At 46.9% G+C, this 1,153,433-nt stretch overlaps 2 protein-coding genes across 2 annotated transcripts; one reads left to right on the top strand and one right to left on the bottom strand.

Moving 5' to 3' along the window:
• Positions 1-197,243: 197,243 nt before the first annotated feature.
• GAS8 (growth arrest specific 8) lies at positions 197,244-405,005 on the top strand. Its single transcript, XM_069635552.1, has 11 exons — positions 197,244-197,367; positions 233,684-233,779; positions 278,028-278,225; positions 279,331-279,537; positions 280,857-280,911; positions 321,031-321,236; positions 343,781-343,948; positions 360,983-361,069; positions 365,559-365,768; positions 378,197-378,262; positions 404,650-405,005. The coding sequence occupies exons 1-11, from the start codon at positions 197,365-197,367 to the stop codon at positions 404,797-404,799; spliced, it is 1,446 nt and encodes a 481-aa protein (XP_069491653.1). The 5' UTR covers positions 197,244-197,364; the 3' UTR covers positions 404,800-405,005.
• Positions 405,006-406,450: 1,445 nt separating this feature from the next.
• On the bottom strand, positions 406,451-878,488 carry LOC138524997 (cadherin-1-like). The gene is made up of 12 exons (XM_069635551.1): positions 878,333-878,488; positions 851,949-852,063; positions 832,443-832,657; positions 696,107-696,229; positions 694,725-694,871; positions 676,507-676,662; positions 663,573-663,717; positions 661,297-661,472; positions 661,023-661,151; positions 490,550-490,692; positions 464,228-464,363; positions 406,451-406,711 (listed from the first exon to the last, which is right to left on the bottom strand). The coding sequence occupies exons 1-12, from the start codon at positions 878,372-878,374 to the stop codon at positions 406,622-406,624; spliced, it is 1,617 nt and encodes a 538-aa protein (XP_069491652.1). The 5' UTR covers positions 878,375-878,488; the 3' UTR covers positions 406,451-406,621.
• Between the last annotated feature and the right edge of the window lie 274,945 nt (positions 878,489-1,153,433).

The raw sequence follows: 1,153,433 nt of genomic DNA, 5'->3' as shown, positions 1-1,153,433 counted from the left end.
AAGGACTCCATGGTGATCTTTGGCAGTAAGGTGGAGGATTTACCTCCAGCTTTTTGCTAGAAGTAAATCCTCTTAACACAAAGCATGTCGTACGGCGGTGCTTGAACATGGCAGTAACGGAATTACCACTGCATTTCTGTTGTTTTACCCACACCTCCATTTGCCAAGCTGATGAGAACTGCCCAGCAGGGCCAGTGTATGGCAGCATCTGCCAGGTGCCGGCATAGGCAGGCGGGGCCATTATCCCCCAGGCCACAGCAGGCCTGGTGCTTCACGAGCTGGCTGCCTGAATATGTAACAAATCAAAGAACAGAAACCTCTGCCTGGAAATAAGGGACATGCTACCTGGCTGGCCCGCGTTCTGCGTAGGTGATTTATGATGCAGTCAGCCTGGTTGCACCAATCTTGCAATTGTGCTCAGGGGGCTCCTGCACGTGTGCCTCCAAAGCGCAGAAAGAAAGAGCCCAAATCAAGCACAGGACCGAGTCTGCAGGCTGGCCATGGAAGAAGCCTTTACCCTCCAGCCTCGGGACGCTTTAGACCTGTTACTGCGTGATGGATGTACTGATGTCTCCTTTTCTTTTAAATCCGTCCTTCGGCGGTTGGCATTTCAGTTAGGAGGAAGAGCTCATTGGGAGCTGGTTGGGGGGGGGGGGGGCGAACAGAAGCGGCTGAATACATTGATGGAGCTGAGGACTAAAGAGTATTATTCGGTCAAGAATCCCAGAACGAAAATTATTTCAGTTTAACGAAAATGTTAAACACTAAGAACAATCTCTACACAACATGATGAGCTAAAATAATGGAGTTTGGTGAACGGGAGAGATTAATCACTCCGCCAAGTTTGCCACTGAGGCAGGCAAGCGGAAAATGCAGTTTACATGCAGAAATATAAATGGAGAAAGAATACAAACATATTGTTAATGCTCTATATTTAGTACGTGCGTTTATTGCCGGTCAACCTTAATGTAAATGAATGGTGTACTCTGTGTAAATGTATGTTACTTGTACTGCAGTGAACGAGAGTGGCATAATATGGTAGGTGTGTTATACTTTAAGAGCCCGATTCATGGAATAATCTGCGCGTAAAAAGGGGTACTTGCGCGCGAAACTGCATGCAAGCGCACGTTTACCGATTCATGGAACACATTGCGCGTGGCTTACCTGAGACGTGTGCGGAATCGGCGCGGGCTCAACACGTCACAGCGACACCGGGAACGCCTTGTACGAGACACCCAGCGAAGGCGCATACTGCCAGCGCAGTCACCTAAAAAGGGGGCGGTACACGTGGAATGGGCAACAACAAGCGTAAATTTGGGCATTACGTGGGAAGTACCACAGTAAAATACTTGCAACGCCCACACGCGCGCTTACAACACGTATACATGGAATCTAACAGGGCTCACCAGCGTGCAGGAAAAGACACGCTAGTCAGGAAACACATCCGCCAAGCGAAAGCTGGTGTGTCACCGTGCACCAAAAACATTGCATAAAAGTGTGCACGAAAAATAAACACGCATATACAGCTACGATGAATGTACCATTTCTCGCAGCAGTGACCATGGGACACCGCAGGAGGAGGAGGAGACGGATAGCCAGGGCCCGCATTTTTTTACCCAGGACCAGCCTTTTTGGGATGCCTGATGACCAGGTCTATGACAGGTATAGGTTTCCACCTCATATCATCTTCGACCTGGTCACTGAGTGGGAGGATGACCTTACATCACCCACCCTGTGCTCCCAAGCACTGAGGCCCTTGGAAAAGTTACTCAATGTACTGCATTTTCTGGCCAATGGTTAATTTCAGCAGACCCATGCCATAGTTGGGGGCATTTCACAGACCATGCATTCACGCTGCCTACACCAGGTGTTGGCAATCATGACTGCTTGCCCTCTGTCCGCAGGCACATATACATGCCCAGAACACCAGCAGAAAGGCAGGCCGTGGTCCAGGACTTTTATGGAGTGGCGCACTTCTCCAAAGTGCTTGGTACCATTGATTGCACCCATGTTTGTTTTTTTATTTATTTTATTTGTAGCGCGCGCCAGACCCGGAGGTATCAGGGCACAGAGACAAAGGATATTTACATCTTACAAATTTACATCTTACATGTTAAGGTAAGTAGCAAACAAGGTTCCATAGTATAGTACAGTGAGATTTGCATATTTACGAGTTTACATATTGCGTCCACCTAGGGCCACAGAGTACATCTATCGCAATCGCAAGCAATGGCATTCCATCAACGTGCAGGTTGTATGTGATGCCAAGGGAATCATTACCTCTGAATATGCCAACTATCCAGTGTCCACCCATTATAGTTTCATATTCAGAATGTCACCCCTACACCGGGACCTGGAAGCTGGGAGGAATGGCAACACATGGCTCATTGGTGAGTAGAAATGGCCATGCACATGCATGCATGTTAGACACAGACCAGGGGACAGTGCCTACCCTCTGAACACCAACATGATGACGCCAATAGAGAACCCCACACCACCCCAGGTAAGATACAACACAGCCCATATTGCAACTAGGGCCATAGTAGATCGCACAATTGGAGTGCTAAAGTCACGCTTCCGCTCCCTTGACCACTCTGGTGGACAGCTACTATATGCACCACCAGTAGGGTGCAGGATCATTGTGGCAGCATGTGTCCTGCACAACGTTGCAACACGGCGTGGCATACCGGTGGACAGGGTGGTGCCCCAACATCCCCAACCACATGCACGCCCGCTGCAGATGGGAGGGGAAAGGGCACGTGGTGAGGCAGCCCGTACTCAGCTTGTGGCGCAATTCTTCACCTAAAAACGAACCCCTGCGGAGTGCACACAGGCCTGGCACATTCCAGGTGACAATCGATGATGGCAAAGGGACAATCAACTGTCCCAACCTTACGACCCTGAGAATGTGTCCTTGGGAGTGCTACATTGTGTGCATCCCTAACTACTTAAACAAACCCAATCTTGTGTGAACAAAAGACACACATTGAAGATGCAGTATGCCACTAACCCCATGCAAAAGTACACATCTAAATGCTGGTATGTCACCTAAACCCTCCCAAACTTCATGGCACCCGATTGCCACACCATGCCATGGCATGCAATGTCAAAAGTTACAAATAAATGCCCAACACATAACACTACAGTCACAAAGTGCACTCCGATAAATGGAACCAGGTCAGAAATAACTCACTCTCACACATCAAAATAAAAGTGTACACAGGAACATCTATTGTCCAGCATAACATATCATAAACACAGGACCCAACAGTGACAATGCCAAACAGTGACCAATCACAATAGCACAAGTGCCTCAAAGTAGACTAAACTACCACATGGACCCCTTCTATCTTGAGTGTGGCTCTGCTAACTAAAGGGGGCAGGGAAACGCATACAGCAGGAAGGCCAACAATAATGGAGGCAGGCAAGGTAATACATGAAGATGTAACATTAAAAAAGGACATTTATCAATGTCCAAACAAAAAGGTATGCTAACCATGCACTGGACAAACAATCATGAATCCCACTAGGAGTGTATACACAGGTTGGACTTCAGACTGGCCACAGAAATAGTGGAAGCCCAATGCCTCTGTGTAGGTTACTTCTTTAACACGCTGCCCTCCTTGCAAGCCCATGGAAAGGGGAAGCAGGAGCGGCATATGTTTGTGGACCCTAAGGCACAAACAAGGAGTGTACCAACACGAGACAAGCCTGTATGGGCCCAGTCAGAACACACCGTCGATGTCTTCGGATGCCACACAAAGCAACACACTGTCACATGAATGCACAATAGACAAAAAAAGAAAATACAAAAATGGCAATGGTGGACCAGGGCCGGGGGGGGCACCCAGGAGGGAGGAGGTGCAGGGTGTACCTCAACACCCACATTCGTGGATGTTGAGAAGAAAAAAAAACCTCCTGCACGGCTAGCATAGAGTGGGAAAGGTGTCGATGCTGTCATCACCCTCTAGTGAAGCATTAAAAATTGTGCGTGGTAAGGGAGGCTGACCATGTATAGCCCTGGTCTGGTCCTCAATGGCAACGACCACTCGGGACTGATAGGTTTGATTTTTCAGGATGATGGTCCGGAGGTCCACATGCAACACCTCACGGGATGCACAAGTTCCGCTTGCAAGACCTCACAGGATGCACGGATCTCTGCTTGGAAGACCTCACGGGTTGCACATAGTTCGACAGAGATGTTGTGCGTCAACTGCTTCATCTGCTGTTTTGTCCGTCTACTGCGGGATAACTCGAGTGCACCTAGAGTAGATCTGAGGGAGGTATTCTCTTCCCTAAAGGTAGCCCTGTGGGCCTCTGCAGCTATGGCTGCTTGCAGAGCCCCCAGTTTAGCCCGTCGGTTCCTGTTGCTGGCCAACATGCCCAGCCTGTGTGAGTGGCATGTGGACTGCAATGCCTGCTGCTGGAGCTCCATCTGTCTTTCGGGGGGGAGAATAGAATTGGCTGCCCTATCCATGCCCTGTGCCAACATCTCACATGATGCCCCTTGTTGTTGTGCAATACATTTCCTCCTCCACCATCTCCTCCTCCTCCACGTCCTCCTCCACTGCATCCAGTGCCTCATCACCTGCACAAATTCAGAAAAAGACATGAATACCCATGTAAATAGCATAGGCCACACACATAGGTATCACAATGTTGTCAGCCAACACATAAAACTGCCATGTCACACATGGCACAAACTCAGGCACACACGCAGTGTCAATGAAAGGGAAGGGTAGCATGAAAGCAGAAATGGATGTGTGTGAAAGGGCAAAAGAACACATGTAGTGCATGGTGCAAAGCACCTGCTTCAGACACAAGCATGTGACTGGCATAGTCCTTCCACAAACATGACTGATGCTAAAACACAGATGGCACGTAGAATAGCCATGCCAGAACTGTGAAGCAGCCTGAGATGGAAGTTGAAGACTACTGTCCATGAGCCACGTACAATGCATGTCAGATGACATTACATGGAAATCACAGTTTGAAAACACACATGTGTCACAGGGTGCAACGACCCTAGGGTGGTGTAATACAGTGAAGGCAGGCATACTGATTCCATAATGCTAGGTCACATTGATATCACGCAAGTGAATAGGCATGTTGAAGGGGAGAACAGGGTTTTGAAGAAGTGTGAGGGTGCAGTGCAGTACAGTACATGAGAACAGCCTCAAATATGAATAAAAACACATAACCCGTAATGTCAATGTTGCGGCCTGATGACAGTGTAAGGGTAAGTGCACTCATCATGTGTAAAGTGTTGGTAGAGGGTTGTAGGGATACAGTAAACCCCCCCCTCCCACAAGTGTGGGGGATGGCTGGGGGCAGTGCATGGGTTAAAATGGTGGTTCAGAGGACCGTGTTGTAGCTCACAGTGTGGGAAGGTGACTAGTGCATTCTCTCAGTCATCCGGGACTACAGCAGGGGAGAGGAGGACAGAAAGCACAACACATGAGAAAGCATCAAAAGTGCCTCCAAACCCGGAGAAGCTACACCTCCAGTTACATAGAGGCAGGGAGGCTGCACCAGAGGATGCCACAGCTCAACACAGACGATAACCACAAACTAATTGCCATGAGGCGCAGTAGGAAAGGGATGATCAAAGACCATGAGAAGGAAGTAAATACTGGAGAGGGAGTTGAAGGAATTGCTGGCCCAGGACCCATAGGGCCTTGCTGAGAATGCACAGGGTTCAGGAATGAACACTTGTAGCCACTGTGAGCACATACCATCATCACAGTCCTGGGGAGATACCTGGCACCAAGCTTAAAGGACTTTTCACACAGTCCAGGTTTGGCTGAGTTGCAGAGGGAAGAGTGTAGAATCACAGAAATCCAGTTGCAATAGTCCACCATAGGAATTACCAGTCCTCTGGAGACAGTGAACTGCTGGGGGAAGGAGAGGAAAGTAAGAATGCCTCTGAGGAGGTGCAGCTGGCATGGTGACCTCTTAGAGACCTCTTAGAGACGTCAGACATGTCATGATAGAAGGCGAGTGTTGAGTAGAAGATCATCACAGGCTATCTGCCACCACAGGTTGGAGGAGGAATAGGGCCAAGAGAGGCTGGACAGAGAGTGTCATGGAAGGAGGGAGCAGGTGTGGTGATGAGGATTGTCTCTGTGTGCAGCACATTGTTTGTATGCAGTCTGTATGACAACAAGCACGTATCAGTCCAACATTACATGGTTCACACATGGTAGTCATGTCCACGTAGTCTGAACTGACAGACAATCATAACACATCACCCAAGCAACATACACATGGCCCGGACACACACACATCACCACTCACCGGACATTGCCTCATACATTGGCAGGTCTTCCACGCCTTGGATCTGCTCCGCTGCAATGAAATCACTAGCAATCTCTTCATTATCAGTGAGTTCATCGTCCTCTGGTGGTGACCCACTGCCAGTCACCAGAGTAGAGGCCTACTTGGCAGCCAGCTTCTCTTTTGCTCGGCATTGGAGGTCATTCCAACGCTTTGAGACATCACCAGCTGTGCGCCTCTCATAGCCCAAGGCGCTAATACGGTCCACGTGGCCCGGGACCAATACAGTCCTGGCTGGTTGACACTGAGCCAGGGTGGCGGTTGTTACAGCTGCCCCTGCAGCTTCCTGACCCTGGCTGCTGTGGACAGCAGATGACACTGCTTCTCCCGATCCCCGGGTGCCGGTGCCGGGACCTTGCACCACCTCGGCCACCTTGGCCACCTCTGCCAGGTCACCCACCTTGGCCAGCTCTGCCAGGTCGCCCACCTTTGCCTCCCTTTCTACTTGTGCCCTCCCAGTCATAGCACTGATGGAGTAGCGCAATGGGAGGTGCAGCTAACAATTGTCCTGGGCTCCAGCAAGGCTCTATGTAACCCCTGGTGAAAAAAATAGCAGGTTGCGTAATGCTCAGGCACCCCAAAAAACAAAAATGTATGTGTACGCCCCCCCTCGGTAGCCCACGTGTGGAAAAAATGTCCCGCAGTACACTGTGGCACCCAGCAACACAAAAAATGCATAAACGAGGAACACATAGGGTATATGACCTCGAAAATGGGGTACATGACACACAGGGGCAACCACACTGTGAAAAATGTGTGCGCGACTCGCAGTCTGCCTTGTAGTAAGAAAAAGAATTACACACCCGTGTGCGCGTACGCATCTCCCCCGCCAAAAGAAGAAGTACGCACTCAAACGGTAGTGAACAATTTGCATGGGACCCCAAAATACTCCGAAGTCCACACGTCCGTCCACCACAAAATGCACGTACATTGTAATGTTGTCCTACGCACACCTTCATCCTGATCCTGAACGCCAACGCCCAATGTCCATCGCGTGTCACGTAACATACGCGCTTAGGCCCTTTCCTCCAATTACACACTAATGCGCTGTTTCCGCATGTTCGCAGTCACTCTGCTTCCGGCTGCCCACGCGAGTAACACGGAAGACCCACGCTCCTGCCTACCAGCCAACTTATCTGCCTCCAACTGCCCCTAGCTGCCTCCTACGAGCCATCTGCTGCTGCCAGCCCACTCTGTGTGCCTGCTGCCCACATGCCTTACATTTTTGTGCCTGCTCATCAGCCATTGCCAGTTATCCTGTCATTGTGACCCCCTCTGCTGATCCTGAAGACTCCTGACTGCCATACCACCGCTCCACAGCCCAGCCCCAGGACCACCTTGTCCACCCACACCTGCTTCTGGGTTTGCCATGTCTGACCCAACACCATCTGAGGCAAGTGGCGACCCCCCGGCAGTGAGGCAGAGGGCTGTCAGCTTCTCACACAGGGAAGTTGGCATCCTGGTGGAGCAAGTCCTGGGGCATCATGATGCCCTCTTCCCTGGACCATCGCAAATCGGCAATGAAGGACTGAAGAAGATCTAAGCGGACATCGTGGGTGCCATTAATGCAGAGGGGGTAGCACCCCACAACTACTGGCATGTCCATAAGCGCTGGGAAGACTACAAGTCCAAGGCCCGGCGTCAAGCCTGGTGATGACCAAAGGGGGCGCCGGGCCGGTTGACCACCGACGAGTTGCAGGTCCTGGAGCGCATCAACCCAGCGCTGCACGCCCAAGCCTTGGAATTGGTGCTCCGTCTGGAGTCAACTGCTAAGTGACCTTGTGTTCTTGTCCACCATGGTGCATGTGCATGTTGATGTGTGGTTGGAGTGTGCACCTTGGCCTTATGTCTGTCATGCCCCCTGTACAGATGTCTGTGTGCATGTCACAGTCACAGCTGCATGAGAGTCCATTGAAGTGTGGGCAACATCAATGCTGTCTGTGTTGCAATGCGTGATGTGGACCAGCATGTAACAACATACACATGTTTGCATCCCTGAGTGTGGACTAGGGCATGTCAGAGGTGTGACACATGGGTGCTTTGGGCAACATCATGGACATGCATGGTGTACATGTGCATGTGTCTGAGTAGTGAGTGTGTGAATGGACAACACTCTGTGATGTATGTTACTAGGGCGTTGGATTGTATGATTGCCTCATGCTGCCAATTTGACCTCGAATGCACTCTGACGTGATAGCTCCATGGCCTGCCTCATGACTTTCAGGTGCTGTGTGTGAATGAGATGTGTATTTCCCATGCTGCGTGTGTGCGGAATGCACCATATTGATTAGCTGGCAGTGCCTTGTCCAAGGATGTGAATGTCTGTTGTGAATGACAGACATGATTTTTCATGTGTGTGAATGGTACTTCCCTGTGTGCTGTGAACAGTGATGATGGTTGTGACCTTTGACAGTGCCACTGATGTACATTTACATTGTGACAAACACACATGTCAATTAGCCTGATGTATGTGTTCCATGTTTCCCTATCCACAGCGACGATGGAAGAAGAGGGTGGAGAAGGCACTGTGGAGCACAGCAGCAGGGATGCCTCCACCAAGGCTCAGTCATCCTCCCAGGGACTGCCATCTTCCGGGAGCGACGAGACTGGTGCCGCGTCAGAGTCAACGGCTGCAGCTGCCGAGGGTAGGTCCAAGAGGGTGAATGTGGTGGAGGACTCCTCAGCAGTGGGAGGGACAGGTCAGCCCGCACAGGGGCAAGACACTGCAAAAGAAAGTGGGCAGGCACCGAGGTTGGCAGGGGAGGGTGAGGAGGAGGAGGCCACATCAGCCCAGCCCATGGGGCCCAGCGGGGGTGATGATGTAGGTGTGACTGTTGCAGTCCAGGGTCAGGGGCCGGAGGCAGTACACGTCACGGTGGAGGGGCCTGTGCCTAATCCTGTCCTTGGTACTGCGACAGCAGTATGCACCAGCGGCATGCCCCAGGCCAGACCCATCCACAGGTGGCAGTCGTTTCCACCCAGATGAAAGATCAATGCCTGTGGATGTCGCCATTCGGTACAGGGTGTAACCTGCGCTAGCCGGTATCATGGGGTGGTGTATTGCTCACCAAAAGTGCACGGAGTTTATCACCAGTACATTTACAGAGCAGAGCAAATAATTTGAACACAGGTAGACGGAGCAATAACTCACAACCACATACGCAGTTAGCAAAATAATGAGCACTTATACAGCTATTTATTCATAGCTAAGTAGCAACAAGTGATAAAACAGAAATAAATCACAGAAAGGATAGAGAATTCAAGAGAAAATACATCACCATGGGCGTAACTGAATCCCTCATCTCGCCAGAAGCGGCTGGAAGACCCCGGTAACAGCCAGGCAGAGAGCACAACAGCCCACAGGAAGGTCGGAACAAGGCGTCCCCCCTCCGACTGAGGTCTTTGTGTTTTTTCCACCTGACCTTTCCAGAGCACCACATATAGGCCCTCCTCAAAAAGGGGTGGCAATTTCTCGAACCTTCTGGCATTGACGTTTGCGCATTGCTGAGTGACCGGTGGTTGCCGGCCGGGTCAACCGACAGTAACCCCCAAGGAGCAATGCTTCCCTCTTCTAAAGCACCACGGAAAACAATTCCATAACTCATCCTGAGCAAGACATAACAAAACCCTTTTTTTATATCTGGTGCCAGCCGGCACCTGTGGATCCCAGCAGCTTTCCCAGCACAGTGTCCTTGAATAAGGCCTGCATACCAGGCTCAGCAACGAATAACATTGAAAGCATGTTTTTTAGCAAAGCCAGTGCAGTTTTCACTGAGGCATGGAATAAATATCTATTATAGCTCTGAGTGCCCCCAGAATGCACTGCGCATCAGCGCCATGTTTTAGCTCAAGCATAAAAGGCGGGTAGACTCCATTCGTGATGATGTGCAGGCTTCCAATCAGGCATTTGCACATCATCACAAGGAGGTCTGCCGTCTCCTGAACTGGCTGGCACATTTCCTGGTATCGCAATGGGTGCGTGGGACTTATGTGACCCCCTCCTTATCTGCCTCCTCTGTGCGCCAGGTCGTCCTCCCTGCCGTCTTCTGGCCCAGTAACCACCAGGGCCACCTGTGCACCTGTCCTAACCCCGACGGCTAGTCTGGTGGAGACCACATCCCTGCCAGGATCGGGAGTCAACGGAAGATCAGCACAGGTGGTCACCACAGAGATTCATCCGGCGACAGGACAAGTGGCAATGGTGGATGAGCAGGCAGCAAGCAGCAGAGCACATGCATGACAGCCCCGGGGGTTGTCATCATCCCGGAGGCTGTCCCGAAAGGCGCAGGAACCAGGCTTTTCGGCGGCGGCTGGCTCGGTGTAGGAGGCGACAGGACTCGTGTCTCCAATGGAGGTGAGGCAGGAATCGGCCATCGGGCAGGAGGCACACATGGACCTTTCTACAAGGATAAAGAAAAAGTTTCACCACACAATGACTGCGCCACACGGAATCAAAGTGATTTGTCACTAAGACGTGTATTTATATGATGATCATATTAGAAACGTGCAGTTCACATGTTTAGCAAAGCCCTCTGGTTAACACGTGTTTCGCCTACACATGAGCCTTTCTCAAAACCAAACAAATGGGCAAATTGTTCATATTCATGTTCTATTCACATGCTAAATATACATTCAAATGCACATGTTAGTTTCAGTCAAAGTAGAATTTAAAAGGGGGATTTTGGGGAGAGGGTTGAGATAAAATAATGTAAGTATTTGAGATTAATGGTACAAGAATCAACATAATAAGCCAAAAAACCAAAACAATGTAAAGCATTAAAAAGAGAGACAAAAGAAACAAGAAGAAAAAGAAAAAGAGAAGAAAAAATACATATAATGTTAGATGAGCCAATTCTGTATCAACCTATTGACCATTACATGTCCATCAACCGTTTGTGATGTTATGACTTGCCTGAGGGGTATGGTCATGGGTGATGGGGGGTCCTATGTGGTGTGAGCTGCCTGCGGGGTATGGTCACGGTGATGGGGGGTCGCATGTGGTGTGGGCTGCCTGCGGGGTATGGTTATGGGTGATGGGGGGGGTCCCATAACGCAGTTCGATCCATCTCAGGCAATTCCAGACGCGAACACATAACAAATGACAGTAAACATCTCCATTGGTTAGCAATAAAAGAGCGTATTACCTTCAAATCTTTGACATTGGTCCATCGTTGCTTACACAGAGCAGCCCCGGCCTATCTCAAGAAGGAATTCAAGTGGTATGAGCCAAGCCAAAGCCTAAGATCTGAAAAGCAGGGACTGCTTGAGTCAGGCCACTTCAAAATAAAAGCTATGGGCCTAGTTAGAGCATTCGCCACCAAAGCCATCTCCTACTGGAATGAGCTACCCCGCCATCTTAGACTTGAAAGCAATTTCCAAATATTCAGAAAACAACTCAAAACCATGCTCTTTAGATAACCTCAGAACCATGCCACACTAGTGCATACTCTGAAGCCTTTGCCGTCCCTCCTCTTTGTTGCCGTCCTGTGAATCTTCAGTCCACGTGTCTATGTCGCGCCCTGATGCTTGCAAGCTTTCAGCGCGTTATAAATATATAAATAAAAATAAAAAAATAAAATATGTTGTGGGCTGCCAGCGGGGTATGGTCACCAGCGTATGGTCATGGGTGATGGGGTCCCATGTGGTGTCGGCTGCCTGTGGGGTATGGTCACGGGTGATGGGGGGGTCCCATGTGGTGTGGGCTGCCTGCGGGGTATGGTGATGGGTGATCCCATATGGTGTGGGCTGCCTGTGGGGTATGGTCACGGGTGATGGGGGTCCCATGTGGGTTGGGTTGCCTGCGGGGTATGCTCACGGGAGATGGGGGTCCCATGTGGTGTGGACTGCCTGCGGGTATGGTCACAGGCGATGGGGGTCCCGTGTGGTGTGGGCTGCCTGCGGGGTATGGTCACGGGTGATGGGGGGACCCATGTGGTGTGGGCTGCCTGCAGGCTATGGTCACGGGTGATGAGGGGGGTCCCATGTGGTGTTGGCTGCTTGTGGGGTATGGTCACAGATGATGGGTGATCCCATGTGGAGTGGGCTGCCTGCGGGGTATGGTCACGGGTGATGGGGGATCCCATGTGGTGTGGGCTGCCTCCGGGGTATGGTCACGGGTAATGGGGGCATCCCATGTGGTGTGGGCTGCCTGCGGTGTATGGGCACAGGCGATGGGGGGTCTCATGTGGTGTGGGCTGCTGCGGGGTATGGTCACAGTGATGGGGGGGTCTCATGTGGTGTGAGCTGCCTGCGGGGTATGGTCATGGCGATGGGGGTCCCATGTGGTGTGGGCTGCCTGCGGGGTATGGTCACGGGTGATGGGGGGTCCCATGTGGTCTGGGCTGCCTGCGGGGTTTGGTCACGGGCGATGGGGGGTCCCATGTCATCTGGGCTGCCTGCTGGGTATAGTCACTGGTGATCCCATGTGGTCTGGGTTGCCTGCGCCGTATGGTCATGGGTGATGGGGGGTCCCATGTGGTGTGGGCTGCCTGCGGGGTATGGTCACAGGTGATGGGGGATCCCATGTTGTGTGGGCTGCCTGTGGGGTATGGTCACGGGTGATGGGGGATCCCATGTGGTGTCGGCTGCCTGCGGGGTATGGTCACAGGTGAGGGGGGGTCCAATGTGGTGTGGGCTTCCTGCAGGTATGGTCAAGGGTGATGGGGGGTCCCATGTGATGTGGGCTGCCTGCGGGGTATGGTCACAGGTGATGGGGCGGTCCCATGTGGTGTGGGTTGCCTGCGGGGTATGCTCCACTGCTGGGGTCTGGCTGTCCCGTGAGGAGGCGTCTGCTTCCAGGGGAGTTGTGCGTGTATCACGGGGTACGAGTGGGCCTTTCCACGTGATTTGGCTGTTGCGAGCATGGTAGGCGATTTTGGTGGGGTGCGGACGGGGTATGCGTGGGCCATTCCAGGCGATTTGGCTGTTGCGAGCTGGGTATGCGATTTGGCTGGGGTGTGCATGGAGTACGCGCAGGCCTTTCCACGCTATTTGGCTGTTGCGAGCGGGGTATGCGATTTTGCGGGGGTGCGGACGGGGTGCATGCTGGACTTTCCACGCGATTTGGCTGTTGCGAGCGGGGTACGCGATTTCGCTCAGTTGCGGACAGGGTACGCGCAGGCCTTTCCACGCGATTTGGGTGTTGCGAGTGGGGTACGCGATGATTTTTCACGTAATTACATTGGGGGCTGTGTGCTGTCCCACCGATGGTGCAGGGCCTTGCGCCGTAGTAGCCATTTCAATGGCTTTTTCCTGCGCACGAGGGCGTGTTGGGGGCGTTACTGGCGCTGCTTTATGTGCATTGCGCCACGGCTACTGATGCCTCGGAAAATCCATGAATACGCGAGCTGCGCAATTGCTGGTTTGCGCTCCTTTTTTTCGGCGAGCGGCGCTTGCGCTACTTCTGCGCTCGATTCTATGGATTGGGCCTAATTGTTTTATCACATGGTCTTGGTGGTCATGATCTATACACATTTTGAATCATCTAGGATGATAATGTCATGTAGTGGTCATTCAATATAAGTGTGTATCTGTTTGAAACTTGAGATACGTTGCTCGAAATACATTTCTGAACTTGCGGCACCTTAATAAATCGAAATAAAACAAAACATATTTTTTGATTCATTGTGTGAACCGGCGCATATTGCGCACGTTCTGATGGTGATGAATATGTAATATGTCAGGCGCGCGCCTCTAGGGAATCGCTAGTTTGAAATGTTGACACGTTCCTGCCTGTGTATGTTGCTGTTGCTGAAATCTGCATGAAGAACCGCGAATGCCAAGAGCCTCTTGTGACCTCTATGGAGAAAGAGAAGGCAGAGCAGCCCACCCTCCCTGCCCTTTCTGCTGGGCTACTGCACATCCCCAGAGGTGTCTCGACCATTTCTTGAGAGAATGCAGCATCCTTATTTGTTCTCATCATTAAATACATGTTTATAGGAAGGAAGCAACAGAATCTCAGATGTATGGCAGCCATTTCTTTCCTAACACTTCTTTAGAAGGTTCGAGGCTCTTCTGTTGTCTTCATTGCTGACATGAGAAAAACCATGAAAGATCTGGAAGCTGTTGAAAATATTTTTCATCAAACAGCACGAGCTCAGAAAAAATATATCGCATGTAGCAACTCAGTGTGTACTTGCTGTGGGGCAGCCAGTGTGTGCAGGCTTCGGTGGGCACTAAACAAACATTGTTTGTATCAAAGTACAGATTTCGTTCTGTCACTAGTGTGATCCCAGATTTACACAAGCAGCAACACGATATGTCTGGTTTCAAAGGAATGTTTCCTCAGGTGGTGGCAATGTTCCCTGTTTGGGCATGGCGTTGAGTGTGTGGGGAGTGGCTTAGAGGCTGGGCCTCGATGTGGGGTCCATAGCCCCCTGCAAAACCATGGGCCTGAAAAGGAGGACTGCCACATGAAAACTATTACCCCTGCAGGGCCGCAGACTCAGCCCATGTGTAAGCTAAGTACAACTCCATGGCAACAGTTATGTGGACCCACCCGATGAGGGAATGGGAAGTACTAGCCCTTTAAATCAGGCCGGGTCTGAAAGAAAAGCAACAGCAATAGCCCAGTTATGCCAACCCACGAAAAGGGAAGAATGACATTGCAGCAGCAGCAGCTCATCAGCCCCAGCCTGACTAAGATGCAAGTACTGCGTTCACATCCTACCTTGCATGCACGCTAGTGGACATTCCAAGGCGGTGGACCGACTTCATGCGGGCTTGGTCCACACGCAGAAAGCCGGAGCTCATTGATTTCACCTGATGTTCACCCCATAGCCAAACCCCAGCTTAGAGTCTTCATGATATGCACGTGCCGGCCCTAGGCCATAGTCTCTCCCAGGGCGAGTGGTCCGTGGATGTTTTGAATAGCACAGTGAGCAGGTGCAGAGAGACTATAGTGGAGGAAGAGTTGAACGTGCAAGAAGAGGTGGTGGTGGAGGACGAGGTAGAGGTGTACGAGGAGCGGTGCTTAACGTACAGGAGGAAAAGGTGCTGGAAAGTGAGCAGAAGATGAAGGGGCGGAAGAGGTAAGGAGAGAGTTGAGGGTGCAAGTGGTGAAGGAGGGGAGAAGGCAGAGGCTGAAGGGGAACATCAAGCAGTAGAGGAGATGACAGAGGATAGAGGAGAACTGAGGTTGGAGAAGGGGTATTAGGAAGAGAGGAAATGACAGAGTCTGCCAGAAATTAGTAACATCATAGAAGAAGGAATTTCTGGGAGAAGGAGAACTTGAAAGGTGGAGAAGTTGAGAGTGGGGATGTCCCCGAAACCTAGTAACAGCCACAGACAGTAAGACAACAACCAAAACACAGTCTAGAAGGAGCGGAAGGAGGAATTATCTAGATGACAGACATTTCCAAGGTTAGTGCCTATACTAGAGATGGGTCAACAGGAACAGGTGAGTATCAGTTCGACAAGGAGGAGAGTAAGCAGTGGATGAGGGACAGGATCAGGTCTTGAAGCCACTGTAACACATATCCAGGCAGCTAGAACCCCTCCTGTCCTACCTTACTTCTGTGAGACACTGTGGATGCTGTTCCAACAGAGCTGTGTCCTACACTGTGAGCACCTGTTCTGCTTCAAGTACAATAACCATCCTGTGACCTCAAGCACAAACTCACTGGAATGCTGGCTCACTGGGCACAGCCATGATTGCGGGTCTGCGCATGCACGAAGATCTGTGTCCGACCTTCTGCACATGCACTGTCTGGCTGGCCTTGTGGCAACACAGGCTTGCGGTGCAAGCCTCGTTTGGCACCCGAGCCCTTAGCTGGGCCCCGCTTACAATGGAACTCTGCCTCTCAACATGGTCAGGTCCTTAATCATGTTCTAGCTCAGAACATCCTCCTGTTCATTGATCCTTTGATCCTTCTTCTTGTGCCTTGATTCCTTGTTCCCTGCTTTGGTTTCCTTCTTAGTCCTGCCTCGGTGTTTCCAGTCTTCGTTCCCTGGTTGGGTCTTGGGCTTCTGTCCCCTTCCCTGGTTTCCCCTTGGTTCTTTACTGCCAGTCCTGGTTTCCCTCCTTTTGGCTCTCTGTTTCCTACTCTGGTTTCCTGGTACCTTGCCTTCTTGTTCTGCTAGCAGTCTGTGAGCTCTGGTTCTCCCTGCTTTTCTGCATACCAGGGGGTCCCTTCCTCTGGTCATTGTCCTGCCTAGTCTCTCCGTTTAGTACCCTGCCTCCTGAGACTCTGTTCATTGTACCACTGTGGATCCTCGTCATCCTATTGGATGTACCTAAGACTCTGTTCAATGCACCACTGTGGATCCTCGTCATTCTGTTGAACCTACACTATTGGACTTTCGTGAGGTCTTCCCTGCCAGTGCTTGCACTGTCCTGACGCCACGCAAATCCTGCTAATCAGCCCCCTTTTCATAAATGCTCCATGCCAAAATGATAGTGTATACATGTGCCTTGCTGTAACTAGTCTATTGATATCTACAGTGCCAGCTCTGCAGTGGCACAGAGCAGATTCAAAGGTCAACTATGCATCCCTTAGGCAGAGGTGGCTTTTTAAATCTTCTGCACCTCAGATCAAAATGATAACATTTGTATGCCTTGTCCTGTTTGGTGGCACACAAATCTTTGCATATAAGCCATGCCTGGTTGTAGCACTGCCATTCTACAACAGTCTGCATTTTCTGTGTTTTCTTTACATTGGTGGGTTTTGCTGCTAGTTTTTGGTAGTGTTTTAAGTTAGTTGACTGTGTTTGAATGTGTGATTAAAAGTCTATATTTTCATTTAGAACCTTAGGACTGTCTTTTATTTTAGAACCATTATACCTACTTGTTTGGGTTGCTACTGTCATCAGTTCATACCCCTCCTGAAGATATAGCCTGCCTTCAGCCAGTGCTACCACATAAGGTGGTGAAAGGGGTATCTTTCGGGCTCTGTCGGTTTAACCTTTATGATTGGGATCACTGATGGCTTAGTAGTAGTGTGGGGGCTGAGTAGGCTGTTTAGGCACTTCTCATCCCTATATTCATGCAGACCAATTGTCATTTCATCACAATATTGGAACACTTACTCGGTCTGGGGAAAGGTAAGAGGAAAGCAAAAATTAAACAGCGGAATTTAATGCCACTGTGAGGACGTGGGGCCAGCGCTGCAACATGACACTGCAGCGGCAGGATAAGTGTGGGAATGTCAAAGGCCAATATTATGCATGCAAAGTTCATCTCACTCAGGCATGCATAGTACATCTTGGAGCCATGTAATGGCGGCTCATGGAAAATTCCTCAGAAATGTTTAACTTGTTCATTACTTGATTTGGTGGATTTTTTCCCCAGCAATTGATTCCCAGATTAATCCCATGCTGAATGCTTGGCAGTGACGATAGGGGGGGTCTAGGCGTTATCTGATGAAATAATAATAACATATATCCTGTGCTTGATTCTGTAAAATACACTTTTATTTATAGATATTTTTGGTTGTTTCGGTTTCTTATGGGACTTTTCAGGGGTTTTGTTAAACTAACAGCTAAAATAGTGATTCTGAGTCCCATGGAGGGATTGTCTGGGACCAACAAGTGTTAGGCCCTTTCTGGTGGGTGTGGAGGGACTGGAGAATGAATGGTCCTGTGACTATGTGGCATTCTCATTTCCGTTGTAGTTGGCCCCCCTGTGGAGAGGTTTCAGGATTGGTTTAACAGGGACTGGAGAGGGTGGGAAATCCTGGAGTCAGGGAAGAGGTATGGATTGGATGTTCACTGTATTGCAAAAAAAGAGGGGTACCTGTATTTAACGTCCCTAGTTCTACAGGTCATTCAATCAGAAAGCAACAGAGGGAATGAACTAGTGGACAAAGCAAGGATGACTGGATATACACCCAATTTTTAAGCTTGGTTTAAATTCCCAAGACTTTTTATTTTATTCAAAAAAGTATAAATCTAAAACAAGTATTAAACATTCAGTAAAACATTGTGGCTCAATCATTTTACTCTTTCACATTCATACTGTTATCATCAACTTCTCATACACTATTCATTCTTTGAAAACTGGTCTATACATAAAAGAACAGTCATATATCTGTTGCATCTTTGTACAATTACAATTCATAAAGAGAAATCCCCATCACTTGGGGGTACCAAAAAAGTCTCTGTTATGTTGTTCCCACAGATTCTTATGTCGACATGTGTTTCAGTTGCTCTCAGCGAGCATCATTAATAGTGCTCGCTTTGTATGGCAACCTTCTTCAGGACAAACAACCAATTTTCTGAGACATGTATTAGCTTGAGCCACACCATCTTCTATCCAATGGACACAGGAGGTGCAAAATGAGGTGTTTCCAATTCAACACATCTCAATTGAAATCTTGAGGATAAATGTCCTCTGATTCAGAGCAGGAATAGCCACGTATCCCAATGTCAATCTGATTTTTTTCAATACGGAAGATACAGTCAGGTTGGAGTTCTGTATCAAAGGACAACTTCCTTCCTTGATCACCTTTCCGTGGTATAAGCTGAGACAGACGCCGTGGTGTATCGAGTGAAGGAGACCACAGACGGAAGATGAGAGATTGATGCACAAGCTAGATTTAACCTCAGCTTATACGAAAAATTGGGTGTATATCCCGTCATCCTTGCTTTGTCCACTAGTTCATTCCCTCTGTTGTTTTCTGTTCACTGCATTGGACACGGTTTGGAAAATCGAATACCTCTCAATGGGAAGAGAATGTTTAAATAAAATTAGATATTTATACTAGTTGAAAAAAGTGTGCACATTGCTCAAATGAGCTACCTAAGAATACAGAGGAGGAATTTGGTTTGGAGCTAGTTTTTCATGCTGATTGTCGGAAGCAGCTGCAGTAGTTCTCAGCACAGGTTCTAGGCAATGCGGCTTGACGATCGGCTTGAAACCACGAGGTCCTTTCCTCTAACAGCATAGAAAGCAGAGACTTTCCAAGGTTGAGCGGTGTGCCGGAGAGGGGAGAGTGGTCGGCACAGTGGATCTGTGCCTGCAGGCAGTGGCACACTGGAGTCAAATTGTCAAACTGACTGCGTTAGAGGGTGGCGGTTTTGACCTGGCCTAATATACACTGCACATGTTTTTGCTCCTACTCCCACATCACTATTGTGTGGTAAGATTTCTTTGCTCTTTCTAGAGTAATATAACAGGGGACAGTGCTGGGCTGAGACGGGTAGGTTTTGCCCCAGATTCTTAAGGGCTTAGTCTCCAACCGCCCCTGACTTTGCTTTTGCATTAGTTTGTGCAGATCTGCGACGTGTTGCATAAGTGTATCAGCAGTTTTGTTGCCCTATGGCTTGGCGGACAAGGTATAGGACTTGCTGCTTTGGACAAGCCTTGGAGGAGTACCATCTTTGGGAAAGCTTGCTGCCCAATGCCGCTACTGCCTCTCAGATCTGATGTTTGGTGGTAGCCGAGGAGTACAGTACAGCTATGAAATTAGCCATGATGGCCTGTCTTGGCAAGCTAGTTAGGAAGATTGTTGTTAAGTAGTCATCTGCTTGGTGGCTTGTTGCCGTGGTTCCTCCTTTATAAAGCATTGTTTATACCTAAAGCCTGCTGCGTGCTGTGCTTTGTATAACTATAAATATATACCATGCCTTCTAAAGGAAAAGCCAAGACTAATGGCTATAATATGCGCAAGAAAGAGAAGTATTGAATAGTGGGAAAAAACTCCCAAATATTACAGCGGAAAATGGAGGAGTGGAGCAGGATAGGCAAGATATTAACTCCCCTAGAACGAAGGAGGGAGCAAACTCGAAGGGGAAGATCATTGTCTTTTTTCATGCTGAGCCGACGGTGTGGGATAGTGAATCAAGGTCCGAGGGTGCTCCTGTGGCAGGCGCTTCTGTTTCTGTGGTGCAAGATGATTGATTGATTGATTATTTATTATGCGCTTATACACAAGTGTTTCAAAGTGCAACCATGCATGGAAGGGGAAGACATAAGGAAGACAGACAAACGATCTTACTTTGTGTGGTACATTCAGATTGTGCAGGTGCAACAGAACAGGAAGTGTGTGCGGGTAATAGGGACCAAGTGCGCCCAGTCCCATCATAACTGGGTTAAGTGCAGAGAGATACCACTCTCATGTGCCGTAACGGAAGTGCAGTAGTGCTGTGGCAAGTGCAAGGCCCGGAGGCAAGTGCAGGAGACTGGTGAGGAAAGCTTTGGACCTGTGAGGCTCTGAAGGTGCACCAGGCAAGCAGTCATCAAAACTGAGCAGAAGTAGAGGAGCGAGAGCGGGAGAGCAGGAAGAGGTGGTTAGCAGGGGAGAGGGAGAGAGAAGGAGGAGGCGAATAGCAAAGTCTTGAGGAGTTTCCAAAACTTAAGGAGATCCAGCTCAAGATGGAGAGAGGCAGGGAGGCTGTTCCAGAGGGAGGCACCTGCAGTGGATAAAGATCTCCCCCCAAGTCTCTGCTTGGAGAAGCAGCTCCCCCTCAGAGAGTTGGAGGAAAATGTGTGGAGCGCTCAGGAAGGAGAATATTTAGGAAGAGAGTGTTGCAGATAAAGTCGGGCCAGGCTCCAGAAAGCCTTGTGGATAATGCAAAGGGTCTTGAACTTAATCCTTGCAGCCACAGGGAGCCAGTGAAGGGATTTCAGCGCCGGAGAGATGCGGTCGCTGGGCTTGAGGCCAAGGAGAAGTCTTGCAGTTCTGGACTGGATGAGTTGAAGAGGACAGAGAGTAAAAGAAGGAAGGTTGAGAAAGAGGGTATTGCAGCAGTACAGCCAAGAGAGGACCAGGGTCCTGGAGACGGTGAGCCTCCGAGGGAAGTGAGAAAAGGTAGAATGCCTCTGAGAATGTGCAGTTGGTAGTGGGACTTTTTAGAGATGTCCGCGACGTGAGACAAGAAGGAGAGAGAGGAGTCAAAGATGACCCTCAGATGTTGTGCCTCATTGGTAGGTGGAGGTGCAGGGTTATAGGTTATAGTATCGAATAAAAAGGGTTGAATGACAAAAGGGTCGAGTCAATTCGACCGAAAAAAAGGATCAACATTTTATTTTTGTTCTTTTTTTTGGGGGGGGTTCCACCCCAAACTCCCTGTTTTTGGTGTAAAAACAACTTTTTTAAGCTAAACTAGAGCAAACAAAAAAAAGATACACATTTACATTTTTTTTCGATAGTTTGGTTTTCGGTCGAATGCACTCTCACCTTTGGCATTCGATCCTTTTGTTTTCGAAACTTTAACTGGACACCGAGGTGCAAGACCAAAGGAGGCTGGGCAGAGAGAAAGAGGGCAGGCAGCAGTAGCGGTCCCGATGAGGACAATCTCTGTTTTACTGGCATTGAGGCCGAGGTCGTTTGCAGCCCACTACGACTCAATTGCGGACAGACAGTCAGGTATGAGTGAAGAAGAGGAAGAGGCAGAGGGTAGCCTGAAGGAGAGCTGCGTGTCATCTGCATAACACTGAAAGTTGGAGGTGAAAGTGGCCATCCTACGGGCTGGGGGCGGGGGCATGTAGCCATTGAAAAACCAGGGGGATAAGTTAGATCCCTGGGGGACACCGCACGTAGAGAGAGTGATAGGGTATTAAAAAGGACCCCAATTCCACCTGGGATGGGCAGCCGGAGAGAAAGGAGGTTAGCCACGTTAGGGCCTGATCAGTGATGCCCAGGGTATCACAGAGACATGCGATCAGGTTGTTGTGGATTACTGTATCAAAGGCAGAGGAGAGGTCGAGTAGAATGAGGACAGAGGGAGAGTTAGAATCAAGATTTGAGAGTAGATCTTCATGGGTGTTCAGAAGAGCAGTGTGTGTGCCTCTGGATGCTCTAAAGCCAGTCTGGTGGTCATGGAAGCAACCAACAGATTCGGTGTGGAGGATAAGCTGAGAAATAGCCAACTTCTCCAGGAGTTGGCCCAGGAAAGGAGTGATCAAGATCAGTGATAGTTTGCAGGAATGGATGGGTCAGCAGAACGTTTTTTGAGGAGGGGGTCACAAGGGAGTGCTTATGAGCAGTGGGGAAAACTCCAGTGGGGAAGGAGAGGCTGCAGTGGTTGACTAAGGCTGGGGCGAGAGAGTCAATGTTGTCCTTGATGGTTTTGGAGGGACAGGAGTCCACCTGTTTGGAGGAGACTGTCAAAGACCGGACTTGTCTAGTGACCTCCTCGGGTGTGACAGGGGAGAGAGACGAGACAAGAAGGGGATGGGTGGGGGTTGCCAAGGGAGGTACAAGAGATGTTGGTGCATGAGGTGGTGAGGAAGAGAGGGAGGATAGGATAGCCTGTGTTTTTGAGGTGAAATGTGCAGCCAGGGCCGAGCAAAGTGCCTGGGTGGGTGCAATGGTGGAGGAGGCTGTGGCAGCATTAGCTAGTTCCTTCCAGACTTTGAAAAGTTTGCCTGTGTTATTGGATGCTGCATAGATGCAGGCTTGAATAAAGACGCTTTTCTTGGAGCAGATGCAGAGTCTATACTGCCTTTAATCCCATTTCCGTTCGGCTGCCCTGCACTTGCGCTTAAGGGAAGCCAGTTCGGAGTCATACCAAGAGATGCACTTTTTGGTAGGCATCAGTCGTACCCTCATGACAGGGGCAAGAATATCAAAAGTGTTGGAAACTGTGACGTTAAAGTTAGAGAAGGCTGTGTCAGCGTGGGAGTCAGCTGCAGGACTAGAAGAAGCAGAGTAGGTGGAGGCAAAGGTAACCACTGACACTCTTTGGTTCATGGTTCATGGTTTGGATGACTTTGTAAATGGGAGGCAGTGCCGGGCTTACCAATGCAAGAGAAGAAGAGAGCTTCAATGAGAAGAGAGTGATCAGTCCAGGATAGAGAATTAGTGAGGGGATAGATAGACGGATTTCGGTTGAGATGAGAGAATCCAAGGTGTGGCCAGCGGTCTGCGTTGGGCCAGAGGGTAAGATGGAAAGAGAGAGAGAGAGTCGCAAAGATTGCGTAAAGGTCCTGAGGAGCCAGGTGAGTTGAGATGGATGTTGATATCACCCAGTAGGAGGAGCTGAGAATCGGAGGAAAGGAGAGAGGAGGCCAGGTCAGCCCATTCCGATAGGAAGAGGGAGGGCTGACCAAGTGGCCGATAGAAGGTGGCCAGCAAGAGTGAAGAGCTAAGAGAGAGGAGGTACCTACAGACCAGGCACTCAAAGGATGAGTAGGCCTGAGTGGGAATGACAGACACAGGAATCCACCCAGGGAAGATCATTGCTACTCCCCCACCTGATCTGTTAGGTCTAGGCAGAGAGAGTATCTTGTAGCCTTCCGGGAGTAGTGTGTCAAAACTCGTGACAGAGCTATCCTTGAACCAAGTTTCAGTGAGGGCATGAACATCAAGATCCAGGAGTTCAAGGAGGTTGCAGATATCAGGGGAGTGTTTGACAACTGAGCAAATGTTAAGTGTGGCAATGTGGAGCAGATTGCCATCTTTGAAGGAATTATGGGGGGTGCAGGGGACAGTGGTCCCTCCATAAGCGGCAAGAGAGCCTGAGAGACAGAGGTAGAAGGAGGCAGAGGAGCCAAGGCTGGCAAGGGAGCAGGGATAACAGTGGATGAGCAGTGAACCAGTGCAGGGGGGCCGCAGGGGGCTTGGAGCCCCAGATACATCATTAGTGGGTGGCAGATTCACCAAAGAGGAGGAGGCTGACGAGGTTGTCAATGGGGGGGAGGAGGTTGTCGGCAAGGTAGACATGAAAGTTGTAATTTCATGGACATTGACAACAATTCCTTACTGGATATGTGCTATTTGCTACAGCAAAGTATTGCTGCTGTTGCTGATGTGCCGAAAACCTAGTCATGACTGGCGCAGCATACTTGAGTGATCATAATTGTAGATTATCTGCCTCTCCTAATCTCTTTGTGCAATCTGATATGATATGATGATATGATATGATATGATATGATATGATGTGGCATTTATAACGTGCCTGTACACAAGTGTTTCAAGGAGTGACAAGATAAGGAGGGGGAAACAAAGGGAGGACAAAACAACGATTTTACTAGGCCATGTGCCATTCAGATCGCGCAAGTGCGGGGAAGAGGGACGGCGAAAAGTGTCAGGGGAGGGAAAGGGAGAAGTACAGTAAAACTCAAAAGTGCAGTCAGCGGGTGGCTCGTAAGCGGAAGGGAGAAGGGACTGTAGGGTTGCAGATACAGACCCTAAGTGCTGGGGAGCCGGAGGCAGTGCGAGTGCAACTGGTCATGCAGGAGCCTGGCCCCGAGTTCAGAGGGTGATCAGATGACCGGTGCACAGAGCAGTCCGGTGCATCAACTGGGGAGAGGAAGAGAGAAAGCGGAAGTGAAAAGGAAGGTCTTGACTTGCTTCTGTAACCGCAGGCGGATCTGCTCAAGTTTGAGAGAGGCAGGGAGGCTGTTTCAGAGGGAGGCCCCAGCCAAGGAGAGAGATCTGCCCCTACTCTCTGCTTGGAGAAGACTCTGCCCCTCAGAGAGTTGGAGGTGGATGAGCGGAGAGCTCGAGAAGAAAGATGTTTTGGAAGAGAAAGTTGGAGGTAGCGCTATCCCAGGCCCGAGTAAGCCTTGTGGATGATGCTGAGGGTCTTGAACTTGATTCTTGCAGCCACGGGGAGCCAGTGAAGAGATTTCAGAGCTGGAGAGAACCGATTGCTGGGCTTGAGATCATATGACTGATATGTCTGATAACACGCGTGTTGACAATGAGGCCTACGTCGAGATCCAATCCTTTATGGTGACCTTTCAATTTTCCATGAAAATGTTACTTAAGCTTTGCTGAAAAATTCATGAAAATGTTAAAGGTCTTGCTGTCCCTGTATACTCTCTGATCTCTTTTGTGGATAAAAACTGTCATCTGATCCTCTGATTTGAGGATACTGGAACCTGTCATTTCTAGCGATAAAACAACAAACTCAGCTCAGCTTGATAAGAATGACTCTGTAGTGTCTGACTCATCGGAAATGTATCTGGAGCGTAAACTGAGGTGGTCAATTAACCAAAAGAATATAAAGAACGCTAGAGTTAAACAAAATCTAAAACATACTAGTAGTGACAATACACTAAGGCAAGAAATATCATCTACTACTGAAACACCATCAAAAAAACAAAGAAAGGGGATAACCGTAGGAAACAAAGACTGTCAAAGAAAGCTGGGACACTGACAAGTTAGTTGAGTATTGAAAATGTGTCTGAGGCTAGTAAAGCTTGAGAAAATGTTCTGGAGAATACTGTGGTTGAGATTGAATTCAGTAGAGCTAATTATGTAGACTACTGTTCTACTCACGATCGTACAAATGGAGACACGGTTACGGTTCGGGTGCCTAGCATTCTTTGTGTGCCGAATTTCATCAAAGTGAATGATAATGACTCTAGTGTTAAGTGTGATAGTAAAATGTTTATGATAAAATGGCTGAATCAAAAAAAAAGACAAGAGAGTAAATCGTTCTGATTTGTTACATTTATTGCAACACATTCCCCTCTTGCTTTTACTGGAAACCAATGATTTTGACTTTGTTCAACTATTACAATTTTCCAATCTGAATGTAACCTGTATACACTGCAGTAATTCTGAAACGGTTCAATAATTCATGCTCATCAGGAAACGTTTTTTGAAATTGGGGTACGAATTAGATGCTAACCTTATTTGAATATTGGATTCAAATAATGTTAACAATTGCCTCAATTTACTAGGAAATTTGCAAATAACCATACATTTCGATGGTAAAATGGTAAGTTGAGGAGTCTCTCTGGAAGACGTTCAATGTGTGATGAAATGGCTTCTGGATTTGCTACCTGCTAAAGCTACCTTACGACCATGAAGCAATTGCGTTATGACTTGGAAGAGTCGTGTATTTAGCCATCTTTTGAGCTTTGCAGGCTCTCTTGATATTTTGCTTGATCACCATATATTTTTATTGCAGGAAAGCTGGTTATTATCTAAATTGTATATTAATGGCTATCAAATTTTTCTAACACGTGCAAAAAAGGGTGAATTTGGCAGGCTATATGAGGGCTTGTTGGTTGGAGTAAAACATTCTCTGATTACTGACGGAGTTGAAACATCTCATCACAATGATATTATTCTGGCTATCGAAATTAGGAATTGGGACTCTGCTAGCAGTCACAGAATGTTGGGGATTAATATCTACGATCCCCCTGCGGGTTCCCTTACGGAAACACTATTTGACACTATTTCTGAACTATTGACTAGCTGGATTAAGGGTGATAATGGTGATCTAGTCTTGCTAGAGGGTGACCTAAATGCTCGTTGTTTATGTTGCAATGATTCTATTGAACCTGGAAATGTCAAGTGGAAAAGTACTATGATACAGAATGTTGCTAATAGGCAGAGAAAACTTTGGGCAAACTTCTTTAAAGGGTGGGACCTGGTAATGTTGAATGGGCAAACCACGGGAGATAGTCCTGGGAATTATACATGGGCCTCCGGTGGCAAAAAGGGTACTCTGGACTACTTTTTTAGTAAGGATTTGATCCATTATGTAGATGGCCTGGTCGCTCATAGTTATTCTTTTAGCGACCACGCTGCACTCTCTATTAACCTCTCCTCTGGTCTATATGAGAAAACCATTGAAAATATTGGAGATGTAGAAGTTAACCATCCCAGGAGTCTTATTAGTTGGACAAGTAAGAACATCAAGCGAGCTAGTAGGCTCACCAGTGAGTTCGGGGAAGGATAGTATCAGCATTTAGAGCAATTAAATGCTGATGCGATTGAAGCTTAGCTGTCTGATTTTGCTGGGAGCATCGCTCTTCACAAAGGATATCATATCATTAATGAAGCCATCACGCTAAGATCTGCACTTTTAAAACTTGTAAGTATTTCTAAGAAAATCAAAAAAAGATACCGTAATTGGGTCAAATGTTGGTGAATCTCCAGAAGAAATGCTCAATGGCAAAAGATGATAGCCATATTGAATGGATGTGATATGAGAGGAATATGGCAATTATTAGGGACGACAAAGGGAAAGAAAAGTAAGCTGGTGACCAATCCTAGAAATGAGGCTCATTGGCATAGATATATTCAGCAGAACTTCCAGCATGGTGAACGTCAGGCTCAAATTAAGTATAACGTCACTGTGAGTACACTCAATTTTTTGTTTAGCAGAGACGATATACTAGCCAAAATTAAAACATTTTAATCTTCCAAAGCACCAGGGCCTAACGGTTTTGCTAATGTAGTTTTACAAAGCGATCCCAAGTCCTGGGCCAGAATTTTGGAACTATTGTTCAGGAAATTTGTACCTAATGGTAATATCCCCAAAACATGGAGGAGGGCCATTCTAGTACACATATTTAAAAAGAGATTGCGTTGTGAGCCTTCGAATTACAGATTGTTATCAATGTTGGACATCACAGGCAAGATCTTTGCCATGTTTATTTTGGATGAATTATATAAATGGTCAGAATCAACCCAGCTTCCGGACAAATATGAAACCATCTTCAGAGTGGGTTCATCAACCACTCACAATTTAAGATTTGTGGACAAGTTGATGGAAAGGGCTAAGCCTAAGGACTCTCCAGTGCTGTATGCCCTTTTTGTCGATTTTCGAGCTGCCTTTGACTCTGTAGACAGAGACAAACTTTGGCATAAATTAGTAGCATATGGTTGATCGGGGGACATTTTGCATTTCTTGAAACTATTACATGATGAAACCAGTGTCCAGATCATGCTGGATAGCAGGGGTGCCATTACAGCCCCTGTTTCTAACAGTAAAGGGGTGAATAGGGGGTGTGTTTTGGCCCCCATACATTTTAATTTGTATCTAGCTGATCTACAAATTCATCTTGGACAGATTTCAAACTGTCCCCCTATGGTTGTCTCGTCCCATGTTGTCTGTCTTTTATACGCTGACGACTTGGTAATATTTGATCACGCTTTCTCTGGACTTGCTAGAACTACCAGAGAATTGTGGAGACATGCTGAGAAAAATCATCTCGTCATTAACAGGGACAAGATGAAAATAATGCTTTTCTCCAGTCAAATGGTTAAAAGACCTAAGCTCATTTTTTTTTAGGGTCTTATCGAATATATTGACTTTTACAAATATTTGGGTGTTGATATTAATATCAGCCAAGGTTATTACAATTGTATTGCTTATAAAAAAAGGAAGGCTGCTCAACTTATTCTGTGCTCAACTTATTCTGTTAATAGCTAAATTTTTACAAAAAGAAAGCTGGTTTTAGCTTAGATGGTGTTCTCTGTATATTAAAGCCATGGGCACACCTAGGTGCACTTTGCGCTCTTCACTCGGTTTGCCCTGAGGCTGCTTAGAAGTGTTGATTATGTGAAATCGATCACCAACTTCTTTAACCCGAAAAAATGACATCCTCCTTGGGCAGACGATTATCATGAGCTTAAAAAATGATTTGTTAAGAAAATAGAGAAATGGGATTGGCAACGGAACTTTGATCACCTGACAAAATTGAAAAATTATACTTTTGTTGCCAATGTGACATACAGTTACAAAACTGCACAAACATATCGACTGCTATATCCATCTCCGTCCATCCATAGGTTCTTACTGCTAATGCGTACGAACCACCTTCCGGTGTTGTCTGTAGATGGTCCTGCAAAGAAATTGCCCATAGATAAAAGATATTGCAGAATATGTAAGGTTGACCCAGTTCTTGAAACTGCAAATGAAGTGTAAGAACCTAGAACCCACTTACATGAGTTTTCTTGGGTAAATGTGTGCATTAACTTGATTCTATCAAAGAAGATCATTTTGGGATGACTGTCTCAACTCTAAAAATAAGGCTCTGCATATAGCACTTTATAGGGTTTGGCAGGTTGTAATTCAAGAATTGATATAAGGAAATAGTATGTTTGTATTTATTTATGTATCTTGATCAACTTTTAACTATTTGTAAATGTGTATATCATTGTCGTCATCTATTCATACTGTTAATGTTTTAATATGTGAAAATATGTGAAAAGTTCATTTTGTAACTAAACCACATTAAATAAATAAATAAATTGAGGAGGAATGGTACCTCTTTTGGTCTAAATTGAACTGAGTCAGGGTCCTCAGGGGGGTCATGAACGTAGTCGGAAATATCTGGATTGCACATGGTGCCATGATCTCCCCAGCAGAATGAATCAGAACATATGTTAAACTATCTTAGGAAGGGCTGGGGGGTAAAGGGTTGGGGAAGAGGGCAGTTTGATGAAACAGTAAGGTAGGGGATGTTACACCACGATTTTACATTGATCAGCATGGTTTATAAGCCCTGTGAAATTCCATATGGGGTTACATGGTCATGGCTATTTTTGGAAATGTGTTACACTTGCTGTTAATGTTAACCATAGACTATTGTATTGAAAAAAAATGTACAAATACGTAAAATGCGATGTGAAAAGAAATGCGATGTGAAAAAAATGTACAGCTAAAATAAATCTTAATATATTGTACAGCATGTGTGTGTGTATGTGTGCGTGCAATGGGGTGCATAACTTTAGGGAGCACATCCTCTGCGCCTGTATTTTCAGCTGATGATGACAAAGAAAAACTCCCTTTTTACCACATCCACGTTGCAATGCGGCCTGCAATGAATGAGAGTTACGCAAATAATAAGAAAATGTAAAGGCCCTTATTACGACTACAGCAGTGAGTTTGGTGGTAATTACTGGAATTACTGTTACCGCTAGTGTTGTCCCATCAAAATTACCGTCAAATCAGGAGTTCATGGGTGCACGCACCAACCATCAGCAGTAAGTTGAAAAATGAAGTACAGCGATAAATCCACCAATTTTCTGTGGAATTACTGTTACCACTGTAAATTGGCAGAATTACCGAACAGTAATTCCGTCGAATTGAAGGCCGTCATGGGAAATTCAGAAGCAGCCATCTTTAAAAACTCAATCAACTAAAAATTACCATTTTGGAAGTGCCACACAACTCTGGAAGTCATAAAAAATATGTCAGGAGGAAAAGGCAAGGTGCCTGAAATGTGTCTTTGCAAGCCCAAATTCAGTGAGCAAGAGCTCACCGTGCTTGTTGAGCAGGTAGTGACCAATTCCGAGGAGCTCATTAGGTCACAAAACAGGAAGACCTCCCATCAGTGCAAAAACGCCATCTGACGCAAGATCCCGGAAAAGGTGGCAGCTGTAGGGAATGTCCTACGAGGACACAGGAAGAGATTGAACAACCTCAAAGGCAGGATCCTTACCCTCATTTACAACCACCGTCGGGAGACAGCAGCTACTAGGGGAGGTACAGTGCAGCATCGCACACGTATGCACAGTTTTACCCACTTTCTTTAGAGCGTACATCAGGACTCCCCTCGTACAGTCGAGGCAGCGGATACGTGCATTCAGGAGGCAGATGGTATGCTTGATGCACACACGGGTCCTGCTGTGAGTGTGGTTGTAGGCAGTCTCCTGCAGTGTTTGTGGATCATGCACAGGGGTCATTAGCCAGGGCAGCTGTGGGTATCTGGAGTCACCTGCATGGAGAAGGCACAGGCATTAGACACGTTGTAAGGTGTGGAAGTGGGTAAATACAATGTCAGATCAAGGGACTACTTGTGCATTTCACAGCATGTGCCTATTCTATGTCTGTGCATGCAGTGTCACTCGTGTCATGCACTGTTTGAGCTTCACATTCACCCTGTTCCCTTGCAGCCTATGCTACGTATGTTGTCTGTCGGTGACATATGCAGCGAACACGGTGTATGTCATGTGGCAGTGTATTTCCACTGTGCATGTGGCATGCAAGGTTTCCCATGGGCTCTCCCGGGGTATCTGGTGCCAAAGGGTGGGCATTGTGGGCTGGCCGCACATGGGTGCATGGCTGTGGTACTGGCAGGGTTGTTGTGTGAGGCAATGTGGCCATTTGTCAGCATTGATTTGGTATGTGCATGTTGCATTGTGGTACCTGTAGTCATGTTTGTGTATATGGTTGCTACTGTATGTGTACAACTGCTTATTCATACAGGTCAATCTGACATTTGCATGCTCCCTGGCCTGTAGTGTGACAATGGTGCGGGAGGTGGTGAAGTACAGATTTTGCATGTCATGCCATCCTTTGTGTAGTCATTCACACCTCCCCCCCTATTTGGGCATGTGCTTCGCGGTTTATGTGTGCTGGCTTTTCTACTCACCCACTATCCAGGTCCGTTGTCCTCTGTGCCTCTTCAAGCATCCTGGCAGTGTGCTTTTCCATAGGACCAATGCATTGTGGGTGGAACCAGGGTAGTGGGCACAGTAGTGGGTGATATACAGGATGGGGTTGCAGGTCAATTGCACTTTCAGGGAGTAGTAGTGCTGCGGGTTCAGTACATTGCTTTGGGGGGCCACCAGCGTAACATGGGTACAGTCCAGAGCAGCAATCACATTTGGCATTTGGGTAATGGAGAGCACTGTGCCTTCATGGCATTGACCTTGGCTAGAGTTGTAGGCAGTGAGATGTGACATTGCACTTGCCGGAAGAAGGCTTCAAGCACCTGGCCCAACACTGCACAGAGTGTGAGCTGTGCCATGCCATGCATCATGGCCCAGAGTGCTGGAAGGTGCCAGCTCCAAGAAATTGTAGGACAGACACTAGCTTCAGCAGTAGGTGCAGAGCTGTCTGGATATTGATCCTGCTCCCTGTGTTGTCCTGTATTGTGGTGAACAGCTCTGTTATGGTCTCCCTGTTGAGGCGGTACAGGATGACCAACTGGCTGTCGGTGAGGGTCCAGGGTAAGGGCCTAACCCTGGGGATCAGTGCACACCGTGCTTGGGCTCTCCTCCTCCTCCTCCCCAAATCCCTGTGCTCCCTGTTCCCTGGCCTGGTTGTCCTGCATCTCTACTTCCAGGCTCAGCATGAGCAGCTGCCTGTCCCAGCTCACAGTGGCTAGTGGCAGAATGGTGTTGGAAACAGTGTTTGGATTAGGGGTGTGCCTCATGTTACCCTGGATTGGGATCACCTCTGGCTTCATTTCTGGGACCTGTGGTCATTTACCTCCAGCTGTAAGCTGGAAGTAACTGCGTGGTGTTTTCGGCAGCATCAGCGACGGTTTTTTGCACTAATTGCCCCAGACATGGACTTGTGATGCGGCTGTATTTGCACCTTGTGTGGCTGGCTGTTATAGCGCCGGCTGTAATGGCTCATGATCCGGAGGAGGTTATTGGTGATGCTAATTCTGTTACCGCTGCTTTTAAGGGTTACCACCAGAGTTGTGATAAGGCCTTAGTCTGTTGCAACAACACGCTGCTACTTTGCTTTGTAGCGAGTAAGAGGGATCAGGGTTGTTGGACCAAAACCCTGCACCCTGCACCCGAAGTAGCCTTATACTAATTCCCCCTCCCCTGCTTAACATCTCGCCGGCCACCGGTGCCTCTTCCACAGCCACACGCCGCCCCAACAGATGACACAACACGGACTTGAAACTGGTAGCTTTTCTGCTTCACAGGTAAGTTTCACATACGTGTGAGCGCTTTTATTAAGATGAGGCTACCTCGCAAGCCATGTTACTTATAGATCTCAGCAACACAGCGTTTAGCGGTTACTGTATATGTATTTTTGCAGTTTCTCTGTTCTACACTCATGCCGCACAAAGTACCTTAGTAACACAGTGTCTAGCGGTTACGGTGCACTTTACGGTCCTAAACATATGCAGCTAGAGTACTTAAAAGAATACCTCGCACTGCATGCCATTAATAGACCTTGGCAACACGGCTTTCAGCGGGTGCTGCACTTCATGTAGTTTCGTTACTTTGAACTCATTCAAGCGAAACGTACCTGAATTGTTAAGATTACTAATACAGCACCGACGAGCATATAAAGGACGCAGCCTCACACAAATACACGACCAGCGTCATTTTGATATCGGGTCGACCATAGAAACTGCTTGTAGCAGGTGATATGCTGTACCCGGCTCTTTCAGGTCTGATACCTTGAGGTATAAGCATTTATGGGATAGCAAATTCGACCGCCCAGTTTTTCAATGTCCACAACGGAGGACAACTAACTGTCAAATCTGTTCCAATATTGAAAAGCGGCCGGAGGAACTTTAAGTGCACATTTTGAACACAGGGGAAATAGTGATTAACTACACCCTGTGTTCCATCTCTACTGTCGAACCATACACGTGGATGGCATCACGAGGGGCATCGTACCAATGAATTGCCAATAAGGATGCTGCAACGCCCATGCTAGATCATAGCACTCAAAACTGCAACACTACAAGTAAGTGTCAACAGTGGAATTTTTCCCTTTCTACTAGGTTGCCAGAGGGTGGAATACCACATGATATGGGAGGCAGTGTTCTAGGTCACTAGAGAAAAATGGATGACTGACCTATTCCACGTGCCTGATTAAGTTTCAGAGTAGTGGAGTACAGGCGCCTGATTACATTTGCCGGACGCATATGCAGGAAATTTACAATAAAGTTTGTGCCGGGAGGACACTGAGAGACATCGGTAACCGCGGCTGTGACACAAGTAAGTGCCACAGTCGGTCTTTTCTGAATAGCCCATACATTTATAATCTGAGTAATTTCACAGAACCATGAGGAGCGAGCTTCACACTCGCTCTGTGTTTCTGCCTGTTTTAGGCCCCTTTGAAAATTGGTCTACATCATTGGAGCACTTAGGATTAGTTTCCACAGTTTTCACTATCCCCACAAGTACATAGTGCTGTAGTGCCAACCAGTATAATCACGAGAGGTTTATACGCACAATTTATATGTGCCACTATTAGAATCATATGAGGTTGGTTGGTAACTAGGCTTTATCGTTTGTTTGTTTTTTTAGAAAGTTTGTTTGAAGACATCTTCCACTGGACCATTCAATAAGGGTAAGGTGACAGTTACACCATGCCCACATACTGAAGAAAGTCGGATCCACGCAAGGCTACACTAGAAGCTGTTTATGCTGACCGAAACACGCACAGACAATGTTGTATAAGCCTTTGCAATTCGACAGAAATACACACTTGTAATATAAGTGGGTGTGAATAATTGATGACCACTGGGTTTGCTTTTTTGAGAGGGTATGAATACCCCATATAATTTTGAGTCAACATTGGATGTGTGAGAGTGAGTGAGTGTATGTAAGGTGGAATGATTTAGATGATGTTAAAGGTTTGAACCATTATTGGTGCTTATAAGCAAACAGTTTATGTATTTATTTGTCTTTTGTAATAAATCCATTTATTGTATGATAATATAATTTTAGTTGAATCCTTCCAACCTTATAGCCGAGGTCCAGTTGTGATTTTCACTCTTCCACAGCCCTGCAGCATCAGTTCCATCCCTCTAACGTGGGAGGAGCTGACGCCTCAGAGTCCCATTTTCTTTGTTTTTTTTCCTTCTTTTTTTAGTTCCACCCCCATGTCAAGGAAGCAGGAGACACCCCTGCAAACCCCAAAGCCTAATATACCAAACATGAGGTCAGGGGGATGGCACTACTACTCATGTTTGGTTTATTAGGCTTCAAACAAATGGTACCACACAAATTCGATCAAAACGTCCATATGGATAGTTTGATTCAAACAAATTGAGTGGCACCAGTAAGAGATCAAGTATTAAAGGGGTACTCATGTGACCAGATATTATAAGGGATAGAGTACCCCTACTCTACAATGTCAGAAAAATGCAAGTCACAGAGGTGTTCCATGACCTTAAAAGGAACTCAGCCTTTTGCCTAATTTCTGGATTTGGTCATGGAACTCCTTAGTGACTTGAATCATCCTCATAACTTAGTACGGTTTCCTGTATTCCATTCTCTACAGTCTGGTTGTGACATCGCTATTCACCTGTAATAAGAAATTGACCTCACTACCAGAATGATATATCTTATTACAGTTCGGTTGTGACGTTACAATGAGGCTACTTGATGCAGCACAGAGCAGAATTCAAGCTGCCAATAAGCATTTAATTAAGCGTGTATCCAGCTTTTCAGATTCCTTTCTTCTGACCAGCTGCAGCACTTCACAGTCATTAGTTGATAACGAGATATTTATGGTAGCATGTTTATTTAGTGCATTGCAGTTTTTTTGTACAGGAGAGTTGTCACCTATCTGCAAGTTAGCACTTATTTTAAACCATAAAACGGCTTTTAAAAGCACTTTATTAAATCTGCTTACAATATTTGTGTGCAACATTGTGTTTCTTAAACAAGTATTACGTTTGTTTGTTTGATTGATTGATTTGGCGTGCCTATATAGTGCTCCGTTACCCAAGGGTCTTCAGGTGCTATCCTGGCAACTACCCAAGTGAATAAGTACGTGGGACATAGTTGGGGGCAAATGAGGCAATTCCACAATGCCAGTTTTTGGTGGAACCCACAAAAGTAGAAGAAGCTTCAATCTTGCATACACCTCGAAACTGGAAACTGTTCAAGGATGCAAACATGTGTCGCGTGGAGTAGAGAGAAAGGATGAAATTGGACTCTGGGGTGGAAGGAGAAGCACTGAATACACAAGAGGATGACGTGAGACAGGAGTCGACTTTTAATGTATATTCTCTGGATTTGGAGGTGGATGAGATCGCAGGGCATACCACTGATATCCATTTGAGCAGGCTCATTCCCATGTCGCCTCAATGATTGATGGATATAGACTACGAATAAGAGGCAGGAAATGGGCATGACTATGGTGGTATTCATGCATGGTTTACTATGTAAGATGTTGTATAGGTGGACATCTGCAACTCATGCCAGGTTTGACAGGAAAGGGTGTGTGTAACTTGGGCTTCCAGGTTGAGAGTGTTGTACTCTGGCCGCTTGTGGCATTGGCCCTCAGGGCTCTTACTCTAATCCAGGGCGGTAATTGCATCTCATCTACCATGAACTGATGGTAGATGGTTTTATGAAGAGATGTAGGTATTGTTCACTAGCAATATTGGATCCCGAACTGGAGGGTTACGAAGGGATGCAATGGTATTTACTCATTTGTTGTTTAATGGTTTGTGTTTGTTACAACAGGATGAATATCGTACTTTACGCATGATCTGCTCAGTGAAGTTGTGTGTGTGTGTGCGTGAGAGAGAGAGAGAGAGAGAGAGAGAGAGAGAGAGAGAGAGAGAGAGGAGAGAGAAACAATTGAGGTCCTAAAAGGGAGGCAGTGCCTCTGGATTCCCTGTTGGGGCTATGATTGGAACATGATGAATGATTGGGGTGCATAGAGTATGAATCTGTATCCAGAGGAATGATTAATATGAAGTGTGTTAGATATGATGTGAAGGTTCTGGGTAGTCCTATAAAGAGAAGTTGCCTTCTTAAACATTGTTATGATCTACGTGTTGAGCTGGTGTTCCTTCAAGAAACCCATCTGGACCTTCAGGAATCTTGTGAACTGTGTTGGTGATGGGTGGGACAGACCATGCACCATATACTGAGAGTAAAAGGGGTGTATCTATTCTCATAGCAAGAACATTATGATATACACACCTACAGTCTATTAGGGATCGAGAAGGTAGTTATCTGGCTCCTACTGTCCTTAGGAATGGTATGATGCTTTGTTTGTTAAGAGTATATGGACCGTTGGAGGATAAACCCAGATTTCATGTTTGCATGTTTTAGAATTATACCCCACTTATCATGAGAATTTCCTTGAGATGAGATTTCAACATAGTGCTTTTTCCGTGCACAGATAGGAAGAGACTTATGTGGATGCACCGGAAGAGACACAAGCTGTGAGGACTCCGGGCGGACATATAGGAATGCATGGACCTCTCGATAGCTGGGGAGTTCTACATTCCAGAGAATAAAACTTCACACTGTAGTCTCATTCACATGTCCTAGACTGGAAATGTGGTTTAGCCAGTGGCCTGGAAAGAGTGCATTAATGTGAGATCTTTGCATACGGTGTCCGAGCATGCCCCAATTATTCTGCAACTGGAATACAGAGATTCTCCCAGCTCTTCTCCCAGATGGAGATTGAATTTGGCGGTCCTGGCTCATTATGATAATATAGTCTAGGATCTACAAATGGATGTTAACACGTTTTGGGTATTATTGTAGGTGAAGCGGTGCATGTCATGGTCTGTTGGTGTGGGTTAAGGATTTTTCTGACAGAACAATGTATGTTACTTTAGCCTAATAAATTAAACACTCTGTGACCTAAAAAAGGAGCCAATCTTAAAGTTGATTGTGAATTGGAACAAGAACCCAAAACAGTGGGGGAACCGAAATCTCTAATCAAATTGATCAGGACACGAGATTAGTTGAAAGAAGTAACCTCATTATGGACTGCAAAATATTTTACTAAAACCAAGCAGACCTTCAATGAAGAAGGGGATGACCCCTTGGGGCTACTGGCAAATGCATTAAAAGATAATGGCTATGACAGGACGGGGAATACTTCACCTGCAGGATATACACAAAAAACGTTGGAACTGTTCTGAAGTAATGTATTTATTTATTTGTATATAGTAATAAAACATTTACAAATTTCAATTCACGAATTTCATTAAAATTCATACATAAGAGCAACAATGATGATAAAATACAAATAGAACAGTACAACACTAAATATACATTTAAATTTGATTGGAGATGCAAATACAGTTACAAATTACAAATATGAATATGTATAATGCACAGACCCAATCACCATAGCGTTGTACATTGTAGCTCATTTGGTCATTAAAACATTAAAACACATATCACCAACCAATATATCTTCTGCACTGTCATTCATTAAAATTCTGCCAAACCCACTCATACGTAATTCATGTAATTCATAGAATAGTCTTAATATAATCAATAAAAATAAAACTGTAATGCTAGCAGTACCAGCCTACATGCTAAAATACTCAGTATCAGGACCCAGGCCTATTTGCGTACGCCCTTTCCAGGAACTAATTCCCACGCTATGCCATCCATACTCTCCCAGAGATTTACACTCGGCAATAGTTTCTGGATAATTTTCCATAGACGGAACAGTGCAATGTGTGTCCTTCTATTTTCTGTATTTAAACAGTATGTCCAAAATAATCTGCACGTATAAACTCGTTGCTGTATACAAAACACCCAAGGATCTCTGTGATTGCAGGTATTCATCCCTGCCATTCCGTAAACAGATGTCTGGCAGATTCTAATATACTATCACTTTTGCAAATCCGGCATGCGCGCTCATTAAGAGGGATATTATATCGAGGGCCATCATTCAACAGTATAGGTAGGTGGTTGGTCCTAAACTTAAACAAAAACATTCTCAAAGCCGGACTCGGACCAATGGCAGGTGTCTTGAATATTACTGTGCAGGGAGACCAACTTTGATGTCCTCTGCAGACAAGGCATTTGACGGTGTGCTATGGGGTTGGCTATTTGACGCATTGCGGGAACTTGGCATGAACGTTTATTTTGTGGACATGATTTGCCTGTTATATGCCAAACCACGTGCAGCACTTTTCATTAATGGGCTTCGAGCCCCTGCATTTGACTTGACTTACATGTTGGGGGTGCCTACTTGTCATTCTGGTTGTATGCCTTAGCCATGAAGCCCTTGGTGTGCATGGATAGAGTGTTCCAGTCTTTACACGGCATATCACTGGGAGGGAATTGAACATCCCATATCATTATATGGGAATGATATATTATTTTTGATGGCTGAACCAATTACTACCAACCCCATGCTTGTACACATTTAGTATACCTATGGAGAGCAGGATTGGTACAGAGTGAATTCTAAAAACTATAAGATGACAAAAGTCAGAGCAGATATTTTGCAGGACCCAGGGGGCGGGGGGCTTTTTTTAATATACAACAAAGGGCTATTCAATATTTGCATATCCAGGTCACCAAAATGCCCTCTAGGCTACATCATATGCATTTCACTCCCTTTGGCAAAGATCAACGAAGATCTGTTGTGTTGGAATGTGCTACCAGTAATGGTTACAGAAATAATGAATGCACTGAAATTTAATATGAGAACAAAATTGATATACCTCACCCACATCCTTCCATTGGAACCTCCTGGAGCGTGTATAGGGATTTTGAGTCATTGATTGCAATATGTGTGTGGAGGTCAAAATACCTAGGATGACCTCAATAATCTTGAAAGCACTGAAGCTTAACTGGGGACCGGCAATGTCAGATCGGTGAAGCTATATGACATGATATGATAGGTTATTTATAACACAGATACCCAGAGGTTTCTAAGCACGGACCCGGGGATCGAACCTGTGTTGCTCGGTGTTGTCTTGCTTCCAAGGCGAGCACGTTGCCGTTGAGCTATCCTCCCGAGACTATTTTAGATTGGCACACACGGGGTAGGTTAAATGATGGTTCATGGATTCGGACTTACTTGCATGGAAGGGCATCGAAACTTCAGCAATGCCCCGTTATTCACCAAACAATGAACATACCTCCTATGAAGATACCACAAAAGACTGTGAAACATCGGAAAGTTGTAAAGTGCAGAGAGGCAGACCTAGGGGATTTGTCCAAATAGCCGTTGATAAAGGGAATACTATTGATGATGTATGGAAGGGAAGATGAAGGACATGAGTTCCCTGAGGGGTTGCGAAACCCTAACCATGGGGGATTTGCTAGAGGTGCAAGGGCCATTTTCGATAAAGATAGCTATAGGCCATAATACATGAACTCCGAAGGACTGGCTGTCGTATCTGTCTATGCATGAAAAACGTAAGCGATTAGTGCAAAAAGAGACTGTTTTGAGGGTTGATACATGCTGGAAGGCAAAGATGTTTGAGGACAACTGAGGACAAGAATCTTAAACACAGATCAATAGCTCATATACACTGGTCATCCCCAGTAAAAGGCACAGGAATAGCTAACTCACTGCTCAATGGTCAGAATATCTTGGGAGTTAATATAGAATATATGGACATTTTGTCATTTTGGGATCAAACAGGAGATCCTAATTTAATATGGCGAATATAGAGATTCAGTATAATATTATGCAGAGTGCATAACTATTTCCCGCCTGCATTATTGCAATGGACATTTTAAATTACCCTAACTGCTAGAGGGACTATGAGACCCGAAGGACTTTGGGACACTATTATTGGCTTTGCCACAAGCAGCAGATATTTTGGGAGTATGTAATAAATGAATTAGTGGAAGCAATATAGAATGGATATTTCTCTCTCTTGGATGCTGTTTGATGAAGGTATAGCCCAATTTTCTGTTGATACATATAGGATTATTTGTTGACGTGAATGTGATTGCCATGTTATGGAAGAACAAGGGGGTCAAAGATGCATCTAAATGGAATGGGTTGCTATCTTCCCAATGCTGAATGGAACGGGTGAGGTTTAGGAAGAAATAAAGTTCAGACATGGCAGATAAACTCAGGGAATTATACAGTCTGTGTAATAACAGACCGGTGAACAGTGTTGGAGACAGGAAGTTAGAGAGCTAGTCAGATTTGTGCATCTGCTCTTTTTTAATATAGTTATATATATCAGCGGAGAATTGCCTAGCATTTCGGGGATGGAATTCCCGACAGGACAAAGACTGATATGCAGGGGAATTTCTCCTCTGTGAAAGGGACAGTGAGCTAAAGACTTGATTGAGACTCTCCTGGGTGCCATCCACTCAAGAACAGGTCAATGGGCTGTGTTCGTGCCAGTAGAGGGACTCTGAGAACCCCCTTGTTTTGCATATCAAGTAACTTTGGGTCTCACCCTAAGTTACCGGGGGAAACCAGACATGGACCCCTTGCTCACTGTTCTTAGAGAGGCACAGTGCCACCTCACTGATGAGGCTCGACTAGGCCAAAACACATGTCTGGGGTTGCTGTGCTCTTGTTCAGAGGAGAATTGCCAAGCATTTCGGTGCTAGACTGCCCCATGGTAGGCAAAGACTGATATGCAGGGAAATATCTTCTCTGTGAAAGGGACAGTGAGCTAAAGACTTGGTTGAGACTCTCCCGGGGGCCATCCACCCAAGGACATGTCAATGGGCCGTGTCTGTGCCGGTAGAGGGACTCCCAGAAGCCCCCCTTGTTTTGCATATATATAAAAACATGCTTATTGAATGGTTGTGCATCTCCCAAATCTACCTCCATTACCATACTATGAAAGACCACAGAAACTGACTGTGATACTATCATAATGTAATTTTAATGGCAATGCATGTGTCAAGATCAGGGACTGCCTCCCCCTCCTCCTCACCTGAACCTTCCGAGGTAGAACCCTTAGGGACGGTCTCGGTCTGCTTACGGTCCTTCCACTTAGTTGGAGCCTTTTCCTTGGGTGTCCGAATCTTCCTTTCGTGTAGGTAGGGTCTGGCCCTTCCGGAGGCCACCTTGGCAGAGAAGGAACCCTGTCCGCAGGGAACACCAGGGGGCCAGCCCTAAATTCAGGGAAAAAGCACAAAGGCGGAAAAAAACATGTTTCCAGATGGGTTCAAATAGGTGTAAGTCTCTTCTTTGGAAACCCAGAAGACAGTCTGTTTTCAGTACAACAAGAGAAAGTCTGTCCTCGGCTCTATAGTTCCATAAGAGGCAGGACAGGAGTCCGGAGAGTTGTTGGTATGGAAAAACCCAAAGTAATCAAGGCAAAAAGAAAAAGAAAGAAACAGGGAAGGGCGAAATACGAAAGGCAAAGAAAGGATAATAGAAGGAAACAACAGTCAGCGCCAAGAAAGATGGAAAGAGCTGGAAACGCCTAAGAGAGAAAGAGAAGGGAAAGGATGTACAGCACGTAAGACATAACTAATAAAGCGAAGTAGGCAAGGCAAGATGCTTACAGTGAGGGAGACTGCTCTGTCAGTGAAAATGAGCAGCAGGCGCAGGGTTGCCGTAATACGCGAGGCGCCGTATTATATAAAAAATAACATTCAAGAAAGACAAAGGTAAAGAAGGCAGGAATTAGAGAAGAAACTCAAAGGAGGACACAAGAAGGGCTACAGGCTGAAAGGGAGGACGAGTAGAATGTTGACACGGAAACGAGGAAGAAGGATAGTCAGGAAGTAAGATGTAATAAAAGGCAGGTCAGCCAAAAGGCGAAAAAAGGATAAACAGGGTCGTTTACACGAAACTAACAAGAAGGCAGAATGCGGAAGATACCCGGGAAAAACAACCCGCGTAGGATCACCAGGAGGGCAGAAAAATAGCAGAAGAAGGGAAAGGGCAATTTGGATGTACGGACAAAGTTTCCACACGAACTGTAGCGTTGGTAAACAGATACAACGCGTCGGTTTGTGGGAGGAGCCAGAATATAAAGAATCGTCCGCCATATTGGGTGAGGACTGGAACCCGCGTACGGCAATCAATGCCTCCAGCGTTTCCAGACTTTCGAATCCGAGTTCCTGACAGTATACCCTCTTCTTCTCGGGGGACCCCCAGGTTTACCCGGATGAAGTCGGTGAAATCGTAACACTAGCCTTGGGACATGGATATGGCTCACAGGTTCCCAAGTCCGTTCTTCCACCGGATACCCCTTCCAGTGAACCAGATAGTACAACCGATCCCTGTGGTATCTAGAATCCACTAGATGAGACACCTCATATTCTTCGGGTGTCGGGGACACTTGAGCACGCCCTCTGAACACTGGCCTCTTGAAAGGGTACTCCTTATGCTCTTTCAGAAGGGAGACGTGGAAGACTGGGTGCATCTTTTTGAGATATTCTGGTAATTTGAGCTTGAATGCAACAGGGTTAATCTGTTGTAGTACTGGAAATGGCCCAAGAAAACGAGAAGAGAATTTGCCCTTATGAACCCATCTCGGCAGGAACCTGGTAGATAACCAGACCATTTGCCCTGTCTTCCATGCTGGATTGCCACTACGTCCCTTGTCTGCCCATTTCTTTTGTGTGAGTTGACTTGCTTGGTGAGCTTCTTTAGCAAGCCTGTGTACCTCATGTAGGTCCTGTAAAACTCTGTCTAGATCTGGGATCTTGGTAGAGGGAGAACTGAGCCAGGGTAAGTGTTGGGGGTGGAACCCATAAGTACAATAGAAAGGACTCATCTGGATAGAAGTATGGAGGGCGTTATTATAGGCAAACTCAGCCTGAGGAAGAAATCGATACCATTCTTCTTGTTGTGGACTGCAGAAACACCAGAGATATTGTTCTAGGCTGGCGTTTAATCTTTCCGTCTGTCCATTGCTCTGCGGATGATATCCTGAAGAGAGAGCCTTGCGAATTCCCAGAACTTGGCAGAGAGAAGTCCAAAATTTGGATGTGAATTCGGGTCCCCGGTTAGACACGATGGTCCTGGGTAACCCATGTAAATGCAAAATGTCTTGGAGAAAAGTTGCTGCCATCTCAGAGGCAGACGGGATCTGCTTGAAGGCTGAAAAATGGGCCAATTTGCTGAATGAGTCTATAGTCACCATGATTACTGTCATGCCATAGGATGAAGGGAGGTCTACTATAAAATAGGTAGAAATATGCTCCCAAGGACAGGCTGGTAAGGCATGTTGCTGCAGTAATCCTAGAGGTCTTCCCGTTCGGTGTTTGTTAGAGGCACAAACAGAACAAGTAGAAACATACTGGCATACATCTCTTCTTAGAGTTGGCCACCAGAAGCCCCTCCGTAGGAGATCATATGACTTCCTAATTCCAGAATGCCCGGTTAAGGGCGTATCATGACACCAGGAAAGTATCTGTTTCTGGAGCTTCTTGGTGGGGATATAGAGTGCACCTTCATGGTAATACAATCCGTCCTTTTCCTGGTTGACTGTTGACGGTAACTCGGTGCACGTCTGATACTGTGGAATCAGATCTTGTAGAAAGGAAACAGTGGATGCCAACACCGTAAGGTTTGGGAAAATCAATTTGTGTCCCTTGTAGGAACCAGATTCTTCTCCAAGACTTCTTGACACAGCGTCTGCCTTCTGGTTTTCTGTACCGGTTATGTACGTAATCACAAAATCATACTGTAAAAAGAAATACGCCCATCTGGCATGTCTTGCATTGGAACATTCCAACTGTTGCAAAACCCGAAGGTTACGATGATCTGTTCGAATCGTAAATTGATGAGTAGCTCCCTGTAGAAGATGCCTCCACTCTTGGCAGGCCAATTTGATAGCCAATAGCTCCTTCTTGATTACTGAATAATTGCGTTCACTACCGGTAAGTGTCTTGGAGTAATAAGCAACAGGATGTTCATAACCATCTTTCTGCCTTTGGAGTAGGACTGCCCCCACCGCTCCTATAGATGCATCTGTCTCCAGAATGTATGGTCTGGTCTGATCCGGTTGGACCAGGATGGGCGCTGTGGAAAAACATTCCTTTAGGTACCGGAATGCCTTTTGGGGCTCATCATCAAGTATGAATTTAACACCCTTCTTCAATAAAGAGGTCAGAGGAGCACCTTGTTGGAAAAGTTGGGGATGAACCTCCGATGAAAATTTGCCATCCCTAGGAAGCTCTGAAGCTTCCTGATGTTGACGGGATTCTTCCACTCTCTGATCGCCTTTACCTTGTTAGCATCCATTTCGATACCTTCCTTGGATAAAATGAATCCCAAATAGGAAATTCGGAAAGGCATTTTTCCGGTTTAACCAACAGCTGGTTGGAGTGAAGACGCCTTAGAACTAGTCTGACCAGTGACCTGTGCTCTGACAGTGTTTTGGAGAAGATAAGAATATCATCCAGATACACTACTACAGACAAACATAGCATATCCAAAAAAATCTTGTCCATGTATCTTTGAAAGATTGCGGGAGCATTTACTAGGCCAAACGGCATAACTCGATATTCGAAGAGCCCAAAAGGGGTACGGAATGCTGTCTTCCATTCGTCCCCCTGCCTTATTCTCAAAAGGTGATAAGCCCCTCTCAAGTCAAGCTTTGTAAAGTATTCTGCTCCTTGTACTGCCTCCAAGATATCCCGAATCAAGGGCATGGGGTATCTATCCCATATGGTAACCTTGTTCAGACCTCTGTAATCAATACAAGGGCGTAGTTCTGCTGAGTCTTTCTTTGGAATGAAGAACAAGGAAGCCCCACAAGCAGATTAGGATTCTTGGATGAGTCCGTTCTGTAGGTTTGCGTCGAGGTAATCCCTCAGAGCCTTCTTTTCCGGTAACAACAATGGATACATCCTCCCAAAGGGAACTATTGCATCTGGTATTAGGTCTATGCTACAGTCCTCAGCTCTATGCGGCGGGAGTTGTCTGGGAATGGTATCCAGGAATACCTCTGAGAATTCTTGATAATGGAGAGGTACCGAAGCCACAGTAATCGGTTCTGGGGTTCTGCTTATGGAAGACTCCAAGGACTTGGAGACTGAAGGTATATCAATACAGTGTGATCTACAGAATGTGGAATCGAAGTTCACCTTGTTCGTCGCTGCCCAGTCAATGTGAGGGTTGTGCCTGCTTAACCAGGGAATACCGATGACCAGAGGAAAATGGGCTGCACGGATCTGATCAAACACTAGAAACTCCTCGTGATGGCCTAACCTCATTCTCAATGGGATAGTCTCCTTGGTTATAGGTCCAGAAGATAAGGGCCTCCCGTCTACCCCTTCCACTGGGATAGGTGTGGCCTTGGTTCTTGTGGAGATAAAATGTTCCGTTGCCCAATTGGAGTTGATGAAGTTTCCTGCCGCTCCGCAGTCAAGCATGGCTAATACCTCCGTGGGACCGGCCTCTGTTAGCCACAAATGAACTCGAAACACCATCAAACTGTTATCCTCAGGAGTGCTTACTGCTCTTGTGTGGTTGCAAGGGTGTTTGGCACTTCCCCCGAAACCTCCCTTGCTGTAGATCGGGGGTTGAAGTTTCCCTGCCTTCGAGGAGGTACTTCGGGACAATCTCTCAATAAGTGCTTTGAGGAGCCGCAATACATACACAATCCGGCCTCTCTTCTTCTCCTTCTTTCTTCCTGAGTTAGAGGACCTCGGGCAGCCCCAATCTGCATAGGTTCATCTGTGAGATGGGAAGTTCTGAGTGGAGGAGTAGGAGAGGGTAGATTGGTTGGTTGAGAAGTGCCTCTGGTTCTTCTTCTTTCTGATCGTCTTTCTAGCAAACAAACCTCAATCTGAAGGGACAATGTGACCAATTCCTGGAAAGACGCAGGTCGGGCTACTCGAGCTAGCTCATCCTTAATTTCTTCGTGAAGGCTGCGTCTATAGATGGTCTGCTGGGCGGAATCCAGCCAATCTGCCATGGCTGCCAGTCTCTGGAAACGGGTTAGATAGGTTTGGACGTCAGCGTTTCCTTGCTTGACATCTAAGATTGCTTCTAGAGAAGAGTAGAATACTTCAGGTCTGTCGAATCGTTCTTTAAACACTTCCGTAAAACGATCATAGTCATCCAAAATTGGATCGTTTCTGGTTACAAATGGTGTAGCCCACGAGAGAGCGTTTCTCATTAAATTGGCTATGAAAAACCCAACCTTGGATCTAGCAGTCTCGTAGGCATGGGGTCGAAAGGCAAAATACACCTTACATGCATCGAGAAATTCCTTCATTCCTCCTGGGTGACCATCATATTTGCCAAAAGAGAGAGGCATTGTAGGCAGGTCTCTGCGGTCGTCACGATGCAACACAACCTGTTGTCGGAGGGCGATATTCTCCGTTCTCAGGGCCTGTACCTCCATTGTAAGGTTCTGCATAGCTGCCACCAGTTCTTGATACTACTCTAATGACGCCATGGTGGGTTCTGGGCGTTGTATACTGTCAAGATTAGGGACTGCCTCCCCCTCCTCCTCCCCTGAACCTTCCGAGGTCGAACCCTTGGGGACGGTCTCGGTCTGCTTACGGTCCTTCCGCTTAGTTGGAGCCTTTTCCTTGGGTGTCTGAATCTTCCTTTCGTGTAGGTAGGGTCTGGCCCTTCCGGAGGCCACCTTGGCAGAGAAGGAACCCTGTCCGCAGGGAACCCCAGGGGGCCAGCCCTAAATTCAGGGAAAAAGCACAAAAGCGGAATAAACCCTGTTTCCAGATGGGTTCAAATAGGTGTAAGTCTCTTCTTTGGAAACCCAGAAGACAGTCTATTTTCGGTACAACAAGAGAAAGTCTGTTCTCGGCTCTATAGTTCCATAAGAGCCAGGACAGGAGTGCTGAGAGTTGTCGGTATGGAAAAACCCAAAGTAATCAAGGCAAAAAGAAAAAGAAAGAAACAGGGAAGGGTGAAATACGAAAGGCAAAGAAAGGATAATAGAAGGAAACAACAGTGAGCGCCAAGAAGGATGGAAAGAGCTGGAAGCGCCTAAGAGAGAAAGAGAAGGGAAAGGATGTACAGCACATAAGATATAACTAATAAAGCGAAGTAGGCAAGGCAAGATGCTTACAGTGTGGGAGACTGCTCTGTCAGCGAAAATGAGCAGCAGGCGCCGGGTTGCCGTAATACGCGAGGCGCCGTAGTATATAAAAAATAACGTTCAAGAAAAACAAAGGTAAAGAAGGCAGGAATTAGGGAAGAAACCTCAAAGGAGGACACAAGAAGGGCTACAGGCTGAAAGGGAGGACGAGTAGAAGGTTGACATGGAAACGAGGAAGAAGGATAGTCAGGAAGTAAGATGTAACAAAAGGCAGGGCCGCCTAAAGGCGAAAAAAGGATAAACAAGGTTGTTTACACGAAACTAACAAGAAGGCAGAATGCGGAAGATACCCGGGAAAAACAGCCCGCGGAAGATCACCAAGAGGGCAGAAAAATAGCAGAAGAAGGGAAAAGGCAAGCTGGATGTACGGACAAAGTTTCCACACGAACTGTAGCATTGGAAACAGATACAACGCATCGGTTTGTGGGAGGAGCCAGAATATAAAGAATCGTCTGCCATATTGGGTGAGGACTGGAACACGCGTACGGCAATCAATGCCTCCAGCGTTTCCAGACTTTCCAATCCGAGTTCCTGACAGCATGACTCTGATAGACATCTGTATTTTAATGCTCCAAGTGTTTGTCCTGCTGCAAATTCGTTTCAAGTTTAGCTTTCATGCTAGCTAAAAAAAATGTACCCGTACCCCGCACAGGTTCTGTAGACAGACATGATAACACAGTCATCAATTGTTGAAAATCAATGATCCCGTAGGTCCTTGTTTTCTGAATCACTTATCGCTTGATGTACTTTGCAGTCTGAAGTAACTGCACTGAGAATGGGCATGTGAGGCTGGCTGACATACCCCAGACCAGACATGGAGGGGAGGGGAGAGTTGGCGTGCCTCAGCATAGTGGGACTTTCTGTGCGCTCGCCCCACCTATCACCTCACCCTGGCATGGTGCAGTGTGTTGCATTGCAATGCATTGCGGTGCACATATCTCAGAAACTGTGCATTCTAGGTCATTGAAACGTGGTTTTGAAGCCTTGGAGTTTTTCTCCTCACATCAAGGTGCTTAAAATAAGCTCTGTCCAGTCCTTCTATGACCACATTGATGTTTCACCGATTTCAGGCAACCGTCTCATGTGTGAAGGTGCTAAAACCCAGGCATAGGGGTTAGGGTGTCCAAAGACATTTTGCCAGTAATGTCCGGAGGGTACTAACAAGTAACTATGCAACATTTGGTGCAGATTGGTGGAACAGTGTGGAATTGTATGAGGAGCAAACTAACATATTTTCAGCTTTGTATTGTAGAGGAGGTCCCAAATACAGGCTGCACTCCAACCGTCCATTTCGAAGTACCAGGAACGTTCACGCCAAAGTATGTGACGTATGATGAGCAAATAAACCAGGAGAGAGTTGCAGTAGGGCTCTGTCCAGTACCTATCAGAAGAACAGCACCTATTGAAGTACCAATACCAAAGAAACCATGGACAGTAAGGTATCCATTGAGGAAACCATATCAACAAATGAAACGAAATGAAGATCGTCTAAGTACAGTCCCTGATGAAACCAAACAGGTCTTAATGGAAGACGAATGGTGACGTCGCGAAAACCCGGACTGACTCACATATATAAGAAATGACGACCAGACAATGACATAAAGAGACGAAACGCCATGGGCCAAGGATATTGTGAACCTAAAGTGAAAGGACGATGTCAAATGTAAGAAGCTTAAGCCATGAGCATAATGAAGATATTCGACCAGTTTACGCATGTACATATGCTTGGACCCGCAACAAAGCTAAGAAAATCGTGGGGCCTGCTATGCTTAGTAGAAAGATAGTGCGGCAAGCACCACTACACATATCTACCTCAAACGAAGCACATTATATAAGTGTATTTCCACTTTGCACAAGAAGCAGAATCAACCCAAGGTTACTTAAGGCCACACGATAAGGCCTTCATATTTAGCAAAATGAAAATAAGCGGCAGAAGCGAAACTCAGCAGAGGCAAACCGAAAATCAAGGTCGTATCAGTAGAATAGATGAACAGTAGCTACAATGAATTGAAGCTAAGAACAGAATACCCTGCTTCTGAAAGGTCAAGATAAGAAGACGAAGGCAGGTGGTGGGTGAAACGAAAATCAAATACACAAATTATGTGGAGAAGAGGCAAATTCACGGTGTCTGAATCACGTGACCATCCGAGCAAGAAGAAGTGAGAGTTTCACACCTACGCATGGCAGCAGGCCAAGCGAAGATATCAGAACTTTTCCAGACAGGAGATGCAGTCTCGAGGCCAACCACATTGAAATAACTGACACATGACCACTAAAGTGATGATTGATTGTAACGATAATTGGAGGAAGGCCGGGGGAACTAAGGGGCACCCCGCACCTGGCCGACCATTCTGTGTGCTGCTAAGCAAAGTGGAAAAGTATGCATATGGTTGGTGCCAACCCAATCACAATGGACCAAGTAATCTAGGGTTCTATAGTTAGTAGAACCAATAGGACGTTGTACTTTTAGTGACGAATGCAGTTGCCATTTTGAAGGAAGGGCTTGGATGCCCCACCTGACAGTGTTTAACCAATCCCCTCACTCGGCTACCATATACAGATATAGTACCTATATTAAAGTTACCTTTCCTGAACCAATAGAATTGCATTCCAACTTTTAAGCGTTACACGTCAATGATGATGAGTTTTCAGTATAAATGTTATGATTTTTATGAAGTTCGTTGGAGTTGAAGCGAGAAGGAAGATCACGCCACTGCTGATATTCATAACTCCCCGTTTTTTGTACTTCTCATTACTTGACACCCGAGAAGAGAGAGGATTCGCCTAATTCCTACGCTTTAATATAGCAGCTAGAAGAAACTTGCATCCAGAGTCCTTAATGAAGAGGAACAAATAGGTCACCATAGCGTTTAAAGACGCTCTGTGAAAGGGATGAGTTTAAACTCCATGTCGGGGTAAGATTAGAGGCAGAGGTCTATGTAACCAGCTGGAGTTCGTCTAGTCTGTTAACGTCTGTCTTATGTGTTATTTGCTGTGACATCATAGGTTGAAATTTTTCCTTTGAGGAACTAATTTAAAATGTACGCGATTAAGCAACTGAGATATTGTAGTGTACGAGGTTAATGTTTATTGATTAAAAGGAGATATAATATTTTGTGGAAAAAACGGGATTGGAGCTTGCGACGATTGGTGCTCGCTCATATTGTTGGAATTGTTTAAGTAACGAGAGACATTAACAAGTGTTATTTAAAGAGGAAGTGAACAGATTTAAATATGGAAGACATGACTCCATTAGTACACATGTGCAAACAGTTACTAAAACATGCACCTAAGCTGAAAAATTACAGTGCAGAATGGGTTAAAGGAACCGCAAACAAGATGTTTATACCTTAGCCCCTTGGTGGATCGTTATCTAAAACAGTCTTGCAACACATGACGACATATTTGCACGCCACATTAAAGGGTAAAAAGTTAGTCAAACGCCTAGCTAGTCTAGAGTTGTGGAAAATGTACCAACAATGTACCAACAAGATAAAGAGGAGGAGCCGCCATTAGATTGGATACTTAATGTATGCACAGAGGAGGGTGAGACGCCCTCAGTGCCACCCGCCCCGTCTGAAACAAAAATTGAAGACAGTAAGGACGAAGGGTTATACCCACTAAGAGAACTTAAAGTAGCCACAGGGTATAGCAACCCGGCATATGAGTCACCTACGCAAAACAGTGACGAAAATCTAGACAAAGATAGAGATAGAGATTAAAGCAGCCACGGGGTATAGCACCCCGGCTTATGAGTCACCTATGCAAAGCGGTGACGAAAATCTAGACAAAGATAGAGATATCGCCTCCAAAGTCCCGATGGACAAGGAGAGACACAAGAACGAGAGAAAGGACCAGACACAAGCAAGTACATCTCTCGATACAGAGAGAAAAGGCAAAAGATGGAAAGGGAATGAGGATAGAACTGGATGGATAGGAGGTCAAATTTTATTGAAGCTCGATGTTAAATGCATTGATGACGTGAAACAAAAAAGAAAGCTAGATGATGTACAGAGAAAGGAGAAGGAAAAAGAAAAAGGATTGAGAGATGAAAGAATAAGGAAAAAAGATAGCCAGAGATGAGAACAGTTATATTGTGAATAGCAAGAAAGGCAACACAATCGTAAACAGAGAGTAGCCAATGATCAAGACAGACAGGGGCAGCGAAGGATAGAGGAAGAACAAAGGATACGTGTCATGCCCCGTGCCGTCTTGCCTGTGACCCATAGGAAGACTTGGAAGTTGCCCTGGCGCCTTGCGCAACGCCATTACAGAATGAACTACGTCTTCCAGCATTCCGGGAAAAAGAGAGGTCACGTGATGTGCCGGCAAGGTCTGCGTCTCTCTGCATCATTATATGCAGCTCTGGGACACGGCTCGAGTTCTCCTTTACAAGTGCTTTTCAGGTTGTAAAGTCGCATTCTGGTTACTCTGTTTTCCTGTTATCCGAATCCTGCTTACCATTTTTGACTATGTTTTTTGTGGATTACCCTTCACTGTTTCTTGACGCTCGGTTCCCTCCCCTTCTACTTCTTAACTGGTTACCGGAACTCAGCGCTTCCAACGGACTTGTTTTCGCCTACTCCTAGATTGGATTGTCATTGCTTCCTCGAACTTGTTATCAGCCGAACACTGCTGGGCTCTGCTGTACGTTGCAACTCGCCCCACACTCTCTGGAAGTACAGCCTGCGGTGTTCGGAGACTGTGGTTTTGCTAACCGCATGCAAACTTTGTGTCCTAAGGTTTCTTTTCCTTTTACTGCTGGTATCTGCTTTGGGAAACGCTGCATCGCTTTCAATTTCTTCATCCCCACTAAACAACTTTTCTTCCGAGTAACATTGGGACGCTCTGCTGACACGTTACTTGGTCACTTCCTGGATTTCACATTATTGTCCTTTTGAAACAATCTTTGGACACTCTGCTGAGGATTTCTGACCTTTATATAAGGACACTCCTTTGGGATTTCTTTTTGGGACGCTTTCCTGTTTACCCTGGATTTGAACACTGGCTAGTTAGACGTGCTCTTGTGCCGCCCGGGTTAGCTAGTTTGAGACTTTTGGCTTTTCTGGGAACTGTGGAATACTCACCCTTTTGCTGCATCCTTCGCTTCTGGAATTCAGTAGGTTTCCCGTCCTTTTCTCCATCACTACAGGTAAGAGTGGGGTTGCTGAAGGTGGTGCGGCTAGGAGACACTGGTTGAAACCTTTATTTACGGTATTTGTACTATTGTGTTTTTTCCTTAGCTCTGTTGCTGCTCCTGACTTTTCACCCAAAGGCTCGGCCTGTCAGGTGTTTCTAGTCCTGCAAGCTGTGATCTTGGGGGGAACGTTTATTTTGTCATCGGTCTACTGGCGATACTCCTATCTATGGATAAAGAAGTAGTTCAGTAGTGATTCATCTACTAGATCACGACAATATGAGAGAAAAGAATAAAGAGACAAAGGGATGAGGAAATCTGAAGGGCAAACAAACATAGAGACACAAAGAAAGAGGAGGAAGATAGGGTCAGAGAAGAAGCGGGGAAGCGCAGAGAATTCGATGACGATGTAGAACGTAAGTGAAGACAGAGAGCACGCAATCTCGAATATCTGGAAAGAGCGGTTAAAAAACCTGAGCCAGTAGAAGACTGGGAAGATATAGAAGAATTCTTTCCTGAGTACGATTCAGTACCAGGCATGTCTAGGGCTAATATCAAGGATGACTTCCACACCAGAAGCATCGGAGAGATAATCAATAGAATATATGATGATATGGGGCTAGAACAAGTACCCGAAGTGGAGGGGGAAGACGAGCGCCTGGAGAGCACTCAGCTTTACGATACTGAGGATGTCTCCCGAAGTAGTGTGAATAGAGAACTGTCCCTAGATAGGTTGGAAATAAGTAGGAACAAAGAGGACGCAAGAAGTTGCACGAGTTGGGGCAGAGAATTGGGGTCATTCCGTGCTTGGAGGCAAGTAACTGTCCTTACCGGCATGGAGCAAATAGCGTGTCCGTGTAGTCACAAGCCCGCTAATAGAGGGCTATTATGACTTCGCGGGCACAAGCTTTGCACAATGCCGGTAAGGGCATCACCATGCCATAAAAGGCCCGAAAAAGGGCCTTAGCTGCATCATGTATCGCGTAGATTGCACTACCGGCATGAACCAATGCAGCATTAGCGGCCACTGCTAAGCGGTGACCTCTAATAACGGTCACCGTAGATAAGCGGAACCGGAAGTAGCGTCATCACACAGGAACGGGAAGGAAAACGGCGGCCATCTTTAAAAACACAATTCATTGCCATCCTCAGCAGCCAAGACCTGTATGATACTGCTGTTGGTGAAATATCATACTCTACCATACCACAATGCCTAAGGCTGTTAAGAAGGGCGCCTCCCACCAGTGTAAGGAGCGCTTCAATGAAGATGAGCTGGCCATGCTTACTGAGACCCTGCAAGAACATGCTGACATCGTGTTTGCCCGGAGCATGAAGAGGGAGGCCATTATACGCAAGAAGGAGATCTGGGCACTTGTGGCGCAGAAAGTAAGCGCGGTGGGTAACACCCGCGGCACTAGAAAAGGACTGCAGGAGGCAGTGGGACGACTTGCGGCTGCGAGTCCGCAACATACTCTCTGCCAACAGGAGCCAGGCAATGGCAACTGGCGGAGGAGCAAGCTCCCCCATTAAGCTGCCCCGATGGGAGGACATCTGTGCTAGCCTGTTAGGCAAGGAGGGTATAGAAGGTGTCAGAGACATGGAGTATGGTGCCACAACATCGGCGGATGGAGGTGAGTGTACTAAGAAAACACTGTAATGCAGAGTCTGATGAAAGTCCACCAATATGTCTGTCCAAAGAGGCAAGCCATGACCCAACACACACATTCCCAGCAAAGTTGTCGGACGCGGGACAGACACCTGCAGTTGCCTGCAGCAAGGCAATGCCATACCTGACACATACCACACAAAGATCTAAATGGCATAAGTCACACTCCATGCAGGCCCCAACATATATGCATGTCACATACCATTCGTCTGCCCCAACATGAGTGACCCCGACGTATGCCTGCATCACCCACCCATGTAGCAAGCAATGTGATCATCCAAACTCAAATGCCCATTACCCTCGATTGTGTAGATGATCAATTGTACAAATGTATGCATGATGCCTATCAAACCATCACTCATGCCGTCCCACTCTTCGACCCCACAGGCTCAGACCTTGACAGCGATGCGCAGGACTCACCCCCAAAGCAAACCACACCCCGGAAGAGGGCCCGCGATGAGGCCAACAGGCCTTCCACCTCAAAGGGCCAACCCAAGGCCCGCCGTACACAACCATGGAAACCACCTCAAGTTGCCAGGGCACGGGCGCAGCCAAGGGCCGTTGCGATGAAAGCGCCAACACCTGTCGCACTGCCATAAGACACAGCTGAGGCTCCACACTCGGCAGAGTCCAGTTCGGTTGGGGAGGTGGCAGCCACAGCACCCCTGGCTGAGGAGGAGTGTGTGGGGAGGGTGTGTGGGGAGTTGTGGAGGGGGGTGAGGGTGGTGGAGGGATGGTGCACTATTGTTTTCATTGTAAATTTCAATACACCCGTTGTGTCAAAAGCAAGACCTGAGTGGACATTCATCATTGCGCATGTGTCATTTAATCATATACAGTGCATAGTGTACATGTACCCCCACACCCAGTGCCCTCTGTCCAACTATCATGTCACGCTCTGCAGCCATGTGTGTCAGTAATATTGTGCAATCACTGACTGATCCACAGCACGTCCCTCCTGTGCATCGGCACCGCAATGATGTGCAGCCACTTCTTCTTCATCCCCTTCATCATCACCAGGTGGTTGCAGTTCAATGTCAGGGGGCAGGGGCACGTTGCATCAGATACACATGTCATGCAGCATGACACATGCCATGATGATCTTGGCCACCTTCCCATGCCTGTAGAGGAGTGCCCCACCCGACGGGCTAAGGCAGCGAAACCATGCCCTCAACAGGCCAAAGGTCTGCTCAATGACCACACGGGTACAGGTGTGGGATCGATAGTAGTCCTCCTCGTGCCTGTTCTGTGGGTTATCGGGCAGGGGTAAGGAGCCACGTCATCAAGGGATAGCCACTCTCACCTGCATGGGTGGCAAAAAAAAGGTATATGTCAGTCGATTCATGATGGACAGCTGTACTAGTCACACATGCCGGCAGTTTATCGTTGGTCACATGAACATGTCCCTGGTTGTATGCATGCCATATTTAGGCCCTCAATGTGTCCTGTGCCATGGAATAATGGCGTGGGTTGCATCTTCAAGATGATACACGGTGTGCTCTGCCGTCTTGTAGCTCATGCATTGTGTACAGCTGTGTCCGTGTCCATTTAGTGATGTGTTGTGTTCTGTAGGATTTTCTGATTGGGAGCGTTGCAAGTAGGCTCTGCAATATTAGGCATTCAGTGCTGATTTTTCCCATGGTGGAATGCAGCATTCCTGTGGTTGATCCGGGATATCGGGCACAACAATGTGTGATAATCTTGCTGGCGTCCCATACCATCTGCACTTTGATGGAGTGGTATTGCTTGCGGTTGCGGTACACCACCTCTATGGCATGCGGGACCACCACCTCCACGTGGCTGCAGTCAAGGGCACCTATACAATTTTGCATGCCTGTCAGTGCATGGAAGCCTCCATGGGGAGTTTGCAAAAATCTCCTGGGGAGTTAGTGGTAGGGATATGTAGTCCGTTGTGTGCTTGAGGAGGGCATCCAGCACTTAGTTCAGAATGCGAGGAAATAAGGGTGGTGATATGCCATGCATGTGCCCCACTGTGTGCTGGTAGGTGCCTGTGGAAAGGAAGTGGAGCACAGACACTACCTTCAGTAGAGGGGGGATGGCGGTGCATATTTCAATGAGGGTGACAATGTCGTCGTGTATCATGTCCACGATGGTGGTGATGGTGTCCCGGTCCAAATGGTACAGGGTGTGGTTCTGCTCCAGGGTTGGGTTGAAAGGACTGGCTATGAGGCGAGGGATTGGGGGCTGCCTGCATGGTTACACTGGCTGCACTGGTGGGGCATGCTGGGCCTTTCTCACCCTCCTTCTCCTGCTGTGTCTCCTCTGTGGTGCCTACTATTGCTGTTGTTGTTGTTGCTGGTGTTGCAATGCTAGCATGTCCTCCAGCTCAAGTATTGATACTACCATTAGAATTATCTTGGTGTGGAAAGGGGTGTGTTGTGTGGGTGTGCTCCTTTTGTACAGGCCCAGACTCCATTGCCTCCACCTGTGCTGATATTGTGCACCTGTGGCAGTTGGGAACACTGCACATAGCAGTTTATGGTTGGTTTGCGATGCCGGTATTTACGGCATGCCGGTATCCACTATTTGCGTCTTCATGATGCCGGTATTTGCTTGTCCGCCTGACTTGTGATTTACTCCCTTTAGCGGCATGCCGCCATTGCCGGTATGATGGGCCGCGTGCCCGTGCCCATGCAGCTATTAGAGGCACCGTTTTTACGATGCCGCTTATAGCGGGTCGGCAGGTCGGAATAGCCCAGAGCAGTAAGCGATGCCGGTAATCCTTTACCGGCCTCGTTTTTCCCTTACCTCCAACCTCGGAATGACCCCCATTCTGACACCGAAAGAGAGGAGCATGAGGAAAAGGAAGAAGAAAGGAGACACAAAAAGCGATTCCCTGGAGGGAAAGGGATAAGGTGGTTAGGTTCTAGTGGGTCTGCACCGAGGGCATCAGGATCAGCCACACAGTCAGACCGACACAAAGAAGTATCTCACGGTCAGAGGGGGGTGTCTCCACTGCCCTATGTGAGCCGGCTAAGGACATTGCCAGGTAGGTGGCGATGCAGGAACATTACCCCTGCAGAAGACAGGAGGACAATGAAAGAAGACAGGGAGGGCTATGCGTCCCAATTTCCATTTCTCAAGAAAGGAGGAGCAAAACTACAGTATATTCCATGGCCAAACATGGATCGGGAAAACCTGAAAAATAGGTTTCCAGTGCTGACATCGGAAGCCGGAAAATGGATACATGAGCTAGGAAAAAAAATGCCAGGAGAGAACACGTTAGCTATAGGGGATATCAAAGGTCTCTTAATCGCCATACTTGGTGATAGAGCAGATGATGTGTGTACACGTGCAGGTTACCCTGGTGTGACCACAGTTAATACCGCACATGACGGAGCTCCATTTAACAATTGCAGAGCCGCAGCATGGAAAGCATTACGATTGCTATATCCAGATACTTCCGACATGGGAGCGATCATGACTCGGAAAATGAAGGAGTCAAAAGACCAGTTGATTTACATATTTCATATCAGAATTTCCAAGACGCGTGGGTAGTCGAGACTCGGGAATCTTGGGGGAGATCTATACCCATGTTCTACCATATATTGTGGCAAGGGCTGCCAGAGCCGGTACAGAAACAGCTCAAGAAATTGGTAAACCGTGGTCGGAAATACAGCTGACCATCGCACATTATTGCAGGCTACTGCAAGAAAAGAATCGCAAAAAAAAAGCTGCACGAAAGGGTGAAGAGGCAAAATTAGTGCAGAAGAAATTGTCAAAATATGCCCTTGAAGGAGCAATGATAACTAGCACAGACGATCGAACATGCAACAAGCAAATAATCCACAGTAGAATAATCAGGGCAATACTGGGTTTTACCCTAGGGAAAGCAGATTTAGAAGGAGAAGATGGCAGAGTAATCAGGGAGGTTTTCAGAGTAATCAAGAAGGTTTTCAAAATATGCAAAATGGCAACCAAGATATGTCAAATTGGCAAATGATCAGACCACCGCCAGTATGTTGGTTGTGTGGGATGACAGGGCATTTAGCACGCACATGCAGAAATTAAGGCATGATGCAAAACGGCCAAGGAACAGGAGCAGGTATGGTGAATCCACCTGTGTTTTTACAGCAGGGGGAAATGGAGTTTCACAGAATTACACGGTGCAACAGCAAACGCCAGGAGCACTACAGAACTTACAACCTCAGAACTCGATGAGTTTTCCACAAGGCCAGTCTCGACAGTCGCTGATGCAACTGACACAGACAGTAGGTGCAGGACAGGCTACGAACCCTGGAATGAGGAGTAACAATGGTGATGGGGGAAGTCCATTCACACAAGGTGGGACAAAAGTATATATGGACGAGGACAGCTCACTGGGAACCCTGATGTGTTCTATCCTATCAGTGACACCAGACCCTCACCAGGAACCAAGGGTGGATGTCGTTGTGGGGGATAAAGAATATTCCTTCCTAGCTGACATGGATGCAACCCGTTCGTGTATACTTGAAGGCAAATTTTCCTTGTCTGGCGAAGCTATAAATACTCAAAGTTTCACAGGAGCTACAAGTCGTGCTCCTTTTACAAACGCACTTCCAGTCTCTATAGGAGAATGTGATATGAATGCACCTTTGTTATATTCGCGCCAAACCCCAGTAAACATTTTGGGCCGAGATCTAATGACAAAGTTAAACATGACAATCTCGTTCACGGAGTAGGGCATAGTATGTTCAACTCCAGGAATGCACTATTTGAACGTATGTGAAGTGATTAGAGCATATGCAGGACACACAGCTATGAGGGCTGTACCATTAGAGCCTGAAATATTCGCGTATGGATTACGTGTGCTAATGGCAGGGCTGCCAGGTCTTGCTGAGAAAACCATGAGGACCCCAGATGAATTTCTATTCAGACCAAGAATAACTATGCACGAGGAAAAGGGTCAAGTATTTCCCTTAGTGATACAAACAGCTGCGATACGAAGGAAAATGGCTTTGATTGATGGATGTGACGATGAAGGCCGACAATGGTGCACAGTAATTGCCATTGAAGAAGGGTACAGATTGACTGACGTCACTGATGACGATCGGTTTGATGATATTGTTGAAGCCGAGTTCCCTTTAGTCCCTAACCCGGCTACAATCCTATGTAATATACCTGTTGAGGCAAAATATTTCATGGTGATTTACTTGAAAAATGCATTTTTCTCAATCCCATTGCACAAAAGACTCACAAGATTTGACGTCATTTAGGTTCAGACACATGTGTCTGAAAAGCACGAGGCTACCCCAGGGGTACTGTGATTCTCCTTCTATTTTTAACAGAGTCCTGCAGATGGACCTAAGCAATATTGCATTAGAAAGTGTTGTCTTGCAATATGTGGATGACATCTTAATTTGCAGCATGACAGAGGAGCAATCCAGACACGATTCTGTTCAGCTATTGACTATATTGGCTGAGAAAGGATATAAGGTTGACAAAGAGAAGTTACAATATTGTCAACAAGAAGTGCTATACATAGGTCAGCTGATCTCACATGAGGGGAAAAGAGTTACCCCACAAAGAGCTGAAGCCATACTGAACATAGCCAAGCCACACACGTTAAAGCAGATGCAGAGTTTCTTAGGCCTTTGCAATTATGTCAGAGCATGGGTTTTCGGCTACAGCTCGTACACCAAGCCTTTGTTTCAGGCCCTAAAGAAGGCACAAATGATGAAAGAAAAGATTGAATGGTCTGAGACCATAGAGGAAGGATTTGCTGAACGCAAAAGAGCCATTTGCATGGCACCAGTTTTAGGGATTCCCAATCATGCATAGGAATTTTACCTGTTCTCACACAGAAATGGCAGCGTTATGACGGCAGTGCTCACACAGAGAACCACATTGGGGTACAAGCCCCTGGCATATTATAGTGGAAATTTGGACCCAGTGATGAGGGGCCATTTCCAGTGCGAACAAAGTTTAGCTGCTGCAGCATTCGCCATCGAGATGGCTACTACCATTGTAATTCGATGCTTAATGACGTTGTGCTTTCGAGCAGTCGCTATTTGCTATTCTAGAGAAACCGAAGGGCACACTAACATCTCAGAGAGCTTCTGCTTATGAAGTGATCATATCTAATCCATTGATTAAAATAGTCCAATGCAAATTAGTGAACCCAGCTATGCTCATAGCCGATCCAGTCACTGAAGGAGAGCCAATACATGACTGTGCGAATTATGAAGAATTCTATGATGAAATACCCAGAGTGAAAGAAAATGCATTGGCAGAACGAGAAATTGTCTTCATTGACGGTTCTTCGAGAATCGATCAAAACTACGAGCAAAGATATACAGGCGTTGCTGTGATGAAGCACACAGCAATTGGAGAATTTCGAGTGCTTCTTAGTGCCCCAATACCATCTCATTATTCTGCACAGGCTGTAGAATTATTAGCGTTGATACTCGCGATTGAGAATCACGCAGACCAGGAAGTAACAGTGTACAGTGACTCTGCCTATGTGATGTCCACAGTGCATGCAGGCTTAGCGTGCTGGAAAAGGAGGGGCTACCTCCGAGCGGACGGTACGCCAGTGCAGCACGCAGCCCTATTGGACAGGTTGATTAAGGCACTACAGCTCCCAGTGGGCATAGCGGTCGTGAAATGTGCCACCCACATGAAGGGGACAGATTTTATCTCACAAGGAAATCAAGCAGCAGACACGGAAGCCAAGCGTATGGCATCCAAGAGCAAGACGATTATGGATGTGAAAGTCACTAGCATAAATGAGAAAATGATTGTCGCACGGAGTGAACCTGAGAGTTACAACAATAAGAGACAAACACAGTTAATGGAACTCCAAGGGGAGGCACCACAGGAGAAGAAAAACCTCTGGAAGCGGCGAGGGTGTTCTTTAAACCCCTCCAAAAGCTTGTGGTGACAAGACAGCACTGGTAAACCAGTAATGCCTATAGCCCTGTTAAAAATAGCGCTGGAACAGTTACACTATCCAGCACACATGACAAAAGAGAATCTAGCGGAGCATGTTGCATTTTTTATGGTGAACTGTATAATTTATCAACAGTTCACAGCTGGGCATGCGCTAAAAGTAATTAGAGGAGTCATGCCAAGGCCCAATGGACCTTTTCAGCACTTGCATGTCGATTACGTCGATATGATTCAAGTATGTAATGGGTACAGGTATCTAATTGTTGTGGTGTGTCCATTCTCTAGATGGATAGAAGCAGGTCCATGTACACACCCAGACTCTACCACCTGTGCTGCCAAATTTCTAGTGAAATAGGTATTCCCCAGGTGGGGGGGGTTATGCAAAGTCATGAGATCAGATAACAGGAATCACTTTGTAAATGATGTTTTCGAGCAGATTAGCTTGTTGCTTGGTATAAAGCACAAGTTCTCATCTGCGTATCATCTGCAAGGTAACGGATTATGTGAGAAGCTCACCGGCTTATTAAAGGAGAGGATAGCCAAGTTGAAGCTTACTCTAAGAAAGGGATGGTTACACTGCCTTCCTCTGGCACTGTATGCACTCAGGAACCAACCTGGTTCTGACCATCATCTTACGCCGCACAAAATAGCCACAGGAAAAGGAACGCACACCCCACTGACACCCCGAGACAGAGATAGATGTGATGCCCAGCCAACAGGAGAAATCTTAGGGTCTGAAATGCGACATTACTTGAATTGCATGACATCTTGCCTTACTGTAATTTCAGGACAGCTGCAGCAACGACGAAAAGGTTGCAGGGCAGCACGGAACACAGAAGGAGATCTTACTACAGACACAGCTCAAGAACTACATCTTCCATCCATCTTCCCTGGAGATTTCATCCTGGTAAAGAATCATACGAGGAAAAGGTGGGACAAGCCAAGGTTTAACGGTCCCTTTACAGTGGAAGACTGCACTCCCTCTGCAGTGAAGCTACAAGGAAGAAGAGCTTGGATCTTTTTGGGTGACATCAAGCAATACATCGGAGAAAGCTCCCTGCCTGCACCCCAACGCAAAGAGACTACAGACGACGGGGAAGAACCACAGCACGTGCAGACGAGAGCCATGAATAGGAAGAAGGACGCATGACCAGCAGCAAAGTAAAGACAAAGAACTTTTGTGCAATAGTTGTGGTTTCACTTTGGACATTCCTCTGAGCAAAAAAGGGGGATAAGGACATAAAAACGGACACTCTGTGCATCCTAGTTTCAGGGTGAAGAAGAAAATTGCATTCATAAACCACAACATAGTCTGTTGACTTTAAACTTTGGACTGAGGCACATTGAAGCCTTGATTAGGGAAGAATATGCCACATTTTGATCGAGGACACATAAATTGGAAGAAAATACAATATCCAGATTCTTTCCACACAGAGACCTTGTTCGGAATCACTTATGGTGTCCCACAGTAGCAACATCACCAAAGATGTGGTGACATATTTAGATCTCGTGCTAAGATCGTACCCGTCACTGGTGGGGAGGCTCACCAGCATCACTGACTTTCTTCAAGATCCCAAAAACGAAAAGACTATAATGAGGCTGCTTACTGTAATTGCTGAACAGTTCCTCCTACTTCCGGAATACAGCGAGGTAAAAGCAAATGTCCCAGGCAGAGGAAGAAGCAAATAGGCTTATCAACATACTTTTCTTTCACCTAATTGAAGACTGTCCAGATCTTGTTGGAAGGACGAAAGACGTATTGACATTTCTTCGAGATCCAGTAAATACAGAACGTCTGAGCATAATCCTAAACGGTATTGTAATCCAATGTTGCTCTTCACGCACACCAAAATTGCAGAAACTGTTCACAGTGAGTGAGAGCCAACAGTCCCAAACTTCAGAAAGACAGGACAAATGTCCCTGTCGCCAGATGACAGCAGGTTGGCGAGTAATGTCTTCTTCTGCCTAATCGAGGATTTTCCAGAGCTTGTGGGGAGACCTGTAGATGTTGACGTTCTCACATTCATCAGAGACCCAGCTAATTCTACACAGATGAGCATGCTCTTGCGTGGTATTGTGATGCAAGAGAAACTTTCTAACCATCAACAGAGCTATTTGAGAAGATTTTAAACTTTCCCTGAGGGACAGATCGAGAGAGCAGTGCCAGAGATTTCATTTCTTATTTTTATATTGACAAGGACACAACATGTCCTCGGGAATGAAGCAGATCAGAGACTTAGATTGGGAACTAATACATTTTGAACATGCACAGTAAAGAGACTTGGTGTTCAGACAAAGGGGGGCAATTGTGTAGTACCTACAGCCCACAAACAGAACCAACAGAATCCAGAGATAATATTGTTTAAAAGTAATATTAAAAGTTAGCATATTTCAACGGATGATTGAGATGGGGATCCAGAGCAGCAATCTCGTCCTCCCGCAGCAGGAAAGACGTCCATACTTTTCTGGAAGTAAATGCTGCCGATTGACCTACAGGGGCATAATGTATTTATGTATTATATTCAGTTATATGGCAAAGAAGGGTAGGATTGCGCTTGACACCATTACAATGCAACAACCAGCAATCAAGGTACAGTATTTTAATGAGGTAGATTGAGAAATAGCCGACACGTGTTTCGACACTTGGGTCGTTTTCAAGGCTAGATCACAAACATCAATAGCATCACATAGTCAACATATTCAGTAAATGACAATTAAGAAAAGGGTGTAAGTAAAAAACATACCAAGAATCAGGTAAGGACGGTAGTACAGCAGTGGCAGGTCAATGTAGACAAACAAGAAAGAACAAAAGACCACAAAAGGAATAAACAGAAATCGAGAAAAAGTATATGTAAATTCATCAACTTGAAATTCGTTTAAAGCCTTATTGTCTTCTCTAAGTTAATTGTGACCAGCACCCTGTGGCACAGCCCCCATGCAAATCCAAGTACCAGCCAAAAAATCCGGTGATGACCAAAGTTTCGATTAGCGTCATCAAAAATAGTGATGTTCAGAAAACAGAACGAAAAAAATCACAGTAACCAGTAATTGGTGACAGGAAAGAAACAGCAAATAAGGTGAAGCTATATAAATCCACAGTGGGAAGGTAATGAGTCAGTTAGAAAATTACAAGGAATAAAGGGTCGCTTACCCTTCAAAATTGTAAATAACAGCTCAATAGCGGTATCCTATTCAAGAGAAAACTCAGATTGAACTCAACTGTAAACTACAGTATATTATGGACCAGAAAATTGAAGGTAAGGCCACTCACCTATTAAGCATTAGTTAATCAGTTCTCATCAGTCAGGGTATATTGTGAATGAGTGAAACAATGTCAAAGGCCACAAATGGCCGGTGTGGATATATTGCCTAAAAGGGAAACCGTAACAATTCAGGCACTAGGACATGAACATATACGGAAAAGAACCAGGGTCAAAAGAAATGATTACTTACTCGACTAATCGAGAGAGATACGAGTATATCTGGACAATTCCATTCAACGCTTACCAGAAATGCACCGTATTAATGGATGCCGTCAAGCGCGTCACGGGAGTGACGCCGACGGGTACGTTCGCACATTACGTCGCTGCAGTGGCGTATGATGTCAACAGAGTGACGATCAAAAAGGAGATTGGTGAATACAGTCGCAAGCAATGATGTACAATGTAAACACGGCACCGAACAATAATCACTGTTACGGCAAGTGCCGTGAACAAACCGGCATAATATTAAGATGCAAATTTGGTCAGAACACTTGACCAGGAAAAAATGGTGAATAAATAGTCGTTGAAAGCACAGAACCTTATCAGTAGTACAGGGGAGCCGACTCCTAAAGCCTACATTAAAGAAAAATGGTGTAAGAGCTAACAAATACCAAAAAATTACTGTATGGTAAGATCTTTGTCCTAAAAATAAAATGATAAAGATGGGTGTTCCCAGTAACGTTTGATGGAAAATATGGAGAAATAGGTGCTGGCAATTGAACGTGCATCAGTGGTGCGCCACAATGATGACTGGCCACAAAACCATAAATAGCAAAATTCATAATATGAAAACATCAAAATACAAACTAGACATAGAACGTCAAACGGTTTAGCAATAATACATAGAGATTAAATGGGCTAAAATTCACAAAAAGACATGCATTTGGTGATCAGAGTTTAGTCCACATGTAGTACATCGCAGCAGACATATTAGTTTTGCTTCCATCTGCCGCAGTTTAAACTGGAGATTCCCGCCCCTTTTCCCCTTATGTGCTTTCAACAATCCAATGTAACGTAAATCAGAGGTTGAATCCATTTGATGTTCCAATTGCCAATGAATTGCCAGAGGCGATTTTGGTTCACACATCCGGAGACTGGCCAAGTGTTCTCTAATGAGGATTCAAAGTTGGCGGATAGTGCTACCCACGTAGAGTTTGCCACACACACATATGATGGCATAAACCACATGGGTAGTCCTGCAATTGATGAAGTCCTTAATCGTCACTGTGGAACCAAATTTGTCAGTGAAAGTTTGACATTTGTAGAAAGCCCATGGGCACTGATTACAGTTCCCACATTTATAAAAGCCTGTAGGTTGTTGTAACCAAGAGGAATTAGACATTTTGTTATGACAAAATGAGGGACTAATCTGTGACTTAATAGTGGGTGATCTCAAAAAAGTGAATTTCGGTTTGGATGACAGATATGGCTCGAGATCCTTGTCGAGTCTCAGGATGTGCCAATGCTTAGCAACCATTTTATACAGCATTGAAGAATCAGCCGTGAAAGGGGTAACCAAAGAAATATGCAGTGAAGAGTCTTTCGGTCTTGGCGCCTTACTCAAGAGGTCTGGCTGAGTGACATTGGTAAACTTGGCATAAGCTTCATTGATAATAGAGGTTTTATATCCCCTATTCAGAAAGCATTGATTAATAGTGTTACATTCTTTGTCAAAATCAATGAGGCGAGTACAATTTCGTCTAGCCCTATGAAATTCTCCGGTAGGAATATTGTTGATGGTGATTCTCCTATGATTACTTTGTGCTGCTAGTATAGAATTCACCTCAGTGGGTTTCCTATAAGTACGGGTGTAGAGTTGTTGATCCTCTACAAAGATGTGTAGGTCCAAAAAGTCAATTTGTTTGTAATCACATTTACTAGTGAAATTAATACCAAATGTAGGTTAGAAAGTCATTGAAAGTCTCTTCAGTACCTCTCCAAATAAGAAAAATATCGTCAATGAAGCGTCGCCAAGTGACGATATTGGAGACATACTGATTTTGGTTCAAAATGTGTGTTTCTTCAAAGTATGCCATGAAGAGATTGGCCAAAGAGGGTGAAAATTCGGCCCCCATGGCCACCCCCTTCAATTGTAAATAAAATTGTTCATTGAAAAGAAAAACATTATTAGCTAAGACAAATTGCAGAAATTGTTTGAGCATAGAAACATGTTCAAGGAATGTTGCCGAGCTGTTTCTAAAAACATGATCTAATGTGAGCAATGCCAAGTCATGATTGATATTGGTATACAAAGCAACAACATCGATAGTAGCTAACATAAAGTCGGAATGCCACGTAATGGAAAAGAGGTCCTGAAGGATATGGGTACTGTCTCTAATGTAGGAATTCATTTGGATTACAAATGGTTTAAGCGCTTCGTCCAGATATTTGGACAAGCCCTCGGTAGCCCAGTTGATTCTGCTCATAATGGGCCTAACTTCAGGTAGAACATCATAAGGTTTGTGTATCTTAGGCAAGAAATACATTGTAGGTAAGGTGGGGTCAGTAATTAGTAGGAAATCATTTTCATCATCAGTCAGATAACCTCTAGAATACCAGAAATCAATCAATTCAATTAGGTCCAATACTACACGTTTGGTGGGATTATATTTGAGAATCTGATAGCAGCCGGGGGTATCAAGATGTTTAAGACCCATGGTGATATAATCAGAAGAGTTTAAAATGACAATATTACCCCCCTTATCTGCCTCCTTAATTACAATATTAGTATCATTGGCAAGTTCTCGTAGAGCGGTTTTTTGATTATTGGTAAGATTGGATTTCCATTGGGGTTTGGAGCGCTTGTCCAAATACTGGTGGATATCACGAGTCAATGCTTGGTTAAAGGTCTCAATGACATTGTCACCAGTAAATTGTGGCGTAAATTTGGATTTTGGTTTAAGTTCCCTGAGGTCCATATGGAGCGGATTAATTTTCAAATCCTGAATAACATTTGCAGTGTCACAACCGGCCTCTTGATTCAAGGAAACCAGGGTTTCAATAGCTCTTAAATCTCCAATGCTGAAAGAACTCGGGGGATCGGGTTTGGGTTTAGGATTGTACGTAGTCACCTGTGTGGCAAAAAACTTTTTGAGCTTACGTTTTCTCAGAAATTTATAGAGATCAACCTGGAAATTGACAAAGTTAGTACACCTACTAGGTGAGAATGATAAACCTTAATTAAGGGCAGAAATTTCATGGGGAGAAAGAGTACGTTTGGACAGATTAGTTACCAAATCAACCTCAGTTATTGTCCCAAACGTTTTTTGGAGCGAGTCAAGATGCCCGGACGGGCCTGATCTTCATCTGAACTGCCGCTTCCGCTGCCACTTGCCCCCCTCCTGCCCCTGGTATGTTTACCGGGGTTGGAGTAAATACTGTGGGAGTTTTGTTGAAGCGAACTTATTTGGTACTTGCAGATCTTACGTTTCCTTTCTTGTAGCGCCGAATTTCTCCTAAAAAATGTTTTCCTTTTAGATTGGGTTCATTGGTTGGGATGTCATTAGTCTGTAGTTCACTTAATTCGGTTTCAGAATCAGGATCAGAACTGGCGGGAGTGGTGTTAGCTGAGGTAGTAGCAGAGGATGGTTTCAAACCGATGTTAATATTATCATATTTGGTTTGAAATGTATAGACTCTATCCTGACGGTAGTCCTTATCATCTCGGAAAAACTTTCTACATTTGTGCATCTTAATTTCATCTTGGTATTGTACTAAAATTTCATGCATCTTATCATAGTTCTTTTGTTTGATTTCTTCAGCGTTGGGCATTTTGGTAATTTCCTCTTTGAGTTCTCGAATTTGAGCAAGTACTCTTTTGTGCTCTCTAGTAGCAGGTATAATGAGTAATTCTAACATGTTCTTAGAGCTTTGATTGAGATTATCTACCCACTGTTCCTCTAGGTCTGCGTCTTCCTCATTATCAAAATTGGGAAAGGTTAAATTACATAAGCCCTTGGGAATGAGGTTATTTTCAAGATAATTAGTAAGGGATGCTTGCTCCCAATATTTATTGATTTCTTTTTTAGATAATCTTTCAAGTCTAATAAATTTCTGTTTCAGGGTCTCTGGGACCGAAAAGTTACTTTTGAAAGCATTCGCCGTACTGCCCCTCGGAGCAAATAAGGCCGCTCTATCTTGGTCTCTGTTAGTCATATAATCTTCCATAATTAAAGGGAGTGATGGTCAGCTGGCACAAGTAAAGTGACAAAGAAACAGGAACAGAGAGTGTGGAGTCACGATCAGAGTACCTGTGCGCTAATTATCACTAATAAGTTTATAAGACATATCATCAAATGAAAAAGAAGTGTTAGCAGCAATCCAATTCCCACCAACCAATCCACACAGGCTGGTACTATGTTAACAGTTATATGGCAAAGAAGGGTAGGATTGCGCTTGACACCATTACAATGCAACAACCAGCAATCAAGGTACAGTATTTTAATGAGGTAAATTGAGAAATAGCCGACACGTGTTTCGACACTCGGGTCGTTTTCAAGGCTAGATCACAAACATCAAAAGCATCAAATAGTCAACATATTCAATAAATGACAATTATGAAAAGGGTGTAAGTAAAAAACATACCAAGAATCAGGTAAGGACGGTAGTACAGCAGTGACAGGTCAATGTAGACAAACAAGAAAGAACAAAAGACCACAAAAGAAATAAACAGAAATCGAGAAAAAGTATATGTAAATTCATCAACTTGAAATTCGTTTAAAGCCTTATTGTCTTCTCTAGGTTAATTGTGACCAGCACCCCGTGGCACAGCCCCCATGCAAATCCAAGTACCAGCCAAAAAATCCGGTGGTGACCAAAGTTTCGATTAGCGTCATCAAAAATAGTGATGTTCAGAAAACAGAACGCAAATAATCACAGTAACCAGTAATTGGTGACAGGAAAGAAACAGCAAATAAGGTGAAGCTATATAAATCCACAGTGGGAAGGTACTGAGTCAGTTAGAAAATTACAAGGAATAAAGGGTCGCTTACCTTTCAAAATTGCAAATAACAGCTCAATAGCGGTATCCTATTCAAGAGAAAACTCAGATTGAACTCAACTGTAAACTACAGTATATTATGGACCAGAAAATTGAAGGTAATGCCACTCACCTATTAAGTATTAGTTAATCAGTTCTCATCAGTCAGGGTATATTGTGAATGAGTGAAACAATGTCAAAGGCCACAAATGGCCGGCGTGGATATATTACCTAAAAGGGAAACCATAACAATTCAGGCACTAGGACATGAACATATACGGAAAAGAATCAGGGTCAAAAGAAATGATTACTTACTCGACTAATCGAGAGAGATACGAGTATATCTGGACAATTCCATTCAACGCTTACCAGAAATGCACCGTATTAATGGATGTCGTCAAGCGCGTCACGGGAGTGACGCCGACGGGTACGTTCGCACGTTACGTCGCTGCGGTGACGTACGATGTCAACAGAGTGATGATCAAAAAGGAGATTGGTGAAAACAGTCGCAAGCAATGACGTACAATGTAAACACGGCACCGAACAATAATCACCGTTACGGCAAGTGCCGTGAACAAACCAGCATAATATTAAGATGCAAATTAGGTCAGAATACTTGACCAAGAAAAAATGGTGAATAAATAGTCGTTGAAAGCACAGACCGTTATCAGTAGTACAGGGGAGCCGACCCCTAAAGCCTACATTAAAGAAAAATGGTGTAAGAGCTAACAAATACCAAAAAATGACTGTATGGTAAGATCTTTGTCCTAAAAATAAAATGATAAAGATGGGTGTTCCCAGTAACGTTTGATAGAAAATATGGAGAAATAGGTGCTGGCAATTGAACGTGCATCAGTGGTGCGCCACAGTGATGACTGGCCACAAAACCATAAATAGCAAAATTCATAATATGAAAACATCAAAATACAAACTAGACATAGAACGTCAAACGGTTTAGCAATAATACATAGAGATTAAATGGGCTAAAATTCACAAAAAGACGTGCATTTCGTGATCAGAGTTTAGTCCACGTGTAGTACATCGCAGCAGACATATTAGTTTTGCTTCCATCTGCCGCAGTTTAAGCTGGAGATTCCCGCCCCTTTTCCCCTTATGTGCTTTCAACAATCCAATGTAACGTAAATCAGAGGTTGAATCCATTTGATGTTCCAATTGCCAATGAATTGCCAGAGGCGATTTTGGTTCACACATCCGGAGACTGGCCAAGTGTTCTCTAATGCGGATTCTAAGTTGGCGGATAGTGCTACCCACGTAGAGTTTGCCACACACACATATGATGGCATAAAGCACATGGGTAGTCCTGCAATTGATGAAGTCCTTAATCGTCACTGTGGAACCAAATTTGTCAGTGAAAGTTTGACATTTGGAGAAAGCCCATGGGCACTGATTACAGTTCCCACATTTATAAAAGCCTGTAGGTTGTTGTAACCAAGAGGAATTAGACATTTTGTTATCAAAAAATGAGGGACTAATCTGTGACTTAATAGTGGGTGATCTCAAAAAAGTGAATTTCGGTTTGGATGACAGATATGGCTCGAGATCCTTGTCGAGTCTCAGGATGTGCCAATGCTTAGCAACCATTTTATACAGCATTGAAGAATCAGCCGTGAATGGGGTAACCAAAGAAATATGTGGCGAAGAGTCTTTCGGTCTTGGCGCCTTACTCAAGAGGTCTGGCTGAGTGACATTGGTAAACTTGGCATAAGCTTCATTGATAATAGAGGTTTTATATCCCCTATTCAGAAAGCATTGATTAATAGTGGTACATTCTTTGTCAAAATCAATGAGGCGAGTACAATTTCGTCTAGCCCTATGAAATTCTCCGGTAGGAATATTGTTGATGGTGATTCTCCTATGATTACTTTGTGCTGCTAGTATAGAATTCACCTCAGTGGGTTTCCTATAAGTACGGGTGTAGAGTTGTTGATCCTCTACAAAGATGTGTAGGTCCAAAAAGTCAATTTGTTTGTAATCACATTTACTAGTGAAATTAATACCAAATGTATTGGTGTTAGCAAAGGTTAGAAACTTGCCAATGATACTAATATTGTAATTAAGGAGGCAGATAAGGGGGGTAATATTGTCATTTTAAACTCTTCTGATTATATCACCAGGGGGGTAATATTGTCATTTTAAACTCTTCTGATTATATCACCATGGGTCTTAAACATCTTGATACCCCCGGCTGCTATCAGATTCTCAAATCTAATCCCACCAAACGTGTAGTATTGGACCTAATTGAATTGATTGATTTCTGGTATTCTAGAGGTTATCTGACTGATGATGAAAAGGATTTCCTACTAATTACTGACCCCACCTTACCTACAATGTATTTTTTGCCTAAGATACACAAACCTTATGATGTTCTACCTGAAGCTAGGCCCATTATGAGCGGAATCAACTGGGCTAACGAGGGCTTGTCCAAATATCTGGACGAAGCGCTTAAACCATTTGTAATCCAAATGAATTCCTACATTAGAGACAGTACCCATATCCTTCAGGACCTCTTTTCCATTACGTGGCATTCAGACTTTATGTTAGCTACTATCGATGTTGTTGCTTTGTATACCAATATCAATCATGACTTGGCATTGCTCACATTAGATCATGTTTTTAGAAACAGCTCGGCAACATTCCTTGAACATGTTTCTATGCTCAAACAATTTCTGCCATTTGTTTTAGCTAATAATGTTTTTCTTTTCAATTAACAATTTTATTTACAATTGAAGGGGGTGGCCATGGGGGCCAAATTTGCACCCTCTTTGGCCAATCTCTTCATGGCATACTTTGAAGAAACACACATTTTAAACCAAAATCAGCATGTCTCCAATATCGTCACTTGGCGACTCTTCATTGACAATATTTTTCTTATTTGGAGAGGTACTGAAGAGACTTTCAATGACTTTCTAACCTTTGCTAACACCAATACATTTGGTATTAATTTCACTAGTAAATGTGATTACAAACAAATTGACTTTTTGGACCTACACATCTTTGTAGAGGATCAACAACTCTACACCCGTACTTATAGGAAACCCACTGAGGTGATTTCCATACTAGCAGCACAAAGTAATCATAGGAGAATCACCATCAACAATATTCCTACCGGAGAATTTCATAGGGCTAGACGAAATTGTACTCGCCTCATTGATTTTGACAAAGAATGTAACACTATTAATCAATGCTTTCTGAATAGGGGATATAAAACCTCTATTATCAATGAATCTTATGCCAAGTTTACCAATGTCACTCAGCCAGACCTCTTGAGTAAGGCGCCAAGACCGAAAGACTCTTCACCACATATTTCTTTGGTTACCCCATTCACGGCTGATTCTTCAATGCTGTATAAAATGGTTGCTAAGCATTGGCACATCCTGAGACTCGACAAGGATCTCGAGCCATATCTGTCATCCAAACCGAAATTCACTTTTTTGAGATCACCCACTATTAAGTCACAGATTAGTCCCTCATTTTTTGATAACAAAATGTCTAATTCCTCTTGGTTACAACAACCTACAGGCTTTTATAAATGTGGGAACTGTAATCAGTGCCCATGGGCTTTCTCCAAATGTCAAACTTTCACTGACAAATTTGGTTCCACAGTGACGATTAAGGACTTCATCAATTGCAGGACTACCCATGTGGTTTATGCCATCATATGTGTGTGTGGCAAACTCTACGTGGGTAGCACTATCCGCCAACTTAGAATCCGCATTAGAGAAAACTTGGCCAGTCTCCGGATGTGTGAACCAAAATCGCCTCTGGCAATTCATTGGCAATTGGAACATCAAATGGATTCAACCTCTGATTTACGTTACATTGGATTGTTGAAAGCACATAAGGGGAAAAGGGGCAGGAATCTCCAGCTTAAACTGCAGCAGATGGAAGCAAAACTAATATGTCTGCTGCGATGTACTACACGTGGACTAAACTCTGATCACGAAATGCACGTCTTTTTGTGAATTTTAGCCCATTTAATCTCTATGTATTATTGCTAAACCGTTTGACGTTCTATGTCTAGTTTGTATTTTGATGTTTTCATATTATGAATTTTGCTATTTATGGTTTTGTGGCCAGTCATCACTGTGGCGCACCACTGATGCGCGTTCAATTGCCAGCACCTATCTCTCCATATTTTCTATCAAACGTTACTGGGAACACCCATCTTTATCATTTTATTTTTAGGACAAAGATCTTACCATACAGTAATATTTTGGTATTTGTTAGCTCTTACACCATTTTTCTTTAATGTAGGCTTTAGGGGTCGGCTCCCCTGTACTACAGATAACGTTCTGTGCTTTCAACGACTATTTATTCACCATTTTTTCTTGGTCAAGTATTCTGTCCTAATTTGCATCTTAATATTATGCTGGTTTGTTCACGGCACTTGCCGTAACGGTGATTATTGTTTGGTGCCGTGTTTACATTGTACGTCATTGCTTGCGACTGTATTCACCAATCTCCTTTTTGATCGTCACTCTGTTGACATCATACGTCACCGCAGCGACGTAACGTGCAAACGTACCTGTCGGCGTCACTCCCGTGACGCGCTTGACGGCATCCATTAATACAGTGCATTTCTAGTAAGCGTTGAATGGAATTGTCCAGATATACTCGTATCACTCTCGATTAGTCGAGTAAGTAATCATTTCTTTTGATCCTGGTACTTTTCCGTATATGTTCATGTCCTAGTCCCTGAATTGTTATGGTTTCCCTTTTAGGTAATATATCCACGCCGGCCATTTGTGGCCTTTGACATTGTTTCACTCATTCACAATATACCCTGACTGATGAGAACTGATTAACTAATACTTAATAGGTGAGTGGCATTACCTTCAATTTTCTGGTCCATAATATACTGTAGTTTACAGTTGAGTTCAATCTGAGTTTTCTCTTGAATAGGATACCGCTATTGAGCTGTTATTTGCAATTTTGAAAGGTAAGCGACCCTTTATTCCTTGTAATTTTCTAACTGACTCAGTACCTTCCCACTGTGGATTTATATAGCTTCACCTTATTTGCTGTTTCTTTCCTGTCACCAATTACTGGTTACTGTGATTATTTGCGTTCTGTTTTCTGAACATCACTATTTTTGATGACGCTAATCAAAACTTTGGTCACCACCGGATTTTTTGGCTGGTACTTGGATTTGCATGGGGGCTGTGCCACGGGGTGCTGGTCACAATTAACCTAGAGAAGACAATAAGGCTTTAAACGAATTTCAAGTTGATGAATTTACATATACTTTTTCTCGATTTCTGTTTATTTCTTTTGTGGTCTTTTGTTCTTTCTTGTTTGTCTACATTGACCTGTCACTGCTGTACTACCGTCCTTACCTGATTCTTGGTATGTTTTTTACTTACACCCTTTTCATAATTGTCATTTATTGAATATGTTGACTATGTGATGCTTTTGATGTTTGTGATCTAGCCTTGAAAACGACCCGAGTGTCGAAACACGTGTCGGCTATTTCTCAATTTACCTCATTAAAATACTGTACCTTGATTGCTGGTTGTTGCATTGTAATGGTGTCAAGCGCAATCCTACCCTTCTTTGCCATATAACTGTTAACATAGTACCAGCCTGTGTGGATTGGTTGGTGGGAATTGGATTGCTGCTAACACTTCTTTTTCATTTGATGATACGTCTTATAAACTTATTAGTGATAATTAGCGCACAGGTACTCTGATCGTGACTCCACACTCTCTGTTCCTATGTATTATATTCATCATTGTTTTACTGTCACTGACGATCAGAACTGCATTTTTTATTGGTGCGCAAAGCGTTCCAATTCCAGTGCACCCACCTAATATTGCATACATGAAACCTACGAAGGCATCCAGACCTTACATAGTCATTCCAGTCCCTAGAAGATCTGTTAATGGAGTGAGTGAACTTGAGATGGATGTGATTAGCAATGACACACACACTTGTGGTGACAAATGAATCGAAACGCCGAAGACAGGGTCGGCAGAGTGTGAATGAAAAAAGTTTACTGACAACCACACGCATGCAAACATTGAATGCACACACATCAGGCCTAGTGTCAACAACTGCAGAACCACAATCCAAAGCATGGGAGAAGAAAAGACTGCCTACTATGAGAAGTTCCACTACAAGTGAAGTGAAAAGACAAATGGAAAAGGCTGAACTCCTGAAGAGACAAGAGGAGTCAGATAATAAACCCACAGAGACAAAATTAACAAGCACACATGATCCAATGAAGGGGACGAGTACAAGCCCTACAATACAGCCATATACTGGACCAATGCCAGAGTGGATGATATGGGCATTTTTTACCAGAAGGAAAAAGATGCAAGAGGACAAGGAAAGAACTGCCAGTCTTTTATCTACTCAAATGGCAGAGATGAGAAGACCTGCACCATCGACCAGGATACCCGAGAATCCTCCAGAAAGAAGAAGCCATGCAGATGCATTCAGGGATGTGGTTTTAGCGAACTACATGAGAACTTTAAGGAGCAAGAGAATCATACAGGGAAACGACAGTGAACTAAACGATTACTTGGACAGCACAGCACATTTGGGAAACAGTACAGCATGGGGAAGTCCAAGATCTTCGTAGCTGTAGAGATTGATGTCCAGACATCACACTGTCTTTCACAGGTAGCAATGTGCAAGACCAGAGGCCAGTTCATGGGTAGTGATGCCTCACTGAAGTGGGAAACAGAAGCAACCGATCCAAATGAAGACGATTATGTCCAGGATATAAAGACAAGAAACAATGGAAAGACAAAACACATTGTGATTAGATATGAGAAGCCTGAAGTTAAAGGAGCAGAAATCAGAAGAGAAGCAAATCAGAAGCTAAATGTCCAAGGTAAAACTCCAGAAGAGGCTTGAAGTTTGTGGAACAGTGCTTTCACCAGACGGATGGGAGAAAGGAGTGGTAATTTGTAGAGCATGGATGGTCACTGGTAGTTACCAAGGCACCATTGACATAGTAAAAAACAGATGCAAGCCATTATGGCCAAAGCTTGTCAAGCTGCTAACATGGGTCAAAGACAGAGGAGGACCCTTGCAGTTAGTGCCACTAGAAAACCCAACATTCTGCTTAAGGAATAATGGCACAAGAAAGATGGGAGAGAATCAGAACTGTGGACGAGTTTTTGATGCCCCAGGAATGGTGCACGGAACTGCAGTAATTATGTATCATTATTGGGCATGTGGATCCAAAGCATACATTAGAATTCCGAGAAACTGGGGAGGTGTATGCACAATATTGAATGTCCACGTTCCAGCGTTAGTGATCCCGAAAAGTGACCTGAACATTGACAGATGCTCACCTGAGGAAGAAGAGATCTGTGGAACTGCTGAATCGAATGAAGAGAGAGAATTATTTTTCTGCCAAATAAGAAGAAGCTTTTCATGCAATCCCATACGAACACAGGCTGTTCCAAAGATTTGAGAATCCTGTTGCACATTTATAACATCTCACGATGAAGAAAATGAAACTCTAACAGAGGCCATAGGTATGCTGACAAAGCTACAGAATCAGATGATTGATGAAACTGACGAAGTTGACGATGACAGTTGGTTTGGATCACTATTCTCATGGGTTCCACAATGGATGGCAGATGCATTCAAGTTCTTAGGAGCCCTGCTAGTGATGATATTGCTGGGATTCTGTGTTATCAAGATAATAATCTCTCAATGCCAGAAAACTGTGAAAAAAGCCGTAGGGATGAAGATCATGATTGATGTTGAGCCAGGATGGAAGCCCAAAGACCTGACTGACGAAGAAATAAGAGACTTTGTGAAGGCCAGCATTCACGCACCAGAAGGAACAAAGTTTCTATATCCCAGGAAGCATAGAAATTATGTGGGAAGATGGGTTTACTGCAGCCCAAATGGACAGTCTCAACTGATGACATGGTACAAGGACGAACATGTGAGAACAGCAGGAAGTTTAAAAGGAGTAATAAAGATATGGACCCCAAAGAGACATTTCTTCAGACCATCATGTATAGACCCAGAAGATGAAGAAAGAATGGATCTAGGAGGTGATGAACCAAAGAAGATGGATTCAAAGAAAGAGGTGAAAGTGGTCGATGAATCACCCAGAGGGGGAAGTGTAGAGGAGGTCCCAAATACAGCCCGCACTCCAACCGTCCATTTCAAAGTACCAGGAACGTTCACGCCGAAGTATGTGACGTATGATGAGCAAATAAACCAGCAGAGAGCTGCAGTAGGGCTCTGTCCAGGACCTATCAGAAGAACAGAACCTATTAAAGTATCAATACAAAAGAAACCATGGACAGTAAGGTATCCATTGAGGAAACCATATAAACAAATGAAACGAAATGAAGATCGTCTAAGTACAGTCCCTGAAGAAACCAAACAGGTCTTAATGGAAGACGAATGGTGACGTCACGAGAACCCGGACTGACTCACATATATAAGAAATGATGACCAGAGAATGACGTAAAGAGACGAAACGCCATGGGCCAAGGATATTGTGAACCTAAAGTGAAAGGACGATGTCAAATGTAAGAAGCTTAAGCCATGAGCATAATGAAGATGTTCGACCAGTTTACGCATTTACATATGCTTGGAACCGCAAGAAAGCTAAGAAAATCATACAGCTTGCTATGCTTAGTAGAAAGATAGTGCGGCAAGCGTACTACACATATCTGCCTCAAACAAAGCACATTATATAAGTGTATTTCCACTTTGCACAAGAAGCAGAATCAACCCAAGGTTACTAAAGGCCACACGAGAAGGGCTTCAAATTTAGCAAAATCAAGAATAAGCGGCAGAAGCGAAACTCAGCAGAGGCAACCCGTGCCAGGAAAACCAAGGTCGTATCAGTAGAATAGACGAACAGTAGCTACAGTTAATTGAAGCTAAGAACAGAATATCCTGCCTCTGAAAGGTCAAGATAAGAAGACGAAGGCAGGTGGTGGGTGAAATGAAAATCAAATACACTAATTATGTGGAGAAGAGGCAAATTCACGGTGTCTGAATCACGTGACCAGCCGAGCAAGAAAAAGCGAGAGTTTCACACATAAGCATGGCAGCAGGCCAGGTGAAGATATCAGAACTTTTCCAGACAGGAGATGCAGTCTCGAGGCCAACCACAGTGAAATAATTGACACATGGCCACTAAAGTGATGATTGGTTGTACCAATAATTGGAGGAAGGCCGGGGAAACTAAGGGGCACCCCACACCTGGTCGACCATTTTGCGTGCTGCTAATCAAAGTGGAAAAGTGTGCAAGGGATTGGTGCCAACCCAATCACAATGGACCAAGTAATCTAGTGTTGTATGGTTAGTAGAACCAATAGGACATTGTACTTTTAGTGACGTCTGCAGGAGCCATTTTGAAGGAAGGGCTTAGATGCCCCACCTGACAGTGTTTACCCAATCCCCTCACTCTGTTACATATACAGATAGAGTACCTATATTAAAGTTACCTTTCCTGAACCAATAGAATTGCATGCCAACTTTTAAGCGTTACACGTCAATGATGACGGGTTTTCAGTATAAATATTATGATTTTTATGAAGTTCGTTGGAGTTGAAGCAAGAAGGAAGATTGCGCCACTGCTGATATTCATAACTCCCCGTTTTTGTACTTGTCATTAAACGGACTCCCTTTGCCAAACTATCGAGTTGTCATTATTGATTTGGTGTTGGAGTATTAATCTGCACCCCCATCCATCTCACGGGTGCTGCTATCTTATCTTAAAGTGCCTCTGGGCAAACCCCGACTCTATGGGCCGGTCGGGGGTCTCAGCGCACAATATATAGAGATTTAAATATTTCTATACAGATAATAATAATTATTATTATTATTATTATTTTATTATTATTATTATGACTGTATTTATTGAGCACAGACCTAGCTTCGAGAAACAATGGAGTGCTTTACAAAGGTATATAACAATTCAGATACATAACGGAGCGCTTTACAAAGGTATACAACAGTACAGATGCATAACGGAGCCCTTGAATGAATCAATGGGGTGCATAGAATATGAATCATTATTGTGAAGTGTGTTAGATGTGATTTGAGGGTTTTGGGCAGCCATATAAAGATAAGTTGCCTTCTTAAACAATTTAATGATCAATGTGTTGAGCTGGCGTTCCTTCAAGAAATCCATCTGGGCCTTCAGGAATCTTGTGAACTGTATTGGGGATGGGTGGGACAAGTAGACCACACACTATATATTAAGAGTAAAAGGGGTGTATCTATTCTCAAAGCTAAACCATTATGATATACACACCTACAGAATATATTAGGGATCCAGAAGGTAGATATCTGTCACCTTCTGGCATTATGAATTATATGAAGCTTTGTTTGTTAAAGGTATATGGACTGTTGGAAGATAAACCCAGATTTTATGTTTATATGTTTGAGAAATATGCCCCACTTATCATGAGAATTTCCTTGCAAGAAGATTTCAACAAAATGCTTTTTCAGTGCACACATAGGAAGCCATTTATTTGGATGCAGCAGAAAGAGACACAAGCTGTGAGGACTCTGGGCAGACTTATAGAAATGCATGGACCTCTCGATAGCTGGGGAGTTCTACATTGCAGAGAATAAAACTTCACACTAGTCTCATTCACATGACACATGTTCTAGACTGGAAATGTGATTTTGCCAGTGTATGCTCAGGAAAGAGTGCATTAATGTGAGATTTTGCAGAATAAATGCCCCAATTCTTCTTCAACTGGAATACAAAGATTCTACCAGATGTTCTCCCAGATCGAGATTGAATTTGGTGGTCCTGGCTTATGATGATATACGCCAACCTGGGATGACTACTTCCAAGATTTGTTATTCTTACCCTGGGAAGACTACTAAGAAGTTGGCAATTATAAAGATTTGGTACAGCTGTTGCCTAATCATATTTTAAGAACTAAGAAAGCAGCTCGTGGACTGATTATTAAGGATTGGATAATTAGCCCATGGACTTTGCTTAGCTTCTGTTTGGTGTTGGAAATGATCATTCTGAAAAAGATATCAAATGTAATGTTGTAAAATATTTTTCGAGACAAGGGCTGGAGAAAAGCGAAATTCCCTTCATTTTTTTAGTGGTTAGGGGCATGGGCGTATGTCCTGCCCAACTTTTATGACACACCATTTTGTCCCACTCATTTGGCAGGGGCCTCTTTCATTTAGATGCCTCATCCCCCCGCCCCCAAAATTTTCAGCAAAGCTACCCCACTGGAGGAGCGTGGTCACGCTTCCTCATCAGGCTCAGTGGTGCTGGAACTAAGGGACCCACTGACCTCCTGGACTGAGATTAGCAGGAGAGAGTGAGTATTAGACCTGTCTTTAGGTGTTTTCTTCTTATAATATTCATTCAGAGTTAAACGACAGCCAGATGTCAGGCATGGTTAAGAAAAGTACAGGTGTCACAGCCAGTATTGCCAGGTTGGAACTGCAAAATAAGCTGAATGTCGCTCCAGTACAAGCTCAGAACAAGCTGACTCTCCTTCAAGCACACACCTAAGATGCTGCTAAGTCACAAAAGTCAGAAATGTCACAATACATTAGAAACATAGAGTGGGGACACAGTATGTTAAAACAAAAAAATACTTTATTGAATCTTGATTTTGGCACCGTTTTGTTTACTCTGTTATTGCAATCTGCCACCACTTGGGCATTTTATTGTCAATTAGTGTCCAAGTTCAGTTCTTGTAATCCGCTCCTCCTTGGCTATTTCATCGCTTTTCCTTTGGCAGTCGTTTCTTTTGTCCCTCTGGTCTGCCATGTCATCCTCCCTCATCTGGTCCGCTGGTCAGCTGTCCCTGTAATTACTGTTGGATATTATTATAAAGAGTCCTCACATGGTATGGGTATCCAACACCACTTTATTGCATTTTAGCTCAAGAGCAAACTTCGCAGCAGCCCCAAGCATTCTACAATATCTTTTAACTACCTATCACTTCTAAAAACAGACATTCGTTTCTCTCTATGAAACTCTAAACTCTAGAACAAAACTCAAGCAGAATTCTATGGCTATTTACATAATATACAATGTACAGAAAGGTAAGCATGTATGTTTCTTAAGTGAGCATCTTGGTTATTGATCTATCACTTCACATATAACAGATATGTCAGGGAAAGTAAAACAAACCATCACCTGGTTCCTCCTTCACATTAGTTTCCTCTCCAGCTGTGTACATTTGCTGATTAAATCGCTAAAGCATTTCTGTGATTGACTCAAAGTCCAAGCAGCAAATTCCTATTCTTCGTAACCCAAAACGAATGTACAGAATCTACCGCTGCCTCATTCGGTTCTGTGTTCTTGACTTGACAATGTTCATCTGTGAGAACACTCTCTCAACGTCCGCATTACTTAGTGGCATTTCTAATAACGATAGCTCAAACAAGGCCAGTTCTTTGAAGCACTGCTCTCCACTGACATCTGTGAAATTGAAAATGTGCACCCAGAACTCTGTTGCCTGCCTATCTTCTTTTATTTTCCAGTCCTGGAAAGAAACCGCTTGATACTGGTTGCCTGCAATCCCACATCTCCTCTGAACAGCTCCAGCATGGATATGTCAGACAGGGCGGGTTTTGCCTGAGACAGTATGACAGACGGTGAGAACGCGGTCATAGACTTGCACACAGCAACATATTCAGGGAGTCTTTGCCGCACCTGTTTTTCAGCTGCAAAAAGAAAGTCTCTGCATCTTCCTTTCAGACTCACCTCCTGCTCCCTGGTTATGGCAATTTCTGCAAGTGCAATGTTGAACAGTGTCCCAAATGAAATTGCAGCTGTCCGCAATTGATTACTCTTGTCTCCCAAATCAATACCAATCATGCCTGCATCAGATTGAGGGATGCATTTGGGGATAAGAATTCTCGCAATGATTGCCCTGTAGAAGCATTGCAGAGGGTCCAACATTTTAAAAGCGTCGCCACATTCCAGCTGGAGAAGTTTGTTTAAACGTACACATGCTTGCAGTTTTAGTGTGAGAAAGGACACATCATTTTTTACCCCGGGTCACAGTATATTTGCTACAGAACTTCTGCTTCATAGTAACGTTCTTTGTCCTTGCTCAACTAAAAATGAAGTTTTAGTGCATCCCACTGCTGTAAAACACATACACAGCAGTCACGGGTGGAAAGCCAGCGGGTGCCCGACAGCTGCACATGTTTCAACGGGTCCTCCCCATTGTTAATGAGAACATGCATCTTTGAATACTCCCTTTTCCGCTGTGCACTGCACGAAAACCAGTTTTAGTTACTCCCCACAAGAAACTCCAAGTTGCGTGGTAGCATTTCAACTGCTTTGCTTGCACACAGCTGTCTGGAATGACACACACACACACACACTTTATGACACACACGCTTTATGAGGTGCTCATTCTGTTGTCGAAGTCTTGTGTAGACTGAGTTGTGCCTCCCAACCAGGACACTGCAACCATCCGTTCCAATCCCCAGGCAGTTGTTGAACTTCAGGCCACTGTTTCCAAGAAACTGCAGAAGTGAGTTGGCAATGGCTTCTGCTGTTTGCCCTCCCAGGTTGTCCAGCAATCCCACATCTCCTCTGAACAGCTTCAGCATGCATCTATCAGAGAGGGTGGGTTGTGCCAGCCACAGAAAGGTTGAAATTACCTTGTTAAAAGACTGACTGAAATACTGTACAACAACACAGAGCTGCTTCAACGTGGTTATGTAAGTGCTCTCATCAATGACCAGAGAGTAGGAAGAGTTACCAATGTCCTTTATGAGTTCCTCAAACATGCATGGTGAAATGACTTAATTTATGAAGGCTGTACACTTTGTGTGATGCAGCTTGATGTCTTTTTAGCATGAGCGTGCAACCAGCTCCCCCAATTAACCTACTGAGCTGATTGCGATGTGGCATGCAACAAAACAGGTCATTTGAAGCTCGGCCTTCAGCACGGATGTGTCACTTATTTTGGGGGCAGCAGAAATGCCTATATTCGTGAGTCGGGCTGAAGAAAAAGGCCTGCAATTATTCCTGTGCTTTTCGGTATTTTTATGATGTATCAGGTGTGCATGGTGTGCACAGATTTCTGATTTCGCAGAATCGGCATGCTGCTTTTGTTTGGTCGCCCTGGACAGGCCCTGGACAGTCCTTTAACTCTGCACTCTTCTCCCAGTCCTTGCAGTGCCGCCGTCCGTATTTGCCCCACCGACTCTGGGCATGTGTTTAAAAGGAGTACAGCCAAGAAAATATGCAGGCAAAATGTACTCAAACGTTTCCTTCACACCACTCAACTTCTAACAAACCAAGGCACAGGTATATGTTGTACACAAGAAAATATGCACATCACCACTACCGTTCACTCAATCCATTCAAAACAAAGCAGAAAAAAGTTCAAATAAAATCTAGGACGCTTGTTCTTACCTTGCAGAGAGTAGGCTGTGATGTGGGAGTCAAAGTCTGGGTTTGAAAGGAGGAACGCTGGTATGCCTCGAAGAAGGCAGCCAGAATAATTAGTATCATGTTAAAAAATGCAGCGATATGGTGGAGAGAAAATATAACATGCATGTCATCAATACCATCCAAAACAAAATGAAAACATGAGGACACAACAAAAATGGTAAGTTTGCATGAGCATGTAAATGTGAACTTGTGGCATCTTATTTTTCCTCTGCTGGTTCCTCCCTCTGGAAGGGCCTCCCTCCCCCCTCACACTTGAGCCGGATCTTCTTAAGTTCTGGAAACTTCTCAACACTTTCTTTTTCTCCTTCTCCTTACATTCCCCCTCCCTTGCTAACTCTCCATATGCCGCTGCACCTGGGGCCTGGTCCCTGGTCCCTTCAGAGTCATATGGGGGCCAGTCCACCCCCTACCAGTTTCCCTCAGCATCCTTTGCCAGCACTTGCCCTCAGGCTCCTTTCCCCGGACTAGCCCAACTTGGTCCTCCCTGTCCACTGCACTCATCCTCCCCCTGACCCTTCCCCTGGCACTTGCTGCCTTGGCCCACCCAGCACTTGCCTGCCCACCATAGGGGCTCCCCAATCTGCACTTCCTCCTCTACCCCCTCCCCTCCCCCCACCATCTATCTATCTATATGTTTATAAAGTGCCAAAGCCCTCAGGCATCCAGGCGCTGAGACAGGTAGACATTAAGCAAAAGACAATTACAAAACAAATAAACTGAAATCAATCCTAAGCGAACAACCTGGTTTTAAGGAGTTTCCTAAAAATTGAGTGATTCCCCTCATTCCTTAATGATTCAGGGAGCTCATTCCAGGCCTGCACTACACGAACAGGGAAGGAGCGACCATTTCCCCAGACTCTCTTGAATTGATTGTCCTTAAGGGTACAGGCCTCTGTTGAGTGCAGGTTCCTACTGGGTCTGTAGATCTCCAATTTCTCCTTTAGGTATTGTGGTGCGGACCCAAAAAGACATTTGTGCCCCAATGTCAACATCTTAAAGAGAATTATGGCTGCCAACAGGAGCCAATGAAGCTCTCTGCGGGCCGCAGTTACTGAGTCTTTACGCGCAATGTTATAGATTATTCCTACTGCTTCATTTTGGAGTTTCTAGCTCCCCTAGCAGGGAGTTGCAATAGTCGAGTCGTCGTAAAATGATGTCTCACGCCAGCTTTGCACGATTTTCCCTCGTGATCATAGGACCGAGCAATCTCAGGACTCTAAGATAATAGTTAGAGTTCCTGACTATGTAGTCCACGTGGGCATTCGTACTGAGCGTAGTCTCCATAAAGGTACCAAGGGTTTTAACCTTCCCAGCTAACGGAACAAGTCCTCCATCAATATGGAAACTAGAAAATTCCTGTCCTAGACTCTCCCGAGAATGCTTGGACCCATATACAATGGGCTCAGTTTTGCTAGCATTCAGGCATAACCAATTACTGGACATCCAGTTTGTAATGGCCATGTAGATTTTGTTTAGCCTCTCCTGATCGTCGGCATAGTTTCCACTGAGTTCCAAGGTAAGCGGAAAATCATCTGTATAATTATTGAAGAAAACCCCCATCTCTCTAATTCCATGCACAATGGCTCGATATAAATGTTAAAGAGAGAGTAGGATAAACAGGCCCCCTGCGGGACACCACAGATGATGGGTTCAGCGTCAGACGAGGCATCTCCCCAATGGACCCTAGACCTTCGCCCTTCAAGAAATGACTTCATCCATGTCACTGCTTCCTTGGAGAAGCCCCCAATATCAACTAATGTGTCCAGCAGTTTTTTTATGGTCCAGTAGATCGAAGGCTGCTGATAAATCAAGCAAATCCAGCAGCCCCGATTCTACTCCTTTCCAGGACTGTTAACATCTGGGTTTGAAGATCGACAAGGGCGCTTTTTGTACCATGGGCACGCTGAAAACCAGACAGTTTTTTATTCAGAACATCTACCAATTCCATGTAAGATTGATTTTGCATGGTAGCCCCCTTATCAACACTCTTAAGGAAAAAGGCCTCAAGTTAGAGGCATCCTTAGGATCTAACCCCTGATTCTTTAGAAGGGGAGTGACCACAACATCTTTAATAGTTCAGGGTATATAGCAATGAGTGAACGTGCATTAATAAACCTGCGTAAGAATGGAGCAAAGATATCACAATGTTCAAGGATGACCTTGATGGTAATAGGTCACCCGGACAACTAGTAGGATGCATGGTCCTCAAAATGTCTTCAACCTCTAGGTCCGTAACAACTGAAAGGTGGAACTGGGGAGAAAGATCAGCAGTTTCCTGCTCCTTCAATCCTAGATGGTATGGGTCGACTACTGTTTTTTGTTGCCTACTTCCAGTAGTATCAGAAGCCCTTGGGGTATTCAATGTATCCAACTCGTTACATATTTTTGCTTGGGCGAGTACAATTTTGTCTGCAAACAGCTTTTGAACCCTTGTACAATCATCTTTATTGGGATTAAAGTTTTGATTCAGGACCTTTGGCTTTTCCCAAGTTCTAAACAGTTTAAATAGTTCTTTAGTTTCATTGCTGCCTTGTTTATCTGCTCATTGTAATGATTTTGTTTAACTTCTAAGATCTTGCTTTTATATTAGTTCTCCCTATGTTTCCATTCCTCTTTATTCTTTGCGACTTTGTTTTTACGCCAAATACGTTCGGCCTGCCTTTTCTTTAGTTTGACCTGAGCAAGTTCTGGGGTAAACCGCTTCTGATTGGTTGGAAGATTCCCTAGTACTCCAGGGATTATTTATCCACACACCCACCATCTCTTCTCTATCCTTATATCACTATTGATGCTCCCAGCCCTCCCCAATCATTATTCTCATTTGCCTGTTTCACGATCCTACCTCCAGGCACTATACCCTCGAAGAACAGCGGTCATGGAAAGACTGGCCATGCAGTCCAAAGTTACTTTATTTAAATTCTTGGGTAGGTGTAAAGCACACTAGAGAGCACTAAGAGTTGCCATACTCTTAACAGAGAAATAGCAACATTTCTCAGCATGGCTGTTTTAATTAATTCTTTTTAAAACAGCGCCTACATTTTTCATCAGTTCTGTTACATTTTTAATGCCACATTACTAGCATTTCTCAGAACGGTTGCAATTATTATTATTAGGGTAGTTATTGAGCACAGACCTAGCTTCGGGAAGCAACAGAGCACTTTACAACTCTTAGGGCAAAGTACACTGCTATAGGGTACCTGTGATAGCACAGTGCAAGTATTTTTCAGCTTGAACGACGGGCCACAAATAACCATTGTGGAGGCTTCCGATAATGTTTCCAGGGTGTTTACTTTGTACAAACAGGTCGGCTGGTGGAATCTCTGGGAAATTCTAGGGCCATCCGTGTTTGGGGCTAAGGGTGCTAGGGCTGTCCCTGTCCCCTTGAACTTCCCCAGCCTTTGACACTGCCTTAGCATAGCCATCCGTTACGGGTGTCTGTTGCCTGACTTGGGATATAGATGGTTTCCCTAACTCGATGGCTACCAGACTCCCTAGGGGGCTTCGAGCTATCCCTCCCCTAGCCTTGCTTAGTGTTCTATGGGAGTTAGGGATGGTGCCTCCTTCTGCACGGTTCCAACTACTCAGCATACATGCACAGCCTCGCCTGGGCCTCCGCTCTACACTGGTGTCCCAAGATGTGTTCCTCACCATCCCTCTACTATCCCTCCGATGTTACACTCCTCCTCTCACTGCTACATCCAACTACTGCCTTACTACTCCCTCTGGTGTTACCTCTCCTCCCTCCTTTCCTACTACACGTCCTCGTCCATACTACCTCTCCACTACTGCTAATACCTCTCTCCTGTTTCTACTCTACTACCATTTCTTCTCGTATTGCTACCTCTCCTCTCCGCTGCTACCTCTCAGCTCCTGCTACGACTTCTGCATCTCTTCTCCTACGACTACCTCTCCCACACACCACGACCACATCTCACACCTGCTAACACTCCACGGTTCCCAATACCTCCACTTACAACTACTCCCACCTCCTCTGTACTCCTACTTCACTCACTCCTCAAAGCCACACACAACCACTACACAGATTCCTTCAGGGGTGTTTCGGGGTCAGGCTCCCTCGCTCCCGTTAGGCCGTACAAGCGGCCCTGTCACAGTGACATGCGTTTTAGCGGTGAGTGGCAACACTTCTCAGAAATGCTGCTACAATTTCAATAGAGCAACGCTAGCATATATTGGCAGTTTCCGTGGCAAGTCGGAGGACAAAGTGGGTGTTTTGCTGGAACTCCCTTTCAGTTCTCCTGAGCAGGCACAATGCACACTGGTGGGTATGTAGTATAGTTTAGCACTCAATGCAGTCTCTTTTTCCCTTCAGAGCTTTGTAAGAGCACCTTTCCGAAGAGCTGAAGCGTATTTAAGGCGAAATTGCAAGCACTTCCAAGCAGGCTTATTTATTTTAACATGACAATGATGTCACTTCCATGCAGGGCTGCTATAGCTCTATGGGGGGGGGGGGGGGCAATAAGAGCACGTATCAGCAGGGTTGCTATACTCTTTTGGTTGAACTGCACGGCAATTTTAGTAGGGTTACTATTTTGTTGAAAGAACAGATTAAAAACATCTCAGAAGAGCTGCTAGACTTTTAATGGGAAATAGCAGTGCTTTTCAGTAGGACTACTAATAATATGGATTGAACAGCAAAATGGCTTCGAGGTAGGGCTGCTGTACTCTCAATAGAACTTAGCAGCACTTTCGTCACTAGGCAAAATAATAAATGGGCATGGAGTGCAATCTACTCCCTTCCACTCATGAGCAGGTGTGCACAACACACCTTCATGCCATCTGTCTTCAATGACTGACACTTAGAGGTCACAGCACAGGCCATGAATGCCTTTCAGAAAGTTCAGGTGTTGTCACAGTGCAAGGTTGTTTTTACATCAGGATACCGGCAAACTACCCCTACCTTTACTGGCGTGTCATATCCCGGTATTACCAGGATGTTCCAAGGTGCTGGCAACCCATAGGACTCCTTGGAGGTAATTGCAAAAATGTTTTGCCGGTGTGGGCCTGATTTACCAGCAGAGCAAGTTTGGAGGTAGATCCATGGCCCCCACTGGAAAACTTGTGTTTCCCCAGTATGGTAAAAATACTGGTGCCAGAATTACTGGCATTTTTACCGTACCAGAGAAACTGTAATGGAGCCGAAGAGCCACGCAGTCAGTGTGGTGGGTGGCGACCCATGTCAGTCTGCAGAACACTGTCACTTCGATGAAGGCGGGGAGCCTGACGAGTTTGTGAGTGCTGAGGAAGGAAGCAAAGCCAAGCCAGAAGAAATGTACTGACAAATGGCCTTTCCAATAAGTCCCAGAGAGGAAAAAAGGGACGCGAGAAAGCCTTCCAAGCCGCCCAGCATCAGGTTGAGAGCTTGGTTTCTCACTGGCCAGGAAGACATCCTCCACTAACAAGCACCACTGCTGGACAGAAGGTGCGTGGCATCATAGCAGGAGCGGGTTAAGGGCGCTGAGACCACATCCGAGCCCATGATGGTCTGAGAATCCACACACCCCACGGAAGGGGGAAGGAACTGACAACCAAAGCAGGGCTGAGCAGGCCCATAGCCTACACTGGGTTGAGAATCCGAATACCCCATAAGGTGGGTGAGAGAAGCGACAACCAAAGTATTCAACCTACTTTGTGGCTGAAAGTTGGCAGAGCCAACTTTGCCAAAGTATTCACATGTATATGGGCTTTACGATTTATGTGAGGATACAAAGTAGTTCAGCTTGCTGTTTGATTCCTACAAACCATACATCCAAGCAGGTTTTTGCCCTTTTCCTGACAAACTTAGGCAAACCCGGATTGGATGAATGCTCCTGTCACTACATAACACTACTTACAGTCCCTTCTCCCAGTTCCACATTTAGGAAGAGGAAAAAAAGTGATGACTGTTGTTACTCTGTGCCCCTCTGGCTCTCTTAAAATCCCTGCCAAAACCTTCCCGTTATGCCCTCTTCAGCACCTCCTGCCACCTATGCTGTTTGAATGGAACCTAGGCACCTTTAAGAAAAGGTCAAATTAATATTTGTGCCATGACTAAAATAACTCCAAACGCTTAATGATAGTTCAAGGGTTTTTAAATTTTAAAAAGGTCAATGTCAGTGCTTTTATTCTGGCCAAGGTGCTGGCAGGGAAATTTCGTGGGTTTTCCCTTTGATCTTGCATGGGCAGCCAGCCTCCCTAGCACAGGCGCCCCTAAAGCCCAGCTTTCACAGCTAGCGATTAGTAACGCCTGCTACCTCTCTCTCTCTCTCTTTTCCCTGATCACACTACTCCTTCTCTACTCAGGGATATAGTGCCATGTTCACCCACTCAGGGATAAGGTGCCTTTTTTATAGATATGGTGCCTTCCTCAACCTTCCCTACTAATATCACACTCTCCCGAAACCCACATCTTTTCAATCTTCATACTCTCCTCATTCACCAACTACTGTCTCTTTTAACTGCACCCACCCCTCCTTCATTCTTCTCTCTTCACTACTTCCATCCCTCAAAACCGTTCTACCACATACTCACTCTCTCACTTTAATTTTCTCTTTAATGGCACTTTAGAATTCTCCCCAGGTTGCTCTTTCTTTCTCTATTTCCCATTCACCTGTTACATCCCCCTTTACACTACACAGCATAAAACTAGTACCACTCTCTTTAACAATGTTTACCTCACCTCTCAGCCTCCTCCATGCTCTGCTCCATTGTGCTTCCTTTGCCTGGTCTCTTGATCTGCCTCCTCTCCACCTTACCTAACCTGAACAACCCACACTCAGCACTTCATTCCTTCCACTTATATAGTGCTCTTTACCTGGTTCTAGCTCCCCTCCCCTCCATTGGCTGTAGTGCAGACCTGACTCTTTGTGCCTGTATTTTACCCAGGGGCTGGGTTATACAGGGGCATGGCTTTAAAAACTCCTCTTAGTTCTCCCCCTGCCCCGTTTCAGTCTCTGTTTGTAGAGTAGTAGCCAGGTTGTCAGGCTGCTTGTTTTCTGTGTGGTTGCCTTCCTCTGCGGATGAGTTTTGCTGCCAATTAAGTTTGGGGGGATTTGTGTGTTTCTCCTGCTCCTTTGCAGTATCTCCTTACTCCGACTTAGTTTTCTGTTGCCCCGCCATTCCCCTTGGGCCCATCTTTCACCCCGATTCTGGGGCAGGATGTCCCATTGTGGATGAGGAGGAGTCCTAACCCTCATCCCCCATCATCTTGGAGGACCTACATAACCTCCTGATGTTTGCATGATTTGAAGTTACTTGTAGGGGTTGCATTTTAACACTCCTAGAGTAGACCCGATGGCTCTATTTCCAGCTGAACAGACAAAACTCAAGGTGGTTGAAATAGATAATGTCAGTATCAGATCACATTTGTCTAAATGGTTAGAGCACCTCCCATCATTACTAAATTGAAGGACACAATAATCAAAATGATTCTGTTCCTCATTTTCATCACCATCCTCACTCTGTTTGATTTTTTGCACCCTCGCTTTCCCTGGGATGCATGTCATTAATTTAATCAATTTTGCTATAATTTCCAAGCCTTTCTTACAACAGATCTCACAAAATGTGTTATACTGCTTTGCATGGTTCACCTGGGCTTTAAAAATAAGAACAGCATTATCTACATATAATAACATTACAATCTTATCCCCATTAAGATTGGGTGCATCTGTTTTTTGGCAGTATACTTGGGGGTCAAGATTGCACTCCTAGCAAGAGCCTTTATCAACAGGGAAGGAATTTGCCATCTCACAACCAGGTCCTCAATGGACCAAAGCAGTGTTTTCACTATGCAGGTCCATCATTGCTCTAAGAAATTATTGTGGCACCTTATAGGCCATGAGGCATTGCCAAAGCTCATTTCTTGGGACATTGTCAAAGTCAATTCTGAGATATATAAATAATATATATACAGGCTTTCTGTCTGTTAAGAAAAATCAGATTTTTGCGACATTAAAAGAATGTAAGCCCTTGATAGACTGTGCACCTTTAAAAAGCAAGGGATTAAGAATTATTGACTCCTCTAATCAGTCTTCTAATTGGTTTAATTATACTTTCCCATATATTTTACGTATATATTGATTAACGATATGAGTCGATAATTCCACAGGTTATCTGCCTTTTAGTACAGTGGGATGATTTTGGATTTATGCCACAATTAAGGGACTTCCATACAGAATTAAACAAGTATTTTGAATAGGGGTCAAAATGTGTACTTTAGTTCTGAACAGTTCAATGTGCCAGATCCAGGAGCTTTACCCAATTTCTGTAGGCCTATTGGTAAACTAACTACTTCCAGGAGAAAGGGCATCCAGATCTACAGCCAACAATTCCTGTGGATCATTGGATCCGCCAAACAGAGGTCTATCCTTTTTGTATAATGCACTTCAATGGATAAACTGAAGAGGAGTAGAGCCTCCCCCTCTTTAGTTATAGACAGGTGAAAATGTTAAATCCCGGATGAGCACCACCTTCTTGTCTAACAGTGTAAAAATCAGAAGCATTGGCCATTGAGGCAGCTAGGCTGCCCTTATTATAGGCAGGTACATTGGAAAATAGGTGGCACTGCACACATTTATTTAGGAAAACACAAAACATAAAGAAATGCTTACATCACGCACAACATATTTAATACAGAATATAGATTTCTGATACTGCCGGCCTTAAATCTCCTGAAAATTTAGAAGTGTTGAGCAAACAGAAAATATAGTTCTGCGTGCAAACTTAGGAAGGTAGTGCATTGGGCAGAAGCCAATATGCAGTGATTCAGCAGTTTAAATAGCAGAATATATTATTTTTTAACAGTGTTGCTTACAAATGAAACTGGCATCAAATCAGAGAAAGGTTTAAGCCTGCGTGGTAACCAATAGAAAGCCAGACAGCTTATCTATGTCTTGGACACAGTGTGCTAAGAAGTCTGAAGCAATGTGCCACTTCCAAAACCTGTTTTTCTAGTTATAAGGTTGCAACACATGGCTTGTGATTTAGAAAAAGGGGAAAACAACTAGTCATGATGATTGGCATAAATTAGGTCATTGTGACAGAAAATGATCATGTGTTTCAGGAAGAGTTTATGTTCAATGGAAACCAAGTGATGTATTTGACCTTTAAGTAAATTGGGCCATCAAAACAGAAGGTTCATATTAACATAAAACTATTGTGTAATTTTTGCCACCTTATAAAACCATGGTGGGTGCAGAAATGCATTGATATATTTTTTCGAGCCTGTGAAACGGGATTAAACAAGACGTTCCCAGCAGGCTGCCTGTGTGTCTCTTTCTTGCATGGTGTATAACTATTTCCAGTGAAGGCTGATTGTAAGGATTTATGGCTAGGAACTGGCCTCTTTAACACAACCATTCATCTTCAGGGATGCAAATTTCAAAGAGTGTACCTCCTTCACTGGCTGAAGTTAACACCATACTCCAAAAGTCCCTAGTGTGTTTGGTAGCTACTGCTGTCTTTAACAGATCCCATTTATATACTGCAAATGCATGCTGCTTTGACTCACTTAAATTGGTACACCTGGCATGCACTTTGTACCTCTGAATGATCATTACGGTCCACAAGGAACCACTAATCTTTCTTGAAAAACATCTTTTTAACTATGGAACAGGGTATTGGCATTAAAGTCTTTATTACCCAGGGCTGTTTATTGTAAGAGCACCAATATTAACTGGGTAATAATCCAGTGCCAAGGGCTTCCACTAGTATAGGGAACTCCTAAATAGTTCTGGGAGGATCCTATCCTTACACAGCTCTGCCCATTCAACCTGCCTTTGATTGTTGGAGCTAGCAGTGGGAATATTACACTCTCCCTAGTATACTAATTGTCCCAAGATTAACGGTCCATCTGTTTTGTTGTGATCACTTTCCAATCTAGGAAAGATACAAAAGTTTACTACACTTGCCATTCGTTTACACTTCCCTTTTACCATACTGTTACATGCTTGTATACTTGTTTTTACGTGCAGCTCAAAACCTGCACTCACCACTAGCTATTGGAGAGTGATAAAAGATTCTTGGCAAGTGAGTGGAAGGAGGGGCCATTTTGAACCAACCCTCCCCCATTCCCACACTTCCTCGGTAGGCCCAGTTGCAGCTGCTTTGGGTTCAGGGCCCCGCCCCCGGAGCACTCATGCAGGAGACTCCATTTTGTAAGCTAACGACTCCATTTTGTAATGGTAAGATAGTTGTGAAATTTCAACGCAGGCCTGCAGCTCTCCCAGCTAGGCACACACAGCAAGCAAGCTACTCCCCCCACCACCTCCCTCTCTGCAGTTGTTCGGTTCCCATGAAAGACTAGCTGCGAGAATGCAACAAACTTTACACTGTATCTTCTGTCTTCCGTCTCACTTCATTGACCCAGATACAGCCCTGAGCAGGGGCCATTGCAAAAGCCATCCGTCTCTACAAACCTGCCCCCACACCCAACAGACCCTGGCCATAAAGAACACTGTCCCCATATTCCTTAAAACATGGTCGACAGTTAGAAGTGACCCTCGAGTCTATTTGATTGTTCACGTCTTAATGAGGACAGTGCCAACGTGCCTTTTTGCATGCAAGATAATGTAAAACTAATAATGGGGCAATAAGTATACTAGCAAACAATATAACATATATGTGTAATTAGAAGTTCTCACGTTAAAGCTTAATTATGAAAGTGTGATGTATATTGATGTATATTAACATATGGTATAACGTTGCTCATAGAAATAGATTGCAACAACAAGCTGCATAACCAGTATAATACTGTACACGCCAGCACTAAGATACCTCATTTCAAAAGTTCAAATGTAAATATATGTACGATTTCGTGTAAACGTAATACAGCAACTAATCACTCTCACCAAGTTACAACATCTGTTAAGGCTGCATGCGCAGACCCCGAGCCATGAACTGCTTTTAATGAAAGATGAACACTGATTCAAGTACACTTTAATTTCTTGATTAGTTTTTGTTACAATGAGAATGTTTAGCCAGATAGAAAATATAGTATATTCTAAATCAGTATAACCTGAATGTAATATAGTAAGCCACATGTAAAGTCCTGTATGTAATATCTATTTCTGAAGGCCCTGTTTCTTTGTGCAACGAGGATCTATACCGCAAAGAGGTTTCGATTCTCCTCTACCCTTCATGGTGTCAAGATAGATTAGCAGAGATTTAATGACGTGTGGACAACCGACCACTAAACCCCCCACAATGAAATGTATGCCCATGATGCTATGCCCCTCTTGTGACCTATTTGTTCCAATCATAGATTTAGAGCCCTCTTTGTTGTTTATCAGATGGACATCCCAGATCACACAATGACCCCAAGAGCTTTACCCCTTAGTCAGTATATTCTGAATTGCCTGAACAGGTCAAGCGCTGTATTTAAGGGATGACTCTTAACCTGTGCCCAATAATAAATTAACCTGTATTTGAACCACGTTTTCATGAGTGTTTAAGCCACAAGTCTTTGAGCTCACCGGAAAAGCAGATTATGGTAGTGAATTAATGGGAATGTGTGGCAACAAGGGCAAATGTCAAATGATTATTTAACAAAAGAAACATCACAAGATGCCGATCCTACATACCAGCTCGATGAGCCCAGCTGACCAATTGACCCAAGACACGTCATCGCCACACCACGTGTCCTCAAGCCAGCGAAGCACCTCCGACCCCATGGCACCCATAGGTGTCCGCTTTTAGTGACCAATCCCAACTGTTCATTTGCCCCTTAGGTCTTCCCTCAGCTTGATGACAAATTTTCTGTATACAAGTAAATTGTAACATGTTTTCTGCAGAGCGCTCTCGACGTGAGCAGAGTAGATTCTGCTTACCCTATTTTAGATATTTTAGATCTTGGTCTCATTCCCTCCTAGGGTGTGTCTTGATTGACTCCATTGGGAGAATTAACTGTATTTTTGGGGGCCTCTCACTTACATTGGTGACCCCGACGCGATAGCTTTCTTTTCCGTCCTTCTGACATGAGACGTACCCCTGTCATGACCCAGAGCACGCTCCCTCAAGAGATACCCGCCAACGGCAGCCGGTACATCTAGACGTGCGCACGCAGGAGGGCGAAAGGGTACGGATCCCCCTTTACAAAACCCACTCACTGTACTACTCGCCAGAGCCGGGCGTGGTCTTTGAGCGAGGAGCGGCAGACTGACCGATGGGGTCCAGAGGGTCTCGGATCAAGACGGACACGTGACTATCAAGTGCGGGTGATATTGAAAGGCGGGTGGGAGTCAGATTAGAAGGTCTTGGGGCAAACTGCATAATTTGGGTGAAAAATGTGTGGAAATCTGTAGCACAGGGGGGAAAGGTCCTGGGGGCCTGGGTCTTTTCTCTATATTCCATTGTATTCTCATTCTATCGCATATGGCCATTAGGAACGTGACAGAGCACAAGGTGAAAAGAGTTTAAAAGGGATCCTATCTTCGGTGGGGGGTGGAAGGCGGTGCTGCATAGTGCTATCTCAACTAGTACAGGATATATGAGTGTGGGAAAACTGAGGCAAAAGAGGATAACGTAGGGGTCTCAAAGTAAGACCCGGAGTAGTAATTGTTCTAGGGAAGTGCAACTAAGCAGGGATAGAAGGGGCATTAGGGAAGGTGACGTACAATTTATGTTGTCTATGTTTTCCGTTGTATGTGAAAATTGTGTTGGTCTCTTTGTGGAAACATTGTCTTTTGTAAATGAACATTAATGAGTCGATCTGACATTGAATGGAAAGAGTTGTGTTCACATTGATGCGGTTTAGAAGTAATGAAAATAAGTGAACAGTTAATTTCTTTATGAATGGTTGCATAGCATATTGAGTTGGCCATACGAGAAGTATACGAGTCTAGATAAGGATTGTCAGTTGAGTAACGCTTGTAGCCAAGTACAATGGGTGCAGAGATGCCCCTTGCCCATATTTGTAAGACCCTGCCAGGTTGTGCAGAAAGGATTAGTAAATACTATGACCAGTTGGTCACGGAATTGAAGGGAGAGGGATTGCCCCAAGTTTGGCCGCAAGGAGGGTCTTTCGATAAAGCAGTACTAGATATGGTTGCCACCTGTCTATTTATTAAATATAAAGGAAAACAGTTGCAAAACAGGAGAGAAATATTGGACATGTGGCGGCTGTTTCAGGAATTGCCCCGAGAGAAAAGTGGGGAATGTAATACATCTCCCCTCACAGCAACTGGCAGTGAAGGGCCAACTACACAAAATGAGAAAAGGATAGAGGTCACACGTGTATATCCCTTATTGTCAAAACCTGTGCCTGCAGAAGGATATAGTGACCCTGGATATGTAGCACAACCCACAGCGCACCCCATACTTAAGTCATCTGCCACAGCACCACCCCCTTATGAGAGTCAGGGAGTAACAGGACAGGTGAGTACCCCTACAATCGACATAGAGAAGCTGACACAAGATTTAGACTTGTGACTAACAATGGCTCAAACTGAGCTGTCCCGCCTAAGGGCCATGGGAGAACAAGGGGGGGGTCACTCACACCCGTGTAGATCACAATGAGGTGCCGTAACCGAGTGTAGGGGCAGGGGAAGATGGATGGAAGAAGGGAGAGATACTATTTTGAATAAATGACACCCCCACGCGAATCATAGAATCATATCTGACAGTGAATGCGAGTTAGAAGAGGGAGAGGTGACATCGGACAGGGAGGAAGAATATTGGTGTCACTTAGAGGAGCAAGAAGAAGAAGAAAGGAGGCTAGGAACTGCTACAGGTGGGGCTTTATTTGGGCAGAGGTTGTCCCCTGCATCCTCCCAGAGGAGGATTCAGGGGATCGAGGGGGGAGGGTGCAGGGTATAGAGGGCCCCGAGGAGGAATGCAAGGACAGTGTTGGAATTGTGGGAGGTGGGGACATTTCATGAGAGAATGTCGAAGCAGGCCCAATAACTCATACCCAAATGAACAACAGAACGGACACCCCCACCCAGGGAGCCCCTATGGATTACCGATGGGTGGGAATAAACGAGATAGCCAGCCCGACCCGAGGTACATGAACGAGCGTCCAATGCCCCCGCAAAATACACCTCCGCACCCCTAGTGTCATGACGGTACTGCCCCATGCGCAATAACACTTATGCCACCACTGCAAATGGAGCACCTACACTGTGTAGAGGGACAGCGATGGTAACAGGAAATGTTTTTGATGTTGATGAACTCCCATGGCATTCAGTATAGGACAGCCCACAGGGAACACTTGAGTGTCCAGTACTGTCGACGACCATTGACGCAGCAGAAGAACCACTGGTGGGGGCGGCAATAGGAAACAAACAATTAATTTTCATGGTAGATTCAGGAGCGGAAAAATCATGCCTCAAGAAAAGCAGGTTCCCGCTTTCTAATTGGACTTTGGAAACGAAAGGATTCTCTCGGGCGGTGGTCGAGGTTCCATACACTGAAGAGCTAGACATAACGGTGGGGGGAAAAATTGTACAGGCACCCCTGCTGTATTACGAAGAGTCGCCCATTAATTTGCTGGGAAGGGATCTTCTCAGCAAACTCAACATGACCATATCCTTCACTGACAGAGGAATAGTGTGTTCTACACAAGGCACATGTGCAATTCGCGCCATGTTAGCCATAGACACGCAAGCAAACTTCCCGCAAACACGTGGCATACCTGTAAATCCAGATATGTTCATACAAGGATTGAGGATACTAGCGAGAGTAGTGCCAGAATTGAAAAGTGAAAAATGGAGGGTGCCTTCAGAATTCATTTTCCGCCCAATCGCAGACCCAGAAATAGTGCCAGGGTCTATAGTATCCCTGGATATACATGCAGTAAAAGTGTCACCCCAAAGAATAGCAGTAATAGCAATGGACATGCAGGGATGCCAGTGGAGAACAGTGCTGTGCATCAACGTCAGTAAGGCCCTGGGAGACCTGACATATGACGAACTTTTTAGTGACACAGAAGACGATGGGGAAATAGTGATGGAAATTGCAATCCCCTATGATGTCATGATCCAAAGAAGAGAGGTACCACTACCCCACGTGGCAGTGATCAAAGCACCACCAGCATACTTTGAGGAAGACATGTCCCAAGTACCACAGCAGCTGTGGACCACAAGCCCACATGATGTAGGATTACTGCATAAAGTTACACCAGTAAAGATAAATCTCAAACCCGGGGCCATTTTACACCGGGTAAAACAATACCCCCTATCTAGGAATAGGAGGAATGAATACAAGACACAATTTGTGCATTAATGGTACAGGGAATAATAGTGCCATCTAACTCGTCCTGCAACACTTGCTTTTACCTGATCAAGAAAGCAAAGGGAGGGGCGTGGAGGATGATCGAGGACCTATGCCCCCTCAATGACGTAGTACAGAAGGTGTTCCCTCTTGTCCCAAACTCTGCCTCAATCCTATGCAGCATCCCAACAGAGGCCACAGAGTTTACAGTAGTGGACCTAAGGAATGCCTGTCACGATGCCCGCTCCCGGGGAGCCGGCTCAGGCCCTGCGTCCCCGAAAGCGGACATCAAGTCCCCGGGGAAGGTCCCAGCAACCCCTTACAGGGGCCCTTTGGACACCGTCCTGGTGCCTATGGCGCCAGGCTCATAGAAAACGTCAGTCCTGGCGCCATAGGCGCCAGGCTCATTATGAAAGTGTTTGGGTGCACTTACCTGATGCAGACCATGCTGCAGAACCCCGGCCTCCTTGAGGCCTGAAAGGAACTACTTTACCTGTGGGACTCATTTACCACCCGGGCGTGGTCGGGGAAGGATACATACCTGATTGGAGGAAGGACACATTCTAGGAACTTCTTCCAAGGCTATTTAAACCACACCCGATCAGCCACACGTGCTTCGCGTTGTTCTGCATCTAGCAGCTGGACGCTCACCGTGTCTGCTCCTGCATCTTGACTTCTGCCACACCTGCCAGCATCCTGAATCACCTGCAAAGGAAGGGAACAAGAGAACAGAAGAAGGAAAAGGCCTCACCTGCTAAATCTGCATCCCAGAGACATTTCGCCGACAATCCTGAAAAGGAAGACATTTATTTTTAAAAGCACATCGCATTGATCGCTGCAGCGCCGCATTCTACTCACCTTTACAGGGCGCCTCCATGTTCAGCAGCGACCATCCGGATTTGCAGTCGCACCCCCGCGCCTAGGGAGAAAAAGACAAGAACAAAGGTGAGAGAAAGAAGGGAAAAGGGAAGCTAAAACTCCATGTCAAGACTTACTTGTTGGGTCATTCCCTTTTCATTTCGGGTCTGCGCCGCATACAGGCATTTTCGGACCCCGGCCCCTAAGGGGAAAAAGACATCAGCGTTAATGAGTGAATGAAAAGACATTACCAAAACACTCGTTAAAGACTTACCTGATTTCCACAAGGATTTCACCGCTCACCTCGGGTCGGTGCCTGTTCCCCGGCATTCCGTACCCCGGCCCCTATGGGGAAAAAGATACTAGCATTAGAACATTAATGCATGGACACAAGGGGAACCACTTATAGAAAAAACTTACCTGGAAGCCAAGCAAGTTTGGTTCTCACCCATCCGAAAATCCAGTGACGTAACTGGATACCATTGCGCCCCTGCATCAGAAGCAGGATGGAGAGCTCGTCCTTCCAGACCCTAAGGTGAGATGCTACGGGGGTGCACAGAAGGGTTTTGAGGAGGGTGCGAGGGGTAAGTGGGAGGCCGATTGCATTACCCCGCAGACAGTTAACCCCCTATTCTCACCTACAGAAGGATACTTCTGTGAGTCAGACAAGCCAGATCTGGGGGCCGGTCCAGTCCGTCTTCCGAACCCTGCGCATCACCTTAGACGAGGTCACAGCAGCGCGAACCAGGCCAGCGCCCCCGTGGGAGTCAGGTGAGCGTTACAATGCCTTCTTCTCAATTCCACTCGATCAAGGTTCATGGTACCTGACAGCATTTACACTAGGGGGGAAGAGATATGAGCACTGCAGACTGCCCCAAGGGTACTGCGAAAGTCCCAGTATTTTCAACAGAATATTGCATGAAGACCTTGGAAACATACACACAACAAGCCCAATAATTCAATACATAGACAATTTGTTAGTCTGCAGTAAAGATGAAAAAGAGTGCAGAGAGGATTCTATTGCCCTGTTAACACACCTCACACAGAAAGTGTACAAAGTAGACATGCAAAAACTACAATACTGCTTGACAGAAGTGCTATACTTAGGTCAGCTGATATCTAAATATGGTAAGAGAATAATACCTGACAGAGCAGCAGCAATAAAAGCAGTAAAAGAGCCTAACACAGTAAAAGAGATGTAGAAGTTTCTCGGCATGTGCAACTATTGCTGAGCGTGGATATTGGATTATGCAGCATACATAAAACCCCTGTTACAGGCACTCAAGGAAGCACAGTGGGAAAACACCAACCTACAATGGACAAGGAAATGCCCACAGCTTTTGACACACTCAAAGAATTGATATCCACTGACCCAGTTCTCGCGACTCCTAATTATGAGCGGGAATTCTTTTTATTCTCACAATGTAATGGCACACTCATTACAGCTGTATTAACACAAAACACATCCCTGGGTCACAAGCCCCTGGCATTCTACAGTGGAACACTAGATGCAGTAATGCAAGGACACTTTGCTTGCAAACAGGCTCTCGCAGCCGCCGCGTTCACAATCAATAAGAGTTCTACAATCGTGATGGGATGCTCTGTCACGTTATATGTAGAACACTCTCTTTTTGCCATCCTTGAAAGATCGAAAAGCACACTGACTACTCAAAGAGCCACAGCATATGAGTTTATCATATCTAGTGCGAACATTCATATTGTGCGGTGCAAAAAAGTGTAAACCCAGCCACATTTATCACAGAAGGATGCACAGTAGAAGACATGCAGCAAAACGACTGCGCTAAACACACAGGAGATGATGATGACACGCCCAAAGCACATGAAAATGCACTGTCAGAAGGAGAAATTTACTTCGTGGATGGGTCTGCCTCCATAGATTGTGAAACGGGAGAAAAACACGTAGGAGCAGCAGTAGTTCGGGTGGAGGGTGGGAATTTGAAGTGATTGTGCAGAAAAGATTACCACCGCACTTCTCAGCTCAAGCAGCAGAACTGGTAGCGCTCATAGAAGCATTGCACACAGCAAAGGGGTGCATAGTCACCATCTGTACAGACTCTGCGTTTATGGCAACAACAGTACATGGAGGGTTAGCAAGATGGGGGAGGAGAGGATGCCGAAGGGTAGACGGGTCCCCAGTTCAGCACGCAACACTACTAGGGGAATTAAGTGATGCATTAAAAGAACCTACACTTGTAGCAGTCGTGAAATGTCAGGCCCACACACAAGGTGATGACGTCATCTCGTTGGGAAACGCGGCAGCGGTCGTTGCCGACAAGGAAGCATCCTATTTACCAAAACCCCCAACAGCTGAGTACATACTACAGAAGATAGTAGAGGAAACACAGCCGGAGTGATTCAACTCATTACCAGTCTCCCAAATCATTCAGCTTCAGCAAGATGCACCCAGCGAGAAAGAGACATGGGTAAAATGAGGGTGTAGCCAGTCATCCACTGATCTATTATGGAGACAGAATAACACTGGCAAGGTTGTGAGGCCAGCAACATTGCTAGAGGTAGCATTCAAACAATTTCACTTCCCAGCTCACAATGCAAAGCACCACATTATTGCAGACATACAGGAAAATTGGTTCGCCCCAGGAGTACAGGACCACGTGACAAAGTTAATAATAAAATGCATTACATGCCAAACATACAACTCTGGCATGACATTACAAACCCTCAGAGGAACATTGCCAAAACCTGAAAGGCCGTGCAGAGAACTGCATATAGATTATGCAGACACAGGAGAACGGTGTAATGGGGCTCGATATTTGATTGTTGTGGTATGCCCCTTTTCCTGGTGGGTGGAAGCAGGTTCTGCACTCATCCAGATGCGCGTTGTGCTGCCACGTTATTAGTGAGAGTGGTGTTTCCCCACTGGGGCATTTCTGATGTCATAAGTTCCGACAACGGGACACACTTTGTGAACGACATGTTCAAGCACATCACTGTGATGCTAGAGATAACCCATAAGCTCTGTACGATTTATCATTCGCAATCGAGCGAGATTGTTGAAGAAATTAACGGATTACTCAAGAGTATATTGTCAAAACTGTGTCATACACTGAAGAAGAACTGGGTGTATTGTGTACCACTGGCACTTTTTGAAATGAGGATCCAACCTATCAAGGACCACCACCTGTCACACCATGAAATTGTGACAGGTAGGAGGATGCACACAGCCCACTTACCCCTGCGCAAACAATCAGACGCACACCAAAGTGCCACAGTTCTAGGAGAAGAATTCCATGAGTATCTTAGGAACTTGACAAGAGCAGCATGAGCCATAGCCAAACAAATAGCACCACCATTTACACAGGAAAACGCCACTGATACAACCACTCCAGCCACATATAGCCCAGACTGCCAGTTGATGACAGGTGACATGGTATATGTGAGGAGCTTTGTGCATAGGTGGAACGGGCCAAAGTTCCATGGCCCATACAAGGTGATATATTGCATGCCCACAGCAGTAAAGGTACAGGGCCTGAGGTATTGGGTACACCTAACAGAGGTTCGCAAGGCACATGGGAGTATGGACTGTGCAGACAACGAAGGTAACAGAAATGAGCAAAGTGCACAAACATAAAAGGTGGGAAAAGGAAGAATAGCCATGCGCAGAATATAAGCAAACAAAGAGTAAATGGAGATATCTAAATAAATATGGTATCAAGAAGTACTGGTAACATGTAAAAGAGGATAAAATAAGAAATCTCTCTCTCTCTCTCTCTCTCTCTCTCTCTACATTTTTTCCTTTGTTTATATGTATGTAAATATGCACATGTGATTCAGGTTTTTTGTTGATTTTAACTGACGGTGCATTGTCTCCCTCAGTTCTTCTTTCCCAGACTCGAGGTGTGAGGAGGGAGAAGGGAGGGACACAGGAACACATATTTGTATTAAGCAAAATAAAATAGTAAATGCAAATTTAATATTTAAGGTGATTAACGAGTAAACAGCGTGTAAATAACGAAAGCTTAAATATGCATGATTAACAAATGCTTATATTTCATTTATCAGGAGCTACAATGGGCATGGACGAGGCCCCGGCAGCAACAAATAATAGTGTAGATAGGAGTAGACAAAGGAGACATGTTTATCCTAGTTATTTATATGAATGTGTGCTGTTTGTGTGTGCAGTAGTATTCTTTTCAACATTATTTGGCCTGTTCCTGTATTGGGCAATTACATATACCTCAATCGATGTGAGCCAGCGGGGTGTGGGCATAAAAACAATCAAACAAGGGATCCATCTAATTTGGGATGGTGTTAAGTTAATATGGGCACACGGAAGTCATGGGGATGGATATAATAGCACCACAAATATCACAAATATCACAACGATGCAAGCCACCCCACAGTCCCCATATGTAAATGAATCTGATTTTAGTGTTTACACAATGAATGACAGAACTCTTTCAGAACTCATGTGGGTGCAGAATCACCCATACCCAACGACCATGCCAGTTTCAGAAAATGCAACATCAGGAAACATAACCATCAGAGAGGAGAGTAGTGATGACAAACGTATGGCCATCAGCTACTATAATTTATATACAAGATGGTAAGGAAAAGAGGGTGGCAGGCAGGCCCAAGGAAATGAGGGAGGTGGGCTTAGGAGGAAGAAGAGGGAAACACAACAGGAAAAATGGGAAGAGCATTATAAATTTGGCTTAGACACAGTTGATGATCCCCAGCACTCACACCAGACAAACAAATGGTATGCGGACATGAGCAACGTGGCAGAACAAATAACTAACGAGAGTTGTTACGTGTGCTCACTTATACCTCATGCCTCGGGCACTCCCAAGGTATTGCTGCCACAAGAAATTCCATTTGCAGAAGCTCAGTGTCTCCTACATCTCGCGCCATGCTGAATCAAAAATACTTTTCAAGCCCACACGGTTTCATTTCAACTATTGCAGAACGAGCGGACATGTTACTCCCAGCCGCAAGGACTAATTTGTGTGAAAGAGCCTTTTCTGGTGATAAAAGGGACATTGCATGGGGACAATAAATGTCAAAACGAAGAAATACTATGCAAAGCAGAAGCACTGCGAGGGCTGTCTGAAGAAAAGATTTCATGGGTGCAGAGAACAAGCGCTCCCATATGGACTGAACCAGGGGAGTTGCTAGGTCTGGAAAAGACCCGGGGCTAAGCTGATGTCGGAACTGTTGGGACTGGGGGCTAGCTAGTCTTTTGGCTGTAGCTCCTGAGATTCTGTCCGGGGCTACAACCAAAAGATCAGGGGCTATACCCCCCTTAGCCCCCCCTAGCAACACCCCTGGACTGAACACATAACGAAGCTCACTTGGGTTACCGCCATCGAGAAACCCTTCAAATTACAGAAAGACATTTCTTATGAACGTTGCTTCCGTGGGGAAAGGAAAAAGAACATGGGGGAAAACAAAAACTGCAACAAAACTCTAATAATACCTGACATGAAGACGGGAACGGTCATGGGTTTGTGGCAACATGGCGTACCTGCATCTCCCGCAATCATGGAGAGGAACATGCTCCCTGGCAATGCTGCATTCTGCACTAATGGTGATCCCAGAAAGCCGCATCCATGAAGGAAGCACACAAGTGGCGGCCCCAAACGAACTGTCTCTAACGCCGCCTGAAGCAGCTCCCATGTATGCCATGGACGAGGAAGGTGTACAAAATCTGATGTAGAGGAAGTAACGATCATCAAACTATATTTCAGCCAAATCATCAGACCTCCTGGCCCAAATACCTGATCGATTCTGGTTGTTCAGCTCTGTCGAGACATTTTTCACGTCCATCGTTCCTAGCATCCAGGTGAGAGCGAATGCCAAGTGGCTCTAGATAACAAGGTGGGAGCTAATCCAACTGGCCAACGACACTGAAGAAGGGTTTAATGTCCTCAAGTGGAACTTAGGGCCCTGCGATTGATGACCATGCAGAACAGGTATGTGCTAGACCCGTTAACAGCAATCGATGGATGTGTTTTCCGAAAAATCGGGAGTGCATGTTGCACATTTCTACCTTCTGCAGACACGGAGAACGGTTCCCTCTCACAAGTGATAGCAGTAGTGCACGACCTCAGAGAGCGTATGAAGGACAAATGAGGGGCACAGCCCAGCACCTGGTTCGATAATCTTTTTTCATGGGTACCATCCTGGCTTGGAATCACAGTGAAACTCCTCATACCACTCATCATCTTTTTACTCCTCATTTTTTGCATGTGCCAATTAGGACTCTGATGCTGCGCAAATGCAGTACCTAATATGGCGCGCTGATGATGTTAACAATGGGCCGTGCAAATGGAGTGGCGCAAATCAAACATGAGGCGGAGGTGCAAACGGGAGACAGTTCAGAGCCCAAATATAGAATGACTGCCATATACAACATAGGGCACAGAGTGGATAATTTATATCACGCAACCATAAAGGAACCTAGAGAGTTACAATGGTAAAAGGAAGTATGGGTGGACCTGGAGGGTGAGGGAGGTTGAAGTTATATGACCTGCACCCCAGATGAGTAAGCTAGAAGGGGGGAAAGCCTCCGAGCGGTATGTAGGGCATGGATGCCAATAAAGGGGACACCTGCATGGGATGAAGCAGTGGCAGAGGAAGAAGAACGTAAGAGATTGGGGCAATTACAATATTCGTTACTTAAGTAACAAAAGGGGGAATGAGTGGAAGGAGGGGGCATTTTGAACCCCACTCCCCCATTCCTACACTTCCTGGGTAGGCCCAGTTGCGGCTGCTTTGGGTTCAGGGCCCAGGGCAATCATGTGGGAATACCCCTAGGAACTGTGATCCCCCCTTGTGACAGTGTAAGACCAGAGTTGAATGAGACTCCATTTTGTAAGCTACCAACTCCATTTTGTAATGGTAAGATGGTTGTGAAATTTCAACGCAGGCCTGCATCTCTCCCAGCCATGCGTGCACAGCAAGCTAGCTACTCCCCCCCACCTCCTCCCTTTTGCCGTCCCTGCAGTTGTTCGTTTCACATGAGAGACTGGCTGCGAGAATGCAACAAACTTTACACTGTATCTTCTGTCTTCCATCTCACTTCATTGACCCAGATATAGCCCTGAGCAGGGGCCAGTGCAAAAGACATCCTTCTCTATAAACCTGCCACCACACCTAAGAGACCCTGGACATAAAGACTATCGTCCCCATATTCCTTAAAACAGGGTCACAGCTAGAAGTGACCCTCGAGATTGTTTGATTGTTCATGTCTTAATGAGGACAGAGCCAAAGTGCCTTTTTGCATGCAAGATAATGTAAAACTAATAATGGGGCGGTATGTAGGGCATGGATGCCAATAAAGGGGACACCTGCATGGGATGAAGCAGTGGCAGAGGAAGAAGAACGTAAGAGATTAGGGCAATTACAATATTTGTTACTTAAGTAACAAAAGGGGGAATGAGTGGAAGGAGGGGGCATTTTGAACCCCACTCCCCCATTCCTACACTTCCTGGGTAGGCCCAGTTGCGGCTGCTTTGGGTTCAGGGCCCAGGGCAATCATGTGGGAATACCCCTAGGAACTGTGATCCCCCCTTGTGACAGTGTAAGACCAGAGTTGAATGAGACTCCATTTTGTAAGCTACCAACTCCATTTTGTAATGGTAAAATGGTTGTGAAATTTCAATGCAGGCCTGCATCTCTCCCAGCCATGCGTGCACAGCAAGCTAGCTACTCCCCCCCACCTCCTCCCTTTTGCCGTCTCTGCAGTTGTTCGTTTCACATGAGAGACTGGCTGCGAGAATGCAACAAACTTTACACTGTATCTTCTGTCTTCCATCTCACTTCATTGACCCAGATATAGCCCTGAGCAGGGGCCAGTGCAAAAGACATCCGTCTCTATAAACCTGCCACCACACCTAAGAGACCCTGGCCCTAAAGACTATCGTCCCCATATTCCTTAAAACAGGGTCACAGCTAGAAGTGACCCTCGAGATTGTTTGATTGTTCATGTCTTAATGAGGACAGAGCCAAAGTGCCTTTTTGCATGCAAGATAATGTAAAACTAATAATGGGGCAATAAGTATACTAGCAAACAATATAACATATATGTGTAATTAGAAGTTCTCACGTTAAAGCTTAATTATGAAAGTGTGATGTAGATTAACATTTGGTATAACGTTGCTCATAGAAATAGATTGCAACAACAGATGTATAACCAGTATAATACTGTACACGCCAGCACTAAGCTACCTCATTTCAAAAGTTCAAATGTAAAAATATGCACGATATTGTGTAAACGTAATACAGCAACTAATCACTCTCACCTAGTTACAACATCTGTTAAGGCTGCATGCGCAGACCCCGAGCCATGAACTGCTTTTAATGAAAGATGAACACTGATTCAAGTATACGTTTAATTTCTTGATTAGTTTTTGTTACAATGAGAATGTTTAGCCAGATCGAAAATATAGTATATTCTAAATCAGTATAACCTGAATGTAATATAGTAAGCCACATGTAAAGGCCTGTATGTAAGATCTATTTCTAAAGGCCCTGTTTCTTTGTGGAACAAGGAACTATACCGCAAAGAGGTTTCGATTTTCCTCTACCCTTCATGGTGTCAAGATAGATTAGCAGAGATTTAATGACGTGTGGACAACCGACCACTAAACCCCCCACAATGAAATGTATGCCCATGATGGTATGTACCTCTTGTGACCTATTTGTTCCAGTCATAGATTTAGAGCCCTCTTTGTTGTTTATCAGATGGACATCCCAGATCACACAATGACCCCAAGAGTTTTAACCCTTAGTCAGTATGTTCTAAATTGCCTGAAGAGGTCAAGCGCTGTATTTAAGGGATGCATCTTAACCTATGCCCAATAATAAATTAACCTATATTTGAACCACGTTTTCATGAGTGTTTAAGCCACAAGTCTTTGAGCTCACCGGACAAGCAGATTATGGTAGTGAATTAATGGAAATGTGTGGCAACAAGGGCAAATGTCAAATGGTTATTTAATAAAAGAAACATCACAAATTGCTGATCCTACATACCAGCTCGATGAGCCCAGCTGACCGATTGACCCAAGACACGTCATTGTCACACCACGTGTCCTCAAGCCAACCAAGCGCCTCTGACCCTATGGCACCTATAGGTGTCCGCTCTTAGTGACCAATGCCAACTGTTCATGTGCCCCTTAGGCCTTCCCTCAGCTTGATGACACATTTTCTGTATAAAAGTAAATTGTAACATGTTTTCTGCAGAGCGATCTCGGCTTGAACTGAGTAGATTCTGCTTGCCCTATTTTAGATAAAGCCTTTGATATGACCAGCACTTGGTCTTGGTCTCCTTCACTCTTGGGGTGTAGCTTGATTGACTCCATTGGGAGAATTAACTGTATTTTTGGGGGCCTCTCACTTACACAAGTAAGGAATGGTGTGCTGTGTGCATGTTTAGAATTGATATGGCAAGTTACTCTTCATGGTTAGCTAGCAGCTTGCAAATGGAAAATGTTACTGCTGCACTTCACCATTTTTTCAAAAGCATAACTATGTTGTCACTGTTTTTTTGCATTGGTTGGTGAAATACCCTAGAACAAATCTTCCTTTGCGGTCATGCTTTCTAAAGTTGATAATCATGCAAATTGCACACAGAATTCACTAACAGTGACCGTTATTGTACTATTGTTAGATTTGTGTTCAGTAATAAGGTTACCCTACATTCACTCAACTGCATGCATAGTTGTCATCCCTAACTTCTAAGACGGCCAACAAAGTCAATGCACTGGTGGCTCAAGCTGCTTATCCTTCTCTTTGCGACTTTGGTAGTTGCTCTGATCGAGTAGTTCTCAAGGCCAAAAATGCAGAAGGAATGAAACATCACTTTCTGGAAAGGTACGATTTAAAAAAAAAAAAAAAAAGTAGAATGTTTGCATGCATGTTATTTAATATGTATGTGCAATATAGTTTGAATGAGTATGCGTATGTGAGTAAGGATTTGCATATGTTTGAGCATAGGCTTCAGTATATACATGTATGTGTGTGGATGACTGTGTGTGTGTGTGTGTGTGTGTGTGTGTGTGTGTGTATTTTCCGTGGAGGACTGGCTTATGTCATGGGCCATGGCCTCATGAGCATGTACTTTACAGTGGAATTCTGACCGATTTTGTTGGCACCATCATGGAAGGGTTTACAGTGGCAAACTGGCATATATTTGGGCACAGCCAACATGAACAATTATTTTACATGGTCATGTGTTGTGGTCCATCAAGTGACAGGCAATTCTTGTATGTGTGGGAATCCCATACAAACCAACCTGTCAGTGGCCCCACTTAGAACGTATATCTTCCCATTGGGGGGCACTGGTTGGAAAAGTGACCAGGAAATCACCCCTCCATGGGGAGGAAACACATTCCCTGGAAAAAGAAGTGAAGGTTATAACTCAAAGAGTTGCTCCCTCCAACAAGTCCGATTCCCAAATACCTGGTAGCAAATGTGTAGAAGGGCTACAGGTCCACATACAATGGTCAGTAGCAATATGCCTCGGGTGACACGAGGATACATGAAGGAGAGCAAGAGAACAAATATTAAATGAAGGGACCGACTCCCAATCCGAACTAGGATGAAACTAAATGGAGAAGGATAAAAGCCAGGAATCCAATTTCTTAATTCGGAATGTAAATCGGGAGGCGGTGCAGGGAAACAGTCACACAGTCTCCAAAGTCAACAAAGAAGGCAAGGGAGAATCCAGTAACACATTAGAGGGAAGAAAGCAGAGTCAACATCCACAGAAACAGTTGTACGGACACTATAATCAATGGGAGTATTCCAAGTTCTCATGGATAGGCACTAGGGACAACAAATTGGGAAATCAAACAGGAGGTACCTAATCCATACTGGGACATAGGTGCAAAACATTGGTCAATGAAACAGACTAATGTCACAACAGGAAGTCATCAAACGTAAGGGGCAGGTGAAAAGCATCCAAAACACTCAGAGGAGTTACTGTAGTTGTTGAGTGGCGAGTGCAACCTCTCTGTGGTTTAGATCTTCCCATCTCACATAATAACTGGCATAGATTTGGGTACATCCAGAATGAATAAGGGTTTTACAGGGCAAAGTTGGCATATATTATACACACAGGAACAATGATCATGTGCTTTACAGTGGGAGTGTTAGAAAATATTGTGGAAATATTGAACAATGTTCCTCTGCACTCCTGTTGACCTGGCATCCATCTATTCTATTTTCTGTGTCTTACCTTACAGAATCGATTGTACATTGAATGCCACGTGTAACCCTTTTACTCAAATTTCATGCTCTAAAATGCATCAAATCAACCACATTTAAGTTGGTTTGACTCGCAAAGTAACTTGCACTAATTGGGCAAAGTAATAGCACACCTTCAATGAGCAAAAGTACCTGCTGCCACTGACCTTCAACTACACTCACTTATTCATCCGTCCTCACACTCAATTATCAATTCCAACATACTTAGTCATTAAGCCATACACCAATGCCAGACTTCTGCACTTATCCACTGTAACCTGGCCTTTTCAAGCAGGGATGGAACCCCTACCAGGGAGAAATCCAGAGCCAGTCCTACCTTGAGGTGGATGGTGGCAGTTAAGAGTTCCCCGATTCCTGCCCACCGCCCTTGTGCCGGTCTGTTTTTAAACAGTCGACCTTTGTCTCATGTCAAGCCTCCTCTACAAGATGCTTGCCAGTCTTTGTGTATCTAAAATCAGTGCACAAAACCAACGGCAAGCATGAAAATGAAAGCATGTGTCGAGGAACCCATACCAGCAGCAGAGAACCCACAACCCAACCACCAACCAGCCGTTCCCTAGTCCCATGCGATAACACGCAGGCAGAAAGAGCACACAACAGAGAGAACGGAGCAAAGTCACACATCTGTGCATGGTGAGAAGAACAGCAGCGCAGTGCTGCCGAGATACCACCTGGGACTTGAAGGAAGCAAAAACTCTCACCAACATGGAACCTACCATATGGGCACCCAGAGTGGGACCACCTAAGAAAAACAGAAACACTGGACTTCCTGAGCCGCCATTGCCATACTGCGGTGGACCAGCGTCACCGAAGTGTGTGAGGTTCAGTCTGCTATTTCTAACTTTGCCTGACATCTCACCACTTTGGCTTGGGAAGGAAAGGCCATAAATTGCCAGGGATAGGGAGATAAAAGAAGGCCACAGGAAGCAGGAAGTGTGGGTTATTCAGGTGGGGTCAATAGAGGAGCGGGTGGATGAACAAGAGACCAGCAGGGGTGAGGAAGGAATAGCGGAGTGTGGAGGCAATTCCGAAGAAGGTGAGGTATTGGCTATTGAGTAAAAGTGGTACTGCAGTCTGAGTGTGTATGTTAGTGTAGCGAGTGTGGTTAGCAAAGTTAGTGTAAGGAGTGATTTTGAAGTGCATTGTACTGGGTCAAATGAGGGTGTCTAACTAGCAGTTGGAGGGAATACTAGTAGCAAGTGGGAAGAGAGAGTAGTAGCAAATGGGAGGAGAGAGTAGTAGCATGGAGGAGGGATGAGTAGCGCCGAGGAGGGGTTAGTGTGGAGGTGGGAGTAATGGAGTACAGGAGGGAGGAGCAACATCAAGAGGTGGAGGCAAGGCCTAGAAGGAGTGAGAGACATCAGAAGGATATCATTTTGGAGCGAGGAGTGAGGTGAAGTGGGTAGAGTAGAGAAAGAGGAGTAGAAAAAAGAGTAGGCGAGGGAGAGTTGAGTGTGACCGTGCTAGTTATGTTATGTTATGTTACTTGGCATATATATAGCGCCTTATATATCATTGGTATGACCTCAAAGCGCTGGTAGGTTGAACGCCCTCGGGAACCATAGTTCAAGTCAGTAGAGAGAGATAGTATCATATGGTGCGTGGGTGCACCGGATTGTGTGCAGCAGGTGTAGTTGTAGGATGAAAGCTGCTATCTAGCGATAGGTGTGGTGCTGAAGACATCAGCTGGATGTGTGCAGTCAGGTGGGTGGACACCCAGACTGGGTTCTGGCTGTGTTAGGCCTGAGGAACGCCTATGTGAACAGCTATGCTGGAATGTGCGCAGCTAGCTTTGCTTTATTAGGGTGAAGAGGTGTTCATGGGGTCGAATTTGCAAGTGAAGAGCCAGGCTGAATTATCAGGGGTATAGCTGTGTTCCAGTTGATTGATGGTGTATAGTAGAGAGTAAGTGTAGTGGTGTGATATGGTGGTTATCTGTAGCAGTGCCTGAGACAAGACACATGGACAGGACGAGTGGGACATACATAGCGACATACAGATAAATAGTGACAGGTGTTGATACAGGTATATATGGGGATACATGTATGTAGCGTATATCCACTCCATCCGTTCCATCCGCTGCATCCACTCCATCCGTTCCATCCACTCCAACCATTCCACCCGTTTCATCCACTCCATCCATTTCATCCACTCCGTCCACTCCATCCGTTCCATCCACTCCATCCGTTCTATCCACTCCATCCGCTGCATCCGTTCCATCCGTTCCATCCAGTCCATCCTCTCCATCCAATCCATCCGTTCCATCCACTCCATCCGTTCCATCGAATGCATCCACTCCATCCACTCCATCCGTTCCATCCGTTCCATCCATTCCATCCATTCCATCCGTTCCATCCGTTCCATCCGTTCCATCCACTCCATCCTTTTCGTCCACTCCATCCACTCTGTCCAATCCGTCCACTCCATCCGTTCCATCCGTTCCATCTGTTCCATCCACTCCATCCACTCCATCCGCTCCATCACTCCATCCATTTCATCTACTCCATCCGTTCCATCCACTCCATCTGTTCCATCCACTCCATCCGTTCCGTCCACTCTGTCCACTCCATCCACTCTATCCACTCCGTCCACTCCATCCGTTCCATCCGTTCCATCCACTCCATCCGTTCCATCCGCTCCATCCACTCCATCTGCTCCATCCGTTCCATCCGTTCCATCCAGTCCATCCGTTCCATCCACTCCATCTGGTATATCCACTCTATCCACTCCATCCTCTCCATCCACTACCGCCACACCATCCACTCCATCCACTCCATCCGTTCCATCCATTCCATCCACTCTATCTGTTCCATCCACTCTATCCGTTCCATCCATTCTATCCGTTCCATCAACTCTATCCGCTCGATCCATTCTGTCCATTCGATCCATTCTATCCATTTCACCCAAATCGCAGTAGAACACTAACAACTGGATAGAGGAGGGAAAGTTAGGAAGTCTCAGAGGGAGTTTAGAGAGAGAGACAGTGTCCTGCCTTTAGGGCTCGCGAGTATCCGAAGACAGAATTAGACAACAAGGGTCAACCTTATGAATCTACTAACCTGGGGTCAGGGATGCTTGAGTTAGGGAGGAGGTGCAAAACAAGATAGGAGAGAACGGGACAACCCAGGGTCCACAAAGACTTCAATACAAATCCTTGATTCACCTCTGAGATTTAGGGGGAGTCTTCTGACATCCGTGACGACATCCATACCCATACATCCTCACATGATCATATGCCCTTCTAACTGTTATTCATCATCTACATGTGTAATCTCTTCGGCATGTTACTCATTCAGAACCATTCCTACGCCTCTCCAACACCCACTCTCCACTCAGTCCACTCTCCCCTTAAAATGGCCCAATCTAAGTGTGTCTGTGTGCACAAACTCAGAAAATATTGTCACCAGACTAGGCTTGGGAGGTGCAGAGAAACAGTCACAGAGTTTCCAAAGTCAACAAAGAAGGCAAGGGTGAATCCAGTGGCAGCTCAAAGGCAAGGGAGTGTGGTCGAAATCCACGGAAACAGTCAAATGAGCACAACAGGCAATGGGAGTAATGCAGCGCTGCAGGGACAGGTACATGGGTTAGCAAGCCAGGAAATCCAGCACGAGGCATCTAATCCATACTGGGGCATAGGTGCCAAACAGTGGTAAGGAGACAAACCAATGTCACAGCAGGAAGTAAGGGGCAGGTGAAAAGCATCTGGAGCCCATTTTGCATGGGGGTGTAACGTTAATGAAAGACGTAAAAGCCTTTCTGGATTTTACGACTTCCATTAACGTTACCTCCCATTTTCATTCATTTGTATGGCGTAGAGAGGAGGGGTGGAAAACAATTTGCATTTCTGACGTCTGTCTTCCTCTGTGCTATACAAATGCTCCGCCATTGGCGCCAACATGGATTTTCATGCTGTTTCAAATGCTGGAGAACCCTATAGGGTTCATTACACAGAATAAAGCAGGTGGACCCCATAGGCATCCATTGCAAACACTGCCTTAACTGCTCGCATGCCGGCAGGATTCAATTGTAATTGTGAACACTGTTCACCATGCGCACATGGTGAGCAGTGTTTACAATGTATCCCTGTGGGGTCTGCCTGCTTTATGAAATTAAATGCTGCCTGACATGCGAGCATGGCAGGCTGAGTTTATTCACTTTGCAGAGCGGAGTGCAAAAGTGCAGGGCAAAAGGCGGCGTACACACATGTACACCGCCTTTTTCCATACACTTTTACATTGCAGCATGCAAATGACATACATTTGGCAGCGGAGAGCTGCCTATGTGCATGTCAACACCAACTGTGCAACTAACCAACTGTAACAATCAATCTGTAAAATGTGTAACCATGCAAATATGCATAAGCAAATGTATTTAAAATGACCTTTGGGGCCGCTTACTGTAACCCTCAAGCAAGCCTTCTTAAAAATTCTCCTATAGCGCCTCGATGCCTGTGGGCTGTAGTGCGCTCTACAAATGCTAAAAATAAATAAATAAATGCCAAATTACTAATTTGGTCAAAATGAGCTCCAGGGTATTCCCTGCAGTTGTTATATCTTCCTTTCTCGCATTGTTCCGGTATTGCGAGCGCTGCACCACAGCGCGTGGCTTGTCGGCATGCTCAGGTCACCGCTAGCAGCCAACATGGAAGACACCAGTTGCCCCGTCACTGAATCCTGACATCCCTCTGGCCTATGTTGTGAACCAGTGCCTAGCGAGCATGCGCTGTACAGTGAAAAGCTGGCATATACTGTGAGAACATCAGAAAGGTGTTCTACAGTTGAAAGCTAGCATATATTTTAGCACAGGCGAACATGAACAAGTATTTTGCAGGGCATTGTTGGCATGTATTAGAGGCATTTTGAACATGTGCTTTACAGTGGAAGTCATGGAATATATTGCGGCCACAAGCGAAGTGAAAATATTGTACAAGGCTCCTGTATACTTTTTTGACCTGGCTTTTTCCCTAGTTTTACTCAAAATCATGCGGTAAAATGTGCCATTTCAATCCATGTTTTTAAAACCGTTCTCATGGGAAAAGCCCCCAACACTCCACTCGAACCTGCTTAAGTTGGTTGGACTGACTATTTTGTGTTTTGATTTGACACATTCTTCTAAATGTTTCATCTCTCCAGCACTGTACCTTATTCATACATTCACCCACCCCTCCCTCACCCTCTCTCCACTTGTTCTACTTTCCCATAGCCCCATCTGAGTGTGAATTAAATCAGAAAATGTTTTCACCATACAAAAGCCGAAACTATTGGCGTTATGAATGCTTGTTTACCAAGCGTGAAGGCAGAAGTACAAATGACGTTTAAACAAATGTATCATGCAATGTATCGTTGTTTGCTTACGTATTTTCGTAGTGTGCGTTATTGTATGGGCCGTTAGCGACCTCCTGTGGTAATAGGTGGAATAGCTTGCCTGTATCACAAAAAACAAGTTGTTTTGCAAAGGCTACTTTGCTTAATGTTAATTGTTAAAGGTGTTATACCGTGCACAGTCACCAACGTATTTTGGTCTCCAGGTGCTCAGCTGGAACTGTAAACAAGAAGGTGGGCGGGTTAGGTTATTCGGGTGAAGAGGGAGTAGAAAAGTGAGACAAGTGATGTGCTGTTGGCGGCTTCAGTTCGGTTTTCACCGTGCGCTGAGCTTTGGTGTGAGTATCGGACTGATGCGAGGCCTCATGTGCTGTTGGTGCGCTTTATGTGTTGTTTGTTAGTTGTTGTGGTGTGGTGAAGTGCGTGCGGATTGCTGGCCGAGAGATGGTCGTGTGGATTTTCAGGTGAGTTTGGTTTGCAGAGATTTGAGCTTGGGTTAGTAGGTTATATATCCTAGGCCACTGCAGGTCTTTTTCTATTTAACTGGCATTTCTGTAGGAAATCTTAATGCCACTTTCCTTTCTTGTCTATCTAATCGTTGTGAGTGATGGTGTGGCGCGTATGTTGTATTTGAACTTGGTGTAATGGGGTGGGGTGTGTCTAGTCCCCCCTATGGTATTGGTGCTGTAGATTAGCAGTCCCCTACTCCCATCGCTATCTATTTCTTTCGGGGGTCTGTTGGAGCTTGTGTGTAATTCGGGCCAGGGTGCTGTTGATATTCGTCCTTGTCTTCCGTCCTGGTCTAGCTATGTATTTAGTTATGAATGCTTGTTTAATGAAAAACGTTCTTCATGCTAGCTTTGAGATGTGTTTTTTAATTTAATTTCATGACTGTATCAGATCGCTGTTTGTAAGCATAGTAATGTATTCTTAAATTGGCTTTGTCTAGTTGCGCCAATAGACATTTTATAAGTCTACCCGAAGAATGTGTTCAAAAGATAATCGGAACATTCATAGTGTGAGCGCAAGGAAGAAGCCAGTGAGATGGACATACTAGATTGACTGCTGATGCCAACCTACAATGACTATATATTAGCACGAGCCGAATTGGCACCATCCATCCAATCAGGAAGATGAAGGCCCTTCACTGGCTCCTGCGTCACTACCCTGCACTACCATGTGTTTCTGCGCTCTGCACCTGGACTTCGAATTCCCCCATCACTGGCCCCTGGCCCCCACATCTCTCGACCCTCTGGGACAAAACATCCCTGACCACCGGGCTGCATGCTGCACTTACTCCCACTCTGGTGTCTCCTCACTCCACCTTCCGGCCGCCACATCTTGACTTTAGAAAAAGATACAGGCAGAACCGATAAACAAAAAAAGTCATACACTATTAGTACGCCCACAAGTGGCCCGGTATGTATTACGCTATATTAATGCAGTGTTAACTAGCGCCTTCTGGGGTGGGCTGTGGTGGTAATAGCCCTAAACACTACTTGATGGAAAATCTTTGGCTCGTGGGGCCATTAACACCGCCCAAGAAGGATAGTTAACGCTACATTAAATTATGCCTCATAATATGTGTGCAGTATAAAAGACAATAAACATAACATAATATGCAACAGCTTCCTTGCAAACGTTCCAGCAAGAGCGAGGATACATTGGTGAGTTTCTTTAGTTACACATAAACAGGCCATTCCAGGTCCGTGCTGCTCCCACAGCCGGCCCCACAGCTCTTGTGTGCACTCTTCCATGTGCGATGTTGCCGTCCACATCAGCTTCTGTCTGCCCAACTTTCATTTGATACTTTCCCCTTCAAAGCCTTATTAAAGGAGTACTATCATTCAGATTTTATTTTTCTATAAACCATTAGGGAAATTGTAGAGAACAGCAATGACTACAGTAAGGGTGTACCTAATTACGCTCGCACCAGAATAAATACACCCCTCTAGGGAAATAAGGCAAAAAGCTGATCTTGTAAGGATAACAAGATTAATCTTACAAAATGAGGATGGTAGCAAAGGACTCTGCTGCCTTAAAGGTCTTCTCCTGTCCCTCTTCCATTCCCTCCTGCCAAAGAGGTGCCAAGCAGGGGTTTTTATAGGCCGGGCTTGCTGTAGTGGCGTCACTGGATATGGACCATGGTTTCATCCCAATCCGTCCTTTTTCCATAGTAGGGATGCTCCAAAGCCTTCTTTCTTAATTGTCAGTGGTCTTGTCAGAGCATGCTGTTCTACATTTTGCTTAGCTTATTTAAAAAACACTCTGCAGCTCTCAGGACTTTTACAAACCTTGAGGCCTAGCCTAAGGGAAAAACTAAACATTTTTATGAACAATTTTAATTCATTCTGTCCATATTTCACTCCTCTTGCTAATGTTATCTGGGCCCTGTAGACTCATTCACACATTATTTTTAAATCTGTCCCATTCTGCATTTCGTCATACAGAACATGTAATTTCTATTTTTAGCCTGCATGGATCCTTGATGGACAGTAGACAGCTGGTGAGTCAGTTCACGTGCTTCCAGTGCTAGCCATAGTGACGAACACTGCGTAAGCGTCTGCGGTCCATTTTTAGACTCTCACAGGCCACATTCCTTCTGGGAAGGAGCTTGATTCCTCTGTAGTACTAAGATTTTACAATGCCTAGGTTCTGACATTACAAATCTATCCAGCTAATAGTTAATTGCACCTTATATTTAAACGATAACTGCCTTCTTCAGTGCCCGCCCATGTCTGTGTATGTGATTATGATATGATATATTATTTATAACGCGCTTAATACCCAGAGGTTTCTAAGTGCGGACCTGGGGATCGAACCTGTGTTGCTTTGTGTCGTCTTGCTTCCAAGACGAGCATGTTGGCCCAGGGCTAGCCTCCCGAGACTTGGTTTGATTGAGAGAGCCTTCCCAGTGCCCCCCCCTTAGTCCATTATAGCGCCTAAAAGAGGTCTTGCCTAACTCTAAAGCACTTGGGGGTTCGGGAGGACCCTGGTTTCTTCCCAACACTACATGTAAACCAGCCCCCAAAATAAGCACTAAGATTTACTTCTGTTGTCAAATGACTGTTTGCCACTCTGCAGTGATTGTTACACTATAAAAAGTATAAATTGACAACAGAAGCATGGCATTGTTCAAATGAGTCTACATTCCAGTCTGTACCCTCATTATAAATTTCCCAATATCCCGACGGTAATTCCAGTGGGATTTCAGAAACAAACTGATCATTACTGGCGCCTGATAACCAGGGAATTCTGGGATATTGTAGGTGCCGGCAACGGTGGTCATTCCATGGAGGGAATTGCCGGTATTTGTTTATTAACGGTGGGGACCTGAGTTACCTCCAGCTCCTGGCTGGAGATAAGTCAGTGAACCCTCACCGGAAAACTTGTAGATTTGTGGTGTGGGAAAAGTGGCGGTCACAGAATAACTGCCACTTTTACCAGCAGTTTTCCCACACTGCAAAACGTATGAGGAGCATAACAAAATACGGACATTCTTAACCATATCTCCCTCTCTCTCTCTCTCTCTCTCTCTCTCTCTCTCTCTCTCTCTCTCTCTCTTTCTCTCTTTCTCTCTCTCTCTCTCTCTCTCTTATGTGCAGGTATGAGAGAAGACAGCTAAGTTTATGTGCATGTACACTCAGGTGTGTGCCTGCAGAGGTGTGTGATGTATGCAGAGATGTGACCATGTATGCTCAGAGATATTGGAGTGCATTGAGAGGTGTGAGTATGCATGCCTACACAGATGCGAGTGAATGCACAGTTGTTTGAATGCATGCAAAGATTTGGTCACATGCATGTGTGCATGCACACAGAGTTTTCAGCACACACCTGCATGTGAGCACATGCATTTTGTGTGAAACCAAAGAGGTGAATGTATTACTGTGCCGCAGCTGCGGGAGTTCATTAGCAATTTTTTGAGCCTACGAGGCACTGTATGTGCATACATGCAAGTGTACGAGTGTGCAAGCAGGTATACATGCATGTATGCAGTTGTGTCTGTGTTCACCCACATAGAGAGGTGTGTGCGTACACATATATGCACTGAGGTTTATGTGTGGGTGCTTCGTTCGGCCAGGTGCTATGTTAGGGAGTGAGAGGAGAACGGGTACCTTTGCCAGCCTCATTCCGAGTTGGCCAGTACATAGTAAAAGTGCTGATAATATCATTGACCAGCACTTTTACCAGACCAGCCAATTACAGCTTTTCTGGTAGGGATTAAGGATTTACCTCCAGCTAACTGCTGGAGGTAAATCTGACCCATACCGTCAAAAAACGGTCTTTTATAATTAAATATTTTAATTTTATTGTTTAATTTGTAACACGCTTAATACCAGTGAGTGGTTTCTAATCGTGGAATCAGGATTGGAACCTGGGTTGTGCCGTGTTACCCCTGAGCTATCCTTCCTCCGGCATGGCCGGTAATAGCGGCAAAATCCCCCCATGGAGTCCTATAGGACTCTGGTCTGGTGTTATGTAGTCCTATGGGACTCCATGGAATGGGGATGTACTGCCCTTACCGGCACTTGTAATCTGACGGTAATTCAGGCAGACTAAGTGCAGGTAAAAGTAATTCCATTTACCAGTATTCCGGTAGATTTACAGCTGGAATACCAGCCAGCTTGTAATGAGGCCCAGGTGGCCCCGGAGGCGGGACACAGTGTATTCCCCAGGGCCTCTCCCACTATGCAAGCCTCTACATCAGGATTAAGATGACCTGACCCCAGGATGGGAAGAAATACAGCAGGTTTTGCCAGACTGTGAGTGCACTCGACTGCCATTCATGTTTGTGGCCTCAAGGAAGAAGTGGAAATAGGAGAAGTTGACAGATGCAAGCTAGGGGCTAGTGGGATGACTGTAAACCACTTCTTGCAACTTACACAAAGGCTACGCCACAGTGCCTCCAACTGCGAACACATCACCTGGAGCGGGAGGACAGCGATTCCAGGCACCCAGCGCAGGGGACCATCATGGAGTCAAGCATCTGCCACAATAGGACTACCTTTTCCAAAATGGCGGCCCATTCATTTATGATTTTGTTCCTTGGAACTGCAGCTGCTTAATGAGATTTAAAAAATTAAATAGTGGCCTCATGGTTGGGGCGGGGCCGAACAGAGTAAACTAATATGCAAACCAGACAGAATCAGCCCACACCGGTGCACCTGCTCATCCGATTATTACATGTGACAGGCAGCATGAGTATGGAGCATAAAAAGGCTGAAACAAGGATGTGATTCTTAGCACAATAATGTTTATACAACAGAAACGGTACGATGGCTACGTAATAACAGATTGTGATTAACAGAAAGGGTCTCTTTCAAAGTTACTCGATTGGCCTCGTCCTGGCCACACTGATGTGTACAGTAGAACGCCCTGGTTTTGTTTTAGGGTTCCTTTGAGTCTGGGGTACGGGCCCTCTCAGGCCAACGTGTCCCAGATTTGGAAAAGTATGAGGTTTTCCTCCAAAACTACGAGCCAATGTGGATCATTCTTACTGCTGGTTTACACTTCCAGGGTTTCAGGGATGGTATTAGGGAGCCCAATGTCACCTGGCAATTTCCCTGTTCATGTTCTTAATCCCTGGGAAACTCTACTTTTGTCCACCCCCATTACAGCTGTCCTGTTCCTCGGTGAACATGTACCACCATGTACATCCTCCACCCCCGCCCCCACCCGCTGAAGTCTGCTCTGGACTGTCCTGGTCATGAGGAACCTCCCTATTCTCTCTGACCGATATGGGTGCCTGTTCTTCTCCTGCCTCCACAGGACCTACAACTGTATCTCCCCTTCTAGCCTTTCTCCACCCCCCTTCACCCTTTAATGATGGTTCTGTCCTACTCCAATCTCAATGATAACTCCTTTCCCAATAGCTCTCCCTCTTTCCAACCTCCTAAATAATTCTCTCTCCAGATGGTACCAAATCTCCCTCTACCTCCTCAATGGATGCTTTTTCAGATGGTATTCTAACTCCTTCCAACCTCCAAATCTCCCCTCAAGATGGAACCCAGTCTCTCTCCAGCCAATTCAATACTCTACCAGCCTCCAAGTCTCTTCCTGGCTCTTTAACACGATGTTGCTCCAATTGCACACCGCATTTCCACCTTCTCCCCTAATGTCTGGTGTTATGCAGATGACACACAACTCTTCTTCAAACTTTCCTCTGATCGTCTCCTTACTTCATCCATCATTCCTGACTGCCTATCTGGCATTCAGTCCTGGTGTTCCTCTAACAATCTCTGCCTCAGTGCCAGCAAGACGGAGATCCTTCCCATTGGGACTCGTGCTCTCTCTTTCTTCCCCTCACTCTGGTCTCCTTCTATGGGCTTTCTACCTTCTCCTTCATCTGAAACCAGAGACCTTGGAGTCATCGTCGACTCCTCTCTTTCCTTCCTCCTTCACATATAGGACCCTAACGGAAAGAAAATTAAGAGAAGTCTAACTCTGTCAGTCCAAAACAAAATACTATCTGTGTCAAAACCTATGCTTCTGTTCACTTCTACAGAATAATGGGGTGAATGGGATTTGATCAACTCAATAGTGTTCAAAATAAAGTTAATGTGAAAATGGAGCCTTTAGCCAGCTCTCTTCCCCAAGTTTAAGGCACTCGGGATTATAATGTTCCACGAGTCTCTCAGGTTTCACTTGGCAAACAAAAGTTCAATTGGCACAATGTTCACTTAGCAAAATGTTCACTGTACATTTCCCTGGTAAGTTCTTTAGGCTTTTTCCGGGTCTCCTTTCCGTGAACCCAGAAGCCCTCTAGTTCACAATATCATGCAGTTCCTTTTTTTCAATTGCGCTCCAATGATCGTTAGGCAGTTGACAGACTGCACGGTCCATCCATTACAAGACGCGCAACCAGGTGCCTTATCCTTAACAGAGTTCTCTTTTCCTTACACTATGGTCTCTATGGCCAACCTGGATAAATCTCCCACCTGGTGGTCACCCCTATGCTTTTCCATCACTCTTTGCTTATTCCGGGGTCTCTGAGACCGGCCTCGATCAATCTCCCAACTGGTGGCCACCCCAGTGCTTATTATGGGGTCTCTGCGGCCAGCCTGGATTAATCTCCCGGCTAGTGGCCACCCCAATGCTTTTCCAACACACTTTGTTGTCAATACTTTTCTATCGGTTTTGGGGATTTTTCTCCCACTCTCTTTTGCTCATTTTCCGTGTCCGCGCACAGCACCCCTCTTTGCAGACACTTCCTTTCTTTACATAGAGTAATTTGAGAATGTGTAATCTTACAGGTGACCACTCTGCCACTATGTATCCTTGTAATTCCATTTACCAATTTCACTCGACGCGTCTCCAGTCTTACGCATTCAGGCTGCAACGTTGTATCTTGTTTGCTTCAGTACACACTGGGCTCTCACTGCACTTCAATCACTGGTGGTGTTTTGTTCGTTCTTGGGTTAATGTCTTTGTTATCTGAGGTCAGGGTCTCTCCACCTGCCCCTAAGAAACTCCTGGGTTGCTGTCCTGGCCCATGGGAATGAGCATTTAATTTTACCAATGTAATAAGGGATCAGCATGCCTCTCGGTTCCCTTCTTTGGACTTGTCTTCTTTGCTGGAAAGAGGGGTCTGTGTTCACACTTCTCCCGGATGCTTTCTCACACAGACACTCGGTGTCTCTGCATCCTTTTTTCTTCCAACTGGTCCTGGGCATCTACTGCTCCTCAGCGCTCCTCCCAACTCGCACTCTTTGCTGATTGCTAGGGTTCCTTTTATACGCTCCTGAAGGCTTGATAGGCTGCAGGTGGGCATGGTTGATTTCAGTTGCCTGACCCTGCCTGGCCTTGTTAGTAGGACATGGCCTATGAAGATGTTGATGTGCCTCTATCTTCATCTTTTTCGTCCCAGTACAATAGTGGTTTTTCTCATAGGAAATCTGTACTCCTCTTGATTTCCTCTTCTTTGTCACAGTACTTGAGTGATACTCGAAAAAGAAGATTGTGTGTCTTAATACATTCCATGAAGGCTGGGAGGGGGGGGGGTAAGTCACGTCAAGGAAGGGGGGCTCCCATGTCTCTGGTCTAGGGGTGTTCTTAGGATAAGAAATTGGTATTGGTTCTTTCACCCTGGTACCCTCAGTAAATGAGGTTACAGGGAAGGAAAAGATTGGTTCTCACAGTAGTTTATGATATTAGAGGGACGGGAGGATAATTCCGGGTTATAGTTCGAAAAAGGATTTTTACATTCTCTTGCTTTCCTCTGAGTGCGAGTGTTCAATGGAAGATCATGGGATAGGGTAGGACATGTGTGATGACATCCTATTACAGAAGAGGGGAGGTAAGGTAGATCGGATTAGGAAAAGGTGGATGTCAGATCTCATCTTCAGGCATCCCACTTCCATTCTTCAAAGACCCTCCATCCCAGTAGTACCCCTTCGCAACCTCACTCAGAATCTGGCAGTTTTACCCTTCTCTTGGTTACCTGGTGGGGAGGAGGGTCCTTAAGCGGGTCAAATGTGAGAACGCCCTCAGATTTCTCACACACCCAAGAAACATTGTCATATATTTTTAAAGGCTATATATACATATTAACTTTTGTAACTTGTTTTAAACAAGAAACAGCTAAGTGCTGCTGGCCAGAAACAGTTCAGTTCCCCAGTTTTATTGGGGGCTGAATGACAAACTAAGCTGAATTGTTTTGGGTTCCTAGGCCAACATCATTCTCTGTCATTTTAAACATGGCATTCCAACCTAACTATCGCTTACCTGAGAGAAAGCAAGAGAAGAAGAGAAAGTATTTTTGTTGTGTTTTGTTCCACCTCCCACTCCTTCAATCATAGGCAAATCTTCACCTGTATCCCAGAACAATACTCAGCATATACACATCGGAACAGCCTGGTGACATCTATCAGAAAAAGAGTGTCAGAGAAGATGTAACGCACACCTTCTGTACTGTCACACACAGGAGTCTGACTATCACACACTGGTTCCACTTCCTATGTTCCACTACCCTCCTCCAACTCCTCACCTGTACCTCTGGAATCTGATCGGTAGATGTCTTGTCTGGTTCTGTACCTGTACCTTTCTCCATCCTTCTGCTGAGGTGGTCTGCCCTGGTGGGAAGCCACAGTGGCCACTAAAGACTGTGGCCCCTGCGGCCCCATCACGAGACCGACCGCAATGGGGAAAAAGCCAAAGGCAGAAAAAACCCCACGAAGAGTAGATGTTACAGTTGGGGCCAGTTGTTCCGGAAGAGGCTGGATCAGAAGACCAATGGTGAAGACGGTTCTGGTGGATGCTGGGAGTTGAAGTTTCCGAGCAGTCTTGTAGCAGTAAAAGCGAGGAAGCCAGGTAAGGATAGACACACACAGACTCCGATTGGCAGGAATTGCGGAAAGAACAGGATGAGTTCCACGATGGGAAGTAAGCAGCAGAATAAGCACAAGAAGGAAATGACGGTAGCGGGAGATCCGTTCGGCAGAGCGGCGGGAACAGGGAAGGGCAAGAAAGGAAGGTAAGCAGAGACACTAGAAGCGTAAGCAAACCGAAAGCAACAGCACGAAAGCCGTGAAGTTGGTTGCAACGCAGGGAATGCTGGGAGGGAGCAGAATAAGAACCTCCCAGCCACCACAGTGCAGAAAGAAAAGACTAGACCGCTACCAGCACATTAAGAGAAACGTGATGGAACCATTAATGGCGGCACCATCGTAACCTATTCCAGAGCCTCCAGGGAACCTGGCGCATGACAGAAGACAAGCCAAAGGGCTCTGCATGCACTGGTGGTCCAAATATCATCTCGATCATGAATGCCCAATCTTACTTTCCAGAAGGCCAGAATATACCTCTTTCAAGTCCTAATTGGGGCAGAAGACTAGGAGCCATTGTAGGCTGGGATGATACCTCAAGGGCAACGTGCTTGTTTTGGAAACAAGACTACAATGAGCAGCACGGTTCGATTCATGGTGCAGTGCTGAGGTGCTGGAGTTCGGCATGAAGCGCGATGTAAGAAAAGAACTAAATTATTTTATTATGTCACACAAAACCCCCCTTACTGGCCTCAGAAGTCTACATTTCTTCCCTGTTGGTACTTTGAGTGGTCTTTATTATGAGACATCTAGGTACCTTTCCAACTACATCCATGGCTTGTTTATGGATCATGACTTGGCTACCTCCCATCGTATTCTCAGAATCTCCAAAGAGGTCTCTGAGGCCCTAACAAGGAGTTGATGGACGTCCCTTGGTAGCGGGTTCTGGCACTGAGCACTCTACTTGCATACTGATGTAGATTAACAAACACCAGGAAAGGTTTTTTTTTTTTTTACTTCATTAAGGCTTCATATTTTGGCGCGAACTTGGGTATGCCTTGGCTTAAGATCCAGAACATGCTCATTAATTGGTCTGCCAAAGCCCTGTTCCTAGGAGTCATGTATTGCATTGATCACTGTGCAAGAGAAGAGGAACTTCACTGTCTTAAGGTTCTCTGACTGTCTTCTCCTACCCTGCCAGGAGCTGCGCTGCTATCTGAATTGTGTGCCTGTCATGTGTCATTGATATGAGAGAGACTTCTTCCTTCTCATCGACCAGAAGATCATTCTATTGAATTGCTTTCTGGGGCCATCGTTTAATTTGACTGGATGAATTTTTTATCTCTATCTGAGAAAGAAGTTCCTATGAGAATACCTGGGGGCCCATATGGAGCATGATCTTATCACAAGTAGGGACTTACCATTCTTTGTGCCCAAAAAGGACACAGTATAATTAAGTCCATACCTGGATTTCTACAAGTGAAAAATAAAGGATCAGGATAAGTACCCCTTGCAGTGATACCTGAAGTTCTCAAGGCAGTACTTCTGCCTGCGTGGTTCTTATCATCTCATATGTATTCAAGCTAGAAATTAATGGAAGACCACCACCTTTTGGACATCATATGGGCTTTATGCAGACCGGAGCATGCCTTTCCGACTGACCGACGCTCAGGCATTTTTTAGTGGTTCTTGAATCACTTTTTGAAACATCTTTTATTTCATTCAGTGATTGTCTATCATGACAACATACCAATATTCTCTAAGACCCAACAGCAACACGAGCAACATGTTTACAAGGTACTATATCAACTCAGAGTGAACAAGCTTTATGTCAAACCCAAAACATGAATCATTGCTTCATCTTCTATACCCTATTCAGGATTCATTTTGTCACATGATGGGATAACCAGAGATAACAGGAAAGTGTTGGCGATGGTGAATTTGCCCTCCCTGCAAAAGTGAATGATGTTCAATGCTTCCTGGGCTTGGCAAACTTCCATATAAAGTTTATTTCAATGGATTGCATTCTCCTACAGATTTCTCATCTTGATAGTTACCGAGCGTCAGCTGCTCAGAAAACCTTTGAAAAGGGGGTGTAGTGCCACTCGAGGTCATCATCAACAACTCTGTCATATACGGCTGCACTCCTTGACAACGGTCGTGGCATTGATCGCCATATAAAGAAATGCACTACACCCCCTTACCTCAGTTCCTTTTTTCTGCACCCTCAACACACTACTCGGAATACGCTCATTATTCGATTCAAACAAATTTGAAATACTTCAGTATGTCAGGGCCTAACTGTCCTGGTTTAGCGCTGGAAGGAACTCTAAAATGTCCCTTATTGACCCACACATTATCTGTGTATAGTATCTTGGTATCGGCCATGATAGAGAGCAACATGGTTAATGTCTTGCAATGAACCAAAAGGTGGTGAAGGAACGCTTGGCAAAACTGGCGCTCGTCAGCTGCCGTTGAAATCCTTGGTGAAGTTGCTTCCAAAGTCCTCAGAGCACGATACCGAAGACCCTGCTCCTGAGAAACATTGAGAGAGACATCCCCAAAAGAATTCAAGTAACGTTTGCACTCGCGCTGCGTATCTTACCACTCCTCATCGTCATTGTCGCACAAAAAGAAATGCTGATGCAGACACAATTCTGATTTGTCGGACAACAGGGGTAAGTTGTACCAGGCCAAGGATGCGTCTAGGGAGGAGTGGCAGTACTTCAAGAACCAAATGTTGAAAGTCCTTGAAAAGGTCTCAGCTGGTACAGTTTTGGCCTCAACAGCACAGATGGATTCGGCTCTGACTGTGCCAGGTCTGTCTGGCATGAAGGCATCCAAGGGAGTTCGAACACCATCAAGCAAGACCCCAAAGAAGAAACATACTCCTGTGCCGATACCGTCAGCAGCCCCTTCAGGCCAAAAATCCCTTTGACCAGAGGAGGCCCATCAAGATCAAAGCTTCATACTGGACACTAGATCTGTGTTCTTCGACTCGATGCTGTCGATTTTAGACAAGGAGGGCGAGCCAATATGCTTCCATTTTGACCCAATTGGGGGTGCAGCCTTGAATTCTTTTCAAGATTTTATGGCTGACCAGGCTGAGTTACTGTAACTGGCGGAGGGCTTCCACAATGCCAGTGGTATAGATAGATCTCCTGATGTTGAATATCAGCAGTTCTATCCATATGCAGCCCTGAACGACCAATGCTGCAAGGCGTCGAGATGGTTGTCACAGCTTTGATGCTCAGCACACTGACGAAACTGGTGTTGCAGTATGACCTTACCGATATCCTTGAGCGTGGCCCACAGACTGAGCAGGCTTTGCCGTTCAATGCTGCCATAGCCAAAATGGTCGTAGCCTTGTGGCAATGCCTGTGCTCGACACCAGCAGTGGACACAGAGCTCACGAAAAAATCTAAACCCACCAGAAGTGACCTTCCATTGTTGACGGACCACCCGAATACCCAAAGGGTTGGTGGTGCAGGCCACAATGGTTACATCCAGGCCATCGACGTCGAACCTCCACACCGCTAGGGAGTCGAAGGAAGTTGACGCTTTGGCGAAGAAAGTTTTTGCCTCGGGGAGCTTGGCTCCTAAAGCCATGAATGCCTCTTGTGCTTTTGCGGCAAAGGGTATGGGTCTCGCCATGGGCACCTTGATGGTCCTGAGCAGGTCTGCTTATCTGAGAGGCTCAGGGATATCACCGGACGTTCAGTCGAAGCTGATGGACCTTGCCTTTGACAGAGAATATCTTTTTGGCACCAAAGCCAATGAGTCTCTCGAAATGTTCAAGGGCTCTAAAATGACAGCTAGGTCACTAGGATTAGCAGTAATGCAGCAGCAGCCTCCATGGCAGAATGTTACCTTTGAGTCCAAAGGACAGGGTTACAAGAGACACTCCACCTTTCCCAGAAGGGCGCAAGCGCCGCAGGCCAAACAGGGACAACGTAAGTTCCCACGGAAAGGAAGAGGTAGAGGAGGGTCGAAACAGTCACTACTACTGAAGCATTGGCATCAACAGTGCCTCAGAAGCCTCTTTGAGGTCTCCCCCTATACCTCCCCAGCTGGAGGGAGAGTCTCCAGGTTCTTGAGCAAATGGCAGAAAATACTTCCAACGCCTGGGTCCTTCAGTTAATTGGTGGGGTTATTGCCTCCCGTTTTTGAAGAGACCTCTGGACAGACCTCTACCTACCTCCTGTCAGCCGTAAGAGAAGCTCCAGGAATAGCTGCAGGCCCTTATTCAAAGGGAGCAGTAGAGGAAATGCCAGACGTAGAAATTAGCTCAGGTTGGTACTCCCGATACTTCTTGGTCCCCAAGAAAGGGAGAGGACTCCATCCCATTCTGAACCTCAGGGATTTGAGCAAATTCCTGAGGAAGGACAAATTCAGAATGGTGACGCTGAGGGAAATTCTCCAGGCTCTGCAGTTACAAGACTGGCTGGTGTCGCTGGGCCATCAGGATGCCTATTTTCACGTGCCTATCCACAAGAAGCACAGGCGGCTCCTAAAGCTCGTCATCCGGATGCATATTGCCAATTCTAAGTACTCCCTTTTGGCTTAACCTCTGACCCCAGGGTCTTTACCATGCTGGTCGCAGTAGTAGCAGCCCATCTCAGGAGAGCCAGCATCTTTTAATCTTTGAAATGCAACCAAAAGTTGCACTGCCTGGCAAACAATTGCTTCTGCCCCACACATTTCTGGTTGAGTGGGTCTTCGACCTCCTGTATGTGTTCCCACTGCTACGGGTCATTCCTTGGGTTCTCTGGAGGTTGCAGAGAGCCAGGGCTCATCTGATCCCGATCACACCAGACTGGGCGAGGAGGACGTGGTACCCAGATCTCCTGGAACTGGCCCACCTCTCTAGCTTCCTCGGAGGCTGGACCTCTTGTCAATGTCACAAGGCAATGCGCTTCACCCAAACCCGGACGCTCTCAACCTGCATTCTTGGCTCTTGAGAGGCTGAGGTACGGGGACTGGGACTTCAACAAGGAGGTGCTGGAGGTGTTGTTGGCTGCACGTAGACCATCCACTAGGTCTCTTTATGCGTGCAGATGGAGGACGTTTATAACTTGCTGCAAGGCGAAAGGAGTGGATCCCATTTTGTGTCTCCCCTTGTCAGTGATGGAGTTTTTGTTGGCCTTAGCCAAATCAGGCCTACAAGTGGGCATGGTAAAAGAGTATCTGGTGGCTCTTTCCTTCTTTTAAAGGACGTCAGAGCAAGGATCCTTCTTAAACAGCCCAGTGTTGGCCCAGTTTTTGAAGGGCCTGGTTAACTCCTTCCCTCCTTCACCTTTTGTGGTCCCTGATTGGGATTTGAACTTCGTTCTCTCTTCCCTGATGGTGGCTCCATTTGAGCGTTTGCATTCAGCTCCCATCAGACTTGTCACGTTGAAGACAGCTGTTTAGGTGGCAAGCATGTACGCGAGAAGGGTCAGTGAATTGCAAGCGCTCTCTTGCTAAGCCCCTTTCCTGGCGTTTGTTAGAGAGAAAGTATCTCTGAAAATGCACCCAAAGTTTTTATCTAAAGTGGTGTCAGAATTCCATCTGTGCAAGAGCATCGATCTTCCAGCGTTTTACCCTCCACACCATCCTTCAAAGGACCTGGCTAGCTCAGGAAAGATGACCAGTTGTTCATTGCGTTTTCACAATCCAGGTTAGGCCGAGCAGTTACTAATCAAACTTTCTTGCGCAGGATAGTGTTATGCATTTTGGAGTGTTACCAGAACACAGGTAAGGAAGTGCCAGCGGGGCTTAGGGACCATTCTACCAAAGTGGTCGTGCTCTCTTTTGCTCTTCAGAGGGGAATGCCGGCTAGAGACATTTGTCGCGCTGCAGCGTGTTCTTCTCCGGAAACGTTTGTCAAGCATTACAGCTTGGAGTTGGCCTGTTGCAAGGCGGTTCTCCATAGTTTCTTGGTGTGACTTCCAACCCTCCTCCAGCATGAAAACTGCTTTTGTAGTCTATCAAGATGAGGAATCCGTGGGAGAATGCAATCTATTGATGGAGTAATTACTTAGTAGTAGTGTTCTTTCTATGGGTTCTTCTCACAAACATTCCTCATCGCCCTCTCAGCCGACGCCGCTTGGAAGTACATGATCTCAATCGCATTTCTGTGTGACGATAACATGAGAAACAGAGTACTACTTTGGGGCAGCAGCAATTGATTGCCAGGCTGTCTGATGTCTTTTGGGTTCGTTTCAAAGATTGAAATATGGAAGGAAAGGGTAAAGCAGGCAATTGTTTGCTGGTGGTGTTGTTTGTCTTGTTTGCCTTTCTCCATTACTGCATGTTTCCTCTCGCAGGCTGAGCCCGGGGGGAAAAGGTGGGGAAATGAGGCAAGGGGGAGTAGTGCCTTTCTTTATACGCCAATCAATGTCAATCCTGTTGTCAAGAAGTGGAGAGGCCGTATACGAGGGAGACTTTGACGACAATATCGAGTGGCACTACAGCCCCTGTCGAAACAATTTCAGAGCAGATGCCGCCCGATAACTATCTATCAAGATGAGGAATCTGTGGGAGAAGAATCCATAGAAAGAACATTACTGGTAAGTAATTTCTCTGTCACACTACTCCCACATTGTACTCCCCATTACTCGCCTTTTAAGAAAGGGGCCAATTTTTGATATACTGCACAGGAGGCATTTTGCATGTTCAAATATACCTTTTCTCCTGCACTAGTGTAACAACACCCAGACAGTAGGCGTAATGCCTCCGACTGGACTGTGGATGCTGTATTGAAACAACATCTGAATGATCATAAAGAACACTCAGTGGCTTTCCTCGCCTATATCTTGACAAACAGTGACAGGGATGACTCCATGCTTGGAAAGGAACTACTGGCCATCAAACTTGCTTGCACTGAATGGAAACATTTGCTTTTGGGGGAAGGATATATGGTTGAGAACTGAACTGATCACCAAAACCTTTAAATGTTACAACAGTTTGAGTGTGGAAACAGTGATGGGCCTGTTTTTTTTCCCGCTCATTAGGATTTTTTTCTATCTTATATTCCTGGAACCTATAATATAGTAGTTGACACTATCCCCAGTGACCAATAGACCTGCTACTGGTCCCAGATTCCCTGAGAAACGCGGGTAAGACATTTGTACTCACTGCTTCGTTCTTTCTTCAACTTGTTCGATATGCCACAAAAGTCTCTCCATTTTGCCATGATACCGACCAGGTGACGGAACAACTACATCTACATGATGGCTGCCTATTTTGGAATAAGAAGCTTGTGATCCCCACAAAAGATTCACAACAACAGGTAATGCCACTCTGCAGGCCATCACATTCTTGGTGTTCATGCCCTGTAAGAATGTCTTTGTATTTTTCCCTTGTTCCCTCCCTTGCTGTGAAGCCCTTTGAAACACATTGGGCCTCATTACAATAGTGGTGCACACAGTATGAACGGTGCCGGTAAGGCACCGGCACCGTTCATACCGGGCCGCCGCATTACAAGTTCTGCTCGCGGGTTCCTGATAGCCTGCCAGGTCTTACCTGGCGGGCTATTCGGCACCCGCGAGCAGAATTTGCGATTGCACCGGCACCGTTATGAACGGTGCCGGTGCAACCCTGCTCCCCTCCTCCATTGTGCCCTACGGCGCAGAATGGGGATCGGGAGCCCGGCATTACCGCCTCCTGTGAATGGGCAATTACCGGTCCACCCATCTCGTAATGGGCCAGTTATTGCCCAATCACGGGAGGCGGTGCCAGCAGCGAGCATGGCGGTAGCCGTGCCTGCCATACAGGCACGGCTACCGCCATGCTCGTAATGAGGCTCATTGTGTATAGGCGTTATATAAATAAACTATCATATCATTTCATGGAGTTGCAGCCACTCACAATAAAAAAAAAATTAAATGTTTGGTGGCCAACAGTGCATCATGATATGTACATTTGTGTATGCGCCTGCACCACCTTAGCTCAGGCCAAATACTCCACCTCGCTTCCCACGAGAAATATTCACCAGCCCCAGAGGCTGACTGCACTATGGCAAATAAATGAATAGATTGTGTAGTCCATTTACCACTATCAGATGGGTTCACTGTCATAAAGGTAACTATTGATCCTTTGACCAGAATGCTAATTGTGTCTTCATTCTAAAAGGTCCCTCGTGCCCCAGAGATACCACATATTTTATTCGAGATAGAAAGGGCCATGCCATCAGTATAACACCCACAGTCTAATGGACAGAATGAGAGGCTCAACCAGAACATGGAGCAATATTTGCAATTGTTTTTCTTCCACAGCACAGGGTAACTGAGTTGAGATTCTTCTTACAGAAGAATTGCATACAGTGATGCCTACATTCTTCAATCAAGATGAGTCTATTGCATCAAACCTATGGATTACATCCTGGAGATTTGCCCGTGACCTGCTTTTTGTCAGGAGGTGAACGTTCTGTGATCGCTGCTTACCCTCACAGACCTGGTGAAGAAGATTTGAATGTCATCTGGTCGGCTCTGAAGGATAAGTGCAGCTGGAACACCAGGCAGGCATGTTATGTCTCACTGATTGGCACTTGAGACAAGGTCTAGGCGAATGGCATGGCAGCAGTGCGACTAAGAACTATGATCCCTGAGATGCTTTGCACTAGTGCAAGCACAGTCTGGCTATATACCTCTCATGCAGCACTCCTCCACATAGTGTTTTCCGCATTTGGGGTGCTTCTTGGTTGTTCTCCCTGCCCTTGCCTCCTTCACCCCCTCCTCCGCTTCCTGGCTTATGGACTGATTTTCTTGGTTTTCCAAATTCTGCTCTGCTTCCTCAAAACTCTTGGACAACTTCCTCAGATTGATCTGGCATTTGCACCTAGTGTAAGCTACAGTCAGTGAATCCTCTGGAACATCGTACACTCACTGGAGAAACAAGCACCCACCGCTCCCCCCACCCCCTAACATGGGTCTTGGAACCAATGGTAGGCAACACCAAGCCATGCCGGCCGAGGGGGGTGGGCAGCTATAAATGTGGATAGGAACCGGGGATAGGAAAATCGGGAAGAGGGTCAGAGTCTTTTCTGTGTAAAGGTTCGGGTAAGGGAAATTCGGAAGTTATGCTCCTCAGTTGGCATTCCAGGAAAGTTGTCTGTGCTTCCAGGACTCTTTAACCTGCCATGTAACCACAAGTCTGTTTTCAGTCTACACTTAGGCATTCTGTTGGTTTAATCACACTGATCCTTGCACACATCGTACAAGCTCATACACACACACACACACACACACACACACATCATCCTCTAAGTTGCCCAGCATTTCACTCATGGAGTGATTTGGAACCCCAGTTCACTCATGGGGGCTCTGGATGTGCATTCCCTCCATGCACTCAGTTGAGCTTCTCGTGCTTGGAGATTTTGGTGATACATTTCTTCATGTACCACATGGAAAACTGAGTGGTACACTCCCTCGTTTACTGCATGTGAAACACACCATCCTACTAAAAGGAACTAGGGTACTAGGCTGCATGTGGCCAGGCATCTACTTAGTATGTTTTAGATATCTGGTGTTCACTCCACTGGCATCGCTGATACTGAGTATCATTAATGTTTCCCTACAGCGGTTGGGCACTTGGTTTCATGGCAATTGCCATCACATGGACCACGCCCGACACAGTTATATCATAACAATTGGGCCTTTCTCACCACACAAACCGTGACAAGCACAAGTAATACGTTCCAGGCACTGGTAGAGTGTGTGCCACACAACTTGCATGGCTATATATCTTTGCTGACATGGTGCCCCTGGAGTCACCCTGTCAGTGCTGAAGTTGTTGCCTTGTCCTTGGTTATTCAGTGCTGACCAGTGCTCCTTCTTTGGGTTCTTGGTTCTGAGCATTGGGGACGAAAACCGTTCCTGCTTCACTCACTAAAGAACAAGATTGAGCACAAGTTAGATGGTGGGGCTTGGTTAAATAGACAAGCCCTGCCCCAAATGGCTGCCGCTTGGTCCGGAGACCCAAGGCCTGCTGTGTTTAATAACATTCTGGCCACCTGGCAGCTGCATGCACTGGCAGCTCTCAACAACTTGGAACGACGCAACAGAAAGGGAGATGACAAGGCTTCAATGGTGGCAGTGAAACAGATTTTGAGATTGTGGGAGACTAGGAAAAAAACAAATTGGGTTAGTGGTATGCAATTGTTATCAGATTTTGAGAAATGTATCTACCATGGGAGAAATCAGGAAAATGTATATTTATATCTTTGGACGACATTTAATGATCTATATGGTCCATAGAAATAAATTGTATGAAAGATGATCCGAGAAGAAATATGTGAATGCATGTCAATAGTTAACTCTTTTGGATATCTAGAATTATTTTAGGATTTGTTAAACTACTTAAATGACCAACTTACTGTGTATGTTAATTTTGATATTAGGTTATTGGATAAAAGGGTACCTGGTATTGAATTCTGTTGAAAATCTGTAAAAAATGATAAACTTTACAACAACAAAAAAAAAAATTGTGGGTGGGGCCTCCAACCCTTTAGGGGAGGTCTAAAGACACTGGGCCTCATTATAACTCTGGCGGTAGCTGTGCTGGTAAAAACGTCAGGCTGCCGCTGGAGTTAGGCTTTTTTTCCGGCGCCTGGAAATGGGGAATCACCGGGGCATTACAGCTCCGGCCGTCCTTGTAGCCAGGCACCAGAAAAAGTAACTCCCCATTCCCATTGAGTCCCATAGGACTCATTGGGAATGGGGAGGACGGATGCACCGGCACCGTGTGCAACAGTGCGGGTGCAGCCATCAAATTCTGCGAGCGGGTGCCTTTCCGCCCGCCAGGTCAGACCTGGCGGGCGGAAAGGCACCCACACGATAGCGCGGAGGGTGCTGGTCCGGTAACAATGGTACTGGTAGCTTACCGGCACCGTTGTTACCGGACCGGCATACTCATAATGAGGCGCATTAATTTTAAACGCTTACATTTGATAACATTCCCAAAACAAATGTAATCAATAATGTGAGAGAATGGGCATATACTGGCGGTTTCTAAATATCGTTACTTACGGTGTATTTACTTCTGGTTGTTAAAACAACCTGTATCCTTAATAGTCTCAATGCTCTAGAAAGCTGTCAAGTGTGGGAGTTTACTTACCAATATGCGCCAGCAATGCCACCTTTTAGGTTAGGCGTATCCAAAGAAAATTGTAAGTCCTGTCCAAATTATACATACAGGCATTGATACTGTAAAACATGTTTATTTTACCTATGCAAAAAAAGACCATCCTTAGGCTATATGACAGCGTTGGCCCACTTTGCAGGTAGGTGTGCTCAAAGAAAATTCGGAGTCCTGTCCAAACAACATATGCCAGCACTGCCACTGTACAACATTTTCATGCAGCTTGTCCCCAAGACCATTATGGGTTTTGCCTCAACAATATATGCCATTGGGGTGCTGTCGAGCAGCTGACACATTTGTAGTCATAGTCCTGCTCTGCTCCACTGGGACTGCCCGCATCCTGTACTGTATGCCCTGCTGCAGAGCTAAGTTTGGCAGGAATTTATGTGCATCTGAGAGTGGATTGCTGTCGCTACGTGGGGCACCAACCTTGCTGTGGAACGGTGCGAGGAATCCCTGAAACGAACGAGTGCAGTGAACTGCTCTGCACCCGACTGCCATTTTGAACTGTAGGAGAGGTGACCCGGCAGACCCACGGGCCTGGAGGCCAGCTGAAGGCCAGAAGGTGGTCCCGCAGGACTGAGGTGGCACGGAGCATGGTGCGCGGCAGAGACAGGGGTAGGCAGAGGCAGGAGTGCCAGGTTTGCCACTCTGGGCAGACAGAGAGGTTGAGATGCCCCAGCTGTGCGGAGGGGTGAAGGGGCACAACACCCCAGAGTGGTGGGGGAACACTGATCGGGGGGCAGTACCTGAACTGTGGTGGTGGTGGGGCGGAGTGACTGGTGGAATCCTGTAGGGAGCGCACAGGAAGGCTTTTTTTTGCTGGCAGACGGGAGAGCCACAGGTGCGGTGCCTCCCCCCTATGTTGACCAGACTGCTTCCTTCTGGTTTGGGGGAAGTACAGGGTGGGGGTATCTTTGTGGATATTACATACTGTTGGTTGGGGTGCTTGGGGGGGGAGGGTGTTGGTTTCCTGGGTAGGGTTCAGTTGGATTCATGTCCGGAGCACAGGAAGGGAATGGGATCTGAGAGGCTGGAGTAGCGTCAGTCCAGACCACGATAAGGGGGGGGGGGTTGCCTTCATTGCAGGGCCGCTCTGATCTCCACTCTATGGTCGGGATGGGTAAACCTAGGACAATGTTACTTTTGACATGGAATGTGGATGGGTTGGGGTCCAGCATTAAAAGAAGACTGGTGCTACAATTCTTAAAACGACACTCCCCTGATATGGTCCTCGTGACCGAAATCCACCTGGCTGGGACGGAGTGCGACTTCTTTAAACGCACAAATTATTCTATGGTGCTGCATGCTAGCTTCTCCGAAGAGGCGAGGGGCGCTCTGATACTGGTAAACAAGAGAATCCCCTTTCGGCTCCAGGAGGTGCGGCAGGATCCCTGGGGGAGATTTGTGTGGATGGTGGGGGAACTGTGAGGAGAAGTCTCGGGAGTGATGTGTGTATATGCCCTCACCAGTGGCATTGGACCTGCTGAATGAAATTCAAATTGTTTTGGGTGGACAGATGGGTCTGGGGGGGGGGATTTTAATGATGTTATGGATCCCAGGCGAGATTGCAGACATACCAGGGCTAATGCAGGTGCCACAACCACAAAACTGAGCTCATTTGCCCACGCAATGGGGTTGGTAGATGCCTGAAGAGAGGTTCACCCACTTGACAATGGCTTCTCCTTTTTGTTGGGGGTGCATGGTTCATTTTCCAGGCTGGATTACTTCTTTGTCTAGTCTGGGGATGTCCACAGGATTAGGGATGCGACTCTCCTGGCCAGGGGCATCTCGGATGACTCACCTCTGGTCATGGTGCTGGACACAAGTTTCTGGAGGGGGTCGTTCCAAGACATCCGAATATTTTAATATAAATACAGAATTCAACAGCAATTTAGAGGTGCTATGGGAGGGTTATAAGGTGGTTTTGCGTGGAGAGGTGATCTCTTTAGTTGCAGCCCGAAGGAAGGTCCATAGGTTAGCAGTACAGGAGAAGGAAGATCAGAAGAGGGTGGCTGAGGAGGCATAGCTGGAGCAGGTTACCCCAGAGAGGCAGGCTGCACTTCACACAGCACAGGAACAGCTTCGTAATATTGCGCTGGATAAGGCCAGACAGGTGCAGCAGCTCAGAAAAGTCAGATATATGAATCAGGGGACCGGGCCGGCAAAATGTTAGCATGCCTGGAAAGGAGGCAGGAAGGATACAGGTATGTGAGATAGGTGGTAGAATCAGAAGGGGAGTTGAGAACAGGGGGATGAGGAGGAGTTTGTCAACTTTTATGAAGAACTATATCTATCCAGACAGACTGGAGAGCAGGTGGGGGCTTCCCCTTCCTGGCAGCGGTCGATCTCCTGCAATTGAGCCGGTCCAGAGAGAGGCAGACATAACTGTGGAGGAGGAGGTGGTGGCAGCGGTGTTGCACTTGCCGTCAGGGAAGGCCCCTGGGCCCAATGGGTTCCCAGTGGAGGTGTGGAGGAAGCTGGCGGAGACGATGCTGCTGCATTTGCATAACTTATTTGGTCACTCAAAATCTACTGGTATACTCCCCCCCCCTTAGAAGGGCTCGTATTGTTGTTATCCCCAAGGCAAATAGGCCCCTGGACTCCTGTGCCCCAGATAGGCCGATCTCTCTCATTAATGGGGAAGTGAAAATCCTAGCGAGGGTGCTGGCAGATCGCCTCACTAAAGTTATCGTGGACTTGGTCCATCTGGACCAATGCGGGTTTTAGCCGGATAGGTCCACAAGGATGAACATTCGTAGGCTGTTTCTGGCTATAGCTCAAGCACATACCGTGAGGGAACCGGTGGCACTTCTTTCGGTGGACCTGGAGAAGGCCTTTGATTCGGTGGAGTGGGGGTTGCTGTGGGAGGTTCCTGCTCGCATGAGGTTTGGGGAAACTTTTATGCGATGGTTCCAACTGTTCTATACATCTCCAACTGAGGAGGTAAGGGTCAATGAGGTACCTTCCTGGGTTTTTCCCCTGAAGATGGGAACGAGGCAGGGCTGCCCGCTCTGCCCCTTCTATTCACACTCACAATAGAGCCTCTGGCCATTTGCTTGAGAGCGGACCAGACCTGGTCAGGTTTTTGTTGAAAGCATCGGGGTAAGGTAAGGTCTCGCTATATATGCAGATGTTCTCCTGGTGTACCTCGGTAAGCCACAGGAGGCATGTGCCATGGTTACACAGATACTGCAGGAATTTCAAGGGGCAAGCGGGTTGAAAGTGAACTGGGATAAATCCATACTGTTTCCACTTCAGGGGGCAGTAGCTCAAGACCCCCAAAACTGTCCATATCAGGTCTCTGCGGAGGGCTTTAAATACTTAGAGGTATGGGTGGGTTCAGACCTAATGGATTATGTACATTGCAATCTGCACCCTATCACTGAGAGGTTTCTGCGGGATGTTGTGCACTGGAAGTCCCTTCCTTTAACGTTGCTTGGGAAGGCGACTCTGTTCAAGATGCTAGCTTTGCATAGATATACGTATATCCTGCAGAAAGCCCCACTGCAGATCCCTGAGGCAGAATTTGATAAAGTGGACGCAGCTCTCTGGAATATTTTATGGGCGGGAGGACAGCCTCGTATCGCCCTTGTCACGCTGCAATACTCGGTCTGGGAAGGTGGCATTGTGCACCTGAATTTACACAGTTACTACTGCTCCTACCATGATGCAGCATACTAGACAAATATGGAAGCACTTCCATTATTATGTGGGATGGGGCAATAAGGGAGAATAAGGTCACTTTGATGCAGCCGCTATGGAACAATGCCCAGGTTCCTGAGGTGGGCAACATAGGTAGGCTCAGAGTGTGGGAGAGGTGTGGGGTGCAACGTGTGGGGGATGTGATGAGAGAAGGGGTAATGCTTTCTTTTGCAGAATTATGTGATGAACTTGGGCTGCCGAGAACCGAAGCGCCCTACTATCTGCAGCTATCGCACGCTTTGTCGGCTCAGTTACAGTCATTGAGGGAGGTCCCAGCTTGCTCCCCAATAGAAACGAACCTTCTCCCAGAACACATAAATAGCAAGGTGATTCCCCCATCTACCAAGTCCTTGATGCCTTTGCCACAAAGGATTTGGGCAGTCTTAAAGCACGATGGGAGAGAGACTTAAGACAGTTGCAACCTGATGACTGGGTGGAGGCTCTGATCTTCCCTAGGGAGATTGGTATCTCGACACATATATGATTGATGCAACTCAAAATCTTGCACAGGGTCTACTATTCGCATACTGTTTTACACAAATGGGGGCGGGCAGATCATGCTACGTGTCTCAGGTGTGGGGGGGCGGAAGGGACCTTCTTTCACATTCTCTGGGAGTGTCCAATGGTGCGCTGCCTCTGGCAGAATTACCTGGAGAGGATACGGTCGGTCACCGGAATGGAAATTCCAGGGGACCTGCGACTGCTGCTCTTAGGGATGTGGTGGGAATCGGGCCTGACTAGGTTTGAGAAGCAGTTTGTGTCTACGGAAGTCCGACTGCTGAAGAATAATGTAGCTGTGCAGTGGAGTCTGCAGTCTGCCCAAGATTGGCGAAGTGGGTTGGTGAAATGGACAGCTGTATGGCATTGGAGAAAATAATATACAATGCAAGGGGTTGCCCTAGGAAATGGGAGAAGATTTGGTGGAAATGGGCAAGAAGTGGATAGGGCGGGGAGGGGTATAAACTCTTTACGGACTGATGCTCCTTTTTGGTGGTCATAGAAACTTTTCTTTTGATGATGATCCCGATAGTAGATCATCTCTGCGAATTTGGTAATGTTATTCGACTGCGCTTCTGTACATTTGTGTTGCTTTTTTGTTGATGCTCTTATCGTATAAAACAATAAAAACGTGTTTTTTAAAAACAATATATGCCATTGTAAAACATTCTATTTGTACCCAAATACTGTCATGAGTCTGCCTCAACAATATATGTCATTGTCAATCATTTGGATGCTGCTTGTGCCCAGAGATCATCATAATGTTCACCTGCCCAATGTATGTCACTGTTGAACGTTTTTATATTGCTGATCTTAGTCAGAGAGCAGGAAGAGTGATAAAGAGATGGATAGTGAGTGGCGGCAAGTGTTGGAGTGATTGCACATGCTACATTTGGTGCAGCGGGAGAACCGCCAATGCTTCTTTAACACAGAGATCTCGCTTAACATTTGTAAAGCTCAATCCCTTTTCCTTTTGCCTGCATTCCTTTAGACATATTTTCTTCATATTGTTGAGGTTCCTTATGAAGATATGTAAACATTAAAAGAGGTGATAGCTGTCAAGTGGCCCCATATCATGCGTGTCCCTTTCAAACAGTCCTAGCTTTACACATTGCATGCTGGGGCTTGTCTTATTAAAGGAGGTTTACTTAAACACAGGAAACTCTAGGAGATTTCTTAGTTTTTTTTTTACAAACCATGGTTATCAGTGATTCCTCTGTGGTTAGCCACGTATGGCCATAGCACGTGTGTGATATGTATCATCCTTTTGTGAAACATCACAATGAAAAAGAAAACAAATAGATTGGTAACTTCAGTATTAGGGTTGCTTTTTACTCATCAAATAATTTGGGCAACTAAAATGTATTGTAAAGACAAACTCTTCATTTTAATTCAGGGGCATGTTTTTCAAGGGTGGAGCACATTATCATTTACATGATGAGTGTTCTTCTACCGCTGCCCATGTTTACTATTAGAAAACAAGCCTACAGACTTCCCCCTCTAAGGTCATTTGTCTTTCTCAGTCGTAACCTGGCGAATGTGCTGCTATTCTGCAGTGGGGGAGGTCGTTGAGGCAGATTCTGGTGCCAGGTGGAACGAGGTTAATAGAGGGCACTTCTATCACAAATGATACCAGATCAGTGACAGCTGTAGATGTTTTCATTGATGTTGCGTTTATTTTTCCCCTGTATTTGTATGAGCGACCGATCGTAGGGAGGGAGCCTGAAACAGTGTGAACCGGGACAGCCGACCCAGCCCTTTAAGACGAGGTAGCAATACTTTGAGATGAATGGGGATGCAGAAGATGCTCAAACATCAATAATCAAAATGACTCAGGAAGCTGGCAAAGTTGACTGTTTTAATGTCAACGGATGTCTCACAGCATGATCTCAATGAAATTCATAAAAAACATCATCTTTATAGCAAAAACTTGTCATTGCTGACGTAAACCTACGCATTTGCTAATGTCATCCTACGTGTCAAACTACAAAAACCTAGTGGCAAATGTGATAGGCTTAGAGGGAACATCTAGGTATACATTCCATACTAGTCTAAGAAAGTGATAGCTTCTTTAACGTCAGGTGGGGCAACTAAGCCCTCCACTCAACACTATGAACGTCACTAAATACACGACGTCCCATTGGTTACATAAACTATAGAGCCCTTAATTATGCGGCCCCCTATAATAAGTCGGCACTCTTACATCTGTCAGTACTTTTCAACCCACGTTAGCAGCACGCAAGTTAGACTTCCAGGTGCTGGTGAGCTGGTCATAAGCATAGCTTCCCACCAATTAGCATATCATCAGTCATCACCTCAGTGCTCTGCACGTCAATTAAGGCTTTGAACTTGGCCTTGGAAGTGTTCTTTGCTTCGGAGAATTTAGGGGAGTAGAGGTACGCTGTGCCTTTCTGCATAGGTGTGGTTCGTCATGCTTGTCCAACATCATCCATCCATGTGACTGAAGACCACAATTTTGAGCTCAGGTGTATTTAAAATACAATTATTTAATGAACCTCTGACGTCTTCCTTGTTTTCGCCTATGCCTTCTGAACAGGAGGTTTGTTCTTTCACAAGATTGTAACTAATATCTGCTCATCCCAGTCCGATACAACTTTGGCTTTGTGGGGCTGGTTTAGCCTCGCTCTTCTGAGATTCACTTCTGCAATTCAATTGCTTTTTAACTGCGACACACTGGAAAAGGCCTTCTTTCTCAGGTGTAGCTCTGCTATAATATGTAGTGGAATCATCCATTTTTTATTTACTCCTATATATGTATAGGTTGCTGCTTGCCGCAATCTACTCACTACATAGCTAGCCACAAGAGTACTTTGTCTGCTTGCATTTCTTTGCATCTGTACATGTGTAAAATAACTTGATACCTTCATCATTTCTGTAGCAAAAGTCTCTTCACCTCGAGCCCGAGATATCGGTTATCTTGGATACTTTCTTGATGCCTTATAGAATGTCTACATCCTCTTGTCTCTACATCTCTTCTAGATGTGTCAGTATTACTTTGTATGATGTCACCAATCTGCCCTTTCATTCATTTGTCCTGTTTCTTCTGGGATTTCATTCAAATGGCCATAATACTGTCTTGTAAACAAGTATGGTTTTCTTAATGTGAACCTTGCCTCCAGGATTCTCCTTGGTATTGGTATTTTCACTGGTACTCACACTCTGGCTCCAAGACATACAGGCAATATGGGTGAGATGCTGGAGGCGGGAGTACTTGGCTCCTTCTCTACACTCCTCCATCTGGCGATTCATGTCATGTGACATGCACTCCCCATCTGCAATTGGGCCTGCCAACTTTCACCCTGGCCACATGTTTGCATGCATGGCTGCATGACGTTGCATTGGGTGTGGTGAACGGTATGTGGGTGGCTGTGTACATTGTCCATATTTTAGATGTGTGATGCTGAGGACTTCCTTTCATGGCGCAATATCTTAAAGCACTTCCTACAGCAAGGGTCTTATAAGGGGCAAACCATAGCAAACACAAATGCTCACATGTGGCTCCCTAATGTGCAACACGTGCAGTGACCTACACCATATGGTAATGTACGCATATCACCTCACTTCGGGTGTTCTACCAAGTCTAATATGTGCTCCACAACCATTCTGTAAAGGTCACCACCATCGGAGAGATGCAGAGTTAATCCTGCATGGCTGCATTATGTTGTGGTGGCTATCGTCAAGGCCTAGGCTCTTGGATGCATGGCCTACGGCCTATGGCCTTTCGCCATGCACCCAACAGTGTAGGCCTTGCCCACACCCATCACCACATAACAGAGCCATGCAGCCGAACATATGGCCAGGTACCACAATCCACAAAGGTAACATAGGCAGCAACACTTCAACCCAACCCCCGCACCATAATACTGTGATGCATGCACACAGTTAGCAGAATCCACAAACATACCACAGTGACCGGCACCTGCCAACCCAACCACAAAATCTTCACAACAGTGGCACTGCTCCCAGCACTCTATTAAGTGCACAAAACCAATACTTCATGATGCAGTACAGTACAGTACTCAGCACTCCGCGCAATGGACTGTACCCAAGCCGATAAAATATGCAGTTCAACCCTATCCACTTCTATGCACTCAGTACTTCAACACTGCACCCAGTGGACACACTGCAGGACTGTTCACTCCATCACGTTCAGCCATGGACTACACACTGTAGGATGTGCTAACAATCCCCACACCCATGGAACCAACAGTGTATGCATTGTTGACAAACCACACACACAAGGCAACAATGTGGAACCTACTTGCAACCACGGCACATAGTTGTCAGTGCAAGGCCTCCACCCATGCATCAAAGGGGCTACGGCCTTACCACACTCAACACACAATAGTACACTGTATATTAAAATGTTCATGTCACGTGCCATGCACTCTTGTTCTGCCATCGGTCACGGAAAGAGGTTGCCGCAACAGCTATCGTGTCGTAACGCAGGCTGCCTGCATTCACCACACAAGGCGTGGAGGTAACTGCGAATTGGCGCAATACGCACGGATACTGCAGGCACACCACCGTCTTCTTCCACCTAATGAGATATATCAGAAGAACCACTTGTCACTCCCCCACCTTTTCCATCCCTTCTTCCCACCACCACATGGTGTAAAGTATGTTTTCCAGGCCCTTCTGGCACTGCACTGTCCTTCGATATACCATGGCAGATTTTTCCAAAAATGTTCACGCACAGCACGCTTCCCTCCAGCCAAACACCAGCCGCGTCCAATGTTCGCCGACATCACGGCATACTGCAAGCAAATGAGACTTTGGTCCGCGGAGCGAACAGGGAAATGGGTCTGCGGAGCGGAGCCAGATATCACTCATTTGTTGCGATGTACATTTCAGTTCTTTGCAACAAAAGTACTGGTCGGAGTTCCACCAAACACACAAAAGCACACTTTCGGAACTAAGCCCCCGCTCCTTCCACAAATTTGGTTAAAATCTGTCCGGCCGTTTGGCCTCTAGGCGTGCGCAAAGTTTTTGCCCATTCAGTCTATGGAAAAAAACAAAAATTGGGACCCCACTAGAACTTTGCTCCCACGAAACCTCACCCAACCTTCCAAACAAATTCAGCTGGCCCCATATACTTTTTTGGCATGGTTTTATCTAAATTCATCCACGTGAAGCGAAGTTATAAGCTGCCCAAAAAGTGGCCTTCCTATGGGTTTAGCAACTTAACCATAACTACACGGCCGATACTGCGATATACCGTGGCCGTGTAATATGTATATTATCGTTTATCTCCCTGTATGCAAATTAAGTCTGTGTTGGATGCCTCCTATTGCCCCATTCATGTGTACCATGATCTGAGAGCAAACCCTAAGGCATGTACTTTAAGAACATATGAGAAGGTTAACGTTTTCGTGTACAGCACCTTTTCAATGTTTATATTGTGATTGTTATTGAAGAAAACCACCTGGCCTAGATTTTTCAATGACACAATATAAGTAAGCCAGACATTTGATGTCATCAGTGATGTCATCAATGACATTTGTCATGTCATCTTTGATATCCTGGGTGTTAGTCTTAGCAGTGCACGGTGGTGGCGCGAGTTATGGTTGCTTAGCTGACATAAAAGAAAGGGGCTAAAGATGTGATGGCGTCAGTGATGGCATCAATGACATGTGTGATGGCATCTTTTATTTTCGGGGTGGTAGTGGTAGCAGTGGAGAGTGCTGATGGGAAAAATGGGTGATTAGCCTACCATAGCTCCCGAATTTCAGGGGTTTTTAGATTTTACTTGTAATCATAACGTCCTTTTTACAAAGATTTTGTACAAAATGGCATAGGTTTTTAATAGGGCAACTTAACCATAACGTCCCTTTAACAAAGTTTTTTTTGTAGTGAATTTTGGACGTTTTTAGTAGGGCAACATAACCATAATGTCCCTTTGAGAAACGTTTTTTGAATGATTTGCATAGGTTGGCAGTACTGTAAGTGATTCATATCATAAATTGACCAACATTTTTATTGATTATTTAGAAGGATTCCAATAGTAACACATAAGCATAGTGTAAAGCAACATTTGACTTCACTGCCCATCTTTCTACGAATTGCACAGTAGCACATGCTGTAGCACAGATGGCCACATGGTGCAGAACTCATACACACTTCACAATAATATGGAAGTCGTTGATAGTGCAGAAGGACATTGTATATTGTTGTACGAACTTGTAACTGAAACAATTCCCGTTCACAACTCAACAGGGCAAGTTTGCACCACAATAGATGCAAGAGTGCATACCGAGGTCTTTGAATCAGCAAACCCCATTGCACCCTAAAAAAATGGGGGCTGAATGCCATTACCAATACAGATTTTACGGCACTAACCCATTGCACCAAAGAAAAGGATTTTTTATCTCCAACCGGAACACCTCCGGCATTCCCGTTTGAAGAAAAGAAATCCTTTTCCAAGATGGCCACCTTGGAAAGGGAAGGCGGCCGTTGCATAGAAAGTCTTTTTTCGCTTTCCATTACAGCTGCCAGAAAGTAAAAAAGGAAAACGTGTGACCGTAGAGGGCGAAGAAGATTTGTATTTGTTCTAAAATGTGTGGTTATCAGCAACACCTTTAACAGAAAGCCAGTGCCTGGTGGACATGGCGACTGCAATGCAATGTTTTGTCCCAACCAGTAAATGGCAGTATTTACCTCCCCGACATTGTGGTCAGTAAGCATACCTACAGCGTACCCTTCAGAGACGAAAGGCGTACCGTTGATTTCTTATGTACATGACGACACTAGTGAAGTATGAAAACACTATCACATGTAAAACACAAAGGTGTTTGTTTGTGCGCAATGACCTTTCCATAAATGTATGGAAAATACAGAGAATATGTTTGGCAAAAATGTGCATACAGAAGGCAAAGAAGTAGTCTTCTAATGTGTGGACAAAATCACAACAAACCCTGTGAAGTGAAGTGCACTAATGGCAGAAATATTGCAAGCAACACCATTACCACTGACCTGTGCACACATTTTTGTGTAAGTGTCACAAGCTGAAATGGGTGAAGAAATGGGTAGTGAGAAGGTATAACGAAGCATTGCTTTTGAAACGTTTCTGTACAGCAAATACTTTCACTGCACCTGATCTAATTTTTCCACTTTTAGAAAGATACCAAATATGACAAGATAGCGTCTTCATGCAGAACTGCTCTTGGTAATTGGGGCATCTGGGTAACAGAAAGTACCCTAACGGCACGAAAGCATAAAAGATGGCCCTGAGCCTTACGTTGCCAAAGCAAGTGGTATGCAATAGTGGTCTGGATAACGTACCTTGGCAGCGTAAACAAATGGTTCCATAAAGACTTACGTACCGTGATACGGCACCTATTAAAGAATATACTACAACCTGCAACGTAGCATGGCACATTGTGAAGGGAAACATGAAATGGGTAAAAAACACACTAACATGTAAAAAGTAGTAAGGTACTTTAATTTCACAATGCACAGCCCTAAATCATTGCCCTTTTCTCAGTTGCAAAGAAATTGGAAGTTTGTGTCTCAGCTGCACAATGAAAATGTTAATTTTGACGGTCACGTTGATGTTTTCCCACACAGTTACCATGCGTTGGCGCCACAGTTTTGATCACACACACAGTATGCAGTGGCGACACAGTAGTCGGTTTCCTCTCACATTCATTGACAAGACGGCATCAATCTCTGTGATGTAGTCCATCAGAAAGTATGGTATGTTACTTATAATGTTAGTGGCAATGGTGACGTTGTTTTTTAACCACACTGAAATGATGCGTTGTTGACACAGTAGGCGTATTCCTGTCACAGTGATTTACAAGGCGACGTGAATGGCTGCGAACTATGACACCAGAAAGGATGGTATGTTGCTTCTTACTGCTACAACTGCGTACGGACATAGAGGTCCGATGCGGTCATCCCATTTAATGATGACGCACATACAACCGGTTACGAATAGCTGCACTTGACGATTAAAAAAACCATCACTCGGACGCTGCAATCCATGACATTTGCAATACGGAAGGAAGTAGCTGAGGTGAAAATGACAAAAAAGATCTATCAATGCGAAGCCTTTGCGGAAATGTAAGGTGTAACACATAACATTTCTATAAACAATTAATGTTATATGGGGAAATATAGTAACTCCCTACAAACGGCGACAATGTACAATCTGCATAATAGGTAAAAAAATATCAATGCCACATAAATTCCGTAGGTAATAGTGGAAATTGTAGTGACATCCTACAGACGGCGGTAATGTGCAATCTGAAATTTCAACGGCACACAAACTTCCAAATGCATTACTAGTAATAATTTTCTTTTTCAGACTAAGTAAATAATAGCAGTTTGGTGTACAGGCCTGAATAATAAGCTTACGTGATATGCACCGCCTCCATTTCGGCCTCCGCAGTCACACAGTAGTTGTTTGCAAGAAGACGTCCTCGGCAACTGATATTTCATGTGCTTCACAAACCTTTTTGAAGCATAACTTATCAAAGGGAATGTTTCACAAACTGTGACTCCCTACATTCTTTCTGTCTCCGTTCCCTGTACATCAAAGTCGAAAAACAATTGACCCTTATGAGGTTTGGTACATCTGCGACCATACTGAGCGCCTACTGAAAAAATGAAATAAAATGAACTGACCTTCACTCCGAGCACAAATACATTCTCATTTTCCAACAACATATCAGCAGTCAATCATGAGAACCGTTACTCCTGGCCACATGCAGACGCGCTCTGTTTACGAAACCGTGCAGGTGGTTGCCTCAGATTCCTAAATATAGGACGCCAGTCTAACCACAGTACTTTTGGTGGTGGCTTCTTACATAGACGCAGTAAGGACTTGTCGTACATTGCCTACCAAGTTTCACTGCACGGTACGATAGTGGTAACAAGAATACAAGAATAAAGCACTGTTTCACTTTCTACTGCCACATATAAGTAATGCTTACCTTTCGAAACAGTGTTCCATAAGGGTTTGTTTGCGGGGATTTCGGCGTACAACACAAAAACTAAATGACCATGGCGGCCGTATCAAAAGAATGCTAGGCACTTGACGCTGCGGCAGAACCAATCGGTGAAAGCGCAACATCTTGACGTACAGCATGCCATAGATTAGCCAATAGAAATCTTCTCCACTGAGCAAACAGGGAAGTGGGACCGCGGAGCGGACATAGATATCACTAATTCTTAGAGTGCTACTTTTTAATCATTTTAAAGGAAACTACAGGACGATTTCTCACAAAATTTACAAAAGCACGCTTTGGGGAACAAGCCCCTGCCCCTGCCGCAAAAACTGGTGACAATCCGTCCAGTGGTTTGGCCTGTAGCCATGCGCAAAGTTTTTGCGCCATTCAGTCTATGGGGAAAAAAGATGTTTTGGGACCCCCCCCCTATAACTTTGCCCCCCCTGGACGAATCCTTACCAAACTTTGGGAAAAAATTCAGAGTGGCCCATATACTTTTTATTTGCTAACTTTGGTAAGGATTCGTCCAGGGGGAGCTGAGTTATAAGCCGCCCAAAAATATATATAGATAGATATATAGATATAGGTATATATATATTACATGGCCACAGTATTAACGAAGTGGGGGAATGTTGGGACGGGGGGACAACTATCCCAGGCCCCCTAGTGGTTTTGGATCAGGCAGGGGCCTGGAAGTGTGCTGTAGAGACTTGGCGAGGATCCAGGGGGGAGAGGGTGTCGATAGGGGACACAATGTTGGGAGGTCAGTGCATGCTTTAGGTTTAGAGTACCCTGGGAATCAAACGCCATCTTAGGTGATATCAGCCATATTGAAATTGGGGCCTATCTCTGCGCTGCAACCAACATCACAGGCCCAAATTGCGCACATAGAGATAAGCGTATGCATGGGGGAATAGGTTGTATCATAGGCACTGATTAGAAAGGCCTGAGCCACAAAGATTCACAAATCTTTCATTGTCTTATGTTGCCAGCATTCGTATCCTAAGAGTAATGCGCCTTGCAAGGCCACAAGGGGGCTGAGAGCTCCCTGTGAAAAGCGATCCCACAAGAAGGAGGGCACGAGCGTCCGACCTCCACCAGTCCCAGCTCTAAGAAATAGTGCCCAGATGCCCCCGTCCCAAGACCCCAGCATTCCAAGGTACCAGCCAGTACCAGACCACCGACCATAAAGCTGTTACACTCCAATCGATCTGAAAAGATCAGAAAGCAAGGACAGGCTGCCTCCACCATTAGGTCATGTGATTTGTGCTGTGAGGTGCCAAGAGGGGCAAAACAACAAATCTAAAATGAGGGTGGGAAGCTTTGGAAGGGTGCCGATGTGTCTGGAATCGAGCTGGGGTTTGTGAGTTACAGTGACCTCGAACCATCCTCTTAGCCCATTAGTTTATTGATTGAGAATGCATTGTTTTTCATCATATAACGAGCAATAAATTGTAGCTTCGGCCTGATGATGAGCAAGGAGAAGCCCACGTGGATGAAGATGGACAGAGGGGCTGGGACCAATGACCTGGCATCCCCTATGGGGCAGGTAGCCTGTTGTCATGGTCATAGGACCAAGAACACAAACATTAAAGGGCCACATACACAGGGGGCCCGGACTGACACAGTCCTTGCGCCTTTGGCGCCAGTCTCATGAATAAAAGTAAGCAAGAACATTTTATTTGTGACAAGAATGCTTTTATTTGGGACATAACACCTAATTTTGGGTGCAAGGTGCATTTAACATGGGAACTTCCATCACTAAAGCAGCCCCATGTGTACTCTTGGGTGTGGCTGCTGCTGCTACTGGGTTGCCTTACACATGCTGACTCTCTAGGAGTGGCAGGGTGGGGCAGGCAAGCCAGGCCTAGTGGGCGTGCCCATGATCGCAGCTATATAAGCTGCTCCGATCCACGAGGCAGAGGGTTTGCGTTATTCTGAACTTCCATGCAGCGTAACGCTCACCGCCGCCTGGGATTAAACTTACCTTTGGAAATCCTGCTTCCTGCTTTCATACTTACCACCTGGGGAACCTGCTCTCACCTGTGCGCATCTTCGTTGATCCTGACATTCTTCTTCAAACCTTCCGGAACACTGACATCTTCTTCTTGGCACCGCAGTTCATCTTCAAGCCTTCCGGAATGCTAATATCTTCATCCTGGCACCGCAGCTCATCTCCAAATCTTCTGGGACGCTGAAATCTTCATCTTGGCAACGCAGCATGACGTGCTTCGTCAGCGACAGCAGCACCTGCAGCACCTGCAAGTAAAACGAAAGGCAAGGTTAGACACTTAAAAGACATTCAGTTTAAGGTTGCGTTATCACGGAACCTCCCGCTTTGCCTTAAACGATTACTCACCTGTTGTCAGACATTGCAGTATCATCCATCTTCCTCCTGGCCGCGTTCCGCGCACCCATAGCTGCTTTTTGGGCCACATTTCCATCTATTGGGAAGAAAACAGAAGAGAAAACGTTATTCAGGAATTAACAGCAATATTGAGAGCAATAATACCAAGACAGAAAACGAGAAGAGGCAAAGAGAAAACAGAAAGGGAAAGAGACAAGAGGAGAAGCATAGTCGCAGCTGGACTGGACTATTACTTAACAGGGATCAGTGAAGGAACTAGATCCCATCGACAAGCGCCCCTGCCAAAAGTAGCAGGACGGAGAGCTCACCATCAATAATTATTTTATTTATTTTACATTTATAAAGCGCTCACACAGCCCACAGGCATCGAGGCGCTGTTACAGGAATTGTTTGTTTTTCTTAGTTGCGTAATTGTGTGTTTTTTTTTTTAACAAGAGCAGTGTCACCAATTGCCGCCGCTCAAAGCTTATCCACAGAGGGAAAGACTTGATCTAACTCCTGGGAGGGCTGCAACCGTGCCCCAACGTCTCCGCAGACACCAGGTGAGCATAACACCTATGTATAGGGTCGTACTAACCAGCCATTCGGATTTGTAACTTATGTAGCTTACATCACTTATGATGCGGTATGCCTTTTTAATGCTGTGTGCCTTTTTCACAGGGAAAAATTGTTTTCTCGAGCCACCTTTCAGTTCTTTGTGTCTGATTTCATCAGGACTGTTAAGAAAGCTACACATGACTACCTACATGTTACTACAGGATATTGTTTCCAGGTATACTCTGACTTCAGATCAAGATCTTCTATTCAGAGAACACAGACTGCTTATACCTACGACTGCCTTACAGCAGCAGACCATGTCTATGTGTCATGACACTAAGACAGCGGGACATCAGGGAGTCCGCAATACTACAGGCCTTATACTGAGACACTTCTGGTGGCCTTCTGTGAGAGAAGACACAAAGGTGTAGGTATCAGCCTGTTCTATGTGCTTGTAGTCCAGGGTACCCCATCATCGTCCTTGCGGTCTGTTAATGCAACCCGCCTTACCTTGACAACCTTGGGAAAACATTGCCACAGATTTTGTAGTAGAATCACCTCCTTCTTCCAAGAACACGGCTATCATGGTTACTATGGACTTGTTAACCAAGATGGTTCATTTCGTTCCCTTGCTCCAGGTAGCCACTGCAGCTCAGATGGCTAGATGTTTCTTACATACCATATTCCATTTACATGGCCTTCCGGCAAGGATTGTATCCGACAGGGGTTCCCAATTCACCTTCACATTTTGGGCCCACTTGTTTAAATTATTGGGTGTTCAAAGGGTCTTGTCCTCAGGATACCATCCCCAAACCAACGGCCAAATGGCGGGGGTCAACCAATCCTTTGAACAGTATATGCGATGTTTCATTTCCGCAACTCAAGATGACTGGATCGACTTGCTACTATTTGCGGAATTCGCATACAACAATTCCCTACATACTTCTGCTGGCCTCAGTCCTTTTTATTGTACAAATGCCTTTCATCCCATCTCCTTCCCTACAGTTCGCCCTGGGATTCAGAAGTCGCCTTCTCTTGATTCCCTCATTTGCAGTATACAAGCCGGCCATGCTTTGTAGGAGGCTTGTGCCAGGATAAAGACTTTAGCAGATAAGAAGAATAGTCCTGAGCCAACCTTCTCTTCAGGAGACAAGGTATGGCTGTCTTCTAAATACTTGCCAAGATGGCTAACATCTACCAAATTGTCCCCCTGATTTTTTGGACCTTTCATGGTGATAGATCGAATTGGGAAAGTTACTTATGGCCTCCAGCTACTAAGCTCCTGGACAAGGATCCACCCAGTGTTCCATGTCTCTCAGTTGAAGGCTCACGTGGTGGATCATTGTCTGAGGCCAGGTCATCATTCTCCTCACCCAGTTGATACTGTACAAGGACCTGAGTTTGAAATGGCTGCAATTTGTGATTCTCATTTTTATCAATAGAATACTGCAGTACCTTGTGGACTGGAATGGTTACAGTCCTCCAGACCATTCTTGGGAGCCTGCTGCCGCAGTACATGCACCAAGACTGCTGCGCAGCTTTCATTGATTGTATCCTTGGATGCCCGGAACGCAAGCCCTTGGGAGGGGGTATACTGTCAGGTGACGACCATTGTCTACTGAATCCTTCTGGCAGCGATGGAAGGGACGTTGTATCAATACTGTACTTTCACATCCAAGATGGTGCTCTGCAGCCCCATGGATCTTTTCCAACAACAGCGGTTTAATCTGCAGTGGAAGCAGGAAAGGCAGTGATAGCATAACAGGAGCAGCATGACGGTAACCGGATGCGTTGCTTCATCATAGTAAGCATTGGCGCTATTACTAATGTATTTCTCGTTCTCTTATTCCCTGTCGATTCTTGTCCATGAGGTCCAGTTAAAGCTAACTTGCTACATTTTGTTCCTGTTTTGGACCACTTCGTCCCTGAGGCGTTCTTCTCTCCCCTGCCGCCTTTGGCTTTAGTTCCCATTTTGAGTCCCTCTCGGCTTCGAGCTTAGCAGTTCGCAGTAGCCGTTTCAATGCATCTTACAAGACACGTTCCTGTATTTCTACTTCCTCTCCTTCCCCTTTTTCTATTTTCCTGGATTCGCTCTCTCTTACCTGTGTCTTCCGATCCTGATTCCTGCCTTTTGGAGTATCATCCCATCTCGGACTCCCGCTCTTCTGCTCCGCTTCACCATCGGCTTCCCAGAGTACTTGCAATCTTTACCAGCAACAACTGTGTGTCAGCAAGGTTTTTTTTGTCCCTACACAGGTTTTTCCCTGCTGTCATCCCGGACGTCTCTCAAGTTCACTGTAAAACTCAAGGGTCTCGAGCAATGTTAGGGCTGTTCAGCACTACCTGCAAGCTGCGTCTAGAAGAACAGATCCGTGCATGCTTACATCTGACATGTCTCACACTTCTGAGTCTTGGCTTGCTTTTATATTGGTTCTGGCCAATAGGATTTGGGGAAAGACTAGACCGCTGATAGTGGTTCTCATTAAGAGTGATCATCATTGCTCCTCGCCTCTTTCTCGTCTCAGTTGTTAGAAAGACACTAGACTGCTGACAGTGGTTCCCATTAGAAGTGATCATCGAGGCCACCAGGGGGCGCACAGGCGGTGGCTGCCTGAAGACGCTGCTCCCGCCGAAACTGGGCCGTGTTGAGGTATTGAGCCCCCCCCACAACCCCCCCACGAAATAGCTGCGGTTCTCAGTGGTGGTGAATCCCGGGGGACCCCCCTGGGCGAAAGAGCGATGCCGAAAGACCCTCGGATGCCCAAGAAAGAGGCCCTGCGGCCCAACGAGAGAATCCGCGGGAGGCCCCGCCCGCATCCAGAGCTGCGCGGGGAGTCGTGGTACGCAGTAGCTGTTGAGGCCTGCAAGCGCGCCTGACCCCTCCACCCTACCCCGGTCACAGAGCACGCCGGCGCTTCGGCGGGGACTCCACCGTCGGGGCCCCGCGGCACAGCCTCGGTCCTGCAGGAGATCAGAGACATGCGGGCGGACATTGCCCAGAAAATGGAGAACATGGGCCGCAGGGTGGACAAGGTCGAGGACAGACTGTTGCAGCTGGAGACCAACCAGTCCTCAGCAGTGACCCAAGAGATGGACATGTCCATGAGAATAGCTGCGCTAGAAAAAAGAGACGAGGAGAGGGCCAGGCAAATGGACGACTTCGAAAATAGGGAACGGAGGAACAACCTTAGAATTTTTGGGGTCCCGGAGTCGGAGGGAGAAACGGAAAGAGAACTGAACCGGGTGGTGAGGGACATCATCACCCTCCTTTTCTCGGACGAGATGACGACCGAACCAACGTTCGACCGGGTCCACAGAGCGGGGGGCAGAGCTGGGGGCCCCCGGTCAATCCTGGTCCGCTTTCATTACTACACCGAGAAAGCTAAGGTTCTGGAGGAGGCCAGAAAGACACGGGAGATAACCTATAACAATGCACAAGTGTCCATTTTCCAGGACCTCTCTTCATACATGCTGGCCAAACGCAGGATGTGCCGCCCTCTGACACAAATGCTAAAAGAGAAGGGGGTGCGCTATAGATGGGGGTATCCCTTCTCCCTCTCGTTCGAGTACAAGGGTCAGCGGTCAACCCTGATTACAGAGGAGGACATAAGGGGAGCCATCCAAGGGTATGTGTCGGACCCGGCCCCTCGGAGAGAACCCACGGGATTCGCAGCGGAAGGAGCCAGGCAACGCAGGTCACAAGGAGAGAGGATAAAGAGGACGGGTCCACGGAAATGTAAGAAACTGAACCCGCCATCCCTGACGACGGACAGGGAAGACGCCGACCCCGGTCATGGAGGAGCGGGCCGGTCGAGCCCGGGGTAGCCTGGAAGTGCAAAAGGTACGGGGAAACCGGGCAAAGAACTCAATTTACGATCACAATGTCCGGCCTGAACAAGGGGGTAGCCCACGGCCCGGGAGACAGCGGATCCGTCTAAGCCAGCATTTAAGGGAACGCATAGCACGGCTCTGTTAGGCAGAAACCTGTGCAGTTCCCTTGGGGAACACTGCAAAAGATTTAAGACTACAGGTAGAGCAGTAAACCCCTTTGGTAGCAGTCTGTACCACCCAGATTTACCTGGTAGCTGTGGCTGAGCAGTCAGACTTCTCTCAAGAAGAGTTAGGCAGTATGTAAAGTATACACAATATGTACCAAAACACAATAGCACAAGCAAACACTGACCAGAGCTTGGTTTCAAAAGTATATAGTTATTTATTTAAAATACACATAAGTTAAAAACACTCTAGCAAAAATATAGTAAAAACACTTCAACACAGTTATAATGAAAGTAAATTCAATCCTTTCTCCTATCTAGACAACTCTAGGTTAACACCACTTAATTAAAACAGAGGTGAGTGCTTAACGTTAGATGACACTCTAGTAGTTTCCAAGAAAGGGAGAGAAAAAGCAGAAATAGGTTAGACACACCACTCTAAGGTCCAGAACACTTGCAATAGGCTTTAAAGAAGACTAAAGTCACAGGTGAGCAAAAGTCACTAGGCAGGGCCCACTCTTAGAGTAGCCGGAGCGAAAATGTGCCCAAGATCACACTGTTAGTTAGAGATTCAAAGTCCTGCAAAGAGTCAAAAAGAGTTTAGAGTGGTTCAGAAAGTTTAGCCAAAGTGTCCCAGGCACTCCCAGGTTCGAAAGCCGGGGGCTAAATCTACCCCGTACAGTCGGTAGCAAGGGAAGCCAGGCGGAACACAGTACCTTAAGCGGAAAGGATCCTCCAGCGGGGGCAGTTGTTCCAGGCAGTGACAGCAAGGCTCGACGTCGGTCAGGGGAGAAGAATATCTCGCTGAAGAGCAGAAGAGAAAGGTCGTAGCACTGCCCGGGAAGAAACCAGCCGCGGAGTCCTCCGGTTAAAGGGTTGGTACCGACTTTCGCGGTATGGGGGTAAAGTGTGGTATTCCGGATGCCGGGGTGCTTGGCACAGGCAAGGCGGCCACGAGATACCTCAAAGGAACGGAAAGAAGGCGAAAACTGGTTGTCCCCACCAGTCAAGGGAAGGAGCCACTCCGTTAAGAGTTCTCCTCGGTCGTCGGGAAAAAGTGGTGAGACGGTTCAGCAGGGCTCCACCGGGTGGTGTCGTCGAAGCAGGTCGGCTCAGCTCTTCCCTCGTCGGATTCTTGGTCCTGTGGCGACTTCTGAAGTCCCAGTCCCCAAAGCCCTGCTTTTATGCAGCAAACCCCCATTCACCCAGCCTAGCTGTCACTCAAACATGCTAAGTGGTGAGCCGGGCGGCTCACCACTTGGGCCAATCAGGACGGAGTGCGACTTGAGTTACCAAGGTAACTCAGTCCAGGGTGCCTAAATCCCCCTCCACCCCTCCTAAGTACCCCAGACAGAGTGGCACCACTTTGGAGGGCTTCTGTGGAGAAGCCCGCCAAAAGTGGAACAAAGGGCTCCACTTTGGGTCAGAGTTACAGAGGCGAACACCAACGCCATTTTAGAATCAAGTTTTGGCAAAAAGTCCCAACCGGAGTTATAAAAATAAATATATAAACCGGCGGTATGTTTAAGGCTACCGTAAATAAATAATTAAATGTGTTAGCCTAAAACAATGGGAAATCCCATAGGAAAATATTCGCGGTCGAATATAAAAAGTAGTTTCCACTGCCACCAGCCAAAACTCGATCAGGGGGGACGGAGACGTGCCCCCTCGACTAACAGACCCTGGGGCAATCGAATTGCCCCAGCCAGTACGTCCACAATATGATGGTTTGTACTGGTTCTGTTCAGGATTCAAGACTAGCAAAGTCTTTGGTGACTTTACATGCCCTGGGAGACAGTAGTCAGTCCCAGGGTATGGAGTCTATGTTGGGGAGTCCCTAGGACACCCCTGGGTCACGGCACAGAGGGTGCTGTGTGACCCACATCACAAAAATACATGAGGCCCTATGGAGTAAAAGACCCCATAGTCCATTCAACACAAGGTTTAACCAAGAAAACACACTTCAACATGTCCAAGAGTGAGGGTAAAAGAGTCTCACTCTTGGCAGGAGAAAAAATTAAACCCCAGAAATCCAGCAAAGCTGCTGGGGGACTCACTAGGTAGGGAAATTCAGCCTAAACAGAGAATTCTCCCTAACACTCGCCCCCCCCAGACTAAGGGACAGGAGGATTTAATCCACTCCTGGATGAACCTCATACCTCTAGTCGATGATATACATCCTAGAGAGTCCATCAGCATTTTGATGGTGACACCTTGACCTATGTTCAATGGAGAACTCAAAGGTTTTCTTTTGCAAGCTAACGGACCTACAAACCCTTTGAGGAACATCAGTCTTTTTGTTATAGGGGACCTGGTTGACCAGTCCCTCAGAAGTTGGTACAACTCCTGAACCTATGTTAGGCTTTTTGAAGGGGTCCTTATAAAGGATTCCCTTAGATCTAGAGGGGCCTCCAAGGTTCCTCACCACCTCTCTTGTGGGAGCAGGTTGGGTCTTAGGCCTCTTGGTTGGAGGGGTTGGGGTTAGGCAATGTACCTGCTTCCCCTTCCTCTTAGATCTACCCTTACCTATTTTAGGAGTTTCCCCCCTAATATTAGGATTTGAGTTGGGGTCTTCAGTAGAAGGTCCAACAGTCTGAAGGTTTTTGGCCTTAGACTTTTCTTTTCTGGTTTTCCACCAGCACTGAGAATTACCAGTTCTCTCAGGTCCAGATAGGGGCCTAGTTGGTCTATCCACCTCTTCCTCAGAAGCAGGGGGAGTCAGAGACTCTGAAACTAGGGGAACAATGATGGAGCTTGGTTGGGGCGCCCATGTTCCTGGCATACTATCCTGAAATGTGCCTGGGTTAGAGGTCAACTTACTAACACCAGGGCTTGTAGTGGGGTTCTCAGTAGAGGGTCCCACAGGCTTAGAAGGGTCCTTCAAGGTAGCCTGTCTAGCCAATTTGGTTAAGTTCTGCTTCTCCATACTGGGAGGCCTGGGGGTATGTGACACTACTCCTAGAGTTCTTAGGTCATTCCCCAACAGGACCTTCCCAGGTACCTCAGTCTGAACACTGACAGGGATCCTTACTGTCATGTTGTTACATTGAATGAGGGCTGGTAGAATAGGAACCATTTGGACAGGGCCTCCAGACATCTTAGTGGGACCTTTGGGTGCTTTGGCCACATCCTCAGGTTGAAAGAAGCTTTCATCCACTACTGTTCTGCTGGCCCCAGTGTCTCTCCTGGCAGGAGTATCCTGGCCATTGACAAGAACACTGTCCACATAATACACCTTAGAGTTAACAGGTAGGGAGTTATACACAACCCTATTCTGGGGACTAACCAGACCCATAGGCTCTAAGTTTACAGTTGCTTGAAGACCCAAGGGTTCTTCAGCAAAGAGTTCAAAGTGGGCACTAGCCATCTGTACTTCATCCTCAGGAGTGAAGGCTAAGGAGACTGTGCTGATCCCTGCAGGTTTACCCTTGCACTTGGGATCTCCTTTGATATGGTCAGTACCCTGACAGACATAGCATTGTCCAAATGCTCTCTGGAAGGGTGGCTTGTTCTGACCTCCTTCTGGCTTGTGGCCAGAAGGTACAGTAGCCTGACTAGGTTTCCCATGTGGCTTACCCTGGTTATTTTGTGGGTTGGGGCCCTCTTTGGGATAGGAATTATTAGAATTCTCTTTGGAGTCTTTTTTAGGCTGTTTCTCCCCATCCTTCTTCTGAGTTACCCCAGAATCCTTGTGAGTGGCCCTGTTGGCAACCCACAAGTCAGCAGCCTTAGCTAGTTTCCGGGAATCTAATTCCCTGGAATCAGCCAAGTGTTGTCTGAGCTCAGGAGAGCAGGCATCATAAATAGTCTCCAACATAAACAAATTCTTCATACCTTCATAAGTGTTCACCTTGTAACCCTTAATCCATCCCTCTAAGTTTTTCAAACATTCACTCACCCAGGTAGCCCAAGGGGTATCATCATGCTTTTTGAGGCTCCTAAACCTCTTAAGATACTGGGAAGGGGTCTTCCCAAACCTAGCTATTAAAGCTAGTTTCACACATTCATAGTCCTTCCTATCCTCCTCCCCCATCTCCATTACCACATCAGTTGCAACAGGGGGAAGCCTAGAGAACAACCAGGTGAGTAAGTCATTTCCTGTGATGTTCTGGAGCCCATGATTATATTCAAACAGAGACAACCAATCCAACACATCCAACTTAGGCTCATACATACCAACCAATTCTTTAGGCATCCGGGGTCTTTTAGGACTGGAACTTCTAGAGGAGCCAGAGAGAGAAACATTCTCAACAGATAATTTCTTCATTTCTAAGTCATACTTGAGTTCCATTTCCCTTAGCCTTAGTTCTTTGTCAGTTTGAGCATTAAGTTTCTTATACTCCAATTCTAGCTTCATTTTCTCCAGTTCAAAGTACTGAGGACTAAATGTGGGACCTGGTAAAGGTCCAGTAGGCACAGCAGGTAGAGCAGGCAGAGGCCTAGGGGGGGCAGTTACAACAGCCTCACCCTCCTCTTCTGACTCTTCCTCAGAAACATCAACATTTTGCTCCATGTTAACTTCAACACTGTCATCTACAGTTGCTGGAGTGGTAGGTTCCTCTGAACCATCACCCAGACTTTGGTTAGCTAACAATCTTTCAATCAGCTCCATTTTCTTGCCCTTAGTCAGGAGATCCTTATGTTTACAGAGCACTCTTAAACAATCAGCAGTTTTGGCTGCAAGGGACTCTTGACTATAGCTTTCTATAACTGACATGTTAGAGGTTTTACTTTTTCAGTGCTAAGCTTTGTGGTTAGTTGCACTAAGGTATCTAAAGCACAATAAAATGTATACTCAATACAAATCCCACCGCTGTACACCAGTGTTAGGCAGAAACCTGTGCAGTTCCCTTGGGGAACACTGCAAAAGATTTAAGACTACAGGTAGAGCAGTAAACCCCTTTGGTAGCAGTCTGTACCACCCAGATTTACCTGGTAGCTGTGGCTGAGCAGTCAGACTTCTCTCAAGAAGAGTTAGGCAGTATGTAAAGTATACACAATATGTACCAAAACACAATAGCACAAGCAAACACTGACCAGAGCTTGGTTTCAAAAGTATATAGTTATTTATTTAAAATACACATAAGTTAAAAACACTCTAGCAAAAATATAGTAAAAACACTTCAACACAGTTATAATGAAAGTAAATTCAATCCTTTCTCCTATCTAGACAACTCTAGGTTAACACCACTTAATTAAAACAGAGGTGAGTGCTTAACGTTAGATGACACTCTAGTAGTTTCCAAGAAAGGGAGAGAAAAAGCAGAAATAGGTTAGACACACCACTCTAAGGTCCAGAACACTTGCAATAGGCTTTAAAGAAGACTAAAGTCACAGGTGAGCAAAAGTCACTAGGCAGGGCCCACTCTTAGAGTAGCCGGAGCGAAAATGTGCCCAAGATCACACTGTTAGTTAGAGATTCAAAGTCCTGCAAAGAGTCAAAAAGAGTTTAGAGTGGTTCAGAAAGTTTAGCCAAAGTGTCCCAGGCACTCCCAGGTTCGAAAGCCGGGGGCTAAATCTACCCCGTACAGTCGGTAGCAAGGGAAGCCAGGCGGAACACAGTACCTTAAGCGGAAAGGATCCTCCAGCGGGGGCAGTTGTTCCAGGCAGTGACAGCAAGGCTCGACGTCGGTCAGGGGAGAAGAATATCTCGCTGAAGAGCAGAAGAGAAAGGTCGTAGCACTGCCCGGGAAGAAACCAGCCGCGGAGTCCTCCGGTTAAAGGGTTGGTACCGACTTTCGCGGTATGGGGGTAAAGTGTGGTATTCCGGATGCCGGGGTGCTTGGCACAGGCAAGGCGGCCACGAGATACCTCAAAGGAACGGAAAGAAGGCGAAAACTGGTTGTCCCCACCAGTCAAGGGAAGGAGCCACTCCGTTAAGAGTTCTCCTCGGTCGTCGGGAAAAAGTGGTGAGACGGTTCAGCAGGGCTCCACCGGGTGGTGTCGTCGAAGCAGGTCGGCTCAGCTCTTCCCTCGTCGGATTCTTGGTCCTGTGGCGACTTCTGAAGTCCCAGTCCCCAAAGCCCTGCTTTTATGCAGCAAACCCCCATTCACCCAGCCTAGCTGTCACTCAAACATGCTAAGTGGTGAGCCGGGCGGCTCACCACTTGGGCCAATCAGGACGGAGTGCGACTTGAGTTACCAAGGTAACTCAGTCCAGGGTGCCTAAATCCCCCTCCACCCCTCCTAAGTACCCCAGACAGAGTGGCACCACTTTGGAGGGCTTCTGTGGAGAAGCCCGCCAAAAGTGGAACAAAGGGCTCCACTTTGGGTCAGAGTTACAGAGGCGAACACCAACGCCATTTTAGAATCAAGTTTTGGCAAAAAGTCCCAACCGGAGTTATAAAAATAAATATATAAACCGGCGGTATGTTTAAGGCTACCGTAAATAAATAATTAAATGTGTTAGCCTAAAACAATGGGAAATCCCATAGGAAAATATTCGCGGTCGAATATAAAAAGTAGTTTCCACTGCCACCAGCCAAAACTCGATCAGGGGGGACGGAGACGTGCCCCCTCGACTAACAGACCCTGGGGCAATCGAATTGCCCCAGCCAGTACGTCCACAATATGATGGTTTGTACTGGTTCTGTTCAGGATTCAAGACTAGCAAAGTCTTTGGTGACTTTACATGCCCTGGGAGACAGTAGTCAGTCCCAGGGTATGGAGTCTATGTTGGGGAGTCCCTAGGACACCCCTGGGTCACGGCACAGAGGGTGCTGTGTGACCCACATCACAAAAATACATGAGGCCCTATGGAGTAAAAGACCCCATAGTCCATTCAACACAAGGTTTAACCAAGAAAACACACTTCAACATGTCCAAGAGTGAGGGTAAAAGAGTCTCACTCTTGGCAGGAGAAAAAATTAAACCCCAGAAATCCAGCAAAGCTGCTGGGGGACTCACTAGGTAGGGAAATTCAGCCTAAACAGAGAATTCTCCCTAACAGGCTCCAAGGCACCGAACTTCGAGTACTGATGACGACTCCTGCGATTGGTTTTACGATGGGACACTGATCTGGGGGAGGGGTGGAGTTGGGGAAGGGGGTGAAGGGGGAGGGGGGGGGAGACTACGGGGGTTTGATGTTGATGTTAATGTGATATTCATACTGCTCCCGGTGTTGTCATTGTTTCTTTTTCTGAAAAATTACCAATAAAACCAAAGTTTTAAAAAAAATTTTTTAAAAAGAAGTGATCATCATTCCTTCATTCCTCTCCCTCATCACAGTACTGAGAAAGTGTCACACGGCAAAGACACTTGGGCGTGTGGTCTCGGTGGCGACTGAGCAGCCATTGAGGTTCCCAGCACGTCTCCTCCACGTTCCATTTTTGACAGACTAGCTTCTGCAGCCTCAGCCGCGAGAAGTCTTTTCCGTCTGTTTCACCTGGAAGCCTGCGCGTTGCAACCCATTCGCGTCAGGCTCCGGGTGAGACACTTACGAGTTTTCCTCGCTCCGTGTGTACTTCGTTTCGCTTGATTTCTTTTCTTTGTCCCTGGTTCCTTGCCCCTCTCTACGTCCCCCCAGCTCCCCTTCTTCGCCGTGTCTCTCTCTCTCTCTCTTTCTTCTTGCCTGCCGCTTCTCCAACTCCAGGGGTTTTTTGTGCCGTCAGGCTTTTTCCCCCAAATCGTTTGTTCCGGAAGAGGGCCCCCCCCAGACCTCTCTGCTCAAGGTCAGGGTGGCTTCCTTCCGGGGTAGACCTTATCCGCTAACAAAAAAAAGGCTTTGTGGAAGAAGAAACTTGTGCAAACTGAGGATTCTGATACTTCAGGTGAGGAGGAGGCTGAGGGGTTGGACCGGGAAGAGGGTTTAACATCTGTAAGAACTGCTACAACTCTGGATCTGGAAGACAAGGTACCTCAGAACAAACAGCGAAATCTACAATGGACGGAAGGCTTGTTGTGGGTTAACCAGAGGCTGTTCGTTCCCACTCGAGCCCTACAGTTGAAGATATTAGGGTGGTGTCATGACCGTGCCACTGCAGGCCACCGAGGACAAAGGGGTACTTTGGAGTTGGTCTCTCGTTCCTTCTTCTGGCCTACCCTGTCAGGAGATGTGAAGAAGTATTGTAAAGACTGTCCAGTATGTGTACAAAGCAAGGCTCTCACCAGTAAACCCTTGGGCCTATTAGAACAAACAGAAATACCCACTCGACCTTGGTCCCAGATTTCAATGGACTTTATTGTAGATTTACCCGTATCCCAAGGTCGTACTTGTCTCATGGTTACAGTAGATTTGTTTACCAAACTAGCCCATTTTTCCCCGCTGCCAGGTATCCCTTCTGCTTCCGGAATGGCTGAGGTATTCCTCAAAGATATTTTCCGTTTACACGGCCTACTTTATAAGATCATTACTGACAGAGGTAGCCAGTTCACATCCCGATTTCGGACGGCCTTGTGTCAGCGCTTAGGAATTGATAGAGCGTTGTCTTCAGGTTTCCATCCTCAGACCAATGACCAGACAGAATGGCTCAACGCCCCTTTAGAGCAATACCTTAGATGCTACATAAATCGACATCAAGACAACTGGGTCTCCCTTTTATCCACCGCAGAATTTGCTTCTAATAACTTGGTACACTCTGCTACCAACCTTAGCCCTTTTTTTTGTACTTATGGTGTACATCCACGGGGAATTCTTCCGGTATTTCGATCCCCTACGAATTTACCCACCATTGAGTCCACTCTGACTGAAATAGCTATTGCCCATAAGACCACCCAGCTTAGTCTGTTTGCAGCCAAGGAAAGGTATAAGGTCCAGGCTGATCTCCATCGTCTGCCCTGTCCCCAGTGGAAGGAAGGTGACCGAGTCTGGTTATCCACAAAGTACTTACCTCATTGGCTGCACCCTACTAAACTTTCCCCCCGTTATGTGGGGCCCTTTAAGATCACACAAAGGATCAACCCAGAAACATTTAGACTCAGGCTTCTGAAGAATATGAGTCGAATACACCCAGTATTCCATTCTTCCCTCCTACGCTCGGTAGACCCAAGTACCGCGAGAAACTAGAAACTCTGCCTACCTCCTTGTCCTATCTCCACTCCTGAAGAGTATGAAGTATCCCACATTCGGGATTCTAGATTTAGACGAGTGCGACTGGAATATTTAGTGGCTTCGAATGGTTATCCCCGTTCAGAAGATTCCTGGGAACCAGAGTCTTTTGTCAACTCCCCTCTCCTTACCCGGAGGTTCAACCGCACCCACCCGGGTAAACCGGGGGGTGCGAGGAATAGAAGGGGGCATACTGTCACACGCCAAAGACACTGGGGCATGTAGTCTCGGTGGCGACTGGGCAGCCATTGAGGTTTCCAGCACGTCTCCTCCACGTTCTATTTTTGACGGACTAGCTTCTGCAGCCTCAGCCGCGAGAAGCCTTTTCCGTCTGTTTCACCTGGAAGCCTGCGCGTTGCAACCCATTCGCGTCAGGCTCCGTGTGAGACGCTTACGAGTTTTCCTCGCTCCATGTGTACTTCGTTTCACTTGATTTATTTTCTTTGTCCCTGGTTCCTTGCCCCTCTCCACGGCCCCCCAGCTCCCCTTCTTGGTCGTGTCTCTCTCTCTCTCTCACTCTCTCTCTCTTTCTTCTTGCCTGCCGCTTCTCCAGCTCCAGTCATTTCCTCCTCTTTTCTTTCCTTCCGTGTATTTAGAAATTTCTGCTCTGCCCTCCCTGCTGTTTATTATTTTTTCCGGACCTTATTTCTGCAGACTCCAGTTCTTCTCATCCATGTTTTGGGTGCTACAGGCTCTGACTCCTGGCTACTCTCCAACTCAGAAGACAACGTCTTCCAGTACCTGCTCAACACCTGCCCTGAGGGTTTTTTTGTGCTGTCAGGCTTATTCCCCCAAATTGTTTGTTCCGGAAGAGGGCCCCCCCCAGACCTCTCTGCTCAAGGTCAGGGTGGCTTCCTTCCGGGGTAGACCTTATCCGCTAACAAAAAAAAAGGCTTTGTGGAAGAAGAAACTTGTGCAAACTGAGGATTCCAATACTTCAGGTGAGGAGGAGGCTGAGGGGTTGGACCGGGAAAAACTTCTACAAGCAGTGACAGAAAGTGACTGTTAGATCTCATTACGGCTGCTGGTCAGGACTCTGGTATTTTCGAGGGCTACGTAAGATACTGCTATCAGTTGCTCGAGTGGTCTACTGTTCTCTGAGTGTAAAGTGGTATTCTCATTGGCCCCATGTCCCTATTTTTTGGGGGGAGAAAGGCTTCAAAGATGTTAGGTCACCGGGAGGTTTGGTCTTTTCCCTTAAGGTCTCACCTTTGGTTTGTTCATAACCCACCTACCCTCCCAAAGGATACAGAAAATGTGCTGGGGTTACTTTCTCATCGGATGGACTCTCAAGGTAAACTCCATTACCTTCCATAAGGGCCTCATTGGAGGAATATTCCCATAAGGTTTCGTACACTAAACTTCCCATTAACCTGCCCCTTTTGATCTTAATTGGGGTTGAGGAAAAATGTAAAAGAGCACATTTCAATATGTCTCCACTGGAAATGAGGGGTAGTATCTTTAACTCTCTTTCTCTGTGAGACATAATATAAATGGCAAAGCTGGTGGGAAATCTTATCTGCAAATCTAAAGAGATTATTGCCTTGTTCCTCCCCTGCACCAGATAATCTTCGGATAACAAAAAAAGGTAGCACATTTTCCCCTGTACCGTCTTCCTTATGGGGAGAATATCGAATAGCCTGTGTGGACAAAGAATGAAAGGCAATCCCTACACTTTAACCTAGGTGGTTGTGCAGTCCATGGCCTCTTATCTGACTTTGGCCTTGTGGCAATGGCCCAATGGCTGTGGGCGCATTCGATACGCTGGTGCATTATGGTATTCCAACATGGCTGTCGGGAAGCGCTGGTCCTGTACAGCGAGCCTGCCCGCTCCTGCTGATGGGTGGACTCCGCCCACCAGTGATCATGTGACAAATTATATTCTGCCTGTTCCTGTTTCCCGGCGCGTCACTACTCTTGTACTAGATGCTCCGTAAATTTCGCTTCCTAGGCTAATTAGCCTACCTGTCACTTGTGTTCCTTCTACGCTTACCTTTCTCTCCTATTACAGATCAGTCAACTCTGTGGTTACGTCCGCTCCTGGTTCTCAGACTTACCCACTGTCCCATCACGTCTGCCCGTACTGCGTCTCCAACTCGGAAGTCCAATTCAGCTTTCCATCATTCTTGACTCGCAGGGAATTAATAACATGGTAGGAATAAGTCTCAGAGTCCAAATCTATCTCAGCCTAGACCATACAACCCCTCTTTCTCTACAGGAATTTTGCGAAAGGAGCTTTTGCCCTTTCCGCCGACAACCACGCCATCAGTGCGGAAACGCCAATCTTCCCCGACACGTGTAGCCCAGTAAGTCTACCAGGGCGGGGGAGGAGGTATTTAATCAAATTAAAAAAACGTACTCTTTCGTACTTTTCATCTGCCTCTATACAACATACCATTCTTTGGGAAAGATGTCCAGGTCCACATACACCTCAGCTACAGACTGAAATAGGACTTGCATATATACAGTCTCAGGTGCAAACCATTTCCTCGATTCTCATTCTGTCCCATTCTTTCTCCACATCCCTACTTACCCTCTCCCTTATTTCTGACAGAAGGTAGCAGCATCTCTGCCTTTGGAAGGGTCCAGACCAGTAATCTCCAGTCCATGGGTCCGAAGATCGAAGAGCTACCACAACCTTCGCTCTCGAATCTGGCACAAGCTTTCTCCCCCAGAGGTTTTCCCTGGGGATTTTGCTCCTCTCCGATTCCTGTCTGAATCAGGTGGATGGTTGTAAAGTTCACGGTGGGGTTTTCCTGTCAACAAGGAATTGCCATCTGCTCATGTTAGTGGCAAACTGCATATTCCAACCTAACTTGTCACAGTGACCTTCATTGAGGTGGCTCTTATTCTTCCTTGTCCCAGTAGGTTTTAGGGGAGTGGGTACAATTTATGAGTCTATTAGGGGAGGGATTGTTCTTAGGGTTATAGGACGGTGGTTTTAAGGTCCTTTGACTGGTGGGAATACCACGTTCCATCTAGCGAGTCCACTTTACTCCCATTGGGATTGCCTCCCACCAGATGGTCCTCCCTCGAACAGCCACCCCAGGGTCAGGATCAGGTAGCAGATGCCTTTCCTTGGCCATATGGGGAGAGACTCTCCTAGGGCAAATGGTGGTGACATCGTTAGATTCATTGCATATCCTTCCCCAATAGTTTCGGTGGCCCCATTGATACACCCTGGACTGAACTTTTCCTTGGGGGTACCCATTTTTACCACTATTGGGGCCACCTGGGAGACCCACTGGCTGAACTGGGGTACATTACTCCCTATAACTAATTGGGTCGGGAGGTTGGGGATCACAACCCCTACAAGGTGTAATATTCTTCCCAAGATAGTAACAAGATAGTAACAGGAATTTATGCTAGGATGGTTCAGCCCTGGTTTCCTTACCATGCCCACCTTGACTGGTAACCCTTAACAACGGCGTGGTGGGAGATTAATTCTATTCAAGGTGCAATACCTTGCCGGAGGACCATACTTCCCACAAGAGAAACATAATTTCTGATCTAACGCAGGAGATGGGGGTAGAATAGATGGTATATCTTCGCTTTCACCCTCTTTTACCCTGGTGTCAAAATTGAGTCCACTACCTTTAGGAAGATCTGTAAACCACAGATTGGTCTCGGTGGGGTGGATGATACTTGTTCCTCCTAGTCTAAAGGGCAAAACCCTGGAGGGAGTACACATTCTTCCCATGAGGGATCCAGCCCATCTCCTATAGGAGATGATGGTATCTCCTCATCTTCTCCTCCTACTTCAAAGGTCTTCTGTTTGTCATGGGGAGTGGATGACTTTGATATGGAGTCTCCCTCAGGGGAAAATCTATCTTTGGATTCTTTCCCAGATGTAGTGGGAGTACTGCCCAAAGTGGAGGCTGGGAAACTTCGTAGTTTCTGAGGGACAAGAAATCTCCCAGAAGGGTGGACAATTGGGAAGACTGGTATTGTCTCTAATAGGAGCCACACTTTTTTTTTACTTTCATTCTATTAGTTTCCATAACCGTAACGAATCTAAGTGATTTGGCTGCGGCAGAAACTACCGCGGCCGAAACGTTCACATGAGAAAGGTGCGAACTAACAAATGTTTGCACCTTTCTCATGCGAACACACATACATACTCACACCCACACACACAACACACCCATAACACCCACCCACCCACACCCTCAGCACACCCGCACCCACACCCCCAACATAAACAAACCCCACTTACCTTCATCTTCATGCTGGGTTCCTGCAGCGCCAGTTCCCTTTCACTTCCGTGATCGAGAACCGGCGCCACAGGGCCCTTTTCTTTTCTTTTGTTTTTAACAGAAGGCTGCAGGGGTTTACCCTGCAGCCCCTGCTCACTATACCATAAAGTATAGTGAGCAGGGCGATGCGGGGGACACCCCCACAGCCCCCGTTTCTTTTTTTTATTATTGTTTTTTAAACGGAAGGCTGCGGGGGTGTCCCGTTAAACTCCGCTCACTATACCATGAAGTGTAGTGAGCGGGGCGATGCGGAGGACACCCCCGCAGCCCCTGCTTTTTTTTTTTTACAATGCTACTACCAAAGGTTCTAACTTTTGGTGTTCGAACCTTTGGTGGTAGCATTTTTAGAACTTTTGGTCATTGCGACCATTTTATTTCAGGAAAATCGGCCTATACCACCGTAACACGTTTGAATATGAACAGAAAACATGACAGCAGTACAATTACAAGTTCATACAATGCACAGGGCTTTGTGTGTCACAAAAGGAATATGTCCGCTGTAGCTATGCGTCGGGTGAGAGTTCTGGACTGCTGGCTCCAGTGCACTGCGCAGATAATAGATGAGCCACACATGGCCCTCAGATGTTCCTTGGTCTTGTTGAAGGATGCATAGTGTTCCCTCCTCCCCGTGTTCCCTCTTCCCCTCTCGGCTGGGGGTCACCCGCCTCTCCCACTCCCTCCCGGTGACAGATGGACACCTACAGACTGTCCCGCCTCCTGACCTTTGAGACATAACCGCTGTCAGACACCGATCAATTAAAACAACAAAAACGGACACAAACCCCCACCCATTCCTTCCCCCTCCCCCACTAGTAACCACAACCTGCCGGTTAAACCCCCTCCTCACACCGCAGGTAACAAACCCATGCCTAGGCATGTGAGTCGCTCGTGGCTTAGCCATCCTCACCTGCCACACAGGATAACTCAAACCACCTCCCTGAACAACCCGTCATGCAGTATGAACCAACAGATACATTAGCCCCAGGGCCTCAAGGTAATGTCATCCACGGTCTTTGTTCTGTGACTTGGCCGAGGTGTTTCTGGATTTCAATGACCCTTCGCCATGGCCCACTGTATCAAGGAAATCACTTGCCTCCTCTGGCATCTGGAAAAAACAGGCTTTACCCCCAATGCTCCAAGCTCAGCCGCCCTGGGAATAACATAGAGTACTTGAAACCTTCTCCCTGGGCCTTTTCTTCACCTCGATAACATTCCCCCTGGAAGCTTGCACTCTATTGGAGAAATCAGGGAAGAGACAGATTTGGTCCCCTTTGTACGCGAGGGTGCCCAGCTTCCTAGATCATCTCAAATCAAAGTCTCAATCCTGGTAGTTTAGGAGCCGGGCAATAATGGGTCTGGGTGTGGAGCCAGGCACCGGAGGCCTCCCACCTGGTACGAGATGCACCCACTCCAAAACAAATGCCACCGGAATACACTCTTGGCCCTGCACCTCTTGTAAGATCAGCTCAACCAGGCAGTCCATGGGCCCTCTATCCGTCCCTTCTGGAACTCCCACCACGCAAAGTTTATTGCAACAATATCTTGATTCTAAAACATCGTGTTTGTCAGTTAGGTCCTTGACTGCCTTTTTCAACTGGCCCACTTTGCCCGCCGTCTTCGCAGACTCATCTTCCACCATCGAAATCTGCTCCTCCTCCTCATCGAACCTGTCTCTGTGTTTATTCAACCTGACCTGCATGTGGTCTACTTTGTAGGTGAGTTTGTCCAATTTGTTATCCATGGAATGGATGTCTGCCTGTAATTGTGTCAGGATGCCTTTATGTACTGCAGGGCATCAGCAGAGGCCCCCAGCTAGTTGCCCACCGAAGCCTCCATGTCTGAGGTCCACCACGTGGAGTGCTTGGGCTGGGAGGGGCTCAGGGATTTCCAGCTGTTGTCAACTTTTGGCCTCAGTGCCTAGTACGTTGACCAGGCAGTGCCCGCACACCAGACCTCTCTATGCTGGCCCGGGGAGCGCGGGACCCCAGGATAACTGGACTCTCCCTTTAGTGGGGCTATATACCCACTTTAGCACGTGAGGGTCAACCCTGCAGGATGGCGCCAGCCACTAGCCTCACTCTGGAGATTGCAGACTCTCCTGGCCACAATGGTGCTGATTCCTCTCGCGAGCGCGGCTTCAGCTCAGGTATGGAGGCAGCAGTGGATGGAAGGCGTGTAGTGCCCCCTTCGTGCCCAGTTGGTAATGGGCATATCACAAAAGGTACAAACTCAAAGAGGAACCCGCCGCCTCCCTGCCGTCCAGAGCGTCAGCCTAGATCACGGCAAAGTGCAGCCTGTGAGGGCCCCCCGTGCATCTGTTTATAAGATTGTGCAGGGTGAACCAGACAAGCGCATGGACCTACTTCCAGTGTCCTGAAATGTTGCCGCCTGCAACACTGATGTGGCATGTTGCAGTTCAGCCCCCATGCACCTGATTACCATCCAGATGTTGGGCTGCTCTCGGCAGCCCGCTAGGGGGGCTTTCACACCCAGGGATGCACACACCAACAATCAATCTCACAGAGCGTTTCGCCAGCACACACCTCCACCAGCCGGCTGCAGGCACTCCAAGCAGCCTGCGCCTCACCAAAGCAGCATTGCGATCGTAAGGCCACTCCAGGCCAACGATGAATCAGGGGCCACTGCTCTGATGCCGGTCCGATGTGGGCCGCCCGGCTCCACACAGCCCCTGTCCGCTTCCAGTAAGCCAGAGCCCCAGCCAGTGCTTGATTCCTACGGCTCTGAGCCTCCCCCTCGAGGGACTCCAACCATGCCACCGGCAGCAGAGCGGGTCATCGCCTTCCCCCCAACAGGCAGTGGGGGAGTGGGAGGAGGGGGAGCTCCTCGCCCCCAGCCCAGCCGGGGACCATCTCTCCTCAACAGATCTCCTGCAGCTTTAGGTGACAGTGGCACAGCCCACCACCAAACGTGCCCACGCACCAGGCCTCTCCACACCTATGCTGACCTCCAGCTGTGCACCTGTGATTGCAGGTCACAGGAGCCCCTCCGAGCCGTACACTGGTCTTTACTGTAAATATTGTACAATGTCAGCCGTCACTATTGTGGCGATGATGCAGGATTTTCAGCAGGTGAGCCGGCAGCTCATAGAGGAGCAGCCATCTTGGTGCAGCCCTCGAGCGTCCCTCCTAATAGGAGCTCCACTTAGGACTCTGGCATTTTCGAGGGCTATGTAAGATACTGCTATCAGTTGCTCGAGTGGTCTACTGTCCTCTGAGTGTAAAGTGGTATTCTCATTGGCCCCAGGTCCCTATTTTCTGGGGGGAGAAAGGCTTCAAAGATGTTAGGTCACCGGGAGGTTTGGTCTTTTCCCTTAAGGTCTCACCTTTGGTTTGTTCATAACCCACCTACCCTCCCAAAGGATAGAGAAAATGTGCTTGGGTTACTTTCTCATCGGATGGACTCTCATGGTAAACTCCATTACCTTCCATAAGGGCCTCATGGGAGGAAGATTCCCATAAGGTTTCGTACACTAAACTTCCCATTAACCTGCCCCTTTTGATCTTAATTGGGGTTGAGGAAAAATGTAAAAGAGCACATTTCAATATGTCTCCACTGGAAATGAGGGGTAGTATCTTTAACTCTCTTTCTCTGTGAGACATAATATAAATGGCAAAGCTGGTGGGAAATCTTATCTGCAAATCTAAAGAGATTATAGCCTTGTTCCTCCCCTGCAGCACATAATCTTCGGATAACAAAAAAAGGTAGCACGTTTTCCCCTGTAGGGTCTTCCTTATGGGGAGAATATCGAATAGCCTGTGCGGACAAAGAATGAAAGGCAATCCCTACACTTTAACCTAGGTGGTTGTGCAGTCCATGGCCTCTTATCTGACTTTGGCCTTGTGGCAATGGCCCAATGAAGGTGGGCTGATCAATCTCTGTCTTTTGTGTAAATGACCCACTGGTGGAAAAGATGATGTAAGTCACTTATTTTCTGGGGCCCTTTTTCAGCGGGGTTAGAGATCAAGGGATTGTGTTTAATATTTCTATGGGAAACCCAGTTTGTATCAACTGAGCTTGATCCCACTCCTGACACCATATGTGAGGAGCCAGGAATGAGATACATACTCAAGGGGTTTATGTTTTGGGTAAAGACTTTTATTAAAGAAAGGGGGGTTTGGGGAAATGCTTCTCGGTCCATGCTCTAGAGGTGTTTCCCTATCAAAAAGCAAAACTAAGGGTCTGTCAAAGTCAGAATGTCCAAAACAAACCTGTCCCATGTCCAATGTTCTTTTCTGGCCCACACACTTTGACAAAATAAACTCTAAGGGGCAAAGGGGGATGTTCCTTGTCTTCTTCAAGTGTTCAAAATGGCCAAAGCTCAACATAATAGTCCAAAATCCAACAAAAGATTTTTCCTCATGGACCAAAGTTCACAGTTCTAAGGAGCACCTCCCTCCTGAGGTTCTTTGTATTTAACCTCCAATGTAAAAAGACTCACCAAGTTTCCAAGAGGAATTCCTATCTCCCCTTAAAGTGTTCAAGTAGCTTCAGGATCTTGCTCCCTTCCCCAAGGTTTCTCATTACTTCTAGGTTCAAAGGCACCTTTCCCCCAGGGACCTTTCCTTCCCTTTATACACGTTTGTTCACAGTTCACAATATTATTGATTTCCTTTAACTTCTTCTGTTAATATGTCACAACCATAGCTCAAGGTTTCCAAAACATGATTTTCCCTTGAGCCACATCATCATAGTTCATAAATGTCTTTTCCTTTTCACAGTTTATACAACAGACACATTTGTCTTCACCTAGTATCCTGCCAGGACTGTTATAGCTAACACATTCAATGCTTTGTAGTTTCAGGGGAAAATGACTCCCTTCCCCGATGTTTGACAGGCTGGGTTCACTAACCTGCCTAACACTGTCACTTGGCTTAACAAAAGTTCACAAGGTCAAACAGGAAATTTTCTTCCCCTGGCCTCGCACAGACTTTGTCTTCCCCTTTGTGTATTGTGTGTTTCTCTCCAGTTATGAGTTTCCACTCGTGTATATTTCATTCCTTTTGTTCTTTTTTTAAGTAACAGCATCAGTGCGCCAGCCACCCAGTAACCCGTGTCGCCTCTTCTCCGTCTGCTTCGTAGACTTGGCCCGGTGACCGCCCAGCTAAGCGTAGTCTTGCCAATGTGCCTCTCTCCTCGATGCACGATTTCCACATCATTTCCCTTGCTTGTAGTAAACTGCCAGCACCTCCTCCTTGCCTTGTTGAGGTCAGGTCGGCCTCACTACTGTCTGCCGGACTGCATCTTCCCCCAGCATGGTGTTCAGCTGTGTTACCGACTAGCAGGAAGACCTGCGTCTGCAGCTCTCTCTGTTCCTGCTGCTTCTCCTTCTCTCTGTAGACTTCAATGGGCCTCGCCCCTGCAGAGTAAGGATACAAGCTCTACTGCCAGCCTGGTGAACTCAGCAGACTTGGAGCTTGCAGCTTTCCTCCTCAGCTGGGTGGCTATCCCCTTTTCTCCATAGACTCTAACAGGCCTCACCCTAGCTGGGTAAGGGAATGAGCTCCCCTGCCAGGCTGGAGAACTCAGTAGACCGTGAGCCCCCGCTTTGCTCCTCAGCTGGCTGGCATCGCTCCCTCTGCTGGACCAGTCTCTCCTGGGGTATGTGCAGGTTCAGCAGACTGTGAGCCCCAGCTCTCCTAGTCAGCTGGGCAGCTCCTTCTTCTGCTGAGCCAGTCTTTCCTCCTTGCCTCTGTCACGGATTCCACTGCCTCCAAGTAAGCATCCCGATCTTGCCTCTTCTGACTTCCATGGACTGGCTTCACTCCTTCTACATGGTTTGCCCAGGGAGGACTTCTCTCTCATTTCCTGAGTCTTTCCTTGCTTTTATATTGGCTCTGGCCAATAAGATTTGGGGAAAAACTAGTCGGCTGAAAGTGGTTCTCATTGGGAGTGATCATCATTGCTCCAAACCTCTTTCTCGTCTCAGTTATTGGAAAGAGACTATACTGCTGACAGTGGCTCCCATTAGAAGCGATCATCATTCCTCCATTGCTTTCCCTTGTCACAGTACTTTCATTGAGGTGACTCTTAATCATCCTCATCCTAGTCATTTTTAGGGGAATGGTAAGAGGGGTACAATTTATGAGTCTATTAGGGGAGGGATTGTTCTTAGGGTTATGGGACAGTGGTTTAAGGTCCTTTGACTGGTAGGAATATAATGTTCCATCTAGTGAGTCCACTTTACTCCCATTAGTATTGTCTCCCCCTACATGGTCCTTCCTCGAGCAGCCACCCCCACGGTCAGGATCAGGTAGCGGCTGCCCTTTCTTGGCCATATGAGGAGAGTCTCCCAGGGCAAATAGTGGTGACATTGCTATATTCGTCACATCACATACAGCCATTAGTGTTTGATCATGGTCCTCCTGGGACGTCCCGTAGACCATCATTTTGTATACTTAAATGCTGACTTGATGGGCATCAATAGCTGCCTTATAGCCTCCTTGAAAATGTCTGCGGCAGAGGAAATGCCAAAGTTGAGCCCTTTGTATCAGAACAGACACTCGTGGGTTGCAAGAATTGTCATTGGTCTTGACTCAGGGTGTTGGTCCAGTTGATGGTACCCCTGGTTTAAGTCTAGTTTGGAAAATATGGTGGCTCTGTTCAATAAAACAATTGTGTCCTCTAGTTTTGGACCTGGGTGTCTTTAGCTTTGTATTGCTGTGTTTGCCACTTGCATGTCGATGCAAAGTCTGATCTTGCCCTCTTCTTTCGGTACCACCACCAACAACAAGAACCATGGTGTTGGTCCTAACACTTTCTCAATTATTTAATTGCCCAATAACTGTTGCAGTTCTTGGGACACTGCTTGCTGGAGGTGAAACCCCACCCTCCTGGGGTGTTGTGGTACTGGGTGTACCCTCTCTTCAATGTGTAGTCATACCACTATTCCTTGTAGTTTCCCTAAACCCCAGAAGAGTTCAGGAAATGTGTGTCATATGATGTCTTTTGATATTGTTGTTCCTGTCATTTAGGATATGGTTTCAATGTTGGCGATGCTGTCACTTCAGCTAACCACATTATTGTCCTTGTATTGGACATCAAACATCCCCAGTTCCCTTGCCATTCAATAGCTTAGTAGACATTTCCCACGGACGGGGCTTCTGAGGACATGTATAGTAGTGGTTGTCTTCCTCTTGTGGGCAGTGTGCTCTGAAACTGTCCACTGGATGGTAGCGGTGTGTTGGCGCATAATTGAAGTATGTGCACCGTTGACTGGGATAGGTTTTTACTGTCCTACATCTGTAGAAACTCCTGTTCCCCCATGATATTGACAGTGGCACTGGTGTCAATCAGGAAACAATGTGTTGCTTCCCCTATCTGGACCATAACTTTTGGGGCTTCTACCGGCTCCTGATCCTCATGCATAAAGTTGACAAACTCATTGGTGTACTCTGGGTATAAGTCCTGCACATTCACCTCATATTCTTGATACAGGTCTGGCAGGTATTCATATTGATCGCGGTAGTATGGGTATTGGGCCATTTGCTTGTCATACTGCACCTCCCATAGTCCGGCCTGTGGTCCATTGTTCTCACAATTCTTCATGGCATCTGAGGGTATGCCTGAGGAGGCCTCTATGTTGTCTGCAGTGATTGTCTGGTTGGGGGTCTGTAGGTTGCAGGCACAGTGTTTCTCATTGCTGGGAATGGTCTCCCATCACACAGTGTGAAAATGACCACCTCTTCCGCACTTGGAGCACCTCTGGCTGATTGCTGGGCATGTCCCTGAGTGTGGAAACGCTAACTCACACCTGAAGAACATTCCCTGAGGCCTGGGGCCCGGTCTCAATTGTTGGTATCCCTCTCTTGTTGGCTCTCTTGTCATGGTAGGGGAGCTTGAAGGTCCTCTGACCATGTTCATGGCCGATGTGATGGCTGCTACAGTCTCGTCCTTTTCCCATTTATTTTTCAGTGTTTCCATCGATGTTGCCTGTATCTCTACCCTTTCGTGAACCCTTGCTAGTTCAATCACTTTGTCTATTTGCAGTGGTCTCTTCAGTAGCTGCTTCCAGGAAACTGATGATGTGCAGACCTCGATCACTCATAACTGGATGTTCTCGTCGTCAAAGAACTGCACAAATTGGCAGTGCACCAATTTTTGTCTGAGTCTGGTAATAAACTCATCAACGGTCTTGTGGTCCAATTGTGGGCACTGATTAAAGACATATCTTTGGTAGTCTCCATCAGGCTTTATCACCCATTTCTTGTTTAACGCTGCCACAAGATCTTCATCTGATGCTTTCTCTGCATCTGGGATTGTGTTGATGATCCCTTTATTTTCCTTAGCCGACCAGGTTGTTAAAGATGTTATTGATGACGGGCAATTTGTCTTCTCCTACAGACCTTATGAAGTCATTAAACTCTTCTACCCATTTGACCCACCTGGGCCCTTTATCATGTTGGGGCTGTAATGTGAACAGGGCTGGTTTTCTGACGAACGAGGCTCTTTTGTTTGTATTGTGCAGTGCATGCTAGTCTGCCATCTGATCCTCCATGATGCCACAATGGTCACCCTAGGTGCTCCCGCAGCCGCGTTGCATCGGGGTGTGGTTGCGGCTGTACTATGAGCCTCCAGATCAATGCCAGTCACTACTAACTGCGTCCTTCACCACTTCTTTTGCGCTTCGAGAGCAGGCCTGGGAAGGTTGTAGGCGCCACGTGGCTGGTGTGACCAGTGCAGGTCCTAAGAAATTTGCTGTACCTGCAGAGGTCAGCCGCAAATGTCCCTGGCCACCCAGACCTTTGGTGGTCTTTATGTGAAGTGATCCCTGATGTGGCTTCTGGAGAGAAATATATATATATGTATATACCACTGTATTAATTCTTCCCTCTCCCCTCCTGACTTCGCTGACATTTTCTCTTCTAAAATACTCTCTCTACGCCAAGACATTCTTCACTCCCCTTCCTATTCCCCTCTTCCCCCTTCTCTTACCACCCCTTCCTCTTGATTTCTTGATGATCTAACTTCTCTCCTGTTACTTCTTACGATGTTTCCCTGCTCCTGTCCAAAACTCACCTCACTGCTGCCCCCTCTGATCCCCTCCTTACCCCTTAATTCCTAAGATCTACCCTCTGATCATTCCTTACCACAATTCTTTCTTTAACACCTGTCTCTCCTCCTCCACCTTCCATTCCACCTTCAAACACGCTACTATTATCCCTATCTTGAAGAAACCCTCTGCTAACCCCCTCCTTGCCTCCAACTTTCATCCTATCTCTCTTCTACCTTTCCTTTCTAAACTTCTTGAACGTTTAGTCTACTCTCAACGCTCAGCCTTTGTAACCAATCTCTTTCTTCTCCCTGTCTCAATCTGGATTCTGTCCTAAACATTCCACTGAAACTGCCATCACCTACATTCTCAACTCCCTCCTCATTGCTCGCTACTCTAAGCATTCCTCTGTCCTCGTCCACCTTGACCTCTCCGCTGCCTTTGATACTGTTGATCACCCCTTACTTCTCAATACTCTTTCTTCCTTTGGCTTCAAAGGCTCTTTTCTCAACTGGCTCTCCTCCTACCTTTCCAACCTTTATTTTGCTGTCTCCTGGGGCGGTCGTACCTCCCCTACTCTCCCCTTGGATTTCGGTGTTCCTCAAGGAACTTGGTCCTTTTCTTTTTTCTCTTAACACTTCCCTTCTTGCCCCTATCCTCTCTTCCTTCAGTATCTCTCACCATTTCTATGCTGATGACACCAGGCTTTTCCTCTCCTTCTCTTCTTTCACACCTGACCTCCATCGTAATCTTTCTGCCTGTTTTACTGCTGTCAAAAACTGGATGTCATCCCACTTTCTTTCCCTCAACACTGACAAGACTAAAGTATTATCCGTTCCCTCCAACACGCTTCCCCCTCCTAATCTCCCTAACTCTGCCTCTGCTTGCAATTTAGGCCTCCACTTCGACTTCTCCCTCTCTTTTACCCAGCACATTGCTCTTACCGCTCGCGCTTGTCGATTCCACCTCTTCAATGTTCGCAAAATCCGTTCCTCCCTCACCTTCCACGCTACCAAACTCATAATCTCTTCCCTCATCTTCTCCCGCCATTTCTACTGCTCTTCTCTCCTCTTTGGTCTCCCTGCCTCTCATCTTGCCCCCCTCAAATCCCTTTACCTCTCTGCCATCCGTTCACTTTGCCTTCTCTCCCCTCATGATTCCATTTCCTCTTCGCTTTCTTATCTTGGCCGGCTTGCCTTCCATTCCCAACTTAAATATAACTTTTCTGTCTTGTTTTTAAATCTCTTCATGACTTTGCTCCCCCATACCTTTCCTCTCTCCTTTCATTCTATGCTCCCTCTCGCTCCCTCCGTTCTGCTGATCTCTTCTTACTCTCTGTACCTCTGCCTCCATGTGCCTCTTCTCATTCCCGTTCGTTTCAGCCCCTAGCCCGCCTTCAATGGAACTCTCTACCTCTCGTTATTTGCTCCACTTCCTCTTACTCCTCCTTCCGAGCCTCTTTGAAATCTCATCTTCTTCATCCCTCGTCCTGACACTCCTCATTACTTCCCTTTCCCTCTCACTTACACCTCCCTATCCTCTCCACTTCCACTTAAGCTTCATTCCCTCCCCCTTGACATTTCTTCACCCTCATCCCCGTCCTGACTCTACCATTACTTCCCCCTTACTCTTCCTCTGCTCTATTTCTCGTTTTTATCTTAGGTAAATTGTTTTATATACTGTTTTTGAAGGTTTGTCTCATGTTTTGCAAGTATGCTTCTATTTTATTATATTCTAATGTATTCCTGTTGTTGTAATGAAAAGCGCTTTGGTGTAAAGCAAGCGCTATATAAATGTAATAAATACAAATACATATATATATATATATATATATATATATATATATATATAGAGAGAGAGAGAGAGAGAGAGAGAGAGAGAGAGAGAGAGAGAGAGAGAGAGGGAAATAGCCAGTGGAGTGCTTATTGTGGCGGCTGGCTATGATGTGGCTCCTGGAGGGCTTTATATGGCCTGTGGAGGGCTTCATTTGGTGGATGGTGCCTGCCCGATCGAGAGTCTGTGGCCAACTACGCCTGTGCTATGGACTCTAGATGTCCTTGTCTGGCGGATGGTCTCAGGCGCCAGGCCTTTGAAATGTTGCCGATTGCAGCTGGAAGTGAGGCACAGCTTGTCGGACAAGAGAGCAATTGTGTGGTGGGGGCGGTGGCTTGCAGACTGCAGAGGACACCGGACATTGGGTGGAGCGTAGCTTGCAGGAGGGTGGGTTCTCTGGATGCTGCGGATCACAGCAGCAGGACGTCATGAAGGGTGGCGGGCACGTTGATTCTCTATAGTCTTTGGACGCCGCAGATTGCAGCAGCAGGACGCCATGGAGTGTGGTGGGCACGTTGGTTCTCTGGACACTGAGGATCACAGCAGCAGGACGCCACGGATGGTGGTGGGCGCATTGCTGACTACAACGACAGGACACTATGGAGTGTAGCAAAGCAGAATGCTGAGGATGATGGTGGTAATGCAGTACGGCACGGGCTATCTTCCTTCGCCACCAATTGTTGGCTTTACTCACACACGCATTCCATGTAAAGTATGACATGGGGACCGGCCTTGTCTCCTCTAACCTTAATTGTAAACTGCCATTCTCACTCCTCGTCCCCCCCTCTTCCAGCTAAGTGGGTGGTCCCTAAAGGGGCCTGAGTCTTGTTGTTTTTTCTAATACATTTGAAATTTAGGAAAACTACAAGCCCCAGAATGTCAAGCAAAAACAGAACAGGACGGCCTTATCATGCATGGTGTGAAATACCTGAGGGTATCGCACATATCGAACCTCGAGAAACCCTTATTCAGGTGGCCAACGAAGGGCTGATCTGCTCAGATCCCAACTCTAAGGGTGAAAGAACGAGAAAGGCTCAACGGGATGGGAAATCCCAGGGTTGTACTCAAGGGAATGACCCAAGGGAGACGCTGTATTGTACTGGAGAAGGAGAGGAGGGCGAGATACCTGAAACTTTCATTGGCTGTATTACATTTGCCTCCCTTCCTCCCATTAGATCTCTCCTACCCAAACCCAATAATCCCTCTGACGGAACCAATCCCCTAGGAACTCAAACCCTGCCACATTCAGAAACTGTCCCTCCCAAGACACCCTGTCATCCTGTTCACTATCCGAATACTTCCAATCATTCTTCTTCCCATCCCTCTGATTATTTCCCACACTCCCAACCTGCTCAGGTAAAATACTACAGTTCCCACAATCCCCTTGTTTATTCCACGATCCCAGCTAATCCTGTTTACCCCGCAAACCCTACCTATCCTGTCCCTCTGATTGTCACTTTCCGAACTCTCAGTTGAAAGTAACCAACAATTATAATTCCGGAATCACCTACCACCTTTTCCGACACAAACACTTTCTCCCGATGCAGAAGAAAACAGACTTGTGATAAAACAGTTTACCTGACATGTCCCGACACAAGGGTCAGGCAAAGTCAGGCAATTGACTTAAATCACACACACCTGACGGTTCTTCCTTTTCCCCACTTGGATAAAAGGTGGAGCAAGAGAACACAGTACGAGCGAGGCATACAGCACGACGAGACGGCTTTCCAGACCTGGCAGTTCAAGACGAGGAGAAAGGCAGTGAACATAAAAAGGCTTATAAGGAGAGACACGAGCTTGCCCTTCTTTTTGACGCAGTCCCGTGAAACCTCCACAGAAGGAATCATAAGACCGAGGACAATAGACCAAGTGTGTTGCAGCAGATGCCGGCGGTACCCACAGCGGGTCTACACTGATAAACAGCAGCGAGGGAAGCTCCTGCGACCATGGCACTGGCCTTGACTCCAGTGAAGAGAAAAGCCAAGCGGTTTATCACAGCCGGTGAACGAAGGGAAACCGATAAGAACTGAGCTGTGGTGAATGAGAGTCGTAAATTGGCAAGTTTGAACCAAGTTCAAAGAACTGTAAAAAGTATAAAGGAAAGCTGCCAAAACCGATCAAAACTGTCATACAGGAGGTCAAGTAAAATCTCTGCACAGTCCAAAGACTTTGATCTACAAACAGTTAAGAAAAGTAAAGGAAGTGAATCCCGCATCGTGAAAGCAAGGGAAGTGAATCCCGCATTGTGAAAGTAAAAGGGAAGTGAATCCCGCCAGTATTTGAAAGTATTGAAACAGCAAGAGTGAACCTGGTGGAGGGATGCAAGAGAAGAGGGGCAAAGTCTAAGGTCCCTTAGGAACAGTGTGTTGACAGAAGTGAATCCGGCCGAGGGATGTCCATGATGAATTTTTCAGAAAGACATTGAAATAAGTGAGAGACAAAGAAGCCATAGTGAACACGGAAGAGGGAGGCTGAAAGACTTGAGAGGGGTCAGCGTCTAGAAGAGGGGGACACAAGCCATAGTTTACCCGGGATTCGAGAGGGGTCAGCACCCAGAAGAGGGGGACCCAAGCCATAGTGAACCCAGAAGAGGGAGGCTGACAGATTTGAGAGGGGTCAGTGCCCAGAAGAGTGGGATCCAAGCCATAGTGAACCTGGAAGAGGGATGCTGATTCGAGAGGGGTCAATGCCCAGAAGAGGGGGACCCAAGCCATAGTGAACCCGGTGGAGGGAGGCTGAAAGATTCAAGAGGGGTCAGCGCCCAGAAGAGGGGGGCCCAGGGGTGAAGAAGCATCATCCCAAATATTAAAAAGGAAACAGAGTCATTTGTAAAGATAACTTTATTTCTGACAAGAACATTGAGAAGGGTCAATGCCCAGAAGAGGGGGACCCAGGGGTGAACTATTATTACTCTAAAGAACTTTCATTTGGTTAAAGGAACTTTTGTTTTTACTATTTGAACACGTCAGGCCCTCAAAGGCAAGAGACTTTCAAAGGAAACGAGACTTGGCCATTGACGGCCCTGACAGCTGCATCGGAACAATCGGCTTGTGCTGAGACAGCTCAAGCTTGTGCTGTGCTACCTGAAATGGAACTGTGGGCTTGTGCTTAGAAAGCTCGAGCGTGTGCTGTGCTCCAAGATCCAACCTTCCCCAGTGCTCAAAACGTTCGGTAGGGAGACCCAAGGCCACCGCATCCTGACATATTATTTGAAAACATTTGTTTCTTTTCTTGAAAACTGTCCCACACTCTTTTGGTATTAGTTTTAAGGTTTGGCAATAGGTTTCTCAGGACTGCCTTATTTTCATTTGATGGTCGACGCGTGTTCCCATCTTAGATTTAGGTTTAGATTAGGCGTTTTTCCAACCTGCATACAGTTAAATAAACAGCCTTGAACTGTGATCACTTGTGTCTGTCTTACTTGTTGCCACCATGAGTTCCTTGCAATGGCCACTGGAAACTTGAGAACTCTGTGTCAGCTGGGTTAATGTCCACAAAATTGTAGTGAGAAAGAGAGAGAGATAGAGAGAAAGAGGGATTACATAAATAGACATGTGTTGGTGTGTTCACCTTGGTAGATTTTTTTTTTTCATGAAGTTCCTGTGTGCATGCCAGAGCTCTCAAGTTTCTGATGGCCATGCGTGAGTAGGCCACCAGGTCCTGTTTTTGTTTGGAATTCTGGAACGTCGTTTTCCTAAATTGGAAATGGGAACTAAAACAACTACAAGTCCCAAAATCTAAAGGGGGTAAAACATGTCTGGCAAGCCTTCTCCCGCATGGCCACGGGAATCTTGAGTGCTCTGGTGTAAGGATGGGCGGACTGAGAGTCCACCAGCAGTCCGGGCAGCATGGGAGTCCAGCTCAGATGAAAAACGTTTAAAGTATTCCCCTGCATACACCACTGTGATGCCTCTCTTTGCTCAGAAGCATTGCCACAAAAACATTTCTAAACCCATTGCTAACATGGCTTTGTTATCAGGTAATGAGTTGAACTCTCAAACACTTTGCACTGAATCCGCTAACAAATGTAGTGAGCACAGGCCATGGTAAAAAATACACATAACTTAATAGTTTGTTTTAAATAGTGCTTCTTAGCATGCTTCACAGCACTGGTGTTAATACACATTAAAAGAGACATGTTTTAATACACATGTTTAAGCCAAGAGTTCTTGGCTTGAACATGTTTAACTAACCTGTGAGTACAGACCAAAGCAGCAAGCACTTAACACAATGAGCTATCTGTCCTTCTGGTGAACATGAGCTGTCTAGATGTGGCTGACTAGAGACCAGCCCTCTGTTTACACTGACTGTAGTATTGTAGGCTCTGGGGAGGCCGGGCCTTGCTCAACCCTCACATTAATGACACAAAGAGCCGGGTGGCTGAAAGTAACTAGCGCCCGGGAAGCAGCTCGCCCTTTTTATCAAGCATTACACGTGATCACAGCTGTCACTGTGGGAGACGTGCTGTGATCACTCAAACCACGACACGTGACAACACAGAGGTGTGCTTTAGTCACAACATCCCATGGCAAGGGTGGGAACACAAAATGTCAACATAAACTTGAATAACCTCGATATGACTCAGCTCCAGAGCTCCTCTGCGCAGCTAGCCCTGGCCGCTCGCACTTCTGCGCTGGTGTGCATGGGCCTCCTTGGCTCTCTTCTTCTGTCTTTTCCACTCTGCCGCCCATAGGTTGCTTGCTGGTGGTCTTGGCACCTGCTCTGACAAGAAGAACACATCTTTGATATCATAGTCATGCTTGACTGAGGCCACCACTTTGTCCTCGTTTCTGCGCTCTCATGTGCCCTCCTCTGGCCAGTTGGCGTTGTCCGTGATGAGTGCCATGTTGGTGGCTATTTCGGCCCACCTGTTTCTCCATGGCTCAGATACGCTGGCCCCAGTAATTGACGCCCAGGAGGTTTTGCAGAAGTTGGCATAATGTCCTGCCTTTTGGCACCTACCGCACTGCCTACCCACCACCGAGCACGGCCCTACATGTGTAAAAATTGGTGACAAGGCAGGCGCTCTGTTGCCAGTCAAGTTTTCCTGCATTAGCTTCTCCTCCAAACGCAAGTTTTCATGACTCCATCAATCTTCAGGGAGGCTGTGTTTCTTTGCTTTTTCAGGCGGGTCTTCATTTCCTTTTCAGGTGTGGCAAGTTAATTGACTCTAAGGATTCTGGTACTTGTATTTTTCGCACTTCATTTTTCTTGCAGGTGGCTGGAAACAGCTCCCTCCATAGCACAAATCTTCCCCTTGATGGGGGCAGGGGAAAGCCATGGTTGTGGCTCTCCATTGTAAGGCATGATGGCCCTGCTGGTGCTGCCTTTTGAGCCCGGGACTCCTGGAACTATGTTTAAAAACTTGGTGACAAGGCAGGCGCTCTGTTGCCAGTCAAGTTTTCCTGCATTAGCTTCTCCTCCAAACGCACATTTTCATGACTCCATCAATCTTCAGGGAGGCTGTGTTTCTTTGCTTTTTCAGGCGGGTCTTCATTTCCTTTTCAGGTGTGGCAAGTTAATTGACTCTAAGGATTCTGGTACTTGTATTTTTCGCACTTCATTTTTCTTGCAGGTGGCTGGAAACAGCTCCCTCCAAAGCACAAATCTTCCCCTTGATGTGGGGAGGGGGAAAGCCATGGTTGTGGCTCTCCATTGTAAGGCATGATGGTCCTTTACATCTTTAAAATTGTTACAGAAATCCCGGGAAAGGCAGTGCAGCAGGGCCATCATGCCTTACATTGGAGAGCCACAACCATAGCTTTCCCCCTCCCCCCATCAAGAGGAAGATTTGTGCTATGGAGGGAGTTGTTTCCAGTCCCCTGCCAGCAAAATCAAGTGCGAAAAATACAAGTACCAGAATCCTCAGAGCTAATTAACTTGTCACACCTGAAACAGAAATGTAGACCCGCCTGAAAAATCAAAGTAACTCAACCTCCCTGAAGATTGATGAAGTCATGAAAACGTGCGTTAGGAGGAGAAGCTAAAGACTGGTAACAGAGCGCCTGCCTTTACATCTTTAAAATTGTTACAGAAATCCCGGGAAAGGCAGTGCAGCAGGGCCATCATGCCTTACATTGGAGAGCCACAACCATGGCTTTCCCCCTCCCCCATCAAAGGGAAGATTTGTGCTATGGAGGGAGTTGTTTCCAGTCACCTGCCAGCAAAATCAAGTGCGAAAAATACAAGTACCAGAATCCTCAGAGCTAATTAACTTGTCACACCTGAAACAGAAATGCAGATCCGCCTGAAAAATCAAAGTAACTCAGCCTCCCTGAAAATTGATGAAGTCATGAAAATGTGCGTTAGGAGGAGAAGCTAAAGACTGGTAACAGAGCGCCTGCCTTTACATCTTTAAAACAGACCTACATGTGGCAACCCTCCTCCACAGAATTCACACAGTCTCTGGGGTGCCTCATCCTTGCTCTTCTTTTGCGTGGCTCTGCCTCCGGCCCCTGACACCAGCTCGGGGTCCTGGCTGTGTTTACCTCCTCCCCTTGCATCCTTTTCATAGCCACCTCCATCTGGGTCGACCGCACCTCAGCCAGTTTTTGGGATCTTGCTAGCTCGAGAATTCGTGCCAGAGAAATTCCTGGTTCCTTCAGGATCTGGGTGCGCAACTTGTTGGACCAGCATTTTTGGATTATCTGGCCCTGCAACTCTCCTTCTTCATCAATAAATGCGCACGTCGCTGCCAATTGGTGCAGTCGGGTGTAGAATGTATCACTGGACTCTGCAGGCCCCTGAGCAGCCTGCCAGAGCTGGAACCATTCGTAGTCAATATTGACCATTGCGGCAAAGTAATTGGACAATGCCCTCTCCGCAGCTCAGTACGACCCATCACCTGGCGTCAGCACCCTATACAGCCTATGGACTTTGCTCCCTGCGTAGAACAGCAGGAGTGTCTTCCTTTTGGCATCATCAGTTATTTCACCCACTTCAAAACACTTGTCTAGCCTCTGCAGCCAATGTGCCAAACTTGGGCCTATGTTCGCAGGATTTGCTTTCCCGTCGAATTCTGGCAACGGGTGGCTGTGGAAGGGTGTGCCTGCGGCAGTACAGTATCCCTTGGGCATGGCATCTGGAAGTTGAGGAGTCCTGGTGTTGTGAGCCCAGCCCCTTGGGTATCAGCTCCTCTGCCACTGCTGGACAACATGGAGCCCTGCAACATGATGGGCCCTTGCCGACCTTCTTGCTACACCAGCGTGCTCCCCTGAGAATCCTTTTACCCCTGCCGCACAATAACTGTCCTGTGGGCTGCAGCAGAAGAGGTCACTGTATTTGGGTGCTGCCTCCACCCCACTGCACCGGGTACAATCCCCTTCCACAAACCTGCTTCCTCCCCGCTGGTGGACAGGCAATGGGGCTGGGCCCCCTTGAAGATGACTGTGGTAGTCCTCGTTATGGCCTATGATGGCCAGCCCTTGGCTGTGTACAAGACCTGTGGTCTGATGTGCTGTCTGGCCTTGGGTTTCATCACTCTCTCTCCAGCCCCACGCTATGCTGCTGCAGCCTCAAACAGCGCCCTGCACTCATGGAATGCCTTACGTGGAATTCTTGGGATCAGCCCCATTTCTTGGCCCTGGGCGGAGCAGGCGACAGCCCGGGACACAGAGCTAAATAGCTCAGCAGGTGGGTTCAGTAAAGGGCCCACTCAGAAAGCTGCTTCTGAGCTTGCCGGACAACAGATTGAGCAGCCTGCTGTGCCAGTGAGTGCTCTTCTGCAATGTGCAGCTGGCTGCTCCTTGCCGACTTGTGGTTGACTGCGATACGGTTCGGAATATGCAGACAAATGAAGGCATATTCCAAACGCAGCATGTGAGATGCTCTGAAGTCACACACCCTGTGCCCCTCATTCTTTGTTCTGACAGCCTTTCAAGGGGGGCAATTTATAAGTTTGGCTCCCTTTACAACCCATTGTTTTTGCACAGTATGTGCTTAACATTTCAGTGTTAAGAACTGAACATGGGACATTTTTATTCACCAGGCCAGCACAAGTATCAGTTGACCAAACCTATGCAATCTTCAAAGAGATTTAACGTTCCACCCAGAAAAGTTTTTAACTATTTTCTTTATTGTCATGTTGCTTTATTTGACACCCCAACACTTTTTTTTGTATATTACTTTTTAATTGGATATGGTGCATCCCTGTAAAGGTTAACTCTAATTGTCTGGCTTATGTATTCTAGTAGATGCTTTGGGACATTGACTAAATGCATCTGCTCAGCATCAAAGGTCTTTTAATTGTCTAAACAAGCCAGCCACTGCCTAACGCGCATGCCAGAAGGCAACTCAATGTCACTTGGCACCTTAATTAGGAAAGCAGGGTTCATTGTATGTCACCATGTAGACAGTAGTCCATGGCAAATGAATGCAGTGATATATGCGCTGGGATGATTTGTGCACTGCACAAATCACCACCCTGTTGGTTAATGGCGTCTATGTGGTGCTCCCTTGGGTAACTGCACATATACCTTGTGTTTGCCTGATGTGCCCAATGTCCATACAAGAGCACACTGGAATGTTTTGTGTATGTGACTCTGATGAGCATGCCATACTGTGCCGACACTTAAACACATAAAGTAATCAAAGTTGCCTCAAATTGTAAATCCACTAGGCCAAACGCCCTTTCTACACGGCCACACCATGATTTCCACTAGCTGCAGGCCAGCACTAAGAGATGCTAATGCTAGCTCTGTTAGATAAAGCATGGGTCTGCTCTTTTTTGCCGAAATATCCCCTGACACCTGTGTAATAGTGAGGAGGTAGTGGCTGAGGAACTGTGGAACCTTTACCATGCATTAGGAGCAGGTTTCGTTAAATCGCTTCATCAGCTTATTACTGGTCAGGCTAAAGTTTGAAAGGGGTACAATCATTTTGGTGTAGTCTTTCAGTCCATTGTTTATTGAGTCTATCTTGTGCGGTAAACTGCCGTCTGTGGACATAATTCCCTAAAGATGTTTCTGTATTGCGGTGGGTATGCCTACACTGAAACCCCGCCCTTCCTCCTCTAAAATTCTTCAGAAGCAAGAGCCCTTGTACCACATTTGAGTGGCTGATGTTGCAGCCATTTTATACTTGCATCCAAAAACGTAAGCTGCCAAAATGAGCATGTATGGTTCATGGTTACAAACTTAATGTTAGGGTGAGTATTGTGAACCGTGATGTGAGCACCAAGCCAAGCTTCGGTTATGCTTTTAGAGATTCACACATACAATCATTTTATCATAGACTTGTTTATCAAATGTAGAAATCTCTGTTCACTGTTATAGTCCTGAAATGCTCTATGATTTAATGCAAAGCATACAGGAATCCTCATTGGTGCTATGTGTCCCCTTTCCCACTTTCAGAGAGGTATTTTGAAAGAGTACATTATGTACCAGACTGACCATCATGGAATGATAACCTTCTATCAGAAGATAATCATATGGTTAGTCTAGTATTGCAACCTTGCGAAATACAAGTGAGGTGGTACAAACAGAACACCTGCAACACAGGGCCAGGTCAGTGGGCCCTGGTAGTACGGACAGTCTGAAACTGCTTTCAGGCAAGGCCTTCCCTAAGAGCATGTGACAGAAAAAACTTGTGCCTGGGCAGAAACACATGTGTTTTCACATTAGAATTATTCTGTAAAGTACTTGAAGAACAATGTAATGAAACCAGCTTCCTTTGTATACAAATTACTTATTAATATGGAAGGGGTGGGGGTTGTCACAAAACAGAGGTGTAGTTTGGGAGTGACGTAGTTTGGGAGTGACGTGTGCCAGTGGGGGTGAGGGGGATTCTGATGTTTCAGCCTGGGCACCAAGTTGGCTAGAAACTGCCCTGCTTGGGATGCTGGCAGTGCTTGGAATGCTGCCAGTCCTTATTCTTTTTTTTTCCCTCCTCCGCCGAGGGGAGGCGCTGCGCGTGTCCGTGCTGGGCTCTCGCCGGACCGAACGGTGTGGATGGAAGCGCTGGGCTGGGAGAGCACAATGTTTTCAAGGGGTCACCCCCTCCACAAGAAGACGCCACGGGGAGCCATGCAGTGTGGGCGACGCACACGCGGGTACTTTTAGACCCTCGTAGCCAGTTGTAGGCACCTTGCTCAATGCACCCTCACATTAATGACACAAAGAGAGGGTGAGAGTAACTAGCGAGCGGGAAGCCACTCCACTCGCCCTTTTTATTAAGCAGTACACGTGATCACGTTCACAGCAGTACCTGTGGGAGGAGTGTTGTGATCACTCAAACCACAACACATGACAGCACAGAGGCGTACTTTAGTCCCAACGTGTAGGAAGAAGGTGCTGCAATAAATTGCCCTTTACTTATGCTGTGTGTATCATCTGCTGTTTCGTCTCTGTTGAGGCAGCACTTCGCTTGAGAGAGAAGAGGGAGAGTCGTGTTATAATGTAGAATGTACGATGGAACATTCTGTGTGAAGGGTTCCATCTGGAATACTTTCCTTGTGATTCGAAAAGGAACAGGGGAGAAGACGGGTGCGGCGATGTATGCTGCAGGGGGGAACTCTCCTTGAAAATAAACCTGTATTGAAACTTACATATCTGCTGTGTTCGTGAATATACGAAACATAACAAGTGGCGACTAGGAGGCCGTCTGTTTAACATTGAGGAGAGGTGCTGGGAGAGTTCCCCACATGACGCTGATGATATCGGTCAAAGACTGTTGACGAGAAAAACACAGTTGGCCAGAACTCACAGCTGAAGAGGTATGGACAAGAAAAAAAGGCATATTTAAGGTGACTGTAACGTAAATATCACCGCTTAACTGCATTTCTGGGAACTGCATCAATTGAAAGCTGCACGAGCCGTGGCCGCTTGAGGACTTCATTACGGATGACGCTCAGCACGCAACGTCGGCCTGACAGGCTGACTAAAGGAATTTGAGAAAAGCACCTGAATACGTGCCCTGCATGCCGCCATACTGTTGCATAGTTGCCATAGCAACGTATTACGGAGACACGAACAGCGCGGGACGGATAAAGGCAGTGAATTAAACAGGCGGTGATACAATAAATGGATAAATGAGCGGAGGAAAGTGATATCCGTGGATGAACGAATGGAGTGGAAAATAGACAAGTAAGTCTATGAAAAGAAGGTCCCGCATTAATTATGTGGGTGTTTATCGAGTAGTAAAAAATTGAAAAGTTACTATACGATGTTGCACGGAAGTTCCTTCCATCCAATGATGTATGATTAGACAACAGTAATTGGAAAGCTATTTGGGCTGATTTCAGGTGTCAAAAGACTTTAATGTTGGTTTTGCTTGGAAGGCTCAATCTCATCGCATTTTATCATGCAGAACATAGTAGCACCTATGAAATTTTTAGCTCAGCTAGGGAGTCCCATCTGCTCATGGGAACAATGGTTGGACAATTGTATCTGAGAGCCATTGGTGGTGCGAAGTACAATGACGATCTTAAGGAAGCCACCCTTCTCAATTGCGTGGGAGCAGAGGCATTAAGAATATTCCGGACTTTACCAGAAGTCGATGGTACTGGAAGGGGGTCTGGTGATTCCACAAGCAGTTCCAGAAAGTATGAAGCAGCGTTGCTGAAATTAGGCAATCACTTTGGGAATAAGACGAACATAGTCCTGGAAAGATATAGATTCTTTACTAGGAAGCAATTCAAGAATGAATCTGTTGATGCATATCTAGCGGCACTAAGGGGTCTCATAGCTACATGCGAATTCACAGGAGTGGAAGATGAGTACTTGAGAGACCAACTTGTACTGCATATTGCTGATTCCAGGATTCAACAGAGACTGTGGCAGGCGAAGAATCCAACATTAGAACAAACCATAGAAATTTCCAGATCTATTGAGTTAGGTGAAAAATGCATGAGAGAAGTTCAAAGTAAGCAAGAGCACTCCGACATAAAGTCTTTTCAGGCTGTACATGATGGAGAAGTGGATAAAGATGAAGAAGCATTGGTTGCTATAGTGAAGAGGATTGTGAGAACAGACTTAGGAATGAACTCAAGGCAAAATAGAGAAATGTTTCTCAGATCTCAGAACAAGTGCTATAAGTGTGGATGGCACAAACATGCCAATCCCGATAAAGACTGTCCAGCAACGATGAATGAATGTTTAAGATATGGTCAAGTAGGGCATTTCGGTAAGGTATGTCGCAGTGTCAGAGGAAGAGGCAGAATGGGTGCACGTAGAAATATGAACAGAGGTTATTTCCAAACCGATCGGGGTGACACTTCAGGAGTGAGGGCTGTTGAAGAAGCTTCTGGTTCCAATGATGTTGTTGCATTAACAGCTGAATATGAAGAGGAAGTACACATTTTGGCTTTTAATTCTAATGAGGGAACAATGGGTACATGGGTTGTTATGACCATTGATGGGGTTGTTTTACGAGTCATGGTTGACACAGGATTCCCTTATACCATTGTGGATAAAGGAACGTTTCTGGGAGCTTTGCAGAGAAAAACAGAAGATCTACATGTAACTAAAGTCAGAGCAACTGGCTATGGCAAGTCTCCCATTGACATCATAGGATATGTTTGGGTGAATCTAGTCTTTGAAGGGAGACAAACATATTGTAAACTGTATGTGGCCCAAGAAGGATTTTCAATAGTAGGCTAGTGGGAGCAAGCTGCCTTAAAAATTAGGATTCACCCAGGTGAGAACACACCAATTTTGTGTGTTACAGATAATTGTTGTGATTCAGCTGCGACATTGGCTCAAGATTTTCTGAAAGTTTTCAATAACAGTATAGGTATGCTCAAGGGATTCAAGCATCGCATAATACTGAAAAGAGGGGCGAAACTAGTAGTACACAGGCTTAGAAATATACCAGTGGGCACGAGGGAACCACTTAAATTGGAATTAGAGAAATTGTGCTCCCAGGACATTATAGAGCCCATAGAGAATTCTGAGTGGCTTTCTCCTATTGTAATTGTAAAGAAACCGGGTGGATCAATTGGCATGTGTGTGGACCTCAGAGATCTTAATAACAACATATGGATAGATTGTCACCCAATATTGGAGAGATGCTCACCACCATGGAGCCTGCCAAATTTTTCACCACATTAGACTTATCCTCTGCATATCATCAGGTTGTCCTTGAAGAGGAATCTAGGAACCTTATATCATTTATAAAGCCTTTGGGGGCATTTAGATTTAAGAGGATGCCATTTGGTTTGGCATCGGCGGCTGCCGTTTTTCAGAGACTTATGCAACATCTGTTTGAGGGTTTAAGTGGAGTGTACTATTTCCAGGATGATATCTTGATATCGGCAATGTCAGAAGAGGATCACGACACAAAATTACTAGGAGTTTTGCAAGTTATACAACAGAAGGGTCTCACTTTGAAAATTGAGAAATGCAAGATAAAGGAAAGGAAAGTGACATACCTTGGACATTGTATTAACGCTGAAGGAATTAAACCTAAAGAGACTTTGGTGAACACAATACTCAAGTTACCCAATCCCACCAACAAAGATCAACTCAGAAGCTTATTGGGTCTTACTAAATATTACTCGAAGTTTATAGACCACTATGCAGATAAAACAACTCAAATGAGAAGTTTAATGAGCAAAGACACTCAGTTTGAGTGGTCCAAAGGATGCAAGGATGAGTTTAGATCAATAAAAATGTTGATAAACAAAGCACCTGCTTTAAAGATGTTTGATCGGAGTGCCAAGACTATTGTGTCTGTTGATTCAAGCAATGCAGGATTGGGAGGTTTGTTGGAGCAGGTACAGAATGGAGAAAGTGTACCGATTGCTTTTGCTTCTAGGACATTTGAGGTGCAGAGAAAAACTATTCCACCATAGAGAAGGAAGCTCTTGCTGTCATGTGGATATTAGAGCATTTTAAGGGGCTTGTTTGGGGAACCCCTATTGAACTCAAAAGTGATCATAAACCTCTCATCCATATCCTAACTCCAAAGAATCCACATTTAACTTCTCCACGCATCAGAAGGTGGATATTAATTATTATGCAGTATAATGTAACCATCAGTTATACCTCAGGGAGGACGAATAAAGTTGCAGATTGTTTCTCCCGTCTGCCATGTTCCCTCGAAGGAGAAGAAATTGATGAGAATGATGAAGAAATGGACTGTGTGATAGCACAGATACATACCAGTTTTTGCAGGGAGGAATGGATGGAAGCAATCAAACTGGATGTGGAACAAGAACAATTAAGGAAAGCAGTGGAGAGTGGTTGGAGAGATGTGGCTGAAAATGTTGAATTGTGGAGAAAAATGAAAGATGAATTGTCGTGTGGTAATGTTTGTGTATACCGAGGAGATCGCATTATTCCACCTACAAGTTTAAGAGGAAGAATTATGGAAATTGCGCATGAAGGGCATATAGGGAGAAATCTAATGAAAAGAAGAGTAAGGGAGACGTTTTGGTGGCCCAACATGTGGGGTGATATTGAAGCAATAGTGAAGGAGTGTTCTGCGTGTGCAGTGAGTGACAAGGCACTAGGGCCACTCCACTACAACCAATAACAATACCGGATTCAGTATGGACAAAACTAGGCATTGACATTGCTGGTCCGTATGAAATATTAGAGCCACACAAGATTTATTTAATTGTATTGGTTTATTACACATCGAAGTGGGTGGAATGCGGGATCATAGAGGAGTCAGTTTCGGCAATAAAAGTGAGGACATTTTTGGAGGAAATTTTTAATAGAGAAGGAGAACCTCAAGAATTGATATCAGACAATGGTGCACAATTTATGTCACAGGAGGTACAAATGTTTCTCAAGGAGCGAGCTATTAAACATAAAACGACTGCCCTGTATAACCCCAGGAGCAATGGGTTAGTTGAAAGAATGAATCGCTTTATAAAAGATGTCATTCAGTTGGCTGTAGCTAACAGTTTACCGTGGAGGGACACACTTAAAGAGGCATTGAACACATACAAGGTCACTCCACATCCAACAACGGAAGTAGAACCTTTTACTCTTATGAGAGGAAGGGTTGCCACCAACAGACTTAGACCTGCTTGGCTGACGTTAAAGAAGTACAAAAACATAGATATGGAAGAGATTGTAAGAAGGGTGAAAAAGAAACAAGAATAGTATAAAAGAGATTATGACATTCAGAAGCATGTTAAAGAGAGCAAGATCATGGAAGGAGATTGGATCAGAGTGAAGGAACCCAGAAGAGTTTTGAAGGGAGAGTCCAAATATCGCTCTCCTCAAAGAGTGGTGAAATGTTCAAGGAAATGCGTAACTTTAGAGGATGGGAGTAGATGGTCATGCAACGATGTCATTTTAGCAAGAGAGAAGGACAGTCAGTGTGCCAGCTCTTCAAGTGATATTAACCAGGATTGTAGATGCTGACCCATCAAAAAGCCCGGGGAGTTATGCTGAAGTGTTGAAGAGTGATGCAACTAGTTCAAGATCCAGAAGGGTTGTGCCAAATATAAAAAAAGATTTCGTATATTATTGAAACCACTATTTCTTCAAATGTATTGGGAGAGTTGTCCCATATGTATCCTTTTACCATATTAATGTTATTAATTCTGTGTTTTTTTATTTTATTATTTTTTCATAGTTTTCATTATTTTGTAAATATTGTGGGGAAGGAGATGTTATAACGTAGAATGTACGATGGAACATTCTGTGTGAAGGGTTCCATCTGGAATACTTTCCTTGTTATTCGAAAAGGAACAGGGGAGAAGACGGGTGGCGATGTACGCTGCAGGGGGGAACTCTCCTTGAAAATAAACCTCATAGCTCTCAACTCACCCGCTTTTGGCGGGTGTCACCAGCCTTGCAAAGGGCTGACTCACCCGCCAAGCCTCCTGCACTCCCATTCATTCCAATGGGCATCTCACCCGCCAAAGATAAAATCGGGTGATTTCACCCGCCTTCGCGAGACAAATGGTTGAGAGCTATGAAACCTGTATTGAAACTTACACATCTGCTGTGTTCCTGAATATAAGAAACATAACAAGTCGTGATCATCTGCAGAAGACAGCTGGAAAGTAACACTCAAGGGGTCCTCTGATGCTGCTGGCCCAACAGGAGAGTTCACGACTTGTTCAATTGCCAGTCCGCCTCGGTGTGTACGTGGTTGTGTCAGTGTTAATAAAGCTGCCGTTCTGTGTCTATCGTGTATTAGGAGTGGGATGCCCGGGTATTGTGTGACATACAAAAGGGGACACAAATTGTGTCCCCCGTTATATGTCATGCTGTGGAACTAGAACTTGAAGTTCCGGAACCACAGACGCGGGTTGCTATGGACGCCATTTGATACTCCCGCAGAGTTATCGCGAGAATTATCGACGCGAGTTCCACTAGGTGCCCCGCCCCTTTTTCTCCGCAAGCCGGTTGCTGGGAGACCTGCTTGTTAGACAGTGATACTGTCCACGGAGTAGCCCGCTGCCAACATGGTGAGTTCCTACGTTACCCACCCTTTTAGGACTGGATCCTACTCACTCTGACCCCACTTTCCTTTTGACTTCGGCTCTCAGTAGTCAATTATCCTCTTCCTCACGCTGATTGCCGTATTCCATCACTGCTGGCATCACAACAAGAACACTCTTCCTCGCTTTTCCTTGCTGTAACTGCACCCTAAACGCTCACCAGGGAACCTCTCTAGAAAATGCACACATAGTCCCAGATTGTCCGGGGCATATCTATTTAGTGACGTACCAAACAATGCACCCTAAACTCAGCCTTACCAATGCAGCCCCGAATTAAGATTAAATGATGCACCCAAACCTGCCATTAACCACTGCATCCCAACCCGGGATATACCAATGTATTCCTTAACTGAGACTGACCAATGTATCCGATATTAGCTACTGCATCCAAAGCTCAGAATGACCAATGTATTTCTAAATTGCAACTGACCAATGTATACCTTACCGCTAGAATGGCAGTGTATGATCCTTACCTGAGAGTGATGCCTCTTAAGGCATCAGCACCCTGATGCCTCAGGGTTTGGCGCGCAATACAAATGTTCAATAAATTAACTAAAAACCAATGTATCCTAACAGGAGGACACAAAATGTTTCCTAATGTGAGTGCCAAATGTGCAAATTAACTTGAGACTAACTCGCGCACGATCAGACAGGGACTGAGGCATCGATCCTAGCCTTGGTCCGATCAGACAGGGACTGAGGCATCGAGCCTAGCCTTGGTCCGATCAGACAGGGACTGAGGCATCGAGCCTAGCCTTGGTCCGATCAGACAGGGACTGAGGCATCGAGCCTAGCCTTGGTCCGATCAGACAGGGACTGAGGCATCGAGCCTAGCCTTGGTCCGATCAGACAGGGACTGAGGCATCGATCCTAGCCTTGGTCTGATCAGACAGGGACTGAGGCATCGAGCCTAGCCTTGGTCCGATCAGACAGGGGCTGAGGCATCGAGCCTAGCCTTGGTCCTTGGAGTATCCAACAAATCCCTAATCGGCTAATGGCCAGTGCACCCCTAAGGTTGGACTGTGCAGTGAATTGTATGCTAAGACTCACGAGTGCTTCTTTGGCATGGGTAAGGGTAACGCTTTCTAACCTAAGACTGTCGAATCGATGTTAACGTGAAGCCGACCATTGCACCCATTGCCTGTGACTGTCCATTGTAATCCTAGCCACTGTCTTACAAATGTACACTAACATGGGATTGACCGCTGCACTCATGATTTAAGATTGACTAGTTCACCATAACCCCACATTGGCGAATGAACTCTAGCCTTAGACTAACACATTCACCAAAACCTGCTTTAGACCACTGAAGCACATCAACCTGAGCAGCGCAGCCTGACCATTTCACCCTCATTTATACACTTTATCCTCAGACTGACAAATACACCCTAACATGAGACTGGCCATTCTATCCTGATCCGAGAGTAGGTGAAATAGTAATCCGGGACTCACTCAGGCATTCCTAACCAGATGATCACCTATCTGTCATGACCTGAGTTTGAGCATTACCCGATGACCTGAAAAGTGACCAATGTATGTTGGCTTCAGTCTGACCATTGCTTTCCCTTTGGGATCTAATATTTTTATTGGCGTTTACGTAAAAGTAGAGCACTTTCAAGACATATATAAAATGTCACTAAATCTAATGTTTGCCAATTATCTATGTGTAATTTGATTGTTCCCAAATCTCCCGAATCTGTGGTGGTGTTTGGTACAGTGCTGTGTCTAACGACGTGTAGTTTTGCTTATTGTGTGTGATGGCTCAACCCTGCAAAATGTGTGCAACTTAGTATGACGAACTTGAGTTTCAACAGCGGTAGGCCATTGTAATAACAAGGGGGTCTGTTTAAATTTGGGTGAGATTTGATGGTGTGAGATTTCAGTACCATAAGGGGGGAGCAACATTTTACTGGAGTTTTAAAAAGTAACAAAAATAAGTTGTTTCAAAGCCTGTAAATAGCACGAGTTGAAGCACGGGCCGGGAGGATAGCTCAGGGGCAACACATTTGTCTTGGAAGCAAGACAACGCAGAGCAACAAAGGTTTGAATCCTGGTCCCATGCTTAGTAACTAGTCTCCCGTATTAAGCACGTAATAAAATATTAATTAATTAAATAGGGCAAATACTCCTGTTCATTTACAAAGTGCTTTCCCTGAAAAAAACATTTGAAGCAATGTGGGGATGTGTGCTAAATGTGTAATTACACATAACCTAGCTCCTGTCGTTCTATGGGACACACCTTAAAGCTGAAGGGGCAAAATGAAAGCCGCAAGGTGGGCGTCCTAGGTAGGGGTTACCTAGAAAGGCCCCTTTTAAGAAAATGAACTTCAAAGGCCAATTTGAACCTGGGGCAATTAATGTTCAGTCTCTGAGCTTGTTCCGCCCTGCTATCACGGTTGGCTGCAAAGGTTCTATTACCCTATTGGATTATTTTCACTGTGCGTGGGATTAAAATGTTCTCATCTGTGGGTCTAAGATTTATGCTGGGAAGATAGTTGAGGGGGTTAAGCATTCATCTCAGACTTGTGGCTTGCACTTTGGAAGCTCGACTCCTGGTAGGTCAGACTCATATCTTTTATCCTTCTGAGGTCGATAAATTGAGCACTATGTCATTTGAGGGCAGTAACACGTAGGATCACGGGGCTTGAAAAGAGGGGCCATTCGGCATGAAGTACTTTATTACACGTCATATTATTTTTATTATTTATACAGCAATGGGTTTATTGATTGAGAGAGTTGGTTAATATTGTCCAAACAGTGTTCCAGGAGCTTCAAACTGTTTCACATCAAAACAACCAGTGTGTTAGCATCCTATTGGTGGAGTAGCGTTAGCCATACTCTAGTTCCATAGGGATCCTAAAAAAAATGGTGTTGCATCAAGATGTTGGTATGGAATTTCCTTTGCAAGCAGCTTCTTGGCGCTGGCAGCTGAATTGAACCTATGCATGAAATTGGGGGCTAGGGGAGAGGATCAGAGTTTGAAGTGATTGTCTTCTAGGGTTCGATTTTTGAGTGGTAGTGAGTTCCTTAAGTCTTTTTTTTCCTCTTTGATGTAGGGGTAACTCCAATGCTTACCTAGTAATTGTGAGCCAATCTACACCTCAATACCTAGGCCATTTCACCGCCCCCGCGCCACCTGACTTCCTAGACGCCTTCTGCCCCTCTCCTCCCCGCCACTCTGTACAGTTGTACCCCTCCTCTATGTCCCTCTGTATCCTACCCTCTTCTGTGTATCTGTTCTATTATGTCTGAAAAGTGTTCCGTTATGCATCTGTTCTGTTGTATACCTCTGTAAAGCTGTATCCTACCCCCTTCTGTATATCTGTTCTGTTGTTATGTCTGAAAAGTGTTCCGTTATGCATCTGTTCTGTTGTATACCTCTGTAAAGCGCTCTGTTGTGTATCTGTGTTGTTGTATACGTCTGTAAAGCGCTCAATAAATAGCATCATAATAATAATCATTTTTTTGGTTCTAAATCTTCCGTCTGCGTTTTGGATGACACCTTCTCCTGGCTGTAAACTGCCCCCCACACTGGCTCTACAAGCGCTGCACCTTACTGGTCTTGACAGCTTTTCCCCACTATGGAATAGAGCTCCTGAATCATCTCATACTGTGGCTTTGTCCTCTCCCCCTGCCCCCCCTCTGTATCATACTATCCCTTGCCTCCAGCCCTGCAGATGAGCCTTGTTTACTGCCTAAAATATGCAACTATTGCCCCCCAAAAATAATAGGGTGTAAAAATACCCCCAACAAAATAGGAAACTGATACAGAGGAGCCTCTTCCTCCCTCCTCACACAGCTCCATGGATATGTTTGGACCAGTAGTACCACAGGAAGAAACTATCCTTAATGCCTGATCCGAAGAGGTAAACATGTATCTTTGAATGTGCATGAATAGACGCAAAGAAATATTTATAACAAAAACATTGCATTTACTCCCCTAACCCCACCCACACGAGCCACCCCTATATACTCTGCCTTCTAACTTCTGTATTTGCCTCATCTGTGTTGGCTCTGCACACTCTTGTACAGCCCTCGCTTAATGCGCATGCATTTGCCGCTCAGAAGGCAACGCCTTTGCCTATGTCTGCATTCATGATGACGTGTGCACGCTTTTGCAAGAGCTCTTTTCACCCGAATATAATTTCTGTGACTAAATACTCGTACCATTGTTTTAATGCTACACTAATGATACAGGTCCACTAGTTGATGCCACAGTTTGTTTTGAAGGGGATGTAACCATAATGTGGCATCATACCAATTTGAATAGAAGGTCAGGTTGGTTGTTGGCTGGAGTGAAATATACTTTTTAAGGATGGTGGCAATCCGTGGTAGACTGTACCCCTCTGCTCTACGACCACTACTGTCTGTTCCCATTGGCATCAACTAACTTGCTACTGCCACACTGTAATGCATCTATCACTGCTCTATAACTAGCAATTGTGATTTTTCCATGCAGTTCTCCGTACCCATACAGCCTCTCTGCTACTGCACAACTGCTTCTTAAGCTTGAACCATATATCTACGAGCCTAATACCTGAATTAGCATGAATGGTGAACCACGCGTTGCGACTTCACCCATCTTAATTGGTGCACTGTATCAGCCCAGGAACTAGCCTAACAACTGTGATCTGCCTGCTTGTTATGTCTGTCCAATTGAGTATTACATTCCCCTAGAGGTCTAGCCTAACTGTGAACTGACTGCTTGTTATGCCTGTCCAATTGAGTACTGCATCTCCCTAGAGGTCTAGCCTAACTGTGATCTGACTGCTTGTTATGCCTGTCCAATTGAGTATTACATTCCCCTAGAGGTCTAGCTTAACGGTGATCTGCCTGCCTGCTTGTTATGTCTGTCCAATTGAGTATTACATTCCCCTAGAGGTCTAGCCTAACTGTGATCTGACTGCTTGTTATGCCTGTCCAATTGAGTATTACATTCCCCTAGAGGTCTAGCTTAACGGTGATCTGCCTGCTTGTTATGTCTGTCCAATTGAGTATTACATTCCCCTAGAGGTCTAGCCTAACTGTGATCTGACTGCTTGTTATGCCTGTCCAATTGAGTATTACATTCCCCTAGAGGTCTAGCCTAACTGTGAACTGACTGCTTGCCATGCCTGTCGAATTGAGTACTGCATCTCCCTAGAGGTCTAGCCTAACCGTGAACTGACTGCTTGTTATGCCCTGCCCATTTATGGATTGTAATACCTAACAAATGTATCTGATCTGTGGACTACTTGTGTAGAATTGGCCAGTTTTTCTGTGCCCTGCATTATTAGCCACTCTCTGTAAGCGTTTACATATAGCCATGATTAGAAACAAGATTCAGTTAAACCTGCCACTCCTATTCATCCTCTGCCTCTACACTATCATGGTCTTTAGGTTTGTACCTTGCTCAACTCTGTTGAGAAACAATAGATTAAGGTCAAGACTTTCCCGTCTATATGAGCCTACATCTAGTAGTAGTTCTATACAAAAAACGACCCTAAACTCAATGCGATCTCCATAGTGCAGGATTTTAGGTCCAGACCTGAGCAGTTAAACAGGCATAGAACACCCAACCTGACCCATGCTCTACCCTCCCATACGCACACTAGAACTAATCATTTTAAAAATAAGTAGTCTCCCCTACTTAAACTGAGTATCGCACCTACCCTATCAGGAGCTCTCATTAACACCAGATTCCTTGTGGCACATGCCACTGAAATTGCAGATGCCATTACTATTGAGAATCTGGACTTCTTAGCAATAACGGAATCCTGGCTTCATGATACAGCAGGCCCGCCCTTATGCTAGCTATCCCTGATAGCTACCAGATACTTAGAATAGACAGACTGAACGCCAGAGGAGGCGGCCTAGCTATCATTTCCAAAACCAGCCTGGCCACGAGACTTGCCACCCCACCTACATGCCATTCATGTGAGGTGCTCACAGCCAAACTACCTTTATCTAGCAACCAAACCATAACCATACATTTGGTATACAGACCCCCAGGACCGCTGCGAACCTTCGAAGATGACTTATCTAGCCTTCTAGCCAACAACCTGAAAGAATCCTCACAGATTTTACTGATGGGTGATTTCAACTTGGGCTTCAACGAGCCTGAAAACAAACACGCCCAATCAATCGCAGCCACACTAATGGACCATGGCCTCACTCAAAAAGTTCTTGCCCCGACCCACAACAAAGGAAGAATCCTTGACTGGGTGGCCGAATTAAACTGTAACATTTCCATTACCAATATCGCCCCGCAGTCCTGGACCAACCACCATCTCATAAGCTTCTCATCCTCTATGGAACCTCACAGCTCTAAAGCCACTGCCATGGCACCTCGACTCCAAACCAGAAGCAAGAAGGACATTACAGTAGAAAAACATCTACCTCACCTCCACCTCCTCCCATCCATCAATGCCCTCGCCAGCAATGCCGACCCCAACTTCCTAGTGGAGAGCTTCAACAACGCTATGACAAAGTCCCTAGATACTATTGCACCCATTAGATTACGAGAAAGTAGGCAAAAAGAACACCTGAATACCTGGTTCAACCCCCCACCTCAAAGAACTTAGACTCCAAAAACGAAAACTCCAAGCCACCTGGCACCACTCACCTGCATATGAGAATAAAGTCAAATTAAATAACTTTGCTTATGCGTATAATAAGGAAATTATCCTCCCTAAAAAGACCACGTTTAATGACAGAATCTCAAAGGCCAACTCTAACACTAAGGAATTGTTCACCATTCTACGTGAAATGGAATCCCCTAGCTCACCCACCCCCACACATATGATGCCCCTAAAGACAAGCAATGGTGCACTGACATCCAAAAAGCCTCATCAAATAAAATCGATTCCCTCCAAATTAAAATAGCAAACAAAAAAAAACTGATGTTGAACCAGACTGCCTTGCAGCCTCCCTCCACAACAACTGCAGATAGTTCCCTCCCGCCATTCAGCTTCACCGAAATTTCTATCCTAGACACTGAAAAAATAATACTCTCCTTGAAGCCTTCAAACTGCCAAGGCGACAATTGTCCAGCACAAATTATAAAGGATGCTGCTAGAGATCTAGCCCCTTTTATTACCAAGCTTATTAACTCCTCATTCAGGACCAACACAGTGCCTGTCAACCTTAAAGAATCATGGGTTCTCCCACTTCTGAGAAAACAAACTCTAGACCCTGCCCTCCCAACCAATCATAGACCCATTACTACTGTCGCTTTCCTCCTCAAAATAATTGATCGAGTAGCCTACCTTCAACTCCAGGATTACTTAAAGGTTAATCACCTACTAGGATCACGCCAGTCTGGCTTTCATCCACAACATGGTACGGAAACGGCACTAATAGACCTTAAGACACAAATCGATGACCTAAAGGATAACGGGAAAATAGCTGATACTCCTCCTTGATCTATCGGCGGCTTTCAACTTGGTGGACCATACAGTCTTATGCAAACACCTTGAGTCAGCTGCCCATTTTTCAAGTGATGCTGTAGCATGGGTTTAGTCCTTTCTCCCGAACCGCACGATGAGCGTCTTCTCTCGATCAGCGTCTGCAGACCCTATCCAAATTTCCTGTAGTGTGCCACAGGGCTCCTGCGTTTCACCCACTATGTATAACATCTTTACTAAGCCCCTCTTTGACAAATTGGACAGACTGGGTGTCACCTACACTAATTATGCAGATGACACCCAGATCCTTATTCCCCTTTTGGGCAATTTTGTTGAGGACACAGCCTTAGTAAATAAGATATACCTCCTCATTCAGGCATGGATAGCATCTCACGGCCTCTGCCTGAATGACGATAAAACTGAGATCCTGATCCTGGGCTCAGATTCCAACCTAAAAAAGCTTAGCTCCAGCTACACTTCCTTCAATACTGATGGTAACATAATTAAGGTGATGCCCGTAGTAAAAATACTGTGTCCACCTGGACTCCACCTTAACACTAAAAAAACAGCTCAACTCCCTAGCATCCTCAACGGCTTACACTTGTAAACTTATTAGAGCCCGTAGTCCCTTCCTCTCTGAAATTAGCTCCATCACACTAGCCAATGCCCTAATCATGTCCAGACTGGACTATTGCAACTCCCAATACTTAGGCGCCAGCAAATATATTGTAGACAAAATTCAACAACTTCCAAATAATGCACTAAGAGCAGCCTTAAACATTCCTAACAGAGAACACATCTCCAACTTCAGACGAGATGCCTGTTGGCTAAAAATAAATGACAGGATCCTCCTTAACAGTATCACTCACCTGAATAACATAGCACCCCCATACCTCACTGAAAAGATAAAAGAAGAATCGCTACACAACCCACCATATCAGCTAATGCCCACCTCCTTGAAATTCCGAGATTTAAATGAACTAAAGCAGGTGGATCTAGCTTCCCGTTCAAAGCGGCTATAACCTGGAATGCACTTCCCCTAGACCTAAGATCAGAACTACCCTATCTCAAATTTAGATGTAATATGCTAAATTGGCTTCGTACTAATGACCATTAACACTAGGTCACTCCGGATTGACCTCGGGCTCCCGGTAAATGACTTTCCTCAACTCTATTATCCTCGCCCTACTCCGGCAATATTGTACCTATTCTATATTCTGTATATTATAACCTAGCCACTTTTTTTATCTGTACTATGTATCCACAACTCACAACCTACTGTTCCCCGCTCACCTTTGTAACCTGCATGCAGTGACAAAGGTCTTGTTTATATTGTATTGATTGTACCTGATGCAACTAAGCTTAAAGTATTCTTCTTTCTGTTGCGCCCAGCTACCCATGGAGCTCGGAGCGCATTATCAAATAAATAAACAAACAAACAAACTGAAAAATTCAGATCCTGGCCCATAAACTAAGACTGAATTATTTGAAGGTTTTACATTTTTGTCCTCTGCACATTGTAAGTACCTGAATTCATCCTTCTTCATTGGAGTGTTGTAACGCATTACATTACGTCCCCTCAAGTTACGTGAGGAGGCAGGTTAGGAAGAGCTCAAGGCACATTCACATCTAAACCCAAAGGAGGCATGGGAGGTGAAAAGAAGGGGACAGAGAAAACAGGGCATGGGGCAAGTGATATTCCCAGCTAAATTGCAAGAGCCATGTTCCAAATGCCGACCAAGAGAAGGGGTGGGTGAGAGTTTTGGGCGCATTCACAGCTAAGCATGACGGCTACCTTCTAATTCATGTTCTGAATTCAGGGCCTCTCTTAAGCTAAGCCAGTGTCTCTTAAGACACTTAAAGCACTGATAATGGGCACAGAGAAAGCGTGTAACCCTGAGCCCCACTTCTGGTGGGCCCTGTGTTTCGTGCTGGCTTTTTACTTCCAAACAGTCTTAAGTGGACATCTTGAAATGATCAGGGAAACTGCAAGACTACCTCCTTTGTACCACCACGCCACTATAACATGTTGTGAGGGCAACCCAAAGGATCTGAAAACTAGTGCCCTTCACAGACTGATTGGCATGCAGAGAATGAGTACATTAGAAAAATGTAGAATGTATTGGGAAATATAGCAGAGTACTGACATCCCCACTGCTAGGTGTCATGGAGTTTTTCTGAAATACTATTGACACATATTAATATGAACTCGACATTGAGCCAACAGAAACTTCTCTTACTGCTCTATTGGTGCCATACTAAAAGGAAGGAATATGCTTGCTGACAAAGGAGAGAGAACATTTCAACTGTGGGGACAGTAGCACAGTTTTGGGGGATTCCCTAGTGGATCTGCTGCTGTCCAAAGTCACACTGCAATTATGGTGACTGTGGACTGTTTTACCAAACTGGCTCATTTTTCGCCATTAAATCCACTGCCAGCAGCTAATTTGATGGCTCAAGTATTCTTGAGGGACTTATTCCATCTTCATGGTCTTCCAACTTCCATCATATTGGATCGGGGGATCCAATATACCAATCAATTTTGGTCTGCTTGATGCAAATTGTTGGGTATCACTCGCAAGCTCTTTTCTCTGTACCACCTGGAGTCCGATGTTTGCACTGAGCGACTGAGCAACTAGGCTGTCAAGCAACACTTGCGTGTTTCTCCTCTGCCAACCAGAATAATTGGTTTCAACTGCTTCCGATAGCCGAATTTGCCTACAACAACAGCACACACCGCTCTAGACAAGGAAACCCTTTTTTCTATACATATGGCTACCATCCTCGTGCCTTTACTTAGCATATCCCCTTGGATGCAGCGGTTCCATCTGCACAGGCTCACCTCAGAAATCTTCGCCAGGACCATGCCCCGGCTAAGGAGACGTTAAAAGTCACCAGCTACTTGATGAAGAAGAGTGCTAATACCTGTCATACTCTGGAACCCACATACTTGGTTTGTGATAGAGTTTAGTTGTCAGATAAGCACTTACCTTCTCACCTTACTCCACCAAGTTCTTTGGCCCATATTTGTATCATATGGAAAGTCAATCCACTGTCCTATCGCCTTGCCCTGCCTTCCTCCTGGCACAGGATCCATCCCAGGTTCCAACTTTCTCTTCTTTTCCCAATGTGCCCAGTTGTTTTTCAACCCAGCAACACCTTCCTCCGCTAGACACTTCCGTTGACTCTGAATATGAAGTAGAGGAGATTTGTGGTTCCTGCTACCACTACTGGCTTTTGGAGTATCTAATTGACTGGAAAGGTTATATACCCTGCCATAGGTCCGTGGAGCCTGCCATTAACGCCTCATCCCTGAGACTTCTCCGTCTGTTCCATTCCAGATATCCCGGTAAACCCTGTCCGTCTCCTCTTCAGAGGGGGCATACTGTCACGAGTGCCCGTAGGATCCCGTGGTACTACTGCACTCGTTATCACCTAACAGCATTCAGAAGGAGACACAGTACATTCCACGATGGCCACTGTCATACGAGACGATCGGCCATTTCCAAAATGGCGCATACTGACGTACGTCGGAATGTCAGCACAGCACTAATCGGATCCAAACCTGGAAGTTAGCACCGGACTATCGGAAGAGAACATCACGTCCCAATGCTACCTGGGCTATCGAGCATACACTACAGTTTGCTTCTCCTTTCTCAGCTCCTAGCCTTCTCCTCGTTCCTTCCTTGTTGTTTTGTCTTCTGTGGAATTCTCCAGCCCTGTCCTCATCGTCCTTGGGCTGCACGTGTCCTGGCTCTCCCCTCCTGCCTTCTGCACCTGAGTTGCTGCCTGCCCGTTGGAACTCCAGCTTGCTCCATTGGGATTTATTCCAGTCTTTGATCTCCTTTTCCATCTGAAGCTACTCCAGTTTGGGTTTTTTCTGCTTGAGCTTTTCCCCCACACTGCGTTTTCTCTTGGGTTCCACATGTCTCGAGGTGTTCCATTTCACCCTAAGCCATAGTGAGCCTGAGAGTGATCGACTTTACCTTCTGAGACTTGCCAGGTTTCTTTATAGTCAAGTAAGGCCGTCTTGCGATACCAATTCACCCTCTAATCTCATATTATTTATTTCATCCCAAGCCTGAGAATGACCAATGTATTGAAGGCACGCCCCTGTACGCTCACTCCAGAAAAAACATAACCCGCTAGGGAAAAGGGCCCAAGTCACTGCTTGCAAGGATAACAAGTATTTATTTCTACAGCATACAAATGCATCAGCAAAGAACTCTGCTGCCGCCAAACGTTCTGCCCAATTGGGGATGTGCAGCAAGTTAAAAGGACACCTGGTGTCACTGTTGTCATCATCACATACAGTGAAAACCTGCCAGGCTTGTTGGAGCGACCCTATACATGGGCGGCCCACTCCATAGAGGATACTAGGCCATTGGTCCCAGCTGTCTGTCTGTCTCCGTCCACGTCCGTGCTGCTGGGCTCATCTGCGATTAAACAAGCAATTACTTATTCTGAAAACAATGCTGCTCTATCACTGTAATAGTGCACCTGGCAGACACAGAGCCAAGGTCATACCGAATTGCATACTTCACTCACTCCCAGATGCGCCAACAGCCTCCCAAGGTTCTCCACCCTCGTTTTGGGCTATCATTTCATCCCTCCCTGGTACCTTGCAGCACAAATCACTTGACCCAAATGTGAAGGCAAGGTAGCCTCTCTTTCTGATCTTTCTGATCGATCGGGGGTCTTACAGTTTTATGGTCGGGGGTCTGGGCCTGGGTGGTGCCGTGGTATGTGGGAGTCTTGTGATCAAAGCATTGAAAGGCTGTAACTCTACATGCGGGTTGTTGGTGCTGAGAGGTCATGCTATCTGTATTGTAGGATAACTGGCAGCTTGTGCTCTGCCCCCTTCCCGTGGCCAAGCAGAGCACATTCTTTCTGGGGCGCGAAGGCCTACAGCCTCTAAACCAATAGCAGGCTTGTAACTTGCTGAATCTCACTCATGGTGGGGGTTATGCCAGTGTGGGCCATGCAAATCTACTACCAACACATTTGGTGCTTGTCACTGCGCTTGGGCCTACGTGCAAAAAATGGCGGCCAATAACCAAGATGCCATTTACACTCGCCTCCACTATATTGCTCCTCATGCATGCACTATGTGATCATGTGCTCTCTTGTGAATACATCTGTCCCTGCTCCCTCGATGTGTTGTTTACAGTTTGTTTCTCATTCGTGATCATGCGCTCTCTTGTGAATACATCTGTCCCTGCTCCCTCGATGTGTTGTTTACAGTTTGTTTCTCATTCAAAATCGCTTAGGCGGGTGGGAAAACCCTCACCCCTTCCCAACAGTATTTCCTAAACTTATTCTGACCTAGGCAATTCCTAACAGGAGTTTGGCCAACGCATGGCAAACTAAAAGCAAGCTTTACGTTCATCATTCACACTTGCACACTGTAACATGGTGTTACAAATGACACAGACAAATTCACTTTTGCGTCAACTATTTTATTTGCATTGTCAGGATGGTTCTGTTTTCCTTGACCAATTAGACTAATCGGGACACAGGGGAAAAATGTAAATGTGCCGCACCCAATCGTTTATACCACCAAAAATTCTCCCAACTAAGATAAAATTGGTTCTGTCATTTTTTCGATGTTTTTTAACAAATATATTTCAACGAAAAAACTCATCAATTTTTTTTTTAAGCACTAAGCATCCCGTCCCCTGTTGTTTTTTCTCTATTACCGACCCCCCCACCCGATACGCACTTTTCCACCCCCACCCCTATATTTTTTGATAATTCTTTTCATTGATAAATCTCCTGTAAAAAAAACATCGAAAAAAAGACTGTCTTTGAAAGGGCGTTGTACCCAGAGGTCGAAGCGCTCGGGAGTGGTGTTCCTATACTTTTTATTTTTAAGTTTCACTGTTCCTTTACTTTTATTTTAAAAGAAACCGTTCTGGAATGGTTTAGTTTTAAAATAAAAGTGTAGGAAGAGGTTGAAGCTCGCACTTCAGTGCACTGCACTGCACATTCCCTTAAATAGCCGGTGTGTTTGTTTGGGTTTTTTTTATTGTGCGTGGGAGGGGGCGCAGCAATGGGATTTGTGGAGAACGGGGGCAGGCCACCAGGGAACATAGTTCCATTACTTCTTTTCTTACACTTCGACCACTGGTTGTACCTTAAAATCAGTCACTAACCACATCACATAAAGAAGCTAGAAAAATGTACGTACCTATAGGTGTTTTACTAGTTTGGCCGTATATGCTATATCACAAACGTATTTTTCGCTCGTCTTTTCAACAGCAAAATGTGTTTTCTCATATTTTTATCCTCTAAATTAATATCGGTCCATTTAAACAATTACACACTGCTCAATTACAAGGAATCTTATAGTAATTTAATATTACCTAAATGGATTTGCCAGCTGAAGTAATATTATTCGATTCCATTAGAGATCACATCCAAACGCTTGCCTTACAGTCCATTAAAACTATAATATTGGTGGTTTGCTTCCAGAAAAGGTCGAGGCAATGGTGCATTCAACACTGTTTTTAATGCAGCTCGTATGCGTGTCTAATGCATGTTTTTAGCATTCTTTCGTTTTCCCAATAAAAGGTTTGTTGCAAGAGCACCAGATGGCATAAATTACCATTACAGAATTGGTAAACAAATTCTGTTTCCATGGCAAAGTCGTGAATTTGATATAGGCATGACCTATGTCAATCTCGCGTGGGATCAATTCGTACATTTAAAGTGGATGTATATGGTGTTTGTAATTTATCTGCTCAGGTTATAAAAAAAGTTATGTCATTTGTTGTTTTTGGTATAACGTTTTGTACAAAAATGTGCTTGGCAATCCTGCTTCAAGATTGGCATTAAGTATGTGGTGTGTGTTTTTTGTGTTTTTCACTTGTTCTTGAATCATAAGGCACCAGGAGTTCCATAGAAACATTACACTCTCTCCTGTTTTCTCTGGGGTCTCCCTGGGAATTGTCTAGTTCTCTTTCTGGGATTGTCTCTCGTTCTCTCCTCCATAGTTCTCTCCGCTCTGGTTGTCCCTTCTCTGGGATCTCCCTATGCTTTCCCCTCCAGGTTCTCTGCTAGCTCGTCCTCCTATGGGCCCTCTGTTGCTCTCTCTCTTCCATGTCTCTCGCCTGTGCTTACTCCCCAGAGACCTTGCTAGTTCTCCCATTTCCACATTTTTTCTTTTGTTCACCCGCTCTGGATTCTCTCTGGGATTGTTTCTTGCTCTCTTCTCATGGGTCTCTCGGCTTTTATTCTTTCATTCCTGTTTCCCATGGGCGCTTCTGGTCCCAAGGCTTTCTGCTCAGGTAAGTTGTTGTCCTTGTTTCTGTATCTGTCCATATTCCTTGTTCTTGGTCTTCCATCTATTAGCTCTATGCCTACTTCTCAGTTGAACTTCCCTCTTTAGCAGCCTTTCTCTAGAACCCCTCATGCCCTTCTGGGTCCTCTTCCTGTCTCAGTGAGTGCTAATATAAATCGCTGGTTCTTCTTGGCTGGAGTTCTTTCCCCCCTTATGCTGCCAGCTCCTGCCCACCCAGCCTTCACAGGGAACAGCTTCTCCTTGCATGAAAACCTTCTGGTGGCTTCTTTGCTGCTTTTGCCCACTGCCTCTGCAAACCTTCCTTCCATCACTTCACTGGATGGAACAAACCCGTACCCATCCAGCTTCTTGATTTGAGGCTCCAGCCTCTTTGAATGGTGGCCTGCGGTGGTGAACTCCTGGATTGGGTCAGAATTCACACCTCAGATTGGCCATACCGACGTCAGTCAGCCAGTACCATGCACACTCTCGTCCACCTTTTCCAGAGGATTACTACCACTGCTTAGTGTAAAAAAAGTGACTAGATTCTCCACTCACAAATCTAATTGCTCAGCAACTTGACATATCTATTTCCCCATATAATAAGTAATGGCTGGTCAGTTTGGTTTATTACATTGTAATGTCATTTTTCTATTCAGTCGCCATATTAGCTGTGAAACGAAGTCTTGGTGTACACAGAATTATTAGGTCTACTTGACAAAATGTTAACATCTTATGCCAATGCTGAGAGCTCTCAAATAGAATAGACTCATGCCACTGCTTCCAATTCAGTGTTTTTTCCTTTACATTGTGGGAGTTTTGCCTTTTGTTATAGACGAAGGTCCACAGTGTCTAGATTTGTTCATTTTTCATTGTTTTGAAGTGGTTTTATTACAGTAAACATTACACAACATGCAATAGAAAGAACTTTAAAAAAATAAAATACAAACAAGAAAAAGAAGCACAAGAAAATAACATATCACAACATAGCATACACCATAACCGCCCACAATGTTCCCTACTACTTACTAACCGTTGGGTAATATATATACAATGAAATTAATAGCAGCAATCGTTAAAATAAATAAAACTAAAATGAACACTAGACATCCGATGCTTCCGCTCTATTTGGCGGGGCTGTGCATCACGCCTGTGCCACTCCTCTTGACCCTCTGCACTGTATGCTGATGCCACCCTTTAAGATAGGGCTATGCATCACGCCTGTGCCACTCCTCTTGACCCTCTGCACTGTATGCTGATGCCACCCTTTAAGATAGGGCTATGCATCACGCCTGTGCCACTCCTCTTGACCCTCTGCACTGTATGCTGATGCCACCCTTTAAGATAGGGCTATGCATCACGTCTGTGCCACTCATATTGACCCTCTGCATTGTATGCTGTTGCTGCCCTTTAAGATAGGACTGTCTGTGCCACTCATGTGGACCCCCTGCACTGTTTGCTGATGGGGCTATGCATCTCGTCTGTGCCACTTATTTCTGACCATCTGCACTGTATGCTGATGCCGCCCTAAAATGGGGCTATGCATCACTTCTGTGCCACATATTTCTGACCATCTGCACTGTATGCTGATGCAGCCCTTTAAGATAGGACTGTACATCATGTCTGTGCCACTCATTTTGACCCTCTGTATTGTATGCTGATGCCCCCCTTTAAGATAGGACTGTACATCATGTCTGTGCCACTCATGTGGACCCCTTGCACTGTTTGCTGAAGCCGCCCTAATATGGGGCTATGCATCACGTCTGTGCCACTTATTTCTGACCATCTGCACTGTATGCGGCTGCCGCCCTTTGAGATGGTGCTGTGCATCATGTCTGTGCCACTCACTTTGCCCTTCTGCATTGTTTGGTGATGCCGCCCTTGAAGATGGGGCAGTGCATCATGTCTGTGCCACTTATTTTGACCCTTCTCATTGAAAGCTGATGCACCCTCTTAATAGGGGGTCAGGCATACCGTATGTCTCTGCTAGCACTTCTGTAACTATGATTTCTCACGAAGCACTTCTGTAACTAAGTAAGCCTTCTTAACAGCGCCACGATGCCCGAGGGCAGCTGTGCGCTTTACAAATGCAAAAAAAACAATTAAAACGTATAATGAATTTAAAACGTCATGCACGATACGCATACAATTTGCATTTCATCACAATCAGTAAATACGTGTTCCAGTGTTTCAAGCTTACCCTTTACTTTACGAAATTTACATAGTCGTTCCTCTCTAGGTATTTTTGATTTATTGGTAAGAAATAAATTAAAACGCAACCCTGTGAGCAGATTATTCCAGGGCCTATTAGGAAATATAACGAAGTATCTTGGAACTACAGTATATCTTTTATCTTCTTTGTTTAGTTGCCCAAATGACTTGTATTATGAGATTGAGTCTCTTGTACCACACCCGTCTGTTTCCCAGAGCGCCCTTTTCACAGTCAAAGGGTCTGAAAGCAAAAAAATGTGCCATTCAATTTTGACATCTTGTCACACTTACTCACCCAAACAATCAAATTCATTGGATTTGTTACTGTCCAGGATGGAATTAATCTCTTTAAACATCAAATTAATTGGTGGATCTAAAATCTTAAAGTACAATGATAGAATTCTCCAGTTAACTAGTGCTTGGAATGAAAATAACCCAACTCGTTATAGCAGATGCCTCCTCCTCGTCCCAGGATTTGATCTACCCATGGCACGCCCCCTCAAGAGAGCTGCCCGCCTACGGCAACTGGTACACTTACATGTGCGCACACAGTAGGGCGAGAGGGTATGTGTCCCCCTTTGCCAAACCCAGCGTACCACTCGCCATAGCCGAGGGCGGCCATTGAGTGTGGGGCAGCGCCTGGACGGACCAGGAAGGTATTTACAACTCCCCAGTGAGAGTCAATGATGGACACACCCCAGATGAGAATGAGACCAAGACCAAGTGAGGGTGAAGTCAAAAAGTAAAAGTTTATCCAAACCAATGCAGGGCAATCAGAGAACTCTGCAAACTCAGAGCGATCTGCCAAACATCAGCAAACATTCACATTTTGTTACAAAACCACGTCACCTATGACGTGGGAGCTAAGGGATACATGAATCGATGAGATTGGGCAGTGGGGAAAGGCACATATGGATAAAAACTATAGAGATCCAAACAAGTTACAAACAATATCTTAAATGTGAAAACGAGGTAAGAGCTCTCAATAAACTACCCAACTATCTAATTCAATTTCCGCACAGAATGATTTGTGATTTATTTTTACGATTTCGATTGAATATATTACCAACTCGAGACTATCTAGTGATGATAGATAAAAACAACCATCGTATCCCCGAATTGTAGATTTTGCAAAGAAGTGAAAACAATAGAAACTTTATTTCATCTGATCATGGAGTGTCCAGCATTGAAAGAAAAAAGAGAACTGTTCAGAGATTTTTTTAAGATCTCGAAAAAAGCGATGATGACCGAAGAAAGATGGGCAAACTTACTACAAGCAAAGGACCAATGGCTCATCATTACAGTTATTAAATTCTCGATGGAGATTACAAAAGAGATTTAATGGACTGAAATAAATGAAATGTATAAACAAAATGAAAGTGAGAGGGAATCATAAATGAAAAGTTTGTAAAAGCAAACAAAACATTTTAATAAAAAAACCAAAAACATATGGATGTATAGGGGCGAAGCTTCAGGATTGGCGAGGCTCCTTGGAGTGTCATGGTGATGCTTGCAGGTCAGCTGGACTCATCAGGGTGGAGCTCTGGTCAGATGATGGTTGATCGATACGTCTTGGCTACACTAACATTTGCCCTTGTGGCCGCACATACTCGGCTCAAGGCGGACACGTGAGTACCAAGTGCGAGCGACATTAAAAGGAGGTGGATATAGAATATAGCATATGAGGTCAGATCGAGTTGAGGGTAAAACAGAAAGGGAGCTCTTGTGGGTGCAATAGATATTATCTCATTCTTTTTTCTTCCTCTGCATATGGCCTTTAGGATAAGTTAAGGAGATTACGAGGTGAAAAGGGAATAGGGGAACCTAGCTCCGTGAGGGGGTGGAAGGCGGCGCTGCATAGTGCTATCTTGACTAGTACTGGGAATAAGTGGAAAATAGAAGAAATAAGTGGGAGTCTCACATAAGGGGAAGACTCGGAATATAACGCTATACTCTTTTTTTTCTTTTCTGATCAACGGGTAAATATCCAGACAACTAAGGGCTAAAGGGTGTAAGGTATTGGGACAAGGGAGATATTTGTAGTAGAAAACTGAGAGGAGGTAGGGAGGGTATATGTTACATGTTGTATGTGAACTGCCTATTGGTAAATGTTATGTATTGAACTCGTTATGTCTTTTTGTGATCACTGTATTTTGGTAATGACTAAAATTGTTGCATTGTTGTCCTATGAATAGTGGTCATTGTAAGTGTGACCCTGTGAAGAGTGAGTGTACAGTGTTATGCAAAAGTGGTATACAAATGACAAATAATACTGGTATAGCTAGAATTATGATTGTATAACACATACCAGCAAAGGGAACACAGGGGGCAAGGGGTTAGAATGGGCGCGGAAACACCATTGGCCCACATCTGTCGGAGTTTACCAGGTTACGCAGCGATAATTACAAAATACCACGATTAATGGATTACGGAATTAAAGGGGGAAGGGCTACCGCAGGTGTGGCCCCAGGGAGGATCATTTGACAGAAATGTATTGGACATGGTAGCCACATGCCTATTTGTAAAATATAAAGGAAAGCAATTGCAGAATAGAAGGGAGGCAGCCATCCCGCATCCATGGCCACAGGAGCATGGGTGGCTACTGGACGAATCATAGTCTGCACGTTGGTGAAAATGAAGGGTAGGGGGACCTTGAAGACCCTTCCTTCCATACATTCCTCCCTTTTGTTACTTAAGTAACAAAAACTGTAGTTCACCCAACCTCTTTCGTTCTTCCTTCTCATCCACAGCTTCGTCCCGCGCAGGTGTTCCCTTTCGTGGCATCCAGGCCCTGCACACTCCCCCGAGGCTCTGTCCAGCTCTAGCATATTCATCAGGAGTGCAGGTCATATATATGCACCCCCCATCTCCTTCTAAGTCCACCCATACTTCCTTATACCACTCTAGTGTGCGCGGTTCTTTTATTGTAGTGTGTTATAATCTGTCTACTATGTACCCATCGTAGTACAATGGTACCATTCTATATTTAGGCCCCAGGTCCTCTCCTGTTTGTACCTGCGCCTCGCGTTTCATCTGCATCACTCCCTTAGCATTGGCCATTGTCACCATCATCATGTCACTGTTGGGTACCGCATCTGCGCAACACCGAAGACCCAGCTGGCACACATAAAAAATCAGGAGTAAAAAAACGATGGTGGGTACCAGTAGTTTGACGGTCATCCCGAGCCAGTAGGGTATCCACGAAAAAATGTGTCGAACCATGAGCTGGGCTGCACCCCTCCTTCTTCCTTCATCCATTCGGCAAGGTTGTGCACGGCTGCAATAACATGAGACAGAGTTCCATTGTCCGCGTCTGCAGAAGGTACAAAAGTGCAACATGCACTCCTGATTTTTCATCAAACGCCTCCATCCATGGCCGTCAACAGGTCTAGGACGTAACTGTTCTGCATCGTCATTAGTTGTAGGGCCCTTAGCTCCACCTTTATTCCTTTATTATGTTGAATCCTTCTTCTGTGTCGTTGGCCAGTTGGATCAGCTCCTGTTCTGTGGATGCCTTGGACATGTAATTGGACGAGCTTCTTTTTTCTGGATACTGAGCTTTGCATGTTGTTCGCGGATAGGGCATACACTGGGGCCTCATCAGTTGGTTGTGGAGCCTCTGGTTCTTGTACAGCTGACAGCCCCTTCCTATTTTGAATATGACATTCAGGGACCACCATCAGGGCGGAATGCAGCGTTGTTTTCTGGATCCACTGCAACTTTTCAACTGCCAACCCTCGTAGTGCCTCTGCCTTGCATGTGATTTGCTTGTCTTGCCATTTATTGTCTGAATACAATGTTCCTTTAATCACTAGAAGTGGTTCCTTCAGGCACACCACTCCTTTGGGTCTTGAGTGGCATGTTTTTTCATTCTGTAGCTTTTCAAAAGAGACGGTGTGTTTCTTGGAAGGTGTTCTTTATTCTGCATAATGCGAGATGAAGGAGACATTGGGCATCTGCAATAGGTGATTCTTGTGGCAGGAGTACCTTGGGGGTACCCGAGGCATGGGGAATTAGAGAGCACACGTAACAGCTCTCATTAGTTGTTTGCTTTGCAGTGGAGCTCATGTCTGCGTACCATTTATTGGACTGGTGCGGGTGTTGTGGATCTTCTATTGTGTCTAGCCCTAACCCGGAATATTCATCATACTTTCTCCTCCCCACCCCCTTCTCCGTCTTTTATTACCTTTACGATGTTCTCTTTCTTTCCCTGCTTCATGCTTCATTAAGGGTGTCCCCCCCCATTTCCCACTCATTGTACAGTGCAATAAACCTTTCAGCCTTCCTTGCATTTTCTTGTTCCACACTTATGGGGGATGGTTTCCCTATAGTTGTTTCAGATAGTTGTATCGCAGTTGGAGTGGTGTCATCATATAACCAGGGTAATTCAGAAAAACTCTGATAATTTAATTAATAAATATTATATTCAGAGTCATTGTATGGGGCGGTGGGGCGTGCAGTTACATGTATATCACTTGTACTGTTTGTATGCCTTTTGCCACTGTTGTGTGTCCCGTGTCCCCAGATTAGTTTAAACCCATCCCATATGAGGTGGGTACCCTGTGTTGTCATGCTTGTCCCATTGCCTCCCCCCTCATTTAGATCACATAAACAAACCACATTCATAACTATATCTACGCAAGTCAAAATTTCTATTACCATTCCTATCTATTCTAATGCTGTGCACATCGGGGGGCCCTTCTGTTGCCATGGTTTCTCCTACATGATGAAACATAAAAGTGTATTAAGCCACTCCTACACATAACAGTGTTTCTTATTTACATTCTTCTTCTTCTCCTTGTGCATTTATCATTACCATTTTTTGCGTTAGCATGTTTATGATATTTTTCAATTTATTTTTGAGAGAGAGAGAGAAATCCTTTGTTCATCACATTAACTTTATCATGACATTATTTTACTTTTTCTTTTAATGTTTCTTCTTCCGGTCACGCTTGTACTTCTTAACTTCCACCTTTTCCCTTCTAAGTTTGTGTTACCTCTTCTGCCATTCCCATTTCTGTTTCCTGGTTTACGCTATCATAAGCTTTTCGTACGTCCGTCAAGTGCATCCAGTATCTCAGCCCTTTTACTTTCACAGCGGTTGGTGTGCAATACACCACTTCATATAGGACATGAAATCTTGGAGAGTTCCATCGATGTACCAAACTTCTCACATATACCATCTCCCCTGGCATGAGTTGACCTGTCAGATTGTCTGCTGCTGGTATTATTGTGTCACTTGTTGCTTCTTGTGTGAAAGGGGGTGCCTGGCAATCATACGGGCTGCTTTAGTGAGCTTTGTGAGGTATTCATTGAATTCTTCCCCTAGTACTGTTGCACTTCTGTGAGCATGTGAGTGTCTGCAGAGTGGGGAGTTCGCTGTATGCATGCGTCTTCCTGTCACAATCTCATAGGAGGATAAATGGTGGTCCTTGCTGGGTTGATTTCTCATTTCAAACAAGGCCAGGGGTAAACAGTATACCCAATTTTCCTTTAGCGAGTAACACAATTTTGAGAGTCTCCCCTTCCGGAGGCCGTTTATTTTCTCAACCACGCCGTTCGATTGTGGATGATAAATCATACACAATTTATGTGTTATTCCCAGCATTGCTGTTACTTCTTTGAACAGATCATTGACAAAATGTGTCCTGTTATCTGAGCGTATTACATTGCAAATTCCCCAGCAGGGAAACACTTCCCGCACTAGGAACTTTGCTGCGCACTTTGCGTCTGGTTGGGCGCAGGGGCCGGCCTCCACCCATCTTGAGAATGGGCAAACCACCACTATCATGTAGCGTGATCCATTGCATCTTTCGCCCATGTCGGCGTAATCTATGTGCAACTCTCTGAATGGGCCAGTTGGTTTTGGCAGTGTTCCTTGCAGTGTTCTTAGTGTCATCCCTGAATTATATATCTGACATGTTGTACATTCCATGGCCATTTTTGATATTTGCTCCTGCAACCCTGGTGAAAACCAATTATCCTGTATCTCTGCTGCAATGTGCTGTTTGGCATTATGAGCCGGGAAGTGAAGCTGTTGGAACGCTATTTCTAGTAGCTTATGGGGCATTACTACTTTACCTGTATTATTCTGACGCCAAAGGATGTCGGTAGATGACTGGTTACACCCTCTTCTCTCCCACAACTCCTTCTCCTCAACAGTCGCTTCTTGTTGCAATTCTAATATCTGGGAAATGGGCATGGAATTATATCCATCAGGGCGATCCTCTTCCACATGTTTCTGCAATATGTACTCACCTGCTGTTTCCTTAGCTAAATATGATGCTTCTTTCGCGGCAGCGTTGACTGCTGCGTTTCCTAAAGAGATGACGTCATTGTTGTTTGTATGTGCCTGACATTTCACTATGGCCACAACTGTAGGTTCCTTTTAGTGCCTCGATCAACTCTTTTAGTAACTCGGCGTGCTGCACTGGGCATCCGTCTGCTCTATGAAATCCTCTCCCCCATCTAGCCAATCCCCCATGTACTGTTGTGGTCAAGTATGCAGAGTCTGTGTATATTGTTACTGTGCATCCCTTTGCTGCATGCAGTGCTTCAATGAGTGCTACTAATTCTGCTGCCTGTGCGGAGTAATGGGCAGGTAACCTTTGTTGAATGAGTACTTAATATTCACCTTCCTCTAGTCGCACAACAGCCACTCCCACATGTTTCTCTCCTGTCTCTGAATTAATTGATGCTGATCCATCTATAAAGTATACTTCTCCTTCTGATAAGGCATCTTCGCTCGCTGTGGGTGTGTCTCCATCCTGTCCTCTGTATGTAGCACAATCGTGTGTTTGCATGTCTTCCACTGTGCATGCTTCTGTGAGAAATGTTGCAGGGTTCACTGTTTTACATCTCACTATGTGTATGTTAGCACTGAATAAGACGATCTCGTATGCTGTTGCTCTCTGTGTTGTTAGTGTGCTCTTTGATCTCTCTAATATTGCGAATAGTGAATGTTCCACAAATAATGTTACAGAACATCCCATCACAATCGCTGCACTTTTCTCTATTGCGAACGCTGCAGCTGCGAGAGATTGCTCTCAAGCGAAGTGCCCTTGCATTAATGCGTCTAGTGTACCACTGTAGTACACCAGAGGCTTATGACCCAAGGATGTTTTTTGTGTTAGTACTGCTGTCATGAGTGTCCCATTGCAGTACGAAAATAAATAAAATGTGCGTTCCTAATCTGGGTTTGCGAGTACTGGTGCTGTTGAGATCAGCTCCATCAGGGTACTGAATTCATCATGCATTTCTGCTGTCCGTTGTATTTCTGTGTTTTCTCTTTGTGCCTCTTTGAGTCCCTGCAGTAATGGTTTTGTGTACCCTGCATATTCTGATATCCAGGCACGGCAGTAGTTGCACATGCCGAGAAATCTTTGTATTTCTTTCACTGTTTTAGGCTCATTTACAGCGCGTGCTGCAGCTGCTCTGTCTGGTATGATTAGTTTACCATCTCTTGATATCAATTGACCCAGATACAACACTTCTTCCAGGCAGTATTGTAATTTCCCCTTGTCCACCTTGTAACCTTTGTGGGCCAACAATGTCAAAAGTGTAATAGAATCTTTCCTGCCCTCCTCTTCATCCTTTCCACAGATCAGAAGATCATCAACATATTGAATGATCGTGCTCTTTGTGTCAATATTTCCTAGATCTTCATGTAAGATCCTGTTGAATATGCTTGGGCTCTCACAGTATCCCTGAGGTAATCTGCAATGCTCATATCTTTTCCCTCCCAAGGTGAATGCTGTCAAATATTGTGACTCGGGGTCCAGCGGGACTGAGAAGAATGCGTTCTTCAAGTCTACCACTGTAAAACATGATGCATCTTTTGGTATGCTACATAAAATTGATGCAGGATTTGGGACCAAAGGAAATTCTCTTTGTATGATGTCATTGAGAGGGCATAGGTCCTGGATCATCCTCCACGCCCCACCCTTTGCTTTTTTGATAGGGTAAATGCAAGTATTACATTGTGAATTTGAAGGTACTATTATTCCCTGTGCTAACAAGGCATGTATTGTCTCTTTTATCCCTTCTTCTTCTTTTCTGGACAATGGGTATCGCTTTACCCTGGGCAGCAATGCACCAGGTTTGAGCTTTATTTTTACTCATGTCACCTTGTGTAATAATCCTACATCATGTGGGCCTGTGGTCCACAATTCCGGTGGCACCAGCTGCATGTCCCCATCGAAAAAGGGAGGTGGTGCCCCTACCACTGCCATCAACTGTACTGGCACCTGTCTTGCCTGTATCATGATATCACAGGGGATCTCCATCACTATTTCCCCGTCGCTGTCTGAGTCAGTAAAGAGGTCTTCACCGGACAGGTCTCGCAGAGCTATATTAGCATTGATGCACAATACTGTTCGCCATTGACACCCATGTATGTCCATTCCTAGGACCGCTATTCGTTGTGTGGACACCTGTACTCCATGCAAATCTAGGGACATTTCTGTTCCTGGCATTATTTCCGGGCGTGCTATAGGGCGGAAAACAAATTCTGCGGACACTCTCCACTCTTGGAGCTTTAATTCTGGTACCACTCGTGCCATCGTTTTCAGCCCCTGGATGAACGTGTCTGGATCAACTGGTATTCTACGCACCTCAGGTGCTGTGGCTCGTGCGTGCACTACCAACATCCCTCGCATTGGACAGTTCCCGGGGTTGAGCAAACTATCCCTCTTTCAGTGAATGATATTGTCATATTGAGTTTACTGAGGAGGTCCTTCCCCAATAAGTTAATCAGTGATTCTTCATAATACAGTAAAGGTGCTTGTACAGTCTTCCCGCCCACTGTTCCATACAAATCCTCTGTGTAAGGAACCTCGACCACCGCCCCAGAGAACCCCTGAGTTTCCAATTTATGATTAGATAACGGAAACTTACCTTCTTGTAGGCATGATTTTTCGGCTCCCGAGTCTACCATAAAAATGAATTGTTTGTTTCCCATTTCCGCCCCCACCAGTGGTTCCTTAGCTGCATCGAGGGTCGTTGATAGTACTGGACACACAAGTGCTCTCTTTGGGCTGTCCTATGCTGAGTATCTTGTGTTTCTCCCATTGTCGAAAACATTCCCTGACACTCTGCCACTCCACCAAATGGTGTAAGGGCACCATTTGCCATTGTAACAAATGGGTTTCCCTGTGCATGTGTCATGTGCTCACGGGATTGTGGGTGCTGTTGAACATTATGCGGTGGTGCCCTGCGCTCATCTGTGTACCTCTGATCCTGGTGTTCTTCTCTCCCTCCACCGCCCATTGGCAGCCCGTGTAGGCTTCCTGGGTGGGGGTGGCAGTACTGTTGTTCATTTTGATAATTATTCATGGGTCTGCTTCTACACTCCCGTGAAAAATGTCCCCACCTTCTGCAATTCCAACAATTCCCTTGTCCTCCCCGTGGACCTGGACCTCCATACCCTCCATACCTTTGACCACCCCCCTTTGTCCCCTGTACCCACCTTGTCCTCCGTGGGCACTTCTTGCTTGCCACTGTGGCCCTCTGTATTGTTCCTCACCATTCCACTGTTCCTGTCAGTTTGATGCCCAATTAGCTGCCGTTCTAGCTTGTATTACTGTTGACCCTTCCTCCTCCTCTCATTCTCTTTCTGTGGGGAGTGCAGCTACGGCTGCTGTGACCTTCACTAGTTTTGTCTAAATTAAGTTTGCCTCGTCTGCCAGCCTTCTCTGTGCGATCTCCTTCTCCCTTTCTTTGATCCTTTTGCAATGGTGTACTATAATGCTCTGTATCTCGTGCCAGCCTTTGGCTTCAATCCCAGCTATTTTATCGAGCGCTTTCTGAACTTCCTTCGGGAGCCCTCTCTTTATTATAAAGTAGAATAGGGAGGTTGATTGATCCCAGGCTGCACCCGTCTCCGCTCTCCACATCTCCTGCACCCGTAAAATGAATGCCATCGCATCTTCCTCATCACTCATTGTGCATTGCATTACTGACTGTAAATCAGGCGTGTCTGGAAATGTATCTCTTAATGCATCCCATGTTCTTGCTCTTACTGTATTAAAGGAGGCACCATCATGGTGGTCACAATCCAATGTTATCCCCGGGAAGCCTGCTTTCGCCCAAACCCGGTCAGCTTGATCACCTACCGCAGACACCAGCAAGCTTTTAACATCACCTACTGCCAAAGGGACCCCTGCAGTGTTCTTCTCGAATGCATATATCCATTTACTTGCACCTCCTGAAAGTGGGCGTAATAGCTTTAATAAATGTGCTTTATCCATCTGCGCCCAGGGTATGTTATTTGGCCTCCCTCCTCCCCTGTGTATCAGTGGCAGTTGCAACGTACCTTTGGTCCCTTTCCCCGTACTCGCCTTTGTCCCTCTTTTTTCCAGTACCGCCTTTCTCCCCACTCTGTTTCTTAACCTTGCATTCCATTCTTCTTCCATTGCCCGCCCCAGAGGTGTTTCATCTATCCTCACCGGAGCCCCTCTTGCTGCAATCCCTATTCTCCTTCCTTCTAACTCCTGTTCCTCTATGTCGCACCACAGTTCTTCCGCTCCTCCCGATGCCATGCCCTCTCCCATCGTTTCCCCCTCAGGCGTATGTTGCTCTAACTCTATTATTCTTGTTGGCTCATCGTTTATTCGAAATAGTATTTCCCCCTTCTTCCACCCTTCTTCTATGGACCTGTCGGGTGTCTGTGACCTCTGTGTCTGATCGATCCTGGAAGTACTTCTCCACTTTGTTCGCACATATCTCTTAGTCTGGACAATTCACTTCGGGCCATTGATAACCTTGAGTCTAAATCATCTGTAAACTTTTCAATATCTATTGCCGGGGTACTCACCTGTCCACCCACTCTCGGGCACTCATATGGCAGGGGTGCTGTGGGTTGTGGTGTGTGGTGGGGGAGGTGGGTTTTGACACATACACCGGGTCACTGTATCCCTCAGCTCGTACTGGTTTTTGTAAGAGGGGGTATATTCGTACAACCTCTACTGGCCCTTCCTTTTCTCCACCTTCTTTCCCATTATTCTCTATTGCCAGGGGAGATGGAACCTGTTCTTTTATTTGCTCTTTTCTTTTTATCGGCGGTACCTCTTCAAATAACCACCATAGATCTAATATCTCCCTTCTATTCTGCAATTGTTTTCCTTTATATTTTACAAATAGGCATGTGGCTACCATGTCAAATACATTTTTGTCAAATGATCCTCACTGGGGCCACACCTGCGGTAGCCCTTCCCCCTTTAATTCCGTAATCCATTGATCGTGGTACTTTGTAATTCTCTCTGCGTAACCTGGTAGACTCTGACATTTGTGGGCCAATGGTGTTTTTACCACTTTTGCATAACGCTGTACGCTCACTCTTCACAAGGTCACACTTACAATGACCACTATTCATAGGACAACAATGCAACAATTTTAGTCCTTACCAAAATACAGTGCTCACAAAAGACATAACGAGTTCAATACATAACATTGACCAATAGACAGTTCACATACAACATGTAACATATACCCTCCCTACCTCCTCTCAGTTTTCTACTACGAAATATCTCCCTGTCCCAATACCTTACACCCTTTACCCCTTAGTTGTCTGGATATTTTCCCGTTGATCAGAAAAGAAAAAAAGAGTAAAACGTTTCTAAGTTATATTCCGAGTCTTCCCCTTATGTGAGACTCCAACTTATTTCTTCTATTTTCCACTTATTACCAGTACTAGTCAAGATAGCACTATGCGGTGCCGCCTTCCACCCCCTCGCGGAGCTAGGTTCCCGTATTCCCTTTTCACCTTGTAATCTCCTTAACTTATCCTAATGGCCACATGCAGAGGAAGAAAAAAGAATGAGATAATATCTATTACACCCACAAGAGCCCCCTTTCTGTTTTCCCCTCAACCGGATCTGACCCCATATGCTATATATCCACCTCCTTTTAATGTTGCTTGCACTTGGTACTCGCGTGTCTGCCTTGATCCGAGACCCTCCGGACCCGGTCCGTCCAGACGCTTCCCCACACTCAATGGCCACCCCCGGCTCCGGCGAGTGGTACGGTGGGTTTTGCAAAGGGGGACCCGTACCCTCTCGCCCTACTGCCTGCGCACATCTAAGTGTACCAGTTGCCGTAGGCGGGCAGCTCTCTTGAGGGGGCGCACCGTGGTTCTCCACTGTGGCCGGGGACGTCTCGTTCCAAAAGGAACAAAGGGACAAATCAACTCCCAGGGGTCACCACTTAAAAGTGAGCGTCCCCCCAAAAAGGCATTTACAACTCCCCACTGAGAGTCAATGATGGACACACCCCAAATGGGAATGAGACCAAGACCAAGTGCGGGTGAAGTCAAAAAGTTAAAGTTTATCCAAACCAAAATAGGGCAAGCAGAGAACTCTGCAAACTCTGAGAGCGCTCTGCCAAACATCAGCAAACATTCACATTTTGTTACAAAACCATGTCACCTATGACGTGGGAGATGGGATACATGAATCGATGAGATTGGGCATTGTGGAAGGGCACATATGGATGTATAGGGGCGAAGCTTCAGGATTGGCGAGGCTCCTTGAAGTGTCATGGTAATGCTTGCAGATCAGCTGGACACATCAGGGTGGAGCTCTGGTCAGATGATGGTTGATTGATACGTCTTGGCTTCACTAAAATTTGCCCTTGTGGCCACACATACTGTTTCAGTGTTAATTGTAATTCATGATACCCTGTAAATCCTATAAATCGTTATTCTAACATCGCAGGAAAAATAACACATTACTCTAGGTGTGAGTATGTCATCATTCTAAAAAGTACTATACATGGAGTGAGCAATGGGTAAGCGGCTTTCATGGGTTTAGGTGGCCTATCAGGGGGCACAGGCAGGGAAACATCTATCATTCTTCTTTGTTAGATCTAGCGGGGGACACCTTTTGTAGTATGTTAGTACAAGAGAAAATATATGGCTTCTATGGTCAGTCGGGGTTAGGGTGAACTGGGATACTATCGGGTCAGAGGGCACTTAGACGGTACATCAAGCGGTGGTGGGATGAGAGGCTTGTTGCCCATATTTCTTTCAATCCGAGTCTGGGGGCTTAGGAGGGTGCTCGCTAGGTGCAGACTGAAGGGAAGGGCGAGGGGTTACAATTGTGGAATCTCATAATTTGTAGGGCCAGGGCTTTATATCTCAGCCCAGCCAGAGGGGGAGGGAATGTGGGGGCTGAGCATGCAGTGTTAAATGAGAGGGGAGAAAAGGCTCTGTAGCCTGTAGGGCAGTTTATTGTTTGTTACAGGGGGGCACACATGGAGCATACAAACGAGGTAGAACTAGGTTAGTGTGTGTATTGGTACATTAAAAAAGGTGTGCAAAGTTCTGCTTACAATATGGGGTGCATGATTCAATGCTCAGGGGTTATACATATGCTACACAGGACACTCTATTATACAGTCAACACACATCACAATAAACCATATATATTGCGATACTAATTGAATATATTTGAAATCGTACATTTTTAGGAAATCATTGAGTATGTATTGATATCATACATTGCTTCGTGTATTCTGTAACAACCAATAATCCGGTGATGAAAGACTTAACCATACAATTCATGGCTTTGCGTGCAATCAGGGATGGGTGAGGGTCACCTTATTTCAATGTATACAATCAATCTCGTGACATACAACAACAGAAGTGAATTTATAGTCCCTTCAGAGGGATTAGCTGTGTGGGTGAAACAGGGTGGCACACGGGTTATGTATGCATATCTGGCACTTTGAACGGGGAACGGGGTTGGGGGGGTTATCCATGGCATATGTCATAAATGTGGGGTCTGCGAGGGGATAGGACAAGTTGTATGGAGATAGCTTGTTTTTCTCAAACCACAGCCTCGACCCGGTCATCTGCAGGTCAATGATGGACTGCGGAAGGTGAAATATACAGTGTTTGTCATGTAACTTGTTCGCGCCTAGTCTCCCGTGAGAACAGGCCTGCAGCAGGGACGCCGAGGGGAGGAGGGTGAGGGAAGTGCCTGGTTTGCTGTGCGCGATCAGGAGGGGGTAGCTGCATCCCTGCAGACTGCTTTTGTTTGTGAGGCCTAAGTAGACATGTTCAAAATGGAGTCTGAGAGTGCCACAAAATTGAGTCTTGTAACATGCTGCTGGCTGAGTGTTGCAGCCACATGTGTGGACCCGTAGCCATCCCGCATCCCTGGCCACAGGTGCATGGGTGGCTGCTGGACGAGTCATAGTCTTCAAGTTGGTGAAAATGAAGGGGAGGGGGTCCTTGAAGACCCTTCCTTCCATACATAGTTCACAATCTTCTTTGTCTCAGTAGGTATCAAACCTACAGATTTACAAAGATACATGGGAGTAGTAGGCAGGTTATTGGGGTCCCTAGAGTATCGAGGTGTGTAGGGTGCGGAGTGAGGGGTATTATACTGCATACTCCTGAGATGTTCTCCTCTCTCCCCGCAGGGGGAGTCTCTCCTCAGGAGATCTTTCCGCTATGCACCACCCCCAGGGGGAATATCGGTTAACGGCCTCAGCACCCTGGCCTCATGGGAAGGTGCTCCCCCCTCGGGAAGAAGTGACAACATCTTGGGATTCATCACAATATGTAGATAAATAAGGTTCACTCACCAAGGAGACTAGAGATTCATAGTTGTTTCGAAATAGTCTTGTTCATGCCGCTCTGGGTAGACCTATCTGCTGTCTCCAACTGCACTTATCACAATGCCCATAATGCAAAAGAGAAATCAGCACTGGGTACGCTACATTTGACTGAGATGTTTCTGTTGGAGAGGCCTGTAAATACCCAAACATAATTGGGAATACTCTGTTTGGATCATATTCACTGCTTGGACCAGGAATGAAAGCAATGCAGTTGAAGTGAAATCAAATATGTACTTAACTTTTACAGCTGCTGCTCTAGGTGGGGTCTTGCTAATATCGTAAGTGAGAACCTGAGCGAGTGGGCACCACTTGGTTAATAAATAGATTATAAATCGATTATTTCAATTATGTATTGTAACTCAGATTTGTGGTCCTATTGCCAGAAAATCCCACTTGCATTGTGTGTTATAGAGGTTATAAGTGATGAACTGATCCTAGGTTGGGTAACCAAGGAAATTGGAAGGACCCTGTGTGTAAAAAAAAATAAAAAATAAAAAATTAGCCAAACTATAGATTCATATTTTTCATTCAACATAAAGATCTTTTTTTTTGTTTTTTTAATTTTATATGGTTTATTACAAACCTTTAAAAGGAAAGAAAAAATTACAGATTATAGATCATCCATAAAATTGTATGAACATTAATTCAATAGAATCAACACACACTTCTAAAAAGACTGAACTGTCATCCTATAAATGAGGTAGAGGATAACAACCAAACGGGACTTAAGCATAAACACTAAGAATAAGGATAATGCAGGAACATATACTGGTCCTTCTTTGAACAGCTTGCATCATTATAATGTATATCAACTAAAAACCAGCAGGATGAAAACAGCTTATTACAATTCCTCATTTAAAGCACAAAATCGTTGCAGTATTTCCTCAAGAAAAAAAGTGAATGCATTCTTCAATGCCCTGTCGGTCTTGTCGACCAATAATTGCCACCAGTCTACCGCAGTTAATGTTGAACAGTTTCCAATGAATCTTCCCAGATGTTTTGTTCTTTCCCGCCTGAGAGATCTTTTCTAAAAAGTCTATATTCAAATCCATTCTTGTTTGAACAAAATGTTCAGTTAATCGATGCGAAGACCATAAAAAATATTTTATTCCAAAAACACAGGCAGTCATTAATGTCCAAAGCATTTTGTTCTGCTGACCACCTTCATGGACCAAATTCAGCCTGTTTTAACACGTTTTGTACATATTTCAAATATCTTCTTAAATTTTCTGCAAGCCTACGGCTTTCTTCTCAAGGATCTATTTTCAAATCCTCTCTCTTGTTAAACAATTACCTGCCGGTGTTGTCCACTCTGTTCAGGAGTCCCTTAATTCATGGAAACAGCCTGGCAATTTCAGACCACTGTAGTCTTGCGAATATAGACCATACAACAACTCATCCAGCCCTCTAAATCGGAACCTCCCAAGCTTTCCTCTGCCATATGAGTCGATCACCCAGTTCTAGAGTATTCATTGCATTTTGGGACTTTTAGTTCAGAATTTAAAATGGGAAATGCAAAATGTGTGTTAAAATGCACAAAGAATAAAATCCGAGCTACATGGCATATTCCTGCATGGAAAAATCTAACAGCACTGTACATGAAAGCAGGTTTTAAGGCTTCTAAAGTCGCAAGTAGAGGTACTTCAGCGTTCTGCCTATAACTTCTTACCAGCCAGTTGTCCAAATAAAACAAAGCATATTTTAGGTCTAGCGCTACCAAATCTACCAGAAAACACTTTTGGAAAAAAGGGTCTTTGATCTAAAGAAATATGTGTGGGCTCAGACCTGTAACAGATCCGACCCTTAAAGCACTTGATGTGCCTATACTGAATACATAAAATATTACTTAGCAGTGCACATATATTTTAGATTGGTACCACCACAGAGCAAAGTGGTTAGGAGTATGCCAGCACCAAATGAATTAGCAAATCTATAGTTATAAAAGTAAAAATGTGTGGATTTGTGGCTTGGCGAAGCATTGTTCCTTATACAAATCTGCATCGTTTCACCATGTTTTGCATAGTACCTATTGGGACCCTCTGGGCATTACTGGCTACATGGCATTTGGACACCCCATCCCTTTCCCCGGATTTCAGCACCTTCACACATGAGATGGTTGCCTGCAATTGGCGAAACATCACTGTTTTCGTAGAAGGACCTGAACACGAGGAACATAACTCGGGGACCTCAAAAACCATGTTTCAAAGCCCTAGCATGCACGTTTTCTGAGATATTTCCACTGCAATGAACTGCACCCCAGCAGGGTAAGGCGACAGATGGGGAGAGAGCACAGACGGTCCCAGTATGCAGCATCACGCCAACTCTCGCCACCCCCCAAAGTCTGCTCCTGGATATGTCAGCAAGCCACACACGCCCATTCGCATTGCAGTTTACTTCAGGGTGCAAAGGACATCAAGCGATAAGCAAATTGGAACAGCGATCTACAGGATCATTGAATTTCGACAATTGATGAGCATTGCCATGTCTGTCCACAGAACCCGTTCAGAGAGTGGATACTTTTGGCTAGTTATCAATAAAAACATATTTCCATTTATGCATGCACAAAATAAAATGCTCCTTGTCACTTAAGAAACAAATATTATTAGGTGCTGTCAGTGTTCTTTAAAAGGACAATGTGAATGGCACTAGGCTCTGAAAGTGGCTCTACCCACTGTGGTGATCCAGTGGTTCTCACCATCATTGATAAGGGGAAACGGAGTAAGAGGCAACTGGGATGGTCTGCCCGATGTTGGCCTCGTAAGGTGGAGGAAGTGGCATTCCCTGGCTCAACGTCCCTGTAGAAATGTGATACACCCCTGACCACCAAGAAGAGCCGTGTATCCATAATAACCAAAGAAAGGGGACTACATGGCCCAGTAGCCCTGCTGCAGAAAAGCCAAAGATTGCAGAGAGAAGCATCAAAATTCCAGAAACATGCTCAAGGAAGCATGCCCACTAATTTCCTTCAGTAGACCAAATGAGCTTTTTCACTTGTATCATGAACATGCAAACACTCTGCTGGCATAAAATGGAAAACAGACAGTGGTCTTGGAAAGCTATGGAATGCTGGCAAAACTGCATAGATTCCACAATGCATCCGAGGACTGCAAACACATTAAAGCCTCGTCCATGACCAGCAAAGGAACATTGACACACAGACAGAGTCTGTCCTTTCAAGAATAAACAATGGGGGAGAAACAATAATACATTTATAAAGCTAATAAGGGGACTCTTATTAACCAATCCGAGTAGGAGACCTTGAGAGGTCCTAGACTGAACCAATCAGAAGGGGTGTCAAAGATAGCCTTCAGCCTCGTGAGTGTAAAAGAGGTTGTAAGCAGTCATTTCTTATTTTGGCCTTGGCGAAGGTAGATGTCTCTACTGCCGCTCTCTTGAAAGGGGAGAACGCTAACTAATACAAGGGAGACTCAGAGTGCTGTTCACCAGGAGGATTAGGAAGAGTGTGGGGCTCCGCTCCTGGAGGAAGGGGAGACTGACTGTGAGGAGGTGGATAGTCTATTGAAGATAATAAAAGAAAGACTCTTGCATTTAAGAGCAGAGGAACAGAGCACTAGTGGAAGTGTATTTTGGGAGTCTTGAGTATAGTATGAACACTGAACCATGGTGATGATCTTAAGAAAGAAGCCACTGGAAGAATTGAGAGAGAAGACTTGGTAGGAGGAAAACCAGGAAACTGATAAGGAGCTTAACACCCAGAAGTTCCATCAGCATTGTGAGGGAGGTAGGTGTTGGGTGCCTTACATCGTTTCTGCTGGATTATATTTTCCTTGTAGCATAGGACTGGACCATACCAGAGTAGATTGCAGATTTTCATTGGCCAGCACATTTTGAGACTTTGCCTTGATTAGAATATGGCTAGCCTAGGTGCTAATACAACTAAGAGTACATTTTCACATTCTGAGCACAGCTTTTATGAGCCATCAGTTTATTGGTGTTCTCCAAGGTTCTCACCACCTAATAATAGAGTAACACAGAACATGACTATAATCTACGTCTGTGATTCCTCTAGTGTGAGTCACTAATCAATTAGGTATCTGTTTCATAATGCTGGATTCAAAATATATTGCAGATGCATACCTTATAACTCTAAAAGAACCACTCATCCCAATCGAAGTGTGACGTGGGTCACTTCATGTGTAAATTGTAATCTTGATGCAAGAATACCTGCCTAAAATTCTGTAACAAATGTAGTGAAGAGAAGAATCGGGTATAATCAATGTTGATAAGGTTTGGTGTACATATTAATACAAGTGTAACTGTGTATGGACACTCGCCTATCAAGTAAGTGCAAGTTGGAAACAGGATAGTTTCAGTATTTAGAGTCTGTTTATTTAGTGTCACTTGGGAGCACGATGGTGCTTAGAGACTACAAAGAGGTAGAGAGCGTACAAATATTATTACTTAATCTCATATATGAGGATCCACAGGGTTTTAACCACAATGATAAGGTGTGAGAACGTCATGGAGAACTTAAGCATCATACAACAGTTTCCACTTGCAAAAATCAAGAGATCTATTTTACTTTTTTAAATGAAATGTTCCTCTAAATCCCATGCGCCTCACTTGGCCCAATGCGAGAGCCAGCACTTCTAACTCTCCATAGAGTCTATGGCATGCTTCAGTCTTGATGGATTCAATTTGCTCCTGAGGAGCGTTCAATAACTGCATTTGGTTGCTTTGCCACAACACCACAGAAATCCCCTAAATCCAGCATAGCACACCCTTCCATATACATATTTGTTGTAATTCTTTTTCCTTTTTTCAGCCACCCAAAAAGAGCGGGAAGAAGAAAAAGTCTGGAAAAGGAAAGAAGACCAATGTGGTAGATGGCCTTGCCACAGAGGAGATGAGCAAAGAGCAGGTGAGCTGTGCTATGTGCGCACTACAGGGCCCAGGGAAGTGGCCAGCACAAAGCATTGTTAGCAGTTATTGGGGACTACTGCAATTTAGTAAAAACATTCTTGATTATAGTTATTTATGAAACGTACACACCTCTCGGCAACAAATGCCACAACCTCTGCCACCACCCGGGGGACAGTGGGATGAATGTGGTCACCAAATGTGTCTTGAGCTAAAAGACATTGCCATGTTTTATGTTAACAGTGATTCATGTTAGATACAGATATATTTATCATTATTTTGTGAAGACAACCTTGCCTCGCGAGACCAACATATACCTTTGTGAACCACTGTTTAAGTATAAACCAATAATTTGTGTGACTTGGAGACCTTGCTAATATATCTTTTTAAATTTCTTTGTATTGAAAAATGTTAATACCATGACATAGCTATGCCCATAATGTGAAGGGCCAACTGACATATAGGTAACCATTCTTGAGACAGCAACATAAATACCAGAGGACCTCCTGAATGCACTCCCTATGATATTATGAGGAGGGGCAAATTCTGACCTTCAAAGGACAATACCCAAACAACGCTGCCTGGCTTGTGCTTTTGCACTGTAGGCCTCCAGCGAGACCCGCATGCCCCATTCCCATGTTCGTTGGTGAATCTAGTGAGGGCCCCGCTATATCTAGCCAAGGTGAGGTTGGCCGCCTTTTTTTTTTTTAAATATGCTTTTATTGAAGTTTTTCAAAACAAGTCAAACAGTTACAGGTACATTGATAGGAACTCTATGCATTGATTAACATTCATTGTTTATCACGCCCCAAACCATCCCTGCATTTCAAATTCACAACAACACCCCCCTCTCCCCCCCGCACTCCGGAACTATGTTCCCTCCAGCTCTTGGATGTTATACATAGTTCTTGTGTTTGTGATTTATGTGTGCTGATCTTCGTTTACGTATCAATGGTGAGTATGGCTGCTTCGCGGGAGTCCAGTTTAAGCATACCACGACAGTCTCTTCTGGTGGGCCTGCTTTCTTCTATACCTTTGCTAGGCAGGGTAGAATCCTCCCTTCCTCTCCTTTACCATATTTCAATTCCCCAACAAGTATCTAGTCACAAAATCTCCCCATAACAGTTTGTATTGTATGGACTTCCCATGAAGGGCTGCAGTAATTCTTTCCATAATGCAAATATTGATGGCGACATTTACCCATTCATTCTTCCTCAGTGCGCGTTTTGTTTTCCACCTCATCACCAGCGCGGCCCGAGCAGCCAATAAAAGTGGGGCGACCAGGCCTGTCATCCTCTTGCGTTCCCCATCGCATTCTTCTAACCAAACAGAATTAGGAGGGGATATGCATTTCGTAGGATCCCGTCCAGGTCCCTGATCCATCCCAGAACCTCATCCCAGAAGACCCTGATGTGCGGACATCCCCCCCCCCCATATGTGCCAGTAGTTTGCATTTTCCCCACATGCATGCCGGCACAGTAGCCCCGTTGATTGGAACATTCGGGATAGTCTGTGCGGATCATATTGCCATCTATGTAACAGTTTAATGGCATGCAGCTTATACTGACTGGCTATAGAGACCTGTGAGGCCGATTTACACATTTTACCCCATATACCAGGCTCAATTTCAACACCAAGATCTCTCTCCCACCTCTGCTTCAGGTTCGATGCCAATCCCTTCCCTGCTTCTATCACTTCTCTATGCATAGCTGACATCAGACCTCTAGACTCGGTTCTAGTGTTTAACAGTTTTTCAAATGGGGTGAGGTCCCTCTGGATCTTCTCCTTCCATTTGTCCCTCATGAAAATCCCTTTGAGTTGTAGGAATGGAAAGACCAGGAGGGGGTGCAAGTCAAGTGCCTCCTCCAGTTCTGAGATTGTGATAAAGGTGCCCTCCCTCCTGAGCTGGCCCACTCTCTCCAACCCTGCCTCGAACCAGGTCTGAAATCTTCCATGGTCAGGGATATCTTCTCTGATCCCGGACACCCAGATGTGACTCGGGGGGGCGGGGGGGGATGGCCATGTAGTGATCCCTCGCATTTTAGTCCCATTCCTCCATATGTCCCATATGGTGCCCAGTATCGGGTGACCCCTTAGTGTGTTGATCAATCTATTCCTTGGGACCCATAGCCATTCAGCAGGTGCCAGGTGGTAATTGTCCATTTTGATCCATTGCAGTCCTTTTTGATTTCTTAAATGGGGGACCAGAACTCTTAACTGGGCCGCCTCATAGTATTTTGTGAGATCTGGGAGGCCCACCCAGCCCCTGTCTTTGGGTAGTGTCAAGATCTTGTAGGCTATTCTAGGCTTCTTCCCCTGCCACAAGAACTTTAGAATCGCACTCTTCACCTCATTAAAAAAGGATCTCAGCATTCTAATCGGAGCATCTGGAAGGGATAGAGGAACCTGGGCAGACATACCATCTTCACCGCATTCAGTCTTCCTAGCCATGATATCGTTAGTTTCTCCCATTTTACCAGGTCCGCATGAAATCTCGAGAGGAGGGAAGGGACATTGGCTTCATACAGCATATTCAAGTCCCTCGTCACGTTTATCCCTAGATATTTTAGTGTCTCGCCTCCGATCGTTAGGCCTAGTGGCGAGAATTTATCGGTGTCACCTTGCGTAGGTTCATGGAGCGGAAATAGGATGGACTTGGCTCTATTTATTTTGAAACCAGAGAGAACCCCATATTCTTCGATCAGGTGTACAGCTCTGGGTACAGAGGAAAGGGGATTCTGAATATGAAGAAGTAAGTCATCAGCATATAAGACCACCTTGTTCTATTTCACTCCAATCCTGTGTCCTTTAACCTGCCGATCATCCCTGAGTCTCTGGGCTAAGTGCTCCAGGGAGAGAGCGAACAATATCACCAAAAGAGGGCACCCCTGTCACGTACCCCTGCCCATCCCAAACCAGCGAGAATACTCACCATTTACAAATATTGACACTTTGGGGAACGTATACAGTGCCTGGATCCCTTTTGCTAAATCACGACCCAATTCCCACCTTGCCCAAAACCGCCATCGGGAACCCCCACTCGACTCTGTCGAAGGCCTTTACTGCATCGACTGAGAGGAGGGCCGGGTCATTTAAGATCTTCAGTGATTCGTGAATCAGGTGTAGGGTCTTACGCATAGTGTCTGCCTTTTCTCCCCATTATAAATCCAACATGGTCAGAGTGTATCAGCCGGGTCATGAGTGTTTCCAACCTCGCAGCGAGAACCCTGGAGTAGATCTTTGCATCAGTGTTTAATAACGATATGGGACGGTATGACCCGCACCTTTTTGGGATCTCAACCTTCTTTGGGGATCACAGTGATTAGCGCCTGCGAGAAGGAGTCTGGGGCTATACCCGTCGAGGATCTTGTTAAAGAGGTCCACCATGAAGGGAAGGAGCGGGGAGAGGAAGGATTTATAAAACCTGTGTTGTAGCCATCTTCCCCTGGGGCTTTCCCCAGCGAGAGCCTCGTCACTGCCTTCTTAATTTCTTCAGAAGTAATAGGGGCCTCAAGCCCAAGCGTTTCCTCATGTGTGAGCCTTGGCATTACCGTCCTTTCTATGTAACTGTCTACTCCTACGTGTTTGGGGTCCACCTCTGATGTGTATAGGATTTCGTAAAAAGTCGCAAAAGCTTCCGTAATGGTTCTCTCTCTTGAACCCTGGACATTATCACTCCCTTCTATGGATACAACTCTCCTCTCAGCACGTTGATCCTGCAGCCTGGTGGCGAGCAGCACATCCGCCTTGTCACCTTTTTCATAAAACTTCTGCTTGAGAAGTTGCAGTTTCCGAACTACCTGCCCTTCTTCCAAGTGACGAAGTTCCTCCCTCTTCTGTTTCACCTTTAAGACTTTGGTTTCCTTATCTTCTCTAGCCTCCCTTGCCTCGTCATCTAGCTGGGCTATCTCCTTTCTCAGTTTGCCTTCGATCAGGGCCCTTTCCCTCTTTTTGTTGGCTCCTTATCTTATCAGGAGTCCTCGCCATGTTGCTTTCCTCACCTCCCACACCGTCATCTTGGAGACCTCTGCCGTGTTATTGATCTTAAAGTATTAATTCATTTCCTTCTCCATTTCGGTCTTAAAAATGGGGTCCCTCCAGAGCGTCTCATTACACCTCTACCTGGAGCCCCTGCGCAGGAGGCTTTCCCAGTTTAAGTCCAATACAACCATGTCATGGTCAGACCACGTTACGGGGACTATCTCCCTCAGTTCTTCAGAGAGAAATATGTAGTCAATCCTGGTAAATGTACCATGTGGGCAGAATAGAAAGTGTAACCTGTCTCCTCTGGGTGGAATCCTCTCCAAGCATTCCGTAATTTGTATAGGTCTAGCATCTCGATAATTCTAGTCTGGGGTCCGTCCATAGATTAAAGTCTCCACCTAAAATTACATGCCCCGTGGCTTCCAGCATTATTTTGGGAGGTGTTCTGGTGAGAAATCGCTGACTGCCCCGAATTAAGGGAGTACACCGTTGCTAATGTAATATTTACTTTCTGTACCGTCCCTAACACCATTAAGGCTCTAACTTCCACATCTGGCCATATCTTGGTAACCTCGAATTTTAGACCCTTAAGAAGGAGGATCCCCACTCCCGCCTTCTTCAAGGGGCCAGAACCCCAGTGTTCAGTCCCCATTCTCGGGTTCAATATCTTCCGTTCCTCACCACAAGCATACTTTGTTTCCTGTAGCAACATCACATCAAGACGTGCCCTTCTGAATTCTCTTCCCACCAGTGACCTCTTGGTCGGGGAGTTCAGCCCCTTGACGTTTATCGTGCGCACCCTGAGGAGACCGCCCCTCCAAGTTTCTAGTTCAACCGCCATTCATCATGGTGCACTTTCGAAGACCCCCAAATAGGGAGCGGCTGCCCACCACATGTTGGAACATCCACATTATCACAGATTCATAGCTTAGAGAGGGTCCCGTTCCTACCCTTCTCCCATCCCCCCATTCCTACCACCCTCTAACCCCCCTCCCCATCCTCCCACCCCCCAGATGACGTCCAATCCGACCCAGCTAAAATCGCCAAGTCAAGTTGGACCACCAGTGGAGACCGTTACCTCACGGTCCTGCATAAAGGACAACCAAAATAACATTGAGCCCCCCCGTTTCAACCCACCCTTCCTACTAATGTAGAAACATAAACTTTTTAGTCAAACCGATGTTCCACATATTACCTAGACCTCCTTTGTCAACACGTCCCTCGGGTCTGAAATGTCGAGACTCGCATAACAATTCATGTGTCAAATATTCAGCTCCCCATGATGGCGAGTCTCTCCCGATGAGGAAGCTAGACGTAGCCTCAAGGTGATGTGTTGGGCATCTTCTGTGGTATTCAGTCAGCTGCATCTGGGGAGGCATTCCCCCCTATGGTATTTCCTGCAGCCCGGTATGCGCTTCCTCCTTGGGCCTTTGATGCGCCACTGTCTTTCGTCTGTTCCCCCAGTAGATCTGCGATACAGCTCTTGATCTCTTTTTCTGAGCTCAGCCTCTCTTTCTTGCCTTCCCGTTCAAATGTTTGGGAAAATGGGTAACCGCATCTATATCGAACTCCCTTTTCTTTCAACCATTTAGTAAGGGGGATGCACATCTGCCTGAGAGCCAGGGTCAGAGAGGACAGGTCCTGGAAGATCGTTACTCTCGCCGGCTCAAGGGCAATCAGGCCACTTCCAGGATTCTGGCCTTGTCTTGATAATTGTGGAAATGAACTAGGACTGACCTCGGTCCGCCTGCCACCCCCTGCCCTGTGTATCCTTTCAGTCTTTGGCTCATCAATGGCATCGTCCACGAATAGGAGTTTCATTATGTCGTGGAGCCTCTTCTTCAAGTCCGGGTCAGATTCCTCCTCCTTTTCCGGGATTCCAAAAAAGCGTAGGTTGTTCCGCCTCTCTCGATTTTCTAAATCATCAATTTTGAGACTGAATTCCTCTTCTCGTTGTTCAATTTCAGCAATCCTTTGGTCCATCTGAGACTCTAGAGTGTTCAGGGAAGTCTGGTTATTTTCTACTCCATCGAGCCTCTCCTCCATCTTGTCCATTCTTCGAGTGATTTTGTCGATTTTGCTTCCAATGTTTGCCCGATGTTTTTTATTTCGTCCAACAAGGCGGCGACGTGCCCATTGGTGGCTGCAGCCTGTGCCCCTAGGGATGCCATGTCTGGCTCTTGGCCTGTTTCGATTCCTGGGCAAGGAGGAGAGTATTTATACAGTGCCAATTTCTGTTGTACGTTCATGAATTCTGTGATAGAGAGGTTGTGTAGTTGCAGATGCGTTGTCAATAGTAGGATTCACCCTCCTTTCCTCCAATGGGCCAATTCTAGGGCAGCATAGTATCGATGCTTCACTACCTGAGGAAGGGCACACGCCCCAAAGAGGTATGGGGACCCACCCCTCACAGGTGCAGGTGGACCTGGTCTTCACCTGGGTCCCGGGCTGTTTGTGGAGGGTTATGTCTGTGGGGGCTGTTGCACAATATGGAAGAATCGGGGCAGGAATTAGTGGAGGGAACTTGCATCCATAGGCCGGAAATTCCTGTGCTCTGTGTATCGACAGCAGGTGTTTAATGCTGTTGAAGGCCTGGCGGTTAGAACCTGGAGAGGGGTTTATCTTACGTCGAAGCTCGGATCCTCGGCCACTACAGCCCCTATTCTCTGGGCCGAATCGGGGTTCAGGTGGAGCCCCCTGATATGGTTTTAGTGAATATATGGTTCTATTGCAAGTCTTATCCCTCTCGAGGAGTGCTCCAATGTGGGTAGGCATTTTACAATCACCCTCTTCCTCCTCAGCCTCTTTCGGCATTGCTTTGGATGAACTCGGACGATTGGATCCAGAAGGAGGCCACACGCCCCAGAACCTGGGGGCCCAACCCGTCTTTTCCTGAGGTCACTTGTCTGCTCTGTTCAGGTACACTGGCGCCTAAGCAGAGGGTAATGGGGGTCCTTTGATTCCGATGGGAGACGTCAGACGCCCCTGTGAGCGGAACCTATGAATTGTGCGTCGCCCAAGGGTGCTGATTTATTTCTAGGAAGCTGCCCTCCGGGAGTTTCCTGCAGTTATTTTTATAATAGTCACTTCTGTTTGAGTTGTCAGTGACCGCGTTCATTTAAGGAGAGGTTATGTCCGCGGCAGGGTTCTCCAATGTATTTTGATTCCTGCCTCTTCGGGTATATTGCCTAGTATTTTACAAGAGCCTGCACCTGCATGTTCATGATGGGTAGCTTTTGGAGGACTAACCTGAACTGTCACAGCTGGTACCTTGGAGAACCTCGGACTTGTGTGAATTCTTTTAGAACATTTTCAGGGACCTCAGTGGAAGGTGTCCTCCAATATAGCCTTCACGTGTCTCATTCGGGGGTGGCCACAAGCAACTGATAGCAGGTCAGAGCAACTTGGAAAGTGCATGACTATCAGTCGTCCTCGCCACCTACGTGGCGTTGGGAGAAGTGCTGCACAGCTATGATGGCCTGGGAAGGGACATGTAAATTGTGTAGGGCCGTGGATCCCAGTGTGAATACTGCATTCAACGAGGTCTGCAACTGTGACAAACTTCGGCCTTCACTGTAATAGATAGCACGTTCCAATCTCTGTGTGGACGTATAATGCAGGCAAGTGCCCTGATGACTCTTAGATGCACCGTCAGGGGTAGCAGATTCTTTTTGCTATGTTGTGTGGTTGCAGGGTGCCCTCTGCCCCTGTTCATGAGTGCCCGTGATAACTGGTCTTGATGGCTTCAGTGAAGGAGCCGTAACCGCGTGTGAGCTGGAACTGCAGATGGTAGCACAGCTCCAGTCTCTTATGCGGGATATGGGGTGGGGGGGCCGCAGTGTCTGGAGCAGCACGGATCACCTCGCAGAGGAGGGCACCGAGAGGAGGTCAAGAACCAACCCCAATGAACACTGATGGGGAGTGAACACAGGCTGGGTGCGCGACCACAGCCCTTTTGCGGGGCACTTGTCTTTTCCGGGACCTCACCTCTTAGTCTACAGTAGGGCCACTCTGGGTGCTCCAGTCGGCCCTTGAGTCGTTGCACCGAGGATCTGCTCCGGTGCGGACAGTATAAGGATGATCTTGTGGGTCCGCAGAGCTTGCCTGCCGCAGACCGTGGGATAACTTCTACAGCAGCACCCGCAGCACACGGGCAGGATTTACTTTCGGTTTCGGCCTCCGGAGCCGTCGCAGGAGGCGAGTGGCTCGTTTAACTTATTCCCTTGCCCGATTGCTTCTGTTCCTTCGCTCAGATTGGGGGGGATGAGTTCATCAGCTTCTGGGTACTATTTATTCCATGGTGGGGGTCTCCCATTGGGGGCTCAAACCACTATTAAGATTGTTGGATGAGGAGCTCACACGGAGGAGGGCTTCATCTGTGCGCCCCCTGGTGGCCGGTTCCTATGTTGGCCTTCTTAACCTGCATTTTCCAACTGCATGTTGCCATAACTCTCAGACCTAGATAATCATAGAACTGAACCTGCTCAATAGCAAACCCCTCTACAAAGAGAGATAAGGGTTTGTGCTTCTTCTTGGAATTGGCATTGAAGATCATAAGCTTGGTTTTTGTGATATTCAAGGCAAGCCCATTCTTCTTTGCGAAAGACACAAAAATTTCCAGTTGTTTATACACACCAGCCGGCATGAGAGAGAGGAACACAGCATCATGAATTCCAAGCGCAAGGCCCAAAGATCGAGAAGCACCTATCCTCATGATGTACGAAGTTGGAGGAGGCTACTACCAGTAGATTTTGAGTGGTAGATCAGAGAGATACAGCGGGACAGTAAGAGCAGATGTTAGAAACAAGATTGGTAGAAGCCAGATCATGGAGGCACCTTAAAACAAGACAGAGGACATTGAAAAAGATCCTTTGTTGTACTGGTAACCAATGAAGGATTCTGCGAAAGGAAGACACCAGAGCAGTTTGACAGATTAGGGACCACTTTCTTACTGTGGCCTTTCCTTGGCTTTGCAGCGTGGGAAATGATCTTGTGTTGTGGTAGGACCCCCTTTTACACCAGAGCACTAGAAGGTAGAATTGCACCAGTTTTTGAATGAAGCACTCCCGTATGTATGAAGACTTCATTCCACCAAGCTGCCTAACTCAAACATGGCCACCTTGCTGTACATTTCAGAATCCCTTTTATATGACCGTAATCTTTTCTACATTATATCAGCTCTCTTTTATCTGTGTTGTAAAGACTGGTAGGGGGTGGTCTGTACTTCTGCTCTCTATATGGTAGAGGGGAGGCACAGAGGACCCCAGCCTAGATTCTCTATTCGGTAGCTATGGTCGAGCAATCAAGGCCTAGCTTCTCAGGAGGTGATGCAGGCTGGTTCTTAAGTACAGTGTAGTCCCCAAACCCCCACAAAGGAATGTCCACACACTGTATTGGTTAGAACACAGTCTTTATATAATCAATATTCAAGGTTATGTACACTTATCATAATAACTCACAATGGCAAATATATACAATTCTAAAGTGGTACCACCCTTTGTATTAGATCTCATTAAAGTGCATCAACAATACTGTAACAATGTCACACAGATCAATAGAGTGAAACCAGCAATAGAGAGAGGAGAGAAAATAAGATGGTTGAGCAATAGGCAGAATACTGGCCCCTACCACTAGACACAGTTCTGTGTGGAGATCCCCCCACCTGGGCAACCTGTAAAATAAAGATATAGCACAAGCCCAGTCCATATATTGTTCTGCAAGTCTTATTCCCTCCTATAATGTTTTTACCCCCCCAATGTACCTGGTGGAGTCGAGTTCTTCGAAGAGGCGTCGACAGATCCTTCTTGAGCGACCCCCTTTCAAGCGGGAGTCACGGATCGTCGAGAGGCGTCGAGAAGCGTCGAGGAACTCGGCGTTCGGCGGCGGGGAATCGATGGCCCTTCTTGAATGCCTTCCCTTTCAAGCGGGAGACACGGGGCGTCGAACGTCCGTCGAGGAACTCGGCGTCGGGGAATCGACGGCCCTTCTTGAATGCCTTCCCTTTCAAGCGGGAGACACGGGGCGTCGAACGTCCGACAACAAACTGGGTAGAACGGCGTCGATGAGGCGGCAGCTTCGATCCAAGCGGTGCTCGTCGACGACGGAGTGTTGGCGTCCTGCAAGGCAAAGGCATGCGGGGCACCTCGATGACAATTGTTCTGAACTGCAAAGATTGTGAAGACGGGGGCCCAGCAAGGGCGTCGAGTCGTTTGAGTCTTTGTGGTCTTCGGGTGGCGGGAAACCCACCGGCAGGTTGGTCTCCGGCAGGATAAAGCGGCCGACGGTGCGGAAGAGGGAGTCCTTTGATTCAAATGCTCTTAGGCAAGGAGCGGACGGCTCCGGTCGTCGGCGGCACGGCGTCAAGTGGTTCCCACGGCTGGGCAACACAACTTCGACGGGCCTCCAGCAGTTACACAGACCTGCGAACCCTGGTCAACGGCAATGGACTTCGACGGCGGCGATGTCCGGGTGCTTCACTTCGATCTCCTCGGCGGTCCCGTCTCGGGTCGACAGCCTTTCGAGGGTCTGACTTCCAGGGCGCTTCGGCAAAGATGTAGCGGTGCTCGATGATCCCGCAGAGCACGGGAAGAGGGCGCCTTACCAGGTCCTCTCTCGGGTCAGTCCTCGACGAATTCGGCAGCTTTCAGATCGGTCGAAGCAAGTGCAACAGCAAGTCTTCTTCTTCCAGCTGGGCGTCGAGGATCAGCAGTTCCAGTTTCTCTTAGAGTGGAGACTCAGCTTCTGAACGCTTCTGAACGCTTACCAGTGGTGAGAGGTCCCCAGATATACTATTCTGTCTCTCATCCACACTGCTGGCACACACTCAGCAGCCAATCATACAGAAGGGCATTCATGCAGTCAGCCAGCCAATCAGGCACACAGTGCATTCAGGCCACGCTCCTCCCTTTCAGACACTCACAACAAGGAATGTGGATTGGGACAAGTACCCAGCCATTCAACACTACACACTGCATTCAGGCCAGTTTCGGGCAGGGCTGTCTCAGTCTTTGTCTCTCATGCCAGAAACCAGACAACCACAACAAGGAGTGTATATTGGTCACACACTCCATTCACCCAGGTCCCACCCACAGGAGGTACCCACAACATACAGTCACTGGGAAGGCTCCAGTCAGTCTAGCTGGGCCTTCACAACAACACCATATATGGAACTTCCACCCAAAAGCCAGTCAGGGGGAAGGGATAGAGTCAGGGCTTCCCAGGACTTTGGGAAAACAAGGTAACAGGCAATAGAAAGCAAGAGGCCACAGGGGCCATCTTGTTTCCTATCAGGAATCAACTGATCCCAATGGCAGGGCCTGGGTATCCCAAAATGGAGGACACCCAGAGCACCTGTCAAATTCAGCATGGAGCTGCCACCAGCCCATACCCTGCTCTGTGGGCCACCCACAGGTGCCCAAAAACATACACTAGGGGCACAGGGTTGTACCCCTACCCATGGGTGCCATAAGGGTATCCCATGGGTCTGTTCACCAAACCAAAAGAGAGAGCTGCACTGCCAGGAGTCCCACATGGACTCCTGGGCAGAAAACACGACAGAACACACGATACAAACCAGTAAAGGACAAGGATTCAGAGGCCCTGTCCCTCTGATGCATTTCCAGCATCACATGTGTGAGGGCAAAGTGAAAGAAGCGCATTCTTCATTGTCCAAATACAGCACTTTGTATACAGCCTCAGGCTGGTCGTTGGAGGCCTTCCTCAGTTCAGCCCCACCTTCACTCCATTATCTCCCTCAGTCAGCACAGTCTCCACATGGTTCCCAGGCCGTCACCGGCCCCAGTCGCCGGTAAGAGGTCTTCAATGCACTGCTGGCCCACTGTTCATCCGCCCCAGTAAAGTGCTTCCTGTTGGTGGCCAGTGCATAGGTCCATGTTTTAGTATTAGCAAGATGCTAGCGCCCCATGTGTCATGCCTCTGGTTGGGCCTCCTGGTAAAGTAGGACTTCATTGATTTAAAGGTAACCTTCAGCCAAGTCCTTGTGACCCTTGATATGATATGATATGATATGATATGGTATTTGTAACGCGCCTATACACAAGTGTTTCAAGGCGCGATGAGGCAGGGAGGGAGGGAAACAAGGGGAAGACAGAACAAACGATCCTACTAGGCCAGGTGTCATTCAGATCGTGCAAGTGCAGAGGTAAGGGGAAAAGGAGAAAGTGCAGGGGGAGGAGGTGGGGGGGGAAAGTGCAGTACAAGGTAAGTAGCGTAATAAAATAATAAATAATAAATAAAAGGGCCAGCTGGTGGCAAGTGCATAATATTCCTTATAGCTGTAGGGTAGTTTCAAGACTCCAATGAGCTAAATTATATGATTATCCATAAGCCACTTGAAGTCAGCAAATATGTTGTGGCCATCTTGGCCAAGCTTTTGTGTCCCCCCGCCCCCCATTATCTTCTTACAGGGAAAGAATCATAGCTCATGAATCACAAAATAGTATGTTGATGTGCCAAATACAGCTATTCTTTGTTCCTACAATCCTCATCTTGACTTATAAAAAGCACAATTATCTTTGTACTTATTACATCAAGTTAACAGCATGAGCCTCTGGGATAAGACTCATGTCAGGATTCAATAGCAACATTTTCAGTGATTCACCACCCTCAAAATTGTATTTTCCAGGTGTACCATGATGTGTATTTTTTTCTCATTTAATAAAATTAGCAGTTCTAGCAGATCCACTTTCATCTACTGGTTAAGAATCTCATTTTAATGTATTACATTTATTTTTTTATAATCTTTATTTTATTTTCATCTTCAACATACATGCCATTGAATAATCTGAAAAATATAACATCATGAGTGATGAACTGGATTTCTTACTGCCTTTTTAACCCCTATAAGCAGAAGAAAAGGGAAATAAATAACCTTTCAATATATTGTGCATCATCATCACCGGTTTTTCCAACCTATGGTGGCTTGTTTTTGGGCCCAAATTAGAGTTCTCACCATAGCCCAACCTGTTTTCTAGGTCGAACTTGGGTGTCATCTAATTGCTCACGGCAGATCTCCGATAACCCAGAGACAAATATCTCATCATGCATGGCCAGAATACTGCTGCCTCCTTGTCCTTGACAGATTCTACAAATGGAGTCCATAATTGTTTGTATTTGGTGATCAAGTTACATACTAGTTTCATAACTCTCTCCATGGCCAGGATGTGCCATACTTTATTCCACCAGTAAGCTGTCGGGGGTCCTTGCTGTGATTTCCAGAAACATGCTCTGGTTATTTTCGCCGCAAGCAATAATTGAGCGATCTGCGACGCACGTTGTCCTGAGAGAGGGAACGAATCAATGTCTGGGACATCACCCAGCAGCACTACTAGGGGACTGATGGGGAGCTGGCTTCCCGTGATTTCTTCGATCTGCCAGGATCCCGGGATCTCCTTCTAAAAGATTTGTATTATGTGGCAACAACACCACATATGGATCACGTTCCATCTCTCTCCACATCCATGCCGGCAACGATCTGTGCTTGTCGGGTAAATTCTATAGAGGTGTGCCCGGGGGAGGTACCACTGATCGCATAGTTTAATAACCCTCTCCTTAATCTGCGTACATCTGGAACTCTTATGGGTTCATTGCCAGATCTTGCTCCATGAATCCTCTGAGATCTCCTGCCCAATTTACTGTTCCCACCTAGACATGTAAGGCAACTTTTTGCCCTCAACCAACTTCTCTAGCAATTTATGTGTGGGAAATTCTTTGGGATCTCCTCCCTTCGTGGATTGTTAATTTCAAACTTTTAGGCTGTCTAATTGCTGTCCTTTTAACCACAACATTTGTTGTCCAATGTCTAATCTGCATATACCTGAATCTTTCCAATTCGAGAAGTGCACGTTTTGTCTTACATTCTACAAACGTGAGAGGTTCTCCATCTTTATGTAGGTTGTTTAGTTTTAATGGAGTGTCCCTTTCCCAGTTTGTGAAAGCATGTTTATTCATACCGGCAAGAACTCTGGGTTATCTGTGAATGGGGTTAGTGGGCCTAGTCCCAAATGTATCCTCAGAAGCACTGTTCCAGTGTTTTAGTGTGCATGACGTAGTTGGTAAAAGTCCCGTCAGGTTCTGGCTAATCTCTTTCTCTGGTAAGGGGAGCATATGGAGAGGGGGATGTAAGCCTGCCCCCTCAATCTATTTCCATTTTGGAGTACTCATTTTGGTCGGCCAGTCAAGCATCAGGGCTAATTGTGCGGCTAGAAAATATTTCCGTATGGCAGGGACACCCAGACCACCTGCACTCTGATGTTTTGTTATGAACTACCTCAATATCCTCGGGTGCTTACCCGATCAAATCAATTTCATGACCGCCCTCTGATTCACCACTATCTCCTTTGTCTGAATTTGTTTTGGCAAAGCTTAGAAAACATATAATAGTCTGGGGAGTAAGGTAATTTTCACCTTGTGAATTCTTCCCACCCCGGAAATCTCTTGCTGGTCCCAACGAGGCAACTGTTCCCTTGACTCCCCACAGAAGTCTGGAATATTTGCTCCCGCTAAGGTTTCATATGTGGCCATGGGTTTTATACCCACCTATGGCGTTTCTTTGTGTGCCCATCTATAGGGGGAGTTTTCCCACAAGGATCGCACATTTGTCTGGGTCCGAGATGTTCAAAACTACTGACTTTTCCTTCTTTATGTGGAAACCCAAAATGTTCCCAAAGGCCTCCAGTGTGTTGGTCAGTTCCTTCATGTAGGTGGTAGGCACTGCCATGAAACACAGGATATCATCCACGTATAGTGCGACTTTGTGTGTTGTGCACCTGTGTGTTACTCTGCGGATCAAGGGGTTGCAGCGAAATTGCTGGGCCAGAGGTTCCATTGCCAGGCCAAAAATCAGGGATGAGAGTGTATAGCCCTGTCTCAACTCTCTTTCGATCAGTATGAATTGGGACCACTGGCCATTAATGTTTATTTTGGTTTTTGGAATTTTAAAATTAGCCATGATAAAGTGTGAAAAAATTGGCCCAAATTTGTGTGCTGATAATATGATCTAGTGTCTCCAGGTACTCTAAGCTCATACTAACGAATGCTTTGAGTGTGCCTAACCACAATATGCTCTAGTATCACATCTCTAGCTGCTATCAGGTCAATCACACGACATATATTATTGTGTGATCCCCCGATCAATAATGAATCCTGTCTGGTCCTCGTCTATTTGTGCAGGTAAGACTCCCATCAGCTGCGTGGCGATCACTTTTCCATAAATGTTTGCATCAATGTTGAGGTGCGCAATCGGCCTGTGTGCCAAGCATTGTTCTTCATCTTTCCCGGGTTTGGGGATTAATATTGTCTCAGATTCTGGCATTGAGTTAGAGACCGAGCCCACCCTCGGGAAGGTGTTGAATAGTTTGGTGAGGTGGGATGTGAGCAATTGTATGAATACCTGTAGAATTGAGCTGACAATCCATCTGGGACAGGAGTTTTTCCCATTGAAAGGCCTTGAATGGCCTGTTGGAACTCTTGCTCTGAAATCGGTGCCTCTAGTCTGTCCCTGTCTTCGCGGCTAAATTTCGGGAGCTGTAGTAGGATTATGAATTATTCCCTCAATTCTGGGTTCCCAGTAATTTTGGCTCCAAGTTCTTAGAAATATTTCTCCATAAGGGACATTTTGTCGCTTTCCGCAAAGATCCTGTTGTCTTGTCTGTCTGTTAAGGCGTGTATTTAGTTTTGTTTAGTTAGTTCACATTGTTTTGTGGCCAACAACTTGTTAGCATTATTCCCTTTTACATAGTAGTACTGTTTTTACTACTGTTTTGTGTTCAACAAGGGTTGTGCTGCGTTCTTAGCCACATGGGCCTCTAGGATGTTACTGGCTAGTCTTATTTCTATAAGAGACCTTTGCGTGTTTTTACTTTTGTGAATCTGTTATAAGCGACTAACACCGCGTTCTACCTCGCGTTTTAGCGTGAGTCCTCTGGCTTTCGTTGCCCTCACTTATGCTGCATGTGATTAATGATCACTCCCCTTAGCACTACCTTTCCTGCATCCCATAAGAGGTACTGATCGATATCGCTGACTTCATTCTCAGCAAAGTAGTTAGTAAGCATTTCAGTTATGTGATGCCTCATGGCTATGGGGGTCATTACGACCCAGGCGGTAAGTACGCCAACTTTACCACCATGGTGTAAACATAGTTTACACCATGGTGGATGGCGGATTTACCGCCCCATTCCAAGGTGAGTGGGGCGGTAAATCCCCATTTCCCATTTTACCCTTCCCCAGTCCCATTTTTGCCCCATAGGGCATAATGGGAGTGGGGAAGGCGCTAATTACGCCACCGTAAATTACGGTGGCGTAATTAGCACCAAGGCGGTTTAGCGCCATGGATTTTAACGGCTGCTAAAAGCAGCCGTTAAAATCGGAATCAGGCGTTAAGGGTTAACGACGGCGTTAACCCTTAACGCCTGAGTTGTAATGAGGCCCTATGTCTTGTAAGATGAAACGTTTAAGCGCCATGGCTTGCTCTGCTTTTGGGGAGTGTGATGAATCCAGTGGAGGCATCACAAATTCCCTGGCGGTGGCCTCCACCCATGTGGCCAGGAGACAGTAGCCGTTACCTGATCTGACCCTGTGGTCGGTTATATTAGGGATGATCACATGGGAGGAGATAACTACTGGGGGGACATTTTGATTCCATTGGAGACGATGCTGTATTCCCCTCTTTTCCGTAAGGAAGAACCCCTAATACATGGCTTAGATGGCCAATTGTAATTCTGCTCAGGCCCCCATCTTTGACTCCACCACCTACACCACATAAACAACACCTTTTTCTGATATGCCTTTTTGTGAAATCCCAGTGGAAAATCAGATAAGAGTTGAGAATCCAATGTCATCCATGGACTCCAACTCCCAGAATCACTCGGGTACTGAGACGAGGAAGCGGAGTAAGGATGTTTGTGCATAGTAACAGTAACTCCAAGAATCACATACGGACTAGTTTTGCCATACCATCAGTGTGCAGCAAATTTAAATATGGAAACGCACTATGGAAGTGAGTAGTGCAGGAGAGCATGCTAAGTCCCAGGTCGCGACTTGACCTGTGAACATGGAGAGGGCCACCAGAATGGAGGAAAAGAAGGCGCGTGCATGCCAAGAGGGTCGTGGACACGAAAGGAGCTGCGCTGGAGCTCCTGGAAGTCAGACCGCTCACTGAGAAAGTATTCTCCACTCCTGAATGAAAAGGGAGACCGGCAAATCACTGCATAGCCGTCTGGAGAACATCCTCACACTTCCTAATCGAAAGCAGATGAAGGAGCCGTCCTGCAGAGGTGCAAAGAAACAATGGAAAAGCCCTTTGAGTCTGCCCAAAGCAGCTGGCCACATTCCGACATGTGCAAGAACAAAGATTGTTTGAATGGTACGGAATTGCTAATGTGGGCAAAGCTCAGAGTTTACAAAATCAATATCCAATAAGAAGAATGTTTGAATGCTGTCAAGACAAAGTCCCTCATTAGGAGTTTGGCTTCGAATCAGCAGTAATTCCTCCTTTGCAGAATTACCATTACTGCCGTGGTGTGTAGTGGGATTTCTGCCGTATCACAACACGGTGGCTGCGCGCAAACCATTGGCCGTAACAGTAATCCGGCCTGCAATTTATCATTACCGCCGGGTAAATCAGCAGAATTTCCACCAGCAGAAATTCGTCATCGCGTGAAAAGGAAGTACAGTGGTGGCCATTTTGAAAAATGCAATCCTATCAAAATTGAGCTGTAGGTGTGACAACCAGTCCCAGAGACCACTGGAATCATGTCATCAGGGAAGGGCAAGTCCAGGGTGCCGGATATGCGGATGCACAAACCTACATTTTATGAGCAGGAGCTCACTGTACTGGCAGAGTAAGCAGTGGCACACTCCAAAGAACTTTATGGGGCCCAACATAGACAGACCAGCCAGCAGCGCAAAAATGCCATTTGGGCTGAAATTCGCGATAAAGGGGTGGCCGTAGGGCACGTCCAACATGAAATTGGGGACATGAAAAAATGTTGGAAGGACCTCAAGTCCATAGTGCACAGACTGATTGTGAACCACCGCAGGGAGCTAGCTGCCACTGGTGGAGGAATCGGTGAGCCATGGGAGGAGATGTTCAGCTGCATCTTCCACATGGTGGGTCTAGATGGTGTGGGTTCGGCTGAGGTCAGAGCCAGCAGCCAGGGGGAATCTGGTGAGTACCGGAGTGAATGATGTGCCCATTGCAGAACAATCATGATGGCATGCACACATACTGCCATGCATCCATGTGACATCAACCCTGACAATGTGTGACCCATCAACGTGACACTGCAGACCATAACAACATGAGCCATTGAAGTTGTGATAACCCTTACATGATAACCATGCGGGTTGATGAGGGCATGACTTAGTCAAGCCCCACCATTGCACTGTAAATAACAAGGACTGACTCTCATCTGTAGTGCACATCAGAATCGCCCCTTGCCCGCACACCGGTCTCCCATGCACATTACCATCAATATATTGACGCACATTTTCATGTCTCCCAGCAGGCACAGAAGGTACCCAGGATCCATCAGAAGGTGCTTGTATCTCCACAACTCTAGCACCAACAGGCTCCACAAAAGTCCACAGGCCATTACTCATTCAGGAGTAGGAGCAGGAGCATACCCCCAAGAAAAGTCCAGAGGCAACAGTTCCGTCCACTTCCATGGACACTGGTGCAACGGACACAACGGTAAGGACTACTCAGGCCAATATTGAGCCTGCAGCTCCACCCGCAACAGGGGCACCCTCTACCACTGCTGGGTACACTGGTGAACTACACACTGGCCTAGTGGGGACAGCAGTGAACCATGTGAGCAGCCCACTGCTCCCGCTGCAGATGTGCAATCCATCATCTTCCCCCACCTCCATACCTCATTCACCCCTGAGCCATTTTTCACCAGGATCCTCCCCCCTGCAAAGCCTCTCGCCCATGCAGTCCTCCCCCTTGTCATCCCGGCGTTCACTCAAATTTCAGCATGACGACTCATCAGATGACCAGGTAGAGCAACCTTGCTGTGCATCCCGCAGTGTGGGACTGGGACATGACAATCCCCTCAGCCAGTGCTGTGCCCCACGTTGCAGGCCATTTGGGAGTGTCTGGAGAGGATGGAGCAACATCAGGCAGAAATGCATGTAATTCCCCAAGAGCAATTGGACTATTCGCATGCCATGTGCAACATCATCCAGGGGGCTGCAAGGGCGGTGTTCCGAGCCATCAATCGGCTGTGCCAGAGCACTGTACATAGCTACTCCAGCAACAGCCTCATCAGCCAGATGGTGTGGCAGCTAGCAGAACAGATCTCAGTCTCACGTGAGATCATGGCCAGGGGGATCAACTTGACAATGGCACACCTCTGGGGCAGTACGCAAGACAGTTGAGTGTCTGCTACCACTACTGAGGGTTCATTGTCCAGCACGCCTCCCAGGCACTCACAGCACCGCACATCCCTTGCTCCCGTGCCTGCGGAAAAGGGGACAAAAGGAAGCGCTAGTGTTCAGCACATGGGACAGACTGGTGGTATGGTGTGGGGTGGGTGATTGTGTTGGGGCAGGGTATGGGTTAGGTGATTATATTGGGGGTCAGGGTGTGGGGTGGGTGATTGTGTTGGGGTCAGGGTGTGAGGTGGGTGTTTGTTGTTGGTCAGGGTTAGTTGATGAGAAAATAAAACACAGTTGAGTCACGATTATTTGTACTGTGTTTATTCCATGGTGTTGATGCATGTGCATTCAGTGAATGTACAGTGATGTCTGAGGTGCATATGTGCCAAGTCAGAAGTAATGGTCCATGAGTTCCTGGCAGACCATTCGTCCTTTCCTCACCTCCCCGCATATGTCCTGAGGTGCCCTGCATTCACCTGCAATGTCTTCCTTATCTGAGCCAAGGGGGGGTGGTCCTCATCTGGAGGCATTTCTATATTCCTTCGTAAGCACAAGCTGTGCAACATTGCTCATATGACTACAATTTGGCCAACTTTCTCAGTGGTGTACATGAGGGCGCCACCTGTGTGGTGGAGGCACCAGAAGCTGGCTTTCAGCAATCCGAGATGCCAACGAGGGGAGAAGTTTTGAACAAACATTGCAAAGATCGATATACAAAGCACCTGACGGTATATGTCATTTTGATTTAACTAAAGAACTGAGAAACGCTTAAGAAGTCCTGGCAGGCGAGTATACCAGGCAATTGAAGTTGTGTATAGATTCCTGACAGGGAAGTATACCAGGCAATCTACAAATCTACAATAAGTTTCACAGAAAGATTTACACAGAACTTTAGTGCTTAAACCCGAATTTTCAGACTCCAGAGTAGGTCTAATGGAACTGTTACTTAAAGTCACACTTTTGAAATCCTATTTGAAGGGGAAGGGGGAACATCCTCCCTGTCCAAGGGTCTTTTAGCTTGGAGAACATTTTTAGTTATTATTGGGTTTTTGAACACTTTTGCCATCATTAAGTCCGAGGCATTTTCCTTGCACCCTTTGTTTTGTTTATAGTAGAAGGACCAGGCTAGGACGTTTTGGACACAAGTACTGGTTATTGGTTATGGACTTCCTGCCACAGACAGATCCTTAGTTTTGCTTTCTAGGTAGGGAAATTCCTCTTTAGAATATGGCAAGAAAGGCATTTCCCCAACCTCCTTTTCATTTAATAAGTCTTTGTTTAGAACATGAGCACCTTATGTCTTCCTCTTATTGCTGACTCCTCACAGGAGGTAGACGCAGATCCAACAACAGAGAAACAGGTGCATGATCAGACAAAACTCTTGGGAGAATTGCACTTGGGAGATTGAGGATACTAGAGAACATCACCATATCAAAACTTGAGAAACCTCAATATACTGGCAAATAAAATGTGTAGTCTCGACCGTCTGGGTGAAAGAATCTCTAGGACTCGATGACCGAAGGGTCCCTTAACAGTTTAGTCATAACTAAAAAGTATTGTTTGTCGGTTCTCGTTGTCAGCAGTGTTTTGTCCCTGGTAGGGTCGATTACACAGTAAAAATCACCTGCAATAATCAGCTCCCTGTATGTGAAGTTTGCCAGGGAATGTACGAGGCCTTCAAAGAAGGCTTCCTGCCCTAGGTTTGGGGGATTAAACAGAAACCAGGGTTAGGTTATGGGCTTCCAGCCTGGTGTTAAAAGCTATATATCTCCCTTCTTCATCTCTTAGTACCTCTGTGGCCCTCAGGGTAATTCCCTTATGGGCCAGAATTGGCACTCTTTGTTTTGGTGCAGCTAGCGGGAAAGTATGTCTTAGGATAGGCCTTCCAAGGTAGACTAGTTTCATCCTGGGGAAGTGCCTTAATTCTCTGGAGTAAAGCTTTCCGCTTTATTGGGGAATTAAGCCCTTGGACGTTTAATGTTAAACAGGAGACCTTAGATACCTATTCACCCAAATCTATATTCTGTATCTGTGCATTAGGTGGGGTAGTGGTTTGGAAACCTTGATTAGTCTGAGGAAATGTGCCTATGTGTGAATCTGCCGCAAAGGTAATGGTAGCACAATAGAAAAGAATTGCTTCTAGAACCCCAAGAATAACCCCACCCAACCACCTTTCTAATGAACCCAAAAAACAAAACTGTCCAAAAGCCCAACATTTATGTCGCAGTAAAGGGTATTATACCGGGATGGTGCCTCATGTGCCCTCTAAACTTTCATCCTTGTTCCCAGAGAGTAGGTTCAATCTCCCCCTTAACGGACAAGTAAGAAATGTAGCCAACCCTTCAGCAAATTCGGGCCCCAACATAGCTCATCAATCTCACCATAAACTTTCAGTTGGAACTCTATATTAATGGGTAGACACCTCCCTTCAAAAGAAGAAGGGCTCTTAACTCTCCCAGAGCCAAGAGTTTGCCGTTCATCGACTGTCCCTGGGTCGCCAGATTTTCTTTCTTTAGCTGCTTCGCATCCTTCGCGGAACTCTCTTGGGGCTTCTGGAGCAGCTTTTGTCTTGTGCTCTGTGAGGCCGAAGCCCCTTCAGTTGGACTCGGTCATCCCTTGTCTGTTTCCATGTACATAAACTCGACCTCCTCTTTCTCTGCCACAATTGTATATCGCTGGTACCGAAATTTAAAAAACAGTTTACAGGGTAACCCCCATCTGTATCGTATTTGATGTTCTCGTACCCATATAGTGATTGTTGACAACTGTCTTTGCTTAGCCAGTGGTAGGGGAGCAATGTCCTGGAAAAGCTAGAGGTTAGCTCCATGGAAGGTGATGGGATCCTTCACTCTGGGCGCTGACAGGATCCGGTCCTTTTGTTGGAAAAAAATGACCCTTGTCAGGTCATCCGGGAGGAGATTCCTCTTCACTTGAAGCAAGGAATATACCCTGTGCCCATCTGTGACACCCCTCCTCGTTCAGCACCTCTTGAAAGAGGCTCCTCAGTAATTACTCAAAATGTTTATCTTTGACGTCACGCAAATGTTGTTTCGTCACAAGCGATTTTCTAAGTCCTTTTTTCCGAGCCAGATCTGCTCCACTTGTTCCTCCATTGTGAGTATTCTCTGTTGAGCTTCCATTTAGTCTTGCGCCTGTTTACAGTGAGCATTTTCAAGTTCACCCAGTTTATTTTCTGCACAGCGTACATGGCAGTCGAGCTTTGCTATGGACTTTGAGAGCCTGTCGCCCGATACCTTGATCTCCTGCTTGAGCTCCTGCTTGAGACCTGCAAATAAGTTCTTCCTATCAGATTTAAGGCAAGTGCAGTATCTTGCTCCTCTACCATTTGAAGTGCGTGTACTTGAGGCGTGGCAGACAGCTTGTGTTTCTCATTCGGTTCCTGAGGCGACAGCATGCTTTTAATGTCTCCCTGTTTCGCTTTCCCTGGGATTTTAGCCATGTTGAGATGTTGTAGGCGGAAGTTCTCCTCTGTGACCAGATTGGGTCTAGGGTTTTGGGGGGTCCCCAAACCGGTAAGGTGTTGGTTCTTGCACTTGCAGGTGGATGCATGGTTCTCCCCACAACAGGGCTTGATGCCTGCCTGGCCAGTGTTGAATCTAACCCCCAGGAGTTTCCATGCATCTGCAGTTATATGCGTTTCCTGCAGCGGGGAGTGGGAACCCACCACTAGCTGAGCTCGGAAGATATTCGCTCACCTCATTAATGGGCTCTGGCTGCTCATGCAGGCTCATGGACAGATCTTCTGGACCTCAGGGATCCTGTTCCATTCATCGATGGAGTGTCTGTGGTTCGGCTTTTAGGCTGCACCTTTGGGCAGGACTTGCTGTCTGCTCGCAGTGGGCTATACTCTTCAGGGGCCCTGGTCCCACATTTCTCCCACTGCTTTTTGGATTTCATGGAGGGACGGAGTGGTGGGCTGCTTCCCTGCTGGGTCTCCGCTTGCCTTCCCGTTCTCCAGATTTGTTCTCTTCCACTTTGCATGTTGAAGACAGGGCACCTCTAATGTGGGTGAGTGCCGTGTCTGCCGTCAACCCTCAGATGCGGCTTGTGCCGCAATCCTGGCAGTGCCGGGCTGGGGCTAATGGCTGATGGTTCCAGGTAAGGCACTGCTGGGGAGCTCCCCTATTGATTCCTCTGTTCTGCTGAGTTTCTGTCTGGGGCTTGAAGGGGGGAGACGTTCCGCAGGGTGTGTGCACTCACAGCTGTAGTTCGGGGAGTCTTGTTGGAGCGCAGATCTCTGCGGGTACCAGCGATCGATCAGGGGGTAGCTGCAGAGAGGGGCTAAGAGAGGGCTTAATGTACCTCGTTCTTCAGATAGCTGTCTGGTTATTTTTGAGCGTACATACAACCAGCTGTTATTGTGAATTACCTGGTACATTTTTTGGCGGGCGATGTTCGGAGAGTGCGGCAGCTGCTCTGGTCCAACAAAACCTATCACAGAGACTGAATATACTGTGACAGATGGTTGTTCTATAAAATAAAGTAATTCAAAGTTTTAGAAATTGGGTAGCTCTAAACCTTTTATTATATCTAGGACCCTGGACTTATATGTATCTTCCGGCATATGATTCAGTTAAGTGCCAGTATCATTAGCCAAATTGGATATTGGGTAGTCAATTCATGTCTCAACCGGCTACCGCTTCAGCAGTGCTGTGAAATGTGGTGTTGCTGCCTTTTAATGAAAACTTATTGAAAAATTATGGAACGCGTGTTTGGTCCCTCCCATGGTTATTATTGATAGAAAAAAGTACTTCCATGGCCGCCTGTAGTATTTACAGGGTGGCGTGTGTCTCTCAACCATTACGGCTTGACGGAGAATGTTATGTACCCTCTCTGGCGGCGGTTGCTAAGCAACACATTCGCCTTGGTAACGACGTGAGGCGATCAGTCTTAATAAGACACTCTCCGAACATCGCCCGGCAAAAGCACACGACCAGGTAATTCACAATAGCAGCTGGTTGTATGTACGCTCAAAAATAACCAGACAGCTATCTGAAGAACGAGGTACATTAAGCCCTCTCTTCGCCGCTCTCTGAGGCCAAAACCAGAGCTAAACAAAGATACATCACTGCACTGATGGCAGTTCCATTCAATACAGCCGAAGACACATAGAAGAAATATTAGGTAGGTAGTGACATGACCCACGGTCACCAGAGTCCAACATTGTGCCTCTTTTTGACCAGTCTCTCTATATATGTACATACCATGCCAACACAATTTTGATTTCTTTTTATTTAGATGTGAGGAATCTCCCATCCCCAAAGGTTTCCACAACAAGATCACACTGCTCTAAGCACCATTGTCGTGAAGAAAGTTCAGAGGATAGTTTATATATTTAAACCAGAATCATTCTGAGTCACCCCCGAGCTGGAAACACGTAAAAGTGTCAACAGATGAAATGTGCTGTTATTGTTCACAGCGCATATGATGTGATATGGCATTTATACTCAAAGCGTGACCAGGCAAGGGCGAGGGAACAAAGGGAGGGCAGACAACGATCCTACAAGGCCAGGTGTCATTCAGATTGCGCAAGTGCATGGGATGGGGGAGGGGGAAAAATGCAGGGGGATGGGACAGTGCAGTACAGGGAATAGAATAATAACAATAAGGAAAGGTAACAGCCAGCAGGTGGCAAGTGCAAAGGTAAGTGCAGACATCAGGTGTCAAGTGCTGGTAGTGAGACTATAGGGATACAGGAACAGTCCCCAAGTGCGAAGGTTGCCAGGCTGGCAGTGCAGGTGTGTGTGACTAGCGGGGGAGGGACCAGGGCCCGAGATCAGAGGGTGGCCAGGTAACCAGTGCAGTTTCAGTTTCAGCCAGGACATCAGCAGGGGAGAGGAGGAGAAAAAGCAGAAGCAAAGATAAAGGTTTTGAGGTGCTTCCGGAACCGGAGATGGTTCTCCTCAAGTTTCAGGGAGGCTGTTCCAGAGGGAGGCCCCAGCCAAAGAAAGAGATCTACCCACCAACTCATTGCTTGGAGAAGCGACTGACCCTGAGGGAGTTGGAGTCGGATGAGCGAAGAGCTCGAGAAGGAAGATATTTAGGAAGGGAGAGTTGAAGGTATTGAGGCCCCAGGCCCCAGAAGGCCTTGTGGACAATGCAGAGGGTTTTGAACTTAATCCTTGCAGCCACTTGGAGCCAGTGCAGAGATTTCAGTCCTGGAGAGATATACAATCCCTGGGCTTGAGGTCAAGTACAAGTCTTGCAGTCCTGTTTTGGATGAGTTGCAGAGGGCGGAGAGTAGAGGCAGGCAGATTTAGAAAGAGGCTGTTGCAATAGTCCAGCCTAGAGAGAACCAGAGCTCTGGAGACGGTGAGCTTCTGGGGGAAGGGGAGGAAAGGAAGAATACCTCTGAGGAGTTGCAGCTGGTAGTGTGACTTCTTAGAGACACTTAAATATAGTCACTTTTAGCTACTAACCACACTTGTTTATAGTCAACATTGTTGTATTTCCTTTTGTCGTGTGAATGAACATTTCAGTCATGTCTTTTGGTATATGTTCATGTGTTGTTTTAATTTTGATACATCATTAATTTAGAATAAACTTTGTTTTAACAGTGTTTCGAATTGTTAGCCTGATCATAAAGGACTGAGGTATATACACCTTAGCCCCCTGTGGGTCACTATCGCTACCTTTGTGTTTAAAGGTGGGGTAGCCTTGACTCAAATTTTTTGCGTTCTCCAATTGACTAATCCCTCAAGAGTAAGTTAATTAAAAAAAGAGGGTATTTACCCATATCATTTTGTAACTCCCAGGAAGTGGTCCATCCAATTAGTTTCTTCCAAGTGTGGAAGTGTTTTGCTTTTGTGCACACATCATTTTTCATGAGTGACATCGACTAATGTGATAACCCATTTGTGGGCGTGCACAGTTATTTATATTGAGTCATTGCTGAAGGATGTACGGAAGGGTATCACCCCCTTGGTAGCAGCTGCAATTCTTTGCAAAACAGTAACAAAAGATGCATCTTACAGCACTTTTATTAGCTAAAAAATCAAATGTTTTATGTGTAGTTCTAAAGAGAGCTCATTTACCAATCTAAGACTTCAGCATCTGCTGCACTACCCAGAACACGTACTTCTGTGCAGATAAAAATAAATGTATGTACTAAAAGAAAACAGTGTATGCTCATTACAAATAATGGGTTTAGCTGTGATTATTCTTTTGTCAAATGGTAAACATTGCTCAAAGGTAATGCAGCAAAACCAAAAGTTGATGGCTGGAAAATAAATCATAACCATGGGCAGAGGGGGCCTTGCTACATGGCCACGGAGTAGGTTGTGATTCCTGTGTGCTCCTGCAGATCCGCGATTGATCCTGGAAATATAAGGTGCTTGGTGTAAGCTGCAAAGTGTGCACAGATTTCTATGGAAGCATGAATATGCCCAGTATGCAGCAGTCATAGGCCCGGTGAAATTCGAAGCAAGAAGAAGATACTGTGAGCTGACGAAGTAGGAAGAGCTCAAGATGTGTAAAGGACAAAATGGCGCCTAATGAACAAAGGACTGCATTGCGGCACAGCTACATAGCCATGTGAAAAGGTAGCTGGACACCAAATACTGTTACCCGCTCCTAAGCTGTGAACTCGGAAAACGAGAACACAAAGAAAGAAGCTGACTGTGCTTGGCAAGACTGCTGGGCGCAGGTGTGCAGACTACGGTGTGCTGAGAAGACTGCTGTGAGCCGAGAGGGGCCGCAGCGCATACAGAAGTCTGGGTTAACTCTTATGGAACACAGAGGCGAGCAAGGGGAAGCAGACAAATGAGCACTGGCATCGAGCCTAGCTGTTTTCAGGGCTTGGGGGAGCCAGTGGACGGCAGGCAAGAGAGCGGAGTAGAGTCACAGCTGACTGGAGTCAGCCGGTTGCCACATAGCCAACACTCGAGGTACACACACGAGAACATCCCCAGGAATCACGGGGGCGCATAGCACCCAGACGGCCGAGTGTTACAAAAGGATAAACAAACCTGAACACTCGATAAGGAATACATCGAGAGGCAACAGTGTTGCCGGCAGTGTGTGCATGGTGCAGGCCTAAACGAACACTGGAAGTGAAACTGACATGGAAGTGAAGAGGCGACATTTGGATATAATAAGGAAGCAAAGCTGACCCACAACAACCGCAGGCTGCTTACTGAGGGGACAGCCCAGATAAAGTATGTTGCACTGCAAACTAGCATAGGAGTAAGGGCAATGTGTTGTGCGGGCAGGGAGACCTGCAAGAGAAGGTGAGCGCATTGTATGAAGATGAAGCCAATATACTGCTCTAACCCATGAGAAGGGAACCATATGAGGGGATTGTGCTCCAAACTGAATGACGCTCTGCCGGAGACAATACAATAACAGATTGGCAATAAAGCGCGCCCAAGGAATACGGCCGCCCACGGCCGACAGGAGACACTGCAGTGACAACGGAGCAGCCACTGAAGGGAGCTCAGCAAGACCACACTAATCTGCAGGCGGATGGTAGACAAGTTGCAATGAGGAGGTACACAACACCCCGACAGCCCCCAGCCGAGAGCGGAACCCACGGCTCTGGCTAGAGCGTAGGCACACTAATATCCAGAGCAAACAATTCCTGGGAGTGGAGGTTGTTACACGATACCAGGAAGAAGGAGGATGGAACCAGGACAGAAAGGAGGCAATAGGTAGAGTGGTGGCAGGCCAGCGCAGAAGGCGAGGAACGCAGCAGAGAGCGGACGTAACGGTCTAGAAGGCCCAGACTGTAAGACACGTGCATAAGTAGTATGGAATAGCGCCTGATGACGGAGTGCAGGCCGATGGACTAGATAGGAAGGGGTGGTCTAGGAATCCAGTAATCGACATAGAAATACCTGCAAACAAGGTACACAAAGGGGAAAACACAAACTATGCGGGATCCGAAGCAACACTAGGCTTCCATTCATACGTACTACCAGAGGGCAACACAGAGGTGGAGAGAGGAAGGACACCAGAGGCGGCACCCCCGAAAAAAGGACAAAGAGATAATATTGACAGGACCGCTATTCCTACGGTAGTGACACCTACCCAACAGAGCGCAGCAATAGCCGGGAGGTGGCCCGTGCGCACAGGAACAGTAAGAAGAGCTGCTGAATTAAAAACTGCCATAATGACATCAAAAGTAAATGAGAACAAAGTCAAGCAAGCATCGATGGATGCATTCACCAAATCTATGCAGCTGGCGGACGGTGGGAAAACAGCCACGCTGGATACAGATGAAAGCGAATCACCGGGGCGGATTGACAAATACTTGCGGCAATAGCAGAAATGAAGTCGACACTAGAATTTAAAATAGATGCAGTGAGCATAGACTTGAACCTCTTGAGACAAGACGTTAAAGCGCTGACAGAACGCACAGGGGTGTTGGAGAAAGAGGTGAAGGCTAATGCAACCTGCTGCAAAGAAAACACCCAGGGTGTCTCCGTGCTGCAGCAACAGGTACAAAATTTGGAAAATAGAGCTGAAGAAGTGGAAGGCCGGGCACAAAGAAATAACGTGCAGATAATTGGGCTCAAAGAAGGCGAGGAGAGTCAGAAGCCGACTAACTACATAGAGGACATGCTCCTGCAAGAAATAGGAGCCGGATCACTCACTCAAGGGTTAAATGTAGGGAGAGTGCACAGAGCCCTAACAAGTAGACTGCCGCCGGGCTCCCGCCCGGCCTATAATACCAAAGATATTGAACTATAAGGACAGGGATAAAATCCTAGAACACTTCCAGAAAGTTGGTACAATCAGCAGAGCGTCAGCATCCATCACGGCGTACCCGGATTATACCTTCCTCGTGCAAAAACAGAGGATGAGCTATGGAGCAGTAAAAAGTATGTTGCGTGCAGCTAATCTCAAATATATGCTGCTGTATCCGGCAAAGATGAAAGTCTTGTATAAAGCTCGAGCGGTTTTCTTCGAGACACCAGAAGATGTGGGCAAGTGGATGGATTTGCAAAACATACTGACGGAGAAAGAAGATCGGATGGGAGAAGGAAGTGATAAGTGAAGCGGCTATTAGTGATTAAAATGCCTTGATGGGACATGTGGGCCACTGCATAATGGGTAGTCGGAGACACTTCAGTGTAAAATGTATACGTTTCTTACTGTAGCTAAGGGCAGGTAGAAGAAGGGTAGCCTAGAGACAGGCGACCTGGGAATCACACTAGTCACCCACATTAGGTAGTTTAGTTTGGATACTAGAAGTTCGGTATCCTCCTGCTGCACTCCGAGTACCGGGAAAAGGCAGAGAAAGTTAGCGCGGTAGCCTGAGATTCAGTTTTGGAGCTGGAGAAAAGTTGCGAACGGTTGGTGTGGGGAGTTGGGGAAGTTGGCCTATGGAGACTCACCGGGTAACAGGTGGGGGAGATGTCATGAAAGTGTTGCGGATGAGAGATACCAGGGATTATGGGGGAAACTTAAAATACTAGATGTAGCGCTTTTGCAAGAAACCCACTTGAGGATAGCACGGAAATGGAGCAGGGTTACATTGGGCTCAACATACTTGGCTTATGCTAGAGGGCTGCTAATTTGGGTAGCACCAGCGGTCCCATTCCAGATCCATCAGGATACAGACAGCAGGATGATAATGAGGGGATTGGTTGAATGTAGAGAAATATGCGTCATTAACATGTATGCCCCGAACCAAGATACTGCAGCTTACTTCAGATCGTTGTATCCCAAGATTAGCCCATATAGAGATGGGGGGGTAATATGCGGGGGACTTTAATTGCACTTTTGACCCGACATTGGATGGATCGGATAACAAATATGTTAATCCAGCCCCTGCGGCAAAAGCTTTGAATACACTGCTAGGTACACTCAAGCTAGCTGATCTTTGGAGATCCATGCACCCCAAGACTGAGGGTACTCACACTATACCGCCCCGAATAACTCATAGACGAGGTTGGATAATGTGTTTGTAGGGGAGGAAATATTGGGTGAGTTCACACGGGCCGAATACAAAGCCAGGATCCTGTCAGAACACGCCCCGCTGATGGTCACGTGGCAGGCTCGCCCCCCACCACCTGCGGGCCAGATTGCCAATATGGAAACTAAGGGTTGAGGCACTGAAAGATACTGGTTTCCGTGAACACCTACGTACTGAGGTGAAAGATTATTTTGAGAATAACCAGGGTAGTGCCGACTCGGCCAGTACATTGTGCGAAGCATTTAAAGTAGTGATTAGGGGGGCGGCCATAGCAAAGTCGAAAGGGATACAAGAGGGTATAACACAGAAATTGCAAAAGGTGGAAGGTAAATTAGAAACTAATGCGGGTGGGTAGTAGATCCGTAAACGAAGCCAGGGAAGAAGCTCACCTACAGCATGAGTGTAGGGGGCAATGGGAAAGACTAGGTAAACTAAGTTATAAGAAATATATTGAGAGACAACATGCTGAAGGGGACAAACCGGGCAGATTGTTAGCTAGACTGTACCAAAGTGAGACCACACGTCATACAGTTAGAGCTGTGGAAGGAATAGACTGGAAGCTACGGGAGACGCATGAAGAAGTAAATAAATATGTTTATGACTATTACAGGAACCTTTATAGTAAACCCTCGAGCTAAGTAGGTATAGATATACATGAAGCATTGACTGAGATTAACCTTCCCAGACTGAGTAAGGAGGAGAGCAACCAGCTAGAAATCCCAATCACAGTAGAGGAATTAGAAAGTGTGATGATAAAAGACCTACCACTAGCAAAGCCCCAGGAGCAGACGGGCTCCCCAGAGAATTTTATAAAGAATATAGGGCTGATATACTTACACCTTTCCGGCCATGTTAAATGAAGCATTGGAAACAGGTATATTGTCAGGGTCCTTGCGGGAGTCGATAATTATCCCACTCCTCAAACCAAATAAGCTGGATAAGGAGTGTGGCTCCTACAGGCCCTTATCATTATTGAATCAGGACGGGAAGATTCTTATAGTGATCATGGCCAAGAGACTTAAGTCAGACAAAGGTAAACTCATAGACACCGATCAGACAAAATACATCCCACACAGGAATATCACTAATAATTTACGGAGATTACACCATATAATTGATTGTACTTGGAGAGATACACAGGAGGTGGCAGTGGCGTCACTGGATGCAGTGAAGTAATTTGATTCGGTTAGATGGCCGTGGCTGCTGGCAGTCTAGAAAGAATTTGAGATCGGACCAACATACATTGAATGGGTGAGGCTGCTATACAACGAGCCAATAGCAAGAGTCAAAACGGGAACTACGATATCAGAGCAATGGCAGTTAAGTAAGGGTACGAGACAGGGCTGTCCATGGTCGCTGATGCTCTTCATTTTAGCACTAGAACCACTAACGGTCTATTTAAGGCAGGAATATGGAGAAGTGGGGATAAGCACGCCGGGGGGTAGGGACCTGATCTCGCTGTATGCAGACGATATGCAATTATACCTGCAGTACCCATAAGAGAATTTACAATATGTCCTGGACGTGATGGAACAATATGCAGCACTGTCTGGCATAACCATAAACCCCCACAAGTCGAGTTTGTACCCACTAGGAAGGTATGTGGGCAAGCCTGTGCACATGCTGCCGGTACTACTACTGATTAAATGGGAAGTAACAAGGTTTCGATATTTCGGCCTGGATATATACCATGATACTGAGTTGGAACACATACAAAACACAGCAAAGGCTGTAAACAAGATTGAGAGCAGCATGGTATTCTGGTCTAGACTACCACTATCCATGATGGGGCACGTTCCCTTGCTGAAGATGGTAGTGCTGCCGAGACTCCTACATTATTTTTCAAATGTCCCGTTTGCGATACCTAGGAAGTTTTTAAAGAAATTGCATGGGATATGCGGAAGCTTTATATGGCATAATATAAGGAGTAGGGTGGCATTACAGAAACTGCAGAATCCATACGAGCATGGAGGTATAAAGTTGCCCAATTTTGAGGTATATTATCTAGCCAGTCAGTTACAATTTGTCGCCAAATGGCTATCGGATGAACAGACACCAGACTCCAGGTTGCTACGTGCGGAATGCGCCCGGTTCTTTCTGAATGAAATGATATGGTTACCTGATTAAAGCGGGACCTGCGAGAGCCGATTGGTGCACCTGGGGCATGCAATGTGGCACAGAACATGTCAACGCAACACCATATGCCCCACAGATACCATTAGCGGCGCTACAAGGGATAGATGAACACGTCAGGCTGAGTGTGAGGGGGGTGGTGGGAACCCATTGGAGTAGCAACGGTGGGAGACATACTTAATGAGGGGAGGCCCATGGAATTTGAGGAGCTGATGGGGCACAAAGGAGTGCACAGAAGTCAATATATCACGCATTCCCGACTCCTGAGAGGCCTCAGGCGGAGATGGCTGGGGCTGATGCGCCCCTAGAGGCAGAGGAGGTTGTAGAGACATTTTACGATGTTTCGGAAAGGAGGACATGAAGTCTCACGCATTTACGAACTGTTGATGTCTAGGGTAAGGAAAGATACGGGATCGGTGAGACAGAAATGGGAGGCGGATTTAGGGGAGCCAATTTCAGATGAGATGTGGAACAGAGTGTTAGGGTACCATAAAAAGATATTGAGAAACGCGAGATTACAATAGATCCAGCTGTACATTACCCACAGAGCATATTTGACCCCGAATAAATTAGCCAAGTTTCATCAAGCAGGTGTACAAGCATGTCTGAAGTGTGGGGAGGTCAACGCAGATCTAGTACATATGTTCTGGGCATTCGTAGAGGGGGGAAGTAGCCCAAACAATGGCAAAATCAGGAATCACCCTAGATGTGGGATCCCCTTGGGCTTGTCTGTTAGGAGGTTTCCAGAGACCGAAGAGAGCCAAACAAGCGAGCAAGCTTAAGGATTTAGCATACATAATAGCGAAACGCAGAATAGCGATAAGATGAAAAGCAAGGACAAGACCGACAGCGCAAGTATGGTGGAGAGATCTGTTGAAATGGGCCAATGCAGAATCTGTGGTGTGGCACGAAGCGAGTGGGAGGAAGCCAGAACAGGAGGAGGGTGGGTTGGAGGTCTGGTGGCAATTGGTAGTTGATCTGGCCGTCTTGGAACAGAGTACTCTGGACTCGGAACAGACATCGACTTGAAGGACAAAGTAGAGTAGAGTAGAGTAGAGTAGAGTAGAGTGGTGGTGAAGGAGGAAATTGCATGGAAGGGGGGGCGACATAGGCTGGGAAGGGGGGGAGCAGTTTGAGGAGGAATACGATTATATCATTGAATGTGTATTGTGTGAATTTAAGTCAGTTGTAAGGTGGTATGTTGAAGTGTGTAAAACCAATAAATAATTATTTTTAAAAAAAGAACATGGGCACAGATCTGGGCAACCCTCCATCCATATCCAAATCCGGCTTGGTCCCACCTCCAAAGGGGCTGCCCAGCCTGAGGTGCTAGGTCACATCCCTTCCGCATGAGGGTTACTCACTAGTCCTCACTGATGAGGCCCAACAAGGCCGAAACATGCCTGGGGATGCTTGTGGTCTTGTGCAGAAAGGATGTGACATAGCAGTTCGGACTGGGCTGCCCCTTTGGGGGTGGCACCAAGCCTGGTTTGCATATGGTCTTTTCCCTTTTGTAATGGCTTGGCGGGCGAAGAGCGATGGTCTGGAGGTTTGCCCAGAGCAATACCAGAGGTTAAGATTTATTCTAAACCTTCCAGCCATCACCTCATTTGTTTTGCAGAAGTAGTGCAGAACATGTTTTGGGAAAAAAATGTTCATGTGTGTTACAAAGAACACATATTGCTGATCATAATGCATTTGGCCGGTGTGAAGGCATCATGAAGCAAGACACAGAAAACAGATTCAATATTTACATAAACACTTTTATTGACTTAAATGTCAGGATGGAAAAAGGCCTAGCTTGCCCTATGCTAAGGTGGAATTACCCTAATGTAAGGGAGGCATGGTATTACAAGTATGACACTGGTACAAGAGTTACACGTTTCAAAACCTTTATTATCTTTTTGGGGTTTTGAGAAACTCCTACTCTGCCCTATAGCTAAGATGGGAGTAGTCTCTACCATCAAATAATAAAGAAAATACAGTCCTAGTCAGTCTGTCAAATCAAAATGGCCTATACTAACAAAACCTAATTCCTGCCCTATCTCTTATACAAAAAGTGTGTAATGGGGAATATATATGCAAAGGAAAGTCAGTGTTATAGCATAAACAATCAATGTGGCAGAGTCCCCTCTCCTTCCCACGTTGTTGAACAGCACGGATTAAGGCGGCCCCTGTAAACAGGATGACACACTCTGGCTCAGGTTCTCAAAACAGAGGCAGTTCAAACCATGGATCGAGGCCCGCTTGGCCTTCCACGTTTGAGTCACTTATTCCAGCTTTCAAAAGTTCTTTCACAGTTTAATAAAAGTTCACAAAGGTTTCCCTCGGTCGAGCTCAGATCTCTCAACAAAAAGTACCTGTCATGGCCACTCAGGCAGGGACACAGTTGTTGCCCATCCGCCCTTGTATGGGGCACTCCAGAGCCTCTTATGGGGCACAACATGGTGCCAGGTGGGTTTTGTCCTGGTGCCTGTGGGGCGACAGGCTCCGAAGAAGACCAGATCATTGGGAACGTTCCAGGCCCACTTCGCACGCGCATCTAGTATTAGGTGTGGCAGGGCGTGCCCAGCCAGGCTGCTCGAGGGCGTGACTAAACAGCCCAGGGCTATATAAGCCCCGCCCTCACACTGATCCATGCTTCGCGTTTCTTTGCATCTTCATGCAACGTGACGCTTACCGCCGCTTGGACCAGTTTACTTAACTTCTGGAAGCCAGAGTTCACCATCTCACTGCATCTGCATACTCACCTTCTGGAAGCCAGCGATCACCATCTCATTGCATCTGCATACTCAACTTCTGGAAGCCAGCGATCACCATCTCATCGCATCTGCATACTCACCTTCTGGAAGCCAGCGTTCATCATGGCATTAACATACTCACCTTCAGGAAACCAGCGACCCTGATTCCGGCACCCGCTCATCATCCAACACCGCGCCCATCGTCGACAGAGCCAGGCCCTGTAAAGAAGCAGAAAGACGAGGTTAGACAATTGAAACTCAGCAGCTGGGGGTCGCGCTGCATTGGGACCATGCGCGCATCCTCAGAAGTCACTCGCCTGTTGCCGGGCCATCGTGAACTCGTTCCCTGTTTGCTCCGGCTGCCATCTTCATCTTCACAGTTGCCGGGTCGCTACATCACCTACACGGGGAAAGAGCAAAAGAGAGACATTAAGGAAAGAAGGAACAACATTGCCGGAACAGACGAAACAAACACTGTAAAGCAGGTTGAAAGCAAAATGGACTATACAAACAAAAACACTCACCTGGAGAGGAGTGGATTAGTCGCAGCTGGACTGGACAGCCAAACAGAGGGACCAGTGAAGGAACTTGGTCCTAGTTACGCAAGCGCCCCTACCGGAAGTAGCAGGACGGAGAGCTCATCATTCAAGATAAGCAGGTGAGCCTTCGATGGGCAGCGCAACCTACGGGAATTACACCCTGGGTTGAAGGGGTCTGGAAGGGAACTCTGGTCACATACTGGCATACTTATGCCTCCTTCACATTTACATAGGAGCAGTCTTGAGCAGCACTACCACAGTAACTGTACAAGGGCAGAGGGAGAATCCAGATGAGGGCGAACTAATCCCTGGGAGGGCTGCAACCATGCCCCAACGCCCCCTCAGAGACCATGTGAGCGTAACAGTACCTGATTCGATGTAGATCTCCCTCAGTCGGGCTCAGACCTCGCAATCGTAGCACTTGCAGGGGTTCCCTTCCCGATACTATTTGTTAGGGGGTCCTTTCCCCTAACTTATCACACTTCCGGTCTCCCTCAGTCAGGGTCGGACCTTTCACTGATGTCAAAGACTTTTGAATGTGTGAGGCTTTTACTATATACCTCCACAGGACCACTTTGATTTTCTCTTCAGCTCACACTCTTGTGTTATTTACCCCAGTGTCTCTTGGTCTTGGTAGTTCAGTACCATAAGTACACATTTTCATTTTTTTTTTTTTAATGTTCATAGAAATCTTTCTCTTAAAGTATTTCATTCACTTTGCTGCCTTTATAACAAGATATCACATATTTCACAGAGACTTTCGAGTGGGCTATTTCCTGTCACCAGACCGCTCCGCTACTCTGTATGACAGTTTTCAGTAATTTAAAGTTCACCAGAGGTCTTCCTTCCTTCACGTCTCATCGGCATGCACGCAGCCTCCAATCGTGAGATATACTGTTGCAACTTCAATCTTTCCTTAACAAACCAGCCTTTCATGCCGTTCGCCAACTCACCAGATGTGTGCATCCCCTTGTTGTATTTGTGGCTTTAATTCACGAATCAAGATTAATACCACATACTTGGCCTCGCCTCCCCAACTTTGTCGTTCACCTGGGAGGGTTGCTGGTGACCTTGAATGCAGTCTTGTCTGGGATTTGGCCTTCTCTGCGTATCTTTCATGGCTCTTTGGAGGCAACGACTTCCTGCAGGGATCACCTGGGTTTCTCTACCCTTTTCTCTCATCCCTCGATTAGTCGTTTTGCTCCAGTGGGATTGCCTTTAGCCTGGAAGATCTGCTCCTTCTCGTGTTCCACCTTGCTTAGAGTGCGTCTCTATGTTCCACCTTTTATCCGTGTGCTGAGAGCTAATGGGTATCGGATGTATGCGATTTAAAGTCAGGTGCCTGCCTTTGCCTGACCCAATTAGCGGGACATGTCCAATGAGATATGTAAGGGTTAGCCTCTTTAATGTCAGTTGCCCTCTTCCTCGGCCCAATGTTTGTGCAGAAAGGGGGTGGGGGTTGAGACATTAGAGAATCCTATAAAATAGGTTGGGGCATGGTTACGGGAAAGGGGGAATACCGCATCTCATCATCGCTTCACCCCACTCCATGAAGACCCCTCACCCAGGTGATCCTTCCACTCTGTTCCACCCCCAGAGTCTGGATCCAAAGGCAATGACCGTGCCAATAAAACTAAGGAAAGTCTGAGTCAAAGAGTTCAACTGAATAATCTGTCTATGTCCAAAACCTATAGTTGCCATCACAACAAGTTCAGAGCCTCTGCGCTCTAGCACCTTGAAGCGTCTCATGTGCTAGATGGAATTACCAATAATAATCTTGGACCCAAATAACCGGACAGACTCAAAGAATATGGCAAAGCATTACTTCATTATTAGCATAAATATTAAGTAGGGCAATCTGGTGAATAACGGGCAGTAATTCGCACACTCACACCCAAGTGTGATTATACAAAGATTTTATACCTCGATATGCGTCATCTATGACATCATCCTATGTGGCAAACTAAAACCTATTAAAGGGAGCAATTGGTTAAGGGAACACATGTACCTGTAGTATATATAAGTGTTAACTTAATTGGCTGCCCCTTATCTGCTGGGCACGCCTTGAACCACCTCTAAATACGTATAATACTGATTATAGCAAGAAAATGGCAGCAGGTTGGTCTTTGCAACATTGTATAGCATGTTGCTACATAGACCCTCTGATTGGTTGACGTGCTTTCCCAACCTTGGACTTTTAGCTCGTTAGCCGCACGTAAGCAAAATGTAACTCAGGTGCCACAAGCAACGTCAGACTACTCCTCACTTTACCAATTAGTCCATGTTGGCTAGGTATTCCAGAGAGGACTGGGTTCACACTACGCAGTCACCGTTCATAGAACCCAGGCCCCAACAAACCCTCCACGGCATACAAACGGAGGACTCAACCAAGATCAAGTTAGAACTGCCCTTTATTTTCCATAACGGACAGGGATCATACAGGAACATTTTAACCAGCAATCACAGCTCCTGAGCCTATGTCGGGGGCATTTGTTACATTCTGACATCACAAATCCGGGCTCTTCCCCAAAAACCCTAAGAGCCCATCTGATTGGGTGATTGGGATGGTATCACCTATAGCTGGCCCATATAGATGTTATATGACTGGCCCTAGCATATCAGGTGGCTTGCCTGACCCTTCCCCAGAAACTATCTATTACGTTGTTGCAGGGTTGCAGCATTACCATTGGCCCTTGCCCTCTGCCATCCACCCCTGGATATGTGTTCCCGGATTGGCTGGAGCTGATCTCCCCAGGCCTGGGACCCAGCTTAGTATTCAGCACTCCATGGACCTTCTCAAAGTGATGAGAATGACTGTGTCCCTATTGTTGCTATCAGTGTTTCCACTTTGCCTTACAGAGTGCCTGCAGGGTTGCAACATTGTAAAACAATATATGTATCACTTTGTGTCTGCTTCGCTTGGAACGGCTTCTCTTCCCAACACGAGTAAATGGCCACTGTTCGGCTCGGCTGCACCGGGTGGGTGAAGACCGCAAAACTGAGCTTTCTGGTCTGCAATTGGGGAGGATTTATTCTGTTATTTGCAGGTGGCTTCTTGTCTCTGAGTCCTAGGGATGTTCTGCTTATCTCTGACCTTGGCTGCAAGCCCTGGCTTGGTGCTTCGTGCAGCCTAATTCTGCTTTGCTACATCTCTCGTTCTGCGGCCTGTGGCTTCATGTAATTCTACTATAGTCGTGCTGTACTTTCTATATGTCTACATTGTACTGTTCTTCTTATAGGTTAGTAGTATTTTTGGCTCTTCCAGGTTCCTTATACAGTCCTGTAGTTCCATATGCTTAGTTGCAATAAGCTGCTGCAAGCTTGCTCTGCACCTCTTGTTGCCTTGTGTTTCTGTATTTGGCTAATAAGAGAAAATAATAAAAGCTTTTGACAGTGTGTATATGTATCTGTCCTCTATATACATAACTGTGAATACATATTCTTCGTCTGTGCACGTGCATGTCTGTTGAACTTCGTGCAGGGATGCAAGTTTGCTTCATGGCTAACATTGCTATGTTGTGATGTCTCTAATGATGTCAGCACAGTTAGATATTTGTCATTGGTCGATAAGGTTCAACGAGGCATCTGTATTCATGATCAGTGTTGGGGCCCCCGCATCCATGATGACATCAGCTAGATAAGGTTTGAATGGTTGTCTGGGAGAATATCTGTTTGTGTATGTATTTTTCACTGGTCCTCCTGGCGGCTGTCCAAACAGCGACTGGCACCTTGCATGACTCTTTGGGCTGTCATGCTTATAGGGGTCAAGAGGGGCATTCCAGGGACCCTCTCTTCAGCCCCCCCCCTCATCGACTTGTCGACCAAACCACCAAACCTAGTCACTGTTGCCTTTGGTAGCCATATCTTTGTTATTCCTCCAAGATGTTCATAGTAAATTCATGGGCATCGAAACTCGATGTCATCTAACTGCAATATCCTTCTGGGTTACACCATACTAATCTCGACCAGTACCTCTTTTTGTCCACAGGATCATTGAATGCTGTTAGCTTGTTCGGGAACAATGGACACTCCTTTATTTGTATTTGTGTCCTTATTTTCTTTCTTTCCTCTACAATCTTATCGTCTTCACCATTTGTATTTATGTCAACTATCACTTGCATCCAATTGTTTTCTCTGTCGTCTTGCGGCATCGTGTGATGCAGACCTTTATCACACATAGTGCTACTAGTACTAATATTTGTGCTCTTGGTAATAATTTTAGTTCATCTGCCATCTTTTTGGCAGCAAGGAGAATATATATATATATATATATATATATATATATATATATATATATATATATATATATATATATATATATATATATATATATATATACACGACAGCCATCTTCGATTTTTTTTTTCCTGTTCCTTTGGCTGCCTCCTCTGTTTTTGCATGCATTTTTGACAATCTTGTCATTGCTTCCATTTGTGTGCCATTTGCTTCATCGTTTGTGGGCACAAATGTACAACAGGAACTTCTGATCCTGGCGCAAACTCCTTCCTCCATTGCTGTGAGAAGGTCTAGAACATATCTGTTCTGGAGAGCCATCAACCTTACTGCTCGGAGCTCTTCTTTTATTGCGTTGAAGCCATTTACAGTTGAGTTTATTGTCTGCATCAGCTCGCATCTCGTAATCTTGAGCCATTTTGCGTTTGTGTATGTCTGTAGAGCTGGAACTACTGACACAAAGAACATCTCTGTCCTACTGAACAGTTTTCAGGTGGCACATTGTCCAGTGATGCTTTTGATGCAGATGAGAAGTAGTTCTCTCTTTTCACTCTACGCACTTATACTGACCTCTTCCTTCTCTTTGTTTTTATGTCCTTTTGTGGTACAACTAGCGCTGGTGTACTGATGTGTACCAATGAACATACTCCTCCCCAGCTGGGTGGCAGCTTCTCATACGTCTTCGAATCTGCATGCCCAGTAATGATTAATTAGTACTGACGTTCCAACCTTCATTGTGAATTCTTTTCTGTGTACTTGCACTCTTTGCTTTCTCCAACCTTTACTGCACCATCATTCTGGCAGTATTTTGGAATATCCTGCATGGTAGAATGGGGAAAAGGTGTTTAAATAAGGGGGATACTGCATCTCACCCATCAGTGTCCCAATCCCCAAAGACCATTCAAACAGGTGATCCTCCTGCACTGATCCACCCCTAGGAACTGGATCCAAAAGCGATGGCCGTGTCCTGGGCACCTGGATGACAGATCCCTGGGGACTAGACAGGGAGACACCTTCAGGTTTCTCAGACTTGCTAATCGCCAACAGTTCACACAAATGGATTCCTGTAGATCACCAACTCCACCAATCACCTGTGGAGTACTACAAGGATCCATCCTGTCCTATGGGATCTTCAATCTTTACATGGAACTGCTCAGAACCCTCCTCGTTCCACACAACATCCACCAATACACAGATGACACTCAGATCTAGCTTAAGATATCCTCCATCGAAGACATTCGCAGGCTCAAGGCCTGTCTCACATTGATCTAGTCGTGGTTGTCCAGTGCTTACCTGAAGCTCAATCCCTCCAAGACTGAATTTCGACTATTGACCAACAACACCGAACACCCTTGCATCCAAATCTGACTCTCTGCTATGAACTTTGAGGGCTTCACACCCCAGCCGGCAACCTGAGCCAAGTCCCTTGGGTTCGACATCGACAGGCACCACACCTTCCGACAGCACATAGCAAGGAAGACACAAATTGCTTAGTATCAACTTCTCTCCTGCAGAACATCAAGCCCCTCATCCCAGAAAACAACCTCAGAACCCCTTCCCAAGCCTTGGTCTTCGCCCACCTGGATGGTGGTAAGGTCCTTTTGGAAGGCCTTCCAGTGACTAGCCCAAAGCCGTATGACTCATCAAAGGACTCTGCACATTCGACGACATCACCCCGACCCATATCGAACTGCACTGGCTCCCACTGTAAGCCAGTATCATCTTCAAATCCTTTTGCATCCTCTATAATGCGGTCACCCTGAAATCCCCAAGCTATCTCACTGAGAAACTCAGCATCTCTGGAGGCTTGCGATCCAACAGGAGTAAAGGTATTTGCAGACTTAGTACTCGGCCAGTGCAGGAAGGAAAGAACCAGACAGACCTTCTTTGTCTACACTCCAAGACTCTGGAACACTCATCCGACTTGCTGCATCGCTTCTACAGTTCAGGAAAGCGCTCAAGACCTTCCTTTTCAAGGAATGGCTCCTCTCTAACACCTAGGTCCACACACCCTCCACTACCCACCCTACCTGAGACTCGGTGATCTGCTCCTCATTGTTTCCTCTCCTGGTTGCTTGTAGAACCCTTACTGCCAAGTGCCCGCCCTCCCTTGTTGTTAGCTCCCCGCCCCCCTTTTCTCTGCTTCACTCACTGTGCTCTTCCCCCTATTATTGTAAAGTGCTCTGTTTCTTCCCAAAGCTAGGCTTGTGCTCAGTAAATACCATAATAATGATATTAACATACAAATAGACTATGGTTGCAGCTTCATTTTCCCCATTCTAAATGAAAGCCTACAATTACTAGCATGAAAAGTAATGCAAACCTAAACACATCCAAAGGACCACAGTGAAAGAATGATCATAAGGCACAAGCTTTATTTAGCATGGCATGCAGATTTATGCATCCCCCTCTCCTTTCTAATGAGTCAACATTTGCACCTCTTGAGGACAATAACCCCCGCCGCCATATCCCATTCAGTCCTTTTTTGACAGTCATTCCATGTTGATCGCTCTTCCCATTAGCCCGCTGCATAAGGGACCCGTTGTAGAAACACTGTCCTGAGCATTTTAGGCCAAGCTGCTAATGAGCTGCAGCCCCTCCTATAACTTGTGGCTCTTGCTTTGCGCAGAGAGGCGGAGCGAGGGGGCACGGGGAAGAGACCCAAGGAACTTTGGACTGCAAATAAATACAGATTGTTCATTATGGTGTCTAATGTGAGCGAGCAACTGGGAAGCCTCAGGCGTGCTATTAGTTGCTTGCAATCAATGGGTTGGAGACCCTGGCATCAGCTGCTATACGTTAATTGTCATTTACTTCCCTAACTGAGCTCAATAAAGGACCCCTCAAATCACATGTATTTTTATTTTTTGGCTAACATGGGTGACGGAAGGTCATCCAATTGGTGGAAATCGAGGACAGCTTTGTGGCATCCTATATTTTTTTATGGATTTGTAAGTATCCTGTATACTGTAGCTGGGCATCAAGGTATAACAATACAAAAAAGCAATACAATAGCCCCCCCTAATCCCTAAAATTGCAAGACAAACTATTCCAATGAAAACAATACAGAATAAAACCCTCTTAAACCATACATTCAATCCAATGTCTGAGATCACAACTGGATCTTCAGGGACTTCCAAAAGATTGAAAGCGACGCAATTGTTTTGTAGTGAGACACAACTGCACCTGAAAAACATTGTAAGGTCGAGGACCGCTGGAGCCAAGGGACCTCGAAACCTTCAACATGCAATCTAGAGGCCTGTCCTGACTGTAATCTAGCACATATGGGACGTTTCAAATGATTTATTTTCCTGTATCTTCGTTCATACATCTATAAGTACTTGAACTGTGGATTTTACTCAATGGGCTGCTAAGGCCTCACTTCTTTTGATGCTCACAGCATAACAATGGGGGAGGTTCTCAAACATTTTACCCCTCAATGTGGAAAAATGAAAAACATAAAGTTATGCAAATAGGGGTGGAAGGCTTTAGGGTCATGACCAGAAAATGACAATTAGACTTTTAAACAAGTTTAACTATGTAGTTAGTTAATAACGTAAGACAATTCATCAACATTTTACACACACCGAGAATTGGGTCTTTTATAGAAATGCTTACTTATATTCCCGCTTGTCGGGCTTGAAACCATAAAATCTCTACAGAAAACATCAATACTGGGGATCTACAATTACAGGTAATTGACACATTGATATTGATGATCGGCGGGTGGATTATACTGATCTCATTCTCCAAAGGTCAAGCAGACAAGCCGACTACAAATTCAGTAAAAGCAAAGTTTACAACAATACAATCTATTCATGTTGTATTAATTGGTTGTTTCGTTTTACTACCCACCCAAGTCTTCTCTGTTCCTCTCTCTAATTTTGTGTGACTGTTGCTTTCATTTGGTATTTGGTATGGTTCCATATAATATAAACGAATGAAGTAATCAAAAATCTACTTTTAACGAAGAGATAATAACGAGAAAAAAAATATTTTTTTGGATGGAGGTCTAAACCCTCCCAAACACCCGTTTCGCCTTGCTTAAAACCAATCCCAACCCCCGCCCCACAAGATTTAGCCCTTTACCCCACCTCCACACATATATATATTTTTTTTAAACCTACTATTTTTTCTTTATTTTTGTTTCGTTAAAATTGTCATTCGTTATTTTCTTTTTGTTATATTCACTGCATACCTTTGGTATGTATGATGCAGTTTTCTGTTCACTGGTTGATCTGTGGCTCTCGATGACCTCTGCATCTGTCCTTTGTTCAGCTGGAAGAACACATTGTACGTCTCAGGGAGGAACTGGACAGGGAGCGAGAAGAGCGCAACTACTTTCAGCTAGAGCGTGACAAGATCCACACCTTCTGGGAGATCACCCGCCGGCAGCTAGATGAGAAGAAAGCTGAGCTGCGCAACAAGGACCGTGAGATGGAAGAAGCTGAAGAGAGGCACCAAGTGGAAATTAAGGTGAACCATCGACGGTGGTATCCTTTCACTCCACCCTAATCCAAGCCACTGTTGAAAATGTTTTACAAAAATGTATTTAATTTTTATGGTCAAGGATTGCATGTCATTGTGAAGGTGCTTCAGAGACTGCTGGTTAGACTTTAATTTCAGGGCAGAAAACTAAGAGTGGTTGATGGAACTATGTAGAAATGATGCTGTGCAAAGCTGCAGGCATGATTCCAAATATACTCTTGGTCACTGTTGAGTGAAGATCAGGCAATGTCCGTTATTTAAAGACCTGGCAAAAAAGGACTTGGAAATTGATATCATGGAGTTTTGCCTCTTTGCACATATAAATAATTATTTTCAAGGCAATAGTGGCATTACCCTGGTTAGGTTTCCCCAGACTAAAGAGCTAGTTATAGTTACAATATGGTTTGTTTTGAGGAACAGGAGACTTTCCTATCTTACTTGGATCACTTGCAAACATGCACCTTTTGTGACTGCTTGTGTTTCTCAAGTAGGGTTTAGTAAAAATATCTCTGGTTTCTGTGTGGGGTTCCATTAATAACCGACAGGGCTGCGATAGTGTGATTGGGAGAACTGGAAAATCAAGACATCGGCTCAGACCTAAACTACATTTCTGTATGTGCTCTAGAATAAGATGCTGTCCTGCAGCGCTCTAGCTTTGGTTGGCAGATTCTGTTTGGAATTGATGTTGTAGACTAGGCACAATGCCTTAAGATCCTGGCATAATGTCTTTGAAGAGCTCCAGGTGTGGAAATCTGATTATGAATTGCACCATTTCTTAGTTTTAGCAGATCTCAAAATGGAGCTCCAAAATTATCACTGGCATCATTCCTGCATTTTAAAGCAACTTCATATGTAGCACTAGTGGGATATTGGGTAGCAACTCTTGGTTATTAAGCACCCCCGGACGTGGCACCATCCACATGATAGCTAGTACCCACTCTTAGTTCTAGCGAATTTTGAGTTTGTCTTTTTGAAGATAACTGGTGTGTTCATCTGTCCATCTCTACGTGCTAGTGGCCATGACTCTATTAGTCTCAGATTTCCTCCAACTTCTTGTTTGTTCATATTATTATTTTTTTTCACGTTGTTTCAGGTTTACAAGCAGAAGGTGAAGCACCTGCTCTATGAACACCAGAACAACATTTCTGAGCTGAAGGCCGAAGGGTCAGTGACCATGAAGCTTGCGCAAAAGGAGCACAGGTCTCAGGAAGGCGAGCTGCGCAACGATATGCGCACACTGAAGGTGGAGCTAAAAGAGCAGGAGCTGGCCAATGAGATGGTGGTGAAAAATCTAAAATTGGTAGGTGGACATCGCAGTGATTGAAACTCACTTTCTTCTTTGACCAAAGGGGTCCCTTGCCTTCCTTGTCTCTGAAACTCTTTCCTTTATCTGAGAAGTACAATTACAATTCTTCTCTGCCCAAGGGCATACCAAAGCATTGCTCTTGTCACTAACCGTAACTCAATCCTGTTTCCTTAACCCACCTGCAGCTACAGCGTCTCTATTCCTGACCAATGAGCATGTAGAAGCCTTGCAGCAGAAAAGCCAAGGTGGCGCATCCGGTTTCTTCCTGTGGGCAGTGCAGCAAGTTTCCTCCGATGGGCAGTGCAGCCCCTTACCACCCTTGGGTACTGAAGTCCCTTTCTTCCCTTGGGCAGTGAAGTCTCCTTTCTCTCTTAGGCCTTGCAGGAACTACTTCCCATGGGCTGCTCACCATGAGCAGCATAGCCTACTCCCTTCCTTGAGCAGTGCCCCTAACCTTGCCCTCCATTGAGTAGAGCTACATAGACCTTGACCTCCCGTGAAGAAGCATGGTTTCTGTCCCATGGTTAGTGTAGCCGATGGCACCCACGAACATCTTATGTCTTGGATAGTAATGGTCAGGGCCAGTATAACAAGATTGTGTCTTCCCACCCAGCCCCATACTCACGGATGTCCTATGCCCTTGTAGATGCCACTTGCGCACTCTTGCTGCTTGACTCTATGGCCACTTAAGCTGCTTTGGCCTCAAACTATTCCAGCTATTCACTTTGTATCACTGAATGTGCTAGTCATTAGCAGGACTATAGGAAACCACTGTGGCTCATCTCTGGTGTGGTCAAAAGATGCTGTGAGAGTTGTGATGGTTGTAGTGTTATGTTCTTTATGATTATGCATATTCACGGGTGTGGCAGTACATGGACCCACTGTACTAAAGCTTGTTTTGGACAAGGGAAAGTGTTGGAGGTAAACATGTTGGGATGCACCTGCCTGCATTTTCAAAAAGCCTACTCACCTATGTATCCAATTGAGGGGTCAAGCTGTACCACATGGATTTTATTGACTCAAATACTCCATTTTGCAGGCCCTCAGAGAAATGGGGGTTTGTATATGGCAATATAAAGTTCATGTGCTACCCTGGAGTTGAGATACAGATGTCCTATCTTGTAAGTTGTTTGGATGTGATTGGGTTCTGACACGCTCGTTTTGTGACATGCATGTTTTATCCTGTTGGACAAATGTTCACTGAGGCTCGAAATGGAGTTGATGGTTGAGTTGTCTGTTGAGGCAACAGTCTGTCTCCCGCTCTCTCAAGCTTCTCTCCTCTGAGATCTCACTGCGCTGTCTCTCTCTTGCAGAAACAAGATGAAGAAGTCACACGGCTACGAAACGACTTTGAGAGACAAGCACGAGGTCTGTTGTTGCTCCTTCCTGGGGTTTGGTTTAAACATTTCGGATGTAAAGTTATAGTGTGATGTTAGTCATTAGTCATTTTCAAAGCATGTCTAAGCAGTGTTTTGTCTATTTAAGCATGAAGGTTAATTTGTAGGAAATCCAAGCAGTATTGAGGAGAATGTAAAGGGTTATTTAAAGATGGGAGAAAACTAAAGAAAGTCAGTTTAGGATCAATATTGATTAAAATAATCTCTACTTTAAAGTTACTTTTGCATCACACACTATTCTTCTATACTGTTTGAGAAAGACAACACCAGTAAATCTTCTCCATATGATATTATTGCTGTAGAAGTGATATGCAGAACCTATACTCGTGGACCCAGCGTTCTTTCCTACAAACATCATGTTTTCTTAACTCTCGTCAGGGTGCTGTTCTCTTTTTCGATTTGCGCTCTGTAGGCCACAGAGACACCTGCTTGATGCAGGAAAATGGTTGTGTACAAAAACGCAACATGCTCTGTGACGACTTCCGGTTCCTCTATGAGGTGGGGACTTTATCAAAAACGATAAGACAACAACACTTGAATACTGCCTGCTAATGTCTAAAATATATGGAAAGCAACCACATTAAGCCAATGTCTACAGAAAGTACCTTAACGAGTCCTGCTGTATGCCATGTAGTAGACCATGCCTCCTCTAAATGTCATATCAATTTAAGAGCACCCAGAAATAAGTAGTCTCAACGAAAGAACAAAGGACACCAGCATAATATGTGGTACACACCTATTTCAGTTACAAAAAGTACAATATACAATTTGAAACACAGGACATCAGCACATTTGTGAGGTACGATTTGTTCAATTCTAATAAAGTGCAATGCATACCATTTACAGTGTATACTATTTTTCTATACTAACATTTCAATCTGCACTGTACAGATGATGGGCCTCATTATAACTCAGGCAGTCCGGAAATAACGGTGGCGGTAAACCCGCCGCCACCATTGTTTCCGGACCGCCTGATCCCGACTCCTGCAGGCGGGAGGTGATGTTCCCGCCAGGTCTGACCTGGCGGGTTTAACACCGCCCGCCTGCAGGCAGCCGAGGAAACACCGGCAGCATTACGAGATGCTGCCGGTGTTTCCATGATCCCCATTCTCCAGCATGGGGTCTGGCATGGATTCACATGCTCATAAATATTCCCCGTCGTCAGGCTGGGAATCCTCGGTAAAGAAAAAACCAGTATCAGTTTCGTTTCTGATCTGTCTTTCGTAGTAATAACCAATCACTGGTCTCTGCGTCATACTGACCACAGCCAATGACTGCCCTCTACCTAAGCACCGCCTCTGGCAGCCATCTTCAGATTTATACCGCACGTTCATGTGTTGGGATCCTCGTGCTATTGCTCTCGAGCGTTAGTGCTATTTTTTCACGTTTTTTCTCAAAAACTTCGTTTTTTTCGGTCAAAAGAGCCTCAAGCTCCACCGACTCTCCATCCGATCAACGGGGACCCGTGTCGGATTCGTCTGCGCCCCTCAAGGGTGAAGATTTCGTCGAGCTACGCTTTTGGAGGACTCCAGAAGTTTCTCAGGCCCGGACATGGCCCAGGAGAAGGGAAGCTCGACGCCTGGAAAGCTGTTCAGGATCTGCCCTGGATGCCAGCTGCAGAACGTCTTTAAGGAGGACGAACACTCCTTTTGTCTCTACTGCTTACATGAGGACAAGACGCACGTGGAGAAGGACTGTGCGTTTTGCGGCAACATGTCGGAGCGGACCATGAAGGACCGCCATCAACGTCTCGCCAACTGGCTGGAAGGGAAGAGCCTGTCAGGCGAGAAGAAGAGGAAGAAATCCGAGCGGTCTTCTAAGACCTTTGAGGACGCCCCGGCGACGGGGGTCCAACACAAGGCCAAGCACCGCGAGTCCGCTGGCACCGGGAGCGCCGAACGGTCAGGCTCTACGGGCGCCAGGCAGGGCGCACCCTCCCCGGCACCTTCAGCCACGAGCCAACGCTCTGGGTCGGGTAAGAGGAAGGGCGAGCACCCGGCGAAGCTCCTGGAGAGGCCCCGGTCGAGCTCGAAGGCCCCATCGGAGGGGGAGCGAGGCAGTGTCACCCCCTCAAGGATAAGGCGGTGAGCGCACCTAAGGTGGTGAAGGCCTTAATCCATCCGGCCAAGCCCTCTATCGATACTGTCGCAGCGGCCCTGGCTCAGCCTGTGGAGGCTACACCAGTGGTGGCGACCTCGGGGCTCAGAGTCTCCCTGCCACCTCGGAGGGAGTCCTCTTTTGTGCCCATCGATAGGACCCCCGTGAAACCCCCGGCGGGGAAGAAAAAGGGGGGGCAGGGCGTCGTCGTAGATTCGGCCTCAACCTCAGAGGTAGAGCTGATTGAGGTCTTAAGCCACGGCCTTGGCGTGGAAGAAGACCGGCTCGTCAGGATGGATCCCGACGCAGGTGACGACGACATCGTCGAGGGTGCCGACGGGGCCCCTGATCGCCCGTCGGATTCCCCTCTGCCAGTGCCGCAAGACAACTCGGCGGCCATTTTGTTGGCTATACAGTCCTTATGTTCAGAGATAAGGACGAGACTACCGTTGCCGACGGAGGAACCTCTCCCGTCGGGGGATCCTGAACCGGGACCTTCTGGTGCTCCCCTGCCCAAGAAAAGAAGGATTCACCCTCCACCTCCTTTTCAGCCGTCGCGCCCCGTCCAGCCCTCCTCCCCGTCCACCCGAGGGGATGATACGGGGACTGACACGGCAGCGACGGGTACGGACGACGAGGTATACGACGAGGATCTACCGTCGTCACCTCCCACCAGGGCTTCTCCGCCCGACGAGATTGGATCGTTCCACTCCATGATCGCCAGGGCATCCGAGCTTTTCCAACTCTGCCCTGAGGAGAAGAAAAAGGAAGGATTCCTTTATCAACGGCGCGAGGCCAAGAGGAAGACGGTCCTTGCGGTGCCTCTACTGGACGACATTTGGGATGAGGGCCTCGCCCTCCTCAAGAACCCTTCCACGACGCCAGCTAGAAGAGACCGGTACGAGAAGAAGTACCGGGTCCCGGACGCGGCCCCCCTGTGCCTCCGGGCGCAGCCTACCCCGGACTCCGTCGTCTCCGCGGCGGCCAGGAAGAAAGCGGGGGGGGGGGTGCGGCCTCCACATCGACTTCCCCACCGGACGGCGAGGGAAAGAAATTGGACGCTATGGGACGCAGGGTCATCTCGTCGGCAGCGACGACGGTTAAAGCGGCCAACGCCTTGGCTATCGTGGCCCGCTACGACAGGGAGCTATGGTACAAACTGGCTCCCCTGCTGGACTTCCTACCGGACGACAAGAGGGCGGATGCCCTGGAGATCCTACAGGAAGGCGAGGTGGCGTCGGACCACGCCATCACTATTGCGACGGACATCGCCGACACTGGGTTTCGCCAGTTGGGCAACGGCGTGTGCCTTAGGCGGCGTGGGTGGCTCAAGGCTACGGACTTCCGTCAAGACGTACAGACCAGAGTCCTGGACATGCCGTTCGATGGGAACAACCTGTTTGGGAAAACAGTGGACGATTCCCTCCAGGCCATTAAAGCGGACACTGAGACGGCCCGGGCCCTTGGGGTTCTGCAGCAACGACGGACGCCCTTTCGGAGCAGCGGAAGCAAGGGCGCCTCCAAAGGTTCCGGCGGCGGTTTCTCCACCTACCGTCAAGCGGCCCGCTCGTCGTCTCAGGAGGCCTACAGAGGACGAGGCAAGTCTGGCGGACCCCGCCGTCGTCGCCAAGGAGGTCAAGGCGGCAAAGCCTCGTCGAAACAGGATTGAACCGGCCGTGGGGTCGGGCCCCCACCGAAGCACCCCGGTGGGAGGCCGGCTGGCGAGCTTCGTCAGCGTGTGGGAGTCCATCTCCACCGACCGTTGGGTGCTGGACGCCTTAGCCCGGGGCCACGCGCTCGAGTTTCAAAGAAGGTGCCCGCGCGTCCCCCCCGTGGCCAGGAAAGAGCTTCACGTCCCTCAGCTTCTCCTGGAGGTAAAGGCGATGCTCAGGAAGGGCGTCATCGAACTCGTCCCAAAGAGGCTTCGGGGCTCCGGAGTTTACTCGAGATACTTCCTCGTGAAGAAGAAGACGGGAGGATGGCGCCCCATCCTAGACCTGCGACGTCTGAACAAGTTCATCAAGGCGCAGAAGTTCGGGATGGTCACCCTCCAGCATGTCCTGGGGCAGCTGGAGGAAGGAGACTTCCTGTCGTCGTTGGATTTGGAAGATGCCTACTTCCATATTCCCATCCTAAAGGGGCACCGAAAATTCCTCAGGTTTGTGGTCCAAGGGCGTCACTACCAGTTCAAAGCCCTCCCCTTCGGACTACGGTCGGCACCCAGGGTATTCACCAAGTGCCTTGCACCGGTGGCGGCGCAGCTGCGCCACGAGGGGATCCACGTCTACCCCTACTTGGACGACTGGCTCATTCGAGCCAAGATGAGGGAGCTCGCCGGCAAGGACCGTCCAACTTCTCACGGACCTGGGATTCTCCGTGAACTACGCCAAGTCCCACCTGGTACCCGCGCAAAACGCACTGTTTCTGGGAGCGAAGCTCGACACAGTGTCCCTTCTGGCCTCCCCGTCGGAGGAAAGGACCAGGTCCATCCTGGGCAAAGTACAGCGGATGTTGGTTTCCGACGCGGCCAAGGTGAGGTCCATCAAGTCCCTCCTCGGAATGATGTCTTCTTGCATCTACCTCATTCCCATGTGCAGGCTCCGGATGCGCCCGTTGCAGGAGTTCCTGGACGCGCGCTGGATCCAAACGACGGGCGGCTTCGAGGAGAGGATCACACTCGACGAGAGTTTCCGCTGAGCGGTCCGGTGGTGGGGCAACCGCGCGCATCTGACGGCGGGCATGGACTTCCAGACCCCAGACCACCAGGAGACAGTGACCACAGATGCCTCCCTGGAAGGGTGGGGAGCACACACCGAAAATCTGCACGCGAGAGGCCTTTGGCTCCCAACGGAGAAGTTCCTCCATATCAACGTCCTGGAGCTCCGTGCAGTGTTCTGGGCCCTCAGGTCCTTCCTTCCGTCCCTCAAGGGCAAGGTGGTGAGGATCTTCACCGACAACACCACCACCATGTTTTACATCAGGAAACAGGGCGGAACCAGGTCTCCAGCGCTGTCCAAGGAGGCGCAGGACCTGTGGCATTGGGCCGTCGCCCAAAGGATGTTTCTGGTGCCGTTTCATCTGGCAGGGATAAAAAACACCATCGCCGACTCACTCAGCAGGGAGCTGCGCTCGTGCCACGAGTGGGAACTACGGCAGGATCTAGTGGATCGCCTCTTCCGACGGTGGGGCACACCCCAGATCGACCTGTTCGCGACGGCGACGAACTCCAAGTGCCGGAGGTTCGCCAGCAGGTTTCCCCAGGCGAGGGGCATGGGCGATGCTTTCTCGTTCCCCTGGGAGGGCCTGTTCCTCTACGCGTTCCCTCCTTTGCCACTGCTAATCCGGCTTGTCAACCAGCTCAAGAGGTCACGGTGCAGGATGATCCTCGTCGCACCTGCGTGGCCGAGGCAGATATGGTTCCCGGACCTTCTGGACTTGTCAGCGTCCCCGCCAATCAAGCTGCCGGTGGACGCGGATCTACTCTCCAGGGAAGGAGGCGCCATCCTCCACCACGACCCAAAATCGCTGAACTTGCAGGCCTGGCTCCTGCAGCGCTAGAGTTTGGAGGATACGACATACCGGCCGACTGCAGAGAGGTTCTTGCAAAGGCCAGGGCGTCCTCGACTCTTAAATGCTACGGACACAAATGGAAGAGGTTCTCTGTCTGGTGCCACGCACAGAAGATTAACCCTCTACGGATTACGGCTCCCCAGGTACTGCCGTACCTGCTGACGCTGGCCAAAGCTGGACTGGCACACGCGTCCATCAAGATTCATCTTGCTGCGATCTCCCGATACACCAGAACCACGGGCCGTTCGTCCTTGTGGTCTCATCGTCTGGTGAAAGAGTTCATGAAGGGACTGTTCAGATCGTTCCCGCCGGTGAAGGCTCCGGCCCCGGCGTGGGAGCTCAACGTGGTGCTGACCAAGCTCATGGGACCTCCGTTCGAGCCTCTGCACTCGGCCCCGTTGAAGTTTCTGTCGTGGAAAACAGCGTTTCTTGTGGCCATCACCTCCGCACGACGGGTGGGAGAGATCCAGGCCCTTTCCTGCAAGGCCCCGTACTTGACTTTTCACGACACGAGGGTAGTGCTCAGGACGCACCCCTCCTTCATGCCCAAGGTACCGTCGGACTTCCATCTCAACGAACCCTTGGTGTTGCCTGTGTTCTTCCCGTCGCCTTCGTCGCCGGCTGAGAGGACTTTGCACTCGCTGGATGTGGCTAGAGCGCTGAAGTTCTACGTGGACCGCACAAAGTGTTTTCGGAAGACGTCACAACTCTTTGTGAATTTTGGACCTGTCAATCAGGGGAAGGCTCTCTCGAAGGCTTCCATTTCCAGATGGCTCTCCGGCTGTATCATGTACTGTCATCGGTTGGCAAACCGACCGCTGCCTGGCCGTCCGAGAGCCCATTCCACCAGAGCGATCGCAGCCACCACAGCGTTCCTTTCTGGTGTGCCCCTGCTGGACATATGCAGGGCTGCTACGTGGAGGTCGACGCACACCTTCACGAAATTCTACTGCGTCGATCGGGATTCCAGGGAGGAGTCCAGGGTCGGCCAAGCAGTGCTGCGCAACCTGTTCGCCTAAGGTGAGCCTGGTGAGGAGGTAAGGTGCTTAATGTTGGGTTTGATGTAATGCTTAATGTTGAGCCTTTGCCACCTCCCGTGGTTGTGCATGTGGGTACTGCTATGTATTCTTTATTCATGAGCATGTGAATCCATGCCAGACCCCATGCTGGAGAAGGAACAAGTTACTTACCTGTAACTGTTGTTCTCCAGCATGGGTCTGGCATGGATTCACATGCGAACCCTCCCGCCTACCCCTCTGCGGCTCTTCACTTGGTCATACTGCCACTTCACGTGCTTCCAAATCTGAAGATGGCTGCCAGAGGCGGTGCTTAGGTAGAGGGCAGTCATTGGCTGTGGTCAGTATGACGCAGAGACCAGTGATTGGTTATTACTACGAAAGACAGATCAGAAACGAAACTGATACTGGTTTTTTCTTTACCGAGGATTCCCAGCCTGACGACGGGGAATATTCATGAGCATGTGAATCCATGCCAGACCCATGCTGGAGAACAACAGTTACAGGTAAGTAACTTTTTCCTTCCCATCGAGTCCCATAGGACTCGATGGGAATGGGGATTAACACCATTCCGCCTCCGTGATTCCCGGAAAACCGAGGTTGTAATGCCCCGGTAATTCCGGGAATCACGGAGGCGGAACGGTAATACGAGTCTGGCGGAAACCAGCCGGTTTTACCGCCGCGGTTACCGCCAGACTCGTAATGAGGCCCGATATGTTGGTCAAGAAAATGTACATTGCAGCATGAGGCAGTTAGTTACACCATCATCTCAAACAGTAATGGCCATCATTTTTTGAATATTATGTTTTCTAATAATGGACAAACCATGATGCCATAGTATGTTCCTAATGTTTTGGTTAATGTGTGCCCAATATTTGGCCAAATGTTGGTTAAAAATGGGTATAATGAGAAAAGTCCTCCTTGCAGCAAATCCTAAATGCTGGACGCCATTGTGGGTAGATGTGCATCAGAAGATGAAGTCTTGACAAATCATCCTCAGCACTTCTCCACTGTCAACGTGTTGAAGATCCTCAGTGCCAACATGACATACTACTATATTGGGAACTTCTCCAGTGCTTAGAACTGAACATTTCACATTGTGAATTATTTTGTCTGAACATTCTTTTGGAAAGCCAAACCAAATGATTCTCATTTCACTATACAATAAGTGTGGACTATGATATCCACAACACACAATCCTGTAGCAAGCAGTTGCACGTGCCCCCCATTATTCAAATGGAATACTTTTTTTGACATGCACACAGTATAGGTAGTAATGACATAAATATTGCATGTTTGCAATGTGATCCAATTAAACATAGCCTCATAGAAACTATCATTACAAAAATGGCCCGGTACAGAGCTCAAGATATCATAAAATCTAATGACCAGTGTAATTGTCCTGCTTCATGTGGAGCATGAGGACAGAACAAACAATAAACATATTTTAAAGTTGTTTGGAGCAGAGAACGTTTTAATAACCAATCCTGTAATATACATCAACACAAACAACAAAATAAATATCAAGGGTTTACAATGTGATTAAATTAGACATAGCTTCATAGGAACTCTTACCAACTAGTGGCTGGGTGCATTACCCATAATGTGACTTTAAACATTGCCATAAACAGTGTTTACTACAACATTTGTCTGTTAAGTGTATTCTAATAAACTTCTACATTATTCTTATGTTAAGTTGTTGTATTATTTACATTCCATAATCTCACCACATAGCTGGCAAGCATTTATTTATATTTTGTCTTCATTTATCAAATGTACTATTAAGAAGACTTGTATATGTCCAACACTTGCGAGGTGCAGTTGTTGAAAACACAATATTACATCCAGGATGTTTATCTCTAAGAACAATCATTTAATTGTGTGTAGTAATCATGGCAAATGTGTGGCTTTCATTTACCCCAGTGTGTTCTCCCACATGGAGTTGAATAATATCTAGAGCCATTAGGGCCTCCCACTCTGTTCCTCTATGTCCATGCCATTTAATGTCAAGATTTGGAACATCCAAGTTTGGGCTTGTGTCAGACTTTAACAGGAACTCATGTAACCAATGTATCCATGAATCACCAATGTTAGCTATTTTCCAACAAACATCTAGTACACAGAATAAAACTACTACAGATGGAAGGAAAACTATGAACCCCATTAACATGTCAAAATAAACCTACATTACTACTGATACTGGTGGAATAAAGTCTAAATATCTGCTTGTAACATTATTACACTAAACACTACCAAACATTTACCATGGTCTGGCACTATTAGTTAGTACCTCATGGAAGTATACTTTCACTAACCGAAAACAAACGTATCCCATGTGCATTAATAGTGGAACATGCATAATGAACTACAGTAGCACGTACAAGCCATATCATACTTAGCATGATAGTTGCATACACAAATTATCATACTTGTTAACTCCTGTAAATGTCCAAAATTAATATACATGCTAAAAAAAAGCCTACTACAGAAGGAAGAAATTAACACAACAACATTCTAATTAACAAAAATGTACTTTTATTGCTGTAATTACGATTAATTATCTCCTGGTGACATAAGTGCATTTATCAATAGCAATCATATGCTATGGTCTGTCATCAATATTTGGGGGAAAGTTACATCAACGTATCCAAAACAAACCGGTACCATCACCGTTAATGAAACATACACTACGAACAACACTAGAACATATGAGCTACTGTGGAGGGTCAGAAAAAGGAGGCAGACTAGATTTTTCCATTCTGAGGTTCATTTTATTTAAATAATATGAAAACCGTGCAGAAGAATGACTCCCTTCTACTAGATGGGTAGAGTTCACAAAGGATGCAAGTGGTTACTGTGGAGGAGAGGCTTTTCTCCATATTTATGCTGCATGGTGGAGCCTGCGTACGTTGAGCTCTGCTGCTTACTATGATTTCTATAGTCCAGCATGGACAGAAGTGGTTGAAAGTTGTTACTGTGGAGGAGAGTCTTTTCTCCATGTTTATGCTGAGAGGTGGAGCCTGCTGGCACTGAGCCCTGCAGCTTACTATAATTTCCTTAGCCCAGCACAGAGTGCAGCGTGGATGGAAGTGGTGAAAGTGGTTACTCTGGTCACTCTTGGAACGTGGTAGAAGAAGCTGACTTACCCCTAAGCAGGTTGGTTCAACCTTAAGACTATTGATTTGCTGGCAAACATGGTTATGTTAATTATCCCCATCGTGGAACTCTGCGTCTTCATTTCAGGGGCTGTCTGTGGGTTTTTCGACCTTTGATCCTCGGAAAAGTAGTTTGGTGCTCATTCAGCCACTTCCATTGTAGTTGCCTATTGTGCAGTTTTGACGTGACTGTGGGTCTTATGACCTTTAAATTGTTCTCTTACTCCTGCTTGCGCACCTAAAGTTCTACAAGTGGTAAAGAGATGTTGTGTACGTTCGCCAGCCCGGAAATGCCAGCAATTACCAGAAACCGCCCATTACGTTTTGGCGACCTTGCAGCATATAGATGTTCATTTAATGCTGCCCGAAAGACAAGCAACAAAGAGACTAAGGCAATATGCAAAATCTACTATGGCTGGTATTACTAACTCCACTTGTGATTTGAATAATATTGAGGAAAGTGAACGAGGAAATATTACCTTTCCTGAAACCCAAGAGTAATTTTGTCAGCTTGGCTAACTCCCCGCTGGTGACTACTGCCACCCTAGAGACAACTCTAACTCAATCTATAACTACGTTATCTGCTAGCTCGGTGATCAACATAGCTATAAGCTTAGAGCCTGAGTCAAACCTGAAGATTCCAACAACTCTAATATCAAGAAACCCTTGTCAATCTCTGGAACCAGTGGTTTTGGTTCCAAAAGTAGGTACTTGTGAGTTGAGGTTCGGTATGAATTACAGGGCTCTGAATGCTGTCACCAACACAGATGCACACCCTTTGCCTAGAACAGATGAGCTGGTGGATACTTTGGGTGTCTCCAAATACCTCAGCACATTTGACCTCACTGCAGGCTATTGGCAAATAGCTCTTGCAGAACATGCCAAGGAGGAGACGGCTTTCTCAACACCAGAGGGTCTTTACCAGTTCTGGGTAATGCCTTTTGGGTTGAAATATGCCCCTGCCACTTTTTCAGAAGCTTGTGAATCATGTGTTGAATGGGTTGGATGAATACTGGCTTGCATACCTGGATGATATAGCAGTTTTCAGTGCCACCTGGTGTTTGAAACACCTTAGGATTGTGCTGCAGGCCCTTCAGGAGGCCCACTTCACCATAAAGGCCAGTAAGTGCCAGATTGGACAAGTATCAGTGGTCTACCTTGGACATGAAGTAGGTGGAGGGAGGATACAGCCTCTACCCAGTAGAGTGCAAGACTAGCCTACCCCCACTGCTCAGACCCAAGTCAGGACCTTTTTTGGACTCACTGGGTACTATAGAAATTTCATGGCAGAATATGGCACCATAGCTGCCCCTCTGACTGGTCTCACAACTCCTAAGAAACCCAAGAAGGTAACCTGGTCTGAAGAGTGTGAGAAGGCCTTCAATGGCAAAAGACTCCTTCTGCCAGGCCCCTGTTCTCAGGGCCTCTGATTACCAAAGACCTTTTATTGTGGAGACCGATGCCTCTGGAACTGGGATAGGAGCTGTACTATCACAAGTAGATGAGAAGGGTAAGGAACACCCTATTGGCTTCATTAGTCGCCATCTTAAGGACAGATTGAGAGCACAGATGGTCCACAGTAGAGAAATAATGTTTCTCTGTTGTGTGGGCCCTAAGGAAGCTGAGGCCCTACCTCTATGGGACCCACTTCACTGTTCAAACTGACCATAAGCCCTTAAAGTGGCTAATGAACATGAAGGGAGTGAATCCAAAGTTGCGCAGGTGGTCCTTAAGTCAGCAAGGCTTTGACTTCACTATTGGGCATAGGCCAGGTGTCCAACATAGCAATGCTGATGGGTTGTCCAGAATGTTTAACCGACCTGAACAGGAGACTCATCCAGGGGTGGATTAATTCCCCTTGTCCTTGATCTGGGAGGGGCACGTGTTAGAAAAGATTTCCATTTATGCGTAATTTTCCATCCAGTTGTGTACCCCCCAACTTTTTTGCTGCTGTTTAACACCATAGTCTGACTTTCCTTGGGGAGCCCAGCCTTCTGCTGCACTCCTCTGGGCTTTCGCTCACTTTTTATGTGGAAACTGACATGCCCTTAAGACAGTCAGTATTGGGAGACTTTGTTTCCCTTAGTCCTTTTCCAATGTTGCAACTTTTCCTCAACATGTAACAAGTGTAAAATGTACCTTCCAGTACAGTACACTTGGGTCTCTTAGTCATTTCCAAAGGCCATAGATACTCTCGAAGGATTTTTAGGAGATGTGCAGATGTGTCATGGACAGGGCTGGTGGCAGCTTATTCTTTCTTGTAATTTTAACCCTTTTCTGCCAGGTAAACCGCGATTACCGCGTTTCGCACGAATAGGTGGCCTGGCTCCAAAATGGCCATGCTAGGAGGTTCTTTGTCCTGTCCTTTGGCCATCTTGCCCCTTTGCCTTCCCCAGGTCGGGCGGACCCGGGTCAGTCCTTATTCGGACATGCATTTCCCCACGAAATGCCAAGCTTTCGCAGTCTCCTGCATGCCTTGTGTGTGTGTGCCTCCAGGATGTGGGCTGGGGGCCAGAGAGTCTGGAGTGCTGTGAATGCCTGGGACCACTGTGGTCCGTGATTGGTCCACGTATGGTATGCCTGTATGTGAGCAGAACTCCCATTGGGTCCTCTTCGTTTTGACGCCAAGGAGATTCTGGATAAGAGAAGCCCCCAAACACCCATACCATGTCGATCTCTGGCGTTCTCACTGAACGAAGGATAGGATCCAAGTATCCTGAAGCTAAGAAGCTGAGTCGAGGAACCGCTTGTGACCCGCTAGAAAGGTTTGGCAACCTGAGCCCGCTGTCGTCCTGTGGGACCCCTCTGCATCTGGTCGTCCTAGTAGGTCTGCGAAGACTCTTCGACCCATTGGAATAGTGGGACCAACTATTCTTGGCACATTCGTTAAACCCTGCAAGTAAGCTTTCTCCAAAGTGTCCCTGGGCCAACCAGTGGGCTGACCATCTTACGCAGGACCTTTCCTCTGGCTTCGCTCACTTTTTATGTGGAAACTGACATGCCCTTAAGACAGTCAGTACTGGGAGACTTTGTTTCCCTTAGTCCTTTTCCAATGTTGCAACTTTTCTGCAACATGTAACAAGTGTAAAATGTACCTTCCAGTACAGTACACTTTGTTAGGCAGAAACCTGTGCTGTTCCCTTAGGGACCACAGGAGTTAGCAGTAAACCCAATTGGTAGCAGTCTGTACCATCCAGATTTACCTGGTAGCTGTGGCTGAGCATTCAGACTTCTCTCAAGAAGAGTTAGGCAGTATATAGAGTATATACAATAGGGCTAAAATACAGTAGAACAAGCAGAAACACCGACCAGAGCTTTGGTATTAAAAGTATATAATTATTTATTTAAAACACACTTATGAAAATACACTGCCACTAATATATCAAGCAAGTTCAAACACAGTCCCTATAAGTATATACACCTCCCTAGTTAATTATTCGACAAGTCTAGGTTAAGACACCACTTATTAGCAAAACAGAGGTGAGCGCGTAACCGTAGATGGCACTCCAATAATTTGTTAAAAAGGGGGAGAAAAGGCAGAGTATGGAAATAACACAGTACCAACACTTTTAAGAACCCACAGCAAGTCCAGAAAGGCAGGGTCTACTGTAGAGCCAAAGTTCATAGGCCAGGCCCACTCTTGGAGAGAGCAAGGCGGAATGTGCCCAAGATCACACCGTGGAAATGCACTCAAAGTCTTCGCAGAAAATGTCAAAAGAAGTTGGATCAGTTCAGAAAGATAAAGTTAGAAGGTTTGGAGGCCAACCCCGTTGGAAAGTCAAGGATTTACGGGACACCTTGGACAGTCCGTTGCAAGGGAGGCCAGGCGGGACACAGTACCTGAAACGGTGAAAAGCTCCAGCAGGGGCAATTGTTCCTGGCAGCGGGTGCAAGTCATGGCTTCGACCAGAGGAAGAGATGATCTCGACGAGGAAGAAAGCTGGAGGTCGTTGCACTGCCAGGGAAGAAACCAGCCGCAGAGTTCCCGATTAAAAGGTACGACCCTTTTATTCGCGGTCAGTGGTGAAGCGTGGCTATCTGGCCGCCGGGGTGCTTGGCATCGGCGATCCAACCACGAGACGTCCTGGAAGGTGAAAAAGGCGAACTGGTTGGTCCCACCAGCTCAAAGGGAAGGAGACTCTCCTGGAAGAAGATCTCCTCTGTCGTCGGGGAAGTGGTGAGTTCGTACAGCAGGGCTCCACCGGTGGTGTCGTCGTTGTAGATGGCTCAGCTTCTCCCCTCTTCGGATTCTTTAGGTCCTGTGGCGATTTCTGAAGTTCCAGTCCCCAAAGCCCTGCTTTTATGCAGAAAAACCCCGATTCAACAGCCTGGCTGTCACTCAAACATGCTAAGTGGTGAGCCGGGCGGCTCACCACTGGGCCAATCACACAAGAGTGCGACTTGAGTTGCCAAGGCAACTCAGTCCAGGGTGCCTAATCCCCCTCCCACACATCCTGTAGACCCCACACAGAGTGGCACCATTTGGAGGGCTTCTGTGCAGAAGCCCGCCAAAAAGTGGAACAAAGGGCTCGACTTGGGTTAGAGTTTCAGAGGCGAACACAAACGCCATTTTAAAACCGAGTCCTGGCAAAAAGACCCAACCGGGGAATAAATATTAAATAAATAACCCAGCGGTATCTTTAACATTGCACCAAATAGTGGTGCGTTTAAAATCAATGGGAAAATCCCATAAGAAATATTCCGGTGGAATATTTCGCGTGGTATCCACTGCCACCAGCCACCAACTCGACAAGGGGGGACTGGGCAGTGCCCCCTTGGAAAACAGACCCTGGGGCAATCGAATTACCCTTACCAGTACTTCCACAATATGATGGTTTGTACTGGTTCTGTTCACAATTTGAGACTAGTAAAGCCAATGGTGACTTTACATGCCCTGGGAGACAGTAGTCAGTCAGTCCCAGGGTATGGAGTCTATATTTGGGGGACTCTTTGACACCCCTGTTTTACTGCACTGAGGGTGCTGTGTAACACACATACCAAAACACATGAAGCCCTATGGAGTAAAAGACCCCATAGCCCATAAAACACATTCACAGTCAAAGGGCATTCTCAAATCATGTCTAAGAGTAGGAGAAAAAGAGACTCACTCTTAGCAGGAGAAACAAATAAACCTCAAAAATCCAGCAAAGCTGCTGGGGGACTCACTAGGTTTGGGAAATGAGCCTTAACAGAGAATTCTCCCTAACACACTTGGGTCTCTTAGTCATTTCCAAAGGCCCTAGATACTCTCGAAGGATTTTTAGGAGATGTGCAGATGTGTCATGGACAGGGCTGGTGGCAGCTTATTTTTTCTTGTAATTTTAACCCTTTCCTGCCAGGTAAACTGTGATTACCGTGTTTCGCACAAACAGGTGGCCTGGCTCCAAAATGGCCATGCCAGGAGGTTCTTTGTCCTGTCCTTTGGCCATCTTGCCCCTTTGCCTTCCCCAGGTTGGGCCGACCGGGTCAGTCCTTATTTGGACATGTATTTCCCCGCGAAACGCCAAGCTTTCGCAGTCTTCTGCATGCCTTGTGTGTGTGTTCTCCAGGATGTGGGCTGGGGGCCAGAGAGTCTGGAGTGCTGTGAATGCCTGGGACCACTGTGGTCCGTGATTGGTTCACGTATGGTATGCCTGTATGTGAGCAGAACTCCCATTGGGTCCTCTTCGTTTTGACGCCAAGGAGATTCTGGATAAGAGAAGCCCCCAAACACCCATACCATGTCGATCTCTGGCGTTCTCACTGAACGAAGGATAGGATCCAAGTATCCTGAAGCTAGGAAGCTGAGTCGAGGAACCGCTGGTGACCCGCTGGAAGGTTTGGCACCCTGAGCCCGCTGTCGTCCCGTGGGACCCCTCTGCATCTGGTCGTCCTAGAAGGTCTGCGAAGACTCTACGACCCATTGGAATAGTGGGACCAACTATTCTTGGCACATTCATCAAATCCTGCAAGTAAGCTTTCTCCAAAGTCTCCCTGGGCCAACCAGTGGGCTGACCAGTTTACGCAGGACCTTTGCTCTGTCTCCGCCGCCGTTTTGAGGAGGCCCTCGAAACTTGATATATTGCTAGCTCTTTGTTCACGGCACCCTCACACCGAATTTCGTACACTTGGCATTCCCAGGTCTGAAGTAAGACGAGTGTGCCTGAACCGGAGCATATGCAGTTACTGTGTTGCCCAGTAGGTGCACTGCATTTGTGCCCCTCTTGCCCCTGAAGCCTGCTGCACTGAAACTGGCCTGATACATCCACCAGGAGCGGAGAAATCGCCACTGTCCCGTTTGGGAATCATCGCTGTATCTTCGTCGCTGAAAGGTGTAGAGCCGCCAAATTGCTGCACTTGAACCTGCAACCGAAGTGGACTTGACTCCTGAAGTTTGGTCCGGAGTGCGCTGGGGGTGGTGAGTAATCGCCACCCTAGCCGGTGGCCCGTAGCGCCTCCATCAATTTTTACACACAAGTGGTCCCTGGGGGCCCCTCTCCTTTCCACTGCTAGTGCGAACTACCGAACTATTCCCAACTCTTGGAATCGACTCTGCACTCAAGTCAAGACCCTCAACGAATAGCGGGAACATATTCTTCATCGCCTCACCCATCTTCCTGAGCTGCTACAGACCCCTGAAGAGACCCTATTTTGCCCATTGGAATTACCGCGTGCGCTTGCATTGCCTGTACTTTTGAGCATTAGGCTCCCCTCTTCGTAGGGATCGGACTGCCTCTTAGTTAGGGTGTGTTCGATGTAGAAGGGGCTAAAGACTATTTGCAATGCCTGTTTCCTTCCCCTTTTAGGTTGTGGGCCCATTGTTTTGATCAAAAAAGGCCACCAATAATGAATCCATGAATACACAAACCAAAAACTTGACAAAAGATTAATTGCAGTATGAATCTGTAAGGATTTTTCAGTGGTGCATTGAGTTTGTGTGGAATCAATCTTTCCATATTGAACTAACTGTTGGCAGGACAAAAACTCTAACTTTCTTCTCAAAGAATATAAAGAACAAACACCTGCGTATAGAAGTGGGAGGCCCAACTTTAGAACAGGTCTCACAACTACCTTGGCATCCGATTTGCCTTCAATGCTGGGGGGGGGGGTTTCATAGTTAGTCAAGGCGAATGCTGCTCTTGGGAAAAATTGTGGATCTTTGAAAAAGTTCTTTAGTCATGGCGTTGGATTATTGCGTCCATCTTTGGAGGTATATAAACCACAAGTAGTCGGCCGCCTTATACTGTGCAGAAATTTGGGGATTTACTAGGATTCAAACTCAGACTATAATTGTGTGATTTCTTTTTTTTTTAACTTTATCTTTCAACTGACGGTTACAGCATATCAACACATTGTACATATAACTTTATGCATGAAATAGAATTACAGCACGAAGTAGCAGTCCACTAGACGGTTTATGTATATCATATAGGGCTGTCAGGTTCTGGCTCCGCCCCCGCCTCCTCGCAGGTGTCAGTTGGGTAGTGGCGGAATGGGGCCCAAATGTCCTTTGGCCTGCATGTGGATGACATTCCGTTAACATAATTCTCTTCACATTCGTATACAAATATCAAGTCCTTAAGCCGCACCTGGGGAGTGTGGGCCACTTTCACTTTCCCATCTAAGAATTTTACGTTTGGCCACTGTGCCCGCCATTGAGAAGAGTCTGTTTGTCTTTTATTGGTACTATTCATATATCCATGAGCAGGTATTTCAGTGGGGTAGCTGGAATGTGTACATCCAGTAGGTTGCTAACGGTAGTGGCCACTTCTTCCTAGAAGTGCCGCATCGGTGGGCACTCCCATTACATATGCATAGAGTTGGCCCCTGAGGTACTACATTTAGGACAAAGTGCCTGCTTGGAGCGGTCCAGTTTGGCTAACTTACCTGGGGTTATGTGTAGGTGATTACGTATTTTAAACTGCACCAGCCTAAAGTTGGTGCAGAGGGAGATCGATATGGTGTAGTGACAGTATTTAGCCCATTATTTAACCGCATTATAAATAAAATATTTCAATTAATCTTCTATAGCGATGTCCAAATCCCTTTCTCACTTTGCTTTCATTGTGTTTTTGGAGAGGGGGGTGTAGGGTTGCACTGTGTCGTATATCGTGGAGATGCTGCCTTTGAATCCTTCCTGTGACATGATGCCCATCAGGAATGGGTGCCGGCTCAGTGCGGATGGGAATGATAGCCATTTGTTTCTACACGCTGCTCTCAGGCGATGGTATTGTAGTGAGACCAGAACCGGCCTTCCCCTGAACCTTCTCCAGGTGCACGAACTTCCCATCGGGAAATAAGTCCCCAAGACGCATTTCCTTTCCCGAACCCCAGCCTTTCTGTAGCGTCGTGTCCAGTGTGTGCCCCATGTCAGGGTAGTGCCAGAGGGGGGAGGAGGGCCAATATGGTTCTGTACATTCCACCCTACGGAATAATAATGCCCAGGCCCGTACCATGCAGGATACAGGGTCAACCTTGCCAGCATCTTTCTTGACCTTAGCATAAATCATAGAGTGCAAATCTGTGGGGACAGCTGCAAATGTCTCTGCCTGTATGTGGGCTTATTGTTCTGTATTGTGGGTCCAGTATTGCGCGAAGTGTGCTTGCGCAGCATAGTAGTATAGCAAAATATCTGGAGCCGCCAGACCACCTGTGTCGTATTTTTTGCATAACTTGGGCCAATTTAGTTTCACTGTGCCTCCCACTCACACAGTTAGAAGCGAGCTTCTGTAGTTTTCCGAAAAACTGTTGGCAGGGCCATATTGGAATATTACTAAATAGATATAGCAGTTTGGGTACTACGACCATTTTTAGAAGAACTACCTGGCCATACATGGGTATCCGGAGTTTATTACTAACACTCAATTTGTGTTAAGTATGGCTCATAATTAGTAGTATGTAGGGTGTGTCTAGCTATGGCCATTACGATTCCCAGTTATTGAGCTGTATTTGGGGACCATCAGAAAACTCAGACTATAATTGTAAATACATTTCTAAAAGGCATCCTGCTTTCCCAAAATGCTCTGACCGCTCTTGTTTGCATTGAATGTTATATTTGCCCAATTGACGAGGAGGCTTCCATAAGACCGGTTCTTTATTGGATCAGAATATGGGGGAACCCAGCTGTTGGCAAATACAGAGAAGCTTTGATCCGTGTAAGGAATATGGAAGGGGGACAAAACATTCTGCGGTTTGCCCACGTAAAGAATTGTTAAGCAGCACTGAATCTCTGCTTTTACTGGGCCACCCCAAGTTTATTTCCAAAGTTACTCCAACAGGGACTAAGGTCCAGAAAGATGGAAAGATCATGTGCCGGTCTATCTCAGGGTATGGATTATCTGCTCGCCAAACAGAAGTTCGGTATGAGCCTTACATTGACATTATCATTGCGAATTACGCACAAGCACTTTATATCGAGTTTAGAACTGGATATTTGAAGGTCCGGGCGTGTACCCCTCAGTGGAAAAATCTGACCGGTGTTAACTGCATATTTTATGGTGCGCTGCTATGAGAGAAGACATTACGCACTTTGTTTATTTGTGATGGGTTGAAAGATCTAAGAGTTAAGTATCTCAAACCCCTGCTCCTACTGCATAAAATCTGCACTTTGCAGAAGCCAACCAATTTTGTAAAGTTCTTTTAATATGGGTGTTGTCTATTTTGTAGCTAAATACGTACTTTGGGCTTGGTTAAGTAGACTTAGATCTAACTTTGTTTAACGAATTCATTTTTTATATATTCTGTGGACTATCAATCCTTTTTATAACTTTTTTATTGTAGTATTTTATGTGGCCAAGGCCTTTTAGGATTTTCAATATCATATGTATTATATTGGAATTTAATGGAGATATAGATTCTTATGGATTGTATTATCTGTGTACCTGATGACTCTACAGTCGAAAATAAGGGATGGATGGATTGAAACGAGCTATCCTCCATTTGTGATTGCTCTTTCATTGTGTTTGTGCAGCTGGCTCTGGAAGCATTGCTTTCATCTCCGCTTCGTTGCTCGTGGATGGCTGGCAGGCAGTAGATTTTGCCTCCCTTGTGTCTTTAAATGTAGGGGAAACATGAGCTCTTTTTCCCCCGTGGATTCTAGCCATGGGCATAGGTAGGGAAGCTTGGCAAAGGTGTTGTGTAATTCCACAGATAAGTGGACTTCCTGCCCCGCCCCTGTGTGATACAGGTGAGAGTTCCACATGGCTGTCCTTTTGAGGAGAAGAATGGGATGCCCTGGGGCACTTGGTTTCTCCCCATAAATTCCCTGCCCCCAAGTTGGTAATGGTAAATCCCTGGCCCGGTCCTAGTTTTACCTTATCAGGCGAGAGGGATTATGGGAGATTTAGTCCTCCTACTGCTGTTTTGTGGACAAAATGACTTACTCCCTGCTGCTCTCTTGATTGTTTCCTATTGTGGCCTCCTTCCCATATCCCCATTTTCCCTTTCTGGATCAATTTCAGATCTTGACGCTGACCCACTGGGAAATTCTGGAAGTGGTGGTGTTTTTTTTTGCCTGTTTGCCATGGTGACCTGGCTTATTAACAATGAGGTGCTCTCACAAGGAGTGATTACTATCCGGTGAACCATATGACTGTGCCCTGCTATGAGGAAAGACTACTGCAGAGGTGACCTGGAGAGGTTTAGGATCCCTCCACTAGGCACTGTCAAGTCCCAGATTCACTATAGAAGACCTCTTTGTGCTCGAAGTGCTAGCCAGTGTTTCTTTCAAAGCAGTCTTCTGAGAGTTAATGACTTAATTGTATTTGTACAGGCGTTACTGATCTGTGTAATAAAAATGGCTCAGCCAGGTCAGCCACTCGACTTTTAAGCACCATGTGTGGCCTTCACTGAAGTCCTGTTAAAAGCAAATAGTTTTGACTTGCGTTTAAGTATTAGGCATTTGCCAGACACTGGTATTATATGCCAGGGTACTCGCACCATTTTGCAGCAGCTACCATCGATGGTCAGTTAATAACACCATGGCAGTGCCTGGCAAATGCCTTTCCCATGCCTACACAAAAGTCAAAACTGTTGGCATTGCCAATACCTTTTTTAATTAAGTGTTCGATCCATCCCAATCTGCAAAGCTCCTTTGCGAATGGAGGTGTTCGTACTTGAACAGTGCCTGTATGCTTGAAAGAGACTTCATTTGTAGCCTAAGATTTGGAAATCCTGAAATGCAGAATAGAAGTCTCTTAAACATTAACCCTGTGTTGTGATGCTCAGCAAAATATGCCGTTGTTAGTGCATTTCAGGGAAACGTAAAAGGTTGTGCAAGGTGTCCAAAGTCCCGGGAGGCTCTGCTTGCACAATCCCATCAAAACCCATGTTTATAGTTCATGTTCAGCAATGGCACGGTATATCTGTGCATTGAGACAGTCTTTGTCGAAATGCCAACTGAAGCAAATGAAACTTTTTGTTGTGGTTCTCGTAACATAATAAAGATACAGTTCTACTACTTCAGGTGTTGTTTTAAATTGTATTGTTCACTCTTATACGAGCTGTCAGGAGAGGGACATTGACCTGTTATACCCCATTAACACAGTTGACGACTTAGTTTTCTGTGTAGCTAAGGCAGATGTGTGAGAGCAAGATATGCTTGTCTAACTTTGCACCCTGCATTTGTAACTTTGTCTGTGATTAATGCAACCAAGTGCAATAAGGTGGTTGAATGAAGGGGCGGAAACATGCAATAATCCTGGTTGATCATGCAAAACGAGAGTTATATGATAGGTTATTTATAACATGCTTAATACCCCGAGGTTTCTAAGCGCGGACCCGGGGATGGAAACTGTGGTGCTCCGTGTCGTCTTGCTTCCAAGACGAGCACGTTGCCGCTGAGAGATCCTCCCGAGACTGGCCAGAACAGGTAATGCAAATGGAAGTGACATTCATCAGTGAAGTCAACCTTCACATAAATTGTGCTTATTGACACAACCTAAGCAAAATTGATTTTTGAACTGCCCTTGTTCAAACAGCTGTAAAACAACAAAAGGATGCGGGATATCATTGAAGAAACTATCTGAGAAGATTGGTGCTCATATACAAGAATACTTCAAAACACTTAGTAACATTAGTTGCAGCATCATCATTTCATCTTGCCACTCCCCCTAAGTAGAAAGCGCCATTAGGAGAGTATATCTCAAGGACATGCCTACGTCTTATGTGAAAGATTTGGGGAATATGTCCACCAGTAAAGGTGCAGCCAACGTCATGGATACAATGAATACGTGTTTGTTACTCTGAAGTGAATGTGTGTCAGACATCTCCTGATATACCTCATGTACTTATTCTGGCCTGTATGGCTAGCGACTGTCACTCCCCACTGTCCTGCACCTGAAATGTTCTCTGCTTCTTTGTTTTGTAATGGGGCATGTCTTCTGCACTCTATCCATGTGAAATTCCAGTAATGCTACCTCTTAAGTGTAGAAGGCATATGTGGAAGGTCCAAGTCCAACCTGGAATTTTCCATATTTTCCAGTTCATGAGGGGTGTATCTGGTGACAAGCAATACAGTTATGGGGCAGCAACGACACTTACAAAATCGGGGAGAAACTGTAGTGATTTTACATGGTAATACTCTCCACTCTGCTTTCTTCCAAGACTAGGGCCCTCATTAGGACCCTGGCGGAGAGGGTTTTACGCCGGCGTAGTGCATGGCGTACCTCTCCGCCAGACTACGAGTTCCCGTAGCGCCATGGATGATTTTTACGCCTGCTTTTTGCAGGCGGAGAAATCCATGGCGCTCCGGGACTTGTTGTTAATTACGCCACCGTAATTTACGGTGGCGTAATTAACGCCTTCCCCACTCCCATTATACCCTATGGGGCAAGAATGGGAATGGGGAAGGGTAAAATGGGGATTGGGGACTTACCGCCCCGCCAAGGTCGGCATGGGGCGGTAAGTCCGCCAACCACCTTGGCGGAGTTGGCAGCTTAGCGCCATGGACCATGGTGCAAATTGCACCATGGTCCTCCGCCAGGGTCCTAATGAGGGCCTAGGTGTCCATTGTTTCTGAAAGGGATCATTGGCCTCAAGAGGACCCAGAGTTTACATGATGTATAATCTTTCATGATGAATAGTCAGACTAAATGGGAAATGTTGAAAACTGATTTCAAACATGTACAAATAAACTGATGCCATATCTGGCACTGAAAGGCGATGGCTTTGTGTAGGATGACACATGATGATTTTTCAGCTGGCGATTCAAACTGTTAAATATGTAACTAATGCAAGTATTGGACATATTTTTCAAAATAGTCTTTTTACCGTTATACACACATTCAGTTACTTTGTGTCTGTCAAATCATCTGATATATTTATATACGTCATTCTATGTTACTTAGATGTCATATAAAATGTCTAGATAGGTCAGGAATTGATGATACTGTTGACTGCTGAGTGTTACTACTTTTGCATTTCCATTGTGACATGCCTTGAAGTCTGCTCATCTGGTGAGGTGCCGTACCCGGAACTCGTTGATGCTCTATGTAACTTTTGGGTTGGTTGGGGTGTTGGGGGGGGGGGGTGGACGGGTATGGTGTAATTGATGAATGGAGATGTGGAACTAATTAACAGGAATTCGACAACTGAGGGATGGCCTATGTATGTACCTGTATTGACCTCATATTTTGATATTTACGAGTTAATATGTGATACCTACACCCTTCAATTCGACCAATATACTTCTATAACTCCACATACATAGGTTTTGCAGTCTCAGATTATCATTCAAGGAATTGGTTGCTATTTTGATGGCGAAGAGCTGGTCATCGGGGTGGGGGGTATATGAGATGCAGGGTTTGGATGGTGATATTAATATATGATACCATCGTAGAGATGCCATAATGCAGACAATGAGGATCATTGTGTTATATGATGAGATTATATTGTTCCAATGGCTTTGCTTAAATCTTAGGTCATTTGTGCCTTCTCTAGGTTCACTGATATCATGTGAACTTGTATTGGCCACTGAAATTGTATGTATGATCTGAAGGCAAATTCAACAGGGTGTGAAGTCAATCATCTTAGTGGGCTGTGGAAATTATGGTCTTGATGAAGGATGATGAGTCAATAGTTCATAATGACCATTGATCTTGTTGCTAATGTATGAAGCTGTAAGTTGGTAGTATGCTTCTACTAAGTTGTGATCTTCCAAATACTCCGGGTGCTCAGTTTCCTATTGATGTATATATTAAAATATGTATTTTATTTGATGTTTTACCTGCGATCCGTAAAAGAGCCTGCAAGTTTGCTTAGGACATCGCTTCTGACTCAGTGTTCTTAGGAATTTTGATGGAAGTTAATTGAAGTATTTTTTATTTTTAAATTTGTTTATTGGCATTTTCAGTAATATCACTTACAAGTTTTGCAAATGCGTCTTGTGCATACTCTTTTACAATGCTTTTCGGTATAGCCTTAACAATATAACAAACAACAAATAAAGAGTAACAGTAACTGTCTCCTTGCCATGTCCATATGTTTCAGCGTCTCTTGTTTCGGGGGGGAGGGGGTATAGGGAAGTTGGGTAGCATACTCAGGGAGGGTGCAGGGGGTATACCTTCCCAGGACCATCATTGTCTCCAGTCATTCATCTGGGGTTGCCCTTTCTTGTCTTGCAGATGAGTTTGTTTCGGGTCATGGGCTCATGGGGGCTTGTCGTCCGAGGGGAGAAACATATGCCTAGTAAGTTCTTTCCATGCCTCGAGAGCTCTGCTGGACTCATTCGTAGATCTAGTGACACTTTCTTCCCAGGCCTTGGTCTCAGCCGACACCCATCGCTCTGCTTCACTATGCCATGCTTTGTATTGCGGTCCTGCGGGTCTTTTCCAGGACATGGCTATGGTTCTTTTGGCCAGAATGCACGCTATGTCCATGAGCCCGACTATGTGTTTCAGTTTGGCTAGCCCAGGGTAGGTTCCGAGTAGGCATTCCTCAGGTGCCCATTTGTAGTTGGTCATGCCTGTTTTCTCGCATGTCTGTTTTACCTTATCCCACAGCGTCCTGGACTTGGGGCATTCCCACATCATGTGGATTAGATCCGCTTCCTCCCTCATGCACCAGGTGCAGTGTGACTGCGTTTGTTTGTTAAACTCGGCTATTCGTTTCGGGGTTAGGTAGGTTCGGTGCAACACATTCATCTGTATTTGTCAAAATCTATGATTTCTGGACACCTCTTTGGGGAATGCAAGCGCCCTATTCCACTCCCCCTCTGTCATTTCTCTGCCTACATCTATTTCCCATTTACCCTTCATTTCCGTGCTCCGGGGGTTAGGTATGTCGCTCAGGTGTCTGTATATTTGAGATATTGGTCTACTGCCCTCCCCCATATTGTATAACAGCGTGAGTAGTGGTTCCGGGTCCGGTTCCGCAGGCCATGCTTCCCATTTACGTCGTGCTGTGGAGCGGACCCTCTGGTACCAGAGGAACTGGCCCGTGTGGATGCCCTCTCTGTCCTGTAGTATGGCAAATTCTTTAAAGATGCCCTCTTCATAAAGATCTCCCCAGGTGTAAACCTCTCCGCTTTCCCATAATCTGATTTGTTTTAGATCAGTGACCGTTGTGTACAGGTCTGCGAGCAAGGGTATTTCTGGTGCATAAGCGTTCTGCGTGCGGGTGAGTGTCCTTGTTCTATGCCAGATCTCCCTCCCCAAGGTGACTGTGAGGGGTACCGCTCCTAGCAGTTTCATAGGTACCCAGACCAGTTCCTTCAAAGTGAGTGGGAGGCTCATGGTCTGTAGCAGGGGTGTTTCATCTGTGGGCTCATCGGATAACCATTTAATTACAAAGCTAAGCTGAGCTGCTAGGTAGTACTTTTCTAGATTTGGGAGTTGGATGCCGCCTTGTGTGTATGGTAGGTCAGTGTCGACCGCGCTATATTATGTCTGTTTTCCCCCCAAATGAACTCTCTTATTAGCATCTCGAGCAGCCGGAAGAAGGGTTTATTAATATAGTAATGTACATTCTGGAACCCATATAGGAATCGCGGTAAAACAATCATTTTAATTATGGATGCCCTTCCCATCATAGATAAGGGGAGTCTCGACCAAAAGTTCATGGATCTGCGCAGAGCCGGGAGCGCTGCTTTTGTGTTATGTTCATGCATCAGTGCTGGGGTGTGCATTATTTGGATTCCTAGATATCGGAATGTGGTGGTCTGCCATCTTATCCCAACCTCCAGGAGTGTTTCTACGTCCTCATTTTTTAGGGCCGCTAGTGGGAACAAGCAGGATTTTGCCTTGCTGAATTGGATCCCAGGGACTCTGGAGTAATTGTCCAGGACTTCTAGTATAGTTGGCACGTTGATGTGTGGGTCCCTGACATATATAAGAACGTCATCTGCATAGAGTGAAATGATGTGGTCCACCCCTCTTAGTCTTATGCACGCGTCAAAAAACTGTTTCCGGAAATAAATAGCTATGGGTTCCAGCCCTAATACGTACAGCATTGGGGATAGTGGGAAACCTTGTCTAGTCCCTCTTTGTATGCTCCAGGCGCCTGACACATGCTTCCCTGACTTTACTTTTGCTCTTGGTCTGGCGTATAGTATCTTAACCCATCTAATAAATCCGGGTCCGAAGCCAAATTCCTGGAGCACCGCCACAAGCCACTCCCAGTAAATGGAGTCGAAAGCTTTTATGGCATCGAGGGATAGTAATGCACTGGGACTCTCATCTTCGCTAGTTTGCGCTATAATGTGTTGCAGCCTGCGCAGGTTCATTGACGTGTTGCGCCCTGGTATAAAGCCGTTCTGATCAGGATGTATTATGTCGCCTATTATTCTAGACAGGCGCTTGGCCAGTATGGTGGTTAAAATTTTCACATCATAGTTTAGCATTGCCAGTGGGAGGTATGAGTCGCACAGGTCTGCCGGTTTGTTTGGCTTCAGAATTGGGACCACAAGTGTTTCTCTCATACTTCCCGGCAATATCTCCCTCTCATATGCCTCTTGGTATACTTTATTTAGCAGGGGTGTGAGGGAGGATTCATAAGCTTTATAAAACTCTGAGGGTAACCCATCAGTGCCAGGTGCCTTACACGTGGCTAGGGACCTAATTGCTTCGGTTATGTCCTCAGGTGTGATTTCTGTGTCTAGTGCCATGGCCTGTTCAGTAGGCATTTTATGGAGCCCAATCTCATCCAGCGTGTCCATGATCAGTTCTTGGGGGACCTCTTCCGCGTGTGAGTATAGGCGTGCATAGTATTCTTTGAAGACTTCATTGATGCCCTGCTGTGTGTGGTGTATGTTCCCTGCTTCGTCTCGCAACGATGTGGTGGGGTGTCTAGGGTGTTCCCTGCGGCATAGCCAGGCCAGCAGCCTGCCCGGTCTGTCCGCCTCTATATGTGTTCTGTTTGTTTTGACCGTGTGGTCAAACTTTTCTAGTCTGCGCCATGCTGTTTCATTCTCCCCCCTTAGCCTTTGAAGTTCTGATTCCCTTTCCCGGGTGTCTATGGGGGCCGCTTCCAGTTCTCCGATCTCCCTTTCCAGCTGGTCTAAGTCCTTCCTGAGCAATTTCCGGATTCCGCCGGCCTTTGCAATGGTCTCCCCTCTTATCACCGTTTTTAGGGCATCCCATACCGTGCTACTGTGTTCCACGCTTCCCACGTTGATTTCTATGTAGCTATCTATGGATTCTTGCAGTTCTTCTCTAAAGGCAGGTTCTTTAAGAGCCTCTGCCGGCATTTTCCACATGGGAATTGGGGGTCTGGGGCCATTGTGGTTCCATGTTACTAGGAGAGGGGAGTGATCAGAGATGGTCCTTCCTAGGTACTGCGCTCCTTCCACCTGAGGTAAGTGCTCCCTGCCGATGAGGATGTGATCTAACCTTGTGTGTAGGTTGTGCAGGGATGAACAGTATGAATATCCTCTTACGGCTGGGTGCATTTCTCGCCATATGTCTGCCAGGTCCAGTCTATCTATCATTGCAGTCAGAGCTGTTGTTGCTGCTGACGGACCTTTCAGGAGGGGAATGGATCTATCTAGGTTCGGGTCGCATATGCAATTGAGGTCGCCCCCCCCCAGATGAACAGACCGTCTCTGTGTTGTGCAATTTTGGGGTATAACGAGTTCAGGTGGGCCGGTATATTGCTATTAGGAAAATAGGAGTTCAAGATGCATATTTCCGTCTGCTCTGTGTCCCCATAGCATTACGAATCTACCTTCCGGGTCTATTTCTGATTTGGTCAAGCGGAAAGGGAGCTGTGGGTGTATCCAAGTATATACTCCCCTAGCATATCTGGAATAAGCAGTACCGAATCCCTGCCCTCCCCAGTGTGTTTGGAGTTTGGCCATTGAGTCCACGGAGCAGTGGGTCTCCTGTAAGAGTGCTATCATCACCCCCTTCCTGTGCAGATAGGTCTTACTTCTGTTTCTGCGGAGATATGTCCCCAGGCCTCTCACGTTCCATGTCAGTATTTTAATTGTCGTAGTGGTCATGGTGGTTTAAGGTGGGTATGGTAATTATTCTGCTTCTCTCTCTTAAATGTCCGTGGTTGCGGGCCTGATGTGGAAGGTCCCTTCCCTGTGTGGGCCGAGGCACTGGTTTCCCTTTCCCTTCGGTCGGCCCCTCCTCCCCCTCTTTTCTTTCCCTTTGGAGACTTACCAACAGTAGTAACGTTCATTCTGGTGAATGAGAACAGTAAACAGTGCAACTTTGAACTGCCCCCAGCAGTTGCTTCCAACTTGCAGCGCTCAGGGGCTCCCGAGCCTTCTGGGCCTTTCCAGGCCTCCCGGTGCGGGTGTTGTGTCGGCGGTATGCCTACACGTGTCTTGAGGGAGTGCGTTGACGTCTTTTCGTGTAGGTTGGTGTGCTCCTGCCCATTATTGCTTCCTTGATGCTGTAGTTTGTTATGCTGTGCCTTGGTTTGTTTATCAACCTGTTGTGCTGACATCAGTCCTTTCCGCCCGGTTCTTCGGGCGTTCAATGTCCTGTGGTTCCTCTTGCCATTCCTTCCTTACCGTCTGCAAGGTTGTTGTGTTCGAGCCACATGTTTGCTGCCTCCGGGGTGTCCAGGAAGACCGCTTTACCTTTGTGTATCACTTTGAGGCGCGATGGGTACATCAACATATACTTCAAGTTGAGTTCATGTAGGCTTGCCTTCACCAGGATAAAGGAATTTCTTGTGCGTTGTACAGTGGGGGTGTAGTCCGGGTAACCACTATTTTGGCATCTTGTCTCCTAATTTCCCCTCCTTCTCTGGAGAATCTTAGTATTGTCTCTCTGTCTCTAAAGTTTAGGACTTTGGCAATCATTGGGCGTGGGTGTGAGCCCGGCGGAGGTCTTTTTTGTAGGGACCTGTGGGCTTGCTCTATAGAGAATCCCTGAGACAGATTGCCGGCCCCGATTTCCTGTTGTAGCATCGTCTCTATGAATTCTGTTGGGTCCGGGCCTTCCATGCCTTCCGGGACCCCAAGGATTCGGATGTTGTTGCGGCAGGCCCTCCCCTCCGCGTCCTCTGACCGTGCCTCCAGCCTTGCCACCTTTAGTTCCAGGCCCTGAACCCTGGATTTGAGTTCCGTTGTGCTGTCTACGTTGTCCTGTAGAGTAGCTTCCACTGAGGTCACTCTTTCAGTGAGGTTGCGGGCATCTTGTCTGATCAATTGTATGTCCGTTTTAACCTCATCGATTTTGGTTTCAAGCGATGTCCGTAGTGCCGTTATTGCCTGTAGTAGCTGCATGTTTGTTGGGTCTCCCTCTTGAGTCGTTTGCGCTGCTGTTGCCCCTGTTTCTTGTTGCTGCTTGGGCCTGACTGTTATAAAGGAGTCCATTGTTGCGGCTTTCAGTTTGCCTTTGGGAGGTGACAGCCCCCGCTCCCGGGTACCCGGTCCTGCACTCCTCCTCGGGACTCACTCGCTTGTTCTCAGGCTGTAGGGTCAGTGGCTTTCTTTGCTGGAGCCTACGGTGGTGCAGCCCCTCCTGGCAGTCTTATTCTCCTGCGCCGTTGGCGCTGGGCCGCCGGTGGCCCCTATTATTTGGTAATTGTGCAGTCGTGGTGTTAGCCTCCCGCCGTGTCGGGTGTGGGGCACTGTGGCCGGTGTGCCTTTCCCCCCTTCCTGGCCTGTGGCAGCTCTTGGGCGTTCAGTTGTCACTGTGCCTTACGCTCCGCAGCGCCTCTTTTCCCTGGGCCTCTATTTGTCCGGCTTGCAGGGTGTCTTTGCCTATCCTTGGGCTATTCAGGCCATTCCCGGTGGCTGCGTGAGCCCGGGGAGTTGGTCCGTTCCGGGGGCCTTCAGCTGTTTTATGCGAAAGGGTGTAGCACGCTAGTTCATTGCGGTTGCCGCCTTCTTGCTTGCAGCAGGGACCTCGCGTTACTCACCCGGTTTTCGTGGTGTGCTGATGCGATTCTTTCCAGAGGGCAGTGTCCGAGGTCGGAGGTCAGTTCCCCCTCCCAGCGCTGCAGGATTTATGGTGCTGTGCTGCTTTTCCCCCCATAGGCAGGAGGTGGAGAAATGTTGTGTCGTATGGCCACTGTCTGCAGGGCGTTTGTTGGGGTTCAGAGGTGGTCCAGGTCGCCCGGATCGGGTCGCCGCGGACCGAATTGTCCGCCGAGGATGGATGTTGCCCGGCGGCAAAGTCTTCCAGCCGCCGGATTCCAGGTAGGGCCCGATGTCCCCGGAGTGCTCAATGCGCCGCTCCGTACGGCGTTCCTGGCTCTCCTAGAGGCCCACAGCAGCCCAGGCCTCCAGTCCCCGCCCACTCCCCCTCACCACTCGGCAGCGGAGCACCCCCGGCGCCCGTCGGGGTTCAGAGGCGGTCCAGGCCGCCCAGATCGGATCACCGCAGACCGAATTGTCCGCCGAGGATGGATGTTGCCCGGCGGCGAAGTCCTCCAGCCGCCGGATTCCAGGTAGGGCCCCGATGTCCCCGGAAGGCTCAGTGCGCCACTCCGTGCGGCGTTCCTGGCTCTCCTAGGGGCCCACAGCAGCCCAGGCCTCCAGTCCCGGCCCACTCCCCCTCACCGCCCGACAGCGGTGCACCCCTGGCGGCAGTCGCCACGCGATGGTCTCTGCGCAGGGGGGGGCGCCGATGCCCGAGCGCCGTCGGTGGCTCAGGTGTCTAACGGCTCCGCGTTCTCCGGGGCCGCAGACGCCGCCTCCCTCAGTTCTCGGCCTACCCTCGTCTCGAGGTTCCAGACGAGGTCGCGGCCGCCATCTTTGATTCCAGGGGGCCGGAGCGCAGAGGTCGCGTTTGTGCGCTGCCGGTTTCCGTTTTGTTCGGAATTCACCATCGGGCGATGCAGGATCGATTGGGGCAGCTGGGCATATATTTATTTGCGTCGTGGGGTTAGGTTGAGTGTTCTTTTGGAGGATCTGCTTCAGGATCGGGGCAGGAGCTCAAGGCAAGCACGTCCTCAGTCCACGGACCTAGGCCATGCCCCCCGAAAGTTAACTGAAGTAGATGGGGAATATATACTTATAGGGATCAGATGGAAGTGGAAGGTAGAATGCTACAGGTTTTAAAGAGAAGGTAGGGAAATACAGCTGCAATATATAGGTGATTGTGAATAGCTTGTTGATTCAACGACACAGGCTGATGGGGACAACTGAGATACTTATGATTTGGATGAACTACACTCAGTGGATATCTAAACACATTCGCAGATATTTATAAAAGTATTGAGTAAAAAATAGACATTGGTTGTAATGATGGTTTAAGCCTAGAAATTGAAAATGTATGTTGTATATTTCTATTAAAGTAAAAGGACAAATATGAGCAATACTTTTTGGAATACCAAATGTTGTGGATTTGAAAGGGAATATACAGTTTGGAATGTATGACAGAATGGTGCTTATTGGAAATATTGACCTGATTGATGATAATGGTGGTGTGGTTTGGGGTGTGAATGGCTTAGTTCATTTAATGAAACATGGTATACTAGCTTGGGGAATGCTACGATATTACTGTGTTTGACATACAATTGTGCTGTGGGTTTGTTCATAATTTAATATAGATGGTGTGGTGTTTATCTCATATAGGGTTTTCTCAGTTGCTTTATAATTATTATTATAAAATGTTCATAGGTTTACAGGAGAGGTGTCCGGGACACTGGACTGATTGAAATGTTATATCTAGTTTGTAAAATATATCTGTTGTTGCTGACTTGCGTCTATTTCGGAGGGGGGGTGGTTGGTTCACATCTGTTAATAGTTTGTTGGGTTTAATACATTTAGTTGAGAATCCTTTATTTGGATATATGGACACTAACGGTGGGTTGATGAAGGGGTCGAATGACCTATGGGTGGTTACTTGGAACGTTAATGGACTGAACAATCCAAAAAAGAAACTGAAGGTGATGACCTATTTAAGAGAGCTAAAAAGTGATATTTGTTTTATTCAAGAAACTCCTCTTCTTCAGGATGAAATTGAGACCCTGAAAAAGGGTTGGGTTGGAAGGGTTTATGGCTCCTAATTTTCCACACGCTCAAGGTGAGTGGCAATTTTGATTCGGAGAAATGTTCCAATAAAAGTAATGAGAGAGTTGTCAGATCGAGAGGGGAGCATGGTGGCATTACTGGTTAATATTATGGGATGTATTGTGGCATTATGTAATATTTATGCCCCCTCTGTGAATGACGGGTCATTTTATAGGAAAGTAGCTCAATCTTTACAGGATTTGGGTACGGATAACATCATTTTAGGTGGTGATTTTAACACTGTTTTGAACAAAGATTTGGATAGAAGTGTGTCTAGTAAGCAGACTGATCGTCATCATCTATCTTTGAAAAATCTGCTTGAGGAACATAACCTACAGGGCTATTGGAGGATGACACACCCAATGGCCAGAGAGTATAGTTATTATTCAGGCGCACACTCGGTTTATTCTAGACTTGATATGTTACTGACATCTGAGAAAATGACAGAGAACCATAGAGCGAGTGAAATAGGCAACATTCTGATAACAGATCATGCGCATGTGACAATGTGCATTAAATTGGTATGTGACGGACAAAGACAATATACTTGTAGGATGAATAATGCATTCTTACAAATGGACGAGGAAGTGGAGAAATTGAAAACAGAAATTGATTTTTTCGTGTCAGAGAATCGCAAGGGCGATCTGAAACCGGAAATTGTATGCGAAGCTTTCAAGTGTACCATGCAGGGTTATTTGATTAGTCTAACGTGTGGTTTAAATAAGAAACATGCTAATAGACAAAAGGAACTAGAGGTGAAAAATGGTGATTTGTCGGAGAAAATAATGGCTGACCCACGTGACTCGGGTGGCACTACTGAATTATTGAAACTGAAGAGAGAACTTAAAAATATAATTGAGGAACGGACGGAATGGAAGTACAATAAACAGAAATGTGTGTATTTTGAGAAAGGAGAGAAATGTGACCGATGGCTAGCCTATAGGCTGAAGAAGAGGGAGTCGGAACGTTCAATTCCATCTATTCAAGATAAAGATGGGCGGGTCACCTTTCATCCGAAATAGATTAACAAGATCTTTCGAGAATACTATGTAAATTTGTACCAGAATGAAACTGGTACAGCCATCGGTGGTGGCAATTTTCTTGAAAAGGCGAAGCTTACTAGACTTACAGATCATGATTCGCAGTTACTTGAGAAAGATTTGACATTGGATGAGATCAAAAGGGCAATCAACAGATTAAATGTAGGGAAATCGCCAGGACCAGGTGGCTTTCCAGTGGAATTCTACAAGCTATTGCCAGATTCGGCCCTAGAATAACTAAAGGATATGTATGTGACCTCTTTGACTAATGGCCTACTACCGACAGCAACTAGACACGCAATGATATCTACCTTTCCTAAGAAGGGGAAAGATGAAACGCTTCCTGCGAGCTATAGGCCGATTAGCCTTATTAACACGGACAATAAAATTCTGAGAAAAGTCTTGGCTATTAGACTGGAGAATCTTCTCCCGAACTTGATCAATGAGAATCAATGGGGTTTTGTGAAAGGAAGGAAGACATCCAGTAACATCAGAAGGCTGTTCCATACGATTGCAAAGGCGACTGGTCCATTAGACAATGCTCCTGTCTTTTCATTGGATGCAGAGAAGGCTTTCGTTCGAGTGGATTGGGACTTCCTCTTTTTAGTCCTTGAAAAACTGGGATTTGGAGTGAAATACAGGTCATGGATTAAACTACTATATTCAGAACCGACAGCTGATGTCAACACCAACGGTAGACATTCGGATCCTTTCAGGCTGGAAAGAGGGACAAGACAAGGGTGTCCTCTTACCCCATTGTTGTTTGTTATTGCAATCGAAACCTCTAGCGGCTGTCATTAGAAATTAGCCTAATACACATGGAGTGTCATGTTGGGGATTACAACAAAAACTATGGTTGTTTGCTGATGACATTCTTCTGGTTCTCCAGGACTTGGATCAGTCATTACCGACTCTAATGGAAGTTTTAACATTGTTTCACACTTTCTCTGGCTATAAAGCAAATTGGACCAAGTCAGAGGTGATGCCCCTAGTACCTTGCTGTAGTAAACAATATATAACTGGTCTAGGGTTTAGATGGTGCCCGGATAAAATGTTGTATCTTGGGATCTGGATCACTCCGAAGATCGGTGATTTGGTGAAAGTGAATGAATATGATTATGTCACGACCCCTGCCCTTTGCCTGGATTGCCAGGCCAGGTGGGCTACATCTAGTACCCCCACCAGGGCCTCAAGGGCCTTGACATTTGCCCCCAGACTCACTTGGAGTCAGTCCTGGCGCCTTTGGCGCCAGGCTCATTTGTTAAAGCAGTAATCTGGGCCCATAGGGGCATTGCGCAACAACATGGATGCTTCCACATGGCTCAGTTCCTGAACTGAACCATGCGGTCTAGTATTTTGGGTGTGGCACGTCCAGAGACACCTGGGATACCTGCAGGCTATATAAGCCACGCCCGGACTCCAGTACACGCTTCGCGTTGCTCTGCCAGTGGCAGCGGAACGTTCTCCGCGGTCAGCAGCATCTTCATCTGCACGCCGGACCTGATCTCCTGCAAGAATAAAGAGAAGACATTGTTAGTGTTCGCTTACCTCCTGGGAGCAGCTCTTGCACTCCGCTCCAGGATTCCAAACAGTCAACATCTCGGCAGCCCTCGTTGCATGGAGAAAACCGCTACCTGGAAAAGAAAACAGAGAAAACAACTTTAGTAAGTGTTCATTCTGCACATTCAGAAACTCTCTCTTACCTGAATAGGGCGGAAGGTCTGGCCCAACCCGGAGTGTCAGTAAGCGGTTCGCTCCTCACTACTTACCGCTTTTCATCTTTTCGCATTCCGGAACAACATTGCAACCTGCAAGAAGGACAAAATAAACAGGTTAGCACAAGAAAAGCATATAGCGCCACGCTTTGCGCTTTCTTACCATCTTGTGCACAAAACTGTGCGACATCACGAGGACAACATCTACACCTAAAAATCAAGGAAAAAGAGAAAGAGACAATTACCAAACAAGGAACACACAGTCAAGACAGACTTACCTGAAGAACACAGTCACAGCAGGTCTGGACCCTGGAGAGTCGCTCCAGTGAAGTAACTAGACAGCGACAAGCCTAACCCCAACGCGCCCCTGCTCTGAGTGGCAGGACAGAGAGCGCGCCTCATCAAAAAGCAAGGTGAGAAAGACGCCAGGAGGTGTTCGTGGGTCCATAAGGAAGGTGGGCCCCCGGACACAAGAGACAATCAAGCTAAAGTGTAAACCCCTGTGTTTCAGACCTGGTCTTCAGCCGCACGAGGGTCCAAGGAAGTGGGCCAAGGGTGAAGCAGCCCGGACTGGGTGGCGCCCCCGTGGATACCAGGTGAGCGTTAAAGATTATTATGACTTTTAAAAACGATTTGCAGTGTTGGGGTTTATTAAATCTTTCACTATGGGGAAAAGTTAATGCTTTTAAGATGATATCGACCCCTAAGATCAATTATATCTTGAGTATGATCCCACTAAATATTGATGCTCATTAATGGAAGGAATTGGACAGACTTGTTCAGGGGTTTCTATGCGACAAGAAACCACCAAGACTACGTTTTTGGAAACTACAATTACCGTTGGAGAAAGGTGAACTATTAGTGCCAAACTTTAGGGACTATCATCTTGCCTTTAATTGTGATTTTATAGTAGAATTTTTGCACCGATGCCTGATGAATGGGTTATGGCAGAGACAAGTTATAATGGTCCTTTGTCACCAAGGGCATTGTTGACCACAGAATTAAGTGCGAGAAGTGTGAACGATCCGTTGACTGTCTGAGAAATTCCTGGAAGAAACTGACTGGTTTGTTAGGTGTGGATACATACAAAGATCCTGGTGCATCATCATGGATGAATCCCTCTATTAAATTGGATAACAAAATGTTATTCTGGCCGTAATGGTTTTTGGGTGGCGTCAGTTGGCTTGATGATCTCTTTAACGAGGAGAAATGGAAGAGTGCTAGAGACTTACAACAACAATTTCATACTGAAAATTTCAGGTTTTCAGATTACAGAAAATTGAAGATTGCTGTTGGTGAGATCGATTTCCAGACTAGCTTAAATCTGGCTTTTTTAAGAGAAAGTCACTGGTGGGTGAGGGTGGCTTAGCTAGCAGGGTATACAAACAGATTGTGAATGAATATAAAGGCAATGATTTGCTGAGGAAGGAATGGAGTCAAAGAATTGGCTCTGACATTACAGTGGAGGCATGGACAAGGATGTGTGCAAATGCCAAACTTTGTTCCTTCGGTCTAACTGAAAGAACGAGACAAATTAAGATCCTAAACAGTCTTTATTGGACCCCAGAGAGATTATGGAAGAGAGGTTTGGTGGATGATCCGGAATGTTGGGCTTGTGTTCACGAAACTGGTACATTGGAACATATGATGTGGCATTGCAGGAAGGTATGAGGATTTTGGAGAGATATAGGTGTAATTTTGGAGAGGGTCTTGAATGAACGAATTGGTTTTGATTTTGAAACATTCATTTTGGGAAATGATGCAACCTTGTAAGAGCTCACTCAATGCCAAAAGAATTGGTTATTTAGAGGTGCCATGATGGGAAAGAAAATCATCCTTAGGAATTGGAAATCCGATATTACTTTAGAGAAGAAGGTATGGTTGAATGAAATGCATAATCTGGCAGATGTGGAGAAACCTTTATATAGGAAACCAGGCAAGAATGGGTTATTTGTAAAGATTTGGGGAACATTTCTGATGCTGTATTGAATCTAACTTTTGTATATTATATGATGTGAACTGTGGGACTCTGGGGGGTATGTTTCTGTATTATTTTTGCAATTGTGTATATAGCTTTTGTAAACTTGTTGACATTTCAAGCATTGTTGTTATATTTAAATTGAAAATAAAAAAAAAATAAAAAAAGAATCCTGCATATCATCAATGGCACAGAACTGCATTGACAAAACATGCATATACATTAGAAATATTTTACGTTTGCCTACATTTTTGTGTTAATTTTACTGACAATAATTCTATATGCGACACACCAATCTGCTTCATTCCTTTTCATCATTCCCCTCTACCTGTTAATTCCACATACAGCATAAATTGTTTTTTGTCACTGGCATTCGACCTCTACTCTGGCCTTACCTTCTTTCACCACCTCTTCCTGAGACTCACAACCTCAATTATTGTTGCTACATCCCCCTGATAATTTCCAACCTCCTCATCTTAGTTGTTCTCCTCCGGCATTCACCAAGCTGTACCTCAATTCCTTGTTCTCCCTGCTCCTCATATTTACCAACCTCCTTATCATCTTCTCACCGCTTCCTAATGTTTACCACCTTATTTCTTCTCTCGCTTTCCCACCTCCTCCTGATGTTACTTCACACACCTCAATTCTTTCCCCCTTTTAGTTTTCTCCTCAACAAACTTCTCTTTTGTCCCAAATACACCCCACTGTCCAATCCTCCTTCTCATCTTCCTCTCCAAGTAGTTCTCTCTTTCAGTGCTCCTTCTACTCTCCATCCATTTCCAAACTCTCATCAGCAGCCCCTTCTCCAAACACCAACCGTGATTGAGGATCCCTGAGCCAGACTCCCTTTAAGGGTCTGCAATTTTAATGGCAAATTGTTGTGGGGTAGGGTTTGCATAGGATCAGTAGGTTCACCTGGGCTCTCTAATGCAGGGGGCGGACTAATTATATAAATGGTTGATCAGGTATCTTGGTTTTTATGCAAGTCTTTGCTGTGGCCTGTGGGGAGCCGCGGTGTGCCACAGTGTGCTGTTTTTTTAATGCTGATAATCGAATTGGAAAACTGTCATTGTAAAGGTCTTTTTCTCCTGAGACGTTTAAAATGCTTTCCCCCCTTTTAAAAACAAATATTCAGGGGGTTTCACCCCCCAATCGCCCACTCCCACTATCTCCAGCAGAATTTCAGCCCCTTCCCTCTCCCCCCAAACCCACACCTTTAAAATTATTTGAAACAATCCAACACCATGAAAGGCTCAATCAAATAGGATCTGTGCCCAAGCTAAGAAGAGGCCATAGTTTATCATAGATGTGTCCAACGTTCTAGATTGAAATCGGTCAAAGAATTGGTAAATTATATAAGAGTAGCGTATTTCTCTGATGCCAATACTTGCCAGTGCTTGCTGAGAAAGCTAAGTAACTTGTATGTGATTCCTTGGCGATGCAATTGTTTTTTTTGTTAAATCTGTTTTAACTTGCTGGCATTCATTTTAACTTATGTTGCTAATCTTTGAGGGCGTTTTTGCCGAGAGAGAAGAGAGAGATCTATCGAGTCAATTTGACCTAAAACAAAAGGGTTGAATTTTTTTTGGGTTTCCGTTTTGGAAAAAAAGTGGTTTTTACCACAAAAAAGGGGGATTGGGGGGGACCCCCCCAAAAAATGTAAAAAAAAAAAAATCCACCCTTTTGTTTTAGGTCCTTCTGATTCGACCCTTTTGTCATTCGATCCTTTGCATTCGAATGTTTGACCTATAACCCATCCTGCCTATGTTGATTGTGGTTAAAATGCAAATCTTTCATGTCATCATATGCTTTTTACATTGTGGAGTGATGTGTGTGTGCATAAAGCACTTTTTTAACATTCTTGATTACTTTATATTGGCAATTGGGGGTCATTACGACCCTGGCGCTAAGGGGTTAACAGCGCCGTAAAAGGCTGCAGCACCGTTAACCCCTTAGCGCCTAATTATGAGGTCCCTTTGCAGGACCCGACATTAACGGCTGGTCTGGACCAGCCTTTAAAGTAGGGACCCGCAAAGGGACTTCAGAGGTAATTACAGTACCGCAATTTGCGGTACCGTAATTACCGCCTTCCCCAGTCCCATTGAGCCCTAAGGGGGAAAAATGGGAATGGGGAAGGGCCAATGTTCAATGGGGAATTACCGCCCTGCCAACCTTGGAATGGGGTGGTAATTCCCCATTGAACATTGGCGGACTTGTGACAATACTGGCAGCAACCATGGTGCTAATAGCGCCATTGGTTACCGCCGGTGTTGTAATGAGGGCCATTGCCATAAAAGTCGACATATATACAATAAAAGGTGGTCATAATTAACACATACATAAAAATACATTTAAATGTGATAAGACCCCATCTTATTAATTGCATAGAATGCTGCCTCATTAGCCCTATATAGCGTGTGTTTCTATAGGTGCGATTGAAAATTCATTAGACCTGGGGTTGCCTTCCTTCTCTGAGCTTTGCCTTTCGTATAGCCCATACTCGTCCCAAATACCTTACAATTCTAACAGTGTCTGTAAGATTATCTGTTAATTTGTAATGTACCTTGTTGCTAATTGGCAGATGCACATTTTTCTTTTTCACTTTGTGAATTAGGAAGTATGCCGTTTTTTATTTCTGTTTCCGGGATCTTGTCTCTGTCCTCTAATTGTCAGTGCTAATTTGCTTGTGCATTCAAGCTCTATACTGGTGAAGGTTGGCTCCTTGTGTATCCACACTCTTGAAACACTGGTGTATAGGCGCGTTACAAATGCCATATCGTATCATATCTTTCTTCATTAACTGAATATTGAGTGCTTATTCAAGAAGGGAAAACTCTATGCTCTAACTCATAAAATTCCACAATAAACATACGTGACGCACTGCCAATTTGTAAAGTTATATGGCTATTCGAACCCTTGGTGTAACATTTAGTTACTGCAAATAGGTTGATGGTTGACATAAGTAATTCTATGGCACAGAAGTATGTTATCCGACACAAAGCTGGGATGGCTGTGTGACTGCATCATGGGAGGGCTGGAGCAATGATCTGTCGAATACTGAAATATGAGAGATGTGTCCTGGCAGAATATAAATTTCTAATTCTCATGCTCACACCCCTCTTGCAGAAATTGAGAGTAAGTATGATAAGAAAATGCGTGTGCTGCGTGATGAGCTGGACCTACGCCGAAAGACTGAGATTCACGAGATTGAGGAGAGGAAAAATGGTCAAATCAATGCGCTGATGAGGAACCATGAAAAAGCTTTCAGTGACATCAAGAACTACTACAATGATATAACCCTGAATAACCTGGCCCTCATCAACTCACTCAAGGTAGCGTATGTAAACTGGACGTTGGGGGGGAGATGGCAGCGCTACTCTCTGGTTCTGTGTGTTTGTGGTTCAACAAGACAGTGATTGCGATACCTTCGAACGGTAGGGGGGATAACTCTTTCCTCAATGCACCATGCAGGTGAGCTCACAAAAGGGCCTAATAATTATACATTTTAAATCATAAGATAAAGTCACTGAAATACTACGGAACTGGAAGTCCCTGATGGATCTGAATGTGGATGACTGGATCAATGAACTGCTGTCTATTTTAACTTTAGAACACATTTCTATAAATATATGCAAGAGCCTGAGACGTTTAGAGCTATTTGGGTCCTTTGCTAGATATGTATGGCCAGACCCTGTTTCTGTCATAGAAACTAAGGGCGCTGTGAAGACATCTTTTCCCCTCATGCCCCTGACATCTGCCCATGTCGGCCGTACCTTGATCTTTTCCCCTCACAGAATGCCCCCTGACCTGCTTTTATTTCTTCTTGGGTGTCTGTAGTCTATACTTTTATGTTACCCCGATTTACATTTCTTGCATGACATATTTTAAGCTGGTCATTCTGACTCATCCAAGCTTTGCATTTTGGATGTTGCCTACTGATGTTTACTTTTAAAATTGTTACTCAAATATGGTTTTGTATACCTTTGACAACTTATACAATAACACTTGGATGAAAAATGGCAAACAATTGAATAAAAACATTTAAACGAAGGTAATCACTGAATACCAATAAACTAAATAAAAAATCATATTCAACATGACTTACCCTTGTGACACTACTTATTGGAGGTAAAAGGGATCAGAACAAAGATTACATTTCCCCAGAACTAAACTTTTATAAAGGGAAATTACAAGAATTGGATATCATAGTAAAATTGTGATGGGTTATGGATTACCAACTTGAGACTTTTGGTCCTTGTACTGTCAGAGTCCTGCGAGGGAATTGTGTCCACTATCTTGCTCTCTGAACAAGGTCTCTTTGGCTAACTGAAGTCCGGCATAAGGGTACCTGTGCCTTTGTTCACTCTGTGTCTCCTCACACAGTGGAACCAACCCTTCATATTGAGGTCTTCTCCTTACACCCTTTCCTTGGGCCCAACTGGCCTCTCAGAGTACCCTACATCTGTCTCCTCACTCCTCCTGTCCTTTTCCAATCTCTTTTTTGTCTTGTTCTACCACCTCCTCCTGAGGTGTACCTTATTTTCTTTCAACACAAGGCATGTTCTCCTCGGTCCCGCCCGTCTTCCTGTCTGTTGTGGATCGGGTGGTCTTTCTGGTTGGTTTGGCTCTCTGTGGTCCCTGATCAAGGCGCAGGTCTCCCTTGGAGTTTGCGGCGGGGACAGACTTTCTGTCTCCATCAAATCATATGCTTCCCTCTGTGGACAGTTGTCCCAGATGTGACATTCGCTGCCCTTCCTACTAGGGGGTGGGAGCTGACTTCAATTGACACATATGCATATCAAAAAGGTTTTGGTTTTCCTGCCCTTTGTTAGTTCTGTGATCCGGCCTCTTCGGAGGCCTGCTTCAATGAACTCTTCCTCCTGTCACTGTAAGCCCAGCCCTCTGTCTCTGTGTGCCCCTTTGTGCCCGTTTGTCGCTGTGTACCCCTGTCCTCCAGTTCCCGTAATACTGCTATGTATCCCTCTGCATCGCCCCTCCCTCTAGTCCCCATGATCTCGCTGTATGCCCCACTGTGCCAGTGTGTCGCTGTGTACCCTGCCTTCCTGTTCCCCATGATGTTGCTATGTATCCCTCTGCCCGACCTATCGCTGTAAGCCCAGCTCTCCACTGCTCTGTGCCTCGTGTGTCGCTGTGTTCCCCTGCCCTCCTATTCCTGTGATATCGCTATATATCCCTCTGTTGTATCCCACTGCCTCGAGTCCCTGTGATGTCGCTGTACGCCCGACAGCGCTCGTGTGTCTCTTGTACCCTGCCTTCTTGGCCCCCCGTCCTGTCGCTATAAACCCATCCTTCGAGTCTCTATATATCCCTCTGACCCCAAGTCCTGTCACCGTAACCCAGCCCTTCGCCGCTGTGTGCCCCATGTGTCGCTGTGTTCCCCTGCCCTCCTGTTCTTATAATATCGCTATATATCCCTCTGTAGTATCCCACTGCCTTGAGTCCCTGTGATGTTGCTGTATGCCCCACAGAACCTGTGTGTTGCGTGTAGCCTTCCTTCTTGCCTCCCGTCCTGTTGCTGTAAACCCATCCCTCCAGTCGCTATATATCCCTCTGATCCCATTCCCTGTCGCTGTAAACACAGTCCTCTAGTCCCTGCGATGTCCCCGAGTACCCCTACCCCTCCATCTCCTTTGTTGTCGGTGTGTACGCCGCCCTCAGGCCCTGCCCAGTAACCCTCTGGCCCCTGGTTCTGTATGCCCAGCCCTCTAATCCATGTGATGTCCCTATTGGGCCTACTACTCCAGCCCTCGTGATGTTGATGCATACCGCCCCCTGGTCCTGTGATATTGTTGTTTACCCATCCCCTCACTTCCCCTCAATGTCACTGTGCACCCACTCCCCTAGATCCCCATGTTCCACTGCTGCCCAGACCATCCTGTCGCTGCCCCAATCCGCCGGTACAATATGACGCAACTATGTGCACAGCCCTTGCCTCCCCGCGGTAACGCAATACGCCCATCCTCCTGGTCCCCTATGATATCGCTGTAGACCCATGCCCTCTCGTGTCCCAAGTAGTGACTGACTGCCTGCCCAGCCCCTCCAGTCCCCTTTTGTCGCTGTTTGCCAGCCCCTCTGGTCCCATAATGTTTCTCTATACCCCTGGCCCTGCATGCTTGCTGTTTGTCCCTACCACTGCCCCCGCAATGTGTACCCAGCAATTCCGGTCCTCATGTACCATTCCTGGCATGTCCCTGCTGTCCGTACCTCACGACCTGCTTCGAAGCGCATTATGCTTAGGCGCTTTATGCATGAACCATCATATCATATCACTACGCTTACTCTCTACTCTACACCATCACTCAATTAGAGTACAGCTATACCCCTCCATAAATTCAACCTAGCTGCTCACATACGAACATTACCCACAAACACCTCATCACCCTAATAAAACACAGCTATATCCCATGACAAACCGGCCTAGCTGCTCACATAAGCGTCCTACAGGCCTAACGCAGCCAGAACCCAGTCTGGGTGTCCACCCACCAGACTGCACACATTCAACTGATATCACCACCACCACACTTAATGCTAGCATGCAGCTACCATCAGGCAATTACACCAGCTGCACACATAACTGGTGCACCCATGCACCCTACAACACTAACTCTCTCTACTGACCTGGACTGGGGTCCCCGAGGGTGCTCAACCTACCAGCGATATGAGGTCATACCAATGATATATAGAGCGCTGTATAAATGCCAAATAACATAAGATAACAGCCCACTGAGCCTCACAACCTTTTCAATTGTTTTTGCTAAATCCTCCTTATGTTGATCGAGCTCCTCTTTATCTTCCTTGTTTCATTCCTGCCTAAAATTGATGTCCTTGTGATAAACACATAGGATAATCCTCGCTCTTTGTTGTAAACAAGGGACAAAAATATAATTGCATAGAAAGCCAAATCAATGGTATTTTCGTCTGTCAAAAATTGATTAGCTATGGGCTCTTCTTATCCATAGTTTGAAAAAACTCCTTAGGTTAATTGATCACAAACACAATTTCAAGCAACTCTGTCTTTTGGGCTGTTGGGCTAAATTAGTTAGAGAATTGACAGGCCTACTGTAATCACAGATAATAAAAAAAACATTTACTATAGGAGACTAATATAAACCAAATAAAAATGTCTTACTACCAGCTTCCCTTTCCTGAATGCTTTCAAATATCTGTTTGTTCCTAAAGAGCATCTTGGGAGTTTGCTTTCTACGATAGCACATAATTTCTCCCACAGATCCTTCCGTTCTCAGGCCACCGTCCAAGGATTTAAAGTCAGTCAGTAATTCTTTATAGAAGAGGTTTCATAGCATTTTGAGGTTGTTCGGATAGTTTTGATTTTTTATGATGTATATAATATTTAAATGTGTTATTTATGATTCTGACTGAATGAGTAACAAAATTACCATTTGGAAAGAAAGGTGTGTCCTTGAAGGAGCCAAAAAGTGTATTCAACCAACCACCAGAGCTAGTGAAGGCCCTTGTTAAGAGTTGAAACACAATCTTTTAATAATTTATGTTCAAAGCACCACGACTGGCTAACTGCAGATATCTGTGCCCTTTGCATTCCCAGTTCTAAATGGAACACTGGCAATTCAGGAGTTTGAGGGCAACCCCCCAGAATGTCCCCAAATCTAGACAACCACCCCATGTGCCCCATAATTGTGCACAGTTTAATTATACTGGGAGCGTAGCTTTGCATTATACACATGCAATAACAGCTTTATAGAGGCCCAACCATTGTTGACCAAATGAGATTTGTTTATTTACTCTGCTGATCTCTAATTCTGTTGTTCCATTTGCAGTACTGATTAACACCGAGTCCCCAATAGCTAAACTGATCCACCAGTGTCACCACATCTTCACAAAGGTACCAACTATGCTTCACACTGTATTGTCCAGAGTCCAGGATGCTCCAGTTCAAGATATTAATAAGTAGGTCAATAAAGGGTATCAATCTAGGTAGAACAGACCCTGTGAAGTTTGGAAAAGCATTACTAGGTCAACTCTGTACAGTAATGCACAACATGGCTCATTGGTACTGTGCAGTGGATAGCTATTAATTGCTTCCATTCGCAGGTGGGTAAGCTAAATAGAAAGAGTGCAAGTATGCACTATGCCTTAAACTGTTGCTAATGTGTATCCTATTGAAAGGTCAATATTTAAATCCAGTTATATGTATGTAAATAGATCAAAAAGGGTAAGAACAGTAGTATCAACTCCTAATTTGGCATGTTTGTTCGGCAGTAAAAACCTGTTGATTTTATCGAAAGCTGGCATGTAATCAGTAAAACAGATTAAAAAGCAGCTGCGACTTTTCTGGAGTATTTGCTTCCCAAGACAGTTCAGAGTATATTCCTGGTAAAAGATTGATTGTCCCAGTTTAAAACCAGCACGACATGGTGAAACCAAGTCATGCTCAATGCATCTTTCCACTATTTCCTGCAGTGAAAATGTACAGGTGATCTAACTTGTGTTATCAATTAAAAAAGAAAATTGTAAGAGTCGGGTCTTTCTAGTACCCCTTTTATAGATTGGCCTCATGCGACTCTCCTTTCAAGACTTTGGGAATTCTCTAATTCTCAAACAATTGAAAAATAAGGGGTGATGGATGTGCTACCCACCAATTAGAGTCCAGCTTTTGCACTATTTTGATAATAACATCAGAAATATTTTCTTTATTAACCATTCTGCTTGATTTGTTACTGCACTGCAGTAGGTGTTTCACTGGAAAGTTGATAAGGGTACTTAATGCGCCATCAGATAACCATCCCGCACTTTAAATGTAGTGTGTCTTTTTCCGGAATAATCCAGTACATTAACCTGCCCATTTACAATCTCCAGAAATGTCCCGCTATTGGTATTAATATCTATATGGTCATAACTCCATGCCAACAAACTTATAAGCTTACACTTAGTTCGTATACAGCTCTTTTGAAAACAGCTGGAATTATACATTTCACCTTGGGTTCTTACTTAAAGACTGTGCATATTAGAGTAACTTGCTACACAGTACACAAACCTACCATCATTATTTTTTATCAGAGGTGGTATACATTACACTAGGCCCTAGTTTGAAGCCACTTAGTAAGTAATCCCAAATAATATTGGTTTCCTTTGGTAGTTAACCGTACCAATTTTTTCCATCTTGCCACATTTTCCTGTGGTGTTAGCCACTATCGCCCCGAGTCATACTTCTAGCTCCGGTGACTACCAGTACAGGCCTTTCCAGAGACAAGACAATCAATGTAGCCAAACATTAGACTTAACTATGCATTCCTAAACTAAGATGGCCTTATGCACCCCTAACTCGATGTTTACCAGTGCAAAGTAACCTGCGTTTGATCAATATGTTCTCACACTGAGACAGCTGAAGACATCCCTAACATGATCTAAGCCACTACATTCTAAGCTCAGAAGGACCCAAAATATTTTTGGAGTGAGGTCTGTGATGTGTGTGTCAGGATTGCTTGTGGAGGGTCTGTCCTTGATTTTAGGACGGTAGTCCTGGGTGATTATTCTGATGTCAGCTCTGCCCACAAGAAGTGGATTTTTCGCGCATTCATTGTGGCCAAGAGGCTGATTCTCTGTGGGTGGAAAGGGCGGGTCCCTCCTTCCTTCGAGGAGTGGATCCAGGAAATGCATTACCTGTCAAGGACAGAAAAGTTGATTTACAAATTGAAATGTAAATTGTCTTCATATGAGAAGATCTGGAATTTGTTCAATGATTTCTTTTAATTTTGGTTTTCGTACATTCTTTTTCTGTAAGATTGCTTGTTGCTAATGTGTTATATATTTCTGTATATATTATAAATAAATTTTAAAAAAAATTCCCTAAATGAGACATACCAATGCATGTATATCGCATTATTGACCAATGCATCCTAACCTGCTATTGAATAGAGTATTCCTGAACTGGGACTTACAAAAGGATTCACTGGCAATCGTTCTGACCTGCGAGTGATCAGTGTGTGCTTGATCTGAAACTGACCAATTATTGCTTAACCTTTGTCGCAAAAGTGCCAAAGAACACGCCAACTCCCCAGATTGGAAACTGGCCTTGTGGACGTTCCTTTCTCTCAAACCTAGGGATGGGAATTCTCACCCTAACCCAGGCTTCCCTCAACACCTTACTGGTACTAGTAAATGGTAACCCTTACTATCTAAACAAACCCATCTAACTATTTAAGATGGCTTAAAGGCAAACAACTTCTCTATCTTGACTTCCTCCTGGAAGGATTTAGGCGACACCAATCAGGGACCCATGTTGGAAAAGTGGGTTTCAGTCACTGTGATCACTCGCCTGGTCTACCTTGCCGTTCTACTCCTTTCCTTGGCCCTCCACCTTCCTCCTTCTATACTCTCCTCCTCCATTCCTTCTCTCTTCCGCTTTCTGTTTCTTTCTCAACACAGTACCATGTTTTCTCACCATCCAGTACCTCACCTTCTCTATAAACAATCTCCACACTCCTTTCCCCCTCCTTCCTTCCTCCTGCTCTCTTGTTCAGCCACCTCCTCCTCTGACCTCACCCAAACTACCCACACCTTCCCATTGCTCCTTACTTCCCTCCCCACTCCTATCCACATCGGCTCCCCCTTCTGGTTCCCGTGCTGATCTTGCTCTTCTTTCCCAGCCTAGGAGGTGTTATAAACATTGGAATAAATAAGTTCGGCTAAGGCCGTCGCTTTCTCCCATGCACGGCTGCCGTAGATCATCAATGGTGACCTGCTATCATCAAAGTTGTAGTCTGTTTGAGGAATTAAGTCCATTGCAAGATAGTCTGGGCCAGATTCTCAAATAATAGGGCACATAAAAAGAGTGCAGAGAATGCACTTGTTTCTTTTGCGCTATTATGAGAAATGCTCAGGTCACCTTTACACAAAGGTGACCTGCGCATTTCTGGAGGGGCTGGACAATATTGCAAAGATGCTCTGTGCAACCCCCTTGCATATATTAGTGTCAGTAGAGTGCTCCCAACACTAATGTATGACAGGCTTCTAGCAACTACGTGGTTGCTGGGAGCACATTTCACTAGGATGGGCCGTTAAAGGGCCCGCCTCAGTGAAATTACTGGGGGAAAAATAATTTCCATCCCCCAGGGTGACAGCCGCGGTTTAACCCTTGGCTGTCACACTTGAAAATCAAATCATGGCTGGGTCAGACATGTCATTGCCATGATTTGCGCCTCCACCTTTGCCTGTTTCAAAAGGCGCATGTGGATGTCCCGCGTTTCTGGGCATTTTAAAGCGCATCCCGCTTGTGAATTCGGGATGCACTTGGCCAGAAACGTCCTGTTACTTGTGCAAATGCGCAAAGGGGGGAAGAAGGGCATCCGAATGAGCGTATCCAAGATGCGTTCATCCAGATCGCCTTTTTAAATTGGTCTGATCCTTTTTTTGGTGCAAGTGAGGCGATGCCCTCGCACCTCTCCAGAGACACGCTAGTGCATTTCCTCACTTGCGCCCCAAAACGTTTTGAGAATCTGGCCATTTTAGTTAAAGGCTTGCTCCGTGGCTCTGGTGTCAGTAAAGCAGTTGCTCTCCCTTGAGCAGAGGACCATTTGTTTGACAACACCACTCTGCTGCTGCTGGTGAGTGTATTTATTGTAAAGAGCGGTTGGCAGCATTCCTCCCACGTGGAGATGTTTGGCCTGGTTTATTGTGAGTCATGCGACGGTTTCATGCTTTAGTGCTTCCAGTCGGGGTACTCTGACATGGGTTACAGTTGGAGAGCTTCTTGCAGGCTGTCGTTTCTTGGTTTCATCGCTGGGGCCCCTGATATCTGTTGCTTCTTGATAGAAACTGGGCAGCATTTGGAAATCAAGATATGGGGTGATTAAGAGTGGTATCCTTTTCAATCGCCATGGCACTTGGTGAAGAGGCAGGGACTGGTCACATCGCAACTGCCAGCTTGCCTGTATTGGGTAAAACTGGCTCTAGCTTCCACCCTTGTCGGCCTCCCACCCCAGGATGAGGGGGGTTCCCCTCCCTTCCTGACAGGGTCATGCTACTGACCCTATCACACCGGAATTGAAAACCATTGCGTTCTAACCTGCAAGTGACCATTGTGTTCCTGAACTGAGACTGATCATGTTATCCTGAACGGAGTATTCACCACTGCATCTTTACCACAGAATGAGAAATTATATTATCTCCCCACAGTTCAATTTACCATACAGCACCTCTGCTCACCATCCTCGCAACAAATATCCTTATGCCATTTTCATCCCACCATCATTGTACAGATCAGCATCATTGTCTTCACCGACACCACTATCTCTACCACCATACCCGTAGCAGTGAAAAAAATTGCAAAAAACAACCATCACCTAATTATTAGATTTCATTTTTGCCTCTATCAACTGAAGGATGATCATATGTTGCACCAGCAATGTCCTTAGGATTTGGGCGGCTGAATGATAACTAGGCCGCCTATCCAGAGAGTTTTGAGTGGATTGCTAATACCGAGTTAGCAACAAGGTTTCAGGTCTCGTGCATGCTGTGGCAGGATGCAGCATTCAGAAGTGTGGTGGTTGTCGTGGTGTCTGAAGGAGTTACTCCACTTGCGCACCACAGTTCTGCAACTCCTCACACGACTCCATGTACTACGTACTACATACTAACAGAATGTGGAAGACCATTGGAGAAGGGACCCGTCTCTATTTAACTGTAGCAGTTGGGTGCTTCTCAGCAAGTCTCTGTGCCTGTGAGTGGTAGTTTCTTTTTTTCTAGGCTGTGGCTTTCTTGGTATTCCCGACCCCTGGCCTGTTCCTTGAACTGCTTTTGAATCATCCCTGGTTGTGTCTTCTACATCCCTTGCATGTCTTTAGTTGTGTCCTCGTGCTGTTCAGGTTAACTCCCTTGCGCACTGAATTTCCTTGCGTCCATGTAGCAATGTTCCGTCAGGCAGGCACAGCTGATCTATGGACATTTTCCACTGTGCAACTGCAATCACCAAGGCTTAAGGTCCCCCGCTCTTTTGCCACACTGCGTATGGTAGGGAATATGGTACTCTTTCCATCGTGTTTATAATCTCTCTTTAATTAAAACTCTTTTTTATTGACATTTATGAATAAGAACACACCATCAGTTTTACAGTGTGACGGTTTCAACAATGTAAATCCCTCTCCTTAACCCCCAAACAAAACAATGCAGTTAACAGTGCAGTACAATTCTTCCTCGCATTTCTCTAATCTTGTGTCATTGATTATTTGTTGTCCGCCGGTGATCGATTGTGTGGGTTGGACGTTGCCTCAGGCAAGCTGTGATGATAGGGCATGTGCCGACCTTAGTTGTTCTCCCCATCCATTTGGTGGGCCTGTATGATTAGGTATTGTTTGTAGGGACCCCGGATGTCTTCGGGTTTGGCCTGTGGGTGCACTAACCGTCCATTATCCATTTACATCTCGTTACAGTATAGGATATCTGCTCTCCATTGCTTTATACTGGGGGCCTGTGGTCCGCCCCAAACCATTGCCACTTGTCTTTTTTGCTAGGATTAACAGCTGACCCGCTAGTTTCCTATTGTGTTTTGGGATGATTTCTATATACCCCAGTAGTGCAATCAGTGGTGTTTGTTTTATGTCTGCCCCCACTATCGCGTTCAGTTCATCGAAGACTTGTGACCAGAACCGCCTCACCCATGCCCTTTGGAGAAAGTCCGCTGGGGATGCGGCGCATTGCGGGCAGTGCACGCGAGTGTCTGGGAAGAACGTGTGTATCATCGCTGGGTTGTAGTAGCATGCATTGATCTAGGTATTTAAAATGGATGAGTTTATACCTGGTATTAAGAGCCACCTTCCTCGTTTCCTAGCAGCAGTATCCCCACTTTGCGTTTGTCACCTCGTTCCCCAACACTTTTTCCCATTTGGCCCGAGACGAGGCATCTGCCCTGGCTCTAGATTCCATGCATTTATTGTACAGAGTGGACACCACTTTGTCTTGATTTCTCAAGAGCATATAGGCCAGTATGGGGGGTGTTACAGGTGTTGGGGGAGAGGTGGTATGCATTTACTCCAGTCCCTGTCATTCCTCATGTCATCAGGAGGTTGAGGAAGTTCGGGAAATTCATGATCCCGATTGCTTCAGATTGGGTCAGCAGGACATGGTACCCGGACCTTCTGCACATGTCCATCTGCCCTCGTATGTCTTCTGCAAAGAGAGGACCGTCTCTCGCAGAGGGTGCGAGGGGGTTCTCCATCCAGAGGTCAAGACTCTGAACCTTCTTGCCTTGTTTCTGAGAGGTTGAGGTGTAAGGATTGGGACCTCCTAGAAGACGTGATGGGAGTTTTGCTTTCGGACAGAAGGCCAGCAACAAAATCTCTGTATTGCTGGCATTGGAATAAGTTCTGCAGCTGGTGCAGAGGTAAGAATGTGGACCCTTTTCTGTGAGACACAACTATGGTGTTTTTTCTTGCTATATCTAGCCAATCTGGGCTCCAGGTTGGCACTGTGAAGGGATTTTCGGCTTGAGCAGGTATCTTATTTCAAAATGCCTATTGTGATTCAATTTTGAAGGGGCATATAAATGTGTTCCCTCCGGTCCCTTCTGTGGTTCCCGTTTGGGATTTTAATCTGGTTTTGAAATTTCTTGTGTGCTCTTTTTGAGTCTCTGTACACCTGTGCCTTAAAGTAACCAACATTGAAAACAGTCATTTTAACGGCCATAACATCTGCATACAGAGCCAGCGAGTTGCAGGTGTTGTCGTGCAAACCGCTGTTCACAACTTTTTGTAGGGAAAAGGTTGTGCCGAGAGTCTGACCCACTTTTCTCCCAAAGGTGGTTTCGGAATTTCACCTCTCTAAAAAATGTCATGACAACATTTTATCCTGGTAAGGAAGAGGAGAGGCTTCATTGACTTGACCCCAAAAGGGCTTTAAGCTTTTACTTCTCTCTTATGGCAAAGGTGAGACAAGACAACCAGTTGTTTGTTGGATACACTGGACACAAACTGGGTCTTGCAAAACAAAACAAACTTTATCCCATTCGCTAATTCTATGCATCACCAAGTGCTATAACCTGGCTGAGAAGTATATCCCTGTGGGCTTGCGAGCACATTCGACGAGAGGTGTGGCCATTTCATCAACCTTGCAGAGAGGGCTGCCAGTACAGGATATCTGTGCAGCAGCCATTAGTCAACTTTACATTCTTTTACGAGACATTACTGTCTGGACTCTGCATCAGGACAGGAGGCAGGATTCTGGAAGGCTGTGCTTCAGAGTATTAATGACAAATTATAAATGCATACTCCCACCTTCAATACAATACACTCTACTACCAGTGTCATGGATTTCCATACTCGCAAGCTCCCCTCAACACCACTCAGCACCCCACGCACTGTTTGCCATTACCATTAATCACACGGTCTTCCAGCTGTCGAAGCAGCCCTCTGCTTCTCAGGGGGTATCCAGACTCTATCACTCCCCTTGCAATGCTTGATGCAGTGCTCCACCTTCCTGCTGCCTGACTGCAGCACGACTGCACTCAGTCCAGCACTCGAACTGGAGCTTTGCGCCCAGTGAGGTATTTATACTTCTCTTCAGTTAAAGGTTCAGTAACTTTCTCCAGCAGATTTAATTAAATCAAGAGCAGAAGTTCAAAGCAGCCAGCCTCAATGTTCTCTGCAGTACGACTGCATTCAGAGGCGACGCATTCCCTAGATTCATCACAGTATCAAAACAAAACCCAATTAGCCAAGGTTCAAAAAGACCCTAAAACATAGTAATTTAACCAATCCATTGAGGCTTAGGAATCATGCAGATGTCACTATCACCATTACTTTGTTATCACCATACATGTAGTCTACTGCTCAAATGCCCACCAAGTGCTAGCACGTATTATTGTTGGCCTATTATTGACCTCTGACTTGAGGTCTGTGGACCCAAGACTACATAGTGGACTTTATGATAAATGTTGCCCCAAATACTCTAGTATGATCAGTATAATTTAATAGGTTTTTGATAACCAAAAGGTTCTTACAGATAACTCACTAGCTCCTCCCTCCCACTGTATAACTATTTTACATTTTACTGCAATTTGGCATAATACAAAACGTTAAAAGAACTTAAAGAACTTGTTTTGACAAAAACCAAATAGCCCCATCAGCAGGATCTTGGGGTAATTTTTCTCAAAATTATTTGAAATCTCAAATTTAAAGTAACAAATAATAATCATAACTATCTAGCTTTTTAAAGTATTCCTGAACAAAAACATGCCTGCTTTTAATCAGATCCAAGACTGTCTGCCTTGGAGATAAAAGAACAAGGAAACAGATAAACAAGCATAGATAACCAGAGAAAAGGAGGTCCAACACATCAAAATAGAAAATTGTACTTAAACTCAGTTTCTTTTCAGTAAATGTACCCAGAAAAGGTGGGGTCTTTTTCCCTACTTTTTCTGAACTAAGTCTGGTTTTCCTGACTTGTGCCTCTGGTGGTGGGAAAAACAAATCTGTGATATCTGCATCATCTGACTTCTGTATTCACACACAATGTATGTATTCCGTTTGCCAGTGAGTACTCTATACAGGATTGAGAAACATGGAGGACATCAGTCGTAGAGACCGACAGGCAGCCTCTATGGAACTCCCTAGGAACCAGTCAGAACTCTCCGCCTGGTGGCCACACCATAAACACAGAGAATAGATTTTTCCTCCTCATGGCACTCTGTGTGGTCTGCTATGTGTGAGGTACTCATGGTGGGAACAGTAAAGACAGACACAAGTGATCACAGTTCAATGGTGTTTATTGAACTGTATAAGGGATGAGATAAAAGCCTAATCTAACCCTAAATCTAGGATGGGAGCAAGCCACGGCTATCAAATAATGATAATACAATCCTAGTGGTGTCTTAGTCAAAATAAAAAGGGCATATACTAAACAGAGTGCCAATTTTTACCACTACGTTACAAAATAGTGTTGGATAATATTCACAAGAAAGGAAAGAAGTGTTCACCAAATTATAAGTCAGGATGGTAAGGCTGGGGTCTCCTTTGCCCACATTTTTAGCATGGGACAAGGCGGGACTCCTGAGCACAGCACACTCCTTTCCAAAATATCGGGGATTTCTGTGGTCAAGTCGCTTTCACACAAAGTTTCTTGCCTCAGAGGACCTGATGTGTCACAACCAACAAAACAAAAGATCCTTCAATAAATCTTCACGGGGCAATTACTATTTGTCTTGGGGTCCCCCTCTGCCGGGTTCTGATCCTTCGTACAATGCGGGCCTCCCTTGGTCGGGTTCACTACTGCCTTTCATTCAAATTATCATCAGCTTGTTTTATTCAAGAGTCTTAATGTCTTTTTAAACAACCACTCAATGTGAACAACCCTCACTCTTGTTGTCACAATGTTCACAGCTGTATCACTGTTCACCCCAGTTCGCGGGCATCCCTCAGCCGGATTCACATTTGTCAAATAGTTCACTTTGCATTATTACAATGTGGGATTCACTCTCCTTAGCTTTCCCGTTGGCATCCCTCTGTCAGGTTCACATAGCCATTGTAACACAGTTCATGATTTGCTCATCTCCTCAGAAAGCGGGGATTCCGTTCCCCTAGCTTTCTCTTGGCCAACGTGTCAGAGACTTTCGATTGTACAAGGGGTTTGACTCGACCCGTGTATGACCACTCTGACTCCTCACACCGGCCTCTCATAGGGCCTTCTGGTCTTTGTAGTTTCAACAAAGAGGACCAGCCAGAGTCCATCAAATGAGCGCTCTCGTGGCGCCTGACCACTCTGCAGCTGGTCCTTCACTGGACTTTCTTTCAAGCGCAAACGCACACAAGTTCTTTGTTCACAAGTTCATAGAATGTTTCTGTTAACAAAATGGACTGTGTCGAGCCCAAGGTTTCAATCAGCTCTCTCCAACTCACCTGCTGTGCTGGATCTGTTGGCTTGTCTTGCTTCTGGAGTCAAATACGGTACTACGGTAGCAAGCGTGCCTCCCCGCCTGGGTTGTCAATGCGGGAGGGCCCTGTCCACTGTTGACATCTGTTACACCACATGCCAGCTACAAATCACAGTCTTATGATTCTTTTCACAGTGGCTTCGTGGGTCTGGGTTGAAAAGGGCAAGGGCACTTCCCTCCTTGTCGTCCTTTCAGGTCTCACCACCTTTCTTCTCCGTTTGAACTGCTGGGTCAGAATTGCTGTTTCCTCGTGGGGTTAGCCTTGCTCAAAGTGTGCTCTCGTGCTCCGCCTTTTATCCCTGTGGGGAAGGGAAAGGGCTGTCACGTGTGTGTAGTTGTTTACAATTGCCTTACTCTGCCTGACCCTTGTGGTGGGACATGCCAGGTAAACGGCTCTGGTGTTAGTCCTTTGTCTTTCACGATGTAATAAAATTGTTCGTGTCAGAAAAGGGGTCTGAGGGGTAGAGCTTCTAAATATCCTACGGGGTAGGATGGGGAAAAGGTGGTACAAGGAAGACGGGGTACTGCGTCTCGCCGGTCAGTGTCCCACTTCCACTCCCCGAAGACCCCTCATCCAGGTGATCCACCCCCAGGAACTGGATCCAGATCTCAGGGGACTAGCGGGTGATACACCTTCAGGTTTCAATGGCATCAAACCATCATGTCAATCATTGTTAGACAACTAGAATTTCAATGTCAAAAATCATGACTGTGATCGGTTCACCTGGCAGGTCAACACTCACTGGCAAGTTTGACTTAAGTGTTTGACTCCATCCTTCTCATCATCCAGCGCTCCAAAAGCTACACCAAGCCACCCAGAAGGCACTGAAGAGCCTCTAAAGACATTCACCTGCCACCAGCTTCAAGAGTTTTTTGTTTTTACATAATTTCTTTTAGTTCTCTCCAAACATTCAAATCAGTGACCAATTAATCCCTGATCTGACCGTTTCTACTTGGCCATACCAGAATTCACTAACACAGCCTTTTCATGGAACTCCTTGACTGGTAAAAATGTCATTCGTCAGTCATAAACTTGCATTCTACAGACCCTCCAAGATCTAGTGTCCTTGACTTCAAAAGCATCCTCCAAAAAAAGTACATTGTGACACAAATCTTCAGATGTTTTGGAATTTATTAGTCAATAAAATAGTGATATATAGCTACAAAACTTAAAGAATTAATTTGCGGATTCCTTATAGTGCCTCATGATTAAAGACACGAGTGAGTGCCTTAATTTAAATATTGTGTGGGGCTTGGGAATACTAGCAATGTGGCTATCAGATATTCGAAATCTCATTGATTTTTCCTTCAGTCTATTTAAAATGATTAACAGGAGGCTACAAAGTTAATTTTGCTACTTTTTAATTTCATTTCAGAAAGTTTGCTGTATATTTAAACAGTTCAAAGTTTGCATTTTATGTTGTGAGTGCAAATCAATGTAAGCTGGATGGTCTGATTCTCTATATCTGCATACCATTAATGATGCAAAAGACTGTTCCCTGGAAGTTCATGTGTTAAAAGGGCAGCAAGGAAAGCGTCCATAAAACAGTACAATATGAAATGGCTGATGTTTTGTTTCTGGGCATTGCCCCCTCTTAAAACCTCACACAATGTTATGTCCTTTATTTGATTAGTACAGGAATTCTTGTTGTTTTTTTGTAAACCCTGTTTTTAGGCAGTTTGCTCCTTAACGGAACACTCCTAAAGATCTATTAATTAGGCAAAGAAGCATTATTTAGCCTGTCAGCGCTACCTCCAATTTTATTTATTGTGCCAGAGGAAAAATTACTTCAATAACAGATCTAAGTACCGGGAACCCCTTATACACTCATTTTGCTCCTTACTAATATGTCTTTGGCATGATCAACATAATGGGAGTGTTGTCATTCACAAATTGATACCCAGGTTGAAATTCTTACGTTGGGGACATAAGGGAGCTAGTTTATGATCTTTTTCCTTACATTTCTAATGAATTTGCACTTTGTCAACTACTAATATTTTGCTTTTGAGACTAACAAATCAACTTAACTTTGTATTTTCTCTGTTTAATAATCAAGTAATGAGGCTGAGGATACAGTTGCCGTATTTGTAATATGAATTGTTCCTTTTGTTAATATGGCTTATTATTACTTCTTCCGATTTGACTTTTAACTCAGTATTGGAATTTGTATTCTGTAATATTGTAATTGATTGCTGCTAAATGTACTTTGATGATGATGGATGGATTGCTTTGTCTTTACCCTCCCATTAGGGACCCTCCTCCTCAGTGGAATGTGAATGTGTTCTTGGGCTTTATTATAAACAGATTTTGGGTCTGTGCCTTCCTGTGATTTTGATCTTTTAGCCTTGAAAGATTTTTCTAGTTGCTTTAACCTCAGCTGGAATGTTACTCGAGGTAAAAGCTCTTTCCTTTAAGAAACTTTCATTTTTTTTGTAGGGATAAGATAATTCTTCATACAGTTCCTTTTATTCCTAAAGTTTTTTTCTAACTTCCATGTTAATCAGGATTGAATTCTTCTAGTTTTTCCCGTTTCCTCAGCTAAGAAAGCCTCATGTAGTTAAAAAGTTTCTCTAGTTTTTAAATGTTACCTCAAGAGAACTAAGTATTTCTTTTTTTTAACAACACTTTATTAATTTTCACATAAACAACAATAGTAAAAGTAACAATGTTTCACTGTCAGCATAAAGAATGAAATGTACAAAAAGACAAGAGCATCATAAATAATTCATATCAAGCAGAAAACCAACCGTAGTGAAACATATCCAACAAAAGAATCACAACCACACAAGACAACAAAAATAAAAAGGAAAAAGGAACCCCACTCTCTACACCGCGAATACCATAACCGTTAAGACAAGGCCACCTTCCCATCAGTCATAATTTCTGAGTTAGATTGGAAATACATTCTGAAGGTTAACTTGGCCTTGGGTCCTGATATGGGTTTACGTTTAATTCGACAAAAAATTATTGGGAAGTTGTATTGGACGCCTGTTAGGATGTTTAGATTGGGGCTCCGGCCAGATGATTTGTGTTGGAGTTGTAACAATGCTAGGGGTACATTATTGCATTTACTGTGGGATTGCCTGAGAGTGCTGGAGTTTTGGACGGCAGTGATTTGATGGAATCGATTTGATTTTTGATGTGGTTTTGCGCAGGTCGTCAGTGAATGTCATCTTACTTTCCCGTAAGGATAGGGGTGGTCGAATTGCGAGACATTCTTGTTGGATTGATAGGGCCATAATGGTGGCTATCAAGTTAATACTCAGGGTTTGGAAATCGAGGAAGAAACCTAATGTTGATGAATGGCTGACGGAATTACATGTTTTGGCACAGTATGATAAGGTTTCATTTCGTAATAAAGATAAGGATGTGGATTATTTGAAATTGTGGGGTCCTTTTATGGCCTTATAGAACTAAGTATTTCTGATATTCCCATCATCTGTCTATTTGCCCTTACATGGCGATCTTGAAGTTGGCAAAAAGAAAATCTAAAACAACTCTCATAGCTGGATTGTAGCTTGGTTCCTCATTTTTCAGCTTCAAGGTATTCCTTCTTCGAGAAGCATTCATGTTGGAGCAAACGCAACATTGGAGCCTTTGCAGGGACATGTCCAAGTATTAGAGATCTGTAGAAAAGCTACATGGGACACTCCTCATGCTTTTTCGAAGCTCTACTATTTGGCTGGTTCTTAAAGAACAGAAGGTCATTCTTCAACCTGTTTGTTTGAAACTGGTTGCCATATGCTCCAACTCCCCCCCCCCCGACCCCCCACTACTTTTACAATGTATAGCCTGGTTCCCAACCCCATGGAGAGGAGGAAGTGCAGGACACCACAGTAAAAAGAAATTACTGCGTTGCTGATTCTGCTATTAGTAGTTGCACCTCCTCCTTCACAACCTCCATCATGCCATCCTCTCTAAACATAGTCTGCGTTCCAAATTTAATTGGCAAAAGGGGGCACCTATGCATGTGGTGCTTGATGATACCCAGCATATCATTGTGAATGAATTTTCCAGGCCTCTATGGAGGGCAGCTGATTCCCAACTATGTTTTAAGGAGGGGGAGCAAGGACTAAGAGTCCTGGAATCATTGTGAAAGTCATATTTCCAGATGCCTCTCTTTGGCAAACTCAGACTGTGTTTTCTTAATATTCTTAGGTGCAAAAATAATTGGAATGTCTTTTGTAAAACTCTTCATTACGTTAACTTGCTTTTTGTGGGATAATAATGGCTACACAGTGTAAAGTCCATGGGGTTTATTTCTGTATTTACTATAGGGTTTGCGTGTTCATCTGTTCATTCATGAAGGATAATCTGCATTTTTCAAACCTCCCATGATCTTGTAGAGAGTGTCCGTTTTCTCTGATTAGCACTGACAAACAGAGGAAATTACTGTATGATCCCTGACCCTACCTCAAGTAGAATCAGGTGCTGTATTAGTCCTGGATATGAACTACTTCCTTCCTTCCGTCCATCTCATTTAGGGCAGCCATGCATTTTGTATGCCTTCTATTTTTTTGTTGTGGTGTCTCACAAAACCTTAACACTGCTTGGGCCTACTGTACAAAAGTAGAGTGTTTTTTGAAGGGTAATTCCATCATCCTAGTGTTTCCACACTCAGCTGGTTCTTTTAGAAGGGTAGAAGAATGTTGGGAGTATCATGAAGTACCCTGAGCTTGCCTGCTCGAGTAGTGGTCCTAGAATGAATGATAACGGGCCAGAGTAACCAACTGGTCACTCTAAACGCATGACAAGGATCGTGATTTGCCAATTGCATGTTAGTAACCTATTCTTTATGCCCCCTTTCTACCTTTTACCTCTTGGTGTCTGCTTTCTGGAGATGTGAAACACTGGACACCGGTGTGCCTTGAAATGTATCTATATAAGCCCCAAATCCTCTGAATGTATAGCTTGTTCAGGGTTGCACAGAATCACTGTAACTGTTGTTCCAGCGGTGCCTGTCCTGAAGTCTGTGGGTACACCTCTGGATAGGAGGTGCCCCACCCACACAAAAGGTGCAGGTCTATAGTGAGTTATGTGCTGCCGCCTGTCCCATAAAAGCTGTGCTAAGGGGCATGAACGAGGTTGAACTGCCTTTGTGCTCTTGCTGAACTTATTTGCTGCTCAGGAAACGCCTGTTTCGTACCATGAACAACGTCTGTGTTGAAGCACTGGCCGTTTACTGGATCCATTTAACTTTTGTAGTATCTTAGCACTGTCATTTTTAAACTTTGATATAAAAAGTATTTATTTCCTTACAACATGGGCTACAAATAAGACTTCACACAGCGACACAAAAAATCACCAAGGTATCTTTTCAGTGTACTCCGATCAGAGAAACCAAAATTATTCTGCTGTAAGCTGAATGCAAGAACAGAGAATCTGTTCACAAGCCCTCAGAACGGGAACCAGAATGAGGGGAAAGCAATTTCACAACCAGCTAAATAGGGCCGAAGAGCTCTTCTCTGACCCACTTAAAAACTCTGGCAATGGAGAATTGCTTTGACAGCCCATCTTAAAGCCAATTCAGACAGACCACCAGACCAGTGAGAGCTCATACGAGTTCCCAGCCCTTCCACCCCCCTTCACCTCTGCAGCAATGGAGGTAAAAACTATAATTCTTAAGGGACTATCATTTAAATGCACTTGGCTTGTTTTGATCCGAACATAACCTTGTAATGCTCTCAGATTATCCTTTAGTCCTTTCCTAGCGTTGTGATGGGTAAATAAATATTTAGATTTGAGTAGCTCTCAAGTTACATACCTGAGGCGATGGTTACAAATTGAGGCTAAAGCACAGCTGGATGATTGGCTTCCTTCACACAGATTTGCTACTAGTTGTCTAGAATGAGTGCACTAAAGTGATTAAGAACAGCCATCACATTTTAAACAACTAATGGAATAATGACTTTACTTTTACATTACTTTCTTCCATTTAAGAGTTCCTTTCTCAAGAGAGAGTCAGAACTGAATTTGACGGGTGCAGGTTTCTGTGTTATTGTTAAGGGGGTCTCAAAATCCTAAATAGACCCAGAGGAATTGGAGTCAGTCCAAACCAAACTCAATGATGGAGAAGACAAAGGGCCTCATTACATGGAATGCGGTAAGGGTTTAACGGTACCGGTAAGGGCACCGGCATTGGTAAACCCTTACCGCCTTACTACGAGGTCCCTTTGCGGGACCCAACCTTAACGGCTGGTTTTACCAGCCGTTAAGGAACGGGCCCGCAAAGGGACCTTGGTGCTAATTACGGTACCGCAATTTGCGGTACCGTAATTAGCTCCTTCCCCATTCCCATTGAGCCCTATGGGGGCAAAAATGGGAATGGGGAAGTGCCTTGGTGAATGGGGAATTACCACCCCCGCTCACCTTGGAGTAGGGCTGTAATTCCGCCATCCACCAAGGCTGACACAGTAAAATACCGGCAGCAACCATGGCACCAATAGCGCCATGGTTACCGCATACCGTGTAATGAGGCCCAAAGTGCACAACAATGTTCAGCTTTATTATCATCAAAACAAACCTGGGACAGCACACACGCATACAAATCTCGCTGCTCACAACATTTTAATAAAAAACACTTGCTTAAATACTACAAACGTGTCATTAATGTCATAACATAATCTCAGGTTACAAAACCTACGGGGACCAGGGATAGGTTAGTGGTTTTAGCTACATATAGATTCCATAAGGGTTAAACATTTCATTGGGTTACACGTATCTGTTAGCGCCACCTGCAACCACTCCTATATTGATGAGGGTAAAAAGTACATCATTTCTATGACAAGTAGTTGGTTGGCATACTATTTAATGGACAGCACAACACCAGGGATTTTGATAGGTTGGCTCTCTGCTAATTAACATTTGACACTTGACAGGTCGTCAAGCTATAAGCAGATATAGAGTAGGGGGAGAGAGGCCCATGGACTGTTCTTTCTTCAATTAAAATGTTACCATCACTCATTCTCAGTTCATGAGACCGGGCAATCCCTTTGTACTTGGCCTTGTGTGGCACCTCGCGTCCATGTGTGCATTTTGTGGAGTACTTCAGGTGTCTTATCTATGTTGGCTTCTAATGAATCGGTGTTCTCCAATTGTGGGTCATGTGCTAAAAGACTGTGTATGAAATGTAATTGCCTCCTATTTATTGAGGTTTTAGCTAATATTAATGTGTGTGTGTCATTTATTCTGTTGCCACCAGGGAGACCCTTGAGTTATTCTTCATGGAACCTTTTGACTTACTGTTTTACTGCACCTAGCTAACAAAGACTGGTTGTACTCTTATAAAACCTTAATTCATCTGGGAGTATACTGCTTGCGTCCTGGGAATTCCTATCTCGTGCCTTTGTTCCGCCGTTCCAATCCTCCCTTATTTCACTCTAACCTTTGCACTAGTTGTCAGCTACTGTCTGAGCTCTGCACTGATATGTAGTTCTGTGGATTCAGCCTTTTTGAGTTTTCCTGAGGTCATGAGGCCTTTGCTCATTCAGAAACATGCTGTGGCTTCCATTTTTAGGAAGATGGCTGCCCAATTACACCCTTGTTTCTGTGTTAGCGAGCTACATTTGCGTGTTCATGTTCCATTCACCTTATAATTTGGTCATGTTGGTGTTCTTCATGTCTGTGGATGCTATGTTTGTATTCATGTCTAAATGCATATATTACCTATTGTACATGTTCATCATGTGGAGTGCATGTTTGCTTCATGTTTAGTGTATGTGCTGTTACTGTTACAGTGCTAGTTTGAATGCTTTTGTCATCTCCAGCTCACATTCTTCCCAAAGTCCTGCTGTACCTGCAGGGGATAAGGGCGGAACGGTAGTCTAAGTGAGTAACGTCTCTCACGCTTGTGGTATTGGTGCGGGGTATGGGTAGAAGCTATGGATGACATATTCATCTGCCTTTCAACACTATATATACATTCTCCTCACAATCTTCTGTTTTCTTTACCACAGGAGCAAATGGAGGATATGAAGAAGAAAGAAGACCGCATGGAAAAGGAAATGCAAGATATGCAGCTGCACAATCGGCGACTGGTTGATCCACTGCAGAAGGCTCGGGAGGAGTTGAGCGAGCTTCAGAAGCAGATGTCCAACTACGACCAGGACAAAGCATCCCTAGCTGTGAGTCTCTGAGCAATCACTCGGGCCCATACTATGATGGGTGATCACAGGGCAGCGTTTACTAGCAAAGTGGAAGGTGCACTTGGAGAGCGTAATAGATAATGAGGTGTTGGGCTGGAAATGAAAGACTTTTCTTTGTCTTGTGATCACATTTGTTAATAGCTGGACCTTTAATTTAGTACAGCTGATGCAGCGACATCAAAAACCTAGCGCATTAGGATTTGACAATATAGCTGGGATTATGGTACAATTTATCATTTTTTTTATTGATTGATGTTTTTGTAAAGCACTTCTTGGCACTAGGTTGCTGGATCAGTGATCTTTGTGGGAATATGGTTACTGAGGGGACGTTGAAGGAACTGTCTGGTTGCGCAGCAATGGGATTAGCCACATAGCAACACATTTGAAGACCAGTTGTTTAATCCTTAATGAGGTGTGCCCTATGTGAGGGAGGGTGATGGAACAAACCTTAAAGCGAAGAACCAAGAATTATCATTGTGGTAATGCTTTACTTGGGAATATGACTGACTTGACTCTAATTATCAGATGGGGAATATTGGCAGTTGAGCTAGAAGGAATATTAGACTTCAAAATTATAGCTGTTTAAAGAGGTAAGTTTTAATCTTTTGGGAATTTCAGGATGTTTTCTTTGAGCCTTAAAGGGGGAGGCAGGGAGCGAGTTCTGCTACTGGCAACCATGGACAATTGTAGGGTTTTCAAACCAAATCCACTGTATTTGGCCTGGTGCATAGTAAGCAGGTTCAGGGAGATGTCTATTCGGCACAAGGGGCTGAAAAATATTGGATAGGTGTACAAGTGTAAAGCCGGAGATTTATGAAAAATACATAGGCGCCCAATTTCCAAATCCCTGTAATTATCACAGTGGGACAGCAAATGTGTACACTTAACATGTCAATCGTTCTCTCCATGCTTATTTCTTTGTTTGCACTACAAAATGCAAACTGTGCATGGCAATGCAGGCCAACAAGGGTTTCTGTGACATGCATGCACTTAGTCATGCAAAAAAATCCTAAATGCTTCCTGCCCTTTGCATGCGTGGTGGGGGGCATGTACATGAATTCTTATGGAATCTGCTGGGTGCATGTTGTAATTATTATTAGGGTATTTATTGAGCACGGACCTAGCTTTGGGAAGCAACGGAGCGCTTTACAATCATTGGGGGAAGAACAAGGTTAGGGAGCAGAGAAACAAGGGAGTAGGGATCTAACAGGGGAAAGAGGACAATTGTCAGCAATGGATCTACAAGTACCTCTGGGAGAGCAAACCGTGGGCAATCAGATCACCCAGTCTCAGGAAGGGTGGGGTGTGAAGGGTGTGTGGACCTAGGTCCTTCCTGAGCTGTAGAAGCGAGGGGGCACGTCTGATGTTGATGGGGAATTCCAGAGTCTTGGTGCAAGAAGGCCTATCTTCTGTTTCTTTCCTTCCTGCACTGGCAGGGTTCAAGTCTGCACATGTCCTTACTTCTGGTGGATCATAGGCCTCCGGAAATGCTGAGTTTCTCAGTGAGGTAGTTTGGGAACTTCAAGGTGACTGCTTTGTAGATGATGCAGCAGGATTTCAAGATGATACAGACTTGCAGCTGAAGCCATTGCTGTTAGAGGAGTGTCTTGGTGATGGGGTCGAATTTGCAGAGCACTTTGATGAGTTGTGCCGCAGCACGCAGGACATATCTCAGTAGAGCCAGGGTACTCACCATAAGGACCTCCAAAAGGTCATTGCCACCATCCAAGTGGGAAAGGACTAAGGCTTTGTCAGCAGTTCTGAAGTTGTTTTCTGGGCTGAAGGGCTAGATTTTCCACAGGAAAGAAAGTTGGTACCAAGCCATTTGTGTCTTCCTTGCTATGTGCTGTTTGAAGGAGAGGTGTCTGACAATGTCGAACCCAAGGGACTTATCACCAGTGGTCAGCTGGGGTGTGAAGCCCGCGAAGTGCATGGCAGAGAGCCAGGTCTGGATGTCAGGGTGTTTGGTGTTGCTGGTCATGAGTAGGAATTCCGTCTTGGAGGGATGAGTTTCAGGTAAGCACTGAACATCCACAAATGGATCAATTAGAGGCAGGTCTTGAGCATGTGGATGTCTTCGATGTAGGATATCTTGCGGTAGAGCTGCGTGTCATCTGTGTATTGGTGGTTGTGGGTGTTGTGTGGCGTGAGGGGGTCCCAAGCAGTTCCATGTAAATATTGAAGATCATGGGGGAGAGGATGGATCCTTGTGGGACTCCACAGGCAATGGGTATAATTGGTGTTCTGGAGGAATCCATTTGTAGAAACTGGCAGCTGTTTGCAAGGTACGATTTGAACCAGCAGAGAACGATTTTGCTGATCCCCATGTGTCAATGTAGATTGTAGGTGAGTGTCTGGTGGTCAACTGTGTCAAATGCTACTGAGATGTCAAGGAGAACCAGGAGGCAAGGATGGCCATCATCAAAGATTTTAAGGCCATCGTCGATCACTTTGTTGGTAGCCATTTCTGTGCTGCATCTGGGTCTGGAGCCGCATTGGTAGGACTGAATGAGGTTGTGTTAAATACTTGCAGATTCCATAGGACTAAAATGCGTTTGCACCAGCATCAAAATCAAATGCTGGTGTAAATGCATTTGGTCTTGCATGGCAGAGTGGATGGAGGTGACAATCGGTAATTCTGATCTGTGCCCTTGCTCCACCAAATAAAAGCTTCTTTTTTTAACCTAGTAATTTAAAATGACACCTTTAGGGTGTTCAGTTTGGTTCTTTGCTTGATCAGTTGCTAGTATGAGGTTTTAAGCACTGGCTTAATGTGATCCAAGTCTCCATGTCAAAAGATGTTCTTTGCAGCATGGTTTTATCCTGGGAAATAGCTCACAGTTTAAGTGCTCTCCTCAGACATATGGCCAGCCTCTACTTCACAAATTGAATCCCTTCATGACTAACTCCGCCCTTTATGATTCCGTGGTCTATTCATTCAGAACCATTAAACTGGCTAATAATTATCACTATTATCATAGCACTAATTACCACGAAGAATGCAGCATGAATCAAACATCAAAACTTGATATTATTTTTTAACAGATTCCTTTGGCACACTCAATTTGTTATTCATGGTATTAGAAAAAAATGACCATAGTTTAACCTGATGTTTGCTATTGGCAAGGAAGCCCCTGAACCAGGTGATGACATTGCTGCTGAAACCCCCACATTTCTTCTGGAAGTCGAGCGATATAGTGTCATAAACCGTATGAAATGAAGCAAACCAGTCAAGCAAAACGAGGGTTCATAATCGTTCTTGGGCGTCAGTGTTGAACCGCTTTGCTCTAATGTCCAGCAAAGTGGTTTATGTCAGCATCAGTGGGCTGAAGCCTGACGGATGTCACTAAGAAATGCATTGAATGCAAGGTGAAATAAGATTTGCAATGTCACCACTGCTTCTTGTGCTGTGGCGATACCATGGAGGCCATATAAATCTCTCGATCTTTCTGTTACACCCGCCTAATCTCTACTCCTAGCTCCCATCACCACAAACTCTCACCTGCATTCCCTCCCCTTTGCTCCCCCTCTTTGTTCTATATTTATTTATTTTTACATTTATTAAGAGCACACACCTCTCAGGCATCACAGCCCACAGCCAGTTACACTCAATTATGGTCCGAAAGTCAGTTGCAGATGGCTAGGTTGAGGTAGCCAGGTAAAAGTATGGATGCTTACTCGAATAGCCAGGTTTTCAGTGCCTTTCTGAAGGTCCAGTAGGAAGGTTCTTGTCTTGGGTGTGGTGGGAGGAAGTTCCATAGGTTAGCTGCCACTGATGGGAAGCACCCCTCTTTATCCTCATCTTTGTCAATGGACAACTTTGATATGTGACACATCTTGGGCACATTTAGAGTCCTCTCATATCCAGGCACCTCCACAATACCCCTGACCCCCAGTCTATCATCATTTATCCAAAACCACAGAAGCCACACTGGCCCATATCCTTCAAACTGTAAATCCATCCTGTGGCAATTGCAAACAATTTTTTACCGCACATGATCAAAGGATTGGAAGCAATTAGTTAATGTTTCTTTTGTCCTTCTTCCACTCTATTGCTCAATTTCTGGGACGACTTGTGTGCTAAAAGAAGGCTGCTGTCCTTTCCATCTTGAAAATATCTGCTGCTAACCCCAGTAACCTTTCCATCTATGGACCTCTCTTCTGTCTCACTACTCCAAATTTCTTGATTGTCTATTGTTAAACATATAACTGAAAATCTGGAGACCAAATGATTCTGTAACCCCCTTCAATATTGGTTCCATAGTAGTCCCTCTCTTGTCTTTGTTCTTGACCACCTCTACCTCTGTTTGGCTACCTTCTCCTCTCTGTTAGCCACCATCTCCTCCACTTCATTCTTGGCCAGGGTCCTCTCCTCATTCTTGGCCACCTCCTACTTCTCCATTCATGGCCACCTCCTCCCCTCTGTTCTTGGCTACCTCCTCTTCATTCGTGGCTACCTCCTGCTCGTCCTCTTTGTTCTTGGCTACCCCCTCTTCATTCTTGGCCCCCTTCTCCTATCTCCAGTTTTCTATTCCTCTCCCCCAACCTCTGGTTTCTTTTGCCTTCTAACCTCCTGTCTCTTTTTTTCTCTCCAATCTCCTGTCTGTGGTGCTCGCCGACCTCCTGTCTGTGGTGCTCGCCGACCTCCTGTCTGTGGTGCTCGCCGACCTCCTGTCTGTGGTGCTCGCCGACCTCCTGTCTGTGGTGCTCGCCGACCTCCTGTCTGTGGTGCTCGCCGACCTCCTGTCTGTGGTGCTCGCAACCTCCTGTCTGTGGTGCTCGCCAACCTCCTGTCTGTGGTGCTGTCTGTGGTGCTCGCCGACCTCCTGTCTGTGGTGCTCGCCGACCTCCTGTCTGTGGTGCTCGCCGACCTCCTGTCTGTGGTGCTCGCCGACCTCCTGTCTGTGGTGCTCGCCGACCTCCTGTCTGTGGTGCTCGCCGACCTCCTGTCTGTGGTGTTCGCCTACCTCCTGTCTGTGGTGCTCGCCGACCTCCTGTCTGTGGTGCTCGCCGACCTCCTGTCTGTGGTGCTTGCCGACTTCCCTTCCCTGGTGCTTGCCGACCTCCCTTCCCTGGTGCTTGCCGACCTCCCTTCCCTGGTGCTCGCCGACCTCCCTTCCCTGGTGCTCGCCGACCTCCCTTCCCTGGTGCTCGCCGACCTCCCTTCCCTGGTGCTCGCCGACCTCCCTTCCCTGGTGCTCGCCGACCTCTCGTCTCTGGTTCTCGCCGACCTCTCGTCTCTGGTGCTCGCCGACCTCTCGTCTCTGGTGCTCGCCGACCTCTCGTCTCTGGTGCTCGCCGACCTCTCGTCTCTGGTGCTCGCCGACCTCTCGTCTCTGGTGCTCGCCGACCTCTCGTCTCTGGTGCTCGCCGACCTCTCGTCTCTGGTGCTCGCCGACCTCTCGTCTCTGGTGCTTGCCGACCTCTCCTCTCTGGTGCTTGCCGACCTCCCGTCTCTGGTGCTTGCCAACCTCCCGTCACTGGTGCTTGCCAACTTCCTGTCCGCGGTGTTCGCTGACCTGCTGTCGCTGGTGCTCGCCGACCTCCCGTCTGCAGTGCTCGCCGACCTCCCGTCTGCAGTGCTCGCCGACCTCCCGTCTCTGGTTCTCGCCGACCTCTCGTCTCTGGTGCTCGCCGACCTCTCGTCTCTGGTGCTCGCCGACCTCTCGTCTCTGGTTCTCGCCGACCTCTCGTCTCTGGTGCTCGCCGACCTCTCGTCTCTGGTGCTCGCCGACCTCTCGTCTCTGGTGCTCGCCGACCTCTCGTCTGCAGTGCTCGCCGACCTCCCGTCTGCAGTGCTCGCCGACCTCCCGTCGTTGGTGCTCGCCGACCTCCCGTCTCTGGTGCTCGCCGACCTCTCGTCTCTGGTGCTTGCCGACCTCTCCTCTCTGGTGCTTGCCGACCTCTCCTCTCTGGTGCTTGCCGACTTCCCGTCTCTGGTGCTTGCCAACCTCCCGTCACTGGTGCTTGCCAACTTCCTGTCCGCAGTGTTCGCTGACCTGCTGTCGCTGGTGCTCGCCGACCTCCCGTCTGCAGTGCTCGCCGACCTCCCGTCTGCAGTGCTCGCCGACCTCCCGTCGTTGGCGCTCGCTGACCTCCCTTCCCTGGTGCTCGCCGACCTCCCTTCCCTGGTGCTCGCCGACCTCTCGTCTCTGGTGCTCGCCGACCTCTCGTCTAGCGTGCTCGCCGACCTCTCGTCTAGCGTGCTCGCCGACCTCTCGTCTCTGGTGCTCGCCGACCTCTCGTCTCTGGTGCTCGCCGACCTCCTGTCTGTGGTGCTCGCCGACCTCCTGTCTGTGGTGCTCGCCGACCTCCTGTCTGTGGTGCTCGCCGACCTCCTGTCTGTGGTGCTCGCCGACCTCCTGTCTGTGGTGCTCGCCGACCTCCTGTCTGTGGTGTTCGCCGACCTCCTGTCTGTGGTGCTCGCCGACCTCCTGTCTGTGGTGCTCGCCGACCTCCTGTCTGTGGTGCTTGCCGACCTCCCTTCCCTGGTGCTTGCCGACCTCCCTTCCCTGGTGCTCGCCTAGCCATCTGCAACTGACTTTCGGACCATAATTGAGTGTAACTGGCTGTGGGCTGTGATGCCTGAGAGGTGTGTGCTCCTAATAAATGTAAAAATAAATAAATATAGAACAAAGAGGGGGAGCAAAGGGGAGGGCTTGGCCGGCCTGGAATGCAGGTGAGAGTTTGTGGTGATGGGAGCTAGGAGTAGAGATTAGGCAGGTGTAATAGAAAGATCGAGAGATTAATATGGCCTCCATGGCATCGCCATAGCACAAGAAGCAGTGGTGACATTGCAAATCGTATTTCACCTTGCATTCAATGCATTTCTTAGTGACATCCGTCAGGCTTCAGCCCACTGATGCTGACATAAACCACTTTGCTGGACATTAGAGCAAAGCGGTTCAACACTGACGCCCAAGAACGATTATGAACCCTCGTTTTGCAAACAATTTTTTACCGCACATGATCAAAGGATTGGAAGCAATTAGTTAATGTTTCTTTTGTCCTTCTTCCACTCTATTGCTCAATTTCTGGGACGACTTGTGTGCTACAAGAAGGCTGCTGTCCTTTCCATCTTGAAAATATCTGCTGCTAACCCCAGTAACCTTTCCATCTATGGACCTCTCTTCTGTCTCACTACTCCAAATTTCTTGAGTGTCTATTGTTAAACATATAACTGAAAATCTGGAGACCAAATGATTCTGTAACCCCCTTCAATATTGGTTCCATAGTAGTCCCTCTCTTGTCTTTGTTCTTGACCACCTCTACCTCTGTTTGGCTACCTTCTCCTCTCTGTTAGCCACCATCTCCTCCACTTCATTCTTGGCCAGGGTCTTCTCCTCATTCTTGGCCACCTCCTACTTCTCCATTCATGGCCACCTCCTCCCCTCTGTTCTTGGCTACCTCCTCTTCATTCGTGGCTACCTCCTGCTCGTCCTCTTTGTTCTTGGCTACCCCCTCTTCATTCTTGGCCCCCTTCTCCTATCTCCAGTTTTCTATTCCTCTCCCCCAACCTCTGGTTTCTTTTGCCTTCTAACCTCCTGTCTCTTTTTTTCTCTCCAATCTCCTGTCTGTGGTGCTCGCCGACCTCCTGTCTGTGGTGCTCGCCGACCTCCTGTCTGTGGTGCTCGCCGACCTCCTGTCTGTGGTGCTCGCCGACCTCCTGTCTGTGGTGCTCGCCAACCTCCTGTCTGTGGTGCTCGCCGACCTCCTGTCTGTGGTGCTCGCCGACCTCCCTTCCCTGGTGCTTGCCGACCTCCCTTCCCTGGTGCTCGCCGACCTCCCTTCCCTGGTGCTCGCCGACCTCCCTTCCCTGGTGCTCGCCGACCTCCCTTCCCTGGTGCTCGCCGACCTCCCTTCCCTGGTGCTCGCCGACCTCTCGTCTCTGGTTCTCGCCGACCTCTCGTCTCTGGTGCTCGCCGACCTCTCGTCTCTGGTGCTCGCCGACCTCTCGTCTCTGGTGCTCGCCGACCTCTCGTCTCTGGTGCTCGCCGACCTCTCGTCTCTGGTGCTCGCCGACCTCTCGTCTCTGGTGCTCGCCGACCTCTCCTCTCTGGTGCTTGCCGACCTCTCCTCTCTGGTGCTTGCCGACCTCCCATCTCTGGTGCTTGCCAACCTCCCGTCACTGGTGCTTGCCAACTTCCTGTCCGCGGTGTTCGCTGACCTGCTGTCGCTGGTGCTCGCCGACCTCCCGTCTGCAGTGCTCGCCGACCTCCCGTCTGCAGTGCTCGCCGACCTCCCGTCGTTGGCGCTCGCCGACCTCCCGTCTCTGGCGCTCGCCCACCCACTCCCCATCTCTTGTTCTTGCCGACCCCCTCCCCTTCTCTTGTGCTTGCCGACCCCCTCCCCGTCTCTTGTGCTTGCCGACCCCCTCCCCGTCTCTTGTGCTTGCCGATCCCCTGCCCGTCTCTTGTGCTCGCTGACCCCCTGCCCGTCTCTTGTGCTCGCTGACCCCCTGCCCGTCTCTTGTGCTCGCTGACCCCCTGCCCGTCTCTTGTACCTGCTGACGCCCTGCCTGAGTCTTTTGCTCACCGACCCCCCTGATCTCTTCTGCTCGCCGACCCCTCCCCCCGTCTCACCTGCTCGCCGGCCCCCGGGCTCACGAGGTTCACCGGCCCCTGGTCTCGCAGGCTCACCGGCCCCTGGTCTCGCAGGCTCACCGGCCCCTGGTCTCGCAGGCTCACCGGCCCCTGGTCTCGTGGGCTCATCGGCCCCCATCAAGACCGGCATTTTACAAACTTCATCTTGCTGAGCATTCAGCCACATTCAAAAGGGTGCACGTCACCTTATAAATATTCAACAGATAAATAGGATGGCTGAAAGCCATCTTTGTCTTAAACCTGGCAAGACATAAATACACATACGTGGGTCTGGCTTAGATGCAGCTATCCCCAAGACTTGACCTAAAGATCTCTGTCCAGCCTTTTGCCCTTTCACAAAAACAAAATAATATAGGATTCATACTTGTTCAACAACTCTCCTTCACTCTCCTCCCACGTATTCCTCATTTTATGAAATCTCCATATCCAGCTTCAGCTGCTTCAGAGGTTTTTTCCACTAGAGGGCGCTGTGCGTCGATGCCTCTCGACTCGATATCCCTCAGAGGCCTCCGTCTCGATGTCGACATTATCGATGGTATAAAGCACGCACCGGCCGTTGGCTTCAGTTCCATTTTTCTGCGAAAGCTATCCCTCCGGATATGGTGCGCTTTGGCTCCCTATCGAGAATCTTCGAGTAAAAATCTTAAAAAATGGCATCATCATTGGTGTCTTCAACTCCGAGATCACGGTTTAAGAAGTGCCAGGATTGTGGGCAAAGATGTCCCTTACGGACCCCCATTGGGTGTGTCTGTGGTGCCTCAGGTCCTCTCATTCTACCTTCGACTGTAAGGCCTGCCTTTCGATGATAGTGAAAGCCCTGAAATAACGAAGAGGAAAATTAGCGACAGGGAGGTCAAAATCCCCTTTTGACAACCTTGTTGAAAAGACAGTCTTCAGACGAGTCGAAAAATATTTCTCCTCCTCGAATGAAGATAAAAAGATTGAGATCATGCAGTGGTTCTCACCACTAGTCATCTTCGAGACGTTCATAGGTCGCCGTCTTCGTCAAGTTCCTCCCCAGAACGGGTAAAATGCCTGATGAAATCCACCTCTCCGGCTAAGGTCAGAGAAGTTCAGAGTTAAAATGATGCAAGTATTTGAGAATGCAGCCTTGACCCCCTCGAAGACTTATGAAAAGCATGCCCAGGTTGAAAATTCAACAAGAATAAGGGCAAAATCTGTGTGCAAAGAAAAATCACCTTGAAAGTGGTCAAAGGATCCCTCAAGTCGAGACATCATCTTCAGGGAAGAAGTCACCAATGCTATCAGCGCCGAAAGACTCCTCGACGGACCATAACAAGTCTGCGATGCCAAAAGCGTCAGAAAAGTCCTCTAATTTGACGGTGTCGAACATTTCGGTGCCGCCATCGAGGATTACATAAAAGGTGTATACACCACTACCAAGAAAGGATTTTTTTGAGTCTCTTTCTTCGATTTATGAAGAAGCAGAACATTCCTCTAAAAAATGTACAGGAGTCCCTGCAAAATGCAAGAGGACTAGATACGTCCCCAGAATAAGAGTTTGGGAGACCTGATCCTACTGACCATGCTGAAGGGTCTTACAGACAATTAATGACCAGGGTGGTGGAGAACATGGGGTGGAAAAGACCCACACCAATATATGACAGGATGATCTTACTGATATACTAGATAAAGGACCCCAGGTGGATCCTATTTTTCCTTTTCATGTGGCATTGCAAAGGAGAGTAAATGCAAATTGGGAGATGACAGAATTAATTACGGTAGTGAATAAGAAACTAACATCCAAATACAGGGCGTCCAATAGTGGCCCCAGTTATCTGATGAAACATCCCATTCCTGAATGTTTAGTGGTACAGGCTGCTACATCCACCTCAAGATAAAATGCATACCTGACTATTCCCACAGACAAAGGGCCCTAAAGTCAGTGAATGCTATGTGCACCTTGGCCAGATTCACTAATACTATTTGGGAATGTGTAGCAGTGGTGGCTGAGCATATCCCCGACGGGGTAGAAAGAGACAGATGTTTTAATCTAGTTAAGGATGGGAAGGACGCAAAGTGTGAATCCCTCCAGACAGATCTCGACTTCTGACAGCGTCATCAGGTCCATGGCGGCTAGTACAGTAATGCACAGATTTGCCTGGTTAAAGTCTGGTTTTGCTCCATATGTGTAATCCAGACTGCTTAACATGCCCTTTGATGGCACACATTTATTTGGTAACAAGGCTGACAAGAGCCTGGAGAAACTGCAGACTTCCAAAGCAGCAGCAAAATCCCTTGGTGCTGCTATTAGACAGCCTCAAAACCACCCCACCGGCACACCTTGGAGGGGTAGGTCCTTTCACTTGTACTCCTCAGTTGGAAGGGGGAGAGGCCTGTCCAATCAAAGAGGTCAGAAAAGATTTCCCTGTGTTGGACAGGGAAGGGGTACTAGGACCGCCCAGGTAGTGGCTACTTTACCATCAGCCACTGCTTCAGCTGCCTCCAAACCTCTCTGAGGTCTTCGTTCACAAGACCCCAGCGGGAGGCAGACTCTCACTGCATCTGAAAGAATGCTTCAAATGCATGGGCTTTGGAAACAGTTGCCCAGGGTTACTGCCTTCCCTTTCTAAAAAAGCCTCAGTCATCCACTGGGGAACAGCTCTTTCAATGTTCCAAATCCGCTCCTTATACAGGTAATCTTGACCCTGCTAGGGAAAGGGGCTATAGAACCAGTACCTGTAGCGGAGAGGAACAAGGGTTGATACTCCCTGTACTTCCTAATTCCAAAAAAGGACTGAGGATTGAGACCCATTTTGGACTTAAGAGACTTCAACAAATTCCTCAGGAGGGACAAGTTCAAAATACCCTTTCTCAGATACTTCAGGCCATTCACCTTCAGGACTGGATGGTATCGTTGGACCTTCAGGATGCTTACTTTCATGTGCCAATCCATCAAAAGCACAGACAGTAACTGAGGTTCGCTGTTGACGGTTCTCATTATCAGTTTTGAGTTCTGCCACAGGAGAGGGGGGATTCACATCTACCCCAACCTGGACGATTGGCTGATCAGGGCCAGTTCCCCCAAACTGGCCGTGGAACATCTCAGCTCCACCTGTCACTCCCTTCACAGACTGGGCTTCTCCCTCAACTTCAAGAAGTCCCACGTGATACTATCTCAAAAGTTCCAATTCATTGGAGTAGTCCTGGATGCATCACTGGGAAAAGCCTCGCCACCAGAAGTGAGGGCTCAAGACATTCTGCAGATGGTCACCAAATTCCAAAGTGCCCAGCGTCTCCCAGCCTTCGACTTTCTGAGGTTGCTCGGCCTCATGGCATCCTGCATTTTTGTGGTGCCAGAGGCGTGCCTGAGAATGAGGTCTCTCAAGTGGGCTCTCAGGACTCAATGGACTCAATTTTCAGGCAGGATGTCAGATCTCCTTCAGGTTCCAAACAGAGTCGCTCAGGACCTCCTGTGGTGGACCTGTGAGGACAACATTCTGAAGGGAGAACCTTTTTGACAGCCATGGCCAGAGATAAAGGTACTAACGGACGCCTCATGCACAGGGTGGGGGGGCACATACCAACGATCTGACAATCGGTTGTCGTTGGTCTCCATCGGAGTCCAAACTACATATCAACCTTTTGGAGCGGAGGGCAATCACACTAGCGCTGAAGGCCTTTCTGCCCTCTTTGCGGGGAAAGAATGTCCTGATAATGACAGACAACACAGTGGCCAGGTACTACCTCAACAAGAGAGGAGGTGTAGGGTCACTACAACAGTGCAGAGAAACAATGCAGCTCTGGTACTGGGCAATTCAAGAAGGAATCTCCCTGTCGACAGTTCACTTAGCCGGAGTGGAGAAAACAGAGGAGGACGCTCTGAACAGGCAGATCAGTCTCCCACGAGTGGGAACTAGCTCAGGAAGTCCTTCAAGAGATGTTCACCCTTTGGGGAACCCCCCAAGTGGATCTGTTCGTGACCGGTGTCAACCAGAAGTGCGAGCGGTACTGCTCAAGGGAATTTCCCGAACTCTAGAAGGCGCGTTTGTGGTGGACTGGGAGTTTCCACTCCTGTATGTGTTTCCTCCAGTCACCGTCATTCCTCAAGTCATCAGGAGGTTGAGGAGGTTCAGGAAATCCATGATCCTAATTGCTCCGGATTGGGCCAGAAGGACGTGGTACCCGGACCCTCTGGACATGTCCATCTGCCCTCCAATACGTCTTCCACAAAGCAAGGACTTTTTCTACAGAGAGGAGGGCCGGGTTTGCTATCCAGAGGTCAAGACTCTCAACCTTTGCGCATGGTTTCTGGGAGGTTGAGATACTAGGATTGGGACATCACACGTGATATAATGGCCAGAAGGCCAGCAGCAAAGTCTTTGTACCGCTGCCGTTGGAACAAATTCTGCATGAGGTGCGGGGATAATAATGAGGATCCAGTTACATGCAGTACACTTATGGTGTTATTATTTTTATTACACTTAGCCAACTTGGGGCTCCAGGTTGGTACAATTTAAGGTGTTTCTGGCAGCGCGCTCTATTTTTAAGCGCTCCTCCGAAGACGTATCTTTCTTCAAGATCCCTCTTGTGATACAATTCTTAAAAGGACTGACAAATACATTTCTCCCAGTCCCAACTTGGGACCTCAACTTGGTGTTGAGATTTCTAATGTGTACTCCTTTTTGAGTCTATCCATACCGGCACTTCAAGGTTATTAACTTTAAAGACCATCCTTTTATTGGCCATTACATCAGCCCGAAGAGTGAGTGAACTTCAGGCCTTGTCCTGCAAGCCTCCTTATACAATCTTAAGGTTAAGCCAACCATCTCACCTAAGATTATGTCAGAGTTCCATTTAACTTAGAAAATAATTTTACCTTCATTTTTTCCTCCTCATTATGGAAAGGAAGAGGAGAGGTTACACAGGCTTGAACAAAAGCATGCACTGACATTTTACATCTCCAGGCTGTCTAAAATAAGACACGATGACCAACATTTTGTAGGTTACACGGGCCACAAGTTGGGTATGGCAATTTCGAAACAAATTTTGTCAAGATGGATCATTTTAGGAATATCTGAATGCCACAGTTTAGCGGGAAAGGATCCCCCGGAGGGTCTTAGAGCTCATTTGAGCAGGGGCATGGCTATCTCCTCTGCATTACAGGGGGGTGTCCCAATTAAAGATATTTGTGCGGCAGCCACATGGTCGTCCATACGCACTTTTACCAAACATTGTAATCTGGACTCTTCCTCAAGCAGGGAAGGTTTATTTGGAAAGGCATTGCTACATTCTGTGCGCACTGACCTATGAAGGAACTCCTAAATGATCATGAGTCTGAAAATTCTGACTCCCTCCTCCAGGAGGAATACATTCACTGCTTTGGGAGTTTATCAGATGAGGAATACATGGGAAGACATAATCCATTCAAAGAACAAGTTACTTACCGATGGTAATGTTGTTTCGATTGGATGTTCCTCCCATGTATTCCTCATCGCCACTCCCAGCCTGCCCCACAGTAGAATTTTCCATGCGATTGCAGCCGTCGCTCTTTCAGGAGGAGTAACTGTCTGGTGTAGGATATCCTATACATGCTTTAAAAACGGAACTGAAGCCAACGGTTGCTGCACACACTTTATACTATTGATGACATCGACATTGAGATGGAGGCCTCTGAGGGACATCGAGTCGACAGGCATTAATTTATTGTTTTTTTATAATGCGCCTAATAACATACCCGACTTCAGTTTTTAAGTGCAGATCCGGGTTTCGAACCTCTGTTGCTCTGTGTGGTCTTGCTTTCAAGACCAGCACAATGCCCCTGTGCTATCCTCCGTTCCATATCCAAACCTGCAGTGAGTATGCTACCAAGACTTTTTCTGAAAATCTTCACTACACTGTGTTAAATCAAGCAAACTGACACCTCGTAACAGAAAATACGGTCTGACAGTACTCAAGGGGACTAGCAGATGTTAGTGAGAAATGAGTCCAGGCACTGACTGACTCAGCTACAATTTGGAGGAAGAGCTACATGTGAATGGGATGTATAAATTAATCACCATGTTTTGGGAATCCTCAAGAACAACACCTTGCAAATTCATAGACCTACAATAATTGAAGGGAAAAAATAAACATCCCATCACCTGTAAAAAAACAAAACCACTACAAATAGCATTTCAGCAAATAGATACAAATCAGACGCACTCAAAACATACTCAAAAGCACACTCTCAAGAACCAAAGGATAGGGAAAGAATCTCAGGAGAAAAAATATATTAGGGAAAGGAGAAATATGTCCTATCTTGTGCATATGGCTTCCTACGGGTACAGATGGAATCCCCTTTTTTCAGGACTCAAGAAAAAATGGGATTCAGACTTGAACCATAAGATTTCACACAATATCTGGTTAGAGCTTCTTGGCACTTGTACTCCGGGCATTACACATATGATCATAGAATTAATCTCCTATCAAATTCTGCACAGAACCTACTGGTACCCCATTATATTGAAGAACACCTTGCTCCTGGAGGAGATGTGGATGTAGGCCCTTTATTTTTCCAAAGGCTGTGCAAATGTTGAACCTTGGGCAGCCCCTGAAAGAAAGCATCGCAAATGACTGACAACCTTCTAGAAATGAGGCTAGGCAAATCATCTAACAGAGCAGGACTATTGAGTGGAGCACCAATGTTTATAGAACTAAAGAACCAACAGTCTAAGTGGCACAAGAGCAAGATAGCTCATTTCAATGGGGCAGAGCGTTAATGGAAGGTGTGAAAGCCTTGCTTAAAGGTTTTAGGCCTTCCATTAATGTCAGGCCCTATTTACATCCAGTTGTATGCCTGAGAGCAAGGGCGGAGCACAACTTGCGTTTCCACTGCCTCCCTTCGACTCTGCCATGCAAATGCCCCAGTATTTACGACGGCATGCATTTTCACACCGGTGCAAATGCTGGGGATCCCTATGGAGCATAAAGCATAAAGCAGACGGACCTCCTAGGGATCCATTTTAAATGCTGCCTGCCATACTCACGTGGCAGGCAGTGCTTACAATTAAACGCTGTCTACCATGGTAGGCAGTGTTTACTCATTTGCATGGGCGGAGTGCAATTATGCATGTTAAAAGGTTGCGTTCATCCATGTACACCACCTTTTGTCCTGCACATTTAAACTCCACTTGTGCAAATGACTAGAATTTGGCGACAGGGAGCCGCCTATGTGTATGTCTAGACGTAACCGCACCCCCCAACCCCCCCCTCCGGCCAAATAACACACTGGAGCAACATGAGCTCCATGATGATATTGGTGATTGGTCTGTGATTTATATTGAGAGCTGCATAGGCAAACCAGTCTGGACAACCTTTCTGAAATATTTCCACAATTCAATATAAAACCAGCAATGCATCTGTAACAGTTCCCAAAACTGTAAATAAAAGTGTAACTTTTAAACAGTAATGTAAAGAAAGTTTGAATGGGCTTGGAAAGAACTTGCAACAGTTGCATTGACTGTTTGCAACAGTTGCATTGACTGTTCGCCACAGCTGCTCTTTTCTGAAGCAAAAGATGTTGCTGTTGCCCTTGATGCCGCTAGACAGTTAAAGTGGCCACAGGAGGCCCTTGGAGTCTGATACTATTGTAGCTTTTGTCTTCAGAAGCTTGGGTCTCAGTTAAGTGCTGTTGCAGTCCTTTGTATTCTCACATAGTCTTATATTAGTGCAGACTGTTCTGAAACTTGGTGGCCCTTGCATTTGGATGCTGTTACAGCCTTGTGTGTCACTCTGGAGCCAAATGCTCTTGGAGCCTTTTGTGTCTTTGAGATTCTGTTGCAGTTGCAGTACTGTGTTTCCTCTTGAAAGTGGATGCTGTTGTAGCACTTTGTCCTTGGGCTATCAGATGTTGTTGCAACCTTTTGTGTCTTTGGGAGTAGTATTTTTTTGTGTTCATGTGTGTTCTCAAGAAGTCGCGTACACTTGTAGGTTTGTTTTCTTTGGCCATTGGGTGCTTATGTCCCTTGGAAGTCGGATCATTGTGTAGCCGTGTGTGTGTCTCTGGGACTCTTGTTACAGCCCTGTGTGTGTCTGGTTGTTTTATGCTGTTGCTGTTTTTGTCGACAGTCGTATGGTCCCTCAAGAATGAATGAGCCATTTCCGCCTCCTCGGTCCTTGAGTAATTTGAAACATTTATAGCACAGTGTATCCCTAGCAAATTGGATACTGTTGTTGCCCTTTGTGTCCACATATAGCCAGCTGCCACTCTAGCCTTCTGGATCGTCAGTGTGTCAGATATTCTTGTCATTCTAGTTGTCTTCAGATGTGGTTGGAGCAGTGTCTTGGCTTGCGGAGGTGAATGTTGTTGCAGCGCCATCTGTGTTCCTACTGAGTTGGAAGTTGTTGTAGCAGTCTGTGTCATGATATAGCCAGATATGTTGTGTAATCGATTTATTTGTTTTTGCAGAGTACAAAAGCTCGCTTGAAGATTACAGATAAGGAACTGAAGGACCTGCAATGGGAACATGAAGTACTGGAGCAGCGATTCAGTAAAGTGAGAAACCAAGGGAAGCAATAAGGGCGGGGAGGGTCTAAACATTCAAATGTGCACTGATCAGTGGGTATCTGACCAATTGGAAATAGGGACATGTCCAAACCTAAGTGCGCAACTGCTGAAGGTTGGGGCAGAGCAAATACCTGACATGGGGTACTCGTCATTTCTATTGTCTTTCAAAGCCAACCAATATCTCTTTGGACCAGGGGTTTGCACCTAATCAGATAAGCCTGACTGTGCACTTGAATGTTATGATACATAAAAGCCCAGGGACTAACAAGTGCACCTATTCACAGATAACTAAAAGTGCAAGCTGACATACTTAGGGACTAAATGTACATGTACACACATGCAGAGAAATGTCAGTGACATGCAATGCGCGGTTACTAAATGAACGGTGTCTTTTCATGTATGTATGTTAAATGTACACATAGCCATGCAAATTGTCCCATTGTCAGACAAATACATGCACACATTAGAAAGATGCACAAGGCCATCTCTGTAGGATGTTGCTGACCCCAACATTCTTCACATGTCAAAGATGCATATACCTGTACACAGATCTGCACAAGCTAACTTTCACATGTGTTGGTATCTTTTTGCAATACTTCTATCTGGATTTGTCTGCTCTCTTTGCACATCTTTATATGTCACTGCATGCCTTTATCTAGATTGATGTCTTTGTCATGTATACCTATTTGCTGGGTATGGGCACATTTCCTCAGTATGACTGTGTACATTTGTTTTCTATGAGGGTCTACCTGTGGACATACATTTGGGAACATTATTATGTATTCCTGAGTGTACATTTCTTGCGATGGTGGTCTCGGTACAGTCTTCTTTTTGCCTTATCTATGTCAGCAAGTTTCTTTGACGTGTATCTAAGATGTATACGTGTGTGACTTTGTCATGCTTGTTTGTTTATGCCTCTTCACTGTGTATCTCATCGGTGTGTTTCTATACGCTTCACGTATGTGCATGTCTTTGCCTTCGCATGCATCATTGATCTGAACAGCTATGTGTTATCATGCTTTTGTACGTGTGTCTACAAATGTGTACTTATATATTTTCCCGGTAGCTCTGTACCTTTGCATGTTTTTGAATGCACAGCTATACATGTTATGCAGGTGCTTGTACTTATGTTTGTCTATAAGCGTATGAACGCTACACATCTTTGATATGCAAGTCTTTTGTGTTAGCATTTCTTTTCACGTGTGCTGTCTACGTATTTAATTAATTGCATATCAGGGAAACCCCTTTCCTGCTTCTACAGTGGAAATCTCACCACGTTTACAATTTCCAAATTATTGAAAAGGTACACTTCACAGATAAAAGCGATACAAGCAAATAAGAGACTTATCATAACCTCATTGCATGGAGATGCGACTGACCAACTGTAACAGAACTCCATCTCACCCCTTCCTCCCTCCTTGCTCCCCCCTCCCACTCCTGAGTCAGCCTTCCTCCTGGTCTGGCCGGGCGAGCGAAGCCGCAAGCGGGTCGCGCCCAAACAAAGGGCCCTCTTGGCCAGCGGAGGTTTGTGGGTCAATGCCGGGAAGTTAAAAAGTGCACTTCACAGTCTTATACTTGTTGGTAACTTTCATTTGTTTTATTGTGTTTTCATGTTTTGTTACATGGCATTGGCGAAGGTGGAAAGTTGACTTCTGCAGATGCAGCTAATTAAGTGATCGAGCCTGGCCATCGAGATTTGCCCGGTGCCAGTTTGAAGCTGGAGTAGAATTGAGTGACCCCACAAGTGCAACTTTGATTGCCAGCATTTTACATAATTCTTTGCTATACAAGAATGTGTGTGTTTTTGTTTAATAAAAGAGCAGCTAGGTGCTCATGTGCACCCACACGCTCCACCTATATGTGGCCATGGCTCCACACACCTTAGTCTTTTCCTCATCTACATCAAAGAAATGTAGGACCGAGAGGGGGTGGTATGTGAGTTTGGTCTAGACAAGGCGTAACTAACTGCCAGTATAAAGTCTACTGTGATAAGAAACTTCTGCTGTAATTCCCCTTCCTCTTGGGGAAATTGTAAGGTGTATGGATCGACCAGAGAGACGACATACCCGTTTGTACCCATTTTAACCAAAGATAGTCTGAGTACCTGAAGGAAAGAGTGGAGTACAAGTCCGTAATGTGGAGAAGCCAAAGTCCCTGAGCGGCTGGAAGTAGAAGAGGGGGAGAAGCCACCAGACCAGGTCAAAAAGTACAGAGAAACCAGATCAATTCATCTACCAAGGATCCACCAAAATAATGTTCAAAGAGGGGGACGATAGTCTTAGGGAGATAATGGATTGGATGGGTAGGCTATTAAATGAATTGACCCTGTCCATTCAACAGAAAGACATACCAATGTAGAGAGAATAATTGTAAATCCATAAAACAAACTGACTTACCTTGAAGTTCATCCTTCCGACAAGCCATTTTGTACTCTGATGGCTCCACTTGCCAAATGTGAAGGGACAACTGAATTGCTAAATTGCCTTTCATGAGAAGCATAGGTAAGATGGTTGAGGGGCTCTACCAGGATTGTGGTTACCTGTCACCTGAATAGCTAGTCCTTCATGCCGCGCTCCAGCTCCCAAATCCACTGCCAGTGTCCACAGGAGGCATGATTTGGCCCATCAATCCATAAGACTAAAAACCAATAAGCAGTGATTTGTTGATGAGATGAAGTGGCAGTGAACCTCCTGAATAGCCAAATCTCTCTCCAGAGCAGTAAGCTTTCTTCAACCCGTGCCCAGAAAAGTGTGGAGTAAGACCTGGACAATACCTTTAGGTTGCCTGGGCCCATGGGGAGGAATACCCAATGGATTTAGACCTTGTCAGCATAAGCCACCTCTGCAAGTAGAGAATCTGATACAACCAATGCTCAGAGAATTTTGCTTATGTTTAAAAAGAATTGTCTGGGATAGACAAAATGACCAGGTTGTTGGAGGGTTGGTGGCATCCAAAGGATCCCTGACCTGAGATTTACACAGCCTTTTGTTCTCCTGTCCTACAAATTGGTGAAGAGCACATGGAGCAACAACTTCAAAAATGGGGAGTACTCCATGCCTCATGTTAAGAAACTGAAATAAAAGTGAGTGGCAAAGTGCACCATCACGCAATAAATGAGAGCCCATACACTGAAAAATGACCACACTGGTTAGCTTGTAAGGAATGAGATGGACTCTAACATCTTTGTCCCATTATTCATGTTGTAAGGGGAGAGGAGGAGTGGAGTCTTGAAGTCTGTGGTTCACGTCAGAGGATGAAGACCACGTACATGTATGCAAACAACTTTTAGCCTGTGTGCAGCGGAACAAAATTACTGAGGTTCCTGGAGATGTAGTGCATAGAGGATAGAGTTTTAGATGCTAAGAACATTGGCTCTGAATTCTGTTAAGCTGGTCATCTGATAGCTAATCACAACACCGGCGGATCCCCTCAACTGGCTAACACATGCGTCTCATTAGCGGCAGCTCAGCAATTCAGTTGTCCCTTCACTTTCAAGAAGTGGGGACAGTGTACTACTAATTGGCTTGTCACAAAGCTTAACTTCAAGTGCAGTCAGTTTGCTGTTACTCAAACTATTTATGCTGTGCAGACAATGGTCAGGGGCACTGTACTGCAGCCTGGACATCCTGTAAGTCTGGAGGAAGGGGGACTGGACATGCCAATAGATCTTTGTTATCCAAGCTCATGCATTTGGAAGTTAGGTATTTAATGCTTGCAATTGTGAATCTATACATTCATCTTTGTTTCATAGATATGTTTCTATATGTATGCATGTGGCTGTGTTTGAACATACATATGTACACACAAAAGGACATCTGCGAACCATGAGCTGCCATTTTTTTGGTTTTATTATTCATACCAGTTGAAGGGTGTAGGCACGATCACCCTGGAAGGGATAGAAGTAATGATGCTAGCGAAGTGCTACAGTAATTCGTTTATCTGAAAATAGTACTTGGACCACAGGGTCCTCATCCCCACTGACTGGGTGGACTGACACAGGAACTAGAGGAGGAAACAACGTTTGCATTCTGTGTTTTCCTATTATCTTGGCACCATATTGGTGTCCCAGTTCCCCACTCACTTGAGCACACAACACTCAAACTAGAGACTGCTGGAGAGTATGGTATTGAAAAAGAGTTGGAGAAACTTGAATTACATTTACACAGCATGCTTACTTTAGTGAGCTGCGGCTTATAACTGACAACTATAATCAGGAAATGACAGCCCATGGTGTGCAGAAGCTCACGTGTGTGTGTGTGTGTGTGTGTGTGAGAGCGATTGAGAAATTGGCAGTGCAGGAGCTAGTAGAAGGCACTTAAGGTGATGTGTTCTTTGTGCAGCGCGTTCACATCCCTGTGTTGTGATGCACTTTATATTTGTAGAATCAAATGAGGGTTCTTTATGGAGCTGCCTGGCTATTGATGAGTGCCTTGTCTCCAGAAGTTATATTTCTCTTTAATGTCATTCTCATGATCAGGTGCAATCTGAGAGGGACGAATTGTACAAGAAATTTACTAAAGCGATCCAGGATGTGCAGCAAAAGACTGGCTTCAAAAATCTTCTCCTTGAGCGTAAGCTGCTGGCTCTCTCGGACACACTGGAAAAGAAGGAGGCACAGCTCAATGAAGTCCTGTCTGCGTCCAACTTGGATCCCAACGCACTCAGCATCGTCACACGCAAGCTCGAGGTACTGTGAATGCTAGATCAATATATGCATAGAATAATCTTAAATAGCATGCTGGAATAGCCGTACTTGGACTTCTTTATAAAAGCAGCAGAGAAACGTAAAGCTTGTAGTCATGGATCCACCATATGCAGACTAGAGCCATACATTGGAGCTATATGGAGACTACAGCTGTAAACATGATGCAAATACAGAGGGGATGCAGTCACATTCCTATGACAAAGCAGTCAGATGCATGCTGGATCAGTACATAGTGGGCATACCCACAGCTAGAAGGCAGACCGACACTAATGCAGATCTACTGTCTCACAGCCTCTGCATACTACTTGCTCTATCAGAAAAGCTGTTTATGTTGCTGCAAAAGAGGAGCTATATAGCAGGCTCACAGAGGACCCACATGTAGGTGGCTGGGACTGGACTGTAGACCGTCATTGGCCAAAGGAGTTGCATGTAGACTGTACTTGCAAAGCTGTCATGTACAAGATATAATCAATTTAGATTGAAAGCGGGCTGCAGTCTTGTCTATAGCCATATGCATAACATCATCCGTAGATTCTCACAATCAAAATATCCCCCAGAGTTAATCGGATAAAACACACAATTTATGGTTCTTTAAACCAGGGCCATGATCCTGCAGCATCATTCTCAGCCCATGACTGCCATCCTGTGTTTACCTTGCAGTTGGGCCCAGAAAGAGTGATCAGTCCACTAAGGATGTTGAAGCATGCCAATGAATGTAGCATCCTCAAAATACTAGACCACATTGTACCCAATCTTTGGACGAAGGAGCTCAGAGGCATAAAGATTTCCAATCCTAAATTATATCTATACGTGTGCTGGGGCCTACACGGAGGCAGTAATGTTCTAATCCCTAAATCCCTATAGAAGTGCAATATAGCTACAATGTGGTGATATGCAAGCCTTGCTGCTTGTAGAATGCACTATATGATTTTAGTCAAACAAATTATATTTTCTTTCCAAAGGCTTTTGTAAGCGAGAGCTGTCTGTTTTTGATAGTAAGCCAACAGGTACAGCGTTATTCAATTGGCTTTTCAGGTTGTGACATTCTCCTGTAGTACAGTCATGCTTTGGATTTCTGTTGCTTGTTTTATCCATTGCTCTCAAACTGAACGACTGGTACAATGGAATATTTGGTTACTTAGCTGTAATCATGGCACACCACCATCATTGTTGTTATCATGGATTTACGCTTGCTTTTGAATGTTGCCCACTCTCAAGCTAGGAATACACTGCAATTTTTTTTTAAAAAGAGTATTTTACATGACTATTCAGCCCTTTGGGCCTTTTTATGTGGGAACTAGTGGCTTTAAGCCTCGCCTTGACGGACCTCTTCAATTATTCAATTCATATGTTGGCTTTGCTAGGGCTGGGCTGGGTGACTTAGATGGGAATCTCTGAAAGATACCATTGCTTAAGAACCGCCGTAACAGGTAAGTAATCTGCCTCTTGCATTGGATCTTTCATAGATCAAGGCTCTCCTGGATAGACTACCAAGACATGTTTCACACAGAAGTTCTTGCACTGTGCAGATTCCCATCTATAAGAACTGTTTTGCCAGACCATCAAAGCTGTAACTCTTTCATCCGATGGTCTTACTCTCGGAATGGTCACATTGAAGTCTGCTCTTTTAAACTGTACTGTTTGACCTGGAATGAGTGAGGATTTCCTCAAGTTGATGGAGAATTATTCCAATGGCCATGTCTGAACATTTTGATGAGTCTTGCCTTGACAGTGTCTTTTGATAACCAATCCTCCAGATACAGATAGAACTTTATTTATTTATTTATTGTTTGCTTGTTAGGAGTTTATTCCTTGCAGCCACAGGGAGCCAATGGAGAGATTTAAGGGCTGGAGAGATACGATCCCAGGGCTTGAGGCCAAGGACAAGTCTCGCAGTCTGGTCCTGGATAAATTGCAAACGGCAGAGATTAGAAGCAGGTAGATTTAGAAAGAGGCTGTTGCAATAGTCCAACCTAGAGAAAACCAGGGCTCGAGAGACAATGGGCCTCATTACAACTTTGGCAGTAGTCGTGCCGGTCAATACCGGCACGGCTGCCGCCGGAGTTTAACATTTTCCAGGGCCCGGGAATGGGCAATTACAGGAGCATTACAGCTGGGGGGACCCGGTAATTGCCCATTCCCAGGCGCCGGAAAATATTACCCCCAATTCCCATTGAGTCCTTTTGGACTCAATGGGATCGGGGAGGTTGGATGCACCAGCACCATTCGTGAATAATGCTGGTGCATCCGACATGGTCTGTGAGCCGGTACCGTTGTTTCCGGACCCGCAAACTTGTAATGAGGCCCAGTGAGGTTCTGGAGGAAGGGGAGGATTGGCAGAATACCTCTGAGGAGGTGCAGTAGGAAGTTTGATTTTTTTGAGACATCAGAGATGTTGGCGGGATGGAAAGCGTGGATTCAAAGATGACCTAGAGGTTCTTAGCCTCGCAGATAGGGGTAGGAGGAGGACCGACGGAGGCTGGCCAAAGAGTGATGGCAAAAGAGGGTGAAGGTGTGCCAATGAGAAAGATCTCCGTCTTGCTGGCATTCAGGCAGAGATCATTGGCGGCACACCAATCCGGAATGGCACATAGGCAGTCGGAGATGAGAGAAGAAGAGATGGCCGAGGGAAGCCTGAAAAGGAGGTGAGTGTCATAAGATGCCCACGGGCTGATGTGCGCTCTACAAATCTGAATAAATAAATAAATAAATAAATCCACATAGCACTGGAAATTGGAGAAGAAAATGGCAATGCTGTGGGCAAGTGTTGCCAGGTATTGGTTAAAAAGCCAGGAGGGGATGTTAGACTCCTGGGGAACACTACAGGTAGAAAGGGAGATAGATGAAAGAAGGACACAAGTTGCACCTGGGAGGGTCGATAGAGAGGAAAGAGTTCAGCGAGGCCAGAGCCTGATCAGTGATAACCATGTTGTCACAGAGACGGTTCAGCAGGATGGTATGGTTGACGGTGTCAAAGTCAGAGGGGAGATCAAGAAGGACGAGGACAGAGGGGATGTTAGAGTCAAGGTTGGAGAGCAGATCTTCACAGATGTTCAGGAGAGCAGTTTCGTGCTTTTGGCCACTCTAAAGCCAGACTGATGGTCATGGAGACAACCAACCGAATCGGAGTGAAGGTTAAGTTGCGAGATGACCAGCTTTTCCAGTAGTTTGCCCAGAAAAGGAGCGATGGAAATTGGGCGGTAGTTAGCCGGGCAAGAAGGGTCAGCTGTGGGGTTTTTGAGAAGAGGGTGCACAACAGAGTGCTTCAGATGGGAGGGGAAGGCTCCTGAGGCAAAGGAGTAGTTGCAGATATCAGCCACGGCAGAAGCCAGGGTGTCAATGTGATCCTTGATGGTTTTTAAAGAGCAGGTAGGAACCTGTTTTGATGAGACTTTCATAGATCGGACTTGTCTTGAGACCTCGTTGGGGGAGAGAAGAGGAAAGGACAAGAAAGTGGGAGGGGGTGGCTGTAGGAGGGCTAGAGTTTACAGAAGGAGAGGGGATGAGAGGGGGATGCGGCGAGAGAGTGGACAGGATGTCCTGGGTTTTTGAGATAAAGTGAGAGGCAAGGGCTGTGCAAAGGGCTTGGGAGGCGACAGGAGAGGTAGAGACTGCAGCAGGATTGGCCAGCTCCTTGCAGATTTTAAAGAGTTTGGCCGAGTTGTTAGATGAAGCAGAGACTCAGGCTTGGATGTGGGCTCTCTTCGTAGTGTGGACAGAGAGTTGGTAATGGCTTTGGAGCAGGCGACATGCCAGTTTACCAGAGGATGAACATGAAGCCCTCCATTTCCTCTCAGCTACCCTACACTTGCGTTTAAGTGTAGCTACGTCAGTCATACCAAGAATTGCACTTGGCCTTGGGCTTCAAAGGGATCCTCATGACAGGAGCAAGGGCATCAAGAGTATCAGAAATGGAAGAGTAGAGCATAGATAGGGCTGTGTCAGGATTTGAGTCAGCCAGTGGTGGGGGTTGGGGGAGGGAGAAGGTGGCAGCAAAAGCCTCAACTGACGCACGCTTCATGGGCTCGATGTCCGAGACGGTAGGTGGCAGTGTTGGAGGTGGCTTGGCCTGGGAGGTAGAAAGGGAGAGATGGGACGAGAGGAGGGAGTGATTGCTCCAGGAGAGAGGAGTGGTCAGCGGGATGGAGAGGGGAGGTTAGAGACGATCAAGACATCAAGAGCATGCCTTGCAGAGTGAGTCAGGCCAGAGGGGAAGATGGAAAGGGAGAGTGAATTACAGAGGTCACAGAAGAATCCAGAGGGGGGACAGGGAGAGTCTAGATGGATACTGATGTCACCAATAAGGAGCAGTTGAGTGGTAGAGGCCAGGAGGGAGGAGGAGAGGTCCACCCACTGAGAAATATTAGGTGATCTGACCAGGGAGCCGTTAGAGAGTATCCATGGTAAGAGAGTGGCTAGGAGAGAGAGAACACCTGCAGACAATACATTCAATGGAGGAGTAAGTCTGCATGGAAATGATAGAGGCAGGAATCCACTGACCTGGGTGCGGAGAGGATCTTGTAGCCATAAGGGAGGAGAGTGTCAAAGCTCATGACAGAACTGGCTGTGAACTGTATCTCGTGAAGACCGAGGACATTGGAATCAAGTTCTTCCAGGACGTGGCAGATGTCTGGGAAGTGTTTGACAGCAGAGCAAGAGTTAAGAGTGGCAAGATGGAGAAGGTCTCCATCCTTAAAGACCTTCCAGGAAGGGGTACAGGTCAGAGGTATGCCCTGCGGAGGTGAGGAAGGAGCCCGAGGTGGGGCAGGAGATTAAGAAGGAGAGGGCAAGGTAGCCAAGGCGGGGGGAGGGGGAGGCTACAGCAGGAGATGAAAATAATTGATGAGGCGAGGGAAATGTCTATCAAAGAGGAGGAGATTGGCCTGAGGGCCTTGGACAATGATGGTGCCATTTAGGTAGACATTAAGGATGACCTTAGATTCTAAGGGGGCCATAAGGGTTTCCCAACGGGTGCCACCATTAATGGGAGAGGAGGAGAGAGGAGAAAGCACAGAGATCATATGAAAAGTCCATAGATCTGACGAAGCAACGACAAAGATATTGTCGTTGAGGGTCTGTCTGGCAGAAGCGCTGGAATAGGTATCAGCGATGGTGAGACCAGGGTTGTCGGCCAAAATATCTTTTTTTTTTTAATCTCTTTATTAGTATGTCATTAAATTAAATCACAGAAGAATCAAATACAGAAAGGAATACTGAACCAGAGAACACAAATCAACATTATTCAATTAAAGAACATATCAATAAACAAACAGCATAATCAAATGATACCTCCGACATACTAAGAACATTTTCATTTTTGTAAACAATAAAAGAGCAAAATACAACAGTCAATAAAAACAGTTAACATAGAACATACACACAAACACCCACAACACACAGACACCAAACCAAATCCCCCAAAAAGTATAATAGTGAGAAGAAGAAAAAAAAAGAAAAAAAAAGGAAAAAAAGATCCTTTTTAAACTTCTTTCTAAGAGACTTGGTGAGAAGGGAAGGATGGTTGTTGGAGAAGCAGTTGGAGAAGACAGGAGGAATAGAAAACACCATGGGTGTGTAGAGAGGGCAGGAAGAGTAGAACAGACACAGCGGTATGGAACAGTCACTGGGTCAGCAGGTTACAGAGAAGCATGTAATTCAAACAAAAAGGGCACCACAAGTCAACACAAGAACACTGCTAGATTAAACCCAAAGCAAAGAATGCACAAGCACAGCTAAGTTTTACTTTCAATAGAAAGCACGGGTGCAGCTAAATTTGACTTTCAATAGAATGCACAAGCACAGCTAAGTTTACTTTCAATAGAATGCACAGGCACAGCTAAGTTTGACTTTCAGTAGAATGCACATGCACAGCTAAGTTTGATTTTCAATAGAATGCACATGCACAGCTAAGTTTGACTTTCAATAGAATGCACAGGCACAGCTAAGTTTGACTTTCAATAGAATGTACAAGCACAGCTAAGTTTGACTTTCAATAGAATGCACAAGCACAGCTAATTTTGAAAAGTACATTTGGATTCTGATGTTAGTGGTGGGTGCAGGAACACAATGCCTTTGAGAGCATTAACATGGCAGAACAAGTTGAGAAGGAAAGTGAAGACAAAGAGGGTGGGGGAGGTCAGTAAGGAGGAACTAACCCATAGTACAAGAGGTGTGAATGTCAAGGCAGTCCAGATGTCATTGGAAAATGAGGTGGCATCATCTTGAAAGTGCAGGTGCTGGGGTGCAGAAAGGACCCAAGTAGTGTTCTGGTAGTGGACAGGGAGCAGATCTCCTAGGAGATCTAAGAAATCCCCAAGCATTCAAAGTGGCCGTGGTCAAGGAGCAATTTGCGTCACTCTTCATCTTGGTCTTCTCAAAGAAAATCTAAGAAAAGGCACCATTGTTCTTCGTCATTGGATTCCTCAACCAACAGGAGAAAAGTATGTTTCCCTGACAAGTCTGCCTCAGCAGCAGACTGGAAAGAGTACTGTCTAAAAATCATGGACAATTTTTCAAAGGATGCCCCTCCTGGTCCCTCAAAGAGCCAAAAAAGTCTACTGACCCCACTGCGCCTTAAAGCCAGCAGGGAGTCGTCGAAGGCCCTGATTTGCGGACTCAAATGCCCAGGACAGAAGCCTGAGATGCCTACTCGAGTGGCATCGATGGTGTCCACCATATGAGAAGCATTGCAGCCAAAGGCTTCCACTTCTTCACTATCGAAGGACACAACGTCAAGGTCCTTAGACGTCTAAGCTATCGGTGTCATCTTCCGACCCACCCTTCTTTGGGCTTTAAACCCTTGTTCAAAAAAGACTTTTTCAAATCTCTTGGGGCGATTTATGAGGAGGAGGAAGAAGAAAAAGGCGTTTTACTCTTTGGGGTTTGGGTGTTTTTGCACGCTGAATGTCCTAGAAGAATCCATTTCAGAGGAATCTAGAATTGAGGACTTGGCTACTTGTCTTAAGGAAGCCAGTGGGTTGGACACTTCTCCAGAAGTAGAATTTGCCACACCAGACTTAGCTGTTCATCTAAGTGCGGTATACAGGTCAGTGATGAATAAGGTCACTGAATATTTGGGTTGGGGACAGCCTGCAAAAGATATAGTACAGGGTGATCTCACAGATATCCTGGACAAGGGACCCCCAAAGAACCTGTTCTGCCTTTCCACTCTGCACTGAAGAACATTATCTTGGAGAATTGGCAGAAGCTGGATACCACTCCTGCTGTCAACAAGGGGTTGGTAAGAAAATATAAGCCATCAGCAATTGATCCTGATTTTCTCTCCACCCATGCAAGCTTGGTGGTACAAGCAGCAACTTCTATATCCAAAGCAGGTGCCTATCCAACCATCCCACCCGATAGGGATGATCAAAAATATGATGTGCTAGGGAAAAGATTGTTCTCCACTGGGAGTATAGCGCTTAAGGCCATTAATGCGTCTTGCGCATAAGCCAAATACGCCAACACTTTGTGGGATGTTGTCTCCCATGCGGCTGAGAATATTCCTGAGGGGAAATGAGAAACGGCTTTATGAACATCATTCGGGATGGTAAGGATGCTGCAAGTCAGTCTCTCCAATCAGGACTGGATACGTCCATGCTTCCGACTGTGTTAGTTGCTCTATGGCAGCGAGTGCAGTCAAAAGAAGGTTTGCATGGCTGTGCAAATCGGGATTTGCTCCTGATGTCCAATCGAGACTTTTGGACATGCCCTTCTATGGGGCAAAGGCTGACGAAAGCCTAGAGAAGCTGCAAGCTTCTAAGGCACCTGCAAAATAATTGAGTGCAGCCATCTGTTAACCTTAACAGCAACAACAGTCTTCACAGAGTTGGAGATGACGTTCTTTTCGTTTCTACCTGTCATTTGGACAGAGATTTCCACATCTTCCCCCTACCTAGGCGATTGGCTGATCAGAGCTAGTTTTCAGTTCAGGCTCTGGAACATCTCAGCAGCACCTGCCACTCTCTCAAGAAGTCCCAGGTGACACCTTTCCAAAGGTTGCAATTCATTGGAGCAGTCCTGGATTCTTCCTTCGCTTCCCGAGTTGTGGGCACAAATATCTTGCAGATGGTGGAAAGATTTAAAAACGCCCAACATCTGCCGTCCTTTGATTTTTTTGAGATTACTGGACCTCATGGCATCCTGCATTTTCTTGGTGCCAGAGGCTCATCTAAGGATGATGTCCCTCCAGTGGGCCCTCAGATCCTAATGGTCACAATTCTCGGGCAGATAACGCACCTTCATCAGGTCCCAAGCACGGGCACGCTGGATCTCCTGTGGTGGGCCTGCAAAGAGATTGTGATGGTGGTGGAACCTTTTTGGCAACGCTGGCCGGAGATCACAGTAGTCAGATTTTTCCCTCACAGGCTGGGGAGCACACATGAATGATATCAGCAGTCTTTGGTCCCCATCATAATCCTGACTACACATAAACCTTTTAGAGCTGAGAACAATCAGACTGACGCTGGTGGCCTTTTTGCTGTCCTTACAGGTGAAGAACATCCTGATAATGACCGACAACACAGTGGCCATGTATTACCTCAACAAAACAGGAGGTGCATGGTCACTACCACTGTGCAGGGAGGCAATGCAGCTCTGGTTTTAGACACTGCAAAACTGAATTTCGCTAATGGTTGATCGCCTAGCTGGAGAAGAGAGCATAATGGTGGACACTCTGAGCAGGTAGAGCATAATCTCCCACAAGTGGGAGTTAGCTCAGGATGTCCTTCTGGGGATCTTCACCCTTTGGGGAACCCCTCAAGTAGATCTGTTCATGTCCAGTAACAACAGGAAACGTAACCTGTTCTGCCCCTGGAAGTTTCTTCAGAGAGGAGCTCTGGGGGACACGTTTGTGGTGGACTGGGACTTTCCTCCACCCCCCGTCATTCCTCATGTCATCAGGAGGTTGAGGGAGTACGGGAAGTCCATGATCCCGATTGCTCCAGAATAGGCCAGGAGGACGTGGTATCTGGAACTTCTGGACATGTCCACCTGCCCTCCATTCCACTTTCCCCGGAGAGCAGATCTTCTTCACCCAGAAATCAGATATCTGAACCTTCACTCTAGTTTCTGAGAGGTTAAGATATAAAGATTGGGACCTCCCGAAAGACGTTATGGAGGTTTTGCTTTTGGCTAAAATACCAGCAACAAAAGCACTATACTGCTGCCATAGAATACGTTTTGCAGCTGTTGTAGAGCTAAAGATATTGTTCCTTTACTTGTGATACTCTTACAGTGCTTTCTTTTCTGCTACACTTGGCCCATCAGGGGCTGCAGGTGGCTACCGCCAAGTGCTACCCAGTGCTGTCATCCATCTTGAAATGCACACCTGAGCGAGGCTCTTATTCGAAGATACTCATCATCATAGAGTTATTCAAGGGGTTGACAAATATTTTTCCATCAATCCCTTTTATAGTCCCTACTTGGGATCTGAACTTGGTATTGACATTTTTAATGGGAGCCTCATTTGAGCCTCTCTATTCCTGTCCACTTAGATTATTGACATTCAAGACAATTTTCCTGTTGGCCATCACTTCTGTTCGCAGAGTGATTGAGCTACAGGCTCTTTCACGTGAACCTCCTTTCACTCAGTTCTTCAAGAAGATGGTAGTCTTGAGGGCTCGCCCCTCTTTCCGTCCCAAGGTGATGTCAGAATGTTACCTGACAAAAGCTTACCTTGCCGACATTTTATCCACCGGCTCATCCTTCCAAAGATGGTGAGGTTACATAGTATGGATCCAAAATGTGCTTAAAGCTTTTATATTGCCAGAATGGCAAATGTCAGGCAAGACGATCATCTCTTTGTTGGTTACACCGGACTCACTGGGTCAAGCAGTGACTAAACAGACCTTGTCACGGTGGATCATTCTGTGCACTTCAAAATGTTATTCTTTTGCTGGGAAAATGGCCCCTAAAATGTAAGGGCATATTCTACCAGAGGTGTTGCAACTACTTCAGCTCTGCGAAGAGGTGTACTGGTGAAGGACATCTGTAATGGTGCAACTTGGTCTTCGATACACACTTTCTCAAAACATTACTGCCTGGATATCTTGTCAGGTCAGGACGCTCAGTTTGGCAAAGCTGTTTTGCACAACATAAACCAGTAACACAATCCACTAGTCCCACCTCCTTCTATCTAATTGCTATGGGAGTATATCAAAGATGAGGCATCTGTGGGAGGACACAATCTATTAGAAGAACAAATTACTTACCCCTGTTAATGTTCTTTCTAGTGGATGTTCCTCCAACAGATTCCTCATTGCCCTCCCAACCTAACCCTCTGACTGTGGGAGAATTTTGTTAATATATATATATTTCAACGCCCATGTGGGTTATGTATCCTCACGTCGGCTGTGCAAAAAGGGTAAAAACTAGAACTTAGACAATGGGCGCATTTCCTGCTATTTATACCAACGTCACATCTGAGCACTGGAATGGAAGCCGCTGAGGGACATCCACTTGAGATATCTCGTCCCCCGCACTGGGAACGTAGTGCAGAGGACGAGATACCTCGCCCTCCACACTTGAGGTTAAAAAAAGGTAATTTATTTTTTTAGAAAAATAGTGCTTAATCAAATGCATTTCTGTTTGTTTCATTTTAAAATGTATATGTTTTCTTAGTGTTTGCAACTTGAAGTATGCTGTAAAAGTGGTATCCCTCTCTTGGGCATTTTTTTGCAGCTAATTTTGTTATTATTGAAATACACATTTTGTGTGCCTGGAAGATGAACTTGAAGTCTTATTGTTGTATGCGTAAGGCAACAGCTTCCTCTAGTACTGATAACAGGCAAAGCGGGCAGGATGGCTTTGGCCAAACATACACCTGACCTTTTATTATGATTCTCATAATTGATTTGTTTGGGTCATCAGTCCTTCATTAATGGTGGTATGGACTTACCATTTTCTGGACTTTCGTCATTCTTTTTGGATTGAAGATAGTAAAATGAATGTGCCATCACTTGCCAATGCATTAGGAAAAAGAGTAATAATCAACTCCAATTTACAAGTAGAGGGACTTTAGTATCAGTTTCAAAATCTCTTTTTGTGTAAGTCAGGGGATGCCCCAATTTAGTTATGGAAAAAACAATTACACTTATTTAAAGCAACAAAACGTTAACTTAAGAATGTAAAGACAACTTCTACTTCTTTGATTGGTACTGAACTTGTGTGACTCTTTAAGACTTTTCATATCAAAATGTTTCCCTTTTAAAGGAAACTGCAAATGTGTGGGCCATGGTAATTATTGTGGTATCTCAAAGCGGGTTATCATACTATTGAGAAATAAGTACCATGACATCTCTATTTTTCAATAAAGTTATGGTCTTGAATCCTGGAGGTACTAGCTGATATCCATCTAAGCGAGGATATCATTCTTCCAGGTTTTCTACCATTGGCTCCATTATCCTCCACAAACTAGTGCTCACACAATTGGGACGTTCCAGTAGCGCTAAGGTTCTGTATGGACTAGACTATTTGCTCCTGGTCTCCTAACCAGTACTTGGTTATTCATGGAGCGGCTTTGGAGAAAAAAGTTGCAATTACAATTATCGCCAGTTGAATAGTTTCTAGTATGACTTTCGAGGAATTCCAAAGCCCTGAAATACTTCATGCTCGTTCCATCAGAGAATAAGCAATGTTATTATGCTTCTTTGAACATGTGACAGTCCTCTGTGCAGTGGGTCATTCGAAATACATTTGGATACTTTGTTTTATTTTCCCAATTAAATTTAAGACCAGGGAGATGAATGCTACTGCCGTACTGGATGCATTTGGGCACATTAAATCATCTGCTCAGTTTTACCACCAGTGTATGTTTACTTTGTATGTTTGGAAGCATGCCAACACCTGGAGTTGATGGAAAGAGCACAAGCAAAGTTTGATAATGGATTAAGAGTATAGGGAAGGTATGCCCGTGGGTGGCTATGTACCTTGAAACATTTTTGTGTGATATTGAAGCTACCTAATCCAACACATTCTTAATCCTATTTCATGTATTAGCATAACAGGTATGTGTTTGTATGGACTTTAAATACATATGGAATTATAAAACAATAGTAATCCAATACATATACAACACAGACAAACACAGACACTTTAGTGCTGCTTGGACCAATTTCTAAGTGCACGCCATGCACCCATCTTTTAGAAAAGGCAAATAGGCATAATGTGGCTTGCCGACGATCAGTCATCAATGTTGTTTGGAAAGTGGGACACCAACCCCAGTAATGCATCTGCTAAACCATTATTCCATCTCTGAATCATTCAATTATGATCTGTGTGGGAGAAACAGACATGTAATTTCTAAGGTTACCAAACTGTTTGCACCAGGCATCCCATCACGCATACACATGTGCACACCAAAACCCGATGGGACCGAATGACAAACAGTGACGCTTGTTTTTCTCTCCTAGGATGTTCTAGATTCTAAGAACAATGCCATCAAGGATCTGCAGTATGAGCTGGCTCGGGTGTGCAAGGTAAGGTGATTTCTGCTCAGTGAAGATGAGTGCCTGTTGTGTGTACTTGTCTACTAGTGCAAACTTTACCCATGACTTGGTACATGCTACAGCTGATTTCCCACTTATTTTAAACTAGACCGGTTTAAGGCTATATTATCCATTTCCAGCCCAGAACACACTTTAGGATTAAATAAGGCAAGTGCTTTCTCAAAATAAGATTTATCCATACCCGAACCCTGCACAGGCATTTATAGGATGGGTGGTCCATTTGAATTATTCAGATTACGGTACCGAAGGCTAGTGAGGAATGGTGGAAGGAGGGTACATCCAGGTTTGTCCAGTTATTTCATTAGAGATTCGAATTTTATTTCCAACACATCTCTGGACAATTGATTATTTTTCAGTACCTCAAGTCTGTGCTAGACTTTCTCAGCGCTGTGATTGAGGATTGCAATGCCTTAATCTTCTGTACAATGCTTTGTATGTCTTGTTTTATCGCCAAATCCCTATACTTCTCTTGTGTAGATGTCTCTTCTAGCTGGGCCATGTGCTTTGCTGGATGTGGTGCATGTCTGCAAAATTGCTGCACCGCTATTCATCTAAGTGCCCATGTTCCAGGAAGCACAAAACTCGCTTTCGTGAGAGGATAAGGTACAAGGGGGGGGGTGCCCTTCAGATCACCTATATCCTACACGCTTGCCCAATAAATAACTATAAAACACCTCCAGCTTATGATTAATTTGCTCACATCACCAGCAGGAGCCAGACCCTCTCCTGTAACATTTATTTTCTGGTTTCATTTGGACCAAGTAATCCTTTACATTAAAAAACAACTGGACTTAAGATTAGCGACTGCACACCATTATATTAAGGTAGTCATGTTGGTCACTCCCACAGGGCGAGAGATGGCAAAGTCGGAGTGGGGGAAAACCCAGGGGATGTGAGCACCTACTCTCTCCAGGCTGTGTCCCATGCACCTCCATTGCCCAATGCCACTCGTGTTTATATACTCCGCCTGCTAATCGCTAGAGGTCTTCCAAACCACAGAGTCCCGCCAAGCTCGAGAACCAGGAACAGGTGACAGACTTTGCTCCAGCAACTGCTGCCGAACCACCCTGACTCGTAGTCTACGTTTCCTTAAGTTCCCAACTGGTAACAACAGACATGTTCTCCAGATTCTCAGGGTTCAATGCACAGTTTGAATTCATCCTTAGCAAGGCATATTTTTATCTATTTGGGTTGAATCAGCAGACATGCACCATTAAGTCGCTATGTTGTCCATGCCCCCTAGCGGTCTCTGTCAGTAACAAACTAGCAACTGTGCTCTTCTCTGACCTTGTTGCAATTTCTTCAATAGATATCTAAGATGCCAGGTTTATGTTACTTACCTGTAACTATTGTTCTCCAGCATGGGTCTGGCATGGATTCACATGCTCATCGATATTCCCTGTCATCAGGTTGGGAATCCTTGGTAAAAAAAAAAAAAAAGAATTTCACATTCACTTTAAAACTGTATTCCTCCCCTAGACCAATCCCTGTCCTAGGTGTCAAAATGCCCCCATTCAATGACGGTTCTCTCTCTGGCAGCCACCTTCCGATTGGGTAAGCACGTAAAGTGGCAGCATGACCAAGAAGAGCCGCAGAGGGGCTGGAGGGAGGGTTTGCATGTGAATCCATGCAAGACCCATGATGGAGAACAATAGTTATAGATATGTAACTTAAACCTTCTCCAGCATGGGGTCTGGCATGGATTCACATGCTCATGAATAACAAATACTCAGCAGTACATATTGCACAACCGCAGGAGGTGGCAAGGCTCAACAGAAGTAATCAACACTTGCCCCTGGAACAGACTCTCCTCAAGCGAACAGGTTGCGTAGCACTGCCTGGCAGACTCTGGACTCCTCCCTGCAATCCCTATTGACACAGTAGAACCTTGTGAAAGTAGGCATGGGCCTCCACATCGCATCCCTGCAGATATCGAGCAGGGGTATTGTATTGTATATGGTATTTGTTGAGCACACAAAGACTGCAAGGCATCAAGGCGTTGAAGGTGAGAGGGAAACTGTTGGGTAGGCAGGCTAAAACAGGTATATTTTTAGAGCCTTTAGAAAGGAGAGAAACTCCTGAAGGTTACAAAGGTCACAAGATAAGACGTTCCAATGCATTGGGGGCAAAACCTTAAAAAGATCTCAATCTAGGGATGCATAACAAAGATTGATTGTTTGAGCGCAATGATTGCCCCGGAATGTAGGGCACAAGTTCAGAGCGCAGGAACTCTGCCCCGACATTGTGAGTAGCACGGTGAGCGAGACAGAGCACCTTAAACTTAATTCTGCTTCTAATAGGAAGCCAGTGTAGTTGACGTACAAGATGTTGAGCATGAGCAAGTCTGGGATCTCCAAGAGCAAGACACGCTGCTGTATTCTGGAGGGTTTGAAGGCGTTGGAGTAGCATCTCGGATACACAGGAAAGGAACGCCTTAATCACAGCGATCACTCTGGTGGAGTGGGCTCTCAGGAGGCCCAGCAGAGGCTGGTTAGCCAGCCGATGACAGTGCATGATGCAGCCGTAGAGCCACCGTGAGATGGAAGCCTTGGACAAGGCCTTCCCATTATTCACAGGTCCAAAGTTCACAAACAATTGAGAAGTCTTCCGAAAACTCCTTGTGCATGCCACGTAGAACTTCAAGGCACGAGAAACATCCAGTGAATGCAAGGTCCTCTCCGCCAATGACAAAGGTTTCAGGAAGAAAACAGGTAACACCAAAGGCTCGTTGAGGTGGAATACCGACTGAACCTTCGGCATGAAAGAGGGGCGCGTACACAGCACCACCCTCGATTCATGGAAAGCCAGATACAGCTGCTTGCAGGGCAGGGCCTGGCTCTCACCCAATTATCTGGCTGAGGTGATGACCATAAGGAATGCTGTTTTCCATGAGAAAAACTTGAGTGGGGCTTGATGCATAGGTTTGAAAGGTGCCCCCATAGGTCTTGTCGGGACTACGTTGAGTTCACATGACGGGGCAGGCACCTTCAACGGTGGGAAAGATCATATAAGCCCCTTGAGAAACTAATTTACAGGTCTGTGGGCCCAAAATGAGGATCTTCCCTAGGATCTGGTGTAGAGTGAGATGGCCACCATGTGTACCTTGATGGACGCGTGAGCTAGACCAGCTTTTGCCAAGGAAAGCAAGTATGGAAGAATCTGTGGGGCTGTGACTCTGAGGAGTAATCCTCTGCGACTGGCACCATGTAGAAAAACACTTGCACTTTTGGCTGTAGAAGTTTGTGTCGATGATGCCCTGGCTTTGGCAAGGACCTCCCTGCAGTCCGCTGGCAGCTCATAACTCCCAAACTCTAAGGCTGCAGGAGCCATGCCTTCAGGTTCAGGGATCCTGGGTTGTGATGAAGGATTTCGCCTTCTCCTCTGGTGAGAATATCTGGAAGTACCAGCAACTTGACTGGAGGCGACACTGACAGGCTGAGTAGGTCCGTATACCAAACCTGCCTCGGCCACGCTTGGCCGATGAGTATCATCATGCACTGACACTGTCTGAGTGTGTTGATCACAAGTAGCAGGAGAGAAAATGGGGGGAAAGTGTACAGAAACAGACCCTCCCAGGTGAAGGAGAACGTGTCCCCCCAAGCTCCTCGGTTGGTGGAATCTGCTTGCAAACTTCTGGCATTTGGAGTTTGCCGCAGTGGCAAAGAGATCGATCGGGGGTCTACCCCATTTGATGAACAGATGGTCCACCTGATCCTGACGGAGTTCCCACTCGTGGCAGACGTGCAGTTCGCTGATGAGGGAGTCTGCAATGGTGTTCTTGACGCCTGCCAGGTGGAGCAGAATTCGGAACATCCCCTGCCCAATGGCCCAGTGCCACAATCCCCGAGTTTCCTTGTAGAGCGCTGGGTATTGAGTGCCCCCTTGCTTCCTGACATAGAACATGGTGGTGGTGTTGTCCTTGAAGATCCTCACCACTTTGCCCTTCAGAGACAGCAGGAAAGACTTGAGGGCCCAGAACACTACCTGTAGTTTCAGGATGTTAATATGCAGATACTTCTCGTCCGGATACCACAGACCTCTGGTGTGTAGACGTCCGGTGTGAGCCCCCAACCTTCCAGAGAGGCGTCGGTGGTGACTGTCTCCTGGTATGCTGGGGTTTGAAATCCCGTCCGCTGAGCGATGTGGGAGTGCAGCCCCCACCACTCTATCGCCTGCCGGAACTCTTTGTTGAGCGGGATCTTGTATCCAACATGCATCCAAGAATTCCTGTAGGGGTCACATCCTGCAGAGATGGATGAGGTAGATGCAGAACAACATCATGCCCAGCAATGACTTGATGGCCCAAACCGTGCCCGTCTTTGCCGACAACAGTGGATTATCTGCCTGATTTCCCCCTTGAGGAGCAAAAAGACGACGAGCAATGCTGCTGCAGAGTGCCAAGAGAATGCGCGGTCTCTGTGTCCGTCTTTATGGCTTGAAGGGATTTGTCGACCGCCTTCCCAAACAGATTTTCGACATCGAACTGCATGACCAGCACCTTTGCATTGAACGTCTTGGTGACAGTAGCCTTCAACCATCCCTGCCAATGAAGGCAAACACAGTTTCCCATCTGCCGGAAGTCCTAATTGGCGAGGTTTAGTGCCACTGTTAATGGCATGGTCCAGTGCCACCTCCCCTTCCTGGAAAAGGGCGAGAGCCTCGGTTTCTTGTTATCGGGAAGGAATTCCAGGATTAGAGCCCAGCTTGTAGCAAAGCTCCCGGTCGTATCGTTGTCCAGAGGGACCAATGATGCGGATGCCTGGTTGGCTGAGCGTTTTCTTGCGGCGGCCAACACTACCATGTCCGGCGATGGTTGTGACCTCAAACACTTGGATGCTGATTCCGGCACTCTGTATTTCTTCTCCAACCTGCCTCGTTTGGTTGGTGCTGTGCATGGGTTGTTCATGAGGGCCAGGCCTTCCTCCTGAACGTCATGCAAAAAGGGTACAGCAATGATGGTCTTCTCTTAGATTCCCGTCGCTGATATAGGAAGGCCTCTTTTTCGTTTTTCTCAGGCACCAGCTGGAACAGCTCGGAGATCGAGTGGAATGATCCAACCTTGTCTGGTGGAGAGCCTCTATGAGGGGCGTCCAGGTGCGGCGATTCGCCGTCTGCCGGAGACGAAGTCCACATCCTCGTCTCTGTACCAGTGTCCTTGTGTGTATCCGGGTCCGCTGGTGGAGTCTCATCCCAACATGGTGGAGGAGTCTGATGCAGAGGCATCGGGTGACGCATCCTCTTCTTGCGTGGAGGCTGGTCAAGGGCCTGCGGAACAACAGGTGCCGGTGCTGGAGGCAACCACTACTGGGTCTCCGTCCGTATGCTGTGGAGGGTTGACAGGAAGTCCATGGATATGTCCCTAGTAGAAGAGGGAATGGTGGAGTGCTAGGCCCTATGCCATCGTCCTCTTCGTGGACTGTGTGGATGGATGCTTGGTCATCGTCATCCATGGTGACCCATTGGCTGAACGTAAACCTCAGAGGACTGCTTTGGGGCCTCCTATCCTCCCCCCTTTTCCCCTCCTGAGGGCTGTGCACCAGGACCAGACCTGGTACCTCTCCCCCAGGGATGCTCGAAGCCTTCGCAGCTGCCTCAGTGACCATGTCGCGCCTGGGAGGCAGGGATACTCTCTGCGCTGTAGGGACCACCATCGCAGGGTCGGTACCACTCGCCATAGTGGTCCCCCCTGAGGAGTTCCACAAATCGGTCAGCAGCGTCTTCGGCTGCGCCTGATGAGCCTGTGAGGCCGCCTTCTCTTCCTCTGGCGTTTGTTCCTCCGATTTCTCCCATAACTTGGCTGGGGTGGAGGACTTTCTCATTGAGGAAGAACCCGATAGCAGGCTGGCTAAGGAGGCGGACGGCGACGGCGATCACGGGCTATTTGACCTAGGACCTGCATCAGCGGCGAACCCAGCAGAATCGGTCTTGCGGTTCTTGGCCTTGTCTTGGACCCCCATGGAGGGGGCGCCCTCAAAGGACTTCGACCCCCTCCCAGAGGGAGACCGCTCCTCAGACCGACCGGTCCTGGGTGAGACATGACCCTGCTTGGAGCACGGGTCAGAGGCCTTGCTCGACTTGAGCCATGCCGCCAGCCTGTTATACCTGTCTTTCTTCGTCTTCTTCGAGAAGCACAGGCATAACTCGCACCCATCCTCGTTGTGGTCCAGGTGCAGGTAGAATAGACACTTTAGATGTTTGTCCTCCGCAAAGACATTCCTTAGCCCGCATTGGGTGCAGGTCCTGAAAAGTGTCCTTCCCTCCTTTTTCTCCTCCGTCATGGTCAGAGGGCGCGAAGTAGGCCTAAGCCCGCCATCCAGAAACTTAGACGAACAATCGCCCTTGAGGGGCGTGATATTTCACTGACAACGGATCCCTGTTGCCGGACGATGGAGATAGGAGCACAGGGGCTGCGATAGGAGCACACAGGATCCGATAGAACAAAAATAGAACTTTTCCTCAAAACTTGGTAAAAAGTACAAAATAGCCCAGATAGCAACTCAAGGACTCCCAACGCTGAAGCGTGCTGTAAAAATCTGAAGATGGCTGCCAGAGGCTTAGAGAGAGGACTGTCGTTGGATGGGAGCTGTATGGCCATTAGGACAGTGATTGGTTTAGAGGAGAAATACAGCTTTAAAGTGGAAGTGAAACAGTTTTTTCTTTTACTGAGGATTCCCAGCCTGACGACGGGAAATATTCTTGAGCATGTGACTCCACGCCTTCCCCAATGCTGGAGAATAGGCTGTTGACCTAACTGATTCTTGATAGAACCCTTAAAGTTATATCGCTGATTATATGTGGGGAATTAAGGAAAGGCATTATCCACCTAATTTATTACAAGCATTTTTTGGAATTCTTGGCCCTACCATTTACCGGAAACCAAGCTGACTCACAAAGCCACTCCTGCGTGGCACTAGTCTGCACCATTAATCACCGTGAAATCTACCGGTTCTATGTCATATTTCTGCATTTTAAAGGCGGAAAACAAAAGGACCAATTTTTCTTTTTGGCCGTTTTTGTGTTGGCTTTAAAATGCAGACATATTACATACCCCCCACCCCCTCCTTCCCACCCTCTCACATCCCACATCCAAGACCGTGTCTCTGCAGCCTCTAACAACACGGCTGAACTCTGTGAAATCTGCAAGGAGCTGGCCAATCCTTCTGCAGTTTCCACTGCTCCTGTTCCCTCCCAGACCATCTGTACATCTCTGGCTTCCCACTTTCCCACTAAAACTCACCTGTCCTTGTTCTCCTCCTCCCCATCTACACCTCTCAACCCCCCCTCTGGCCGCCTCTCCTCCTCCCTTCAAGTCCGATCTATTAAAGTATTGTCCAAACAGGTGCTGTCCTGCTCCCCCAGAACCATCAAGGACCACATCGACACCCTTGCTCCAGCTTTGGCCGCTTTCTGCAATCACTCTTTCGCCACTGGATCATTCCCCTCCTCAAGCACTCCCTTGTGCAGCCTCTCCTTAAAAAGCCTTCTGCTGATCTTACCTGCCCGGTAAGCTATCGCCTGATCTCTATCACTCCTTTCCTGGGCAAACCCCTGGAAAATATGCCCATCTCTCAGCTTACTCGCCACACTGAATCTGTGAGTTGTTTCCATGACCATCAGCATGGCTTCTGAGCAGCCATACGCACGGAAACTGCTCTCCTGAACAACTGTGATGATCTGCTCTCTAATCTTGACTCCAGTATTCCTTCTGTCCTCATCCACCTTGACCTTTCCTCTGCTTTTGACACTGTCAATCACGCCACCCGGCTCAATCGACTGCAAGAACCTGGGCATCACGGATCATGCCCTGGAGTGGTTGACCTCCTTCCATCTGGATCGCCCCTCACAGGTCCAACTTGAGTCCTTTTTCTGCACCACCTCTCTCTCCAGATGTGGTGTTCCCCAGGGCTCTACCCTCTCACCCTGGCTCTTCAAGGTCTACTTGGCCCCTTTGGACCACCTGATCTCTACCTTCTCCTCTTAACTTTCAGTGTTAGGCGGATGAAACTCTGATCTCTTTCAGGCTCCCCTCAGCCTCTTTTCTTTTCCCGCTCATTCCTGACTGTCTATCCACGATTCAGGAGTGGTGCGCCTCCAACAATCTCTGCCTCAGTGCCAGCAAGACTGAGATCCTTCTCATTGGGATCCCTGCTCCCACATTCCCTCTCTCACTCTGGCCGCCCTCCTTGGGCCCTCTTCCTTCGCCCTTCCTGTGAGGCAAAAAACCTTGGTGTCATCTTCGACTCCATTATTTCCTTCTCTGCACACATCACAGACCTTGCCAAGAAGGCCCGGCTGTACCTCCTCAGAGTTAGTCTTCTATTTCTCTCTTTCCCCCAGAAGCTCAATTTTTCTAGAGCCCTGCTTCTCACTAGGCTGGACTACTGCAACAGCCTCTTTCTCAATCTGCCTTCCTCTACTCTCTGCCCTCTTCAACTAATCCAGAACAGGACTGAAGTACTTCTCATCGGCCTCAAGCCCAGGGACTGTATCTTTCCAGCCCTGAAATCTCTACACTGCTCCTGGTGGCTCTACACCTCAAGTTCAAGACCCTCTGCATCGTCGACAAGGCTTTCTGGTGCCAGGACTTGCATTACATTCAACTCTCTCTTCCTAAATACCTTCCTTCCTGAGCTCTTCACTCAGCTAACTCTCTAAGATCAGACACTTCTCCAGGCAGAGAGTGTGGGGTAGACCTCTCTCATCAGCAGGTGCCTCCCTCTGGAACGGCCTTCCTGCCCCTCTCAATCTTGACCTGGACCACCTGAAATTCCGGAAGCAGCTCAAGACCTTCCTTTTCTCTTCGGCTTTCTCTCCCTCCCTCCCCTGCTGACCTACTGGTTGCCAGGCTACCCTCAGAGTCTCACTGCTTGCCAGGCTCCTCCACGATCAGTATCACCTGCGCTGCCTCCTGGCCTGCCACGCACTAAGGGGCTGTAACTGTAACCTCTACAGTCCCCTGCCTCCTTGCACTTACCCAGAGCAGCACTTGCCTGGCTGCACTAACTCAAAGCACTTTGTGTTGTCGCACTTGCATGATCTGAATGACACAAGGCCTATTAAGGTTGTTCGTCTTGTCCTCCCTCTGTCTTCCCTCCCTTTCGCGCCTCAAAAAACGTGTGTATGGGTGCGTTATAAATGACGTCTCACACACATACAGACAAAAACTCACTGCTCACTCCTGTGACGAGTCCGCTGGGGCTCACAGAGCCTATCAGCCCCTACATGCACTTTAGTGCAGCAGGGGCGTGACAGTTCGATTTAGAAAGACTGCTCTGTGCGGTCACAGAGCAGTCTTTTTTTTATCTGTACTTTTTCCTTTTCGGGAAAAAGAAAACTATCTTTTGACCTAATACCAATCTACCAGCAAGAGTCAGGAAGTGACAACACCCCCACCTCAACCCCCCCCTCATTCCTCAACAGACTCTTCACTACTTAAATTCTTGAATCATTTCACCTCCCACACTCCTACAGACAACCTCTTAGGTCTAGTGTACCTAACAGATTCAGGTCCTATCCATCTATCAACAACCATGCTGTTCATTTTTGCACTCCACAATCCGGGCAGTGCCCATATGGCGAATCTTCCTGGTCCACACCAACCAAAAACAGTGATTTTCATATCGAAACACAGGGAACAGGTACTTCCATCCTGCATCTGCCTTCCCACTACTCCGACTAACACACCCTGCTCTCCTTTCTTACAGAGCCATTTGCAGCATGGCCAACATTATTGGCAGAAGGGTGCTATAGCAGACCACTTTAAATTACATTACCTGATTGGGTAGAGGTGGTGTGACAAAATCCCCTGCTTGGTTCTGTGAACCACCAGGAAGGTGACCTCAGGGGGGGCAGATGCCACCCAAGTCAGCAAATGTTGGGGGCGTTGTGAGTAAGATCCTCTGGTCACGTTACCCTGGTCCCCAGCCATGGCAGAATATGGGCACATTGCCTTACGACAGCCTAGTCCGAAGGGTCTAGTCCATTTCCACTGTACTAGCTCATCAGGGCAGACCAGCTCTGGAGGCTTAAAACCTAACACAAAATGTAATACTTTGCAAGGAAAGCCTGATCCTCCCAATGGAGAGAGTCTTACACTCGCATTAGCCAGATCCATATTGGCAATACTGAAAAGGAAGGCTTTCCCTTTGAAGGAATCGTTCTCTATGAGCAACAAAGGTAGTTATGGTTAACAGTTCACCCTGCACATGAAAGCATCAAAGGAGCCATGTTTACAGATCTGCAGGACCTGTGCCTACCACTGCAGTTCCACTAACATAATGTGTCCGTTTCTCTGCGTTTGAGAAGTGCGAGCTTGAAACAGAGAGCAACATTACAACTTAATTGTTCCCCAGTTAGTTTAGCTCCTGCATGGGAAACAGTGTATTTCTTTCCCCGCTCACTCAGGATGCCACAAGGATTAACAGCCTTTAATCCACACGCTGAACACACAACTGTCAGGTCAATGTGGGAAGCCCGAGCTTGGGCCACAGGGACAAGGGGAACTCAGTATAAATTTACCAGACCCAGTGATTGAGTGGGGGTTTCAGGAACGGGTAGATCACATTTGGGAGAAGGGTGCAGAATGGTGGAAGAAGCTGAGACTGGGGAGATGGCAGCATTGGAGAGATGGCCGAGGTGGTGGGAGGTAAATGTGCCAAGGAGGAGATGACACCATCATGGGACCAGAGTATACAAAAGGAGGTGGAGGGAGTAAAGATGGTCATGGAGGAGTTGGTAACCTCTGGCAGTGATAGTTGTGAGGTGGTGATAACATCAGACAACAAGAGGAGGGAGCGGGAAGGAAATAGCTGAAAGACGAGATGGTTAGAGGTAAGGGTATGATGGAGGCAACGACATTTGCAGGAGATAAATACGGGACACAGACGCAGGGAGGAGGGAACAAGTCACTTACCTGTAACTGTTGTTCTCCAGCATGGGTCTGGCATGGATTCACATGCTCATGAATATTCCCCGTCGTCAGGCTGGGAATCCTCGGTAAAGAAAAAATCAGTATCAGTTTCGTTTCTGATCTGTCTTTCTTAGTAGTAACCAATCACTGATCTCTGGGTCATACTGCCCCCAGCCAATGACTGCCCTCTCCCTAAGCCCCGCCTCTGGCAGCCATCCTCAGATTTGGTAGCACGCCAAGTGGCAGTATGACCAAGTGAAGAGCCGCAGAGGGGTAGGTGGGAGGGTTCGCATGTGAATCCATGCCAGACGCATGCTGGAGAACAACAGTTACAGGTAACTTGTTCCTTCTCCAGCATGGGGTCTGGCATGGATTCACATGCTCATGAATAAAAGAATACATAGCAGCATACACATGCACAACCACGGGAGGTGGCAACAGGCTCAACATTAAGCAATACAACCACTCAACATTAAGCATCTCTTACCTCCTCACCAGGCTCACCTTAAGCGAACAGGTTGCGCAGCACTGCTTGGCCGACCCTGGACTCCTCCCTGGAGTCCCGATAGACGCAGTAGAATCTTGTGAAGGTGTGCGTCGACCTCCACGTAGCAGCCCAGCAGATGTCCAGCAGGGGCACACCAGACAGGAACGCCGTGGTAGCAGCGATCGCTCTGGTCGAATGGGCTCTCGGACGGCCGGGCAGCGGTCGGTTTGCCAACCGGTGACAATGCATGATGAAGCCGGAGAGCCATCTGGAAATGGAAGTCTTCGAGAGAGCCTTCCCTTGATTCACAGACCCAAAGTTCACGAATAGCTGTGACGTCTTCCGAAAACTCTTCGTGCGGTCCACGTAGAACTTCAGCGCTCTAGCTACATCCAGCGAGTGCAAAGTCCTCTCGGCCGGTGTCGAAGGCGACGGGAAGAAAACTGGTAGCACCAAGGGCTCGTTGAGGTGGAAGTCCGACGGCACCTTGGGCATGAAGGAGGGGTGCGTCCTAAGCACTACCCTTGTGTCATGAAAAGTCAAGTATGGAGGCTTGCAAGATAGGGCCTGGATCTCTCCCACTCGTCGTGCAGAGGTGATGGCCACGAAGAACGCTGTCTTCCATGACAGGAACTTCAAAGGTGCCGAATGCATAGGCTCGAATGGGGCTCCCATGAGCCTGGTCAGCACCACATTAAGTTCCCATGCCGGGGCAGGGGCCTTCACTGGCGGGAATGATCGGAATAGTCCCTTCATAAATTCCTTTACCAGGCGATGAGACCACAGGGACGCCCGTCCCGTAGTCCTGGTATATCGGGAAATGGCAGCCAGATTAATTTTTTGGAGGCGTGAGCCAGTCCAGCTTTGGCCAGCGACAGTAAGTACGGCAGCACTTGAGGGGCCATAATCCGCAGAGGGTTAATCTTCTGTGCACGGCACCAGACAGAGAACCTCTTCCATTTATGACCGTAATGAGAGTTGAGGACGCCCTGGCTTTTGCAAGAACCTCTCTGCAATCAGCCGGGATATCATACCCTCCAAACTCTAGTGCTGCAGGAGCCAGGCCTGCAAGTTCAGCGACTGTGGGTCGTGGTGTAGAATGGCGGCTCCTTCTCTGGAGAGAAGATCTGCGTCCGCCGGCAGCCTGACTGGCAGGGACGTTGACAAGTCCAGAAGGTCCGGGAACCAGACCTGCCTCGGCCACGCCGGTGCAACGAGGATCATCCTGCACCTGGACTTCTTGAGCTGGCTGATGAGGCGGAGCAGCAACGGCAATGGAGGGAACGCGTATAAAAACAGGCCGTCCCAAGGGAACAAGAAAGCATCGCCCATGCTCCTCGGCTGTGGGAACCTGCTGGCGAACCTCTGGCACTTGGAGTTTGTCGCGGTCAGGTCGATCTGGGGTTTGCCCCATCGTTGGAAGAGTCGATCCACTTGATCCTGGCGCAGTTCCCACTCGTGGCACGAGCGCAGCTCCCTGCTGAGTGAGTCGGCGATGGTGTTTTTATTCCTGCCAGGTGGAAGGGAACCAGAAACATCCCCTGGGCGACGGCCCAGTGCCACAGATCCTGGCCCTCCTTGGATAGGGCTGGGGATCTGGTGCCCCCCTGGCTTCCGTATGTAGAACATCGTGGTGGTGTTGTCGGTGAAGATCCTCACCACTTTGTCCTTGAGGGACGGGAGGAACGACTTGAGCGCCCAGAACACTACACGGAGCTCCAAGATGTTGATGTGAAGAGACCTCTCCTCCGGGAGCCAAAGGCCTCTTGCGTGGAGATCTCTGGTGTGGGCCCCCCAACCCTCCAGAGAGGCGTCCGTGGTCACCGTCTCCTGAAACGCCGGGGTTTAAAAGTCCGCGCCCATCGTGAGGTGAGCCCGGGTGCCCCACCATAGGATCGCCCGACGGAACTCCTCGTCGAAGGGGATCCTGTCCTCGAAGCAGCCCCCCGCCTGAAACCAGCGGGCGTCGAGGAACTCCTGTAGCGGATGCATCCGAAGTCTGCAAAGGGGCACAAGGTAGATGCATGAGGACATCATCCCGAGAAGGGACTTGATGGACCTCACCCTGGCCACGTCCGTGGCTAACAGTCGCCGTACCTTGCCCAGGATGGTTTTGGTCCTCTCCTCTGAGGGGGAGGCCAATTGCTCCACTGTATCGAGCTTCGCCCCCAAAAACAGTGCTACTTGCGACAGAACCAGGTGGGATTTGGGGTAGTTGATGGAGAACCCCAGCTCCGTGAGCAACCGGACGGTCCTCGCCGTATGATCGACGGCGAGTTCCTTTGACCTTGCACGGATTAGCCAGTCATCCAGGTAGGGGTAGACGTGGATCCCCTGCAGGCGCAGCCATGCCACCACTGGTGCCAGGCACTTGGTGAAAACCCTGGGTGCCGGCTTAAATCCGAACGGTAGGGCTCTGAATTGGTAGTGGCGTCCTTGAACCACAAACCTGAGGAACTTCCTGTGCCTTTTTAGAATGGGGATGTGGAAGTAAGCATCCTCCAGGTCCAGCGACGATGGGAAGTCGCCTTCCTCCAGCTGCTCCAGTACGTGCTGGAGGGTGACCATCCTGAATTTCTGTGCCTTGATGTATTTGTTTAACCAACGCAGGTCTAAGATGGGGCACCAACCGCCTGTCTTCTTCCTGACGAGGAAGTACCTTGAGTATACTCTGGAGCCCCGGAGCCTCCTGAGGACAAGCTCGATGGCACCTTTCTTGAGCATCGCCTTTACCTCCAACAGCAGTTGAGGGATGTGATTCTCCTTCCTGGCCACGGGAGGAATGGGAGGGCACTTCTTTAGGAATTTCAGTGAGTGCCCGTTGGCCAGGGTGTCCAACACCCAACGATCGGTGGAGATGGATTCCCATACCCTGACGAACTCTGTCAGTCGGCCTCCCACCGGGATGCTTCGGTGGGAGCCCGACCACCCGGCCGGGTCAGTCTTGCTTGGAAGCGGCCTTGCCACCTTGGCCTCCTTGGCGACGACGGCGGGAACCCCCTTGCTTGCCGCGACCTCTGTAGGCCTCCTGGGAAGAGGAGCGGGCTGCCTGGCGGTAGGTGGAGGAGCCACCGTTGGATCCTTTGGAGGCACCCTGTCTGCCTCCAGAGCTCCGAAAGAGCCGTCGCTGCTGAAGCACCCCAAGGGCCCGGGCCGTCTCGGAGTCGGTCTTGATGGCCTGTAGAGACTCATCCACCGCCTTACCAAAGAGGTTGTTGCCGTCGAACGGCATGTCCAACACTCTGGTCTGGACGTCCTGGCGAAAGTCTGTCACCTTGAGCCATCCTCCGTTGCCCAGTTGGCGAAATCCGGTATCGGCAATGTCCGTTGCCACCGTAATGGCGTGATCCGACGCCACCTCGCCCTCCTGCAGAATTTCTAGGGCCTCTGCCATTTTGTCATCAGGCAGGAAATCTAGCAGGGGAGCTATCTTGAACCAGAGCTCCCTGTCGTAGCGGGCCACGATCGCTAAGGCATTGGCCGCCTTAATCGTTGTCGCCGCCGACGAGATGACTTGTCCCATAGAGTCCAACTTCTTACCCTCGCTGTCCGGCGGGGAAGTGGAAGTTGAGGCCGCCGTGCCCGCTGCGCCCGCTGCCTTCTTCTTAGCCGCTGCCGAGACGACCGAATCCGGCGTGGGCTGGGCCCTGAGGCACAAGGGGGCGGCATCGGGGACTCGGTACTTCTTCTCGTACCTGTCCTTCTTGGCGGGTGTTGTGGCAGGGTTCTTGAGGACAGCAAGCCCCTCGTCCCAAATGTCGTCGAGTAAAGGCACCGCGAGGACCGTCTTCCTCTTAGCCTCTCGTCGTTGGTACAGAAACCCCTCCTTTTTCTGTTCTTCAGGGCAGAGCTGGAAGAGCTCAGATGCCCTGGTTATCATGGCGTGGAAAGAGCCAACCTCGTCGGCTTGGGACGCCCGCGGGGGGGATGACGACGGGATGTCTACTGTCATCACCGCCGTCATCGTCCGTCCCCGTATCCTTTCCCGGCGAGGGGGATGAGGGGTCCACCGGTCTCGCAGGCACGAAGGGCGGAGCGGGTGGACTCTCCTCCGCTTGTTCGGAAGGGCTTCCCGATGGGCCTGGTTCTGGCTCCTCCGTCGGGGTGCGTGGTAATCTCGTCCTTATCTCGGTACATAAGGATTGGATTGCCAACAAAATGGCCGCCGAGCTATCCTGGGGCTCGGGCAATGGCTGCGACGGACGGGATGGCCACTCCAGTGGGCCCTGTTCGTCGTCCTCGTCGCTATCCTCGATCACGTCAGCAGGGACCGCCCCCTGGGATCGAACCTTCACGAACCTCTCGTTGAGGTTTATGAACCTCTCGTTGAGGCCTATGGACCTTTCGTTGAGGCCCCTCTTGGTCTCCACCAGTTCCTCCTCAGAGGCTGATTCCGAGTCTGTAACGGCCACCGCCCCCTCCCCCTCTTTTTCAGCCAGGGGCTTCACGGGGGTCTTAGTGATGGGCTGGAAAGAGGATTCCCTCTGCGGCGGCTGGGATACTCTGGGCCCAGAGGCCGTTTCCATTGGCGTAGTCTCAGCCGGCTCCGCCAGGGTCGCAGAGACCACTTCGGTAGACGCCTTAGCCGGGTGGATAAAGGCCCTCACCACCTTAGGTGCGTCCTGGGCCTTCGCCTTGGGGGGAGGGTCAACGCCCCGCTCCCCCTTTGAGATCGACCGGGTCCGCTCCAGCGGCCTACCCGGGTTCTCGGACTTCCTCTTCCCCGACCCAGAGCGCTGGCTCGTGGTCGAATGCCGGGGAAGTAGCGCCCTGCTTGGCAACCGAAGAGCCCGACCTTTCGGCGCTCCTGGACTCGCGTTGCTTGGCCTTCTGTTGGGTCCCAGTTGCCGGGGCGCCCTCAAAGGACTTAGAAGCCCGCTCAGACTTCTTCTTCGCCTTCTCACTTGCTGTGCCCTTCTCCAGCCAGGTGGCGAGGTGGGAACGACAATCTTGTTTGGTCCGTTCAGAAAGGTTCTTGCAGAACGCACAGTCCTTCTCCACGTGCGTCTTGTCCCCATGGAGGCAGTAGAGACATTGCAAATGCTTGTCCTCCTTGAAAACGTTATATAATCCGCATCCAGGGCAGTTCCTGAACAGCTTGGATTCGGGTGTCGAGCTCCCTTTGTCCTGGGCCATGTGCTTGAGGTAGGCCGCAGATCTTCCGGAATCCTCCGAGAAGTGTAAACTCGACAAAAACTTCACCCTTGAGGGGCGTAGAAGAATTCCGAAACGGGTCCCCGTTATCGGAAGTAAAAACGGTGGAGCTTGAGGCTCGATTAAACCGAAAAATTAGAAATTCTCCTGAAAAAACGTGAAAACGCAGTAAAAAAGCTCGAGAGCTAAACACGAGGACTCCCAACACTTGAGCTTGCGGTAAAAATCTGAGGATGGCTGCCAGAGGCGGGGCTTAGGGAGAGGGCAGACATTGGCTGGGGGCAGTATGACCCAGAGATCAGTGATTGGTTACTACTAAGAAAGACAGATCAGAAACGAAACTGATTTTTTCCTTACTGAGGATTCCCAGCCCGACGACGGGGAATATTCATGTGCATGTGAATCCATGCCAGACCCCATGCTGGAGAAGTAGTAGAACATGGGGCAGAACGAGGTGCTAAAACCCAAGGGCCAGGAAGAGGTGTTTACATCAGGGCCCAGGAGTGAGACATAAGCAAGAACATTAGTGGCAGACTGATACGGAGGTGGTGGAAAGGAAGAGGAGCGAAAGGAAGGGCAGCGTGCAACCAATAACAATAGGAAGGTTCTGGCAGGCCAGCTATGCCCTCGGCAGAGCCAGACTGTATGAGGAAGAACAAGACAGACCAGCAGGTTATGGTCAGAGAGGGAAAGGAATTGAATATACGCTCATCCCTAATCATGGACCCCCTCTAGCTCTCCCTGATGGCTACAACCACTGGCCAATCTACTTAGAAGACTTTGGGCCTCATTCTAACCTTGCCGGTCCGGAAACAATAGTGCCAGTAAGCTTACCCCGCACTGCTGTTTCTGGACTGGAAAGTACAAGTCTGCCAGGCGGGAACCCTCCCGCCTGGCATGTCTGACCTGCTGGGTGGACCGGCATCCACCTGCAGAGTTTGATAGAGGCACGAACACCGTTATTACTGGTGATGGTGTTTCCGTGGTTCCCACTCCGAGTCCAATGGGACTCTATGGGAATGGTGAACAACATTTTACCGCCACCTGACTTCCCGGCCGCTGGGGTTGTAATCCTGCGGTGTTACTGGAAAGTCAGGTACCGGCAGCAACTGGCCGGTATCACCGGCACAGATACCGCCGGACCCGTAATGAGGCCCTTTGTTTCTGTTGCATCTGTGACCTTGGAAAGCGGGCAACAAGGCTAGGTGGAAGGAGAGGGTTAGGGTCACTCTTAAGCCCATCCCAGAGGAGGCGAACAACCTCCTATAAACAGTGACTACTAGGAACTTTTTCCAAGGGTTCAGTGGCCAAACTGCCTTCATCCGGCCAGATACATTTTGCAAGAAAACTACCGATTATTGTTGTTTTGTCAAAAGATCCTGGTTTTACATTTTAAGTTTACCCACCTGTACGCAATCCCAGAATTCAAATAAAAAGTAAACTAAACTATTCTAATTGGCCCTAGCATCCTCCTTTATTCTCACGTGACATACATAAGTGGTAAAAAACCACTTCTTAACCACAGCATTGATTTGGGGTTGTAGGGACAGTCTATGGTCCGTCAGAATTCTTAGATTCATAAGCACTTTCAATGTCTCTTGTAATAGATTTTGTTCTATTGGGGTAAACTTGGGATTTGGTGGTATTTTCTTACCGTAAAAATATTGGCAGTAAATTAGTCTTGCATTTATATTGGGTTTGGTATAACACTATTTCAGGGACCATACCTTGTTAGCTTATATTGGTGGTCATTTTAGTGGTATCTTGTTTTGTGGTATAGCGGTGAGCATGATTTCTTTTTTATACCATAACCCCATCATAAAACAAACCTTTCCTTTCTATTAGAATACCCCCTAGTTGTCTGTAGAGAGCTCCAGACCTATGCACTTCAGCAGAACCCAATGATTTTATTCAGAGCGCCACCTACAGTTCGTGGCAGGTACTACTGGCATATATACATCCAATAATCTATGTGCCATAAGACATTACTGGCTTATTTACATCCAGTAATCTATGTATCAGATCCTTTCCCATCAGCATGCAAGGAAAGAAACATTCATCATACTGCACACAAGCCTTCTCTTGTTTGTTATTTTACTTGCATTAGTAAATTGGCAAATGCACTACTGCACTGATATGAACCTCCCTTTTATACATCACCTATGTAAAATAATTCACTGATGCATAAATGACACAAAATCCCATTTGTTTTCATAGACACTTATTATATTGAATCTCATTTGCATGTTATCAAGTTTTATCATGGTTATTTACAGCACCATCTGGAATACAATAGAAAACTGAACAAGCAGGTCTATTTAAAACAGATTAATATTCCCACATTCTGAAAAGGACGAAAAATAAACATGCTCCGACTTCCTGACTTCCCTGCACTGTAATAAACCTCATGGTCAACAATGGGGGTCTGTTCTGACGTATAGCGTTTTCTGGGGACTACTATTGAACTAAAGTAGGCCTGGGTTAATTCTATTATGTCGAGAGAGGTACAAAAACACTTTAAATGTGAAAATGCACAGGAAGGAATTTCAGACACAAATAGATATTGATCTGTCAGCTTTTTAAATGTATTTAGCTGTAATAAACCTCAGCCACTCATACGGCATTTCACATGGTCCTCACTTAGCACATATCTTACCAAGATTGGTATTTCTTTGAAGTTCCCAGCGCGACCTTGCTATATTCGCAAATGCAGACCCAGTGTCAGCGCGAAATGCTCCTGTAATCTTGTGTGGGGAGCACTAGCTAGATATCTCTCACAGCCAGCGCTCTGACCCCTTGTAACTCCGTCAGTCTTCTCAGCCCAGCCTGAACTAACTGCTCTCCGCATTTCTTGTTTTCAAGAAAGCTCCTATCCTTCCCCTTTTTACGTGGCTTGTCTGCCTATAATTTCCCCCAATCAGGTTAACAAGAATGTGTACTGTATCAACCCTCGTGTTCAGCACAATGAAGGCTTTAGGTCTCCCTGTATTAATGTTTCATTCTGTTTCCTGCTGCCTGCCACAAGCTGCTCCACAAGCTGAAGAAAATGCCAGTGTGCATTTAAAAATTAATTACAGCAGTGTCACCAAAACATGGATTTTACCTCATTTGGCATATAAGACTACATTTTAATGTTATATAAGTTAGAATTAGTATTTTAGTAGTGTTAAATAATGTTAGTCAGTTATTTATATTCTAATGTAGTTTCCATGCATGAAGCATCCAAAACAAAATGGTGCACTTCAATATTTGGCCTGGCAGCACATTAAGCTTCTATGCGTGTTCTGAATATCTGCAGTTTCAAATTGGGCTTGGCTGTGTTGTAAATCCTGTACTTTTCATACTACCAACAATGCTATGTTATACTGGCAAAAAAAGAAAAATCTGTTACATACTGGCAAAATACCACTACATGCTGGCAATAAAAAAATGCCATTACATTTTGACAAAATGCTATACATGTCCTTACACTCTGTAGGCAATGGGATTGTTGCGTTTGGGGAGTTGTTAACAGGGCAAATCAAGATTTCTGTTTCGTTTGGGTTATGTTGCAGGTCATCCATCAGTTCACTAGTACGAGGCACCTTGTGAGGTCAGCTTCTTTGTCGGCTATGAGGTTGAAGACTATTTGAGTGTTGTCTATGTAGTTGTAGCACATGAGGGAGGCCCTATATCTTGGTGATACTAAGTTGTATCATGTATATGTTGATGAGAAGGGGCAACAGGTGTGATATTTGCGGTACTCCACATGCTATGTTGTGTGTGTTGGCTCTGTGGAGTGGCAGCCAGGGGCTTTTTATTCTGTCCTTAAGGAATTATGTCTTCGTAGTGCAGTGTTGGCCAGTACTGCTTCTCGGAGTGAGCTGATGAATAAGGAGAAGGTTAACTTTGTCGAACGCTGCCGAGGTATTTGGGGGTATGAAAGCTGAATTAATGTTGATGTCCACTTTGGTATTTAGGGAACCCCATATGAATAGAAGCACAGTTCTGTTCCTCTCCTGGCTCTGAAGCCTACTTGGGCGTGCACCAGGATGTTGTTTAACTCTGCATGTTGCAGTATTTGATTATATTGCCAAATATGTCCCTCATCACCCAGGTCACCGTCTACACATTTTGCTAAATGCAGTGGATTATGCATCAATGAGAGAGAACCGTTTTTTTAACTAGGCATGTTATAGCATAAGATTTACACACCTTAGCCTACAACAGTACAAATGAATTAACAAATAATGAAGACAATTAAATTTGTCTACATTATAAGAAAAGAATAAATATAACACTAACAATTTAATCTCAAAACATCAATATATACATCAAATTTACTTATCCATTTCAACTAAAAATAGTCTCCAAATGTCATAAAGTGCAATAGTCAAAGCCGGGACCTATCCCTGTAAATATCGGGCCCAAAATTGATAAGAACTCATTGTATCCTTATCATGCACAAATTTACTAAGAAACCTTACACGACCTGCTTAATATATGTTGAGATGTCTCAATAACTCATCCATCATGACATTACAAAAGATTCTCTCATGTTTTGAAACACGCATTCTAGCTCCCAACCCATCATAACATGATAATTGGCTGAGCCTAATCATGAACAAGAATCTTATTTTGGGACTAGTGTATTTCAGCAGATAGCCTTGAGGTTTCTCCAATATATAAGTATATTGTACCGTGTTTGAAAGGAGGAATATGTTAGAGCCTTAGTTAAGTTACTTTGAAAGTCCCAATTTTCAGCTGCCTTTTTAAGGCTAGAAATAAATTTACAACCACTTTCCTACAAATCAGGTATCCAATCAATACATTTGAAAAACTTCTGACATGTGAAAATCAACCAATTATGTCTGTTTAACCCTCGTCTAAGAAGTTCATCTTTCAAAAGATCAAATACGGGAATACAATGTGTGAATGTGTGATATTAATTTGTAACCACAGAGGGCATTGCCTAATTCTTACCAGCATGCTTAGGGACGTGAGACCCATTTCCAAGCAAATCATACTGGGTGGTGGGGGGGTATAATTGGGCAGACGAAACATACTCTTCAATATGGTGCCTTCCAATCGATCTAACCATGCAATATCCAGGTCATCCCAAGTCTCCAAACCATACAAGATTAAAGGGACAATGCTGTTTGTACACCACCAGTAATCCACCGGTACTAAATCCACTTCTTAGCTTCTAAAAGTGCTAAATTACCCCCATCTTCCTGTGGACTTTCGTCTTGATGACTTAATCCAAGCCAACTATGTTTCGCCGAGATGTTACATCCCAGGTAGATATACTCATCTGTCCCTTCCACCATCAAGTTCTCTAGCTTGACATTAACTAGCTAGGGAAACCTGTCTACTGCCATCAAATACTATCAGCCAAGTCTTTCTCAGATTTATTTTTAATTTATTAGCAGTGGCATAATCTATTAACATACGCATAGATCTAACTATGCCTGTTTTAGTATGGTCAAGCAATATTATGTCCTGCGCATATGACAAAATAGGTATATGCAGTGATCCCATTTAGGAGCCAAAATTCTAGCTCCACTGATAATCCCAGGAAGATCCACCAAATAGAGGTTAAACAATAGGGGTGCGAGCATGCAACCCTGTTTCAAACCTTTGTTGGTAGGGATTTGATCTGTGAACAAGCCAGTACCATCCATACGCACACATACCTTAGTGTTCGAATGCAGCTGGTAAAACATATTCAACAACCCGCTATTATTTCCCCACTTAGTTTACTCCACAGCGTTATCTAGTCAAAAGCATTACTAAAATTAATATAAAGTACATGGAGCTTTGGGCTCTTTTTTGTCTTTGCTCTCACTATAAATAAGCATGCGTAAAATTAATACGTTGTGTATTGAGCATTCAGCACGAAATCCCTCTTGGGTCAGGTGGAGAATAGAATGAGTTAACCCAGCTTTTTTTCTTAAGAGTGGACCGAAAATACGACTACACATCAAGCATCGAGAGTAAGCAGTAATTAGCTGCAACATCTCGTTCACCTTTTTACAAATATGGAATCCTCAATTAATGTTTCCAAGATTGTGGCATATTAATTTGTGCGTAGGTCTGAGAATCTTCTTTTACCACTAAATAGGTCAACCAGTCTGGTCTGCGAGCACCCGAATTTTTTTAGGCTTCTTATTAAAGACTCTATATCTATCATTGAGTTCTACGTCGTCAATATTAGACCTTTCAGTGGAAGGTTGCCACACAACTGACTACAGAATAATAAAGTCTATCATTATGCTCCACCCATTTGGCACAAGAAACATTGTTAATCAGTGCAACATTAGCTCTACATGTATTCTCATTGATAAATGACTAACATTTCTTAGAGTTTCTCGTTGCTAGCACCCAAAACATATTTTGCCATTCCTTTGTTCTGCCAGAAACTTTAGGCTCTCTAAGCCAGTTCTTATAAATGTTCCTTTTTTCTTTGTACAAAATTACCTTTTCAACGGCAGTGATATCGGATGCTACGTATTAAGGATCTCAATTGGCAGTTTGAATGCGGAATTAGGCTGTCAAACATGTTATTTCTTTATAATAAAAAAAATATTTAATGTCTGAGGTGGAAACCCATTTATTCATGATAGCAACACAGCTATCTGACTCAGCCAGACTGGACGGAGCAATAGAGGAATCCTCTTTTAGTACTCTATTCAACCTTCTAATATTTCTTTCCGACCACAAAATACGATTACCCTGTGCATTGATTGGCTCCCCTCCATGGCCCTAATAGATTGAAATGAGTCAGACACCATAGATACCTTTAATATATTATGGCACTATGGTTAAACTGCAATACTCTCGTCTGTCTCAGTCTATCCCACCCATCAGGGTCCACAAAAATATAATCAATGACTGCCCGATCATCTCTCATATGCCAAGTGTGATTAATTATAGTAGAGCCCTTTGAAACATGATTGGCCATTTTAAGGCCCTTAATAGACATGAAGTTGCAAAGCTTTGTACCTACTACATCTCCTTTTTGTAGAGCATGGTCTCAGTAGCATGGGTATTACTAAAACTCTCATATATCGGATCCATACTACAATGAACAGTAAAATCCCCAATAATCACAATTAAACATTCTGGGTTTATACATGCATAATAAGATGGTAACTCAGCAATTCATTCCAAAATACATGGCTGTTTAAGCCCCCACCCTGTCCCGAAGGGCTACATACATTGATAACCAGTATGTCCAGACCCTCTGCTCTAGACACTTGTACAGCTAACACCTCTGCTGTCTTAGTAGGTGTATGCACAGTAACATATACCATGGTATTTCTAACAGCAGTTTGGAGAACCCCCTGGGACGACCTGTAGTACCCTTGGTGGCTTTTGTCACAACTGCACTGTATCCATCTATTACAATGGAGTACGCAACCAGGTCTCCTGCATAAGTATAATGACATCTTGAAAAGAGAATTACTTCAAAGAGTCGGTAAGATGTTTAAAGCTTCTGGTGTTCCATGAAACAAAACGAGATCTGATTTAGATTTTCCGTATGAATGATGCTGCTTTTGTGACAGGGCTTGTGGAACCCAAGCCCTCTCAGTGACGGTTTGCAGGGTAAGCCTCTCCATTGCAGATTTTAACAGTTATCTGTCTACCTTGTTTATTACAGGTCACTTTGAGCTCTGGGTATGGTTGATTCTAGCCAGGGGCTTTTGTTTCATAAATTGATATTTCAAATCCCATTTTAATTAGGCTAGATAGATGTATTAGAATTAACATCATTACTTTTGTCAAATTACAGTGTAGTTTTCCTAGGAAAAACTTTGTCCACTATTTCAACATAATCTATGTCTGCAGATGCTGTGACCCATAACTCAGGTATTAAATGGATCAGTTTGAAGAACTTTTGTCTATTAATTGTGCTATCATTAGATTGGTAAAAAATATCTTGAATTAACAAACATGAGCCCTTCAGTTGATCCTGTCCCCATTTTACTTTTTTATCATGCTCCTGCATTGTCACTTCTCTTTCTCTACATCCAAGCTTTCCGAGACCTCCCTGGCAATGCATATAGAATCCACAGGGTCCTCATCCAGATCTTCATTTGAGGAGTCCAAATTCAGTCATTTATTAAGAGAGGCTTGTCGTTTCTTTCTGCCTGACGCCGATTCTTCTTAGTTAGCTTAGCTTGGCTTGATCTTTACTCGGCGTTTTTTGAATTACCCACAAGTCTATTTTATTCTTCGGTTTAGAAGCTTCTGTTTTCTGATTCTTATTGTTGGACTTACATGCACCCTGTTGATTAAGAGCTTGCTAAGTTTCCTCGATTATAGTAATGGTTTCATTCAGAGGCTTAGTTATTTGAGACTTTCCCTTTTTTTGTCATTGGAGTGGAGGGCGGGGCGTTGCAAGAACTGGTTGCTTGAGGCTCTCCCTCATCCACTATACTTGCTTCCAGCGTCCCCCCCCAGTTTGTCGCTGCTTCCGTTGTCTCAGTAATCTGTGCCATAGCTTCTTTTGGCATCGTTTATTCTTGCGTCCACCACAAGGTTTCCTGTTATTTTTTTATTTTTTTTAAGAGGCAGAGGTGGGAGACGAGGTGCTCAGGACAATACAGTATTTTCCGAGTCCTCTGCCACAAGTACCGATGGAACCGAGGTATTCTCCTGCATTTCACAACCCACTTGACTTGCTTCCTCCACCCGGCTATTAAGAAGGAGCACATCTTCTTGTACAACGTCAACTGCCTTGTCAGTTTGTCATTACGATGGCCGTTGAGGTTGTGCTGGACATATTTTCCAAGATTCTATGTAGAAGAGCTTCTTTGTTTACCAGGATTACATACTCCTCCTTTTGTACGTTTAACTTGCCCACACAGACCTCCACTAGCTCAGTGTTATTTTCCTAGTCACCAGAGCTCTGATTACAGACTTCATTAAAGGAATCAGTCAGTGGCTAGCAGAAAGTTTGCTCATTGGTGGATGGAGAAAAGGGGCCCAAATAAGGACGGTCTCTTAACTGGGCGTCCTCAGTCCCCTCCAGCCCAGAACAAGGATTAATTTCTAAACGATTTGTTCATATGGGACTCACAGTTCTATTCACTGGCTTTCCCTGGGAATAGGACAGAATGTCAGAATAAAAATTACCGACCCCACCATAAGACCAAAAACACACACCACGAAACGTTCTAACTACCAAAGGTTCTCGAACTTTTTGTGGTATGTGTTTAGGTGTTTTTGTGGGGTCGGTATGCCATTTTTTTTAAAGGCTGGTTGGGGTTTTGGGGAGTGTCCTCTGCAACACCCCGCTCAGCAGCCCCGCAGCTCACCCGAGCAAAAGTAAAAAAAAAAATAAAAAAAAAAAAAGGACCCTGCAGCGCTGAGTTCCCAATCACAGAGTTGAAAGGGAGCCGGCACCGCAAGGACACAGCGCGTCTGAAGGAAAGGTAAGTGGTGTGGTGAGGGTGTGAGTGTGTGTGTTTGAATCTGTGTGATTTGTAATGGAAATGTTCGCATGGGAAATGTACGAACATTTTGTATTGCGTACATTTCCCATGCGAACATTTCCGTCGCGGGTAATTTACCTGCGGACAACTCACATAGATCCCTGCCAAACACCCAATTACCCACGAAGTCTGGAATCTGTTTCTTGCGTGCCTTCTATAACCAATCAAAGTTCTCAAAAGAAAACCACAAAACATTCAAACCAATGGCGCCAACTCATTTTTAGCAGTCTTGTGTACACTTCCAACTGGGGAAGGCAGGCAAATTAAAACAGGGAGCTGCAAACCTACGCGCATCACTGATTCTCTCCCCCCGCTTTTTTCTTAACAGGCTCATAATGATCTGCTCCGGACGTACGAGGCAAAGCTGCGAGCATTTGGGATTCCTGTGGAAGAACTGGGATTCAAACCTCTGGAAAGTATGGTGGCCGGTCAAACCTTTGGCCAGGGCACTGCTGGACTGGTTTCTGTACCCACGTAGATAAAATAGTATCTTACTCTGCCTCTTGACCTTCTCTAATCATAAACTTTGCCTTACCGTGTTTACCCTCTCATGCACTTTAATGCTGTTCGGGAGAAGAGACAACACGAAAAAAAGAGGGAAAATTCACGTGTATGCCTTAATGGTTGATCCATGATTATTTCTTAAGTACATTTACCTTATTAAAATATATTTTTTAACGTAAATGGAGGTAGTCTGTTTGACAGAAACAGCTCCAGAAGGGAACAGAGAAGCAACACTGCACTTGTACTTGTTTACGCTCCTTTCTGAAATGGTTGGACAGCGAAGAACCCACGTGTACCCACAACTGCATACTGGTCACATCAAGTACTCCAGGACTTCAAGCAGTGCTTGTTTCTTATTGAGGCTTCCCATCTGGTCACCACAGTCCTGTCCTTTAAACAGTAATGCCTGATAGAATGTATAGTTGCACTTTTTCCAGACACCAGCTCAGTTGAAACAAAATGAGGAATGTGAGATGGACACTATATCCGGAGGAATAGCTCTGTTGGATACTGCAACAGTTTCAGTATCTGCATGAATGTGTGGCTACAGGTCCTTGTAAGGCAGTTTTCATATATACATACAAAGCATATGATTGAATTCCGGTAGTTACTGCAAGATTGCCTTTAGGGAAAGGCCTCTCGGACTTGCCCTTATGTGACAAGTTGGAGATAAAAATTCCAATGGCTTTAGTAGTCTGTGCTGGCCTACTTTTATGAAAAGTAAGCATGTAGAGCTCCAACACCAGTTAAAATCCTTATAGCAAGACAACTGGTGTTTTTCTCGAAAAAAGATGCCACATCTTGTGCTTCACGCTCCAGTACTTTTTCAAGGCATTTTGATACAGTAAGCATTCTGTGGCCATCGCTGCACAGGAAAGTAAGGGCTAGTCCCACTTCTCTTTCCGCCTTTGTTTCAATTCTTCACGATTCCTTCGAGTAGCGTAGCTTGCTGAATGACTTGCATTGGTCATAAGTGTCCATGTATATGTGGTGTAATATTGTTGTTAGGAAACTCATGTTCATAGATTAGGTCGCTTAAACGTGGACTTTTTCCAACAGCATCCTGTATGCGGTGTTCCCGTCTGAGCACGGGAGGAGCGCTTTGTCACTGGCTGGTTGTTTTCTCGTTCAGCGATTTACCACAACTTTCTGGGTTGCCAATCCTGCTATGAGAAATGAGACTATTAGTCCCTTGTTTTGACACACACTGATGGCCACAGAATGCTTACCTAGAGAGGAAGCCATCAGTAACATGAGATTAAAGTATCATTCTATGCCTTGATAAAGTACTGGAGTAAGAAGCACATGCATGTGTCAACACTTTCTTTTAAATAGAATCTAATCAAAAAATGTAAATCATCTCGATATACTCAGTTACTTGGTTTGGGATATTTACATACTTTTTACAAAAGTAGGGCGGCACAGACTACTAAATCCATAACGATTTCAATCTCAAACTATATCTGTATAAAGCCTGTTTGTGAAAAAGTGCTCTGGACATAAGTGCCAGGTAATAAAAAGCGAGCTGCTACTAATATTGCCATCTGTTTCGTGTGGGAACAACTTTTCATCAACAGCTAGGAAGCTCTCACACCTGCTCTTTAAATAAAACACTTTCGTCTAAATGATAAACCAATATATATTTAATCATTTTAAGAATTGAAAACAGTAGTCTGTGAATAATGATGTTGTTTTGCTATCCTAAACATACAAATACTTTACAGTCACGATTTGACATTGAGGCGACTTAACAGTGTGCCCAGCAACGTTTTAAGCCAGTGACCCATTCTAGTAATTTAGCTTCCTCTGTAAGTGCTGTAAGAAAATCGACTCAGCAGCAGTGGGACATGGTATTTCTGTCCCGGGTCCAAGATGGTGAAGACAATCTAAAACACACAAAAGAAACAGTAAAATCAAGGAATGGCTTGAAATAAATCTCATACAGGAGTCGAAATGTATGCAGTGAACATAACAGAATGAGTGAGATTTGTACAAAACATGGTAAATTTAGTACAAGATTTTGATAATAGATTCTTGTACTAGTCCTTAGACCTCTTCCTTCTGAATAACTGTATTAACTGGCTGATGTACAGCAGTATAGTGAAATATTCTTTGGATGGTTCTCTGTGGTTATGACCGTTGCTTGGCCAGTCACCTATTGTTTGTTGAACTTTCTTCACAACCCCCCCTTCTCCTCCACATCACCACTCCACCACCCCTTAACAACTAACCCACACATACATAAAATTGATATGTATGTGTGTATATAATGTTGATCCAAAAGAAAACAACTTTGTTAGCTTAATTTAGATATCAACTTCTTTTCATTTGGATCAACACTCTATTCAACCTCTGGCTAACAAGCTTCAAGAAAACTGAAAAATAAATGCACCTTAATCGTATTTCTGATGCTTGTATCTGCTTGGATTCACATGCTTTGCATAGACCGCCATCTAGTGATACGTGCAGAGTATTACATGACTTGTTTTCGAAAATTGAAAAGGGACGTTGAATGGGTGCATCTATAATGCTATCCCTAGTGTGGTGTTCATTGTGCCCATGGTGCTTCATGCCTCAAAGTCTGTATAAAGCGATTGAGGCAGCCAGGGCATTGAAGTTCTTTGTCATAGTGAGCTCAGCATCAAGGTACACCCCGTGGGTTTTTTACTTGTTTAAGAACAGGGATAGAGACACCATCAGTGTGAAAGGGCGAGTAGGCGCTTTCCAGGGTTTTTACGTTGATTGGACATAGGTTCTTTGTGGCCATCCATTTTTGTATGGCACTATATATTTCATTTATGGTGGTCGTATCGTCAGGGTAGTTGCCTGTGAGGGGGATGAGGACCTGTGTATGGTCTGCAAAATGTGTATAGGTGATGCCCAGGGCATCCAGGATATCGAACAGTGGTTTGGTATAAGTGTTAGACTAGCGGAAGGAAAAACAATGTATTTCTGCCCTAGAAAACAGGGGTAATTAAGCCAGTGCCTATGGGATAATGGCTGTGGGTGCCAAAAGGCATTTGCTGAAATGAGTTATCGTACACTCCACGCTAAACTCGATTTGGGAAGATCGTAAAGTGACAGAGAGGCTGCCCACAGGGGCATGCCCACCAAGCTCCTTTCAGGTGCCACCATTTTGGGGGGATATTTTTGGTCCAGAGAAATGTCAGCCCTAGTTTGAAAAGGGATTGGAAAGAATGTGACAAATCTGGAGTGAGGGGAATACTATATACATATAACTACACTAGAAATGTATATAACAACTATATGTACCATTGAAGGGTGTCAATATTGCCGGAGAAATAGAAAGGGAATATATTGTGGCCTTTAATGAAATTTGAAATGGCATTAGACACATTCTGTAGTAGAGGATTAATATAAGCAATATATGCATGTATAATGCAAGGCAGAGAGGGGTGTTCAAGTGACCTGAGGGAAAGATGGGAAATGGATTAGAGCTCTACTTGTCAGATGAGGTTTCATTATTAATCTGTACTAAAGCACATAACGCATTCAAATCCATGCAATTTAGATTACACAGAATTAAACTGCTACACAGATGGCAGTCCCCTGCAAATAAGTTAGCCAAGGTGTATTCCGGTTGCGCAAATTTATGTTGGAGAGGTTGTGGAAAAATTGGAACATTCATACGCGAGTACTGGAAATGCAGGTTGATACAGAGTGATTGTCCTTTCATGGATTAAGGAACTGGGAGAGCATTGGGTTACGTTGGTCCGGCTATCAAGCTCATTTGGCATCCTGCAGATGGAAGATAAACCACAAAATGTCTTGCACATGGTGCATCACCTGCTTCTTGCAGCCAGGGCATGTGTTGCATAGAACTGGAAGAGAGCACAACCGCCAAGTATGAATGGAATAGAAAACCAAAAGAAGTATTCCAAATGCAAAAGAAGACCAAATGGTTAAATGACTCAGACAACCTAGAAATGGAATGGTTCCCCTTTCAGTCAAAATATGAGGAAGGAACATAGTGCCCAAAAAACTAGGAGAGGGTAGACGTTCAATTGGAGGAAGTCAGCATAGACTATCGAGCCCATGATTCCTATGTAGTATGAGGAACCTATGAGGTTATACCGATATGTGAACATTATATTGAAAACGGGGTGGGGGAGATAGGGTGCCTAGGACAATGGTTGTTACACAAGTACGATTATAGGGATAACAGTGGGGGGATAATGGGTGTTATTTGGATCCATGCATGTATGATGGAGATTTTTTGTCAAATAACAAAAAAGCAATGCAGAATTATTGGGTAAAAATGTATGGAAAATGAGATTGAGTTTAAACATCAGTTCAAACGGAAACCTTATTGTTTATAATGCACTTTGGTCAGCTGGGTTTCAATTTAAAGTAGTCTTTCAATGACAAGTGCGGATTTGAACAGGGGCACAGTGGCAATAGAAGCTTTCTATTCTGGGGTGGCCTTGTGGGACATCTGCAAAGTCGCAGCGTGAAAGTCTCTTCACACCTTCGCAAGTCACTACTGCCTTAAAGAGCAATCCAAGAAAGAATGAAGATTACCCCTGCTGTAGCGCAGGGAGTCTTGATTCTATTAAAGACACAGAGGCGAGCATTATGCGTATCTTTCTTTAATTCTACTCTTCCAGCTGATTTAAATCTTCAACTTTCTTTAAAAATATATCTTTTTAAAAAAAAAATTCAAAACAGAAAAAAACACCCAAACTACACATCCCATGAACCCCATTGTCTCTGGTAGTCTCATATCCATATCAAGCCCCTGGGTCCCATAAGCCACTTCCTACCCAGCCTCTTCCTCTTTGATGCCTTCCAAATGACATTGAGTCCATGCAAATGAACTGCAAACAGAAAACCAACACGCGGCCCTCGGCTGCGCTCGAAACTGGTACCCTCCGACAAGGGGACCACACCTGGATAATAGGGATGTAACGGTATAACGGTATACCGTTAAAGATACCGTGAACCACTTAATTGAACAATAATAACCGTCACATTGTTTATACCGTTATACCGTTCATACCGTTAAGTGTGCTTTCCAATCTGATTTGGAAAGGCTGCAGTAAGCAAGTGCTGCGCAGTCTTGGTCTTGCACTGTTGGATGTGCCGTCTGCCAAGTAGTTTCAGTTAGAGCAGTTTTTAATGCCATTCCATAAACACATGCTTGACACAAAATCAATATGTTAGCAATAGGAAGAATAGATACAGTGCCAAGAAGGAAAAGGGTTTACTTTGGGGTGGTGGTTTTGGGGTTTATATATTTATAATGGATAATGTTCTCTAAACATATGGCAACGGGGGGATTTCCCTGGGGTGGTGGTTTTGGGGTTTATATATTTATAATGGATAATGTTCTCTAAACATATGGCAACGGGGGGATTTCCCTGGGGTGGTGGTTTTGGGGTTTATATATTTATAATGGATAATGTTCTCTAAACATATGGCAACGGGGGGATTTCCCTGGTTCTATCATTGAATATACATATAATAAGTCACACTGCGAAATTCACTGATCTGTCGGTATTCCCTGCTGCCATACCAAAGGGTAACATGTCCGTGATTACTGAACACCTTTTGGCCCACAAGTAAACCAAAGGCTGTAACCTAAAGAGAGAGTGCGTGTGTATGCGCACAAGCTTATACTACCATCAGCCTCCATTGATCTGTGGCATGCAGGTTATAAAGATGGCAACATGTTCATCTTCACCAGTAGCCAGTGGGGGAGCAAAAAGCCTAAATGACCACTTAAGAAAAGCTATTCAGTTTGCTTTGCTAGTTGCAGCAGGCCCACCCCCCCTCTCCACACGTGTGTTTGTGTTTGGTGGAAGCAAGGCATTTCAGTGGAAAGTATGTTGAAAAGCCCAATTCTGGCCCTGGGTGCCTGGTTTTGTTTGTGATGATAAATCTGTCAATTTATGACCTTTTAGAAAATATTTGTTAAGATTAGTTAACTCCACCTGCTATACCGCTATAACCATGATATACCGTCATTTGGCAAGAAGGTTATCGTACCGTCATAAAACTAATACCGTGACACCCCTACTGGCTAACTTTAGCCCCTTTGACTGCAAAACTTCGCCACTCCTGCTCTCAGCCTCTTAGCCTGTCTTCTGGTCATCACCCGTCAGTGAAGACATGCATTAGAGAGGGTCACACGATGCCACATATCACAAATGCCATGCATTAAATCAGAACTGGTTAAAGATTCCACGCGTAGCTGAGAGGGATAATGATCGCCTGCCTCTAGATGGCTGGATCTCGTTCCTCAGCCTGCTCTGCTAGCGTCAAATTCTATAATGGGCTCTGGGACATCCCCGAAGATAGCTTGTCCGTTACAGGCTTCCATGTTCTGAAGCAACCATTCCAGCTCCAAACTCCCTTCTTGATCTAGAGGTACTAACTGATAAGATAGCCTGGATGGAGGCTGATAGAAGTCCGACAATTCTTACTAGCGCTTGCAGAAAAATCATGGGTTTTGCTAGCATTTGTACTTGTATTTTATTTATTTATATAGCGCACCTAGCCCTGGGGCATCCGGGCGCATTACTTAGGTTACATGACAACAAATTAACAAACATAACATGACATAAGGGTAATTTACAGTATAAATGAGGAAACATTATTACAGTCATATACAGATTCTGTAGTCTAAGGAGCAGAAAGGCAGAGAAAGCAAGGCCGGTCTCCAATCACAGGGTATGTATGCTCTCTTTCTTTATTGCAATCACCTTGGAAGTCGGTGGCTCCAGAGTTGCTTTTGTTGTGTCCACCACAAACCCCAGAAATGTCAGGCGCTGTCTGGGGACCAGCTCGGACTTCTCCCGATTTATCAGAAAACCTAGGGAGGACAGAAGCTGTGATGCCGACTCATCTGACCAACAGGACCCGCTTGTCTGCGAGCATGAGGATATTGTCTAAGTAAATGATCATGCAGATAAAACTTTCTCTCATGGCTGCTGCTACTGCCACATGACCTTCATGAAGGCCTAGGGCACTGTCGCAAGCCCGAACTGAAGGCATTTGTACTGCCATGTCTGGTCGTTCCATAGAAAGCTGAGGAATGTGCAGTGTTCCCTGGCAATCAGGCGTTGTCAGGTAGGCATCCTTAAGATATAACCTAACTAGCCTGTCTCCTGGCCAGAGGATGTCCCCAAGGAGGTGCACTTCCTCCATTTTTTTAAGTGCCTGTATACCAACCACCCAGTGAGTTACTTCAGGTTGATCAAAGGCCTCACTTTCTCTTTCCTGTGTACCAGGAACATATTGCTTACGAAGGCTGTCACTGCCTTGTCGCTGAGCTCTATTGCACCCTTACTTACCAGCTGCACAAACTCCTTGTCTAGGAGATTGCACTCTTCGTGCACAAGCGTGAACTGCTTTGGCCTGGCTCGCTGGACTGGAAGCGCTACGAACTCCAGCTGAAACCTGCTACCTTCTGCAGTAGCCTTGAGTCGCTTGAAAGATGAAAGCATTTGCCAGTTTTTTAAACAGTGTCCTGCCCCCAACAGAGGGGGTAGGTAATCGCTCCCCTCATCCGATTGAACTCCTGGGTGGTGGTAATGTCTTCACCTCTGCATTCTCTGTTGCCGCGCCCACGTGCTGGGAAGAACGCGTCTTGCTGATGGGCCTTCCAATTAGGGATGTAACGGTATAACGGTATACCGTTAAAGATACCGTGAACCACTTAATTGAACAATAATAACCGTCACATTGGTTATACCATTATACCGTTCATACCGTTAAGTGTGCTTTTCAATCTGATTTGGAAAGGCTGCAGTAAGCAAGTGCTGCTGCGCAGTCTTGGTCTTGCACTGTTGGATGTGCCGTCTGCCAAGTAGTTTCAGTTAGAGCAGTTTTTAATGCCCTTCCATAAACAACACATGCTTGACACAAAATCAATATGTTAGCAATAGGAAGAATAGATACAGTGCCAAGAAGGAAAAGGGTTTACTTTGGGGTGGTGGTTTTGGGGTTTATATATTTATAATGGATAATGTTCTCTAAACATATGGCAACGGGGGGATTTCCCTGGTTCTATCATTGAATTTACATATAATAAGTCACACTGCAAAATTCACTGATCTGTCGGTATTCCCTGCTGCCATACCAAAGGGTAACATGTCCGTGATTACTGAACACCTTTTGGCCCGCAAGTAAACTAAAGGCTGTAACGTAAAGAGAGAGTGCGTGTGTATGCGCACAAGCGTATACTACCATCAGCCTCCATTGATCTGTGGCATGCAGGTTATCAAGATGGCAACATGTTCATCTTCACCAGTAGCCAGTGGGGGACAAAAAGCCTAAATGACCACTTAAGAAAAGCTATTCAGTTTGCTTTGCCAGTTGCAGCAGGCCCACCCACCCTCTCCACACGTGTGTTTGTGTTTGGTGGAAGCAAGGCATTTCAGTGGAAAGTATGTTGAAAAGCCCAATTCTGGCCCTGGGTGCCTGGTTTTGTTTGTGATGATAAATCTGTCAATTTATGACCTTTTAGAAAATATTTGTTAAGATTAGTTAACTCCACCTGCTATACCGCGATAACCATGATATACCGTCATTTGGCAAGAAGGTTATCGTACCGTCATAAAACTAATACCGTGACACCCCTACTTCCAATTATGGGCCCTTGGGTTCTGAGGCCTCCTGTGTTAATGGAAGCGACCGGACACAACCTCTGTTGCGACCGGTCCCAGCAGCAACAATTCTTGATGAGGAAAATCTTTTTACCAGGCCAATTGATAGGATCCAGGTTGGACTACTGCAATGCGCTCCTTGGTGGGACCTACGGCAAAAACATTGCTAAGCTCCAACTTGCCTCAGGGCCGCCACAGGTTTCTCCAGGAAATACCACATTTCTGACCTTAGAAGGCAGGTCCACTGGCTGCCCATTAGGATCTTCTTTAAAATCCTCTCCCTCATCCATAAATGCCTACATGACCTTGCTCCCCCCCTACCTTGCCCAGAGAATTTCAGGACCCACCTCTGCTAGGCCCTCTAAATCAGCCTACACCAACTTGATCTCTACCCCTAAGACCCGCAGAGAACATGCGGGCGGTTCGAGCTTGCCAGCTCTAGCAGCCTCACACTGGAACGCCCTACCCACGCACCTCAGGGGGATTGACTCTCACCTAGCCTTCCGCACAGCCTTAAAAACTAGGCTGTTTGTCTAACCTACCTGCCATGATCTCTACAGGCAGACAAACGTCACATGTAACCACGCTCCGATTCTCTCTCTGTAACTAAGTACCTTATGTCTTCTATGTATACATAATCTTGCCTGCGTACACCTTCATGTAATAGCGCCTCGATGTCTATGGGCTGCAGTGCGCTCTAAAAATGTAAAAAATAAAATAAAATAAATACAGTTCGCACAGCATTCCCCTCTGCCGGACACAGACGCATGTTTCAAAATTCCCTCAGTCGGGTTCACAATCATCAAAACTTCTGCAACGTGTCAAGGACTTTCGATTGTATGAGGCATTTGGCTTGACCCTTGTATGACCACCTTGACACCTCACGTCAAGCGTTCCCTGTTGCTCTTGGTACTTGTAGTTTCAATTCCCTTTTAGTTCAACAGTCTTTGTTCATGACAGGCGTACCACCCAGATACCTCCAAACGAGCGCCCATGTGGAGCCGGACCACTATGTCTGGTACCAAGTGTGTTCACAAAAGACCTATGCCTCTTAATCTTCTTAATGTTGCCACTACAACATTGAGCCTAACACAGTCCGGCCCACTATCGGGTTCTTCCGACTCACCGGCTGTGCTAAACTTGCTGGCATTTCTTTTGCCGCTGGAGTCAAGGATGGTACCGCGATGGCAACCGCGTCTCACCCGCCCTGGCTATCAGTGCAAGAGGGTTCCATGTACCGATGACATCCGTCGCACCATTCGCCAGCTGCGATTCACGGTCTTATGTTTCCTTTATCGGAGACTTCGCGGTCTGGGTTGAAAAGGTGAAGGGCGACTCCCTCCTTGAAGTCTTTCAAGGTCTCGCCGCCTTTCTCCTCCGTTTGAACTGCCGTCCTGGAATAGCTGCTTCCTTGTGCAATTGGCCTTGGGCTCCACCTTTTATCCCTATGGGGAAGGAAAAGGGCAGTCAGGTGTGTGTAGTTGTCGGCAATTGCCAGACCCTTGTCTTAGGCATGTAAGATAAACGGCGCTGGTATTAGTACGTTGTCACACACAGCGTGAGAAAGTGTTTATGTTGGCAAATGGGGGCGCTTACATGCATGCATTTGTTTGATATATTTGGATGCAGACCCATTTTATGGTCCTTAAGAATGACACACGGGCCTTACGCATGCTGTAATTTCAATGTATTAGGTGGGGGACTAACATTTGAATCCATAAGGCAAATGATTCCCTTCCCCAATGCACAAAATCCATTCACTTTTGCAAAACATTTCCAAATCTAATGCTTGATACACAAATGACACGGAAAAAACATAACCTAATTCTGATACCGTTTTATCAACTAGACATTATAACGTGACCAGAACATTATGTTACCCTGGAGTAAACATATTCTGAACAGCAGAAGAGGAGGGAGCTTCGCTCAACAAACCCAGATAAGCACAAATAAGTCCTGATATCCTTGGAGCAATATTAAGGATTATACAGGTTGCAGTAGTCTGTCTCTAGTTCATGATAAGTGTAATTCCCGACTGCTATTCTGCCATGTTGGGTGACTATGTGGACATCCAGTTCATAGATATTCTACTCTTTGCCACCAATGGAACCAATCGTTCAAGTTTGGTATAGAGTTCAATATTGCCCCTGAAAAATCCCAAAAGACATCTATCTGGTGACACGCGCGCAGTGTGGCGAATAAAAAATACCCCAATCCCGTTTGTGACTTCTTCCCAGATTGTGAGCACTTTGGACATATTTCCATGTCGTTGTAAGAGAAGCCTACTGCTTTAAAAGCACAATTAGCAACCAGCTGGCCTAATCGTAGCAGTCATGTGTAATCACTTTAGAGTATAATATCAGCAGTGTACATACCTAATATGTATTAAGGCTCATCTGGGGACAGCCGAGATACTGTATAAGAGTGAAACTCATTCTGTACCTCAGTTTGCAAGTCTGTGCTCCACTTGTTCAGGACGGAACATTCTATGGCCAGCTCATCGTGCGATGAAGTCGTGATATCTGTTTTGCACTCTTGTCCGATAGAGCCACAATGTGAACTAGTGCATTTGTTTGAAAAGGGCTATGGTGTTTTCGCAAACCGCTTATGATGTATAGTGCAGTGTCCCATCTTTGAGGCTTTGTTTTTCATTTCCTCTCAAAGAAAATGTGGTCCCAGGTAGTGAATGCGTTCATTTGCCATGTTTTCCCTATATCAAGAGTCAAATGGTAAGTCTAAAATCTATGTTTTCCATTCATGGAGGAGTGTAGAAAAAAAATGTATAATTCTAGTGACTTTGCCAATGTTTTCGCAAGACTAGTAAGTGCACTGGACTGGGTATATACCCGATGTCGGTTTACCTTGATGTTCCAGGGCTGATGTATTGTGTGGCAATTCCAGCTGAACGTGCAGTAGGCATTGATTACTAAGAAACCAATGTGTAGCAGAAGTACACATGTGATACTAAATATTATTCCTGCAGGTTGGTTATCACCAAACCTCCTGCAGAGTAAGGTCTAGTCAACACCTACCATTGGATCCTATGGTATTTTTCTACCCACACTAGTTCCGAAGTAAGACTGTTTAGATCACAGAAAAAAAATAATTTGGGACAGAATTGGTAGCGCTTGAAACAGATATAGAAACTTTGGTAGAATCGTCATCTTATTGATTGCAGCTTGTCCAGTCATGGATGACAATAAATGCACCCATTTATCAACTCTATTCTTCTGATATTCCAGTAGTGTGACATAACTGAACTCAAAGCAAATTTTAGGGTTTGTACTGTGTATAACTCTAAGATATCACACTGTCACAGGGCAGCATTTAAATTGACTCCGGATAGGTGTTTGTAGTGCAGTGTGGCGTTAGCAGCAGCATTTCAGATTTGTTACAATTAATGATTAGGCTAGCAAAGGTGGTGATCTCCTCCAATAGAGGTTGAAGATTTTTAATTAGGGTGTTATGTAGAGTACCATTTTGTGTTGCCCGCATACAAGGATGGGAGGGAGTTATGATGTGCCAATTTTATATCTCGATACATGAGGTACTGACGAAACATCAGCACCAGTGGTCCTATGGTTATGGCATTATGGCAAATACAATAGGGGAGTGAGACAAACCTGCTGTGTGCCCATTGTGAGAAACCAGAATGTTTCTCACCTGCTAGTCCGCAGGGATCTCTCTCTCTCTCTCTCTCTCAGGTGGCTTGGGCACGGCCATCGCCTTTGGATCCATACCCTGGGGGTGGAACAGTGTGGGAGGATCACCTGTGTGAGGGGTTTTGTGGGACTGGGACACCGGATGGAGAGACGCAGTATCCCTCACCCTGTAACAGCTTTACCGCATCCTACCAGGTGGGATACGTGGGAACTTTACCCCCTACCCCCCTTCCCTTCACAAACACTTCCACACAGACAGCCCGCTCTGGGAGAAAACAGACTCACACCCTAGCAAAGTACCTGACATATCCTGCTACTATGGTCCAGCAAAGTCAGGCAATTACTGACAATCACTCACACCCAACATCCATTAAACTTCCCCACATGGATAAAAGGCGGAGCATGAGCGCACAAGCGAGGCAAAGCACACGAAGGAACTGCAGTTCCGAGTTGGCAGCTGAACGAGGGGAGAAAGACTGCAAATTCAGAAGGGTTCGTAAGAAGGGAAATACCCTTGACCTTTTCGGCAAGACGCCATTACTTTCAAGAAACCTTCAAAGCAGAAAGCGTAAGGCCAGGGAACCAAACTGAAGAATCCTGCAGTGTGTGTCAAAGATACCAACGGCTCTGCCGCGTAAATGACCAAGGCGGGGAGGAGCAGCAGTTGCTGTGGTGCTGCCCTTGGCTCCAAAAACAGAAGCAACAGAGAGATCAACACAGCTGGCGAGTTGGGGAGACCGATGCAAGACCGGTATTTATTGAAGTCAAGGTTGCACGCAACGTTGTAGAACGAGCGCTAGAACGAACATTGTTAAAAGTGTGTGATGAAATACACGAGTGAAGCTTAACTGCTGATGAATATTTGTAATTGAGAAAGCAAGATACAATACCGTTGACAGAGTGTTCCGGCACCGTTAATGTGCTCAATCGAAGGTCTGAATTGAAGTGGTCCTGCGATGGTTTAAGCAAAACCCATTGCACATTCGAAAGTCTACGATTTTGATACTAAGAGGATCGGAGCCTGAACGAGGGAGAAGCATACTAAGAGGATCCGAGCCCGGACGAGGGAGAAGCATACTAAGAGGATCCGAGCCCGGACGAGGGAGATTCATGGTCTGAGCTCAAACGAGAGAGACCAAGTGTGAACATTGTGATAAAAAGGGGGTCTCCGCCTGAAGAAGGGAGACTCATGATGAACATTGAAAGCGAGAACTTAAGCATGTGAAAATCCTGATAGGAATGGAACTCTGAGATTTGTTATGTTACGACAGGCCCTCTGCAGTAAGAGACTTACTCATCACAAAAAACACTTTGACAGAAGGCCCTGATGTCTGTGATTTGAACTGTGTCCTCATAGCCGAGAAAAAAAAAGAGAGAGAGAGAGAGAGAGAGAGAGAGAGAGAGAGAGAGATTCTAATGTGCCGCTTTGCCCCGTGCTGAAAAAGTGGGAAAGGTAAGCCAGCTGCTCGACCATCCTGACATATTTCATGAAACACTTTTCTTTTGCACATCCCATTGTCCCTCACCCTTTTGTATTTCGAAGTAAGAATTGGCTAAAGGTTCATTAGTATAGGCCTTTTTATTTTGACAAGAGACTCGACTAGTACTGTGTTTTATTATTTGATCGTCAAAGCTTGCTCCCATCCTTAGATTTAGGTTTGGATACGCATTTAACCAACCCATTTGAAGTTCAATAAACACCCTTGAACTATGATCACTTGTGTCTGTCTTCACTGTTTGATACCATGCCTTCCTTACTCCTTGCACAGTGCAATTGAGCCAGACACCACTGTATTTGTGATCATTATGACGCTAGTAACATGGCCTTTACTGGATGTGCCTCCCAGAGAGGGTGGCTGAGGAGGGATCCCGCTGGCTTGCTCTCTTTCCCAGAGACAGTAAATGATTCCCAACGGAAGCCCATTGTGTAGCTGCATCTGAGGAATAGGCTTACCAAAATGCATTGCCAACGATCATAGCTTTTTCTGAACATCCTGGTTACCAGAAAGCATTATGTGAGACAAGCATGGTATCACGAGAGACACAGACTCAAAAGGAGTTTGTTTTAAAACCTTTATTTACGAAGGTTCCTGGATTGGTGTAATGCCTGACTGGTCCTAACTCTAAAGGGTTGGTTCCCTTAACTGATGTTTCTAAAGGCTGTCGATGTCTAATAGTCCAAAATAAAAGTCTGTTTATGTCTAAACCTGTGCTTGCCCTCACTCTTTACAAAAATGTGATCGCAATTTTTTAAAAAGGAAATAGTGGTTCGAAAGAAAATTGGAATGCAAAGTTGGTTTCAGGTTGTCTTCTCACAGGGGTTACTTTGGTCAATGTCACAAAAACGAGTTCAATTAAAAAGGGCTATTTGTAAGACCTTCTCCACAGATCCCTTGCAGTGGTTTCAAATACCTTCAGTGTCTTTGACGTTCCAAAACGCCACAAAAGAACCATAATTCAGTTCCTTTTGAAGCTTCTCAGGATTTCCTTTCCCAAGCTTCAATCCTTTCAACACTACAAAAACAATGTCTCCAACCTGGTTGTGCCTCTCAGGGTTCCCTTCCCCCAGCTCAGGCCCCTTCCAGTTTCCAACACAAATTCAGTTTTGTCAGGATGCACCTTGCTTTCTTCGTTAGGCTTCTCAGGGTTCCATACCCCAAGCTTAGGCCCCTTTCGGTTTCAAATACAAGTTCCACTTGTCAGGATGTACCTTTCCTTTTAAACACTGTTCTTTCATACACACTTCACTTGTGAGGCACAATCAGAGACTTTAGAAACCGCCTGGTTATTTGTTCCTCCTAAGCATGACCACGCTGATCTGTAACCCCACTCTGTATTCCTTGCTCTTCCTTAAATGTTTCACCTTGAGGTGCTTCCTGCACCCCTTCTTGTTCTTTTTTATTTTGCTTTCTCTCTTGTGCACACCTTCATCTTCCTTACTTTCTTGTACGCAAGTTTACCCTTCTTGCTTTCTCGTGCACATTTGCACTGTCTCTTGCTTGCTTTCACGTTTTCCCATGCCCCTGGCACCTTCCTTTTCCTTCCTGTGCCTCTTGCACACTTCTCTAGCCCTCCTTTTCTTTGCAGGTTGGTTGCACCCTTTTCCCATACTTTTCTGTCCTCCCAGTGCTCATTTGGCCCTTTTCGCCATCGTAAAGGCCAGAATGTACAATGATGGCAAATGCAGGGAAACGAGAAGTAATGAAAGAAAACAGGTTCTAGGTAGAAATGAGGAAAAGGGAGAGCTCTTTGCGCAATCAGTGCATTGCAGACATGAAGAAAATCCATTTTGCAAAAAATACGTGCCAAACGTGCCACATCGGGCGCAATGTGTACCAAAAATGGAGCTCTTCTCCTGCAGAAAGCAGCAATGCTGGTGGAAGTCTTGTAGGCAGGCAGATATCATCTGGAGCTACTTCTGAGGGGTCCGTGTAGGCAGAGGATCATTCATTGACTGTTTATTAAAGGCCCTTTTGGAAGGTAAGGCTCTCGCAATGCCAGATGCTGAGCGGCAATACAAGGAAATGTTAGCCAAAAGGTGTCAAAGAGGAAGATATGGTGGAGAGCATCCATGAAAACACTAATTGACACTTCTTTTTACATGGGCATAGTATTCAGCCATCTTGCCTCCAGAATAATTCTTGGAAATCAAGTTACCAATGCTGTGCATTGACATGTCAAAGAAGTTCCAACATCAATTCCAATAGGAAAGCTCTATATATCCATGTATATTTGACAGATGAGAATGGATATTCATAGGTTACATCACGAAGGACGTTTAAAAAATACAATGCCACAAAAAGTGTTATCCTTTTACAAAAGGAGTATAAGTGGAATAATAATGTTTGATAGCTTGCAGGTTGAAGATACACATTCGAAACAGAAGGCTGCTGTCAAAAACTCTTATAAATGAACATCTAACGAAAGGCAGCCAAGGTGCCTTAATATCTGTAAATTTAACACACATAAGTGAACTTGCACTTCAGGTGGCTGTTGGCCTAACTCACAGCAAATTCTTAGTGCAGCTTATACAGGGCTTGAGTTTTTCAAGTGACTGTTTTAAAATGCTCCAGCTTGAGATCACTTTAGCTAATGAAGTTCTAGGACACATGGAAGATAATGGAGCAGCAGCATATGCACCCCTGAAAATGTGAAAGGATATATGCACTCTGCTGCAGACAATGTGGACTTCTGTCAGGGCAATCTTTCATGACACTTGCCCTGTTATCAAGAATGTCATTAGAAAGATGCATCGCACAATACAAGAATTCACTACAGAAATGGCACTGCTAGATGAGATCTCCAAAGGCGCCCAGTGCTGCTAATGCCAAACGGCCCCTCTGTTAACATTGGATTTCTTAATAGCTGTACTAAGGATTTGAAATGCTTTTGAGAAGTAAACTAGCATGGTTTCTATGCAAAACTGAAAGTATAGCAAATTCTTCTACTTTAAATGTTGAGAGCACATAATCTGCAAGCAGGACAGAAGATGCTATGGTTACGGACTCTCATAACTTGCATATGTGTTATGCCAATCATACCAGAAACCCCAACAGATTTTTTACATCAGTTGACTTTTTTTGGAAAATGTAATGAAACATTTGTGGGGTATATTCAAAATGTGTTGTGACATTATATTTAGGTGTCAACTAACAATTTCTCAGCAGTGTCCATAGGCCTCATTACGAGTTTGGAGGTAGCCATGGTGCTATTAGCACCATCGCTGCCCCCAAATCAGGCTCCATTACCGGGTTCCTGCAATGGGGACTTACCGGGTCATTGTGACATAGGAGGACCCGGTAATTCCTCCTTGCAGGAACCATTCCTCATTCCCATTTGAGCCCCCATAGGGCTCAATGGTAATGGGGATGGAGGTAACAATGGGCACATTACAAGTGTCCCGTTGTTACCTCCCTCTTCCCCTCGCGGGACCCAGAAAGGACGCGTGGTTTTACCAGGTGTCTGATTCGGGTCCCGCAAAGGGAACCTCGTAATCGGCGCTCCCGTAATGAAGGGGGCCGGTCCCGTACCGGCCCCCTTCATTACGGGAGCTCCAGGGTCGTAATGAGGCCCCATGTGTCTTAAAGCCCAGTGAAGGAACAAGTTACTTACCTGTAACTGTTGTCCTCCAGCATGGGTCTGGGATGGATTCACATGCTCTTGAATATTCCCCGTCAGGCTGGGAATCCTCGGTAAAGAAAAATCAGTATCAGTTTCGTTTCTGATCTGTCTTTCCTAGTAGTAACCATCACTGGTCTCTGGGTCATACTGCCCCCAGCCAAGGACTGCCCTTTCCCTAAGCCCCACCCCTGGCAGCCATCCTCAGATTTGGTAGCACGTAAAGTGGCAGTATGACCAAGTGAAGAGCCGCAGAGGGTTAGGAGGGAGGGTTTGCATGTGAATCCATGCCAGATCCATGCTGGAGAACAACAGTTACAGGTAAGTAACTTGTTCCTTCTCCAGCATGGGATCTGGCATGGATTCACATGCTCATGAATACAAGAATACATAGCAGTACACACATGCACAACCACGGGAGGTGGCAAGGCTCAACATTAAGCATTACATAATCCTCAACATTAAGCATTTTACCTCCTCTCCAGGCTCACCTTAAGCGAACAGGTTGCGCAGCACTGCCTGGCCGACTCTGGACTCCTCCCTGGAGTCCAGGTCGACGCAGTAGAATCTCGTGAAGGTGTGCATCGACCTCCACGTAGCAGCCCTGCAGATGTCCAGCAGGGGCACACCAGACAGGAATGCCGTAGTTGCAGCGATCGCTCTGGTCGAATGGGCTCTCGGACGGCCTGGCAACGGTCGGTTTGCCAACCGGTGACAGTGCATGATACAGCCGGAGAGCCATCTGGAAATAGAAGCCTTCGAGAGAGCCTTGCCCTGGTTCACAGGTCCAAAGTTCACAAATAGTTGTGACGTCTTTTCCGTGTGGTCCACGTAGAACTTCAGCGCTCTAGCCACGTCCAGCGAGTAAGTCCTCTCGGCCGGAGACAAAGGCGACGGGAAGAAAACTGGTAACACCAAGGGCTCGTTGAGGTGGAAGTCCGATGGCACCTCGGGCATAAAGGAGGGGTGCGTCCTCAGCACTTCCCTTGTGTCGTGAAAAGTCAAGTATGGAGGTTTGCAGGAGAGGGCCTGGATCTCTCCCACTCGTCGTGCGGAGGTGATGGCCACAAGAAATGATGTCTTCCACGACAGGAACTTGAACGGTGCTGAATGCAGAGGCTCGAATGGCGCCCCCATGAGCCTGGTCAGCACCACGTTGAGCTCCCACGCCGGGGCAGGGGCCTTCACCGGCGGGAACAATCGGAATAGTCCCTTCATAAATTCCTTCACCAGTCGATGAGACCACAAGGACGCCCGTCCCGTAGTTCTGGTGTATCGGGAGATCGCCGGCAGGTGTATCTTGATGGAGGCGTGAGCTAATCCAGCATTGGCCAGCGAAAGTAAGTACGGAAGCACTTGAGGAGCCGTAATCCGCAGAGGGTTAATAATCTGTACATGGCACCAGACAGAGAACCTCTTCCACTTATGTCCATAGCACTTGAGAGTTGAGGATGCCCTGGCTTTCGCAAGAACCTCTCTGCAGTCAGCTGGGATATCGTACCCTCCAAACTCTAGCGCTGCAGGAGCCAGGTCTGCAAGTTCAGCGACTCCGGGTCGTGATGAAGGATGGCGCCTCCTTCTCTGGCGAGAAGATCTGCATCCACCGGCAGCTTGACTGGTGGGGATGCTGCCAAGTCCAGGAACCAGATCTGCCTCGGCCACGCCGGTGCGATGAGGATCATCCTGCACCGGGACCTCTTGAGCTGGTTGATGAGTCGGAGCAGCAACGACAACGGAGGGAATGCATAGAGGAACAGGCCGTCCCAGGGAAACGAGAAGGCATCTCCCATGCTGCCCTGCTGGGGAAACGTGCTGACGGACCTCTGGCACTTGGGAGTTCGTCACTGTCGCGAACAGGTCGATCAGGGGTGTGCCCCATCGCTGGAATAGTCGATCCACTTGATCCTGCCGTAGTTCCCACTCGTGGCATGAGCGCAGCTCTCTGCTGAGTGAGTCAGCGATGGTGTTTTTTTTTTTATCCCTGCCAGATGAAACGCTACCAGAAACATCCCTTGGTCAACAGCCCAATGCCACAGGTCTTGGGCTTCCTTGGATAGGGCTGGGGATGTGGTTCCGCCCTGTTTCCTGATGTAGAACATCGTGGTGGTGTTGTCAGTGAAGATCCTCACCACCTTGCCCTTGAGGGACGGGAGAAAGGACCTGAGGGCCCAGAAGACTGCACGGAGCTCCAGGATGTTGATGTGGAGCGGCTTCTCCTCCGGGAGCCAAAGGCCTCTCGCGTGAAAATCTCCGGTGTGTGCTCCCAACCCCTCCAGGGAGGCATCCGTAGTCACTGTTACCTGGTGGACTGGGGTCTGAAAGTCCATGGCCGCCGTCAGATGAGCGCGGGTGCCCCACCACCAGATCGCTTGTCGGAAGGTCTTGTTGAGAGGGATCCTATCCTCGAAACTGCCCGTCGCTTGAATCCATCGGGCGTCGAGGAACTCCTGTAGCGGGCGCATCCGGAGCCTGCACAATCGTACGAGATATATGCATGATGACATCATCCCGAGGAGGGACTTGATGGACCTTACCCTGACCACATCCGAGGCCAGCAGACGTTGCACCTTGCCCAGGATGGCCTTTGTCCTTCCCTCCGACGGAGAGGCCAGACGCGCCACTGTGTCGAGCTTGGCTCCCAGAAACAGTGCGACTTGCGAAGGGACCAGGTGGGATTTGGGGAAGTTGATGGAGAACCCCAGGTCCGTGAGCAGCTGGATGGTCTTCGCTGTGTGTTCGACGGCGAGCTCCCTTGTCCCTGCTCGGATGAGCCAATCGTCCAGGTAGGGGTAGACGTGGATCCCCTGTAGGCGCAGCCGCGCCGCCACCGGTGCCAGGCACTTGGTGAAAACCCTGGGAGCTGACTTGGCCTTGAACTGGTAGTGCCGTCCTTGGACCACAAACCTGAGGAACTTTCGGTGTCCTTTCAGAATGGGGATGTGGAAGTACGCATCCTCCAAATCCAACAACGACAGGAAATCGCCCTCCTCCAGCTGTCCCAGCACGTGCTGGAGGGTGACCATCTGGAATTTCTGTGCCTTGATGTACTTGTTCAGTCGCCGCAGTTCTAGGATGAGGCGCCATCCTCCTGTCTTCTTTTTTACGAGGAAGTACCTTGAGTATACTCCGGAACCTCTTTGGGACGCGCTCAATGGCACCTTTCCTGAGCATCGCCCTTAACTCCAACAGTAGTTGAGGCACGTGGTTTTCCTTCCTGGCCATGGGTGGAATGCGGGGGCACTTCCTTAGAAACTCGAGGGCGTGCCCCTGGGCCAGGGCGTCCAGCACCCAACGGTCGGTGGAGATGGACTTCCACATGCCGACGAATTTCGCCAGCCGGCCTCCCACCCGGGTGCTTCGGTCGGGGCCCGACGCCACAGTCAGTTCAGTCTTGCTTGGAGGTCGCCTTGCCCTCCCTGGCGACAACGCCGGGATCCGCCCGACTTGCCTCGTCCCCTGTAGGCCTCTTGCGACAAGCAGCAGGCCACCTGGCGGTACGTGGAGGAGCCGCCGCCGAATCCCTTGGAGACACCTTGCTTGCCTCCAGAGTTCCGAAAGGATGGCCGTCGTTGCTGGAGAACTCACAGCGCCCGAGCCATCTCCGTGTCCGTCTTGATGGCTTGGAGGGACTCATCTACTGTTTTCCCAAACAGGTTGTTCCCGTCGAAGGGCATGTCCAAGACCTTGGCTTGTACGTCCTGCCGGAAATCCGTCGCCTTGAGCCATCCTCGCCTTCTAAGGCAAACGCTGATGCCCAACTGGCAGAAACCGGTGTCGGCAATGTCCGTGGCCACCGTTATGGCGTGGTCTGACGCCACCTCTCCTTCTTGCAAGATCTCCAGGGCCTCCGCCCTCTTGTCATCCGGTAGGAAGTCCAACAGGGGGGCGATCTTGTACCACAATTCCCTGTCGTAGCGGGCCACGATAGCCAAGGCGTTGGCCACCTTAATCGTTGTCGCTGCCGACGAAATGACCCATCGTCCCATTGCATCCAGCTTCTTCCCCTCGCTGTCCGGCGGGGAAGTAGACGTTGAGGCCGATGCCCCCCCCCGCTTTCTTCTTGGCCGCTGCTGAGACGACCGAGTCGGGGGTCGGTTGCGCCCTAAGGCACAAAGGGGCTGCTTTGGGGAACCGGTACTTCTTCTCGTACCTGTCCCTCTTCACAGCCATCGTAGACGAGTTCTTGAGAAGAGTGAGACCTTCGTCCCAGATGTCGTCCAGGAGTGGTACGGCGACGACCGTCTTCCTCTTGGCGTCGCGCCGTTGGTAAAGGAACGCCTCCTTCTTCTCTTCGGGAAAGAGCTGGAAAAGCTTGGATGCCCTGGCAATCATTGCGTTGAAGGACCCAATCTCGTCGGGTAGGGAGGCCCGAATGGGAGGCGATGGGAGATCTGTCCCGTCGTCCCCACCATCGTCATCCGTACCCGTCGTGGCCGTGTCCGGTCCAGTGTCATCCCCATGGACGGTGGACAGGGGGGAAGGTTGAGCAGGCCGTGAGGGTTGGAAAGGCGGTGCTCGATGGATCCTTCTCCTCTTGCTTGGGGGTAGGGGCAATCTCCGTACATAAGGATTGTATTGCCATCAAAATGGCCGCCGAGTTGTCCTGCGGCACCGGATGAGACGGGCGCAATGGTTGAACTGGGACTTCATCGGCGCCGCCGTCGCCCTAGTCATCCTCTTCGTCGTGATCCCTCCCGAGAGGCCGGGCCTCCTCAACGCCCTCGTCGAGGCCCTCCAAAACTTCCACGAGCTCCTCCTCGGAGGCCGAGTCCGTGTCCACGATGGTCACCGCCCCCCCCCCTCTTTTTCCGCCGGGGACTTCACAGGGATTTTCTCGATGGGCTTGAAAGAGGATTCCCTCCGCGGTGGCAGGGAAACTCTGGACGCCAAGGTCGCCTCCACTGGTGCAGACTCCACCTGTGCCAGGGCCGCCACAACTTCCTCGATAGAGGCCTTAGCCGGGTGGATCAAGGCCTTGACCACCTTCTGCGTACTCACGGCCTTCACCTTGGGGGGTGGGGGGCTAGGGGGAGAGCCACCGCCTCGCTCCCCCTCGGCCGGAACCTTCGAGCTCGACCGGGGCCTCTCCAGAAGCTTACCCGGGTTCTCGGACTTCCTCTTTCCCGAGCCAGAGCGTTGGCTCGTGGTTGATGGTGCCGGAGAGCGTGCGCCCTGCCTGGCAGCCAAGGAGCCTGACCGTTCGGCGCTCCCGGACTCGCAGTGCAAAGCCTTCTGTTGGGTCCCCGTCACCGGGGCCCCCTCACAGGACTTAGAAGACCGCTCGGACTTCTTCTTGACGGGCTCTTTCCTTCCAGCCAGTTAGAGAGACGAAGATGACGATCCTTCAAGGTCCGTTCCGACATGTTTCCACAAAACGCACAGTCCTTCTCCACGTGCGTTTTGTCCTCATGAAGGCAGTATAGGCATTTCGAATGCTCGTCCTCCTTGAACACATTCTGTAGCTGGCACCCAGGGCAAACCCTGAACAGCTTTCCGGGCGTCGAGCTTCCTTTCTCCTGGGCCATGTCCAGGGTAGGCCTCAGGCACTTCTGGTCCAAGAAGCGTAACTCGACGAAAACCTCACCCTTGAGGGGCGTAGAAAAATCCAAAATGGGTCCCCTGTAATCGGATGTAGAGACGGTGGAGCTTAAGGCTCTAATTAACCGAAAAAATGAGAAAATCTCTGAAAAAAAGCGCGAAAATGCAGCAAAGGCTCGAGAGCTATAGCACGAGGACTCCCAACACTTGAACGTGCGGTAACATTCTGAGGATGGTTGCTGGGGGCGGGGCTTAGGCAGAGGGCAGTCATTGGCTGGGGGCAGTATGACCCAGAGACCAGTGATTGGTTACTACTAGGAAAGACAGATCAGAAATGAAACTGATACTGATTTTTATTTTTACTAAGGATTCCCAGCCGGACAACGGGCAATATTCATGAGCATGTGAATCCATGCCAGACCCCATGCTGGAGAACAGCACATATAGCTGGCTTTACTGTCTTTATTCCTAGGTATTCCTAGGATGTCTGGTACAGTGGGAGCACTGTAGAACAAATCATCACAGGCAAACATTCTGTGTGCTAAATACGCGCACACCTGTTGCAATGTACTCATGTTACCTGGAAGTTGAAGCGGTATTTGTGTGGAGAAATTTTTAATATGGTAGAACAATCACAAACCAAATGTTTTAAGAACTGTGATATTCAAGACCTGCTCACAACCAGGTAGAAGTGTAAAAATGAAGGAGTTACAATGTTCAAGGAATGCTTTACCTTGCCGGATTAAATGGTCTAAGTGGAATCTTTGTCACAAGTATGGACACTAGTGGAATTTTCCTTTAGGTCTGTGGAAGTACATGAGGCTGGGATGTCACTGAAAGGCAGCCAACATTGTGGCAATAACGTAGGAGCCTCAGTCATGCTGAGGAGGTGTCTTGGAATGAAGACTGATTAGTTAGCAAGCACACAAGTGCCCATGTGGCCATTCAAGTGTACACAGGGGTCCTCTGATCACACCATAAAAATAACTACTCGGAAAAGAAGCACACACCGGACAAGAAGCAACGCTGTTTATTACAGCTGGGCCAGCACAAATCAAACAGAACAACGGCATAGATCTGATTCATAAGAGCTGACATCTCAATGTTCTGCAGCCATTCGTTTTATACAATAAAACACAATGATCGGAACTCATTGCGCAATTTAGATTGTGCACATTTTCGATGTTTCCCAGATATGTCATAGGCTAGTTTGAAATATCTTTAGTGCTAAACGTATGTCAGTGAAATACAATTGGAGCAAACAGTTTCAACAATATTCCAACACATCACCTCCCCATGTGGTGCCACATCGATTCTCAACCCACCCTGGAACAATTAGCAATTTGTAAAATATAATTTGTGCTGTCTGCCAGAACTTACACTGCCATTGGTCAGCAACATTGAGAACAGACACAAGACACCCTGCCTCTGGTGGGAAAGGAGACATTCACACAACACCTGCTTGATGATGACCTTTGCAAGCTCTCTGGTGTATACTCTGAAGGCTGGCCACTTTCTGGAGCGCAGTGACTTACCATCTGATTGGTCCTTACTGGAACGCTACTTTTTCCAGTGTTCCTTTCCTATAGCCCCTGCCAATGTGAACGGGTGGCCATGTGACTGGTACACTGGCTCAGATCAATTTCCCTTCCATCCTGCGTGACTGCTGGATTGGCTGACCACCCTGTAATTACATCACCCAGTTTTGTTCTAGCTGCTTTGATTTGGCTGTGATGAGCAGCTTGTGCTCTGTCTCCCTATTCCCTGGCCTCCGGAGCGCTGGTCATGGGCTTCAGATCGGGATTTCCCGCGTTGACTCAGGGTTTCCCCACTGAACGCGTTTACTATTTATATACAAATCCCTTGAGCTGACTGTACACATTATGAATTTCTACCCTTGCCCTTCCCAGTGAGGTCTTCTTTTACAGGGTGACTGTGGCTTTGTGTACCTTGGAGTTCCCCCTAGCCGGTGGCCCGTCGCTCCCTTCTTTACTCTCAGAGGTGGTAGGTGGTCCCCCTATTAGGTGCTGAATTAGCACCTTTAGTACATTCCCCCTTTTGATCGACATTTCTTTACCTTTCATTTCTTCACCCTTCTTGTGCAGCCACACCCTTCTGACCCTGCTTATGCCCCCTTCTTCTTCATACCCAAAGTTTCCAATAACTAGTATTTTGACCCATCAAGTGAGCATTCGCCCCACAAAGTTTTGTAGTTTTCCAATCCCTGCGGGGGTGCTGTAAATAATATTTCCACATCATCCTCCCTTATGTTTACACTGGGAGGTTCCACACTGACTACCTTATCAAGCTCCATTTCATTCATTGCCGTTATATAGTGAGCTTTAGGCTGGTGGCAGTAGCACCAGCCGATGATCCACCGGCCGATGCAGATGCCGACGAGGATCGCAACGTGCAAAGGGAAAATTATCTTCAACATTGCTGCAGCCAGTCTGGGTCCCTAGCGGATAAAGCATCCAACAAGGTGCTTCACTTCACAACTTGTGTTTCTTGTATAATTTTCTCATGGATTGTTCTAATCTATTCGACAGCTTCTGTAAGTGTTCTATTAGCCGCAGCATTGGTGGGTCTTGCTGTGCAGCATGCGACGCCAATTGTGTGGCACACGCCGCCTTCCATTGCAGTCATGAGGTTCCAAATATAGCTGTTTTGGAGAGCCATCAAATGCAATGCTCGGAACTCTTCTCGAACCACATTCAGTCCTTGTTCGGTTGCATTAGCCAATTGAAGCAGCTTATGACGCGTAATTTGGAGCAATTTCGCGTTAGCTGCCAATTCTAGGAAGCAGGAGAGAGGTGAAGAACATGGATGCTTTGTTGAACAGTTTTAGATGAGGCAGAATGTCCTCTAAGCTCTGAGTATATTCTGCCGATAGATACTTATTCTACCTCTTCCTCCTCGTTACCTTTGGTTGCTCTCCTTGTGTCTCTGCTGGCCCTTTCTCTTTCCGCATTGATAGTTTGTTAAATGGCATCAAATCTGCACAGGGCAGGGCTGTGGAGGGTCACCAGTGCACATACACCTTTCCAGTCTGGTGGGAGCAGGGCGCAAGCTTTTGTTCCACACGCCCACCACAGGGCAAGATGTTGAACCTAGCATTCCTGGAGGCTTTCATACACTCCTGCATATTTTGCGCCAGTCTGACTCCTCAAACATCACTTTCATATCCTGTACCCATTTATCCTTCACCTTAAGCTGAGGTAGGGTTCTACTGTCTTGCAATGTAGAATATAGTCTAGACACAGCATGCCCCTTGTTCCCGGGAGTTAACATCGCCTGGAGAATGGGGGTATTTGGGGGCTCCTCAGGTATCCCCTCCCATTTGGCAGCCAGGGCACTGATAAGTCTGGCATAATTCAGAAAATGCGCCATGGGTACTTGATATCGCTCCACCCATGTGCGGAAAGGCAGCAGGGTCCCCCCTTCAAAGAGGTTGCCAAACATCTGACACCCCCTGCAGCACACTTAGTCACCCATGTCTGTAATAATAGACCACTTCTGCATCAGCCCTCAGAGGCATGTCAGGGCCATATCCCACCTCTAACTGTAATTTGTCCTGTGCCCTCTTCCAGGCCTGCCTAACTACAGTGCTCAAACAAGATACTTCTGCCTCTCCCGTTGCTCTACATAACATCACAAATCGCACATGATACTTTCTGGGCTTCCCCATCAATTGTCTGTGTATGCCCCCTTCCCCAAAGCCCCATTTAGTAGCATGATGCAGTTGAGACGCCAGGAAGTATAGTTCGTAATCTGGGAGAGCCAACCCCCCCCCTCCTGTTGTCACCTACGCAACTTGGCCAGCGATACCCTGTGTCGCCTCCCGCCGGACAGCAGGTCTGCTATTCTATCTAACAGTTTGAAGAAGGGTAGTCTGGCCATATGCGTGATGTTTGCAAAGAGATCGCACAGTCTAGGGAGGATTAACATCTTTTAAAGTGCGATCTTGCCCATTAGGGACAGTGGCAATCGATTCCAGAATTATATCATGTCTTCTAACCCCGTGAGTGCCCTCCCAACGTTATATTGAAACGTATCTGCCACCGAGTGATGGACCTGAATACCCAGTGTGAGACAGGCATGGTATCAAGGAGAGACACAAACCCAAAGATACGTTTTCAAAACCTTTATTTCTTAAAGTTCTTGGGTTGGTGTAATGCCTAACTGGCCCCAACACTAAAGGGCGATTCCCTCAACTGATGTTTCTAAGGGCCGTCGAAGTCTAGAAATCCAAAATGAAAGTCTGTCTGTGTATAAAACTATGCTTGCCCTCACTCTTTTACAAAAATGTGTTAGGAAGTCTTTCAAAAGCAAAAAGTAGTGGCTCAACAAAAATCGGAAAAAGGATTGGTTTCAGGTGGTCTTCTCACCAAATGTAGATTGGTCAGCTTGAAAAGGACGAGTTCAATTAAAAGATTGTTCATAGGACCTTCTCTATAGTTGAAACAATGTTAATGGGTCTCATTACGAGTTTGGCAGTAACCCGCCGGTGCTACTGGTGGGTTGCCGCCGAACTTGTAGGACTGTTCTGCCGCCTGATATCCAGTGCTTCTGTGAAAACCATGCTTGTAGGGGCTGGTGTCACTGGCATGCCAAACCTGCCGGGAGCAATAACCCCTGCAGGCATACTTGTAGTCTGGCGGTCCGGAAAGGGTGCTGGTACGCTGCTACCGGCAACCTTATTTCCGGACCGCCACTCTTGAGGCCCAATGTCTTCGGGTTCCCTTCTTCAGTAACATAAAATGAACAAGATTCCACTTTGATAGGCCTCCTAAGGTTCCCTTCCCCAGGCTTAGGTCTCTTTCAAGTTCAAACACAAGTTCAGCTCTTAAGCCTCTCAGGGTTCTCTTCCCCCTAGCGTAGGCCTCTTTCAAGTTGCAATTGTTTATTTGTACAGTGCTTATACACAAGTGAAGTGCTTCAAAGCACATCAAGGTGGAAAGGGAGCAAGGGAATACAGTAGTCATTCCTAGGCCTTGTGGTTTCCGAATGATCCAACAAAAAAGTAACTAGCGTACTAGGCCTGATGGAATTTCTCTTAGTGCAAGTGCAGGAAGTGTTTCAGGCATAACCAGATTAGGGTGGCAGACAAAGGGGGAAAAAGACAGAATTTACAAGGCCTAGTAAATTTAGGTAATGCAAGTGCACAGGTGGAAGTACAAGGGAGGGGGTGGGGGAACAAGTGTGCCCAGTCCAGCAGGGCCCTGGGTTAAGTGAAAAGAGGTTACCCCTCTCATGGAAAGTATGCTGAAAGTGCAGTAGTGCTGAACATAGTGCAGAGGCCAGGAAGCAAGTGCAAAGAGTGGCAGGGGCGCCTGGGACCTGTTGCCAAGAGACCAGTCAACAAAAGCTGAACAGAGTTAGGGGAGAGATGGATGAGTGAGGCAGGAAAGAGAAAGGGGGTTAGCAGGGGAGAGGGAGAGAGAAAGAGGAAGAGAAGAGGAAGGTCTTGAGGAGTTTCCAGTACTTCAGGAGCTCCGGCTCTACCCCCAAATCTCTGCTTAGAAAAACACCTCATCCGCAAAGAGTTGGAGGACAAGCGGAGGGCTCTAGAAGGAGAGTATTTAGGAAGAGAGTTGTAGGTCGTGCGTGCTTTGGTCCCAGAAAGCCTTGTGGACTATGCAGAGGGTCTTGAACTTGATCCTGGCAGCTACGGGGAGCCAGTGGAGGGATTTCAGCACCAGAGAGATGCAGTCCCTGGGCTTGAGGCCAAGGATAAGTGTTGTGGTCTGTTCGGGATGAGTTGTAGTGGACGGAGAGTAGAAGTAGGAGGATTGAGAAAGAGACTGTTGCAGTAGTCCAGCCTAGAGAGAACAAGGGCTCTGGAAACGGTGAGCCTTTGCGGGAAGGTGAGAAAAGGTAGAATACCTCTGAGGAGTTGCAGCTGGTATTGGGACTTTTTGGAGATGTCCGAGATGTGAGAAGAGAAGGAGGGAGTGGAGTAATAAATTACCCCGAGATTTTTTGCCTCAATAGCAGGTGGGAGCGCATGGCCAAGGGAGGCCAGCCAGTGAGAAAAATGGGAAAGAAGGGGTCCCAATGAGGTCGATGGGCCCCCAATGAGGACGAGGGGCCATGTAGACATTGATGAACCAAGGGAATAGGTTAGATCCCTAGGGGGACTCCACAACTGGAGAGAGTGATAGAGGAGAGAAAGGACCCAAGTTCCACCTGGGAAGGGCGGTCAGAGAAAAAGGAGGCAAGCCAACCAGGGCCATATCTGTGATGCCCAGGGTATCACAGAGACGGAAGATCAGGATGTTGTGTTTCACTGTGTCGACGGCAGAAAAGAGATCAAGAAGAATGAGGACAGAAGGAGAGTTAGTCAAGATTTGAGAGAAGGTCTTCACAGGTGTTCAGACGAGCAGATTCCGTGCCTCTGGATACTCTAAAGCCTGATTGATGGTCATGGAAGCAACCAACAGATTCAGTGTGGAGGGATTAGATAACTAATTTCTCCAGAAGTTTGCCCGGGAAAGGAGAAATAGATATTGGGCAATAGTTTTCTGGGAAAGAAGGGTCAGCAGAGGATTCTTTGAGCAGAGGGTGCACAGGAGAGTGCTTGAGAGAAGTGCAGAAAACTCCAGTGGTGAAAGAGTGATTGCAGAGGTCGGCCAAGGCTGGAGCAGGAGAATCAATATTGTCCTAGATGGCTTTAGGTGTGCATGGGTCAACCTGTTTCCAGGAGGCTTTCATGGTCCGGACTGGAGACCTCCTCAGGTGTGACAGGGGAGAGGGAGGAGAGAAGAGGAGGAGGGTGTCTGAGGGGGGTCCAAGAGATGTGGGTGCAGGCAAAGGTGCGGGGGGAGAGAGAGGACAGGATGTCTTGTGTTTTGGCAGTGAAATGAGCAGTCCGGGCCCAAGCAAAAGGCCTGGGTGGGTGCAGTAGATAAAGAGGATGCAGTAGGATTGGCCAGTTCCTTGCAGACTTTGAAGAGTACAGCCGTGTTGTTAGATGCTGCTGAGATACAGGCTTGAATATAGACTTTTTTCTTGGAGCAAGCGCAGAGTCTATATTGCCTTTGAAGAAGGCGGCAGGCCGGTTTGTCAGATGGTGCTCCTGAAGATCCCCATTTCCGTTCCGCTGCTCTGCACTTTTGTTTAAGGGCAGCCAGCTCAGACTTGTACCAAGAGTTGCACTTTTTTGAAGGCTTCAAGCAGACCCGCATGATAGGGGCAAGAATGAGTGTTGGAGATGGAGAGGTGAAAGTTTGAGAGGGCTGTGTCAGGGTGGGAGTCAGCCGCAGGAGTAGAAGGAAGAGAGTAGGTGGAGGAAAAGGCAGCTACCGTCACTCTTTTCATGGCTCGGATGACCTTGAAGGCAGGAGGCAGTGCAGGATGTGCCAGTGCTAGAGAAGAGAGCTTCATGTGGGAAGAGAGAAGAGAATGATCAGTCTAGGAGAGTGAGGTCGTGAGAGGGATAGGGAGAGGGATGTCTGTGGAGATAAAAGCATCTAAGGTGTGGCCAGCGGTGTGCGTCGGGCCAAGAGATAGAATAGAGAGAGAAAGAGTCGCATAGGTTGTGCGACCTGAGGCGTGAGGAGAATAAAGATCGAGGTCAGCCGATTCAGAGAGGAGGAGGGTGGGCTGGCCCGGTGACCGATAGAAGGTGGCCAGAGTAAGAGAGGAGACGGGAGAGAGAGCGAGAGAGAGTCCGCAGACCAGACAATCAGGAAGACTAGACCTGAGTGGGAATCATGGAAACAGGGATCTACTCAGGAAAGATCAGGGCTACTTCCCCTCCTGGCCTGTTAGGCCTGGGCACAGAGAGGATCTTGTAACCTTCAGGGAGAAGTGTGTCAAAACTTGGGACAGAGCTGTCCTTCAACCATGTTTCAGTAAGGGCTAGGGCATCGAGATCCAGAAGTTCAAGGAGGTGGCAGATATCAGAGGAGTGCTTGACAGCAGAGTGACAGTTAAGTGTGACAACGTGGAGCAGATTGCTGTTTTTGAAAGACTTAGGGGGGTACAGGGGATAGTGGTCACCCCAGTGAGTGGCGAGAGAGCCTGAGAGAGAGAGGTAGGAAGGGGGCAGAGTAGCCGAGGCTGACAAGGATGTCGGTGGGGGAGTGTAGGCAAGGGAGCCAGTGTAGGAGGGGCCACATGGGGCAAGGGAACTCCAGATGCAGCTGCAGTAGGTGGCAAGGGCACCAGAGAGGTGGAGGCTGACGAGGTTGTCAGAGCAGTGCGTGTAGGCAAGAGAGCTTGTACAGTTGCAAGCGACAAGGGAGCAGCTGTGAGAGAGGCAGTGAGGTTACTAGGAGGCAAGGTAGCCAAGGCGGGCATAGCTGGCAAGGGAGCCTGGGTGGATGTAGAAACAGATGGCAAGGGAGCCCATGAGGAGGAAAGTGGAAAGTTGATAAGGCGAGGAAGAACCCTATCAAAAAGTAAGAGGTTGGGTTGCGGCCCTTGTACCATGATGGTACCATTTCGTTAGACATTTATGATGACCTTGGAGGCAAGACGGACCTCCCAGCGGGTGCCACCATTAATGTGTAAAGAAGGGTAAGGAGGGAGCAGAGCGACCATATGAAGAGTCCATAGGTCGGGAGAAGGAATGACAAAGAGGATGTCGGTGAGTGTCTCTCTGGTGGAAGGCAGCGATGGGCAGGCCTGGGTTGAAACCCAGTGTGTCCTTCTTGAGTTTCTTCCTGCCAAACTTAGTGAGTGGAGAAGGATAGGAAATAGAGAAGCAGTTAGAGAAGATAGGAGAGATAGAAAGTGCCATAGCGAGGGGCACAGAATGTTATATGATATGACATTTATAGCACGCCCATACACATGTGTTTCAAGGCGTGGCAATGCAAGGGAGGGGAACAAAGGGGGGGAACAAGACAACGATCTTACTAGGCCCAGTGGCATTGAGATGGCACAGGGGAGAGGGAAGGGGAAAAAGTGCCAGGGGAAGGGGAGGAGGAGCAAATGCAAGACACTGGGCCTCATTACGAGGTTGGCGGAATGGGTTTACCGGTAATGGTGCCGGTAAACCCATTCCGCCCTATTATGAGGTTCCCTTGCAGGACCCGCACAGAACGTCTGGTCAGACCAGACGTCCTTTGCGGGTCCCGCAAGGGGACCAAGGAGCTAATAATGGGCCCGTTATTAGCTCCATCCCCATTCCCATTGAGCCCTATAGGGGCTCAAATGGGAATGGGGATTGGATTTGTGAATGAGGAATTACCGGGTCCTCCAAGGTTGGAATGACCTGGTAATTTCTCATTCACAGAACCCGGACACTATTTTGGAGGCAGCCATGGCGCTAATAGCACCATGGCTACCTCCATACTCTAATGAGGCCCATAGGATCAAAACATTGAAAAGCAGATGGCAGGGGTTAAGTGCAGACAACAAGTGTTCGATAAGTGCAGGTAGGGAGGGCTGTAGGGTTGCAGATACAGCCCCAAGTGCGGGGTTGCAAGGAAGCGGTGCAGGTGTGCAACTGGGAGGGTAAGGACCTGGGCCCATGGTTTCGAGGGTAGCCAGGTAACTAGTGCAATAAAGCAGGAAAGAGGAAGAGAGAAGGTAGAAACAAAGAGGAAAGTCTTGAGCTGCTTCCGGAAACAAAGATGTGGTATAAAACTGCCAGAGCAGCAGAGGTACGTGGGAGGAAGTAAGCAAGGAGGGAGCAGGTACACAATGAGACACAACAGGACTGGGAAGTAACAGTGGGAACTGAAGAGGGTGAGGGAACAGAAAAAAAACAGAACAGAGGGCAAAGTAACCAGTCGGCACAGTCCCAAAAAAAAGCAGGGAGGACACACACCGAAATTCAAGAACACACCTAGATGCAATTTTTTTTTTAAAACTGAAGCACAATCAGTGAAATGCAGGAGGTTCACAGATGGGGTAAAACACACCTAAAGCTGATTTTTTTTTTTTTTTAACTGAGGCACAACACAGTGAAATGCAGGAGGCGGTGCAGTGCAAGTAGATGGCCGCTGTCCACAGGGGTGTTCTTTCAAACGTAAGACCCTTTCCTTAAGACTCTTTAGGATTTTTTCTATCGTAAGGTTTCCACTCTGGTTGAGGATCAGAGCTAGCTGGGCTGCTTTATTCAGTTTATTTTATTCAATCTATTTTCGTTTTTTTAATTATTTTTTTAATTATTTTTTTATTTCCTTTTTCCTTTTTATAATCTACATTAATGATTATACTTCTCATTCTTATTTTTTTTGACTAACTTGGATTGTCCTTATCTTTCAGCCTTTATCATATATGCATTAGAGAGCATGTTTGCTAAATTCATCTTGAAGAAATAGTCCATTTTTTGTTTCTATGAGTGTACCCTGAGCTTGAGTTAGACTGAGGCAATGCCTAGCCTTCTTTCTATCTCCTTTATGACTGAAGAAGCAGTCGCGCAATTGGCAGATTAGAATGAAAGTTCTCCTTTAAAAGGAAGCAGGAAGTAAACCTAATGTCCAGTTCGGAGCAGCTGACTGCCGCGTTTCTGTTTCTCTGGCGTTTTTCGTGTGTTCCTGAGTAAGCGAGGCCCTTGTTTTTGAAGCCAGCATTCAAGGTAAGCTAACCTAGGACCCCTTCTCACATACAAATTCTGATGCTAAACAAAGGGCTAAGTCTATTGACTATCCTTCTTTCTCACCGCCTTCCCTTTTTTTATTCAAATACTGGTGGGTGAATTTGTCAGCGGGAAGCAAGTGTGTCCCAGCGCGCTAGAACACTTTTTGAAGGTAAAATGACCCTTTATGTAAAAATCTACACTAGCACGTGAAAGACTTAAAGCACCCTTTCTCAGACAAATTCTGATGTTAAGCAAATGGAATTATGGTATATGTAGTTTCACACATTAGAAATAACAAGTCCATTGACTATTCTTCCTTCTCTTCCCTCCTCTTTCTCTTGGTAGTTATTTACTGTTGAGCGAATTTGGCAGCAGAGAAGCAAGTGTGCCCCAGTTCGGTAGAAAATTATTGAAGGTAAAATGACTTTTTTCCTTTGCAAAAATCAACACTAGCACTGGAAAGACCAAAAGCACAACAGTACTATACCGTTCTTGTTAATCAGATACAACACAGTTTTCTGTTAACTAGAGACGCACTATGCTTCAGCTAACATTGATCTATCATATACTATTATATTCACAGGAATTGTATTTAGCGGAACACTTTGCTTTTGAGGTGGAGCTATACATATTTCACTCGCTTACTGAAAACTAGTGGAAAGACATAGTGGGAATCAGAACTTTTTGCAAAGCTGCTAAAAGAAAACTTTTTCTGAATGGACGTTTAAGGTACAAATGAGATTGCCTTGATTTACAGATATCTTTAACCCTGGCCCTCTGTATGGTGCACCCTTTGGGGGCTTACGTACAGTAAGCGGGTTTTCTTGGTTTCTATTTGAAGACAGTTGGGGACTTAGTGGCCCAATTTTAACAATGGTAATTCATTTACCCCTGTTTTTTGCATTAGGAGGTTAACTAACCCCGAGCATCTTGGGTATGAGTTTATAACAAAATTGAAGTTTGCTCCCCATTTATGAAATAACAGTAGCATACTGAGGGAGCTCAGAAATTGTGTTTTTAACAATGTTGTTTGTCTATGTTTTTAAGCATTATTTAATGTTTTAAAAAAATAGATACATAATGGTGGACTGTCAAAATAGGAATATTACTACTGTAAAAGTTATTTAGAATGTCTCTATACAAACTAGATTTGATTGTAAAGATGAATGGTAGAATGGTGTGTTAGTGATATACACATAGGAGAAATGTTTACACAAAACTGCGCTAAATTGCGCTATTTGCACAAAAAACCTTTTGTTCACAAATATATGTTGATTGGAAATTAATTGTTGTCTTATAATTGTTCAAGAATGATGTATTTCATGAAATTGTAACAGAATAAAATGATATATTTTTAATAAGAACACACTCTCTGGTCCTCAGCATGCGCTTTCTGAAACACATTTATTGAATTTTTCAGCACATAGGGCATCCTCTCTGTTTAGCGCAAGTAGATACCACAGCTAACACGCAATTTGAACTGAGGCACTCAGAATGCAGCAAGTCAGTAGAATGGTCAAGGAGAAAGGCAAGAGAATGCAACAGTAAGTGGACAAGGGGAAGATGTAGATCATGTTCATGGCGGCCAGCATTATTGCTAGTTGGGGGCAGGGGCCCTCCAGAGCCCTGCCATGCCCAGACAGGCGCAAACAGGACCTTAGTAGTGGGCCCTGGGAGGCGGCCGGCATTTCCCTGCCATCTTGTGTGATTGGGCCTTTTGCAGGCAAAGGGTCCCAATGAGAGAAGGTCTTTTCAGGAGAGCAGCAGCGTTTTTTCAGGTGAACAGTCTTTTTCAGAATATAATATTTCAATTTTGTTATTTTTCAATGGATCGCCGAAATTACGGACCGCAATGTGCTCTGCTTTGTAGTGGTGAGCTTAAGGCTCTAATAAAGCACAGAGGGCTTACCTTACTAGATAGAAGTTGCAGGTGGGGGGAATTTCTCAGGCCTCGTGGTGGTGCCTCCCATCCCGATGTGCTTTAAACACAAGTTCAAACACAAGTTCAGCTCTTAGGCCTCTCAGGGTTCCCTCATCCAAGCTTAGGCCTCTCTTGAGCTAAAAAGAAAACACGATTTCAGTTTGTCAGGATGTACCTTCTTCTTCATACACAGTTCCTTGAAAGGGTTAGCATTAGAGACTTTAAAAAACGCCAGCTTATTCTCTCCTCTTCAGCGCGACCACTCCAAGCTTTAAGGGCCTTTCTGCACCCCTTCTTGTTGCCCTCCGTTTTCTTGACTTTCCTTCTTGTGCCCACTGTCACCTTGTTTCCTTCTCCTGCACACTTGCACTCTCCTCTTCGTGCCCACTGGCACCTCTCTTTCCGTCTTCTGCACGCGTGCACTTTACCTTCCCATGCCCACTAGCACTTTTTTCACACTGCCGGGTCGCTTGCACCCTTCTCACTCATTTTGGGCCACTTGCGCCATCTTTACTATAGGTCTTTTCCTTTGCGTCCCTTGCGCGTTCTCCTTTCTGACTTTCTCTTACTTTCTCTTGATCGCGTTACTTCTCTCAATATTTTTACTTTACATGTTTCCTTTTATTTCCTCTTTTCCATGCCGCTTTACGCCTTTCCTTCCGCCCGCTACGTTTCAGTAAGTCACATGCTCCCGATCGCTCGCTCTCTTTCTCACAAGACTCACACGGGCAGCAACACAGTGATAAGCTGTTCCTCCTGGTTGTGCAGGCCCGAGGTCAGGGTCTCACCACCTTGCCCTCATACACCCTTGGGGCCGGCACAGGTCCCAAAGGAACAAGCAATGTTTCAACTGCCAACAGCAGCCTGCAAGATGATTCTCTCCGGCTCTCTGGTGACACGGCTCCCTTGCCATGTTGCAGCACCTCACAAACACCAGACCAGTCTCTTGGCACGCCGTTCTATGAGCCATTGATCCTGCTGTTCTCTGTTCCTTGGCTTATCTAGTCCAAACACCGCCCCCAGCTCGCTCATTCAGCTGTGCAGAGCCACACCTTTTATAGTTGGAAAAGCAGTCAAGTGGTGTCAGGTGTGAGTGATAATTAGTGAATGCCTGACTATCAAAGAGACAACTTAAGTTCTTTCTACTACCAATTTTCCTTACACTCCCCATGTTATTCATATGGGAAATCTCCCAGTTGCCTCTTCCTCGTCCCAGTATTGGTTGAAAATGGGGAAGAGGTGATGGTATGGGTTAGGAAATACCCCATGAAAGCTGAGGAAGGGGTTTTGAGGTAGAATGAGAATGTAGGGGAGATTTCGTTCCCGACACCCCTGCAGGGACCAGTCTTGGTTCATAAGACAATCTTTAATCTCGTCTGCGGAGTGATTATAGGGACAGGAGTCTTGAGGAGGTTCATGACTGGACAGGTAGTCCTCTAATCTAAGGGATCTTAGATACAGAAATTCTGCCCTTGTGTCACTCGAGTCTTCTTCCTCCACTTTATCGGGTCACTGACTCCACTCTTTCTCCTGTTTGGGCCACAAGGGACTGGTATGAGAAACCAGAAGGTGTCTTATAGGGATGTAACGGTATTAAGGTATACCGTTAAAGATACCGTGAACCACTCAATTAAACAATAATAACCGTCACATTGTTTATACCGGTATACCGTTTATACCGTTAAGTGTGCTTTTCAATCTGATTTGGAAAGGCTGCAGTAAGCAAGTTCTGCGCAGTCTTGGTCTTGCACTGTTGGATGTGCCATCTGCAAAGTAGTTTCAGTTGGAGCAGTTTTTAATGCGATTCCATAAACCACACGTGCCTGACACAAAATCAATATGTTAGCAATAGGAAGAATAAATACAGTGCCAAGAAGGAAAAGGGTTTACTTTGGGTTGGCGGCTTTGGGGTTTATATATTTATAATGGATAATGTTTGCTAAACATATGACAATGGAGGATTTCCCTGGTTCTATCATTGAATTTACATATAATAAGTCACACTGTGAAATTCACTAATCTCTGTGGGTATTCCCTACTGTCATACCAAAGGGTAACATGTTGGCCCGCAAGTAAACTAAAGGCTGTAACGTAAAGAGAGCGTGCGTGTGTGCGTGTGTGCACACAAACTTATACTACCATCATCCTCCATTGATCTGTGGCATGCAGGTTATAAAGATGGCAACATTTTCATCTTCCCCAGTAGCCAGTGGGGGAGCTAACAGCCTAAATGACTACTTAAGAGAAGCTATCAGTTTACTTTCCCAGTTGCAGCAGGCCCCCCTCCCCCTCCTCCTCTCCACATGTGTGTTTGTGTTTGGTGAAAGCAAGGGGTGGCATTTCAGTGGAAAGTATGTTGAAAACCCCAATTCTGGCTCTGTGTGCCTGGTTTTGTTTATGATGATAAATCTGACAATTTGTGACCTTTTAGAAAATATTTGTTAAGATTAGTTAACTCCGCCTGCTATACTGCGATAACCATGATATACCGTCATTTGGCAAGAAGTTTATCGTACCGTTATAAAACTAATACCGTGACGCCCCTACCCACTGGACCCTGGGGAGCTCTCATCCAGGTGGCCAGGACACAGCAATCGCTTTCGTATCCAGTTCCTGGGGGTGGATCAGTGCTCGAGGATCACCTGGGTGAGGGGGTATTCGGGGAGTGGCACACCTGATGGTGAGACATGGTATCCTCTTCTCTGTAACACCTTTACCCCATCCTACCCTGTAGGATATTTAGAAACTCTACCCCGCCCCCCTTTTACAACACAAACACTTTCATACGTACAGCCCGCTATGAGAGAAAAAATACCAACACCCGAGCCATACAATGGTCAGGCGAGGTCAGGCAATTACTGATCATCACACAGACCGGACTTCCACCAAGCTTCCCTACACGGATAAAAGACGGAGCACGAGAGCACTCTGAGCAAGGCAAAGCAAAAGATAAAACAGCAGTTTTGAGATGGCAGTTTAACGAGAAAAGAAAGACGGCACACCAGAAGGGGATCGCAATAAGGGAAGTTTCCTTGACCTTTTCGACAAGGAACAGTTACTTTCCAGAAGCCTCAAGAACAGAAAGCGTAAGACCAGGAAACCAGGCTGAAGAATCCTGCATTGGGTGTCAGATACCAGGCCCCTCCCGCGTCAATAATCAAGGCTGGGAGAAGCACCAGCCGCTGTGGTACTGTCCTTGGCTCCAAGAACTGTGAGTTAAAGGGTGCTTATTGAACTTGAACTGGGTTTGAAAAACGACTATCTAATCCTAAATCTAAAGATTGGAGCAAGCTACGACCATCAAATAATAATAATGCAGTCCTAGTGGTGTCTTGTCAAAATTAAAGGGCATATACTAAAAACTATTGCTAATCCTTACTTTTAAATACAAATAGTGTGGGAAACAATGTTATGCAACAAGTGTTCAATAAATGATATGTCAGGATATTCAAGCGGTTGGCCCCCCTTCCCCACATTTTCAGCACGAGACAAGGCGCCACACTCAAGCTTAGCAGTCTCTGGCATCTCTAGTACAAGGATGCAGTTCAAATCTCAGTATCAGGGCCTTCTATATCAAAATCTCTTTGCCATTCAAAGTCTCTTACTTCAGAGGGCCTGATGCGACAAACATTTAAAAGTTCATTTCTCCTCAAGATTCTCATGTAAAACTTCTTGGATGATTTTCAATTCACCCCAGGCCCCTCTCCGCAGGGCTCAGATGCACTTTAACACAAAGCTTTAAACTGATCTCCCTCTGTCGGGCTCGGACCAAATCCATGTGCTTTTCCAAACTTTCTCTACTTTGAACACTTGGCCCGTTGCAGGACCACTTTGATTCACATTTATTGGTTCTCTTTCAATTGACCTCCCTCTGCCGGGCTCGGACCAAATGTATCTACGGTTATTACTTCTCAACTGGATACCTTGCAGAGACCTTTGATTGAGCACCCACGTGGTGCCGGACAACTCCGTCAAAGGTATTGTAGCTTTCTTTAAAGTTCAATCACTCATCAGCAGTTTAACTTCATTTGAGTCTCTTATCACACATTTTAACAATGGTTTTTACCAGCGCTCGCCATACAATGTTGCTGCTTGCAACCTTGGTCTGAACACAGACTGATTTTGTACCGGTCTCCCCAACTCACCGGCTGTGTTGATTTCACTGATGCCGATTTGCTCTTGGAGCCAAGGACAGTGCCACAGCAGCTGGCGCTTCTTCCTGCCTTGATTGACGCTGGAGGTCCCCAGTTACCTCTGACGCACAATGCAGGATTCTTCAGCCTGGTTTCCTGGTCTTAAGCTTTCTGTTCTCTGGGTTTTCGTGAAAGTAACAGTTCCTTTTCGAAAAGGGCAAGGGAACTTCCATCCTTGCGACCCACTTCTGTTTCTTCCGTTTCTCATTCCCCTCTTGTTAAACTGCCATCTTGGAACTGCTCTTTCCTCATGTGCTCTCGTGCTCTGCCTTTCATCAGTGTGAGGAATTGTAATGGAAGTCAGGTGTGAGTGATTGTCGATAATGGCCTGACCTCACCTCACCATAGTATTGGGACATTCCAGGTACCGATTTCAGCCCTCTCACCATCTGCTTGACCCTGCCCTGGCTGAGCCCGGATTGGCTGCAGCGTGCATTTCAAGCACCTATCACAGACGGCAGGTGTAAGCCAGCCCACAGGAACGAAGGAAACCAGGTTTTCTCCTGTCCCGAGCCTGTCCCCAGCCGTACACGCGTCAGCCAGACCCCCTGGCCAGTTCTTACGGGTCACAGCTGCATCTACCTGGTACAATCCACCCGCCCAAGTTATTTCCTCTACCCTGTGCCTACATTTGCCTGCACACACATCTAAAACATCTCTTGCATCACTTAAAACAAAGTGTACCCCACTGCGTAGCCGTACCAAACATTTCTCCTCTACCCTATGACTATCTTCACACGCCTCACTGCTACACGAACTCTGAGCATTCTGTATGTGATCCCGCTCTTCATCGCCATACATTTCCTGTGCCCAATGAATGACTACTAAGTGTATCCTACTGTAGCCAAAAGTAACGCAGAAATGTCCTGTTTAACACTGCTGCATGCTTTCCATGCATGGATTGTGTAATCACTAGCTTCCATGCCATTGCTTACATCCCTCCAACCTGCTATATACATCTTATGCCATTTGTATTTGTGCTTCTACATAGCCTGCCTATGACCACTCGAATATTGATCTTACCACATCTTACCACACTCTTGTATTCTCCTGCAGCAATTCACACGTATACTCGCCCTAAATTGAACAAGCCCACTGAAGTGTACTGCTATGCTATGCTTTGATATTGACCAAATGCCGAATTAGTTTATTGTGCTGCCAGGCACATTTGAACTGTGCTGAGATTACATGTCTAGATACTGCTGACGCCTATTGCCTAAACTAGCCTACTATGCTGCCAGGCACATTTGATTTGTGCTGAGATTACATGTCTAGATATTGCTGATGCCTATTGCCTAAACTAGCCTACTGTGCTGCCAGGTACATCTGAACTGTGCTAATATTACATTGCCTATGCTGTTGAATTTAGCCCACTGTGCCCAGACTGAATTTAGCTGGCTGTGCCTAGGCTGTACATATACTATCGTAGCCTACCTCACCTATTCTGATTCTAGCCTGACCTACCTTATGCCAATTAGGTACTAGCTTCGGCCCCTCCAATCTAGTCTACTGTAGTCGGTACTAACTGTAGTACGATGTATGTCAGCAAAACCCTACTGTTATCTGCACCACTGCTGTTCATACAAATAATCTTGGATCACCATGGATCAAATCAAATATGCACCTTGTCTTACACTGAACAGAAATACTAGGCTTCGAGCTAGACTCTTCACCCTCCACGAACCTAAAATGACTAGCAACACCCACCTAAACCGCCATAGCCACCCTAAACATAGCACTCTGCATAGGGCACAAGCCTACATGCAAACTACTTCAGATGCCAAAACGAAAGAATACATACCAGTAACTTTGAAATCCCAGAGATTACCTAGCACAACTACATACCTGGAGCACTGATAAATGCCAGATCTGTCGTTCCTCGACTTCCTAGCGGTCACAGAAACCTGGCTGCATGAGGCAGCAGGCCCAGCGCTCTCATTAGCATTACCAGAAGACTATCAACTCTTAAGAATGGACAGACCCAATTCTAGACGAGGTGGATTAGCTATCATTGCTAAAGCTAACCTGGACGTAAGACTATCCACGCTACCCCCACTAAAATCTTGTGAACTACTCTCGGTGAAACTGCCTATATCTCCATGCCGCACTCTAACAATCTACCTTATATATAGGTCACCAGGACCTGTAGGCTCATTTGAAGAGGACATATCTAGCCTCTTAGATAACAATACAAAAGAGTCATCACAGATCATTATCTTAGGCGACCTCAATTTAACGATCCGGACGACAAACAAGCCCAAGCGATAAATACCATGCTTGCTGAACATGGCCTTATTCAAAAAGTCTTCTCCCTTACCCATAATAAAGGCAGGACCCTAGACTGGGTAGCCACCTTAAACTGCCCAACAGCCATCTCTAAAATTACACCCCAACTCTGGCCTGACCACTACCTAATTGACTTCAGCTTAACACTTAACAAATAGATAAAGATAAAATGATGGCGCCCCCTCTTCCCACTAGATCGAAGAAAAACATCACACCAGACAACATCCTACCTCTACTCCTTAATGTAATGAATGCCGTGCCAACCAATTCCGACCCAAATACTCTGGTGGACTCCTATAATGACACTATGGCTAAGGTCCTAGATACCATTGCCCCACTTAAGGTAAGCAAGAGTGAAGAACAGACTCACCTTAATACCTGGTTCACCCCTCACCTTAAAGAACTGATTGGAAAAAAGGAAGCGAGAAACCACATGGCAACATTCCCCCAACGGAAGAAAATAAACTAAAACTAAAACTCTGTGCCAATAACTACAAGAAAGAAATTATCCAAACTAAAAAAAGAAGTCTACAATGAAAGAATCACCAAAGCATGCTCCAGTACCAAGGAACTATTTGTGATCCTTTCGGAATTAGAATCACCCATACCCCCGCCGGATAACGTACCTAAAGACAAAGCATTCAAAATGCCCTAGCAAATAAAATAAAAACTACAAACTAAAATCGCAGTAAAAAAAGCCTCTCTCCCCCTTGCCAAAATACCAACAACTACCACTCCTAATGACAAGCCTGATTTAGCTCCATTTAAATTCTCCAAAGTCTCCATTCAGGAAACTGAAAAAATCATTGCTTCCCTAAAACCGTCAAACTGTAAAGGGGATAACTGTCCGGCTCAAATAATTAAGGATGCGGCCAGAGATTAAGCCCCCTTTATCTCTAAATTCATGAACACCTCCTTTTCATCTAATACTGTCCCAAGTAGCTTTAAAGAATCCTGGGTTCTGCCCCTTCTCAAAAAAACACTCTAGACCCCTCCATCGCTACAAACTACAGGGCTATCACAACGGTCCCATTCCTCCTTAAGATAATAGATAAAGTGGCCCATCTTCAAATTCAAAATGACCTTGAGACTAACCAACTTCTAGGCTCCCGCCAATCGGGTTTCAGACCCCAGCACGGCACAGAGACAGCATTAATTGACAAGCTCAACCACAAAGGAAACACAGCTATGCTACTCCCCCTTGATATGTCAGCAGCATTCGACCTGGTGGACCATGCAGTATTATGCAAACACCTAGCATCGGCTGCCCACATGAGTGAAGCTATAGCTTGGGTCCAGTCCTTTCTACACAATAGAAATATGCAAGTCTTTTCCACTTCAGCATCAGCAGACCCAATTCAAACATGCGGCATCCCTCAGAGATCCTGCGTCTCACCAACCATGTATATCTTTACTAAGCCTTTATTTGACAAATTGGACAGACTGGGTGTCACCTACACAAATTACGTGGATGACACCCAGATCCTGATTCCCCTTTCGGGAAATTTCCCCTCAGATATAGCCTTAGTAAATGAAATATACATCATCATTCAGGCATGGATGGCAACCCATGGCCTCTGCCTGAATGACGTTAAAATGGAGATCCTACTTCTTGGCTCGGCCAATAAACTGAAAAAAACACGACACCAACTATAGCGCCTTCAACACCTCTCACTAGCAAGCTGGATCATATTAGCCAATGCTCTCATTTGTTCAAAATTGGACTATTGCAACACACTGTACCTAGGGGCCAATAAATTCATCAACAACAAATTACAGACACTGCAAAATAATGCGCTCGGAATGGCCCTGAACCTCCCCACCAGAAAGCACATATCCAATGCTAGGAGAAACCATCACTGGTTAAAAATTAGCGATAGGAACCTATTCAAAACTGTGTCATTAACCTTCAAATGTCTTAACGCAGCCCCTCTACCTGAAGGAAAGAATAATAAGGAAAACTTCTGTATGACCTTCTAGGACGGCTAACTCCTACTGCCTCCAAATACCTAGATTCAGACAAAAAAAAAACAGGAGGCAACAACTTCCCAGTAAAAGCTTCCTAGTAAAAGCAGCCCAGCAATAGAATGCACTACCAGTTGAGCTCAGAAGGGATGAGTCTTATTACAGCTTCAGACGCAACACTCTCACCTGGCTACGCCTTAACGACCATTAAGACTAATGATGGCAGTTCTATGTTTACGTGTATGCTTCATACCTGTACATTTTGACATCTGTAACTAAGCCTCCAAGATTTGCTTTTATCTGTTTATTTCTGTAACTAAGCTTTAAGTATTCTTGTTATGCTGTGCGCCCAGTTACCTAAGGGTTTGGTGCACCCTACAAATTAATAAACAAACATGGCTCGGGTGTTAGTCTGCTTTCCCTTAGAATGGGCTGTCAGTGAGAAAGTGTTTGTAAAAGGGGTCTGGGGGGTAAGAGTATCTAAATGTCCTACCAGGGCGGATGGGGTAAAAGTGTTACAGTGAAGGGGATACCGCATCTCACCATCCGGTGTCCAACTCCCACTCCCCCAAGGCCGCTCACCCAGGTGATCCTCCCGCACTGGTCCACCCCTAGGAAGTGGATTCAAAAAATGATGGCTATGTCCTGGCCACCTAGATGACAGATCCCGGAGGACTAGTGGGGGAGACACCTTCTGGTTTCTCACACTGTCTTACTGTTTGATTCCATGTCTTCCTTAAACAGGATAGGAATCATAGGCTACAACCCCTGAATAAAACTTGTAGGAATCAACATAGCCCATGAAGGAAGCGTCTGGGATTTTCTTTTCCTCCCCTATTGCCCAGTTAGGATACCGCAGCTCACCTGGGGTATCCCCCTTCAGACAACCCTGGGTTGCTCTACCCAGGTGATCCTCCATCGCTCATCCACCCCAAGGGTTGGGATCCAAGAGCGAGGACCCTCCTCATGCAACCAGAATAGAGGACATTCAGGGTTTAAATGGGAGAACACCCCTAGGTTTCTCACACCAGGTAGCAGAAGGACCCCACCTCAGGAAGGTCCTGCACAACGTCGTACCACTCAGTGAGCCCAATGGGAACAATGATTTATCCTCGTTCACCCAGAGACACGTGAGGGCCTCTAAGTGATGAAGCACCTCCAACATATATGGGCGGTGCCCTATATTTAAAAAAAAATAATCAAAACAGTCCTTTTTTGCCAGATGATGTCCAGGATCAGAATTGACACTGTCTTTCTGGACTTCTCCTTCGACTGGTAAAGGAACATTTCCTTTCTTTGTTCAGTGGGCAGGAGGTTGAATATTTTGTCATGGTGCAGTGTAAAGCACCAATTTCATCCGGAGGTGGAGTCCCTTGGTGGGAGCTCTTCTGGTCCTCTATCCGCAGGCACAAGCTCAAACTCATCTGTACTGGAGGGGGAAGTAGAGGCCATATCTGGGTGTGTATCCTTGTTGGAATCAATGTCTGCGGTTGTTCCTCCAAAGGCGGCCGCTGATGGCTTTGCAGAGGCCATGGCCGGGATGGCCAAACATGAGTTGGGTCCACTGCAGAGGAACAACAGGAATTCACGTCTGACACAAGAGTTTGAAGGGTGGACACAATGTCCATGGACAAGTAGTGTGCCTCAGAACCTTAGGTCAGTGTTGCAAAGGGCCTTGCAGATCCATCAGAGGTGGGGATGTCTGCCATAGGAAAGCTGGGGCTGCACTGGAGGCAGGCTAAGAAATGTCCCCTGTTCCTGTGAAAATACACCATCTTGGCCCTCAAATTCTAGTGGGCTCCATGATGCCCTCGGGACGAATGTTGTAAGGCACTGAAATGCTGGGCTGGACATAAGGCTGCAGCAGGAAGAGGGGTTGTTTAGGCGTCTGGGGCGACTTGAGCTGTGTAAGAGCTGGATGCGGATGCTCTGATAAAGGGTGGCAGGGTGAGTCTGCAGACGAGGGCAGAGTCATCGCTAGTGTCGTCAACGAGATATTGGCTAGAATGGAAGGCAAAGGTTTAGACGCGATACTCAACAAAGTTGTGGGTGAAACAGTCGATGGAGGAGGATTGGGAGTGTTTCGTGGAACTTTCCTCATGGGATCTTGACCGCTTAGAAGAGGGAGCATGTTATGTGGGCCTGCTAGGACGCAGAGGCACAGCTCCTTACAGAAGGCAAGTCAGTGGCCAGAGTACCTTCGTTAAGCCAAGCCACAAGTCTCCTGTATCTGTCCTTGAGCATCTTGTTAAAGAAAGACTGGCAGATGAAGCAGGAATCCAGCTTATGGTCTTGGACAAACAATGAAGACACACCTCCACATATATGGTTTTAAGTTTGAAGGGGGAACAAGTGTTGAAAGCATGGGCGTAATTATAGGGGGGGGGGGCTTTTATGGCATGCCTTTTTGTCCCACCCATCTTTTGGTGGGAGGGCTGGGGGGGGGGGGTGGGCCGCATTGTGGACACTGCATTCATTGATCATGTAATGGGACAGCTTGAGCCTGGCTGAGGTGCCTGGCCAGGCCCGCACATTCTCATTACATAATACCAAGCTGCGCTCAGCTGTGTGTATTTCTGTTGGAGGGCTGAGCTGCGGGCTGACCCTAGTGAGGGGGCACATTTGGACAATCACATTTGGTGTCAGGGGAGAATCCAATATTGCAAGAGTGAGGGGTGAGGTGAGCCACAACCCGCCCCAAACTACTTTTTTTGTAACACTAGTGGCAGATGGTGTTTTTACACATAAAAAAAAACTGCAGGTTCATTGCAGATACATGGAACTCATCTATTGGAGCTCTGTCCAGGCGCTCTGGGGTAAAATACATGGAAACCTCCTAATTTGCATATGGATTGCACCAGCAGTAGTGACGTCACAGAAAAGGACATTGCAAGGAGCATCATTAGTCTTTGATACTTGGAGGCACCATGGAAATTACTTTAGAATAAGTTGGCATAAATAAGCCAAGTGACAAATAACTTAGTGATGCACAATTCCTACATTGCACTATTGTTGTATATGGGGAGTGGTGCACAATTCCTACATTGCACTATTATTGTATATGGAGAAACTCTATAGTCATAGCTAGCCTTTCATAGTAAACTAACTGTACACTATATACATTGTCAGAAATATGTTGAGGAATGAAAGTATGGCTTTAGTTTTATTCTCCCCATCCTGAATGAAAAATCACAATAGCATAATGCAGATTAACGTAAACCTAACAAATCCCTCTTGGCTTTTAAAGCTATAGCCATTATTTCATAAAATGTGCAACATTATGTATTCATCCTTCTCACTTCTGATAACTCCATCCCATTCCTAAAGGGACAAACATCCCTGCTAATAGACGCTCCCTCCTTCCCCTCAGTGCCTAATGGTTCATAGTGTAATGCTCTGTTGACACAGAGCAACGCGAGGACCCTCTGCTTACTGGAGCTCTTGGAGTGGGACATCTGTACCATTCGGAAATGATAAGGTGTCCTGTTGCCAGGACATGAGCGTGCTGAGCAGGAATTGCTTGGCACACATTGTCCTGCCAGTGGGACACCTTTTCCGTTGGGCACCCTCTTTGAGATGCCGAATGGGAGTGGCAACCCAATGACAAATGTCCCGGTCTGACCTCCCGCCGGGACGCTACTGCTTGGGGTCCTTTGAACACAGAAAAACATACCTGAATTTAAATGAGTCAGACTGTTCCAAGTAATTAATCAGAATAAGCAACACAATGTGCCGTTTTAAAATCTTGCAGGCATCCATTCTGTATTATGTCTATATGCCTGCTTGAGTCAGTGCCCTGGTGGCCATAATCAAACACCAGCTCCCTTCAGGCTGCTTGCAGGCCCTCTTTAGTTAGAGTGGACGCAGGCTTTTTTACTGTTGTCAATCAACTGAATACTAAAGACCAACTGTAGTGTTATAGTTTCAGAAGACTGGAGTGTCTTTAGAATTGAATTTTAAAGATACGTCTCCAGTCTTATGAAAGTCATAAGAGCGTCGGCAATCGACTCTTGTGGTATAGTAGTTTAGTGTTCTCCCTCAGAGCCACCGTCTGCCCTTCCTCCAACCTGCTGCTTTCTTTCAGTTGTCATGTCCCCCCGAACACTTTCAGCAAAGTTACTCCACTGGCTGAAAGGCTGTTTTTGGCCTTCAAATCAGTCATGATAAGAGGTAGATGGGAATCTCATTGTGCTCAACCCTAGAAGACAGTTGAACCAATGTCCCCGGGAGGGGAGCACCAAGTGGGTGCAGGAACTACTGAACACCAGAATAATAAAGTACTTATCTGAAGCTTTTGGTAAAATTAAAGCAGACTGGTGAAGATTCTTCCAGAAAACGTTGAATAAGAACCTTGGAGAGGAATCGCAGCTCTAAATGTGCTGCAAAGAATCTGAAGATGCACTCCAGGGATGAAGCTAACAGAGCCAATGCCCATTACAGGGTAAATGACCCAAAACATCTGAGAGAACACTAAAAAATAATGCAGTTTCTAGTTTGATATGAAACTGCTTTTCCCAGGCCTGACAAAGGGGAATATACTAACAGCATGTGAATCTATGAAAGACTGACTTTTGGAGAATGTTCAGCTTTATGCAGATTTAATAGCGTTTGCAGCCACATTTGACCAGGTGAATAGTTACTTCCTTTGGAGGAAGTTAAATGCAAACGTCCATGATCCAACCCCATTTTTAAAATTATATTGTTACACACTGATATGGTAGTGAAGGTTTCCTTTGCAGCAAACTGGGACTTATCAAAGCCATGTGCAACTGATAGAGGACTACAGCAAGCATGTGTTGCCACCTCTGCTTTTCCGCATTTATAGTGCAGATCTGAGTACAGCTCTTGAACCAGATACCAATTTTCCATGTAAGGTAGGTCTAGCAACACCTCACATATTTAGCATACTCAGACCATGTAATCCTTATGTATGTAAAATGTAGCTGCTTAAATTGGAGTTTGACAGCTCTTAACAAATGTTCCGAAAGGCTGGGATTTGAAGATTATCATAGAATTGAATAAAAAAAAGACTGAAGTGATGTGTTTTTCACCAATCAAACAATCTAGACCCTTTGTATGGAAATGTTATTAATATGCACATTTAATAGCAAAAGGATGTGACATGGTCTGTATTGCATGGCTTTGATAATGAATATGGTGGATTTTTGTTAAGCACTTTATTTAAAGCGTTCAAGTCTAATATTGTATGGAATCTATGCATTATAGCTTAGGAATGTCAAGGAGTTTAGCGAGGAAATTGGCATATGGCCCTTGGCTTAATTGGGCCTTTCTTCCTTTGGAAACTTAGGTGATTCACATTATATTTAAACGTATGCAAGGGTGTGGAGAACATGTCATCATCCATCCTTTACCAAGAAATGAAGACTGGAAATTGCAAGGAGTGTATGCCATTTCAGGAGGAGAACGATCAGTTACTTGCACTAGCAGTTCATTAATCATTCCCAAAAATGTTAATCTTAAGAGCTTAAAAGGAAAGGTTTTATTGATGACTGACAAAAAGCTGGGGTATCTTCACTGTCTGCGCTTCCAACCAGTGTCAAAAGTTTGACCGTTTTGAGAAACGAAGAATATTTAGAAAAGAGAAGAAACTATAACATAGCCACTTATGGTTTCATGTGTTGTTATTAGAAAACATATGTCATAGAATGTATACATATACACGTACATTTCACAAATTGTGGTTCCAAAAATGATTACAAACAAAGTGCCAATAAAAAACGCCAACACGTGTTTCAACTCTTCCGGGCCGTCCTCAGGGCGTATAAGTCTATGAGTAACTGAGTACTTTTGGTTGATACTTTTGGTTGATACTCATACTTTTTGGAACAATTCTTCAGGGAGCAATATGAAAGTAACACTCAAATACACTTCATGAAATACACACTCTAAATCAGTAGATACCCTTTTGGGATGGCCCACAGACACTACCTACACCCTCAGGTGACTTCAATTGCTAGGGTGCTGGGGACATTAATATATCACTGATGTAGTAAGTCAGAGGAAACGAGTATTTAGAACATACAGGGGACCACCAAGCAGGCAAATACTTTTGGATCCCCAAGACAAGTCATTCAGTACAATAGGCTACGCCAAAGTCAATGAGCACAAATCTAATACAGAATGAAGCACTTCTGGTAGTTAAGTAAAAACGTCTTAGCACAATGTCTTAGGAGTCTTTGATGAAAAGAAGAAGAATCAAATGTAGGGCCACAAGCTGATTAGACTTGTGAGTAGTAGAAGATGCAAGCAACTCTACAACAAGAGTTAAGTTCTCTCTGATTTTTTTTTTTAACTTTGTTTATTTTAAATCAAGGCAGAATGATAAATACAGACATTGTATGCAAGGGTTATCTCAGCAAGTTGACCCCAGTCTTTAGACCCCCCCTGTGTCTTCTCTCTCTATCCTCCTCCCTGGGTTATCAGTCCCACAGGCTCTGCGAGCGGGCTCCTCCCGCCCGGGCGGTCCGGCTGGAGCCTCAGCGGTCATGAGTCTTCCTCCGGGCTCGCCTGGTTCGTCAAGATCCAGAGGGCTCTGGCGGGCCTATAGGTCAGGGCGGGGAAGCGCCAGTCGAATTCCAGGACTGGGGCCCAGATGTTCTGAAAGCGGTGTAGCATCCCCGCTCGTGCTGCCGTTACCTTCTCCGCTATCAAAATGTCGATACTTTGGTCCACCATTGGGCAATGTGGGGGCCTTCCGGGGATTTCCAGGTTCGGGCCACCACCGTTTTCCCTGCCAGTAGGCAGTGAGTCAATAGTTTCGCTCTGTGTCCGGAGCGCGGGTAGATCCCGGGAATTGGAGCTCCTAACAGGATCGGTTCCGGTTTCGAGGGAATCATTGTTCCGGTAATCAGCGAAATAGACTCTAGACAAGCTTTCCAGAATGGTCGGATCTTCGGGCAGTCCCACCACATATGGAAGAAAGAGCCAGGGAGGCCGCATCCTCTCCAGCAAGCGTGGTCTATCTGGGGGTTCATATGGTGGAGTCTGAGAGGCGAATAGTACCATCGCAGCATGATTTTGTATGCGCATTCTCTGTTGGTGATGCAGGTGGATGCGGTATGTGTTCGGGTCCATATGTCCACCCAGGTTTGATCCTCTATCGGGTGTCCCAGGTCCGCTTCCCATTGGGCCATACATCGGGTTCTTGTGGTTAGGAAGTCGCTTAAGAAGAGTCTGTAGAGGGTGGATACGCTGCCGCGAGTCGGAAGGTCTCCTAGGGTGAGTTCCAGGGCAGTGGGAGGACGGGTCGCTGCTTGCAAGGTTTGGGGGTGTGAGCACCAGTGGCGTAGTTGGATGTAAGTAAATCTGTCACGTTCCCGAAGTTGGAACTTCTCCTTACATTGGGCGAAAGTGAGCGGTTTCTCCCCTGTATACAGCTGGTCTATGGTTTCTAGCCCACCTTTGGTCCAATTTTGGAAATTGCGGGGATGCATGCCCGGTGCGAACATTGGGTTGAGAAAGACCGGGGAGTGTGGGCTCAGTCCTCTTGACACTCCCTTTCGTTTCAGCGCCCAGTCCCAAGTGCTAAGGGTGTGTTTGGTCGACAGCAGGAGCTCTCCCCCATGGGACCTGAGGGGGGGCGGGATGTGTGGCAGAAATCGCAGAGGCAGGGGGGTCCGCGACTGTTCCAGCTCCACCCATCTCGGGCGGTCTGTCGTATTTTGCCAGGCCTGGACCCGGGCCAGTTGGGCTGCCACTCTGTAGGCCTGAAGGTCTGGAACCCCCAGTCTCTAGTTTGGGACTCCCCAACATAGTTCTGAGAGGGATTCTCGCTTTCTTACCTTTCCAGATAAAGTTCAGCATTTTACTCTGGATCCCTCGGAGAATCGGCGTGGGGATTGCCACTGGCAGTGAGGCGCATATATACAAAAATCTCGGGAGAAGGTTCATCTTGCATGCCGTGATGCGTCCAAGCAGCGAAATCTCCTGGGTCCCCCATCGCTTCAAGTCGCCCTCCAGTTCCTTGAGAAATCGGGGAAAATTGGATTTGTACGTCTCTTTTGGATCAGCCGGAATGTAAACCCCCAAATAGGGGATGGCGCTCCTTTCCCATACTATTGGGCACATCCTAGTCAGCGGTTCTCGCTCTGCTGGGGTGAGGCCAATGCCCAAGGCGGAAGATTTATCGAAGTTTATGGTGAGGCCCGAGACTTCGCCATAGCTGGTGATTTCGCGAATCGCATGTTCAAGCGATGAGGGGGCCTCCGAGATCGTAAGTAAAATGTCATCCGCATATAGGGCAAGTTTATGATGTGAAGGGCCGCTTGTTATGCCCTTGATTTGGTCATTCCGCCTAATTTTCTGTGCGAAGGGCTCCATGGTGAGTGCAAAAAGTAAGGGCGACAGCGGACAGCCCTGTCGAGTCCCGCATGACAAGGGGATTGGAGCCGAGAAGTGGCCGTTGATCCTCAGGCTTGTCGTAGGTCGATCATAGTTGGCCAGCACCATCATTTGGAACGCCGGTCCAAAGCCGAAGGCCCCTAAAGTGTGTCCCATAAACGTCCAATCCACCCTATCAAACGCCTTAGCTGCATCGAGGGCCACCAGGATTAGTTTTTGGGAGTTCCGGGAGGCGAGGTCCACCAGGTTCAGGGTTCTCCGGATATTATCGCCTGCGGTCCGGTGCCGGATAAACCCAGCCTGGTCTGGATGAATGATGTTCGGCAGGATGCGATTCAAGCGGGTCGCCAAAATTTTCGAGTAAATGTTCGCATCTATGTTCAAGAGTGCGATGGGTCTATAAGAAGTTATGCTTCTTGGGTCTTTTCCAGGTTTGGGCAGAAGGATGGTGGTCGATTCCTGCATCGATGGGGTCACCGCCCCCGTTTCCCTGAAGGAGTTGAATAGGGTGGTGAGATGGGGGGTCAGTTGCGACCTGAATAGCTTGTAGAACCTGGTTGAGAAGCCATCCGGGCCAGGGGCCCGTGTTTTGAGAGATTTGATGGCATCCTCAATTTCCTCCCCCGTGATGGGCTCCTCCAGTTCATCTCTCATTGCGTCGGAGAGCTGGGGCACCTCTGCCCGCCGAAGGTATTCCTTCTGTTGTGCTGGGTTTCGTGGGGTTGCCTTCACGATTTGGGCCAAGTGCTCAATCGCGAGGCGTTGCTTCTCGGGTTCTGAGTATAGTATGACCCCGTTGGTGTCTCGCAGGGCCATGATCGCGATGCTGCGTCTCTGCTTGGCTAATTTGGCCACCAGGAACCTGTTCGCTTTGTTGCCCTTCGCATAATACGACTGTTTGACCTTCGCCATTAGTTGGGCGGTTTGTTCCGCGTAATGGGCTTCCAGTCTTTTCCGTGCCGTGCGAATGGCCCGTTGTGTTCTGGGGGACCAGCCTTTCTCCTTGTGGAGTGCCTCGGCCTCTCTCAATTCAAGCTCCAGGGCCGTCCGGGTTCGTCGTCTATCTCGATGGTAGGCCGCACCCTGGGCTATCAGGGAGCCCCTGATTACTGCCTTCATGGCGTCCCAGTTGTTTGCTAATGAGGTGTCTGAGGCCGGGTATTCCACAAAGAAGTTCTTTATTTCCTTTGCGATCTTGTCTCTGGTGGCCATGTCGTTGAGGATTGGGTCGTATAGCATCCATTTGCGCGGGGTGGTGGGGGTCAGGGTTCTGAACCCGAAGTTCCAGGAGCACTGGGGCGTGGTCGGAGATCGCTCTTGTGCCGATAGTGACCTTCTTAACTGAAGGGAACGTGTGAGGTGAAATCAGGAATAGGTCAATCCTTGAGAAGGTGCGGTGGACATACGAGTAAAAGGAGAAGTCCTTATCATCAGGGTGAAACACCCGCCATGAGTCTATTAGCCCAAGGGTCCTAAAGAGACGAAGGAGGCTGAGTGCTTGGGCGAAGTCGCCTGGGGTCGGGGGGTGTGATCGGTCTTTAGTGGGGTCAGGGACCCCGTTGAAGTCCCCACCGACGATCGTTTGGCCCTCCACGAAGTTAGCAAGCGATGTGCCCAAGGCGTCATAAAAATGTGATTGTCCAGAGTTGGAGGCGTATACTGAAACGAGGGTGTACAAGTCTCCCATCAGGAGACATTTGATCGCTATAAATCGGCCTTCTGGGCATGTCTTTGTTTCCAGAATCTGTGGGTTCAAGTCTTTCCTGAAGAGAATCGCCGTGCCTCCTTTTTTGCTTGTGCCGGAGGCAAAGAATTGAAGCGGAAATAGCCGAGACCGAAGGCGGGATACATCAGCAGGCAACAGATGGGTCTCTTGAAGCATGGCGATCGCGGCCTCCTCGTCGCGGAGTTTTAATAGAATTGCCTTTCGCTTGTTGGGAGAATTCAAGCCATTAACATTCAGGGAGAGGATCCGAAGCGACTGAAAGTCCTCTGAAGGCTCACTCTCCGTTCCCTGCGTTGGGGGGGGGTCCTGGGGTGGAGGCTCAACTGCCATGACTGATGGAAGCACTCACAAAATCATTCTGCACTTGAGGTTTTAACGCGAAATCCCAACGGGGGATCGCAACTTTAACAGGGCGGTAGACCGACTTTGTCAGTACGGTCGTACCTAAGGCCAACAGGGCCAATTGTCCCATACTGTGGGTTCCCAAGGAACAGAAGATGGAAAGTATCCTTGGGGTGGGTATGAGCCATGGCAATGCCCCGCCGTCCTCGTGTACTTAAAGGAGGTTGGCAAGTAGGTAGCGGGTTCTAATTCAGACAAGCATATCTGTGTCCCGGCTAGCTCGTTGACGGAGCCTGGGACCGTGGAGGCGTCCACGTTCATCACTTCTTGTTGTTTCGTTGTATCGACGACCAAGGCGTGCGTTTAGCTTTTGGGGAGGGAGGCGGACCAGGGTTCTCAGTCCCCTCTAATAGTGGCGTGGGAGGGTCCCGGGGAGCGGTCGAATGCAAGATTTTCTCCGCGTCTTCCAGGTGGCTGATTCGGCGTAGGGTGCCATTATATGTGAATTGAAGAGCTGTCGGGAACAGCCATCTGTAACGGATCTGTTGCTCCTGGAGGAATAATGTCAGAGGCCGAAGTGCTCTTCTTTTCTGGAGCGTGAGTGCCGAAAGGTCCTGGTAAATTTGAAGAGGGGTGCCCTGGAAAGTGATCTCTTCATCTTGGCGGCTGATCGCTGATATCGCTTCTTTTGTTGTAAAGAAGTGGACCCTAGTGATCACGTCTGGAAGGGGGTCCGAATCTGTCCCGCGGCGCTGGCGAAGCCTGTGGGTGCGGTCCAATATGAGCCGAGATTTGTCCAGATCTGGAAGTAGAGCCTCAAAGAAATTAGCCACGTAGTCCGCTAGCTTGTTATCGGGGACGGAGGATGGGATGCCCCGGATGCGGAGATTATTGCGCCGGGCCCTATTTTCGAGATCTTCCTTTTTAAATTCCATAATCTCGCATTTGCGATGCAGGGAATCGATCGATTTTTGCATTTCCCCCAGAGCGGTGGTGTGCTCCTGGGCATGATCTTCGATCTCTCCAAACCTCTGCTCGAGTTCTGTGACTCTCTGATCTGTTTGGTCAACTTTGGTGGCGAGTTCCGAGAGGCAAGCGCGGAACTCAGATTTGATGTCCGCCATGAAGGCTATTAGGTCTCCTTTAGTGGCAAGCTCGCCCCTGTCCTCTTGCTGCTTCTGTGGGGTCAGTTTGGGAGGTTCCTGTTTCTTGGGTTTCTCTGTAGCCGTGAACATGGCGGAGATATCCGTGCCTTTGCTCATTTTTGTTTGTCTCGACATGTTGCTCACGCCAAACAGTTCCAGTCAGGAGGCTAGCGGCAAGGCGGTGGGAGGTGGCAGCTGGAGAACTCCGTCACCCTGGCCTCCGCTCCGGGTCCGGAGTAGGTGGGTGGGCAGGGGCGCCCCAGGAAGGGTGGAACGGGGAGAAGGACTTCGGTAGGGCTGATCCAAGATGGCCGCAGTGGTCCCGACTTGATCTGCAAAGTAGGGAGAGGAGTGGAGTGGAGACCTGCTCTCGGTAGCAACCCAGGAGGAATCCAGGCTGCCAAACCGAAATCAGGGGATTCAATATTAGGTACCGCTCCCCCTCTCCGGTTCTTCTGCCTCCCAAGGTCCCGCTACCGACAGGTGCGGCGCGTACTGCTGAGCCCCGGTATGGCGGCCATCTTAGTTTCGTCCGTCGGGTACGGGAGAGAAGTTCAGCTTCAAATTTCTAGTAGAACGCCGCCACGGTCGAAGACGATGTTTAGCCAGGTTATGCCATGTCGGTTCCGGTCGCTGTAGATGGCATTAGCGACACGAAACCCCGCCTAGAACCGCCAGAATTCGACGGCGGCGGCGGACATCCCACGGGCGGCCTCAGAGGAGCGACCACATACCTTTTAAAATGAAGAAAAGATGCAGCAGATGACTTCTGTTCCTGTGCAGCTCTGCAGATCTCACTGTTCCTGGGCCTCAGTCGTGGGGAGACGATGGAGGACGTCGGGGGACTCCTGCACTGCACTGGGACGGTCAAAACTTGCAACCGGCAAACTTCACTTTCAGTGGCTGTTCAGTGTTTCAGCTCCTCACGTCTACCGCAAATAGCGGTTCCTGGCTATCGAGATGGACTTTCCTTGCTTCTGGGGTCCCGCAATCTGTTGAGGGGGCTCGGGCTCGAACAGTTCTGCTTCCTGGGAGTACGAAGGATCTTCCTGGAGCCCTAGGTCAGCTTAAAAGCAACACACACAATCTGGTGTTCCTCTCCCTGGTTATACGGTTTTCAGCAGCAACTCTGGAAATTCAACCAGCTCCGAGATGGATGTCCTGGTGGCTTACTTTGGAGTTGATTGGTCCCACCAACTCAAAGGGAGAAGTCGTCCTTGCAGGGGCTTCTCTGTCGATACGAATTTGGAGTTTCAGCGCAGCAGCAGGGCTTCACTGGGCAAACCAACGGTCCAGGAGTTGCAGCAGGCGTCCTCTTCAAGTTCTTCTTACGTGCCTTCGTCCAGTGGTCGACTCTGCCTTCCAAGCAAAAAGCCTCGCCTTTTATTCAGTTCTCTCCCATTCATTCCAGCCTAGCTGTCAGTCACCCAGCAGGGTGGCTGTCCTTGCCAGACAGTCAGCCGGCCAATTACCACAGAGTGCATTTGGGTCTCCTAGGAGACTTAGCACAGGGAGTTTTGGGCACCTCCCTCACTTCCTGCCCACCCCAGACACCCTGGAGCCAGAGGCAGGCTTCACTCATGAATCCCATCAAAGGCAAAGCGAATAATGGGACTAAACCGGGTTTGGCGCACAGAGTAAATCTCAAGAAGGACCATCCCACAAAGAAATGGCGAAAAAAAGAAGACCGGGGCCATTTTGACAAATATGGCACCCTTGGGTGCTTTACTGCAGTTGCGAACGCAACCCGTGGTAAATACACACCACAGTAGTTAAAACGAAACCACTGCTACCAGCCATTCAATGAGGAAAGGGTAACATTAAAAATGTTACATGGGAACCTAGACAAAGGGGATACTAGGTAACCCCTCCACCACCCTATTGTAAGATAGTGTGTGCTGGGTCTAGAAAGTTACAATGGTAAGTAAAGTCAATTTCACTTTACTGCTCTTGAAAACAGTAGTTTATCCAAGAGAAGGTGTTTGGGAAATCTGAAAGACTTCCTTGTGCCACTGCACTGACGGTGCTGTGTGACAATGTAAAAGATGATGCCTATGGAGTTTGTCAGACTCCACAACCAAAAGAAACCGTGTTCAAAATCACACGAAACTACATGAGCGAGTGGGGAAAAAAAGGGTCTCACTCTCTCCAGGTAAAAAAAAATCAAGTCCTCAAAATCCAGCAAAGTTGCTGGGGGTCTCTAAGTTGGGGGGAATTAGCACATTTTTGAGAATTCTCCCTAACATCCCTTCATGAAATGTTTAATTATCCTCTGGCTGAAGAGGGGACTTCACTGAGGCTTTCTTGGTGTAGCGCAATATGGCTGCAAATAGGATCCTTACAGACAACTACTTTAAACTGCTCTCTGCTAAGGATAGTAGGTACAGGAGAAGGTGGTATAGTTTGAGATGAATCAACAGTATTCGCCCCATCTCCCCAGGGGGAGCCATCCCCTTTGAGGTTAAGGGGGTGATCCTGCTCCGCAAGACCCCGTCTAGGGGTCTGGGCAAGTGGGACCACACGGGGAGTGACTCTCCCTTAGGGGACGAGGACTCCCGTTCCTGGAAGGAATTCCCTGGATCAGCCACACTATCAGCATATATGGGACTGCCTACTAGGAAGAGGAATGCAGCATCCTTATATGTGGCTGTAGGCAATGCTGAAGCAAAACCATCAGAGAACGGAAAAGATGTCCCTTTAAGAGTATTGCACTTAACTGAGACGAGGAGAGAGAGAGTATTGGATGCAGTAGAAGCCCCGGGACATGATCACACCAAGAAGGGACTGAGTCGAGACTAGTGTTAAGGCTGGGACTTTCTAACAGATGAAGATCGCCAAAGGGAGACGCCGGGAGACCGTTGACCAAGTCACCAGAGAAACTGCTGCCCAAGAGAGAAGAGGTGTCCAGGACCTGGCAGTGGTGGCGTGACCACGAGACGAGCATAGTTAAGTACTGTAGGCCTCTCAAACGCCTTGGAGTTCCTGCCCATGCTAGATGCACAGATATGTACCACAGAGCTGGGTCTAGTATTACGCTCATTGAGCACATTGGGGTAAGCTTTGGCTGATTTGGACCATGCAGGTACCATGGAACGTAAAGTTGATTTGAACAAAGAAGGTACCAAAAATGTTCTCTGGTGAAGTTAAGCTTGTGTGACACTTCCAAGCGGACTGCAGTAGATCTCACCCTTGACAGCAATTTGGGCACTAATTGGAGGCTGATGGAGGAGATCCACCCTTGATACAAATAGAGAATCTGGTACTGACCAACACATAACTTGGATAAAGAACTATGATCATTAAACTTTAAACCCAGGAATGTAAGACACCGTTAGTCATTAAAGTAGTTATGGGTAGTGGAGACAAATACTAAATCAATGCTATTCAGACGTGTGTGTGTCTGCATGTGCTGTCGTACTTCATGCCTCCCGTGCATATGTCAGGGTCCACTTGGGCCACCCCAGTCAAAAGAGTCTGGACATGCCACTGGTGGGAAACTGACATACACAAGGAGGAAAAATAGACAGTAAGAGTTGAGCCTGGAAGCTGGCATTGCATGAAGAAGGCTGCAAACAACAAAACAAAGGGAGAAAAAGAAAACTACAGAAACCACAAACTATGCATAGAACATACAGCTCCGAGCGGTGGAAGGGAATGGAGGTACTGAGAACTCATTTTGTTGTGCTAAGTAGGTTACTTATGTGTCCCAACTAAGCACTTTTTGGGCCGCTTTATTCTTCTGACAACTCTTTCTCATCAATCTATTTTCTCATTACGTATTTCGATTCTGGGACCAGGGCTAGCATCAAAGGTATACAGCAAACATTTAAAAAAGTGTGATGGGTATGCTGAAAGCTCCAAACCTGGAGAGTCTATTAAGATTCTTTTTTTTAATAAGCACAAACGCGTTGTCAAAGATAATGCAGAGGACAACAATAAAGATACATGCTCATCACAATATACATTCTGTTGAAATACCTCTACATAGGGGTAGAAGCTGGTCTGTTCGAACTGTCTCCAGAATTCTCCTGTTTCAAAGCGCAATTTATAGGTCCCAGCAGAAAAGCGCTCTGGGCTCAGAATCCCAGGACTACGGCCATCAGAGTTGGTGGAACTAAAATGAAAAAAACATTTTTGCATTAAATTCTGGAATACAGAAGCCGAAATCCTGCATGGAATTATAGAATTCGAGTGTGGGAGGACCCGTGGATCTAGGAGTTCACATTGCACCGTATGAGAAACCAAAGGGTGTCTCACCCGCTAGTTCCCCGGGATCTCTCTCTCAGCTAGCCAGGGAACGGCCATCGCCTTTGGATCCATACCCTTGCGGTGGACCATTGCGGGAGGATCACCTGGGTGAGGGGTCTTCGGGGGAGGGAGTGAGACAGCTGATGGTGAAACACAGTATTCCTCCCTTTTTTGTTCACCTACCCCATCCTATTTTTTTGGATTTTCCAAAGTCCCAACTCCGCCTCACCCCACTCTCCCTTTTACACAAACGCTGGGCAGAGGAAGAGGGTGAGAGAGTAATCAAACTAACTCTCTCCCACCGTACTGGACATGTCCCGGTAATCTGGTCAGGCAAAGACAGGAACTTTACCCTGCGTGCATACACCCGATACCAGTTAGCTCTCCTCACAAGTATAAAAGGCAACACTTCAAGACACACTCTGAGCAAGGCGGAACACGAGTACGAGCAAAACGTCTGGGACAAAGGCACACCTACTCCGCAGAGCGAGGGGCGGAAAACCCCAAGGGTTCCCTACTGGAGGTCGTTGCCTCCAAACCGCAAAAGACACATGGAGAAAGCCAGATCCTGCAAGTGAATATTAAATTGTGTTTCAAGGATGCCAGCGACCCTCCAGGGTAAACTACAGAGTTGGGGAGGGGAGACCAAGCCTGTGGTAGCAACCATGACTAGTGAATTGAAAGTAGCAAAACAAGAAAGCAGCACAGAAAGCCAGTGAGTTGGCAAGCGACCTGAGAGACTGGTGTGTGTCAAAGCGAACGAAGTAGCAATGTCATTTCACAAGTGAAGGCTGCACGCGTGTGGCTGAGACGCGAAGAAAGGCAAACCTGTGAATGAACTTTGAAGTAAAATGCAGCTGTGAGAGCAACGATACTAAGTAACGGAGTGGTCCGGTGAAAGGAAGTGGCCCATTCAAAAGTGAACGTGAACTCTGAATTGAAGGGGTCCTGCGATGGTCTGTAAGAACCGCGCACATTCAAAAGTCTTGGATATCGAAAGGGGTCTGAGGCCGATTGAGGGAGGCCTGAATTAAGATAAATTTGGGGAAGGGAGCCCTGGCAAGTTGGTGTTGAATTGTGGTGCGAGAGGTCTGAGCCTGGCAGAGGGGGACCCATGTGAACTGAGTGCTATAAGGTCACAGCCCGGCAGAGGGGGAACTTTGTGAACTTTACATTGGAATACAATTTTGAGTCAGGAACAAGACTTTAACGTGGAAGGCCAGGAGGGCCTCGATCCACGGTTTTAAACTGCTTAAAGTGTTAGAACCCGAGTTAGAGGGTGTCATCCTGCCTACAAGGACAGTCTTACTCTGTGATGTTTAATATGAGGAGAGCTGGTTCAACTACCTTTATTCTTTTGAACACTGATTTTTCCTTTGCATACATTTCTCCTTTTTACACTTTTTGTACATGAGATAGGGCAGGCATTAGGTTTTTGTTAGCATGGGCCATTTTCATTTGACAGACTCCATTACGACTGTTTTGTTTATCACTTGATCACTTAATGGTCGAGACTACTCCCATCTTAGATATAGGGCAGAATAGGAATTTCTCCAAACTGAACATTTTCAATAAAGATTTTACAAATTGTATCCATTGTGTCAGTGTCATACTGGCAATACCATGCCTTCCCTACATATATGATATGATAAGTTATTTATAACGCGCATAATACCCAGAGGTATCTAAGCGCAGACCCGGGGATCGAACCTGTGGTGCTCAGGGTCATCTTGCTTCCAAGGCGAGTATGTTGACCCTGAGCTATCCTCCCGAGACTATGGTGTCAGTAGTGGGATGCGACTCAATTGCGACAAATAGGGGGACCCTAAATTTCCAGAAACTTAGTCACAGAACCTCTGACACCTCTACCGCCACAAAATAATCCATAGGCTTTGATGTGTAGCACCCAGAGGGATTATTCCCACGGACCTAGTCCTAATATCCCATGTGGCTTGTTATACAAGATTGGCCCCGAAATCCGGTATAACCTGGAAGTTTGATTTAGATGTCCTAGAAGGTCCTAGCAGGTGTAATAGATCCAGACTTTTGGGGAGACACAAAGGTTGTCCTATAGAACCATGACGAAAATTAATTTGAAAAACACTGTGGGGACAAGATTGCGCAGGGGATTCTTGAGAAGGCTCCATTTCCCTGCTTTAAGGAAGAACGTTAACCAGAGGAAACAGAGGGAGCTTAGGCTTTAGAGAGGCTGATGAAACACCCATCGTTGAGTCAAAAAGGGAAGAAGAACCCATCATCCTTCCCAATCTAGCCTTTGCCCGGCCAAATAATCACCACTCGCAGAGGCATTCTTACAAGTGATTCCTGAGGGAGAAGGACCAGAAAAAGGGAGCCCCTTTTTCTTCCTGAAACGGGGATTACTATATAGGAAGGAAACCTCTACAAAAGGCCCGATATTACGCTCACCTAGTATCCACGGGGGTGCCACACGATGCTGGATGGGCGGTTGTGCCTTATCTCGGACCTTCTCTGCTTCGTTATGTGCCGGGCGGTGGGTAGCGCCTATGACAGGAGAATGGGAGTGTTTAGCTTTGGGCCCGTGGAGGGTGGACTCCCACCTCCCTCTGATCCCAAATCCCCTTCCCTTGGGGTTATCTCTCACCTTAGGTTTTTATGCGTAGAACTCTCCGTCCTGCTTCTCTGTGCAGGGGTGCATTGTGAGTGCAGGCGTTCCGTTGGACCTAGTTTCTTCACTGGTCCGTGGGCCCTTATGTCGGGTGCAGACCGGCTGTGACTCCGACTCCTCTTGCTGTCTTCATGTGAATTATAGTGTCTTCCAGTTTCTAATCGGTCTCTTTCTCCTCCCTTCGTTTTGTCCTTCTTTTCAATGTTGCCTTTTTTCCACTATGCTATTCCTCTAATGTCTTTTTGTTTCCGTAGGGATGGTTGCGGTTAGTCTATGCTCTGGATGAAAATGAGCTTGCAGCGCTGGACGGCAAAGATTACGGGTAAGTGTTGATGCGTGGCGAGCAGCGCTGTTTCTCTGGAACTATTGCAAGAGTTGCTAACCTGTATTCTCTTCCTCTTTCGTTGTGCAGGTTGCAGTGATGTTCCGGAATGGCGAGCGAGTGAAGCGCGGAATGATTCAGGAACCGCTGCTTACCCAGGTAAGTGTTGTTAATGATGCTGTCCTTGTTTCTTCACCTTTGCAGGTTGCGGTGAGATCCGGCGTGGCGGGCGAGGCAAATGAAGCGCAGGATGGATTCGGGATCCGTTGCTTACTCAGGTAAGTGTGGTTATTGATGCTGTTCTTGTTCTTCCAGGTCGGTGATGGCATCTGGATCGATGGCTTCAGGATCAGGCCGGAGACAAGCAAGTAAGCAGGAGCTGGACACGGTGAGCGTTACGCAGGAGTGCAGAATAACACGAAGCGTGTATTCCAGTTTGGGCGTGGCTTATATAGCCAGCCACACCTAAAGGCCCGACCACACCCAAAACACTGGTCTGAAATATCTTCAACACTCTCTTCCTAAATATCTTCCTTCTCGAGCTCTTCCCTCATCCACCTCCAACTCCCTCAGTGTCAGTCGCTTCTCCAAACAACGAGTTGGTGGCAGATTACTCTCTTCGGCTGGGGCCTCTCTCTGGAACAGCCTTCCTGCCTCCCTGAAACTCAAGGAGAACCATCTCTGGCTCCGGAAGCACCTCAATACCTTCCTCTTTGCCTCTGCTTTCTCTCCCTCTCTCCTCTGCTGATTTCATGACTGAAACTGCCCAGGTTACCTGGCCACCCTTTCTGATCACTAGCTCAGGCCCCGTCAATTGCCCACTTGCACTGCCTCCCTGGCAACCCCTGCACCTGGGGACCATTCTGTATCCCTACAGTCCCCCTACCAGCACTTTTGTCTGCACTTCCTTGCACTTGCCACCAGCTGGCCGTTTATTTTCTTATTTAATTCCACTTCCCCCCCCATGTACTGCACTTTCCCCTCTCCCTTCCCCCGCGCACTTTTCCTTCTCCCCCCACCCCCCTTCCCATGCACTTGCACGATCAGAATGACACTTGGCCTAGTAGGATGCTTGTCTGTCCTCCCTTTGTCCCCCCCTTGCCTCGTCGTGCCTTGAAACACTTGTATATAGGCACGTTATAAATGCCATATCATATCATAGTTCAGTTCTAAGAACTGAGCTGTGTTACAGGCCTCCATGTTGGATTGAGATCCAAAACGGGTACTTGCCCTGTTCCTGATAATGAGCCTGGTGCCAGAGGCGCCAGGACAGACTCCACGTGTTCTTATGATGGTGTTTAAAGGCCCTTGGGGCCACTGTTAAGGGCTGTTATCCCACTGTTGCCGGGGGGCTGTTATAACTGAGGCGGTCAGGGGCATGGACTGTGACATCTGAGTAGAACTCAGTAATACCCAAAACCCATTATAAGATTGTTCTAGATATTGCACACTCTCATTTGACAGGGAGACATTTAGGGCAATCTAAAAGCCAAGCTCACATGAGTGGGAAATTCTACTGGCCAGGTATCCATGCTGACAGAAAGAAATTCATTCAGACATGTGAAAGATACCAGAAAACCAGTGCACATATTCCCTTACCTGCCCCTCTAAACTCTTACCGATAATAGAAGTCCCTTTTTCCCGAATTTGGATGGATATCATTGGACCGTTGGAAACCGAGACTGGGTAATACATGTTCTCGTAATGGTTGATTACGATACCCAGTATCCAGAGGCCTTCCCCATGTGGAAGAACATAACCCAGCAAATTGTAAAACACCTACTGCCATTCTTTTCTAGGGTTAGTTTCCCCAATGAAATTCTAACAGATCGGGGATCCAATTTCATGAGCAAATGTATGGGTGAAGTCAAGGAATACTACACATTACCACCTTAAAAACCTCAGTTTACCACCACCAAATGGATGGATTGGTAGAGAGATTTAAAAAAAAACCTTAAAATGATTGAGGAAATTGGTAGATGATGTGAAGGATTGGGATCGCATGATCCCATGGGCCCTATTTGCAGTAAGAAAGACCCCTCAGACATCCACCGGATTCTCTCCTTTTTAATTACTTTACGGTAGGCAACCAAGAGATGTCTTACACATGCTCTGGGAGACACGTAAGAGAGGAAAGAGGCACCTATTCCCCTCTCGCCGACAGCTACCCGATTGCAAGAACACATGAAATTCATCCAGAGTCTAGTCCACACTCACATGGAGAAAGCTCAAGCCCAAAAGAAGTCCACATATGACAAGAAGGGTGAATTTGAGATCGTTTTTCAGTAGGTCAGACAGTATTAATCCTCTTTACCTACCTCTGAACATAAACTTGTCTCCAAGTGACATGGGCCATATGAGGTGCTAGAGCAAACAGGAACCTGTACCTATAAAATAGCCCAACCTGAAAGAAAAGAAAAACCCACATTTACCATGTAAATCTCCTAAAGGAGAGGAAAGAAAATCCTTCCGCCACCACCTCCTCAATATGGTCTTGTTTGGTACCCGAGGAGATGGACAACTCTGAAATTATTCCCCAAGAAATGTCTAAACAAAAACGAGACGATTTTAAACAACCTTATTATGGCATTCCCCAATGTATTCTGCGAGAACCAGAGAGAGTACATGGTACTTATCAATATATCAGAACTCCAAAGGGAAAAGTTGTCCATTTGAAACCATATAGACTCCCAGAAGCATGAAAACAAATAGTGGTTGAGGAAGTGAAAAAAATGCTAAAGGCAAACATTATCGAGCCCTCTTCTAGTGCATGGTCTTCCCCTATTGTGTTGGCAACTGTTGCATAGACTTCAGGCAGGTAAACGCCATTTCCAACTTCAATGCCTATCCTATGTCACGCATCGATGAGTTAATAGATATACTTGGAAACACCACATCCCTATCAACCCTAGATCTAACCAAGGGATATTGGCAGGTCCCAGTACATCGACCTGATGAGGAAAAGACCACTTTTTCAACACCCCTGGGTCTATTCCAGTTCAAAATCCTCCGTTTTGGCCTGCATGGGGCCCAGCCACTTTCCAACAGCTCATGGAAAGGATATTACAGCCCTACTCTGATTTCTGCAGAGCTTATATTGATGAAATAGTAAGTTATAGTAAAACTTAGGAAGACTATATTTTCCATCTTTCTACTATTCTGAGAACCCTCAGAGAGGCCGGCTTAACTGCAAATCCATCTAAATGTAAGATGGCTCAATCGGCCGTGAAATACATAGGTTTCTTTGTAAGGAATGGTAGTGTCCAGCCCCAACAAGAACCAGTGAAAGCTGTCCTAGATGCCCCCACACCCAAGACCAAGCGAGACCTCGGGGCATTCCTAGGATTGATTAGTTATATGTCTGTTTATTGTAAATTATTCAGACAGAACAGCTAGATTAACAGACAAACTCAGTAATGCTGAACCCCAGAAGATTCAATGGACTGATGAAGATGATGCATGTTACAACAACTTAAAAACAGACCTTCTGTCAAAACCCCATCCTAAAAGTAGTAGACTTTTCTAAAGAATTTGTGTTAAAAACGAATGTCTCTCACAGGGTTAGGTGCAGTTTTATCGCAAATATGCAATGGATTGGAGCACTCCATCCTATTCAATAGTCATAAACTCTTCCCATGCGAGAACTACTGTGTGTTGGAATTAGAGGCCTTTGCCATGAAATGGGCAATTGTCCATCTAAGATACTACCTTCTAGGGAGAAAGTTCACACTTGTCACCAACCACTCACCTTTAGTATGGATAAGTTAACAGAAGGACTCTAACCCTTGAGTCAAGCAATGGTTCTTGACCTGCAACCCTACTGTTTCTCTGTGGAACACCGAAAGGGTAAAGAACATGGGAACGTCCATTTCTTTTCCTGGTTTCCCTGTGAAACCGATGTGGCTACATTGCATAGGGGAAGAGTGTATGAGAAACCAAAGGGTATCTCACCCGCTGGTCCCCAGGGATCTCTCAGGTGGCAAGGGCACAGCCATTGCCTTTGGATCCAGACCCTGGGGGTGGACAAGTGCGGGAGGATCACCTGGGTGAGCGGTCTTCGGGGGGTGGGACAGCCAAAGGTGGGACGCAGTATTTCCCTGTTTTTTGTTCACCTACCCCATCTTATTTTTTAGGATTTTCAAAAGTCCCTACTCCGCCCCCCTCCATTTCTTACACGAACACTGGGACGAGGAAGTGAGTGGCTGAGAGTAACCAGACTAACTCTCTCACATCATACTGAATATGTCCCGTTAATTGGGGCACTTTACCCTAAGTGGAGACACCCGATACCAGTTCACTCTCCTCACACGAATAAAAGGCAACACCTCAAGACACAAACTGAGTAAGGCGGAACACGAGTACGAGCAAAACTCCCGGGACGAAGGCACACCTACTGGAGCAGAGCAACGGACCAAGGGACGAGAGCAGCGGGCCGAAAACTCCAAAGGTTCTCCACTGGAGATCGTTGCCTGCAGACCGTGAAACACACGTGGAGAAAGCAAGATCGCACAAGTGAAGATTGCATTGTGTTGCAAGGACGCCAGCGACCCTGCCGGATGAACGGCAGAGTTGGGGAGGCAAGGCCAGTCCTGTGGTACTAACCTTCACTCATGAATTGAAAGTAGCAAAACAAGAAAGAACACAGCCGGTGACTTGGCAAGCGACACGAGAGACTGGTGTGTGTCAAAGCAAATGAAGTAGCAACATCATATCACAATGGAAGGCTGTGCGCGTGTGGATGAGACGTGAAGAAAGGCAAGCCTTTGAATTAACTTTGAAGTAAAAGGCAGCTGTGACATCAGTGATACTAAGTAACGGAGTGGTCCGGCGAAAGGAAGTAGCCCATTCAAAAGTCTCTGTGAAAGGTACATTGTTTGACAGTATAAAGCGAAAGTGAATGTATCAAGAGTAAACGTGAACTCTGAATCTAAGTGGTCCTGTGATGGTCTGTAAGAACCCCCCACATTCGAAAGTCTTCAATATCCAAAAGGGGTGTGAGCCCGACTGAAGGAGGCACGAAGTACGATAAGCTTGGAGAAGCGAGGCCTAGCAAGTTTGTGTTGAATTGTGACGCGAGAGGTCTGAGCCCGGCAGAGGGAGACCTACATGAATTTTACGGTGGAATAAAATTTTGAGTCAAGAACAAGACTTTAATGTGGAAGGTCAGTCGAATAGGAATTTCTCCAACCCCAACATTTTAAATAAAGGTTTTACAAATTGTATTCATTGTGTCAGTGTCATACTTGTGATACCAGGCCTTCCCTACAACAGGGAAAGGTTACCTTCAGCACTTTAGAGCACAATATTAACAGCCACTGAAGGACAGGGCTGGCTATTCCGTAGAGATACCACAGAACAATCAGAAACTATTTTTGATCAACTTTTAACTGATGAAAATATAATTGCCCATTAGGTAGTTTTAATGGATGTCCACAGGGTGCATTTAACAGACAGTAGGGAGCATAGAACAGACAGTGGGGCTCATTACGAGTAGCCGGTAAACCGGCGCTAACACCAGTTTGCCAGTATTTCCGTTAATGGCCTGGTGACCGGTGGAATCACCGCCACATTACAACCCTGCAAGGGCAAGCGCACCACCCCGCCGATAATGGCATTGCCGGCAAAAAGCAGAGATTGCTGGTAATACCGGCAAAAAAGTAGAGGTAACACTGATACCGGCACCATCGCAGCCGGCAATACCGTTGCCGGTATTACCATTGCTAGAAACACCAGCACCAGTAATACCGGAAGCGGAAATAACTGCGCTGCCGGAACGGCAGCCATCTTCAAAAACAGAATCCACAGTGAATCTACCACTTCCATTTGCCATCCAGTTCCAGAAACCTGTTGCAGCACCATGTCGCCACACAAGACCCGCCTCCCCCATATGCACCAGCAGAAGCCTAAATTCAGAGGCTGAACTGATGCAGAGTACTCAGAGGACCTGTTTGGGTCCAGGCAGCGCAAGACCAGTGGGCAAAGGAAGACAGCCATCTGGCGGGAGATCATATAAAGGGTCACAGCATTGGGCACTGTACCCCGCACTGCCAGAGGCTGCCACAAGCAGTGGGATGGCCTAAAGGTGAGGGTGCGCAGTCTAATCGACAGACACAGGAGGGGCACTGCAGCAATTGGAGGCGGAACCGTGGAGCCCCTCAAACTGATGCCATGGCGAGGAGACAGCCAGCTCCATCCTCCACATGGAAGGCATTGAGGGGATTGGCAGCACAGAGGCCGGAGTTGGCACACATGGCGAGGCAGGTGAGTCCAACCTTTCCCATGTACATATTGATACAGTGACCATGAGCAAGTGTCCCCCAGCACTGGCACACACCATGGGAAAATGTGATATCACATGTCTGCCACATCAAATGCACAGTGAGCACACACAAGGCCAGCGGATGCAGGGAAATGTTGCCATATACATGCACCGTAGGTGACCACAAGCATACAAATCCATGGACGCTTGAGAACCACCCCTGTATGCCATGTTCATCCATGTTAGTACGTGATGCTCCAGGCCACACACCAAAATACCCCACTCTGGCAGCCCAACAGTCAGTGAGCACATGCATGCACTGTGTACAACCCCAGCAGGCCCCCCACCATATGCGAGTGGCAGCACCCATTGCATCAACACCACCCATGCCAATCTGGCCAACAGTGCGCCACTGGAACACACATAAATGTCATATGACCATCCTGCAAGCTTGCAAACAAGTCCACAAATTGACGGACGGCATGATATTCTATTCCTGACAGGTGCACAGTCCACAGAAAGCAACGAGGCAGGACCCTACACTGCAGACACCTCAGCTGGCATGCCAACTTCCTTGCCAGTGATAGTCAGCAGAGCAGGGTGGCAAGGCTGACACCACCAATACGCCCTCGACCAACACCCCAGACCACATTGGAGACTCAATCGACCATCGTGGATGATCCGAGCCCTATGGTGGTGCTAAGTGACCCCACCAGCAGCCAGGCAGGTGACACAGCTGTAACCGTAAATAAGCCCACTGTTGCCAGTAGGTGACCCAAATGCACTCATGTGGAGAAAACTCTCCTAATAAGCTTTGTTTGCTAATAAATTCACTCAAACTACATATTGAAGTAAATAAATAAAAATGGAAAGACTCTGTAGACCAGTCAAATTGAGAACTCAAAGGCCTCTGTAACACCAAACAGTGTTTATAATTATATGGATTTCAAACATGTTTCATCTATCTCTGAGGTGTAATTGATACAATTTTATAAAAGACAATTTTACTAAAACATAATCTTTCATTTCTTGAACTCAATATCCTTAAGTGTTGCCACATCACACTTAATTCCTGATCATCACAATATCAACAAACACTGAACATATTTCTTGTCAACAAATAACAGTATGGAGATGTTCATTCAGACACCTCGACAGTATTGCCAAAGTGTTTCAGATTAGGTATCCATTTTCAGGGCCTTTACAGTGTTCTAAATTGGTATATCTTCGATTACCCCTCCCGTTGTAGTTAATCACTTCTGTTTGTAGAACATTTGTAGCCTCACTGGACCCCAACAGGCTAACTCAGTCTGTTAATGTCTTCTCCCAGCACTCAGAGATTTCTTCCAAAACAGAATTTCATCTGCACTCAAACAGGAACTCTACAGAGTTTTTTTACAAAAACAATCTTTCATTTCTTGAACTCAATGTCCTTAAGTCTTAACACATCACACTTAATTCTTGATCATCACAATATCAACAATATCAACAAATGCTGAACTCTGCAGGGTTTCTGAAATTTTGTCTCATGCAGGTCAATGTCCAACTTGAACAGCTGCCTGCTCACCTTCGCACAGACCAGTTGCCACGTGGTATTTGGATTAGTGTTGTTGGGGTGCAGGTTCGGCCTTCATGTACACTTCATGTGTGCATCGGATGCACCTGGGTTTATTGGGGGCATCTCTGTCCTGTTTTCACTCACCTGTGGGCATTTACCACCAGCTTGCAGGTAGAGGTTTCTCCGGGGTGCTTTTGCCTGTAGTACCAGCAGGATTCAGCATTATTACTGCAGTTTTCCAACTCATGGTTAGCCGGTAATACCGTTTTGCTGGTAATACTGTTGGCCATTGTACCGGCATCTGGTATTCCATCGCTGGTAATACTGGCACTAGTGTGCCAGAGGACAGTATTACCAGTTATGGCATTACCGACTACTCATAATTGGCCCGTACGGTAAAAGTGAGCATAACCGGTGTTACTGACACTTTTGACGTATACCGGCAAACTCGTTATGAGCCCCAGTGTGATTTTCTGAAACAGAAGTGTAAGGAAGGCAAGGTATCAAACAGTGAAGACAGACACAAGTGATCACACTTAAAGGGTGTTTATCGAACTTTAAATGGTTTGGTAAAACGCTTATCTACTAAAGATGGGAGCAAGCTACCACCATAAAATAATGCAGTCCTAGTGGAGTCTCTGTCCAAATAAAAGGGCCTATACTAATAAACCTATTTCCAATCCTTACTTCTAAATACAAATGGTGTGAAAAATAATGTTATGCAAAAAGAAAAGTGTTCAAGAAATAGGTCAGGATAGTTGAGCAGTTTGCTTCCCGTCCCCACGTTTTCAGCATGGGATGAGGCAGCACACTTGAGCTTTGCACACACTCGGGCATCTATGGACTTTAAAAACAAATATCAGGGCCTTCTCCGCTAAAGTCTCTTTACCATCCAAAGTCTCTTCTTACAGAGGGCCTGCTATAACTAACAGGTATCAAAGTTCCTTTCTTCACATTCACAGGTTCTCGGGTGATTTACTGTTCACCTCGGGTGTCGGGCTCAGACCCCTTTATCACAATATCCACAATTGGTCCCTAGATCGGGTTTGGACTATACAATCTCACTTTCCAAACGTTCTCCTTTGTATCAGATATCAAAGACTTTGGATTTTGTCCAACCGTCGCAGGACCACTTCGATTCACAATATTCATCAATTCCTTTTTAAACATTCCTTTTCTCACTTCTTGGCTGCATACCACAGAGACCTTAGATTGAGCACGCTCACAGCGCCGGACCCCTCTGTTAATGACATCATATCTTTCTGGGTTAAACTTCAAATATTCATCAGCAATTTAGCTTTACTCGCTTCTTTCATCACAAGCGTTATTGTTTGTTCCTGCGCTAGTTTTACAATGTTGCCGCTGTAAGGAACTCATGGTGGCAACAGTAAAGACAGACACGTGATTACGGTTCAAGGGTGTTTATTAAACTGTAAAAATGGGTGAGATAAACGCCTAATCTAAACCTAAATCGAAGATGGGAGCAAGCTACGACCATCAAATAATAATACAGTCCAAGTGGAGTCTAGTCAAATAAAAAGGGCCTATACTAAAAATACCTATTGCCATTTCTTACAGCTATGCTACAAAATGGTGTGGGATAATGTTCACAAGAAAGGAAAGTGTTCACAAAATGATAAGTCCGGATGGTATAGCTGGGATCTCCCTTTCCCACGGTTTTAGCACGGGACAAGGCCGGATTCCTGAGCACAGCACACTTCTGGGCTTCTCCAGCACGAGGTTACATTTCCTTTCAACAATATCAGGACCTTCTGGGGACATGTCTCTTTTATGCACAGTCTCTTGCCTCAAAAGGCCTGATGGGCCATTAATAACAAACACACATTTCCTTCAGTAATATTTTGGATGAGTGCCTCTTCTCATTCTTCCCAGATTTCCCGGAGCATGTCCAGGACTTCTCTGGGCTCTTTGTCATAAATTAGTTCAAAAGGGGAGAATCCTGTAGAGGCCTGTGGGGTTTTCCTCACTGCAAATAGTTGCGCTTGGGATCATCCAGTCCCAGTCTTTCCCGTCTTTTGTCTACCAATTTTCGCTGGATTAATTTCAGGATTTTGTTGAATTTTTCTACCAAGCCATCGGTTTGGGGATGGTACATAGGAGTTGGTAAGGTGGTAATATGGAGTAGCTCTTTGACTTCTACCATAAGCTTCAAACTCATCAAGTTTGAAGCTTGATTGGTTAGTATTTCCTTACGAAAGCCGACCCTGGAAAAATACGGTAGGAGGTGTTTAAGGATTTGCTCTGTCGTATTATTCCACATTGGGAACGCTTCGGGGTATCTTGTTGCATAATCAACAATAATGATGATATATTTGTTGTCTAGTCTGGATGTTTCTAGAGGTCCAGTAATGTCCATCCCGATTCTTGAAAAAGGGACTTTTATGATTTGTAAAGGATTCAGGGGGGCAGGTAATGGATGTGCATGCTGGTTTTTTGACATATTTCACAAGGTTGGATAAAGGTCTTTATATTGGCGTGGGGACCTGGCCAGTACAACTTCCCACTGATATGTGCCTGGGTTTTGGATTGTCCCAAGTGGCCCCTGGTAAGATGGGAATGCGCAATCCCAAGTACAACCTTTCGGTGGGTCTTTGGGATTACTAGCTGCATCTTTACTAATCCTTCTGTCGATGTCTCACTTCTGTACAACAATCCATGCTTTAAGAAGAAAAAGGGCCTCCCTTTCTGTATACCTTCTCCTTCCGGAATAGCTTGAAGAAAAGATTCAGTCAGAGCTGGATCATTTCGCTGGGCGGAGGCTAGGTCGGGATAGATGGTAGGCTCTTCTCCCTTCTTTTCCTCAATGTTGAAAGGTTTATCAGCTTCCCTAAAGCCTAATGTACCTTTTTCTGTTTCATCTGGTTCACTTTCTTTAAACTGAGAGAATAGCACCCTTTTCAAAATTCCTTGAGCAATTTGATCCCCACGATGTACTTCAAATGGGATTTCGCCATGATTCTGTAAGAGAACCTTTACATCCCCCCGGAAGTTGGGATCGATGATGCCTGCTAAGACGTCAATACCAAACTTCCATGCCAGGCCAGATTTTGAGGCCAACCTTATGTAAAACCCCAGAGGGGGTATCAAAATCAAATCTGCAGGAATCGTTGCTCTTTCCCTGGGGGGGTGGGGGGGACTGACAGCTTCCCTACTGCTACAGATATCAAAACCCATCAATTCTTTCATGGCAACAGAAGGGTTAGAAGCTCGGGGACTAGGTTTTTGAAATTGTAGGGTTCCCCAATTAGTTTCAATTGAGTCACATCCCACCTTGACACCATATGTAAGTAAATCTTGGTGGCAACCATAAAGTCAGACACAAGTGATCACATTTCAAGGGTGTTTATTAAACTGTATAATGGGTGGGATAAATGCCTAATCTAAACCTAAAACTAAGATGGGAGCAAGCTACGACCATCAAATAATAATAATAATACAGTCCAAGTGGAGTCTAGTCAAATAAAAAGGGCCTATACTAAAAAGAAAATATTGACTATCCTTACCGCTATGCTACAAAATAGTGTTGGATAACGTTAACAAGAAAAAAAAGAAATGTTCACAAAATAATAAGTCAAGATGGTATAGCTGGGGTCTCCCTTCCCCACTGGATTAGAATGGGACAAGGTGGGACTCCTGAGCACAATACACTTCTGGGCTTCTCCAGCACGAGGTTACAGTTCCTTTCAACGATATCAGGACCTTCTGGGGCCAGGTCTCTTTTATGCACAGTCTCTTGCTTCATAGGACATAATGGAGCATTAACAACAAACAAAATGCTCGTTCAGTATGTCTTTTTAAACAATCATTCACTGTGGACTTCCCTCAGTCGAGTTCACTCTTGTCAACACAATGTTCACAGGGTTATTATTTACCCAGATTCACAGGCATCCCTCAGCTCACATTTGCCAAATACACAGTTCACTTTGCTTTATCACGATGTAGGACTCAATTCCCTTAACTTTCCTCTGGACAACATGTCAACGACTTTCAATTGTACAAGAGGTTTGACTCGACCCTTGTATGACCACTGACACCTCAAGCCGGCCCTTCCTACAACCTTCTGGTATTTGTAGTTTCAACAAGACGGACCGGCCAGAGCCCTACGAATGAGCGCCCCGTGGTGCTGGGCCACTCTGCAACTGACCCCTTCACTGGGTTTTCTTGTAAATTCATAAACACATAAGTTCTTTGTTCACAAGTTTCTTGAGTTCATATAATGTTGCATATTGCAACTTTCACCTTGACATATTCTGGCTTACTATCAGCTCTCTCCAACTCACTGGCTGTGCCAAACTCATTGGTGTTTGTCTCTGGCATCAAGGACGGTACCACAGTAGCAGGCACGTCTCCCCGTCTTGGCTATCAGTGCGGGAGGGCCTTGTGCACCGTTGACATCTGTTACACCACACGTCAGCTGTAGTTTCCAGTCTTATGATTCATTTCTCAGAGGATTTGTGGGTCTGGGTTAGAAAGGGCAAGGGCAGTTCCTTCTTTGTCGTCCTTTCAGGTCCTGCCGCCCTTCTTCTCCGTTTTAACTGCCATCCTGGAATAGCTGCTTCCTTGTGCATTTGGCCTTGCTCAAAGTGTGCTCTCGTACTCTGCCTTTTATCCCTGTGGGGAAGGGAAAGGGCCATCAGGTGTGTGTAATGTTTGTCAATTGCCTGACTCTGCCTGACCCTTGTGTTGGAACATGTCAGGTAAACGGCTCTAGTGTTAGTCTGTTGTCTTTCACAGTGTAAGCAAGTGTTAGTGTCGGAAAAGGGGGCTGGGGGTAGAGCTTCTAAAGATCCTACAGGGTAGGATGGGGAAAGGGTGATATAGGAAAGGGTATAATGTGTCTCACCCTTCGGTATCCCACTTCCGCTCCCCGAAAAACCCCCATCCAGGTGATTCTCCCCCACTTGTCCACCCCCAGGAACTGGATCCAATAGCGATGGCCATGTCCCGGCCACCTGGATGACAGATCTCCGGGAACTAGCGGGTGAGACACCTTCAGGTTTCTCACACCGCTTACAACCTTGACTTCAACACAGACAGGTCTTGCATTGGTCTCCCCAACTCACCGGCTTTGTTGATCTTGCTGGCGCTGCTTTGATCATGGAGCCAAGGACGGTATCACAACGGCTGCTGCACCTCCCTGACTCAGTCAGTCACGTGGGAGGATCACAGGCATTTCCGACAATGCAGAATTCTTCTGTCTGGTTTCCTGGCATTACACTTGTTAATATGAAGGTTTTTGGAAATGACCGTTTTCCTCGGGAAAGGTCAAGGGTATCTCCCTCCTTGGTTTGCCGTCTTTCTCCCCTCGTTCAGCTGCCGGCCCAAAACTGTTGTTCCTTCCTGTGCTTTGCCTCGCTCTGAGTGTGCTCTCCTGCTCTACCTTTTATCTGTGTGGGGAATGTAAGGAAGGCATGGTATCAAAGTAAGACAGACACAAGTGATCACAGTTCAAGGTTGTTTATTCAACTGCAAAATGGATGAGATAAACACCTAATCTAAACTTAAATCTAAGATGGGCCCAAGCTACGACCATCAAATAATAATACTGTCCTTGTGGAGTCTAGTTAAATAAAAGGGTATACACTAAAAAAGAAAAAAAAAAAACTATTGCCAATCCGTTCCGCTATGCTACAAAATAGTGTGGGATAATGTTCACAAAAAGAAAGCAGTGTTCACAAAAGTCAGGATGTTAGGCCGTGGGCTTCCCTTCCCCCAGTTTTTAGCACAGGACAAGGCGGGTCATTCAAGCACAGCACACTCCTGCGCTTCTTTGGCACAAGGTCACAGTTCCTTTCACCAACATCGGGGCCTTCTGTGCCGAAGTCTCTTTTGTGCAAAAGTCTCTTGCCTCCACGGACCTGATATACCACAAACAAAGAAAAAGTTCCTTTCTCAACATTCACGTCAGGAGATTTACTTTTTGCCCAGAATCCCCCTCAGCTGGGCTCCAAACCTTCTTTCACTGTTAGCCTCCCTCATTTCGGGTCAGACCAACTTCCCTTTGTAGGCATCCCTCAGTCGGGTTCACACTTGCCTCAATAATCTACTCAGGTGTGTTCACCCAGGATCCCCCTCAGCCGGGCTCAGACCAACTTCAGTTTACAGACAATCAAAGACTTTCAAGCGTACACGGAATTCAACGCAACCCGCTGCAGGATCACTTCGATTTTATAGTTCAACAATTCTTTCCCACTCAGAAGATGGGGGGCACCAAACAGAGACCTTCGTGTGAGCACCCACGCAGCGCCGGACCACTCTGTATCTGGTACCAATCTTAGTTTCACCAAGTTCAATTATATTCAAGTTCTCTTTCTTCAAACAATGTTGCTGCTTGCAACCTTGAGCATAACACAGTCCGGTCTGCTATCAGTTTCTCCAACTCATCGGCTGTGCTGAAGTCATTGGCGTTGCTTTGCTGCCGGAGTCAGGGACGGTACCACAGTGGCAATCGCTTCTCCTGGCACTGGCTATCAGTGCGGGAGGGCCCAGTGTACCTTTGACACACACTACACCGTTTGTCAGCTGCAATTCCCGGTCTTATATTTCTTTTCCTTGAGGCTTCTTGAAATTCGTGGTTCTGGGTTGAAAAGGGCATGGGTTGTCCTCTCAGATCTCACCGCCTTTCTCCACTGCCGTCTCAGGATAGCTGCTTCCTCATGCGTTTGGCTTTGCTCAGAGTGTGATTTCGTGCTCCGCCTTTTATCTTTGTGGGGAAATGTAATGGGAGTCAGGTGTGTGTAGTTAGTAATTGCCTGACTCTCCCTGACCCTTGTGTTGGGACGTGTCAATAAGCTCTGGTGTTAGTCCGTTGTCGCTCATGATGAACTGTCTGTGAGAAGGTGTTCGTATCAGAAAAGGGGGCGGGGGTTGAGTTTCTAGATACCCTACCTGGTAGGATGGAGAAAAGGGGTCATAAGGACGAGGCTACCACGGCTCACCCTTCGGTGTCCCACTTCCACTCCCCGAACACCCCCCATCCAGGTGATCCTCCCGCACTGGTCCACCCCCAGGAACTGGATCCAATAGCGATGGCCGTGTCCTGGCCACCTGGACAGATCCCCAGGGACTAGCGGGTGAGACACCTTCAGGTTTCTCACAGAAGTCGCTCACCATCAAATGATAAAATGAAAGGTGAAAACAGGGTTTTTCCTAATCCTCTCCCTACAGTCACAAGGAAAAGTTACTTACTTGTATTCCTATTTCTCCATCATGTATATATTCAGTGCATACCGTGAGGAACCTGAGGGCGTCCTCACTTCTTTTTCCCCTGGATCTTCCTCTCAGGTGGCCAGGGAAAGGCCATTGCTTTTGGATCCCGACCCCGGGGGTGGATATGCGAGGGAGGATCACCTGGGTGGAGGGGGGTGGGGAGAGGACCTCCTTAGGCGAGACATGGTATCACCCTTTCCCTTTTTGAGTGAACTGAAAGTTATTGAAATCACTTTTGACTGCCGCACAGAGTAAAAAGCAAGTTGAATACCCATGAATAGAGTGAACGCAAAGTATTAAATGTGGCAGATACCAGGGAATGGATTGTATGAAACAAGTATTGGCAAACTCAAGAGAATACCAGGAAGGGTATGTGGCAAGAGCCATTGGAATACAGACAAGTGTAACAAAGTGAATGGTGACTAGGAAAGTCACAGTACAGTTTCGGAAGAGTTTGACACTGGGGAATCAACTAAACATCACTGTTTAATGGAAGCAGTGGCTAATTGTTGATGGAAGCAGTAAGAAGGGGTATCGGTTGCGTGACCTGTAATGTGTGGACAGGGTGGTCCGCCAACTGCACCTAGACAGAGTGCCCTGCATGGAAAAGCCAATGAAACTGTGCATAAAGAAGCTTGTGTTTTGCAACAGCCTTGCATGTGAAGTTGAAGTCAAGAAACAGAACTGCCTAAGTGAACTGGTACAAATTATTGAGCTGAGAAGAGTCCCAAGGAACTGTGTCAATTTTGAAAGCAGTAAGATTTGAACTCTTGGGGAAGGGAACCCCGAGCTGGGAAGTGTCCCAAGGAACTGTGTTGTCTCTAGAAGATTTGAACGGGGAAGGGAACCCTGATATTTTGTGAACTGTTTTGAACTTGGAGAAGGGCGAGCTAATCATAAGCCAAGAGCTGGAAGAAGCTCTGAACTTGCTTTTGGACACTTTTTTTGACGCGGACAGCCCTACATATTGTATACAATTAGTTGTGAGGTCAAGTATAGGTTTTGGACACAGACAGACATGTGATTTGGACTACCCGACACAGACTATCCTTAGTTTTCCTTTGGAAGGGAAATCCCACCTGAGCATAGGGCAGGTTAGGCCTTACTCCATTGTGCATTTTAAGTTAATACATAAATAAATGTGAATCTGTTGTCTGTCTACTCCATGATGCCTTCACATAAATAAACACTGAATATCCGCCACTGTTTGCAGTATTTCAGAGCATTTTAAATGGAGAAATTTCATTTGCTATTTGAACCATTTATACAAAGATTTGAAGAAAACCTTAATTTTTACAGTTTTCCCAATTATAATACACAATTACATTGCGTTAAAACATGCCCCTTCTCGCCCCTAGAAACACTTGTCTACTGGCGCGTTATAAATGCCATATCATATCAGATCATTGATCATACAAAAGGATAACATGGGAGACAGGCTGCCATATAAAACTGAAAGTATAACACTGACACATTAAGGTGCCCAGTCTGCTCTGGTATTCTGTGATACACCAGAGTGGCAGCCGATGCTCAGTTAATTGTGATGCAAGGCTTTGTACTAATCTTCTTACTCATTTTCTTAGTCATATTCCTTCCTGATTTCTCATGGGGAGGTAGGCGTGGGTAGGAGGTTTATGAACTTAATTTTTAAAAAACAATTATGATGGATAACTCGGCGTACAAGTAACTTTTCCCTCTCCAGAACAGGATCTATCTGAATAATTCATGAACAGGAATGACTAAAGATACCCCAACCAAACATTCAAAGTGGGGTAGGAAGGAAAGAGTTAAATGATGAGAGAAAAGGGAATACTACTCTAGAAGAAGAGGTAACTAAACACATCCTTAAGAGATGATTGTCTCATTTGGGCATCAGCTTGAGCATTAGAATTAAGGCAGTAATGGGCCACAAAGATAGACTGGTTTCCAGGTAGCAGCACCAAAATCTCAGAAATGGGTAATTTTCTTGAAGGAGCTTAGTAGTACATTTTTCTCAAAAATAAAATCCTTTGTTTGCCTGGAAACTTCCCGCCAAATTAAATAACTGTTTGCTTTATTTGATCAAAAGGAATAGACTTCTATTGACTACAAATGGAGCAAATGACCCTTAAACTTAATCAGTCTCTCTGGTTGGGATCCAAGAAGTCCCCCCCTTTCCGTTGACCCATGCTGTATTTGCAGTAAGGCCGCTCCATGGCTATCACACTCTTTCTATTCACTTTGTCCCCTTTAGGCTCGAGTTGGTTATATGTGATTTTCTGTTCTGTCCTAGCAACGGACCACTGGTTCAGGGACTCTCTAAACTTAGTTATTTTCCAACCATGATCTCAGACTTTGGGACCATCAACCAATGGCTCAATTCGCTTATCAGTCTTGCCACAGACTTAGAACAAATATTGGCACTTTACGTTGGGCCTCATTACACGGTAGGCGGTAAGGGTTTACCGGTACCGGTATTTTACCGGTACCGGTAAACCCTTACCGCCTTACTACGAGGTCCCTTTGCGGGTTGGAGAATTTAACGCCTGCTTTTTGCAGGCGTTAAAAACCAACCCGCAAAGGGACCAGGGAGCTAATTACGGTACCGCAATTTGCGGTGCCCTAATTAGCACCGTCCCCATTCCCATTATGCCCTATGGGGCAAAAATGGGAATGGGGAAGGGCAATGGGGGAAGGGGGAATTACCGCCCCACCAACCTTGGAATAGGGCGGTAATTCCCCTTTCCACTAAGGCGGTGCCAGTATTTTACCGGCATGGACCAAGGTGCTAATAGCACCTTGGTCCACCACCGTCCGTGTAATGAGGCCCTTTGTCTCTCAAGGACTTGAAATCAACTGTTCTCTATCCATATAGGCCAGATGTGCAACCGATGATTTAGTTGATTCACTTTCATGACCACAATTAAAATATCAATAAAATACAGTACATTAGATAAAAAACAGAGGTAAGTGTGCAGCAGAATATGTGAACTTTGAGTCAATAATTTGGACAATTAATAAAACTAACTGGAAAGTCAAAAGCTCGCAACCTCACTATCATGGCCACAATAATCTCAAATAATACGTAACAGTTAGGCATGAGACTTGGCTCCGAGCATCCATGTTCTGTGAATATAATGTGCAGTTGCCCTAACATGGATATCCAGACACTGACCCAAATATCTAACGGCGCTAACTGCTTGCTGAATCCCTGAGTTTCTCCAAAGTGGCGTCAAATACTATTTTCTCAGGGCTGCAGACCCAATGCAGAATAACAAAGTGCATAACTGTCTCAGTGCCCTCCTCGCAGAGTGGACAAACGCTCGAATTGCTTGGTGAGCAGTTGTGTTACTGAGACCACTGGAAGAATTCCCAATAGAAAACGCAAGTACAAAGTATTTTCAAAAGCTGGGAATATCAGATCAGATCCAAGTACAATTTGTGTCCCGCTGTGTGCCTCAATTCCAGATAGCCAGGACCCCGTCTTAAGGCAGCAGCTTCCACCAGCAAGATTTCTTTGCCACTCGGTTTGATCCATTCTTTTAATATCAAACTCGTGGATGGCCTTATATTTGAAGGGATTAGTCAAATCCAGCAGATCAGGATCCTGAAGAGAGATCTTAACATGAGAAGCCCACTGTAGATTTTGACCACCCGCAATAGCTAGGAGGTGGAGTTCTGCATTCCGGTATCTCGAGACCACGCTGTCTTTGTAACCGTACCCAGAATAGGGCTGGCCTAGCACGTATCTAGGAAGCGACCAGGGCAAATCCCAGCTACAGGGAAACCAAAACTGATGGAGTATTACCAGATAGCAATAACAATTTATTCAAAAATGTCTGTTCAATGATACCTAGCTTCGAGAAATTACAGTACTCCCACAATTCAGAACCATACAGAGCAGCAGGGATGGCCTGTTTATGGAATAGGTCCAACGCAGGAGAAATTGCAGCTCTGCCATGTTTGGCGTGGAATTCCAAGATTGCTCTACCAACCTTCTCTAAGGTGGTGGACGATTTAATAACCTGGGCTTCCCAGCCACCCTTTTGCTCAAATCTCAGCCCTAAACAATCATAAAATGACACCTGTTCAAGCACAGAGCCTTCAGCTTCCACCTTTAGTAGCTTAATTTTTACACATTTGGGTCGGAAGACCATAACTTTAGACTTTTCAATGTCAGATCTAACACATTACATTCCTTCACAAAGACAGACAGTGTTTTTAACAGCCCTTGAGGGGATGTTGCTATGAGAACCGCATTGCCCGCGTAAAACAGGGCTGGGTATTTTGTCAAATTTTGGGGCAATCTTGACCCTCTTTCAGTAGAATGACAATCACTTCTTGTATATATAAGATTAAAGAGGAAGGGAGACGATGTACAGCCTTGTCTGAGCCCTCTTTCGACAAGTAATTTCTCCACCAACTCCAAAGCGTACACTAGCCGTGTTTGAGGAATAAAGCTACACCAGAGGCTTTGCATTTATGCAATATCTGCCATAGAGTGGCTCTACAGACTGAGTCGAATGCAGTTTTTAGGTCAACAAAAGCAACATACAGACACATCTTCTTTAGAACAGTATATTTTTGTAATAAAAGAAAAAAACATGAAACACTGATCAATTGTTGCTGTTTTCTCTGAAGCTCACCTGAATATCGTGAATTATGCTGCCCCTGTCCGCCTAGTCCTGAAGATGTTTCAGCACTACCTTACCAAAATGTTTACCAATGCCGTCCAGAAGTGAGATTAGGTGGTCATTTCCTGGGTTGTCTTTGCCACCCTTTTTTATAAATAGGTATAAACACTGCCATTCCCCATGGATTGCATTAAAAAGCCTGGAAAGTACAGGGGCCAGATAGCCATCTCATCTTTTAATAAGTCAATCGGAAATAAGGTCTGCTGTTTTTCCACTGCTTAAGATATTTAAGACTATAACCACCTCTTCAATGGTCACTGTCAGAGTGTCAAGCTCTGGGGAAATCCCGCAAAAAACAATTGGCGGCGAAGGGAGCTGAATGATGTGATACAAATTGGCAAAGTGTGACCGCCACCCATCCTCATTAATATGGCAGAGTAGTGACTGGTCACCCTTCAAAACGCTAGTCGTCACCAGTTTGCAATTGTTAATTTTTTACGCGCTTAATACCAGTAGTGGTTTCCAAGCATCGGATCGGTATTCAAACCTTTATTGCACTGCATTGTCTTGCTTCCAAGACGAATGCGTTGCCCCTGAGCAACCCTTCCTTCATGTCATTATAAAAAATTTCAAAGGATTGGTTTGTATATGATTTTTATATCAAGAGGAACAGAAGATACAAGTCCTATTATCAACCTTCTCATTGAATGAACTTGTATTTGTAATATTTTGGAAATGAATGTGCAGAAGCATCCCCATGCATAACTCATGCATATAGAAATAGCCTTTAGATGTCTTCCAAAATAGATAATTGTTCAAGGCCATTAAATAGATTTATGCTTTTTGTTACAAGGTCGTAGGTAACCAATTGCACCTGTACCGAAGTATCTCTATCTTATTTGATTAATATTTTTTTTATTAGGGGAGGATGTAGGCCCAATTGGTCCATCTGAATCCAGAGAGTGATCACGGTCGACTCAAAGGTAGTTGAAAAATCTATGCAAATTGTATAGAGAGTGCTTTCAAGGTGCATACTATACATTTTGACTGATCTTTGGAAAAATGATCTGTAGTTGACAGATTTATTCTGAATGCAGTGTGTTCAATCAGTTTGATGTAATTTTCTTCATAGCATTCTATAAGAAAGCCTAAAAGCTGTATGTTGATAATGTTCCCAATAGGGTCCAACAACGTTGTCAGTTTTGTGTGTTGCCGGATTGGTGCGGCAGCCCATTTGTGACTACCTTGAACTACACTACCATTCTATAAATACAGAATTGAAGTGGTAAGAAACAAGATTTAAATACTATCCCAAATATTGATGCAGGTCTTATTTAGTTCAAGGAAGATGGTGATCTTCTGCCAGGCGATTTCAACATAACAGTTTATGCCAGCGTTTGTTGCTGTAGTTAAGTAAGCATCGTAGTAAACTACAAAAGTTGGTAAATTTGCTTCTAACATAATTCTGTTACAAAGACCAACCATTCATATTCCCAGCTGGTGGCTGCCTCAATCGTTCTACTTGAAACAGTTGTTGAAAGACGCATTCCAGAAAGCCCTTGAATTTAGCGATTACAAAATCAGACCTTCTGAAATCACCATCTTGATTTATTTCTCTTTTTAGTCAAGAGTTCATTAAAGACTACTGCTACCAGAGGCTGTGTGTCTGTCCAATTTCTGCAAAACCTTCAGCACAAACGCACACTACTTCTGAAAACTCAACACTACCCATGACAATACAAATGTTCTTACCTCACTCTGCAAATTCGTCTGACAGTAGTCTCCTAAACCCACACTGCAGCAAACAGACGTCACTCACTCCCTTGTGCATGCATTTGGTTTGGCCACAGTACCTCAGTTCGGAGTATGTACTCAATATGATTTATCCTGTTTCAAATATCCCCTTATAGTGTGAAATTAAAAAGAATACAATTCGAATTTAATTATATTATCTGTTTTTAGAATACTTGGTAACAAATTTGTCGTTTATACACAGTATGTTTTATGAAATCCATAAACGTGTTTTTATATTTGAAGTTTTTTTATGCTAATCGTATTTAAGAGCCATCAGCAACAAAATCCTTTTATGTAGTGTATATTTTATGGAACTTTTTTCTTCTTTTCATAATATGATTTCTTGTACTTAAAGGGTTTTTTTGCCGAATAAAAGTCTGAATGAATATTTTTTTTTAAAAAAAATAGGTCTGTCATCATTGTGTAGGACTCTGGAGGTAGGCTGCTTTTTCTTGCTCTCCTGGCTTCTTGTCCCTTTTCTAAGAAACACCAAATACTTTGCTTTTCAAAATGGTAAGAAAAGAATAGTACTGAGTGTGGTGCAAAGTGCACTTGCCGTGACTGTAGAGAAAGCAATGTGCTGAGTGACAGTTAGCCACCTAGGTGTGAAGGTGAGATAGACACTGAAGACACAGGTGTACTAGAAGGTACAGCGGCAGACCAGTCAAATGAGTTTATAGGAGTACAATAGGCTTCTTTCAAAGGATGATGTTAAAGAGGGCTCAGTGCCATAATATTTGACAAGTTTCTCTAGAATGACCTCGAGCAATGACCTGAAAGTCCTCCGCTTAAGTTTTGCAACTGCCCCGTTTCGGGGCCCCACATGAACGTTGGATATCACTAACATTAAGATCCAGTCTTGGAAAAATTATTTCTATTTACATAGGCGGAGTTAGTCTATTTAGGCTCAGTGAATATCATAAAGGGTCATGCAATCCTAACCTTGCGTACATGGACATTTCCAAAACATATGAAATGTATCAATGTTTTGGTTTATTCATATTTTTAAAGCGCACATCAGCCCTTAACTTTAGTTTATTTGTATATAGTTTATGTTAATCAGTTTTGCTCCTTTGTTTATTTTAGAACAATTTCGATTCATACATAAACAATTGTCGCACAATAACTGTGTCTCTTCACAACTACCGTCAACAAGGGAGTCTGTGGTGAATAGCAAATATTGTAAAACCTATGTAACAGACAGCACAACCAACATTCATTAACATTTTCATAAAACATGAAAAATGTGGTGCACAGTACACAAAATCCAGCAATGGTCTAATTCCTATATTCAAAAACCCCATCATGTTTCTGCATCTTGATATTATTGTGCAGACATTCTTTCCGTGTAGGGGCGAATGGTTATAATAATCCTGTTTACTAGGGTAATGAAACACTAGAGGAGCAGTGAAGCATTCTGGGACATTACTAAAAAAAAAGGGAAAGTAAAGGCCTCTCTGTACTTACTCATTCCTGGGTTAGCACACAAATGAGTGGCTGAAAAACGAATGTGCACAATATATACAGGATAACCAGTGGATACATGAAAAGAGAACTTCAAGGCAGGTCTTTGTCACATACCTCTGCCAAGACCATCTTCATAACCCCAACACAGAACACAATGCTTACCTGCTGGTCAGCACAACCCATGTCTGAGTCGGTTCATCAAGTCGGGACAGCTGGAATTGCAGGCCCTTGGCAGGCGTGCCTGATGCCGTGTTTAGTACGTGGACGGTAAGTGGGCTGTCAGATGAAGCAGACATAGTTTTACACTGCAGAGCAAAAACAGAAGAGCAACAACTGAGGTTGTTTTTTAACTAAATCCTTTGCACAAGAAGGATAATTTCAATCTAAAACCCATGCCATGTGATTTCAGAGTACACACCATGGCTCTGGGTCCACCGCATACTTCTGTATGGTCCTACAGACTTGGAAATACACTTCAGTGATGACCAAATATCGATGGTTGGCGAGAAAGCCCCTTCAGAAAGGGTACAGCAGGATTACCTCAGTCCTTTATTGTAGCCCCGCCTGCTTTTTCAGCATTCAATTGCATCATTATGTGAAGCCCCTCACACCTGGTGAACAATATATAAACAAAGACACAAAATGTGCACTTGCCACTAGCAAGTTCAAATTCCCCTTTGGAAAGTTAGAAATCGTGTGCATGTGGAGAGCTGGAATTCCTTCTGGAGGCAGGCGACATCTGCATGACAAGCAGCTTGTAACTTGAAATGTGTACCTCTGTGTAAAATAGTTTCATCAGATTGCAGCTTGTTGTTACAAAACAACTTATTCTAGAACATAACTACCACTGCACACCCAGCTTGGCCATTTTTCATTTATAATGTTTTACAGTGGTCCTTAGTATTTTCTCATTCTAGCATCAGCTACACAAATAGCTCAGTTTTTCTATAGACTTATAGCTTGCCGTAGTGGGCTACACCAGCCATTATCGACCCAGAGATGAAGTTCAAACCTTTAGAGTCTGTGGTTTTATTGGCGGCAGGTATAGCCCAATGAGGTCGCCCATTACTGCCTCCCAACCTTCAACGCCCTACCTTTTAAATAACCGTGCTCCTGGAGGATCTCATCCACAACCGCAACTCCACAAGTTAAACCTTGGGTTTACATTTGATAAACAACTCCCCTGTCACACCCAAATAAACTCCCTACCCTCATACACTTCACTACCACCTACACATCCTGTCCCATTATGGAAATGAACCCCCCACCCCCAAAAATCAATGCAGTCAGCTGATAAATATTATTTCAGTAATATATACCACAAAACCATTGAAATAGGAATTAGCAAAAAACATTAATAGTCAATTTCATAACATTCAATATTTTAAAATCTGCAAAAATACAATTTGACCCAAGGGTTGTGCAAATTAAAATGAACATTCATTTGTAAAAGGGTTGAGGTCCTTCCCCTATAATCTTTGTCTTATATTAAGATCCTGTTGTACAAACTGCAGCAATGTCCAAGTACAATAGGGAGACATTTTTAATTCCTAAGAAATGGTTTGAATGTTCTTTGCCTAACCAGTCTATACTTGGAACAAAAGCATAAAAAGCATTAGCAATGCTTCACTATTAGGTAAAAATGAGGGAAAGAGTTTTCCAAATAATTAAAAGTAATGCGATTGGAAGTCCATCTGGCAGGAATCGAATTTAAAGGAATACAATTAAAATGTTATTTGGGGATTAAAAAGTCAATGCTGCATGTAGGGGGACCATGTAATGTATGTCTGTCTACCAAAACATATGGTGGTCATTTTGTGGTACTAATTAATTGGGTTCAATTTTCTCGAGTGCTTCCCTCTTTCTTTCGAAACCGGCTACAATGCATTTCTTCGGTAAAAAGGAAGCTCCTTGTCTAATCCAGGCAGATGTTCAACTAAAATTGGAGTGAGGGAACAAAAGGGGCAAAACCTCCTTTATACATGCCACAGCTGAGCTTCGTCACTCTCCCAAATATCCTTTGTAACAACTACGGTAAATTTAACATGGCTACTCTGAAAGCTGCTAAGAAGTAAAGTAACAGGGGCTAAAGGGAAAGGATGTTTAATAAAGGCCATATCCAATTCCATGTGGCAGGAATAATTCAGGGATGACAAAGGTAGATTGAGTAAACGTTTACAGAACCAATCTTCAGTCCTTTGTAAAATGTTTCCATTGTCAAAACTCAAAATGGCTTCCGTGTATAAAGCCAAGGAGGAAATACATGAAGCCTATACTTAATTATGTGCGCCTGAAAGCTTGGTGCGAATTTGAAAATCGCTCCAAATGCTTAACTGATGGACATGGGCAGGCAAACATAATGAGTGACAAATTCTCATGCCCAAGTAGTCAGAGTTATCAACATTAGTAATTGGCTGGTTCCCAGTTATACAAATGTGATGGCCTCTATGTGCTTTTAGACCGAACGATGCCATGCAATCGGTATAAACATCTGGGAGTCTCTAAAAGAGTTAGGCCTTCTGGCAAGTCGCAAGTGGCAACAGTGCGCGGTATAAGAACTTTTAACATAACAAGTAAAACGATATCATCAGTGTAAGACAGACAAGGAATTCAAATTGCACTCGCTTTTGTTTTATCTTCACAGTGGCATAAAATCCTTTATATAATCGTTTGTGTATAGGTTACACAAAATGGAAGTCGATACACACCACGCCACAGCTTACTTGGAATGGCTTCGTGGCTTTTCATTTCGACTCCAGCAAACTACAGCAGAATTATTAGCATGTAGAAAAACCAATACCAGTAAATAGGTGATCTGGCAAGCCTGCATTTTCTAGGCTTTCCCATAGCTTTACTCTGTTAACAAAGTCAAACACAGTGGACAGATCCATAAATGTAGCGTAGTGGTTCTTGTTTAATGAAGGGTGACTTAGCTGCTAACAAATGAAACTTAAGTGTCTGGTGATGGGTAACAACCCCTTTCATAAATCCAAGCTGGATAGGAGCAAGGAGATTACTCTCAATCCTTTTGTTAAGCTTGTTCAAAAGGGTCTTCCCAAAGAGTTTAAATGAACAATCTAGGAGGGATATGGGGCAGTAGCCTGAAAGGGTTCAGTCTGTTGCCCTTTTTGTAAATTGGGAAAATAACTGCTTTCCTCAGGAAACAGGGAAAATATCTATCTTTACCATTAGATCATACACCGTGCACATTAACAGGGCCAAAGTGTCGATCATCAATTTGTAAAAACATGAAGGAATAAAATCTGGGCCTGTGCTCTTGGTGGTTTACAGTACGTTTAGAAGACATGCATTACTTACCGTAATAGCATTTCTGATGATAGTATCATCTTAGAATCACATGCTGTGCATAGACTAGCAAGCAGAACCCAGACATTGTGGTGGGATGTGTGAAGGACCACTTGCAAAGAGATGTCTCAGCAACGCTTGTCCCACCTGAGAATCAGACCTAGTGTGTTGATCTAGGCAGTAATGTTGTGTAAAGGTGTGTACAGAACTCCAGGTTGCTGCTTTACAAATTGACTCAAGAGGAACATTTGCAATGACTGCTATGGAAGCCCCAGTGCCCCGAGTAGAGTGTGCTCTAGGCTTGAAGGGCAGATCTCTCTTGCACAGTGTGATGCAGTTTCCGATCCACTTAGAAATGACTGATTTAGAGATCGGGTCCCCTTCTCTACCAGCTGCCACTGAAACGAAAAACCGATATGCCTTTCTCAGTGGTTTAGTTGTCTCCAGATGGTAAACTGCTCTCCTCACATCCAGTGTGTGGAGGCTTTTTTTCTGCCACGTTAGTGGGGCTCTGGAAGAAGGCAGGTAGTTCAATTGACTGGTTCACATGGAACTTTGAAATAAATGTAGGTGCAAACCGTGGGTGAGTGCACAGAACCACCTTATCCCTGTGAATAGTGACAAATGGGTCTTCAACTGTAGTTCACTAACTCTCCTTATTGATGTAACTGCCACCAGGAAGGCGGTTTTGGTAAGTGAGTGCTTTAAGGCTAGCCTTATGCATATGTTCAAAGGGAGGTCCCATTAGTCTAGTCAGTACAACATTCAAGTCCCATTCGGGAGCTGGGTTGGAATTAGGGGCAAAAAGTCTTTTAACCCCCTCCATACAAGCCTTGATTACTGGTATTTTCCACCACGAAATCTTCTTCTAGGACGTGGTGTAGGCTGAAAATGCAGCTAAGTGTACTTTTAGGGAATTGAAAACTCAACCAGAGTCTAGTAGATGAGTCGGGTAAAGGACAATATCTGTGGGAGCGCAATCAATAGGGTTGATGCTTTTGGTATTGTGCCAGATGACGAAGCGTTTCCATTTATTGGAGTAGCAATGTGTGGTGTTAGGTTTTCGTGCTTCCCTAAATATGTCCATGCATCTCCGAGGGAGGTGGAGATGTCCGAACTCTATGACCTCAGGAGCCAGGCTGCTAAATTGAGAGGTTGCCGGCATGGATACAGTTTCTCTCCCCTGTTTTGCGACAGCATGTTGTGCGGGCATTGCATTTTCTTCGCCGTAGCGACTGACAATGCCATCAAGTGAGAGAAGAACAAGTTACTTTCTTACCTGGTAACGTTCTTTCGATGGGATGGTCCGACGACGTATTCCATATCTATGACAGTAATCACCACAGCTGTGCTGCTTCGGAAACTTTTTCGGCGTCTGCGTCCTGCGTCGATGACGTCGATGCGCCGCCGTCGAGGACCTCCTCCGACGTCCGACATCATCCGATGTGATAAGTAGGACGCACGACGCCAGTAGCCTCAGTTGTAGTTTTTTCCCCCAGAACGTGTGACATTAGTCAACTGCCAGTCCGACACAAAGCCTTGCGGAACGTAAGCTGCAATCGCAACAGAAATTCTGCAGCGGGGAAGGCAGGGCGGGAGCGATATGGAATACGTCGTCGGACCATCCCATCGAAAGAACGTTACCAGGTAAGAAAGTAACTTGTTCTTCGAGGGGATTGGGTCCTCCGACGTATTCCATATCTATGACAGACTCCCAAAGCAGTACCAAATCAAGGAGGAGGGAAAGAATTTAGAAACAAAATTTAGAATAGCCAATCAAATAGCAGAGCAAAGGACCGCCTTGCCAAAGGCCAGATCCTGCCCTCTGATGGAATCGAGGGAATAATGCCGCACAAATGTATGCACTGAAGCCCAGGTGGCAGCATCACAGATGTTGCGAATAGGAACACCCCTCTGCAGGGCAGTAGATGCAGCCAAGCCCCTGGTAGAATGGGCCCGCAAGCCAGCCGGTGGGTCCTTGCCCGCCAAGCGGTAACACTCCGAGATGGCCAAAATAATCCAGCGGGACAAAGTCTGTTTCGTCACAGCTTGCCCCAAGCGCTTACCAGCGTAACCAATAAAGAGTTGATCGTCCACTCTGACCCGGGACATGCGAGAAACATAAAAGCTCAAAGCTCTCCTAGGATCAAGCCTATGGAGCCTCTCCTCTTCCTTACCAGGATGCGGAGGAGGATAGAATGCCGGAAGAACAATCTTCTGGGCCAAATGAAATTCCGTCACTACCTTTGGAAGAAAAGAAGGACGAACTCGAAGGACAACCCTGTCCTTGTGAAATACAGTGAAGGGTGGCTTAACAGAAAGTGCCTGTAACTCACTCACTCTGCGAGCGGAAGTAACCGCAACTAAAAACACAGTTTTCAAAGTCAACAGCCTCAAAGGGCAAGAATGTAAAGGCTCAAACGGAGCACCCATAAGAAACCTAAGAACAAGGTTCAAATCCCAACCGGGCACCAGGAAAGGCGACGGAGGGAACACATTAGTGAGCCCTTTCAGAAACTGTGAAATTAAAGGGATTTTAAAGTAAGAACATTCTTCAGATGAGCGCTTAAAGATGGACAGCGCCGCCAGGTAACCCTTAACGGTACCCACTTGCAAGCCCCTGTGGGCCAAAGAAAGCAAAAAGGACAGAACCATGGGGATGTCACATGCAAAAGGATCCACATTCTGAACTCTGCACCAGTCGCAGAACTTACGCCAACGGCAACGTACAGAGACTTAGTTGCGGGCCTTCGGGCCGAAAGCAACACCTCCATCACGTCTTCAGGGAGGTCCCAATCCTTATACCTCAACCTTTCAGAAGCCAAGCGTGAAGGTTGAGGGATCCGACCTCTGGATGGAGAACCTGACCCCCCTCCCGTGAGAGCAGATCGTCTCGGTAGGGAAGACGACGTGGAGGGCAGATGGACAAGTCGAGAAGGTCCGGGTACCACGTCCTCCGAGCCCACGCCGGAGCAATGAGGATCATCCGGGAACCGAACTTCCGTAACCTCCGCAGCACTTGCGGGATGACGGGGACTGGAGGAAACGCGTACAGCAGCGGGAACGACCACTCCACCACGAACGCGTCTCCTAAGGCTCCTTTTGGAGGAAATTCCCGCGAGCAAAACCTTTTGCACTTCCGGTTGACACTGGAGGCAAAGAGATCCACTTGAGGGGTCCCCCAAAGGGCGAAGATCTCCAGGAGAATCTCCTGAACCAACTCCCACTCGTGAGAGATCGTGCTCTGCCTGCTCAGAGCGTCCGCCGTCACGTTCTCGACTCCGGCCAGATGAACTGCCGAGATCGAAACTTCCTGCTGGATGGCCCAGAACTCGAGCTGCATCGCCTCCCTGCACAGAGGAAGTGACCCTGCCCCCCCCTTTTTGTTGAGGTAGTGCATGGCCACTGTGTTGTCCGTCAGGATCAGGACATTCTTTCCTCGCACAGTCGGCAGAAAAGCCCTCAGGGCTAGCCTGACGGCCCTCAGCTCCAACAGATTGATATGGAGTCTGGACTCCGACGGAGACCAACGACCGCTGACTGTCAGCCCGTTGGCATGAGCTCCCCATCCCGTGAGGGATGCATCCGACACGATCGTCACCTCCGGCCAGGGAAGCCAAAACGGAGCCCCCTTCATCAAGTTGCCTTCGACGGCCCACCACAGAAGGTCCCGGGCGACCGAGGGCGGCACCTGAATCGGGTCCGACATCCTGCCGGAGGACTGCGACCATTGCATCTTGAGTGCCCACTGCAAAGATCTCATTCGCAGGCGAGCCTCTGGCACCAGAAGAATGCAGGATGCCATGAGGCCGAGCAACCTCAAGAACTCGAACGCTGGGAGCGTCTGGGCCTGCTGAAACTTGCGCACCATCTGCTGAATGTGAAGAGCCCGCACCTGGGGAGGAAAACACCGCCCCAGGGAAGTGTCGAGCACTGCTCCGATGTACTGGAGCCTCTGCGTTGGCGTCAAATGGGACTTCTTTAAATTGAGGGAGAAGCCCAGCCTGTGAAGGGAGTGGCAGGCGACGGACAGATGATCCAGGACCTGCTCGGGAGAGCTCCCCCTGATCAACCAATCGTCCAGGTAGGGGTAGACGTGAATCCCCCCTTGCCTGAGATGCGCTGCCACCACCACCATGAGCTTGGTGAAAACCCTCGGGCGGAGGTCAAACCGAACGGCAGGACCCGAAACTGAAAGTGCGAGTCGCCAACCGCGAACCTCAGGTACTTCTTGTGCTTGGGATGGATCGGCACATGGAAGTAAGCATCCTTGAGGTCGAGTGACACCAACCAGTCCTGAAGCTGAAGGGCCTGGAGGACTTGAGAGAGAGTAACCATCTTGAACTTGTCCTTCCTGAGGAGTTTGTTCAAACCGCGCAAGTCCATGATGGGTCTCAATCCCCCGTCTTTCTTGGAAATCAAAAAATAAGGGGAATACCATCCCTTGTTCCTCTCCGCTACAGGCACCAGTTCTATGGCGCCTTTCTCCAGCAGGGCTTGAATTTCCTGCGCAAGGAGCGGATCCGGACACTTCAAAGAGAGGTTCCCCGGTGGATTGTCGCGAGGCCTGTGCCGAAAGGGAAGACAGTAGCCGTGGGTCACGATCTCCAGAACCCACACATCTGAAGTAATGGCACGCCACTCTACAAGATGCTGCGCCAGCCTTCCCCCAACCGGCGAACCATGGGACATGGCCTCATGACTGAGTAGGAGCGGCTGCGGCGTTACCTGAGGGCAAAGAGGCAACTGCCCGAGCGGCCTTGGCACCACGGGTACCTTGACGTCCACCTCTGGTACCCCTGCGTTGGCCCCTTTGACTGCCAGCTCCTCTCGCTTTACCAAAGGACGAGTAATAGCGAAAGGAGCCACCCCTCCACTGCTGTCCCCTAGGACGAAAAGGCGGAGGTTGGCGAACTGCAGCGCCCAACGACTTCGCTGCAGCTTTTGAGGTCTGCAACCTCTCAAGGCTCTCGTCAGCCTTGCTGCCAAAAAGATGTTCACCATCAAAGGGCATGTTGAGGAGCCGGGACTGCACATCAGGAGCAAACCCCGACTTCCGCAACCACGCAAACCTGCGTATCACGGTGCTCGCCGCCATGGACCTACTGACGCATTCAGCTAAGTCCAAACCCGACTGAACGGACTCACACATGGCATCCTTACCATCCTGGACCAAAGCAAGGAAACCATCCCGTTCGTCCCCTTCGGGAATATGTTCAGCCGCTAACGCAACACAGTTCCACAGAGTGTGCGTGAAACGTGACAAGGCACAAATGGAGTTGGCCGCCTGAAGCGCCATACCACCAGAAGAAAACACCTTCTTCGCCCAGCCATCAAAACGTTTGTCGTCCCTATCAGGAGGGATGGTAGGGTACGACGCCTGCTTTGCCGGGGCCGTGGCCGCCTGCACCACCAAACTTTCCGGAGTGGGGTGCCTGGTCAAGTAGCAGGGGTCGCCACTGGCTGGACGGTATTTCCGCGACAAGGATCTGCCCACTGCCGGGAGACTCTCCGGAGCAGTCCAAGCCGCCGCCACCCTACGCTGTAAAGCCATATGGAACGGCAGTACCGGGTCAGTTGGGGGACCAACATCAAGGATGTCCGTCAGATCATCCTGCACAAACTCCCCTGGGGGAGCAGACCATCCCAGATACTCAGACACCCTAGCCATAAGGCGCCGGTATGAGGAATCGGCATGGGAGCCAGGCTCAGGCCGACCAAATTCCACCTCCGGAGAGGTGTCCAGACCACTAGCATCATGCAGCGACTGCCTCAAATCGACAAATTGACCATGGCCCGAGACAATGTCATCCGGCACCGGACTAGGAACCAGGCCAACCGAATCCTCATCCGCCTCTGAAATATAATCCAAGTGGTGGAAAGGCACCTGAGAGTGCCTGCTCTTAGCCAGAGCCTTCCTAGGGGGTACACCCGAGACACGGGGCACCTCCGACACGAAAGGCGTCGATGGCGTCGAGCGAATCGGCGCCGCCGTCGAGAAAACCGGCAACGGCGCCGAGAGGATCGGCGTCGACGTCGAGGAAATCGGCGTCGACGTCAGATGCAGCGCCTCCAATATCGGCGGCGTCGACACAGCCCTCGAAGCCGGAGCCCCGAGCGTGTCCCTCGACGACCTGAACGTCGACGGCTTCGACGACTTCCTCGGAGCCGGAGCCTCGAGAAAGCCTGTCGACGCCCTCGACGCCTCAGACGTCGATGTCTTCCTCGAAGACATCACAGGTGCACACGGTCTCGATCGCGTCGAGGACCGGGACCTGGAACGGGTACGGCGAGAACGAGCCTCCTTGTCCGAACGGGACCTCTCCCGTGACTCGTGCCGACCACTCTTGCGAGCGGTGTCTCTCGACCTCACACGGCCGACCCCACTCGGGGGCGCGGACGGTTGAGTACCCTGCGACTCAAGAATCGCCAACATTTTCTTCCCGAAGGAAGCCCATTCCTCCGGCGTCGCACGGCTGGTGGGATAACCGACGTGCCGGGCAGAGTCCTCGGAAGAGGACCTGGAAGGCGACCGGTGACGGCGCTTCCGAGAATGCCTCGAAGAGGCTGAGGAGTGGCGAGACCGACTCCTAGAAGAAGACCGACGAGACTTCCGACGATGACGCGGAGAGTCACCCCTCGAATCATCCGTCGAAAGCCCCGCCGACTTCGACTTCCGGGGCTTGGACACCCGACCTACCGACAATTTCTTCTTACGTTCGCGTAAGGCCTTGGACGTGAGCGACAGGCAGTCGACACAGTCATCCGTGTCGTGGGCCTCCCCGAGGCACCAGAGGCAGGCGTCGTGCGAGTCAGTCACCGACATCTTGGACCCACACACCCCGCACTTCTTGAAGCCCGGACGCGAGGTTGAAGACGAAGCGGAAGACATCGTCGAAGGTAATATTCACAAACGAACAGGTTCGAAGAACCAGAAAGAACAGAACTCCAAAGAGTCGAGGCTAGAACCGAGAAACACGAAGCAACACGTTCGCGGAAAAAACGGAACTGAGGCTACTGGCGTCGTGCGTCCTACTTATCACATCGGATGACGTCGGACGTCGGAGGAGGTCCTCGACGGCGGCGCATCGACGTCATCGACGCAGGACGCAGACGCCGAAAAAGTTTCCAAAGCAGCACAGCTGTGGTGATTACTGTCATAGATATGGAATACGTCGGAGGACCCAATCCCCTCGAATGAGGGTTGGCAGGCCCACAACGGGGCCACCAGAATCATCGTGACTGGTTCCTGTTGCATCTTGTGCACTATCTTGTTGAGAAGGGAAGTCGGGTGTTAGCATAGACAAATTTCCCCAACCATGTTATCCAGAGACCGTTCCCCATTGGAGAGGTTCTGCGGGTACCTGGAGCCGTAATCTGGGCATTGCGCATTCTCCAGAGTTGCGTACAGGTCAATCTCTGGGAAGTTCCAGTCTGCAGAGACTTTGAACAGAATGTCATCATGCAGCTGCCATTCATACTCTGTGTAGTGCGAAATCTCTGCTGTGCACATCCGCCAGTAGATTGAGTTCCCCTGGAACGAGTTGTGACAGGAGGAACATCTTGTATTTGAGAGCCCACTTCCAAATTTTCTGGGACAGTTTGGATTGCCCTGGAGAGTGAGTGCCCCCCTGTTTGTTGAGGTAATACATGGCCGTGGTACTGTCTGAGGACTAGGACTGTCTTCCCCTGGAGGTCTGTTCGGAATGCCTTCAGGGCCTTGAATACTGCTAGCAGTTGCACCAGGTTTATGTGGTTGCTTGCTAATGCTGGGGACGACGCGCCGTGTGCCGTCTGGTGAAGGAGGCAAGCCCCCACCCCGTCAGATGCGTCAGTGGTGAGAGTGGCTTCTACTGCGGGGATGGTGAATGTTTTCCCCTGCAAGAGCTTTTCCCTTGACCACCACTGCAGATGCTGGACGTGGGCTGCCGAGACAACCACTAGATCGTCCCATTGTCCAAAGACCTGACACCATTGGCTCGAGACCCACTGCGCAGACGCGCATGTGGGACTAGATAAATGCAGGAGGCCATCATCCCTAACGGTCAAATGGCTCTGTGCACGGTCACCTCGCGATTAGCTAGATAGTGAGGGATCTGGAACAATATATTCTGAACCCTCTCGTTGAAGGAAAAGACAAGCCCGTCTTTGGTCCGAATTAGAGCCCCCAGAAATTGCTGGACTTGGCTGGGGCTTGATCGAGAATCCCAGACTTAATAGGGGATCTACCGTCTTCTGGGTAGATGATAGGCATGCTCTGTATGAATCCCCCGTTATTAGCCAATCGGCGAGGTAAGGATATACTGGAATGGACTGCCTGCGCAGGTGTGCCACTACTACCGCCAGTACTTCGTAAAGACCCTTGGGGCTGAGGCAATGCCGAAGGGAAGGACCTTAAATTGATAGTGTTTGTCTTCTATCATGAACCTTGGGTACTTTCTGTGCGCTGGCAGCAGTATGCACCTTTCATGTCCAATGTTGCCATGTAATCCCCCTGTGTTAGCAGAGGGATTACTTCCTGTAATGTTGTCATTCTGAACTTTTGTGGCTTGATAAACTTGTTTGCTGGGCGCAAGTCTAACACAGGGCGCATGGTGAGATCCTTTCTGGATACAAGTAAGTACACTGACTAAATACCCTAGTTTACCTGTAGAATGAGGACGATTTCTATTGAGCCCTTTTCTTGAAGGATCTCCACTTCTTGTAGCAGAATCTTCAGGTGTTCTGGCGATAGGCATCTGGATGTTGGTGGTCGGTATCGAGGTGGCCGCTGAACTCAATGCCGTAACAGTGGGTGACGGTCTTGAGCACCCAGTGGTCTGTGGTGATTCCCTCCCATGCATGAAGGATGGATGGATGTTAATCGTCCCCTGACCTTGGAGGCATGGGAGGGGATCCGGACTGGAGAGTCATTTTTGAGCCGAGGCTTGGGAGCTTCTTGGGGTGGAATTTCTACCCCTTCCTTTGCCACAGTGATGTCCTCTTTGTTGATATTAACCCGTGGTGGTTGTCCCTTGTCCGGAGGACCTTGGTGCATTCCCTATCCCAAACTGATTGTGGAGGGAACGTGGCAAGGATTGCCCCCTGAAAGGAACGGCAAGAGCTACCCCCTACCTGTTGATAGGGTCTTGCAGCAATTTGGTTTAAAGATTTTATGGTTTCATGCTCCTTTGCTGTCTCTAAGGCAACGTCTACAGCCTTTCTGAAAAAGTTAGTCTCTTCAACTGCCTGGTTTATAAGGGATGCCCGTGTCTCAGGCTTAAAGCCTGAATTCTTGAGCCATGCGTGCCTTTTAAGCAGGGAACCCTGGGCCAGCCGTCCCTCAGTTTCTGCAGCATCCCGGGTATTCTTAAGGATATTCTGATTGACCTGACTCCCTTCCGAAACAACCGCCAGCAGGCGTGGTCGTGCCGGTTCCGTGACTTCTTGCAGGCCCTCGTGGAGTAAATTCCATTGGACGTCGCTATAACTATTCAACAATGTGGTGTTATTGGCAATCCTAGTGGAATAAGCGGCTGATGTTGTAATGCCCTTTCCAAGGGCGTATAACTTTTTGCAATCCTTGTCTGGTGGTGCCTCAGCCGTAGAGAAGGGTACTCGGGCTCTCTTCCTTGTAGTAGTGACTACTCAGGAGTGGCATGTCCCCCAGCTATACAGTGGGTCTGTAGGAGTGGGGCGAAAAAGCTTCTCGACCCGAAGCCTTATAGCTCTTGTAAGAGATGGCGTTAACAAAGAGGGGGCGATGAGCTTCTTAATAGAATTCAATAGGGGTATCGCCTGACTTGCGGGGTCTTTCCTTCAAAATGTCTTCCACAAAGTATGTGTCCTGTTCTGCCTCTTGTGTGGCAATCTGAAAGTGTTCTGCAGCCTTTTTCAGAATATAATTGAAGGCCAATTGGTCATCAATAGGCGAGGCTCGTCTTTGAGGAGGTGAGGAGGGAGGGTCTAGACACAAAACATCTGGATCTGGAGTAGTGGAGGGGGAAAGCCATGGCGCCTCCTGGCTGTTCATCACCCAAGTCTGGACCCTTGTCTGGTGTCTCCTCAAATGGAGTCTCTCCCTGGTCATAAGGGTCTTGATAGACTTCTTCAGGTTCTGACAGGTCAAAAACCTCATGTGGGAATGGACTTGAAGTATTTGGAACTTAGGACAGAGTAAGGCAGGAGTCTTCCTCCCCCGGTCTTTTCGGGTGATAAAACTTTCAGAGAAATCTACACATTTGGAAAGCTTGTTTATGTATCCCTCAAACCTCTCTCTGGTCCATATGTATGTACCAGAGGGGTTTGCAGGGGGAAAGGGCTCTTCTGGAGGACAGGGGCATCTAGGGGGTCGAGATTTGTCAGCCATAGCCTTAGATAGGGGCTGTGACCCATCTGCATATTCTTCAACGTTTGGATGTGTCCCATGGCTTATATTTGCCACGGCGCAAATCTCTCGCACAATCACCGGCTTATCGGGTAGTTATTTCAACAAGCCTGTCGGCATGGTCGTGGTTTTTGGCGTTGCAACCTTTGGCCCGGACGCACTCTTATGAGGCGTCTCAGCGCTTCAATGTTGTTTGGCGCCGACGCCCTTCTGACTTGAATGCCTGGACACATGCCGTATCAACGGTTGCGGGGAGGGCGACTTATCATGGGGATCGGTGGGTTCCGTCGAAACTCTCGATGCGCCCGCTGACGTCTTTGCAATTCCCAACTAATGTGTCGAGGAGGCTCATGGGGCTGTGCGTTTTTCTTTTCATGGTGCTGGTGTGTCCCTGTCGCTAGGATGTTGTCTCCCAATAGCAAAACCGGTGGCCTGCCTGCTGGGGCCAGACACCTCGGAACTTGATTGTTCCGCAGAGAGGTCGATGGCCTCCACATCGGAGCCATGGCTGTCGCTGAAATCCTCGCCACCCAAGGCGCCTGCACTGACGGGTGAACTACCCTCGGCTTGCTGCATGGCGTAGGCCGCCCACCGCTTCGTCGGCCGATCCTTTTCTTTGGACGTAAACGTTGACAATACTTGCAGGATCGCTCGTCAAGATCATGAGGCAGACACTTCTTACACTTTCGGTGAGTGTCTTTCCATGGATATTGTCCCTTGCACGAAGGGCAACATTTAAAAGGAGTCCTGTCCATAGCACAGATAACAAGCAACAGCGAGATCAGAAGGGAAAAGAGAGGGGGAAAGGCATTCTACAAAGAATCAAAGCCCGGGCCCTTGCTCTTCCTACTATCTAGGCCTGGCCAGAGGGCCAAGGCCACACGGTTAACTGCGTCATCCAAAGCACCAGCCGCCAAAATCTTCAGTCGTCTTCGGAGTTGTGTCGGGGGTAGTCGTCGATGGACGAATATTAAACGACCAATGGTCGTGAACAAAGAAATATTACTTTTGCATTTATGAGCTCCGCATAAGGTGACCAGCTAGCTGGGTGGAAAAAAAACAATCTGAGGGACCTAGATGTGTGAGGGATTTTGGGTACACTACATGTCACATTCGGTATAGTGTTAGACACGCCTATGTCGACATCCCCTTTTGATCCTCAAAAGAACAATGCAATTCTCTGCGATTACCACTAGATGCTGGACTATATGCACAGCATGTGATTCTAAGCAGATTAACAACCATCAGAAACTAAAATATTTATTTGTGCTGAATCGCAACAGGTCCTCCATGCAGGTACCTTTATCCACTTTAAGAATAGTTAACTAGGCATAAACATCACTATCATTCTCTGCATACAATGCAAAATGAGCCCTCCCGATCTCTGCTGGTGTATTATTCTCAATTCTCTTACTCGACACCCGCCCTGGGTCATTCGCGACGAAGTTCCAGAATCACTGGCTATTGGCTTTGGCCACAGTGGTGACTACCTCATCCCAGGCAATGACAGTCAGGACCTTCCCCCAGGCATCACGCTTGTCTTCCTATATCTTGCGCTTGGCTTTAATGAGACCTAAATGGATGCACCCTTTTCAGAGCACTGAATAGATTTAACATTGCAAGTTTACAAGATTTATTTCGGCATAACTTCTTATGCCCAGCATTCAGGGGTTTTGCCTCCACAGACCGTTTCTCACCAATATTTTATTAAAGCACGTCAGCAAGAATTGTGGACTAGTGGTCTCAGGCTGTTGGCACATGTTAAACCAATCAGAATTATCCTTATTAATGTATTGTGTTACATTCTTGCTCATTACACAATCCCATTTTAAACGCCGTCTACAACAAGATATTCCCTTCTATGATTCTCTGTTGGTAAAATTGTCATAGGGGTGTAAACTAGAGAGAATTTTAACATCAGATGGTCACCTTCTGTGGTGCTTTTGTCAATCGTGTCATGTTCCAGGGGTAAAAATGTCAAGTAGCATGCAGATTACTTGACATAAAAGCCCCTTTAACACCCTCGATTCTCCACATACACATAGCACTCAGTTTCCTACTCGCCAAGTGTCAATTATCACTAGCCAATGGATAGTGCAAATGTGGAGTCATGCATGTACCCGATGCCATTCAGATATACAATACAAATATACCTCACTGACCTATCACCGAGAAGAAGGTCGAGAAGGCTATTAGTGCCTTAGGGAGTGGGAAAGCACCACGCCCGGATTGTATACCTGTCGATCTCTTTAAAGAAGATTCTATAGTATGGGGGACAGTTTTGTCTCAAGTTTTCAATGCAGTTATTAAGTGAGGCACTGTTCCCAACACATGGTGGGAGGCTGTCCTTATTCTCATATGTAAAAAGGGAGCAAAAGAGTCCCCAGGGAACAACAGCTACCATCTCATTGTTATACAGGGCAGGGAAGATATACGCCAAAGTCATTCTTGGTCGTTTGCAACAGTGGTTTGATTCAGTGGGAATAATTGGCCATTTACAGGTGGGATTTCAACAGGGTATGGGGTCACTCGAGCAATTTTGTAGGCTCGATCTTATTGTAAAAAAATACATCATTCTGAAAAATACCAAACTGTATGCGGTTTTTGCAGGTCTTGAAACAGCTTTCGATTGTGTTCTCAAAAACCAGTTATGGCAGGTATCTGATGCTCACAAAATCCATGCACCCCTACTGTTAATCATACAGGCTTTATACTCAAGTATTTAAAACTTCAGATCGAGGGGCATTGGGACTTCTGCAGAAATATTGGAAGGTTAAATTTGTCTTTGCTAAATACTTGCATAGAGCATCGTGACTAAGGTCAAGAGGGATCCACACCTGGGGGAGAAATCTATCTAACTGCATTTTAACGTTCCTGCTTTGTATTACATTAACCACTATTTTAGACTGTATATGAATTCAAGCTGGTGACTATTGGATTGAGATTGGTTCTCTTTTTAATTTATAATTGTATCATATATATGTCTTTATATAGTAGAATGTGTATGCTATATTGAATATGCTTTCATGGTACAAATGCTGAATAAAGCATAAATCATTACAAAAAAAGATTTCTTTATGAAGCGGGATGAGGCAGGCCCTTTCCACCCCGGAGGGCATGGTGCAGTGCCCACCTCCCATACAGGGGGATGCGGGGGCCTGCGCTACACCAGTCGAGGCACGGGGGAGGGTCACTGAGGTTGAGTGCAGAGGAAAAGAGAGGGAACAAGATGGCGAGTAGATAAAGATACAGCCAGAGAGGCATTGAGGAGCTAGACCACAATCACTTTGTAGACTTGGAGCAGTTACTTCAAAGGGGAGCAGTTGTACATGGAGTGCCAGCCAGCATGTTCTCATGAGGAAGAAATAGGGGTGATCTGGGTAGGTTGTAGAGAGTTTAGGTAGCAAATCTGAGGGCCTTGGGCCTCCTTACAAGGTGGGCAGTGCGGCTAAATTACAGTAGTAAAGACTGGAGGGAGGTATCTGTACTTCTGTCCACTATATAGTTGGGATAGAGGCACAGAGCACCCCAGCCAAGGCTCTCAATTGTTAGAATTAACAAGCAATCAAGGCTGAGATTCACAAGGAGGTGCTACCCTAGTTCATTAATTCACAAACATAAAAGGGTACAAAGGTAAGATAGGTATATACAAATAAGACTCAATTTGTACTAGAGATCTACACAGGTAAGATATATATTATATATAATACATTACTCACCGTAATCCTATTTCTGATGATTGTATCTGATTAGATTCACATGCTATGCATAGGTTGACATCTAGGGGAAGCTGCGCAGTATTACAGTTGTTTTAGAAACTCGAAAAGGGACGTCAACAGGACGAGTCAGTAATACTCATGAGGTTGCATGAAGTGTAGCAGTAGTACAGGTCTAGTAAAGCAGATTTTTAACAGATAAAGCCCAGAAAAACATCCATGCACCTTCTACTCCAAGGGGTGGAAGGGTAGGCACATGTGAATCTAAGCAGAAACAAGCATCAGAAATACCATTACAGTGAGTAATGTATCCCTTCTGAGGCTTGTGGAATCTGCTTAGACCACATGCTATGCATAGGTTAGGGAGCAGTGTTTGGAGAAGGTGGTGGGTTGTGAGAAGGTACAGCAGCCAATAGATATTTTAGCACCGCTTGTCCCACCTGAGAATCTGCTTTAGAGTGAGTGTCAATGCAGTAGTGCTGATGCAAAGTCTGGATAGAGCTCCATGTAGCTGCTTTGAAAATGGCGTCCAGTGGGACATTTACGATAAAAGCCAAGCTTGTACCCCTGCTGGAGTGAGATCTTGGTGTGAAAGGCAGTGTTTTATTTGAGAGGGAGTAGCATAGCTGTAAGCATCTGACTATCCATCTGGAGATGGCGATTTTAGACATGCAGTCTCCTTCTCTGCCCGGAGCTATGGAGACAAACAGTTGGTCTGTTATCCTTAGCAGTTGGTTTAGTTTACATAGCAAAGGACCACCCTCCTTACATCTAGGATATGGAGTTTTTTCACAGCCGAGCTTGATGGATTTTGGAAGGAGGCTGGTAGTTCCATGGTCTGATTGACATGGGACTTTGAAATTAACTTAGGTGAAAACCTAGGGTGCTTTCTTAATACCAATTTGTATTTGTGGATAACAAAGAAAGGGTTTTGCACTGACAGAGCTTGCAGTTCACTGACTCTCCTTATGGAGGTGATAGACTTTCATAATATAAGACGTTTTTTCTGGTGGCTATGTAAAAAGGATGAGCATAATCGTCATTGGCTCTTAAGGGGTTAAAGCTGGACTTATGCATAGGCTCGAAGGGGGGTTTTATGAGCTTTTCAAGTACTACATTTAGGTCCCACCCTGACGGCGGGTTTCAAATCAGAGGGTGGAGTGTTTTTACTCCCTCCATGAATGCCTCAATGAATGGGACTTTCCACAAGGACACCTTACTTGTACCCAGATAGAGCCACTAGGTGAACTTTGATTGAGTTAAATACTAGCCCTGAGTCTAGTAAGTGAAGCATGTAATGAAGAATGTGTGATGGAGTAAATTCTATTGGGTTCATTTGTTTTGACTGGTACCAAATTACAAATCTCTTTCACTTGTGAAACTGTGTCCAGTGTTTGGTTTACGTGCCTCTTTGAGGATTTCGATCCACCTTTGAGGTAGATTTAAATGGCCAAACTATGACTTCAAGAGCCAAGCTGCCAAGTTCATAGACTGAGGTTGAGGGTGTAATGTCGTCATCCCCCCATGCTGTGGAAGCATGTGGAAGGGGCACAGGAGTTTGATCGGGTCGCACATAGCCAGTTTGTGCAGATGTGGATACCAAGGTTGTCTCGCCCACATAGGAACAACTAGGATTAATGTCACTTGTTCTTTGTGTATCCTGTTCACCACTTTGCTCATTAGAGGAGCTGGGGGGGAAAAGCGTAGGCAAATTTCCCTGACCAGTTCATCCACAGGGCATTCCCCTTCCAGTCGTGTTGGTGAAACCTGGATGTGAAGCCTAGGCATGGTTTGTTAACAAGTCTAATCGGGGGGGTGTTGGGGTTAGCCCCATTGTGTGAAAATGTAGTCTACGATATCTATGTCGAGTTGCCACTCGTGCTCTTCTGGGTAGAGGATCTCTGCTTTGTGAGTCCGCTAGAGAACTGAGTTTCCCTGGAACATGTTGCGAAGTTAGGAAGATGCCCCGCTTGAGTGCCCACTTCCATATTTTTTGTTCTAGCATGAACAGACTTGGAGAATGTGTGGCCACTGTTTGTTTATGTAAAACATTGCAGTGGTGCTGTCTTTATTTGTACTCTGATTTGTCAGGTGTGCTTGGAAGGTTTGTAATGCCTTTGGCACTGCTAGAAGTTCCAGAAGGTTGATGTGATTCTGGGCTGCGATTTGAGTCCACAGACCATGCACTGTGAGATGAAGGTAATGGGCCCCCCACCCGGTGAGTGATGCGTCTCTTGTGACAACCGCTTGCACCACTGGGCCGTGGAAGGGTTTTCCCTTCAACATGTTTTCCTTTGTCCACCAGCGTAGAGCTTGTACTAGGGTTGGCGAAACTACCATTAGATTGTCCCACTGACCGCTTGCCTGAGACCACTGGTTCGCCAACCACTCTTGCTTTGGGCACATGCGCAATCGTGCATGTGGGACCAGGTAACTGCATGATGCCATCATCCCGAGTAGGCACATTGCTTTGCGTACAGTTATCTGGCGACCGGCTAGATACTGAGGTATTTGCAGCAGTATGTTTTGTACTCTCTTGCAATGGAAAGACTAGACCCTCTTCTGTTGTTATGACGGCTCCTAGGAACTGTTTGGTCTTGTTTGGTACAAGGCTTGACTTTCTCGTTGATTGAGAAACCTCGTTGAAAATGCAAATGGATTGTTCTTTGGGTATTTTGCTTGTAAATTTGGGGATTTTCCCCTGTGATCAGCCTGTCGTCCAGGTAAGAGTACAAAGGGATGGGATTGACTCCCTGCGTAGATTCGCCGCCACCACTGCCAGTACCTTGGTGAATACCCTTGGAGCGGATGCTATGCTGAAGGGCAGCACCTTTAATTAGTAATGCTGGTGCGCTACTTTGAAACGCAAGAATCTTCTGGGCGCTGGGAACATTGAAATATGAAAGTATGCATCTTTCATATCCAAGGTTGCTATGGGATTACTTCCTGTAGCGTTGCCATGTGGAATTTCTGTGACGCAGTGCGCAGGTCTAAGACAGCGCGCATCGTGAGGTCTTTTTTTTTAAACAAAGAAGTACATTGAATAAATACCTGTGTTTACCAGGTTTGCCAGGACAATTTCTACGGCGTCCTTTAAGAGTAGCGCTGTCACCTCTTCCAACAGGATACGCTTTTCTTCCTTGAAGGTGTTTCTTTGTCTTGGTGGGTTGCTGTAACAGTTCTGTACAATAACCACCAGCCACAGTTCAAAGTACCCAGTTGTCCGAGGTGATTCTCTCCCATACGTGGTAAAGTATGAAATGCAGCCTGCTACTGGAGTAGCATGGAAGGGCACCTGTAGTGGGTGGTCATTGCTTGGGGGGTGTTCATCCGCCTCTGGAGGAGGATCTAACCCTACTGCGAGACTTTCTTTGGCCTCTTTGAAACCCTTGTTGCAAGGAATGTCCCTGTGATGAACCCCAGGACAAGCTTTGACCCTGGTTGTAACCGGATGCATGTTGAGAGTTTTGCCCACTAAAACAGCAATAATTGTAGCCCCCTTTTTGTCCAGAGGGTTTATTTCCCTAATAATTTTAGGGTATCATCCTTCTTTCGCGCTCTTTAGACCATCTTCCACCACTTTGCCAAACACGTTGGGCTCTATGGGCATATTAAGGAAGGTAGCCTGAATCTCGAGCTTGAAGCCAGATTGGCATAGCCACACGTGGCGTTTCATCAACGTGCCCTCTGCTATTATTCTTCCTGAATTGTCTGCTACATCCAAGTTTTTCTTGAGGATGCAGTTTGCCATTTGTTTACCCTCTACAATGGAGGATGACAGTTGTGTTTTCAGGGGATCTGGGACTGAAGCTATTTCCTCGGCCATCTCATCCCACTTGTGACAGTTGTAAATAGCTAACTATCGATTCTAGTCGGGTAAGCTGCTGAAGAGTCTACCTTTATTCCAAAAGTGTAAATCTTTTTACTCTCCTCATCAGGAGGGGCTTCGGAAGAGGCTAGAGGTGTCTCTGCTCTCTAGTAGTTGTTACCACTAAAAAGTCTAGTTTTAACTGTCCCCTGATGTAAAAAGGGTTTGAGGGAGCTGGCGGGAAAACTCTCAATGAGCGGGTTATTTGCCTGTGTTAAATTTGGAATAATTAGAGAGGGTTGGATGCGCCTCTGTACCGATTGAAGTAGGGGGATGAATTGGGTAGCAGACTTTTTATCACCCAGTATGTCCTCAACAAAGTCCTTGTACGCAGGTGTCTTTTGTGTATCGATTTTAAAATGTTCTGCCGCTTCGACGAGCAGGTCATTACAATGTATTTGATTATCCACTGGCGAGTCTGCCACCGGTGGGTCTGGGTGATCTGGCGACTGTATGACGTAGAGATACTCATCGTCGTCATAAAATTGGTCGACATCACCCATGTCCCCTTGGTCTTCTTGGTCAGTGTAAGTTCCAGTATCCTGAAGTCTTGCATGGTGTCACAGTAAGCAAGCTGCCCCAAGTCCTGATGTGAGGTGGAAGCTTGTGTGGGGTCTGTGTGGGCTCTCTTGGGCGGGGGCTGGGTAACTGCTGGCCGCTTTTAGTAGTAGCTTGCCCACTGTGTGGGGCACCCTGAAGGTTTACTAAGACCTCGGGGTGGTCCTCAAAGAAATTAGCTAGGAAAGACATTCGTCTCATGACTCTCAATCATTTCTGCTGTCCATTGTGATGGACTTGGGATTACTGGGGGAACAGAGACAGGTGCGGTGGGTGTTGGTTCTGGTGCAGGTTTTCTTTATGGCTAATAGCCCCCGAAATGGTGGTACTCTCCCTCTGGGTCATAGTCCCCAACCTAGAGCCCTCTCCCTGTGTTTTAGAAGACTTATTGTTCTTCAACGTCCGACTTTTCAATGGCGTGTCTGTGACGTGTTCAATGATCTCACTCATCTTTGAGCTCGGTGTAGTTTTCGAAGAGGCCTTCGACATTCGTATTTCGGCATTAAAGGGGGCGTTGATGCGTCTTTTGCCCAGACGTCGGCGTGTGAGGACTTCGTGACTTTAGACAGTGTCAGAAACGGACTTGCCTGTCCATTTCGGGGGCCTATTGTGAGTCGACCGCGATTGCCCAGAGGACAGGGTATTTTCACACATCCCTCTTGACGCGATGTGTGGCTTTCAGGTTGGCGCGGAGGTCGACTTTCCGCCGCGGGAGGTGTGTTTTGTGCGGTGTGCTTTGGTTGTGCTAGTGCCGCCGGGTGTCGTCCCCGTAGCAGAACTGCCGGCCTGCCTGTTGGGGTCAGGGGCTTGCACGCAGGTATGCGACGGATCCCGATCGCCCTTGGCATCACTGTAGATGCTGATGCTGCCGTCACTGGAGACTCGCTTGGCCTACATGGTGTGGAGGGCCCCGCGTTTTGTTTTGCGGTCCTTGAGTGTTTTGGACATGAACAGTTTTCACAACTTGCACTGTCCCTCGGCGTGATCCCTTGGGATACAGATTGCACACCCGGTGCAAGTCTTTCCAAGGGAATTTACGATTACAGTTTTGGCAAAACTTAAAAAGGTGTATTTTCCTTTGTGTATGGGAAAGGCAGCCTGGCGAAATAAGTGGGTGGAGAAGGCAATATGCATTCTCTTTAAGAGATTAAAGAATGCCCCCGCCACTCGCCCTATTGTGAGGGTCGAGGCCCGTTGAGGCCTTCCGAGGCTGTATGAAGGGTTCTTCGAGACGAGTTGGTGTAGTTGTCGATGACAGTTTAGTATTCGATGATGTCGCCAAAGATATTGCGGGAGAACGGCTAACAAAGAACAGAAAGAATATACTAGATTTAATGTTTCTAAGCAAAGGTGATAGCCAGAAGGAACTCCGCAATATATGACCGACTAAGATGGCGGAAAAAAACAATCTGAGGGACCTAGACGCGTGAAGCACCATGGGTACAGTAGACGTCACACTAGGGATAGTATTACTGGCACGCCCTGTCGACGTCCCTTTTCGAGTTTCGAAAATAACAACTGTAATACTCCTCCGCAACTTCCACTAGATGTCAGCCTACGCATAGCATGTGATCTAAGCAGATGCCACAAGCGAGAGAGAGAGATACAGTCCTAAGTCTTCCTAAGCTAAAATAATCCTTCCTAAGCCAACATCATCCAAATGGCAACACATGCTAATGTTTCTCCTGTGACCGGGATTTGTCAAGGTGTAGCAAAAAAAATCAATATAATGTAAAGCCAATTAACCTGTCTAGAAGTACAAGTCCTAGATCTAATTATAATGGCCCTCATTACGAGTCCGGCAGAAACCGTGCACGAAAATCCGGCAGGTAGCCGCCGGACCCGTAATGATTTACCGGCGCCTGACTTGCCAAAATCACTAGTCCATTACAACCCTGGCGGTCCGGTAAGTCAGGCGTCGCTAAAACGTTGATCCCATTCCCATGGAGTACCATAGGACTCCACGGTAATGGGGACCACAAAAGCACCGGTACCATTAATAACAGTGCCGGTGCTTCTGTGAAAGTCTGCTGGTGGGTTCAGACCTGGTGGGCGGAACGACACCCTCCGGCAGACTCATAGTTTGCCGGTCCAGAAACACCCGTGGCAGTAAGCTTACCGGCACCATTGTTTCCGGACCGGCAAACTTGTAATGACGGCCAATGTCTCCTTAGTTAGTTACACTGTATTTAACATTCCATTGAGTTTTTTTTCTATCCTGACATTGTTACTTCACAGTCTTAAGATGCTAACAACAATTAGTTGGTCTTATGTCCCAAGTTGTACATTTTTCCATATATTCTTAATACATCATAATTATTGCACTTTGATTAGTGTTAACAATCCTCATGTATTATTACAAAGTCACTTTACAGTAGGCTATTGCCCATGTTCTAAAGAAACATGTGAAGAGAGGTTAAGTGGGGGGAAAGAGATGAGAAGGAGAAAATATGATGGGTCTATATGTATTGTAATTCGTTGTGCAATGTTGGAGTAAACTAGCCTCGTTTAGTAGTGGGATGGATTCCTAGTCCCTGCCCAAGCATGATGATTAAACAGCCCCCTAACATAGTGGACAGTGTAAACAGCAAATCATGGCCATTTAATGGTAGCCAGATGGCTAAAGAGGTACTTTGCCATCTGATAAAGCTCCTTTGGTTTAGGTCTCTGTGTACTTGCTAGGTCTTTTGTTATTAACATGGTTACATTGCAGATCATAACCTTGCATTGTTTTGTAATACAAATTATATCCATTCTTACGTTCATACTTCAAAATTGTTGTTACATTATAATATATTTGCAGTAGTGTACATGTCATGTTACATTTCATATTATCATTGGTTTGCATAAGAAGTGGTGCATCTCGTTGTCTGTGTTGAGTACTTCTGTGATGGTTCTCAAAATACAGATGGTCGTGGCCTCTTCTTGGCCTATGATTTTCTCCCAGTTTCGGGTCCATTTTAATGTGTTTAAGTTTAATGCCGTAAAAATTTCACAGTGTCCTTTTTCTCTAGGGAATGTTCTTTATGCCAATGTTCTGCCAGTGCAGTTTTCCGTTCAGCCATTGTTAGGCTGTGGAGGGGTTCCCTGATCAAGGTCATTTTAATTCCCATATGGTGCTCCCTACATACAGTTTATTACAAATGCATATAACATATCACAAATGTCGTCCTGCATTTGATGAAATTACTGATGTTGATGGCGTTTCCGTACCTGGTGGTGTGCATATTGTTGAGTGCATATCTGCACATGCTACATTAGAGCATTTATAAAAAATCCTTTTATTGGATTTCCTGTTGTAATGCTCGTCTGCCCTCCTTGCCTCTTGTTGGCCATGAAACTAGGGCTCAGTTTCATTCCTATGGTTGGAGACCTGGTGTATACAATATTGGATTGTTCAGTGATGTAGTCTGGGTCCAACATTAGTTTATGCCAGTTCTTTAAAAATATTCTGCTGATAGTGGTGTTGTAATTAAAACACTGGGTCAGAAGTCCGACAGTATCCTTGTTGGGTTCATTGTTCTGTTTCTAGTTGTCAATAATTCTATCTTGTTAGTGGCTGTGGTTCTTTCTCTGGCCTTCTTGACATATTGCTTAGAGTATCCTCTGTCTAGGAACCTGTCTTTAATATGTGTATATTGTTAATATTACTCTTTAGGTGTGAGCTCTGAGCGAGTAATGTTGCGTTAGCCTCAGTTTTCTTTCGGTATGTAGTAGTTTGTATCGGGCCCTCTTCAATGTAAATGCATAGGGCCTCATTACAAGTTTGCTGGTCTGGAAACAAGGGTGCCGGTAAGCTCACCAGCACCCTTGTTTCCGGACAGGAAAACTAGGAGTCTGCCTGCCGGAGCCGCTGGGCGTGACAGGTCTCACCCTGAGGTATCAGGTAATATTATCCCCATATATATGGTCGCCGTAAATAATATCGCCGGGAAAAAGTCGTGGCGATATTATTTGGGTTACCATATATATGAGGACAGGGGCAGCAGGGGTTGCAGGGGTGTCCCCCGCTCCCCATGAAGAAATAAAAAAGGTTTGGAGGTTGCGGGGGTGTCCCCCGCATGTCCCCACAAAAAACGGCCATTTTTCGGCGATTCTTTTGCATGGCGAAATTTTTGCGGGGACATTATTACATGGAACCCGCCCTTCCGGGTGCAGTGCCCACGGTAGGCAGACCGGTCACGGAAGCGCCGGCACCGATAACAACGGTACCAGCGCTTCTGAGTCCCCACTCCTATAGAGTCCTTTACCTTTTACCACTGCCAGACTTTGAATCTCCCAGTGGCACAGGGAAGTCAGGCACCGGTAACATTTTACAAGTTTGCCAGCAACTTGCCAGTAGCACCGGCTGGTTTACCGCCAGACTTTTAATAAGGCCCACAGATCAACTATTTACATCTTTTCTTCACTTTTGTCTAAATTAAAACTTAGACCAAATGTGTTCTTGCTCAAATATTCACAATATTCGTCAAATTGTTCAGCACTTCCATTCCATAACAATTAAAACATTGTCAATATACCTTAGCCATTTGATCACATTCTTAGATAGGCCTGGATGTGTTGTAGCATGTTTATATTCAAATTCGCCAACTAACAGGTTTGCCATTGATTGTGCAAAGCATGTACCTATCGTGATTCCTTTTGTTTGTTCATATAACTTATCATTAAATAAGAATATATTACTTTTCAGCATAAATGCTAGAAATTCTTTCAGCATCTCCACATTCAGGTAATATGATAAGATATATTCTGAAACATGTAATCAATAGTATTAAGTGCCAGCCTGTGGTCAATACATGTGTATAATGCCTTTACGTCCCTGGTTCCCAGCATATATTCGTCCTTCCACTGATCTTTCTCAAATTCTCTAGTAGCTGCATAGTATCTCTTGTGTAGTTTATATACTTCGGGTCTTAGGATGGTATCTATAAATGTAGACATGTTTCCAGTAATCCATCCATTCCCACTTTCTATTGGTCTTACCTCTGATAGGCGTACATAGTTTTTTTCATTTGCTTATGGTTTTAACAAAGAAAACCTTTACAAAATTTGCAATGTGAAATTTTAACACATTAACAGAGTACAACATTTAAAAAAATATAATTTAAAATTACAATAACCGCAAAAATAAAACTGAAAAAAATCTCAAAACTGAAAGCCAACGAAAAACAGCAACATAGACTAATATAATATCATCTTACTTCTTTTACACCGAATTTACTAGGTTTCAGAGTAGAGCTCCAAGTACACCATCCAATGTACGCAGTTTAGCAAGAGTAATAATAAAAATGTGTCAAAGGTGAACCAAAAGTAATGGAGAGCACAGCAAAGCATAATACCATCCAATAGAAAATTGAACTTCAATTGTACAGACGTTCATTCAGAAAAGGCTCGAAAAAAGAAAAAGCTGCTGTATTTGTATAGTATTAACTCCTACAATCACTCCCATTTGGCTCGTGTTTAAGTTGAATCAGATCACATGTGTCCATCAGAAATCAGACAACAGCAATTTTTAACCCCACAGTATTGCCATGTATCATTTCCCACCACACTGAGTCTAACAGGACCATACCAGGATTAAGAGCAAATTTCACAAAACTGGCAATCCGTTGGAAAGATAAAGCAGAACATTCTAATAATAGATGTTTACGTGTTTCTTTCTCGTTACTTTTCATACAAAATCTACATAGAATGAGTGACTTCTCTTTACCCGCTCTTTTTTCCATTATTTCCCCGGTCAGTAGAACATTGAAGCGAAATCTCATGAGCGTTTCTCCATAGCTGGCCCGGAAAGCACATCAGATACGTTTCCATGTTGCCTAACTGCTTCCAGTATGAGATTAGTTGGTTATATAATTTAGTCTTGGAAACTCGCTCCATAGTGCCAGCCCAATCAGAATATTGCATTAGTTGTTTTACATGGAGGGGATTTTTCTTAGCGGGTCCTCCCCTATACCCAGAGTGTCAGCTATATTCTGCCAGACTCTCTTGAGAGAAGTTCCGCCTCTTGTTCATTTACTCTAAGCTTAGCACCCAATTTAGTATAAATATTAGATCCGGAGTCTAACAAGAGTTATCTATAGATGGCCACTTTTCTCCAATTGACAAGATACGTCAGTGATTGCAGGCCTAACTCCTATCTGAGAGCTTTTAACGGCACACATTTGGGTAGCCAGAACAATATCGCTCGCCAAACTCTGGCTTCAATCAAGGCCAGATCAAACTGCATACGAGGCGAGACAACCTCTAAGCCATACAGAAGCTTCGAGATAGCCTTTGCTTTGTAAAATCCTACCAGTGGGTACATAAATTACTGACAATATTTCCCCTGGATTTTCCTCATTTGCGAGATCAGAATATCCAGCTTTTCTAAAACATGATATAAATAAGCCAGTTTCCTCAGGTTATGAAAGACTGAGAACCCTAGATATCGCATGGAGGAATTAACTCCCAATTTTAAGGCGCCTATAAACCATCTATAGGAAATAGATTTTTTGAGTTGACTCAATCGCATAACTGATTTCCCAGCATTCACCACAAGACCATTCAATGACATGTATTTAGAAAACGCTGTTAATAAATGCTGGAGCCCTAGTAGAGAGCAATCAATTAAAAGACAATCGTCAGCATATGCACACCAACGCAATTTAATCCCCTCCATTTGAGGTGAAATAAAGGCAGCTTTAACCAAAGGAAGGCCTGCATCTGCAACAAAAAGATTAAAAAGAGTGGGGGCAAGTATGCAGCCTTGACGTAGCCCATTGTGAGTTTCAATTGCACATGACAAAAGTCCCTCTTTGTTCAACCGCACTTTAATTTGAGAATTATTATTGGGTTTTTTTAAAACAACATTTTATTAGATTTTACATATTAATACAAAAATCACAGTACGGCAACTAGTATACGATAATTCATATTGTCATGTTTCCCAAGGTGGTTGTCTGACTTGTTAGAGGCTTCCTGTGTTTGTAGGCGACCAGAACCATTTAGGCCCCTTCTGTCCCTAGTTATGCTGCCATTAGCTTTACCCAGTAGCGCCCATCGCTCATAGAAGTGGGTTATATTGCAGCCATATGGTGAGAGGTGGCCTCCTGGTGAGGGCTGGGAATTTAGCCGCAAAGTCGAAAAACAGGTCCCAAGTGGTCAGTATTCTGTTCAGGGCGCCTGCTCGGATGGCTGAAATCTTCTCGGCTACTGCTATATCCCAGCATTTGAACCACCACATCGCTGTTGATGGGCTCCCTTCATCTTTCCATAGCTTGGCCATGGCAATCTTCGCTGCTAAGAGCAGATGGGTGCATAGGCTGGATCTCTGCCCTGACAGTGGGTATGCGCCACCGCCCGTCTCCCCCAATAGAACAATACCCAGATCCCAGGGCAAGGAGAGCCCAGTGATGTCTTTAATATGTTTTAATATTTCTTTCGAGTATGATTCTGCCTTTGGGCAGTCCCATACCATGTGGAACAATGATCCAGGAGCAGGGCAACCGCGCCACCAGCATACCGAAGCGGTTGGATCAGCCTTCTGAATCTGGACTGGGGTCCTATAGTATAACTTGTAGCCACCTTTCCTATTTGTGACGCATTGAGAGCTTTTGTGCAATTTCGTCCATATTTCTCCCCACTCTTCAACCTCTATTTAATGGCCTAGATCTTTTTCCCACTCCAACATGAATCTTTCTTTTTTCCCCAGGTCTGACCTGTCAAGGAGGTGGTAAACAGTGGAGATCCTACCCTTGCTAGTTGGTGTGGTTAAAGAAAGCTCGAGAGCTGACAGGTCTCTGGCGCATTTTTCTCGGATTAGCCTACCGGACATCCAATGCCTGATCTGGGCATAGTGGAATCTTTCCCATTCCCCTACTCCAAATTTTACTTTACATCGCTCAAATGTGATGGGGGACCGGTCCTCTAGGAAATCGCTAGTTCTGACCAACCGCCATCTATCCAGGACTGGAACTCTCTTGGGTGTCTACCTGGTGAGAAGTTAGGGTTATTCCATATAGGGGTCAACGGACCCAACGGCCCACGGAACCCCCATTTCCGGGAAGCCGTTTTCCAACACTGGCTCGTGACAACCGTGGCCGCCAAGGGGCCGCTGTTTGCCTGCAGTTTTATGTTCGGTAGTTGTGGGATGTCTGATAATGGGACCGGGCACCAGAGCTCTTTGATTTGCTTCCATTTCGGGGGGTCTGATTCTTGCACCCAGGCAAATGCTTGTGATAGTTGGGCGGCTAGGGTATATCTAGCTAGGTCTGGGACTCCCAGACCTCCCTATGTCTTCCCTCTTAGCATGACACGTTTGTTAATTCTAGGCTTTTTCCCACCCCAGACGAAGTCTAGGATCTTCTTTTGCAGGGCGGTTAGAGCCGGGCCCGGGATGTGTATGGGTAATGCCGTGCAGTGATAGAGCCATCTGGGGATCAGGTTAATTTTGATCACTGTGATTCGCCCAAACCAGGAGATCTCCTGCTGTTTCCACCTTTTAAGGTCATCCTGCAGGCTGTGTATGAGTTGTGGGATGTTGCTAGAGTATAGCCGCAAGGGGTCTCTTGTAATCTGAACCCCAAGGTATTCAATCGCCTCTTTAGCCCATGGGATTGACAATAGGGGAACTAGCGATTCTTTCTCTTGAGCGGTGTGATTGATATCTAGGGCAGTAGACTTGGACCGGTTCACCAGAAAACCCGACAGGGTACCAAACTCCCTGATTTCTTCCCACAGCGCTGGCAGGGACTTCTCTAAGGATGATGAAGTGACTAAAACATCTGCATATAATGCTATTTTATATTCACAGTCCCTCACTGATATCCCCTTTATATCCTCATTTTGTCTAATTCTGACAGCCAATGGTTCCATTGAAAAGGCAAAAACCAGGGGAGACAGCGGACAGCCCTGCCTAGTGCCCCTGGATATTTGTATGGGTTCTGACATTATGCCATTGACCCGTAGCTGTGTTGTGGGACGTTGAAAACTAGCCATAACCCATGTGACAAACTTGGGGCCAAAACCAAAATGTTCAAGGGCTGCACCAATATAACCCCAACCTACTCGGTCGAAGGCCTTGTGTGCATCTAGTGAGATCACAGCCAAGCCAACCTTTGTTTTGCAAGCACTTCGATAAGATTTATTGTTCTCCTGATATTGTCATGTGTGCTTCTGCCCGGGATAAACCCTGTTTGGTCCTGATCAATTAAATCCGGGAGGATCGCGCCAGTCTTTTCGCCAATACCTTTGTGAATATTTTGCTGTCATTGTTCAAGAGGGATATTGGTCGGTAGGCGTCACGAGATTCGGGATTCCACCCGGGCTTGTGTAATAAAATCGTGATCGACTCGGCCATTGAGTCAGTCACGGAACCTGTAGATAAGAAGGAGTTAAATAGCTTAGTTAACTGTGGGGCCAGTAATCTGGCATATTTTTTGTAAAAGTTTGCGGAGAGGCCGTCTGGTTCCGGCGCTGTGGGTTTCAGTGATTTAATAGCCTCGATGAGTTCTTCCACATTAATGGGCTCTTCCAGGGCTTCCAATTGGGTCGAGCTCCGAGTGGGAATGGCTCTTAGGAATTCCGGCAGCCCATCCAGGACCGCGGGATCACCGGACATAATGGATTTATGGTGCTTCGTTAGTTCGTTAATTTTCCCTGTGTCGGTATAGTACAACTTCCCGTCGTCTCCTCGAATCCTTGAGATATTGTTGCGGCTCTGCGTCTTCTTCAGTTTCTGTGCGAAGACTTTGTTAGCTTTGTTCCCTTTGCTATAATAGAATTGTTTCGTATATGCTAGGGATTTGGCGGTGCAGGCAGCGCAGAGCATTTCTAATGCTAATTAAGCCTTCCTCAGAGATCTTTCGGATTTCCTGGAGTATCGTGCTTTCAGTTCCGCTTCTCGTTGAGACACTTCTTTTTCTAGCTTGGCCATGGCAATCTTTGATATGTGTCTCTGCTCCGCTCCTGCACCTATCAAAGCTCCTCTGACCACCGCTTTCATTGCATCCCATATGATGTTGGTAGGGGATGTTTCTGTGGTGTTTTCTGCAAAATAGTTGGTTATTGTGTTTTCGATTTCCGAACTAATGGCTACGTCTAGCAGCAAGGAGTCATTTAATTTCCACGGACCTCGAGCGGGGGTTCTTTGGCCTGATATAGCTAGATTCGCGGAGACTGGCGCATGATCCGAAATCATGCATGTGTGTATCTCTAAGTTGTTTAGGTACGGGAATAATGTTCCGGACATCAAAATAAGGTCTATTCTCGAGAAGCTTTTGTGCACGTTGGAGAAGTGTGTGTAATCTCTTAAGTTGATGTTAAGTAGTCTCCAAACGTCCACAGTCTCCGTCTCCCTCAGCAGTTCGGCTAGAGAAAGGGCATGTGTGATGTCTGCCGCCGTGGAGGGGAGGGTTTTGTCCACTTCCGGGTTTGGCGTGGTGTTAAAGTCCCCCCCCCCGATGAACAAATGGCCTTTGCGGAATGCTACGATAGTTGGGATGAGGTTCTTGATGAACTTGTTCTGGGCTGTGTTAGGGCAATAAATTGTGGCGATAGTTCTTCAAACAGCCCCTTAAGCAGGAGGAAGCGACCCTCCGAGTCTCTCCGTATCGTGATGTTTGTGAGTGGGACTTTGTCACTTAACAATATTGCAACCCCTCTTTTTTTCACTCCCGCGGTTGCGAAGTAGGCCCTCTTGTATCGCTTAAATCTTATGCGGTGTTCGTCTACCTGCAACAAGTGAGTTTCTTGGAGTATTACAATATCTCCAGCCAGATGCTCGAGCCGATGAGCGGCGCTTCCTTAGTGAATTCATGCCTTGTACGTTCCAAGATAGGATTCGTATCTCGTTCGGATCAGCCACTGCCCAGGCGTTCCTGTTGCTTATGAAGGCTAGTCCATTCCGCCACCGGGATTGCGGAAATGATACACGAACACTGCAATCGTGCTGAAATAGAACATGTTCTCGTAATCTCGTTGCGCACTGTGTTGATTCTCCAGGGAACGTGTCTTACTGTGAATGCTGTCCGAAGCTTTGGAATCGTCACACTGAGACCCCCAACTACCCCACTCCCCCTGCCCAACAATGAACTGGTAGGAGAACCGGCATCCTACCGCCACCGGGGAACTGGTGGCACCAATGCTCCAACTGCTGGACAACTGGGCCGCAGAATTCCGGTTTGATGAAGAGCTGCCAAAGTTCGTTCATCGCTCACCTGGATTACTGTAACTTTCCTCCCTTTGCTGTTTGTCCGTTTCCGCCTCAAAGTGGAGAGGTCCTGGCGAACAAGGATGGGGCCCATCGGAGCCCATCGCCGGGGGCGCTCAGCCCACTTCGCTATCTTTCTTCGAGGGGCCCCGAGGTCTGCGCCTCCTGTTGGATCTTGTCCATTCCCCCACTGATGCCCTCCGGCTGTGCGTCAGCTGCTTCCTCGGGCTCAGATTCCTTTCCTGCGCTCTTTCGGCCCATCAACCTCTCAGCCTCTTTCATTGTGCAAATTTGCCTCTGGGACCCCTCCCATCTGAACTTCACTGAGGTGGGGAATCCCCATTGGTATGGGGTTTTCTTCTCCTGCAACCATTCCGTCAACGGGCGCATCATTTTCCGCTTTTGGAGGGTCTGCATCGCCAGGTCCTGATATAGAGCTAGAGTTGCGCCACGGAAGGTGATTTGTTGCAGCTGCCTAGCTTCCCGCATTATGTCTTCTTTTACTTGAAAGAAATGTACTCTAGCAAGAACATCCGGGGTGAATTTAGATGTTTTCCTGGGAGTCGTTCTGTGCACCCGGTCTAGCTCCAGGGGCGAGTTATCTGGTAGGGTGTTGATAAATCGGAACACCTCCGACACATAAGATTTCAGGTCTGCATCAGCGAGATTTGTTGCAGCTGCCTAGCTTCCCGCATTATGTCTTCTTTTACTTGAAAGAAATGTACTCTAGCAAGAACATCCGGGGTGAATTTAGATGTTTTCCTGGGGGTCGTTCTGTGCACCCGGTCTAGCTCCAGGGGCGAGTTATCTGGTAGGGTGATGATAAATCGGAACACCTCCGACACATAAGATTTCAGGTCTGCATCAGCGATCGAGGAGGGGATCCCTTTGATACGGATGTTATTCCTTTGTGAACGATTTTCCAAATCCTCCTGCTTTGCTTCGAGGGTGTTGCATCTGGTTTCGAGGGCGGAAATTCTGTCCCTGTCCTGTTCGCTGTCAAATTTTTGCTCGCAGACCTCAGATTCCAGACCAGCGATTTGTTGCTCCACTTCCCCCATCCTTTTATCTAAGGCGCTGATTTTCTTCGAAACTTCTTCCGTCCCCTTTTGGATCTCTCTAGTCAAAGCTGTCAACAAATCCTGGAGATCAGACTTGGTGGCTGCCTGTACTGCGTTGGGGTCGGAGTCCCCCGAGGCGGACACGCTACTCCCGGTGGGGATTGCCGGGGGGTGGGAGGGTTCGGCCCTTTTGGCCCTGTCCGCGGCTGCGTTGACCACGAGCGTGGTAATGTCGGCTTGCTTGGACGATTTCCAACTTTTGGACATGTTGTTGGTCTCGGTGATGCTGTGCCAACTGGCCCCAGCCTAGGTGGCTCTGCTACTTTTCGTGTGCCGCCGTGCTCTATGTATGAATTTGCTGTGCTTGCCCACAGGGTAATTGGCGTTCGACAGGCTGTACCCGCTCCGGAGACCACCTGGTCTATGGTGCAGTGACCGCCCCGCCGATAACTGGTGCTGGTTTCGGGCCCAGGTGGGATCGGTGGTTGAGATCATTATGAGCGGGGCCCGCCCCCAACGAACCTCGTACTGCTTAGCAGGACCCCCTCCCCCTCCCGACTCCTCACCTCAGACCTCGGGCCGATGCGGCAAGCAGTCGTTGCAGGTGGTGGGCCCCGGACCGGGGACATTCCGAGTGGGACTCGCCTTCCTGACCTCGGTGATCGGGGCTCCAGGCCCCCAACCGCTGAAGCATGCGGACGCTCACAGCGTATGGCGTAGATGTGCTGCTCCGTAGGGTGGCTGCAGGTTCCGGGTAGTGTCAAAGGGGAGCGAGGAGGCAGAGTTGCGGGAGCCTCCCCCGAGCTCAGGACACCCCGCCATGTTCATGGGTCTCCCGCCGTTTCGGTGGGAGGGAACCGCGGGTGCTCCAAGGCCTCGGGGGACCGGGCCAAAGCTCCGTACCGCACCAATGGAAAGCTCCCTCTCCGCTGCAAATACAATGTGAGTGGTGCCCGTTACCGCCCAGAACAGGAGCCGGAGACTCGTCCGGATGTTGCTTTCTCGCTGAGTGAGCTCGGGGTCCCACCCTGATGTTTCGGCCTGTGCCTCCTCAGTTTGGGCCGAACGGCGGGGGTAGGACGAGCCTCGGGAGCTGAGAAGCTGCGCGTATTCAAGCAAGAAAGGGGCTCCAGATCTCCCACTCCGCGGAGATACGTGGATCTGGAGAGTGTAAACCCCTCTATGTAATCTCTGCGCTTCTAGGCAAATTGGAAGTGACGATCGGCGGCTTCAGTCCGGGCGCCTTTGCCTACGGCCCCAATTCATGCCGTCGACGACTCCGCACGGCAGAGAGATGCGGCGGCCATCTTGGGAGCTGGTGGGATCTTCACAGCTAAAACAGGCAAAAACCTCAATTCGGCCACGGATCAGGAAGCCCCCAGCGCGACAGCCGCAGGGGAGCCTCCGACACATCATGTGTCAGTTGCAGCTTTTAACGGGGCCGCTGGCCGGTGTGAATCAGCTACGGAGCATTGGGCCAGCCAGAGCTCTCAGGAAGCCATGCCGTTTACGCTGGCTCCTAGCCACGCCCCCCCAATTTGAGAATTTTTATGTAAATGAACCAATATGGACAAAATATCATTGGGTAAAGCCCATAATGATAATTTTGACCAAAGCAAGGATTGATCAACAAGATTGAATGCTTGTGATAGGTCCATAGCTGCAACATGTATAGGGGTAGCATTTTTCATCAATAAGTCTTCTTGTAGTAGGGACATAATCAGGCCACCAGCATAAGTGCCAATACCTTTACGAAAGCCAAATTGGTACCCGGATAATATGGCATTTGCATCTGCCCAGTCATTAACTTTGGAAAGAACCAGCCCGGCAAATATTTTAGAATCTGCATCTAATAGTGCAATCAGGCAATAGTTATGGGGCGAAGAACGATCACACTTTTTGTAAATGGGTACTATATAAGAGAAATGCCATGTGTATGGAATACGTTTTGTGGTTATGATATCAGAGAAAAATATGGCCAACGTTTTAGCCCAAGTTTCAGGATTAGCCTTTAGTGTAAGGTTGGCCAAACAATTGGGTCCTGCTACTCTTGAGGCACTAGATCTTTGAATTAGCCTTGTGATGTCATTTACGAAAAGTCCAAATGACAAGGATGATTTATAACTCTCACTAACTGCACATCCCAACTTACTTGGAGTGTAGAGTGTTGCAAAATGTCCTTTTCATATTCCCTCTGGAATAGGATTCGTTAAATCCTGAAACTCTGGGGATTGGATGTGATTCATCAGCTGCCAAAAATTACGTGAGTGAGGTTCCCTTATTGCAGAAAAAATTGCTTCACTGTCTGCTTGTAGCAGAAATACCTTGTGATGCTTCAACCAATTTCAGGCATTGTTTGAGCTTGTGTACAACCAATTTTTCAGGCATTGTTTGAGCTTGTGTATAGCCTTTAGCTTGTTTGCAAAAAATAAAGAGCTATTCTTTATTTGTCTAACATCCTTTCTAAATTGGCATTTCCGTTCTTTCCCTCTGTCACCATAAACATGTTTATGTTTCTGCCTTTGAAGTGCAGTCACTAGTGATCTAATATTTTTGTTTATCAAATCTTCCAAATATCTAGGAAAATTTTGAGAAAAGAGGCGCCGCCTGACCTCAATAGGATTTAAATGAAAGTCAGAAACCAAAACCTTATTCACACTTGTTATGTTATCCCTGTGCTATACAATACGTTTTTTTTTAAGGATTTATGGCGATGTTCAGTGCTGTCCTAGTCTGCAGAGGAAGAGACATTACAAGTGCCAATGAGACTTCTAGAATCCTGTGATCACTCAGCGGAGTTGATGTAATAGTAAAGGAGTAGGAGTGCTCAAAAAGATATCCTGACATGTACATTTAGTCTATAGTAGTAAAATAGAGTCCATTAGACCAGGTGTAAGGGTCGTGGGGGACTTCCAGAGCAGAATTTATAGACCTAAAACCCCAATTAGAAAATTATTATTTTGGCCACAGCTGGCCTTGTAACTTTTTTTTTATTGCACCCCTGTGCGCCACCAATTATGCGGCTACTACCTTCCTCAGCCGATCGTGTCAGTATGCCCAAATCTATGTCTCCCTTATACCAAATTCTGTCCATATTAGACATATCTACATTGAAGTCACCTACAAACACCAATTGCAAACCTTGGTGTTTTAACATAACCTCAAGAATCAAGCTGTTAAGTTCTCTAATAGTATCATGAAGGATTCGATGAGGTGACCAGTAGACATTAATGAGTAACATAGTTATTACACCTGGAGCTGAATCCACCTTTACTGTGGTGACCAGAACACTAGGAGGTAATGTAAAAGTATCCATAAATGAAATTCCTATACCGGTTTTGATAGCCGTTAAGAGACACCCCCCCGCCTCCTCCCGAAGGACGTCCCCTGCCACCTTGGGAACCTAACAATTGGCGTACATCATACCCCTCTAAATGGTACGGCTTGGTCATCCAAGTTTCTTGAAGGCAGACAATAGAGGACAGAGAAAGTTTAGCACACAAGGAGTCTGAGGAAGCAAGCTGTGCATGACCATGGGAATTCCAGGATAGCAGTTTTAGATCACACGTTAGGTTAAAGGTTTTTTGTAGAGATTTCAGTTGCGTAATGGAATCACGCAAGGTAAGAGCTAACCAGCGCCAATTATGTTGCACCTCCCCTGATTCTGAGCCCTCAGGCATCTCTGTGCCCTCCCCACCTCTTTAGCAACCATTTAGCAGTACTTAGATACCGCTCCTGATTAGTGTTTGAAACACTGCTCCTGATTAGTGTTTGAAACACCAGAGCTGAATATTAGGACATCATACCCCAATCTATTGAAAGATGTTATTTCAGCAAGAATTGCATCAAATACTATTTTTGAGTTCAGTACGAGCCTCACACAATCCAACCGGATGAATAAAGTCCACCAATTTCAAATCTGCAAAGGACAATAAACGAAGCACAGGAATCTTATTAAATAGGGCCAGAATTCTAGGCCTGCTCAAGGAACAAGGAACACCATAGTCAAAAAGATGCTAAAGGATACTTGGATGCTACGGAAAACATGGTGTTCTCCATTGCATGTCACTCAAATCACTTTGGGAGACATAATTAACGTCATTACAAGACCTATCAGTCTGAGGAGAAGTATCCCTAACATTACAATCCGGGCCCGTTAAATCAACCCTGGCCAGAGTATTGTGTCTTAAGGTGTTAGGGGGTGCTGAAGCACTAGCACTAACCCCCTTCACTGCATGCTCCTTCTCTGAGCCCACAAAAAGATCATGGCGGATGCCGTCACAGGGCTCATCTTTTATGAACGCTCTTATGAACTAATTTTTATCGCAGCCAGACTCCAACATCTCACTTACAGTAGATCGAATAAGGGCTTCAATCTGTTTCTTACTTTGTAGTGTAGTTTCTTTGCGAGTTGTCTCTATGTTTGGCACGATTGATTTTGGGGCCAAAACATTGTCCTCCAAGTTAGAGATGGGTAAAATCAGGGTCAAGACTTTATCCTGGACGCATGTCTTATTCACAACTGATGGAATTAATGGAGTCTCTACTTTCTCCATTGTGGTATCTCTGTTAAGTAAATCAGATAACTCCTCATGTAAATTAGGTGCACACTTAATGAGATCTTGCTCCCCTACTATCACCCCCCAAATGGTTTCCTTGTGCAAAGCCTTTATTTTCTGAAATATGTGATAGAATCCCTTCGGGGGGGTGGCACTGATTAAATTAGATGATGCAGCAGACCCACGAAGTGGCAGTAGCTTTTTTTGTTTATATCTTTATGCTGCATCTCCTCAACAAGAGTGTTAGTTGCTTCAATTCCAGCCCCTGAGTCAATCAACTCATTTCCGGAGTCATTATCCAAACCATACCCCAACTCATTGGATATTTCAATATCCTCCCCCACCATATTCCGCCAATGATTACGTGGGAAATGTTTCTGAGACCCATGTGATTTTTGAAAATGCAGCAGTTTTGTTTCTCCATTTCTTTTTATTTTGCTTTTTGCTGCTTTTATCATCAACAGTTTGAGGGACCCCTGCAGCATCAGGGGCGTGAGCTGGAGACTGCACTTTCAGGGTTAGATTTGTTTTTTTCCCCAATGCAAAGTGAGGCAGAGGGAGGAGAAGACAGTTCTTGTGTAGTCTGAACTCCAACCCCTATCACTGGGACTACAATTGACCCTGCCAGATATAGTTTAAGAATACACGGTCGTAGGGACTCCCAGCCAAGAACCGAGTCCGGTAGTTTGCCCAGATGGTTTAATATAGCCTTTAGACAAGCAGTATGTTCTCTCAATTAATCGCATATACCCAGGGTATCATTGCCAGTGCCAGCATTAGTTACTTATTCCTGAGCTGAGTGAAAGGGGGCTTCCCCATGTTGCCCCACACTTATGGGATATTGTGATAGGTCCAACAGATGAGCATTTCCATAGGAGAAAGCAGATGGAATGTGTAAGAGGGATTTATCTACCTCCAAGTAAGACGACCCAGGAACTAGATCCCCCCCTGAGACTTCAAAACATTTGGTGCCCCCGTCTCAGGGACCCCTGACTCAATCAGAATCGGGGAGCCACCACCGCCCCCCAAACCCAACATTAAGGAGTCACTAGGACTCGCAGGGGAGGGAGGCAGTGGTAATGCCAAAGCCATTTTTAAAGGGTTCTTTATCGGTGTAAAAACCAAGGGCACAGATAAAATGTTGTCATACATCTGTGACCCTGGCTTTAAAGAACTCCTTGTTCGGGGCCCAAATGCCACACCCCTATCAGAGTCTCCAAACATTTCCCTCCTATATCTTTTGGGTGAGTGATATATACGTCCCGTAAGAAAGACAATTACCCAAAAACCTTATGTGAGTAAATACACATAGAGACTGCATCAGCTAAAATTGGACTTGCATAGGTAATATCACACTTTTCTGAGTTAGTTGCCTCACCAGATATACAGAAAGAACAAACTGATCAGCGCAACTAAATAATAATACTTTACAACATAAGAGGCCGCCTATTTGCCCCCAGCCTAACTGCCCACTCGCAGGTGCGGGTGCGGGAGGACGCAGGTATATGTGGGTTTACTGAGGGCAGGAGGCGGGGCGGAGAACATCAGAGGCGGAACTACTTTAAGAAGAAACAGAGAAAGAAAGAAATTGTAATATCACGGTGAGAGTCCCAGCAGTCCCAGAGCAGATAGAGAGAGACTCTTACAAAGTTCCAAAGTGTCAGTCAAATGTTCGCCGCGTTACGGCTCCAGCCGAGTTTCCTCTTGCAGATGCAGGGTGAGAGCAGCAAAGGCGAAAATTGGCAAAGGCAGACAGCAACACGGCGGCAAAGAAGCAGAACAACCGCCCAACAGCCCACTTGTGGGTGTACATAGTTTTTATGAATCTTTGGGAGGAAATATGTCCACTGTTCCCAACGTAAGGTTTTTGAAATTCACACATACCCCCAATAAGAATCGAGATCTACTCTATTCCTGTGCCACCAGGATTCACCCATATACAACCTTCCTCAAAAGACATACAAGGTAATTAGTCCTTTTATGGAGGAATATCACTTAATATTGAGACAAAAGGTTAAATAACAGCACCATTCCTTTCAATGATTTGCCGCCTCCATCAGTACACATGCACTGATGCCAAAGTATAGAATAATGACAGAGATTGAATGCTGTCATGTTACAGCTACTTCTAAGTGTATCCATGCTTTGATGCCTAAGCTTAGAATATAAACTAGAGATTCTGGTGATGGCTTGAGACAGACTTTAGGAAACTAAATGAGACTAGCTGGATGATTGCCTGAGCACCATAGTTTACTCAAACATTAAAGAATGAATTACAAAACATTTTGATCTATCACATTTTCTCAATAATATCCTTCTTTCTCTTCTCTTTTCCCCCACTTTACCTCTCTTCATAGGTTTCTTTAGAACATGGGCAATAGCTTACTGTAAAGTGACTGTAATAATACATGAGGATTATTACCACTAATTAAAGTGTAATAATGATGATGAGTTAAGAATATATGGAAAAATGTACAATTTGGGACCAACTAATGGTTATCATCTTAAGATTGAAGTAACAATGTCACAATGCAAAACACACTCAATGGAATGTTAAATACAGCAAGGACACTGTATGATAATGAGATATACAACACAAACAACCTTTACTTCTAGACAGGTGAATTGGCTTTACATTATATAGATTTTTTGCTACGCCTTGACAAAGACCGGTCACGGGAGAAACATTAGCACGTGACTAAGTGAATAACAGTCACAATTAGGTATCTGCAGCCAAGACCACACTTATATCATATATTAGACCCATTATACTTGTCTACCTTTGAGTGGAGCACAGACATTATTCACTCCATCATTCAACAAGTACCACTGTTACTTTAAAATTCAATTTTAATGCACCAACTGCTGACGGTTATTAAAAAGCATTAAAATGATTAGGCAAGTGTTAGCTTCATACATCATTACTGTAGGTAGGCAGGTAATCATTAGAACATAGGCAGGGTGCTTTCTTTAGGATACAAATGGAATACTATGTGAGGTGTACTTTATGTTGTATATTACAGCTGAGTCCAAATATGTTCATTAATAGTCTCCTTCACTTTCTACAGATCACACAGCCAAGACGAATCTGGGACCACTGGATGAATCCTGAGGATGGAAGATGTTCTTCGCCACAGTACCTTGGGTGTCTTGGAAGGCCAGTGGCGGCGTTTCTTGGCTTTACTCGACAAGACCTTTCGAGGATGGAATTCCCTTGGAAAAATAGAGTCGCTGGGATGTCAGTATCGAGTAGCAGAAGGGATACAAGCAGTGTCGGAAAGGCAGCAATGTAGGTCTGTCGCAGTGGTCTCCGATGTCTGGTTGTTATGCCTGCTGTGCATGTCCCACGAAGATGAAACTTGTTGTGGACCTCCACAAGGCTTGGCTGAAGATAAACCCCTTGGTAGCCATCAGTGACATTCGGTGAAGACGGGTGCAGTAGTAGAAGTAGGTGTCAGGTTTGAGGATTTCGCAGTTTACCACCTTTCGGAACTCAGCGTCTGGTGACCCAGATAAGACCACTGGACTGGACAGCAGCCCCTCACCAAGTCGGGACCCTTGGGACGTCTTCTTCAGATTTTGGTGGCCGGAAACCCACCGGCAGACACTCCTTTGCAGGCAACAACCCTGGACCTTCTTCAGCTCAGGGAAGTGGCCAGATCTCATGGCAGGAGTACTTTGAAGGATTCTTCAGTTGGTTGGAAATTTGGCAGCTCCGGGTGTCCGGCAGCACTATGCCAGTGTACCACCTCTTCTGGGTGATACTCAGCAGCTTGGCATCCAGCGGTCACAGACACTCCTCCATACCCTGGGAGCGACACAGGTGGACTTCTTGGTTTCCAGATGTCCAGGCACTCCGCTTCTGGACTCACGAAGATCACTTCTCCGAACCGCAAGCACACAGGAGGCCCTTTGGGTGAAGAGCAGCAGTTGCACGCTGTTCCCTCGTTGCTACGGGAAGAGGTTGCCTATCCAGGTCCTCTCTGGTACAGTCCTCGAGTCAGCACAGCAGCCTTTGCATTACTTGAAGAGTTGCAGCAGCTGACTTCTTCCTCCAGCTGGTTCCAGGATACAAGCTTAAGATGACCTCAGCTTCTGCTTCAGGTTTCTTGTTTTAGCTTTTGACAAGACGGTGAGAGTGAAGTCCCCTGTTCTTAAAAAAAAAAAAAAAACACTCCCCATTCACTCGGGCTAAGCCAGGCTCAGCGAGCCAATCACACATGAGTGCATTCACGCAGGCAACACCCAATCAGGCTCACAGGCATTCAGGCCATTCACCCAACCCCAGACACCCACAACACATGATGTAAATTGGGGCTACTCCCCAGCCTTTCAGAGCGCTACACTGCATTCATTCCAGTGACAGTCAGGGCAGGCTCAGGCATTGTGTCACATAACCGAAACCAGACACCCACAACACAGAATGAATATGGACCACTCAATCCATTCAGGTAGGCTCCACACCAAGGGTGCACCCAAAACAAGAAGCCCATGGGAAAGCTCCGGCCAGCCTGGCAGGAGGCAGCCCCAGAGCCATATCCGGTCCTTCCACCCAACAGCCATTCAAGGAAAGGGAACAAAGCCAGGGCTTCTGGGAACTTTTGAGAAGCAAGGGGGCGAAAGCAAAGTAAACCAAGAGGCCACAGTGACCATCTAGCCTTGGTGTAGGAATCCATTGATTCCTATGGCAGGGCCTGGGTATTCCAAAAATTGAGGATACCCAGAGCCACTGTCAAGTCTGCATGTATCTGCCACCAGCCCATACTCTGCTCTGTGGGCAACACATAGGTGCCTAAAATCATACACTAGTTGTACAATGGTGTACCCCTACCCATGAGTGCCCTAAGGGTATCCCAAGAGTACTGTTCACCAAAAGTTAAAAATGAAGTGTTGCACTGTCATGGGTCCAATGGACTCCTGTGCAGTAAAACGCACAGAAAACACCAACAGAAGTGGTAGGGCAAGGACGACGATGCCCTGTCCCTCCAAACACATTTCCAGCATTAAACCACTCAAATAAGGTTTTAGTGGTGGGATGGAGGAAAGACCTTCAGCAAAACCTTACTGCCAAAAAATTGCCATTTTGGCACAAATAACACTGGCGGCAATTCTGCAGAAAGCCCCATGTAGTCTAAATGGGGACTAACACTGCCATACCGCCACTTGTAATCCGGCCATAATTCCGCTGGACCAGGTGGCAGTAACAGTAAATCCATTTGGTGGTATTTCAGCAGAATTACTGCTTAAATACCACCAAACGTGTAATGAGGCCCTTTGTCCAGACGGAGGAAGGAGTAGAGAAGAAGGCCAAGGAGTATACTCGAGTCAAGTTTGTACAGCACGAGATTCGAGTTTTCTAAGAGTGGTTGGTAAGAAATTACCAAATTATATCAGTATTGAGATGGTTAATATGAGCCGTCGAGGTAGTGATGAGTGGTTGCAGTCGGAGGTGGCTATCAAAGACGACCCCAAGGTTGCAAGTCTTTGGCGAGACAGCAAGAAAGTCATCCTGGAAGGGGAGGAATGCCATTGAAAGCTGGGAGAAAAAGGACTACTGTATTTGAAGAGTTCAGCATGAGGCAGCTGAGAGCCATCCAGTGACACCTTGATGTGAGACAGTTATTAACCTTATCTGCGATGGTTGGGGTGAAGGAGGAAAAGGAGAAAGATTGGATTGTCATCAGCAAAGAGATGGAAGTGAAAGTCAAAGGACTAGATAAGTCTTCCTAGGGCAGAAGTACAGAGGGTGAAGAGCAGAGGCCCAAGGACTGATCTTTTGAAGATCCAAACATGGAGAGGTGTGGGGTCAGAGGTTTGAGAGTTCAGGAGATTTGAAAGGATTGACCTTCCAGGTAGTGGGTAATCCAGGCAAAGCAGATTTGCAAAACCCAAGGTCCCGGAGAGTGAAGATTGGAGTGGTAGGCCATGTCGAAAGCAGACAGGGGTCCAAAAGAAGCAGTAAGAACAGTTCGGAGTGGTGAGCATCAGAAGCAAAGTTGGGGACGTTGCAGTGGAGTACTTATTACGGGAGCCAGATTGAAGTGGATCTCCAAAGCAATTATCCTCAAGGTACTTTGTGACCAGGTTGAAGTCCACCTGCACAAGGATCTTTGGATAATGGGGAAGGAGGGAAACTGGAAAATAGTTCACAGAGACGTTTGGGTGAGCAGATGGTTTCTTCAATAGGGCTACAAAAGTGGCAGATTTGAAGGAGGCTTGGAAGAGACCAGTGGAGCAAGAGAGGTTAAAGGGATCGGAGAGATAAGGGCAGGTGATCAAGACTACGGGCCTCATTACAAGTCCGGCAGTATCCCTGGCGGTGCTTCTGGCGGGTTCGCCGCCGGACTATTAACATTTTACTGGCACCCAGCTTCCCGGTGCCACCGGGTCATCACAGGTCTTGGCGGACCAGGAAGCTGGGTGCCAGAAAATGTTAGTCCCCATTCCCATGGAGTCTACTAAGACTCCATGGGAATGGGTTCACAAAAGCATCGGCATCGTTCCTAACGGTGCCGATGCTTCCCTGATGAGTCAGTCTAGCAGGGCTGCTGCGCCCGGCAGTGTCAGAGCTGTCGGGCCCAGTGGCACCAGCAGGCAAACTTGTAATGTGGCGGTCCAGAAACAAGGGTGCCCTTGTTTCCGGACTGCCACTCTCATAATGAGGCCCGTACATCTTTGACTGTTTGAGGAGCGAACGGTTGATAGGAGAACCAGTCAAGAGTAGTATAGGTAAGCAGGAGAAGTGGTGGACAGAAAGAGGGTGCGGGGAGAGAAAAAGGGCGGAGTCATGAATGTTAGAGACTTTATAGGAAAGCTAGTGAGCAACACCATTAGCGGAAAGGGAGGAGACAATGGCTATTGGCTTGGAAGGTGGAAACAAAGCTTGGATGGTTAATTAAAGTTGCGGGGCGATAGCAAAAGGAGAGATTTGCTTTGTCAAATAAGATTTGGCAGAACCCAGTGCAGATGAGAGGAAAGCAAAGGAATGTTTCTAGACTAGAAGTGGGGTGGGGGGTCCTTGTTTTTTAACAGTATGGTAAGTCATGACACTTTTTGGTTGTTCTGCAGCTTGAAGGTGATCTTAGGCTGAAAACTGTGAAAGGACTGAATGTGGGTTTAGAATTATGTTGGTCAAAGGGAGTCATAAGTGCATGGTGAAAATAAGAAAAAGCATGATCTTTGGAAGAGGCATGAACAGTGGAGAGAGGCAGACAGGAAAGGGAAACTTGCATCAATGTAAGGGGCAAGAGAGTCCTAATCGAATTTCATCTTAGTCATTAAAGAGAGGGGAGGAAGAGTCCGGACTAACTTGGTGGAAACCGTGCACGTACACTTCCCAAAGCCTCACAAGAGACCTTATGAAAAACCTGCCTAACAAATAGGGATAAGGCGAAGAGCGAATTAGAAAATGATGTGTAGAGCGCAGACTGAATTTGGAGACGATCATAAGTAAAGCTCCAGGTCAGGGTCATCATCAAGAATAGAGCACTGTTTGAATGCGGGTATTATGAAGACTGCCTCTCTGAGCGATTGCATAATCTCATGGTCAGAGCTTCGAGTGCATCTGGTTATTATCTGACAAAGCTTGTTTGAATCAAGTCACTCTAAATATTATTGGTGAATGAACATTTCTTAGACAGTTTTCATATATTTTAAGGAGTCTACTAGATAGATCATCCTAATCATGTATGTATCGTCATTTTGTTCCAGTCAAGTCTAAATATTTCACCATGGAGAAGTTGGATTTCTGGACTATTAAACAATCCCATCGCGATCACTGCAAAATAGCCTTTCTAGCAGTCAACCATGTACGTTTTCATACGAAAAGGAAGCGCCTTTATGCTTTAATTTTACCGACATATGCATTTCAATTTGGCAATGCATGTCCTTGTTTGTGGATAGTTTCAAAAAACATAATTTTTCTATTTAGTTACCTCCACAGGGTGTAGAAGGCTGCAAGGAGGCCTAGTGGGAAAAGGACTCAGCTTCCTCTGTCCATCTCGCTGACAGTTTCTAATCTGTCAGTGGGGTTTTTGATACTGAGACTGAGCCTCAACTCCAATCTCTCGGGTTGAATGTGCAGTCCCGGTTGTTGGTGTACTTCTTAATCCGAGATATCTTGCCCCAGTAGAGTTGGTGTCACATGGTCAGTGATGTGATGGGCCACAGGTAGCGGTTAAAAGGGTTTGCAGGAGGCAGCAGGTTTCCTGATCAGTGGGTTTGCATTCTGGTCCAGTCCTTGGCAGAACATACTGTTCAGCTATGCAAAATGTTTGTTCAACAACTCAATGTCCAGCTCCCTGTGCAGGTATGCTGTTCTCGTGAAGAGTGGAGCTCCAGCCACTATCCATAGGGCTTTGTTTTGCACTCAACTTCTTCCAGCTTTCTCATATATGCCAACATTTCCCATTCCATTTGTCATATGCTTGCCTGGATCGTTTTTTCTTTCCATTATGAGAACTGTAGACCTCCATTTTCCAATATAAATCCAGGATTACAAATCCTAGAATGTAGGGATGAGAGGCAGCACTGCATAAGCACCTCTGTGGTCCCTAATGGAATAGGGCACGTTGGCACCAATGTAATCTCCCCATGCGACTCTATCCCTTGGGCTCATGCATGAAATAATTTTAATCCACAGTAAGGTATTGCTGTGTTTATTACTACAAGTCCTAGTTGCTACCTGGGCCTCCTTTGACTTGACAATGCAACAATCGTATTGGGGCTACCAAGCACTTCTTATCCGGATTATTTTTTGGTAAATCCTTCACTGCTCAGCATAGTGTAACAAGGGCAAAGTATGTCAGCTCGGGAATCTGAGTTAATTCACCCGGGTCAGTTTTAAAGTAAAGCACCAAGTAATTTTGGCATGTTTGTGGACTACAGCCGGTGCATGGATATTACTGAAATTGCCAGCTTTAGGCGCTTTGGGCAATTTGCTTGGCCTATTAAGAGAGAGGTTTTTTAGACCATCACAAAAAGATGTAGTCACAGCAAGCATTTGAAACGACCGTACACATGATAATGTATTGTTATAATTAGTAGTGAAATTTGTTCACAACAAGAATTTTCACTATACCAAATGGAGAAAATGTCACATCAACAGTGCCACATCTTTCGAAAAATCGAATGTTCCAAACGCAATCACCAATTGTTCCCTCGGGGGAATAACTCTTAAAAAGCGCAGGGCGTAAAGCGCCAGCCATTCATATCAGAGGCCATAATATATTGCCACACTATTCCATTCGAAAGTGTTTTTAAAATCTTCTAAAAGACAATCAAAATAAAACATACATTGTTCATTTAAAACCTGACACTCTAGTAACAAATGACAAATTGCCTAAATGGTTCCATCAGTTTTACAATGCCTACAAATTCTAAGTTTGCGCTCCATCTTCTTCCTAGCCCCTAGAATTTCTCTAGTCTGGAAGAGGTTTAATCGTAGGCAAAGGAATTGGGACCAGCAAAAGGCACTGGGAAATGTAATCAAATAATTAGGTTAGCACCCAAAGGCCTTATATGTAGCAGGATTCCCGAGTATAAATTGACGGACTTCTTGGATCGTGAATATCCAATCCAACTCCCAGAGTTTTTTTGCTTTTTGTGGAGTCACATATTAATTCAATAGTTACATAGAATGTAAGGTCGAGGTCAAAGCCCTGGGTCACCCATTTGTTGAGCGGAGAGCAGTTTTTTTGTCCATGGTCTGCTTCAGTTCCCACCAGTTTGTATATTCTTCTGCTAACACAATTTTAGACAACAAGATCAGGTTTTTCCATAAAACACATTCGGCAATAGAGAATTGGCCTAATTCAACTAATTCATATCTAAGAACAGCAACTGGTACCCTTGTTGGGAACTTCAAAACATTCTGCCAAAAGCAGCCTTAAAGTTTAGCACAATTAGTTGACGAACACAATAGTGAAGTTTCCACACCGTATGTGATCACCGGAAGAACCTTCTTGCTATAGTACTATAGTATGACCGGAGTCAAAGAGAAATATTCACATTTTCTATTTATGAACAGCCAGCAAAAATTTCTAAGATGTTTGAGTACAGAGCTCATTTCAATGAAAACACTGGAATAAGTAAAAACCCAGATAAATAAAATTAGGTACTCGTTCCGATTAGTTATCGCCCAGAAACCATTTAAAATTACTATAACAGAGTTTCTTTCCAGATCTAAATTGAAAAACCTTTGTCTTATTTACATTTAACATCAGATCGTTACCCTTAGTGTATTGCTCCAAACCCGATAGTTGACGTTGCAGACAGATAGGCGTATAATCCATAAAGACCATATCGTCTGCGTATAAAAGATAATTCATCGATTTGTCAACTAAGCGGGTACGAAAGCAAGGGATTTCTTTAAAAGCACATGCAATATCTAACAATATAATAAAAGTACCGATATAGGTTTATTTTTTATTTTATTGAGCATTTGTTAGGCGCTTATACAACTGAATTGTGTTTCTGTACGTTTTTGTCCGATGCAGTCATGCAGAGTAAAGACAAATAGCTGCGACTGTTGTCGCCACTAGAGGGAGCAGTTACCTTAATATACATATATACAATGCCATTTTGCATAGCTTCGCCTGTTGTCACCCATGCAGGGAGTTGTTGCCTTAAGATCCCTAGAGACAATGCCATTTTGCATAGCTTCGCCTGTTGTCACCCATGCAGGGAGTTGTTGCCTTAAGATCCCTAGAGACAATGCCATTTTGCATAGCTTCCCCTGTTGTCACCCATGCAGGGAGTTGTTGCCTTAAGATCCCTAGAGACAATGCCTTTTGCATAGCTTCGCCTGTTGTCACCGCTGCAGGGAGTTGTTGCCTTAAGATACATAGAGACAATGCCATTTTGCATAGCTTCGCCTGTTGTCACCGCTGCAGGGAGTTGTTGCCTTAGTATGTATAGTGGTCCGACTGTGTCAATGAAAACGTAGTCCAAAATAGACTAAAAAGCAGTGGAGCTAAGACGCAGCCTTGTTTAAAACCGGGCCTGCTTTGGATGGGACGACTATAAACCTAATCTATTCAGCCTCACCCATATACAAGTGCTGAAGTGAAAGGCAATAATCATGTTTAGCAGCGCATTGTGGCACCCCCATGCTTGAAGTCTTTGCCACAGCCTGTTTGTTGATACTGTCGAAAGCCATGGATAAGTCGTTATAAACTTCCCTCTTAAGCAAATCAGACTACCATAATTCCTACCAGTGAACACTAACATCTACTGACCAACCAAGGAACATAACAATGGCACAATTGTCTTGCATCAGTTTACAAGGAGCTGCCCTACTTACCTTTCCTCTGTGGTGAAGCCATAAAAAAGAGACACGTCGTGCGTGTGCTGTCCTGCCTGGAAGGTTGTACTTCCTGTTTACCAAAATATTGCGTTGTTATCAAAACTATGACCACTAGGTGGCAGGAAATGTCCATTTTATTTCTGATAGTCCCGTGCGAGTGTAACCAATCATTGGAAAAACTCATACAAACCAAACCTTTCTAGCTATGATTTATGTTCACGACTCTTACTGAGCGGTAGCCAATCCCTGCTGCTACAGGTTTAGTAAACCGAATGTTGCATAAGGCAACTTCTACATGTTAAGAGCGTTACACTGCCGGTTTTCAAACTCCTCAAATCAACCAAACCAAACATATTCCCTACTACGCCTTCACAGTTGACATGTTCCCATGCAACAAAATGCGGAACGTGGTAGTCTCGTATGCAGAACCCAAAACGTGTTTAGGGAAATAAATAAGTAATATTGCGATAAAAGAGTGTGGCTATTTAACTTTGTACTACACCAAGTACGAACTCTGTCCTCTACTTTGGTGGTGGACATGAAGTATCTGGGCTCCGCTTACCTCTTCCGGCCGAAGGTGTTGCCGATTGCGCAGAAGTCGCGAGACGCTCATTGAGATCCAACAATGGCCGCCTGTCCCCAACCTGGCTATGGAGATTCTTTAATGATTAGCAGCTATGTCACGGTCCTTCAGTATTTGCACATGTTGAAACCGCACAAGGGTTACCCTATGTCGCAATACCTAACTAAAGCAGAAGCGCAGGCCCCGGTTCTGAACTTAATACCAGAAAGGGGTAATGGAATGAGAATTTTCCATTTGGCTCCAAGGTAAGGACATGATATGGAGCAAATAAGAAAATCAGTGTTTCTTCTTGGAATGGCCCTTTTATTATTTTGCACAGAGTTCTGAATTAGGCCATCAGTCTCCTAAACGTACAGTTCAAAAACGTCAGCCTTGCCGCTTAATTTCGAATGTGTAGAGTGCATTTTTAACCCTAAAATATATTTATTGGTAATTTATAAATGAAATGGATGCCGATACAGTCACTTCGCAGCACTCAAGAGGAGTGTGAAGGATAAAGGATAAGGGAACATCTGATCATTCAACAGCCTTGTGCCCTGTGAATGTTCCTGGTCAGTTAGTAGGGATAGGAAGGGGGGCTTAATGATGGAATATAACAATCACCACCACCCTCCAATCCCACCCAACTGGTCAGACCATCTGGCAATCCCCTTTGACATTAGTCACACCATACCAGTCAAGCAAACCCATCGTAAACCCATCAAACAAGCCTTCAGATCATTCAAGAAATACCCACTGGAGGCTCTCACAGTAGACTTTGCCAAACTCAAAAGGCTGATCTACCTCTGACTAACCAGGACTGCGACTCACTTCTCCAAGAACTCAAAACCACCCCCACAATCAACATCAACCACCACGCCCCAGTGAAACAACGTACCCTAACGCCTAAACCTTCTGAACCCTGGTAAACCCAAGAACTCAACTTCAACAAATAAACCAATCAGAAAACAAGAAAAGATGTAGTGAAAATACTACAGCGCATCCGACCTCGCCCTGCTCAAGGAACTCCATGCTACACAAAGACTACTGACCACCACTGCCAAGGTCAACTACTACCAAAACACCATAGCCAAGACCAACAGTTAAAGCAGAACCCTCTTCAAAGCCATCAAGCACTGCATCAACCCTCTGCCCAAACCACCAGTACTGCACTCCATTGAACTAGCCACTGCCATCAATTCTTTCTTCATCAACAAGATCAGCATGATCCGCCAACCCAAACACCAACGCTACAACTGAAAGCACACTAAACATCCCATCTCGCAAAAAGACAACTACCTAGACCATTTTCAAGTCACTCACTATGGAAGACCTCACTGCCACCCTAGCATCCCTCAAGGCCACATCGCACAAGGACTTCCTTCCTGCCTCCGTACCCTTGACCCTTCCAAATGAAGTACTCCTCCCTTACCTGACAATCATTAACAGCTCCCTAAAACAAGGCACCTTTTCCTCGACCCTCCTCCCACTTATCAAGTAACCAACGCATCAACCCTGACGACCACAGTAACTACTGCCCCACTCATCTTCCCTTCCTAGGTAGGATCCTTGAGAAAGCAGTAGTCATGCAACAACTCAGACACATCAAAGCCAATAACCACCTTCAGTCCTCTGGGTTTCAGATCCAGCACAGAAACAGCTACCCTGAAGGTGATCGACAATGCCCTTAAAATCTTTGATGGCAATCCTTGCCTCCTGGTTCTCCTTGACCTCTCAGCAACACTCAACACAGTAGACCACCAGACACTCACCGACAATCTACATCACTGCATGGGGATCAGCGAAAATGTCCTCAGCTGGCTCAAATCCTACTTTGCAAATCACCACCAGTTTGTACAAATGGATTCCTCCAGATCACCAACTGTACCATCACCTGTGGAGTCACGCAAGGATCCATCCTCTCCCCCATGAGCTTCAATCTTTACATTGACCGCTTGCAACCATCCTCACACCACACAACATCCACCAATACGCAGATGAAACACAGCTCTACCTCAAGATGTCCTTCACTGGAGATATCCACAGGCCTAAGGCCTGCTTCTAATTGATTCAGTTGTGGATGTCCAGTGCTTACCTGAAGCTCAACCCCTCACACTGAATTCCTACTGCTGCCCAACAACACTGAATAACCAGACAAGGCTCTCTGATATGCACCTTGAGGACTTCACGCTCCTGCTGGTCACCTGCACCAGGTCCTCTGGGATCAACAGACACCTCTCCCTCAAACAGCAAGGAAGGCAAAAACTGCTCGTTACCAACTTTCTTTCCTGCAGGAAATCAAGCCATTCATCCCAGAAAACAACTTCAGATCTACTGTCTAACCCGTAGTCCTCTCCCATCTGGATGGTGGCTTCCCAAAACTAGGTCCATGCTAAGTAAATACCCTACTTTCTTGGGTGGAATGTTCTGTTCTGTTCTATTGAAAATAAAGTTGTTCTGTGTCTTTTCAGACTGAGCTGAAAAAGCTGGGTTTCTCCACTCTCCATGATATCTGAGTGATTTGGGATTTTTCAGTGCAGCATTTTTGGGGTGTGAAACCAGAAGCATACTGGGATGGTCATTAAGAAATTCCAGTGCTAGTCACAAAGAGGATATTGGGTATGGCAAAATGAAACTCAAATTGTTGGTGAAACCAAGGCTACTCATCCTGTTGCAGGGTTCGAAATGGCTGTGAACTAATTAGCTACTGCTTTTAGCCTGGAAGAACCTGGTTACCTTGATACTAAGCTACCAGGAGATGCGTTTGTCTCCCTGGGACAACTGATGCAATTAGTACCTTAGTGGCATTAACTTTGTTTATTTTATTTGCATTTTTAAAGCGCTCACAGAGCCCGGGGGGCATCAAGGCGCTGTTACAGGAATATGTCTTAGTTGCGTATTTATAATGCGCTTAAATACCCAGAGGTTTCTAAGCGTGGACCCGGGGATCGAACCTATTTCGCTTCGTGTCATCTTGTTTCCAAGGCGAGCACGTTGCCGCTGATCTATCCTCCAGGGACGTGTATTTAGGAATGTGAATAAAGAAGCATTAGGGCATGTTTCAAAGACATTTAAAGCATAATCCCAAAAAGTGCCTGTTTGAATCTCATGTGAAAGTTAAGATTTGCAGCACACTATATGTGAGCTACAGGTTCCTCAGAGGTAGCTTCTGACTATCAGGGGATGCCCCATAACCAGAAGCTGATTTTAGTTTGTGCTCATCAAATCTTAATTTCGAAACCATGTGCCAGGGTAGGTGAGAGCCCATGGACACAAATGGAGGGGCTATTGGGTCTAGACATGATACTGAATTGATTCCAGGGCTTTGGCACCCACCAAATGCAGGAGAGTTGAAAGGTATGAGACAAGGTATGGCAAACAAGGAGCATACTGGGATTTTCAAAGAATTATACTGTGCAAACCATCGTTATATTGGGGTGATCTAAATAGAAACTGCTGAGCTTTTCAAATTGGGAGCCCACTGGGATTGTACTGCAATTATGTAAACTGGGACATGCAACTAAGTCCCAGATTTGAGACTGCAAAGAAGGAGAGGGGGACCCTGGGGGTTGGAGGGAGACAACCCTACAGGTGGGGTGCAGCAGATCTCCCTGCAGATATACAAGACCAGACAATCAGCCCCATGAGAAGGACAAAATACAGTCTTGTCCAGAAGGCCCAGGCTGCATGAGAACACTGAACACAACCAGTAATCGAGAAGACCATGACTCAGTGGAGATATCTCGAGTCGCTAATGAGCATTGGAAGGTAACAGACACGCCAGGAATGGAGAGAGCCGTGGTGGAATCAAGAAGCCACTATGCCAGAGCCGCCTGATTCCAAGATGGTGACATGGGATGTTATGTACTCTACCCACAGAGCCACTCAATACTAGGAAGTAGGTTATCTGCACCAGAGGTGGGGCCGGTCCCGATGTCACAAATTAACCATCTGTCATGATTCCTGCCCGTCATGTCCCCAGCCCTCCAAGATGTCAGGCTGGAGCCAGTCCACGATCACCTACATGGCCCTCAAGGGCCTCTCCATCCCTCCAAAGACCCACTTGGAGTCAGACTTAGTGCTTGTGGCACCAGACTGACTCACTCCCATAGGATAACATTGGGGATTGGACTTGTAGTGCATTGATGGGGACAAGATGGATGCCCCCACATATTTCGGTATCCAGAACTGCATGTGCAGTCTAGTCTTTTGGGTGTGGTTCAGCCCAGAGACACCTGGGATACCCAGAGACTATTTAAGCCACGCCCAGGCTGAGAAGCATGCTTTGCGTTTTCTGCACATCGTGACACTCACCGTGTTCGGATCGGTCTCCAGTAGGCCTGCATCTTTCTTCTGCGCTCAGCTCCTGCAAGAACAAGAACACCGTTAGGAACAGCCTTACCTTGCGGCGCTTCTGCCCATCGTTCATCGCTCCTTCTGTTCAGCGGGCATCTTCAGCGGTGTCATTCCCATCCCGGCACGCCGCTTCCTAAGGAAAAGGGAAAAGAACAGAAAAAAGGCATTAGTAAGCATTCAGCAAATCTTTGCTTATTTTTTAAAGACTGTACGAGCTTCAAACGCTTACCTGAATCCCAGCCGCTCTGGGGGAACTCTGTCTCCGGAACTTCGCATCCATCTGCTAGAGAGAAAAGACACTCCAGGTTAGCGTGGAAACATCTAGAGGCGCTGCATACCATGCTTACTTACTGCATTTCTTCTTCATAACCGGCATACACGTTGAAAACGTCACTGCACCTAAAAGACACAGAAAAATAACTCAGTTCAATACAAATACGAACGGGTCGCATTGCGCATTGCGCTCTCGCTCACCTTCAGCGCTACTCATCTCAGCAGCACGTCGCTCTCCCCGGAAGCCGGCCATCATCAAACGAAGGAAAGGAACAAAGTTAGGGAACTGTTCAAAAGACTCTTTATACTTACCTGTCGGACTCTTGCCAGTGAAGTAACTAGGCAGCAACGAGCCCGCATCACGCGCCCCTGCGCTGAAAGCAGGACGGAGAGCACACTTTCCAAGAAAACAAGGTGAGCTGTGGATCAAAGGGAAGGGTTGGACCCCGGGGAAGAAGGGGTTCAAGCACACAGAGACAATAGGGGGTTAAACTCTACCAATCCTGTGTTTCAGGCCCAGTCTCCATTCGAGTAGACTCCAGGGAAGGGTTTGAGGTCGTAAGAGGTCAGAACAGGCTGAGTGACGTCCCCGTGGATACCAGGTGGGCGCTACACCATCACGCTGGACTAATAAAATCAGACAGGAGCACCCACTTAGAATATCATCATCTCCATTCTCTTGGATCTCAGGGTAGGAAAAGGGGCTGGAGTTTGAGGTTGGCGTGGGAGTTGGAAGCAGTCCAGTCAAAGAGTGTGTAGCAGAGCACAGTACCACAGGAGGATGGAGGAAGGAATAGACAGCAGGAAGGGTAACCTGTGGTAGGAGGGAAAGATCTGAAGGAAGGAAGAAAGGAGAAACCAGAAGGAGGGAAGGCAGTAACCTCAGAGAAGGAGGTAGGAAAGACCAGTTAAAGCTAAGGGAGAGATTAGAAAGAGAAAGGAGGAAAGCCAAGAAGCATAGGAGTTGGTGTGCCACTAGGAAGACAGAATAAGGAGGCCATGGACAAGGAGGAAAGCCAAGAAGCATAGGAGTTGGTGTGCCACTAGGAAGACAGAATAAGGAGGCCATGGACAGTGAGTCACAAAGCAGACAAGCATTGGCGGAGACAAGAAGGACAAAAGATAGAGGGGACGCCAGCATGTGGAAGGCAGAGCCAGTGGGGCCTAGGTTGACGAGGAACCACGGTACCCTGGCAGACAGCTAATATTTTTTGGAACTGGGGCCCAAAACCTGCTAGGCTGATGCCTACAAAGCCGAGAGAAAACAAACATATGACACGGGTTGGGCTAGATTGGAGCTTTAATCTGGATCTAGTGGAATTGGTACCCCCACGAATTAGACTTAACAACACAGCCCACAAATAAAACTAAAGAACAAAGGCTGCCTCAAAGAATAAGTATTTTGGGTCCTATATTGTCTTTGGCTGGGCGCTTAAATGAGGATTGCCTGAAAATGTACATGGGGCAGAGTGGAAATGAATCAGTCACGTATCACAGAGAAGAGCCATCTCTCATTGGCATCTGCAACACAACATCTTCAGGGTTAGTGAACCGTAAGGAACTGTAAGTGACCGATTTACAGACTCGACCCAAGCCACCCATCATGGCCACACAGTTTCTGAATTTAAGCTCACGGAAACAATCCTGACAGACTAGTCTGAGACGTATGAACATTCCCTGCAATTCTTCAGTTCTACTGCTCTTACTTTCCATAATGAAACATATCAAACTTTGTTGTTCCACTTTTCTTTTGAAAATCAAGTTTTAATTGTCATTTTTTCAAAGCATCAACAATATCACCAACATGAAGATTCTGGGATTACCCTCCCTCCCCCTCCCTCTTTCCCTCCCCCCTGTATACAGCACAATCACTTTCTTTTATTACATCATCACAACCGGGAAATCCCTATTCCATTTTTCTCCCCAGGGCAGGTTAGCTTCCTTATCTATATGTCCGTTCGGGTCCCAGCCAGAAGGTGAGTCAGGTATTCCATGTCGCTTTCTGAACTCATTCCCTCTGTGGGCAGGCTCCCCCTCTTCCAGTGTTGCTGCACAGCTCCTTGCCGCCACCAGTAAAGTGTGAACCATGTGCGCCCTCCCCCCCCATCGTTCCCCCTTCTCATATACACCAACCAGCAGTAAGCTGGGATCGGTGGGCTTCTGTATCCCATCCAAACCTTTTAACCATCCCAGGATCTCTTTCCAGTATGTCTGAATGAGTGTACATTTCCACCACATGTGGTAGTAATCACCCTGATCCCTCCTACAGCGCCAACAGCGCGTATCTACCTCAGGGTAAATTTTTGCTAATGTCGCAGGTGGGTAGTTCCATCTGTGTAGCAGTTTGAATGCCTGCATTCTGTATTGGAGGGACAGTGTGGCCCTTTTCACCACCCTGCACATTTTATCCCAGTGCTTGTCGGTCAATTCAATTGCCAAATCCTCTGCCCACTTCCCCCATGCTGGTAATGTGTCCATGGGTTTGCACCTCCTCAGTTCCCTGCATAGCCTGGATATTCGCCCCTTTGTATTGGTTTCCTGTAGCAGTAATTTCTTGAATGGGATGAGCTCCCAACACAGGTTATTTCCCCAACTGGTCTTCTTCAGGACTCACTTCAACTGTAGGTATTTAAAGGCTGAGAGTTCCCCTCATCCCCAGACATTCTTCTAATCGAGCCACTGGCATGAATTCTCCTTCCTCCCACAGCTGCCCCACCCTTGAGAGCCCTGCCTCGTACCATGATTGAAACCTCAGAAGGTCTGATGTGATTTCGTATGGGTGGCGCCCAGACGCAACTGAGGGGGGAGGGCCCTGTTGACAACCATCGGGTGGCGCTTCCCTCACGCCAGAACGACCAGAACACTTCCAGGATGGGGTGTGCCAGTAGTCACCTAGGGATCACTTTATGCGGGATCCACATCCATTCACCCAGAGTTACCAGCTCCAAAATAGCGTTGGCCATATAGACCCATTGCCCACTTGTTTCCGGGTCTAGGTGATCCACCATAATCCGCAGTTGGGCCACCCTATAATATGTTCTGGAAGTCGCACTCCCCCCTCCTCCTTTGACACCACCAGCACCCTATATGCTATCCAGGATTTTGCTCCGGCCCATAGGAATCCTAAAAGGGCCTTCTGCATTGTGGCTAGAAAGTGGGTTGGCACCTTGGTGGGGAGCATTTGGAAGAGGAACAGCAGCTTGGGGAGGATCGTCATCTTGATGCAATGTAATCGTGCGATCCAGAATAAACCAATCTGTCCCCAGCGCTGCATGCCCTCCCTTATGTCACTACATGATGGGAGATAGTTCTTCACAAATAAACTTTAAGATTCCCTTGTGATTTCGATTCAGAGGTATCTAAAGCCCTCCTGCGTCTTAAATCCCCATTTACCAATCCAGTTGCTATCCGCCTGGTCCCAATTCCCCACTAGGAATGCCACTGACTTGGCAAGGTTAACCCAGAACCCTGATAGTTTCCCATACTCTTTCGGGCCCTTTAAAAGGGCGGGCACTGAAGTCTGCGCGTTCGTGAGGTAGAGTAACGCATCGTCTGCGAAAAAACTCGCTTTATATTCTTGCCCGCCTATGTGCACCCCGTTATATGTCTGCAACCTCTCAAGCTTATTATCCATGGCTCCATAACCAGCGCGTACAGCAGGGGCGACAGGGGGCATGCCTGTCTGGTCCCTCTATGGAGCTCTATTGTCCTGGACATGATGCCATCAACTGTCACCCTTTCTCTCTGTGTGTGATACAGGGCCCTGATCCATCCCATCCATCTCTCTCCCATATCTATCTCCCCGAGTACCCCTTCCATGAAGGACCCGTTAACCTACTCGAATGCCTTTTCGGCATCCAGGGAGAGGTCCAAGGCCTGCACCTTTTGAGTCCTTGTGTCGTACAGGATGTGTAGGGTCTTCATTAGGTTATCAGAGCCTTGCCTATTTTGAATGAATCCCGTCTGGTGTATCAGGCGGGGGAGGTGCATCTCCAGACGGGACAACATTCTTGTCAAGATCTTTGCGTCTACGTTAAGTAAGGATATGGGCCTATACGAAGCACAGTCCGTCTTCGTCTTTACCCTTTTTGGGGATCACTGTTATGAGTGCAAAGTATTGGGTGATCTCGGTCTGCAGGAAGTCTCGATATACTGGGACTCGTAGGAGACCATCATTGCATCTCCAACGCGATCACCTCTTCCTTCCTTCTAACCACCAGTCTGTTGTGACCATCTCGTGGTCGGACCAGGTTACTGCCTCCACCTTTGGTGATGTCACCCTGGCCTCCTGCTCACTTGGGACCAGTAGGAGGTCAATTCTAGTGTATGTGTGGAGGTGAGAAGAAGGTGTAGCCTCGCGCCTGGGGGAACTTGACCCTCCATACATCAACCCAGAAGTGGTCCCATAGCAGTTGGGAGAATGATTCATGTTCCCTTCCCTTTGCTTTGATCTTGTCTCCCTTTGCCGACCACCAGTCCACTGGGGGATCTTCTATCAGATTAAAGTCACCTCCCACCATTAGCCTACCATCCCCCACTCCTCAAGCACTGAGAATGCTTTTCGTATGAAGGTCACCTGGTGTACATTTGGCGCGTACATGAAAGCTACGGTAATAAACTGTCCATCTATCCTGCCCTTGATAGCCACAAGCCTGCCGCCAAACCCCCTCTTCACCTGCACCTCTCAGAGTTGTATAGCTCGCGGCTGAACAATCCCTAAACACTCTTTTTTGCATGTGTTAGTGAGGCCCAGTAGGTCTGACCAACCTCTGCTCCCTTCAGGTCTCGCTCAATCCCATGTCTGGAGTGTGTTTCTTGTTGGAATAGTATAGCTATTTTGGCTTTGCAGAGCATGTTTACCGTGAGCGATCTTTTGTTTGGGGAGTTCAGCCCTTTCACATTCAGTGTAGCCACCTTCCAGTTAGTTATCTTCCCTTCTTTGTATCATGCCTCCATTCACGCCGTTGGTCAAACCTTTCCCCCACTGGTTGTAATTTTGCACTGCATTCAGGCCCCCCCTCCAATTCCCCTTTCAGTCTGTCCCCCTCCCCTGCTTCATTCAACGGGTTCCCTTCTCTTTTTACCCATCCCGCTTTGCCCCCCTTCCCGTCCTCATCTCTCCATCCTTTCTAATAGAGGCGTTCAGCCGGCAGTTTGAGCTTTTGGGCATACCGGCCGAGCCACCAAGGTAGTTGCCCCTGTCCCCCATTGCCCCTCATTACTCTCCCATTTGTGTAGCCCTGCAACGTTGCTTGGCCCCCCGCCCCGTTGTAATCTGTCCTGGGCTTTTCCCTCCTTCCTCCTTTTCCCCTTCTTGCCCCGGCACCGGGCCTTAACCCATCCCAACTCTTTCCCTCTTCAAATTGAAACTGTCACCTGGCAACGGCCAGAACTCTTCCCCATCCCTAACATAACTTTACCTCTCATGTGTTTTACCCCACATCCTCCCTCGGAAGCAAGGATAGGTTCATAACCACTTGGTTCCAAGCACAGGGCTCGTAGGGCCCCATAAGATAGGTAACTGTCAACAGGTGACCCGGATTCCTTCAGGTGGCTTCTGGGCTAGAAGGTGGGGAATTGAGCTTCTGGAAATTTCTGGCCCCCTGCGTTTTACGCTTTTCATATTCAGTCTTTGGGCCTTTAAGTTCTAGTCTCAGATAATTCTGCCCCCCTTCTCCCTGATCTTGAAGGGGCCTTGTTAATTCTCGTGACTCTTAATATCTTCCTCCAGCACCAGGTGGTATCTCGCCCCCTTCAGTTCAAATATATGTGAGAAATGGTACCCCCATCTGTATCTCACCCCTTTCTTCTGGAGCCACCTCGTGAGACGGACGCACTTCTTGGGTCTGTGGCGAGAGGTCCTGGAAGATTTCAGTTCTCATAGTCAATGGCCCCCATTCGCCTTCATTTTTCCAGCATGTCGGCCTCCTGTTCGGTGTGCCCATCTACTGCCACTTGTTCTCCTTCCTTGGTTACTAGGACCATCCCAATTACTTGAATTTTCCTTTCCAGGCCAGCCACTGATTCTCCCTCCTTTTCATTCAGTCCAAAAAAACAAAGGTTATTGCGTCTCTCTCTCCATTTTCAATGTCATCCACTTTGAGCCATAGGTCCACTTCCCTCCTCTCGATGTCTCTGAGTTGGACCTCTATCTGTGACTCCAGCACTCCTGGGGAGGCTTGGTTTGCTTCCACACCTTCAAGCCGTTCGTCCAGCGTAACCACTTCGCTGACAGGTCTGCCACCTTCGCCCCAATGTCTGTGCGCATTCCGCCCATTGCCTCTCGTATCATTTGGATGTCACTTTTTATGGTGCCAATTTCTGTGGAACATGGGTGGGATCCACCTTTGGTGCTGCCATGTCTCACCTGTTTAAGTATTTGAACTGCGAGAGTGCCGTTTTATCGCTCATTCACTGGCCAGGTTCTGGCTTTCTGGTGACTCCTTAGCCACCTCCCCTCTGAGCCTTCCTTTCGCTTTCCTGCCTCCTGGATGATCCACGGCCCACTCTGGCCTGTGGTGGGCCCTTGCCCTGTTACACCCATTTCCACAATTCCTGGGGGAGCCCAAGAAATCTCCCTCCGCCTGTGCCACCTCTCTACTATCCAAGTAGTGGAGCGTCAAGAGCACCTCCCTTCGGCTCATCCACCAGTGCTCCACCGGGCTGCTTCTGTTAGTGTTTCCTCAGGCCTTATTTCCTGTGTTTCCCCTTCACCCTTCCGCTGGGGGAACAGCAATACCCATCCAAACTGTGTGGTGTCCCTGCTGCATCGGCCCCCAGTTACTGGTCTGCCCCCTCAATAGTCCCACCTCTTGCAGGTTTCTTTCTCTGGGACACTCCCACTGCCAGGTCACAGTGCACCATCCCCTGCGCCAGGCCTCTGCTTCACAATGCCATTGATACTGCTCGAAGCTGCCAACGTTGCGTCGCCCTTGTCACGCAGCCCCTTGGGGAATCCACCACCATACAGCTCACCCTGCTGCCTTGCAAAGCACTGTCCAGCATGCTGCACTCAGGTGCAGCCCACCTCTCTCCACTTACTGGGACTGTCACTGCCTCCCTCTCGCTGCGGCGCAGCTCCCCCTGCCGCACTTCGCATGCGAATGCTGCAGCTGACGCGGCTGGCGCGGCAGGTCAGTGTCTCACAGTGTCTCGGTGCGGGTCTCAGGCCACTCATTCACCTGTATGTCTTGCTGCTAGGGTTGCAGCAAGTCTCACCCACCTGGGGGGGCCAACACCGTCAGCACTCTGCCCTACAGCTCGCACCGGCCTCAGCATCTTGGGGCAGGCCTCACCGTACCAGCTTCGTTCCCCCCCCCAGACCACGGGGTCGTTCACCTCCTCCGCTGGGCTGCTGGTGCCCAGCTGCTTTCACCCGCTCGACGACCCAGTTGGGGAGGGTCCCTAGCTCTCAACTCTGCTACAACACCACGATTAGTCAGGGCAGGGGGACGGAGTACAGCTTTCAGGCAGCCATTGTGCCTGCAACCCCTGTTGGCATCTCGTTTTTACACTTTTGATTCCTACTCTGGTCAGTTCAGCACAATAAACTTGTACAGTTAAATTATAAACGGCCTCTCAAGTCATCTGTTAATAATCCCTCTCACTGACACAGACAATAAGAGAAATTGGAAGTATATTGGGTCTGCCAAAATGGGAACATACAAGCACTGAAAAAACAGGGAATCTCAAACCGCGAATATACTTTGATCCAGCAGATTTTGCATATACTGGAATTTTGCAAAATGGGACTTTGTCAGTTGTCAAGAACTCATGTTACATTAGCAATAAAGTTTCAGTTATTGATTACAAGTTAAGAGACGTGGGGCTCCGAGTCCCTGGTTGGTCCCTATATGCTGACTCTGAATTATGATGGTGCCCCCACTTCTCCAACCCACGTGCCCGAACCCCAAAACACAATGTATGTTGGGCCCACTATATACACACAATACCTGTACAGTTTAGGCTTCCACAGAGTAAGGGAAGCCTTATAGACCATAGCATTATCTATCTCTCTACCTCAGGGACTTCCTAGGGGACCTAAATAGAGGTAGTCTGATTGTCTCACTGTACCCCTCCTTCTCTCAATGTGCTTGCAAATCTTATTTTCACTCTTCCCTACACTCCTCCTCTCTACTCTGGGTCTTACTCCTCATTTCTAATGTCCTCCTCTCTCCTGAGTTTACTCCGCCTCTCACTCTTTCTCACCTTCGCTCACTTACACATGTGCATAAAACCACAAATTGACACTACTCACACAATCCCAGCACAGTACCATCACTCTCTCCAAACACACCAGTGCTCTCATGCAACTACACGTCAACTGCTGCATACTCTTCTCTGGTCTCTTGGTTTTTACTGCACCTCCTCCAACCTCTCCCTAACACAGGTGACCGACTCTACTGGGTTTTTATAGCCCTCCACTCCCTGTCTGGAAAGTTTCCTAAGCTCCCATTGGACAGTCATGTCAGCTGTCCACCTAGGCCAATCTTGCCTTGTCTAAGCTTTCATCTCTTCCCTTTGTGGGCACATTCTTCCTGGGTGTCTTCTTAAGTCTTTAGCCGCACCCTCTTTTTCAGCCTCCCTTTTCTTTCAGCTTGGCATGCAGTCACCATGATAGTTCTCTGCTCCCTTCCTGTACCCAGTAAGTCACTGTTCATAGGGATTTGAGGGGAATGTTCCCTGCCATACGGCTGTGCAGTGACCCCGCCATCTCCAGCTGTCGCCACTGCTCTCCTGTTTACTTGTAGTCTGGGATCCTGTGTCAGTTCCTGGGTGGGTAAGGGAAGTCAATTTTCCAGGAGGCAACCACTTATGTTCTTCTGGTCTAGGCCAGATGTTTGCAGTTAGGCCCCAGTGCATTGTGGTACTTTTAGTCCTTGTTGGTGGTCTCTAGAAGGTGTTGCTCTCGGGGATCCACTAGCCATTCCAGTGGTATGAGGGTAGTGCATGCTGCTAACTGACGTTTTTGTCTCTTGTGCTATGTGACATGTCACACGACCCTGTCAAGGGTATCTAGACTTTCCATAGAAAATCTATTAATCCAAGTCATTTCCATCGAATTTTATTCATTGAAAAAAACTTTCAATCGAAACACATTTTAATTGAATACAATTCGATGGATTTTTTAATTTAAGAATTGGGGTTAGTGTAAGGGGTAGGGCAGGGGTTAGAATTAGGGTTAGAGTTGGGTTAGGGGTTTGGGGGAACCCCCCAAAAAAATATAAAATGAAATATTACAAGAAGTTGGCCAGTGCCGAAATACTGGACAGCTCCATGTAATATTTTAATCTGAAAAATAAATGCATCGAAATGCTATCTTTACATGTAAAGGTACATATCCATTGAAACTTGTCCATTACTATATTCGATGGACAAGTTTCGATGGATATGTACCTTTACATGTAAAGATAGCATTGATGGATTTACATTCAATGCATTTCCATCGATGGAAAGACCATACACCGGGAGGAAGCATGACCTCACGCCTAAACACCCTAAGGGTGCCAGAGGATGGACCCACTCTGTACCTCTTCCAGTGATGGCAGAGTCTGTGGCCCTAGAGGACACAGTGAATGAACCCTGGCGGGAAATGGGAGCCGTGCCTTCTAGCGACCCAGCTGCAGCCAGGAGATCAGCCACCACAGAAGATCTGGCGCAGCAAGAGAATGCCGGGCAAAGTGACACCAGAGGGGGCAGCAGCCACCCAGTGTACCAGGCGAGAGATAAGGGGGCAGAGCTAGCACCAGAAGCACCACAGTGGCAGTTATGTCAATGCAGAAGGCTGGGCACAGCGGAGCTCCAGCAGACAGCGTCTGCTGGAGCTCGCACTTCATAAGTCAACCCTCTAAACCAGCAGGGATATTTTGTATTAAATAAAAACCTCCACGAAGGCCATATAAAAGGAAACCCCCACTAAATCGCCAGGGAGGAGATTATTAAAAGCCCTCAGGAAAGCCCTCCTAACACCACTAGCCCGCCAGGCATCCTCGAGCTCAAAAGAAGCATGACAGGAGGCTATGATAAACTGGGACAACAATCCCCTATGGACTGCTCTGGTTTACATACAAGGAATGCGGCAGGACCATGGAAAGGGGCAGGGCTTACAAGCCCTTTTAAGCCTCTCCTAACACTTCCCCTGTCACACCCCCTGGATACAGGTAAGCTATTCGACAGGGTAAGTGGGCCAATCCTGGATTTAAAGGTAAACCGTGTGTGTGTGTGTGTGTGTGGGAGCGAGTGGTAGGAGTAAGAGGAGCTAGTAGCAGTAGCGAATAGAGGAAGTGGTAGTAGTAGTAGAGGGGGTAGTGAAGAAGTGGTGGAAGCGAGAGGTGGTAGTATCCAGTGGTAGCGAGAGTAGAGAGGAGTAGCCATAGCAGAAACGTGGTAGCAGTGGTTGGGGTGGAGTAGTTGTAGAAGTGAGGTGGTAGAGAGGTGACAGTAGCGGGAATTGGGGGTAAGAGCAGAGAAGTGGTGGTAGACGCGGAGAAGTAGTAGTGGCAGAAGGGGTTGAGAAGAGAATAACATTCCGAGGGTGGAGGTAGGAAGGTGGAATGTAACATCAGAGAGATAGTAGAGTCATGGGGAGGAGAACATGTGGGGAGCCAGTATACGAGAGGGTCAGGTGAGACTGTGCAAGGGTGAAGTCGCTGAACCGTGCAGAAAGAGGCACCATTCCTAACTCCTTTAGAACACTAAGTGGGATTAGGTCTGGGAGCGTTACAAGATCCCTAGGAAGTTCGGCAGCCATCGACACAGGGATAAGACTGCAGCACAGATAGAAAACAGACAGATGGGTGGCTGTCACCTGGCGGTAGAACTGACCCTGTTACAGATGCCTGCGTTGGGAGGAAAGAATTGCCAGGATAGTTGATAGAGAGGGACAGCCCTACTGCCAAAATACCCCAATATCCTGGTCCGTCAGATAATCTGGTGAAATCTACCAAATTCACTATCCTGAAAAATCCAGAATAAGCACCCATGGGCTGACAAATGGCGTCCAAGTGGTCATTGTGGCGGACCCCATCACAGTTGGTACACCAGGCTTCTCTGAATGCCATGGCTTTGGAGAACATCCTAAAAGTCTAGATAAAGCCCCGACCAGGACAGAAGCCGAGGTATCCAGACAGGGAAAGAGGCAGCAAGATACGTACATACAGGACTCACTGAAAACCGGAAAGCCACAGCCAAGCGTTTAAGGTGGTCAGTCTCAACTCCATCACACCAGTTCTGGGGTCCTCTCCCCTTTATTGTGGGAACAACCTAGCGAACATTATTTACACAGGCATAACAATGCAGTCACATCTCCAGCCTTTGGGCCACCTGAGTTTCATCAGGTCTGAAGCGGTCTTCTTTGGCAGGGAAGCCTTTACTCCCTTAATGGTCTTTCCTGAGGCCATTGGAAATATGGGTGTAAGAGCCCACTCACTAATTCATGGTAGAGATTTTACCTCACCTGGTTTCCTTAAACTTGTGGGAGGCTCTCACACATGGCTCTCTGGTTGGCGTTAGCTGTTTAAATTGCCTCTTCCAAGGTTTGTAGAGTTGGTTTACCACTTTTTGCTTATTAGGGAGGCAGGGAGGTTGTTCCAAATCCACATTTATTCAGCTTCTTCACATGTCTTCATTCCCAGCAACTTCTTAATCAATTCCTCGACCCTGTAGGACAGCTGTGTGCGTCTCTGAAGGCGTACCCTCAGGTTCCTCAGCCTAATTCGGTAATGTCCCTGGCCATGCACCATCCGTTCTAGAATACCCCTTTGATTTTCTTCAGGATTCAGGAACTGGAACACCTGTCAAGCATCGTCTGAAAGGAGGGGTGCTATGCATTGAGTCCAACCATCCCTGGGCCATGCAGCTGTCTCTGTACCCTCTTCGAAGGAACACTGCTGCAACCTAGTAAGTCGCAAACTTCTGAAGCACCACCAGTGGTACAAAGGGGTGCCTCGCTCTCTTCACTAGTGCACCACAAAGGGCTGTTTGGAGTATCCTGATGTTGGTGATCGATTGCCAAGTATCCCTTAACCAGAGCCTTCAGCAGACCTTATATGGCGCATGGGGCAGTTTTTCTCATTCTAGGAGTCTGGATCCTTTTCTGTTCTTCGGGTTGCTAGAACAGAACCTCTAACTTCTCCTCCACACTGAGGTCGAAATCTCTACACTGATGGAAGAGATATGTATCTGGGATTGCCTCTATCTTGAGCCTCCTCTAGCCTTCTTGGCTACCCTGATCGGTTTAAACAGCTCAGGGTTTGGATCCTCTGTCTCCGAGTGAGTGGCTTCTGTTTTAGGGCCTAAACAATCCCACGATTACACCATTTGGGATAAGGTTGTCAATAACTCACGTGACAGTATCAATAACATTTAAGTTTTTTCTCAAAGTCAAGCATACGAGTAAAGGCTCTTAGGGTTCAGAGCCTAGGGGCACTGTTTGCTGGTCCTCAACCTTGAAGGGGCCCCCACCTCCCTAACCCAGGCACCCTACTTCCAAAGAATGTATTGTAAGATTTATTCACTTTAGACAGGGCACCCCTACCTTCTAAGCTTGCCTTACTTTATGGAGGTCTAAAGGCTGTAGTCTTATTTAGCTCTCTGACTCTGGGACTTTCTAGGTGACCTAAGCAGGAGCAGTCTGATCATCTTGCCATACCCTCCCTCACTTGATGTCCTTGCAGCGTCTCCTTCATACTCTTCATTTGGTTCTTACTCCTCCTCTTTACCTCTTACGTTTCTTATTGCTACTGTCCTCCCTCCTGATCTTTTTCGGCCTCTCTCTACTATTGCTACTCTCCCCCACTTGCTGATCCTACTCGGCCTCCCACTCCTCTCTACTCCTCTCCCTTACTCAGTCTCACATTCAGTCACTCAGACACACAAGACAATTGGTACCACTCAATCCCAACAACTTACTTTCACTCTCTCCAAACACGCCAGTTCTCTCCTCAAACTCCTCTCCCACTTGCTGCATACTCCGCTCTAGTCTCTTGGTCTTCCCAACTCTCCTCCAACATCACCGAAGACTGACTTTTCTGAGTTTGTATAGCAGTCTCCTTGTCTGGAAAGTTCCCCCAAGGTCCCATTGGCCACTCGGGTGGACTGTCCACCTAGGTCAATTGTTGCATTATCCAGCCAAAGCTCCTCCTAGATCCACCTGTTGTGGGCTGGATTTCTTCCCGGTAGACTGCATAAGGGCCTTTAATCCTGCCTCTTTTCAGCACCCATTTTCTTCCAGCCTGACATGCGGTCACTGTGGTAATGTGCACTCTTCTCCTCTCCTATATCAGTCCAGTCACTACCCATCCAGATCTTGGGTTGTGTTCCATAGTCTCCCTTACTGCTCTGCAGTTCGCTGCTGGCTCTGGCTCCAACGCACCCCTATTCCCTTGTAGTAAGACTGTGGATCCTGTATAAGGTGTTGGGTCTCCCATTCTGTTCCTGGGTGAGTGAGGCAAGTACATTTTCCACAAAGCAACCATTTCTTTCCTTCTGGGCGAGACAGGTTTTGGCCATTTAACCTATGTACATCGTAACATTGGCAGTCCTTGCTGGTCTCTGAAGTTGTTGCTCCTTGGGATCCATTAGCCATTCAAGCAGTAAGAGGTGTTATTCATGGTGGTAGCATTAGTTTCTGAGTGTTGTGTTGGTACACCAATCTGCTCTAGAGACCACCTTAAAGAATTGAGAAAGACCTGGCCAAACCAGAGACTAATAGTTATTGGGAAAAGAGGTACCAAGGTGAATACAAGACCCGATGCATACTGGGGAGCCTCCAACACCACCTCTGGGTTAGGTCTGGCAAAACCCTGGTAGGCCACCTACCCCAAGTTGGGAAGGATACCTGAGAGAGAGAATAAAAAAGAGAGAGGGAGAGAAAAAAAGAGAAGGGGAGAGTGGTTAGCCACCTACTTAATGCCTTTTTTCGAATGCAACACCCTCGGGGCGAGGCCTAGTCCCCCCTGTAACAACGTCCCCTTGCTCCTACGACTCCAGAAGGGAAAAGTAGACCAGGATGGGCTAGGGCAAGCTAGCCAATAAGGACAGAGGGAGGAAAATGTAACCAGGGGATAGCAAACCAAATTGTTGTCCTGTTGAGGTCAGAGGAGGAGGTGGAGGCACACCAAGAGAACAACAGGAGGAAAAGGAAAGCAGTGGAGTCTGGAGGCTACTGTTTGAAAAGGAGAGATTGGTTTAGTGAGTGTAAGGGTACTGTAGTTTGAGTGCGCATGTTTGTGTGGTGATTGAGTAGAGTAAGTTACTGTAAGGAGTGAATGTAAAGTGGTTGGTACAGAGTGGATGGAGGGGGTTTGAGTAGTAGACAGAGTAGGAAAGTAATAGTGGTGGGAGGATAGTAGTAGTGATGTGGAGGAGGGTGTAGTAGTCAAAGGGTAGAATCCAGAACAAGAGTGAAGCATGGCAGATTGGTGGCAGGAGAAAAAGAATGGATGCAAGAATGAGAGAGGAGAGGTGTACATGATAGGGAGTGAACTAGCTTGAGTCCAACTGAGCAAGAGTAAGGCACAATCCCAACCCCCATTACAACACTAACCTTTGGTCAAAGTATGGGAAAACTAGAAGGTTGCAGATGGAGTTTAGATAGCCTGCACTTAAGGAGCCACTGTTAGCCAAAGCCAACTATTAGATACTAGGGGCTAACAATTGGCAGCACTAACTTGGGGTACGAATGCCTGAGTTAGGGACGAATCCCAATGGAGACATGAGAGAGGGCCCACAAAGATAAATAAAAAAACCATTAGACTGTTCTTCTGACTGCCTTTTCTGTGACGTGTGATTGTGACTATATTAGGGTGTCCAACTGGGTTTGCCAAAAAAGGAAAATACAGTGATGCACTAACTGGGAATATGCTAGGATTAAACTGCTGAAATTGAACTATACTGAGGCTGCCAAAATGAAAATATAATGGATTAGTCAAAGGGACAGTGCATTAGCGTTGACAAAAGGGGACTTTTCAAATTGGGTGTAGAGATGGTTAGTAAAACTAGCAATATAAAGGGATTCTGCAAACCAGCACTATACTTGGGTTCTCAAATAGTGACTATACCAGAGTTGTCAAACTGGAACTATAGAGGTTGTGAAAAATGTGAATGTTAAACTGGAAGCATATCGAGATTGTTAATATTGCAGTATAGTGCAGACCGGACCCATATAGAAATTGTGAAAAATGTGAATATTGGAATTAACACTAGGGCTCAGAACTTGCACTTGCCACTAGCCAATGGCTTGTGATAATTGACTCTTGGAGAGCAAGAAATGGCGAGTGACCTTTATGGCTGGCTAGTAGTTAGCAACTTGGAATTTTAACCCCTGTTAACTAACAGTAAACATAGTTTCATAGAATTGAGCATTCTAGGTTTGACAAACTGTGATCTTAATGAGATTATGTGGCGCGTGCCAGGATATCATTTCATGTAATGTACTGCATCTTGTATGTCATTTCTTATGACATATCATGCATATTGCATATCAGGACCGAATCAAAACATACCATTTCACCTAAATTACTGCAATAACGCCATATAAAGCAAAAACTGCAACTCCAAACCTCTGCTAGTAGATAGCCTAGCCAGGAGGAAAGTTACGGCCCTAATAGCCTCATGGACCATGCTTTGAGAGAAAGCTGGATCTCTGTTGACAAACACCGTTTTTTGATCAACAAGAATCCGGCCATTCCGGCTTTTTATTTACTACCTAAAATACATAAGAACAGTCTGATACCACCAGGTAGACCTATTATATCGGCCCTCAACTCTATTCTAGAACCTCTTTCCATTTACACAGACTGGTTTCTGAGACCGTTTGTTAGGACAATGAAATCCTTTATTAAAGACACCACGAGTATGATTAACCATCTCACAGATTTGGTGATTGACCGAGCAGATTTACTTGTCACCCTGGACGTCACAGCTTTATATACTAGCATTCCACAACCAGAGTGCTTAAGGTAATGGAATGTTTTCTGAATAAATGCACCACCACTCGGGAAGCAGTACCCACGAATTTCATCTTAGAATGTATACGCCTCGCATTAACAGAATTATTTCCTGTACAATGGCTTGTTTTTCCAACAGATACACGGGACAAGCATGGGTGCCACATTTGCTCTCGACCTAGCAAATTTATTCATGGATGCTTTTGAGACAGCCTCCATCGGAACACAGATCGTGCCTCAAAAACAAAGTGGCGAACAAACCCCTGGTCGCTCATTTTGAACTTAAAATACATAATCACACTGACTTCTTCTGGTTCATTATTGAATCTATCCCAAGTACCCCAAGAGGGGGAAATAGGGAAACCAAACTGGCTCTGTTTGAGCAACGATGGATCTATACTCTAAAATCAGCACAACAAAGTTTAAATTCATCAATAGAGTGGAATACCCTCCTCTGATCGGAACCGTATATTCGAAGCACGGCTCCGCCATCCAGTATGGATCCTCTTGGCACACATGACTTTCTGCGCCTTTCACTGGCGAGTGCTGGTTCTAACAGACTCATACCCTTCATTTAAAAAAATGAGTTTTCTTTACAACCTGAAGTGCTTAACTTGTGGTCGCTAACATGCGATTGCACAACGTGTCGAATGAATCAAAGCCACATTTAATTTCTGATGTGTGCTTTTGGCTGGGGCTCTGATGTAATTTGCACAATATAGTATGTACAATGCACAAGAAAGATGCTTTGCCAAATAAAAGTCTGTTGGGATAGCTGCCCCTATACTAAGTAATACGGTAACTCGCTTTAGCTGTGTGGAATACGGCTTTTTGTAAAAAGTTTGTTGATGCATCCTCCCGTATACAAAGCAATACGATTACTCGCCGTGTCTGTGTGTAAAAATCCTGGTTGCTCTTTACTGTCCTAATGAAGGGATGTGTTATGTTTCCCTGACGCTGTTAGGATTCTCAATTGTCTCAGAGTTTCCTGACATCGCTAATGGCAGCCAGCACGAAATAAACAGGGTGTTACAAAGCCACTCATTTTTCACTAGTGCAAGAAACATCCCGCCGCTCGCACTGCAGTACTTGGCATTCAAGCAGAGCAACTGCGGCTTTGTGAAAAGATCTTGCATTTTTCTGGTAAGCCTGTGTCCCAGTTACCACAAATCACGGGAGCACGCAATAGTTATGTGGTTTGTTTATTGTTTTTTTCCTTTTTTTCCTTTAGTGTTCTAACTGATACGTGCTGTGTGTTTCTTGATGAGCCCATTAGGACTTCTATTGCATCTGTAGCCTCCTGATACTGTGCATGGGAGACAGCGCGCAAACTCAGTGTGTGACTGAGCAATCTACTCTGAATTAGGGCACCCACTGCAGTATCCTGCCTTTTGAGTAGGGTAAGCATAACTTTTTTGATATGTGCTACCCCTCCACTCTCACTTATCCATTCCCTTTTTGTTTCGGAGAGCACAGCCTTTGAAATAGGAGGTTTGTCAGACCAATGTGGACTATGAGTATGTGGAGAAAAACATTCATGTGAAACATATTTCGTCTCTTCCTTACAGGAGTCTTGTACACCAGTGACAGGCGATTAACCCCCTTTTTTGAAACGTGTGTGAATAAGTGTAAAATACACGTGGTCTCTGGTGGTAGTTGGCACACCCCGATGTTGGGACCAATATGTAACTTGCCTCTACATTATAAAAGTAAGTGCTGAAACATGCTGCCACATTATGTGGATAGTGTTGTGTAATTGAATATACGCTGCATTTAAAGTTAAAGCTTAAGTTCTTGACAGATAGGGGTTTCATTAGGAAGTACTAAGATTCATCCTGTTTTATGATGCACTGTTTGTCAGATAAACCGCAAATGTATCAAGTTAATGATTTGACATGCAGAAATAATGACAAGCTTGATGAAATGTAGCTTTTGTCCCTCTTTGTTTCTTCCCTTGTTTCCCCCCTTCCCTACTTTCCCTTACCTTATTTATGTTGGGTTGTGAGGTCTAGGGTTGTGACTCACCTAGCCTTTTTCACAAGTAAAATGTGACACGTGATCTTTTGAAAGTTTCTTATGTTAAGAGAAATGAAGTTGGCCTTGTTTAGAATACTAGATTGGAGAAGTATCCGTAGAGTCTGTGCTACTAGTGAGCCTTGAATTAAATGAAAGAGCTAAATTGAGAATAGCTTGCTTACGTTGCCTCGATGCTATATTGTTTCTTGTAGTGACGCCTGTACATTCATGTCATGTTTTGTCTGTGTAATATGGTTTTAATATTGGTATTGTGATTGCATTGACACACACACTCTATCATGATTATTAATGTCTGCTGAATTTTCTTGAACCCGTGTAATGAATCAGGCCTGAGACTTATGTGGTATGTGTTTCATACATTTCTTGTAGAAAGTGGTCATGCTGATCAACTCTGGGGTATAAAGTCTTTGTTGACCTTTTGAAGGAATCGTGTCCTGAAGATGGACAAAGGAAAGAGAGATCTAAGACACTAGAGATAGTGTCCGAAACAAAAAAATGGCCGAAACATGTCGACATCTATCTGAAATACCCTCATGATTTAGCTGTGGGATTTTTATATAAACAAAGCATTTTGTGTTGTTTGCACCCCCTTGTTCCATGAGTACAATTGTACCTTGGTTGTTATATGGAAATAAGGTTTTCTAACAAATTTTGTATCGTGTTATGGTGTATGTAGGGCATTTGTCCCCCCCCCTTTTTTTATCCACAATATTAAAAAGTGAATTTATTTTTTCTAAGCTTGTGCCTGTACTGGGTTCTTGATGTCCTTTAGTAGTAAAATGGGTTGTGTTTAGTTTGTAACTAAGCGTCACGGCGACACATTAGGGCAATGGAAAGAGGGGTAAACGGACTCACCTTCTGTTTTTCTCCCTAATAGGAACCTCCAAAGCCTTTGGAGGTAGAAATCAACCCTTCAAAATCACAATCCCCTTGCACAGGACCATACCACATGTCCCCTTATCAATGTCAGGTCCATAGCCAAGAACAGCTTTGACATTTGACCTTTGCATGGAGGGCAAAACTGACGTCTTTATCACAGACCTGTTGGGCAGAAATGTACACCCCTGTCCTGCATAAACCAGTTCCACTATCTTTCAATATTATTTTTGTCCAACTTACATGCAGGAACAGAGGTTCTATTAGCATACACAAGGAATGCATCTACACAAAAGGTTATACCATCGGTATCTATATCCGACTGCAAATCGCTCATAATGCACTGCAAAATCACTTGCATTGACCATCCTGCATATCTACCACCCGCTGTCTTGAAATTCAGGAGCCAATTTGCAGATGTTGGTACGAGCCGTTCTGTGGACCAGAACTACAACTATTCTTGGTATTTTTCATCGATAGTTGAAGAGCAAAAGGTAACACTGGGGCCAGAGCACACTCTCCAAAAGTAGACATCCTAAACCTAAAGTAAACAGTGAGAGGGTTCACACACATCTAAATGGTAGAATTGTCTGCAAAAATCGCACAACATCCTACTTCGGATGCAATTAATTGAAGCCAATGAGAAGAACCACATTTACTGTTGGCTGTCAAGACAGCCTGAAGAACAAAGTAGATGCTGAGAGGAGTCAGGAATGAAACTCGGACACAGGTTTGCCATGTTTTTTGTTAAATACCTTTATTGAAAATAGAAGGAGTTGGGAAAAAGCCTCTCTGACCCTGTTCTAAGAGGAATTAACCTACTGTAAGGAAGGCATGGAACACTGCCATTAGCGGTACATTGGCAAACCTGTCATCAAAGTAAGACAGACACATGATCACAGTTCAAGGGTGTTTACTGAACTTTATCAGGGGTGTGGAAAACGCCTATCTAAACCTAAATCTAAGATGGGGGCAAGCTACAACCACCAAATAATAATAATAGTACAGTCTTAGCGGAGTCTAATCAAACAAAAAGGGCCTATACTAAAAAACTATTGCCAATCCTTACAGCTATGTTTCAAAATAGTATGGGATAATGTTCACCAAAAAGATAGAAGTGCTCACACAATGATAAGTGAGGATTTTCAGGCCGTTGGCCTCCCTTCCCCACGTTTTGTAGCACGGGACAAGGTGGGTCACTCGAGCAAAGCACACTCTTGGGCTTCTCTTTTATTCAAAGTCTCTTGCTTCAGAGGGCCCGATGTACCAGAAACAACAAAGAAAAGTTTCTTTCAAAATATTTAAGTCAGGCGAATTACTCTTCGCCATGGATCCCCCCTCAGCCGGGTTCAGATCCTTCTTTCACAACTAGCCTCCCTCAGTTGGGATCAGACCAACTTTAATTCGCAGGCATCCCTCAGTCAGGTTCACATTTGCCACAACAATATCTGCGCAGGTGAGTTTTACTGTTCACCCCGGATACCCCTTTTCCAGGCTCAGATCCCCTTTTAAACAATGAGTCCCCCTCTTCCAGACTCAGACCAATTTCAGTTCACAGGCAATCGAAGAGTTTGAATGTGCACGTGATTCAACTTAACCCGCTGCAGGACCACTTCTATTTCACCGTTCAATAATCTTTTACACGCTCTGGGGTACCAAATAGAGACCATCGAATGAGCACCCACATGGTGCCGGACCATTCTATCTGGTACCTATTTTGGTTTCATAAAGTTCAATCGCACACAAGTTCTTTGTTCATACAATGTTGCTGCTTGCAACCTTGAGCATAACACAGTCCGGTCTGCTATCAGTTTCCCCCGACCCACAGGCTTGCTGAACTCGTTGGCGTTGCTTTGCTGTCGGAGTAAAGGACAGTACCATGGTGGCAATTGCTTCTCCCCGTCTTGGCTATCAATGCGGGAGGGCCCTGTGTACCTTTGACACATGCTACACCGTTCGTCAGCTGTAATTCCTTGTCTTATGTTTCTTTTCCCTGAGGCTTCCTGAAAGCTGCAATCCTTTCTTGAAAAGGACAAGGCTAACTCTCTCCTTGTCGACCTATCTGGTCTCCTCAGTTTAAACTGCCATCCGGAATAGCTGCTTCCTCATCAGTTTGTTGTTTCTCAGAGTGTGCTTTTGCGTTCAGTCTGTGTGATAGAAGTCAAGTGTGTATAGTTATCAGTAATTGCCTGACTATGCCTGACCCTTGTTTTGGAACATGTCAGGAATACAGCTCTGGTGTTAGTCCGTTGTCGCTAACAATGAACTGCCCGTGAGAAAGTGTTCGTGTCTGCGGGGGCTGGCGTGGGTTCTGGGTGGTTGAGTTTCTAGATATCCTACCTGATAGGATGGGGAAAAGGTGTCATAAAGAAGGGGATACCACATCTCAGCCTTCAGTGTCCCACTTCCACTCCCCAAAGACTCCCCATCCAGGGGATCCTCCCACACTTGTCCACCCCCAGGACGGACACCTTCAGGTTTCTCACACCACATGCACTACCTAATTGAAATACACTAGCCCCAAGGTGATGGGTGACAAAATATTCATCAGTGCTATATGTAAAATGCACGCTACCAGAAGCACACTTCATATATGGTGCAAAGCTGCCACCCGGAGGCCATCTATGCACAGCAAACCTTTATTTGCCATTCACTGCAAATGAAACATCCCCATACTTGCCAGTAAGGTCGAGTATCATGCAAATAGTGACCGCCCTTCATTAAATTGCTTTGCAATGCGAGCGGGCTAGTAGATTTTGGTAGGCCTACAGCACCTTCTGCCGAGTTCAGGCGTCCTTAGCCCTCAGTATAAAGATATTGTTTCTCCCTCAGTTTGCCAATTACTAAATGAGCCAAGATGTTAACCGAAAGGCACATGGGCCCCATCTCACTAACCTCCCTCAGGGCCTTCTCAACTTTCCCTACCCTAACCAGTAGCTCGTCTTCTATAGGGGTTGGGGTAGTGCCTTTCGAACACCGTACTTGAGTCAGGATGCTTTTGCACTCTTAGCATCTCCTAGTTCAGTCTCCTCTCTTCAAACTCTACCCACCTCTACCCACTCCTCCCACTCTCCTGCTCCTTCTGGTCCTCACCTCCACCCGTAGATGTTACTACTTTCTGTTTTGAATGGGCTTTTTTTATTGATGGATGGAATGTATGAGGTCAGAGTGACTGAGGTAATAATTAAATGTGTACATGTGAACGTGAGAATGCTATTAACCTGAATGTCAAGGATGGCACTCTGTCAAGAGTGGCACAGGGCCCCCAGGTAGGGTTTGGGTGGCTGTGCTGATGTAGGTGACAGATAAGTACACACACAGCAGGAAACTCAACAAGAAAGAAAAGTAGGCAACTGTAGTTGTGAACTGAAAGGGGCAGGAAATACAAAGAAACAAACAAACTGGATTCCCTCTTGGGGTGTATGCAGAAATGGAAAAGTGTGTTCCACGGACCTTTGGAAACTCCAGCCTTCTGCACAGATTACTGTTACAGGGGCCAACTCTGTCTGCTCATGGCTGGGAACAGCAGCTGTGGGTGTCTTTAACACAGAAAACGCGACAAGGTAAGGGGCAGAGGTTGCCTGCCGGAAACCAAAGTCAAGCTCTGTACAAAGGATCAACATAAGACACAAGAGAGACAAGAACAGAAATAACCAGGGAAAAGGAAGTCTAAGAGAAATCTAGCAGAAGGGAATGAAGGAAAAAACAGTACAATAGAAATTGGTAAACTAAAGGGGAGGACAGAGGACTCAAGGAAGAGAAGGACAGGGATCAAGAACAAGGGGTTGCAAACAAGGAAGAGAGCAAGGGAGCAGCAGCCAGGAAATGGGGGGGGGCTGCAATCAAGGAAGCAGGGCTGCAGTAACGGATGGCACAAGGTGCAGAAAAACTGTAGTGGATTACAGGGGACTGTAGAAGGATGCAAGGCAGAGAGTCCAGAGAAGCAGGACTGAGAGCTGTAGTAGGCGGCAGACAGAGCCCAGAGGAGTAGGACAGCAAGGAGCGAACCCAAAGAAACAGGGCGTCGAGGCAGGGAGACCAGAGGGTCAGGGCTGAAAGCATAAGAGTGTAGCAGGCTGCAAGGCAGGGAGCCCAGAGGAGCAGGGCAGCGAGGCAGGGAGCCCGGAAGGCTATGGCTGTAGGCAGCGGAGTGTAACAGGCTGCAAGGCAGGGAGCCCAGAGGACCAGGGCTGTGGGGCAGAGAGCCCAGAAGGCTGGGGCTATAGGCAGCAGAGTGTAACAGGCTGCAAGGCAGGGAGCCCAGAGGACCAGGGCTGTAGGCAGCAGAGGGTTGCAGGCTGCAAGGCAGGGAGCCCAGAAGGCTAGGGCTGTAGGCAGCAGGTTGTAGCAGACTGCAAGACATGGAGACCAGAGGAGCAAGGCTGTGAGGCAGAGGGCCCAGAAGGCTAGGGCTGTAGGCAGCAGAGTGTAGCAGGCTGCAAGGCAGGCAGCCCCGAAAGAGCACTGGATCAAAGCAGGAAAATGCAGCAGCAGGAACAGAATACAAATTAGAGTCACAAGGCAAAAAGGGACTGGGAGGACTCTTGATGCAAGAGAATGAGCTCCTGCAGGCAGCTGCTTAAATACAGCCCTGTACTGAGGCAGGCTAATTGGCAGCACCTGGAGCAGCACACCTGAAGATAATCTGCCTCCTCCCTCTCTGGTACTGAGATGGTGGAAGCAGCACTGATTGCTGGGCTTCTGGGGATTGTGGTTCCAACACAGACGAATGTGAATGGCCAGGAATTGATAGCTGAAACAAGGTGCATTATGGTACATGTAGTTAGTTGAATTAAATAGGAAAGTACCATTGTTGCGCAAATGGGAATTAAGGACCAAAGTGTGAATAGGGGTTGTTCAATGAGTATTATGAAGATGAATGAACAACAATTAGTCCATGATGGTTGCAAATGAGTGCACCCGTGGCGCAGGCATGACACTGGAGTTCCACCACTTGGAGTTGGAGAGATGTAGGCTGGGTGGTGGGAGCCAATGGGTACCTGTCCATGTAACCAACTAGTAGGGCTTGTTGTAACACTGGAAGCATCTTTACAACACTTCCTCTCTGCGCTCACTACTCTCTCCTGCTTCACTACTACTCCCACCTCCAATTCATTCTCCCTCCTCCACTTATTACCCTCTCCTCCATGTCACTGCCCTCTCCTGCACTACCACCTCCTTCACACTAGTACGACACCATTTCACTCACTACCATACACTTCAGTCACTCCTCCCACTAACTATTCTACACCCACTTGCTACACTAACACACAAACTGACACTGCAGTACAACTTTACTTCATTAGCCAATACCTCTTCCTTTCCGGAAATTGCCTTTGCATTGTGCTGATCCATTGTCCCTTATGCTGGTCTCTTGTTTTTCCAACTTCTCTTCCCCTCACCTCACCTGAATAATCCACACTTCCCGCAGCCCGGAGACTAGGCTTTCCACTAGCAAATTCTATGAAGAAAAGAGCAGTGCAAGACGCGTGGCAGGATTGTGACATCAGGTGCTTGATCAGGTGTGGTGGGGAAAATAATACTCATCCACCAACCAACCCCGTAGTTGGGTAAGGAGACAGTCTAATTGCCAATTATCCCAGTTGGGAGAAAATACCAAGAGCTACAGTATGAAGGACAATGCAGTCCCTTATGATCCAATGGCCTGAAATCTGAAAGTAAAGAGAACCTTGGATATTGAACATACTACTGCGGGCCTGTTGTACCTGAAGAATCCAATGCGATGTTGTTATAGATTAAAGGCTAGACTTTATAAGATAGGTAGGTTTTCGTTGACCAAGTGATTGTGGACTTTGCGTTTTAGGATATGGTTAGCCTTTAGTTTAAGAGACTTAATAAGATTAGTGTGACAAATCTAACCATATTGTCACTGTTTTTCTGGTCTGGCGGGAATCTTCCCTTATGTGGCCAGGGAAAGGCAGAAGCTACCTGACTCTGACCCTGGGGGTGGCTATCTGCAGGAGGACCTCATAAGGAGTGGGGGAGACCAACTCCAGAGAGGTAGGAAACCCATAGAGCAAAATAAACCAGCAATCTTAATTCTACATGGCGCCTATACAACATACCTGTATGGCTTATTGTAACAGAGGACGAAATCCCAGGTTTTCTCAACTAAATACGCTGTTTGACCCCCCCGCCCCATCATTTAACTACTGAGATGAGGAAGAGAGATGGAGCGATGAAGAGGACGAGGTGGTAAGCCAACTCTGCGTTCAAGTCTTTGGAAACTTGACTTATGCATCAAAGTTTAAAACTGCTACAGTTGATCAAAATTGAGGTCCAAGGCTGTGGGCAACCAGTGTGAACGCCGACCAAGATGACAGAAGCCAGAAGATTGTGAGCTGCAGCGCCGAGGCTAAAATGGACAGTGTGAGGAACAACCGTGCCGAAAGCAGTCTGCCGCCTGCTAACCGGGAGCAGCAGAAGCTTCCCGCAGCAAGAGAAACTAAAGCAAAGACGTACTGGCTGACAGGACGTATGCCTAGTCAGCGGACTGAGGGAGAAGCCAAAGAGGAGAAGTGAAGACTGCCAGAGGCACTCAGTAAGCCCCGGGAGACAAAATGGGCACTTGCGAGCAAAGGCCATGTCGCACTGAGAACACGAGAGAAAGCCATTGAAAATAATAGAGGAACTGATGTAAATGAGAATGTGAAAGAATGGATGGTGACCCAGTATTCCAAAGGAAGGAATAAGGTATATGTGAACATTGTTAAAAGTGAGATGAAAGCACAAAACTTAAAAAGAGGAACTGTATTAAATACGAACAGTGTTGAAAAGGGGTCAGAGAACCGACCCTTGAAATGGGGAGGCAAAGTAAAATACGAATTTTATCCGAAAAGTGTCAAGTGATCGGAAAGCTGTTGTGACGTGTGCCAAGAATGGTGCCATGTCGACGTCTGGTACCTGCTCCGACGTGGTGATGCATGGCGCTGATTTTCCTTTGGCTGTCTTCACTCACGTTGCAGGAAATCAGCCCAGAAAACCTGATGAATATGACACCTAATGTTGTCAGACCAACTCCCCAAACGCACGTGAATGCCTCCCCTGTATTTTTGTGGTGCAGGGACAGTGCAAACAAAGACAATGAAGGCACAATGGACCAGGAGACAGGATACCACAAGCAGAGATCACAGGTCCAAGCATGAAGTAGTTGCAAGCAGAACTGGTGGAGGGACAAGCTGGCAAGGCAGGACAATGTAGGAAGCCCACTGAATGAGGCAGGACAGGAGAGTTCAGGGTAAAACAGGAGACGAGGTCCGGGGCTGGGCTGGGAGGACTGGTTCTGGGCAAAGCTAAGAATTACAGGATAAGGACTGGCTCTGGGCAAATCTGGACTAGGAAGACTGAAAAGAGCATGGCAGAGTCAGGAGAAGAAACAGGAAACAGCAGCAACCTAGTTGACAGTTGGAGTGCAATAAGACGCGCTGAAACAAAGAAAAGCGGGCTTTAAATAAGCCTGCAGTATGGGAGCAAGGCTCCCGTATCGCTGGTTGGCAATCGTTGCCAACCCATAGCACATGCGCAGAACCCTGTAGCAGGGCTGTGGCGCATGTGTGGGACAGGAAACATGGCGGTGCCCACCAGCCTGCGCGTCCGAAACCGGGACGCAGGCGTCCATGCCTGTTGGACAGACACCAACGAGGATAACGCTGCCAGGAAGGATGCTTACAGGTAAGAGGGGGCACTGCGCATGGGCTGGGTGTGGGTCCGTGGGGCGCAGCAGCGCGTGACTGGCATGTGCACATGGCAAGGTGGATTTTCGTGGTGCAGTGACAGTGTGAACACTGACAGGGAAGGCACGATGAAGTACACTGGACCAACAGACAGAATACAGCAGCAACCCAGTTTACTGCTGAAGCGCAATAAGACGTACTGAAACGAAGAAAAGTGTGTTTTAAATAATCCAGCCATATGGGAGCGAGGCTCCCATATCCCTGGTTGGCAATCATTGGCAACCGACAACATTGCAGGGCTGTGGCGCATGTGCAGGACAAGAAACATGGCAGGCCTACCAGACTGCATGTCCCAAAACCAGGACGCAGGCATCCATGCCTGTTGGACAGACGCCAACAAGGATAAAGCCGCCAGGAAGGACGCTGACGGGTAAGAGGGGCTGCTGTGTGGCCTGGGTGGGGATCTCTGGGGTACAGCAGCGTGTGACTGGTGCAGCTGGCGTGCGCACATGACACTATGTCCCCTCCCGGGGAGCATGAACAAACGTGGCTGGTTCCCAGAAGGGATCATGGGGTGCGTAGCCTTCCCAATCCACCTGATAACAAACGTCCCCTTCTGATTCTGGAATCGCATCTCTCATGCACAATATATTCAAGTTCCGTACCGCACATAACAGGAGGAGGAAACAGGAGGAGGAGGAATGGATGTGCGTCTAAAGGGGTCAGGTATGTAAGGTTTCAATAGAGAAACATGGAAAACAGGATGCACCCACCAGGAAGGAGGTAACTGGAGAAGGAAAGAAACAGGGTTCCCGCGATGTATGATGTGGAAGGGACCCAAGAAACAGGGTGCCAATTTAGTAGGTAGATTTGACAGTGGCAGGTTCCTAGCCGACAGCCAGACCTTATTTCCAAAAACGTAGGTCGGTTTGGGGGATCCTGCGCGTGTCAGTGTCAGCTTATCGCTCTGTTTGGTTTGAGCAAGAGTGATGTCTACCAAACGATGTTGTTACTGGATCTGTGCCAACAAGTCATCAACGATTGAGACTGTACTGCGAACAGGACTGTCCATGGGAATGACATATGGAGGTTGACCATACACACAGAAAAAGGGGCTGCGTCCGGTAAGCCACTTCTGCCACATCCAGCAGGTCTGGACAATTGCTCTGTGTGGCATTGACGTAGCAACACAAGTATTGCTCCAACGTTTGATTAGTGCGCTTAGCTTAGCGGTTCGTTTGCGGGTGGTAACCGCAACTAAGGGCACAATATATTCGTAAATGCTGGCAGAGTGCCTTCCAAAACCATGAGATACGATTTTCTCTGGAAGACCATGCAGACGATATATATTGTGCAGGAAAACTTGTGCCATGTGAACAGCAGTGGGAAGCCTGGAAAGAGGAATGAAATGACCCATCTCGCTGAAGCAATCGACCCCTACCAAAGTACGGGAATAGCCATTAGACTCTGGGAGTTCTACAATGAAGTCTGTGGATATGGTGTGCCAGGCATACTGGGGTTGTACCAAGGGCTGAAGCAAGCCGATGGGTCTGGGATTGTTGCTTTTGTTTGAGAACTTACTCGGCAGCTGGAGATTTATTGTTGAACGGGTTGGGCCATAGTGGGCCACCAAAACTGTCTGGATATCAGCTCCAACGTTGTATTCTGCCCTCGGTGCCCACCTATCCGAGTATCATGGAAACATGCCATCATAGCAGTACGCAGCGCAGTCGGCATATACTATTTGTCATGAAGGAAAAGGAGACCATCTACGATTACAACTCCAGGTGTATTGCTCAATTCTTCTATTGCTGGTTCGAGAGCCAGAGCTTGGCGTACATGGTGGAGGTATGGTATCACAACCCGAGAAAGGTGCGTCAATGGAACCAAGAGCCTTGGCAAACCAGACTCTGCAGACTGATCATCTAAAGACCCGGACAAGACATCAGCTCTTTTGTTTGGAGTACCAGGGATGTATGTGATGCAAAGGTCGTAGTGAGAAAAAAGAAAGCCCATTTGGCCGGTCTGCTTTTAGAACACTGCAAGGAGCGGAGGTACTGTAGGTTTCTGTGATCAATTCTGACTTCCACTTGACACAGTCCTTGTAGATGACGCCATTCAACGAATGCTTCCTTCATAGCCAACAATTCTTTCTCTATCGCCAAATAGCTTTGTTCGGCACTGGTCAGTTTCCTGGTGTATTAGGCGCCTGGATGTTCTTCAGTCGTATCATGTACGGTTTGAAGAAGAACAGCACCAAGGGCTCCGTGTGAGGCATCCGTTTCCACAATAAAGGGTTGAGTATCATCAGGATGTCACAAAACAGGAGCCGATTAAAAAGACTGTTTGAGACGCTGGAAAGCTTGTTTTGCTTGTGTGTCCCATATGAAACTGTTTTGAGCACTTAATAAACGGGTGAGGTTTAGGGTCAACTGAGCAAATCCTGGTATAAACCGCCTGTAGAAATTGGCAAACCCTAGAAACTGCTGGGTGGCTTTGACATCTCGAGGGATCTTCCAATTCTTGATGGCCTGAATCTTTTTTGGGTCCATGTGGATGCCGTTTTGATTAATACGATACCCCAAACTATTAATTTGTGTTTGGTGAAACCAGAATTTCTCAGCTTTGGCATATACATGGTGATCGATTAAATGTTGCAAAACATGGCAGACGTGCACTACATGTTGCTCTGGAGTGAAGAAGATGAGTATATCATCCAGATATACCCGAACAATTAAACCGATCATATATGAAAACACATGGTGCATAAAACGTAGGAAGATGGGTGGAGCATTACAAAGACCGAAGGGCATGACACGATGTTCAAAATGCCACAATGGTGACTTAAAGGACGTCTTCCACTCGTCCCCTTCTTTGATCCTGATAAGATGGTATGCGCCTCGTAAAGATTCTTGCCTTCTGTAATGATTCGATGATGTCACGTATCAATGGTAATGGGTATCAGTCTTTTGGTTATTTCATTAACGTCGTGATAGTCTACAAAAGGCCTCAATGTGACTTCTTTTTGGGGACAAAGAAAACGGGAGAACCTACCAGGGACTTGGAAGGTACAATGTTTCCTTTGTCCAGACTTTCCTGAATGTATTCTTGTAACACATCCTTTTCATGTGGTGTCAAAGAATACACCCGTCCATTATTTGTTGGTCAGGTAGTAGAGTGATGTCACAGTCGTATGGTATTGTTTGGTATGGTATATTTTATTGATATTATACAGCGCCTATACATAAGCAAGTGTTTCAAAGCGCTCAAGAAGGGTGGGAACACGGGGAAAAATAGTCGCTCAGAGCCCTTGAAAATCTGAGACGATAATATTATGCACAGGCTGAATAAGTGCATAAAATACATTTAACAGTATGGGAGATAGCAAATAGGCCTTACAGCGATTCTGCAATTTTAACAGTACAATTAGGAGTGAAGACAGGGGAGAAACGGACAGGCGATCTTCAGGCGTGGTGCTTACGGATCGGGCAAGTGCACAGAGGGTTACAGGGAGGGGAGGTTCAAGTGCACCCGGTCGGTTGAGACTGGGGTAAGTGCAGAGAGAGCCACACTACTGGGTTAATTTCTCAGTGTGTTGAGTGAGGGTGGGGTGTAGGGCCCTGAGGCAAGTGCGAGAGAGGACTGGTGGGGGTGCCGGAGACCAGTGAGACTGAGGTACACCAAGCGACCAGTCAGCATACTGCAAAGAAAAGGAGGGAGAGAAGGAAAGGACAGAACTAGGTTAGCAGGGTAGAGGGAGAAAGAAAGAAGAGAAGAGGAAGGTCTTGAGGAGTTTCTGGAATTTCAAGAGACCCGGCTCAAGACATAGGGCGGCAGGGAGGGTATTCCAGAGGGAGGCACCTGCTGATAAGGATCTCCCACCAAATCTCTGCTTGGAGAATCGGATCACTTGCAGAAATTTGAGGTAGATGAGTGTAAGGCTAGTGAGGGACAGTATCTAGGTAGGCAGAGTTGAAGGTAGGTCGGTCCCAGGCTCCAGAAAGCTGGGGAGCCAGTGGAGGGTTTCAGCGCCAGAGAGATGCGCTCCCTGGGCTTGAGGCCAAAAATAAGTCTTGCAGTTCTGTTCTGGATGAGTTGCAGAGGGCGCAGGGCAGAAGAAAGAGGGTTGTGGAAGATGCTTTTGCAATAGTCCAGCCTGGAAAGAACCATGGCTCTGGAGACAGTGAACCTCTGAGGGAAAGTGAGAAAGGTAGAGTACCTCTGAGGAGGTGTAGCTGATAGTTAAGACTTCAGTCTGTGCCAGAAGTGCATGGATCCTGGTAGCTGAGGATCAACCGTTCTAGAACGTGTGGGGTCCGTAAATGGTTTTGAACAGCCACTACTACACAAGGTGGAACCGAAGATGACGGTGCAAGTTTCACAGTTGACGTAAAGGTTGTGTTTGCTCAACCATGGAATGCCCAACACCACAGGGTAGGAAGGCGATTGGATGACATAAAGGGCAATTACTTCCTGCTGATCCGCTAGAGTTGGTAGCAGCGGGCAGGTATTTTTGTTTGATAGGACCAGAGGCTTGAGGTGTACCATCAATAACGTCCACAGGAGTCACAGCTTCCATCTTGATGAAAGGAATACAGACTTTCTTTGCTGTATTGCAATCAATATAGTTCCCAGAAGTCCCAGAATCCACAACCGCCTCTGTGGAAAACGAGTTGGTGTTCCACGTCACGAGTGCTCTCAGAACAAACAATCGAGCCGCATGCACAGGTTCTTTTCTCCAGAGGGTTGAATCAAGGGTAGGGCCTGTTGATCCCCTCTCTGGTGGTCAGTCAAAAGACCGAATCAATAATACCGAACGACAAAAATCTCGAAACAAAAATATCGAAAAAATAAATATCGAATAATTTAATTATTTATTTATATGTGTTTTTGGGGGTCAGGTAAGTAAAAAAAAAGGGTTAAAATAAAAAAAAAATAGAAAAAAGGGGGGTTGGGGGGGAACCCCCCCATTTCGAAAAAAAAACGTCATAAAAAAAAATTCGATATTTTTGTTTTCGACCTTTTTTTTCTCGATATTTTTGTTTTCGAGATTTTTGCGTTCGGTATTATCACTATAAACCCCCCTCTCTATGACAGGCCAGCTAGTTTTCCGCCGGTTTCCGCGGTCGAAGGGGACAGTTACCAAGAAAATGTCCTGTACCTCCACCATACAAACATAAGCAGTTCTGTCATCTTAGTTTTCGCTCAACTTCTGTTAGGGTTCCGCGCATAACACCCAACTGCATTGGATCTGCAGTGTTGGTTGTGGAAGAAGGTGAGTCAGGTGTCATCAATGTAGGACAAGAGAAGGGGCACCGTTCTGATTTCTTCCATTCATTCTTTCTCTCTGTGAGAGAATCGATACGCAGCACCTGCTCAACAAGTGCTTTTAGGATATCTGGTTTCGGACTGTGTACCAGCTTGTCTTTTGTGTCTTCACGCAACCCACGCTTGAACAACATTCTTTGGGTCATCTCAGGACATTGTGCCTCTGCAGACAGTAATTGAAAGCAACCAAGGTATGTTCCCACAGTCTATGCCTGAATGATGACAAGACCGAACTCATTATCCTCGGCTCCACCCCCAATCTAAACAAATTGGATCATAAATACACTAACTTCATCATAGATGGCAACTCTATTAATGTAGCCAAGGAAGTAAAAACCTTAGGAATTTACCTAGACTCCTCCCTTTCCTTCCGCAAACAGGTTAGTTCCATGGCCTCTTCCACAGCCCACACCTGCAAACTAATAAGAGCAGCCAAACCCTTCCTCTCCACCCAGAGCTGCATCATTTTTGGCCAGAGCACTTATACTCTCAAAACTGGATTATTGCAACGCCCTCTACGTAGGAGCCAACAAATATGTTACAAACAAAATCCAGACTCTGCAAAATAATGCTCTTAGAGCAGCGTAAGAATTCCCAAGAGAGCACACATATCCAACATCAGGAGAGCCCATAACTGGCTCACCACCTCCGACAAAATCCTGCTCAAAGTAGCCTCCTTAACACATAAATGCCTCAACAATGCAGCCCCTCACTACCTAATCGACAGAATAAAAAGATACACCCCAAACAGACCTACCAGAACCACCAATGCCAACCTGCTCCTAGTTCCCAGGTTCAAATGAACCAAAACAGGCAGCAATAGCTTCCGGGTGAAAGCAGCACAACATTGGAACTCCCTGCCACTCTTCCTAAGGGCACCACAAACTTACACCCACTTTCGACGCAACTACATTCGGTGGACCAAGGACAATGACCATTAACTCGCCTGCCTATCCGCGTACACCGGCAATATGAATATCTGTAAATTGTTTATCACTATATGTAATTATGTACATTTGTAACTGTTTATCATTCCCGTAACTGTTGTACCTATGCTTACCCTGTAATTACTGTACAACACTGTAACCAATCTAAGAATAATCCTGTTGCTCCTGCGCCCTTATACCTTTGGGTCTGGTGCGCAATATAAATAAATAAACAAACATAAACAAACATACCAGGTTCATGGACTCTTGTCGTAAATCCATCAGCTGAGTCTGGGTGGTAAGTACCAGATTGGGCAACTAAAAGCTTTCTCAAAATCAGCAAAATTGTCTAACAAGGTACTGTTGGCTGTTACATAGGGGGTGGCCCAGAAGAGGGCATTAGCCGTTATGTTACTCAGGATGTAACCGATCTTGGCCTTGTTCTGTTGAAAGTGTGATGGTTGATATGATAGGTTATTTATAAACACGCTTAATACCCAGAGGTTTTTAAGCACGGACCCAGTGATCGAGCCTGTGTAGCTCTGTGTCGTCTTGCTTCCAAAGCAAGCACGTTGCCTCTGAGCTATCCTCCCGAGACAATGTCTCGGGAGGATAAAGAAAATGTACACTGATAAAGAAAATGTACACAGCAATGATTACAGAACTCAGTCAGTTTACGGGGATCATCATCATATTTCATCAAGGCACCATGAGCCACAGCACATTTCGTATCAGAGACTGTAATACCTTCAGCAATGAGTTGTTTCAGGGTAGTCTTCTCTTGTCGTAATGCAGCCACTTCTACCCGTAGATTATGGAGTTCATCTCAGAGTTCTTGTATGGCTTCCATGTTGGGTTAATGTGGGCGTCTTATTCTGTTAAGAATGGCGTCAAGTCGACGTCTGGTACCTGCTCTGACGTCGTGGTTCGTGGCGCTGATTTTCCTTTGGCTGGCTACACTCGCGCTGCAGGAAATCAGCCCGACAAACTCCGGGAATATGACACCTAGTCGGACCAACTCCCCACACCACGTGAATGCCACCTCTGTATTTCCGTGGTGCAGGGACAGTGTGAACACCGACAGGGAAGGCACGATGAAGGACACTGGACCAAGAGACAGGATACCACAAGCAAGGATCACAGGTCCAAGCACAAAACAGTTGCAAACAGAACTGGTGGAGGGACAAGCTGGCAAGGCAGGACAGTGTAGGAAGCCCACTGAATGAGGCAGGACAGGAGAGTTCAGGTTAAAACAGGAGAAGAGGTCCAGGGCAGGGCTGGGAGGACTGGTTCTGGGCAAAGCTAAGAATTACAGGATAAGGACTGGCTCAGGGAAAATCTGGACTAGGAAGACTGAAAAGAGCACGGCAGAGTCAGGAGAAGAAACAGGAAACAGCAGCAACCTAGTTGACTGTTGGAGCACAATAAGACACGCTGAAACAAAGAAAAGCGGGCTTTAAATAAGCCTGCAGTATGGGAGCAAGGCTCCCGTATCTCTTGTTGGCAATCGTTGCCAACCCACAGCACATGCGCAGAACCCTGTAGCAGGGCTGTGGCGCATGTGTGGGACAGGAAACATGGCGGTGCCCACCAGCCTGCGCGTCCCGAAACCGGGACGCAGGCGTCCTTGCCTGTTGGACAGACACCAACGAGGATAAAGCTGCCAGGAAGGAGGATGCACATGGGCTGGGTGTGGGTCCCTCGGGCGCAGCAGCGCGTGGCTGGCATGCGCACATAACAAGATGGATGTAAGAAATAATAAATAAAAAAGGAGAAAGCCCTGGCAGGTTAGTGCACCAGGCAAACAAGGAGTCTGACATTCATATTCAGGAGGGGGAGATAAGAAGTGAAGTGATACCCTGGCAGGAGAGTAAACCAGAGTGAGAAGTGAAGTTATATTCTGGCCAAACAGTAAACCAGGAGTGAGAAGATAAATGGAGTGATAGCCTGGCAAGGGAGCAAACCAGAAGTAAGGAGGCAAGAAACCCTGAAGTTGTGAACCCAACAGGGAAGATTCAACCCCTTTTCAAGAACCAGAGAAAAAGTCACAAATACCCTTGCAGGAAAGTATACCAGAGGCCAAAAGAGGAAAGAGTGGGAGAAATTGAACAGACAAGTAAACTGTGCTAAATAAAAATACAAGGGAAGATTTATACCCCTGCAGTAAAGTCGAATAAGTAAAAAGAATTGGAAGAGAAGATGCATTCCCCTGGTGCTAAGTGGAATGGTATTTAAGTGTTGAGTGCTGAAAGTGAACTTAGTAAAGGAAAATAAGTGTTTTCCCTCAAACTGGAATTGTAAGAAGTGTTGAACTTCAAGGGAGAAGTGAGATATTGCAGAAAGGGCAATACGCAGGGGTGAAACCCAACTCCTCCCCACCCCTCTCCATTTGTATGGAACGTTATTGGCCTTCATCCAGAGGTGCTGGATAAACTTCTAAATTACCAGACAAACCATGGAGGAAGGGAAGATCCCTTGCTCTGTCAAAACCTTTGTCCATTTTTTATTCTGCACCTTGAAACATTATGTTGGGAAGTTTGGAAACAAGCTGCAAGTACCAGAACATCCCTATACACATTATATTGAGTTTAGAGTGTAAGCGCCAGATTAGGATTTTTGGACACAGGACGCTCTTTTGTAGAACATCCTGACTCAGGCGTTCATTCGTTTTGTTGAGGCAGGGAACCCCCTCGTAGATTTAGGGTTAGATAGGATTTTCTACAACCCTTATTATTTTCTTATCAATAAAATATCAAAATTGTATCCAAACTCACTACTGTGTCTGAGTCTTACTCTTGACCTCTTACAATGAGGTTGAAACTTTATGTTGCCCATCTTTCATTTAGATTAGATTAGGGCACCCTCTGAGGGACAGTATTTAGGAACAGGGTTTTGCATCTCAGAGGATAGTGAGAGGAACACCCTCCAACTTCTCACTTGTAGGTCCTTGCTACCTTTGCAAGTTTGTTAAGTTGTACCTTATTTCTTAGGTAGTCTCTTTAGGTATTTTGAAGGTATTAGCATACTTGATCGTGACCCAATTGACCGTTTCCGAATTAACCAAATGTCTTTGTTCGAATTCTTTAGAAATTTCAGTCAATTTTTATTAAATATAGATGTGGGGTAAGGTAATAGGTTAAGGTGGGGTAACTGGGGGATGCGGCCCCGTGCAGTTATGAACAAAAAGCAAAGAAAATGCGGTCAAATCAGAAAAGGTAAACAAAATTCAAACAAATACGATGACCCTGTGTTATCAAATAAACTTGACTAACAACTCTGAACTGAATACAAGTGTATCACTTCTTAGCATCCTACACAAGCAACAAAAGATTAAAGCAAAACCCAAACACTCCATTAATCGTGTTCTGCATCACTAAGATAACACAGCCCCCAACAGTTCCTTCGCACAAAGAAAACAGAGAATGCAGTCATCTTAAGAGGATGGTCAATAACGTTGGAATTCTTATGTTCAACTTCCTAACCTTGGAACCACAAACGAGAGCACAGGTCAGAAACAGTGTCCTTCATCTGAGACAGTGAGAAAAGGATTGGCATGGATGTCTCCACAGTAACAGGATATTCTTCTGGGAACAATCTAAGCAACCAGCGTTTCCAATCTAATAGTGGTACTTCCATCACTCAGATTATCAGTCTTGTGCAGTCTCTTGGACACAGGGCTGGCAAGCTTCTTCACTGCAGTCCAAAAAATGATACATGGTTGGTATATATGCCTGCAGGGACTTCTGCAACATAAAAGGCACTCCTTCCTTGCATTGTGAAAGTATTTAAATTACATTGTGAAACCTAGACCTTTCTCCCACTATACAGGACTCTCGGCTCTCAGGCCTAGGTGTGTTGTCTCCAGTGTTAGACTACATAGTGAAATTAGTGCTGTCTTTGGTTTTGCCCTCTTAGCAAAGTGTTCACCTAGATAACTGTTCTACTATTGTCTGCGCTCTTGTCTTTTTGTTCAATTGTCCACTATAGTCTCGTCTCTCCTGTCTTGTCTGCTTGCAGCCTTCCCTGGTGTTCTCCCTGCCCTTCTTTCCCCTCCCTCCCCCTCTTCTCTCCTCTCCCTACCTACTCTATGGTGCTCGCTGTCTATCTTTTCTAACTGCTTCTCTATCAACTATCCTGCTCGCCTCACTAAATCTGGTAGAAAGAAGATTAAAAAGGACATCCAGGTCTCCAACCCAGGCCTCCCTATCGCCGACACCTATACCAGTGCTTCCTCAAGGCAAACCCTCACCGACATCCTCTTTGTCGTTCCCTCGCCAGACCTATGGACTCTTCATATGGTCTCTGTGCTCTCTCCTTTCTCTTCTCCCATTAATGGTAGCACCCGGTGGGAGGCCCTCCTGGCCTCCTTCCACTCCAAGGTCATCATTAATTTTTACCTGAATGGTACCGTCTTGGTCCAAGGCCCTAAGGCCAACCTCCTGCTCTTTGACAGACGCTTCCTGCGCCTCATCAATTGCCTTTCTTCTCCTGCTGTTCCCTCTCTTCCCTGAATGGCTTCCTTGCCTCCCCCTGCTGTCTCCTTCTTGGCTACCTTGCCCTCTCCCCCTTCCTCTTCTGCCCACCCTCGGGCTTCTTCTACACTTCCACAGGGCCGTACCTCGATTTGTACCCCTCCCCGAAAGTCTTTCAAAGATGGAAACCTTCTCCATATTGCCACTCTAAACTCTCGCTCAGCTGTCAAACACTCCTCTGACATCTGCCGCCTCCTTGAAGAACTTGACCTCGATGTCCTGTCTCACCGAGACATGGTTCACGGCCAGCTCCATGACAAGCTTTGACACTCTCCTCCCTGACGGCTACAAGATCCTCTCTGCGCCCAGGTCCATTCGTTCCAGAGGGGGTGTAGCACTGATCTTCTCCGAGTGGACTCCTGCCTCTGTCAATAATACGCATGCCTACTCCTCTTTCAAATGCTTCGTCTGCAGGCTCTCTCTCATAGTCATTCCCTTACTGTGGTTACCATCCATCGGCCACCTGGTCAGATCCCCTCCTTCCTCTGAGTGGGCGGACCTCTCCTCTTCCCTCCTGGTCTCGACCATTCAACTCCTCCTTCTTGGAGATCAACATCCACCTGGATGCTTCCAGTCCTTCCTCTGGACTCTTTTGCAACCTCTGCAACTCTCTCTCTCACTCTCTATCCTCCTCCCTGGCTCGAATCACTTTGCAGGGCCCACTCTGGAAGTTCTGATCTCTATAGACCTTCCAATTTATATCCCCCTCACCACTCCTCTCTCCTGGAGTGATCACTTTCTCCTTTCCTCCCAGCTCACTTTCCCCACCCCCAGGCCAAGCCAACTCCAGCACTGCCACCTACCTTATCGTTTATCCGACCCATGAAACGTGTGTCAGTTGAGGCTTTCGCCGCCACTTTCTCCCCCCGCTCCCCTTTTCGGCTGACTCACACCCGACACAGCCCTTTCTATGCTCCACTCTGCTATATCTGATACCCTCGATGTTCGTGCCCCTGTCCTGAGGATCTGCTTAAAGCCCAAAGCCAAGTGCAACTCCTGGTCCGACTCAGACCTCATCACCTTTAAATGCAAGTGCAGGGTGGCTGAGAGGAACTGGCATGCTTACTGTACATCCTCTGACAAACTGGCCTGCTGCCTGCTCCAAAGGGAATACTGGCTCTGTCCGCACCAAGAAGAGAGCCCTCATCCAAGCCCATGTCTCTGCGGCATCCAACAACTCGGCCGAACTCTTTAAATCTTCAAGGAGCTGGCCAATCCTGCTCCAGTCTCTACCTCTCCTGCACTCTCCCAGGCCCAGACTTCTCATTTCATCCCTAAAACTCAGGACATCCTGTCTGCTCTCTTCCTCTCCTCCTCCCTCTACTCCCGCTCTTCCTCTGGCCCTTCTTTGGCCACCCATACTCCCTCTCTCTCTGCCTTTCCCCCTGTTCTCCCCAGATGAGGTTTCTAGACATGTCTGATCTATTAAAGTCTCACCAAAACAGGTTCATCCCTGTTCCTCTAAAACCATCAAGGACCACATTGACACCCTGGCTCCTGCTTTGGCCGACTTCTGTAACCGCTCCTTCCAGTGGCTGCTGGGGTCTTCCCTTCCCCCACCCGAAGCACTCCCTTGTGCACCCTCTTCTTAAGAAACCCTCAGCCGACCGCTCCTGTCCTGCTAACTACCGCCCAATTTCCATCACTCATTTCCTGGGCAAACTCCTGTAAAAGCTGGCCATCTCCCAGCTTACTCTTCATACTGAATCGGTTGGTTGTCTCCATGACCATCAATCTGACTTCAGAGCTACCAGAAGCACTGAAACTGCTCTCCTGAACATCCGTGAAGACCTTCTCTCAAACCCTGACTCCAATACCCTGTGTCCTCATCTTACGTGATCTCTCTTCTGCTTTTGACACGGTCAACCATGCCATCCTGCTCAACCGTCTCTGTGATAACCTGGGTATCACTGATCAGGCCCTTGCCTGGCTGACCTCTTTCCTCTCCGATCAACCCTCCCAGGTCCAACTTGGCTCCTTCCTCTCCTCTATTTGTACCTGTGATGTTCCCCAGGGCTCTAACCCCTCTCCCTGGCGGTTCAACCAATACCTGGCACTTCTTGCCCACTGCATTGCCGCTGTCTGTCCCAACTTTCAGTGCAATGTGGACGACACTCAGCTCATTTTCAGGCTCCCTTCTGCCACCATATCTCCTTCTCTCATCTCTGAATGGTTGTCCGCTATCCAGGAGTGGTGTGCCACCAATCATCTCTGCCTTAATGCCAGTAAGACTGAGATTCTGCTCATTGGCACACCTGCTCACTCCTTTCCTATCGCTCTCTGGCCGGCCTCCCTTGGCCCTCTTCCTTCTCCCACCTGCGAGGCTAAAAACCTTGGAGTCATCTTCAACGCCACACTCTCCTTCTCTCCTCACATCTCTAAGAAGTCGCACTACCAGCTGCACCTCCTCAGAGGTATTTTTCCTTTCCTCCTTCCCCCAGAAGCTCACCGTCTCCAGAGCTCTGGTTCTCTCTAGGCTGGACTACTGCAACAGCCTCTTTCTAAATCTGCTTGCTTCTACTCTACGCCCTCTGCAACTCATTCAGATCAGGACGGCGAGACTTGTCCTTGGCCTCAAATCCAGGGATCATATCTCTCCAGGACTGAAATCTCTTCACTGGCTCCCAGCGGCTGCAAGGATTAAGTTCAAACCTGTCTGCATTGTCCACAAGGCCTTCTGGAGCCTAAATACCTTCAACTCTCTCTTCCTAAATATCTTCCCGCTCAAGCTCATCCGCCTCCAACTCCCTCAGGGTCAGTCGCTTCTCCAAGCAACTAGTTGGTGGTAGATCTTTTTCTTCGGCTGGGGTCTCCCACTGGAACAGCCTTCCTGCCTCCCTGAAACTTGAGAACCATCTCCGGTTCCGGAAGCAACTCAAGACCTTCCTCTTTGCTTCTGCTTTCTCTCCTCCTCTCTCCTGCTGAACTCCTGACTGAAACTGCACTAGTCACCTGGCTACCCTCTGAACTCGGGCCCAAGTCTCCTCTCCCGCCAGCTGCATACCTGCACTGCATCTCAGGCAACCCCTGCACTTGGGGGCTGTTTCTGTATCCCTACAGCCCCCACCAGCTCTTGACACGTGATGTCTGCACTTATCCCAAGCTGGCCGCACCTTTCACCTATCCATCTCCCCCCGCAGTTTCCCTTTCCCCCTCCCCCGCGCAATCTCAATGTCACCTGGCCTAGTAAGATCGTTGTCTCCGTCGTCCCTCTGTTCCCCCTCCCTGCCTCGCCGCTCCTTGAAACACGTGTATAGAGGCACGTTATAAATGCCATAGTATATCAATTGTTCTCTTCTAATGTTAGAATGGTATAAACAAAGTGTAAGGGGTATTCCTATAAAAAGCAATACCAGTCTCAACCGGGATCTCTTAAGCACAGCGAAGTTTCATGGTTATAGTTCCCTATCACTTCTTGGTTCCATCACAGTGTCGGAGATAAAGCAGCAATCCGCTTCTTTGCCACAGATTCTCTTCACATGGGTCTAGCGCCCTGCTCGTTAGTTGTAATCCATGCCAGAAGATGCTTGTCTGGCACAGCACACCGCTTCCTGATTCTGGGTTGGTGCCCCAGTTCTCTAATAGAATAGTTTCCCTATGCCCTCTTTCTCTAACCTAAACGACATTGGGGCAGATTCTCTGAAACAGGCACAAGATGCACAATGGTGTAAAGATGCACCTGCACCATTGCGCACCTCATTGGAGATGGCAAATCATAGAAAAAACACCAAAAAATGCCCAGTGCACGAAGGTACACAAATTGTGGAGCAAAAGAGGTGCAAATACATGGGAATTTAATGGTGCATGTGATGATATGCGCATGTTTTTGGCACATCTGTCAGATGCTGACAAGAAGCATCACTTTGCTCACAAAACCGTGCATCTTATCAGATGCCCCCCACCAAAAAAAGAGTGCATCTACCCTACAAAACACAAGCAAAGTATTTCAGGCAATTATTTTAATGTTGATTCCCTTTTATGTCTTATGTGCTGTGAGAAACCTGAGGGTGGTTTCACATGTAGACCCTGGGGGTTCTTTGTGCAGGTGGCCAGGGCACGGCCCTCACCTTTGGAACCAGACCCTGGGGGTGGACCAGCGTGGGAGGATCACCTGGACGGGGGAATGCCCTCAGGTGAGACACAGTATTCCTCCCTTTTGTCTGACACGCCCCAACCCGATATCCCCTTTGTCTTTGGAGCATATTGTCAGCAGAATCCTGTTGCAACCCAACTCTTTAACTTAGAAAATGGAAAGAGAAAAAACAATGGGAAATTAAACCATATTTTGATCATTAAAGGTAACCTAGTCACCCCCTCTTCTAAACCCAGAGGACATTTAATATCGGACGTGTCCGTACACGAGCTATCTACCGTCACAACAGGAAACTACAACTCCCATAATTCCCTTACCCCACTGAGTTACCCATATACTACAACTAGAAAGAATACCTCTAGTAATATGCAGTGGCCCTGCCCCACTGAGACCAAGCAGGTTCAAGCGCTCAATCACATTCACACCCATTCTGCCTTTAAAGGATTTTTCCATCACAACTCCCCCTCCCAAATTTCGAAAATCACTAAGAGGAGGCAACTAAGAAGAATAAAGATTACTCAAAACCACACTGAGAGACAGAAGACAGACTGCCCCATGTTAATACTGGACTGTCCCACTAATAGACTCAGGCAAGGACAGACAGACCCAGCCCAGAACTCATGCCTGCAGCCTGTTAAAGAAACCCAGGTATATAAAAGGGGGAGTTCCTGGCAGAAGAGGGAGCAGCTGGTGGTAGAACTGAATGGAGGCTGCGTGGCCGAGTCCAGAAGGGGAACCCTTCGCCATCCCAGCCCCACTTGCTACTTGGGCCAAGGACAAGCGAGATGCCGGAACGCTGACTCGGTGTAGCTGGAGTCTTGCATCCTGGAGAGAGAGCCTAAAAGCAAGGAGAGCTGCTCGCAGCAGGCCAGATACAGAGCAGTGCTGCTTTCCCTCGGTGGATCTTGATCCCTAGGGAGAGAGAGGGGCAGGTGGCGAGACCCTGACCTCAGAGCGGCAAGTCCTTTCCCGACAGCACTGCGTGGCCTGTGAGTTTCTGAGTGAAGGGAAACCCAGTATGCGTGTAAGGCTGAAGCGGGAACTTGTCAGAAATATATGAACTTTTCTTGTGAGCATGAAATCCACTACTTAACCATAAGGAAAGGTGCATTATGGGACATGTAGTGAAAATATAACCACAAAGACATCTGTACCTTGACTATAACTTGTGAACTGTGGACAGATGCTACAGAGTAACAGAGTGGTCCAGCATAGTGAAAGTGCCCATTCAAAAGTCTCTGTTTAGACAAGTATTTCAGACTGTAAGAGACTGTGAATTGAAGGGATTGGAAGTTTAGGGGAAGGAAACCCCTACCAATGTTGTAATTGTGAGGTCCGAGCCCGGCTGAGGGAGACCGACGTGGAATCAAGCGCTTCTTGTTGAAAGAAGTCAGAGCAAGGCTGAGGGAGACCTACAGGGACTTTAAATCCCTTGTGAAAGGTCCGAGCCCGACTGAGTCAGACCTGTAAACAAACATTGTGATAAAAGGCTCCAAGCCCGACCGAGGGAGACCTATTGAGATTTTGTGTTTAAAAGTGGGCTTAGCCCGATCGCGGGAGACCAGTATGAACCATGGACCTAAGCCTTGAGAACGTTGAGATCCTAAAGAAAAGGAACTTTTTTTTTTATGTGTCCGGGCATTCTGAGAATAAGAGACTTTGTTTTGGAAAGGGACTTTGTTGCCAAAGGCCCTGGCTTATGTCCCGCACTGCATCCGCGAGCCGAAGAAGCCAGAGAGTGTTCCAAAGCCTGAGTGTGCCCCCTTGTCCCGAGCTGAAAACGTGGGGAAAGGAATCCCACTGTTCAATCATCCTGCTGCACACTTTCTTGAACACTTTTCTTTTGAATACACCTTTTTCCCCCGCACACATTTGTATATGGCGTAAGGACTGGCAATCTTTTTTTGTATGGGCCATTTTGAGTTGACAAGACACTACTAGGACTGTTATTTATTATTTGGTGGTCGAGCTTGCTCCCATCCTTTTATATATATATAGAGCTAGATAGGCATTCTACCACCCCATCTTTACTAAATAAACACCCTGGAACTGTGCCTCATTTGTGTCCATCTTCATTCATGATACCGGGTCTTCCTTACAATGCATAATAGGTCTGAGAATAAGAATGCATATTTGTATTTGAAGCAATGCGCTCTGTGGTGAGTTTACTTTGTAAAGGGGATCACCTTCCGAGTAGTTGAATACCATTTAAATGTCTCAGGTGGTAGTTTGGCCATGTCATTCAGGAATGTCGTATAGAGAGGTCTATGATTCTGTTGATGTAGAGTGGGATTAGGCAATTCAATCATATAATTGTGTAAATACTGGCAGTGTGACTGCTAGACAGCCACAAAGAAAGTGTTCTACTTCCTAATGCCCTCACATTCCTGTTCATGTGTTCTACGGCTGCAGAGGTATGAGGGCCACACACGTGCAATAAATGACAGCACAAATGCACACTACCCAGCTATGTTATAAAATGCCCTAAATAATCCTGCCCTAGTGAGGTATATTATATAATAAATTACTCACTGTAATCATATTCTGATGTTTATATCTGCTTAGATTCACATGCTATGCGTAGGCTGACATCTAGTGGTAGCTGCAGAGTATTACAGTTTTTGTTTTCGAAACTCGAAAAGGGACGTCGACAGGGTTTGCCAGTAATACTATCCTAGAGTGATGTCTACTGTACCCATGGCCCTTCACGTGTCGAGGTCCCTCAGATTGTTTTTCGTTTCTGACCTGAGGTAGCATGAAGTGTAGCGAGTACAGGTGTAATAAAGCAGATTATAGCAGATGAAACCAGAAAAACATCTATGCACCTTCTACTCTACAGGGGAGGAAGGATGGGAGCATGTGAATCTAAGCCGATACAAGAATCAGATTAGCGAGCAGTGTCTGGAGAAGGTGGTGGGTTGTGATAAGGTACAGCAGCAAATAGATGTTTTAGCACCGCTTGTCCCACCTGTGAATCTGCTTTAGAATGTGTGTCAATGCAGTGGTGCCGAGTAAAAGTATGGAGAGAGCCCCATGTAGCTGCTTTGCAAATGGCGTTCAGCGGAATGTTTGCAATAAAGGCCAAGGTAGCTCGAGTACTGTGAGCTCTTGGTGTGAAAGGCAGAGTTTTATTTGGCAGAGTAGCAGAGCTGTATCCATCTGACTATCCATCTGGAGATGGCATTTTTTGAAACGTGGTCTCCTTCCCTACCAGGTGCTACAGAGAAACAGTTGGTCTGTTTTTCTTAGCGGTTTATCTTGTTAACATAGTAAAGCAAAGCACCACCCTCCTTACATCTAGTGTATGGTGTTTTTTCTCAGCTGAGCTTGAAGGGCTTTGGAAGAAAGCTGGTATTTCGATGGACTGGTTTGCATGGAAGATAGATATGAACTTAGGTGAAAACCTAGGGTGTGTTCTTAATCTTAACATCAACTTGTCTTTGTGGATCGTAAAGAAAGGGTCCTGCACTGACAGCTTGTAGTTCACCGACTCTTCTAGTGGATGTGATAGTCATCAGAAAAGCTGTCTTATATGTAAGGTGTTTAAGGCTGGATTTGTTCATAGGCTCAAAGGGGGGGTCCCATGAGTTTTGCAAGTACTACGTTAAGGTCCAACCCCGGAGGCGGGTTTGAAATGGGAGGGTAGAGTCTTTTTACTCTTTCCATGAATGCCTTAATGACTGGGACTTTCCACCAGGACACCTTGCTTTGAGAAGTGGTGTACGTGGATAGAGCTGCCAGGTGAACCTTGATGGAGTTGAATACTAGCCCAGAGTTTAGTAAATGGAGCATGTAGTGGAGAATGTGTGATGGGGTACATTCTATCGGGTTTATACTCTTTGACTGGCACCAAATTACAAATCTTTTCCATTTGTAATAACAGAAGGCCTCATTACGAGGATGGAGGTAGCCATGCCCTTAATAAGGGCATGGCTGCCTCCATACCGGGTTCCAGTACCGGGTTCCTCCAATGAGGACTTACCGGGCTATTCCAACCATGGAGGACCCGGTATGTCCTCATTGGAAAAACCCATTCCCATTTGAGCCCCCATGGGGCTCAATGGAATGGGGAGAGAGCCATAATGGGCCCGTTATTAGCTCCCTGGTCCCCTCGCGGGACCCGCTAAGGACGCCTGGTTTTACCAGGCGTCCTTACCGGGTCCCGTAATGAAGGGTGCCGGTCCCGTACCGGCACCCTTCATTACGGGAGCGCCATGGCCGTAATGAGGCCCAGTGTCTGCTGTTTTGTTTACGTGCCTCCTTGAGGATGTCCATACACCTTTGAGGTAGTTTTAAATGGCCAAATGCTATGACTTCAGTAGCCAAGCTGCCAAGTTCATAGACTGAGCTTGTGGGTGGAACGTTGTTCCCCCATGCTGTTTAAGCATGTTGTTGGGGCACGGGGGTTTGAGTGGATCACACATAGCCAGTTTGCGCAGATGTGGAAACCAAGGTTGTCGCCTACATAGGAGCAACTAGGATTAGTGTCACTTGTTCCTGGTGCATTTTGTTTACCGCCCTGCTCAGTAGCAGAGTTGGGGGGCGGGGAAAGCATAGGGAAATTTCCCTGACCAGTTCATCCACAGGGCGTTCCCCTTTGACCTGTGTTGGGGAAACCTGGATGCAAAGTCTGGGCACTGCGTGTTTGGCTTGTGGCGAACACATCTAAGGGGCCGGGGGGTAACCCCATAGGGTGAAGATATTGTTTAGGATATTTCTGGCGAGCTGCCACTCTTGCTCTTCGGGTAGCGGATGTCTGCTTAATGAGTCTGCCAGAGAATTGAGTTCCCCTAGAACATGTTGTGATGTTCATAACATGCCCCGCTTGAGTGCCCACTTACACCTTTTTTGTGCTAGCCTGGACAGACTTGATTGAGCGTGTGTGCACCCCTGCTTGTTTATGTAAAACATGGCAGTTGTGCTGTTCGTGAGGATTTGTACTGTCTGACCTGACAAGTGCACTTGGAAAGCTTGCAGTGCTTTGAGCACAGTTCGCAGTTCCAGAAGGTTTATGTGATTTTGGGCTGTGATCTGTGTTCACAGGCCATGTGCTGTGTGGTGAAGGTAATGGGCTCCCCCCCAGTGAGTGGTGCACCTGTTGTGACAACTGCTTGCACTGTGGGGTTGGGAAAAGTTTTCCCTTTACCAGGTTTTCCTTTGTCCACCAGCGGAGTGCTTGTACTAGGGTTAGCGAAACAACCACTAGATCGTCCCACTAACCACTTGCGCGAGACCTCTGTTACGTTAACCACTCTTGCATTGGACGCATGCGCAGCCGTGCGTGCAGAACCAGGTAAATGCATGATGCCATTGAAGAGGATGTGGCAAACATCATCCACGCTCCAGCCACTCCCTTCGAAGTGCCAGGTACGTTCACACCAAAATATGTGACGTATGACGAACAGATAAACCAGCAGAGAGCCGCAGCTGGGCTCTGCCCAGTGCCTATAAGAGTAACAGCACCTATTGAAGTTCCGACACCTCAGAAAACCTGGACAGTAAGGTACCCATTGAGAAAGCCATATCTAAAGGAAAAACAAAATCACATTTGTCAAAATGGAATACCCGAAGAAGCCAAGAAGATATTAAAGAAAGACGAATGGTGATGTCAATAGAAATCAGACTGATGCACATATAGAAGATATAATGACCTAAGAATACTGACAAAGAGACGAAATACCATGGATAAGTGACATATTGAGCCGAATGTGAAACAGATGATGTCAAGATGAAGAAACCTATGCCACATGCATGATGAAGATATTCAGTTAGTTTAAACGTGTACATATACAGGAAACCGCAAGCAAAGAAATTGTGAAGCTTGCTTATGCTTAGTAGTAAAATAGATTGCGGCAAGCGCCAACTATACATATATATATATATACCTCAAAAGCACTTTATAGAGTGTAAATCCACTATGCACATGAGCAGAACTGAACAAAGGTTATTAAAGGTCTCAAGAGGAGAGTGTTGCAGCAAACAAATCGAGAATTGAGATAGAGAGAAACCCAGTTCAAGGTAACCATGCCAAGAAGCCAAGGTCGTATCGGGCTGGAATAGGCCAACAGTGGATACAATTAAAGAGAAAAAGAAAAAAGTAGTCTGTTCAGAAAGGTCCATATAAGCCACAGCTGGTCAAAGACCGGCAGAATTCAATCAAATACACGAAAATGCATGAAGAAGAGGCCAATTTCACGGTGTCTGAATCACGTGACAAGGCAGGAAGGGACGAGACTTTCCCACCTATACATGGACCCCTGCCATACCCATACTCCTTAACGTTCTCAGACCAAGAAGCAGACTCGAGGCCAAACTACAAAGTAGTCATTGACACATGACCACGGAGGTGATGAATGATTGTAACATAATTGGAGGAAAGCTGGGGTGCATACGAACTCCCTGCACCTGGCTGGTTATTCTGCATGCTGCTAGGCGCAAGTGGAAAAGTATGAGGGGTTGATGCCAACCCAATCATAGTGGACTGTGTAATCTAGGGTCCTATAGTAAGTAGAACCAATGAGACGTCGTACTTAGTGACATTTACAGTGGCCATTTTGAAGGAAAGGCTTAGTTGCCCCACCTGACATTGATTATCCAATCGCCTCTGCCTGTTACCACCACATACAGTTATAGTACAGATGTTAAAGTTACCTTCCTATGACCAATCACATTGCATGTTAGGTTTTTAAGATTGCGCATCAGTGATGACGAGTTTTTGATATAAATATTGTGTTTTTTCTGAAATTAAGTGGAGTTGAAGCGAGAAGGAAGATCGAGCGGTTGCTGATGTTCATTGAACTCCCCGTTTTTTGTACTTGTCATTAAACAGACTCCCTTTGCCAAACTACTGAGTTGTCATAATTACTTGGTGCAAGAGTACGAATATGCATCCCCATCTATCTCGATGGTGCTGCTACTCATCTTAAAGGGCTGTTTGGAGACCCCCAGTCTTATGGGCCAGCTCGGGTCTATCCAGTTCACCATCATCCCGAGCAAGCGCATTGCTTTGCGTACGGTTATTTGGCGACCAGCTAGATACTGAGGTATTTGCAGCAGTATGTTTTGCACTCTTTCATTTGACGGAAAGACTAGACCCTCTTCAGTCTTTATGACAGCTCCTAAGAACTGTTTGGTCTTGCTTGGAACAAGACTTGATTTTTTCTCAGTGATTGAGAATCCCAATTGGAACAGGAGATTGATTGTTTTCTGGGTATTTAGCTTGCAAATTTGGGGGGGGCGGGGTTTGCCCTGTTATCAGCCAGTCATCCAGATAAGGGTACACTGGGATTGATTCTCTACGTAGATGCGCTGCCACTACCGCTAGTACCTTGGTAAAGAACCTTGGAGCGGAGGCTATGCCGAAGGGTAGTACCTTGAATTGTTAGTGTTGGTTCGCTTCTGTATGCCTGGAACATTGAAATATGAAAGTATGCATCTTTCATATCCAAGGTTGCCATGTAGTCTCCCTGCTTTAGCAGTGGGATTACCTCCTGTAGCGTTGTGATGCAGAATGTCTGTGGCTTGACATAGGTGTTTGCAGGGCGCAAGTCTAGGACATTGAATAAATACCCTTGTTTACCTGGTTTGTCGGGACGATTTCTATGCCGTCCTTTAGAAGCAGTGCCTTCACCTCTTCCAACATAATACGTTGTTCTTCCTGGGAGGTGTGTCTTTGTCTTGGCGGGTGGTTGGATCAGCACTATGCAATACCTCCCCAGCCCCCGCCACAGTGGAAAGTGCCCACTTGGCTGAAGTGATCCCCTCCCATTCGTGGGTAAAGTGTGAAATACGACCTCCTAATGGAGTGGCATGGGAGGGAACCTGTAGCGGGTGGTGATTGCCTAGGGGGGTTGAGCCCCCTCTTGAGCAGGATCTCCCCCTACTTTGAGACCTTCTTTGGCCTCTTTGAAAACCCTGTTGTGAGGACTGCCCTTGTGACGAACCTTGGCCACAAGCCCTGCTCCTAAAAACCCCAAAAATGATCCCCCCCAAAATTATCACCTATGGCCGTTCCAGACATCCGTATATATGGCAATATTTTTGGTGGGGATAATATGTAGTGATCCCATTGTAACACTGGGATGAATTGGGTTGCTGATTTTCTATCCACAAGGATGTCCTCCACAAAGTCCTTGTCAACTTGTATTTTGAAGTGCTATGCAGCCTTTAGGAGCAGGTCATTATATCCTAACTGGTTGTCTACCGGGGAGGCAGCCACTTGTGGGTCGGTTTGATCTGGGGATGGATGACGTATACATCCTCGTAGTCATCATAATATTTGTCCAGGTCCATCATGTCCCCTTCATCCTCTGGATCTGTGAATGTGCCAGGGTCCTGGGAGCCTTGCATGGTGTGGTAATAAGTGTCTTGCCCTAGGTTCAGATGCGAGGTGGAAGTCTGCATGGAGTCTAGGGGTTCTTTCTGTGGCGGATGGCTGAGTGGCTACTGCCCCGCTCTATGGGATTCCCTGAAGATTTTGGGGGACCTCGGGGGGTTCTTCCAAGAAATTGATAAAACAGGTCATCCTCCTCATAATCTTATCAAATTGTTCCGATGTCAATTGTGAGGAGCTTGGCAGTACAAAGGGAGCAGGAGTATGAGCTGTAGGTGGGGGCTCTGGGACAGGGGTTTTCTTATGGTGCATAGCCCCTGAAAGAGTGCCCTCTGGGGTAGTGAAATCCCTGCTTTTAGTAGCTTGGATTTTTTCCACCTGGGACGTCGAAGACTTGTGGTTTTTCGACGTTTGGGCCTTTAACAGGGTGTCGGGAACGTGTTCATTTTCAAGCTTTTTGTGCTCGTCAGAAACTGACCTTACCGTCTGTTCCGGGAGCCTGTCGTTTGGTGATTGCGACTGCGATGTCAGGGAGGACAGGAAAAGCTCGGACCTCCCCGTCGATGCTGCGCCTGGCCTATCGGTCAGCGACGTGGTAGTCTTCCAGCCGTGGGAGGTGTCCTTGGCGTGATGTGGCTTGGCTTGAGCCTCCGGTGTCGTCCCTGTAGCAGAACCGCCGGCATGCCTGGTGGGGTCGGGGGCTCGCATGCGGGAATCCGATGGATCCTGATCGCCCTCGGCATCACTTCAGACGACAATGCTGCCGTCGCTGGAGTTTCCCTCGATGTCCATGGCGGCCTCAGCCTGCATGGCGTGGTGGGCCCAGCAGTTGGTCTTGCGGTCCTTTAGGGTTTTAGGCCTGAACAGTTAGCAAGACTTGCACTGTCCATCGGCGTGATCCTTGGCGAGACAAAGATTGCACACCCGGTGCAAGTCTTACTTCAAATTACAGGAAGGGCAAAATTTAAAAAAGATGCGTTTTCCATGATGTATCGGGGTGGCAGCCTGGCGAAATAGTTTGGAGAAAGGGGAATATACATTCTGCCCACAAGACTAGAAATGAACCTCCGCCCACTCTCCCTACTGTGCAGGGCTGAGGACCAGTGGGGCCTTCAAAGGCTGTAGACAAAGGATAGTCGAGATGTGTTGCTGTCGTCGACGATTGAAAACTTGTCCTTGAAGCCATCGCCGACGATCTTGCAGTAAACGGATATCGAAAGGATAGAATTCAACTTTTTCTAAATAATGGCATCAGCCAAGAAGGAAATCTGCGATATGCGTCCGACTATGATGGCGGAAAAAAAACAATCTGAGCGATCTCTACGCGTGAAGCACCATGGATACAGTAGATGTCACACTAGGGATAGTATTACTGGCACGCCCTGTTGATGTTTCAAAAACAACAACTATGATATGACACAAAGGATGAGCTTCTAGACAAGAACGAAAGGCAAAGAACATTAACATTTTTTTTAAAAAACTGAATAAAGTTGCAAGAATGAAAGAAAAGAAAGGAAACAAGAGAAGGGGGAAGAAAGAGTGGGAGAGAATCAAATTTTAGCTATGAAAGAAGGAGGTGGGGGATATGAATAAAGGAAAGCCAGTTACAGACTGAACAATAAAAAAAGGAATGGTGACTGGAAGGAATAGAAATTGAGAGAAAGAAGGCTAGAATGCTACAAAATGAAAGAAAGCATTACAAAATTGAACCAGGAAAAGTGGACAGTAGAGAAAGAAAGATGGATAAAGGTAAAGACATATGTAGGGCCCTCCAGTTGCTTAGTTCTGTGCTTCAGAAAACCATCCAGTCTCGCTTTTTTGCTGGATTTCTGGGATTTAAAGTCCTACATTTCTAATGGTAAGACAACAAGGACACTTGTAAGCTCTGAAAATGTAGGAGCTATGGACCAGGTGATGTTTGAAAAATGAGGTACAAAAGAATAGGAAAAACGGGAAGGAAAGTCAACGGAGAGCTGTGGGGAGACTAGTGAGAACCATAAAATAGACTGGCAAGAGAGTCGTTTTGCAGCAGGGCCAAATTGGAGGAATGGCAGAGAGCTGTTCTAGGGTGCTAGGGAGGGGTGCATTTTAGTGGTTTGCCATGAGCGATATTCCGTAGAAACTGCCCTGCAACATGCCCATGTCAACCAACGACTACAGGCATGTGTCCCTATTGCACAGTATACTTTTGTTCTCAGGGATGTCATTTGGGGGTCGCTAGGGGTCACAAATGTGACCAGTGGCAACTCCTGTGCGACCAATGGCATTTCCTCTGCGCACCATGGTTAGAGATTGCACAGGCAGAGAAAACAAAAGTAAAGAGGGCTCAGACGAGAGCCCTCTTTACGTTCAGCTGCACCCGCCGGAACATGTCCTGTGGAGGGCAGAGGGGAGCTAGCATTTAAAAAATAAATTATTCCTGTTACGGAAAACCATAAAGAGAATCATTTCTTTTTGAAGTCAGAGTGACTTCAAAAAGAAATTATTTCTTTTCAAAATGCCAGCCACCCACCGCCCCAAGACATGGAGGCATCAGACTCCTCTGCTCTACGCATGTGAGTCAGAGGACTGCCTGATGAGGAGTTCCTCAGAGAAAAATGTAAGGACATCTAGTTTTTTTTAAGTGTGTTTGGGTGGTGGGGGGGCTGTTCGGGTGTGTGTGCGCGTGTGTGTATGTGTGTATATGTGTGTATATATGCGTGAATGTGCAAGTGCTTGTGTTCAATGTCGGGATTACATACCGATGATCTTCATTACTTCTAGTCCTACTCTTCCTCGTTCCTATGCTTGCCTATGAAGCAACTTGCCTCATACCTAAGTACTGGGATGAGGAAGGAAATGCTGGGTCGAGGAGCAGATTTTGGGGGTTGGAGGAGAGGGAGATGGGATGTGTGGGGGCCTGGCAAATGTTTGGCTCCCCATGGGAGCTAAGCAGGAGAGATGGGGTACACTGCTATTATACCTTTGGCGTGCCCAGCCCCTCCTTGTTTTGTTCCAAATCATGGGCTCTGCGCTCCGCTGACAGGCTGCATGTGGGGGTTTCGGAACCTGTGATTGAGAAACAAAAGGAGGGGCTGGGAGCACAAAGGGTATAATACCAGTGCGCCCCAGCTCTTTCGTTTCTTAAAGAGAGGAGATAAACATCCAGCATGCAACCCCTTCATTCAACAAGCCACGTGGTTAAAGGGCTGCCTGCAGGGGTAGCAGGAGAGAGCCGTGAAGAACTGCAGTCTACAGCCAGTGAATTCACATCCAGGCAGCAGGAACCTTCGTACGGTGGTTGGACACAGCCGCAGCGGTGAAGAGCACTAGGATTTTCCCTGTGGAGAAAGAGGGCAGTGCCGCATCACATCCGAGCGGTGTGGTTCTTTTTACTGTTTTCGCAGCAATGTTTCGAAAACGGGTGACCCAATTTCGCCGCAGAGGTAGCAAGGCAGAAGAGCGCTGATACAGGCACACAGCAGCTCGGCGTGAGCCGGGGAATATTTGTAGCGAATAGCAGCTGGGGAATTGTTACAATAAATCAAATCTCTCTACAACCAACAGGACACCAATAAAGAACAAATAGGGGAATGGACATACTAATCAAACATTTGCAGTGCGTGTGTCGTGAGGTGCAAGTTTGGTGCCTCAAAAGCTGCTTTAGGTTACCAAGAGGGACAAAGGCTATTGAAAGATTTTCATCACTGCTGGGCAATAGGCCTCAAAGAATGGAGGCATGGAAGGAAGATATCCTGGGCACAGGGAATGCAGAGCTCAAATTGGACCAGTTCCTCCACATGGCAAGGTCTGCTGCATCCATGCATGGATCCAACTGGCTTCAGATGATGCCAAGAGAACTCGACGGGGGCGCAGCAGGACCATCAGATTTCCGTTCGCAGTCCCCACTTCTGTTTCCAGCATCAACCGAGGAACAGGATCTGGAAGAACTGAATTCTTTAGGAGAAAGGAGCCAGTGGTCATGAGGAGGAAACCTTAACGGCAAAGGCCATGGTGATGCGCCAATAGACAGACTGTGAAGAGAAAGAGGCGGGGAAAACAAGTGGGACAGAAGAGCAGAGGAAGGAAGCAGGGGCCTTCAGCCACTTCAGCGGTGCCTGTCAAGAGTGGAACTAAGGGAGAGCAGCAGTGAGCCCAGCACACGTGCCATCACGGCAGCAGAGGGACCTGCATCCTTGGAGCAAGTAAAAATTATTGTAATGCAGTGCTTACAGGCATGGGGCACTGGTAGTAATGGGCAACTGTTATATGGAGATGTTAATGTATTTAATCAAGTGGGGGGAAATGCAGCATTGGTTAACCAACAAGGGGAGACGCAGAGAGCATTTGACAACGGGGACGACAAGGGGCCTGGTGTCATTACACGAAGTCAATTAGATAATACGGGGCAGTCACTGGCACAGGGGAGGTATCACACCTGCAGAGTTTACAGCCATTGCCAGGCAAAAATCAGTGTCAAGGGGATAGATAGTGCCAGAACGAGTACTATTTATGGGAGAGGCATGCCGTTTGCACCTCTACGTGCAAAAGGAAATGCATTAGTATGGCACATCCCGACACACATTAAGGAGAGGATATGGCAGAAGGAATTCATAGACATTTTTACCCTGCTGTAGCTAGAACAGACGGGTTTGGATAGGCGCCAATTGTCAAAAAAGGATAAGGAGAAGGTAGAGAGAGACAGGGTGAAAAAGGAGTAAACAATACACAACCGTTTGTCTGGCTTCAGGATGCTGGCATCCATCAGGGTGGAAAAATACCTAGGGGATGCAGGAGCTTTATGGGCTTATAAGCAGTATATTCATGATGCGTATTTAACCTATGGGGGCTATGCATGGCTGAAATATGACAGGGCTTTCAGGTTAAAAATGCAGATTTGGCCCGCAATGGCATGGGATGAGGTGGCTGTCACAGGTTTCATAGAGAAAATGTTGGCGCTAAGGAATGTGGGAACAGGGTGCCAACTGAGAAGCCTTATTATAAGAAAGAAAAATTGTCATATGGGGATAAAAAGGAGAGGGTCCTTCTGTGTGCACTCTTCGTGGCACAACAGGTCTAGCTATCAACAGGGAGAGCAAGCCGCAGGCTGGAAATTCGAGCAAGGTTTCTGCCCCTTTGGAAAGTCATGTAGATTCAAACATACATACACCAGTGTTCAGGTGGGCACAGCACAGGCTCTTGTGAGGTTGTTAAGAAGACCTCTGGCCCAAAGCCAAAGGAAGAACCCAAGCGTAACTAATCCGATTCCTTAAGGTGGCAGCCGTACACTTCCCTCCCCAATACAACTGCTCAGAATACTAGTAAATTATTACCAAAACACCACTGATGCAAAAATAATTTGGGAAGGGGTTTTGTTATTCCCTACACCAGGACCCTGGGTCACAGAGAGGCCGAGAACCTTAAATCTGCAATGAAACAGCCAGAGGTGATGAAACAAAACATTGACAAGAAATCATTTAGGGAGGGTAGCGGGTCCATTTTCCGTACCTCCCATAGTCAACTTCAAAGTTTCCCCTCTAGGCATAGTACCAAAGAAGGAGAAAGGGTAGTTTTGCCTCATCCATCACCTCTCCTTCCCAGCTGGGGAATAAGTAAATGACTACCTTGAAGAGATGTGCAAGGTGACCTACGTGTCGTTTGACGACGCTGTGGAACTAGTCAGGGCCGCCAGCAAAGGGGCGATGCTGGGGAAAGTGGACACAGAGTCAGCCTTCAGACTCTTGCCAATCAGCAAAGGGAGTTACAATCTGTTGGGTTTTAAATTTGAGGGAAAGTACTACTATGATAAAAGCCTACCAATGAAGCGCTCAATATCTTGCGCACTGTTTGAGAAGTTTAGCACCTTCCTGGAATGTGCACTGAAACAAAGGACAAACACAGGTAAAGTGGTGCACCACTTAGAGGACTTTCGGTTCAGTAGTAAAGGGATAGAGGAGTGCAGCATGCTAATCAAGCAGTTTGTGTCATTATCTAAGGAACTGGGAATACCTTTGGCGGAGGGGAAGACAGTTGGGCCTCTCAACAGGTTAACATTTCTGGGAATAGAAACAGATACAGTCGAGGGGAAGACCAGACTGCCAAGGGACAAGGTGGCAGACTTAAAAGAAGCAATTTATTCATTGCTCAGGAGGAACAAAGCAACACTGAGGGAGCTGAAGTCCTTGGCAGGGAAACAATTTTGTCGGGAGTCATTCCTGCATGTAGGGTATTTGCAAGGAGCATTTCTATTAAAACAGTGGGACTTCAACACACAGCACAACATGTGTGCTTGGGTTCAGACATAAGAGGATTTAAGAATGTGGAACTTGTTCCTGAGCAGATTTAAAGGTGTGCTTCTTTGGAGAGACCAGTGGGCAAGCAGCGAAAGCATAAGACTCCTCACTGATGCATCGGGCAAGCATGGTTTTGGGGCAATACTGGGGAGTGAATTGTGCGCACAGCCATGGCCGGACAAATGGCATAAGAAAGGCATCATGCTAGATATCACGCTTTTGAAACTGTTCACCATCATAGAGCCATTTCACCCGTGGGAGGGCAAACAAAAGGGTGATGTTATGGTCAGTCTGTTGTACAGGTAATAAACCAAGGAATCACACGCAATGGGAGGGTGCTACTCCTACTCAAGGAATTGAACGCAGGCATGTTCAGATTAAACAGAGGTGCGAGCAAGACACATCCCAGGGGTTAGGAACATAGCAGCTGACTCGTTTGAAGTTGGGGAAATTTCAGGAGGCAAAGCCAGATGATGACCCGTTGAAACACCAACTGTGGGATAAAGTTGGGAGGATCTGAATCCACTTGTCAGTACAGCACTCGCTCGAATATGGAAAAGAGATAATAAGTTCAAAGAAGGATTGCCAAGGGAACAACAAAGTAGGGCACTGGTGCGTGCTTTTATCGGATTGGCTTGGTGCTCTCACAAAACGAGAACTTGGGCTGCATACCATTTGGCAGCAATAGCACATTATCGGGATATGGCTGCTCCAACTAAGGAGCAGTATGTCACGATGGCAATGAAGGGATGGGCCAGACAAGCTGAGAAAAAAAGAAGACGCCAGGTGCCCCATAGACATTTTAAAATTGCAGGACATAATTAGAGGGCTAGGGGAAACTTGCTGAGACAGCTTTGAAACATCCATGTTTAGAGCAGCCTTTTCCCTAACGTTTTTTGGGGCTTTCAGGATCAGTAAGCTGGTACCTAACAACAAAGAAAGAGGAGGTGGGGGGGCGGGCTTCTTAAAGATAGAAGATATCATGGTATCCGAAGAAGCAGCACAGCTGCGCTTAAGAATGTCAAAAATCACCCAGATGGGAAAAGGAAGGGTGATTGTGCAGCACCGCTTTAAGCGCAGCCCGTGCTGCCCGGTGAGCTGCCTCACGACAGATTTAGCTTCGAGACCCTCCAGCAGAATCGGGCCCCCGCTTTTTATTCCCGCTGATACGCACACACTCTTTCAGGATCGGAGCCGCCACATCAGCAGCAGGGGCAGGCATGACCACAGAAGCCATCAAGAAAATAGGGGGGGTGGTAACCAAACTGTTTTAACAGGTATGAGAGGTTGGAAAAAATATAACAAAGCCTTTGTTACCCTCCTTCCTCTTTCCCCACTGCACAGCATCAAGAAGGTTCAGAAGAACAGTGTGGGTAGGTCCACTCATTTGTGAGTGGGCCAAGGCAAGGTGGACACTGAAAAAAGACATTTCAGGGTTGAACAGCAGGGAATTCCAGGGATGAAATGGGGTCAGTTGGAAGATCATGTTGAAAGGCTTTTGGAAAGGTACCCTAAAGCTGAAGTCTTGTTGGTGCACCTGGGCGGAAACGATCTCACAAGTCTGGGTGGAGGAATGTTGATGAAAGAAATTATGTGCGCACTGCAAAATTTGGGAGCTTGCTTGGGAGACACAGACATTATGTGGTCAGAGATTATTTCAAGAAAAACGTGGAGGGGAGCAGAGTCACATTCTGCAATAAGAGAGGTCTCGAAGGAAGCTAAATGGATCAATGTTTAAATTTTGCAAAGGCAGAGGTTTTACTCAGATCAGACAGCGGCTGATCAGCTTTGAAGTCACCAGAGTATTACGAAGGAGATGTCGTGCATCTATCAAAGACCAGCATGGATTTGTTCTTTTGGCGCATACGCATGAAATTATTGGAATTATGATATTGCAGTTGGGGGGAGCCACAGAAGGGAATTGACCCATCTGTAGCGTGGCGGTGTGTTAGCGACCAGTGGGACTTTAAGGACTAGAAAATGAGCTTGGTAAGAATCAGGAGGGGTTTTCGCTCCTCCCAGGATGAGCACCCCTCTGAGGCCCAGCGGCAAGGGCTCTTGGGGAAAGAGAGCTCAGCTTCGCAGTCATAAACAGCACGCCTCCAGCTCAGGATCTCCTGCAAGGGCAGGAAGATCAAGGACATTTGCGTTTGCGGGAGCTTACACCTAATAAATAAAGTGGAGTTTGTTGGAAATAATGGGGAAGCAAGGAATTGATGATGTTGTCGGCTGGTCGGTGCACAAGAGGAACAATTGGCTAAAATGTGTTTTTCCTGCGATGACAATCACGTAGTAGTTTTTATAGAGATTATTGCTGTGGATTGTAATAAACCTGCAGCCTTTTATGCCACAAAGAACCAACATGTATGTATTTATTATAAAGAAGGTGCAGAAATTGAGCCTTACAAAAGGTGTTATGGTCTAGTAAGTGGACAAGTGACCAGGTTATCAGTGAACATCGCTCAAAATTGGTATTTTGTGTCACTCTTCTTGCAACGTCACTTCCTACCGTGACTTGATTTTCTACGATGTCATTTCTAGCGAGGTCAATTAATATGCAAATTAGTGAGTCCGCCGTTCGTCTTTTGCTGGAAGGCCTTGCAAACTCTAGAATCTACTATGTCTAAACTGAATGGATAAGGCAACGATGACGTTTTGCAGCAATAGGTCAATACTAAAACGCATGGCCAAGAAACATTTTTTTGTAAGGGCCATGCACTGACCGACAACACGCGTGCAACCGTACGCTCGCGCTTAAATTGCACCAGACTTTACAGATAACATTTATTGTACTTAAAAATGACTATAGGCGCGTCGCGACAATGTCTGATGCGGAACCGCCTTTTTTCGACGACGATCAATGTCGGGGAGAGGCCGCTATCTAGCCGAGTTCCATCTTCTATCACGTGCCGTTTCCAGCGTCCACGTAATATCTTAATTTTTCTCATAACCATAAACTCTTAGGTTATTGTGGTGCTGTTGTTGGGCGCGAGTGGTAATGGAGGCCTGTGAAACGGAGGGTAGAACATTTTTTGACAGTTTCGGAAGTCTATATATAACACCGAAAACTGACACTGCACGTTCCCTAAAAATTCAAACGAAAATTTATCACACTCGCCTGTCGAAAAAGCTGCGGATGCTCCGCTTTTTCTTCTTTGATTGGCTGCATTCTCCAAACAGAAACGACATACTAGCTGCCGCGTAGGTACTGTTCCAGTTTATAGGCGTGGGGGTTGTGGGCGGGATACAACTTAGACGAAGAGGCCCCTCCTCTGCGGAAATGGAGTCGGACTGAGCTAGGAGAAGCGTACCTTAACAAGCATTGGCAAATCCAACAGTTTGGGCTTTTATGGAGGTAGGGTAAAGGCATTTTCTAGGCACTGCTATAATGTTACTATCTGACCACAAGATAGTAACAGCTGGCAGAGGGTGTTAGAAATTCAGGTATATTATGTATTTCTTATATATAGAGAGCTACACACCCATAGGTCTCAGAGCGCTCAAATACAGTAGACATTATTATCCCACAAAGTGGTACTCATTTTATTGACCTCAGGAGGATGAAAGGCTTAGTAGACCCTGCTGGGATTCGAACCTGCCACAGCAGGCTGCACACAGACATCAGGGGCGAGCCCTTAGCAACATTCAGATGCACCTGGGAGGGAGATTTCTACAGGGAAATCGGGAGAGGCATATTTCCCCATAGGAATGCATTGTGGCTACAGTTATTTTAGGCGGGAGACCGTGAAAAATAGCAATATTTTTAACCTAAAAATCAGGAGTCTCCTGCCTAAATCGGGAGGGTTGGCATGTATGTGTGCTATCTGACCGGCTATTATGACAGTGCCTGGCAAATGCCTATCTAATGCTTTTGCAATAGCCAAAACGATTGGCTTTGCCAATGCTTGTTATTAAAAGGGATTAAATGAAAGGAACAGCTGCAATGACACACCTTGTACTAAAGCGGACTAGTCGGGTCACTGCATAGAACATTACAAGTGAATGGCGAGCGGAGGACTAGGAAAAGGCGCAAGCGGCCACTGCTTTTGCTTAGCTAGCTTGCCTCGCTGTGGTGTGGCTTGACGTGTGACGGTGCAAGGTTCTTTCCTCTGAACCTCTGATTTTGCTCGGAGGTAAGCGGTAGACAGAGGACAAAGGAAGGAGAGCAGTGAATAGAGTGAAGTAGGTTGATGCCAGAGCGAGAAGCGGAGTAGGCTCGGATGGGAGGGGGAGCAGCAGACTTGGAAGCGTAAAAGTAATATTGAAATGTTATGATGTGTGTTGTAAGTTTGTTGCATTTAGTTTTGGTTGTAATAAAATGATAAAAATTGTTTAAAAAAAAAAAAAGTAGGTGAATGCCGTGCTTTGGTCCTGCTGCCCGCGATTTGAGCTGATTGACTCGAACTGACCCAGCCCTGGAGCCAACACCTGAAACCCATACCTACACTTGACACCATTGGTCTCGGAGTGTGGGAGCAGCAGGAGAAGCTGCCCAGGCCCAGTGCGGTGAGTGGCTAGAGGCTGGAGGCAGGATATGCGCTAAACTGCCACTGTTGGCCCCGCTTTACATTTGGTGGTACAAGTGGTACCAGCAGTATGAGCAGTGTCTGTATTTGGGGATCCCCGACACGCCTTATGTTCTATGTCTTGTCTAGGTGAAGTGGGGCTTTAAGTGGATTTACGGTGTGAAATCTTTTTACTCTCTGCTCATTTACGAACACAGACACAGGCACCTTGGGGTAGATTTGTGTGGGGTGAAGAAAGCCCAGTTTAAGGGCCTGTGGCGACTGCTGTCCCCGCGGTCTTTGTTGTCTCCTTCCCGCCCCACGCTGCTCCCCTTCTTGTGCTTCTTAGTGCCACTGAGTGTCCTATGGTTACCGTGAAGTCCGGCTGATATCCTTGCAAAGTATTGGAATTGGACGCAAACCTACACAGTGCTTTGCCTTTCCACTAAAGACGGATATTGCTGAAAATCAGGTTGGAGTTTTAAAGCAATCTGCTAATCAGACCTGAAACTACCTGGAATTGTTTTTATTTTTCTGCTGAGGGACGGGACACAAAAACTGTGCACGAGCACGTTAGTGCACGCCTTGTGCTTTATTTTATTGTCGCTTGCAATTTGGCGAGATATCATTCATTAAGTGGCACAGGTAAGAATATTACTGCCAGCATACAGGATAAGCTCTCATGTGATAACCAAGTCGAAATGCCAATCAAATCGCAGAGCTACTCTGCGTAGTGCGGTGGTGTGTGCCAAACGGGGGGTAAGAGATTACATATCCAATGCAACTATTAAACGCAAACAAGTATACTTGCCCCAAAACAAATAAACTATAAAAACACAATCTGTGATTTCACAATTGTTCTCGGTGGGAAGGAAAGCAATAGATAATACAGTACAGCCAGAAACGCCCAATGATTCAGTGAAGAATGGTCAATTTGGTTCCATAGATAATACAAACTCACATCTTAAATTATGTGTTGGGTTAAGGTGTGCATCTTTGGGAGGTACAAATGGAGTTCAAACTACGGCACAGGAAGAGAATGTAATAGATTTAGACCTATCAAACTCCCCTGACCTCGCAGCATTGGTTTCTTCTAAGTCTGAGGATGACTGTTTTGAGACAATCTGCGATGAGGATGGTCACAATGGTGACATTAGTGATGTCTCAATAATCAATGGTGATGTGATGGTACTTCGAGGACTTGATGGTAGCATGGCAAAAGTAGAAGCTTTAACTGTGCTGATCACCACTTTAGCGAAAGAACAGTTGGCGATTAAAGCATCCCTCGCCCTGAATTTGAACAGATTGGATGTGATCATACCACCTGTAAGATTGCTTAAAAGAGATCATACCACCTGTAAGATTGCTTAAAAGATCACCAAAAAAGAAAATGTCTAAACCGGCAAGGACATCGTCAATCAGCATCTTGCCCATTTATTCATTCACAGCGAGTAGCAACAGCAGAACCTCTCTGGGATTACGAGGAGATATTCATCTCACAGACAAAGGTCCTGGAAATGGACAAGTCAATTGTTGCTTACCCAATTAAACCGACAAAAGGAATAAAGCGTAAGGCTGGTATACATAATGTAGGAAAACCACAAACAGCCCAAAGCCCATGTGGCCTCCTGAATGCTAAAAGAACACCTTTATTGTCAGGAGAGACAGTGGTCACAAACATTTTGCTTGAGAAATACCAAGACACACCCATACAGGGACTTGAGAACTTGGCAAATGATTGAGGAAACAAACCCAGCTACTGATTGCCCTTTCTTAAATCGATCACAAGTCCTGGTTATTTTTCAGGAAATACCAGAATTGAGCCTGATAGACTCTTCGGATATCAACCGAATAGAGCTACAAAGGGTGGGTAGCCCTACAAATTGGGCATTGTTTGAGTTTTCCTCAGCAGTTATTACTGCTTTACTTATGACTAATGCAGAAGTTCTCACACCTCTGGGGTTGTCATCCTTTGTCGTAAGAGGAAAAAGATGGTTCACTTTAACTCTGCACTATACGATGGGAAGAAAAGCATTAGAACATCAATTAAACAACTAACTGAAAGATGATCATTGCGCGCATTACAAACAAACAAAGATACAGCATATAAACATCTGTGAAAAATAATGTTGGCGGCCTACACGCATAAGTAATGGCGCAAATTGACATTCGCCAACGATTGACACATTATCATGGGTATCATGGAGTACTCGGGGCTATAGATCCTTTCTTTCGCATGCTGAAGGTCTTAATATTGTTAATTCAAGTGAGGTGTTTTTATTACCAGAAATTTGGTGTACATCGCCTTTCTACATAGATGGTTTTCAGATAGTGTACAATTTGCAAACCATTCTGTGCGTGGCAGTCCAAGTGGTGGCCTTGCTATTGGTACTAGGCCAGAGCACTCACTGAAAATTCCTCCAGTTTCTACACTGCTTCCATATCTATTACCGGCTTTCCTCAGAGTAGCCGGGGATCCGTCCAGACCTATTTTGATAATTAACATATATGACGCTCCTGGTGGACACCAAACTAAACTTATTATCCAGGGATTTGAAGAAATAATCCTACAATGGTTTATATTGTATAAGACATGTTCTATTAAAATAGCAGGAGACTCAAATGCTAGAAACTTACATCTTTCTAAGTATCGGCCACATCATTTGGCAGTTTACTTGGGTAAGTTTCTTGACCCGCCACAAGCTGGTATTTTTGCAGATTAAAACCATGAATGGAAATAAGGATACTTACGCTTGGTCAAATGGTAGGGCACAGTTGCACTTAGATTATATTATTACTGACATTGCTACGAAGATCAAATGTGACGATGTTGAGATCACCATTAACAACTTGAGTGACCATGCTACTTTGAATTGGAAAATGCGAATTGTCGCACCTAATACATATAAACAAAAAACAGTTGACGTAGGTATAGATTCCAAGAGCATTCATATAAATTGGTCCGTTGAAAAAATTAGGATCATTGATGATGTTTTATCTCTGAATAAAGGTGATATGCAATACAAATTGGGTAGAGTAGATGGGGACCTTACTCAATTGGTACATATTTATTTTAAGCCATTCAGTATCATGACTAGCGGTGAAACTGCTTTCAGCAGCAACCGAAAAAATAAAGTGAGACAACCGTATGACGTTAAGATCGCTGATAAGAAGGCATACAGAAGAGAAAAAAACAAGTAAAAAAGAACACGGAAATTAGTACTGAGGAGAAGCTGTTAGTAATACGTAATTTAGTCACTAAATATAAAAATTGCCATAAACAGCATAAATCTGGTATTAACAATTCAAATTGGCTACTCCTATTTGGGTGGTTGATATCACACAATAGCAAAGCTTTTTGCTCAAATGTTAATAGGTACAAGAAGGATACATCACTGATTGAATTGAACCCTGTGCCAGAAAAAAAATGGATGGAATATATCTCTGATGTATACTATGACCCTGATTCTAGGTACACCCAAATAAAGAAAGACAATATTAATGTTAGTATGGCCAATTTTGCGATAGATGAGGAACTTGTGTGTAATATTATAATTAGACTGAACAGTTCCGTGCCCTGGGGCCCGATGGAATACCCAATATAGTTTTAAAGGCCCAACCACAACTTTGGGCCCGGATATTGGTCTTGCTCTATAAACACATAGAAGAAATACTGCATAGCCGGAGCAAAGCTATTTCGGTCCCTATTTTTAAGAAAAATGACAGAATAAATCCACATAATTATAGATTACTATCTATGATGGATACGAGCCAAAAGCTCTTTGCTTGCATACTTTAGCAGAAACTTACTAAGTGGGCAAATGAAAAAGCAATATTTAGCCCTTATGAGACAGGGTTTAGAAAAAAATATAATACTATTACTAACATTTGTGTAGTACAATATCTAACGGCAGAGACTGAGAACATAAATAGACCTTACCTTTATAGTTGCTTTGTGGACTTTACTAAGGCTTTTGACCTAAACCTCGTTCACTTCTTTGGGAAAAACTCATTACATGGGGTATAGAAAAGAACTTGCTGTATTATATGCAGTTGTTATACACCAACACATCGATCGCTATTCGGTTGAACCTTGCAGGTCACTGTACAGCATTTATTGAAACTAACAGTGGCCTAAAGCAAGGATGCGGTTTCGGGGCAATTCTGTGCAACCTGTTTACAGCTGATATGAGTTTTATTTATTTATTTTTTTGCATTTTTAAAGCACTCACACAGCCCGGGGGCATCGAGGCGCTAAGGAATATTTCTCTTAATTGCGTATTTATAACATGCTTAATATCCAGAGGTTTCTAAGCACGGACCCGGGGATCGAACCTGTGTTGCTTCGTGTCGTCTTGTTTCCAAAGCAAGCACGTTTCCGCTGAGCTATCCTCCCGGGACAGTTTATGTTCCAACAAACTGAACGTTTCCCACCTAGGATTAACAGCGTACAGATACCGTGGTTATCTTATGCCGATGATATAATAATGTTTGATCACACGCAAATTGGCCTACAACGATCTATACATTCATTGGTAAAATATGCAAAGGCAAACGCAATGGTTATTAATATAGCCAAAGCAAAAATCCTGGTTTGAGTAAAAAAAATAAAGGTAGGGAAAATTTTGTATGGCATATTGAAGATATTCCACTGGTTAGAGTAAAGGAATATAACTATTTGGGTTTTCCCATCACAGCAAAGTCCAGTGGAAAACTTTACATGGAAAAGTTGTTGCTAAATTCTGGAGAAAGTGGTTGGCCATAAAACATTATATTGTGTATTGTGGGGGTTACAACATTGAAGGGCTACTTGAGATATATAGAATGCGCATACTACCTACAATACTTTACGACATGGTAGTCTTAAAATATGAGCAAATCGCATGGTTAAAACATCTTGAGGGGAAAGTACTGAGATCAGTTATAAATGTACTCCATTTAGTACCAGTAGAGGCACTGTGACTGGAGTGTGGTGTTACATCAATAACTATGCTGTGGTATGTCCAAAGAACATTATTATATGCAAAATGCATGAGCAGTAACCATGAGCCTAACTTCCTGTTCCTGTTAATGGGAAAAAGTGTTTTGTGGTGGAACTTAAAAAGTCGTCAGAAACTTGCATGGAACTGCTAAATCTGGCTCCAGATGTGTTGGTATCAGACCCTAACTATGAGGTTAAAATAAAGAGGAAAGCAAGAAACTGGGATCTAGCAAACAATGTGGATAAACTCTACGGTAAATCTCATTACTATGATTTGTCCCGACAATGTTTTAGTAGTAATTTACCTACCACATATTTGACTAAGATTTGTACCATTGAACTCAAATTTTTTGTTTTGTGTATCCATTTGAATATGTTGCCCACCATGGAGTTTATTGGCTCCTGGTCTAAACTTCCATATACGGAAAGAGTCTATTGTATATGCCATATAGAGGTTGAAACTTGTCACCACGTTCTCGCAAGCTGTAAGTCTTTGCAACTTCTTTATACACGTGGATATGCTAATTTTATTACAAATTTAAATGACTGCTCAGGTGATCAATTTTGGTAAAATTTGTATGGTGCTAAATCATTGGTTGGGATGGCAGCAGCATATAACATATGAAGGGAAGTATTGATGAAGGTTAAAAAGTATCAATAAGAAGTAGAGACTGTATGGTGGATATATTCCACCTGATCTAATATAGTATAAAGGCGTTTATTTTTATTATCTACAATGACAAATACTGGAATGTTATTTGTATGAAATTATTATTATTAATTTGGATATAAATTGTTATTAACTGATTATAGTTTTTTAATCTTTGATAATTTTATTGTTTTATTTTCTTCTTTCTTCTTTTAAGTGCTTAAAGTTTTGTATGGAACTAAATGCACAATACAAAAAAAATGGCGCAAGAAAGGCTGCAGACTGTCTGCGCATTTGTATAGTTACAAGTAGTTAGCCTGTCAGTTTGAGACTCAGATCAAATAAAAGGGATAATGCTGGCAACCTCCACGGGGTGCTGTGTGCTTCTTTATGAAACCAGGCCTCCACAATGGCGACAATGATAGGATGGGAGTAAAAGAGTAGAAGGAGGAGCACACAGGCAAGGGAAGAGTAAAATTCACAGGTCAAGAGATTCACAGGTCGAGGCGAATGAGAAAAGAAACACCAAGCAGACAGGAAATTGTGCAGCATGGCACAACCCCTCCAGTGTTTCTGCAAAATACTGGTGTGCCCGTCATACCCTAGCAACAATGGCACCAGAACTTAAATGCATATATGGAGGCATCAGGGCTTCAAGAACTGAGTGAGAAAAGAAAAGTAGCCATATTGACCAATGCATTGGGGATTGAAGGCCTGAGAATATTCTAGATGCTGCCGGTAGAGAAAGAAAATGACAGATCGAACAGAGGGAGTCCCTAAAGAGAAGCACTGAAGAGGCTGAAGAAAAGTTGCAAGAACAGAGGGAGCAAATTAAGGTACTGGTTGCACTACTATGAAAGGAAGCAAGGAGTGAAAAAGTCTGTAGATAGTTACCTCAGGGTATAAAGGGAGCTAGCAATCGATTGCCCCTTTGGGGATACGCTAGACACAATGCTGAGGAATTTGTTGGTAGTGGGTTGCAGGAGCTCGAAATAGAAGAGATGATGCTGCAATGTAAAATACCTACACTAGAAGTAATGCTGAACATAGCACACAGAGTGGAAGAAAGCATGCTGCATAAACAAAAAGAACAAAAACAAAATACTGAGAGGGAAGTAAGATAAAAAAGCAACAGACCCAGAAGAGGGGAGAACGGAGAGAAAATGGAAGGTTAGAAGCCAGAAGAACCAAGGAATCATAAAGGGTGCTACAAGTGTGGACAAAGATTGGCCACTCAAGGAAGAAAATACACAAAATGCCAAATGATGGGTCACTTTGCAAGAATGGGCAGGAATAAAACTGTGAAGCAAGTAAAGAAAGAAATGAGTGAAAGTGAAGATTCCGAAGAGGAGCCTGAACTGAGACCAGTTAAAATACTGAGTATAAAAGCGATTAAGAAAATTTAGAAGAAAGAAAATCGCAATGTGTGGTACGAGTAGGAGGAAAGCCATACGAATGATAGCCGACGCTGGATCCGACCTCACAATAATATCCGAAGAACAGTATGAGCGAAAGTGGACGCGGGAAGTACTGAAACTCAAAATGTCTAGATCTACACCGGGAGCCTATGGTGGCAAGATATTAGGGTACTTCCAAATATACATCTAGTTTAAAGGCAGGAAAACCAAAGGAAAGGTATAAGTCACAGTCCTAGGAGACGCACTTCTGGGATGGCCACACCAAGCTGAATTGGACATGAAGCTAGATCCAAACACCATAGAACAAGCAATGGCACTGATGAACACGGAAGAGCAGGACATTCTTGAAAAAAATTCTGAAATATTTGAGGACACGAAAGGGAACATACGCAAGAATTGAGAGAAGGAGCTATGCCGGTCAAGCAAAAAGTGGGACCAGTACCGGTCACGGCAAGAGAAGAGCTGCAGGAGATGTTATAGAAACTACTAGAAGAAAATGTCATTTAAAAAGTGGAAGCCACGGAATAGCTTAGTTCTATAGTAATAACTAGGGGGAATGGGTCTGACAAGCCCATGATGTGCATAGACCTGAGAGTGCTGAATCAGGAAGCAGTACGCGATAATTTCCCATTGCCAAATATATCCGGGATGATGCAGTCCTTGCAAGGAGGCACCATGTTTTCAAAATTAGATATCACCAGCACCTATCATCAAGTCAAATTGTACCGAAAGTCGAGACATTTGTCGGCATTCGTGACTCTGTGTGGCACGTACCAGTACAAACGCATGCCATTCGGATTGTGTTCAGCAGCATCGGTCTTCCAGAGGATCATGACAGAAACCTTGCAGGCGATAGAAAATGTCAAATTCTTACAAGACGACATTGTGATATACAGCGTCACCAAGAAGGAACACAGTGCCACCCTGGAGAGACTTAGGAGGAAAGGATTCCGGGTCAAAAGACAGAAGTGTGAACTACACAAGGAAACATTAGACTACCTGGGGTGCACAGTCTCAGCAGCAGGTATGGAACCGAAGGAGAGCCTGGTGCAAGTGATAGCAGAAACCCCGGTACCACAGACCAAAGAACAGTTGAAATCCTTCATGGGGAGTATTATGCAAAGTTCAGAAAGGACTTTTCTAACAAGACGGAAGAATTGAGGAGATTGCTGAGAAAGGTGGGACATTTTAATGGATGGAGAAATGCAGGTTGACGTTCAACAAGGTGAAGAAAGACATAAAAGAGGCATCGAACCTCACACCATTTGACGCAAGAAATGGAACGATCATAGCTGTAGATGCAAGGCCCTACTGAATAGGAGCAGCCCTTATGCAACAGACACCAAAGGAAACCTACACAGTAGCATTTGCATGAAAGGCACTGACAAGTATGGAACAACATTATTCCGTAATGAAAAAGAAATGCTAGTGTGCAGCTGGGCAGTAAATAATTTCTGAACATACTTATGCGGAAGAAGGTTTAAGTTGTGGACAGATCACAAGCTGCCAGTGAACATATTAGGACCCAGGAGCACAGTAAATCAGACACCAAGGCTAGCAAGACTTGCATTGAAAATGCAAGACTATAACTTCCAGATAGAGCATATACCTGGATGGGAAAATAGAGAAGCAGACTGTTTGTCAAGGCTACCATTGGCAAGGGAGGAAGAAGGAACCTACCTGAAGGAAGAATGTGTTGTAACATCCATCATGGAGAATGGCAAGCAAGGTGATCAAACCATAACTTCAGAGGAATGGAATAGAGAAACAGCAACAGATGAAAACATAATGAAGACATTGGAGTACACCAGAAAAGGGCGGCCAGTAGAAAGAATGCTAGTGCCAGAAATGCAAAGCTACTGGTAATTTCAAATTGAATTACATGAGCATGAAGGAGTTCTCATGAGAGGGAATGTGCTGGTACCTCCCACCAGTCTGAGCAGCAAGATAACATGACTAGCTTATGAAGGACAGGACACACAGGAATGATGCTCACCAAACTAAGAATAAAGGAGCAGCATCGGGGGCCCTACTTGGACACAGAGACTGAAAGAACTCTGGGAAACTGTACACTTTGCAAGGAATGTGAGAAACGAATGGTGAACACTGGGGACAGTAGAATGGCACAAGGAAGTGTAGGATCAACTGTTAGTAGATTTCATAGGACCGATGGAATACCTTCCAGCTGAGCAAAAGTATGCTACACTCATAGTGGACTACGCATCCAAATGGTTGGAGGTTACTTTTTGATGGAAATAACAACAAAGTAAGCCATAACATGTTTTCAAGAGATGTTCAGGAGCGAAGGATACCCAAAGAAAATAGTCAGGGACAATGGAGTCTAGTTCATCTCAGAAGAGATGAGAGAGTACCTAAAGAAGAACATCAAACATAAGAAATCCATACTGTATCACTCACAAGGGAATGGACAGGTGAAAAGAATGAATCGCTACATGAAAGGGATCATTGAAGCAGCATACAGAGGTGGGCTAGATTGCCAAGAAGAAGTGAGCAAAAGCATAACAGCACAACGGCTGACTCTGAATAGCATCACGGGGGTCTCTCCGTTTTACTAAAGAGGAAGAGACTGACGAACACGAGTCTATCCCCGTAATGGATAAAGAAAAATGAAAGGATAATGGAATGGAAACTAAGAGAAGCAGAAGGAAGAGTGAAAGAAACCCAGAGGAAGAGAAAGGAAGTGCATGATGTAAGCAAAGCATCAACAGATAAGACATTAGAGGAGGAGATCAAAATGCCACACAAAGACAAACAAACAATGTCCAATTACAGTGCTCCTATCCAAGCAAGCAAAATACATTAATATTATATCTAGATGGCAGATGGAAAGAAATTGAACAGAGACAGAGTCCCACTATACAGTCCAAAAGAAACAGAGGAGAACCCAAAGAGAACTGAAGCAATCGAGGAAAGGACCAATATGGAGCAGGAACAGAGAGACGAGAGAAGAACCACCTGACTTTGTCGAGGTTCAGGAACAGAACAATCCTCCTTACAATTGAAACATGTGGAAGATAACACAGAGGTGGAGCGGCAAAAAGGAAAGAGAACACTAAACTATACCAGTGAAGGCAAGAGAAGAAGGTGAAGAAATCTGGCCCCCGAGAACGAGAAGGGTGAGAAGACCATCTGATAAATATAAAGACAATGTGATTGGCTGTCTTATGCGGACGACTTTGTTTTACATGATTGTACCCCAGTGGGACTTCAGAGGTTAATAACTGCCTTTTCTGGCTGCATGAATAGTCACGCATTTCAGATAAATCCAGCTACGTCAAAAATAGTCAAAAGTACCAGGAGGAACAAAAAGGTGGCATTTAAATGGTACATTGGTGGTGAAGTTGTGGAGAATGTGGATTCATTGATCTATTTGGGTTTTTCGCTGCAGTTTAAATCAGGCCTGGTAAAGTTTCGAGAGTGTCTTAAGAACCGCTGTTCCGCTCTCGCTAACCAACTGTTGAGAGTGGACTTAAAATGTGCTACTTATACATTGAAACCTAGTATACGATATTATGAAGGCAAAATAGTCCCTACGATTCTATATGGCATGGATGTTTATCCACTTTCAATATTGCATTATCTGCAAAACTCTTGAGGTCTTGGTCTGGCGTAGGATACTGCATCTTTCTAATGGAGTACCGATGGATGCTTTAAGGTTTGAACTGGGTGTAGTATCCTTGTGGGCTAGAGCCCTCCAGAAGATTATCTCTCATGTAAGAAAAATCTTGTGCTCTCTGACAGCTACTTTGTATGAGGATTTCAAAGTGATCTGGGAGACTCAGGGCTGCGTATGGCTGGTGGAAGTGTGTACATTCTGTGCTTCCTATTTGACAGACAGAGGTACCACATTTGATGAGTTAATAGGAAACCCAATGAAGGTTTAGAAATGATTGAGTGTTGATTGGATCTGCACAACAGAAAGGTTGCATTCTTATCCTTCCCTTGTGCACCTTCAGAAGGAGCGTAAGAAGTTGGGTACACTGGCTTGGAAATCTGGAAAAAGAAAATGCTGGATGCCACTTCTGTAAAGTTCCCTTAGAATGTGAGACTCTTCAACATCTTGTGATTTATTGTTCTGCTGTACAAGGTAACAGATGGAATAATTTCAAAAAGTTTTCTGCTCTCTTCTTAGTTGGTGACGAAGAACTGGTGTGGGCCGCTTGTTTGTCTGACACCTCTACCTCCACAGTGCTTGCAATCATACATTTTATAAAATCCCCGAAATTGGAAGATGCTGATGAAATGCTATTTTGAGAATGTTTCCTAGGAATATTAAAAGGTCAGGTTCTCTTTTTATTGCTCAATTAAATTGTTGGATGAACTATTTTTTCCTATAATGAGTTCCTTTTCTTATGCATATATTTTTATGGATTTGATCTAAAGTATTTTGTATGTACATGTTTGGTATGCATGAATTTTAATACTATTGTAAGGTCGTTTTGGTTTTATATGATTTTTTTCAACTATGTAACAATAAAAAGTAAATAAAGACTATGTAATGGGCTAATGCATTGATTGTTGACAAGGGGGGATAGTGTAGCGCGCAGAACATCAGTGCAATTCTGTCATCACGTCAGGGGGCAAATGGCGAGTAAATGGAGCACAGAGAGCAAGGAAAAGGCGCGAGGAGTGCTTGAGACCTGATTTCCAGCTTACTGCTCTGAGAGATGGCGCGTGCCTGCAGATTTGCATAGTTACAAGTAGTTAGCCTGTCAGCTTGAAACTCAGCTCAAATAAAAGAGATTATGCTGGCAACTTCCACTGGGTGATGTGTGCTTTTTTTTATGAAAGCAGGCATACACATACATTGATTGTAAATCAAGTGCATGAGGGCACACTTGGTTATGGCATTTTTATTTCACAAGGATCTGGTTTATTGTTGCAAATAAGACATTGGGCCTTATTACAACTTTGGAGGTAGCCAATGACATCCCATTGATTGATTTGGACAGGTTGTTCTTGATAGTTCAGGAGCTGGGATGTTGGTGATGGGCTGCAACAACATCCCAGTGTTTTGGTTTCAAGCAATGCTATCTCTCTTCCGAGTGCCCAATAATTGTAGTCAGAAATAATTTGAAATATTTTACTTCTTGGTGAGCATCTGACGAGCTTCTGAGTTTAAAAGTTAGGCAGGTAAATCACAATCCCGGTATTCAATAAATCCTCCCTTGGCATTGCACGCAGGCCTCATCTATCTATACTTGTGTCATCTTTACATGGTTGGTCAGAACACTAACACCTCAGGAGAAGGTGTGCTACTAGATCTTAGAGTGTAATGAGGTAATGTCAGAGTCAGGGTTGAGTTTCTTGCATGTGTAGCCCTTCTCCGCCTATCCTCTGACCAGCGAAATGTGAAGAGACAGTTGGTGGGTGAGAAAAGAGGCACAGGCGAAGGTGTGGCCACAGACTAGGATCCCCTAGGCTGTAGAAAAGAAAAAGAAGACATTGAATTATGGGAACTTGAAACAATCACCTTCTCGCCCCTTGCTGCCTCCTAGGCAATAATATCCACCTAGGGTGGAACAGCTGTAGTAGTAGACCTAGGCGAATACACACAAACCCCTCATTTCACCAGAAGCCAGAGGACCAGCCCGACGGCATACAGGCGACAAAAGAAAAAGAGCGAGGGGCCTGACACGCCAGCACACTGAAGTTACTCAAGAATAGAGGGTAACACTACACATGCTCCAGGGCCATTTCTAGATCCTTCTCCAGTTTCCTCAGCAAGCTCTGAATGAGCTCTTCTTCCTAACTCCCACAGCCTTCTGGCACAGGCCCTGCATTTCGTAGGACTTTGGCCCTCCTTCCAGCCTCTCGCTGGTGTAATGGAATGCCAGTATGTTTCCTTAGGTAGCTGGGATGGAGATTAGTTGATGGACCCTTTTGCAAGGGAAAGCTTACAGCCCGGTCTGGGGCTTAGGGTTGGATGAACCATATCCTTGGGCAGTTCTCTCTCTTCCTGCCACACACTGGTGCAGCCCTAAAGCTGGACTCCATTTGCCCCACCGGTCTTACTTGTATGAGTGTGGAGCCCTTGGAAGGTGACTGACTAATTGCTCATTTTCTATCTCCTGGTTCAGGACGTACTCTTTCCTTTTGGTTTTTATGTATCGTGGTAGTGTACCTGAATGAGGGAGGTCAACTGTACGGGCACATTCTTTTAACCAGGAATGCTGTTCCAAGTTGGTTCCCATAAAGGGGAGTGTCTTAGAAGTCAACATAACAAGGCCCTTCCTCCCATGGGTTGCATCATGAGGCTAGATAGTGGAACCTCCATATGACGCCCGCTGGCCCAACGTCACCTGGATTGTGCCAGTATCTGCCCCTTTTCCCATCCACCTGCATGGCCAGGCAGGGAACTCTGTTACAGACACCACATCACATACTGTTTTTGGAACACTCAGAGGAGCCTTGGTTAGAATCCCAATTTTCTGCAAACTGGGTCTTCAACAACTAAAATAGTTGGGATGCACACTCTATTCAGAGTCTGGGTTGTGGCTTGGGAACTGGAGGAAAGTGTCTACTAGGGGGAACATAAAGTGCTCACATCAACAAACCCAGATAGTTCAAGCATTGGGGTTCCTCCTAGTCTTTAATTGCATATTTCTGGGATTCTATAACCCTGCCTTTACAGGTTTTGAGGGGGTCCTGAACCCTTCTCTCGGCCACAGTCTCAGGTTTTAGGTTTTCTTGCACTGTTCTTTTAAAGGATCTCACGGCGGTCCAGCCCCAATCTGCAAGTTTCCATTTGGCCGCCGAGAGGAGGAAGCGGTAGAGCTACAGTTTCTCTCTAGAAGAACTTCCAGCTCTCCCTCAGGTATTTATGGAAAACCTAGTCATCTGGCGTTAGGTAGAGCCACAGAGGAGTTTCTTCGTGTCTCTCTATCTAGAGGAGGAGTCTCCCAAACCTGCCTATCCTTTCCTGTCAGGGTCCTGGTCTTGGTCGCCTCCTTCACATCTCTGAACCTGATGTACAGTGAATATTCTCATTCCTCTTCCCACCTCCAAAACCTACCAGGGTCCAGCTGTCGTGCTGCAACATTCCTGATCTGATTAGCTCCCGGGTTTCTGGTTTCTACTTCCTGCTGTGCTAGTGTCCTTCAGCCTTGTCCTCCTCAACACCTCCAGAGGTTTTCTACCCTTCTCCTTACTTCCTCCAGCTACTTTTAGGTGTTCTCCTGCCTCCTCCTTATTTTATCCAACTAACTGTTTCCCCCTTTCATGTCCTGCATCCTCTCAAAACTCTTTTTGCCAACTTATGGAAGGTTTTGCATCTCCTCCCTACTGCCTCCTGATGATCTCCAGCCTCAGCCTGCTTTTCTCCATACACCTTCTTCTTTCTTCCTATATTCTCCCATTTCACCCTGATTTCCTCTACCAACTTCACTACGATATTCTCTACCAATTTCTTTCTTAGAATCTTCAATCACCTTCAGATTTTCTCCATCAAAACATTTCTCACTATGAACAACCTCCTCTCAACTATCACCATCTTTCTTCATGTGCTCCTCACCAAGCTCCTCCTTATTGTCACCATCTACCTCCTTACTATCGCCAACCTCTTCGTTATTCCCTTCTTCAACCTCTTCCTGAGTGCCCAAAACAACCTATGTATGTGTATCATCCACTTCCTTTTCAACACCATCCATCTCCTTTCTCTCATCACACCAACCCCCTCCTTACTGTCGCCATGCCCCCCCAATCACCAATGCCCGCCTTACTCTCTTCAACCACCTCCTTCTGGGACTGAGGTATGTTAGCTGGGACGGGAATTGGCTGTCGTGTTCAGGCTCTGGGGATGGCTTACAGCCTTTATGTAAGACTTGGAATGTATTCATCCCTCCCCTTGGGCAGTCTTCTCTCTGCCTGCCACATCCTAGCCATGCCTTCCTGTTGCTCTGTGAGGTAAGGGAACTCAGTGTCTCTTCAGGCAGCTTCTGTAGGGAGTGGCTGGAGCGCCCCACACCTGAGGATCGCTTCAAAATCTGATGTGGGACTTGGGGCTGGCTAGTCCCTACTCCTCTGCGGTCCTCGCTCTGAATGTAACCTACTGCCCCCAAGATGGACTCCCTTAGCCTATCTCTTCTTAACTGTTTGGGAAGTGGACGCCTTTTCTGATGACTTCCTGATTGCCTGTTGAGTTTCCTGTCCAGAAATTGATGGTCAGACATAATATGAAGTCAATGGCATTTGTGGAACACGACTTTGTCAGGGGCGCCATTTTCTTTTGACAAACTGGGCTACAACCCTGCTGATAGTTCCTGTGAAACTGCTTGGGTGTGCATGCCTGCTTGTTTTTTCCAATGTATGGTTTTCTCTCACCCATACCAATTTTCAGGCTATTCTATTGGGAAATACTGCTAAAAGCCAGCTCGTTTTGTTATCTGGACTACCCTTCCCCAATTACAGTGCTTAGCAGAAGTCTTGACCCTGAGGGGAAGACAGATGGCTGCACCCAACCCTTAATCCTTGCCTTTCCATGGACCTGGCCCCATGGAAGCCTGCCACTCACCGTGTGTGCCTTCTGCCTCATGCCACATCCCCATGGGGTAGGGCTTCTTGCTTCTGACACCCGGCAGATGACTCTCTCTTCCGTCTAAGGATGATGGACTCTTTATTCCCTTGTAAGGGTGTGGGGCTTCCCACAATTCTTTCAATCTTCGCTAAGACATAATCTGCAGAGGGTCAGAAACCATACCAAACATTTCTACAGAAGGTTTCTGTTTATCAGTCATTGTAACCCCCATGTAGCCAAGAAAGGTAGTATTGTAGTCTTAGGGATAGAGAGTATTATGTGGTCCCTTCTTTTCTTAGAGACCTCCTGTCCTCTAAGGGAGGGCACCCCCGCTGGAATCTTGATTGCCCTGTCCCCTACGTGGTGTTATGCTTAGCTGGCTCACATCCCTACTTTTAAAGGGGTTGGCTCCCCCTTGGGAAGAGCGGATGAATTCCCTGGATTCGTCACAATGGCTTCAAGGAAAGAGCACCCTTGCTTTTACAAGTCCTTGAAACCAGGTAAGAGGCGAGAATCACATAATCCCATCATTGACATGTTCTCGCTCGTATGACAAAGTACCTTGCCTAGCTCCCAAGTGAAGGTTGGGGTGGCCATGGAGTCTCAAGGTACCCGCAGCTATGCGAAACTGGACCCATGGCGGTGTGGGAAGGAACCTTGATGTGATGACATCAGTACGCAGTACCGCCGCTCGCCCTTGATACTTACTTCAGTTGGAAGTGTCTGGGCTTTCACAGTTATTCACATTACCTATCCTCTCTCCGGCTGTGTGGCTGGTGCTACAGTATGAGAGGTGAGTATGGTGGTATCTTGCTATCCATTTTTGTGAGGAGAGTTCAATTTTTCCTTTTATTTTTGGCGCTATTTATTAATGATTTAACTGGTTTTAGTTACCCCTTTCTTTGTATTTTATAGTGATGGCTCTTTCAACTTTGTGGTGATTGCTGGAAAATTTCTTGTTGTATGACCATTTTTAGTCCACTGTTTACCATTTCGCAAGGTATGTTGTTCCACAGCGATGCTCATTCTTTATTTCTTTTAAACTTCTATTCTATTTTTGGACTCACACATAGTCAATTTTGTTTTTCTTCTTTCCAAACTGTATTGTCTTTTAAGTGTGGTTTTCTTACCCACTTTCCGGGCCACGTATGGCATACTTTTGCTTATTTTTGTCTACTCGATTCATATCTTTTACTGTTTTCTCTGTTCTATGCGTCAAGTCTATCTTTCTTTTGTCTTTTACAGACATTGCCCTGACTCAAGACCTTGCATTGTCCAAAATGTATTGGACATTGTTGTCTGCCTGTTTGTTGATTACATTTAACCACCTTAGTCTTTCTTCATGTATTATTGCTGATCTGATTGGGATTCATGTTGGATATATAATTTTAAATGGAATTTGTTGCATTGATTGCGAAGTGTTTCACTACATGAGTGCGGCCACTGCTGATAATTCTTTCTCAGCATTTCTTTTTTGGAAGATCCTCTGACCTATCCATCCATTTCTGACTGTTTAGCTTTGGCTTTTTTTGCAATAAAAACGGGAATATCTTGGAAAGTAGTGAGAAAGCGTTTCAAATTACATAATTGTATTGTAGTTGTCATTTATATAGTGCCTTTTCCCATTTGTATGGCCTCAACGCGCTTTGTAGTGGGATCGTCCTCGGGGACCGAAGTCCAGGTATGGGAATATTGGAAAGGCTTACAGTGCGTGTGTGCATTTGGCCAAAATTAGGAATTAAGTGGGCTGGCTAGGCTCCAGTAAGCAGCCCAAGAGGTCGGGCATGTGGGTGGGTGCTGAGGGAGGTCACGACAGAGCACTAGTGCAAGAGGCCCGATGTGTGCCCAGCTAGACCATATTATTGTGTATACGTTGGCGCTGTATTATAATGGCAGAGGTGTTGAGGCAAGTCTGGTGTAAGGGTGAAGTCGTTATGTATCCAGCTATACCGAATTTGTCATAGTCGTAGATGCATTCTAAAGTGTGTGGATGGATAGCCGTGCTTATGCCAGATGTCCACCGAAGTGGTGCGTTTATACGAACCTTAAGCTCAGATGGAGGTCATCTTTCAGCTCGCTGTATGAACCAAGCCATTTGTGAAGGTTTGTAATAAATAAATATAAGCCATGTCTATGTTTTCAAATGGTGACTGCTGGGATTGCACAATAATATAGTCACAAGCAAATTATGTTATAGTGTTGTCAGTTTAGTGGACATTGACTTCCTCATGACAGGGCCTGGTGAGCATTAAGCTGGCAGGGCTGGGTTTACCCACAACAACCAAGTTGAGTCCATCCAGCTCAGACAGCAGTCTCTTTGATCTGGCTGAGATGGGAGGTCACCTTAACCCCACAGAACACGAACACTCTCTGGGAGGTCCCATGGGAACAGGTGCTTCAAAAACAGTCATGCCACTTCAATAGCCACCTCTCACCAAGGTGCTGATAACTGGAGTCTATTTGAAGTAGATAGACAGAGAAGAGGGGCGGAGTGAGAATAGCCCAGGAGTGAGATTCAATCCAGAGAGAGGTCTCACCATCTTGGATTTTGCTAGCACTCCCAAAGTTCCTGTATTCATCCACACTTCCTGTATATGACACCAGCAGCAGGACACCTATTACAGCAGCCAGGTTTGGCCCCTTAAGAACAGGCTTACTGAGTACCAATCAACTGTAGCGTTGTGCCTGTGTAAGGTCGGAGAACCTCCATTTCGTGCATTCACCTTTGCATTACTGGAAATTAATGATTCACCTGGAACCTGTTGGAGACTACAGTCTACTCCAAAGTCTTCTGACAGGAAGGTGAAGCTCAGAAACTTCCAAGCAAGAGGCAGGCTCTTGTCCCCAACAACCCCAGGAAACAATTGGTGTGACCAAGGCCCTACCTGCTGCCTGAACACTGGAATCAAGAAATGGCAGTTCCTGTAGGTGCTCTCTGGTAAGCTTCCTGGCATGGAAGAGAAGAACAAGGACTGACCTTGCACCTGGAGACCCTGGACAGAAGTCAAGGAATAGCCCTGGGCCCTATTTCTTTTCTCAAATCTCTTATGAGCTAGGCCCGTCCCCAGCTTCTTCGTGCCACATGGCTTGCTGCTTGGACCACACTGCGCGTTGGACCCAGTTGATCAGCTAACCAACCCATTGCTGAACCACAGAAAGCTCATAGAAGCCTGGCTCAAAGATGTCGAGCCTCCCGAACCAAAGATAAAGTATTTGAAGAAATCCTGTCTTCCAGACTTTACTAAAGCTTGCCCTGGTGACTAATCTTTTGCTTTTACAAGACATTGGGCCTCATTACGAGTCAGCCGGTCTGGGAATAATGGTGGTGGTAAACCCGCCGCCACCGTTGTTTCCGGACCGGCTGATCTCGAGTTCTGCAGGCGGGAGGTGTCATTCCCGCCAGGTCTGACCTGGCGGTTTTAACACCACCCGCCTGCAGGTGGACGTGGAAACACTGGCACCATTACAGCATGGTGCCGGTGTTTTCACCTTCCCATTCCCATGTATCGGACTCCATGGGAATGGAGATTTACCGAATTCCGCCTCCGGAATTACCGGGTCACCGGGGTTGTAATGCCCTGGTGATTCCCGGAATCACGGAGGCGGAATGGTTTTTCCGGCTCGGTTACCGCCGGACTCGTAATGAGGCCCCTTGTCATTGAACTTGAGCATCTGCTGCTGGAAGTCTTGCCTGTCTGTTCGGTGTCTTCAAACCCAGAGTGGCCTTTTATTCCAAAATCTGCATTGGCTGTGTTTTCCATTGCAGGTGTGGGTTATTGGGGTTTTAATTAGTTGTGTGTATTTTCTAGTCCAACTAAAGTCCCCTATTCTTAAAGAACTGACTGGACATTTCATTTGTTTTGGCAATACTCTACTATTGTTGCTTGGATTGCTACTGTGCCTGCTCACACCCCTACCGAAGAGTATAGTCTGTCCTCGGCCTGCGCTACCAAAAGGGGTCAGAGGATGTATTCATTTATGTTGTGCCTTGTTTCACCTTTATGAGGGGCACCACTGTTGGTTTGGTAGTAGATTGGGGCCATGTATGCTCTTTGTTCACTACTCATGCCTGTACTTCTGAAGAGCAGCAGTCATTACTTGACGCCCACCTGTGATGCTAGAGCTAAAATATGGCACTGTTGCGCAGTGCATTCTGGGGGCACTCAGAGCCATAATGGATATTTACTCCATGCCTCAGTGGAAGCTGTACTTGTACACAGATTTTCAGCTTGGTTAGCAGTATTTCACTGGGAAAACATGTTTTCAACGTTATTCGTTGCTTATGTTGGTCTGCATGGCTCATCCAAGGACACAGTGCTCGTAGAAGCTATAATCCGCAGTTGCCGGCTGGTACCAGATAAGGTTTGTTATGCCCGTGCCAAGGTTGAAGATGAGTTATGGAATTGTTTTCCGTGGTGCTCTGAGAGAGGGAAGCGCTCTGCTCCTTGGGGTTACCGTCGGATGACCCGGCCGGAGACCAACGGTTGCTCATCAACGCGCAATCGCTAATGCCAGAAGGTTCGAGAAATTGCCATTCCTTTGAGGAGGGCATATAATGCGGGGCTCTGGACAGGCCACGCCGAAAAGCAAAAGCAAAAGCCTCAGTCAGAGGGAGGCTGCTTAGCTCCGGACCTGTGGGTTGCTGTGTTGTTTGCCAGGCTGTTTTCAGGGTCTTCCAGCCGCTTCTGGTGAGATGAGGGATAAAGCTGCACCCACAGTGAAGTATTTTCTTTAGATTACTGTCTTTTCCGTGATTTATCTTAGTTACAGCTTATTTCCTTTTGTATGCTTAAATATGAATAAATAGCCGTATAAGAGCTACTTATCTTTTAACTGCATGTGTGTGTCAATTATTGCCTTGCCTACCTGCGTTCAAGGAATTTGCTCTGCGCTGTAGTGTACTGTTGATAAATAACTGTCTGTGCACTTTTGGCAAGCTAGACACCACCCACCTGAGAATTTGTAGTCCTGTTACCCTCTAACTCAGTAAGACCTGGAGACCCAGGTGTAGAGTCCTCCAAGGAACCAAGGAAGAGGAACAGAAAACTGGAGACAATAGAAAGAAGTGCCGCAATAGAAGTGTGGGAACACTTAAACCCCCAGGACTGTAGATGCTTGAAGAATATACTGGAGACAAAATTAATTGAAATCAGATACTTTTTTTGTTTTTGCAGAGACGACTTCTTTTATTGCTATTAGATTTTAAGCAAAGACAGCTTTTGTTAAGTTGGCCTGCCTCTGTTTACGCAAAGGGGAGAGAATTGGGAGGATAAAGACACCGGCTAGTTTGTGATTGATCTGATCCATAGTTAAATTCCCTTAAAAAACAACATATTTACCTTTTACTACTGAGTCTGCCTGGTCATGATCCTACTCGGCTTTGTGGCAGACTCCACCAACAAATGTTACTTTCTGCTCAGGAAACTGTTCACAATCTGCCTGTCTCAACCTCGGTTTTAGAGGTTCTCACTATCTGTGTTATATCCACAATGCACAGCTTCGATAAACACAATTAAACAATGGACCCTTGACTGGAAGAAGGTATCACTGCTGAGGAAATAGAGGAGCCTGCCACACTCCACACCAGTCCCTGGGGGTTGATTACCAGTGACTGAGGTAGATCCTGGGAAACCCCTCTGGGGGATAAAACCCAAATGTAATCCTGTGGGCTTGTCATGGAGAAATCCAGAGTGCAGACTGTTGGTAACAGGAAGAATCCGGAGTGCACATTGTAGGAAACAGAAAACCCAATGTGTAACAATATATGATATGATATGGCATTTATAACGCGCCTATACACAAGTGTTTCAAGTCGCGATGAGGCAAGGGAGGGGAAACAGAGGGAAGACAGACAGCGATCCTACTAGGCCAGGTGTCATTGAGATCGCGCAAGTGCAAGGGAGGGTGGAAGGGGAAAAGTGCAGGGGGACAGGGGAGGGGGCAGTGCAAAGCAGTACATTGGATGACAGTAAAATAAATAAAGAACATAAATAGAAGTGCAGCCAGCTGGTTGCAAGTGCCAGGGTAAGTGCAGACATCAGGTGTCAAGTGCTAGTAAACAGAAACAGTCCCCGAGTACAAGGGTTGCCAGGGGGGCAGTGCAGGTGAGCAACTGACGGGGGGACCTGAGCCCGAGATTAGAGGGTAGCCAGATAAACCAGTGCAGTTTCAGATTCAGCCAGGAGATCAGCATGGGTGAGGGGGAGAGAAAGCAGAAGCAAAGCTGAAGGTCTTGAGGTGCTTCCGGAACCGGAGATGGTTTGCTTCAAGTATCAGAGAGGCAGGGAGGCAGTTTCAGAGAGAGGCCCCGGCAAAATAAAGAGATCTACCACCAACACGCTGTTTGGAGAAGTGACTAACCCTGAGGGAGTTGGAGGCGGATGAGCAAAGTGCTCGAGAAGGAAGAGATTTAGGAAGAGAGAGTTAGAAATATTGAGGACGCAGGCCCCAGAAGGCATTGTGGAAAATTCAGAGGGTTTTGAACTTAATACTCGCCGCCACTGGGAGTCAGTGCAGAGATTTCAGTCCTGGAGAGATGCGATCCCTGGGCTTGAGGCCAAGGACTAATCTTGCAGTCCTGTTTTGGATGAGTTGCAGAGGGCGGACAGTAGAGGCAGGCAGATTTACAAAAGAGGCTGTTGCAGTAGTCCAGCCTAGAGAGAACCAGAGCACTGGAGACAGTGAGCTTCTGGGGGAAGGAGAGGAAAGGGAGAATCTCAGTCTTATTGGCATTAAGGCAGAAATCATTGGCAGCACACAACTCCTGGATGGCGGACAGACAGTCAGAGATGAAAGAAGGAGAGGTGGCTGAAGGGAGCCGGAAAATGAGCTGAGTGTCATCTGCATAGCACTGAACGTTTGGCCAGAGAGCAGCTATGTGGTAGGCAAGAAGTGCCAGGTATTGTTTGAACAGTCAGGGAGAAAGGTTAGACCCCTGGGGAACACAGAGAAGGAGATAGAGGAGAGGAAGGCCCCAAGCTGGACCTGGGAGGGTCGATCAGAGAGGAAAGAGGTAAGCCAGGCCAGGGTCTGATCAGTGATACCCAGGTTATCACAGAGACAGTTGAGCAGGATGGCATGGTTGACCGTGTCAAAGGCAGGAGAGAGATCCAGTGAGATGAGGACACAGGGGGTGTTGGAATAGAGGTTGGAGAGCAGGTGTTCACCGATGTTCAGGAGAGCAGTTTCCGTGCATCTGGCAGCTCTGAAGCCAGACTGATGGTCATGGAGACAATCAACAGATTCAGTGTGACGATTAAGCTGGGAGATGGCCAGCATTTCCAGGAGTTTGCCCAGGAAAGGAGTGATGGAGATTGGACGATAGTTAACCAGGCAGGCAGGGTCGGCAGATGGTTTCTTAAGAAGAGGGTGCACAAGGGAGTGCTTCAGGGGGGAGGGGAAGACTCCAGTGGCGATGGAGTGGTTGCAGAAATCATCCAGGGCAGGAACTAGGGTGTCAATGTGGTCCTTTACGGTTTTGGAGGAACAGGGGTGAACCTGTTTTGACAAAACTTTCATAGATCGGACTTGTCTAGAAACCTCATCTGGGGAGAACAGGGGAAAGGCAGAGAAGCAGGGAGGAGAGGTGGCAGAAGGAGGGCCAGAAGAAGAGAATGGAGTAGACAGAGGAGGGGGAGAGAAAGAGAGAGATGACAGGATGTTGTGGGTTTTAGAGATGAAATACGAAGCCAGGGCCGTGCAGAGGGCCTGGGAGGGGACAGGAGAGGTAGAGACTGCAGCAGGATTGGCCAGCTCCTTGCAGATTTTATAGAGTTCGGCCAAGTTGTTAGATGCCGCAGAGATGCAGGCTTGGATGTGGGCTCTCTTCTTGGTGTGGCTATAGAGCCGGTATTGCTTTTGGAGCAGGCGGCAGGCCAGTTTGTCAGAGGATGTACCAGAAGCACACCATTTCCTCTCAGCCACCCTGCACTTGCGTTTAAGGTTGACGAGCTCAGAGTCGTAGCAAGAGTTGCACTTGGCTTTGGGCTTCAAGTGGATCCTCATGACAGGGGCAAGAACATCAAGAGTATCAGATATGGCAGAGTGGAGCATGGAAAGAGCTGTGTCAGGGTGTGAGTCAGCCAAAGCGGGAGGGAGAGGTGAGAAGATGGTGGCGAAGGCCTCAACTGACACACGCTTCATGGGTCGGACAACTGAGAAGGGTGGCAGTGCTGGAATTGGCTTGGCCTGAGGGGTAGAGCTGGTGAGATGGGAGGACAGGAGAAAGTGGTCACTCTAGGAGAGAGGAGTGGTCAGAGGAGATGAAAGGGGAAGGTATGAAGAGATCAGAACATCCAGAGTGTGCCCTGCAGAGTGAGTCGGGCCAGAGGGGAGAATAGAGAGTGAGAAAGAGTCGCAAAGGTCACGGAAGAGTCCAGTGGAAGGACAGGAAGTATCCACGTGGACGTTGAAGTCTCCGAGAAGGAGGAGTTGGGAGGTTGAAACCAGGAGGGAAGAGGAGAGGTCCGCCCACACAATGGCCAGGAGAGAGAGAGAGAGAGAGCCTGCAGACGAGGCATTCGAAAGAGGAGTAGGCCTGCGTGGGAATGACAGAGGCAGGAACCCACTCAGGGAAGATCAGGGCTACACCCCTCCCCACAGAACAGTTGGACCTAGGCGCGGAGAGGATCTTGTAGCCATTAGGGAGGAGAGTATCAAAGCTTGTGACAGAGCTGGCCCTGAACCATGTCTCAGTGAGACCGAGGACATCGAGGTCCAGTTCCTCCAGGAGACAGCAGATGTCAGAGGAGTGTTTGACAGCAGAGCGAGAATTCAGAGTGGCAATATGGAGAAGGTTGCCGTCCTTGAAAGACTTCCGGGGAGGGATACAAACCAGAGGTACACCCTGTAGAGGTGTAGAAGCAGCCCGAGTGGGGGCAGAAGAAGAAGGAGGAGAAGGCAAGGTAGCCAAGGAAGAGACAGTAGTGGGAGGCGAGGACGGCTTGGAGGTGAGAGTGGGGACAGCAGGAGAAGAAAGGAAATTGATGAGGCGCGGGAAGCGTCTATCAAAGAGGAGATGGTTGGCTTGAGGGCCTTGGACCAAGACGGTACCGTTCAAGTAAACATTAATGATGATCTTAGAGATGTGGGTGGGGGCCAGGAGGGCTTCCCACCGGGTGCCACCATTACTGGGAGAGGAAGAGAAGGGAGAGAGCACAGAGACCATATGTAGAGTCCATAGGGCTGGCCAGGGAACGACAAAGAGGATGTTGGTGAAGGTTTGCCTGGAGGAGGCACTGGTACAGGTGTCAACGATAGGGAGGCCTGGGTTGGAGACCAGGATGTCCTTTTAAAACTTCTTCCTACAAGATTTAGTGAGGAGAGCAGGATAGTCAATAGAGGAGCAGTTAGAAAAGATAGGAGAGACAGAGAGCACCATAGAGTAGGTCAGGAGGGAAGAGGAAGGGAGTGGGAAGGGGGTAGGTTGAGAACACTAGGGAAGTATACTGGGCAAGGTGCAAGCAGACATTACTAGATGAGTGAATTTGCTAGGAGGCAAAACAACATAGCGGCACTACTTTCACAGTGCAAATTTAAAACAGGAGAAAACACACCTAAGTTTGAGAGTCCATAACAGCGGGAAAAAGGCCTAGGTTTCACAATGCAATTTTAAATACTTTCACAGTGCAATTTTAAAACAGGAGAAAACACATCTAAGTTTGAGAGTCCATAACTGCGGGGAAAAAGGCCTAGGTTTCACAATGCAATTTTAAATACTTTCACAGTGTACTTTTAAAGCAGGAGAAAACACACCTAAGTTTGGGAGTTTGCTATATGGTCAGTTTTGCAGGGTAGAGTGAGGTTCTAAACGTAACCAGGGCCACTCCTACCTATCGGGTATACTGTCAGCAGACTAAATACTGGAAAGGAGAACTGGAATGGTGGTACCCCAGTAGTTTAAGGCATGAGGAAACTACCAGCAAGTAAAGAAGGAAGGGCAATAAAAAAAGTTGTGTCTTACGAATTTAAAAAACGGAGACCCGTGTGAGCTCAGGGGGCCATAAATAGGCAATATCATGAGGCAGAATAGCCTACTGAGGAGGCCAAATAAGTGTACAGAAGCAGCGGGAAGACCCACAGTACACTGGATGAGCAGGAGTGTAGAAAGAAAGCTCTGAGAGTTTTTGCGAGAGAGCAGCTCTTGCTGGTGCAAAGTTGAAAGACCGGAGCACGGGAAAGTGCTGCCGCAAGCCTGCTGGTGTGACAGCAGTAAGTAAGTAATACTTTATTTCAGTTTACACTAAAAAAAATTAAATACAAAACCAAATATAATCTAGATACACATTAAAAGACAAGTCCTCAAAATCCAGCAGTTGCTGGGGGTCTCTAAGGTGGAGGGAATGAGCAAATTTCAGAGAATTCTCCCTAACACCAACCCCCGGCCTAATTCCAAGCAGGAACTGGTCATGACATCGTACATCCGCCCGATTTGTGGGAGGAGTATTTGTCAGTGGGAGAATACTTGCTTCGTCTGATTCCCCACAAACCGAGTAGTATTTGATGCAGTTTCCTGGATGACCCAATTGGCCAAAGGCCCAGCCTGCTGTTGCTTTCTTTTTTGTCTTTTGTTGACCTTTTTGGACTTTTTCCTCACTCTGGGAGGCTCTGGGTCAACTGATAGAATAGTAGAGTTTATATTATGGACTCCATCCAGCCCCTCCAGTGCTTGGCCTACAGTTATCGTTTGGGCCGAAAAACGTTGAAGTCTTCGCCTTTCCTTACGTGTAGGGTATGTGAAATGAGAGCCCGGCTGGGAGACAGACAGACAGAGCATGAATACAGTTTGACGGATCCAGATCCTGCGAGTTAACCACTATTGCTGTCTGACTGCTCCACAAACCACCCGCAGCCAGCGGTTCGCAGCACCCTTCATTGCCATTGTCTAGAGAATTTTGTTTAGAGAGAACTTGAGTAATAGCTTGCCCTGTTTTAATAAGTCCTTGTGGCTCCTTCCACAAAGTTTAAATAATATTTTTACTGCAAAATGCATTACATGGTTTTTTGACGCGGCTTCACTATCATTCCCCTTCTCTGACTCTGCATTGCTGACATTACATTTCCCCGTCCAGGTTCTGGGAAGAGTTTATAAAGAGATTAGGGCACGCTGATAGTCGTTGCTGCTGATGTATCTGGGCAGTGATTATATTAGCACTGACATTGGTTGGCTGCATATCAGTCAGTGCACCTCCAGACGGAGCCTCCTTTGGACCACCTTGTTGATCCCCCTGACTAGTCCTCAGAGGCACTGTAGTGTTACACAAGCTAAGACATAGATCCAAAAGGGAATTATTATCAATATCCCCATATGAATTCCTGGAGACTTCTAGTTGGTTGCCCAAGGTGAGTGAGTGCGATTGGGGCCTCGACAATTCACTCTCTGGCACCACCTTAGCTGCCGCCTTCTCAGGATGGTAAAAGTATATGATTTTATCTTTAGGTGGAGCCGCCACAGGAGGGGTGGGGGATACCAAGGAGAGCGCAGTACTGGCATTGTTTGTACCCACCCCCATCCCCGCTGGACGTCGTGTTTAAATCCACGTGCCTTACAACAGGGCTTATTATTTCGTAGATTATATTTCTTAGGTTTTGAGGGCACTTTCCCCATCATTCTGGCAATAGTATTATAAGTCAGGCCGTTGCCGATGCAGTGGCTCAACCCACCACAATACTCTATCAACAGACAATCAAACAGCATCCACTTTTGATGTGTTGATTCATCAGCCAGCCCAAAAAACCTGACTGCTTTTCTAATTGAGTAATATAGGTGGCAGCTCGAAGGGAAAACGCCACAGTCACTGCCACGCTCTCTAATATCACTCCGTCTTACACCAGACAATTCAATATCAGCCCAAACACATTCCTTGTGTCTTCTTTTATTTTATATTGTTTAATATACAAGGCAGCTCTAAGGGGGGTCTCCGTATTCACTAACGTGCTCCCAATGTAATCACTTGTGACACGCGGCAATCACTGCACTGCACACTTTCTGAGCTTACCGCTGTGGATATAAGTTAATTTTGCTTCCTTGTTACGATGGCGCTGGGGATGCTTAGACGGCAAGGAGCCCCTCGCCCTCCCCCGGATCTCCTACCTGTGGGCCGAAGCTAGATCTGTGGCAGTGGTCGCCGGGTAACCAACCCCCGAAAGGCACCAACTTATCAGCTTTTCGCACCGAATATGACTCAATAAAAAGTTCTCCTGATGAATGTTCCGTGCTGCCCTTAAATGACACAATGATAGTAAGTTACTCATGCTATTTATAGCTAGATCGAATTCTAGTTTGCTTTCTCTCTATTTTAACTGTTGCATGGTCAGCCAACTCCCCCTTAACTGATTAAAATCAATGCCCGACTTTCTACATAACAAAGCACATTTCTTACACCAGGAAGATTTACCATAACTATCAGTTTTTGATAACTCACCCATCACATTTCTAACATTGGGGTTCTCCGAAAGTTCTGAGTGTAGTTTCTGAAAATATTCAAGAAATCTTTATTCGGCTTCACCACCAATATTTAAAACCCCCACTTCAAGGGCAAGGGCTCGTCCTGGGGTGCTTGGACCCATTCCCAATAGCTTTCTCAAATAGATATACAAAATACAATCCAGGACTGGAGTACACATACTGCACCAAATTTCGCTGGAGTATAAAATCGATGAGCATACTTTTGCCTCCAGTACCAGGGTGCATTTATCCAAACGTAGGCTACCATATTTGTAATAAAATCTCTTCAACCCCCCGACCCAACCACTGGCCCGCCCATAACTGATTTTCCAGTTGACTTAGGTGTGCAGACCACAAGCAATTGCTTGCAAATAGGACACCCAAGTAGCTGTATGAATTAGCAGTATCAATATTAACAATGTTGATGGGCCAGTTCTGGTTCTTTTTTGATACTGACAAAAGCGACTATTTTTGTTTTGTTTAAACTCAGACCATTTGACTCGAAATAAGTTGCTGCATAGTTCAGACTACTACTTAACCCTTTTGCTGTAAAGTCCAATAGAATCACACCATCTGGGTATGAGAGAAAGGGATACAATATTCCATTCAGACTTGGCAGAAACACACCTAACTGCAGTGGATCCAGCATAAAGTCTGACAGAAAAATAATAAACAGCAGAAGGGCCACAGGGCAGCCCTGGCGAACACCTTTGTTCATCGAAAACTCCTTGGTTGCCCCCTGCCTTGAGTTGCCAAACACTGAGGCCGTAGTATCCGAGTACAAACAAATAATTAATTTTAACAGAGAGGAAGGGACACCCATTTTGTGGAGTTTATTCCACAGAAGCAACGATCAACAACCTGCATTAACTATACCACCTCTAAGTTTCACATATTTATCTGCAATGGTAGCATGAACACAAGCATGATCAATTGCCATAAAACCCTTTCTAAAACCTGCTAGATATATGAGCAGTATATTATTTTCTTTGCCCAGTGCTTAAGCCTAACTGAAAGGCACCTCGTGAAATCTTATCCGCGCAGTCCAATAAAGATATCGGATGATAACAACGAGAATCCGAATATGTGTCCTTTTTAAAAATCGGCTTAGTAAGACTCTTGGTCCAGGATGGGGGAAGAGTCAAAAAGCAGGCAATTGAATTAAATGCTTTCACCAAAACCAGGGCCCATCATTCTGCAAACCAATTATAGATTTCTGGATCAGGGGCTTTACACGGCTTGGTACTTTGATAGCCGCCAACAACTCCTCAAAGGTAATGCCATACCTGTCACTGCCGAAGTTTGGATTTGTATCTAAAAAAGAAGTACAGTCCTTGTACAGAGCTACCCGATTAATGGCCCCCCAGAAAGATGCCAATATTGGGCTGGCCATTTCACGTGCTTCTTCTCTAAATCCGGATGCAACAAGGTTCCAGAAACCTTTAACGTTGCCAGCCCGTATAGTTTCTTCCAAACACTCCAACTGCAATTCAATAAAATGTTTTTTTTATCCTTCAAGAGTTTTTTCTACTCGCACTTGAGGTTGTAAATAACCCCTGCTGAATTAAATTTGTACTTAACAATAGACCACAGATTATATTTAGCTCTGCGACATTAGGCATCAAACCAGAGAGCATTGTGGCATAACCCAGCTTGACTCTACACGATAGAAGACGGCCGCTACATGCACATTATGGTAATTGCGGAAATTCATTGCTCATAGGCCACCAGAATGAATCCTGCTACTTCATTAAGGTCCTGTGCTAAAATATTCACCCTGTCAGTGTATGCACTTGGCAATATCTCTGTAATTTTGTCACTAGAGAACTTCCTTGCCGCAATCTGTGAAAGTGGTTGGGCAGAGTTGACACTCCATGCTCTACACATGTTTGAAAAAGACATCTGCATGATAGTATTAAAGGATTGTGATCACTTTCAGGGTGCTCGTGAACCACTAAATCAATGGCACGTTGGAAGGAAAAACTATTCAGGCAATAGTCAATCAGAGAGTTCCTTGCAACTGAAGTATAGGTAGGTTTAGGAGGATCGTCACCAATACATCTGCCATTTATTTCTGCGAGAGCAGTTTGTTGCATGAATTCATCTGATAAGGCCCACGTGCATCCCCAGAGGACATATTTACATTTCTCTTTGGAATGCCACATGCTGCTTCAAGGAGAAGCCGATCTGTATCATTCTCCATTAAGCCACCCAATCTAGCATTAACATCGCCCATAACAATTGCCCTCAGGTCACACTTAGACAAAAGAAGGTCTGTTAGCCAGCCATCTAATGCAAATATATTTTTTAAGCATTCTTTGGATGCAAAAAGATATTGCTGAGAAGGAACTTGCTATCAGCCTGATTACCTCATGATACAGAAATTAATACAATTTGATCAGTAGGAGTTACCATGTGTACCAGGCTCCATTTAAGGGTCTTACGGACAAGAGTCACCAGGCCCCTTCGAGGCTTCCCGAGCCCGTCCATAATAGCCCCACATGAAAATATCCAGTAATCTGAAAAGCGGTCGAGGTCGGGGGTTCCAGTGAGGAATGAGTTGCACAACACTTCTGGGATCTTGAAGTTGGTGAATGTGTTGCGCTGGTATCCAAAGAAGGAAGTCTGACGTCCCTCTCCGAGGAGCACAGAGAAAGAAATTAAAGGAAAGAAAGGCTAGGCAAAGAGGTAGGCAGGTGTTGAGGCCGTGGGTGGGCCTAGCAGGGCTGATCGCACTGCCAATAACTTGAGGACACAGAGCCGCAGTACACACATCTTGCTTTATTCAGCCTCACAACGTAACTAACTTTTCCCGCCTTCCCCCAGCCCGTCACTTCCTTTTCCCCACGTCATTTCCCCTGCCCCTAACACCCGCCTCCCTGTGTCCATGGGGGTGACATCTCCCCCCTTTTTAAACAGTCACCAAACCTTCACAACAGGTGGACGTCTGGTGGGGTTTCTAACCCATTTCTTCGATCCTGCGGCGAGACTTGTTCTGAGCACGCTGCGGACGTGAACTGATGGACCCTGGAGGGCCCCCTGTAGCTTCACACTCACCTGGGCTTTCCTAGAAGGACTCCTCCGTGTCTCTGTGGTCTCCCTGATACGGTTCGCCTGAGGCGTAGTTGATGGGGACGACCACTTGCCCACTTAACCGTCGTGACCCCAACAATGGGATCCCCTTGAAATGGGACGAATTACGGGTGATGGGACCTCCCAAGCCTTGCGTCGTGACCTTGGATCGCTTTCTTTGGAGTGACGAACAGCGGCTCATCTTGGAAGATAGAGATGTGTTTGTGAGTCTGGGGTTGCTTCACAGCCACGATATCTCCCACCTCGAGCTGAGCGATCCTGGCTCCCCAGTGGAGGTCTGCATATTCTTTCATGTGCTCCTTGGCAGCATTGTCTCGTTCCCTCATTTCCTTGTCAAGGTCCAGCGCAGGGTCACCCCTCTGGGCCTATGGGATTCTTGTTTGAATGTCTCTTCCGAACGTCACTTCAGCAGGTGTCTTCCCGGTGGTACTGTGAGGGGATCCCCAGTAGTCCTGCATCAGCTGGTTCAATACTTGTTCGTAGGGCTGTCCCGTGAGCTTCGCTATTTGGAGTGCTCTCTTCAAGTTGGCCATGAACCGTTCTATCATTCCGTTGGCCTATGGCCACAAGGGGGTTATCTTCCAATGATGGAACCCCATGTAGTTCGCAAACTGTGCAAACTGATGCACATTGAATGGGGGACCATTGTCCGTCTTGAGCACTCTTGGAATCCCATAAGCAGAGAAGATGCGGTCGAGTGCCAGGATGACGTGATGAGCGGCTGTTGAGGAGAGGAGCTGAGCCTCAGGATATTGGGAATATTCGTCCATTACCGCAATCACGTACTTCCCTCCTTTGATGGGCCCGAAGAAGTCTGCGGCCACCGCTTCCCATATCCCTTGTGGGAGTTCTGACATGTTCAAGGGCTCTAGGTGTCGGTTGGGCGTGATGAGGCTGCACGTGGGGTAGGCCTTTAACGCTTCCTCGACCATGGAGTCCATGCTGGGGAACCAGACCTTTTTGCGAAGCATGCGCTTGGTTGACGCCATCCCTCTGTGATTTTCGGGGGCGAGCTTGATGACTTTCGCCCGTAATGATGATGGAATTATCAGCTTGCAGTATTTCAGAAGGAGGTGCCAGCTTATCCTTCACCTGTACCAGGCATTCTACCTCATTGTGCACCAGATCACCAGCAGCTCTCCCTTTCTCTCTCGCCTTTGTCCACAGGCCGGACTCCAGTCCTTCATGGATGATTTGGCACGCCCTGTCATTTTCGGTCTCCTGAGCGATCATTCCGATGTCTATTCCTTCTGGGGTGGTCTGCTGAATGAGCTATCGAAGATACCGGTCCGCCACAGAGGGTTCGGGTGTGCACCCCTCCCGGGGCCTTCTAGAGAGAAAGTCGGCTGGGTTTTTTCCTTTCCCTGGCCGGTGTACAATCTTGAAGGCATAGTCTTGCAGCCGTAGCCCCCATCTGGCTATTCGAGGCAGCTTTTTGGCCTGTGGATTTCCATACAGGAATAGTAGAACCTGATGGCCCGTGATGACCCGAAATGGCTTGCCATACAGGAAGAGGTGGAAATATTCACACGCCCACACCACTGCAAGGCCTTCTTTCTCGGCTTGGGAGTATGCCTGCTCGGTGTTGGAGCAGCTCCGGCTGGCATAGGCGACCACATGTGTTTGAGAGGAGTTTCTCGGGTGGGTCCACTTGAGCCAGTATGGCCCCTAGACCCACGGGGCTGGCATCCACTGTTAACTCTGTCTGGCAGTTAGGGTCATAGTATGACATATTTTCTGCCTTGGCAACTCTCTCTCTGATGGTTTCAAATGCTTCCTGGCACTTGTCGGTCCAGTGGGAGGTGGCGTCTTGTTTGGTTAACTGTCTTAATGGCTCACTCACTGTCGCAAAGTCCTTGATGTAGCCTGTACAGTAGCTGGCTAGCCCCAGAAATGAGCGAAGCTCGGACATGTTTGCTGGGGGTGCAGTTTCATTTAATGCGGCTACCTTGTTGGGATCTGGTGTCATGCCCGATTCCGAGAAGATATGTCTGAAAAATCTCAATGTGCCTTTCCGAAACTCGCACTTGCTGCGATTTAGCGTAAGATTGGCTGCTTCTAGCGCCTTGCAGAACTTCGTGAAAGCCTTGTCATGTTTGTTGACATCTGTGCCGAAGAACAGGATGTCGTCACTGTAGTTGAGGCAGTTCGGTATGTCTTTAATGATGTTGTGTACCTCGGCTTGAAATATTTCCGTGGCCGAGGAAACTCGGAAGCTTAGACTCTTATAGCAGAAGAGACCCAGGTGAGCGACAAAGGAGGTGATGCTCCTGTTCTCAGGGCTCAGGACGAGTTGATGATTACCCTTTTGAAGGTCCAGTTTGGAGAACACCTTGGCCCTGTTCAAGAGGTGAATCATGTCTGTGATGCGCAGGGCCAAGTGTCTCTCCCTCTGTATGGCTTGGTTGGGGCACTGCATATCCACACATAACCAAATTGCATCCAACCCTTTCTTGGGCACTGGCACTATTGGGGATACCCAGGTGGTGGGGCCGGTGGCCGGCTCGATGATGTCCTGCTCGAGTAACTTGTGCAATTCGTCTTCTACCTTTCGTTGGATGTTGACGGGGATCCCTCGGTAGTGTTGCGTTACGGGGCGCATGGACTCGTCTATGTGTAGTTTTATATGTTGCTTCTTTAGTTTGCCAATGCCCTGAAATAGGCGTGGATGTAGGTTGTTTATCATCTCGACGGGCTCAATGTACTTATGGACCAGGATGTTGTATAAGATGTGAATGAGTCCCATGTCGACAGCGTCCCGAAGCTTAGGACGCATCCACTGTCTGTTTCGGTCGCCAGGACATGAATTGGTACCTTCTTCTCGTGGCCCTTATACCGGCAGGTGCCATCAAATTGACCTAGGCACTTAAGGGGTGTCTTGGCGCCATAGGCGTATATGTCCACTGTCGCGGGGCTCAAAGTGGGCTTCTGTGGCAGCCCTTTGAAGACATGTTCGCTGACATATATGTATGCCTTTTTCTTTTGGTTGCTTCCCGATGAGCTGGGATCTGAGTCAGAAGGCGATTCCTCCACCAGATAGCGCATGTGGCGCCAAGACCTTCTCTCTGGCCTCGAGCGCATGACAGATCTCCTTCTGTCTCTCCTCTCCTTCCTCTGTTTGTCCTCCCCCGAGTCCCTCTCTCTTGACTCCGGCAGGGATTGGCTTGACGGTCCTTGTGATGTGGGGCCAGGGTGGCTCCCGGATGAGGGAAGGCCTTTGCTTTGGATCTCGGTGGTGTATCTCTGGCTCGGTCTCTCCCTTTGTCCCGGAAGAGTCTTCAAACTGGCCTATGGCCGGGCAGATGGCGTTGTGAGGGTATTCAAACCCACATTTGTAGCAGTACAGCTCTTCGGATCTCCTCTCTCCCTGGAGTCTGTGGACATTTTCAACTGGGGCTGAGTTGTTGAAGCTCTCCACCTGTGAGTCTATGGCCCTCTCAGCTCGAGCTAGCACGTATATCTCATCCAGGGTGCGTTGTTTCTGTAGCAATTTCATTCTGAATGTCTGAGATTCACATCCCGCTATGATTTGTGATCTAAGCGCCTCGGTGTTGGAGTAGTTGGCAAAGTCACAATGCTTCATCTTCGTGCCAAGTCTCATGATTTAGGCGTCCATGGTCTCACCTTTGATTTGCTTGGTGCTGTGGAAAAGGTGCCTCTCATAGTCCACGTTGGTGTGCGGGGTGAAGTAAGCTGCCAGCGCGTCTTTGAGGTCTTGGATAGAGTTGATGGAGTCAGGAGGCATCTCATTAATTATGTCCCGGGTGGCGGAGCCCACTGCCAACTTCAAGAGACACATTTGTCGGGCATCCTCCATGGGCCCTGTGGCTACCATGTAGAGATCAAAGTCTCTGATCCATTTGGTCCACCTAGGACCCATATTGCTGGTGTGTGTGACGACGAATGCACCTAGCATATGGGCTGCCAGTGTGTGCGGGAGCCTGTATGGGGTCTGATCCCCCCCATTTGGACCCAGCAGTGGTGGTGCTTGACCCCGGGCTTGTGCCCCTTGGTTGTCCTCTTGTCCTGACATTTCTGCTTGACAGCCTTGTGACGATGGGGTGCTGTTAGTCCCTGCGCACTTGTGCACTCACCGTGCTCTGGGATGGCCGCCTATCTTAGGCAAGAGCACGATCCCTTGAGGGAATCAGAGATGGGGCCTTCTGCCCTGGGTGCACTCACTGCGTGCCAACTGACTTCACTTCCCTTTCTAGTCTGTGGCACGATTGGATGGGCGCCTCTCCCAGGCACGAGCACCATCCATCGTGAGTGTTTGATTTATGAGTCCTGTCATGGCCTCCCCCTTCCTCGCTTCCGTGTAGGGACCAGCTGACTCATTATCACCGCTGCGGCCCGGGGATTAACTTCTTTTCATCCCGCCCAGGCGGGTGACTCACCGCTGCAGCCCAGGCCAGTTTTCCGCCCCTCCCATGACATGGACAGCGGGTCTGCTCGGCGCACTGGCACCTGAAGCACACGGTCGCCGCTGCGCTCTGACGTAGATTGAAGGGGGTGGTGCCTCCAGGCACCCGCCCGCGACTGCGCCTTTGCTAATGCTGCCCGCCTCATCGCCAGTGTTGAGGCCGTGGGTGGGCCTAGCAGGGCCAATGACGCACTGCCAATAACTTGAGGACACGGAGCTGCAGTACATACGTTTCCCTTTATTCAGCCTCACAACGTAACTAACTTGTCCCGCCTCCCCCGAGTCCGTCACTTCCTTTTCCTCACGTCATTTCCCCTGACCCTACCACCCGCCTCCCTGTGTCCATGGGGACGTCAACGTGACAGCAGGAAGGGCGAAAAGGATATACCAGAGAATGACACAGGATAGCCAGAGGAGAGGTCAATACTCACAGAAGCGTCAAGTCAAGTAAGAAGCAGCCCGCTGCGTTGTGTTGGAGGATGCTATTTATGCAATAAGTCAGCAACTTCTGGCCCGTGAAGAAAATTCCGATGGCAATCTTGAGATACACTAGTCTGCAGCAGTTGGTTAGCTCCTGTGGCACAATTGGGCGCCATCTTGGAGGAGGCACATATATGTCCTGTGCCTCTTCTTCTCCACTTTCACCATAGGGACCAACTGGAATAGCGATGCATGACAATCTGCACACTTGAGAAGGTCTCTCAACCCTGCTATGACCCAGGGAGTACATCATATGTGCCTGCTGTAGATTGTTGTGTCTCTGACTAGAAAAAAACATGCACAGATGCAGATCTTCTCAGGTTCCACCAGTGTCAACTGCTAAAAATACCGACCTGATCCTAGGTTCCGAACAAAAGCAGAAGCAGAGGAGAGCCTCCCAAATTCCCTTGAGCTCCTGAAGGGTAGAAGACAGGGGGCCTCATTACGAGTGTGCCGGTCCGGTAACAACGGTGCAGGTAAGCATACTGGCACCGTTGTTACCGGACTGGCACACTCCAAGTCTGCCTGCTGGAGTTGCTGTGCCCAGCAGGTCTGACCCTACCGGGCACAGCGGCCACGGTAGTCAGACTTTCACAGAAGCACTGGCACCGTTATTAACGGTGCAGGTGCTTACGTGTTCCGCATTCCCATTGAGTCCTATGGTACTCAATGGGAATGGGGAATTCCATTTTTCCGGCGCCTGATTTCCGGACCGGCGGGGTTAGAATCCCCGGATGTTACCGGCAAGCCAGGCACTGGAAAAATTCACAAGTCCGGTGGCAACCTGACAGTTTTACCGGCACGGTTACAGCTAAATTTGTAATGAGGCCCAGGATCTCGAGGAAGATATGAGAAACCCTCCGGGCAATAAAACCCAATGTGGGAAATCAGTCTTTGCTTCATCTGTAGGTAGGATTCGCCAACTTGGATCAGCAGTAGAATAAGTTGAAATACTAAATCTCTAGGTGCCGATCGTCACAAGCCAGGGAGGTCCTTGTCTGGCGAGAAAAGGAGTAGATTATAGCTGTGATAGTGCTGCGGCAGCCGCCGACAGCGTTGGTGTTCTTCAGACAGTTGATCAATAATGACAGACAACCGTTGCTATGCCACTTGAGAGAGGGAGCGGCACAGCCGGAATTACACCTTTAGTGCTCTGCAAAGGGCTGAGAAACTGCAAGGCAATGGTAGCTGTGCCGCGAGATGTAGAGAGTGGCACAGCCGGAATTACGCCTTTCTTGTTCTGCTTAGGGAAGAGAAATTTGCATGCAATGCAACCGATGCTGTTTCGCAGGAAGAAGGGAGGGGCACAGCTGGAATTGGGAAAGCGCAAACTGGGAAGCGAGGCAGGAAGCCCGCCTGAGGCTGGGGGGCGGCAAAGAACCACCGATTAGCGGAACGGGAGAGAGAAGAACAAGAAGAAAATAGGCAGAAAGGGAAAGGAACAGACACAGAGGAAGGGGCCACGAGGGCAGCGGAAGGAGACAGGGAGAGCACTGGGAGACTAGGAAGGAAAGAAAGCAAAGGAAGGGTAAACCTGGAAGGAATAAGAACGAGAAACCAGAGTTTCACACCGCTACCGTTTCAAGTGAGAAGCGACGCTCTGTGTGAGGGGAGGAAGCAGGCTATATGGTTTTAGTCATGTGACATTAGAGCTGCCATCTTGGGAAACACTAGATAGTAGCTTGAGGTTTTTCTGGAAGGGTCATTTCAGCTGAATATTGGATGTAATAGATTAGCCATTCTCTTCAATCTGCGCCATATGGGCCAAGTTGGTGAACGGTTTACGACAGTATTCCCGACTTGTGAAGGGAGTGGGCCAGGTTTCCAAGGTCTGGCTCTACAGAAGCGTTGGATGCACTGTGGAGCATGAACTTGAGTCGCATGTTCCCAGGTGTGGTCCGAAAGAGAATACCCCTTCCAGTCTATAAGGTATTGTAGTTGTCCCCTATGATAGCAAGAATCACAAATGTTTGCCACTACATATTCTGGGCCTGTCTTGGTGTTGAGTGGGGGGAGGTTATTGGGAATTCTTTAGAAAATGGTCTGGAATGTAAGGCTGAAGCTGAGATATACGGAATACCGGGTGGATCCTGGACCAGGATGTCGGAGGTTTTGGCCGATAAGCTACTGGTCCCACAGAAGATATGATATCAAATGGTCTGAAATACTTGGAGACAGTTTAGAAGGCACTAGATGTTTGGGTAAGAATAGTGCAGATAACCATACTTTGCCTTTGGATTGAAAGGTTCGTGCGAGGGTTCTCTTTTGATCAGCATATTTCTTTTGTTGTTTGAGAGAGATGGAAATGGAATCATAAGCCCTTGTGTGGCCTTCTTGAATGTCACCCACGAGTTGGTCCACTGCCAGACTTTGAGTAGCTGTGGGAATCTTGGTAGGGACTCTAGAAGGGTGAAAAACATATGTGCAATAGAAGGGGCTGGTTTTAATGGAGGAATGAGTATAGTTATTGTAAGCAAAGTCGGCCAAGAGATGTAGTTCCTTCCAATTGTCTTGGAGAGCTGAGACAAAGCATCTGAGATATTGTGCTAGTGTCTGATTTAGTTTCTCGGTTTGGTCGTTTGATTGGGGATGATATCCAGAACTGAGTGCTCTGCGGATTCCTAGGGTTATGCAAATGATAGTCCAGTACTTTAAGGTATATTGGGGTCCTCTGTCTGATATGATGGTATTGGGTAAGCCATGTAAGGTGAACACGGTACTTAGAAAGCATAATACCATCTGAGCCGCTGCAGGTACTCGGGGTATGGAAACAAAATTTGCTAATTTAGTGAAAGAATCCACTGTTACCATAATGGTGGTAAGGCCTGATGAAGGTGGAAGATCCACTATAAAATCTGTGGAAATGTGTTGCCAAGGACGTGTGGGGATTTGTGTTTGTACCACGAGACCAAAGGGACGATGACGTGGTGTTTTGCATTGTGTACAGATGGTACATGCCAAAATGTAATCTTTAAAGTCCTGCATGATTTCTGCAAATCCGCAACAAAAAACAAGAAGTTGGCATTACGGAACATCTGTTCCAGCAGAAGCTGAGTGTGAATGTTTGAGGGTTTGCATGACAATGCGTCCATGACATTGGTGGTACCAGGAACAAAGGCAAAATTGATATCAAAGGGAGAAAAGAAATAAGCCCATTGGGCTTGGCTGGAATTTTGAGTTTCTGTGCGTTGTAGCACATGCAGATTGTGGTGGTCCCTATGAACTTCCATTGGGTTTACTGAGACCTAGGAGGAGATGTCTCCATTCCTGGAAGGCCCTTTTTATCGCTAATAATTCTTTCTCAAGAACCGTGTACCTCAGTTCTGAGGGAATCTGAATCTTAGAAATATAGGAAATAGGATGTTCTTGGTTGTTGCCACTGATTTGTTTTAGAACTGCACCTAGGGCATGACTGGAGGCATCAGTCTCCACTATAAAAGGCTTACTTTGATCTGGTAGCCGGAGAATGGGAGCCCGAGTGAAGGCTTCCTTAAGGCTCTGAAAGGCACTTTGTGCGTCTTAATTCCAAAGGAACTTTTTCCCTCTTTTCAAGAGGCTGGTGATGGGTAGGATACGGTTCAAAAAGTCTGAGATAAACTTCCTGTAGAAATTGGACAAACCCAAAAAACGTTGTACTTTGTAACTGTAATTGTGACAAACTTCACTGACAGTTTGTGGTTGGTGCCATTGTAAAACTGCCTTTATCTTTTCAGGGTCCATTTCGTTCCTTGAGCTGATAGTATGTAGCCAAAGTAGCCAAAGTAGGTGATTTGAGTTTGGTGGAACTGACATTTCTCTAGTTTGCCAAAAAGTTGATTCTTCTGTAAACAAGATAAAGCTTCAGTAATGTGAGAAATATGTTCTGGAAGGTATTTTGAGAAAATAAGAATGTCGTCGAGATAGAAGATGACTGAGTGCAGCAGTAAATCTGAAAAAACATGGTCCATAAAGCGTTGAAAAAAGGCCGGGCCGTTGGAGAGGCCGAAGGGCATCACTCAATTTTCGTAGAAGCCGGAGGGGATGCAGAAAGCTGTTTTCCATTCATCCCCTTGGCGCACTCAAATAAGGTGATAGGCCCCTCGTAAGTCCAATTTGGTATATGTTGCTCCTCTCACGGCCTCAAGAATGTCCAGAATCAAGGGCATGGGATATATGTCAGGGATGGTTATTTAGTTGAGGCCTCAGAAATCTATACAGAGCCTTAGTTCTATGGTGTTCTTCTTGGGAATAAAAAATAAGGACGCACCTGCGGGAGATTTCGATTCAATAATAAGATCATTTTGAAGATGGCTTTCTAGATAGGACCTCTTTTTTCAGTCTCAGAGAGTATATAGATCCAGCCGAATAGTATGTGCCATTCAGGTATCAGATTGATGGCAGAGTCATCTCAACGATGAGGAGGCAGTATATTCGTGGTCCGAAACGACTAGGTTGATAGGGTTGGTATGGTTAGGAGATACAACAAGATCCACTGGTAAAGTTGTGATGGATTGAGTGATGGTGTTGGTGGGAGAATGCAACCCAACTGACTCTCCAGAGAGACAATTACGAATACAATGTTCTGATCCCAGGAACAATGAGCCAGCAGTTCAGTTGATATAAGGATTGTGAAGTCTTAACCATTGTAAACCTAGAATGATGCAGGAGTGTGCCGCTTTGATAAGATCTAGGCTGATCTTTTCTGTATGAGAGGCGATAGACATGGAGAGGAGGCTGGTCTGTTCTTTGATGGGAGCGGAAGAAAGAGGTGATCCGTCGACTCCTTCTACGGGTACAGAGGTTTCTTTCTTACACCGTGGGATGTTGTATTTCACGGCCCCGTCGTTGTCCATGAAGAGGCCCGTAGCTCCACAGTCGAGTAGTGCTGGAATGTTCTCTAACAAGGTGTTATGTAACCGTATGGAAACTTTCACCATCACCATGGTGGAGGGACCTAGGGGACATAGATTGCTTTTCAGCACAGTCATCCCCTCTACTGTCGGGAAGATGCGTTTCCTGAACGTCGTGGAGGAGTGATAGGGCAATCCTTCCCTAAATGGTCCTTTGAAGCACAATACATGCAAAGGCCTTGGAGACCCCTTCTGGCTCTCTCTTTGGAAGATAAGGGTCCTCTGGTTGTTCCTAGTTGCATGGGCTCTTCCCCGGGTGAGGATTTCACCTGTAGTCTAGGAGTCTCCGATGGTTTGGGTATTCTCGTCTTTCTTCTTTCTAAATGTCTCTCTTGTATGCGATACTCTAGTTGCATCACTAAAGCGATCATCTCAACCAGGTCGTTGGGACGGGGGACTCTGACTACTTCGTCATTGAGTTCTTTGTTGAGGTAACACCTGAATAATGTGATTAAGGCACCATTCGGCCAGGCAGTATCTTACGCCATTTGTTTGAACTGGGTGATGTACTGCAGAGTTTCTAGAGAACCTTGCTTGAAGTCTATGAGATGTTCTTGTGCTGATATGGGGATCTCTTGACGTCCAAACATGGCTTGAAGACTGTTTGTGAACCCAGGATAAGAGTCCAGGATAGGGTTGTTGGTCATGACCAGTGGAGTAGCCCATGCAAAGGCGCTACCCGTAAGGTTTGAGGTCATATGGCCGACTCTGGAATGGTCTGTTTGGAAAAATGCTGGTTTAAATGCAAATTGGACTGTGCACAAGTCCAGAAATTCTTTTAATTTGCGTTGGTTATCATCATATTTGCCACCCGGAAGTGGTCCAGGTGGGAGTTCCAAGGGTAACTGAGTAATCATCTGTTTTAATATAGTATTTTAAGTTTTACTTCTGTAATCAAATTCTGAACCACAGCAAGCAGCTGATCCATGGTAATCGGGCATCGTTTTCTGTGATAATTAGTAGCGTAACTCAAAAATGTAAGGATACCGACCTGATCGTAGGTTCCGAACAGAAGCAGAGGAGAGCGTCCCAAATTCCCTTGAGCTCCTGGAGGGAAAAAGACAGGGTCTCAAGGAAGATATGGGAAACTCTCTGGGGAATAAAACCCAATGTGGGAAGTCAGTCGTTGATTCCTCTGTAGCTAGGATCCGCCAACTTGGATCAGCAGTAGAATTGGTTGAAATTCTAAATCTCTAGATGCCGATCGCCACAAGCCAGAAGGGAGGTCCTTGTATGGCAAGAAAAGGAGTAGATTCTATGTCAAAACTCGGAGGCTCAGATTATGCTCTCACTTCTCTTTACTTACTCGAGCAGCAATTTAACCAACAAACATGAAACACAAATAACCAACAAAAACTACAAATCCCAACAAAACCATCGCATTTGTAGTCCGATTTTCATAGGTTGTTCCAATCACATGACTTCCTCATCCAATTACACTTCTCCTGTCCTCTATAGCACTAACTGCCCCCATAGTCCTTCCTCTTTCTTTGCTGCTCGAGCAGCCGAGATAAGTGCTTAATTTTATCTTTATACTGATGTTGTTTATGTGAATGATTAATGTTTGCATTAGTAGGTGCGCGCATGCGCGGTTAGGGTGTATAAAGCACACAGCCCGTTAGGATTAATTGGCATGCATATCCACGGAGAGGGGACGCGACGGGACTTTTGTTCCGGCGTCATTTCGCCTTGTTAGGAGGCACTACAGTAACAGAAGTTTGCAACGGCGCAACGCGACTCTTTGGGTTCTGGAGCCATTGTGAACTTAGAGGGTTAGAGAGGAGCAGCATTGAGTGTGCACGGGGAAAAGGATCAGATTAACGATCCAAGTCATCTATTGAGCAGCAGGATTCTACTGGTGTATCTTGGAGAAAAGAGCTATAAGCTCTACTGGATCAGCTGCGGGAGCCATCTGGTGGTTGAAAGTGGCACCGCAGGCTGATACAGACACTGATACCATAAAGAACGGGCCCAGCCCAGGTAAAGTTGATTAGAGCTGTCATTGTTCTGCCTGCTGGGGAGGAGACTTTAAAGAGATTATTAAATATCTCATTGACGGGCTCAGTCCCAAGGAAAACTGCTAACATATATTGAGACTTGCCAAGCTACAGTGAAGTATATATATTTTGACGGGGGCAGCCCAAGTAAACTGCAGATGCATTTATAAGGCACTGCCAAAAAGATGAGTGATTACTCAGAAGGATCAGAGGGTCCTCACATAAGCGGCTTGAGCATGAGCGAAGCAGTTCAAAGAATGGAAAGTGCCGAGAGGCCCCGTAGTGAGAGGGGCATATTAAGGGACCTGGCTGCTTTGTCGCAAGGTAAGACGCACGGGAAAAAAGGGGGAAGTAAGAATAAAACCCGCAGGGACCGTAGCACCCAGACGCCCCCAGGTTCACCTTGCAGATCTAGAGCGGGAATAGGAAGGCGAGGTCACGTGAGAGACAAGTCACAAGCTCAAGTGAGTCTGATGACGATTACTGCAGAAGCAGTTCAAGATCTGAGGAATTCAGTACATCAGACCCTCAGACCTCCCCAGATGAGGATGAATGGGAGTCTAAAAGCAAAAGAGGCAGGGGGGAAGAGGAGGACCCACTGAAAGAAGAGTTTGACCCAGACGACCTGGTGCATCCAAGGTCCAATGAGTGGGATCCTCCAGAAAAGGTTGCGGAATACATCAGGAGACGGTTGAGGGCACTGTTGAGTAGGCAAGCAAGGAGCAATCTAAAGGCAGAATGCCGAGGGTTCCGGACGTGGTAGTAGAGACCCCTGAGATCGATGACAGGACCCTCACGTTCCTGGCCAGATATGGCAGGGATGTAAAGACGGGCATTGACAGGTCTTGGAAGTCCTGTCAAGATAAATTGTTGGACATGTTGGGGCCGATTACAAAAATCTGGCAGCTGGCGGAAGAGGCAAAAGCTAAGAAGGAGCCCATGGATCCGGACATTGGAGCTGGTTGGGCACAGAGGACCCTCTGCCTGTTGGGTAACGCTAATACAGCACTGGCCACTGAGAGGAGGAGGTCTATTTTTAATGAAATTGGACACCAGGCTGGGTGAAATGGTGACATCAGAACAAGCAAAGGGCAAGCTGTTTGGGAACCTGTTTATTAAGGACATGGCTAAGTTTGCCAGCACATATGTCTGTATGGACAGAGCTTAATCTTCCTTGAAGAAAATATTTGGCCAAAGAGTTTTTGACAGGGCTGGAGGACGAAAGGGCCGCTTGTCCAGCCGTGGCCAGTATAGAGGCTCCTATAGAGACAGATCTAATTGGAAACAAGAAGATCGAAGATCCAACCCCTTCTTCCCTTCTAGGGGAGGAGGCAGGGGTAGAGGTTAGAGAAGCAATAATAGACAACAACAGCAGAGTAATTCAGGTGAGAGAAGTAAGATCAGTAGAAAGTATGGGTGTGAGTATTCCTCCAGTAGGAGGGAGAGTGTAGTTGTATTTAGAAAAATGGGAGGAGTTCTCCTCAGATGAGTGGGTGAGACAGACTGTGCAAGGTTTTCAGTTGGAGTTCTGGTGAGAACCATATCAAGGGATGTTGCCGAGGCATATAAGGTTCAGCAAGCAAGACGAGGAGCTTCTAGACAGAGAGGTAGAGCTGCTCAGGGTAAAGAACGCAATAGGTCCAGCCTCAGAAAGCCTGGGAGGTTTCGTAAGCAATCTGTTTTTAGTGAGAAGGAAAAACAAGGTAAGACCGGTGATAAATCTGAAAGAATTGAATTATTTTCTAGTGTACAGGCACTTCAAGATGAAAGGGATTCATCTTTTAAGAGATGTCCTCCAGAAGGGAGATTTGTTGGCAAGGATAGACCTCAGAGATGCATACTTAACGATTCCGATTCAAAGAGATCAGAGGAGGCTACTACAGTTTATATGGAAAGGACAGAAGTGGGAGTTCAAATGTCTTCCATTTGGACTGGTGTCAGCTCCATGGTGTTTCACCAAGCTGTTGAGACCTGTGGTAAGATATCTGAGAGAGCAGGGGATCAGGATGATCATTTATCTGGATGATAACTGCCTGATGTGTCAGGACAGGGAGATTCTAGTAGAACAGGTTCGGATAACTACTGTTTTGTTACAACAACTGGGGTTTTTGATAAACTGGGAGAAGTCAGAATTAGAGCCAGTGAAGGAAATGAAATTCCTAGGTGTAACGTTCACCTGATTCCCACGGAGGCGCAGGTCTGGCTTCGAGTGCTGATGCTTCTTCAATGGTGAAGCGCAGGACTCTGAAGATGGACAGGAAAGGCCCTCTACTCTGGCTTCTCCGGCTCGCAGGAATATTCCCCTGGCGTGAAAAGGGAGTATTCCCTACTGACTGAGTTATGCTCAAGCCTCCCACTCTCTTCCAACCCTCCACGATCCCCTTCCACGATTCCCCGTGAAGTCTCACCTTAGGGTCAGGAAGGATGACCTCTCCATCCTGCTTCTGATGCAGGGGCGCGTTGAAACCCAGTTACTTCACTGGATTGAGGGTTGATGGGAGTTCAGGTAAGCTTGACTATTCAGGTAAGGCTCTGTAAAAGTTCTATTGCAAGTTCAAAAGTCCAAGCTTAATAATAATGTTCATTGTCTTTTGCAGCAAGCGCCAATGCTTATGTCTTTTTTCCCCTTAGGGGCCGGGGTTCGGAATGCCGGAGATATGGCGCCGACCCGAAGTGAAACGTGCAGTTCCAGTTCCAGTAAATGGCAGGTTAGTTCTGGATGAGCGCTCGGGAACTGTCTTTGCATACGCTCATTCAATGTCTTTGTCTTTTAAACCCATAGGGGCCGGGGTCCGGAAAATGCCTGGAAGCGGCAAGACCCGAAATGAAATGGGAATGACCCAACAGGTAAGTCTTATTCCCTTCCTTCTCTCACCTCTTATTCTTGTCTTTTTCTCTAGGCTCTGGGAAGTGGCTGTGTATCCGGATGATCGCTGCTGAAGATGGAGGAACCCAGGAAAGGTGAGTGAAATGCAGCGCTGCAGCGATCGTAACGAAATGCTTTTAAAAATAATGTCTTCCCTTTCAGGATCGTTGGTGATGTCTCTGTGGTGCAGATTTAGCTGGTAAGGTCTCTTGTCTCCCTTTGCAGGTGACCCAGGATGCTGACAGGCGTGCCTGAAGTCCAGATGCAGGAGCTGACACGGTGAGCGTCCAGCTGCGAGGAGCAGAACAACGCGAAGCGTGAGTTGCTGATCGGGTGTGGTTTAAATAGCTTTGGAAGAAGTCCCAAGTGTGTACCCTTCCTCCGATCAGATATGTATCCTTCCCCGACCACACCTGGGTGGAAAGTAGTCCCACAGGTAAAGTAGTTCCATTCAGGCCTCAAGAGGGCCTGGATGTGGCAGCATGGTCTGCATCAGGTAAGTGCACATTAAAACACTTGAACACATGTCTAGCTTTATGAGCCTGGCGCCTAAGGCGCCAGGACAGAGGTCCAACATGAGCCTGGCGCCTAAGGCGCCAGGACTGCGTCCAAAGGGCCCCAGCTTGGGCCCGCTGGCACTCCCCTGGGGGAAATGATGCCTGCCTCTGGGGTTGCTGGGTCGGACCTGGCTCCTTGGAGGTAGGCATCATGACACTAGGTTTCAGTTTAGAGACAACACAGGGTTTTCTCAAAATGCCATTAGAGAAGGTGAATTCAATAAAGAAAGAGATCAAGAGTATGATGACAAAGCAGGAAATTTCATTGAGGGAAATAGCGAGATTGATAGGCCGTCTGTCATCATCAATTCAGGCGATATTCCCAGGACCTCTGCACTACAGAGCGTTGCAGAGGCTGAAGACAGATCATCTCATGAGAGGTCTATCTTACGAACAGAAGGTAGTTATGTCGCAGGAGGCGAAGTTGGAACTTGAATGGTGATACTACCACATGGAGGCATGGAATGGCAGGGCGATATTTGGCTCATCCCCGGACCTGGTGATAGAGTCGGATGCCAGTCGATGGGGATGGGGAGCCAGATGTGGAGACCAATCGACAGGGGGGAGATGGTCGAGCGAGGAGTTGGGTCTGCACATCAATTGCCTGGAGCTTCTGGCGCGATCCTTCGCAGTCCAGTGTTGGACCCGGGAAGGAGTGAAAGGTGCCATTCTGTTGAAGATGGACGTTTCGGCAGTCAGATATATAAATCGACTGGGCGGAACGAGGTCGAAGATGCTGACGGAGATGGCCAAAGAGCTTTGGCAGATGTGCCTTCAGAAAGGAATAAGTGTGAGAGCGGAACACCTGCCAGGGCATCTCAATCTGGTAGCAGATTGGAATTCGAGATACTTGAGGGACTCCAACGATTGGCAACTGGACAACTCAGTATTTTAGGAGATAATGCGTCGCAGGGGTCGGTGTCAGACAGATCTATTCGCGTCCAGATTGAACAGAAAGATCTCCAGGTTTTACAGCTGGAGACCGGATCCGGAAGCGACAGAATATGCTTTCCCTCCGTTCGCCATGATAGCGCGCACAGTGGCGCAAGTCAGGCGACAAGAAGCTACGGTGGTTCTAGTAACACTAGGCTGGGGAGGTCAGGCTTGGTTTCTGGACCTTCTGGAGTTGTTTTACGAGGCTCCAATTCTGTTGCCACGCAGAGAGGACATATTGTTAAATCCAGCAGGAAAACTCACCCTTTGGTGAGGTCAGGGAATTTGAACCTCATAGCTTGGGCGATTTCAGGAAAAATTGGTCTAAGCCAGGACTTTCTGGGACGGCTCAGGAATGTATTAGAGAGTCATGCGCCCCAGCTACAGGGAAGGCCTATAGAGTGGCATGAAGTAAGTGGAGTGATTGGTGTATGGAGAGAAAGTTTGATCCCGTACGAACAGATGTTGTTCACATAGTGAATTTATTAGCAGCACAGGCGGCGCAGGCTAAGGCTTACAGGACCATTAACAATTATAGATCGGCGATATCGGCAGGTCATGTGTACATTGAGAGTAAGCCGGTAGGTGAACACCCTCTGGTATGTAGGCTCCTGAAAGGGATCAGATGCATGAGACCACCCACACCTAAATATTCTCATTTGTGGGATGTGAGTGTGGTATTAAAGATGTTTGAGACTTGGCCAGACAATGAGTATTTATCTAGGAAAGCGCTGTGGGCTAAATTAACTACTCTGTTATGTTTGATTTCATGTAAGAGAGTGTCTGATGTGAAGGCTTTAGAGGTAAATAGGAGATCTTTTTCACCTTCAGGAGTAGTATTTTATATAGAAAAGATAAGAAAGACAAACATTAAATCGGTTGAGTACATGGCCTTTCCGGGGAAACCTAAATTGTGTCCAGTTAGATGTTTGAAAGTGTATGAAGAAAGAGCAAATAGGGTGAGACCTAATGGTGAATATCAATTGCTGATAGCTATTAGGAAACCTTTTAAGGTGGTAGCAGCAGCCACTGTCTCTAGATGGGTAAGGTGGTGCATGGCAGAGGCATGCATAGATGTAGGTCAGTTTGGGGAACATTCCACAAGGGGTGCTATGGCGTTGTCTGCTTTTATGGCAGGAGCCCGCCTAGAAGATATTTTGAAAGCGGCAGACTGCTCTAATGAGGAGACATTTAAGAATTTTTATTTTAGAGCGGTAGAACAAGTAGCGTCGTTGGTGGTAAGTAAGCTTTAAACTAGCATAATCTGAGCCTCCGAGTCTTGACATAGAATACAGATTTTCCATACATTTGTTACAGAAAGTCATGATTCTATTAAAGACTCGGAGGTGAAAGATTATTGCACCCAATTTCAATCGCTACAATGAAAAGTGCATATATGGTATTTGGAAAATAATGTGATGTTGTATTTGTCTTGGTAATGTTCTTGTTATGCGATTGCCCACCCGTTCATGATGAGATTGGTAATGGTTTATATTTGTTTCAGGGACGTAGCAGAAAACGACGCCTTGAGAAGGAAGCAAGGGGAAGTTAAAGTTGTCTACCGGTTGGGGCACAAGTTTGGATTTCGTTCAGCAAAAGAAAGAGGAAGGACTATGGGGGCAGTTAGTGGTATAGAGGACAGGAGAAGTGTAATTGGATGAGGAAGTCACGTGATTGGAACAACCCATGAAAAACAGACTAAAAATGCGATGGTTTTGTTGGGATTTGTAGTTTTTGTTGGTTATTTGTTTTTCATGTATGTTGGTTAAATTGCTGCTCAAGTAAGTAAAGAGAAGTGAGAGCATAATCTTTCGCCTCCGAGTCTTTAATAGAATCATGTCTTTCTGTAACGAATGTATGGAAAATCTGTATTACAGCTGTGATTGTGGTGCGGCAGCTGCCGACAGCACAGATGGAATTCTCCAGACAGCTGATCAATAATAACAGACAACCGTTGCTATGCCGCTTGCAAGAGGGAGCGGCACAGCCGGAATTACACCTTTAGTGCTCTGCAAAGGGCAGAGAAACTGCAACACAACCATAGCTGTGCCGTGAGATGTAGAGAGCGCACAGCCGGAATTACGCCTTTCGTGTTCTTCGAAGGGCAGAGAAATACGCAATGCAACCAATGAGCGCAAAGTAGGAGGTGAGGCAGGAAGCCCGTCTGAGGTTGTGGGCGGCAAAGAACCGCTGATTATCGGAAAGAGAAGAACAAGAAGGAAATAGGCAGAAAGGGAAAAGAGCATGCACTGGAGAAAGGGGCGTGAGGGCAGCGGAAGGAGCCAAGAGAGAAGCGATGCTTGGTGTGAGGGGAGGAGGCGGGCTATATGGTTTTAGTCATTTGACATTAAAGTTGTCATCTTGGGAAACGCTAGACAGTAGCTTGAGGTTTTCCTGGAAGGGTCATTTCAGCTCCCTATTGGATGTAATAGATTAGGGATTCACATGCATTCTCTTTCATCTGTGCCATATAGGCCAAGATGGTGAAGGGTTTATGCCAGTAGCTGCCTAAACAGGAAGACAGCGAGTTGGGACCGTACCCATTGTGAAAGGTGCTATACAATTGACAAAATGAAATTAAATGAAACAGAGAGTGCAGCCACTATCATCGCCAATGCCTACTGTGCCATGAAGGTCCCCATCCAGGTGCTCTGCATCTCCTATTTACAGAGTCGGACTCTCAGACCTGGGTGCATGCTGGCTTGCCACACCACTTCAGCCTGGCCAGCCTTTCATGCTGCACACCATGCATTCACCTTCCACCAACCCAGTAGCCATCAAAGCATGGCACCCAGTCATAACTGGCTCTGTGATAAATCATCAATGCTTCTTTCTTCCTTCTTCCCACCATGTAAAGCACTGGACAGGCTCCATCCAGGCCACCAAACCAAATGTTCCCATAGGAGGCTGAGACCCCTTTGGTGTGTCATGTAGAGTACAGTGGGGCACCAAGAAGGACACAAAGATCACTGGGTTAAGAACAGAGACAAAACTAGAACATAATGGGAAACTTTGCAACCCACGGAAAATGTTATCTGAACACCACAACAGTCTGGATGAGCTTCTCTTTGTGAGTCTTTTATTTATTTTAATGTATTTAAATTTATATAGCGCTCAGCGGCCCTGGGGCATTGTGGCGCTGTTACACAATACTTGCTTGGTACAGGCATACTTAAGAATGGCAATAGTGCAGACAACCATGAATATATGCATGTTTAATTGGTTACAGAGGGACAGCATAACAGGATTGAGAGAGCAGGGCAGGTTACAGGTAGGAGAGAAGATTAGTTGAACAACTTAGTTTTCAGCTTTTTACGGAACAAGGTGTAGGGTTTTTCATTTCTGAGTGTATCAGGGAGGGCGTTCCAGTTTTTAGGTGCCATGTGTTGAAAGCTGGAGCCTCCTGCTCTGGTCCTTTTGAAAGAGGGAACATAGATTTGGTTAACGAGGTGGGATCTGATGGGTCTGGATGAAGAAATGTGGGTGATCCTTCCGGATAGGTAGGGGGGGCTTGAAGTGAGAGGCATTTTTGTGTAATGGCCAAGGATTTGAACAGAATGCGTTCTTCCTTCCAATGAATGTGGATGCAAGGCCTCTTGGCTCAGGCGTTCATATACCCGTTTTAAGGCACTCAGAATGCTGTGCAGCCTCCCACAGCCCTGGCGTTGCAGACTCACAGGGATTCCCAAACCCTCTTCTTTGGCTTCTCTTTGTATGGTATGTGTGAGGAGAACATCCAAAGGGGTTTTTCTGTCATTTTGAATGCTTCACCACCATTGCCCACTTCAACAAGTTCAGTTGTCCCAATTTCATTGCCTCACTATTAGCCAGAAAACTCCAAGTGGTCTACCAGGACCCGAATGCAGATGGCTACATGGTATGTGATGACTTCCATCTGTAAATGTTTGCAAGAGACAGCACATTTTACTGGCAACACATTTGTGAAGTGCAGCTAAAAGCCAACGAAACACAGAGACAACTCTATTATTGTATTAAGTTTCTAGTGGACAGTGGCTCAGGCAGATACCTGCTGCTGAAATGAAAGAATAACTAACCTTAGAGCAATTCCTGAACATCCTGATGCTCTATTTGCTAGAGCCCATCAGCAATTTGATCAGCACAAACTGGAGACCATTATTCACACAGCCTATGGAATAGGGAGGGTTCAGCAATAGTGTTTCACAGGAGGCAAAGAAACAAAAAAAACATGAGCATTTTCGATGGAATGTGCACGTTAAAATGACAGGGGATGAAATTGAAGGCGATGAAATGACATGGAACCCATGTAATAAATGTAGCCTGAAAACCAATCCTGAATAACAGGGAAAGAAAGCAACTGTCATACGAAATCCAAGCAAACACAAGCTAGGAAGGCCAATGTTCACCAGTGCTAAGTGGCAAAAGCCAAGGAGTACAGACTTTTGCCAGTGCAGAGGGCCAACACTAACCAGCAATGGTTACCAATAGGTTTCATGTACCGCACACCCTCAGACAACTGTGATTCTTTCAACCTTTTTAGGAGAATCCTATCCAGAGCACTATCTGTTATAGAATAAAACATTTCTCCTTATGACTACTGTCCTACGATATACTGCCATTGGGCCACCGATTTCTCTAACTTGCTTTGTTCTCCTTGACACTCTTTTAGGGAGAAGTGACCATGTTTGGTTTTACCCATACTCCAACCTCCTGTGTTTTAGAATTAATAAAACTTTATTGTTGAAACCTTCCATTAGTCTCAAGTCCTCTGTTGATACCTTGGTATGTGAGAGGGGTCATGGCCCTGAACGTCACCATCAGTGGAAAGTGTAGCTCGATTAGGGTTTGAGATCAAATGTAGGCATTTTTTAGGCCAGGTGTTGCATTAAAATGGCCTATCTGGACTTCTCACTCCGGAAATCATGTGAATGGTGGGAATGATTATCTTGTCTCTTTGTGGGTGATTTCAAGCCTAGAATGCCCACGGTTTACCTGGTAGTTATTCATGGATTTGATTAAACAGATCACAGCCAATCACATTCTTTATTCCAACTGTAACCTCGTAATACTAGGCTGTTGTCGTAACTGGCCGCCTTTGGAGCTTTTGTACTGAAGTTGTGGATGCACGTACAACATCAACACTCACACAAGAGTGACTATGCAATGATAAAAAATATTTATAATTTGAGTCCCAAAGTTTGAACTTGCTTCTCTTCAAACTCATTTTATATCCAATCCACTCACAACAACAAACAGGCATAAATGATTTCCCTTCTTAAAATGTATGGGGGGCAGTATTGGTTCACACCACTGCTATCAGGTGGACAGAAAATACACAAAATTCTTAGTAAGTACCCTTCTGTACATCCGAGCTGTTCCAATTTATTTTCCCTCTGACTCCATAGCATCTATTTGATCCTAAGTGAAGGGGATGTGCTAGCACCCCCTTTCTCTTACATGTCAAGCAGGTGGGGACATCATTTTACCTCCACCTGTTGGATAGAGTTAACATTATGGGGTAATGCCTCAGATTATTAGGAGGTATTTCAACTCCTAATTGGCAGTAGTTGAGGCTTGCCAAATTTTCAAGATACTGCATATGATGAATACCTCAAAACTCATAATTAGTATGGTTGCTAAAACAGGTACTATATAATATAATGAATTTAAAACGTCACATTGTAACAGATATTGGAGAACAACAGGAGACTTTAGAGGCCTGGAAAATAAATTAAAAAAAACGTTTTATTCTATAGTTGTCCTGCACAAAATGTATTGACAAAAATGTTCGTTGATTTTATGTATTAATTGTACAGCTATTATTATTTGTCCTGTTGAAATTTTGATTTACCACGAATGTATGTATTTAATCACATGGTTGAAAAATAAAATGTATTTGCAAAACAACACAAAAATGGCATTTGCATTGTAATTTAATGAATACTTTAGTGTGGTGTTCTCGTTTGGTCACCCTGATCAATTGTGTTTTGACTAATCGTCTTAAAATGGTTCCTAACCCTTTTAAAGACTATGGGCCTCATTTTGAAAAAGAAACGTGCAACTTTAGAGAGCTCAGATGGGAGGGGTTGTCCGAAAGTACTCACGTTTGGTGGAGAATTCTTACCCAAAGCCTAATAAATCATCCTTATGGATAGCTGGGAGGCTGAAGGTCTTGTCCCATAAAGCATTGAAAAGACCCCTAGAGCAGGAGGGGTCATGGTACATGACGTACCATGGGAGCAGCTGCAAAGTCACCCCATCTGTAGCAAGCCAGAAGAAGGACTCGTACTAGAGGATATGGTTTCCAAGTATCTTTAACTTAAAAGAAAACGACTCATTAACCCTACTGCTAAAGTGGAGTTCCATTTCTATCAAAACTAAATTAAGGTGATTGTCAATAGTCAAAAGAAAAATATTCCTTGCCCCAAACCTATCCACTAAACTGGCCCTACCACGTAGAAAAGGTTTTAAAAGAAAATTTGCTAGAGTGTCGTACACTCAGTGTTGTTCACCAGAATCTCTCTCGGATGTTCCAGGAATTTTACCTGGATCTGGATCCACTGGTTATCTCTAATTAACAATTCTCCTTATTTAACAGTTCTTGGCAGTCTATCATAGTTCCACAAGTTTCCCAAGTTCAACAATAAAAGTCTTAAGTTCCTGAAAAAAAACAGACCAAATTTCTTTCAGTGGAGGAATATTTCCTTGATCCTTCTCCACCACTTGGTTTGGTCTCTCCCCACTTGGTTCAGGTGTTGGGTGCCTCCATGTTACCCGCATTTCTGCTGTTTGCTTTGTTTATTAGGCCTCTGTGGCTCTCCTCTGTCCCAATATCTCACTTAATTGTCTGGGGTATTAGTAACCCCTCTTTCCTTGTAGCTCTCTTAGCTCTTGTGGGTTCCTGTGACCCTTCTGGAGGTTAATACTACTCGTGTTTCCCGGACTCCCATAACCCTTCACCTTCTCTCATTCTTCCTCCATCTCTGAGCCTTTGTGACCCTGGTATGGGGTAAGGGCAATTCTTCCCTTTTCCCCACTTGCTCTTTCCTCTCTCTGTCTCCATCCGACCTGGGTAACCCGCGTACCTTCAGTGTTGCACGGTTTGCTCCAGGGAGGATGCGTCTCTCCATGGCTTGCCACTCCTCTAGACTGGATACAAGCGGTTTTCGGGTGCTGCTTGTCTCAGCGTTCTATGACTCACTTACTCTCATTTTGAGAAAGGAGGATTCCCTCCTCCCTTGGTTCCTGGTTTCGGTGTCGATTTGCGGGCACTTGGCCCGCCATGTCCTCGGTGTGGCATGCATCCAGGTAAGCTTTGCTTTATCTGGCCTTTGTTCTCAGCCCCAGCACGTCTCTTTGTCGGGCCGGCTGCGCCTCCCTTCAGTATCTGCTTCTCTCTGTGCCACAGCCTGCGCTGCTGTTCAGCGTGGCTCCACCTCTCGCCAACGTTCGCACATCGAAGGCTCACCTGTGCGTATGGTTTCTCCCTCTCCATTCGAGGGTTGTTGGCCATTTATTCTCGCTCCGTGACTTCAAAGAGGTGCATTGTTCACCATCAGCTGTCGAACCTATGGAGAGTTCAGCATTATCCTGAGCCAAACACATAGTGGTAATGTGCTTATTGAACATGAAATTGGATAAATACACTTTAAATGAATAAGACAAATCGCTTGAGGAAGAAAACACATCACGTTAAGTGTGCAAGATAAAATTAGGATATAGTTACCGTTTCTGGGTGTAATATGGGAGCATTGTCATTGATGTCCTTTATTTCAATTTCTGCTGAGGCTGTAGTAGTAAAGCCTTCTCCTTCCATGTCAGCAGCCTGCACCCTCAATGTATATGTCCGCACTCTCTGCAAATACACAATTGTGAGGAATGAACGGGCAATGCTCTAAATGTTTATGTGGCCATGAGACAAGCCCTAGAGCTAGACCCAATCTTTCTCAACTCAAAAGACCTATAAATGTGACCCATGTTATTAAGGGTTACTTACTGACCTCTCTGTCTAGTCCACTTGCAATCACACTGATGACGCCAGTCTCTTTGTTGACAGTGAACAAGTGGTCAGCCGGCTCCTTAGGTTCCTGGCTCAAGATGGAATATGCCACTATTCCATTGTTCGTAGTTTTAGAATCATCCGGATCCGTAGCAGATATCACCATCACAGAGGTACCTTTAAAAAAAGAACTATTGAATGGCAGGCTTTAGATGCATACATTGTAGCACCACAAAATAAAACTCTACTGCTCAGCATTAGCATGTCACATTCTTGGCCTTACCTTCCCAGTGCTAAGAAGGGGGCACACTAATTCTTAACACAATGCAGGTGAGTACTGGCTACCCCACCCTTTGACACTATTTGGTACCCATAGTTTTACCCATATACACTAATTCTTAATACATTTACTGCTAACTATGCATTGTGCTGAAGAAAAACGCATAGAGCACATGTGATACATCCGGCTCACCCCGCACCTCAGCAGAGAAAACACTGTCCCAGGGAAATTTCTGGAAGGTGTAGCTCTGGCATGGACAGCGACAGCGACTCTTGAGAAAACCACCACCATGCTAAGCATAATGAACCTGAGGCAAACGTGCCAAGATCTAAAGTCGCCCCAACATGGTTTAGGAGGAATATATGTAGAGAAAAGTCAAAGGCTCAAATACACAAAAAGAAAGTCCTTAACAGTGACTCATCACATTCTAAAAAGCAACACATTGAAAATGGAGGGGACAGCAAACAGTAAAAGATGGGCCTCTGCACCACAATGATGAATCCCCCACCTGTTCAGTAAACACTACCGCAAAAAGAGAATATGAATGAGAACCCCCGAAGTATAGAGTGCTGGCTAACCAGGCCGCAGTGGCCAAGAGGAAGGGGATCGCCCCTCACACTCGGAGCGCAGTGTATTGGAAACCATATGATCCACCAATAAGAGGTAGAAGTGTTGCACACATTTCAATTACTACAAAACATTAGTTGCAGCGCCCAAGAGACCATGCAAAGGGCAGCAGTAAGCAATATAAAGCCCAAAAGCCCAAGGTGATCATTGTCTTGGTGAAAGACTGGGGAGAACTCGAAGTCCTAGATGCAGATCTGCTGCTAGAATCAAATCCATGAAATGGGAAGGTAACCGGTGCCCCGTCAAGGACGCCATTTTCCCCACAGGTTGCCGGGAAAGTGGGGTAGGCAGAGAAGATTGGGAAAAAAAGGCCCTCAAAGTTAGAATGTACTCACATGTCTACTTTGCGATGATGTGCAACGTCTATAGAGAGCAACGCACAAGTTTGACCAGCAAAACAAGTTTGCATTCATAAATTTATCTTGAGGGTGCTAGGAGCATGAAGGGTGTGTCTTGAGGTAGCTGCCCACTTGAGATGCATGTTTAGAACACATCAGGCTGTGTATGTTTGGGGATTAAGCATGTATTAACATTAGTATGAGGTAAGCATATATGCGCAGAAGTAATAGAGACCAGTTGAAAGTCAGAAAGAGTTTCTTTCGGAAGGTCAGAGGTCAGCAGCCCTTGTGTAAATGAGGTGAGGGGAGGGAGGGGAAGTTCCACAGCTCAATAGTTTGAGCAGCACACCCTTTCCCTCATATTCAAGCTCTCACCTTAATGACACAATAAAGAAATCTTAAACTGAAATATTTGTCTGGACGATAGGACATGTGTTTCCAAAGCCTCTCCGAACTCTCCCCCACGCCCTCCCTTCCACTTGCGTTCTATGAAGAGACTGTTGCAGCTGCTGCGCAACGCAAAACTATTTCAAGCACCAACTGCTGAATATCGATAATCCATAGCATCACACTGGTGTTAAGCAGCGGTCTTGCTGTAGATGGATTTGCAGCAGGATTCCTAGACGTTTTAGATGTACCGTGAGTTTGGGTGGAAAGCCTGTGTAGATACTATTCATCACATACAATCAGGAGGGATTGTTTTTGATTAATGCAGCACCAACACGCTGTCTTTCGCTTGCTTTCAAGCGCTTGGAGGCCACAAATGGGCCAGATTCAGAGAGACGCAGAAAGCATGAGTATCAGTCCAACACAGGACGTCTCAATGATACAAACACGTCACCACACCGTCCAGGAGGGAAATGTAAGCATGCATCGGTCTGTGCAGTTAAGCAGGATTCCAACACATTAGCAACCGGTTGCTCCAAGACTCCCAAGACACCAGAGACTTGTGGGCCTACCACTTTGTTTTATGCTTTGTACCCCAGACTGAATTCTGTATGAAAGATGGTCCCCTAACCCCGCCATTATTACCTGGTGTTGCTCCTTCTGTTACAGAACCTTTGAAGAGAGGTTGTGTGAACATTGGACGATTGTCGTTCTGATCAGTCACCTCTATAATAATTTCCATAGACGGCTCTGCAGATCTTCCATTCTCAGCCACCGCGTGAGAGTTCAGCTGAAGGGGAAAGAAACCAAGGCCTTGCATTAAAAAGTGCAGTCTTTGAAAGGGGGAGTGCTAGGGGTCAGGCAGCCAGCAAGTGCTTAAAAAGGGAAGGCAGCATATACCGTAGCGGAAAGGACCAGGTAGGAAGCAACTCTACACATGTGAAGGGAGTCAACTAGCTGGTCCAGCTAACGTTAAGAGACATGGTACGACGTTGTTACATCGCCAGGCATTTTTTTGGAGAGTTTTTTGCCGAACATTCTGGTGGGGGGTGTGCAATGGGATATAAGTGGTAGGGGATGTGGGGAATAGGGACTAGATAATAGGGAAGGAGGGATTCGGGGGGGGGACCCCCCCAAATAAAAAAACGAAAATTCAATGAGTTTTTTCGGCTGAAAATCTTCGTCAAAAAACTGTGGAAATAAACTGGCGATGCAAGAACAAAGAACCAAGAGGCATATCGTAGACTTTCATTTGATATTATGTACTCACTAATGTGAGCAAACAGCGTGGCACAAAGATCTAAAACTATTGATAGTTGCAATAAGATCTAGACACGTGAGAATTGGGGCCCTTAAAAGAAAAATTCAGACAAACCCTCTACCTTGTAAGGAAAGGCATTTAAAGAAATCTTAAACCTTTTTCACCACTTTCATTACTAGCATTAACATTCATGCAGTTCACTGCCTTCCTACACAAACACCAGCCCCAGTAAAAGGTTACATAGGTAAATTCTATCCGGTTGAAGGAAAATGAGCATTTTAGGACAGTTGAACATTGCCCTACCCTTGCTGGCCACTTTAAGCGATATATTCTGTTGTACTGGTGGGGATGCCCCATAAAAGATTTAGAGCGCAGAAAAGGAGGACACAGACACAGGTCTATTCACAACGACCTTTATTTTGTAACTGAACTTCCTTCCTCTTCACCCCTCCCCTTCCCGTTACCCTTAAAGAAGCAATCCTTTCCAGGTTGTCGTACATAACACCTCCCCCTCACATAGCGCCTTGAGTCCATCTCACATTTCTTCAATGAGTCGGATCAGCCTCTTCACGCTCCTTGATGGTCTCCCACTGTACATCTGTTCACCCTGTACTTGTTTGCTGTCTGCCATTCTCGCTCTTGTTTCTTCCGCCCTAGCGAGGTCTCCACTAGACTGCTCCATGCTTCTTTCTTCCTTTCCTTCGTCCTCCATATCTTTGATAAGGTATTTGAAGAAAGAGGCGTTCTTGGTTACCTCTTTTCTCTCATTCTGGGCAGTTACCATCGTCCCATTGATTCCGGTTAATCGCAGTGGAGTTTCCCCAAACCAGGAATATGTCTTCCGTTGCACTCCCTGATTTAAGCAGCTTGTCATCCCCTTCCTTGAACACCTTCGGTCTCACTCTTCGTTTCCAGTCGGTCCACTCTTTAGCCTGTTCCTTTCCATCATCGCTTTTTGAATAATTCTCCTAATTGACACCATGAATCAGGGGGGTCCATTGTCTGTCTTCAGCGTGTGTGGAATGCCCCACTCGGTTGATCACCCCGGCCACCTGCGTGAAAGCTGTGCGGTTTGTTCTCTTTACTATTAGGAAATCTGGAGAATTCATCCATCATCACCAGAAAGTAGTCACCTGTCTCCAATGGCCCATAAAAGTCAATGGCACTTTGCTGCCACACCTTCTGGGGAATCGTCTCCTGTAGTGGTGGGGGGGGGGGTGCTCTCTTTGGAGTGCACTGATATGGGAAACATCTTCTCACTGTCTTCTCCACCATCTCATCCATGAATGGGAATCACACATCCCATCGTAGTAATTTCTGTGTGGCATTATCCACTCCTCTGAGCCCTTCATGCGCCGTTTCCACTACACTTCTCCTGAGTGCTGCTGGAATGACTAGTCAACACCCCCGTAGCAGGATCCGCTGGTCAGAACACGCTAGTTCCCCATGGATTTTCACCAGCCTCGCTATCTCTCTCTTGTTGGCATTACTGTAGCATTGTAGTTGTCGTTTGTAGTCCTTCCCGCCATGGCTACCGACGGATCTTCCTCTGACGCTTCTGCAAGTTCCTCCAGTGTCAATGCTGGTGGAAGGGCAATTTCCGTGATGTAATAAAAATATTCTGTGTCTCCTTCCCTCGGCCCTTGTTGGTGTTGTTTGGAGTGCTGTGATATTTAATCGGCTGGGTTGCTCCCCCCCCCCTCGGTCTGTGTACAATCTTATAATCATATTCCTGTAAGTGTATACCCCACCTCTCAATGTGCAGTGGCATCTTCGTCCTCGGGTTGCCGAACAAAGGCAACAGGACCAAGGTGAAGTTGTTCCCAATAATGAAATGATGGCAGTGCTCACACGTCCAGACGGTGATGAGGCTCTCCCTCCCCCCCCTCGGGGTACGCTCCATCTGTGGCCATCAGGGGTCTGCTTGCATAAGTTTGTCTTCTCTCTGGGCCATGTTGGCACCCAACCCGACCGGACTGGCGTCAACCACTATCTCGGTGTGTCTCATGGGCTGCCTATGTTGTTATCGATCTTGATTTGGGGTGTAGTTCCAGCCGGTGATACCCCTGGTGTAAATCCAGCTTTGAAAACTTTGTTGCTCTATTTAGTTGCATAATCATGTCCTTTTTTCCAACAGGGTGTCTTTCCCTCAGTATCACTGTGTTTGCTACTCTCATGTTGACACATAGGACCTCATCACGAGTTGGGCGGTAAAGCGGCAGTTTTCCCGTTGATTGTAAATAGCGCTAACGCCAAGCCCCCCGGTGGATAGTCCGCCAGATCACGAGTTTTCGTGCATGCGCACAGGGACATGGTGGTAGCGCAAATAGCGCTCGACAGGAAAACGGTCCAAGAACCCGTAAATCCAGCGCACCGTGCGCTACCGCCATACTGCACTAATAGCGCGTGCCATGAGCGCACGCTATTATCACGCGGAAAACGCATCACTGCCGGAACGGGAAACAAAACGGTGGCCATCTTGGAAATCACAATCCGTCGGATATCACAGCCCCTGCAAGCCATCCACCCCTGGGAAGATTGAATCATGTCACAGGAGCGCACTAGGGGCAAGTCAGCCGTAGACGGGGTGAGGAAGCCCAAATTTAGTGACCAGGAGCTGGCTGTACTGGTGGAGGAGGCAGAGATCCACCATGAAGAACTGCAGCAGTGCAAGACCAGTGGCCAGTGCCGAGCACAGATCTGGCACAACATCAGCCAAAGGGTATCTGCAGTGGGGCGCGTGCCCGGGATGGCAAGGATTGTCGCAAGCGCCTCAACGACTTGCGTGTGAGAGTCTGCGGCATCCTCTCACAGCACAGGTGTGCAAGCAGGGGCACTGGAGGAGGGCCACCACCACCCCCACCCAAACTCACACCCTGGGAGGAGAAGATGAGTGCCCTAATTGACATGGGCACCATCGAGGGAATTGGTGGAGCGGAGGCAGGCACTGGCATTGATCCGACTGCAGGTGAGTCCCACCCTGAATGCATGCAACTGAAAGTACCACACATGCAGACCCTGAGTGAATGAATGTGAAGAAATGTGTGTGAGGCACTGCAGACACCCATAAGTGACCCCTTGAACCATTGAACCGTAGTGCCACCTAGACTACCCTGCACGTGCAGTGCATCAATAAAAGGGGCAGGGGATACACATCCATAGCCATGGCATAGCTACATAGAGTGTGAGTGTGCAAGAATATACCCCCAGGACCCTAAGCGTGGTGCACCCCAACCCTACATGTGATCTTGTCACACAAACATTCCCATGCAGTCTTCCTCCACACTCACACATCACACCAATCACCACATGGTGACTGAACAATATGCAAGTTGAATGCATAATTGATACGGTCTACAATCCCACTTCCTGGCATGAACTGCTTGATACTTATGTAGGTTGCCTTGAACTCAATCCACACCCAATGTACCCCACAGGCACACGGCAAACCTCACAGGATGAAGATGACGGGCAGGAGGCCACTCCATCACCACCCGAGTCAGCGTGCCTCGACCAGCACCACCACCCCACAAAGGGGCCGCGCGGAAGGGAACCGACACCGGATCCATCCCATATCACCACAACGCAGCCCAACCAGACTGCTGCAGCACCCACATGTCTGCAGGGAGTCCGCGGCCAGCTCGCCCGAAGCCGCCATGCATACTCCTGATGCAGAGGGAGTCACCTGTGGGTCAGAGCCCGACGTGGGAGTGACACCACCATGTGCGCATCAGGCAGGACGTCTGCATTCCCCCGGAAGCAGTGATGCAGAAGGGATGGGCACACCACAGGGGACCCCAGGGCCAGGCACACAGGGAGCACAAATCCCACATGTGCATGTGCATCATGTCCGCACACCACAGCTAGACGAAGACACACCATCATATGGCAGCCCTGAAGACCGGCACTCAGAGCCCGGCAGCCCAATCCAAGCCGGCAACATGTCCCCATGCAGTCTACCCAACAGCGCACAAGTGGCAGGCCAGTACCTACCACACCAGGGGCACCCTTTGTCACGGGAGCAGCAGTGATGGGACGACTGGTCGTATTTCGAGGCCAAACAGGCCAAAGTTGAATCCATGGCCAAAGTGCACAGCCGGCACATCAAGGCCATCAGTGTATCCATACGCCATGGCTGCAAGTACATTGCGCGAGTGGTGGAGCAATACACCTGAGCCCTGACAGGATTTGGTCAAAGGGTAAGGGGGTTGTGCGAGGCAGTATCATCACTTGCTGAGCAGACAAGGGAAGGGAACAACCTTCTCCGTCAGCATATGGAAGCAACCGGGTCAGTCCCATCAACCTCCACTACACCCACGGAGGGATCCCTTGAGCCTTCTCCTAGGCGCCGTTCAATGCGCCACCTGAGGTCACACACACCAGAGGGGCCTGGACATGGAAAGCGCCCATGACCATCGTAGTTGGCCATGGCATCGTTGTGGGTGCCCTGAGAACAACAATGCACCTACCTGCACTGTTGTGGGGAGTTCACTGGGGGAGGTGGGATTGCGTGCTGGGTGTTCACTGTGGGGAGGGGGGATTGTGTGCTGGGTGGTCACTGGGGGGAGGGGGGATTGTGTGCTGGGTGTTCATTGTGGGCAGGGGGGATTGTGTGCTGGGTGTTCACTGGGGGAGGGGGGATTGTGTGCTGGGTGTTCACTGGGGGAGGCGGGATTGTGTGCTGGGTGTTCAATGGGGGAGGGGGGATAGTTAAACTGAGAATAAATCACATTTCAAAATTCACAAAGCATGGACAATTGTGATTGTGATTAAGTGCTCTTTAATGTTCAAGTGACATGTGCAAAATGTAGCCGTCACCCGTATAAAAAAAAATCATCAATCAATCCCTGTCTGGCCAACCTCCCCTCCCTCAGCCCAACCCTTTGTGCATGTGCAACACCTTCAGGCACGTCATCACCTTCACTCCCATCCTCAGGTGGCTGCACATGAGCATCGGGGGGCAGTGGCACATTCCTGCGACAGCAAATGTTGTGCAGCATGGCACATGTCAGTACAATTGTTCCAACTTTTTCAGGTGCATACATCAATACCCCTCCCGTACGCTCTAGCCACCGGAAGTGTGCCTTCAGCAGTCCAAATGCCCTCTCCACGCAGATCCGTGTACGACCATGGGCAATGTTATATGCCCGCTCTGCTGCAGTGTGTGGATGACACACAGGGGTCATGAGCCATTGTGTACTGGGGATATCCAGAATCACCTGCAGGGGAGAGAAAGCAGGTTTGAGGAGAAGGTAAGTTCAGTGGGTGTACAGGGCTCAGTCATCAGTGTCATTTTGGCATACTTGTCATTTGGTCACTAACATTGTGGAGTGTGCTGTGCTACGAGCAGCATTGATTCAATGGAGTACTCACAACTTGGTATGCCTCTGTTTCAAAATGTAACAGTACTCATTCCCTTGTCACTGGGGAAGGGGACCCTTCGATCTGCTTGTGCATGCGAGAAGTGGCTACCATATGTGTCATTGCCATTCCCTTTGGCTGCTGTTGCATTTGCTGGTTGCCTTTATTGTGTACTGTTCTCCAGGCATTTCATTGGCCAATCAGGGGACAGTGTTTGAGGGATGTACATTGGCATTAATCAGACTACTTATGTGTGCTGCTTTTGTTGATGTGCCGACTTTTGTGTTACATTTGCATGACTGTCGGGTGGGCAGGGTGGGACGTCTGTACTATGTCAGTGTGGGAAGCCATAGTGCTACTCACACAGGAGGCTTTGTGGTGGTAGGCCTTCCATATGTCACTGTGCTGCCACATGTCTTTTACATCCTGAATGGGTGTCTTCTGCTGTGTTGGACATGTCCAAGGTTTCTCGTGCAAGGTGCTTGAATTGAAATGCTGCAGTGATGGTGCTGCCTATTACCATTCAGGGAGTTCACTGTGTGTGACCAGCCACATCAGATGTGGATTAACATGCATTGCGGTATACATTTGTACTCACCCAGCAGCCATGTGTTTTGCCCTCGGTGCCTTTCCATGTACGCTGGCTGGGTACTGTTGCGCAGGACCATGGAGTCGTGGGTGGATCCTGGGTAACAGGCACAGCAGTGGCTGAAGGTGAGGTCAGGGTCACATGTCATCTGCACATTCAGGGAATGGTAATTTTTCCGGTTTCTGTAGGCTGCCTCATGTGCCTGGGGTGGTACGAGTGCTACATGTGTGAAGTCCAAGGCTGCTATTACATTCGGGACTTGGGCAATGGCATGGAATTGACCCTTCAGCTGGTGCACCTGTGCCTGTGTGGCTGGCAATGCAATGTGCTCATTCACACGATTCAACAGTGCATCCAGCACCTGTCCCAGCATGGCACTGAATGTGGACTGGGCCATGCCATGAATCATGGCAACGGTGTGTTGGTAGCTGCCAGTCCCGAGGAATTGTAGCACAGACACGAGCTTCACAAGTGGGGGTACTGCTGTGCTGATGGCTATACAGCTGCCGATGTCAGCCTGGATTGTGTCCAGCAACTGAGTGATGGTTGCCCTGTCCAGCCGATATTCGGTCACCAACTGGCCATCAGTCGGGGCACAGGGTGTTGGCCTGACCCTGGGGATGGCTGGCCGCCTTGCTGGTGCTGCTCTCCTCCTCCTTCTCTTCATCCCCACCACCCCCTGCGCTCCCATGTCCCTGGCCTGGTTGGCAGTCCTCTGTAGCTCCAGGCGCAGCAGGTAAATGTCCACATCAAGGCTCCCGGCTCCAAATGGCAGCATGGTGTTTGGAAGTGTATGTTGTGCATGGATGGGTCCTTTGTAGGCCTCTGATTTGCATTATTTTCACCTGGGCCCTTATTGCTGTCTCCTCCCTGCTCCTGCTGGTGTAAGGGTGTTAGGGAGGGCGTGCTGTGCATGGGTGGGTCCTTTGTTGTCCTCTGATTTGTATTGGTTTCACCTGGGCCCTTATTGCTGTCTCCTCCCTGCTCCTGCTGCTGAAATGGTGTTGGGGAGGGTGTGTTGTGCATGGGGGGGTCCTTTGTTGGCCTCTGATTTGCATTGGTTTCATCTGGGCCCTTATTGCTGTGGCCTGTGTTCTTTTACCTCCAGCAATTTGCTGGGGGTATTTTTGACGGATTGTCCGCCGCATTTCTGGCGCTAATTGCGCCTACGCCAGACTCGTGATTGCTATGTTTTAGCACGAATGGATACTGGCGCTTTTACAGCTGATGCTTGTACAGCCGGCTGTACTTGCGACGGCTGTAGTGGCGCCGGCGGTATTTGGACTTGTGATCTGACGGACCCTTAAAATCGGCGCTGGTAGCATTACCGCCGATTTTAAGGGTTCCCACCCAACTCATGATGAGGCCCATAGTCTAATCTTGTTTCTACCTTTGGGACTACTATTAGTGGTGAGATCCATGGTGTTGGACCTGTGCCTCTTTCTATTATTTTGTTGTCTAACAGCTGCTGAAGCTCCTGGGATACTGGTTGCTGCATGTGACATCCGACCATCCTAGGGTGTTGCAGCACTGGGCACACCTTTTCATCAATGTAGCACCATCCCTTGCAACTTTCCTAGGCCACGGACAGTTCGGGGAACGTGTCTCGTATCATTTCTTTTTACATTGTTGTCCCTGTCATCCCGGAGATTATCCCAGTGTTGATATGGCCATCATTGCATCTCACCACTTTGTTGTCCTGGTATTTGACATCAATGAGCCCAAGTTCCTTTGCAGTCTAGTAACTAAGCAGACACCTCCCACTGACAGGGCTCCTGAAGACATGTATGGTGGTTTTTGTTGTCTTCCCTCTGTTAGACAGCATACGCTGAAACTGTCCAATCAATGGTAGCAGTGTGTTGGCTCTCCAATGGAATATGCGCACCGTTGGTTGTGATAGGCTACTTCTTACTCCTGTCTGTAAGAATTCCTGCTCTCCATGATGTTGACAGTGGCACCTGTGTCGATCAGGAGACAGTGTGTTACTCCTTCCATTGCAGCCCATGACTTTTGGGGCCTCCATAACCACCGGATTCCCTTGCAGGAGGTTAACAAACTCATCTGCATATTCCGGGTACATTTCCGGTCACCCCGCTTTGTATTCCTGGTAGGGATCCCCCAGGTGTTCGTAATTCCGTGGATATTACATGTACTGCAGTGTTTGTTCCTCGTAGTGCATTTCACCATATTCCTGGTCCTGTTCCATTGACCTCACCATCCTCTGTGGCATCTGGGTGCATGTTTGTGCGGGCCACCATGACGTCTGTGGTGGTTGTCCGGTAGACGTTTTCCATAATGACTGCACAGGCGCTCGCAAGCCCAGGAAGGGCCTCCCTTCTCTGCATACAGTGTGATGGTGTCTTTCTCTCCCACGTTTGGAGCACCTCTGGTTGATTGCAGGGCACGTTCCCGAATGTGGGAACACAAACCTGCATCCAAGACACATTCTCTGGGGTCTGGGTCCCGACTTCATCTGTTGTTGTCCCTCTCTGGATGATCCCCTTGTCATGGTGGGGAAGCTCGGTGGTCCTCTCGTCGTGTCTCTAGCCGCTTTAATGGCTGCCGCCGTCTCATCTTTATCCACCTTCTTCTTTGGTGTCTCATCGAGGTCCCTTGAATCTCTACTCTTTTTTTTTATACGGTTTGTTACAACCTTTAAAAAAGGATCAAAAACATTATTTCATCAGTCAAATTAAAACATTATCTCATCGAGCTACAAACTACATAAAAATCAAGGAAAACCAAACTTAGCAAAATAGTTTCAAAATGAACAGACATATAGATGACCTTTGGATGTCCACGGTTAATTTTGATTGCTATCATGCTCTTCTGCTAGTCGCTTTGTCATGTCTTCTAAAAAGAAAGTTCAAGCAATTATGAATTTTCTATTAGATTCATCAAAGAACGCTTCCCACCAATCCTTGGCACTTAATGTCTGTTTCTCTGCAATTATGCGCCCAAAGTGCTTTGTCCTTTCCGGCCAAAGTGCTGTGTAGAATAATGTGAGATGTTTCAAGGTCTCATCTTTTTGATTGCAAAGCCTACACACGCGTTTAATATCTGTGTGGTTTGCCCATGTACTTACAGTCTCCCTGGTCTTAAACAAGTTGAGGCAAGTTGAGGCGAAATTTCATGTATAATAATCTACAATATCGATCAGGAAATTTCACCAAATACTTTTGTGTTTTGTTCAAGGCTTTTGCTTCACTCGGTACAAGCTTCATTATCTTAGGCTTCAGTCTCTGTTCTCCTGTTGCTATCCAATCTTGCATCCAAAGTTTTTTTTGGGCCAGGTTTGGATTAGTCTGAAGAACATTGACGTCAATATCGAGATCTTTCATTATTTCTTTGCAGCGGTCTGCCCAAATTGTCAGTACACATTGTTTCACTCCGCTATTTGGATCTTGCAGAATTTTGAATTGTGGTAAAACTTCCTCCATGGTCATTTTTCGATAAAGTGTGAGCATGTTCCAACAGATTCTCGTGTTTATTGATAAAAGATTTAGTCCCTAATGAATGCAAGCGGTTGGTGTTCCCTTGGGGAGCCATAGGACTTTTGACCAGAAGCTGTTTTCTAACGTGGCCCATAGTGAAAAAGAACACACTCTGCTCCATGGATCATTGCAGGCATGGCTTTTTGTGTGTAAAAGTCAATCACAGATTTGAATGAAAACTTGCTGTATTTCTTATTCAACACAGCGGCTTGAATTGCTAGTTGTCGGCATTTGACTTTCACATTTTCGTCCCAAGGTGCGTCGGTTAAGCTTGAGCTGATCATCATGCCCAAGTATATGGTATGTGATGCAATCTTCAAGTTCTATTTTCCTAGATGCCATTGAAATTTCGTATTTGAGTGTGCTTTATTCTTCCTTAGATCTTGCAACGTCAAGATTTCCGATTTGTTGGTGTTAATGCACAGCCCAGTGATGTTAACATATTGTTCAAGGGCATTAAGCTTGCATTGTAGACCTATCGGTGTCATGTCGAGCAAAACTAAATCATCTGCATAAAGGATCCAGCTTACACGAGACCCATGCATTTTTGGCGAGAATGATGCAATGCTTTCGATGGTATCACCAATGTCCGACAGGAACAGATTGAAGATAATTGAGGACAATGGGCACCACTGCTTTACGCCACAAAATGTCCTTATTGCGCCTGAGAGGGTTCCTGATCGATCGAGTCTGATCCTGAATGTAGTTCTTTAATGGCCAAAAGCAAACTCAAGGGACAGTTCCACTTTTTTAGTTTCGACCAAAGAATTTCACGATCTATACTATCAAAAGTGTGAGAAAGATCTATGAAAGCAAGAAGGATCTTACTTCCTATTCTTATAGCCTCCACTTTCAACAGGTTTAATAGTAGAAGGTTAAGGCCACGCTGCACTCCTTTTACACGTGCTGACTAGAATGTATCCATTCTAATAGCTGGTGTTGGAGATGGGTTGCATAGATCTTTAACAATACGTCCAAAAGTGCAATTGGACGATAGTCCTTAGGGTTTGCTCCGTTGCCCTTTTTGAATATTGGCACGATAATTGCGCTCTTCCAGGATTTAGGGGTTGCACGTTCTGTTATGATTTTCGAAAACAGTAATGTGCAAAAATCGGCCAATTTTTCTCTACTCTTTTGTGCACTATCGCTAGCTCGAACACCTCATCAATCGGGAGAGGTCTCTTCAACAACATCTTTCGGGAAGTACAGGACGTGCATCCTTCAATCACACCTAGCCGGATGGTCTCGTTGTCTGAAAATCGCACAAACTGGCAGTGTACCAGTTTCTGTTTGAGCCTGGTGATGACCTTGTCAACAGTCTTGTGTGGCAGTTATGAGCACTGGCTGAAGACATACCTTTCGTAGTCTCTGTTATGCTGTATCACCAGTTTCTTTTTCAGTGCTTCAACAAGGCCTTCAAATGGTGTATTTTCTTCTCCCGGGATAATTTTAATGATTCATTTAATTTCTTTGCCTGCTAGAGTAATAAAAAAGTCGCTGATGGCAGGCGACTTGTCTTGTCCAGCGGCACAGATTAAGTCATTAAATTCTTCCACACTCTCGACCCACCTGAGCCCTTTATTGTGTTGGTGCTGCAGCGTAAATGGAGTGGGCCTTCTAAGGAATGAGGCTCTTGGGATTGCGTTCTCCAGCATCTGCTGGTCTTCTGCCTAGTCCACCGCGACCAATGGGGTGGTTTTGGGCTTGCTGGGTGTATCTCGGGGCAGGGGGGAGTCGTGTTACCAGATGCACTTCACTCATTCACGCTCTTCCACTAAGGAGCCTTCTGTCATGCCATTGCACGTGGCTTCTGCAATTGCTCGAAGTGCCCAACAACAGGGATGCAGGTATGGGTGGGTGGTGTCCTGCTCACCTTGCTCTGTGGTGTGGGCAAACCTGTAGGCTGCAGGGCCCTGGGGCACAGCGGGTGCTCGTCCCCTGCACGCAGGATTCAAAGGTATTTTGGCCTGGTCTGCGGTCCTTATCAGGCCACATTCATTCCATGATCAGGCCCGCCGGGCCTGCAAGGCAAGCAGCCCACATCAACGCAGCCCACACCAACAGCTGGCTCCATCACAGAATGTGTGGCGAGGCGGACCGTCGCTAATTCCAACTCTGTCTCGGCAGAGCGTAGGTACGGTCCCACGCAGAGGTGTGGGGACCCTGGATGTGGCTTGCACTTGGCAGGAAACTCGCAGCAGCGAGGCCACCCACTGGCAGTGGCAGGAAGCTGTGGACACAGCTTTTAGGTACGACGCTGGGGATGGCAGCATGTCTTCTGGACACCAGTCGCCTGCACTGCGCTGGGACTCAGGACACTGTCCGGCACGGCAGGAGAGAGCACGCTGTGGAGAGCAGCAGCTGGAGGCAAGGAATTCTGCAGACTGCAGCTGCAGGGACGCTACGGAATGCAGCGGGAATGGAGAATGCTGCCCCGATGCAGCAGACCTGTGTAGCGGCGTCAGCCGTTTCCCTTTCTTTGCTAGTTGTTGTACTGGTGGGGAATGGACCAAAAAGGATCTAGGCCACAGGCAAGGAGGTCACAGACACAGGTCTGTTCACAACGATCTTTATTCTCTAACTGAACTTCCTCCCTCTTGGCCCCTCCCCTTCCCGTTACATGGGGTCGCCCCTTAAAGGAGCAATCCCTTCCAGTTTCTCGCACATCACATATACCAACTGACTGAGCAATAGCGCTTCTCTTGCACTTATTTCAGAGAAACCATACAATGCACAGCTACTTTGCCTCCCTGCACCCCCCCAACTCCTGCAATTACAAAGAACCAGATTGTGGCCAGTCAGCACAGCCGACAATCAGCAACAAAAATGAAGGTTTGGGACTTCACAATCAGAGGGCAGTTTTGCAAGCCTCACCACATATCGATCCTTAGTTTCCCGGTCCAGTGGCTGGGTTACATACAACAACCCAGTGTTTCTTTCACAGGTGAAAATGCCCTTGGGAGGCTGGTCTGCCCCTTCTCCAGTGATGCTGTAGTAGACTTTGGTCTCTTTATCCTTGTTGGATTTGATCTAAAACAGAGTATAGATAACTTTAACTTGACAGTCCGCTATGCAACCAGTCAAAAACATGTTAGCACTAGCTTGCGAAAGCAAATCATGCATGGGTGATTGCAAACAAGAGCGACAGCAGAAGATCTTTGAAGAGCAAGAGATCAAGCATTCAAACTTACAATGCGGCCCCTGCCAACATCCTGCCCTCCTTCCCTCACCCCTGCCACATGCTTAATCCAGCGCTGAATGAAGAAGGGGTTGCTGGGGAAGCTCCACAGTCTATCACTAAACACTGTCACAACCTGCTCCTCAATCCAAGAAAAGCGCGAGCTTTCTCCACACGAACGAAATAATGGACATTCACAAAAAGAATTTGAATGTAGAAAATGGAAACGGCCACCTCAACCATCCATGTTAAAGCACTCCTCAGACAGAGAAACATATATGTATTTAATGCAATAACCATTTATACTGCACTGGTTATCGCTGTGTTTCTCTCCAGGCACGTGTCCGACGAATAGTTTGTTGTGTGCCGGCTTATAGACAAAGCCATGGTCCACGCACATGACATTACCGTTCCCACATCAAATGCATGCTTGCTAAAATGTTTGGCTTTTCTTCATCAATGTGATTCATTATCAACATGACATTTTTCAAATTCATTTTCTGCCTAAACCGTCCCGAGATCACTCCTAGCTCAGAAATACCTAACTCCCCAAATATGGTTCTTTAGTAACCAAGCCTTTTCATTCAGCAGACGCTGTAGCAGAAATACTGCAGTCAGTTCGTCAAACTCCAGTCACCCCCAAATGATCAAAAGGCTGGCCCATGCCAGTAGCCTCAAAAAAATGTGTATTTAAAAGCAGTGTTAGCAGTACTAAAAAGCTGACCGATTTACCAGTAACTAGCAACAACTGTAATATTAAACATTAATTTAACCAAAGCTTCCATTTCTTACTACAAGAATAACAGATGTTAATTTTCAAAAACGTAATGGCCCTCGTTTATTTCGCCTCAAAGATGTGAAAGGTTGGCTGGCACTACCATAAGAATCGGTGATTTTCGTGCCAGAAGATGTGAAAGGCCCCATTAAAGCCACTGAGTACAAACTACACTGAAGAGGGGAATCCCGTGCTTGGGGGGAAGAAAAGAGGTAGTCAACACTGATAGCAATGCTTGGAGACATTTTTAAGGAAAATCCCAGTATACCATTTGAGGGAAGCAGGGGGACGTCATTTGGAGGTTGCTAGGGTCTCGTGCGACCCCTGGCACTGCCTCTGCAACCCCTGTTAGGGGTTGCAGAGGCAGAGAAAGTAAAAGTGAAGAGGGCTCAGAAGAGTGCCCTCTTTATGTTCAGCTGCACCCGGAACCTGCCAGCACCTGTCCTGGGGAGGGCAGGGGGAGCTCAGGGACATCATTTCACCAACATGCCAGGGGTCGTGGACGTGACAACGCATGACCCTTGACCTCTAATGACATCACAGAAAGTGATGTCATGTGACCCCGCCCAAAGTGATATCACGGGAACCAATGGAACATGGCCTTTCACCCCTTGACAAAACAAGAAGTTGCATCACATAGCATTGTTCCTAAGTACGCTACCAAAAATATGGTTACGATATCACTATAATGTGATATGCAGTTTATACAAGAATGGATCACCATATGTATCATTAAGATCAGTGTGTATAGGCCCACATTACCAAATTACTGTGAATGCAAGCAGACGTCCAGGACCAAATGATAATGATGTGTTATTATATAGCACTTACGCTTAAGCGCTTTCTATACAACAAATATACATACAATATCCCCCAACCTGTGTTAGTACTCATTTATCGACCTCAGAAGGATGAAAGGCTGAGATGAGGTGTTTAAGAACAGTCTAAATCAGTGACTCACCCCCTGAAGTGTGCCTGAAATAAACCTTTAATGAGTCTAGCAATTATTGTATAGAATTCCAGAAAGACACATTATTTGTTATTCCTATACTTTCTTATTTAGGGTCACTGCTGAAAGTGTTAGACTTGTGGAACCCCTGTTTTTGTTTGTTATTTTAAGAAGCCTGAAAAAGAAAGCCAGCCACTGCAGAAACGTAGAGCCACATGGTGCTGGTCACAGTCCAGGAGGTAGCATTTAAAAAAAAAAAAGTTTCTATTTTTTTTAAGGGTAGCAAGGGAGACCACAGGGGTAGCGGGGAGAACGGAGGGGTTGCAGTTGCGACCCCTAGCAACCCCTAATGACGTCCCTGGGGGAGCTCACATTTTAAAAAGAAATAATGTATTTTTTAAGTCACCCTGACTGACTTCAAAACAAAATGATTCCCGTTATGGAAAACCGTAAAGGCAATCATTTCTTTTTGAAGTAAGAGTGAAATGCGAGCCCCCTTCTCTGCCCCCTCACCGCCCCAGGACATGGAGGAATCAGACTCATCTTTTCTAGGTATGCATGCGTGGAACATGGGAATCAGAGGCCTACCTGAGGAGGAGTTCCTCAGAGGAAAAGGTAAGGACATGTAGTTTCTTTTAAGTGTGTGTTTGTGTGTAGGGGGTGGGAGAGTGTGTGTGTGTGGGTGTGCGTGTATATATATAGCTATATGTAATGTGTGTGAACAACAAGCCAGGCAGGGACTGCGGATCGTACAGGCCGCTATCGATGCTGAACCAAGACAGCAAAATGCTCACAGCGGTACTGGCAAATAGGATGAAGCGGGTCATAGATAAACTGATACACCCTGATCAGACCGCATATGTCCCGTGCAGCAGCATAGCCGATAACCTTAGACGCCTTCATCGAGTCATAGAGCACACAAAAGGAGACTTGAGCGAGATTGCAATTGCATCGCTTGATGCAATAAAAGCCTTCGACTCAAAAGACCCTGGCTGAGCGCAGCCTTGACTAACTATGGAATAGGACCTGGATACCTCAAATGGGTTAAATTACTATATAGTGCACCGCTAGCCAGAGTTAAGACGGGAGCCATCATTTCGGAGAGATGGCAACTAAGTAGGTGCACTAGACAAGGATGCCTGTGGTCTCCGATGTTGTATATCTTAGCACTAGAACCTCTAGCGATATACTTGAGACAGCAGTATGGAGTGATAGGGATCGGCATAAGGGAGGAACCGCACTTGGTTTCGCTATATGCAGATGACATGCTGCTGTACCTGAGATATACTGAGGAAAACCTCCAATTCATCCTGGAAGTGATGGAGCGCTTTGCGTTGCTTTCTGGCATTGCAGTGAATCCTACAAAATCATATATATTCCCTCTGGGGAGGTATACAGGGGTCCCAAGAGATCAATTGCCAGTTTTACCAATACCGTGGGAGATAAACACGTTCAGATATCTGGGAATAGATATTTATCATACGGTAGAAGCAGAACACCAGCACAACACTGAAAAGGTGGTAAAGAACATTGATAACAGCATGTGATTCTGGGCTAAGCTCCCCTTAACAATGATGGGATGAGGGGTGCTGTTAAAGATGAAAGTGCTGCCGAGATTATTGCATTTTTTCGGGAACATACCATACCTGATACCAAGGCGGTTTTTCATCAAGCTACAGAGCATATGAAGGGAATTTCTATGCACGGAACTAGGAACAGAATTGCCCTTTGGAAGTTGCAGAACTCGCATGACAAAGGGGGTATAAAACTGCCTAACTATGAGATATATTACTTGGCCAGCCAACTACAATACGTGGCCAAATGGTTATCAGAAGACCCGACCTCGGAATCGAGATTGTTGAGACTGGAGTGTGCTCCATTCTTTCTGAAAGAAGTGATATGGCTACCCATTTCACAGTTGAAAGGGTGCCTAGATATGATGATACTGGGATGGAAATTATGGCGTAAAGCTTGTCAGGCTACGGAGAACCCAACCCCGTGTTCTCCGCAAGTGCCGTTAGTGGCTCTGACAGGAGAAGATGGGCAATTATTGAAGACAATTCGAAGGCACTGGGAACCGTTGGGGGTCACAACAATGGGAGACATATGGCAGGAGGGAGAGATTATAGAATTCAGGAGACTGGTGGAGGAAACAGGACTACATGTAGGGCAATATATCACATATAACAGAATGGTACGGTGGATCAATGAGACATGGTCTGAAATAGCGCTAGAAGAACAACCAGACATAGCAATAGAAACGATATATGACATAGCAGAAGGAGGGCATGAGATTTCCAGACTATAGGGCCTCATCACGAGTTGGCCGGTAATGCCGGCGGTATTACTGCCGGCGGTATTAGCCCTACCGCCAAACCCCACGGTGCTATTAGCGCCGGATCACGGGTTTGGTGGTAATGGAATTCCCCATTCCCCACTGAGCCCATTCGGGAATGCCCCATTCCCCATTGGGCTCAATGGGGAATTTTTGCGCTCTTACCGCCGGCGGATTTCCCGTTGACGGTAATAGCGTGAATTTTCAGCGGATTTCCCCCCAGCTCAGAGCTGGGGAGAAATCCGCCGAAGCCCTGATTTAGCGGACCCTTAAATCCGGCGGTAATAGCGCGACCGCCGGATTTAAGGGTTACCGCCAAACTCGTGATGAGGCCCTATATGAGCTAGGGTAGGGAAGGAAGTGGCACAATTAAGACATGACTGGGAAGAAGAAGTAGGGGCACCCATGAGTGATGGAATGTGGGAATGGGCTCAGGGGTACCACAAGAAAGTGTCAAGGAACGCGAGGTTACAGCAAATACAATTATATGTAACCCACATGGCATATATGACTCCCCAAAGAATAGCTAAATTTAAGAATACAGAACGACAAACATGCCCCAAATGTGGGAGAAAAACTCTGGGATGACGCATATGTTTTGGGCATGTCCGGCAATTGGGAAGTTCTGGGTGGAAATAGCTAACCGGCTAGATGAGAAAGGGATCACGCTAAATGTTGTATCAGTGTGGGCATGTATGATAGGAGGGTTCCCTAGACTATGCCAATTGAAGCACATAAGCAAGTTAAAGGATTTGGCATATATACTAGCCAAGCGTAGAATTGCCATGGGATGGAAGGCATGTAACAGACCAAGAGTAGAAGTCTGGTGGAGAGACCTTCAGAAATGGACAGAAACGGAAACAGAAGTATGACAGGAAGCAGGAGATAAGGGAGGGGAGGAAGAAGCAGTAACTCTGATGGCCTGGAAACACTTAGTGGCTACACTGTATGGGTCCACCCAGAACAGCTCAACAGATTGGGACTCTGCCGAGGACACAGAAAAAGAAATCCCTCTAGAAGAAGCAGATGTGGATCGTGAAGTGGAGTAGCCTTGTGTTGGGGGAGGGCAGGGGATAGGCAGTAGGCATAGAACGATAAACGTAAAATGTTGGAAGTTATGACATGCACTGCAAGTTATTGTTTTATGTTGATTGTTTGTTGAAAACCAATCAAAATTATTATTTAAAAAAATGTAATGTATGTGAATGAGTAAGTGCTTGTGTTGAATGTCTGGATTACTTACAGGTAATCTTCATTACTCCTAGTCGTACTCTTTCTTGTCCCAGTACTTGCCTCTGACGCACCTTGCCTCATACGTAAGTACTTGAACGAGGACGAGGGACGTGGTGGGAATGATGGGCAGAGGAGCCGATTTTGGGGGTTGGAGGAGGAGAGTGGGAGGGGAGGGTCTGTGTTAAGGGTGGGGCAGGAGGTGGGTGCGCCAGTGCTTTAAGTGGGTCTCAGAATTGAGGGGGTATCTAGTTAGGAGGCGTTGCCTAGATAGAGGTGGCTGGATCTCTCCCAGCCTCTCCTTTTGTTTCTTAATGAGAGGAGCCGACCCCCAGCAGGCAACCCATTTAGCAAAAAGCTGTGCATGATTAAAGGGCCAGTCATTTGGTTATCCCTCTTAAGCCAGGCTACAACAGACCCTATTTTTAAGGTCTATTTTCCACTCAAAAGCGGACCAGCCCACCCGTTCCCTGGACACCAGTCTTCTATCAGATGAACAATACCTTTATGTCTCTTGAAAACGTGTGTCTTTGTTTGGGGGATACTTGTACACCTTGAACACCAATGACACAGTGTAGACTGTTTGAGCTGAAAAGTGGGTGCATTTGTAATACTCACTGCATTTGATGTATCTTCTGAATATGCGTGCGGATTAATACGAAGCAATATGTAACCAAATTATGCATATGTTAGTTGATACCACACAATTGTTTCTTGTTTTTTGTACTTATGCCCACAGGACATTTTTTGATTTATTTATTTGATTTAAAAGTGTATTGTTCACTATACTTTGTGACACACTTGTTTATGCACCTTTGTGGATTGATTTTGACAGAACACTTGAGAAACCTGTGACCCACTTGATTTAAAGTGCTTTTGTTGAAACGTTCCTCTTGCAAGCCTACATGTGTAGCCAAATTAAAAAAGGTTACTACAGTAGCAGTCCAGTGTTTGGATCATTCCTTTTTCAGTAAATACATATTCTTGAATGTCTTACTGTTGATCTCTGGAGGTTTCGAAATTATCACTGCAATAAATAATTGCAGTTACAAATATTTGACGACAGGACTACCCCCTCGTATATAGCTTCATGTCAGCCTTTTCGTCCTGCCCGACCTTAGGCTGTCCCTTATGTTACAAGCATGATTAAAGGGCTGCCTGCAGGTGCCCACACTTCTAATTAGGAAAAAGGAGCTGCATCTCTCCTTTTTCCTAATCAGAAGCGCAAGACCAGCAAGCAGCCCTTTGACCATGCACAGCTCTTTGTCTAAATGGTCTGCCTGCTGGGGGTTGGCGTATCAGGGGTTCGTCATGGCGGGGGGGAGCCCCGGCTCGGTGTCCTTTTTGTAGACTGCCAGGGCTTGGCCCGTCTAGCCCCGGCTGACTTAAAGCCCTGGTATGAGATAAAACATACTGGGCATCCATGATGAAGAAGGCATGATGTGTGTTATTAGTGGTAAGACTTGCATTTTGGTACAACCAGTCTAGTCATTTGTTACTGTGGCTCAACAGTTTTACTAGGCAGCAATAATAAATTAAGCATGCTAAGTGGTATTACCTGCCTAGACTGGTATTTGGGTGCAGCCAGTCTAGTCTTTTCTTACTGTGCCATGGCATAATTATCTGGATATGTATGATAAAGTAAACACGGTAAGTGTTATTATGTGGTTAGATTGGCATTTTGGTGCAGCTAGTCTAGGTATGTCTTACTGTGGCATAGCAGTTTCTACTGTGCATCATCAAGGCTACAGCAAACACAAGTGTATTACATGTCTGGCCTACATTGTGCAGCCAGTTTTGATATGCTTTCTTATTGTGGCATTGCATTTTTAATAGCAGAGGTATGCAATACAGATACACAACAGAGCACTTTACAGAGGTATACAACAGAACAGATATACAGAAGGGGGTAGGATACAGAGGGGCACAGAGGAGGGGTACAGCTGTACAGGGTGGCGGGGAGGAGGAGTGAACAGCGTCTAGCGAGTCAGGTGGCATGGGGCGACGTAATGGCCTAGGTGTTGAGGTGTAGATTGGCTCACAATTACTAGGAAAGCATTGGAGTTGACTCTACGTCACAGAGGAAGAAAGAGACGTAAGGAGCTCAGTGTCACTCAAAATCGAACCCTAGAAGACAATCACTTCAAACTCTGACCCTCTTCCCTAGCCCCTCATTTCACGGATAGGCGCAATTCAGCTGCCAGCGTCTAAAAAGCTGCTTGCGAATGAAATTCCATACCAACATCTTGATACAACACAAATGTTTTAGGACCCTTATGGAACTAGAGTATGGCTAACGTTACTCCACCAATAGGATGCTAACACACTGGTTGTTTTGATGTGAAACAGTTTGAAGCTCCTGGAACACTGTTTGGACAATATTAACCAACTCTCCCAATCAATAAACCCATTGCTGTATAAATAATAAAAATAATATGACGTGTAATAAAGTACTTCATGCCGAATGGCCCCTCTTTTCAAGCCCCGTGATCCTACGTGTTACTGGCCTCAAATTACATAGTGCTCAATGTATCGACCTCAGAAGGATAAAAGATATGAGTCTGACCTACCAGGAGTCGAGCTTCCAAAGTGCAAGCCACAAGTCTGAGATGAATGCTTAACCCCCTCAACTACCTTCCTAGCAGAAATCCTAGACCCACAGATGTGAACATTTCAATCCCACGCAGAGTGAAAAGATTCCAACAGGGTAATAGAACCTTTGCAGCCAACCGTGATAGCAGGGCGGAACAAGCTCAGAGACTGAACATTAATTGCCCCAGGTTCAAATTGCCCAATTCAGTTCATTTTCCTAAAAGGGGCCTTTCTAGGTAACCCCTACCTAGGACGCCCACCCTGCGGCTTTCATTTTGCCCCTTCACGCATAAGGTGTGTCCCATAGAACGACAGGAGCTAGGTTATGTGTAATTACACATTTATCGCACATCCCCACATTGCTTGCAATGTTATTTTCAGGGAAAGCACTTTGTGAATCAACAGGAGTATTTGCCCTATTCAGTTAATTAATCTTTTATTGCATGCTTAAGGATTCAAAACTGTGTTGCTCTACATTGTCGTGCTTCCAAGACAAACGTGTTTCCCCTGAGCTATCCTGCCAGCCCATGCTTTGACTCATGCTATTTGCGTGCTTTGAAACAACTTCTTGGTTTTTACTTTACGAAACGCTAATAAAACATACGTGGAGGCAACAGCTTGGGTGGCGCTTTTTTCAGAACTGTTTAATTACAGAGATTGTAGGGAGGATGATAGGAACTCCGCATCTTTGCTGCGCTTTACATTAAAGGTTATTGGGGCCATCAACAAACAGGCCCGTAACCGGGCCCCATGCCCAGATGCTATTGCAGGAGATTTGTTCCAAGATCAACCCCAATTGTGGGCACCACTGTTGACTTTAGCGTTTAACACATGATTAGAGTGGAGACTTTATCCGTTGTCTTGGAAATCTGAAAAAATGTTTCCAATATTTAAAAAGGGGGATCCTTCTAGCCCTTTGTCATATAAACTAATATCCCTGTTAGATACCACATTCAACATGTTTGGGAGGGTGTTAGTGGGATACATTGAAGCATGGTTACGATATTGTTCGGTCCTCCTGTCGGATATACAGCTCAGTTTCCAGCCCGGGGTGGGCACAAAGGAGCAGGTACTTAACATGTATCTATTGGTGTCTAACTCAGTGTACTGCAGAGGGGAGGCAGTGTATCTTGCATTTATGGACCGGAGATTGGCCTTTGACAAGGTCAATAGGCTGAATTTGTGGGCCGTGCTTGGGTCTTTGAGCTGTCCAGTTGAGATACTGACTGTGCTTCGGGAAATACACAGCGATAACCAGGCGAGTGTCCGATGTGGACCAGGGGAACAATGCACTGCGTGTTTTAAAGTGGGTCTGGGCGTCCGTCAGAGCTGTGTCTTGGCCCCAATTTTGTTTACATTGTATATCAATGGGCTGCAGGATGCCCTGTTGGAGACCACGGTGGATTATCCATGTCTGTGTGGCAGGGCATTACCTATTCTAGCCTATGCCGATGACACAGTGTTGATAGCAAGAACCCCCAGGGCCCTCCAGGGCTTGATTAACGCTTTTGCAGCATTTATGAATAACCTGGAGTTGAAGATCAATACCTCCAAATCAATGGTAATGGAGTGTGTTGGGGGTAAAAAGCGGGTGAAAATACGCCTGTAATGGGGCAATCATCCCCAGAGTCAAGGATTTTCACTATGTGGGATTACGGTTCCCTGCGACAGTCACGGCTGTGCTCGTCTGAGGAAGCAATTGTTAAAGATGATGCAACATACAGGTGGGCTTTTCCGTTTTTTGACCCGATGCCAGGGGCAACCGCTGGATTTGGCTTTAGAGGTGTATGTGAGACAAACGAAAGCGGCAACCTTGTATAGAGCACCTCTATGGGGTCATATAAAAGCGCCCGAGTTAGAGGTGTTGGAAAACAAGTTTCTCAGACATTTACTGGGACTCCCAAGACCTGCATCGAGTGTAAAAGTGCATAGGGAACTGGGTGTGGGCTTCTTGGAGGATCAGTGGGATCTGGCTCCGATTTTTTTCGGACTCCACCTTTGGTCCAATAAACACGCTAGTTTAAGTCACTTAATTATTAAGTTTTGATAGGTCGGGCATATTGGTATAAAATTCCCTGGCTCACCTTTATCAAAGACTACTTAAGTAAGAGTAACACTTTGGTCCTTTTTCCCCCTGGCAGCTTGTTGTCCTTGGGGCAACAGCAGTATTTTAAGCGTATTGTGACGTCAGCAGTTATGGAAAAGAGGGAAAGCCGGGCACTTGTTTCCAATAATGATAGAGCAGAGGCTGTTATCAGCAGGGTAGATAGGATACAGCCTTATCGCCTTATGAGCTCTAAAAAGGGAGATGGTTGGATGATTAGATGTGCTAGAATGGATTGCCTACAGTTGAGGGGAATTACAATTAACTGGAAGGGTTATCTGGATACAGCGAGCTGTCCGTTAGGTGGGGAGGTCAGGGAGGATCTAAAGAATTTCATTATTTTCTGCCCAGCATACAGGCACATTAGAAAGTCCACATTAATACCTGTTTTTAGACAGTTTAATTTGCTCTGTTATCGTCCTGCCTTGTTCTTTCTCTTATCTACAGATTCAGTATATGTTGCTAGTGCCTTGTTATCTTTTTAAAACGAGCTATGTATAAAGAAAGGGTGTTTTGGCCGTGTTATGAAGGTCTTTATTTTATTCTTGTTGACTGTATAATGTATTGTTTTTATTACGTATTGTTGTGTTTTTGTCTGTTTGATGGATGTTCTCATCTGAATAAACATATTGACTGGCACTAATAAAGTAAAATACATCTGTAATGCTCCCAAACTATGTTACTGACATCACACACCATCAAATATCACCCAATCTCAAACTGGCCCCTTCGATATTACAATGGCCTACAGCTGTACATACTCATGTCTGTCACACTAAGTTGCCATCACACACAATAAGCAAAACTACATGTCATTAGACACAGCACTGTACCAAACACCACCACGGTTTCGGGAGATTTGGGAAAAATCTAATTCCATATAAAAAAGTATCAAACATTAGATTTAATGACATTTTATATATGTCTTGAAAGTGTTCTACTTTTACGTAGATGCCAAGATTAGATCCCAAAGGGAAGGCAATGGTCAGACTCGGGCTAACATACATTGGCCACTTTTCAGGTCATCAGGTAATGCTCAATCTCAGGTCATGACAGAGAGATGATTATCTGGTTAGGAATGCCTGAGTGAGTCCTAGATTACTATATCACCTACTCCCGGATCAGGATAGAATGGTCCATCTCATGTTAGGGTGTATTTGTCAGTCTGAGGTTAAAGCGTATAAGGAGGCCTGAAATTAGGGTGCTTTGGTCAGGCTGCACTGCTCAGGTTGATGTGGTGCAGTGGTCAAAAGCAGGTTAGGGTGAATTTGTTAGTCTAAGGCTAGAGTTAATTAGCCAAAATATGAGGTTATTGTGATCTAGTCAATCTTACGTCTAGAGTGCAGTGGTAAATCTCATGTTAGTGTACATTTGTAAAACAGTGGCTAGGATTACAATGGACAGTTGCAGGCGATGGGTGCAATGGTCGGCTTCATATTAAGATCGATTGGTCAGTCTTAGGTTAGAAAGTGTTAGCCTTACCCATGTCAGAGATGCACTAGTCAGTTTTAGCTTACAATTCACTGCACAGTCCAACAATAGGGGTGCACTGGACATTAGCGGGTTTCGGGATTCATTCAATACTCCAAGGCTAGGGATTAATGCCTCAGTCCCTGTCTGATTGTGCGTGAGTCAGTCCCAAGTTAATTGCATATTTGGCACTCATTTTAGGAAACATTTAGTCTCCTCATGTTGGGATACATTGGTTAGGAATGTGAAGAACTCATGGTGACAACAAGTAAGACAGACACAGGTGAGCACAGTTCAAGGGTGTTTATTGAACAATGAAATGCTGTGTGTAGGTTGGATAAATGCCTAATCTAAACCTAAATCTGAAATGGGAGCAAGTGTCACCATCAAATGAAAAATAAGGCAGTCCTAGTGGCGTTGTGTCAAAATATAAGGGCCTATACTAAGAAACATATTGCCAAACCTTACAACTACTACAAAGGGTGTATGGGATAGTTCTCAAGAAAAGAAAGAAGTGTTCTAAAAAAATGAGTCAGGATGCGGTGGCTTGGGTCTCCCTTCCCCACGTTTTAGCACGGGGTAGGATGGGAGCTTGGAGCACAGTACTGTCTCTGGCTTCTCCAGCACAAGACGACAGTTCCAAAGGCAGATCTCAGGACCGTCGATGACCAAGTTTCGTTTCCTCTGAAATTCTCTTGCCTTTGGGCCTGAAGTATTCAAATAACAAAAACAAAAGTTCCTTTAATCAAAATGAAAGTTCGCTATGTTGACACTGATTCACCTTTTTGGGTCCTCCTTTTCTGGGCTGACCCTTCTCAATTGTAATCCACAGTTCAGATAGGGTGATGGCTTCAACCCTGGGTCCCCCTCTTCTGTGTTGACCCCTCGCGTATCGTATTCCGTAAATCTTAAGGTCTTTTTAAACAGTTCCAAACACACTGTGTCTTGGGATTTTAGACTTGGGCCCTCCTGGGATTTGCTTCCGTTGTTTCCTTTCGCTGCAGGATTCACTTCTCTTTCTTTCACTTAGTTTGTAGATCAAAGTCTTTTGATTGTACAGGGATTTTGCTTGATCCTAACATATATGACCACTTTGATTCCCTTGGCAGCCTTCCCACAGCCTTGTGGTATCTGAAGGTCTGTTCAAATGGGGATCGACCAGAGTCTCTTGAATTAGCACCCACATGTTGCCAGTTTTCCCTCTGCAGCTGGTCTCCACTTAATGCTTTTTACAGTTCATTACACAGTTCAGTACACTTGGTTCAAACTTGCCACTTTGAGCTTTTCAGCCCAGTTCTTATTGATTCTCCCCTTGACTCACCAGCTGTGATGAACCTCTTGACTTTTGGCTTTCTTGGAATCAAGGCCGGTACCACGGGTGCAGGAGCTTCACTCGCTCCTGCTTATCGGCATAGGCTTGCCTCGTGTACCGTTGACATCTGCTGCAAGACACTCCTGCTATTGTTCGCAATCTTAGGCTCTCTTCCATGAAGGTTCTGCAGGCCTGGGATGAAAAGGGCGAGGTCACTTCCCGCCTCGCCACTCTCTCGATTTCTGCTGCTTTTCTCCTTCTCTTGAACTGCTCTGGGGTAGCCATCTCATCATGCTCTCTACCGTGTTCCCCTTTGCTCGTACTCTGCTCTCTGGCTCCACCTTTTATTCCTATGGGAAGTGAAAGGGTTGTAAGGTGTTTTTGTGATTCTGATCAATTGCCTGACTTTGCCTGACCCTGGTAGTGGGACATGTCAAGTAAACGGCTCTAGTGTAAGTCCATCGTACGTTGTGTTGTGCGAAAGTATTCGTGTTGGAAAAGGGGGGGCCAGTGGTTTGGAATGTCCTACGTGAGAGGATGGGGAAAAGGTGTTAAAGGAAGGGGGATACCACGTCTGACCTGTCGGTGTCCCACTCCCACTCCCTTAGGACTCCCATCCAGATGATCTGCCCTCACTAGTCCACCCTCAGGAACTGGATCCAATAGCGATGGCCATGTCTTGGCCACCTGGATGACAGATCCCCGGGGACTAGCTAGGGAGACACCTTCAGGTTTCTCACAGGAGGCATCACTCTCAGGTTCGGATACACTGCCATTCTAGTGTTAAGGTATACATTGGTCAGTTGCAGTTCAGAAATACATTGGTCATTTTGAGATTTGGGGGCAGTGGCTAATATCAGATACATTGGTCAGTCCCAGTTAAGGAATATATTTGTCTAGCCCAGGTTGGGATGCAGTGGTTAAAATCAGGGGTGGGTGCATTGTTTGATATGTCATTAAATAAATATGCATAGGGCAATCTGGGATCATGTGTCCATTTTCTAGAGAGGTTCCCTGGTGAGCGTTTAGGGTGCAGTAGCGAGGACGAGCAAGGAGGGGTGTTCTTGTTGTCATTCCTTGATATGCAGTGATGGAATACGGCAATCAGCGTGAGGAAGAGGATAATTCACTAGTGAGAGCTAAAGTCATAAGGAAAGAAGGGGCAGAGTGAGTAGGATCCAGTCCTAAAAGGGTGGACGACGTAGGAACTCATCATGGTTGTGGTGGTCTACTCCGTGGACAGTATCACTGTCTAACAAGCAGGTCTCTCAGCAACAGCCTCAGCCCTTCATTCTTCCGTGGTTGATAAATGAGTAACATACTTCGGTTGGGTTGATACTTGTATGTAAATATATGCTATTTAAAGCACTTTGGTGAAATCGCCATATAAATAACAAATCAGTATAATTAATTAAAGCATTAATGCTCCTGTGCATTGTTGTTGACTTGCAGCTATTGTATTTTTGGATCCTGTATTGGTATTTTATTGTATTGTATTTATTGTATGCATTGGTATTTTGGTATTTTAAAAATGTTACTTTTATGTGCTTTTTTGTGTGTGCCTGCAAGCCACTTCCGGTGATGTCACCACGGTTAAAGAGGAAATGATGTAATCAGGTGAACGGTCACGTGACATCACTTCCTGTGGTGTCACCAGGTGTGTGATGTCACTTCCGCTACCCCTGGCATTTTGGTGAAATTACATCCCTGGAAGCAATCAATCAAAATGCTCAGTGGCAACATCAATGACAGTCAACCATTACAGTGAGCAGAAAGGTAAAGACCCCACCCATCCCAAAGTAAAACGTAAACTGTAATTAAGGGGGTCTTATCAAAAGGCTGAGGAAGTCATTATTTGGGGACGAAGACCCAGTGTTTACTGTAGAAGAACTTGCAGCAGGGTTGACAAAGTAAATCTAAAGGTAGATTGTTCCACTGTGTGGGGGGCCAAATGCTAAGAGAGTGCAACCTCTGTCGGATTCTTCTGCATGTGGGAGGGGGCCACTAATGCACGGGAAAGGGATTTAACATTTCTCTTTGGGAGGAGTTTCCTGCAGCAAGTGGAGGGGTAACTTGGTCTTGAGTTGAAGGTATTGGTGGTTAATGCAGGGAATTTTCAAGGAAAAATGATCGCCCAATCCCTCCCTCCACTGCCCCCCACTACCCTTTTTATGAAACAAAATAGAAAGGGAAGGCATGAAATCAGCTACAGGACTAAAACTAAAACATACTGCATAACTTTACCAGGTTTCTAACTGGGGACGGGAATGTAAACAGTATTAATAGGTGGCATTCAGCAGATCAGGTAGCCTCTGCGGCCTTCACACTGATTGATACATATGCAGCGTTCGACATGCACTACGTACTACTGATCCAGCAACTGCAAAATTAATCTGTTTTTTTTTATACAGAAAGGTCAAAGGTACTCCCACCATTTGAAACAATCTGCTAATAGGCATGTGGTCACCGTTACTTATTACATTTTATATTGCTCCCTTGGCCACCGATTCTTTCCATATAACATTTTCATGTGATCGATAATACCGCTTTTAATTTTCCTGAATGAAAATCTGACTCACGTTGATGCATTGAAAATCCTGTCCCCCAATCAGACTGATGGATGTGTGTAATCAGGCTAAAACGTAATAGCAGTAACACCGGAGTAATGTCTGCTGCTTTACATTCCATCCTTCTATGGTCACCAGACTTCTGGCCACACTGCATAGGTGAATGCCCCAAGTTAAAACAGTTGTCAGGAATCTTGGCAGTTTTAATGATCGGATTTACACGGCTGTACAGGCAGGGTTTTTCCATCTAACAAAAACTAGGTAAAATCCTCCATTTTACCTTTAGCAACCAAGACACTCTGGAAAACTGCTTCATTCCAGAATGCCTGGACTATTGCAACAGGTCTATGCAGAACTAAGAAAGCTAGAGTCTACAGAATTCCCCGTAGGAAGGAGTAAGGAGACTCCTGCATCTTAGAAAATTTGATCAAGTCAGTTTGCACTTTCCATAGATAATAATCAATTTAAAACTAGCCTCTATGGTGTTCAAAATGCTATACTCGGAACAATCTGAATTTTAAGAAACAGGTCATGGCTACACAAACATGGTAGGAATGTACCTCAATGTCAACAATGCCCATTTTCATTCTTCAAAAATCATTATTTGATGCCCGATTCTTTGGATTTCAGGCAACTAAGAGTGAAACACAATCCCAATTGTTATAAGGAATGTTCTAATCTCTTTATATTTAGAAAGAAACTTAAGAACTATTTTTGATGAATAAAGTAACTCATTTTCAACGAATTAAAAAAAATAACTATACTAGCCTTTCTCCAATTGCCGTATTTGCGGTTTGTGGTTTCCGACTCTATAAATCAGTGATAGGATGCCTATATGGTGATAAAACAATATAACATTTAAATAGAATTGCATGCCAAAAAACAAACAGAGAATCTCAGTTTTGTTAGGGTTGAGTTAGAGGATGTGGTCATTGTTCCAGTACTGTATTCTTTAGAGGAATGTGTGGATTGTTTTGTAAGTGTCCTTGGGAGAGATATCGGACAGAAGTTCAGCCATGGCCTATCATTTGGAGTACAGATGTGAAGGACTCGATCTGGTTCACCAGATGTTGGAAATGTGTGTTGAAGAGTCATGGTGATAAGGTAGATATTGGAGACATGACACAGGATGACTGGCCGGTTGGGGGATGGTTCCAACTTAAAATTGGCTGCTATGGTTCGGAGGTAGTCAAATATTCTATTGGTTCAGTCAGAATGTGCATGTCTGAACAGGTAGGTAAGGCATGGGTGAACCTACTCAGTGTAGATTTGTTCACCCTGCCGTTTGGATTGGAGTAGCAGAGATCTGATTTTGGTAGTCTTCTTGATGGTGTAGGGAATAGCGCAATTGCAGAATGTGCACTATAGTTAGCCATCCATAGAATTGGATTTGTACAAACATTGTTCTAGGTTCCACGCTGCTGTGGTCGGTTGGTAACTTATGTGTTTTATTGATCAATGGTTTTAATGATGTACATCAATGTCCCTGCTAGATCTAAAAGATTCTCATAAATTCTTTCACATTGATGAGGAATTATAAGTTTGTTGGCCAACGAGGCAGTGGTTAGCAGGACTCTGAAGTGCTCTTAAACATTGATCCTGGTCATAAGGTTCCTTAGCTGGATGCACATTTTGATTGTGGGTGGGACAATCAAATGCATTAGGTTAGGACAACGGTGAGGTGGGAGTTCAAGAGTAAATTACATCTGGCGTGCGGCTATCAGAGGGTGGGATTATTCACTGATGGAATAGAACCCAGCTTCATCGCTGTGAGAATGAGGCTGTCATTGTGTTGTTGGGATAGTGCAGCCAGATGTTAAGGTCATCTAGTATAAAAGGATTTGATGGTCTTTACTCAGAGGTTGGTGATCAGGTCTGACTATTCAGTTAAGGAGGAGCTAGGGTTGGTGGGTCTGCACACAACTAATATACACATTTCAGTTGTGCTTACCAGTTTCCAACGATTGTGTGGGTCAACCTGAATAGCTGAGATGTTTAGGTGAGAAGAGAAGATCAAGGCCACGCCTCAACCACAAAAAGAAAGCCAAACCTGACAAGTAAGACTCACTGGATGCAAACAAAAGTTATAATTTACTGTCAGTGGGAATTGAACAGGTGTTATTGGCAAAGAGTTTTTTTTTTAATGAAAAACCTCTACACAGGTACATACACATGTTTTAGAATTCACCCTGTTCCTTTAATGTGGGTCATGCATACGCACACTTGGTATGAACAGAGGATGAGACACCCCTTCACACTACCCCGCCAAACTGACTTGCGCAAAACCATCTCCTGTATCAGTTAAGGGAAAACATGTCACGTTACAGACTACTAGCCAGCCATAAAGTGTCAATCGCCATCTCAATTCTACACAGATAGTACACAATTATTTCACTCGTCACGAGCCAATTATCAACACCCAATGACTTGCGCAAATCTTGAGCCCTGCATAGTTACATATTCAATCCTAAGGAGAAGCCCCAGATAAGGTGGTTCCACATCAAGGCATTCCTACTGTGCACTCCCAGGAGGGAGGACATTTCAATGCACTGTGCCCTCTCCAGCAGATGTTCTACTTACCCGAACAAACTTCTGTGGGTACTGTCCCTTCTTATTTTCTGGGATACTGGTTGGGGGAATAACCCAGTCCCGCTTTTTACGGCTCAATCCGGGCTTCACTATTGGAAACACATGGACTGGCAATTCCTCCTGATCAGGAGAGTGTGCCTAAAGAGGAAGGAAAAAGCATTACACATGCTGGAGTTGTATTGATCAAACAGAACTTATAGGCTACTCCAACCACACACCCAAACACCCACACACACACGCACACCACACTTTTTCGGTGGCACCTTTTCACTTCGAAAAATCCTACAAGCTACCCTGCAGAGGAACTCTTGAAAAGTTTAACTTGAGTGTAAGAATATTTGTTGCACCATGGTGATTAGGGTGTAGCTTGGAAGGATCAGGATCGACAGACAAAAGGACACGTTATGAAACTATCAGCAGCCCCTTTGTCCTAGAGGTAATGTCAGTGTTGTTTTGAGTCCAACAGCTAGATGTAATATCAGCTTCTCCTATTCCCATGTAGGCAGATAATACTGTAGTTATAGCGAGTAGCCCCATGTGAATAGAAGTCCTTCGCCCCTGGAGGGGAGTCACTCCCAGTGAGGTCCCGCTTTCCCAAACCCCTAGGGCGGGTTTTGCTGAGCAGGGTCAACGCCCTAGCATCAAAGGGGGTGGATCCTTCTAGGGAAGAAGGGACCAAGTCTCCAGATTCGTCATACTTCCCAGGAGGCTACAGGACATTTACGACCCAGGCAAAGAAGTGTGTTGGGGCACCAAAGAAATCCCTAAAATGCAATGTTCTAAAGAACACCGTCCCGGGTACGGTCACTCCAGGAGGTTAAGATTTAGAACAGAGATTGGACTCAGGACATTAAGCCATCCTCAAAAAGGCCCTCTTCATTTGTTTTTGTTACATTCATCCGCGGAAACAATAAACCTCCTTTGTTTTTTAGTTTAATCTGATAGGTACTTTAGGAGGTTCCCCAGGAGCAAAACCTGTGCATTCGACAGATATTTAAAACCAGGATTGAAGAACGTTGGTGAAAGGGGATACTGGGCTGACACCATTTCCCAAACTAGTATTTTAGTTCACCATACCTGTTTGCTATTTATTACAGTTACTCCACGTAGGCTGTCCTATTTTGTTGTGTTATCTTAACACTACTCCAAAAAGGATTTATCCAACCCACCCTGCCCTGTAAATAAACAAGTGTTGATCCACACCTGCCGTGGGTGAGTATTCTGTTGATAACCCTAACTAAGACACTGCATAGAGACCCCACCAATAAAACAATAGTACATTTAACATAACATTATTTGTTGTCTTTCTCCGTAGTCATTTCTGCCAGAAGATATTTGACATATTATAAACTCTGAAGTGGTGATACTCATACCACTGATTGGTCTACAACAGGAGCAATGGCATCCTCGCCGGCCACGTCTATCACTCCTGCCGTGCTAAATCCATTGCCCCCTTGATCAGCAACCTCGAGAGTCAGGGTGTACTTGGGGACGTTCTGTAAAACAAAAATGGCAGATTTATCATCATTTTAGAAAGAACAAAATTACATTATTTTTAAAATGTTTTAATTTTTTTAATTTATTGTGCCTTTAGATTAATACAAAACTTTAAGCACATAGACGAAATAAAGAAGACATCTAAATTACAAGAGGAGAACAAAAACACTATAATCTATGTAAAAACAAATAAATATAAACAAGAGTAATGAGTTGATACAATTAAAAATAAAATAATTCTCATCTTGATGATCACATTTATACTGCAGTGGGCACAGATTAAATGTATCCACCATATAAGCACTTTTTCTTATTAATGTAGCAATAAGCTCCGAGACGGCGGACCAATACCACCCCAGGTAATGCCCCTGGGGCCCATAGCTACAGACCCGAGCGTAGCTATTGGACCGCCGTTGAGGGGATTATTGCCATTAGTACCCCGGCCTGTTAGACCGGGGTACTAATTGCATTTTTTGCTGTTCTGAAACGCTGCTGCGTTTCGGAACAGAAAAAATAAATCAAATAAAATGGCCGCCTTTCCATGGCGGCCATCGGGAGCCGATGTGCTGGGAACAGAAGTGAACCCAGCGCGTTCGCTCCCGAGAAAAGAAGAAAAAAGAAGGTAAGTGGGGTTGGCAGGGCGGGGAGGGGATAGTTTGCAGGGGAGGGGGGTGGAGGAAAAAAAAACATACTTGAGTCTCCTGCAGGGGACGAAGGCAGCCTCCAGCCATGGGGAGGCTTGGAGCAGGTATTGCCCGGCTTCGAGCCTCCACATTGGCTAAGGGGCCGCCACGCCCCCACCGGGAACAAACGAAGGCACGTACGTGTGTGCAACGGATTCCCGGTCTGGCAATTCCCTGGTGATGGCCAATCAGAATGCTTGTTACATTCTGGTCGACCCTCTCGGGGTACTAATGCTTTTTAACCTTCTTCAGTACTTCCCTCCATATATTATATGCTGCTGCCACTACTACCAATGATGTTGCACCAAAAAGAGTAGATAAAAATAGATCACCTAGTTGGCCGCCAGAGGGCGCACGGATGAGGATCTTCCCCGTGTGAGCTCCGTCTCACGGTCCCCCGAAAGTGCTCTGAGCCCCCACTTTTGGCCCCCCCTCCTGCTAAATAACGACGGCCCAAGCTTGCCGACTCTGGCCCCCACCTAGCTGCCAAAACTCCGGTGAAAATCGGAACGAGTTCGGTGGAGAAAGGAGCTCCAGCCCGAACTTCCCTTCGGGGCCTCCCACGCGGCACTCCTGCGCCACGGTCCAGTGACGCCCCTGAGCTCTGCTCCGGCTCCTCGCCCCGGCTCCCCCAACGACGTCCCGCCTGGAGGCTTTCGGGGACTGGGAGAGCCCTCGATGGGTGGCGACTCCCCCCGCCGCCCACCCTATGACAGACCCGTGGAATCGGATGCGGCCCGACTCCAAAGCAAACCCACGCTGGTGAGTCCTACAAGCTCATAATACGCGGCGCTGATCACCGCCCCCGTTGAACGATCCTCGGAGCGCTTCGCGGCTTGACCCGCACAGGGCCCCCGTTTCCTCCTCTCTGCCCCGGCTGACTGTGCAGCGGCTACCGCGCGGACCGGGCTTCCAACGGCCTCCAGCGTGCCCTGGGGGGGTTTTGGCCCACCACTAAGCTACACTGAGCCTCGCAGCCCGATTCAAGCGGGAGGGTACGGCCCCTAACTCCAGGGCGTGTGCCTCCTCCCATTCCAATACCCCGGACCCGTGGGACACCAGTGACTCTACCCTGCGGCCCAAGCCTGGAAGGCCATAACGCGCCGATCTCAACGTGCGCTTCCCCTCACGATACAAGGACCCCGCGCTGATGATTCCACCATATGCGGCGGAGACCCTTCTAACCATCCGCAGTCCCCTGTATTAAGACCCCAAAGGGTCGAGAAAATATTGAGCGCATCGTTAGCGCTCACAGTCACGAGGAGACTGAAATTCTCTGGAAGACTACCAAGTACCCAGTAGCCAATTGTAACCACTGAAAAGAGACCCTGCCCAAACTACAAGACACAAATCATCAGCTCCGCAGAGGGTATGGCCCCCAGACACACCTGGCTCTAACCGTAGGTGTAAGGGAAGGAGGAAAGGGAACAGGGGCGTGTGCCTCCTCTGTGGCAGTGAGTACTCCGGCAACCCCATGAACCAACGTGTGAGAAGCAGGTTCACGGACGCATGACCGCTCAACAGAAACTTGCTGCCTACGCTTACATTGGGCCCAAAATGGCTGCACCTTCCGCAATGGACAAAGAAACTGCTGCTACGAAGGGGGACATAGCAGATTTATTAGCGGAAATAAGAAACATGGGAGCCAACATTGGAGGGAAAATCGACAAGCTCACACAGCGCCTTGACACCATAGAAGACAGGGTCGAAGGAGTCGAAAATAATCAAACCACGATTCATATCCACGAAACACAGCTAGACAATAGAATTACAGACCTGGAACGAAGGGAACAGGAAATTACACTCAAGATGGATGATTTGGAAAACCGCGAAAGGAGAAACAACCTGCGCTTTTTTGGGATTCCAGAGAAAGAAGGGGAAACGGAGGAGGACTTGAAATCAACTCTCCACGACATCATTAAGCTCCTCGTCGCAGATGACAACATTGATGAGCCTAAAACGGAGCGCATCCACAGAGCCGGAGGCCCGCCTGGAGGCCCAAGATCGGTGTTGGCCAGGTTTCACCGTTACCAGGACAAGACGAGAGTGTTGGAGAAAGCGAGGAGCGGAGGTGCTATCACCCTTTGTGGGGCCCAAATAACTATTTTCCAGGACCTCTCGTCTCTGACCCTAGCTCTACGGAAAATGTGCAAACCGCTTACTACTTGGCTTAAGGGTCGGGACATACGCTACAGGTGGGGATACCCCTTCTCCCTCTCCTTTGAGCACGAGGGCACGCGAATTAGACTAAACTCTGAACAAGAAATCAAAGCATGCATCTCCGAACTACTGGGCCCGCAGGAACATGGAGAGAGTCGCAGCCAACCATCTAGAAGCCAAGAGGAATGGCATGTGCAAGGCCCGAAACGAAGGAGGGTGAAGGGCTCGAGGAAGTATCGTAGAGGGAATGGCCCTTCAGAAGGAGGCAGCTGATAACGAACAAGTGTAATGTACCGAAGTCGATTTAACCTTTAATATGAAGACTTTGATATTATGTGCTCTAAAATTGGTTCTGACTCTTCCACCTATGTGACATTGAACCGATTATTGTCGGGGGTGGGCAATAGGGGGCTCATTGGACATTAGTAATGTTTATTAGATACGGGGACCGTGAAGTAACGGTCTCCTCTAGTGGTTCGAACTCGAACCAGTGCTTACAACTGGGATCGATCGAACGCCACCGAACTCGGGGAGGGGAGGGGGGTGGTGGGTGGGGAACCGGGAAGAGACTCTGGGTTGAACCTAGGGAACACTTGAAAGTCTTAAAGGGGGAAATGCTGATATGGTTGTCTAAACTCCAAGGTTTGAAGTTACAGCGATCATCAGGTCTTCACGAGCATTCAAAACGTTCCTATACTGACCGCTGAACCATGCAATAGGGGCACCATGAGGGTGGGAACGCTTAACGTCAAAGGTCTCAATTCACCCACTAAAAGATCACTCCTTGCTAGAGAATTTCGAAGGTCAAATATGGATATACTCTTTGTGCAAGAGACCAAGTACATGAGAGGAGAGGAAAGGGCAATCCTGGGGGGAAAAAGAAATGGGTTGGAATTCTGGGGCTCTGGACCCTTGAAGAAAGGAGGAGTGGGAATACTCATCAGAAAGGGGTTGGATTTTAAGGTTTCGAAAATTTGGTCCGATGCAGAAGGTCGGACTCTCCTCGTGTCGGGGACCATTGGAAGGCTAGCCATTACGATCGCCACAATTTATTCCCCTAATGTGGGACAATTCCGATTCCTATCCAAGACAATCCCCAAAGTAATGTTAGAGGCAACAGGGCACGTCATCATTGGCGGAGACTTTAATATATGGGCAGACCCGGATCTCGACTGGCATCCCGGTAACCCAGAAAGACGTGAAACAGGCAGAGGGGATCACACTCAATTTAAAGCGATGATGGACTTGTATGGCTTGATGGATGTGTGGCGTTGCATGCACCCAACGGAGAAAAAGTACACCTTCTTTTCGGCCCCACACAACACGTCCACTCGCATAGACTACCTTTACTCCTCCAGTGACCTATTTGACACGGCCAAACGTTCACAAATCACGACCATCTCATGGTCCGATCACGACTTGGTCTTTGTTGATTTAGCATGGGATTCCTTGCCCGTTAGATGCGGACAATGGAGGTGTAACGAGACATTATGGAAGGATCCTGTATTTAAGCTAGAGATAGAAACTGAAATTGAGGAATATTTCCGAACGAATGATACTGGGGAAGTCTCGAAACAAAGGGTTTGGGAAGCTGGGAAGGCAACGTGGAGGGGAATCCTCATGCGGGAGGGAGCTAAGAAAAAAAGAGAGAGGGCCCTAATCGAGAACAGAATCCGCACAGAAATTACACAATTGGAAAGTGATGCGAGGAAAGGGGACACTGTAGATTTTGACAAAGTTCTAGAAGGAAGGGAAAAAAGGGAAGAGTTACGCCTCCTGGAACATGAGCAAATAGCCCGTAAGCTCCTCCTCTTGAAACAGCGGTTTTATGAGAAAGGGGACAAGGCTGACGCGCTATTAGCAGCTAGACTCCGTGCCCAAAGGGCGGAACGCAGGGTCCAAGAGATACTAGAAGGAGAATCGGGTGTGGGAATTCCCCGCCCCACCATTCCAGAATCCTTTGCGGATTTCTATGAGACCATGTACACCCCCGAAGACGACTCATACACCCCCAGCATTCGGTCCTACTTGGACGACGTTGCCATGCCCAAAATGACACAAACAGAATCGGATACGCTCGATGCCCCTATAACGGGAGAGGAGATCCAAGAGGCTATTAAGAGACTTACAATAGGCAAATCCCCGGGAGAGGACGGGTACACAGCGGGTTTTTACAAAACATTCGCCCCGCAACTCACACCCTTCCTTGTTGGCTTATTCAATCGAATTCTAGAAACAGGGAATCCTCCAGACTCATTTGTCAAAGCACTCATAGCAGTTATCCCGAAAGAAGGGAAGGATCCCACGAAGTGTGGATCATATCGCCCCATCTCCTTATTAAATATAGACGCCAAAATATACTCTAGGGTCCTCGCAGCTAAGATTGAATCCCTTATGCCCCGCCTTGTCCACCCTGACCAGGTGGGCTTTATAATTGGCCGCCAAGGCGCAGATACCATGCGCAAGACACTACATGTGGTGCATGCCTCCCGCAAACTAAATACTGACCCGGCATTGCTTTCAATTGATGCTGAAAAAGCGTTTGACAGGGTGAACTGGGATTTCTTAATGGAGGTCCTTCAAAAAAATCGGATTAGGCCCAAACCTTAAAAGGGGAATTAAAGCGATATACTCGTCTCCCATTGCCTCGGTGTTCGTGAATGGGGAGTACTCCAGATGGTTCCAACTGAAACGAGGCACTAGACAGGGATGCCCCCTCTCAGCTATCTTATTCGCCCTATCTCTTGAACCCCTTGCATATAAGATCAGAGAAGATAAAACCATAGAGGGGATCCATTTAGGTAACACTGAATATAAACTCGCTCTGTATGCTGATGATATCCTTTTGCATGTGGTCCATCCTGAGAAATCAGTCCCCCAAGCCATCCTCTTATTGGAGGAATACGGTCGCCTCTCGGGTTTCAAGATTAATCGGGCCAAAACTACACTCTTCCCCCTTCAGGAGGATGCCGAGGCGAATACTGTGAAATACTCCTCTTTGGGTTTGTCGATCGAACACGACAAGATGCAATACCTAGGGGTACAAATAACGAAACAACTAGACTCCCTGTACGAAGCAAATTTCCCACAACTTCTTATTAAGCTCCGTACAGACCTAGCCAGATGGGATAAACTGACGATCTCATGGCTTGGCCGCCTTAACGCCATCAAAATGACTTCCCTCCCGAGGTTTCTTTATCCCTTCCAAATGCTCCCAATTAAAATACCGGATCAATATTTTAATGAGGTGAAGAGGGAAATCCTAAAATTTTTGTGGAGGGGGAAAAAGGCCAGGATAGCCTACTCTACGTTGACGCTCCCCAAAGACAAAGGCGGGGTGGGACTCCCTGATCTCCGGAAGTACTATATTGCTGCCCAATTGCGTGTGTTTGTCCCCCACCTACGCAATCACAAAGAACCACAATGGGTAGCGATGGAAAACCATTACTTCGCCCCAGCGACCTTAGGAGAATGGTTGTGGGCCCCACGAAACCGGGTGTTGAAGAGAACGGGGAACCACCCGCTCTTTGTTGCTATATGGGATGTATGGCGTGAAGGTTCGGAGATGACGGGAATCACGACATGGCCGTCCCCACTAAGTCATCTTTGGTCTCCGGGCATTAATAACTATATCCCCAATGTTGAGAGGTTCCAGACATGGTTTGAAGCGGGACTAGAAAGAGTGGGCCAGCTTCTCCGCAGTGACTCATTTATCACCCTCCCAGAATTAACAGAAGCTCTAAATATTGGAGCCCTCTCCACCTTCCATTATTTACAAATTAAGGGGGTATTGACCAAATCTGAGTGGAAAGAAAGATTAAGTAGAGACCTCACCCCTTTCGAAAAAATGCTAGATTCCAAGACGCAGAGGAAGAATCTGATTTCTCTCATATACACCTTGCTTCTGAGCGGAGATGGTAAATCCTCACTTGCACTCAGACGGCGATGGGAGACTGATATGGAGACCGATATAGAGGATGAAGAATGGGACAAAATGTGTGCCATGGCGTCGCGTACTTCCATATCATGTCAATATAAACTCCACTCCATAAAACTTTTACATCGCTGGCAATATGACCCATATAGATTATCCAAGATGTACCAATCTTCCTCCCCCTCCTGCTGGCGTGAATGTGGGCAGGTTGCAGACTACTGGCACATGTGGTGGGGGTGCCCCAAGATCAAGAGCTTTTGGGATGAGGTCCTGGGATGGATCAGACACACTGATGGGATTCACAGAACAGCAGATCCGCACCTAATCCTGTTCAGCCTCGAAAAAATTGAAGACGAATGGACAAAGGTCCGAGGCCTAACCCCCTATTTATTGCTTGCGGCCCGAGCTTTACTAGCCACCAAATGGAAATCGCTCACGACCCCGTCTAAACAAGAGTGGATCAATGTGGTGCTGAACATATGCACCATGGAAAAAATCACAGCTTCCCTCCACGGTAGAGCGACGCAATCCGAGCTCCTATGGTCGGACTTTCTGAGAGCACACACCTCTATTGAGTACCCAACTCCGGACGTGGATGACCCCCCGTTATGAATGACATAAACCATAGGCGCTCCTCCTACATGTCGAACCCCTAAATACACCACACACAACAGAAACTTCATCCTTACTGACGACCACAGCACCATAACACTCTATTCCCGAAAAGACTTGTCTCTCTTTCTCGGGGCAGGGGAGGGGGGAGGGGAAAAACTGTTAATGTTTGTAAAGAATGTTCAATATTCAGATTTTATTCATGCCTTTTTTCTTTTAATTATTACTTCCTAAATGTGCAAACTCTCAGTTGTACCGAGCGTTTATCTATGATAATACATGATGTAGAACAGGAAGATGATGATGAATCCTTTCTATACCTATTGATGTAACTGTTCCTTTGTGTTGCCTTAAATGAAGATAAATGTTAACTTTGAAAATTTAATAAAATTAAATTTAAAAAAAAAAAAAAATAGATCACCTGAACAGTCCTCTATGTTAGTGACAAAATTAGCGTACCCACGTATATAAAGAGATTCCAAAAACGTACAACTTGTAAGGATGTGGCAACAGCAATCAACTTCAATGTAACATAAGCTGCAAAGTCTTTCTTTGTAAGGGATTTTCAACCAGGCGCCAACAAACTCCATGGTGGGCAGTACATTCAGGCGTAAATACAAGACAAAGCGTTTGAGGTCAGTAGTGCAAAGCTTAGTTAAGTAAGTAGCAGGTAAATGGCTACTGAAACACTCTCTGGACAAGTCGCCGTACCGAATTTTGCCATGAAGTTTATCATCATTATTTGACAAATCCCAGCTTCTAGCTTTCTTTTTTAAGTTTACTTCATAATTAGGATCTGATGTTAACACTTCAGGAGCAAGATTTAGCTGGACTATGAATGTTACTGCAGTCTTCTTTCATTCTGCAGTGAAACTATTTTTATCCAGATTACTAGCGCTTTTTCCCATTAACAAGAGCAGATGGTTGGACTCCTGGTGGCTGCTCATACACTTTGCATACAATAGCGTTCTTTTAACGTACCACAATGTAATTATTGATGTGACCCCATACTCAAGATGCAAACCCACTATTGGAACTGATTTGGGTACATTTATAACAGATCTCAGTGATTTACCCTCAAGCTGTTCTAACCAGTCAATTTGCTTATATTTTAAAACTACCATACCATAAAGTATTAATAACCAGCACTGTAAACAATATAGGACCTGATTCACAGAGCGTTTTCCTATGGGCTTGCGCCATTGTAAAACACTTCTGTGAATCAGGCGCATTATGTTTTATGGCCAACCACTTCCTCCAAACATTTGCAATGACTCTTTCCTGGTCGAATTTCCCACTAGGGTTTGCTCTGATAGAAAAACCCAAGTAATTATATTCTGTCACCATAACAAGCAGAATATCCTCAATAGGCCATACAAAGTTTTCCCTGCCTATATTTTTTTTTACTCAAACACAATATTTTTGTTTTGGCTATATTGATAACCATCACGGTTGCCTTTGCATATTTCATCAGAGAATATATAGACTGTTGCAGGCCAATTTGCGTGAGATCAAACATTATCATGTCATCAGCGTAAGAGGGCCACAGTGTCGGAACGCCATTAATCCTAGGTGGAAAACTATTTGTTTGCTGAAACATTAAACTCATTCATATCTTGGTATTTAGTACAGTGTCCAGCAAGGTTCAATCAAATAGCAATCGATGGGTTGGTGTACAACAGCTGTATATAATACAGCAGGTTCTTTTCAATACCCCATGCAATACGTTTTTCCCAAAGGAGTGCATGGGGAATAAGGTAAAATGCCTTAGTAAAGTCCAAACAACAACAATGGAGGTAGGGCCTGTTTGTATTCTCGGTTTCCGCAAAAAAGGTATTGTACGACACATATGTTTGTTGTGGTATTATATTTATTTCTGAAACCTGTCTGGAAGGGACTGAATATTTCTTTTTCCTTGGCCCACCTAGAAAGTTTCTGTAGAAGCATACAAGAAACATTGTTTTGGCTATTATCCATCATATATAACAATCTATAGTTATGTGGGTTTAACCTGTCGCCTTTCTCAAAAATTGGGACCAAAATTGCTTTGCTTCAACTATGCGGTGTAAAGCCCGTTATTTCTATATGTTTGTAAAGAAGGACCAATATCCGGGCCTAAAGTTCTGGATGAGCCTTTAGTACAATATTAGGTATCCCATCATGTACCGGAGCACGGGAACTTTTCAATCTCATTGTGATGTTACACAATAATTTCCCATCTATGTCAAAATTGGCCATACAAGTGTTGGTATCATCATTCTTTATTTGGGTATGCATAACTTCAGGGTCGAAATATATATCGGCAATGTGATCCATCCATTTATTTTCGGGTACAGAATTCAGTTCAATCAGAGAATTTTCCTTCTTATAGTTGTTAAAATTCGACCAGAAAGCTTTGCTGTCATATGATCTCAACCACCGAAATAATAATAGCCAATATGAATTAGTGATAGAGAGTTTATGCTGTTTGTGCCTGTTTTTATATCTAGTGGCTAAATTACATCTTAATAGCAACTTATCCTAGGAGTGATTTCAATGTTGTTTTTGCCCAGATTTTTCTCTCTACGGTATGCCTTCTTCTTATCGACAATCATAACGTCATACGGTTGTCTGATTTTCTTTTTTTGAATGCCATTAACGACCATTTCTCCACGAGCCATAGTTCTGTTTGAATTAGAATAAGTGAGTACTAATTGAATAAGATCCCAATCTCCTCTGGCCAGATTATCTTGCATATCACTTTTGTTCTGCCATAAAACATTGTTAATGATCTTTATTTTTCCAACAGACCAATTTATGCGGTTACCCTTGGAATTTATACCTACATTAACAACTTTTTCTTTATATATGTAGGGAGCGGAATTATGGGTTTTCCAATTTAAGATCGCATGGTCACTTGGGTTATTTACAGTGATGCTTACATCAGTACACCTAGTAATGATATAATCTAAGTGGGTTTTAGTCTTACCATTTGACCAAGTATAGGTGGCATCATTGCCTTTGATGGCTTCAAAATGCAAAAGAACCAACTCGTGGCGGGCCAGAAAACTTGCCCAATCATCTACTGAATGATATGACAGAGACAGAGGACGATGTAAATCTCGAACATTTAAGTCACCTGCTATTATAATGGGACATGTCTTAAACAGTACAAACCACTGTAAAATAATTTCTTCAATTCCCAAAATTTTGAGCTTAGTTTGGTCACCTCCAGGAGAGTCATATACATTTATTACTAAAATAGGTCTAGAGAAATCCCCAGATAGACGAAGAATAGCAGGTAATACATATGGTAGTAGAGTAACAACAGTAAAGATTTTCAATGAGTGTTCCAATCTAGTACCAATTGCGAGGCCTCCACTTGGTGGGCCACGCACAGACTGTATTGTCAGATTAAGCAAAACCATTTATAAAAAAATGGCAATGTGCACCAGGTTTCCTGTAATAGGAACAACTCACTTAACATAATCAAATTAACTCCATCTGGGTGTGAGAGGAAAGACCTGTAGCCCTGAGCATTCCATGATATCCACGCCAATGTTTCACCCATGGTCGAGTGTCAGTTTGCACCATTAGTTATATGAGTAGGCAGCCAACATTCTTTTTCACAGGTATTTGTTATGGCTGTGTCTTTATTTGTTTGGAAAACATGCAATGATCCTCTCTCTGTTAGTTGTTCAGCTGGTAACCGAGTACTTCGCTTTCCTTCAGGTAAAACAGAGTCAAATTGACCATCTTTTTTCTCTTGCGACAAAGGATTAATGATAACCCTAGGGGTGTAAAGGCCTCTGCACAGGACATAAGTAAGGCAATAACAACTGCTGAAGAAAATTCAATCAATGCCCAATTTGTAGGGCTGCCCACCCTTGGTAGCTCAAAACTCTTAATATCCAAAGAGCCTATAAGGCTAAATTCCAGTATTTCCTGAAAAATTGCCAGTACTTGTAAGCGATCCAAAAACGGGCTATCCGCGGCCGGGTTTAGTTCCTCAATTATTGCTCAAGTCCCCAGGTCCTTATGAGTTGATCATAAAAATACTCTTTTCTCCTTTCAAACCATTTGTCAAGGAGTTCCCCCCTTCTCACCTGAGTTCGATCTTTGCTGGATTTCTTGATCGATGCCTTCTTGCAAACTGATCGAGTCTTGAATAAGGCTGCACGAGTCTCTTCCGACTCCAGCGTGCGTTCAAAGTTCCGGGATGCAAGGATCCAGGAATCCGGGAAATAAACAGAGTGCGCTACTAGCACACGAGTCCAGGAATCAAGAAAGGAAGGAAAGGGACTAGAAATGGGGTAGGCTGGAAGAAGCAAGGGAAACAATACCGCGAGCTACGGAGCACACGTCTGGTCGCTACTTCGCAATAGCATTGAGACGCGCGGAGCCGCGGGAGGCGTGGTCTATAAATAGAACACGCTACATCCAAGGTGTAGAGCGAGGAATGTGTTTCACAGTGTACGGCCATGTTGGAAGTACAAGGGAGTGTAAGCCCCGTTGCGACAAGGGCCAGGAAGTCCAAAAGGGGCGCGTTCTGTAGATCATGACACCATTAGCATTATTATTTGTAATAATCAGAGAAGATGTTTCATCTGTATCAGATGTTAATGTAGAAACAGCCCTTTGTTTACAGATTTTATTTGCTGGGATTTGTGATCTTTTGGGTACATTTTGGGCCTGAGGCCCTTTGAGGACAACGTGACGTGGAGTGCTGTCTGTCAAAATGTTTGTAACTATTGTCTCCCCCGGCAATGAAGGCATTGTTTTAGGTGCCACTGGTGCAGTATTACAAAAGTCCTTGTGAACTTCAGTCTTTAAGAGATTTTCCTACATTAAGTGAACCAGCCTTAGACTTAACACTTTTTGTCAATTTGGTTGGATGGGCTGGCAATGACGTATCCATTGCACGAACAAATATCGGGGAAACAAAGATTTCCTCATAATCCCAAATTGGTTCTGATGTTTTCACTTGTCGTGAGTGTATAAATGGACAAGGTGCCAAATTTGGCGATACAATAGTATCACGGATCAAGATTGATTACGTCCTCGTCGGGTTTGGTCATTTTCTTTTTAGGAGATTTTTTAAGAGATATAACTGGGGGAGTGATTTCATCAAGCTTTTCAAAGTTTGGGCAGAGGTTACTTTGATCTCAGGCTGATCTTTTGCTAAGGCGGAAATTACCATAGTTAAGGCTTCGACTTTTGCCATAATGCTATCAAGACATCTAAGTACTGCCAAGTCGCTGTCCGTCATCTACGTCCTCATCACAGCTTGTCTCGAATGAATCGACCTCTGACTCAGAGGATACCAAGGCAGCAAGGTCGGGAGAATTAGATAAGTCAATGGGCCTCATTCCGAGTGCTGTGGTAAGGGTTTAACGGCGCCGGTAAGGATGCTGGTGCCATTAACCCCTTACTGCTGCATTCCGAGGTCCCTTAGCGGGTCCAGCTAAGGACAGCTGGTTTTACCAGCCGCCCTTAGCGGGAGCCGCTAAAGGAGCAGGGAGCTAATAACGGGCCCGTTATTAACGGGCCCGTTATTAGCTCCCTCACCATTCCCATTGAGCCCTATGGGGGCTCGAATGTGAATGGGGATGGGTATTTTGAATGAGGAATTACTGAGTCCTCCAAGGCTGGCATGGCCCGGTAATTCCTCATTCAAGGAACCCGGACCAATTTTGGAGGCAGCCATGGCGCTAATAGCACCATGGCTACCTCCAAACTCATAATGAGGCCCAAATGTCTATTACATTATCTTCCTGTGCCCTAGGCAATAGTGCATTCGTGCCACCCAAGGATGCACGCCTCAAACCAAAGCACAGCTTAAGGAGCAAGTTCTTGTTCTCTATAGAACAAGATTCGAAATTCTCCACCTAGTCATTGTCCGTCATTGGTTGTGCTATAATATCCATTGTCTTTCTTTTCGCCGAAAAAAACCCAGATATTGCAGATTGTGTGTTAGTCATTTTGTTCGTTTTGGGGCATATTTGCTTGCTTGCGTTTAGCAGTTATGCTTGAGATATTATCTCTTACCCCCACGCTTAGCACACACAACCACACTGCGCAAAGTAGCCCTGCGGTTAAATTGAGATTTCATCTTAAATGGCGCACGAGGACGCATCATGTGTAGTGATAATAAGTACTCTTACCTGTGCTGTTTGACAAAGAGGGGCTGTGGGCAAGCGACAAGAGCACAAGACACAGGACACTTTGTAGCACCCTCGTGCATGACGCATGAACTGACACGCTTGTGCACTGGTTTTATGTCCCCACCCTCCAACAGGCAGTACCAATGATCCCGGATGGCTGCAGCCCAAAGTAGAAGATTGCAGATGGCCACAATTAAACTCCAACCTGATTGTGAGCAATCACGGAATGGCGAGCACCATACAAGGTTCAAGTCCAAATCCAGTGAATTGAAGGAGTATTATCAGGTCCCCACAGCAGACACAGGAAACTCTGTAGCACTCTTGTGCACGATGCGCACGCTGACACACTCATGCACTGGTTTTATGTCCCGACCCTCCAATAGGCTGTGCCAACGATCCCGGATGGCTGCAGCCCAAAGTAGAAGATTGCAGGTGGCCACAATTAAACTCCAACCTGATTGTGAGCAATCATGGAATGGCGAGCAACATACAAGGTTCACGTCTAAATTCGGTGAATTGAAGGAGTATTAGCAGGTCCCCACAGCAGACACAGTGCACTCTGTAGCACTCTCAATGCATAATTGAAAATCACTTGTTTCTCATTCGTAACTGGCATTTCACTGAAGAAGATTTTCTTATTGCTTGCTCATATTTGTATTTTATATTTATTTGTTATTTATATAGCTCCTTACGCAAATATATATAAATAAAATCACATAGCACTCTTGCTTATGCCTCCCCTGACCAAGGAAACGCCAAATACATATGAAAACAAATATCTAGGTTTGTGTGGCAAAAGACATTTTAAATGTGTCCTTCTTGGTCCACCTCTGGTAATGTTTTTTAACTGGTTGTGTAGTGCTGCACATGTGTATAAAAGCATTTACAGACTATGCGGCCAGACAGGTGGGGAGTCAAGTGAGATTCTGGGACCATCTGCAATTAGCGTGTAGAGGTACCAGGAGGTGGTAGATAGGTGACCACCCAGAATCTATACCTCTCACCAACATCCTATGTCAGAAGGACCAAAGGTTGAATGAAGGAATGAAGCCAGAGGGTCTCCCATATTCTAAACTCGCAGAGCGAGCAGACCCTCAGGTTCTCCTCACATGATAGCTGAAACTTGTCCTATTCTGTCTCACCCTGCCTTTCTGTTGTCCAGTCTTGGATGCCCTCCCACTTTGTTCATCTCAATGCCTCAAAAACGGATATCCTCTATTTTCCCACTGTTTCTCCCACTCCTGCCTGCCCACCTCTTGGTACACGCTTTCCCCCACTCTCTTCTATTTTGTTGGTCTTCTGCTTGCAATCTCAGGGTCATTTTTGACTCATCACTATACTTTGTCTCACATATGTCTCTGACTGCCCGCACCTATCGCTTTCTTCTGTTTAATGTGCAGATAATTCACCCCTACCTTTCCCTTGATTCTGCTAAACTTATTACTTCCTCTATTTCTTACAGACTTGACTACTGTACTGCTTTACTCTTTTGTCTACCCTGCTCACACCTCTATGCTCTTTGTTCTGTATTTAACTCCACTATTCAGCTTCTTTTTCTACTTCCTCCTCGATCTTCTAATAGGTCATCTCTTAGCTCAGCCTCTTTCCTTCCTTATGACTCTCCCCTCCTCTTTCATTTTCTTTGCATAATTTTTAAATGCTACCATGACCTTGCTCCTCTCTGCCTCACTTCTCTTATCTCACTTTATTGTCCTTCACGTTCTCTCCTCTCTCAACACCTTCCTCTTCTCACCACCCCTAAACTCCCTGTGCGTCCTCACGTTTTTGTTCTTTCTCTCTTCTTACCACCAAGTCTTGGAATGCTCTCCCACCTGATATCCGTGCATCCCCCTTCCTTCACATATTCAAGCTGCAAAGAGTTTGTTGGGGACACTATCCTGGCCACTGGTTGAGACCATGCCCAGGATGGAGAAAACCGCTAGCTTCTGAAGACTATATCCCAAGCCCTGGTAGGAGTCAGAGACCAGAAGAAGAATCTAAACAGAATTTGGTGAAGGCTTAAGTCCCAGGTTGCGACCCCTGGTAATGGTAATGGTAAAATAACTTGGCAGCAGTGGAACTGCTAGTAAAATATGCCCTAAAGGAAGAGGGCATCATAAGTTCTTGCTGGAGGAATGTGCTGTTTATACCTACACCAAGCAGCCTTGGAAGGCAACCCGTGTCCTGTGAGTGACAATATCTGAGCAAGGAAGCAACCAGAGAAGAACCAAAGAAGTGTGCTTGGTGCTATACCCATGGGTCTGTGAGTGGGCCAAGCAGCGCTGGGCTGTATAGCTATGGTGGTATGTTTAGCACATGTTAGGTCAGAAAGCCCTTTTTGGCTCTCCCTTTAACTACCTTTGGTAATACCATAACCTTGTTGGAATCCTAACTCATTTTTGCCAACAGAGACACTTGTACTGAAGTCTCCCTGGAGACTGCAACCGAATTTATATGAGCTGACCATAGTAGCTGTGAGGGGTCAGAAATGGGAGGCAACCATAAAGGGGTAATGTTTTCAACATCGGACATCTTTAGAGAAATAAGAGGGTTAGATAAAGAACTATCTGTCCCTATCCTAAAGAGAGATTCCCTACCTAGGAAACTAAAACTTAAGATCAGTCTGTGTCTCGTTGTCAAAATTATATACACTGTCCTTCTGTCCAAAACATTAATCTGAACCTCACACTAAAGATGAACAACTAAAAGTGTAAGGAAAATATCTCTGATGTAAATTTGTCAAAAAGATAAATCCAACAAACCAATCTTTGGTTCCAGAGGGAGAGCTCCCTTCCCCTGGATGTCTCAGGTAGGATGGCAAAAGTGTCTCTTGTAAATAATGATTCTCTTAGACTCTCAATAAAATAGACAAAAATGTTACTCACAGAACTGGTGTTCTTTTTCCCTTGGCTTCTTGATTCGTTCCTGTGGTACTGAAGTTGTGGTATGCCTCCCAGAAGGCGCTGAAGAGACCAGAAAATGGGCTCCAATCGCCTTGTGGGCGACACCCTCGGGAAACCCTCCGGGGAATAAAACCCGATGAAGTATCGGGATTCCTCCAAAAAGACGTGCAGGTCCGGTAAGGTTTCTTGTAAACAGTCCTTTGCGCCGTGAGCAGAAGTGCCCAGCAATAGTAGTCGTGACTCACAGAGCCGTGAAGCCGAGTCTCGGGAAAAATAGAGGTACGGCACAGGACTATCTTCAGGAAGGAATCCGGAAGATGGTAAATAGTCAGGAAGCTCAACGGGGCAAAACGGCACCCGGAGTGAAGTTGAATGTGCACGGAACGGAAGCTACACAGTAGAGCTGCACAAGCCCAGAGAGGAGTAACTGAAAGCCGAACAGGGCTGCAAGGAGTTAAAGGAGGTGGGCAAGGAAGCACAGTGGGGACGAAGCGCCGGAAGAGGTAGGAGAGAGAACACGGCAGAGGAAGGCAGCCGCAGGAAGGGAGAAAGGAAAGTAAGATATAAGGGAGAGAATAATAAAGGCAGCTCGAAGTCAGGAAGGCGGGGAAAGGATGCAAAAGGGCAGGAGCGAAGCTGCTACGAGGCTGCACAAGGTGTGGAGCGAGTAGCAACCCACCTACCTGGATCTTAACAAGATAGATATAGCGTTTGGCGTGAGGAGGTCGCCATCTTGGAATAAACTAGACCCACTCTTAGAAGTGGGAGAAACGGAACCAAATAGGCGCCATCTTGGTTTCTGTTGCAGGTAGTAAGGATGGTGTAGTTTCCATGTTTTCCAGTATGAACGCTGGGATTTCCTAACAGTATGCCCCCCCCGCGGGGCCGTTGGTCCGGGTTTCCAAGGGTGAGTGCGATGAAATCTCCGGACCAACGCAGGAGCATGTACCTGAGACGATGGTTCCCAAGACCGATCAGCAGGTCCATAGCCCTTCCAATCGATAAGGTACAGGAGTTTTCCTCAATGATATCTGGAATCACAGATGGCTGCGACTTCAAACTCAGGTCCAGCAGGAGAGAGTATTGGCGGAGGAGGGGCATTTTGTTTTCTGTTGAGCTTGTCTGGAACGTGACTCTTAAGTTGTGATACTTGAAAAACGTTATGAATTCTGTTCCAGGTTTGGGGCAATTGGATGCGATATGCTACCTTACCAATGTTCTTGAGAACAGAAAATGGACCAAAATAGCAAGGGGAAAGTTTTGAAGGTATCAAATGTTTGGGAAGATATTTTGAGGCTAACCAAACCAGATCTCCTGGTTGATAACTGGATTCCTGTGATCGTTTCCTGTCTGCTTGTTGTTTGGCTTTAGCTCTGGCTTCCGTAAGAGACGAAAAGGGCTGTTGAGTGTGCAGTTTGTATGTCAGCTACCAGAGCCTCCACTGAAGGGATCTTGGTAGAAGACGGCACTGTGGTCGGGAAGACAGAGGGATGAAATCCATAGGAGCAGTAAAAAGGGGACATTTGTATGGCGGAAAGATGGGCGTTGTGATATGCAAATTCCGCATAAGGTAGTAGGGAACTCCAGTTATTTTGTGAGGCTGATATGAAACAACTAAGGTATTGTTCTAATGACTGATTAAGCCTTTCAGTCTGGCCGTTTGATTGGGGATGGTAACCAGAAGTCAGGCTGAGTTGTATTCCCAGTGACTGGCACAAGTTTTTCCAAAAGGCGGATATATATTGTGGTCCTCTGTCAGACAAAATACTTTTTGGTAGTCCGTGTAGACGGAAGATGGTATGTAAAAAGTATTGAGCCATTTGAGCAACAGAAGGTAATTTAGCCATAGGTATGAAATGGGCTAACGTGGTCAAAGAATAAACGGTTACCATGATGGTGGTGTGCTGGGAGGAAGGAGGGAGCTCAACTATAAAATCTGTTGAAATCCTTTCCCATTGTTGAGTAGGTAGCATTGGTTGGACGAGTTTTCCCATGGGTAGTCTTCTGGGGTTTTTGGATTGAAGACAAGTGATGCATGAGACAACATATTCTTTAACATCCTTCCGTACTTCAGACCACCAGAAATATCGAGCAATTAGTTCTTGCGTGATAGAAATGCCTCTGTGTCCGGCCGTCTTGTGATCATGACAAAGGTGTAGGACTTTCATCCTGAGGTCATGATTTGGAACAAACAATTGTTTGTGGAAGTAGTGGAAGTAATATAAGCCTCATTCCAGTGTCAAGTTATAATGTTCCATATCTTGTGGAGAAACATCTTTGCTTTGTTTTCGGATTTCTTGTAATAAGTATGCCACAAAATAAATAAAAGGTTTTTCGGGAAACATCCTTTCTGATTTGGCTGGAATGTCCACTTCACCGGAACTGCGAGATAGGGCATCAGCTATCTGGTTGCTTGTTCCGGGAATGTACGTAACAATCATATTGTAAGAAGAAAAGAAATACGCCCAACAGGCTTGCCGACTATTCTGGCACTCGAAATTCTGTAAAGCTCTCAGATTCCAGTGGTCTGTCCTGATAAGAATAGGATGTTTTGCCCCTAGAAGAAGGTGTCTCCATTCTTGACATGACCTTTTTACCGCCAATAGCTCCTTATCCAACACCGTATAATTACACTCAGAGGGTGTAAGTGTTTTGGACATGTATGCAATAGGATGTTCTAGGCCTTTGGGAGATTTCTGTTTGAGTACTCCACCAATGGCTGAAGACAAGGCGTCTGTTTCCAAAATAAAAGGTTGTGATTGATCGGGAAGTCTCAATATGGGAGTAGATGAAAAGGCGTTTTTCAAGAAGTCAAAGGCTTGTTGAGCTTCATCGGTCCAATGGAACCGAATTCCCTTTTTGATAAGGGAGGTCAAAGGTTTGATAATCAGAGAAAACCTTGGAATAAACTTCCTATAAAAATTGGAAAACCCTAGAAATCTCTGCATATCCTTACTGCTCTGGGGTCTTTTCCATAGTAGTATGGCTTCGACTTTTCTAGGGTCCATGGCTGCTCCGGCAACAGAAAGGATATATCCTAAATAAGGCATGGTGGACTGGTGGAATGAACATTTCTCGAGCTTGCCGTACAAGTGATTATTTTGTAATCTCCTGAGGACTTCCGACACGTGTCGAACGTGTTATGTCTGGGTTTTTGAAAAAATAAGAATGTCATTTAAATAAACAATAAGGGAGTACAGGAGCAAATCAGAGAAGAGGTGATCAACAAGTCTTTGAAAAACCGAAGGGGCATTGGCTAACCCGAAAGGCATCACCCTATATTCGTAATGTCCAAAGGGTGAGCGGAATGCAGTCTTCCACTCATCTCCTTGTTTTATTCTAATAAGGTGGTATGCTCCTCGCAAGTCCAATTTAGTGAATATAGATGCTCCTCTGACTGCCTCCAAAATGTCTTGTATCAGCGGTAAAGGGTATTTATCCTTGCAAGTCACTTGATTTAACCCCCTTTAATCTATACAAGGTCGTAACTTCTTACAATCTTTTTTAGGAATAAAAAACAGAGCTGCCCCAGCAGGACTTTTGGACTCAGTAATCAAGCCATGATGAAGTTTGGTTTGTAGATACTCCTTCAAGGCCTCTTTCTCCGGTCCTGAGAGCGTATACATTCTTCCAAAAGGTACTTATGTGTCGGGTAAGAGATCAATTGCATAGTCGTCACTGCGATGTGGTGGGAGTTCTTTGAATTCTTCATTAGAGAAGACTTTATGATATTCTTGATAACATTCCGGGAATAGATTGAGATTGGAGACAGATTGTGGTTGAGATTCGCATTTTTCCTGATGAGGGGTGGTGAAGAGGCCGACGGCACCCTTGGATAAACAGTTTGATAAGCAACCTTCGGAGCCCAGAAACAATGTGCCTGCTGCCCAGTTAATGTAGGGGTTGTGTTTTACCAACCAGGGTAATCCTAGAATCACAGGATAGTGGGCCGCCTTTATCAAATCGAACACAATCCGTTCTTGGTGCGATGCGATTCTCATAGTTAGTTCCATAGTGTTTTCTAATATGAGTCCCGAGCTTAGGGGGGTCCCATCTACTCCTTCAACTGCGATCGCAACGGATTTGGTCACCCTTTTGATTTGATTTCGATTGGCCCATTCAGAATCCATGAACAGTCCTGCGGCTCCACAATCAATCAGGGCAGGGATTTCGTTTAAAGTGATATTCTGAAATTGTAAAGTGATTGGTAACACCACCATGCTCTGGGAGGTAGGAAGGCAGTCAAGGGAACTTTTGCAATACCCGTTCATAGTTCCCTTCATGGACGGGTGGAGGCATTTCCAGAACGTCGGGGAGGTACCAAGGTGCAATCGGATAGTATGTGCTTATCAGATCCACAATACATACATAGGCCCAATGTCTTCCTTCTGAGTCTCTTTTCAGGAGTTAAAGGCCCACGGGCAGTTCCTAGTTGCATAGGTTCACTTTGTTCGCGTCTGGTGGTGTTTTTTGTGGAATCATTACGTGGAATGAAGGCTGGAGGCTTATTCCGATTCTTGCGGCGTTCAGAATTTCTTTCCTGTATGCGATAATCCATTTGGAGTACTAGGGAAATAATTTCTGCCAGATTTTGAGGTTGAGCCACCCGAGATATCTCATCCTTCAGTTCTTCGCACACATTTCTTCTAAAGACGGTGATGAGAGCATTGTCAGACCAGGCTGTTTCTGAGGCGAGTTGTTTGAATTGAGTAATGAAGGAGAGTAAATCCGTGTTGCCTTGTTTTAAATCTAGGATTTGTTCTTGAGCCATAACCACCAATTCTTTCCGGCCAAACATGGCCTGAACGCTATTGACGAATCCTGCTGCGGAATCCATCAATTGATTATTGGTGGTAACAAGGGGAGTTGCCCAAGCCAATGCGTTGCCTGACATGTTTGAAACCATGTAGCTAACCTTGGCTCTATCAGTGGGAAAGTAGGTAGGTTTTAGGGTAAATTGTACCGTACATGAGTCCAAGTATTCTTTAACTCTTTTTGGATTGCCATCAAATTTTCCCATCGTTAAGGGCCCAGGGGGAAGTTCATTCCGTGAGGCAACCATTTGGCGTAACACATTATTTTAATTTCTCAGTGTCTGTATTTCGGTATTGAGTGACTGGACCGCAGTTATCAGTTGCTGGACTTGTTGATCCATGGCGTCGCTATCTCTTAGACTCTTAATAAAATAGACAAAAATGGTACTCACAGAACTGGTGTTCTTTTTCCCTTGGCTTCTTGGTTCGTTCCTGTGGTACTGAAGTTGTGGTATGCCTCCCAGAAGGCGCTGAAGAGACCAGAAAATGGGCTCCAAGCGCCTTGTGGGCGACACCCTCGGGAAAACCTCTGGGGAATAAAACCCGATGAAGTATCTGGATTCCTCCAAAAAGACGTGCTGGTCCGGTAAGGTTTCTTGTAAACAGTCCTTTGTGCGGTGAGCAGAAGTGTCCAGCAATAGTAGTCGTGACTCACAGAGCCGTGAAGCCGAGTCTCGGGAAAAATAGAGGTACGGCACAGGACTATCTTCAGGAAGGAATCTGGAAGATGGTAAATAGTCAGGAAGCTCAACGGGGCAAAACGGCACCCGGAGTGAAGTTGAACGTGCACGGAAGTTACACAGTAGGGCTGCACAAGCCCAGAGAGGAGTAACTGAAAGCCCAACGGGGCTGCAACGAGTTAAAGGAGGTGGGCAAGGAAGCACAGCGGGGCCGAAGCGCCCAAAGAGGTAGGAGGGAGAACAAGGCAGAGGAAGGCAGCCGCGGGAAGGGAGAAAGGAAAGTAAGATATAACGGAGAGAATAACAAAGGCAGACCGAAGTCAGGAAGGCGGGGAAAGGATGCAAAAGGGCAGGAGCAAAGCTGCTACGAGGCTGCACAAGGTGTGGAGCGAGTAGCGACGCACCTACCTGGATCTTAACAAGACAGATATAGCGTTTGGCGTGAGGAGGTCGCCATCTTGGAATAAACCAGACCCGCTCTTAGAAGTGGGAGAAACGGAACCAAATAGGTGCCATCTTGGTTTCTGTTGCAGGTAGTAAGTATGGTGTAGTTTCCATGTTTTCCAGTATGAACGCTGGGATTTCCTAACAGATTCCTTAATGATAGCAACAAATGTTTCTTTCAAATAATCACTTCTCAAGAATGGCAAAAGTGTCTCTTTCAAATAATCACTTCTCAAATTTGGCAAAAGTATCCTTTCCAAATAATCACTTCTCAAGGATGGCAAAAGTTTCTTTTCAAAATAATCACTTCCTAAGCATAGCAAAATTGTTGCTTTCAAATAACCACTTCTCAAGAATGTCACAAATGTCTCTTTCAAGCAACTACTTCCTAAGGATGGTGAAGGTAGTTCTTTAAGAATGATGAAAGTGGCAATGTCTTTTTCAAAACAATAACTTCTTATAGAGATCCTCCTGGTATACTCCCCTGCCAGGAAGCCTTTAGTAGATTTCTCAGATGCCCTGGTATATTGTCCTGCCAGGTACCTGTCCGCAATGCCAAAATTCTCTGTTTCTTTTACATCAATTTCCTGGTATACTCACCTGCCAGGAATCTTCTCCACAACTGCCCACTGCCTGATGTACTTCTTTCACCAGGGCTTCCTTTTTGATGTTCTCAACATCTTTCAGTATAGTACAGCTGTATTGCTTTTCTGTCTATACTTTCTTGGTTTAAGGTAGCACTTGCTCCAACTTTCCCCACATTGACATCTCATATATGGAGACTTGTTCAAGTTCACCCTTTTAACTTCTTCAATATTATTCATTTGCTTTTGAAAACACTTTCTCCAACTTTCCCCATATTGATGCACCATAAATAGAGACTTGTTCAAGTGTCTTTCAATTCCTTCATTAACACCCATTGGCGTGTGGCAATACTGGCTACAACATTCCTCATATTGACATCTCATACATAGGGATTTGTGCAAGTTCTGACTTTGTTTTTTACTTGGTTGGTATTCAAATAAAGTTCTTAATGGTTCCTGTGTCCGATGGTATGCCCCGGGGACCCTAACATCTCTGGGTAGACTCACCAGTGTCTGGCAGTTCCTCTGACCTGTGGCACAGTGTTTCGGTGAAGCATTCATCTTGGGATGGCGTTCTCTGCTCTGCAGACCCACTCTTATCTCCTTCGCTGTTTCCACATGCTTCTGCCGGTAACCCTGCTGCTTTTGGACTTGACCATGCTGCCGGCAGCTCTACTGTTCCTGTCAGTGGCCCAGCAGTCTTCTCTCTGTGCTGCAGTACCTTCTGTGGGCTTGGTCCATGCAGGTAAGCACTGCCTGAAAGCGGCAGCTTGAAAACACCCCTTATCATCAGCACAGTCTGCTCCTGAGCTTCTGCCTTCTCCTGGGGTTCTGCTTTCTTCCATTCAGTTTCTCTCTCTTTCTCTTTCCCTTTCCGTGTTACAGATGCCAACACCCTTTTTAGATGTCACCCGTAATTGAATTTCATTACAACCACTAGTCTGCATGTTCTGCTTAGTGTTTCTGTTGATCCATATTAACTCCTTCTTCCTCTTCCTCGTCTCAGTACTTGAGGCTTTATGGGAGTTGGAGTCCATAGGTTTCATAGGACTTCTACAGTGATTTTGTTTGGGACTTTTATTCAGCACAAAAACATCAAAGATAGGTGGTGTTATGTGTGTGTTCTGTACATATGCTGTGTGACTATTATCCTGCCTAGAATGTTTGGCAAGAAGGGGTTGTAGGGTTTTACAACTGGAGGGATTTGTATAATGACAACATGCCATCAGGAATTTGGGAATTATATAGTCTTCTTCACATGGAAGAGAAGAATACAGTGTCTCTCCTGATGGGGTCACCACATCTCCCCGACAGTCATCTCTTCTCATGTGATCCTTCCTTATAATACTACCCCCAGGGTCAGGATCAGGTAGCGGCTGCCGTCCCCTGGCCACATGGGAGGAGATCTCAGGCTGGGGATCTGGGGATCCATAGGATTCACCACATAACAAATATGGCTACCTAGACAGGAATATTCCCCAAGTACCCCATTTTGCCCCTGAGTGACTTTTCACACCCAGAAAGATTCTTTGGTCATAGTGAGTTGGGACCCATGCTTCTAGTTTTTAGCCACTTGCTACCTGAGCAGGAGCAAAGGGACTACCGGTCCTACAATCAGTCCATTTTCTTTGTGGTCCTTCTTTGTGTGTTTTGAACATGAGTAACAACCACTTTGGTCATTTTTCCTATGTGTGCTGTGTGCAGAACTCACACAGGCATCTTTGTATTAATGGAATCTAATTTAGGATGAGTGTCTCTTCGATCCTTAATCCACATCCCTGTTTTTGTGCCCCCCACTTTTCTAACTCTAACACTTTCACACAACAAAAGGACAACTGACTAACACCAGAGCAGTTTACCTAACCTGTCCCATTACAAGGGTCAGGCAAAGTCATGCAATTGATCAGAATCACACACACACCTGACAGCCCTTTCCCATCCACACAAGGATAAAAGGTGGAGCCAGAGAGCACAGTACGGGCAAGGCGAGCACGGCAGACAGCACAATGAGATGGCTACTACGCGGCAGTTCAAAAGAAGGAGAAAGGTGGCAGTAATCGAAAGGGTAGCGAGGAGAGAAGTGACCTTGTCCTTTTTGTTGCAGACCCATAGAATCTTCGTGGAAGAGAGCCCAAGACTGCGAACAATAGCAGAAGTGTCCTGCAGCAGATGTCAATGGTACACGGGGCAAGCCAATGCCAATAAGCAGGAGCGAGGGAAGCTCCCGTGCCCGTGGTAGAGGCCTTGACTCCAGACAAGCCAACATCCAAGCGTTTCTTCACAGCTGGTGAGTCGAGGGGGGAACTGATAAGAACTGGGCTTGTTGAGTGAAAATTGCAAAGTAGCAAGTTTTGAACCAAAGCTGAATAACTTTTAATGAACTGTACAAGTGTGAAGGAGAGGCCAGCTGCAGAGGGAAAGCGGCACCACATGGGTGCTAACTCAAGAGACTCTGGTCGAGCCCCGTATGACAGAAACTACAAATCCTAGAAGGCTGTAGGAAGGCCATCGCAATGGGTCAAAGTGGTCATACAGAGGGTCAACCAAAATCCCTTTACAATCGAAAGTCTTGGCTCTACAAGCAGTGAAATTGAACATTAAGAAACCAAGCGAATTGAATCTGCAAAAGACAGGAGGGGTCCGAGCCCGACCGAGGGAGAACCAGGGGTGAAGCTGTCACCCAAAGTTGATTAATAAAGAAACTGTGATATATTTTGGAATACGATTAAGAAGGGTCAGCGCCCAGAAAAGGGGGGACCTAGGGGTGAACCCATCACCCAGCGAACATTGGAAACAAAATTTTCATTTGTTAAAGGAACTTTTGTTTTGTTGTTTGAACACGTCAGGTCCTCAAAGGCAAGAGACTTTCAAGTGAAACGAGACTTGGCCATCAAAGGCCCTGGTAACTGAAAGCTTGAGGGTTAAAAGCTGAACTGTCATCTAGTGCTAGAAAAGCCAGAGAGTGTGTCCTAAGAGCTGCCATTGGAACTGTTGTCTCGTGCTGGAGAAGGCCGAGACTGTACTGTGCTTCAAGCTTCCATCTTAGCCCATGTCCAAAACGTGGGGAAGGGAGACCCAGGCTCCTGCATCCTGACATATCATTTGAGAACACTTCTTTCTTTTCTTCCAAAAGCCTGGTGCCACATGACTTAAAATATGTTGCTTCTGCTCCAAGCTCTTGGGGCTTCATCTGCAGTCCTTATCCAAGGCCCCCGTAACTGCGACACCCTTTCCAACTCTCTAAGGAGATCATTATCAGTTAGGTGGATTCCTTAACAGGAATACCGGCGGAGGAAAATATCACTTATGACGGCGGAATATCTGAAAATGTGCCAAACTTCAGTGTTAGTGTTCCAGAAATACCACTTTTTGTTTGAATCTTTTATCCTTTTCGCCATCACACTGATGGTGAAATTGATAATGTACAGAAGAGGGTCATAGCACTACTTTACCATTTGAATGGACAAAAGGGTGTACATTCGCACCCTTTTGTGCACTACATGTTGAATGGGTGTGACGCCCCCATTTTCACCCCCTCACAATGGCCCAAATGTTTCACAGTATTGAAGGAAAGTACCTGCACAGGAATAATGTTCCAAAAAAACCTTTGCAGTTCAAAGCTTTTTATTTTGTGTAAGTGCATAAAGGATGGTCCAAACAACAAACAATATGTGTCTTCATTAACTAAAATGGTCAGGATGGCTATTCTCTCTGGGGGCTGGGTTGTAGCTAGGGAAAGTTAAAGGAGGGACTCTTGGGGCAAAATAAAGTGCTCAACAAAAGTTCCAGAAAAGTCTGGGAAAGGGTCTCCATGTAGTCCCCTCTGTCAGGTTTCCAGCGGTTCCTGAACTCTGGCATTACAGGCTTCCTGGGGTTCCCAAGTCATTCTACCTCTCGGGTGTGTGAGTTACGCGCATGCTGCAAAAAGTCACCAGACAAGGTCATTGTTGGGTTGTGTGATGAATCCTGAGGAGTCATCTCTAAACCCCAGCCTAAGATCTCCGCCCATGTGGCCAGGGGCAGACAGCTGCTAACTGATCCTAATCCTGGGGGTGGTATCATGTGGGAGGAGCACATTGGAGGAAATGGCTGTTGGAGCCTTATAGAGAGTGGTAAATCCTAGGCAATTTTGTCCTTAATTTTGAGCAGCTGGCTCACCAGTTGCATTCGGGAGCAGTACTAAAGACTTATTACTTAGCCACCTAATTGAAAGGAGAAATTCAGAACTCATATCTTTTTTTGAATCCGGAAGGAAACTCCAGTAGATTTATCCGCTAGGATACAAAATACGTTGTCCCTGTGGATAGGGAAGAAATCATTGTCAGAAGTTTTGGAAGTTTTGACCATAGAACAGTTTGTAAACTCAGTGCCCCCCTATTTACAAAGAGCCATTTTGCAATTAAATAAATCTAATTTGTACCTGGTCATTGAGACAGCACAAAACTTTATGGAAGCCAATCGCCACGTGAGAAATCTCCAAAGGGGGGAAGAGTTGAAGAGAGATCTCAAAGGATCTTCTCATCCTCCTACTTCCGCAACTAATATAAAAAGTAAAGGGAATCCACCTAAATTGCTAATGAAAGAAACTGCTAGCGTAGAAAAAAAAGTTTGTTTTGTTAAGGAAACAGGTGACCCAAACACCAAAGAAAGGCGAGATCCCCGGTCTATGGCGGTACTATGTTTTTCTTGTGGACAGTCTGGACTATGTGATGAATCTAGGGAGATCATCCTTAAGATCCCCACATGGGCCTTCTCTCAAGGGGCCAGGGAAAGGCAGCCACTACCTGATCCTGACCCTGGGGGTGGTATTATGCAGGAGGATCACATGGGAGGGGACTCATTTCAAGGAGAGTGGGAGACCTCTCTAAGCGATTCCCCTAATATCCCTATAGCCTTAATGGCTTACTGTAAATATTCTGACAATTTTGACTTAAAATCATCTGTGGACTCCATAATGCCCATATTACGAGGAAGAGGGGCTCAGAGTTGGTGAAAGATTATGAGCGGTCTAGATGTTGGAAATGAAAGCACCTAAGCGGGATCTTTGAAAATATAATGGACATCAGGTGCAAGGTCAGGGGGAAGCTGATTGTGTAGTCGTGGAGGCAGCAGGACGCTGTGTGGAAGAAACAGTAGATGCTGGGGAAATGTGGCCATGCAGAGACTGTGCAGCAGGAAGCAGTTCTGAAGCCAGCCATGCCATGTGGGAGAGAAGCTCCCAACACACTGTGAATTGCTCCGGTACGGGAGACGCACCAGGGATCACACAGAGCTGTCAAAGCTCCATTGAGGAACTGCGCATGCGGCAGCATTCACAGCAGAGCTGGCAGAAGCAGAGAAGGCCCTGCGGAGAACGGCAGAAGCACCAGCAAGCCAGAAGGAGATTCCAAGGCATACCGATGAGTTGGCCTGAAGCAGGTGTCCCAGGGGCGCTCCAAAGTAGACCGCTAGGTGAAATTAACTTTCTTGAATATCGAACTAATGAACTGATGTGAACTGGGTGCAACTCTCCTAGTAAGGGATACCAATTAGGGGACCACTGTAACCCACATTACCAAAGCCAAAGAGGAGTTATACAAGGGCAAACAGAGCACAACTCTCCTAAAAAGGGATGCCAATTGGGAGACAATTGTAAGCTACATTACCAGCAGCCAAGAGGTTGCATAACCTAGAGACAAAGGCATCCGGAGCAAAGTCCTCATTGTATGAGAGACCAAGGGGGAGAGAATTGTAACATGCATTGCCTACAGGCAAACGGCGAGCAAGAGCACAATTATCCTTTTAAGAGATACCATTTTAGGAAGAGATGTAAAACACTTTGTTGAAATTTAAGAGACCCTAAAGAGATGCAGTTGTTGGTTCCAACCTCTTCATGTATGATTCTAGTGTGGAGAGTTTTGGGAACAAGCATTACCACAAAGTACAATTGTAGTAGTAGGAGATTATCTTGGCAGGCGAGTAAACCAGTAAAGGGACCAATTGTAGTTAGTCCTGGCAAGCGAGTGGACCAGGAAAGAAGCAGATGATTTTACGTATTGTGATTGTGGTAAAAAGGTGTGGTGTAAGAGGAAGTGTTAATTCCTTCACCTTATCTTGATGAATTGTTACATTTCAGAAAGTGTTTCCTTTGAAGAAGACGTAATTGCAGAAAGTGAATATTGAACCATCCTGACTAAAGTGTTTCTTTTGGAAAAAGACACAAGACTAGTTAACAGTAGATTGGTTTTTGAGACGAGAACATTAGAACCAATTTATGAATTTGTGGTTTGAGAGAAAGACTCTTGTGTTTTGCCAAGCAGGAAAATTAAGAAGAACTGACAGTCGCTTTGATTTATGAATAATCATTTGGCCCGCAGTTCGAAGAAGATATTCACTTTGCCAAGTGAAAGGATATTGAATGGAAAAGACTTGGGACCGCATTATGTGTTTGGTGGTATTTCTGAGGTAAATCCTGTGGGATACCACCGAGCAGATTTACAGTTACCACCAATTTCTCCTGTAGATTTACCATAGGATTTCAATGGGTTTTAGGTGGTGCAAATCCCCATATTCTAGAGTGCATAGGACTCCATTGGGGATTTTTGGCAGAATTACAATTGGTGGAATTACCAAGTGGTAATTCTGCCAATTCTTGGAGGAACAGTGGAGGATTCACCTCCAGCTGAGGTACGCCCTCCACTTTTCCTCCAAAAATCAGCAGAATTACTACTCAGTAATTCCACCGGTGGTAATTCCTCCAAGACTTGTAATTTGGCGGTGCAGGAAAATTAGAGGTAACAGAATTACCTCCACTTTTTTTCCACACAGCCAAACTCGTAATGAGGCCCTTTGTATGATACACTGAGTGGAACTTTACTTTTGCACTGAACTTTCTTGAACTTGAACTTTGCTGTAGAGACTCCTGAATTGACCCAGGGGAAGGGCAATCAAACCTGGTAACAAGGAGTCCTTTTCACAATCTTTGCGTTTGAACTGCTATGTTATTTTGTGTGATTAAAGACTGCCAAATTAACCTTGTATAGTTTTGTTCTATATTTTAGTGTGGGGGACAGATACTTTTTGGACTCTAGGTCAATTTTCTTTAGCCTTAGTTTGTTAGGCAGGGACCTTCTGGTTATGTTCGGGGAAGGTTAGGTGTCTGTCCTACCCTTTTGTGTTGAATAAAATGGCTATTTGTGAGAAAACTGTACATGTGTGTTCATCACACATTTCTGACCGCTCACAACATTTAGCCCAACATTGTACCTCAAATAGAAAAGAAGAACCAATGGAGAGTGGTTATATGATGGAGAGGATTTCGAGGAAGTAGAATTGGAGGGTACTAATAATTTGTTTCTTGGTAGTAAGTCCTTCAAAACTCATAATTCTACAATAGTCAACTGGGTTCCAGTTAAAGCCTTGATTGACTCCGGAAGTAAACAAACAGCTATAAGATCGAATTTAATACATTGTAAAGGTCGGAGAAAAGGCTGCCCCATTAAGGTGACTTGAGTACATGGGGATGACGAGATCTATCATTGAACCCCAGTTACTATTGGAATTCACGAGGAGGCTTCAAGAATAGGTGCTGCTATCATTCCAGGACTTCCCAAGGAGACCATTTTTGGCACAGACTTCCCTCATTCTAATTTTGAGAAGCTGCAAAGGAATGCTAGTAAAACCTCTTCTTTTCATTCCCCAGTTAATTCCTGGGAAAAAGAAGTACTTTCATCAGGAGATCCTGTTTGGGATTGGTAGACCCAAAACCTACCTTTTGATATGATATGGGGTAGGCTACTGAGTCAGATCAAGAGAAAGAACCTGCAAAGTCTTTAGGGGATGGGTATGTGATGAAACCTGCAGAGTCATCACTAATCCCCGGCCTAAGATCTCCTCCCATGTGGCCAGTGAAAGGCAGTCCCTACCTGATCCTAACCCTGGGGGTGGGATTCTCACCTGAGTCTGATGAATCTGATTCCTTGCAAGAAATTCTGTGGGATGACATTTTAGTCTTTGGGCCTCATTACACGGTAGGCGGTAAACCATGGTGCTATTAGCGCCATGGTTCGTGCCGGTAATTTACCGGTACCGCCTTGGAGGAAAGGGGAATTACCGCCCTATTCCAAGGTTGGGAAGGCAGTAATTCCTCCTTCCTCCATTGCCCTTCCCCATTCCTATTTTTGCCCCATAGGGCATAATGGGAATGGGGAAGGCGCTAATTACGGTACCGCAAATTGCGGTACCGTAATTAGCACCCCGGTCCCTTTGCGGGTTTGTTTTTTAATGCCTGCTAAAAGCAGGCGTTAATGTACCAACCCGCAAAGTGACCTCGTAGTAAGGCGGTAAGGGTTTACCGTTACCGGTAAAATACCGGTACCGGTAAACCCTTACCGCCTACCGTGTAATGAGGCCCTTTGTCTTGTCTCAAAGTTTGTCTTTGAAGAGATAGGGCCGGTCCTGACCCGCCACCACTATGACCCTCTGTATCTATTAACAAAAAAGGGCAAAGCGGCAGACAAGCAGGACTTGTTCAAAATATAGAGGGACCCGCCTATGAGCATAACAAGTCTCTGTTCTAATGATTGACTCCTTGCTGTAGTGAGAAGTACTCAGTAGAAAATAATTGGATTACAGTGATTATTTGTTGATAAAAGGGAATTCCAGAAACCAGTTGCTGAGTATATTGCAATTCAAGTTACAGTGAGTGTGTAGACCCCTGCAATGCATAAAGATAAAGCAAGAGCGAAAGAAAAAAAATGCCCTAAGTAGCGAGGTCAGCAAAGTAGGAGCGCAGCATCCAAAAAAGAAAAACGCTATGTAGAAAGGCAGAGAAAGGGTAGCGTAAGAGCGTTAGCATAGGAAGGCAAAAGGCATAAGAGGTGTGGAACCTGAAAGCAGAAAATCTGCATCCCACCCAGAGATCCAAGCGATGAAGGTTGCAACGCACTGAGCATTGGCTTATAAAAGAAATGCTGTGTTAGGAGGATGCCATATTAAAAATAAACTAGACCGCTACTTTCAGTACCAGGAAAACATAATGGACTACACGGCTTCCCTTCCTCCATCTGGGCACTGTGACAGGTATCATGAGGGAGGATCACATGGGAGAAGATGACTGTCAAGGGGAAGTGATGAATTCTTTGGGAGGGACGCAGTATTCATCTTCCTGTGAGGATGAGAGTCCTATCATTCCTGAATATGTAATGGCATGCTGTCATTGCACAAGTCCCTCCCATGAGAGTACCCAAAGAACATACTATGAACAGTCAGATAAACAGTGTAAGGTTTCTACCTTGGGAGTTCAGGAATTACATCAGACATCCTCTAATTGTTATGATTCTATATTAAAGGGAGGTCCCAACCCTAATGTTAAGTCACAAACCTTTCCTATAAGAATCCCTGACTCTGCCAACTCTCAGTTCATAAAACCAACAAGACTAAGTGCAAAGGACCAAATCCACTATGGACTTCAGGGCTCAAAATGCCTGTGGTACTTGGACGAGGAAGAGGGGCCCAGAGTTAGTAAGGATCAGAAGTGCTGCCGACCAGGATGTGCTGTCTAGTTGTTCCAGAGCAAGACACAGGAGCAGAACATTTAAACTCAGAAATGAGTTGTAGCACAAGGAGGAGAGATGCAGTAGAAGTAGCAGAGGCAGTCCGGAGTGCTTGGATTGCCGCAGAACGATGACTGTACCAATACCACCAGCTGATGCCGACATGAGGACGGAAGGCGTGCGGCATTGCAGAGTGCGCGCAGCAGGAAGTGGCGTTAAGAAGGGACGTCCAGTAGAGGGGGAGATGTGCTCCCAACCCAGCATGTGGTGCTTTGGTGTGCGAGAGGTCAAATAGGATCAGCTGAGCTGTATGAGCTCCAGGGAAGAACTGTGCAGTTCACCGAAGGTATGCGAGAGCTGGCAACAGAGCGGAGTGGACACAGGAGGTACACTGCAGCAGCTGACAGGAAAACAGAGATGCTAAAGAAGACTGGTGAGTTGGTCTGAACTAAAAGGTGATCCTGGGGTGCTCCAAGCAGGTGCGTTGATGGTAGATAATAATTTTTACCAAGCAAATAACTTGCAGAGGCAACAAGGGCACAATTCCCCTTATAAGGGATACCAACTGGTGGAAAGGTATAACCCACATTGTCAACAGCCAAAAGGCTGTACAGAAAGAGTACATACAGAGGCAACAAGGGCACAACTCCATTCTTATGGGACACCAACTGGAGCAAACCTGTAACCCACATTGCCAACAGCCCAGAGGCTGTACATAAACAATACAGAGGCGACAAGGGCACAACTCCCCTTTTATGGGACACCAACTGGGGAAAACCTGTAACCTGCATTGTCAACAGCCCAGACACTGTAAAGAAGTAGTTAAGAGGCAGGTTGGGTGCAATTCTTCTTTCTGGCATTTCCAGTTTGGGGAAACTTGGAATCTGCATTGCCAAGAGTCAAGTGATTATAAAAAGCAGCAGCCATTGATCAGCCCTCCTCACATGGGATACTGTGGTGGAGAATCTTGGAACAGGTATGGCCACTATGATCTGTTGTAGTTGTAGGAGTTTTTCTCCTGGTAGGCGAGTATACCAGGAAAGAAGAAGATGGTTTGAAGAAGTGTATTTGTGGCAGAACGTTATGGTGGAAAGAACTTGTTTACTCTAATGTCATTTGATAAACTGTTGCATCATCAAAGATAGTTGCTGTGCAATCCTGACAAACGTATTTCATTTGAAGACTAAGTGTGACATGATAATATTTGCTTTGCATTCTGAGGAGGAGAACCATTGCCTTGGTTTATGAACCATTTACCTTACCAAGAAGGATATTGTTGGAAACAGTTTTGACTTTCGAACTAGTGTTTGTGGAAAAGACATTGTACTTTATCAAGTGGAAGGATGCAGTGGATGGAAACACATTTTGTGTTTCCCTGAGCAGAACATTACTGAATCATAACTTTACCAATGATATTCTTGAATTGATCCAGGGGAAGGTAGCCCAACCCTGGTGACAAGGAGTAACTTCTAAGTTTGAACGGTAATATTGTCTTGTGAAAATGAAGACCACCAAATATTCCTTGTATAAATTTGTTGTATGTGTTACTGTGAGGGTCAGAGACATTTTGGACATTAAGTCATTTTTCTTTAGTTTTAGTTTGCTAGGGAGGGACCTCCTTGTTACGATAGGGAAAGACAGGTGTTTATCTCACCCATTTTCATTTAATAAATGGCAAATGTTGAGAAAACGATATATTTCTGTCTGTCTCACATTTCTTACCCTTCACAGCTGCCAGGTCCATTTAACCTTATCCGGGAGGGAGATGTAAAGCTGCAGTTTCTATACTATAAGCGTGTTTTGAGCGCTTGCTCCAATATTTCACCTTTTTTGGGAAGCTGGTCCTTTGGCCTTTGACAGAGCCACAGAGAGTATTCTGGTCTCCTCACAGCCTCTAACTTCCAGATCTGCATATCCCTTTCTCCCAGGGTCTCTGTCCCGTGCTTTACCTCTTTAAGTCTGAGGTACACTCCCTGCCATGTGCTTGTTCCTCCTCCCACTTGTAAAATATGTTTAAGGCCAATCAGGTTGACATGAACCTTCCTGATCTAACTGTCTTCCAATTCCTCCTCTTTGAAGCCTTCACTGTCTTTCTTATTTTCTCTCTCCACTTCCTCCAGATATTGTACCAACTGATCATTTTCTTCTACCACCTCCTTCCTCCTCCTCCTGATATTCTGACACTGACTGCTTGTCATCCTCTGGAACCAAAGCTTCTCCAACCTTCTCTTCAAACTCCTCTGAGTATCCCCTTCAGAATCCTCTGCCTTGCTGAAACAATTCTTCATGCTATGCTCCTACCATCTTCTTATGTTTTCCTCCCAGCAGCTCTTGACATATTCCTCCTACCCCCTTCTGATGTTCTTTTCCTACCACCTGTTCTTGATAAACAACAATCTCTTTATACGTTTTGCCAACTTTCTCCTTAGTTTTGCCAAAATCCTCATGTTTATCAACCTCCTACTGACGTTCACTAATATCTTCCTTACGATCACCAGTCTCCTCCTTCTCCTCTCCAAGTGTCATCCATACCTACATCAACCTCCTCCTTAAATGCAAACTTGCCATCTTCCTGCCTCCACTTGATCTTCACTAACCTTCTCCTGACAAACACCAAACTCCTCCTTTCTACCACAAATCACATCCTCTCTATCACCATTCTTCTGCTCTTGTCCAAGATCCCCTTTGCTGGCATCAACCTTTTCCTCAATCTCCCCTTGATTGCTTTCTAGATCTCCCTTCCAACCCCCCGAATGTTTATCCATATAAGGCCTCTCTTGGCATGGCTTCACTCAGTGCCTCTGTGCTCACCAGCTTGCCAAGTCTTTATTTAGATCCAACTCCCCTGTGTGGCCTGACCAAGCCTCCTGGACCCAGCCTTCTGGGTCTTTATCCCCCAGTCTGAACTGACTGGCCTAGCCCAAACTCCGGGATCTCTCCTACAACCTCCACAGTGCACCCCCTGTTTTCACCACTCTTTTCCAAACTCTTCTCTTCAACTCCAGCTCCTCCTCCAAACTCCAGCCTTCTCTCTTCAAACACCTGTCAGACTGCTGCTTTGTGTCTACAAAGATTATCCCAATGACCAACCTACACACTAAATGATCAGTAGAACCATACATACTGACCAAAGGGTGAGCAGAGACGTGGGAGGGATTGGTCTCTGATATGAGAACCCCCAGGATACTGAAGAAAAGAGCACACAATGATTATCCAAAGACAGATAACCAAAGTATCAGTGGTAAGTACACACTTACGTATGGACAACACAACACCAAACTAGAGCATAGGCATAAGAGGTGGGAACCCCACTCTGGAGCCAACCCTCCCCTGATCCTGAGTCAATAGGCCAGAAGCCCACACAACAACACAAGGTGTGATAAAAACAATTCTACAGGGGCCTGACCCAACAGCACAAGAGAGACACTAAGTAGATGATGATGAGGAACGTCACAGAAAATCCAATAAAACAAAATCCAATCTCAATCCAAGGAGCAATTTCAAACACAGTCCAAGGTGCAAGCCAATGTCCAAAGAGAAGCCAAACAGTTGACAGGTCCTGTAGCTGGTAATTGCAGGTCACCCCTAAGAGAAGCCACCGAAACATCAACACACAGTACAATCCAAATCAGGTGGCGAGGGAAAGTAGGGTCCACTAAATAGAAAATACATAAGGCAACAGGAAGACTAACATACCAGGGGTTCAGAAGATGAAGAAGACCTGAATGTATGCAAATTATGAGCAGACACACACATCACAAAGGAGTAGCAGGAGACAAGCGGGAAGAATGAACAGAGCAAAGAGCAACATTTGGCAAAACACCCTGAAAAGCTCCTCTAACTGCAATGAAGAGCACTGCATTCATCTCCCATGCCCCTCTTAATTCTGGATCCAGGATTTGTTCTGGCACTCAGGCACTTCTGCATCATGTGGCCAACATGACGCACCCCATGCAAGAGACATGCACTGGCCTGTTGGGAAACAGTTTCCCAATTCCTGCAGCTGCCACCTTGCCAGAGCAGGGCTACAATCGGCAGTGGAACATGACAACACCCACACCCCCAGAATAACCCTGCAGGCTTTTATAGCACCGCTTCCCCTGGGCTGGGCTTGTCTTTTGGGAACATCTGCACTTGTGTCCTGAAAATTGATGAGGTGCTGGAATTGGCTGCTTCTCACAGGCTCACCTGAGCTTACTCTGAGTTTTAGGGCCATACCAAGATTTCATATGGCCTGTCCACTATCCTGGAATCCACTTCCCATTTCCTGTTACTGCAGAGACGGTTTGGAAAGGATGCAGCTCCCCTGTTTCCCCAGAGTGTAATCTTAATGCTGGTAAAACATTTGAAAAACATTTTAATCCCTCTGAATGTGAAAGGAATGCTTGTCCTTGGTAAAATGGCAAGATTCTATCATCTGCAACAGATCACTCTCTCATTAGATAATGGATTATTAAGTTGTATCATTTTCTGGTAGAGATGCTGTGGGAAAGCCACAAACTGGAAACACTGTATCATGCACAGGAACCCGAGGGTGGGGGCAAATCCCTCTGGGCCTTTGAAGACGTTTTTTTCTACCTGGGTAAGTTTGGCAACACTAACAGTATGGGTTTCAAATGTACGCTGTGTACAAAGCTTACTATTGATGAACCGTGTGTTTGTTTTCCTGTTCTGGGACTTTGGGTCTTGCTTGTGGGATCTTCATGCCCTTTCACTTGGGGAAGAGTCTGTACAAATTCCTCCTTTGACTGTCCCCTGCCATGCGGAGGAGACTAAGGAAGGGTGACCACATGTCTTCTAGTTTAACCCCAGAGCCAGACAGGGGACTTTGTCGCATATACACACCTTCTCCTCGGACTCTGCCCTCTTTGATTCCGGGGAGAAGCACAGCAGATCAAGAGGAGGAGAAAGGCGGTGAGAACCGAAAGGCTGATAAGGAGAGAAGCAACCTTTCCCTTTCTGACCCAGACCCGCGAGACCTCTGTGGAAGGAAACGCAAGACCGCGAACAATAGCCCAAGTGTGTTGCAGCAGATGTCAACAGTGCACGGACCATGCCTACACTGATAAGCAGGACAAAGGGAAACGCTTGCTACCATGCTACCGGCCTTGTCTCCAGATATACTGAAAAGTCAAGCGGTTCATCACAGCCGGTGAGTCGAGGGGAACCGATAAAGAAACCGACTTGTGTTGAATGAAAGTCGCAAAGTGGCAAATAAGGAAGAGTTCAAAGAACGATTAACATTAAGGGGAAATCAGCTGCAGAGGGGTTAGGCACCACGTGGGTGCTCATTTGAGAGACTCTGGTTTATTCCACGTTTTGTAGAAACAACTGATACCCGAAGGCCGGAGGAGAGCCGCAAAGAGAGGTCCAAGTGTCATACCGGGGTCTAGCAAAATCCTCTGTACAGTCGAACGTCTTTGACCGACAAACAAATAGAAACCAAAGGAAGTAAAAGGAACTGTAAAATTGGCAAGAGTAAACCCGACGGAGGGATGCCTACAGAACGGGGAGAAGTCTAAAGTCCCAATGAACAGTTTTTTGACAAAGGTGAACCTGACAGAGGGATGTCCACAGTGAAATGTTTACAAAGACATTAAGATTTGTGAATATGCAAGGTTAAAATATCTTTGTAAAAGCCAGTGTGAACCAGAAGGAGGGAGGCAAACATTCAAGAAAGGGTCTGAGCCCGCAGGAGTGGGATCCAGAGTTGAAAAACCAACACCCACCGAAAAAGGCTGTAGTTAACCGGACAGAGGGAGGCAAACATTCAAGAAAGGGTCTGAGCCCGGAAGAGGGGGATTCAAGGGTGAGAAGCCTTCACCCCAACCGCACATGAATGCAACAGAGAAACCGTTTTGAATATAAGCCAGAGTGAACCCGACGGAAGGGAGGCTGATATTTGAGAGAGATCTGAGCCCGGAAGAGAGGGACCCAGGGTGAAGAATCATCACCTCAAGTGCAATCCGAAAGGAACTTTTTTTTTTTGTTGTTGAACCTATCAGGCCATCGGAAGCAAGAAAGCTAACCTCCGAAGGTACTGATATCGCTAAAAAGTGTTTGTGGATCTGAGCCCGGAAGAGGGGGACCCACAGGGTAAAAGGTCATTACCCAACGTGCATACGGAAAGGAACTTTTGTTTGTTATTTTGACCACATCCGGTCCTCGGAGGCAAGAGACTTTTGTAGAAAAGAGACTGAACCACCGAAGGTCCTGATAGCTGAAGCTGGAACTGCCGTCTTGTGCTGAGAAAGCTTGAGCGTGTGCTGTGCTCAGGAGTCCCGCCTTGTACCATGCTCAAAATGTGGGGAAGGGAGATCCCCGGCTACCACATCCTGACTTATCATTTGTGAACACTTCTTTCTTTCTTGTGAAAGCCGTCCCAAACTCTTTAAGTGTTTAGTTGTAAGGATTGGAAATCATTTTTTTTAGAATAGACCCTTTTTATTTGACAAGTCTCCACTAGGACTATTATTAGTATTTGATGGTCGTAGCTTGCTCCCATCTTAGATTTAGGTTTAGATTAGGCATTTTTCCAACCTACCTATACAGTTTAATAAACACCTTTGAACTGTGATCACTTGTGTCTGTCTATTCTTGATCCCATGTCTTCCTTACACTGGTAATTAAAATTCCCCATGGTGCTTTGTAATTCCAGTTCAAGCAGGAGAGGCAACAGCTAATTACCATATGCTCATCAGAGAGAGGGGGAGAGCCCAAGATTGCTTGGACTCTTACCCAATTCCCAGGGCAGGGTCATATCCCGGACTTGCAGTAGTGGGACATTTCCAGCAGCCACTAAACAGTAAAATAACATAAATCAGCACTAATCCAATAGAGAGCAGTACACCAATTAGCAGAACAGTAGGTGTGGGCTCTCGCTTTTTAACCATAGATGTGCCTGCAGATGTGACAAATGGGGAAACAGATTACAAGGTATGAACATAAATGCTCTCTTTCCTTTAATACAAACACCAAAATTGCAAAGACATGAATATGTTCTTTTGGCTTGTACTTAAGTATTTGACTGGAACTTTCTTCTTGTTTTGCTTGATAACACCAAGTCTTGTTTTGACTTAAGTCTGCTATATTGGAAAGGTGGCATACCATTCATTTATTCCAGTTTCAATTTGCCTATGTTTGCCACCCTTGCTTGCAATTTCTTGCATCCCCATCTCTGGGCCATTCTGTGCATACAAATCATAACTTGTGGACCTATTCTTTATGCTGCATATTTACATTTTGCATCTCCCCCTGTTCTTACCTTGATCCTGCATCTTTCTGCAACCTCTCCCCCTTCCTTACAATAACTCTTCCCCTGGTTTCCAAGCAAAAGTCTTGAGAAATGCTGTCACTAACTACTGGGCTGATTCATTGGCTGCTGGTTCCCACAGTCTTTCTACTGGGCGAGAGTCATATCATTCAATTAAATACAGCAGTCTGGAACCATGAACACAAGAATCAAATATCCTCTGACCTTCGTATTCCTCTTGAGTGTCTAGGACGTGCACCGGGCCTTAGGAAATTATATGGGGAACATCTCAGACATAACCACTGGTTTCAGCAATGAAATATGTAACACCGGGTAGAGTCCCATATGTTTTGGCAATCAGAGACGGATTGCTGCAGGGCCAATCATCTTTTCCAGTTCATACATTTCCACAAAGCCAGGTTGGAATGTTTGTGAAAATTGCTGTTAACTCTATGTGCATCATGGATGCCCTTACCTTAGTACAGGGGTGTCAAGAATATGGCCTATGGACTGGGTCAGGCCCCCAAAGCCTTGTTTTTGCCCCTCCACTATATTGCTCCCAACAGAGGAAAGATATGCAGACCTTGGTAAGTCTTGACTGTATACTCAACACTTGTGTCTTATTTTGCAGACCTAGATTCCACATTGAACTTCAGCATGATAATCAGACCCTGTGACAGACACCTGAAGGGTCTGCTTAATACTTCTCAGGTTACTTTCATCGACAGTGGTAGAGGGATAGCTGAAAATACAGCAGATCCATGTCTGTGCAGCTCCAAGGTGGAGAGTGTAGGGGAGGAATGGCCACGAGGCCCTCCTCACCTACAGCTCCCTCCCCAGGTGAGGACCATGGCTCGGTGGGAGCACCCTCATGCCACCCGGGCCCAGGTGGAGGGGGGTTCACCCGCCGACGACATTGCCCACACGCACCCTGTCTTTGCATTTACCGAAACTTAAGTTAGGCCTAGACGCCATCTTGCACAGCAAACATGGTGTGAGTTCAGCACACTGTAACGAGGCCCCCACCTTTGGAGGGCCTTTCATGCATCTCTGCCGCCTCAGCAGCCCTGGCAGATCCGCTGCGAGCGCGTTCCCATGAGAAAGTCGGAGATGAGCTAAACCCGAGATGCCAACACGGCAACATTATATTAGTAACAATGTGATATTGCACCCCGTATGACCCGGACCGCAAGGCCGGGGCAATGGGGAAAAAAGCTGAAGCATCACTATCTGAAGAAGGTAGAAAATAGTTCAAGTATTGGTATTAATGAACTACCTCTGTTTAAAATGTGAATGAACCATAAAAATGTAACGTTATATGATATCCCTTCAGGTCTGGACTAATGCTGCTATAACCACGGAGAAAGATGTTGACCAAGCGTGTAACCTCTAGTTGTAAAAGTGTTTTTCAATAGTATGTAGAAACTTGAACTCATATATGTTTTGAATCACCCAAAGCGGCGAGCATCAATCTCTGTAGGCCATAACCTAGATATCCCTCGTATAACGTTTAATGTACATACAATACGCACACAATGTAGTGAACATAATGTTAGGTAATGAAAAGGCACTGGAACCGACTGTATTAAAGAAATGTGTAACGAAAATGAAATATATATATATATATATGTGTGTCTGAATAACGTTAAAATAAGGCAGAACAGTATAAAACTTCTGCATTCACTGATCAGCAACGCACGAGGAAAATACCTTTGTGAGTATATGCAAGGTCATTCCCTCTCCCACCCCACCAAGCCTGCCAGATAAAAAAGCTAAGACTTGTGCTGCGCTCCCTCACCTCCCCCAACCAAGCTGGCGTTACTTCAGAGAGTCAGAGGCCCCGGCGCCGCAACCAAGGCCACAGCCCGCCACCTGTGTTATTTACAGCACGGTAATAAACCCACGGATGAACCCACTGATCTACCAGCACCCTCTCATAAATCCCCACGAACCCCCCAAGAATCCTGACCCCGTGTAAGGACGACCCCCATCATTGGGACAAGACACAGAGACCCATCTATATAATAACTTCTAACGCAGCAGACAGACATGTATCACTCGGCCCAGGTCCCAGAGCCCCGTCCCGTGACCTAAAATACCGGTCAATAAGACACAGGTAAATCTCACCCCAACCGACAACCACCAGACCTCTCACAAGGTGCATTCCTCATGTGTTGTGTTTATTTTATAAGATAAGCTGGTGAAGCGATTTATTAATGAACGTAAATGTCATTTTCTGAATAACTGTAGTGTGCATGGCCTAGGGCAAATGAGACAGGAAAGGTATTCGTCATTGTCACAGGCTGCCCCAGCACATCAACACCGCACGGATGACCTCCAGCCGGCCTGCCAGGCCCAACCCAACCCACGAGGCTGACCAGTGACGTCGTCCCGCCAAGACCAACCCCGCGGCAGCAACACCTATAGCTAGTCGACACCACCCAATCCCAATTGACTTGTGCCCCCTATAGTGTTTAGGTGTTGATGACGTTTTTTGTATTAGAAATACGCCTGTCTTTGCTAATGTCAGGCAGAGCGCTCTCGTAGGTTGCAGAGTTCTTTGCATGCCTTATCTTTGGATAAACTCCCACTTACGCTCACCCGCACTCTGTCTTGGTCTTATTCCCATTACGGGAGAGTCCCTTATTGTCTCTCATTGCGGGGAGGATCGTGCTGAATTGGGGGCGCTTCCTTTCAGTGGTGACCCCGATAGCGTGATATCTCCAAACTATTTTTCCTAACTCCTTCTTAAACGACCCCCTTGTGGCACGAGAATCTCCGGTCGAGAAGGGAGACGCACGGTGAGCCGTCTCCGGGAGGCCGCCCGCCAACGGCGACCGGCACAATAAGAAGTGCGCACTCAATGAGAAAGGGTACGGGATCCCGATTGGAAAAAAATCCCCTTTGAGTGCCGCTCGCCGGAGCCAGGGGCTGACCGTTGAGTTACCGGTGACGCCGCCTGGACGGACCCAGTTTCGGAGAGTATCGGTTCAAGACGGGCACGTGAGTACCGAGTGCGAGTGATCGTCAAGGGGAAAAGAAGGGGAATTGGGAATAAAAGAACGGGGACAGGTAGAGGAGAAGAATATCGGGGGTCTACTACAGACGGGTCTTGAAATTTTCTTTATTCTTTCTTTTGCATATGGCCATTAGGAGTAAGAAATAAGTGACGTGGTAGAAGTGACGGAAACCTAGCTCCGAGAGGGGGTGGAAGGCGGCGCCGCATAGTACTATCTAGACTAGTACTGGGAATATATGAAGAAGTGAGAAATAAGTTATTGGTGTCTAGCAAAAGGAGACACCGGGAATATTTTTTAGTGATTGTGCTCTCTCTCTCTACTTCTTCTTTTTCCATTTCCACGGGGTAGGGGGCGAAAATGAGAAAGGTATAAAGAAGTTAGAACATTTTAAAAAGCGGGGACTCAGTAGTGGCACGAACAGACGTGAACACAGTAACCTTAGCAGGAAATCAGGGACAGCTGGTTAGGGAGGAAAGGGAGGAGAAAGACAAAGAGTGTGAGTGGAAAGCATTGTGAAGGGTGCGCGCACCGTACGAGTGTGAGAGACGAACGGGTGGCCGCGAGGTGGTGTCAGAGAGTGTGGCCATAACCAGTACTTGATCAATTACAAGTGAGATCACATAAGAGTGCCTGGGAATGGGAAGGAGATGAGATATGGTGAGTGAGAAGAGATTTGTGCAGTGAATAACGGTGGGTGATAATTTTAAGAGGTCCGCTCTTGTCTGTGCCATAAAGGAATACATACGCATATTTACAGCTAATAAAAGGTAACGAAAGCGAACGTGGTAGCGCTAGCGATTTAAAGGATGGGGGCTGAAACTCCCTTGTCACACATTTGCAAGAGCTTGCCGGGATATGCTGAACGCATAAATAAATATCATGATCAATGGTTAACAGAATTGAAAGGGGAGGGGTTGCCCCAGATTTGGCCAGAAGGAGGGTCCTTTGACAAAAGCGTTCTTGATATGGTATGTACATGTATTCGCCTCAAGTATAAGGGAAAACAATGGCAGAACAGGAAGGAGATATTAGATCTTTGGAGATTGTTTGAGGAAGTACCCCCACCCAAAGCTCCAGCTCCAAATATTGATTTACCCTCCACCACAGACAATCCACTAATGATCCCGCGAGAGGAAAAGGAACAGTTAAGTACAGAACAGCCTGCGGAAGTGGTTATGTTGTACCCAATATTACCTAAACCAGCCCCTGCAGCAGGATATAGCGACCCGATTTATGTGCCTCCCCCTTCAACCAGCACGCCACAAAGACCAACTGCACCCCCACCATACGAAAACACCAGAGAGCGCACCCAGGGAGGCACACAGAGAGTGGACATAGAGAAGTTAACGAGTGACTTAGAGTCGAGGCTTACAGTGGCACGAGATGAGCTCTCAAGAATAAAAGACATATGTGAACGCACAGCATGCGCCCCCACACAATCTGGACGCACGTCTAGAGCGTCGAGCGAAAGTAGACAAATTGAGGAAGGATGGAAAAAGGGGGAAATACTGTTCAGAATTGAGGAAGAACCGACCAGGATAATAGAAGTAGGGACAGCAGAAGGAAGCATTGGTGATGTCTCGCGAGAGAGAGGGATCAGAGAGGATTTGTTATGTGATGTCAGAGGAGGGGGGGATGAGAGTGATAGATTGAGCATGGCAGTAGGAGGAGAAGGCGAGGAGCTAGATGGGGCATGTTCACTGGGGACTATAGAGGATGAATGGATAGGACGACTAAGAAATAGGGTGGGGAAGATGGCGTCATTAGAGTCAGCAGTGACTAAGGAAAAGGAAGCTGCAACGGCAAAAGGGAAACTACAACTACCATTACTCCACAGGGGAGGTGGGAGGCCGAACTATATACCGTGGGCTCAGATGGACAAGGCTAACTTAATGAAATTACTACCACAGCTGTCAGGAGGGGCAAGCAAGTGGATATATGCATTTGAGAAACATACCGCGGGTATACCGCTGGCGGTAGGAGATGTGAAAAGCCTACTAGTGTCCGCAGTAGGGGATCAGGCAGACAGAGTGTGGGCTAAAGCGGGTTTTCCAGCTGTAACTTTAGAGTGTGATCGCCATGATGGGGCTTCTTTTAACACCGTGCGAGCAAGGGTGTGGGACGCACTGCGGGAAACCTTCCCAGATACCCCTGATTTGCAGTCAGTAATGCAATGTACCATGAATGATGGGGAGGACGCTATGGATTACATTCTCCGGGTGCAGGAGATGTGGAGAGCGGAAACGGGTACGCCCTGGCACCAATCCACGTCTCTATTTTACTTCATCATTAAAAGAGGGCTCCCAAAGGAAGTGCAAAAGGCACTAGATAAAATAGCAGGTGTTGAGGCAAAAGGCTGGCCGGAGATCCAAAGCATAATAGTACACCATTGTAAACGGATCAAAGAAAGAGAGAGGGAAGTAGCACAGAAGAGGTTGGCGGACGAGGCGAAGTTGGTGCAATCAAAATTGGTGAAGGTCGCAGCAGCGGTAGCGGGACTCCCACTCATACGGGAGGGAGAGGAAGGAGAGGAGGGGCAAATAGCAATACAAGGAAGAATAGCAGCGAATTGGGCAGGACAAGGGCAACGACAGTGGACAGAGCAGGAGCAGAACGGAGGTCCAACGTGGCAAGAGTGGGCCCCAAGAGGAGGAAGAGGTGGGTACAGGGGGCGAAGAGGAGGACAAGGGTATGGAGGAATGGGAGGAAATGGGTGGCAGGGTCCCAGAGGTCCACAGGGGAGCTGTTGGAATTGTGGGAGATGGGGGCATTACTCAAGGGAATGTAGGAGCAGACAAAACAACGGTTTCCAAGAGATAGAACAGTACGGACACCCCCATCCAGGAAGCCCCTACGGCCTCCCCATGGGACAATACCAGCAACCAGACAATGTAGTACAAAGGAGTAACGCACAACTACACGGACATCAATACCGAACACAAACCAGCCCACAGAATAATGACAATGTGCACTACACGCCTGGTAATACTTTCGCCACAGGAGCTAATGGGGCACCAGCCCCCGCACCTTACAGTGGAGTGTCAGTAGTTTCGGGGAACATTTTCGATCAAGGGGGGGCAATGAGACACCCCGCATAGGACAGCCCACAGAGAGCACTTGCGTGTCCAGTACTGTCTACGACCCACAATGCATCAGAGGAACCATTGATAGGAGCGCAGATAGGAGACAAGCAATTCATATTCATGGTGGATTCGGGAGCGGAGAAATCATGCATTAGAGAGGGCCGGTTCCCGTTATCTAATAGAACGTTAGAGACGCAGGGGTTCTCTGGGGCTGTAATTGAAGTTCCTTACACAGAGGTATTGGATGTGACAGTGGGGGGTAAAACAGTGAAAGCACCCTTACTGTACTATGAAAACTCTCCCATCAACTTACTGGGGAGAGATCTCTTGAGCAAACTAAACATGACCATATCATTCACAGGGAGCGGCATCGTATGTTCAACGCCAGGCATATGCCCCCTCCGTATATTAGCAGTAATACACGGCCACACAATAATAAAAGAGATCAGAGGGGTACCAAGAAATGAGGAGATGTTTGTTGAAGGCATGAGAACATTGGCTCTCATAGTACCAGAACTAAAAAGGGTGGAGTGGAGAATCCCAGCAGAATTCCTTTTTCGTCCCATAGCAAGCCCTGACACTGCTCTTGGGGAAGTACTATCGTTGGATTTGCATGCAATACATGTATCAGCAAACAGAATATGTGTGATTGGTATTGACATGGAAGGGTGTGAGTGGCGGACAGTATTGTGTACAAATGCAAATATCCCGCTGAGAGAGCTCTCGGACGAGGAGCTATTTTCTGACACTGAAGGAGATGGTGAAGTAGTGATGGAACTGGCAATGCCCTGCGACATTGTAGTTACAGCCAGACAAACTAAAGTTGAACTAATGGCGGTAGTAGGAGCACCGCATACATTTTTTGATGAAGACATGAGTTCAGTACCCGCTAACTTATGGACTAATGGCCCCCACGATGTAGGGTTGCTACATGAAGTTCAGCCTGTGGTGATAAAAGTAAAACAAGGAGCAATACTACCTCGGGTGAAACAATATCCACTGTCGCGAGAAGCAGAAGAAGGGATCAGAGAGACAATAGAAGCACTGCTAGCACAGGGTATAATAGTGCCCTCAAACTCCCCATGCAACACATGCATTTACCCAATCAAAAAAGCGAAGGGGGGTTCATGGAGGATGATACAAGATTTACGCCCATTGAACGATGTGGTAATGAAGGAGTTCCCTTTAGTCCCGAACCCGGCGACAATACTGTGCAACATTCCAAAAATAGCATCACACTTCACAGTAATTGACTTAAAAAATGCGTTCTTTTCGATTCCCTTGGCAGAAGAGAGCAGGTACTTGACAGCATTTACATTGGGAGGAAGGAGGTTCGAACACTGCAGACTACCACAAGGATATTGCGAGAGCCCAAGCATATTTAACAGGGTACTACATGAAGATCTGGGGAATTTGTCTGTAGAAAGCACAGTGATTCAGTACGTTGATGATTTATTGGTTTGCGCACAGGCTGAGGAAGAATGCAGACAGGACTCGATAACACTCTTGACATTATTGGCAAATAAGGGGTACAAGGTGGACAAGGGGAAGTTACAATACTGTCTGACGGAGGTCCTATACTTGGGTCAGTTGATATCAAAGGACGGCAAGCGAATTATACCAGACAGGGCACAGGCGATTAGGACAATTGGGGAGCCCAAAACAGTAAAAGAGATGCAGAAATTTCTGGGTATGTGTAACTATTGCCGAGCATGGATATTGGACTATGCGGCGTACACAAGGCCCCTGCTACAGGCACTGAAAGAAGCACAACAAGAACACAAACACATAGAATGGACAGAGGTGATGAACACAGCATTTAACTCACTAAAAGAGCTGATATCAAGCGCTCCAGTACTAGCAAACCCAGATTATGGGCGCGAATTCTTCTTATTTTCACACTGCAAAGGAACATTGATGACAGCAGTACTGACACAGAAAACATCCTTAGGGCACAAACCACTAGCTTACTACAGCGGCACCCTAGACGCAGTAATGCAAGGTCATTTCGCCTGCGAGCAATCCCTAGCTGCAGCCGCGTTCGCAATTGAAAAAAGTGCCACGATAGTAATGGGCTGCCCGGTGACACTGTTTGTGGAACACTCACTTTTTGCAATATTAGAGCGAACAAAGAGCACATTGACAACACAACGCGCCACAGCATATGAGATAATACTGTCCAGCGCTAACATCCATATAGTAAGATGTAAAACAGTGAACCCAGCCACATTCATCACAGAGGCATGCACCGTAGAGGACATGCAAAACCACAACTGCGCCACGTACACAGGTGACGAAAGTAAGGATCAAGTGATTTTTGAAAATGCCCTGACCGAGGGTGAGGTGTATTTTGTGGACGGGTCAGCATCAATAGACATGGAGACAGGAGAAAAGCATGTGGGTATGGCAGTGGTACGATTAGAGGAAGATGAATATGAGATACTAGTACAACACCGCCTCCCATCACACTATTCAGCGCAAGCAGCAGAACTAATAGCGCTAATAGAAGCATTGCATGCCGCCAAGGGGTGCGCAGTGACCATATATACAGACTCAGCATACATGACAACAACAGTTCACGGTGGGTTGGCCCGGTGGGGGCGGAGAGGGTTTCGGCGAGCAGACGGAACGCCAGTCCAGCATGCAGAATTATTGAAAGAACTGATTGAGGCCCTGCAAGACCCCACGGCAGTGGCCATTGTAAAATGTCAAGCCCATACCACAAATACAGATTTTGTATCTTTGGGGAACGCGGCAGCAGACGCCGCTGCCAAAGCAGCTTCATATTTACAAAAAGGTGAAATAGGAGAGTACATGTTGCACCACACAGCAAGCCAAGAGGTCCCCACAGGATACAACATGATGTCCACACAGGAGATAATAGAGCTGCAAGAGGGAGCTAGTGCAGAGGAAAAATTGCTGTGGACTAAGAGAGGATGCAGCAAATCACCGACTGATTTATTGTGGCGACAAGAGAGTTCAGGAAAAGTGGTAATGCCAATCACGCTGTTAGAAATAGCATTTCAACAACTACACTTTCCTGCACACAACACAAAGAAACACATAATGGCAGAGATACAAGAAGATTGGTTTACACCTTGCCTCCAGGAACACGTCACAAGGTTAGCTCTAGAATGCACGACATGTCAAATTTACAACTCAGGTATGACATTGCGTACACTAAGGGGTACGATACCAAAACCAAGTGGCCCATTCAGAGAGCTCCACATTGATTATGTAGACATGGGAGAAAGGTGTAACGGGGCTCGATACATGATTGTGGTTGTATGTCCATTTTCGAGGTGGGTGGAGGCAGGCCCTTGTGCCCGCCCTGACGCGAAGGGCGCCGCGAAGTTCCTAGTGCGGGAAGTGTTTCCGCGCTGGGGAATTTGCGACGTTATTCGCTCAGATAACGGGACGCATTTTGTTAATGAACTCTTTAAAGAAGTGACTACATTATTGGGAATAAAGCACAAATTATGTTCGATTTATCATCCTCAAAGTAATGGCGTCGTAGAAAAGATAAACGGCCTGTTAAAAAGCAGATTATCAAAACTTTGTTTTTCCCTTAAAAAGACTTGGATGTACTGCCTGCCTTTGGCCTTGTTTGAGCTACGAAACCAGCCAAGTAAGGATCACCATTTGTCCCCGCACGAGATCGTCACGGGAAGAAGAATGCACACAGCGCATTCGCCTCTCCGTGAGCGTTCTGATGCACACAGAAGCGCAGCTATATTGGGGGAGGAGTTCACAGAATACCTGCGAAAATTGACACGGGCAGCGCGCGTAATTTCAAAGCAACTAGCCCCCCCTTCGACAAGAGAGGAGGGGAACGCGACTGAACCAAACGGTTTGCCTGAAAAACCACTACAGCTAATGCCTGGTGACCTTATATATGTTAGAAGTTTTGTGCGGAGGTGGAACGCACCACGCTTCCATGGCCCCTATGAGGTAGTGTTTTGCACGCCTACAGCAGTAAAGGTTAAGGGCCTGCGATATTGGGTGCATTTGACAGATGTACGTAAAGCTTACAGCGCTGCGGAGAGTGAGGTGCAGGATGAGGCACAGGCAACAGCGGACGATGAAGTTGTGCGGAATGAATGATTGGAATTTTGTGGGCTTCATGAGATGAACAGTGAACACAATTAGCGCGCAACAAATGTCCTGGACTAAAGCATGTACACATGTATATGTAAATTTTCTTTTTACAATTTTTTGAAAGTTTTGCGTGGGGTTCTTTTTTTTCCCTTCTTGTGCTCTTTAAGATGTTTTTATTATTGTTGTTTTTAAAATGTCATGTTTTTTATTATTTATATATATATATAGTAAGGTACGAATAATATTGACTGAAAGCTACCTTGTCTGTCAACAAACCCCCTTCCTCACCCAACCCTATATTTTATCACCGAAACGTTACAATGTGGAAATGCTTACATGTTTGTATTTAATGAACTTTTGTGTCTCAAACAGGGTTTATCATGGCATCGAATGGGCAGCCTGCAACTAATAGATATGTTAGATTTAGAGAAATGTTAGTGGCTAGATTAACATATTCATTTGAATGTGGTTTATCAATGTGTGCTATCGTGTTCTTCATCTCAATGTTTTGTTTGGTGTTACACTGGATTATAGCGTTCATCTCTACCGAGATGAACGAGGGGGGAGGGGGGAACAACACCACCCTTGCTCCTGGAACGAAAACAATTCCGACTGTAGGTATCAAAGAAGGTGATTTCTTGATCTGGGATGGATCACACTTTGTGTGGGGATACTATACTACACCACCCACTGCTGCCCTCTCACAATGGAGAACCAAAAATGTAGATAATGACACAATGTCCCAACCTGGAACATACAACAACCACACGATCCCTCCCGCCCCAATTTCAAACAACGATCTCTTGTTTATTAAGGAGGATGGAAAAGTGATTATGATGACAGAACACAAGTCCCTATATGAAGAATTAGAAAAGGGGGGTGGGAGGGAGGAGGGGGGGCCTGGTTCTTCACCTCCTATAACGAGAAGGTACAGAAGAAGGGAGAAAAGTAGGCGGAGAAGAGAGACTGGTGGAAAAGGGTATGATGAGTATTATGGGCTAGGGTTAGACAAAATGGAAGACCCACGACACCCTCACCAAGCAAATAAATGGTATGCAGATATGAGCACCACAGCTAAACAAACAACCAATGAGAGCTGTTATGTCTGCTCACTTATCCCCCATGCATCAGGCACACCTAAAGTATTGTTGCCACGAGAATTGCCCATTGTGGATGCCCAATGTCTCCTTCATCTCACGCTGTGTAGAATAAAGAACACTTTCCAAGCACACGATGTCTCTTTCAGAATGGTACAAAACAACAAAACGTGCTATTCGCAAGCGTCTGGAGTGATCTGCCTTAAAGAACCTTTCTTTGCAATACAAGGGACACTGTTTTCCGAAAACAAATGGAAAGACGAAGAAGTGCTGTGCAAGGCAGAAGCACTGAAGGGTGTCCAACCGGAAAAGTTGCGGTGGATGGAAAGAACGTGCTTGCCAATATGGAAAGAACACATCCCTAAATTAACATGGGTAACAGCGATGGAAAAACCCTTTAAGCTACAAAGTGAAATACAAAACGAACTATGTTTCAAGGGAGAAGGAAAAATGGCAATGGGAACGAATAAGAACTGTAACAAAACTCTCACCATCCCAGATATGAAAAAGGGAACAGCAGCACTAATGGACACCTACTGGGTATGCGGAAACAAGGCGTACCTGCACCTTCCCCAATCATGGAGTGGTAGCTGCTCAATGGCCACTTTGCATTCAACACTAATGGTGATTCCCGAAAGCCATATTGACAGAAGTAACCTGGTGAACGGAGGCTCGAACCAGAATGCAGCGTCTCCAACTACACAAGCGCACCTTTATGTCCTGTCTTCCGGAGGGAAAGGAGAAGAGCTTTCAAGGAACAAGCGAGCCTCGAACTACATATCACAAGCATCATCTGATTTATTGGCACAGATCCCAGACAAGTATCGCCTGTTCAGCTCCGTGGAAACATTCTTTGCTTCGCTAGTATCAAGTGTCCAAGCAAGAGCAAATGCAAAATGGCTCCAGATCACACGGTGGGAACTGATCCAGTTGGCCAATGACACTGAAGAAGGGTTTAACATAATAAAGGTGGAACTACGAGCTCTGCGATTAATGACCATGCAAAACAGGTATGTTCTAGACCTGTTAACAGCAATCGATGGAGGTGTTTGCCGAAAAATAGGAAGTGCATGCTGCACGTTCGTACCTTCCGAAGACGCAGAAAATGGGTCCCTGTCCCACGTTATTGAAGCAGTACATAACCTGGGCGAGAAGATGAAAATGGAAGGTGGAGCTGAGGATAGCTCGTGGTTCGACAATATCTTCTCTTGGGTTCCCTCATGGCTTGGAGTGACAATGAAGTTCCTGATACCAATAGTGGTGATCATCCTTGTGCTGTTCTGCCTGTGCCAGGTGGGCCTCCGATGTTGTGCTAATGCAGTCCCTAACGGTGCAATGATGATGGTGACAATGGGCAACTCCGGTGGTACAATTAAAGCAACACAAGAAGTACATGTGCAGACAGGAACAGACAACACCCCCAGGTACCAGTTAGTGCCTATGTGCCGTGACAAGTACATAGTAGATAAGCTATGGCACACCACGATTAAAGAACCACGAGACGTAGAACTGGAATGGTATGAGGAGGTCTGGGTAGATCTGGAAGAGACCGGCGACTGTATATATTTGACATGTACACCAGACGAGTATGCTAGGAGAGGTGAGAGCTTAAGGGGGGTGTGCAGAGCATGGATGCCTATAAAAGGAACCCCTGCATGGGATGGTGCAGTGTTAGAGGAACAAGAATGTAGAAGATTAGAAGAGCTAAAGAAATTCGTTACTTTAAGTAACGAAAGGGGGGAAATGTAGGGGAGGAATGGCCACGAGGCCCTCCTCACCTACAGCTCCCTCCCCAGGTGAGGACCATGGCTCGGTGGGAGCACCCTCATGCCACCCGGGCCCAGGTGGAGGGGGGTTCACCCGCCGACGACATTGCCCACACGCACCCTGTCTTTGCATTTACCGAAACTTAAGTTAGGCCTAGACGCCATCTTGCACAGCAAACATGGTGTGAGTTCAGCACACTGTAACGAGGCCCCCACCTTTGGAGGGCCTTTCATGCATCTCTGCCGCCTCAGCAGCCCTGGCAGATCCGCTGCGAGCGCGTTCCCATGAGAAAGTCGGAGATGAGCTAAACCCGAGATGCCAACACGGCAACATTATATTAGTAACAATGTGATATTGCACCCCGTATGACCCGGACCGCAAGGCCGGGGCAATGGGGAAAAAAGCTGAAGCATCACTATCTGAAGAAGGTAGAAAATAGTTCAAGTATTGGTATTAATGAACTACCTCTGTTTAAAATGTGAATGAACCATAAAAATGTAACGTTATATGATATCCCTTCAGGTCTGGACTAATGCTGCTATAACCACGGAGAAAGATGTTGACCAAGCGTGTAACCTCTAGTTGTAAAAGTGTTTTTCAATAGTATGTAGAAACTTGAACTCATATATGTTTTGAATCACCCAAAGCGGCGAGCATCAATCTCTGTAGGCCATAACCTAGATATCCCTCGTATAACGTTTAATGTACATACAATACGCACACAATGTAGTGAACATAATGTTAGGTAATGAAAAGGCACTGGAACCGACTGTATTAAAGAAATGTGTAACGAAAATGAAATATATATATATATATATGTGTGTCTGAATAACGTTAAAATAAGGCAGAACAGTATAAAACTTCTGCATTCACTGATCAGCAACGCACGAGGAAAATACCTTTGTGAGTATATGCAAGGTCATTCCCTCTCCCACCCCACCAAGCCTGCCAGATAAAAAAGCTAAGACTTGTGCTGCGCTCCCTCACCTCCCCCAACCAAGCTGGCGTTACTTCAGAGAGTCAGAGGCCCCGGCGCCGCAACCAAGGCCACAGCCCGCCACCTGTGTTATTTACAGCACGGTAATAAACCCACGGATGAACCCACTGATCTACCAGCACCCTCTCATAAATCCCCACGAACCCCCCAAGAATCCTGACCCCGTGTAAGGACGACCCCCATCATTGGGACAAGACACAGAGACCCATCTATATAATAACTTCTAACGCAGCAGACAGACATGTATCACTCGGCCCAGGTCCCAGAGCCCCGTCCCGTGACCTAAAATACCGGTCAATAAGACACAGGTAAATCTCACCCCAACCGACAACCACCAGACCTCTCACAAGGTGCATTCCTCATGTGTTGTGTTTATTTTATAAGATAAGCTGGTGAAGCGATTTATTAATGAACGTAAATGTCATTTTCTGAATAACTGTAGTGTGCATGGCCTAGGGCAAATGAGACAGGAAAGGTATTCGTCATTGTCACAGGCTGCCCCAGCACATCAACACCGCACGGATGACCTCCAGCCGGCCTGCCAGGCCCAACCCAACCCACGAGGCTGACCAGTGACGTCGTCCCGCCAAGACCAACCCCGCGGCAGCAACACCTATAGCTAGTCGACACCACCCAATCCCAATTGACTTGTGCCCCCTATAGTGTTTAGGTGTTGATGACGTTTTTTGTATTAGAAATACGCCTGTCTTTGCTAATGTCAGGCAGAGCGCTCTCGTAGGTTGCAGAGTTCTTTGCATGCCTTATCTTTGGATAAACTCCCACTTACGCTCACCCGCACTCTGTCTTGGTCTTATTCCCATTACGGGAGAGTCCCTTATTGTCTCTCATTGCGGGGAGGATCGTGCTGAATTGGGGGCGCTTCCTTTCAAGAGTCAAGTGTTGCTGCTATATAAATAAGCAGTGTAAAATGAGAGCAATGCACAATCCAGTTCTGGTCTGCTGGAGACAGAAGAAAGCACAACACAACCCTTCAAAACTTAGTTCATGAACGCTATCACAGACGGCATTAAGAACACCCAGACTTCAAAGGCCTGTTGGATACGAGTAAAACAACTAAACCTAACAAAATGAAACTGGGTGGTTGCAACACTCATGGTAAAATTACCCCTTTTCTATAAAATATAGGGGATGTGTATATTATGGAGTTTGTACAAGAAGAAAATTGTATTTGTACTCCTGAAGGTAGATCGGACAATCCAGAACATATTAATGTAAGGATTGAGGTCCCTTGTCCTCTTCCATTTACGAATACAACAAAAGAGATTCTAGGTTACACCCCCTGAAAAAACCCTCTTATATTTCACCTTCCCCTGTAGATTGGCGGGATGTTGATGCGGGTGGGATGTTGAGTACTAAGTTATCTATGACACCAAATATAGTCATAACGGATAATAGCAATAGATCAGGAGCCTTCGAACCATCCATCTTTGCTTACAAACTCACTCCTCCCCAACACCACTTGCCTCAGCTCATGGAGCCTTTGGGAATCCAGACATCTATGGGCCAATCATCATTATTTGCTCTGAACCTTGTTTTAAATTCTGTCGTAAAACTATATGAAAACATACACAAGGAATTTAAAGAACAAAAATCTCCGCTGAATATTTTGAAAAATGTTCTGGGGACTGTCAGATTGGCATGGTGACAAGAGATAGACACAGAATCAAGGAATCAGTTTCGAAAACCTTTCTTTAAGAAAAGAGGTTGGGATGAAGGCCTAACTTGCCCTATTCTATATGGGAGCCGTCCCGACCATAAAAGAAAAAGGAATAATAGTCCACAGTCTGTCAGTCCTAAGTCTGCCCTCAATAACTAGATAGATACGCGTTTGGACAACATAAAAAAGGGTGTACCAAAATAATATCAAGATGGCACTCCAGGGGTTCTGCAGCGTTCTGCACAATGTTCATCAAACAATATTGGAGCTGATCCACAGCTCCCTTCCCCAAGCTTGAACAATTTGGGATCATCAAAGTTCTACAAAGTTTAAAAAGAGTCATAATCCTTTCATAAGGCTTTTCCAGGCTCTCTTTCTTCGACAAAGCCTTCACTTTTCACTGGGATTCCTTTTCCCCTCACAACGTTCAATTCACAAAACAGCTTTCACACTTCACTGGGTTCCCTTTCCCCGACTTTCACAAAGTTCCACACTTATAACACATGTCCAATGCTTTCCATCGTGGACCACAATTCCATTTTGGACCACAGTTTCACAAAGTTTACTTTGTAGGGTTTGCACAAGATTCTCTTGCTCTTGATTCAACAGGGGTTCCCTTCCCCAACAAATCCACAACTTCAACACTTCGCCAACTCTTCGTATTAGAGACTTTCAAATGCGCACTGTTTAGTCAGCTCAGTGCATGACCACTCCGACACCTTGGCCTTTCTGCGATCGTGCCCCCGGCACTCTTTCAACTTTAACACTTCGCCAATTCTTTATATTAGAGACTTTCAAATGCACACATTTTAGTCAGCTCTGTGTGTGATACCACTGTGATGCCTTGGACTTTCTGGGATTGTGCCCCCGGCACTCTTTAACATCTCTTATCACAGTTCATCAACAGGGTTGTGCCCAGGGCACTATTTGACTCATTTCTCTTGCTATCTTTCTGGGATCGTGCCCCCCGGCACTCTTTTGCCTCTCTTATCAAGGTTCATCAACAGGGTTGTGCCCCAGGCACTCTTTGACTTATTTTACTTTCCGGTCACTTGCACCCTTCTATTCACCTTCATACATTTCCTTGAAACACTACTGGCTTCCTTTTGACTGAGGCAATGCTTGTGTTTCAAGTATTTTTTTCTTCTTTATTACATGGATCCCAGACCCCTTTAACCTTCTTATATATACGATACGGGTTCCAGATCCTTTGGCTTTTCATATGACTTGGCTTCTCACTACAAGTCACACAATGCCCCTCTTCCTATGGACAATAGTGGAATTTAAGTTCACAATAGGATTCATACATGTCTTATCCTTATTTCGCTTTCTGCTTCGTGCCGCTTTACAGTCTGTGCCTTTCTCCTTCTCTCATCAAAACGCACGCTCCTGAGTTTCTCTCTCATTCTTTACGAAACTCACTGGGCAGTGTCGCATTGAGAGGCGGTTCCTTCAGTATACACAGGGTTGAGGTCAGGGCCTCACCACTTGCCCCTCAGACGCCCTTAGAGCCGGCACAGGTCCCAAGGGAACAAGCATTCCACTGAACGCTGCCAGCAGGATGCAGGCAGCCTCACTCCGCCTCCTTAGATACAAAGCTCCCTTGCCACACTGCAGCCCCTAACAGACACTGGGCCAGCGTATTGGTATGCCGTTCTCCTCCTACCCTCAGCTCCTGCGACTCTCTGCTCCTTGGCTTCTCGTGTCCAGACAGCATCCCCAGCTCGCTCTCTGCTTCCGGTAGGAATTGGTCTGGGACTGAGAAGGGATTACCTGCTGGACTCAGCCACACAGCTTCCCTTCTGCTCTCCCACGTGCTGCTCCCCCTGCTCTCTCAGCTGTCTCCTTTTATACCCCTGGGTGGTATCAATAGGCTGACGGTGTGTGGTCAGGGCTGGGTTTGCCTGACCTTCAATACTCCAATTAACAGGACATGCCTGTCCTTCAGTCCTGAAAAGAGAGTCAAGTAGAGTCAGGCGTGAGTGGTCATTGTTAAAGGCCTGACCCTGCCTGACTCTATTAGTGGGACAACTAGAGGTGCTTCTACAGTTTGTAGCCCTTACTTTCCCCATGTTGTTTCTATGGGCAATGTGAGAAACCTGAAGGTGTCTCCCTAGCTTGTCCCCAGTGATCTGTCATCCAGGTGGCCAGGACACGGCCATCGCTATTGGATCCATTTCCTGGGGGTGGACCAGTGAGGGAGGATCACCTGGATGGGGGGACCTCGGGGAGTGGGAGTGGGATACCGACGGGTGAGACGAGGTATCCCCCTTCCTTTTACACCTTTTCACCACCCTCTCTCGGAGGACATTCCAAACCACTGCCCCCCTCCTTTCTATCTCTAACAATTTCACACATCACAAAGGACAACAGACTAACACCAGAGCCGTTTACCTGACATGTCCCAATACAAGGGTCAGGCAAAGTCAGGCAATTGACCAGAATCACACACACACACCTGAGAGCCCTTTCCCTTCCCCACAGGGATAAAAGGTGGAGCCAGAGCACACAGTACGAGCAAGGCGAGTAGAGCAGACAGCACAACGAGATGGCTATCAAGCAGCAGTTCAAAAGAAGGAGAAAGGCGGCAGGAATCGAGAGGGTGGCGAGGAGAGAAGTGACGTTTCCCTTTTTGTCCCAGGCCTGCGGAATCTTCATGGAAGAAAGCCTAAGACGGCAAACAATAGTGTAAGTGTCCTGCAGCAGATGTCAACAGTACACGGGGCAAGCCTATGGCGATAAGAAGGAGTTAGGGAAGCTCCCGCACCAATGGTATCGGCCTTGACTCCAGAGAAGCCAAAAGTCAAGCGATTCGTCACAGCCGGTGAGTCGAGGGGGAACCGATAAGAACCGGGCTGTGTTGAGTGAGAATCGCAAAGTGCCAACATTTGTAACAATGCAGATGAACTTTAAATGAACTGTTCAAAGTGTGAAGGGGAGACCGGCTACAGAGGGAAAGCGGCACCTTGTGGGTGCTAACTTGAGAGACTTTGGTCGAGCCCCATATGAGAGAAACTTCTAGTACTAGAAGACCATAGGAGGGCCAGGGAAATAGGTCAAAGTGGTCATACAGAGGGTCAAGTAAAATCCCTGTACAATCGAAAGACTTTTATCTACAAGCGCTGCGAAAGAGAGTGAAGTGAATCCCACAAACAGTAAACTGTGTAAAAGAGAACACTTGAAGCAAAAGTTGTCCGAGCCCGACCGAGGGAAATCCAGGGGTGAAACCATCACCCAAGAAGATAAAAAGGCAAGAGGGGTTCGAGCCAGACCGAGGGAGAACCAGGGGTGTAGCTATCACCCAAATTTGTTTGATAAAGAGACGGTGGTATAATTTGGAATACAATACGAGAAAGGTCAGCACAGAGAAGAGGGGGGACCAGGGGCGAACTCATCACGCAGCAAAAATTGGGATAAACTTTCATTTGTTAAAGGAACTTTAGCTTTTTGTTATTTGAGTGCCTCAGGCCCCCGAAGGCAAGAGACTTTTTAAGGAAACGAGACTTGGCCATCGACTATCCTGAGAACTGCCATTGGAACTGTCGTCTTGTGCTGGAACAGCCCGAGACTGTACTGTGCTCCAAGCTCCCATCTTAAACCGTGTCCAAAACGTGGGGAAAGGAGACCCAAGCTACTGCATCCTGACATATTATTTGAAAACACTTCTTTCTTTTCTTGAGAACTATCCCACACCCCTTTTTGTATTAGTTGTGAGGGTTTGACAATAGGGTTCTCTTAGTATAGGCCCTTTTTATTTTGACACAACGCCACTAGAACTGCCTTATTTTTCATTTGATGGTCGACGCTTGCTCCCTTCTTAGATTTAGGTTTAGATTAGGCATTTTTCCAACCTGCACACATCATTCATTGTCCCATAAACACCTTGAAAACTAATTCTACGAAAACTGGTATACAAAGACGGGAAGGACTGGGACCGAATGATCCCCTGGGCATTATTTGCAGTGAGGAAACCCCCCTCCAAGCTTCCACCAGGTCCTCCCCCTTTGAGCTACTCTATGGAAGAAAACTGAGGGATGTCCTGAACATTCTCTGGGAAACCTGGGAAGAACTTGAGGAGGCCCCCATTCCAATATCCCAAACCACCACAAGAATGCGAGAACACATGAAATTAGTCTGAGACTAAGTTTGTACTCACATGGGAAAGGTCCAAAACCGGCAGAAGGCCAGTTATGACAAGAAAGTCCATTTACAATCTTTTTCTATCGGACAGAAACTATTAGTCCTCTTACCCACCTCAGAAAACAAACTTGTCTCTAAGTGCACAGGCCTTATGAAATAATAGAGAGAACGGCAACGTGCACGTATAAAATAGCCCAACCAGAACGAAAACAGAAAGTCCACTTATACCACATTAACCTCCTAAAAGAGTGTAAATAAAACCTGTCAGCTACCCATGCCAAAGTTCTAGCCTGGTAATAAAGGGGCAACTGGCTAGGCCCTGATTTGCCCAGGTGGGTATACACTTGTAAACTAACACATTAATCAGGGTGAGAGATTGCACACACTTTCATATGTAAACACCTACAAAAGCAGATACAAATTCATTGATGTATTGGGGGTCGAAAAAGAGAGAAATCAGTCTCAACCCAATGATTTCTTATCAATATTGGTTTATCAAAGTGAAGAAAAACCCATGGACACTTGTCAATTCACAATTCTGAACAACGTGTCAATCGATACAGTCCAGTCACGTTGACTGGATAAATAGTGGAACATATAACATGTTTTTCCTTTTTGATCGACAGAGATACAATTGAACAAATAACATGTGAGCACAGATACATGTTTGTAGTGAACAAATGACAGTGTTAGCGGTGGACACTGAGGAGGTGAAAAGGTTGTCGACACAGTTGTGTTTCGGCCACAGTAGAAGAGCTGTTAGGTGGGGCTTGCATGTGGTAGGCCTTCATCAGGACAGCAGTGTAGGTGTAAACAAAAAAGGTCCTGTAGGTCTTGCAAATTGAAAATAACTACGGCAAGGGGCTCGTAAACTGTGCTCCTACATATGGTGGTAGGAGGATTATCGCACCAGGATCTTGGTGGGAGGTCCCGAACTGCCTTATAGGGCCATGGAGAAGCGCACTAGGTTCCTGCTGCGTGAGTGTCAGACCAGGTTGGTCAGTCTCCCAGGGCCAGTGGAGAATCAATCCACAAATTGTGTAACTCGTAATCCTGAGTGTAGTGGAATGCTGGTACTTCGATTGGGACGCTGCCGCGAGTGACGAGGCAGAATGAAGGCACGCACAACCGAGCTTTCACTCTGCTCCATCACTCAAGCCCATTCCTTATTTTTCATTTGATGGATCGACGGTTGCTCCCATCTTAGATTTAGATTTAGATTACCCCAACCTGCACACATCTTTCATTGTTCAATAAAGACCCTTGAACTGTGATCACTTGTGTCTGTTTTACTTGTTGTCACCATGAGTTCCTCACAGTAATCCCAACTACTCTCAGTTGCCTCTTCTTCTTCCCAGTATTAGTTGGAAATGGGGAGGGGGAGTTGAATTGGGTCTGGAGGTTAGAGTTATTTAATGAAACATTATTAGGGAATGGACAGCGGGATGTTCTGTTATACACGCATGGATTGTGATAGTATCCCCTGTAATCTAGATTGGAACGGATATTAATATTAAAGTCCTATCTTTGGTTTATGTGTTTTTTTCTCTCAGCCAATTCTAGATAATTAACTATTTTCCTTTTCCCTCTTGGATCATGGATAAGCAGACTTGAATTAGGGACAATTAGACCTGGATCAGCATATCCCATAAAGGCCTCTGGGACTTCCTACTCCTCTCCTATTGTCCCGTGGTATACCACGTCTCGCCTGGGGGACCCCAGAGGTATAACCCCAGTCTCCCCTACCCCAGTGATCCTCCCTCACTCGTCCAACCCCAGGGTTGGGATCCGAAAGCAACGGCCCTCCCTTGGCCATCTGAATAGTGGATTCTCAGGGTCTTCATGAGAGAATACCCCTAGGTTTCTCAGAGGACTAACAACAGGTGTTCCAGAAAGTTTCTGCGTAGACTAAAGCATTGCTTGTTGGAAGCTAAACAAGCAAATCCCCTGACATCCAACATTAATACAAAAACTTGCAACGAAAAGGGAAATAAAGGGGAAATCTTCAAATAACGAGAGCCCTGTAATATGACTACAATTCAAAAGACCAAGTCTGATGCTAAAAAAAGACCCATAAACTTCTATAAAACATTATCTGATGCCAATAAGGAAGGCCCGAAATATGGAGAGCAAAGGTTTGAATTTGAGTTTACGTACAACATATACAGAGGGGGAGGTGAGGAAGGACTCACAGGGTCCTGTAATATCTAATATTAAATAGACAGGTAAATTATCTCCTCCACAATGTTTACAGCCCTTACCTTGTGTCGATTATTCTACTCTGCCAGTGGTATGTCCTTCCATAAGGAACGATGAGGGAAATCGGAGCAACCAGAAAAAAAGTTAATCTCCATTTCTAACACTAGAAGAAAAGTGAGCTCAGGTGATTAACAAGCAGGAGGGTTTACTATCCCCAGGAGAAAAAACAAACTACTGGCCAAAGGAGGGCGCTTGGAATATATCATAAAAAGAAACGAGAACTATGTTGTTTATCAAGCAGGAGTCCCATATTAGCTGCAAGTATAAGGAGGATGGTCGGAGTAAATCTCTTTTTGCCTGTCTAGAACATCTTTTCCATTCTGATTATCAAGTTAATTAAATAGGCAGAACATTTAGCATCTGCTAAAGGATATACCGAGATTTGGCATGATTTGTTCAAATTATATCAAACAGGCAGAATTCATGTCAGAGAAGACAGTGGGCCTCATTACGAGTTTGGAGGTAGCCATATTAAGGGCATGGATACCTCCAAACAAGGGTCCGGCACCGGGGCCCGCGAAAGGGGAATAACCAGGCCATTCCAACCTTTGCGGGCCCGGTAATTTCCCTTGCGCGGGACTCGGTGCTAGGGCTCAATGGGGATGGGGAGGATGGTAGTAGCTGTACCGTTAATACTGAAGCATTTACACTCAGAAACAGCAATCAGACTTGCCTGGTCTTAAATCCCTGGATGAGAGATATGCAGCAGTTATTTAAAAATATTGAGGTTAATGAAAACGAACTGATGAAATTTCTACTCTGAGTTTAAATACATTTCAACTGATGGGTTTGATTAATACCAAGGCCTTAACTTTGAAATACAGATTGCTCAGATTTTCGAACATTATCAAAAAAGGTTTAGGGTTTGTGCCAACATATCTAAGGAACTCTCCTAATAGAAAATAGAGGTTTACCTTTTTTTAGGCTAAGGTTAAACCTACTGCCTACTCGTGAATTAAGCAGTATTCAAGCTTTGTCTAATGATGTAGTAAGCGCTTGCAGATGTTGGAAAGGGGTGTTGAAGACCTGCTAATGATCTGTCCCCATTCACAACATAAAGGCGCCAGGCACTTTTCAAGGTTTGTCGATGTTTTTAAAAACAAGGGTTCTTCTGGGAATTGGAGATGCATTATGAGTGGCAATCAGATTGCCATATGTATAGTAGTAATTCATTATTTTTGTGATATCTTAGAAATAAATTAGATAAATTAATGAGGCATTTTTCTATTTTATAGTAGGATTGTTCTGTATTACAACTGTGTATATATTTTATCATGTCATGAGAAACAATTGATTTGGATGTTGGGAAAGGTTTGCGTGTAAACCAATACACAACAAAATTAATAATAATAAAAAATAAAATATTCTGTATTTTAACTATAGGTTACTGAAATGTGGCACCGCCACCCTCTCGTTACCCATGACATTCCCACCTCCCTAGCACAGACCTCCCGGTATCCCAGGTTGTCAACTGTATATCGGTCACCCCTACTGTCTTCAGTTCTATCCATGATGATAGCCTGAATGTCTTAGCCTTTTCTCTCTGGCCCCCTCCTTGGTTCTTCTAGGTGGCATCCTAAACTAACAACCGTCCTGGATAGGATTTCAGTAGGTGCTGTTGGTCTGGTGCCTTTCCGACTGCCCAGTTCCTCTCACTCTGGGCTTTCACTCCTATGCGTTCCTCTACCTGATGATCCCTCTCCTCACTCTCTCTCTCTCCCTTGCTCTGCTTCTCTCGCTTACTTTCTCTCACTCCTCCTCCAATCTTTCTACTTCCTCCTTCTATCATTCTGATAGTCACACAATCCTCTGGCTTCTCATCTCCCCTTTCCACTCTACTTCCCCATCCGGTCTCCTCTCTACCCTCTCATCTCCTCAGCGCTCGTCAATCTCCTCTCCCCTCTCTCCCCACTCTCCTCTCCCCTCCACTCTCCTTCACTCTTCACTATCCTCTCCCTCTTTCCCTACTTTCATTCTCCTCTTTCACTGTCTCAAGTACCCCCTTGCTCCCTGTCACCTATACTCCTATTCTGCACCGAACACCACTCACATGTTCTAGCAAACACTCACTCACAGCCTCATTCTTACAATCACCCTCAGCTGCAACACTCTCCAGCACAATCTTTCCAGCGCTCATCTCTACCGTCCTTCCTCCGCCTGGTTTCTCAGGTTTCTCAGTCTGCCTTCACTCACCCTAACCTCAACCAAACACCTCTCACTGCTTCTAACTCTTGTGAGGTTTTAGTACCACTGACTTCCCATGCCCTTCTTTCGCCCCCCCTCTTTCCATTGGTTTGTCCACTCACCTGCTCCTTGGGGCAATATGGTCTTATCATTTCCCCTAGGGTTGTGCCACAGGAGCAGGACACTTTAAAAGCCCTATTTAGCCCTGACCTTTTTCCAGGTGTAGCACTCAAGTCATTCTCTCTGGTGCGGGTCTCTGTGTTCGTGCTGCGGCTGCAGGGAGTCGTTCTTTGATGTTGGAACGGTTCACTGGACCAGTGTTGGCATTTCCAGTTTGTTTGTGAAGTCCGGGTTTTCACTTATCACAGCGTGGCAACTTTCATCTGCTGCATGGCCTTCTGGGACGAGTAGTCATGAAACTACATAAATAAAATCCTCGCCTGCATAGTGTACAGTAGGCATTGGGTGATTGACAGTGGTACCTTCAACATGCAACAAATGTAAGGGGGGCAGAGACTGGCACCCTCTCAACTCCCTTGTCCCTCCTCCGAGGCAGGCCTGGCTCTGGTGAAACCCTTTGCAGACCTCTTGATCCAGGTTGTTAAGTGGTCCCTGTCCCACCTCACAGGGTCAGGCCCTTGACACTTGCACATACCTCCAGTCACATACCTCCATCCATTCCCTAAAACTCCCCTCCTCTTTCTGCTAGTTATCTAGCTTAGCCCAGATGTTGTTCAGGACTTTCTCCCCTTCCAGACTAACCTGTAGAACTTGACACAGATGTCTTTTGAGGAAATTATGAGAGATATGCCCCAGGCTCTACAAGCAGAGTATCCGGTCACTTGGTTCACTCAAGAGGGTGTGGCTAGTGTCCTATGCCCTTGTTCTTGTTGGCATAAGGGTTCCATCCATTCCATGAATCTGTGAAAGCTCCTCCACAACACGAGATCCTCTGGGATATTCGGGATCACCAGAACTTTGATGATCCAGAATATTTCCCAATCTGGATTAGGACCTTCGAGGTGCTGTTAGTCAATCAGTCCCAGTGGCTACAATAAGTAGCCATGTTGTTCTTTGCCTGGGAAAGGTGCAGGAATAACAGTTCCGGACATATGGCGTTGCTGGTGCTATCCAAGTCCAACAAGGCCTAGACCGTCTCCGATCTGACCCGGCAGCCGGAAGGTTTATTTTGTCTTGTCACTCTGGGCATACAGATGGTAATGGTGGGAGCGTCCCTCGCCATCCCTTCTCTTGCTCTTCCCCTGTGGTGTTGGTTTCTGTAAAAGGACACGATTTGGCTCCTGGTATCTGGGGGTAGGGCACTGATTTTCAATGGGCCCCCCCATCCCACAGACAAGGCACAGTATTTCGTCTGCCTTGCTTTCACTACTATCTGGGAGTTTCAAGTATTCTTCTTTTCGGGCCATTGCTGTAGAATGACAGTCCTCAGCTGTGCTATTTCCTTCGGAGAGGGTCCTTCATCCTCCTCTGAAAGATCTTCCTCCTGCCAGCCACAAAATGGGTTTGATCTCCACATCTGTGTAACCCCTGGAGTTGTCTTTCTCTCTGTAGGCAGTGATAACTTCATGGCCTCGGGTGGATCTTCTGACTGTGGGCTCCCAACACCCTGTTGGGTCTATGCCACAGGTTCCCCCTTGAATGGGCCTTCCCACCTTATCTAAAGCCCCATCAGGTTGGCCCTCATCCCTTTCCCCCAGAGTTCAACGGGTGCAGCCCCAGGTCTCTCGTCTTTTCATGATTCTGGTCTGGGTCATCCCCTTCTTGGGGAGGTAAGGTTAGTCGTTCTAAACTGGGCTCCATTGATGGATCGGGCAGGACTATGTGAATGCCCTCCTCTTGTCTATTCTCTAGCTCGTTTTCAATATCTTTCTGCAGAGGTAGGGCTTGCTGGGGCCGATAGTTGTCCTTAGGCACCTCTGTATGACTGCAGCACCCCACAGTCCTTGCTTTTTCCTCTCCTCCCCCTGGCACAAGGAAATACACTAAGGCTTTGGTTGAATCCTTTAGGTCCTCTTGCTAAGAAGATGTTGCACCCTCAGCAACGATACTGGATTCCCAATGTGGGCACCAACTATCAGTGTAGACACTTCCATTCTCTGGTTCTGGCACGGTGGTCCACAGGGTATTATGAGAAACCTGAAGGTGTCTAACTTACTAGTCCCACGGGATCTGTCATCCAGGTGGCCAGGACACAGACATTGCTATTGAATCCAGTTGGATGGGGGGCTCTCGGGGAGTGGAAGTGGGACACCGACAGGTTAGACGTGGTATCCCCTTCTTATAACACCTTTTCCCCATCCTACCACGTAGGATACTCAAACACTCTATCCCCCCTTTTCCGGCACAAACATTTTCACGCACCACGAAAGACGATGGACAAACACCAAAGCCATTTACCTGACATGTCCCGATGCAAGGGTCAGCAAAGTCAGGTAATTGACCAGAATCACACACACCTGATGGCCCTTTCCCTTCCCCACAGGGATAAAAGGTGGAGCACGAGCGCACAATACGAGCAGGGTACACTGCACAACAGGAGAGCTAACTCAGCACGGCAAGAGGAGGAGAAAGACGGCGCAAACCGAGAGGGTGACAAGGAGAGAAGCAACCTTGCCCTTTCCGAGCCAGGCCCATGAAACCTCCACGGAAGGAATCGTAAGACCACGAACAATAGCCAGCGTGTGTTGCAGCAGATGTCAGCGGTACACGGGGCCCTCCTCTGCTAATAACCAAGTCAGGGAGAGACATGTGCCACTGTGGTACCGGCCTTGACTCTAGAGACAAGAAAATCCAAGCAGTTCATCACAGCCGGTGAGTCAATGGGAGAGCCGATAAGAAACCAAACTGTGTTGAACAAAAATAACAAACGGATAATTGAAGAAAGTACAAATAACTGTTTATGTGAGAGGGGAAAACCCGCTATGGAGGAGTCAGGCACCACGTGGGTGCTCACTCAGGAAACTCTAGGTGATTACACTATTGTTGAAACTACTGTTACCAGAAGTCCTTGGGAAAGGCGCGAGAAGAGGGTCAAAGTGGTCATACGAGAGTCTAGCAAAATCCTCCGTATAGTCGAAAGTCTTTGACCAGCAAATGAAGGTAACGCTAAGGTGAATCTCGCACTGTGTGAATTGCAAAAGTTGGCAAGAGCGAACCCGACGGAGGGATGCCTCTGGAAAGGGGGCAAAGTCTGAAGTCCCTATGAACAGTGTGTTGACAAGAGTGAACCCGGCAGATGGATGTCCACAGTGAACTGCTTAAAAAGACATTAAGATTCATGAATGTCACATATGAGCTTGTGTTGTAAGGCCATAGTGAACCCGTTGGAGGGAGGCTGATATGTGAGAAGGGTCTGAGCCCAGAAGAGGGGGACCCAGGGTTCAAAAACCATCACCCAATGACACGTGATTATGACAAATGAAATCTTTTGAATACAAGCCACAGTGAACCCGACGGAGGGAGGCTGACGTTTGAGAGGGGTCTGAGCCCGGAAGAGGGGGACACAGGGGTGAAGCATCATCACTGTAAATGCAATCAAAAAGGAACTTTGGTTGGTAATTTGGAATATATCAGGCCCTCGGAAACAAGACAATTAAACACCAAAGGTCCCGATACGGCTAGGAACTTTTTGTGGATCTGAGGCCAGAAGAGGGGGATCCAGGGGTGAGAAATCATCACCCAGCAAGCATATGGAAAGGAACTCTTTGTTTATTATTTTGAGCTACATCAGGTCCTCGGAGGCAAGATACTTTTTTGTGGAAAAGAGACTTAACTACCAAAGGCCTTGATAGCTGAGAGCGGAACTGTTGGCTCGTGCTGGCAAAGCTCGAGCATGTGCTGTGCTCCAGAATGCCACCTTGTTCCGTGCTCAAAACGTGGGGAAGGGAGACCCCTGGCTCCCACACCCTGAGTGATTATTTGTGTACCCTTCTTTCTTTCCTGTAAACACTATCCCACACGTTTCTTTGTATTTAGCATAAGGATTGGCAATAGGTTTTTCTTAGTATAGGCCCTTTTTTTTGGCAAGACGCCACTAGGACTGCCTTATCATTATTTAATGGCTGTAGCTTGCTCCCATCTTAGATTTCCGTTTTTCCAACCTTCCTATACAGTTTAATTAACACCCTTGAACTGTGATCACTTGTGTCTGTCTTTACCGTTGCCACCAGGTGTTCCTTACAGTATCCCACCAAAACCGGCCATCACCCTCCTCTGCAGCTGTATAGGACTGTGGAGGAGGTTGATCACAAGGGCCCGGACCTTACTACAGGGTTTCACTCAGTTGATCACTGTAATAAACTGATATATTGGTACCTCTGAGTTGCTGTGGGTTCGGGTGAAATAACCCAAATTGTTCACATGCAGGTCTACCATTAGGTTGGTCTTGAACATGCGCCTCTCCATCACGGGGTCCCAGTACTTGTAGGCCCTATTACTAGGGCCCTATTACTGTCATAAGTGTTTTCCCATTGGGCTCTTCGGGTTGGTAAGCCTGCCCGATTGGTTAATACATGTAAGATCAGAACTGTGACTCTGCTCTTCTGCGATACCTTCTGCTGGGGTTAGCGTCTAGGATTGGCTTCTGCACTTGTGTTCACATCTTCCCAATTCTTTCTTTAAGTGAGTGGTTTCTCTTCGGTGGGAAGCATCTGCATCAGGGCCTCAGTGATAACATGATGACAACCACAGTAACAGAAGAATTTCAGAACACCCAGACCTCAAAGGATGATTCAAGGGATTTCATTCTGTAGGACTCAAAAGATTTGGTATTTTGAGTGTAGGGGACTGACATGTGCCACACTAAAGGCCGTCCGTCTCTTGTCTCCCTTGGGCTTCTAGCCTCCCTTGCGCAGGCTTCCCTGTATTCCAGGTTGGCAGCTAGAGTTCAGTAACCCCTATTGTTTGTCTACAGTTCTATCTTTGATGATGACCTAAAGCCTTAGCCTTTTCTATCTTACTCCCTTCGAGGTTCCAAACAACTCACCTGGATGGATTTCAGTAGATGTTTGGTTTTTTTGGACTGGTACCTTTTCAACTGCCCAGTTCCTCTCACTCTGGGCTTTCACTCCCTTGCATTCCTTTTCTTAATGTTCCCTCATCTTATTTCTTCGTTCCTCTTTCTTCCTTGCTCCACTCCCTCTCTCGGTCACCTGCTTCTTTCGGCCCATTTGATCCTATTATTTTCCCTAGGGTTGTGCCACAGCAGCAAAAAATTCTGAACCCCCTGTTTAGCCCTGACCCCTTTCCGCATTTAGCACTTGAGGCAGTCTCTCTGGTGCAAGTTGAGGTAGTGGTGCTTTGGTCACAGAGATGTGGCAAGTCTTTCCTTGACTTTGGAAAGGTTCACTGGGCCAATTCTGGTGTTTCCAATTCGTTTGTAAAAGTGTCACTCAGCAGAATGTGACGGCTTTCATCTGCTGTGTGAGAAACCAGAAGGTGTCTCACCCATTAGTCCCGCGGTATCTGTCATCCAGATGGCCAGGACACAGCCATTACATTTGGATCCAGTGTGGGAGGATCACTTGGGTGAGGGGTCTTCGGGGAGTGGGACACCGGATGGAGAGACGCAGTATCCCCTTTTCTGTAACACCTTTACCCCATCCTACCAAGGACAACCCGCAATGAGGCAAAACAGACTAACACCCGAGCCGTATACCTGAGGTGTCCCAATACAATGGTCAGGCGAGGTCAGGAAATTACTGACCATCACACACGCCTGACTTCCATTAAGCTTCCCCACACAGATAAAAGGCGGAGCACGAGAGCACACTCTGAGCAAGGCAAATTACATGAGGAAACAGCAGTACCAAGATGGAAGTTTAACGAGAGAAGAAGGATGGCAAAACAGAAGGGGAACGCAAGGAGGGAAGTTCCCTTGACTTTTTTTTACAAGGAACCGTCACTTTCTTGAAAACTCCAGAATAGAAAGCCTAAGACCAGGAAACCAGGCTGAAGAATCCTGCATTGTGTGTCAGTGGTACCCGGGGCCCTCCCGCGTCAATAATCAAGGTGGAAAGAAGTGCCAGGTGCCGTGGGACTGTCCTTGGGTTCAAGAGCAAAGCAGCGTCAGTGAAATCAACACAGCCAGTGAGTTGGGGAAACCGATACAAGACCGGTCTGTGTTGAAGCCAAGGTTGCAAGCAGCAACCTTGAATGGCGAGCGCTGCAACAAACATTGTTAAAACGTGTGTGATGAAGGACGCGAGTAAAGTTGAACTGCTAATGAGTGATTGAACTTTTAAAAGCAAGATACACTACCCTTGACGGAGTGGTGCGGCACCATGTGGGTGCTCAGTAAAAGCCTCTGTAAGGTATCCAGCCGAGAATTGGCAAACTGAAAGAGAGAAAGAGAGTATCAAGAAGAGAGCAAGTAATTATGAAACAAAGTGGTCCTGCGACGGGTTGAGCGAAATCTAGTGCCCATTCGAAAGTCTTCCATTTCTGAAGTAAAGAAAGCTTGGAGAATAAGAGAAAGTTGGTCAGAGACCGGTGGTGGGAGATCAATTGAAAGCGTTGTGTTAAAGTGGGTCTGAGCCCGTGAAGAAGGTGTACATAAGAATCCTAAGGAGAAAGGAACTTTTGAATGTTTGTTTGTCGCATCAGGCCCGCTGAAGTAAAAAACTTTGAATGACAAAGAGACTTTGACACAGAAAGCCCTGATACTGAGATTTGAACTGCATCCTCATGCTAGAGAAGCCAGAGAATGTGCTAAATTCTGTTCCTCATCTGCTCTCTTTCGCAACCTCTGCAACTCACTCTCCCTCTCTATTCTCCCCTCCAGCCCTACTCACTCTGCCGGTCACACACTGGATGTCTTGATTTCCTCCGGCCTCCCCCTCTCTACTCCCCTCTCCACTCTTCTCTCCTGGAGTGATCGCTGCCTCCTCTCCTCTGCTCTTTCCATCTCTTCCCCTCAAGCCATACCTACCCCAAGATTGCCACCCACCTTCTCGGACATCAGGCCCATGAAGCGTGTGTCAGTCAAGGCTTTCGCTGCCACCTTCTCCCACCTCCTCCACCCCAGGCTGACTCACACCCTGACACAGCCCTGTCCCTGCTCTACTTTTCTATTTCTGCTACATTTGATGCTCTTACCCATGTCACGAGGATCTGTTTGAAGTCCAAAGCCAAGTGCAATTCTTGGTATGAGTCTGATTTAGCTACACTTAAACATAAGTGTAGGGCGGCTGAGAGGAAATGGAGGACTCCTTGTTCATGCTCTGACAAACTGGCCTGCCGCCTGCTTCAAAGACAATACCGACTCACTGTCCGCACCAAGAAGAGAGTCCACATTCAAGCCAGCGTCTCTGCGGCATCTAACAACTCAGCCAAACTCTTTAAAATCTGCAAGGAGCTGGCCAACTCTGCTGCAGTCTCCACCCGTCCTCTTGCCTCCCAGGCTCTTTGCAATGCCCTTGCCTCTCACTTTATTTCTAAAACCGAGGACATCTTGTGCCCCCTTTCCTCCGCTCTCCTGCCTCTCCCCTCCCTTCTCCTTCTCAGCTTGCTGACCCTCCCTCAGCTACCCCCTCCTTCTTTCTCCTCCTTTCCTCTTTTCTCTTTTCTCCCCTGGTGAGGTCGCCAGACAAGTCTGATCTATGAAAGCCTCATCAAAACAGGTCCATCCCTGTTCCTCTAAAACCATTAAGGACCACATTGATTCCCTCGCTCTGTCCCTCACCAATTTCTGCAACCTCTACTTTGCCTTGGGATCTTTCCCCTCCCCTCTGAAGCACTCCCTTGTGCATTCTCTTCTCAAGAAACCCACAGCTGATCCCTCTTGTCCGGCTAACTATCGCCCAATTTCCATTGCTCCCTTTTGGGGCAAGCTCCTGGAAAAGCTGGCCATCTCTCGGCTTAACCTTCATTCTGACTCTGTTGGCTCTCTCCATAACCACCAATCTGGTTTCAGAGCTGCCAGAAGCACGGAAACTGCTCTCCTGTACATCCGTGAAGACCTGCTCTCCAACCTTGACTCTAACATTCCCTCTTTCCTCATCCTACTTGATCTCTGCTCTGATTTTGACACAGTCAACCACACCACCCTGCTCAATTGCCTCTGTGACAACCTGGGTATCACTGATCAGGTTCTGGCCTGGCTGACCTCTTTCCTTTCTGATCGACCCTCCCAGGTACAACTTGGGTCCTTCCTATCTTCTATCTCCCTCTCTACCTGTGGTGTTCCCCAGGGGTCTAACCTCTCGTCCTGGCTGTTCAACCAATACCTGGCAACTCTTGCCTACTGCATTTCCATTTTATGCTCAAACTTCCAGTGCTATGCTGATGACACCCAACTCATTTTCAGGCTTCCTTCAGCCACCTCCTCTTCTTCTCTTATCTGATTGCCTAACCGCCATCCAAAATTGGTGTGCTGCCAGCGATCTTTGTCTTAATGCCAATAAGACTGAGATACTCCTCATTGGAACACCTTCTCCATCCTTTCCCCTCACTCTATGGCCGGCCTCCCTTTTCCCTCCTCCTAGCCCTACCTGCGAGGCTAAGAACCTCAAGGTCATCTTTGAATCCACACTTTCCTTCTCCGCACACATCTCTGACATCTCTAAAAAGTCAACCTGATTTCTGAACCTCTGATACTCTGCCTTTCCTCTCCTTCCCTCAGAGGCTCACTGCCTCCCAAGCTCTGGTTCTCTCTAAGTTGGACTACTGTAAAAGCCTCTTTCTAAATCTAGCTGCCTCCACTCTCCGTCCTTTACAACTAATCCAGAACAGGACTGCAAGAATTGTCCTTGGCCTTAAGCCCTGGGATCGTATCTCTCCAGCTCTGAAATCCCTTCACTGTCTCCCAGTGGACGCAAGGATTACATTTAAAACCCTCTGCATTGTCCACAAGGCTTTCAGGGGCCTGGGACCAAAATACCTTCAACTATTCCTCTGTAAATACTTCCCCTCTCGAACACTTTGCTCCTCTACTTCTAACTCCCTCAGGATCAGTTGCTTTTCAAAGAAATGCCTCCCACCCACCTTGAAACTTGAGGAGAACCATCTCTGGTTCCGGATGCACCTCAAGACCTTCCTCTTTGCTTCTGCCTTTGCCCCTCTTCTCCCCTGCTGATCTGTTTTCTCTCTCTGCACTGTGTATCTGGCCACCCTCAGTCCTTCGGGCCCAGGTACCTGCTCACCCTGCCACCTTCCTGCACTGCCTCCGAGCCACCCCTGCACTGGGGCCTGTATCTGCACCCATACAGCCCCCTCCCACTTTTCTTCTGCACTTATCAGATATACCCTATCTGACTAATCTAGCACTTGCCACATGCTGGCTGCACTTCCACTGTTCATCACCTTTATTTATTTATTTATCTTATTTTTTATTCTGTTCCCTCCTCTGTTCTGCACTTTCCACTTCTCCCCCCTTCCACGCACTTTCCCCCTTTTTTCCTTTTCCATGCACTCACATGTTCTCAATGTCACTGGGTCCAGTAAGATCGATGTTTTTGTTTCTCCCTTGTTCCCCTCCCTTCACCTGGTCGCGCTATGAAACACTTGTGTACGAGCGCGATACAAATAAAATATCATATCATATCATATCAAGCTCGAGTGTGCCGACTTGTCCCGTGCTGAAAACGTGGGGAAGGGAAGCCAACGCCTTGAATATTCTGACATATCATTTCTTGAACACTTTTCTTTTGTATAACATTGTTTCCCACACTATTTGTGTTTAGAAGTAAGGTTTGGCAATAGGTTTATTAGTATAGGTCCATTTATTTTGACAGACTTGACTAGGACTGTGTTATTATTATTTGATTGTTTGATGGTCGTAGCATGCTCCCATCTTTAGATTTAGGAATAAATAGGCATTTTTCAAACCCAATTGAAGTTCAATAAACACCCTTGAAATGTAATCACTTGTGTCTGTCTTACTGTTTGATACCATGCCTTCCTTCCAGCTGCATGAACTTCTTGGATGGGTAGTCTTGAAATAACAGCAATAGAATTCTGGCCAGAATATGGAACTGCCCCAGGCCCAGCTTGTGAGGGACCCCTGGCCCCCTGCCCCTGTCAAGCCCCTGGCCCTGTCACACTGCCAATGCACTGTAAAGGTGTAATATGCATTGTTATACTTTCTGGCCATTTGCGGTCTATGCTCCGTTAGTCTTTCTCTTGAAATGTTTAGTTTTTTTAAGGACTATTCATTTGTTATCTTGCCAGTGCTATATTTGTGTATGTTTGTGTTTGCCCGTTGTGTGTCTTCCTTATGTGCTGTGTGAGTCACCTTGCCTGTCTCTATATTAGGGGGTCATTATAAGTTTCCCGGTGCACGAACAATGCCGGTAAAGGTTTTTCTGAACCAGGATACCACACGTTTTCCGGTGGGGGTGACTGATTTACCTTCAGCCAAGAGCTTGAGGTAAATCAGGCTCCCACTGGCAAACTAGTGCCGGAATTATCGGCACCGGTAATACTGATGCTGGTAATTCAGGTAATTCCTGTGGAATGGGGAATTACTGTCATCCCTGCCGCCTGTAATAGCCCAGAAATATGTGGCATTCAGGCGGCAGGAATGCTAATTCCGTTTTGTGGTATCCCGCTGGTATTACCAGTGGCATACAACCAAACTCATAATGAGGGCCATAGTCTGTGAGTGGTGTCTCACATATGAGCAGATGGGAACTGTTTTTGACAGGGTAGCAAATAAGCTAGCCTTCTGTCAGGACGCATCACAGCAGGGGAGCCAGAACCCCAGAACATAGCAGTGAAGGGCCAGTGGCTGGCGCTGCACTGATCTGCTGGGCCCAGAGATCTGGTGGCCATCTCGCATGGCGTCCTCGCGGATTCCAGAGACTCGACTGGCAAAGGGGAATGCACATACATTTTCGGCACAGACAGCAGTCGTAGGAAGAATGGGCAGCAGTAGCATGGCGACTCTCCCTTGGCGAGGAAGATTTTAGGGCGCACATCGCCCTGGCCAATGCTGCGAACCCAGGATGCGAGAGGGCAGCTCTACAGGAACCAGTCCAACAGGGACCCTAAGAGGGAAGAATCAATCTCTCGCCTTACCTCTGTTTGGACAGAGGAGGAGGGACTCTGCTTACAGGCATACAGCAACACTGCAACAGGCCAATTCATGCCACAAGGGGCGTGACCAAAACCGACGGGGGGGGGGGGGGGGATTCGGAAATAAAATAGATTATCACACAAAAGAGGCCCAGGGTGCAAAGGCCTATCTATCTGGAAATCTCCAGCGTTCCCTATAAACCAGTCCACCCCTGACCCCTTTGTAAATTAGACTCCTTGTATTTAAAATGTGCATTCTGTTGATGATATGAAAGCATAGAGTGGATTTCACTCCCTAGGACAGGACGTCGAGGACCTCCCCCACCCCTCCAATGTTATTGAGATATCTTGATTGCTAAGGGGGAGGCAGTTCGTGTTCTGTCCAGGTGGGAAAACGGGTCTGGTCTGTATGTTCATAGAATTACACCAGCGGACCTTAATGCGGCAGCAACAGCCAACATTCCTCTGGCGCACTCTCAGGCTGCCCTCCTCTGAGGGAGCACAATGCTTGTACGACTCTCTGCTGGTGGTGCAGCGTCAATGTTCCTGCCACATTCCATGCCCTGCCACACATCGCTTTTTTGTCCTATTCAACAAACCAACTACCCCGCCCCTCCACACCTCTACCTTCCTCTTAGTGCTTTAAGTGGAGTGAGAACTCGTGAAGGTGTGTCCTAAATGATGGGCGTGGCCTGAAGTGTCCTCAGCGCGAGACAAAAAAGAAAAGTTATCGTGCCCCCCGCTGGGGATTCAAACCCGAGCTCTGTGTTGCATCGCACTCTGATATTTCATTTGTGCTCAACTTCATCGTTTCTGTTATTAGACTGATTGATACAGCGTTATGTGTCGAACTGTCTATTGAATGAAACAAGAAATGGAGCACAAGGGAAATAGCACAGTGCAATGTGAAACTGGCTTGTCAGTGGCAGTGCGCGGGTTCGAATGCAGCCTTCTCGCTGCGTTTCTGGGATGGTGGCACTTTGCCTGCCGGCCTCGTCCTTCCATCGTTTTACCTACAGACATTTGACATCCAGCATGCACGCAGCAGTGGTTTAAGTGGGATGAGAAAGCGTGGGGGCATTCTAGCAAGGGGGCAGGGACATAAGTACTTGGCAGGGGGTGGACAAGAGACAGCATCTCCTTTTATTTGTTATGATGTCGATGGGAGAGGAGGGTGCATTGCTAACAGTTATTTCGCTGCACCCACCTCTCCCTCTGTTTCCTAATGTGTTGAGCAGATCCCTGCAGACAGGCCTTTCACCATGTGCCCAAATATCCCCCTTCACCCTTCACCACCCAACACAGATGACCAGTATTGAGCAGTGTTAGTGACGCCTTCTGGTTTTGGTTACTAGAATTAAGAAGCAAATGCAGAGGCAGGTACAGCAAGAGGAACTATGACAATATGCCCCCCTCTCCACCTGAGCTGAGATCTGCCCGCACAGGCTTGGGTGCCAATCGGGGTGGTGAGGGAGCCCTGAGTCAGGAGCACTTTTTGGAGACTGAGCACCAATGAAACCTGACCTTGAGCACCAATGAAAAACTGTCCCACAGTTGCAAATGGCAAGTAATTCCTTTGGTGACAGACTATTTGAGTACTTCCCAAGGGGGAGGTTTTTGATAAAATGTGATGCACAGTGTGCATTTTAAAGAATATGTATTCAATAACACTGGTCAAAACTACTAGCTGCACGGTGAAGTAGCTTACCACACTCCCACATGGGCCGGAAAACTGGCACACTTTGACCGATAAAACTGGCACACACTAGCATTTTCAGTTTTTGGTTCAGGCCTTGCCCTGTTGCCCTGTAGGCCAGTCCACCTAAAGCCCTGACAGTGCAGACCTGATACATTCACAACACCAGAGTGCTTTGTGTTCTGCAGGTTATCGTTGCTGGTGGAAAACCTTGCATCGAAATGCTTACAAAAAAGTTGTGTACAGCCGTTCAGTCATGTATGTGCAAATAGTGCTGTGTACCCGCCAACCCATCAACCAGTCATTGAAATATCACAGCTTTGTTCTCACACATCCACACGTTAAATTTAACAGAATAATTCCCACTCTGTGGAAAAAAAAGGCATACTTCTATTTTTAAGCAAAGCGTACATCTGTTACCCAACCTGTATCGTTTCTATTAACACATGTTCATTAAAAATCAAAGCAGCTCTGACACGTGGTCCTGTTTTCAAAGGACACCTGCACATTAGCATATATATCATTATCATATAGATCTCCTTGAATGAATGGGATCATGGCATGGTGCACCCCCATATGCCAAAATAACACTTAAAATGCGGAGCAGTATATATTTGATGGTTTCCAATAAAAGAAAGTCGCGAGGCAGAGCGTTGTGGGTGGGTTCCCAGGTGCCGGAACGCTACGCAACAATCGGCTGCCATTCCTCGGAGGGTGGGAAGGAGAGGGGGGGTGGGGCGGCCGGGCCATGAGGTGACAGTGGGGGTTTTGGATGCCATTGCTGATGTCGCAAAGCCACCACCCACCGCCCATTTTTAAGGCTATACGTGTCTAACCAAAGCTTTTGTGGGGACATCACGTGATCGTGGGAGCGTGTTCTCGCGAGATCTCGGCATAACGAGATCTCGGCATAACGTGATCTCGTGAGCCCACGCTCCGCGGGAAAACGTTCCCGCCAGTGCTGATACAGCGGCAGACCAAGCAGGTCATGCCACAGCGCTGCTCCTGATAAGGAGGCAGTAACAGGAGGTTCGAGCAGCCTCCATTCACAGCTTCTAGGGCATAAGTCCACAGCCACAGGAGGCTACATGGGGGCCCTAGAAGCTTGCAGCGTGCCATCATTGTGCACACCCTTCCTACAGTGAGTTAACTGGGAAGCCATGAAGCTGAACTGAACCGAACTGTGAGTAAATGTTTGTCCCGAGTTAAGGCAGTTTAAGGTCCACCCGTTTGTCTTACAATAAAGACAGTTGGAACCCCTCACAGCATCCTGTCATCCTTTAAGGCCACAACGTAACTGGCGACGAGGATATCAAAATACCCACGGGCCCACCATGCAAGGCGCCACACCGCCCCCTGCCTTTCTCCCTTCACCAGGGACACCAGCAATTCCATGGATGCAGTGGGAGCCCCTCTTCTCCACCTATCTGGAAGCAGTGGGCGGCACGCGGTATGCCCCCGTCAGGAAGAGGGCGATGCTGTTAAATGCATTGGGGATTGAAGGTCAGCGCATTTTTGTCAGTTTGAAGGCAATACCTGCGGCCGATGATGACGACGACGACGACGACTACAAGGAAGCGACTCGTCGCATTGTGAAGAGGTTTACCAATAAGGAGAACGTTGTACTGCACAGGCTGAGGTTCTACACCCGCAAACAAGAAGGGAGCGAACCCGTGGACGACTACATCACTAGGATGAGGGAGCTGGCTTCTCTTTGCGCCTTTGGCGAAAATGCAGAACATGTCATCTGCGACATGCTCGTCGTTCACACCAACTCTAGGAAAGTGCAGGACAAGTTCATACAAGAAAAGGAGGTCACCCTTGACAAGGCCATCCAAATTGCCAGGACGGAGGAAGAAACCTCCAGCAGACGCAAAGAGGCGGGAAGTCACCTGCCCGTGCCCGAACTTGCGGCACTACAATGGAGAGGGCGCAGAGACAAGCAGTCCCGCGACGGCCCCAGAGACAAAGGTCCCAGGCAAAAGGAGGCACCCAAATGCTATAGATGCGCCAGCATCAAGCACATGGCGAATGATCGCGACTGCCCCGCCAGGAACAATGAGTGCTCTAAGTGCGGACGCATTGGTCACGTGGCTCCGGCATGCACGTGGCGAGAGAAAACTGTGGCCCGTGTCGATGGTGACTGCGCTTCGAGCGATGATGATGATCTACAGGACAGACCCATGGTCGTCATGTTCAACGCCCCCCATGCCAGGAGGGAAAAGCCCCACTGCACCATTAAGGCTGACGGAATGGAAACGCGCGTCATGGTAGACTCGGGATCTGACCTCACTATCCTCCCCATCAACACATACAAGGAGATGATGGGACAAGCAAAAGTAGAGATCAGAACGACCAGGCAAAAACCGACGGTGTTCGGTGGTGCAACTGTTGACCTTTTAGGCTACATCAAAGCCCGGATCGATTTCAAAGGGAGGTCTACCACCACCAAAGTGTATTTCTCACCCAAAGGCCCAGCCGTGCTGGGATGGGACGATCAACACAAACTCAGCATGAAACTAGATCCCAGCACTCCGGAACAGGTACTCATGGTCTCCTCAGGAGCAGCGCATAATTTCAAGGAGATGTTCCCGAACCTGTTTTCCGAGAACCCAGGGAAGGTGAGAAACTTTGTCCACAAGATTTGCCTGAAACCCAACGCGATCCCGGTGAAACACAAAGTCAGGGCAGTACCTGCGACAGCGAGACCCGCATTGGATGCCCACCTTCGGAAGATGGTTGAAGAAGGAACCATCGAGACCGTGGAATCATCAGAGTGGCTGAGTCCAGTAGTTTTGGTCAAAAAGAAATCCAGCAACGACCTCAGGATCTGCATCGCCCTAAGAAGCCTCAATCTAGAGGTAATCACTGATAGCTTTCCACTCCCCAGCATCAACGAAATCGTCCTCATGATGAAAGAGGCGGCAATCTTCTCTAAACTGGACATGCGTGATGCCTATCACCAGATCCCCCTGCACAAATCCTCTCGCCCCCTTACAGCGTTGATCACTCCCTTCGGCACCTTCCAATATACCCGCATGCCATTTGGGTTGTCATCGGCAGCATCCGCATTTCAGAGGATGATGAACTCCTTACTTAAAGGACTCACGAACGTTTCCTTCTTTCAAGATGCTATCCTTGTGTATGCCAAAGACAACGAGACCCAGGACAAGGCACTCAGGACAGTATTGAGCAGGCTTCAAGAGGAGGGCATTCACCTACGCCATGAAAAATGCGTCTTCGGAGTGAACAAGGTAGAATACCTTGGGTACTGCATCTCAAGTGACGGCGTCAGTCCCAAGAAGAACCTCATGCAGGCCATAACAGAAGCCCCGGCTCCGATGTCCAAAGAGGAGTTACGCTCATTCCTGGGCCTAGCGGAGTACTATGCCAAATTCGTCCCTAGATTCTCTGAGACCACGTCTCCCATGAGGGAGCTCCTGAAGAAGGGGGCAGCCTACTCTTGGGGCCCGGAACAGAACAAAGCCTTCTGTGAAATCAAAAAGAGAATTCTACACGCGCCGTGCCTGAAACCATACAACCCTGAATGGGACACCTGCATTACCACAGACGCCAGCGTGTATGGCCTGGGGGTCACCTTGACCCAGAAGAAGGGAGACACTGAGAATATTGTGGCGTTTGCATCCAAAGCGCTGTCATCATCGGAGAAGAATTACTCCACGGTTGAGAAAGAAATGTTGGCATGCGCATGGGCCGTTGACTACTTCAGATCGTACGTATGGGGGACGAGATTCAAGCTGATTACCGACCACAAACCCCTCATTCACATGTTGAGCCCGGGCGGCACCAAGACTGCCACCCCGAGGCTGGCCAGGATCGCCGCAAAGCTTCAAGAATATACATACGAGATAGCCCACATTGCGGGTTGGAAAAACGCACAAGCGGACGGCATGTCCAGACTCCTGAACCAAAGCGCCCCCGGTACCACATTCTTGGAAGATGAGTGTGTCGTAGCCTCCATCAGTGACTTAAGAAACGGCGAGTACATGGACCTGAGTGAGAGCCACTGGCAGGAGGAGTTCGAACAGGACGATGCCCTACGGCACGTTAGTACCTGGGTTCGCAAAGGATGGCCCAACGAGAGAGCGATCCCCGAAGGCCTTCGTCCCTACTGGAAAGTGAACGAGGAAATCACCACCATGAACGGTCTCATCCTCAGAGGCGATCAAATCATCCCGCCCAGCGGAATCCTCAAGGTGATACTGTGCAGAGCACACTCGGGCCACCTGGGATGCAACATGACCAGACGCAGAATACGCGACACCTACTGGTGGCCAGGCATGGACCAGGACATAAGACAAATGGTCGAAAGGTGCCATGAGTGCACCAACAGTGACAAGCACCTAGCTGTGAGGCAAGCCCCCATGCTGCCCACCGAAGTCCCCAAAGGGGTGTGGCGAAAACTAGGTTTGGATTTCATTGGGCCCCTGGACAACATGCCCCCAGCACACAGATACGGGATAGTCATGGTCGACTACTTCTCCAAATGGGTGGAAGCTGACTTCACCTCAGACATCACCACAAGCACAGTCATTGAGGCACTCACCGCCGTATTCCAGCGGGAAGGTCTACCAGAAGAACTCGTCACAGACAACGGAGTCCAGCTAGTCTCCCGAGAAATGGAGAAATTTCTCAAGCTCAACAACATTTGGCAGCGGAGAGCAAGCCTATACCATCCACAGGCCAATGGCCTGGTTGAGCGGGCAAACCGCTTCATCAAAGGGGCGCTACAACTGGCTCATGCCTCGGGCCTAGACCCGTACAAGACAGTCAAGGAAGCTGTAGCAGCCCACCGCCTCACCCCCAACGCTGTCACAGGTGTTTCGCCATTCCATCTGCTGAGGGGGAGAAGGGCAGCATCCTCACTGCTACCACCCTGGCTCCATCAAGTGAGGGTTGACGAAGACGTGGACATGGATGACGTAGCGTTTCGCATGCAGCGCAACAAAGAAGGGGACTTGCGTCGAGCCGCTCGATACACAGCAGTTAACAGAGGTGACCTGGTGAAAATACGCCTTCCCCACAAAGACACTTCGACTGGCTCCAAATACAGCAGTCCCATAGAAGTCATGGAGAGAGGGTCAAACCACATTTGCACCAGCGACAGAAGGAAATGGAATCTAGAGAGATTGGCCATGTACCGCAGGAAGGAAGACAGGGAACAACCACACTGGGAAACCAGGGAAGATCAAGACCGCCAGGGGACATTCGAAAACCCTCGCCCCTCAGAAAGAGATACCTTGGAGCCACACCACGGCAGCGAGTTCTCAAGCCCCAACTCTCCAGCTACACCCAGGGAGGCACAGCGAAGAACAAGACAAGGAGAACTCGAATCACCCGCACCTCCTCAAGAGTACTCCAGCAATCCTGCCCCAGATACAGATCTAAGCAGACCTCAGAGAGAGAGAAGGAAGCCCAGCAAGTTTGCGGACTTTGTCATGGAATGACCATCCATCCTTTTCCCAGCAAAGGAGGTGTGTGGGGACATCACGTGATCGCGGGAGCGTGTTCTCGCGAGATCTCGGCATAACGTGATCTCGCGAGCCCACGCTCCGCGGGAAAACGTTCCTGCCAGTGCTGATGCAGCGGCAGACCAAGCAGGTCATGCCATAGCGCTGCTCCTGATAAGGAGGCAGTAACAGGAGGTTCGAGCAGCCTCCATTCACAGCTTCTAGGGCATAAATCCACAGCTACAGGAGGCTACATGGGGGCCCTAGAAGCTTGCAGCGTGCCATCATTGTTCACATCCTTCCTACAGTGAGTTAACTGGGAAGCCATGAAGCTGAACTGAACCGAACTGTGAGTAAATGTTTGTCCCGAGTTAAGGCAGTTTAAGGTCCACCCGTTTGTCTTACAATAAAGACAGTTGGAACCCCTCACAGCGTCCTGTCGTCCTTTAAGGCCACAACAGCTTTGCATAGGGAAACGTGCAGCACCCACGAAGAAAAAGGGCGTGGGGGGGGCTTTTAAAGTGGCTGTAAGCAAAGGCGTTGCGCTTTTCATTACCGAAGAAGGGAATTCTCCACAAATCCACCACGGCTTTGACACGCAAGGCAATCGCAAAACGTGTAAACTTGACCACAGGGTACACATGCTTACATTGACTGACACAACTATAGCGGAGGTTTGACAGCAACGGGGATGGGCAAGGGGGTGGAGGGTGGGCAGACCCAGGAGGAGTGGATGACAACCAGGCTGGCCAAGAGGGCCAAGTGGGCCCAAAGGGTTATTGTACTAGAGCCACTGCACAAAGACACGGATCCCGTATTCTGAGCTAGTGTTCAGTCGTATTATTGGTAGCTACATTAAAAAAAAATCGTATTTCATTGTGTGCCAATAGAAAGCATACATTTCATTCGGTATCTGCTTACCTTGATCACGCCATAGCGAAGAAGGCCCCTCACAGCGGCCGCCGCTGCCCTGGCAGTGCACACTGTCACCAAACACTTCTTTGCCCGGCCCGCACTGCCTGTCCCTAACCTGTGCTGCTGCGCAATGTGTGTGCGGGGGCAGGAAGGGCACGCATGGTTTTGGTTCCCTGATGCCAGGAGGCAGCCCAGGCCCTCATGTACAGGCGTGCAGCCTAGCTTCCCAGCCGAGCCCTGGGAAGAAAAAAATGCACAGGCAGCACCACCGTGGCATCAGTGGTGGCAGCTGGCACTGTAGGCAGCCAATTCACGCAAACCACCCAGGCGGGTTCACGCGATAAAGAGGCCCTATGCCCAGAGGCCTACCGGGGGATGCCCCGGTGTCCCGGTGGGGCAGTCCAGCCCTGCCTCTGTCCCTCCTTAAAAGGCCCGCGTCCTTTTCTCTCCACAACACCCCCCCTTTACTTATCGACTGAGTCCGTGGTCTACATTTCTTCAATGAGCCGGGTGGGCCTTCTGGTCGACCTGTGGGGCTGTCCGGCCTGGTCGTCTCCCTCGCATTCCGGATGCTCTGACACTAGCGCCTCGGGCTGATCTGGGGGAGTTTTTGGGTCCTCAGGGTCCTCCTCCTCTAGAGGCATGTCCTCGAACTGATCTTCTTGGAACAGTCTCCTGAAAAGGAAAGCATTTCTGGTTACCTCGCTTTGATCTCCTGTTGCTGTAATCATGGGTCCTTTTACTTCCGTGACTGTCATCGGCTTGGGCTGATGCCTCGAGTCTGTCTTCTGGCGCTGGGCTTGCCAGACCAGTACTGTCTCACCTACTGGGATTAGTGGTTCACTGGCTTTTTGTTTCCTGTCGGCCCATTCTTTGGCCTTTTGTCTTTTCTCCGCTTCTCACCATCGTATCTCATCGTCCTCTTCTGGTGTATAGTCCTCGAGTTGAGGCAGTCGGGACCGTGGCTTGTACTTGATCATGAGTTTAGCCGGGGTGCGGCCGGTCGCCTCGTGTGGTGTGTGCCGATAACTCTGTAGCATCTGTGAGATGGCTTGTGGCATCGATGTTTGGTCTGTCGCCGCCTTCTGGCGTGTGCGCTTGATATTTGCCATGAAGCGTTCCACCATCCCGTTGGCCTGGGGCCACAGTGGTGTGATCTTTTGGTGGTGGAACCCTTGATGTGCTGCACATTTCTTTAATTCATGTCCTTGAAATGGGGACCCGTTGTCCGTTTTCACCGTGTTTGGGATGCCCCATTCACTGAATAGTTCATCTACTATACCTACTACGTGGTGGAAGGCTGTTGATTGCACGTGCTTCACCAATGGGAATCGGGAATACTCGTCAATGGCCACTAGCAGGTGGCCTCCCTCTTCTAGTGGGCTGTAGAAGTCAAGGGCTACACGCTGCCATGGTCCCTCCGGGAGTGGAACTATCTGCAGTGGGCAAGGTGGTGAGCCGGCTGCATTGATTTGGCACGGGTTGCAATGTCTTAATATATCGTCCACCAAGGTGTCCATGTGGGGGAACCACACTTGGTTCCGCAATATCTTTTTTGTGTTGGCCACGTCTCGATGGCCTTCATGTGCGATCATGACCAGTGACTTCCTTAGGCTTTTTTGGGCACTACAAGGCGATTTCCTCTGAGTAGCGTGCCTTGGCTTGTTGTGGCCAGTTCATTGTGTATTCTTTCCATTCTGGCTAGGTCTCTTCTGTCTACTCCCCCCGCACTCCTCTCCTGGCTCAAAGTGTTCCTTGGCCACCTGTCGCCACTTGTTCATGTTGGTGAGGTGTACCGCCGCCCTGATGGTGGGGTCTGCTCTGCTCTTTTCCGCAAACAGTTGTGCTGTGATAGCTGGTGGAAGGGTGTTCAGTGACAGGTATGCAACATATCCGTCGGCTTTTCCTTGCATGTGTTGTCGGCCGCCCCATCTGGGTGTCGCGACTGATAGTCTGCGGGGTTGGCATTTCCCCCAGGTTTGTGGATGATCGTATAGTCGTATTCCTGGAGGCGAATGCCCCATCGTTCAATGCGCGGTGGTATTTTTATTTTCGGGTTGCCGAATAGGGCCAGCAGGGCCTGGTGGTCCGTTATGAGCGTGAAGGTGTGTCCGATGATGAAATGGTGACATTTTTTCGCACGCCCATGCTGAGGCTAAGCTTTCACGCTCCGCCTGCGAGTGGGCTTGTTCGGTGGCATTCAATGCGCGACTGGCGTAGGCTACTATGTGGGTGGTGGCGTCGTGCTGTGGATCGGTCTGAGCCAGTATTGCCCCTAGCCCTACCGGACTGGCATCTACAGTGATTTCGGTGTGCCATTGCGGGTTGAAGTATGCTAGTTGTCGATTGGTTGCCAGTTCTCGTTTTATGGAGGAGAATGCAAGTTGGCACTGGTCTGTCCATGTGAAAGGTTGATCTTTCGTCAGCAATTGTCGGAGTGGGCACGTGAGCGAGGCGAATAGTGGGAGATATCGGGCGCAGTATCCTGCCATGCCCAAGAATGACCGGAGTTCAGATGTGTCCTTTGGGTTGGGTAGGTTTGTTATGGCATGGATTTTGTCCGGATCAGCTTTGATGCCTTGGTCCGAGAAAATGTGGCCGAAGAAGCATAGGGTGTGGGTTTTGATCTCGCATTTCTGGCTGTTGAGGGTGAGTCCAGCTTCTTGGAGGATGCGGCAGACATGGTGTAAAGCTGCATCGTGTTGGTCTTGTGTGACACCGAATATGAGGATGTCATCGCTGTAATTGAATGCGTTGGTGACCTGACTGATTAATCTGTGGATTGTTTCTTAGAACATTTTAGCCGCAGATGAGTTGCCGAAGTTCAGTCGTTTGTAGCGAAATAGGCCTTCGTGGGTAGTGAATGTTGTGATGGGTCTCGACTCGGGATCAATGACTAGCTGGTGGTAGCCTTGGTTGAGATCTAATTTTGAGAATTTGGTGGCTTGGTTGAGCCTTATCAGCATGTCTTCAATGTTCGGGCCTAGATGTCTCTCCCATTGAATGGCTGTTTTGGGGATCCTCATGTCAACACAGAGGCAGAGGCGTCCGTCTGCTTTTGGGATGACTACAAGTGGGGACACTCACGCCATAGGCCCTGTCGCCCTTTCTATGATGTCATTATTGAGTAGTGTCTGCAGTTCATGGGTGACTTTTGCTTGTAGGTGAAACCCTATCCTTCTGGGGTGTGGTGGCACTGGCCGTACCAATGGGTCAATGTGTAGCTTGATTACATTGTCCTTCAGTTTGCCCACTCCTTCGAATAGGGCTGGATAGGTGGTTTTTAGTATCTCAATGTGTAGGGCTTTATGGTCGATGGCCTGTATGAGTTGGGCGGGAGTTCTTGGATTGCTTCCGACTCGTCATAGTGGATGTCGATGAGGTGTAAAGCAACAGCGGTTTTGTGGCTGAGTAGGCACCTTCCTGTAGCTGGGCTGTGGATAACGTGTATCATCGCCTGGACTCTCTTGCACCTGTGGAGGAGGTCACATGCGAACTGTCCTTTGGACGTCAGTGGTTGCGCTGCACCCCATTGGAATATGTGGGCGTGTAATGGTTGAAGTGGGAACTTGTCAGCCAGGCGTTCGTATGTTAGGTGGCTCATGACATTGACGGTGGCTCCAGTGTCTACCAGGAACGGGGTATCAATTCCCCCTAGGTGGACTGTCACCCGGGGTGCGGTGCTGTCATCAGAGGCTTCCGAGATGAGACGGACGTACTCTCTGCTGTATCGGTCATATTCTGCATACTGTTCCTGTTCTGTTGGTTGCTCTTCGAGTGGCGGGTTCTTGTAGGGGTCCCTGGTGACACTCTCCCTCTGGAATTCCTCCTCCGGGTAGGATTGCATGTGGTATATTCGTTCTTGGTTGATGTAGGTCTCATTCGCTTGTTCTACTTGTAAGTTTTCTACCACTCTGATGAACCCTGCGTTGGCAGCGGGTCTGGGGTTGGTGGCGGTCTTGGCGTACTCCCGTTCAGGGTATGGGCGAGATTGAAGGGTCTCAGTGTCTCAAAGCGCCTCACCATTTGTTGGCTGGGTGGCCGGTATGCTGGTAGTACGGGTGCTTTTTCCCGGCACATGCTCTGGAAGTGGTTCTCTTGGCCGCACCTCATGCACATTTGGCCTATGGCGGGGCACTGGCCCTTGTGGGGGAATTCAAAGCCGCACCAGTAGCATTGCCTCTCTGGTGGCGTACGTCTCATGGCGTTCCACTGGTCTTGTCTGTACGTATTGCCAGGTTGGCGGTCTGGCTGGCTGCTGGTGATGGCTGCAATGGAGTCCATCTTTTTCGGGTTCTCTATGTGGGCAGCTTGGATGTTCACCCTTTCGTACACTCTGGCTAGCTCGGCTATCTCTTTCAAGGGCAGGGGCTTCTTCAGTAGGTGTTTGCAGAATATTGATGACAGACATCCTTCAATGACCCTTAGGCGAATAGCTTTGTTGTCGTTGAAGTTAGCAAAGTCGCAGTACGTGATTTTCCTTTGCAGGCGTAATATGAATTGTCAGATTGTTGCTTGCGGCATCTGGGTGCACTGATTGAAGATGTAGCATTCATAGTCCCTGTTTGGAACGACTACTAGGCAGCTGTTGATGGCTTCGACAAGTTTTTGATATGTTTTCCTCTCTGCTGGCGGAATGGTCTTGATGACACTCTTTATGTCTTTCCCCACCAGATTTGTGAAGATGTCTAGCTTGTTTGGTGCGTCTTGGTTTCCTACTGCCCTCATAAATTGTTCAAACTCGTCCATCCACTCCTGCCATCTCTGTCCTTGATTCTCTTGGTGTTCTAGTGAGAATGGGTCCGGGCGGCGTAGGTAGGATAGCGGGTTGGTGGGCGGTACTCCTGGTATGGCGGGCGCTGTGGTATCTACTGCTGCGCTCCCTGATTGTGACATGGTTGATGGTGCCTGTCTCAGTCCTCGTGTTCAAGTGTGTTTGATTGGCACCAGCGCGTTTCTGTGCTTCCTCACTTTCAAGTGGCTTATGGTTGGTGCCTGCGTGCGCCTCTGTTTCCTCGCTTTCAAGTGGCTTATGGTTGGCACTGGCGTGTGCCTGAGCATCCTCGCTTTCATGTGGCCTTTGGTTTGTACTGGCGTGTGCCTGTGCTTCCTCGCTTTCAAGTGGCCTGTGGTTGGCGCTGGCGTGTGCCTTTGGGTCCTCACTTTCAAGTGGCTTATGGCTGGCACTAACGTGTGCTTTCGCTTCCTCGCTTTCAAGTGGCTTATGGCTGGCACTTGGCACTGGCTTGTGCCTTTGTGTCCTCGCTTTCAAGTGGCTTATGGCTGGCACTAACGCGTGCTTTCGCTTCCTCGCTTTCAAGTGGCTTATGGCTGGCACTAACGTGTGCTTTTGCTTCCTCGCTTTCAAGTGGCTTATGGCTGGCACTAATGTGTGCCTTTGTTTCCTCGCTTTCAAGTGGATTATGGCTGGCACTAATGTGTGCCCTAATGTGTGCCTCTGCTTCCTCGCTTTGTCTGGGCCGTCGCAGTTGCTTTGTACCCTTTCCTCCCGTGCCGGGTCCTCCCCGTCTCCGCACCTGTGTGCACGTGGCTTGCTGTCGGCCTCTCGTGCTGCTGGGCCTCCTTCTCCGATGCTTCTGGGTTTCTATCGTTTCGCTCCTCTGTTTTCCGACGGCCTGTCGGGTGTCTTTGCCAGCTCCGTTGCACATCTCTTCACTGGTGCTGAGTCGCTTCTTGACTCCGGCGCTGCCGCGTGTCTCATGTCCTTCTGGCTCGTTGGATCTCCTCTCCGACGCTGGATTCACTTCTGCGGGTTGGTGTTGGGTCCCTCCGTGACTCCGCCGCTCCACGCACTCCTCCGTCTCCTCCCGCTAACTTTTGGCGACTGTTGTTGGACCTCCTCACCGGCTGCAATCTTCCTCCTGGCGCATTGGATCTCCTCTCCGACGCTGGATACACTGCTGTGGGTGGCATTAGGTCCCTCCGTGACTCCGCTGCTCGCCGCACTCCTCCGTCTCCTCACGCTGCCTTTCGGCGCGTGTTGCCAGACCTTCTCACCGGCTGCAATCTTCCTCCTACTGATGGCGGCGCCGGGTCCCTCCTCGACTCCGGCTGCTGTCTGCTGGCGTCCTTCGCCTCCTCAACAGCGGGGTTCCTCCTTACTCGTCGCCAGTTATTGTGGGCCCGCAAGGGCATGAAATAAGACACGGACTCGGAGATACGTCTTAACCTTTTCTTTATTCAATCTTAACTCCTGTTTCCCTGTCCCGCCTCCCCGCCTCCCACCCCGCCCCTTTCCCTCTGTCCCTCCTTAAAGGGGCCCCGTCCTTTTCTCTCCACAACAGGGGGGAGGGCGGTGGGGAGGTGGGCCACTAGAACCTTCACTGATGTTAAATGTGCGCAGAGTCATGCTGACTAAATTAGTAAGAGCCAATGCCGAAAACCACATTGTGAGTAGGAGGTATGCTCAAGAGTAGCATAATCATTTCTTTTCGGAAGATGACCACATAGCAGGGGAGGGAAGCCTGGCATAGCCTGTACGTACTGTGCAAAATATAGTAGGGGGGGGGCTTAGATAGGCCACCCCTTGGCATTAAAAGAGCTGCTTCTGACTAGCCCCGTAATAAAATAAAGGTAAACTTTGGAAATATTTGAGCACATGTGCCAAAACTGTTGCAAACGAAATAACGTCCATCTTTTTTTTCAAATTCTGTTTATCTGGCTGCGCAGTATTAACCAGGTACAACACACCAATAAAGAACAGACAAAGAAAAAACAGTCGAAGATTTTCAGAGGGCTAGATAGGTATTCATCTCAATCTCAAACACGTCCACAATTAAGACGAAGGGCGGACAGAAAAGGAAGGGGACAGAGGATAGATAATAGTTAGGGGTTAGTGACAAAAGAAGAAAGGACGGTGGGTAGGTGATTCAAGGGGAAAAGTGAACAGGGAGTCCAATGGGCAGGGAAAGTAACACAATGGACTCTGATGAAATCCTCTGCCTGGTTCTAGGGGCCACCAAGGTGGTGATTTAGGGGAACCTGGTGCCCACGGGGGGCAGGGGGGCATCCATAATGGGCAAGGGGGCGCTTACCGCCTGAATACTCACGTGTCCCGGACGAGCCACGCGGGCTCAGTGGAAACACTGAACGCTCCCTCAGGTGCTTTTGCAGCTGAGAGAGCGCTCCTGTGCTGGCTTGATCTGCCAAAGGGAAACATAGTTTCCCTTTGACAGTTTGGTTCCCCAACATATATGTCCAATGGGCCATGCAAGGCCGGGCGCTTTTCTTCCATAGCCTTACATGACCTATTGGTGATGTATGCTTGGGAACTGCACATTTGCATCTGCTCCTCCCCACTCATACACACAGAATTGGCTGCCACATCAGAAGTGCTCCGGGTCTTGCACGCATATGCAGGAACCAGGAAGCGCTCTGCTTCTTGGTTCCTGTTCATGCAGCACGGGAGCCGGCGGGATTTCTGGAGGCTGCGGTGGAGTTGTGTCCGGACGAGAGCTGCTACAGGTACGTTTTTATTTTTTGGTATGAACTGTGATAATGTAATGTGTGTGCTTGAGTGAGTGTATGAAGAATGGGTGCGTGTGTGAATAAGTGAGTGAATGCTGTGGTTGACTGAGCACGTATGTGTTGTGTAGCGGATATGAGTAGGGAGAGACGGGGTGGGGCAACAACAGCATTTTTTACTGAGCATCTATCATAGATGAGGTAGTTAAAGATGGGCACCACTAATGGTTAGAGCAACTTATGTGTCAAATTCCTGTGAGTAATCAGTCAATCCCATATTTTGGAGCAAAATGGTGAATTTTAGCACATGGGTATTAAATGCAAAGAAAGGGTTCAGGGTTCCCCCTAGACCGACCATATGCTCTCACACCTCAATTATGCAAAGTTAAATCCAGATTCATATATTTCTGATATAGATCAATTCAGTATACTTAATGTCATCCTCAAATCATGTTCTTCAGATCAAATTCTATAACCCACTTCTTTTATTCCATCATGGAGGCAGTGAGCATCCATAGATGTCATAAAGCCAAGACTCCAAACGAGTGAATTACTCGAAGTCACGAGGCCGTAATTCACTTGTTCGGAGTCTTTCATATTATTGCAGTACACGTTTATCAACCCTGTGCTGGTTGGATGACTAACTCAGTTGCACACCATCCCAATCATATTTGCAGTGTTTTAGTCCTGACGACGGACCTGGTTCCGAAATGCATTGGCTTTATGACACCTATGGATTCTCACTGTCTTTTCTGATGGAATAAAAGAACTGAGTGATAGAATTTGATCTGAAGAACATGATTTGAGGATGACATTAATTATACTGAATTGATCTATATTACAGATATATGAACCCTTTCTTTGCATCCATCTTAGATGTGCAGTAAAAAATGACATTGATTAAGAAAAATAGAATAGTTTGCACTATTTATTAAGTGACTAGACTGCCCTTTTTTTGGGGGGGGGCAGCCAGTCCAGCCATTGCTTACTGTGGCATAAAATGTTTTACTGGGCATCTATAATAAAGCAAGCATGTTATGTGTTATTATGTGGCTGGACTGGCATTTTGGGGCAGCCAGTCTAGCCATTTTTTAATGTGGCGTAACATTTTTTCTGGGCAGTATGCTAGGTGTTATTATGTGGCTAGACTGGCATTGTGGTCCAGTCAGTCTAGCTATTTCTTACTGTTGAATGGCTTTGTATTCCAGCATCTATGATAAAGCAAGCATGAAAAGCTACAGTTACGTGGCTACAGTGGCATTTTGCTGCAGCCAGTCTAGCTTTTTTTTACTGGGGCATGGCTTTGTTTACTGAGCATCGAGGGTAAAGCAAACACTATGTGTTATTATGCATCTAGACCTGCCTACATTGCGCAGCCAGTTTGGACATATTTTCTTATTGTGGCTTTTTTAAAGGCAAAGCCAACATGAGCATGTTCTTATGTGGGGATACTGCCATATAATGGCAGATCCAGTGTGGACATGTTTTTAATATCATTACTGGCATTAGGCGCAAAGAAAACATGAGTATGTTCGTCTATAGGAATACTGGTATATATTGGTGCAGCCAGCATGGAAACATATGGCACAGCCAGGATGAAAATACTGGCATATATTGTGGGTAAATACATCATGCAAATGCTTAGGGGAATGCTCCTCTGCACTGTTGGTGACTTGCATTGATTGCATTTTTGGATTGGAGTTAACCTACAAAACCAATTGTAAACCTTATGGCTTTTAATCAAATTTTTCACAGAAAGTGTTCTGTATAATGCACCATTTTAACCCATGATTAAAAATAATTCTAGGGGACCCTCTCCCCCCCCCAAACCTTCCTTAGTTGGTTCAGGCATCCACGCTACACTCTTTCGCTCTGGCATATTTGTGGGAAATATTAATGCCCATCCAATAAAGAAATTCACCAGCCACCACTGCTGGTGCCTCCCAGAGGGAGTGACTGTTGGGTCCAGGGTGGTATGGGCAGGATCCCTAGGCAACCCTACCTTGGTCTCCGGCAAAGAGCAGGGGAAAATCACCTGGAGACTTTGCAGAGCAAGCCAAAATCAGGTAGAGCCACTCGAGAATCACAGTGGAGGTGAAATCGAAGTAGCAGCAGGTTTGCTTTAAAACACCATCAAGGCAGATCCCAGACCAGCCTTCACTCTTTCCAGGGCCAAATTGTTTCCAAGGAGTACAGCCATCCTCCTCCACCGCCCTCCCCCCCCCCGCTACCCGCTCTTCTACTTCCCTGAGGGAGACTGCAGCTCTCTGCAGATAAGCCAACAGCTCCAGTACAGCAATTCCTGAATTTCACTTAAAGGCATGGTCTAGTAAAAAATGTTATTTAAAAAATAGATAGGCAACATAAAAAAAAATACTAGCATTCTCTTTTTTAAAACTTCCTCTGTAAAATTTTGAGCTATTCAAGCTCAAAATTCGCAAAAGCAAGCACATGGGCACATCCATTTTGTGAAATGGATGCCCTCCTGTGCTGGCTTTTGCTTTTGCGGCACTAATGAAGGAAAAGCCAGCCAGCTGTAGTAAACAAAAGCTACCGCTGGGTGGATTTCCCTTCATTAGTGCTGTATGTGGAGGACGGGGACCGGAGACCAGAGCAGGAAAACTGCAGCTGAATCTCGGTAAGTGCTATTTATTTTTTTTTTAAAATAAGCACTAGCTGCGTTTTTTTAAAAAAGTTTTCCGGGCTGGAGGAGCACGGAAAACTTAGAAATAAAACCGCAGGTTTAAAAACATTGTATTTATGTTTGCGGTCGCTTTTGAAGCGACCGCAAACATAAATACAACGTTATTGTGTTGGAAAACGCTGCAGTTTTTCTTTCCAAGTAACTCGGAAAGAAAAACCGCAGCGTTTTCCAACACAACCGCGTTGTGTTTCTGCCTGCTGTGGCTATCACTTTGGGTCTCCGGTGCTCCGGGTCTCCGGTGCTCCCAGGGGAGCACCGGAGACCCAAAGTGAAAGCCACAGCAGGCAGAAACACAATGCGGTTGTGTTTACATGCTGCGTAGTGTTTCTGCCTACAGCTGATTTCCCATTTGGGGCTCTCGGAGAGCCCCAAATGGGAAATGCTAAATGCTGCGTTTTTTCTGCCTAAATCTGCTTTCCCATTTGGGGCTCTCGGGCTCCCCGTGGGGAGCCTGAGAGCCCCAAATGGGAAAGCAGATTCAGGCAGAAACACAACGCGGTTGTGTTGGAAAACGCTGCGGTTTTTCTTTTTTTTTAAAAATAAATAGCACTTACCGAGATTCAGCTGCAGCTTTCCTGCTCTGGTCTCCGGTTCCGGTCCTCCGCGTACAGCACTAATGAAGGGAAAGCCACCCCGCGGTAGCTTTTGTTTACTACAGCTGGCTGGCTTTTCCTTCATTAGTGCCGCAAAAGCCAGCACAGGAGGGCATCCATTTCACAAAATGGATGCGCCCATGTGCTTGCTTTTGCGAATTTTGAGCTTGAATAGCTCAAAATTTTACATAGGAAGTTTCAAAAAAGAGAATGCTAGTATTTTTTTTTATGTTGCCTATCTATTTTTTTAAATAAAATCTTTTACTAGACCATGCCTTTAAGAGTTATATTTTTTCGGTGGCAGCTGGGTGGGTCTAGATACAAGTTCCACTTCATTTAAAACATCAAAGGAGTAATTTCAATAACTTCAGGAAATCGACAGTGAACTTGGAGTTCTGTGGATACCATGTGTGAGAAACTAAAGGGTGTCTTGCCCACTAGTCCCCGGCCATCTCTATCTCAGGTGGCCAGGACACTGTTGTCGCCTTTGGATCCAGACTCTACGGGTGGACCAGTGCGGGAGGATCACCTGGGTGAGGGGTCTTCAGGGAGTGGAGGTGAGGCAGCCGATGCTGAGACACGGTAGTTCCCCCTTTTTTGTTTACCTAACTCATCCTATTTTTTTAGGATTCTCTGTGGTCCCCCCCTTTTTACACAAACACTGGGTTGAGGAAGAAGGTGACTGAGAGTAACAAGACTAACTCTTATACAACGTACTGGACATGTGCCGCTAATTGGGTCAGGCAAAGTCAAGCACTTGACTATAAGTTCATACACCTGATACAAATTACCTCTCCTCACACGGATAAAAGGCGGAACATAGAGATACACTCTGAGCAAGGTGGAACACGAGTATGAGCAGAACCTCCGGGGTGAAGGCGAACCTACTGGAATAGAGCGAAAGACCAAGGGACGAGAGCAGTGGGTCGAAAACCCCAGGAGAGGTTGTTGCCTCCAAAAGGCTGCGAAAGACATATGGAGAAGGCTAGATCCCAAAGCAGAAGGCTGAATTCTGTTTCAAGGATGCCAGCGACCCTCCTGGGTGAACCGCAGAGTTGGGGAGGCAAGGCCAAGCCTGTGGTACTAATCTTGACTCGTGAATCAGAAATCGTAAAATCAAGAAAGAAACACACACAGATGGTGAGTGGGCAAGTGACCTGAGAGACCAGTGTGTGCTAAAGAAGGTTTGAAGTGGAAACATTATATTGCAAGCGAAGGCTGCACGCGTTTGGATGAGACGTGAAGAAAGGCAGACCTTGAATTAAGGGCAACTGTGAAATCAGCGATACGGAGTAACAGAGTGTTGCAGCAAAGGAAGTAGACCACTCGAAAGTCTCTGTGAAAGGTGCATTGTTTGTAGCAACAAAGTGAATGAACTGTAAAAGTGAAGTGAACAAAATGAACCCAGAGAGGAGGGGAGAGTAAAAAGCTGAACATTGAACTTTGAGTGGCACTGTTCCTGTGGAGGTCTTCAAAGAAATCCACGCACATTCAAAAGTATTCGACATCCGAAAACGGTCTGAGCCCGACTGAGGGAGACCGAAAGTGTAATAAGCTTGGGGAAGGGAGTCCGCTACAAGTATTGTTGAACTTTTGTTGTGATAGGTCTGAACCCGACAGAGGGGGACCTGCATGAACTTTGTGTTGAAACGTTATTTGGAAGTCTGCAAAGAGAGACGTGGAAGGCCAGGTGAGTCTCAATCCACGTTTTGGAACTGTTTTGTGGTGAAAACCTGAGCCAGAGTGTGTCGTCCTACCTACTGGGGTCGCCTTACTCTGTGTTGTCTAACATGGGGAGGATAGCTGATTCAGCCATATTTATTCTTTATATTTAAACACTGATTTCCCTTTACATACATATCGCGTTATACAGTGTTTCCATTTCACCACATGAGGGATGAAGAAATTTATTAAAAGAAAGTGTTTCCAAGGCATTGCCAGTGATTTTCCAGTTTGTAATTCACATGCTGGAAACACGGATCAGCACAGGCAGCTCCTGGGAGGGCCAGAGAAGGGAAAAAAAGGATTCCATAATGACGAACAGGCCCGTTAAAGGCTTGGCTCAGCCCCCTATGCAGTTACATGAGGTGGTAGCTGAGGTGAAAGAGATGGCTACACCTAAGGTGGAAGGAGATGGTATTAGCAGTGGTGAAGGAGGAGGGAGCAACTGAGGTGACAGGGGTGGTAACAGCTAAAGGTAAGGTAAGGTGGTGGCATCCATACAGGTGGTGAAGGTAGAGACATCAGCCAAAGATGTTAGTGAGGCAAGGTGGTGATTCTGATCCAAGGTGATAGTGCAGAAGAGGTGAGGAGATCAGCTCAAGCTGGTATGGTGGAGGAGGTGGTAACATTGGTCCTAGGTGATAGTGTGGAAGAAGAGGTCACATCAGACCAAAGTGGTATTGAGGAGGTGATGGTAACATCAGACCAAAGAGTTAATTAGGAGGTGGTGGTAGTGCCAGATAGCAAGGGTGGTATAGGAATGCTGGTGCTAACCTTTGGAATGAAGGGGCTGGTAACATTACAAAGAGGTGTTAGTCAGGAGGAGGTGGAACCACCAGGTTAAAAGGAGGAGGTGAAGGGCACTCCCATAGTCAGACAGACAAGGATGTTTCTGGTGGGCCTGATCGGCAATAGGCAGGACCAGACAGTGGGAGGGGGAATGAGAAGCACCCAGGAAAGACGTCTCAGGATCAGAGAGGTGAGAGGTATGGCGGAAAAGTCTGGAATTGAAAATGTTATGTACTCCCTTAGTATATTGCTGCATTATAATATTGAGTAGGCACTGAAAACTGGCATGTTTAAAAAACAGTTTCTTGCGTGTGTGAGGCAAGGTTTTAGGCCTTACTGCGCATGTCTTTGCAATGAAAGCCCTTTGCCTAGTGTGTAGCTATGCTCGCCTCCACATCTCTCGCTTCTGACCTGTTTTCCCCTTTGGTATATATTAGCGTGTTTTAGACTCCTGCTTTCCTAGGAAAAGTGGCTTAGTAGACGGACGTCATCATACTGTAAGTGTGCTCGCCTGCCTCAAACCATGTGTGAACCTTTGAGGAGTATATTCAGCTTCACTAAATGTATCACTTTACGCTGTCCTTCCTGATAACACCTTCCTACATGTAAGAACGTAGCTGGTATCAAAGACTTGGATAGAGGGACTTAGTTCCTTTTTTGTAGCATTGTTTCAGTATGATTTCTTGCCCTGTCTGGACCTCCCCTTCCATTGAAATGCATGTGTTCTTTTGGGTGTAAGACAACGGTGCTTTGAGGGACGGGGGTATCACATGCGTCAAAGTCTCGTACTGTTGTTGGTTTGTTTTGTTCTGCTATCTGCTTTTTATTCATAAATTGTTCAGAATCCACGGGAATAGTCAGTAGTCATTTTTCCACCACACAGGAAAGGAAACAGGAAGGGCCTAGGACAGATCAGACATGAAGGAATACCACAACACCTCTCCCTGGTTGTCTCCGCAGAGGTTCCTCTTGCTGAGCCAGCACTGGCAAGGCTTCACAGTAACTAAGCTTAGGGTACGGGGCCCATGCAGCCTGCACCTAATCAGACATTTAAGCAGGGGGAAATAGCCCTGAAACCCAACAACGAATTGAGGCTGGCCAAATGGAGTTGAGATAGCCCTCTGGGACTTGGCAAGGACCTTTTGGAACTGTGGGACACTTTGCTTTACTTTGGAGGAAAACTATCCTGAGACGTTGATTGTTTCTGAAAAACAATGCCCAGACACTTTGGTTTCTTTTTAATAGACCCTCATGACACTTTACTGTGATCTAGTTTGGTTTCAGTTTGCCCAGTATGCAGTGCTGGAAATTAATGTATTTACTGTGGGATCCCACCAGGTACTTTTGGGGGCAGGTGGGAGGAGTTGTTGGAGAAACTGCCAGACTGGGGTGCAGAGAATTGTTCTCTGCCTCCTGTGAAAAACCAGAGGGTGTTTCACTGCCTAGACCACAGGGATCCCTTCTTCAGGTTGGCAGGGTATGGCCATCGCCTTTGGATCCAGACCCTGGGGGTGAACAAGTGTGGGAGGATCACCTGGGTGAGAGACATCTGATGGCGAGACGCGGTATCCCCCCTTTCCCAATACCTCTATCCAATACTATTTTATGGGCGATTCCAACTTCCCAGATCCCCCTTTCCTACACAAACACTGAGCAGAGGAAGAGGAGGTCTAAAGCTGAAAGGATTACCACCCATGCAATACACTGAACATGTCCCTCTAACGGGACCAGGCAAGGTCAGGCATTTGACTTTAATCACACACACCTAACACCTATTAACTCTCCCCACATGGTTAAAAGGTGGAGCACTGAGTCACACTTTGAGCAAGGCAGTGAACAAGAAGGAGCAGTTCTTCCAGGGTGATTATGAACCAGGCGAAGGAGAGCGGCAAACCGAGGGGTGAACCGAAGGGGTAGGAAGCCAGAAGCCCCCTCGGCGAGAGATAGTTAAGGCTGTGTGGATTGCACACGACAGCCCAGCTGTAAGGGAGAAAGATTCTTCAGAGTGATACAAGGTTACCAGCCACCCTCCCGGGTGAACGGCAGAGTTGGGGGGTACAGAAGCAGCAGTGGTAACAACCTTGAATCCTACATCAAAGGCGCAAAAGACAGAAAGCATCTTAACACGACCAGTGAGTTGAGGGAAGCAGAGAAAGCCTGGTCTGTGTTTAATTGAAATGCTTGCGACAGTATCCAAGGGATGAAGGTTACGTAAGTGCTGATAAACTGCGAGAGAAAGTGAATCCATTGTTAAGAACTGTGAATATGAAATACAAAGTAGCAGAGTGGTCTGGCGATGTGAGATTGCCCAATCAAAGGTCTCTGTGAAATGTTCTAAAGCTGCAGAGGCAGCGGGAAGCAAGAGTAAGAAAGTAACCACAAAACCACATGAAAGGAAAGTTTGAAAGACTTGATCTAGGAGCAATTGATATGAAAGCAAGTCATACGCAGCAAGTACATTTTCCAACAGACATTGGAACTGAAGGAAAATATGTATGTAAAGTGGAAGTAAAGAAAGAAAGGAGGGTCGAAGTGGTCATGTGGAGGTGAGAGCAAAAATCCTCCCAGTTTCAATGGTCTTCGACAGCAAAATCAAAATACGAAAAGAGGTTAGAGCCTGATTGAGCCTGATTGAGGGGAACCTATACCTTGGAATGTGAAGAAAGCTTGGGGATGGGAACCCCACCAAGGAGAAAAGGTGTGAGCCCGATTGAGGGGAACCTAGTGAACTGCGACCAAATACTATACTTAGAAACCTTTTGTTGAAACTCTGTAGAAGCTTAAAGGGTGACCTGGACTTGGCTGAAGGGAACCCCAGAGGTTAAACCTGTGAACTTGTGACTTAGAGCCAGCCAGCTGTGTTCGCAAGCTGAAGTTGGTTCATCCATCAAGCGTTCCATCTAACCCTGGGCTATACAACGTGGGGACGAGAATTAATACTGATTTATACTGCCATTCTGACATTTTGTTTCACCACTGATTTTTCCTTTTTTAGATACATATCCCTATGTCACATTAGTTTGTAATAGAGTGAGGGCAGTGTGAGAAACCTCAAGGTGTCTCCCTAGCTAGTCCCTGGGGATCTGTCATTCAGGTGGCCAGGACATTGCCATCGCTTTTGGATCCAGTTCCTGGGGGTGGACTAATGAGGGAACGTCATCTCGAAAGGGGTCCTCTGGGAGTGGGACACCGATGGGTATCCCCCTTATTTCAACACCTTTTCCCCATCCTACCACATAGGACATTCAAAACCACTGCCCCCCCTTTCCGACACAAACAGTTTTGCACGACATACCAGAGAACAAACTAACACTATAGCCATTTACCTGACATGTCCGAATACAAGTGTCAGGCAAAGTCAGGCAATTGATCAGAATCACACACACCCGATGGCCCTTTCCCTTCCCCAAAGGGATAAAAGGTGGAGCAAGAGAGCACAGTACGAGCAAGGCAGGTCGGACCCGGCAGTGCAAAAGGAGGAGAAAGGCTGCAAACTGAGTTGGGCTCTGGTGTCAGATGAGCACCGGAGTGTCCCAGGAGCGAGGAGCACTCCTTTCCCGACTGGCGTGGACTGCGTGAAGCAGAACAAAGCAGTTTGCTGGGCCGAGTGAAGCAGAGGCAGAGGAAATCAGAAGGCAGCGTAATGAGAGGACGCGTATGCGGTACCCAGTGAGTTCACTGGTGTAGTGTGACCCCGGAAAGCTCCGTAATCGCCCGCTGGACCGGTCTAATCATTTTGTATATCGAACTGATATAGAGAAATTGAAGTGGCAGAATAATAATCGTTTTGAATAGCGAACTGATATATTGTGAACTTGTCACAACCCTCGCCCCAAACCCCCTCTGGCAAACCCATTGGCCAGGTGGAGTCAGGACTCGGGCCTCTAGAGCCTGGCATCCTCTTCAATAGCCCTCATGGGGCCAGTCGTGGCACCTATGGCACCAGGCTCATACACCATGAAAAAACAATGTGCTTGGGAACTACTTTATTGATTGTCAGCCAATATGGAGGCATCCACATAGCTTGGTTCCTGAGAACCAAGCTATGCGGTCTAGTGTTTTGGGTGTGGTAGACTAGGGACTACTTTACCTGGACTATTTTGTTGGGGCTATTTAAACCACACCCGAGCAAGACAACACGCTTTGCGTTACTTTGCAGCTTGCAACGTGACGCTCACCGTGTCCAGCTGTTCCCTCGAACCTCGGAGAAGCAGAACCTGCAAGGAGACAAATGGAACAACATTAGCAGCAGCATCTTACCTGCAGTCTTCATCTTTAAACACTTGCAGCTACTGAGAACAGCTTCCTCGAATCTGCACGCCTCCCGGACAGAACAACCTGAAAGAGAAAGATAGAGGCAACATTAAAGAAAGCAGTAGAGACATTTACAAATTACGAAATGCTCAAAAGGCTTACCTGGCTGGTCGCCTCTCGGCTGGCACCACTCCGGACATTCCACTAGCGCTGAAGAACACTGCGACCTACAAGGAAGGAAAACACAGGTTAGCAAATGCAAGACTTCGCAGCGCTGCGCATAGCGCTTACTTACTACATCATAGCGCTCTTAATGCGCCATCATTTACCAGCGGGGCTCAACCAAGCCAGTTCGCCGCGCTGAAGCTCTGCATACCTAAAGGAGAAAAAAGAGACATTTTAAACAAAGAAAGGCAAGCAGGATAGCAACAAAACTAAAGAACAGCAATAAGACCTACCTGAACAATATCAAACGGGTCGGCGTCAGTGAAGTAACTGGACCACACTCACCCATGAAAGACAACGCGCCCCTGCAAAGAAGGCAGGACGGAGAGCACGCCTAATTCTACCACAAGGTGAGTCGAGGGCGCCAGAGGGACTGAAATCGTACGGGGGTGGAGGGAGGATACTTACCCCAGTCGGTCAGTCTTGAACACAGTCCTCCTGTATTTTCAGGCAGAACCTTCCCCGCAGACCACATCAGGGCAAAGCTGAGAAGCATACCAGCGAGTAACCCGGCTGGGTGGCGTCCCTGTGGATACCAGATGAGCGTAACAGAACTGTTGTTGAATCATCCTGACAAATCATTATTGCTGCTGCAAGTATATTGTGAACTGTTGTGGAATCCTCCTTACAAAAGCATTTTTGTTGATACAGATGAACTGTGGAAGTATCTTTGTTTTCTAAGAAGAAGTTGTGTTGAACTCTCTGCTACCAGTGGAGAGATAAAGACTTGCTGAATATTTTGAACAGTTGGTCAAGTCCAAGTGAGAGACTTTCTGGAGCAAGAAGAACGTTATCATTAGAACTAGGTTACAAGATGGAACTTTTCTATTTTGAACTAATGATTGAAAATCCTGTTTGAATCCGGGGAAGGGCAACTCACCCAGATTAAAATGAGAAGCAGTTATCAGGTATATATGGAACATAACTGTTATTTCTGTTATATTTGAATTGCCAGTCATTACCTTGTTACGGTTGTTGTATTCATAAGTGTGAGGGACAGATTCATTTTGTTAGAGTGTTTCCTTTAGCTTATTTTGTTAGGCAGGGAAATCTGTGTCAGGGTAGGGATAGTGAGGTGTTTGTCAAACCCCTTTTTGAGTTAATAAAATGGCATCTTATGAAAACCCTCTACAAAGTGGCATGCCTCACATTTCTGACCCCTCAAACCGCTGAAGCCCCAAGCCCTTCTCTTTTTTTCAAGTCAGTCCGATAAATATCTCTTTCACCTTGTCCTGTCCCTGGTTTCTCTCCAACTTGGGGCCTCCAGTCTCTCACCCTGCCTTGAGATTTTGTTGCTTTTACCCCGCCTTAGGGTCTCAGGTTCCTCAACCTACCGTGGGGTGTTGTTTTTTCTACCCCACTTTGGGTTGTCTTGTCTCTTGACTCATCATGGGGTCTTGTCTTTCCTTCCCACCCTGGGTCTCATTGGGTCGGTCATCCCCCCTCCTTATCCCATGGAGCCCCTTCGTACCTCTGGTCCTGAAACGGTGCTCGCAAGGAGACTCAGGAAGTCCTGCTGCCCTGGGTTTGTCAACTCTCCTCACCGGTTTTCCACTTCTCCATAGCACGCGGTCTCAAGCTGCTCCTTCAGATCGAGCCTTCATGGGTCCTGGAACGGTAGGCTTGATCTATACTCATGAAGATAAAGTACTCAGAAACAGAGGGTGCTCAGGAGTGGATAACCAACAAGGCGACCAGGTCTCAATAGTGTAACTCAGGACCAGTCCAGAATCTCGCAGACCATTCCAGCAAGACTATAGCAGAGGCCAGTGGATGCAAAACATAGGGAATCAGTGGAAACCCGAGAACTAAGGCCTAAAGGTGAGTTACCAGATCAGCAGGAGGCCTGAGAAGACCAGAATTCTTGCCTGAAGGGCAAAGCAGATCTGGTGATGGTCCCACTAGAGAAAAAGTGGGTAAAAGAAGTGATGAGTCATTCACAGTGCTGAAGGCCATCTGTCAAGCAATAACTTCAATCCCCGTAGATATTACCAGGACACCCACATTTGGTGAGTGCCCGTAAGTCTCAGCTTCGTCAATTTTTTTATTCAGGTTGCACATTGCACTTGCCACATGATCCTTAGTCACCAAAGTAGAATGAAGAACCAAATCAGCAACTGATAGCCTTTCCTCTATTACAAGCAAACCAGTATCTTTCTACTAGTAAATCGTGTGTCCTTTATTCCTCCTCATGGTCCTCCAATCTTGACTCCATCAATGCAACAGTGATCCTCTCCAGTCACAGTGTTTTAGAGCATAGTAAAGGTGGCCAGAACTTCACAAAATCCTGCTGCCGCCTCACCTCCCACAGCCAGAGATTTATTATCTGCAGAGCTGTTTGTTTTCCCACAGGAGCTGGGAATTTGGGTTGAAAATGTATTTATGGTCTTTTCTGACTGTCATCTCAGCCATGTCCTGGGATTAACAAAATGTTCCCTCTTAGAGGGTCTGTGGGACCAGCCGTACAGTGAAAGGCTAGAGTTCAGGGGAAGAAATCACCTCCCGCCCAGGAAGGATGCCTATTCCGTTCCTGGTGGGATGAAATCAGCAAGGCTAAGTCACTGATGAAGCCTTACCCTGCTTTACTCTAAAGTCAAGATTAGGGAATAAGATAGGGTGCAGTAAATACAGGATTTGTCATAGGGGTGTTGCCCATCACAGGGGATGTCCACTCACTACACCCTTGCAGAAATTTGCCGGAGAAGCTCTCATCACTCTTCAGTCACCCACTTTATGGGCTATCGCCATGCTACCATCTAGTTAGTGCAAGACATTGCACTGCCTGCCCTGTCAGGAGCTTTTACGGCTCTGCTGCATCAGACCTGTCACTGATCAAAGTGGTGCCACCACACTTCTGACAGCTTATTTTGTCCAATGCAGCAGACACACGCTCTTCTGGATGATACAACGTGGATCCATCAAAACCCACGCTTGGAGCGACCAAAGGGAGTAGCATGGGCAGCGCCACTCGGCTCCATCCCACACAACATATATTTTAAATGCACTTTTGACACTTTATTTCACGGTTAAGGGAAAAATACTTACAGAAGAAGCAATCTTACTTGGCAAAGAAGGGTTTGGAACTACATGGGCAAAATGTAATAAACCTACTTTGCAGCAAGAATGAACACCAATTGCCGTCATACCATAAAATGAAGATTGTTGCTGGATTTCATATGTACATAGAGAAAGTAAAATAAGGACATTGATCATGTCAAAGATCACTTTCATACCACACATTTAATAGCCAGGCATAAAATCTCAGAAGACTGCTTAAAAGCAATATTGGTAGGCCCTGTACAACAGAAACTTTGATTTTACTACATGAAATGCTACGCTTTACACTGATACCCTCATTCCCCATTTACACAAATGTATGTTTTAGACTTTGATTTGTAAGAGATGGTCTTCATATGATATGTTTCAGAATGATATTTCAGAATATTGTTACTGTGTCATTCCGGCTGATATATTGCCATTTATGCATACCCTATATGAAACTGTGATTTCTCTACTGAGTATACCTGAGGATGGGCGTTGCAATGTTTTTCGTGTTGTCCTTGTGCTTGTGGTTTAGGGTTAGACATTTGGTGGTCCAAGGGGAATTGCGGTGTCTCAAAAGGAGCATAATACTTCACTAGGATTCCCACAAGTCCAAGGTCAGGCACACAGGACTCATCCAGGCAGTAACATGGATATCCAGGGTCTCAGGTTGGGCAAGTGGTTTTTCTATAGAGCACCAGGAGTCTTGGAGATTGGTGAGGTCATGCAAGACAAGGCAGTATTTTTCTCTACAGATGGCTATGTACTACTGCCATCACCTTTGTATCCAATATAAAACATTTATACTACAGTAACCCAATGGTATAGACAAGGGTTTAGGTCTACTTGGTCAAAAATATTTGACTTTTTCACATTTGACTGAATTTATTTTGGCTGTTTGTTGGTCAAAAATGCGGGGGACCCCATGCAACTACCCCCTATTCCCTTACCCCAGCCATATATAGATATTTAATTAAATTTGACTGAATTTCAACCAGGAAAACGATCAAAAGAATTCATTCAAAAGTAAAAGGTCAAATGTTTTTCCAATAAGTAGGCTAATACCCGGACAAGAGGACATGCGTTGAATGTATCTTTGACTTATCTGACAATTATGCATGTAATTTACATGTGACTGCATGTTATTTGGTGTGCATGTATTCCTCATGTAAAGTATAGCAGAGCCCTCGACTGTAGACAGTTGCCCCAGGGGTTGATAAGACTATTTAAAATACCCACCCACCAACTTGTAGTGCAACCCATGGAATACGGCTGAGTGCCACAAGAAATTCGATCCAGCTGTTAAATAGTCACTGATATAGCCATCATATCTGCGCCTGAACCATTGCTTTGCATAGTTTTTTCTAAGGTTTTAAACTAGTCATCTCTGCTAGTGATTGAATAGTCATCTAATTCTAACTAATATTTACATGCAATGTAATCCTCTCATTATTTTCATGTTGGCACAGACTACAGTCTTCCAAAGGGACTTCCAGCCCACAGCCTGTCAAAGCTATAACAATGGCGGTAAGCACTATACAAATATTAAATAACACAACATAACATTCAATACACACACTGTTCCACTCCAATGTACTGGCATGCCAAGTACAGACAATGCATCTGCTCTGCTCCCTCCCAGTAAGCTCACATTAATATGGTTTGGTAAGTGGTAGAAGCAGAGCAGTGCCACATGAAGGGGCTCTAATATTATCAGAGCCTGATCTGAAGAGGAACTTTAAATGTGTGTAATTCACTGGTTGCAAAGAAGCATGGACTACAAAAAGATATCCACATTACAGATCTAATACCTTTTTACTCACCTACAAATACCTCCAGCTCGATTGGGAATTACATTGTTACTCCCTAGAAAATCACAATTACTCAAACCTTCAAAAAACTTAGTGGAATATACACACTTTATAATTTTACATGGAGCCCGGACTGCATTGTATCCCCACCCAAACAAATCATAACATTTAAGTATAACAGCACAATGTAGTCTACTGGTGCGTTTGTATTTTCCCAATAGTATCTGGGAGCTTTCTAATGAAACAATACAAATACAAATTGCTAATGAGCAATTGCCCAAATGCAAAAAAACCAGCCACTGAATTAGAAGATTGGAAAATAAATTAAAGTCAAAGGCCCTCATTACGACCCTTGCGGAAAGCGACTGACCGGAGCGCCACAGCGTAAATAGCGTTTCCGCCATTGCACGAAGGAGCAAAGTGCGGCCCATTCCGACCCATCGGGCACGAGCACCACGCCACGGCGGAAGTGCAAAGTCCGCGATGGCGGAAATGACCCCAAAACGGCCCACACCGCCGCCGTACGGCGCCCTAGGTGCAATACCGCCACCCCTCTTAGCGGTCACCGCAGTGTGCGCCTACCGGAAAGTACGGTGACCGGAAATATACGGAAACGGAAGTAAAAACATGGGCCCGGAACGGGAAACATCCCGGCGTACACCTATAAAACCACTAAAACCACACAACCACTAAAATCACTACCCTGAGACACACCCCAACCCGTCACCCACCCTAGCGAAACCAAAACAAATGGGAAAAGTAGCGAAGAAAGCGTGCGACCGCAAGCGGCAGGTCCACTTCTCCCGCGAGGAACTCACCGTGCTAACAGAGACCCTCCAGGAGAATGCTGCCGTCGTCTTCTCCACGCAAATGACCAGAACGGCACTTGCAAACAAGAAGGCCATATGGGCTCTGGTGGCACAGCGGGTAAGTGCGGTGGGGACCGCACCCCGCACCCCACAGCAATGCCGCAAGCGATGGGACGACCTGCGGATACGCGTCCGCAGCATACTCTCTGCCAACCGCAACATTGCCACAGCCACCGGGGGAGGTCCTGAATCACCCATCAAGTTGACCCCCTGGGAAGAAATCTGTGCCTCCACCATCGGAATGGAGAGCATAGAGGGAGTCGGAGGGATGGAGAAAGGAGTGCAGACATCCGAAGATACAGGTAGGTGGGCCAGAAAAAACAATGCCAAATCCACACAGTCCATCCATGTGAAGTACCATGCGTCCACATAGTGCAACAGAAACACATGTCCAGGAGAACGTCCACACACATCGGCCTGATAGCGCACGTTAAAACCCACAATAAATACATAAATAATTAAAAACCCCTAATACACGCACTACACGTGCAGCAGGCACACCCTAACTGCAGGCTGCCAAACAACTGCACCCTCACTCCACACACAAATCAAAGCACCTCCAAGGCCCCGGCCCAAATCACCCTCAGGTACCACCCCAATGCATGTGATACAATGCCATTCCAATTCCCACAGACCCACCAATAACCCTCGCCCTCCTCTACTCCACCACAGGGTCCGATCCAAACGACGAGCTACAGGACACCCCTACCAGCACACCTGCAAAGAGGGCCAAGACCAACGGCCAGAGACCCTCCACCTCAGCTGCACGCATCAAGACACGGCAGCAGCACAAATCAGGTGGCAGCACAGAGGAGGGAACATCAACAGGCACCCCAGCAGCCAGCATGCCCACAACACCACCACCACAGGTCCCCCCAATGGATGCCACAGAAGGCACTGCCTCCGGTGGCAGCAGCACCATAGGTGACACCCCATTGATGGCAGCATGCTCCGACACAGAAAACGGGGATGCCGAAGTCAGATCCATCCATGACCTGTCCCAATCCCCCTGTCTGTCCCATCCCGTACAACATGAGGATACCACGCAGGGGCACCCACAAGACGACGACTGGCCATCCCCCACAAGCCCTGTGGCAAGGCAACATGAGGACAACAGCCCCTCTGTGACACCCCCGCAAATGGCCTTGGCCCAGCAGAGGCAACAGTCCCTCGACCAGCTGATCGAACAACAGCAGCAACTGGCCACGCTCCTCAAGGACCATGCTGATGAATGTGGGGGCACTAAGGCAGACATAGAAACATCAACTGAGACACTTAGGGCACAAATCGAGAGTAGCACCGAGAGCCTGAGAGTCCAAATGGAGAGAAGCACCGAGAGCCTCAGGGGGGAACTGCATGCGACGGCCAAGGACGTATGTGCCGAACTTGCCGCAGTGCGCCGTGTGCTCACTGAGCTCTCGCAAACCCTTAGGGACATGCATGGACGTGAGCAGGCAGACACATCATCCGTTGCAAGTTCCGTCCAGGGCAGCCCCCAACGTAGATCTGGAAGGAACCTGCGCTCCACAGGCAGGGGTGCCCCTGATACCCGCAGAGGGGGCATGCAATAGCGACAGCCCACTGACAATGAGCATCTTTGGACACTGGTGTTCGGGGGGGAGGTAGGGGGGTGGAGGGGGTGTGTTGGGCTCACTTGGGTGGCGGGTCGATAGGGTGTTCAACATGACATCACATATGCCATAAAAAGTGCACGATCAACCAATGAGATGTGTGGACATTGATCTTTGTGTACTAGGCCATCATAGGCGTACAGTCCATATTGTGCATGTCCCAGACACACGCAGTGCCACGAGTCCCGTGTCCATGTATCAGCCACCAGGCGTGAGTGCTAGAAGCATACATCAATGAGATGCTGACGAATGTCACGGGCCTCCGGTGCCTCGCAGACTCCATGAGGTGCTGCCACATCCCCACCCTCATCATGACCATCTTCAGGTGCTTGCAGTTCTGCGTCAGGGGGCATGGGCACATTTCTACGTACGCACATGTTGTGGAGCATGACACATGCCATCACCATCTTTGCAACCTTCTCATGGCGGTACAGGAGTGCCCCGCCAGACCTGCTGAGGCAGCGGAAACGGCCCTTCAGTAGGCCGAATGCCTGTTCTATGACTACACGGGTACGTGAGTGGGCATGGTTGTAGTCCTCCTCATGCTGGTACCGTGGGTTCCGGACTGGTGTGAGGAGCCATCTCTTCAGTGGATATCCAGCATCACCTGTATGTGGACGAGAAACGTATGATGTGGAATGCCATTGATACGTACGCACACCCCCCCCCCCTTCCTGCCAGGTCATTGCCAATTCACATACCCCACATCATCATGCATGTAATGAGACTCACCGAGTAGCCAGGATCTGTTCCCTGCGTGTCGCTCCATGTAGCGTGGTATTGTAGAGTTCCTCAAGACCATAGAATCATGGGTTGATCCAGGGAATCGGGCGCAACAATGTGTAATGATCCTGTTGGAGTCACACACCATTTGTACATTCAGGGAATGAAATTGTTTTCGGTTGCGGTACTGGGCCTCCATGGCATGTGGGACGACCAATTCCACATGGGTGCAGTCGATGGCACCAATGCAACCCGGTATGCCGGCAAGTGCATGGAATCCCACTTTCGTGTTTGTAATTTCCTGCTCCGAGCGTGGTAGGGAGATGTAGTCGTCTGCGTGCTGCAGGAGGGCATCGAGCACTTGCAATAGTGTCCGTGAGAACAGTGGCTGAGAAATGCCATGCAACTGTCCGACTGTGTGCTGGTAGGTGCCTGTGGCCAGGAAGTGGAGTACAGACACCACCTTCAGTAGGGGTGGGATGGCGGTTGGGCTATCTATCATGCTGACAAGGTCAGCCTGTGTCATGTCCACAATGGCGGCTATGGTGTCCCGGTCCGAACGGTAGAGGGTGTGGATCTGCTCATCAGTGAGGTTGAACGGATGTGCTCGGAGGCGTGGGATTGCGGGCTGCCTGCGTGGTGGTAGTGGCTGTGCTGGTGGGCCTTGCTGGCCCTGCCTTGGCCTCCTCCTCCTCCTGCGTCTCCTCCGTGCTGCTGGTTGTAGTTGGTGTTCGTCTTCCTCTTGGAGTTGGAGCACTTGCAGTGCTATCAGGTCCCCCAGGGCCAACATCGCGAGTCCTGCCGGTAGCATTTCGGTGTGGTTGTGGGAGGAGACTGGCTGTGCAATTTATGTGTTTTCAGGCTGTATGGCCTCCACCTGTGGTGATTCATTCCACCTGTGCAAACTGCCCTCCCCTTTGGCCGAGCACGTCACGCGCACAACGCTGCAATTCGGGGAATGGTATCTTGCTATTGCTATCATGTATTTGTACCCGATGGCCGTGTTAGATTGGTTGATATGTTCATTCGGCTATGGTCCCATTGTTTCCCATTCTATCTGTGCAGTCGCGAACAGACTTGTGAAGGGTCAGTGGAACGTAGTACTCGAGTAACGGTGGGCCCTCATGCATCACTGTACCGAGTTGCAACGACGGGCGGGGCGTCCCATTCGTGGGTGAAGGCAGTTGCCATTTTCACACACAGCCGCACTCGATGGAATAATTAGTGATTTCAAACGGCCACAGATGCCTTTCCGACGTGGTGTTGCAAATGAGGAATTCGAAGGGCGGCGCTTTCGGTCTTCAGCTAGCGGCGAGGAGATGCCCACAGGTCTGACTGCAAATATAACGTTCTATTGTTCAATGTCCTTGAGACAGGGCCCATGGCGAGGGAGCAATGATTGATATGAATAGATTGGGATGCGCAATAGCTACGTGGGCGATGAGGCCGGCCGTTCCCAAATACATGTTACTTCACAACACTGGAATTACGGGCTGGGGCACTGTGGATTTTGCAGGCTGCATAACGCACAGACTCAATGGATGTTTCTAATGTCATGTGAGTAATTATTCAGGCGTTTTGATCCCGGGATGAGGGAATGATGAATGGATGCATGGGCAGGTGATTTGATACAGAGTTTGCCATGTACAGGGCTTCTTGGGATCTATCCGCCTCCCCTACGCTATGTGATGCAGGGCTGCCATAGTGGGACCATCGTCTATCTGGCCTTGTTGAGCCCTCCCTGTCTCGAGGCGCCCTCAGACACTTGTGTCCATGCACGTTAACATTCCCATCTGATGGATTCTGTTTTGACAGACGCATGCACAGGTACACTCGTTTGTGATGGTGTTTGCACCTCGATATAGATGGTTATGAGTCGCAAGTGGTTTTGGGGTGGTGATGATCCTTTTGAGTGGGCTAGCATGCATATGGCTGTGGATTTCGTGTGATCATTGAAGTGAGTTGTTGGAATGTAGTTCTGATGGCCATTCTGTTCTTTATCTTTTCTTTTGGTTGACAGGTATCTCCTCCCCTTTTGCCACTGCCATCTGTATGCCACTCCTGCAGATGGGTTTTACTCCCGACACCTGCTGCTTCGTGTTAATCAGTGGAGCAGCATTACGATCTTATGGGACGATCGCCAATGGCCCACATGCCCTTACGCAGTACTGGTGGCTCGGAGCAACATTTCGGCCTTTCAGCTGGACTAGTGCCTCCCCATTGGGACGGCCCTGCGGTTCTGTGCGCTTCCATGTTGCCTTTCCGTACGTGAATGTGGCTCTGTGTACCATGAGGGAACAGGACGACACACAAGTAGTGGCTGGTCATTTCTTGCGGATGCAGCCCACAATGGTGATTGGTGTTTAGGAGTTCATGGCCTGATGGCTGTATGGGCTTGGTGGCTTTGATGTGCATTAAATTTCTATTCTGATTTGGCCCGTGTAGCGTTTTTCTTTGCAAGTGATGTGGCATATGCCTATTTGGGGGGCGATGTATTGTGAGGAGATCTGCATTGGGTTCCAGCTTCGGAGTTTAGTTGCGTGGTACTGTACTGGGCGCGTTTGCCTACTAAGCCCGTGAGGTCAGGGATGGGGGCTGCCAATATGACAGTTTGAATGTTGTCATGCTCAGGGGCGGGGGATTGGGTTTTGTGTGACAGATGCCGGTCAGCCAGGTGGACTGGTGGAATGATGTGATTCTCGGAATATGGCTGGTCACAGGTGCCTGTGTTTGCGTGCGTTTCTTGGTGGGGGACTGTGGTCATGTCCATTGGGATGGCTTCTGTATTCGTGCCATCTGTGCCCTGCAGCTCCCATTGGCCCCTCTTGTGTTTCTTTTGTTCGTTGCCATGCATGGGTGACTTGTACATTTCAATGGTTGCATTGTGGCTTCATTGCACCTACGGGGAGTTGTACTTTGTGGGCAGGGAGCGGTGTACAGGCACTCAGTGGGGCCGTTTACGGTTGATTCGCGATGCCGTACTTCTCACCATGGCGGAATGGTACATTACGCCATGCCTGATGGCGTTAGGTACATGTCCGCTAGGGTCGGAATTGGCGTACCGTTGCGCCATGGTGGTGTTTGCGGTTTGGCATGGCGCGCGCGCGCGTGCTTGGTGCAGTTAGCGTTGGCGTTCACTACGGTGTCGCTAATGGCTTCGTACTTTGCGGTGACGGGTCATAGTCGCACCGAGCGCTATTCGATGGCGGTATTGCATTTCCGCCATCGTTTTCCGATTTCCGCAAGGGTCGTAATGAGGGCCAATGTATCTGATGTTCTTGACTGTAGTTGAGATTGTCTTGTAATACACATCATTCGCACCAAGGAAAGGGTGCTCAGCCAATCAGGTGGCAGGAACAGCGGGCAAGACTACACAATCCCTGCCCACTGTCCCAGCCATCTGAGGCCTTTAACGGTGCACAGCCCTAACTGAGGCCCTCGCTTAGGTCGGGCCTGCCTTAGCTTGGGCTGGCGGGCCATTAAAGGCCATGTCTGCCCTCCTGGCAGGGCATGAAAGCCATAGGGACAGCATGAGGCTTTGTGGATGACCACCATATAGAAATTGCCTCCATGTCCATACCGCTTTATGCAAATTTATGTGAATCAAGGTGAGATCATTTTGTATTTATACTGCCACAGGCTGGAGAGCAGTTTTGGCCCCACGCGCAAGAAATAAATCAAAGTTTTCTTGAATTTTTAAGAAATAAAAGTGTGCACCGGACACATCTATATACAGTTTTATGCACCATGATGGAGCTCTCATTGCACCATGATGGAGCTCTCATTCCACGCTGTTACTCCTTGCAAGGTGTGTCAGCGTCAGGCCCACTGACACCCACCCCTCAGTTTCAAGAGCTGTTGCCAAAGTAGTCAACGATGCAGTGGCCTTCAAGATGCTTTAGGGCACAAAAATGAATGGAAGACATGTGCAATCTGGCCTTGTAAATCTGATGTGGAGTGCAAGTAATGAAACAAAATATCAATGGAAAAAAAAGAAATGTAAGCTCAAAAAGGTCCTTTGTGTTCAACACAAAGCATCAGACGGCAGAGAACAGCAACCCCCCTAAGCCTCAAAAGATCAGCTCACCTATGTAACAGTGACAACACAATAATCATTGATGATAACCAGTAATTTAAACACCCTAACCTCTAAGCAGTAAAGCCCATCATTTTGTAAGGGGAACAAATAACGATTTTTGCAGTGTTTGATAGAGTTTATTAAAGGCGAGGAGGTGGATATAATCTCGAAAGTGGCTTTTAATTCCCTTCTGTAGCAGCAAGAACTCAAAGATATATAAAAAAAAAGACTTTTTTGCTGCACATTGAATCCCTCTTAATCCCACATCTCCATCTTCCTCTGAGAGGCGAGATCATCCTAAACTCCAAATGAAACAAAGCTATAATTTCGTTAGCAGAAACAGGAAGAAAAGTTGCTGTCAATTTCCTCCATGCTGGTCTCCAGGCCGGGAAGAGTGCAGATCCACCTACGAGGCAAAAAAGCGATGGGTCAAGCATCTGTCACCTGTGTCACCAAATGGTAAATCATGAAACATAAAGGTCCAAGAATTTGAAAAAACGTGCTTCTGAAAAAAACAAAATACCACCTGACGAGTCAAGTCATCCATCTTCAACTTAACTGGGTGGGTCTGAATTGTATATAATGTACACCTAACAACCTTTACATGTTCTCTTTGTGAATGCTATGAAAATCCTTGTTTTATGCAAAGACTGGATGTGTATATTCTGTGTCTGCTGGAAGCCTCTGGACTCCACTACAGTAAGCATTTCCAATAGGCTTCAAGTGGAATGTCTTCAAGGATAAGCCTCTCAATCAAGCCACAGACTCTTATATAGGCATCCACCTCTCTTGCCCCAGACATTAAGATCTTAAAGCCACCATAGCTGAGTGGCAAACGATACAGAGACCTTGAAATATTGCTAGACCAATGCCTTTTATCCTTTCAGAAAATAGTTAATCATTGTGCCCCCCAATTCAATTCTGCTCCAAACTGTCCAATCTATGGTTTTCCTCAGAATTAAGATCTCTTCAAAAAGAGGCCCAGAAAAGGAAAGTCGGTGGCGTCATTAAGGTGTGCTTAGTCATTACTCAAAACTCAAACGGCCTTGCGGTAATTTAAAAAAAGTAATTTGTATGGTGAAGACCTAATTTCCTCATCATCATATTACTGAGAGAGATAATACGCGCAAGCAGCTTTTTGCCATCATTAAATCCCTGGTTTTCCTTGCCTATATGGTACAAAAGCCTTTTTTCTTTACAATTGCTTAATGAGTTAAATGTTTTTTTGTTGCGAAGATTGATAGCATCCCTCACAATTTACAGACCAAAGCGAAATCAGTCTCTCTGTGGGTCTTGGAGCTGATATCGTCCTCGACCCCCTGTTTCACATTCCAGGAAGTCTTGAAGGAGGTGGTCCTCCTGCTAATATCAGGGCTTGAACCCACTCCACCCATGATAGATATCCTCTCAGTTATTGCAGCTTGTCATCTCCCACCAGGCTTATCAGTTGCTATTACTCATTTGGTAAATCATTCTTTCCAACAAAGTATATTACACTCTCCTCTCAAAACCGTACTTATTTCCCCCCTTCTAAAGAAAGCCACCTTAGCTCTCACGCTTTTGAGTAGTTATCATCCTGTTGCTGGATCAGGGCGGATTGCTAAAGTAGTTGAAAAATTAGCAACTAACCAACGGCAACTGTCTGTAGAGCAGAAACGTATTTTGGATTTGCTACAATCAGGTTTTTGATATTTGCATGGGACTGAGTCTGCACTCGTTTTAGACTGGGGCGACCTTCTCTAGGCTGCTAACAACGGCTATTTGTTCTTGTTTGTTAAGGCGGGCCTTGCAGCAGCCTTTGAAATCATGGCTCATGGCACTCTTGGTTAGAAAAGCTACTCGGTATGTCCATTCGGACACTAGCTTGGGTCACTAGCTTCCTGTCAGGGAGGTGTCAAAGGGTTAAGCATGACACAATTTTTGTCTCAGCTTACTTAGGTGACCTGTGGCATGCCCTCTGTCCCCTTTGTTGTTCAATATCTATATACAACTCTAATGAACATCTTTGACAATTTTTGGATCTCAAACGCACTCTTATGTTGATCATACACAAATCTATGTTAAACCCTCTGGTCCCGAGAGCAACCTTACTAGGTTGGAGGAGTGTTTAACAGAGGAGCATAACTGGATGAATAACAACACAGTACAACTTAATCCATTCAAAACTGAGGTTATGTTGCTTGGGCCTGAACCCCTGATAAACGGCCCTCAAAGCTCACTGTCCCCTCCAACTGTCTTTGGACTACTTACCTCTTTTGCCAGGATGAAGCTTAAGAATTTGGAAGCTATTTTGGAACCTGTCCTTTCTTTTAGCCTCCGATAAGGCGGTAAGAGCATCTTTCTTCCGGCTTCAACTGCTTATAAAATCCCTCCACTTCATTCAGCTGCTGTATTGAGTGCCCTGTTCCACTCTTACCTAGACCATGTGAACTCCTTGTATGTAGGCCTCTCTGAAAAAACTGTTAAACCTTCAAGATGCAGCTATTCATCTCATCTCGAGATTTCCTAAGAGCTCACCCATCTCCAGCTGGCGGCTATCCCTTCACTGGTTGCCAGTACACCAACGCATTACCTTCAAGATCTTATGTTCAATCGCCAAGCGCTTGCATGGAGTAGCACTGTCATATATTAATGGCAAGCTCCAGTTTCACCATGTTCTAGACTAGAGCATTACACTCTGCTGATACACCACTGATGGCTATTCCTGGCTCAAAATGTGTCACAGGAGGCGATAGGGGGGTTCTCTTTTGTTGGTGACAGACTATGGAACCAACTCCCCTGGAATTGCGTCAGCTGCATTCCTTGACTACGTTTCACACAAAAACAAAAAACCTTTCCTTATCAAAAATGTCTGCTCTCATGTTTGTTTCTCTTGTCCAGGCAGAGTATACTCCATATCAAATTTAAAAAGTCAGGTATGTATTCCTGCCTCCCATATTGTCAGACTTGAACATGTGGCTGAGAATGATAAAGCAAAAGGTTTTCTAAATAAAATAAAAGTTGGGTCTTTCCGAAGAGGTTGCTGGCGTATTCTTTGAGGATAGCTCAGGTGCAACGTGCTCGCCTTAGAAGCAAGACGACACAGAGCACGACAGGTTCGATCCCCGGGTCCGCGCGTAGAAACCTCTGGGTATTAAGCGCGTTATAAATAACCAATCATTACATTGCACAAAAGAGCTCATGAATTGTTGCTCAATAGGATTTGCTCCCGAAAACCAGACCATACTGCTGTGACACCCTTTCCCACCGCCTCCCACTGGTCGACGCGGCAAACCATCTGGTGCATGGTGTTCAGCAGCTACCTGCCTGTCCCCCGAAGTTGCCTTCCTCCAAAAGGCCCTTCCTGCCCTCACATATCACCCCAACTCCCTGTACCCATGGAAAAGAGCTGTGGTCTACTGCTTCCTGACCTGCTTTGATTCTTAACAACCACGTATTAAGCATCACTGCCTATTTGGGTCCAAGGCATCCTGCATTCTGCCACACATCTGAGGCACGCTGTTGGAAACCATCCACACCAATGCCCATTCAGAGGCTGGCTCCGCCCACAGCTAATAGGGGATCAGAAAACCGATGCAGCAGAGAGGCATTCACATCCCTGGCAAGGAGCAAGCATACTGGAAAAGCAGATTGTCCTCGATTTTCCTGTTCCATGGGGTGAATCTATTCCATAATGGGGCAGACAAAGGAAAACCGGGAAAAATTCAAATTTACACGGCTTTCCCTGTGCCCGCCAAAACCCGATGAGGCTAAATGTATGGTTCAGATGTGGTAACTAACTGCAAAAGTCAAATCAGCAGTGTTCCCTGCACTTGCCCCATTCTCCTCATATCGCCCAAGTGGCGGGTGACTGAGCACAGGCTATGGTCCATCAGTAATTTTCGAGGTTCCCACGACATGCATCAAATCAATGAGAAGGAGGTACACACAGAGAAATGCATGTACAGACTTACTGCATGCATTTCCTGGATATACCCACCATCTATGGCGTGGCTATACATGAGCAAGAATGTGTGTCTGGGATCCTGGACAGAGAAGCAATGATAGAGGAGAAGTGTGCATTATAAACGATTAGTTGACTGGTTCTGCTTCTCTAAAATAGAGCACATATGTGTCAACATGAATATGGACATCAGCCTACGATACAGATACCACTGAGGTGGGCAAACAGGACACCATTGTGCAGGCGGCAGGCAATCCTTGCCTTTCACCCAGCCGGAGAAAGGTATCTCTGTTCTGGTTTCCTGTCACCACCCCCTAAAAGCCCACCCTGGCACTCAGGTGCCCATGGGGTAAATATCAGACAACCCGCCCAACTGCACTGTTGGCACAGCTGTGCTTCACCGAATGTGGCCAAAGAACATACTACAGCTGGTGAGCTTAAAGGAGGACGATGAGGAAATGCCACCCCTAGAGGAGTCCCTTCGCCATTCCACGCGGTAGATATTCCCTATTGGTAAAAGGGTTGAATGGGAGGCTGCCCTGGCCTGGGCTGATGCAAGGCAGCCCAGGCGCACAATGACGTGGACGCCCAGTTCCTTACACCTAGGAGCCAACCATGCCAGCCCTGAAGCAGGCCTCCAAAAATAATGTTGCCTTGTCCATACCACATGCAGGGTACTTTATGCAGTGTTGCCCAGTTGGACTATTCCTGCAAATTCCAGATGGTAGAAGTCAGCCAAAAGCACCCCCCGCCCCCGCACCATGCCACCCTTCACTGGGCGTTTGGTGTCCCAGAGGCATTCTCTGTCTCCTTTGTAGTCATTTTGCAGCCAGGCTAGCAGCACACCAACCTCTGCTGTTGCATCCTCCTCCACCTCCACTCTTCTTCTTGGCACAGCAATCCCCCGATTGACCCAGAAGGTGTTACTTAGAAAAAGCATAAAAGCAAAAGCACCAAAAACAGACATAAAATGGTGGTTATCAAAAAAAACCTTCTCTGGGTTGTATTGCAAGCCCACCCCCAGTCTTGAGGAAACATTGAAAATGGTTCTTCAGCATGCCAAATGCTCACTATGGTTTTCTGGGCTTGTTGAGTGCCTCATTGTGCCGCTGCTCACTTTGGGCCACATCACGAGTTGGGCGGTATCCACACTGGGATACCGCCCAACTTTATTTGCATTAGTGCCCACCTGTATGGCAGAATTACTGCCGGATCACGGGTTGGGCACTAACGGTTAGTCCCCATTCCCCATTGGGTCCCAAGGACCCAATGGGGAATTTTTGGTGCGATTACTGTGTGGTAATACCACTGGCGGTAATTGTGCCAAATATGGGCATTTTTCCAACATGTTTACCCCCTGAGCTGGAGGTAAAAATGCCAGACTCGACATAGCAGTAAATGCAGCAGTAAAACTGTTACCACCACATTTAAGGGCTACCGGCCCACTAGTGATGAGGCCCTTTGTGTCACCGGCTAGTCAAACAGTGTCATCAGAAAGGATTTCTGGGAGTATTCAGAATCCCCTGCAAGAAGGAGGCAGAAGATATGAGCAACGATGGTTGTGCATCTACAGGGACAGTGTTTATTTATTTGATTTATTCAGTGATGTTTTATAAAGCACCAACAATGACCACAGTCAATTCATAGTACGCGAGTACCACAGACCATGTACCTTACTGCAGCATGGGTGAAGCCAATTGCAAATGATGGTGGTGAGGTCAGTAGGTCGTTGGACCTAATTTGATTTGTTTTATGTGCTTGGCTTCAGTGTCTCTGATGTGCAGTTTATGTTGATGAAGCCTACAGACTCCTCACTAAACCCCTGCCTAAAGTCTCCTCCCAAATTTCCAGGGAAGGGCAGACATTTTCCTTTTTACAATTTAAGTTTATTAAGTCATCTACGGCAACAGTTTCAACATTACAATTCAGCTGCTTTACACTGTCCATTATTACAACAAGAATCCCAATTTAGAATACCCGATAGTCCAGAGCTCCTGCTTTCAGATAGCATTGTACTGAGCTGCAAAATGCTGTTTTCTACTAGACGTATCATATTGACCATCTGAAACTATTCCACATTCGCTTATCTAGCAATGGTTCCAAAAAATGAAAAAATAAAAAATAAAAATAAAAAGGGAAGAAAAATAATAAGGCATACCATAAAACAACTTCATACAATCAAAACAATACGATCTGTGTGGGTATTCTATACTCTAATTGTCCTCCATTACAGATTAGTACTTCATGTTTTTGGACCTTATTACCGACATAGGCGAGCCAGCCCTATAGAGTCACTCCCTACAGTAGTGAAAAGGAGGCCATCTCGTGGGGTTTGTGGTGGATACCAGGGGGGTTGTCTGATGCATTCACAAATGTGATTAGTGGTGCCCAATCTACTAGAAACTTTGTCATTGTTCCCTGCATTGCTGCCTCAATTTTGGACATTGCTGCCACATACCAAACTTTGGCCCACCATTCCTTAATGCCCAGTACATTTCGTGATTTCGAATGTTGCACTATTATTAAAAGTGCTGCCACTAGGAAGAAGGTAACCAATCTGGAGCGCCTAGCTGTGAGCTCGTAATGCCCTGACGTATCTTCGTTCCCTGACAGTAACACCAATGGATCCATTCCCAGCTGAAAGCCACAAATATCCTTAATCTGCCCAATTGCCTCTCGTCAGAATATTTGCACTTGGGGCATTTCCACCACATGTGGAAGAAGGAACCAATATATGCGTTGCATTGCCAGCAATTGGCGGGGTGTCGGGGTAATTTTGTGTATGCGTTCCGGAGTGATGTACCATCGGAATATAAGTTTAAAGACGTTTTCTCTAAGAAGAACCGCTTGCAATATCTTATTAGCTCTAGTCCATATGTTGGACCATGTAAGGTCATCCAATGGTCTACCTATATCCATCTCCCATCTGCCCATGTACGTGTGTGGGGGTTTGAATATAATTTATTGAGCACCTTATATAAAGTCGCTAGCTTGGCTTTGGGGGATCTCCACAAAACCCAATGCTGCTACCCTCTGTTGGACAACCCAGTGATGTACCTACAAATATTCAAATCTGTCTCCTCCACCCCATATGCTCGCCTGCATTCCTTAAATGTGAGAGGAAGGTTGTCTTTATATAGTTGGCTTAAGACTTCTAAACCTCCTTCTTTCCAACGTTCAAACCTACCCTTATCCAACCCTGGGGGGAATTCCCTATCCCCCCACAGCCCTGTTCTGGGCGAGGGGTATGTAATTATTTTATATTTGCGTGTCGCTCTATCCCAGTATTCTAACGTGGCCCCTGAAGTCGGAAGACCCTGTGTTCTGATCTTACGAATTTGTGGGAAATCCAGCATACCTCATGTAGTGGGGCCCCTATGGCTTCCCGCTCTATGTTCACCCAATGTTTGCATACCCAACCCCAAAGCTCCTCAGAGCTCTCTAAGACTGGTGCCAACTGAGACACAAACAAGTAACTCTCTATATCTGGTACTGCCAACCCCCACATTGTTTTCAACGCCATCAATGTGTGCCTGGCTACCGTCCGCCTCTTCTTGGCCCATATGTAATTAAATACTTACGATTGTAAATGTTTCAAGGGTGCGTTTGGTATCCAAATCGGTAACGCCTGGAAGATACATAACAAGCGTGGCAATAGTGTCATCTTAACTGATGTTATTTTCCCAAACCAGGATATTTCCTCTCCCCTCCATTTTATCAGATCCTGCTTGATTCTACTGAGTGATGGGATGATGTTAGCTTTGTACAGGTCCTGGTATTTTGCTGTTAGAGTCACCCCGAGATACTTCAAAGTTTGCGGGGCCCATGAGAAAGGGAGATCTCTCTTTTGTTGTGTTACCGTGTCTGGCAGCTCCGAGGCAGACGTTTTCTGATCCTGACCTTGGGGGTGGTGTTCTGCAGGAGGATCACCTGGGAGGAGAAAGGGCTCGGGGGATGAGAGGAATATGTGGGGTGGGACATGTGTATCTTCTTCTAGGCAGGATATCTCCTCAATACCAAAGTGGGTGATGGCTTGTTGTCATAACAATCTGTTTGTTCCACAAATTGAACATCTCAATGTGGTAACAACAATCATAGACCCCTATGCATGCAGAGAAATAAAAACCCTTCTATAACCCTGGAGACTTCTAAAACCAGAAGCCCCCCTAACTCCCAAAGGTACAGTGAAAGGAAGTCTGTGAATAATACCAATTCAAACTCTAAAGCACTTTATTCTTCTTTACAATCAAGTCTTGTGATTGATCCTTATGATATTCCTTTAAAGAATATTATGGGGAATAGAAATGAGTTTGAGACTGAAAATCAAGCTGGAAAAACACATTTTTTCATTAGGGACTTCAAGTCCCATAATTCCCGAAGTACTGGGACGAAGAAAAGGACTAAAGAGGACAAATGCTGCAGGAGTGGTCAGCTTGTTAGTGGAAATGACCCACACATGAGGGAGACTGAGAGGATTAAAAGGCCCCGTCAGGTGCAGCCCATGAGTGAGCAGGGAGAGCAGTGTGAACCGTGTAAGCAGTTGAAGCAGAAATTGGAGGCAGGAGAAGACGCCGGGACCACTGTCAAGCAGAACATAGTAGCCAGTCCTGAGAGGGGCTTTGTCTCCAGAGGCCTTAAGTTCAGAGGTCGGCAGCGGGAAGAGGGAAGCTAGCCCTCTTGGAGAGGCTGCACAGCAGGAAGTGAAAGCGCAGAAAGTTTTCTCCCCCAAGAGGCTGTCTACGGTGGCTGGCGAGCACCTGAGAGCCTCCGGAGCAAAGGAAGCTCCTTTTACAAGTGGCGTGGTCGATGGAGGACCACTGCAGCAGAGCACCTGCGAGCAGCGTGGGGATCAGCCGTGCACACCTTACCCGGTGAGTTCACCAGCTGATAGTGACCCCAGAGGGCACATCGTGCACTCGCTTGCGCAATACAGGCGTTTACAGAGTAGAAAACACTTGCATGTGAGTGGAAGTAATATTAGGGGCAATTCTGAATACCATTCTATCAGAAAACAGTGAAAGCAGTATTTTGTTGAGAACCCAGCAACAGGATGGGGCAATATTTAACTTAAGGCAGACAACCATTGCCCAAGCCAATAGAAATCAAAAGTAAGGCAATTTAAAACCAACAGATATGGCCAAATACAGGGGGGGCTAATGGAAGGTCCAAAGGTTGTGAAGCTTGTTGCCCATATTTTAAATAGTATATAATACAAGTTTGTATAAACCCACATTGCCAAAGCCAAGGAAGAAGCAGAATAAAACCTTATCCTTGTCAGTATTTGGTTACTCATGCAGTGGGGAAACAAGAGTGGGAAGAAGGCTGCCTTCAGGGAAGGGATATCGAGAAGGAGAGGGGAATAACTTGCAGAGGTTTTGGAAAGTGCAAAAGAGTACTAAAGGGCACCAATGTGAATCTTGCTTTTCCTGAAGAATTGCTAAACCTGATGTTGAAAAGTAATGAACACTGTGAGGCAGTTGTAAAGCTGGTGTAAACTGATCTTAACCACAGAAGCACTTGTTCTATGTGAATTACTTTTCGGGCAGGGGAGTATACCGGAGTGGCAAACCTTTGAAGTAGTAGGCCTGGCATGGTTGGAAACCAGGTTAAAGTTGATGAAGTACTGTAAAGTGGTGTAAAGTTATTTTGACAAACGTTTGATGCTAAAGAAACAACTGCATCAAACTGCTGCAGGAATGTTGTAATTCATTTTGAATCTTAATATTGCACAAGGATGAGAAAGAACCTTTGAGTTAAACCACTGGAGTGTTGCAACTTTTCTGTTGTCTGGTTGGAGTCACAAAGAACTGTGTTGGAATCTTTTTGCGAACCAGGATTTCCTGATTTCTTTTTGGAACTGTGGCGCAGAATCCTGCTTGAATCTGGGTAAGGGGAATTCACTCTGATTATAAGGAGAGACTCTTGTCATATTGTGAATGTAACTTATATTTGTATTGCTTTTGAACTGCCATGCATGATCTTATTGAGTTACTGTATGTATAAGTGTGAGGGACAGATATTCTTTGTGTTTCCCTCACCGGGGTAGCAATAGTGAAGCACTTATCCAACCTTTTAAATTAATAAAATAGCATCCTTTAAAAAACCTTCACAAAGTTGTCAGCCTCATATTTCTGACCACTCACATAATTTTATGAGACCTTTTAGTTTAAACTCACCGTGGTTTGTGAAGTTACAGATGCATGGAGTGCTCTCAGATAAGGCATCTATTGTATATGATTTCATATTAACATGCATTGATGCACAAATGTTACATACACATCCAGATTGTGGTAGTCCCTCCATGATGTGTGACAGGCAGCTGTCCCTCATGATGATTGAGTCATAAGTTGACCATGAAAAACATGCTCATACATGGGTGAAGAGCAAGTCTGTGTCAAAAACCATTTGTATGTTAATAGTGGGCTGTATATGTCTGTTCATGTAGTATACTCTGTGGCTTTGGGTGGAACAGGGCACACATGTGTGCAGTTCAGTACCCCGGCCATGTTGGGAAAGCCACTAATGGCACATAATTTGGCTTTTATGGCATTTATAGATGCTGGCTCCTTTAGAAAATGTATCTATTACTCTATGCACGCATGTCATGTGCAAGTGCCACTGTGCCCTGGAATGTGCTATTTGCATAGAAATTCAACAGAGTGGGAAACTTTGACAGGGGCGGAACTGCTGTTCCAAGCTCTGCATGGGGCTCTAGGTAATCCTGGATGTCCCCCAAGATAGAGTGGATTACTGCCATACCGGGCTGGTAAGTGGTGAGTACCTGCTGGTCACGTTTACCTAGCGATGCACACCTGGACCTGTAAACCCTTCACACTTTCCCTTCTGGTGACACTGCTCTTGCACTGCCTGCTGGGGTGGCTGCTGGGCAGGCGGATGGTGTGGCTTCTGTAGTTAACAGTAAACTGTTTCTATGGCCCTCATTACAACTCAGGCGGTAAGGGGTTTACGGCGCCGTAAACAGCGCCGACCCTTACCGCCTGAGTACGAGGTCCCTTAGCGCCATGGCGGATTTAACACCTGCTTTTAGCAGGTGTTAAAATCCATGGCGCTAAGGGACCATGGAGTTAATTACGCCACCGTAATTTACGGTGGCGTAATTAACGCCTTCCCCACTCCCATTATGCCCTATGGGGCAAAAATGGGAATGGGGAAGGGTAAATGGGGATTGGGGACTTATCGCCCCGCCAAGGTCGGAATGGGGCGGTAAGTCCGCCAACCACCATGGCGTAAACGTAGTTTACGCCATGGTGGTAAAGTCACGGCCCAGGCGGTAACTTACCGCCTGGGTCGTAATGAGGCCCTATCTGTGGGTTTAGTGGAAATAGTCGATTTCAGAGTACTTCCTTCACTGTATACTTTCACATCCAAAAAAGGAATATCTGCATTGCTGAATGTTGGCGTGAATTTAATACATGATTCATTTATTCAAAAAACATCACCGATTCTTGCGCAGGCCCTGCCCATAGCCCAAAGAGGTTGTCAATGAACCTCACATCATACAGAGATAGATGTGGCATCCATCTCACTGACTTCAATACAGGCTCAGTTTCCCAATGAAGCATAAATACATCAGCATAGCTTGGTGCCATGGCGGCACCCAGGGATGTTCCAGGCACCTGTAGAAACAACCCTTCTGCAAAATGGAAATAATACTTACTCAAAATTATTTTCAATAGAGTCAACCTGAAGACTTTCTCAGCCTTACAAGTTTCCGTGCACAGCAGCAGCCACCCCATAGCTACCAATCCTGCTTCATGTGCTATGGTAGTGTGAAGACTAGCGATATACACTGTGAAGAGGATGTCACGTCCAGGTGCAAATGTCAAACCCTGTAGCTTCTTTAAGAAATTGCCAGTGTCCCTGATGTATGTCGGACTGACCTGAATAAAAGGCTGTATGACCTTGTCTAGATATTGCGCCAACGGTCCAAGCAGATTTCCCATGGCTGAAATGATTGGTCTTCCAGGAGGGTGAAGAAATCCCTCGTGGATTTTCTGAAGACTGAAGAGGATCAGAATAACTGGATGTACGTTACTAAGAAAGGCTTATCTGTGATGTGTGATAAAACTATTACGCTCTGCTTACTCCAACACTCCATTAATGAGTTCTCTTACTTGATCCGTTGGATCAGCAAACATTTCTAAATAGGTCTCCCTGTCATCTAATTGCCTCTCAATCTCTTTCAGATACTACACCTGTGTTTGTCGGCTTGAAGATAATGTCCCTGTTATTCAGGAGTCTAGTAGGGGTCTGCCATTCCCATGCTGTAAAATTGCCATGAGACCACTGTCTGAAGTTGATCTGTGATGAGATGCGCTAGAGTCTACAAACTCTCTGGTAAAATTGTTTAAACTTGTTTAATATGGGAAACAAAGAAACAGAACGTAATGGTGTCCTGATGCAAGTTACTCTGACACAGCAGCAGTACAATGGATTGGCCCATTGCAGCCCCAGAAAGATTTCTAACATTCAAGTAGAGATATATCCACTGAGGGATGAAACTCTGGCAAAGCCTATGGGGGGAAAACTGGCTACTCAGCAGGTGTATGTATACCTGTTCAGTTTTAAGGCCCTTACATAGAACAATTCAAACTCATTTTGGGAAATACAAACTGAGATGCTACTCGCTTAATAACTGAGGGGTGACGGTGAAGTGCTGAAACAATCCACCTACCTCCATCAGGACATGTACCGTGTACGCTGATTGAAACAGTGCGTGAAGGTTCTGTGGCTGAAGGAGCCTCGGGTAGATTCAGTGGTCGCTTATGGACAAAGTGCTGATGGGTCAATACCCATCCCAAATTGTATTTTGTGTTCCCCACTGGGTTGCAAGCCCTTCACAATTAAATATTCCAGTCAATATCCATTTTGTTCTCATCTAGCAAATGCTCTAAACTATGTCAGTTACTGCAAATAATGAACTTTTAAGTCTATGTACCATTGTCAACTGCTCCCAGCTTCTACTTAATGGTTTTAACTGTGTATCTTTATGGAAAAACAACATTGTGTTTAATGGCTTATACAGGGAAGGTTATTTTCCTTAGTAAAGCATCACCAAATGATTATCTGGTGAGTATCTCTTGAAAATTGCAATATACACAGTATGTTAAAGACTTCTGACAGCAACAAGCTATATACAGGCAGGCTACCTCCAAACTTGCGAAAAAATCCAGCACCCACGAATGGGCAATTATCAGGTCATACCAAGTTTGGCGGACCCGGTTATTGCCCATTCGCGGGTGCCAGTAATAAGGGACTCCCCATCCCCATTCAGCCCCATAGGGCTGAATGGGGAGCTTGGATGCACCAGCACCGTTCATAACAGTGCCAGTGCATCCACGCGTTGTGCTCGCGGGTGCCGCACTGCCCGCCAGGTCTGACATCTCTGTGCATTACAACCTTTGCAGTACATATAATCAGATAAAATTTGCACACTTGGAAAAAGTTTAAGAAATAGGCCCTCATTCCGAGATTGGAGGTAGTCATGGGGCTATTTGCGCCATGGCTGCCTCCAATACCGGGTCCGGCACGGGTCTGGTTGAATGGGGACTTACCGGGACATTTCGACCTGTGTGGACCCGTTAAGTCCCCATTCAACCAACCATTCCCCATTCCCATTTGAGCCCCAGCAGGGCTCAATTGGAATGGGGAAGGCGCTAATAACCGGCCCGCGAATAGCAGGCCCATTATTAGCGCCCTGGTCCCTTAGCGGGAAAGGTCCTTTATGGTTCCCGCTAAGTGACCTCGGAATTGGCCGGTAAGGGATTACCGGCACCGGTCTCCTTAATGGTGCCCGGTATCCCTTACCGCCCAACTCATAATGAGCCCCATAGTTTATGCCCAAAACTTCAGACATGGCTTTAACTAATGATCTGTTATATGAATTCTTATTGCCATATGTTAGACCCTTGAAGCACAAAATCAGATGTCTTTTCCGCCAACCAATGAGAGGGTCTTCTCTGAAAGTTGCCGTCCTCATGCTGGATTTGATTGAGGACTTATGTGAGCTACAGTGACCCACTTTCGGGGCCTGCTGCTCAAAGGTGATATTATTAGTAAGTTCATGGCTTAAGGCCCAGCTTGTGTGCACGACCGCCACTGGCTCCAGTCCGTGGTGTGAAGTAAGCTTCTCAATGTTGACTCGCTCAGGAGGAGCTTGGTGCAGTGCAGCGGAAGCCAGACCACAGTTGGGGCCACTTAAAACTTAGGGATTGGTTCCGTTAACTCTGCCGGTGAACTCCTGACCTTCCAAGTCAGCGTGGCTCATTGGCTTAGCAGCAGAACTGCCTAGGGTATAACCCTCAGCCTTGTTAGGCATCTTATTAAGCATCCTGCTTGCAGGTTCAGACACTGAGTCATGTGAGCCAGAATCAGACAGCTTGTTTACTCTACCTAAAGTAAACGCCAAAGACACTGGCCCTCATCATAAGGTTGGCGGAATGGGTTTACCGGCACCGGTAAAGGTGCCGGTGCCGGTAAACCCGTTTCCGCCCTACAACAAGGTCTCCCAAAGGCGTCCATACCGGGTCCCGCGAGGACACCATGGAGCTAACAACGGGCCCGTCATTAACAGGCCCGCTGTTAGCTCCATCCCCATTCCCATTGAGCCCTATGGGGGCTCGAATGGGAATGGGGATGGACCGGGTCTGGGTTCCTCGGACGGGGAATTACCGGGTCCGCCAAGGTTGCGATGGCCCGGTAAGTCCTCATTCGAGGGACCCGGGCCCGGATTGCGGTAAGGAGGCAACCATGCCGCTAAAAGCGACATGGTTACATCCAACCTCCTGATGAGGGCCACTATCATATCCAGGCATCTGTCCATCCTCTAGACATCTTTTGTTCTTAAATCGTGAAGCATATACACAAAGAGTTGCTTATTTTAAAATAAGCGACCAAGAGGCGATTTACACAATCTACCAGAAACTCTGAATTGCCCAGCACACTCTGCCGGTCGCCTATGGCAACAATGTTTGTTTGTTTGTTGTATTAACTTTTTGTGCGCGCCAGACCCAGGGGTAGCAGGGCGCAGTAGCAAGAAAATGCGAAACTTACAGGTTACATCATAGCAAAATGTACATTAGAAAATACAATAAGGTCATACAAATAATTACAAAATATACAGATTCAAGTAGGTCAATCAGAATTACAGCTGTATAGAGTGAAGGTCTTGTGATTAATACCAGTAGGAGGTAGGTAACACCGGTCAACTGAGGTCAGTCGAGGTAAGGAATTGAATGACTTTTTTCCTGAAACAAAGGTAGGGCAGGTCCGCTCTAAGGTCTTGTGGTAGTGAGTTCCAAGTTTTAGCAGCCTTTACCGGGAAGCTATTTCCTCCAATAGTAGTGAGTCTAAAGTTCGGTGTTGTCAGGCAACTAGAATTGACAACTCTGGTTGGTCTAAGAGATGTTCTCCTGTGGAATTTGTCAGTCAGGTAACTAGGGGCAGAGTTATTAAGGGCTTTGTGGGTCAGGGATAGCATCTTGAGTTTTATTTTGTTCTCCGTGGTCAGCCAGTTGTGATGGCGTCAGGCGGAAGAGATATGGGATCTTTTATTAATGCCTAGTGCTGCTCTCAGGGCATTATTTTGTAATGTTTGTAGTCTTTGGGTTATTTTTTTATTAGCTCCAGAGTGTAGAGCATTACAATAATCAATTCTGGAGAGAATTAAGGCTCTGGCCAGGATTAGGCAACTCTTATTGGAAAGGAACGGTTTACCGGCTCTTATCAGTTTGCACGTGTAGGCCGTGGAGGAGGCAAGGGATTTTAGCTGTTTATCAAGTGATAGGGTAGAATCAAGATAGAATCCCAGGGTTTTTACATCCTTGGATACTTGGATGATGTTCCCATCTATGTTGAATGAGGAGAATTCCTGTCCTAGTTTTTTGATATTGGCTTGGGTACCCAGGATAATCAACTCTGTCTTATCATCGTTTAGACAAAGGCTGTGAGTGGCCATCCATGCCTGGATGATAAGGTATACCTTGTTCACCAATTCCGTGTCTTTAGCATGATCCCCAGAAAGCGGGAGGAGGATCTGTGCATCATCTGCATAATTAGTGTAGGTGATACCAAGATGGTCCAGATCATCAAACAGGGGCTTGGTGAAGATATTGTATAGAGTTGGGGATACACAAGAGCCCTGGGGAACACCACATGAGATAGGGGTGGGATCTGCCGCTGCTGAGGGGGAGAAGACTCTTATCGTTCTCTCGCTCAAGAATGACTTCATCCATCCAATGGCTTCCGAGGAGAAATGGGCGGCGGAGTCCAGGTGACTGCAGAGGACTTTGTGATCCACCAAATCAAAGGCAGCTGAGAGGTCCAGGAGTAGTAGGAGTACTGTTCTCCCTTTGTCTCTCAGCTCATTAATTTGAGATTTCAAGTCAATGAGGGCAGTTTCTGTTCCGTGTAGTGGACGGAAGCCCGATTGTCTTTCCCCTAATAGGTTATGTAATTCTAGGTGCTTTTGAATTTGGTTGTATGCGGCTTTGTCCAGAATCTTAAGAAGAAACGGTACGGTAGTAATAGGGCGGTAATTAGTAGGGATGAGGGGATCTAATGTCTGTTTTTTAAGGAGGGGGGAGTACCCAGAACTGTTAAGGTTGGCAGGGATGGTGCCTGAGGCGAAGGAGGCGTTAATCAATTTAGTGATAAAGGGAGATAATTCTCTGGCAGCTTCTTTTATTAACTGTGCCGGGCAAATGTCACCTTTACAATTTGATGGTTTAAGCGACAGGATAACTTTTTCTACTTCCAGGGTGGTCATTTTGGAGAAGTGGAAGGTATTGCTGTGCGCCAGTGGGTTATTGGTGTGAGGAATTTTGGCAAATCCTGAATTTTGAGTACTTCTTTTTTTTGCTGGATTTTATTTTGGAGTGTGATAATTTTATTTGCTAAAGCTTGCTGGATATCCGTGCACCAAGGTTTGTCCTTGGTGCAGGTGTCCTGAATGGCGATGGGAGACTCGAGTTCCTTTAGAATGGAAAAAAGCTCTTTCATGCTGGAATTAGAATTAGCTATACGGTCATCATATGAGTTACGTTTTGCCTGGCAAACTTCTTTTTTGTAAAGTGAGGAGAGTGTGGATAGTTTGGCTTTGTTATCGACTGATGGGCAGAGCCTCCAGGTGGTTTCGCTCTTTCTTTTCAAGATGCGTAAATCTCTTAGCTGTGGAGTAAACCATTTGTTTAGATGAGCTTACGGTTTGCTTGGTCTAAGTTTGAGAGGAGCCACTTTATCTAGGGTAGTGAGCATGATAGTATTAAATTCTTGCACTAGGATGCTAGGGTTTAGATTAGCTGATAGAGCGTTAAGGGTCGGTAATATAGCTGGGATCACTTTCTCTACAGTGGTACATTTTTTATTTCTGGTTAAGCAAGGTGGCGCTAGTGGGAGGGCCGTAGGGGTAGGTCTGGCAGTAGCTAGGTTAAAGGACACCAGGGAATGGTCTCTCCAGGGTAAGGGCATTATAGATGAGATAGTGGCTGCACAGTTGCAGTCAGCTATCCAGTCTAATGTTCTTCCCTTCATGTGCGTAGGCTTGTCAACTCTTTGAGTTAGGCCAAGTGCGTGAATAGTGTTGGCTACCATTGTAGCATTGGTATCTGTGGTGTCATGGAGACCTAAATTAAAGTCCCCAAGAAGGATTGATTGAGAACGAGGTTTGAGGTTATTTGTGAGTAAGTTATGGAGATCCTCTTCAAAGGTGCCTAGAGGGCCAGGGGGTCTATATAGAAGGTGAATGATAAGGGTTTGATTATTATTTAGTTGAAGTTTGGCAGATAGAGTCTCACAAGATTGAATCGATTGGGTGGGTGCTAATCTGAGTGAAAGGCTTGTTTAGACATTATAGCGATGCCGCCACCTCTAGCACCTTCTCGGTCATGTCTAACTATCGTGTAGCCATCAGGGATAGCTAGCATGAGCGAAGGTCCTGCTGCATTGTGTAGCCAGGTCTCTGTGATAGCGAGAAAGTCAAGGTTGCCTTCTGTAATTATGTCGGCAATGTCTAGGGCATGGGCGACAAGCGATCTCACGTTAAGGAGTGCTCCAACAATAGTTGGGGTCTTAGTGACTTCTATGGCTTGAGGGGGTAGAATAGTGGACATATTGGGTGTTTTTGACTTATTGTTCTGAGTTAGGCAAATATAGGAATTAGGTTGTGAAGGTCGTCTAGTATGGCGAGGTTTACAGACCTGCTTGAGGTTTGCTTTAATGTTGGTAGAGGGCAGAGATCTGCGGAGGGATTCATGCAGTTTAGATAGTCTTGCACGGAGTCTAAGGTTTCTGCTAGGTGTATCACATGGGTGAGATATCGCGGTGGCTGTCTCAAGGGGCTCATAGCTAGGACGTAAATATTGGTCAGGAGAGTTATCGTTCAAGTGTAATGCAGACGTCAAAGGTGGCAAGGAGTTAGGTACGTTAACATCTGGCATGATGAGTAAGTGTGGGATAGTCCTCAGTAGGGTTGTGTAAATGGCTGGTAGATACATAGTTGTATAGTGGTGGCCTATCTAGAATACCACATTAGTAACCGGTACGTGTGCAGGCAATCAATGACTTAGAGGCAGTTACTCAAATATGGCCGACTAGGTAAGTACATGTGCAGGCAATCAATGACTCAAAGGCAATTATTCAAATATGGCCGACTACGTAAGTACAAGTGCAGGCAATCAATGACTCAAAGGCAATTATTCAAATATGGCCGACTAGGTAAGTACATGTGCAGGCAATCAATGACTCAAAGGCAATTACTCAAATAGGGCCGACTAGGTAAGTACATGTGCAGGCAATCAGTGACTCAAAGGCAATTATTCAAATATGGCTGACTAGGTAAACATGTGCAGGCAATCAATGACTCAAAGGCAATTATTCAAATATGGCCGACTAGGTAAGTACATGTGCAGGCCATCAATGACTCAAAGGCAATTACTCAGATATGGCCGACTAAGTAAGTACATGTGCAGGCAATCAGTGACTCAAATATGTTATGTCCGTAGTTTCAGTTATGCAGTAATAGGTAAGCATAGGCTAAAATCGAAATTGCTGGCAAGTTGCAAAGAGGCGGTTTAAGTTATGCAGTAACAGGTAGGCATAGGCTAAAATCGAAATTACTGGCAAGTTGCAAAGAGGCAGGTTCAGTTATGCAGTAACAGGTAAGCATAGGCTAAAATCGAAATTACTGGCAAGTTGCAAAGAGGCAGTTTCAGTTATGCAGTAACAGGTAAGCATAGGCTGAAATCGAAATTGCTGATATGATGCAAGAAGGGCAGTTTCAGTTACAATGGCAGCTAGAGTCGGGTGGACACAAGAGGCGGAGAAGTACTACGGGTCACAGGAGATGTGCGTAATAGCACGAGCAATTAAAAATGCTAACTGTTAAGGAATGTGGAGCAGCTCATACAGGCACTAAGCGGACACAGGCAATGCTAGGAGAGAGGCTTAGTTCAATAAGAGAGGAGCTGGTGAGGCATACAGTAGTGGCAGAAAGGATGGAAGGTAAACAAGCATACATGTGGAAGAGCACCGAGTACGTTGGTTGGCTACAGGTGTTAGTATAGTTCAGGTGCCGTAGGCGCACTGTAGTAGGCAAGGAAAGTGAGTCGGTGGCAGGGTGGTGGCGAGGCCGTGTTTAAGTCAGTTGGCCACTGGGGTTACGGCGGTTATACGCGGGCGGCATTTCAGGGGATGTAGAACAAGTGTCTCACCAAGGTATGCTGATGCCGGACAGCGGGCGCACTCGAGCACGGCAAGCTCGGTCAGGCTCAGTCAGTGGAGTAGCCTTTGTCTGTTGCCTTCGTCGGGAGCCGGCTTCGCCTGCCGGTGCACCCCGATTGGATAGGAGGTAACAGGCAACCAATCACGGGGCAGCAGGCTACTGGGGCTTGGCAGAGAGGCAAGATGGGTAGAAGGAAGCGGCGGCGGCCATCTTTAAATTGCAAAAACCTTGTGTTTTTGCATTAGCAATTCTGGTGGATGTGGGCTTCGTTTTCTGTGCCCATTAAGCTGAAAGGGCTGGTGTGCTTAGCAGAGCTGCACAGAGGGGGTGCTTTAATTTTGAAATAAATTTGGCCGATTTTCGGGTGGTGGAGCGCAGATGCCTAAAAGCATGAGGTGTAGCCTCCTTGCTTACCTAGCATCAGGCAGGGCTCGAGGCTGCATGGGGCTGCTCCTGCAGCTGGTGGCCCTTGAGACGTTCAACGGGTCAGAAGGGGAAACTGACTGGGGGGAGCCCAGAGATCCTGGAGAACTGGTGAGTTCCTCAAAAGGCTGACCTGGGGATGTACAAGGCAAGGAAGATTGTGGGGAGGGGGATCTTAGCCTTAGAGCAGCCATCCTTCCTTGTACCCCTTCCCCAGAGGATATACAGTCTTTATAACAAAAATGATATGTAGACATGCACATATACCAAAACTTTTACAAAGACAAAACATAACGGAAATGTATGTGGGGGTGGGGTAAAGGGTTAAATCTTGTGGGGAAACGGTTGGGGTGGGTTTTCAAGGGTGTGAAATGGGTGTTTGGCGGTACCCCCCCCCCCAAAAAATGAAGAATTAATTCTGTTTTTATGTTGTCCAATTTTCGATATAAGGGCATTCTACATAAAATGTGTCATTATAAAGATATGTAACTTACCCAGAGTTACCAGGGGGGCAAGCAAAATAGTCCACAATAACAGTGTGAAGGGCTGGGATGGCTGGAAAAACCCTCACACTGGCGTGTCCATCGGCTCGGAAGGTGGACTTGTGTAGTGGAGCTGAAAGGTGATGCACCTGACATTGCCCTCCTAGGCACAGAATTACCACCAGGTATAACCTCAAACACATTCTCTTGCACTGTCTGCATACACTTTTCCTTGTAGTGACGATCAATTGACCGTTCCAGTGCCTCCAAAATTGATCTACCTAAGGGGGCAGCTGAAAAGGACGCTAATAGAACAGTTGGCGCACTTACACTTACTAAACGTGTGCTGGCGCTTGAGCTGCCATCAGGTGGCTAAGCTCCCTTAACTGAGAAAGAATGATTTTCCGGAAAGAGCGCACAGCGTATCATCTGGAGGCAAATTGAAAGGGTCCTGCGATAGAATCAGAGCGGGGTCAGATATGGTATCCTGGGAATCACATGAAGTAACTGATATAAGAGACAAAGCTCCTTCCACTGCTGCGCCCTTTTTTGCTTACTCTGCAATTTCCGCTTTTCCCGCCTAAATTAGTCAAACTGCAGAGAGCCCACTTGATAGTCGATTGCTTCATTGCCCCCTGGATCTGCGATTTAGGCTACAGGGCCGCTTACCACCACCCTTCTTTTGGGGGCTTCTTTTGCAGAGGTTTCACCATGGCAAGCGCCCGCGGCTACTGAGGCCCTGGATGAATAAAATAAATGTTGGGCTGTTGTTAAGCTTAGTAAGGCTTAGTAAGGCTTAGTAAGGCTTTTTCCGATAGTAGCATTGGTGGTGCTAGAATACACCAAGGCGTCAAATTACTCACATATAATGGAATGGAACAACTAAGGACCCCCCTACCGGGCACTCCCAGGCACCAGGTCGTCAAATAACACAGGCCTGTGAACCTTGAAAGCCTGTTCAGACTGCGGTGCCAGTGCTAATGTGATATGCGGGGGAGGGGGAGGGAGTGGCAACACCTTTGAGGCCTGGCAGGGCATGAGTAGAAATAACAGTGCTTGGATGGATTCCCCACAAACCCCCTGCCTACTACAGTATCTCTCTGCAGGATCAAGGGAGCAAATTACACTCACCACGCCGCCACCAGGCGTTCCTGGGGGAATGCTGTACTCTGACTCCAGCTCCTCTGTCCCCTACGAGGCTCCGATCTGAAGCCTAGGCTGCAGTTGCCGTAGCACGGTAACACACATGCCCAGCCTGTCTCAGCGTGTGTCAGCTCGGCTCAGCTCTGGCTCAACTGCTGAAGCCATTTAAATAGAGGAAAGAACCTTGGGTTGTCAAGCCGCACTGCATTGAACAACTGCTTCTGACAACCAAACAAAACCAGAGGTGGATCTTTCAGTACATTTCTCTCTGCAATGAACTGAACGTCTGGTCTTTGAATTTGGTCTTTACTTTTTGATGTCTGACATTGTTGTAGTCCTTTTTATTTTGTGCATTGAGTAAGTATTGTGTGTTTGTGAAAAGATTATGTGCGGGGACATTTGGTGTCAGGTGTGATGCATGCGCGCATGCTAAGCAGTGTTCCCAGTTGAAATGAAACCGGTGCTCACAAACACAGGTAAATGCTGCCAGGCATGCCATGTGAAGGGCAAACGTGTGCACCGCCTTTTGCCCCTTACATTTTCACCCTGCAGTGCAAATGACGGAAATTTGGTGGCGGAGAGCCGCTTACATTACAGTGTAAACTTAACGCCTCTGAGCCATCAAATTACATTTTTATAGAAAATTAGCTCCAAAGCCCTTTGTGATCCATCGTAATGTTCACTGCTATGTTTTTTTACACAGCAGTCATCACCCCCAATGACTGCTGTGTGCTCATTCCCACCGAGTTATTTTCATAGTGCATTTACTGCATGGTGCAGTGAAAGGTATGTTAACGCCTGAGTTTCTGTGCCTTAACCCGCATCATTCGGAGAATGATGCAACTCCACCGGAAGGAGCAGGGGCCACGGAAGCAATTGTGGACCTGCTCCATCTGACAGTTTGAAAATTAGCTTGTAAATGCGGAAAAAAAACAGTCCTCATTTACTTCATGTAAAAGTGAAGTGCTCCACTCACCTAACCAACCACCCGCTTCCCTCTCTGTTCCCAGGGTCTGTGGAAGGAACAAGCCACTGCCTACCACAGAACGTGTAGCAACAGGTGCCTTTCTCTATACACACCCGTCTAATCGGCCTCATCCTCGTCACCTCGAGGCCTTCCTCAGCCACCTACAGCAGCTCTGAGATGTTCATTAGCTCTGAGTCGTCCATAACAAGGCGAATTAAAATGGGAGAGTATGCATGGTTTGTTTTCTTAGCTCCATGGGCGTACTTTTAGGGAGGGTGCAGGGGCGTTTGTCCCCCCCCAACTTTAGTGGCAGACCATTTTGTCCCAATCATTTGGCATGGGGCCCCTTTCATTTAGATGTCGTGCCCCCCCCCCCAACATTTTCAGCAAAGTTACTCCACTGCTTACCTCTGTACTTGGTAGATGTTTTTCATTCCATACCACGACTTCAGCCGAAAACCTCTTGCCGGTAGAGTCCCAGGTGTTAACGGCGAAGGTTTTGACCCCATCGTGGAGCTGCACCTGCCTTTTTACTGAAACGGTGCCATCCGGATTGATTCTGAATCGGGACTCCTCGACGTTGTATGGTCTGAGCTTGCGCCCGGTGCAGTCTTCAAAGCTTACTATGCATATGGAAGAAACGAAAGAAAATGAAGATTGAATGATTTAACATGTGCAGTGATTGACTCCAAGTATGCTTCAATTATGAATAGCGTAGGACACTATATGAATATGTACAAACTGATCATGTATTAGATTTTTTTAGATTTTCTTATTAAGTGGCGCTAAAGCGCAACTGATAAGCCGAAACTACTGAATTTGAGTACAGATAAGAGTGAGGCGGGACACACAGCTTGTGGGTGCTGTTTGGCTTTTACCCACCCATTGACTGCCCATGGCCACGTTCATCCTTATGGCCATTACCACCCACTTCCTGACCCGCCCCCACCCAAAAATCCTCCTCCTGGGATCGCTTTGATCCACCTCTATCAAGCAGTAACATCAGACCTGGTGCTGGATAGGCACATGTATTTCAAAGCAGTCTTCTGAGAAATAATGGCAGCTTTAAATGAGCTACTGGTGTAATACAATGTCTCAAGCAAGTGTGGTTTCAGCCACTTGATTTATAAGCAGTATGTCTGTTCTCAAATGTGTTCCCTGCACAAGGAGCAAAACAAGAATTGGCAAAGCCAACAGTGAATAGGTTTTGGTAGGCATTTGCCAGGCCCTGAAAGGGCATGCCCATTTACTACTATCATGGCCGTGCTCCGCGAACACAAAAGCCTTGACTGTTGATGTTGCCAATTCTTGTTCTGAACGAGTTTGATTGAACAGTGTGCATAGAAAGGCATTAATATAGCATCAAAGACCATAACAAATACAGATATTAGTCTAATAAAGAATGCTTCCTTTTGTCTGCTTTATTTTTTAAATAGCCATATCATACGCCGTTGCCTGGGTCTGTAGCGGACATGCACGTGGGGTTCTGCTATAGACTTGTGTATGTTATATTGTGCCCTACCTTCCTATTTTTGAAAAATCACAAAATCGCCTATACTGATAGCACAGGGCCAGACCCAGTTCCACCCCTGTGCAGGGGAGGATAGCTTAGGGGCAACGTGCTCGTCTTGGAAGGAAGACAACACGAAGCAACACAGGTTCGATCCCTGGGTCTGCGCTTAGAAACCTCTGCGTATTAAGCGAGTTATAAATAACCTATCGTATCGTATCATGGGTGGGGTTGGTCAAATTACGCCATCGCCAGTACACCCCAGACTGGTATGCCAACCTTGTGTGCTAGCTTCTTATTTTTGAATAAGTCCCAAAATCGGCAATCTTCAGAAATCGCATACACTGATAGCACAGAGCCGACCCCGCCCTGTGCAGTGCGAATGGGTGGGATTTGTCAGATTTCACTATCGCCAGTACACCCAAGACTGGTATGCAGACCTCGGCCCAAAACCTCAGCCCACCAACTGTTGTGGGGCTGGAGCCACCAACCGCAAAATCATCAATTTCCCAAAATCACCCATAATGATAAAACAGGGCTGGACCCCACCTGTGCAGGGCGAATGGATGGGGTTGGTCAAATTTCACTATCGCCAGTTCACGCCAGACTGGTATGATGACCGTGGGCCAGAATTTCAGTCCAACAACTGTTGTGGGTCGGGAGCCAACCCCAAACACACAAACAGACGTTCACAAATCTGATAGCACAGGGCCGGACCCCGCCCTGTGCTGGGCGAATGGGTGGGGTTGGTCAGATTTCACTATTGCCAGTACACCACAGACTGGTATGAGTACTGTGGGCCAGAATTTCAGCCCACCAACTGTTGTGGGTCTGGAGCCAACAATCGCAAAATCGGCAAACTCCCGAAATCGCTGATACTGATAGCACAGGGCCGGACTCCACCCTGTGCAGGGCGAATGGGTGGGGTTCACCAAATTTCACTATCATCAGTACACCCCAGACTGGTATGCCGACTGTGGGCCAACATTTCAGCCCACCAACTGTTATGGGGCTGGAGCCAACCCTGGACATAAAAACAAACTTTCACAAATATATATATAGATTGTTCTGTCTCAAAATTGTGTATTGTTCTAAACGTTGCACCGTTCACTATGTTATGTATTATGGAATGTATAAAGCCCAAACCTGGATGGGAAACAACAGAGATCTGTATACAGAGGTACGCACTTAGTGTGTTACTACTAAGGGCCTGGTTTATCAGAGGAGCTTTGATAGGCAAGAGGAGACAGGGAGGGTGTAGCACCAAAGGGGGGAAATTAGGCTTGAGTGGAATGAACCACAATTGGTGAGATGTCCTTTAAAGAGTAGGGTCTTAAGGGCCTTCTTGAGGTGTAGGATGCAGGGGGCCTATCTTATCTATTGGTAACTTGTTCCATAAAAAGGATGATAAGCAGGAAAAGGACTGTTTTCTCCCCTCTTGCAGTTCTTTGTTTCCCACCTGGCGATGCTGTGGCTTCTGCTGGTGTGTTGGCCTCTGGAGATTGTGAGTTCCTTGGCGGGAAAAGTGTAGTCTTGATCATGACTGCTGTGTTTGGGATGCAGGCTGTCTTGAACATGATGCGTGCTTGAATGAGCTGCCAGTGCCGTTCCGTGGGGCTGTGGTTGAGGCCACTTAGGCTGGTTACCACAGGAGACAAGTCATGCACCACATGCTGAAAATCGTTTTCATCAGCTGTTCCGTATAGAGCCGGTGTTGTATCGCCTTGGAAGCTCTATTTAGTGACCATGTGACCATTCTTGACTATACTCACTGTAAGGGTGCAGAAGTACGAGTGTGACACAGTGGTGACATGCTTGTGGGCAAAGACGTATTATTAAACAAAAAAGAAAAGAAAAGAAAAGAAAAGAAAAGGAAAAACCCGTTCTTGCCCTATTTCTATGAAAGGTTGCCATGCCTCAACAAAACGCTTAAGACGCTGTAAGGATGTTATGTAAAGTAAAAGGTCCATCGTCCTGTGTCCAAACCTATTCACATCTCTTACGCTAAAAAACCTAAGGAGAAGCTGGACCTCTTCTTGACCCAGAGAGAGGCTTCTCATGTTCTGGATACAGACATATAATGTTCCGTTCTTGATGAGAAAACACAATGAGTGACTCCTTAAATACTGTTCCCAAGTATCAAGGGGTAGTCTCTTCACCTTGGTCTTCTCTTTAATTCACAAACGTAGTGTTAAGTCTGGTTCACTGCTCTGCCATACTTAACTGTAGACCTTCGTCTTAACAAATGTATTTCCCAAGCATAAAGGGGGTTAGTCCCTTCTCCTTGTTATTTCTCCAGCTTACAGATTGTAGTGTCAATTCTGGTGCACTATCCTGTCAGACTTGACTATATAACTTAGAGTTCCAAAATGTGTCTCTACCTTTTGTAGAGGGTCCTCAACTCCTTGCTCCAGCTCCTTGCTCCTCTCTTTCTCTCTTATTTACGTCCCAGGTCCCTCTGGGTTGTCTTGGGGTCTCTGCAAATTGCCATATATCTTCTTTCTCTTTGGGATACTGTGCAAAGTTCGTTCCAGCTTCTACAGTTGGGTTGTTACCCCTTTCTAGCTCTCAGGATATTGATATGTGTCTTTTTATTTTACTCAGTGCCCTCGTGTCCCACCAGCTGGCTCAACCCTTTCCCTCCCTTGGGGAAATGCTGTTGCGGTCTCCAGTCTCTCCTCGGAGTGGAGCGGGGCTTCTGCACTACTTCAGCGTTCTGCTCTCTGCGGCACTGCAGCAATATGTTCTCTCTCACGTCCTTGCCTGTGCGTCGTTCTTCTGCTTTGGCTTCGCCGGTCGGGTTTCCTCTCTCCCCATCATGGGACAGGTTCCTTCTGAACGGAACTGCTGGAGAGACTTGTCCCTTTTCCGCAGCGTCTCGATCTCTTTCCCTCTGGTCTCTCGCCACAGAACCGGCATCTGGTTCCTTGCTCCTCCAGGGCTGGATTGACAATCTACACAGTCCTTCCTTGCTTTTTTTGACCGGTAAGATTTTAGCAGACTGTACCATGTATGTTGGTACCGCGATGGGCTTTTGACTCCTTGTCTGATCTTCTTCGTGTCAGTGATGGCATGCACTCCAGGTGGGCAAGCCTCCCTCTTCCTCATCCCAGTATGACCTTTGTGAACAGCCTCCTCTACTCTACAGAGACATGTAGAGTTCTGGGGGACCACAGGGAACTGAGTGGGATGAAAGGATAGAGGGGACAGAGGTGAAGGTGGTGAATACCACGTTCTCCCAAGGCTATCGTCAATAGTCGCATGGAGGGTTTCCCATACCATGAGATCCACCCACTGAGTACCACCCACAGGGGGACTATTGGGTAGCGACCTCACCTCTCTAAAGGATCTGATTCACAAAGAAGTTATCATGAGCAACTCTGGCTTACTCCTGACTTGTTGATTGTAGTCAGCAGTAAGTCAGAGTCACTCATAGGAACTTATTTGTAAAATACTCTGCTTCAGGTGTGAGTCAAGGGTAAGTCATAGTCATTTTTCTGTGAATCAGTCCCAAAATGTGGGTTGTGCATGAAAGACTGGACTGCATCACAGGCATATGCAACACAGGTATTGTTAAGTGGGACTGGAGTGGTATACTGCTCGGCTCAGCCTGTCGGTACCCTTAAATCAAGACATCATCACATCAAGGAGTAATGAAGGCTCTGCGAGAAAGTATTATGCCTGGCTTTAGGTCGTTAGCCCTGAAGCTGATGCTGTTACAGGTAGCAGGCTCATTCAGGATAGCAGCTTCGCAGCCCTCTATTCTCAAGCAGTCCGACACCCCGATATAGTATATCATTAACATTTTCATAGTGAGTGATCTATAACACTCACTTTATCGTGAATATACAACAGAAGGAACCCACATATGTTTACACTTTGTGAACTCATTTCTAATGATGGCCATATTTTATTCTATGCAATTTAACTGTGCCCTCTGCGCCTGTTGAGGGACCACTGCCGCACCCTAAAATCTCATGAATTCCCGCAAAATGTGGGTTGAAGATGGCTCCGGTGATGCAAATAATGAGGCCTTATGTGACGAATCCCAAGGTACTGTCACTGCATCCATGAGGAAAGCCTCTTCCCATGAGGCCAGAGAGGTGAGGCTGTTACCCGATAGTCCCCCTGTGGGTGGTGCTCAGCGGATGGATCTCATGGGGAAGGGATCCCCCCATGGGATCAGTGATGGTCACCTTTGGAAAACGCGTTATTCCCCTCCTTCTTGTGTGTCCTGTAAGGAACTCGTGGTGGGAACAGTAAAGACAGACACAAGTGATCACAGTGCAAGGGTGTGTATTAAACTGTACAAGTAGAGTGGAAAAACGCCTAATCTAAACCTAAAGCTAAGATGCGAGCAAGCTACGACCATCAAATGAAAAACAAGGCAGTCGTAGTGGCGTCTTGTCAAATAAAAGGGCCTACCCTAAAGAAACATAGTGCCAGTCCTTACTACTAAATACAAAAGAGTGTGGGATCGGATTCACATGAAAGAAAAGAAGAGGGGTCTACCTTCCCCACGTTTTGAGCATGGGACAAGGTGGAACTCCTGAGCACAGCGCACTCTCGAGCTTTCACATCACGAGATGAATTAAAATGGGAGAGTATGCATGTTTTGTTTTCTTACCTCTGTACTTGGTAGATGTTTTTCATTCAATGCCACGACTTCAGCCGAAAACGTCTTGCCAGTGGCGTCCCAAGTGTTCACACCGAAGGTAGTCACCCCATCGTGGAGCTGCACCTGTCTTTTTACTGAAACGGTGCCACCCGGATTTATTCTGGCAAGCCACCTGGATGTATATAGCATAGCAGCTGCTACCCATGCATGGCGCTCCCTTTACGCATCAGCAGCATAGCTGTTGGCACCTTATATTATCAAAACTCCTTAGTACGGGCTGTCTGAGCCTCATCACACTCCCTGCCATCATGTGTGTGGGGGTGGGGGGGTCCTGTTTATTTTCCATTTGTTCTGTAGTCACCATGCATCCCTAGAGCAGGGATCTGCAACGTGTGGCTCACCAGATGTTTTGGACTACAGCTCGCATGATCCCTCACCCCTGGCTATGCTAGCTAGGGCAGGTGGGAGTTGTAGTCCAATAAATCTGGCGAGCAAAAGGTTGCAGGCAGGGGCGGACTTGGAACCAAAAGAGGCCCTGGAAATCATTTTCAAAGTGACCTGCAATTACACATTTTCAGCCGGCCCAACCCTTTTCCTATGAGAACATTTGAAAATAAAATAAGTTACCACACAAAAGAGGCCCAGGGTGCAGAGGTCCATTGGGAAATCTCCAGAGTACCCCACAGGCCAGTCCACCCCAGGTTGCAGACCCCTGTGTCTAGCGGTAGCTCAGTCTCCTTGCTAGTTATGTACGAATTGACATGTTTTTAGTGCAGCATACATGCGTTGCCATACTATGATTATACTGGTATTATCAAACGGGTTTTGCACTGGGATTCTCATACTAGAAATGTATGGGTATTATGCAAACTGGTATTGTATTGGGCTGTCCAAACTAGCAGCTGACAAGGGCTGTCAAATGTGGGCGTATGCTGTGATTTGACAATCTGGGAATATACTGTCGGGTGTGTGTATGCAGCTGGGAATACAATAGCATTCCTGTCCATATCGCCCTATTGTGTAACGGTAAACTCTACTACGCTGTAAATGTGTGACATTGACATGGGGCCATACTCATTTTGCAAACTAGCTATAAAGTGGATTTATTTGTGGAAAACATTTGGTTTGGTGTGGAATTGTGTAACAGTGTGAAATTGGAGTGCATTGTAATTGTGCACATTGGGAATACACTGGAATCGTGTATGAGTTTACTGGGCGTGAAAGGGAAGTGTGTAAGAACACAGTGGGATCATACCAAATGTGTGCAATATGAGATGGAAGTACATTGATATTGTATGTATTGGAATACTGAAGAAAAAAAAAATAGAAAACTAATAGCACTATGAATTCTGGAATATACTGACATAGTGTAAACTGAGTATATTCTTTGGCTGCCAAATTTCAATCAATCAACAGACCCCTAAAAGATCTGGGGATGCTCTGGAAAATCATCACTCAGAGACAGATACTAAAAACCCCAAAAAATTCAAAAGTGCCCTGAAAAGAGAAATGCCCAGAGAAACCTAGGATAGTAGGTGGACTCTCACTTACCTGCAGCACTTCCAGATACAGAGGAAAGTAACATGGTTGACCTCATGGACCGCCTGTACCCTGTCTGCATGACCTCTCTGGATCTGTTAGTCATTGAAATGGCATTTGTTTAATGTAAGGTAAATGTAGCTGTACCTATGTATCTCTCGTGTTAAGCGCCCTGAAGCCAGTAGCTTTGTGAGCTGGTGTGCATATATATCCCAATAAATGAAAACTGAAATCGTTGACTCCCTGCCCTCCTCTGTGCTGCCCTCTCGAATCACTAACTGCCTCCCTGCTTTCAGCCACTGGAGGGCGCTGAGTTGCGTGATGCTCAACTCCTCTAGAAAGAAAGTTATCGTTTAACCTGTCACCAATGCCATGCCCACCTGCAAACTTTCCCCCTGACCTCCTCTCCCATCCCCTGAGGCTTGAAATTTGGAGACTCTCTCTGACAGGCACCTGACGCTCCAGCACTCCCTCACCGCCAGTGTGGTGGCTGCCAAGCGTAACCTCACGCGTACCCATCAACTCCGTTCCCATCACGCCACCAAAATACTCATCACAGCCCTGGTCTGCAAGGCGCTGGATTAGTACCGCGGCCTCCTCTCCTCTCTTGCACATCTCAACAAGGTCTTCTACTTAGTAACCCATACCCTCTACAACCTCCCCCTGCCCCAGGGTCCTCTCCCGCCTCTGTGCACCACCTTCTTGTGGGATGACTATCCATGCAAAGAGTCGCTCCCTAGTTAACTGTCTCCTTCTTGCATTTAAATCAATCTTGTGTGAGCCCACCCTCTCTCCCTGGTTGAACCTTTCACCTGATACTCACCCTCTCACACTGTGCTTCCAAGCTTTCCTCAGCCTCGGTGTTCCCAGGGCACACTGTGCTGCATGCCACTTCCGCTCTTTCGCCCCCCTGGCTCCCTACCACCTGGAGTTAAGGACACTGCCGAGTGACTGGCTTTGTGATCCCCCTATGTGCCATCTTATCTCCCAGGAGGGGGTTCCACAGTCTTCTGCAGCGGTCCCCACTATACCATGGTCAGCACTGGTCAGCGCTGGACTGCATATCGGTGAATACTTTCATGGCTGGAGACGCAGTTAAAGCATAGATCTCAACCATTTGTGTTGCAAAGGCGGGTGACATCACCCGATTTTGTTTTTGGCGGGTGAGTCGCCCATTGGAATGAATGGGCGTGCAGGAGGCTTGGCGGGTGAGTCAGCCATTTACAAGGCGGGTGACACCCGCCAAAAGCGTGTGAGTTGAGAGCTATGGTTAAAGCCTGTTTTGCGCTTTTGTGCTGTCCCCTGGCTTAGACGGTCTGATAGTGGGGACAGATCTGTATAGAATCAATGGGGAAAGCACAAAAGCGCAGAAGAGGTCATCAAGCCTCGGTAAAGGTTTGCGGGTATGGAGTGTTTATAATGAGAAAAAAAAATAACGACACATTTTTTCAACGACACCTAAATGAATAATTGCCCTTCTGCAGGGAGCACTTGGTGTGCTTAATTGGGGGCAGGGGCAACCGTTCTGCTTTGAGGAACATCCTATATTTTTATTTTTTGGAGGGAGTTACCTTATTTGATTTGCTCGTTGCTTTGGGGAACTTCATTCGGAGTTTAGGAATCCTTGAGGGCCTGGATTGAGTGAAGCTAGAAGTCCTGTGTGTGGATATTTGTCCACCTAATAAAATTTCTTGAATGAAAGGGAAATATGTCGCGTGCTTGTCCTGCCCCTGGCGCTTGTGGAAAATAGGGGAAATGTGCAGTAGGGGTAGAAGCCGAATATGACATGTTGTGTCATGTGCCAGTGCCACGTGCCACTGCATGTCACTAAAAGTGACACGTGCCACTGGCACGTGCCACATGTCACATTCGGCTCCTACCCCTTCTCGGAACGTGGCCGCAGGAGTTCGTATCCTCTCTGAAGAGGGCTGGGGATGGAACTGTTAAAATGTGTGCAACCTGTCGGGGTCGCTGTGCTGCCTGAAGCCTGCACTTATATGTTCAGTGTAACCATAGCAGTAGCTTTGTGATCCCTAACACCTGTGTTAACCACACATATTCCCAAAATGAAGAGGAACACTCTGAAACTCTTGGAGTGCATGCGCCATAAAAGGAGGCCGAAAAGGCGTAAACATGGCTCAATGGGCGCCGAAATTGGGAAACTCATGCAAGTATTTTCCATGCGTTTATACTTGTTTTTGATGAAGCAAATTACTTGATTGTAGTTTACTGCGACAGGTTTATGTTTTTTGCCGATTTTCTTTTGTTTAAATAGTGGATGGAGCCCCCCTACCTCCCATTCGCTGCCACTGACATCAAACAACTCTCCATCCCCTTATATTCCCTAACCCTAAAGTGATCAGATTGAAAAAAGTAAACCGGGAATGGGCAACTAACACAAAAGTAGGACTAACTCTTGAAAGTGGCTGTCAAGGCACTATACTTCAGTAGTGGTTGGAGGAGAAGGGGGTGTAAGTGTTACTGCTGGAATAAACACATATCATAATCAACATATCACAAGCTACCACTATCTTAATTCGCAAAATGCAGCATTTCTTCTGTGTGAGATTGAGCATTCCTGCGGCCAGCTATGAAGATCTACTACCAAAAACCAGTACCACTGCATTTTCCAATGGAATAACATCTTGAGAAAGGGGGACAGAGCACTCAATTCAGGGACAGTCCTGGCAAAAGCGGGACGTCTGGTCACCCTAACTAACCCTCAAAACACATATAGAAATCTACTTCCTCACAAAGTAATGTTTCGACTACAGAAAAATCACAGGATTCTTTTCCATACTAGGATATCTTATCTTTCCTGTCGTTTTTTTTTCATTCCAGTAAGTCGTCTCTGTCAGTGGTATCATAGTTATGAGCTCATAATGCATGGGCACCTGCATATTAGTACCCGTAGAGGGGGGTGGCGGCCTCCCAGCCAATCAGGAGGCTCAAAATGGGGGCTTTACCACATGGTAAAACCCCTACTCTGAGCCTCCTCTGAGTTGGAGGCGGCCACCTTCCCTCGCTGGGAATCAGGTAAGTGCGCTCACCAGCATCCCCTTAACCCCCAGCCCCACACCTGTTTTCCACATCTCTAATCCCCGCACCCACCCAACTTACCTGTTGCTGACTTGTCCCTCGACGGCGCCTGAAACACTAGTGTTCTCGGCGCGTCCCTGTCACAGCAATGGCCGCCATGGGACATGATAAGGGACTACATGTAGTTCCCTTCTACCTGATCCATGGTAGCCATCTTGATTTGTTGTTTTTTCTCAAGTTGAGAAACCTCAAACAGGCTGTTTTTCAACTTGGGGAAAACACTATTAGTACCTCGGTACAACGTGCCGGGGTGCTAATAGCAGTATAACCCTCCCAGGGGGCGGCATTATCAGTCAGGTGATGCCCTGGAGCTAACCTTAAAGCCCTTGCTTCGCTTGGGCTTCTATCTGATGCTCTGGGGCATTACTTGACTGGTAATGTCTCCCCTGCTCGGGTTATATTGCTTAATTATAGACCTTCTCTGTCTATACCCTATCCTCGTTTTCACTTTGTGCTTCATTGGGATGATATTTGATTATTGTAATTGATGGGTATATTATTTGTGCTTGATATAGCCTTTGCTTTGCAACCAGTATCACGGGAGGCTCGCTCCTCCTTGCGATCCAATCAAATGCATCCAATTCCTTACGGTGTACCCCAAGCTCCTGTGTGGACCATAACCGCAACCAATAAAGAACAGGTTTAAAGTTGAGTTCAGTGCTTATGGGGCACACATCCAACTCCATGTGAATTAATGCATTTGGGGCTCCTCTGGACATCATAAGCATGCCCTTCAAACATTTGTTTTCCCCTTTTTCTAGATGAGACAAAATCGAGTTTCCCCAAATTTCAGCCCCGTAAGAGGCTGAAGTGAGCGCTTGTATTTTATACAAGTCTATAGCCGGGCAAACAGCACCTCTGCCATGACGAGTAAAAAGCTCCACACACCACAACTTAACTTTCCGTGACTTGCACACGCCTTGGTTATCTGGGTAGTCCAGGACCCATTTCGTAGAACATGACACCCAGATAATCCTAATACTTCACTTGTTCCAGGTGTTGGCCCTCGAGATTGATGGTTAATCTCACCTGTTTTGCAAATGTTTGCTTGAACACGAGCACCTTGGTCTTATCGGTGTTCAAAGTCAGTTTCACTTCCTTACTCTTCTCTAAGCAGGTTACGCTAAGCGCTTGTGGTGCTGTAGCAAGGAGCACGGCATCATCAGCAAAGAAGAACTTGCTGTAGCGAATGTGGCGCCGATTGTTTCCTGTGGTGATACCAAGAACCTGAACAGTACAGTAAGAACCTTCTCCGCTATCCTATTTCGATTATCTAAAAAAGGTCTCTGGTTCAAGCAGCTAATATCTGGAATAACTTGCCATCGGATCTGCGCCAAACCAGAGATGTAATTCAGGGGTAGCCATGGGTACCCCTGGCTTCTACTTTGGTACTCTGTCCGGCATTGCTCTTATGACCCCTGAGTGCCCAAGGGCCAGGGGCAGACAGGGCTCTCTTGTATTGTGTGAATTGCCTCTGCCGGCAAATGCTCAGAGGTTAGCCATCGTCTGAAGTGCAAGCAATGCGTCACACACTTCCTCTCTGCTTGCTGCAGCAGGCATCCTCTTAGGGCTGGTGAGGACTCCTCCTTCTCCTATCGGACCTGGGCCCCCTGAGTTCCTGCAACACTATTCTTTCCCCTCTACTGCTCTATGTGAGGTTGAGTTTCTTTGTTTTCATTGTGTGGGAGACCAGCTAACGATTAGGAGCAGCTGAAGAGTGATCTTTAGCCTAAGGATCACTCTTCAGCTGCTCCTAATCGTTTCTAATAAGGACCACCACCAACTGCACGCAGCAAACATTGTGCATGGGGTGAACAATAAACGGAACTAGCCAGTCTCTGGCAGTCCGTGCATATTGGTATATTAGCAGAGTAAGTACACAGAACATGCTATGTTGCTTATATACTAACATGGGGAATTTGAGGCTACCCTTGGCATATTGTGCAGGGTATCCGCACTATATCCATTGTCCATGATTTAATCGAATCAGAAATGTCCGAGTGAGAAAAAAACGAAAGTCATTTGAAAAAAAATGACAGTTTTTTTTTTCTCCCGCTGACATTTCTGGTAACCTGCACCCCCCACCCCTTTACTTACCTTTTGGTGGCACATTTTGCTATGTGCCGCCGACTCCTCCATTCCTCTGCCATGACGGTTCCCTTCACTTGCGTGCATGGGAACCAGCGCCGCAGGTTTTTTCTCCCCCGAAACTGTGTTGCTTTGCAAGCGGGGGACACCGCTGTCACCCCCGACATCACATGGGTGCCGGATACCCCCGCAATGCACACTTACCTTGTTCGCTATAATGGTCACGAATGGTAGGATTGTTCAAAATGTTCAGCTGTACGAAATGTTGGTACAGTTGATATTCGATCAATTCTACCATTTGTGTTTTTGCCGTTCTTTTATACGGATACCCTTCGATCGTATCCAAATGCAGACAGATTTCTCAAAAGCCACAGAAATGCCATCTAATGTCGGTCAATGTTTGGTATTGTCATCCTGTGTAAGTACAGCCTCACATGTATAGATGCTGCGATCATAGGCCAAGATCCGTCTCAATTGCCCCGTAATGCCAGATAATGCCTGATAAGAATATCGGGAGTTCGTATGTTTCTTCATGCTGGTTCCTGAAGCTTCATTAACGCCAGAGACTGTGCAGTGCAGGTTTATCAGGGTGGATAGCTCAACAAGGTAAGTGTTGGCCTCTGACATGGGCCAGCTGCACTTCACAAATTTGAAACTCGAAAGGGCCGGCTTCGCCCTTCATCCTTGCATGGTTCATAACTTCAGTACCATGAAATTAGAGAATAATAACCAATATTAGTACCCGGCGAGAGTCAAGCAGAATGCAACACGCATTCTGATTGGCTCTCGCTGGGTCCTTACCTGGCCGAGAATCCTTCGATTCGCGGCTGGGACTCCAGCTGCCTTGTCCTCGGCGGGGGGGCGTGGCAGCCCCTCAGCCAATGAGGAGGCTCGACGCGGGGCTCCGAGTCTCCCCACTGCTGAGAGGCTGCCTCCGCCCCCCGCTGGGGACTCGGGTAAGCTTTTTTTTTTTTTCTTTCCTCCTTCCTCTCTACCCCACCCCACTTACCTTCTTGCTCCTGCGTCCCTGGTGGGGGATGATGGCAGCCTCCAGCAGTGTGGAGACTCCGCGCCTCTACACAGCTGGAGGCTTCCATCGTCCCCTGGCAGGGACGAAGTTATGTTTTTTTTATTTATTTTTTCTCCCCCCTTCCCTTCCCTCCCGCCCTCCGAACCCCACTTACCTTCTGCTTCTTTTTTTTTCGGGAGCGGACGCACTGGGAACACTTGTGTTCCCAACGCATCTGCTCCCAAAGGCTGCCATGGAAAGAGAAAATGGACTCCCTTTTCCGGCGGCCATTTTCCTGGTCTTTTTTTTTTTCTGTCCCGAAACGCCGCGGCTTTTCGGGACAGAAACAAATGCTTTTAGTGCCCCGGTCACGCATATAATGCGGGCCGGGGTACTAATAGCAATATGACTATGGGCCCCGGGGCAGTACCTGAGTCGGTAATGCCCCTGCCGCTCGGGCCATATTGCTTAATTATTACTGCACTTGGAAGCTTCAGGGACCAGCATGAAGCACCATATGAACTCCTGATATTCTTTATTTATTTTTAAATTTGTTTATTGGCATTTTTCAGCAATATCAATCACATGACATTCAAGAGTGCTGTGCACATATATGATTGCAATGCATTTTTAACTTAACATTAAACATTATCGTAAACAACAACAACTGTCTCCATGTTCTGTTCCTACAATTTCGTACCTTCCATATCAGGGGTGGGTAGGGGGGGTAGTCAGACAGTCCAAAGGGGGGCTGGGGGTGTCCTCAGAGGGCCAGCTTTATCCTCAGTGGTCTCGCCCGTGTCGTTTCTGATTATACTGCGAATATGCTTAGCCTGAGGCCTTTAGTTCATGGGGGTTTATCATCAGAGGGGTGGAACATATGTCTGGTGAGTTCTCTCCATGCCTCCAGCGCCCTGCTAGATTCATCAGTGGATCTAGCGACACAATCCTCCCAAGCCTTGGTCTCGGCCAGCACCCACCGCTCTGCTTCACTGAGCCATATTTTGTATTGTGGTCCCGCTGGTTTTTTCCAGGACATGGCAATGGTTCTTTTGGCCAATATGCATGCCAAGTCCATGAGTCGTACCAGGTGTTTAAGCTTGGCCAATCTGGGGTAAATTCCTAATAGGCACTCCTCTGGTGTCCATTTGTATTTGGTCATGCCTGCTTTCTCGCACGCCTGTTTTACTTTGCCCCACAGCGAACTTGCTTTGGGGCATTCCCACAGCATATGTATCAGATCGGCCTTTTCCCCCTTACACCAGGTGCAGTTCTGTTGAGCTTGCTTGTTAAATTTGGCTATTCGGTGTGGGGTCAGGTAAATTCGGTGCAGTACATTCATCTGTATCTGTCTGAATCTGTGGTTTCTTGAGACTTCTTTGGGGAATGTGAGTGCCCTGCCCCACTCCCCCTCCGTCATTTCTCTGCCTATGTCTCTTTCCCATTTGTTTTTCATTTCCATGCTCCGGGGGTTGGGTATGTCGCTTAGATGGCCATATATTTGTGATATTGGTCTGCTGCCCTCCCCCAGGTTGTATAGCATCATTAAGAGTGGGGGTGTGTCTGGTTCTTCAGGCCACGTGTCCCACTTGCGTCGTGCAGTGGTGCGAACCCTTTGATACCATAGGAAATGGCCTGGGTGGATGCCTTCTAATTCTTGTAGTGAGGCAAACTCTTTGAAGGTGCCTTCTTTGTAGATGTCTCCCCAGGTGTAGACCCCCTCTCTTTCCCATAATCTAATTTGTTTCAGATCTGTGGCCGTTTTACAGAGGTCTGCGAGCAGTGGTACTTCTGGTGCATAGGTGTTCCGTGAATGGGTGAGCATCTTTGTTCTGTGCCATATCTTTTTCCCCAGGGTGGCTAGGGGGGGTGCGTTTCCCAGTAGTTGTGAGGGTATTATTGTTCTTTCAGTTGGTACGGGAGGATCATAGCCTGCAACAGGGGGGGTTCAGATGTGGGCTCATCGGCTAGCCATTTGGTCACAAAGCTTAGCTGGGCTGCGAGGTAGTATTTTTCCAGATTAGGAAGCAGGATTCCTCCCTGGCTATATGGTAGGGCTAACGTCGACAGCGCTAGTCTGTGTCTGTTTTTCCCCCACAGGAACTCTTTTATTAATGTCTCAAGCAGTCGGAAGAAGGGTTTGTTAATGTTGTAATGCACATTCTGGAACCCGTACAAGACCCTTGGTAGTACAATCATCTTGACTATCGAGGCCCGTCCCATCATGGACAGGGGGAGTTTCACCCAGAAGTTCATTGATTTCCGCAGAGCTGGGAGTGCTGCTTTTGTGTTGTGCTCGTGCATCAGTGCGGGGTGTGCATTATTTGGATTCCGAGGTATCGGAACAAGGTGGTCTGCCATCTTATCCCCACTGCTGGAAGTGTCTCCATGTCCTCATGTCTCAGGGCCGCTAGGGGGAACAGGCAGGATTTTGACTTGCTGAATTGGATTCCTTAGACCTTGGAGTAATTATCCAAGACATCTAGCATGGTGGGCCCATTGTGTTGTGGGTTCCTGACGTATATTAGTACGTCATCTGCGTAGAGTGAGATGACGTGATCTATTCCTCCCAGAATTATACCAGCATCGAAAAATTGCTTCCTAAAGTAAATGGCTAAGGACTCCAGTCCTGGTATGTACAGCATTGGGGACAGTGGGCATCCCTGCCTAGTCCCCCTTTATATGTCCCAGGCCTCCGATACGTGTTTCCCAGATTTCACCCTTGCTCTAGGCTTAGCGTATAATATTGTGATCCATCTAATAAACCCCGGTCCAAAGCCAAATTCCTTGAGTACAGCCACTCCCAATATATGGAATCGAATGCCTTTATGGCATCTAGGGATAGTAGTGCATACGTGTCCCCATCATTGTCGGTGTGCGCTATGATGTGTTCGGCCTGCAAAAGTTCATGGATGTGTTGCGGCCGGGTACAAAACCGCACTGGTCAGTGTGTATTATGTCTCCTATAATTCTGGACAGCCGCTTAGCTAATATTGTAGTTAAGATTTTTACGTCATAATTAAGCATCGCTAGTGGGTGATAGGAGTCACACCGGTCCGCCGGTTTGTTGGGCTTTAGGATCGGGACCACCAGTGTTTCTCTCATGCTCTCAGGTTGTATCCCCCTCTCGTATGCTTCCTGGTATATATGAACTCCTGATATTCTTATGAGGCATTCATTATCTGGCATTACGGGGCAATTGACGCTGATCTTGGCATTTGATCGCAGCATCTGGACATGTGAGGCTGTGCTTCACACATGGTGACAATACCAAACATGGACCCACATAAAATGGAATTAGATATCGGTCTGCATTTGGCTACGATTGAAGCACCTGCACATGTCTGTCTCATCCTTACATGTAGTGCCGATACCCTGCACGGGAGGCCTTAAATGGCATTAGTGACTTCTCTGAAGCTGGTGCGAATGTACTTGACATACGATGGCAGGACCTGAACATGTAAGTCTGCATCTAACATGTGGCCACCATGCCAGGGTTATGAGATGTTAAGTGGCGTTCGGCAACATTTCTGGGGTATTGGAAACTGCACTTTTCATTTGATGACAGCACTTAGACTTCTCTTACTTTTTATGACATGACTGGTATGCGAGGCAATAACAGGCATTAGATGGCAGCATCTGTATATTTGAGTCTACACCTGGGATGGTATGCCATTACCAGGGACATGCTGGGCTGTATTCAGTATATAATGACTATGTCTGCCATGTGAGGCTATAACTAACACACAATGGCAGTAACTGGCCCTATGGGGCTGTATTGTCATAGGAAGGCAGTGCCCCTGGCCTATTTTGGATGTGATGGGTGTACCCTGTCATATCATTAACCCGTCACTGGTGCATCAAGGGAACACATGAGAAAAAATATGTTTGGTAAATAAAATAGTCTTTGCTTCTTTTTAGTGATAAAGTATTTTTGTATTACTCCTAAGTATATTTAAGTTGTTATTAGTACCACAATGCCACTCACGGCACCTCACTGAAGGGCATGTGACAGCGGTTCATGTGATGCCATGTGTGTCAAAGGTCACGTGACACCACTTCCTGTTATGCCATTGGGTGTGTGATGTCACTTCTGCTGCCCCAGGCATTTTGGAGACATGGCACCCGTGTATAAAGCCCTGTCGTCGTTGGCCCGCCACTTGATCTTGAAAACTCTGCTTTTTGACCAGTAGGATGAACGATTAGTGACCAGAGACCACTAGACATGTGATGGATTAATCAATTAATCAATCCATCAATCACTGTTTTGATTGCCCCAGCGCTAAGACATCCATTTTAGGTCATTGTGCTTGGGATGAAACTCACAATGCAGGTGCAATACCCTAATTTGCCCTGGTTCTAGTGGTGGTTGGATGACCAGATGCCTGTTGGTCTAGGTACTCCTGTGAAAAATTGATTTGGAAGGATATTAGGGCCGGCAAAATGACCATATTTGTACCCGGTTTACCAGCAGTACTTATACCAGTTCATAATGTCGTGGTTTTACTCATGATTTCATGTCTTCACTCTGGCAAGAAGATCACCACAAATGTGGGCTCTGCGCCAGAGCTGGGACTAGTGCCGTACGTGTTAAATGTTAAATGTTAAAGGTATCTGTACCATGCACCGTCACCAACAGAGTTGGTCCCCAGGCGCTATGGCGGATCTGCAAACGAGAAGGTGGGATGGGTTAGTAGGTGAAGGGGGAGTAGGATAGTGAGAGGAGTGGTGTTCTGTTGGCAGCTTCAACTCTGTATGCACCGGGTGCTGAGCTTCAGTGCGGTTATCGGATTGATGTCAGTCCTCGTGTGCTCCGTGTACCAAATAGCACTGCCCTAATTCACAGAACGTTTCCCAATGGGGGTTTGCCGTTATAAAACGCTTCTGTGAATCAGGCAAAACGTGTATTTAAGGAAGTGAGCACCACCCCAGACCTGCCTGCCTTTGGATTACCCATTGGCTGGGGTGGTTCGGGACAGGTCCGCCCGCAAGGCCAACAGAAGACATTTCTTGGACGGCAAAGGCTCCACTATCATGTCCATCGCAGGCTGTAGCCTTGCTGCCAGTGTAGGCTTAGACCCCAATGGACAGCATTGCCCTGCCCCTCTTTTTCCAGCACTAGGATCAAATAGGTAATAGCAGCTGAAACGTGGGAGTCTGGGTCAGGCAACGATGGATTAACTGAGCATAATGGAAACCATCATGATTGATGTGTCACTGTACCATAAAGGAAACTGACAAGGGCGTGCTAAGCTTGCTCAGAGACAACTGGCAACAATGTGCTAACTGCAACCCAGCCATGATGCGTGAAAGGGCCATAATGTAAACAGGAAATGAGTGGGAATAGTAGAAACTGGGAGTGATTCGTTAACTAGGCCTAGTGCAAACTGGAAGCGATGCGTTACGTGGGAATAGTGGAAATTGGGTGTAATGAAAACTTGAAATAGTGTGTTAGCTGGTTTCAAATAAGAATGCCTTCAAAAACAGAGGTGAAATCTTGAAAGCATGTGCCCTTAGGAGTATCCTACCATTCTGATTTAGAATCAGAGTCACACTTTTGGGAGATCATAGTACAGTTTGGAAAGCTTACACCCAACCATTGTCATCGTTACCAACTTAATTAAGCCCATGTGACTCGGTCTGAAGAGGCAACCATCTGAACTATGGTGGCTAGCAGAAATAACTGCAAAACCATAAACCGCTTGAAGAAGAGGGTTGTGATTGCAATTCCATTGCCTGTTCTCTCCCAAAAGCCAACATGCTGGGTTACAAGTTTGACCCTCAAGTTATCCTCATCATGAAAAGTCTTGTAGTGAAAATAGACTAAATACACTACAAACTGTATACTCCTGTTTCAGTGTCTACAACCCAATGTAGAGTCATCGCACCTGACGAGTAATAATAGTGAAATGATGCGTGTTCTTCCATAGAGCTTCATGCCAGCTTCCAAGCACTAGTGATTATAGCCGGTTGAATAATTAGGGCAAACTAGATTGCTGAAATGGGCACACGAACACAGCATACATTAGGGGCATTCGGTTCATTTCTTACCTTTGCCCAGCACTCTGCCCCGCTCCAGAGTTTTCCTGTTCACTTTGAAGAGATAACTCTCTGTGCTGAAGCCTGGCGTGCATTGCCCAGTCTCCTCACATATCCCTCTCCCAACCTGCAGTAACAGAGGAAAGAAGTACACACATTTATGCAAAGTCCGGAGGCAGACCCCACACAGCTGGAATCTCACAGCTGTGCATCTATTTCGAACGAGACACATATACAAGCACACCGAGTCAGAGATAGCTGATTTAGTACTACTACTCCTCAATGCATGCAGTGCACAGAAAGAAAAGTACATGTTTGCACACACAGGCATATACACACACGCCAGGCTGTAAGTGGGCTGGGGCTAACCAGGACTCAGTCATGGGAGTGTCCAGAAATAGCCCGCAGGGCTTCAGGCCTAATTTTCCCACCTAAAAGTAATTGAAAGGATTATGTGGCAATCCTGCTCTTTAGGATTAGATGTCACTGCAACCCATGTTTAGAATCACATCTACATTTTCGGGCATTTGTCATTATATTTGCATTAGATTACTTGTTTTTTTTTTATAATTGCATTAGCGGTTGTTTTGAATTACTCTGAAGGGAAAATACGATAAAGTGGACACATTGCTTTTTGCAACATATTATTTATTACATTAAAGTCTTGTCAGTGGTAAGATTTACTAAAATTAAATAGATGAGAATCATAGCTTTCTTCAAACGAACTGAGGGATTGGAACCCTCAATGTAGGGTGGACAGATAAACCGGGACTGGGCAACGAACATAAATGTAGGACTAACTCTTGAAAGTTGCTCTAAAGGCACTACACTTCAGTAGTATTTGGAGAAGGGGGTTTAAGTGTCACTGTTCAAAGAAACACATATTATAATTAATTTATCACAAACTAACACTCTCTTAAGTTGTAAAATGCAGCTTTTCTTCTATCTGAGATTGTGCATTCCTGACGCCAGACCTACTACAAAAAACCAGGACCACTGCAGTTTCCAATGGGAACATAATCTTGAGAAAGGGGGACAGAGCACCAAATACTGGGACAGTCCCAGCAAAATCGGGATGTCTGGTCACCCTACCTCAACGACCTATTTTTTAAATGTTTGTTTCCATAGTTGAATATTCATATTTTTTGTTTATTTTTTAACTGATAATTACATTATCTTTAACATGATATGATTGGTTATTTATAATGGGCTTAATACCCAGAGGTTTCTAAGCGTGGACCCGGGGATCGAACCTGTGTTGCTCCATGCCGTTTTGCTTCCAAAGCGAGCACGTTGCCACTGACCTATCCTCCAGTGACAAAGCTTTATAAAGGAGTACACTCTTACATGCCAGGCACGAAATCTCGGCCACCTCTATTGGGCTACTCTTTCAGTTACATGGGTGACATGTCTTTTAAATTGTCCGTAGCTTCATGCGATTCTTAGGACAAGCCAACCACTTCTTAGGTCCCGCCCCAAATAGTGTTTTGAGACTGATTGGAGCGCCACCCCGATTTCTTACCCATTTCAAGCACTGCATACACACAAGGAGAAAGGCACACAACGAGGATGGAAGGAAGTAAGGTTCAGTAGGGTAAAGTGGTCTTATGTAATGCCCCTTTCTCAATAATGGGGGCCTCGCTGTGCATGTCTCTATAAAAATGGGGTTCAGCAATACTCTTAGTGGGACAGTGGGGTAGGGAGGAGCAGAAAAACGGTGGTGTTAACGAGTTCAGGTAGGAAGCATCTGCTACCAGTGTGCTGATGTGGGTTCTACTGTGTTTTGGCGCAGGAGGGACTGTGGGACGTGTTAGCTGCACGTGCGATCCAACGATTACGTGGTGTGTTTATTGGGAACGTAAAGGGTAGGAGTGTACGTTTTAGTGAGCTAGACTTTGCGGAATGTCCGATGGGATTTGAATGTGGTGGAAAATGTTGAAAATGTGAGCAGTGAGTAATTAGTGAGGCAGGACTAAGTGGGAAGGAGGCATGGGGTTGGTGGTCAGTGATTTCTTCAGGTGAGTTTGTAGCAAACTTGCTTTTTTATCTGGAGATAGCGGTCCAAAGGGGAGTGTTAATGAGAGCAGATGGCTATCTGAGCGAGGTAACCCTGGTTGGAAGGTATTATCCACATTGGTCGTTTCTAATTGACCATATGGTACAACTGGCCAAATTCGGCAACTACAAGTACCATTTGGTCGTTTGGAAACAACCAATTTAGGTATCACTACCAGACATGGGGAGCAGGGGTTGCGGGGGTGTCCCAATTGACCAATTCAGCCGCAAACAATACATCCGGTTGGAATTGAGTTTCCTTCAGCAAGTGGTAAGCAGACGAGTCTCCTTAGTCAAGAGTTAGATTGTTCGGCTGTCTAAGCCTCTATGTGCTTCATGAAGTGAAATACGTGGAAGCTGGCGATTCCAGTCGGGTAGTGTAGGTTAAATTCCCCTAGTTGTAGTTGTTTCCAGTTGTTTCCTGAACTTCACATGGTTCACTTTCATGAGACGATGCTTGGGTAGGGAGTTCCAAAGTATGATCGCCAATACGGAGAAAGAGGATCCGCCTTGTCGTTTCCTTTTGAACTTGCGGACAAAGATAAGAGTGGTGCTTTTCGACCTAAGCGCCCTGGAGGGTGTGTGATGCTGAAAAATCCCTGTGAAGCAAACTGGGTCCTTTCCATGGTAAGCACAATGAGCCGTGCACAGGGTTTTGAAGAGTATTCTTTTTTATGGGGCCATCTGGTTTTGTGCTCTTTGTAGGTTTTCCATGAGGTATTCCGGAAGTCCGAGATAAAGGTAATTAGTGCAATCCAGTCTTATTAGGACAAATGGTATCATGGCCATGGCTCTTTGACTGAATGAAAGGTATGGTAGTATGTGTTGCAGCATGCAGAGTTGGAAGAAACAGATTCTAGCAATGGCTCTCACTTTTGGTTCTAGCATGAGGCTACTGTCCATTGCTGTTCCAAGGTTCCCTCTCATGGTTGATGGTACACGCCTTAGGCCCAACTCATTGGGCCAAGGAATTGAGGCGGTGTTTGATGATGAGACTGCACTGAAAAGCATGAGTTCAATTTTGGAAGGGTTGAGTTTTAGCCTATTTATTGTCATCCATGCATCCACATGTGTGAGACATCTTTTAGGTTGGCAAGTTAGTTGAAGGTTTATTAATGAGTTTATAGATAACTTGAGCTGCATCTGCATAGTTGTAGACAGTGAGGCTAGATAGGCTGATGAGTTCCACTAAGCGCATTATGTGCATGTTGAACAAAAGGGGTGGCAGTGTGGGACCCTGGGGTACTCCACAGTCTAAATAGTGCCACTGGGATCTCTAAAGGGCAATAATAGAGGTATTGATTATGTTGGTGGGGAGGGAGATTATGCAGCAAAGGGTCGCTCCATTTGTTCTACTGTCTCTCAGTCTCTTTAGAAATATCTTGTGGCCAACAATTTCAAAGGCAGCTGAGATGCACTCTATCAATTGTCCTCCTCATTGTTCTTTAGTGTGTCCCATATGGAGCACAACGTTGAGCCATGCTGTGCAAAGTGAAGCAGGTTACTCGTTTCACTGAAAACCAAAGTTCGCCGTATATGAGTTTTTCCAGTATTTTCCCAATTAAATGTGTCTGAGATTGTGCAATAGTTTTAAGGTTCGTTTGGGTCTGCTATGTGTTTGTTGAGGAGTGGCTTCACGTAGGCTGATTTTAACAATAGAGGTACGCCCCGGGTGGTGATTGAATTACTGAGGAATGATAAAAACTGCAAGCAATAGTTCTGGATGTTCCATGATGATTTTAAACCAATTAGGGGTGCAGAAATCTTCTGGATATCCTGCAGGGTTGCAGGTGTCAGTGGTCATGACAAAGTCCTGCAGGGAGAAGAGGCGGATAGTAGATAGCAACGAGAGGTTAATTCCAGAGGGGTTGGCTCCTTGGTGAGGTAGGGAAGTGCTGGTGGCCTTTATGTACCCAGCTATTCTTGGATGTGCAGTATCTTTTTGGTGAAGTGCTTCTTCTTTTTTTGGGTTAGATTTGGAGTTATTTTACACGCTGCCAGGTTTTTAAATTCTGTACTTAAATTGAAAATATCCCTTTGGCTGTGTTGTGCTGATTCAATGTATCTGGAGTAGTGTGCTTTCTTAGCTTTAATTATTTCTGCCGCATAGAGACATAGTTGTTGATGGTAGGCAAATTTGTCTGGTAGCAAGTTATGTTATGCTGTGATTATGTTATGTTGTGCTTATAACGCGCCGTAACCCACAGTCATCAGGGCGCACATATAACAAAAGACAAATTACAGACAAAGCCAACAAACCATGTAAAAGGATAAGACTTGCGAATGAGAGGAGCAAGAGTGATCATGAATGCCCAGAATCAATATATTCAAATAGACGTGTCTTAAGCCTTTTTTGGAAAGTTTGGAGGTTCTTCTCTAAGTGCATCTCTACTGGGAGGTCATTCCAGGCTAAAGTGGTCAGAACTGGGAAGGAACGACCTCTACCTCGGCTTCTTTTGATCCTTGGGCAGATAAGGTGGAGGGTATTATTAGATCTAGTAGATCTTCCCAGGCTTGGCGGGTGAGACCATTTTTCAAATAGGTGGGAGCCTTTCCATATAAGCATTTGTGTGCTAGGGTCAGAATTTTAATGGAAATCCTGCAATTAACTGGAGCCAGTGAACCCTGGGACATGGGGCCCTTTAAGACGAGGTAGCAATACATAGAGATGGATGGGGATGCAGAATGTACTCCTACATCAATAATGAAACCGACTCAGGAAGTTGGCAAAACGTTTTATTAACAATTATCTAAAACAGGGAGTTACATCAGATATCAACGGACGTTCGCTCAATTTCTCTCAAAGCATCACATGAAAAAACAACATTCTTATACTAAAAATGTGTCACTACTGATGTCATCCTACGTGGCAAACTAAGAAAACCTACTAAGGGATGTGATAGGCTTAAAGGGAACATCTAGGTATACGTTCCATACTAACAGGGGTTGTGATTGGGTCTCTAAGATCAGGTGGACAACTAAGCCCATCCCAAGTGCAAGTTTTTCTTCCGTGTCGTACTAATACTCGACACCCTATTGGTTACACAAGCTATAGGTCTCTTTGGTACGTAGCCCTCTATAATTGGTTGTCACGCTTGTACACTTCTGGAATATTCCACTTGCTAGCAGTATGCAAGCTGGGTAGCCCAGGTGCTGGGAGGGTTGGCTTGGTCATGCCACCCCAGCCAATTAGCCCAACATCTATCATCACTCCTGCGGTCTGTCATTCAATTAGACTTTGAACTCGGCATTGTAGATGCTCACCTGAGAATAAAAGGGAGTGTGCATGGTCTTATCTTCTGGTTTCGGTGTAGCTCGACCCACAGTCTATTTCTATGACCATGTGACTGGAGACCACGTTTTGGAGCTCTTTATTGCATAAAATACTATTAAATGATGAACTTTTGGCACCTTCAGTGTTTTTCCATTACACCTCAAACAGACGTTTCCTTCTTTCTTATGTTCATGTTGCGTTTTAACAGACAACCAGGCTCACAGTGGCCTTGACTCTTGGTGCTGGGCCAGCCAGTCTTTCTTGAATTCTCCTTCGCCATCAGCTATTTTCAACACTGCCACACTTCAAGCCCTTTCCGTTCACGGGGTTCAAGTTTGCTAAAGTGCATTGTGGAACATTCAGAGTCTATATATTCCTATGTATATACATTGGTGCATCGCCGCAATCTATTCACTACGTGGCCAGCCTTAGGATTACTTTGTCTACTTGTGTTACAGCAGCTGTACAATTGTAAAATGACTTTGCATTTTCTTCAGTGTTTCTTCGCACAAGCAATCTTCATTTCGATCCCAAAATGTTGCTTTTCTTCGATACCTCATCCACAGATCCTATAGAATGTCTATATTCTTTCTTCATTTGTTTCATTTCTGGGTGTTCCAATTCTGCTTCATGTGACGTCAGCCGTCTTCTTTCTTATTCATTTTCACAGTTCTTCCAGGACTTTTTCCACAAGACCATTACTTCTTTGCGAATGCATATACGGTTTTCTCAATGGATACCTTGTCTCAAGAATTCTTTGCGGTATAGGCATACTCACTGGTACTGCGCATGTCGCAATTTCCGGTTCCTAACATATAGGCAACATGGGGGAGGAGCTTCTGGTAGGGGTATTTGACTCTTCCTCTGCACCAGTGAAGCTCCCTCCAGGTATTAGTTATATGTTCTCGCCTAGACATACCTTTAATAATGCAGACTGCATCATTTTGGAAAACTTGAAGTTTCTGTATGCAATTTTGACTTGCTCCCCCTAACAAAGCGTTACAATAGGCTATCCGGGGCATAATTATGCCTCTGACCAAAGTCTCACACTTCTTATTAGTAACATTTGGTTTAACCAATCTACAATGTCTCAGATGGTATTGTGACTTTTTGATGCCATTTGCTACATGTGTATCAGCACTCCGGGATGTATCCACTATCAACCTAAGGGTTTTAACCGGTTCTAAGATTTTGATGGGATGGCCATCGATAGAAAACTCTGTGTATGCTGGCCCCTATTTGAGCCTTGCCTGTGGGGATCCAAAAATCAGCATGTTGGTTTTACCAGTGTTAAGGCTAAGCCAATGTTGGGTCATCCAATCTTTTATGATTATATAAATGTTCTGTACCATCTTTTGATCCTAGGTGAAATTACTGCTTAGCTCCACCAATAGCAGAGTATGATCAGCATAGTTGGCAAACTTGGCTTCTGCTTTGTCAAGAATGTCACACAAAGGGCCTAGGTGAACGTTGAATATTGCAGGGAACAGGCATGCTCCCGGTGGCACTCCACAAGTAGACAATATATGTCCTGAGGATGCTTGGCCCCAACAAACTCTAGACACTCTGCCCGACAAAAAAGAATCCAGCCACTTCACTGCTAATGGGGAACAATGACCTACCATGGACAATGTAGCAAGAGGTTTTGCATGGTCTAGGAGGAGAAAGGCCGTGATAGGTCAAGAAGAATGAATAGGCCTGATTATTCCTATCCATGTAATCCATAATCTGGCTCTGGAGATCTAAAAGGGCACTTTCTGCCCTGTGATGTACTCTAAGTCCAGACTGACGGGGGTGTAAGATTTTAGTTTCCTCTAAATGTTTTTGCAGCCGTATTGTGGCTACATGATCCACAACTTTCAAAAGAAAAGGAAAGTTAGTAATGGGTCTGTAGTTGGAAATATTTTTGGGATCCAACCCAGCCTTGTTCAACAAGGGAGAGACTACAACCCTTTTGGCTTCTTTAGGAGAAATGCCACAACGGAAGGTAGCTTTAGTGAAGCGGGTCAAAAAAGGTGAAACAATTTGAGCATTACTAAGGATAGTTTTGCCTGTTAAGGGGGTCGCCATTACAAGAGGTAGGGCACATTTTTAAGAACTTCCTCCATAGTATGGGCAGAGATGGGTGAAAAATCAAAGAGCACAGCCTCCTCACAAAGGGAGGACTTAGTTATATTAATTTCAGAGACAGGTGCCGGATCGGACATACTTTTCTCATGTGCAGAGGTGATTTTATCAGAGAAAGCTTGTTGGATTTTTTGACAATCTTCAGAGGTGAGGGAGGTCAAATCTGACTTTAAATTGGATTTTTCCGTCGTTTTCAGAATCTCAAAAAGTGTGCTTGTGTTATTAGGGGACACTTCAATTTCAACATTATAGATGTTTTTCTTAGCATTAAGAATGTTTTCCCGGTTTCAATATTCTTCCAGAGTGATTTGTTTTCCTCTGTGGGAATTGTATTCCATTTACATTCAGCTGATCTTTTTTCTTGTTGCAACAATGTTAAGTTGTGGGGAAAACCAGCTATGGCAATTAGGTCTGTCCCTAACAATTCTAGTCTTAAGAGGGGCTATCCTATTGAGCATGTTGGTCATAGCAGAGTCGTATTTAGAAAGCAGGAATATATCTGGTGATTCCAAATCAGAAGTATTTGCCATAATATTAGCTTAACATTTATGCAAATTGACTGGTCCAATTTTACTGGTGTTCCTACATGTAACCCTTCCAAATGGTTTTCCCTTGAAGATGGATTTTCCAGGAAGGGTTATTTGGAAGAGCACAGAGAAATGGTCAGACCAGACACAAGGGGTGGCACTGATAGGGCCGATCAATATATTATTTGCCAAGACCCAGTGAAGGATATTACCCTTGACATGGCTCTCTTTGTTGTTATAAACCAGGATGTCAATGTCTTTTAAATTGGATTCAAGGGAGATTGCCTCTTTATTAGAGTAGTTCCCCTTCCACCTGTTAAAATCTCCTAAGAGAAGGATAAATGTATTCACTGTGTTAAAATAGTTAAAAAGGCCAAGAGGTCCTCATTAAAATTAGGCATCTCGTTAGGGGGTGATAGATCACAAAAAAGATGTGTACAGTGGATAGGAGGGGAATTGATTTTTAAATGAAGCAACTCACAGCCTTCACATACAGTAGGGGTGCGGAAGAAACAGAGTTCCTCCAAAGCAATGAGTGCTACCCCATTACCTGACTCTCTGTTTTGTCCATAAAAAGTAAAACCTCTAGGGGAAGCTGCTTGGATAATAGGGCCACTGAAATCCTGGACCCAGGTTTCAGTAACAGCCATAAGATCAAGATCATTGTCCAGGATAAAATCATGGACATCTAGGGCTGATTTACCCAGCGATCTAGTGTTGAGGAGGGCAACTTTAAGAGTGCACCAATAAGTAGTATAGGCTACACAGAACCATTGGTCAATTTAGGAACAGTATCAACAGGTGGAGGTAAAACGTAATCAAGTGTAAGCTCAGAGGAGATGAGCAGGTTAGTAGCTGGGGGTTCATTTTCATTTTCCTCAATGTGAGTTCATCAGTTGTTAATTGTGAATATCTTTTCCTGGATATCTAATGTGGAGGATTTAAATAGCGAGACTCCCATGTATCTCTTTGAGGGTGAAGTTCCGTGGGAGATGTTATAATTTTCCCTCACGCCTGGCGATAACAGAGGGTTTTTTACCTGATGAGTAGCGCGTGACTTCCACACAACCCAAACCGGCGGATGATAATGCAGGTATATATAAATGTATACCTATATAGGGAGCATATGTAGAAAGAGCTCCAGCAAGACAGGTTGGCCAGCACCAGCTATGTCAGCACAGACTAGCACAGACTGGCTAGACCCTGACGCTCCGGCACTGACTCGCCTGAAAATTCAAAAATAGGCCTGCAGACTACAATGTCCCTGGGAATTGTAGTTTGCGGTGTGACAACGTTCCTGAGACCCGCTAACAATAATACCAGCGGGCTGCACTAGGTGACCAGGTTAAAACAGACAACAATTTACATACACAGAAAGGCAGTAACTACAATCAGCTAAAACAAGGTGTTATAAACACATTCTAATCTAGGTGTTATAATATTTTCTTAAAGCCCTAAAACGATCAACTCGGCATAAAGGTGCCGATGAGGCACTGGGTGCAAATAAGCTATTTTAAAATGTAAGAAACAGCAGCGTTCAATTGCAAACTGCAAGGCAGCAGAGAAAGGCTTTAAATACTAGCACAGCACAGACTGGCTAGACCCTGACGTGCTGACACGGCTGAAAATTCAAAAATATGCACGCGGGCTACAATTTCCCTTGGAATTGTAGTTCGCGACGTGGCAACGTTCCTGAGACCACGCTAACAATAATACCAGCGGGCTGCACTGGCTGAATAGGTTAAAATCAGACAACAATTTACATATATGGAAAGGCAGTAACTACAATCCGCTAAAACAAGGAAACAGTATAAATTCAAATCTAGGTGTTATAATATTTTCTTAAAAACCCTAAAATTATCAACTCAGCATAAAAGTGCAGAGGAGGCACTGGGTGCAAATAAGCAATTTTAAAACTTTTAAAGCGCAAAAAAGAGCAGCGTTCAATTACATGCTGCAAGGAAGCAGAGAAAGTTGTTTTTCCTCCGGATTTTCTACAATTTTCATTTCTCTTACTTCGTGGGGTGTAGTTTTGGTGTTTACCATTTTGCAAACGTCTTCGTATTTTTCAGAGCAATATCATCCAGGGCTTTTGTTGGCTGGACAATGTCATGGTTGTTTTGTTTAATTCTAGTATTTCTAATAACTTGTTGTTTTGCACTTCTTTCCAGGATCAGATGACCTAAGGATGCCTTTGTATGCAGTGGAGCTTCTGTGACGATTATAAATGGAAAACTAGTCTCCGCAAAGGCGGTATACTGGGGAGCAGACTGTGAAAATGTTCTCAGTAGAGAAAATGCCATCAAACACGTGGCCGGCCATGTGGGTAGCATCCTTCACCAATGTTGTGAGTCGTGGTGCAGTGATGTTAGCTGTAAGGGATTTTGTGATGGGAGTGTCTTCTTTCACAAGCCACATATTGAAACCGCTAAGTATTGTCAGGTGCTGATGGTCCACGGATAGATTGACGCCTTCATCCGCGAGTTTGCCAGTAAAAGTTGGACAGTAGAAATGTGGTCTCTATATGAGGAGAAATCTCAGCAAAGACGTGTGAGAAACTGAGCAGATCAGTATGAATGACTTACAACCTGGGATTGTCGACAGTGTTCTTTGAAACTTCGATAGAGTTCTGTAGACCAGTGCTCCTTCGACCTCTTTTGTTAGGGGTATAAGCATGTTTGATCTTGAATCCTGTTGGAATACTTACATGGATTACTGGTGATTGATCATCAGAAGACTGTGTTTTCGTGATGAAAAGTATGTCTATTTCCTCCTCACAGAGAAGGTTGAATATATCAGAAGGGGGTTTGTTGACTGGTGATGCGTTGACCAGAAGGCATTTGTTGCCCACTATTTTTATGACAGGGTTTGGTGGTGAGAAGAGAGTCTGTGGTAGGATTGTTGCTGATTTCATTTGCTTCCCAGGACTCTTGGGTAAAGATGTCATAGTCGAAAAGGCACAGTAGGTTCTTTCCAGGGTCAGAGTCCTCAGCCTGGGGTACTTGTTTGGTGGTTGTGTCCCTAAAAGAGTATCTTGTGATGACGGGTGTGTTGAAGGAGACTTCTTGCAATTGTGTTTTTATAGATCATTGGTAGCTTATCCAATCGGGGGAGTAGAGTTGTTGGGCTACATTCTTTTCTTTTTTCACTTTTAGTAATTTGTTAGGGGACCAGTGAGTTCCTCATGGACACTGCTTTCGGGTGGATGTTTCAGGAGGTATCTGGATGTGAAGGTGTGCAACCCATCTGGCTCAACACAGCATCCACATCTACCAATTTGCAGTTAACACGCAGATCTACCACAAGATATCCTGAATTAAAGAAATCCACAAGCTCAAGGCCTGCCTCACATTAATCCAGTTCTGGATGTCCCGTGCTTACCCAAAGCTCAACCCCTCCAAGACCGAATTCCTACTTCTAACTAACAACACAGAATACCCTGACATCCAGACTTGGCTCTACGCTATGAACCTCAACAGCTGCACACCCCAGGTAACCACTTTGCCATGTCCCTTGGGTTCTACATCAACAGACACCTCTCCTTCAAGGGGTGCATAGCAAGGACAACACAAAAGGCTTGCTTCCAACTTTCCCTCCTTCCGGAAATCAAGCCCTTCATCATAGCAAACAACTCCAGATCGACTGTCCAAGCCCTGGTCCTCTCCCACCTGTATGGTAGTAAACCCTTCTGGAAGGCCTTTCAATGGCCACCCTGGCACCCCTGAGATGTGTCATACACGCTGCAGCACGACTCATCAAAGGACCCTGCAAATTCGATCACATCACCCTGACCCTCTGCAAACTTCCCTGGTTGCGCTGCAAGGACGTATCACCTTCAAAACCAACTCCATCATCTACAAGGCCTTCACCCCCAAGTCCTCAAGCTACCTTGCCGACAAGCTCTGCATCTATGGAAACCCACGATCCACCAGAAGTAAGAACATGTGCAGACTTGAACTCCAGCGTTACAAGAAGGAAAGAACCATAAGACAGGCCTTCTTGATCAATGCCCCCAGAATCTGGAACCTAATTAAGGTCAACACAAGACTTGCCCCTTCTCTTCTGCATTTCAGGGAGGACCTCAAGACCCTTCTCTTTAAGGAATGGCTCTTAGATAACACCTAGGTTCACACAGATTCCCGGCCTAACCTGAGAATAGGCGATATGCTCCCCCTTTTTCTCCCCTAGTTGCTTGTTGATACCTTGCGATCAAATGGACTGCCCTCCCTTGCTTCCCGAAGCTAGGTCTGTCTATCCCTTTGTCTTTTTGCTCCTAATCCCTTGGCGGTATTGTCTGAGTCAGAACTAGATAGCTTAGAAGAGCTGTTTCTTAGTTTATTACCAGTATGGCTCTTAAACGTGTCCATCCCAGAGTGCAATTCTTCATTTAAGTAATCATATGTGACGCGTTTACATGTTCGGATTTTCTTTGTTTCCAACTCACTCTTGTAACTTTCCAAGTTGATGCTAATTTCTTCTAATATTTTGTCTAATTCGTTTTTGCCCAGTAAGTTGGTGAGCTCTGTCTGTATGTCAGTGATTTCTTTGATCAAATAATTAAGTTGGAAAGATAGTTCTTGTATCTTGGCTATGATTAAATCCAAAGAGCATTTATTAAGGATTCATTCCCATTTTCTAATGAGTTCCTTATTACATAGAGTTGGACGGTGCGGGATACGTAAACCTCTCAGTATCTACTGAGCTCTAGCATATCTTGTCAATGTTGAAGCATCACGTTTTCTGTTAATTTCTTTTCGAATTAAATACTCTAATTGTTTAATGTTTTTGTTAGCATCACTATGTGTAGTTTATATGTCTGGTTTCCTGCATAAGGTTGAGCATGGTTTCGGCCTCCTCTGTGGTGAAACCTAAAGTTCCAGTTTTTTTGTTAGTGATATGAGAAATGTCATCATATGACATGACGGCAAGCCTCCGCTTCTGGAAGTGCAGAAGAATGGACCTTAATTACAAGAGTGAGGCGTGCGCCGCCCGAAACAATTCCTCAAAATGCCTTAATATGACCTGATATTACATTTGGTGTAAACCAAAAACCTGAATTGAACTCTTCAGGGAACAATGCACATACAAAACTGGGGGATCCTCACCAGCATCGGTAACACCCTAGTAGTGACTACTACAGTAGGTTCATGTGTAAGTAAAAAATGTTTGTCTTGAAATCTTCATATCCATATAGAACATCTTTATTGCCATTGCTCCTTCACATGTGCTTGAGAGGCAGAAACAGGGGCCAATGCATTTCGGACCAACCGTCCTTCATCAGGGCATTCTCTACAAATAATACAGAATATACCCAGGAAGTGTATTCCTAACTATTTACAATATAAAAGTATCATTCCATATCAATCTATTTCAAAGTAATCACTCACACCTTCCATCAAGTCATGTTAATAATGCGGCAGGTACCGTCATCTGTGCAATACCACTTGAAAGAATAACATGCCTCTGAACCCCTACACAAGAGCCCCTGATAGATATGTATCCATATATATATTTTTTTTTTTAAATGTATTTTATTTTATAACGACCACACAGTGCAACAGAACATAAATAGAACACATCAAGCCACAACAAAGGCCAAACAACAGATATGAAAAAGAAAAGAAAGAAAAAACAGGACAGAATTAACTTAACAATCCCCTTCCCTCCCCCCTATGAGCCTGCAGGGTGTCCACCATCATTGTCCGTTCCGTGTGGTGGGGTTCCGTCGCTCTCAGATCCAGCCGAGGTCGACCCCGTACTAAACAGTTCAGCCAATAGCACCTTCCATGCCGTGAGGGAGCTCACCTCTTCCTCCCCTCCCGCCCTGCTGGCCTCCCACCATGCTGTCGTCTCGGCGGCAGCCCATTTCTGGAGGTCCCGCCACCATACCTCCACCCGTGGCCTCTGACAATTCTTCCATCCCATGGCTATTCTGCGTTTGGCAAGTGTATAAGCCAAATCTTTAAGCTTCTCCACGTGCCGAAGCTTGCGCGCCCTGGGGTACCCTCCAAGCAAACAGGCCCAGGCCGAATCTATCTTAAGTACAATGCCCCTCCCTGCCAGCTTCTGCGCCACTTCACTCCAGTAGGTTGCAATCACAGGGCAGGCCCAGAACATGTGAATCATATCAGCGTTCTCTGTGTTACACTTGGGACACGCCTGGCGCCCAGCGTCTCGAAATCTGGAAATTCTCAGGGGGGTCATATATGCCCTATGCGTGATATATAGTTGTATCTGTTTAAACCTGGCATTCCTCGATACTTTTTTGTGGTACCCCAGGGCGCGCTCCCACTGCCCATCCGCCATCGGGGCCCCCATCTCTGTTTCCCATTCCAACCTCAGGTACCCCAAATCCTTCCCAACCTTCGCCATCAGCATCTCGTACAGCCTGGAGACCTCATGCCCGCCCTCGGATGCGTCATACATAATCTCCAGCGTCGCATCCGGCTCGTCAGCCAATACGGTCTCGGGCCAAGTGCTCCGGACCTCCCTGACCACTCTGTGGAACGTCATGTATTGCCCCGCATGCAGCCCCGCCCCCGCCTCTAGATCTGCGAACTCCGCCAAGGCCCCATCCTGCCAAATGTCCCCCAAAGTGACCAGCCCCACTGACTCCCAGTATGTTCGCAGGATGGCCCTAAGCTGTCCGTCTTCCCCTGCCAAGGCCACCAGCGGCAGCTGCGGCATGCACGGCAGGGGATCCCCCATCATCCGGCAGGCTCTTCGCCACATGTTCCTGCCCAGCACTAGCATCTTAGGACGCCCCCTCATCCATGTGCTGGATACCCAAATAATCTCTCGCAGGTAGAAGGGGGAGCAGTCCTTTCCCAACAGTCTATGTTCCGGGGTTTCGTCGTCCGAAAGCCACTTGGCCACGTACTGCAGCTGCGCTGCCACGTAGTAGGCCTCAAAGTTCGGCAGCCTCACGCCGCCTTTCTCATAAGCCTTCTGCAATTTCCACAATGCGACCCTGTTACGCGTGCCCTGCCATAAGAAATCTCTACATACCCTATGCAGTCTAGCAAAAAACCCCTTGGGTATCATGTATGGAATGTTATTGAAATAATGCAGCAGCCTAGGTAGCACGACCATCTTAAGCATAGCACCCCGGCCCATCATCGCTAAGGGTAGTTTCTCCCAAAACCTCATGCACTTCTCGATCCTCCCCACTGCCAATACAGTATTGTGCCTGTGTTCCTCCCCGGTCGTGTGATATACGTCTATGCCAAGGTACCGAAAGGTGCTTGTCGCCCATGGGATTCGCAATACTGGCAACCTCTCAGCCGGTATCCCCACATAGCCGCCCAGCGGAAACAGGGTGGATTTCCGAGGGTTGACCGCTATACCAGAAAGCCAAGCAAACCTCTCCATCACCTCCAAGACATATTGCAAGTTCTCTTCAGGGTATTGGAGGTACAACAGCATATCGTCGGCATACAGGGATATCAGATGGCTCTCCCCCCCCACCTCTATGCCCACCGGGTCATACTGTTGCCGGAGGTAAATTGCCAAGGGCTCAAGGGCCAGGATGTACAACATTGGGGACCAAGGACATCCCTGCCTGGTGCCTCTACCTAACTGCCACCTATCCGACACTACTGCCCCCGTACGAACTCTGGCTAGAGGCGCGCTATATAATAATTCAGCCCACCTCCTGTACCCTGGCCCCATTCCGAAGTGATCCAGTGCCGCCAACAGCCACGGCCAACGAACAGAGTCGAACGCCTTGACCGCATCCAGCGCCACTATCGCCATTTCGCCGTCTTTGTTACATCCCCATTCGACCACTCTGTGTAGGCGTCTATGGTTGTGGGTAATGTTCCTGTCCGGGACATAGCCCGTCTGGTCAGGGTGAATCAGCTTGCCTATCACTCTCCTCATTCTAGCCGCCAAGACAGCTGTTAGGATCTTGCTGTCCTGGTTCAGCATTGACAAGGGTCGATAGGAGCCGCAACCGTGTCCCGGTGTATTGTGCTTGGGGAGTGGCACTATGACCGCTTCCCTGAGTGATTCTGGTAGCTGTCCCAGCTCAAACGCCTCATTAAACATGTCCAGCATGGGTGGGAGTACCTCCTCCCCATACGCCTTATAAAACTCGCTGGGGAACCCGTCCGCCCCCGGGGCCTTGCAAGTGGGCAGCTGTCGCACTATTTCTCTGAGCTCTTCCAGAGTGATCGGAGCATCCATCTCCTCTCGCTCTTCATCGCTGATTCTGGGCAGGCCTATATCCCCGAGTACTTCATCTATCTCCTCTCGGCTCCCCCCTTCCCGATCTTCATACAATGTTTGGTAGTATTCTGCGAATGCCCCATTTACCCCTTCTTGCGTATCGATCTCCACACCCCCTTCGGTGATGACCGATCGGATCGGAGCCCTAGGGGTTTCGCTCTTATATAGCCAAGCGAGGAGCCTGCCTGTCTTGTCCCCACCCGCATGCAACCTCTCAATGTACTTCGTATAATTCAGGTTACAAAGTCTGTCCCAATGCCCAGAGCACCGCTGCTGCAGCTCAGTAACTACTTCCATATCGGTCCCACCCTTCTCCAATTCTTTTTCCAGCTCGATCTCGGCCTCTCGCAGGTCGGTCAGGATTCCGCCCATTAATCCCTTGGACTTCGCGATAGCAACTCCCCTCATCACCACCTTAAAAGCCTCCCACAAAGTACCAGCCGATTTGACACTCCCTGTGTTCGACTCAAAATACGCGACTATCTCCTCCCTCATGTCCTCCTTGAATACCGGATCCCGTAGCGCTTCCGCCCGAAGGCGCCATGTTGGAATCCGTGCCCGTGGGGGGCGCAGCCGCCAATGCATGATTAGGGGCGAGTGGTCCGAGAGGACCCTCGCCCTGTAGTCAATCTGTTCACACTCCGTAAGAATGTCTGGAGTGGCAAAAAAGTAGTCGAGCCTCGTGTGCAGTTGGTGCGGAGCCGAATAGTGCGAATACTGCCTCCCACCCGGGTGTCTCGCTCTCCACACGTCTACCAGGCCTAGATCCGCTAGCAGCGACTGCAACACCTTGGCCGCTGGGCTGGGCCTAACCATTTTGTCATCCGACCTGTCCTCCCTGGGGTTAAGCACACAATTAAAGTCTCCACCCCAGATTACTGTGCTCCCCATCCCTTCACCGAGTCTCGCGCACAGTGTCTTGAAGTAAGTCGCTGTGTCCTGGTTGGGCGCATAAGTGTTTATGATACAGACAACTCTACCTTCCACAATCCCCCGAACCATGGCCAGCCGCCCGTCCGACTCCACAACCTCCCCCAAGAGCTTGAACGGGACATGTGGTGCAACCCAAACCAGCACACCCCTGGCATACGCAGAGAATGTGGATCCAACCACTGTCCCCCTCCATTTTCTCCGCACCATTTCAAGTTTATCCCGTGTCAAATGCGTCTCCTGTAGCAAGGCCACGTCTATCCTCTGCCTCTTCAAATACAACATGACCTTATTACGCTTCAGGTAGCTATTCAACCCTCTAACATTCCATGTTAATACCTTAAGGTCTCCCATGATTTATCCGTAGCTCCCACTTCCCCCTCTGGTCTGATCGCCTCCCCCCAGTCCCGACTAAATCCCTTCTCAGTTTCTTCCCCAGGCTCACATAACAACTAACACCCCCCACCCCCCTAACCCAACCAACTGCCCAGCTCCATCCCTGGATCTCAGGCATCCCCGTGTTCGGTTCTCCACGGAAGCCCCCGTAGAGAACCCGACAGGGTGTCACACCCCACACAGTGACTAACCTAACCACACACTGGGGTACGAATAAAACGGCCCTCGGATGCCCCCTACACATTTATATCCGCGCTCGCGGACCATGTTCGAAACAGTTAAAAAGTACATCCCCATCACAAAGTGGCAAAGACTATATTCCAGTCCAAATGTTCAAAGTCCGCCGGGCCCACTGTTTCACTTAACTCTCCCTGCTCCGTCCGCCATCTGCTCATCAGGCTCCTGAGGGCAGTTCTGCGCATCGAGCCATTCCATGGCCTCCTCAGGGGTGTCGAAAAACAGCGTCTTAGCCTTGAAGAAGACCTTAAGTTTGGCTGGGTAGAGTAACATATACTTGAAACCGGCCGTCCGCAGGCGCCTTTTGACCGCCCCAAAGTTCATCCGACTGCGCTGCACTTGTAGAGTGTAGTCGGGGTAAGCAGTGATGGTTGCCTCCCCTCGCCGTATGGTGCCCCCTTTGCGAAAATGTTCCAGAATCTTCTCCCGGTCTTTGTAGTTGAGGATCTTGGCGATCACGGGCCTGGGCGGATTACCCGGCGGTGGCCTTCTGATCAGGGCCCTATGTGCCCTCTCCACTGCAAATCCCTGCGTTAGGGCACCTCCGGTGATCTCTTGCAGCAGCAAAGTCTCAATAAAATCTGTGGGATTCTGGCCCTCAGCTCCCTCCGGTAGGCCCACAATCCGGATGTTGTTTCTGCGGGCCCGACCTTCTGCCTCTTCAGCCCTGCTTTCCAGGTTGCCTACCCTCTGCACCAGGGCATGGATCTCTCGTTTGTGCGCGGTGCATTCCGCCACAGTCGGGCCCATCTCCTTCTCCAGGGTCTCTGTGCGCTCGGCCAGGGTTCGCACATCTTGCCTCAGGAGGTTCACGTCCTCCTGTACCGCCCCGACCTGAAGTTCCATCGCAGTTTTCAGTTCGGCCACCGCAAGTTGGAGTTTGGTCTCCCATGTCGCCTTCAGATCTGCGATCGCTGCCAGGACCTCTTGATTCGTTCCTCCTGCGGCCATCTCCTTGGGCTGGGCCTTCTCTTTGCTCCTGGTCCCCTCGGTGCCAGGCGATGTCTTGGCAAATTCGTCGAGCGTGGGCTGTTTATTCTTCGCCCTCAGGAGCTTGCTCGTCATATCTTCGATCAGGAGCGTCCCTTCGATCTCGCTTAGGCCCCAGGCCTGGGGGCACTATGTCCCCCCGTCGCCACACAGTTTCGGCTACCTCCAGTCAAGCTTGCTTTCGCTGGATCGCGCTGAACGTGAACTGAGGGAATCGCCGCCAGGATCCGGTCCCCGATCCTTTGTCCCAACATCAAGCGACGGCAGCCATTTTGTCTGCCGGCGAAGCTCCGGCCCAAAAACTTCACGCGGTTCCTGAGTACACAAGCGCTGCACAATCCCGTATGAGAATGCATCCACATGTGCAGCCGAGCTTCGCATTTACAGTCATCACCGTCTATGCCACATCGTAGCGGCCGTTGCGCGGATTCAGCCGGATAATGTTCGGATCAGCGGGAGCTCCCGTTCAGGCACGTCCTTTCACATGGCGTCCAAGCCACGCCCCCCGCGATATGTATCCATATATCATCTTAAATCTCAATGGCATGAACAAACAATGAGAACATATTCCTGGTGTAATTCTAATTATAAATGGTTAATTTATGACGTGCTTAATACCCAGAGCTTTCTAAGTGCAGACCCGGGGATCGAACCTGTGTTGCTCTGCATCAGCTGACTTACAAGGCGAGCGTGTTGCCCCAGAGATATCCTCCCAAGACAAGTGTGGATAAGTGGATGGCATCAACCATATTTTAGGATTTGTACCATCCTCCACACCACAATTTAAAGTGCTGTACACACCACCATTGGTATTACTGGGTATTCATGAGCATGGGTCCTACTGGATCTTCCACATGAAAGGTTTTATTCCAGAAAAAAGGCAATGTTTACATCAGAAGGCCAATATATCCTACAGTACCTTGAATGCCAGGAGTACATTGACATTTAATTGTAACCAATGAATGCTGCCATATGTGAGAAGTAGTATGTGTGTCCTCTTTCTGTGGGTCATTGTTTGTGTCCGCCTGCTTTTGTGTCCACCTTGTGTGTGCTATGTTGTCTTCTGCGTGTGTGTGCATTTCTGTATGTGTGTGCACGCGCTCTGTTGCTGGTATTCATTTAGATTCCCCTCTTATCCACTGCCCTTCTATCTATATATGTTGAGATCTGTGTTCCTACCTTCCTCCGTGCATGTGTGATTTCTGTTTGACTGTGTGTGCTTTACATTTCTGTGTGCATATTGAATTGTATTGTACTTGTCATTTGTATAGCACCATTTTACCATTATTATAGTCTCAATGCGCTGTTAGTGGGAACACCCTCTCAGGACCGAAGTCCAGAGTGTTGGAGGTCCTGGAGCACGCTTATGATCCGTGTGTGCCTTTGGCCAAATAAAGCTTAGCAGCGCTAGCCAGGCTCCGGTAGAGAAGCAACACACGCGGTCAGGTATGTGTATGGGTGCTGGGAGGAGGAGGGGCGGCGTCGGCGCTAGAGACATATGCACGACATACGGATGCGCCGTCATCTGCCTTCATGAGCAGTATTGCATCTGTTGCTCCAAATTTCTGGTGTGTGTTTGTCTTGCTATCCATTTGTGTACATCTGATTGTCTCTATATATGTATGTGGCAATTCTCCCCGCACCCCCCACGTTGTTCACCTGTATCTTGTGTCTTTATTACTTTGAGCCTGTGTGTACTGTGTACGTATGCCTTGTTTTGGACTAAAATCAGCAACCACAGGTGGTATTCATAGATATTGCGGCACCACATTCTCTAAACGAAAACAGAAAAGGGCTCTTACAGTCATTCCGAGCATTTGCAAGAGTAAAGCTGCACTTATGATGACCTGCATACACCTCCTGTGCAGGTACATTAAGGGATAAAGTTAACACTGAATACAGGGGTTTGCAGTGCACTGACCTGTATTCTATTGGAAAGTCACATCAATGTGAATTGAAAACTGAAAACCATCAATTGATAAAAGCACATTCACAAAGCAAAAACATTCTTCCAACTGAGAAAGAGTTGTTACCCATGGTAACAACGCTAAAGAAAAATGCATTTTGAAAAGTCATATATATAATAAATGGCACTGGCCTATTTATTTTCATCGTGTTCATACCTAATAGTAACTTTCCAGTTGTAAAAAAGAAAACCTTTGAACTGCAGATCACTATTTAGGGTTTCCTATGCCTTGTTGTGGGTTGATGTGTGTGTGTGTGTGTCCCTTCCTTTACTTGTGTTTGTCTGTTTCTATTTGTACATCTGACTTCCTCCATTACCACATTCTCCTGCAGCTTGCCAACCAGTGAGTGATAGAACACCATAAGGCCTCCCTGTTTTGCTTGTTTTCTAGTGCCATAGCCCCTTTATATATGTTTTTTTATTTGTTGGCCCCTTGACTAGTGACTGAACTATTTGCACCTTGGAAGGAAGGAGGCTATACCTACTAAAAGTGCATGACTGCATGAAGGGCACAGCGCAAAGTGCACAAGCCAAGGTGTAATTACCTCAGTTAGAGTGGCTCGAGCCAGGGAAAGTAAGTCTTGCTTTTGCTTCCTCTTCTAATATTGCTACCTTCGCTTATTCTTAAATCCCCACTGCTGTCTCTTTAATAAACATGTACAATCTCCATAATTAATCAAACCTTCATCAAATTTGACTGAAACATTATGCCACTTGTGATACAAAAAATATTGTTTACGCCCTCAAATGCCCATGTGAACTGTGCTATGTGGGACAGACATCACGTAAGGCTAAGGATAAGATGGAATGAACATCGCTCTAACATTAGACTAAACAATCCTAATTCATCAGTAGCTAAATATTTTAGTGAAAACAGACACCAGTTTGCACAGATCAGGTTTCAAATACTAGGGGCCATCAATGGTAAGAGCTTGGCCATGAGTGTCAGTAAACAATTGGAACAAAGAGAAGCATACTGGATAGATAGATTACATTTGGTTATGCCAAATGGAATGAATGATGATTTGAACTTAAGGTGTTTTCTCTCAATGAATTGGTATGACATATTTTAGAAGAGGATCACAATACTATGCACATTGTAAATATTTTAAAACATCACAACATTGCAATGTATTAAAATTATCTAACTGTTTTGCTCATGACTGTGTATTAATATGAAAGATGACTATCTACAGATATAATCATTGAATTTCAGATGTATGAATTTGTATTATCAATTGTGTTGTTGGATACCCTTGTATGCTATAGAAGAAAGATGCAACTCACATGTTATACAGAATATATGAAAAGCAAGAGAATGGAAACGTATAAGATGAACTGTCCGACCACTGAATTGCGCCTCCCTCACTGCAACCAATGACATCATCACGTCATGCGTTGTGACTTCATCACATTCTGATCACATCACCGGTTTAAGAATTGCCCGCGGATTTACCATTGGATAACAAATGATGCTGTTCAACATTCCCCTATTCACATACAATGATCATTTATGGGCACTATGCTTTAAAGATCTTGGTGAGTTTCATTGTAACAATGAATAGCTACATAGTACATCAACCCTTAAGAGGGGCTATACGCATCGTCATTTTAGATTTTGTGTGTATTCTCTCAAGCCTCTTCTTTGCCACTTGTTGGCACACATTTTAACTCAAAGATAAGGTACAGATAATCAATTTCATTTCTTTGTTTCATTATTTGATGCTTTACACGGTTTGCGGAACAATGGATTGTACATTGAGTTGTACCACATAAAACTAAAAGGCAATGCATTGCAAGATGTATGCATGTATTCTCTGTTACTAGGCAACACTGACACGTTTTAATGTTGCTTGATGACAGGTATGAGTAGTTTCTTTGAAATAGAGTGATATAGAATTATAGTTTTATATTGTAAATAGTTGGGAATACACTTACGGAGTATATTCTATATTTTTTGTAAAAATTTCCCTGATGAAGGACGGTCCAAAATGCATTGGCCACTGTTTCTGCCACTCAAGCACATTTGAAGAGCAATACCAATAAAGATGTTCTATGTGGATATGAATATTTCAAGACAAACATTGTTTACTTGCATGTGAACCTACTGTAGTATTCACTAGGGTGTTACCAATAGTGACGGGGATCCCCCACTTTTGTATGTAGGTATCTTTTTGGTAACGGTTAAACCTGCAAGAGGAGTTGTAGAATTTCCATTTCTTTAGGTTTCCTAGCTTTACATATTGCTCTAGGGTAGGAATCTGCAACCAGAGGCTCGCCAGATGTTGTGGCATATGACCCCCCATCCTCCCTCACCATTGATAATGCTCGGTTTGGTGGATGGGAGTTGTGGTCCAAACATTTGGAGAGCCAAAGGTTACAGACCCCTGCTCTCTGCAAGTGTGGTATCTAAAATGTGTTCTGCTGATCCTACCACCCTTGAGTCTAAATGTGTTGTGCCCACACTCTCAATGTCAGAATCGCTTACATCTTCCATGACAGGCAGTCGGCGTTCTTGCTTTTTAAAGAGCCTTGCAACCCCCTAGAGATCTTATTGGCCCCTTTTGGGGGCCAGCCCGACAATTAAAAGGCCACTGCTCTAGCGAAAGCAGGCGTTCATCAGAAATCACCTCTCATTTGTTTTATGAGCAATTGCAAATGATCCCTCTTACCAAGAAGTAATCATCTGCCGGTCTTTGCAAATATTGCCTCAAGCTCTTCCGTAATTTCAAAGTGCATGAGCTCCAAAATATCTATATTGACTGCACTTTTGGCCTGGTACCTTCCGCAAGGATCACTTTGTCTATTTTGACTGCAATGGTGGCCTGGCACCTTCCGCAAGGATCATATTGTCTATATTAACTGTACTGTTGGGCTGACTCTTTCCGCAAGGATCACATTCTCTATATAGACTGCAACGGTGTCCTGCCACCTTCCGCAAGGATCACATTGTCTATATCAACTGTACTGTTGGGCTGACGCTTCCGCAAGGATCACATTGTCTATTTTGATGCAATAGTGGCGTGGCACCTTCCGCAAGGATCACATTGTCTATATTGACTGCAAAGGTGGCCTGGCACCTTCCGCAAGAATCACATTATCTATTTTGACTGTACTGTTGGGCTGACGCTTTCCGCAAGGATCACATTGTCTATATAGACTGCAACGGTGTCCTGCCACCTTCCGCAAGGATCACATTGTCTATATTGACTGTACTGTTGGGCTGACTCTTTCCGCAAGGATCACATTGTCTATATAGACTGCAACGGTGTCCTGCCACCTTCCTCAAGGATCACATTGTCTATATCAACTGTACTGTTGGGCTGACGCTTCCGCAAGGATCACATTGTCTATTTTGATGCAATAGTGGCGTGGCACCTTCCGCATGGATCACATTGTCTATATAGACTGCAACGGTGGCCTGCCACCTTCCACAAGGATCACATTGTCTATATTGACTGTACTGTTGGGCTGACTCTTTCCGCAAGGATCACATTATCTATATCGACTGTACTGTTGGGCTGACGCTTTCCGCAAGGATCATATTGTCTATATTGACTGTGATGTTGGCCTGGCCCCTTTCCGCAAAGATCATATTGTCTATATTGACTGCAATGGTGGCCTGGCACCTTCTGCAAGGATCATATTGTCTGCAATGGTGGCCTAGCACCTTCCACAAGGATCACATTGTCTATATTGACTGCACAGTTGGCCTGGCACCTTCCGCAAGGATCATATTGTCTATATTGACTGCAATGGTGGCCTGGCACCTTCCGCAAGGATCATATTGTCTATATTGACTGCACAGTTGGCCTGGCACCTTCCGCAAGGATCATATTGTCTATATTGACTGCAATGGTGGCCTGGCACCTTCCGCAAGGATCATATTGTCTATATTGACTGCAATGGTGGCATGACTCTTTCCCCAAGGATCACATTGTCTACACAGACTGCAATGGTGACCTGACTCTTTCCCCAAAGATCTTGCTAGTAATATCGCTCCTCCCAACACGGTGCATTAGAGATAGTCTCCTAGCCTTTTGCCACACGATTGAATAGCAACGTGCTGCCTTCCATCAGTGGCAATGAAAGATCCTGGGTAAGACTTCGACCAAGTAGCGCCTCAGGCAAGGGCCATCTTCCACCCTCTGTGCCTCTTGTTCAGCGCCACATGCACCTAACTAAGTCCCTCCCCTTTGCACTGCAAAAGCATATACCAAATTGTGGAATGTCCTGAAAGCCTTGTGCTGGGTGCATGTTTCGGAGCAGTAGGATTTCCCTGATGCTGCCTGCATTGGTACCTGTGTTACCACTTCAAAAATGTGCTACCACTTTCTAATTTGTTGCCATAACCCTTGAAATCCGAGCACAGCTCACATGATATATTCGTTAGGGCTGGGCGTTATCACAAAGCGTTCTATTCTTAATAATCCGCCACAGAGCCCCCTTGTTGGAAAAGTTAATGCGAGAGACGCGTTTGTGGTCTCTGCGCCTCTGAGAGCGATGCCAGTCTTTGGCGCCAAAGGTCACAAGCGAAGCTCACTCGCTTCTCTTGTGAGCATTTGAACGCCTGGCTGTTTGGTGAGGGTGGTGGGGGGTGGTGGGGGGTGGTGGGGGGTGGTGGGGGGGGGTCGGGGGGGGCTAAGAGACCCATAGAATTGACAACCTTTTTTTGTTTTTTCGGAAGGGATCCTTCGCCGTCCTCGTGCCCCCTGCTAGCTGCAGGACTTGTTAAGGAGTCGCTCCACTAGGTAAACAGTGCGTATGGATTAACGGGGATATGACCGCAGCTGCTGCATTACAACCCCACGTCCCCTCTTGCTCGTCCCAGTCACCGCCCTTCAAGGGCAGGGGTCTGCGACATTTGGCCCTCGTGATATGGGTCTGAGGCCCACGGGCGTGTAGGGCTTTATGAAAGTTTGAAATAAATAAAAATAAATAAATAAATATGTTGGATCACAACCCGTCACCCGCCCTAGCCAGCATAATCAATGGTGAGGGGTGATGTAACATCTTGGGAGCCACAACCTGCAGACCTCTAGATCAATGACGGGAAAGAAGAAGAGAGTCAGGCTTGATGGGAATTTAAATCCATCGTGGGAATTTAGCGATATATGCCCCAAGCTGCGCGGCCTGCTTATGTGGCACGTCATTGCCATAATGCTCGGACTGGAATACAGCGCAATGCCCCCAAGCACTGTCCAAAAGTCCAGAGAGGGGCGTTTCCTGTGCAGTTGGGGACCACTTGGACGAGCAGGTGGGCCATGCAGCTGGTAGAAACGATTTAAAATGCGCAATTCTCCACAATTCTATCGCACACACGTGACGCCATATATGACTGAACAGTGATTTGTGATTAATGGGTCCCTTTCAATGTTATTGGCAGGGACTATTTGTCGTTGCAGTACGACCCCCCCCCCTAGTTTTCATCGAATCTGCTCGACGACAACACGTTTTTTTGGGTTTCTTGTTCCCATGTGTTTGCTAACCACTCGCCGAGGCCCTCCAGATGGCCGCAGCGTGCAATAAAATGCCCACCGCATTGCCCAAAGCGAGTATCAGAACTAATACCCGGCAGTGCACCCCCAGTAATGCTGCCCCCGGGCGCTGCTACACGCGACGGCTGCCTTTTGACATTGCATTCATAAGCAAACTGCCCACCTACCTGGAGGAGAATACACAGGAGCGCAAACGCACGATAATCCATGTTTCCCGAAATGGCGGTCGGACCTGCTGCCGAGCTGGAGACTTGAAGCTTGAAACGGTCGTCTGTCTCCTCCTCTGCTTCTGGAATGAGCCCCCTCCGGGGTTCTGCTTTCCATCACATCTGGGCCTGTTCAGACTGGAGGAGGCAGTGCCTAAAACCACGAACTGGCTGTTCCACGAATTGGCCTAGGGCCTAGGAATGCACTTTTTCATGTAAAAAGTCTTGCTTGAAGCAGGCCATCGCCAGCTGTCCAGAGACTTATTTTATTACGTATTCGAAGAAACCGCCAAGTCACACAGAAAAGTAAATTCGTTTTTTGTGCTGGAAACAAACATGGAAGTAAAATATACCATTACAAAAGCGCGGTGATTTGGTTAACCCTGGCATCCGTCCATTCTTATCCAACACATAACCATAGCTCATTCCTTTTTTTCCCCCAAAAAAGTGCAGAATGAGAACTGTTTGTTTTTTGGCATAAAAGGCCGCAGATTTATTCCACAATAACACAAAACCAAAACCACACTGCACACAACACATTTGTGGAAAAATTACTCATAAGATGCGGCAACTGCTCTGTGTCCACAATAAACTGCTTCCCCCTTTCTTTCCCAAGTGTCCATAATAGGCCCAACTCTCCCAACCTTTGCGTCCGAGCCTCTCCTGCCCCTGCAGGTGCTCCTGGGCGGGGAGAGTGCCGTTTCCTTGGGGGAAGCTGAGCCCTAATGGTTCCTCCCAGCCGCCCCTGCCGCTTAGGCTCCCAAGGGGCGCTGGGTCTGAGAAGAGCGACGACCCTTCTTGCTTTCTCCTGGCTCATCCGGAGTCTGTCTCATGTGTTTGTTCGGCCAAACACCGCCACGCCACGAGTGGGTTGCTGCCCACTGTGGCTCCCCCCTTCCTCTTACATTTCCAGGATTTTTGTGCAGATATTCCAAAAGAACAGATCCATGCCCAGCAGAGTCAAGTGTACCCCATCCTTGAGGAAGTATTCCGGGGATTTAAGATTGATCAGACCGCGCCTGATCTGCCCAAAGCCCCTGCCCCTGCAGAACTTTGCCATTGCGCAGTTCAGCTTCCTCCTGGATTTCTCCACCGCAGCATGATTATCTGCACCTCTCCATTCCGGCCTCGGGATGATCTCTGACCAAACAATTTCTGTTTCCCCCAGTTGTCCTGCTAGCTTTTGCAATGAGAACATCATTTCACACATCAGAGACCCCCTCCCTAAGCTTGTGAGATCGTTACCCCCTAAGTGGATAACCAGTATGTCTGGCTTTTGCTCCACGCTCAACAGTCGTTGCACATGCTTCTGTAACTGAGCCCACTTCATACCTGGCACCCCGTGCCAATCTATCCTGAACTCGCCCGCCGTCAGTTTTTCTTGTTCATCTGTCCAGCTTGCCCCTGCCCTAGACACAAAAGAGTGTCCTACCACCCATACTGATCTCTTCCTTCTTTGAGCAGGCGCTGGAGAAAAACCTTTAACCTTTACACTTAACCTTTACATTTTATCGGGCCTGATATATCTCTTGAGACATCCAGATTTCCACCTCCCAATCTGCCTGATTGTCACATCCCCCATGCCCACTGCTGCTGCTGACGTAGCAGCCCCTATCCAAAATGAATGTGTCCCAAAGACCCCGTCCGTCTCCCCTATTCCTTCTAATGCCAACTCCATCACTCTTTTAAACTGGAAGCGACTTAGCGCTGAACCATCCTGGTGGATGAGTAGTGGAGCCTCCTTCACCGAGGGGGGTCTCAACTTGAGGTAACCAGCCACCGCCTTAACTGGACAGATCGTGCTCCCTGTGATGAGTAGCAACGAGATCGTGCACCCTTTGCCTTCTTGGTCCATCTTTGAGCCTTTCAGCCATACAGTCAGCTGAAACTCTGAACAGTGCACATTCTGTATTTGTAAGAATCTCATCCCCTTTGCCCTTTTGTTCTCTGGCACCAGTTCACTTACCCTGAATGCCCCAAAGAAAGCTAGCGTGAAGGCAGCCCTGAACAATGCCGCTTCGAAATCCCCATGGCAGATTTGCCTTAAAAAAGCCACTACCTTCTGCAGCTTGACCACGTCAATGAGCCTCCTTTCATCCCCTCTAGACTTCACTTGTTTGCCCACCCCTTCATCGCCATGCCAATATAGTGCTCTTTGGTCGGGTCGTTTTCCCCCTTCAGCTTACAAAAGTGAGCGATAGCGGCCAGATGGTGAGCCATCCAAGACCTGGTTTTACCTTCACGCCAACCCCAGCCCACAAAGGCCTTAACTGGTGACTCTTGCTGGTTTACTCCTAGTACCTCTCATCTGAAATTGAGGTACCGCTCCCAGCAAGCCTTATACCTCTTTGTTGTCCCTGGTGTCAGAGCCGCCTGGATGAGGGTACTCAGATTACCCCAATCATGTCCCACCACTGTTCTTTGAACGGGGACATCACCTTCTCTGCTCCCGGGCATCTCTCTCCGAATTTTCCCCAATGTAAACGAGAGAGAGTATCAGCTGCTGTGTTCTGTACCCCCGGGATGTGCCTGGCTCGCACCTCTATATTTCTTGCTAGCATGCATCTCTGAAGCTCCCTTAGTAATCGCAACACCCTTCTGCCACTGGCGAAACCCTGATTAATGATTTGGATCACCGCTAAGTTGTCCGACCAGAGCATGATGCTGCTGTTTGCCAGCTGTTCCCCCCACAGTTTAAATGCTACTATGATGGGGAAGAGCTCCAATAGCGTGATATCCTTCGTAACCCCTTCCCGATGGCATTCCTTTGGCCATGCCATGCCACACCACTTGTTGTCAAGGATTGCCCCGAACCCCAACGCCCCCGATGAATCTGTGAACAATTTAGGCCTGTCCTCTCCGTTGCCTTTGCTACGCCATATAAACACCCCATTAAATTTGTCCAAAAACTTGTCCCACATGGCCAGGTCATCCCAGAACTCGGACCCCAACCTGACAAGTTGTCCTGTATGTTGCAGGCCGACCGTTTTCAATTCCACACTCCTTGCGAATGCTTTGCCCGCCGGGATGACTTTCCCTGCAAAATTGAGGGATCCCGCCAGGACCTGGAGCTCCCTCAGGGTTGCCTTCTTCTTGCCTCTTAGACCCTTGATGATCTCTTTCAGCCTTGTCACTTTGTCTTGCGGCAGCCTGCATTCCCCCTTCATAGAATCAATCTCTATCCCCAAAAAGGTCAGACAGGTCACTGGGCCCAAAGTTTTCTCCTTGGCTAGGGGCCGCCCCCATTACCTTCATCAGCCTCTCAAATGTGCCCATGAGGTTATCACACTCCTTAGACCCCTTCGCCCCGATAAAAAGGAAATCATTGAGGTAGTGAACCATTGCCCCTTCTGGGCATTCTTGCTTTACTACGAACTCCAGAAAGGTGCTAAATGCTTCAAAATAAGCACAGGAGATGGCGCACCCCATCGGTAAACACTTGTCATAATAGTAAAGATTTTGCACCTTGAAACCCAATAAATGTTGACTTTCAGCATGAATTGGCAGTAACTGAAATGCTGACTCAATATCAGCCTTTCCCATAAGGGCTCCCCTCCCAGCCGCTTTCACCACTTCTACTGCATCATCAAAGGAAGTGTAGTGCACTCTTGACCTCTCCTCGCTAATCCCATCATTGACTGACTCCCCCTCGGGGAATGAGAGGTGATGAATCAAACGATATTGCCCTTCCTCCTTTTTGGGCACCAGCCCTAGAGGTGATACCACTAGGTTTGGCATTGGCGGTTGCTTGAAAGGGCCAGCCACTCTGCCCAGAGCTACCTCTTTGCGACTTTCCAAGCCACCACTTCCAGCATCTCTAGCGCAGACCGCAGGTTGCGCGCCTCTGTGCCCCTTCTTCCCTCAGTAAATGGGATCCGGAACCCCCACCTGAAACCTTCCCACAGCATTCTGGCATCAACACAGTTATGATAAATATTCAACCACGGAGTCATTGCTTGTAAGTCAACTGGGGTTGGCAGCCCAATTTTAATCAAACATTTACATCTTTGTTTCGGGGCCGTTATTGACATTAAGTTTCCCGCCTCATTCTTTTTTGACCTTATCCTTCCCTTTTGGACTACTCCTGCGCTTCCCTTCGCTAGCCGCTGTGTTGCGTTCCTTGCCGGTGCCTCCGCGAGGGTGCCTAACTCGGCAAGCTTTACCAAAGGGGCAACCTTCTTCCGAATTGACCCTCCAACAGTCAGCCTATTCCCCCTGGTAGCTGCCTCTGTTGTTCCAGGAGGAGTGCCCACGAAAGGACCCCCTCCCCCGCCGAGTAAAACCCCCTCTGCCCTTCCAAACCTGGGGTTTCTCAACTGTGGCTTTCTCAGTCCCTTCTTCTGTGAGCACCAACTTATCCAAAAACCCGCCCACATCCATTTCATCCCAGGATAGAGCTGGCCAAACCTGCATTTTCAAGCGAAAGGCCCTATCATATTGTAGCCAACCCTCGACACCCCATTTCAAATAAATATCCTGGATGTAATGACTATATGCCAGCACAAAAGAAATAGACCCCGGATTAAACACACCCTGGAAACAACGCCATCTTACAAACTGCAACACAGCAGGAGTTATATATTTGATAGTCTGCCCATGCAGTCTGCGTTACGTAGGGATGACAACGAGACCCATAAAAAACGCATGCTTGAACATTGTTCGTGTTTGAGGATGAAAAAATTAACGCCCCCCTGGTGACACACTTCATAACAGCAGGACACAGCTCGGATGAATTCAAGTGGACCATCATAGAGAAGAAAGTACAGATGCCCAGACGAGGTGGTAATTACCATAACATCCTCCTTAGGAGGGAACAAAACTGGATCTTCAGACTTAATACACACAACATTGGTCTTAACGAACAGATCCAATGGAATGAACTGGCTGTGCTTCTCAGGTGAACACTGCACATCTAGATCCATGGTGACAATATGAAGAGTGCACATCACCACATGTGACGATACGCTGAGCAGATACCGGCATCTGCCAATAGGAGGTAGAGCCAGCTACATCTCACAAGATACTGCAGCAGGGTGGGGCCACGTATGTACCACCCATGTATTTACCATTACACAGCGCTATCCAGCACCACATATAGGATGGTTCTAGCCACGCGCTGTTGCTCCTCCTAAATAATTGCTCTGAAAAACTGCCAATGATTGATAAAAAGTGTGAGATGCTTTGCCTTTTAAACATTCTGGCATATGATCATACTTTTTTTATACATTTCCTTCTGTCATTCATAACATGTTTGTTGCAAAATATAATGCCTGGGTCATACTTTATCCAGCACCGATCCAAGATGGCGACCGTCAGCCAAGATGGCAGCCCCCACAGTCAATACCATATATGGCACTACACTAAGATGGCATCGCGATCCACACCATGCACGACACCACACTAAGATGGCGTCATGACCATAGAGTTGTCTAACCCATCGGAGCACGAATTATAACCATGCCACCCGCGGAGCCTGCATAACAGACCATACATACTTCTGAAGATACCGTCACAGCTCACAGCCACCTAGCCACGGTAAGCGGGCTAACTAAGAGGCAGATAGATCTGGGGAGAGCAACTACTTTTGTAGCCTTCACTTTCCCCTCTCCTGTTGTTGCAGGAAAGGCCAGCATACAGCGAAGCTCCTGTAGTAAACACAGTGCATGTAGAAGGATATCACCCACAGCCACGAACCCGGGCACGTTCAGATCTCAGCACCAGTAAGCCTTTTTAGCCCCTTCTCTGTTGGTACTATGTAGGTCTTGTACCAGTATGATCCCGAGAGAGGGTTATAGTGACATGATACTTCTTTTCCACTAACAGGCACCGCAAGGACAGGACAGCCCGCCCAGAACAAACAGTAACATCACTGGGGCAGAATCACCACTACAGAACGGTGGTAAGCTGACGCAGCTCCCGATATCTCTTTGCTCACCACACGGGCATGATGGGATCTCTTATGGCAACAAAGGGTGATTTTGGAACAGAGTTTTTCCTTTTCACTCACTCCCCCTTCCCCCTCTTTTCCCTTCCACGTATCCATTTGTGTATTTGGCAAAGGTGATAGGACACATACAAGGATCCTTATGCCATGGCACGTTTCTTTATAGCACAACAATTGGACTGACACACATTTAACTTGGAACATCACATGCAGTGATTTTATTGTATGTTCCAACAGGGGAGTATATATTTACCCCCTGTTCCCTCTCTTTGTCTGTTTTCTCTCCTGGGCCAAGGAAGCATTGCAGTGAGCACAAGTGTCTGCCCACGAAGGGAGCAAGGCCCCCATCACTTCTAACCACTTTCGTCCTGATGAAGATGACCACATTTACTACGGTCTATGAAACCGGTCGACCTTTTTAGAACATGAGCTGGACTCATGCCAACGATGATCTGTCTACTTTAGCTATTAACACAGACATCGCAAGCTAAACAAGACCTGACTAATTAATTAGGATTCAGATCTTACACTTTTTGCTGTGTTCTGGTTTGGCCCCTATAGACAAGGAGCCGATCATTTCTCAATTTTTAATACCAGTACAGGTATATAGAGATAACTAGCAGTTGACACTGTTCTGGTCAATAAAGAAGTACAATACTCCAGCTATTAGTGAACTGCAGCATACTCAAGAATCAGACATTATCTAATGTAGAATGTCTAGAATGTTGTGATTAGTTGCCTGTATCTGGCTTTTTAGTTTAGTATGCTTGAATAGGGTAAGCTTCTTCACTCTATCCCTTTTAGATAGGCGATGCTATACCCGACCTCTAGGGAGAGCCTATCAAAGACAGGTACAGGGTGTTCTTCTAGTAGGGACAGTCTGTTTGTGTGTGAGAACAGTCAGTTGGTGACACATATACGCTATGTAATTTTTTAATTAATTCTACAGAGACTGTGATTGAGTGTTACTACGTTGCATTATTTACGGTAGGAATTTAAGATAGACCACTTTGGTCTTTAGTTATACCCTCTGTGTTACCCTAGGTTTTAGAACGCCCCATATGAACAAACCACTTTCAAGACCTTCACCATACGAATGACATGTTCGTTTTTATAGCAACCCCTATCTGGTGTAGGAACATTGCTGATAATAGCACCTCTTATGCTGCAAAACCAAGTACATATGCAGGTAGGATTATAAACTTCAGACATAGGAAAGTTCAGCCAGCCTTGCTGGAATGTGCTCTTCTAATTGTTCATATGAACACATGTCTCTGCAGTGAGTGCTTAACACACTGAGCTAACTTCTGAACCATTATGGCACTCAATTTATCAATATGGATTTCAACTTTGTCTATTGCAGTGATCAACATAATTCCCACAGGAAGGAAAGAATGCTACAGAAGTTGTGCCGCACAAACTATGTATTCCACAGTGAACACAGAATGCATTACATGATTAACTGATAAAGGCGGAATGTACTTGTCAAAACAGACAAGCGCATGCCATAAAATCTCCTGGTGTGTGCTATTTAAGACTGGTGAACAATGGAATCTTACTTTAGACCAGGCACTCTTGTGGGGGCCCCCCTCAAAGGTGGGGCCCCTGGGCAAGTGCCCCTTTTGCCCTCCCATAAAAGGTCTCTGCAGCTACACACTAACTGCACATACAGCTGTGCCTGCAGTATTTTCACATTAAGTATCAGAATGCTTCACCTCTGAAGCCAAAATATATATCACAGTTGTGATCAACGACTCCTCCATTGATTAAGTGGGATGTTAAAGCCCCAATGTTACACATATTTCCATGCTTATTTTATAGTCAGCAAAAAGGTTGACATGGCAACAATATCTTTGTGGTTAAAACCAATGACTGACCTAATTTTGCCAAGAATGAGAATTGCTTGCAGGGGACCCCCAAAGTTAGTACTGCACCTATCTCCTGAGGGGTCCACTGCACACAATTCTGATTGTTCATGAGGCAGAGGGCAAAAGGACGTGAACTTGGTTTTACTCTTTCTTTTTCCGCTCAGTCTACTGTGCAGGCAGCGTTTCCTAATGGATTCCTATAGGAGCAGGTGCAAACCAAGGCGGATTCCATAGTAATTCATTTCTTCTAGGGGGGGTGTTGACAAAGCCTGGATGCCACCAATTCCAGGGTCCCATCAACGCCTCAACAATAAGGCGTAGGAGTGCACCTGTCTTTCTGCGAGGGGATATTTGCAACTTTTAAGCACTCCCTCCGTGCTGTTCAAAAGTGTGAGGGTCCCCTCATTGTTAAATGCTCCCTTCTGTGTCCTTATTACCGTCAAACAGGGTTTGGTGAACAACTGCAAATTAATCATAAGCCCTGGCAATTGCTCTAGAAAGTTTTTGTGCCAACATTACTGCTTCAATCATGTCTGCCTCCGACATCACCTAATGTACCCCAGGACTTTGCTTTGAATCTCAGGGATTATGGTCCAATCTCAGAGTCTCAAGATATGTCCTAGAGTAGCCCACATTTCTTCTGAATACAGCAGAGTATTGTGTCTATGGTTGCTACTTGCTGTATTCTCTGCCCGACAGTTTCGGCAATCACTAATGACGTTCATAATAGTTGTTTCATGAAATAATGATTCTGTGTTTATATGGCGTCGGCACACAACCAAGTCTGCATTTAACAAAACGGAAGGACAGCAATTGCAACATGCATGAACATATTTCTACCATTCGGAAATGTAACTGAGTAAGTTTGCTTGGTGGCTTTACTGTCTTAAAGCATGTGTAGAGCGTCAAAATATGCTCTGGCACCGGTGGAACATGAACCCTTGGGGTAGTAGGAGCATAGCGAGCTGGAGCAGAGCAAGACTGTGCTGTTGGAACAAGATGGACTCAGGGCAAGCATCTTGATCTTTTTTGGTGTGTAGTCTTTTCGGATGTGGTCTGGGTGTGTGCCCTAAAGTGGAAAGGCACCTTGTCTGTGTCTGTTATAGTATGTTTGAGCATTATGGTTGTGGGGGTGGCGGGTATTGCTCTCCAGATTCTCTTAACCCTGCCAGTTTGAGTGGCAAGTGGCGAAAGAAGCTTTTCATAGCTAAGGTTGATCAAAAGTTATGTTCAATCTTCTATGATGCAAGGAAAACCTGTTGGGCCAGCGACCTTGTCAATAGAGCATGCCATTGCCCAACACATTGATCTCAAGAACCTTGTTTCCATATTTGTGAAAAATTAGAGCACGAAAAGTTAATTTCTAATGTGCATTTTCACTTGTTTTAACACACATTTGGTACGAAGTAACATGCATTCCTAGATATATCTGTGTTTTATATGTCTGGGTGACCCAGACACATGTTTCATGGTTTGTCAACAGATGGCCCACCACTTCCGCACCTGTGTTTCTTACGTTTTTGAATGGTTTTGGAGAGTCACTCACTGGTTTTTCACTTTTGTAGGTCTTTTAAAAAAAGAAGAGACTTTGAATTTATACATATCATAGTAATTAAGGATTGGGACACGTTTAGTATTTTGTCCCAGGTAATGCTGCTGGTGTCCAGACATTTGGTCGACTGAAAACTGGTCGAAAGATATTTGGTCGACGCAATTTGGTCGAAAACCAAATGGTCGAATTTTTTTTTTATTTATACATATATTTTTCGGGTTTTCGTTTTTTTAAAAAAAAGGGGTTTTCTAGAAAAAAAAGTGGGTAGGGGGGGGACCCCCCCAAAAAAAAATTAATAAAAAAAAAAAATTCAACCATTTGGTTTTCGACCAAATTGGTTCGACCATTTGTCCAGTCAACCAATTTTTTTCGACCAAATGTCTGGTAACCAGTGCTGCTGTTTCTAATATGTATTACCAAAATCGTTTTCCTGCTGTCTGTATTGGCTTTACATCATTTATAGAAAGGTTTAGATCCACATGCTCAGCATTACATTTGTTGTTGCAATAGTATCATTGACTTGTTTAATAAACCTGTATTTATGAAATACAGGGGCTTTAATTTGACTTCTGAAACTTAACACTCTGAGTAGATGTGAGGGTAAGGAAAGTGCAATGGGATCCATCAATAGCAGAAGACACGAGCAATGTGTTAGGTGGAAGTAATGGGGTTGCAGCAATCAGTAACAAAATGAGGACGGTTGGTTGAGAACGATTAGGATCTGGAGTGGAGTTGGAGAGGTGGGGGGCACCAATATGAGTGTTTGCCAAGGGTGGCAACATTCCTTGCATCAGCCCTGCCCGTAAGGACACTTACAGGGGGAAGAAACCTAAAAGGGGAAATAAGTCACTGGTTCTGATTGCCTCCCCGTTAATGGCATCTGCAGCAGCCCGATCTTCAGACCTGCGTATGGCCGCGTCTTCTTCGATCACGGCTCTGGCAACTACCTGAACACTTTTCCCACTCTACGTCTACTACCTTGTCAATGATAGTCCTGTTGACGACCCATGTCGACGGTCCATTGATGAAAATCTACCGCCCAGTCGACGCCCGCTTCATCAAAGATCGCTTCGTCGACAAATTTGGCCAATACGGCAGCACACAGGATTGCTCTATCTCTAAGGCAAACATCTGCACCATTGTCGAATACGGCACCACCATCAAATCCACCAGCACCAGTGCTCACTTCTTTTCCTAGAAGCTCGAGCATGCACAAAAAGATTCCCCCACCACTCTCTTCCCTACTGCAACCAACTAAGACCAAATCACTCTTTGCCAGCGAAGCCTCCTGCCCAGTTGATGTAAGAGAGTGGGCCTCATTACAAGTTTGGCGGTAGCCTTGCCACTGAAACCGGCAGGCTGCCGCTAAACTTGCAAATTTTTCTGGCCCCTGGCAATCAGGAAATACAGGGCCATTACAAGCCTGGCGGACCCTGTATTTCCCTATTGCCAGGGGCCAGAAACATTTACTCCCCATTCCCATTTGAGCCCCGAAGGGCTCAATGGGAATGGGGAGGCCGGATGCACCGGCACCATTCAGAATGGTGCCGGTGCATCCGACATGCTCTGCTCGCGGGTGCCGTTTCCGCCCCCATGTTGGGTGAAAAGGCACCCGCAAGCAGAACTCGTAGTTTGTCGGCACGGTAACTACGGTACCAGCAAGCTTACCGGTACCGTAGTTACCGGACCGGCAAACTTGTAATGAGGCCCAGTGCCTTCTCAGGAGATGAAGAGCCTCTGGAGGCTTTTTCTCTTAGCATGAAGAAATGGAGGACGACCCAGACCCAATTCAGCTGGCACCTCGGTCACCAGTGGCTTCTCCACCAATGGATGTTCCGCCAGTGGCTGCACCTATAGTTCCCATGGGCATGCCAGCATCACCCACAGACCTATCTGTGGACATTCTGTCTATCAACAATCTCTAGTCACTGATTTGCAGCCGCGCCAGCCTCCTCTAGTCCCTCAAGATGCGCAAGGTGTCCCAAATAGGCCAAATAGAAGCCCTCCTCCTGGGCCTTCATGTGAAGCAGTGGTTCTACCACCACAGCCTCCAAGATCAACTCCTCAGTTGTTTGCTGCCCCACAGCCAAACTCACAAATACAGGACTGGATACATATGCCTCTCCAGACACGCATACTACTACTGACGCGTATGAAGACCTGGTAACGGTTGATGTGGGGCCACCAGACATGTCAGACATGCCTTCCAGAGATCGCCTCAGGACGAAATTGGCTCTTTTCATGCCCTACTTGCGCGAGCTGTGACCTTGTTCCAGAAGCACGACAAAAGGAGGGGTTCCTTTTTCAGAGGTGGGAGGCATCGAAAATATCTATAGTTGCCATCCCAATACTTGATGACATCTGGGAGGATGAGCTGCTGATTATGAAGTACCCTTTGTGAGGAGAGTAATGAAACTCACACACAAGCTAGACATGGTTGTAGCTAAAGACATTTATTAAAAAATAAAAGGGGTTGGTAAATGCCTTGCTGTCCCTGGTGCACTAGAGGTGTTTCCCTACCTAAACTCAAAACTAAGGATCTGTCAGTGCCAGAAGGTCCAAAACAAAAACTGTCCTGTGTGAGCACTATTCTGACCCTCACATTCTAATTAAATAAATCTTAAGGTGAAAAGGATAATGTCTTTGGCCTTCAGTGTTTCAAAGTGTTCAAATGGGAAAAGGAATGCATAACTCAAAGTTTCTCAAGGATATTGCTTCTTAATCCAGTGGGTGTCCCCCTTACCCTGGATTGTTTTTCACAGTTTCTTGAAAATAACAGTTCTTGTCGCATATCTACAATTGCCTGGTGTACTTTCCTGCCACGGCTTCTTATATTCACACACTTGCACTTGTAATTGTCTGTCTCTGAAATTCTACTTTTGATAATTTACCACGTTAGCCCTTTTGGCTAATTCACATTGTCCGGTAAATATTATTTTGTTACTGTCTCATATTCGTCATACAAAGGGGCCAACTTCAATGATTCCCTTTTGTGGTTAATGCACTTTGCTTTCCCGCTTTCAGTGTTAACAAGCGGCTTCCTTTCTTTATCCGTTTTGGGTTGTTTAACTTTTGGCACGCAGCGGCGTGGTGCTCACCATTACGCCATGGTGTTCCCTTTGTCACAGCGTGGGCTCGCCGGCTCTTTGTGGTCTTTCCCATTCTGCTTGCAGCCCGCCAATGACAGCCGGCATATGCTCTCTTACTCGCGCTGCTTCTCTTCTCCTTGCGGTACTCCGGTGAGAATCTTGCTACTTCTTTCCACTGACAAATGCCCAGGGCCCTGTACATGCTTCTGGTGTTCCCACGTGTAATCTTCCTCGTGTAGCCTTCCTCTGGTTAGTATCTGAGCCGGTTGGCTCCAACGTCCTTCTCGTAGCTCTTCGGTAGCACAATGAGCGGCAGCCCGCTCCCACCAGCAGTCTGCCATTCCTTCTGGAGATCCTTTTTTAAATTTCCCGGGCACAAGTGTACACTTCCAACAACTAGAGCATTGACTGTGCCTGGGGCTTTTTCTGCTCTGTATTCCTCAATTCCTCTTCCTCGCCACAGTGTTAAGGTGGTTCTGGGAATAATAGTTTATTTTAAGTAAATTGCACTGAAACATTGGAGGAATGGTTTTAACATGTTCTGAGGGCAGGTTAGGGTTTGAGAGTGGATCTGTAGATGGGATTGAGAGAAATCCAGCACTCTCCTTTGAGGGAGCAGTGAAAGAGTCACAATAGGTTATTTTGTATAGGAGATTCAACCTGAAAGGAAAAAAGGGGGATACCATGTCTCATCCTTGGATATCACGACTCCCACCCACAGGTTGTCTACTCCCATGTGATCACCCCTCATTTAGCCACCCCAAGGATTAGTATCAGGTAACGGCTGCCATCCCCCGGCCACATGGAAGGAAGTCACCCCCGGGAAAACAGTGAATATAAGGTTACTGATTCTGCTCCAAAGTGTCTTTGCACTCAGCCAGGTCCCGACTTTGTGGTGTCCGCTGTCGCAAGAAAGTGGTCAGCTAATCCAACCCCCCCTTGTATGGTGCCCCCAGACAAGGAAGGCAAGCAGCTAGATGCTTTTGGAAAGTGGGTAATTACCACGGAAGCTACCATCATTAAAGTAGACAATTCCTTGGCCATTGTCTCCAGGTACGACCGGGAGTTATGGTACAAGATGGGCTCCATCTTGGATTTCCTGCCTGATACCAAACAGGATGGGGCTCTAGCTTTACTGCATGAGGGGGAAGCAGCCTCAGATCATGCCATCACTGTAGCTCTGGACATTGCTGACACAGGCTTCTGCCAGATGGGCAACAGAGCAGTCCTAAGGTGCCAGGGCTAGCGAAGAGCTACAAACCTCTGTCCTGAGGTACAGTCGAATGTTATGGACATGCCTTTTGATGGAGTGGACCTCTTTGGGAAAAAGGTCAAAGAGACACTGTTGGCAATCAAGACGGACATAGATACTGCCTGGTCCTTGGGTACCCTGCAAAAGAGAAGGCAGTCCTTTCAGTCCGGGAAGGGCAGATTCTCAAGTACTTCCAGAGATTATCTGCTGACCTATCACCAATTATCCCACACCAGTTTGCAGGAGACGTACAGAGGAAGATCACAGGCATATAGGGGTACGGAGAGGTGATGCAGTTCATCCACTCGCACACAACCCCCAAAAAAAGTCTGACCAGCGTCAGGTCTCGAGCCCCCACTTCACATGGTCCCTATTCACATGGTCATTTGCTCCACTAACCACACAAGATCCACTGGGTCATGAGACATAGGGAGGCTTAGAGTAACCTGCGCTGTGCTTGGGATGGTTAGTCCCAGTACCATGTACATGGTCTGGTGACTTGCCATTCTTAAACATTTTGTGGTCCTTTTGGGGGAAGGATTTTTCAGATGACCCACCCTCTTTCTCTTTCTACTTCTTCCCCATCTCCTGCTTCGTAGAAGCAGGGTTGTCCTTGTGGGACACTCTGTGGGATACCCACAAGTCAGTTGCAATGGCCAGCGTTTTAGGATCTAACTCCTCAAAGGCAGCCAAATGTTGCTTTAGCTCAGGGGACCATGAGGCAAAAATGTCCTCAAGCATGACCAAATGGACCATACCCTCAAAGGTGGTTACCTTATAAACTTCCACCCAAACTGTCACGTTTTCCAAGGATTCAGACACATATGTGACCCAACTACTACCTTCTTTCTTTTTGTACTCTCTGAATCTCGTCACGCATTGGGCAGGAGTCTTCCCAAACTTTAAGATGAGAGTTTGCTTTAATTTCACAAAGGCTTTTCTGTCAGCCTTTGACATTTCCACAATAGCACTGCAGCCAGAGTAGGCTAGTCGACTGAGTAACCAAGCAATCCTGTCAGCATCCACTACCTCGTGTATTTCACAAGCATACTCAAACGCAGTCAACCAGTCCATGATGTCACTATATTCATCATACACACTGAGCAGATATTTAGAAACTCTAGGATGAGAAGAGGGGGCAGATCCATTCCCAGACTCTCTGAAAGAACCACTGGCACCCTGTATCTTGACAAGCTCCAACTGATGCTCCCTGTCTTTCTGTCTCTCCACCTTGTCCAACTCAAGCTTGGCCATGCTGAACGCAAGCTCTTTCTCTCCGGGTTTCAGCTTTTGTTTCTTAAGTTCCTGAATGGCTTCTGCTTCAGTGGAGGCAGATGAAAGATGGGACAGGGCATCCTCCTCCTCATCTTCTCTCTCAATGATAGCAACAACAGCAATACCATAACTGTTAGTGGGAGCAGCCCCAGCACCGTCTGCACTATTATAAGAGGGCAGAGATACAAATCCTACTTTCTTGCTAATCTATCATCTTTAGCTCAGTTTTTTGCCAGAGGTTGACATACCTCTTTCAGCACACAGCCGTCTTAACGTTTCAGATTTGGAAACACCCAAAGTAATAGCAGTGACTGTGTCCATATCACAAATGATAAAAAATCACAGTGTTTCTGTGCACTTATAATTCAGGCACCACACCAGTGTACTAGAGTGGAGTAAGTACCTCTGATCTTATCGTCACCGCTGTGCACCAATTTTTTAGAATGCATTTCTAATCTCTGGACTGGTGAACAGATGGTGAGGAGCCCATCCTTGTTAGATGAACTGGGGACATTTCAGGGAAGATAGCCAGACCAATTCACTGTAGTTTGGAGAGCAGTCAAGGCTAAATCACAGGAGGATTGAGGGTGATCAGGGGTCTTCAATGAGCACACACAGTGAAGGACCAAGAATTGCAACTAGACAGCAGTATACCAAAATATACTATTTTTTAATTTTTTTAAATTTATTTGTATGAATCAAAAAGAAAATTGATTTTTACAAAGAACTTTTCAAAGTCCGTTTCTCTTTTTGCCTTTGGAGCAAACTTCGTTTGAACGAAAGAACAAAATAAGTGGAACAGCTGGAGTTTTCAGCCTTTTGAGGCCAATTTGAACTTGCACTGGGAGGTCAAGGTGTTGAGTCGCCTAGAGTCTCGGGTAGTAGAAGAGTCGGCGAGGAATCTCGGTCTGCAGAGATCGATTCAGAAAGTGTCAAGGTGTCCAGTTTAGCCATAATTTGCTGCACAAGTTGAGATGTGGCCATAAACCAAGTTGGTTTGTCTCCGCTGATCATTCTTGACCACCAACAAGATTCACTTTCCAAAGTAGGGTCCGAAGAAAAATGCCGCATGTAAGCCGTCCTGAGTTGTTTTGTTTCAGGGCAGCCCAGAAGCAGATGGCGAACTGTCTCTTTTTCATTTATCTTGCGACATAGTCTACAGTGTGAAGAGTTGGACAGGCCCCTATACTATTATAAGCCCAATAACAACACATGTGAATAATGAAATGCTATAACAGCACATCACACAAACAACACACTTACAGGCCGATTCATGGAATAATTAGCGCGGCGCAAGTGGGCAAAAACGTGCGAATCGCAGTGGAATAGCGAAAATCGCAGTGCAAGTGCGAAAATCGCACGAAAAGCAGCGCACGTCGATTCATGGAAGGCCGTGCGCGAGAAAACCAGCGGATGTGCAATAAAAAAGTGCGCGGCGCACGTTGGCGCACAGGCCATCTAACAGCGTGCGCCAGGTCACAGCGAAAATCGCACAGGCCACAGCGAAATTCGCACATAGCGCGGCGCACGCAACAAAAGTAGGCGGAACACGGGCGTAACACTCGGAATGGGGAACAACTTGCCAAAACGTGGGCGTCACGGGGGAAGTACAGGGCACAAGTGCGCGGAACGCCCACATGCTCGCCTACAACACGTATTCATGGAATAGAATAGGGGAAAAAAGGGCACGCTCAAACCAGCGCACAGGCACAAACACGACCGCCACAAGAAAGCAGGCGGTAGCGTCTCTGCGGCTGTAAGAAATGTGCGCCAAAAGGTGCGCCAACAAATAGCACCTATATACTACCATGATGAATGTCCCATACTGTGGCCCTCCAGGAAAAATGACGTGCAAAGGGGTACCCACAAACACGGACACCCGCTGACAAAAAATACGTGTGCGTGTATACCGGGGTGCGCGGGAAGTCTCACACGCGATTTCAGCAGGGTACGTGCATCACAGGGGTTCGCGTGAAGTTATTCACGCGATCGGGCCTGGGGGAGCGGGCTACGTGTATTTCAGGGGTTCGCGTGAAGTTTCTCACGCGATCGGGCCTGGGGGAGCGTGCTACGTGTATTTCAGGGGTTCGCGTGAAGTTTCACACGCGATCGGGCCTGGGGGAGCGGGCTATGTGTATTACAGGGGTTCGCGTGAAGTTCCTCACGCGATCGGGCCTGGGGGAGCGTGCTACGTGTATTTCAGGGGTTCGCATGAAGTTTCACACGCGATCGGGCCTGGGGGAGCGGGCTACGTGTATTACAGGGGTTCGCGTGAAGTTCCTCACGCGATCGGGCCTGGGGGAGCGGGCTACGTGTATTCCAGGGGTGCGCGGGAAGTTCCACACGCGAATAGCCTGGGCGCGTGTATTTCAGGGGTGCGCGGGAAATTCCACACGCGAATAGCCTGGGCGCGTGTATTTCAGGGGTGCGCGGGAAGTTCCACACGCGAATAGCCTGGGCGCGTGTATTTCAGGGGTGCGCGGGGAGTTCCACACGCGAATAGCCTGGGTGCGTGTATTTCAGGGGTGCGCGGGAAGTTTTACACGCGAATAGCCTGGTCGCGTGTATTTCAGGGGTGCGTGGGAAGTTCCACACGCGAATAGCCTGGGCGCGTGTATTTCAGGGGTGCGCGGGAAGTTTTACACGCGATTTCTGCACGGTACGTGTATTTCAGGGGTGCCGGGGAGTCCCACACGCGAATAGCCTGGGCGCGTGTATTTCAGGAGTGCGCGGGAAGTTCCACACGCGAATAGCCTGGGCGCGTGTATTTCAGGGGTGCGCGGGAAGTTTTACACGCGAATAGCCTGGGCGCGTGTATTTCAGGGGTGCGCGGGAAGTTCCACACGCGAATAGCCTGGGCGCGTGTATTTCAGGGGTGCGCGGGAAGTTCCACACGCGAATAGCCTGGGCGCGTGTATTTCAGGGGTGCGCGGGAAGTTTTACACTCGATTTCTGCACGGTACGTGTATTTCAGGGGTGCCGGGGAGTCCCACATGTGATTTGACAGTGTGGGTCCTCCCAGGTGTACCCTGTACACCCTCCACGGCCCCTGCAGGCAGCCCACACCACAGGGGACTACCCTGCATCCCTGGTCATGTCCCGCAGGCAGCCCACCCAACATGGGCATGCCCCCCAGCAAAGGCACATGTCTCCTTGAACTAATGAACACCAACTCATGTCCCCTTGCACCCCCACCTCCCAGCACTGTGGGGCACCTGCCAGCAGGCCCCCACTCCTGTCACCCACCACCCCCACCCCCCAGCCACCAGGGGCACCCTCCACCAGGCCCCCACTCATGTCTCCCACCACCCCCACCCCCCAGCAGTGCAGGGTCACCCTCCACCAGGCCCCCACTCATGTCTCCCAACACCCCCACACCCCAGCAGTGCAGGGGCAGCCTCCACCAGGCCCCCACTCATGTCTCCCACCACCCCCACCCCCCAGCCACCAGGGGCACCCTCCACCAGGCCCCCACTCATGTCACCCACCACCCCCACACCCCAGCATTGCAGGGGCAGCCTCCACCAGGCCCCCACTCATGTCACCCACCACCCCCACCCCCCAGCCACCAGGGGCACCCTCCACCAGGCCCCCACTCATGTCTCCCACCACCCCCACCCCCCAGCCACCAGGGGCACCCTCCACCAGGCCCCCACTCATGTCACCCACCACCCCCACCCCCCAGCCACCAGGGTCACCCTCCACCAGGCCCCCAATCATGTCTCCCACCACCCCCACACCCCAGCAGTGCAGGGGCACCCTCCACCAGGCCCCCACTCATGTCTACCACCACCCCCACCCCCCCAGCCACCAGGGGCATCCTCCACCAGGCCCCCACTCATGTCTCCCACCACCCCCACACCCCAGCAGTGCAGGGTCACCCTCCACCAGGCCCCCACTCATGTCTCCCACCACCCCCACACCCCAGCAGTGCAGGGGCAGCCTCCACCAGGCCCCCACTCATGTCTCCCACCACCCCCACCCCCCAGCCACCAGGGGCACCCTCCACCAGGCCCCCACTCATGTCTCCCACCACCCCCACACCCCAGCAGTGCAGGGTCACCCTCCACCAGGCCCCCACTCATGTCTCCCACCACCCCCACACCCCAGCAGTGCAGGGGCAGCCTCCACCAGGCCCCCACTCATGTCTCCCACCACCCCCACCCCCCAGCCACCAGGGGCACCCTCCACCAGGCCCCCACTCATGTCTCCCACCACCCCCACACCCCAGCAGTGCAGGGGCAGCCTCCACCAGGCCCCCACTCATGTCTCCCACCACCCCCACCCCCAGCCACCAGGGGCACCCTCCACCAGGCCCCCACTCATGTCACCCACCACCCCCACCCCCCAGCCACCAGGGTCACCCTCCACCAGGCCCCCACTCATGTCTCCCACCACCCCGACACCCCAGCAGTGCAGGGTCACCCTCCACCAGGCCCCCACTCATGTCTCCCACCACCCCCACACCCCAGCAGTGCAGGGGCACCCTCCACCAGGCCCCCACTCATGTCACCCACCACCCCCACCCCCCAGCCACCAGGGGCACCCTCCACCAGGCCCCCACTCATGTCTCCCACCACCCCCACACCCCAGCAGTGCAGGGGCACCCTCCACCAGGCCCCCACCCATGTCTCCCACCACCCCCACCCCCCAGCCACCAGGGTCACCCTCCACCAGGCCCCCACTCATGTCACCCACCACCCCCACCCCCCAGCCACCAGGGTCACCCTCCACCAGGCCCCCACTCATGTCTCCCACCACCCCCACACCCCAGCAGTGCAGGGCCACCCTCCACCAGGCCCCCACTCATGTCTAGCACCACCCCCACCCCCCCAGCCACCAGGGGCACCCTCCACCAGGCCCCCACTCATGTCTCCCACCACCCCCACACCCCAGCAGTGCAGGGGCACCCTCCACCAGGCCCCCACTCATGTCACCCACCACCCCCACCCCCCAGCCACCAGGGGCACCCTCCACCAGGCCCCCACTCATGTCTCCCACCACCCCCACACCCCAGCAGTGCAGGGGCACCCTCCACCAGGCCCCCACTCATGTCTCCCACCACCCCCACGCCCCAGCAGTGCAGGGGCACCCTCCACCAGGCCCCCACTCATGTCACCCACCACCCCCACCCCCCAGCCACCAGGGGCACCCTCCACCAGGCCCCCACTCATGTCTCCCACCACCCCCACACCCCAGCAGTGCAGGGGCACCCTCCACCAGGCCCCCACTCATGTCTACCACCACCCCCACCCCCCCAGCCACCAGGGGCACCCTCCACCAGGCCCCCACTCATGTCTCCCACCACCCCCACACCCCAGCAGTGCAGGGTCACCCTCCACCAGGCCCCCACTCATGTCTCCCACCACCCCCACACCCCAGCAGTGCAGGGGCACCCTCCACCAGGCCCCCACTCATGTCACCCACCACCCCCACCCCCCAGCCACCAGGGGCACCCTCCACCAGGCCCCCACTCATGTCTCCCACCACCCCCACCCCCCAGCCACCAGGGTCACCCTCCACCAGGCCCCCACTCATGTCACCCACCACCCCCACCCCCCAGCCACCAGGGTCACCCTCCACCAGGCCCCCACTCATGTCTCCCACCACCCCCACACCCCAGCAGTGCAGGGGCACCCTCCACCAGGCCCCCACTCATGTCTCCCACCACCCCCACCCCCCAGCCACCAGGGGCACCCTCCACCAGGCCCCCACTCATGTCACCCACCACCCCCACCCCCCAGCCACGAGGGCACCCTCCACCAGGCCCCCACTCATGTCTCCCACCACCCCCACACCCCAGCAGTGCAGGGGCACCCTCCACCAGGCCCCCACTCATGTCTACCACCACCCCCACCCCCCCAGCCACCAGGGGCACCCTCCACCAGGCCCCCACTCATGTCTCCCACCACCCCCACACCCCAGCAGTGCAGGGGCAGCCTCCACCAGGCCCCCACTCATGTCTCCCACCACCCCCACCCCCCAGCCACCAGGGGCACCCTCCACCAGGCCCCCACTCATGTCTCCCACCACCCCCACCCCCCAGCCACCAGGGGCACCCTCCACCAGGCCCCCACTCATGTCTCCCACCACCCCCACACCCCAGCAGTGCAGGGGCAGCCTCCACCAGGCCCCCACTCATGTCTCCCACCACCGCCACCCCCCAGCCACCAGGGGCACACTCCACCAGGCCCCCACTCATGTCACCCACCACCCCCACCCCCCAGCCACCAGGGTCACCCTCCACCAGGCCCCCACTCATGTCTCCCACCACCCCCACACCCCAGCAGTGCAGGGTCACCCTCCACCAGGCCCCCACTCATGTCTCCCACCACCCCCACACCCCAGCAGTGCAGGGGCACCCTCCACCAGGCCCCCACTCATGTCACCCACCACCCCCACCCCCCAGCCACCAGGGGCACCCTCCACCAGGCCCCCACTCATGTCTCCCACCACCCCCACACCCCAGCAGTGCAGGGGCACCCTCCACCAGGCCCCCACTCATGTCACCCACCACCCCCACCCCCCAGCCACCAGGGTCACCCTCCACCAGGCCCCCACTCATGTCTCCCACCACCCCCACACCCCAGCAGTGCAGGGCCACCCTCCACCAGGCCCCCACTCATGTCTACCACCACCCCCACCCCCCCAGCCACCAGGGGCACCCTCCACCAGGCCCCCACTCATGTCTCCCACCACCCCCACACCCCAGCAGTGCAGGGGCAGCCTCCACCAGGCCCCCACTCATGTCTCCCACCACCCCCACCCCCCAGCCACCAGGGGCACCCTCCACCAGGCCCCCACTCATGTCACCCACCACCCCCACCCCCCAGCAACCAGGGTCACCCTCCACCAGGCCCCCACTCATGTCTCCCACCACCCCCACACCCCTGCAGTGCAGGGTCACCCTCCACCAGGCCCCCACTCATGTCTCCCACCACCCCCACACCCCAGCAGTGCAGGGGCACCCTCCACCAGGCCCCCACTCATGTCACCCACCACCCCCACCCCCCAGCCACCAGGGGCACCCTCCACCAGGCCCCCACTCATGTCTCCCACCACCCCCACACCCCAGCAGTGCAGGGGCACCCTCCACCAGGCCCCCACCCATGTCTCCCACCACCCCCAGCCACCAGGGTCACCCTCCACCAGGCCCCCACTCATGTCACCCACCACCCCCACCCCTCAGCCACCAGGGTCACCCTCCACCAGGCCCCCACTCATGTCTCCCACCACCCCCACACCCCAGCAGTGCAGGGCCACCCTCCACCAGGCCCCCACTCATGTCTACCACCACCCCCACCCCCCCAGCCACCAGGGGCACCCTCCACCAGGCCCCCACCCATGTCTCCCACCACCCCCACACCCCAGCCACCAGGGGCACCCTCCACCAGGGCCCCACTCATGTCTCCCACCACCCCCACACCCCAGCAGTGCAGGGGCACCCTCCACCAGGCCCCCACTCATGTCTCCCACCACCCCCACCCCCCAGCCACCAGGGGCACCCTCCACCAGGCCCCCACACATGTCACCCACCCCCCAGCCACCAGGGGCACCCTCCACCAGGCCCCCACACATGTCTCCCACCACCCCCACACCCCAGCAGTGCAGGGGCACCCTCCACCAGGCACCCACACATGTCCCCCTGCCCCCAGGTCCTGACGATACTCAATCATGGCAGTAATGGGCAGCATACCCAGCACAAACACCCAGGCAAGGATTGCATCCACCCACATAGTGAATGCAATTACATGATACAACCCCAATGGCAAGTCTGTAAATGAACACATGTCCGTCACACACACATACACAATGGGTGCAAGTCAATGTCAAAACCCATATCATGACATGTATGAAACCAATGAGAAAATACCACAAGTGAAAGTTAAAAAGAACATGTATTAAAGATGAAAAATAAGTAAAATAATCAAACATACAACAATAGGGATAACAAAATAAATGGTCCATGTCCGAGAACAAATGTAAAAATAAAAAAAACAAAGTAATCCAAAAACAAATGTTGTCCAAAGCCAAATCATGTGGAAGTAAAATAATGAAAAACCATTTCCTCATGGTGAACACAATAATTAATAAAAAAAATGTTTCTTCAAAAAGCAAACTATATACAAGAAAATTCCAGGGTCCATGAGCCCAACACCATAAATGAAACCTACTACTACCTAATGAAAATAATATATACAAAAAAGTGGCCATTGTCCGAGCGGTCCAAAAAAACAAAAATTAATAAAGGAAACCTAACACTAACTAACTAAATAACTATATACAAAGGCAGCGGGCAAGTCCTGCGGCTCACTCGGTGATGTTGCTGGCCAGGGCATCATCGAACTCCATGTCGATGTCCTGGAGGCGGGACTCTGTCCTGGCCCCGAGGTCTCGCAGGGATAACCCCATGTCCAGCTCAAACTCCCTGCGAGCTTCCTCGAGGCACTCAGCCCGCCTCAACGCCCGACGCATGGAGAACTCCGCCCTGACCATGGTGAGCCGCTCCTCTTCCGCCCGCTGCCGCTCCGCACCTATCCGCTGGACCAACTGCTCCCACACGGAAGACACCACCATCCCAGGGTTGCCCTGCCCTCCGGCCGATGCCTGCCCCTCTGATCTTGAAGGCCCCAAGCCATGATGCCTCCCACGTCGAGCCTGCTGCTGCCTCCGACGCCACTGCCTCTGCCAGCACGACGGCATCCAGGCTGATGGAAACCACCGACGCCGTCGTGCACGTGCCCTGCCTGATGATGCTGTCACATCTTCCACCTGCTGGGGTCCAGTTGCTGTGTTGTCCACCCCTGCTGGACCTCCGACTCCCAACTGTGGCAGGGATGGGATCCCCACCGAGCTGGCTGCATTGGTCGGGGCAGGTCCACAGGGGGCCCTGGTGGCATCTGGGCCGGAGGACGGCAAGGAGAACGACTGGTGTATAGCCTGCACAGAGGAGGAGAGGGCCGCCAGATTGGACAACACATGCAGAAAACCCCCGAACATGGCCGATCCCAATTGGGCCACGTCGGCACGGTGCACTTCGTGATGACGTGCGTCGTCCTCCCGGGAAGCACGCACGGCATCACGAATCACAGCCGTGCGCATCGCGACCCCAATCAGGACCTTCTCCACACGGCCAGGGGTTCCCACGTCCGCAGGTGGAGGGGAGTCAGGTGACATGGACATCCCCTCTACCTGCGGACGGGCCTGGGACGGGGCATCCCTGCTGGTGCATGGTGGTGCACTCACAGGGTCAGGGACAGCGACATGCACAGGCCCCTCCACGGTGACCTGTGCTGCCTCCTGCCCCTGGCCCTGGACTGCACCACTTGCACCAGCAGGGATGCCCCCACCAGGCCCCATGTGTGCCCCAGTGGCGGCCTCCTCCTCCTCTGTGCAAACCACCAACCTGGATGGCTCCTCACCGTCTCCCACCGTAGCAGGCCCCTGTGGGGGCTCACCCACCCCTTCCGCTGCAGCCGTGGGGGCATCCCCGCCGCCTTGCTCCACAGCGCCGTCTCCGCCCTCTTCTTCACTAGCCGCTGCGTAGAGGGAGACAAAGAACACAACCATCAGGGCACTGTACAATGGTCCCCTAGACAGGAAGCAATAGCAGATGAGCACCACTGTCAAAGTACACTTCCATCATGTCCCTCCACAACACATGGGTCAGTCCAGGCAAAACACACACAGTAACAGGCATGGTGCATGCCATGGACATTTCCATGCATGTCCAATGGACTCTTGAAACATTCAATGATATGTAACTCACATGCATCATGGCTCATGCCTATCACATGCACACACTTCACCTCAGTCACATCCATCTGGCCCCAAACACACCAAACACAGCAGATACAAGGGTAATTTGGCTGCTTCACTGAATCTGTGCATTGTCACACACATGTGTCATGCATCCATGGCATGCACAAGTCACAGACACGCAGGTCAGGCACACAGACATGGCTACCATATATGTACCTGGCATCAGCACCCATCCCTCACCCCCACCCATGTCCAGGTACAGAGACTGGCATGCTCTCATGTTCAAAATCTGCATAGGGCTCCCCATGCGGCATTTGAACACATGCAACAACCATGTGGGTCACACATCACTGGTCGCACATGCATTACCATGATGTCCCTGCACACATACATGCATACATGGCCTATGGCACACATACAGGCAAGTATCATAGAACCAGCACACCGCAACATGCCCTGTCTCACACAGTAATGCTTGGACACTTACCGCTCAACTCCAGACGGGCCTCCCTCTCAAGGATCTGGGCGTGGAGCGCTGGGCGTACGCGTTCCAGGACCCTCATCTGGATGGAACTCATGCGGCCCCGGCCCCCCTCCACGAGGCGCCGGGCCTTCAGAAGGGTCCTGGACCTCAAGTCCTCCCAGCGCTTCTTGATCTTCAGGACGTTGCGGGTTGCCACCCCCTCCGCGTTGATGGCAACCACACAGTCGGCCCAGATCCTCTCCCGTCCTTCCTTGCTGGCGCGGGACGATCCAAAGAGGGCATCATACTGCCCCAGGACATGCTCCACCAGGACACCAACTTCGGTGTCAGTGAAGCTGGTGCCCCTCTGCCCCTCTGGCCTGGGGTTGCCACTGGTGCCAGATGTGGAAGTGCCCGACATGGCAACCCCAGAGGCAGGTGTGGGTGGGCAACTGGGTCCTGGGGCTGGGCTGTGGAGCGATGTAATCCCAGTCGGGAGTCTTCAGTTCCAGCAGGGGTGGACACAGCAACTGGACCCCTGCAGATGGCTGATGTGCAGGCACCAAATGGCAGGGCACGGTGGCAGCAGGCAGGCAGGCAGGCAGGCAGGCAGCAGCAGATGGCACGTGGGAGGCTGCTCGGGGCACTGGGGGGCAGTAACTCGGCCTTCTGGGCAGGAGCGTGGTCTTCCGTGTGTTTTCGCGTGGCCAGCTTGATACGGAGTGATTTGGCACGTGAAAATCCTGCACGTCAGCGTGAAATCCGAGGAAAGGCCCTTAGCGCGTAAGCGCGTCAGCACGCATACGCGATTCTATTGGACCAGAGTCCCTCAGCGCGTAAGCGCGTCTGTGACGTGACCCGCACGGGTGTTCCCCACTCAGCACGTGATGACGGGGCACACGTGGAAATACTTCACGTCAGAGTGTCATCGCGTGTAATTGGACAAAAGTGCGCGTACACGCAATTGGCCTATGTACGTGTATTTCATGGGTGCGCGGGCACTTACACACGCAAGTACGTCAGCGAACCTGTATCCCGTGGTGCGTGTGAATTTCCACACGCTATTGGACTGGGAACTGGATTCCAGGGGTGCGCGGGTCACACGCTCGCCTAGAACATGCGCAAAGCATAAATTTGCGCACTTTAACAATAACAAGCTCAGACGCCAGGATGAACATACCGTTCCTAGCAGCAGTGGCAGTGGGCTACCAAAGGAGGAGGAGGAGGATAGTCAGGGCCAGAATATTCACACCCAGAACCAGCCTTTTCGGGATGCCTGATGACCAGGTGTATGGGAGTTACAGGTTTCCACCACACATTATACTGGACCTGGTGAGTGAGTGGGAGGATGACCTCACATCACCCACCCTGTGCTCCCAAGCACTCAGCCCCCTGGAGAAGGTCCTCAATGTACTGCACTTCTTAGCCACTGGATCATTTCAGCGGACAAGTGCCATAGTGGGTGTGGTGTCACAGGCCACCCAGTCACGCTGCCTACACCAGGTCTTGAACATCATGACTGCACGCCCATCAGTCCGCAGGCACATATACCTGCCCAGAACACCTGCAGAAAGGCATGCTGCCGCCCTGGATTTTTACGGTGTGGCACGATTCCCCAAAGTGCTAGGTGCCATCGACTGCACCCATGTGGCTCTACGTCCCCCCAGGGCATCTGAGCACATCTATAGGAACCGCAAGCACTGGCATTCCATCAACGTGCAGGTAGCATGTAATGCCAAGGGAATCATCACCTCAGTATATGCCAACTATCCCGGCTCCACCCACGACAGCTTCATTTACCGAATGTCCACCCTAAGCCGGGACCTAGAAGCTGGGCGGCATGGCGATACATGGCTGCTTGGTGAGTATGTATGCCACTGCACATGCATGCATGTTGGATACTGAGCAAGGTCACAACCCCACCAATGATACCAATCACCACCTCCACAGGGGACAGTGCCTACCCTCTCAGCCCCCACATGATGACGCCAATTCGGAACCCCACCACGCCACCCGAGGTAAGATATAACAAAGCCCACATTACGACCCGGGGCATAGTGGAGCGCACATTCGGAGTGCTAAAGTCACGCTTTCGCTCCCTTGACCGTTCTGGCGGGCAGCTGTTATACGCTCCCCCAGTAGTGTGCAGGATCATAGTGGCAGCATGTGTCCTGCACAACGTTGCAACACGCCGGGGCCTGGCCGTGGACATGGTGGTGGCCCCACATCCCCAACCACATGCACAGCCGCTGCGCATGGGAGGGGAAAGGGCACGGGGGAGGCAGCCCGTACACAGCTAGTGGCTAATTACTTCACATAGAAATCACACCCCTGTGGAGTGCACACTGGCCTGGCACATTCCATCTGACAATCAATGATGACTCAACCTGACACTGATCCTGAATGTCTGGAGAATGAACCGTGAATACCATATCAGCCTGAGATTGTTCACCTGGAAGTGTCACAATGTGTGCATCCCTACCCACACAGACACCACCAATGCAGTTTTGTGAAGTTACACATTCAAGCAGCTAAAATGAATACCCACTTGCAAAATGCAACAAGAGGACAGTGCCATGTCAGCCAACCCAACCCCAGCACCGCCACACGACACACCGTGCCATGTCATGCTAATTGCAGGTAAACAAAGTAATCCCCACAACATGACACTAGTCTCACTATGTACAGTGTCCCTATTAGAAACCTGCAACACCTGAAATGCTCACAGCAATGCCGGACCAACAACATACTTGAGCACGTAGTACCATTAACATGACATCACAAATGTTACATATTAGTAGTCTCACCACCTGGAAATGCCTGCACTCCCACCACTACCAACTGTGCAGTGTTGGCGCCATGTAGAGTTGTAGGTGCACTGCTGCCAACATGGACCCCATCTCCAGACTAGAGGTCCTTGTGTAGACATGAGGAAGGGACCTGCAAATTGGGAGGTAGACACAGAAGAAGAGTTACACATCAATGCAACATGCAGTGTACAACACAACAGCAATATGCACTAGGAATGTATACACAGTATTGACTACAGACTGGCCACACAGCTCATGGGAGTCCAACGTCACTGTGTAATTCACTGTCACTTGGGCACACCCTTTGCAAGCCCATGGAAACGGGAAGCAGGAGGGGTGTGTGTGACTCAAACCCAAGCATCTGAACCAAATACATTACAAGCCTGCATGTGCCCAGCCACAATGCAGCGTATGCCCACAGGAACCACGGAAGCCAACAAATCGTCCCAAAAAAATTGGGAATAAAAGAAATCAAAATAAAAATAAAAATAAGAAACAATCAAAAATGGCCATTGATGGGCCCGGGGGGGTTGGGGAGGCCACCCAGGAGGTCCGAGGACAGGATGCACACCAGAACCCACCTGCGTGGATCCTGGGAAGATAAAACACCTCCATGGGCTCATGGCCCACACGGCTACCCTATTGTGGGAGTATCACTGCTGTCGCTATTATCACCCTGTGCAGCTGCATCCGGAGGTGGTTGCACTATGGGAGGCAGCCCACGCAAGGCCCTAGTCTGCTCCTCCATGGCTGCAAGCATGCGGGTGTGGTAGGTCTGGTTCTGGAGGATGAGTGTGCGGAGGTCCCCATGCAACAACTCACGGGATGCCCGGACCTCCGCCCTCGTTGCCTGCATCTCAGCTGAGAGCGTACGGGTGAGACGCTCCAGCTGCTGTTCTGTCCTTTGGTGTGTTGAAGCCTCAAGCTCAACAAGAGTCGTCCTGAGGTGAAGGAGCTCCTGCCTCAGGGCTTCCCTGTGGCCCTGGGACTCAATGGAGATGGCCTCCTGCAGAGTCGCCAGTGCCGCCCGCCTGTCCCTGTTGGACCCCAACATGTCCTCCCTGTGTGACTGGCAGATGGAGTCGGTTGCCTGCTCTAGTCGCTCCATCAGCCTTTCTGGGGGGACAATGGAAGTGGCCACCCTATCCATGGCCTGAGCCATCATCTCGGATGATGCAGCCTGTTGGGTTGCCATACCGTAAATGGATTGCTCCCATGCGGTATTGCCGGGTGGCGTACGGCCACCACGTCGGCGGGCACCACACCTGTCTGGGGCAAGGCGAACTGCGCCTTGCTGTGCCGGCACTGCCTGAGGCTGCAGGACTGCATTCCCCCTCTGATCTGCTGGCCCAGGAACAGGATCAGATGTCGCGGAGTGTGACCCTGCATCCGTAACCACCGAAGGCGTAGCTGCCAACACTGACATCCCCATGGAGGGTTCTGACCCTGGTGCAGGTGGGTGAGACAGAACAGAATCCCTCCCTGGAACACTCACCTGCGACGGCACGTAGGTCTCATCCGAATCAACACCTGAGTACAGCTCGGGGGAGGTGCAGCCAGAGACACCCCTTGAGAGCACGACCTGCAGCACTTGTGGGTTCTCCCCCACCACCACACCACGTCCCTCACTGGTGGTTGGTCGGCCCTCGGACCCCTCCTGGGTCTGCACCATCTCCACAACCCCAGCAGTATCAGGTGCGTCTTCCCCTGCAAAGACATGAAAACAAAGAAATGGAAACAGGCATTAGCACCATGGCACACAATGAGGGCTGAGAAGCAAGAGAACCAGTACTTGATTGACACATGTCCCACATGACTGAAACCCTCCCATGCATGCACCCTCACTGCGTATGAAGTGCAGGCAAATGGCACACACTGATGACACCAAGATGGAAGATGAACACATTTTCTGCATGCTGCCTGGCAGTGGCATCACACATTGGCCTGTGATTGCCAGGTGATACACACATGCCATCACACAGATGGCATGTACCGTTGCTATTGAGTGAAGATGGAGAGGAGGGCAGCACCTATTCATTCAGTCCAGTTCCCGCATGTAATCGCTTTTCTAATTCTAACAGGTCAGATTTTTCACCTGGAGCTGCCAGTCTGAAATGGTCCAATTGCACAGGGACATGTGTGTACAAATGATATCCAGGTAACAAAGTCACTCCACTTTACCACAGCCATGTCAGACATGTGACTAGTGGACAGCGACATGCCTAGTGAAAGTGGTGGAATGCAAACAAACTGACTGAATGAACAGTGAAAAATAAGCAACAATGTTGTGGCAAGGTGACACTTCAAGGGCAACTGGCGTGCAGTTGGGCTAGATGTCTACTGTTGGCAGAAGGGATACTGCTATGGCCAAATGCAGCTGCGCAGGAAGTATTGCATGAAGCACATGGCTGACCCATACGACTCAGGCGCACACACTCTCACCTGGCACACAAACAGAAGCCCTCACACACACACCATGCACATGGATGACACACACATGCATGTGCACTCACCGGACAATGCCTCGTAATCAGCCAGATCTCCCACGCCTTGGATCTGTTCCTCCGTGACGTAGGTCCCAGCGACTGACTCATGTGGAGTGAGTTCCATGTCTACTACTGGAGACCCACCTCCAGTCACTAGAGTTGCGGCATGACTTGAGGCCAGCTTACTCTTTGCCCTGCGCTTTAGGTCATTCCAGCGCTTATAGCAATCATTGGCTGTGCGCCTCACGATTCCAAGGGCACTTACGATGTCTGCAATGGTCTGCCAGTGTGCCTGGCGTTGTGCAGGTGTGGTCTTGGATCCTGCAACAATGACCATCTCGTTGTCATGTCCGGACACATACTCGACAAGTGCATTCAGTTCGTCATCCGTGAAGCTGGGCTTCCTGGATGGGCCGGACTGTGTAGCCGTGTCTGGGGCATCAGCCTGTGCCGGACGAGCACTCTTCCTCTTCCGCTTGGAAGGTGGTGGTGATCCTGAGTGTCCTGCGCCGCTCTGGACACTAGGGGCAGGAGCCCTGGTGGACTCTGTATCAGGAGTGTGGGATTGCACACTCAGCATGGGAGTTGGTGCAGGCATTGGCTCTAGTGTGATGGTGTCAGGGGGAATGTCAGCAGCATGGACTAGGACCGACACTGTCCTGGCTGGGTGTGTGAGGGCTGGGGTGGATGGAGCCGCAGCTGCCCCTGCAGCCTCTCCGCCCTGCCTCCTTGGTGCAGCAGATGACCTTGCTGGCCCAGATGCACGTGGCATGGTGACATCAACGTGCACCAGCGCACGTGTCATAGGCCTGCTGACCTGGAAGTCAGCCATGGAGTCAGCCAGATCTGGTGCCACAATGGGCTGGTCCAACAAGGGCTGAGCATGGATGGTGTCAGCCACATCAGCCTCAACGGGAGGGGGGGGGATTATGGGTGCCCTTGACTGGTCCTCCACAGATGGGGGGACAGGCTCACCCTGCAAGTAACGACCATGTCCCCTACCGGATCCACCACGGCCACCACTTGTGGCTCTTCCACCTTTGCCACCCTTACGGAATCCTCGCCTCCCAGCCATGGCACTGATGTAAATGTGCGTATGGGAGTGGCTGGAAACTATTGTCCTGGGCAATTGGGGGTCAAAGGGGTTGGGTACCAGATGGTAATTGTACCCTAGTGCTCTTGCAAGGCTGATTGTAACCCCTGGGGAAAGATGACGGGTCACGCTACGCACAGGAGCCCCAAATAAGGGAGATGACGTGCACGCAACCCCTCCTAGACCACGTGTGCAGAAAGATAAACCTGCACTACGCTGTGGCACCCAGTAACACAAGAATGAACGTATGCGTGTCACACGCAGCCTAGAATGACCTCTGAAGGGGTAGGCTACACACGGGGCAAGCACAGATGTTAGATACGTGCGTGACTCACCGTCTGCCTGGTAAACGAGCGTGTAAAAGGAGCACGTTTGGTTGGCAACACCCCCGCCAAAAGAAGATTTGTACGCTGTCTGAGGAGACAGGACAACAGTAGAAGGGAACACTGTTTGAGGGAACAGGCCCAGGTAAACCAGTAAAAGCGAAAAAAGAGAAAAAGCTGTCAGAGGTAACAGGGAATACGAACTTGAAACGCCGTGAAGTAAATCGTGTGTGAAACGACAAGAAGTACAGAATTCACCCACTCGCTCTCCACGAAAAGCACGTACAAGGAAAACGTGTTCTACACATACCTTTTATACAGGGCCACACGTCCAGCGTCACTTACGCGGCGTGTACGCGCTAGGGCCATTTCCACCAATTACACGCTTTGTCACTTCTGCGTGTAGGGACATTTCCACCAATTACACGCTTTGTCACTTCTGCGTGTAGGGCCATTTCCACCAATTACACGCTTTGTCACTTCTGCGTGTAGGGCCATTTCCACCAATTACACGCTTTGTCACTTCTGCGTGTAGGGCCATTTCCACCAATCACACGCGATGAGACTCTGACGTGCAGTCTTTCCACGTGTGCTCTGTCATCACGTGCTGTGTGGGAAACACCCGTGTGGGTCACGTCACAGACGCGCTTACGCGCTGAGGGCCTTTGGTCCAATAGAATCGCGTATGCGTGCTGACGCGCTTACGCGCTAAGGGCCTTTCATCGATTTTCACGCTGACGTGCAGGATTTTCACGTGCCAAATCACTCCGTACCAAGCTGGCCACGCGTAAGCACACGGAAGACCACGCTCCTGCCCAGAAGGCCGAACTACTGCCCCCCAGAGCCCCGAGCACGCTCCCACCTACCATCTGCTGCTGCCTGACTGCCTGCTGCCCACGTGCACTGCCATTTGCTGCCTGCACATCAGCCAGGGGTGCTGTTGCTGTGACCACCCCTGCTGGAACCGAAGACTCCCGACTGGAATTCCATCGCTCCACAGCACAGCCCCAGGACCCAGTTGCCCACCCACTCCTGCCTCTGGGGTTGTCATGTCGGGGCAAACACCATCTGTGACCACTGACAACCCCCGGCCAGAGAGGCAGAGGGGCACCAGCTTCAGTGCCACCGAAGTTGGTGTCCTGGTGGAGCAAGTCCTGGGGCAGTATGATGCCCTCTTCGGAAGTTCCCGCGCCGACAAGGAAGGACGGACTCGGATCTGGACTGACATCGTGACTGCCATCAACGCGGAGGGGGTGGCAGTCCGGGACTTACAACATGTCAGGAAGCGCTGGGAGGACTTCAGGTCCAGGACCCTGAACAAGGCCCGGCGCCTCTTGAAGGCAGCGGATGCCAAGGGGCGCCGGGGCCACTTGTTGGAAGAACAGATGGGGGTCCTGGAACGCATATCCCCAGCGCTCCACGTCCAGGTACTGGAGAAGCAGACCCGTCTGGAGTCGAGCGGTGAGTGTACATGCATCCTGATTGTGAGCAGTGCGTGTGGTGATTATTCGGTATTGTGCAGGTTGCACATCTGTTTGTATGGGGTCGAGTATGGGTGGGGGTGTACATGGCCGTGGGGCTGACACATGCGAGGGCTGTAATGTGTGAGACATGGATGGTGCTTGTGTGTGTAGGCTTGCATGGCAAATGCAGTTGTGCATGCACACATGTTTGTATGTATGTGTATGTAAGTAGACATGTCCGTGATGTCACGCATGTATGTTGTTTTGGGCTGCATGTATGAGCACTGTGTACATGTGCATGTGTGTGTATTTGACAAGGGTGCAACAGTGATGCAACATGGATGCATGTGACTGCGGTATGTGTAAGCCTGATTGGCAGATGTGACATGGATGCCCGTCTGAACAGTGCGACACTTGGCAGAGGTGTACACATGCATGCAAGTGTGGTGGTGTGTGTACATGTGTGGTGCACTTCCTGTGTTGCATGTGATGTCTGGGTCACCTTTGGCTGCTCATGCTGTTGTATGTGTATGGATGGTGGTGGCAGTTGCGATATGGCTGTGGTATGGCTCATGTGTGCGAGTTGCAATGACATGTGTGTTGGGGATTGTGATGACATGTCTGAGGTTTGCCAATGCCACTCATGTGCAACTGTCATGTGTGTATGTGTCCATCGTACAGTGCCCTGATGCCTGTGTTTTGTTTCTCCCTGTCTGCAGCGTCAACTGATGAAGAGGGCGGAGAAGGTGCTGTGGAGCACAGCGGCGGGGATCCGACCGCCAGCCGGAGACGCAAGGCCCGGCTCCCCTCCCGTGTTGTCATCTCGTCGGGGAGTGAGGAGTCCGGTGCCGCGTCCCAGGCCGCAGCTGCCGGGGGGAGGTCCAAGAGGCGGAGGTTGGAGTTGGACTCCTCGGCAGCAGAAGGGGCAGCTGGGACCCCACAGGGCCCAACAGGGGAAGATGGCACGGAGTCATCCAGGTTGGTGGGGGGTCTGGTGGAGGAGGAGGCCGTGCAAGCACCAGAGACGGGGTCTGGAGGTGGGGATCCCACTGGTGCTAGTGGTGCAGTCCAGGACCAGGGACAGGAGGCAGCACAGGCCGCCGCGGAGGTGCCTGTGTGCAATCCTGTCCCTGATCCTGTCCCTGCATCATCTTGCACCAGCAGGGATGACTACGTCCAGACCCGTTTCCAGGCAGGGGATGAGCTGACGTCAACTGGCCTTCCTCTGCCTGCGGACGTGGCTATCCAGGTCCGGGTTGAGCCTGTCCTGGCTGGTGTGGCGTTGCGTCAACGGGCCATGCGAGGTGACCTGCAGTCTTTTCATGGAGAGACTGCACGTCATCTCGAATGGCTCGTTGACCACGTCAGCCTGCTGGGACAGGTCACCCAGACCGGATTCCTCCGTCTGATGGGGCTTGTTCCGACCCCCTCCTCAACTGGACCCCCTACGCGCCAGTCGTCCTCTGTGCCATCTTCCCACCCATCAGTCACCTGGGTGCCCTGTGGAGCTGCCTCTGACAGTGCGGCCAGGCTGGTGGAGGAGGCATCCCTGCCACAGTTGGGAGTCGGACGTCCAGCAGGGGTGGCCACATCAACAACTGCACCCCAGCCGGCGGAGGATGTGCAGGCAGCAGGAGGCAGTGCACGGGCAGAGGCAGAGCAGCAGCAGCAACATGGTGGGAGCCATGAAGGCTTGGGGCCTTCGACATCGGAGGGGCAGGCATCGGCCGGAGGGCAGGAGGACCCAGGACAGAGAGTGTCTTCCGTGTGGCAGCGGTTGGGCCACGCCATAGGTGCGGAGCGGCGGCGGGCGGAAGAGGCGCGGCTCACAATGGTCAGGGCGGAGAACTCCATGCGGAGGGCCCTGAGGCGGGCCGAGTGCCTCGAGGCAATCCGCAGGGGGTTGGAGGAGGACACGGCGTCGTCCCTGCAGACCCTCGGGGCCATGGAACTGGACCGCCTCCGGGACATCGAACAGGAGTTCGATGATGCCCTGGCCCGGAACACCACGGAGTGAGCCGCTGGACTTGCCCGCCGCCTTTGTATATAGTTCTTTTGTTTTAGGTTTCCTTTGTTTTTTCTTATGATTTGGAGTCGACGGACACTGCTCCACTTTTTGTATATAGTTGATATTTAGGTAGGTTTTTTAGGAGGTTTCCTTAGTTCAGTTGTGATGATGGACCATTGTTATTTTTGTACATAGTTCTTTGTTGCATGGAGAGTTTTTACATTTCACTTTGGACAAAATTTTTTGGATTTGATTTTCTAGTTTTGTGTTTTTATGCGGACATGCAGCTTATTTTTTCACATTTACATTGTAGTTAGTTTTCTTTCTTTAGCATTTGTATTTTTTTCCAATACATTTTTTTTTCCATTGTTCACTGTGTGGTTTCATCTCATTGGTTTCATGCATGTCATGTTGTGTGTTTTCCCATTCAATTGGAAAATATGTGTGTGACGGACATGGGTTCATTTGCTTCATGAACATTGGGGGTGTAACATGTGATTTCCATTTCCATGTGGGTGAATGGGTTACTTGGTAGGGCTTTTTGGCTGTGGAGGCTGACCATTACGCACATGATTGGGGATTGTGAGGACCTGGTGGGGGCTGCACATGGTGGCAGGGGGGTGGGGGTGGTGGGAGACATTAGTGGGGGCCTGGTGGAGGCTGCCCCTGCACTGCCGGGGGGTGGGGGTGGTGGGAGACATGAGTGGGGGCCTGGTGGAGGGTGACCCTGGATGCTGGGGTGTGGGGGTGCAGGGGGACATGAGTGGGGGCCTGGTGGAGGTTGACCCTGCACTGCTGGGGGGTGGGGGTGGTGGGAGACATGAGTGGGGGCCTGGTGGGGGCTGCCCATGGTGGCAGGGGGGTGGGGGTGGTGGGAGACATGAGTGGGGGCCTGGTGGAGGCTGCCCCTGCACTGCTGGGAGTTGGGGGTGGTGGGAGACATGGGTGGGGGCCTGGTGGAGGGTGCCCCTGCACTGCTGGGGGGTGGGGGTGGTGGGAGACATGAGTGGGGGCCTGGTGGAGGTTGACCCTGCACTGCCGGGGGGTGGGGGTGGTGGGAGACATGAGTGGGGGCCTGGTGGAGGGTGACCCTGGATGCTGGGGTGTGGGGGTGCAGGGGGACATGAGTGGGGGCCTGGTGGAGGTTGACCCTGCACTGCTGGGGGGTGGGGGTGGTGGGAGACATGAGTGGGGGCCTGGTGGAGGCTGCCCCTGCACTGCCGGGGGGTGGGGGTGCAGGGGGACATGAGTGGGGGCCTGGTGGAGGCTGCCCCTGCACTGCCGGGGGGTGGGGGTGGTGGGAGACATGAGTGGGGGCCTGGTGGAGGGTGACCCTGGATGCTGGGGTGTGGGGGTGCAGGGGGACATGAGTGGGGGCCTGGTGGAGGTTGACCCTGCACTGCTGGGGGGTGGGGGTGGTGGGAGACATGAGTGGGGGCCTGGTGGGGGCTGCCCATGGTGGCAGGGGGGTGGGGGTGGTGGGAGACATGAGTGGGGGCCTGGTGGAGGCTGCCCCTGCACTGCTGGGGGGTGGGGGTGGTGGGAGACATGAGTGGGGGCCTGGTGGGGGCTGCCCATGGTGGCAGGGGGGTGGGGGTGGTGGGAGACATGAGTGGGGGCCTGGTGGAGGCTGCCCCTGCACTGCTGGGGGTTGGGGGTGGTGGGAGACATGGGTGGGGGCCTGGTGGAGGGTGCCCCTGCACTGCTGGGGGGTGGGGGTGGTGGGAGACATGAGTGGGGGCCTGGTGGAGGTTGACCCTGCACTGCCGGGGGGTGGGGGTGGTGGGAGACATGAGTGGGGGCCTGGTGGAGGGTGACCCTGGATGCTGGGGTGTGGGGGTGCAGGGGGACATGAGTGGGGGCCTGGTGGAGGTTGACCCTGCACTGCTGGGGGGTGGGGGTGGTGGGAGACATGAGTGGGGGCCTGGTGGAGGCTGCCCCTGCACTGCCGGGGGGTGGGGGTGCAGGGGGACATGAGTGGGGGCCTGGTGGAGGGTGACCCTGGATGCTGGGTTGTGGGGGTGCAGGGGGACATGAGTGGGGGCCTGGTGGAGGTTGACCCTGCACTGCTGGGGGGTGGGGGTGGTGATAGACATGAGTGGGGGCCTGGTGGAGGCTGCCCCTGCACTGCTGGGGGTTGGGGGTGGTGGGAGACATGGGTGGGGGCCTGGTGGAGGGTGCCCCTGCACTGCTGGGGGGTGGGGGTGGTGGGAGACATGAGTGGGGGCCTGGTGGAGGTTGACCCTGCACTGCCGGGGGGTGGGGGTGGTGGGAGACATGAGTGGGGGCCTGGTGGAGGGTGACCCTGGATGCTGGGGTGTGGGGGTGCAGGGGGACATGAGTGGGGGCCTGGTGGAGGTTGACCCTGCACTGCTGGGGGGTGGGGGTGGTGGGAGACATGAGTGGGGGCCTGGTGGAGGCTGCCCCTGCACTGCCGGGGGGTGGGGGTGCAGGGGGACATGAGTGGGGGCCTGGTGGAGGCTGCCCCTGCACTGCCGGGGGGTGGGGGTGGTGGGAGACATGAGTGGGGGCCTGGTGGAGGGTGACCCTGGATGCTGGGGTGTGGGGGTGCAGGGGGACATGAGTGGGGGCCTGGTGGAGGTTGACCCTGCACTGCTGGGGGGTGGGGGTGGTGGGAGACATGAGTGGGGGCCTGGTGGGGGCTGCCCATGGTGGCAGGGGGGTGGGGGTGGTGGGAGACATGAGTGGGGGCCTGGTGGAGGCTGCCCCTGCACTGCTGGGGGTTGGGGGTGGTGGGAGACATGGGTGGGGGCCTGGTGGAGGGTGCCCCTGCACTGCTGGGGGGTGGGGGTGGTGGGAGACATGGGTGGGTGCCTGGTGGAGGGTGCCCCTGCACTGCTGGGGGGTGGGGGTGGTGGGAGACATGGATGGGGGCCTGGTGGAGGGTGCCCCTGGTGGCTGGGGGGTGGGGTGATAGGGGACATGGGTGGGGGCCTGGTGGAGGGTGCCCCTGCACTGCTGGGGGGTGGGGGTGGTGGGAGACATGGATGGGGGCCTGGTGGAGGGTGCCCCTGGTGGCTGGGGGGTGGGGGTGATAGGGGACATGGGTGGGGGCCTGGTGGAGGGTGCCCCTGCACTGCTGGGGGGTGGGGGTGGTGGGAGTCATGGGTGGGGGCCTGGTGGAGGCTGCCCCTGCACTGCTGGGGGTTGGGGTGGTGGGAGACATGGGTGGGGGCCTGGTGGAGGGTGCCCCTGGATGCTGGGGGGTGGGGGTGGTGGGAGACATGAGTGGGGGCCTGGTGGAGGTGGCCCTGCACTGCTGGGGGGTGGGGGGTGGTGGGGGACATGAGTGGGGGCCTGGTGGAGGTTGACCCTGCACTGCTGGGGGGTGGGGGTGGTGGGAGACATGAGTGGGGGCCTGGTGGGGGCTGCCCATGGTGGCAGGGGGGTGGGGGTGGTGGGAGACATGAGTGGGGGCCTGGTGGAGGCTGCCTGCACTGCTGGGGGTTGGGGGTGGTGGGAGACATGGGTGGGGGCCTGGTGGAGGGTGACCCTGCACTGCTGGGGGGTGGGGGTGGTGGGAGACATGAGTGGGGGCCTGGTGGAGGCTGCCCCTGCACTGCTGGGGGGTGGGGGTGGTGGTGGTGGGAGACATGAGTGGGGGCCTGGTGGAGGGTGCCCCTGGTGGCGGGGGGGTGGGGGTGATAGGCGACATGAGTGGGGGCCTGGTGGAGGGTGCCCCTGCACTGCTGGGGGGTGGGGGGGGGTGGGAGACATGGGTGGGGGCCTGGTGGAGGCTGCCCCTGCACTGCTGGGGGGTGGGGGTGCAGGGGGACATGAGCAGGTGTGCAGGGTAGTCCCCTGTTTTGTGGGCTGCCTGCAGGGGCCGTGGAGGGTGTACAGGGAACACCTGTGAGGACCCACCCAGCCTAATTGCGTGTGATAATTCCCGCACACCCCTGTAATACACGTACCTGGCCAAATCGCATGTGAGAATTCCCGCGCACCCCTGTGATACACGTACCCAGCCGAATCGCGTGTAGAACTTCCCGTGTACCCCTGTAATACACGTACCCAGCCAAATCGCGTGTGATAATTCCCACGTACCCCTGTAATACACGTACCCTGGCCAATCGCGTGTAGAACTTCCCACGCACCCCTGTAATACACGTACCAAGCCAAATCGCGTCTGATAATTCCCGCGCACCCCTGTAATACACGTACCTGGCCAAATCGCATGTGAGAATTCCCGCGCACCCCTGTAATACACGTACCCAGCCGAATCGCGTGTAGGACTTCCCGTGTACCCCTGTAATACACCTACCCAGCCAAATCGTGTGTGATGATTCCCGCGCACCCCTGGAATACACGTACCCAGCCAAATCGCGTGTGATAATTCCCGCGCACCCCTGTAATACACGTACCCAGCCAAATCGCGTGTGATAATTCCCGCGCACCCCTGTAATACACGTACCCAGCCAAATCGCGTGTGATAATTCCTGCGTACCCCTGTGATACACGTGCCCTGGCTAATCGTGTGTGAAACTTCACGCGTACCCCTGTAATACACGTACCCTGGCTAATCGCATGTATAACTTCACGCGTACCCCTGATATGCACGTTACCCGCTTTGCGTTCCTTGTTTGGCAGCCCTGTGGACTGGTCCAGGGTTAGCGCTGCCCTTTGCGATGATTTAGCGATTTTGATGGCTTTTCCTTGCGCGAGGGCGTTCTTGGGGGCGTTACTGGCGCTGCTGCAGGGTCGCTGCGATACTCTGCGCCACGGCTGGTTTGGGAGCCAAAAATCCATGAATATGCTGTGCGCGGAAATCGGTTTTAGCGCACGTGCCTGGCGCAGACAATCGCACGCGGACACTCTGCGCCAGCCGCTTGCGACACTTTTCTGCGAAATTCTATGAATTACCTTAGTCGTATTATATATACAGTCACTATAGTCAGTGCAAGAACGTTAATAACCCCCCCAAGGATGAATAACTTGTATAGCACAGACAGTCTTCAGAGATGGCAACCCTAACTGTATAAATCCAGCCCTAAGATGTATGGAGCCGTGTGTTCAAGTTCAATGCATGCATAAAAGCGCACAGTCATGCATAAAGTTCACAAAGTACTTCTTAGGGGGCCGGAAAACGTTAGGTGGTTGATTATTAAGTGGTGAAATGGGTTCCAAGAGTCAGGAGAGGATCTGCTACGGTGAACAAAGCTGTTCCAGACTTTTGGAGGGCTTTAGGGAGCAAATACTACTGAAGCCAAAGGAAGGCTAAAATGAGCCTTTTATGCGCAAAAGCGTTTGGATGAACAATGGGCCACTGGTAAGTGAAATCACTAGTCATCGCCCTCAGCTCAGCTTTAGTCCAGCCTTAGCAGGTCTGGAGGTGGTTATCAGAGGTACGATTTGCCACCCTCGGTCTGGTCCCCAGATGAATAGGCGCTGCGGGTGCTAATCCAGTTCCGGTATGGGAAAGGAGCTGCTTCTCTTGCTTTGAATGAAAAACAAAGAAAACACTGATGCAGCAGGCCTCAGAGCACTAGAAGGAACGCAGGAAAACTGCCTTCAGCAACTGTCACTGTCACACAGTGACGCAGGGGAGCCCAACAAACGTGGTTTGACGCAGCCTCCCATCTTGCGGCTAAAAGTTGCTTGGACAACGAAAGTTGGTAGAAGGGTGCTTTGTTGCAGAATCCGGGATCCCCCAAAGTCTCGAGTTGAAACTCGAAACAGCGACGCTCTTCTGCGGCAACCAAGGATTAAGCTGGACAGTCCACTGGATGGCCCAGGGACACTTCCAAACAGGGTCACTTGCAGGGTTACCAGGAGACGTAGAGAGTGATTTTTCTCACCACTCCACAGGTTTGAAGCACCTTTACAGGTCTTCTGAGATGAAGCACAAGGCAGGGCTTGAGTAGGACAACAACGGGTTTTGGGTGCCAGCCCTCTTCAGTCTGTCTCAGGATCGTCCTTTGTTCTGCTCAGCTCTTCGGGATGCTTGGTTCCTTTGTCAGATCAGTTTGAATCTGTTGATGATTGCTGGAATGAATGCAGGACCCCTCCTCATATCCACAGTCAGGCAACTGCTCACACTCGTCCCACCAAGGGGAAGATCTGCTCTATGGATGCACACCAGCAGTGGTCCAATCAGGGAACACTAAGGTTCTCGTGTACTTGTGCACACCGGACACCTTGGCACCAGTAACCTGGATTGGGACCAGACAGTCCCAGCCCACTTCGTGGGTACCCACACACATGACCTGCATGGACCCGCGAATGAAGTGGCTTTTGCATGCAACTGCATGCCATAAAAAAGAAGCTCTGACCCTGCAAGGGCAGGGGGATGGTCAAAGGTCAAAATAGCCAAAGGCACAGACAAAAGACCTTGTGGCATGGCCATGTTAGACACTAGCAATAGTCATGGGCCAAACGTGGTGAAGGCGGTTTGGCCTAGTAAAAAGTTACACAAATATAAGAAAAGGGTACTGCTGCCACCAGCCTGTTCCAAGGCACATCGTAAAACCCCCAAAAATTCCTTAGACAGTGTGTAGGGCCAAAAAACACAATGGCCCTTTTGCGCAATACGGTAAGGTATTTTACGCAATGATAAAATGTTACCAACAAGAGGCAACAAATTGAAAGACTAAGAGAAACCAAGTTTCTCAGTATTGACAGGCTGAAGGACGTGCCAGTTTCCCCAATAACAATGCGTGAAAGTCCAGTGGAGTGCAGCTGAAGACTGTGCTCTACTGTACAATGTCAGGTTAGGATACAGAAACAAATGCAAAAGGTCCAGGCGTCCATGAACTGTTGGGGAAAAGTTGCTTTTAGAGAAATCTTTTCTAACACTGTATCTTTGCCAGCCAATGAGATATTGGAGTTTACCATAGAGCCACCTGGAATCACAGTCTTCTTGAACTTTGTACTCTGGAAGACCTTCACGTAAGATATGTGTAGGTTGAATCTCCCGATGTCCAATACAGTGACTAAGCACAAATGGTTTAAACAGCAAAAACCTGGAAGGCCGGGTGAATGTGATTCCAAGAAGGTTGCAATTGGAGCTTGAATGTCACAGGATTGATTTTCCCACAAATTCGAAATGTTCTGAAGTATTTGGGAGCCAATTTACTGGGGGTCAGATGCCTGGGAAGATACTTTGCTGCAAAACATACTCTACCCCCGATCCCAAACTGTGGCTCCTGCATCCGATGATGGTCCGCTGCAACTTTCACCTATTTTCTTGATATTTCCAGACACTCTTGGGGCAGTGCATGCACTTCCTGTATAGCCTGAATGTGCTGTTCCGGAGCTAGCACATGATCGGCTGGTGGAGCATAACTCAGGAAAACTTTGGGTGGTCTTGAAACACCATTTGGTGAATGGGCGCCTTACAAATATCCAATAAATAAATTGCAGAATGAACACGATTATTGTGGAAGAATTCCGCTAATGGTAACAGGGGGTACCAATTATCCTGTGAGGAGGAAGCAAAACAATAGAGATACTGTTTGAGGGTTTGATTCAGCCGTTCAATAGACCATTCGTTTGTGGGTGGAATCTGGACGCTATCAAGTGTTGTACAACTACAGTCTTGCACAAGGCTTTCCAAAAACAGAAAGAAAACTGTGTGCCGTGGTTTGATATGATCCCATCGGGTAATCCATGCAAACAGTAAACACCTTCAGAAAGATTTGGGTGGCGGTTCCTCCTGTAGAGAGTCCCATAAGAGCCAAAGCGTATGCCAACTTGGTGTATCTATCTACTCTAACCATGATCGATGCATACCCGTGTGAGGGCGGCAGCTCTATTATAAAGCCTGTCAATAGCTGATGCCATAGGGATGTAGGCAACTAAGGCTGGTGCAGTTTCCGAACAGTTTCCCTCTGTGCACAGGTTTGATAAGAAAGCATGTATGTCGTGTATCAGTCCACCACGTTAGCCAACAAAACGTCAGTTGAATAAGTTCTTGAGTGCTTCGGAATCCTCTACATCCTGCACTAGATGTGTCATGGCAGATGTCCAACACCTTTTGTTGAAGGGATGGAGAGGGTGTATAGAGCCACTTCTTGTAATACCATACGCCCATGGCCCAGGAAGCAGTGAAGAGAACATGCCGGATGACTAGTGACACAGGACTGCTGCTAAGTCTTCACCTGATCCAGGAACGAAGTGACCAAGTGGATGAAGGACTTCAACCTCCAGAACTTTACCAGGGTGGAAGACCTCTGAGGGTTCTTCACATTCCCTATGGGACAAGGCATCTATGACAGAGTTGGCAGGCCCAGGAACCTAGGTGATAAAATAAAATCATACTGGGCAAAGAAATAAGCCCAGAGGGCCTGTCAACTGTTGTAGCATTCGAATTGTTACAGAACCAGAACATTTCGATGATCTGATCTAGATTCCATGTGATGCTGTGCACCATGTAAGAACTGTTGCAATTATTTGCAGGTGCACTTAATTGCCAATCATTCTTTTTAAATAACAGCGTAATGCCCCTCTGCTTCTGTAAGCTCACGAGAGAATAAGGCAATAGGATGTTCAATTATATCTTCCTGTTTTTGTTTCAATACCGCACCAAGAGCGAAACTGAAGGTAGAAGGTAGATGGGCAAGTAAACAGGTGGCAGGAGAAAAACGGGACAACTGAAGAGGAAGCAGGTATGTGAAAAGAAGAAGGAACAAGGCTCTCACAGACAGGAGACGGGTGATGGTACATGGACGAAGCATCCACTCACGGGATGCACAGAGTTGAGACACGCTGGCATCCCATTCCAATCTTCATTAGGTTTCCTGGAATGGCGTCATGCTGTACCCGACACCGGCGTAAGCGTCTGCCATCTTGGAGTGGGACGCGTACACCCCAGCGTGAGTACAGCTGCCATCATATGCCTTTTCCAGTGCACTCCCCACTGCCCTTACCCCCCACTTATCTTCAGCACTTGCCTGCTCACGGCTCCTGTCGCTCCCTGCTTCACAAGTCATCCTTTCACATGGCCAGGCAGTCCCGATGGCTGTCATGAAAAGTGGAGATGGATGTAATAGTTATCTTCTCCCTTTTTCTCTGCGGCCATTTTGAATTGTACTTTTTGTAACTTGTGAAATTGCTACCATGCTGTTTTACAACTTGAAAAAGTTATGTCTACTCCTGAAAGCATCCAGCTGAGCTGATAGCTACAACGCCCTGAGTGGGGGGGCGTTATCATCGGGTCATTTTGCTGGGACCCACTAACGGCTCTTGCTTCACTCAGGCCTCTAACTTGTGGCTTGTGCCATTACCTGACTGTAAAAGCCCCCACCTCAGGGATGTTTGCTTTTTAAAAAAAATGTTTTATTGTGTATACGGTTTACATAACAGTAGACATAAAAGAAAAAGGATTTGAGATATCTCATTAAAATCAACAAATGCATTAACAGATATAGAAAAGGAAGAGCTAGACCGCACACATAGTTAAACAACACAATTTAAATAAAATAAATAAAATAGAATCCAAGTGCTACATAGGAAGATTAATAAACACCAATCAAACAAGTCAGCAAGTATATCATACCTGGTGTGTAGAGAGGCAGATGTTAGAGTTCATCCAACAGTTTAACATCATCTTCAAACTTTTGCAAAAGCATATCAGCACATTTCGATAACTGTGTTATGGCAATGATCTTACTACGGCTATAGCCAGACATACATCGTAGCCCGAACGACTCACAGGCTATATCGTCTAAATCTTCCACGAATTTAGAGTAGTATCTTTCATAAATAGATCTCATCCCTGGGCATTAGTAAGGACATGTCTAGCCGATTCTACTTCCTGCCTGTCAAAACAGATTCTGCAAGTTCTTTCATGTGCAGGGCTTCCTACCCAAGCACCTCTAATTTCAAGCGCATTAAGCATATTTAACCTGATATTCAGGACAATCCGATGTGTTACTACAGAGAGTAGGAGTTTCAGATATTCTTGGGGTTCCTTGTAGTTAAAGGCCATCCTGGAGAAGGTATGAAGGGACTTCATTTTAGCAACCTTCTCATGGCTATTAACCCAGTCAAGCTTCTCAGCAGAGTTGATTAGAGAGTTCATCCTTGCACCTTCCCCATGTTCCCAATTTGGTGTCCAGCATTGCCTCTCAAAGAAGCCCTCATTCATAGCCTTGAATTTATTCATAGCCGCGCAGGTGCCACTAGTCAGCGGGGTGTGCAATATAGACAGATATGCATCAGGAGGCGAGAACATAATCTTGAAATACAACTTTGCTCTATTTATATTGATCATAGTAGAGAGAGAAATGAATCCCAACTGCAGCCTAATAGCCTCCATAGCGGTATAATTGCTCAGGCCTAAAATTCTCCGCCAGATCACTCCTTCCATTTTTTCGGCCCATGGGGTCCAATCAATAAGAGAGGCCTCAAGACCGTAAAGAAAGTTAGATGCTAATTTCTGTCTATATAAAGTACGTATCCCTCATAGGCTATATCCTGCTGTTCTTTTAGAAAATGATAGGACCGCTGCAATGAGTGAAAGGACCGTAGTCCTCTTATTTATCTGTAAATTTTCATTTGACCCTGTTTTTTGTGATGCAACATCATAACTAAAGTATTTATACGAGTTAACCCTTTTGATGTCACCAATTCTGCAAGGGATCTTTTTGCAGCGCCTACTCCCAATGGCCATAAATTGTGTTTTGTTGATATTAACTTTCAGGCCATTATTATCGGCATATGAACACACTGCCATTCCACTATTACGGATCCTAAGTATTGTTAATAATGACAATATCATCTGCATAACAGATCCATCCCAACTTACTTATGCCAATCCTGGGGAAGGCATTCATTTTCTCGATGAAGACTTCGCCAAAATCAGCCATGAATAAGTTAAAGAACATGGGTGCCAGGGCACAGGCCTGTCGGACTGCCATTTTAACTGGTATAGAGTCAGACATTAAGCCCAGATTATTTAGCCTCACTCTAGTAGTGTTTTGTTTGTACATTAGTCTGCAGATGTATGGTAGATGAGCCGGCATACCGATATGCTCAAATTTTGCCCACAGCATACCTCTGTTCACCCTATCAAATGCGCAAGAGAAGTCCACAAAAAGAATACAGAGAGGTATCTCAGAAGTAGTATTTGCTTGCTCGATCACAGAGTATTAACCAAAGAATGTTGTCAACGGTGGAATAGCCCTTACGGAAACCGGTTTGTGCTTTATTAAGGATGTTATTCTGGGATATCCACAGATTTATTTCCCGAAGGAACAGAGTACAGTAAGTGCTAGCAAACGTTAATTTTCTGGCAGGTTCCTGTTTCCGCTTTTAAATATTGGTATGGTTATAGAGCTATTCCAAGACTTGGGGTCACTCTAGTATCTATGATTTTACAAAAGATAATAAGTAGAATATCAGGCCAGATGTCAGCATTTTGCTTAATGATGATATTACACAATCCATCTGGGCCTAGGGCACAAGATGTTTTTTTTATTTCTTAATAATATCAATGACATCGTCCCATACTATTGTGAAGTTTTTTTATCGTTTTTTTTTGCAGACACACAGATTCTCCCATACATTTTTCCTCAAGGTGTTTTACCCAAGTTTTACTGTCTATACAGCAAGTCAGGGCTTGATCATCTTTACTGGCAACCGCCCTAAAATTTGGCCATCGTTTTTTTGTGTCCCCTGCCAAGAGAACTTTAACCATGGCTTGTCAGTTTACATTATCACGAGAAGCTTTGTATCTATGTAGCCAGTTCCTATAGTTGTTCTTTATTTTGCGTTTTTTCAAATTAGATGAGGTCCAGGAGGCATCAGTGAGATCAATGGCTTTTACAGCTTTTCGCATTTTTCTTCTTCTCCAAATATATTATTTTCTCAAAGGGGGAAGCAAAATGAGATTTTGGAAGATGGCGGTGCATTATATGGCCCACTGGCATCATATCGTGCATACAAATAGAGATCCATTCAACAGCTTCATCCGCCGTCATCTTGATCATATCTTTAATCTGGAGGCACTCACTCCAGTTGCTTGCTTTACTCAGATTACGATCCGACCATCCCAACCAATTCCCTTTGCCCAGCACAGCAACTTCCCCGATATTATCAAACACAGATCTCACCATCAACATCCATGTCACTATGGAGTGATCACTAAAAAGAGTAGGCTGAATAGTGAACTGAGTCAGAAGGTCGTAGAGAGCAGCATTAAGATAGATTGTTGACCATTGGTCCAAGTAGGCTCTAGCCCCAGTTTCTCTCTCCCGAATCTATTACTCATATACAGATCAACGTCAGCAAAGAATGCCCTCCACCTTTCAGATTTAACATTAGGATAGATTCTTGCTTCATCCAGACTCATAATATTCTGGTATTCATACAGATTAGTAGCGTTCAAATCGCCTCCCAAAATCACATTTATCTCTCCATCACTGGTACACCTGTCAGTTAGGCATTGGAAGAGATTGAGTTGAATAGCAAGTGTACAATCGTCTCCCGGGGGATCATTTATATCTACCAGAACAATTTTAGGGCCTCCCTCCATATGAATCTCGACCATCAATACATTGGGGCTGCTGGCCACATATATACATTCAGAGGAATTCATATTATTTCATGCTAGCACAGCCAAACCTCCAAATGGTTGCCTCTTTCAGGTTTTTTTGCATTCCTAAAATAAGCAGTATAGCCATCAACACCAGGATTAAATAGAAGCCATGTCTCCTGTAAAAGACTATTTCTGCACCCCTAAATAGGCCATATGATCCTGCGCTGATAAAAAGGTTGCTATGGCCACATGTGTTCCATGCGGCTCTAGCTAATTTGGCTCATCTTTGGTTATTAATATTGCTTATTTCCCTGGGGGACTTGTGCCTTTAAGCTTTCTACTCCCGCCTCATGTATGTTGCAGCGTAGATTTATCTGGTGGCAACCTGAAGTGAAGAGCTTAAATTAGAGTTGTGGCTTAAGGGTAAGCTTGTAGAGGTGGGGGGGGGTTCGGTGAGAGGATCGTGGAGGTGCACTGATGTCTTGGAGGAGTAGGGTGCTAGGATGTATAAGCCCTGAACCATCCTACAGTGTGCATGCGCTTAGGAGATTCTCTCGTCAGCATGGGTATTTGCAGGTGTGCAGACAGTCGTTTCCCTATTCGGGTGAGGTGTGTTATGGGCTTGGACAGCGCGTCTGGGCGGTGTAGTGATCTCCATCCCTCTATGATATGAACTCGGCTCCACTAAGACTCACTTTAAATGGGATACTGCTCCTTTCTGTTTTCGCTGACTTGGGGAGTGGGGGGTCTATGGTGTCTCCTCTACAAATAATGAGACACCCCCAATCTTGTCTAGGGCCCTGAAAATGGCAAGCCCCTTTAGCCTTTTTTCCATCCATTTTTCATTTTCATTCATAGACACAACCTAAACTTTATAACAACCTGCTTAATTGGGTTTATGCATTTACCACTTCCCCCTCCCTTGCTGTTCTCCCCTACCAGCCACGCGCAGAGCCATTTATCGCGTCTAACGGAACGTATTTCAGGTGCAGGAGCCACGCAGCTGTAACGCCCACATTCTGGTTGGCCAGGTCAAGTCTCTTGTCTCGACCACGTAGTATACCAGTGGTTTCCATATTGTCCGAAAATGTGTGTCATTTTGATGGATGTCCGCCTTTAGTTTTTCCGTCGCCGTTATGTGCTACAGTTTCGTCAGCCATTTCTTAATGGATGGATCTTCCATCTTAGTTCCCAATCAGCTCCCAGCAGTCCGATTGGCTGGAAGTAAAATGCTTGTGATTAAGCGGCCCTTCGGGGAATACAATGGATCTATATTTCCAGCGGCTTAGCAGTGGCGCCCCCAAACATTTTTCATAGGGGTGACCTCACTTGAAGTCTTGGGGTGGCACACCCAAACAAACATAAATGAATGGGCCAGTGGGGGGGGCCCGTGCTTTTATAATGGTGGCCGTGGCCCCCCTTGGACACCCCTTGGAGGCGCCCCTCCCAGAGGAACTCCCTCCCCTCAATATCTATAATCAGACCCAATACTTTTCCCCAAAGGGACGGCAAGACCCGACAGGACCCCCACACATGCAATAGGGATCCCCACTCTCTGCACTGCCCCTAACAACGATCTGGTATTTCACTTCTTATAGCATTAACATGTTCTTGTGCCAAATGCAAGCGCCAGCTGTTTATATTGTACACACTGGGAAGCCATTTTAGCTCTGCCCCAAATCAACGGAGAGTGATAAAACCAAGTCCTCTTCCCATTTTTTCTGGTAAATCCACTTTAATGGCCCTTGCGACAAATCTAAAAGCTTATGTATAGCTGTGACGACACTCCTCGTGCCAGTAAAAACCCTTTCATAGTTATTCAAAGTAGGCGAACTGACAACCACCTCTTACGCTTCTCTTTGCAGAGCCCGATCTCTGAGCTGTAGATGTCTGAGTCAGTCCCTTTCCCACCCTCCTAACTCATCCTTACATTGCTGTCCCCGTCCATCCACTTCTGAAACACTCCATTCCTGGCGAAACCTCTGGGTAAAGCCGTGTAAAGGGGGGCGGAAATGTAGTGAGGCCCCTCTTAACTGAAGTATGATCCAGAACTTCTAAGGTTGATCGTGTAATCCGGGTATTATATACTGAGACTGGTCTGCATTTTATGGGTAACCAGGAAATGTCACTCAAATATCTGCCACACTCGCGCTGTCCATCACCCACTATTCATTCAATGACGGACATTTGGTCCATTCCACAAATAGACACGATCATAGGAGCATAGCTGTTCCGGCAGGATAGCTCAGCTGTAACATGTGGCAAGGCGATGCGAAAAAACACAGGTTCGATCCCCGTGTCCGCTCTTAGAAAAGCGCGTTATAAAGACGCAATTAAAACAACAACAAAAAAACAGTTACGCAACTAGCACACAATTCCCGTAACAGCGCCTCGATGCGCGCAGGCTGTGTGAGCGCTTTAAAAATGCAAAGAAACAAATAGGTCTGGGCTCCCAAGATCCCCTCCACAATCCTGCGGACACTGCCGTTCGTGGTATCCTTGTTTTTTACCCTTCTGATTGATGTCTTCCTCTAGCGTTTGCAACTCGTTTTTAGGGAAATACTAATCTAGGAAGGAGGTTCATCTTTACTGGCTAATGTGTCCTTCTTCCCATGTCCCTTCTCAGAGATTCAAACAGTGAAGGGTAGTTTCTCCTGTATAAACCTCCCACCTTAGGGGAAACACTTACTCCCCTGTACTTGACTTTAGTTTTTGCCCAAATATAATGCACGTTTCGAGTGGTATCTCTTAAGTTTCACCCCGTTAGTCTTTCATAACAGGCAATTTTCTGATTTTCAAAGAAACAGTTTGGGAATTGTGTTAGATTTCCCTACATCTGGAATCCAGAAAAAATGTACTCTGCGGATCAAGGACCCACCGAAACACAAAGCTCATGTCTGGGCCGCTATACAATATAGTACCCCCAGTCATCAGCTGTACCATGCTCTTGGAGAATAACATCTGAGCTCAGAAGGCCTGATCTCTGTTTCATCTTTTATTTTGTTTTCCATCTAAGCACATTGAAGTGCAATACATTTAGATGGATGTATACACAGCATTGAGTGGGTTATTGAGAGTGGCTGTGGTCTAAGGTATGTCCCTTAAACGCGTTGGGTGATTAGAAATGGAGGGATGCTGTGTAAAACAATGACTGCAAGTGGGTAATCGTATCGCACATTTTCTTTCACTGTGCTTTTTCACTCTTGACAGCAGTTTTAAAACCTAACGCCAATTGTTTATGCTTGCATTATGTTGCATGCTTGTAATTGGAGGCTTTCATTCAGAATGAGGGAAATGACGCTACAATTGTACACATTTTGGTCAACTTGCTACCAGACGTATGGTGTCAGGTGGGTTTGTTATGCGATCTGTGCTCATTTGAAGTAATCTCTGTCTAATAGGGTGCTATTTTGATACTCTGTTTTTATATTTTACAAGCCTATCACTTGCCCGCCAGGACTTCACACAATTCCATGTTAATGTTGATAAGCCCCCCCATGAGCGTATGGAAGCCCCCCCATGAGCGTATGCAACTATTACCTTATGATGCTGAGACAAATCAAACCACTCTCATCACTGAACACTGTGCTCATATCTTTAAGAGCCAAAATAGATGATTGCAATGCGCCTCGATCATGCTGGCACTACGAATGTGCGCTACAGCGTCTGCAAGCGATCCAAAATACAGCAGCGCTCATAGTCACTGGTTCTCAGAGAGACGCCCATATCACACCGATCTGGCACACACTTCACTGGTTGCCAGTCAAGTCCTGGATATCTTTAAAAATGTTAACCATTGGGAATGTGGCTTGGATCCGGCGCAAGGTGGATGGCTCTGTGATACTCTCCGGTGTGGACTCTGCAACTGGGCCTGAGATGTCCCTTATCTGAAAGCTCTTTACCCCTAGTCAATGGGAGCATGCGCACAAAGGCATAGCAACCAATCACAAGGAGTTTCAACTCCCTTTGAGCTATTTTACAGGAGTTCTCCGTAGCTTGATGGCATCCTTGCCAGTAACAAAGATGACGCCGGTTTTCTCATCCTGGCCCCGTGGAGGCAAAGAAATGCGGTGAGCGGTCACGGGAGGAGAGGAGAAGGTGCCACTTGAGATCGGCAAAGTACTGCGGTGGATCCGGGTCGACCCTCTGATCCTGTGGACTGGAGATGGCATCGGTCGCATTTTCTATTGGCAGGGCGCTGTGGTGTCCCTTTAAGTTAGACCATGCGGTGGAGTGATGTAACTCCCGTCACGTGTGGTTGCTAATCAAAGGGGCTGATCACGTGCGCTCAACAGAGCACGCGTGGAGCCTGGATGAGATACAGTGTCTCCTGAGTCATCCGTATGCCGGGGGGACTCACGCCACAAGGGGAGGTTCCTACTTGGGACCCCCATACTACATTGGCGACGAGGTGGTCGTCCGAGCTGACACGGACCTGCTGGGTCATGCGGCAGTGAGAGGAGTGCAATGGATTGAATTACAAAGCTCTCTCAAGCTGCGGGGCCAGCGCGTGCAGTGTTTTCAGCCGCCATTTTGCTGCACGTGGTGCTGGAGGTTGTGGCTCTGTAAGGAGTGCTTGTGCGCCTCCCACGCCTAATTTCTGGAAACCCCACAGCCATGTGGGCGTTCAACTGTGTTTTGGACGTCTGGAATCCTCCATTCGAATCAAGGAAGGTGAGAGATTGTGGACTGGGAAGCAGGAAGGAGGAGCACATGGTTTTAGCGTCTCTCTCTGTCACCCTCCTGCATTTTCCTTTTTGAATCAATCATCTGCGCTGGTGAAGCTGGGGTGTTCTCAGTTACTTTGTTTTGTCTACTGGGTGCAGCTGTCGGACTCTGCCCAAGCTGTGCTCAATTTTTACTGCAGCCCCTCTGTGTGTGGTGGAGGGGCAGGACTTGTCAGAAAAAAAGTCCCAGTGGTTTTGAACAGTCTGGTGGGTTCATTCTCCTTTAGTGTTTTCTCTGCCTCTGGCTCGGGTGTGGGTTGAGGCTCCTAACAAGGAAGGGGTGCTCGCGCGCCCACCAACATAGCGGATGAGGTGCAGGCAGGTGGAGGGCCTGTGGTGGTTCCGCCAGCTGTGCAAGAGGGCACCCGAATCCCATGCCAACAACGTGCGCTGGCAACCATGCCTCAGTATGACATCTCAGGGGCGCCATCGAGCCTGGGTCCATGCTGGAAGTCCTGGATTGACCGCACAAGCACATATTTCAAGGCCACGGGAGAGACTGATGAGGAAATTAAGCTGGCAACTCTCTTGTACTCGGCTGGGCCGGCAGTGCATCAGCTGTTTCAGTCGTTGGAGCCTGTGGATACTGTAAAGCTGGAGGGGGGCCCTCTATATGGCAGAGTAGAAGCCCAGAGCACCCCAGTAAAGGTTCTCTATAGGGTAGCTATGGACGAGCAACCAAGGCTTAAGCTCTCAGGAGGTGATGCAGGCTGGTTCTTAAGTACAGTGTAGTCCTCAAGCTCCCACAAAGGAATGTCTACGCACTATGGTATGTGCTAACACAGTTCTTTATATATGAATACGGTTCAAGATATATTCACACATTAATAACACACTTTGTACTCTGGCAAATCTAATATGGCAAATATATACAATGTCTATGTGGTACCACACTTAACTATTGACTCCTTTAAAATGCATCAACTGCTGACGGTTATAATGGCATAGCACTGTGATACCTCTGGGTCTGGGCGCTAACAACAAATGAAATAAATAAATCAAAATAAATAGATACAAATCATACAGCAATGTGTATCAGCATAGATCATAGGGAGGAAGGCGAGTTAGGTTAAACAATGGCAGAATACTGTCCCCCTTTACCTAGAGGCAGTTCAGAGTGAGGTTTCCCCCACTTGGGCAACCAGTAATGAAGGGTATTAACAAGCCCAGTGCATTAATGTTTAAATAGTCTTGTGTCCTGGTCAAAATGTTCAACTACCCCAATGTACCTGAGTTAGAAGAGTTTCTTTGACGGCTCATCGATGGATCCCTCGAGCGTGGACTCCCTTTAAAGCAGGAGCCACAAGGCGTCAAGATTCCTCAAAGAAAGATGAACACTTGCGTCGAGACTGCAGCTTCGACCTTCGCGGTGCTCTTCAGCGATTGGTCGTGGAAGTCCTGTGGAGATGAGGCATGCGGTCCAACTCGGTGCAAAGAGTTCAGTGCCATAAAGAAGATGCAGTGAGGAATGTAGGCCCAGCAGCAAGCGTTGGGATAGCTTTGGCGATCAGGACTTGGATCTTCACTTTTTGGCGTCTTTGTGGACTTCGGGTGGAAGGAAATCTGACGCCAGACGTTCCTCAGTCATCAATGACCTTGACTTTCTCCGGCGCAACAAAGCGGTCGATGGTAATGGCAAGGGATCCCTTTGTTCAATGTTCTTAGGCAAAGGTGGAGCGTTGCGGCTCTGGTCGTCGAGCAGAACGGTGTCAAGCTGTACTCAATTCTGGGCTATACGACTCGACTGGCTTCCAGCGGTTAAGGAAATCCTCCAAACCCTGTTCGACAGAAATTGACTTTGATGGCCTTGATGTCCTGGTGCTTTACTTCAAGATTCTTGTTGAACTGCTTCTCCGGTTGACAGCCCTTGAGACTGGCTTCCATGGTACCTCGATGAAGATCAGCTTTTGCATGATTTTCCCTCGTAGGCTCGGGAAGAGATCTCCTAGCCAGGTCCTCTCTCGGATCAGTTCTCGACAGACTCAACAGCTTTTAGATTTCATCGAAGGAAAGCAGTAGCAATTCTTCTTCTTCCAGATGGGCTTCAAAGATAAGCAGCTTGAAGTTTCAACTTCTGCTTCTGAACAAATTGGGAAGTGAGAGGTCGCCAGATATACACATCTGTTCCTCATTCGCTCTGCTGAGACAAGCTCAGTCAGCCAATCACACAGGAATGCATTCATGCAGGCAGGCAGCCTATCAGGCTCACAGTGCATTCCAGCCATTCACATCTACACAGACACCCATAACAAGGAATGTGGATTGGGGCAAGCACACAGCTTTCCAGCACACCACACAGCATTCATGTCAGTATCAGGCAGGGCTGTCTCATTCATTGTGTCACACACATAGAAACCAGATACCCATAACATACAATGCATATTGGTCACACACTCCATTCACCCAGGTCCCACCCCAACGGTGTCTTTGCAACCCTCACTGCCTGCATACCTTTGAACAGGCATGTATCAGGGCCACGGTCCCGTTGTGGCAGCGCAGGCCGCCATTCCATTAGGTGCAGAGGAGGGCGTCTCCAATGGCAGAATTTCAGGAATGCTTTCAAAAAGGGATGAGGAAAAGGAATGATCAGGCAGTACAGGCCAGGGTATATACGCCTCAGCTAGAAAGAAGAGGAGAGGACATAGGGAACACTAAGGGAAGCAGAGAGCACTCTGAGGGGAAGAGGTAAGAAGATAAAGAGAGGGGGTGAGATAGTGCTAGTGCCTGACTACAGTGAGGGGCGATTCTTGTTCGACAGTGAAGGAGAACCGAAGTGGTCGAAAAAGGAGGGTCAGGGGGACAACAGAAGGGAAGAAAGCTAAGAAACGCCCACCAGGAGTTTAAGGACTCTGATAAGACAAGCGAGTTAGTTAAAAGACGTTGCAGTATAGATGCTACTAAAATAGAGGCTGGTGGGTAAAAGGGAAGAAGAGTCTAAGAACACTAAGAGGACAAAGTCCACAGTCAAGGGTAAGTCGGAGGATGGGAACATTGAAAAAGAAAGAGGGGGAGAGTAAAAGGTTTTAGGGATGTGTAGAGGACTTATAGTTCTGTGCTGCCATCAGACATACCGATAAAAGAGTGGTTGTGGAACAAGGAGTGGAAGAAAAAAAACAATTGTACGTTGGAAGAGTAGCAAGAAAGAAGTGGCAAAATTAAAAAGACTACTAGGAAAAGCACTGGAAAAAGGGAAGGAAATGAAAAAGGAACAGGGTTGGGGAATAGGGCTTTGTGACAAAGTCCTTTCTCAGCCTGGGGTGGGAGTCCTACTATGGTGGAAGCCAGAGCCATTCCTACCCCAAAGGGGGAACGTCGCAGTTGGTTGGGCAGCAGTTCCCGTCCCCTCCCAAAGTGCCTCTTTGTGTTTAGGCAGCACCACTGTGAAACACACCATACCTCTTCCCAATGGTGCTGGCCCATTTCTGTCTTTTCATTGCAGGCCGCGAGATACAGCAATAGTCTAGCCAGACCACCAGCAAGGTTGGGCAATTTTCTGCCGTTTTCACAAACAGCATAGCAGTTATGAATATATAATTTACTACCCATATTCCTCATTTTTCCCTCCACCCGTTCACCAACTGTCATACTTGGAACCTTTTCAGATCAGCCCAAAACCCATCTTAAATGGCCATTCCAGTTCCCAGAGTTGCAGGTGGATCCATTTTGTATCTCCACAATCACCCGGAAATTACACCTATATGTAATCAGTACGTCTTATGGTTGCTGAGAAAAAGGCCTGAATGATAATAGTCCCTTTAAATTAATAGTGAATCTTCATGTGGGACAAATGGCCATTCTCCTGGATTCAGGCCATATGGTCTCACTGGGTCAGCCTGTAACCAGAGTTTTTATTATTCTCTTAGGGTTTGCAGCTTGCTCTTTGAAGTTGGTTGCCTCCATTTTCACACCTTTTGGTCATGCTCCAGCCAAGTGGAACTTCTCCTGCAGTCACTGCCTTCAGAGCTAGCAAATCAAGGGGAACACTGAGCTTTCTCCACCTTTAGCAGGACGCTTCATTGCAGTTTGTAATTAGCTGGGAGTGGGGGATTTCATTGCAAAGTTTGCCCACCCACAAGCCAAAAAGGTTTGCCTTGGGCTGACAGTTTTCCATGGAAAACAAAGTGGTTCTTCAAATGTCACTGGTATTTTGTATGCAGAACATAATATACATTACTTTTTTTCAACACGCACCATGTCTTTTCCCTGAAATTTTTCTGTTAGCAGTGGTACATTTTCCCATGTAAACTGCAAAGCTGTTTTTGTGTCAGTGCCGACTGTTCTGCCATGTCTCTTTAGTGGGGAAGAGCAGGGCAGAGTGGGGTATCATTAGGTGCAATTTCCTTCATTGGGGAGTGGGCACTCCAGCCTCCCCTTCTATCTTTGGGTTGCAGGGTGTGGCACAGTACCCCCTTTTCTTCCTTCTTTTATGTGGTCCCTGTGGTTCTTACCAGACTCCCTCTCGCCTCCAGGCTGGAATTTAAGGAGGTTAGTTCTCTAATAATAGAAAGAAAAAGAGGTTCAGGACTTTTTACACAGATATTACCCCAGAAGATTTACATAGAATGTACAACAACAACATAGAATTATAAAATGACATTTTCACCATTTCACAAAACACATTTTATTTATTTTCTTGATTTGTACAATAACACCAAGTAAGTTACTCCCTGTTATTTATATATTTGTCTTAGTTTCCATCTGATTTTTCATCCTTCCTTCTCATTCTTCAGATGGTTCCTCTGCTCGACTTTTATTTGGCTCATCAATCAGTGGTAAACATGCATGTCTGGGATAACAGCTTTTCAACTGATTGATGTGGACCCACTTTTCTTCTGTATTTTCTCCTTTTGGGATACAGATCTTGTAAGCAACAGGTGATATTTCATCTACAGTTTCAAAGGCACCACGCCAAGATGAGAGGGATTTACACTCTTTGGCCTGATCCCTTTGAAAATTGTACAGGTAAACCTTGTCACCTTCTTCATACTCTTTCTTGGTGATCTTTAGATCATAATAGGTCTTCCGTCCTTCAGCCGACTTTTCTTAATTGCGCTGAGCATAAGCAGACGCATGCTGGAGGTGCTTCCTTAAATTTTCAATGTACTCATGAGTAGTGGACGCATTTATCAGTGTCTGCTCTGAGTTCTATAAGCAGATGCTGCGGTAAAATATTTTTTTGTCTGGTCATGAGCTCAAATAGAGACATCTTTGTTGCAGAAGATGGTGTAGACCTAATAGCCACCAGGACAAGCTGCAATCGGATATCCTAACTGGGTCCAGAGTCTGCCACAAACTTCTTTAAGATAGTCACAACTGTTGTGTTGTATCTCTCAACAACTCCCCTCCCCCGTGCAAGAGGCTGGATAGTAGGCCATGTGGCATTTTCTTTACCCCTGGAATCTCCCACATCTTTGCCATCACCTCGCTGGTAAAATGGCTTCCTTGGTCCAACTCAATCCTTTGCGGGAGGCCGGATCGAGAGAAGATGTGATTGATCATTAGTGCTGCAGCTGTCTCTGCCTTACAATTCGGGACTGGAAGACATTCCACCCATTTTGTGAATAAGCATGTCACAGTCAACATGTACTTGTTTCCGCTAGAGGAGCGAATCACTGGCCCAATGAAATTGACTTGCAAATCTGACCAAGGCAGTGTCATTCCCCTTGTTGTAGGGGAGCTCTGTGTGTGAGTGAACTGGGTTGAAATTGAGCACACACAAGACGCCCCTTCAGGTAAATGTTGAGGTCCTGGCCCATGTGTGGTCAATAGGCAACCTTATGCACGATTTCCAATGTCATGTGAAACCTCCTATGAACGGCAGTGGCCGCATCATGGGCATGGTTCAACATCAGGCTTCGGAATGAGGTAGTTACCACCCATTGGCCACAGCCAGATAGGGCTCTCCTTACCAACAACCGTCTTGGAACCAGAACATTTTGGAAAACGTAATGATCAAAGCGCCTTGAAACACATTGTGTATAGGCGCTTTATAAATAAAGTATCATATCATATCAATACCCGGAGATCCTCTTTACCAGTATAATCCGACTCTGTTAAAGGAAAGCTCACAGGGTCTTCAATGTGTTGATAACATTTCCCAATGATCGGGTCCTCTTTCTTTCTGGACACTGATCAAATCTGCATCTGGGGTATCTTTACTCCACTGCGCTGTCATGAGTTTGCTGTTTTCATAGGTTTGTGACCTGGTGACAGCTGTCATTTGGATTTCACCCAGCAGGTATTCTGTTTCTATGAAATCCCCCTGCAGAGCTCAGGTTTTAGCCAGCTGGTCAGCCAGGTCATTCCCAGTCTTATCTGGTTCCTCTATCTTGGAATGACCTTCTTCCAATAGATGGTCATCTCATTGGAGGTCACCAGATCATAAATTGACTGGATCAGTTTGGCATACGTTAGGGGTTTATTGTTAGCACAAAGCATGCCTCTATTCTTCCAGTTAATCAGGTGCTCCACGAACCCATTCCTGACATAATTAGAGTCAGTGATTATGAGCAGTTCATTGAGTTGTGGGTGAATTGCAGTGATGATGGTTGATTAATGGCCATCAACTCTGCAGCCTGATTACTTTGGGGTCCTAATTTATAACTGGCATAGGGTTCTGGGGTATCATTCACCCAGGCATTCCCCATGCCAGCCACCAGTTATTTTTCCCCGTTCTTATCAACATCGTAGGAGCACCCATCCACATAAACTGTGGATATTCCCTGATGCATGTCTTCTCTTCATAGACCTTGTGTGGGGAAGTTAAGGACTCATCCATGTTGTTGTTGGTCATTAGACTTTCATTATTGAGACAGTTTTCTGGAGCATATCTGACCTCCACAGGAAAGCTTAGCATGGACAGAATCCAGGAAGAAATTCTGGAATTACTAACGTTCCCCGCCCGGATTCTGTCACTTTGGAGATATTGCAAGGCTTGGTGAGGAGTCTTGACAATGATGTGCCCCCTCTGGATGAATGGGTGGTAATTTTTCAACTCTCATACCGTTGCCAGGAGTGCCGTCTCGCAGTCATTGAATTTTTCCTCCACAGAGGACATAGTGTTGCTCTCGTATGAGATGACTTTGTTGACCTTGTTGTGCTTTTCGTACATTACTGCTGTTAGGCAAGTATCTGAGAACTCCATCTCCAAGAAGAACTCATTGTTCTTGATGGAGTAAGCCAAACAAGGAGCCTAGGAAAGGCTTCATTTCAGTTGTTTCACTCCCTTAGATTGTTCCAGACTCCACTCCCTCTTGACTTCAGCCTTTAATAAATGGACCAAGTGTCGAGTGACCTCTGCCTAGTCTTCAATGAACTTCTGACTATAATTAGTGAGTCCAAGAAGGCTTCTTAATTCTCACAGTTTAGTAGGTTCTTTTAATTTCAATAAGGCTTCCACCTTCTTTGTCTGGGGATTAAGACCCTCAGGGGTGATCTCGTGCCCTAAGAAGTTCACTTGGGTCTTACACCACTGTGCTTTCTGAAAGGACGGTTTTGCTCTAGCCTTCTGCAACTGGGTCAGAGCATAGCAGATTTCTGCTATATGTTCCTCCACAGTTGAGCTCTTGATCAAAACATCATCCACATAGGCCAGGTTTCCCCTTTTGCCCAAATCGGCATGGCCTTATGCAGGAAGATGTTGAACTCATTGCCGGAGTTTATGTATCCAAAGGGGGTTTGGGTCCACATGTACTGCTGCCCCCTAAGGTAAAGGCAAGTTTGTATAGGTCTTCCCTACTCACAGGTACTGTCCAGTAACCGTTGGTCTGATCAATGGCGCTGTATACCTTTGACCCTTGGAGCTGGGCCAATCCCATATAGATGTAGGGAATGGGCCATCTTGACATGTGGACCCATTTGTTCAACTCTCTCAGGTCTGTACATAGTCCCCATCGGCCGTTTGGTTAGAGTATCCCCAGTACTGGGTTATTAAAGGTACTGTGGATAGGACAAATTAACCCACAGGATTCTAATCCCTTAATAATCTCTGTGAGTGAATCAATGGATGCGAGTGGTAACCGGTATTGTTTCACAAATACTGGAGCCATCTTGGGGTCCATGGGAATGGTGGTTGAATGAATGGATGCGTGTCAACTGTCATATGAGTCCACCGAAAAGATATCTTGGAATTCCAGGAAGACCTGTTTCAGTTTTTGTCTTTGCTCCTCAGTCTCACAGGCATCAGCAGGATTGATCCTTTCCTCAACCATCTGCTTGAAACCTGGAAAGACCTCAGGCTTGGCAATTTCAGCAGTATCCTCCAGTTGTATGGAGAGATCTCTTTTGATGGTGTTGACCTGGACATGGGATTCGAGATAGTGTTCCTTGACTCTGAACAATACTTCCTCCCTCCTAATGTCACAGGTCATCTCTTCCACATCATAAGAGCAGGAAGAGTACACCAGTAAATTCTCCTATGCCTAGTAAGAATCTTTTCTGGAGGAATACTGTTGCTGATGTCGCAACAGTCGTTTGGGATTGGTATTGTATTGTATTGTACTGGAATTTATAGAGCGCAGGCAAGACCAAGAGGCAACAATGCGCTGAGGCGAGAGAGAAGACTGCAGACCCAGGGGATTAAAACAGGTAGGTTCTTTAGATGTTTGCGAAAAGGGGTGAAGTCAGGAGTGTTGCAGATCTCTGGAGGGAGGGCATTCCAGAGGGTGGGGCGAGTACCGAGAAGTATCTTCCTCCTGCTTGGGCCCACCAAAATTGAGGAATGTTCAACAGTGATTGATTGGCCGAGTGGAGGAATCTGCTCATTTATAAGGTGTTAATCGAGATTGAAGGAACTTGGCCCCGGCATTGTGGGTAGCACAGTGAATGAGGCATAGGATTTTAAATTTTACTTGGCTCCCCACAGTGAGCAAATGAAGGTGGCGAAGAATGTCGGAGGAATGAGCCAGTCTGGGGGCAAGGCGAGCCGCTGCATTTTGGAGGATCTGCAAACATTGTAGCAGGGCCTCAGGTTGGCTGAGATACCCATGATTATGTTACCTAAATCAATAGAATAATGTTGGGCATCAACCACCATTCCAATAAAGGCGTCGGCACCCACAGTGATACTTCTAGGGTCGCTGTTATCCACCAATATTCAAATGATGTCATGTTTTAGGTCTACCGGAGGTGTCGGATTTAAATACAAACCTTGTTGTTGAAGATGGGAATTCAGATTTATATAGGCGTCCTGATGTTTGAGGTTCTGTCCTTCCTTAACTTTATGGGGAAGTGTAAATTGTTGCACCTGTTCTGGGAGGGTAACCTCTTCTCGCACTTGGATTTCAATGGCATAAAGCAGCAATTGAGCTGATCGGAATGATTTTTCACAGTTGTCAAGGCCCATGGGGTAACCTCCAGTCAGGACCAGACTTTATGATTAATTAGGTCACAATTTATTGCAAATTGGTTGAGAATGTCACTTCCAGATGAAAGGTGGAAGAGACATCTCTCACGAACCAACAATTATGGTCTATGCTTTTGTTGCCAATGGACATTTTTAGCATACACCTGCTTACTAGACAGTAGATGTTTGGAATTTGGTATTTCCACACCTACTTCCCATTTGCCAATCAATTTAAATGTGGGAATGGTCTTATCTTTTGGGAGTTTCCTGAATAATTATTCGATGATGAAGCTCCTTCCATTATTCAGGCAAACTCTGGCGAGCACAGACTCCTCCCTCTCATTTAACTGAATGGGGAAAAACAACTGCTCACCCTTTTTCTGAATGTCTGTCAGACTTTGAGTGGGCTCTTCCTTGTCTGGTTTCACGGGACTCAAGGTTTCTTCGGATTTTGAACTGGCATAACATTTTAGGGCGTTCCCAGGGTGAATTGCCACTTAAAACTGGGAAGAAGGTTGATTTTCAAAAATGGAGATGGGTTCCCATCACCAGTTTGTTCTCCTACAGAGATAACAGTGATGTCTGGGACTTTGCTATTCTTGAAATGGACATTGATCAATTACGTGACAGGTACCATTCAGACTTACGTAATTGGTACTCATTTTTAATTATATGGGGCGGTTAGTCTGAGTCCAGAGGACCTTGTTTACACAGTCGATCATAGGTGATAACCTCCTCAGGAGATCGTTCCCCAGTAAACAAGGCGTGCCCTTGGGAGTCACGACTATCACGGGAGGTTTTAGGTACTCATTTTTTATTATATGGGGGTGGTTAGTCTGAGTCTAGAGGACCTGGTTTACACAACCTTGTTTACACAGTTGATCAGAGGTGATAACCTCCTCTGGAGATCGTTCCCCAGTAAACGAGGCATGCCCTCGGGAGTCACGACTATCACCAGAGGTTTTAGTCAGTGCCGTCCAATTTTTATTTCCAGATCCGCAGTCCATTCGACAGAAATGTAATTCCTGTCAAAATGTTGGAGTTGTCCGTGAAGTGGTGTGAGTGGACTTTGGTGGCCCTCTGCCATCCTGGGTTTAGTTGGTCAAATGCCCTCTTTGACAGGAGGGTGGCTTGGGAACAAGTATCCACCAGAGCTGATAATTCACACTGACCCTGCACCTTGAGCGGTGCATAAAATCGGCCTTCTTTCTCCTCCAAGGTGCAAAGAAAATGTGAGTTATTGGACTGCCTGGTGGTCATTTTCTTAATATTGAACTCCGACACTATGTAATCTTGGGCAATTTTTGGTGTCAGAGTTCGGGAATCTGTAAACAAAACTTTGCATTTCGCAATGGGAGTTGTTGGGGAATCCTCCTTTTCCCCGGCTCCTTGTCTGTCCACCTTTACCTGGCGACAGTTCACAGAACCGTTTGCAGAAAGGACAACCCCTCTGTTTCCATTCTGTCTGGGTCACATGTTTGAGGTTGAATAGTTTCTTGGTCTGGGTCAGTCTCCATACTTACCCTGTTTCACTCAGGGTCTTTTGGGACCTGTTTTTCTTTGGGAGGGATCCCCCCTGTTTTTGAAAGAGAAGGTCTGCTTACCTGAATCCTCCAGGGATTCTTCACTTTCAAAGGAGATAACCTGGAGTACCTCCCCAAAGTGGGTTCTTCTTTGGCCTCTCCTACTTACCCTTTACTCTTTGGGGTCTAACATTTTGGGGGTAGAAAAGACACTTTCAGGCTCAGAGGTTTTCAGGGGTTCTGTCTGGGTGAGAAAGGAAGCTTCCTCTAGGGCTTGGCATCTCCCCTTCACCCGAGCCCCCTCCTCAGGAACCTGTGGTTTGTTAGAGGTTTCCTTATATCATTTCCCCCCTGAGGCATCAGCCCTGGGTGTTGGAGAATTCTGGGAAGTAGGGTTAGGTTGAGGGTTGGGCTGAGCCCTCAGCATGTGCCCCAGATCATCGGTCAGTTGCTAGACCTTGTCTGGGTGGTAGGGAGGTCTCAGGTCATACCTCTGCTGCTCCCAAAAAGGGTAACTGTTCCCTTCTCCCGGAGTAGCTCGGGTACTGGATATTCCCCCCACAATTATCCGTCCTGAATCTCCCTTCTCCTGGGTTCAGGGATCTATTGTCCTGGAATCAGGGAGAGAGAGGAGGATTGTTTTGGAAGTTCTGGTTTGGGTGATATCCAGGGAAAAAGTTCAGATTGGGAGGTGGAGTAATACTTCTCTCCTGAGGGAAGTTTGGAGGGAAGTTTCCCGGGGCAGTACTTACCTGATTGGTCCCCCCCTTGGGATGGGGGAGTGTATACATGATATGATATGATATGGCATTTATAACGCGCCTATACACAAGTATTTCAAGATGCGATACATACCCCAGGATTATTTTGGTACCCTTGTACCTAGGGCATAGGTGGCAGGGTCAGAGGGATCATCATGCTGAGCCCCTGTCTGACTACCATTTGATTGGGCTGGGTTGGGGGGTCCCTTCCGCCTTCCATTTTGCTTGTTGGCAGGAAGGTTACTTTTAGGCCCCCCGTCTCCAGATCCAATGGAGGGGTAATTTCGACTTCTGCCACCTTCACAGCAGCAGGGGTGTTAGATGGTTTGGGAGTTTTGTGGGTGTTTTTGCTCTCAGCAGGCTTCTGCACCTTGTAGATCCTGGTGGCCTGTTCAATCACCAAATCCAAGGTCCTATGCTCGTGAAAATCACCCACAAACTGAGTCATTATGTATTTGGGGAATGCATGGAAATGTGTAGTTATGAACTCCCTGCTTTTGGTGTTTACCAGCCGGGAGGTCTGAGCAAATGCGCGCGCTTTAGCTCCTGCACAAATTCCCTAGGCGCCTCGTTTTTCCCATATTGCTAATTATATGCAGCCTTACGGGCCTCTTGTGGGTTTCGGTGGGTGGAAAAATGTTTCAATATGGCGCCTTATAGGTGGACCATTTATAATGATCCTGGTCCTCCAGTTCTGCTAAGAAACTGGAGTATTCAGGTGAGACAGTCCATCTACCAACCGCTATACAATTAACATCATTCCTGATCTAGAATGATGCCATCATCTGCTCATAAAGTTCCAGGTGCTCCCATACCGAATGCTTGGCATTCTTGTGGTATGGGGTCAAGAAGCTCTTTATGGCCTTGATTCGTCTTATCGGGTCTTTCACAAAACCTTTGCTCTGTTTCCCTGTCTTTTTCTTCTTCTGCACTGGGGTCCATTCACCTTCTGACTCAGAGCTGCTACTGGACTCCCTTCCCTGACTTCTGGGTGCTCCCTATCTATATGAGACTGGGAATATCTCCCATAACCATGGGGTCTGGACTCCTCTCGCCTGGACCAAAGTGAACTCTCACGGTCACTCTCCCTTGAGTTCCTTTCAGGCCCAGGTTAGAACCCAGTTTCCTCATCTCTCCTAGCAGGGAGTCTGGGGAATTCCCCCTTCCCCTGAATAAACAGAGGTTTTTAGAATGCCCTTCCTAGGCTGAGGGTCTGGATTTTCTCCTACGGTGAAATTGGCAAGGTGGTCTCTTTGTAGTTGTATCTTCAGCCAATCTAACTGCCTGACTTTCCCACCAAAACAGTTTTCATGGTCTGAAGTACTTACAGTATTATTCCTTACTTCCTAGGACACACTAGTCCGGCCAATTTCCCTTCTGTGTGGTAGAGATGAATACTCATCAATATCAGACAGGGACTGGCCTCCTTGATCAGTTGAGCTATGCCTGGGTAAGTCTAACTGCCTAATGTCACCCTGTTCTGCATGCATGAGGCTGGCCTGTGTTGGGGGAAAGTTGGACAAAACGATTGGACTAATTTAAGAACAAATACACTGCTCTTCCTTAAAGATGCCAGGATCAACAGGACAAAAAGGATTACCCAATTAAAGTATAGGCTATAGTTTGTCAGTGCACACTGGGAAGTGAGTTTTGTTGTTTTGAATTTGAACAAAAATCACCCTGTAGTGTGCCACCAAATAGGGAAATAATTAGTTAAATAGGCTAAGGATCTACACCACCCCCCACACACTATAAAGGGAAAGGATTTAAGGCAAGCAAACCCCCCACCTTTTGTTTTCCCAGGGATCAGATATACTTACATAGAAAGCCCCTGTTTAAAATTCAGGACAGCCAGCTGCATGTCAGGACCCTCTGGAAAGATAGGGCAGGTGTCTGGTCACTCCACTCTCAAGGACGGTCTCACGGACTCCACCATAGGACCCAGTCAGTGTTTAGGCTTCCTAAAATATATAGCTCCACCCAGATGCACTCTCAGCAATCTCCTCTGGTGTTTCCTTGCAGCTGTCAGATGTTAAGTTTCATCAGCATTCTTCGATGGTACATTTCAGAAGCTCTATCCCCTCCTTCTAGTGCAGTCCCCCTTATATAGCAACAATGACACCACCAATTTTACAATCTTGGGGAAGTACCCTGCAATAGTTCCTGCAACTAGGATTGGACAGTTACCTTCTCTCTCCTCCCAAATCCAGCCTCCCTCTCAGGATTGGTTTAGGGGTCTGGAGCAACATGTGGCAATTCCCATTTGTAATCGCAATTTTTTCTCCTTTCAAATTCTTGGCAAAAACAAGTTATGTATCAAAAACTTTGTGATTTACTAGTAACTGCCATAATATATATGATTTCCTTTTCAGATAATCGTGGGGCGTTTAATCAAACAACAGCCAGGTCGGCACCATGTTGCACGACTGCTTGGCAATTTTTTGCCATTTTCACAAAAAGCATGACAGTTATGAATATGTAATTTACTACCCATATTCCTAATTGCCTCCATTTTCACACCTTTCAGTCATGCTCCAGCCAAGGGGAACTTTTTCTGCAGTGAGTGCCTTCAGAGCCAGCAAGTCTGGGGAACAGTGAGCATTCTACACATTCAGCAGGATGCTTTATTGCAGTTTGTAATTAGCTGCAGGATGTAAAATCCAGAAGGGTAGTGGGGGATTTCCATGTGAAGTTTGCCCACCCACAAGCCAAAAGAGTTTGCCTTAGGCTGACATTTTTCCATGGAAAACAAAGTGGCTCTTAAATGTCACTGGTATTTTGTATGCAAAATATACATTACTTTTTGTCAGAACGCACCATGACTTTTCCCTAACATTTGTCTGTTAGCAGTGGTACATTTTCACATTTAAACTGCAAAGCCTTTTTTGTGTCAGTGCTGAAAAACCAGCTTTTCATGTGAAAGGGACTTCAGTTTGGGGCCTTTCAATGAACCCACAGGGAACAGGAAACAAGAAGGTGTGGGCTGTTCGCGTGAGGTTGCAAAAGGAGAAGGTGGCAGACCAAAGGCAAGACGAAAGGAGGACAGTGAACAGGAGTGTGGAGGCAATTTGCAAAGAAAGTGAGCTATTGATTGGTGAGAGCAAGTGATACTGTTTTGTGAGGCATGCATGCAAGAGGGGTGTGTGAGAGTGTTAGAGAAAGGGTAGACGGTGTGTGAAAGGTGACTGAGAGAGTGAAAGGAAGGTAACTGAGTAGAAGATAGGGAAGGGTAGAAGTGGAGAGGGGAGTAGTAGTGAAGTAGAGAGAAGAGAGTAGTAGTGGAGTGGAGATGGGAGAGTGGTAGCGCACTGGAGATTGAAAATATTATGGTAGAGTGAAGGAAAGAGTAACAGCGAAGGATGGAGGTAGAGTGCAGATAGAGTGGGATACATCTGAGGGACAGGGGAGGAAGAATCAGATGAGAAAAGGTGGGTGGAGTTGAAAGGACCAGAGTGGCGGGAGGAGAGTGGAGTAGTAGATACAGGGGGGCTCATGTTGATATGAGCCATAACATGAATGCAAGTTGTAAAAACCTTGCGTAAGGCTTTTACACCTTGCATTTATGTTACGGCTCATATTCAATTATTTGTATGGCGGAGAGGAGTAGAGGAAAGCAACTTGTGTTTCTGCCACCTCCTTCCTCTCTGCTAAACAAATGCTTCAGCATCTGCACTGGCATGGATTTTCTTGCAGGCGCAGACGCTGGCTATCCTATGGGGTCTGCAGCATAAAGCAGGCGGACCCCATAGGGATCCATTGTACACGCTCCCTGCTGAGCATGTACAATTACAATTAAACCCTCCCTGACATGCTCAACGTTTTATAAAAGCCCTTGAACAAGCTTTGGGAGTTGGTGTGTTATTGAGGCCATCTGTGACTTTGGGCACAATTTTGTTCGAAGCGACATAGGCCAGGAGCACCAGATCTACTGCCTGCTCTGCCTATTTTCCATGTGTGCCTGGTAAGCCACATAGACAAGTCCTTTCTTTTCCTTTACTCTGTTTTGTTGTCATCCAGCCACTTACCAGGTAGCAGGATTTTCCTAGACCCTGAATGTCAGCTACGATATTCCAAAGCCACCGCTCTAAAAATAATGTTTCTAATATGGTCAAGATATCAACAAAGAATGACTCCTGTGCATTCTGGACTTGTGTTAATAAAATGACTACTATGGAAAATACTAGACAGACTAATCCCATATCAGAAATAAAATGGGCAAAAATATATCAAAGATAACTTTGTTGCTCGGACGAGCAATAAAATAGGGTACGGGTAAAAGAACATAATAAAGAGGGTATTAGTTCAATATTTGAATCTGATGACATTGTCGACACACTTATATCTCTAAAGATAGCAAGAGCAATATAGTGTTGACTACTCAACCAGCTGAATGGGCAAAGTTTGTGGGGCTGCTGTTCAACCAAATAATACAGATTCCATTATTCCCCCATCCTCAAAAGAGGCCTTGCTCGTACCCTATATTAATAAAAGGCAATAGCTATGATCCCGCCTCCTAACATCTAATAGCCCTCCTAAACTCTTTAAGTACAGTATTCACAAGTTTGACCTTGTTGAGTGCCCTAAACTGGGAATCAAGTAAACCTGTATTAAAAGACAAATAGGTTTCTGGAAAAAATGCTTTGCTATTCAATATTTGATGATTTCAGACTAATTTGTTAAAGATATATGAAGAATTAACCCTTATAATATTTGCAAATATAGAACGTTTTTTGGGGTGTTGCAGACATGATTCAAACCTATTGCGAACACCGTGATTTCGATTTTGGTGTTTCTTGTCGCTGACCTATTGCTCCAAATATTGTGTCTGCCCAATAGTTGTTTGTTAGAAAAAGTAGAGAAAGGAGCACGGCTATCGTGCCAACTATAGATTACAACAGAGCTCGGGATTTGGCCGTGGCAAAGAAAAATAACAGTTGGGTCACTGGCTTTGTGATTTACTTGTTTATTCGTGGTCTTGATACAATTAATCCTTAAAGGAGAAAGGTAAGATTTAACCCTTAAGTTCTGAATCTGCCACGTTCTATGGCCGAGATCAAGATCAGGAATGGAATATGGTCTGAGTTCCTGGAGGGCACTCAAGCGATACACCATGGACGAAAGAAAGACTTTCCTCCCAAGAGCGCAGCCTGCAGGGCTATATAAATCCTGACAGGCCAAGGGCTTGAGTGAAAAGGCAGGAACAATAGCAGATCTAAGGAAGAAAAGACACAAAACATGTCATGAATGCCACATGAGCACAATACTTTCCATCTGGACCACCCTCAGTTACCCCACTCTTACCTGTTGTCCTGAGAAGAAACGACAGAAACCTACTTGCCAGTGCAGCAAGCAGCCGATGGCTGGAGAGATGAGGAGGTGAAAAACCAAGAAGAACCGGGTCCCAGAAAGGTGTTTCTGTCACAGGAAACCCTGACCCGTACAGCACGAGGACGCGTCTAAGGGGTGAAACTAAAGTCAATGGGGATGCAGAGAGTTATGTGGCATCAGAGCGTGCCAAGAAAAGCCCCAGGAAATGTCAGGAGAGCGTGCTGTAGTTGGCCTGCGGTGGGGTACAGCAAAGCGTTCAACAGGCAGATGGCGTGATTCCTAATGCAGAAACGCGGAGAAGCAGCAGAGCATCCGTACACAACCCTAAGAGGTCCTCAACAGAGAATCCAAAAGGTAGCCGGAGGAGGATGAGCAGCAAAGCGTCTGTTGAGCAGTCAACCGGGAGAAGCAGGGAAGTGGTAGGGGAACGTGCAAACAGAAAGTGTGCGTAGCTGACCTGGAGCTAGAGCAGCAATGAGGGAAACAGAGAGGCCCGCGGTAGAGACTGCAGTAGTACACGGGACAAAAGGGAGGATGGTGCGCCAGGCGTAAACCAACTGCGGACAACGGGAGAGTCAGAATATGCAGCCGAGGAGTTGTAATCACCAGGTAAGCAATCCGAGGAACTGGGGCATCAGAAACAGGCAGGGACGAGAACGGAGGCAAGGTCCTGTAGAACAATCCAGGGGTCGAATACTGGGGAGTCAGCAGAACGTAGGAAAACAAAGAAAGGCGATTAAGCCGGGCCGTTGAGAGTGACGGTTTAGGAGTGCCGCGAACATTACCAGGCAACAGTAAATAGATTCCTTCTGGACGATGCGGAAGGGTGTCCAGTTAAAGTACCGAAAAAAAAGGATCGAATGACCTTTTATTCGAAAGTCAAAGGGTTGAAAAAAAAGGGTCGATTTTTTTTATTTATTTATATATTTTTTAGTTTGGTTTGGTAAAAAAAGTTTTTTTAATAAAGAAAACGGGGGGTTGGGAGGGGGAACCCCCCCCCATAAAGGAGGATACCCCCATTAAAAAAAAAATCGACCCTTTTTTCCGACCCTTTGACTGTCGAAAAAAAGGCATTCGATCCTTTTGTTTTCGATAGTTTAACCTAGAACCACGCGGAAGGCATGTTTGTCACGTTCCATGTGACTGGATAGCCCTGGCTCTGATGGGAAGTGTAGTCCCTTTCGGCCCGGGGACAGACCATTGTTGCAAAAGGCTCCAGGGCAGCCTCCAGCTTCCGTGGAAACGTTGCTTCGGGCCACGATGGAGACCCCGGGGCATGACAGAATCCTCTACACGTGTTTCACCAACAAAGATAATGATGGCTCATCAGCAGGAATTAGAATACTATCGAATTAAACCAGCTCGCTGCTATCTCCTCTTCCTCGTGTTGTTTTGAAGGATTATGCAAGAGGTTATTTCTCCTCTGTGAAAGGTGCAGTGAGCCAAAACGCGGTTGTAGACCCTCCCGAGTGCCGAGTGGGCACCTTCCCAGAGAAAAGGTTATTTGGCCGTGTTTGTTCTAGGAAGAGGGGCTCCCAGGCCTTCAGTTGAACCATATTATATTTGGTCTTCAAGGATCTTTCTAGAGCTTTCGAGACTATGGGCCTCATTACACGGTAGGTGGTAACCATTGCGCTATTAGCGACATGGTTGCCGCCGGTACCGTACCGAGTCCGCCATGGTGAATGGCGGAATTACCGCCACATCCCAAGGTGAGTGGGGGGAGGTAATTCCCCATTCACCATGGCACTTCCCCATTCCCATTTGGGCCCCCCTAGGGCTCAAAAGGAATGGGAAAGGCGGCAATTACGGTACCGCAAATTGCGGTACCGTAATTGCCTCCAAGGTCCCTTTGCGGGCCCGTTTCTTAACGGCTGGTAAAACCAGCCGTTGAGGTCGGGTCCCGCAAAGGGACCTCGTAGTAAGGCGGTAGGGGATTACCGGCACCGGTGCCCTTACCGGTGTCGGTAATCCCCTACAGCGTTCCGTGTAATGAGGCCCTGTGTGCCATAGCTGCTTACCAACGAAGTTGAGAGGAGGTGAATTGCCTACACTGCTAGTAAACTGCACAGAAGGTCTACACCCTGAGACCTCTGTACAAATCAGATCGCACGCAAAAGGCAGCTTTACCAATAGAATAAATACGAATATAAGGCCCGAGCAGGGCTGCATGCTGGCTCCCCTTCTTTTAAACATATATTTGGCCGAGGTATCAATACCTTGCAGGGAGTGTCTGGTTTTCCTCACAAATTGAGCTTGCAGCATTTTAGCTACTCATCCTGTGCAGACGGCATCATGTACATGATTGAACCCCATTTGGTTTACAACGAGCTTTGAATGCGCAATGCAGATATGCTGAGAACAGAGAATAACCGCTTAAGAATAAATACTAACAAAACAAAAAGAATGCTTTGCACGCCAGAGAATTACCAGAAAGGGCGAAATATTTATAAGCAAAACGGACTAAAAATTGATATTGACAAGGGCGGGTCTCCGGCGATAGACCGGAAAATGGGATGTTATTCCTTAGTAGCTATTTTGACGCTATTCAAACAGAAATGTATACCAGCGAGTACCTATGATATGGACTTTGACATCCGATATGGATGAATAACTGACTAAAATAGAATGTAAGCTCTGGCGCGCAGGTTTAGTCCTGCCCAAGAACACTTCTTTGCCCCTAATTCCACCAGAAATGGATTTGGTACAGCAGTCAAAATTAGGAGGAGCACATGCTAATCCCTACAGCTGACATCAAACCTCTTCTTGATATGATGGGTTATTTATAACACGATTAATACCTGGGGATTGAACCTGTGGTGCTCAGTGTCGTCTTGTTTTCAAGACCGTTGCCCCTGAGCTATCCTGCCGTTGCCCCTGAGCTATCCTGCCGGGAACAATTGGTTATGCTAAAAAACTGAGAAACCATGCTGGTACCTTCTGAGAAATTAGTGGAATGTTCTTCCAGACCATCGATTTTGTGTACGACGTGGGGGTTACTTTACATCAGGGGTCTGCACTCTTTGGCTCACCAGATGTTTTGGACTACAACTCCCATCAGCCCTAGCCATCATAGTCAATGGTGAGGTATGAAAGCTAAAAGCTCGGACTGGATCACCAGCTGGATCTCAATTGAAGATAGATCCTCCTGCCTGGGACATAGGATCCAGCCAACGCGCTATGGTCTTAAACTAACATATTTTGTACACTTTCCAGCTAAACCATCAAGATGAATATTTTTGAAATGTTGATTAAATGTACTATGCGGGTTATAAGTCCCAGAAACTCGGTGTCATGAAAACCAAGAGGTCGTGTCGACTGTGTAAAAACAAAGACGAGCTAGAGACAATGATGCATATGTGGACTGTTCGGCTCCGGCTGAGGACAGGGTGATGGCCTTGGACATACGTGTACACAGTGCTTCTGCACTGTCCTCGGAGGCATTCTGGGCGTGATGTATGGAGGGTCAACAAGTACGTTTAATATTGGGCCTACTCTAGCCTGATTCTGGGGCACATACAAGAAAAGCTACAAACGAAAGGCTGAAAGAGCTGTAATATTTCAGTGTCAAATAACAGTCTGGACTTTATTTCTTACAAAGAGTTCGATTACTTGATTTTATTGTAAATATTTAATGCCTATTACGTGAAAGACTAATTTATTTGTCTAAATTGCTTTTACGTGGTGTATAAGGTTTAATTGCAACCATACAACACTAAATAAAAACTTGTGTTTTATTATAATATTTTACATTATGCTGTCACTATCTTTTGTGGTCTTACATATAAATGAATAAGGCGACAAACATGTAACGAAACAAATCGGCTCATGTTCGTGTGGATCTTGTAGTGAGCAAGTATTGACATTAGCACCACTGCAGTGCAACATATGGACGCCAGATGGCGCGCTAAAGTCAGTTTAAATATTCCGTGATGGGCCCAGCAAAATATGCCCATAGTAGATTCTCGCCATCCTTGTTTCAGATTAGTGTAGCTCATTTGAGAGTGAGAAAATGGTAATAGGAGTGTAGTCGCGCACTTACGAAATTGTAATTTTTGTATGCTCCAAAACCAAATGCTAATCACAGACTAAATTAAAATATGTTAACTGCGAGTTTTCTCATTCCACATACCTCGGACAAGTCATTCCTCAGTGGTGCCAAGCATACATGATTTTATATCCCATTCATGTGTATAAAATCTGAGTTCTATTTTTGAAAAGTAAAGATACCAAACTTCACATGCCAGCTTGCCACTGTTTTCAAACTCAAGGACCTGGACTCTGGAATAGTCTCTCACCTGACCTGCAAAAGATTCGCCAGCCCCAAGTGTGGCTTGGACGAGAACCCCTGAGCCAAATGCTCCTGGCCAAGAAATAATTATTCAAAGCACTGGTCGGGTGCCCGTGCCACGACGTGGCCTTTCTCCCACGGCAGTTAACCCACGCCTGCCCCTCCTTCTCATCACTTGGAAAACCAGGAATGTGACTGCGTATTTACTTGTGAATAAAACAGCTGCGTATCGCTTTCCCGCCCGCCTCCTTCACCGGGGTTTCGCCCGCGGCTTCCATTGTTCGGATTTTCTTCCCTTAACGCCCTGAAGTGACTTGTTTTGTATTTGACACTTCACAAAACACAAATAAAATAAAAATGTTTAAAAAAACGTAAAATCACAGACATCAAAAACCCACATTGCTAACACGTTCACTGTGGTACGCCTTGTTTTGGCGCACCGCTTTGTGGCCGGCCGTTTCGGCGCAGCGATTTTGGCTCAGCCTCAGGTGCCTTTAAGGCAGTGGTCTTCAAACTCTTTTTTTATGTCAAGCACCCCTTGAGAATAGATTTTAGAGATTGCTGGATGAGAGACAAACACAGCATTCAAGAGATGCCCTCCACCCATGTTACAGGTGGGTAGTTGTGAGCAGGTGGCATGCCAAGTTCCCACTCACTCATACATTCAACATCGAGGCTGTGTGGTGATCTTCCTGTTTGATGCCTCCCTCTTATTGTACCCCAGTCAGTACCTCTCTACTTGTCTGTCTCTCCCTTGCATAGTGTGTCTCTTTCCCTCTCATAGTCTGTCTCTGTCCTTCTCCTATGCTGTCCCCCTCCTATGCTGTCCCTCTCTGCTATCGTGTCCCTCCCTCTCATTTTCCAAGTCTTAAAATGTGCTCTTCTGATGGACAAGGCGCTATTTTTAATCCTCTTCTCTTTTACTATCTACACCCAATTCTGTGTCTCTCCCTCCTGTTATCGTGCACCCTTTCCCCCTCCTGTTCTGCCTTTTTCCTCTGGCTCCCAGTCATCCTCTCTTACTCCTTTTATCGGGCCTTCTTGTGTCGGCCCCCATTCCTTGTCTTTCTCCATCTCTCCTAACCTCGTGTCCTCCGGATGTACTTCCTCTTTGCTTTTGTCATAGACGCATTTGTTCATCAAAGTCTCCAAACCTTAATGAACGAGAAACGTGTTGCTTTGCTATGCTGCAGTTAACCAGCAGTTAACCAGCAACGCATCAGGGATTTAAATCCCTCCTTCCCGCCTGCAGGCGGAACCCGGCCCTCATCCGGCAAGGCCTGTGACGATAAGGCCCTGTTCTACGCCTGACCCCCCCCATTTGCACCCGATCCTCAGAGGGAGCAGGAGCTCTCTCTGCCTCTGCAGCAGCTGTCCCCATCTGCACTCGATCCTGCTCCTACCCGCATCCTAGCAGGTCGAGCCACAATGAAGCACCGTTCAGTCCTGGTGGGCTGCTGTAGCTTGTAGGTAAGAGGATACCCAAGCGTGCCCACACAGCATTTCTTTTTTGAATTTCGGCGCAAAGGAATGCTCGATCCTTCGCCTGCTCTTAAGATGGCCGCCCACGCTCCCGGCACCAGAAGCATCACGTTGCCCAGCAACGCATCAGGGATTTAAATCCCTCCTTCCCGCCGGCAGGCGGAAGCCGGCCCGCATCTGGCAAGCCCGCGACGATAAGGCCCTGTTCTATGCCTGACCCCCCCCATTTGCACCCGATCCTCAGAGGGAGCAGGAGCTCTCTCTGCCTCTGCAGCAGCTGTCCCCATCTGCACTCGATCCTGCTCCTACCCGCATCCTAGCAGGTCGAGCCACAATGAAGCACTGTTCAGTCCTGGTGGGCTGCTGTAGCTTGTAGGTAAGAGGATACCCAAGCGTGCCCACACAGCATTTCTTTTTTGAATTTCGGCGCAAAGGAATGCTCGATCCTTCGCCTGCTCTTAAAATGGCTGCCCGCGCTCCCGGCACCAGAAGCATCACGTTGCCCAGCAACGCATCGGGGATTTAAATCCCTCCTTCCCGCCGGCCCGCATCCGGCAAGGCCCTCGACGATAAGGCCCTGTTCTACGCCTGTTATGCGCCGGATTGCGCTCTACTGACTCCATCGAAATCTTCATACGGTACGATTCTCCTGCATCTGAGCCTGCCTCTGCCAGGGACCCCCATTCACGCCAGAACTCGAGGTGATCTCACCACCCCCTCATTTGATTTGCTATCCACTGGAGGGGCAAAGCAATCCACACCCAGCCATCCACCCAAACCCACTTATCCACTTCGGGACAACCCTTTCTCACGACACTGCAAGCCCCGCATACTGCCGCCCAGAAAGAGCCCGTCGCCCACACTGCATTTTGTTCCCATATTGCCGTGATCTTGCTGCCCACATTGTATGAGCCCATTGCCTTACCTGGGAACCCTGCACTTGGGTGACCCTTTTGGTCTTCTGTACCTGTTTGCACATGCCTCTTTGGCCTTACCTGTGAATCCCGGATTTAAGTGAACCCTCTTGGTCTACTGTACCTGTTTGTATATGCCATGTTAGCCTCACTTGTGAATCCTGCATTTAGGTGAACCCTTCTGGTCTACTGTACCTGTATGCACATGCCATGTTAGCCTCACTTGTGAATCCTGCATTTAGGTGAACCCTTCTGGTCTCTTGTACCTGTATGCACATGCCATGTTAGCCTCACTTGTGAATTCTGCATTTAGGTGAACCCTTCTGGTCTACTGTACCTGTCTGCACATGCCTCTTTGGCCTTACCTGTGAATCCCGCATTTAAGTGATCCCTCTTGGTCTACTGTACCTGTCTGCACATGCCACGTTAGCCTTATCTGTACACACTATTACTTCTAGCCCTGGTGTCTTTACTGCCTCATTGCATTTTAGTCAGTGCACTATTCTGAATTTAGGCCCATTTCATTTCAGTTAATGTACTATTCTGATTCTAGGCGCTGCCCCATTTTAGTCAATGTTAGGAATTGTCACATCTAGGTGCCCTCTGATGTATGCACTTTAGTCAATGTTAGAAATTGTCACATCTAGGTGCCCCTGATGTATGCCAACTAGCCACCGACTATCATAGTCTGGCCTGCTTCCCACCATCTACAGACCATGATCTTCTGGCTCGCCCTAATCATGTTCCCATTCTGCTTAATACAGGACAACGTACCCTGTAGCAACAATAGCTACATAGCCCACCAGGACGGCCTGGCTAAACTAGGGTGCCCCAGACACCACCCCATCCCATGCCCCACTCCGTTCCTACCCTCCGCATCCCCCTTCCCCTCCACTAACCACTCTCCCACCTCCATTGCCATCCATGGCCCACCTACCAACTGCCACCTCAGCCCATTTGCTAAGTCTAACCAAATTAAACCGACCACCAAACCTCCCGCCCGCTTTAAGCCGCCCGGCCTAAACACCCCATCCCTTACTCCCAACCTCACAGCCCGCAGTGACAGATTAGGCTCCAGGCTCCCCACCACAATTTCTAGACCCAGCTCCAAACCTTACACCAAAACTAATACAAAGTACATTGCCTCGAACAAGCCCACACCTCCCCCTCTAAAAGACGCCCTACTCAACGTCAGATCCCTGGCTGCCCACCCCACAGAAATTGCAGACATTATCCTTACCAACGACCTTGACTTTCTAGCCCTAACAGAAACCTGGCTTCATGAGGCCTCCGGACCCCATTTATCGCTAGCCATCCCAGACAAATACTCTATCCTCAGAGCGGACAGACCAAACGCCAGAGGTGGAGGTTTAGCGATTATTTCCAAATCCACCCTAGGCCTTAGACCAACCGACACAGTCGCATTCACATCCTGTGAGTTACTCACAGCCAAACTACAAACATCCCCACAACCACAATCACCATCCACCTCATATATAGATCCCCAGGCCCCCCTGGGACCTTTGAAGAAGACATTACATCCCTCATCACCGAAAACTCCAAACCATCAGCACAAATCATGATCCTCGGAGACTTCAATCTCGGCTACCAAGACCCGAATGATGCACATGCTGCATCCCTAGCCAATGTCCTAACCGATCATGGTCTTACTGAACTCATTGTACTCCATACCCACCAAAAAGGCAGAACCCTTGATTGGGTAGCAACTCACAATTTCAATACAACCTGCAAAGACCCCCAACCTCTGGCATGGACCGATCACCACATGATCCCTCTTGAGGTCAACACCAATCAGGCACTGCCCAATAAGCACCCCATGGCACCAGCATGTCCCACCAGGAATAAACGCAACATTATTGCTGAAGCCCTACTACCACTGGTCTTACCTACCCTCAATGCTCTCCCAGCCAACGCTGACCTAAACCTGCTGATCAAGAAAACACAAGGGGGGTGGTCCTGGCTGAAACAGTCAAAGCTGATTGCAAGTTATTGAAATGCAAATAAAATTTGTTATGTATCTAATCCTTTGTTATGGTACTTATTCGTATAAATCCAAAGGAAAGATGGAGAGGTACCAGGGAGAAAGAGTGTATACCACAAAACACTTAATTGATATATGACTGGGAGTCTTTATTTATTTTTTCCCTCCTCAGTCAAATGTTCATTATTAAACAAACAAAGGTCGCATAGACCTGTAAATGATACAACCATTGCATTAAATTGCATTATACAAAATATTCAATATTTCACATATTCAGACATGTAAACAGCAAAAACACATTGATGCATAGATCAATAGAGCATTTTTTGTTGCTCTAACACAAAACCTTGGATAGGTCTAACAAAAGCCAGGCTGGAGGGTGACCAAAGTAGATCGACGTCACTGACATAAATCAAAACCAATTGGAAAACAGGGACCTGTTAACCCCAAAGGGGGAAGTGTCCCAGGACGTTTCGGCTAGACAGTGGATCACAGCCTTCTTCATGGAGCCAAGGATTTGGAAACCCCTGTGGAAGAGGAAGAGGTGCTGTGGTTAGCGCACCTAATGTCATGTCAGGACATGGTATACAAAAGAACTCCACATACAGAATATAATAAAATTCGTACAAAAAGGACACACTGATTAAAACAGGAGAGCTCTGGTAGACTCATATTGTTGGTCAAGTACTGACCTTAGCCAGGACGGAGTCCTGGGTAGTGGCCTGATGGCTAAAATTGCAAATTCCAATGGATAACTCTGGTGGAAAATGTAGAAGCTGCTTCTAACATGGAGGAGCTGGAAAACAAATGTAAGAGAAATTGGGGCTCTTGCATCAGTGGGACCCCTGTGTTATAAATAGGGGCAAGGATGTTGGTAAATGGGAGGTGTAACAGGAAAATTACCTGGAGTTAGCTTGAAGTCCCTCGTGTTCTGCCCTTCCGCGATTTTGCGAGCACTCGGGTCCTGGGACACTATTTCCCTCGCGCATGCGCAGGCAACCAGCGTCTGCCGCGGTTGCGCAGAAAACCAGTGTCTGACACTCCTAGATATGTGTCGTGCTTTCCATGCGCATGCGTAGGCAACTAGCGTTTGCCACGCATGCGCAGGAAACCAGTATCGGGTATTTCAGGGCATGCGCCGTACAGCACGGTGCACACAGCTTCACTCTGTGTTCCACCGAGCTGACGATTGTACGCGGACGCCGGAGCCCACCCGATTCAGGTACTTCAAGTTCCCTCCCTTGTGTCATTGCACCCGTCCAGGCGAACAGCGCTCTCCCTCTTACTCACGGGAGGCATAGCCCCTGATCACTGCAGTTGCAATCCATGTGGCAAACCTATACTGACCACGGTCTTCTCTCCTCTTTACAGCCTTTAGCTGTCTCTGCTCACCGTTGTTCTCCAGTTTCCCAAGTCGGCAATTTGGGCACCTCGCCAGTTGTATTGCTTGGTTGCCGAGACCATCACCTAGCTAACTCCAGGTAATTTTCCTGTTACACCTCCCATTTACCAACATCCTTGCCCCTATTTATAACACATGGGTCCCACTGATGCAAGAGCCCCAATTTCTCTTACATTTGTTTTCCAGCTCCTCCATGTTAGAAGCAGCTTCTACATTTTCCACCAGAGTTATCCATTGGAATTTGCAATTTTAGCCATCAGGCCACTACCCAGGACTCCGTCCTGGCTAAGGTCAGTACTTGACCAACAATATGAGTCTACCAGAGCTCTCCTGTTTTAATCAGTGTGTCCTTTTTGTACGAATTTTATTATATTCTGTATGTGGAGTTCTTTTGTATACCATGTCCTGACATGACATTAGGTGCGCTAACCACAGCACCTCTTCCTCTTCCACAGGGGTTTCCAAATCCTTGGCTCCATGAAGAAGGCTGTGATCCACTGTCTAGCCGAAACGTCCTGGGACACTTCCCCCTTTGGGGTTAACAGGTCCCTGTTTTCCCATTGGTTTTGATTTATGTCAGTGACGTCGATCTACTTTGGTCACCCTCCAGCCTGGCTTTTGTTAGACCTATCCAAGGTTTTGTGTTAGAGCAACAAAAAATGCTCTATTGATCTATGCATCAATGTGTTTTTGCTGTTTACATGTCTGAATATGTGAAATATTGAATATTTTGTATAATGCAATTTAATGCAATGGTTGTATCATTTACAGGTCTATGCGACCTTTGTTTGTTTAATAATGAACATTTGACTGAGGAGGGAAAAAAATAATAAAGACTCCCAGTCATATATCAATTAAGTGTTTTGTGGTATACACTCTTTCTCCCTGGTACCTCTCCATCTTTCCTTTGGATTTATACGAATAAGTACCATAACAAAGGATTAGATACATAACAAATTTTATTTGCATTTCAATAACTTGCAATCAGCTTTGACTGTTTCAGCCAGGACCACCCCCCTTGTGTTTTCTTGCTAATGACAGCCCTCAGTCCTGTGCGTAGTTTGGGCTTTCCCTCCCGTATATTTTCTAAACCTGCTGATCGACACCTTCAATAATTCCATGGCTAGAGCAATGGACACCGTTGCCCCTTTAAAAATACGCAAAGTTAAACCCAAAGGTCATCTGAACTCGTGGTACACCCCTGAGCTCAAAATACTCAGGAAAGAGAAAGCTAAGGCTCATCACACCTGGAAGACTAACCCCACCGCGGAAAACAAATCCAACCTCACTAACTTATCCTCACTTTACAAAAGCGAGATAATCCGGACCAAAAATGATGCTTACAAGACCAGGATCACTCAGGCAGGATCCTCCACTAAAGAATTATTTAAAATTCTGAAGGAACTAGAAAACCCTATTTCACCTCCAGAAACCTGCCTGAAAGACAAATCCTGGTGCACCAACATCCAGAACGCCCTCAACAATAAAATTTTAGGACTCCAAACTAAAATTGAAGACAAACGGCAACAACTCTTCAACAATAAGGTCACCAACCTTAGCCTACCCACACCCAACGACACTAGCGCAGACTTCTCGTTTAAGAAAGTCACCATCCCGGAAGTTCAAAAAATCATCACCTCCCTAAAACCCTCTAACTGTAAGGGAGACAGCTGTCCGGCACAGATCATAAAAGATGCAGCCAGAGAGCTCTCCCCTTCATTACCAAACTCATCAACCTATCCTTCACCAATAACTCTATCCCCAGCAACTTAAAACAATCATGGGTTCTCCCACTCCTGAAAAAACAATCCCTCGACCCGGCCATACCCACCAACTACAGGCCCATCCCCACAGTCCCCTTCCTACTGAAAATCCTGGACAGAGTTGCCTACATCCAAATTCAGGAATATCTGGAATCCAACCAACGGCTAGGAATACGTCAATCTGGCTTCAGACCTCAACACGGAACTGAAACCGCCCTTGTTGATCTCAAAAGCCAGATTGATGAAATTAAAGACAAAGGCAATGCCGCAATCTTACTCCTACTAGACCTCTCAGCGGCCTTTGACCTGGTCAGCCACAAAGTCCTCTGTAATCACCTTGCCACCGCAGCCCACTTCTCTTCCTCTGCCATCACATGGATACAATCCTTCCTGGCAAACAGAACCATGTGAGTCTTTTCCACTACAGCTGCGGCAGACCCCGTCCCCATCACATGCAGGGTCCCACAAGGCCCCACTTTGTACAACATATTTACAAAGCCTCTATTTGACCAACTGGACCGTCTGGGTGTCACCTACACAAACTACGCAGATGACACCCAGATACTCCTCACTATCTCTGGTAATTACCAAGAAGACTCCGCCCGGATCAACAAAATATTCTCCATCATTCAGGCATGGATGGCCTCCCATGGCCTCTGCCTGAATGATGAGAAGACGGAGCTCCTAATTGTCGGCTCCCCCAACACTCTAGCTAAACTTGACCGTAGCTATAACAACATCACCATAGATGGCCATGCCATCCCCATAGCCAAAAGCGTAAAAACCCTTGGTTTATATCTAGATGCCAACTCCAACCTTAGCAAACACACCAGTATGACCGCCTCAGCCGCTGCCTATACCGGCAAGCTCATTAGGGCCAGCAGACCTTTCCTATCACCCAATAGCTGCCTCACCCTTGCCAGGGCCCTAATACAATCCAAACTCGATTACTGTAACAGCCTGTACCTAGGTACTAATCAATCCGTACTCAACAAGCTGCAGGTAATACAAAACAACGCCTTGCGCGCAGCCCTCAACATTCCCAGACAAGAGCATATCTCCGCTACTAGGAAAGCCTGCAAATGGCTATCCATACGCCAAAATATTGATCTAAAAACCATCTGCCTCACGTACAAATCCCTCAATCACCTAGCACCACCATATCTAGCTAATAAATTCACCCTGAAACCTGCCACCAGATCCACCAGATCCTCCAACACTCTTTGCTTATCAGTGCCCAGGTTCCACCTAAAAAGAGCTGGAGGGGTAAGCTTCACAGTGCTTGCCCCCCAACTTTGGAACTCGCTACCGCTTAACATCAAAACTGTCGAATCCTTCCAGATCTTTAGGAAGCATGTCATCAACTGGCTTCTAAACAAAGAATAACGCCATTAACACCAGACCTTGCGGTAACTGGCTTAGACACTGTATTTATATTGAAAACTGTATATTGTACGCATTTGCTCTTGTTTACTGATCACTGTATATATATATGTATATATTATAAACTTGTACGAAGTATGCAAAACTAAGATACTTCTCAACGCTGTAACCAAATTCTTAAGCGCCCTTCTACCTCTGGGTTTGGAGCGCCATACAAATATAATAAACAAAACAAACAAACTTGTACGTACAACAGTGCTGGAAGCTGACAACATTTATTCTGGGACCCCTTCCCCTGCCCCTTTCCTGCTTGAGAGAGGTATTCAGAGTGCAGTGGATGGGGTTGTGGGCAGAGCCCGAGCCCAGGGCGAGCCAAGGTCCCACAAGAAACCAAATCCTGTGCAACTTGGGCGGCACCTGCACGGGAGACGGAGCCCCGGAAATTGAAAGCAAAGAGCATTTTGGGAACATAAGAATATAAACATGATCACACAAATGTATATTTGAATAATGTCTGCAATAATAGACGTGTTTCAAGGCGCGACGAGGCAAGGGAGGGTGAACAGAGGGAAGATAGACACTGATCCTACTAGGCCAGGTGTCATTCAGATCATGCAAGTGCATTGCAAGGGGAAGGAGGAAAGTGCAGAGCGGGAGGGGACAGTGCAGTACATGGGCTAATAAGATAAATAACAAAGTAAAAGGTGCGGCCAGCAGGTGGCAAGTGCAAGGGTAAGTGCAGACAACAGGTGTCAAGTGCTGATAGTGGGACTGTACGGATACAGAAACAGTCCCCAAGTGCTGGGGGCTGCCAGGAAGGCAGTGCAGTGCGACTGGCGGGGGAGGGGGCCTGGGCCCGAGATCAGAGGGTGACCAGATAACCAGTGCAGTTTCAGTATCAGTAGGGGAGTGGTGCCCAGGCCGGCTCGGGCTCTAATGGGGGCTCCAGCACAACACTCCTTTCGGGCCAGTGCCCGCAGATGCCACAGGCCTGCCACAGGACCCACCATGGCTTCTCAGTGCACAGCGCCAAAATAAAATCGGCATTTCTTTCCATTTTGCCTCTGACGCGCGGTCAAAATGGAAAGAAATGCCCATATATGAAAAAAAATTTGCGACCCTGATTGGGGCTCAGATGCCGAGAGGGCACCAAGGCTGCATTTCTATTTTTTTCACAGTTGACCAGTTCTTTCCATTTTGCCTGCGCCTGGACCAGAGGGAACACAGAATGCCAGAACTTAGTGCATTACACTGTCTGCCAGACAGCAAAGTGCTAGTTCAAGGCATGATATATAGCGACTCGCCCTCGAGGTTAAGGGGCTGAATGTCACCCAGAGGAAAACCCAGAAAGACCCTGATGTCCTCCAAGGCTGCCTTTCTCCTGGTACTAACATCAAGGAGGCTGCTCATGTGCTGTCCAGGGGAATACACTGTGACAGCCTCTATTCATTAGAACCCTCGAGCCATGGCTATTTACATGAGCAGCCGCACACTAGAACTCTCCGGAACCCCAGGGGGAAAACGCTGTGTGGAGTCCACAAAAAGTGGGAAGTGACAGGGTTACGTTCATTGGCGTAGCCAGGCTTGTCTAACAAGTGGGGCCTGAATCTTAAGTGCTGCTGAGCGGGCCTTTAAAGTCTTTGGGTGGGCCTTGCCCGCTCCAGCCCTACCCTGTCTGCGCCTCTGGCTTAAGTTCCAGGTAGGTGTTATAACCTCTGAATTTGTTAACAGGCTGCCAACATTTCTAGGAGTCCTTTGTCCTCAAGATTTTAAGTAGCAGTTGCGAACATACCATTTCATCAAATGACGTACCCCCCCCCTCCCCCCCCCCGAGCCTTTTATATCCGGTTTTAGCTGAACAAATGAGATCCCTCTGTTTGTTAATGCTTACAGTTTTATCATTGGTGATATTACAGATAAATCGCGGTAAAAGCCGCTTGCGCTGGGCTATTGCCACTTCATTGTCCCGGGAGGATAGCTCAGCGGCAATGTGCTCACCTTGGAAACAAGACCACAGAAAGCAACACAGGTTCGATCCCCGGGTCCGTGCTTAGATTCCCCCAGGCTGTTTGAGCGCTTTAACAATGCGAAATAAATACATTTAAAAAAAGAATACCTTGTTAGGCCTCTCCTTTTGTGCTTTAATCCAACAGGCAAGAGGTTGTGCTGTAAGGATTTTTACAAGTACAAGACTGAACTTGGCGTGCATGTGCAAATTATACGTTTGCAACATGAATTAAAGCCTGGCTTGCCAGAAGCTGAAGAAAATGCTGGACATTGTATTTATCGGCAATTCAATCAATACTTCTCAGCACCACTTAGTAATGCTGATGACATTTCAGGAATGCGTGTTTACAGTAACAGTAACTTTCTTTATGTAAAAAGTACAAAAATGAGGCCTGAAATAAAATATAATGTGTAAGGCATGTTTGACAGAGTAAGAGAACCAATATGCACGGGTTCCTGCATTTAATAGCCTCTTGCTAGCTGTCCCAATTGGAGGATACTTGTTAGATTGCACGTTTTGCTCTCTATCATGTCCAGATAGAAAACCCTTAAAGGATACCAGGAAACCTGTGCACCCCCGAATGTTGGAAAATATCTTTTGTATGGCCTGTACTTTCGAAGCTGGACTTGACAATACAAGTGTAGATTCACACGTTTTTCCATCACCCGTTTCAAGAATCGCAAAGGATGGCGCTGGGAGTTCAACAATAAGATTGCCTCATTTTTTTAGTGCGCATTTTTTTCACAAGGAATACAGCAACCCACAGAAAGTGCACTGGAAATGTATTTCCCATCACTGCCCATCTTTGACATGGGTTTTGGAGTATTCAGGATTTACATTGGTAAAGCATATCTTAGTTGCGTGTGATTCCTGAGCCCAACATATCAAGCACAGGGAATCTAAAAGACAATGGTGTGATATAGAAAACTGCAATATGTAACGCAGCTGAGCCTCATTACGAGTCCGGCGGCAGCCGTGCTGGTAAAACCGGCAGGCTGCCGCTGGACTTGTGAATTTTTCCGTCGCCTGGCTTCACGGAAACACCAGGGGATTACGACCCCAGTGTACCTGGAAGTCAGGCACCCGAAAATTGTTATTCCCCATTGAGTCTTATGGGGATGACGGAAACACCGGCACCGTTAATAACGGTGCCGGTGCTTCCGTGAAAGTCTGCCGGCTGCTGCCGTCCCACCCGCAGACTCAGAGTGGTCCGGTCCGGTAACGACGGTGCCGGTAGGCTTACCGGCACCGTTGTAACCGGATCGGCACACTCCTAATGAGGCCCACTGTTTTTCTATTTAGAGTGAAACACCAGTTTATAAAAAAAAATGTAAGTCCTATTATTGTGTAATTTCACCAATCACGGTTATTTAGATTTCATTTTAAGAAAGAAGGGCTGAAATGAAAGAACATAAATGAAATTGTGTTCAAGTTTCAGTTCTCATTTGCAAGGCAGGCTGCAGTGCCCAAAGGTCTCCAGTCTGGTTAAAGCCTGCTTAGAAGATTATTACATTTAATGCTCCGGCACAGTAGCTTTAGGCCACCCCCGAAAGGCTCCTCCACAGTATTCAAGGCAGGTTTTTAAAAGAGATAAGCCAAACCCAATACATGTACTTCAGGCATTCCTTAATGGACACAAGGCCCCAGCTTTTAAAAACATCTACCACAAGCTTTATTTCACATAAACTCATATGAATGCATTAACTCAAGGGATCAAGAGAAAGGTGACTGGCTTTCAGATGCACTGCAAAAAGACCTCTGCTTTGAGTTGTCAAGGTGAAAGGTTATGGAAATGATGCACACCAAGATACATTTATTTTGGATGGTGATACTTTGAAGGGAAAATGTTTAGGCAATGTATCATTACTCCCCCCCTCCCCGACCCATGGTGGTGAACAGCTTCAACTGGATGATAGGAAATCAAATACATGAGACAAACTAACATTCAAATGTGTAATCCTGAAATTAATCGGTGCATCACAATGCAATCAGACTTGAAATCATGATATGTCATAGCCAGAAGTCACACCTTTCAGAAACTATAATAAAAACAATATGTTGTTGCATTATGAATTGCCCAAAAATTGTATAAACCTTTCACTTTAAGCTTTAGCATCTCTAAATGTTTGCCCTGACTTGCAGAATAGAAAATATACGTTTTATATAGGTAGCACATATTGGTAAACAATTACATTAAACAAAGAAATTGCCATGTTTTTAGAAAATAGCAATTTCCCTCTCTCCTTTCATTGTCATGCGGATAAAGAAACCACACCTCTGAAACACGGCAGGGGTGGGGTTACAGGAAGATGTATTGGCATACCCATAGAGTAGAGGGAGTTATGGAATATTTGGTGAGAAAGATTAAGAAGGGGAACAAACTGAAGATTGGACAGCAGAAGGACTAACTGTACCCAGAGGGCAGACCTGTCCATTGAGAAAGGAGGCCAGTACCGCCCATAGAAGGAAGACCACTCTGCGCTTTGGGATTGATTTCCAAATCAGCCACCTGAATTGAGGGTTTGCTGTAGGAAAGATGTCTGGCTTACTGGGCTCCGTGCTGGTTCTCCAAAACTAGAAGTAACATCTGAAAAGGTAAATCAAACCCAACTAACCTCAATGTGTCCAAATTAATCAGTGTAAAATCTGGGAGGACAAAGGCCAGGATATTGCAGGGAAATGCAATTTGAAAACAGGAGCACAGGTGTTAAGATTTCTCTGTCCTGGGGTTCTCTAATAACATTTTAATTAAAGTGAGATGTGGTTTCTTTATGGCCCAGTCCACTTTGCTGTAAAAAACGAAATCCAACTCTGAAAACATTTTAGCTGCCACTTTAAAGTGGAATTGCCTTGGTAGAGTTTAGTATTATTTCCAAAAATTGTGGTTGAAGCCAGCGTTGACTCATTTAGCTCAAAGTAAACAGTGACCCACAAGAGCATAAGCGATATCATGCAGTTAATGCTGCTGTTAGACCATAGTTATAGGCTGGAGCTTTGTGCAACGAAAAGCATGCTGAAAGAATGAATTCCATGAATTCAGAACTGAGTAAAGTGCAAATTCTCTGCATTCCCTTATTTTTAATGCCTAGGCAGAGTCAGGTGTAATGTGAAAGAGAAGCGGGTCTTCAACTAAGTAGCTCTAACTCGAGAATAGTAAATCTCCAGCCCAGATATATAAAGACAATGAAACCATTGTACGCAGGCGTCTTTAAAACTGGGCATGTGTCTGGATTGAAAGCAAAACATTAATGTTTAAGTAAAGCACATATATATATACACACACACACACACACACACTAAGCAGTACACTCATATTGAATGAAAGTCACTTATATATGTGCAGAGAAAGCTGTACTGAGGTGTATTCAGAACACCGTATACATGGGGTTTCAGAATAGGGTAAATAAATTACTGCAAATCAATTTTGAATTCTAACATATAGAAACGTATGCATGCAGGCCTTTGTTTACAATGCATGACTTAAACACTTATATTTTTGAGGTGGGAGTATTTTATTCACCATTTTTAAACATTGAGAGTAAAGGCTATTTCCACGGAGTAAAAATAAGTGTTCTCCTTTGCAAGAGAGTAAAAGGCATGTGACATCCAGCCGACACGGGGAAAAAAGTTAAAACTGTATTTTAAACCATTATCATGCAGCAATCTTCCTCTTTGTAATCAAAAAGTAGGCTATTCACAAATAACATATAAAGCACAGTGCACAATAGGACAAGCACCCTCCTGCAGATGGTAACAATGAGCCCTAACACTTTCCTTGCATGCAAACAGTAGGCACAAAAGCAGCACAAGCTTTTTACTGCTTCACTCATACATAACAAGTCAGCTTTTGTATGAGCCATGCAGCCTTCCCTCGCACAAACCGAAAAGGCGAATCTGGACAACAACAATGCAAGCTTTCATCATGTAGAACAGGTAGACTGGATAAGTGCCAGGTAAAGCAAAGATAGACTATTCCCACATGTAGATCAGGTAAGGAATGGGCCTCTGCAGTGGAAGCTCCCTCGCAAAGAACTGGTGCACTATAGGGTTGGTTTAGGAGTGCACACTCCCCTCCTAATATGCCAAAGGTATGTCATGACCCTCAGTTCATCATGCTTTCCTCACATAGAACACGTACACTGTGGGTCCAACAATGCAAGATTATCACACAAAGAACAGCTAAGTCGTGGGTCACAACAGTAGTAGTCCCCTTCACATAGAGAAAAATCTGCATGGGAAGGAGCAGGGCAAGCACCCCCACACTGAACATTTAAATGAAGGGCATCAGCAGTCCATTATCTCATCACAAAGAACATGCCCAGTTTGGGCCTCAACTATTGAAGCTCCTCTCGCATATTTTATTTATTTCTTGAACATTTATAAGGTTCCTATACACCAGAAAGTGTTTCTAGGCACTACAAGGTAAAGGGGAGGGGGGAACAGAGGAGGATAACAACAATAAACTGTGCTACTAGGCCTTGTGACATTCAGATCATGCAGGTGCAGCAACAAGAAGTGCAGTGGTTAAGGGATGGGGAGGATGAGGGGGAAGATGCAGGGAGGGGGGAGATGAGATGTAAGAGGAAGGGGGTCGCAAGGGCTGGGTAAACAATGGGGTGTACGTGCAGGGGGGTAGCCTGGAGGGAAAGTGAGCAGGGGACTGGATAAAAGTGACTAGTGAAAAGAGGGGGTAGACCAGAGTCAGTAGTCTAGTCAGGGGAGGGTGCCAGAAGGCAAGTTCTGGGAGGGGGTTCTGAGGCAGACTGGTTGAGGGGGGCCTGGCCCCAGTATGACTCAGAAGGGACCAAGCAGACAGTCACAGCAGCAGTGGGCATTAGCAAGGAAGGTGGGAGAGGGAAAGGATAGGAGGAAAGGCAGGTTTTGAGAAGTTTCAGGAACTTAAGTAGATCCAGCTCAAGTCTGAGAAGGGCAGGGAGGCCGTTCCAAAGGGAGGCTCCTGTTGAAGAAAGAGACCTGCCCCCACTCTCTACTTGAAGAAACGTCTGACCTGCAGAGAGCTAGAGCTAGGGGACCAAAGAACGAAGAACTCTAGCAGGGAGGCATTTAGGGAGAGAAAGTTGGATGTAGCATGGTCCCAGTCTCCAGAAAGCCTTCTGGATAATGCAGAGGGTCTTACATTTGATCCTTGCAGCCACCGGAAGCCAGTGGAGAGATTTTAGGGCTGGAGCGATGCGGTCCCTGAAAGTGAGCTTACTTGTCAAGGTCAGCAATATGTGTTGAGAAAGAGAGAGAGGAGTCGAAGATGACACACAGGTTTTTTGCCTCACAAGAGGGTGAGTGGAGGGGGGCCCAAGGAGGGTGGCCAGAGAGTAGGAGGGAAGGAAGGGAGGAAGGAAGGAAGGGAGGGAGGAAGGAAGGGAGGGAGGAAGGAAGGAAGGAAGGAAGGAAGGAAGGAAGGAAGGAAGGAAGGAAGGAAGGAAGGAAGGAAGGAAGGAAGGAAGGAAGGAAGGAAGGAAGGAAGGAAGGAAGGAAGGAAGGAAGGAAGAAAGGAAGAAAGGAAGAAAGGAAGGAAGGAAGGAAGGAAGGAAGGAAGGAAGGAAGGAAGGAAGGAAGGAAGGAAGGAAGGAAGGAAGGAAGGAAGGAAGGAAGGAAGGAAGGAAGGAAGGAAGGAAGGAAGGAAGGAAGGAAGGAAGGAAGGAAGGAAGGAAGGAAGGAAGGAAGGAAGGAAGGAAGGAAGGAAGGAAGGAAGGAAGGAAGGAAGGAAGGAAGGAAGGAAGGAAGGAAGGAAGGAAGGAAGGAAGGAAGGAAGGAAGGAAGGAAGGAAGGAAGGAAGGAAGGAAGGAAGGAAGGAAGGAAGGAAGGAAGGAAGGAAGGAAGGAGTTCCAATGAGAAGGATCTCGGTCTTACTGGAGTTAAGACAGCGGTCATTGGCAGCGCACCATGCCTGAATAGCAGTCAGGCAATCGGGAATCAGAGAGGAAGGAGAGGAGGTAGAGGAGGGAAGCTTAAAGGAGAGCTGAGTGGCATCTGCATAACACTGGAAGTGAGGAGAGAAGATGGAAGGTGGAAATCAAGTGGGCAAGAGGGGCAAGGTAAATGTTGAAGAGTCACGGCTAGTGGATAGAGCCCTGAGGGGTGCTGCAAGTAGAGAGTGAGGCAGAGGAGAGAAAAGGGCCCAGTTGAAACTGGGAGGGCCGATTTGAAAGGAAAGAGGTCCGCCGAGCCAGTGCACGGTCAATGATGCCCAGTGTATTACGGAGTCGTTTTAAGAGGGTGGTATGATGGACAGTGTCGAAGGCAGAGGACAGATCAAGGAGGATGAGAACAGAAGTAGAGTTGGATTTGAGGTTAGAGAGCAAGTCTTCACAGGTGTTCAGGAGAGCAGGTTCTGTGCCTCTCGCTGATCTGAAGCCGAACCGGTGGCCATGGAGACAGCCAACAGATTCAGTGTGTTGGATTAGTTGGGAGATGACCATCTCCTCCAAAGGTTTGCCCAAAAAGGGAGTAGTGGAGGTAGGAAGGGTCAGCAGATGGCTTTTTCAGGTTGGGGCTCATAAGGGAGTGCTTGAGAGGTGATTGAAAGGCAACAGTGGCAAAAGAGTGATTGCAGAACTCAGCCAAAGAGGGAGCGAGGGCTCGTAGGAACAGAATAACCACATTAGTGAGAGCACCACCCACATAGAACGGGAGCAGTTAACTGCATTTGCAGTGCCAACTCCTTATAGAGAGAACTAATAGAGCTTTGATAGTGACTCTCCCAAATATGTAGGCTAACTCTGCTTGTGTAGTCAGAACATCGCCAGATAGTAGGAATTTAGTAAACTGTGATAAGAAGGAATTCAACAGTAGAACAAAAATGATTTGGGTACCAATTCCTAACTGATCCACAGCTGCTTTACGTCCTAAACCATGTTACAAAACGGGATGTTATTATTACAGGAGAATAGATCATTCAATATGCCTTTCATTATTCTTTTACAAAGGTCTGCACCTTTGATCTGTTCTGTATTTATTAAAATGTTTAAGACCCATACAAATCTGGTCAATTACATAGTGAAGCAAACATGGCTTATATTATATGTTTTAAGGTCAGAATGTTTTTTCTTTATGGATAATCTAAATGTCCTCATTTCGCAGAACTAGTCCTACGTTATAGTATGCCTTGTTGTGATACAAAGGTGTAGATGTCAGTGAGCAAGACTAAAATCTATGTCTAATGTCATGATGTTGGCTGGACAGCATAAACCTTACATCTTTCAGAGATTCGTAAATTGACTATCCATTAAAGGTAATAATGAATACAGTGCTTGGACGTTGGGACAAACTGCATGAAGCGCTACATACAAAAGTCTATCTGAATTACCAGGGATAATCTGTAATAATCTGATAATGAGTCTATCTGGATTACTCTCATGTTTTGCAGTGTTTCTATTTCAGTTGCAAATGCAACCCATTTATTTTTGTTTTGTAACCGCATTTGCACTGGCTTGAGAGTCAGGTTGTGAATGTTTGAATTATAGTTTTGAAGATTTGAAAGATTTACCTCATTGACTCCAAGTTAAGATTGAATGCATGTTTAAACTCAACATTGCAAACTCATCCTTGCCCCAGAGGAGGTTTTGAGGTAGAAGTAGTTCATGCGCTGTTATTATGATCAGAGTGTTCATTAAATTGTAAGAGTAAAATGATTTGCCATTGATGTGCATAAAGACGAGATGCACCTTGAGGATAAATGCACACTACACTGAAACTTTGAAAAATATGTTTGCGCAATGCAAGTGTACATTCACTGCAAAAAGCATGATTTATTTATTATAAAGACACTTTCCCTACCCAATTGCAACTACATTTTCCATGTTATTACTAATATCCTAAAATGGTTCAAAAGCAATATACATGCATGCTCTTCCATGAACATATACAGACACAAAACATAGGAAGGTGAATAGAAAGAAACCATTCCTTGTCTCACACTGTGCTTCTTTCTTTCTGACTCAGTCACACAGCTCAGAGAATAAATGTCTGTTTTCAGAACCTCACAGAGGTGTTCTGGTTTCTGTCAAGTCACCTGCCCTTTGCACACAGCTCTGCTCTAAATGGTATGCATTTAAAGATGAAAGGTGTCCTATTTACTAGATTGTATGCGTTAAAAGGCCTAGTACGACTCTTATCTGGAGGCCTGCTTAAATATAATCCCCACATTTACAACTTCACACTTGTATAGAAGAGTTGAGTGTAATGAAAGAATTGTTCTGAATTTAAGCCATTTTTCTCCGAACCATAGTAAGCAAGTGACAGGAGATTGTTCAAGTAGAAAACTGCATACCCTTGTATCTTGTGAAATGCTACCCAAAAGTAATCTGTGTAAATAGACTGACGAAAAAGCAATAGAAATATATAGAAGGCCCAGTATTTGTCGAATCTAATGTATACGGAATATAGAGCGAATCTTTGAACGTTAACCAAAGAACCATGGGGATCTTACTCTTTTGTGCAAAACACTGATAAATACAAAAGATATATTAAGCAAAGGACCTACTGTTCCTATAAATGGATCTGGTGTAGCAGCATGGACCAGGAACGCAAAGGCTCAAGATTCAAGTGAGCCTAACAGCAAAAACGATAACAGGTTGATAGGGTCGTATCCACTGCACATACCATTCAAAGTTCTAGCGCAACCAATAAACGTGAGCCCTTGATTGGTCAACCTCTGTATTTAATACCAACAAATATTCTCAATGTGATCTTGTTGTGCTTTGTCTTGCCAACACGTGTTTCGATCTTAAATCTGGTACAACTACCACTCTCTTCAAATTAATCTGCAAATTCATCTGCAAATTCTTAATCTTCTGTAGTCAATGACTACCCTCCCATATGATGTTCCAATTCATATATCCGTAAAATGTCTACATTTGCGTGAAACTGAAAGGAAAGCATTTTGCAACGCTATCAGGAGCGGCATATAGAATTTAACTTAAGAAATGTAAGTAATTTAACGGATATATGAATTGGAACAGGAGAGAAATGGAGGGTGGAGACAGGAGAAGAGGGAGCGAGCAATAAAACCAGGAAACATAGTGTAGTGAGACAAAGGGAGAGAGAAAGAGGGGGTGTAGAAGAGATGAGACAGGCGTAGGGCATGGAGAGGGAGGAAGCAATAGAGAGGTGGTAATGTGGAAGGAAAGGGCAGTAGGACAAAGACTACCCCATTAGGTCACCTATGAAGTCCCATGAGGAGGTGGAATTAGAGTGGCCCTGGGAGGAAATCGGGAAGAAGGAGTTATGGTGTAAAAGAGAGGTTGACAATGTGCACACATCAGGTGAGCGGAGCAAGTGACTTGGGGCTTGGGGCGAGGGGTGCACAGGAGAGGTCAGAGGTAGATTGATTGATTGATTGATATTTTATTTCTATCGCGCTCGCCCACAAGTGTTTCAAAGCGCGACAAGGCAAGGGAGGGGAACAGGGGAGAACAAAACAGCGATCTTACTAGGCCCAGTGACATTGAGAACGCACAAGTGCATGGGAGAGGGGAGGGGAAAAGTGCATGGAAGGGGGGAGAAGTGGAAAGTGCGAAGCAGAGGAGAAACAGATAAATAACAATAAATAAATTAAAAAAAGGCAACAAACAGTGGTAAGGCAGCCAGCAATTTGCAAGTGCTAGGTTTAAGGCAGCAGACAGGGTAGGTCTGATAAGTGCAGGAAGAAAAAGGGGGGGGCTGTATGGGTACAGATACAGACCCCAGTGCAAGGGGTGGCCCGGAAGCAGTGCGGGAGGGTGGCAGGATGAGCTGGTACCTGGGCCCAGTGGACAGAGGGTGGCCAGGTGCACAGTGCCAAGAGAGAACAGATCAGCAGGGGAGAGGGGGAGCGAAGGCAGAAGAAAAGAGGAAGGTCTTGAGGTGCTTCTGGAACCGGAGATGGTTCTCCTCAAGTTTTAGAGTGGCAGGGAGGCTTTTCCAGAGGGAGGCCCCAGCCGAAGACAGAGATCTACCCCCAGCTCGTTTCTTAGAAAAACGACTAACCCTGAGGGAGTTGGAGGTAGAGGAGCGAAGAGCTTGAGAGGGGAGGTATTTGCGGAGGGATAGCTGAAGGTATTTTGGACCCAGGCCCCAGAAAGCCTTGTGGACAATGCAGAGGGTTTTGAATTTAATCCTTGCATCCACTGGGAGCCAGTGGAGAGATTTCAGAGCTTTCAGATGGGAAGGATAGTGCCAGATCCGTGTGCACAAAGCGGCTGACTCAAGTAATGGTGCTGGAAAGATTGCCGGTTTCCATGGCGCCCGGTCCCAGCAGTCACACCCTTGAGCTATAGAATCTGCGCAGACTCGCAGACAGATCGGGCGTGAAGATATCATGACACAGATGACATCTCACCAATGAGAAAACGAGCGCCCCGGAAGCCTGCAATGTTCAGTACTTTGCCCAGACGAATGAGTGGTGGTGCCTCTCCAAAGTGATTCGGCTCCACACCTGCACAAGTGAACAGGCCATTCTGATTTCCTGCCCCCCTAATATTCGGCATTCAGCTTTTAGTTCTTGACTATCCATTTGGATTTCCCTCGGCTCTTCCTTCATGTTTGTCTTCCTGGTACTGACGCTGCAGGTCTCTTGCCTTATCCCTGGTTCTGATTTGGTTCGAACGTGACCAGGCTTGACCCTCCGTTGACATGGAGGGAAAGGAGGGTAGTTGACCTCCTAGCGCTCTTATTTGTTCTTTATCCATTTCCTACTGCCCTGTTTGTCCTCTACCCCTTTCCCAGTCGTATCTTGGAACTCTCTCCTGGCATTAGACATTCCTTTCAATCCTTTAGTTTGCGGTCTCATAACTCCTCGGTCGGGTCCCTATGAACCGATTGGATTGCCTCTGATCGGGCCATCAATCGCAGGACACTAGTTGCGTCCTCGTGCCACCCGGGCTAGTTCCCTGTGAACTGACTGTGGTAGTGCCTGGTTGGTGAAAAATCTTCTGATGGGTTTTTCTGGCCTATGGAATTCTCCTCTCCAGTAGGAGCACATTCCTCTAGGTTCTCTGCAGCCTCTTTCAGGTAGGTGGTTGGGGCAGTAAGTGCCCTGGTGGTGGGTCATGGATTTACCTTGCTCTCGCTAATTGTGTTGTGTTTCCCTTGAAGCCTGGACGAGAGCTGGACAGTATTCCTCCCGCCTTTTTGTTTGCGGCCTCCTCGCCTTTGTGCTCCTTACCCGGGTGGTAGTTCTCTTGGGGTGACAGTCACCCTATAATTAGGAGGTCAGCAGCTGCATTCGATACAGGCACATTCTGATAGAGGGTGGGGAAAAGGAGGATGATGTGAAAGAACTCAAGACCCACCTCTTCAAGGAATCTCTCCCCTTCAACAACTAGGCCATCACATCGCCCCCTGCACCACCTGACTCGCTAGACGCTGCCCGCCCCTCTTCTCTCTGCCACCCGATACAGCTGTACCTCTCTGTATCCGACTCCCGCTCTATATCTGTTCTGTTGTTACCTCTGAAAATCGCTCTGTTATGCAACTGTTCTGTTGTATGCCTCTGTAAAGCGCTCCGCTGTGCATCTGTACTGTTGTATGCCTCTGTAAAGCGCTCTGCTGTGCATCTGTACTGTTGTATGCCTCTGTAAAGCGCTGTGTTGTGTATCTGTATTGCTGTATGCCTCTGTAAAGCTCTCTGTTATGCATCTGTACTGTTGTATGCCCCTGTAAAGCGCTGTGTTGTGTATCTGTATTGCTGTATGCCCCTGTAAAGTGCTCTGTTATGTATCTGTACTGTTGTATGCCCCTGTAAAGCACTGCGTTGTGTATCTGTATTGCTGTATCCCTCTGTAAAGCGCTCTGCTGCTCCTCGAAGCTAGATCCTCGCTCAATAAATACCATTGTAATAATAATAAAGGGGAAAGGGAAAAGGTTTCCATATATTGGAATAACCAAGCAGATGGGGGCTCATTTAATGCTATCATGAAAGGAGGAGAAGATTTGGAATGGTGATTTTATGGAGGTTTTCAAGCTACTGCATGGGTAGTTGCAATGCAAAGAGGGGTCAAAGAAAGAGAAGTAGCTGGCTAAGAGCCTCAAAGTACCAATGACTACTGAGAACTGGACTTCGGCCTTCTTAATGTAAGCCAGCGTGTACTATGACCCATTAGAGATGTGTGCCACTATTTAAATATAGGAATGCAATACGCAAGGTGCCGGGGAATTGCAGTGGCCGGGCATGGTTGCGCTTCAGAGGCGTAGCCAGGATTGTCTAACAAGCGGGGCAGGTGAATGTAGTTGGGCACACTGCAGTGACATTAGCATCTGTAAATGCCCAGACCTCTGCTGAGTGGGCATTTACAGGTTTTGGGTGGGCCTTGCCCACTCAGGCCCTACCGTGTATAAGCCTCTGTTGCGCTTTGCTGAGGACTTTAGGGAAAGCATGAGGGAGGATGAGAGAGGAACTGGACATGGACCTGTGGCTGCGAAAGATAGTGCCTGAAAGGCCCGCGTGTCATGCGACTAGTGCTTTTCCGTTTCTGTTTCATTCCCTTCCATGTTGTCACACCCAACCGGGTGTGAGGGCAGGATGGTTCCATGTAACAATGTCCCCTCAAAAATATCCCCATGCAAAAAAATTGCGGGAAAATTGCTGTTTTTTGTGGGGACATTTTATAGGTGACCATATATATAGGGGTGGGGGATGCAGAGGGACACCCCTGCAACTCCCACCCCTATATATATGGTCACCTATATAATGTCGCCACAACCTTATCCCGGCGACATTTTATACGGCGACCATATATATACGGATATTATTACCTGATACCGGCAGGATTTACAGCGCTGCAGCCATTAATGCTGGGCATTCAACAGAGAGATGAGATTCAGCCAATTTTGTAGGATTTGGCGCAAATGCCCGTGGCGTGGAGGTAAATATGCGGTCACACAATGTGGCATGGCTGTGGAAAGGAGGCCGTGCTCAATGATAGTCAGGGAGGTAACCAAAAGGGTCTTGGGGGTGAGGGGTACTACGCCGGTTAAGGCTGAGGCAGCAACTGCAGTTTTATTCTGATATCGAAGTGCCAAATGTGTTAAGCGGGGGCTTTCAGGATGGGAATAGTTCCGGTCATTAAGTTTCCAAGGTGAGGACGTGGGCGGAGAACTTGAGATTGGTGCTAGTGGTGGAGAGGGAGATTCTTATTCTGGTTTATTTTATTTATTGCTTATTTACAGTATGCCTATACGGCAAATGGTGTTTCACGGAGGAAAAGTTGGTTGGCCCGATGTCTGACTGGGACAGGGAATACTTAAGAGGTTCCCCTGCTGGGAATGGTTCAGAAGAAAGAGCCGGGGCATTTTCACCAGATTCCTCATTTGTCATGGCCTGAGGGTCAGTCAGTTGACTATTTTGTTGACGTTAACGAGTGGGAGTGGTCTATTCCAACATTGATCAGGCCATTGCGCTGGCCAGGAACTGTGAGGTAGGGGCTCTACTGGCCAAACGTGATATAAATGTGTTCTTCAGGTTATTGCGGGTTGATCCTGAGGAACATTGGTTGCTAGGACTGCAGCTGGAGGAAAGTATTGTTGTGGACAGGGCTATGCCCAGAGCGTGTTTGGTGTCTTTCATATTGTTCAAGAACTGAAGCGCCTTCTTGCAGCGGTGGTTTCAGTTCACGTCAGGGAGGGTTGAGATGCTGTGCTGCCTGGATGGTATCCTGATTGTGGGGTATTCAGATGATCAATAGGACTGTACAAGGTTGCGACAGGTATCTGGGGGCTAGATGGAGGATTTGGCGGCCTGCTAACACCTAAAAAGATGGAATAACCGTCCACCAGATTGGCCTTTTTGGAGCTCAAAGTGAGTTTAGTGGCTATGTGTTTCAGGTTGCCCTGGTGGACGGTGCAGGAGCTCTTGTGATTATTGGGTAAAAGGCTGGCAAAATGGAAGAAACAACTGAGGAAGGTTCAGAAGCTGTTAGGGCACTTGAATGCTGCAATTAGTGATGGCCCCAGGTAGGAATTTCTGTGGCAACATGGCGAGGAGAATGAAGCGGGCTAGATTTGTACGCCACAGGATCAGGCTGTCAGGGGCAGTGAAGGCAGATCTATGGGGGCGGCAGGTTATCTTGAAGCACTTCAGTGGAGTCTCTATGAGGCTAATTCTAAAATAAAAAAAGGGGTGTCCGGGGTGCTTAACGAAAGAACCTCTCCTGTTATTATAACATACACACAAGGCCCTCCCTAACGCATCCCTTTGAGAAGACACTAATTATTCACTTACTTTTGTATTTAAATTGGTTGAAAAAGGTGATTGAACACTAATTTCTATAATAATTCTAAAATTTTCGTCAAACATACTGTGCACATGATAGGCAGTTCATAGAAATGTTTCACATGATATGATATGATATGATATTTTATTTATATTCAGAGCGCGACCAGGCGAAGGGAGGGGAACAGGGGAGAAGCAAAAACAACGATCTTACTAGGCCTAGTGACATTGAGAACGCGCAAGTGCATGGGCAAGGGAAAAAGGGGGAAAGTGCATGGGGAAGGGAAAAAGGGGGAAGTGCAGAGCATAGGAGAGAAACAAAATAAATAGTAAGTACATAAATAATTAAATAGAGTGTTAGCAGTGGTAGTGCAGCCTGTAAGAGGCAAAGGTGCTAGGTTAGTCAGATAGGTTGTATCTGATAAGTGCAGAAGAAGAGTGGGTGGGGAACTGTATGGGTACAGACACAGGCCCCAGTGCAAGGGGTGGCCCGGAGGCAGTGCAGGAGGATGGCAGGGTGAGCAGGTACCTGGGCCCGAAGAGCAGAAGGTGGCCAGGTGCAGAGTGCCGAGTGCCGAGGGAAAAGGCAGATCAGCAGGGGAGAAGCGGGGCAAAGGCAGAAGCGAAGAGGAAGGTCTTGAGGAACTTCCGGAACCGTAGATGGTTCTCCTCAAGTTTCAAGGTGGCAGGGAGGCAGTTCCAAAGGGAGACCCCAGCCGAAGACATGACAAGACATGAACGAAATACACATATTAATATCCTCCAGAACTACACAAACTGATTTCCATGTGGTATTCTGGGAGTTCTAGATAAAGGCTGTTTGCGTAATCCAGTCTTGTTAGGACAAGCAATATAATAGCCATTGGGCCTCATTATAACTGTGGCGGTACAGTGATAACGGCGCCGGTAGTGATGCGGGCGCCGTTATCACTGTACCGCCACATTACGAGTTCTGCTCGCGGGTGCCGCTCTGCACGCCTGGTCAGACTAGGCATGCAGAGCGGCACCCGCGAGCAGAACAGGATGAAAGCAACGGCTGCTACCCTCCTCCCCATTCCCATTGAGCCCTATGGGGGCTCAAATGGGAATGGGGACGTACTGGCTCCGGGTCCATCCAGCGCAAGGGAAATTACCGGGCCCGCCAAGGTCGGAATGGCCCGGTAATCCAGTAATTCCCCTTTCGCGGGACATGGAGCCGGACCCGAGTTTGGAGGTAGCCATGCCCTTATTAAGGGCATGGCTACCTCCAAACTCGTAATGAGGCCCATTGTCTTGTGGGTGAATGAAAGGAATGGTAGCAACTGTCATAGCGCGCAATGTTTGTAGAAGCCACTTCTAACAATGGCTTTCACTTGTGATTGTAGCGTGAGGCTACTGTCCAAAGCTTTTCCCGGGTTTCTGATCGTTGAGGATGGCGTGGGGCCTTGTCCAACTTGCTGGGGCAAAGGACCGGATAAGCGTTTGACGGGTTACACTGCAAGGCATGAGTTCCGTTTTGGAAGGGTTGGCTTTTAGTCAATTGGTGGTCATCCATGGATTCACATGTGCAAGACGTTGATACAGGTCTGGCGAGTTAGTTGAAGGGTCCTTTTCCAGTTTGTAGGTAATTGGGTGTTGTTTGCATAGTTGTAGCACTTGTGGCCCGAGAGCCTGGTGAGTTCTTGTAGTAGAGTCAGGTTGATGTTGAAAATGATAGGTGACAGTGTGGAACCGTGGGATGCTGTCCACCTTCCAAACGTTTGTCCTTTTTTGGGGGGAGTAGTGTACTGACATTGGTAGGGATACGGGTAGCTTTTGCGACAGAGGCTACTTTTTCAACCATTTTCACCATTCCAGAACTGTTTGCTGTAAAGTTTAAGCACATTTCTCCACTCACCACCCAACAGCAGTTACGCCTAAACTGAAATCTGTTTCAACTCAATTGGCTGCCAAGCAGCATGACTGCATCCCTTGAAAAATGATACAGGTTTCTCCCAGCCGGGTCACAGTTACACTACTTTTTTGTGTACATTTCTACCCCTGCTTTTGACCTGTCCCCGATTAGAGCAACCTCTCACACACAAGCCATGGCGGTCTCTGTCGCTCGTCCTCTTGCCCAACATCTTTATCCAGAATCCGTCGAGCGCCCTCCCAGTCCCCGCCCCGCGTCACTCTTGTGCCGAGGAAGACATCTTCTAAGGGCGGCCATTCTAGACACAGCCGCGCTCAATGGGCCGTCTAAATATAGCCTGCCTCTCTCCGGCGGCCGGCCACAAAATGGATGCTTATGGTCAAACTTGGCATTCATTCAATATTTAAAGATATGGATTTTTCATGCGTCATTTTAAAATTACGTTTTCTCGTTTATTCCCACCAACTTCCTGCACGTTTAAAGCATCTGTTTTTCGAGAAAAAAAGTGCTTTTAACTTTTAATGAATTTGAGCTTCCCGGGTGGAACTAATGTGGGGGGACAGGATATGAGCGGAGATTCCCATCTCCGTTTAGAAGCTGGAAAATGATGTGATAACATTGTGCATTATGAACGATCAAAGCGTATTTTCAAATGTATTTCGCTGTGTAGTAGGAAGTCGTTTTGTATGGGGGCAAGGAAGCGAGTAGAACGTTAATATGAGATTAAGTTAAAGCCGCAGATGGCCGTGTTTAGGTACGGCTCTAAATCCTAGGACACAGTTTAATGACAAATTGATGAAAACGGAGGACTTGGACACATTTAAACGTGACTTTTTAAGAAACTGATACCAAGCCGATTATGCTGTTATGTTGAGTTAGTACTGAGGTGTGATCTAATTGGGTACGGGTTGGGTGAGGGCAGTGTTAGGATTTACAGGGCTAAAGTCGAGGGTACACGCGGGTGGACAGAGTCCACCCACTTTTTTCAGAGGGCGAGCTCAGTGCCCCCACCCCCCTCCCCCCCAGCTAAAATGAGAAACATTGAAAGTCTTCCTTGAATGTTTACATGTATGCCCACCTCAGGGATTGAACCACAATCCTCAGGTTTGCAGCCTGGACACTATAACAAACAACTAAGGGTGAAATGTCTAATTTTGGTACTGCATGTTCCAGGAAAAACATCTGTATTGATTCTTGGAGTTTAAAACATGCATACCTTTTAACGTTTTCAAAAATACTATTTGAAGAAAATATCCTGTCTTGGTAAAGCCAATTTAATGAAAGGTGCATATTTCACTTAATGCAAGTTGCATATTTCAACTAGATAGGCTAATTTCTGGTGACGTCACATCCCATTACGTTTGTTGATGAGTCCCCCCACTTTTATTTTTAGGACTGGACCCCTGGACTTAGGAAGTGGCTGCAAAGCATGGCGGTGTACCGGAGAGGCGGTGGGGATTAAGTGGGGGATTAGGTGGGGGATTAGGTGGGGGGGTAGGGGGTGGCGGTTGGTAAGGAGTCTGCTAAACTGCTAGGCATAAAGGGAAGGGGCTCGGGGTGTTGCCCACGCGCTCCCTCACGCCCACAGGTTCCAATGTTTAAGGCCTGTTAAACAAATTTTATCTACAATTCATATTTTCATTTTGAAATTACTTTAAATATTCGTCATTAAAAATCACCACAGAAGTCCGTGCAGTGAATTTTGGTATTTGTTATTTTATTTAAAGTGCGTGTCCAAACAGTCGTCTTGAAAGACACTCGTTATGCCCACGTGCAAGACCCGTTTTCATACGTGCATGCGTTGTATGTAACAGAGGAGGCATGCGGAACTACACTGCTGCATCATGCGACCAGACCAGGAGTGCAAACTTCACCCATTTATTGGTGGGGCCCAGTACGTGATGTGAAGTCGCCAAAATGGAAGGTGTAACCGAAGTGACTTCACACACACTCTCACCCTGATTACATCACAGCAAGCTATGCCATGTGACACTTGATCCACGTTCAGTCTCAGGAAGTGACATCACTCATAAAATATGTCAATAAACAAAAGTGTTATCAAGGCCGATAAAATATATTGGACGAAAGAAGCACAAAACATTGTTTACACTTGGACGTTACATAAAATCTGCATGAATACTATAGGTCTTGCATATTAGTGCTGTTCAGTATTCTATAAACGCTGCAGAGGACGGTGATGCCTGGGGTTACAAGGAGTAGGTTCTAGAATGCACACTCCGCGAGCTGTGCTGTGCAATTTTCTTCTCAAGTGCCACCAAACTGAGCTGCATGCAGCATAAACATGCTTTCAATGAACGTATGTAGCATATGCACAGTCATACCTGTACATGCGTCACATGTAGACCAATCCAACTGGTCCAACATAACATTTAATAAAACAACCATTCCACCAAAATGTCTGTGTAGGGGATTGGAGGATAAAAGCCTGTCAACTTTACAGCCTTTGGCTGGTGTCACCCCACCCCCTCCCCGTGGAGTCAGTTCTCACGAGGCAACCCCCATACCCGTCCATAGATTTCAATGGGCTTTCACCGGCCAAAAACAAAACCCTCGGATTTCGCCTACACTGGTGATTCTGAATGTTTAATGTTATGCCCAGTCAAACCGTCATCACACATACACACATGCACACACAAACCACACGCACGAAGAAACACCACACACGCACGAAGACACCGGCGAAAGCCCAGGGACAGACTGGGCATGTGCCATGGATAGGGTTCACCTTCCCCAAATCAAAGAAGGGAGTTGTTTGATATGTAAATACATCCACACGCAGCTACCCTCGTGGGATGCGATGGGTTTTAGAAGAGTGAAAGCTCATTTGGCACTGGGGAGTGGCAGGAGCAGCCACGTCTCATGGACAAGGCTAAGAACAAGTCAGCACTTAATACACTCTCCTGTGGAAAGTTAAGCCACAGCACCCAGGCTTCCCCTATTTTCGAACCTAGCAAGGTGCAGGGATAGGCCTTGCATTCGGATGGGCCCCAGGGGATCAGGTTCCGAGCAGGGATAGGCTGAAGCCTGCAGGGCCTTGATTGGCATTGCCTCGCTGTGGGGAGGGGCCTAGGCAGAACCCTTATCAAGGACCCATTTGGCTGGGCAAAGCAGAGAAACAGTGCCACTCAAGCACAATGTACTCAGAGCAATGTTTTCAACAAAAACACTACAGTGTCAAATCAACTGACCATAAGAATTAATGTTCTGGGTGGGTCTTTTGCCCACTAACAAGATTCATCCTACGAGGGGAATTGGTCATTTAAGTCCCTGTCTGTGCAGAATGTCCCTTGGGACCGTTTCTTGTTCCAGTCCTTTCCCGTGAGCTCGCGATATCCAGTCTTGCTCTGCCTGCAACCTGTGGATTTCCTTTCTGCACGCTCTGTCCTTTCCCTGTGAGCTCGCAATATCCAGTCCTGGAACCTGTGGATTTCCTTTCTGCACGCTCTGTCCTTTCCCCGTGAGCTCGCGATATCCAGTCCTTCTCCGCCAGGAACCTGTGGATTTCCTTTCTGCACGCTCTGTCCTTTCCCTGTGAGCTCGCAATATTCAGTCCTGGAACCTGTGGATTTCTTTTCTGCACGCTCTGTCCTTTCCCTGTGAGCTCGCAATATCCAGTCCTGGAACCTGTGGATTTCCATTCTGCACGCTCTGTCCTTTCCATGTGAGCTCGCAATATTCAGTCCTGGAACCTGTGGATTTCCATTCTGCCTGCTCTTTCCTTTCCCGTGAGCTTGCTATATCCAGTCCTTCTATGCCTCGAACCTGTGGATTTCCTTTCTGCCCGCAGCTCGCTCTGTCCTTTCACCGTGATCTTGCTATATCCAGTCCTTCTCCGCTAGGAACCTGTGGATTTCCTTTCTGCCCGCTCTGTTCTTTCCTGTGTGCTTGCTGAATCCAGTCCTTCTCCGCCTGGAACCTGTGGATTTCCTTTCTGCCTGCTCTGTCCTTTCCCGTGAGCTTGCTATATCCAGTCCTTCTCCACCTGGAACCTGTGGAGTTCCTTTCAGCCCGCTCTGTCGTTTCCTGTGAGCTTGCTATATTCAGTCCTTCTTCGCCTGCAACCTGTGGATTTCCTTGCTGCCTGCTCTGTCTTTTCCTGTGAGGTTGCTATATCCAGTCCTTCTCCACCCGGAACCTGTAGATTTCCTTTCTGCCCACTCTGTCCTTTCCTGTGAGCTTGCTATATCCAGTCCTTCTCTGCCTGGAACATGTGGATTTCCGTTCTGCCTACTAATTTGATGAATTTTTAGGATGTCCTCTTTTTCATTTGCTTACAGACGTACCTCAAGATTTGTTCCTCTGCAAGGAGGTTTTCCTTTGGGTTGCTTACCCTTCTTTGTCTTTCAGGGGCAGCCATGGCTGCTAGAGGCAATATGTCATGATTCACTGTTTCCGCCCTTTCTGGAATATGTGGTCTATTAAGCACCGTACTATCCTGTCCAGTATACTACCAACATGGCTGGCGCTGCTAGGCAAGCCGTGGTATAGTGTTCCAGCTATGTCGGCCACTTCCTAGAAAACAGACACGCCCCCACGGCTCTGTGCGTCTCAACGCTAGCTTCATGTGTTGTTGTTACCGGCAAGTTTGTTACACTATTTTTCCTTCCACTTCTGCTAGCCCTCTTCCCTTGGTTCCAGCGGTACCGATACCCTCCTTCCTGGTATCCAGTCTGTACTGCTCCTCACATTCTCCGCCTTGCGGAATCGTGCAAGTCTCCTGCTCTTTCCCGGACCCTGTGCTCAGTTCTGAAACCGTTCCTCTCATTTCCGTCTCGCGGATCTTTGCGAGTTCCCTACTCCTTCCTGGCTCCTGGACCCTTTCTGGACATTTGCCCAATACTCACGAATCCCTTCCAGGAACACTGAACATCTTACCTTATTATCTCTTCAAGGCATCTATCTGGACTGCATCCATAAACCTGCATACTGGCGACAGAGGATAATCGTTTGTTCCTGTACAAGTCTCGAACGACCAGGAAAAAAGAGAGACCTCCAACTCCAAGAAAGAAGACTTCAAAGGACAAACAGATGAGACAAGAGTACGAGTGTGACCCAATAGACCTTTTACCTCTTCTCTAGTAAACAGCCTCAGAAACCACAGGTAAGGCAGGTTGTTGAAATCAACCGACTAATGTGACTGTTATCCCAGCGTCTCTGGGTCATCCTGTGTGGTGGTTCCCTTCCCCTCTTTGCCATTTGGACATCCATCTCATCCCTGGGAACCTTTTTTGTCCCTCATCTCCCTCTCCCAGATGCTCCTGTTTAACCTTTCTCGGCCTATTTGTTTTAACACATTCACACTTGTCCTTGGTTCTTTTCCATGACTCTTACTTTACAGGAGCTCCCCCCTTCTAAACATGTTGTCTCGTGAGGATAGCTCAGGGGCAACGTGCTCACCTTGGAAGCAAGATGACACAGCGCAACACAGGCTCGATCCCCGGGTCCGCGCTTAGAAACCTCTAGGTATTAAGCGTGTTATAAATAACCTATTATATCATATATTTATTTATTTATTTATTTAAATTTATATAGCGCGCAAGCAGCCCAGGGGCATTGAGGCGCTGTTACTTGCATGAGCTTAGTTACAGGCATGGTATCAGTAAATGGCATATTACAGATAGGTACAAGCATGGTTATCATTACAGCTTATGCGGTTGGTCAATACAACTTAAGCAGTGGGTCCTATGGTTGGTATTCATGCTGCTGCGAGGGACCTTATGAGAAGAGGGTGGTTTTCATTGCTTTGCGGAAGGCGAGGAGGGAGGGCTCACTGCGGATGGTGGGACGTAGGGGGAGAGGAAGGCCTGTAGTAAGGCCAGTACTGCGCCCACCCTTTCAGACTAAGGGGTACACCGAAGAGCGGTTGTGGAACAGGCACAGTGCGAGGAGCTGAGGTGGATGTGTAAGAGGTTGAGAGGGAGAACAAGAAAAAGGGCCTTGTACTGCGCCCCTTAGGAGTCATAGGGAGAGATTTGGAGGAGGAGAGTGGAAGCGGGCTGCTGAGCTGTCAAACTAAATATAACCTGCCCTTAGTGGAAGATCTGGGGCCTTATTCTAAAACCCACAAACTGCTGTTGGGCCTGTATGGCTTGAAACCATAGACGGGGAGACAGGGCAGCCCCCCCCTATTTTACTCAACCGACAATATGTTTTTTTCAGGGGAACCAGAAAAGTAGGATAACACCACATACAAACTCTGGGTGGCTTGTAAATGCTTTGAGTTTCCCTAAAGACACACTATGAGCTTTTAGTACACTTACAAGACATACTGATGGAGACAAGACTTTGGAAAGTTTTTTTTTCTGGTGTTTTATTGTTAGGACATTTTTCAGTTAGCCTATTCTGAAATCCAAACCAAAGAGTCAAACTTCCCTTCTCAGAGCTCTGTGGCAAGGAAACCTGTCATCACTGTCCTGACGCCGAAATAACCCAGAGGAGGAGTGGGGAAAGCAAAGAGGAGAATAAAGGTGCTCAGCTTGGGAATAAGCTATAGTGTCTTCGTTCAGTTCAGTGTGTCCAAATCCCTTGTCCAGAAACCTGTAGCCACCCTTTCGAGCAACCTTTGTTACTCCCAAATCACTCTCTTTACAGGGGTGTTGCTGGATCTGGAAAATATCTGGGGCGACGCTAATGCCGGGACTCGGGGCTAGCTCGCCTTTTGGGTGTAGCCCCTGAGCTTCTATCCGGGCCTACCACCAAAAGACCCCCCCCCAGCCTACCCAGGTGATGCCTCTGCTCTCTTGCCTCCTAGCTAGGTTTGCACTGTGTAAACGCAAATGCAAATGCCAACGCGGTAACTCTACGGCTGGATGCTCTGGTTGCACTTCAATCCTGCTTCCTCCTTCTGATTTACTGCCAGCGCTTCAATGTGCTTTTCTCCCCAGGCATCCTAGTTTTGGCTGGGTTTAGATTGCATGTTGATATCATATCTGGGCGTGTTTCCTCAGATCCTTCATGATTAGGACCATGACTCCCTAAAGAGGTCAACCCTTTTTTAGTTTTCACTATTAGGTGGTGCTAAAACACCACCTATAAGCCTCCTCCCTAACACCTAGGTCCACACAAATTCCACCCCCACCTAATGCCTCTGGTTGCTTGTAGATGCCTTGCTGCCAAATTGCCCCACCCCTCCCCCCAGTGTTAGCTTTCCCTCGCATGTATCTCCGCTTTCATCACTGTGTCCTTCCCCCTATAATTTGTTTTTTTTTAAACCATGTTTATTTTTGATTCGAAAGCATGTAGGTAATTACAACATAACATTTCCAAACAATAATCACTTCGGTTCTGCATTTACTTATGTTCATGTCTTACAGTTCGTAGGAGTTCGCATTACCTTCGAGGATTTTCGGTTTTCGATTCCTTCCCTCCCTCCTCCCCCTCTTCCACTCACTCTTTCCTTTTATCTCCCCATCCCCTATAAATCCCTCTCCCCTCAACTTTAAGCACCATTTTACACTTAAACTTCAAAGTCCACACTATTTAGAATGTTACCCCCCTAACATTAGTATCTCAATGACTTTGTGTTTGGGAGAGTTCAGATTACATGTGTGTTCCGGAGCAGGCAGGGTTTGAAGAAATGGGCTTCTCTGTCCCGTACATGTTCCTGGGATGGGTTCCAGGTAGTTAAGAATCTTAGGTATTTACCAGTACTGATGGCGCATATGTTCTCCATAGCCATTACTCCCCAGATCTTAACCCACCAGCATGCTGAGATTGGGCCCTCTTTGTTTTTCCAATTTTGTGCAAGGGTCATTCTTGCTGCTAATAATAGGTGAGTAATAAGCTTGGCTGTCGTTCCTGACATTGCATATTTCCCTTCTATAGGGACTCCTAAGAGAATTGTCTTCGGGGATCTCGGCAGTTCAACCCCTGAAATGTCCTTTATGTAGCTCAGCATTTCTTTGCAATAGGCAACCACTTTACGGCATATCCACCACTTATGGAATAGGTCTCCCTTCTCACCGCAGTTCCTCCAGCAATTTGGTGAATATGACTTTGTAATTTTATGAATGCGGTTCGGGGACATATACCACCTGAGGCATAGTTTGTATGCTGATTCCTTTATCGTGGTGCATCTGGAGGTGCTGTGTGCCCGTGCCCATATTTGGTACCATTCCTCCTCTGTTAGTGATTCTTGCATGTCTCTTTCCCAGTTCATTTTGTATGTGAGGTTGTCGGTCGGCTGGTCGTTGGAGAGCAGTTTGTAGAGTCTGGAGACCCCCTTCGCCGTGTTGCCTTCCTGAAGCGTGAGTTCTAAGCCTGATGGCTTTCTCGTGCCCGCTTTCTTCACCATTGGGTGGGTAATCCAGTGCCTTATTTGTGCATATCTATAGCGTTAATTTTCTCCTATATTGAATTCCTGCTGGCAATCTGTGAAGAGCAGTGGGAAGCCGTCTTTGTAGATGTCTTTCAGGTACATAGTTTTTGCCCCTGACCAACCCGCCCAAAATCCTCGCTGAAGACCCGATGTGAAATCTGGGTTGTACATCAGCGGCGAATATGGTCCCATTCCACTCGGAATGTGTTTCTTTTTCTGGGATTTATCCCAACTTTGCAGTGACCATTTCGTCATTTCCAGTAGGGCATCTCTGTTGTCTCGGTTTTCTTTTCTCAAGCTCAACAGGGCTATTAAGGGAGTCGATGTGTCATGCCTGCTGGACATACCTCTGGACCAGGAACGACTTCTCCATACAAAATGGGTTACGCCCATAGGACCATTAGACCATTCTACTCAAAATGGAGGTTGTTCGATGCATTGCCCGGAAAACGACGTCTGCATTGTTCACGTCGTTAAAATTCACGTGACTTAGGTCCGTCACGTGTATAACGGCAGTGCGTACATAAGCAGCGTGGAAACTCCGATCGCTGCTTCTGATTAAGTCAATTTTGGCGTTTTTGTAGCTGAACTCCGGACCTGCGTTCTCGCATTCCCTTCAGCAACTTCTTCTATTTTGAGCGTGTTTTCCTTCACACGCTAATTCCGGAGCTGCGTGAATCCTGTTCGCGTGCCAAATCTCCACGCGGACGCTGTCTGCAAGCGCGGCTGTCCTGAGCTGCGTGAATCCTGTTCGCGTGCCAAATCTACACGCGGACGCTGCCTGCAAGCGCGGCTGTCCTGAGCTGCGTGAATCCTGTTCGCGTGCCAAATCTCCATGCAGACGCTGTCTGCAAGCGCGGCTGTCCTGAGCTGCGTGAATCCTGTTCGCGTGCCAAATCTCCACGCGGACGCTGTCTGCAAGCGCGGCTGTCCTGAGCTCCGTGTATTCTATCACGTGCTATCCTGCACCTAGTTTTCTGAACTATTTTTGAACCTTTGGTACCTGTGACAGTTAACAGGTGAAATTCTATTTTCTGTTCATCGTGGGAAAGGAAGTATTTCATGAACTATTGGAAAGTTATTGTGCACAGTACTTTGGACGCTATCCTGTGGTGCACCAACCCGGTATCTAGCGAGAGCCTCGTGCCGTTCGGGATAAGTCTCCCTTACTAATATTCCCTTCCTTTGTCGTTTGTTCAACTCCTGATTTCTTCAAGGAACTTTCGTGGATTACTTCAGTTTTTGCCATAAAGTCAGTGTCTGAATTAATGTTAAAACTGTGTTATCTTAGTAATTCGATTGGGACAGTTTCTTATGATACTTTATCTATCCTAGGCATACTTCCTACAGAATTCCCACGCCCTTTCCAGTGATCCATCTCTCTGCCTGTTTCATCCAGTCAGAGAGTTGTATCATTTGGAAGGTCTAATTTGACCTGCCTACAATCAAGTCGTGTGAAAATAGGATCCGGAAGAGCCCTACCAAATTGCATCCTTTATTGGTTACTGTATCCTTTTCAGTTGATACATTGGTGATTTATGACACGATGATGCTGTTTATTCGATTCTGCACCATATTTTACAGTCCTCTGGTTTTGCCCACCTCAGCATTGGTGCTAGTTGTGCTGCCAAGATGTATCTGTCGATTTCTGGGACTCCCAGGCCGCCCAGGAGGGGAGAACGCATTAGGATTCACTTCTGGATCCTAGGTTTATTATTATGCCATATACATTTGAATACCGCATTTTGCAACTCTCGGATTTTGGCAGGCTGTATTGGCACTAGCAATGAACTTATTACATAGAGGAGACGGGGGAAAATAGTCATTTTGACCGCTGTGATGCGGGCGAACCAGGACAGCTCCTGAGAGTCCCACCTGCGCATATCTTCCTGTAGCTGTTTCCACAGCGGGATTATGTTTGTCTGATATAGCTTGTGTGGTTCTCTAGCAAGGTGGATTCCTAAGTATTCCAGTTTTCTTTCCACCCAGCTCATCGGGAATGTCCTCTCCAATGTCTCAATCGCTTCTCTCCTTGCCGTTATGTTCATGGCATTTGATTTGGGGAAGTTTATAGAGAACCCTGAGACCTGTGTAAAACAGTTTGTGGGCGTGGTTTGGTTTTTTCCCACCACTACTACTCTTCTCCTCCCTCCACTACTATTTATTTATTTATTTATTTATGTATTAAAATGACAGGGAAAGCAAAACATTTTTGGCACAAAACTGCTTACAAAATGTACCATTGATAACAGAGCAGACAGGACATGGGTCCTTTACAATGGGGTGAGAGAATGTGACTTGAAGAACAGATGTTGCAGGGGAAGGTGGAAACATAAACCAGGGATGATGACAGGACAGAATGACGCAGGAATGGGAAGGTGGCAGAAATGCTAAATTAAGTACGGAGATGTGACGAAAAAGTGCTGTAGGGTGGACCGTGAAGGGTAGGGAGAGAGGAAAACAGGGTGATGCAGTAGTGTTAAGTGCTAGGAAACAGGTTCTTCCGAAAGAAGGAGGGCTTTGAGGTTGGATTTAAATAGTGGTAGAGTTGGAGTAGTACAGAGAGGGAGAGCAAGAGCATTCCAGAGTAAGGGAGTGAGGAGAGACAGAGGAGAAATGAGAGGGAGCATGGGGGAGGGTGGGATCAAGTAGGCTCAGATTGGCCCATTGCGTGTTCTGGCAATGCCCAGTAAAATTTGGCAACAACATGGGCCAGTTCTCCTGGCCAGTGTGTTGGCTGTTTTTTCACACTGCTAAATACACCTTCCAAATTGCACTAAAATAATGTTAGTGCAATGGGGTTAGCTTGCATTTAGCGGCAGGGGCAAGCCTTAAAAAAAAGGTGGGGGCTCATTAACATACCAATTGAATGTGGCGTCACCAGAAATTAACATATCAAGGGGCCCTCTCTAAAAAGTGGGGGGGAACTCCTGAAAAAACATGAGCCCAGGAACCTGGATAAAAATAAAATTTAAAAAGCACTAATTTAGGTGCCTTCCCGGACCCGGCTCATTGTTATGCACGAGGAGGAGCTGGACCGGTAGAGTGACCAGATTTCCAAAATGAAAAACCGGGACGACCAGCAACACAAAAGAGGGACTACCACATTGCAGTCCACCAATTACGGCCCCAACACGCCCCCACAACCACCACCCAATCATATTTCCAACACTTCTCCTTTTTATAAACTGTATATGATCTCATTTGTGCAGTTTTGTCTGTGAATCTTAGCATGTTAATTCAAAACAAGCGCTTGCTAGAACTGATAGTACATGCTTTGCTGTACAGTCAGTAAGTGTTGTGACTTGTACCTGAAAGGTTGGGGGTTCAAGCCAATCCTCCAGCTCCAACATTCTGAACATGTTGTGAAAAATAATTACAATTTTAATTACCATGGTCACCCAACCATGCAAACCCGGGACGGGGTTTCTAAAATGAAAAAACTCCGGGGACCCAGGGACATAGGGCGATTTCCCCGGACTATCCTGGGAAAACCGGGACATCTGGTCACCCTAAGCTGGAGACACTGGGCCTCATTACGACCCTGGCAGTATGGGGTTAACGGCGCCGATAGAGCCGCTGGCGCCGTTAACTCCATGCTGCCTCATTACGAGGTCCGCATGCGGGACCCGCTCAGGACGCCTGTTTTTACAAGATGTCCTTAGCGGGTCCCGCGAGCAGCCCAGCATGCTAACAACGGGCCCGTCATTAACGGGCCCGTTGTTAGCATGCTCCCCATTCCCATTGAGCCCTACGGGGCTCAAATGGGAATGGGGATTAATTTTTACCAGGTCCCAGAAAAGGGCAATTACCGGGTCCGCCAAGGTCGGAATGACCCGGTTATTGCCCTTATCTGGGACCCAAAAAAAATCATTAGCACCGGCAGCCGTGCCCTTAATAAGGGCACGGCTTCCGCCTGGGTCATAATGAGGCCCTCTGTTGGTCATTCTCATGCGTGTGCGTCAGTGGGCGTGGTGTTAAGGGATCACGAAGTGCTCAGCGAGCAAATGGCTGCAGCTGCTTTCAAGTTGTGTTGCATGTTGCTGGCTAAACCTGTTCACTTCATGGTTGTGTCACAGAAGCGTTTGGTAACGCTGCTCTCTCCTCCTGGCCTGGGCCCCCACTGCTTCTATGGTCGTGCGCTGTCACTGTGCTGTGAAAACCTGAGAATTCCAAAATATGTGAAACACAAAACACTGACTTCAATGGTCAAATTGGCTCACAACAAATTCACCTACGACCCCACTGGTGCCGCCCCTGCCGTTTTCTTCACGGTAGTTTTCTTATCATCCCGTGTCTTCTTGTCTGTAAAACTCTTAGGGGCCGATTCATGGAACAAACGTGCGCCGAAAATCTTGGCACAAGCAGGCGCAAGCATGAAAAAACAGGCGCACGCTTGCGATTCATGGAAGTCCCTGCGCGTGTTTTCCTTGGGATGTGCGCCAAACCCGAGCGTGGTGCACACGGGCGCACACATCACTGCAACAGCTCAAACGCCGTGCGCGACGCGCACAGGGAAAGCGCACAACATCCACGCACACACCAAAAAGGGGGCGGGACACGGGCATAACACGCGGAATGGGGAACAACGTGTGAAAAAGAAGGCATAAGTGGGGAAGTACTGCTGGGAAGTACACGAAACACCCACACGCACACGAACCACATGTATTCATGGAATCGAATAGGGCAAACCCGCGCACGGGCAAAGACACGCACAGGCCTAAACACGTCCGCCACACGAAGGCAGGTGGTAGCGTCCCTGCGCATTACAAAAGTGTGCGCAAATAAAAAGCACGTATATACAGCTATGATGAATGTCCCATACTGTGGCCCCCTAGGATAAATGACGTGCACGCAACACACAGGCACCCCATAAAAAGAAGAAAAAGAGACAAGCGCCCCCCAGTATCCCACGTGCGTGCAAAAATGACACACGTAGTACGGTGTGGCAGCCAGGAGCCCAAAAAAAACGTACGCGATCAACAGGCAGACCAGTATGGCCGTAAAAAAAAGGGGTACGTGACAAACACAACACCCGCTGTGTGGAAAATAGCGTGTGCGTGTATTTCGGGGGTGCGCGGGAATTTTTACATGCGAAAGGGCCCTGTGCGAGTGGGGTACGTGTATTACTGGGGTTCGCGGGAAGTTTCACACGCGATTGGTCCTATGCAAGTGGGGTACGTATATTACTGGGTTTCGCGGGAAGTTTTACACGCGAAAGGACCCTGTGCGAGTGGGGTACGTGTATTCCTGGGGTTCGCAGGAAGTTTCACACGCGATTGGCCCTGTGTGAGTGGGGTACGTGTATTACTGGGGTTCGCGGGAAGTTTTACACGTGAAAGGGCCCTGTGCGAGTGGGGTACGTGTATTCCTGGGGTTCGCGGGAAGTTTCACACGCGATTGGCCCTTGGCGAGTGGGGTACGTGTATTACTGGGGTTCGCAGGAAGTTTTACACGCGAAAGGGCCCTGTGCAAGTGGGGTACGTGTATTACTGGGGTTCCCGGGTAGTCTCACACGCGATTGGCCCTGTGCGAGTGGGGTACGTGTATTACTGGGGTTTTCGGGAAGTTTTACACGCGAAAGGGCCTTGTGCGAGTGGGCTACGTGTATTCCTGGGGTTTACGGAAAGTTTCACACGCGAAAGGGCCCTGTGCGAGTGGGCTACGTGTATTCCTGGGGTTCGCGGGAAGTTTCACATGCGATTGGCCCTGTGCGAGTGGGGTACGTGTATTCCTGGGGTTCGCGGGAAGTCTCACACGCGATTGGCCCTGTGCGAGTGGGGTACGTGTATTACTGGGGTTTGCGGGAAGTTTCACACGCGATTGGCCCTGTGCGAGTGGGGTACGTGTATTACTGGGGTTTGCGGGAAGTTTCAGACGCGATTGGCCCTGTGCGAGTGGGGTATGTGTATTTCTGGGTTCGCGGAAAGTTTCACACGCGATTGGCCCTGGGCGAGCAGGATACCACTCACCTTCTGCCTTGTGTGTAGAAGAACGCGTAGCCAACACCCACCCGCTGTGAAGTAATAGCGTGTGAACCCCAACGGCTGGAAAACACACGCCCGCACCCCACGAAAAGCACGTACAGAGCAATGGAAAGCCACCTGGGATCTTCAACCCGTGCCAGGGCAACGCCCGTGCGTGATACGTCACAGACACCCTTACGCACTAAGGGCCTATGGTCCAATGAAATCGCGTACGTGTGCTGACGCGCTTACATGCTAATGGCCATTCCTCGGATTTCACACTGACGTGCAGTTTTTTCACGTGCCAATTCACTCCATATCAAGCTGGCCATGCGTACACACACGGAAGACCACACTCCTGCCCTGAAGGCCATTTGCCTGCCCCCCAGATCCCCGAGCACGCTCCCACCTGCTATCTGCTGCTGCTGCCTGACTGCCTGCTGCCCACGTGCCCTGCTATTTGGTGCCTGCACGTCAGCCAGGGTTCCAGTTGCTGTGTCCACCCCTGCTGGAACAGAAGACTCCCGACTGGGATACCATCGCTCCACAGCCCAGCCCCAGGACCCGGTTGCCCACCCACGCCTGCCTGGGGGGTTGCCATGTCAGGGCAAACACCATCTGAGACCACTGGCGACCCCCAGCCAGAGAGGCAGAGGGCCACCAGCTTCAGTGTGAAGGAAGTTGGTGTCCTGGTGGAGCATGTCCTGGGGCATTATGATGCCCTCTTCGGAACATCACGCGCCAACAAGGAAGGACGGGAGAGGATCTGGGACGACGTAGTGGTTGCCATCAACGCGGAGGGGATGGCAACCCGCGACATCAAGCACGTCAAGAAGCGCTGGGAGGACTTCAGGTCCAGGACCCTCCACAAGGCCCGGCGCCTCGCGGAGGGGGGCCGGGTCAGCATGAGTGACATCCAGATGAGGGTCCTGGAACACGTATGCCCAGCACTCCACGGCCAGATCCTTCAGAGGAAGACCCGTCTGGAGTTGAGCGGTAAGTGGCCAAGCATTGGTGTGTGAGACAGGGCATGTTGCAGTGTGCTGGTAGTCTGATACTTGCCTGTATGTGTGACATGGGCCATGTATGGACGTGTGTGTGCAGGGACATCATGGTCATGCATGTGAGACCAGTAATGTGCGAACCACATGGTTGGTGCATGAGTTCCAATGCTACATGGAGAGCTGTATGGCAAATGTATACATGAAAGCATGCCAGTGTCTGTTCTTGCACATGGTGGGGGTGTGAGGGATGGGTGCTGCTGTCATGTACATGTATGGTGCACATGTGTGTGTGTCTGAGAAGTGTGTCTGTGACTTCGATACGCCATGGATTCATGACACATGTCCGTGATGATGTGTAGATTCACTCATGCAGTGCGGTCACAGTTGTATGCACTGTGTCTGTGGTGTACAAGGCATGATGCATGACCCTCCGGTGAGGTGTGTGCATGGGATCAGTGTGAGCCAGGATGCATGTGAGTTTGAAGGCAACATTTTGATTAATAGAGGCCCTTGTACATGGATGCTGATGTTGATTGGAGGCGCCATGCCTTTTTATGCATGTGTGTTGTGTGCATTCACCCATGTGTTGTGGAGGGACAGGATGGAAGTGACGTTAGACACTGCCACTCATGTGTTATTGCTTCCTGTCTAGGGGAATATTGTACTGTACCCTGATGCTTGTGTTCTATGTCTCCCTCTACGCAGAGTCAAGTGAAGAAGAGGGCGGAGACGGCGCTGTGGAGCCAAGCGGTGGGGATGCCTCCACTGGGCGGCGACGCAAGGCCCAGCCACCCTCCCACGACTTGCCATCATCCGGGAGCGAGGGGGCTGGTGCTGCGTCTGCCACTACGGCTGTGGCGGAAGGGCCGGGTGAGCCCCCACAGGGGCTTGCAATGGCGGAAGACGATACGGAGACATCCAGGTTGGTGGTCTCCACAGAGGAGGAGGAGTCCGCTACTGAGCCGCACATGGGGCTGGTGGGGGTAGTACCACTGATGCAAGTGGTGCAGTCCAGGGCCAGGGTCAGGAGGCAGCACAGGTCACCGCGGAGGGGCCTGTGCATGTCCCTGTCCTTGACCCTGTGACTGCACCACCATGCACCAGCAGGGAGGCCCCGTCCCAGGCCCGTCCGCAGGTAGGGGAGAGTGCCATGTCATCTGCCTCTCCACTACCTGCGGATGAGGGGTCCCATGAACGTATGGGCTCCGTCCTGATTGGTGTCGCGTTGTGCACGCGTGACATTCGTGATGACGTGCGTTCTTCCTAGGCAGAGAACGCACGCCATCACGAAGAGCAGCGTTGCGACGTGGCACTGTTGGGAGGGGCCCTGGTTGGTGGGTTCCTACATGTGACGCGCACTCTGGGGGACCTCTCCTCCTCTGTGGAGACTATGCGCCAGTCGTTCTCCCTGCCGTCTTCCGGCCCAGATTCCACCAGGGCCCCCTGTGGACCTGGCCTGACCAACACAGCCAGCTTGGTGGAGATCCCATCCCTGCCACAGTCGGGAGTCGACGGTCCAGCAGGGGTGGACACCACAACTGGAGACCAGCTGATGGAGGATGTGCAGGCATCATCGGACAGGGCACATGGACAGCAGCAGAAGCAGCAGCAGGAGCAGGCTCTAGGTGGGAGCAATGATTGCTCGGGGCCATCGACATCAGGGGGGTAGGCATCGGCCAGAGGGCAGGAGGACCCTGGAATGGATGTGTCTTCCGTGTGGCTGCGGTTGGGCCAGCGCATAGATGCGGAGCGGCGGCGGGCGGAAGAGGCGTGGCTCACCATGGTCAGGGCGGAGTTCTCCATGCGTCGGGCGTTGAGGCGGGCAGAGTGCCTCGAGGCGACTCGCAGGGAGTTGGAACAGGCCATGAGTGCCTCCCTGCGAGACCTCGGGCCAGGGCAGAGTCCCGCCTCCGGGACATCGACATGGAGTTCGATGATGCCCTGGCACAGGACACCACAGAGTTATTTTGGTTGCGCTTGGACAATGCACCACGTTTTTGTATATAGTTTTTTATTAGGTAGTATTTTTGGTAGGTTTCATTTCATCAGTTGGGCTCATGGACCCTGGATTGTTCATTTGTACATAGTTCACCATTGGATTATTCTCATTTATTTGATTTTCACCATGGAGCAATGGATTTCACTTTCTTTTTTCCCTTGGATTTGCTTTGTTGGACTGTGACTTTGGACACCATTTCTTTTGGATTTCTTTGGATTATGATTTCTTGTTTTTTATTCTTTTACGGACATGCAGCATTTCTTTAATTATTCCCATTGTTGTGTGTTTTCTTTTAATTACATTCATGTTGTGTTTAATAATTTTTTTTCTTCATACTTCGATGTGTGGTATTATCTCATTGGTTTCATGCATGTCATGATATGGGTTTTCACATTCACTTGCACCCATTGTGTGTGTGTGACGGACATGTGTTCATTTACATACTTGCCTTTGGGGTTGTATCATGTAATTGGCTTTTCTATGTGGGTGGATGCAATACTTGGTTGGGTCTTTGGGCCGGGGAGGCTGGCCATAAGGGCCATGATTGAGGATCGTCATGACGTGGGGGCAGGGGGACATGAGTGGGACATGAGTGGGGGCCTGTTGGCAGGTGCCCTACACTGCTGGGGGTTGGGGGTTCAGGGGGACATGAGTGGGACATGAGTGGGGGCCTGCTGGCAGGTGCCCCGCACTGCTGGGGGGGGTGCTGGGGGACATGAGTGGGACATGAGTGGGGGCCTGCTGGCAGGTGCCCTGCACTGCTGGGGAGTGGGGGTGCAGGGGGACATGAGTGGGGGCCTGCTGGCAGGTGCCCTGCACTGCTGGGGGGTGGGTGGGTGCAGGGGGACATGAGTGGGACATGAGTGGGGGCCTGCTGGCAGGTGCCCGCACTGCTGGGGTGGGGGGCTGGGGACATGAGTTGGTGATCAGTAGTGCAAGCTGATATGTGGCTTGGCTGGGGGGCATGCCCATGGTGGATGGGCTGCCTGCGGGACATGACCAGGGGTGCAGGGTAGTCCCCTGTGGTGTGGGCTGCCTGCAGGGGCCGTGGAGGGTGTAGAGGGAACACCTGGGAGGACCCACACTGCCAATTCACACGTAGGACTCCCCGCGCACCCCCGAAATACATGTACCCTGCTCAAATCGCGTGTGAGACTTCACGCGAACCCCAGTTATACACGTACCCCGCTCGCACAGGGCCAATCGCGTGTGAAACCTCCTGCGAACCCCAGTAATACACGTACCCCACTTGCACAGGCCCTTTCGTGTGTGAAACTTCCCGCGAACCCCAGTAATACACGTACCCCACTCGCACAGGCCCTTTCGCATGTGAAACTTCCCGCAAACCCCAGTAATACACGTACCCCACTCGCACAGGCCCTTTCGCGTGTGAAACTTCCTGCGAACCCCAGTAATACACGTACCACACTCGCACAAGCCCTTTCGCGTGTGAAACTTCCCACGAACCCCAGTAATACACGTACCCCACTCGCACAGGGCCAATCGCGTGTGAAACTTCCCGCGAATCCCAGTAATACACGTACCCCACTTGCACAGGCCCTTTCGCGTGTGAAACTTCCCGCGCTCCCCCGAAATACACGTACCCAGATCCAATCGCGTGTGAGACTTCACACGAACCCCAGTTATACACTTACCCCGCTCGCACAGGCACTTTCGCGTGTCAAACTTCCCGCGAACCCCAGTAGTACACGTACCCCACTGGCACAGGCCATTTCGCGTGTGAAACTTCCTGCGAACCCCAGTAATACACGTACCCCACTCGCACAGGCCCTTTTGGCGTGTGAAACTTCCCACGAACCCCAGTAATACACGTACCGCACTCGCACAGGCCCTTTTGCATGTGAAACTTCCTGCGAACCCCAGTAATACACGTACCCCACTCGCACAGGCCCTTTCGCGTGTGAAACTTCCCGCGAACCCCAGTAATACACGTACCCCACTCGCACAGGGCCAATCGCGTGTGAAACTTCCCGCGAACCCCAGTAGTACACGTACCCCACTCGCACAGGGCCAATCGTGTGTGAAACTTCCCGCGAACCCCAGTAATACACGTACCCCACTCGCACAGGGCCAATCGCGTGTGAAACTTCCAGCGAACCCCAGTAATACACGTACACCACTCGCACAGGGCCAATCACGTGTGAAACTTCCCGCGAACCTCCGTAATACACGTAACCCACTCGCACAGGGCCAGTCGTGTGTGAAACTTCCCGCAAACCCCAGTAATACAAGTACCCCACTCGCACAGGGCCAATCACGTGTGACACTTCCCGCAAACCCCAGTAATACACGTACCCCACTCGCACAGGGCCTATCCCGTGTGAAACTTCCAGCGAACCCCCGTAATACATGTTCCCCGCTTGCCGTGCTGGTACAGGGTTAGTGTAGCCCTTTGCGCTGGATTGGGGATTTTGATGGCTTTTCCCTGCGCGAGGGGCGCTCTTGGGGGCGTAACTAGCGCTGCTGCAGGGTCGCTGCGCCACTGTGCACCACGGCTGGTTTTGGTAGCTAAAATCCATGAATACGCTGTGCGCGGAAATGGATTTTAGCGCACGCGGCTGGCGCAGAGATTCGCATGCGCACACTGTGCGCCAGCCGCGTGCGCCACTTGTGCACTAAATTCTATGAATTACCGTCTAAATTTCTACATATAGACGTTAGCACATTGAGCTTTTTGTTACACACTTTTTCGGTTGCATTGCCATAGATTTGGTTTATGTACCATGCAGGGCCGGCCCTTGGGGCGGGCCGCCCGGGCGACGGACTGGGGCGCCCTGCCATTAGCCTCCCGCCCCACCAGCTCCAGGGAGTCTTTCAAGGTCTCCCCGGATCTGGCGTGGTGGGAGAATGCACGGCAGGCATTTAATAACAATAGGGAACTGATTGTTTTGCCGCTCAGGGCGCTACAGCCGCTTAGGCCTGCCCTGGTACCATGACATGCCGGTGCGGCATTGTGAATTCTGCGACCTAACATTTTGTGTGCCGAAAAGAATCCCCTCCATAGGAAGCAGAATTTCACTGAAATACCCGTCTGTAAAGCAAAATAATTAACCGACAATTATCATAGGGTAGATATATGCCAATGACGGCCCAATCCATTTAAAACGGATGTAGAATTTAGACATGAATGTTTCAGAATGATTTTATTGTTCTGAGCATGTGAAGTGATGAGGGCACTTCCGGGCTCCATTGGTTTGGTTCTGATTTATAGTAAAGCACATCACACGCCTCCTTTCTCTGCTTCAGGGCACCAAGAGGTTAGGTGGAAGTGGGAAGGGTCAAGATAGTGGGGAAAAACCATAGGCATCTACAGAGCATGATGTTTGGTCAGATTCCAGGTTCCCAATCCAGCTGCACCTGACTTAAATATGATGGAACACATGCAAGGCCTCCACTTATTCCATATTGTGAGGAGATAGAACTCCCTTCAATGTCTACCTCAAATACATTTCATAATTAGTAACTCATGTATCGAACAAAGTGTATAAAAACACTGTATCTGTTTATATGTTTTTTTTTACTAATTTGATTTTATTTAGCATTTGCAGTATGCACAATAGTTACCAACCCGGAGGACCTATGTATGTGAAGTACTCCCCGCTGGAACGAACGGAAGAGCCTTACCATCAAATAATCAGCATCTGTTATTCGTTCCGAAATACAAAACGGGCAAGGTCGCCAATTCAGCTTTTTTCGCCATTGGGCCTAAAGTCTGGAATTCTCTTCCCATGGAACTGAGAGGGATTGAATCACTGGAGATTTTGAAAAAAAAACGGAAGACCTACCTTTTTAACTAACTTTGCTTCTTTTTGCTTTTATCCTGCTGCATGTTTTAACTGTTTTTAGATGCTTTTATCATGTTCTTTATTTGTTAATTGTCATGTTAAGTCTAGTAGCGCCCTCAAGCCTCAGGGTCCATGGCCGCACTATATAAATATTATAAAGTAAAGTAACGTAGATTACATGGAGCAGTCTGGCAGTTTCGTTGCAGAGCCCATTCTGATCCTCCATGTAATAAAAGACACGGGATAGGAGCTTCCACCGTGTACACGCCACGGAGGAACCCAATGTAGACCTCGTTTGGAAGACCAGGCTCTCCTTTAAGGGGAACAGATGCAGCCCTCATTTTAGAGAGCTTGTGTTCATGTCACAGTGCTCAGGTTGCAGGAAGCCCTTCAAGATCAAAGGCATGTTTCTGTAGGGATACTGCCGGCTCTATGATACGATATTTTATTTGTATCGCACCCATACACAAGTGTTTCAGAGCGCGACGAGGCAAGGGAGGACACAACAACGCTCTTACTAGGCGTAGTGACATTGAGAACGTGCAAGTGCAGTGGAGAGGGAAGGGAAAAGTACAAGGGAGAGGGGAGAGGTGGAAAGTGCTGAACACATGATAGAACAACAACAGGTAGTGCGGCCAGCAGGTGGTAAGTGCGAGAATAATACATGTATATGTTTATCGAAAGGCAAGATGCGATCAGGCTTTGTTGTCCCTACACACGTATTGCTGAAAATGCTCGTCGGGCAATAGAATCCATTGATGTAATTGCATTACATGCTACGACAAATTGACCAACCAGTGATTTGTCAATGGTCAGAATATATTGCTTGATGTTTATTTTTGTTATTCTGTGTTGCACAATTGATTTGTTTTTGTTTTATAATTAATTTGTTGATGAATTCTAAATGATGTTGGATTCTTCATATTAATTGTAATTGTATTAGAACTTTTCTAATTTCTTTTACTTTAGTTTCTCTCTACTACTGATTCTGTCTTTAGGTTTTTTGAACTACTATTTCGTTCATCTATTAATTGTTTGTACTTATAAATTGTCATTCGAGTATTAGTTTAATTGTTTTAACTAAAGAAATAAAATATGTTATATTTTTCCTGATGTTTAGGTTGAATGTTTTACATGGAGTTTTCTTGGCTCCTACATATTTGAGAGCTTCTTTGAGGACACGATAATATATGTTACTTAATAAACATATAATCATGCCTCCCCCCCCCGTTGGGTAGAGAGCCACCATTAGGTCAACGTACTAGGTAACAACTAGATGCATACAGTTAGGAGTGATTTGCTCTCCCGCTAGTACATATGGAGACAGTACACAGTGACTTATTTACCTGTTAGAGCTTGTAAAAAAGATTTTTTCTTGTTGGGAAATGTTTTCTTGTTTGATTATCTGTAGGCAATAGAATACACCCATACACTGTTACTTTGATGAACACAGCAGGCATCAGAACATAAATTGCAGGGGGGATGTTTTGGAGTGGTAGCCCCTCGACTGGCATTCATGTGCCTGTAAACCTATTCTCAGGTGTTTTCATCTAATGTAAGTATTTATGAATACTCCAAAAGCAAGGGTTCTGGCATTCAGAGTAGACACCAAGCGTTGTATCACCTTTAACCATGAAACACATTGCTTTGTGTTGGGACAGGGTCCTTACTGGGCCTCATCACGCGTTAGGCGGTAGCCCTTAAATACAGTGGTAAAGCTATTATCAGAGCTTTTAAGGGCTGGCCCTATTATGAGTTGGGCGGTAAATTGGAGTTTTACCTCCAGCAAAAAGCTGGAGTTAAAAATGTCTACTTACTGCTCATTTCCGGCAGTTATTGGTGCTATTACCCCCGGTGCAATTACCGTTGGTGGTTATAGCGCCCCCTCACTGAATGGGCAATAACCACCTAACCGCTACTTGTGATCTGGCACCAATAGTGCCAGACTGAGTAGCTGAACACTTTTTGTGCCGGTATACCGCCAGACTCGTGATACATATGGCTAGAAGGGCTGGAGATAATAGCAACAAAAGCTGTGTTCAACCCCCCCAGCCCGCATGGGTTTTGCCTTTCGCTGCCATCTAAACAGTGGATTATTCTTGAAAAGTGTTCATATGCGCTCTGCTTCAGAGCGGCAGCGGATTAGATAAAGTTCTTGACTTTTCAAACTGGTCATTAACACTTTGGAATTTGGCCTAGTTTCAGAGAGGGTGCCTTTTGTTTATGTTTCTTTTTTTTATGGAGCTCGGGCTGGCCGGCAGTTGCTCCACACCCCTCCACAAAGCACTTTGAGAACAAGATCAGGCATGGATTTGGGAGAAAGCCGTGCCATTGCTTTACGCTGGGTCACAGGGCCCCATCTGGCCAAGGTGCTTTGCACAACAAGGGTACCTGGCCTCCAAGGTACCCCTGCTTTTGGCTTAATAGCAGAATGAGAGTCAAGATTTGAAAGTAGTAAGAGCAGATTTAGGACCAGGTTATGAGTTTAGCGATATTAACAGTGTCATTCCTCCAAACAGAACTGCTGTTCCCACCAGTGGTAACTGGTGAATCTCCACCTGATTAAGAGTTTTGATTAGTCCCCAGTCTGAATTTCCATAGGACTTCATTAGTGAATGGTGGAATTACCTCCCAAGGAAATACCACCGGCGGAAATTCCATTTAATTGTAATGTCTCCATGCATATGTTAGAGATATTATCTATCTATGGATTTGGAACTCATACTCAGGTGTATTTAAAAACAGGTAATTCATTCTATTACCCTCCTTTTATACATCATGATATGACACCAGGGTCCTCACTAAGAGTTTCAAGATAACACTGCAAAATAGATCACAATTTCAGATCTTGAAACCAAATATTCACAAGTAAATTTGTCTTGCTATACAAATATTATTATTATTAATATTATTGGCAGTGTATTTATAGAGTGCAGTTAGCTTCAAGAAGCAACAGAATGTGTTACAATCATAGGTGGAAGAAAACGGTCAGGGAAGCAGAGAAACAAGGGAGCGGGGCACTAAGAGTGGAGGCAGAGGGCGGGCCATCTGGCAGCAGGGGATCTACAGGTGACCAGGGGAGGAATCCTCTTTCCGTGCCTGTGTTGAAGACTTCTCCTTGCCTGCAAAGGCTCCTCTCCCATCTCCACATGTGGTGCTCCCTCCCACCTTTCTGTCTCCGCGGCACACAAGCCATCCTGATGCTGATTAGGCCAGGCCGTCTCTACACTAAGGCAAAGGTGACCTCTTATCAACCAAACTGTTTACGAATTCCTGCTACACTAACTCATAACAATCTCTCCGCACTCCGCGGCGCTCCTCTGTCTCCTTCAGAATTGATTCATAGGCCTCATGCTTTCAATATAACATACTCTTTCTCTCGCAATGGCAAGCGCTATAATGCAAACATATTCTAAGTGCACACTCTACGTGCATGGTGTCTCTACAATGCATACATGTGTACATGTAACTACAAAACATACCAATGTATGTTCCAAATATGACAGTGTGTCATTCTAAATGCAAATTGCAAATGCATACAAAGTGGCAGTCTAATAATGTGGATAGTGTCTACTTCAGTAATGTACAATGGATAGCTTAACAGGATGCAATAATGGAATGATTCCATAGCAAAGAGTAATGATTGGGTAATGGTTCTGTAACAAAGAGTAATGATTCTCTAATGGTGAGTCTAATGATTCTCTAATGATAACAAATACAGGCTCCTAATTTTTTCAGGGCGTCTGCTGCCTGTGATAGGCAGTGTGGCTGCTTTGTGGAGTGGAGGCTTGCACTGCTGCTCACCATGTTGGAAAACTGTGCAGGGAAAGCTTGCACTGCCTCTACCTACATTGTACCTATACTGTGGGTGGGGAGATAGTACTGCTGCTGCCTCTGCTGGACTGGTCGTGGGAGGACAACTCTAATTATTCTGGACGACACAGAGAGAAGTTTACCGCTATACGCTACGCGATATTAACACTGACCGAGACAGTGGACGGAGACAAGTGTGTAATTATTTACGCCGGTCCCTCTACACTAGACGAACCGCGACTAAGGGAAACCTGCCCATGCCAGTGAGACCATTTAATGCCCTAGCTGCTGTGGATGGTCACAAACGGAATACCTTTTTCCAAAAAGGACCGTGTGGAAGAAAGTGTACCTTCCATATAACTTGTCCATTACTGGACCGTTACTCCTTCGAGGGACCTACTGCACAAGGGTGCCCAGTTGTACCCCGAGATAGTTGATTGGTGCTTCAGTAAAAGAAGACTTCTTTAAGACTCTAATATTGAAATGACTACTCCTGATGAAAGTCCCACCACGATAGAGAGGACTGAAACATGTTGAGTTTATGATCTGGAATTATACCAGGTCGTGAAATTAATTAAGAGATCTTCATTAGGTCTGAACCTCATTAGAAAGGACAGAATCCTGAGGTTTTGTCAATAATTGATGCATTTTAACATCTGGTTTTCTATTTTTAGAAATGTGTTATGTCATTGTTATAATTGTATATGTTCTTAGAGCTGTTTTATGATTAAGCATGCATTTTTTCTCATGTGATGAGAGTTTTTATCTTAAGAATCTTAATAAAATATAATTTTTTGAATATGACTCATATGTTTTTTGGATGAAGGGATAACTGTTGATAATTCTATTTTCTACCTTTCTATTTATAATTGGCCTTATTTTTCCAGAACCAACATAGAAGACCACTCCCTGTTGGAGTGGGCATTTGGGTTCTCCCAACACAATTTTCTGAGTAGGACAACTTAAACTACTGCTACCTGCGCAGCACCTCCTGTGTGAGGGACACTGGTGCTGCTACTGCTTATGCTGTACTTGTTCTGTGCATTATGCGGGAGGGAGACACACTCTGCTGCCTGTGACATATCTGCTTCTATGGGAATGAAAGTTGCTTTGCCACTGCCTGTGCTACAACATAGGAGTGTACTTTGCGCTCTTCCTGCCTGTTCTGTTCCTGACTGCACTGTTATTATCATCATTAGGGTATTTATTGGGCGCAGGCCTAGCTTCAGGAATCAACAGAGCACTTTGAATCATAGGGGGAAAAACAAGGTTAGGGAGCAGAGAGACAAGGGGAGAGAGGGCAATTGCCAGCAAAGGGTCTACAAGTAACCAGGGGTGGAAACAGTGGGAATCAGATCACCCAATCTCAGGTGGTGTACAGTGATTATAACAAAATGTAAATAACGAAGGACTTTAATAACGAAAAATAAATAACGAAAACATTTCAAATTTTGGGTTAAAAGTATATATGGGTTTGGGGTAAGTGTGGGGGGTTTGAGGGGATAATAAAGATAGGGGAAAAGGGAGGTTGTGGGGGACCCACCAAATTAAAAAAGAGACAAAAATGTGACATGTTTTCGTTATTTTTAATTCACTCAAATTGTTTTCGTTATTCATGTATTCGTTATAAACACATGGAACTGTCTCCGGTGTGGTGGAGAGTGGATGGTGTGTGGACCCAGGGTTTAGGATGAGCCATTCCCTGAAGAGGAGGGTCTACTGTAAACACTGTCACACTGCTGCTTACTGTGGTTAGCATGTTCTGTGGTAGGGAACCTTTCACTGCAGTTGGCTGTGCTCAGCCAGTTTTACTGGGTAATCATGGACTGCTGCTATCTATGCTGAGATGTTATGTGAGACCGAGGCTCCCACTGCTTGTGACATAGCTGTTCTGCGGGAGAAAGGTGTGTTTTGTCACTGCCTATAGTAGACCTAGTCTGTCGAGTGAAACATAGCAATGCTGATGCTTGTGCTGGATTTTCTGTCAGTGTGCACTCCTGCTGCCCGCATTCAATGCTGTGCTTATGCACGTGTGGATGAAAACTGAGCATATGCAACCATTTCAAGCATATACATTTGTACTTGGGAATGAGACGATGTCATATGATAGTTTGAACTGGGTTATGAACATGGGTAGGTGAGGCTCAACGTGTGCCTGCAAAGATGTTTCCTGCCAAACAATAGCATTACATTGGCGTGCAAGGCTGAACTAGGTGTATTAAGTTTTACCTGGCATTTGATGCCCCATTCTGAAGTGAATATTGCTATGAGCACTCCGGGTAGCACTCTGGGTATGAGAGCTGTTCTTTACATTTTTTTTTTTAAGGAAGTGCGATTTCATGCCAAGTGTGTGCATTAAAGTCCCCTTAAAGAAAGGAGAATGACCACCAAGGATATAGAAGTGGAGTCCCTTTTCTATGTCCATAGCAGCAGGGACATGCAATGCTGACGAGGGAACAGATGGCAAGTAGGGTTGCCAACTGTCCCATATTTTGCGGGATTGTCCCGTAATTGGGGACTCTGTCCCGCAGTTTGCAGAGTGGCTGTGCGGGACGTGGGTTGTCCCGACTTGCTTTGTTCCCTGGAGTGTGACTCTTGGGAGACAGCAAGTTGGGACAACCTGCGTCCAGCGCATTGTGTGCCAGTGTCCCGCAAAAGGATATCAAAAACTTGGCCACCCTAATGGCAAGATGGCAAGGTAAGTGGGATCTGGGGGCTGGAAGGTGGGAGGTAATAGGGAGATGAGTGCAGGGGCGTGTGTGGGTAAGCAGGAGCATTGGTAGGGGGCCTTGAGGGTTTCAAGAGTGAATGCAGGGGGCCGATACAGCAGAAATAAAATGGCGGAGGAGAGGAGCCAGTGAAGTAAAGCCATATAGTAAAGACTGCATTCCCAGCCACCTGATTTGCTGGCGCCTCTACCCCAGTTGCCAAAATACAGTAAGACTGAATCTGGGAATATAAAGGTGTCCCAGGCAAATATTGTTATTCACATAGCTCTCAACCTTTCATGGCCCTTGGGCGGGTGAAAACATCCGATTTTACATTTGGTGGTGTGCTAGGCCCTGAAGACCCTCGCGTATGGAAAAAAGGCAAATCACCATACACCAAGTGATACGACAGAGACGAGGATCAATTTCCAAGTACTAGGGTGTGACAATGAGGCAAAATAGGCGGTTAAAGGAAAAGAAAATGTTGGTCTTTATTCAAATTTAACCAAATAATGCTGGTTAGCAAAATTAAATTCTTTTCCCAGAGTCCTACTGGGTGTTTGTTTTGTGTAGCAAATGTTTTCCTCTGTTTTCTTGTAGGGCATGTTATAAGGACCTCTGACAATCTTCTTCCACTTAGTCCTCATACGCCCAGGTGCTTCCTGTCGTTCCGGAATCCAGGTCTGATCGGCTCTGCAAGGAGAACAAGAATGAGCACACCTCTTCCAACTATCTGGCTCTTTATATAGGCAGGTAAGGATGGGCCAATCAGGGTCTACTTCCTGTCTTGGAGCATAAAAACCCCCATAGGCCCGCCCCCTTTTCCTTGTGAGCCACTCTCCGTGTTCTTCCCTGACCCTGTTCCCCTGAATGTCCTGCTGCCGCCCAGGTAAGTGTCTGCTGTTTTGGTTGCCCCATTGTTCGGGCTATGTATCCCCGGTAATAGGACTCCCCCTGTGGGTCTGTGTCTTTGCTGAAGCGGATCGGCTTCCTCCAGTCTGCGGGACACGTGGTTGGTGTCCTGCTCGCGGTTGCAATACACGCGGACCGCGTCTCCATGCGGAGACTGGGCTTCTTCTATCCGGCGGCTGGTTGTAGTCAGCTCCTCATCGCGGCTACAGTTTCCTTCCTCCCTCCTGCTGGTCGTCAGTGCCGCTCTGACAAAGCGGGTCTTCCCCGGCTGGACTCGGCGTTCTGCTTCTCGCTCCGAGAACTTGGGGGCTTCATTCCAGCGGGGACGGCTATCCTTCCGTCTTGCCGTCAGTGTCGCTCTGGCGAGGCGGGACCTTTCCGGCTGGACACAGCTCTCTGTCTCTCGGCCCGTGTAGTCAGGGTTTTCGTCCTCGCAAGGACGTTTCGGTAACCTTGTCTCTGCGGGCTGACCCATGGTCGGCTGTTCGGGGTTCTTACCAAGCACTGATATTGTGTTCTCCCACTCATTTAGATCCTCTGTTCGGGGTACATTGGGTTTGCCTGTGTGTTCCCACCACTCGCCTATCATACAGGTCGCGTTTGATTCTTTTTCCAGCCCGTATGTCTCCCTTCCATATTCCTGGATTGTGTGGTTCCCCCTGTCTGGGTCCTTGCATTGGGTTTATTGCAAAGCAAATATTCTCAGCCGGCCGACTGGGTCTAACGTCTCGCAACGTGTGTGTCACCCAGACCTCGTGAGATGCAAGAGAGCGAACATTCTACAACAGTATCATATATATAAAAAGACAATCGTACAATCTCTTTGTGACACATCAAAAACTGCCCATAATGTATCTTCCTGAGCTAGGGTTCGGTAATTGACAATTATGACAAATATGACACATTATGACACGTTTCTTACTCAATCTATATTACTCGTTTGAGCAACAGTTGCAATTTGCAGTATGCAGACATAGTTCTTTGTTATGAAGAACACTAGGCACTTGTTCCGCGAGGATACTGTGTTCGTAGAAGAGACACATTCCAAAGTATGTTATCTACTGATTTCTATTCGTGAACTAGGGGTCAGCCTGCTCTAAGGAGAGCCCCGGGGGGGGCGCTAGGAAAGTATAATTCATGCTTTAACAGCCTGTTTCTACAGTTTCAGCGAGACCGGCCGGCACCTGGCCGCTGATTAAATGCCTCTCTGCTCGCCTTCAAGGACTTTTGAGGGAGGAAAACAATGTATTTCTGTACTGCTTGGGATTTCTGTCTGGGCCCGTCCCTCAACAGGTAAACTGTGGCCTTGCTCCGTGCATGAGCTTTATGAAATAAAATGCATTTTTGCAGAATGTTGAACAGAAAGGCAAAGAAAGCAAATGGTGGATCTAGGCACAAAATGGACGCTCTATGGTTATGCTGACGATTCTCTACTGGTGATGTAGGGTACATGATGCGATTGGTTTTCGGCCAACATAATATACCTTCTATGCTTTGGTAGGGTAATTTCTAGACTCACAAACCCTCCTTTTGGCAGTAAGCCAAGAGCATCAACCATACATCGCATCTTCATCTGACCATGTATCCAGTTCTGAGCTATGCATACCACTGTAATAGTCATCTGCAATATTAATCGACATAAACTCTTTCATAGTTTCTGTTTCATGGTTTGCATTTGTATCCACTTTGGAAGTTATTTTCTCTGTTATCATGTGTACACATTCATTTGTTATTTCAGAGCAAATGATTGGCAGGCAGTGTATGCGACAAGAACATGTCATGATGATCCCAAGAAATGTTACTAGAATTGCAATTAGTTTCCATCCCCATGAGTGCAGTAACTCCCAAAACCAGAAACTTATATTCAGCTCCCAACCGCCTGTCTGGGTATGAAGGTCAGAGCTTAGGATGTGCAATTTCTTTATTGCCTCAACAACCATAGGGGAGGAGTCACTTAAAAATACTCAGCACGCTGACCCCACGATTTTGCAAACACCTCCACGGTCGGCCAAAATTATATCAAGAGCCATTCTATTTTGAAGTGTCATTAATCTAACTGCCTTCTCTTCTAGGGTCATATTATACAATGATATGATATGATATGGCATTTGTAACGCGCCTATACACAATATGTCGGTCGTTCCATTTATCATTTGTTCTAATATTCTGGACAGTCTCCGTATATTCCAGGAGTTTATTGCTTGGCCCCAAAATGGGATGAATGATTTTGCTATGTCTTCCGCAATTAATCCTGTGTCATCCCGCCGGGGTCTGGATCTAGATAATTTCGTTATGTCTGACGTTTTGGAAAGGAATACTCCAAGGAAAAGGAAGTAACAGGTCCCTCCCCAACTTCTAGGCAACCAGGGATAAGCTTTTTCTCCACATGTAAAATAAACGGGATCACCTACATATATTGGTTCTTCTTCTCTCTCAAGTACTGCAATATTCATGCATCTATTGAATGTCCCAACTGAATAGGAATCTCTCTTTCGTAGGCAAAATGGGACAGCGCGAGGATTGTAATTTATAGTATAAGTGGGGGCACTACGTCCTTGTTCCCAACTGGATTCATGTGAAACGTGATTACAGATGATTTATAAGGCACACAAAGTCTATCTACTGGCCTTACCACTGGTTTCATCACTCTTGCTCTGTTAAATATGGAACAACCTACAGGTTCCATTACCACTCTTTCAAATGCATCTATGTTTGTTCCATCTAATTGACCCTTATCACTCTTATTCCCCTTCCAATTAAAATAGTGCACTTAGTGATGCATAGCATGCTGTATTAAGAGGTAATGGCTGTACATACCAACCCATTCCTTTCCCACCATGCTGGGGTAAATGGGAGCAGACCCAGCAATTTAGAGTTCAGCGTTCCAGAGCTCTCAATTTGATGCACATTGGTACAGCTCCCACGCTCCACTTCCCTAGGCCTACGATTCCCAATTCATCCGTGATGGCAATAGTGGCAAAACAAAACAAGTAGATCAGATCACTTCCCATTTTGAGAACGTAGGTTGTACCTTATCGCTCCTGGTACTGTGTGATCTATGAACAATGCAGATTCACTTCCAGATGCAGGCTCAGTGTCAGCCTATGATGCAATAAGTGATGAAGCAGGCTCAGTGTCAGCCCGCGATGATGCAGGTTCAGCTGGGCAAAGTTGGGGCACCTTTAGCCCTTTCTCCTTCGTGGCAATCTTTTCAGACACTTTCTCAGGTTTAGGCAGTATTTGTGGCAGAGAACTGGCGATGGTATCCTTTGAGTCAAGGGCAGCTGTTTCTTTCTTGTTGTCTGGATCAGACAGCTCTTTCAACGGAAATGGAATTCTTTTTGTATGGGTGGCATGAATCCATGCCTTTTGACCATCCACTCGGAATGCAGTCTGCGCTGCCAGGAGAATCTGGTACGAGCCCCTCCACCGAGGTGCAAGCAAATATTTCTCTCAAAGTTCTTCACCAGAATGCACTCTCCTGGCTTCAGACAATGCCTTGGGCCTGTGTATCTGACAGGAAGAGCCTTCTGCACCTGCTGATGAATCAAACGTAGTTTCTGAGTTAACACGTTACAATAAGTGCTGAGCAAAGGGTATTCTACTTCATTCAAGTGCCTAGGCTGCGGGGCGCACCAAACATTCGCAGGTCTCCCCATCACGATTTCGTATGGGGAGAGTCCAGTCCTTGCCTGTACAGATGTGCGCATGCACAACAGAGCTAAGGGCAGCGATTTGCTAATCTTATTCTTCAAGATTCTGTTCTGGCGCTCAACAAGACCGGCACTCATCGGGTGTCTGGCCGAATGGAATCGTTTATCAATCTGGAGGCCTGCACAAATCTGTAATATCAGGCGGCAACAAAATGCGGGCTGTTTTCTGACCATATGACCCATGGCAGGCCGAATCTAGAGAAGTACTCTTTCAGCATCACTTTTGCTGTGCTCATTGCTGTGCAGTCCTTAAGCGGGTATGCTTCCACCCATTTTCTGAATGCACAGACTACCACCAGGATATACTTAAGATTCTGGCATCTTTCTATTTCTATGAAATCAAAATGGATGACTTCAAAGGGCATAGATGTGGGGCAAAACTACCTACTGGAGTAGTTGTTTCTTTTCCAATGTTATGTTGCAAACAAGTCATACAATTCTGGACTAGTCTTTCAGCATTTTTTCTAATGTGTGGATTCTGCCATACTGTGGCCAAATGCTGAATCATTTTTTCATATGTGTGTGGAACTGTGGGCCATGATGACCATTGCGGTTACATAGGAGTTGGGCAGCATCCACTTTCTACTTTCTTTGTCTACCCAGCAACCCTCTACGTCTAATTCTGCTGAACGCTCAACCCACGCTTTTATTTCATCTGCAGTTGCTTCCGCTTGCATCTCTTTGACTGTGGCAATCCCATTTTCTATCATGCAGGGCACGGCTTCTGACTTTTCAATAAACATTTTTGTGTGTAGATCAGTGGCAGTTTGTTTCACAATTTTGTCTGCAAATGCGTTTTCTTTTCCAACGTTACATGTTATTTTTTTATGCACTTCACATTTCATTATTGCTAATCGTTTAGGACGAGCCAGTGTAGACAACAATCGTGCTATCAAAGGGCCATGTTGAATCTTAGTCCCATGTGATGTTAGAAAACCCCTCTCAGCCCAGAGTCGACCAAAATTGTGTACCACCCAAATGCGTACTGACTGTCAGTATGTATGTTTACATTCAAATTTTCATAAATTTCACATGCTCTTGTCAATGCTATCATCTCTGCAGCTTGTGCTGAATTATATGGGATCCTCCTGCTCTCGACAATACTCTTTAGTGTCGTGATGGCATATGCAGCAGTTGATGTGCCATCGGGCAATTTAAAACAGGAACCGTCACAAAACAGTTCTCCGTCTGGCTCTTTCTGTGGGGTGTCTGTTAGGTCTTTTCTTCCTTTCGTTTCTTGTTCAGTAACTGTTATACAATCATGGGGTGGTGGTTCCTTCTCACCCGTTCATTCATTGGGAGGGGGCATTAACTCTGCAGGATTCAAAGCACAACATCTAAAAATTTCAATATGCGGTGCAAACAGGACAATTTCATATCTCGTCAGTCTAGCTGATGTAAGATGTTGCGCCTGCGTTCTATTTAAAAGAACGTCTACTGTGTGAGGCACCATCAAAGTTAAGGCGTGACCCAAAACCATTCCCTCGGTTTGTTTCACTTACGCGGCAGCTGCAGCAACAGCTCGCAAACAGCGCGGCAAAGCGCATGCAACAGGATCCAGCGCGGAAGAAAAATAACCGCATGGTCTATTTCTTCCTCCTTGTTCCTGAGTCAAAACAGCCAACGCACAGCCATTATTTTCATGCACGAACAACTTAAAATCCTTTTCATAGTTCGGTGTGCCCAAAACTGGAGCTGAGCACAATGCAACTTTGAGCAGATCAAATGCATTCTGACATTCCACGCGCCATGGCAAAGGCAAAGCCACATCCTTCTTTGTCAATGCCACCATAGGTTTTACAATCATAGAAAAGTTAGCAATCCACTGCCTGCAATATGAAGCCATGCCTATTATGGCTCTGACTTCCTTCTGTGTCTTTGGAATAGGCATACCAGAGATGCTTTCTATTATTTCTGGTGTCAGTATCCTTCCCTCTTTCAAAAGTAGGTAGCCCAAATAGGCCACCTCCTTTCGACAATACTGACATTTTTTTAATGATGCTTTTTGTCCTTGTGCTGCTAAATGTGTCAACAATTTAACGGTACTCTCCTTGGAAATGTCTTTTGTGTCAGCAGCAATCAACAGGTCATCAATGTACTGCAATAGTACACAACCCGTTGGTAGCTCTAGCATATCTAGTTGTTCTTTCAGTGCTCTGCTATAAATACTCGGGCTCTCACTGTAACCTTGTGGAATTTGTGTAAACGTGAAAGAACGTCCTCCCAATGTGAAAGCAAATAAATATCTGCTATTTGGATGTACTGGAATGCTAAAAAATGCGTTCTTTAGATCTATAACACTAAAATATGTTGCAGAACCTGGAATCATGGTTAAAATGGTAGTGACATCTGGGACCAATGGAAATTGGGGATCAACTACTTTATTCAATCCGCGCAAATCAATTATAAAATGATATAGTATTTCATTTCCTCCTATTTTATGAACTGGGAGAATTGGACTATTGCAAGTGCTACCAGTAATCTCTTCTATCATGTTCCATTTAATCAAATCAGAAACAATGCATTTCAATGCTTTCTCACCTTCCACAGAAATGTTATACTGTGGAATAAGTGGCAATGTAACTCCCTCTTCCAAAACTATTTTCACCGGCTCTATTTTCAAACAACCAACATCGTTGTCATTCATTGCTCATATACAAGTTGGTACGTTACTTCATTCAGTCGGTAATGGTTTAGACAAATATTGTGACACTGGCATCTTTTGTGGTGATATTGTCAAATACACTCCATCAGGAGAACAAAGAATAACCGCACTTAATTTTTTCAACAAATTTAAACCCGATAAATTCTCGCCGCAATTTTGTGTCAAAAGGAATTGGCAAGACTCAGTGAATGGACCTAATGTTATAGGTACCGACTCTGACACTGGGCTAATTACTGGTGTACCCGCGGATCCTACTGAAACGTTATTTTGCCCTGACAGTGGTATCTCTGGAACCAAGTGTAGGTCTATTGAGCACTTCTGCGCACTTGTGTCCACTAGAAAAGTGTGCTCTCTATTCCCAACTTTCATCTCTACGTATAGCCCTTTCTGATCAATGGGAATAGATACTGGTTCTGACCCCTGTCCTGGGCTGTCCTAGTTGAACAATACATCATCCGATGTAAAGTCGCCAGAAGAGTATGAATTGGACTGAGTATCAAAGACATTTCCTTCTCCTGCACTATTCTGCTGATGTTGGTTTTGGTTCTGATTCGGGTTGTTATTTCCTTGGTTATTCAGATTTTGTGGCATCCTAGTGTTTCTATTTTGTCCTTGCGTTCCCGGGCGACCTCCATTCTGCCTTCTCGGGGCATTTCCATTCCTATTCTGCAAATGTGGGCACTGTGCTCGCCAATTACCTTCTTCCTTACAATATGCGCATTGATTCAGTCCAATTGGACCTCCGTGCATGTTGGAAAAATTCCCTCTCATTTGTGCATTTCCTCCGCCCCTGTTGTTATTCGCTACCTGTTGCATTAATACTCTCGTTTTTAGATTCACTCTATCCCTCACCTCTTTCTCTTTCTCTGTATTTATTCTATTCTCATAGTATTGTGCCATGTGTAATACTTTACTCTGTGATTTTGCTTGCCACGCACTTTCAGATGTCATTATTAAATTTTGAATTTTCGGTAGCAACCCTCTCACATATTTGTCAACAAATAGTCTCTTCCCGGGTTCAGTGTTTAAATCTTGGCCACTAAAATCTGCAAACACTTCTTCAAATCTATTGAAATAGTCAGTAGCCAATTCATCTTTGCCTTGCACGCATGCCGTTAATTTGTCCCAGATAATTCTCCTTTCAGGTACCAAAATCTTTCATTTCTGTACTATTCGCGCTGGTAATGCTAACAGACCTGGCGATGGCTTCTCGCCAGCTTTTCTGTCCGTATCCTCTTTTATCAAATGTTCCCATGTATCACCCAAAGTATCAGTGTCATCTACATTCCTAATTTGCTTCCATATATCTACTGGGAGAATCACAGGAAATAATAGATCAATATCACTCATTGTAAAAATGGACTATTTCAAATAGGACTCATTCTCTTTATAAAATCCTGCCGCATTCTTCCTCAAATCAGGGATTGTTTGTTTTATATTATTTACATCTTCTCTAGAAAAAGGGACATGCACGTACTGTGCTGAATAATGGGCTTCTATTACGCTCGGTGGATTTCCATCAGCGGCAGGAATTTCTACTTTTGGTACAAAGGTGGGAGGGACTTCTCTCATGGGAAATATTGAACTGGGCGTTTCCTCATTGGTTCGCTTATAGCTAAATCGAGGGAGAGGGCAGTCTTTCCAGTTTCAGGTGAAAATGCTCTTTTGTATATTGTCATTAAATTGTGGGGGGCAACAATACTTCTTTTCATAACATTCATCTTGTAAATACTCAACCATCACCTGCAATGCCTTCCTCTGCACCTCTACCGTATACTGATCAAACGTATCATGCACCTCCATTGGAGAAATGTTAGCATCCATAATCCACCTAAGCGCCTCTCGTGTACATATTTTCATCTCCTCACTAACAGGTTTTGACGGCGGATAAAATCGCTGCTTCACATATGGTACCACCTGTTGTTTCCCTCTTTTCAGTTCATTTTTAAACTCAAATAGCCTGTCTACATGCTCTTTTATCTCTGCCGCACTTTCTCTCATACACGAAAAAGCATTTACATCCCGCAACTTCTGCAGTGTTAACATACCAGTCAATTCCTTCCATCTATCTATAAGATACTCCCCCATGCATTCTAACAATACCTGTTTTTCACCAAGCTTCTTATAGTCATACATTGCACTCAGCGTGGATCCGTCGTCATTGCCTTAAATGTACGTTTCTGCCCATTCTTTAAGTTCTTTTCTCCTCTCCCTGCTAACCGTACTATGGGTTACTCTGGTGCTTCCTCTCTGTGCAAGGCCCGCCTCTGTAGAGCTGCCTTCTGTGGCAGCTGCTAATTCATGCTCTGTCGGTGGTGGGGGAAATGGTATCACATGCGCAGGGGGAGATGGTGCAGTTGGAACAACAGGAATGGCGGTGGCAACTGAGGTGGAGCAATGGGTACTGGTGCAATCGTGTCAATATTACTTTGAGGGCGTTCTTGTCTCTTTTCATTCAAAATCTTATTTATTAGTTCATCTGATGCATGTAACTCTTGTTGTGGATATATATTTTGTATGCCTAATTGGATACTCCTATCCCTTCTTCTGATATCCTCAGTCCATTTGAGCTCTTCTAGTTCTAGCGCTTTTTCTGTGTTTAATTTGTGCCTTTGCGCATGTTTCTCCCTACTTTTTAAACGTAGGTTAACTTCTTTCGTCCAGTCTTTTATGACGTCAAATGTTGCGGGGCGTGCTTTCTTGCGCAGCAATACTGATTCTAAGTGTTCTATTCGGGCCATCTCAAAAGTACCATCTTTCGGCCACTGCAAATCTACTACATGTCTGGTCCGCCTATGCCAAATTTCATTAAACATTATTGCTCCTATTCCATATTTCACATACATCTCAAACGCTGGCGACCCTATGGGTGGCGCAACCTGGCCAGTTTCCAAATATTGTCTACCGCAGGGGAAAAATCCCACTAGACAGGAAGACAATTTCCCAGGCATATTGATCTTATTGGTACCTTACCCTGGGCATTTGATCTTGCAAGAGCAACACTTAACCAATATCAGGGCTGTTAAGAATCGGGGCATGACTCACCTGATCAATCAGTTCATCTCTCAAGACGCAATTTGTCCGTATACAGACGCAACCAAGAATCATCGTAACTGCATATCTGGCTCAATCTGCCTCGTTTCGGGACCCTCGCCTCAATGCTCTCTGGCCGCTTCTCATCGATCAGAGACCGGTTGTGTACAGATCTGCAAAGGAGTCTCTCATCACTTTCACAGGGGCGCCCCGAACACCTTTCGATCCCGGTTCGATAGCCTCATCCACGATTCATTTTCGCCTTCTTCAAATTCAACGTACACGATGGAGCAAATGGGGCAGGGTCCCTATTCGGGTGCCATTTTTTGCTAGGCCCTGAAGACGCTCGCGTATGCAAACAAGGCAAATCACCATACACCAAGTGATACGCCAGACACAAGGATCGATTTCCAAGTACTAAGGTTTATTGCAAAGCAAATATTCTCAGTCGGCCGACTGGGTCTAACGTCTCGCAATGTGTGTGTCACCCAGACCTCGTGAGACGCAAGAGAGCGAACATTCTACAACAGTATCCTATATATAAAAAGACAATCGTACAATCTCTTTGTGACACATCAAAAACCGCCCATAATGTATCTTCTTGAGCTAAGATTCGGTAATTGACAATTATGACAAATATGACATATTATGAAACGTTTCTTACTCAATCTATATTACTCGTTTTAGCAACAATTGCAATTTGCGGTAAGCAGATATAGTTCTTTGTTATGAAGAACACTAGCCACTTGTTCCGCAAGGATACTGTGTTCGTAGGAGAGACACATTACAAAGTATGTTATCTACTGGTTTCTATTTGTGAACTAGGGGTCAGCCTGATCTACAGAGAGCCCCGAAGGGGGGCCACTAGGAAAGTATAATTCATGCTTTAACAGCCTGTTTCTACAGTTTCAGCGAGACCGGCCGGCACCTGGCCGCTGATTAAATGCCTCTCTGCTCGCCTTCAAGGACTTGTGAGGGAGGAAAACAATGTATTTCTGTACTGCTTGGCATTTCTGTCTGGGCCGGTCGCTCAACATGTAAACTGTGGCCTTGCTCCGTGCATGAGCTTTATGAAATAAAATACATTTTTGCAAAGCGTTGAAAAGAAAGGCGAAGACAGCAAATGGAGGATCTAGGCACAAAATGGACGCTCTATGGTTATGCTGATGATTCTCTACTGGCGATGTAGGGTATATGATGTGATTGGTTTTCGGCCAACATAATATACCTTCTATGCTTTGGTAGGGTAATTTCTAGACTCACAGGTGAAAGCCCATTGATTCCTATGGGCGTGTAGCGAGCTTGGCTGGTGAGAGAGCTGCCTAAGTGGCGGGTGACACCCGCCAAAAGCGTGTGAGTTGAGAGGTATGCATTCATGACAATGTGAGACATTAATTGATGGGCATACTTCACGAAAATATCAAGATGATGCTTGCAGCACTCCAAAGGGTCATTGAGTGATCACTCATAACCCACTTTTAAGTTGTCCTCTCACACTTCCCACTCCCAAAATGCTGAGGTTGGCACCACCCCTAGTTGTATGCCTTGTCTAGGGTGGCCAGAGAAGAAAAAAAAACAGACAGGCCATAAACATAAAAGTATGACTACCGTAAATATAAATAAAACTGTACTCCTACTTCTATGTCGCTGGCCCTGGGCGGGGCAGGGGTGAGGGGGGTGAGGAGGGGCTGTGCTCCAAGGCACAATCCTCTCATTGGAGGAGAGTGCCAGGGGGGGAAGGTAGAGGAAATGGTGGCGTGAAAAGCATTTCATGACCCCATTCGCGCAGGAAGAGTCGCGCCGGGACCCGATTTCTGGATTTCAAAATCGGGTCCCGGCAAAAACCAGGACCGTAGTTCCCACCCTTGCAAACCCAGGGTTTTTAAAATTAAAAAACTCCCGGGACGCAGGGCGATTTCCCCAGATTGTCCCCTGAAAAACCTGGACATCTGGTTACTCTATCCTTGTCCATTTTACATAATGTAGAGCCTTGAATTTTCCACTTTAAAGTTACTATGCTGTACAGCCCATTAAAGAAACTTTAACGGCTACACAGCTCAGTTCAATCTTTATTAAACCCATACATACGTACACAAAATTAACAAACAAAACTAACAAAATGTGCAAGAATGTTAGGTCACAGTAGTGGCAGAGGCTGCTTTTGGTGAAGGGGGTGAGGAAAAGTATGCCAGCGGGAGGCTGGGGGGCACACAGCATTCTAGAACTGGGCAGGTCGCACGAGCTGGCACCTTCAAAAGCGGCCCACACGGAGGAGGCGTCACGACCGGGGAACATCAGAAATGCTGTTGTCTTGAAAAACCCAGATAGACTGCATAACAGATGTAATCAGAAGGCGAGGCATGCATGTTCCCAAACCTGTGGAAGAGCAGAGCAAGTCCTGTGATGCGTGCGGCAGGGTCTTGCTACATGAACAGGCATGCCATGACATGGGCCTTACATGCGGTCGCTGCGGGAAACCCACCCACTTTGCTAGGTTGTGTTGAGCCCAGTGGCCCGTTCCCCAGCCAACCCGCCCACGACCAACTCCGCCACGTCCACGCTAGAGACGAGTGACCATCGTGGAAGATGACTGGGCATCATTTTGTCCTGGGACGAAGGGGCAGCAGACATTGAGGATGCATTCTTTATCCTGGCCATCTTCCTCAGAGGTCAAGCAAGACAACGACAGTCCAGGTACTTGGTGTCTGTCCTATCAGAACAAGTGGCGTTCCTTATCGACATTGGGGCATCAGTGAATGTCATGCACTCTTCTCAGTTTTGTAAGTTGTGCCCACCCCCAAAACTGGCTACACCTGGCATCCACATCTTCACCTATGGGGGCTCTTTGCCACTGCCGCTGGATGGTGCATTCCACATGAGAATGCTGCACAAAGAGGCATCAGTTCTAGCGACGTTCTATTGGACGCCTGTGGTTAAGGACACTCTCCTGGGTTTCTCTACAGCAGAGGACCTAGACCAAGTGCATTTCCCATACCAGGTGTACCAGACGGGCTCCTGATGGAATTCTAAGAGCTGTTAGATGGTGTGGGCTGCACCAAGAGCCAGGAGGTGCAGCTACATGTGGACCCATTCCACCGAGGACGAAAGCTGAGGCAGGATTGGGGAAGCTTGTAAAGGTCAATATTATTGATCGGGTCAAGGGCCCTATGCCGTAGGTGTCACCAATTGTGGTGACCAGCGAGCCCAAAAGCCCTGATGAGGTATGGATTTATGTGGACATGCAGCTCCCCGATTAAGAGATCTGTAGGGCACCACACCCCACACATGCGCACGCACATTGTTTATGGAGGTCAGGACTGCGAAATTTACCAGTGGTTAGAAAGGTAGTAATTCTGAATCCTGCCCACTGTGTGACATATGCTCAGAGACAATCATGCATATCTTGTTATTCTGTGATCGATATGAGGCCCCTAGGATATCTCTTAACCCTTTTATATATATTTTATATATATATGTGTATGGATTGTTTGGTGTCTTAGAGTACTGTTATGTTTTATGTATGGAATATGTACCCTCGATGTCATGTATAATTAATTATTCATTGATATTTTGTTGGATTTTGTGTGCTAAATGCACAATGCCGACAAATTGCAATTGATGATGACTACTAGGTGCTGCTGCACAAGGACTCCAGCTCCATTACCACGTTTTCATCGGACATAGGGCTGCTTTGCTACAAGCAGCTCCGTTTTGGGGTGTCCTCTGCAGCTGTGGGGTTTCCAGCACATGATCAGATGGGTGCTGGCGGGGCTCCCAGGTGTCCTGAATGTCGACGATCCCATACTGATCATTGCCGCATCATAAAGGGAACACATGATCAGATTGGCAGCAATACTTCAACTGTGCAAAATGGAATCTTATTTATTTATTTATTTATTTATTTATTTGAATGACACTCAAAAAGGAAAAGTGCTGTTTCCACCAGTGAAGTGTGGGTTTTTTGGCTTTGTGTTTCATGAAAATGGGCTCTCCCAGCCCCGAAGTCCCAGTCGGAGGTGCAGAGTTTTTTAGAAGTGTGAGTTTTTGCAGACGATTCATCGCAAACCTCACCACGCTGACAGAGCCATTCCGGGTCCTCATGAAAAAGACCAGGACTGGAAGTGGTCCAAGGCGGAGCAGAACTGTTCCACAGTATGAAACATTGATGGCTTACTTCAACTCTTCTCAAGCCACAGAGTTAGTGGTCGATGTCAGCCCTGTGGGATTGAGGGCCGTACACCTGCAGGTTGACCTTCAGGGAGATAGGTGCTCCGTAGCGTATTCCAGCAAAGCCCTCACTGCGACTGAGAGGCGGTATTCGCAAATAGAGAGGGAGGCGCTGGCAGTTCTGTAGGGGTGTCGGCACTTCCATCTCTACATCTTCGGCCAGCCTGTGACCGGGTTTACTGATCACAAGTTACTCATCCACATCATGAACCAGGCCGGTGCCACGGCTGCCCATCCAGTTTGAGCAGCGGCTGATACAACTACAAGAGTATGGGGTGGCACTCCTGTTTCAGGCTGGGCTCAGACAGCTGGCGGACCACCTGTCATGACATCCGAGTCTGCTTGCAGATGGCTGCGGCAACATGTACAAGGACGTGGAATATATGGTTAACATGATCACACGAGCGGCGGAAGAGAACGCCATGTCCGTGTCTAACATTGCGGCAGCAAAGCACAGAGAGGTGGGCTTACAGGAGCTGGCCAGTGGCAGTCGCTCCAGGCCACTACCTCACACCAGATTCCAGAGGTGCAAGAATTTCTTCAGGGTCTATGCAGAGTGCCTGGTGAGCTGTCGATCGGCTTGGAGGACGTATTCCTGAGGTGTACCCAGCTCGCTATCCTTCTGGAACAATAGAAGCATGTTTTGGACCTTCCAATGTGGGCCACCAGGTGGCAAGCAAAACCATGGCCTGCCTGAGGGAGAAAGTTTGGTTCTCCAGCATGGGGTCTGGCATGGATTCACATGCTCATGAATATTCCCTGTCGTCAGGCTGGGAATCCTCGGTAAAAGAAAAAACTGTTTCACTTTCACTTATAAACTGTATTTCTCCTCTAAACCAATCACTGTACTCTGGGTCATACTGCCCCCAGCTAATGACTGCCTTCTCCCTAAGCCCCTCCTCTGGCAGCCATCTTCAAATTGTACAGCATGTTCAAGTGTTAGGAGTCCTCGAGTTTTGCTCCGTGAGCTATTATACGCTTTTAATGCTTTTTCGAAAAAACGTCCTATTTTTGTCAAACAGAGCCTGTGTGCTCTTTCTCTCCATCGGCTGACAAGCAGGAATCCGTTTGTTGGTGAATTTCAACGCCCCTCTATGGCAAGGATCCTCGAAGTTCCCAGAAGGCCATCGTGCCTACTCTGCGCTCTGGACCATGTCTGAAGAGATGAAAGAGGGAAGCTCCCTTTTCAAACTTAGCTCCAGCTGCTGACTGCGGAACGTGTTTGTGGAGGACAAAAAACCTCCAGACCACAGAGAAGGAGGCTGCAAGATCTACCTCGGGTTCACCAAAAGACCCATGACGGATTGTCACAGTAGACTTGCGGCGTGGCTCTGCGGTAAGGCCTCTGCCCTGCGTCCCAAGCAGAGGCATGCCTCACCCAAGACCGGACAGTCGGAGGAGTGGGCTTCTAAGTCCTTTGAAGGCCCCCCATCCGTGGGGGCCCAGTAAAAGGCCAAGCACCGTAATTCTGTTTCGGTCGGGGTCTCCATGCAAGCGGCTCCCGCAATGGGCAGGGCACAATCTACCTCAGCATCTGCCTCCATCACCAGCCATCGATCCAGCTCCTCCTCAAAGAGGAAATGGGCCAACCCGGCTAAGCAGCGGGAGAAGCCTGAGAAGCCTAGGGTACAAGAAAAGGCGGCCGATCTGCCAAAAAAGGCCCAGGTGGCATTTAACAAATCATCGTTGATGATCGAGATGGTGGCAGCCGTTCTCTCGAAGGCCTAAGGGGCTGACCCTGTGAAGGTAGCCCCAGCTGTGCCCAGACTCTCCCTACCCCTGAGGCTGGAGGCCTCGGCCGAGGCGTTGGAGAGGAAACTGGAAAAAAGTATGCTGTTTCTAAGCCCGCATCCGACTGCTCAAGATGCAAAAAGGGGGGGGTGAGGAGGCCTCAGGGAAGACAATACTCCAAGGCATGGGTGTTCCTTCTTCGACGAGGAATACCAGGCGTCTATTCACATGATACGCGAGGACTTGGGAGACGACGATGGCAGAAATACCTATGATGATTACGCTGGGCCTAGTAGGCCTACCACTCCAACTCTGCAAAGCGATGTTTCGCTGGACATTCATTTGACCCTGCACACGTTGGTGTGGGAAATTCAGAAAAGGATGCCACTGACCCCGGCCCTGGTGTCCCCAGATCAGATGCCAGTGAAAAAGAGGAAGTGCCACCCAATGCCGCCGCATCACACCCGCGCCACGTGCCTTCCACTGTCACAGACCCAGACACAGGGATGGACACGGCCACGCCGCCGACAATGCCGAGGGCTTCCCCACCGGATGAGGTGGGGTAATTTCGTGCCATGGTCACCAGAGCGTTGGAGCTCTTCCAGCTAACCCCGGAGGAGACCAAAAAGGAAGGTTTCCTTTACCAGAGGCACAAGGCCAAAAGGAAAACCATCATGGCAGTGCCTCTCCTGGACGACATTTGGGAGGAAGGCCTGGCCCTATGGAGGAACCTGGCCATGACCCCAGCTAAGCGGGATAGGCTGGAGAAAAAGTACAGGGTGCCGGAGTCTGCACCCAAGTGCCTATGGTGGGAGCCAGGTCTCCTATGAGAAGAAGTGGTCCCTCGAATTTTTGCAGGGAAAGACCTGGGCACACTGTGGAAAATAAATTGCCTAATTGGATTAAATCATGATCACAGAGGTATTAAACATTGTGCAGTTTAGTAATCACAAAGGGATGTCATGGAGCTTTAAAGATCAATAATTGTAAATCATAAAGAGAAACAACATTACATCACATAGGTAAACATAGAAAAGTCACACAATTTGCACACCTTGTGCGGTATTGTTACATTTGACAAGTTTGATGTACACATTTGAGTACAACAAGTTAAGTCATCATGATAATATTTAAAACTGAAAAGATGCTTGGGATAGATATCCCTAATGGAGCTTGCTGTACTGCGACAAAATGGTATGGCCCAGTATGTCTTCTCCTCTTTAATACAACGCGTTTCTGGCAGACATGCCCTTCATCAGGTAAAGAATATCTGGTATTCTATTCTTCTCTGCTGTGAATGTGAATAACAATGTATAAGTGATAATGTTCATTATCTAAAAGAAGCCATTGTAAATGACCTGTGGGTATGAATAACTAACCTGTAGATTCACAGAGTATCAGCAACAAGACATTCTATTTCCGTATGAGTCTTAACTGGTCGGATGTACCTTTCACTGTGTCTAGTAGATGCTGAAAGTGAGAATAGTTGACTCTAGTTAGTCTGTCTGTCTTGATACTGCTGGTTGTTTAAATGGGTGGTTAAGCATGCGAGCGGCAATTCGTTAGAGTATACCGCTGGGTCCCATGCTTTGACCACAGTAGAGATAGGAATTGTCTGACATTTGTGTTTTCTATGAGAATACTCACTCACCTCAAGGGTTGAAAAAATCGGAGAAGAGTTTGTGTTTCTGGTGCCACGTACGTCGTTCACATGTCCTGTGGGACAGAGAGGACGTTTAAACAACAAATAGCTCATTTGTAAGTGCCGTGAATAAACGGATAACTGCAGCCGTGTAGCGGCTTGCGAGAACTCACTGCTGAGCTTGTGATAAAACAGTCCTTCCACTGCATGAGATTAAAAAATAAAACACTTACTGACGGAGATCTGTAGGAACGGAACGGACAGGCTCCGGCGATGCTGTTCATGCAGACTTTCCGCATTCAGGTGTGTGTGTGTTATGGATAACTTTGACTAGCGTAGCTGGAAATACAGCGCGCCATGTTGGAAGAATTTGGGTAAACCTGAATGAGCAGTGCTAAGTGAAGCAGTATTAACTGTCTCGATGTATGGAACAGATGATCACTGTTTTTATGTGTATGTGCTCTTGTGCTCATGTGTACCGTTTTAGCTCTATTAAAAATGACTTCACTGGAAACAAGTGAGGTAAGTATCAACAAAATCTGGTGGTAAGATGAGAAACAGCATACTGGTGCTTAGTGCATGTAAAACTGGTGTTATGCCTGTGAGGGGCTAGGCAATGATAGTGAGCTAGTAAGAATTGTCAAAGATAGGTTTGGATGGTTACAGATAATAGCTTGGATCCCAGTCAACATTCATCCCTCGAGAGGACATAGAATAAAGGCGATCAATCCAATACATCTCTCTTTGAAGCAATTATCTGGTTAGGTTTCCACTCCTTCTGGGTACACATACATGTTCCAAGATTATGAATTGGGCTTGTGCTGTAGTGTGTCGAGCCTGGATGAAGTGTTGTGCCACTGGTGATCTTTGCGATGCTTGTCTGATGTTCAATTTGTGCTCTTCCATCCCTGGACGGCAAAGTGGTGAGGATCTTCACAGACAACACCACCACAATGTTCTACATCAGGAAGCAAGGGGGCACCTGATCCCCAGAGCTCACCAGAGAGGTGCAGGACTTGTGGCACTGGAACGTCGACCAAGAGATGTTCCTCATCCCCTTTCACCTGGCGGGAGTCAAGAACACCATTGCTGACTCCTTCAGCAGGGAGTGGGCTCCTGCCACGAGTGGGAACTTCGTCAGGATCAGGTGGACTGCATCTTCCTCAAGTGCCGCAGACCACATGATCGATCTGTTTGCGATGGCAGCGTACCCCAAATGCCAGAAATTCACCAGAAGGTTCCACCAGCCACAGAGAAAGGGGGACGCGTTCTCCTTCCTGTGGGAAGGGCGGTTCCTATATTCGTTCCCTCCATTCCGTCTCCTGCTGCGAGCCATCAATCAACTCAAACAGTGCGTATGCAGGATGATAATCATCTCCCCGGTGTGGCCGAGGAAGATTTGGGACCTGGTACCTGGACCTTCTCAGCCTGTCAGCGTCGCCTCCGGTCAAGCTGCCAGTGGTTGCAGATCTGCTCACCAGAGAAGGAGGTGCAAACCTGCATCACGACCCACGATCTCTGAACCTGAGGGCTTGGCTCCTGCAGCCCTAGAGTTCAGAGTGTACGAGTTGCCGGCAGACTGCATGGAGCGTCATCGACTCGTAAGTGCTACGGGCACAAGTGGAAGCGCTTCGCCACCTGGTGCCAGTCGCAGAAGATCACCCCTCTGAGGGTCACGCCCTGCAGATTCTTCCATACTTGTTGTCCTTGGCCAAGGCTAGGCTGGCGCACACCTCTATCAAGGTGCATCTGGCGGCTATCTCCCGCTGCACCAGGTGTCCAGGACGATCTTCTCTTTGGTCCCAACTTTTCACAAAGGAGTTCCTCAAAGCACTGTTTTGATTGTTCACGCCGGTGAAGGCTCCTGCCCCGGCGTGGGAACTCAATGTGGTGCTGACGAGGCTCATGGGGGCCCCCTTTGAGCCTATGCATCAGGCCCCTTCAAGTTCCTCTCATAGAAAACAGCTTTGCTCGTGGCTATCACCTCTACCAGGAGGTTGGGTGAGATCCAGGCCCTTTACTGAAAACAGCCATATCTGACTTTTCACGAATCAAGGTTGGTGCTTCGGACGCACCCCTCCTTCATGCCAAAGGTTCCATCGGAATTCCATCTCAACGAGCCTTTGGTGTTGCCTGTGTTCTTTCTGCAACCTTCATCACTGGCTGAAAGGGCTTTGCATTCGCTGGACGTTGCTCATGCTGTGAAGTTCTACGTGGCACGCATAAAGTGTTTTTGAAAGTCATCTGGTCCTTTGAACCCTTGGTAAGGCCTTGTCCAAGGCTTCCATCTCAAGGTGGCTCTCCGGCTGCAGCACGCACTGTCATCGGTTGGCGAACCTACCGCTGCCCGGCCGTCCGAGAGCCCATTCCATCAGAGCGATTGCTGCAACGACAGCGTTCCTGTCTGGTGTGCCCCTGCTGGACATCTGCAGGGCTGCTACATGGAGGTCCACGCACACCTTCACGAGATTCTACTGCGTCAACAGAGATTCCAAAGAGAAGTCCAGGGTTGGCCAAGCTGTGCTATGCAACCTGTTCACTTGAAGGTGAGCCTGTTCTGGAGATAAGAGTAATTGCTTCTGTTGAGCCTTGCCACCTTCTGTGTTTGTGTAGTGTTGTACTGCTATGTATTATTTATTCAAGAGCATGTGAATCCATGGCAGACCCCATGCTGGAGAAGGAACAAGTTACTTACCTGTAACTATTGTTCTCCAGCATGGGTCTGGCATGGATTCACATGCACACCCTCCCTCCTACCCCTTTGCGATCTTCTTGGTCATACTGCCACTTTACATGCTACCACTTTACATGCTGAATATGGCTGCCAGAGGAGGGGCTTAGGACCAGGGCATTCATTGGCTGCGGGCAGTATGATCCAGAGTACAGTGATTGGTTTAGAGGAGAAATACAGTTTGTAAGTGAAAGTGAAACTGTTTTTCTTTTACCAAGGATTCCCAGCCTGACGACAGGGAATATTCATGAGCATGTCAATTCATGCCAGACCCATGCTGGAGAACAATAGTTACAGGTAAGTAACTTGTTCCTTCCCTGACCTGGAGGCCAAGGTGGATGATGCCACTCCTTTGCCTCTGGATCCTTCCCCTCCCCTCCGAAGCACTCCTTTGCGCATCCTCTTCTCAAGAAACCGAAAGCTGATCCTTCTTGTCAAGCTAACTATCCCCAGTTTCCATTACTCCCTTTCTTGGCAAACTCCTGGAAAAGTTGGCCATCTCTCAGCTTAACCTTCATTCCAATTCTGTTGGCTGTCTCCATGACCACCAGTCTGACTTCAGAGCTGCCAGAAGCACGGAAACTGCTCTCCTGAACATCCGTGAAGATCTGCTCTCCAATCTTGACTCTAACATTCCCTCTGTCCTCATCCTCCTCAATCTCTCTTCTGCCTTTGACATGGTCAACCATACTATCCTGTTCAACTGTCTCTGTGAAAACCTGGGTATCACTGATCAGGCTCTGGCCTGGCTGACCTCTTTCCTCTCAGATCGACCCTCCCAAGTCCAACTTGCGTCCTTTTCAACCAATACCTGGCAACTCTTGACCACTGCATTGCCACTTTCTGCTCAAATTTCCAGTGCTAGGCTGACGTCACTCAACTCATTTTCAGGCTGCCCTCTGTCACCTCCTCTCCCGCTCTCATCTCTGATTGCCTAACTGCCATTCAAGATTGGTGTTCTGGCAATGATCTTGGTCTGAATGCCAGCAAGACGGAGATCCTCCTCATCGGCACACCTTCACCATCCTTTCCCCTCACTCTCTGGCTGGCCTCCCTTGGCTCTCCTCCTACCCCCACCTGCGATGCTAAGAACCTGGGGGTCATCTTTGACTCCACCCTTTCCTTCTCTGCCCACATCTCTGAGTTCTATAAAAAGTCAAATTTCCGACTGCACCTCCTCAGAGATACTCTGCGTTTCCTCTCCTTCCTCCAGAAGCTCATGGTATCCCAAGCTCTGGTTCTCTCTAGCTTGGACTATTGTAACAGCCTCTTTCTAAATCTACCTGCCTCTACTCTCCGCCCTCTGCAACTAATCCAGAACAGGACTGCGAGACTTGTCCTTGGCCTCAAGCCCTGGGATCGTATCTGTCCAGCTCTGAAATCTCTCCACTGGCTCCCAGTGGATGCAAGGATTAAATTCAAAACCCTCTGCATTGTCCACAAGGCTTTCTTGGGCCTGGGGCCAAAATACCTTCAGCTATCCCTCCGCAAATACCTCCCCTCTCGAGCTCTTCACTCCTCTACCTCCAACTCCCTCAGGGTCAGTCGTTTTTCAAAGAAACGAGCTGGGGGTAGATCTCTGTCTTCGGCTGGGGCCTTCCTCTGGAACAGCCTCCCTGCCACTCCAAAACTTGAGGAGAACCATCGCCGGTTCCGGAAGCACCTCAAGACCTTCCTCTTTTCTTCTGCCTTTGCTCCCCCTCTCCCCTGCTGATCTGTTCTCTCCTGGCACTGTGCACCTGGCCACCATCTGTTCTTCGGGCCAGGTACCTGCTCACCCTGCCACCCTCCTGCACTGCCTACGGGCCACTCCTTGCACTGGGGTCTGTATCTGTACCCATACAGCCCCCCCCTTTTTCTTCCTGCACTTATCACACCTAGCCTGTCTGCTGCCTTAAACCTAGCACTTGAAAATTGCTGGCTGCATTACCACTGTTTGTTGCCTTTATTATTTATGTATTGTTATTTATGTTTCTCCTCTGCTTCGCGTTTTCCACTTCTCCCTCCTTCCATGCACTTTTCCCCTCCCCCCTCCCATGCACTTGCGCGTTCTCAATGTCACTGGGCCTAGTAAGATCGCTGTTTTGTTCTCCCCTGTTCCCCTCCCTTGCCTTGTCGCGCTCTGAAACACTTGTGTATGAGCACGATAGAAATAAAATATCAATCAATCAATGCCCCTGAGAGGTGTGTTTGGTTCCAGGCAGCTAGAACCGTAGCCAAGGTGCCACCCATTGAGTCGTCCCTGGAAAGAGCCACAGAGCATTGGAAAGCTCTCAACCAGGATTTTGGGACAGTCCATCGGTGGAAACACTTCCTTGTGGTGTTGGATGAGTTCTCCTGATAACCCATGGCATGTTTTGTGACATCCACAGCAGCAGAGAACGTGCTTCCTGTCTTGGAGGTGTTGTTTGTAACCCATGCCTTCCCAGATTCGGCCAAGTCAGACAATGGCCCACCTTTTCAAAGGGATGAGTTTGCAATGTTCTTACGGTTTCTATAGAGAGGAGCACCGTCGCATTACACCGTGATGACCAGGGGAAATGGGGACGTTGAGCGGTTCATGGGGACCCTCGACAGGGTTTTACCCATGGCCCAAGACAAGGGCCAGCTGCTGGAGGAGCAAGAAGATAAAGAGTTGGTGGAGTACAGATAGCCGCGGAAAGTGGGGGGAAACCCCAGGGGCAGTTTGAGGACTGTGTGATGGACTGAACACAGTTGGGACTTTGAATGGTATTTTATACCGATGAGTGATTGTCATTGTTTGCTGTTCTTTGTTTTGTTATAAAAGGTTGGGGAGGATGCTATGATGTGTGATGCCCCGGGATGACAGGGTGTGTCCACCATCACAGAGAAATAATGGTGGGACATATCCAGGCACAGGCAGCAGTCGCAGGAACTGTTACCCAAGTGTCTGCATCTTATTTCAGGGTGGCTCCACACTTGAAGCTCTCCCTGTAACACCCTCCATCCAACTATGACTTGCTTTATAAAGCGATTGATACTCCTAGAGTAAAACGTCAGAATGAATGAGGCCAACAACAAGATATATAGCGGGCCTTTGATTCAATACATATTAAACAAGAACATGGTGGGCAGCCATGCCGATTTGGTAGAAATAATGAATTACCAGTGCCAACTGGAATGACTTAACCTGTATTAATAACACAATAAGACATACAATGCCTTATCTGTACCAAATTCAAAATTCAAAGGTTTGTGAGCTATACATTAACTTTATATTTATAGCAAGTGCATATTGCTGGGGTAATAACTTTGTCTGATAGCAGCGTCCTCCATTAGGGCCAATCCAGGGAGCCGGCAGGCAAAGGCCGGCCCCCTGCCCAAGGCCCACTTCTAAGGTCCCTGTCTTGCCATTTCTCGTCCTCTTACATCTTCGCTAGCATGGGATGCTTCCTGCATGCAGAAGCAACAAAACAGCAAAGCTGTAGAGAGGCAGATTGACATGTCATCTCTAGTGCCCGACCTCTCACCTCTGTCATATTGAAAGAACAGCAAGAAGGCACTGTGCATGACACCAGGTATCATCCCAATACTGCATCGAAAATATGAGAGAGGTTACACACTCAGACAACCGTATCAAATGTAGCCTTGCACTGATGTGGTAACTGGATGCCTGTATATATCACTGGACACAAAAGATCTATAAGTGAAATCTGACAAGAGTAAAGTGATGTCATGAAGAGAAGATACAAGAACACACTGAAACAATATGCAAATATGTACAGAATAAAGATGTGACTGATGTAACGAAGTAAACATGTATGCAGATACGAAGAAGACATGTATACTGCAAAGCTAAGTGAGAAGAGATGCAGTAGATGTACATAAGCAGAAATGCAAGGTAGATGAGACATATAGAAACTTGCTGCAGTAGAAAATATAACATGGGTAAAGCGGCCATGATGAAAAGATGGATATCAACTCTGTATAAATAATAAGCAAGTGGCCTGAAGGAGAGAGACCAAGGCTGCAGAGCTGATAGGTGCTGGAAACAGCTTCGTGGAAGGAATAAAGAATATATGTTTGGCTTGGGATCAAGGATGCCACGCCAAGAAGTAATTGCAAGGCACAAGAGGAGTCGAAGAGCATAAGCTTCATACACATGACACATTTCTCTTAAGATTAAGTAAAGGAGTGAACATTTGCAAGTGCCAAGTATTGAACAATCAAAGATGCAGAAAGCATATGCAAGACAGAGCAACCAAGTACCCAGTAATAGCACCCAGTAAAACTGAATCAAATAGCACTAAATAAAAGGTCAGAATGGACCAAATCGTGGTCTCCTCACATGTGGTGCAAGACTGGAAAACAAGGCCTATTCATTAAGCTCCAGACGCAGATAGCAATGTACCTTTTAAAGCCCCAAGGAAGAGAACAGTCAGCAAGGTCAACTACAAACAAGAAGCCTTGGTTTAGGGCCTAACTGATGAGAGATGGTAGGCTAATTGGCCAAGTGGGCAGTGGTCTGACGTTGTTCCCCACACCTGGGTTCAGTTTTGCGTATGTGCTGTTAACAAGCCAAATGTCCAAGGTTGGGAGAGAATGCCAACTATTCATGAGGGCCTATGTAGCAATGGACCATACATTGTTGCAGAAGCCAATCCGCTGCTGTCTTTCTGCTATTAATCTGTATTATACGTTGTTAGAGTTAGTTCAAGGTATGCCTACAGATAAGGGGCAGCCAATTGTGTTACTAACACCTAAACGAAGTATAGGTATATATGTTCCCCTAACCAATCCCTCCTTTCGATAGGTTGTTACTATTTGCCATGTAGGATGACGTCATAGTGGACGTACATTGAGGTATACAGCTTTTGTGCAATTGAAATGTATTGAAGAGTGAGTTAGCTGCAATAGGTTTGTTCACCAGGTTTCCCTACTTTCCCTACTTCATTTGAGCTGATAATAAAGTCGTATTTTTCCGTATTCTTTGAGTCTGTCTGCTTATTTGGGTCTGAGATTGTTTATTGGTAATCCCATCTGACACTTGTAACGCTCCAAGTGGTACTGCACAGAGCCTCGACTACAACCATGAGGGCTCAGGAACGGCGACCGCCTATCTCTATTAGGTCAGCCCAGTTGGGCTTTATGACAAATGGGCTGCACTTTTTTCCACATTACCAAGTGACAACTGCTCACCATATCTATGGGCTATGCTTGTTTTTGTCTGCACTTGTATCTTGGTGCGCTCGCCATTTCTTGGTAAGCCCATTTGGGCTGTGGTTTATCCTGGGCCTTTTTCACCACCTTAAAATGGTTGCCTCCTTTTCAAGCACCAGAGTGCATTGTATGCTGGCCCAGCTGCTGCAGTGATTGGCTGCAGCCTCCTCCGTGAAGGCCAATCCAGGGAGCCGGAAGGCAAAAGCCCCTGTGTCAAGCTCACTCTTGCGTTCCGTCAAATGCACTCCACCTTCCTGAGTACCCCTCACGCCCGTCTCCTCACCTGTAGTTTCCTGGTCCGACACAACTCCGAATCTCCGGATTCTCAATGCTTCTTCCCTGGATTGTCGATGTGGTCTGCCTCGAGAGGAAGCCACCCTGCCCCTCTAACTCGGGGCCAAGGGGGCCCCCGTACCGGGGCAGACCGGTTTAAGGGGAAAAAGCCAGCGGGCATAAAAAACCCCTCGTAGCTGAGCCAGGTAGCAGGATAGCAGGCACAGGGTACTAAATGCAGATAAGCAGGACAACAGGAAAAGGACTGACTGAACGGAGGAGTTTGAGAAGACAGACGAGGGAAGGGGAAACAAGGAAACGCTAACCTAGATAGCCAGGTAAGCCAAGAGAGTGCAATACTGAAGACAAGTAGAAAGAAAGAGCGGCGAAGCGCCGCGGAGGAAAGACCTACAGCGTATCAACCCGGAAGCCTGACGCGAAAGGTTGCAACGCATCTGCTTCCGGGTTGGTGCCGGCTAAAAGGACATTGCTGATCTGGAAACTAGACCGCTGCGGACAAGAACGTAACTGCGTGACGGCAAAGTTAATGGCCGCTCCACCGCCAGCGTTTCCACAATTGCCAGGGAGCGCGGCGTGTGACAGTATATCCCCCTCCCAATCCGAACCCTCCAGGTTTCCCTGGATGTGTCCGGTGAAAACGCCCGATGAGTCTAGATGCATGTATGTACGACCTGGGCTCCCAGGAGTCCTCGGAACTAGGATAGTTCTTCCATGACACCAGGTATTCTAGCCTGCCTTTATGGTATCTAGAATCAAGGATGGCAGACACCTCATATTCCTCTGGTCCAGATTTGAGATTACTCAAATGCCCAGTAGTCTTGCCCATCGGGGTGTCTGGATCCACAGGGCTGAGAAGGGAGGAGTGAAAAACCGGATGTACCCGGCCCATGGATTTGGGTAGTAGCAATCTAAATGCCACTGGATTAATCTTCTTGATAATCTTGAAGGGACCGATATATCTGGGGGTTAGTTTGGTCGGATGCACCCACCTAGGCAAGTATTTGGTTGATAGCCAGACCCGATCGCCCTCCTTCCATTCCGGACAGGGTAACCGAGCCCGATCAGAGTGGTCTTTATATCTGCGTCTGGCCAAAGTTAAACTCTGTAAAGCAGTGTCGTGGGCTCTAGAGATTTGATCAAGTGTGGATTCGATGGTGGGTATGTTAGTATGAGAGGGAAAGACTGGGAGTATGCTGCGAGGGTGATGTCCATAGGAACTAAAAAAAGGACTCAGTCCCGTGGCCGAATGTACAGTGTTATTATATGCAAATTCAGCAGTGGACAGAAGGTTCACCCAATTGTCCTGATTCTTGTTAACATAACACCTGAGATATTGTTCCAGAGTGGCATTAAGCCGCTCAGTTTGACCGTTGGTCTGAGGATGAAAACCTGATGATAAAGCCCTCTCGATTCCTAACCGTGTACACAGGGCGCTCCAGAACCGTGAAGTATATTGACTACCTCGATCTGAGATAATCTTATCGGGAAGACCGTGGAGCCTAAAAATATCCCTGAGAAACACCTCGGCCATCTCGGAGGCTGACGGCACACCCTGTAGTGCGGAAAAATGTGCTAACTTGGTAAATGTGTCAATGGTTACCATAATGCAAGTCTTCCCCTGAGATTTGGGCAGATCTACTATGAAATCAGTGGAAATTTGGGACCATGGCTGGTTGGGCAAGTCTGGCTGCGTAAGCAACCCATAGGGCTTATGCGTGGAGTTCTTGTTTTGGGCGCAGACCACACACGTTTTACAGTGTTGCCTAACATCATGTGAGAGTGAAGGCCAAAAGAAAGATCGAGAGATTAGCTCAAGGGTGCCTCGAACTCCCCTGTGTCCTGCAGTAACATGATTGTGACCCCATTCTAAAACTTTAGATTGTAAGGACCTTGAAGGAACGTACAAACGTTGTCCTACCAATAGAAGACCTTCAGACCAATGGATTTTAGATTGTAAGTCATTGGGTACTGTGATTGCCAAATCGGGTTTGGTTACCGATCTTATCTCTTGCAAGAATGCCGAAACCATTCCCACAATCTTGTTTCGAGGAAACATTGGTTGACTAACTGAGGGGGAATAAAAGTCTGCAGACCGGCATCTAGACAGAGCATCCGCCAAGCTGTTTTGGGTGCCAGGAATGTACGTGATGATAAAATCATACTGGCTGAAGAAATGTGCCCAGCGGGCCTGCCTTGAATTGACGCATTCCAGGTTACGGAGAATCTTCAGGTTCTTATGGTCTGTACGTAAAGTAAACGGATGCCTTCCGCCTTGTAGCAGGTGTCTCCACTCTTCACAGGCCACCTTGAGAGCCAAAAGTTCTTTTTCTATCACTGAATAGTTCTGTTGACTGGAAGAAAGAGTTTTCGAAAGATACGCTACAGGATGTTCCTTCCCATCTTTCAGCTGGAGTAGTACAGCACCCAACGCGCTTGCTGAGGCGTCAGCCTCTACGATAAAAGGTTGGGTTTGATCCGGTTGAGTTAGGATGGGTGCAGAACAGAATCTCTTCTTTAGGTCAACAAAAGCTTGATCAGCTGATTCTGACCAGAAAAACGGTTTAGCGTCCTTTTTAAGTAATGAGGTTATTGGTAACACAATCAGTGAAAAATGACTGATGAATTTTCTGTAGAAATTGGCCAGGCCCAGAAACCGTTGAACATCTTTCAAAGAGGTGGGAATGGGCCAGTCCAAGATGGCAGATACCTTCCTTGGATCCATAATAATACCATCATGGGACAGAATGTATCCCAAATATGGAACGGATGACTTCTGGAAGATGCACTTCTCTGGTTTAACTAACAGATGTTGCAATTGCAAGCGATGCAAAACCGTCTGGAGATGTACTATATGTTCAGATGGGGATCTTGAGAAAACCAAAATGTCATCCAAGTATACTATGACACTGAGGTATAGCAGGTCAGAGAATAGACGATCCATAAAGCGCTGGAATATGGCAGGAGCGTTAACCAAGCCAAATGGCATCACTCGATACTCAAAAAGACCAAATGGAGTACGAAATGCGGTCTTCCATTCGTCTCCATCCTTCACACGTAGAAGGTGGTAAGCACTCCGGAGGTCCAGCTTAGAGAAGACGGTAGAACCCTGAACCGCTTCCAATATGTCCGTTATCAGAGGCATAGGGTATCGGTCCCGAACTGTGACTTTATTTAGACCTCTATAGTCAATGCAGGGCCTTAACTCAGTCGAATCCCTCTTAGGTATGAAGAACAGCGACGCTCCAGCCGGAGATTTGGAGGGACGAATGAGGCCATTGGTCAAATGAGAGTCCAAATATCTGCGAAGCGCCCTCTTTTCTAGTAGAGACAAAGAAAACATGTGGCTGAACGGCACCAGGGCATCTGGCACCAGCTCAATAGCGCAATCCTCCGGCCTATGCGGAGGTAGATCTAAGATTGGATCATCTTTGAAGACTTCCTTGAATTCTGCCAATTCTGGAGGAACCCTACTAATCTCATGTACTCCTTCCTGTTGTGGAGTAAGGACTTGTACCATTTCCTCTGAAGCATGGGATAAACAATTCTGTTTACAATATGGGGAGGAAAAAGCCAAGGTGTTTTGTGCCCAATCGATGAGCGGGTTATGCCTCCTCAACCAAGGAATTCCCAGGATCACAGGAAAATGTGCTGCTCGTATCCAATCAAATTGTAACTCTTCCGAATGTTGGAAAACCCGGACCTTCAAGGATACTGTGGAATGGGTAATTGGTCTTGACGAGAGTGGTGATCCGTCAACTCCCTCTACTTTCTGATATTCTTCTCGTTTTAACAGAGGGAGTCCTTGTTGGTGTGCCCACATGGTATCCATGAATATGCCTGCGGCACCACAATCTACCAGAGCCATGGTTGTAAGAACCTCTGTCGGAGTCTCCAACTGGATGGGAACTGCCATGAGACGAGAGTCCATCGAGACGGCTTGTGAAGCTACAGTCACAGTGACATAGGGACTAGCACTCTGACCTCGGTTACTCGTCCCCTTTAGTTCCGAGGTTGATCGTTTCCCGACCGCTTAGGTGGAACTTCTGGACAGTTTCGTAGTAAATGAGTGCCTGATGCACAATACATACAAAGGCCAGCATTCCTCCGACGTCTTCTTTCTTCAGGAGTCAAGGAAGATCTAGCAGACCCCACTTGCATTGGTTCTTCCTTGTTATCGGAGTTAGGTAGGGAGGGCAATGAGTGGGTACTCGGTAGAAAAGAGGCCGGGGCTCTTTGCTTCTTTCTTTCCGCCTTGCGTTCACTAAGGCGATAGTCAATTTGAGTAACAATGGAGAGCAAATCAGACAGGGTGGTGGGGCGGGCTATCCTTGCCAGTTCGTCCTTTATTTCATCCTTTAAACCTCGACGAAATATGGTGTATTGAGCCCGTTCTGGCCATCCAGCTTCTGAAGCCAAACGTTTGAATGTGGAAATATAAGTCAGTAAATCTCTAGAACCTTGGTTAACATCCAGGAGTTCTTCCGCAGCCACATGTATAATCTCTGGTTGCTCGAAAGTCTGGCGCAATAAGGACAAAAACCCCTCATAGTCTCTTATGACGGGGTTATTGTTGGTCACCAAAGGGGCAGCCCAAGCTAATGCATTCCCCGTTAGGTTGGATACCATAAATCCCACCTTGGTATGATCATTTTGGAACAACTGAGGTCTAAAGGTGAAGTAAATAGAACAAGCTTCCAAAAATTCCTTTAGACGTTTCGGAGTTCCATCGAACTTGCCAGAGGATAAAGCCATGGGAGGTAAGTCATAATCCCTTGTATCCCTAGTAGAGACCATCTGTCTCAATACGGAATTATCTGCTTTCACATTCTGGAGTTCCACATTCAGGGTCTGGACCGCGGCTACTAGTTCCTGTATTTGTTCCGAAGTGGCCATCTTTTCCTTTCGGCGTTGCAAACTGTCAAGCTCACTCTTGCGTTCCGTCAAATGCACTCCACCTTCCTGAGTACCCCTCACGCCCGTCTCCTCACCTGTAGTTTCCTGGTCCGACACAACTCCGAATCTCCGGATTCTCAATGCTTCTTCCCTGGATTGTCGATGTGGTCTGCCTCGAGAGGAAGCCACCCTGCCCCTCTAACTCGGGGCCAAGGGGGCCCCCGTACCGGGGCAGACCGGTTTAAGGGGAAAAAGCCAGCGGGCATAAAAAACCCCTCGTAGCTGAGCCAGGTAGCAGGATAGCAGGCACAGGGTACTAAATGCAGATAAGCAGGACAACAGGAAAAGGACTGACTGAACGGAGGAGTTTGAGAAGACAGACGAGGGAAGGGGAAACAAGGAAACGCTAACCTAGATAGCCAGGTAAGCCAAGAGAGTGCAATACTGAAGACAAGTAGAAAGAAAGAGCGGCGAAGCGCCGCGGAGGAAAGACCTACAGCGTATCAACCCGGAAGCCTGACGCGAAAGGTTGCAACGCATCTGCTTCCGGGTTGGTGCCGGCTAAAAGGACATCGCTGATCTGGAAACTAGACCGCTGCGGACAAGAACGTAACTGCGTGACGGCAAAGTTAATGGCCGCTCCACCGCCAGCATTTCCACAATTGCCAGGGAGCGCGGCGTGTGACACCCTGCCCAAAGCCCACTTCTAAGGCCCCTGACTGGCGTGGCCGCTGCGCCGCTCCATCATGCCCATTTACACTGCCATTCTGAATCTGCGCAGTATCTGTCCCGAGGCCTTTGTGCTTCCAGCTCCTCCTTTAAGGTAAGTGCTCTCTGCCAAGCATTACACGTCGCTCCGCCCATCTACTAAAGGACCATAACCTTCTCCTTGCTTTGTCACATGCACTGATCACCCTCTTCCTGCATTTCATTCCACTGCCGTTTGTTCAGTTTGTTGGCGCTCACTCCCTGATTTTAGCCCATCAAACATCCAATTGCTCAAACATGTATACTCTTCCACCTGTTTCACTGTGGTTCATCGTTTCTTCAGACACATTGTTTCAAATTGATTGTGGGCTAAGTGACCTGCCTAAGCAATACTGAACCTTTTTTACCCTAACATTTCTCCTGGTGCATCTGCCTGTTCTGCCTCACACTGGCCCACACTCAACTACCTTTACCTCTACCAGATTTTCAGTTCTTGACTCTTTATCCCACCTGTCTCCTTGTTGCAATTTGTACTGCATGAACCCATCACACCGCAGCCTTACTCCCACCTCTATCCTACTACTGTGCCTATTCCTATTGTGAGCATTGTATCTGCATATATGAAAAGTCGAATCTGGGCTTTTTGAAATGTGAAATGCCTTTTCCAATTGTGAGCATTTTATCTACATTTATGAAAAGCCGAATCTGGGCATTTTGAAATGTGCAATGCCTTTTTCAATTGTAAGCATTTTATCTGCATATATGAAAAGTCGAAGGGACTGACAAGGGCAGTCAGCAGTGTGAGCAGTGAGCGCTGTTCGAGAGCGCAGTATTTCCTTACTTTCCTTTGGAGGCGTGTGCTGAGAGGCGTGTGCTCTGGTGAGCCTCTGGTACATAATCATTACCCTCTGTGAAGCGGACCGCGAAGGGACTGACAAGGGCAGTCAGCAGTGTGAGCAGTGAGCGCTGTTCGAGAGCGCAGTATTTCCTTACTTTCCTTTGGAGGCGTGTGCTGAGAGACGTGTGCTCTGGTGAGCCTCTGGTACATAATCATTACCCTCCGCGAAGCGGACCGCGAAGGGACTGACAAGGGCAGTCAGCAGTGTGAGCAGTGAGCGCTGTTCGAGAGCGCAGTATTTCCTTACTTTCCTTTGGAGGTGTGTGCTGAGAGGCGTGTGCTCTGCTGAGCCTCTGGTACATAATCATTACCCTCCGCGAAGCGGACCGCGAAGGGACTGACAAGGGCAGTCAGCAGTGTGAGCAGTGAGCGCTGTTCGAGAGCGCAGTATTTCCTTACTTTCCTTTGGAGGCGTGTGCTGAGAGGCGTGTGCTCTGGTGAGCCTCTGGTACATAATCATTACCCTCCTTCGAGAGGAGTGAATACCTGGGGGGAGAAACAATCACCTTGGGCAAGGGCGCCACAGACTTCTCCATGACTAGCGAAACACCCACGCCCAAAACTTTACCCCATGCGACAAAAGGGGGAAGCAGGGAACCCCAAGCGTCATCTAAGATAAATCCAGTGCCACGGTTAGAACCCCCCCCCATTAGACTTGAGAACTACCTATGCCCGCTCGCTTTGGAGAGAGAGCCAGTGGACACCAACTCGAGGAAGGGGGTCTTGGGGGCGGGTCTATCCTATACGCCCACAATGGGGGGGGAAAAAGTGAACATCATGATACATACGATGGGGGAAACGGATGACCTGCGAACCCCGCCGGGCGGCAAGGAGATCTCCCCTCCCACACCACCAACCGGCCCAGAGGCAAGCCCCGTAGTTATAGAGTTTACTCCTCCTACCTCCCCGAAGAGACTGGTGCCAGTAGATAGGGCGAGATCATTGTCGCCTCAAGGAGAGGTCAGGTTAATGGGCTCTCCAAGTTCCCAAGTCTACATTGCCTCGGCTATCACAGCGTCCCTCAGCCCGGTAGCGCTGTCTCAGCCTAATGCAGGTTCTTTGCCCAACGCTCCTCCAGTGAAAACCCTACCATCGAGTCCTCTATCTGATAAAAGGAGGACAGACCCTTCCGTTCATTCAAAGACACAGGGGAACATACAGAAAATGTTCCCCAAAAGGCCAGCGCGTTTAAAAGCTCTGTATAAGAGAGGGGGAGTAGGAGGGAAAAGAACTCAGCACCAGAACCCCACAAACGCAATGATCACCCTTAAAGACTTTTTTGGTAAGAAATTGCACCGTGAAGGTCGTGGACAGCAGGACTTCTCTGATGCGGAGCTGCTGGCCATAATGGTGGTCACGGCCCTACATCTCTCAAATCTAATTCTACCTTCAAAACCTAAGTCTCATGGGGAAGAGGTTAACAACAAGACGGTGCCAGCGAAGTTACCCACCGGGCCTGCAAACGACCCACCCAGTAATACGCTACCAGGGTTGGAGGTTGGGTTTGGTTATGAAGGAGACATTCAGGCTGGCACAGATGTGCGGAGTAATCCTTCAGAGATAAGGGACACTCTTGAAGTGGCACGCAGAGAAAAAGAGTGCCTTCTAGCTGCCGAAACCCAGGACCCTCGCCGGCAGCCCCAGGAAGACCAGAACAAGGACAGGAGGGGCTCGCGGGAGAGGAAGGGTCAGATCTCTTTTCAATCTGACCCTGAAGAGGGGGTAGCCTCCTCGTTCAAACCAATGCTCCTGTCATGATCTCTGCTTCCAAAAGGTCAGGGTTTTCCCAACTCCCTTGGAAGCAGATCCATAACCCAGGTTCCGAGTGCCAACCAGTTCCAATTGGGACCTTTTGGACCCAGTCCTGGCGCCAGTGGCACCAGGCTCATAAATATGCCCAGTCCCAGCGCTGGAAGCGCCGGGCTCATAATGCTTGGGTGGACTTACCTGCAGCAGACCATGCTGCTTACTTGCCTGCCAGTTGAGCCTCTGATCCTCTTCTGTTTGGAACTACTTTTCCTGTTGGGTGGGGCAGGAGCCACTCCCTAGATTCAGAACACTGGAACTCTTCTGGAAAGCTGGAACTCTTTTCTTACCTAGGCGTGGCTGTGGAAGGAGACACCTAAGCACTACAGGAGGCTATTTAAACCACACCCGATGGATGAATCTTGCTTTGCGTTATTCTGCATCCTCTGCAGCAGAACGCTCATTGTGTCTTCTGCATCTGATCCTGGGCCTAAGGAAAAAGGCTTACCATCCTGAATCCAGTCTTCAGCAACACCTATAAAGACAAGAAAGAACAGGTTAGCATTACGGTCTTCAGTGACAGCTCTTCACTTACCTGGTCCATCGGCTGTCACCAACGCCTCGCGCTGCATTCCGGCATCTGAAAGACAAAGGCTTACCTACTCTTCGTGCGCTCCGGAGGTCTTCACACTGCATTCCGGCATCTGAAAGACAAAAGCTTACCAACTCTTCGCACGCTCCGGAGGCCTTCGGCGCTGCATCCCGCATCTGAAAGACAAAACAAGGTGCGTTTAAAGACATTGGGGAACTTTAATACTCACGTGCCATTACTCCTTTCCACATCTAACCCAGTGGGTATTCCGGCGCCCTGCAGCCGCTCCGAACTTGTACCTGCAAAATAAAAAGACAGTTAGAGCGCATCGTGAAGCAGGCAACAAGCGCTTACTTACGTGCTTCCAGGCGCTTCAATTCATCACACGGGCTCCATCTTCAACTCACTTCAGCCCGTCATCCGCCATCGCCGGAACCCTGCAAAACAAGAAACATCATTACTAAAGACTTTAAAGACATTAGAATTACTCGAAACTTACCGTTCGTGCAGTAAACGACGGACAGCAGTCCTCTGAAGTCAAGAGGCCTGCTCCCCTTATCCAGTGAAGAAACTGGTTACAGCACCCTGCCCCGAGGCAGATGGATAGCACGGCGTTCACTTACCTAAGGTGAGAGCGTTAACCTTTGGGGTTCTACAGGAGAAGAGAAAGGGAAGAAGAGAGAGACATTCAATAACCCAGTTCCTTAATCCCATATTTTCTATCTGCAGACATCTTACCCTTCGAGTCAGACATACAGTGCACAGAGGTCCAGCCCAAAGAGCCAGCCGTGTGTTACACATCACCTTTGAAGATACGGTATACGCCCAGTCAAGACCGGCGCCTCTACGGGAATCAGGTGAGCGTTACAGCTCCCTCCGACTCCTCTTGACTCGATCTCCCCCCCTTCCCCTAAGGGAGTCAAGGAGATAGGGTTAGGAATTGGCCTAGACAAATGCATCGGGAACGATCAGTACGTGAACTCCCCTGTGCTTCCTAGTCGGATGAGCGAACTCACTGCCAAACCGATGCCTGAAACACCTGTCAAAAAGTTAGATCCAATGACGATCTTGTCCACCGTCACAATAGCATTGGCTCCGTTTGGGAAGCTGTACGAATTGATCCATGAGACGCTCAAAGATCAAAACACTGTAATAGCATTTATGCACTCTAAACTCACCTATCTAGAAGGTTTTGTGTTGGCCCACAGGACTTGCGGGCACGACTCTCAAAATGCTTCAGGTAACAAGAGACCTCAGCACGCGGATGGGGGCTTGAACGACAACTCGAAGGTGCCAAAACTGGTTTCCTTAAGTAACCAGGAATCTCAAACATCGGAGGATGTCTGCAGTTTAGCTGATCTGAGGGCCACAAGTGGAAATTCCATCTTCCCCCAGCCTCCTAGGACCGAGGTGGGCCTAACTGACCCGCAAACAAAGAGTTTAGCAGGCACTAAAAATGGTGCGATAGTCCTTAACCTCCCGGAAGACGGTCAGATTCAACCTGCAGTGACGGGAACCAATTTTGCAGCAATTAGGGTCCCGTCAACCTTTGAAATCTTTAAGCACGTAGGTGCCCCTTATCCGGCCCAAGGAAGAAAAAAGGCTCAGAGAGTGGCCAAACCAGCGTCAATTGACCCGAGGAAAACAGCAACGCTGAAACCGAATAACACAAGAGAGTCAAAGACGGCAAATGACTCGTCATCTGTGCAAAACAGAAAAGTGTTTAAATTAAAGCCAGCCGATCAAAATCAGGAGGACCCCCCTGACATGGAGTCCGTGAGCGACTTTGACTCAATTGATCTAATCGACCTCAGTACATATTCGGTGGAAGAGGACGAGATAGACCCGCTGCCCCCAATCCAGCAAAAACGAAAAATTCCAGAGACTCGCGAAAACAGAGCCGCGGAAGAACCAAAAACAAAAGCCCTCCTCATGGACTCGCCATCAATTACATCTCGGGCCAAAAACAAGAGGAATTCGAGCCAGACCTCCATGGCAGGTCCGGAGGGATCGAGATCCAAGAAGGATAATATTTCACACAAATCCAGGGAAGACAGGCGTTCTCCCCGGCTTAACAACAAGAAAAAGTGTTATAGCGACAACAAAAATGCTTCCGTAGATCCAGGAGTCAGGTCGCTGAAGGAAGAAAGAGACCGTAAGGTGAGATCAAAGGCTGGAAGAGCCTCCCCAGCAGTCCTAAATCCGCACTATAAATCATGAGTCCACGAGCAGAGGTGGAATGAAAGGGGAGCTGTGTCGGAGGGGCTCCCGCGAAAGGCAACTGTGGATCAAGAATTTCAAGAAAAAAAAGAAAATACTACCAGGATTTTTTTCAAACTCCAAAGGGTCCATGAAAAACAGGACAGTTGGATCCTGAACCGTAGAGCCCTGGCAAAATTATTTAGCGAGTCTCATCTCTCGCAAATTAATATCACAAAGGAGATCAACATCCTCGAGCCAAACCCCAATGGAAGAAAAGACAGCTCGTATCTCCACATTGATTCAAACTATATACAGCAACAGATTTGGGGGGAAAGGTCAAACCTTTTCAAACTGGGATTCGAGCTGTTCTACGTCGCAGATGGAATCCTGGGGCCTAAGCCACCCCAAGAGGGGGCGTCACAAAATGAGACAAATCACAAGGCGAACGAACAAAATTACGGACACCAAAGGCCGATCCTGCAAAACAGACGAAGACACGAACTGCAAAGTGAAGAGGGGGGCTTCATTAACATTGGTAAGATGGAGGATGCCCCTCCAGTAAGAAGGAGCAACCAGCAACTATCCACTGGAAGAGGCAGAAATGAGAGGGAATGGGCCCCCGATGAGAAGCTGATACCTTCTACGCGTCGAATTTTCCAACTCGTTGAACAACAATTGAGTGACAGAGGGTCTTGTAGGGTGCCTTTTCGTGATCTAAAGCCCTCGAATTTCATCGATCAAAATGGAGACAAGCCGGAATCCAGCAGAGGTCCCCAAAGAAGCAAGTAGCCACCACAAGGATTAATTACTGACTTCTTTGAGGATGTCAAGGCGCCTCCGACATGTGATCCTCCCTCTTTAAAGCTAGGGTCTTGGAATACCAGGGGCTTCAAACACCTGACTTCTGAGTCAGATGTCGACCTCACAAGTTTCGATGTGCTGTGCTTACAAGAAACTTGGCTGAGGGAGAAACCTATTTTGGACGGTGACCACCTGATTCACTCGCCGGCTCTTAAAGAAAATAAGGGCAGACCCAGATCAGGGCTTATTATCGCCATCAGATCGGGAAGTGGCCTCTACCTGAAAAAGGTACTCAAAACAACAGAGTTTATATTGGCAGTAATTATCACTTGGAACACTTCCCGTAATGGTGGTGATAAGGCCCCGCAGTTTGAGATACTACTGGTGAATACCTATTGGAACCCAAAACGGGTGACCTGTGACAATTACATCAATCAAATGGAGACGATCATCGACGATCACCTAACCTCGAGCACCGCCAATTACACCATCCTGGTGGGGGATTTGAACGTTGACTTAATTAAAGGATTAAACTCTCCGACGGGAAGAGCCCGGAGATGGACAAACCTAATAAAGGCAAGAGATATATATAATCTGCTACAAAGAGTAGCCCCTAATGCAGAGGTTATCCCAACTTGGGAGAGAAACAACCATCATTGACTACATCCAGGTATCAAGGAGCTTTCTAACAATAAAAGAATCCTTTGAAGTGACCAGGACTAAACATAGTGACCATAATATCGTGAGTTTTTCTTGGGCCTCACCAAGATCAGAAGCCTGCTACACAAATGCAAACCTGGAAGTCAACCAAAGTGGCACACGGCTGAAGATGTCCGTATCCACAATCGCCCAGTTGACACAGCTGTATAAGGAGGAGAAAAACGGGAATCTTACTGGGGCTAATGCATCGGCAGACTATGCCTCAGTTCTCTCGATATTCGCCTCTAATAAGGGAAAGAAGCAGCCAACTGCAACGCCATTTAATCATGTATTCAACCCACAACTAGTAGAACGCAGAAAATGGGTGAGAAAACTGAAGCGAGCAGCAGCTACTTCTGAGTCTCCACAGAAAAAAGAAGAAGCAATTTTGGCGGCGATTAATTACAAATCATGGTTAAGGACATCGAAATATCAGCGTGCTCAAGATGACGCTGAGCTCATGCTACGAACCATTTGTGGTAAGAACGCGCAAGACTTCTGGTCCCTAATTAAGGGGGATTCGAAAGTCCTGAACCAAGCCCTTCAAAACTCAATAAGCGATGCAAGTTGGGTATCTCACTTTTCCGATCTCTATGGAGTCCCATCATCATCTAAAAACTTATTATCACCAGATCAGCGGACAAAAAAGATCGTTTGGGCTGTTCCAACTGATATCGAGACGATCGAATGGAAAATCAAAAAACTTAATGGATCTAGAGCAGCCGGCCCTGATGGCATCACGAACTATGATCTGAAAAAAAATCTGAAAGCGTGGTCAATTTTCATCAAAGAGGTTTTCATGACGTGTGTTAAGCTCTCAGAGATTCCACTGTCATGGAAAAAGGCTTTAGTGGTGCCTATTTTCAAAAAGGGCTCAAAAGACATTCCCTCGAACTATCGCCCAATAGCGCTGCTAGACTCCATAGGCAAACTTTTTGGAGCCCTATTGTTAGACAATTTTCAAGCCTGGATACCAACATCAGCCCTGTTTGATCCTCTGCAGGGAGGCTTTGTGAAAAACATTGGCACGACGGCAAACATATTGGCTTTGAGCACACTGAAAGCTAAGGTATCAGAGGGACGGCCCAAAATTTACATGGCTTTTGTTGATTTGGTCCAGGCCTTCGACCGTGTTGATCGAGGGCTACTATGGGAGAAACTACATCATCACGCTTGCCCCTTACAGATTCTGGATCCAATAAAAGCCCTGTACTCAGAAACCTCAATGTGTGTACGGTTAAATAAACTGGGTCGCCTCTCTTCCGGGATCAAGACTGAGAGAGGTGTCAAACAAGGTTGCCCACTGGCCCCGGCCTTGTACAACGCCTATATAGCGGATTACAAGGAATACGAGGAGAGAGTCTGTAGTTTCCCCCCGACATTGGGAACAAGCAAAATATCACGCCTGCTATACGCAGATGACATTATCCTCATGGACCTCACACCTATAGGCCTGCAGAGACAGATTAACAATCTTAACGCCTATCTTAAAGAAAACCATCTCCAGATGAATTTCGATAAAACCAAAATAATGACGTCTGGACAGTCGCCCCGTGATGCAGAGAAATTTGGCTGGGCAGTGGACAACAAACAGCTGGAAATTGTGACCAACGTCAAGTACCTTGGGATTATCTTAAATAAAAGCATAAAAGAAGTCCCAATGCAAGATAACATAATGACTAAAACTCGCCTACTCACAGCCCAGGCAAGAGCAGTAGCGACCAAATTTGGCCGTTTCACATTAGTGCCAGTCCTGACCTTTTACAGAGCGAAGGTAGTGCCTACCCTGACTTATGGAGTTGAAGCCTTACCTAATTTACCATCGAACTTCTGGGAAAAAGTGGAGGGACTCTTTTGGAAAAAACTGCTCAATTTGCCACAGTCGCTTCCAATTGTATTAATAAGGAGAGAGCTGTCGCTTCAATCGTTGAGCTCCATTGTGGCTCGAAATGAAATCATGCTATACCGAAAAACGCTTCTACCCTCTCTGCCGCTGATACTAAAGGAAATACACCAGGAAATAATATCAGGGTCGTGCAAAATGCTGTCGGATTGGTCACTAAGAATGATAACTCTCCTAGACTGGGCGAGTAGTTCCAGTGACGAACTTATTAACAATCTGGTAAAGGTGAAAGCGCGCATTATGGAAAAAGATTGGATTGACACATTGGAGAAGGCATCGACTTCGAAATTGATATCCGACCTGCCTTTGATCTGGCAGAAAGTCAACTCTACAAAACAGTACCTGTCGAAATGTCCTGACAAGATAGTACGAGAGTCTTTCCTGAGAATTCGGCTGAACATTATTCACACTAAGGAAGTTCTGTCAAGAAGGAATAAGTCAGAAGAAAAAGGGTGTAGATTCTGCGAAATTGGGGATGAGGTGGAAACTATCAAACATCTGCTAATGAATTGTCCGGCTGTGCTGGCTGCACGTACACTACATCTCGGTCCTCTTTTCAGAAATCTGCAGTTCTATGATGAAGAGGAATGGTGATGTCGTTTAATCAGCGGAGAAAAGACGTCTTGGGTTATAGCAGTGGTGGGCTTTTTTCGTGATATTGGTCTAATAACTCAATAAGGAGGGGAAAGTAAATGTAAACTACGGCTTGAAATTTTCTCTCTACTACTCTTGCGGGAGGTAAGGAGAAATAAGCAGGATTTTCGTCCTCCCCTCCGCCTCTATCCTCCTCTTCTTCTTCTGATGCTCCTTGTCTCTTCTTTGACTTTGCTATCCCTTTATCACCAAGGTTTTTTGGCCTTCTGACTCTAAGGATCCAAATCTTGTAAAAATTGTTTTAAACAATTAAATCAAGTAATAAAAAAATAAAAAAAGTCGAAGCTGGGCATTTTGAAATGTGCAATGCCTTTTCCAATTGTGAGCATTTTGCCTGCATTTCTGAAAAGTCGATTCTGAGCACTTTGAATTGTGCTGTGCTGTCTCCAGTTGCGGGAATTTTGTTCTGTATTATTGGAAAAAAAATTCTAAACTCCTCTAGCTGTGCTATTTCCTTTCCTTGTCTGCTGAACTGGTGAATTCTAGTCACAGTTACCTGTAAGTGATCTATGCCAATTGCTAGGCCTGGTATATTTACCCTGATTTATTCCTGTTAGCTGCTATCAATGCTGATTTGTTCTTGTGGCCCACTACATCTTGTAACCTAGGCCCTAACCCTGCTAACCCATTTTTTTCTGCTGCATTAATTCGTGTCTTAACTTACTGCTAGGCTTTCTGGTGTTCCTTATGCATTGTACAGTCCTTTAATCAGCCCCTCTTCCCCCCTCCCTTGCAAATATGGTACTCTCTATCTCTCCTATCTACTCTCAGTGTTACTCTATCTCCGGTCCTACCCCTCTCTCGAAGTCTAGAAGGAAAACATTGAAAAAATCACTCCTGGCCTCCAGCCCAGGATCGCCCATTGCTGACACCTTCAATTTCTCGCCCTAAACCACTATTTATCACTTGTCATAGTGCTCAAGGTTCCCTTGTACCAGATGCTACTTTTGGTCATTCTCTCCAAACACCCAGAGACTCTTCCTGGTCCTGGCTTGCACAGAAAATTACGGATAATTTGACTACATACATCCATTAATGTCATGCCCCTAAAGAGCCCATCACCCTAAAAATTGCAGTCTGGAACACTCAAGGTGGACGAAACAGAATTACCTGGACAGAAAGCAAGCTACATTGCTTTTATGATTCTTTAACCTCCTCACGAAACATCTCTCCTTTCCCTTCTGCTCTGCTCTATAATGAACTTCTTTATCTCTTTGCAGAAAAATCTCATCTAAATCACCCCCTCTCTTTATTACCAATAACCAATATGATTCCAGGATCCACGACATGAAAACTCAGGTCAGGAGACTGCATAGGCATTCGATCGAAACCACCAGATAAAAACTGTAAGTTAAAAAATATTTAAAAGAAATACAAAAACTGAACTAAATGGCATAGACATAACAAAATCCAGCAAAATGGGGAAGCAATGCCGCGTGCTCTAGCCTCCAAGTCCAGCGCCGAGATCTGGTTGTTGTTAAATCTTGGCACAAATGATACCTCATTTGCCCTGATGATTAACCCAATTAATGAGCATACCTGATACCTTCATTTCTCCACACTCTTCCCTAAACCTCTTGACACACCTTTTGTACCAGAACATTCCTCAGCCGATCTTCACTCTCTTGTCTTCTCTCATGAACACATTTACTTAGAAATTCATAAATTGAGCACCTCGAGAGCTCCCGGCCTTCACGGTCTCTCAAATAAGACACTAAAAGCACACCCAGAAATACGGACATCCATCATTTTCTCAATTTTCCAACAAGTTATTCATTCTGGTATTATTCAAAACTCCTGGAAGCAATCTATAATCATCCCAATCTTTAAGAAAGGCAGTAGGTCACTACCGTGCAACTATTGTCAAATAGCTTTATTGGACATCCCGGGCAAAATCTTTGCACGCTTGGTACGCAAAGACTTTCTAAATGGCTCTCAGCCACCTTGTTACTAGATATCCATCAATCTGGGTTTGTCCCTAATTTAGGAACATCAGTGAACTTACTCATTTTGACGGCCATAAATAAATGTGCTTCACATTCAGGCCAACCTGTATACCTGGCTTTTATAAATTTCAAAAAAGCATTCGACTCAATTACCAGAGAGTTGCTCTGATCTAAATTGCTAAATGTGACGTGTCCTGCCTATCTGCTTAATTTATTAATGCAATTTCATACAGGCACTGCCATTTGTGTCAAATTAAATCATGACGGCCTTCTATACCAATCGATTCCGACTTTCCGTGGGTTTAAACAAGGCTGTATTTTAGCATCTGTTCTATTCAATTTTTGTATTAGAGATATTAGTATACATCCAAATGCCATTTCTTCTTTCACCCCAAAAGTAGGAAAAACACTTCAATATCCTTGATACTCTATGCCGATGATCTTGTGCTATTAGATAAAACTCCAATCGGATTACAAAGAAAACTAAGAGCCTCGGACCATTAATGACCCCCCTTAATCTCCACATTCTCTGCTCACTTCCAGTGTTATGCTGACGACACACAACTTGCCTTTAAGCTTACCTCCTCTTGCTCCTCTCCTTCCTCTCTCATTCCCGACTGCCTGACTGCTATTGAGGCATGGTGTGCTGCTAACGATCTTTGCCTTAATGCCATTAAGACAGAGATCCTTCTCATTGGGACCCCTACTCCCTCTTTCCCTCCTACTCTCTGACCACCCTCCTTTGGCCCCCTCCCCTCACTTGAGTGTCATCTTCGACTCCTCTCTCTCCATCTCATCTAACATTGCTGACCTTGACAAGAAGGCCCACTATGAGCTTCACCTCCTCAGAGGCATTCATCCTTTCCTCATCTTCCACCAGAAACTCAAGTGTCTCCAGAGCTTTGGTTCTCTCAAGGCGTGATTATTGAAACAGCCTCTTCCTTAATCTACCGCTCTCTTCACTCCGCCCTCTTTAACTAATCCAGAATAGGACTGCAAGATTTATGCTTGGCCTCAAGCCCAGGAACCACATCTCTGCAGCCCTAAAATCTCTCCACTGGCTCCTGGTGGTTGCAAGGATCAAATTCAAGACCCTCTGCATCATCCACAAGGCTTTCTGGAGTCTGGGACTTTGATACATGCAACTCTCTCTCGCTAAATATCTCCCTGCTAGAGTCCTTCGGTCCTCTAGCACCAACTCTCTGCAGATCAGGCATTACTCCAAGCAGAGTGTGGGAGGTAGATCTCTCTCTTCGGCTGGAGTATCCCTCTGGAATGGCCTCCCTGCCCCTCTACGCCTTGAGAGGGATCTCCTTAAATTGAGGATGCTCCTCAAGCCCTTCCTCATCTCCTCCTCCTTCCCTCTCCCCCTCCTGTACTAGTCTCCCCCACACCGCCACAACTGGAAGCCTGTGTCTCTTATGAGTCTCGCTGGGTTCAGGCCCTCCTTCGGCCAGTCCCCTACCAGCGCTTGCCCTCTGACACCGTTTCCCGATTAGCCTTCTGAGGCTGGTTCTTCCCATCCTCTCGCACTATAACCTTAACCTAGCTTCCCTGGCCCTTGTCCCTTGGGCACCCCCCTTGCACTTGCCCAGCCCCTTGCCCCCCCCATCCCAGCACTTCTCACTCCTACCCCACCCCCTTCCCATTCCTTCCCCGACCTGCCCCCTCCCCCTGCACTTCCTGACACTGCACTTGCATGATCAGAATATTACCAGGCATAGTAGGACCGTTATGTTGTTTTTCTCCAATGTCCCCCCTCCTCTTTTGTCTTGTGGCGCCTGGAAACCCTTTCTGCTGTATAGGCTCCATAAACATGTTCAATAAATAAATAAAATAAATTGCATCCTAAAAACAAATGGCTCTTGTGATGCATGCCTTAATGTAAAACCCGGAAATGGTGATGTTGCTAATTAAACGTAGCTTTCCTTACTAATGAAAAAAGATGCTTCTTCTCTTTATAAAGGTCCTGTTGATTACGTAAGCAGGAAGATTCGCTCGCATATCCAGTGAATTGGAATTTTCAGTTCTGTGTATCTGGTTGCGGGGCTGGAGGTGGTAGGGAGTAAGGCCACAGAGGTGACTGGGGGCAGGGTCTTTCAGGTGAGGATGAGATCACTCCAGAGTCACACGTGACAGAACTAAACCTGATAACGAGCGTTCAAATTCAGAAGTGGTTCAAAGTACGTCCTATTTTTCGAATGGGACCTCGTTATCTTTCTTCAATGTTTGTCTCATAATCTAAGTCTCTCCCTTCTTAAATTACTCAAGAACGAACTGCAAGTCAGGGGCTGTGTTGTTTTAATTCGACTGGACTTTGGTATTTAGGCCTTCCTGTGTTTTGGGCATTTAGTCACTGGCGTGAATTTATAATGAATGTAAAACGCCACCTCAGGAAGGTTCGCACAGGCTCATTCCGTGTGGTAGTGCGTCAGCCGAAATTGCCTTATAGTTAGTAAAAGCCCACCCTACAATTCTGCTCTGTAATGAACATGAGCTGTGGCCAGTTAGCTGACAAAGGGCCTCATTACAACTCAGGCGGTAAGGGGTTTACGGCGGCGTAAACAGCGCCGACCCTTACCGCCTGAGTACGAGGTCCCTTAGCGACATGGAGGTTTTAACACCTGCTTTTAGCAGTTGTTAAAATCCATGGCGCTAAGGGACCATGGAGTTAATTACGCCACCGTAATTTACGGTGGCGTAATTAACGCCTTCCCCACTCCCATTATGCCCTATGGGGCAAAATGGGAATGGGGAAGGGAAAATGGGAAAATGGGGATTTACCGCCCCGCCAAGGTTGGAATGGGGCGGTATATTCGCCAACCACCATGGCGTAAACATAGTTTACGCCATGGTGGTAAAGTCACGGCCCAGGCGGTAACTTACCGCCTGGGTCGTAATGAGGCCCATGGGCCTCATTACGACCCAGGCGTTGGACCATGGTGCTAATAGCACCATGGTCCATGCCGGTAACTTACCGACTCCGCCATGGCGGAATGGGGAATTACCACCCCATTCCGAGGTTGGCGGGGCGGTAATTCCCCATGCCGCCATGGCCCTTCCCCATTCCCATTTTTGGCCTATAGGGCTCAATGGGAAAGGGGAAGGCGCTAATTAAGGCACCGTAAATTGTGGTGCTGTAATTAGCTCCTAGGTCCCTTTGCGGGTTTTTTTTTTAATGCCTGCTAAAAGCAGGCGTTAAAGTGCAACCCGCAAAGGGACCTCGTAATCAGGCGTTAAGGGTTCACGGCGCTGAGACCTTTTATGGCGCTGTTAAACCCTTAACGCCTGGGTTGTAATGAGGCCCATTGTTTCTAAGTATTTCAGGAAATGTTTCTGTCCAAATATTATAGGACTGGAGTTATTATTCCAGAATTACAAAGAAGGTGGCCAGGTAGATAATGACGTACATGGCGCAGAGTGACTGCCTTAAAGACATACCCCTTCACAGTGTAACATGCATCATCGTAGGTTTTGAACGGCAGTAGCTCTGGGAGAATTGGGCCGTTGTGGCAGCCAGTTCCCCGTCAGATACAACACTCACTATCTTGTGCTGGGGTTTTAGCTGTGCAATTGAATGGGAAATTGAGTGTGCTTCAGGGTGAACTTGAGTGTGATGTAATGGGCATTTGTACAGCGCCTTTCACCATTGGTATGGGCTCAACGGGCTGTAGGTTGAACGCCCTTGGGGACCGAAGTCCAGGTATGGGAAAATCATCAGAGAGTCATAGAATGCGCGTATAGCCAAGTCCTTGCTGGCCACCCGTGTTGTGCTGGCATGTGGGTGGGTGCACAGCGGTAGTCTGGAGAGTATGCGAAAGAGATACTATGGGCCTCATTACGACCCAGGCGGTAAGTTACCGCCTGGGTCGTACCTTTACCACCATGGCGTAAACTACGTTTACGCCATGGTGGTTGGCGGACTTACCGCCCCATTCCGAGTCCCCAATCCCCATTTACCCTTCCCCATTCCCATTTTTGCCCCATAGGGCATAATGGGAGTGGGGAAGGCGTTAATTACGCCACCGTAAATTACGGTGGCATAATTAACAACATGGTCCCTTAGCGCTAAAAGCAGGTGTTAAATCCTCCATGGCGCTAAGGGACCTCGGAATCAGGCGGTAAGGGTCGGCGCTGTTTACGCCGCCGTAAACCCCTTACCGCCTGGGTCCTAATGAGGCCCAATGTGTGCAGCTAGACTGAATTTTATCATGGGGGATAGCTGCGTTCTAAAGGCAGATTCTTATCGGCAAGGCTGCCCCTAGGCACGGGTAGTCCCTCCCGTCGTCCAGGGTGCGCGTGCGCACACAGGCCCCAAAGACACTAGCTGCCACGCCTTTCTAAATTATTACATTGTGTTTCTGGGAGAGCTGCGCTGCTTCCAGCACGAGCCTCTTACTTCATCATAGACAAGCATATGCTCTGACCTTCCAACCCTCTGTGAGGCCTGGAGCCCACCCTCCTCCCCCAATTTCCCTGTGTCCCTGCAAACACTGCAGAGCAGGTGCCGATTGCGCCTGCCAATCTCTTAGTATTTAACATACCCTTTGTTTGGGCATTTAAATACAAAGCTATTGGTAAGGGGTGGTCCAGTTGATGAACCATTGTTTTCAACAGGAGCTTATGTCTTGAGTCATGAGAACTGCACCAGGGGCATTTTAATTCTGAAAGCACACAAAAAGCACAAGTTGCTTCCCAAATCTATGCAATCGTTCAATGACACCAAAAACTGTTTTTTTGGTCACGGGTCACGTTTTCCTCACATCATACATGAAGCATGCATTTGCCAGACAACAACAGGCAACCACCGGGTTATCTTCCAGTCTTCAAGTCTTGACAGTATATTTACAAACCCCATAGGCTATTTTGTAGCCCCACGCTTAATTGTATTTAAATTTTTTTTATTTATAGTGTGATTCAGTCAAAATGTACCTTTACACACATATTCAAAGTAATATATAATATCAAAAATAGACAATTTAAAATCATTATATGCATTATTAAAATTGTGTTTATATGTTGAACACCCTTACTGCAATAAATGCAATGAACTAAAGCAGACCCAGTGACATTCAACAATTTCGTTAATTTCCTTTCTCACATCAACATCCACAACTTAGTTACCACAATGATAGGTGAGAGTTTATTGCCCACTAAACATTGTTTCCGTAGGTCATCTGTAATTATGACATCCAATCTACATACAAATCTCGATATAGTTCTCTTGCATGTATACATTTGCCAGAATGCAATGGAGCATGTCTAGTGGTTTCAAATTGAACTGAAATTCCCCAAAATCTACATATACGCTTTTCCCTAACCAGTCTAAGACGTGTTGGCCAGTTGTCAGGAGGCCTGAAATTCCACAGAATCTACACATACGCTTTTCCCTAACCAGTCCAAGGCGTGGGCCAGTTGTCTGGAGGCCTGAAATTCCACAGAACCTACATATACGCTTTTCACTAACCAGTCCTAGGTGTGGGCCAGTTGTCAGAAGGCCTGAAATACCACAGAATTTGCACATACGATTTTCCCTAACCAGTCCCAGGCGTGGCCCAGTTGTCAGAAGGCCTGAAATTCCACAGAATTTGCACATACGCTTTTCCCTAACCAGTTCAAGGTGCGGGCCAGTTGTCAGGAGGCCTGAAACTCCACATAATCTGCACATACGCTGTTCCCTAACCAGTCCAAGGTGTGAGCCAGTTGTCAGAAGGCCTGAAATTCCACAGAATCTGCACATACGCTTTTCCCTAACCAGTCCTAGGTGTGGGCCAGTTGTCAGGAGGCCTGAAATTCCACAGAATCTGCACATACGCTTTTCCCTAACCAGTCCTAGGTGTGGGCCAGTTGTCAGAAGGCCTGAAATACCACAGAATTTGCACATACGCTGTTCCCTAACCAGTCCTAGGTGTGGGCCAGTTGTCATGAGGCCTGAAATTCCACAGAATCTGCACATACGCTGTTCCCTAACCAGTCCTAGGTGTGGGCCAGTTGTCAGGAGGCCTGAAATTCCACAGAATCTGCACATACGCTGTTCCCTAACCAGTCCTAGGTGTGGGCCAGTTGTCAGGAGGCCTGAAATTCCACAGAACCTACATATACGCTTTTCACTAACCAGTCCAAGGTGCGGGCCAGTTGTCAGGAGGCCTGAAATTCCACAGAATCTGCACATACGGTGTTCCCTAACCAGTCCTAGGTGTGGGCCAGTTGTCAGAAGGCCTGAAATTCCACAGAATTTGCACATATGCTTTTCCCTAACCAGTCCAAGGTGCGGGCCAGTTGTCAGGAGGCCTGAAATTCCACAGAATCTGCACATACGCTGTTCCCTAACCAGTCCTAGGTGTGGGCCAGTTGTCAGGAGGCCTGAAATTCCACAGAATCTGCACATACGCTGTTCCCTAACCAGTCCTAGGTGTGGGCCAGTTATGGGGAGGCCTGAAATTCCACAGAATCTGCACATACGCTTTTCCCTAACCAGTCCTAGGTGTGGGCCAGTTGTCAGGAGGCCTGAAATTCCACAGAATCTGCACATACGCTTTTCACTAACCAGTCCCAGGCGTGGGCCAGTTGTCAGGAGGCCTGAAATTCCACAGAATCTGCACATACGCTTTTCCCTAACCAGCCCACAAGTTGGCCCACAACCTATATATGGCAGTGATGGTCACATAATTCTCATGCATTAAGCTGCTGACACACAACCTATCTATGGCAGCAGTCCCTGCAAATGGTTTACAGTGACCAACCATACGAAACCTCAGCTTTTGGTAATTATAAATCCCTTAGTAATACATACATACATACATACATATATACATCATGACACAAAATACACACACTTATCTTAGGTCTTCTGGGGCAGGCATAGAACACTGGACAATTGGAGACATGCAGCAATGGCGTGCCACAGAAGCACTTGAATCCCCGGAGTGCGCCGGTGGTTGCTATGGCAATCCTGTGAGTGGCACGCTCCGTTGCACACATCCACGTGCCACTCACAGGTTTGTTACTGTTTTGAAATATCACCAGGGCTGGCACTCAGTCAGTGCCGTAACTGCCAGCTCTGAAGTTATTTGAGTGGCACCCTACACTAGACACGCCGGCACGCCACTCACAGGGTCATTTTGTTTATTTATTTTTATGTCAGGGCCGACGCTCCGTCAGAGAGCCAGCCCTGCGGAAGGTCTAGGGGTCCACCGGTCACCAGGCAGGTATAACCCTGGGTTGGGGGGGCAGCCGACCACCTGCCACCTCCTGGCTCCTCCCCTGAGTGGGAGGGCAAAGAAGGAGAGAGCAAGTGGTACATCATTATTTGCCAGGTCCAGGGAAGTGGGAAGAGAGGTTGCTGGTCTGACGACTGGAGAAGTTGTTTTTTCTAGTCCTGACACTGCACGGATTTTGTTACCATTTGAACACCTGTCCTCCCTTGAAAATATGCTCTGCTTCGGTCACACATAAGGCACTCCTACATTGCAGACTCGTTGCTCTATAGACCCCTAGCCAAACGTGGCAATCAGGCCCTTCTTTAGGTATATAGCTGCGCTGATATTAAAAAAACGCTGCTAGGTAAATTGATTACGTTTGACAGTCAGCATACTCCTCACCTGTTTCTTGTGAATTAAAAGCGTATTTTTATTATTTTGATTTTAATGTTGTTCAGTTATAAATAATAACTTTTGACATTATACACACATTATCAACAAAAGAGGAAAACAGTAAAATAAGCACAATCAAGAAAAACAACACCACAATCAAGAATGAAAGTACATCAAAAGATAAAACATGTGCTAAAACTATGCACTAAGACGTCCGCAAGTGCTTCTAGAGTGCTTACATTCTTTAAATCATGTAAAGAATTAATTTCTTAACTTTCTTAATTTTTGAAAGCCAAGAAACTCCAATCACACATTGATTCAAGAAAGCATTAGCATTTTACTATAAATAAAAAAATAATTTTCAGTGATGATCTGTTTATGCTGCTTCAAAATGGAAGGATTTAACAAGTCCAGTTGCAGCCAGGACCAAAGAAGTCGGCCGTCCCGCCCGACATTCCTGCCACGCCCTCTCATTCTCATCATGGTTTACTAGTAAATCCTCAAATCTTTTAAAATAATACAGACGCAGACCCTTGGCTGCAGGACACGACATCATTCTATCTGGTTCCTTTCATTACAAAATCTACAAAAAAGCATATTGCCAATTCTGGACAGTATGGCCGAATATATAGACCATAAAAAGGGAACAGCTGCAAAAACAACAGCGTACTTCACATGTAAAACACAATCACATTTTTTGTAGCAATGCTTTCGAAATTCAGATGGGAGCCCATTTTATATTTTAAAAAGTGTAATTTGGCGACAGGGAGTCGTACGTATGGCAGGCAGTGTGTTCAATATACCGTTATGGGGTCCGCCTGTGTTATGCCAGTGCATAAAGCTGGTGGACCCCACAGGGATCTCCAGCATTTGCACCGGCATGAAAATACATGCTGGCGCGAAGTCTGTAGCATTTGTATGGGGGAGACGAAGGGAGGCTGAGGAAACGCAAAGTTCCGTCCCGCCCCTCCTCTCCGCCATTCAAATGATTGCAAATTAGCTGTGGCGTGAATGGAAGGCCTTAAAGCTTTACTCAAGAGCTTTACGCCTTGTATTTGCGGTACGGCTCATTAGAACATGAGCTACATGGTGCTTTCAAACCAAAATTGCAAAAGGACCTGCCCCAAACAACATTTCTACAGCTGGCAAGATGTGTGTCCCGAGTTGCAGACTGGCCTCAGATCCCGGTTTCTCCACTTAACCTCCCTGGCAAATCATTGTATCTCGCTATGACTCACCTGCCAAAATGAGAAGTTCCTACAAATGATGTAGTTCGCACTGTCTGCTACTCCAAAAAAGCCTCGCTTGATGTTGCCCCATATATAATACTAGTGACCAGCTACATATTTGTGCCATATCACAAAATGTATTTGTCACTTGTCTTCCTCTTGGAAACGTCTTTAAATGTAACTTCCCATGACCTCCTTGAGTATCAAAGACTAATTCTATGATGGAAGAGTTGTTTGGGCACTAGGTATATCAAAGACTCATTCTATGATGACGGAGTTGTTTGGGCACTAGGTATATCAAAGACTCATGCTATGATGACAGAGTTGTTTGGGCACTAGGTATATCAAAGACTCATTCTATGATGACAGAGTTGTTTGGGCACTAGGTATATCAAAGACTCATTCTATGATGACAGAGTTGTTTGGGCACTAGGTATATCAAAGACTCATTCTATGATGGAAGAGTTGTTTGGGCACTAGGTATATCAAAGACTCATTCTATGATGACAGAGTTGTTTGGGCACTAGTTATATCAAAGACTCATTCTATGATGACAGAGTTGTTTGGGCACGAGGTATTAGGATCCACTTGTGCTCCTCTCATGTTTTTACGATGAATGAGCTGCATGGTCACAGGTTAAAGAGGGTTTAGCCCAAACCTCTTGTCAAAATTGAAGTACGTTTGTACCCGTATACCTTGCGCTTGATGAATAGAATTGAAGTTTACACAATTTCTTAGTACAGTTATGTCTATTTAATTGTGCTCATTGATGGTCAGCCGACACTTGTTTCTACCTCTCAGGGTCTTTATCAACACAAGAGCAAGGTTGTCTGTGTGCTGGTTGGCAGGGTCAGAAATGGTATCCCTGTAGGAGTCTCAGGAGCCCCCCTCGGCTTTTGTTTGTTTCCGTCGGTCTCTGGCATATATTAAGAACGGTACTAAGAAATTGTGTAGACTTTGATTCTATTCATCAAGCGCAAGGTATCTGGGTACAAACTAACTTTAACTCTATGATGATGTCTGTACACATGTACATATGGAAATTAGGGGGGCCCACAAATCTTTTGTGGCCCATGTCCCCACAAATCCACGGCCAGCCCTGCATGTGGGGATAACACTGGCACCAGTTGTTATGTATCGGGATACTGTGCATGAGTTGGGGCCCAGTTCATAGGCTCAGAAAGCTGCTAGAACCCAGCATCAGGAACTTTATTCTCAGGATGTGATGTCGCACTGCCACGGTATGCGCGTGTTGTGCGTGCATGCGTCTTAGTGATGCAGCTACACACCATGTGGCACTTTCACCCAAAACAGCATCCATTTTGGAGGGTCAACAATTACTTCCATTGCCACCTGTGGGTTGATGAGGCACAGCCTGTGAATGGGGCTTGGAGAGCCAGCTCAGCAGAGTTTCACAGTACAATCCTGTGCTGAAACAAATTGTCTGGCCTTCCAGTCCTGGGCTATCTGTGCTTTGTATCACCGTGAATGCAGAGTGTGTGTTGTAAAGGAAAGAGTTACGAGCAGATGCCCATCGGGAATGTCCTGCTTATTCTTCTGAAAGACCCCCTAAACCCATGTCCATTCGCCGCAACAAATTCTTTTAGGGCACACCATCCCATAATTCGTCGCACCTGCCTAAACTTTGGGAGTACAAGGACTCAAACTCTGGAATATCCTCAATCCTAACATAAGGGTAGAACCCATTACATGTGCTTCCGACTGTTTCTAAAAACAGCAGATTAAGTTGTCCTTGTTCTATTATTGTGCGGTGTATATCCCCCAGCCCTCCGAAAGGACTGTAAGGTGATATGCAGTGCACAACAAATCACCTACATAACAAAGAGGAAAGGAAGAGGGAGTGGAAAGGGAGAGCACAAAAATAGAGAGAGAACAGAAAAGATAGACATGAAGGATAGAGGGAGGGGCAAAGGCAATACTAGGGAAATCACTCATAAACAGTGCTGGACTGCTTTTTATCATACAACAAGGGCTGCAGGATTGCTGGGAGTACACCTCCAGGATGGGAGCCGAGATAACCAGGGAGCTGCTGTGCTATCCCTCGGAGCTCTCCCATGGAGGTTTTTTTTATTCTTCCGCCTTGCATGATATCAACACTGAGACTACAAGTCAATATTTAGAATTCAAACCTAAGAGTACATTTTGTGCCCCAATACATGTACCAGCAATAGATATCTTTGAAAAAATGGTGATGAAAGATCTATCGCAAGTTCAATTTGGAAAACCAAAGAGGTATAACTTAAACAGAGGTGAACGCTCACAGATCAAAAATTTGTTCTCGGATGACTCTATTACTATCAGACCAGCTGATAAGGGCGGTGCTATTGTAATACAAGATACCGAAGATTACCAGAATGAATGCCTAAGACAATTAGCAGACACTAATACATATAAGGAATTACCACATAACCCTACTATGGAAATAAAAAATGAGTTATCAATACTTTTAGATAATGCAGTGGAAAATCAGTGGATTACAGAGAAAACGAAGTCATATCTCTTTACAGCATATCCTAAGATGCCGCACCTATATATCCTTCCTAAAATACACAAAAGGATTGATAAACCACCAGGAAGACCAATAGTGGCAGCAACGGAGAGTATTCTACAACCTTTGGGCACATACATAGATTATTTTTTGCAACCGTTAGTACAGAGGACCTCGGCTTTTGTCAAAGACACTACCCACTTTTTGCAAATACTTAATCAGATCGAATTGGATGAACAAGACATTCTGTTTACTATAGACGTGGTAAGTCTATACACAAGCATACCACATGATCAGGGCCAAGAGGCAGTTCAGACTCTCTTACTTCAAAGTGAAGAGATTGGAGCTAACAAGGAATTCCTAATGATTTTACTGGAGTTTATAGCCACACATTCATGTTTCGAGTATAACCAAAAGTACTACAAACAAATATCAGGGACAGCTATGGGGGCAACCATGGCGCCAGCCTATGCTAATTCTTTTATGTACATATTTGAAAGCAAGTACATCTTAGAAGACACCAGATGGAAACCACACTTAAAAACTTGGGTCAGGTATATTGATGATATTTTTGGAGTATGGTCCGGAAAAAGGGAAGATTTGGACATTTTCCTGAGATACCTAAATGGCATTGATACATGTTTACAATTTACCCTAGAGGTCGGCGACCCTAATATACATTACTTGGATGTAAACATGGTAATCAATGGGAACAGGATCAACACAACATTATACACTAAACAAACTGATCGAAATAACCTCCTTCATCGTATGAGTTTCCACCCACCCAATCTACTGCGGAATCTACCATTTGGACAAATGTTGAGAATAAAGCGGATCGTTAGTGACCCAGAAGACTGTGAGAGACAACTACAACTACTTCACGAACGGCTGAAAGAAAGAGGTTATCCCGAGACAGATTTACAAATAGCACGCGAGAAGACTAGAACACAGACGAGAGACCAACTTCTCACCAAAAGAACAGAACGAGAGAATCCTGAATTAGTGTTCATCACTACATATGCCATACAAAGCAATAAAATCAAGGATATCATTCGAGATAGATGGAACATACTTACAAGTGATGCACGAATTAAAGATCTCTTTCCACAACCGCCGATCTTTGCTTACAAAAGAAGCAATAACCTACGCAACATGTTGGTAAATACGAGAAGCAAGGATTCAAATAGGAAACCAGACAAACATCCCGGTACCTACCCTTGTATGAGTTGCAGTAATTGCAATAACGTAATGAAAGGCAATACCTTAATGCACCCAAAAACTGGAGCTAAAATTAAACTAAGATATCATGCGACATGTTTGTCAGAAAATGTTGTTTATGCCATCAAGTGTCCATGCGGGATATACTATGTGGGAGAAACAGCTCGAAAGATACGAGTCAGAATAAATGAACACAAGTCGTGTATTCGCAATCAAAACATGACCTCAGCAGTAGCTAGACATTTTATGACAAAGGGACATTCTATTGCACAACTTAGATTTGCAGTACTAGAGGTGCAACCCACCAAAATGGCTACTAAAGATATGAAGAAATGGAGGGCACAACAGGAAGCGTTTTGGATTGATAAACTTGACTCTTTATCACCTGATGGAATTAATGAAGAGTTCGATCTAAGTTGTTTCTTATGATATGCATGTTGGCTATGTTCATTGATGTTTTGGATGTTCTTATGATTTTTCTCTAATTGCAGCGTATGGAATGTAGAGTTACATTTTTTCACACTTTTTCTTTACTATCTATATTTTTCATTTAGCAATCAGAGAAGTAATTTAGAAAACATTGAACATTTTGACCTTGTAATGGTCACTTCCAAGTAGTGGTTCTGCTTCATTTCTTACTATGACTAATGGCATTACGAAAGCCTTCAATTTCCTTTTTTTCCCCTTTTTTCTTTCTTCTTTCTTTTTTCCTTCTTTCTTTCCGTTACCACCACCTGATGCATTTACATCATAACTAACATAGTGTTTTGCTACACATTGAAACCAAGAGCGAAACGTTATAGTAGATCGTAATAAGTTATAAGCTTATTGTGAGTCTTTAATATCAGAATACAAATACTAATCCCTTGCGACCTTTCCTTACTACTTTTGAGCACTTTGAGATCCATCCGACCCCCCCGTCCTACAGTCGGCATTTTTTCAAGCACCCCTTTTCCGTGCGTTAATGGTAGATTCCACTTTTACCGACAAGCTCGCACTGCTGTAAACCATGGGATTTGCCACATAGTAGCATAACAACGACTCTCTTTTTTCATTTTTTTATAATATTTAGTGCAGTCAGCCAAAAGGGAGGTCCATGCATCTCTGACGGTTTGAGGTTCTCATTGTTATAGGACTTAATTTTTACAGGAGAATATTGCACTTAACGAGAGAGAGTTTATTTTCATTTATTTTTTGCAATTGGTTTGCGGTAATGTTGATGGAAATTACTATTCCTTCAATTTATATTATATGTTTCACTGGTATTCTAAAGAAGTCGGTTTCATTACAAAATGGCCGCCACCTTTATTCACTATTCTCCTCCTGTTCTCACGTAACCATAGCAACTTGAAACAACTTAGCTGCTTGCAAAGTAACGCGCGTCCTCGCGGTCTCACTCAGTCTTGTGATCGTTCCGAAGAGGAAAGGTATGAATGAGCATTCGTGTCAAGTTCTTTTATTTAGCCCGAATATTATATAGGCTAACAGCTGTCATACACATATATTTACAGAGCGTTCTGATGAGTGCTAGTTTTATGCACGTACACAAGACATCGCGCAGGGAGATTCTCCAGTCAGCTCTTTTCATGCACCGTTTCAATAAAAGGGAAACCAGGTCAGTTTTTATTGCAATAAGCTTGTAACGATCATGGAAATATTCTTTTTTAGAGTAATGATTCATTTCCGTTCATATTGCTTTTTTCTTCTTTCTTTTTTCCAATGGTGATTCACAACTTGTAATTGCGGCGTTTTCCTGCAATTTATCCGTATGTATATATCTCTTACCTTATACACAATGCATGATTATGTATGGCTGTTTTCTCTGCTCTGTGACATACACTTATGTAATGGACAAAAAATGGTGTAAATAATGCTGGAATCCATGTGACATACTAATATTATGCGCTAAATTGATATATACAATGCGGGTCAATACTGTTTGATCTCAATGTTGTTTTACAATGGTGATGTCATTATGCTGTATTTGTGTTATGATGACCCTTACTAGGCCCTGATGAAGGAAGTAGTATTCCGAAATGCATTGGCCACCCCTATAGGCACCTGCATGAACAGAGTTTTATTTACCTCACTATATTTTGAATTAAAGCTAACTACATGAAAAAGAATTGTAGTGCATATAATTCTTAAACTTTTGGGACTCAAATCCATTACTAACTAAAGGAATCCACTATTTAGTGGGCATAGGAGTGCAGCCCACACCGCTGGCTTCACAGCCAAGGTCTTCGAACATAGACTCGGGTTCCGGCCTCACTATACTACCCTTAAACATATACAAAAGCATGGTGGGAAGGGAAAGAGTAGAAGCATACAAAACAAACATCAGTCCCACGGCGAGGTGCCAGTCTAAATCTTTTAGGGTACGTCAGAGTGACAGTGGAATTCAAGGACAGGGTCACCAGAACCAAAGTGTATCTTGAAGAAAATGGACCACCAGTATTAGGCTAGGATGACCAAGCCAAATTGCAAATCAGGCTCGATCCCAGCATGGAGGGACAAGTCCTGTCCTTAAAAAATATTGCGCCTCAATCAGCAAAGAAGAATTTCCACAATTATTTTCAGACACGCCTGGCCGCATCAAAAACTATGTGCACAAGATAAAACTAAAACTGGGTGCTGTTCCAGTCAAACATAGGGTGAGACCTGTGCCGGCAACGGCGAGAGTTGCACTACAAGAAAAGCTCAACAAGATGCTATCGGAAGAAACCATAGAGACGGTGGAGTCTTCAGAATGGCCCAGCCTAGTGGTTCTCATAAAGAAACAGCATACCAGTGACTTGCGTATTTGCATTGACTTGCGCAGCGTAAATCTGGAGGTGGTAGCGGACAGTTACCCTTACCGAGCATAAATGAACTGATCTTGCTCATGAAGGAGGCTAAAATATTTTCAGAATTGACATGAGGGATGCCTACCACCAAATCACCTTAAATCGAGAATCCAGACCCCTCACGGCATTCATAACCCCATTTGGAACGTATCAATTCACAAGAATGCCATTTGGGTTGTCCTCTGCGGCCCATGCGTTCCAACGCATGATGGACGTCCTCTTGAAAAACATTGGAAATGTCTCTTACTTCCAGGATGAGATATTAATATATGTGGACGATATGGAGACACATGATGCAGCTCTACGCAAAGTGTTGGCAAAATTGCAGCAAGCAGGAGTGCGACTATGCTACAACAAATGCGTACTGCAGGCGGATGGAGTAGAATATCTGGGATACACCATACCCAAGGCAGGTATCAGTCCCAAGAAAGACCTACTGCAAGCAATCGTAAAGGCACCTCCCCCAAACAGCAAAGAAGAGCTGAGATAATTTTTTGGGCTATCAGAATACTACACAAAATTTGAACCAAACTTCTCAGAGACCACTGCTCCCATGAGAGAATTACTCAAGAAAGGCGCGGAATACCACTGGTGGCAGAACACGCCAAAGCATTTGAAGATGTCAAAGAGGGAATAATGCATGCGCCCTGCCTGCAACCCTTCAATCCTCAATGGAAGACCATGATTACCACAGAAGCCAGGGCATACGGTATAGGATCAACGCTCACGCATAAGAAGGGCGATGAAGAACATATTGTTGCGTTTGTGTCCAAGGGCCCTCTCATAATCAGAAAGAAATTACTCCGCCATTAAAAAGGAAATGTTAGCATGTACATGGGCCGTAGATTGCTTCTGCACATACATATGGGGTACAAGATTTCGGCTCGTTACCGATCACAAACCCCTAGGGCATCTACTGAGCCCGGGAACCCGCACAGCGACACCTCGCCTTGCTCGCATCACTGCCAAGCTGCAAGAATATACATATGAGATACAGCACATTGCAGGATGGAAAAATGCCCAGGCGGACTGTTTGTCCAGACTCCCCCAGCGTAAAGATAAAGAAACCAGTTTTCTAAAGGACAAATGTGTTGTCGCATCACTCACGGATCTAAGGCACAAGGAATTCCTCGAAATGAGCAAGAAACACTGGAAAGAAGAAGCAGCCAAAGATGACACCACAACAAAAATCACAGAGTGGGTCAGAAAAGGGTGGTCCGATGAGAGGTCCATTTCAGAGGGTTTGCTTCCCTGTTAGATAGTGTCAGATTAAATATTTGAAAACGAAGGGATGCTCATGAGAGGCGACCAAGTGATTCCACCCATAGCTATGAGACAAACCATCATATGCAGGGCTCACGCTGGTCATCTTGGAAACAACATGACAAAAAGGAGAATAAGAGAAGCCTATTGGTGGCCAGGTATGGACTTGGAAATAATGACCATGACAGAGTGGTGTAATAAAGATGTGAATAGTGACAAGAGACTTAAAGTAAGGCAAGCAACACTGCACCCCACAGAAGTGCCAGAAGGAATGTGGCAAAAATTGGGCTTTGACTTTATAGGCCCACTATAACTCATGGAACACGAAAGCAAGCATGGCATAGTGTTAGTGGACTATTTATCCAAATGGGTAGAGGTTGAATTTGTACACAACATAACCACAGCCACAGTGATTCAGTTCCTCAAAAACATCTTTCAGAGAGAAGGATTGCCCAGAGAACTGGTCACCGACAATGGAGTGCAACTCATATCCAGAGAGATGGATAATTTCTTGAAGGAGAACAATATCAGGCGAAATAAAGCAGTTTTATATCACTGACAAGCAAATGGGTTGGTGGAACGCACCAACAGATTAATTAAGGGAGCGTTGCAGTTAGCCACAGCAGCGAGACTCGACCCGCTCTGCATAGTCAAGGAAGCTATAGCTGCGCATCGCCTCACCCCTAATGGGGTCACAAACATATCACCATTCCACCTCCTCAGAGGTCGCAGGGCAGCCTCTATGCTGGTCCCACCATGGCTGGCAAGCATGAGAGAGTATGAAAAGGTGGACATGGAAGAATTTGTATGGCGAGTAAAGAAGAGCAAAGAAAACATGGCGAGATATAACGATGAAAGGAGAAAGCCTCAACAAAGCACAGTCCGAGAAGGAGATCTTATAAAAATTAAAATGGTGCACAGAGATCCCAAGACGGGGTCCACGTTCAGCAGACCGTTGAGAGTGGTGCAGCGAGGGACAAACCATGTATGCACCCAGGACGGCAAGTGGTGGAACCTAGAGAGGGTAGCACTGTACGAAAGGGGCACTCAGCCCCGTAACACAAGAGCTCAGAAGTCAAGAGGAGAGCTCGGCCAAAGAGAATCCGACCATGGGGGAACAGTCAGGACATGCAGAGGTGGAGGACATAGGGGCTCCCTCCCAAGTGGAAGTCAGTCCCAGAAGGAATGCAACGAGGCAAGAGAGAATCAGTGAAAGGGCTGCAACGCCACGAGAAGAGAATCCAGAGAACAGCCGACCACAGAGAGAAAGAAGAAGGCCAGGAAGGTACACCGACTATGTGATGGAGTAAGACAAACGCTGTCCAACAAAAGGAGGTATGTAGAGTAAAGGACCTTAAGCAGGTCCCAGAGGAAGTCCTGCGGGAAGAGCCGCAAGGTTACGAGTGGCAGCTCCGCTCAAGACACTCTGAGCACGGCAAGCCACAGAGTGGCAGACTGCCATACGCTCTCCCCTGCAAACTCCTTTCCTAGAGACCCTCACTCACCTAAATACAGGAACTACCAGCAGAACAAGATCAATTATATAAATGGATGCTGCAATGTATGCTGAAGGGTGATTATTAAAAGCACGCTAACTCAATCTTCAGGCGTGGTGTGATCATTGAAAGGCCAATACATCCTGGTAAATAAAATGCAAATTGCATGCAGGAGCCCACCAGCGTTAGCCCTTATATGCTGTGGGGTTCCCTACATGCAATTTTCCACATTTACACAGCTGAGTGTAATTGTGAAGAGTAAAAGCAGGCAAAATCGCCTCAACTCTTAACTTGTATGCTCCATTTTCTGAAATACTAAAAGGAGACTACAAATGACGCTTTGCTGGCGGCATTTTATAATGGATTCTTATGGAACCTGCTGGCTTATTAGCAGTTGCAAATGCAAAACGGTTTCCATAGGAATTGATTGGTTTTACCCTGCATGAAAATCTCACACAGGAGGAAAACCTGGTGCCCTCCCAAAAGGGCGGAGGAAAACAATGCGGAAATGCAAACTTTGATTTGTTCCCCTTCCTATGCCTTGAAGGGCACGAAAATGACCTGGAGCGCAAAGGTAAGGATTAAACGTTTAGCGCCTTGCTTTTATGCCTTACTGTGGCACTCCACAGAATTTAAAATGATCCCCCCGTAGGTGTTTTTTTTGGAAATGGATTATTAATTAAAATGTACCTCCCTAGGTAGCAGCAGAGAGCGACTGGCAGGGCGGCCCAGGTTCCGGCCACGGGCTCTGGCATGCGCAGACCGATATACGTCTCATGAAATGGCGGCTGCGCCTCTCTACCCACCATGTTTCACAGAGAGATTTGAAGCAGGCTATTAAGGCGGCTTCTGTTACCGGTTAACTTTTTAATAGCTTGTTTTTGGGTGGGGAAGCGGGAAGGCACACATTCCAGACAAAAACAAAAGGGTTACAAGGTTATATACCGACAGGAGCCCATGCACGGCCTAAGCTGCATGACGTTCAACAAAAGAAATCAAGGCCGGAATGCCACTGTACTGCACCAAATACGGCGACGAGTTAACAACAGACTTGTCCGTTTTCGCACACCTGTATATTTAAACCGAGGTGGCAAATTGTTTAGTTTAAAAGAAGCGTAGTTAGCACCTCACTATCAGTTTCCAGAATTCTCATTGGCAATTCACATTATACCCAGTCAGAAAATGATTTCATAAACACTTAGCAGACCTCCATTTTCCATTATGCCCTGTTCGCAATTCATAGTCGAGTTCCAGTACACCCACTTAGAACATCAAGTATAATGTACATTATTTCCACTTAGCACATAATTGTCAGTTTCCGTTATGGTTGATTGCCATCTGCAGCAGTTTCTCTGCTGTTTGTGCTGAAAACAGAGAAAGCCAATGTTGCACACGATGGAACCGGGCATTGACCTGCGGGAAAGCGCGCGGCCCGAGGTGGACGCTGCAGTAAACACTCAGCTCCCTCTCAGGCATCGTCTGCTATTGGCTTGCAGGCTAGCCGGTGTGGGCCGGCCTGCCAATCCACCAACAGGTATGTCTGATCTGGGGCTCTGACAGCACTGCCATCTGCGAATATTTATTTTTGGTCACAGATATATTACGTGTATAACGCCATGGGAACGACACAGTTTGAGTTGTGTTCAACTTCAGAGCAGTGACCGGCTTTTTATAGGTATTGGGCCTCATTAAAAGTGTTGCCGAAAGGCAACAAGGGCGCCGGTAGTGCTGCCGGCTCCGTTGTTACCTTTCTGCAACATTACGAGTTCTGCTTGCCGATGCCGGACAGCACGCGTTGTCTGACCAGGCGTGCAGACCGGCACCCACAACCAGAACTGGTGATTGCACTGGCACCGTTATTGACGGTGCCGGTGCAACCATGCTCCCGACCCCCATTCTGCTCTATAGGACAGAATGGGGATCGGGAGCCCGGCATCACCGCCTCCCGTGAATGGGCAATTACCGGGCCACCGATCTCGTAATGGGCCAGTTATTGCCCAATCACGGGAGGCGGTGCCGGTAGCGAGTTTGGCAGTAACCGTGCCCTTAATAAGGGTACGGCTACCGCCAAACTCGTAATGAGGCCCATTGTCTTCACACTAGTGCAATGTGAGGATCTGCCGGAGTGGGAGCATCGGCATAGTGACCCCATGTGCACCAGTGCGACCACTGACCGTTCAAGCAACACAAGGCTTGTCAAGATGCTGGCCCTTTGCACCAGCACTAAAACCATGGCAAATATTGTATTTGCACCTTCATTGTTAGTTCAAGCCCTAACACAACGGCTAATTATGACTGTTTTATAGCTGGCGCAATGACATTTGCACCAGTGTTAGTCCCCAAACTGACAACAGCATTTCCCTGTGGTCATTGCTATAGCCATGAAACCCACATAGGCCCTATCACCGAGCCAGCGCAGAGAATACCATAAATGGGGTCATTCAGCTGGTGCCACCATCAGCTGGGTTAATCTGCCATGAAAGTAGCCTCAAGAAGCAAACATCCAACAATCAGAGTGTATTCCCAATTTGCAAAATCCCATAAACTTCCAATTTGACATAGCAGGTGTGCTGCAGTCTGACCAATCCAGTTAACCCAAGTTTGACAACCCTAGTATATTAACAGTTTGCAAAATCCTAGTATACTTCCAGTTTTAATATTTCCAGTTTTTCGATCCACCCCATCATGCTCACAGTTTGTCTAATCCCAGAAAAATGCCCAGTTTGTTGCACCCTAGAATAGTCTCTGTTTGGCAGTCCCAGTGCACTCCCAGTTTGACAACACAAGTATATTCCCAGTTTAGACAATTGAGTACCAGTACATCCAGTCTAGCAATCTCAGTATAATTCCAGTACTACAAGCTAAATAACTCCTTGTGCGAGAATCCCAGTACGCACCCAGCTCAACAAAACCAAAATAATAAAAGTCATATTTTCCCAGTTTGAAAATGCCAGGAGGATTCAGGGTGCAGGCTCTCAGTATAGATTATGTGTGGGGAAACACATACACACAATGGCCAACTGGATACCTCAGGAGATGCCTACAGATACAGATAACAAATGAACAACCACACACAGAGACAGGCACCCTTCTAAATACACACACAGCTCCAAATATTCAAAAATACACAGATTATACTTGCTCATTCCCACACTCAATCGTGACAACAACAAACAAAACAATCGGCATGTGCGTACAGTGAAAAAGTGACCTTCTAGTCCGCACCACACATACCTGGGAATGATATAGCCATGTGCTCAGAGACAGGACGCACCCTTAAGAACGTATCACAAGGTCAGGTTTCTCAGACGATTTCAAAAGAGCAGACAAATAAGGACTACATGTCTCAGAACACCCTTCTCACTGAGGGAAGCCCTGCAGAAGACCCAGGAAACTCAACCACAGATCCATGGGAAGGAAGACATGGGGAAAGCCTAATCAGCACACACAAGTAGCTTCTCCACCCTGAAAGGAACAGGTATGGGAGATTTGCATCTCTCTCCCATTTAACACACACAGTGACAGGGCGAAGCACAACTCTCCCCTGTCCAGCAACCAGATACAAAGAGAGGATTTCACTTCCTCCTCTAACAACACCAAAGAGAGACTGAAGTGGAAGGAAACTTTCCCTGTAGCTGAAACCCCAGGAGAAAGACCATACTCAGCACTATTTACACCCCCTGTGAACTCACACAACACATCAGCTACCCCACATGCATAGCTGGCAACCCTGCGGACCTTCCGATTTCTAGACAAAATCACATCTGAATGGAGAATCAAATCCGGATCTCGTGGTGTAACCGTTTTGTGATCCCCTCCGCTCTCACCCTGCCACAATATCCCCCTCCTACCACAAATCCCCTCCCCCAGCCAGAACAACCAAACACATTACAATCACAGCCTTAGCACCACTCATACCACCCCCTCCACATACATACATCCCTTGATACTCCTCAACAATAACAACACCATCATCACCCAGGAACTCGACAAAACAGCCCCCTCCCCCTCAAAACACAGACAACCCACAGCCATCACTATCAAACATGGTTCAACAGTTCCCGCCTCTGCATCCAACAGGAAGCCAGGCACCTTAAAAGAGCCTGGCAAAAGGGCTGATGCCCCGCCACCTGGACAACCTCCAAACACTGCTGCTACAAAAACAAGACAGTCATACACAATGCCAAAGACAGCCACTACCTCCACAAACTCTAATCCACCACTAATCGTACACAGTGACTTTTCAACATCGTCAAGCGTGACAAGACCAGTACCCTGGCATTGTCAAGGGTGTCTGAGAACCGCACTCAGCAAGGGGATGGAGGTTTATGATGAAATCCCAAGCCGCCAGTTCTCATTCTGTGGACAACGGCAGCAGAGAACAATGGCAGCAGAGAGGGACTGGATTCCTGTCCCCTCCACCTGGTAGGGAAATGTTTGTATGAGGACCAATGCAAACTCATGCAATGCCCATGCAAGCTGCTCGCTAGTGTTTTTTCATCTCTTATAGAAACATCCTCCTAGTATCAGAAGAAGAAAAAACATTAGGGCATATGGCAGGGAAAGAGATCATCACAGCCATTTACACAGAATTGTGACCAGCTGCCAAGAATGAGAACACCACCACTGAGTAAAACAGTTACTATGCTGTGACTGACATACACCCAGGAGCAATGACAGAAAAAGGGAGCCACTTCAGCCATAAGCAACAACACTATGTCACTCTAAAGCACAGGAGCAGAGCTCACACAACAGACCAAAAGTTTCCTAGACCATCAGGGACAAAAAGGGGAGAAGGGTCCACCCTCCCCAAACAGACTTATCGGATGACAATCTGTAAATGGATCCCAGAACACAAACCTAAACTTTGGACCTTCGGGGCACCATCTTTGGTACGTGGCAAAACCGGGTGGCAAGAATAAGTAGGGCTTAGCACCCTTCCTATGTCTTTCTGATACACACACACCCCAGGTGGGGATGTCAAGGCCATATTGGCCATCGAAAATCTATCCAATCCTGGGAGAGACAAGGAAATTTAAGACAGGGACAGGAAGAAGGAAGTGTGGGTTACCAGGATGAGGTCAGAGTTGGAGGACGACCTGGAGACCATCAGGAGGGAGGAAGAAGCAGTGAACAGTTGAGGTGGATTGTGGAGCAGGTGAGGCATTGGCTAGGGTGTTAAACTAAACTGCAGTACCACTTCAAGTGTGCATGCATGTGTGGCGAGTGGTTAGAGGAATTAGTGTAAGGAATGATTGTGAAGTGGATGATACTGGGCAAAAGGAGGATGATAGAGTGGTAGTGGGGAAGAGGCCATAGTAGCGAGGAAGAGGGAGCAGTAGTGTGGAGGAGGGAGTAATAGTGGGGTGGAGGAAGCAGTAGTGGGGAGAATGGAATAGTGATGAGGGTGTAGTAGGATTGTTTAGGAGGGAGTAGTAGTGTGGAGGAGGAAGTAGTAGTGTGGAGTAGTTTGAAGGAGGGAGTAGAACTGTTGAGGAAGGAGGAGTAGCATCAAAGGGTGAAGGTGAGATCTACGTGGAGCGCAACATCATGCAGCCAGGAGACTGGTGGAAGGTGTCATGAGGAGTGGTGAAGTAGTGAGAGGAGAAGGAAATACGTAAGCGTGGGTGTAATAAAACAAACCTGACAACAGTGTGATTGCAATCACTATCCCAACATCCTCTTCCAACACTAACCGTTGGATAGAGTGGCTATGGTTAGGAAGTCCTTGAGGGAGTTTAGATAGCCAGCATTTAGATCAACTTCTTAGCACAAGCTAGCAGTTTAGACAGTAGGGGTTGAATTCTGATAGCACTAACTATGGTTTAAGGACACCTGGGTTAGGGACGAAGGTCATATCAAGGCGAGGGAGAGAGGTCCACAAGGATAAAATAAAAACCCTGGACAATCTCTGTGACTTGGAGGGATTCTTGTGCCATTTGTGACACAACTCACTCTCCAAACCACCATCCTCACTTTCCACACCCCTTCCACTTCTGTATGCAACTCACTCATGGACTACTTCAACACTAAAATGCACAATATCAGATGAACCCTCCTCCCTGCTCTCCCACCACCAACCGCCAGCCCCAAACCTTCCAACACATTGTTCACTTTCCACCGCATGGACAGAGACACCCTCATCACCCTCATCACTCTTACCAACAAAACATGCACACTTCCTGAATGATGCATTTCCACCTGACGCACATCCAACTGTATCACCACCTTGGCTCCATGGTGGGTCAACATCATTAACTCATGTCTCACATAAAACAATCCCCCCAGCATTTAAAACAGGACAAATATCCCCCCTCCTCAAAAACCCTCCCTCGACAGCACGCTCCCTGAAAAGTACCGCCCCATCACTATCCTGCCATACCTCACCAGAATAATGGAGCGCTTCGTCACAACTCAACTCCAACAACACATTACCCCAAATGACTCCCATACCCTTTAATCTGACTTTAGACCTGGCCACAACACTGAGACCACAACACTTCATATCCTCAAGGATCTCCACAGCATCACTGACAAATGACACACAGGCCTTCTCGTACTTCTCAACCTCTATGCTGTCTTCAACTCCATAGACCACACAATTCTACTCAACATCCAATCTAGTTGGATGATACTCTCATGCACCATTCTCGACTGACTCACCGCCTTCCTCACTAACAAGACACATTTTGTCTCCATGCTCCCTCCTCCACACTACTGCTCCCTCTTCCTCGTTACTATGGCCTCTTCCCCTCTTAATAAGGGCATGGCTGCCTCCAAACTCGGGTCCGGGTTTGTGGTCCTGAATGGGGAAATACCGGGCCATTCCGACTTTGGAGGGCCCGGTGTTTCCCCATTCAGGGAACCCGGACCTTCCCCATTCCCATTTGAACCCCCGTTGTTAGCTCCCTGGTCCCCTCGCGGGACCCGGAAATGACATCTGGTCTGACCAGACGTCCAGAGCGGGTCCCGCAAGGGAACCTCGTAATAGGGCGGAATAGGTTTAACGGCGCCAGCACCTTTACCGGCGCCGTTAAACCTATTCCGCCCGCCTCGTAATGAGGCCCATGGTGTGATGCAAATTGGCAGTTCACATACATAGACTGGCACTGGGGGAACGAACAGGAAATGGGGCACTGCAAGCTGCCACCGTCTCCCTCTGGGGTAGGAATGACCCTGGATTCTTCCCTACTAGGCCTCCCAAGGTAACTGACCTTGTCCCATAAGAAAATTCAAAATATGCTCATAATAACTAATACACCTATGCAGGGGAGTCTTTCAACTCCACTCCATATTAGAATAACGTCCACCTATTGCTGCATTTTAGAAGTTTCATCTGTGATGGCGTACTAGACGGTTCTGATGAGCACGAATTCTCCAGTTCTTCAGGTTTCCAGACCATTCTGGATCTCTGGGCAGTGGAGTAACTTTGCTGAAAATGTTGGGGGGGCATGACATCTGAAGAAAAGGTGCCCCAGCCAAATTAATGGGAACAAAATAGTGTGCCATGAAAGTTGGGGGGGACAAACACCCTTGTTCCCCCCTAAAATTACACCCATGTCTCTGGGGACACCAGGTCACAGTCATGTCTCTACCAAATCCCTATCAGTTGAATTCTGAGAGATGCCGCCTTGGTTCATTTGAATTGAGTGCACGTGACTTAAGTAAACTCAAAGTAAAAGCAAAGCCCAGGACTGGAACGCGAGGTCCCCGGTGATATGGCGTCATCTCGTAAATGTACTTCTGCCACACATCTGTTTATGCCATCAGTGTGTACGTTTGTTTTTTTGGAAGGTTGCTTCTCGCCCCTCTCCTAGCTTAACACAAATACCTATGACTGCCACCAAATAATGCAGCCTCAAGTTGCTATCTACACACATCGGAAGCAGCTCAGCTGTGGCCTGTTCAGTCTGCAGGACAGTCCCTGCAGCAATAGTTCAGAATTGTTTGCATTGACAGTGATGGGAGGAAGGATAGCTCAGGGGCAACGCTTTCGTCTTGGAAGCAAGACAACGCAGCATTCAAAATTCGAATCCTGCGCTTAGAAACCACTCCTGGTATTAAGCATTATCATAATGTATCTTTTAAGGCTGTGTAAAGCATGCTACTTGGCTTATGTCGTTAGTTAGATAGCCTAGTAGTAGACCTCATCCACCCAGGCCTGAACGGAAGAGGGCCCAACGCTTCTGACTAGTGAGACGTGTTGGCCATGCAGGCCGTAAGCATATAGTCTATCAATAAGGTGTTGGTATCCAGCAAAACCTGCAACCAGAAGACTACTTACTATCTGCCTCTGTGCCGTGCTAAGAACGATCTCTCAGCCTCGCTTGACCAAAGGCTGCTCTCCCGGCACCTCTGATCTGACCCATCCCTCCCTCCACTAACTGCTCTTTCTGCTGCTCCCATGAGCCTGCCACCAAAACAAAGAGTTGCTGTCATTCATTACTTTTTGGCCAACTCGTGGGCTTCCGTATTTAGATGGGACTACACCAATCTTCTTTACTCTTTGCTGTCCCTAACTACTTGTCGCCGATTTATACACGACCTAAGCCTACCTCACATAATGTCTGCATTTCGCTGTGCATCTAGATCCCTTTTGCATTGACTTACCCTGCTCTCCCATGCCTGCATGTAACCTGAATTTAGGCGTTTACACTAGTTGACACTTTTACCTTACCTGCCTTTTCGATGCTTGTTATCACGCACTTATGAAGTAGCCCCCCGCCCCTGTTCCATGAGGCGCGGCTTTCCCAGAATGTGCACCCTGACCTATTTTGCTATGCCTGCCTGCGTGCCCATCTGAAGTAGCCCCCGCTGCATGAGGAGCACCTTTCCCAGAATGTGCACCCTGACCTATTTTGCTATACCTGCCTGCGTGCCCATCTGAAGTAGCCCCCGCTGCATGATGAGCGCCTTTCCCAGAATGTGCACCCTGACCTATTTTGCTATGCCTGCCTGCGTGCACATCTGAAGTAGCCCCCGCTGCATGATGAGCGCCTTTCCCAGAATGTGCACCCTGACTTATTTTGACATGCCTGCCTGCGTGCACATCTGAAGTAGCCCCCGCTGCATGATGAGCGCCTTTCCTAGAATGTGCACCCTGACCTATTTTGCTATGCCTGCCTGCGTGCACATCTGAAGTAGCCCCCGCTGCATGAGGAGCGCCTTTCCCAGAATGTGCACCCTGACCTATTTTGCTATGCCTGCCTGCGTGCCCATCTGAAGTAGCCCCCGCTGCATGATGAGCGCCTTTCCCAGAATGTGCACCCTGACCTATTTTGACATGCCTGCCTGCGTGCACATCTGAAGTAGCCCCCGCTGCATGATGAGCGCCTTTCCCAGAATGTGCACCCTGACCTATTTTGCTATGCCTGCCTGCGTGCACATCTGAAGTAGCCCCCGCTGCATGATGAGCGCCTTTCCCAGAATGTGCACCCTGACCTATTTTGACATGCCTGCCTGCGTGCACATCTGAAGTAGCCCCCGCTGCATGATGAGCGCCTTTCCCAGAATGTGCACCCTGACCTATTTTGACATGCCTGCCTGCGTGCACATCTGAAGTAGCCCCCGCTGCATGATGAGCGCCTTTCCCAGAATGTGCACCCTGACCGATTTTGACATGCCTGCCTGCGTGCACATCTGAAGTAGCCCCCGCTGCATGATGAGCGCCTTTCCCAGAATGTGCACCCTGACCTATTTTGACATGCCTGCCTGCGTGCACATCTGAAGTAGCCCCCGGTGCATGAGGAGCGCCTTTCCCAGAATGTGCACCCTGACCTATTTTGCTATGCCGGCCTGCGTGCACATCTGAAGTAGCCCCCGCTGCATGAGGAGCGCCTTTCCCAGAATGTGCACCCTGACCTATTTTGCTATGCCTGTCTGCGTGCACATCTGAAGTAGCCCCCGCTGCATGAGGAGCGCCTTTCCCAGAATGTGCACCCTGACCTATTTTGCTATGCCTGCCTGCGTGCACATCTGAAGGAGCCCCCGCTGCATGATGAGCGCCTTTCCCAGAATGTGCACCCTGACCTATTTTGCTATGCCTGCCTGCGGGCACATCTGAAGTAGCCCCCGCTGCATGAGGAGCGCCTTTCCCAGAATGTGCACCCTGACCTATTTTGCTATGCCTGCCTGCGTGCCCATCTGAAGTAGCCCCCGCTGCATGATGAGCGCCTTTCCCAGAATGTGCACCCTGACCTATTTTGCTATGCCTGCCTGCGTGCCCATCTGAAGTAGCCCCCGCTGCATGATGAGCGCCTTTCCCAGAATGTGCACCCTGACCTATTTTGACATGCCTGCCTGCGTGCCCATCTGAAGTAGCCCCGGCTGCATGATGAGCGCCTTTCCCAGAATGTGCACCCTGACCTATTTTGCTATGCCTGCCTGCGTGCACATCTGAAGTAGCCCCCGCTGCATGATGAGCGCCTTTCCCAGAATGTGCACCCTGACCTATTTTGCTATGCCTGCCTGCGTGCCCATCTGAAGTAGCCCCCGCTGCATGATGAGTGCCTTTCCCAGAATGTGCACCCTGACCTATTTTGCTATGCCTGCCTGCGTGCACATCTGAAGTAGTCCCCGCTGCATGATGAGCGCCTTTCCCAGAATGTGCACCCTGACCTATTTTGCTATGCCTGCGTGCCCATCTGAAGTAGCCCCCGCTGCATGATGAGCGCCTTTCCCAGAATGTGCACCCTGACCTATTTTGACATGCCTGCCTGCGTGCCCATCTGAAGTAGCCCCCGCTGCATGATGAGCGCCTTTCCCAGAATGTGCACCCTGACCTATTTTGCTATGCCTGCCTGCGTGCACATCTGAAGTAGCCTCCGCTGCATGATGAGCGCCTTTCCCAGAATGTGCCCCCTGACCTATTTTGCTATGCCTGCCTGCGTGCCCATCTGAAGTAGCCCCCGCTGCATGATGAGCGCCTTTCCCAGAATGTGCACCCTGACCTATTTTGACATGCCTGCCTGCGTGCACATCTGAAGTAGCCCCCGCTGCATGATGAGCGCCTTTCCCAGAATGTGCACCCTAACCTATTTTGACATGCCTGCCTGCGTGCACATCTGAAGTAGCCCCCGCTGCATGAGGAGCGCTTTTCCCAGAATGTGCACCCTGACCTATTTTGACATGCCTGCCTGCGTGCACATCTGAAGTAGCCCCCGCTGCATGAGGAGCGCCTTTCCCAGAATGTGCACCCTGACCTATTTTGCTATGCCTGCCTGCGTGCACATCTGAAGTAGCCCCCGCTGCATGAGGAGCGCCTTTCCCAGAATGTGCACCCTGACCTATTTTGCTATGCCTGCCTGCGTGCACATCTGAAGTAGCCCCCGCTGCATGATGAGCGCCTTTCCCAGAATGTGCACCCTGACCTATTTTGCTATGCCTGCTGGTGTGCACATCTGAAGTAGCCCCCGCTGCATGAGGAGCGCCTTTCCCAGAATGTGCACCCTGACCTATTTTGCTATGCCTGCCTGCGTGCACATCTGAAGTAGCCCCCGCTGCATGAGGAGCGCCTTTCCCAGAATGTGCACCCTGACCTATTTTGCTATGCCTGCCTGCGTGCACATCTGAAGTAGCCCCCGCTGCATGATGAGCGCCTTTCCCAGAATGTGCACCCTGACCTATTTTGCTATGCCTGCCTGCGTGCACATCTGAAGTAGCCCCCGCTGCATGAGGAGCGCCTTTCCCAGAATGTGCACCCTGACCTATTTTGCTATGCCTGCCTGCGTGCACATCTGAAGTAGCCCCCGCTGCATGAGGAGCGCCTTTCCCAGAATGTGCACCCTGACCTATTTTGACATGCCTGCCTGCGCATCTGAAGTAGCCCCCGCTGCATGATGAGCGCCTTTCCCAGAATGTGCACCCTGACCTATTTTGACATGCCTGCCTGCGTGCACATCGGAAGTAGCCCCCGCTGCATGATGAGCGCCTTTCCCAGAATGTGCACCCTGACCTATTTTGCTATGCCTGCCTGCGTGCACATCTGAAGTAGCCCCCGCTGCATGATGAGCGCCTTTCCCAGAATGTGCACCCTGACCTATTTTGCTATGCCTGCCTGCGTGCACATCTGAAGTAGCCCCGCTGCATGATGAGCGCCTTTCCCAGAATGTGCACCCTGACCTATTTTGCTATGCCTGCCTGCGTGCACATCTGAAGTAGCCCCCGCTGCATGATGAGCGCCTTTCCCAGAATGTGCACCCTGACCTATTTTGCTATGCCTGTCTGCGTGCACATCTGAAGTAGCCCCCGCTGCATGATGAGCGCCTTTCCCAGAATGTGCACCCTGACCTATTTTGCTATTCCTGCCTGCGTGCACATCTGAAGTAGCCCTCGCTGCATGAGGAGCGCCTTTCCCAGAATGTGCACCCTGACCTATTTTGCTATGCCTGCCTGCGTGCACATCTGAAGTAGCCCCCGCTGCATGATGAGCGCCTTTCCCAGAATGTGCACCCTGACCTATTTTGCTATTCCTGCCTGCGTGCACATCTGAAGTAGCCCTCGCTGCATGATGAGCGCCTTTCCCAGAATGTGCACCCTGACCTATTTTGTCATCCTTGTTCTCATGGTTATCCTGAAGTAGCCCCCCATTCCATGTGGCGCGGCTCTCCCAGAATGTGCACCCTGACCTATTTTGACATGCCTGCCTGCGTGCACATCTGAAGTAGCCCCCCGTTCCATGAGGCGCGGCTTTCCCAGAATGTGCACCCTGACCTACTTTGTCATACTTATTCTCAAGCTTATCCTGAAGTAGCCCCGTACCATGAGGCGAGGATGTCCAATGCATCATGTAACTTCCATATGTAGCATGCACTTCCTGTAACTAGCGCCTAGATGCCTGAGGGTTTTGTGCACTGAAATAAATGCTAAACAAATAAATAAATAGAAGACAAAGACCAGGGTCATTTTTCAGACATTCACTCAAGACCACGATCTAGTGGAACTTTCTGAGAGACATTTTTCTAAATTTTTCCTTTTGTTTAAGGAACTGTCACAAACGTATACATTTTCCATGGGAGGCTCAAGACCGTCCTCCAATGACTCTTCCGGAGTACTTGAGAAGTGGTCCGAAATGCCTCAAGCTGTTTTGAATTTTTTAAATATTTAATTCTTATCCCAGCGCCTATGCTACACATAGTTGTTTCCAAAAATGTCTCTTCCCTCTACTATGTTACTTCAATTCATTTTCTCGACAAAACTTGTCTTTTGTTGTGTGCCACTCCGCGCACTCTGTGACAGTAGCCTGATCATTCAATTGTGTTCAGATTGACCCATTGCTTTGTGCTGTGTTTCTTGCTATTGTCACAGCAATCGTGTTTTGTGAATACAGGAATATTTTGATAGGACGTCTGCATCTTTGTCTATTCTTTGGTGCATTGCATACCTTCATAACCTTCATTTTAAAATGCTCGGAGGACTTGGCTCTTCAAGGCCTCGGTTGGGGTGGTGTCTAGCAAGAACCTACTGCTCGAGGGTCTTGCATCACCCATTCACATTTACTTCTCATCCTTACCCTCTGCACTCATGCCTGTGCTAGCTTTCTTCTCAATCTCAATGCTTCCGTGACCACTTATCTTGCTTGAATGTATTCATTCTGACCCAGTTTTCTGTTCTCTTCTTTAGTAGTCCTATAATCTTTATGCCCTCTGGAATGGTCTGTATTAGGGTTGCTATGGACATCATTCTTTTTAAAAAAAATGTATTTAAATGTGCTACAGTCTAAAATAGAAAAATTACTTTTCACATATAACCAGTTATACATATACATATTAGTTCCTTTGAAATAATCAACACATCAATCACATGTTATCCACATACATTATAACACATAAAATCATTGTCATTTTAAAAGACCAACATGAGTCAACATTCTCAAAACTTCCATAGTTAAAAACGATTTGTGTCCCGAAGATAATCGTTCCCAAAATTCTTCCATATTCAAGAACCTACTGTTGCTTACGCAGCGAGTGACCTGCGAGTCTTGTTGATCTTGTAGCACAGGGCGTAAGATTAAGATATGTTGGAGGGTTTGCTTAAGTGTTTCTTTACAGAACAAACACTCGCCTTCAAAATGATGTCTCTTTGCACAAGCTTCAATGACCTCACCAGTTGGTAGCAGATTTAAGCAAAATCTCAAAAATTGACCTCGCCAGTAGGCATTAGGGAATTGACGTAAATATGTAGGTAAAATGCCCAGAGGTTTATCTAGACTGGAAACGTATGTGTGTATGGCATAACTACGCATCGTATTTATTGTGTTTATCCAGTTCTTCCTCATGCTAGCCAATTTCAAATCCATTGGATATTCGATCACGTCATTTACTGTGCTAAAGCATTTTCCAGGATAGAACAGACCACACCATTTAATTTGTTTAGACTTGGGTTTTTCTTCTCCATTAATGCGACTCTAATATCCTCATATAAGGATTTCTTCAGAAGAAACATTATCAATATGTAAAGCGATATCAGCCTCCAATTTAAACTCGCCTTCAATGAAGTTAGACCCAGTTCGAAGCACAAACTCGCCATGGGAAGGGAAGGTGTCGGGTTAAAAACCCTCTTCCACAATCTCCCTTCGAGATGCACCCAATCCAGGTCCCATGCCCGGCTTTCTATGTCCATTCCATAGAGCAAAGAGGGAATCATTTTCATTTTATAGAAGTTAATTAGAGGGGTGATGGAGAATGCACAATAGTTGCCCAAGAGCCTTTTCATCTGGCAGGCAAATTGGTCAATCCGCCCCTCGACATGTGATTGCACAAAGGCAATCCTCGGTTGTGATGTTATTTTAAAGCCCTAATATATTGCTTCCTTTGACAAAACAATCTCTTCATTGTTTAGGGAACATTTAAAACAGATGCTACTAAGGGAGGAAGGATCGCTCATGGTCAACGCAATTGTCTTGGAAGTAAGGCAACGCGACACAACACAGGTTCGAATCCCTATCCCACTGTTAGAAACCACTCGCTGGTATTAAGCGCGTTATACATGAACAATAAAATTGTAGATGATTTACAATAGCAAATTATATTTGACTTCACTGGATTGATCAGTAGATTGTTCTCTGCAGCATATTCCCCCAGTGCATTCAGCAGAGGCTGGATTCAGACCGGGTTGTCCACGGAGGCTATCCAGCTGAGCGCAAAGACGTGAGGGCACAGAGCCTCATCCAGGTCTGCCAGGTATACATTGAAGAGGCAGAGTGCAAGGATACACCCCTGCCTCAGACATTGATCCGTTCTGAATGGACTTGTTAGATGACCCTGCCCATCTAGTCTAATTTGCACTTGTGTGTTCTCATGCACAATGATTGCCAGCAAATTTACATGTAAACCACATTGTTTTACTTTCAACCAGAGACGTTCTCTATTGATGGTGTTGAATGCCTTGAAGAGGTCTACTAGTGTTCCATATAAAGGGGGGTAACCTTTGGTCCAGGCAAGATCACGCGTGATATTAAGTAGCCGGTCATTTAGGGAGGTTGACATACCCTTTCTAAATCCCGTCTGGAATTTCGTCAGGATTCCCATGTCCCGAACCCAGATCTCCAGATCCTGCAACACCTCAGCAGCAAACACTTTACTGTCTGTATCAAGGAGGGTGATTGGGCGGTAATTAACTGGATCCACCTGATTGCCCTTCTTATAAGTAGGTATGATAAATGCAGCCTTCTGAGTTGGAGGGCACTGCCTATTCTGGATAACGCTATTAAACAGTGCCAGGAGTATTCTATTGGACATAATTCAAGATTCATACATCTATATTCTACTTAGTGAAATGCATACATTATGTACAGAGATGTAAACATATGTTGTGATGCGCATATTAAAACACCTGAAACATATACACTGTACCCTGAGATACATTTAATTTATTCTGAGATACATATTCGGCCGACACACACACACACACACACACACACACACACACACACACACACACACACACACACACACACACACACACACACACACACACACACACACACACACACACACACACACACACACACACACACACACACACACACACACACACACACACACACACACACACACACACACACACACACACACACACACACACACACACACACACACACACACACACACACACACACACACACACACACACACACACACACACACACACACACACACACACACACACACACACACACACACACACACACACACACACTATGAAGATGTAGCTGCTATATGGAAAATAAGATCTACTGTAAACTGAACATTCTTATGCTCTGTGGTCAAACACATGGTACATTAAAATGTGTTTGTTTTTATACTGCAAGGCATCTACTACATGTTGAAATAAATACATTGGGCCTCATTACGACTCAGGCGGTAAGGGGTTTACGGCGGCGTAAACAGCGCCGACCCTTACCGCCTGATTCCGAGGTCCCTTAGCGCCATGGAGGTTTTAACACCTGCTTTTAGCAGGTGTTAAAATCCATGGCGCTAAGGGACCTTGATGTTAATTACGCCGCCGTAATTTACGGTGGCGTAATTAACGCCTTCCCCACTCCCATTATGCCCTATGGGGCAAAAATGGGAATGGGGAAGGGTAAATGGGGATTGGGGACTTACCGCCTCGCCAACCTCGGAATGGGGCGGTAAGTCCGCCAACCACCATGGCGTAAACGTAGTTTACGCCATGGTGGTAAAGGTACGACCCAGGCGGTAACTTACCGCCTGGGTCGTAATGAGGCCCATTATATACTGAAAATCTATATATACTATTACTGAGAAGCTTGGTAATGGCATGGTGAAACTAATTAATCATGAGTACTGTTCCTTCTATACACGCTACTGGAAATGTCGCCCTGAAAGTCCTTCCCCATGGAGGGTCTGGCGTTTTCTTGTCATGCAAGTTTTATTTTGCACAGGTTACACAGGAATGCAGCTAGGGGGGCCTTTGATATCATGGCCACTGATCATCAATGCAGACCGGCCTGGTAAAAGTATTGAAGGAGTTTATTCTCGTTCATTAGTAACTACTAAATAGAAAAAACATTCAATAATTATGGGACTAGGACAAAACCTCAACACAATCCGCTTCTGGTACATCTTTGTCAATTTCCTCTTTTCCCAAACGTAAAAGAACTGCTTCTGTCATAACTTATTCAAGCATAAAAATGTCAGGACACTCAGGGCTCGATTCTGAAGAAGGTGTTAAGTATCGAAAAGGTCGCTGAAAGCATACTTAAAGCCTATTCTGAAGGTGGCGCATTCTTCCGAAGTTGGAAGGAATGCGCCACTTTCGGAATATGTGTGCCAGTTGCTAGGAAGGACTGAAAACTGACATAGCCACCGGCACTTTCGGTATATGGCATTTTGCATGTCGATTTTTGTGGCACTCCTCCACTTTCAGAACAGCATAACATTGGCAGTTATGTACGGCACCAACTTGGTGTCGTTCTTGTGGAGGAGTGCCACAAGAAGCACGTACTTTTGGGTGAACACAGTGCTCACAGATGCAGGTGTGTAGTTTGAAGGAAAGTATGTATATTTCTATTTACATGGTACATTATAATGTTCGCCAAATCCCTGTTTCAATAACGCACAGCGCCAAGTAGCCTGCACGATTAAGCTTGCTATGTGGCAATGACAACGCAGGACTGCTTTCTTAACATGGGAGGTTTGTAGGAATGTGTTATTGTGGGAAGGGTGCAGCTAATAAGTGGGTGGTAATCATGTCACAAGCACAGCTCCTGTTTCTCTTTTGCGCTGTTTGAGTCCATCATTTATCTACAGTTGTATGTGGCAGTGTCAACACGTTTGGCATGCATAGAAGGCACTGTTGGGTTGCACTCCTTGTGTAACCTACCAAGGCATTGCGCAATTGGATAGACCATGTGCAAAGCCGCCTTGGTGCCAGCCGCCACTTTTGCTAGATGTGTTTCATTTATAAAACTGTGGGTAACCCCACCAGATGTGCAGCTTCACACAAGTCTTTGGGCCTCATTACACGGTGGGCGGTAACCATGGCGCTAATAGCGCCATGGTTGCCGCCGGTATTTTACCGTGTCCACCTTTGTGGATGGCGGAATTACCGCCCTACTCCAAGGTGAATGGGGGTGGTAATTCCCCATTCACTAAGGCACTTCCCCATTCCCATTTATGCCCCCATAGGGCTCAATGGGAATGGTGAAGGCGCTAATTACGGTACCGCAAATTGCGGTACTGTAATTAGCACCAAGGTCCCTTTGCGGCACCCTACTTTAACGGCTGGTAAAACCAGCCGTTAAGGTCGGGTCCCGCAAAGGGAACTCATTGTAAGGCGGTAAGGGTTTACCGGTACCGGTGCCCTTACCGGTACCGATAAACACTTACCGCCTACCGTGTAATAAGGCCCTTTGCCTTTTATTGCATGGAAAAAAGGGCACTGAGCCAATGTGTTAGTACTGTACATTATGTCATTTACCACTGTTTTATGTGTAGGTGCAACAACGACACCGGCTGCAAGTGTGAAGATACCCTACAGTGTCCAGAATTTCGAGTGAGCACAGTACTGGACGGGGTGTGGACCGATGGCAGGTGCTGTGGCTCCCTATTTTTTAGTTAGACGTAGGCATGCAAACACGTAGAACAAATCCATCTGTGGACACTTATACAACATGAAGTGCATCAGGCCAGACAAAGAAGGAAACGGCCAAATAAAGAACGTATATATCGAACCAGGGTGATTTTGTCCAACATGTCACCCAAACACATTGTCCGCTTGTACCGGCTGAATGCGGATGCAATTTTGTACTTGGTAGAGCTGATAAAGGGCGACTTGGAAGCTGACACTACTAAGAGTACAGCCATCCCTCCTTTGGTGAAAGTACTTACAGTTCTTCATTTCTGTGGTACTGGGTCATACCAGGCTACAGTAGCCATGGCAGCAGGGCTGTCGAACCAGCTTTTAGTAAAATTGTGAATGTGGTTCCGGCTGCACTTCTGGAACACATGTCAAAATGCATTGCTTTCCCGCAAAGTGCAGCAGAGTTGGCCGCTGTGAAGTGTTGGTTCTTTGCAATAGCCGGCTTCCCAAACGTTGTCGGGTCAATCGACTGTACCGATGTCTGCATCATACCACCCCGTGCAAGGGAACACATGTTCAGAAACAGAAACATTCACTACTCCCGTAACATTCAGAGGACCTGCAGTGCGGACTTGCAAGTTACTCATTGCTAAGACAATTTTCCTGGTTCTGCACATGATGCATACATATAACGCAGCAGCAGCAGCCTGCCTGTGGTGATGTGTAGCATATCTGCAGACAGAAGCTGGTTGCTGGGAAATGGAGCATACCCACTTAAACCGTGGCTCATGACCCCAATTTTGAATCCACGCAGAACAGCAGAACAGAAACATAATGCAGCCCATATCAAAACAAGGAAGACAATTGAACGGACTTTCAGGCTCTTGAAAAGTCATTTTAGGTGTTTGCATGTGTCTGGAGGGAACCTCATGTATGCTCCAGAGAAAGTTTGTAAAATTATAGTGCTGTGTTGCATGCTACACAATTTAGCAATTTGCCACTGATTAGGCGACGCAGCAGATGGAATATTGGAGGAGGAGGTGGATGACGCTGTAAGCACTGAGGAGTGCCTGATGGAAGGACAAAATGTTTGTAGTGATGTCATTGCAAATTCTTTCATGTAACACCCATTGCTGATGGTATGTTAATGGTAATGTGCTTGTTCAGTATGTTGGCAAATGTGTCTGTGAAGTCATACGTACACGCAACCTCTGCAATAAAAGGCTAACAAGTTAAAGTAATATTTGCATCATCAAACAATTTTTATTGACCAGTGTGCAGACTACGACAATTGTTTGAAAAACAAACTTACATGCACATTGTGGTCAGTAACTGCGTTAGAACAAGGCATCATTTTTAGTACATGCCAGAAAAATGAGTGAAAATCCAATGAACATGTGGAATGGATATATGTCTTTATATGTCTAGGAGCAAACACCGCCGCCTTCCACATTCTGCTTGTAACAAAAGGTAGATGTTTACCAAACACCACTCCTCCTCCATGAAAATGCACAGAACACAACAGTTCAAAGCAAAGCTACACTAATAAACTGTAAAAACTCTGCATCGGTGCACACATCTCTTTGCACAATGTGTGCCTATTTATTGTCCGTGTTTAAGCTGTTTTCTCGGGCACTCTCGCTGCGGGCTACCTGCCAATGTAACTTCCTCTGCAGCATTGTTAGAGGTGCTGGCTGTATCACATGATAACCCTACAGCACTCTCATCTTGGAAACAGGCACAGCCATGCTTGCTGTTAGTAGTGTATTCTCCTTTTCCTGTACTTGTAACACGTTAGTGGGTGTCTGTAGGCACAATGCCTTTGCTTTTACAGCGGCAGAGCACATTTGTACGGCCTCCTTTAAGGCGCTGGTTATTTGGACATTGCCCTTTAGGATTTCACATTGCATTTCCGCACTCTTAGCAACTGCGGTTGCTGCACGATCCACAGATAAACACAGTTTGCTCATATTACCCTGTATGTCACTCAAGGCCCCCGCCACACAGAGGTGTAGCCAGGATTGTCTAAGATGTGGGGCCTGAAGCTAATGTGGTGGTCCCACCACAGTGACTTTAACATCTGTAAATACCCACACAGCGCTGCTGAGCGGGCATTTGCAGAGGTGGGCCCGCTCAGACCCTACTCTGTCTACGCCTCTGCTGCTACAGTTATCATGTCAGCATGTGCCACCGAATTCCCTTTCCTGAGAGTACCCACTTGACTTTTGAAATAAGCACGCATTTGCTGCAGTGCATTGGTCTGCTTTTCAGTGCAGGCAGGTAAACGGACATCATCGTCACGGCCCTGCCCGCATGTTGTACCATTGGCCTCCTCCAACAACAATGGGGGATGGCTGGGGAGGATGTCTTCCGGCATTGACTGGTCCATAGGGGCTTCCTCTGTGTAATCCACCATGTGCTGTGCATTGGTTTCATCTTCAAAATACATATACAGTACAATCTCAGTGTCCTCCTTTTGTACATGTGGCAAAGTCACATGCTTCCCTTCTTGAGGGAGTTTTTTTTCAGACTCTGCTACGGCCTCCACACACACATTGATTGCCAATGAGGCAACTGCACAAATGAAGACAGAAGAGAAGCCTCATCGCACCAGTGACCTCCCAATGTTACAAATGAAGTGCTGAAAAAAATATGAGAGGCTTAACAGCTGCAGATGATCACCACACAGCCAGGCAGCAAGGAGGTAACACAAGTACAAACTGGAAGTGCCTTCTGTGAAAGAACTGGTGGGATAGGCCCAAATCATAATCACACTTCGGTGTACCCCAAGGGAAGTGACGGGCCCCCATTGGTCGGTTTTGCTTGGATCAACGTAGAACAGCTGGCATCCAACCAAACATTATGTGCAGCAAGTAATAGAAGCGCCAGATGGTTTTCCACTTACTGGTGTCCAGTGTATCCATGCCTCCAACACCCTCAAGGCTCCCGGAGTCCATGACAGCAAGCTCCTTCAATTCGGCAGCTGAGGTATTTGGGTAGTATGGCGATCCACCACCGGTGCCCTTGCTGTGCTTTCTCTCTGACCCTGCGGCGAACATCGTACCACCTTTTCTTCATTTCCTCCAATGGGCGCAAAGTATTTGACACCACATTAACTTTCACAGCAATGCTGTCCCACGGGTTGTTTTTACAGACAGGGTGGTTCGGTGGGCCCTAGCACCAAACAACGCTGCTTCATGTGCTATCACCTCATCCACAAGGATACCCCAGGCCACCTCACTGAAGGTGACCTTTTGTTTACGGCCCCCACTTTGACCATCTAAATCTTTTGTATCTGTCATTGTACAGTGCACTTTTCCCCCTTGTAATGTATGGGCCGCTTCCTTTGTTTTCCGCAGCAGTCCACACAACATTTACAGGCACCCCTGCACTCCATGCCTTCAGTTCCTGGCTCACAGCTTACTGGTAAGCTGCACCCTCCTGTGCACTGCTGTCCTTCTGCAGCCTGCACAACAGCAATAGCTTGGCAAATGTCACTATTGCCCTTACACACCTTTGAAACCCTTAAATTCCGGGTTCAGCGCGTTCAAAACTGCTGCCTCTGCTGGCTACAGCAGAGCATGTGTGTTTTGTTCTGATCTCATCAAAGCGCTGCTGAGATTCTGCAATCTGTTGAGCACTGCGATGACGCCCAGGCCCACTTCATAATACTCGTGGTGCCTCAGCGTCAAGAAAAGGCGCAGTGAAGTCTGCTATTTAGCACGCTCACTGCGCCCACATAAGAATCGAGCCCTCATTCTCTTTGGATCTTTCTCAGGGAAGAAATGCCTTTCCAGCTTGCCTCTGGCTGATGTTGTGATACTACAACCCCAGGTGCTTCCTGTGGGTTCTGTAGTTGTTGACTGTCTCTCTGGCGAGTTGGTGTAATTGCTGGTGCCTTTCTTTCATCTATGGGAGACAAAACCTTTTTTTCCTGTTTTTTCAAGAGGAGTTTGAAAGGGAATTACCACCTCCCTTCACTCGGGGCTTGATATCTACCCTCTGTCTCTCTGCTCTACTCCTCTTCTGTTCCTTTCACTCCTTTATGACAAGCCATGTGATAATTTCTATTCCAACTAATGGGGGGTCGACCCCTTCTGATTGAGTCTCCCACCACATTGTGCCATGTTTGCCCTTTTGGTCCTTTCTGCTTTCACTTTACAGTAGATCTCTATGGCTGGATGTCTCCCTAGCCTCACCCTGCTATTTCTTTCTTTTCATCTCTGATATTCCGTGCCCGCCACTTTCTGCTGTTCACCTCCTGATACTCTCTTTTTGGCACCTCCTGATACCCTCCTCCTGCCACCGCCTGATATTAACCTCCTGCCACCTTCTGATATTCACCTCCTGATATTCACCTCCTGCCACGCCCTGATACTCTCTTCCGCCACTTCCTGATATTCACCTCCTGATATTCTTATCCAGTCATCTTCTGATGTTAACCTCCTGTCACGTCCTGATATTCTTCTCCGACCACTTCCTGATGTCCACCCCTTGCCACCTCCTGATATTCCTTTCCAGCCTTCTGATGTTCACCTCCTGTCAGGTCCTGATATTCTCCTCTGGCCACTTCCTGATATTCTCCTCCTCCCACGTCCTGATACTCTCCCCCTTCCACTACCTGCTCCTCTGGCCACCCCCTGATCTTCTCACCTCTTCTGATACTCTCCCTTATGTTCTTTCTTCCCCTCTACCGTCTACACTCTCCACTCCTTCCTCTCTTCTTCAAGCCTCCTTTTACCACTTCTCTCTTGAATCGCCAACTCTCTCAAAATTCCATTTGTGCCTTCCTACAAATACCTACTCCACTCCTTACTGGGCCAGGTTTAAATAGATGGAAATTCCCTCCCCCATGGTTGGGTTTGTACTGAGGGTCTGCAGCTGTGCAGACTAATTGTGTGGGAGTTTGGATTGCTCTACTTAATTACGGCCATGATGAGGTAACTTCTCTGCCTATGGGGACCAAGTTGGATGACTCAGGGGGCCGGGATCCTCTCTACGCCAGTGCATGATTATACTGGGGATGGCATACTGAGGGTCTACTGGTCACCCGCGCTTGGGCCCGTTGGGTGGTGGGATAAAGTCACAGAGAGATGGTTGCAGGAGGCCGCTGGAGAGCATCAGAGAGCAAAACAAAGAGTGTTAAGCCGGTGGTGGAGACAAAAGGGGGAGAAGGCAAAGGTGTATGTGAAAACAAGAGGAGGAGGTGGCACAACAGAGGAGGTGGTAACTGTAGAGGAGGCGGTAGTACTAAAAGCATAAGAAGATGTGCCACCAGCAGAGGAGGAGTGCAACCCCGTAGCGAGATAGAACAGGAAGGCACACGGATTCTGAGTTGTCCCAAGGCAGTCTGAGGGGGTTCCATGTCGTGAAATGAAGTCCCTGGCTTAATCACATCTGCCAAAGACATGCTGTGCAGGCTACTCATTTACAGCCTCCTTGATCTTACATTGTAGAGAAGTGGACGCACTTTAATGATGTCACCAATTTTTTGAACACCCAGTTTACATTTCATAGGGATCTTATGGATAATGATGGGGTGGAAATGTCCTGATAACTTTGTATGCCTGCCGTGAAAGCACAATGCGCTCATAGTGAGTGATGAGTAGCTATTCAAAGACTGATGGGGCAAACTCTTGTTTTTTGACAAAACAAAGGTGATGGCGAGTGCACCGTGGGGTTGGTGACATCCGTTGCGGTAACCCATGGTGTCACCCATCATAGTGACGCCACTGGTCGTCCCTGCAGGAACTCGAACTTGCGAAATGCAAGTTCGCTGCTTGTCTCATGCGAGCGCATATCCCACTGAGCTATCCCACAGGCATCTCTCCTTTATTTGGGAATCCTCTCAGCTGGCGTGCATGCACGCCCTTTCCGCCTGCTCACCCCAGTTCAGCTATGGGTTGTGCATTATAAATCTGTGCACAGCTCACCTTTGCCAGTACAGCGGCCCTGCTGGATGCACGGCCAACCAATACCGCCAATCCCAAGTTGGACGAGGCGTGGAAGACCCTCAAGTCATACAAAAGCAACGGAAGTCAACTCCAATGCCCAGGACACACTTTGCATGACCTGTCATTGTCAGCATCTCCTCTGCTTGGCATTAAGGGGTCAAGTAATTGTCTGTGCATTCTGCAGTGGAAACGCTCGCAAGTTCCAGACCTGCACGGACAACCCTTCCTCCTATGTCGATATATGGAGTACGATCAAATAGGGTAATAATGGCACCTGTTGCCACTGCGCTTGGAAGCGGGAGTAATGCAGTGCATACATTATTATTCTCGTTCGAGACAAGGAAAGTCACGAGCCGGGGTGCGGGAGTCTGTAGCTCATAGTTCAGCTGAGGGGCCACCGCAGTAGAACTTTCTACAGGTGTGCTAACAAGTAGATGCCGAGAGCTATATCACCCATAGTTTAATTTAGTTTAGTTTCTTTATTTGTACCGCGCGCCGAACCCTGAGGTAACTGGGCGCCAGAGACTTAGTCAAGAACAGCAGGTTATAAGTAGTTACATATTATACAGGCATGGAAAAACAGTGGTAAGTGCAAGTGACCGGGTTACAAAGGTGGTCGTAGAAGTGGTACAAGTAGAAATAGAGTGCCGGTGAGATACAGAACAAGGCAGGCAAAAATGATCAGACATGTGCGCAATTCTTGCTGGCAAGCCAGGTGTTTGCTTTAGCTTTGAAGGTCCAGAACAATGATTCCATTCTTAAGGATAGAGGCATATCATTCCATTGTTTGGCTGCTAGTGTAGGGAAGCTGTAGCCGCCCGCTTTTTTAAAGTTGAATTTAGGGATAGTGAGACAATGCGTGTACATTGACCTGGTAGGTCTGATTGCTAGCCGTAAATTGAATTTGTCAGCCAAGTACTTGGGGGGCAGTGTTCAAAAGACATTTGTGGATGGTGACGAGTGATCTTAAGGAGATTCTGTCCCGTACTGGGAGCCAGTGGGCCTCCTTTCTAAAGCTCGATATGTGGGCATACCACGGAATGCTTAGAGCCGCTCTAAGGGCGTTGTTCTGCAGCACCAGGAGTTTGTTTAAATTACGCTCTGAGGTTCCTAGGAAGAGGGTATTGCAATAGTCAATTTTGGATAATACAAGTGCCCTAGCTAAAGTGATGAAACTCGAAGGTGAAAGGAAGGCTTTGCAAGCATTGATAAGCTTGTTTGTGGCAGAAGAACTGACCAGCCTCGATGGGTGGATGGGTCCAGCCATCAATGGATAGATGAAATGATGAATAAGGGGTTGATATTAACTATTTATGTAGCGAAGAGCTCCTAAGATATTGCTTTGCAGAGCCTAAATTACAAACAATATAAGTGTTTTTTATAATGCGCATAATACTGAAGGGGTTTCTAAGCGTGGACATGGGATTCGAATCAGTGTTGCTCTGCGTTGTCTTGTTTCCAAGATGAGCGCGTTACCCCTGAGCTTTACTACCCGTGCCGAAACATGATTATTACAACACTATGCAGTACTCATTTTAAAAACGTTAACAGGATTAACGGCATGGCCGGCTGGGATTTGAAGCTGCGATTCGAACGAGAGTGTTGACACAATTACCACTGTAGCCAGCGCCCAAACACCTGAGTTATCGCACCAAAGAACAGCATAGTGACTAGCATGCCACTACATTTCCATTTCTTATCAATTTAAAGAGAAGCGTTAAGATCTTTTCCATGTACTTCACCTGGACTTCCCCTTTACCCACCTGAAAATTGCAGGGGGCTTCACCTGGTGTTGGGTCCTGCCTGAAGCCCCCATCCGCCCCTATCACTGGCGGACACTGTAAGCCTCTTGCGTTGGGTTGCTTCGGCACCTCAGGCAGGCTTACATGGGGCTGAAGTGCTCATGTACATAAAGGCATTAGGAAGAAGCTGCTGCAGTGCCTAATAGGCTGCCCCTTTGAGCACTGCTATATGCCAAGGTACCATTCTTTCAGCTGCTACAATTAATGGGCAGCTGGTACCATTATGGAAGTGCCTGGCAAATGCCTATTTCATGCCTACACAAAAGCCAAGACGTTGGCATTGCCAATGCTTGTTCATTAGCTTGATTTCGGCACAGACGAAGCTCTGTCATGAGAAAGTTGTGCAGGCCATTTTGAGGTTGATCCTCTTGACCTCAGGGCTATTTGAGCACGCTGGAGATGTATTGTTCGTGAACACACCCACACTTTCACAGCCTCACAGCGATGCTAAGGTTTTGGACTGGTGTACAGCGATGCAGAACACCGGCACAATAAGAACCAGATTCAGTAATCATTCAAGTTTCTGCCTCCCTCCCCATAAAAGGCCTAGCACCTCCACCTGTAAAACCTTTTGGCCCCAAGCGAGAGAGAGAAAGAAGGTAGAAAAAGAGATAAGAATATCGGGAGAAGGATAGAGATGGAAAAGCAGAACAGAAACTAGAGGTTGGTAGGAGTAGGAGATATGGATGAGTGGGTGAAACAGAAGGAGAAATGAGAATTGGGGAGAAACAGGGGAAAAGCAGACAATTGCACATGGAGACCGGGAGAGATGAGAGAGGTGAAAAGGGGACCGGCAAGGTAGGAGACAAGGGGAATAAGAGCAAGAGGGAAACAGACGAGTCAAACGATGAGAAGAGAGGGATGAGGGGATGAAACAGAAGGGCAAGGTAGGAGACAAGGGGGATAAGTATGAGCAAGAGGGAAACAGAAGAGTCAAATGTTGAGAAAGGAAGATGAGGGGATGAAACAGAAGGGCAAGGTAGGAGACAAGGGGGATAAGTATGAGCAAGAGGGAAACAGAAGAGTCAAATGATGAGAAGGGAGAGATGAGGGGATGAAACAGAAGGGCAAGGTAGGAGACAAGGGGGATACGTATGAGCAAGAGGGAACAGAAGAGTCAAATGATGAGAAGGGAGAGATGAGGGGATGAAACAGAAAGAGAAATGAGGATTGGGGAGAAACAGGGAAAACGCAGACAGTTGCACGTGGAGACAGTGAGAAATGAGAGAGGTGAAAAGGGGGTGGGCAAGGTAGGAGACAAGGGGGATAAGTATGAGCAAGAGGGAAACAGAAGAGTCAAATGATGAGAAGGGAGAGATGAGGGGATGAAACAGAAAGAGAAATGAGGATTGGGGAGAAACAGGGGAAAGCCGACATTTGCATGTGGAGACCGTGAGAAATGAGAGAGGTGAAAAGGGGACGGGCAAGGTAGGAGACAAGGGGGATAAGTATGAGCAAGAGGGAAACAGAAGAGTCAAATGATGAGAAGGGAGAGATGAGGGGATGAAACAGAAGGGCAAGGTAGGAGACAAGGGGGATACGTATGAGCAAGAGGAAAACAGAAGAGTCAAATTTTGAGAAGTGAGAGATGAGGGGATGAAACAGAAAGAGAAATGAGGATTGGGGAGAAACAGGGGAAACGCAGACAGTTGCACGTGGAGACAGTGAGAAATGAGAGAGGTGAAAAGGGGGTGGGCAAGGTAGGAGACAAGGGGGATAAGTATGAGCAAGAGGGAAACAGAAGAGTCAGTCAAATGATGAGAAGGAAGAGATGAGGGGATGAAACAGAAGGGCAAGGTAGGAGACAAGGGGGATACGTATGAGCAAGAGGGAAACAGAAGAGTCAAATGATGAGAAGGGAGAGATGAGGGGATGAAACAGAAAGAGAAATGAGGATTGGGGAGAAACAGGGGAAAGCAGACATTTGCATGTGGAGACCGTGAGAAATGAGAGAGGTGAAAAGGGGACGGGCAAGGTAGGAGACAAGGGGGATAAGTATGAGCAAGAGGGAAACAGAAGAGTCAAATGATGAGAAGGGAGAGATGAGGGGATGAAACGGAAGGGCAGGGTAGGAGACAAGGGGTATACGTCTGAGCAAGAGGGAAACAGAAGAGTCAATGATGAGAAGGGAGAGATGAGGTGATGAAACAGAAAGAGAAATGAGGATTGGGGAAAAACAGGGGAAAAGCAGACGATTGCATATGGAGACCGTGAGAAATGAGAGAGGTGAAAAGGGGACAGGCAAGGTAGGAGACAAGGGGGATAAGTATGAGCAAGAGGGAAACAGAAGAGTCAAATGATGAGAAAGGAAGATGAGGGGATGAAACAGAAGGGCAAGGTAGGAGACGAGGGGATAAGTATGAGCAAGATGGAAACAGAAGAGTCAAATGATGAGAAGGAAGAGATGAGGGGATGAAACAGAAGGGCAAGGTAGGAGACAAGGGGGATACGTATGAGCAAGAGGGAAACAGAAGAGTCAAATGATGAGAAGGGAGAGATGAGGGGATGAAACAGAAAGAGAAATGAGGATTGGGGAGAAACAGGGGAAAGCAGACATTTGCATGTGGAGACCGTGAGAAATGAGAGAGGTGAAAAGGGGACGGGCAAGGTAGGAGACAAGGGGGATAAGTATGAGCAAGAGGGAAACAGAAGAGTCAAATGATGAGAAGGGAGAGATGAGGGGATGAAACAGAAGGGCAGGGTAGGAGACAAGGGGGATACGTATGAGCAAGAGGCAAACAGAAGAGTCAAATGATGAGAAGGGAGAGATGAGGGGATGAAACAGAAGGAGAAATGAGGATTGGGGAGAAACAGGGGAAATGCAGACAATTGCATGTGGAGACCGTGAGAAATGAGAGAGGTGAAAAGGGGACGGGCAAGGTAGGAGACACGGGGATACGTATGAGCAAGAGGGAAACAGAAGAGTCAAATGATGAGAAGGGAGAGATGAGGGGATGAAACAGAAGGAGAAATGAGGATTGGGGAGAAACTGGGGAAACGCAGACAATTGCATGTGGAGACAGTGAGAAATGAGAGAGGTGAAAAGGAGAAGGGCAAGGTAGGAGACAAGGGGGAAACAGAAGAGTCAAATGATGAGAAGGGAGAGATGAGGGGATGAAACAGTAGAAGTGACACGCCACAGTCGCATGATGTGTCTAATTGAACATGTAGGGCATGCCTTTCAGTGTACAGTAAACACATTTTAAAGTGCATGTGCTTTACCGCAGAGTATATAAGGATTTCCAGTTTACAATATGGCTTACTTTCCACGCCCAACGTACATTTTAATATTGTGTGCGTCAGAATATAACCTAGGCAAGTTCTCATTATACCATGTATCCATTTCTGCAAGCTGTGCATATGTTTTATAAGAATGTGCCATGCACTCCTCATTATATGACACACACAGCTTTGTAAACAATGTATGTACTTCAAGATGCACTGCATGCATTTCAGTATATCATGTGTGCATCTCAATAAACAGTGTCTGCATTTCAGCATGCAATGACTACGCCTGAATGTATAGTGCATTGTGACATGACAACACATAATGTATGCATCCCTAGAAACAGTACACACATCTGAGTTCACCGCAATGTGTATCTCAGTATGCAGTGTTTATATTTCAATATATAATGTAGGCAACTCAATATACAGTATGCACATGTTAGTGTAGAATGTATCTATCGCAACACATGAAATTACAATGAATACAAAAACAACGAAAACGAAAAGAACTCATTTTGGGGACAAAATAGAAATGGGGTTGGGAGTGGGAATAGTGGTTTTGGGGGTGGGTAAAAGTATTAGTAAACAGAAAGGGGGCTTTGGGGTGAACCCCCCACCTTCAAAACAAAGAAAAAGACATTCGTTATTTTGGAGTTAGTTGTTTTGTATTCGTTGAAATTTCATTTGTTGTTTTTGGATTCGATGAAATCACATGTTACCCAGTATACAGTGCACATATTTAAATATATATTGTGTGCATCTGAATATATTGTGTACACACCTCAGTACATAGTGCTTTTATCTCAAAGTATTGCATACATATTTCAACATAGAAAGTATGCATCATACTATAATGGGTATTCATCTCATTATGCAATGCGCGTATCTTAGTGTACAATGTATGTGCTTTCATAGTCCAATATAAAATATAGTAATCTCATTGCATAATATGTATATCTCAGCATTAGGCACACGTATCGCTCTGAACATTGTATATATTTCTGTATATAATGAATGCATGTCAGTATTTGATACCTACATCTCAGTATATAATATATGCATTTCACTATGTGGTATATAGATTTATGAATCGTGAATTATGTCCCTAAATGCTTCCTGCAAGTCCGGGTAGGAGCATTATTGGTGGTTGGCCTCTCCCTGCTCTGTGTGTCCTACAGGTTGTACTGTACAAAGTTTCCCCAGCATTTGTTTAGGCAATAAGCCCGAGCCGGGGAGAGCATTACCACGTCAGGGAATGCCCCCGGAGCTCATAGTTAATGAATGCCCTGAGGGCATTACCTGACACGGTGATGTCCCCCACCGCTGGGGTGTTTATTGCCATTAGTACCCCGCCCGTTAAACCTGGGTACTAATAATGTTTTTTTTCAGTTGCGAGATGCGTCACATTTTACAGCTGCAAAAAAACAAAAAACAAAAATAGCTGTTGCAGACTGGGAAACGTAGTCCATTCTCCCTTTTTCGTGGCAGCCATAGTAAACAAAGAAAATGGCCGCCATGGAACAGGAGAAGGGACTACAGTTAGTCCCTTCTCCCTGCTCCATGGCGGCCTGAAAAAAGAATGCAATATGAGAAACACTGGTCAGGACCAGCGTGAGTTGCACGCCGCCAAGGCATTACTGTAAGGTAAGGCTCGCAAACGCACCCATCAGTGTTTAGATTTGTTTCTTATTATGCTGCGCCGGGTACTAACGCATTATATAAATATGGGGAACCAGTCCACGTCTAATTGTGTTAGTGACTGCAATCACGCTATTGTCTTTCTTACTTGTGGCTTCCTATACATCTCCTCTACTGATTATGTCACATTCCAAATATTTCCTTTCGATGTAATTTCATATCTCAAGGGATGGAAATAATTTGCCGCAAACCCCAGGCATTGGAGATGGACGTGAGAGTGCTCGGTGCAGCACTTAGTCTTCTAGCCAGGGAGACAGAATGGACTGCTGTGTTCAGGTTTCTTCTTTTTTTAAATTATTTATTTATTTAAATTTTATGTACAAAACAAATTAAGAGAATATGAACAAGAGAACAGGACACATCATAAACATAAAATACAGCAATGTAACTCATCATTTATGAGAGAACGGGAAATGACACAAATCAATAATACATCAACAGATTACATCACCCCAAGACAAAAAAAAAATCCTCAAATTACATTAAATCATTGAATTTACCCCAGATTTTGTCATATATGGTCAATTTGTTCTTCAATTTATAAATCATCCTTTCTATTTTTGAAAGACTGTGCATCTCCTCGACCCAATCGTCAGTTCAGGTTTCTGATGATCAGGAGAGGCACCCTCCGCCACTCCCCTGCTACTGCAACTCCAAGCAACTTCACAAACAGTCCCGCCAAGGCCTGCAGGCAGCGGCGGGTGAGAGGATCATCACACCCCATCTGGGGTACATGGTATAGCCATCTGCTCGGGAGACTTCTTAAAGTGTCCCCAACCTGTAACACCCTCCCTGGCTGCCTGATGCAAAGGAGTCGGTGCATGTTTTGTATAACAAGCTGAGGCTCCAGCCTGCTGCCTGGGTGTTCTTGACAACTAAGTTCGGATAGATCTGATCAATTAGTCCTGTAATGTGTTTTGAGTTCACTGACAAACATATAGTTTGTGCATTTGCTATAGCACGAATGTGTAGACTTTTCATATTTCTTTGGAGAATATATTGAGGTTTAAATGCATATTGATAGCTTGCAGTGCCTCGATAGTTCAGAAGATAGCTCCATGTTTTAAGCACTTGTTGCAGAGATCTGTGTTTATATGCCAGGACCGAGTTCGAAATCCCAGCAAGGCAGACTTAGGTCCTCATCATGGCCTTGGTGGTATCCCAGCGGTAATTGTGATGGGATAACGCCAATGCCAATATACCGATCGCCGGATCCCGAGTAGTGGTAAGGCAGTAATTCAACATTTTTTTGAGAGTCCATAGGACTATGGGAATTTTCGGTGCTATTACCACCGGCGGTAATAGCGCTGGTGGTAAAAGCGCTGGAAAATGGGCGGAAAGCTGGAGATTTACGCCCAGTTCAGAGCTGGAGGTAAATCTCTAGTTTTCTGCCCAAACTCGGGTTTGGCGGAGCAGTAATGCGGCAATAATAATGTTACCACTGCATTTTTGCCGCTCCGCCCAACCCCTGAGGAGGTGACTTTACCCCCCCCCCCCCGAGGTTGATAAACTTTGGTATATGATCTTTTTTAATTAAATTTTTTTTATTAAGCTGTTGATCATAAGGAGACAAAAGAAAACCACAATACAGTACAAAATATATTGGCCTGAGAGTCAACAACAAATATGGCGTCTTTAGTCTGTAGGTATTACATTGGTCGAACCATGATCAACTCCAAATATCCCCCTCCCTAAACCCCCCCCTCTTCGTGCACATATCATAATCAACATGAACATCGAGAAGCGTAGGCCAGCAGTGTGCCAGGTATCATTCCCTGCCCTCAACCGTGGCCTGGCTGCAGGACCTCGCACCCCAGGTGTAGAGCATGGTATTACATTGTATTTGGCCCCCATCTCGTTGTACGTCGGCAGGAGTACATAGGTGTCGCAAAACTCAGCTGCCTAAAGAATGGCATCCATTAAGTCACCGAATTTGGCAGCCCGAGGCTGTGACCATGTCCTTCCAATACTGGCTCGTTCTAGGTCACAGTTTTTTGCCAATGGGGCTAACCATTTGATCGGGTCCGTCGCCACCAGCGACTTCTACCCCATCAAGATGGTCTTTCTTGCAGAGAACAGCACAGCATGCATGCGTTGGCGCGTTAGGGAATCTTCATGCCATTCCTAACTATGTAGGCCTAAAATCATCGGTGTCGCTGTTAAGGGGACGTCACAGTTTATGATTGCGGATAGGCGATGCAGCACAGGATTCCAAAATGGTTGTATAACTGGGCATGTCCAAAAGATATGGCCAATTGAGCCCACTGCCCCCCAATTTCCCCAACAAAGGGGGAATTGGGAAAGACCCATGGAATGCAATTTGAAAGGTGTGTAGTATGCCCTATGTATAATTTTGTACTGCACCTCCCTGTGCCTCAGATTGTAGTATACGTTTTTCATTGCGTCAAAGGCCTCATACATGTCTTCTGCGCATAATGGCCGTCAAGGTCTTCAGCCCACAGTTCTGCCAATGGAACATTTCTATTAAGGTTTTGTGGGATGCAAAAGTCATAAAAGGCACAGAGTTTGGGAAACGCAGATTAAATTCGCCCAAATTCTGCCTCACATGTAGTCGATTCTCTGATTCTGGACTCTTCCAAGGAGAACTTTTGAGTGTATGGCGAGGTACACCAGCCACTCTGTTGCTGCGAGACCCAATTCTCCCCTGGCGGCCGGGAATGGAAGAATGGCCTGTTCGTCGCACATATCCACTACATGTATATCGCCCCAAGCAGTATTTTGCCGACTGTGTATCTGTGTGGGAGACTTGAAGGTCAATACAGACCTTTGGCTAATCCATGGCGGGGTTTCATGGATGTTCGACCCAGTAAGCGCATCCATGCGGTGCCATTGGCCAATGTGGGGCCTATAATGGGGTGGTTCTTAAGCAGACGTGGGAGCCGTCTGGGTGGGAAGGCTAATCATTTCTGTGGTGTGAGCAGGCTTAGCACTCGCCAGCTGGTCGTGTCGGTGGTATTTAGCCACCATTTGGCCCAGGAAACCTGTGCAGCCAGGTAATAGGTACTCCACGATGGGAGGGCTAGTCCACCATTGGCTTTAGAGGCCAGTAGGATACATTTGTTTAAGCATGCTTTTTTACCCCGCCAGATAAACTTAGCCATTGCCTTATCCTAGTCAGTATATAGCTGTTTCGGTGGGGGAGTAGGAATCATATTCGCTAAATCGATAGGTTTGGGCATCAAGTTAATTTTCCTGCCAGTGAGCGAAAGTGATATGGTGTGCCATCTCTCCAGATTGGCCTACATTTTGTGCAGTATTGGGGGATAATCAGATCGTTCATCGCGGGAAGTTGTGCACTTTGGTTGATTCCTAGATATTTGATTTGTCAGTCTTGCAACTGAAATGGTGCAAATCCACCAGGGTCCCAAAGTATAACCTACCGTAGAGGCATGACCTCGGATTTATCCCAGTGGACACAATAGCCTATATCTGGCTTGTATTATAATAAAATGGCCCGATTCTGCATAGGGATTGAGTGTAATCACTAATATATAGCAAGATATCATCTGCAAGAGGGAGACTCTATGCTCCACATCTCCTTTGAGAATTCCAGACCACCCCGAATCCATGTATAGCCTCATGGCCAGATGTTCGATGGCAAGCACATATAGCAGGGGCAGTAGCGGACATCGTTGTCACATACCAGTATGCAGCAGGAAAAGCTCAGTTGTGTGGCCGTTGGTGACCACCGTGGTATGAGGAGTATCATAGAGTAAGTAGATCATGTGGAGGATCCATCCTGAGAAGCCAAACCCCCGGAGAACAGTAAAAATATAATCCCACCGCACACTGTCAAACGCCTTCTCGACATCCAAGGATAGGATTACCTCCCCTGGGTCTGACGGCCCTCAATTATGTGCAGCAGTTGTAAATTACATGATGAATGGCGACGGAGAATGAAGCCAGTCTGGTCTTGGTGTATCAGGGTGGGCAGGGTGGGCATAAATCTCTCAAGTCATTTTGCAGGGAACTTTGCTAGAATTTTGACATCAGCCTTTATAGGAGATATCAGCCTATATGCACTGCATGGTGTTGGATCCCGCCCCCTTTTTCGGAAGATGACAATGCTTGCTGTGAGTAGGGTGGCTGGGAGGTGCCCCATTTCTACTGCCTCTCTAAACATCTGTCCCAACTTGGAGGTGTTGATATCACTCAATCGCTTATAGACTTCTTTGTCAGTAATCGCCCGGTTAAGCATGTCCAAATCTTCTGGAGACAGAGTCAGGAGAGGCAGTGGGAGTAGGAACTTGTGTACTAATCCCAAATCTCTAGCAAGGGGTGCAGCATATAAATCTCTATAATATTCTGCAAATAGGCCATTAATGGTTTTGTCACTGACCAGTAGATTCCCTGCATTGTCTTACATGGTGTTGATCAGCTGTGCGCGTATTTTTCCATGCAATGCTAGCGCTAGGAACCAGAGTTTGCCCAAGCCCTTTAAAAGGTTCGGATATGCTTTGGTGATGTCCCCTTCTGGGGCTAGGTATTTATGGGCCATCATGCGGCATAGAATATGGACAAGTCCCATGTCCACAGCCGTTTGGAAGCTTAGAATGCAGTCACTGTTGGCTTCTGTGGAGAGGACATGTAGCTGTATGTGGCTGTGTATGATTTGTGCGTGCAGATTGTGGTAAAAGTACCGTTACACGGCAGGAGCGTGTTTGAACCGTAAGGGAAAATGTCAACCTGCAAGGGCTGCAGTTTTGGTGGGTGGGGGAGGCGATTGTAGGCCTCTTCACTCAGAACATTTACAGTTGCACCCGTATCAATGAGAAATTCTGTCGGTATGTTGTGGACCTGGAGGGTTAAGATAGGGCTGTGTTCTTTCGCTGTCTCATTCACTAGCGCCCTTTCTCCTGTGGCTGTCGTGTGAGGATGAGGAGTCACTCCCTAATGGTGAGCCTACTTCCACGTAGCCAACGCTTCGTCGAGGTCTGTGAGTGATTCTCCTGTCAGGTGACCAGAGCAATCTTCTGGACTGTTGACGGCTGCTCTCGCCTTCTGCAGGATGGTACCTTCTGTACTCGCATGTCGACCTCCTGTCATCCGTACTGTGGTTTGGATGGAGTTTGCTGTTCCTCGGGGAGGCAGCCTGGGTGATTGGTGCCCGGGCGTTCCTGCAGACTGCCCTGAAGTGGTCATCACCCCAACATGCCACACATTTATGGGCGATTACCGGGCATGTGCCCTCATAGAGGAACTCGTAGCCACACCTGTAGCACCATTTTGTTGACTGGCTGGTTTTGTCAGGTAAAGTTGGCGTTAACTTCTTGATTAACTCCTGATCTCTGGGGTCCGATGAGATCTTCACTAGTCCCAGGCCTACCACCTGTTGCATGACTGCTGAGTAAGTGTGTGCCATCGCAAAGATTTAATCGAGGGTCCACTGTTCTGGAGCAGTTTCCTTTTAAATTCCGCAGATTTGCACCCCACAATGACTTGGGAGCGTAGTGCTTCATCATTCGAGTAACGATGGAAATCGCAGTGCTTCATGCAGATGTGAAGCCGCATGACGTATTTGTCCATGGTTTTCCCTCGCTCCTGCATAGTTGTATGAAAAATATGTCTCTCGTAGTCCACATTGGTATGTGGTGCGAAGTATGTGTTAAGTGCCTCAAGAATTTCCTGGTATGTCCCCTTTTCTTCATCAACTAACTTGTAGAGGATATCCCTCACGGCCGCTCCCACTGCTAAGATAAGTATAGTTTTCTTCCGTTCTTCATCCATGGGGCCCTCACCTCTACGTACACTCTAACGTCATTCACCCATCGGACCCACCGGGGCCCCGAGTTACCTGTGTCTCTGAGGTCAAACGCTTGGGGCAGCTGCCACGGGGTAACTTCTCCTTGTCCCTGGGGGAACGTTTCTGATAGTCTAGCAGGCACTATGGTCGGGATGTCTTCCTCCGACATTGTTGGACTTTGTGTGCTTCTCCCTGCAGCCTTGAGCCTTGCTCCTTGTTAGCAGCAGGTGCGAGGATGGTGCTGCTGCCAGATTCTCCTGGCGGTACGAGGTTCCACCCCTTATACTGGATATTGGGCCTTCACTCACTTTCCAGAGGCATGTGAGCACCACAGGGCCTCACAGGCCTGGATGTGCTCTAAGGTCACCGCCGCAGCCCAGGAGAGGAGATCATAGTGCCTACCGCTTGTCACTGTGGTCGCATTGAGGGACACCTTCACCGCAGCTCCCCTGGGTGATCTCATTGTGTCGGCCTGGGTCTGCACAAGCAGCTGAGGCGGGCCATGCCTCCCGCTCCTTCTCCGAGTGAAGACGTCAGGCCAGGAGGACCATGCCGGGTCTGTGTCTCCCTCATCACCAATGTTAGAACGGAAGCAGCGCTCTCGTTCTCCTACGGCGGTGCGTCGTACTACTCTGCATGCGTGGTGAATAAGGAGGCCCATACGGTCACTGCCAGTCTCTACTCCAACCATTTATTAACGGTCTTTGCTTCCCCTTTCACTGTCACATCCTTTCCCTGAGTCCCACCCTAACCCCGCCTTCCACATTTGGATTGAATTACAACATAACATGACAACCCGCACAGCAAGAGAGTTAGCCAGTGGTGGAAATGGAATAAATGTAAAGGGGAATTCCACAAAGGCAATGGTGGGGGCAGAGTTTGGAGGAGGAGGCACAGTTGGCATTCGAACTCCGCTCAAATGAAATGTTCAAAACAATAGTTTAAAAATTGAGCAATTTCTTTCATGCTGCTTCTTTCCAAACTCCATACTGTACATCAATTCCACTTTAAATAACTTCCATGGCAGTGGTGCACCAAAATATTGTTGTAATGCAGTGATTTTTTGTACATTCATGTATCCATAGACACACTTTACAGTAGAAGGTTACCAGGGTAGCTCAGCAAGTTGAGAGAATGCTGCTGAGATGTTATATATTAAAAACTGGTTGTTAATCGCGTGACTTTTTGCAATTCTTTATAAAAAAAAACAAGTGCTGTAAAATGTGCTTGGTGACTTGCTTATTTAGGGGGAAAGTCGAGGTATTTCTGACACTGTAGTGAAAATCATAAGTTGGTGCCCATGAACACATAGTTTAATTCCCTTATTACTGCTGTCAGCACAACAGAAACATTTATTTGTGATTAAGCAGTTTGACAAGCATATGACATCTCTATAAATATAACGTGTAATAAAACATGAAGCCAGGTGCACAAAAATGACAGGGTATTTGTGTGGTAGTCCGACGAAAAAAGAAACACATTTCAAAGAAAGCTAATGAATGCAAGTTCAAGCTGCATTTTTGAGGCTGGAAATGACTTTTTTTTCTTATGAAAGTGTAAAATGCACATTTTGAAAACAATAGTGTGCCTAGCATGTACAAAGCCTGCTTTTAACAGTGATGACCTCTGTGGGGTTTTACGCGGGTCCCCGAACCGCGTAATAAGTCACACGGGAGGAGCCGGGGAACAATGCGTCCTTCTTTATTCCCCTTTCAAGTTACACTGCCCCTTTCCTGTCCCGCCCCCTCCCTAGCCCAACGTCACTTCCCTTGCCGGGAACTAAGACCGCAACGGCGGTCTGCCCACACAACGATGTGGACGGGCTACATAGCCCTAACTAACAATCCGACATCTCCCCCCTTTTTAAACACCACATGTCTCTTTTTACCTTACTCCATTTCTTCTATGAGTCTGTGGGGTTTGAAACGACTTCTCTGAGGGCGACCTCTGTTGCCCGGGGTGTGTTCGTCCAGGCCCTGGGGTGATGACCTGTCCTCCTCTTCTGATGACTCGCTCTCCTCCGCGTAATAGCCGTCAAGGGCCATGTCCTCTTCGCTGTCAGCTTCTTGATACAAGGTATCCTCCCTGTAGCACCTCTTGGGTTTGAAATACGATATGTTTCTTGTGACGGAGGACTGGTCAGTCCTCTGGGCCGTAATCATCGTACCTTTCTTTTGCGTGACCGTCAGCGGTTCCGGTGCAAACGTGGCATCCTCCTTGCGCTGTTTCGGTTGCCGCAACCATACTTGGTCTCCCAGTTCCACGTTCGACTCCTGTGCCTTTCTTTTGTGATTCGCCGCGTCCTTCATTTTGGCTTTGGCGGTGTCATCCTTGTTTTTGGCCTCTTGTTCCAGAGGCGTAGCTTCCGCTGCGCGGGCGTCTTCTGGCAGTCGTGTCTGTACTGGCCTGCGGAACATCAGGTCCGCGGGGCAGACGCCCGTGGTGCTGTGGGGAGTGTGACGATAGTCCCTGAGAAACTGATACAGTGCTTGTTCAAAAGGTTTGTGGAGGATGGTCGCTATTTGCAGGGTTCTCTTGATGTTGGCCATGAACCTCTCGACCATTCCATTGGCCTGAGGCCATCGCGGAGTTATCTTCCGATGCTGGAAGCCCATATACTTCGCGAAGTTTTCGAAGTCTGTGCTCATGAATGGCGCTCCATTATCAGATTTTATGATCCTGGGTATTCCATATGTGGACAACATGCGGTCTAGTGCCGGAATAACGCTGGTTGCTGCTGTGCTATCCACGATCTGTGCGTCCGGGAATCGGGAGTGTTCATCTATTAGCACTAGCACATATGTGCCATTTCTTAGGGGTCCAAAGAAGTCCACCGCCAGTTCTTCCCATACATTTCTCGGTAGTGGCGACATGTGGAGTGGGTTTGGGTGCGGAGGCGGTGCTACCTGTGCGCACGTTGTGCATTGCCCTATGATTTCCTCAACCATCGAGTCCAGTTTGGGGAACCACACTTTTTCCCTCAGTAGTCTCTTGGTGGCCACCACTCCCCGGTGACTTTCGTGTGCTACTTGGATCGTTCTGGTGCGTAGCGATTTCGGGAGGAGAACTTTGCACCCTTTGAGTATTACTTGATTGTCGACGATGGATAGTTCGTCCCGGACCTGGTCTATCAGTTTGACGTCTGCTCGGACCTCTTCCGACTCGTGCTGTGCCTGTTGACGCATGTGTGCCCTTCTGTCCTCTTGTATGCAATGTCGCACGATGCGTAGAGCCGGATCTTGTTCCGAGTGTGCAATAATGTCTGCCCAACCGACTGGTAGTGGTTGTAGGTGATGGACTACGTAGTTCAGATATTCGTCAGCGATGGATGGGTGTGGTGTGGCTGGGCCGGTCGGGTGTCGTGATAGATAATCCGCTGGATTGTCTTCTTTTCCAGGCCGGTGCTTGATGACGAATTTGTAGTCCTGCAGCCGTAGGCCCCATCTGGCTATTCTGGGTGGCATCCGTGATTTGGGGTCTCCATATATAGTGATCAGTGCCTGGTGGTCGGTGATGATGGTGAATTCCTTGCCATACAGAAACAGATGAAAATATTCACATGCCCACACCACCGCCAGGCTCTCCTTTTCCGCTTGTGAGTAGGCTTGTTCTGTCGGGGTTAGGCTCCTGCTGGCGTATGCGACCACATATATGTTTGCCGGTTCCAGCGGGTCAACTTGCGTTAGTATGGCGCCCAGACCCACGGGGCTGGCGTCCACTATCACCTCAGTGTGCCTTTTGGCGTCATACTACGCCATGTCCTCTGCCTTGGAAATGGCATCCCGTATCGCCTCGAATGCCTTCTGACAGTCCGTGGACCAAGTGTAAGGTTGATCCTTGCGCGTTAGGAGGCGCAGCGGGTTACTGATGGTTGCGTAGTCCTTTAGGTATCTGGAGCAGTAGCTGGCCAGTCCTAAGAAGGAACGAAGTTCCGTCGTGTTCGTCGGGGGTGCGGCTGAGTTGAGTGCCGCCACTTTCTCCGGGTCTGGTCGCATCCCTTTGTCGGAGAATATGTGGCCAAAAAATCGTAGGGAGCCTTTACCGAACTCGCATTTGGCTTTGTTAAGCGTTAGTCCTGCCTCTTGTAGTGCAGCGCACACTCTGTGGAGAGCAGTGTCGTGCTCTTCTTGGGTCTTTCCAAATACGAGGACGTCGTCGGAGTAATTTAGGCAGTTGGGCACGTGCCTGATGACTCTGTGTATTTCCTCTTGGAAAATTTCTGCTGCAGAGGATATCCCAAAGCTAAGTCTTTTGTATTGAAATAAACCCAGGTGTGTAACGAATGTCGTGATGTACCTGGATCCGGGCTCAATCTCGATCTGATGATAGCCTTTGGTGAGATCCAGTTTCGAGAAGACCTGGGCCCCGTGGAGCAGATGTATCATGTCCGTGATTCTGGGCGCCTGGTGTCTTTCCCTTTCGATGGCCACATTGGCCCTCCTCATATCGACACACAGGCGTATGGATCCATCCGGTGACTTTTTGGGGACGGGAACGATGGGGGACACCCATGGAGTGGGTCCTGAGACCGGTTCGATAACGTTGAGTTTGATTAGTTTGTCCAGCTCCTCTTCGACCTGGTGTTGTATATTTATCGGAATGCCCCTATAGTGCTGGGCGACGGGTGGTATCTTCGGGTTTATGTGCAGCTGTACCTTGCGGTGCTTTAGTTTTCCTAGTCCTTTGAATAGGTTGGGGAATGTTTGCTCGATGGCATCCGGTCTGGCAAAGTATTTATGGGCCATTAGCTGATACAGGATGTGCACCAAACCCATCTCGACGGCAGTCTTGAAACTGAGAATGCACCCGCTGTTGGCTTCCGTCTTCAGGATGTGTAACGTGATTTTTGCGGCATGCGATTTATGCACGCACCATGCTGATATTGTTCCTTTGCATGGCAGCGGGGTCGTGGCGCCGTAGGGGTATATGTCCACTGACGCCTTCCGGATCTTTGGTGGGCTGGGGAGTGAGTTATACGCCTGTTCGCTTATTATGTTAACAGTTGCCCCTGTGTCTATGAGGAACTCTAACGGTGTGTTGTTGACTTGAAGCTGGAGCGTTGGACTGTGCTGGGTGGCTGTGGCGTTGTTGAGAGCCCATACATACCCTTTTTTTCGTTGATCATCCTCTGATGACTGGGATTCACTGCCTGATGGGGATCTCATCTCAATGTATCGGACGAACCTTCTTCTTTGCGAACGTCTCGAACCTTCCGAAGGCCTTCTGTCGTCTCTGGTGTAGGCGCTCCTTCGTGGTTTTTCTTCTCTCCTGGGTCCCGGCTGGTCTTCATCTCCTCTGCCTGCTGGCGGGCTATGTCTCGAGCTTCTCCTTCTCTCTTGTTGTCTCGTTCTGCTGGGTCCTTGTCCCGGTGGATTTTTGCATACGGCTCTGTAGTGGTCCATACCGCCGCATGCGGCGCACTTTTGTCCAATTGCAGGGCAGTCGCCCGCGTGCGGATACTCGAATCCGCATCTGTAGCACGTGGCGTCCGTTCCTTTCCCACTCGGTGAGGGCGCCGTGTATAGCTTATTGATGGTCTCAGCAGTCGGTGGCGGGTGTTGAATGGTGACTTTTCCTAGACTGTCGAGTTGCAACTCAACTGCTGCTTCCATCCTGGCCAGTGCAAGAATTTCCTCCAGGGACCTTTGTTTCTGGAGAAGCTGTTTCCTGAATGGCTGTGAGATGCAGCCAGCTATGACTTGAGATCGTAGCGCCTCGTCGTTGGAGTATTTGTAGAACTCACAGTATTTTAGCTTGATGCGTAGGCGCATCACGAAATTGTCGAGGGACTCTCCTTTCTCCTGTCGCGTAGTGTGAAAAGCGTGGCGCTCATAGTCAATGTTAGTATGGGGCGTGAAGTATTCTGATAGCTTCCCATGTAGTTCTGCATAGGTGACCGTGTCTACGTTCATCAGTTCGCCTGCGATGTCCCTGACAGCGGGGCCTACTGTCATGAAGAGGGTGTTTTTTAGCATTGCGTTGTCTGTCAGACCTATCGCCCCCGTGTAGAATTTAAAATCCCTGAGCCATATGACCCATCTGGGGCCTAGGTTAGATGTGTCTCTCACATCGAAGGGACCCGGTAGTGGCAAGTTGTGGGCGGCGGTACCTGAAGCTGGTGCCTGTTGATTGCCATCGTTCGCTGCTCCGGATCCATCTGACGAGGAGGCTACGGGGCTTGCTGGGCCCGACATGTTTGCTGTGATGGGGGCGCCGTGTGGCAATGTGCGGCCTCTTTTCCGACTCTGGCTTGCGTTGCTCTGGCTTGCCGTTGTGTCCCTCACGGGCTGGTGCGTGTGCTTGGCCTGTTGGGTTGGGCCTTGGGGCCCTCCTCAGGGCCTGGTTGAAGTGGGGGAGGGGGGGCTGGACCCTGGCAATTTGCCCCCTGGCACGCGTGCTCCCTTGCAGGCGCACCCGCGACCTCTCCCCCGCGGCTCCACTTGCTGCGGCCGCTCGTGTATGTGGCCTCTCCCCGCGGCTCTGCTTGCTGCGGCCGCACGTGTTCGCGGCCTCTCGGCAGGATGTGGGAGGTGCGCCGACGCGCCACGCCGCTCGACCGCCGACCTCCGCGGTACTCCTGAGTGCGTATGTGGCCTCTCCCCGCGGCTCTGCTTGCTGCGGCCGCCCGTGTTCGCGGCCTCTCAGCAGGATGTGGGAGGTGCGCCGACGCGCCACGCCGCTCGACCGCGGACCTCCGCGGTACTCCTGAATGTCGGCGTTGCTCCGATGCGCGGGGTCCCTGGGCTGCGAGTGGGTACGGCGTACCCCTCGTCGCCAAATGTGGGGTTTTACGCGGGTCCCCGAACCGCGTAATAAGTCACACGGGAGGAGCCGGGGAACAATGCGTCCTTCTTTATTCCCCTTTCAAGTTACACTGCCCCTTTCCTGTCCCGCCCCCTCCCTAGCCCAACGTCACTTCCCTTGCCGGGAACTAAGACCGCAACGGCGGTCTGCCCACACAACGATGTGGACGGGCTACATAGCCCTAACTAACAATCCGACAACCTCGGTGATGCTGGGGGCTCTGGAAAGCATTGTCAGGGCTGAGGCAGGCCGGGCCAGACATCTGATGCCGGATCTCAGACCCAGCAAGAGCCGGCCCTTTGACTAGCACTGGAGTTAGGGTGCAACTGACAATGCCAGGGAGGAATGTTACACAAAACCCGGCATGAGTTCTCACTGAACCAACACAGTGCAAGTTTCAAAAAGTCATCAACAAAAGGACATTCTTTTTGGCTGTTCGGAGGTTGCCTCTCCTTCCTGCTTCTGCTCTGAAAGCAAGTGCTTTTACCAGCGCTTCGGCAGTGAACTCCTGTGCATTGATTACAACGGTATCTTCCTGTGTGCCCTCCTTCTCCCTGTGCTAAATTAAGCCCTGTTCACTTTCAATTGGGATTAAAGGCAAGGAGCCAAACGATCGTGCTTTGTTTCATGCATTTATGCTGGGGTGATCACAGACCAATGGCGGCAATGATCACACCAGCTGATTTCCCAAAGGTTTTGTGTTCCAGATCCATTGTGGGCAGATATAGATTTGGTGTGGTCTGGCCACGGGATGCTGCTGTCCCTGGGATGCTGCTGGCATCCCACGATGATTCCTCAGCTTTCTGGTGGCAGAGGTCTCTTCAGCATCCTGGTGTCTGGGAAGCGGCGCGCTCCATTGCACGGCTGCTGCCCAGCATTCTGATCCACCGTGCCGCCTCCTACAGTGACACCTGCCTGCGATGCCTATCAGGAATTATTGGCGCCCATGCTACTGATATTGTCCTTGTCTATATTGAATATTAAAAAAAAGATGCTACCACCATCAGCGCTGCTCATTGGGCTGGGTTTTTCCAGATCCGTGATCTGGAAAAATATGTCTCCCTGTATCACCATTTTCACCCCTCAAGAGATCTACTGTTTTCAATTTGCATTGGTTACCGAAGCCGGGATTCAAAGAGAAACATACCCAATAGAGCACTTGAACCTCTGGTTATAATAATAGTAAATATGCTTGTTAGGATTGCACTCTGCTGAACATATTTACACAAGCTTTGTAGGTTTGAAAGGTGTGCATCTTTTATACTTTGCTTGCCCCTTCCTAGGAAACCATCCCCCTCTCTTCTGTTATTTCCCAAGTGTTAATAATTAATCTCCTGAAATGGAAATATTTGTTTATGAGGGGCTTAGAAATATATCCCGTGAACTCCAGCGACACCCCCCACCCCCTGCTCACTGCTGGGATTCCCATAGTTAATCATTTCCATTTCCAGCACTGGCCAGCGCCATAATCTGCAAATACCTGCATACATTGAAGTCACACTGAGCAAGTGCAATCATGTAAAACAACCCACTGCTCAGTAACTCAAAGGGAGGGCCCAGCACAGAATATATTAAGCCTTTGCTCAATTAGTCTTTACTCTGCAATTTCTTAACCTATATGAAGTGACTCCGGATTCTTGATGTCCTACCCTACCAGACGTCTTGACCCGTGGCCATCTTTTCCCGTGCCCTTGCTCTTGCCCTAGGCTTCTGCTAATAATAATAATAATATTGATAATACTAGCAGACTACTTGTCTTGTTCTCCTGATGACTTTGGTTCCACCCTGGTCAATGCCTGGTGTCTGTCAGTCCTTCAGGCAGTCCATTATTACCTGCCTTATATATTCTGGCCTACAAGCACTGCCATGCATCTTCCCTTCTTCCAACAGATCCCCTTCGTGTCCTACAGCAAGAGGCTATGCAGATTCTGGCATTATTCATTTGCATTTCTATTTGTGTTTGTATTTATTTGTGGCACACATCGTGTGTTTTGACCAGAAATAGTTACAAAAATGAACAGTTGACCGCTGGCATAACGGGACCCCTGCATCCCTTGTGGGATGGTGGGCCCCACCACCCCCGGTCGAGGTGGAGGCCCCATCCAGCCCTCACCCTGATTTTCAGCCAGAGGGCTGAGCTGGGGCTAACTGCAGCTGGTGCGAAGGAGGTGCACCGCCTCTGGCTCGCTGGCTGCGGACGTCAGACAGGAAGCAGAGTCCCTGATTCCTGTCTGTGTGACGCGCCAGAGGCCCGCAACAAAGGAGCGTCGCTCGTGCATTATGCGTATGTGAGTGCCTGTTGTGATTGTGTGTTTCATGTTATGGATGGATGTATGTTTATGTGTGCGTGCATGTGAATGGTGCATGTATGTATTTATTTTGATTTATTTATGTATTTATAACGTGCCTAAGCCTGCAGGCATCAAAGCGCACAAAAAGACACAAGGCGAACAAACTGACAAGACAGCAGAGTTCAAATGCATCAAAAGACCCTAATTAAAAGAAGATTATCAAATAAATAATAGATTCTTCATTCATTTGCAGAGCACAAGAAGATTTCTCTCAAGACGAAGTTCAAGGGGAAGCGAATTCCATGCCGCAGTGGCATGCACTGGAATGGAGCAGCCACTCTCTCTTACTCTTTTAGTTCTAGGGCAAATCAATCTAAAGGTGTTAGAAAACCTGGTCGATCTGTTCGCCATTTGATGGGTTAAGCTCTGCCTAAGATAAGAGGGAGCTGAACCAAATAAACATTTGTGTATCATGGGGTTAAGTTTGAATTGAATTTTAGATGCTAAAGGGATCCAATCGATGCCTCTTCTATGATCCGAAATATGTTCCCTTTTCGAGACATTTTTTAACGATATGTACCGCATCATTTTGCAGCATTTGCAGTGTGTACAGGGCTTTTTTACTGCCACCACTAAAAAGAACATTACAATAGTCTAATCTGGGCATAATAATGGCTCTTACCAGGGTTTCACCGTTTTTTGGTGACACATATGGCTTCACTAATCTCAGCAGCCTCAAGTGGTACTGAGATTCTTTTTACCACACTATCTACGTGTGCGTCCGCTCCCATAGATGCTTGAAGAAGCACGACCAGAGTTTTCACATTCTCTCCTCGATAGCAATGTCATGCCTCTCAGTGATGAAACTATAAAAACAAGGATCCAAATTTGCTCTTATTTGCAAAAAAGCCAAAAATCAGGATTTCCGTTTTGGAGCTGTTCAGATATAGCCAGTTTGCAGACATCCACTTCTTCACAGAATTATATACATTCTGTACCTTCTGGGAGTCCGCTGCATAGTCGCCTGACAGTTGCACCAATAGCTGAGTATCATCAGCATAATTCGTGAACAGGACCCCTAAGTCATCCAATAGGTTGCACATGGGATGTATGTAAACATTAAAAAGGGCTAGCGACAGACAAGTGCCCTGATGGAAACCATAGTGATGCATGACTGTGGTGAGAACACTTGATCTAAGATGACCCTTGACATACGGTTGCCGAGAAAGGAGCCAAACCAATCAATAGCCTTTTTAGAGCACGCATCAACAGTCAACAGAGTGGACAGGAGCCTTTCATTGTCCACGAGATCAAAAGCTGTTGATAAGCCCAAGAGCATGAGAAGTGCAGTGTTGCTTCGATCTACCATATCCAGCATCTGTGTCTGAAGATCAACTTGGGCACTTTCCATGCTAAAATTAGAGCGGAAACCGGATTGTCTGGGTTGTAAAATATTAAGGGCCTCATCATAGCCTTGGGGGTATCCCGGCAGTAATTGTGGCGGGATACTGCCAATGCTATTAGCATTACTGCTACTTGGTCCGCATCCTGAATAGGGTAAGCCAGTAATTCCCCATTTTTTTGAGAGTCCATATGACTCTATGGAGATTTTTGCCACTATTACCGCAGGCAGTAATAGCGCTGAAAACGGGCAGAAAGCTGGAGATTTACCTCCAGCCCAGAGCTCCACACCCATTCCTTACATGTCAGCACCCTCTAACTCATGCACATTGAAAAATGCATTACTGCCGTGTGTGTCCTTAAGGTCTAGGCTCTTGAACGCATGGCCTACAGCCTACGGCCTTCGGCTATGCATCCAATAGTCTAGGCCTTGAAAACACTCACTGCAATATAATGCCACCATGCATGTCTCCATATCAGCAACTGCGACATTCCACATAGACACCACTGCCACCAACACTCTTACCCAACCTTTACACCGCCATGGCGCTACGCAGCAACAAATGGCAACAGTTTACATAATGGCCATGTGGGCAGCTACCATTTTGCACAAACGTGCCACTCGTAGGTAGCAGCACTTCACTCCAACTCCCCCACACCATAAAACACCCAATCACAAACACCGGTCGCACTTACCAGAATGCACAAACATACCACATCCTCCACCACCTCTACCCACAGCCATTCACAAAGTATTGTGTCACTAACCACAACATTTTCACAACATTCGACCATTCACATACTATATGTGTACCGACTCCCATTCACAAAGTACTGTGTCACTGCAAACCTACCGACATTCAGTTTGCAGCACTAACGCTACTGCAACCGATCTGCACACACCACACTATGCAAGCACCACCCTGTACTGGATGCAGACTCAAACATGCCTTCCTGCGGTGTGCATGTTGCAGCCCTACGCTCCTCAGTGCATGCCCTACAGCCTATGAGCTACAGGCTTCAGCAATGCACCCAATAGTGTAATCCTTCTACAGACCCACTGCACCTTCACTCACCCATGCATGCCTCCATGTGCCCAACTACCGCATTCCATCCGCAGTGCACCGCCACCCGTGCTCCCACCCAACCTATGTCATGTGCAATTCCCTCCCCATCTGCAAATGACCTGCCACTACTCACCACGAAAAGAGTTCACTGCAAACAGGTTGTGGCAGAAGCTAAGGGACCGTTACAACAGCTGCCTCCAATCACCACAGAAAATACTAGCCTACAAATGTCACATATAAACCACTTCTCACTCCCCCAGCCATTCCCTCCCATATCGCCGCCAACACAATGCGTATGGTATATTTTCCAGACCCTTCTGGTGCCACAATGTCCTCTGATACACCATGGCGGCTTTCCCAAAAAATGTTGACGCACAGCACAAAAGTATTGTGCCACTGCCAACCTACCCACAATCTGTTTGCAAAAGTGGCCTTTAACGGCTTAAATGTGCTCCACACTCATTCCTTACATGTCACCACCCTCTTACTCATGGACATTGAAAAATGCATTACTGCAGTGCGTGTCCTCAAAGCCTATGGTCTTGAATGCATGGCCTACGGCCTTTGGCCATGCATCCAATAGTCTAGGCCTTGAACACACTCACGGCAATGTAATGCCACCATGCATGTCTCCATATCAGCAACTGCGACAATCCACATAGACACCACTGCCACCAACACTCCTAAGCAACCTGTACACCGCCATGGCGCTACGCAGCAAGAAATGGCAACAGTTAACTTAATGGCCATGTGGGCAGCTACCATTTTGCACAAACGTGTCACTCGTAGGTAGCAGCACTTCACCCCAACTCCCCCACACCATAAAACACCCAGTCACAAACACAGATCGCACTTACCAGAATGCACAAACATACCACATCCTCCACCACCTCTACCCACAGCCATTCACAAAGTATTGTGCCACTAACCACAACATTTTCACAACATTCGGCCTACTTCAACAATTCTGCACACAGCATAGGCATTGAACACACCTACAGCAATGAATGCCACCATGCATTTCACCATTTCACCAACTACGACCATCGACATACACAACACTGCCACCAGTAGTCCCACCCAACCTGCGCACCATCATGTAGCTATGCAGCAACAAATTGCAACAGTTAACACAATGTGGAAAGAAAACACTCTCTCCTGCACCCCTATACACTTTCATTCACATACTATATGCATACCCACTCCCATTCACAAAGTACTGGGTCACTGCCAACCTACCCACATTCAGTTTGCAGCACTAACGCTACTGCAACCAATCTGCACACACCACACTATGCAAGCACTACCCTGTATTAGATGCAGACTCAAACATGCCTTCCTGACGTGTGCATGTTGCAGCCCTACGCTCCTCAGTGCATGCCCTACAGCCTAAGGGCTACGGGCTTCGGCCATGCACCCAATAGTGTAATCCTTCCACAGACCCACCGCACCTTCATTCACCCATGCATGCCTCCATGTGCCCAACTACCGCATTCCATCCACAGCGCACTGCCACCCGCGCTCCCACCCAACCTATGTCATGTGCAATTCCCTCCCCACCTGCAAATGACCTGCCACTACTCACCACGAAAAGAGTTTGCTGCAAACAGGTTGCGGCAGAAGCTAAGGGACCATTACAACAGCTGCCTCCAATCACCACAGAACATACTAGCCTACAAATGTCACATATAAACCACTTCTAACTCTCCCAGCCATTCCCTCCAGTATTGCCGCCAACACAATGCGTACAGTATATTTTCCAGACCCTTCCGCTGCTGCACTGTCCACCGATACACCATGGCGGCTTTCCCAATAAATGTTAATGCACAGCACGCTTCCCTCCAGCCAACCACCGGCCACGTCCAACCTTCTCTGACACCACGCTATACTGTGATCCAATGACACTTCTGTCCGCGGAGCGAACAGGGAAATGGGTCAGCGGAGCGAACCCAGTTATCACTAATTTTTTGAGACGTGCATTTCAGTATTTTGCAAAACAATTACTGGTTCGATTTTAACCATACACACAAAAGCACGCTTTCTGGCCCAAGCACCCACTCCTGTCGCAAATTTGTTGAAAATTCGTCCAGCCGTTCGGGCTGTAGCCGTGCGCAAAGTTTTTTCCCATTCAGTCTATGGGAAAAAAAAGATATTTTGAGACCCCCCCTATAACCTTTACCCACCTGCGTGAAATCTCGCCCAACTTGGCAAAGAAATTCAGAGCCAGCCATATACCTTTTTTGCAAAGTTTGGTGAGGATTCAGCCAAAGGGAGCATAGTTATAAGCGGCCGAAAAAGTGCTCTTCCTATGAGTTTAGCAACTTAACCAAAACTACACGGCCGCTACCGAGGGCCGTGCAAAATATATATATATACACTAGCAGAAGTACCCGTTCCCCGAATAGGTTCTGTGGACGGAAATGATAACACTGATCCTGTTGGTTGCTGTTCCGATTTGCTTATCGCTTGATTTGCTTTGTATTTTCCATTTTTTTGTATTTTTGTATATGTTTATTATTTGTATCATGCACCTAACCCTGAGGTAACTGGGCGCTGGAAAGCTTAGTTTAGTTTAGTTTATTCATTTATAATGTGCACCGGACCCAGGGGTATCAGGGCGCAGCAATTACAGATAATGTGAAGCTTGATTAACAGGTTACATAATTGGCAATACAGTTGTCATGATCTCTGCTTCCAAAAGATCAGGACTTGTCCGACTCCCTTTGAAGCAGACCCATAACCCCGGTTCCGAGTGCCAGCCAGTCCCAATTGGGACCTTTTGGACCCTGTCCTGGCGCCAGGGGCACCAGGCTCATAAAGATGCCCAGTCCCAGCGCTGGAAGCGCCGGGCTCATAATGCTTGGGTGGACTTACCTGCAGCAGACCATGCTGCTTACTTACCTGCCAGTTGAACCCCTGATCCTCTTCTGTTTGGGACTACTTTTCCTGTTGGGTGGGGCAGGAGCCACTCCCTAGGTTCAGAACACTGGAACTCTTCTGGAAAGCAGGAACTCTTTTCTTACCTAGGCGTGGCTGTGGAAGGAGACACCTAAGCACTACAGGAGGCTATTTAAACCACACCCGATGGATGAATCTTGCTTTGCGTTATTCTGCATTCTCTGCAGCAGAACGCTCATCGTATCTTCTGCTTCTGATCCTGGGCCTAAGGGAACAAAGGCTTACCATCCTGGAATCCAGTCTTCAGCAGCACCTGTAAAGACAAAGAAAGAACAGGTTAGCACTACGGTCTTCAGTGTCAGCGCATCTCTTACCTGGTCCATCGGCTGTCACCAGCGCCTCGCGCTGCATTCCGGCATCTGAAAGACAAAGGCTTACCTACTCTTCGCATGCTCCGGAGGTCTTCGCACTGCATTCCGGCATCTGAAAGACAAAAGCTTACCAGCTCTTCGCACGCTCCGGAGGCCTTCGGCGCTGCATCCCGCATCTGAAAGACAAAAGAAGGTGCGTTTAAAGACATTGGGCAACTTTATTACTCACGTGCCATTACTCCTTCCCACGCCGAATCCAGTGGGTATTCCAGCACCCTTCAGCTTCTCTAAAGCTCCGAACTTGTACCTGCAACATAAAAGGGACAGTTAGTGCGCATCGTGAAGCAGGCTACAAGCGCTTACTTACGTGCTTCCAGGCGCTTCTATTCCTCACGCGGGTTCGATCCTCAACTCTCATCAGCCCGCCATCCGCCATCGCCGGAACCCTGCAAAACAAGAGATATCATTACAAAAGACTTTTAAGACATTTGAAGTGCCCAGAACTTACCGTTCGTGCAGTTAACGACGGACAGCAGTCCTCTGAGGTCAAGAGGCCTGCACCCTTATCCAGTGAAGAAACTGGTTACGGCACCCTGCCCCGAGGCAGATGGAGAGCTCGGCGTTCACTTACCTAAGGTGAGGGTGTTAACCTTTGGGGTTCTACAGGAGAAGAGAAAGGGAAGAGGAGAGAGGCACCCAATAACCCCAGTTCATTAATCCCATATTTTCTATCTGCAGACATCTTACTCTTCGAGTCAGACATACAGTGCACAGAGGTCCAGCCCAAAGAGCCAACCGTGTGTTACACATCACCTTTGAAGATACGGCATTCACCCAGTCAAGACCGGCGCCTCTGCGGGAATCAGGTGAGTGTTACAGAACGCAAAGCCTATCGCAAAACTCCCACCCAGGCGCTATGGAAACCTCGGATACCGACCAGCTAGCCCAGTTACTGGGGGAACTAAGAGCAGAAGTGCATGCAGCCCGTCAGGAAACAAATGCTCTAAGAAGGGAACTGATTATTTCCAAGGAGCGAACAGACGATCTCGCTAGACAATTGCTACAGTCACAAGCCGGACAAACTCCGTTACCCGCATCAGGGGCAAATCTTCCTTCAACATCCTCTACGAACCCAGTGCAGATCAACCTACCTGGGAATGTACCTCTGGCTCCGCCCGAACGATTTTCTGGTGACCCAAAGAGGTTTGCAGTATTTATTAATCAGTGCCGGTTGCACTTCTTATGCCGGCCAGCAGCCTTTCCAACTGATCAAGCTAAGGTAGCTTTCGTGCTTTCGTACCTTAGTGGCAATGCGGCAGACTGGTCGATCCCTCTAGTTAATCAAGATGATCCGGTTCTCCATGATTTTCAAGCTTTTCAGCTCAGTATGGAAAAACTGTTTGCAAGACATTCACAGGGGCAGGCCTTGGACAATGAGCTCCTTTCATTGCGACAGGGTAATCAAGACCTTTTGGCTTATATTGCGTCTTTCAACAGACTGATAGTGGAAACTCGATGGCCTGAGGACAAAAGGATTACGCTGTTTTATAGAGGTCTACGTGGAGAGCTCAAAGATGTGTTAGCCCAAGTAGTGAATCCCCCGCAAGACTGTTCGGACTATATTGACTTAGTCGTTCAAATTGACCACAGACTGCAGAACAGGAAGGCCGATCGTTCCAAGTTTGATGCTCGAGTATTTTCCAAACCACCAACTCCTACCAAAGGAGTAGACTCCGGGGAACCCATGCAAATAGGGGGCCTGAAAGGACCACTAACACAAAAGGAGCGGGAAAGGAGAAAACAGCTGCAATTATGCCTCTATTGCGGAAACTCGGGGCACTTTCTTCAAGACTGTCCGGTGAAACCAGCCAAGAAGGCAGTAGGAGCTGCAGTTACCAGGGTCACAAACTCTGAGCAGGGAAACGACCTCGCCCGACAAGAATAGAGGTCCTCTTGCCGAGCGTTAAAACCAGTTCCGTGACCTCGCATTTCGTGATACCTATGGTCCTCAATAGCCCTGAACATCCGGATCGATTACATGCGATTGAAGCTTACGTCGACAGCGGTGCCATCGGCAATTATGTGGATCATGAAATGGTTTTGAGGATGAATCTGACTCTTTGTCCAAAGGCTGTAAAGGACGTCATTACTACGGTGGATGGTACGGAGATAGCCTCCGGACCAGTAACGCATACCACCCAAGAAGTGACGCTAGTAAGTCAAGATGGACACCATGAGAAGATCGTGTTCGATGTGATCAAGGCCCCTCAGTTCCAGATTATTCTAGGAATTCCTTGGTTAGAGAAGCACAATCCTCAGATAGATTGGCGAGCAAGAACGGTTCAGTTTCCAGAATGTGTCTCTACTTGTCACCCTCGACCTGGTGTTGCACTGGCAGCAATTTCCTCGGAGGCTCCTCAGTTACCTCCTGAATACCTAGAATTCCAAGATGTTTTCCGGAAGGATCAGGCTAACTCTCTACCTCCTCGTAGGTCTTATGACTGCCAGATAGACCTGATACCTGGATCTACTCCCCCTTTTAGTAGAATGTATGCCCTCACCGAGCCTGAGAATCTTCACCTCCGACAATACCTGGATCAATACCTAGCGAATGGGTTTATTCGTCCTTCCAAGTCCCCTGCTTCCTCAGCTTTGTTCTTCGTTCCAAAAAATGAAGGGGACCTTAGAACTTGTATAGATTATCGCGCCCTGAACCAGATCACCGTTAAGAATAGATATCCGTTACCTTTGATCCCTGAACTCCTGGACCAAGTCAGAAAAGCATGCATATATACAAAGCTGGATCTTAGAGGAGCCTACCACTTGGTACGAGTAAAAGAGGGCGATGAATGGAAGACGGCCTTCCGCACCAAGTATGGGCTATTTGAATATCAGGTCATGCCCTTCGGACTTTGCAATGCCCCGGCCGCCTTTCAATATTTTATGAACAATGTCCTCAGAGAGCTCATAGATGTGTGTGTTGTTGTTTACATTGACGACATCCTCGTTTATTCTTCATCGGAAACTGAACATCGGAAACACGTGAAAATGGTCCTCGAGAGATTGCGTCAACACAAACTTTTCGCTAAATTGGAAAAATGTGTTTTCAACGTGACTGAAGTTGAATTCTTGGGATTCATATTATCACCTAGCGGAGTGCCTATGGATTCAAAGAAGGTCGATGCAATTCTCAAATGGCCATCGCCATCCTCCGTAAAAGGTTTTCAAAGCATGTTAGGCTTCGCTAACTTTTACCGCAGGTTTATCCCCAAATTCTCTCGAATAGTCCAGCCCATCGCCGCCTTGTTAAAGAAAAACAAACGTTTTGAATGGTCTACCGAGGCGGAACAAGCTTTCCAGAATTTGAAGACTAGATTTATCTCTGCACCGATCTTAAAACATCCTCGCCCAGAACTCCCCTACATCGTTGAAACTGATGCTTCGAGCCTTGCCATGGGGGCAGTTCTATCACAAAAGGACCCAGTAACCAATCAGTTGCATCCCGTGGCATTTTGGTCCCGCAAATTCTCGCCTCCTGAAATCAATTACACTATTACTGATAAGGAACTTCTAGCTATCAAGTCCGCCTTTAAGGCTTGGCGGCATTATCTTCTGGGGGCCCGACACACCGTTACTGTGATTACAGATCACCGAAACCTGCAATATTTGAAAACCGCAAAAGCTCAATCCTCTAGGCAACTCCGTTGGGCACTATTCTTTGCCGAGTTTGACTTCATAATTACCTATCGACCTGGTACAAAAAACGGTAAAGCTGATGCCCTTTCTCGGATGGGAGTGGAAGAACATTTGATCAATCCTAAACCTGTACCTATCATTCCCGAACAAAGAATTCTAGGTGTAATCGCCACACAATCCATAGAGGAAGTTAAGGATAAAGCCAGGCTACTGGTAACTCCAGCAGACATACAGAATTGGCATCTGCAGGGAAAGGACTTTACGGTGAAGGACAACCTATTATATTTCCAAGAACGGTTATACCTGCCCAGCACAGATTTACAGAAAAAGGTAATCTCTTGTTATCACGATTCTTTAATGGAAGGACATCCCGGTATGACCAAGACCTCAGAAAAGATCAAGCGCTACTTCTGGTGGCCGTCTTGGAAAAAAGATATCAGAGACTTTATAATGTCCTGTGGAGTATGCGCCCAAAACAAGAGTCAAAAGGAAAAACCAGCCGGCCTCTTACGCCCTATTGACATCCCGCCTCGCCCTTGGCATACGCTTTCTATGGACTTCATCACCGATCTACCTCCATGCTCCGGATGCAATACGATCCTAGTAATCGTGGACCTATTCTCCAAGATGGCGCATTTCATTCCACTCAAAGGCTTACCAACAGCAGCAACTCTGGCCCGAGAATTTCTCGAAAACCTCGTCCGACTGCACGGTTTTCCTTCAGTTCTAATTTCGGATCGAGGTAGTCAATTTATTTCTCATTTTTGGCGAAGTTGCTGTCGGTCGGCTCAAATTGATGTGAGACTTTCGACCAGCCACCACCCTCGAACCTCGGAGTTGGATCCACTCCAAGATCTTGGAACACCAGCAGTAGACCACCTGCATTCTACAATCACCCAAGCCTTTAAGGAAGCCGTTTCTCACCTTCAAAGGGCTAAAGAACAATACAAGAAAGGAGCAGACCAACATCGGAAGGAAGCCCCCCAATATCAAGTAGGAGATCAAGTCTGGTTATCCACCAAATATCTACCTCTAAAAGGACCACGCACATTCAACCCAAGATACCTTGGTCCCTATTCCATCACTACCATAGTAAATCCAGTAGCGGTCAAGTTGGACTTGCCCCCTCACATGAAGATACATCCGGTCTTCCACGTCTCTCTATTAAAACCCGTGCAACCTCAAACCCGACTAACTACATCTCCAAAACCTATTCTAGTAGATGGAGAACTCGAGTTTGAAGTCAAAAGCATCCTGGATTCCAAGATCTCCAAATCTAAACTATTTTACCTGATTGACTGGAAAGGCTACGGTCCCCAAGAAAGATCCTGGGAACCTGCAGAATATGTCCACGCGCCTCGTCTAATCAAAAGATTTCATCGAACATTTCCTAACAAGCCCAAACCCCCAGAGAAGCCCGGTTTGGGAGGGGCCTTGAGGGGGGGTGCTGTCATGATCTCTGCTTCCAAAAGATCAGGACTTGTCCGACTCCCTTTGAAGCAGACCCATAACCCCGGTTCCGAGTGCCAGCCAGTCCCAATTGGGACCTTTTGGACCCTGTCCTGGCGCCAGTGGCACCAGGCTCATAAAGATGCCCAGTCCCAGCGCTGGAAGCGCAGGGCTCATAATGCTTGGGTGGATTTACCTGCAGCAGACCATGCTGCTTACTTACCTGCCAGTTGAACCCCTGATCCTCTTCTGTTTGGGACTACTTTTCCTGTTGGGTGGGGCAGGAGCCACTCCCTAGGTTCAGAACACTGGAACTCTTCTGGAAAGCAGGAACTCTTTTCTTACCTAGGCGTGGCTGTGGAAGGAGACACCTAAGCACTACAGGAGGCTATTTAAACCACACCCGATGGATGAATCTTGCTTTGCGTTATTCTGCATTCTCTGCAGCAGAACGCTCATCGTGTCTTCTGCTTCTGATCCTGGGCCTAAGGGAACAAAGGCTTACCATCCTGGAATCCAGTCTTCAGCAGCACCTGTAAAGACAAAGAAAGAACAGGTTAGCACTACGGTCTTCAGTGGCAGCGCATCTCTTACCTGGTCCATCGGCTGCCACCAACGCCTCGCGCTGCATTCCGGCATCTGAAAGACAAAGGCTTACCTACTCTTCGCATGCTCCGGAGGTCTTCGCACTGCATTCCAGCATCTGAAAGACAAAAGCTTACCAGCTCTTCGCACGCTCCGGAGGCCTTCGGCGCTGCATCCCGCATCTGAAAGACAAAAGAAGGTGCGTTTAAAGACATTGGGCAACTTTATTACTCACGTGCCATTACTCCTTCCCACACCGAATCCAGTGGGTATTCCAGCACCCTTCAGCTTCTCTAAAGCTCCGAACTTGTACCTGCAAGATAAAAGGGACAGTTAGTGCGCATCGTGAAGCAGGCTACAAGCGCTTACTTACGTGCTTCCAGGCGCTTCTATTCCTCACGCGGGTTCGATCCTCAACTCTCATCAGCCCGCCATCCGCCATCGCCGGAACCCTGCAAAACAAGAGATATCATTACAAAAGACTTTTAAGACATTTGAAGTGCCCAGAACTTACCGTTCGTGCAGTTAACGACGGACAGCAGTCCTCTGAGGTCAAGAGGCCTGCACCCTTATCCAGTGAAGAAACTGGTTACGGCACCCTGCCCCGAGGCAGATGGAGAGCTCGGCGTTCACTTACCTAAGGTGAGGGTGTTAACCTTTGGGGTTCTACAGGAGAAGAGAAAGGGAAGAGGAGAGAGGCACCCAATAACCCCAGTTCATTAATCCCATATTTTCTATCTGCAGACATCTTACTCTTCGAGTCAGACATACAGTGCACAGAGGTCCAGCCCAAAGAGCCAACCGTGTGTTACACATCACCTTTGAAGATACGGCATTCACCCAGTCAAGACCGGCGCCTCTGCGGGAATCAGGTGAGCGTTACAACAGTGTAGGCATGGTAATGCAGAAGTGGAACACAAAAGAAAGAACACGGTGGAATATACATATACAAATAATTACAGTTTAGCCAAGATACAGAGGCATAGTACATACAAATAAAATATGCAGGTACTAGTAAATATGCAGGAAGGGTGCAGTGGTGCAGGAGTATAATCCAGACTAAGGGATACGTAAATATGGACATTTAGATTTCGTTCGACTTAAGCCAGTTGATGTAGCTTAGTCTGAACTTTGGATAGGATTGATCTTCTCTAATGTGGTGTGGTAAGGAGTTCCATAATTGGGCCGCTTTGACGTGGAAGCTGTTTCCACCAACCTTAGAGATCTTGAATCTGGAGATGGTGATGCAGTTGGTATTGATGAGTCTCGAAGGTCTAGTGGAGGTTCTTCTTTGAAATCTGTTCATGAGATAACTGGGGGCAGCATTATTCAAGGCCTTGTGTGTCAGGGAGGCTGTTTTTAATTTAAACTTGTTAAGGGTAGAGAGCCAATTGTTTTGGCGCCTTATCACTGAGAAATGTGATCTTTTAGGCATGCCAAGAGCCGCTGGTAGGGCATTATTTTGAAGGTTTTGGATCTTTTGGGTGATAGATTTGTTGGCACCAATGTAGAGGGCATTGCAAAAGTCGAGCCTAGATAGGATCAGGGCTCTTGCCAGGGTGATGCAATTGTCATCCGAAAGGAAGGGTTTGCCAGTTCTAATCAGCTTACATCTGTAGGCTGTGGCAGAAGCCATGGCATTTACTTGTTTAGCTAGGGAAAGGGTGGAGTCGAGGTAGAAACCAAGAGTTTTTACCTCCTTGGTCACCTTAATAAGACTGCCATCAATGACGAAAGGTGAGTAATCCTGTACTAGTTTTTTCAGGTTAGTGTGGGTACCCAGAATGATAAGCTCCGTTTTGTCATCATTCAAGCATAGACCATGAGTAGCCATCCATGCCTGGATGATGAGATACACCCTTTTCACCAAAGCCAAATCCTTCTCGTAATCCCCAGAAAGTGGGAGGAGAATCTGGGTATCATCTGCATAATTAGTGTAGGTGACACCAAGAAGGTCCAGATCATCGAAGAGGGCCTTGGTAACTATGTTGTATTGAGTAGGGGAGACACAGGACCCTTGGGGCACACCACAAGTGATAGGAATGGGGTCTGCTGCTGCTGAGGGAGAAAAACCCTTATGGTTCTGTCGCTTAAGAAGGGCTCAATCCATGTTATAGCATCTTTAAAAAAAAATGGCCAGCTGAATCCAGGTGTCTGCATAGGATCTTGTGATCCACAAGGTCGAATGCAGCCGAGAGGTCAAGAAGTAGGAGGAGGGCTCTTGTCCCCTTGTCTCTCAGGCGGAAGCCTGATTGACGTGCTCCTAGGAGTTTATGATGTTCCAGATATTTTTGAATTTGGAGCTATGCAACTTTATCTAGGATCTTGACTTGACTAACATGTTACAGGCAGAATGCCTAATTACATATTTACATAAAGGATATACACAGTAATGGTGAAGAGGTCGACCTAGATTACATATTGGTCTGACCTTCAATATAAGAGAAAATATACACAATATACACAATAATGGCAAAAAGGTCGACTTGGGTTACATAATGGTCGGACCTTTAAGATAAGTACAGATGGGATGCGGAGCAACGGGATACTTAATCCAGGCACTTGGACTCAACAAATGGTAGGCTTATCAGTAAGCCAGAGTTTGATGCTGGTTTTGAAAGCATTGAAGGCTGGTTCTATTCTGATGGAGGGAGGTAGAGAGTTCTGGAGGTTGGCAGCTTGAACAGGGAAGCTGGCTCCTCCTGCGGTTTTGAGGTTGAATCTGGGAACTGTGAGGAGGTGAGTGTGGGATGATCTGGTGGGACGGGTGGCATGGTGTAGGGAGAACCTGTCAGAGAGGTATTTAGAGCAGCATGTGAGATACAGTTGTGGGTGATAGCCAAGGTGTGGAGTGAGATTCTGTCATGCACTGGGAGCCAGTTAGATTTTTGTCTGTGGCTGGAGATGTGGTTGGATCTAGGGATGTTTAGTGCAGATCGTAAGGAGTTGTTTTGCAAGACTTGGAGTCTGTTGAGATTCATTTCGGAGGTTTCTAAGAAGAGTGTGTTGCAATAGTCTATTGTGGATAGTCAGTTTTCTTTGCACCACTGAAGTAAACTGCACTGAGAATCGGCGTGTGTGGCTGGCTGACATACCCCGGAGCAGGCACTGGGGGGAGGCGAGAGTTGGTGTGCTGCATACTAGGATCTTCTGTGCTCTCTCCCAACCTGTAGCCTCACTGCAGCATGGTGCAGTTCATTGCAGTGCAAATATCTCAGAAACCATGGGCTTTGAAACATGGTTTTTGGGCTCCCATAAGAACCTTGAGCTTTGTTCCTCGTGTCGGGACCGGTTTTGTTTCCCTTACCCTTGAACATGGTTTACTGCTTTGTCGGCAGGCACATTCTCGCAAAAATCCTCTGGGAAAGTAATTTCACCTAATGCAGCAAACATTTTTGTTTCCCTTCCCAGTGAACATGGTTTTTGTATTGTAAAGCTTGTTTAGAAACAATATTTTTGTTTCCCTTCCCAGTGAACATGGTTTATAGCTTTGTTGGCAGGCACCATCTCACACTAATCCTCTGGAAAAGTAATTTCATCTAATGCAGCAAAGATTTGGAAACTTCTGAAATGCTACTGGCAGTCACCTTCGCCTCTCAGGTCCATTTGCCTCCCGTATTATTTTTGTTTTCCTTCCTGGTGAACATGGATTATGGCTTTGTTTGCATGTCACAAGCCCACAAACAAATGTTAATTTTTGCTGACATCTGGGGAATGGAGTGTGGTGTACAAATGTCATGTAGTTAGTAATGTCGGGAGGGTCCTAACAGGTATGTATGCACAATTTGGTGCAGATTATATAAATAATTGTTTTAAATATATTTGGTTTTTTTGTATGTAATATAGTGTGCAAAGTTGTTAAATAACTATATCACATTAATTTTTTTTTTAAAGTTAGGAGGAAGCTATTTCTTAAAAAATAGGGCCTTGTGGGGGAACACCAGGGGGCGCTGGTAAGATGGCTGCATGAACATTGCACTCCTCGAACGAATCTCAGGAAATGAAGGGCAGTGGAGAATCCTGAATGGGGCATGGTCACGAAGTCACAAGGATCCTGAATGCTGCGTGGACCCTTTCACCCCGGGAGCGAGGACGAGAGTTTTTAGGACAAAAGGAGCATGATTTGCCCCTGAATGAAGGAACCGCCATTGGAGTCGCAGGAGCCCGGAGGGAAAGGAGAGTGCGGCCTGCATTGAAACCCCCGACCCGTGGGTGCAGACGCAGCATCGAAGAGGAGGAATGCACTGAAGCAGATCCCGGCACCCGGTGAAGAGTCAGAAAAGCATTTTGAGTAATCGGGAGACTGCAGGGAAGGAGAAGTGTGTACGCCCAGGGATGGAGGGAAGGAAGATCATGGCAGAGTGAGGAAGAGGGCGATTACAACTGAGGCAATGATCGCCGCAAATGGGGTTGCACCGTACATCCTTGAAACAAATAGCCCGGTCTCATACTATAAATAAACCATGGGATTAGACCCGAGATAAGTGTACTGACAGAGGGCTGAGTGCGGAACATGTGCTACTATGCAGATGAATGCTGGCCTCTAATTAGAGGTGTGGTAGATCCAAAATGCTATGGCATGTACAGTAGGCGAGGCCCCAGATAGAATAGAAAACAAGGCACATAAACACTGCTAAGAGTAAGAGCAGCCCAAGCTGGGGGCCAGAGAAGTGTATAGTTTCAGGAGGGGGGGGGGGGGGTCAGTGTTGTGGCAGGCCACTGTAAAGGAGGTCTGCAATCGGAGGTCACAGTGCCCTGGGAAGAAGATGAGAGATGTCCAATCTCAGGTGAGACTAACCGGAGACACTAACGTAGGTATTGGTGGAAGACACCCAGAGGTAGGGGTAGCATGAATCGCCATGCTCTACGTAGGTGAAAAAGAGGAGAGTGGGCCATAGGACCAGATGTCATCTAGGAGTTCGCTGGAGAGACTGCAGAGGTTCCGAAGAAGGTCAGTCTCTGAGGAGAACATGGAGAAGGTAATCTGTGTATAGTTGCACACCTAGTTATGGTGTAGTTAACAACAATAAAGATATTTTGAGAAATACATTTGGGTGCAGGGGAGGTAGCACTACCCTGACACAGAGTAGGATATATACATGGGAAAATACAGAATGGTGTCCGAAGCTTAGATTTTTATAGAAAGCAGTGTAGGTTGAACTCCATATTCATACCTCTTGGATGCACTGTGTCCAGTAGGTGGATCCAGTGCATTTCTCTTTGGGCAAGTTTCTTAGATGTATTACCCCCTCTGATATGATTGTGTACTACTTCCAGTATGATGAATCTGGTCTTGGATATATTGGGCCTCATTACACGGATGGCAGTGGACCATGGTGCGATTAGCACCTTGGTCCATGCCGGTAAAATACCGGCACCGCCTTGGTGGAAAGGGGAATTACCGCCCTATTCCAAGGTTGGCGGGGCGGTAATTCCCCTTTCCCCCATTGCTCTTCCCCATTCCCATTTTTGCCCCATAGGGCTGTATGGGAATGGGGAAGGCGCTAATTACGGTGCTGCAAATTGCGATGCCGTAATTAGCTCCCTGGTCCCTTTGCGGGTTGGTTTTTAACGCCTGCAAAAAGCAGGCATTAAATTCTCCAACCCGCAAAGGGATCTCGTAGTAAGGCGGTAAGGGTTTACCGGTACCGTTAAAATACCGGTACCGGTATACCCTTACCGCCTACCGTGTAAGGAGGTCCATTGTGTCTGTGGTCTTTGAAATGCCTTGCCACTGGTGATTTGGTGTTTTGAGTCCTCATGTTGGATTTGTGTTCCAGCCATCTTTCTCTGGCCGACTAATGAACTATAGTGTAGCTCACTTAACCATCCACCTCGGCTTTGTCCGCACGTTACCTATTGTTAATGCCTCTTATCAGATCGCCACTTCCAATGACTGTATACAGAGTCATTTCTAGCATTGTCTGACACACACTGCTCATGTATCGTTTGCCTTTATTGCAGACAACTTTACGATCAGGTATCCTCACATTCGCTCTGACAAGAACACCTTGACCAGTCCTCTTTCTGTATTTACCTGGCCTGGTAATCCAGACAATTGCATTAACAGTATGTGTTAATACCCATATATATTTTCACTCTCTGTGGATTAGACACATGCATGAACTTTCTAGCTGCAAATGGTTTATATATAACACCTTTATTGAATTTCTTGTACTTAAAACAGCACATGTTGTACATGGTGTTCTCTGAAACTGAATACCATTCAAATTAATTTTGGAATATGTTATGTTCTAGATCCATTGATCTGCACCTGACGAAGGGAACTGTATATCCCGAAACGCGTTGTGCTTCTTATTTGGAGACATAAAGAAGAATTGTACATAGAACTGTCCCTGTTGAATCATTATTTGTGAACCAATCCTCACTGGTATAGAATTGATTTAATTTCTCCTACATCATATTGGCTGATCCTCAGCACAAAGGTGTGCAGGGGACGGGAGTGCTCGAATTACGCCATTCTGTATTTTCCCGAGAACATGGAGAAGTACAATGGAGCTAGTGATCAAAAACTAACTGGAGAGGCAGCTGCCACAAAGGCAGACATTCATTTATTGTTGGAGGAAAACAAATCCAAGCGGAATGACATCCAGGCATCCATGAAAGAGTTGTAAGGAAGGGTTAAGAGGATTGGGGAAAAGGTAGAAACTTTGGAAAATAACCAACTCTCAGCGGATGTAATGGAAATGAGGCTGGATGAGCGAATAAAATATTTTACGGAAAGAGACTATGGGCCTCATTACACGGATGGCGGTAAGGATTTACCGGTACCGGTAAAATACCGGTACCGGTAAATCCTTACCGCCTTACTACGAGGTCCCTTTGCGGGTTGGGGGATTTAACGCCTGCTTTTTGCAGGCGTTAAAAACCAACCCGCAAAGGGACCCAGGGAGCTAATTACGGTACCGCAATTTGCGGTACCGTAATTAGCGCCTTCCCCATTCCCATTATGCCCTATGGGGCAAAAATGGGAATGGGGAAGGGCAATGGTGGAAGGGGGAATTACCGCCCCACCAACCTTGGAATGGGGCGTTAATTCCCCTTTCTGCCAAGGGGGTGCCGGTATTTTACCGGCATGAACCATGGCGCTAATAGCGCCATGGTTATCCGCCATCCGTGTAATGAGGCCCTATGACATGTCCTTGAAATTGGATGACCTTAAAAAAAGAGACGGGAGGGCTAACATTCACATAATGGGATGACAGGAAGCAGAAGGAAAAAGCCCAAAAGGTCTGGAGCAGAACGTCAAATCATTACTGCAAACTCTATGCCCCAGTGACATGAAGAATTGTGTTTGGAAGTCCTAGGGGAATTGATGCAGTGGAAGGAAGGCACGCTGATATGTGGTGGGGATTTCAACCTGGTAATGGACCTGTGGTCAGATCACGATATGGTGAATGACCACGATTATACCAGGGGATGATGTCCAAAGGAAAATGAGGAGGATATGCAATGAAAAGTTGCTGAAGAATAGGATCTTCAACGCTGAGATCAGGGAACAGATAGAACACTATTTACGGACGAATGACAAAGGTGCGATGGGGCTAAATGTAGTATGGGATATGGGAAAAGCTACCTATATAATAGCAAAGGGAAGAGCCAAGAAGAGAGAAAGAGCACTCATGAAAGAGAAGTTGAAAAGAGAGATTAGAGAACTGGGGGAGCGTATCAGGAGACAGGAAAATGATAGAGATTCCTTGGAAAAGGAAAGGTTAGCTAAGCAAAAACCCCTGAATGATCTCTGCCTAGATAAAATATATGCAAACAAGCGTTCTATGAGAAGGGAGATTAGGCAAACACGATGCTAGAAAAGAGATAAGGGTGCAACAAGCAGACAGAATGCTATTGAGAGGGAAGGATGAAGGAGGGCAGTACAAACATATGCAATAGAGATTGCCATTGATTTGGAGAGTTCTATCAGGCCTCATATAACGCGGTAGATAGAGGGAGTGTGAGAGAGATGAGAGGCTTTTCTGCATAGAAATAACATGCCAGCACTATGTGAAGAGGATAGCGAAATGTTGGAAACCCCCATAACCAGGGTAGATATTTTTTTTTAACTTTATTTTTAGATTTTTCATAAACAAGGCAAACAAGTATGAACATAGCGCCATAAGACTCCCGCCTGCCCCGTTCTCCCTGGTGAGTTGTGAAAGGATGCAGTGCAGTCGCAACAGTGCACACAGTGTTCTTTGCAGACATTGTCCGAGTGAGTACCGAGACCTATAGGGTGACAGCTATGAGGGTGGGCTGTGCGGGGAAACAATGTCCGGGGTGGACAGCAAATAGGCAATGTAGGGGCCCCAGATGTCTGGGGGTCTCGTGTTGAGGGGTAGAGTCTTTATAAAGTCTGATTCAGTGTCTTGGCAGAGGGTTATGTCTTGCAACCACAGTGTTCAGTGAGGGTGCGTGCCCATGCCCCCACGACATCGCAACCCTTCTACGCACCAGCACCAATAATAGTCCTGACAACTTCCGGACCGAGGGCGGAAGGTTCTTAGTTAGCCCCAGTAGCGCGACCAAGCGGTCATGTTCGATTTGTTCACCATTATTGCAGATGTCTTCTCTAGTACTAGGGTCTATAACCAGGGTAGATGTGTTGTTAGCTATATCTAGCATGAAAGCAGGCAAGGCTCTGGAAAGTGACAGATATGATTTGGGGGTGTTTGATCACATGAAAAGTGATTGAGGTAAACTGATCGGAAAAAAACAGCCTGCATGCAATCACTTTTCATATGATCAAGCGTGCTTAAACCAACCCACCCCTGCACCCCCACCCACCATCCCCCTTCCCTACTAACCTCCTTCCTGTCTGCCTGGTGCACTTCAGCCCTGCAACGTCAGATCCGTCCCTCTAACGCGAGTCGATCCGATGCAGCATGGTCCCTTTTTTTTCTTTTTTCGGTCCCCCGCCTCCAATATTAAGGAAGCAGGGGACACCCCAACAACATGCCAAGGCGAATACATACAGAACATAGGGAACAGGGAACACCCCTGCAAGCCCCGCTCCACATGCTCGGTATGTATTAACCTAATTGTTTGGTTTCATTTGATCAAATGTTACTGACCAAATTCGGTCAAATGTAACATTCAGTCAAATAAAACCAAACAATTATACTAAAACCCCAGATATACATCCAGCTTCTATAAGAGGTATGCAGAAGTATTGGCACCCTTCTTACAGAAACTGGTCAATTAAATTCTGGAAGGGTCATATGCTCCTGAGTCTTTTTTAGAGGTCAGGATTGTAGCAATTCCCAAAGAGGGGAGATCCTGATAGGAATGTGGATCCTATGGGCTGATCTCCCTGTTGAACTGTGATGCCAAAATATTTACTAGTGTGCTTACCAGGAGATTGTGTCTTTTTCCCCAAAAATTGATTCATACAGATCAAGTACGATTTATATGTGTGAGGCAAGGGGTGGATAATATCAGAAAACACCCTTGACTTAATGGCATTGATGAAGGACGGATTGGAAGGCCCTATGCTCCTGTCCCTTGACACTGAGAAGGCGTTTGAAAGGGTGGTGTGGCAGATCCTCCCTGTGACTTTAAAAATAAAAGGGTTTTGGACCAAAACGGTTGTTGGCAGTGAGGGCTCTCTATCGCAACCCTATTACAGTGGTAAAGTTGAACGGGGTGACTTTGGAGAGGTTTCCCCATGAGTAGGGGGGGGGGGGCGAGACAGGAATGTCAGCTTTCGCCCCTACTATTTGCCCTGTCGTTGGAACTATTGGCCACAGCAATTCGGGTGATGATGGAATCCGCAGCTTTAAGGTGGGAGAAGCGATCCATAAGTTGGCTTTATTTGGGGATGACATACTAGCATATATGGTTAGACATGAGGTGTTGTTACAAACATTAAGTGGGTTGCTAAAAACGTACAGAGCACTAACTGGGTTTAAAATCAACCTAAACAAGTCAGTGGCCCTACCTTTGGGAAGCTTCTCAGAGGATCTCTGAGATATACTAGATAGATCACATATACGAATGACCAGACAAAGTATTCGATACCTCTCGGATAGCATCATGAGAGATCTGCGTGGGCTTTATAAGGCCAGTTATCCATCATTGTGGGTGAAGAGCCAAGAAGACTTGCATAGGTGGGGGAAGTTGATGTTATCCTGGGAGGAAGGCTGATTGCAATCAAGATGAGCCTACTCAATAGACTACGATTCCTATTTCAGATATTCCCGGTGGTGGTCCCGCAGCCCTTCTTTGAGGAAGTTCGCAGGGAACTAGTGAAATTGTTGTGCAGGGTAAGAAACCAAGAATAGCCACGTACCTTGATGAAGAGGAAGGGAGAGGGCTGGACGGGCCTACCACACATGGAAACTTATTTTAGAGCGTTGCAACTTAGAGTTCTTGTGGACCATTTTAAGAACAACCCAAATTAACAATGGGCGGCATTGGAAAATGCAGAACTTGCCCAAGTGACTTTTGGGAAATGGTTTTGGGTGCCATGTACTACAATCTCAGGGAGAATCCAGAACAATCCAGTCCTGAAAGTCCTCTGGATGATATGGAAAAAGCAAAAAGACATGGAAGGAATAACAACCTGGCCATGAACCCATAGCTGCATTTGGGCGCCTCCTATCAGGGATTTGGGTCATGAAACACTGCGGTTTAAAATGTGGTGTGAAAGAGGCCTGATCAGGGCATCTTTGGAAGGAAGGGAAATACATAGATATTGAAGATTTGCAGGAGACACTGGGATTGATCACCCTATCTCTTTTCCTGTTTATGCAACTACCTTAAATTGTTGATGGACCAGAGATGGGTGGGGAATTTGAGTAGGCTGTTAACTGACTTCGAGCGGTTTTGGATCCACAGGTGACCACGATAGAACTGGTTTCAAAATTATATGAAGCACTGATGAGTGCAAGAGGTGTACGGACGGACACCCTGAAGATACACTGGGAGAGGGACATAGGCAGGGAGATTGAAGAGGGAGAATAGGAACGAATGTGAAGTGGGGCCTGGAAAGCCTTGTTATTAATGCAGTACAAGATACCTAATTATAGGCTACTGCACAGGTGGCAATACTCACTGAAAAAGCTTGCTAGAATGTATGATGGGGTTAACCCGCTGTCTTGGAGGGGCTGTGGAGGAGTGGGATCCTACTGGCATATGTGGTGGAGTTTACGGTTGGCGCAGAAATATTGGAAGTATGCGTTGGGCTGGATAAAGGAAGTAGAAGGAAGGGAGATGCCATTGAAGCCGTTATTGGTACTGTTTGGGTTGGAGAAGGTAGGGGAATGGCTGGAGAACATAACACATATGCTTAGGAATCTCCTACTGGTGGCCGGGGCTTGCCTGACTAGGGTTTGTACTTTTTTACCGAATCTAATGGTTTGCATGAACCATTAGATCTAAAAATGCTACCACCAAAGGTTCGAACACCAAAAGTTCGATCCTTTTAGTGGTAGCATTGTAAAAAAAATGAAACGGGGGCTGCGGGGGTGCCCCTGCAACTCCCCGCTCACTATACTTTAGAGTATAGTGAGCGAGGGGTTGCGGGGGGAACCCCTGCAGCCTTCCGTAAAAAGAAAAATGACAAGAATCGAAAAGGACCCTGCAGCGCCATTCCTGATCACAGAAGTGAAAGGGAACTGGCGCTGCAGGTACCCAGCGTGAAGAAGAAGGTAAGTGGGGTTTGTTTATGTTGGGGGTGTGGGTAGGAGTGTGTTGAGGGTGTGGGTGGGAGGTGTGTCATGGGTGTGTTGTGGGTGTGGGTATGTACATGTGTTCGCATGAGAAAGGTGCTAACTTTTGGTAGTTCGCACCTTTCTCATGCAAACTTTCTGGCCGCGGCAAAATCAGCCGCGGTCGGATCACGACGATCCCCTGACTATACATTAGAAGGTGATAGGACTGCCCACACATAAGGAGTATGCAGGAAAAGCTAAGGAGATCTATGAGAAGGAAACCCTCACAGCCTTACTGCAAGAGTGGACAAGAGCTCTGGGAGCTAAATGGCTAACCCTTCTTGAAAGTCACGGTGGTCGGGAAGGGAAGAAGGTGAAGAGAATGGGGAGGAATTGTACAAGGCGTCCTAAGGTTTTGTCATTGTCAAAAATGTGATTGTTTTTTGTTGTGTTGTGATTAATGCGAGGGAAGGGGGAGGGAGAAGGGGTGAAAACAGGGGAAATAGTAGTGCAAGGAAGGGCCAAGGCCTATGAATGTAGGGATTGGGGTATGCAAAAAGATGAATTGTGAGGATTATGCCAAACTGTTCTTTTTTTAAATTTATGTTCACCCTATATTGTAATGTATTTTGGAAATGAGTGATGGGAAATGTTAGGGGGATAAACATTTTCAATAAGAAGACATTTGAAAAAAAGAGGGCCGAGAGCTCATCCAGAAATGTAGAAGCAAAGGGGCATCTATGGTGTTGACGGGAAGGAGGATCCAGAGTCTGGGGGTCTAGACTGAGAAGGCCTGTTTGCACCATCAGAGTTCAAGTCTGCACATGCCCTTGTTTCTTGCTTCTGGTTTATTGTGTGCAGTATGTTTGTTCTTTGGGGGTGGTGTGTGTGTTGGTGATGTGTGGGTGCGTGTAGACCTATGCTCCCGTTCCTTGACACTGAGAAGGCATTTAAAGGGGTGGGGTGTCAGATTCTCCTTGTGACTTTAAAAGAGAGTCATGGTATTCGTGGGTAGGGTCAAGACAGTGTCGAGCCTTGCGGTCTGGCCTGGCTCTTAGGGCCCCACACAAGCCTATCCAGGGAAATGCAAAGCAGGGGATGTACCTGTGGCAGGGGCTTGGGGTAAGAAAAGTGATTGGGGCATTAAAAGCGGCTAAGGAGGTTTGGGGCAATACAAGGAACGGCCAAGAAAAGGGGCTAAAGGGCACAGGGGGGGGAGAAAAGGGGCAGCCAGGACTGGGGCAATACAATTTCCTAAAGGGGTTGTGGGATACAAAAGGCGCTGAAGGGGGCAGAAGGAGACAGGAAAGGAGAATAGGGCAAGAAAACAAGACTAAAGGGACTGCGGCAAGAACACAGGATAAAGGGGACTGGGGCACAAACGCGGGATAGATGGGACTAGAGGCAATAACAGGGGCTAAATGGGGCTGAGGGAATGTACAAGGGCTAGGGGATAAAACGGGTTGGGGCAACAAAGAGATCTAAAGGGGTTCGGGCAACAAAACAGGCTAAAAGGATGTAAGAACAGGAACTAAAGGGGCAGGGGCAGCTAAAGTAAGCAGGAGGAAGACAAAAGGGTCTGGAGGGTGAGTAAAGGGTGCAGTAGGAGCACATAGAAATGGTAGGCAGTGCCTGAAGATCTTTGTGCTCCCTTTCCCTAACCTTGAAATCCGCCACCACAGCCAGCCACTGCATACTTCTGTCCCTGCCAATTACTAAGCGGGTAGATCGGCACAGGAAGTCAGGCAGCCTGGAAAGGAAGTCAGGCAGCCGTGTTCCTGTAAGGGGCCACTTGACTTCCTGTCCTGGCTACCTGACTTCCTGTCCCGTCCCATCCGCTCATTGGCTGCGAGGACAGGATTGTTTTATTTAAATATTTTAATTTTTCAAACTTTTTCTGGGTGTCGTGGCCGGCCCCTTGTTTGGGCAGGCAATGACATGAGAAGAGGGTCAGGCCAGAGCACCACCTGTGGCCCAAGCCCTGCCAAGGTCGCCCAGCGGTAGGTGTGTGCAATGCATTTATGTTCTTTGCGGCAGAGGGCTGTCTTGTAGTGTTTGTGCAACATCACCCAATTAGCTATATTGATTGTGGCAGAAGCTTCACCAATGTGATTGACAGTGACCATCCTCACATAGATTGTGGGCAAAGCATCACGAAAGTGATTTACACTGTTTATACAAGCCTAGATTAGTGTTTGCAGCTTCATAAATGTTATTTACACTGGCTGGGATATATCATGGGTCCAGCCGCATAAAAAGGTCTTACAATGGCAATGCTGGCAAATGTTGATATGATATAAGTCATTAATAACGTGCCCGTACAGATATGTTTCTAGGCGCGACAAGAGAAGGAAGGGAAGACAGAGGGAGGACAAGACAAACTATCTTACTAGGCCTTGTGTCATTCAGATCATACAAGTACGAGAACGAGAAGTGCATGGGGGGGATGTGCAAGGGAGAGGGGAAAGGAAAACAGGGCAGCAATGCTCTGAGTAAATGCAGCCAGGACAGCACGGCCCCGGGTGGTGCAAGGGGAAAAGGGACTGTAGGGTTACAGTTACAGCCACCTAACTGCATGGTAGGCCCGGAGGCAGTGCAAGGGTGACTGATCAAGAAAGAGTCTGCTACGCAGCAAGACTTTTAGGGTAGCAAAGCTACCAGTCGGTACAGCAGACAGGTAGGTCAGGTAGGTCAGCAGGGGAGGGAGAGAGAGAAAGCAAAGGAGAAGAGGAAAGTTCTGAGCTGCTTCCGGGACTTAAAGTGGTCCAGCCCGAGTTTGAGAGGGGCAGGGAGGCCACTCGAGAGGGAGGCACCTTGTCAGGGTAGCCAATCCAAGTTGCCCTCGTGGTGTAGACGACAAATTCTACCCTGCAATGTAACCCTGTGTCTGGATAAAACAAACCAGCACCAGGGATCAATTACTTGGAAGAATGGACCCAGACGCGATGCCGAAGACTCTCTTCTTGGAAGGAGACGATTTCCCAGGCGAGCCCCTTGTCTTGCAATAGCACCAACACAAAGAAAAACACTGCAATGATTCTGTCACAATAAACAAACAAGTGGTCTTAGTACTTACAGGAATATCAGAATGAATGAAAAGACATGAAATCTGGAGTAAGGACAGACTCTCTTACCATGGGATAAGTGATCTTCCAAATGATGCAAATGCTCCCTGTAAAACCACCAGGTGCAGGGGTGACTAGGACTATTCCAGCGGCACGCGGACGCCTGGGGGTAGGAAGTCCAACAGGGAAAACTCAACGGTTCAGAGGACGCTCCCCCCTCACCCTGTATGAATGCTCCTGCAGTCTCTAGTTCGTATTAGGGCGAGGAGAAGAGAAATTGTCATGACCCGGCGAAATTGCCCCTTCTGGACCTCATGGCATTGTCACGAAGGGCTTGTACTCCTTGTTCCTCCCAACATGGCCGTACCAAGCTCCGTGCTACGCACTAGCTTTCACGTCGTGGCACGTACTATAAATTGGTCACGCCCCTGCGGGTCCGCGCGTCTCAACACTATCTTCGGTAGTGACCCGACATGTGTTTGCTCTCTACATTGGTTTCCTTGATCCTCTTACTTCCTTCCTTGCCTATTTTTCTGTTCCTGGATTCCCCCCCCCCTACTTTGCTTGTTTATCGCTAATCCTGGATACCCTGGAACCACGAACATCCCGGAACTCTGAACGCGCCCTGCAACCTGACGAGGCTCTGGCGAGCCTATTTAAGACCTGAACCACTCACAGGAAGAGCTTTGGAAAAATACCAGATTTCCACTTTTGCGCTCCAAATATAAATTTTATTTGATTGATTACACAGTTGATTCAATACATTGTTTCTCAGTTGTGAGGGTTATAAGGTTCACCCTCAGTTGATTCAATACATTGTTTCTCAGTTGTGAGGGTTATACGGTTCACCCTCTACACGTGTTTCACCTTGCTTGTGTTGGCAAGGATCTTCAGGAGGGATTTTTAACGTATAGTTATGCTGGTTGGAGCTAAAGAGAAAAAAGGAACAGAAAGAAAAAAGCAGCAAATCAATGCTTTATAGAGCAGATCATCATCAGGTTCGCCCTATTCAAGTTTATTTATATACGGTACCTACATATATTGGGATTTCCTTGTTAGTGCCAGCTTCTTATATTACATCAATTTCCTTCATCGTCTCATTTTTTAACACAAATTCGTTGTCTATATCCAAAGTTTTCTGAACAATCTACAAAAAAATATAATTTTTAAATGTGTAGTTGATGTTAGCGTGGCTGTTTGCCTATTACAGTTGAAAAGTAACATCTTCTTTAACAAAAATATGTTCTGCCATTTAGAATATGCTAGGTTGCTGTTATTGGGCTTACCTGGAAGTGTTGTTTGGTCTTAGATCATCTTGGCGGTCGCTTTCGAGGGTGTGCATCGGATACGATTGTCCGCTGCACCCCTCGAGAGCCGCTGCTTTTTATGGTGAGTCCATGGCGTCGCGACATGATCACGTTCCCTCGCCGTGGACGCAAACTGACGTCACTACGCACCGTGTGTCGCGTAGTTGTTCCGACCGCCATTTTGGATCGGGAGAAAACGTTGTATTAGTGCCGGAGGAGAAAACTTACTCTCTGCCGGTTTACATTGAGTCGAACATAGGGAACTGTCTATACCTTCTGGAGAAACCGGTTTGTAAGTTATCACTATGAATTATAAATTGACATAATATTTTGCATTTTTTAAAAAATTTTGCAATTTGTTTAGACATATTTTACAAAAAGTGTCCCATTTCCGTATCGGTGTTTAGACCTTTGTTGCAACAGTCCATTAAACAAATCCATTTTGCTTCATGTTGCCGAAGTTTCTTTTCTTTATTGCCACCTCTCTGTCCCATCTTGACTTGTTCAATGCCAAAGTATCTTATCGCATCCATACTCTCTTCAGAGTGTTCCATTACGAAGTTTTTTCCCAGTGGGTATCTATTGTCTTTGTTCCTGATTGTGCGTAAATGTTCAGCAATCCTTATTTTAAGAGGTCTTGTTCTGCTGCCTATGTATTGTTTATTGCATATACAGATGATGGTATATACTATGTTGCTCATGTTGCAGTTCATGAGGTCCATTATATTATGCGTTTTTCCATTGGGTAAAGTTATAGATTTTTTGCCATTTTCTGCAAATTTGCAATAGTTACATTGTCCACACTTGTAAAATCCTACTAATTTCTCTGTTGACCATAATTGTGTTTGTCCTTGTTTTGATAAATCTTGTGTAAAATGCGATGGGCATAGAGTTTGTTTGAGATTTCTTGCTTTGCGATATGTGATCAGAGGGTGGTCATCAATGTGATCCTTCAACTCTTCATCCAATGTAAGCATATTCCAGTGTATGTTTAAGATTTTCCTAAGAATTTTGTTGTCTGAATTGAAGGTAGTAACAAATCTTATTTTGTGGGCTTTTTTGTCTGCTTGTTTTTGTTGTGTTGTTGTATGTAGAAGATCTTGGCGATTCCGTTGTTGAACTTTTGTTAGTGACTCTCTTAAAAGTTTGTCGTGATAGCCTCTTTTTCGAAATTTGTCCGTTGCTGTTTCCAAATGTTTGTACATTTCACTGGCCCTCATTACGACCCTGGCGGAGAACCATGGTGCAATTTGCACCATGGTCCATGGCGCTAAGCTGCCAACTCCGCCATGGTGGTTGGCAGACTTACCGCCCCATTCCGACCTTGGCGGGGTGGTAAGTCCCCAATCCCCATTTACCCTTCCCCATTCCCATTTTTGCCCCATAGGGTATAATGGGAGTGGGGAAGGCGTTAATTACGCCACCGTAAATTACGGTGGCGTAATTAACAACAAGTCCCGTAGCGCCATGGATTTTTCCGCCTGGAAAAAGCAGGCGAAAAAAGCACCATGGCGCTACGGGAACTCGTAGTCAGGCGGAAAGGTACGCCATGCTTTACGCCGGCGTAAACCCCTTTCCGCCAGGGTCGTAATGAGGGCCACTGTCTTTGGTACAGTTCCGTTTAATTCTTGTAAATTCTCCATAGGGTATATTTTTTATTGTATGTGGTGGATGATTACTGTCGGCATGTAAGATACTATTGCCAGAAGTAGGTTTTGTATAGAGAGTAGTTTGAATCTTGTTGTCTTCTATATACAGTTCTAAATCAAGAAAATTAATCCGGACTGGACTTTCTTCCATAGTAAGTTTTAGATCGGTACGATTGCCTCTGTGCATCCGGGAACCACGGATGCACAGAGGCAATCGTACCGAGAGAAAGGAACATCTTTGAATCCACAAGAATCTACACACAAGGGGAAAAAAAGAAAAAAAGAAAAAAAAGAAAAAAAAGAAAAAAAGGAAAAAAAAGGGAAAAAAAGGGAAAAAGAACAAAAGGAAGACAAATAGAGAGCCGATGAGAGAGAAAATTGAATACCAATCAATACTGAATCAGAATTATGAGAAACATGACAAGGAATCTCCCCTGAGGAACCGTGGCTAAAGTCATGGGGAAACACGTGTTGGGAGGCAATTTGGGAGACAAAGTTTGTTTAATGAAACTTCAAGTGTATGGAGTATCCAGGTTCCAAAGGTTCCCAAGTACGGTCCTCAGGCCCATACCCCTTCCAGTCAACCAGAAACAGACGGATTCCGCGACAAACCTTTGTGTCCAAGATCTGGTTGACCTCATACTCGTCCGACCCAACCACAGGTAAGGGACGCTCAGGGACGAGCAACCGAGAACCCCCATGAACAGGTTTCAAAAGCGAGACATGGAAAACAGAATGAATCTTCCAAGAATGCGCAAGCTGTAAACGAACCGCCACCGGATTAATCAGTTCCAGGATTGTGAAAGGGCCGGAGAACCCTGGCAACAGAGAGCCATGACCTGGCAAGCGTAGATTCTTCGTGGACAACCAGACCTGCATCCCCTTAGTGTAAGACAGAGACAGAGAACGGTGGGCATCCGCATGTCGTTTGGAACGACCTTGGGCTTTCAATAAATGACGTCTAACCCGGGAATGTAAGGCTGTGAGTGACTGTACACAGGAATTCGCAGCTGGGTTACTCGAACCACCTAACAGAGGCAATGGTAACGTGCGAGGATGGTGCCCATAAGTAGCAAAAAACAGAGTGGTTCCCATGGACGTATGCAGTGAATTATTATAGGCAAATTCGGCCATGGGTAATAAGGACAACCAGGAGCCTTGATGATGGAGCAGAAGACAACGGAGATATTGCTCGAGGGTGGCATTGAGCCTCTCTGTTTGCCCATCAGTCTGGGGATGATAAGCGCTGGCCTTCTATGCCCAAAGACAGTGTAATGGCCCTCCAAAAACGGGAGGTAAACTGCGACCCCGAATCCGTGATGATAACACTGGGGAGACCAAACTGTCGAAAAACATGGGGGATGAATAACTCGGCCAAGACCGGAGCAGAGGGCAACCCTAAACAAGGAATGAACAATGCGTATTTGGTCAGGTAATCCACTACCACCCAGATGGTGTTGAAACCTGTAATAGGCGGCAATTCCACAATAAAATCCATAGAGATCATATACCACGGTGACCGTGGTACAGGCAATGGATGTAGCAGACCCATAGGTTTGGCATGAGAGGTCTTACCCTGGGCACGGACGGCACAGGTATCAATATACTGACTGACGTCTGCTTTCATGGCAAGCCACCAACACCACCTATTTAGTAACTCCATGGTTTTCCTTATTCCAGGATGTGCAGAAAATTTGGAATCGTGGCACCATTTCAAGGCCAAGGTTCGGGTCTCTTGGTTGGGAAGGAACACTTTCTCGTGAAGATAGGGTTATGAATGTAAGCCTTTGATACCCTCCTCCTTAATGGTTTTAGAATTTTGTACGACCCATGTAACTAGAAGGGATTTCAATGTTGGATCAACCGTGCACCCACATATCACCTGGCTAGGAAGCAACAGAGGAGTAGGTACCGGTTTAGACGTATGAATTCCAGGGATACGGGACAAAGCATCAGCCTTAGAGTTGCAAGAGCCGGGACGATATGTAATCGTGAAATTAAAGGCTGAAAATAACTCATGCCAGCGAGCCAACCTGGCAGTGGTACATTTTATAGACTGGAGGGCTACCAAGTGCCGGTGGTCGGTATACACTTGAACCGGAATAGTCGTACCCAACAAATGATGTCTCCAGACCATGAATGCGTCTCTCATGGCCAAGAGTTCCCTCTCCGTAATGGTATAATCCTGCTCATGAATGGAGAGTTTCCTGGAGTGAAAGGCAACCGGATGCAAGGCTGTAGATTCCCGACAGGACTGAGATAAGACGGCTCCCACCGCTATATCTGAAGCATCAGCTTCCACCACAAACTGCAGAAGCGGATCAGGGTGTTGAAGCACCGGGGCAGTAGTGTAAGCTAGTTTGAGGGTTTCAAAAGCACTATTAGCCTCCAGGTTCCAGGAGAAAGACCTCTTACTACTAGTCAAGGCCGTCAAAGGAGATATGATCGCTGAAAAGGAGCGCACAAAACGCCTATAGAAATTGGCAAAGCCCAAGAAGGACTACAGCATTTTGAGGTCTTTAGGAACCGGCCAATCAAGAACTGCTCTGACCTTATTTGAACTCATTTGTATACCCTGATCCGTTATGTCATACCCCAAGAATTCAACGAACTTCACGTGAAATATACATTTCTCCAGTTTAGAGTACAAGGAATGTTCCTTTAGTCTTTGCAGAACCTGGCGAACATGTTGTACATGATGATCATAGGAATCAGAATAAATCAGAATGTCATCAAGATAAATGACGAGAAAACGATCCGTCATATCCCTGAATATGTCATTAACAAAATGTTGGAATGTGGCTGGGGCATTACACAACCCGAAGGGCATAACACAATACTCAAAAAGACCGTATCTGGTTTTAAAGGCCATTTTCCACTCGTCCCCCTCTCGGATTCGTACAAGATTGTAAGCCCCACGTAAATCTAGTTTAGTAAAGATCTTGGAAGAACCGAGCTGACCAAGGAGAACGGATATCAAGGGTATTGGGTACTGGTTTTTGATGGTAATGGCATTCAAGGCACGGTAATCTATACAAGGCCTGAGGTCTCCTTCTTTTTTAGGTACAAAAAACATGGGAGAGGCCGCAGGTGATCGTGAAGGACGGATAAACCCAATTCTGAGTGACTTATCTATATACTCCTTTAGAATCGCATCCTCCTTCTGCGTCAGGGAGTAAATACGGCCAGAAGGAATTTTGGCACCAGGGACCAAGTCAATGGGACAATCATAGGGTCTGTGAGGCGGAAGGCTCTCAGCCCCCTTTGCATCAAAGACATCACTAAACGAAGAGTACTCCTTAGGTAAAGGGTTACTGATAATGGCTTCAATAGAGGAGACCCCATGTAACAGGGGTCTACAAGGGTTCTTGGGCTCATGGTTCGAAGAAAAACATGAAGTTTCACAATAAGAGGATACAAATTCTATCTCCCCGGTGCCACAATCTACCACTGGATTGTGGCGTCTCTACCAAGGCAAGCCCAAGATCAAGCGATATTGTGGGGCTACAATAAAGTCAAAACTAATGATTTCCTCATGGCCATGATTTGTGGTCATGGTTAAATCAACTGTTTGTTCTATAACCAAACCTGAAAGCAGTAGCAAACCATCCACAGTGTTGACCGTTTCTGGTTGTGGTTTCATGATCACTGGAATACCTAATTTTCTGGAAAAAGCTACATCAATGTAGTTACCGGTAGCTCCAGAGTCCAACACAGCATCAATGAACCATTCGTGATCTGGGAACACCGGATAGGAATGATGAACGGTTTGATAGTCATGGAGTCACGAAGAATTGAGCTTAGCAGAACACCCCTTCTACTGCCGAGCTTTGGCATTTCCCTGACGCTTTGGCTTCTTGTTACAAGCCTTCAGCAGATGTTCAGATGACCCACAGTACAAAACATAGATTGTTCTTCTTACGAAGTTCCCTTTCCTCAGCGTTCAATGGACCCCGAACAGCTCCTATTTGCATGGGTTCCGTTCACCCCGCAACAGAAGCAGTTGGTAACATGACCAGAGGTGTGGAAAGCCTCTTTTCGCCCCTCCGCTCTGCTTTTCGTAAATCTATCTGGAGTACCATATCCAGGAGCTCGGGAAAGGTTGTAGGTACAATCGGAACCGTGGATAGGGTGTCTTTCAGGGTGTCGGATAACCCATGATAGAACATGGAAGCCTTTTTATCTTCGGACCAGCCAGTCTCAGCCACGAGTTGATTAAATCGGGCTAAGTATGCCAACAGTGGAGATTCCCCCTGATGTAAACTCAAAAGTTCAAGATCCGTATCCTGAGTCTTGTACCGGGTATCAAAAACACGACTCATTGCTGCAATTAGTGCATTGCAGTCAAATAACAGTACACTACCCTGCTCAAGCAATGGGTTGGCCCATGAAGCGGCTGTGCCGCCAAGGTGAGATAACAAAAATGCCGCTTTAGTCTTAGAATCAGGAAATGAAGAGGGCTACATAAAAAATGGAGACGACACTGATTTAAGAAAGTGCGGTAGGTACGTGGATCCCCACAAAACCGTTCCGGCTGGGCTAACGGAAAATGGGCTGTCATAAACAAAGGACCTGTTTCCTGTCCTTGCTGAGCCAAACCTGAACCTGAGGCGGCCATGGAATCCGCTACCGGGGGGTTAGCTGGAATCATGCCTGCTTGTATCTCATTGATGCTTTATAGCGTGGCGGTATGAGCTGCTGTCATATCCGCACGTAACTCAGTGACCATGTTTATGATCTGGGTCAAGGCTTCGTTTGGGTCCATGGAGGCTTCTGATTATGTCAGGGTAGCCAATCCAAGTTGCCCTTGTGATGTAGATGACAAATTCTACCCTGCAATGTAACCCTGTGTCTGGATAAAACAAACCAGCACCAGGGATCAATTACTTGGAAGAATGGACCCAGACGCAATGCTTAGACTCTCTTCTTGGAAGGAGACGATTTCCCAGGCGAGCCCCTTGTCTTGCAATAGCATCAACACCAAGAAAAACACTGCAATGATTTTGTCACAATAAACAAACAAGTGGTCTTAGTACAGAAATATCAGAATAAATGAAAAAACATGAAATCAGGAGTAAGGACAGACACTCTTACCATGGGATAAGTGATCTTCCAAATGATGCAAATGCTCCCTGTAAGACCACCAGGTGCAGGGGTGACTGGGACTATTCCCGCCGGCACGCGGACGCCTGGGGGTAGGAAGTCCAACAGGGAAAACCCGACGGTTCAGAGGACGCTCCCCCCTCACCCTGATTTAAATGCTCCTGCAGTCTCTAGTTCGTATTAGGGCGAGGAGAGGAGAAAGGCACCGGCGGTCTTTTCAGACACTTGCAACAGTGTGGGTCCAAAGAAAAGCAATCCAAAAAGGAATCCGGGTCGACAACACAGGATCCTTACCAATGACAAAACGTGAGGCAGAAGCAGTCCAAATGGAGTCCGGGTCGGCAACAGAGAATCTTTACCAATGACAAAACATGAGGCAGAAGCAGTCCAAATGCAGTCCGGGTCGGAAACTGGAAATCTTTACCAATGACAGAACGTGAGGCAGAAGCAGTTCCTGTAGAATTCTGAGTCGTCAGCAAAGCAAAAGTCTATAGCAGAGCAAGAGAGGTACAGGTAGTTAAGGGACAGGAGGGAAGCGCTCAGAGGGTGAACGAAGAATCAGGAAACCAAAAAATAGACAAGGACTTGGGAAGAGGGGCGAGGATCACAAGGCAACAAAGGCAGCAACAGGTTACGATATCCAGGATACGTAGCGTACTTCAGCAAAATCAGAGGCAACGAACAATTTACACGGTAACCTTTATCAAGCCCAAGTCACATGACCCAAGCGTGCGTCTGATGTATGGGTTTGGCGTGCTTGCCCCAATCTCCATGGCAACCGACAACGCAACCAAGCAGAAGGGTAGGCATTCAGATACTCGGCGTGGCCAGATGTTAACCTTTGTTTTGCTGTGTGAGGAGGAGAACGAAGCCGTAACAATGAAGTACGATGTAAAGGGCGTATTCCGTAATGTCTCTGTTGTTTACCTGATGGGAACGGCATTTGTCTTTCATGATTCCGGCCAGACCCACCTCAATTCCTGACACACCTGCAGAGATTAGAGATCTATCCCCCACTCTACCCCCCACTCTCTGCCTGGTGAATAGTCTACCCCTTAGAGAGTTTGAGTTAGCTGAGCGAAGGGCTCGAGAAGGAAGGTAGTTTGGAAGAGAGCATTGGATGTATTTCGGACCCCAGCCCAAGGAAGCCTTGTGGACAATGCAAAGGGTCTTGAACTTGATCCTTGCAGCCATTGGGAGCCAGTGGAGAAATATCAGGGCTGGAGAGATACAGTCCCTGGACCTGAGGCCAAGGTTAAGCCTTGCAGTGCTCTTCTGGATTAGTTGCAGAGGGCGGAGAGTAGAGGAAAGCAGATTGAGAAAGAGGTTGTTGCATTAGTCCAGCCTAGAGAGAACCATGGCTCTGGACACAGTGAGCTTCTGGGGGAAAGTGAGAAAGGGAAGAGTCCCTTTGAGGAGGTGCCGCTGGTAGTGGGACTTCTTGGCAACGTCCGAGATGTGAGGAAAGAAAGAGAGTGTGGAGTCGAAGATGACACCAAGGTGTTTTGCCTCGCAGGAAGGTCAAGGAAGAGGGCCCAAGGCGGGCAACCAGAGTGAGAGAGGGAAAGCAAGGGCAGGGGTCCCAATGAGAAGGATCCCTGTCTTACTGGCATTAAGGAGGAGATAGTTGGAGCCACACCAATCCTGAATCGCAGATAGACACTAAGGAATGAGCGAGAGAGGAGAGGAGGGTGAGGGGAGCCTGAAGGAAAGCTGAGTGCCATCTGCATAACACTGAAAATTAGAGGAGAAGGTAGAGATCAGGTGAGCCAAAGGGGACAAGTAGAGGTTGAAAATCTAGGGTGAGATGATAGAGCCTTGGGGAATGCCACAGGTAGAGAGCAGGGTGGCAGAGAGAAAGGAACAAAGTGGACCTGGGAGGGGCGGTCCAAGAGGAAGGAGGTCAGCCACTCCAAGGCCTGATCTGTGATGCCGAGGTTCTCATGGAGTCGATTGATCAGGATGTTGTGGTTGCCCGTGTCGAAAGCAGAGGAAAGATCAAGGAGGATGAGGATAGAAGGAATGCTGGAATCAAGGTTAGGGAGCAGATCGTCACAGGTGTTCAGGAGAGCAGTTTCCGTGTCTCTGGCAGCTCTGAAGTCAGACTGATGGTCATGGAGACAACCAACAGATTCAGTGTGGAGAGTAAGTTGGGAGATGGCCAGCTTTTCCAAGAGTTTTCCCAGGAAAGGGGTGATGGAGATTGGGGGATAGTTTGCTGGCAGGTAGGATCGGCAGACGGCTACTTGAGGAGGGGGTGCACAAGGGAGTGCTAAATGAGAGAGAGGAAGTTCCAGTGGCGAAAGAGTGATTACAGAAATCGGCCAAGGCTGGAGTGAGGGTGTCACTATGGTCCTTGATGGTTCTGGAGGAGCATGGGAGCACCTGTTTGGATGACACTTTCATAAATTAGAATTGTCTAGAAACCTTGTCAGGCGTTGTCAGAGAGAAAGAGGAGAAAGGAGGGGGAGAGGTGGAGATGGCCAAAGGGTGCTGAGAGAGGAAGAGGGGGAGGAAGAGGAGATAGGGGACAGAATGCCCTGAGTTTTAGCAGAGAAGTGAGAGACCAGAGCCATACAGAGTACCTGGGAGGGAAAAGGAGAGGTACAGACTGCAACAGGATTGGCCAGTTTCTTGCAGATTGTATAGAGTTTGGCTGTGTTGTGAGAGGCCACAGAGACGCAGGCTTGAATGTGTGCTCTCTTCTTGGAAAGGACAGAGTCTGTATTTTCTTTGGAGCAGGCGGCGGGTCAGTTTGTCAGAGGATGCGCCCGAAGGCCTCCACTTCCTCACAGACACCCTGCACTTGCGTTTCAGGGGAGCGAAGTCGGCATCATACCAAGAGTTGCACTTGGAGGTAGACTTCAGCAGGATTCTCATGACAGGGGCAAGGATTTCCAGGGTGTTGGAAATAGAAAGGTGCAAAATAGAAAGTGCTGTGTCAGGGTGTGAGATAGCCGCAGGAGTAGGAGGAACAGAAAAAGTAGAGGCAAAGGCATCCAATGACACACGCTTCATGGGCCGAATGACCGAGAAGTTTGGCGGTAGTGCTGTGGGGGGTTTTGCCTGAGGGATATAGAGTTTCAGATGAGAGGAGAGTAGAAAGTGGTCAGTCCAAGTGAGAGGAGTGGTGAAAGGGTTAGAGAGGGGCGTGCCTGAGGTGATGAGAACATCCAAAGTATGTCCGGCAGAGTGTGTCGGCCAGACGGCAGAATAGAAAGAGAGAGAATGGCGCAGAGGTTTGCGGAAAAGCTCAGAGGAGGGATAAGAAGCATCCAGGTGAATGTTGAGATCTCCAAGGAGGAGAAGTTGAGAAGTAGAGACAAGAAGAGAAGAGGAGAGGTTGGCCCATTCACAGAGGAAGAGGGTGACCTGGCCAGGAGGCCTGTAAATGGTGGCCACAGTTAGAGAGAGAGGCCAAGAGCACTGAGGCATCATGCAAATGTTGTCAAATGTTCCTGTGTTCTGTTTGTTGCATAGCATCTAATAGAATTGTTTATGTGTTACCCTAGAGAACCAATCTTAAATTGTATAGCTTGTTAACCTATTTTTCTAAGACAATATGCTGTAGAATGTGCCTTTTCCATAGCCTACTTTAAATATTTTCTCGGGAAAAACACCCGAGTCCCTTTACATTACTTATGGCTCTCTTGCTATGTTTGCGCTAATTTGGAGAAGATGTTAATGCCCTGTACTAAAGATATTCACCTGCCACCCCTGACCTTGAATCATTTACAATGGCATTACTCCGTCAGGAACCGCTCGACCCCATGGCACCAAAATCTGCCTTACGCATATAAATGTTACTGGCACACAATGGTGGCTGGAGCATTTGGGTGCCAGGTACTGCCCTGCCTTGTTTCTATGTAAGCTGCCTAAGTGGTGGCCGAGTTGACTTACATACATAGAACTTAATTCAAAGCAGCAAAAGGGACATTCCCAGGGGCATTTTATGGTGTTGCATGTGTATCAAGGAAGTGTCTCAGAATCTCATGTTCCTCGATGACCTGCACTTTTGTACTCTGCCATTCAAAGTGATTAAATGCTGATACCTGTCATGAACACATACCAGGCAGTGTTTACTTTTAATTGTGAGCACCGCTTGTCATGCTCAGGCGCTTAGTCCTTTGTCGAGATCCCGTATTTAGTTCAGATCCCAGGGGTGTTCAGTTCAGACGCCCGAAGAGAGCCCAGTGGATCTGTCGGCTGGCAGACCTCCCAGTGAGGTAAGCTGAATTTGGAAGCACTTGACATTCTGGCACTCCACCAGACACAGTTCCAGATTAACACTGGGCTGTTAAATATACGGGAAGACAGCCGGCGTGGCACCCGGGTTAAAAGGCAAGATCCCATATGTTGGGGTCCTCCGGCTATTCATGTCTATGTGGACCTCGGTAGCCATGAATATTTCCCACGGTTGTCCTAGCAAACAGTAGGACTATCTGGATCGGTGTAGGGCAGTACTTCACAAGCAGGATTTTCTATCGACTGAACCAAGCTCTGTGTTTGTCTCCAGTAGATACACCAGAGGAACCAAGCCGACATTCAAACAACAGCGCAGAGATCCAACACAGGAAAGACATATTCAGCCCTCACCATAAAGAGAAAAAGAAAGATAGCCACTACCAGTGGTAAGCCTTAGAAGTCCCTCCCAGGGCTTCTACTAGACTTCAACATATAAATCACTCAGTAACAATGGACCCCCCTTTTTTGCAAGTCTTCCACAGACTCCTGCAGCTATTCCAGTTCCTCTACAGTCATCAGTAGGCAGACATAGATTGCGAGGACCCACCTATCGCATACAGTACATTTAGCGAAATAGGGGAAGCAGGGGCAAGACTGCGGG

This window comes from Ambystoma mexicanum, chromosome 1q (assembly GCF_040938575.1).
Source record: "Ambystoma mexicanum isolate Mex_15411 chromosome 1q, UKY_AmexF1_1, whole genome shotgun sequence".
In the NCBI taxonomy this organism is placed as follows: Eukaryota; Metazoa; Chordata; class Amphibia; order Caudata; family Ambystomatidae; genus Ambystoma; species Ambystoma mexicanum.
This window is presented reverse-complemented; position numbering and strand designations above follow the sequence as displayed.

Bases quoted from the DNA above. Each gene is read 5' to 3' on its own strand.
- GAS8 (XM_069635552.1), top strand. The intron at 233,780-278,027 runs GTGAGCTGTGCT...TCCTTTGTTCAG, and splicing joins AGGAGATGAGCAAAGAGCAG to CTGGAAGAACACATTGTACG. The intron at 280,912-321,030 runs GTCTGTTGTTGC...CCCCTCTTGCAG, and splicing joins CTTTGAGAGACAAGCACGAG to AAATTGAGAGTAAGTATGAT.
- LOC138524997 (XM_069635551.1), bottom strand. From the start codon at position 878,374: ATGGATTATCGTGCGTTTGCGCTCCTGTGTATTCTCCTCCAG. The intron at 852,064-878,332 runs GTAGGTGGGCAG...CTGTTACTGCAG, and splicing joins TCCTGTGTATTCTCCTCCAG to GTTGGGAGAGGGATATGTGA. The intron at 490,693-661,022 runs GTAACTATATCC...TTTGCTCTGCAG, and splicing joins CCATATTACACCCAGAAACG to TGTAAAACTATGTCTGCTTC.